A 1,153,433-nucleotide genomic window follows, 5' to 3' on the forward strand; every position below is an offset into this window, starting at 1 on the left:
TCGCAGGCTGTGGGTTTTACGAAATTTTGTAGAATTTTAAAAAGCTCCCTAGGGCAGTTACCCGCTTCTGCTAGTTGCTGCGTCAGACAATTTTTCCTAGCTTGCTTTATGTTTTTGTAATAAGTTGATTGAGCATCTAGGAAATTTTTTTGGTTCTCCTTGGTTTTCAGTTTCCTCCATGCTTTTTCAGCTCGCCTACACTTCTGCTTTTCTGCTCTAAGTTCTTGTGTGTACCAATTTTCTTGTTTGGAGGGAGGGTATTGTTTATGTAACTTTAATGGAGCCAAGATGTCAATGGCTTGCTTAAGTGAAGCATTGAGTTTGGCTAGTGCTGAGTCTGCTGTGTCCTCCCCCAATATGGCAGGTTGTTTCCAGATTTCCCGCAGTTTTTCAGCTGAGACTTTATGCCATTGGCCGAAAAAGGAGCGTTTTGGGGGAGTTCGAACAATGGAAAAGAACAGTAAGGACAAGATATCTGTCAGGAACTTCAAATGAGACCATGCACTGATAAACAAATCGTTGAGTTCACTATATATATATATATATATATATATATATCAAAGCAATCCCAACCCGTCAATGGATGACAGGCAACAGCAGGATGCAGACCTCAGTACGCCTCAGCAAACAGTCGTAAAGGAGCTCACAAAAGATCCAACTCGAGTGAGTAGCAGGAATAAACATTTATTTTATAAATGACGCGTTTCGCTCCACTAGGGAGCTTGTTCACATATATATATACACACACAATGCAGGCAATGCCGGTCTCCATCTAAGAGTCAGAAACACTTCCCTGCGAGGTAACTAAAGCTGCGATGCAACCATAGATCCTGACACGTTCATGAACTGAATTATGCTGTTGTTTTTTTTAAACTTTTTATTTTGTGGTGACACAGTTCCTTTTTCCATTTCACGCGGAGTTGTTTGACAAATCCATGGCAGGCGGTAAAAATTAATGTCATTTTTATGCATTCAAAAATGTCAAAACAAGAATCACCTCAAAGCCAATCTGCATTAAATGCAAGTGCAAATAATATTAATGAACACGCTTTCCTTGGTAAACAGAAGATTCTGTTCATAAGAATACTTTTGGAAAATGATAAAATGTCTAGCCACTTGGCAAAATCCATCCAAGGCAAATTGTTTGCATTCTTCATGGTTTTCAAGTGAAAAGAGTAAGCAGTGATTTTCGGAAATTGATGAAATAATTAAAGTACAAATAGTTATTTGTAAAGAAGGTCTGCAATCGTCTATGCAAAGTAGCATGAACTGCATTTATTTTCAGACTTTCTATTCTCTCTTTTGCTATTAATTACATTCTCCATCACGACCTGTTCTGCAAAATAGGTGAACTGTAATTAGTGCATTCCTAACTACAAAAAATTGTTTGCATAGTTAAAAATATAAATATAGATTTCCCAGGTAGGACTGCAATTGTACTCCTCAAAAGCAGCTTACCATTTTATTCAGTTTTTTGTTTTTCTGTTTTCAAATGAATTCCATGGCAAAATCCTATTAAAAATGAGTGAGCTCAGCTGTGATAGGCCCAATCATAAATACTGGAGATTGATGAAAAAATATTGAAATATTTACTATACACTTCCCAGGAAGAATTCCATCTGTCCTAGACAAAGGTAGCTTGATATTTATTTAGAGGTTTTTTATTTTTCTCTGCCTTTGCAGTAACCATGGATGGGAGATCTGATGTCTTGTACACTCCAGTCCGCATCCTGCCTTGGCAAGACCTCAGATCAGACATATATCCATCGAAGCTCAAGTTACCCTCCGACTCTTGACTTGTTCGCAGTATAACACCATCCACATCAAATATTTGGTTTGCGGGAAGTTGGGTGGCAGCAGGACTGGAGCTGGCATCAGGTTTTACACTTCCATGGTTCCTGGATTTACTACTGGTTTGGTGAGAGAAGCTGCCTGCAGTCCGCGAAGATTTACTCCTTTTCTGGTTGACACCTACATTTAAATCATATGAAAAAAGAGGTTTTTAAACAACTGGTTACAACAATTTGTCATAAGACTGCAGCATAGTCAGCATATACAAATACTTTTACATTTCTGATAATTCCATATATCATAGATAATACAGACTTCAAAAATAAGATGCTTCAAGACGTGTTGCAAAATACAGGGACCACTCTTACCTGAGCGTATGGAGTAAGTAGCATGTGTGGGAGATGCATGCAACATCACCAGGGCTGTAGGATTCATTGGATAGACATTTAACAACAGGCTGTTCGCTGTAAACTGTATTCTTATTCACTTGAATATTTTCCTAATCTAACCTTCCATTCATTCCATTACTTTTCGGACATCTAGTACCAAACATTGGAAATATATATTTTTTAGAACAATGATTGCTACAAATACAGCAGAACGCAACCTGTTACCCAAAATTGTAAGATGGTCTGGGTTTTTTAGGAGATGGCATTGCTTTTAACTTGCGCAACTGTGGCAGGGTGGAATATGATGGATAATTATCTGCCATGCAATCATTATTATCTCCAAAGCTTTTGGAAATTAAACATGAAACAATAAACAGAAATGATGTTTTGATTATCTTCCGAACCACACTGAAAATTCACAAAGGTATTTCTGAGTAGGTCTGACTAACTCTGAACTCACACCTGAATTTCCATAAGTAAATCACAAAGCTTTGTGTGAAGTGCCCAAGGTATACTCTGGCCAAATTTGGCATTGAAGTTTTGACAAAAGGGTTAATAAGATTTAGACTATTTAAGTGTCTGTGGGGAGATGAACTGTGTACAGATTTATTATAATGACTTCACAAGTTATTTTGTTTAGAGCATTTATGATGAATATGAATGAACTTGAATCCAATGCATTAAGGTGTTAATTAATTTCAACAATGAAGGTGTATTCTGTATTACCTTGCATTGATCAATCTAAATACGTTAATTGGCCTTTTAATATTAAAGCTTTTATAATGGCCAACTCAGACGTAAACAAATAAAGGTTACTATATTGCCAGAACATGTATATCAGTGACCAATTTTATACGACCTAATCTGTCATCCACAGTTCGACGACTTTAAAAGTTGTCAAATAATGGATTCAGGAATTCATGGGCAGTTTACATCTTGATTGAATTCCAGACAGGAAATAGAAAGGAGTAATTTTTTAGGTTTCGCCTCGTCGAAAGCTGCGCACCGCGCAGCTTTTCGGCGCAGGCAAAATCTAATGTCATCTCAGTATTGGGGACTTGAACCCGCCCCTTCTTCCATTGGCTAGCTCCATAAATGGAGGCTAGCCATTGGAAGACATGGCTGTCCATCACTCTTTCCCCGTCACAACGCGAATCGTGGGCGTTTCTGGGTCTTTTTTTAAGTCCCGCCTCTTTGTCGTCATGCCTTTCTGAGCGTTTTTTGTTGCCGGGACTTCATACGACCGGTAAGCATTTACTCTTTTCCCCGGCTTGTTTTTATATAGCGGTAACGTCCCTTGATGAGTCTTTGAAGCACTTCAGATAATAAATGTAAAGTGGGGCAGACGGGACGCTCTCTATTACCACCAAGTAAGGAGGCCGCAGTCCGAGTCCCGGAGGAGGCTTGGGGCAGCCGTGCTGGACGGCACTTTGTCACCACCGCGCAGCAGGCTCCGGGCTCTCTCGATGTCTCACTTAGACTGAAGGCGGAAGCTGAATCAGAGGCTTGGCTTTAAATTACTTACAAGAGATACGCTGTGTGTTCGGGAGGAAAATCCTACTTGTACCATGCTTTTATTTATGAGTGGTGTCCGCATGCTGCACAGAACGAAACTCGGGCAGACTGCGGAGTGTACACTTTACCTTGGAGCGCGCTGGGCCCGGAAGAGCGCCTGGCAGTAGGCGATAGTGAGCCACGAGACCTCAGAGCAGTGATACCGGGCAGTGAGCAACGTGTACGGAGGAGCTGCGTTCCATCACACCCGTGACATCAGAAGATCACTGACTCACACTCACCCACCGACGCGCAGTACCGGTGTCAGTGAAACAGCACTACTCTTAGCCTCTCTCGGCCTTGGACACGCGATAGGGAGTTACAGCGTTGCACCCGCGATGATTTATTCCAGTCTTTTTATCAGCATAGTGACGTGACTGCATCAAGTATGGTGTAAAATAAGTACCATTGAGGCGGGTAACAAACGTCTGCTGTTCAGTGCCAGGTAAAACCCGGGCTTTGTAGTCCGTATATATGAAACGCCATAGTTTGTCTCCATGCCCCCTACATCTATGCACAGGGTCGGAGGGGCTCAGGTTGTTGCTCTGTGTAATGCGGGGCTAGTAGTAACACCCTTCCAATGGTCTCTCTAGCCACCACACAGCCCTTTCATATTACATTTTGCCTCAATCTGTGATGCATAGACCGTCATCCTACCGTTGGTCTGTGTCCATGGGTTACGGATACCAGCACGATCTGACATCTTTACCTTTTCTCATAGCGTCTTCCACCGACCTTCAGGCCATTCTAAGTGCTATAAAGATGCTGTGCTGTTACCTACAAGTGGCATCGTTGGGCCTCTGAAGTTGTTGAGCAATTAACTCTCCGCTGGACCTGGTGTGTCTCTAGCCGGGCCCTGCTGGTCCTGTCCGGCTTAGAAGCCCGAGTGGACCCTGGCATACATACCTGAGGTGACTGCCAATAACCTCCAAGCACCGAGGATGGCAGAAAAAAGGTTCATATTTATGTCGCTGTTAATTCTCAAATGTATAACTGAAGAACGGTAAACAGTTTTTTTGTGGGGGTAGGGGCGGAAAATTATAGTAGGGTGTCTTCAACATGCTGCTTTGTGTGCTCAGCCCTGGTGCCAGTTTGTGTAGTTGTGGAGAGCTACATAACTTTATAAATAGGAGTCTAGACTAGACCTTTGACCTACTTAGTTTGTAAGCGCTATGTGGAGGCTGGGCGCTACAATCCACCAGCACGTCTGTACTTATATGCTGGGGCCAACCAGGCAGGCTGATTTCCTTTTTTTCACCGATTGTCCCTCCTTACACATCACCCTGGGATGTACAAACAGCAGATTATATGCAAGGGTACATTTGTTTAATATAATGTTGTTGTTGCAATTGTACGGTCACCTGTTTAGCTTGTGGTATATTTTCTTTTTTTTCATCTTTTTATTTTTCTGGAATATCAAGGCAGTAAAAAAAAAAAAGATTTAAAATATAACTATAGCACCAGCTTGCCAAGGTCAGATGTAATCACTGGAGTTCTAGTGGATCTGGCAAAGGTTCAATCTAGAAAGGAATATTTTCTATTTCTAACTTCATCGTGACTTGCACTTTAGATGCACTTCGTGTTTTCCATAAAATATTTGGTTAAGCCCAAGGGTTACTCTCTTGGCCTTGTGATTCTCACACCTGGAGTGGCCATATATATGTAAATACTGCCTGCACTTTTGAGAACTTGCATCTTTGAGGTAATTACGTTTTTTTGCATATGACTATGCAGTCCAGTGACTGGCTGTGCGCACAAAGATCTCTGTCTGGGCTCTGTGTGTGTGTGTGTGTGTGTGTGGTAAACAGACAAAATATCGACTAGAAAATATCGAATGGACATAATATCGAGTACAAAATATAGGCTGGACAGAATATCGAATGGAAAGAATATAGACACCAAAATATCGTTTTGAAGGTAAGTAATGTAATATCGACTTTTAAAATATAGATAGTCAAAATATCGAAGTACATAATATAGGTTAATTAATATATCGAACATTTAATAATATCGAATTTTTTATAGTGTATTTTATGTGTTAAAAGTGTTTATTTATGGTTTAATGTAATTTAATTAATGATTTTAATGTTATTTAAATTTTGCGTAATTTAATTCTATAGCGGGTTGTGGGTTTATAGGGGAATAGGGTGGGAAGTAATTTAATTATAATTAATTATATATGTAAATTTATTTATTGGTATTTGTTTATAATTAATTAATTATTATTTTGTAATTAATTACATTTTAATTGCCAATTAATTTTTTTAATTGATTAATTGATAATTATGTTAATTTAACTAATTTAATTTCTGTAGCGGGTTCTGGGTTTATAGGGGAGTAGGGTGGGAAGTAATTTAATTAGAATTAATTAAATATGTTAATTATTTTGGGGTATTTATTTGATTTTTATTGTTAAGTAAGTTTTTAATTTCTAATTAATTGTTACTTTTTAATTAGTATTAATAGATAACTAATTGTAATGATTAAATTAAATTAGTATTTGTACTTAATTAATTTTTATATTATATTAAATTGGTAATTACTTGTAAATAATTTTTATATATTAATTAAAATATATATATATTTTTATTTAATATATGAAGTATCTACTTTCCCTACTGTTGAACTCACTGGAGTGGGAATAGTATTTTTTACCCCTACGCTATCCAACGCTTTCCCTACTGTTTCACTCTCTGGAGTGGGAATAGTATTTTTTACCCCTACGCTATCCAATGCTTTCCCTACTGTATCACTCTCTGGAGTGGGAATAGTAATTTTTACCCCTACGCTATCCAACCCTTTCCCTACTGTTGCACTCTCTGGAGTGGGAATAGTGATTTTTACCCCTACGCTATCCAACGCTTTCCCTACTGTTGCACTCTCTGGAGTGGGAATAGTAAGTTTTAACCCTACGCTATCCAACGCTTTCCCTACTGTTGCACTCTCTGGAGTGGGAATAGTAATTTTACACTTCCGCTATCCTACGGTAATAATATTTGATATTTTTTAATTATATTATGTTACTATATATACATGTTTTAACAAATATGATTGTAAAATTTTTTTTATAACTTTCATTATTTAATTATTATAAGTTAATTTAAGTAATTTTAAGTATATTTTACTAAATAATTTTTAATATTAATTTAATTTAACATTGTTTTTAATAAAGTTGATATTTTTACAAACGATATTTTTGTAAACTATATTTTTTACTCGATATTTTTGTACTTACCTGTTTGTAGATACAAAGTCGATATTCTGTCTGTCGATATTTTTTCGCAGATATTTCTGGTACTCGATATTATGTCCCTCGATATTATGTCAGTGATCCTGTGTGTGTGTTGGGCTCTGTGTGTGTGTTGGGCTGTGTGTGTGTGTGTTGGGCTGTGTGTGTGTGTGTTGGGCTGTGTGTGTGTGTGTGTGTTGGGCTGTGTGTGTGTGTGTGTGTGTGTGTTGGACTCTGTGTGGCTGTGTGTATGTGTGTTGGGCGCTGTGTGGCTGTGTGTGTGGGGGGGCTCTGTGTGTGGGGCTCTGTGTGTGTGTGTGGGGCGCTCTGTGTGTGTGTGGGGCGCTCTGTGTGTGTGTGGGGCGCTCTGTGTGTGTGTGTGGGGCACTCTGTGTGTGTGTGTGGGGCGCTCTGTGTGTGTGGCTCTGTGGGCAGAGCTCTGTGTGGGTCTGTGTGTTTGTGTGTGGCATTTGCGAGAGATTAAGCTATTGGCATTGTAAATGACAATGCCATTTATTTATCTTTTTTCAAAACCAACACATAAATAAAAGAATTGTCATCTACAATGCCAATAGCTCTAACTTTTGCAAAGGCGAGACCGTTGCATTGTAAATGCTTGTTTACTAATGTGGTAGATGACATACCGAGGGTTTCTGATAAAGATGCCACAGGCGCTCTGATTCTTAAAAATGTTGCCTCCACTATTCAAAGTCATTAAGTGCTGCCTTTTGCAGGCTCCATTTAGTTGGAAGGTATTTGGAGATGCATTCTTTAACTAACTTCTTTTCATGAAGAAAGAAACAATGTTGGACTTGGCATCTTTCTCATCTGGGTCTATACTGTTACCTCCTCCTTTCACTATTTTTTTTTACTTTTTTGCATATTAAGACAACACTAAAACCATTATTACATTTCATTAGGATTCTAAGCTATTGAAAAGCAGCCATCCACCTTGTTTGTAGAATGAATGCCAACCAAATGCCTAAAGTTAAATGTTAGGATGAGAGAGATTATGAAGAGATGAACGTGAGTGATCTCTAGAAATTGGACAAGGGAAATTAGTACATAGCCGTTCACTGTCACCAAAAAACTAAGAATTCTTTTGGATAACCATCTTTATTTGATGACCTAGGTGAATACTCCACTAAGCGTGAATGTATTGCATCATAAAGACCTGGAGTTAGCGCTTTGTTCATGAATGAACTACACGTCGCCTGCTTCTCAAATGAGGATTTGCTTCTTCGTGCAGACAGGTATGATTCGTAAAGGGTAACTGTAGACATCTACACTTAGACCACACAGTGGTTTCAAAAGTTATTTCCCCTGCTAGGTCTACACAAAGTAACTTACGCATACTGTATACACAACAACGAATGATCATCTCCATTCAGGACCAAAGAGACACAGAAGATCTTAATGTGTCACATGAAACTTACTACCTAAATATGAATATCTATTTTTTTGTCTTTGCCCTAAGCCCCTGCCCCTCTGCTATCCAGTTTCCAATAGTGAGGCAGGATGTGATAAACTTAGCAGACCAAAGGGAGGACACGTGCTGACATTTTGCTAAGGGAGAGGGCTCCCTCCACTTACAGCTTCCATACATAACAATAACATTTACTGTAGTGATCATGTACCCTGCCATGTTTAACCCCTACACCTGGCATGGGCATGGCCACCGCTCCTGATGGCAGCCACTGCGATGACAAGAATGGGTCATTATTGAAAGTCACATTGAACGTTGTAAAGGTTTTGTGAATCCTCTGAGCCTCCTGCAATGGGGGGCATTTTTAGACAGTTCCGGGCCCCTGGAGATGACGTTCTCATAAGTATTCAACCTTTTTATTGCTTTTCCACGTTCACAATATTACTTTTGTGCCCAACCCTCATCCCAGGAGGACATAATCCTCAACAATTCTATTTTCTGAGCCTGCCAAATCAGTTCCCTGGCAGCCATTTTCGCCTCCATCCATTTTTCGTCCTCCATAGGGCCTAGATCTGACTCCCATTTTTCTGTAATATAATGCATTGGATGAGACATGTGGACAGTTTAAGCTCCATTAGGGGTACCCAGCTTTCTTCCTTAAGCATTCAATCTTGGACTCTAGTGGGTTGAAATCTGGACCATTAAGGAGTTTCTCCCTAGAGGCTACAAGTGCATGTCTAATTTGAAGGTACCGAAAGAACTTCAACTTATTCAAGTCAAATTCTTAGCACATTTGACCAAATGTTTGAATACGGGAGGTACCCCAGTCGTCTCCCATCCTGGAAATGCCAATAGTGTCCTATCTGGGCTAAATGAGCAACAACTGACCATGCCTGGGCGGGGTCTCTCTCATGGTCTTACCATACCAATACTCGTGCCAGCAGTGTACGGTAATCCTAGTAACTGGGGGTAGGCACCTGTAACTCTAGAACCCTATAACTGTGACAGGAGTTGAGGCAGCCCTCGCGTTTCAATCTCCAGCCATACAATGGGATCTGTCCTATCAAAAAACAACCAATTATTTATTGGAAGTTGTTGAGCAGCCTGGTAATAGTGTCTTACATCCACCGATTGCAGTCCATCATATGGCAACTGATTGCGCTAGCGCTGGGACGCCCCGTTGCTGGGGCAGCCATGCACTTTACAAATACTTTAAAGTACCATACCATATGCATTTATTAAACGCCACCCTCGGAGACTTTCCGCCCAAAGTAATTTATGAATAATGACTGCAATCAGAAGAAGGAGGGGGTGTGGATAATTTAGAAGACTATACAATATTGAGGCAGTGCAATCATTTTAAATAAAGCACCTATGCCCATCACTGAGATTGGCAGGACGCTCTAAGTTGCATACTGTGAATGTAGTCGCTAAAGAAGTGGAACAATATTAAGTTACCAACATACTGTGGGGTTGGCAGAGATAACAAGATACTTAAATTAAGAGGCAGCTTTCAGAGGGGGTCCAACGACCAGCCCCAGTACAGGCACCCTGTATTGGAAAGAAAAGAGACTTCTCCCAATTTACCCGAAGACATAAATCTTCTCCAAACATGTTAAGTATTTGCATTAGGTGGGGCAGGATCTGTCAGGGTGATGCACATATAGCAAAGCCTGATGCGATCTTTGCAATCCCTGCTGACATCATACCCAAGACCTGTTCATCAGTCCTCACCCATTCGGCACAGGTCTCCATGACAAGGGTAAATAAGAAGGGAAAGGGGGGGCAGCACTACCTGTTGCCCCCGTTGTATTAAAAACGTAGCTGACTAGCCCACATTCACCCTCACTATCGCTCATAGTGAGTGGTAAAGTCGTTTCATGAAACCTTTGAACAATGGACCAAAGTTCATTTTTCAGGGACTCCAAGGAGAAATGACCATTCCACATAATCAAAAGCTTTTAAGAAATCCAATGAGAAAAGTGCCCTAGGGTCGGCTGAGTGCTGAACACAATCCCAAGCCACCTGTACCCATCTAATACCTCGTTCCCCAATTGGGCATGAACCCATTCTGGTCCCCAAGTCTGAGTGTCCTAATTGCTACCACCAATCGATTTGCAAGTACTTATGCTAATATTTTTGATACATAGTTGAGTAGAAAAATAGATCTGTGTGAGGCACATTTTGACAGCAGTTTGCTTTCTTCATGAACTACGATAATCATGGCCCCCCTCACGTCACAGAAGGAGGATCCCAATCTTTAGGGATTCTTCGAACATTAAGTGCATGTGTGGAACTAACCTAGAGACTATCCGTTTAAAAAATTCTAGCGGCAATGTGGGCCTGGTGTTCTTCCTGTGGGCATGTCTCTAATAGCCATAAATATTTCTTCGTCCGTTATCAGGAGGTCTACTTTAACCCTCTCTGCCAACAACAATTTAGGGAGAGGGGTATCACCAATTATGGGTTTCTTCCTTGCAAACTGCGTGGAGTCTTCCTGAGCATACCGTTTTTTGTGGTAAGTATAAAAGGCATTCACAATTCCCTGTGAGCTAGTAATCTCACCGAGGTCCACGTCTTGTAAGTGTGGGACAAATCGAGTCTCTGCTTCTCTATTGGCAAGCCAATATATCAGTTTACCTGTGTTGTCACCAGCTTCAAAGATTCAATATAGTTTTACCAAAATGGCTGCCTGCATGCTATCTCACAACTTTGTTTTCAGAGATTCAAGAGCCACCTTAAGTTGCCTTAGAATGCCTTAAAATGTCCCCATCTGGCTTAGCAAAAGCCCTTCCTCCAACTCGGCTATCAAATGTTCCATGGGCAGACAGTTCGCTAGTCTATACTTCTTGCACATTGTTGTAAAGGGTTCGAATTGGAGGAGATTGATTGCATATTCAATTCCAGAAACTGGTCGATCCTTGCCCAAGTGATTCTTCAAACTTCTCGTCAGAGAGGTTCCATGAATTCAGCAACCAGTGCGATCAGTCTCCACCTTTACTTCGTCAAACTGCCAGTTCAGTAGGAGAATGACCTGAAAGGCATCAAGGGAGAATCCCTGAGCCACCTATGTAATCTGGTGTGGGTACGTGTGAGTAATAAGTGTAATGTGTGTCACTTGGGTCCATGGCACACCAGACATCACTTAATCCGAAATTTGAGACTATGTCCTGGTAGATGTGTTCCTATCTGAACTGGAGAGCCCATAGACTCAAGGTTAACACCCATAACTAAATTAAAGCCGCCGCCCTACTATCACCCGCTATGGTTGCTTTTTCCACAGCGTTGTAGATAGTCCCTTCAGCGTACCATCAATCAATGTGGGTGGAACAAATATAAGGGTGAAGGACCAAGGTCTACCCTCCAACGATCCAGAAATCTAAACCCAGTGACCCAGAGGCTCATGATAGATTTCCTTCATGTCTAAGGGGAAGGACCTATGGGGTAGGATAACCAATCCCGTAGATCCCTTCATCAACCCAGAGTGGAATACACTAGAGAAGCCATGTCCAGCTAAAAATTGACACTGAGAGCCCAGGAGGTTTGTCGCTTGAAGCATCAAGACTGCTGATGTCCATTTTTTAACCCTTTGCAGAATAGACCATCTTTTGAACTTGTTGTTGAGGCCACTTACATTACAGGATATTACCTTGTAATCCATTGGGGAGGTGTTGAGCAAAGTAGGTGGATGCATGTGTTTATTAAAAATATCTCCAGTGTCATTAGAATTGGCAGGAAGCTTGAAAAATTAACTCCTGCAACATACCAAACAACTCCCAACACACATCAAAAAGTGAAGTGTCTGTCGCCAATAAAAACAACACTGGTAGACTAACTTAGAGGCCTAGTTTACTCTTTCTTGTTGCATCTAAATAAAGAATAGTAGTGACAGGTTGTATTGCCTCAAACGTCAGGCAAAGGATACCATTTCTGATCTTCAAGAAGCATACCTGCAGGGCCTTAGCACCCTCTGTATCAGACCAAAGTCCCAGCCCTGGCCCATGAGAGGTCAGTCATGTCGTCATTAGTAGTGAGCTATGCCCCTCACTTACCCCGGACTAGGAAACGTAGGTTTGTCCTATGTTTTCATTTGAGATTTCCGCCTGGGCCAGGGACGACCAGATCAGAAGCTATCCCCCTTCATTGGCTGGTCTTTCAATGCCTTTCAGAGCACTGAAACGGGCTTTCTCTCTTCCACCCATTGCCAGGCAGACTCCAGCATCTCAAAGAAATGAGCCTTTCCCCCAAACAGTACTTTCAACCTTGCCGGGAACAACAACATATCGGATCTGCATTACTCTTAGGTGGGCATGTGCATGGATTACTTCATCATGGAATTTGTACTCAGTAGCGTCCGGCATGAATCTGGGGGTGCGTGGGGATTGAGAGGGCAAGGTGGGTGGGGGCTAGGGGATATTTTAGAAAAAGAAAAACAAATACCTTATGTCTCTGTCGTCTCTCCTTGCATCGGAAATAAAACAGGAAGCAGTCAGCCAGGCTCACCTGACCAATCACAACGCTGCATACAGCGTTGTGATTGGTCTGATGTAGTGGTGCGGCACTTTGCCAGGGACTGGGAGCCTGGGCATGTTCTCCATGCACACTATAAGGCAGCCTGAATGGAGAACAGAGTGAGTGCCCTTGACTGTTTGGCTGGCTGAGGGGGTGGGGGGTTAAACAGTCATTGCGCACGTAGGAGGGTGCTACCACTCCTCCCCTACTATGCAGGCTCCGCCAGGCAAAAGTGCAGCAGCAGGAGGACAAAATAAAACAATAACATTACGTTATCATTTAATTTTTTCCTTTCTTTTACTGCTTCAAGGCCGTTGGGCGACACTCCTCCACCTTAGTGAAGGAGCAGCCACTGTTTCTACTTCTAAATAAAGCTACATATGTGAAAGAAGGGATTGGATTAACCACATTATGGATGTTTCTTTTGACAGCGATACTGAATGGTTGGCATGCTTGGTCTTTGAGTCCTTATATACCAATATCCCACAAGTTCAACTGGTAAAAAAAAAAAACTTAAGGGGAGGCAACGCCCATAGTGCTAAAAGGGATTCTGCCCCATTCCCCTCGTGTGTCTCATGTCTCAGCCCGGGCAGCTGCAGCTCGAGTTGCTAAGGGGTCGGCTGGGCAGTGTCTGGAGTCTTATCTCTGGCACGCCCGAGTTTTCAACCGGTCTTTAAAGACCATTTGCATATTTACAAACCTTTATAAACTGGTTACTGAGGCTTATTTTTTTTTCTGGTTCTAGTACCCTCTGGGCCCCCACTCTGCCTATTCCTTACATTTATATTTTACATTTATTGTCAGAGTGTGAGAATGCATTTCATGAAAAGGAATGTAAAGTAGGGTTGCGAAAAGAAAAATGCCAGCCATGTGTTGTTTAAGAGCCTGCAAAGACCTCATCTTGACACTAAATAGGGTTTTAAACAAAAAAGTATGTATTCGTTTGTAATGTGACTTCTGTCTGTGTTCTCTTTAATTATCAGTCATGGATCATTCAGGCAGCCCTAGAACACAATTAAACATGCTTTGTATTTATATTTGCTGTTCGAAGTATGCCCAGATAAGTGCTGAAAATACGGCTTTAGGTTATTTTTGTACTGTACTGTCTGGGACATCAAAATAATGAGCTGGCAACCCTAATCATAAGACTGGAAGTTTGTTTGAAGATCAGCACACTATTTACTTCCTCCACCCTCGATCCCTGGTTAATGTCATAATAGTAATAGTTTAACTTGTATCTGAAACCCTATTCTGCTGTCAATAACATGCTGAGTTACCTCAAGTGTCCGAGAATGCACCTTGTATTCAGACAACTCACTCCTCATTCTCGCCCTTCACTTTCACGCTCACCCTACTGACGAGCATGGGTCTGCTGTGCATAAGAGACTTGCAAAAAACACAGTTGATGGACAGAATGTAGAACAATGTCATACATTCACCCCAGTACAAGGATCTGGGCCTAAATCAATCGTTTTTTTTGCACTCCACACCACCCTGGTAGTTCGGGCTGGACTGTTCCCATGAGGCACAGGGTCAAGGCTGATTTGCATATAGCCATTGTCTGACCTAGGGTGGTGTGGAGTGCAAAAAAACGATGGATTTAGACCCAGATATTTGTACTGAGGTGTCCATCAACTGTGTTTTTTGCAATTTTTACCCCGAGTGGGCTGGCCAGGCCAGAGCGACCACAGCGCCTCTGGCCTGGTTGCCCCCTAGCTCCTCAGCGCTCCTGCTCCAGGGACCCTTGCTGTGCCAGCTCCTCACCGACGCCGTGAGCAGCGCCCCAGCCGCCGCAGGGCCGCCCGCTGAAACCGATCCCGCTTTCCCGCCGCTTCCTGCCTAAGGACCCGCCCCCTCGCTAGTCCATTGGTGGACGCGACCCCGCCTCCCAGCTGACCCGCCCTCCCGGCTCCCCTCTTAAGGGGAACCCACACGCACCTGGACAGCAACCACAGCGCCTCTGGCCTGGTTGCCCCCTAGCTCCTCAGCGCTCCTGCTCCAGGGACCCTTGCTGTGCCAGCTCCTCACCGACGCCGTGAGCGGCGCCCCAGCCGCCGCAGGGCCGCCCGCTGAAACCGATCCCGCTTTCCCGCCGTTCCTGCCTAAGGACCCGCCCCCTCGCCAGTCCATTGGTGGACGCGACCCCGCCTCCCAGCTGACCCGCCCTCCCGGCTCCCCGCTTAAGGGGACCCCACACGCACCTGGACAGCGACCACAGCGCCTCTGTCCTGGTTGCCCCCTAGCACCTCAGCGCTCCTGCTCCAGGGACCTTTGCTGTGCCATCTCCTCACCGACGCCGTGAGCGGCGCCTCAGCCGCCCGCTGAAACTGATCCCGCTTTCCCGCCGCTTCCTGCCTAAGGACCCGCCCCCTCGCCAGTCCATTGGTGGGCGCGACCCCGCCTCCCAACTGACCCGCCCTCCCGGCTCCCCTCTTATGACGCCCCCTCAGCGACCGCGCAGCGGACGCGCGCAGCGGGAGCACCGACTGAGCGCCGAAGGTGCGCCAAAGGTAAGCCCGTCTGCGCCCGTCCGCGCCTGGACCGCGCCCGGCGCCAGGACCCCTGGCCCCCGCAGACCCCAGCCCATCCGACGGACGTACGACGCCGCAACCCTCAACGCACTCAACGCCGGCCGAGTCCCGGGCTGCTACAGAGCCACCCCGAGACGCACCCACGGACCCTTCTGCTGCAACTCCTGCAAGTTCTCCTGCATACGGAGCTGCACTACAACTACACCAACCAAGACGAGCAACAGCAGCAGCCACCTGAAATGCATCATGCGCAACACCCGCTCCATCCACAGGCACGCCATCGAGGTCTGGAACCTGCTCGACACCACAGCCCCAGACGTCGCCTTCTTCACGGAAACCTGGATGAACACCTCCTCAGCGCCTGACATCGCCATCGCCATCCCAGACGGCTACAAGATCATCCGAAGGGACCGCGTCAACCACACCGGAAGAGGCATCGCCATCGTCCACAGGAACACCATCCGCATCACGACCAACACCGATGACACCCTCGCTAACGCCGAGCACCTGCACTTCCAAGTCCACATCAACCCCAAGACCACCCTCAGAGGCACCCTCATCTACAGACCCCCTGGACAACGCACACAATTCAGCGAAGACATCACCGACTTCATCAGCCCACACGCCCTCTGCTCCGCTGACTACATCCTCCTAGGGGACCTCAACTTCCACCTGGAGAACAACAACGACCGCACCACCCTGCTGGACAACCTCGCCAACCTGGGACTCAAGCAACTGGTGACCACCCCCACCCACTACGCCGGACACACACTCGGCCCCGTCTTCTCATCCAGCAAGGACATCGTCTTCAGCCACGCCACCGGACTCCACTGGACGGACCACAGCTGCGTCCACTTCAGCTTCGCAAGGACCACGATCCACCCCACCAGCAACAGGCTGCACGCAGGAACTGGAACAAGATCACAGCCGACCAGCTCGCGTCCTCCCTGAGCATGAACCCTCCGACCAGCACAACGAACCCCAGCCAGGCGGCCACCAACCTCACGAAGTGGATCAGCGACTGCGCAGACGAGCTCGCCCCCCTGAGGACCCCGCCCAGCAAACCGGCAACAAGAAAGCCCCATGGTTCACCGACGAACTCAAGAGCTCCAAGAAGAACTGCCGAGCCCTCGAGAGAACCTGGCGCAGAGACCCAACACCGGACAACATGACTGCCCTCAAGCTCGCCACCCGAAAACACCACCAACTCATCCGCGCCACCAAGAAAACTGCATTCAAGGATCGACTGGACAACAACGCACACAACAGCAAAGAACTCTTCAACATCGTCAAAGAGCTCTCCAACCCCAACGCCGGAAACAACGACATCACCCCTTCGCAAGACCTCTGCAACTCCCTCGCCTCCTACTTCCACAACAAGATCGCGGACATACACAACAGCTTCAGCACTCAACCGATGAACACCACGACCGAACCACCGCCCCCCACCACCACCCTCCGCGCCTGGACTCCGATCAGCACCGAAGACACCGTCCGCACGATGAACTCCATCCACTCCGGATCTCCGACCGACCCCTGCCCTCACCACGTCTTCAACAAGGCCGACGCTATCATCGCACCCCACCTGCGGGATATCATCAACACCTCCTTCGACACGGCTACCTTCCCGGAGAGCTGGAAGCACGCCGAACTCAGCGGTCTACTCAAGAAGCCATCGGCTGACCCCACCGACCTCAAAAACTACCGCCCCATCTTGCTGCTCCCGTTTCCTGCTAAAGTCATCGAGAAGACCGTCAACAAGCAGCTGGCCGCCTTCCTCGAGACGAATGGATCCCTCGACCCCTCGCAGTCTGGCTTCCGGGCCAACCACAGCACCGAGACCGCCCTGATCGCAGTCACCGATGACATCCGAGCGCTGCTCGACAACGGAGAAACAGCGGCCCTCATCCTCCTCGACCTCTCCGCGGCCTTCGACACTGTCTGCCATCGTACCCTAGTACAACGCCTCAGCAACGTCGGAGTCCAGGAGAAGGCACTGGAGTGGATCATCTCCTTCCTCGCTGGAAGGACACAGAGAGTCCGACTCCCTCTGTTCAGATCTGAAGCCACCGAAGTCATCTGCGGCGTCCCTCAAGGCTCCTCGCTCAGTCCAACCCTCTTCAACATCTACATGAGCCCCCTCGCAGACATCGCATGCCAGCACAACCTCAACATCATCTCCTACGCTGACGACACCCAGTTGATCCTCTCCCTTACCAACGACCCCGCCACCGCCACCGCCAGAGCCAACCTTCACGAAGGGATGAAAGAGGTAGCCGAATGGATGAAGAACAGCCGCCTGAAACTGAACTCAGATAAGACGGAAGTCCTCATCCTGGGATCCTCACCCGCCGCTGTTCTGAGATCGTATTGTAAATAAAGTTTAGTGAGAGGATTTTAACACCACCGCAGTCCTCTCTCTACCTTTGCACCTTCGGTGTATAATACAACCTGAGACACACCCCCACGTTATCCGGGGGCAGAGCCAGCACAGGAAGCAGACAACTCTACACGTGCGGGTAAGAATGGCGTTTTCACGTTGTGAGTATGTCCACAAAAAAGAACAGTACGGAGCAATAAGGCTTTCCGCTGTTACTCTCTTGCAGATCAAAGTCACAACGGTGGCCACGACCCCTGTTGAGGCAATAACCATTCTCATGAAAAGGTATGTAGACCGAAGAAATGTTCAATCTTAAGGGTGTAATGGCCCCGCGAAACACGTAAAAGCTTAATTATCAACTTCTAGATTTAACAGAAAAGGTGCCCGATTATCGCTTTGAAAAACTAAGACGATATTGACCCTGGTGATAACACCGAATATTCAGTCTGGCTAGACGTATTAAATCGTTTGCACACATAGAAATGGTTTATTAACATCGACCTTTCTCACACCGCCAAATATTCAGTCTGTCTAGACGTATAAAATCGTGTGCACACATAGAAATGGTTTATTAACATCAACCTTTCTCTCACATGTTGTCTTTAAGTTTAACATGAATTTGTTAAAACACAGAACTGAGTAACCAAAATCACTGTCCACGAATATAAATAATAAAACAACCTACCCTTGACGTGTTTCACCTTTACTCAAAAAAACTATTTGTCATTGGGCAGTAAGTGTGCTGGATGTATTTTAACTGCAAAAAACACAGTTGATGGACAGAATGTAGAACAATGTCATACATTCACCCCAGTACAAGGATCTGGGCCTAAATCCATCGATTTTTTGCACTCCACACCACCCTGGGTTAGACACTGGCTATATGCAAATCAGCTCTGACCCTGTGCCCCATGGGAACAGTCCAGTCCGAACTACCAAGCCATGTCTTTCCCAGACCGGAATGAAGCATCCAAGGACCGGTTTCTGGCTATCACCCTTCATTCAGCTTGGATAGCTTGACTCCAGGGTGTGGAGAGCCTGGGACTCACGTCTGAGTTAACCCAGCACACTCGGGGTGAAAATTGCAAAAAACACAGTTGATGGACAGAATGTAGAACAATGTCATACATTCACCCCAGTACAAGGATCTGGCCCTAAATCCATCGTTTTTTTGCACTCCACACCACCCTGGGTTAGACACTGGCTATATGCAAATCAGCTCTGACCCTGTGCCCCATGGGAACAGTCCAGTCCGAACTACCAAGCCATGTCTTTCCCAGACCGGAATCAAGCATCCAAGGACCGGTTTCTGGCTATCAGCCTTCATTCAGCCTGGATAGCTTGACTCCAGTGGTGTGGAGAGCCTGGGACTCACGTCTGAGTATACCCAGCACACTCGGGGTGAAAATTGCAAAAAACACAGTTGATGGACAGAATGTAGAACAATGTCATACATTCACCCCAGTACAAGGATCTGGGCCTAAATCCATTGTTTTTTTGCACTCCACACCACCCTGGGTAGACACTGGCTATATGCAAACCAGCTCTGACCCTGTGCTCCATGGGAACAGTCCAGTCCGAACTACCAAGCCATGTCTTTCCCAGACCGGAATCAAGCATCCAAGGACTGGTTTCTGGCTATCAGCCTTCATTCAGCCTGGATAGACTGACTCAAGCTATCCAGGCTGATGAAGGCTGATAGCCAGAAACCGGTCCTTGGATGCTTGATTCCGGTCTGGGAAAGACATGCCTTGGTAGTTCGGACTGGACAGTTCCCATGAGGCACAGGGTCAGAGCTGATTTGCATATAGCCAGTGTCTAACCCAGGGTGGTGTGGAGTGCAAAAAAACGATGGATTTAGGCCCAGATCCTTGTACTGGGGTGAATGTATGACATTGTTCTACATTTTGTCCATCAACTGTGTTTTTTGCAATTTTCACCCCGAGTGTGCTGGGGATGCTCAGACGTGAGTCCCAGGCTCTCCACACCACTGGAGTCAAGCTATCCAGGCTGATAGCCAGAAACCGGTCCTTGGATGCTTGATTCCGGTCTGGGAAAGACATGGCTTGGTAGTTCGGACTGGACGGTTCCCATGAGGCACAGGGCCAGAGCTGATTTGCATATAGCCAGTGTCTAACCCAGGGTGGTGTGGAGTGCAAAAAACTATGGATTTAGGCCCAGATCCTTGTACTGGGGTGAATGTATGACATTGTTCTACATTCTGTCCATCAACTGTGTTTTTTGCAATTTTCACCCCAGATGTATTTTAACAGCATAAGACAGATGATTCTGTGTTGAAACCAATAGGTTATAATACATTGCCTATAGACATCCATATAAATAATTTTGTTCCGAAATGACTAGTTTGTCTTCAAACCGTTATTAGAAGACTATTGTTCTGTAGTGATCTCTACATATTTTTTTTTTTTTGGACATATTCTCAGTGTATTTGGGCAATAGGAGGTCCTTAGTAAGACCACTCTCCTGAATTACTAGCTTAAGATAAGCTTATAAACCCCATAATTTGGAAATTATGAATTGTGCTGATATGTATTTAAAAGCTATATCTATCTGTATTTTCCTGTTTTTCTTCTCTCCCTTCACCTACAGATTTGAGAGCATGACCAGAATTAACCCAGTGTTGAATATTACACTGTGAATTACTGCACAAGTGGTGTAAGTAATCTATGTTTGTTTTGTCCTGACGAAGGCTCCATAGACCCGGCTGGGCACTAGGGAGCTGAAACATGTCAACGCTATTCATGAAGCGGTATAGTAAGATCCAGTAACTTGTTCCCATATCTATACCCACCAATAATTTTAAGGAGAGACTTAACCTCTTTCTATTAAAGTCCTTCTTGGTTAAGTTTTGTTTTTTAAACAAAATCTCCTTTCATATTTTACTTTTTTTCTCTGGACACTGCTGCCAGAACTCGAGGTTTCCTCTGGGTGAAGCTGGCATACAGCACGATATTGGACATCCAATGACAATGCCGTAACGCTAATGTGGGGCGGAGTACAGAAATATACCGCATTCGAGCAACATAACATTTATGAGGGTGATCCATGCCAACCAAAGGTTAAGCAGTTACAAGTGTCCATTCTACCACTTGATTACCTAAGTATTGAAACGGGGAACTGAATGGACAACAATTCCTCCTCCCCCCAAGTTGATTACTCAGCATCCTTCTCGACACCTGCTCCGCCCGCAAACATGCCGTGTCAACTCTGGGACCTACTCAACTCAACATCCCCAGACGTTGCCTTCCTGGCGGAGACCTGGCTGAACCCCGCCTCCGCACGCGACATAGCCATATCCGTCCAGGAAGGCTACAAGATCACCCGCAGGGACCGCACCAACAGAGCAGGAATCGCCATTGTCCACAGGAACACTCTCAGAGTCTCGACCAACACCGAGGACACCCCCAGCACCGCCGAACACCTGCACTTCCAGATCCACACCGACCCCAACACCACCCTCAGAGGAGCCATCATCTACAGACCCCCCGGAACCTGACCACAGTTCAGCGACTCCATCGCCGACTTCGTCAGCACACATGCCCTCACCTCCACGGACTACATCCTCCTCGGGGACCAGAACTTCCACCTCGAGAACAACACCAACTCCACCACCCTGATCGACAACCTAGCCAACCTCGGACTCAGATAACTCATCACAAAACCCACCCACTCCGCTGGTCACACGCTTGACCCTATCTTCTCCGCAAGCTCCCACGTCTCCTTCAACCACACCATCGAACTCCACTGAACCAACCATCGCTGCATCCACTTCACCTTCAAGAAAACCACCACGCACCACCGCACCCAACAGATGCCCCGCCGCTGCTGGAGCAAAGTCACCGAAGACCAGCTAACCACCACCCTCGACCAGAGCCCACCCGCCGACCCCAACGCCATCAACTTCAGACAGTGGATCAATGACTGCGCCAACACCTTGGCCCCGATCTAGAAACCCGCCTACAGTCACACCAACAAGAAAGCCAGCTGGTTCACTGAAGACCTCCGGGCCTCCAAGTAAACCTACCGGAAACTGGAGAAGATCTGGCTCCGTGAACGAACACCGGATAGCCACAAAAAAGCCAACCGCAGACACCATCACCTCATCAGATTCGCCAAAAGGGCCTCTTTAAAAAATCGCCTAGATAACAACGCACACAACAGCAAAGAGCTCTTCAACATCGTGAAGGAACTCTCCAACCCCAGCTCCAACACCAACGACGTCCCACCCTCGCAAGACCTGTGCGACTTGCTGGCCACCTTCTGCCACCGCAAGATCGCACACATCCACAACAGCTTCAATGCCACGAACGCCCCGACAACCACTGAGACCTCTGCCCCCACGACTACCATCCGCACCAACCGCCTGCTCTCCTGGACCAACATCAACAATGAGACCATCAAGATCATGAACACCATCCACTCCGGATCTCCGTCAGACCCATGCCCACACCACATCTTCAACAAAGCCAGCACATCCATCGCACCACATCTCCAGAAAGTCATCAACACCTCCTTCGAGACAGCAACCTTCCCGGAGAGCTGGAAGCAAGCCGAGATCAACACCGTACTCAAGAAACCCAAGGCAGACCCCAAGAACTTCCGGATCATTCCTTTGCTCCCGTTCCCGGCAAAGGTCATCGAGAAGACCGCCAACGAACAACTGACCCGCTACCTCGAGGAGAACAACATCCTGGACCCTTCCCAGTCCGGGTTACGCAGCAACCACAGCACCGAGACTGCCCCCATTGCTGCCACCGATGACATCAAGTCCTGGCTGGACAACAGAGAAGCGGCGGCCCTCAACCCTCAACGCCTTCGACACGGTCTGCCAACAGTACACACACTATGAACTTTGGGAAGCCATGTTACCAATGAATGTTGTTTTTATATTGTAAATGTGTTATTTGAATTAATCTATTCAGAACTTTAAAAACTGTGAAAACAAGTAATAACATTTCAACACAGTATCAACAATTGTATTAGGCAACTATATTGATAAATGGAACTTTTTTTTTTTTTATTTGTTTTTATTGCAGAGTTAGAAACCATTGCATATAATAGATCAACCAGCACACTCATGGTATCCCCACGCATGGATAAAATAAACAGTAAATCGTACACAGCCATTTAGCCCGCATCCCGGAGGCCGGGCGGCGCATTAATCCATACTTCCAGCAAGAACATCATAGTGAGCATCCCATAGGGACAACTGGTCAATAACATCTGTATGTATCTGCGTTTTATCCCCCTAAACTCCTAACCCTCCCCCCACACCAGCCAGCATTCTCTAACATTCCAGGTAGGCAACTGATACGCGTAATCCAGGACCCAAACCAATCGAACGGTGGACGCCTATCATGTTGGTCTAATGTATCCCTATACCACCCTCGCTGCCTGTCTGGGTCCTCCTGTCGCGCTAGGGACTTGTCCGACCCCCGTTGTAACTGCTGTTGTGCTTCTTGACCTGGGCCTCGGTGCCTAACACTATCCCCAAATAACCCCCTCTCCTCCCCCCCCCCTGCAACCGCTGACGATGTGGGCCTTATTCCGAACACTGCAATGGGGGCTCGCTACAACTCGAATGATGCCGTTACACTCTCAAGCCTCATGGAGCCCGGATACACAAATAGCCTATTCTTCGTCCTCCACCATGGAATCACGTAATGCCTGGACTATCATCTCCCACGCCCTTGCCATATCTAAACTCTTTTCTTTATCAATCTTGACCGACTGTCTCATTCGGAGCACACTCTCACATTCAGACCATCTCAGCAGTTCATTCACCCATCTCCTCACTGACGGCCGCTCCTTGGACTTCCAGTGCCAAGTTATTTCTCTCTGCGCCAGTATGAGCCCCAGATCAATGAATTTACTCGTCACTTTAGTGTTCTTCGTGTGTGGGAACCAAAGCAACAGACACGCCGCCATGTCAAAATCCACCTCCCGATCAGTCACCGTATTCAGGAGTTCCCCAACTTCCAGCCAATATGTCTCCAGCTTTGGACAGCCCCACAACAAGTGGTCTATGTCAACCTCTAATGCCAGGCACCTTGGGCACCGCGCCTCCTGCACCCGGAAGTACCGTTTGATCTTCTCCGGGGTCAGGTAGGCCCTATGCAGGACATAAAAGTGTACCTGTTGAAAGCGTGCATTCCTTGTCCCTTTCCATGTTCGCTGCAGGATATGTCCCCACACCGTGTCTGGGATGGGCCTTCCTATACTAACCTCCCATTTCGATTTCAGGCCTAAGAGTGGATCCAACCCATCATGCAACATCCTATTATGGAGGCAGGTCACCGCTTTAAATGTACCTGCGGCCATCACGACATATATGGCAGGCCATGGTCGTTTCCGGCTCAAGGAGCCCTCCTTTCCAGTGTTTCTGCACTGCCGCCACCACAGCCGCATGCAAGAGGAAGCTCCCTTCCGGCAGCCCAAACTGTTCCTGCAGCGTCTGGAAGGGGACCAACGTTCCATCTACATACAGATCCCCCACCATCTGTAATCCCAGTTCCTCCCATTCCAACAGCGGAGACCAATCACCGCCATGCGGCAGCGCGGTCAACTTTCCCAATGGTATCTCCGGAGCATAAGGTCGGGACGTCTTTGCTCTCTTCAAACTCCTGTGCCAACACAACCGGAGCGTCTTTTCCTCCATGTTGAGGCCTCTCAACTCTAATTTCTACTGCATAATTATGTAAGTCAGGACGTGACGTTGTATACCATTCCCTCGCTCGTGTTCCGGCCCTCTAAACACTCTAGCCACGTGCTGCGTAAGGATCTGAAGCTGCGCAGCCAAATAGTACAATTCAAAATCGGGGACTGCCATCCCCCCTTCAAGTTTGGGTCTAGGCAAGGTGTTCAAAGCTACTCTGCGTCGTCCGTGCCCCCAGAGGAAGTCCATTATCATCATCCGTAGGTCCTTAAAGATCCTCTGAGGAATCCAAATGGGCAGCGTGCGGAAATAATAAAGTAACCTTGGGAGCGCCACCATTTTCAATAGAGCTACTCTGCCCAGTACTGACAAAGGGAGGGAGGCCCAAAAGGATATACAGCCTCTCAGTGCTCGTATACAACGCCCTGCATTACCCTCCAACAGATTCTCGACCTCATGGTAGATGCGGACTCCTAAGTAAGTGAAGCAAGATGGCTCCCAGGTCACACCTATACCACGAGGGGGGCATTGTGTGTCCGCCCTAAGCGGAAAGATACAAGTTTTCGTCCAATTCACCATAAGTCCCGACAACTGACCAAATTTTGATAACTTATCCATCGCTCCCTCCAGAGCCTGCTCCCCATCCGCCAGGTACAATAACAAGTCGTCCACATATAGAGATATATAATGCGCGTGCTCGCCTTGTTCAATCCCCCGGTACATAACTCCCGACCTGGCTCGCTCTGCCAGTGGTTCCATCGCTTGTGCAAACAGCAACGGAGATAGTGAACACCCCTGTCTCGTCCCTCTACAGACCGGTAATCCGAAGATACAAGAGTGCCCAGGCGCACCCTCGCTGTTGCCGAGGAATATAACACTTTCGTCCATCTACTAAACCCCTCGCCGATACCAAACTTCGTCAGTACTCCTTCCAAGTAGACCCACTCCAGGTTATCAAAGGCTTTTTCAATATCCACGGACAACACTGCCGGGTCACCTTTTGTGTCCGCAGCGCCATCCAATATCCCAATTAGGCGACGTATATTTAGCGTTGTGTTCCTTGTAGGGATGAACCCTGCTTGGTCCCTGTGCACCAACCTAGTCATGTGTGGAGCCAACCTGGTGGCCAGAATACGGCTCAATATCTTATAGTCTACTGTCAACATGGACAAAGGCCTATAGGACTTTACATCTGATGCCTCTCTACCGGGTTTCAGCAATGGTACTACCAGCGCCTCCCTCATCGATCTGGGCAGGTACCCCAGTCTTCTAGCCTCCTCGTACACCACCAGTAATCTGGGCGCCAGACAATCCACGTATTTCTGATAAAATTCGATCGGAAGGCCATCCACCCCAGGCGTTTTATTCCTCGCCATGTGTTTATTGGCCGCCCTGATCTCGGTGAGCGTGATAGGCCCTCCTAATTCCTTCGCATCATCATCCTCCAACACTGGAAGCTGCATCGATTCCAAGTAATCACTGATCTCAGAGGCCTCCACCCCCAGTTGGCATTCATATAACTTTGCATAATATGTCCAAAAACACTCCATCACCGCTGTCTGCGAGTAAACCATCTCCCCTGATTCAGTTTTTATGCTCAAGATTGGGCAGCCTCTGAGTTCCGGATTAGCGATCCTGGCAAGGAGCGTGCCCACTTTATCCCTCTCGGCATGCGCTTTAATGGCATATTGCCTATAGTCATAACTTCTCAGCCGTTCCGTTTCAGTCGCCACTACCTCTTTGGCTTCTAATAACCGGGCTTGTAAGTCCGGCCGGTCCGGTCTAGATCCCTCAACTTCTCTTCCGCTTTTGCAAGCGCATTCAAACTGGACGTTCGTGCATTCGAGAACCTACCCATACAGACTCCTCTCACCACCACTTTCATTGCGTCCCATTCAGTAGACCTAGTGTGAGCTGTACCCTCGTTTTCCTCAAAGTATTGGTCTATGCCTCGTTGGACCGCGTCACTAAACACCGAATCTTCCAAGGTGTCGGGCCGAAGCCGCCATGTTGGGACTGCGGATCTCGCACGTTGCCACTGTATGGATACCAACAAGGGATTGTGATCCGAGATGGTCCTGGTCAGGTATTCTGTATGGGTGACCAGAGCAGCCAGGGAACCACTGCACAGGACCGAATCGATCCTAACATGTAAAGCATGGAGGGCCGAGAAAAAGGAATAATCCCTACTATCCTGATGTTGCTCCCGCCATACATCCAGCAATCACCACCTCTCTTGCCAATCCTTCCTATGTGCAGCTAGTCTACGTACCGGGGAATCAGCCAGTGGTGGGTGCGACCTATCCAGTGCCACATCAGTGATCGAATTAAAGTCCCCTCCCAGAATAATAGGGCCTGCCAAGAAGGAGGCCAGTGAGCACGACAGGCCATCAAAGAAGTGAGCCTGATCAACATTTGGGGCATATACACAGCACAAAACCACATCCCGGCCATATAACCTCCCCTCAACCGCCACATATCTTCCCTCAGGATCCACCAGCTGGTTCACCACCTGGAACGGTATGCCCGCTCAAACCCATATCAGCACCCCTCTAGCGAATGCTGAATAAGTAGTGCCAAAAACCTGACCTCGCCACCTCTTCTGTAGCGCAGTGCATTCTTGTTTAGTTAAGTGAGTTTCCTGTAACATTGCAATCTGGACACCCCGCCTCACCAGATAAGCATGCACTTTGTGGCGTTTGATCATTGTTCGTAGTCCTCGGACATTCCATGTTAGGCATTTCAAATTAGGTAACGTCCCCATGGTAATCCTTACCGATCCAATTCAGGTACAACCAGTCACTGCCCACATCGCTGCAGTTGCTCCCCCCCAAAATAATCGTAGAAAAAACTCCCCAAACCCCACTCCCCAGGACAGAGCCTAATAACCCAGTTTCAGCCCTGTTCCAAACCTTGAACTCAACACACATCAGTCTAATCTGTGGTCGCCACCACAGAAGGCCTTAAGGGCCCCAAGGGGGTGAGTTATCGCCGACCCAGGGCAGGCGGAGCCCTCGCCCCGCGTCTTCCATCCCACACTGCTTATGCATCACCCTACCTGCCAGCCCTCCCAGCACTAGCTGAGTATTTCTCCGTAGGAAGCACAGTGCCACAAGTCCCAAACATGAGTCATCCATTAAAGATTCCATCGGATGTCTGTGGGGTGACCGCAGGGCCCTTCGAGCTCTCCGCCTCCGATAGTTCTTCTCCGGTCCTGCCTCCGTCCTCACCAGAGTCCGATTCAACCAGTTCCCTCTCCTGTTGCGACCTCGTGAGGCTTGCCATTGCAGCCAGCGCCGCTCTCTTATCCGCAGCCATTTGACCTCCCCGTTCCGCTCTCTTGAGCTTGTTGCGCAAACGGATTCGTTGAGATTTCCGGATCTGGAGCGGTTTAGGCCTCTCCCGCTGGCTTTTACCAGTTCGGTCTGTGCCGGCGCGATACAACTCTAGCCACGACCATGCTTCATCAGGAGTCTGGAAAAATTGAGTGTTCCCATCCAGGATTACTCTCAGCTTAGCCGGGAAGAGCAATGAGTATTGAATGCCCTCCTCCCTCAGCTCCTTTTTTACCGCCAGGAAGGACGCTCTGCTCTTTTGGACTTCTTGCGTATAGTCCGGGAATATCGTAACTCGGCTATTGTCCACCTCAAATGGGCCCAATGTTCGAGCCCTCTGGATTAGCAGGTCCCGATCTTTATAGTGTAGGAGCTTCACCACCATCGGCCTAGGAGGGCGGCCGAGCGCCGTTGGGCGAGCTGGCACCCTATGTGCCCGTTCCAGTGAGAAGAAGGATGAGAGGCCCTCCGGCGCCACCACCGTCCTGAACCAGTTCTCCATATAAGCCACTGCGTCATCCCCTTCTATTTTCTCCGGCAGGCCTACAACCCTTACGTTGTTCCGTCGATTACGACTTTCCGCATCCTCCGCTCGTTTCTCTAGTGTGTCCAGGCGGCTGAGGATGTCCGTTATTTTATGTTCCGCGGTCACCACCGCCGGTTTCAGGTCTTGAAGCAGTTGCTCATGGTCCTTAACTTTGTCCGATAGCTTGGTATGATCCGCCCTCAGGAGGCCCAGCCCTGTGGCGACCTGCGCAATGTCCTGTCGCAGAGCCTCCTTAGTCGAAGTTATTGCCTCCAGAATATTATCTAGTCGCTGATTCAGCCGCTGCTCCTGCTCCATCATCAACGGGGAAGCCCGGGCCTCACCTTCTCGGGACAGCGCAGTTGAGTCCTCCCGGCCCTGCTCCACAATGGCCGCCCCGCCTGCAGCCGCCATTTTAGGTGCTTCGGGCATCGTCATACGGCCGCCCCCGGCCTTCCTCCTGATCTCTTTATCCTCTTCTCGGGAGTTGTGCGCACCAACAACTATCGTAGGGCAGGCACCCCTCCAATAACCAGAATTACCGGGGCCGTCCGCTTCACAGTCGCCAGGGCCGGGATAGTGGGGAGAGGGGGGAGGTATAAGCGGGTACCGTGCAAGCTGTGCCCCAGTTCAACACTGGCCTCCGCACCCCCAAATCCACCTCCCAGGCCCGTTCAGGTGTGCCCTAGTTGCACCAGTCTCGCTGGAGGCGGTCCACACTGCAGTCCGAGTCTAGTCCGCCTCGCCCCTTGCGCAGAGGCCGCCGTCCTTTTACGCCGCCATTTTCCTCCCGCTCCGCACAGCACCTCCGGCTTCTTCTTTCGGGTTTCGGCGGTATATTCGGTCTCCCGAGAACTCTCAGCTGCTCTCCGTTGGTTCACCAACACTTCTCAGAAGGATTTCGCCGATCAGGGATCCCCCAGGGTGTAGTTGTCAGGAGAAATAGCGGGACCTTGCGCGGAGCTACAAGCTCATGCCGCCATCCCGATCGGCGTCCAAGCCACGCCCTTGATAAATAGAACTTGCCAGGCAAAAAATGCTGATTCTTTGCTTATAATAAAAAAGAAAATTTAACTCTTCATAAAAAACATATGGAATCAGTTGTTATCTATTGTACAGTATACATGCTATATTGATATTTTACTTGTTCAGGGTGCATAGTATTGGTTGTCTAAGTCCAATAGTACTACTTTCATTTTCCTAAATGCATTTGTTTCACACAAGATATGTTTTTTTATCAGCAAACAGAGCGACGCAATGACAGTAAACATGCATTACTGTTTTTTAAAAATCGATTCAAGCATTAAGAGATTACCTCCAAGTGAATGCAGAGAGGGGAAAAAAGACACCTTGCAGTGCGCGACTGTGATGGTGTGAGCCGAAGTATGCAGCATCTCACCCTGTAGCCTCCTGGGAGTGTTTATGAGCTTGCAGGAGGAGCAGCGCCTTTAATAAACCTGATGTTTGTTTTTTGGTTTCTAACCTGAAAGCGGGCGCCCTTCTACATAAATGTATTAAATGTATGAATATGGCTGCCCCTGCGTGCAAGGGAGTTTTTATGAGCTTGCAGGAGGAGCTGCGCTGTAAATAAACGTGATGTTTGTTATTTGTTTCCTAACCTGAAAGATGGCGCCCGTGTACATAAAATGTATAGGTATGGTGACCCCTGCGTGCTGTGGAAGTGTTTAAGAGCTTGCAGGAGGAGCGGATCCTTTAATAAACGTGAGGTTTGTTTTTGGTTTCCTTGAAAAGAGAAAGCACGCATGGCGCGCTGAATGTGAGCAAAGCACGTCATCGTGCTTGAAGTGGGAGAAACTCATAAGAGAAAATAGTGCTTACAAGTCTAAATAAGACGTACAGTGTAACAATCGAAGTAAAGGGGCCAGTAGCCATGGGAAGTTACAAATGACGATATGGCCGTACTAAGGAGGGACCAACAAGCCTATCAGACACCAGCATTTACAAAGGCCAAAGACACAAACCAATGAAAAATAGACGTCTGGCCAGGGGAGGTGGTGCGATGGGGTAGAGCAGGGGGTATGGAATTGCAGAGGGAGGAGCGTAGAGGCTTACGGAAAACCCCTATTTCTATGTAGTGGAATGCAATGCTTTCGGACTTTGAAACTGGTGTTACTGATAATGTGTTCCAGTCGATTGTGGAGGATGATATGGGAGAGATGTGCTCACAGTGATCTGAAAGTTTTTCCCCTCCCCCCTCCCGCCTCCGCAGTCGCCCCCCCCCTCTTTTCCCTCTGCACCCATTCCCGGCCCTCTCGTTGTTCCCCCCCTCTTCCGTCACCCTCCCCCCTCCCCCTCCCTTCCCCCACTCCCCAATGATAGTCCACAGGGACACACAGACAGGTGCAAGCAAAAGGGACTTTGTGACACTGGATAGGGGAGTACATGCAGATATGGCAGGAATGTAACTGACTGATACCTTTGCAAAGAGAGCAAACACGGTACAAAAGTGTGTGTAGACAACATTGGGTAAGTGCCGGGGTGTTTAGAGGGAGGGGGGAGTTACTGTAAAGCAGATGGAACGTTTGTTTAAAAGAAAAAAGTGAGAAAATTGTTATTGTGCATACCATTTATGTAACTGTATGGACCAATGCCAATTGTTAGGTGATTAACGCTTGCTATAGAATGTAATTGTCCATGTTCAACACTTGAAATAAACATTATTTTCATTAAAAAAAACAAAAAACAATGAAAAATATGGGCGGGCAGTGGACGGGGCTTCTCTTCCATACTCTACTACAACAGATCGCCAGAGCAGCGCTTGCGCTCTGGCTCAGACTCGACCTAAAAAATTGATCCAGCATACCATGATCAACAAGTACGGGCAAAATGGAAACATTTATTAAGTCCCCACCCCTAGACTAATTTGGCATAGCGAATGGCTTGTCTATATTTATTGCAGAAGGACTACACAATCATCAGCACCCAGACCAAGCTGGGAGCACCTCCAAGGCGGATAGTAGCTCCATTAGTGTATTACAGGGGCCCTGTGTGGCATTATGCTTGGCACAATAAACATGAGACCTGGACTCCCCTGGATACTATGGATCGCTATTCCCATATTTCACACTGTCTGTGCAAGATGCCTGTAAAGCCTTCCCCTCGATCAAAAAGAAACGTCAGTCTGTGATCATTCCATATCCCAGAGTTCTTCAAAGTCGGTCCTGAAGGGCTGGATCCAAGCCAGATTTTTAAGATAACTACATTTATCTAAATGTGGATATGCTAAAAATCTGGCATGGATCCGGCCCTCCAGGGCCGACTTTGGAGAACTCTTCCCTATGCCATAGAATTTCCCACATGATTAAAAAAAATAATAGACCACAAAGTGCACCTTTTCAAAGGCCACCAGAGATCTCTCACATTCCTCAAGAAGATTGAAAGGGAGCACTCTGTAGCTTCATTAGCGTATGCACGAAGACTCAGCAGAAGACCTGGACAACAACCATTGAAGTAAGAGTTTATTTCACATGCAGTGGTTATAGTAATTCCAGATGTTTTTCTACATATTTTCTAAATTACCGTTCATATGCAATTGAAGCACAAGTTACTTACCTTCGGTAACGAAATATTTGTAAGAAACAGTAGTTAGTGTTAGATTCCTTACCTTAGAATATCCCCAGGTGTCAGAATGGATCCGGAAAGTTTTCGTCAGCAGTACCCTTGCGCGTCGGTAGGCGTCTTCTGCGGCTCCGCGTCCGTCGTCTGCGTCGTGTTCGCCGGAAGTGCGTCGTCGGAATACTTAGACGTCGCCCTCGCGAGCTGACGTCAGTTCTGTACCTAGCTTCCGCACCAGGAACGCAGAGCCATGATAGAAACCGACACTGGTGCCATAAAACTAGGGCCCTGAAAGGGATGACCTTAACCCTAGATATCGGTTTGCAGAACAGGGAGGATGGGTGGGGCAGTAAGGAATCTAACACTAACTACGGTTTCTTACAGATATATCGTTATATATATACCCCAGCAATACTTACCCCGGTGGTGGGTCTGCAAACCAAGATCACACCAGAAAGTCCTGGAGATCGGAACGTCCGAAAAAGCCATCCCTCCGGACTTGGCTGTCCAGGCAGTAGTGCTTAGGAAACGTGTGCAGCGAGGCCCACGTAGCTGCCTGACAGATGTCCTGCAAGGGGACGCCTGGGAATATTCTAAGGTAAAGAATCTAACACTAACCTGTTTCTTTCAGATATCTAGACTGGAGCTCCATGTACCTTACGTGGGACTTATCTGGTGGCAAGCCAGGAGTCTGGTCATGGTCACTCAAAGCTAATGCAATAGCACTAAGGTTCACATACTATCTCATCCAGCTAATGAGGTATTTTTGTGCCTAAATAATCAAACAGCAACTGTGTGCATTCTGTTTTTTGGTTGTGTTAGATATCCAGAAAAGCTGGGGAATGCCATGATGGGATGGGCTACCGAAATAGCGTACAACTGGCCTCCACAGCATAACAGCCAGTGGAGTAGAGTAAGTCACTCGTAGCCCCATTCCCAATATGCTTCATTCTTTACTCAGTGTCCATGGTTATCCCACAAGTAATTGCGTGTGCTGGGAGAGTAAAACTTTGCTTCAAGTTGTTAAAGGCAATGTGGGAGGTGGGGGTGTTTATTAAGACATGTCACTGTTTTTGTTTTTAGCACAACCCACTGTTATAGTCTATACTCACTTAATATCATTATACTAGACCAGTCACTGTATAACAACTACACAGTAGCAATTACAACTCCGAAGAATACCCTGAAATCAAAAGGGCTAAATAATGCACAAAAAGTTAGGAAGATCTAAGCATATTTGGATCGACATAAGATCAACATAGACTATCTTTAGGAAACGCACTTAACATAACTTACACAAGTTCGCTCACTCAGCGCTTAAACCAGAGGGTGGCCATATGGATGCACTGGGGCGTATGGTTTTAGCATGCAAAGAAAGTGGTAGACCCAAGAAGTAGGTTCTTAATAGTATAGGGCACACTAGATTCATTCTCTGTCAATTTTATGTATGTCTATGGTCCAAACCGATAGGCCACAGTTTTACTCAGATGTATACTCCCTATGCCAGAAACTGGACCAACTTGCCCTTTTGTGGGGCACATTTTGAATGACACTACACAGATATACACACCACAAAGATTGTCTGCAAGGGACAAAAGGATCCTGCAAGTAATAGAAAACAAATGTTTAGTCGATGTATGGAGGAAAAGAGACCCCACCTACTGAGTTTTTGTCCTACCCATCAGTCCATGCGATGGCGTTCCAAACTGGTATGCACCTACTGCACACCTTAACAGACCATCTCCACTCATATTGGACCTAGAAATGCCTGCAATAAAATCCCAAATTAAATAAGGGTGATTCCCCCCAGAAGAACTTTCAGACAAAGTATTTCAAAGACAATACAGGGTCGGTCTCCAGTCATGGACTACTATAGGAGGCTTGTACGTCTTACAGTCAAGGGAATCTGCATAGCTAATCAGTCTGTAGCTCCAAAATCACACTGGGGCAGACTAGACAAGCTAGGATCCAATATTCAGGACACTGAATGACACTATGCACCAACTGGGGATAATATATAGCTCTCCAAATTACGTGCTGTGCTTGGTGAATTTAGAGACTGCTGAACTTAAGGTTAAATTGTTGATTAATGTGCTACAGCCCCGGGTTCCCGGTGAGGGACAGCTCCCTGGCAAGTCTACAGCACCTTGCCTGGGCTGCTGGTGAAGTATGGTCTTGAGAGAGCTGAGAACACAAAAGATAGATAACCTCCTCGTTCATCTTCCTGGATAAAGTCCTTACGCATGAGATGCTTCTCCTTTCTAGCAGAACTAATTCACTAGCTGAAGCCCAAAATGTTCCCCCAAGATGACCCCTTACCCAAGAGCCAGGAAGACCAGGACTCGGAGTAATAAGATTACGGTAAGTAACCAGGGCGTTACAACCTTTGTTGAAGGGACGACTCGGAGAAATTTTACTCCTCACAAGTCTCCTAAGTTGATTGCAATTCGTCCATGCCTTTATCATCTGGAAATCCTATGTCTTCCATAGATGGCTTTTGGACAGATATTGCAATTGATTCACAAAATACTTCTGTATATGTGAGCCAATCAATACATTCCCTATTTTATTTTTTAAGTTTTGGGTTTAAAGAGCGAGCAGGCATTAACAATCCTTTCAGTTATAGTGTTTTGAAAGACACATACTGCAAATCAGAGGCTTATTATTCACAGCAATATTTTATAGCAATTGAGACAGAAGTTAAATGGAGAATTTTCCACAATCCAGTTTTACAAAATTGTGTTGATAGGACCCACAGGAAACAATCTCAGGAGAAAACAAGCTTCCTCAGACCTGGTCGCAACCTACTGAAGAAAAGTATTTTTCAAGGAATGGTCGTCCAGCGTCGTGTTGTACCCTTGTGGGTGGTCCTCTGATGACTGAGCATCTTTGCGTTCCTCTCGGTCTACAAAAAGACTATTTGCCCGTCTGCTGGAGTCGCTTCCGAACCCACTAGCTGAAAGAAAGTCACTAACAAGGGATGTCCAGCAAGTTCCTAGATTTCTAACTGGCTGGCAGAGTGAGAAGGAGTAGTTACCTGTAACTCCAGTTCTGTAGTAGGGGTATCTCTGTTATAGTCATAATCCATGTGCGGGGACCCCGGAGCAATCAAAAATAGTCTCTTAAATTGTCTTCTTCTGCAGTCCTGCATAGACACTTAAGAGGAAATCAAAGACCAATAATGCAGCCTAAAGTACATTGGCCAGCACTTCATCATGAAGTGAAAAGAATAGCCAAATAAAATCAAATTTTATACATTTTGCCAAGTTTCACACATAGAGAAACTCCCCTTGACACAAATCCTTTGAAATGATAGCGAGGAAGGGTTGGACAAACAAGCCCCATACGCTGCCATTATGTGTCTGGAAAAGGGAAACTGTGCCTTTAAGGAACTTTCCAGAGACCCTCGGTATCCCAGAGTGCACAGCCAAGTCCTTTTACTTTCAGTTCTTTTCAAAGGTGTATAAAGTAAGGCCTGTAGCATACAGTACATTAACATTTTCTCCACCGGGAAGGAGGGCGGGCGCTTATGACTATAACAGAGATAACCCTACTACAGAACTGGAGTTACAGGTAAGAAACTACTACTTCTGTAGTAGGGGATCTCTGTGTATAGTCATAATCTAGTGAATAGAATGGCAAGCCCATCCCAACAAACCAATCCGGCGGTGGAGGAAAAAGACAACACCACTACTTGTGCAAACAGATTTCTCAACGAAGCCTGCCCAACCTGAGCATCGGGCTCTGGCATCAGAGTCCAGACAGTAGTGTTTAGCAAAGGTATGGACTGACTTCCACATGGCAGCCCTACAGATCTCTGCAATGGGAATATTACGTAGCAAAGCCGCTTTGCCCCTGGTGGAATGAGCCTAGGCTTACCCCCTAAGATTTTGTTAACCTTTTGGTAACATAACTGGATACAGGATTCCATCCATCTCGAGATGGACTGTTTTGAGATGGCAAGACCAGTCCTGACCAACCCGTAATGTTGGCAACACAATGCCTGAATTTCACCCCCTGCGGTCCGATGTAATGGCCACGAGGAAAGTAGCCTTCCATGATAAGTGCTGTAATGAAGCCTTATGAATAGGTTCAAAAGGTTCCTTCATCAACCTGGACAGCACCACATTCAGCTCCCACAAAGGCGAAGGACGCCGAACAGGAGAAACACTTTCTTCAATCCTTCCCCCCAATTTTTTAATCACAGGAATCTTGCAGAAGGATGTCTGTGAAGGGCATCTCCTATACGCAGTTAACGCTGCAAGGTGAACCTTAATAGAATGAAAATTAAGGCCAGATTGAGCCAAATGCAAAAGGTATGGAAGTATGACATCTTCCTTGCAGGTCGTCGGAACATAGTTCTTGGACGTACACCAGTTGCAGAACCTCTTCTATTTGAAGGTATAGGAAGCCCTAGTGGAAGGTCGCTTAGCCTCCTTGAGTACATCCATGCAATCATCAGGCAGATTCAGGTGTCCATATTGCACTATCTTAGGAGCCACGCTGCCAAACTCAATAATGAGAGGTTGGGGTGCACCATCTACCCCCGAACTTCCTGAGAAGGTCCGGCCGACACGGCAGCCGCAGGTGGGATAGGGGAGACCTGTGAAGCAGGTCCGTGAACCACCACTGTCGGGGCCACTCCGGAGCAATGAGGATCATCCGTGCTCTGGATTGAGACAGTTTGATGAGCACCGCCGGAATCAGGGGAATGGGAGGAAAGGCGTACAGAAAGCTGTTCGACCAGCTGATCCATAGCGCGTTCCCCAGAGTCTCCGGTTGGTAATACCTGGAGGCGAAGTCTCGACATTTTCTGTTTTCGGCGGTGGCGAACAGATCTACGTCTCGAGTGCCCCACCTGTCGAAGATGTTTCCTAGCACCTCATCGCGTAGGACCCACTTGTGGGTTTCTTGCACCAGCCTGCTAAGTGCGTCCGCCTGAGCATTCTGCACACCTGGCAGATGGGTAGCCGTTATCGTCAGTACTCTGGCTAGCAGCCAGTGCCAGATCGCCTGCGCTTCTTGAGACAGTGTGCGCGATCTCGAGCCCCGCTGCTTGTTGAGGTAATACATTGTGGTCATATTGTCTGACTGTACAAGCAAGGACGGATGAAAGGCCTTCAGTGCCAAGTGGACAGCTCTGAGGTCCAGGAAATTGATGCGATACGTGGATTCCGCCGGGGACCAAGCTGCCACCCCTGTGACAAAGTCAGGAGTAGGTTTGAAGCCAGAACCTCCTGGCAGGTGGCAGTGGATGAAAGTTAAGTACCGCCAACCAGTGAACAACCCGCTAGGAGGGAAATTTGTAAGAGTAGGAGAGCACCTCCTTGTACTCATGGAAGAGGCATCCCTGGCATGCCTGAACCGAGACCTTCCATAACGGTGACGTCGGGACCTAATGGAAGACAGCGGAGCCCATGCGACCAACGCCCCAACATGAGATCTCGTTCTAGGTTCATCAAGGTTCCACGGGGAGACCCAGACTGAGGGGCCAAAGACCCCTGAGGCGGTGGGTGGTAGAGGGGCCGGAGAGAATTCCGAGGCATCCCCGGTGGTATCACCAGTGGGGGCAGAGAAGGAGGCGACCTAGACGATGAGTAGGTATGCGAATACTCAAAACTAAGTAAAGGGACCAACGTCCCTCGCTTACGAGTGGTAAGTAGCCTCAGACTCCCCATCAGAAGGGTTCCACGACGCTGATCCACTGCTCGGCGGTGAGAGTCGAGGTTGCCGGGAACACAAAGTCCCCGACGACGATGATCGGCTCACCACGGAACGAGGCCTGGAACAGGACCCAGGCTTCAAGAGCTGGTAATGACCCCGCGGCGGTAGCCCATGACGTCGACATCACTACGACGCCACCATCACTAAGACATTGACTGTCTCTACAACATTATCCAAAAAGGGACGGTGCACAAAGCAGTACAGTTCAGTCAATTTCCAAAGGTATAGGCATTCAAACTTGGGTCGCGTGGAATAACACTAAGGCACAATGGCCATATACATGAGGGGTCAAGTGATGCTCTTCTCCTCTTGAGAACTTATAAGCACTAAAATAACCGGTTTTGGGACAACCTCTCTAAAACTCTGGATATAACTAGGATCTATTAACTCGACAATTTAATTTTATTTTGAGGACATCTGGGCCTACAAAGCGCAAAATACAGAATCGAAAGCTTTCCAGCACAAGTGATGTTAGAAGATTTAATCATTGATCCTAGTAAATTATTGTGATTTGACGAATGCGAATGAGGAGATCCACCGGTATTTAAGAATTTGTTGGTGTACATTCACCTTTTATCCGCCATACAAACTGAAAACAGTGACATAGATTGCCTACATATCGACTATCGTGGCCTACCATGACCAGTTATCCCCCGTAATCAAACCTCACGATACCATCAGGAACGAAACGCGTTGGCTGATGCTGAGGCTATTTTAACCAAGAAATTGAACAATAAAGTTTTTTGAAGACCATTGGAAATTGACTGAACTGTAATGCTTTGTGCACCGTCCCTTTTTGGATAATCATTTGGTATCTGTGTCTACAGTGGAGCCCAAGTGTGGCAAGCTCCGGACATGTGTTGCACTACTCATGGACTAAACGTATTTAAACTAAGAAATTGGAGTGCCTTACCAGGGTCAGCTGCACTGTGCTTTGTTGGATATTGTCTCTACGACATTGACCAACACCACGATGTCAAAACGTCACTACAGTGTCGAACACTCTTTTACTTCGACGTCTAGCAGCACTGTACTGAGACGCCGAGCATCACTGCTCTTCGAGGCCGAGCATCACCGCCCCTCGACGTCGAGAATCACAGCGCCTCGACGTCGAGCATTACTGCTCCTCGACGTCGAGCATTACTTCTCCTCGACGTCGCGCATCACTGCACTTCGACGTCGAGCAACACTGCTCTTAGACGTCGAGCACACTATGACGTTGAGCACACTTCACCTCAACTTGATCTTCACGTCGATCATCACCACGTCAAGGTCCTCCAGGTCTACTCCTAGACATCGACCTTTAACGTTGCGTTGACCGGATTCCTGGGTTGACGGAGAGTATACCTGCTCTCGACTTCGCCGTCCTCGACGCTGACCGGAACCGCGTCATTTTTCAGACGCGTTCCTACTGGGTCGAACCCCAGAGGTCACATCATGGGACTAGGTAGAGGACCTACCCTCTCCTTACTCAGAGGCTGAAGAAGATGCCTTCAAACTTCCCTGCTCTAAACCTGGTAGCCGAAGCCTCATGGAAAAGAATTCACAGAGAAGACAGGTGTCAAAGCCACAAGACACAGGCAAGCACAGAATACAAACTCTGTGAGCTTCAGCTTTGGTCTTTATTTCAATTGCAGTCAAAGCACTCGTCAGATAGAAATAGCATAAAAGACAAGAAGACTGCAGAATTTCTGCCAAAAAAACACAGCAGAATGTAGATAAAGGCCAAAGACGTCGAGTGAAGCTGCAAAAATCCAGAAATAATAACTAAAAGTGAATAAAAAAGCTCAAAAAATGAAGAGCTAATGCTCCAGGGTCCCGCTAGCAGGAGCCGGAAAAAAGAACTGAAAGTAAAAGGACTTGGCTGTGCATTCTGGGATACCGAGGGTCTCTGGAAAGTTCCTTAAAGGCACGGAATCCCTTTTCCAGACACATAATGGCAGCCTATGGGGCTTGTCTGTTCAACCCTTCCTCTCTATCATTTCAAAGGATTTGTGTGAAGGGGAGTTTCTCTATGTGTCAAACTTGGCAAAATGTATAAAATTTGATTTTATTTGGCTATCCTTTTCACTTCAGATGAAGTGCTGGCCAATGTAGCATTGTACTTTAGGCTGCATTATTGGCCTTTGATTTTCTCTTAAGTGTCTATGCAGGACTGCAGAAGAAGACAACTTAAGAGACTATTTTTGATTGCTCCGGGGTCCCGGCACATGGGCAGGACTATTCACTAGATTAGGACTATACACAGAGATCCCCTACTACAGAACAACGCTTACAAAGGCAGCGAAGGACCCACTTGCAAGATTACACGCAACCTTATGCGTGTAAAGGTTTTGCTTGTTTGGACGCACACAGACCCGTTTGGAGGTACACAACTCAAGTGACATGACACTATTGTGCACCTCGGAATTGAGGTTACCCCAAATAACCACACCTTTACATCACATACATGCAGAAAAAATACACTAGAAACTGCATTTAGGTAGACAAAGCGCCATAAAAAAGGCTGGAAGTGGAATGTTAACGATGAGCAGCAAGTGTGGCAGAGTAAAACGATTCTAAATTCTAGTGCAGTGCATTATCCTGTCAAGTCGTGGTTTGGTCTGGACTTTTCCACAAGCAACAGTTGGGCATAAATCGTGTTTGGGATCAGTATTACTGTGTTTCTTACTCTACCAGCTCACTAAAAATCTATGCATTTGCCGTACTGCAGGAAAACGTAGATACTGGTTGTTTTGAAACTGGAGTAACAATGTTTGAAAATAGTGAATCCTGGCTGCATTGGGATATGCTAGTGCCAGTTGAGTGTTTAGAATGGCTCCTAGGTATGGTTGTATTTGAGTGAGTTGAATATGGGATTTCTGTGCATTGATAGTAAATCCCAACAGATGTAGAATGTTTATGGCAGTTTGTGTGTGTTGCACACACATTTGGAATGAGTGTTGGCTTTTATGAGCCAATTGTCTAGGTATGGGAAGACATGTGCTTCCCACGTACGCGCAGCGGACGGGCGCAGCTAAGGCAAGCCCGTCTGCGCCCGTCCGCGACGGGCCGGGACCAGGGGCCACGGACTCTGTCCATTCTTTGGTTTACTCCTCAGCCCAACTCTCCGCATATCTTGCTGCCTCTCCTCCTTCCCCTTCTGTACTGCACCGTCTTGATTCCTTTGGTATTTATGTTCCCCGTTCTTCCAGTCCACTTTCCCCTGCCCACAGCCCCACCTCTCCTTCTTCTGATCCTCCACTCGCCACTCGCCCTTCACCTGCCTCTTTGGCAGCTTCTGCTTACCTACTTAATACCCGCTCTGCAGTTAAGCATCAGATGGAACTCTTCAATCTCCTGAACACAGATTCCCCAGACTATCTATTTCTCACAGAAACCTGGTTTTCTTCTGATTCCCTTCCGGATCTTCTGGCCATCGTCCCCGACACCTATTATGCCCTCCGAGCAGACCGCCCGGTTGGCAAGGCCGGAGGCGGTGTGGCGATGATTATCCGTTCTACTTTAAAATTTCAACTTCTCGCTTACCCCCCATACCTCACGTGGATTTCTTGGTGGCTCGATCCTTAAATCTTCCCGCACCTCTCACCGTTGTCCTTATGTACCGTCCCCCTCAACCTATGCCGTCATTTGTAGCTGCTTTACAGGACCTTCTGGCCACGCTGGCGGTCAATAACTCTTCTGTTATCCTGCTCGGCGATTTCAATTACTGGCCAGGGGACCTCAGGGAAAACCTGTCTTCCAAAGATTTTTGTGCTACCCTCCAGTGCTTGAATTTCTCCTCTCATATCCTGACCCCTACCCATGTCCAGGGCCATATCCTGGACCAAATCTGGTCATTACGCTGCAGCGTTTCTTCCCCTTCTATATTCCCCTGCATTTGGTCCGACCATTCTATCATTTCTTTTTCCATTCATTCGGCTTTGGCCGACAAGCTGCCTCCACCTAAAAATGTTCTTGCCCGCAGCTGGAACAAAACTGACCTCAATTCTCTTTCGTTATCCTTGGCCTCTTCAGCCCCTGTCCTTACTGACCTCCCCCTGGACTCGCAGGCAGATGCCAATAGTTCCTGGCTTTCGTCTTCCTGCGATAAGGTCGCCCCGTTTTAGAAGGTCAAATCCGTCCGCCCCTATGATGCGCACAAATGGTTCACTAGTGAGCTCAAAGATCTCAAACTTGACCTTAGGCGGTCGGAACGTTATTGGAGACGGAATTATTGCCCCATTCTCCGTGCTAAGTACAGACTGCTCCTTAACAACTACAAAAGAGCGATCCTCGCGGCCAAAACCAAATATTTCACCGAGCGAGTTGCTCTTTCGGCCAACAAAACTCGAGAAATCTTCTCCCTGGTTCACAACCTAGCTTCCTCTGAGCGCACCAGCACTAACCTCGTTCCATCTCAGACCCTCTGTTCTTCTCTCAATGATTATTTCATTGATAAGATCACTAACATAAAAGCCAATATCCCTACGGTGCTTCATCCTGGTCTTTCCTGCTCCCCTCCTCTGCTCTCTTCTTCTCTGGATCATTTCCACTCATCTCTATGGACCAATTTCTGAATCTACTTACTAAAGTTAAGTCTGGCTCTCCGGCGGACTGTGCTCCTGCACGAATCCTCAAAACTCTATTCACCAGCTGCCCGCCCCTCCTCTTGCCCTTCTCAACGCCTCTTTGGCTCTGGGTTCTGTTCCCTCATCTTTTAAATCTGCTATAGTTTTTCCTATTCTCAAAAAAACTGGCCTGGACCCTTCTCTCCCTTCCAATTTCAGGCCCATCTCTCTTCTTCCTTATCTGGGCAAGATCCTTGAAAGTCACGTTACATCTTGCCTGTCCACCTACATTGAGGAGAACCACCTCCTAGCCTCCCATCAGGCGGGATTTCGCCCAGGCCACTCCACAGAGACAGTGGTCATCGCGGTCCTAGACGAACTCAAGGTGAAAGCTGACAGCAATCTCCCCCAAGCTTTGGTCCTCCTCGATTTGTCCGCTGCGTTTGACACGGTAGATCACTCAATCCTCCTCGACCGTGTCAGCGCAGCGGGCATCCGGGGCGCTGCACTTTCCTGGCTAGCGTCCTTTCTTCAGGGCAGGTCCCAAGCGGTCCATCTCTCTAGTTTCTCCGCTCCCTCCCGCTTGGTCACCTGGGGTGTTCCCCAAGGTTCCTCCCTGTCCCCTCTCCTTTTCAATCTTTACATCTACCCCCTTATCATTTCCCTTCTCGAGCTGGGGGTCTCTGTGTACAATTACGCGGATGACCTCCAGCTCGTCTTTGATCTTTCCTCCCCTTCTGTTTCTCTCCCAAAGCTCTGCTCTACCCTAGTTTTTATATCTGATTGGATGAGCATCAATCATTTGAAGCTCAATCCGGACAAGACGGAGCTTGTCCTCACGGATGGTTCCTCTAACCCTTGGTCCACGGTTCACTGCCCCCCTTCCTTTGGTTCCCCCCCTTCACCGGTTTCCTCAGTCCGAACCTTGGGCATCAAGGTCAGTCACGACCTGTCTATGCATGCCCAAATTAGCTCCGTTGTATCCTCCTGCTTCGTGTCCCTCCGCCTCATCCGGAAGATCTCGCGGTATTTCTCTACGGACGCACTCAAAACCATAGTCATGGCTCTCATCACCTCCCGCCTTGACTATGGGAATGGCTTGTACGTGGGCATACCTGCTTATGAAACCCGCCATCTCCAGGCCATTCAAAATCAGGCAGCCCGCCTCATTCTTCGTCTCCCTAAATCTGCGCACATTACCCCTGCACTCAAGTCCCTCCATTAGATCCTTCTTCAAACTGGCCTGTTTGGCTTTTCGGGCTCACACTCACTCAGCCCCTCTCTTTATCGGATCTTTCATCACTCCTCACGTCCCCAACCACACTCTCCGTTCTTCCTCTCTTTCCCTCCTGCACATCCCCCGTTTCCCTAAATCCAGAACAGGGGGCACCCGATTTTCGGTTCTGGAACAGTCTTCCTCTTTCTATTCGTTCTATCCCCATCTTCTTTCACTTTCGAAAAGCTCTTAAAACTTTCTTGTTTTCCCAAGTATTTCCTGGTTACCCTCCCCGGTTCCCCTCTGTGAGTCTGGTCAAGTCCCTAGCGCCAGGAAGCCGCTTGGCCGCAGTGCGCTCTATTAAGTTCTTTTTCCATTTCCATTTCCATTGATTTGCTGTCTTCGTAGATGTGCTGCTACCACTGCAAGCTATTTGGTGAACACTCTGGGTGCAGTTGTTACTCTAAATGGAAGTACTTTGAATTGATAATGATTTTTTCCAATAACAAATCTGAGATATTTGCTATGTGCTGGCCGAATGGGTATATGAAAGTATGCGTCCTTTAAGTCTAGTGTTGACAAAGTCGCCTTGCTGTAAAAGCGGACGTACCTGTTGCAGTGTGACCTTATAGAAGTGTTCTGATAATATGTATAGATTTAATGGCCTGAGATCCAAGATTGGCCTTAATGAACCGTCCTTTTTGGGAATTAGGTAGTATAGGGAATATATGCCTCTGATCCTTGTTGTTGTATTGGGATAGGTTCTGTAGCTTCTTTTGTTAGAAGAGTTTGTACTTGTTTGAGCAGATGTTGGTGTTCTGAAGACAGTTTGTGAATAAGAGTTGGAATATTGGGAGGGTTTCTTGTGAGCTTCAGGCAATAACCATGTTGGATAATGTCCAACACCCATTTCTCTGATTGTAGTGATTGTCAAATGGGGAGAAAAGGGTGTAATCTTCCCCCGACAGGTGATGAATAATCAGGGGGAAGTGATTGGAAGCCCCCCAGTCCCAGACCAACTTACCTCGCCGCGTCCCGTTCTTTCCTACAGGGCCTCCCTTGGCCTCCCTTCTGGTTCCTCTACCCACCCGCTTGGCCAGCTAGAACGACTGCCTTAACAATGCATATGCGTGGTCAAGGCATATGCGTGGTTAAGGTATGTGTTGTTCAGCTGGTGGGGAAACGGCACGCTTGCTTAAAGCCATGTTTTAAAAGCAGTTTCCATGTTTATTCTTTATTGTCTAGTTTTGCTTCTTTAAGATTTTCCACTCACTTCTTAACTGGGCAAGTGAGGGTCACATGCGAATCCAGAGTAGCTTCAAGCTGCAAAACTACTGAAACAGGTAAGTAACTTGAACCTTTTGCGACTTGAATCTCATTTGGATTCATATTCTGTGCATAAACAACAAGTTACTTACCTTCGGTAATACATTATTTGGTAGAGATAATATCTAGCTCAGACTCTTTGCTCTTTGAACATTTGCGTGAGCAGCGCCCCTTGTGCGTGGCTTCATTAGGCTGAGTGACGCTGTCGGCTATAACGTACCGATCACCTATATAGGCGCCACCCAGGCGCGCAAACATCAGTACCTTTTACTTTTCCACAATAGACTTGATTGTGTGCCAAACTAGGGCCCTGAAAAAGGGAGTAGCCCGATCCCTAACAAATAATTCCTCAGAGCAGGGAGGCATGAGTGGGTCTGTAAGGAATCTGCAGCTAGATATTGTCTCTACAAGATAATACGTTACTGAAGGTAAGTAACTTGTTCATCTGAGAGACTTCTCGCTGCAGATTATTGAACAGATACGCAAGCCATACCATCCTGGCAGTGGGCTGTAGAAAAATTTCTCGTACTAAAATGTCCTGCAAGACCGAACCGGCAAAATGTGCGTTCCTGCTGACCTGGCTATCCAGGGAGTAGTGCTTGGCAAAGGTATGCAGAGATGCACACGTTACTGCCTGGCATACGTCTAGGACTGGGACACTCCAAGCCAACACAGTGGTCGCAGCCTTTCCTTCAGGGGGCTGCTTCTTAGCCAGGGCATAGCAGATTTTAATGCAAAGAATGACCCAGCGAGAAATTGTCCATTTCTGCACTGCCCGACCTTTCTTAGCTGGCATGTACCCCACAAAGTTGGTCATCCACCCAGAACTCTTTTGTACAGTCAAGGTAGAACGACAACACTCTTTTTGGGTCTAGACGGTGGAGACACTTCTCCTTAGATGGATGCGGGGGGAGCAAAAAAGGTGGGCGGTGTGACTGACTGACCCAGATGGCATGGGGTCACCACCTTAGGCAAAAATGTAGCACATGTACCAAGTACCACTTTGTCCACAAAAGACATGTAGGGAGGCATGGATGACAATGCCTTCAACTCACTCCGGGAAGATGTTATTGTCACCAGAAAGGCTGTCTAATGGCAAACAACTGAAGGAGACAACTATGCAAAGGCTCGAAAAGGAGCACACATCAGGAAAATGAGGACCAAATTATGGTCCCACTGTGGCATGACAAAAGTGTGTGGGTGGAAACATATGAACCACCCCTTTTAGGAACCTTTTGCAGTAGTGGATTTGAACAAGGGAGACTGGTCAGGCAGCCACAGGAAAGAAGAGAAGAACAGGAGAAAGAGAAGCAAAAAGAGAGTTAATAGACCTTTCTATACAATATTTTACAAACCTTTGCCAATGACAGGCTATACTGGGGCGTATAGTGGAGGGACGCCTAGCTGCCAAAATAATCTCACATACTTCAGGAGGAAGGTCAAAAGCTATCAACTGTTGCCGCTCAATCTCCATGCATGTAGACGGCGAGTTGACAGGTTTAAGTGGAGAACCCTCCTCTGCTGCTACGACAGTAGATCCTCCAGAAGGGGCAACCGGATCAGAAGTTCGATGCTCATTTTCAGAAGCTCTGGATACAAACTCTCCTTGGCCAGTCCAGAGCCATAAGAATGACTTGGGCCTGGCTGCTTGTGATATTCTTCAGAACAATGGGCAGAAGAAGTATGGGAAGAAAGGCGTACAGGAGGCCTAAGCTCCATTCGCTACAAAAGCGTTGCTGTCTTGGAAACTCCATCACGAAAAACTGCTGACATTGTGCGTGGGAACAGATCTAACCAAGGCTCTCTCCACTGCTGAAAGAGACCTTGCGCCACCGCCGACAGAAGACGTAATTCGTGATCCACTAGGCACTTCGTCTGCCTGGCATTCAGAGAATCTGCCACGTGTTGAACAACCAGGGTTATGCCCAGCTGTTCCAGCCATGTCCAGAGATGCAGGGCCTCTTAACATTGGGTCCATGACCCCACTCCGCCGTACTTGTTGCAGTATCACATGACAATGGTGTTGTCCATGAGCACCTGCACTAACTTCCCCTTGACAAAGGAAAGAAAGGCTTTCAATGCAAACTGAATCCTTGGAAGTCCCAACAAACTGATGTGGAGCCCCGACCCTGTGGGAGACCAGTGTCCCCTGATCATCTCCTCTCCAAGATGGTCGCCCCGTCCCAGGAGTGACGCATCTGTCACTACTGTGAGATATGGTTGGGGAAGGGAGAGGGGTCTGCCTGTGACCTACTTGCGGTTCATCAACCATCACTGCAGGACTTTCACAGTTTCCTCTGAGATCAGGACCACATTGGAGAGATGCCCTTGATGCTTTTCCCACTGAAACTTCAGGTCCCATTGCAGAGCCAGCATACACATTCTGGCATGCATTACCAATAGGATGCAGGAGGCCATGAGGCCCGCAGCCTCAGATTCAGTCTCACCAAAATCCATGATAGAGGCTGAGACAGTTATCATAACCTGAATATCCTCAACTTGCTTTTCGGGAGGATTTGCCTGAAACTGCAGTGTCCAGAACAGCTCAGATGAAAGGGAGGATCTGAGAAGGAGTCAGGTTTGACTTCTGTACGATTATAGCGAACCCCAGCAAACACAGGAGGTTCATCCTAGTCTTAAGGTGGGAGACAACAGTTTGTGGCAAGGACACCTTCAACAGCCAGTCGTCGAGGTAGGGGAAGATAAAACCCCGAACCTGTGCAGATGAGCTGCAACAATCACCATCACCATCGTGAAGACCTGAGGGAGCCTGGTAAGGCCAAAAGGCAGCATGGTAAACTGAAAGTACTTGTGGCCTACCTTGAACCGCAGGTAACGCCTGTGGCCCGGCAGTACGGGGATGTGAAAATATGCATCCTGCAAGTCCAACGCTACCAGCCAGTCTCCTTTGTGTAGGGCAAACAAAACCTGAGCCATTGTAAGCATCTTGAACTTCTCCCTTTTGAGGTAGAGATTGACAGTCCAAAGATCCAAAATGGGTCGTAACCCTTTGACCTTTTTTGGAATCAGAAAGTTGCTGGAATAACAACCACATCCTACTTCTTAAATCGGAATCCTCTCTATAGCTTCCTTGGCCAGGAGAGCTGTAACTCCCTCTTGGAGCAAAGTAAGACGATCCTCCGCCAGCCGCTCTTGTGTTGGCGGAATAGGAGGAAAAGAAAGGGGAGGCAGAAAACAGCCCTCCTGAATGATCTGTAAGACCCACTTGTCCGATATAATGGACTTCCAGTGGAGGAGATGATATTGGATTCTCTCTCCAGCTGGAGTAGCATGGTATTAGTGGCTGCACCTGATGAGGGCTGGGTGGCCCATGACTTCTGGCTGCGATTGCGAGGTCGGAACGAGCGGTGACCACGTAGGACAGTGGCTGAGTAAGGGTTGGCGCAGATGAAAAACACTTCTATTTCCACGAAAGTGGCAAAAGCTAGACTGGCCACAGGGTGTTACAGTGAGGCCCAAGGATCTGACCGTATCATGAGAATCCTTAAAGCGCTCCAAGGCAGAGTCTGCTTTCTCTCCAAAAAGACAAGAACCGTCAAAGGGCATATCCATCAAATTAGTCTAGACATGACCCAAGAAACCAGTTGTTCTTGGCCAGGTGTGGCACCTTAGGGCCACCGTCGAGTAAACCATTTTGCCCAGGAAGTGTGTTGTGTCAATGCCACACCTAATATTGAATTTTGCTGCATCTCTCCCCTCCCTAACCATCTGAGAGAGTACAGCCCGGCCTCCTTTGGGACCTGTGGCAGCACTTGTTCAACGTCTCCCAAAGAGAGTGGGAGTAACAGCCCATTAAGCATGCGGTATTTACTGACATCAGTACTAGGCTGGTGCAAGCAATTGCCCTGCTCACAGGAGCCCCATGCTAGGCTTGGACCATGTGCCTAGTAGGACATCCGTCAGTACCTCATGAAAGGGCAGTAGGGATTCAGAGGTGGAAGCCCAGGCTGAAGCACTTCGGTAAGCATATTAGCCATGGTCTGAACAATGGACAATTTCAGTCCAAGGACCTCAGCTGCTCTCCTTACCAACATGGCATGAGAAGCTCTCTGCTTTGTAGCCACCATTAGTGGAGAGAGGAAAGTATCTTGGGATGTATCCAGTCCACTGGCTTCCCCAAGTTCCTCATACCAGTCCATCTGATCCACAGACACATTCTGGTGTTCCAAAGGGCCCATAAACCCCTCCCATTCCTCTCACGTGCCTGAAAATGTTCAGGCAACAACATAGAACCTCTGAGTTCTACTGGCGCCAGATGCTCTGACTCCTTGTCATAAGGATGGCACTAGCTCCACCGGTGGGCTGAAGGTACCGAGTTCGGGTCCGATGCTGGGGAAGGTTGTGTTGGCACAATCGGCGTCATCCTGGAATCGGATCCCTGAGGTTCCACCGGCACCGTGACCAGAGCACACAGCATTGAATCCGATGGAGCCTCCTCTGAACCTGCGGGGCTAAAGGATAAGCAGAGGGGTCAGCCCGCTCAAATATGGGGCGCATGGCCTCGTAAATCCTTTTATTTGAGCAGGGGTCAATTCAGGAGGGGAGGTTGAAGTTAACCCTAGATCCGGCTCTGCAGAACTGTGCCTAGAGCACCGGTGCTCCTTACCTCGCTTGTCGACGGATGACAATTGAGGCAAAGATTAAGTCCGCTTGGACTTCTTCTTGTGCCTCTTCCCAGAGTGTCCCGAAGACCTCGAGTGGGAAGAAGAGGACTTCAGGCTGCAGATGCGGTCCTGCGACCTCCTCTTCTTTGATTGGGACCAAGATCTACGTGGAGTCTCTCTGGCTGGTGTCGACTGCTGGGCTGCAAGGACCTTCATAGCCCGCTCCACGCAAGGCCTTCGGAGCCATGGCCAGACTGTCCGAGCAAGACTTTGAGTCGTGATCGAGACACCTGAGGTAGAAGAGGTCAGGGTCGGGTACTGACATGATGCAGTGACATGCGCCACACAGTTTAAACCCTGTCTTTCTAGAAGACATCCTCATCACACAATAAAAAAAGAAGTCGACAAAAAGTTTTAAAAAAACTGCAAAAAGCGTCAGAGGGATAGCTCTTCCCGGATTGGCGCTAGACTGGCAGTGAAAGAAATTAAATGACCTCCGCATGCCTGAGTGGCGCCTATATAGTGACTGCGACATCATAACTGATGCCAACGCCGCCGATATCACACAGAGCCAGATGGAGCCACCCGACAGCACGCACAAGGGGTACTGCTCACACAAAAGTTTCCGGATTCAGCTGGAAGCCTGGGAAATTCATAAGTAAGGAATCTGGAGCTCGAAGTGTCTATCATATTTAAGTATCTGTATTGGTTAGTTGAGGAAGGCATGAGTGAAGTGTGGGTTTTTGCAAAAAGGTGATAAGGCCAAAAGGTTTCCCAGAGGCTCCTGGCAGAGCCCACCTGAGAGAAGTCACATCTCTTTTAAGCCAAACCAACTTTAAATTGCACTGGTTATCCCAACAAAATTGTTAAATACTTTTGCTGCCACTCTTTGTTTCATTCCTATTTAAAAACCCTATTTCTTGCTAGCGTCCTGGGACTGATATCAGGAAATAGAAGGAGTCAGTCCTCCCCCATCCCTCTGCCCTTTTTAGGTTGAAGCCTACCAAACAGCAAAACCTGAGGGCATTTGGAAAGCTTTTGTCGGAATGCATTCTGCCTGTTGCCTACCACTGGCTTTGTGAATTGTAACTCACATTTGCTGAGCATTCAAAGACACAAGTCAAAGGCAGGCTCAGTCTTCCAAAGAGGCTTGGTGTTCACTTTTCTTTCTCAGACTTTAAAGTGAGAAGATTTGTGACAATCTTGTTGAATACTGGGGGTAGGAAAGCGTTTTTTTCTAGCACACAACCTTTAAGTGAACTGTGCAAATATTTCAAAATATATCAGAATTATGAACGGCATAAATGAGGCACGTATTTTGGTAATTCTGAAGTGTTGGAAACAAATACTTTAATATGATCAAAGCAAATCAATACACTAGGTGATGCTTTTTTCACACATCGTTTGTGCGCTGTATAATTTTATTAGTAAAACTGTATGCAGTGCAAATATAATGGTAATTTCAATCGAAAAAGCATTGTCCGTAATGCTGTGTGATACCACACCATGCATACTCCACTCTACTCTGCATCACTCCATGCCACTGCACTCTACACCAATGCACCCTTTGCCACTCCAATCTACTCTGTACAACTCCACTCTACACCACGGCAGTCTACTCCAATGTACTTTTCTCTGCAACACTCCACTCTAAGCCTCTGCACTGTATGTCAATCCCATGTACACCACTTTAATCTACTCTATAACACTTCACGCTACACCACTTTACTTCACGCCATCACACTCTGAGTGTCTACACTCTACCCTGCACCACTTCACTCTATGCCACTTTGCTCTACTCTGACACAAAACTCAACGCCCCTGCACTCTACTCCACTCTGTGCCACTCAATTCTTTGCCACTGCACTCTACTCTGTACAATGTACTCTATGTTACTACGCCAATGCACTCTATGACACTTTAAAACACTGTGCTCTATGACACTGAACTCCACACCACTCTACTATGCACTACTGCACTCTACGCTACTAGACTCTGCATCACTGTACTCTGCACCACTCCACTCTAAGTTAATGCACTCTGCATCATTCCACCCCACTCTGCACAACTCTACGCCACTGCACTCTCTGCCATACTACTATGCACCACTCTAATCTATGCCCCAGCATTCTACACCGATGAATTCAATGATGCTGTACTCTAATTCATTCTACTCTGCAACACTTAACACCAATGCACTCTACACCAGTCCACTCTACTTTATTACCACTGCACTCTACTCTGTCACTCTAGACTACTGCACTCAACCACACTATACTTTGCAAAACTGCACTCTACAGCACTCGACTCTGCACTACTGCATTCTATGCTAAAGCACTCTATTCGGCACCACCAAAGTGCACTGTGCATCACTCCAATCTACAGCACTACATTCTACCCTCCACCACTCTACACTGCACCACTGAACTCTACCCACTGTATTTTATGCAACTATACTATGTACTACTATGTAACAGTCTAATGTACTGCACTACATTGAACGCCACTGCACTCTACACCACTAGACTCTGCCCCAGTCCACTCTACACCAAGTCCATTCTACTCTACTTAACTGTACATCACTCCACTCTATGCCACTACAATACACAACACTACTCCACTCTTCACCATTCCACTCTACGACACTACACACCCTTCTCTTCTACACCCCTAACTTTTAACCATGCTGAAAAACAACCATGCTGGTGTAAAACATGGCTAAAACATTGGCAAAGCCAATAGCTCTTGTAGGGGCAATGCAGCTTTCAGTTTGTCCATTGCATTGTTTAGATTGTAACCATCAGCATTTCTGCAGCTTCGATGTTGTATTATGACATTTTTGTTGTACCCTTTATACATCTGCCACAGCATGCTGCGGCACCTCCGCATCCATGCCTAGGAGCTCACCAAAAACCTCATATAACACCTTTTAGTGAAGCTTTCCGGACATTCACTAGAAGCCCCAAGTCTCTCATTTGTGTACCTCTGTATTGATTGTCAAGTTGCTCAATTTTACATTCCAAAAGGGAGACCACTTCAATCGCATTGGTTTTGAAATCACTTAGCTCCTCCCAAAGCATACTGTATTGTAAATGTTCTTTTTCCCACAGCAAAAAAAGAACAGTAGTTGAGAAACTACTGGTAGTGAGCACTGTTCCTACCGGAAACAAAAACTGTTTTCCAAACTGTAATTAAACTACTGACTCAAGATTTGATTGAGCTTTTTATGCATGTATGAGATTTTTTTTTTTTAATAATTGTATTTCACAGGCATACAATTCTTCTTGTTATTAACAATCAATCAGTGTCTTGTACTATAAAAATACACATAACCAACATATGTCAATGTATCAATCAATAGATAATGATACAAATACAAATGTGTTCTAACGAAATACATTCACTGTACCACACATGTGAACAAATTACTAGTCAAATGTTCATTATTGGATAACCATATTTTAAAAATTATTTGTAGTCTTCGGCATTGCCCAATGCATTTCGGGACCCTTAGGTACCCTTCTTCAGGGGAAAAATCCCGTAATGAAAAACATAAATCCCAAATCTATATCCACAAATACATGTTTAACAAGTATAAGAAATGCAATAGGGCTCGCATTAGGAAAGTTTGAGCTATTGGTCTTATAAATGAATTATTTTTTATTTATGTGTTATTTTTTAAACTAGCTAAATTAATAGCTTTGTCATTTACAAAGCCAATAGTTATAACTTTCGCAAACACCTATAGCATTTGTAATGCAACATCTTTTGTATTTACGTGACTTAGATGTATTGATATTACAAATAACAATGGCTTTTAATTTTTTTTAATAATTAATACTTAAATAATGTATTTAATTTGTAATGGCAATAGCATTGAATTGAATTGAATGAATTAAATTGAATGGCGATTTATATTGCGCAAGACAATAACCCGCAGGTATCAAGGCGCCTAACAAAATGATCAGAGTGGTCAAAGAAGGAGACAGGAAACCTTACATATATGCTTGCCGAAAGAGAAGAGTTTTTAGAGCAGATCGGAAGTGCTGTAAAGACGGGAGAGATCTCAGGTCCAGGGGAAGGTCATTCCACCACTTGGGAGCAAGAGTGGAAAAGGCTCTGCCACCCAATTTGGCTCTTCGTACACGGGGGGCTGTCAGGCGCAGTTTCCCGGAGGAACGCAAGTTCCTTCCGGGAATATAGTGGGAAATGATGGACCCAATCCCTGTGTCGCTATTTTTGGCGATAGCTCTGTAGGTCATGCATAGAACTTTGAACCGGATACGGTGTTCTACCGACAGCCAATGCAGCGTTTTCCTGGCTGCAGTGGCCGAAGAGCGTCTGGGGATATCCAGGACAAATCTAGCTATGGCGTTTTGGACTACCTGTAAGCGCTGCAGCTGGCCTTTATTGAGCCCAGCATACAGTGCATTACAGTAGTCCAAGCGCGAGCCGATGAGAGCAACAGCTATTTGTTTCCTTGCCTGCAAGGAGAGATATTTCCTGATCCTTCGTAGGGTGTGAATCAGACCCCAGCAGGTGGAGACAGTTCTGCTCACCTGACTGCCTAAGTCGAGGGCAGGGTCTATCAGCACCCCGAGGTTCTTGGCAGAAGTTGTAGGGGAAGGGCATGTTCCTAGAGAGTCAGGCCACCAGTTGGCTGACCAGATGTTTTCTTTCCCCCCGAACACCATCACCTCAGTCTTCTCCCCATTCAGTTTTAGAGAGTTCTGAATCATCCAATGACCAACCGCCTCCATACAGGATCTAAACTTGGAGGCGATTAGTTCATCTGAATGGGGAAGAGAGACGAGGATTTGAGTGTCGTCTGCGTAAGAGACTACCTCCATCCCGAAGGATCTTATTAGTTTGGCTAGTGGGGTAACATAGATATTAAAAAGGGTCGGGCTAAGTGCTGACCCTTGAGGGACTTAAACTTTTGTAAATAACTTGTCAAGATTATGTTCAGTGTTTTTTATTGTGACGATAATCCAAGAACAGAAGTGAAATATTAACATCTTTTTGTGATTTGTAATAAAGCATGAAAGCTTGAAAACAGCTTGAAACATTGAAAGAACATATTTGAACCACCAGTGATGCTGTGGTTGCGCTGAGTGATGCTGTGGTTGCGCTGAGTGATGCTGTGGTTGCGCTGAGTGATGCTGTGGTTGCGCTGAGTGATGCTGTGGTTGCGCTGAGTGATGCTGTGGTTTCGCTGAGTGATGCTGTGGTTTCGCTGAGTGGTGTGTGCATGGGTGGAGCTTAGGGGGTGCATTGGTGGAGCTGTGTGGTGGGTGCATTGGTGGAGCCTAGTTGGAGCATCGGTGGAGCTGTGTGGTGGGTGCATCGGTGGAGCTGTGTGGTGGATGCCTTGGCGGAGCTGTGTGGTGGGTGCATCTGTGGAGCTGTGTGGTGGGTGCATCGGTGGAGCTGTGTGGTGGGTGCATCTGTGGAGCTGTGTGGTGGGTGCATCTGTGGAGCTGTGTGGTAGGTGCCTCGGTGGAGCTGTGTGGTAGGTGCCTCGGTGGAGCTGTGTGGTGGGTGCATCTGTGGAGCTGTGTGGTAGGTGCCTCGGTGGAGCTGTGTGGTAGGTGCCTCGGTGGAGCTGTATGGTGGGTGCCTCGGTGGAGCTGTGTGGTGGGTGCATCGGTGGAGCTGTGTGGTGGGTGCATCGGTGGAGCTGTGTCGGTGGAGCTGTGTGGTGGGTGCATCGGTGGAGCTGGGTGGTGGGTGCCTCGGTGGAGCTATTTCGGTGGAGCTGAGTGGTGGGTGCATAGGTGGAGCTGTGTAGGTGGAGCTGTGTGGTGGGTGCATCGGTGGAGCTGTGTGGTGGGTGCATTGGTGGAGCTGTGTTGGTGGAGCTGTGTTGGTGGAGCTGTGTGGTGGCTGCATCGGTGGAGCTGTGTGGTGGTTGCATCGGTGGAGCTGTGTGGTGGGTCGTTCGGTGGAGCTGTGTGGTGGGTGCCTCGGTGGAGCTATGTGGTGGGTGCATCGGTGGAGCTGTGTAGGTGGGTGCATCGGTGGAGCTGTGTAGGTGGAGCTGTGTGGTGGGTGCATCGGTGGAGCTGTGTGGTGGGTGCATCGGTGGAGCTGTGTGGTGGGTGCATCAGTGGAGCTCTGTGGTGGGTGCATCGGTGAAGCGGTGTGGTGGATGCATCGGTGGAGCTTAGTGGGTGCATAGGTGGAGCTGTGTGGTGGGTGCATTGGTGAAGCTTAGTTGGAGCATCGGTGGAGCTGTGTGGTTGGTGCATCGGTGGAGCTGTGTGGTTGGTGCATCGGTGGAGCTGTGTGCTGGGTGCATCAGTGGAGCTGTGTGCTGGGTGCATCGGTGGAGCTGTGTGCTGGGTGCATCATTGGAGCTGTGTGCTGGGTGCATCATTGGAGCTGTGTGGTGGGTGCATCGGTGGAGCTGTGAAGGTGGAGCTGTAGGTGGAGCTTTACTAGGGGCTTACAAGTACCTAAATGTGCTAATTGGGTATAAGATAATTCAATTTTACCTGCTTAGAGGAGAGAGCACTTTAGCACTGGTTAGCAGTGGTAAAGTGCAGAGTGAAAAGGCCAACAAAAACGAATTCAGCAAAAAAGTAGAGGCTAAAGGCAAACATTTGGGGTTGACCCTGCAAAGAGAGCGAGGAGCAAAAAAGGGGGTGTCAGTTGTACATACATATGGTTAGGATTTTCCAGTAGACTATTATAATTAGGTGTTTGAAGGCAAAAAAAAGTTTTGGGGGGGGGGGGGGGGGGGTGCTGAATCTATGGGCTCAAAAAGTGTTCCAAATGTTGAGGGTGTTACAATTTTTCTTAAAGAGTGACATACAGAAAGATCTTCAATTTTTACATGAAAGATGTTGTGAGACTTCATATTTGGATAGCTTTTGTGTGAGGTATCTAGGTAAGGTTTTGTGGTTATTGCATACATTTCTTATGGTGCATATGGCATAAACAGGTAGCCATTTGAGGAAAACAAGAAAAGGGGTAATATACGTACTTGTTTGTGTTGGCTAGAATTCTTGTGCAGCATGTAGATCAACTCTCAGAAGGGTAGTTCACTTTAGGGGTGATCACCATGGAAGGCACATCCACACTCAAGATAATAAATTACCAGTACTGCTGATTTAGATTCTAGGCAGAGAGTATATGCATTCATTGTTTTTTTTTGGTTGCTTTTGATGTTGAACTCTTGCAGGTTAAACAATGGTTTGCATGCCAATGAATTACTTTTCTTGGACAATGTTCAAGAGGACGGCAAGACTAGAAATGTGGTGGTAGTTCTCAATCATAGAGAATCCAAGCTATATTTGTAGGGTGTGGTTTGACATATGTAGCCTTAAGGCAATGAGACGTCATTGTGAAGTGATGACCTCCAAGTGAATAACGTAAATAAGAGCAAAGATGGAGTTATCTGTAATGTCACTTAAAGCTCAAGGTGAAAAACAATCCAGTTATTCACGGCTTACCCCATAAAATTGAATTCCATGTATGAGCCCAAAAAATGATCTGCCCCTGCTTAAAACCGCTGCACAACGGAGGAAATGTGGGGGTGGATACATAACATGACCTCTACTTGTTGTCCCTCTTGTAAAAAAAGCTTGCCTTCTTCAACTTAACCCCACCTCCACCTTCGTCTGAGCATTGCCTCTCCCTCCCCTCCCAAAGCTGTGTTCTCTGCTTTCCATCAAAGTGTAGGACCAGCCTTATGAAAGCATCTTGGATGTATTTTGTTTCCCACTGTTGCTACATTATCGAAGTGAATAACCAGATTTAGAATCTGGTACGCACACTAGTGGCGCTCAGTGACAGCCATCCATAACAATAAAAAGGACTACAAAATTTAGTAAATCAATTCTATAGCTACTGCGAAGTAAAGGGGCTAGAAATTAATTCCTCAAAGACTAAGTATATGGGCATTAATCCCCCAAAAACTTTTAAAAAGAACCTAGTCCTAAAAAACACAAAATTAGAGTATGTGGAGTTCTTTGACTACCTGGGCATTAGGCTAGACAGCAAAATATCCTGGAAGAACCAATTAGAAAAAAGCAGGCTGATATATAAACATAGTTCTCTTCCTATTTTAAAAATTCACGGAGGGAGTGCTTCCAAAGCCATAACCCCGGCGATGGAAGTATTCAAAGCTAAAGTTCAATCTGCAGCCCTATACGGGGCAGAGATATGGGGACCATATTCAAAAAAGACTTGATATAGATGAAAATGTGTTCTTTAGGCGCTTGTTGAGATTACCCCTAAGAACGCCCCTAACTCCCGTCTATCCGGATATTAATATAAAACGTACAGATTTATTATGTTATTTAAGGCCATTGCTTTACTGGGTAAGATTATGGTCTACCCCGGAACTCGTTGACTATAGACTTGGATTACTGGAAATCAAGGGATTGGATACATTTAATTCAATTAAATGGCTGAGACACATATCAACTTGGTTCACCAAAATAGGATTATTACATTTTTGGAATAACCCACTGGCACGGACATCTAACTGCAAAGAACTGGCAAAAGCTGCTTTTTGGTCTTACGTTAATAGTGGACATTTACATGATTCTAGTATTGGTTCCTTAACCTTAACCCCTTAAGTGCTGCCTCGGTGCGTTGGCCGACGGCAGCACTACCTCCCCAGTGCTGCGCACGACTATTGGACGTCCATTCAGCACTAGTTCCAATGGACAGCGCAGCACTGGGGAGGGATGTTTACTAGCAGCTATGAGGTTAAAGTTTTTGCAATTTAAGGATATACCCATGTTTGAGCAGTTTATGGATGAGATTGAGCTACCACTGGCTAAAACTGTATATTTACAATATAGATATGGAGTTTTACAATTAAATGCAAACACCTGTAGGTGGGGACAAAGCACAGGAAATGAGTTGTATATTTGTAATGTGTGATCTCAAACATAAAGAAGATGAGGCCCATATCCTCTTCTTTTGCCCGGTGTACAAATACCCACGCATGAAATGGATCAAACCTCTTTGCAAAAACTTGGGCTTAAGATCATACAAAGAGGCAGAGAGGATACTTAAATCTACAACCTCTCAGCTGGTAGCTTTTGTAGGCAGTAGGTACCTCTTCAGTGTCTGCTTGATTAGAAAGAAATTTGGGGTCAAAACATAGGGTCTGATACCCCGCAGTCCTGTTTTTATAGGAAATCTTTTAAACTCATAAGTTTTTATAAAAAGTATGTTTTTTTAATTTACTGGCTGTTTAAATTATTTATACAATGAGATATGTTTTTAAATCCGGCTCTGTAATTGACTATTGATTGTATTTGGCATGTATTTCCACTTTCAGTGTATATATCCCTTGACGATACTTCACTTGATGTACTACAGACGAAGTTATTGTACTTTTAGTGATCATGTTTTTTTAATGTAATTGAATGTATCCTTAAAATGTTTTTATGGCTTCAAGACAAAAATGTCAAAATAAAGCTTTACAACCACAAAAAATAAAAATAATCATAAGATAAGCAGTAATATGTTATGTTATCTTGACTTGTAGAGCACAGCAGCTGCCCCAGCAAAGGGGCATCCTGGCGCTAATGCAGGAAAGACAAACACAATACAAGGCAAACAGGGGCTAGAACGCAGGGAAAAGGTAGGTCTTAATGGCCTTTCTAAATGCAGTATAATTTTCAAGGCCACGGATCTGCACCGGGAGTGAATTCCAGAGGGTGGTGGCTCTGTAGCGGAAAGAGCAGCCACCGGACTATGCAGGGCTGAGGAACCACCATCAAGTGCTGACCCTGTGAGCGAAGTGACCGTGTAGGGGCATAAGGCAACAGGAGATCAGCCAGAATGGGAGGTGAGGCCAGCTTCAAAACCTTAAAACCGATACATAGGGTTTTGAATTCAATGCGTCTGGCCACCGGTAACCAGTGCAGCCGGCGAATAGCATTGGACAGAGAGCAGAATTTGCGCAGACCTAGAAGCGTTCTAGCCACAGCGTTCTGTGCCCTTTGCAGCCTTGAGACCTCTGCCTTATTGGACCCAAGATAATAATAACAACAATTTCATGGTGGTAGTACTTTTATGTGCACACCTGTGTGATACTCCATTCATTTGTTTTATATTGTACTTGTATTTATATGGCACTTTCTGTACTCCTTGGGAGGAGTAAAGCACTTTATCAAACTATTGATTAGGTAGTCGTTCTGCGTGTATTACTGATATAGTTAGGGTTTGATGAGTTTCATCATTCATCTGTAACCAGATACTCTAAGATAGAGGTGCTCTACAAAACCATGTTAGTGCATAAATAAATTAAAGCATAAATAGCTAACATAAATATGTCAGTATTTGCAGGTATGTTGGTATTGATTTTCCCACATGATATTTTAAACCTGTAATCTGCAGCCTCACGAAATCCTAAAGCTGTGACATCATCTGAGGGTCAGCTGCTGAGATTTTTGAACAACCTTCACTTACACTTTCGAATCCTGGTTGGTCCATGCAGTTTTGCAGCCCTCCTTTTAGATAACACCGCTAACCAACATTGAGCTTGAAAAATAAAAAAAATCTCACCAGTTATGAAGCTGCAGAAGGCTGTGGCAAGCAGTCAACAAAATCACGAAATTGCAACAAGAATTATTATTACCTAGAAGAAACCACTCTGCAGCGCACATGGACTTCCTAAATAGTCCTCCAAACATCAACTAGAGGACAGGGTTGGATTGAGTTCAAAACATTTCCCAGACACTTCCAAAACAAAGGTGCCCACGATTTAAATGTTAATCATTTACTCGTATAAATGAATGAGCCCGCAATGACGGAAGAGCTTTTAAGGAAGTGCTGTGAGCTTCTTGGAACCAAGATAAGAAGAGATAGCAGTAACATCTTCCACCCCTGCTATCTAGTTAACTATAAACCATTTATATAAGTGGCAAGTTGGCCCCTTCTGCATTTTTCAGGCCTATAAAAGGATAGTGCTGCAGGCATCCATGCCTTTTTTCCCTTTCTGCACACATTGCCATCGCCGACAACAGCGAAAATGGGGAAGGGTTTCAACGTGAGTAAGCTGCTGGCTGGGGTGACCACCACCTTCACCCTGGCTGCCGTGGCCACCATCATAGCGCTGACGGTACTCTACGCGGAGGAGAAGTCCAAAAATGTCTCATCCGACCCCCCAGCGCCAAGCCCTACCACGGCGCCCTCGCCTGGAACAGGCCCCTCAACTACTTCCGAAGCAAGAACAACGCCTGCACGCCACACAACCACTGCCACAACCGGTTCGCAACAACCCCTCCCCTGGCAAAAGTACCGACTGCCCAAAACTCTGTCCCCACGACACTATGAGGTAGAGCTGCAGCCCTTCCTCGAGAAGAACGCGCAGGGTCTTTATATTTTTAAAGGCAAAAGCACTGTGCTGTTCTCGTGCGTAACTGAGACGAATCATATCCTCATACATAGCAAGAAACTGACCTACAAGAACGACAGCTCCGCATTTTCCCTGACGACAGCTGACGGTTCTGCCCCGCCAGCCATAAAGAGAACGTGGTTCGAACTTCCGACGGAGTACCTGGTGGTGAAACTAGACGGAAAACTAGCGGCTGGCAAACAGTATTTATTTCACACCGAGTTCACGGGAGAGCTGGCGGGTGACCTGGCCGGCTTCTACAGGAGCGAAAATATGGAGGGCAACGAGACCAGGTAGGAAGAGCAATAAATAGGCTTTGTTCTGGAAACCACCGTAGAGGAAGGAAGCGCGTGCGAAAGTGAGAGGGAAGGGGGAGGGAAAGCGAAGAAAAATAGAGTCCGGGGAGAAGGAGGCTGAGAAGTTGAAATAAGGTCAGATCGAGAGAGCAGTAAACTGTGGAACGGAGTGAAAGTAGGGAACGAATAAGCGAGTAGAGAAAGTCTACATCCGTATTTACTGGCATATGCAGTAACTAACTACCGTATTCATATACCCTGTTACTCTATATTTTATGTGGTCTGACTTGTAATGTAGGAATTCACCTAAAAAAAATGACTAGGAAGAGAGCATAAAAGGAGACACGGCGCGAAACTGAAAGTACGGTCGGCCGGCCGTGAATAATTAGGGGATGAGCGCATGCTGAAAAGCTGCCTTTGATGTGGTAATGCGAGGCAGGCAGGCGGCTGGCGCGAAACTGAAAGTACGGCCGGCCGGACGTGAATAATTAGGGGTGAGCACATGCTGAAAAGCTGCCTTTGATGTGGAAATGCCAGGCAGGCAGGCAGCTTGTGGCATTGTGCACGCGCTTTTTAGGGCTTGCGCTTGCGCAATGACCTATAAAGCGCACATCCACTGCAAGGAATCACCAGTGAAATCGCCAGTGTTTAAACTCTGTTTAAGCCACTTTAGAGCTTCGCCAGCTGTGCGCATGCGCATCAGCAGGCGAGCCCTAAAAATACATAGATGCACTACATTCATACACAAAACATTTGACACTCAAGGGGGGAGTGCTTTCAAAAAATGCATGATGATGAGCTGGGGAACTAGGAGTAAGGGAGACCATAAACAATCTAACTGTAACAATGCTAAATCAACAAATGAATTAATCGGTCCTTAATTGGTCTACATTTATCCAGAAACAGCTAAAATGAAAAGGCAAATGTCTAATGATTAAGGAACACCAACAGTCACGTGTGATGATGCTCCTAGGATAGTGATTGGCCATAGTTAAAGTCCAATAAAGTGCTACTAAGGGACTGTAATCTTTCTAACTGTGCACCATTGTTATTGAAGAAGACATAACCAAGAGAATGATGTATAGACAAGGTACTGCCCGCCTAACTAAATGAGCCGAGATGAGGTCAAGAAGATGATGCACAAATGATAGCTTTGTGTTGCCGAACGTGAGGCATTAAAAGTAATGGTCTTCAGTCTGTATAGTTTCTGTAAATACAATACATGCTACATTAGAGAGGTAGCCTAGTCGAAGTGATAGTAAAGCGATATAAACGACCCCCCGTACCGTCACTGTAATGTGATGCTCTGAATAGACAATTCTAAACTCCTGTGTGTCACTCGCTATGTGTTGCTGAAGTACGGGCGGACAATTATCTGTGTTAAAACAAGTAAAATGAATCACTGCTCTGTGGCTCTTTATAATGCAATGTGGTGAATTCATCTCGTTAGAAGCGTGCCGTACCTTATTACGAGCAGAGGCTCGTTTCACATAAGCGATGTACCCATATATATGCGATATGGTGGTGCAGACGAATATGCAGAGGTCACCTTGTTATGGAAAACATCCGAGATGAATCAAAGGAGTAGAGACTCGTGGCTGGTACTCTCTAGATACAGCTGAAGTGTGCTCGAACAAATTTCTGTGTTGAAACAAGTTTACAGAATAACTACTTAGTAACTCTCTTCATTTTTACGACAGTGAATGAGTCTCATAAAATGACTGCCATACCTTATATCGAACTGAGATTAGCTTCTCATAAGCGATGTACCCATATTGCCGCAATATTCTGGTGCAGACGACATACAATTTTCAAATTTCTGAAAAAACGACCGAAGAACATCTAATCAGACGCTGTGAGGATAAAAACTCAGGGTACATGGCATGAATGTCTAAACTCAGGGTGTATCGACGCCTACCTTAATTCACTATGACTGAGTGCATGTCTTTGCACTGAAGGCTCCCGTCAAACTGATGGCTGGGTACCCGCGGAGGGATACCATACAAATAAACACACACGCGTGAACCAAGGTGGAACTAGATAGCGCTAAGCCTGCTAGGAAATGTAGTTTATTGGTCGGCTACTCCTACTTTCAATTGAACTTGCACCTATCACTCGATGGAAATGCTCTCGGAACTGATGTTAATGTAGTTCCCACAACGGCACCAATATGGCAACGGCACAATTTCGAATATGTATGGTAGTACAAACATTGTGTTTAATGTTGGAGTATGTATCCTGATGTTCGTATATAGCGATACCTAGACCCGTAAAAAACCTTTTTCCATGCACTTTAGTTGTGCTTGTACTCATACACATGACAAACGTGTCATCTCATAATATTATAAAGAGGCAATACAACTATGTCCTTGCGGAGACAAACCACCACAAGATACATTTTAACTATGCCAGCTTGAAAACGCGGTTAGAGGGTGGACAAACCATGATAAGAAGTTTAAAAGGCAGTGCGAATCAATTTTCTGAGATTTTTTGGATGATTGCGTGTGGTGTACCGACTGGATCCTATTAGGCATATATTTCTCGTGCGATAAACAAAACGCTCCGGATTTAAGTTCTCCTGTTTAGAGTTATGATGGCTACACACGATGTATAAGGGAACCATGACTAGGATATATGCTCGTAAGACAATTGCGTAGAGTTGTTGATAATGATTATATGTGAAACAAGAACAGGAACTTCAAGTTACCGCTATACCTATGATATTAACATATAGTAACTATAGTAACAATTGTAGGTGTACATTGTTGCTATGAATATTATAGCACTAACATGATTTTCTATCTCGAATGTGATTATTTCATAATATCACATATCATCAATTGCTAAAGAGACAATTTTACATAACATAACATTATATACAAAACTCTAATCACATTCGTCATGCTAATTCCATAAGTACCTATATAAGAACGACATAATCCTCTTGAATCCACAAGCCGAAAAAACTGCATTCCTATGTGTGAAATATACCATCATGATGTTATCAAAGTGATTTACTGGTATCGATACAATATTAAAAATGTGTTAAGAGGTACCGATTCTGCATTTATGCGATGACCAAATCATATACATTAAAGAGCTAACTGAAAAAGAGAACAACGTTACTGTATGTAACCAATGTCAATCACTTTCCCACACGATCATATAACTGTTCTCATCGCAATATCAAGAATATACTAGGGAAACATCCTTGAACTTAAATATGGAATGCCTCTATAACTATACATTCAAGTCTTATCTAAAACAAGTGTTAAATCATAAACCAAATTGGTGTGCTGAAAAACAATAAGTCTAATGTGTGCACATAAGAAGTAATGTAGCTTGCTACAGTGATAAAACCGGTCTCTCATATGTGGGGCTAAGGAGGATGCTTATATGAGACCACAAAGTGTGGTGAGCTGTGTGTGTGTTTCTTCATAGAAAACAACTGTAGTCTATTCGGTCATTAAGACCTTTCCGTGTAACTGTGGATAAATATTCTATCCAGTAAATTTCGCGTTGAAGCAGTTTCGCAGAATTATCTTGCCCTTCTTTTTTCTGGACTACTTCAATGATTTGAGCCCTGAGTTGGGCAATGTTGTGGTTATATTCGTCCCAGTGATTCCCAATTGGTGTACTTTTGTTTTTGGATCGAATATTGCTTTTGTGTTCAGTAAGTCTAATCTTGAACTTGCGTTCAGTCTTACCTATGTAGAGTTTGCCACCCGGGCATTTCAGGCAATACACAATGTTAGAACTGTTACAATCTGCAGAGTGTTTGAGCGAAATCTTTTTACCAGAGGTGGGGTGTACTAAGGTATTCCCCGTAGTAATGTTGTTGCAATGAATGCAATTTTGACATTTAGTCGTTCTTTTGTAGATTGAGATGTTCTCATTCCTTCTGGGTGTGCGAACCAAGTCCATAAAATTTCTACCCCTGGTAAACGCAAATATGGGTTTCTCTGTGAAGATGTCTTTGAAATCTTTTTCATTCTGAAGTAGTTCCCACCTTTTGAGAATAATCTTTTTGATCTGGTCTGATGTAGTGGAGTATTTGGTCACAAACGTGAACGCTTTGCTAGGCGCTTTAGAGGCAGTTGACAATAGTGTTTGACGGTCCTTTATGGTGAGTCTGTCTATGCTTTGGTCAACAATTTCTTGTGGGTATCCTCTTTAAATAAATTTGTTGCGATGAGTATCTATTTGTTTTTCAAAGATTTTGTCATTAGCACATATCCTCTTGATCCGTAAAAAGTGTGAATACGGTAAGTTTGTGATGAGGCTTTTAGGATGGAAACTAGTGTACATGAGCGTGCTGTTCCGGTCTGTAGGCTTGGTGAAAATATCAGTAACCAGACAAGTATTAGTGGAATCTATTGATACGGCAACATCCAAGTAATTCACAGTACTTGAGCTGATAGTATAAGTAAACTGGATTCTTGGGTTATAAGTATTCAGTTGTTGTATAAAGTTCTCAAATTCTTGACGCTCTTTGGACCAAATCAAGAAGATGTCGTCAATATATCGACCATATAACACAAGACCCTGATTCCACATGTCATTCGTGAGAATGAATTCATGTTCATACTTGGACATAAATATATTCGCATAGGCTGGAGCCCCAGAAAATCCCATGCTCGTGCCAGTCATTTGTCAAAAAAATTGACCATCCCATTGAAAATAACAGTTGTGCAAACTGAAATATAGCAACTTCAAGATAAACAAACTTTTTTCTTCTGCAAGGTCCATTTGTAGTAATGCCCATTCAGTTGCCTCCAATCCTTGATGATGGTTTATTGAGGTGTATAGTGCTGTGACATCTATGGTACATAGTACCCAATCTTTGTGAAGATATTGTTGGATGGTTTCTAGTTTATTCAAAAAGTGGGTTGTATCCTTGATGGAAGTACACCATGACTGTACAAATTGTTGCAGAAAATAATCCAAGTATTTTCCAATCGGATCAAAAATAGAACTACACCCTGACACAATAGGGCGAAACGGGGGATCTGTAGGATTTTTGTGAATTTTTGGTGTCATGTACAGCGAGCGTCTTCTTGGGTTCTGTGTCGTCAGAATTTTTTGTTGAGATGTAATAATTCCTGACGTGGCAGCTTCCTGTAGGAGGGTCTCAAGTAACTTTTGAAGTTCAAGTGTAGGGTCATGTTCTAGCTGCAAATATGTATTGGTGTTGTGAACATGTTCATTTACCTTGAGATTATAGTATTCAGTGCCAATTATAACCAATGCCCCACCCTTGTCAGCTGGTTTGAAGGTAAGATTTTTGTTCTGTGTAATGGAACGCATGGTATTGTAGTCATGGATAGAGAAATTTTTCTTTTTGGATCTGTAAACAATTTTGGCCAGATCTCTTAACTGTTTCCTCAAAAAAATCCAAGATTTTGTGAGAGATAGGTGGTGAGTATTTGCTAGGTGGTTTAAATTTAGACTCTTCCATTGATATCTCCTCATCAAGTTTACTATCAATAATATTTGAGAAATAATGACGCAATCTCAATCTGCGCATGAATTTGTAGAAGATTACATTCGTTTCCAAGAGAGTGGTGTCATTGGTGGGAACAAAGGACATACCCTTGTTGAGTGTCATAGTTTGTTGTTTCGAAAGTTCAAGTGATGAAATGTTTATGATAAGGGTAGGTTCTTGCCGCTGCGAAGCAATCTTTCCGTGTCCTCTCCTTGTGCGCCGCTTGTGAGAGCTGATGTTGTTGCTAGTGACTGGGGCGGTGGTTGTCCTGTTGTTGGGACCTGTGACAAAAAAGACGCTGTGGTTACACTGATAGTACTCTGGGCAGTGGGGTGCACTGTAGTAGACGTGCTTGATGTTTTCGCTAAAGGTTGTCGTGAAGCAGATACATCTTGGTCAGTGGTGATACTCTCCTCACTAGATGTCATTGTCTTATGTGGAGTAAACCGTCTCTTGGCATAAATTTCTGCCCACGTGTATACCTCGTTTAATTTATAGTCTATCGTGTCACAGCGATATTTTCTTATCACGCCTTCTTGTAGTTCTTTGTTATATCGATCCAGTTTTTGATTCAAATCATCTAATGTGGTTTTCCAGGTTTCTGCTTCCACAACTTTTTCTAGATCGCTCTTGAGGTTAAAGATTTCTTCGTCAAGATCTTTAATGGTGCGTGACAATTCCTCGATAATAAGAAGAATTAAATTCAATGAACATTTATTCAGGATCGAAAACCACTTATCCATAAACTTAGGATTCATATGGAACCTGAACAACATGGGTCTCAACGCAATTCTTAGCCCTCTAGGTATTCTTTTTGCTCGGTGGTATTGCACCAAGGTTGATGCATGGAGACGTTGATTTAATTGTCTTCTTGTAAGATATGTAAGCTGCTTAAGATGTTGGATGGTGGATCCCCTTTGGTGTCTACAAGTTTTATTTCATTAATGAGTGCATATATATCTGTGGCTTCCTCATTTGTGTACGCTAACGTACTTGCTCTATTTTCTGTTATATGCATAATACTGTCAAATGAAGCCATAATGTATAGATATTTAGAAATAGTGTGTTCTGTAATATGCTAGTAGCGGTGCAACCTCTGGGAAGCCAAAAGTGAAGAACTGTAAAGAAGGTGCAAAGTTAGAAAGATTACAGCACTTTATTGGACTTTAACTATGACCAATCACTATCCTAGGAGCATCATCACACGTGACTGTTGGTGTCCCTTGATCATTAGACATTTGCCTTTTCATTTTAGCTGTTTCTGGATAAATGTAGGGCAATTAGGGACCTATTAATTCATTTGTTTATTTAGCATTGTTACAGTTAGATTGTTTATGGTCTCCCTTACTCCTAGTTCCCCAGCTCATCATCATGCATTTTTTGAAAGCACTCCCCCTTGAGTGTCAAATGTTTTGTGTATGAATGTAGTGCATCTATGTATTTTTAAACATGTATTTGTGGATATAGATTTGTGTTTTTCATTACAGGATTTTTCCCCTGAAGAAGGGTACCTAAGGGTCCCGAAATGCATTGGGCAATGCCGAAGACTACAAATAATTTTGAAAATATGGTTATCCAATAATGAACATTTGACTAGTAAGTTGTTCACATATGTGGTACAGTGAATGTATTTCGTCAGAACACATTTATATTTGTATCATTATCTATTGATTGATACATTGACATATGTTGGTTATGTGTATTTTTATAGTATAAGACACTGATTGATTGTTAATAACAAGAAGAATTGTATGCCTGTGAAATACAATTATTAAAAAAAAAATTCTCATACATGCATAAAAAGCTCAATCAAATCTTGAGTCAGTAGTTTAATTACAGTTTGGAAAACAGTTTTTGTTTCCGGTAGGAACAGTGCTCACTACCAGTAGTTTCTCAACTACTGTTCTTTTTTGTTCACACATTGTGTAGCCAACACATTTCTGTAGTGTAGCACCCTTGGAGTAAATTGTTTAAGTGTTATTCAATGTTCGAGTGCACCCCTGACCTCCAGTTCTTCACTTTTGGCTTCCCAGAGGTTGCACCGCTACTAACATATTACAGAACACACTATTTCTAAATATCTATACATTATGGCTTCATTTGACAGTATTACGCATATAACCAAAAATAGAGCAAGTACGTTAGCGTACACAAATGAGGAAGCCACAGATATATATGCACTCATTATTGAAATAAAACTTGTAGACACCAAAGGGGGATCCACCATCCAACGTCTTAAGTAGCTTGAATATCTTACAAGAAGACAATTAAATCAACGTCTCCATGCATCAACCTTGGTGCAATACCACCGAGCAAAAAGAATACCTAGAGGGCTAAGAATTGCGTTGAGACCCATGTTGTTCAGGTTCCATATGAATCCTAAGTTTATGGATAAGTGGTTTTCGATCCTGAATAAATGTTCGTTGGATTTAATTCTTCTTATTATCGAGGAATTGACACGCACCATTAAAGATCTTGACGAAGAAATCTTTAACCTCAAGAACGATCTAGAAAAAGTTGTGGAAGCAGAAACCTGGAAAACCACATTAGATGATTTGAATCAAAAACTGGATCGATATAACAAAGAACTACAAAAAGGCAAGATAAGAAAATATCGCCGTGACACGATAGACTATAAGTTAAACGAGGTATACACGTGGGCAGAAATTTATGCCAAGAGAGGGTTTACTCCACATAAGACAATGACATCTAGAGAGGAGAGTATCACCACTGCCCAAGATGTATCGGCTTCACGACAACCTTTAGCGAAAACATCAAGCACGTCTGCTACAGTGCACCCCACTGCCCAGAGTACTATCAGTGTAACCACGGTGTCTTTTTTGTCACAGGTCCCAAAAACAGGACAACCACCGCCCAAGTCACTAGCAACAACATCAGCTCTCACAAGCGGCGCACAAGGAGAGGACACGGGAAGATTGCTTCGCAGCGGCAAGAATCTACCCTTATCATAAACATTTCATCACTTGAACTTTCGAAACAACAAACTATGACACTCAACAAGGGTATATCCTTTGTTCCCACCAATGACACCACTCTCTTGGAAACGAATGTAGCCTTCTACAAATTCATGCGCAAATTGAGATTGCGTCATTATTTCTCAAATATTATGGATAGTAAATTTGATGAGGAGATATCAATGGAAGAGTCTACATTTAAACCACCTAGCAAATTCTCACCACCTAGCTCTCACAAAATCTTGGATTTTTTTGAGGAAACAGTTAAAAGATCTGGCCAAAATTGTTTACAAATCATCTAAAAAGAAAAATGTCTCTATCCATGACTACAATACCATGCGTTCCATTACACAGAACAAAAATCTTACCTTGAAACCAGCTGACAAGGGCGGGGCATTGGTTATAATGGACACTGAATACTATAATCGCAAGGCAAATGAACATGTTCACGACACCAATACATATTTGCAGCTAGAACATGACCCTAAACTTGAACAACAAAAGTTACTTGAGACCCTCCTACAGGAAGCTGCCACGTTAGGAATTATTACAACATCTCCCCAAAAAAATTCTGACGACACAAAACCCAAGAAGACCCTCGCTGTACATGACACCAAAAATTCACAAAAATCCTAAAGATCCCCCGTTTCGCCCTATTATGTCAGGGTGTAGTTCTATTTTTGATCCGATTGGAAAATACTTGGATTATTTTCTGCAACAATTTGTACAGTCATGGTGTACTTACATCAAGGATACAACCCACTTTTTGAATAAACTAGAAACCATCCAACAATATTTTCACAAAGATTGGGTACTATGTACCATAGATGTCACAGCACTATACACCTCAATAAACCATCATCAAGGATTGGAGGCAACTGAATGGGCATTACTACAAATGGACCTTGCAGAAGAAAAAAGTTTGTTTATCTTGAAGTTGCTACATTTCTGTTTGCACAACAGTTATTTTTAATGGGATGGTCAATTTTTTGGACAAATGACTGGCACGAGCAAGGGATTTTCTGGGGCTCCAACCTATGCGAATATATTCATGTCCAAGTATGAACATAAATTCATTCTCACGAATGATATGTGGAATCAGGGTCTTGTGTTATATGGTCGATATATTGACGACATCTTCTTGATTTGGTCCAAAGAGCGTCAAGAACTTGAGAACTTGATACAACAACTGAATACTTATAACCCAAGAATCCAGTTTACTTATACTATCAGCTCAAGTACTGTGAATGACTTGGATGTTGCCGTATCAATAGATTCCACTAATACTTGTCTGGTTACTGATATTTTCACCAAGCCTACAGACCGGAACAGCACGCTCATGTACACTAGTTTCCATCCTAAAAGCCTCATCACACACTTACCGTATTCACACTTTTTACAGATCAAGAGGATATGTGCTAATGACGAAATCTTTGAAAAACAAATAGATACTCATCGCAACAAATTTATACAAAGAGGATACCCACAAGAAATTGTTGACCAACGCATAGACAGACTCACCATAAAGGACCGTCAAACACTATTGTCAACTGCCTCTAAGGCGCCTAGCAAAGCGTTCACGTTTGTGACCAAATACTCCACTACATCAGACCAGATCAAAAAAATTATTCTCAAAAGGTGGGAACTACTTCAGAATGAAAAAGATTTTAAAGACCTCTTCACAGAGAAACCCATATTTGCGTTTACCAGGGGTAGAAATTTGATGGACTTGGTTCGCACACCCAGAAGGAATGAGAACATCTCAATCTACAAAGGAACAACTAAATGTCAAAATTGCATTCATTGCAACAACATTATTACGGGGAATACCTTAGTACACCCCACCTCTGGTAAAAAGATTTCGCTCAAACACTCTGCAGATTGTAACAGTTCTAACATTGTGTATAGCCTGAAATGCCTTTGTGGCAAACTTTACATAGGTAAGACTGAACGCAAGTTCAAGGTTAGACTTACTGAACACAAAAGCAATATTTGATCCAAAAACAAAAGTACACCGATTGCGAATCACTGGGACGAATATAAACACAACATTGCCCAACTCAGGGCTCAAATCATTGAAGTAGTCCAGAAAAAAGAAGGGCAAGATAATTCTGCGAAACTACTTCAACGCGAAATTTACTGGATAGAATATTTATCCACAGTTACACCGAAAGGTCTTAATGACTGAATAGACTACAGTTGTTTTCTATGAAGAAACACACACACAGTTCACCACACTTGGTGGTCTCATATAAGCATCCTCCTTAGCCCCACATATGAGAGACCTGTTTTATCACTGTAGCAAGCTACATTACTTCTTATTTGCACACATTAGACTTATTGTTTTTCAGCACACCAATTAGGTTTATGATTTAACACTTATTTTAGATAAGACTTGAATGTATAGTTATAGAGGCATTCCATATTTAAGTTCAAGGATGTTTCCCTAGTATATTCTTGATATTGCGATGAGTTATATGATCGTGTGGGAAAGTGATTGACATTGGTTACATACAGTAACGGTGTTCTCTTTTTCAGTTAGCTCTTTAATGTTTATGATTTGGTCATCGCATAAATGCAGAATCGGTACCTCTTAACACATTTTTAATATTGTATCGATACCAGTAAATCACTTTGATAACATCATGATGGTATATTTCACACATAGGAATGCAGTTTTTTCGGCTTGTGGATTCAAGAGGATTATGTCGTTCTTATATAGGTACTTATGGAATTAGCATGATGAATGTGATTAGAGTTTTGTATATAATGTTATGTTATGTAAAATTGTCTCTATTTAGCAATTGATGATATGTGATATTATGAAATAATCACATTCGAGATAGAAAATCATGTTAGTGCTATAATATTCATAGCAACAATGTACACCTACAATTGTTACTATAGTTACTATATGTTAATATCATAGGTATAGCGGTAACTTGTTAGTTCCTGTTTCACATATAATCATTATCAATAACTACACAATTGTCATACGAGCATATACTTAGTAACTTATCCTAGTCATGGTTCCCTTATACATCGTGTGTAGCCATCATAACTCTAAATCGGAGATCTTAAATCCGGAGCGTTTTGTTTATCGCACGAGAAATATATGCCTAATAGGATCCAGTAGTAACACCACACGCAATCATCCATAAAATCTCAGAAAATTGATTCGCACTGCCTTTTAAACTTCTTATCATGGTTTGTCCACCCGCTAACCGCGTTTTCCAGCTGGCATAGTTAAAATGTATCCTATGTTGGTTTGTCTCCGCAAGGACATAGTTGTATTGCCTCTTTATAATATTATGAGATGACACGTTTGTCATGTGTATGAGTACAAGCACAACTAAAGTGCATGGAAAAAGGTTTTTTACGTGTCTAGGTATCGCTATATACGAACATCAGGATACATACTCCAACATTAAACACGATGTTTGTACTACCATACATATTCGAAATTGTGCCGTTGCCATATTGGTGCCGTTGTGGGAACTACATTAACATCAGTTCCAAGAGCATTTCCATCGAGTGATAGATGCAAATTCAATTGAAAGTAGGAGTAGTCGACCAATAAACTACATTTCCTAGCAGGCTTAGCGCTATCTAGTTCCACCTTGGTTCGCGCGTGTGTGTTTATTTGTATGGTATCCCTCCGCGGGTACCCAGCCATCAGTTTGACGGGAGCCTTCAGTGCGAGGACATGCACTCAGTCATAGTGAATTAAGGTAGGCGTCGATACACCCTGAGTTTAGACATTCATGTCATGTACGCTGAGTTTTTATCCGCACAGCGTCTGATTACATGTTCTTCGGTCGTTTTTTCAGAAATTTGAAAATTGTATGTCGTCTGCACCAGAATATTGCGGCAATATGGGTACATCGCTTATGAGAAGCTAATCTCAGTTCGATATAAGGTATGGTAGTCATTTTATGAGACGCATTCACTGTCGTAAAAATGTAGAGAGTTACTAAGTAGTTATTCTGTAAACTTGTTTCAACACAGAAATTTATTCGAGCACACCTCAGCTGTATCTAGAGAGTACCAGCCACGAGTCTCTACTCCTTTGATTTATCTCGGATGTTTTCCATAACAAGTTGACCTCTGCATATTCGTCTGCACCAGCATATCGCATATATATGGGTACATCACTTATGTGGAACGAGCCTCTGCTCGTAATAAGGTACGGCACGCTTCTAATGAGATGACTTCACCACATTGCACTATAAAGAGCCACAGAGCAGTGATTCATTTTACTTGTTTTAACACAGATAATTGTCCGCCCGTACTTCAGCAACACGTAGGGAGTGACACGCAGGAGTTTAGAATTGAGTCTATTCAGAGCATCACATTACAGTGACGGTACGTGGGGTCAGTTAGATCGCTTTACTATCACTTCGACTAGGCTAACCCTCTAATGTAGCATGTATTGTATTTACAGAAACTATACAGACTGAAGACCATTATTTTTAATGCCTCACGTTCGGCAACACAAAGCTATCTTTTGTGCATCATCTTCTTGACCACATCTCGGCTCATTTAGGTAGGCGGGCAGTACCTTGTCTATACGTCATTCTCTTGGTTATATCTTCTTCAATAACAATGGTGCACAGTTAGAAAGATTACAGTCCCTTTGAAAATATGGTTATCCAATAATGAACATTTGACTAGTAATTGTTCACATATGTGGTACAGTGAATGTATTTAGTTAGAACACATTTGTATTTGTATCATTATCGATTGATTGATACATTGACATAGGTTGGTTATGTGTATATTTATAGTACAAGACACTGATTGATTGTTAATAACAAGAAGAATTGTATGCCTGTGAAATACAATTATTTAAAAAAAAATTCTCATACATGCATAAAAAGCTCAATCAAATCTTGAGTCAGTAGTTTAATTACAGTTTGGAAAACAGTTTTATTTCCAGTAGGAACAGTGCTCACTACCAGTAGTTTCTCAACTACTGTTCTTTTTTGTTCACACATTGTGTAGCCAACACATTTCTGTAGTGTAGCACCCTTGGAGTAAATTGTTTAAGTGTTATTCAATGTTCGAGTGCACCCCTGACCTTCTTTACACTTTTTCTCACAGCGCCATGTTCCCTCTCAACCTCTGTCACTCTGTATGTCAACCCTTCTAATTATCTCCTGTTTCCTTCATAACCTTCTCAATACTGGTAGTCTTTTTGGCTAGTTCTGTATGCATATTATTGATAGAATGTAGGAGTGTCGCCTCACCTGGGGAAAGGCCAGAAACATCACTACGCTCCACAGCTGTTCAACTTTTACCTTTGTTCGACAGAGCCATGTAGGTTAAAAAGTCTTCCTTGGGCCTTCTTCTGTCAGCCCTGATATTTAGGGAAGCTCCCTGTTTAATATTTCACTACAACATTCCATCCAGTTGGGACTGGTAAACAAGCCTCTCCAGAAGTACCAGTGCACCACCAGATATACACTGTCTGCAAGACTGATCTCTCATCCATTGAATCAGCAATAAGGGGTGCAGTTAGCTAGTCAGTACAGCATCTGCCGCCAAGTATCTCAACTTGCCATGTATTCTAGGCCACATAGTAAGGGTATTGCCATAACACAGATAGCTGCAGCGCTTGCGAAGATCTACTTTTATCCATCTTGTAAGCTTGTTTATTGTATGGGACTAGTGCTTCCCAGGACATTGGGATTCTCACCACTTGCACCTGTGAAACAAAGGGTTATCACTACCAAACCTCTAGCTTCCACATGTGCGTGCCAAGGCAAAGTGTTTTGCCTGCTCCCAGCTGTTTAGAATCCCTAGGAAAGACACTCAAGCTAAAGATCAGGCCTTTAGCAGATGAATTAAGACGGCACTGCAATATTGTTCACCCACCAACAATTTCCCCACCACACTTCTTGGCCTTGTCAGAGTCAAGGTCTGCCTCATTTGTCTTCACTGAGTGAGGGGAGGATTTCTCTATGCTCACTGAAAATCCCAATGCGTATATTGATTTAATCACCTGAACTACACTGTTTTGGTATTGCCTGAACGAGTTTGCCTTCACCAGACAGGTACACATGTATCACTTGTGGCCTCCTTGTGCTCCTGATCCCAGACCAATGTGGTTTTGCTGTGATCCCATCGGTCTGCAGTTGCTTGATGTGCTCCTTCTGAAAAAGACCAGCTTGCAGCACTCTAATTGCTTTCACTGTGTCATTTTCCTTCTTTATTACTGCAAGGATTCATCCATCACTGCCCAATATACTGTCCTCCCCATAGAGCATGTTGAGTATATTGCTTGAACGTAAGTTGTGTAATGAGAGATCCTAAGCCAAGCATGCCTCCTTATTGTGGTGCACGTGCATAGCTTGTCTGCAACAGAAAGGATTTTAGACACGTGTTTGTGGAAGAATTTCAGACACGTTTGTGGTTGTCTGCCAATCTTGGATGTCTATGTCATCTTCCCTAACTGTTCTTGTAAGTGGTAAATTAGCCTCTCACTATCATCCTGTAGTTGGTGGCCAAATCCACTGAGAGATACCTGGAGGCAAGGGTTGTGATGGGTAGGAGACAGGTTTCTCCTCCAGTGAGTCTGCCTCCATATCCTACTTTATCTTCCTCCTTATGTGAGCCCTCTTCTTCTGGGGTTCATCACCTTAATCATAGCAATGATCATGTTGCTCCTCTCGTCAGTCTGGAGTTACAGGGGGTGTATCTTGATCTATGGTCATCATATAATTGGGTCTCTTTTCTGGAGTCTTAAAAGATATTCTATAGGACTTCAAGGCATCAAACCTTTTTTGCAGCCATGCTGCCAATCCAGCCTCAAGATGACACGCTTCCTTCCCCTTCTTTTTAAAGAGTATGGCTTTTGTTTCCCTTCATTTTCCCTTTCTCCAATCCCCTATGAGAGTCGATACAGAGTGTGAAGGTTTGTCCCCACTGGTATCTTTAGTTTCCAACCCTGTCAATACTTAAATATCTACTGCGATTTGCTTATCTTTGAGTCTGCTTTTCTTGGCTAGGGCACAAAAAGATCTCACTGCACTGTGGGTGTATGCTTTTTTGGCATCAACAAAACTTTTCTTGCCATTTTTTCTAATGAATCCCTAGTCTCTAAATCCGCTGATGCCAAATCCCTATCATTAGATCTTTGCTGCTCTCACTGGGTCTGTTCTGTTTCCTCCCAAATTTCTGATTTGCTATCTGATAAACCCAAGTCTTACAGGGCTACATGTTGCGCTTGTGACATCACAGAACATGACCAATGATGTCTTCTCTCTACTGCCTGGTTCGTGGCAGAAAGGGCTTGCATGTCTGTAAAAACGTGGAGAAACAGCAAAACAGTGGAAGCAACCTCAGACTATAAAACAGCCATCACAGCACACCACCAACTCATCAAATCTACAAGGAAAGACTTCATCCAAGACATAAACCTCTCCAACTCCAAGGAACTCTTTGCCATCATTCAGGATTTCGCCAATCCGAACAGCGAAACAACCGACGTCCCTCCCTCCCAAGACCTCTGCAACAAACTCAGCGCCTTCTTTCACCTCAAGATCAAGACGCTCTACGACAACTTTGTCGACCAAGACTACTGAAGCGCCAGAACTCCCTCCCCTAATTATGCCATTCCACGGACCCTTCCCACTTGAGCCCCTCTCACCACAGAAGAGACCTTAAAGACAATGAAGAGCATCCACTACAGGGTGCCTTCTGACCCTTGCCCGCCGAACATCTTCCACAGGGCCACCACAGCAATCGCACCCAGGCTACGCCGCACTACCAACTGCTCCCTCGAGACGCCACATTACCGACAACTGGAAGTGCGCTGAAGTCAATCCACTCCTAAAGCCCTCCAGAGACCCAACAGACCTCAAGAACTTCAGACCTATCTCACTGCTTCCTTTTGCCGCCAAAGTCACCGAAAAGGCCCTCAACGCCCAGCTAGCACACTGCATAGAAACCGACAGCATCTTAGAAACCTCTCAATCCGGATTCCTCAGCAAACACAGCACTGAGACTGCCCTCCTCGCCGCCACCGACGACATCTGCGCCCTCCTCACCCAATGCCACACAGCAGCCCTCATCCTACTGGACCTATCGACAGCCTACGACACTGTCTCCCACCACACAATAGCCACCAGGCTCCACGACGCTGGCATTCAAGGAAAAGCCTTAGACTGGATATGATCTTTCACCAGAACAGAACACAGAGTAAGACTCCCACCCTTCCTCTCAGAACCGACAGAGATCAAATGTTGAGGACCCCAAGGACTTCCGCATGGTACAACACCTACTGGCTCTTTGCCCTCGGAACCCCCCACCCCAGCGGGCCACGCACACAACCTTGGCATCATTCTCAACTCTTCATTCGCCATGAAACGCCAGATCAACCCTGTACCCTCCGCACACTTCGGAATTTGTTCAAGTGAACCCCCCCCCCCATTCCAGGAAAATGGTCACCCACAAACTCATCACCAGCAGACTGGACTACAGCAACACTCTCTATGCCGAAATCAACAATAAAATCCTCTGCAATTTCGAAACCATCCAGAAAGCCGCAGCCAGACTCAACATCCCACATCACCCAACACCTCCGCTGGCTACAGGTCGAAAGAAAAATAACATTCAAGCTGCTCACACACACCTACAAAGCCCTCTGCAACACCGGACACCAATACCTCAACGACCGAATATCCTTCAGCCATCCCCAAGAGAAACCTCCGATCGCCCTAGCCAACGTCCCTCCTTTCCACAGGACCAGAGCAGGTGGAAGATCCTTCTCCTACCTCGCAGCCAGGATCTGGAACAAACTCCCACTTCACCTCCGACAAAGCCAGACACTGCATCAATTCAGAAAGGACCTCAGGACCTGGCTCTTCGAATGACCCTAATGGAGCTGCTCACACCCCCTAGTGCCTTGAGACCCTCATGGGTGAATAGTGCACTCTCCAAAACCCTGATTGATTGAAAGTCCTTGGAATTATGCTCCTTTGGAAGGTACAGATTGCAAACTAAATGGATGGCCTTCTGTGCCAATATTAGCTAACAATTTGGGCAGAATCTAAAAGGAAAAGAAAAGTATTTTTACCACTTCTGGTTGTTAAAAGTCAGAAGAGACCTAGGATTAGTCTGCAGCCCCAACTATGCATTTTGATATCTTCCTCCTCCCTATCATCCACCTCCTCCCTCTCCCTTGTCACAGCCTAAATAAATAACCAGTTTCATATAGTTCCCAGTACTCAATATGTACTTAGATAGTTTTACCTTTAAATTTCTTTTCTCACTAATTTTGTTGTTATCAGAAGTGTTTTGAGTTAGGCATCTTAACTCCGATGTGGTTTGTCGTGCTCTGTTGTTTCTTTACTTAGATATGCGATATACTCAGTTCCTGCCTCTCCCCCTTTTCCTTCTCTCTTTTTTAAAAAAAAACACACTTCTTTTACGCTAATAGGAATATCTTGATTGGTGGGGTAGAGTTTTATTTAAATGTTTTTTCTTCTCCTACTTTCTTAGGCCGGATCTTGGCCTTGGGTTAGTGCCCGCTTTCTACTTCAGAAGTACTGCCTGGAGTTTCTTGAATACTTATTGGTTTCAAAGCTTTTTAACATATCAGGTAAATTCATGTCATTTGGGGCTTCTTTTGCTTGAAGGAGATCCCTGGCTAGGTATACGCATCTTGACACAGTGGTCCTTTTTATGTCTATTTTGCAGACTGTCTGTACACCTGGAAGGACCCCCATTTGGATGCCTTTCCCTAAAAAGGTGTGTTTATCCTAACCGGCCGCAGGTTACTGTTGTGACTTTTAATTCTTTATGTTTTTAAGTTTGAAATATTTTTAGATGTTACATCACGAGAAGGGAGTATAAGATTTATAAATAAAGTTTCTTCCTCCTTTTTTTTTTAAATCAGACTATAATACCATTTCTTCTTATGAAACGTTGACTGTGATCGATTTTTACCAGACTCAGTGGATTTAAGTTAGATATGTACCTTTGATTCGTATTCTCTAGTGTTCCCCTAATATATTTCTTTAATTGCATTTTCATATTATATGTTTGCGCTTTTTCATTTAGACATATTACATCTTGACAGTTGGAGGAATTTCTTTGGTTTTATTTGAGCAACCCGGGAACGTGACTACAGTAAAAGTCTTTTCTATTCTTCAGATCTACTTACTGCCAACTCTGTTATATTTTTGTTTGATGAAATATTGGGCGGAGTATGTGAAATTTCCCTTATTTTTGCCCCCCCTTTATTAGGTATTATCACTGTCTACTGGGATCCCTTCGGTGTACATGATATAGCTGTACTTACAGCACATGAGAACCTAATAGTTCTCTCCTTCAAGAGGGTTATTACCCTGAGAAGGTGACTCTACATCTACTTCTGTCTCCATTCTTTGGATTTAGCTTTTAACTGGATGACTTGATATACGATTTTGGCCATGGTCTGATCCTTTAAAGTGATCTTTTTCCATTTTTAATAATACTCTCCAATGGCCTATTATTTCTTTTGCGTTTTCTTTTCACAAGATAGCTGGGATGATTGTGTAGCCCGAAGTGTATCATCATCTATTCTTTATAAACTCTTTGAATGAGAAACTTTCCAGGGATGTCCTAATGGTCCTATATCCAGGATTACGTTTAAAGAAGTGTTTACTTATCCTTTTTGATATTGAGAATTTTTCCTTTTATATTACTGTTTTGATTGTTATTGTGTTTGGTGCTTTTTCTCTCCCTTTATTAATGTATTAATTAATGTTTTTGTTATTATACCTCTGTCTATGTATATATATATATTTTTGTGATGTCTATATGTAAGAAATATTTATAATATTGTCTTATTTTTGTATTTTTTATTTGGTTGCCTTGTGATAGATGTTCTTTCGGTATGTGCCATATTTCTTTTTCATGTATAAGTCAAATTTCTTGCCCAATTCTCTTATTTGTGTATATTTATGTTGGTATTCAGTTTACTTTCAGCCCTGATGAATTTCTCTCTGAGAACGAAACACGTTGGCTGAATTGCGGTTTTTCTGTGAATCATTTATGAAATTTGACTAATAAAGAACTTTTTTGAATACTTCAGAGAAAATTACTGGATATTCTTTAAATTCCTGCACACACCATTCAAGCAAATAACCAGTTTTTTTTAGTTTTTCAGTGAGGATCTCTACAACTCAGAGTCTCTTCCATTCTTCCTCATATTTCTTACTTCAAGGAGGTCGGCCTGTAACATGGAGACAGTACCTCACTGGTCCACTCAAAACCTTTTGATTTTTTTAATAGATATGTTCCTCTCTTAAAAACACTAGCAATTCCTCCTATGTTGACTTACAAAGAAATAAAAAAATGAGGTCAAAGGCCTCTGGAGATGGGGTTTGGTTTTTAAGGAGTGTCTAGAGTGAAGATTTGGAATATGGAGTAATGATTATTATTGGATTATAAACAGAGTATTAATGACCTATTTGCCCCTTTTTTTCGTCACTGTTGACAATTAAAGGTGCTTTTGGGGTTTCTGGTCTACAACACTTCTACGATTCTTAGCACCAAGTACTTCCTATAAACTCCTACAGCTTTTCAGGGAACCAATATTTAAATTGAATTTATAGCAAGCCCTACATTTATTGTCTGGAGTCTTTGGCGGTACAGGATAGAGTGGAGTTTCTCTGACATGAGGCAGATTAGTGTTTGCTACCAGGGATCTTCTGGACATAGTTGACTCAGCGTTCTGCATTTGCCTCAATCCCAAGATAGCATATTTACAAAACAAACAACATTTTCTTAAGGATACAGCGGTTCACAGGGTATTGAGCACACATGTCTAGTGTCTGTATTAAGTCACAGAATGCCAAGACGAATTTTAATATCCTTACTCATTTACAGTTGGACGGCTACATTATTTCATATATTAATTGGGGTTTTCTACCTAACAATGGAGTATTACATTGACACTGGTCAGGTATAAGAAGGTCAATCACTCCTGCTTTCTCATTCTGATACTTATAGTTTTGTTATTGATGGTACAAAAGTAAAATTGCTAATCCCAGATTGGATGCAGTGGTAAAGGGGGTTCTCACTCCAGTGCAAATGGAAAATGGTGCTGTGACGTCACTACTAGCCCGTCAAAAATAATGATGAGTAGCTGCCTAGTTATTTAATTTCAGAAGTGTTCTGATGTCAGAATTATCTTGTAATATGATAGAAATGGTACCCTTTCCCACACCAGTCAAACACAGAAGATGAAAACAACAGAAATGAAACAAAACCTAATCTAGCATCTCACACTCTAGAAACACTGAATTTAGCATTATTAGCAATAGTGAATATGATAGACCAATCGCAGTACTAATTGTGATAAACTATCAATGCCACATTGTGATGTGCAAAGTTATAGACATTAATTGTGGCACTGCATTCAATATCATTGCTCTATATTTGTATTGTTTTCTTTGTTCAGTCTTTCAGTCGTTACAAAATGTTCTTCCCCACAACTCACCTACATACACACTAAGTGACTAAAATTAATTTCCGCTGAGTGAGCCCGGTCTACCTCTGTATAATCTGTGTGCTGATCCTCACAGTCATTGGGGAGTTGCAATCATGGCATTCACAAAACCTCTGAGGAGAATTAGTCATACCAGTCAGTATCGAAAACAGTTTTGAGCTGCACAGGATTTGCCTGGCCTATAGTAGACATCACTATTATCACAGTGCTGTCGCCATAAGACAAACAATCAACAAAGAGAAAAGCTGCAAAATGTGAGGCATTACAACCAGATAGCATGAGAATTGATATGTATTCCTGAGAAAGCATTATGTAGAATTATATTGGTGTTGGGTAAAAGGTCAGGCAACTATTGCCCTGTCAAACCTGAGCTAAAATTTCATTCATGTAGACTGCCTCCACTGATCTGTTCTGCTGCCGAGGAGAAACACTATAAATTATCTAGTTATTTAAGACACTTACATCGCATTACGATGTGATGTGTGTGCCCCTGAAAGTTCAAGCTGAGGCATCCGGATAAATAAACAAAATGATCACAGCTGTGAGGAGGGCAAGCACTTTTTTTGTGGAAGCACACAACCTCTGCCCAATAAAAACATGTACTCCTGGATCCTAACATGTGGGCAGAGACATAGGCCCTCTCCTGGTGATTCTCAATTTCACATTTTTGTTTGGCAGTAGCTGCGCTGTCAAGCCAGACCTTAAAAATGTAACCTTGCTCCTGAAGAAGCCCACACTGTGCCTGAAAGACCATCGAAACCAGACAAGTTTCCAGTACACCCTATAACTTGATAACATTAGAACAGATTGTAATATATAAATCCCAAACAGTTTGCAGAACAAGCTTATATATCATGAGATATAATCACGTTTTGCTTCATAGTATGCTGAAGCACAGATCTGGTCCCTTGTTTGGCAGAAGAAGGAGGATCTAGATCACTACAGCTCTTAGACCTGGGCAGCGCTCAATCCATCTGATCAGTGTTCGACACAATCAATCCTTTTCTGTTCTGTTGCCGAGACCGATCCAGATTCGCCTTCAAGCACACAGCACTTTGCTGGAAAAAATCCTTATTGTCAGGACACAAGAAGTTCAAATCTTTCAATTCACCTTATAAATCCACAGATTGACCTATAAGGTGCCCTAGCATTCTGTATTGTCCGTCACTGGTTTAATTGTTATGTCTGTTCACTACTAAAACTGATAAAATGCTGTAATTTATTTTCTTAATGCCACTGAGAATCTTTTGAGTCCAAACAATCACAGCGCAGGATCAAAAAATATATTCACATTTTAATCCACTTCCACAGACCATTAACACCTCACCCATTATCTGCAGTCATTAGTAGCAGACGTTCATATGTTGATTAGAATGGCCATCACTCAAAAACAAACGGATCTGACAGACAAAAGATGGCAGAACACAGCTGCAGTCAGAATTTATAGTACTGCCTTTTAGAGCAAATATAAAGCCTTCAAATTTCCAATGTCCGACAACAAAGCCAGATTTTTTCCCCCCCCAAACCTCACAAATAATTATTTTAGGATTCTTTTGATTATGCAAAGTGATTCTGAGTTCAGAACTTACGCTTCCCAATGACATCACATAATCTGTTGACGAAATGCCCATTTTTCAAAGGATTTTCAGGGGCTCAATTTACAAAATGAATCAGATTGACGAACATCTCAAAATTAGTAACTTCTAGATGGACAATTATAACTTATAATATGTTAAAATTGTTAGGTATGCTGAATGACAATATTAGCAATGGGTGTGTTTAATGTTCTTGTCTGAATTGCATTCAGTTCGGGCAAAGAAACATTTGAGGTCACACAAATAGATAGAAACGTTTTCAGCAAGGAAGGTGAAAGAAAGTGCAAAACCAGTCTTAAATATCTAAATCTAAAGTTTATTGCATCGGAAAGAAATGAGCACAATGCAAGTAAAATGTCTACAAAAAGACATCTACAAAGTAAAGAGTGGAAAAGGCAAATCTACAGTTCGATGATTAGAAAGGAATTTACAGCATGCATAAAGTAAAAAAAAGGTTTATCTATTTTGTGCACATTTTTTAATCAGCTCTTCGGGTATTCCACACCTTGCGTTTTTTAACTTGAAAGGACGAGGACATCATTTCGAATGTCATAACGTGATGTGTTGTGGTGGTAACGGACGTGTGGAACCTAAAGGATATTTACAATACTCTAAAGGAAATGCCAGAGGTATGGATTTTAAATAAGTAAACAGTTTATTAGTTAATTGCTAATCCAATGATAACAAAGGTTACGAGGCTGAAAGGCCACTAAAAACGTGTCACTCAGGCTTGGTGTGTGTCAGATGTTGCCCTACTCTGTGAAGGCTTGCCTCTCAGTTGCATAAGTGTGAAATACCTTTCGGAGACCTAAAAACACAGTACAGATTTTAGACCGTAATATATACAACATGCATGCATGCATAACTTATGCTCATTGAACTGCATATCTAAGATCAAAGATGAAAAACATTTGTAGAATACTATACAATGATTATATAATGCACACGAGATCACAGGAAGAAGAATTAGGAAAAGGTAATTACAACAGTAATTTTTAGCAGGTAATCAGAGGAATGTACTGACAAGTCATTACCAGCACATCTAATACAGTACAGACAAGAAATGGCTGAATTAACAGTAAAATGTTAGGCAAATGCACATATGATCAACAGGAAGAGCTTCAATCACAGAAATGTCGTCATTAATTAATGTTGCGATGTAAAATAAAAGTAAAAAGCCGCAGTAAAAAGATTTTTGTTAAATACATTCATAAGAGGATCTGGCACTTTTGGCTAAAGCTTGTATCTTCGCCTTTTATAACTGTACTTCAAATTTGTGACTAAACTACCAACAATATTAGTATGTCCAATCACTAATGAACTCAAAGAAAAGGGTGCCAGGAATGATCCACTATCAGTGCTGAAAAAAACTGCTGCAAAATGTGGCCTGCATAAAGAGCGTGAGAGGTAAAAGCTTGGAGCCTGACTAAATAACAAGTTCCATAATTTTTACATGTTATTGCCATGTATATGAGTGACAAAACTAGAAGGTCTAAAAAGTTCTTTAAACTATTTTGGAAGCAAATACATACTGTATATAAATAGTGTAAAAAAAGTACACAGTACATCAAATTCACAAGTCTATGTGCAAAATATAAGCATTAGTTCTCCACAGGTTTAAAGGGAGTATGTAGTTGCTAAGGGCAATTATGCTAGAAGTTATGGGGTATGGTAATTCTGTTTTCCTACGGTGTGACCTCAATAAAACCTTCAAGCTATTAAGCCCAGATTTCTGAAGCTCAGCTACCATTACTGAGCCTTAATAGTGTGCTAGTGGCAAATTATAGGAACCCCATCTCCCATATCAATTCAAACATTTTGTAAACACTTCCCATTTGCATAGCTACATCTGCTTGATACAATCGAAGGCTGTATCACTTGCATCCAATGATGCAACCAACTGATTTACTACACCTGCTGGAAACAGATGTACTTTACCATTTCAAATGCGCACTTTCTTTTGATATTCTTTCCACAGGAATAACCAGTATCAAAGAGTACCAAAACATGTTTGAGAGACTGTGGTTCACAGTGAACAATCATAACTCAACAAACACAACAGGTTTTTTCCATGTGAGAGTTTTAAAGTGAGTTGCACCAAATCCTAGGGTTATGGAAACTAGAAAAGATTCAATCTGGCAGTATCTATAAAATGATGGACACAGCAGAGTTTCCCACTTTTTGCCAATGATAGATCTCTTTTATGTGGGGTCCACCACACAAACTGCTCACAGAGCAAAAGGTTATTTACTTAAATGCAAATTCTTCCTTTAGTGTTTAGTAAGAATACAGTTTAACGCAAAGTCTAACATTTACAAAACATTTTACAAGGCAACTGGGTTGGTATACATTTTGCCTACAGTCATAAAAAATAAGTCTATATTTATAAGGCTACTGAAACCTATTTGAATGATACAAAAATAAACCATATCTCTCATACAAAATCAAATGTAAGGTGCAAATAAAGGACCACAATGAAAATAGGTGCAAAATGCTGCTATTGTACAAACTGAAAGGATTATCAAGAAAATAAAGGCACACAAAATATTAAAATCTAAAAATACCTGATGTAGATCTTTGACATCCTGAAATATTCTTATTATCTGCTAATGGGCTTGGGGGTGGATAGTTGGCTTCTATTAATTTACTGAGATTTGAAGGTGGTGTTGGCGGTGGTGGCAGTAAAGTGCTATTAGGGCTAGTAATATCTCCTTCAGCCACAAGGGTTAAGTCTGCTATATTGTCATCGTCTATGGTCTGTATATTTTCAGTTGAAAAATCTCTGGAATTCCTTTCCCACCTTGACGTAGTGGATTCCTGTATGTGTGGAATGGGTGACAAAGGTGCACTGAAAGGAGCACTGTGAGTTTTCTTGTTAGGGGGCAACAAAGCAGTCTTTTCTCTCTTCCCCGTGTGATCCGTTCTTGTCGTGGAATATTCGGTACAGTTCTGTGAGGATTCAAGCTTTCCACGCTGCTGTGTTAAATGTGGTGTTCTGTCTTTGGGATCACTTTTTATAATCCTCTGGTTACTGCTCTTGGAATCTGATGGCTTAGAAGAAGTTGGCTTACCAGGGACTAACCTCAGAAATTCTGGTAGAACAAGGTCTTCCTTTCGAAGTAACCCACGCTGATCCTCTGCTCTGTTACTCTGAGCTTTAGATATTAATTCAAAAAATTCTAGTAGGAAACAAAGTTTAATGATTAGTGTTAGCTTGTATTTTTCAAAATGATTTCCATAGGTTGTCATAAAATAAATGTAGGTTATAAAGAATTAAATAATGTCAATATAACCCTGGTTTCTAAAGAACTTGCGAGTTCTATCTTCTTACCACTACTCACATATATTTCAGTAACACCCTGGATGTTTAGGCTAGGTAGAAATGAAGAAAATGTTACTAACCTGCAACTAACAAAAAGTTGGTTATATAGCACTCATTAAAAAAAACGTAAGATCTACAGACCAATATGCCCCAATCAGTATCATGACTGGCCTTTTTTTACAAGACAAAACAAATGTCGTATTATGTGAATGGCATCTACTGAGCACACCAACAACTGGTGATATAGAACACTCAAACGAGAAATAATGCGGCTACTCAAGACATGGCAACTCCTGTTTAAAACGCTATATCTCAATCTTTTCAAATGTTCCAGTGGTGTAACTTGCCCTAACTAAGCACATCCGAATTCTTTGGCCCTTAAAATTACATTTCACTTTGAAGAAAACCAACTTATATGAAGTTATGGCAGCCACAAGTCATGAGAGTACAACTTTGAGCAGAGATGGACGCTATAGTTGGTACCAAAATATTTGTTGTTCCTTGGGCTGAATAACTCACTCAAATATGCAACTTACTACATTCTCTAATCGACTATTTGCCCCTTCATAAAACTTGCTGAGTACGGAGGCCACAGATGAGTTACAAGTGACTATAGAAGCTACTTCAGAACATTTTGGAAAAAGATCATGGTGGGTCAGAATCCAATTTTATCAATAGATTGTCATTCTCAGTAATACATTAAGTAGCATCTCTACTGGTAAAATCGGAGAACCACTCATCTCCAAACAGGCTTTAATATTTCCATATATTACAAAGGCTTCAAAACAGCTCACAATAGAAAACATAATAAAAGGGAGAGGAGTCTGGCCATGGTACATGGTACGAATCGCGTACAGCCAGTGTTTTTCCAGTTTTATTATCGTTGAACAAACGTCTCCTTCCCAAACACAAAAAATGAATACACAAATTAGTTAAAAACATGGCATCTTTCTTATTTTCTGGATAAGGACAGATGGATGTAGGAAATGACCAACTGCCTCAATTCACTTTCTAACATGGAGCTGTTCCATAGAAAATTCATTAGGTACGATCTTGTTGTATATAACATTAACTGACAGAGTTGCAGCTAGGTAGCCATGCCCAACTAGGGAGAGATTATGCAAGAAATCCCATCTATATGTGCGAAGAAAAAAAAATACTTTAATAGTACATTTTTCAGCTCACTCAGCCATATTTATGTAGCGACCCAAATGATGCACAACTGCCAAGTGGTAATATCACTACCCAACTGAAGAGAGCTACCCAACGAACATGGGGGACATGTCAGCTCGATCCTACCCACAAGGGAGTGGTCCTCTGTGGCCATCTTCCGCAATATAGATTGAGTCACCTAGAATCATCCAGCGTCATAGTAAAAATTTAGACCAGCAAAATAATCAATTACGGGGGCTGCAATTACTATTTGGGAGTTAGGAATTTGTATTGCTAACATTTAATATATTTTTATTGCATTTGTTCAAACCAAGGTAAGACATAAATATGACTTACCCTCTGCTTCATCCAAATTAATCTTTTGATGTGTTCTTCTGCCCATCTTTGCAATAGGGTCATCTCGCTTCGATATTCGAACATCCCTAGCAGCTTTAGCATTTTCTCCTTTAAGCCTAATCGAAGAAGATTTACCCAAAGTTCTTTCCTCCCCCTACAGCACAATAAAAAAAATAATGCAAAAATGTTCTAAAGCAGCTTTGCAAATTACAAATATTAGAGCGTTTTTAAATATGTAATTTGTTCTACTTATCGATAAACAGTGCTGACCAAGCAAAAACTGGCTACTGCGTTTCTAAATTAAAGTTTAAACACAAAACAAATTGGTATAAAAGGGCTAGTTGGTTTAAACAAAAAAAGTCTACAAAGAAAAGCAAATAAATATATCAAGAACTTTGTTAATTATACTTTCCTCTTCTAGAGGTTAATTCAACAAAGTGCATGCTCACATTCTGCAGAGCAAGTGACCAGATTAATGTTTTATAGGGAGTTATAAAAAGTAGAATCTGCAAATAAACAGTTTCCTTTGAAGCCTGATTCTATGTAAAAACGATGGCAGTGCAAAATTAAAATTGGCAGCGCTCAAACTCGATGCAAAATGGGAGCTTAAAATAACTAAACGTGATGAAAAGTATCTGACATAAAACAATGAAAACCACAATATCTACCTTGATTTGAAGGACGAAAATAAATTCTCTATCACAGTATCAGTAACGAACAAGTTACTTACCTTCGGTAACGCTTTTTCTGGTAGATACTATATCTGCCTGTGGATTCCTCACCTTGTGAATATCCCCCTTGCGCCAGCAACATTCGGAAATTCTTTTTCGTAGCCTCGCGCCGACGTGGATAGGACGTCACAGAGACACGGCTCCGCTCGCGACTCCGCTGACGTCACCGACGCCTACAATAGGCCCACGCCGGCGTGATGACATCAGTTCCGCCTTTTTTCCGTGCCATCGAGGCACACGGACGGACCAATGACAGTAGATATATACAAAACAATATGTACAGTATGCGATAGTCAAGGCAAAACACACAGTGTAAAGCAAATGCAGGAAGCAAATGAAACATTTCCTAGACATCAAACCAAATATACATTACAGTACAATAACTCTGGCATAGAAGAGTGGACAACGGGGAGGCGGGTGGGTCAGTGAGGAATCCACAGGCAGATATAGTATCTACCAGAAAAAGCGTTACCGAAGGTAAGTAACTTGTTCTTCTGATAGATACATCTGCCGTGTGGATTCCTCACCTTGTGAATAGAGTCCCACAGCAGTCCCCACTCCCGGAGGAGGGTGTCCACTCTTCTAAACCAGGAAATCCTGAAGGACAGAGCGCGCAAAGTGGCCGTCCCTCCTGACTTCCGTATCCAAGCAGTAATGCTTCGCGAAAGTATGGAGGGAAGACCAGGTTGCCGCCCTACAAATGTCCTCCACAGGAACACCTCTAGCTAAAGCAGAGGTAGATGACTTAGCTCTAGTGGAATGAGCCCTTATACCCTCTGGAGGCTCCTTACCGGCCAAAGAGTAGCAGATCTTTATGCACAGAACGATCCATCTTGATAAAGTCCTTTTATGGACCGCTCTTCCCTTCTTGCAGCCAGCAAAGCCAATGAAGAGTTGATCGTCCAAGCGACAGTCTCTAGTTCTGTCCAAATAAAAAGACACCGCCCTCTTGGGGTCCAGACGGTGCAACCTCTCCTCCTCCTTGGAAGGGTGTGGGGGAGGATAAAAGGTAGGGAGGGTAATGGATTGACCAAGGTGGAAAGGAGTCACCACCTTAGGAAGAAAAGCAGCCCTGGTCCTTAGAACCATCCGATCAGCATGTATGGTCAGGAACGGGGGCTTGGAACTAAGAGCTTGAAGCTCACTCACCCTCCTTGCCGAGGTAATTGCAACTAGGAAAACTGCCTTAAAGGTTAAAAGCCTCATAGGACATTTATGAAGAGGCTCAAAGGGAGAGCCCATCAAAAAAGTCAGAACAAGATTCAAGTCCCACTGAGGTACAATGAAAGGGGTAGGAGGAAACTTATTTACAAGACCCTTCAAAAATCTCAGGACAACAGGTGACTTAAAAAGAGAGGGCTGATCAGGCAAGCAAATGAAAGCTGACAGTGCCGAAAGATAGCCCCTAACTGTGGCAACTGCCAGCCCCTGTTGAGCCAAAGAGAGAGCAAACCGGAGCACATCTGATAAATGGGCTCTCAACGGGTCAATATCATTCTCACCACACCAAACAACAAACCTAGACCATCTATAAGAATAGACAGTCTTAGTGGAGTCACGTCTAGCAGACAAAATGACATCCACCACATCAGGTGTGAGAGAATAGGAAATCAGGTTGCCCCGTTCAATCTCCAGGCATGAAGGTGCAATGTCTGGAGGTGGGGGTGTAGAACCTGCCCCTCCATCTGAGAGAGGAGGTCTGCCCTGAGAGGGAGACGGAGCGGCGGGTGAGAGGAGAGGTGGAGTAGATCTGTATACCACACCCTTCTTGGCCAATCCGGGGCGACCAATATAACTTGGGCCCGGTCTTGGCGAATTTTCCTCAGAACCCGAGGAATCAAGGGTATGGGAGGAAACGCGTAAAGGAGTTGACTTCCCCAACACAACTGAAACGCGTCCCCCAAGGCTCCTTGCATCGGATACTGGAGACTGCAGAATGACGGGCAGTGAGCATTCTCGCGAGTGGCAAACAGGTCCACCCGAGGGGTCCCCCACGTCCGAAAAACGTGACGAACCACCTCTGGATGAAGCCTCCACTCGTGGTCGGCAGAGAACTGCCGGCTGAGACTGTCCGCACGTACGTTCAGAACTCCGGCCAGATGATTTGCCATCAGGCAAATCTGATGATCCTGAACCCAGGACCAGAGACGCAGAGCCTCTCTGCAGAGACACTGCGACCCCACTCCTCCCTGCTTGTTGATGTACCACATCGCGGTCGTGTTGTCCGTCAGGACTTGGATCGACTGACCGCGAAGGGAAGGGAGGAAGGCCTTGAGCGCCAAACGTATGGCCCGCAACTCTAGAAGGTTGATGTGAAGCAACCTTTCCTCTGGAGACCAAAGACCCTTGACCTCCAGATCCCCCAGGTGAGCACCCCACCCTAGAGTGGATGCATCCGTAATCACCGTGGCCACCGATGGAGGTAGATGGAAAGGCTTCCCTTGCGACAGGTTGCCTTCCACGCTCCACCAAGACAGATCCGCTGCAGTTTCTCTGGAGATCTTCACCGACTCCCCGAGATCTCCATTGTGCTGATACCACTGCCTGCGGAGACACCACTGGAGTGCCCTCATGTGCCAGCGTGCATGGTTGACCAGGAGAATGCAAGAAGCCATCAGACCGAGCAGGCGAAGGACCTTCAGGACTGGAACGACCGCTCCAGGGTAAAACAAAGGAATCATTTCCTGTATGTCGCGAATCCTTTGAGGAGGAGGGAATGCACGACAAACAGTAGTGTCCAGTACGGCACCTATGAACAGGTTGCGCTGGGAGGGCACCAGGTGAGACTTGGGTACATTTATCGAAAAACCCAACCTGAACAACAACTGAGTTGTCTCTTGCAGATGATGGAGCACCTTCTCTGACGACTCCGCTTTGATCAGCCAGTCGTCTAGATACGGAAACACAGGTATCCCCGATCTCCTGAGATGCGCTGCCACCACCGCCATCACCTTGGTGAAGACTCGAGGCGCAGTAGTAAGACCAAACGGAAGGACCGCAAACTGGTAGTGCTGTGACCCAACCGTGAAACGGAGATACTTCCTGTGCGACTTCAGGATTGGGATGTGGAAATACGCATCCTGCAAGTCGAGCGACACCATCCAGTCTCCTTCCATCAACGCTTGAAGAACCTGAACAAGGGTGAGCATCTTGAATTTCTCCTGCTTCAGATAGAGATTCAAGATCCTGAGGTCCAGGATAGGACGAAGCCTGCCATCCTTCTTGGGGATCAGGAAATACCGGGAGTAGCATCCCTGACCCCTTTCCTGCTCTGGGACCACCTCTATCGCACCCTTTCGTAACAGAGTTAGAACCTCCTCCTGCAGAAGAGACAGATGTTCCTGGGTGCAAAAACCTTGACAAGGAGGGTAAACAGGGGGGAATTCCCGAAAGGGAAGGGCATACCCATTTTCTACAAGATTGAGAACCCAAAGATCTGACGTAACCGATTCCCAATCCTGTAGAAAATGGGTAAGCCGACCCCCAACCGGACCCACATGATCCTGAATAGCGGATCTAGGGCTGCTTTTCTGCGGCAGGGGGGTTGGAAGAGGTGGAGGAAGAGGAGGGCTGACGTCCACGAGGACGCGCTCTTTGCTTTCCCCTGTACGATCTGTACATTGAATTTTGCTGCTGCTGCTGCTGTTGCTGCTGCTGCTGTTGGCCTTGCCGAAAATTCCGAAAGGAGCGACCAAAGCCCCTGAACTTCCTGCCGGAAGAAGCGCCCCTGATCTGGAGGCCCAAAGACTTCGCTGTTGCCCTGCAATCCTTGAACCGCTCAAGAGCAGCATCCGCCTTTTTCCCAAAGAGACCTGAGCCATCAAAGGGGAGATCAAGCAGAGTTGCCTGAACATCAGCCGAAAAGTCCGATGACTTCAACCAGGCAGATCTCCTTGTCGCAACAGCGGTGCCCATAATTCGAGCCACAGAGTCAGCAGTGTCCAGACCACTTTGAATTACCTGGCGGGCAGCCGCCTGAGTGTCATTGATCACCTCCTCAAAATCCTTTCGGCTTGCTTCAGGAATTTTAGGGGCCAGGATACGTAAGGAGTCCATCAGGGCATGAACATACCTCCCCATTAGGCATGTGGCATTAGTAGACTTTAAGGCCATACTGGCCGATGAAAAGGTCTTCTTTGCCACCTGGTCCTGTTTCTTAGCCTCCTTCTCACAAGGAACCTGCGGAAAGGCACTAAGACCCTTCTTCGAACAGGCAGCCTGAATGACCAGGCTCTCCGGCGAAGGATGTGAAGAGAGAAAAGCCGGGTCCTCAGGAGCGGCCCTGTACCTCCTTGCAACACTCTTAGAAACCGCAGGGGCAGACAAGGGTTTCTTCCAGACTTCCATAATAGGGTCAGTCAAGGCATCATTGAAAGGAAGTAAAGGCTCAACCACCGAATTAGGAGAATGTAAGACTTCTGTGAGGAGGTTTGACTTGAACTCCACTGTAGGCAGAGTCAATTGAAGAAGCTCAGCAGCTTTTCTCATTACTAGATGGTAAGGCTGAATATCCTTAGATGGAGCACCCGAGCCTGAGGGCAACTCCCACTCTGGAGAGAAATCAAGGGTCCCGGAATCCGCCAACTCCTCAAAACAGCTCTCCTCTAGCTCACCTTCTTCAACGTCAGACTGAGAGCCCATATAACTCTGCTCCTCCAGAAGGCGCTGTGCTTCTCTTCTGGATCTCTCCTTAACACGCCTCGCAACCGGATCCACCAGCGGCTTCGACGGATTCGGGGCCGGCGCCGGTATCGAATCCGACGGCACAGAAGAATGCCCTCGAGGATGACCAGGAGCAGGCGAAGTCGGAATCGACGTCGACGACTTCGGCGGAGCCGGGAAATGCCAATGCGGCGCCGGAGCCGGCATGTAGGGCATAAACGGAGCCGGAGGATAGGAGTGAGGAACTCCCAGGCTGAATGCCAATGGACCCGTGGGGCCCGAAGGCGCACCAGAGGGGTACCATGCCCTCGAGAAGACACCATACATTGCGTTAAGAAACGCAGAAGGGTCCTGGCCTGGAGCGGGAAAGGGCGGCTGAAAACCATCAGGCCGGTCCTGAAGAGGGATCGGATTCGGCTCTTCGACAGGCGCGGAATCCACATCCTCCCGGGCCTCTTCCTCATCACGGGCCGGGGACGGCGCCGGAGACGGACTCGGAACCGGGGCAGCTTTCGGAGCCGGAGATGGAGATCGCCCACGCGACTCAGATGGTGAGGCCTCACCTTCATGCTCGGAGACTTCGAGGGTAACCACCTTCGAACGTACCTTCTTCGGTGACCTCGACCTCGAGCCCGACTCCTTACCAGACCGGCGTCGGGACTCATGTCTCCTCTTCTTGTGCTTTTTCTTCGACTTCGAAACATGATCCGACGCCGACTTCGAAGACGACCTCTCTCGAGAAGCAGATCTCGACCTCGCCCTGGACCTCGACCTCGCCTTTCGAGAACGAGACCTCGACGACTTCTCCTTTCCAGCTTTCACCTTCGCAACCAGAAGTTTGGCTTCTCTCTCCCTCAGGGCCTTCGGATTCATCTTCCGACATGAAGAACAATCCTCCACATCATGGTCGGAACTTAAGCACCAGATGCAGTCTTCATGGGGGTCGGTAATGGACATCATTTTACCGCACTCCCTGCAGGGCTTGAATCCGGTCTTCTTAGATGACATTTTACGAAGAAACTGGATACAGAGAAGCAGAATTAACCAACAAAATGGCAACAAGGTACCAAAAGGCTACAGAGATTCCCGATAACCGTTAGCGTCGACGACGCGGAAAAAAGGGAACTGATGTCATCACGCCGGCGTGGGCCTATTGTAGGCGTCGGTGACGTCAGCGGAGTCGCGAGCGGAGCCGTGTCTCTGTGACGTCCTATCCACGTCGGCGCGAGGCTACGAAAAAGAATTTCCGAATGTTGCTGGCGCAAGGGGGATATTCACAAGGTGAGGAATCCACACGGCAGATGTATCTATCAGAATATTGGGTTAACTTTATGTCTCATGAATGATTTCATTATGATGCGGTGTCTGTAAATACATGTGCATATACTGTACAACGCATTTTTTCATCAGCACTGTGTGAGGAAATCTTAGATAAAATGGCTCACCAGTGCTAGTCACTAACTAATCTCAACCTTCATTACCGATGAGCAAGTTTACTCTGTTCAATGTATACCTTATTCTGAAATGTGTGCTTTTGTTCTTTTTAAAGATGCATTTGCTCCCTACAAGTGCGAATTAAACACTTCATGTATATAATTATATGTGTACGCACTTGTCTAATACTTGGTATCAATGCACGTAGCTGATTAAATTCAGTGAATATGAACTTATTAAAAGCAATGTATGGATATGACTAAATGATGCAATGTCTACAATCATTCTAAGCAGAAAATGCTGCAATGTGTGTCCTCTAACTTTAGATTCTTCATTCAGGGTTTACATGCCCAAACTACTCCCCCCCCCCCCCCCCCCCAGAGGCACACCTCCACACAGTGGGTTTCTGAAATTCACAACTATAGAAATCTAAAACCAAAGAGCTGATGCCAGTCTTATGTCTTGAACCGTCAAGAGATAGCACGGGAAACATGTTCCAGGTTACAGTTATTTTCAGAAAACAATAATTCTCCAGGAACGTATCCTCCCAGATACTCCTAATTCTTAGAATTATCTCCAGGCACTAGGACTGGCCTAAGCAATACCTACATTTTTAATTTTAAATGACCTCTCCTCTCTAAAAAGCATTTCTGTGATTCAACTGTCATTAAAATTTCCTGCGATGGAAAATAACATTTTAAATCTACAGCACAGGAAGAAAAAAGTTAACGGCATATTTAAATGGAGTTTCTAAAGACAGTGGAACAAATGACAGGTTCTGAGGCACCAATTTTCTTCAGTTCTTTTCGCCATATATTAGTTGTAGGAAGCTGGTTCTGTATATACTATACCAAAATGAGGTATATTGTGCAGAGTCCAGTGGAACCCCATAAGTAGGCAGAGGTAAAAGTAGATGCCACCTTACTCTTTATTTGTGGTAGTGTGTGTGAGCAGTAAGGCTTTATCAGAAGGTAGTGTTAAGCATTTGTTGTACACACTCAGGCAGCAAATGATGTCACAACTCGAAGACTAAACTCAGATCAATTTGTTAGATAAAAATAGTATTTCGTTATTTTATTTCTAGAACCAAGCCAAGCCTGGTGCAGGTAAGTGAAATAAATGCTTTTCATAATGTCATGCAGTGTTTTACAGTTGAATGCAGGTTCAAATGCAGTTGGTTGAATTCAATGTAAGTCAATATTTCGAAATTACTTCTCAGTTACTTTACAGATTACCATGTACGTAACTTTTTTGGGTTACTTTTCAGATTACTTTTGCTAATCAGTGTGATATGCTTAGATATCACACTGAAACATCTCCTAGACAAAAGGTAAGTAATTCACTTTTAGTACGTAGGCAATTTTTCAATGTTCCATACAAACCAACTCCACACTTTTCAAGGAAAAAACTGTCAATTTATTCCTATGGAGAAAAATTGAGTTAACGGTTTGCAGGTAAGTACAAGTTGGTGGGAGTTGGTATTCTGAGGTTAGAACCAGGGTTACCCCAGGGTCTTCTGGAGGTGACCACTGTTTGGAAAGGCAAGTTGGGATGCCTGGGGATGCTGGGATACCGTTGGTTGAGCCACCCAAGGCCTTTGGATGTCGGGTGCAGGGGTGTCTTTAGGCATCGGGTTTTCTTACCAGCTGCAATCGTGGGGGTTCTCCAGAAAGGGGCTGCAGGCTTCACTTGGCGATTCGAGGCAGGTCAGAGATTGCAAGATCTCAGGTCAGGTTCGCCTTCTCATGGTGTTGGGCCATCAGGCCGTAGGCGTCGGGTGCAGAGTGGTGAAGACTCAGGGTTTTGGCTGGGGCCAGAGTCTGTGAGTGAGCAAATCCGGTGCTCATGGGAGACAAAGTCTTGGGTTTTGGAAGGTAGGGCAGGTCTCTCGGGTTCTTGAGGCTGCTGGCTGCAGGACACACCGGGATTTCTCCAGAGCAGGTTCGAGGTGGTGGCTGGTCTGTAGGGCTCGGGCGAAGTCGGTGGGCGTCTTCATCTTCTTAGTTTCAGCATGGCTTCTTCGGTCCTTTTCATCTTGGTCGGTTTTTGTCTGAGGAGGCAAGGTTCAAGGATGCCCCCAAATACTAGATTTAGGGGCGTTACATGTAAGTATTGGACCAATGGGTCTCGTCCTTGGGGTGGGTACACTCCCTATTATGCCATCCTCCATTGGGAGGGGGACATATGCCTCTCTCTGGTTGGCTGAGTCCCGCCATCTGCAAGATGGCAGAGACTGAGAGTTGTGCTTAACCTCGCCTCCCCCACCTGAGGGGTGGAGTTGGCAAAGGTAGGCACACCTCACTTGGTTTTCCCACCGATTCCCTTGCCCAAAGTGGGGGTCAGAACCGTTGGGAGCCAGTTGCTGGAAGCAGCAAAAGGGAGGGGTAGCTCACAAAAGCGGCAAGCCTTTGCGGCCTCCCCTTCGTGGACCCTGCCAATCCTGGGGGAGGAGGCTTGGCACCTCGTCCCAGGATGTGCATTGTTTCAGACCCCCCAGAGCAGCAAGCTCTCGACCCAGGGGTCCAGAAACATGTCTGGTGGTGGCAGCTGGCAAGCAACCCTCAGTCAGGACACTAGTGTTGGGTCGTTTTTCAGGGTGCGTCTCTAAAATGCCCTTTGTGTTCATTTTTCATTAAATCCCACACTGGCATAAGTGTGGATTTAATGTGTTGAGAAGTTTGATACCAATCTTACCAGTTTTCAGTAAAGCCATTATGATACTGTTGAGCTCGTAATGACAAACTCCCAGTACCATATACTCTTAATGGCATTACTGCACTTACAATGTCTAAGAATTGGCTTAGACACTGTAGGGGTACAGGGCTCATGCACTCAACACTGGTATAGTGCACCCAGCTAGAGGGGGGGGCTGACCTATGCCAGGGCAGTAGGTTGTAGGCATGGCACACAAGGATGTGTGCCATGTCGACTCTTCACTTTGTTCTCCACCAAAACACGCAGCCTGCAAAGGCAGTGTTTGTGTAAAGGTACAGGGCATCTAATGGTGGCGCAATAAGTGCTGCAACTCTTAAGAGACCTTCCCTGGCCACAGTGCCCTTGGTAACTATGGTACCATTTAAAAGGGACAGACCTGTGGCCAAAGAGTGCCAATTGGGTTTTGTCTCAATGCAGTTTAGGGAAAGAACAGGACCTGTTTGGCAGGAACCCAGGGCACACTCAAAGTACATCAGCAGTTTGGGAAAAGTTGGGGCACTTTCTTACACTAGTATGAAGTCAACCTTGATTGAGGTGAGGATGACAAGGTTGGTAATAAATCGGGAGAATAACTCACTGAAGCATTTACGTGCTCGCTTCCTGCAAGGGAACCCCTTCCCGTTCATTATGTTAGAATAGATTTCATAGGAGTGCTATGAAAAAACAAATAGTAACGGCGTGAAAATTACAAGTGAAACTACATCTTTTCTCCTAAAAACCCCCCAGAAAGGATGGATTAAACTGCTGAGATATATAGCAATTCACGCGGTCTCTCACACACACACATTTTATATATGTACATACACACACACATACATCCTCCAACCATAATTGAGGCATAATCATTAAGGAGGAAAGACCCTCAGAAATAACAGAAGCACTGTTATGGCACTAAGAGGGGTCAAGTCAGAAACAAAGCAAGTCAGAAAAATCAAGAGAGGTGCCACAGCAGTGTACATCATGAAACGGTACTAATGCCCACCCAGAAAGATTTGATAAACATCTCAGGTATCAAACTGACATTACTCAGGCTTATCTAACAGGAGCAATGCAGCCTGCAATGACACTGGTCCACCGTGCTGCAAATACCGGAGGTCATGGAATAAGTATCTTGACACCTCTGTTGGTTCACGTAAGCCCTGCTCTTTCTAACCACTGGAAAAATGTAAAGAAAACGGTTCTTTGGGAAAAGCATACATTCAACTAAAATCTGACTGAATAAGAAGCTCTTAAGAAGAACTTGTGTCCATTCACTGCTCCCATTTTAGGAGCTACTTTTTTCTTTGAGTTTGATCACTTCACACGAGGGCTCGTGTTTTCACTCGCTCTGTCTTGTCTCTTAGTTGCATCTTTCCCCCTTTCACCCACCCCATCTCAGCCCCAGCCAGATCGCTCTCACATCCAAATGCTGCTTTATCTGTGTAAGAGTCACGTGCAGGAAAACATTAGAAGAAATAATGTACATTTTCTTCTCATTTGTTTTACAACACTGAATTTATTGAACGCATCGTGAGGTGTTATCGTCAAAAAAATGTATTCCCTTATCGTCCCCTCCCTCACTTCCCTTCATTACAACATTGAGGCATCCCTGCCTCACCAGACACCCATGCCACATGATTTAATAACAAATAAACCCTCCTTTTTTCCTTCAGTTTTTTTCTTTGTCTCTTCAGGACGCGCTTGCCATGCGTCGGCCGTAACCAGTGCTGCGGTCCTTTTCTTTTTTCATTTCAGCATGCCCTGTATTCGCTGGAGGAAAGGGAAGCATGCTTTTCATTCTCGGTTTCTGCATTTAGAGCTCATCAGGCACTGCGGGGTCTGCCCGATCAACGTGGTGGCCAGGATGCGCTGTGTAAGGGTAGACACAGTGCGCTACTAGCCAGCGTTTGTTGCATGCCAGGATTACAGTGTTTGCCAGTTCGCAGTGGCTGGGGTTGTGCATCCAGGTTGGCGACCTGACAGGAAGACTGCAGCAATTGGGGGACAGCAAGTCTCCTCTGCAAGCATATTTTTACCTATACAATAAGGACCTCGTGTGAGGTCATTTTTACTTACTTTTGCTGCTATTGTGTGCATTGGGGATTGGTTGTTTATTCAGCAGTCGTTGTTATTGGTATGACTGGCATGCAGTTAAATTATATTCCTTTGGATTGGTTTCCTATGGAGTTTTCTGCCTATCAGAAGGGGGCAGCCTCTTCCTTTGCCATTGTTGGTAATGTAATGTAATGTAACTAGGTACTTGTAAAGCATGCGGCTACTCCACAGAGTGTCCCGGGGCTTAAGGACAACGAGACAGGCAGTATGCACAAAAACAGGAAGGCCTAGAACTCATGTTGGAATAGCCAGGTTTTTAGTTTCCTCCTTAAGGCAAGAAGGTCCTGCACCTGTCTTAGCGAAAGTGGCAAGCTATTCCATAGCAGTGCTGCTACCACTTGAAAGGATCGGCCACCCATATATGAGCGGGAAAACTTTGGGATGTCATCAGGAGCTGTACTGAGGACCTCAAAGTCCGTTGTGGGACATAGTGCTGAATCATTTTCTGATGTAAAGGGTACAGTATTATGAAGGGCTTAAAGGGCCAAGACCAGAGATTTAAAATGGATCCTCTTCTGGACCGGTAGCCAGTGTTAGGATATCAAGTGAGGGGTCATTCGCTCCCTAGGGCCTACCATGAGAATAGCTGTGGCAGTCTCATTCTGGATCACCTGCAAGCGACTCAGTAGATAGTCGGGGAGGCCCAGATACAGGGCATTGACGTAGTCCAGCCTTGCTACAATCAGGGCCTGGACTACCGTCTTCCTGTGTGGGACTAGGAGAAGGGGAAGAACATTCCGTAACATTTTCAATAGCCCAAAGCAGGTGCTGGCCACAGTTTGAATCTGAGCCTTTATGGACAGGTCCGAGTCCAGATTGACCCCAAGGTTCTTTATGGTGCTAACTGAGGTTACAGGGGAGGGACATATCCTGTCGCCAACATTGGCACCATGCTTCACACGGAATAGAGCCGAAGAAAATAATCTGACTTTTCTGGATTATACTTCAATTAATTTAATCTAAGCCAGGAAAACACCAGGTGTTTATCTAACTGCCTCTGAAATCAGTACCCTTATCACAGGCGAACAACAATTTTGTGTCATCGACGTAAGATACTATTTTTGTGCAGTATTCCTCAGCTAGGAGCGCAAAGGGGGGCAAACACACGTTAAAAAGTGTCGGGCTGAAAACATAGCCCTGTGGAACCCCTACTTTCATTGGGGGGATGGGAGCCGAAAAGAGAGGGGACCATATAGTTTGCTGACGGCCACTTAAAAAGGAGGTGAACCATCTAAGCACCATGCCACCAATGCCACACTCCTGGAGTCTTCGCAAGGGGACACGGTCAGGGTACACGGTATCAAAGTCTGCGGAAAGGTCCAGCAATACCAGTACCACATTGCCTCCTTTGTCTAGTGTTGCTTTAATAGTTTAGTTTCCGAGACTTCTAATAAGGCTCTTTTGGTGCTGAAGTTTGCTATGAAGCCCGACTGACTGGGGTGAAGTAAGTGGTTGGCCTCAACATATTCCGTGGTGACTGTATTTAAATATTCCTCCAAAACCTTAGAAAAGAATGGCAGCAATGATATTGGTCTGTAGTTACCGGCTACCATTGGATCGGACGCTGGTTTTTTAAAAGCGGGAGAATTTTGGCGTGTTTCCAGCTCTCTGGCATTTGCCCCTCATGCAGAGATGTGTTCAGGACCAAGTTGTCGGCTGGGTTAATCACCTCAGCAATAGACTCCAGTACTTTAGCTGGACAAGGGTTGGAGGGTGACCCAGACTTAAGAGCTTTCATTATCTCGAGGGATTTATCCAAAGTGATAGATGGAAACTGCATGAGGGAAAAACCAATATTAGGGTGGGGAAGCAAGCATCCAAGCAAAGGTGTTTTTGTCTTCAGCAGAGGATAAGCCTATTCCAGCTCGACGGAGCTGGTCCAGGGGCTTGGATGAGCCTTCAGCTGTGATCTCTTCCACTGAAGTCTAGGCTATAATTGCGGCAGCTGTGGCCAGGACATGGGATAACAGTGCTAAACCCAGGCTAAAAGGCTCACATTGTAATGTGGGTGTTGTGGTTTCCCCTTCTGGAGATTCATTGCCGCAGGAACTGACCTTCCATCCACCTCTACAGGGAAGTTTGTGCATCATAGAGAAGAGGTGCCAGACATTCTGTAACACATCCGGAAGAATTTGGGTTTTTCTCCATTCCCATCTTCTGAGGCGGCGGAAGGCACATTTCTGCAATATGTCCAACCTCACATCTTTGCTATGCCGTTACATGGCAGAATTAAGGATATGATTACTGGAGAATGGAGGGACCTGGATAGCTCCTCAGTTCCCAGATTTCTACAGAAGCTGTATTCACTGGAGGAAGGCTAAGATTATCTTGCGCACAACATTAAGGTGCATGCATTCTGGCCACTTTTAGCTGGTCGACGGCAATAAATCCAGAAGATTGTTCTCCTTCAGATGCTATGAATAGGAAGGTAGAGAGGGCACTTAAGAAGACACTTTCGCTGACATTCTGACTCTGAAAGTTGGGGTTGATGCGGCTTATGCTGCTCAGTCTCTTATTTCAGACTTTGGGTTATTGGCCACAGCAATTCAGGAGGAGACCGATTGTTCTGAGTTGCTGGTGAACATGGAGCATAAGGCAAAGTTTCTGGCTGATGTATCTTCGGATAGCTTGATGACTTTGACCATGGCAACAGGTTCCATGGTGTTGGCTCGAAGGAATTTGTGGATGAAGCATTTGAAGGGAGACTATGCTGAGAAGTATACTCTGCTAAAGATCCAGTTTGAAGGAAAATTACTGTTTGGTGATCATTTGGACAGCATGATTGCCAAGATGTTCAAGGATCAGAAGCATACTCTGCCATACAAAGGGAAGAAGTCTTTCTTTAAACACTTTTGAGATCAGCCTTCTTCCTCTTGTTCCTCCAGGAAATCTTCACAGACATTTTCTGTTGGTTCGTAGGAAGTTCCAGTCCAAAACGTCTTCTGCTTCAGCAGGAGCCATAGCACAGCTCAGTTCCTCCAAGCAGAAGTCCTGACAACTACTGCACAATGTCGTCGATTCCTGTGGGCGGCAGGCTTTTGTTTTTTTTCAGGAAGCCTGGAGATGGGATGTGAAGGATCGATGTCCTTGAACATAGTCAGGAACAGCTATCTTATAGACTTTGTCAATCAGCCTCCTGGATGGAGCGCCATCCGTACCCCTGTCCCTAGGGATCTGTTAAATGATCTTTTGGAGTGGGTTCAAGCTCCTCTGGTAAAGAGGGCAATAGTTCTAGTGGCGGAGGAAGGAAATGGATGCTAGTCCTCTTATTTTCTCGTAAAGAAGGTGTCTGGGGTTTCAGGCCGATTCTCGATCTGTAGAGGGTGAATGGGTGGATCAGGATGGTTCATTTCAAAATGGTGACATTACAGTCCATAATTCCCTTAGCCAGCATCAACAACTTTATGACTTCCATAGGTCTGCACGAGGCTTACCTGCAAGTTCCCATGGCACTAAATCATCAGAGGTTTCTGTGGTTTGCGATAGGAAAAGACCACTTTCAGTTCGCAGTTTTGCCATTCGGTCTGAAGTCCACCCCAAATGTCTTTACAAAGCTCTTGTCCCCTTTGGTGGCTTTGGCTCACCATCAAGGGATCTTCATTCTTCCTTATCTGGACTATTGGCTGGTTCACACTCCCAGAAAACTGTTAGCTCTCAAACACACAGTGGTGGTTCTGGCCATTTTGCAGGGACATGCTTTTCTTGTCCTGCTTTGTTCTGGAACAAGACAGTCAGTTTACTGGGGCAAGATTTCGTACCGATTTGAGCGTGGTCACGCTGCCAAATGTGATGGTGGCAAAGATCTGAGCCCACATTCTGGGTCTTTTGGCCCAGCCCACCCAGGTGGCGGCACATTGGCTCCAGGCTCAGGGGGTTCTAGCAGCAACAGTATTTCTGGTTCCCTGGGTTTGCTTTCATTTACACAAGCTGATGGCTCACATCCTGGAGCATGTCCTGAAAGGTGTCCCTCTCTCCCTTCTTGCTCCAAGGATTGTTACAACAGATGCCAGTCTGTCGTGTTGTGGGGCCTGAATAGGGGTACGTCAGATCAGGGGCTCTTGGTCCCCGTCCCAGAGCAGGAGGTCTTTGAATTGGAGGTAATTAGAAGCTGTCCACTTGTCTCTGAAGGCTTTCTCTTGGTTTCTGAAGGGGCATGTTGTACTAGTCAGGACAGACAATGTTACGACTTTGGCTTATGAGAACAGGCAGGGGGGGACACGTCTCTTTCTCTGGCAAGGGTTGCAGGAAAACTTTCATTGGGCGGAGTCTTGTCTGTTGGCAGTGTCTGCAATCCACACTCAGGGGGTCTCCAATACACTGGCGGACAATCTCAGCAAGGCCATTCTGTCATCAGGGGATTTTTGTCTCTAACAGGAACTATTTGAGGAAATTACAGCTCAGTGGGGAGTCCCAGTGATAGATCTTTTTGCGGGTTCTCTCAATGCCAAGGTGCCAATGTTTTGGTCGAGGACCAGAGAGCGGCTGGCTTGGGCTGTGGACACTCTCTCCTGCAGGTGGCTGCAAGGTCTTCTTTCACTCCCTTTCCGCTGAGTCTTCGGTTCCTTCTTAGGGTGCAGAGGGTGAAAGTGTTGGTCATTGGCATTGCCCTGGCTTGGCCACACTTCTCTTGGTTTCCTCTTCTAGCGGAGATGAGGCAGTCGGAGGAGTGGTTGTTGCCTCAGACTCCCTCTCTCCGGTTGCTCCAATAAACAAAACAAAGAAACCGGTACCTCTCGAGTACAGCTCTCTATGCCAAAGGAGGTTTCATGACAATATAAAGGCGCAGTCCTATTTTTCTTCAGGTGCTGCAGTTGGAAACAGTTTTTTTTTTAGTTTTCCTGTGCAGGAATTTTAAAAGCGGAAACATTCTGAATTTTCGTCCATTTTGCTGAGTGCAGTTATTTTTTTCCTGAGAGAAACTAACCAGACATTAATTCTCTCAAAATAGGGAATGAGGTCTCTGAAGCAACAGAATTAGGTTCAATTAACCCACAAGGAAAGGGCACACAGACCCCCATTGTCATCCTGCGTAGCATTTATCATGTAGCTACCCAACTGAAGAAGACACAAAAAGGTGCTAATAACTCCACTGAGGTGATTCATCAAGTTCCTGAAGTCAAACAAAATATGAAATAGACTCCAGTAATCCTGGGAGATAAAAAGCAAATTAGCCAAATGCACAAAAGGGCCAGGGCCATGAGAGGAGGAAAACTCTTTACACAACCCATCTTACTTCTAGGGCATTTAATTGAGTTGGGAATCTAAAGCATGCCAAACAATGACATGATACTGTGCATTCTGTGGAAAGGCTTTCATTTCACCACACATTAGAACAAACTTTTGGAGCAGAAATTAAATTGCAACATAAATATTACCGTAAACATCTGATTTCTGGAATTGCCAGTTACCACTGTATTTGGTTTCGTTGAGGCACTTTTCTGTTTGTCTGCAGGAAAAAATACAATTATTTCACTGTATTATATGCATGCATTGGGGTTGGGGTGGAGGGTGATATTCTGAGCAGGCATTAGCACTTGTAAATAGTGTAGTTTCCACACTGAGCAGTTTACTGTTCACATACTACGGGCTTCAAACCAAGCAAAGCAAGTGTTAGGATAACCTGCATAAATCTAAGCATAACTCATGAAAAGAGACTTGTTACCCAGAATGCCTTTAAGAAGCAAGCCATGTCTACAACGACTGATGTCATATTTAGCAGACCTTTGCAACTCCTTACATGAATAAATCTATTCTAACCCCAAACCATAAAGTACTAAATAACAGCAGAAGCCTGGTGCACTATTCCGAAGAGATAAGTCTAACATCTCTGGACCCATAGCAACCCTACACCTCAATGCCAAAAAAGACCCTCTTTGCTACCACAAAAACATTAATAAAAATTATACTACATTGTTATGTTTACTATTCCTTTTTCAATGTGGCAGAGTACCAGAAAATGTTTCATGCTGTCAGGGGAGGAACACTTCTAAGGTTATAGTAAAGGCACTGCATCTTTTTTTACACCACACAAAACCATAAATAATGGAGGGAAAAAGTTACCAGTAACAGCAGTTCTCCAGTTTTGACATCTTCCATAGATTCACATGCTTGAATCATCCCGGTTGTCACGCTGAAAGTTCCACAGTAACACGTCCACAGCAGTATAATGGTAAATATATTAAAATAGGCTGCAAACATTGACACTTAAGCAAAGCTAACCTCATGGCTGTGCGTGGCGGGCAGTTAGGCACTATACACTGTACCCTCACATATTGCATCACTCATGACATGTTCAAGACTGCATGTATAACATCCCTAATGAGATCTGAAATGACAATTGATAACACTATGCAGGGCAGGGCGGGGCGAGAGTTATTTATTCAAGGGCACGAGTTATAGTTATTGGAGTTAACTATAAGTGATGAATTTCAGTGGTTTTGTTGGTTTAAAAAGTTATGTTTTAACTGATATTTTCAACTAACTATAACGCATCTTCAAACTTTGTTTTTTCCAGTGAATTTCTAAGTTTTTGTAATGCTAAGTAAGATATTGTTACAATTCCCAACTATAATGTCACTTTAACCTTTGTTTTTTACAATGAATATATATATTTATATTATAGTATCTAATGGGTAGGCTGGACAGTTCAGTACTATTGACTGTAAAGAAGATTCCGCAAGAGAGCAATTAGGATTATAGGTAACTGTTCGTTCACCTCTATTAACCAACTTCATTTTTTATTGCATTTAAAGAAAATCTGAGACCATAAGCACAGAACAAAGTTCCATCAATATAATTCAATACCACTTGACCAGTAATGTTACATATTTGTATCAATTATCTTTTTCGGAGTTGGGTAAATACTTCTCCTGTAAACAGGTGTTGCCCCTTAAGGGAGTGGTGCAATCAAGACTTTCTCTATACGATCCTCAAGGGTGTCTATGTCTATTGTCTTTAGTATGCATAGGATTGCCCAGTCTAGAATAGTGGTTCCTAACCTATGGTCCGAGGACCCCTGGGAGTCCACGAGGCCTACTAAGGGGCTCTATGACTGTTTAACAAAGTTAAATCATTTTGCAATTAATACATCAAAAAATGTTATACAATTAAAGAAGCAGAGTTGAACATTTGAAAAACATTTCTATATTTGATTATTAAAAAATGATTTCAATATTTGTCCATTTGTTTGGTTTATACTTGTTTTTATATTTTTTTTGTATTGCTTAGAGGTTCAAATAATAGAAGTTGTTAAGCTAGGGGTACCCGGCTTCCAATAAGGACTCATTGGGGTCCCTGGTTACCAGTAATGATTCAGAGGGGACCCACAGAAGTAAAAATTTAAGAACCACTGGTGTAGAGGAATGCTTTACTGTGGACACCCATTAGAGGTCAACTTATATGAATTTGAAAGCCCGTCTCACATTAAAGGTATCCTGTACACAGCCTGTTTATTATACTACTCATATGGAGTTGGCGTCTGTGAAATTCACTAGGTTTTCTTTCTCAGAGATTTTCCAATAAAAAGAGCATTGGGAAACAATGTTTAACTCTTGATCAGTCCAGCAGGATTATTATTATTTTTCTTCTCTACCAATTACAATGGTCCCAGTGGTTAGCTGGCTCTCTTGCCAGGAGGAAGCTTCGAACAGCCCATTTCTCCTGTTAGTGCTGCCTAACACTGAACCAACAAACCCTACAAGTGGGGAGAGCGTGTGGCGTAATGGCCAGAGCTGCTGACTTCGGAGCTGGGGAATCAGGTTCGAGTCTCGGCGTCTGCTCAACATCCTGTGATTCTGGGCGAATCACTTAATTTCCCTATGTCTACCATAAATGAATGTGTCCGTAGCTAGTGCTGAAGTGCCAGTGTTGATGATTAAGTGCTGGTGCTGAGCAACGGAAACAACCGGCTAAAATTAAGCAGTGGATGGTCCTAAACCGATATGAGGACTAAAGACCTTAATTTGGCCCAGTCGAGTGTAGTCTCCTCAGCAGAGGTTAACTTTGCCACCCATTATTTGAGCTTATTGTTCGAGCATGTGATGGTGCTTTTTGGTGACCATACAAAATGCTTTGAAGGTTTTCACTGTGAAAGGAAAATGCTACTTACCAGTATGCATCTGTTCTTGGCATGTAGAGCTGCAGATTCGTACACTTTTGTAATAGATCGCCACCTAGTGTCGGATGATTGCAGGTTGTTGTCTTCTTGGAAGAAGTCTTTGTAGTCACGAGATAGGGGACTACTCCCGTGAACAATACTGCGCATGGTCATCGACTCCATCCTCAGATTGTTTTTCGCCATGATGGGAAATGATGGAGTTAGTAGAAGTAAAGAGAAAGGATGTTCATGCGTGTGCATCTAAGTAAGATGAGTACTGGAACGGATACAAGTCTCGGTGAGGCGGGAGGGCGTGTACGAATCTGCAGCTCTACATGCCAAGACAGATGAATACTGGTAAGTAGAATATTCCGTTCGAGGCATATTAGCTGCAGATCGTACACTTTTGCAGCGATTGTGCAGCAGTGTCTCCCCTAACGGTGGTCGCTTGTATCCGTTGCAGCATTCTGAAACAGTGTTCTAAGGACAGCTTGGCCTACTGCAGCTTGCTGCTTGGCTTGCACATCAACACAATAGTGTTTAGTGAAGGTGTGTATTGTAGACCATGTTGCTGCCTTGCATATGTCCTCTAGTGGTATACTTCCTAAGAAAGCCATAGAGGTTCCTAGTTTGCGAGTGGAGTGCGCTCTAGGAGGAACCGTTAGTGTACGTTTAGCTTTTTGCTAGCATATTTGTATACACTTTACAATCCATCTGGCAATTCCTCCCTTAGAGATGGGGGAGAGAAAGATACAAATAGTTGTTTTGTCTTTTTGAAGGATTTAGTCCTGTCTGTGTAGTATAACAGAGCTCTTCTAACATCTAAGGTGTGTAAAGCCCTTTCCGGGTTTTGGAAAAACACAGGTAGCTCTACTGATTGGTTAAGGTGAAAAGGAGTAATAACTTGGCAGGAATTTAGGATTAGGCCTAAAAACCACTTTGTTAGGATGTATCTGAAAAAATGGGTTTTGTATTGTGAATGCTTGTATTTCACTAACTCTTCTGAGAGAGGTGATGGCAACAAGTAAAGCAGTTTCCCATGTTAGGAATTGCAATTCACACTTGTGTAAAGGCTCGAAAGGGGGTCCCATAAGTCTTGTAAGGACCACGTTTAGGTTCCATACTGGAGCAGGTGGTAACCTAGGTGGGATTAATAAATGCTTTGATTGCAGGTACTCTGAAGAGAGATCGATGTTGTCTATTCTGTAAATAGGCTGCAATTGCTGCCAGATGCAGGCGTATGGAAGAATAAGCTAAATTGGACCTTTGTAGGTGTAGAAGGTAGCAAATAATATTTTGGATGGAAGCATCTAGTGGGTCAATGCGATTATTGTTACAATATATTGCAATCTTTTCCACTTAGCGCCATACATGCTCTGGTAGTGGGTCTTCTAGCTTCTTTAATTATGTTAATACAGTCTGGTGGTAGGTTTAAGTAACCAAACTCTAAGACTTTAGGAGCCAGATCGCCAAATTCAGTTGTCTTGGTTCTGGGTGTCTTATTTCTCCATGGTTCTGTGTTCTGTGTTAACAGGGATGGCGTGAGCCATAATTTTTGATGTGGAACCAGTGAGAGATCCAGTAGTGTGGTGAACCACGGCTGACGTGCCCATGTGGGAGCTACTAGTATTAGTTTGAGAGACTATTGTCTGAGTTTGCGCACTACTAGTGGAATGAGTGAGAGCGGCGTAAAAGCGTACGCAAATCTGCCTGACCAGTTCATCCATATCGCATTCCCCTCCAACCGTGGGTGTGGAAACCTGACGGCGAAGGTTGGGCATTTTGCATTTTCGTGGGTGGCAAACCGATCTATCTGTGGATGCCCCCACATTTGGAAGAATGGTTGAAGAACTTGTGGATGTATCTGCCATTTGTGAATCTGTTATGACTGTCGACTCAACAGATCTGCTATCTGATTGTGAATTCCTGGAAGGTGTTCTACTGTCAGGTGTATGTTGTGAGGAATGGCCCATCTCCAAATGTTCTGTGCAAGCTGGGACAGTTGCAGAGAGTGTGTCCCCCGCTGTTTTTGTATGTAAGACATGGCTGTCATATTGTCCGTCCGGATTAAGACAGCTTTGTTTTGTACTTGTAATTGAAACGTTTTGAGTGCTAGGAAAATTACTAGCAGCTGTAGATGGTTGATATGGAACTGTTTTTGTTGGTTGTACCATTGGCCTTGTGTGGTATAGTGTAAGAGATGGGCTCCCCATCCTGTGAGGGATGCGTCTGTCGTAAGCACTATTTGTGGAACAGGTTCTAGGAACAGCCGCCCCCTTGTCAAGTTTTTGGTGTTCCACCATTGCAGAGAGCGATATGTACGGCTGTCTACCAACACCAGGTCTGTGAGCCGACCTTGAGCCGGATTCCACTGCTGTGCTAGACATTCTTGTAATGGGCGCATTTGCAGTCTTGCGTGTGGAACTATGAAGATGCAAGACGCCATCATGCCTATCAGTCTCATGAACACTCTGGCTTGGAGAGACTGCTGGTGTTGAAAAATGGAGACTAAGGTCTGAATGCTCTGTATCCTGGCTGGACTGGGATACGCTAGAGCTGTAGATGTGTCTATGGTAGCTCCTAGATACTGAGAAACGTGTGAAGGCTCTAGGTGCGACTTGGTGTAGTTTATTGTAAACCCTAAGTCGTGCAATGTCTGAATTGTTTGTTTTGTGTGTTGGACACACTGGTTGAACGATTTTGCTTTTATGAGGCAATCGTCGAGGTAAGGGAAGACATGTATCTGTTGTCTTCTGAGATGTGCTGCTACTACTGCTAAGCACTTTGTGAACATTCGTGGTGCTGTTGTGACCCCGAATGGAAGGACTTTGAACTGATAGTGCTGTCCTAGTATGACAAACCTTAGATACTTCCTGTGAGCAGAATGTATAGGAACATGAAAGTAGGCGTCCTTTAGGTCTAGTGTTGAAATAAAGTCTCCCTGTTGTAGCAGTGGGAGTACTTGTTGTAGAGTGATCATGTGAAAATGATCTGATTGTATGTAATGGTTGTGGGGCCTGAGGTCGAGATTTGGTCTTAGTGTCCCGTCCTTCTTGGGAATCAGGAAGTACAGGGAGTAAACTCCTGTTCCCCTTTCCTCTAAAGGAACTACTTGAATAGCATCCTATTGTAGAAGTGCTAGAACTTCCTGTTGAAGCAGAGTCATATGTTCTGTGGACATTGGACGCTGCCTGGGTGGTATGTTTGGGGGGGTTGCTGTGAGTTCTAGGTAGTAGCCATGTTGGATAATCTGTCTTACCCATCTGTCTGTTGTGATGGAATTCCAGACAGGTAGGAACTGTGATAATCTGCCCCCCACAGTAGTGGAATGCTGTAGAGGAAGCAGAGGGAAGTCACTATTTGGGAGTGGAAGAGGAGCGGTTGTTGTTATTACCTCTACCTCTTCCCTTGCTTTTATTGCCTCTCTATCCTCCTCTAAAGTAGCCTTTGTTAGAGGAGGTCTGTGTGTGCGTTTTAAAAGATGATGTTGTATCTGTGCCAGTTTGCTTAGAGCCTCGTCTATAAAAGGAGCGGCGAAAAGAACTTCTAGTCTGTGTGGATTGTAATGCACCCATAGACTTAGCTGTGTCTGTGTCTTTCTTCATCTTTTCTAGTGTGTTGTCTACTTCCGGCCCGAACAATTGGTTTTGATTGAAGGGCTTGTTCGAGATGGTAGTCTGTACCTCTGGTTTAAAACCTGAAATGCGTAACCACGCATGTCGTCCGAGTATAACACTAGTATTGACTGCTATGGATGCTGTGTCAGCTACATCTAGTGCGCATTTAATTGAGGCATTGGATATTAATTTGCCTTCTTGTATGAGCTCTGCTGCCTGATCTTTGTATTGATCTGGGAGGTGCTCCATTAGTTTTCCTTATTGGTCGTAGTGAGCCCTGTCATAACGTGAGAGTAGGGCTTGTGTATTTGCTATGCGCCATATGTTAGTTGCCTGCGCAGCAATCAGTTTCCCTGACGCATCAATAACTTTAGATTCTTTGTCAGGCGGGGGCGTGTCATCAGAAGTCTGGGAATTGGCTCTTTTCCGTGCATTAGACACTACTAAAGAGTTTAGTGGCAGATGTCCCTTAATATAGACTGGATCAGCTGGTGCTGGTCTATACTTCTTTTCTATTCTTGGATTTAATACCCTACATCGTACCGGGTCTTTAAATATGTCTGGAGCATGTTTAATACCTCCTTTGATCATGGGTAGTATTTGCGTAGACCTTTGTGACTGCTCAAATGTATCCAGTAAAAAATCCTCATCAATGGCATCAGAGTGCATTGAGACCCCCGTGGTAAAGGGCAGCTCTATTTAATAAATGATTAAACCCAATACTATCTTCTGGAGGGGAAGGTTTTGTTGGGTAGTATGGAGGATCAGGAATGTCGGGCACATTGTGTGGTGGGATCCCATATATATCGCCATCTTTAGGATATTGTGGATTGACATCTTCATCTAAAGGGTATGCATGTGGCTCTGGTAAATCATTTCCCCCACCTAGTTCATACTTTTCGTCAGTGTGGTGTGATGATGCAGGAGATTGAACAGGATAAACTGTAGGTTTAATGTAAGGAGGGATAGGAGAGGAAGAAGGTGAAGGAGAGGAAGGGTGCATTGGAGAAGTTGCACAATCCTTCTTTTTGGCAGGAACCACAGGTAGAATTGGCGTGTCTGCTGGTTTCTTCTTGTAAGCAATTGCTTCCAAATGTCCAGTTTTTGGATTGAAATGGACCTTTCTTTTTTAGGATCTGGTCTAAACAGTTCTTGCTCCTCTACAATCTTCTTCGGCGTCGATTTTTTCGGTGCCGATAGGGGTTGTTTTGTGTTTTTTGCTGTAGGAGGCGTTATCAAGTCCTGTGGAAAAATTTTCGGTGCCGAAGGTGGTTTCGGCTTGGTAGGCTTGTTAGAGGGTTTAGGTGTCTCTGTATCAGGCCTTGGAGTCTTTGGTACCGAGATTGGAGATTTTGGAGTGGAGACAGGTCTCGTTGGCCCTGCGGTGCCGGACTCCGGTACGGTCTTCGGCACCAATGCATCTTTTGGTTTGGATGCAGAAGGATCTTTGTCTTTGGGCACCGAAGGGCGTTTTGGCTTCGGTGTCGAAGAGTCCTTCGGTGTCGAAGGATGTTTCGGTGTCAATGGAGGAGGTGGAATTGGCACATGTGGTTTTGTCTGTGCCGAGGCACTGGAAGGCGTAGTCTTTTTCCTCGGAGCCGAGCCCGAAGGCGGGGCATCTGAGGGGATATTTCAGTCTTGACTGGGCCCCATGGGCGGAGTGCTGACCGTTGCCTTTGGCTTGGGTAGTGTATGTTGTGCAGGGGCAAAGGTACTCACGGGCTGCCGAGATGGAATTGAGTTGTCTGAGTCCTCTGCCCCCGATAAGATCTGGAGATCAGGCGAGTCTTCCTCGGCAACGAGTGGATCCTCGTCCTCGGAGACGTCCTCTTTGACGATCTGCTCCTCGAAGATGGCCTTCGGTGCTGGTGCTGATCTCCTTATCTCGTGTTGACGTGCCCTCCGATCCAGAATGGTCTTCTTCGATCGGAAGGATGCACAAGCTGTGCAGGTCGACTCAGTCGTGTTCCGGCGATAGACAGAGGTTGCAGACCTCGTGATGGTCGCTATGAGGGAATTTTGCTCGACATACTGGGCATCTCTTGAATGGAGTTCTGTCCATGAGGTGTAGGCCGTACGGCGCCGATAGGCCCAACGGCCCGCGTCGACGCACCAGAATGTAGCTGGTGATGTCGAAAAGTCTATTCGATGTCGAAATTGTTTGTATAAAGTTTCACGCTTCGAAGTTGCTGAAAAAGTATTTTCTACCCGGAGAGGAAAACTTTCATCCGCACCCAGTGGCAGAAAAAAACAATCTGAGGATGGAGTCGATGACCATGCGCAGTATTGTCCAAGGGAATAGTCACCTATCTCGTGACTACAAAGACTTCTTCCAAGAAGACAACAACCTGCAATCATCTGAGCCCAACACCAGGTGGGGATCTATTGCAAAAGTGTACGATCTGCAGCTCATATGCCTCGAACATAGGTTTTCTAATGTTAATATCTGGTCAGTTGCAGGTGTTTAAGTTAGATGTGTTGTTGACTATTTTCTAAGAACAGTATTACAAAGAGTGTAAAAAACTTTTTATTCAAGGTTGTGACAGATATTCACCTGAACCAGAGTACAGTAGTGGCTGTCATGGCACTTACAAAACACAAACCTAAAAGGAGCACCAGGGGGTATACAGTCAGGTCGTCCCCCACGCAACAGTCTACAAACACAAGTAGACCTGACTGGTTCTCACCTCTCCTTATCTGTCTCCCTTTTGCCCATAGCGCCAAGAAACCGTTTGGTGTAAGTGCGCTCTATAAGAATTTTTACATAACATAACATACATTATGGTTGGGGGGCTCGCACAAGAAGTTGGGCCCAGGGCCTGACTGCATGGCTGCTGTATGTGTTTTGTAAGTCTACAAACACAAGTAGACCTGACTGGTTCTGAACAACTTAATATATTCTAAAGACACCTGAGGAGTTTATAAGAAATTGTAACACTTACTCGCAAGCAAGGTACACTACCACTGGCCTGTGTGTCTAATTGTTCAATTTCAAGAAATAAACATTAATACACCACATACCATATGAAAGAAAGATTTGTGTACACACAGTTTGTGAAAAAATGTGAGAAAGGTCAGAAAGTACCTTACGGTAGTATCCAGAGGGGGGGCTTGCTGGTTGGTACTCACTAGCAGCTCACCCAATTTATCATCATCTGTAACTTTCATGACCCAAAAAAAAAGTGTGTGCCTCTTCATAGAATTCTCAGAGGTGAGAAAAGGGAAAAAAACAGTGAAAAACATGTGTAAATGCACTGTCAGTGCTTGTGTCACTAGAGTGCCCGCTGGTCCCCGTGAGAAAAGAAATGCAGTTCTCAGTATTTAATATGGGGTACAACTCACTTGCTAAACATAATTTTATTTGGTGCTGTGAGCGTCCTCAATTAAAAAACTGGTTTATTTTGGACCATTTTCAAAAGCGAGAAGTCGACATGTTTAGTTGCCAACCTATATAGGCAACTTCATCTGGGCTGCCAGGGTAACCAGTATTCACCTCACTTGTGACACACACCGGACCGAGTGGTTGCGGTCATCCCTCGTACCTGTAACCCACTCTTCGTGGAATTGCGCGCAAAATGGTCGCGTGTCCCAGTGATGACTGTGGACAAAATCTTTCTTTCACATGGTATGTGGTGTATTGACGTTATTTTCTCGAAACTGAACAATTAGACACACAGGCCAGTGGTAGTGTGCCTTGCCGTGAGGAAGTTTTAAAATTTCTTATACACTCCTCAGGTGTCTTCAGAATATATTTAGTTGTTCAGAACCAGTCAGGTCTACTTGTGTTTGTAGACTTACAAAACACATACAGAAGCCATGCGGTCAGGCACTGGGCCCAACTTCTTGTGCGAGCCCCCCAACCATAATGTATGTTATGTTATGTAAAAATTCTTATAGAGCGCACTTACACCAAACGGTTTCCTGGCGCTATGGGCAAAAGGGAGACAGATAAGGAGAGGTGAGAAGGGGAGGAGAAAAAGGGGCGGGGGCAGAAGGAAGACCTAATTATGTGCTTTACAGAACAAGTGGGTTTTCAGGAGAGACCTGAAGTGGGGGTAAGCAGTGGTGAGCCTCAACTCTAAAGGGAGTGTGTTCCAAAAAGAATATAATGTAATAATGTAATAAAATATAGGGTGTCATTTTAAGCAAGACAGACCTATAGGCTTCCTCGAAGGGTCAGAACACCAAAATATAAAAATCAGGCGGTTTGGCTTATCTAACGGTCAGCACATCAACATATTTAAAGCTGAAGTATTAACTTTGCCAATAAATCAACATTATTGATCAGTTACTCTAATCCTATGTATTTCCATGTATATACATGGTAATGCTTATTAATAATCACTCTCATTCAATAAAGCATTTTTCTTTGAAACAACCATAAACATGTGTGGAGTCTTTAACATTTTCGAAGTCACAAAATGCAGCCATAGAACCAACCACAAGGGGTTCCTGCACTCCAGCAGAAGAGCATGCAGCTCCAGCGCAGAGTGCTTAAAATAAAAATATGGTGGCTAAGGTCAAGCATCTAATGACACTGGAAACGTGTAGTTCAAAAAAAGAATATCCTGGGATTCTGCTATGCTCTCTGCAGCCACCCACAACAAACATGTTAGCGGTTCACCTGGCCACATTAGAGCACCAAAAAACAGCTATAAATATGAAAACCAGCACTTGAGGGGCCTTATGGGGTGCTCCTGGCTTGGAGCAGTCAATAATAAATGAGCGGCTGATGTTTTTTTTTTTTTTTAAACATTTGAGGACAGGGGTGATATCCTTAGAACTATTGGGGCTGCCAATCCTCTGCTTTCCTATATATAAATACATTTTAAACCTTAATTTCTCAAAAACTAAACACATTTACACCAAATCCCAAAAAACATGATTTCTGGGAAATGATCAAGCTTTCTGCCAAATTTGGTGTAAATCTGTTCGCTCATTTTGGCTGTAGCTATGTCTATTTATTTCTATCGGAAATATACCCTCCAGGCCAACCTAGAATGAATAAAATCCAAGGCTGTAATACTGGGCCTGGAGAAGTAAAAGGTTTTTGTCATTTCTCTGCTTATTGTGGATGGTATAAGTTTAAAGACTTTGCTGTAAAATGGCAAAAGGCTTTGTCACTCTCTAATCCTGTGCTTAAAATTAGTCACTTATACAGTCAATCGCAGTGCTACTAAATCCTACATCCAGACACTTATACATCCACTCAGTCTTCAATGTAGATATATATATATTACTTATTTAAATATCGAACCAAACCACATTCACTGGATGAGGTCATCAGTGATGTCATTTGAGATGTCATCAGTGATGTCACTGACCATGTCATGAATGATGTAATATGTGACATCATCAGCAGTGGATTGCGGGTGCGCGAAATATAGTTAGTACAACTAACTATATAGGAGCAATTTCAATGGTTTTTTAAATGCTAATTCCTAACTATATAAGGCCTTAAACCTATGGTTTTTTAAGTGAATGAATATATATATATATATATATATATATATATATATATATATATATATATATATATATATATATCTATCTATCTGGCTCTGTGGTTTCAGGATTTTGCACCGCTGTAGAATCGCCATTAATGATCCAGCGAAAAAGAGGAGCCACTGTTATATATATATATATATCAGTTCCTTAAAGCAAATATAGTGATTATGAAAAGATCTGCAGGAGGTACACTCATCCGGGGAGGAGAATGATATTGTGTGAATCTACAACACTATCTACTATGAAGAGAAGCTTACAGGTGGAGTGGCATTTTCCATTTGAAACATCTGAGGTTTAGATACGCATGCTTAGCATAGACTGTATATCAATACCCTCCAAGTCGCAGTGGCTAGCATGTGGACAATGCAGGTGTGTGGAATACTATCCTTAAAATAGCTTGGTCAAGTAGGGTTTGCTGATGGGTCAAGATGGCCATATGATCATGGTATGTCAAAGAATTTGGCGTTGATCAGGTGGCTGCTTTGCAAATACTGGCTAAAGGGATGTTGGCTAGGAAGGATATAGTAGTAGTCTTTTTGGAAGTAGAGTAGTGCCTAGGAGTGGCGTGGAGGACCCTCTTCATCTTGAGGTAGAAAGTCTGCCACGAAATGTGACTGGGAAGAAGACTGAAAGCTATATGGTCCGGTGAAGATGGAAGGGCAACACTACCCTAGAGAGGAACTATGGGTTGATTTTAAGAACAACACTATCCCTGTGGACCTGTTACTTACCTTCGGTAATGCTTTTTCTGGTGGATACAGTATTTGTCTGTGGATTCCTCACCTTCTGAATGACCTCTTGCGCAGCATTACACGGAAACTTTTTTCATAGCTCTCCCACGTCGATGAGGACGTCACAATGATACAGCTTCGCTCGCGACTCCATGTGACGTCACTGGAGCCATAAGACCTTGTCGACATGCTGACGTCAGTTCTACTCATTTTATCCACGCCTTCGAGGCGAAAGGGTGTACCAACATTATTTACGCTTATTACGGCGCTCCTGTGCTCATGATGAGCTCAGCTCGTCACAGGTGCATTGGCTCCGTGGAACTTTCAGCACAGCGGGGGAATTCCCCCCGCACCTGAGTGTTCCACGGGCCATGACGAGCTGAGCTCGTCATGAGCACTGGAACGCCGTGGTTCATGACGAGCTCAGCTCGTCATGAGCATGCAAGAGGCTAAACAACGAGGGTTGGTCTGTTAAGCAAAGAAAGTCCAACAAGGCAGACAAGTAGCCTTTAACAGTTGCCACAGCACAACTCAGCTGAGCCAAGGAAAGAGCGAAACTCTAATATCTGACAAATGGGCATGCAAATGATCAGTTGATCTATCTCCGCACCATTTAACAAACTTTGCCCACCTACCAGAATAGACAGATTTGGTGGAGTGTCTTCTGGACGATAATATAACATCCACCAAATCCGATTGGGGAAAAGAACTCAGGTTGCCCCATTCAATCTCCAGGCATGAATGTGCAGGCTCTGGAGGTGGGGGTGTAGAACCTGCCCCAGAGACTGCGAGAGGAGGTCTGTCCTGAGATGGAGACTGATCGGAGGGTGCAATGAGATGTGAATGAGGTCTGTGTACCACACCCTTCTTGGTCAATCGGGGGCGATCAATATGAGTTGGGCTCGGTCTCGACGAATCATTCTAAGAACCAGAGGAATCAAGAATATGGGAAGGAATGCGTAAAGAAGCTGTGAGCGGCAATCTAATTAATAAGCGCCCTCCAACGCTCCCCGCATCGGATACTGGAGACTGCTGAACGACGGGGAACGAGTTCTCGTGGGTGGCAAACAGGTCCACCTGAGGAAACCCCCACATCCTCAAAATGTGATGGACCACCTCTGGTTGAAGATGCCACTCATGATCGGCCAAGTATTGCAGACTGAGACTGTCCGCACACACGCACATTCTGCACGCCATCCAGATGATTTGCAATTACACAAATCTGATGGCCCTGAGCCCAGGATAAGAGTCCTAGAGCCTCTCGGCAGAGACAAAATGACCCTACTTCTCCCTGTTTGTTTACTTACCATATCAAGGTAGTGTTGTCAGTCAGGGCCTGAACTGACTGACAGCGGAGGGAGGGGGGAAGAATGGCTTAGCGCCAAACGCATCCCCCGCGATTCTAGAAGATTGATGTGAATCAATCTCACCTCTGAAGACCAAAGACCCTTGATTTCCAGAACCCCAAGATGAGCACCCCACCCCAGCAAGTTAATGTGCTGGCAAGCAGGGCCTGGGTGTTGGCAATGCGCCAATGATTCACTGCTTGGGGAGATGCGGCAACTGCCCTTTAATAAACACTGGATCTGAGGGAGCAGGCTTATATTTTATATTTATTCTGGGGGTGGAATGCGAGAACGAGCTTGATCTTTAGAGATATCATCAGCATGTCTCATCATACCTTTAAGCATAGGTAGAGTGTGGTGAGCTTTTCAAATAAAAAAATCTTCCTCTAGAGATTCCTTGTGTAATTGTACCCCATGATATTCCACAGGTCTAGCAAGTAATCTAAATATCCTACATTGTCGTCAGGAGGGGAAGGCTTTGCAGGGTAAAGATCTGAGTCGTTATCTGTAGGTGAAGCCATGTTATAATCCTTCCAGGGGTCTATTGGTAAAATATTGTCACCCCCATCTCCATCATCATAAGGTGGTGGAGAGTTAGTTGGTGTAATGTAGGGGAATGTGGTGAAGGAGGAGAGGAGTTAGTACTTACATTCTTCCTCTAAAAAAGGTATATGGTAAAGAGTGTCCTCTGACTCAGGTTTGTGTTTGTGAGGTGGTTTAGTCTGAACATGTTCTGTTTCTGGATTTATAAAAAGTTTTTTGTTTTGGTTCGATTTGGGTGTTGGGGGGTTGAAAATCGTATCCTGCAGCTTCCGAGGAACAGTTTTAGGTTTCGGCACAGAGGATTTCCGTGCTGGGTTGGAATCGCTTTTGGGCATGGAATGTTTTGTTGCCAAAGGAGGCTTCATTTTCAGTGTTAAAGATTTCGACTCTAAAGCGGTTTTCCAGCTGAACTGGAGTTTGGTTCAAGGGGTGTTTGGTACTCACGGTACGCTGACCTTGTGGCAAGCCTTCTTCCATCTCGGAGTCCAATTCTGGAATGGAGATAAGTTCTCCTTGTTCTTTCTCTGCCCCTTGTGCGCCTAATTTGTGCTCAGATTCTTCACCGAAGATATCTGGTGTGTATTTGATGTTTTGACTCTGCATCTCACGACGTCGAGCCAGACGATCACGGAGCGTTTTCTTGAATCGAAACGATCTGCACACGTCGCAGTCCTGTTGGTTGTGTTCTGTTGACAAGCACAAGTTCCACACTTTGTGAAAGTCGGTGTGTGGTTATTTGGCGTGGCACGGAGGACAGAATTTAAATGGAGTCTGTTCCATCGACTGCGGAGCGGGCCGACACGGCTAGGCCGGATGGCCTCCTCGAAGATCCTCGATTGAAATAGAGGTTTTCCTCAACGGATACGATTCATGGAGAAGTGGGATATGCGTTTGAAACAATACCAACGCAGGTAGAGTGGACTGCGCACAGAGGAGAACCCGAAGAAAAGGTTTCTAAGCGCAGCGCAGCAATACACGTCCAAAACCGATGGCAGAAAAAAAACAATCTAACAATGGAGTCAATGTCAATGTGCACAATCACCGAAAGGAGGAGTCACCTAACTCGTGACTGGAAAGGCATCTTCGAAGAAAAACAACTTGCAAACATCCGAACCCAACACTAGTTGGCAGGAGTATGCAAAGCAGGTGATCTACAGCTCACATGCCTCGGACATCCCTTTTTAGCCGACTGTTCCAGTTTTTCTGAAGCAATATCTCCCAGAGTGGACAGAAAGGAACCTGAAGATTGTTTCGGAGAACATAAAGCTTTAGCCACCAAGCTCTTGGGTGTAGGGTGCATTGATAAAAAGGCTGGATCTCCAGGCGCAACTTTGTATCGCCTTGCCACCGTTTTGGATACAGCTGTGGCAGACATAGACTTTAGCCATACTTCCCGTATGGGTTCCATCAAAGCTTCATTGAACGGAAGCAAAGGTTCCATCACCCTCAGTCAGAATGTTTGATATGACCTCTGCAGTGGGCAACTTCAAATCCAGAAGGTCAGCAGGCTTCCTTATAACAGAATGGTAGGATGAAACCTTCTAAGAAAAAATAGTTTTGGGAAAAGAGAGCTCCCACTCTGGGGAGGTAACCAGCCCACTAGCTTCCTAAAGCCCTTCAAAATCATGCATGGGAACCAGTAACTCCTCTTCCTTCCCTTCATCCTAGTGCTCCTGGAATTACTCCTCTTCCAGAAGCCTCTGTACACCCCTTCATGATTGTATATTTGGTATCGGCGGCACCAGACGCGGCGCTTGTGACTTCAGACCTGGCGTCGATGGAGGCCCTTCAGGAACAGCTGGAGGTGCCCGCCGGAGTCGAGCTGGCACCGGACCAGAGCCCGACTGTGCCAGAGAATAGTCCATCCTTCCCTCCTGGGACGGGATCAGCATCAAGAACCTCAACATCGGGAGAGGCCAAGTCGGAGTCATTGGCATGAAAAGCATTAAGGGTGCCTGGGCATAATGATGGGGTATGCCCATGTTGAAGGAAAGCGGTCCCACGGGGCTACCAGGCGCACCAGAAGGGTTAACAGCCATGGCAAAAAGCCATACCTTGCATTTAAAAAATGCAAAGGATCTGTACCTGGAGCCGGAAAAGGTGGGTACTGATCCGGAACCGCCTGGTCTGGAACCGCCCGAGGTTGTAAGGCTAGTTCTGGCCGCAGCGCCGGAGACACTGGAGCTGAGGGTGGAGTGGCCGGAGGAAAAGGACTCCCTTCCCTGGGCGCCGCAGAGTCCCTCGGAGCCAGAGAATGCACTAGAGTCACCTGCAGTGAATAGGAAAGGGAGATGTCATCCTTCCTGTGACGCCGTAGGGCTGGGGACCCCGACGTCAGCTGCATGTCTTTAGAAGAGCGACACTTGGAACAAGGACATATCTTCTTATGTTCCCTCGATGACTTTGAGGTGTGTGGAGTCGGCGATTACGACCTCGGCTTTGTCCTTATCTGACTCCTCTTCTGCTTCTTCCGCTTGGCCATGAACAGTTTCGCCTCTCTCTCTTTGAGGGCCTTTGGGTTCATACGGCGACAGGAAGAGCATCCCTTAACATCGTGGTCAGACGACAAGCACCAAAGGCAACCATAGTAGGGCTCCTTGATGGACATATGACCCCCACATTCTCTACAAGGTTTAAAACTAGACTCTTTCTGGGCAGCCACTGCAATGCTACAATTGCAGACAACTGTAGCAATGTTAAACCACAAAGAAATGGAGAGTCCTAGAAAGACCAGTACGCTTCGATGGCGTGGAAAAAAAGGAACTGACGTCAGCAAGCCGACGAGGTCTTCTTATGGCTCCGATGACATCATACTGAGTTGTGAGCTGGGCCATTGTGAGGTCCTAGTCGACGTGGGAGAGCTATGAAAAACGTTTCCGCAGAATGCTGCAAAAGGCGTCATTCAAAAGGTGAAGTATCTATAGACAGATGTAATCCATAAGAATGGTCAGTGTTTGCAGCGCGCAAGAGTAATGTTATCACTTCATTCAGGATAAAGAAACATCTACAGTAATAGGCCTTTCATGAGGTTACTCTAGAACTGTATTTTTCTTGTACCAACCAGAATTGTTTAAGCAGATTGTTTTTACATTGGAATAAATAAATCAATGATTTATTACCTTTACCCTTATTCCCATCTTTCTCTTCTAGGATAACCCTTTGTCCATCCAGGCAGGAAATTGGAACACCAAGATCTAATGGTACTTGTTCTCCATTCTACAAAAACAACCAAAGTTGATTAAATAGATCACTATTTTCACTATTCAAGATGTATTAATAAGTACTGTCAATCAAAAAGAAGTGTGGAAACATGTTGAATACATTAGTGAGAAGTTTAGATTCCGTAGAAATCTTAAGTCCTTGTAAATAACTGCGCCCATAGAACCTACTCATTATTTGTATTGTGATTGCTAGTATATTTCCAAGACCACTTACCCAGCTTATCCAAACCATAAATTTCATCAACATCCTTGCAGTTTGTTTCAATGTCAGTGAGCACTATCAATGCTCAATGTATGGCACAATTATTTTGTTTCTCTCATGAACTTCCTAACTCAATTTACCAACTTAACTCGAATCCTAAAAACTTTTGGACTAGTGTGCAAATGAACAACTAACTTCTGTTTGGTAACTTTTTTTAGTGGATACTCCAATTGGAAATTCTTCACCTTTAACATGTCCCTAGGTGCCAGATTGGATCCTGAAGTCTTTTAAGGAAAGCCCCTGCCTCCAGTAGGTAGCATCCAGTGGCTCTGGGTCAACTTCACTGTGCCCCAGGATTGACAACTGGAACTGCATATAGATGTCACACCAGAGTGCTGACATAAGATTCTTTCTGAACATTGACTGCACACTTGAATGCGGAATCTAAAAACAAAAACAAGAAGAAATCATTTGGTGGCACCGGTATATCAATCTCCAATGTGGGATCTTTTCAGAAGGAAAGGTGTTCATTCCATATAATGGGAAGGTGGGTGGGTAGTGAGGAATCTGCAGCTACATAAAGTATTCACCAGAAAGAGCATTACTGAAGGTAGGTATCTTGTTCTTATGATGGTTACTTCGAACGCCCACATTCCTCATGTTTACAATGGATATCAACAGCCGAAACGCCCCTCCAGTCAGAGCTGGTTTTCAGGAGACTGTAGTGCTTTGTGAACGTATGTACAATACCTACATTGCATCCTGGTAAATATTCAGGACAGGTACTTCGCATGCCTGTGCAGTGTTAGCGGCCTTGACCATGGAAGAAAGGGCCCTTAACAATTCTGCTTCTTTCCCACTTCATAGTAGATCTTCATGCAGAGGAGTATCAACTAGCACAAAGTCTTTTTCTGCACTATTGTTGCCTTTCCTTCTCCCAGAAAACCCCCACAAACAGCTGATCATCCACCTGATGGTCTTTGGTATGAATAATGAAACAACTGAGCACTCTTTGAGGTCCGTTTCTCTGGCTCTTTCGAGAGGTGAGGTGGGGGCAAAGAACATCGGAAAAGTGATTGACTCTCCAACATGAAAAGCAGTCACAACTTTCGGTAGAAAGATCGCTCTACTCCACAGCAACACCAGTTTGTCTGAATCTGAGGTGGTGCTGGAAGACTGGACAGACAAGTCTTGAAGCTTTCACACACAATGAGCTGGGGCTATCACAATGAGAAAGACACCTATGCAAGAATGCAAAAGAGATGCTCTTAAGAAAGGTATGGACCAAATCGAGGTCAACAGTGGCATCATGAAGAGTTTAGCGAGAAGAAAATGGATCAAAACTTTGAAAAACATATCACAACAGGTGATTTTAACAAGAATGGTTGGTCAGGTAAACACAAAAAGACTGAAGGGGCAGACATAGAACCTTTAAAAGTGTCCACCAAAAGTCCCTTCTGGGCCAAAGACAGAACAAAAAGTAACACTTCCAACAGTTTCGTTTGCAACTGGTCCATGTTATGAGAGCTACACCAAGCCACCAATGTGTCCCAGTGTCACCTTCACCTGTCCTAGCAGTAGTCCCCACCCTGTCTATCTGCAAATTTTCCCTCGTCATTTGAGATCTAGCTATTTTGTCTGATGCCCAATGGACCTACCTGGTTTAGCTATAGGGGAGACAGGTCGGGGATTCCCTCCTTGGACGTCACCTACCCAGTCGGTCTTCAGCCATACTTCCTTTCATCTATCCTATCGTCTCTTTCCGCATCCTCCCTCTATTTTTCTCTCTCCTTCTCTCCTCTCTCAATGTATTGAGACTGAACTATTCTGTTGAATGCCCAATGGAGCTACCTGGTTTAACTATAGGGGAGATGGGCCGTGGACTCCCTCCTTGGTCGTCACCTACCCAGTCGGTCTTTAGACAGACTTTCTTTCGTCTCTATGATTGTCTCTTCCCTTATCCTCACTTTCCCTCCTCCCCCACCCCCCACTACTTTTTCGCTCCTCTCTCTCCTCCCCTAATGTATTGCTGATTGTTTTGATATAATGTTTACTTTTTATTTTTATTTATTTTTTATTTTATTTAAAAAGTTTTATATAGCGCGAACAAGATCTTCGCAGATATCAGAGCGCTTTACATAGAAGGGTACATGAAAGAACATAGTCAAACAAGTAAATCAATAGATTACACAGTACAAATAGTAAAAATAGGTGACTGCAAAGCCAATCATGTGAGTAATAAGACAACTCATACAAATAAGTAAAGCGGTCAAGCATGTAGTACAGATCGGTGCAGGGTGTTAATAGGGTTCGAGATAGTAGTTCAAGTGTATTTAGCCATGAGGATAGCTTTTACTTCTTTTTTAAAGAGTGTAGTGGAAGAGATAAGCCTGGTTTCGGGAGGGAGTGAGTTCCAAATCCTAGGCGCCATTCCTGAGAAGGAGCGCTTGTATGTTTTTTCCTTCCGGAATCTTCGAGGTTTCAGCAGAAGATTGTTTGTGCCTCTCGTGTTTCTGATTCCCCCAGAGATTGTCAGTTTCTGAGCAAGGTAGCCGGGTGAGTTTAGGTGTACCGCCTTGTGTGTCATGCAGGCGATTTTCAGATGTATTCTGGCTTCAAAAGGCAGCCAATTCAGGGATTTCAAGTCAGGGGTGATGTGGGAGTGCTTTTTTGACCCAGTGATGAGTCTCGTTGCAGCATTTAGAGAAGCTTTTAGTGGTGCGGTTGTAGTTAGGGGGAGTCCGCAGAGGGCGGTGCTGCCGTATTCAATTTGTGGGATGACTAGTGCTTGTACTGCAGTTTGGAAGTCTTTGGCTGGGAGGTAGGGTTTAAGTTTCCTCAGAGTGTTGATCTGGAAGTTCGCTCCCTTTTTTGCCTTGCTGATATGTTGCTGCATGTTGAGATTGGTGTCGAGTGTTATGCCTAAAGATTTTGCTGAGTCCACGATGGTGGGTTGGACATTGAGTGCGGTTAGGAGTTTAAGCCAATGTTGAGTGGTGGATATCTTCGCTGGAGGTGATATCAGAAGGAATTCTGTTTTCAGGGCATTGAGTTTGAGGTGATTGTCGGCAAGCCAGGATTGGGTGCATCTGATCGTTGAGTTCAGGAGCAGGATGTCATTGGGTGATTGTAATTTGAGGTAAAGTTGGGTGTCATCGGCGTACATGTGGAAGTGTACATTGGATGCTTGTAGCAAGGTGGTGAGAGGTTCCATGACTAGGTTGAACAAAGTTGGGGATAGAGAGGATCCTTGGGGGACGCCTAGCGTTACAGGTATTGGCGAGGACATCAGGTTGTTGCTCTTGAATTTCTGCGACCTGTTGTGAAGAAAGGAAGTGAACCACTTGAGGACAGTTCCAGATAAGCCCATTCTTGTGTTTAGTAGTTCTAGTAGATTCTCATGTTTAACGGTGTCGAATGCTGAGGAGAGATCAAGAAGGATGAGGAGGCAGGTGTCGTTTTGGTCTAGCATTTGAAGTGCGTTGTCAATTATGTGAGTCATAGTAGTTTCTGTGCTGTGTCCTGCTCGGAAGCCTGACTGGTGAGGGTTGAGGAGATCGAATTGCTCAATGTGTTTAGTCAATTGTAGTTGTGGCATTTTTCCAGCAGTTTGGCGAGAGTGGGGATATTGGTGATGGGACGGTAATTGTTGAGATCAGAGGGGTCGGCTGTTGGTTTCTTAAGTAGAGGTGTGACCTGCCCAACTTTGAGGGAGTCAGGTATGCTTCCTTGTTGGAGAGAGCTGTTGATGATTTTAGTCCAGAGAGGGAGAAGCAAAGGGGTAAAGTCTTTTACTGCGAAGGCAGGGAGGGGGTCCGTGAGGTGATTGGATGGTTTCAGGGTGCTGAGTAATTTGCCAATTTCTTCTTCCGAGTATGTGCCAAAGGTTGACCATGTAGCATTGTTTTTTGTTTCAGTGGGTGCTGGGCATTGGGGTTTGGAGTAGAGGCTTGCGTCAATAAGGAGATCGCTTTTTATTTTGTCAGTTTTTTGGATAAAGAAAGCAGCGAAGTCTTCACAGGAGGGTGCCTCACGCCCAGTGTTGAGTGGTTGTGGTTGCTCCTTGGATTGTGACTTGATTAGCTCAAACAGTTTTCTCGGGCGGTTTTTTGCTTGGTCGAGTTGGAGGCTGAAGAATTCCGATTTTGAGCGTTTTATTTTCCTGAAGTAGGCGTTTCTCTTTTTCTTCAGATCTTTTAGGTGCATTGCGGAGGGAGCTGATCTCCACGTCCGTTCTGCCAATCGCATGTCTCTTCTATCCTCGTTGAGACTCCCGTCGTACCAAGGTTTGGAGATTTTAGTAGAGACTCTTTTTAGCTGCATAGGTGCAGCCTCATTAATTATAGCGGTCATAGCGTTGAGATAGTGGTCAGTCAGAGTTTGGACGTCCGTGGCGCCTGTAGGTGGGAGTAGGAGATTGCAACTGTCAGGGGGCAAAGAGCCTGGGTTGAGCTTTTTCGAGTCTCTTTTCCAGACTTTGGGCTTGGAGAGTTGCGCTGGGTTGACTTTGACTTTTTTATTGATAAAGAATGTGATAATATAATGATCTGACCAGTCACAGGGTTGGATGGATTCGAGTTGGATAGAGTCCTCTTTGGAGATGATCAGGTCGAGGGTAGGACCTTTCTCGTGGGTCGGGCTGTTGCATATTTGGGTGAGGTTAAGTGCATCGAGGAAATTTTTAAGACTATTTACCACCGCGTCGTTGCGGTCATTCCAGTGGAGGTTGAAGTCACCAAGGTATATTTGGGTGAGATGCCGACCGGAATTGGTTGAGATCATATCCATGATTTGTTGGGAAAAGGTGAGGTTGTCCCTGGGTGGGTGGTAGATGCTGTGAAGAGAGCATATCGGTTTGCCCTCACTAATAATGTCTAGGCAGATGTATTCCCAGGATGTTGGGGATGGTAGGGATGTGGAATTGACTTTCTGAACAGAGAGGTTGTTCCTGTAGATGCATGCGATTCCACCACCTATTTGGCCTGTTCTGTCGAGCCTGATAATGTGGTAGTTGGGAGGAACCAGAATGTCCATTATGGGTGTCGAAGATTCAGTTAGCCACGTTTCAGTCAGGATGATTAGGTCAAGGTCCCGTGATAAGAGGAGCTCAGCAATGGCTGCTGAATGTTTCGTGGCCGATCTGCAGTTGAGAAGAGTGCATTTGAGACGGGGTGTGTAGAGGGTGTTAGATGGTTCAAGCGAGAGAGGGACTTTTCTAAGGTTATTGGGGATGGAGGATCTGCTGTTTAGTGTCGGTGGTCTAAGGGGATTTGGGTGTATCGTGGGAATGTTGCGGTGTGGGGTGTTTGTGTGAGTTTGGGGGGCTGGGTCATAGGAGCGGAGAAGGGTGAGTGTGTCGAGGTCAGAAGAAGAGTTGTGGGTGCGGCGAGGGCGGTTGTTGCGATTAAGAGCTGGGATTGAGGTCAGATTGGGGGATAGCTGAGTGCGAGAGTTAGTCGGAGGGGTGGGGGACAAGTTTGGCGGGGAGGTGTAGATGTGTGAGGGGTTGTAGGGGCGATGCGTTGGACGAGGGCAGTTGCTGCGCCTATGAGCAGGGATTGACGCCTGGTGTGGGGCGTGATGAGGGTTGGAGTCCGCCCGCGGAGTAGGGGACAAGTTGGGAGCGGGGGTGGAGGTGGGTGGGCGGTGTATGGAGTGCGTGGAGAGTAGCTCTTTGATGGCGTGAATGTCTTCTTTGATCTGAGTGAGAGTGGCCGTGATGTATTCCATCGTAGGGTAGGTGGTGGGGGTGGGAGTGGCAGTCAGGGGTGAATGGCTGACCAGGGAATTCGTGTGCAGGTGGGAGGGAGGGCTGGTGTTCGAGCAGGTCTGCGTTTGATCTTTTCCTGATATATTGTTGAACCACATTGCTGCACTTCCTTTCGTCTCTCCTGCAGTCTCCTACCGCATCCTCCCTCTATTTATGTCTCTCCTTCCCTCCTCTCTCAATGTATTGAGACTGAACTATTTTGTCTGATGCCCGATGGAGCTACTTCGTTTAGCTATAGGGGAGATGGGCCGTGGATTCCCTCCTTGGTCGTCACCTACCCAGTTGGTCTTTAGACAGACTTTTTCGTCTCTCCTTATTGTCTCGTCCCTAGCTCCTATCCCCTCTCCCCCAAATCTCTCCCCTTGCCTGCTACTCTGCCTACCCCCTGTCCTTTGTGCCCTTTGACTAAGCACTCCTTCTCCCCTTGTTGGGGAAAGATCCAATATTTACACTCTGGAGTCTCAGCGAACCCGCTGAGCGAGTCCACTGCGCCAAGGGAGCAACTCACACTTGAGGTTTGGTATGGCAATCCTTGCCAAAGCACTCCCTCTCCCCTTTCTGGGGAAGGATCCAGTATGTAGGCCTCGGAGTCTCAGAGACCACTCTGAGAGAGTCCACTGCGCAAAGGGAGCCTCTCGCAACAGAGTTTGGGAAGTGATACCCCTTCCCCTGGGATCACAGCTTACTGGACTTTGGACGCTTGCCTTGACTCGTCTACCGGTTTGTGTCCCGTCACCCTTCCCCTCCTCTTCCCATGCTGGGTCTCTCACCCTACCCTCCTTTTTCCCACCTTCATTATCTGTCTACTTCCCCTGCTCAAACCCCCCCTCCCCTGAATCTCTCACCTTGCCTGCTTTTCCCCTTTCATATTTGTGCTTATTGTTTATCTCGACCTTACAAGTTACTATGTGGCCTTGCTGTACGAACTATGTAACCTTTGTAACGATGTAACCTGTGACTATCATCTGATGCTCATGTAAAGCGCTCTGATACCTCTGGGTCTAGCCAGCGCTATATAAAACTTTTGAAATAAATAAATAAAAATAAATACCAAACAAATTTAGTAGGAGGATGCCTGCCCACCAAGATCACATCCACTACTTTGGGAAGTAGATTGAAAGCAGTCAACTGCCACCACTCAATCTCCACGCATGAAAGTGTAGATTGAGTAGGCCAGGTGCAAAACTGTTTTGCTGCTGCAACATAAGATCCCCTGCCCTTCAAAGCGGCAGCCTGATTAGAGGAAAGAGGTTTAGAAGGTCCAGGTACCACTCACTCTGGGAACAATCTGGAGTCAGAAGGATGATTTGGCACTATCGTGCCTGATCTTCTTCAGAACTCGGCATACAGGGTCAGGAGCTCCACTCTAGGCAGAATGTGCCTCTGAGAGAGGGCCTTCTTGGTAAAGGCAATGAACTTAAGTTAACACTGCGCGTTATTGGAGGTGGTCAAGCGATCAAGCCAGGTCTCTCCCTATTGCTGGCATCCTGCGCCACCTCAGGGTTTACTGATCAGCTAGGGGTCTCTGGGTGAGTTTATACACCCTGGGAGATGCCCGAATGATCCAGCAAGTTCCAGAGGAGAAGATCATTCTTGCATGCGACCCCACTACACCCTGCATGTTGCAATACTACCTGGAGGTGGTGTTGTCTATGAGGACTAGGACTAGCTTCCCCTTGATGGACGGAAAGGAGGTTTTTAACATGCAAACCCAGTAAGTTCATGTGGAGGCAATCTCTGCCGCAGCCCAGAATCCTAGGTGAATGTCCTAGACTCATTGATCCAGGCCTCTGGAACAACGAAAGTGCACCAAATTCAAGACTGCTCTGATAAAAAGGAGCCTCTGCAAAGGATGCTGGTGTGACTTCAGCAGGTTGATAACAAAGGCCAGCAATGTAGGTAGGTTTGTCACCTGGAGGTGGTCTACAACTGACTGACGAGCCTGTCTTCAACTGCTCGTCACTGAGAATGAGGAAGAACGGTACCACTGACCTCCGAAGATGGGCAGCCGAGGGGCACTAGTGAAGCCGAAAGGGAGCAAGGCAAACGGAAAATGTTTGTGGCACACCTAAAAACTGCAGGTAGTGCTGTGGGCCTGCAGGACAGGGATATGGAAATAGACATCCTGCAGGTCAACATCCCCCATCCAGCCCCCTGGATCATAACAGACAGACACTAGTCATCATGAATTCGTCCTTTCGCTGAAAGAAGTTGAGGGATCAAAGCTCTAGAATTGGACGGAGACCTCCATCGTCTTATGCACAAGGAAATGGCATAAGTAACACCGGTTCTGATCTCTGACGCCAAGACTCTCTCTATGGCTCTTTTGTCTAAAAAGAGCCCGAATTTTCAGCAGCAAAATGGACAAATAGTCCTCCGAAAGCTACTCTGATGAGGATAGAAGATGCAGCTATACGGAAAGGAATGGCAGAGCAAAGCCTCATTGCAGGACCCATCTGTTGGATGTTATTGCTTGCCATGTATCGAGATAATAATTGATCCTGCCTACCACAGGGTGGTCATATGCCGTTAATTGCAAAGTAAAGTGTCTGCTGCTTGCAGGCTGATACTAGAGGAACGGGGGACTGGGTGGTCAGCTGTCCCTGTGGACCTGGTGTTGTCAGCTGGATCACCTACCCCATCCCTAAAAGGACTGGGGTGGTTGATGTTGGGGTCATGGGCCTTGACGTTGCCTGTATGCAAAATTCTTAGGCCTCAGAAGAACAATAGTTACTTACCTGTAATCTGTGGTTCTCCAGTATGGGTGTCTTTCATAGATTCACAAGCCTGAATCATTCCCCGTCGTCGGAGTGGGAGTCCCACGGTACATAAAAAAGCAATAATATGCCTATTGAAAAAACAAAACCTTGGTAATAACAAACCAGGAAGTAAAGTAGCCCTAAGCTACAGTGTAAAAAACTTACACACTCATGACTATCCTAGTCATTTTGTATAGACCAAACTGCAGCCAATCAGGCGACAGCACCCACCAGAATGCTCTCCCCAGAGGCTCAGGCTCTCAGATTTTCTCGCACAGGAGTGAAACCAACATAATTGCCTGAAGGAGCCTCTGAGGGGAGGTGGACGGGTGCATGTGAATCTATTAAAGACACCAATACTGGAGAACCACAGATTACAGGTAAGTAACTATTGTTCTTCTCCAGTATTGGGGTGTCTTTCATAGATTCACATGCCTGAATCAGAGTAGATAGCAGTACCAAAAAGATCATGCTCATTAGACGCACCTTGCATCACAGTATACATGCATCATAGCAAAAGAGAATAACATGTTATAAGCGTCTAAAAAGAGCATAGAGGAGGAGGTAGAACAGAGGCTCACCTTACTTGAAAAGATTGCGAAGAACTGCTCTTCCCACCGAAGCATCTGCATCACTTGCAGTGTCCAAACAGTAATGTTTGGTAAAGGTATGCCTGCTGGACCAAGTTGCAGCTCTGCAGATCTGATGAAGAGGCACACCAGCGAAGAGAGCGGTAGAAGAGGAGACCGCTCTTGTAGAAAGCGCCCTTTGTAAAGCCTATAGAGGTCTTCCTGCTTGTTAATGACAGAGTCCAATTGCTGAGGAGACCCACCGGGCAATAGTCTGTTTGGATACAGCGCATCCCTGGCGCAGTTTTCTATAGACCACAAACAGGTGTTCTGTTTTGCGAATAGTGGCCGTCCTTTGAAAGTAGAACTTGAAACATCTCCTGATGTCTAAAGAGTGTAAGGTTTTTTCAGCCGCCGATTGTGGATTTGGAAAAAAAAATTCTTGAGAATTACCGGTTCATTAAGATGAAAGTCAGATAGAACTTTGGGCATATACCTAGGATTAGTATGTAGCACCACAGAATCTAAAGTAAATTGCAAGAAAGGAGATTTTGAAGTGAATGCCTGAATGTCACTGACCCTTCTAGCTGATGTCAATGCTAAGAGCAAAGAGACCTTCCATGAAAGGAACTTGAGATCAATCTTATGAATGGGTTCAAAGGGGTGACGCATGAGTTGAGCGAGCACCACATTTAAGTGCCAAGATGGAGGTTGACGTCGAATTGGAGGAAACATATGGAATAGTCCTTTAAAAAATTGTTGATTTATCCTTGAAGAGAATTAGATCCGTCCTGCCGGAATCTGGAAATGGCGACCAGAAATACTTTTAGAGTTGAATGCGATAAACCTGATCTAGCCAGATGAAGGAAGAAAGGCAAGATCTGTTCCAGCCTAGCATGGATGGGATGCAGATCAGCAGACTGACACCAGGCACAAAATCGCTTCCATTTGAGCTTGTAGGTTTTAATCGTTGCTGGCACTCTAGCATTGGCCAGAACTTCTTGACAATCTGCAGGGATGTCTAAGCGGGCGAACTCATTGTGTTGAGGAGTTAAGCTGCTAATTTCAAGGAAGCTGGGTCCAGATGGCAAACTTGACCCCCTTGAGTGGTCAGGAGATTCGGTATTTGTGGCAGCTGGATTGGACTGCACTGAGAAAGGAGGAGAAGTTCAGTGAACCAATATTGTCGAGGCCACCTTGGAGCAATCAGGATTAGGCGACATGGTTGTCTTCTCATTTTCCGGATGACCTTGGGGACTAAAGGAATTGGTGGAAAGGCATATGCAAATGTCTGAAACCAGTTCATCGAAAGCACATCCCCGCATGAGTTCCTGTGGGAATCCAGCTTGCAAAACATGGGCATTTCCGGTTCTGATTCGTCGCAAACAAATCCAGGTCGGGGTGACACCACTCTCGGAATACTCGATCCAGGGTCGGCTGATGGATCTCCCATTCGTGATTGGATACAGCAGACCTGCTGAGGGAGTCCGCTAGCACTTTGGAGACACCTGTAACGTGGATCGCTGAAAGATTGATGTCGTGATCCAGAGCCCAATTCCAAATCTCTTGTGCTTGACGAGATAGCCGGGCCGACCTTGTACCTTCCTGTATGTTCAGGTAATGCATACTGGTTGTATTGTCTGTTCGAATTAGAACCGTGGAACCCTCGATGATTCTTTGAAAACACTTCAGAGCTAGAAAGATAGCTCGAAGTTCCAGGAGATTTATGTGCCACTTTTTCTGTTGTAAGTTCCATTTTCCGTTGATTGTCATTCCCTGGAGGTGTGCGCCCCATCCCTCCAGAGAAGCATCCGTGGTAATGATAAATCTGGGTACCTCTGTCAGGAATGCACATCCCCCTTGTAGGTTGCATCCTTGCATCCACCATTGAATGGAGTTTCTCATCTGAGTAGTTATGTTGATCATGTCTTCGAATGATCTTACCACCTGCACCCACTGAAGACTGAGCTCTTCCTGCAAGGGCCTCATTCCATCCTGAGACGACAGTTGGGGATGAGAGGGATACATGAAGAGATCATCCTTAGGAAAGATTTGAACTTGCGAACAGAAACGCACTCTTTTTTCAGCAGTATTGACGCCATTCTGTGGATCTTGATTTGCCTTTCTTTTGAAACAAAAACTCGGGTGAGTTGCGTGTCCAACGTTGTTCCCAAGAAAGACTTCCATTGAGATGGAGTTAGATGGGACTTTTCGAAACTGACTGAGAAACCCAGGCTCTGAAATAGTGACAGGCACCTTTGAATGTGAGCTTCTGCTGTGACTAGAGAACTGGCCTTGATAAGGCAGTCGTCCAAATATGGGTAAATTTGAATTCCTTCCAAACGAAGACGAGCTGCCACCGGAGCTAATATCTTTGTGAAAACTCTGGGAGCTGAACGCAGTCCAAATGGGAGGACTTTGAACTGAAAGTCCCTGCCAGCCACTCTGAACCTCAAAAACTTCCTGTGCCTGGGAAGGATAGGCACATGGAAGTAAACATCCTGAAGGTCGAGTGTTGCCATGTGATCCCCTTCTGAGAGAAACTGAAGGATTTCTTGAGGTGTTAACATCCGGAAGGATAATTTTTTGAGGTACTTGTTGAGGGCACGCAGGTCGAGGATGGGAGGCCATTTTCCCGTCTTCTTGCGTATAAGGAAAAATCTCGAATAAAATTCTTTCCCTCTTTGCAATTGAGGTACCTTTTTGATTGCTCCTTTCCGAATCATGGCAAATATTTGGGAGAACAGCTCATTGAGATGAGCTGGTGGTGAACCTTTTGGGGGAGAATTTGGAGGGGCTTTGACAAATTCCAGAATGTTGCCCCTGGATACAACGTCCAGGACCCATCTGTCTGTAGTAATCTTGGACCAATTTGATAAGTAGTGGGATATTCTTCCTCCAATTTGTAAATTTGGCTTGGGTAGAAGTGGTGGCAGGTTGTTCGTCTCACTTGCTCTTGTTGGTGTCTTTTCCTTGATAAGAGGATTTCCTTCTTGTCTGGGAATAATTGTTCTCTCTCTGACCGTACGTTTGCTGCCTGTACGGTTGGTATCTTTGGTTACATTGCGTGTTGCTATATGACCGCTGCTGAGAGTAACCTCCTCTATTGGAGAAATTGCCTCTTCCTTTTGCACCACGAAAGGACGACTTACGGAATTGCAGCGTTCCCAGCGATCGTGCTGTTTCCGTGTCCTTCTTTAAAGCTTGCAAAGTCTCATCCACGTGTTGGCCGAAAAGGAACTCTCCATCATAGGCTATGTCCATGATTTTAGTCTGGACTTCTAAGCGAAAGGACGTAGATTTGAGCCATCCTTGTCTTCTCAAAACAGCTGCACCCGCCAGCTGTCTGAAACCTGTAGCCGCCAAGTCCACCGCAGCATCAATTATTTCAGCCGATGGACATTCACCTTCGTGTAATATCTTCTTGGCTTCAGACTTATCAGGCTCCGAAAGCTTCTCAGTATAAGGCTCTATGTCTGACAACATCTGCCTATCGTACCTCCCAAGTATCGCTAGGGAGTTCGCAGCAGGGACAGTAGTTGCCGCTATAATAGAGACCTCCTTGCCAACTGAATCAAGACATCTCCCCTGTCAGTGACTTGCGAAGAAGGATTCCTGGCCCTCCTCTGAGCCGACTGGGTAACAACTGAGTCTGTTTTAGCTTGACCAATAAGGCATGCCGGTGAAGTGAGAGGTGCCTTATATTTCTTATCTACTCTAGGTAGAACTGCCGGGAGAGAGTTTGGCGTTGCCATTATCGGCAAACCCTCCTTCCAAATAAAGTCTATTATTGGGATAGTCTTCACCTGCCTTTGTGGCTGATCTTTAAAATCATACAGGAAACATTCATCCTGTTTTGACTCCATGGTGATAAGAAATCTTTTCGTTGCCCTGTCCATGATTTGATGAAAAGTCGCAATGTCTACCGGCGGAGAGTCCGCCGTAGGTGGACCAGCTGGAGAAGGAGTTTGTGCTTGATAATAGTCCTACTCCGACAGTACTGATTTGTCATCTACTTCACCTTCTCCTCTTTCCTCATCAGAAGTAACATCATCCTGGGTGTGGGGAGATGGTACCGGCGAAGGAGGTACTGTAGGTTGTGTCTCCAAGATTGGCAGCGGTGAGGATTGTCTTGGAGGTCTTAATGGTGCCGTAGATGCTTGTGACATGGGCGTTGACAAGCGTGAATCAGCGGACTCGGAAGGTGGGAATCGGCGGTAATAATCACTCAACATATATATTGAAGGTTATGTAGTAAATCCAATGGCATCTGCGCAGTAGGCACCGACATGGGAGCCCGACCAGAAGGCTCAAGGAACTGATCCACTTCTTCATGATCTTCATCCGGATATTTTATAAGCAGCGCAGATGGGCTTCTGGCTGCTCGAAAACTTTCATCTTTGTAGGATTCCTCCTCAACTGCTCTGGCAACTTTAACGGTGATAGAGCCGTTAAGGATTATCCACGTCTTTCTAGCAATGAAGCAGTCGTAGATGGTGAAGGTAAAGGGACTGTAGACGGCTTAGCTGACCACACTTGCAGTTCTGTACAAGTTGATAGTGGAGGCGTCGACGGTGCCACCATCGTCGGTGTCGTGGACGGACCAGTAATTGTCTGTGGACAGCAATCTTCGTTGGCAGGCAGTCGTCGTGGACGATGATTTCGACGACAAGGTAATCTTCGTCGACGGTGTGGCTGTCGACGATGTAATCTTCGTCGACGATGACGTCGTCGACGGGAGTGTCTTTTTCATCGACGATGACGTCGTCGACCGTATTGTAATCCTCGTCGACGAGGATGACGTCGACGGGAGGGTGATCTTCGTCGACGATGAGCCCGTCGAAGGTATGACTTTCGTCGACACATGTGTCGACGAGTAAGCGCTAGTCGACTGTACCTTCAAAATCTTCGTCGACGGAGGGGTGTCGACGATCGATGGCATTATCTTCGTTGACGAGATGGGACGAACCATTACCTGAACCAGCGTCAACGGTGAGGAAGCTGAAGACATCACCATTTCAGGTCTTGGTGAGGAGAATTTTACCGTCAATGTTGAAGACGCGTCGGCGTTAAGAAACGTCGACAGTGGAGCCGTCGTCGACGCTGAAGACGACGAGGTTTTTCTCTGAGGTAATATTTTATGAGAAGCTGTCTTGGAAGATTAAGATTTTCCAGTTTTCCTTGGGGGCGTACTAGGACCAGATCTGAAAGGCGGAGAAGCCTTTTTTGAAGTACAAGTAGAAGGCACGCCAGAATCCTGAGAGGATTGGGTTTCCTCAACACCTTTGCCCCAGGAGAAGCCTTCTCAACCTCAGCCTTCCTCTTTCTAGAGGACATAGTAGACCCAGAGGCTATACTTCCTACCTCAGAAATGGGGTTATCCTGGTCCTTGATCTTCTGGAGCCACAGGAGAAGACGACCCTCTCTGTCCCTGAGGGTCTTTTGAAGAAAGGTTCTGCAGATCTTACACTCCTTTACCTCATGACCTCATGATCAGGATATAAACAATAAATACATTTCTTGGGAGGATCCTCCTTAAACAACCTCAGCTTCCCACAAGAATCACAGGCCCTGAAGAGGTAGACATCTTTTAGAAGGTAAAAACCAACCAAAGTAATTAAGGAAAACTGAGCAAAGCTCAGGGAGACTCCCTTCACACGACGTGCGGTAGAAAATATGAGAGCCTGAGCCTCTGGGGAGAATATTCTGGTGGGTGCTGTCGCCTGATTGGCTGCTGTTTGGTCTATACAAACTGACTAGGATAGTCATGAGTGTCGAAGTTTTTTTACACTGTAGCTTAGGGCTACTTTACCTCCTGTTTTTTTATTACCAAGGTTTTGGTTTTTCTAGAGGCATATTATGGCTTTTTTATGTACCGTGGGACTCAGACTACGGGGGATGATTTAGCCATGTGAATCTATGAAAGACACCCCAATACTGGAGAAGGGGACACGTTGCTGGGGCTACTGCCTCAAGGCAGTGAGTGCAGGTGGTGGCTCTACTCTCTATAAAGTCAGCCTTTTTACTGAGGGATCGAGACTCATCCAATGGCATATCCATGAGCGACTCTTAATCACGCAAGTAGCCCATGGATCTCACCATTGCGTAGCACATGAGTACCATAATAGTTTCAACTGCTTTGCTTAGGCAGTCGGTAGTGTCCAGGCCTGATCTTATGAGCTATTTGGCTGGTTCCTGGCCTTCTTGAATGGTCTGCACCAAACTAGTCCAGATGTCCTCTGGGACAGCTGCAAAGATTCCTGAGATCATGTCCTGTAATGTAATGCATGACAGTGTTTACCCAGCAAACAGCTGCCATTGACTAATCTGAGGGCAGGAATAGTCAAAGGAATCATCCTTTTCCCAAATGCCTCCATTCTTTTCAATTCCCTGTAATGGGAGTAGTGGGAAAAGAATTAGGGTTAACCCTGTTAGTGGAGGTATGCGCTACCAGGCTCTCATGGTGGGATGCTGTGTTAGAAAACAGTGTTACCCCGCGAGCTGGTTTGTCACGACGTTCCACCTGTCTATTTACAGGTGAACAAGAGCAAAGTTTGGCCAGAGTGTTGCTCAGGGCTTCATTTAACGGCAGTAGTGGTTCAGAGGAGGCTTTTTTTTTTAGTTTGTAGCACCTCTGTAAGTTATGTCTGTATTTATTTTTAAAGGCAACTGTAGATTTAGGAGCTCTACTGTTCGCTTAAGTATCGTGGCAAATGAGGCGGACTCTACCATTGAAGGACCAGAGAGAGAGCCCAGCCGCATGCCAAGATAAGTGTCCACATGACTGGCCTCTTGCAGGTCCACATATAGCATTTTTTGTCATACTGTGGGAAGAACTCATCCTCACCATCACTAGCAATCCCAAAACATCTATCTTGTATCTTGTCAAAGTGCGATCCGAAGAAGTGTTAAGAGCCCAGGTGCCGCTGAAAGGGCCAGCGTTGGCGCGGCAAGAACCAGTGTGGATCATTGTGCTGGCCAAGAAGGCAGCTCCGAAACTGAACCCAAAGCAGGTTTGGGAGGCACAGACGGCAGACTCTCTGGAAGTATCACAATTGGAGGACTCTGAAGAGGCATGGGGCCTAACGTGCAACACAGGTAATCAAGCAGGATGCTGAAGATGAAGAACAAGGCCTCCTTAAACACCTCAATATGTTGTGGCATTGCCAATGGACCTGAAAATGTGGACGCATCGGAGTTGTCTGCAGAATCAGATCCTCGGTTAAGGACAGGGAGTGAGACCATGAAGCACCTTGACATCCTTGCAATTTCTTAGGTGGAGAGTGGTGAGGCCTGCTAGGATTTCTTGTGTTTTTCTCTTTGATTTTGACATATCCAAAGACTTAGACCTCAACAACCATTTGTCGCGAGACAAGCTTCAAGACCAGGCCTGTGTCTTATTCTTTGAGCATGAGAGGCTTTTACACAACTTCTGACTGAGCTCGGCAATGTAGAGTTTGGCTTCAAGTGTCCAGATCACCTTAAGGTGCATTAAGGCACACCATTTGCATGCTTGGGAGTTGTTTCCGGACACCAAATACAAGAAACACACATGGTGGAGACTATCAGACTTTTTTTGATTGCAGTCCATGCAAGGTTTAAACTCTAGGAGGGGACATGTTCCCTTGCATACTGGTAAGACATTTAGAAAAAAGAGCAGATCAAAACATGGGAAATAAAGTAGGGGCTAGCTCTGGATACGCATGCAAAGACACTGAAAAGAAGGGAACAGGTGTCAGTATGCTGTGGGGCACCTATATGCAGCTTCAGTCGCCACTTCCGGGAAGGAGCGAGTTGACACAGAGCGGCACACACCTGCTACTGGCATGCAGGGGCTATGAAAAAAAACACCTTCAAAACTTGTCTGGCACACCTGGGACATTCTAAAGGCGAGGAATCGGCAGTTTGAAGTATCCATCAGATTGTGGGTACAAAAAGATTAACATGGTGTTTAGTTGCTCACCAAGTCAAAAAATACAACCAGATTAGTCTAGTATGACTTCCCACTTGTAAAATGATTATATAGTAGGTCCTACCCCTTTTTAATCTATTGGACAATTCTTCCATTTAAGAACAATATCATTGATTTCTCCATCATAAATAACATACCCAGTATATCAATCATGTTGTGATCAAAAGAAAGGTCTGAACTAAATTCTGACCAAGCAGCCAAACTTATAATCCTCTACTCCTAGATACAGGTAAGAATTCAAATGGTAAGCTAGGCTTTTCGCCGTCCTCTTAGTCCACAGTCTTGCGATTTTCACATTCTATTTTCTGTGAACAATAATCAGAATGTAATGTATATTCCTCAAAACACATTAATCCAGACAGAAGCATATTCAAGAGCCATGTTACTAGGAAAGCTGCAAAAATGGGCACTACAGCTTCAAATACAATAGGAATCTGGATGGTTTGGATGCTACTGACCTCATTAAGAAATGAAATGTTGGATCATTGTTCGTCTAAGAGGCTTAAGAAGAAAGGAAATAGGACAATAGACCCTACCCTACCTGTTGTGTGGTTGCAGGAGGTGTTGATCTGCATATCCTTTGGCAAAAGGTTTGTCAAATCGTACTTTAAGTACTTTACTACGATAAAAATTATACTGCTAAAATGTAATCACAACAAAATGTGCATCGCCCTGCCCTCCATCAAAAGATACAACTATACACTACATTAGAGGCATGGAAACTTAAGTTGTGTAGAATTTCAGTCAGTAAAACACAAATTACTTTTATATTTTGTACTAAAATAATGCATGGTACATATTAACTTGTTAAACCTAATTGCAAATGTTTGCTTTAAAGGTGCCTAATAAAACTCTTCCAGTTCAAGTCCTCTCAGTCAAACAAAATTAACACATGCTAGTATTTTTATTATACTAACAAATAAAGTACGTACCAGTCTTACAACAAGTTCATTAAGATTGAGTCCATATTTTGCTACCACGGGCCGTAGAACTTCAGTCACTGGTTTAGTAGGTTTGGCTTTTAATCCAACGGAACGATTAATTGGAATTAGATCTAGGCTGCAAAATATTGATAAACTGTATCAGTTATTTTAACTCATGTTTCAGAATTAAATAATTGCGTTTTTGCTGCACTGTACAGAGTTTCTCAGTGTGCTCACTGTTCATTTTGTTAAACACTGATCGGTACAGGTACAAACGATTACTCGTTGTAGTCACGCCACAAAGATTTATGCTATCTTTTGCATTTTGGACCTTGGTAAAACCTACCTTTAGGAGTACCGATACTTTTTTTGTAGTAATCACCTCAGTATCCTAATAATAACTAATGAAGGACTAAACACCGACTGAATTTTAAAGACATTTTTGAGGTGGACATCCCACGACCAACAAAGAAGGTTTGTGTATAAAAATATCAAATAATCTTGCCCCTAAATTTTCATAAACTGTATATTCCAGTTGGTCTCCTTAACATTTCTACATTCATTAATGCACTTAACTCTTCTTCCTAGTGGCACAATACCATATGCTGCTAGCCAATCGAGTACTTAAATTTAGCTCATCACTACAGGTCCCAACATGCTACATACTATGATTGCTTCTTGACATCTCACAGTGACAATCAAAAATGGGATGATATTAACAGACGATCCCAGCAGATCGTTCAACCATTCATCTCTCCAACCTATGGCGTCTCAAGACCTTTACATGAACTTTAAAGTAAATATTTCAGAATGGACAAGTAACCAGCCAAATGTACCATGATCATTAAAAAAATCCATGAAGGGACTTGCAGACATGCTCAAAGCTATCACCTTACTGAAAACCATAAATTGTGTGCCTCTCTCTTCATCCATCACATCGCTAAGTGCTGCATTCCGTAACATGATAACTGCACCATGGTGCTCACTACTCAACATAGAAACACAACCCACACAGAGTCAAAACATAGAGAACACAGTTTCAACCACAAACCTTTTACTCATGTACAGTAATGCAGCAAAATTTTAACCTAATCTCCAATTCATTGTAGCCCATGAAAATGAGTCAGACCATGGAGAAAAAGCTACTCCAGCAGATTTTGGATCAACATGCACAGCCAAACCCACGCAAAGCTAGTTTCTGAACGAAAATCTGCAGGAATCCATTCCTGCTGCTCTTGTGGATGAAATTCAACACATGACAGATGTCAGCTTCATGAACCATATGGCTTCATCGGCAGTTTCAATACAACTGATCACCTCACCTTTCTGAGGTATCTACAGTTGTGAGTGTCAAGGACTAGTGTTGATTTCTTTCTTGTTGTCTTACTGTATACTAAAGGTGGCATTGCAATCCTTTATGTAAGAAAAAAAAAACCTTGAAAAGTATCGAATCCACTTAGAGGTCCTCATTATTACCTGAACTGTTCAATGCATACTTTCTGTGACTAATCAGTGTCATTCAGAATTCCGGCCTATGCTAGGCTGCAGATATTCAGGCAAGGGAATGCTGCGAACATGCTAGTATGAAGTCACTCCACATTTCAATTTGTGAGAGGATCTAAAATTCTTATACTCAATTGCAGAAAAATGCTCTGGACCCTTGCTTTCTTGCTATGTGTACTGGGCACTGAACCAGCTGTTCATTAGATCTTTCTCAACAAATAGCTGAGCTTTGCTGCTCAGATGCAAGTAATAACTACAGTGCGTCATGAAGATCCTTTCACTTTCACTACATATATGAAACAAACTGAAGACACTTTTTGCCTTGTTTATAAGACCATACACTGACTGAGTTCTGCATTTACAGCTAACTTTACAAGATAACTCACATAAGAATGCCTTGTATTCTTTTTTGTTCAACTACAAAATCGCCGGTCACACAATTGGTTACTTTTAAATATGTCCACTGAAGGGACGTACTAAAAGGATCATTGGGGATGATAGGCTACCTTCCACTGGTGGCAGTGCAGTTTCAAACTCTATATGTAAAAAGTGAACTTTCACCTGATTTTCAGCATTCGTTATTGTTTACCCCACAAGATGTTTTATTGTTTTCTTACAAATTACTGAAAAGCACACACTGTATTAACCACTGCATTGCTTCCGTCAAAGTTACACAATTAAGTAATGGTTCTGATTTACCACTATATGAAGGAAAATGTGTTTTTGTATACTTACATGACATATTAAAGTCTATTTTTCACGAACACTTTTCATTATATACACCTGGTTATAGGCTTTAAATGGCTGTTCATTAAATGTGCCACTATGTTCTGATGTTTTCTGTTGGGAAAACACAAAACTATTTTCTTCATATGGTATTATGGCTGGTAAATTGCCGTTGCATATCCCAGGCAAAGTGTTTTATTTATTCCTCTAGAGATAACGGTCACAGCGATTTTCTACATGGGGATGATGGGTGCTAAATGGTCATTACAAGTACATAGTGCTTGAGCCCTGCAAAGAAATAATAATTAGCTACTATACACATGGGAGGAGGGAGCTTTAAAGGACTACTGAATGCATTTGTCACTATGGTCTAAAATGTTTCCTTTATGGAAACTGGGTATAGCTATTTTTACATTGGGGGTTATGGGTGGTAAACAGTTCTTACACATCAAGGGCACATTGTTTTACTGATTCTTTTTTGGAATAATTGTCATAGCGATTTTAATTTAAATTGGAGAAGGGGATGGTGGGTGTTTAATGGCTGTAACATATACCTGGTGCTGTATTTTCAGGATTCCTGAAAGGAAAGAGTTATCTATTTTACAGGCTGCTAAATATATTTGCCACTATGTTTTAATGTTTTCTTTTGAGCGAATGTGAATAACTCATTTTTATGGGGGAATTGTGACTGGCAAATAAATTAATGTCATGTGTAAAGAGCACAGCTGCCTCCGAAGAAGCGCTCAAGCGCTGAATATGCCTGCAAAGGGGTACAGTGGCTTAGTATTCCTTGAAAATGTATGTTTTTAAACATGCCTTAAAAGCCTATTCCATATCTAGATCCCTCAGAGCTTTATGAAGCAGGTTCCAGCTTTTACTGGCAAAATAGGCGACAAACCATCCACCCAGACTCTCCTTAAGTATCTTGGGAATGCACACCAGTACCTGGCTGGAAGAGCGTAAACTCCTACTGAGATCATATTTCTTGAATCTCTTTGTAAATAGATTGGCCCAGATTCATTCAAAGCCCTATGAGTAATAGACAAGGCTTTAAACATTAACCTCTGTTCGATTGGCAGCCAGTCGAGAGACATCAGGTTTTGCCTGGTGCATTGTCTTCTGGGCAAGTTCAGAATTAGTTGTACAGCAGAGTTTTGAGCCAATTATAGTTTATTAAGGAGCCCAGCTGGTAATCCAAGGTGCAATGTGTTTGCATTATCCGTCACTGTGATCATTGCATGACCCACCATCTTTTGTGTGTGGTCAGATAGAAATAACAAGGTCTTCTTTAAGGTTTTTAAAAGAATAAAACAAGCAGCTGTGAAGGCTCTCACCTGTGGTTGAAATGATAGTTGGTTGTCAAATTGTACCCCCAGGTTCCTCATTTCACCTTTTGGAACTGGAGGAGGACCCATGCCACCCGGCCACAGCAATGTGGACGTACAAGAGCAAGTTGCTTCAAAAAACAAGATTTTGCATGTGTCTACATTCAACTTTAAATTGCTATGTTTTATCTGGTACACTTCGGCAGTCAGACAACTATGGGCATTTTTCACCACCGAGCCATCCATCTGCTGAAAGGATAGCATCAGCTGGGTGTCATCAGCATAGGAGACAAGATTGAAGCTCTAGTTCTCCAATAACTTGCCTAATAGTGCCAGGAAGATGTTGAATAATGTAGGGCTCAAAGATGAACCTTGTGCTACCCCGCAGCTCATTTTTTAAAAGTCTGACGTAAACGGGGGAAGATGTCCTGCTTGCTCCCTATCAGATAAAAAAGATTTGAGCTAATTATTGGCCATGTTAGTAATGCTGGCAGCCCTCAGTCGCTCCAACAGGATCTCATGATTGACTGTCGAACGCGGCCGAGAGGTCCAGCAAAGTGACCACTGTTTTTTTACCTGAATCCAGATTTGATCAATTCTGCCACCTCAAGAATGGCAGCCTCTGGACTGAAGCCTTTACAAAAGCAGTATTGGGTGTAATGCAGAGAAACATTGCTTTCAATAAATGGGAAAATCTGAATATTGACTAACTGTGCTATCATTTTACCCAAGACAGGAGGGAGAGACATTGGTCTATAGTTACTTAGACAGGAAGGTCCACATTTGCTTTTTTTTTTTTTTTTACAAAGGAAGGACCAGTGCCGCCTTCCAAATTTCAGGAAAGATGCCCACTTTCATGTATTGATCAAAGAGCATTTGAATTTGTTTTCTAAGCACAGATGTCACCCGTTTTAAGATCCAAGGAGGGCAAAGATTCCGAGGAGATCCAGATAAAGGTCTGTTACACATCCCATAACCAAAGGGGATGATGGACGGAGTGTCTAACATTGCAAGCACTCACCCCCAGTCAACTGATCTGGGTTTAATCCATCATGATTCTCTAGCTCACACCGCCACCCCCGTTTGGTGTCTTTCATAGATTCACATGCTTGAATCATTCCCCGTCGTCGGAGTGGGAGTCCCACGGTACATAAAAAATCCAAAATATGTACACAATAACCAAAAAACCTTGGTAATAAAAAATACATCCAATTCAGGCAAAAACCAGAACAAATGTTGCCGTTCTTTCTTCACCTAGCAAGATAGGGCCTATCCCATTCCACTTTGAAAGTGTTCTTGGTGGCGATTTCTAGGTATCAGCAGGACAAATCTAATTCTCTTTATGCAACTAGAGTCATTCAGAAATTCAAGGGATTATTTCGGAAGTTCCCCCCTATTCGGCGTCCACCTCCATCCTGGGATCTTAATGTGGTGCTCACACAACTTATGCGGCATCCCTTTGAGCCTATTCATAAAGTGGATTTAAAGTTTCTTTCTTGGAAAGTTCCTTTGCTCTTGGCTCTGACATCAGCAAGGAGAGTCCGTGACATTTTGGCGTTCACTATTAAACCACCTTTTCTTCAATTCACCTCAAAATCGATAGTGCTACGCACCAATTCAAGCTTCATGCCAAAAGTACCTGCTGACTTCCACCTTAATGAGCCGATAATTTTAAAGACATTCTTTCCAAATCCGCAGACAGCTGCGGAAAGAGCCTTGCATTCCCTTGACATTAGAAGATGTCTCAAGTTTTATTTACAACAATCCGTAAATCGGACCAACTGTTTGTGGCCTATGGTAAGCTACGTCAAGGATATTCTGTTTCCAAACCAACCATAGCTTGCTGGATTTCTGCTGCGATTTGTCTATGCCATCAACAGGCGGAAAGACCTTTGCAAGCAATGCCAAGAGGGCATTCTACGAGAGCAATTTCTTCATCTACCGCTCTTTTTGCCGGTATCCCTCTCCTTGATAATGTAAAACTGCCAGCAAGGGAATTTGTTCTGTTAGAATCTATCACAGATTATAGACATGTATTAACATCTAATGGTCTATTCCAACCTAATTGGTATCTGTTCGCTATAATTTCAGTCTAACAATTTAGACAAAAGTGAAAAAATGAATCAAAGAAAAAGCAACACAGGATATTTGTTATATGAAAAAAATGATTTTATATGTATTTTGATTAGAAAATTCAAATAGGGTACAAATCAATACTTAAAATTGATCAATAAATGCATTCAAATGAACAAGGGCCAAATCAATTTCTCCTTCAATCCATCTGAACTAAAGTCCAATCTAACATCAATTTTAACCAACGACTTCTGTATTGTGATAGAGAAAGTGTTGCTTTCAAAACTTAATAAAAAAATGGAAGACATGGACGTTCAAGTTGACGTTTCGGTCTTATATTCCTTAAGACCATCTTCAGGACAACATGTATTTGCATAAAGATGTGACCCACTGGTCAGTCTATTTCTCACTTAAGACTGGTGGATGGATATTCGTATTTTTGCCTCAGTCTTCTTGAATTGTTGAGAACTTGCTGAATTTCTCCGCATAGAGTCAAACGACTTTCCAATACCGCGGCGTAGTCTCGCGAGAAGCTAGGGTGTCTTGGGTAACCCACCGCCTTTTACGGTATCCCTCTCTCTATCAAATCTGCAGAGCGGCAACTTGGTCCAACAGACACACTTTTACCAAACACTAATGTTTGGAGACCTCAGGCGATGCAAATACGTCAGTGGAACAAGCTGTTCTCCGCAATCTTTTTAAATAAGGTGAGCCTCTGTTCTCCCTCTTCCACTATGCTCTTTTAAGACGCTTAGTGACATACTGTTTATATATATATATCTTGAACTTGTTCTGCATATGTTAGGAGCAAATGTATCTAGGTACAATTATGATTAGGGCTCCCGGTTTTATAGTATTTATTCTTTTGACATTTCCGTCTGTATTTATCCATATTTATTTTTTGGTCGTTTTATCTGTATTTATCCACATTTATTTTTGTCGCAAGCAAAAGAAGACGCTGCAGCCAGTATTTTTCCACACACTTGCACTCAGTTGTAATAGTTTTAAATATATGTATATATACATCAAATTATGTAAACACAATATTCATCTGAAAAGTTTTCCAAAATAATTTAAAGAGAACATAGGCCTAAACAGACCTTGTGTAACTTGCATGAGGAAACCTTTATTGCGGAGCTGTACTACCTAGGGACCTTTAATTCCTGATCTTCTCTTGTCACATTTGATGTGCAGTTACCTTAATCCTCTGAGGCAGTTTGCTTACCGGTCAAAACAGTTGTCCAGCAGACATAGCTGGTGGTCAGTGTTTTAACTGTGGTTACCTGAATCGAATCTTCTTGCTACAAACCCAAAGTGAATAAGCATCACTGAGTTCGATAATCCTAGCTGCAATTCCCCGTGCTACTAAACTGCATGCTTGTGATAATAACTGCTAAGAAGAAACATAATTAAAGGCAGGAAGGTGTCTCTCTGTGTGCACCCAACTTTATAATAAAAGGATCCTGCAAAAGGACATGCCCCTTTCAGTTGGAAAGGGACAATTAAGGATTTCAGTTGCTGTAAAAGTGGCAACTCCATGCTTAGTATATCTGAAAGCATATTTACAAGGCACAGATCTGCCAGATGGTCATGCACTCCGCTTCTGTCTCTTGTAATGCTGGCTCAGGCTGATGGCTTCGATTTTAGAAGACAGACATCGGAGGCAGAGGACATGCGTGGACAGCACAGGAATGCCTTGTTAATTTCACGGTTCCAAGAATTAGACTGTCAACCTTCTCTTGCTTTAGATCATGCAAAGAAATTACAATTCAAATTGGGGTGGGGGTTAACAGCAGCAGATTTACCTGGAGTCATTTTGTGAAACATTTCAGTGCAGTGACTGCACATGGCCAAGTTGCTGGAATCCAGAGTCAGAACTGAGCAGAAGAAGTCGCTGCTGTATCTATGTGGAGACCCATGAAAAACGGTAGGCATATAATGCACTCTAGGGAGGCTCAAGGAGACTGCATTGCCCGGAGAAGGGATTGCCCCAGTCTTGGGTGAATGGAGTCTCCGATCTTATCGGTCCTATGAAGGCGCGCATAGACCCCCCTCCCCCCCACCCTATGTCCCTGCTGTCGGCCCGGGCTGAGAAGCTTCACGGGAAACCACAGCCGCACCCGGGTACTTCGCAGGTTTTTAAAAGCCAATAACTTCACTTGTTAGCGAGGCTTTGTAGTTTTTTATCACCCCTTCGCCGGAAGAATTAGCCCTCCCCGCCCTCCAGAAATTTGTTATTGTGCCTCTTCCCAGAAGTGTGAGCATGCTGGATGGGGATGACCCCAGGCTCCCCCAGGGGTCCTGAGGAATGACCTGTGAAGGGAGAGTGCCAAATGCTACGCTAAGAGGGCGCGCCTTTCAGGTGCAGAGAGCAGCCTGCAATCTATTTATCAGAACAGGCAACCCTGAGCTAAAGCACTTTGTCAGTATTTTTCCGTTTATATTTATAAATACAGACGAAGGACAAAAAGTTTTCCGTCTGCATTTATAAGTAAAAATCAATTTTAACGGAAAACCGGGAGCCTTAATTATGATATTATTCATACTTCATTATAATACATGTGTATTTATATATATGGAGTAGTTTCTTTCCTGTAACTCCAGTTCTGTAGTAGGGGTATCTCTGTTATAGTCATAATATAGTGAATAGTCCCGCCCATGTGCGTGGACCCCAGAGCAATCAAATATAATCTCTTAAGGTGTCGAAAAATGCAGAACTGCACAGACACTTAAGAGAGAATTAAAGACAGATAATGCAGCCTATAAAACCAGGCCACACTGTCCAGTACTTCAACTAGAAATTCCACCAAAAATCCACAAACAGCAAAGCCTGTCCAGATTTCCCTTGCCTCAACAGCAAAAACCCCTCTGAAATGATAGAGAGGAAGACCTGGACAGACAAGCCCCATAGGCTGCCATTATGTGGCTCAGAACAGGATGCTGTGCCTTTAAGAGAACTTTCCAGAACTTCACAATATCCCAGAATGCACTTCAGGTCCCTTTTACTTTCAGTTCTTTTTGAAGACGTAACACGCCAGACCTGTATCATTCCTTACATGAATATCTCTCTCCACCGGGGAGGAGGGCGGGCGCTTATGACTATAACAGAGATACCCCTACTACAGAACTGGAGTTACAAGACAGAAACTACTCCTTCTGTAGTAGGGGATCGCTGTGTATAGTCATAATCTAGTGAATAGAATGGCAAGCCCATCCCCCACACCAAAGCGGCGGTGGAAAAACGAGAACTAACACCACTATTGTGCGAACAGATTTTGCAGCGAAGCCTGCCCAACCTGAGCGTCTGCCCTGGCATCAGTGTCCAGGCAGTAATGCTTAGCAAAGGTATGGACCGACTTCCAAGTGGCCGCCTTGCAGATTTCTGCAATTGGAACATTACGGAGCAAAGCAGTCGTGGCAGCTTTGCCCCTGGTGGAATGAGCCTTAGGTTTACCCCCTAAGGTCTTATTAGCCTTTTGGTAACACAGTTGTATGCAGGACACAATCCACCTAGAGATGGACTGTTTAGAGGTAGCAAGACCGGTCCTGACTGATCCATAGTTGATAAACAATTGGTCTGACCTACGAATATCCTTGGTCTTATCCAGATAACATTTCAACACCCTCCTAACATCCAGGGAATGCAGCGACCTTTCCCTGGAGAGGAAGGATTCTGAAAAAACGTAGGTAAAGTTATGGTCTGGTTAACATGAAAATCAGATATAACCTTTGGAAGAAATTTAGGGTGAGTACGCATAACAACCTTAGCAGCATGAAATACAGTATAAGGTTCCTGGCAACACAACACCTGAATTTCACTCACCCTGCGGGCCGATGTAATGGGCAAGAGGAACGCCGCCTTCCAGGACAGGTGCTGTACCAAAGCCTTATGAATAGGTTCAAAAGGCCCCTTCATCAATCTGGACAGCACCACATTCAATTCCCATCAAGGCGAAGGAAGCCGGACAGGAGGGAACACTTTCTTGAAGCCTTCCAAAAAATCTTTGATCACAGGGATCTGAAAGAAGGAAGTCTGTGAAGGGCATTTCCTGTAGGCAGTCAGCGCAGCAAGATGAACCTTAATGGAATGGATATTAAGGCCAGACTGTACAGATGCAGAAGATATGGAAGGATGACATCTTCCTTACAAGTCGTCGGGTCATAATTCTTGGACTTGCACCAGATGCAAAACCTCTTCCACTTGTAAGCATAGGAAGTCCGAATGGAAGGTCGCTTAGCCTCCTTCAGTATGTCCATACAATCTTCCGGTAGAATCAAATGGCCAAATTGCAATATGCACTATCCATGCCGCCAAACTCAAAGACAAGAGGTTGGGGTGCAACATCTGCCCCCGAACTTTCTGAGAAGGTCCGGCCTGCAACGCGACCGTATGTGAGGAAGGAGAGACTGGTGAAGCCAGTCCGTGAACCACCACTGCCTGGGCCATTCCGGGGCAATCCGGATCATCCGCGCCCTGGACTGGGACAGCTTGATGAGCGCCGCCGGAATCAGGGGAATGGGTGGAAAGCTGTTCGACCAGTTGATCCATAGCGCATTCCCCAGTGTCCCCTGCTGGTAGTACCTGGAGGCGAAGTCTCGGCATTTGCTGTTTTCGGCGGTGGCGAACAGATCTATGTCTGGAGTCCCCCACCTTGCGAAGACTTCTCCTAGTACTTCGTCGTTTATGACCCATTCGTGGTTTTCCTGAATCAGTCTGCTCAGTGCGTCCGCCTGAACATTCTGCACACCTTGCAGATGGGTAGACGTTATCGTCAGTCCTCTGGCCAGAAGCCATCGCCAGATCGCCTGCGCCTTCTGCGACAGAGCGCGTGATCGCGAGCCCCCCTGCTTGTTGAGGTAATACATCGTGGTCTGTGTAGGAAGGTACCTCCTGACTATGGTTGGGTCCAACTTTTTGCCCTGTGTTTTAGCTGGTTTTTGACATAGTCGACCTGGGATCCTGCCAATCAGAACCCCAGGCCTACTGCTCTCTCTGTAAAATGGATTCCATGTACCTTAGGTACATTTCCAATTGGTACTGGGCCACCTTATCAGACCCTGTAACTCAGGGCATAGGTGTACCCAGGGCCTACCAGGGGCTGAAGCATGTATTATGCCACCCCTGGCTGGCCTCCTAAATTTGACACAACTGGCTGCATGACAGCTGGGGCAAAGTCGTGTAATCACCCTTTGCTGTAGATATAGTATACCTATATCTAACCCTAAAATGGACACACAGATTCCTATCAGTCACTCCTATGGCAGGCCTTGACAATCCTGAAGGCAGAGTGCTTGGAATCGCGTGAGATGGTGCTCTGGCATGAGCTGAGCCTGTCTGCAGCTTGCGGAACCAAGTCCTAATAGCTGTTCCATGATAACGCATACCATATACTCTTAAGTGCATTATAATCCTCGCGGTTAAATGCTATCTTTAGTATTGCTTTATCAAAACATGTCGAGTAAGGTGTCATACGAATTGGAATACTAACCCCTCGCCAATTCTGGCGACGGGGTTAGCATTCCACCCTTCTAGAGGGACACGACATGTATGTAACTGTGAACCCCGGTTAAAGTTAAACGAAGCCTCAGCTCCACAAAATAGATGCTGCCACCACAGACACAAGTCTGACCCCCTGCAGCTGGGAGTCCTTCCAGCGAGGGGAGCCTGGACAAAGGGTTTCCTGTCGAGGGCGGTGCTAGCACCGTCCCAGACAGGGTTTTGTGTATCCTGGGTAGGCAGGGCTTTACAGGAAGGTGACTGCTGAGTGACACCCCGGTGCTCACTACGCATAGGCCAGTCAGAACCAGTTCCAGGGGCACACCAGCCCCTGGCCTGGGGAAAGTCCGGCATGGGTGAGGGGTGTAACCACCCCCCTCCTAGTCCCACCCATAGGCAGGACCTAGTCACCGGGTCAGCCCCCTTTTTTAATATAAAGATGGGAGCGGGCCCCCTGTTCAAATTAGATCATCTTTGGAATCAAGACACGACTTTCTGCGAAATACATCAAGATTTCCTTCTTCAAGATTCTCCCTTGTGGCTAAGGAGTAGTCACCCTGCATCAAGCGGGCACCATCCTAAGAACACTGCGGTCTGCTGCAAGTCCTTCCTCCGGAATCCGACTGCCCAGCTCGACGAGACCCGGCTTCCCTGGCACCTCTGACCTCTACTCACCTCTACAGCAAAGCTGAGAACCGTGAGTGCGACGAGACCTCGAGGGACCGACGATCGCCAAGACTGCACAACTTCTTTGCAACAAGCCCACCGTGTGCTCCACTGGTGAGTGCTTTGGGGTCCGAGAAGCCCCAACCCTGAGCAGCTCCAGCACCGAAGATCAGCCCTCCAGCATCTCCACGATCTGCGTGGGGCCCTTCTGCTTTTGCCTGCTCACCGCGCTGTGTGGCTACTAGCCGGCTGGCTTGTGGCCTTCTTCACGACGCCCGACGACATCACTGCTGCTGGTCTGGTTGCTCCAGACTGGCCCTTGCTTCCTTCTTCAAGGGAGGCACCCCGGACCCTCCTGGTCCACTCCAGACGCCATTTTGAGTCCACCGCGTGGGCTTGAATTTGCCAAGGCTTTGTTGCCCAATCCTGGGTCCAGCGACGCCGACAGCTTCATCCATCGTGGGACAGCTCGCTCCTCCATCCTGGTCGCCGACAACGCCTCCTGGTCCGTGAGATCTGCGAGCACAGCGTCACCCACTCACCTAGTCGAGGTGACTACCATCCGGTGCCCTCCTTGTGCCACCTGACTACTGGCTAGTAGTCTCGAACTTGGTCCCCTCTGCTTTCAGGTGTCATCTTCCTTCGATCCAGGCTTGGATCCATCAAACTTTCTTCACTGGTCGCCTGCCAGCAACTTCTTTCTTCCAGGTTCCTGGTCCGTCTACGAGGATTCCCGACGTCTTTTGAGACCTATGCAGCTGCAGCCCCTGGGCTAGGTAACTTCGGCATTTCGGTGCCCCAGCATAGCCTCACTATCCAAGGGTCAGAATCCACTTTCGTTTTCCTCCTACCAGGTCGGGTTCGCCCGAGAACACTAACTTTGTCTTTACTAGCTACCATAGACTTTGTCCCGCATCAGGCGTGAGAGTGCACACCCTGCACCCGAGTCCCCTGGGTCTCCTAGAAGTAATCTGAAGATTCTATAGTCAAGATCTAGCGATTCCAAAGCCTATTAGTACTGTACTTACCTGCTAGTAATTTCGCATTCCACTTTCAGAGTATATGGTTTCCCGTGCCCCTCGGGCATTTGTATATACTGTGCTAACTTAAGTATTTTCGTAAGAGTTTTGTTTTGTGCTTAGTACCCTGTCCTCATAAAGAGTAAAGGGCTGTTGTGATTTTAATAAATACACTGTTTATTTTCATAACACTTGTGTGGTGTCCTTTCACTGGGTATTCAAGGGGTATATGTGTGGTAAACAGCTGGCTTAACACGCCCTCTCGAGTCTTTAGCCTTAGACTGCTCGTATCCATGCTACTAGGATAGCTGGTCTATAAGGTTGACTTACAACCAATCATCAATAAGGGTTGCTGGACTGATACATAGTGTTCACTAGAATAGTGAGCACTGCACATCAGGCCACCTTCTCACAGTCTGGAAGGACGGATGAAAGGCCATCAGTGCCAAGTGAACAGCTCTGAGTTCCAGGAAGTTGATGTGATACGTGGACTCCGTAGGGGACCACGTTCCTTGAATCTGTAAGTCTCCGGAGTGCGCCCCACAGCCTTTGAGAGAAGCTTTCGTCACGATAATCTGAGTGGGAATGTCCTTGTGGAAGGGAACCCCTCTGAGGAGATTCTCCGCTGAACACCACCACTTTAGAGACTGAAGAGCATGCAGATACAGTCGTATCTTGTCATCCCAAGACCCTTTCCTCTGATCCCACTGATCCTCCAAGCACTCCTGCAACGGTCTCATGTGCAGTCGTGCGTGTGGCGTTAGGAAGATACAAGAGGCCATGGATCCTAGTAGAGAAGACACCATCCTCACTGTTGTAGATGTAGTGGTCATAAGAGCCTGAGCCTTCCGAAGGAGTGATAATTGACGCTCTTCCGAAGGAGACACGCTTGCTGACAGCGTATTGATGGTGGCTCCCAAGTACTGAATGCACTGGACCGGAGTCGGGACAGACTTGGACATGTTGATGTGCAACCCCAGCTTGTTCAAAGAACGCACGTCTTCTGGAAGTATGCCTGAGATTCCGAGAAGGAGGAGGCCTTGATCAACCAATCGTCCAGGTACGGGTAGACAAACACCTTGTTCTTCCTTAGGTGCGCTGCTACCACTGCCATGCACTTCGAGAATGTTCTGGGCGCAGAATTCAGTCCGAATAGTAGTACTGTGTACTGATAATGATTGGTGCCAACTTGGAATCGCAGGAACTTCCTGTGTTTGTGTGCAATGGGCACATGGAAGTATGCATCCTGTAGGTCTATTGCACATAGCCAGTCTCCCTGTTGCAACTGAGGATAAATCTGATGCTACGACAACATGCAAAACTTCTCTCTGCGAGTCCACTTGTTTGCCTGTCGCAAGTCCAGAATGGGCCTGAACTCGTTCTTGTCTTTCTTGCGAACCAGGAAGAACCAGGAGTACAGACCTCTTCCTCTTTGAGACAGAGGTACGTCTTCTATCACCCTTTTCCTTAACAGGATATCGGCCTCCGCCTGGAGCTCGCGCAGTTGAAACTGCGTGCTTACCGGAGGAATTGATGGAGGCGGGCTGGTGAACCAAAGACTGTATCCATTGCAAACAATATTCAGCACCCACTAGTCCTGAGTAATTTTTCTCCACTCTGCCAGAAAAATTTGAACGCTTCCCCCCACCGGAGCGGGTAACGGATGTAGGGGAAGTAACCACTCAGGGTCGAGACCCGGCCGGGCCCTTGTTCGCTGTAGAGGACTGCTGTCTCCCTCTACCCTTCTGGCACTTCTGGAAGGGTCTCCGGAACTGCTGCTGTTGTTGCTGCTGCTGCTGTCCCGAAGTCTGCCCTCTTCCTCTTACCTGGGCACCGAACTGTCTCTGGAACGGGCGGTAGGCCTTCTTTTCTTTGGGCTTCTCCAGGCCCACAGCCGTCAGGGTCTCTGCCTCCGCCTTCATGCGGGCCATCTCATCATCGGCATGCTTTCCGAACAGGGTTTCCCCCGAGAAGGGCAGATTGGCCACCCGCTGCTTGGCCTTCGGCTTGAGTGACGTGAGCCAGAGCCAAGCATGGCGCCGCTGGTTGATCCCATGACAATTCCCATGGGCAGCCAAAAGGGAGACATCCGCAGCCGCGCTGATGACCTGGTTTGAAACAAGCATTCCCTCTTTGAGTATCTCCTGGAAGTCCTCCCTCTTGTCTCTTGGCAGGAGTTCCATGAACTGTTGTAGGGATTCCCACAGGGAACGGTCATAACGCCCTAGCATCGGCTCTCCTTATCGGGCGGTACGGTTGAGGACGGGGAGGTAGAATGTAACTTCCTGGCCGCCGTCACTATAACAGAGTCAGGAACCGGGTCTATCCTCAGAAAAGCCGGTTCCGAATCCGGTGCCCTGTACTTCTTCAGAAGTCGGGAGGGAGCGGCCTTCGCCACCGCTGGCGTGAGGAACAGCTCCTCCGCAGGCTCTACCAAACCAGGCAGTAGAGGGCGAGACAAATGCTTCTTATGAAGCGTCTCAAATATCACGGACGTCGTGGGTGTTGGAGCCGTCACTGTCATTCCCAATTTTGCCGCTCCCCTCAGGAGAACATCCTGGAACGTGCTGATGTCGTCCACCGGAGACACCCTTGTCCCTGGGGATTCAGACAAGGTCGGTGAATAGGTCCTGGTCCTGGACCTGGAGGAGTCCGTGCGGGACCTCGATCCACGCCTCCTATGGCGACGTCTTGACCTGGTGGAGGATCTACGACGACTCCTCGATCTCCCCCTCTGTCCGGAGCATGATCATGACCTCCTTGGCATTGGTCGATCCGCCGGTTCCACCGGAGCGGGCGACTTTGGTTTGGCCAGGGCCCTCGGTTTAGGGGTCCCCTTGGGAGGAGTCGGAAGTCTGGGCAGTGAGACCGACCTCGGAGGGACTGGAGGCGGCTTGTCTGCTGGCAGCTGAGGTCTACGTATAGGTTGAGGAGGTGGTGGTAGAGGAGGAGGAGTAGGGGCCCTCGGAGGGAGCCCCCTCGGTAATGGAGGCGGGGGTGTAACTGGCCTCTGTGACTGGGTATACACCACGGAGTACACCGAACCCGGTGATCCGCCTTCCTTTCCAGCCTGGGACGTTGGCGAACCTCCCATGGTGCCAGACCTCCTTCCACGTCTCTTCGGCGTCGAAGAACGGCGAGCGTCGGTCCCTCGACGGCGAGCGTCTTCTCCTCGGCGTCGACCATCTCTCCCTCGACGGCGACCTCGTTTGCCTCGACGGAGACCTCCTTCGCCTCGACGGCGACCTCCTGCGCCTCGACGGCGACCTCCTGCGCCTCGACGGCGACCTCCTGCGCCTCGACGGCGACCTCCTCGACGGCGACCTCCTTCGCCTCGACGGCGACCTCCTTCGCCTCGACGGCGACCTCCTGCGCCTCGACGGCGACCTCCTGCGCCTCGACGGCGACCTCCTACGCCTCGACGGCGACCTCCTGCGCCTCGACGGCGACCTCCTGCGCCTCGACGGCGACCTCCTGCGCCTCGACGGCGACCTCCTGCGCCTCGACGAAGACCTCCTGCGCCTCGACGAAGACCTGGTGGAGGATCTACGTCGACTCCTCGATCTCCCCCTCCGTCCGGAGCGTGATCGTGACCTCCTTGGCTTTGGTCGATCCGCCGGTTCCACCAGAGCGGGCGACTTTGGTTTGGCCCTCGGCTTAGGGGTCCCCTTGGGAGGAGTCGGAAGTCTGGGCAGTGAGACCGACCTCGGAGGGACCGGAGGCGGCTTGTCTGCTGGCAGCTGAGGTCGAGGTATAGGTTGAGGAAGTGGTGGTAGAGGAGGAGGAGTAGGAGCCCTCGGAGGGAGCCCCCTCTGTAATGGAGGCGGGGGTGTAACCGGCCTCTGTGACGGGGTATACACCACGGAGTACACCGAACCTGGTGATCCGCCTTCCTTTCCAGCCTGGGACGTTGGCTAACCTCCCATGGTGCCAGTCCTCCTTCCACGTCTCTTCGGCGTCGAAGAACGGCGACCGGACGGCGAGCGTCAGTCCCTCGACGGGGAGTGTCTTCTCCTCGGCGTCGACTGTCTCTCCCTCGACGGCGGCCTCCTGCGCCTCGACGGCGACCTCCTGCGCCTCGACGGCGACCTCCTGCGCCTCGACGGCGACCTCCTGCGCCTCGACGGCGATCTTCTCTTCGACGACGAGGATCCCCTCGACGACGATCTTCTCCTTTTCGCAGACGGCGAACGGCGGTGTCGCCTCGACGGCGAGCGCCGACGCCGGGCCTTTTGACGTCGATGACCCCGACAAGGATGAAATCGTCACAGGAGACTTTGACGGCGGTCTTTTCAATTCCTTCGACGTCGCTTCGCCTCAGAAGACGGGGCAATCGACCCAGATGGAGAATGGGGACACTTGCTGGCCTTCCTGCCCCTGGGGAGCCCCCCAGAGGCCTCCGCACGGGCAGAGGAAGCCCCTTCAGACCCACCTTGCGCCTTCAGCCTTCTTTCCTCTAGGCCCTGAAGCCTGATCTTCTTTCTGTCCTTCAGGGTCCTGCCAGAGAAGCCCTGACAAATCACACTCCCCTCTGGAACATGGGAAGAGGGAAGGCAGAGGATACACACCTCATGGGGATCTGATTTGACCTTCTTCCTTGAGCACTCCGGACATTTGTCAAATAATGCAGGCATATTTGACAATCAAAAGGGTGCAATAAACAAGAAAAAGGCACCAAGTACTTTAGAAAAGCACTCAACTTGAAACAAAAGTGAAAAACCACCAATAAACCCTTGAAAAGGTAGAGCTCAATGCTCCAGGGTCCTGCTTGCAGGAGCCGGAAAAAAGAACTGAAAGTAAAAGGGACCTGAAGTGAATTCTGGGATACTGTGAAGTTCTGGAAAGTTCTCTTAAAGGCACAGTATCCTGTTCTGAGCCACATAATGGCAGCCTATGGGGCTTGTCTGTCCAGGTCTTCCTCTCTATCATTCCAGAGGGGTTTTTGCTGTTGAGGCAAGGGAAATCTGGACAGGCTTTGCTGTTTGTGGATTTTTGGTGGAATTTCTAGTTGAAGTACTGGACAGTGTGGTCTGGTTTTATAGGCTGCATTATCTGCCTTTAATTCTCTCTTAAGTGTCTATGCAGTTCTGCATTTTTTGACACCTTAAGAGATTATTTGTGATTGCTCCGGGGTTCACGCACATGGGCGGGACTATTCACTAGATTATGACTATACACAAAGATCCCCTACTACAGAAGTATATATATACATATAAGCCGAAACGTCTGTGACACTTTCTGCTGAATAAAAGTTTGAAACACCTCGAGGTCCGTGTCCGGTTTTGCCAGCTGAATAATCAGCGCGTGCTGGAGTTCGCGATATATATCTATATATCTATATATCTATATATCTATATATATATATATATATATAAATAAAAGTCCTCTAACTTCCAAACCCGCGGCGCGGTGAAAGAATGAGACAGACCCCACGGCTTCAGGCAAGATGTTGCTTTTATTTAGAACCTTCCTGGCGACGCGTTTCGAGTAGCTAGTACTCTTATTCACACACCATTCAATAAGTCAGCCTGTCATTTTTAAATGCTAGTTTTCCCTGACCCTTCCTATGGGCCACACCTCCTAAAGTGCATCACATGATTTGTTAAAACATAGGCATAGAAAAGGTACATATGTCATAACGGAATGAAAAACAGACTGCTATAAAATGTTCTTATTGATAAAAAAAAAGGTTACATTTTGCCTGAAACACTACTGTATAACTAATAATTTTCATTTATACAATTTTTCATAATTTTATAATGCTAAAATATCGCAATATAAAAACATTAGTTACTTCCATTGATGACTATTGCACGTGTCCAATGTCTGTAAACAATTATTATCATCACTGCATGAATGCAGAAGTGCCCCACGGTTGATAAAGTAACTAGTGCTATTATCCGTTTTTATGAATGCATACAAGCCTTGCGGCTATTAAGTGTCTGGTGCTTTATCCTTACAGCATGAATGCTGAATAACCAGTAACGGATATTGTTGGTACAGCATTGGATTTGTGGATATTAATTAAACCTACTAAAACAACACTCATGTGACATAAAATCTAAGTGAATTGAAACTAAACCATGAAACCCCCAGCTCATGTAATGAATATTTATTAAAAATTTAAAGTCCTTGAATTTATGTACATCATAAATATTAATACTATATACACTGTACGTACTCATACGCAGAAGAAAAAATTAAATAGCACTGTTACTTTAAAAGAGGGAACATTCTTATCTACATGTGCTCAATTGTGAATGAAGAAAAACTGAGGAAAACCTAGGAAATAACCCTACATAACAAAAAATATAGGATACTGATATAAAAATATACTACAACCTTTGTACAAATTATACAAGAAGAGAGGTAAAAAATATATGTTATACATTTTACTTAGACACCTTACTAAGTTGATTGTGATAAATTCATATTACACACTTAGGATGTAATTGTGTCTAGCCGGATGAGTTAATCATGGTAATTTGTCACGTTAACTTGGGAGTGGGGTACAGCTCGAACTCATAACCACGGATGTAAAAATAACCAAGAAGGGACTCAAATGAACAACACGCGGGGGAGGAAAAGAGTTTACAGAAAGTTGTGTAGATCTTCCGTAGCGTTGATCCCATAGGGCTGTTTGAATTCCAACGCTATAATATATTGAGTTTCCAACTTTCTCAACGCTTTGTCCCTGTCGCCTCCCCGTCTATGTGGTGGCACTGCATCTATGATGTAATAGCTAAGGCACGACAGATCCCTGTCATGCTCTGCGTTAAAATGCCGTGCCACGGGTAGGCTTGGTCATGGTTTACAATTGCTCGGAGATGATGCAAAATCCTGACTTGCACCTGCGACCTCGTACTCCCCACATAGCACAAGCCGCAAGTGCACGCCAGAACATATACAGCAAACTCCGTGCGGCAATTGTAATTGCCTCTAATCAAAATCTTGGCTCCGGAGAAAGGATTGACATAAGTCTTGTTTTGTCCGAATATGTTTTGATTTCTATATAGATATACTTGGTACAAAAGCATCTTACAAGCATTATGTTCTGTACTGCTACCTACTCTGATTCAGGCATGTGAATCTATGAAAGACACCCCAATACTGGAGAAGAACAATAGTTACTTACCTGTAATCTGTGGTTCTCCAGTATTGGTGTCTTTCATAGATTCACATGCAACCCGCCCACCTCCCCTCAGAGGCTGGTTTAGGCTATCTTTTTTTGGGTTCACTCCTGTGCTAGAAAATCTGAGAGCCTGAGCCTCTGTGGAGAACATTCTGGTGGGTGCTATCGCCTGATTGGCTGTAGTTTGGACCAATACATAATGACTATGATAGTCATAAGTGTGGAAGTTTTTTCTCTTGTAGCTTAGGGCTACTTTACTTCCTGGTTTTCATTACCAAGGTTTTTTGATTATTATGTACATAATATTGCTTTTTTATGTACCGTGGGACTCCCACACCGACGACGGGGAATGATTCAGGCATGTGAATCTATGAAAGACAGCCCAATATTGGAGAATGTGCTTTGCTTGGTCTCCGCCACCCTGTTCCCCATTACCAGCCCTTATAGCCAGTAAACAGTTTGGTAGTTAATTACTGTGATGAGTGGGGCATATGTTGCTTGCTTGCTCTCTTCCATAACAGAATGTGCTAGGTGGAGCAACAGATCTTCAGCTGAAGAATAAGCACTTCAAAACAAGCCTAAAGAATGGTGATAGCGCTGATTTACAAAATGACAATTAAAATAATACATTAACAAAGACTTCAAGTCTGCCTTTTCACTCAAAGGTGTTTTCATCGATTGACGAATTAGTGCATGCGAGTGTCTTTGGGGGAATGTGTTAATGTTTGTGAGAATCTATTAATGCGTCAGCATAGAGGTATATATGAGCACTCCATTTATAGATGGTTGAATGGACAGTTGAATGTTTGCAAGAGTAGATGACGTACAAGTGTGAGTGAGTGCACAAATTAATGAAAGGGTGGCTGAGTGCATGATTAAGTGAGTGAATATAAATGAGTGCTACTTGGGTAGATTAGTGGTTGAATAGAGGAATGCAAGGATCATGGAACAGTTGAATACACAGGGTGATAACTATGTGCATGAGCAGATCAATAGGTGAATAAGAAAATTGAGTGAGCAAGTAGATGAGAGAATGGATGCTTATATACAAGTTAGTGAGTGCATGGGGAGAGAAGCGTATTTAACTCACCTGGACTCATACAACCACTGGTATACTTACACCAGCAACCTCACTGCCACATGCACCAATAACCTTCCTCGCACCTGCAATGGAACTTGCAAAGTAATCTCATTTGCACCTCACTCATGCAACTGGAAATTGCACCAGTAACCTCATTGTCACCTCGCTCATAACTTCACTGTCACTAGTACAAGAACCTGTACTGGCACTTTCACTCGCACATGCACTCACACTTGGGCTGGCATCATTACTCTCTCTTGCAGCAGCACTGACATTTGCTCTGGCACTAGCATTTAACCCTGCACTCCTACTCGCACTCACAGCTTTTCTGACTCTTGCACCAATAACATCTGGTCACTACTATATGATTTGAATAAAATTAATTAGTTGCTTAATGCAGCATCAGTCTCTTGCAGCCGCACTCACTGCAGAGTAATGGAGGATGGTGATTCCTAATCCTCAAAGAGCAGACATCTCTCTAAGGAGACTCCTGGTAACGGATAGTCAACTTTTATACTGTTGGAGTATACACTGATGAGCAAAAAAGTCTTGTTCTGTTTGCCAAGTGATGCATAAAGGCGAATAAAAGAATTGGGGCGGATGGGTTTGTATGTGTGACACAGTTGCGAACAGAGCACGTGACAAACCAAGAGCACAGTGAATGTTTGATTCCACCGATTACCATTGCTTTGCAATTTAATTTCAGAATTCCAAGGTCTGAGTAAAACCAGCCCTAAAAAGTACCACACATCAGGTGTCCGAGTGTCTAAGCTAAGCTCAGCATTGCAGTCACTTTCTGTACAAAGTTGAGTTCAGCTTCAGTGAAGCTGGTTCAGGATCCGAGCGGAGGTGTCTTAATTTCTAGTGCTTTGCACCACTTTGATGATCCTCTTAGTTTCTTGTTGTTTAACTGGTTCTAATTTCTGTTAATTACATTTTTCTCTCATCTGCATTACTTGATTTTGCTTACAAGAAAGTGTCACTCATAACCGTTCAATGTCACTCATAATTACACTGAAATTATGAAAATGTCACACATAAGCAATCTAAAACCTTGGCAGCCATAAGATAATCTGATGGCCCTGAACATCGAGTAGAGTGCAGGCTCTCCCATTCAGTCAAAAGTCTCACTATCATCTGCTTTTCATTCCAACCTGTACCATTATCTTCCCAATCACATGGTGTGACTTTTTCCTCACTGCTCTTTCTCTCCTTTTCAATAACATTCATTAAAAATATATATATAATATGGACTTATTCTACAAATAAACCTTACAACTCCACAAAATATTAAAAATATAATACTGTTAAAAATTTAACTAAATGTTAATAATTTCACAAAAATAACACCATTTTAAACATCAATATTACTTTAAAAAACATAAAATTATATACTTAAAGTAGGTCTCGGATTTCCCAATCAGTTTATAATCACAACCATTTGACCATAATATTAGAGTCACAGCATATTTTGTAGATGATGTACAGGGTCTATACCCATTTTGGACAACATCAATAATCTCCTTGTGTAAAACAGCTAGTTACCGTTTCCTCACAAGAATCGTTAAAATACAGTGCACTGTGCATAAAACAGCGATTTAACACCCACCATATCTCATGGTCCTGCCCTGTGTTACAGATCTACTGGCATACATTCCTACAAGCACTGGGTACTGTCACCGGCCTACCTACTTGTCAGAAACGGTGCTCTTGGGACTCTTCCCTCTCCCTAAACTGGAGAGGCCTGAACTTAAACTCCTTGACCTAACCCTGGTTTTAGCAAAATGCCAATCATCGCCGCTTACATAATATGCAGGAGTTTTGGATTACAAGCGGAGTCGCCAATGACTCCCTGAGAAGCTCATTATATCATTGATATAACCTTGAACTCTGATAAACAGTTTAAAAAAAACACCCATCATATAGTATGTAGAAAATTGCTTTAAGCCAAGCAGAGTAAGTAAAACACTGTGGTAATGGTTCATGAAGCGTGTTAGTGAGAAATTAACCATTACAATTTGTCATGTAAACATACAAGTAACACATTTCTCAAGTGTTGTCCTTCGTATATTGATACAACAGAACAGCAACTCCATGGTCACGCTGCGTGGGATTGTAAGACATTTGTAATGAAAGAATAAAACATCCTGTTAGGTAAACAATAACGAGTGCTTAAAACCAAGTGAACTTTCACTTTGTACATATGAGCTGTAAACTGCCCTGCCACCAGTGTTCATCCCCAATGATCCTTTGACATATCATATTTCAAGCTAGATAATCACGTCCCATGTTCTCTAAATCGTAAATATTGTCCACTATTTGACCCAAAATCGATAGTGTTTGCAACATGTTGGTGTCGAGTGCATGACGAGTATAGCACAAAGCAGTGTGCGGAACTGTTCAACTATTCACAGCTTATCCAACAACAATGATTTCGATTCAGTACATTTTAAATATTTTTCTGCACGTTCACACTTTTAGCTAAATATGGTTATGTATTGTCCGACATGCAGCAGATAAACTTTGAGGATACAGATTTCTGTATGTGGTAAGTGTCTTCAAATCTTCGTGCACACACATTACTGTATCACTCCTAGACAGTACACTTAATCACAGCTTCTAAACGTTTCTGCTTTCCACTTTCTTACCGAAATAATGTACGCCTCTCTAAGCGTAAATCCCGTGAGTCTAGGATGCTACTGTCTTGACTTAAAACCAATGGCTTTCGTGTACATGGAAATAAAAAAAACAGGAGTAAGAATGGGTAGTTCACTGTTCATAATGCTAAATATTACTCAATCACATAATGCAAATATGTAAAACGATATCAAATGCGTTGCTAAAAAGAAAGTTATAAGAAACCCAGAGGCAGAAGATTGTAAGACGCTTAACTTACACTGTGAAGCATCACATTTAAGATTAAACACTAAGTGAAGCTACTGATACATTCTGCATAGCACTATTGTTCGGCTAATGAATTAATGAAAAGTTGGGAAATGAAGTAAAATATACAAATGTGCCATACCTTGCTCCCTCCGGCTAAAAACAAGTCAACGGCAGCGATGTTGATACCATGTTTCTCACAAAGTCCACATAATACATCTTTGATTGAGAATCCAGATTTAACGACTACTGTACAGGAAGACCCATCCGGAAGGCTGATGAAGCAGTGTTTTGAGGATTTTTCCTTTTCATTCATAGGGAGAGGTAATCTAGAGACATCAGTCTTTTTAGGAAATACAAACCAGCGTTTAATTAATTTCAAATACTATTAAATGCCATGATATAAATATTAAAAAAACATATTAGAAAGTCGCTAGGAAAATATCTGAAACTTGAAACAGCATGTTACTACAGGAGTGTGATGATAAATGCTCAAAAAAGCTCCAAAGAATTATTAAGGTGCACGCCCTAGACATGATACTGAGATTATTAACATCTTTCTAGCTACACTGATCCTGTTAAGATATATGTAGGAAAATGACAATGTATGCTCCCCTAGACTTTTTATGTGGACCTCTAGAATTTTTACTCTTAATTTGGATATCGCTTTGAGGGTGCATTCATGCCCCGAGTCACAAGTGCTCTTTTTAAATGCTGGGTATTTCCATTCCCACAGTGTGCTCCTGGTACTGGGAGCACGCCAATTTTCATGCCTAGGCACGCAGGTAGCACTAAGGTGGGGTACTGATATTAAGGACTTCAGGGGGACCAGGACACTAGTGAGCTGGTACCCGACTTAGACAGATAGAAGGTTGTGAAAGCAAGGGAATGCTGGCCCTAACAGTGCTCATTTACCATGCAAGAGGAAAGCTCACCACAACTTCCTTGGTCTACTGATCTTCCTTCTATGTGTTAGAAAGAAACCTGAAATAAGCTTTATTGATGATCTTGCAATCCGTGAACATTGATAAGTCTAAATTCAAGTCTTGACCGGTAAGGACCATGTTTGCCATCAGATTTGACGTAGCCATGTTATTGTCCATGCATTCGAAATGTGAACTCCTGCTTGCCTGAGACTGTGGCTAGGGTGCTCACAAGACCTTTTGCTGGAGAGTGCATGAATCTTTCATTACCTTACAGATTCATGTTGATCAGGATGGAGTGTCGAGGGGTCCTATTCCTCTTGCTGTGGGAGACCATATTCCTCACAGCGTTTTGGGTGAACTTTTTGCTAGTCATTCCTAGATGGTCAAAAATCTTTTTAAATGAGTTGTTCTTACCATGGGAAAGTGAAGAAGACATGGCACTAATTAAAGATTAACTGATAATTGATTCAGATGTTCCCTCGGCCATGTCTGACACTGCATTGAGGAAAAGGAGGCAGTACAGACGATATGAATAGGTCAAACTTTCTGCCCTTCTGAACCAACTGGAAACTAACAAGGAAAAAGATCTGCCCACAGAGCTGACAGATTACTGATAAGAACGGCTGGTACCAGGTCTAATGAGACAATGTTAAGATTAGCATGCAGAAGCAGCTGGGTCACTGAAGACAGTGGTTGTAGGCTTCGACGAGACTGACACATGTGAAAGCAAGAAGTGTAAGTTCTTAGAAAACCACCAGAATGCAGAGGCACTTGCTAACCACCCTACATAGCCTTTGACTATTGGTGTGTTAAGGAAGAACTCTGAAAAATATTACACAAGATATGAAGCTTGCGATTCCATTCTTAAATAGGACCAAACAAAAATCAGTCTGTAATTAGTCAGAAAATACAATTGCTGGAAGATCAAATGCACTGCTGGTGCACCAGCCTGCATATGCCTGTAGAATCTAACATAGATAAAGCCACCTGCACCCAAGTAACAGACCTCACATTGCCCTAGTATTATTCTGTAGTCTAAGATTCCTTGCTCTGCATTCTGTTAGAACTACTGTCCTCTATTTCAGATTGCCGCTGTGACGATGATTATCTATGTTTCTATTGTGTAGTTCTCTAATGTGTCATATCTTTTACTTAAGGCTGGAGCTGATACTTTAAATTCTTCACACACATAAGTAGTGAGTGTGTGTGTGTGTGTGTTAGTGTTATGTGGGAAGTTATGCATTCCTTCTCCCCCCTCCCCTCCCCCCCCATGTCAGCCAGAGACATTCCTCACACAATTCACTCCAGTAAATTACAGAATGTGGACAGTTAACTGGCCCAGAACAGGAATCTGCCTACTGTGTGCAGAAATAAGCGTTAACATTCCTGTACCACTGAAACAGCCAGCTGCAAGTAAAAAGGGCCACACATGCTTCCAGTTCAGGTTATAATTTAATACTGTTTAAATGAATCCAGTCCTCCTGCATGTATCAAACTGTTTACTCTGAAAGGTACTGTCTGCAGGCAGCACCTACAACGGCTCCTTTCCATTAAGGGCCAGGCATGTTCCTAAGCACTCTTCAAACTACATTCCAAGTCCCAGGCAGTCTAGTCTAGAAGGCACACGAATTTCTGCCTCAGGGTTGGCATGAAGCACTATGGCAAAGGAGAAGCAAAGGATAACAGGAATGTCTCACCCGACTCTTCAGGAAAACCCCTTCCACAGAAAGAAGGGAAAGTCTTTAGCACCCACTACTCATGAGCAAGTAATACAATATTTGAAAGATGCACCCAAGTTTGTGATACTGGATCCTGACAAAAATGGTGCAGGTGAACCTTATGCATTGATAGGACCCGTAACATTTATTTTGAGTTTTATATAGCGCATACAAGGGCAACCAGACATCAGAGCACTTTACAGAGAAGCAAATATAGCAATATGAGCAAGTAATACAATATTTGAAAGATGCACCCAAGTTTGTGATACTGGATCCTGACAAAAATGGTGCAGGTGAACCTTATGCATTGATAGGACCCGTAACATTTATTTTGAGTTTTATATAGCGCATACAAGGGAACCAGACATCAGAGCACTTTACAGAGAAGCAAATATAGAGGTTTCATGAATTTCAAAATATAACAATCTCTTCCGAAGGCTTTTAAAGTTAAATATATAATAGATAGTCAATGCCAAACACTACATAAATACAAATTCAATATCCATATCCTGATGCAGTTTCTTTAATCATTCTGTATAGAATTCTTACCATATTGCCTTAATTACTTACGAAGGAAAATAGGATAGGCAGTAGAGCATAAGAGTAATCTGAATACTAGCACGATGTCTAGGAGTGAATGGAGAGTGTTTGACACAGCAGGAGAAAGCATTGGTGTGCTGGGGTTTCTAACTATAGCTAGCATGTACTACAAAGATGCCTCAGAGTATGCAAAGAGGCGAGCAGTTGGAGAAGTACTGAAAGTGTAAATAGAAAACTTGTTTCTTTTGTAAGCTTAAACACACTACGTGCGTGTGGTTGAGGTTGATATTCGAGTTCTCTTTTTCTCTTGATTAGTCTCCGGAAAAAATATCCTAACTGTATTGCTACAGAATCATTTAGGAATATGGCTGTAAGAAACTGGCTCTATGTATACTACAACAAAGTGAGGTACAGTGTGTATAGAGTCCAAGGGTCTCCAGAGGTTTGGCAGAGGCTAAAGTTAGATAGAACCTTACTCTCTAAAGTGGTAGCTTGGTCGAGCAGTAAATATCAGAGGACAGTGTAAAGCACTTGTCAGCAGTCTCACACACTCATGAACTGAACTCTAGGCCAATTGTTTAACCTCATGCGCGGTAGCGGAATTCCGCTCCTGCGCTGAGATTTTTTAAATCGCATGTTACGTGACTAGCTGGGCTCGTCATCAGCGTGCGAGGAGGCTACGCCATGACGAGCCCAGCTCGTCATCAGCGTGGAAGGGGTTAGTATAAAAAAATATACTGTTTTATTCCTAGAACCAAGCAAGCCTGGTGCAGGTAAGCATAAAAATACTTTTCAGTAGTAAATTACTTGTATGAAAACAGTTCAAAATAGTAGTGTAACTTGCACTGGTTTTGGTTACCATTTTTAAGAAAGCAGTTTCCAACACATTGCAGGTATAGTACATTCAATTGGAAAGGCTTTTTAAAGTAAAATGCAGTTAATTACTTTTCAGATTACTTTTGCTAACACAGGACTGGATCCTGGATTCAATCCTGGAACATTTCCTGAAAACAGGTGCGTTTTGGTTAAAGGTACGATTTTTAAGGAATATTATTGTATTTCAAAAGTTGACACTTGGAAACTTTTTCACATAGAATCACCAATATTATCCTAAGGGAGGAAATTCACTTAGCAGATAAGTTAGGTTATCTTTACTTTTTCTTACTCAGTGCTGGATCCTGGATTAAGCACAGGGACATTTCCTGAAAACAGTTGAGAAAATGCGTTTTGGTTATTCGGCTGATTTTTAAGGAATATTTGCAGTATTGAAAAGTCGACACTTAAAAACTTTTTGGGAGAAAAAGTGTCAATGTTATCCTATGAGGAAGAATGAGTTATCGGTTTGAAGGTAAGTAATCAGTCTTTTGTGTTAGGGTTCTGGGGTTAGACTTAGGGGTCTCCCAGGGTCAGTGATGCACTGTTGTTGCACCCTCAGCGGCCCTCGGGCGGCCGGGTGCAGAGTGTTGAGGCCCAATGTTATCTAATGGGGGATAGGGGGACTCTGGTTGGTGGCGGCTGGTAAGCAGGCCACAGGGTTGAAGCTCCTAGGGTTAAGCTCAGGGCATGTTGGGGACCAAGTTAGCACCAAAGGGGCACCCTCAGAGGTGCAAGGGCAGCCGGTTGCAGGGTGCTGTTTTGAGGTCAGGGGCCCTGTTGATTTCAATGGGATTTCTCCGGGACAAAGAAACACTGAAGGCTCGGGACCAGGATCTTCCAGGAGTGACCACCACTTTGAGGGGTAAGTTGGGATGTAGAGGGACGGTTAGGCACCGCTGGGATGGGAACACAAGGCCGTGGGGCGTCCGATGCAGGGGTGCCTTTGGACGTCGGATTTTCTTACCCGCTCTGGTCGCGGTAGGGGGGCCCTCTGGATTGAGGCTGCAGGCGTCGTCTGGAGGCTTGAGGCAGGTCAGGGGTCGCCGGATCTCGGGTCAGGATCGTTGGGGGGACCTCCTTGTGGTGTTTTTTCACTAAAACACGAGCCAGGCTTGGCGGGTGTGTAGTGTGCTGGATTAGCGGTTTCTGGTTGGCACCAGAAGCTGCAGTTCAAACACGTCCGGTATTCACGGGAGAAACAGCTTGGGAAGTGAATTCAGGCAGGTCCTCCGGGGTTTGTGAGGTTGCTGGCCGCTGGACACGCCAGGATTTCACAGGAGCAGGTTCGAGGGGAGACAGGCCTGTAGGGCTGGGTCCAAGTCAGTGGGCGGCGTCCTCTTGTCAGCTCTGCACGGCTTCTTGTCTTTCTTTTCTTGTCGTTGCTGGATCTAAGTAAAGAAGGTTCAGGGTGCCCCTAAATACACCCCTTTCTGGGGTGGGTACACCCCCTATTTTGCCAATCTCCAGTGGGAGGGGGGCAGGAGCATGTCTCTGGTTGGCTGGGTCCCCCCATCCTCAAGATGGCGGGGACTCGAGGTTGTGCTTCACCTCACCTCCCCCACTCTAGGGGTGGAGTTGGCAGAGGTGGGCACACCTCTCTTCCTCACTTTGTTTTTCCCGCCGGGCCTCCAGGAGGGGTGGGGGGGGGGGGGGGTGTTTGGGGTAGAACCAGTGGGGACCAGTTGCTGAGTACAGCAAGTGGTCTGGAGAGGCTCACAAAGGCGGTATGCCTGTGAAGCTTCTCCTTCGCGAACCCTGCTCATCCTGGGGGAGAAAGCTTGGCACCTCGTCCCAGTTGGCACCTCGTCCCAGGATGTGCATTGTTTCAGGCCCCTGAGAGCGGCAAGCTCTCGACCCAGGGGTCCAGGAACATGTCTAGGGTTGGCAGCCTCAGCAGCCACTCAGTCAGGTCACTGGGAGTTGGTAGAGTTTCAGGAGGCATCTCTAAGATGCTCTCTGTCATGCATTTTACATTAAATCCCACACTGGCATCAGGGTGGGTTTAATGTGCTGAGAAGTTTGATACCAAACTTCTCAGTCTTCAGTGTAGCCATTATGGTGCTGTGGAGTTCGTAATTACAGCCTCCCAGTACCATATACTCTTAAAGCAGCACTGCACTTACAGTGCCCAGGAATGGACCTGGGTACTGTAGAGGTACAGGGCTCATGGACCTGTACCCTCACTACTGGCATAGGGCACCCAGCTAGAGGGGTGACTGATGTATGCCAGGGCAGTGTTTTGTGGGCATGGCACACAGGGATGTGTGCCATGTCGACTCTTTGTTTTGTTCTGCACCCAGACACGCAGCCTACCAAGGCAGTGTGTGTGTGTGTTAGGGCACAAGGCCTTTAAGGGTGGCACAATAAGTGCTGTAGGCCTTAGGGGCCTTCTCTGGTCACAGTGCCTTGGGTACCTAGGGTACCACTTACCAGGGTCTGACATGTGGCCTGAGATGCTAATTGGGTTTAGGCTTCAATGCAGTTTTAGGGAAGGAACACAAGCCCTCCAGTACCTGATTGGCAGGAGCCCAGGGCACACACAGTCAAAGCACATCATCAATTCAGCAAAAAGTGGGGGCATACCATGCAAGAAAGAGGGCACTTTCTCACAATGACTAGTTGGTTCATAAGCAGAAATGGATGTTATTGTCACAGGCACAGGGGCTTCAGTTATTTGGGTTGGTCCACACACGAAGAAACTTTCATAAAAACAAAACGGAGGATGCTAAATCGGTTTTTGCAGATGGTAGGATGGGAATGGATTTCTTCAACTGGCAAAGGGTGAACAAAACAAGAAATCTAGTTACCCTGGAAACGGAGCCTCAAATATTCTCTGCGAATGTTAATATTTAATACACCAGGGAAGCAATATTTCATCTTTAAAAAAGTGCATGACATGAAGGCAAGAAAAGTTGTTCTAAACTGCTCTCCTACCATAACTCACGAAGAAAAGGAGAGGCTGATGCTGCATTTTGCGATCAGTAACTGACTGGTCAATTTTTGCCACTGACTAACTGGTATGCTGATAGTGGTGAAGATGGGCTTTGCCAGAATTTCTACTGTATTATGCATTGGGTTATTGCAACTACCAAGGAACTTAAATCATTATCTTTTAATGCCTATGACCCCAGATTTCCTCTAAGGTAGTCCAGATTAGTAACAGTTGTTTTGCTCAAGTCAAGACATTTTGTAGCACAACGGGCCAGTTTCTTCTCACTGCTAACGTTTTTATTAGTTTGTCGTTTAATTCTACTTTTAGCACTAACTGTGCTACAAATCTCTAACATGTTAATAAAACAGGAATTTTGCGTTACGTTTTACACTGCTACTGCTTACACATACTGCTATAACAGGAATACAAGTGTCATGATTTCTGCCATTGTGTGATAGTAGGGAAAGACAAAAGTTGCACATTCAGTCCTCCATTTTAACAATCACGCTCTTACAATTCCTTATGTATGTATTAATGTGCAGGGAAAAGTAAAAACAATGCAAAACAAGCAAAGATTTTGATTGCCAACAATAATAATAGGACAGAATGAAAACGTAAAAGTGCTCAATTGTATGGAATTCCAAGAATGTATTCTAATCTTATAATACGAACTGCTTGTAGAGGAAAATAAATGGATTCTGTGTGTTTCCATGACTATCTAATAAATGGTCAAAGTTTAACACTAAGATTACTTTATCGAGGGGGGCACCTATATATTGTGCTGCCTTTGGCAGGGAAAGGTGGGGTTTTGGTGGCGTTTATCAGTCATGCTTTAAGAATGTTTACATCAAGGCCTCACACGCATTATTTACAGTTTTTTCACATACATATTAACAGTGAAGACCATGAACTAGCACGCAATTCCTTAACCAAAATCATCAAAAAAGAGGTGTGAGGGACTATAGGAACCAAACTAAGTATATGATGATACATTAATCCCGTGTTAATGAACACGCTGAAAAAAAATATTTGTAACAAGAGAATGCATCCCGTACTGTTTCAGTTTCAACTTCCAGAAGATGCAGCAGAATTGTTTAGAATTTGCTAGTTAGTACCAGCCATTATCAGAATTTGTATTGCATTGTATTGTATTGTATTTTGGATTTATATAGCGCTTATCACCCAGGGGTCTCTAAGCGCTTGCCTTGAGAACCCGTCCTGGCTTTTCCCTGTGAGATAGCCCCTACAGGGCATCCCCAAGGTGAAAGCCAGGCATCCCGCCGCGGGGGGCCGTTGTGGAGATTAAGCAAGCTTAATGCCCAGAGTTGCAGAGTGTGAACCCATGATTAGGTCAGGCACCGAAGCGAGAATTATCGAGTCCGTGGACATTTGAGCTCAAGACCCTGCCGCGTCGGGAATTGAACCCTGGTCCCGGGTCTGACCTCTGCTTCAGGGTCTGCCTGCTCTAACCAGTGAGCCACACTTCTCCACATTTGAAATATCTTAACCAAATCGAGCCAATTTGACAGTTTGATATGCTCAATAAGGTTTTTATTTTAGACGTTTGTTCCAGAGTACTTCAAATTATGCTTTAAAATGATCTGGGTAGGACTGGCTGCAGGGCCGGCTCTAGGCTCATGGTGGCCCTGTGCAGGGAGCGTAGGTGGGGGCCCCGGAAGAGGGGGTCCGGACGGGGCGGAGCCAAGTCTAAATATGGTTATGATTTCTATGCCTATATACAGTGGCGTCACTAGGGTTGGTTTTATAGAACAAGGGAAACCCAAAAGGAATAGCACTAGGGTCCTTGGGCAGTAATCTATTATACAGAACAGAGGACCCTAGTAGTTAAGGATCACACAAATGATGGACATATACTAAATAGTATATATGACTTCTGTCCAGCCGGACAGGTATTTTATTTTTCAATTTTTTGTTGAGATTGTAAGTATAGTATTTATACAAAAGTGCACAGCCTGTGACCCACGGAAGACAAGACAAAACAGGTGACTGAACAATTATGTAAAAGCACATAAAAGCGGTCTGTACTATTATTCAGTTTAACAGACTAGGATTAAATCATAGCAACCCATTGTTTTACACAGTACGTGAATTCAAACAAACATATGGTGCAGTAAAGTCGACGGCGTTTCGATGCAATTAAAGAATACAGGCATCATCATCAGGACAAAAACTGGTGTGTCATGTTTGTCTTGAGAGTTTTTTAACAATTTCATTACCCCTCATATATGCATAATTGCAATCTTGGGGATATTCGGACTTTCAATAATGGTATATATCTGTAGAGAACCAAAAGAACAGCGTCGCCGGTGAGATGAATAATGCGGGGAATTAGAGTGAATGCTCGGTGCTCGTTCTCGCGGCGGGTCAATAGTCCATATTGGGGGTTAGTGCAGTTCTACTTGATAGCAGGACGGCGGGGTTTCTGGCGATCCCCGCTGTGCTTTTACATAATTGTTCTGTCACCTGTTTTGTCTTGTCTTCCGTGGGTCACAGGCTGTGCCCACTTTTGTATAAATACTATACTTACAATCTCAACAAAAAATTGAAAAATAAAATACCTGTCCGGCTGGACAGAAGTCATATGTACTATTTAGTATATGCCCATCATTTGTGTGATCCTTAACTACTAGGGTCCTCTGTTCTGTATAATAGGTCACTAGGGTTGGTGTCACCCGGTGCGGGTAACTCATGGTGTCACCCCCTCACGACTTACCGCATGGACCAAGGATACCAGTAAAAACCCTGGGGCTTATTTTATTTACAAGCCCCTTGCGCCACTGGTGCGTGACTTTTTCCCATATTAAAAGTGACGCACTGGTCGCGCAAGGGGCTTGTAAATAAGCCCCCCGTTCCACTCACTAGTCATAGCTGCCACCAGCTAGCTGCCTGTCTCCCTTAGACTGGTGAGAGGGCACTGTACCAATACCCCAGCGGGCTTCAAAAAAAACAAGGAGCACGTCCAGTGAGATCCAAGATAGGAAGCCTTTCGTCCTTACAAAAAATCTGCTCTGCCTTCCCCCCCCCAAAAAAGACCTAATCCAGTTGGCTCTGAAATGTTACGTGTTTTGGCGAAGGAACTATGCCAGCAGCGGTGTTCTAACAAGGCGCCATTTTCTTGTTTTTAAGCAATCTATGGTTTGTGCACTCATATAAATCACACACATTGTTACACTTGCCATAAGCCCTAGCTTTCCACTCAAATCATTCTTTTAATTGTTGTTGGCCCTTGAAAAAAAGCCTTCCTGTTTGGAAAAAAAAAAGCAAAAATGATGGCACGCGCCCTGCTAGGAACAGTAGTGAAACATGAGGAGAAAATTACAAGTGAACAAATTACAAAAGCAAACGTTAAGTTACAATTGGCAAAAGTGACAATTGTGAACAAACAAAATACATGAGGTTGAACACGGTGCATTACAGGAGGAAAAAGTGACATGTGTGCAGGTTACACAAGTCCTTAAAAGATGACTGAAGGCAGCCAGGTTTTGAATTTTCCAATCCCTGAATGTAAGAGCTTCACATCCACTGTCTGAATGCTAGATGAATTATCTACACGAGTAGTTAAACTATTAACAGTGTATAAAAGCAATTACTACTAATGCGTCTTTATTAAGGAACACTTTTGGGAAAAATTTGAATAATGAAATACTGAGCAAAAAGCACTGTTTCTAAACTTGTACCTTGCAGTTACCATCCATGCAATTCCTTAAAGATGGTTCATAATTCATTAAGCAGGTATATTACAAGGTGGTAACCTGAGACCTATCTCACTAAAGAAGGTCTGCAACCTCGCCTACTCCTTCCGTGAGTCCCAGTGGCGGTGCGTCCATTGGGGGCGCCGGGGCATTGCCCCACTAACCTTGTCCCATCTTCCAGAAAATACAGTCAGCTAACATTCATCAATAATGAAAAATACATTAACTCGTGTCCGGAGTCACGGCTGCGGCTCACTGACGCGGCACGCCCGAGGCAATCGGACGCTAAGGGGGTAGGACTCGGGTGGGGCTGGTGTTTGACTGAGTGACAGCCTGCAGGTCAGGGTAGCATAGTGCAGCAGCAAATAGTGCACATGTTACGTTGTGGGCTGATCATTGTTACGATCAGCCCGAACATGCGCACTACTAGCCTTCCCTTAGGAGACCGAGGGTTGCTTCATGCAACAACCTCCGGTCTTCTATGGGCAGAGAGTATCCTGGCGCTGCTAATGCAGTGTCTGGATTGGCTGAGTCTCCAGACACCGCGCAGGGCTGGGTTATTCATGTCACTGTTCCAGAACTTAGAGGCGCCAACGTGGGACCCTGGACAAGTCAGGCAGGTTTGTATTTTATTTTTAAACTCCCCCAACCCGTGCAACCCCCCCCACCCCCCCACCTGTATTGCGAGCACAACTAAGTGGGTGCTGAAGATTGGACTGGGGTGCATGGGAGGGCAGTGTGCGGACCGGAGTACCGGGATATATACTGGAGGATAGAACTGAGTTTCATGGGGGGCGGGGCGTGTGTGGATGAGGATCTCAGTACTGACACTGCACGACGGGCGGGAGGTGCACGTACGGTATCTTGGTCTCAATCTCCGCACTGAAATATAACGCAGAATAGATCTGAGTGCCGTTTTTATGAATCTTCTCTTTCGTTCTTTGTGACTGCTGCTTGTAAACTGTATACCTCGATTTAAATAGATCTTGCTGTGAGAGGGATCGATATTTTATGAAAGTACATCTGAGAAGTGTTTGTCTCGGTGCTGATAGCTGCACTTGGAATAAAGTCTGCGTTTGGCGCTTTTGAGTCATGTTGTGCATGAGCTATGGGTTTCAGTGACGCTTGTAAAATGTACCAGAGGCGCTATGAGGTATGGAGAAGTCGAGGTACACCTGGATAGAGAGAGAAAGGGTGGGGGAGAGGGCATCGGCAGGAGGGATTCTCTACGTCGAGATGGTTCGGCTGGGGAAGGCAACCACGGGGGTGGAGGAGGCCGGAAGAGACTGGAACACTAGAACACAGTCTAGAATACAATGTCTACACAAGGGTGAAGTGCTGACTGTGTGTTTATTGTCACCCATGACTTGGATTTATTATTTGTTACCGAGACCTGGGCAGATGCCGGGTCAGGCCCTGATTTCTGCAACGCTACTCCGGCTGGATATAGTGTCGCTAGACATGACAGGCCTATAGGACGAGGTGGGGGCCTTGCAATTATTTACAAGGACAAATATCGCACCACACTCGATCCTATAAACTCGGCTAACTGTGAATCAGCGGTTTTTGCTATCAGTATTAATCCCAAGCGGGCACTAAAGGGTATAATACTTTATCGACCCCCTGGCCCCCGTAACTCTTTTCTCTCTACCCTCTCTGACCTGAGTGACAATGTCATCTGCTCTGATAAATTTACTATACTGGGAGATTTTAACTTCTATTTGGAAGATCAGGACAACCCAGACACTGCCCAACTTACGACTGATTTTGCCAATCTCGGACTGCACCAACTAGTCAAGGGTACTACACATCAAGCCGGACACTCCTTAGACGGGCTATTTACTAATGATTCTGACATTACTGTATCAGACATTATTCCAATTTCATGGTCAGATCATAGGGCTATTATTTTTCAATTAGATACACGACTCTCTGCCTTTCCGCACCCCAGACCTCGCATCAAGGTAGGTACCCGGGCCTGGAAAACTGCAGACCTCCCTCAGATGTTGCATTCCTTGGCCTCCTCCTGTCCTCAGGGAGGAAATAGCTTGTCACCATCAGCTTCAGAGTTCCAGGACTGGATCAGAAGTGCCGCTGATCTAGTGGCCCCAGAGAAATTTATGCAACCAAATAGAGTATCTCCTTCGGCCCCCTGGTATAATGAAGATCTCCGTCTACATCGCCAACATTGTAGGAATTTAGAAAGGCGCTGGAGGAAAGCTTACTGTGCCACAGCTAGACAAACTTATAAAGACGCTCTTATGATCTATAAAAAGGCGATCCTGGCCCGAAAAACAGTCTTTTACTCAGCACAAATTGAGACTGCTGCTAACTCTACCAGAGAACTTTTCGCCGTCGTCACCACCCTGTCCACCCCTTCCACTGGACCTGGAGTGGAGCCCTCACAGACTTTCTGCAATGAACTGGCCATCTTCTTTACTACTAAGGTTGCAGATATTTACGCTTCATTTGGAAATGACATCAGAACTGAACATAGAGGTGACAGCAGGAAAGAAATACTGTCACACCCTAATCCCAACTCCTTCTCCTGTTTTTCACCTGTTTCACACCAGGATGTGATCAAAATCATCTCCACCATTAAATCAGGCTCTCCCTTGGACCCCTGTCCCCCGTCCGTGATGCAGAAACTCACAGAAGTGATCTCACTCCCATTGATGGAAATCTGCAATAACATATTCCTAACAGGCCAATTTCCTAGTATATGGAAGAAGGCTGTCATCAAACCCCTCCTAAAAAAAACGTCCTTAGATCCTACTGCTGTCGCAAGTTATAGACCGATTGCGTGTCTGCCCTTTCCTGCCAAAGTATGCGAATATCTGATGAATCCGCAGCTCTCAGAGTTCGTCGAGACTCACCAACTTCTCGACGAAACGCAGTTTGGATTCAGGAGAGGGCATGGAACAGAGACTGCCTTGATAAAGGCCTCTGATGAGATCAGGACGATCATGGATCAGGGAGGGGCGGCTGTTCTTATCCTTTTGGACTTGTCAGCAGCCTTTGACACGGTCGACCATGTCACTCTTGTCGACCGTGTCACAACTCTGGGGATAAATGGTCGGGCGAAGGATCTTATTTCATCCTTCCTGACAAACCGTACCCAGACAGTAAGGCTTGGAGACTTTTATTCTCCCATCTCTGCACTCCCTTGTGGAGTCCCACAAGGCTCCTCGCTAAGTCCCATGCTCTTTAACATCTATGTAGCGGACTTAGCGAGGATAATAAAGGCCTATGGGATACAGTTAACATCGTATGCAGATGATACCCAGCTGGTGCTGGGTATCCATAAGGATGGCCTTACTGTAGCAGCCAACTTCCAGAAAGCCATGCTCGAGGTCAGTACTTGGATGGCCTTGAATTGCCTCAGGCTCAACTCGGACAAGACCGAGATCATGACCTTCGGAAAACTCTCCCCTGAATGGTCCCTCGGCTGGTGGCCAGATAAGCTCGGCCATCCACCTGTCCCAGTGGAAAAAGCCAGAAACTTGGGAGTGATTTTCGACAACAAGCTGGTCTTTGACCTCCATGTCAATAAGGTTGTGTCATCTTCATTCTACATCTTGAAAAAGATCAAGAAGCTGCTACCTTATCTCCCTCCGTCAGCTGGGAAGACTCTGGTCTCTACCTTAGTCTTCTCAAAAATAGATTATGGGAACGCTCTCTTCCTCCACACTCAGAAGCGTGTCATCATGAAGCTGCAATCTATTCAGAACGCGGCTGCTAGGATTCTCCTCAACATCCCTCGCCGCAAATCTACCACCTCTGGTATTCGTCAGCTTCACTGGCTGATAGTTGAGGCCCTCTGCATTGCTTATAAGGCCATACATGGCACAGGACCCAGATTCTTGATCGAAGCTTTTCAGCTCTATACCCCCAGAAGGCAACTAAGATCGGCCAATACCAGTCTTCTGCCGGTGCCACGTACAAGATCAGTCACCTGGGGCGATAGGCGCTTTCTTGTGGCCACTCCAAAACTTTGGAATCTCTTGCCAACTGCCATAAAAGCCGCTCCGAATCTGATTAGTTTCCGTAGGCTTCTGAAAACATGGTTGTTTAACCAGTGAGAAGACGGTAGGATGATGAACCTTTGTTGCTCCACAGCGCCGAGACACCTTCGGGTATTTGTCGCGCTATAAAAGTTGCGTAAATAAATAAATAAATAAATAAACATCATTGCATTGCCGTTTGTGTAGCACTTCCCTGCCCTCTGCTTGGCACAAAGCGCTGTCTTGGTTGTGAAATTATTACCTGTCTGCATGAATCATGTGTCTAGCGCTTCAGTGCCCTAACAAAGTCATACAGTGCTGTGATTGGCATCGGGCGCATGGGGAGTCCTGTGTGCATGCAGGCGTGTTCATGTGTGTGTGTGCAGGTGTGAAGGTATGTGAGAGCCTCTGTACAGGTGTGTGTGCGCATATTTGGAAGTGTGTGTGTGACTGCAGCTGTGAGTGTGTATTTACAGGTGTGTGCACAATTGTGTGTGTGTGTGCATGTGTGAATGAATGTGAAAAGCTGTGTGTGTTTACAGGTGTGTGTGTATTTACTAGCGTCCGTCTTCGTGAATGTATGTGAGATGCTGGGCGCGAACAGGTGTATTGTGCCAAGGTGCCAGGGCGGGGGGCCTTCCACTAAGTCCAGGATGCATTTGTGGCTCGAGTTCTCATCTCTAGATAAGGTGAGTGTTCCTGCTCCCGTGCCCCCCCCTGCCCTCGTGTGCCTGACCCCGGGTGCTCCTGTCCCTGTATGCCCCTGCATGCCCCTGACCCCTTGTTCACTCCCCGCCCTACCCATCCCTGTTCATGCCCCTGGGTACGCAGCCGGTGTCTGTTGCAGGGGTGAATTTAGCGGTGGTCTCTGTGCCTATTCGCCTCTGGGCCTCTCAGGTAGGGAGAAGAGGTGACGGTGCCACCAGTCAGTGAATGCCACTCGTTGGGGCCCCCTCCTCGGCTGGCAGTTCCTTGTCCTCTCAGGCTGACAGCTGGAGCAGAGGTATTGGCGGGGATTCCTCTGCTGTTTCCAGAACAGCTGCAGTTTATCCACGAAAGCAGAGAACACAGCCTGTGTCCCGAGCAGTGGAGTGTGAAAAGTAAAGCCAAGACGTACACAAATGTAGTTATATGTATTTAGAGGGGAGGCGCAGACATCTGAAGTTGAAGATCACCGACCTGCATTGGGGCCGCCAGTGATCCTTCCGATCAGATCCTCCTCGTGGCGGCCCCTGGGGTTTGGCGGCCCTGTGCAGGTGCACAGTTTGCACATGCCTTGGGCCGGCCCTGCTGGCTGCTACCATGTTCTGTTTCCTGTTGTAACCTCTGTGTAGGAAAGTGCCCCTTTTTGACATTGTCACCCCCACTTTTTGCCTGGTAAATTATGTGATTTCTTTTTTTTTTTTTTTTAACAGTTCCAACTACTTTATTTTCCAGCAGAACATGTTATGTGGGGGTTGCGCCAGGAACAGCTGCTGCTTGGGAGTTCTGCACAGACACTCTAAATTATGTGATTTCAACTGAAAGTGCACTGGGTTCATGTTAACCAGGTCCCCAGTGCCAGAGCACTTTCCCAAAACTGTATTATTGTTTCCCCAATTGGGAAAACCATATAGTTTCTTACATGCTGTGCATTATTCCTCCATCAAGTGGTTGGGTCCGGAATTTTATCTAGAACTTTTTTGTCCTTCTAATATGTTTATTTTTGTTGGTGGTCGTCGACGTCCCTCCATTTGGTGCTCCTTATGGTGTTGTCGTGCTTCTTCCAAAAGCTCCCACCTTTGTTCGCCGTCTTCAGATTCTTTTTCCCCCCCAACTTTCTCTCATTTGTTTGGCGGAGGAGGGTGGGTTCCCATGTGAATCCAGAAATTCTGAAGCTGCAAAACTACACCGACAGGTAAGAAACTATACGTTTTCAGAGTGCATCTTATCTGGATTCACATGCTGTGCATTTATTTAGTAGCAGTGTTTACTAAAGTGGTGGTTGGGTTGAAGATGAGCTCTGATTAGCGAAGATATGTTGAAAGACAGTTTGTCGTACTTGAGCTTCTCTGCTCATCTGAATGTCCACATAGTAGTGTTTTGTAAATGTTTGCACTGATGACGAGATTGCTGCCATACACATTTTTTGCAGCGGGGTATTAGCTAGGAAAGCTATAGTGGCCCCCTTACTTTTTGCGGAGTGTGCATCAGGACTCTTTTGTAGTGTCACACCCGCCTGTTTGTGGCATAATTGTGTTGCTTGTGCTATCCATCTTGCAGCTGAGTTCTTTGTGACAGATCTTACCAGGAAACTGTTTGTAAATGACAAAAAGAGTTGCTTTGTCTTTCTATCAGGATTAGCCCTCTCTATATATTGCATCTAGTGTATGCAATCTCCTTCTGAATGATGACGGCGCCCTCACTGGCGCTTCCGGTAATATTAAGCATAAAAAAACAGAAGTCAGGGAGCGGACCTGAGTGGAAACAGACTGAGAAGGAATTCAGCCTGTTGATTGGTTGTTCTCAACGTGTGACATGGGAGAGTAGGTACTGGTTTCTGATTGGCTACCTGAGAGGGATGCGCGGTGGAGTTAATTGAGTTTTGAAAGGCGCAAAGCTGATTGGTATTTGGGACGTTTAAAAGGACATAGCAGCGCACACAGATAATCGCAGCTGATTTATCAGGATCCGCTGACGAGGACGGCTGGATTTAGAGCCAGTGGATGGATGGAGATCTGAAGGTAAGAGCTTGACGAGGGGTACCTTTTGACCCTGTGCAGAGGGAGAGTTACTGAAAAAATGTGCTTAGAATCTGATGCCAATTTTGAACTTTGTACTTGTCCTGATAGATAACCATTGAGCGTTGGTGCTCAGGATTATAAGACATGGAATCTGGGAAGCGACATATTTCGATTTTGAACTATTGAGTTCGGCAAGTGTAAGTGATTAATTTGGATTATTTTGAACTTTCAATGGGTAATAGAAGATTTTATCACAGGAATTTATAAACGAAGTGATCAGGATTGTTTCCATAATAGTAAAATTATTATGGGCTTTGTTTTGGCAGAATAATACTCTGACTAATGCACTCAGGACTTTAAGTTTACTGAGTTTCGAAAGAGAAGAACTTCTGTCTTAAAGAGTGTCCTGTCTAAAGGACGGAAATTGGTTGTGGTAAGTGTCATCATCTATTTTTAATTACAGTATTTTAATCAATAGAGGAAGTAGGATGATTTTAACTCTGAAACAATTACACCGTGAAGAGCTTGTCCCAATTTCAATTGGTTGCTTGGGTGGGCTAATAGAACAAAGAATGGTAATTAAAATCTTTTGACAACTATGTTAAATTATGAGAGTGTGCCTTGGCCTAAATAAGCGAGGTAGATCACTTGGGCATTATGATAAATGATTAGGACGTTATAAAATTGCGAAAGAGACTATTTTTTTTATCACTGGCTTCATTCTAATTGTTTTAGGGTGACGAATTAGTAACTAGTATTGATGAATAGAACACAACACCAACATTCTAAAGTTATAATTGAATGAGGTAAGTTAATTTCGGATTGAAGAGTACATTGAAGAAATTGTGGAATAGATGAGAACACATTATGTTTAATAAGTGGGTGGATGCTATGTGCTTGTAGATTGTCATATAGGCAGGACCGAAAGGGGCAAGTTCAATCAATCAATCAAGCAAGCATTTGTATAGCGCACTACTCACCCGAGGGTCTCAAGGCGCTAGGGGAGGGGGGTCCGCTACTGCTCGAACAGCCAGGTCTTGAGCTGCTTCCTGAAGGCTATGTGGTCCTGGGTCAGGCGGAGGTGGGTCGGGAGGGAGTTCCAGGTCTTGGCAGCGAGGTAGGAGAAGGACCTTCCCCCTGTGGTGGCTCTACGAATGCGGGGAACGGCATCGAGGGCGTGGCCGGTCGATCGAAGCTGGTCTTTGGGAGCGTAGAAGTTGAGGCGGCTGTTGAGGTATCCTGGGCCTTGGTTGTGCAGGGCTTTGTGTGCGTGGGTGAGGAGACGGAAGGTGATTCTCTTGTTGACCGGGAGCCAGTGCAGGTCTCTCAGGTGTCCGGAGATGTGGTTGCGACGGGGGATGTCCAGGATGAGTCGTGCTGAGGCGTTCTGGATCCGCTGGAGTCTTTTCTGGAGTTTGGCAGTGGTTCCGGCGTAGAGGGAGTTGCCGTAGTCCAGTCGGCTGGTGACGAGGGCCTGGGTGACCGTCTTCCTGGTCTCGGTGGGGATCCACCGGAAGATCTTGCGTAGCATGCGTAGGATGTTGAAGCATGATGAGGAGACGGCGTTGACTTGTCTGGCCATGGAGAGGGAGGAGTCCAGGATTAAGCCCAGGTTGCGTGCGTGGTCTGTTGGTTTGGGTGCGCTGCCTAGGGCGGGGGGCCACATGAGTCGTCCCAGGCGGAGGGTGAGGATCCCAGGATGAGGACTTCCGTCTTGTCCGAGTTCAATTTCAGGCGGCTATTCTTCATCCAATCGGCTACCTCTTTCATCCCTTCGTGTAGGTTGGCTCTGGCGGTGGCGGGGTCGTTGGTGAGGGAGAGGATCAGCTGGGTGTCGTCGGCGTAGGAGATGATGTTGAGGTTGTGCTGGTGTGCGATGGCTGCGAGGGGACTCATGTAGACGTTGAAGAGGGTTGGGCTGAGCGAGGAGCCTTGAGGGACGCCGCAGATGACTTCGGTGGCTTCTGATCTGAACGGGGGGAGGCGGACTCTCTGTGTCCTTCCGGCGAGGAAGGAGATGATCCACTCCAGTGCCTTCTCCTGGATTCCGACGTTGCTGAGGCGCTGTACTAGGGTACGTGGCAGACAGTGTCGAAGGCCGCGGAGAGGTCTAGGAGGATGAGGGCCGCTGTTTCTCCGTTGTCGAGCAGGGCTCGGATGTCATCGGTTGCTGCGATCAGGGCTGTCTCGGTGCTGTGGTTGGCCCGGAAGCCAGACTGCGAGAGGTCGAGGGATCCGTTCGTCTCGAGTTGAATATGGGTTTTTAATGTTGCACATAAATGAAGATTGTTTTGCCTTTCTTGATTTATATTTTGTAAAAATGGATTGTGATTTTTTGTTTCTTACTTTGCAGCCCTGATGATGTCCTAAGGAGGACGAAAGACGTTGGCTGCGTATAACAAAAGTTGTATTTGTGGATAAAATTATTTGAATGGAATAACTGTTACATTGGTTGGATTCAAATTTCAAAGAACTTTTTTTTTGGAATTGGAACTCTTGACCTCCTGAAACTCTTTTGTATTGGAACTTTAACAATGAAAACATCGAAGAAGAAAGAAGCTCAAATGGACTACAATATTTGATTTATTAATTTTGAACTTTTCAATTTTTTCATTGTTGTTATGTCATTGGTCTTAACGGTGGACTATAGAAAGTGGAGCGCCGCACCTAAGAGAAAGATTTAAATCGGACTACCATTAAATATCTCATCAGTGCATACTGAGTTTCCCTCATCATTGTTGATTTGTATACACTTTATGGACTAGTGGTATCGAGGGAAAAGCGTAAGCAAATTTCACTGACCAGTTTATCGACAGTGCATTCCCGAGAGATTGGTGGCACAATTGTCTGGAGGCAATGAGTGGGCATTTTGCATTCTGGGGAGTTTCAATGAGATCTATTTCTGGAGTTCACTAATTCTGAAAGATCTTTTAGAGCACTCACTGTTTTAGTTCCCACTTGTGAAACCATGAAGCTTGTCTACTTAGTTTGTCTTTCCCTGGTAGGTGGATTGCTACCAAGTGTATCTTCCTTTGGGTGACCAAAATCCATATTTCCTGTGCTAGTTTGGACAGTGGCATTGATGGTGTCCTTTATTTGTAGAGTAAAAACATGGTGGTTGTCTTGTCTGTTTGAATCAAAATGGATTTCCCCCCCCAGAGCTCTCTTTGAAAGGCTTTTAAGGCTAAGAAAACTGTCTTTATTGCTAGGAAGTTGATGGGATGTACTGCATCCTGGTCCTTCCAGACCTCCCTAACCTTGAGGTTGCTTGTATGCGCCCATTATCCATCCTGTGAGGAGTCTGTTATGGTCACTCTGTGAGTCAGCTGTATACATTTTCTTCCTTGCAATAAGTGACTTGTTCCACCACGCCATTTCTTTCTGTACTTTCTGCATGACAACCACTAGATCTTCCCAACTCCCTGTTGACTGGGACCACTGATTCAGCAGCCATTCCTGGAGTGGTCTCATAAGCAGCCTTGTGTGCAGTATTCACGGGATACAAGATACCATCATAAAACATTAGCGTCTCCACCGTCCTCACTGTCAGAGCTTGCCCCTTCTGGTAGAGTTGTGTCTCCTTTGGGAGTGCCTTTACTCTCTTCTGGCTTGGGAATGCTTTCCCATTTATAGTATTTAGTCTTGCACCAAGGAAGATCTTTTCTTGTTCTGGTGAGGACTTTTCCAGAAAAACAGTGTTCACTTTTAAAAGTGAAAATAATATATATTTAAAAACATACTCCCCTAAACGATATTTTCTGATGCCTAAACATATATAAAGATACTTGCTATTTTTATAAATGGGTTTAGATTTCCTTCTCGAGTCGTGTTGTCATTTATTAATCATTGTGTGCATTCGCAAATGTATGTCACTGCTCTTTGTTAAGCCTAAGGCTGCTCGGCCACACTAACCCCTGACAGAGCACCTTGGAATTGCATAGCAAGCCCCTGTCCTCTCATAAGGAAACAACTGGACTCTTTACATGGTATACCAGATTTTTGATATATCACATATAGAGACAGCTTCCAACACTCAGCCTTCAGGAACACTTTCTATCTAGTGAAGTACATTGCACGTTGTGCACACTGGTCTTCTGCGCCAAGCCTGCTATGAAGGAAGAAGGTTACCAGAGACCTATTGGAAGTCATACAACCTCCAAACTACTGCAACTCAATAAAGGGCTATCCCTTATGACTTTACAAGTTAGCAAACATTAACCACAATCTTCAATTTTTGTGGATCAAATAGATTTCCACATTTAATGTACTGCATTTAGACGGGATAAATGCCAAACCTTTGCCTAAAGTTCTTGATGTCTGGCCTACTCTATATGCAAGCAGGTTTATTTGATCACAGACTGGATTACTGAATGCGTGAACAGGTTATCCCTAAAGTGGGCGTACTGATATCAACTTGACATGGCACATATATGAGTATTATAAGGACTTGTGACTATAGTGTTGTGATTGGATAATCACCTGTAAACCTACAGAGTTCACAGTCAACAAATTTTACGTGCATAAATTCAGCCTCAAATTGGCTTTTTTTCCATTAAAATAAGGGACTTAAAATTAAGCTTTCACAACTCCCCATAACAGTTTGGGCCACGTGAATAGACCTCCATTCCTAACACCTCAAGCTACACAACTCCCTCCACTTCCAATCGTCAATCTAACATGCCTAACCTATCACAACAGCTGAACGACACACACCTCTCCCATCCCCCCCAGCGCTGTAGTCAGTCACCCACCCGATGTAACCTCTCCACACCCCTCATTCACGGGCGAAGATTACGCCTCCTCACACATTCCCAGCGCTGTAGTCAGTCACCCACCCGATGTAACCTCCCCACATCCCTCATTCACTGGCGAAGATTACTCCCCCTCATACATCCTCCATACCCCCACCTTCCCTACCCCCACCTCACACCTACTATGAGTCTCGCAGAACCCTCCATCGCCCGGAACTTATCTGCCCCGCCCCGCGGCAGGTCCATCTCCCACCCTATCTCCCCTCCCACTCTCACTCCCCACTACCCCACTCTCCCAACTAGACTCACAGAACACACCACCTCCCTTACCTTAACCCCTCCTCCTCGTTCCCCCCCATTCTCAGCCCCCACTACCTTCCTTGCACCCCCACCGTCTCCAGCCTTCCACCATCCCTCAACTCACCTGTGCCGCCTCCCACCAGCATCCTCACCTATGCCTCCAACCTCCCCCCTTCCTCATCCACACCCCTCACCCACAATTTCTCTCACCCATCGAATGGCACCCCACTTACTATTACCGCAGAGCCCTGCACCAATGCTAGCATATCCCCCCTCCCCTCCCCTATCCAGTTCCCTCTCCAGCTCCCTACTCAATCACTCGCCCACGGCTCCCATCCCCAACACCATCCCCAATCCACCTCTGGACATGATTATATCCACCCTCCTACAAGTCAAAGAAGATCTCCACACCATCAAAGAACTTCTTTTCACACACTCCAGACAACCCCTACCTACCACCGCTTCCTCACCCAACAAGTCCCCCACCCTCCCCACATACCCTCTCAATCAATACTCCCCGCGTTGGCCCTATATCCCCGCTCGCAATCACACCTACCGCCCCCGTCGCGCCCTCAACTCCCTTTCGGACCACGACGTATGCACCCTCCATCGCTCATTTGGCCCTGGTCCCTTAAAACACACAACCACCACACACCTCCCCATTCCCACAATTCTCACAAATCCCCTTAGGCCCCCCCACTCTAAGCAACAGAAGTTCCGTCCCCAATAATCTCAGAAAAGTCCCCCTTTCTCTAGTTCAAGTTCAAGTTCAAGTATTTGTATAGCGCACTACTCACCCAGAGGGTCTCAAGGCGCTTGGGGGAGGGGGTGCGTTATTTGTCGAATAGCCAGGTTTTAAGTTCCTTTCTGAAGGATATGTGGTTCTGTGTAAGGCGGAGGTGAGTGGGGAGAGAATTCCAGGTCTTGGCCGCCAGGTAGGAGAAGGATCTTCCTCCCATGGTGGATCTATGGATGCGCGGGACTTCGGCGAGGGCTTGATTGGAGGATCTTAGTTGGCGGGTGGGTGTGTAGAAGGACAGTCGTGTGTTGAGGCATTCGGGTCCTAGTTTGTAGAGGGCCTTGTGTGCGTGGGTGAGGGGACGGAACGTGATTCTTTTGTTGACGGGAAGCCAGTGGAGGTTTTTCAGGTGACCGGTGATGTGATCTTGGCGACGGATGTCCAATATGAGTCTGGCTGATGCGTTTTGGATGCGTAGGAGTTTTTTCTGTAATTTGGCTGTGATTCCGGCGTAGAGGGTGTTTCCATAGTCCAGTCGGCTAGTGACCGGTGCGTGGGTGATAGTCTTTCTTGTCTCGAAGGGGATCCAACAGAAGATTTTTTTGAGCATACGAAGTACGTTGAAGCAAGAGGAAGAGACGGCATTGACTTGTCTGGTCATCGAGAGGGAGGAGTCTAGGATGAAACCTAGGTTACGTGCGTGGTCTGTGGGAATGGGTGCTGTGCCCAGGGCCGATGGCCACCATGAGTCGTCCCAGGCAGAGGGGGATGATCCTAGGATGAGGACTTCCGTTTTGTCGGAGTTAAGTTTTAGGCGGCTGTTTTTCATCCAATCGGCTACTTCTTTCATGCCTTCTTGAAGATTCGTTTTGGCGGTGTTAGGGTCTTTGGTGAGGGAAAGGATCAGCTGGGTGTCGTCAGCATAGGAGATGATGTTGAGGTTGTGTTGTCGCGCGCTGGATGCGAGTGGGCTCATGTAAACGTTGAAAAGGGTGGGACTGAGTGATGATCCTTGTGGTACTCCGCAGATGACTTCGGTGGCCTCTGATTTGAATGGGGGAAGTCGGACTCTCTGGGTTCTTCCGGCGAGGAACGAGATGATCCAGTCCAAGGCTTTTCCTTGTATGCCGCTGTTGCTGAGGCATTGTATGAGGGTGCTATGACAGACTGTCGAAGGCGGCAGAGAGGTCGAGTAGGATGAGGGCCACTGTTTCTCCGTTGTCTAGTAGTGTTTGGATGTCGTCTGTCGCTGCAATGAGGGCGGTTTCGGTGCTGTGTTTGGCTCGAAAGCCGGACTGTGAGGTGTCGAGGGAGTTGTTGGATTCAAGGAAGGCGGCGAGCTGGCTATTGACGGCTTTGTCAATGACTTTGGCCGGGAATGGGAGGAGGGAGATGGGGCGGTAGTTCTTAAGTTCAGAGGGGTCTGCTGTGGGTTTCTTCTTATTAGGGCGCTGAGTTCGGCGTGTTTCCAGCTCTCTGGGAAGGTGGCGGAGTTGAAGGAGCAGTTGATGACATCACGGAGATGGGGTGCGATGATGGAGTCTGCTTTGTTGAAGATGTGGTGGGAACAGGGGTCGGTTGGCGAACCTGAGTGGATGGAGTATATTAGGCGGATGGTGTCTTCAGTGGTGATTGGGTTCCAGGCGCTAAGGTTATTAGAGGGCGGTTTAGGTTCGGAGGTGGGTGGAGTGGATTGTTCTTTGGAAATGTCCTCAAAGCTATTATGTATGTCGGCGATTTTATTGTAGAAGGAGGATAGCGAATCGCAGAGGTCTTGGGAAGGAGTAATGTCGTTAGAGGCTGCGGTGGGGTTGGTAAATTGTTTGACGATGTTGAAAAGTTCCTTGCTGTTAAGGGCGTTGTTGTCGAGTTGATCCTTGAATGCTGATTTCTTGGTGGACCGGATCAGTTGGTGGTGTTTGCGGGTGGCTGTTTTGAAGGATGTCAGATTGCCAGTAGTTGGGTTTTTTCTCCATCTTTTCTCGAGAGTGCGGCATAGTTTCTTGGATATCTTAAGGTCATCGTTGAACCAAGGGGCCTTTTTGCTACCCTGTTTGGTTTGGTGGTTTTTTAGGGGTGCTAATTCTTCAGCACTGTGAGTGATCCATTGTTTGAGTTCGGTGGCAGCTTGGTTGGGGTCTGATGAGAGGGCGGGAGGGTTTTGGTTGAGCGATGTGAAGAGTTGGTCGGTGGTGATTTTGTTCCAGTTTGTTCGCGGAATAGGTTTTGGGGGGTTGTGGGTCGAGGTGGTGTTGTAGCTGAAGTGAACACAACTATGGTCCGTCCAATGGAGAGATGTGGTGCGATCGAAGGAGATGTGTTTGCTGGAGGTGAAGATTGGGTCTAGCGTATGTCCGGCTACATGGGTGGGGGTGTCAACAAGTTGTCTGAGTCAGAGACTTGCCAGGTTGTCCAGAAGGGTGGTGGTGTTGCTGTCGTTTTTCTTTTCCAGGTGGAAGTTGAGGTCTCCCAGTAAAATGTAGTTCTCGGAGGCGAGGGCATGTGGGCTAATGAAGTCAGTGAGGTCTTCGCTGAATTGTTTACGTGTTCCTGGTGGTCTGAAGATGAGGGTGCCTCTAAGTGTGGTCCTGGGGTCGGTGTGGATCTGGAAGTGGAGGTGTTCGGCAGGTGTAATGTTAATGTCGGAGCTGGTCGTGTTTTTATGGACGATGGCGATGCCTCCTCCAGTTTGGTTGGCGCGGTCTTTTCTGATGATCTTATAAGCGTCCGGGATGGCTATGGCGATGTCGGGCGCTGAGGATGCGTTCATCCAGGTTTCTGTAAGGAAGGCGATGTCTGGTGAAGCAGTGTCTAGTAGGTCCCAGAGTTCAGTGGCGTGCCTATGGACCGAGCGGGTGTTCAGCAGGATGCATTTCAGGTGGTTAGAGTCGGAGCTGTGTTTGGAGTTAGTGGATTTTGTGTGGGTCTTGATGCAGGCGAACTTGCAGGAGTGGCAGGCGAAGGGACCGTGGGTACGTCCTGGGGCAGCCACGAAGCATTGTGGTGTGCTTCCGGGGTTAAGGACTAGGAGGATGGCGGCGTCATACGTTAGGCGGGAGGAGTGCGGTTTGCGGGGGCCAGGGGGTCTGGCGCTGAGCGCGGTCCAGGCGCGGACGGGCGTAGACGGGCTTACCTTCGGCGAGCAAGGGGCGCAACCGCTGCGCGTGAACGCTGCGCGTAAATGCAACTGTCATATGTGGATAGTGGAAGAGGAGGGGCGAGGGGCGAGGGAGGAGCAGCAGGGAGGCGGGAGGCGGGGTGGAGAGTCGGGGAGGGAAGGCAGGACAACAACAACAACAATCTGAGCAAAATGGCAGTAAGCCAACAGCGATCCGGGTTGGGGGCACAGAGAGTGTGAAGAAACGCTGTAAAAATAAAGACACAATCAGGCACAATGCAGTATCAGGCACAGTACAATTAATACAGGCAGCACCAATAAAGGAGCGTTGCAGCGCGCTATGGGACACTAGTGCTATGCTAATTAGTTAAAGCGCACGAGGATGAATTATAAATAAATATATTATGCTTCTTAGCTGCGGTGGTCTAGAAGTAACGATACCCGTCTGGCATGTAGTTAGGGAGCAGCGTGAAGGGGAGCGACCGCTTCTGAGAGTTCAGGACGGTCACAGAGAGCTATCGGGAGAGTGGAGCCTGACGATCTGTGGGAGGGAGGAGCTGCAGGGAGGCGGGGTGGAGAGTCGGGGAGGGAAGGCAAGACAACAACAACAATCTGAGCAAAATGGCAGTAAGCCAACAGCGATCCAACACTCGACCACCTTTCTCACCCCCAGACTCAAATGCATCCTACTCAACTGCAGATCGGCCCCAAGACACTCCTCCGACATCGCGGATCTCATCATAACAATGGATCTCGACCTAGCCATTCTGACTGAAACGTGGCTAACTGAAACTTCTACACCTATAATGGACATACTAGTCCCCCCAACTACCACATCATTAGACTCGACAGGTCCGCAAGACGGGCGGGGGAATCGCATGCATTTTTAGGAGCAACCTCTCTGTTACTAAAGTCACCTCCCCCTCCCTCACTTCCTGTGAACTCTTCTGCCTCGATATCTCCAGCGAGGGCAAACCTGTATGTTCTTTACATGTCATCTACCACCCGCCCGGGGACAACCTCACCTTCACCAAACAACTCATGGACACGATCTCATCCAATGCCGGTCGGCAGATCACTCAAATTTACCTGGGTGACTTCAATCTCCACTGGAACGATCAGAAAGACGCAGTGGTGAATAGTCTCAAAACTTTCCTTAATGCGCTTGACCTCACCCAAATCTGCAACAGCCCGACACACGACAAAGGCTCGATCCTCAACCTTATCATCGCCAAAGAGGACTCTACCCAATTGGGGGCGATCCAACCCTGTGACTGGTCAGACCACCACATTATGACTTTCTTCATCAACGAAAAAGTTAAACCTAACACGGCTCAACCCACCAAATCCAAGATCTGGAAAAGGGACATGAAGAATCCTAACCCTAACTCCCTGCCTTCCCACACCTGCAGTCTCCTCCTTCCCCCTTCGGGTGCCTCTGATGTTCAATCACTGACCTACCTCTTCCTCGATTCTATGAACTCAATCAACGAAGCTGTCCCCCTGCAACTGAAGAGAGTCTCCACCAAGAATTCGAACCCTTGGTATGACGGCAGACTCAATGAAGACAGACGTGCTATGCGAATGGCAGAGCGCACCTGGAGATCTGACCCCTCAGCTCTGCACCTTAAAACGCTGAAGAACAAGAGAAATGCCTACTTTAGGAAAATCGAGCGTTCAAAATCTGACTTCTTCAGCCTCCAGCTGGACCAAGCAAAAAACCGACCAAGAAAACTGCTGTACAAGCCCTAGTCATCCCTCGCATAGATTACGGAATTGTGGCCCTTAGCGGACTCCCCCTTTCAACAACCGCACCCCTAAGAGCCTCCTTGAACGTTGCCGCGAGACTCATCACTGGTTCAAGAAAACATTCGCATATATACCCTGACTTAAAATCCCTGAACTGGCTGCCTTTTGAAGCCAGAATACAGCTGAAATTGCCGTTATGACACACTCGGCAGTACATCACAAGTCACCTAACTACCTCACTCAAAAGCTGACTATACCAGGAGGCTCGAGATCCAATATAAGTACAAAAAATCTACTCCTGAAACCTTGTAGATTCCGGAAGGAAAAAGCATACAAACGCTCCTTCTCAGGAATGGCTCCCAGGATCTGGAATGCACTCCCTCCTGAAACCAGGCTTATCTCCTCCACAGCATTTTTTAAGAAAGAGGTAAAAGCCATCCTGATGGCCAAGTTCACCTGAACTCTATTGTTGCTGGAACAGAGACTTTTGCACCGTTTCTGTATTATTGGTTACCTGATTGTCTATTGGTATTATATTTGTACATGACTGCTATCCTATTATGCTATTTCACTTACTACTGTCTACTATATTGTACCCAATAGTTTGTTTAACCACCCTCTTGTTGCCCCTACCCCTGGTTTCTGTAATTTTTAAGAAAGAGGTAAAAGCCATCCTTATGGCCTAAGTCCACCTGATCTCTACTGTTGCTGGATCAAAGACTTTGCACCGTTCTTATATTATTAGTTACCTGGTCGTTTACTGGTATTATATCTGTACATGATTGCTATCCTATTATGCTACTATATTGTACCCAATAGTTTATTTAATCACCCTCCTGTTGCCCCTACCCCTGTTTCAGTAAAGCGCTCTGATATCTGCAAAGATCTTGTTCGCGCTATATAAAACTTTGAATAAATAAATAAATAAGAAAGAAGGATTGATTCTACTCAATCAAACATACTGTAGAACTATAACATTTATTTTGAAGTTCACATTTAAGTCCATCTCTACACATTCCTGGAAACACCATAAGTATCAAATCAATCCTGCATTAAGTTTAGAGACAGAGTCATACACACACACACACACACACATACACACAGACATACACCTGCCTAAAATCTTACCATAGTTACTGCAAATTGTCACAGATTTTAAATGTGCGGCCATCCTGTATTTCAGTGTTGGACACTGTAATTCGCTTTGACTGTTCAAAATGAAGCTATGCTTACTTGAAGTTGGAACAACAGAGGGGGAACTGCAGATTTTGTGAAATCAGCTTTAATACCGCACCTACAGTGTATCTACTTCTCAAGACCATCTCACATTCTCCCGACAAGAAAAGGCAGGCATCTGCTCGTTAGCGCCTATTTTGATTTAATCATGTTTTTCCTCCACTAGCTGCACTGAGAAACTGAATACAAGTGAAGCGAAAATATATTGAAATTGGATGTATGTGCTTCACTCAAACAGCAAAGTGCTGCTCAGTAGACACTGCCAATCGCATGTAGAATAATTTTGAAGCTTATTATATTTTGCATTAAATGTGTGGTAATTGCATTGGGTTTTGCAGAGTGTTTATTTTCTTTCACAGTATGCATGGACTTCAGGGATCATATGATTAAATTTGGTAAAAAACAATACTAGTTCAGAGTACTATTAGCTAAAAAGCCAGGTTTGGCTGAAAGCGTTTCACCATAATGGGCAGCCTGGCGGTTTTACAGCAGTGGCTCTGCACAAGAGCACGGTGCAAACAAATGAATAGGTCTTTCTAGACCATAGGAAGGACACATTACCTTCTGTGAGTTGAACCAGAAAGGAGCTCTGAAAAAAACATTTATCTACAGCATTAAACAAAAAAAAAAAGCCTCGGATTAGGAACTGTTGTAGTCTAAAGATTTTTGAGCCATGGTGATGAGCAAAGTGAGCACACCTATGGCTTGCTGCAGGTGATTTTAGCACTGCCAATATTACATGAGCATGTTAAATCTATGAAATAGGCATCGGTTCCGTAAATATAATTGTTCCATAAATATTCGCCATAGGCTTCATATTCTGCCTTATTCTCACCTCTGGTTTGCTTCCTTGAGAGCCAAAATTAAGCAATTCAAGACTTGCAGTAGATGACAAGGAGTCCTGAGAATCACATCGCACAGAAGATATCCCATTACTGTGAATAACATCTGCATTGAAGGAAACAGATTGATATTTAGAAGTGACTGATACTTATCTGCAAAGGGAAAAAACAAGGAAATGAAAAACTAGCCAAGTAATACATATTTTGCATACCTCAAGATTCCCACCCATATTTCAAGGCTAAAGTTTCAAAGCCCACCCGGATACAAACTCTCACATCCTAAAATGGCACTACACAACACTATATTTCACAAAGTTTTATGCTTTGAACAAATCAGTTTTTCTGATATTTCCTGTAAGAGCCTTATTATGAATCAGATATTATGAAACTGATAACTAACGGGTGGACGTGTACAGTTTCATAATAATGAAAGTGCTTCTTCAAATGATTTCAAGGTCCAAACAGTTGCATGATAATCCTTACGCTGGTTAATCGAACCTCCACAATATAGAAACAAGCATTAGGAATGCATTAGGGCTCGGGTTTGTTTTAAGTTAGAGATAATGGCATTGTAAATGGCAATGTGTTTTAGGCACTCTGCACTACCACTCTGCACTACCACTCTGCACTACCACTCTGCACTAGCAATCTGCACTAGCAATCTGCACTCTGCACTACCACTCTGCACTAGCAATCTGCACTCTGCACTACCACTCTGCACTAGCAATCTGCACTCTGCACTACCACTCTGCACTCTGCACTACCACTCTGCACTAGCAATCTGCACTCTGCACTACCACTCTGCACTCTGCACTACCACTCTGCACTAGCAATCTGCACTACCACTCTCCACTCTGCACTAGCAATCTGCACTACCACTCTCCACTCTGCACTAGCAATCTGCACTACCACTCTCCACTCTGCACTACCACTCTCCACTCTGCACTACCACTCTGCACTACCACTCTGCACTACCACTCTCCACTCTGCACTACCACTCTGCACTACCACTCTGCACTACCACTCTGCACTACCACTCTCCACTCTGCACTACCACTCTCCACTCTGCACTAGCAATCTGCACTACCACTCTCCACTCTGCACTAGCAATCTGCACTACCACTCTCCACTCTGCACTACCACTCTCCACTCTGCACTACCACTCTCCACTCTGCACTACCACTCTCCACTCTGCACTACCACTCTCCACTCTGCACTACCACTCTCCACTCTGCACTACCACTCTCCACTCTGCACTACCACTCTCCACTCTGCACTACCACTCTCCACTCTGCACTACCACTCTGCACTACCACTCTGCACTACCACTCTGCACTCTGCACTACCACTCTGCACTACCACTCTGCACTCTGCACTACCACTCTGCACTACCACTCTGCACTCTGCACTACCACTCTGCACTACCACTCTGCACTACCACTCTGCACTCTGCACTACCACTCTGCACTACCACTCTGCACTACCACTCTGCACTACCACTCTGCACTACCACTCTGCACTACCACTCTGCACTCTGCACTACCACTCTGCACTCTGCACTACCACTCTGCACTACCACTCTGCACTCTGCACTACCACTCTGCACTCTGCACTACCACTCTGCACTCTGCACTACCACTCTGCACTACCAATCTGCACTCTGCACTACCAATCTGCACTCTGCACTACCAATCTGCACTACCAATCTGCACTCTGCACTACCAATCTGCACTCTGCACTACCAATCTGCACTCTGCACTACCAATCTGCACTCTGCACTACCAATCTGCACTCTGCACTACCAATCTGCACTCTGCACTACCAATCTGCACTACCACTCTGCACTCTGCACTACCACTCTGCACTACCACTCTGCACTCTGCACTACCACTCTGCACTACCACTCTGCACTACCACTCTGCACTACCACTCTGCACTACCACTCTGCACTACCACTCTGCACTACCACTCTGCACTACCACTCTGCACTACCACTCTGCACTACCACTCTGCACTACCACTCTGCACTACCACTCTGCACTACCACTCTGCACTACCAATCTGCACTACCAATCTGCACTACCAATCTGCACTCTGCACTACCAATCTGCAATACCACTCTGCACTACCACTCTGCCAACCACACCTGAATATAATTGAGGCCACTTCTGTTCACCAGCCCTGCCCCTGCTCAATCTGCATACACTAATGGGCAGGCCAAGCGTGAGACTGGGAATACCACCTCTGCCCTTCCAGAAAGGCCGCTCAGGCCTCCACTGGGCCTTTGACACCGCCCAATTCGGCCAACATCTTGCCCAAAAAAGCTGTCCACATCTGCAACTCGGATCCTGGCCCATTGCCCGAGTGCTCGCCTAACTATCCGACCCTGGGCGCCATATGCTATCTATCCCTAGTAGCTACAAATGCCCCCTGTATCAGTAACTCAGAGGGGGAAGGGCATAACTAAGTGCTACTCCTGACACTGTGACTCCGGCAGCTCCACGTGTCCATCTTGCTCCTGAACTGACTTGGAAGTGACGGGCTGCAGCAAATTAATTTCAGTTGTTGAGAGCTGACTGCGATAGACTCAACGTTGTAACTACAAACGCCAGAATAATACGATAGGAGATTTTCACCAATTTTTTTAGATATCTTATCTGCCCAATTCCTTTTCTATACATCTATGAAGTCAGGCGAATAAGGACTTCAAACAGGTTATTCTACTAAGAGACATACAATCATTTTGATTTATGCTGTGTCGCACATTACCACCATATTCAGAATTTTCGTGATTGAGGGTCTCCCAAGATATGATTTTTTATGTCCTGAGGATGGTCTCGGAAACGCAAGAATAGAGACCGAAACGTCGACGATTGCTTTTTCTACCGGATAATAAATTAGATTGTAAATAGGTAGAAAAGCTTTTGCAATTGTTGTATAGAGAATTTTTATAGATCAATTTATTTGTATGTTCTCTTACAACGTTGTTTATCTATCATGTACCCTTGTAACAAATATTAAATCCGAATACTCTTTCATATACACCCTTTCTCTTGCTCTCTTTTGTCTCAAAAAGATCACTGTTCAGTGACAAACAGAAATTAACTTAATAAGACATTTGTCACAGTTGTTGTGCATTAACGGCATCAAATATATCAGGTCGTACAATTGTAGAGATTTAAAATAATATTCGAAACATTAAGACAATTAAAACCCTTGAAGGTTCAATTACCATAACATGTCCACGTGTCACCCGGCACCCGAGCCCACGTCTAGCTGGACAGGGGCAAGTGAAGGGCTGTGGTGCGCACCATGCGGTGCATTATGGGACGGTGGGGGTGTTTGGAGGTTATGAAGATTAACACGCTGAGGGGGGCGGGGTAAAGGTGGGCTGCAGGCTTCAGTTCATTCAGGGAGATGGCTGGCTCAGCAGTGTTTTATCAATCCTATCGTGTGCACTGGATACCAGAACCGAGCTTTGAGGTTCACGAATACCACCATAAAATTCACCCATAAACCCCGCTTGGGAGCTGATACGTTGATGTTTTCAACTTCACGGTTAAAGTTCAGACAGTAACTCGGGAAATAAACACAGACGCACGGAGGGAAATTAAGCCACGCCTATGCTTTAACTCAAAAATACGCATGCATGCATGTAGCAGGTATCTCACACGTACACGTGAAAACGTTGTACGTGCATTCCTGGTAACATATGTGTGCGTGTGCAAACATACTTGAAAACGCACAGATAGTGCCCCAGACGTTGGTATTTGCAGATAGATTTAGCTCTAATCCTCTGCAGGGACATTTGGTATATGTGTTTATTCAGACAATGCAACTCTGCTGGCCCGCGTGCACCAATGCATCGATGCACGTACAGCTCCAGGGTATTATTGCATGTCCATTGGTGCATTAATGCTTGCTGCGGGCCTGAGCCCTATGTATGCATCGACCTATTCATAATGGAATGGTTAAGGCGCACTTGTGGAATAATTGCATCACAAATGTTCCTCACCAGGCTCAAAGTGCACGGAATCATGAACACACGTTCAGTTCATACATGCGGATTATACAGGGGCCGCACCAGGTTCATTCGAGTGCACAGATTCGTCCAAGTGCAACGCCAGAGCTCCTGTGTGTCGGGAATCAGGTGTAGCGCTGTGTTGTACGGATTCGTCCGAGTAGCTTGAAAGCTATGGCTATGCAAGCATTTGCACTAGTGCACATTCAGAGCCATGCGCGTAAGAATGAATTGTATACATGCGAGTCAAAAGCCGTCTGTGGTCTGAATCACAAGCTGTTCATGCGCGCACACAGAGCTGAAGGGAAAAAAAACACAGCAGTGCACACGCTCTGCACAATGGTGAACGCGCCCACAGCATCTGGATTCCATTACAGCACCTCCCTGACAGCTCCTAATTAAGATTAATGGACGGCCGTGCGCGAAACCGCAGAGAAAATGCCAAAAATGGCCGACGGAAATTACAGATAGCCTATCGCGTCAAGGCTACTACAAACACAGCACAGCAAAGACGAATCACTATGCAGATGGCATAAAAACTAAGGAATGTTTCTGGCCCGAGCCCTAAAGAAACTTTTTTTTTTCTTTAACAATAGGCGCTCGGAGCTCCGCCCCCGAGCCCTAAAAAGATACAGGAAAAAAAATCAAAACAACATGACAAGCTTTCTGTATCTTATGGTGGTTACCTTTTTTATTGAGATATCAATATTGGTATGGCTAATACAAATATAAATGATAGCGAAATGTGGTATGAATACCATTAAGATAAAAATGATCAGAAAATTAAATAAAACATATACATTAACCCCTTCGGTGCTCATGACGGAGCGGTTCCGTCATGTCACCCACCCATGGGGGAAACGCTGGCGCTCCCCCATGGGCAGCCCAACATCGTGCCACAAAGGGGGATGGCAGCGGAACATCTTCCGCTGCCACTACCTAGCCCCCCTCTGTGATCCTGTGGCGTCAGCACACACAGCACGCCGACGTCCTCAGGAAGCGCTGAATGCCTGGAAACCATTTGTTTCCAGGAGTCCGTTAGAGGAAGAGGTGAGTTTTTGTGATCCGGTGGGGCCAGATCTGTTCGCATTGAGGCATCTGGGAGAGGAAAGAGTGTTTCCTCTCCCCCGATGTCTCAATGCATGTCATTCCTGCTGCACGATCGCGAACAGCGTCGCGTTCGTGCAACAGGAATGCCCCCCACTACACACCAGGGATGTCTTTTTTTCAGGAAAGGAAGCAACCCCTTGGGCAAGGGTCGCTTTCTAAGGGGAATAATTAAAACTTTCTGCCCCTCCCTGGGGACAGATCGCCCATTTCTTTTGGTGTTTCTGGCCCCACACGGGGGGGGGCAGAAAAGCCCACTAGAGCTAGGGATTTTAAAAAAAATTAGAATGGAAGCGACTCCTTGGGCAAGGGTCGCTTCCAGGGGCCATATTTTTTTTAAAGTATATTCTGCCCCCCGTGGGGCCAGATCGGTCTGTTTATTTGGCCTTTCCACCCAGGAGGGGAGGGGGGGGGGGGGGGTGAAGAAAACCCCAGTAGACACCAGGGAGTGTTTTAAATTTTAAATGGAAGCGACCCCTTGGGCAAGGGTCGCTTCCAGGAGGCTGATGTTTTTCAGTGTGTGTATTCTGCCCAGCAGATCAGTCTTTTTTTCCCAGACTTTCTGTCCCCGGGTGAAGTGGGGCAGAAAACCCCATTAGACACCAGGGACTTCTTTAAAATTAAAATGGAAGCGACCCCTTGGGCAAGGGTCGCTTCCAGGGGGCAGATCTTTTTATGTGTGCATTCTGCCACCCTCCCCCCCCTCCCACCCAATCTCTCCCCCCCCCCCCGGGGCCTTTTTGCCCGGGGGAGGAGGGTGGGCAGAAAATTCACTAGGCACCAGGGATTTTGTTTTATGTGTAAAGGAAATGACACGGTTGTTTCCAATGGGGTAAAATTTGGTTAATGTTTTTTCTGCCCTTCCTGGCGACAGATCTGCCCTTTTTTGGTCTTTCTACCCTAGGAAGGAGGCAGAAAACCATATAAGGCACCAGGGCTTTATTTCTTTAGCAGGGGGGCACATTTCTGTCTGCCCCACCTGTGGGACAGATCGGCCTGGCAGACAACCTCACCCGATCCCTTGGGCAAGATCAGCCCCCATTTTTCTCAGCCTATTTAAAGGCCCATCTGGCAGATTGACCATTTGGGTAGTGACATTAGGTGTTATGTTCATTGTTTTATTTCTTGTGAATTGCAATTGTAATGCTTTATTTCTCCCTTTTTGATCAAGGCTTTTGCTTTTTAAACTGTTCCAGGTTGCGGTTTCGTTACTGGCGATTCTGCTGTTTGTGTAGTTGCATGTGTTTCATAAGAGACTTTTTTGTACAAGGTAAATGTTTTTCATTTCTCTGCACGAATGTGTTCTTTGCAAATGGTGTTATAGCAGTATGTTTGGCTTCTGTTTTTGAGTGTCAAAAACGTTTTGCATTTGTGCTTGATGTGTACTTTGTTGTCTTGTGAGTAATTGTTTTTTTTTTTGCTTGTGTGGTTTTTGCTGTCTTTCTGCAGAGTAGGTGCTGGTGAGTGTAGCTGTCTCTTGCAAGTGAATCGTATAGTTTTTTAGTACATAGATCTTTGTGATAAAGGCACACATTTTATTTACTTACTTATTTTGCACAGTGTTGGTTGTTGTAGACTTGTTTGTGCAGTCTCCTTTCTTAGTAAGGATAATGGCGAGCCGCAGGATTACTGCTCAGCAGTTTGTTGGTATGCTTTTTGAGTCTTCCTCTGATCATGGTTCATAGACTGACTCTGAATCTGAGGCAGAGGAGGGAGTTGAAGATTCAGGCAGTGAGTTTTCTCTCGACATGGAATCATCGGATGATGAAGCTACTCACAGTGCGGATGAAGCTACTCTTAGTGCGGATGAAGTGCCTGTTTTAGAGGAGGACATTGCGGTGCCGATAGTGCAGCAGGAGGCATCTGGGCTGCAGCCTGGGGCTGCAAGGCTTCCAGTTGGAATTGATGACCTCTGGGTTGCCCCAGGCATGGTGCAGCCGGCATTGCCTACCTTCACTGGTGTGCTAGGGTGCAGAGTGAAAACAGAACATTTTTTGCAGATACATTTTTTCCAGTTGTTTATGGACGATGTGTTTTTGGCAGAGATTGTTGAGCAAACTAATTTGTATGCTGAACTGTTTTTGAAGGACAACAGTGCCAGTCTTAGGTCCCACTCTAGAGCTACCCGGTGGACTCCCACAAATCTGGAAGAGATGAAGAAATTCTTGGGTTTAACTTTTTTGATGGGCTTGCTAAGGCAGCCATCAATGTCTTCATATTGGTCTACTAGTCCCTTGATGCCAATAGCCATAATTCCGGCAGTCATGATAGGTATTTGCTTCTGCTTCTGTATTTTGTCAATAATGGTTTAGCGTTGGCACAAGATCACCCCGATTGTGACCGTCTTTTTGAGATTCGGCCTGTCATTGATCCCTTTGTTGATTGATTTTCTGAGATCTATGTTCCAGGAAAAGAAATAGCAGTGGATGAGTCTTTGGTCTTTTTCAAGGGATGCTTGATTTTTAGGCAAGTACGTGTATCAAGAGGGAGAGAGAGGACCAGATAGCTAGTCCAGATCCCCGGTTTATATGTCAATTAATCAAAAAGAGACTAGCTAAGAATGGGGTTGACATGATAATTATATTTTAAGGATCATAGTGACTCAGTTTTTGTTTTGTCAAGGGGTGGTGGCATGTCACGAAGCAGAGCTCCCTGACCTAGATGAGCTCCCTGATTCGGACGGACGGGGTGTCCTTGCTAACGCTTCTTCCTTTCCACCCCGTCCGCAGGATCCTTTGGACGTTTCCTGGATTTCCACGGCTCTGCCTCAGGGACGTGTACCTCTGTATCCAGCCTCTGTGACGCTAGGGGCATGTCCGACAGCACTCGCCCAATCAGGTCAGACGACGTCACCCGATACTGACCAACCGGAGGAGTTGGGGGCGTTTAAGGAAGCCCCGTTCTGGACTGCCGGCGCGAAACCTTCTGAACGCCAGCTGAAGCACGAGGAGGACGCCACGGAGGAAGACGGAGCCGCTGTCGTGGAACCGCTGCTAGGACCCCTGAAGCCGAGTGACGACAAGCCAGGAGGCCAACGATACCACGAGCCGCCCCGCCACACTTCCAGGGGAGAAGTGTGGCTCCACAAGGTACGGGGCCGTTTTCAAGGGTTGTTCAAATCACGGGGTGGGACGGGGTAGTCTGAGGGTGGTCACTATCGTCGTATCTTGCCGGCCGCCTACACTCCCTGACTGATAGGTTATGTGGTAATACCCTGGTGAACCCTCACTACCCTACCCTCCTCTCATCTGTTGTATATGTCGAGCCCAGCCCCTAACGTGGCTGTTTTTCTTTTCCTTTTCTCCGAGTGATCTCCAGCCTGTGGTCAGCTCCCGCTTCCTCAAGACTGGAACCGAAGACCCGGAAACTCCCCCAAAGGAGAGGACCCTCGTGTATTGTTTGTTTCCCCAGGAGACTGTTCTTTAAAGTCTTTGAATTTATCTTGGTGGTGTCAAACCGAATAAAAATAGCTAAAGACATACTGAAACTCGTGACGATTCTCATTCTCCCGACCCCGTTCCCCACAAGTGGTGCCGTGACTCGGATCAACCAGTGAACCACGCCATCCGATACAGAATGGAGAATCTTTTGACCCAAATGGAAGCAGACCGGACTGCATTTTCCCAAGCCATCCAAACGCAGTCCGATAACATTCTAAAATTGGCAGAGGGACAAACACAATTGATGACTGTAATAGGACAGGGAAGGGCTACAGCTCCACCTCCGGGCACTGTCGTTCCATTACAGAAATTTAGCACAGGTGAAGACCCCCTTGCTTTCTTTTTGAACTTTGAAAGAGCGGCGAGAGCTAGTTCCTGGCCGGGTGATAGGTGGCCCTTCTATTTGGCGCCGTTGCTGACTGGTGAGGCCCAGGCAGCGTATCAAGACAGTAAACCGGGATGGAACAACTGCATATGCGGTTGTGAAACAATACATCCTCGATAGGTTGGGTGTCGACGAAGAAACCCATCGATTACGGTTTCGGCAAGAGAAGGGGTCACCCGGGGATTTGCCCAAAACCCTGTTTTTCAAACTAAAGGAGTCTGCCGACCTGTGGTTAAAACCACATGAAGGAAACATCGACGCCATTATGAATAAAGTATATCTTGAACAGTTCATCGAATCCCTTCCTTATAGTACCCAAAGGTGGCTTAAACAACATTCGGGGTTAACCTTGGAGCATGCTATCGAAATGGCTACCTGTTATGCCCGGGCTCAGGGTAAGCCGTACATGAAGGAGCCCGAAAAAAACACTAAAATCATTTCACCTGTCAAAAATGAGAAACGGTTCCAAAAACCCGTTCCCGAACCTCCGAAAGTCCGGTTCCAACGACCTGAACTTCCCAATTCAGGGCCTCAATGTTATGACTGTGGTGAATGGGGACATATTGCTCGATTTTGTCGGAAGAAAAAAGACAGAGAAGACGAACCTATGGACGTGAGCTATGCCCCAAGGTCTATCCTATATGCACAAGAAACCGGAACCACCTTCTATGTACGTGTCTCTTTGAACGGTACTAGTATACAAGCATTACTAGATTCCGGGTGCAAACATTCAGTAATAAGGGAAGAGCTGGTAGACCGCAACTCTCACATTCCAGGGAAACGGGTTAGTATCCGTTGTGTCCATGGGGACGTCAAGGAATATCCTGTAGCTAAAATCACACTTCATACCCCTTCAGGGAAGAATATGGAAGTTGTTGTGGGAGTTATGGCTGGTTTACCTGAACCCATAATCATAGGGACTGATAATCCTTCGTTTAGTACTTTGCTATTGGAGACCCTACAACACCTATCTCTTCCCCATGACACCTTGTTGGCCGCAGAACCATGGGCCCGGGATACTCATTTCAGGACTGCCCAATTGAATGATGCAAGTCTCGCCAACGCATGGCAGGTTGCACGAAGCGGACAGGATCCGACCACTAGGGCTTATCCCACTTTTCTCGAAAAAAATGGTTTACTGTATAGACTTGCCAAGGCTGACGCTGAACCCCAGTTGCTGGTCCCAAATGACTTCCGTGAGCAGATTTTGTTCTTTGGTCATGCCCATTTGCTAGCTGGCCATTCCGGGGTAGAAAAAACGAGTCAATCTATATTGCGACATTTTTTCTGGCCGGGTATTTATGCCCAGGTTCAGAAATACTGTTAGGAGTGTAGAATATGCCAGAAACGGAATCCCTACACTCCGCCTCCTGCCCCGTTGGTACCCATGCCTATTATAGGGGTCCCGTTTGACCGTATCGGAATGGACCTAATCGGGCCTTTACCTAAATCATCCCGAGGACATCAGTATGCCTTGGTTTTGGTTGATTACGCTACGCGGTATCCCGAGGCCTTTCCTCTCAAATCAGCCACTTCAGTAGCAATAGCCCAGAGGCTAGTTGAAGTCTTCTCACGCATGGGTTTCCCAAAAGAGATCGTTACCGATCAGGGCACCCCTTTTGTGTCCCGTTTGATGCAACAAGTATGCAAACAGCTAAATATCAAACACATCAAAACCTCTGTATATCACCCCCAAACAGATGGTTTGGTTGAGCGCTACAACGGCTCCCTTAAGTTGACCCTAAAAAAATTATTGTCGGGTGATGGAAAGAACTGGGATCAGTTATTACCCTTGGCCCTCTTTGTACTTCGTAGCCAGAAACAATCCAGTTTAGGGACCTCCCCATTTGAGTTGTTGTTTGGGAGACCCCCTAGAACGCTCCTCGAGATCACGAAGGATAGCTGGGAAACTGAGGGAGCACAAGAAGCTGAAGCCCTGTTGGATTATACCAGACAACTCCAGAGCAGGCTACATAAACTCAGAACCCTTACTACGAACATTTAGCGGTAGCACAAACTAAACAGAAAACCCTGTATGACCGTGGTACAAAGTGGAGGGTGTTGGACGTAGATGACTGGGTTCTAATTCTGTTACCCTCTTCTACGCATAAAATGAGGAAGGAGTGGCAGGGACCCTACAAAATCCTGAAGAAAATAGGACGTACCACGTATCTGGTCCAGTTAGGAAGGGGCAAAACCCAAATGTATCATATTAACATCCTAAAAAAATGGTTAGGTCCGCCCCCCCCAGTCAGTCAATGTAGTGTCTCCTGTACTCAATACAGAGCATACTGTCGATGCTGCCCCTGTGAATCCTGACTTATCATCGACCCAGCAACAAGAAGTTAGAAAACTACTCTTATCACATTCAGCAGTCTTCTCGGATCAACCGGGTCGTACTCACTTAGCGGAACACAGCATACCTACCCTCCCAAACACAGTGGTGAAACAGAAGCCCTACCGCATTCCCGAGGCAAGACGCTCGGCTTTCCAAGCCGAGGTAGACAACATGCTGAAGGCTGGGATCATAGTTCCTTCCCACAGCAACTGGTGCTCGCCGGTGGTGTTAGTACCGAAACCTGACGGTAGCATCCGCTTTTGCATCGATTTTAGGGCCGTTAACCGGGTGTCTAAACAGGATGCATACCCTCTACCTAGGGTCGATGAATTATTGGAACGCCTTGGGGAGGCTCGGTACATCACCACCATAGATCTCACCAAGGGATACTGGCAGATTCCCCTTGCTCCCAAAGACATGGAAAAGACAGCATTTTCAACACCATCTGGTCATTACCACTTTACGGTACTCCCCTTTGGTTTACATGGGGCGCCAGCTACATTTCAAAGAGTTATGGATACACTGCTGGCACCTCACCTACAATACGCGTCTGCCTACCTGGACGATATTGTGGTGTTTAGCAAAACCTGGGATGACCATTTGCTTCACCTCGAACACATACTGACCAGTCTAAGGGAGGCCAGTCTCCACATCAATGCGAAGAAGTCCCGGTTTGCTTTCCAGCAGGTAAAATACCTTGGGTATCTTTTGGGCGATGGACAAATTAAGCCCCAGATTGAGAAACTGGAAGCGATCAAAGCTCTGCCTTACCCGTCTTCAAAGAAAGAACTCAGGGCCTTCTTGGGATTGGTGGGTTATTACCGCCAGTTCATTGCTCAGTTTGCTAGCCTGGCCGCTCCTCTCACAGACCTCCTTGGGAAAAATATCAAGTCTGCTGCACTCCCCACACCCTCTCTAGCACAGTCTTCGGCTTTCCAAGCCTTGAAGGACGCTTTGACTTCCTCGTCTGTCCTCATTTCCCCTGATTTCCTTAAACCCTTCATCCTCCAGACAGACGCTTCTGGGGTTGGCATTGGTGCGGTCCTTTCCCAGGAAGATGAGACTGGGGCTGAAAGACCCGTGCTCTTTATCAGTCGCAAGCTGTTTCCTAGGGAGCAGGCGTATTCGACGATTGAGAAGGAGTGTTTGGCTGTCCGTTGGGGTGTCGAGAAACTGAGGTACTATCTTGAGGGGAGGCCATTTGTGTTGTACACGGACCATGCTCCCTTGACTTGGCTTCAGCGTAACAGGGGGAACAATGATCGCATTCTGCGTTGGTTTTTGGCCCTGCAGCCCTTCCAGATCGAGGTCCGTCATCGAAAGGGTTCCTTGCAGGGGAATGTTGACTTTCTGTCCCGCTATCCGATTTCCCCCGATCGGGTCAATCCTGGGGGTGGGATGTGTCACGAAGCAGAGCTCCCTGACCTAGATGAGCTCCCTGATTCGGATGGACGGGGTGTCCTTGCTAACGCTTCTTCCTTTCCACCCCGTCCGCAGGATCCTTTGGACGTTTCCTGGATTTCCACGGCTCTGCCTCAGGGACGTGTACCTCTGTATCCAGCCTCTGTGACGCTAGGGGCATGTCCGACAGCACTCGCCCAATCAGGTCAGACGACGTCACCCGATACTGACCAACCGGAGGAGTTGGGGGCGTTTAAGGAAGCCCCGTTCTGGACTGCCGGCGCGAAACCTTCTGAACGCCAGCTGAAGCACGAGGAGGACGCCACGGAGGAAGACTGAGCCGCTGTCGTGGAACCGCTGCTAGGACCCCTGAAGCCGAGTGACGACAAGCCAGGAGGCCAACGATACCACGAGCCGCCCCGCCACACTTCCAGGGGAGAAGTGTGGCTCCACAAGGTACGGGGCCGTTTTCAAGGGTTGTTCAAATCACGGGGTGGGACGGGGTAGTCTGAGGGTGGTCACTATCGTCGTATCTTGCCGGCCGCCTACACTCCCTGACTGATAGGTTATGTGGTAATACCCTGGTGAACCCTCACTACCCTACCCTCCTCTCATCTGTTGTATATGTCTAGCCCAGCCCCTAACGTGGCTGTTTTTCTTTTCCTTTTCTCCGAGTGATCTCCAGCCTGTGGTCAGCTCCCGCTTCCTCAAGACTGGAACCGAAGACCCGGAAACTTCCCCAAAGGAGAGGACCCTCGTGTATTGTTTGTTTCCCCAGGAGACTGTTCTTTAAAGTCTTTGAACTTATCTCGGTGTTGTCAAACCGAATAAAAATAGCTAAAGACATACTTAAACTCGTGACGATTCTCATTCTCCCGACCCCGTTCCCCACATGGCACCTGCTGGGTGTCCTTTAAAAGCCCTCACCCACCAACCTAGTTGGTGGCATGCTTCATCATCGGGCCCACCCAGTGACACCTAGCGTGTCCCGGGTGTGCTACGACGCCTGGTTACAGCGGAGCAGGTATGTCACTGTGTGTGCGGTGAAGGGTGATAAGTTTGTGAGTTTAAAACGGCTTGGCGGGGGTCCCAGTACCCAGAGGGTAAAGACACTTTATTACCTGGGCCTCCGTCAGCGGTTAAAAATAAGGCTGTGGGACGTTAGAGGCGAGTTACGACCTCCCACGTCCTTTAGAGTGTCAACATGTTTCAGCCAGCGCCGGCTTTGGACCTGTTGTGCCTCTTTCGCGGGTTCTGCGAAGGAGGCACAACAGGTCCAAAGCCGGCGCTGGCCAGAAATCCTGGCCAACCCCTTGCCACTTCAATAACCTTGAAGAGAAAACAACTTAAAACTAGCGTGATCTTGAGAAGGGAATCCCCCCTCTCACACTTAGATACACTTTAGGGCATGTAGACACATAGCCTGCACTACACACCCACTAGTTTTAATTACACACACCTTTTTATCAGTCCTGAAGAAAGCCAGCATATTAATAAGGCACTGGCTTAAACATGTTGACACTCTAAAGGACGTGGGAGGTCGTAACTCGCCTCTAACGTCCCACAGCCTTATTTTTAACCGCTGACGGAGGCCCAGGTAATAAAGTGTCTTTACCCTCTGGGTACTGGGACCCCCGCCAAGCCGTTTTAAACTCACAAACTTATCACCCTTCACCGCACACACAGTGACATACCTGCTCCGCTGTAACCAGGCGTCGTAGCACACCCGGGACACGCTAGGTGTCACTGGGTGGGCCCGATGATGAAGCATGCCACCAACTAGGTTGGTGGGTGAGGGCTTTTAAAGGACACCCAGCAGGTGCCACCACCCCTTGACAAAACAAAACTGAGCCACTATGATCCTTAAAATATAAATATCATGTCAACCCCATTCTTAGCTAGTCTCTTTTTGATTAATTGATTTTTAGGCAATACATTCTTAGTAGGAGGACACGTTATGGAATTAAGCTGTATATGCGGTGTGTCCGTCCACTTTTGGAGTGACTGAGAAAATTGTGTGGGAACTTGGTAGAGGATTTTTTTAACAAAGGCCATCATTTATATGTAGATAACTTCTACATTGTGCGGTTGTTCAGGGAATAGGCCAAAGTGGACACTGTTGCTTGTGGCACAATCTGCTCTAACCGTAAAGGTTTCCCAAAAGAACTTGTTTGTCAAAAGCTTGTGCGGGGACAGTGCAGTGCGCTGCATTGCGTTGCAAGGAACTTCTAGCTGTAAAGTTTTCAGATAGGAAAGATGTCTACATGCCGATTACCATCCATGATGAAAGCACTTCACCTGTGACTGTTTGGGGTCAGGTTGCTGAAGAGTGCAAACCTGTGTGCCTTTTGGACTACAATAGGCACTTGGGTGGTGTTGGTAGAGTAGGTCAGAGGTTGGAACCTTACACTGCTCTTCGCAAGGCTTACATTTGGTATAAGAAGCTGGCTATCCATCTTTTCCACTTAGCAACCTTTAATGTTTTTGTTGTATTTAACGATTCTTGTCCTGAGTCAAAGATGACTTTTGCTAAGTTTCAGGAGTCTGTAATAGGCAGCCTTGTTGTACTGGAACAGGCAAGTGTTCCTACAGAGTGGTGGAGGATGTGGCTAGATTGAAGGATCAGGCTTCAAGTTGTGGGATGTGCACCGCCTCGGTTTAGAGAGTGTTTTTGGCGTGCCCAAAGGTATCACTCCCCTCCTGGAGTGTGATTGAATGTATCTAAATGTGGCAGACCTATTACACCATAGGTCTCTCACCCTCGGCACTGCTGTATGGGGCTGAATGACATTCAGCAAGAATTCAAATGAAATCGTTCCTTTGTGCTGTTCATGTATTTATTTTATAATTCCACTTCATTAATTTCATCCGTATATGTTTTTTCAATCACATATCAAAATCCATTTTTATACATTCCAATGCATTTCGGTGCCCCTTGCACCTTCATCAGGGAATATCTCCCGAACGGAGTTAACGGCTCATCTCCTTCACTGAGTGTGAACGATTTCATTTGAATTCTTGCTGAATATCATTCAGCCCCATACAGCAGTGCCGAGGGTGAGAGACCTATGGTGTAATAGGTCTGCCACATTTAGATTGAAAGATCGCCACCTTCCTCCCACACCCTCCAAAGACTTTCCCAGTAGGAGTTGTAGAGTCTGTTGGTGAAGAGGTACGCAGAAGGAGACTCGTATGTACTGCCCTAAGTGTCCTTCTAACCCTGCGCTGTGTGTGCCTGCTTGTTTTAGAATGTACCACACGCAAAATAATTTTTTGGAGCATCAATGAGGGATAAAGTGAACTGCCTGGTCTCTATAGGTTTATATTTTTTGTTCAGTGTCAAGGTTGGCATTTGTGCAATATATTTAGTTTCAGATTTTGTGTTAGTAGATTTGTATCTATTTGCGTTTTCTTTTTTGTGTAAAAAAAATCCTAAATGTGATGGCGGTGTGTGTAGGCTGGCACTTGGCTGGCGGTGTGGGTGGATTGGTGCTTGGCTGGCGGTGTGGGTGGATTGGTGCTTGGCTGGCGATGTGCCTAGACTGGCGCTTGGCTGGCGGTGTGCCTAGACTGGCGCTTGGCTGGCGGTGTGCCTAGACTGGCGCTTGGCTGGCGGTGTGCATGGACTGGCGCTTGGCTGTCGGTGTCCATGGACTGGCGTTTGGCTGGCGGTGTGCATGGACTGGCGCTTGGCTGGTGGTGTGGGTGGACTGGCGCTTGGCTGGCGGTGTGTGAGTAGTGACTTGCTGCTGGTCACTACACACACTGCTAGCCAAATGCCACTCCCCGCAATCCGTGAGCTGGTGTGGTTGCTGTGTCAGTAATGTGGGCGTGTGGAAGTGATGGGCCCTAGAATGGCGCTGTCTGCTGGTGTGAGTGTTGTAATGTGCTGGGCCTGCCGCTGACAGTGTGAATGGTTTTGTATGTGTCACACATATGAAAGGTGTATGAATGGCCTGTAAAGCGGTTGGTGCCTTGTCGTGGATTAACAGCTCACGAGCTGTGAGTCACTGGTTCAGTTTTTTGTCCTTTCAATTATGGACAGTGTATTTAATTTTTGTGAAATCTCTCGTTAATAAAATGTTATATACTGAACCAGCACTTGTCCTCCTGCAGAATCCAACCAGTATGTGTGTGAGGACTAGATGGCTGTGCAGTAATCTTTGTCTTTTTTGTCTCTGCCAAGGTGTACATTTCATCCAAGAAAAACCTACCAACTGTAGATATTGTCGTAAACTAAACACCCATTGGAGTACATGGTGATGTCTCTCTTGTGGATCCCAACAAGTTGTCTCACCCACAATGTCCTTCAAACCTCAAAATGCGACTGTCACATTTTCCTTGCATTATTGTGGCCAAATTTTCACACTGCAGAAAGTAACAACAAATTTCCAATGCCCCAGCATTTCTCCAAGTATCCCAATAGAAATGGTACTTCACTTGTGCGGGTGGGCCAAATACATACCCGCGTTAGGGAAGGGCCCAAAACCTATTGAGGCAACATCAAAATTACCTATCACCAACAACCTGGCCTCTTTCTACTCTCCCATGCACCACCATGTCCAACACCACCACCACCACCACCACCATGTCCAACACCACACCGTCCACCACCACCAAGTCTACCACCACCAAGTCCACCACCACCATATCCACCACCACCATGTCAACCAGCACTACATCAGCCACCACCACTACCATCACTACGTCCACCACCACTACATCAGACACCACCACCACCACCACGTCCACCACCACCAAAATCAACACATCCACCACCACTACCACGTCCACCATGTCCACCACCACGTCCATCCTCACCACCATGTCCACCATCACCACCATGTCCACCATCACCACCACGTCCACCATAACCATGTCCACCATAACCATGTCCACCACCACCATGTCCTCCACCACCACCACTACGTCCACCAACACCACGTCCACCACCACCACGTCAACCACCACCACTCGTGACGGGTAAAGTGTCACTGGAGGGCAGGGGTAATAGGAATGTCAACCCCGGCTGTACATGGGACATTTAAGAATGCATTGGGTGCGGGAATAGGGGCTAGAAGTATTACACCAGACCCAAGATACATTTTGAAGAGGCACAATGTCACAGGGGCTCCTGTAAAAGCACTCGCAGCATCTCTCCCTTACAGTGGCATACCTGAACGAGCCACTCACTCAAAACAAGCATTGGCATAGCCAATAGGTCTCGCCTTTGGGACCTTATAAGTGTTTAACCATGATCACATTTGATGTTGTTGCAGTAAGGATATTGTGCTGGATAACTAAACACTTACAAGGTCCCAAAGGCAAAACCTATTGGCTACACCGTTTCCTGTTGCGGGCACAAGGCCTACCCACACAAGTGAGGTACCATTTTTCTCGGAAGACTTTGGGGATCGCGGGTGGGTGGAATGTTCTGGATCCACACAGATTCCAGAACTTTTCACCACAGAAATGTGAGGAAAATATGTTTTTTTGGACAAAGTTTTAGGTTTGCAAAGGATTCTGGGTAACACAACCTGGTGAGAGCCAGTCAAGTCACCCCACCCTGAATGTCTAGTTTTCAAAAATGTATAAGTTTGCTAGTTTTCCCTAGTTGCCGGCAGAGGTAGGGTTCAAAAACTACAGCTAGACATTTAGCAAAAAATAGTGTAATTTTTTACTGTGAAAATGTGGTGGGTCCACGTTGCGTTTTGCGCCGTTTCGTGTAGCGGGCACAAGGCCTACCCACATATGTGAGGTACCATTTTTCTCGGAAGACTTTGAGAAACACAGGGTGTGTGGAATTTTGTGGATCCACGCAGATTCCAGAACTTTTCACCACCGAAATAAGAGGAAAATTTGTTTTTTTCGACACATTCTTAGGTTTGCATGGGATTCTGGATAACAGAACCTGGTGAGAGCCACCAGTCAAATCATCCCACCCTGGATTCCCCTGGGTGTCTAATTTTCAGAAATGTATAGGTTTGCTAGGGTTCTCTAGGTGCCGGCAGAGCTATGGTTAAAAAACTACAGCTAGGCACTTTGCAAAATAAAGGGTACATTTTCACTGTGAAAAAGTGCTGTGGCCACGTTACGTTTTGCGCCGTTTCCTGTTGCAGGCACTAAGCCTACCTACACAAGGGAGGTACAATTTTGTCTCGGAAGACTTTGGGGAACACGGGGTGGGTGGAATTTTGTGGATCCATGCAGATTCCAAAACTTTACACCACAAAAATGTGTGGAAAAATGTGTTTTGTTTTTTACTAAGTTTTAGGTTTGCAAGGGATTCTGGGTAACAAAACCTGGTGAGAGCCAGACAAGTCACCCCATCCTGGATTCCCCTGGATGTCTAGTTTAAAAGAATGTATAGGTTAGCTAGGTTTCTCTAGGTGCCAGCAGAGCTAGGGTACAAAATTTACAGCTAGGCACTTTGCAAAAAAAAGGGTCATTTTTCACTGTGGAAATGTGGTGTGTCCATGTTGCATTTTGGGCCGTTTCCCGTCGCGGGCACTAAGCCTAACTACACAAGTGAGGTACAATTTTTCTCAGAAGACTTTGGGGAACGCAGGATGGGCGAAAGTTTGAGGATCCATGTGGATTCCAGAACTTTACACCACAGAAATTTTAGGAAAATGTGTTCTTTTGGACAATTTTTTAGGTTGGCAAGGGATTTAATTTGCATGCCTTGTGCTGCAGTAAGCCTTTTCACTTGGTCAAATGGCAGAGTGTGCTTCATTTTTATTTGCGACGCATGTAGTTTGCCGAGCGTCTTTGTGAAGGGTTCCCAGATTTGAATGTAATCCATATTTGTCGGATATGAACGTCTGAGATTCAATGCCGATTCTGACAGGGATTCAATGTTATTTGCTGTGAATTTAATTCTCTTGTAGTCTGTCGTATAGATGGTGCCAAAGACTGAAGCAAACTGGATATCAGAGGGAGCAGTTGCGGCTAAAATTATTTCTTGTGGGCGATGATCACTATCTTGTCCCCCATTCTGAAATTAATGATAGATGAAAAAAACGAGAGACTAGTAAAGGTATAGTCCAGTATCGAGGAAGTTGTTGCAATATAATAACTGGCTACAGGAGGAATGTCGCCTGCAAATCTTCCATTAAGAGCCCCAAGATTGGAGTGTTCCAGGTCCTCAAGAAGGCTTCTGTTTGTTTTATTGATTTTCCCGTGGGTAAAGACACCTTCTGTCGGTATATTACAATGTGAAGTTTGGAATCTTGCTTCGTATTCTTCTGATGATCCCAGTTAGTATTGCTTCAAGTCCCCCGATAAGATGATATTTGATGTATCATTGCTGCCTATACAAGTGATTATTTGGCTAAATAGCTTCGCCGAGTCTGTTGCTAGACATTTAGGGTGGATATATGCGTTGATAATCGTTACTTCTTTTTGTTCAACTGCCAGAGAGAGAGTAAGTTTGGTTGCCAAGGCAACCTCTGTTCCTGGTTCGATTATGGCTGCTGTAGGTATAGCAGTTGTTGATATATAAGTTGCCAGCCCACCAGAACAATGACCGTTTTTTCCGCCTTTTGTGGCTGGTATGGTGAAACAGTAGAACCAGTGTATTTGTAACAGTTCAGTCAGCCATGTTTCCTGCAACAAGATTACGTCGAACGGTTTAAAATATTGCAGAAACTCAGGTTCAGACGCTTTTGAGGCTAGGCCATTGATGTTCCATGAGCAAAGGCGGAACACGCTTCCTTTTCTTTGGTTGTTGCCACTGTCCGTTTGGCTATGATGTCATTGAATTGCTGGAAAGAGGTTTAGAGTTCTTGTAATTGGTTACACAAGCTGACGACCCCCTCCAGGTGCGGCTATTTCACCATAAGATGCACGGAGGGAACCCTGGAAGAGAGGCCTTAATTGAGGAGAGGGGCAGAGTGCCCCCCTAAGGATGGAGATTGTGGGCTTTGGGCAGTGACTGAGGCCAGGCCTTGGGCTGGAGTTTACAAGATGTGCTGGGTAGGCTGGATTTTGGTACGAGGGGACCTTGATTCCCCAGGCTTCAAAAGTGTGGTGCTCGTTTAAAACTCTTTGGGCGATAGTAGCGGTTTTCCACGACACCCTTGTTGCCTCACTCATTGCTTGATTTTCTGGTGCAAGAAACTCTATTGCAAGAAGATCAGTTGTATTTAGATCTGCTAGATTGGGAATAGCTCTTAGTAGTCTCAAGACGTTGCCCCCGTTTAGTATATCTTGGTGCCTTTTTAATGTATACTCTGGTTTAAACAACGTGAGACTCGAGCTGGTTGGAAGTCTTTGAGGCCTGCACTTGATTTGTAGATTCGCTAGCGTATAGTGGGCGCTCTTGCTGATTGGTGAATTGTGCATCCTCCCTTTGGGCCGGTAGCCGCACCTCTATGTGGGGCTGTAGTTGGTTGCACTGTTTCTTATCCGTGTTGTTTCAATCGGTGGTCTCAAGTCCTGCGGATTGAATGCGCCTTGGGGTAGCTGGTCTGGGGCCTTCCATGTTTGTTTTCCTTCTCTCGGTGAAACAAGGTTAGCCATGTCATGATTTAAGCTGTTATTTATCTGATCTTTGTTGACGTGTTGGTTGTTGATCGTTAGCCAAATTGCGTACGTTCTGGGAGCCTTATTTTCTTCTGTCGCTGGGTTGGTGCTAATTGAAGATTCTCTTTGTCCACCAGGCCAGGTTGGGTTGTTTGATGGCTTTTGTGACGGGCATATAGGAATTACAATTGGGTTGGTGAAAGCGTTTCCTCTGTGGGGAGCTGGCATTACCTGTGGAGAGTTCCTGATGTTTGTGACGAGTAGAGACCTTTCGGTGTTAGAAGGCTCTGGTTTTGCTGCTGTGTTTTGAAGGATACTCGTTTGAGCCGGATCTGTGTGTTGCTTACCCCCCTCTTTGGGGTCAGGCTCGATTTTGGAGCTCTGCTTGCCAAAGATTGAGTAGGTGACTGCTTGTTTGAAGGGAAGTGATTTTTGATCGCGTCCCTTCCGTTTCTACTGGCGGCGCTGTTTGGCGTTTGCTTTGATGATGGGTGAGTCAGTTAGGACTGATTTAGAACATCCCTTTGCAGCATGTGGAGTCCGCACTATATGCTGGATGCGAGAATCGCGGTCTATGAAATTCCGATTGATTGAGCTGGCCAATTCTCCTTTCTTGCTTTCAAGGGCTGGGTGTTCTGAAGCCAGCGCGCCAGCAGAAGAGCTGACAGCGTTAGTTAGTGGTGTGTTCTTCAGCTTGTTTAATACTGTTGTGAGCATTGTTGGTAGGGTCGTAAGTTTATCCACAATCTGACTACAGCCACATCGGAGGTGTGCCTCCGTCTGTGCTTTTCTAATTAGGCTGTTGAGATCCCCCAGTTTTTCATCTATGCCAGCTGTGAACACTGCCAGGGTGTTTAGTAGGTTGAGCTATATGTCCATTTTGTCAGACTGATATTGGAGCGCCTCCACCGACAATTGCATGGTGTTTAGGATTGAGGGCCAAACACTTCCGTCTTGTTCTTTGGCCCACCCATCTCCTTTCGATCCCCAGTGTTCCTTGGGGGCTGGCTGTCAGCTGAAAGATTGGAGGATTGCTTTGTACGCGGAATGCCTATTTGACGGTCTGGAGAGTACGTTGCCAACATGCCCTCCCATTCTTGGGTGCACAGATAGGATAATACCGCCCTTCCTTCATCCTGCTTGGACTCATTATTGATTGCTATAGGAGTCAGCGTGTTGATACTAGAATGGCCAAAATCCGAGATATTAGTAGTGTCGGCAATAACGGGTGGGGGGCAGACTGCTAATGCCTTTCCCGTGAGATGCCGATAGAGGTTGCGTTCTGCTCGTCACATCCTTTGGGGGGTTTGAGAGTACTGTTTGGGGGGATGTCAGCAGTTGTTTATTCTGATTTCTCTTTTCCGTGAACGTTGTTTGATTTGTTCTTGTTGGAGTAAACGCTTGCTGAGTAATCCTTGCTGCTTGGGGTGGGGGCGTTGCTGTTACTATTGCTGGGTAGTTTGAGATGTCTGGTGACGATAGTTGAATTTGCTGGGGCCCTGAGTGACCCTCTGAGGGCTTCATTAGGTGTTCGGTAGTCGCCAGAAGTCCGATTTTTTGGGCTAAATGATATTTAGCTGGCGGGGGCGAAGAAAAAGAGTCTGCCCCTGGTGCGCTTAAAGTTAAGTTCCTGTTAAGAACTAAGTTAGTGTGGTCCGCTGCTGGAAGAAAGCTTGGATCAGTGGCTTGATTGTGAATTAAGGCTGTAGTTGGCTGTGGCAAATGAAGAGCTTGGACTGGTTGGAGGGGGGACTCAAGCCCTTTGAGTGCTGCGTTCCTTGAATAGACCGCAGCGCCAACGTCTTTTAGAAAGTTGAATTTTGTGTAGATTTTGGGCTAGGTTGGAGAGACCTTAAAGCTGGAGGCGGTTCCCCTTCTTGTTAACGCGATGTCCGTTAGATCAACCTCTATTAAGTTGAAGGAAATTTCGTCGGAGGGTTGAGCCGTAGTTGAGCCAGACTTACACTTTTTTCTCTTGCTCCCTGATTGTCTGGGCTGGACGGCTCCGCGAACACGCCCTGATCTCATGTCTTGAATGGTTAATGGGCTTGGACTCTAGCTTCTTCTCTGCGGTCTCTCCTTTCACAGTCGTTTTGGGTTGATATGAGGGTCACCCCCTATTTTTGCTTGTGTGTTTATTTCTTTGTCTCCTCTAGTAGCTGGTGGCTTGATGCCTTGTTTTCCTCTCTTTGTGTTTTCCTTAGTGTGAAGTGAAATTGGGGGAGAGGTTCGGGGTACTTAGTTTGTTTGTATTTATAGGACAAATCAGCATTGGGCGCCCAATGCAAGTGAATGGGGAATCTGGGTTGCACAAAGAGGCTGCAGGCTCAGACCAGGAGGCTGGAAGAAGGAGACCAACAGCTGAGCAGGTAACAAGAGGTTTCTGTGGACGCCTGGATACTGTCGGCTGGTCTCCTCAAAGTCAGGGGGCTGAAAATGCAGGGGTGCATTTGGATGTCAGAACTTCTATCTGGAGCGGTTAGGTGGGACCCTGTGAGATGAGGCTACAGGCGTCTTAGTGGAGTCCAGGAGAGGCCAGCCACCAATGGTTTTGAGGTCAGAATCGCTGGGGAGACTCACTGGATAGGTGAGGCGCTCAAACTCAGGCCGTGGGCGTTGGGTGCAGAGTGGGCAGGAGTTGTGGTTCCAGTGATTCGGAGTCCTTGAAATTGGTTGCTTGTTGACAGGGCTGCTGTCTTGGGGACATCTGGTCTTTGTTAAAGTGCAGGCAGTCTTCCTTTGGTTTCTGGAAGTCGCTGGCCGCAGGACATGCGTTGTCTTCTTGCGAGCCAACACAACCTCAACATTATCTCCTACGCAGACGACACCCAGCTAATCCTATCCCTCACCAAAGACCCAAACACTGCCAAAACCAACCTACACAAAGGGATGAAAGAAGTAGCCGAGTGGATGAAGAACAGCCGTTTAAAACTAAACTCGGACAAAACGGAAGTCCTCATCTTGGGATCATCCCCCTCCGCCTGGGACGACTCATGGTGGCCACCGGCCCTGGGAACCGCACCAAGACCAACGGATCACGCACGCAACCTGGGCTTCATCCTGGACTCCTCCCTCTCTATGACCAGACAATTCAACGCCGTCTCATCATCTTGCTTTAACATCCCACGTATGCTCAATAAAATCTTCCGCTGGATCCCCATCGAAACAAGAAAGACGGTCAACCCATGCACTGTTCACCAGCCGACTTGACTACGGAAACACCCTTTACGCCGGAACCACAGCCAAACTACAGAAAAAACTACAACGCATCCAAAACGCCTCAGCCAGACTCATCCTAGACATCCCCCGCCAAGCTCACATTTCCGGTCACCTGAAAGACCTCCACTGGCTCCCCGTCGACAAGAGAATTACGTTCCGTCTCCTCACCCACGCACACAAAGCCCTCTACGACCTTGGACCCGAATACCTCAACACGTGCCTGTCCTTCTACACCCCCACCCACCAACTTCGATCGACCAATCATGCCCTCGCCACAATTCCACGCATCCAGAGATCCACCATGGGAGGAAGATCCTTCTCCTACTTAGCAGCCAAGACCTGGAATTCCCTCCCTCCCCACACACCTCCGCCTCACACAGAACCACCTCTCCTTCAGAAAACAACTTAAAACCTGGATATTTAATAAATAAAGCTCCCCCCCCCTCCCTCAAGCGCCTTAAGACCCTCTGGGTGAGGAGTGCGCTATACAAATTTAAACTTGAACTTGAACTAGAGTCTTTAAAGCTGGAGACAGGCTGGGAGGACTGGGGAAAAGTTAGTAGTCATCTTCAGGCTTTGCTGGACGTCATCTTCTTCGCCCTTCTTCTTAGGTAGCAGGAATCAGAGGATCAAGATTCAGGGGTGCCCCATAATACTAAATTTAGGGGGTTACAGGTAATGCCCGACAGTAGCCAATGGGCTACTTACCCATAGGGTGACTAAACCTTTTGTATGTCTCCTCCCTTTGAGGAGGGGGGCATTCCCTAACCTGATCGGCTAAAATCCTTCCATCCAACATGGAGGATTTTCTAAGGAGGGGGTCACCTTGGGGGTGGTCCTGGTAGAGAGGGGACCCACCTCTCCTGCTTAGTAATTTTCCAGCCGACCTTGCTTGCTAAAAATAGGGCTTGGACAGAAGGGCGGGCATCTCCACTAGCTGGAGATGCCCTGGCTAGCATAACAAAGGGCAGGAAGCCATTTAGGTTCACCACTCTGACTGCTGTTCATGCTTGTGGGTATTTGAGAAGCACCTCCAACCCAAGCAGGCTTTGTTCCTGACCCATGAGAGCACAACGACTCCCACCTCAGGGGGCCAGAAACATGTGAGTGTGGCAGGCTTGTGCACTAGGGAGTTGATCATTTTTCAGGGAGCATATCTAAGAAGCCCTCTAAGTGCATTTGGTAATAAATCCAGCACCGTCATCAGTGAGGATTTATTATGCTGAGAAGTTTGATAAAGCCATCATGGAGTTGTGGAGTTCGTAATGGCAAACTCCCAGCCCATGTACTCAATTAGCTTCACTCCACTTACAATGTCTAAGAATGGACTTGGACACTCTTGGGGCATATTGCTCATGCAACTATGCCCTCACCTGTGGTATAGTACACCCTGCCTGAGGGCTGTGAGGCATGCTTAGAGGGTGACTTAGCTATGTCACAGAAAGTGTTTTCTAGGCATGGCACACAGGCATGTGTGCCATGTCGACTCTTACATTTTGTCTGCACCAAAACACACAGTCTGCAATGGCAGTGTATATGTGTTAGGTGAGGGGTCACTGAGGGTGGCACAATAGGGGTTTCTGAGGGTGACACAATACATGCTGCAGCCCTTAGAGACCCTCTCTGGTGGCAAGGTCCTTGGTACCAGTGGTACCTTCTACAAGACACTAATATGCGAGTCAAAGGTGTGCTAATTGTGGAAACAAAGGTATAGTTTTGGGAAATAACACATGCACTGGGAATCTGATAAGCAGGGACCAAGTGCACATTCAAAGTGCATCAGACACTAGGCAAAAGGTGGGTGGGTAACCATGCAAAAAGGGGCACTTTCCTACACATGGGTACTAAAGAGGGTCCCTAAGGGCTGCAGCATGTATTGTGTCACCCTAAGGGACCGTCACCACACTCAAGCAGATTGCCACTGCAGGGTGCGTGAAATGGTGCAAGTCAACATGAAAACACGACCTGCCACACAACCCCTCTGCCATGCCTGCAGACACTGCATGTGATGATGTGTTTTATCTAGGAACCAGATTCAATATTGTGACCTTATGCCCCTATACGGCTATAATCAATACATATCCCTATAATGGCATAATATTCAGAGCCATATTTTCAACAAATCGCCTCTGCAGTCCATGACACAGCAGAAGCTACTTCCTTAGATTCCTAGAGAGCACACCGAGTTCTTTCGACACACCAAAAACCCAGCAACCTGGGAAAGCCCCGCTTGCTTTGTTTTGATTTGTAATAGAACTCCTGCGAGCACTGTAAGAACGACCAGTTCTTAGTGACATCTTTATTGACGTCTTATGTCCAAACCTTACGTCAAACTCTGCACCTTTCAGGTATAGATATACCAACGCTGCCTTAAGCAAATGCACGGTGGTGATTCTGGAGCAGAGCAGCTAATCTACTTTCCGAGAGCCCAGCAGAAGCGAGAAGCCCACGGACGCTGCCCCTCGTCTTTGACGCGCTGAGAAAGACGCTGTCTTTTCTCCCGCCGAGAAAATCCAGCTCCGGCGTTTCCAGCCTACCCTTGCGGGTGACTAGGATATCGGGTCCTGAGAGGGAGATACAAGACCTCCTACATTCTATTCCCAAGGTACAGTGCTGACTAAACCCTTAGAGAGAATTCTTAAACAGATCCTTGGCAACAAACCTACTTAACTTAAACTGCTACTTACTTACTCCTTCCCATGTATTAGGCTTAGGACAGGTACACCGGGGTAGACGTATTTTAGAAATCCAAGTTGCGCACGTTAGCTTACGTATATATGTATATATATTTTATCCATTTTAAAGTGTCTTATGGCTAAGAAACCATATCAATGCTTTTACAGTATTATTTCGGAATACTACTTTTACTGTACGCACTTTACGTTATAACAAGTCTTGCAATTGTGGCAATTCATTTCTCTTGAATGAGAAGGAAGACTGCTGGATAAATAATATCTTTTATTGAAAACGCCCATCTCTCTATTCTCTGCACCCTGGTGAAATTAAATCTGCACAACTGACTGAGTGAAATAGCGGTCTATTGTTTCACACGACTCTAGAGATTGACTCTTATTCTGAGGGAGCAAAGTTGTCATGTTTATGCGGTTGTCGGAAGCTCAATCCCTTCTTGTCTGAGCCAGGGAAGCTGATCACTCACTCCCTTTTCAGTCAAGAAAGTTTCCAGTGACCTCTGAGCTAGCTGGCGCAAACCTAAATTAAGTCTAACATAGTCAGTAGAGACCTAGAAGACCTCAGTCCTACGTCTAAACTGCTGTTTATGTTATTCCAATGCGCAGGGCCTATAGGGAAAATAGGAACTACACTACATGGCGCCCAACGTTTGGTAAGGCGATAAAACTAACGCAAGACGTTAGAGTAACTCAGTCGTGCTTTTTCACACAGACCCTTTCTCCCGTAAATACTCCAATAGACGTCTGGAGTGGGTGAAAGGTTAATATCCGCCGGAACTTAGTAGGAAGAGATTCCTATGTAGAGTTTTTGGTTTAGTCAACGTTGAAGGATACAGTGTTCCGAAATATTGTGCACCTAATCTTTGTCTCCTTGAAACCTGATCTGCAACAAAAAACCTTTCTGACAGTAAAATGCCAGACAGTGATGATGATAGGGATGCTGCTATATTAGCAGCCCAACTAATGGAGGATGACAAAAGTCTCCTACAGAATGACCAGAAGGCTATCCTCATTCCGGTCAACATAAGAAAAACTATAACTTTAAAACTTATAGAAAACGGACTGACATCACAAGGTGGTACAGTCATTTTTGTGATAGAGGCACACGAATATCCGCAGACAGAGGTATTCTATTCATGGATAAACTTTCCAGCGGCAAACGCTACAACACACGAATTCCACTATTACAGAATAGAGGAACCACCGGAAGAATATACTCCTTTCGAGGATATTGAAATACCACTAAATTACCAAGAGCACCTGCTCTGGTTTAAAGGCGCCCTAAAACATAATTATCACATCACCAGGCTCGGTCCACTAGGTAGACCAGGAGCAACGTGGCCGGTTCTATCCAGCTACACACCACATCCAGACATACAAACGCTCCTTCTCGGGAATGGCACCCAGGATCTGGAACGCACTCCCTCCTGAAACCAGACTTATCTCCTCCACGGCATTTTTTAAGAAAGAGGTAAAAGCCATCCTGATGGCTAAATTCACCTGAACGCTACATTTACTGGACCGAAGACCTTGCTCCGTTTTTTTGTATTACTGGTTATTCTGATTATCTTTTTGTATTATGTTTGTATCGGACTGCTATCCTACTTTGTATTATGTTTTTATCTGATTGCTATCCTTTTTGCATTATGTTTTTATCTGATTGCTATCATATTGGGCTATTCACTTACTACCGACTACTATATTGTACCCAATAGTTTGTTTAATCAACCTCTTGTTTCCCCTAGCCCTTCTTTTCTGTAAAGCGCTCTGATATCTGCAAAGATCTTGTTCGCGCTATATAAAACTTTGAAAATAAATTCAAAAAATTTCAAGAGAAGAAATTTTAGCACAGCTAAAATTACTAATTAAAATTCACAGACAGTTAGTCCAATATGTAATGCGGACTGCAACAGTCCAACCAGCTGTTAATATTCCACAGCTGACCCATCATCAGGGGAACACAAATAAAATTACACCACAGAACATACATTCATGTCTGGGGAAAACACCCGCAAAACGGGAACAAATTCCATTCTGGCTGGCACAGAAAATACCTCAAATAGAGGCAGTATTCCCGAATACTACCCCTATTGAGAAACACAGAATTCTGACTATCTGCCTTCCAATGGGGGTCGCACCACATGTGGAGGACTGTGACACTTGGGGCACAGTCTTTGCTTCCATTTACACAAAAACACATGGTGTTCCGTCCATGGCGGTAATACCAGATGTGCTAAAACAAATTCAGAATGAATACAGTCTAGAGCCTGCTTTAACTCTTGGTATGAAATTACTGAAAGACTTCAAGCAGGTCTCGGCTATATTACTAGCCAACATAAAAGGAGAAGCAGCATCTGTGGCGATCCGCCAAAAATTGAGAGAAACAGATAACAGATCAACCTATTGAGCTTGCCAGAATCATAGAGAAATGCTATGAAGAACTAGGTAGAGATAAGTTTGGGTGGGAAACCAGTAAAACCCCAACTACTTAAAAATCCTGAAAGATTATTTATTAAAAATAATCTAAACACTCCTAAAAAGAGCTGGGATGGAAATAAACAATCCACTCCCAAAGAAAAAGGTTTCCAGTCCAGAGGAAGGTCTCCTCGGCGGAGAGAAAGAACTCCGAATCGAGAACACCAGTCTCCCGAAAGGGAGCCCTCTGAAAAAAGATACAACCTTAGAAATAGGGATAATTTGAAAAAGCCTGATAGATAAAGATATTGATACACGTCCCTCTCGATCTTTTTCGCAGAAATCGGAAAGAAGAGGACGGTCAGAACACAGGGAAGAGCACGCCAAGTCCAAAGACAAGGAACCTGCTCAAAGTAAAAAATTACAATTTCCAAGAAAGGTAGCCAGTATTAAAGTAATCAAACATGCCGAGGATACTGAGAACACAGCTGAAAAACGGAGAGTGGGCACAGACGATGCTAGACAGCGCAGCAGAAATCAGCATAGCTCGCAAGATACTGATGAATCATCTGGAGACAGTGGACACGAATGAATACATTCAAGTGGAAACTGCTGATACCAGAGTTAGCGAACCTCATAAAATATACAAAATAACATTGCGTATAGAGGGAGATAAGACTAGGAAAATAAGGGGTCTGTTTTGGGATAACCTCTCAAAAGGCTATGACATCCTGTTAGCTGAGAAAGATTGGTCCCCAGAGTTTGTCAGAGAGTGCCCTTATGGTGAAGAAATGATTATGTAATTAGGTTGTAGTATCTCCGTGCACTCACTAACTTATTTCAATTCAATTGGTTCAGGCGCGTTACCTTGTCGCACTCTGCCTGGGAGTGCCTTAAGTCATGCATGCAAAATGTGATGAGAGAATCACTGCAAGGCGCGCATTTTCACATGAAACTGGTGGGTTTCTTCAAATGTTTATGCACAAAAATGCAAACCAAAACTTGCTTAAATGCTTAATTGCGAATTTATTTCATTCCAATATAGGGATAATTCATCGAATTCATTCTTGGAAAACATCCAACATAAATCAATCTTCACATTACTTGATGTTTGTCCAATGCATTTCGGGTTAGTAGGTATAATCCTTCGTCAGGGGCCTAAAAATGAAAACATACAAGACCTTAACTTTCAGGAAAAAGAACCATGGGGTCATAATGACCAAGCGTATAAATGACATTAATGCTAAGGTTGTACATGTAAACACTACAGCATTATCAAGCCTCAAAACTGCGAAATACATCAAAATTAAACACATCAAACGAAACTGACATCGTAATCCTTTCATTGTGCGTTAATCAAATGCCTCAGGGAGAACCAGTAATGTGTTCTAAACGTGAGTTTAAAGTAAAACAATATGAGTTTAAAGCAAAGTTTAAAGAATACAGTGTGGAGTAAGAGCCTAACCGTGGGACGGACTGAGTCGAAAGACGGGAAGCTTACCGCAATAGTAACGTGTAGTCGTCTCGAAGTTCCAAACGCGGAACCGGTCCGATAAGCGAAGGACCAATGGGAAGGTTAGTTATAGGTATGTCAGGGGGTCACGTGGTGCGGGTTCGGAAAAAAAGTAACGAAAAAGGAAACCAAAAAGTATTTAGAATAGCGATAAGGATGGGAAGCTACACAGAACAAAATAGAAAAATTAATAATGGCAGAATTGAAGAAAATTCACAAGCTTAGAACGCGCGAGGTAGCGTGGCGGTTGTGTGTGTTCTGATAGGAGCGCTGGGGTCACGTGCTATGCCGACAGAAGGTAAACAAAGGCTCATGCGAGAATACATCAAAGGGGTGAAACGTACCAAAGAAATATGCAAGTCAGGAGAAAGAATATAGAAAATGTGGTGCTGTGAATAATAATAGAAAGATGGGCTATGGCAAAAATAGAAATAAAATCCGTGATCTACGGCGTGCCAACATATGCAATCAACAAATAAACATAGAGAAAATACTATCTCAACACTGAGGTACATGAGTATTACATACAGAAGACAATTGTTTTCAAGCCAGTGTGTTGCTAATGCTGATTTCATATTTTTTGTCCGAATATTACTTTTGTGCTCTGATATTCTCGTCTTGATCTTTCTTTCTGTCTGGCCGACATATATTTTGCCACATGGGCATTTGATTGCGTAGATCACATTTTTTGTATCGCAAGTTCCTGTGTATTGTAAATCAATTTTGTGGCCTTTGGTTGGATGCATAAAGGTATTTCCAGGTATTATATTGTTGCAATGTATGCAATTGAGACATTTGAGCATACCTTTAGTTGAAGTTTTAGTGACTTTTTTAGCACTGAGTGTCTCTTTGAGGTTTTTCGATCTTTTAAAGGCAAAAGTCAACTGATCACTGTAGAGGTTGGTTAGGTCTGGTTCTGTTCTGATAAGGTTCCAATGCTGATTGATGATTCTCTTGATTTGAGCAGATGAGCAGATGCTGTCGAATATTTTAAAACACACACTGTCTTGTTTTCTTTTGATTGGGGTTTTGATGTTAACAGTTGATCTCTTGAGAGATTCGTTACTTTTTTAATAGATTCATCTAGAACATCTTTTGGATATCCACGTTTTTGGTATTGTTGTAGTTGATCTGTAAGGGTTTCTTCCAATCTATGAGGGTCCGAGACTTTTGCCTTTAAAAGATCGAAAAACCTCAAAGATACCTGGAAATACCTTTATGCATCCAACCAAAGGCCACAAAATTGATTTACAATACACAGGAACTTGCGATACAAAAAATGTGATCTACGCAATCAAATGCCCATGTGGCAAAATATATGTCGGCCAGACAGAAAGAAAGATCAAGACGAGAATATCAGAGCACAAAAGTAATATTCGGACAAAAAATATGAAATCAGCATTAGCAACACACTGGCTTGAAAACAATCATCAAATCACTCAACTCAAATTCACCATACTAGAGATACTCCCGCAACGCCAAGACATTGATCCTACGAAATAACGTCTACAAGCAGAATTTTACTGGATTAAGAAACTGAATTCCCTCCAACCAGCAGGGATCAATGATCGAATTGAATTTTCATGTTTCCTGTAACCTGTGACACTCCATACGGCTAGATGAGCGACCCCTTACTCCTCTATGGATGATCCAATGGACGATCTTGAATCGAACACTCCTATTTTTTTAACACACTTGTCGTCTTCTGTATGTAATACTCATGTACCTCAGTGTTGAGATAGTATTTTCTCTATGTTTATTTGTTGATTGCATATGTTGGCACGCCGTAGATCACGGATTTTATTTCTATTTTGCCATAGCCCATCTTTCTATTATTATTCACAGCACCACATTTTCTATATTCTTTCTCCTGACTTGCATATTTCTTTGGTACGTTTCACCCCTTTGATGTATTCTCGCATGAGCCTTTGTTTACCTTCTGTCGGCATAGCACGTGACCCCAGCGCTCCTATCAGAACACACACAACCGCCACGCTACCTCGCGCGTTCTAAGCCTGTGAATTTTCTTCAATTCTGCCATTATTAATTTTTCTATTTTGTTCTGTGTAGCTTCCCATCCTTATCGCTATTCTAAATACTTTTTGGTTTCCTTTTTCGTTACTTTTTTTCCGAACCCGCACCACGTGACCCCCTGACATACCTATAACTAACCTTCCCATTGGTCCTTCGCTTATCGGACCGGTTCCGCGTTTGGAACTTCGAGACGACTACACGTTACTATTGCGGTAAGCTTCCCGTCTTTCGACTCAGTCCGTCCCACGGTTAGGCTCTTACTCCACACTGTATTCTTTAAACTTTGCTTTAAACTCATATTGTTTTACTTTAAACTCACGTTTAGAACACATTACTGGTTCTCCCTGAGGCATTTGATTAACGCACAATGAAAGGATTACGATGTCAGTTTCGTTTGATGTGTTTAATTTTGATGTATTTCGCAGTTTTGAGGCTTGATAATGCTGTAGTGTTTACATGTACAACCTTAGCATTAATGTCATTTATACGCTTGGTCATTATGACCCCATGGTTCTTTTTCCTGAAAGTTAAGGTCTTGTATGTTTTCATTTTTAGGCCCCTGACGAAGGGTTAGAAAACAAGTTACTTACCTGTAACTTTAGTTCCCCAGTATTGGTAACTTTCATAGATTCCCATGCTTTGTATCATTCCCCGTCGTCGGAATGGGAGTCTCGGTAACAAAAATACCATAGCTGTAGGTACAAAAGACAATGGAAAAAGGCCTAGGCCTCATTACCTTTTGTAGCATATCACTCTCTTTGTGTAAAAGAGACCAAACTTTTGGCCTCAGCCAATCAGAAGTGCCTCACCACTTAGAACCTTCCTGAAGGAACCTCAGAGCCTCAGATTTTCGTAGCCGTTGTGTACTGAGACACCATCTGTGCTGTAGGCTGAGCTTTCCCCGGGGAGGCGGGTGGGCGCATGGGAATCTATGAAAGTTACCAATACTGGGGAACTAAAGTTACAGGTAAGTAACTTGTTTTCTTACCCCAGTATTGGAACTTTCATAGATTCCCATGCTTTGTATCAGAGTAGCAAGCAGTAGCAAGATAATCACATTTTGCATCATAAATAATAGCAGTAGACAACATAACATTAGATACAAAATGTGAAAAAATGGAAGGTGGGAAGACAGGAAAGCTCACCATTAGTGGAAGAGGTTCCTCAGGACAGCCTGTCCAACTGCTGCATCCTCCTGCTGCAGAGATTCCAAGCAGTAGTGCTTGGTAAAAGTGTGAACGCTGCTCCAGGTCGCAGCTCTGCAGATGTCCTTAATTTGCACCCCTGCGAAGAGTGCTGTGGAGGAAGCCACAGATCTTGTGGAATGCGCTCGTATCTTTCCAGTCAGAGGCTTACCAGCAGCCCTGTGACAATGTAATATAGCACTTGTGATCCACCTTGAAACACCCTGTTTGGAGAGTGGAAGGCCTTTACTTGGTCCCCCGAAGGCCACAAACAGTTGGGTAGATTTCCGAAAATCCTTAGTACGCTGTAAGTAAAACTTCAAGCATCGCTGTACATCCAGTGAATGCAAGGCTTTTTCCGCCGGTGTGGAAGGCTGAGGAAAAAACGTCTTCAGAATGACCGGTTCATTCAAATGGAAGTCCGAGGGGACCTTTGGCATGAACCTAGGGTTAGTCCTCATGATGACAGTGTTCCTTTTGAATTGAAGGAAAGGTTCCTGAATGGTCAAGGCCTGTAATTCCCCTACACGCCGAGCCGACGTGAGAGCGAGGAGAAGAGCCAATTTCCACGAAAGGTATTTGATGTCAGAACGATGGACTGGTTCAAATGGGCCCTTCATGAGTTGAGAAAGGACCAGATTTAAATGCCACGTTGGTGGAGGTGGTCTCACCGGTGGATAGACCCTGAACAGACCCTTAAGAAACTGTTTGATTATCCTTGAAGACCATAATGAAGGTCCAGATTCCGTCCTCCTGAATCGTGACAAAGCAGCCAAATGAACTTTAATCGATGAGTGGGCCAGACCAGACTTGGCCAAGGACAGTAGGTATGGGAGGACCTGATGAGGTTTGGAATTGAATGGATCAATGTGTTGCTGTCGACACCAACAACAGAATCTTTTCCACTTAAGGCGGTAAGTTTTGTTAGTAGAAGGGGCCCTTGCTTGGGACAAAACCTCCCTAACTTCCTTAGACAATGGCAGGTTCATAAATTCTCGCTGCTCAGGAGCCATGCAGTCAGGTGTAACGACTGAGGGTCTGGATGTAGAATCTGTCCTTCGGACATCGTGAGAAGATCCGGCAGAATTTGGAGAGGTACAGGAGGAGCGATCGACAGCAGATGGAGCTCCGTGAACCAGAACTGCCTCGGCCAAGCCGGGGCTACCAGGATCATCCTGCACGGTTCCATCTTGAATTTCTTGATTAGTCGTGGTATTAGAGGAATGGGAGGAAAAGCGTAGACAAATGTCTTCGACCAGGGTATCAAAAGGGCATTTCCCAGAGAATTTGGATGGGGAAGCCTGCTTGCGTAAGACCGGCATTTGCTGTTGGTCGGGGTGGCAAACAGGTCGATGTCCGGTTTTCCCCACCGGCTGAAGATTTGTTCCAAAATGTCTTGATTCAACTCCCATTCGTGGGTGACCGAGGATGACCTGCTCAGTTTGTCGGCGTTTTCGTTGAGGACGCCCGGCAAGTGTTCCGCCCTCAGAGACATGTTGTGTTGAATAGCCCAATCCCAAATCTGCTGGGCTTCTTGTGACAATGGGCGTGATCTGGTCCCTCCTTCCTTGTTCACATAGTGCATGGCCGTGGTGTTGTCCGTCCTGATAAGCACTTGTGAACCCTCCAGGAGAGGAAGAAACGATTGCAGAGCCAGACGTATCGCCCTGAGTTCTAACAGGTTGATGTGAAGGCCTTTCTCCTGGGGCGACCAATGCCCACTGACATGAAGTGCCTGCAGCACTGCTCCCCAGCCTTCCAACGACGCATCCGTCGTTATCACTTGTGGAGACGGGTCGCTTGCGAAGGATAGGCCTTGGGACAAGTTGTCTAGGTCTGTCCACCATAGGGCCGCATTCTTCATTTCCGGAGTGATCGCCACTGTGTCGTCGAAGGAACCGTGGACTTGCCGCCATTGATTGTCCAGTTGTTCCTGCAAGGGACGCATCCTTAGTCTGCAATGGGGAACCAGTGGAATGCACGACGATATTACTCCCAGCAGAGACTTGTAGCGGCGAACTGAAAGAGACTTTTTTGATTGCAAGTCTTGGGCCATCGTTTGTAACTTGTGCCTCCTTTCCAGAGTGGGAAAAGCTCGTGAAAGCTTTGAGTCCAAGATGGCTCCCAGAAACCGGGCTCTTCTGGACGGGATCTGGCAAGATTTCTCGTCGTTTAGAGTGAGACCCAGGTTTCGGAATAAATTGGTACACGCTTGAACCGCCTGTAGCGCTGCCTCTCTGGACGGAGCCTTCAGCAGCCAGTCGTCCAGATAGGGGAAGACTTGAAACTTGTGCCTCCGTAGGAAAGCCGCTACTGGAGCCAGCACTTTCGTGAATATCCTCGGGGCTGAACGGAGTCCAAAGGGTAAAACCCTGAATTGGTAATGGCTCTTGGCTACTGTGAATCGCAGAAACCTTCTGTGTGCTGGGTGAATCGGAACATGAAAATAGGCATCTTCGAGATCGAGTGTGGCCATGTAATCTCCTGGGTTGATTAGTTTCAAGATGTCCTGGAGGGACACCATCCTGAAGGATAGAGAGATGAGATAGGTGTTTAGCCCCCTGAGGTCTAAAATGGGACGCCACTTGTCGAGCGTTTTCCTCACCAGGAAGAACCTGGAATAAAATCCCTGGTTTCTCTGATTCGATGGAACTGGCTCTATCGCCCCTTTTCGGAGCATTTGTTGAACCTCGAGCCGAAGGAGACGCTGGTGTTTTGAAGGAGTGGCTGTCGGGGGCTTGGGTGGCGGAACTTGAGTGAACTCTAAGGTATGCCCTTTCCGAATGATGTTGAGCACCCAACGGTCCGATGTTATGAGGGACCAGTTGTGAAGGAATTTGTTGACCCTGCCTCCAACTGCTGATTTCCTGGAGGAGGGTCCAGTAGGAAGAGCCAGGAGGCCGCTATTGGCGCTTGGACGAGTCCCGTCCTCGCGCACCTTGCTTTCCTTTACTGTAAGGCCTGGAGTAGTTGGTAGACTGGCCTTGCCGCTGTTGGTAAGATTGGCGGTGCTGTTGGGAACCGGATCCTGTGTTGGAATACCGTTGGTGTTGGAAGGATCCTCTATACGTACCACCCCTGCCTCTGGCTCCCTTGAAGGGGGACTTCCTGTACTGAAGTGTTCCTAAAGACCTAGCGGTCTCTGTGTCTTTTTTAATATCTTGAAGGGTGTCGTCAATAAGTTTGCCGAATAGAGCCTCACCATCAAAGGGAAGATCCAACACTTTGTTCTGGACCTCTGGTCGGAACCAAGTAGCTTTAAGCCACCCTTGGCGACGGAGCACTGCCGCTCCAGCTAGTGAACGAAATGCCGTAGTAGCAATATCCATTGCACAATCGATTATTTCCATCGATGTCGCTTCCCCCTCTTTCAGAACTTTCTTTGCCTCCGACATTGATTCAGGAGGTAACTGGTCAAGGTACGGGGAGACATCGCACCAAAGTTGACGGTCGTACCTTCCCAGGATGGCTAAGGCATTAGCCGCTCTCACCAGCAAACTCGCCATCGCTGAGAATCTTTTCCCAACATTATCTAGCCTCCGTCCTTCCTTGTCCGGAGGAGTTGTCAGCGGTGCCGAAGGGTTGCGCGATTTCCTCTGCGCTGCCTGCGAGATTACAGAGTCCGGTTTTGGATGACCTTTCAAGGCCGCTGGGGCATCATCGGTTGCTCTATATTTCTTTTCCAGACGCGGTAGTACCGGCACCACCGTCGCCGGGTGTGTCATGGTCTTTAGGCCCTCTTTCCATACATGATCCACAATCGGAATAGATCTGGCATTTTTCTGGAAAGGTTCCTTAAAGTCATAAGAAGCAATCCGTGGTGACTTTAGGCATTGCCAACTTAAATCTTGCCGCCGCCCTCTCCATTAGCTGATGGAAACCTCCAATATCCGCCGGCGGGGAGTCCGCTGGCTCTGGATTCGGCGATGCGGGATTGTCAATAATGTACTCATCATATTCCGTGTCAGGAATAGAGACGTGATCCGAATGTTGATCCTCATCCGAAGAGTCATCAACATCATGCGATCTTGGTACCCCAAAGGAATCCTGAGGGACGGTTGTTTGAGGCTGCGGAGAGGCTGGAGCCGAGAGCGTAGGTGGCACCACTGACGCCTGAGTCGTGGAAGGCGTAGCAGGTGTTGACGTAGCTGGCAAAGGCCTACTGGCCTTAGACTTATAGTCCTGTAGCATTCTATGAAGATCCTGTAGGAAAGATGTTGGCACTGAAACCATTCCCTGGTCCGAGTGCCGTTGTTGATAGTGACCATGACTATGATCATGCTCCTCGTGGGTGTATTCGCCCTCTGAGTCGGTGTCCTGACATTTGACAAATAGTTGCGAAGGACTATTGGCATAACTGCATGCATCTTGGTCATCTTCCTCTGACTGACCCTCTTGCAAGAGCATTGTTGGAAGCAGAGGGGACACTGCCCTTGGAGAAGTCATCTCCGGTGTAATCCGCGTCACAGAAATGGTGATACGCTTTTCCGTGGCCAAGATCGTGGGTTCCGTCGTCGACGGTTGTACATACGCCGTCGAGATAGGCGTCGTGGACGTTGTCGTCGACGAGACTGTGGACACACCAGCCGTCGTCATGGTCATCGTAGTGGTCGTCGACGCTCTCGTCGACGAGACCATCGTCGACGACATCGTCGTCATTGTCGTCGACGGGACTCTCGTCGTCGACACTGTCGTCGTCGCCTTCGTTGGTACCATCGTCGACGGGTTCTTCGTCGACGGGTTCTTCGTCGACGGGGCCTTCGTCGACGGGGCCTTCGTCGACGGGGCCTTCGTCGTCGACTGGATCTTGGGCGTCGACGGGCCTCTCGTCGACGGCTCCTTCGTCGACGGCTCCTTCGTCGACGGCTCCTTCGTCGACACTTGTGTAGCCGGTGCCTTCGTCGACGGCGCCTTCTCCGCCGACGACGGTCTCGTCGCCGACGGGCCTCCAGTCGATGGCGCCTTAGATGACTTAGTCGACGGGTCTCCCGCTGTCGACGTCTTCGTCGTCGAGGACCTAGAAGTCCTCTCAGAAGACTGGCTTTGAGGCGTTTTGAAGGCTGTGGAAGTCTTCGCGCCAGCAGACTGCGTAGAAGGTCCATTCCTCTCCTTTACACTTCCGTGAGGAGATTTGCTGGGACCTTGGCTCTCAGACTCACTAGGGGTCTTTTTTGAGGCCTTAGAAGATCGACTGACAGAAGAAGAAGGGGAACCCCTACCCCTTTTCACTGACCTTCTAGTAGATGTCATCGATCCAGCATCTTCACTGTCGCTGGAGACAGAATCCTTCCTTGATTTAAGCTTTTGCAGCCATGTCAGGAGCCTACCCTCACGGTCCCGGAGGGTTTTGGCAGAAAAAGAGCGACAGATTGCACATTTATCCACTAGATGGTCAGGATAGAGGCAATAGATGCAGTCCTCATGCTTGTCCTCCACAAACAGCCTTTTCTTGCCACAGGAGGAACAAGGCTTGAAAAGCGCTTTTTTCTTCACAATCTCCGACATACTGGCAAACAGCAACAATCCTGAGAAGAATCCAAAAGATCCTGAAGAAAAAACTGAGAAAAAACCTGATGAAATCCTGTAGAAGTTGTAGAAGTTGAGCAGAGCTCAATGGAGACTCCCTAGCACAACGTGCGGTAGAAAATCTGAGGCTCTGAGGTTCCTTCAGGAAGGTTCTAAGTGGTGAGGCACTTCTGATTGGCTGAGGCCAAAAGTTTGGTCTCTTTTACACAAAGAGAGTGATATGCTACAAAAGGTAATGAGGCCTAGGCCTTTTTTCCATTGTCTTTTGTACCTACAGCTATGGTATTTTTGTTACCGAGACTCCCATTCCGACGACGGGGAATGATACAAAGCATGGGAATCTATGAAAGTTCCAATACTGGGGTAACGAGCCCTAGCCCAAGGCAAAAGAAGAACTGTTTTCACAGCAGAATCAGCCTTCGAGGCACTATTCAGCCCAGTAAATCTAAAAACAGTGGCACTAGATCCAAAATGGATACAGTGGGAAAATTCTCTTAATACAGAAAAGGTGACATACTATTATGTCCCGAACATGAAAAAACTGAATGATTTGAAATATGAAGAATATCCAATTGAAATTCTGCCTCTCCAACAGTACTCTTGTATAATCTATACAGACAGATTTGTACAGCACTACAATGTAGATGATAAATCTTACAATGCAGCCTGCGCGATTGTTAAAGGTCGCTGGCTCTGCGGTAAATTCAGACCAAAAATTACAAAAACTGAATCACTGAGAAACTGTTCGGGTCAGCGAGCTGAAATCAGATTTTTAAAGATGGTGCTTGAAAATGCAGAACGTGAATTCCCGACACTAATAGTGTGCGATTCGCATTTCTGCGTCAAATCTTACAATAAGGATTTGCAGAACTGGGTTCAAAATGATTACAAAGATGACACAGGTGCCACAATCAAGCATAAAATGCTTTGGAAACAGGTAGTTTTTTTACAGAAAGAACTACAAAAGACTCACGTGATGCACACTCTGAGTCATCAACGTTATGGCGTTCACGTTGCAGGGAATTCATTGGCTAATACAGCCACAGCGGAAGCAACTAAACCGGCTTCCGTAGCCACAAAAAAGCGTTCAGAAAAATACATAGACGGGGAAACCATGCTGGGGGTAAAAACGTCTTCAAAAGGCAACTGTGCAGCACTACCTGTGAACTATCCACTCAATTATACATATGTAATTGATGCAAACTCCGTTCCTTTTGCTCGAATCCCTGGAGTGGGGGGATAGGGTAATTCCAAACACGAACCGGAGAATCTTATTAATAGCAGACTTACACATGGGTGAAGGTCCAAGGCACAAACAGATGAAGGAATCTCTGACAGAATTACAATCAGAATACTGGTGGCCGGGGATGAGCCTGCAACACTATAAATTTGCGAAGAGCTGTCCAGACTGCAACAGAGACTGCAGTAACGAGCCAATCGGAGTAATGCCATGGCCATTTCTGTAGATAACAGAAGGCTATCTATATATGTAATCCAGCGTCCTATTAATTACTTTTAAGACTATATTCACTTAAAAATGTGGCCCCAGCGCTCGGCTGACGCCAGAACTGTTATAAAAGATTTGCAAGTCTTTATCGGCACATACGCAATTGCCATGCTTCATTCTGACCAGGGTCCTGCTTTTAGCTCTCGAGCTTATAAGGAGGCCATGACCAGCATGCGCATTGGGTTGCGGTTCTCTTGTCGCTTCCATCCTGAGGGAAACGGGGTTGTGGAAAGAAAAAACCGAGACATAAAGCAATCTATAACGGCAAAGGTATTAGGTTCGGGTGATGGGTGGGTCCAGCATTTAACAAGTGTCCAACGTAGTCTAAATAACTTGCCAAAAATTCTCTAAAAGGTTTCAGCCCGTACGAACTATTGTTCGGAACTAGAATGTATGTTCAGGACTTAGATAGTCATGCTTCAGTGGTAAAAGATAAGAAAAAATGCTTTGACATCAAAGATAGTTTGGCTGTTTTACAGGACTTAAATGAAACAAGAAAAGCCCTGAGCAACATAAAGTTAAAACAGCAGCCAACAGCCACTGAAGACACACCACCTGTCCCAGCAAGACCTGTCTGGATTCCAAAGATTGGGGATCTGGTCAGAGAGAAAATAGCGGTGAAGAAGGAAGAAAACAAGTTACTTACCTGTAACTTTAGTTCTCCAGTATTGGTATCTTTCATAGATTCACATGCCTGACTCATTCCCCGTCGTCGAGACGGGAGTCTCCGGTATATAAAAAAGCAGTGCTTAGTAGTATAGCAAACTGAAAAGAGGCCTAGGCCCATTTCCCTTTTGCAACCCATAGCCTTTGTTATGTAAAAAAGGCCCAAACTTTTCCCTGAACCAATCAGAGCTCCTCACCCTCTAGAACACTCCTGAGAGAGCCTTCTGCCCCTCAGATTTTTCGCGCACTTGTGCATATAACACACTTCTTGTGCTAAATCCGAGGTGAGCCTCTCAGGGGAGGAGGGTGGGTGCATGTGAATCTATGAAAGATACCAATACTGGAGAACTAAAGTTACAGGTAAGTAACTTGTTTTCTTACTCCAGTATTGGATCTTTCATAGATTCACATGCCTGAATCAGAATAGCGAGCAGTGAAAATACAAAGCACATTTTCCTGATACATTACATAATCATGCAATACCATTAGAAAATGAGGCATAATCTCATATACACAAATACATACTTATATAAAATGTGGCTTTGTAAACAAGAGATTATGGATGGAGGGATGTAAGAAAGGCTCACCGTTACTGGATGGTATTCCGCAGTACCGCCTCTCCCACCGCCGCATCCGATTCTGCGGCTGCCTCCAAGCAGTAGCGCCTGGTGAAGGTGTGCGTAGATGCCCAGGTTGCTGCTCTGCAGATATCCTGGATTGGCACTCCTCCAAACAGTGCAGTGGATGTGGCCACCGCGCTCGTGGAATGGGCACGGACTCGTGCATTTAAAGGCTTTCCAGCATCGTGATGACAGTAGACAATCTCACTGGAAATCCATCTGGCAATTCCCCTCTTTGACAGAGGGAAACCTTTCCTGGGTGCGCTGAAGGCGACGAATAACTGGGAAGACTTGCGGAACGCCTTAGTTTCTTTCAAGTTAAATTTCATACATCTCTAAATGTCCAGCGAGTGCAATACTCGTTCTGCCACTGTCGATGGATGAGGAAAGAAACGTTTCAACACCAATGGTTCGTTCAAAAGAAAATCAGTTGGCACCTTCGGAATGAACTTCGGGTTTGTCCTGAGAATCATTCTATCCTCCTGAAACTGTAAGAAAGACTCCTGAATCGTGAGCGCTTGTAGTTCACCTACTCTTCTCGCTGAAGTCAATGCACTGATAAGAGCAACTTTCCAGGACAAGAACTTCAGGTCTGCCCTGTGTATCGGTTCAAACGGTGGTTTCATCAATTGAGAAAGTATAACACTCAGATTCCATAATGGTGGTGGGGAGGCTTTACTGAAGGAAAGACTCTAAATATCCCCTTCATAAATTGTTTGATAGTCCTTGAGGACCATAAAGATGGGCCTGATGTTGACCTCCTGTAGCGGGATAACGCAGCCAAATGCCCCTTGATGGAGGCGTGTGCTAATCGTGACTTTGCTAACAGCAGAATGTAAGGTATAATTTGATGAGGTGCAGCAGTAAGATTATGAACATCATGTCTCTTACACCACTGAAAAAAACCTCTTCCATATCATCCTGTAGGTTTTGTTCGTACTCTCCGCTCTGGCCTTGGACAGGATCTCCCTACATTCGTGTGAGATGTTCAGATGGCTAAACTCATAGTGTTCAGGAGAAAGTCTGCTAATCGCAAGGATTTCGGGTCCGGATGGAGCACTTGCCCCTTGGACCTTGTTAGAAGCGATGGAATAAGGCGCAACAGAATTGGACGGTCCTCTGACAGCAGTAGTTCGTGAACCAGTGTTGTCCGGGCCACAACGGGGCTACTAGGATCAGCCTGCACGGCTCTTTCTTGATCTTCACCAGTACGCGGGTGGGAAGAGGAATTGGAGGAAAACCATAGGCCAAGATGCCGGACCATGCCATGGAAAACGCATTCCCTCAAGATCCCTTCTGGGGAAGCCAGCTTGCGAAGTACTGGCATTTTCTGTTTTCCCTTGTAGCGAAGAGGTCTACTATCGGTGTTCCCCATGTTCGAAAGACGCTGTCCAGGATCCCCTGGTCTAGCTCCCATTCGTGGCAGGACAATGTTAGCCTGCTGAGAGTATCCACCTTGACGTTTTGATCCCCCAGGAGGTGGTCTGCTGCCAATGATATTCCTTGCTGAAGAGCCCATTCCCATATCTCCTGGGCTTCCTGAGACCGGGAGAGAGATCTCGTTCCCCCTTGCTTGTTCACATAATGTATTGCCGTAGTGTTGTCTGTTCTTACCAACACCGGCGAACCTCTTATCCTTGGCAGAAAAGCCAGTAATGCCAAGCAGATCATTCTGAGCTCCAGCAGATTTATGTGTAACTGCAGCTCCTGTGCCTTCCAACGACCGCTGACTTGAAGGTCCTGAAGGAAAACTCCCCATCTTTCTAACGACGCATCCGTCAGTACCACTAGCGGAGCCGCTCTTGCCAGAAACGTCAGTCCTTGAGACACATTAGCTTTTTGTGTCCACCACTTTGCTGCCTGTATCATCACTGGTGCCACCCGTATTGCATCGTCGAAGGATCCCTCCGCCTGATGCCATTGAAGATCGATCTGTTTCTGCCATGGTCTCATCCTTAGCCTGTAGCAAGGTACCAGGGGAATACAAGAGGACATCGTGCCCAGCAAGGATTTGTACGTGCGGACTGAAAGACTTTCTTTTTACCAACTCTTGGAAGAGGGACACAATCCTCAGTTGTCTTTCCTCTGAGGGAAACGCTTTGTTGCATTCCGTGTCCAATATTGCCCCCAGAAATGTCGCTGGAGTCAGACACTATATAAAGATTAATGGTCCTCCGGCTACTGCCAATCGAAGATACAGTTTAAAGGAAGGATGAAGGGGATGTGAAAAATAAGCATCCTGTAAGTCTAGAGTGGTAATATGATCCCTTGGGTTTAAGAGTAGCCGAATGTCTAGGGACAGCATTTAGAAAAAATTGCTTCTTATGGTAAGTATTCAGAACTCTCAGGCCTAGAATAGGGCGCTATTGCAGGGCATTCTTCCGAACTGGGAAGAAACACAGGAGTAAAAAACCTTTTTGTTTTTGGAAGATCGGCACCGGTTCTATTGCTCTCTTTCGGAGCATTGTCTGAATCTCCAAACGCATCCGAGTTAGATGTTTTTAGTCTCTTGACTTGTCTGCAGTGTTGGAAGGAGGGAATTGAAGAAAACTGAAGAGTGTGTGAATTTTAGTATATTGAAGCCCATCTGTCTGCTATCTTCTGTCCACAATATAGATGGGAAGCAACTCTCCCACCCATGGAACTCGTGGAGAGGAAAAGCAACATGCAGCCAGATCCCGGAGGTTGTCATTGTCTTTAACCAATGTTTTTTTTTGTTTTTTGTTTTTGTTTTTGTTTTTTTTTTTTTCTTCCCTGACGAACTCCTAGTCCTCTAGGAGCAGACTTTGTATAGTTCCTTGTTTGTTGCAACTCCTATTGTTGACAATATGGTTGTGATGATGAGGAATAACAGGGGTTATCTTCCCTTGTTGATAACTCCCTTTGTAGGATGATTGGCCTCCTTTCCAGTCGCCTCGGAAAGGCACCTAACGGTATCATAGTGTACCCAGGGTATTTGTATTCCCTTTGATACCTTGAAATGCCTCATCCACTTGTTTCCCAATAAATCTTCTCCATCGAAAAGGAGATTCAGGATCCTAATTTTGGACTTCTGGTCTTAAGTCAGTCGACCTTAACCACGTCTGACTCGTTAGCACCGTCGCTCGCCTCATGTCTAATGTTCTCTAGGAAGAGATCCAGGTTAGGCGCCATATTGCACCATATATGCTTGTATTAACTGCCCAGAATAGCAAGGGCATTATCTGCTTTGCCTAAGAGAACAGACATGGATGAGAATCTCTGTCTTGCGTTGTCCAAGCATCTCCCCTCCCTGTTCGGAGGTGTTGATATAGGTGCAGAGGGATTCTTAGATTCCTGTTGCGCCACTTGCTAATACACGAAATGAGATTTTGGATGGTTTTGAATGGCTACATGAAATCGTATAAGAAGCAATCCGTTCGTATTTTCGACATAGGAAGCTAGAATCTCTTGCCGCTGTTTCCATTATATTATGGAATCTGCGGAGAATCCACCCGTCCTGGTGAGGGAGATGCTGGAGATGGATTCAAGCAATCATCCCATTTTTTGTTGGGATCTGTTATTTCTCTCTCTTCCTGGTCATCCTCATCTGTGGTGACCGGATTCTGGTGGTGTATTATTCGAGGAGTTGCCAGCCTACCTTCTTGTAGTGGCGCCCTGTTTCTAACTGGAGTTGTAGGGATGGGATTTCCTGAGCAGCTGGTGCCGGCGGAAACCTCTTTCCATAGTCTGCCAGCATAAACTGCAGATCTATCATCATGAAGCATGGCATTCCAACCATTCCATCCTGGCACTCATGGCGATAGTGCTGTTGCTGTGGTACTCCCCCTATCAATCCTCACAGTCCTTCACATACTTCACATGTAATTGTGAGGGACTAATAGCATATCCCAAAAGGTTCTTTTCCTATGAATCCTGCTCTTGAAGCAGTTGCTGATGATTTCTAATCTTGGAATTTTCCTCGCCGAGCCCGTTGAGGAGATTGTCATCGTCGACACCAGGTATAAAGAGCTATCCGTCGTCGACGACATAGTCACCGTTGCTGGTGACCTCGTCCTCGACATAGTCGTCGTCGCTGCTGTCTCGTAGACGACCACCGTCGTCGGCCATCGTAGACAGCCATCGTAGACGACCACCGTCGTCGACGACCCTCGTAGACGACCACCGTCGTCGACGGCCATTGTAGACAGCCATGGTAGACGACCACCGTCGTCGACGACCCTCGTAGACGACCACCGTCGTCGACGACCATCGTAGACAGCCATCGTAGACGACCACCGTCGACGACCATCGTAGACGACCACCGTCGTCGACGGCCATCGTAGACGACCACCGTCGTCGACGGCCATCGTAGACGACCACCGTCGTCGACGGCCATCGTAGACGACCACCGTCGTCGACGGCCATTGTAGACGACACCGTCGTCGACGGCCATTGTAGATGACACGGTCGTAGACGACCACTGTCGTCGACGACCCTCGTAGACGACCACCGTCGTCGACGGCCATCGAAGACAGCCATCGTAGACGACCACCGTCGTCGACGGCCATCGTAGACAGCCATCGTAGACGACCACCGTCGTCGACGACCCTCGTAGACTACCACCGTCGTAGACGACCACCGTCGTCGACGGCCATTGTAGACAGCCATCGTAGACGACCACCGTCGTCGACGACCCTCGTAGACGACCACCGTAGACAGCCATCGTAGACAGCCATCGTAGACGACCACCGTCGTCGACGACCATCGTAGACGACCACCGTCGTCGACGGCCATCATAGACGACCACCGTCGTCGACGGCCATTGTAGACGACACCGTCGTCGACGGCCATTGTAGACGACACCGTCGTCGACAGCCATCGTAGACGACCACCGTCGTCGACGACCCTCGTAGACGACCACCGTCGTCGACGACCATCGTAGACAGCCATCGTAGACGACCACCGTCGTCGACGGCCATCGTAGACAGCCATCGTAGACGATGCCGCCGTTGACGGAGAGGCTGCCTTAGTCTTTACCTCAGAGGTATAAAAGACTGCTTCATGAAGGGTTCTTTGACCAGAGGAAGTGATTTTGACGGCTCAGAAGTCGTCTTTTTAACATGATCTTACCCCAAAAGCATGTCCTTTCTTCTCCTTTTCCACAGAGTGAGGAGATTTTGAAGGACTGCGCCCATAAGACCCATGAGTGGTCTTTTTGAGGGCCTTCTCAGGACGTTCCCCTGAGGAATGAGTTTGAGGAGATTTGTATCTCTTATGAGATCTCCTACATGTTGAGGACGCCGCCTCATCACTGTCACTGGGGAAAACCTCCTTTCTGGCCTTAGCGTTTGACACCCTATTAAAAGGCGCCCTCCACGACCTCTCAGAACTTACTTGAGAAAATGCGATATATCTTGCGGTCTGTGGCCTGCGGGTATAGACAGTAAATTTAGTCAGTGTGAGGTTCATCAGTGTAGTGCAACCTCTTGGAACAAGTTGTACAGGCTCTAAATGATCCTTTCTTCTCCTTTCCAGACATTCCTTAAAGAATGTACGTGAAGATAATCCATAGTAGAATAGAATCCAGAAGAATTCCTAAGAACAAAGTTCTTTAAAGAAGTTAAAAAACACAGAGTTTGAGCAGAGCTCAGAGGAGACTCCCTAGCACAACGTGCGGTAGAAAAATCTGAGGGGCAGAAGGCTCTCTCAGGAGTGTTCTAGAGGGTGAGGAGCTCTGATTGGTTCAGGGAAAAGTTTGGGCCTTTTTTACATAACAAAGGCTATGGGTTGCAAAAGGGAAATGGGCCTAGGCCTCTTTTCAGTTTGCTATACTACTAAGCACTGCTTTTTTATATACCGGAGACTCCCGTCTCGACGACGGGGAATGATTCAGGCATGTGAATCTATGAAAGATCCAATACTGGAGTAATTTGGGCCTTCTTACAGAAAAGCAGTACCTGTCTTAGCAATCAACAGAACAAGATCAGTTGTACTACCGCCACTTGCTGGTAAAAAGGAGAACCGAGTTGTATCCATCGACCTGGTAAAACCACAATCATGTGGCCAATAATAAGTAGTAGGCCCAGTAGACTCCCAAGAAATAGCAGAATACCAAAATTTGCTACAATCCAAGAGGTTCAGACTGAAAGACTAATCACATTTGATAAAGCTACAGTGAATAGAAAAGGTCTATGCAACAACAATGACATGGAACTTGTGCCTCTTGAAACTCAAATTGAAACAGTTCGTCAACAAACACCAGTCTACAATGATGTAGCATCAGAATATGCTAATGAAAGGTAAATTGAAAAAACAATTCCACCAATTGACAGAACTGCATCTGGCTACTTCATCAATTTCAATAACTTTTCTGAAGATCAAAGCGAGCCTGAAGTAACGCCAGCAACAAAGACTTTTAAAGACAAAGCAACAGAACTCTTTCATCAACTCAAAGAAACCTATCTCATTTCTCCATGGTTAGAATTTTGGATTGTGCTAGGGGTATTTTTCCTCCTGCTTTGGCTCATCATGGTACTTTGTTTGGGAAAATTCAGTGGGGGAAAATACAGTACAATGGACACAGCAAGTCAGAACATCAACTTAGTTCTGAAGCCACACAAGTCATCTCACATCGAGAAAAGAGAACTATCATCGGTGAATGTCACAGCCATTCCAATACCCGGCGGGGTAGTTTGGGACAAAACAGATTACGAAATATATGGACCGGTCGAACTCTTGAAATATCCTCATCAGTTTAAGGTTTCATTAAGTGACTTTGTAAAACCAAGTACATTCTCTGATGATTGGGACTTTGAAAGCATAAATAATATGATGTCATATTTAGTTATGTCAGCAAAATTTACAGAACATGATATTTGCAAGGTTCATCAAATTATGAACAGTTGTATTGCTATACCCATTATGCAGACCACTATTTACATAAATCTGTTCAACCTAGAAATCTTTTTAAATATAATCAATGGGAACATTGTGCAACTCCACCTAAAAGCAGTTCAAAAACATTCTATGAGAAATTCCAATACTTCTCAGGGTTTAACACAAGTGATGCAGAAACATTTTATTATAAACTGTTAGATGAAACAGGGACAAAAACTATGCTGACAAATACTAAATTGATATATTCAGAAGCATTTTATGAACAAATGATTACATTTGGTTTTGATTTCTGGAGAAACAACATTGAAACAAAAACCATCTGGGGTACAAAAGATTGGCAGGTACAAGGCCTAGAAGCATTATTTCGAGCCTGCATGATCCCAGAACAAATAATATTCTTGAATGACACCATTCAACAAACTACCTGTTTTGGCCTAGCCAAAATCAAAGACTTAAACAAACCGTCTATTCCAAAGCCAATACCTGATAACACAACCACAGATATTGAGATAGACGTATCACAAATTCTACATCAAAATAGAACACATCCTGATTGGAAAAAGTGGTTAATCTGGCCAACAGACACAAATAAATGTCAAAATAGACTCCTGAACAAAATACAGGAGTTAAAAATGACCAGACCCTAGATACTCCTAGAGACAACATCCAGGGATTGTAACAACATACAGTGTAGGGAAACTATGCCTTGAATGGCTACAAACATTCACACTGGCACAAATTAAGCAACACTTGTCTTTACTTAAAGATGGTGCTGACTTGCGCGATTTCATAATGGGACCACGCAAACAGCGTCACAAACCATTCATAGCGGCCAGTATATACGCTGCTTACAACGAGGCATGGAAAGTGACTCAAAATGAGACAGCTGAGAAAATACGAGAAATTGATCGTATTAATTTGGAAAAATCACTTTCTGTTGTGGACAACGGGTTAATGACTCTGTCCTCCAGAATATATTCACTGGACAGTATTGTATCATCTGCTATAGATATAATAGATCAGGACTTGCTAATGTTACAACATGGTCAGTCCCAATTGCGTTCTATTGTGCAGCTAGGCTGGACGTTGCAAAACCTGCGTTCAGGCTATGTGCCTTGGCGTTTAATCAACACGTCATTGTTCTCTAGCTTTAACCTTACTGATAAACAAATCAGCTTGGCACACAAAGGAGCAGACTATACGATTCTGAGCATTGAAAAACTTGAGAGATTACCATTGAAAATGTCAGAAAGACCTGTCATTGAATGGATAATACACGGGATTATCACAATTCCGATAACAACTTTCCAATTTAAAAAAATGCCAAGAGTATATACCAGCAGGCCAGTATGAAAGGTTGGGTAAAGGGTACATTAAGTCAACATGGAAATTACCTTATACACACACATGTTATAGTGACAAAAACCAGACTGTATTTCTTAGTGGTAATAATTGTAAACATTCACTAAGCGGTATACTTCTGTGTCAGGATATTAATTTACATGGGGCCTGTGAGGGGACTTCAAATAACCTTTCATGCCACCAGCACGGCACACCTGCAACACAGATAGAGCCATTCTTTAGACAACTTTCTAACAGGAGTTACGTTCTAATAACGGACCACAGCTGTTGTGGCATGGTGCCAGGGAAAGCATATCTCTTAAGCGTCAGTTCCATGGTCACTTGCTGTATGCAAGCATTGTATCCTAACGGCCCTGGAGACTCAGAGGCGACGATTTGGCCTCAGTTGAATATCTCTTCTATACGAATTGATACGTTAAGCAGAATGAAGTCTGTGCTTTTACAGACAACAGTGCCCACCACGTCATCAAAAGAAACGTATGATCTTCAAGTTGCAAGGACAACAGCAGAGATACATACACGTTTATCAACTAATTGCCCCGTGCATTTCGCAGAAATGCTAAGCCAAATCCTAAATATGTCGGATGCCAGTGGTATCTCGAATGTATTTAAGACAATTTTTTCGGGACTGTTAACACCCTTCGAAGCAGTCCTGGGGTTCTTTCCCAATTTCGTCCATTCGGTTTTTGGTGGCCTACCACTACTTTTGGGACTCGTAGCAGGAATCTTATTTCTGACTCTTCTGCTCCGATATGGCAAGCCAAAACGCAGACATGACTCCGGCAAGGATGGAAGAAACGATCCTAGCAATACGCTACCGGGACCGCATAACTAAAGTCCTTGGATTAGCCCGGCTAAGAGATCTGAATATGACCTGGTTTCTTTCTTTCAGACCTATATGGCAGAACTGCATCTTACCTGTGCTTCGATGTATGCTATGCGGAGAAGAATGCGTGTTAGACACCTGTCTTACACTACAATCAGCAGTACCAATGGATATCAATACTTTGCTAAGTCCAGTAACGGCTCATGCATAGTGTTGTCCCCAGCGGTTACCAATCCTGATGACGGCATTCGTTGAGACTTCTGCACTACGATTAGGTGGTGGCAGTGAAGCAAGGAATGAGAGCAACATCACCCAGGTACGACCTTCTGTGAGCATTGCTGATCCCGACACCGATGATAGCAATCATTCTCACAACTGCCCGGTCACAGCACTATCATCCTTGGTTGAACTTTCACCTGAAGCTGTAGACTGTTTTTTTGCTCATCTATCTGAAGTCATGTTCTCTCCTGAACCAAAAGAATAACTTTAAAACAACCGGCACACAGCGTTCCCCAGAACTCTGAATTCTGCCTTCAGCTTTGAAAAACAAAAGCGACTGAAAACATTCGGAACTATATTTTTCCCTGAAACGAAATTATTTTTTCCAAAATTCCAAAATATTTACCTTTTTTTGGCACGTGTACTCTGCTTACAGTAGAACTATTCATAAAGAACAGAGCTTCTATTTTTAGATAATCTAGAGACAATATGTTACCACAGCCTCTAGCATACTCATAAGCAATTTCATTTATATGTGATGAAATAGTCTCGACCTTCTTTTCTGTAAATTAAGAGACTTTTTCATGTGTAATTTTCGCAACTCGTTCAACTGAATATATATGCACTTTTGAATGATTACACTGCTTAAAAACGTACAGTACCTTTAACTTTCCGTGTATTTCGCATACACCATTTCAAATGCAAAAATGTTTTTTGGGGTGGGTTGTAATACACATGCATCTTTTTGCTTAGTTTTTAGTGATTGATGGACATAAAACCGTGGAGTGGGTGATGTGTTTAATCTAGGAACCCGATTCAATATTGTGACCTTATGCCCCTATACGGCTATAATCAATACATATCCCTATAATGGCATAATATTCAGAGCCATATTTTCAGCAAATCGCCTCTGCAGTCCATGACACAGCAGAAGCTACTTCCTTAGATTCCTAGAGAGCACACCGAGCTCTTTCGACACACCAAACCCCCAGCAACCTGGGAAAGCCCCGCTTGCTTTGTTTTGATTTGTAATAGAACTCCTGTGAGCACTGTAAGAACGACAAGTTCTTAGTGACATCTTTATTGACGTCTTATGTCCAAACCGTATGTCAAACTCGGCACCTTTCAGGTATAAATATACCAACGCTGCCTTAAGCAAATGCGCGGTGGTGATTCTGGAGCAGAGCAGCTAATCTACTTTCCGAGAGCCCAGCAGAAGCGAGAAGCCCACGGACGCTGCCCCTCCTCTTTGATGCGCTGAGAAAGACGCTGTCTTTTCTCCTGCCGAGAAAATCCAGCTCCGGTGTTTCCAGCCTACCCTTGCGGGTGACTGGGATATCGGGTCCTGAGAGGGAGATACAAGACCTCCTACATTCTATTCCCAAGGTACAGTGCTGACTAAACCCTTAGAGAGAATTCTTAAACAGATCCTTGGCAACAAACCTACTTAACTAAAACTGCTACTTACTTACTCCTTCCCATGTATTAGGCTTAGGTCAGGTACACCGGGGTAGGCGTATTTTAGAAGCTCAAGTTGAGCACGTTAGCTTATGTATATATGTATATATATTTTATCCATTTTAAAGTGTCTTATGGCTAAGAAACCATATCAATGCTTTTACAGTATTATTTCGTAATACTACTTTTAATGTACGCACTTTACGTTATAACAAGTCTTGCAATTGTGGCAATTCATTTCTCTTGCATGAGAAGGAAGACTGCTCAATAAATAATATCTTTTATTGAAAACGCCCATCTCTCTATTCTATGCACCCTGGTGAAATTAAATCTGCACAACTGACTGAGTGAAATAGCTGTCTATTGATTCACACGACTCTAGAGATTGACTCCTATTCTGAGGGAGCAAAGTTGTCATGTTTATGTGGTTGTCGGAAGCTGAATCCCTTTCTGTCTGAGCCAGGGAAGCTGATCACTTCCTATTAAGTCAAGAAAGTTTCCAGTGACCTCTGAGCTAGCTGGCGCAAACCTAAATTAAGTCTAACATAGTCAGTAGAGACCTAGAAGACCTCAGTCCTACGTCTAAACTGCTGTTTATGTTATTCCAATGCGCAGGGCCTATAGGGAAAATAGGTACTACACTACAATAAATGTAAGTCTCTAAGTCTCCCTACAGCAGGCCTTACAGCCCAAAGGTAGGGTGCCTTGTATTACATGTGTGGACATATCTGCCTGAGCAGATGAGACACTGTGATGTCTAAGCAGATTCTTAAACACTGCAAGTTAACAGGGAAGCCATCTCAAGTATATCTACTGGGCACTGGTAATTAAGAGTTCCCCAGCTACATGACGGCTTCCTTGAAACCAAAGGTATGTGCTATCAAACACCTCATATTAATAAATCCACACTGATTCCAGTGATGGATGTAATAATACATGCACACCCTGTACTCTCTGAATGGATTAGTTACTTACCTGTAATCCTTGTTCTCATCCAGGGGTATACTCATCAAAGTCATAATCTATGAATAATCCCCGCCCATGTGCGGGATCCCGGAGCATATAAAAAATACATATATATATATATATATGAGAAGAATTAGTTACTTAACTGTAATCCTAGTTCTCATCTAGGGGTATACTCATCAAAGCCATAAGCTCCCGCCCACCTCCCCGGACGAGCAGAGTTACACAGTTATGAGATGTTTTATTGTGGATCTCCTCAGGTGTTATGCACCTCCAAAAAGAACTGACCCAACTGTCACCTGTATATATATATATATATATATATATATATATATATATATATATATATATATATATATATATATAGTATTTTTTATATGCTCCGGGATCCCGCACATGGGCGGGGATTATTCATAGATTATGACTTTGATGAGTATACCCCCATCCAGGGGATACTCATCAATAGTCATAATCTATGAATAGATTAGCAAGCTCATACCCAAAGTCTCGCGGACGAGCAAGAAGTATAAAAACTTCAGATAACAACTAAGACATATATTGCAAATACATCTTATGCAAATAAGTTCCTTAAAGAGGCCTGCCCTACTCTGGCATCGGCGTCCAGGCAATAATGGCGGGTAAAGGTATGGACAGACCGCCAAGTTGCCGCTTTACAAATTTCTGAAATAGGAACATTACGAAGGAGAGCTGCAGTGGAAGCTTTCCCTCTAGTAGAATGTGCATGTGGTTTACCCTGCAAGGTCTTGTTAGCTAGTTGATAAGCAAAAGCTATACAGGAGACAATCCAGCGAGAAATTGACCTTTTGGAAGCTGACAGGCCAGTATTAGTACTGCCATAGTTAACAAAAAGCCGGTCAGACTTTCTCAGAGGCAGGGTTTTTGACAAGTAGAACTTCAGGAACCTCCGGAGATCAAGGGAGTGTAATGACCTCTCCGGGGGAGTGGAAGGATTAGGAAAAAAGGTAGGTAAGGTAATAGACTGGTTGATATGAAAGTCTGAAACTACCTTAGGCAGGAAACTTGGGTGCGTTCTTAAAACCACCCTATTGGCATGAAAAACTGTGTAAGGTTCCTTGCAACACAAGGCCTGGATTTCACTGACCCTACGGGCAGAGGTAATCGCCACTAAAAAGGCAGCTTTCCAGGTCAAGTGCTGCAAAGAGGCCTTATGGATAGGCTCGAAAGGAGCACTCATCAGCTTAGTCAGTACAATATTAAGCTCCCAGGGAGGGGAGGGGGACCTCACCGGTGGGAAGACTTTTTTCAGACCTTCTAGGAAATCTTTAACTACAGGCATAAGGAAGAAAGATGTCTGATTAGGAGACTTCCTATATGCTGTGATGGCAGCTAAATGAACCCTGATGGAGGGGTATTTCAAGCTTGATCTCGCTAAATGCAATAGATATGGAAGAATCACCTGCTCTTGGCCATGTACCCGGTCAAGAGAGTGCTCACGACACCATAAGAAGAACCTCTTCCACTTGAAAGCGTAGGACTTCCTAGTGGAGGGTCGCTTCGATTCTTTAAGAATAGTCATGCAGTCTGCTGGGAGGTCTAAATGTCCATACTGGATGACCTCAGGAGCCATGCCGTCAAGCGAAGGGAAGGAAGGTTGGGGTGCAACACCTTCCCCTGGTCTTTGGTCAACAAGTATGGACGGCATGGTAGGCGCCGGTGAGGAACCTCCGACATCTGAAGAAGATCGGGGTACCACCACTGGCGTGGCCACTCTGGTGCTATCAGGATCATTCTGGTGTTGGTCCTGTAGAACTTCTGGATCACCGCCGGGATCAGAGGCAGGGGAGGAAAGGCGTAGAGTAACGTCTGAGACCAGCTGATCAAAAGGCCATTCCCCAGCGATCCCTGTTGGGGGAACCTGGATGCGAAGACGGGGCATTTTGTATTGGCCGCCTCTGCGAACAGGTCTACGTCCGCTACGCCCCAACACCGAAAAACCTCTTGAGCCACTTCCTCGTTGAGCACCCAATCGTGCGCTTCTACGAAGATTCTGCTGAGGCAGTCTGCTAGGACGTTTTGAATTCCTGGTAGATGAACGGCCACGATGGATAGGCCTCTTGCTAGGAGCCAATGCCAGATAGCTTGTGCTTCCAGAGACAAGACTCTTGACCTCGTGCCTCCCTGCTTGTTCAGATAGAACATAGTTGTCGTGTTGTCCGTCTGAACATGGAGGTGGTTGGTGCGCAGAGCAGAATAAAGAGACTTGAGAGCAAGATGAACTGCTCGAAGCTCCAGGAAGTTGATATGGTAGCCTTGCTCTACCTCGGACCAAAGGCCTTGAACTTGGAGTTGGTCCATGTGAGCACCCCAGCCTTGAAGGGAGGCATCCGTGACAATTGACTGAGATGGAGGACGACGATGGAATGGCACTCCTCGGAGAAGATTGGATCGTTTCAACCACCATCTGATCGAGTCCCTGGCTTCTTGAGGAAGCAAGACCCGGTCTTCCCACTGATCCGACCTCTGAGACCACTGATCTTCGAGGGCTTGTTGTAGAGGTCTCATGTGAAGGCGAGCATTGGGCACAATGTAAATGCATGACGCCATCGATCCCAGAAGAGAGGACACTTGTCTGGCTGTGGGGGCCTGATTGTCCAGAAGAAGGCAACCCTTCAGGAGCATAGATGACAACCTCTCTTCTGAAGGACACACGCTTGCCTGAAGTGAGTCCAGAGAAGCACCCAGGTAGTGGATCCGCTGGGAAGGGTTGAGAACTGATTTTTTCAGATTGACGTGAAGACCCAACGACTCCATCAGTTTGAGGCAGAACGACAGATTGTTCTGAAGCAGCGACGGGGTGGAGCTCTTCAACAACCAATCGTCTAGATATGGATAGACGAAGATCTTTCTTTTGCGGAGAAAAGCAGCCACCACGGCCATGCACTTTGAGAATGTCCGAGGTGCAGATTTCAGGCCAAACGGCAGCACTCGATATTGGTAGTGACGACGTCCGATCTGAAACCCTAGAAACTTCCGATGCTTGATTGACACTGGTATGTGGAAGTAGGCGTCCTGCAAGTTGATGGCACACATCCAGTCTCCCTGATGAAGATGTGGGAAGATCTGGTGCAGGGCGAGCATACGGAACTTTTCTTTTCGTATGAACTTGTTTAGCCTTCGAAGGTCTAGAATGGGCCTGTATTCTTTGACAGTTCCTCGTGTTTGAACCAGGAAATATCGGGAGTACACTCCTTGGTTTTTGTGAGTTAAGGGAACCTCCTCTATGGCCATTTTCTCTAAAAGGACGGAGACTTCGTCTTGTAGCAATTGAGTCTTGTAACGTGGAAGATGTTGCACTTGGGGGAACACCTGCGGAGGAGGAGATTTGAACCTCAGCAAGTAACCATGCTGCACAATATTCAGCACCCATCTGTCTTTTGTAATGGATTCCCACTCTGTCAGATGATGAGAAACACTCCCTCCCACCGGAGTGGTGAACAGACGTGGAGGAAGCAATGGCCCAGGGCTCAGGAGGTTGCTTTGAGGAGGGCTGCTGTCTGTTATTGCCCCCTCTTCCTCTGCCAGGACGACGCTGCTGGAACTGAGTCTTCTGCTGAGACTGGGATTGCCACTGAGGGGTTTGAACCCTCTGTTGGAAGGACTTCCTGTCTCCTTGACGAAAGCGTTTCTTGAACTCCTTGCGCTATTCTAATCCCACAGCTTTGACGGTGTCCATTTCTGCCTTCATTTTTGACATTTCGTCGTCCGTGTGCGGACCAAACAGAGATTTTCCATCGAAGGGCAAATTCAAAATCTTCTTCTGGCCGTCTGGTTTAAGCCCTGTCAGGCGGAGCCAGGCCGAACGACGTGAACAAATACCACTTGAATAGCCATGAGCTGCAAGGTCAGAGGCATCCACTGCGGCGATAATAACTTGATTGGCTACCAGGCCTCCCTCCTGTAAAGTCTCCAGAAAGTCTTGGCGATCTTCCTTGGGGAGCTTGTCTGTAAAGCGAGTCAGGGAGTCCCAAAGGGACCTGTCGTACCTTCCAAGCAAGGCAGAGGCACTAGCCACCTTCATAAAGGAAGAAGAGGTGTTGCATACCTTCCTACCTACCTTCCTTCCTTCCTACCTTCCTACCAAAAGAGTCCATAAGTTTACTATCTTTTCAGGTGGTACTGAGGAAGAAGTAGAGCCTGCATGGGACTTCATGGCAGCCGCCACAATGATGGAATCTGCAGGAGGATCCGATCTGAGGAACAAGGGATCCTCTGCAGGGGCCTTGGCTATCCGAGATGGAACAGATCCCACCACTGCTGGTGTGAGGAAAGTAGCGATAGCTGGTTCTAGGAGGCCGGGAACCAGAGGCAGTAGAGGCCTGGGCGCTGTACGATGACGGAGGGTATCAAAAATCACAGAAGTGGGAACCACTGGAGTGTGCAGTGTGATATTCAGCTTTTTTGCTCCCCTGACCAGTACATCGGAGAAAGTCGCGAGGTCATCAATTGGAGAGACTCGGGAAGGAGGCGTAGAGGAATAGGTCGGAGAATAGTCTCGGTAAGAGGACCTAGTCGAGGACGACCTTGTGGAAGATCTTGTACGCCGCCTCTTATGGGACCTGTCACGATTCCTGCTGTGACTGTCCCTGGACCTAGAACTATGTCTTGGAGACCTCGGTCTTGGCCGGATTGGAGATTTTGGTCTGACAGGAGTCCTTGGCCGCACTGGAGAACGTGATCTGACTCGAGATCTCGGCCTGGGTGAAATCCTGGGACTCCGAGGAGATCTAGCTGGTCTGGCTGGAGTCTTTGCATTAGAAGGGGAGTATGTACGGGAGTAATCCGAGCCCGGACTACTCTGTCCAGATACAGCCCCTTGAGGATGTTGAGAAATCAAGCTGCCCCCAGATCTGGGCGAAGATTCTGGGGAGACCTGCACGATGTTCAAGCCAGGAGAGGATGATTTTCCTCCTGAAGTCTTAGAACCAGGTGACTCCACCTCTGCCGTCACTTTATCCCTCGACGGCGAAATCCTCGATGTCGAAGAAGTCTGGGTGACTAGTGGCGTCGAGCGGTGTCTTGATGCTCTCGACGGTGATTGATCACGTCGTGAAAGGCTCGACTGAGAACCTCGACGTCGATCTGGAGACATCGACGTCTATCTCCCTCGACGTCGATCAGGTGGAGGTATTTCATGACGTCGACTCGACGACGATACTTGACGTCCTCTCGGCGATGATCTTCCTCGACGTCGCGTCGACGGCGACCTTTCCTGGCGTCGACCTCCTTGACGTCGAAGGATGGGATCTAACAGTCCCTCTCGACGGCGGCCCGCTAGCCAGCGGCGACCTAGATGCCGTCCTAGCTCTCGACGCCGATCCCTTCCGGGGTGGCGGAGAGTGTCTCGACGTCGACGGAAGCCTCGACGGAGACTTAGATGTAGTAGCAGCCATGGACTTCGAGCCCGAAGCATGGCACCTCGACGCCGACTTACTTGACTGCGGCGGAGATCTTCGACGTCGTGAAGATGATCTGGGCCTTTTCGACGGCGACCTCGACGTCAACGGAGTTCTTCGACCTTCATTCCTCTTTCTGGAGACAGGAGAGGTGGAATGATGCCGTTTTTGGCCGTGCTTGCTTGTAGGAGACGATCTAGGGGCTGTGGAAGCACCCACCTGGTGACTTTTGTCCATCTCCTGCATGGCATGAAGTCGAATCTTCTCCCTGTCACGAAGAGTCCGACTTTTAAATTTTTTACAGTGATGGCACTGATCAGAAATGTGTGAAGAAGGAAGGCACACAATACACACAGAATGTGGGTCAGTCAGAGCCATCTTTTTGTCACAAGAAGGACATTTCCGAAACAGAGCAGGCATTCTGACAGGAAATTCTTGTGGGTTACCACAGAAAAATAAATCAGAAGCCTTATTTACTCAAAAAATGTCGAAATATTTGAGAAAACTCTCTCAAAAAACCAATTTCAGTTGAAAACCGAAGAGCTCAAGCTCCAGGATCCTCACAGAAGGAGCCGGAAAAAAGAACTGACCCAACTGTCACCTGTGGTGCACCATGGGAGCAGGGGGTTGCCTTCAGGTCTTAAAGGCATGGTACCCCTACTCTAATGCCTTAAAGGCAAGGTGTCAGTTTTCTTTGTTTGCTTTATACTCTACTGCAGCCTACTGGCAAATGCCTGCAATTACAGGTTTTCCTATGGCAATAAAGCATTGTTGTATACAAATGTTTTCTGCTCTCCTTCTTCCTTAGGGTTTGGAAGAGTACTACTGTATGTATGCTAATTTATGTAATGTTGCGGCACTTTTGCCAGTTAGGAAATGTTTTTTAGGCTGCAAATATAGGTTTCACATATATATACATATATTTGTATATGTATTTTCTATATGCTACGGGATCCCGCACATGGGCAGGGATTATTCATAGATTATGACTATTGAGTATCCCCTGGATGAGAACCTACTAATCCTCTAGTGTGCTGGCTGACTTGTACAGTCCAGCCTGCCACCACAGATGTGCTTCTAACTCCCTAGGAGGTGAAAGCCTCACTCTTAGAGGTCAGGCACAATGCCTGCTCTGGCAGGAGGTGTTTACACCTCCTGTAGTAGAATGGCTAGTAAATCAGCATACTAAGGCCAAAGGCTTCAAAGCTTCTGCCGCCTTTGATATGCAACCTTGGCATCCCTGGGAGTTGCCATCCCCTGCCCAGAGGCCCATCTGGCACCAGGACAGGCACAACATTAGTTATACGAGGAGGCGTATAATACAGCCTGGTAAGACACACCCCTAAATTGAGCAGTCCGATGTGCCCCACTCTAGGAAAATTCTGCCATATTGGTGATAGCAGAATTAGGAACACTGGGACAGGGTTATGCCCACTTCCCACAAGAAGTATTCATATTAGGAGCGTAGTTAACCCAAGGGAAAGTAGCCCTTTGGCAACTTTAACATCCCTTAATTGAGAATTTAGGTGCCCCCCTGAAAACCAGAACTTTAGATTCACCTGACTAAAGAAAAAGAGGATACTTAGGAACCCATCAACATGAGAACTCAAGACTGCTGTAGACTTTTGGCGTTTAATTTGCCCGCTCCAGACTTGACAATTGCAAAGACCCGACACATCATGCAGCTGTGCAACCTCCAAAAGCTACGAAGGGTTGCCAGTACTTACTTCAAAAACCAGCCAGCATCTCCCTTGGAGTGGAAGAGTCACTCTCCTGCATCCTGCAGGGACCAACAATGACGTCTGGTTCATAGAAGCTGCTGAGCACTGGTTCCACAGACGCAGTAGCCACACAGAAGGAGATCAGAGTACTGAAAGAGGTCAGATTCATCTCCTTACCAAGTTTGGGGATGCCAAGAACCCTACAAGCCTCCCTGCACCAATACCCCGGGTACCTGACCACTTGTCATGACCAACGCTTGTTTAGAATAAAATCCTAAAAAAACAACCAGTCGACAAGGGACATCAGCTCCGCAGAGGCCAGCACCAAGAGTGGCTCAACTGTCTTGTTTTATTCCCCTGTGCAGGCCTAGACTGAGAACCGATACCACCTAAGAGACATGATTGCCAGCCGACCAAAACCCTCTGGCCACGAGCTTCCAGGCCTGGGTCCACGAACACCGAATGTTCCCCCTTGCTTACAGGAACCTCACAAACTATGCCCCCTGTTGGGTGTGTCTGGACATGTTCCCCCGTTGCAGAATATTTCTAGGTGGCCCCCATTTTTGTCAGAAGTGCAGCATGCCAGGCTACCAACCTGTCAAGCACCTCTGCACATGGACATACCAGGGCAGATAAAACCGAACTCCTGGTGAAACTTGGGACCTTGGCCCCCTAACACTCCATGACTTAAAAGGGAACACTAGAAATCCTACTGCAAATATCTATATGCCTTGAATGTTCTTCTCTCCATAGGAAAAGCATTAGTCGTAAAAGCGCACTGTTTGCTAACATTGCTGAAAACTCTAAAAGTACTAACTGGAAAAGTACTTACCCAATTACGAAATTCTTGATATTGAAATATATATATAAAAAGACAAGTTATTTTTCTAAATTGGTGTGGGTCTACTTCTTGATCGTGTACATCATTTATTGACTGCGTAGGCAACAAATGCCTAACACTCCAATCTGAAAAGCCTAATGCTGCTCGACCACACTACAACAAATAGAGCACTTTGGGATTGTTAAAGTGAGCCCCTGTCCACTTATAAGGGATACCTGGACTCTTTACACAGGATACCTCTTTTTGGAGTACTATATTAAGTGCCAGCTTCCTACAGCATGTCCAATGACGAAATAGGGGTGAGAACGTACAGAATGCTGATAAATTATGAGGAGAACGTTTTGCATTAGAGAGAGAGAGGCTAGGGTCTTGATTTGAGCGTGTGGTTGAGGAGGGAGATGTGGACATGAAAGGTTGGGTTGTTCTTGCTGGAAAGGGATGGTAGAAGATAGGTATAGTGTGGTGGTTTGAATCCAGGTGCAACTGGCTTTGTAAGAAAATGCTGGTTGATGCCACGCATTGTTGCTCCATTGGGTGTAACTTAAATAAACTAGAAATACCACCTTTTACACTTCATCTGTGTCTTGATGCCCATCCTTCCAACACAGTACAACATTCGCTATGTTTCCTAATCTGAGGGGGACAAAAAGAGATGGGGCGGGAATGACAGCAACAAAAATTTTCCTAGAAGGATCCAAATCCCAGTGGACCAGTCATTACAGAATTTGCTGACCATGCAAGGACAGGGATGTGCCACATATAACATATCGAAAGCTGCACACTACACAAGGAGCCTCTGTATTAACCAGCTCTAAAAGCAGTTTGAGGTGTTGCCAAGAGGTGGTAGAGATACTGATAAATACAGAATATACCAGGAAACCCATTGATATGCTTTATTTAACATTCAAGGTAGTAGAGTAGTACTCTGTGATAGTTGATAGAAAGAAAGAAGCAGATTATAGGCAAAAACATATGTATTCCTCATGAACATTGGACTGTATCTAATTCTCACTCACCATTCTGGAAATCCCCATTCTCCTTTTTTTTCGGTGATTTACCAACGCTTTTACTTCTTGACCAGGAAAAAAATGCTGCCTTTTTTTTCTTTTCTACATCATCGTCTCCTGATTCCTCATTTAAGGACCGCCCCGATTTAGTCTTCTTATTCAACTGGGAGTGGCAGTAGTTAAGAGAAAAAAAAAATTACAAAATTCTATAAAACAGTTCATAGTTGCACATCTTAAGTGGTACACAACAGTTTTAATTCAAATTATCAGCAAGGGTTAAATATGAAAAATATTAACCAAAATATCACAGAGTGCCAGTCACAGAGTGCAATGTTACAGAATGTAAACGCAGTCCATGAGTTGCCAATTACAAAATGATTTCTGGGGAATTCACAATATGGCCGAGGGGAGGAGGGGGTACAGCAGAGTGTGCAGAGGCCACATGGGCTCAGGCAGGTTGGAAGGGCCTGTAAGAGGAAAATTCACATAAGAGTCTCAGGAAAGCTGGGAGAACCCCCCTCTGAAGCAGTAGTCTGAGCCAGCTGTGAGGTGGAAGGGCAGCTGTGAAATAACTTGGCAGAGTTGTTTTTCTTTTGGAAGGCGGAGGTAAGTGAGCGTGCTTCCTTCGCACTTTGATATTTTTTAGGGTGATTTTCGGCCATTTTTTTGGTCGGTCGATTTTGTCTTAAATAGGAGAGCAAAATCCTAGGACAAGTATTTCAGGGCAAGTTATCAAAACTGTCACCAAAACAAAGTGAACAGTTTTTTGAATTGTGGAATGGTCTGTACTCCCTGTTCTCCATTACTCCATCGGCTCTATCTGTGTTACTGTGCATAGTGATATTGTGCATTTGTAGTGGCACTAGCAGGGCTTTAAGAAGTATGAAAAAACTGGCAGGTCTCTCAATGGGGCTTGGCTGATGCAATTAAGGGCGTGGCTTAAAAACACATAGGCTAGGAATCTGTGCCTAGAATAGTGTGCCGCTCGACTGGTAATTTGCTGTTTCTGTCACTGTATTACTTTCCTTCGAAATGATATACCTGTAAGAGACATAGATTAGTTATAGATTCCTTACCTTGTGAATTACCCCCAGACGTCAGACTGGATCCGGAGAATATTTTGCCAGCAGTACTTCAGCACGTCGAAAGGTTGTGTCGGCTCCGCATTCGTCGTCGGCGTTGTGGTGGCCGGATGACGTCGCAGTTGCTACTTAAGACGCCGCCCTCGCGTGCTGACATCAATTCTGTACACAGCTTTCCACGCCAGAAGCGCAGAGCCATGCAAGACACTGACCACTGGTGAGCAAAACTGGGCCCTGAAAGGAAATCCTCAACCCTAGAAGTCAGTTCGCAGAACGGGGAGGATGGATGGGGAGGTAAGGAATCTATACTATCTATGTCGCTTACAGATATATCCTTACCGAAGGTAAGTAACCTATTCATCTGAAAGAGACAATTAGCTATAGATTCCTTACCTTGTGAATAGATACCCCAGCAATACCAACCCGGGAGGTGGGTCTGCGAACCGAGTTCACACCAGAAAGTCCTGGAGAACAGAACGGCCAAAAAAAGCTGTCTCTCCGGACTTGGCTGTTCAGGCAGTAGTGTTTTGTTAACATGTGCAGAGATGCCCAGGTCGCTGCCTGACAGGTGTTGTTCAGGGGGGACTCCCCGTCCCAAAGCAGTGGTAGCTCTTGATGCTGGTGGAATGAGCACGTAGCCCCACAGGAGGCTCCTTCTTTGCCAAAAAATAGCAAGCTTTGATCAAACAAAACAACCCATCTAGAGATGGTCAGTTTGTGTACGGCCCGACCTTTATTAGCGTCCACGTAGCTAACAATGAGCTGGTCATCCACCCGGAATTGTTTTGTGCGATCCATGTAAAATGAAAGCGCACGTTTTGGATCCAGGCGGTGGAGCCTCTCTTCCTCCTTAGAAGAATGCGGAGGCGGAAAGAAGGTGGGCAAAGTGATGGTTTGAAAGAAGTAACCACTTTGGGAAGAAAGGCTGGACGAGTTCAAAGGACAACCCTTTCCGGATGAATAGCTAGAAAAGGAGGTTTTGAAGAAAGAGCAGGGAGCTCACTCACCCTGCGCGCAGAGGTGAAGGCAACAAGGAAAGCAGTCTTTTAGGTCAGAAGCCTAAGAGGACAGTTATGTAGCGGCTCAAAGGGAGCGTACATAAGATAAGTTAAAACTAAGTGCAAGTCTCACTGGGGCATTACAAAGAGAACAGGAGGAAAAAGATGATTAATGCCCGTAAAGAAGTGATATACAACAGGGGACTTGAAAAGAAAAGGCTGCTCAAGAAGCTTAAGGAAGGCTGAAATGGCTGAGCTGCTCTGCTGGGTCAAAGAAAGGAGGAACAAGAGAACCTCAGAAAGAGGGGCTGAAAGGGGATCCACAGCCTTTGCTGTGCACCATGCCACAAATGTGTTCCATCAGCGGGCATATACAGTCTTAGTGGAGGGACGCCTGGCTGCCAAGATAATATTACAGACTTCGGGAGGAAGATCAAAGGCTGTCAACTGTCACCGCTTAATCCCCACGCAAGGAGGTGGAAACGGGACAGGTTTGGGTGGAGGACCACCCCCTGCTGCTGCGACTGAAGATCCTCCCGGAGAGGCAGTCAGATCGGAGGATCGATGGCCATGTGCAACAGCTCGGGATACCAAACTCTTCGTGCCCAATCCAGAGCCACCAGGATGACTTTGGCTTGGTCGCACTTGATCTTCTTCAGCACTCTGGGCAGAAGTGGTAGAGGCGGAAAGGCACATAGAAGACCGCAACCCCATTTGCGACGAAAAGCATCACCTAGCGAGTGCTGCCTTGGAAATTCCAACACGCAGAATTACTGTCATTGGGCGTTCTCTTCGGTGGCGAATAGATCTAACCAAGGCTCTCTCCACTGCTGAAAGAGACCTTCCGCCACCTCCGAGTGAAGATGCCATTCGTGATCCATCATGCACCTGCAGCTGAGTTCGTCCGCCCTGGGGTTCCGAGAACCTGCCAGGTGATGAACCGCCAGGGATATGCCCTGATGTTCCAGCTATGTCCAGAGATGGAGACCCTCTTGACATAGGGTCCATGACCCAACCCCGCCCGGTTTGTTGCAGTACCAGAAATCAGTGGTATTGTCCATGAACACCTGCACTACTCTTACCCGGACAGAGGGAAGAAATGCTTTAAGTGCAAGACAAATCGCCCAAAGCTCCAGAAGATTGATGTGGAGCCCGGACGCCATACCCCGCTGGAGACCAGAGGCCTCTGAACTCCACTTTCCCCATGTGGCCGCCCCATCCCAGAATGATGCATCGCTCACCACTGTAAACTCTGATTGGGGAAGGGAGAGGGATCTGCTGTTGATCCAATCCCGGTTCGCTCGCTACCACTGCAATTGGCGTGCAGTGCCCTCCGAGATCTGGACGCAATCTGACAGGTTCCCCTGATGCTGTGCCCACTGGAACTTCAGGTCCCACTGCAAAGCCTACATAGGCCATCTGGCATAATCCACCAGCAGGATGCAGGAGGCCATCAGGTCCAGAAACCGCATGGTCGCCCTGACCGAAACCCAGGATAGAGGATGAAAGATCGGAATCGTAGCCCGAATATCCCGTACTCACTGCTCGGGAGGACAGACCCGAAACTGCGTCGTGTCCAGAACAGCTCTGCTGAAGTGGAGCTTCTGAGAGGGAGTCAGGTGTGACTTAGTCTGGAGGTGGGAGACGACAGCCTGGGGTGAGCCTGCCTTCATAAGCCAGTCGTTGAGATAGAGGGAAGACTGGAACCCCTGATCTCTGCAGATGAGCTGCGACCACCGCCATCACCTTTGTGAACACCCGAGGGGCACCCGTAAGGCCAAAGGGAAGCACGGTAAACTGAAAGTGCTTGTGGCCTACCGTGAGCCGCAAATAGCGCTGGTGGGCCGGCAGGACAGGGATGTGAAAATAGGCGTCCTGCAAGTCCATCGCTCCGATCCAGTCTCCAGGGTCGAGGGCAGAAAGGACCTGAGCTAGCGTCAACATTTTGAACTTCTCATTCCGGAGGAAGAGGTTGGCATTCCTGAGATCCAAGATAGGACACAGGCTTTTGCCTTTCTTGGGTACCAGAAAGTAGTGGGAATCGCAACCACAACCTGCTTCTGGGGCACAAACTCACTCAATGGCTCCCTTGGCCAACAGAGCCGTAACTTTCTGTTGAAGAGGAGCCGGATGATCTTCCGACATGCAATGGTACTGAGGTGGCATGGCTGGTGGGTTAGTCTCAAAGGGGAGGGAGTAGCCCCTTCGGACTATTTGCAAAACCCACCTGTCCGACGTGATGGTGCGCCAGTGGGGGAGGTGATGGCGGATCCTGCCGCCCACTGGCAATTGGTGGTCCTGAAAGGTTGGACTAGGAGGATTTGGAGGCTGCTGCAGAGGGGGCGGTGTTGGACTGACCTGCGGGCTGGCCCCCAGACGCACGACTCTGGGTCCCACGTCCCTGGCCATGCAGGGGCTCAACAGCTTGCGCCGGTCTGTTGCTACGGGTGGAACATGGCGGGGCACCCTTTCCGTAGCCACGAAAGGGGCGAAAAGCAGACTGCGCAGGGCGGGTGGTGGAGAGGTCCAGGGACTTAGCCGTAGCCCGAGAGTCCTTGAATCCTTCCAGAGTGTTGTATGCTTTATGGCCGAACAGGCGACGGCCATCAAAGAGCATGTCCATAAGGGTAGCTTGGACATCCCAGAAACAGAGAGTCGACCTCAGCCAAGCATAGTGTTGAAGGGCTACCTATGTTGAAATCGTCCTGCCCAGCGAGTCGGCGGTGTCCAGCCCACATCGTGTGGTAAACTTGGCTGCGTCTCTCCCCTCGGTGACTGCATGGGAGAGCACAGCCCGGGCCTCCTCCGGGCACTGGGGCAGCACCTGCGCTACCGTATCCCACACAGAGTGGGTATAACGGCCCAACAGACATGCAGTGTTTACCGACCGCAGTCCCAAGCTGGAGGAAGAAAACATGTTCTTCCCAAGGTGGTCCAGCTTTTTGGATTCCCTATCAGGTGGTGAATTAGGGAATGCGCCTTTGGGCGTTAAGGCTTGCATCACCAAAAGGATGTCAGTCAGGGCTTCATTACAGCTGCAGGGGAACTCGCTGCCGGTTGAAGCACCTCTGATAGGAGGTTAGTCCTGACTGCCACCGTAGGTAGCTTGAGGTTGAGAGCCTTGGGCGCCCCCTGCTACACCACTGTGTAAGACGCTCCCTCCTCCGTAGCCACAGTAGGAGGAGACAACATGCCAAAGTCTGGGGAGGTATCCAGACCACTGGCTTCCCCCAGCTCCTCTATCCAGTCCTCCTCACCCTCTGGTTGCCAATCTGGCCTAAAAAGAACACCGGGGTACTACAAGGGCACAAAAGTACCCTTTGACGCCAGATCTGTCCGGCTCTCTGTCCACGTCAGGGTGGAGGCCGGGGTCGACACCGGCTGGGGACACAACCGGCGTCGGCTGTGGATGTGGTGCCATCGGCGCCTGGGGAGGTGTTACAAGGTAGACCGGAGCCGATCAGGATCCAGGTCAAGATGCAAGGAGACCCTGTGGTGCCCACGAGCGAGATTGAGGCCACGCCCCCTTTGGAGGCCACGCCCACCGCCCTGACTTAAGTGCGACGCTGAACACAAGCGTCTGCACTTGACAACGCGCTACTCCTGAGGCGGAAAGCCGGGAGAGTGAATCTTTTAAAAATTGTGATTTCTGTGTGCTTTTTATTCTCACTCACCCCCAGTCACTTGGCTCCGTTCACGGGCCATTTCCACTCGACATTTGCAAGCGCTGGACGCTGTTCCTGCGCCACGAGCGAGATTGAGGCCACGCCCCCTTTGGAGGCCACGCCCACCGACTCATCCCCTTTAAAAATGTGCCTCCCCCGGAAGCGCAGCGGACGAGCGCAGCCGGTGCGCCTAAGGAAAGCCCGTCTGCGCCCGTCCGCGACCGACCGAGGCCAGAGGCCACTCATCCTGCCTCTCCTAAACAATACTCCCATCTACAACTCACCGCTCTTCAAGGCAAGTGGTCACTACCTGCTACCACCATAGCTCGCATTTCCAATCTTGGACTATTAACTCCACATAATCAAGCCCACACCAACACCTTGTCCACGCCTCTAACCAACTGCTCTTTAAACCTGCCTCCAGCTGCCCCCCCCCCCCCACAGCAATAACTGCCATGTATCTTAATACTAGATCGGCAGTCAAACATCAGCTCGATCTCTTCACTTTACTCGACTCTCATAAACCTGATCTGTTATTTCTCACCGAGACTTGGTTCTCGGACAGCTCTCTCCCCTCCTTGTTGACAATACTTCCCCAGGCCTACTATGCCATCCGAGCCGACCGCTCCTCCGGCAGGCCTGGCGGAGGGGTTGCCCTGATCGCCCGTAAAGAACTCACATTCCACCCTGTAGTCTCCCCCTCCATGGGAACTTCAGACTGTTTAGTGGTTCTCTCTCCTTCCATTACTCCCCCACTTACCTGCGTCCTTGTTTACCGACCCCCGTCCTCCCCCCAAACGTTCCTCCCCAGCTTCCAAGACCTAATGGCGACTCTGGTTGTTTACCATTCTTCCATCATAGTCCTGGGAGACTTTAACTTCTGGCCCTCTGACCCCGCGGAATGTGCAAATCCAAAGAGTTCTCAGACTCCCTTCAGTCGCTCAACTTCACATCAGTCGTCAACGCTCCCACGCATAGGCTGGGACACATCCTCGACCAAATCTGGCAACGTGATTGCCCGATCACCTCTCTCTCCATTTCTCCTTGTCTATGGTCAGATCACTCTCTGATCACCTTCTCTCTATCCCCCTTCTCACCACCTAAGCCCACTCTTGCGAGAAATGTCTGGGCGCGATCATGGAACCGCGTGGATGTCGAAGCTCTATCTACCTCCCTCTCCTCTTCCAGCCCCGATCTTACCGGGCTGCCTTCTTCTGGCCAGGTAGAAGCTATCAGCAATTGGCTGCGGGCTGGCTGCGATACCATTGCCCCTCTAAAACGCATCTCAGCCAAACGCCCCAAAGATGCTAACCGCTGGTTCTCGGACGATCTAAAGATCCAAAAACTCACTCTCCGCCAAGCGGAACGACAGTGGAGACGGAACTATTGCCCTGTTGCTAAAACCCGGTATATTGATCTTCTTGCACAATATAAGAAAGCCATACTGGATACCAAGAAAACCTATTTTTCATCCAAAATCCAACTCGCGGAGAACCGGCCAAGAGAAATTTTCTCCATCGTCCAAGACCTCGCTTACTCCGACAGAGCCTCACTCAAACCTTCCCCCTCACAACCACTATGCGACTCCCTCAATTACTTCTTCCTAGATAAAATCAGTAAAATCAAAGCTAAAATCCCCCTCCCATCCCCGGCCTTCACTGACCCCTGCCGTCCACCGGCTACAGCACATCTGGTTTCAATTGCTTCCCTCTCGACCGATTCATTCTCCTCCATCCTCCCGCTGGTCAAATCTGGCTCCTCGCTGGACCCCTGCCCTGCCTACATTTTGAAGCAGATCTACACCCACTGCCCCTCCTTACCCTTAGCTCTTCTTAACAGCTCGCTGGCCCAGGGCATTGTTACCCCAGCACTCAAATCGGCAGTGATCGTTCCGATCTTAAAAAAACCTGGGGCGGATCCCTCGGATCCAGCCAACTACCGCCCCATCTCCCTTTTGCCTTTCCTGGCAAAGGTATTGGAACGACACGTAGTAAAAACCTTGAGTGAGTTTGTGGAGAGACATGGTGTTTTGGCCCCGAGACAGGCTGGTTTCCGCCCAGCCCACTCAACTGAGTCTGTAATAATATCTGTACTGGACAACCTACGACAAGGAATGGACACTAATCAACCTCAGGCCCTGATCCTCTTGGATCTTTCCACCGCATTCGACACGGTGGACCATACCATCTTACTTTCACTTGTCGTGGCGGCGGGAATCGGAGGAACAGCCCTGCTATGGCTATCCTCCTTCTTGAGCGGTCGGACTCAGGCGGTTTGCCTGGGAGAGTTCTCAGCTGAATTTCAACCCATCCAGTGCGGGGTCCCTCAAGGTTCCTCTTTGTCCCCTCTTTTATTTAACCTTTACATCGCCCCCCTCATCTTTGCTTTACAGCAACTGGAGGTCTCTGTGTACAACTACGCAGACGATCTCCAGCTCATTTTTTCCCTTTCCTCTTCCCCCGAGTCATTGTCTAATGTTCAGTCTATCATGGCTTTCATCCAGGACTGGATGAATTTCAACCACCTGAAACTCAATCCCGATAAAACGGAGTTGGTGTTGACAGGTGGTTGCTCCCGTCCTTGGTCCTCTTCTTTTTGGCCCCCTTCTTTAGGCTCCCCACCCACTCCTGTATCTTCCGTCAAAACTCTTGGGTTCAAAATCAACAACCAACTCTCCCTACACTCTCAAGTCTCTGCTGTGGTGTCCTCAGCCTTCCTTTCCCTCAGGACAATACGCAGAGTCTCACGATTCTTTTCCCCTGACGCGCTCAAGCTAATACTCCTGGCCATGGTAACATCTCGCCTAGATTACGGCAATGCCCTCTATCATGGCATGCCCGACTATCTCATGAGGCGTCTTCAATTGGTTCAAAACCAGGCCGCACGGCTGGTTTTTAACTTACCAAAATGACACCATGTAACTCCCCTCCTCTTCTCCCTGCATTGGCTCCCTGTCCGGCAGCGTGCCTTATTCAAGCTTGGCTGCACCATCTTTAAAGCCCGGACAGGCTCTGCCCCTTCCTTCATTAATTCAGCCATTCAAAACTATATTCCTTCACGAGATCTCCGATCTTCTTCCCATCACCTCCTCGTGGTCCCCCGCTTCAAACGGAAGAAGTGGGGGGGCTCCAAGTTTGCGACCGCGGGCCCAGTTTTTTGGAATTCCCTCCCATCTTCTCTAAGAACTTGCACCCAGTACCCTCTGTTCGGCAGAGACCTCAAGACCTTCCTCTTCATCCAAGCCTTCCCATCTTGAACGGTCACATTCCCTACCCTTACTGCTCCCCGAGTAGCAGTTGCCAGTTAGCGCCAAGAAACCGCTAGGTGTACGAGCGCTCTACGAATCCCTTTAAACTCAAACTCAAACCCAGGGCCCACAGCCGTGTCCATGGGGCCTGAAGGTGTGCCGGCAGAGTCGGGCTGCCCAAAGATGGCATGCATCGCTTCGTAAAAGCTTTGAAGCTGGGCAGGTGTGGCTTCGGGTCCCGGGAAGGGAGGGAAACTCAGAGCCAACCCAGCGGATTCCGCACGCAGATCCGCAGGAGGGGCAACGCCCACATCCCTCGGCGCGTCAGCCGGGGAGAAGTCGAAGAGCGACGGTGCTTCTTCGACTTCTTCTTGTGCTTCGACTTACCTTAAGAGTGCAAAGACTTTGAAGAGAACTGGTGATGGTGGCTCCATGACCGGTCCCTCAACCTCCTGCGCGACCGGGACCTTGAACGGCGCGGAGAGGACTGCCGGGCCTCCAGAAGCTTTCGGGACAGCTCCCGCAAAGACTTCGGATTTATGGTCTGGCAGTCGGAACACGACTTGGAGTTGTGGTCGTGTTCCAGGCAAAACAGGCACACGCGGTGAGCATCCATCACCGACATCAACTGTCAGGAGGAGCAGCAAGCCTTGAAACGGGGCATCCCTATGCGCACCAGGAGTCGAGGTCTCAAAACGGTGTCAACAAAAGTTGCTCAAAAAAAGTCAGTCCAAAGTGACTGAAGGTACCGCTCTTTCCAGATCTGCGCTGGCTGGCGTGGAAAAAGAAAGAACGGACGTCAGCACGCGAGGGCGGCGTCTAAGTAGCTACTGCGACGCCATCCCTGCAACCACGACGACAAACGTGGAGCTGACAGAGGAAACCTTTCGACACGCAGGGGTACTGCTGACGAAAAATTCTCCAAATCCAGTCTAACACCTGGGGTAATTTACAAGGTAAGGAATCTATAACTAATTGTCTTTCAGATATATAATACAACTAGTAACATTGCACCTATAACAAGCCAGGACTATATAACCTTGAAAATGCTTCCATTCTGAAATGGTGAGACTGTGAAAGAGTTATAACAAGTCTCTTTGATGTTACATCAAAGGCAGTGACTGTGGTACTGCTGCAGAGTTAAGATTTATTTTTCACCCTGAGAGTAAGGGCATAAATGGAGAGATTGATAGGGACCGGTCTCAGCACGGCTTTTAAGAGCTGCCAGTGATGAGCACCGGCAGGACCCGGCCCACTTAAAGCCCTTGGCACTAGCATTAGCACTGGACCTAGATACGGGTCTGGGGTGAGCCAAGTTGAGCCTTGCTGTACTTTACATTTGTTCAGAGGCATGAAGGTAAAGAGTAATGTCAACAAGTCTAAAATAGTGTAAGTCGATCATTAGTTGGTCAGGGAGCAACCTTTGAAGCAACTTTTGGATGATGTTCATAAGCTCAAGAGTGCGAATGCTCGGCTCACTGTTTCTAGTGTCCGACGGACCTTGAGCCAATTGCGTGTTTGGATAACAACTAGTGATAAGAAGGGATTTAATTAAGACAATGTGCCATGAAGGCATCTAGCTACCCGATAAAGACCTACATGAAATCCATAATGAAAGAAGGGTCACTACCATCGACTAAGAGTAAAGGCGGAGAACGAGGATGCTGTAGACCTGAGTATATCCAAGAAACTCTAGCTTTCTAATCCACTGGTATTGCATGTTTGGCCCAGTCATTCTGGGGGAGAAGACTGGGACTCCATTATTGGTAATGGTCCAAATAAAAGAGAAGAGGTTAAGGGTGCAATTAAAGTGCATGCAGAAGTCCATAGCAATGTGATTACTGAATCATGTTCAGCTATATTCACCCAATGCATGACTTCGGGTCAGGTCGGTGTACAAGAAGGCTTAATGGTGATAACGTCAACTAGCCCCAGTCCTACCACAAGCCACACTCTTAGGGAAAAAAAGCATCATCATCATCCTGTTTACTGTGAAAATAAAAACAAGTCTGAAGGGAGGCTAAGGAATGCTGAACAGGGAGCAGTAGAGATTCTGGCTATTGATCCATATCTATTAAGTTAGCAAATAAGTAATAAGTGAATCTTGAACAATGCACAGTATGGGACTACAGAAACAATTCATGCTACATAACCCCCGTCACTCTTCAAAACAAACTTGCCTAAGCGTGGAGCCATCTGTTGGAGTTCAAACGGACACAGTTTATTTCGCTCTGAAAAGATGGCTATTAGTACAGAAATGTTCCTTGCATGGCTGTGATGAGTCTGTATAGGGTACCTTGACATTTATTTTGACACTTGTATCACGCAATACTAAGCATAAGACCTGGGCCTGCCAAAGACTATGCAAGGTCTCGCGTTTGCCCTGTAACCTGTAGGAATGCACCCAGCATGCCCTCAGAGGACTACTGTCCCTCTCCTGGGTATAGTACATAAAGCAGTAGTGTCAGCATGCCCTGTTTTTGAAACAGATAATAGGAGTCGACCTTTTTGTCTGTATTACTTACAGAGTGGCATACAGGATCGTCTTCTGTAAAGATATGCTGGTATGAGTATCCCCAGAACCTGGTGATAGCATCATGTGTGTATGTCAAGTGTGCACAGTGTGTACATAGCACAGGTGCAGTGGTTGTGTTGTGTTTTTATGAGTAGCCAATGGGTTCCATTTTGGATACCCAAGGCTTGAGGTTAAGGACGGTGGAAATATATTGCCTCAATTCCTGTAGATGGAGGGTGGAGATCCAGACACTGACATGAGAAGCATAGAGACAGGGCATCCTTTAGGGAACTTTTGTTAGCAAAGGGCTGCCAATCGTTCTTGAGCACTGTCATTTGCTTGTTGGGAGGGATATGAGAGGTGGTACTGTAGTGTCTGTTGTTCTAGTAGGTAGCTGATGACAGCCAGCTGCAGAAACTTCATACTTCACAGTGCCTCTGTTTTGAGTGATGCAGTCCCAGAGAGTCCCAATGCTGCTTCCTGTGAAAGCATCACTTTACACAAAAGCCATGTCTGGAAAGCAGCTTCCAGAACAGAACACTTGAAACGAGATCCCACCCTCCCCCTCAAACTGGTTCTGAAGTTTGAGACAGGGATTCCACATCTCCAGACTACAGGTTGTATATAAAAGTAGGACCCAAAGCACCAAGGGAAGTGAGTGCTTCACAAAGTACTCAAAATACTCTTGTCTAACCAAGGCTGGTGTGTACCTGGCAGCCAGTATATCACAGATGAGGGCGCCCTTTCTGCTGGAGGAGTTGAGGATCTGCCCGAAGTGCCTGAAAGCCTGCCTCCCTACTGTGAGAAGGAATGAGACTACTTGGTCTTTCAGCAAGAAAAACTACCCAGGTGTAGAGAAGTCCAGCATGTCCTAAGGGCTGAGGGACATCAAGAGAGCTGACTAAATGAGCGTGAGCTACAAGCAACCAATGCTGCAGAGGGGCCCTTTAGTCTCTCCCATCTAGTTTCCGGCAGGAAACACTTTATCAGGGCTGCATCTACCTTGGTTACTGCCTGGGACCAATCGGCCTGGTAAACACTGCATTGCTGGGGTCTGTCGAATCGGGGCAGTAATAGCCTATTGATCCAGTCGGGCGTTACATCTGCCATGCCCCGATCAGGATTGCAACTGCCTGCATCAGTCCCGTCTGCCACAATATCCAATCAGTTGTTCAACAGAGCTGCAACAGCTGGGCCTACACCTGCAACAGGGCTGCTGCAATATGGGAACAGGCTGTCACATGTATACAGATGCAGTCCATGCTTGGTCTACCAGGCAGCCCTAATTTCTTATTATTGGTCAACATATGTGTCTAACGAGTACAGCCACCATACACTTTCCAACTTCTGTAATATTATTGTCCCTCTATCCTTTGTGACCCTGTCTTTTTTTTAATCTTCTACACCTTTCTGTCCACCATACTACAAGCCCAAGGTTAGAAGGGAAAAAGGCTATAATAGGCAAATCTTTTTTCTGCCCTTGAGAGTCTGTCTTGATAAAGACTGGCAGTGTTGGCAAGTCTCAGGAACATGAGAGTCCGGAAGGCAAAGAATACAGACAGAGTGGGAGTCTGTTTTGGCCTTCTTTTTGCCACAGGAAGGACAATGATCAAATAGGGAAGGCATTTCGAGGGATAAAAAATGCCAAACCTCTGGAAAAAGGTAGAGAAATACTCCAACAGGCGTTAAATGTCGAAGTAGAAAGGTTTTCAGTTGAAAAAGAATACAATTTCTGACAGAAAAGTCAAAAATCTGTGGAGCTGGTTAATCAGTGTCCTGACTGAAGGAGCCGGCATGAACAACCGACCTAACTGTCATCCCTGAGCTAAAGGTCATGGCTGCCTCAAAGGCACGGTGCCAGTGTTTCTGTTTTCACTGTATTGGCTTTCAGCTTTCTATGCTAATTAAGTTACAATGCAGCCTATGGGCTAACAATGCCTGCTTCCTTTCTCTTTGCAGAGATACGTTTTCTGCGGTTCCTTAAAAGCAGTTCAAGTGTCCTTTGGTTTCCCTGTTTTATCTGGATATATGCAAAGATAATGTTTACAGCTTTGCTTATCCTGTTATGTTTCGAAGTCTGCATTGGTTGTTTTAAGACAACAAAAAAGTAAAATATATATATTTTAAAAAAAATTCCATATATAATTTTTAGATGTTTTCTGGGGTCCCCGCACATGGGCGGGAATATTCAAGTGATTATGACTTTGATAAGGATCCCCTGGAAGAGAACCTGATGACAGGAGCTGAAAAAGACAACAGAGATAATAACTACCACTGCTCGGCATGAGGAATATTGATGCTGCTGCATTCTTTAAAACGAGCACTATGCTTCCAGCCTTTAGAGTATGTAGCCTTCCCTTGCTACACTAACTCCCTTCTCTAAATAAGTGTTTGTGAACAAACTGATTGCTGTGCTTTTACTATTAACAACTTTAGACAAAGATTGGCAATATTTACACCAAAAAAAAGAATCATTGAACCATGTAGATGTAGTGACTGAATTTGCAGGCAAGAAATCTGACACAATGGGAGGATCCAAAAAACCCAATAGTTTGGAACTAAAGTTACTAAGTCAAACCTAACAACAGCACTTTGTATCAACATTCATCTTCTAAACATCAATAGTAATGAGATGCACCTTTTTTGGCGTGGAGATATTGGAACGATCTGAGCTAATACTGTGTTTAGACACAGGGCTGCTAGGAATCTGCTGTGGGTCAGGTAGGCAGCGTCCTTCCACTTCAGCCAGCATACACTCCTGGTAGAGATAGGATTTCAGAAAGCGTGTGTAGCTATCAAACTTCATCAGGTTGAAAATCTGAAATTTAAATAGAAAAAGAACGAATGTGTATATAGAATTTAAAAAAAACCTCAAACTCACAATCCAGCAGATCACTTACATATTCAAACTTATAGCACGGGGCACGTATTTTACTGTGGAATCAAGATTATGCACAAGGTTGTAAAATGAAAAAGTTATGTTCGCTTAAGGCACATGCAACTTGTATATATTACGAAATTGAAGGCACACAATTGATGGATGGAATGCAGAACAAATTAAAACATTCACCCTCAGCTCACCATGCCACCCCAGTTTAGATCTGGCCATATGCAAATCAGTCTTGACACTGTGCCTCATGTGAACAGTCCAACCCTAACTGCTAAGCCAGGTCCTCCCTAGACCTGAAACAAGCGTCCAAGGACCGGTTACGGGGTTTCACCCCTCTTCAACCAGGATCGCTTGAATCCAGTGGCACAGTGAGCCAGGGAACCACGTCTGGCCATACCCGGCACACTTAGGGCGAGGAAGCAAAAGACACACAATTGATGGACGTAATGCAGAACAAATCAAAACATTCACCCCCAGTCAAGAGATCTGGGTTAAATCCATCATTCTTTTGCTCACCATGCCACCCCAGTTTAGATCTGGCCATATGCAAATCAGTCTTGACCCTGTGCCTCATGTGGACAGTCCAACCCGAACTGCTAAGCCAGGTCCTCTCTGTACTGGGGTGAATGTATGACATTGTTCTGCATTCTGGTATGAAAAGAACTAGATTAGCAAACAGTAAAATACATACTGCCCTAATATAATCTACATATCATTTGCACTTGAAGTGATTAACTTTCAAAATAAGCCACATAATGGATAGCAAGGAATATTGATATAGTGTTTATTTTTATTTATAGAGTAGAAAAGTTGTTATTTAATTCATAGATTTTTTCTTCTTTTTCTTTTCTTATTTCATAAAAGATTTTCTCATAAAAAACTTTATCAACATACATAATTATTGCAACGACAGAGAAAAAAATTAATACAGGTCGATGTTTTCACAGATGCAGGCAATATGGTGTTCAACACCATATTGCCTGCATCTGTGAAAACATCGACCTAAATTGCGTTTTGTATATGTCTTTCTATGTATTAATTTTTTTCTCTGTCGTTGCAATAATTATGTATGTTGATAACGTTTTTTATGAAAAAATCTTTTATGAAATAAAAGAAAAAGAAGAAAAAATCTATGAATTAAATAACAACTTTTCTACTCTATAAATAAAAATAAACACTATATCAATATTCCTTGCTATCCATTATGTGGCTTATTTTGAAAGTTAATCACTTCAAGTGCAAATGATATGTAGATTATATTAGGGCAGTATGTATTTTACTGTTTGCTAATCTAGTTCTTTTCATACCTGTTCAATATTAGTCCCTACCATTAGCAAACTTAACTACTAGTAGGGGTCCCCTGTTTTCAAATCAATTGTTCTGCATTCTGTCCATCAATTGTTCTTTTTACATTAAGAAATTAACCAATAGAAACAAAATAAATTACCAGCAAACCAGCTCAAATAACATTGGCAGCTTAACTATAATTATAGGAAACATTACAGCAACTATTGCACTTGTGTAGCCCGTCATCGGTACACCAAACACTGTTATAACATTCTATCAGTGACATCAGAGCACATGCGAGTCTTTGTACCAATTCAGTGGAACATTCAGCCTTGTAAATTAGGATACAGAATGCAGTACACAACACTATCAAGACAAGGTCATCACAAGGCCCCCGATCGCTCACTCAATATAATCTCTGATGTAAGAATACACATACCAGCTACATTTTTCATATATAAATCTTGCTATATCAATTTAATTAGTAAAAGAATTGAAAAGCACTGTGGCTCAAAATACCAGAAAAGTATACTGTTGATAAGCAAGAGGCCAAAATAGTTTACATATACACAACCACTCTCTACGTTTTTATTTGCTCCCTTACCCACGGGAAAAGGTATTATTGGGCATTTATAGCCATTTTGCATTAAAAAACAGAAATTTTCGTTCTTAATGAGTAATCAATTTTGATTTGGTGGTGAGCTGGCTGTCAGAGCATTAACTTCTATATAACTATATCTCTGCAAGTGTGCCAAGATAATAAAATCTACTAAAACCTGGACAGGGTTTAATACGGTCATTATTCGGGTCCTTAATCAGATTTACCAACGCACTACAATGCAAAAAATTGCAAAGTACTGCTTCATACATTCAGGGGTAAAAAACACCACTAGCTGTTGCAGCTAACTAGAACTATAAAATGTGAGAGACTTAAAGTAATCACTGGGCATAAAAAACTGATTAGTAATTTTCCAGGAAAGAACAAGCTCCACTTTCAATTTTTAAAAGATACCATAGACTCCGCGTTGTGATTAAATGGATGCGGCTGTTGCTTTTGGCTGCTTAATGTCCAGGTCTCCAGATTAGAAGCTTAAACTATTTATTTCATATGGCTAAATCAGGTTAATTAGTGGCCCTTTCTCACTACTGAGAAATATTTGCTAAATAAACATTTTTAAAAGTCTTAATTTGTTACAGTATGAAAATGTTATATCTGTAATTGAGAATCTAAATTCAGGGCTTCTTCAAGCGGACACAAATATAATTTCCCTGTAATGGTTGCAGGTACCTTATTACATTATCTATTTCTGACGTTAGAGACAGTCATTCTGAATCTTTGCCAGAAGTCACACAGACACTCACTGTTTGAGGACCTACCAAAACATGCCTCTTTGGCACTAACTTACAAATACTATTTTCTAAGATTTACTTTAAAAGCAAGGAAAAATACATAAATTAATGAAATGTGACGATAAAGAAAGAAAATTGACGTTTTAGAAACACTCTTAACACACACTTTTTTTCAACTGAATGAAAAGGAAGGACATGGCAGTAAAGCACTATAGGCTGCTGCTACGTTAGAGTGAAAATGGACACAACCTTTAAATGCACCTATACCTCCAGTTTTCCATCATGCTTGTAGGTGGCAGTTAACTCAGTTCATTTTGATACTGCAATTATAACCTTAGTACATATTGAATGTTCTCTCTTTCATCCAGGAGAAAAGAGGGTTGCTTTTGATTTCAATAGAGACTTACCTAAAGGAAGGTTTACAGGTAAGAAACCATTCATTCTCCTTCAAGGCAAATACATTGGTAGTCATAGGCACTGAATAAAATTGCTAGCTCATCCCATAAAAACAATTGACATAAGCAAATAGATTTCTTAAAAATGCTTGCCCTATTTGGACACCTGCTCAATAATCTGAAGCAATACAATTGTGCCTTGTAAACGTGTTAACAGATCTACAGGTTGCAGCCTTGCAGATGTCTGAAATGGAATATTTTTCAGTAATGCAGAAGTAGCCACTTTACATCTTGTTGAATGGGCTTTAGGGCTACTGTTTGTTAGCTTTTTGATAGCACCAGAGGATGCAACAGACGATCCACCTCCATAGAGACAGATTCAATGTGAAGCCACTTAGTTGAGGAAGGTCAGGTCAAGTTGACCGGCACCACCGCTCCCTCCAAAGAATCCATCTGCCACCACAGGTATGCAATAAATGTTCAACTCAAAAGAAACAAGGGGCGAAAACATGTTATAATTTAAACATTCTGAAAATCTATTAAACCGATCTGAAAAGGTCAAGTGTTTTGTGTTGTCTATGGCTTCCTAAGGGCCTAATTAAAGTTTCCCAAAAAGTAACTCTACAACAGAAAAATATAAATACAAAATCAATGACCCACATTCTTATAAATGCAAATTAAGCAGGTCTGTTACATACAATAAAAAATCACCTCAGATACATTTCTACATAAAGAAGTATCCACAACAAAACATTGCCTAAGAATACTGGGGAAATAGTTAACCTAAATTACAAGAAGCCAAGTCAAGAGCTATTGCAAGCATAAAAAGACAAAAGCAACAGTAAAGGAGAAAACAATATTAACAAGGCACAATTGAGTATAATAATAGAACAGGTATCACATTATATAAAACGTATATGTACTAACACCCTTACGAAAAAAAATTATACTCTTATCTGGCAGTAGTCCATAATACAGGGAAAAAGTAAGTACTACGCTAATAAATGCCAAAGAACAACTCATTGTACAAATAATAAGTCACATCAAAATAAAGTGTAGCAGCATCCCATCCTTAAATTAATTGAGTTCCAATGTCACGTGGTCATAGGGACATTGTCGAAATCGCTAAGTTAGCATGAGCCCGGCAGCCGTGATGCAGCTTTTGCGCATGTTACTACATGACTTTACTTTTACAAGACTCTGTTTATGCCTTTCACATGAGAACCGTCTGCTTAGTTCGTTCTCTTCCTTTTCCTGGAGTTTAGTCTGAACACTGAGCAAGGTCGATAAATAATGCCCCTTGTCATTCTGTTCTGGTCAATCTCTAGCACCTAGACAAAGCTCGCTAATGCAGCTGCTGCTAGAAACTCGTACTTTGATATTACGGGGATGCATGTTTAGGGAAAACACACTTGGAGAGGGAGCTTTCCACAGAGAAGAGCAAAGCTGTATCTAGGATGTGGATATACCATCTAAGGTATGGGGCCTTGTGACAAAATCCAGAGATCTTCTATTATATAATACTTCTTCTTAAACAAGGGGACGGTGGTTAAACTTTATTGTTCTTTCTCCACCTTTATATGATATCTCCCTTTATGATACATGGCCTAGCGTCAATGCTAACTGTATTAGTTTTATGCATTTTTCTGCTGGTTGTGGCTCGTATACTGCATTTTAGAGCACAATAGTTAAAATAAACATTCAAAACTATTTCATGTTTCAGTCAGTTCTTATTGTGGACAGGTACGAAAGTGTGAGTGAAAAGGTCTGCGCCGGAGTCGTGCCAGAGTCATGCCCGTCTGCGCCCGTCCGAGCCCAGACGAGCCTAGGGCCAGACACTCTGCTGAATTTACCAGGTACCCCTCTCACCTACTCCCTAGAAACATTACTTCAGTTACTCTCCCTGCCTTCTTCATACTGCTCCCTGGTCAATACCGGTCCGCCACCTTTTTCTTACTGCGCCCTATGCCGCCCCCCTAATCTAGCACCTGGAAAACACACAATTCGCCTTGGACTGCTGAACTGCAGATCTCTACCTAGACACTCGCTTGAGGTCAATCTCCTCATCCGGGAACAGGAGCTAGACATCCTGTTTCTAACAGAAACATGGCTTACACAGGGTGCTGAAGCAGATATGGTTATCTCCCTCCCCCCTGGCTTTCTCATTCTCTCACAGGATCGGCCACTTGGTCGAGGAGGAGGCGTAGCCATTCTGTATAAGAACTCACTGACCTGCAGAACTCAGAAAGGCGAAGTTGAAGACTGTGAAAGCTGTAAGTTCTCTTTCCAAGTCTCACCCACCGTTACCCTGTCTGGCCTGTTAGTTTATCGCCCCCCAGGAAAGATGGGTATCAGCTCTCTAATGGAAATGGTAATGGTTGGTGCCGCCTCAGCGACAAATTTTGTCGCCCTGGGAGACTTCAATCTCCATTTTGACGACCAGGAAGAGCGGCTGGCGACTGCCCTCCTGTGTGACCTTAAAACTTATGGAATAGACCTTATAAGCCTAGATCCCACTCGCAATAAAGGCCACCTGCTTGATCCTATCTTGGCAAATATCTCCACCATGAAAGCAGTCCCCCCTATCCCTTTACCATGGACGGATCATTTTCTGATCCCTTTTACTTGGGAAACGAAACGTGAAAGCAGCCCTCCCTCTAAGGTTGGTGCACCGGACAGACCATGGGCCAGGCTATCAGTGGAAAATTTCACTTGCAGCCTAGAAGCCTCACGTCCACCCCTTTCACATGATCCTATCTCAGCAGACGCAGACCTCTGCAGGTGGATCTCCAACACCTTAGACGCTGTCCTTCCCATAAGATCGACAGGCATAAGGGAGAAAAGACTTCCCACCGCTCCATGGTATACATCTGAGCTAAGGGCTATGCGGAGGACATGCAAAAAATTTGAGCGCTCCTGGAGGAAGAACTAGGAGGAAGCCAGTAAAATGGAATATCGAACAGCAATGAGGAGGTACAAAACCGCCATCCGGCTGGCTAAAACTCTGTTTCTCGAGGAGAGAATTAACAATGCCTCTAACTCCTCTAGAGAAATCTTTCTGGTGGTCAAAGAACTCATGAAAGTTCCTACACCCTGTGCCCCCACGGAGAACCTGGAGACCAAATGTAATAATCTGGCGGAATATTTTAACACAAAAATAGAAAACATTCTTGCCTCACTTCCCCCGCCCAAGATTGGACCCGAGCGATGGGAGGAGGAAGGGTGCCCCCAGATAACTCTGGAATCGTTTGGACCAGTCAACAGGGATGAAGTCCTTAAAACCCTATGTTCAATTAAGAGTGGTTCCCCCCGGGACGTTGCCCCTATGAGAATTCTCAAACAGGTTGCCCCCTCCATTGTGGAGCCCATTACTGAAGTTATTAATGCCTCGTTAGGCACGGGCATTGTTCCACCTAACTGGAAGAGCGCAATAGTGAAAGCCCTTCAGAAAAAACCCTCTTTGGACCCTTCAGACATGGCCAACTATAGGCCCATTTCGCTCCTCCCAGGACTGAGCAAAATCGCAGAAAAACTGGTCAATGCTAGGCTTTCCAACTTTGTGGAGACCAATGGTGTGCTAAAATGCTCCCAAACAGGCTTCCGCCCGGGCCAAGGCACTGACACCGCCTTGCTGGCAGTCATGGAGGAGGCACGCTGCATTCTGGACTCGGGGGGGATCAGTGGCAGTGATCCTCCTGGACCTGAGTGCAGCGTTCGACACTGTGAATCACCAAGTGCTACTCCAGAGACTGTCGGACGCCAGAGTGAGAGGGACAGCGCTAAACTGGCTTAGGTCTTTCCTTAGTGAAAGATCTTTCCAGGTATGGGAAGGGGACGCACGGTCGGCATCCACCCACCTCCATTGTGGTGTGCCTCAGGGCTCCTCTCTGAGTCCTACACTATTCAATGTGTATATGGCCCCCTTGGAGGAGGTGGTGGCTCCATTTAACATCAAGATCGTGAGCTACGCCGACGACACCCAATTGGTGTTCGCCCTCTCCCAATCCTTGGAGAACTCCCAGACACTCCATGCCTGCCTCTCACAGGTCCACTCCTGGATGGGGGACTCGGCACTCAAATTGAACGGGTCCAAAACTGAGTTCACGGTGATGGTACCTAAAAATCCATCCTTTCCCAGCTTAGCCTGGCCCAGTTGTCTAGGGTGTCTTCCGGAACCTAAGGATGAGATCAAGAGCTTGGGCATCTGGATGGAACGAGATCTCTCCCTCAGAACCCAGGCATCCAAACTGGCGGGTGTCTGCTTTGGTCTCCTCAGATCAGTACGTAAGATACTGCCCCTCATCCCTTTCACATCGAGAAAGCTCCTGATTCAGGGTCTGATTATGTCCAGGCTGGATTTTAACAATGCGATTTACCTTGGGGCCCCGGAAAGCACTTTGAACAGACTCCAACAAGTTCAAAACGCGGCAGCACGAACACTCTATAACATCCCCATGTCCTGCTCCGCTAAACCAGCACTGAGGGCACTACATTGGTTGCCAATACGGGAGAGAGTGACATTTAAATCCCTATGCCTTGCACACAAAATCTTGCAAGGCAAAGGCCCTCCCATCCTTCAGAAGATGGTGACACCGTACAAAGCGAGCAGAACCTTACGCTCAGACGGTCAACACCTGTCTGTCATCCCCAGGGTAAAAAAGGCCCGCTCAGGAGGAAGGAGATTTTCAGTCAATGTTTCCACCCTCTGGAATGCTCTCCCCATAGGTTTGCGCGCAGAACCGTGTCTTTTGCGCTTCCGTAAACAACTTAAGACCCTCCTCTTCTGTTAATTCATCTTCGTTCACGCTATCTCTGATGTGGTTGGTGGCAAAAGCGCAGGGATGCTCCAAGGTAACCGAGCGCTATATAAAACCGATCTTGTAATCAAGATTTCTGAGAGATACAGGAGTGTTGTGTTCTCAGGGTGTCTTATCATTTGCTTCTTCACGAGTGTGCAGAAGAGCGAATGAGACACTACAGCTAGTCACTCGTGGGCACTAAGGTGGTGGGAAGGGTCCCTTATTCCTGCACATAGTTCTGTGTAGGTGCAGAATCCCTGCAAACCAAAGTGCTGAACACCTAAAAAACATCAAACAAAAGCGAAATATCAACTAGCAAAAAATCTAATGTACTTTTTATAAGATATTCAGTCTTGTAACTTATAAATGGGTGAAGAGCTCCAGTACCTTCTGACCAGTGTCCCCCAACTTTCTAATAATAACTCTCCTCATTGACCTCTCTAAGTAGGCGTAACAAAATTAACATAGTAAAAAAAAGTTCATCCTTTACGCAAAAGAATTTTTCAAGACAAAAGAAATTAAAATAATTGATCAAAGAAATGAACATCTGTTCTAAAAATATTTTATCCACAATACAGGTGTTGTCGAGTAAATCAGCTCAAAGCTACTATACTACCAGTCAAATAGCTGTTCGCGAAAGCTGGTCCCTGTTGACCATCAAGCCTATACAATGCCACTACTCTATAGGTCAGTATTTGACTCTCACTGCTGTGTATTTACACAAAAGTCATTAAGTCCACAGCATTAGAAACAATTCAAAAAGGCCAAACCCCCTCTCAAAAAAACACATAATTTCTCATATGTATTAATCCCATTCTTTAGTTTGTAGTTTATTGTAGGAAAGTAGGTTCTGCTTTCATGGATACCCCCAATTTTACTTGGTGTCAGTAGGTTTTTCGACTAGTGGACTGGGATTCTGCTAATCAGGACCCCAGTCACATTGCTTTCTCCCTAAATAGACTATGGTAAGTACTTCTGTACATCCACAATAGGCTACTGGTGTACCCTTGCAAGTCCCAGGGCATAGGTACATCAGGGGTCCCCCATGGAATGCAGAATGTATTGTGCAACCCATCAGTGACCACTCACACTGTGACTACAGGCCCAGGCCTGCCATTGCAGCCTGTGTAAATTGGCGCTAGCACCACTTACGACAGACATCTTTTTTCTTACATCTAAGGTCACTACACTTAAAACCTATAAATAACCCCTAAGGCAGGCTTTTCAGTCCTCAAGGCAGGGTGCTGGGTTATAACTGTGAGGGTGCCCCTGAATGAGAAGGGCACCCCTACAAACCATGGAGTCGATTCTCCAGGCTTTGTAAGTGCAGCCAGCCATTTTGATACATATAGTGGTCATCCGTCAGTATGCTATGGCTAACTTGGTAGTTGGCTGTGCAGAACCTGGGTATGTTTGGAATCAAACATGTTGGAATCATACCCAAACACCGTTAACAGTGATGGAGACATGATTCTATGTACTGGAACTCCTCCAGGAAGCCCCCTGTACTCCTAGTATAACCTTTCAGGGTCGACCCCAGACAAGATTCTGCCCTCCTGCTGCTGAGCTGAGCTCGAGCAGGCGAAGGTAGCTCAATAGGTTTCCTGTCACAGGGAGGTGTGACCACCTTCCAGACAGGACTTAGTGTAATCGGTCCGGGTGGCGGCCCTTGACAGCGCCACCAGACTGCTTGGAAGAGCACATTTGGTGCCCTCCTTGCATATGCCGGTTTGAGCCAGTTCAGGGAGCCCTTGGCTCCCGCACTGGTGCGAAACTGGACAAAGGACATCAGAGTATCCTCCCCTCTGTCTAGCCTCTCCTCTGGGAGGGACCTTTGAGTGGTCTAACCCCCTTCCTATAGTATTTAAGGGCTTACCTGCCCTCAGATTCGATGTGGGACAAGACTCAAGCCTGAAACCACGTCACTCTTTGGCCGCCTGGACACTTGGACTTCGTCTGGAACGGAGACTGCATCAAGGAAGACTCCTGCTGCTCTTGATCTCGCTATTCTGCAAGTCTACTTCGTTGTATGGGTTTCATCCAGGCTCTTCAACAGACTTGTGGGCATCAAGGACAAACAAAGTAATCTCCATCAGAGTGAAGGAGTCACTCTCCTGCATCTGTAGGCACTAAAAAATGAAGCTTTTTTGCTGCTCCTGACGTCCCACAGCATAAGAAAAGGTTCAGAAAAACACAGGTGGTGGTTCTTCAACTCCCCCAAGGCCTGTCCTGTCCTCTCTGCACTGTTAAGGCTAGTATCCCTAGACGAAACTGCTGGGAAAGAACCCCTGTGCCCGTCGACTTGCTGTTGCCAAGGCTTGTTAAAAATCTTCAAGCTACAAGAAGATCGAGTCTCCAGCATCTCCTCCTGTCAAGTACAGCGTCCTCATCGCAAACTATTCGCTGTGGGCCTTCCTTCTCAGTGAGCTGCACGAGGTCCTCTTGCGACTCGTGTTTTCGGCCTGTGGGTTCTCCTGAAGGTCTTCTTCGGTTCCAGTGGGCTCCCCTGCTTACTCGGGCCTGCTCTGACTCTCCTGCTTGTAGTGAGTACCTTGGAGCTTGCTGGTCTCAATGTTGCTCCTTCTTCGCTTTCCAAACCTGTTGCAGCTGCCAGGGCTTGCTGGTGCTCCTGCCGAACACTGATACCCCAGTTTCTCGACTTCCAACGTTGGACAGCTCGTGAATGGCTCCTAGTCTTCCTCAACATAGCCTGGTTGCCACTGCTGCAGCGACAAAGTCACAGTCAATTCTTATAAACCATCCAACATCTGTGGGCATTGCTCTACCATGCCTCCTGTCCCTAGTGCTTGCAGGTTCTCCACATAAGAATCCATCTTTGGATTCTATCGGACTCTTGCACAGTCTTCTCCAACTTCATTTTTCCTTATGTCCTCCATTGTGATCTACGGCGGTTTCCAAAGTCACTTCACACCTATGCACCCGGCTTCCCTGGTGTAGGTATACTGGTTCCTGGGGTATCCACGGGTGGGCTTACTCTCCAACCTTCTGTCTTCCATGGGGTTTCTTCAGTGTTCAATGGGAAAGGTCCTTCTCCAAAACTGCAACCCCATACTTTCCAGTTGACTTGTATTGGACATGTGGCTGTGTTTCCACTCTACACACAGGCTCCGTGGGGTTCCTGGGTACTTACTTTGGGTGGTTCCTTGTGTCCCCAGCTCCTCTGAGTCTCCTGGTCCAAGTCCCAACTTTGGTCGCAGTTCACATTACACTTTAGTATAAGGTTTGGTATCCCCTTGGCGACCAGTGTATTTTGTGCTTACTTAACTGTTTACAATTGAAGTATTATGGTGTATTTGTGTTTATATCTCTGGGTAGGAGATATTCCAATGTGTTAGTGAGTGTTGTGCAATAAATAGACATATTTGTATCTATACACAGTGTGGTTCTTTTTCATTTAACCTACACTACATGGTTAGACCTGGTAAAACAAGCTGCTTAACACACCTTCATGATAAGCTTGAAGGCTAATCTCCACTACTACCACTTTTGAGAGCTTTCTCAAAGCCGACTAAAATCACCATTAGGGGTTGCCTGGATCAGTGCAAGGTGCTTCACTTAAATAAGTGTGCAGCATATGCTAAGCCAGCCTCCTACATTTATCAATCCAGAAACAGTCCAGTTCATGAAACCTAGATACTGTCTCCCTCCATGGGTGTTGTTAGAGTTACTTTGTCTTCCCATTCACCTGACAACTAGTGCCACTGATCCTACAGCTACTATTACAGGGGTTTCATTTTCAGGTCAAATGTGGTATTAGGGTGATGCAGGACACCACTGAACCAAGAAGAAACTATATCTGTCTCGCTGTTGGATGGGTGGATTTCTTTAGATTGCAACATTTCTGAAGGCTAGATAACTGATTCTTACGAAGGAAAGACTTTTCCAACACAGGTCCCAGGCAATGAGGAGATGGCAGTGGAACGGCAATACATTTTTTGTGATTGACATGAGGACCCTACTGGGTAACAACTGCAATCTAGTAATGATGGCACACTTCCTGATATGTTGAAGCCTTCATCAGCCAATCGTCTTGGTGGGTGTAGGAAGCTGGCACTATCAAGGGTCAATTTCCGGTAGTTAAGATAAGCAGAGGGGGGCGGCTGGGTGCAGAGTGCCAACAGAGTGCTGGGTGCCCAATGCAGATCAATGGGGGAAATCAGCTTTGGAAAATGGCTGCAGGCTCGGGCCAAGAAGCTGAACGTAGAAAATCCACAGCTGCCCAGGTACGTTCTAATGCTAGGGGATGTAGGGACACAATTGGTCAAGCTCCCCAAGACTCAGGGGCTTCTGGTGCAGGGGTGTCATATGGCTTTGAGAACAGCTTATCGCACAGGTCGAGGTCAAGGGGATTCTTTAAATTGAGGCGGCAGACGTCAAGGTAGAGTCTTGCAGTGGTTAGATTCGCTAGGGAACCTTTGCAGCACTGGTGGGCCACTTGGAATACCAGAGGCTGGGGTCACATTACAAAGGCGACAAAGCCTTTGAAGCTTCCCTTTCAACCACTATGCTCATTCTGGGGGAGAAGATGTGACACCCTCACCAAAGATGGGCTCCTCTTCTGGCCTCAAAGAGCAGCAGCTCTCGACCCAGGGGTCCAGAAACTTGCCTAGAGCAAGTCAGAAACAACACCAGGGAATGTATGTCAGAGGTACCCTCTGAGGTACATGTTTTAATAAATCCACACTGGTGTCAATGTGGGTATATCAAGAAGAGTCGTTTGGTATCAAACTTTCCTGAGCTAAGTGAAGCCATCATGGTGCTGGGGAACACAAGTTGTTGAGTTTCCAGCCCGTGCACTCTCTACGGCTTCCCCAGCACTTAAAATATTAAAAATCGGCTCACATTGTAGGCGTGTATCTGCTAATGCAGCTATGCCCACACCGGAGATATAGTGCATCCTGCCTTAAGGCATGTAAGGCCTGCTAGAGGGGTGACTTACCTATAGCTTAGGCAGTGCTGCTTTGACATGGCGCACAGGCAGTGTGCCATGTCTACTTTTCCGTTTTTGTCTCCACCCAAGCATGAAGGTTGCAGTGGCAGTTTGCATGGTCTTGGTGAGGGGTCACTAGGGGACCCTCTTCAGTCTCCATGCCCTAGGTACCAGAGGTACTATTTACTAGGGACTTACAGGGGTATCTGAAGTTATGCCAATTATGGTACAGTTTTAGGGAAGGAGCTCTGGCACAAGGGACCTGGTTGGCCGGCACCCTGTGCACTTTCATTCAAAACCACATCATGTTTCAGGCAAAAAGTGATGGGCTAACCATGTCAAAAGATCACTTTCTTACACCCCCCCGCCCCCACCAAACAAAAGAGGATGAAACTGACCTTCGCCTGGAGAGTCCTCATGTTCCAAGTGGAAAATCATGGAAAGACCATCTGCTTTAGCATGGCCAGTCCCAGGTCTGCGTCCCACTGTAAAGTCCATTCCCTGTAGGGATAGGGACCACTTAAACAGTTTGGGGTTTTCACCTTTCCTTTGTTGTACCCGTCTGTGATGCCTGTGGGTTGTCTGAACTAAAAAGTGAGTGCCAAACCAGTATTGCCTCAACTTCTTCAGGGCCCAGACCACATCAAAGGCTTCTCTCTCTATGGGACTCTAACGCTGTTCTCTGGGGAGTAGTCTCCTGCTTATGAAAGGTTGGTCATATATTTCATCATTTGTTTGGGCTAGGACTGCTCCTAGCCCATGCTTAGTGGCATTTGTCTGCTTAATATACAACTTGGAGCACATTGCATCCTTGTGAATGTCAAAAGCCTTTTGACAGCTCACTGTCCAGTTCACTTTCTTGGGCATGTTCTTGGAGGCGAGTTCTGTGAAGGGGGCCGCCATGGACCCATAATACTTCACGAACCTCCTGTAATACCCAGTCAAGCCATGAAATGACCGGACTTGGGTCTGCGTTGTTGGAGCTTCCCTGCCCAGAATTGCCTTGGTCTTGGATTGTAGTGGTTGAACCTGGCCCCCCATCTACCAGGTGGCCCTATACACAACCTTTCCCTGCCCCATCTGGCACATGCTTGCCTTGATAGTGAGGCCTGCACTTTTCAGAGCCTCCCAAGGACCTTCCCAAGGTGGATCATGTGTTCATGGCAGGTGGAGCTATAGACAGCAATATCCTACGGATAAGCTGCAAATAAGGATTCCAATCCAGCAAGGACTTTATTCACCAACCTCTGGAAGATGCAGACTTTTATTTTGCTCCAGGGATCAGACCTATCTGCCAGTACCCAGATGTGAGACCAAAGGTACTCAGATAGTTGGCAGCCCCCAACCTGTCAATCAATTCCTCAACTTCTATGAATTGGATGTGGATCGTCCTTGTCACAGCACTGAGAAATCTATAGTCCACAAAAAACCTAATTTCTTAATTTCCACCCTTGGAGTAAGGTTTGGAGACTAATACAACTAAGCTGGCCCAGGGGCTCTCTGAGGATTCAATGACACCCAATCCCAGCATCTTCCTTACTTCAGCTTGGATGTTCTCTCTGACATGATCAGACTACCTGTAAAGTTTGTTTTTTACAGGTAGGCTGTCACCAGTGTCCACATCATGGATACATGAGCCAATCGGAACAGGGGTCAGAGAGAAGAGCTCAGAATACTGATTATCTACGTGCCTGCAATCAGCCTGCTGTAGGTCAGTTAGGGTGTCTGATAAGACCGCTCCATCAACAGACCAATCTTTCACTCTCATCCTTCTATTCCTATTCTGTAACTATGAGCATGGTCACATTAGCTCTACCACAGTAGGGTTCAGGTGGGTGACATGTATAACATTTCTGGGATATTTGCAACTACAAAGGTCCACCAAATAGTTGACCTCCCCTTTTTTTTCAAGGTCAAAAGGTATGGCCCACTCCACTTTTCCTGGCCGGCCCTAGAGGCCACAGGCTCCAATGCCCATACCGTATGCCCTGGTTGGAACTCAACCATGGCAGTCTTTGGATCACAGGACCACACTAGCCCCTGACTCTGCTGGGGAAGGGAACTAGAGTCAAACAGGGCGTTAGGAGCCTGCTAGCCTCCAACATAAACTGGTCTACACAAATGAGGCCGCTCCCACTGAAATGACCCAAATAGTGCTCAGGTGTTATGTGTATGTGAGTGTAGGCATCTCACAAAAAGTTTAGGACTGGCCTCACACACCACCTGGTGTCATGCTTCATCATCGGCCGCCCTCGCCCTCTAAAAAGTAATAAGTAGTGTGAATAATTGGTGGAATTGGCGGGAGGGGTGTACAATCATTGTTAATTGGAACCACCTGAAGGATTTCCGGTGTCTCTGCGAGCGCCAGTATTAGTTAGTCACAAAATAGCCTGACCTCCGCCCAAGTTGTCGCTCCGGTAGGTGCGGATATCCGCTGACACAAGGGGCGTTTGTATAGATCGCCTGGTGTACCCCTGATTGTGGGCGGGCCCCGCAGGTCATGAATAAGTCTGACCGGAAGTGGTTCCAATTAACAATGATTGCACGCCCCTCCCGCCAATTATTCACACTACTTATACTACTCACTGGATACGACTGGAGAGCTGGATACGACTAGCTGATGCAGCGGAAAGCGCACCTTGATGAAGTAAGGCAACTGTGTGAGAATGGCTGAAGGATGCATGTTTAGGAGTAAATCCCTTCAGTTTTTTGACAAACCTTGAACCCTCTTGTTACTTAAACATGGCTATCTGTGCTTGAATTTTTGAGGGTTTGACTACAGGGGAGTTCCCTTTATCCCCCATCCCATGAAGTACGCAGGGTGAAGACTGTGGGTAAGACAGGGGAGTTATCTCTCTCCCCCTTGTTTTTGTCTCTTCACGTATGACAATCACGTTATACACACCTAACCACATGCGCTTAAAATGTGTGGAGTGGTTCCTTCTTTTAAAATTAATGACCTAAATATCCTGATGGTTGTCTTGTGCGTTTTCCTTCTTTTTTCCTTCACGGGGTACAGAGGACCCCAGGTAGTGGAGAGTGACAAAGGTCATCCAACAGTTGATTTCCTAACCACATTGTTAGTAAGAGTGGAGCCCTTTATAAATATAAAGATAGCCATGTACCACTGCTGACACTAGGCAGAAACAGGTCGACCCAATTCTACACGGCGAGGGGTTAATAACCTTCCCCATACCGCCATTCACTTGTGTTTAGGTACCATACAGTTACCTAATCCATTAAAATTTAGTGAGGCAATTGTAATGGTTTTTAATTTCACTCACTCACTTTGGGCATCCACTTAGCTTAGAAATGCACCCCTGTCGTCAGGTGTATGCCCGCCCTCTATCAAACCAAGTTTTTAGAGGGCAAGGACGGCCGATGATGCATGACACCAGGTGGTGTGTGTGAGGCCAGTCCTGAACTTTTCGTGAGATGCCTACACTCACACTCACATAACACCCCTGAGCACTATTTAGGTCATTTCAGTGAGAGGGGCATCATTTGTGTTTAGCAGTCTTTGGATCATACCAGTGCTTCTGGAGCAACTGGCTGGCCAGAAGGTTTTGGCTTGCTTTTTCCATGTACTCAGCCATCCTGGAGCGAAGGCCAAGCACATAATCCACTATGTTTTATTTTGGCTTTCTGAGAGTTTTTTTCCATCGTTCCTACACAAGACTCAGTGGACCTCTAACAGGATGCCCAAACAGAAGTTTAAAGGGAGAGAACCCTACTCCCTTCTGTGGCACTTCCCTCTGGGCAAAAAGCAGGCATGGAAGTAAGACATTCCATCTCCTTCTGAGTTTTTAGGGAGTCCGCCAATGATGCCTTTCAATGTCTAGTTAAATCTTTCAACCAGGCTATTGGTTTGTGGGTGGTATGGGGTAGTGAACTTGTACTTCACTCCATACTCATCCCATATATATTTCAAGTATGTAGACATGAAGTTTGTACCTCTGTCTGATACTACCTCCTTAGGGAAACCAACCCTAGTAAAGATACCAAAGATGGCAAAGCAGGGGTAGTGATGGACTTAAGGGGAATAGCTTCATTATACCTGGTGACATAATCCACTATCAGCAGGATCAATCTGATCCCTGAGGCTGCTTGAGGGTCTAGGGGGCCAGACAATGCCGACCCCTACCATTTCAAAGGGTACTTCCAACCACTGGAAGTTAAATTTCGGAGGCCTTCAGGCGAAGTTACCACTGTCTTAGCAGGAGAGACCTTTACATTATGGGACATCCCTGACCAGTAGAAGTGATTAACTACTCTATTCTATGTTTTATACTGACCAAGGTGCCCATCTAAGAGGATCTCAAGGACGAAAGTGATCGAGGAACTCTCTAAACATCTGAGGTACTACCACTCTCCTGGTTGCACCAGATTTGGGTTCTCTGGTCTTGGGAGCCCATCTTCCCAATAAACCCTGTGGCTTTCACGAATACCTCCCTTTTCCTGTGCATAAGCTTGCTGCTTCAGGCTTTCAAGAGTGGGACAGGTTTCTTGTCCCTGGCATCGATCCTCACTAGAGATTCTGGCCTGGGCCCACGAGCTCTTCTGTGTAAGGACCAAGCTCCTCAGGCTCAGTTCTCTCTGGAGCTAACAGGTCCTCTTCCTGAGAAGCGGGGTTCTGACCAGAAATCTGTTTAGAAGCTGGTCACCCAGTCTTCTTGCCTTTTCTCTTGGAGGACTGGTACACTTTTTCAGGATCAAGAACCTTTTTTTCACTCTGGGCTCTGCTCTTGTTTTAACACAACTCCAGTCTGGGATCCCTAGCATTCTTTCATGTGTTTACAGTTCGACTTCAGCCCCAGGGGAAGTCTCCAGGTCATTTACAAGCAGACAGCCTACAGGGGTGGACGAGGTCATGGCCACTACCTTCTGACCAACTACTATCCCCCAGTCAAAAGATACCAAAGCCAGTGGATGTATCTTGGTGAGATTGTCAGCATTGGTGACTTGATAGGTCCTTCCAATCAGGTACTGCTCTTATTGAACTAGTTGCTCTGTCACCATGGTGGCACTAGCCTCAGTATACCTCAGGGCCTCTCCTCTTGCTCCATTCATCAAGGGAATCTGCCTGTATTTTCTCATATTAGTGAGCCAGGTAGCACAGCATAAGCCTACCCCTCCCTCGAAAACTAGAGTTGTCTCAGTGGGGTCACTCACATGGTCAGGCCGCACTTGGGATCCCATCTGGACATTAGCAACTGCATGTACTGCAGGATGGCTAAAGGCATTTTTTTTTTAACTTTTACAGCTAGCGTCGCCAGTTGGGTGTCCCAGTGACCTACAGTCATGACATTAAGTCTTCCCTGGTACATACCTTTGGTTGTGAAGAGTCTCTGGGTCCACACTCCTACGCAAATTTTTGGGGGCCTGAAGAAGACTCTGTTTTTAGGGTTGCCCTCTTTCCAATGGGGGGTTGGGCCTTTTTTGCCTCTTTCTTTTAGTCTCCCCACCAGTGGCAGTCTTGGTCAACCTCGTCTTGACACAGTGGTCTGCGGTGTTCCCCATATCTTGAGCAGGAAGTGGACCTCGATCGGCCAGGAATTGAGGTTGTTTCTCTTGGTGACAATAACTTAATAGATGCTTTTTTATTATCAAATTATAAAGGCCTTCAAAGTCATGTACATTATCATCTAATCAACCTCCTAGGGATTTTACTGAGTAATCTACAAAATCTACCCAGGTCTGGCTTGGGTTTTTCGAGCCTTCCTGAATCTGATCCTAAACTCCTCAGTAGTGAATCTAAAGCCCTCAATTAGAGGACCCTCAATTAGAGGACCCTTCAGTAGGTCATAGGATTCAGCTTCTTTCTCATTTTAAATTACATTTCTGACCACTCTTACCTGCCTACTCTCCCCGGCCCCGGTCCGTCGTGGTTATTGCTGTTTGTGCGGAGGGCCTTCGGGAGCAGATTCACACTTCCGGTGGGGTAGCACTTAGTTGTGGAGCACCCTAGACTATTTAGTCACCACCTCATGAGCCCGCGCAGCGGGCGCACCGGTGGCACGCTGAAGGCGCGCCAAAGGCAAGCCCGTCTGCGCCCGTCTGAGCCCAGCCGTGACCAGGGGCCAAGACACCAGGCCATTTTGACAACACTAAGACCATCCGCTATAGCTAGAATTCACAGACATTGTGGAATCTAAGGGCGGCCCCTGGTGATGTGTCATCACTCTATTTGCCCTGTTAACAAGGTTGTAAATTGTTCCCACTCTGACTTCAAACTTAAACCTCACATTAAGGCAGCCCAGGGGTCTTGGCCCCAAATAAAAATGTATGTTCTGAACTGCTGTTCCATTATTAAGCATTCCGATGAACTGTCCCTTCTTTTGGAAAATCTTAATCCCGATGCTCTTTTTCTGTCTGAAACATGGTTGCGGGATGAGGCTGATTACGCAGATTTTACAGCTAGGGTACTCACTACGCAGAGTAGATTGGAAAACTGGCAGAGGTGGGGGCCTAGGGATAATCTTTGTTTCTGCTGTCGTTCATCAACTGCTGAAATACCCGATCGCGAAAGTATGAGCTTCGAACTTGAAAATTCACCCATGGTCACATTTTCTGGCCTGTTACTTTACTGGCCACCAGGACCGATGGGCCAGTTTCTAGATAGTCTTCCGTCTCTTGTCGCTGAGTTAGCACTATCTCCAGCAAATTTCACAGTTCTCGGAGATTTGAACATACATCTTGACGACCCCTCTGATCACCAAGCAAGAGATCTTTTGTCCAACTTAGCAGCTCTTCAAATTGTGCAGAAGGGCTTTGCACCCACGCATATCAAGGGCCATCTCTTAGATGTTGTGCTCAGCAATGATCGATAACTCCATGTGCGTCTCCCAATCCCCCTCCCATGAACTGATCACTTTCTCGTTCCTTTGAAATGGGAAACTCTGGTTCTCCTCGTGTTGCAGAGTCTGGCTCACTGTTGGGAAGGAATTGGCCGAATCTTGCTGTTAGCCAGTGGTCTACCTCATTGATTGCTACCACTCCTTTATCTGGCTTAGACCCGGGTAAGGCTAACAGTAATTTTGATGCCTGGATACAGACCCTCTAGAATCTAATCCCTTTAAAAACTCATATAAAAAAATCAAATCAAAAGAGTTACCTTGGTACACATCCAAACTAAGGGAATTGAAACAAATGTGTAGGAAACTAGAAAGGAGCTGGAGGCAGGCTCTAGGAGCTGACAGTAGGAACGCTTACAGAGAAGCTATAAGGAATTATAAGGTGTAAATGAAAACCGCGCAATCTGCATTCTATGAGGGCAAGATTAGTGCGGCCGCCAATTTGCCGAGGGAGATCTTCTGAATTGCTAAATCTCTCATTATTGTCCCACAAAAACCCCCTGATCCTAAAGAGGCCCAAAATCGTTGTGAAAAGCAGGCTGAATATTTCCATCCAAAAATTCTGCTTATTTCCCATTCTTTTACTCCATCTCAGGGTAATTCCATTTCTCTTAGTGCTGTGAGTAGTTCTTTGAACACACAGTGCCCTTTAATGGAGTTCCCTCTGCTTGACGAGGTACTATTGAACACTCTAATGTCGAGAGTATCATCTGGTTCTCCGAATGATTCAGCCTCTCCGTGCCATCTTATGCTAGTTTCTGAGGTAATCCGGCCAGTGATCCTGAATGTTCTAAACGCCTCCATCACCTCAGGAAAGGCGCCGCTGGTGTGGCAATGTGCCCAAGTCAGAGCATTATTGAAGAAACCCACTCTGCATCATTCCATCATGGCCAATTATCGTCCAATCTCTCTCCTTCCATGGTTGGGAAAGCTGCTTGAGAAACATATCAATACCATCTTGGTTAACCACCTGGTGTCTAACAATCTACTCCATGATTCTCAAGCAGGCTTCCGCCCCAAGCTTGGGACGGAAGCAGCCCTCTGGTGACTCAGAATTGCGCGGCCCGTTTACTTTTGGAGCTGCCTCAGAAACAATCAGGGTTAGCTGCTTTAAAAAAGCTCCACTGGCTGCCAATTTAGGCCAGGATTCGAATTAAGGTGCTGTGCATAGCCCATAAAGCTATGTGGCACTCGGGTCCTGCTATAATTCGTTCTTTGGTTACTCCTTACCATCCTCCCAGAAATCTGCGCTCTAGCACAGCTTTTCTTGCAGTCTCACGTAAAGTTCAACGAGCTAGATGGGGAGGTCGCTCCTTTTCATGGAATGCTGCCTCCTTTTGGAATTCTCTGCCATCCATTATGCGCAGCGAATCTGATCTACAAATTTCGTAAACTTCTGAAAACTTTTCTCTTTCATTAATCTGCACAGCCTGGCTGTTGTCTCTGCTTGACCGGTCTAAGCGCTACGAGACCTTAGGGTAGAAGTGCGCTATATAAAACCGAATTCATTCACTCATTCATTGAGAGCCAGGAGTCTATCTCTGCACTTTCCTGAGAAAACTCCCCACAGGATAGCGCTCCACAGCTTCCTGTGGACCAGTCTACCAAACAGGCTCTTTCAAAAGCAATGAACCACTTAGTGATATCATCACCCTTAAAGTATTTTGGGACAATCCCTTTGGGGATTTTAAGTTCAAACGAACCTACTTGTTCCCTATTTATTATTTTGCTGCCACCAGAGATGGGTCCTAAGCCCATCTCAAATCTTTCTTTTTCTATGGCATGAAGTTTAGCTTCTAAGGCCAGTTTCTGCAGATCTGCATCTTCAGTATCTGCCTCTTCTTGAATACTGCTGGAGTCACTTCCTGGTGTGTTGCTTTCTGAGGGGTAGTGATAGACTCAGCATCCTCTTATACCTCTTGAGATTCATCATACTCTTTATTACCCAATGGGGTACGTTTTACTTGCCAGAGGCTTGTCATTCTCTGCCAGCAACTGCTGAAGATCAGCTTTTGTGGGTTTAGGACCCATGGAAAGTTTCAATGCCTTGCACAGCTTTTTTGAGTTGTGGAACTCTTGGATGTTCATAGGGGCCACATTGAGCTCCTTGGAGGTCCCTGGGTTCTAAGACATGGCGTTTAAAGTAGATGGGAACTTATTAAGAACTTAAAAAAAATGCTATGGATTGCTAAGGACCTAACTACTTTCCTGACATTTTCTAAACAGTGGGGGCTGGTTGGAGGGGGGCTTAACCAAGGCCCTAACACCAGTTTTACGTAAATTTAGGATTCCCTCTTGTGAAATCACTTATTAATCAAGTGGTATAGCAGATGACACATCCTGAACCCCACGAATGCACCACCAATGTAGAAAGCTGGCACTTTAAGTGACATACCACTAAGTGGTTATATCGATTAAAGAATCCAGTGATTATCCCAGAACTCTACATGGCTCAATGTAATACCAAAGTGCGCAATTTGTGATAGTGTGGCCGAGCAGCCTTAGGGCTAACACAGAGGTGTTTAAAACATTTATTATACACACAATGACCAATACATGGTACACATCTCAAAAAAAGAGATCCAAACCAATTTTATAAAAATAAGCTTATTTCAAGATTAATAAGTACGTTTTAAACTAAAAATACTTTTCACTTTTAAAAGTGGACACATATTGCAATTTTTCAGTTGAGCAAAGTTAACCTATGTGAGGAAAACAAGAATACAATTTCAAAGGTAAGTACACAACTTACAAATCCAGTCTTCGGGGTTTCAGGTCAACAGCAGGCAAGGTTCAAATTAGTATCAAGAGTGCACCACCAGCGGCTTAGGTGCGGCCGGGTACAGAAGTTAAATTCAGGGGTCGAGAGCCCACTGTTAACCATTGGAGACTGAGGGTGATCGAAGTTGCGCTGCTCACAGGTAAGTAAAGCAGGGTCAGGGGTCAATATCCAAGAATTAATGTAAGCATAGTGGGGCCACATGGCAGCACCAAACTTAAACCCCCAGCGGCACAGATGCGGCTGGGTGCAGAGTGCAAACACAGCGCTGGGCGCCCAATGCAGATCAATAGGGGCGATCAATTTAGGAAAAAGGATACAGGCTTGGGCCAGAAGGCTGGACAAAGAAAACCCACAGATGTCCAGGTAAGTTTTTATGTTAGGTGATGTAGGGACACCATTCATCAAGCTGCCCAAGGCAAGGTGTTTCGGGTGCAGGGGCATTGTTTGATGTCTTGAACAACTTACCGGGCATGTCGCGTTCAGGGGGAGTCTTCGGATTGAGGCTGCAGGCGTCAAGGTAGAGTCTAGCAGGGGTCAGCTCATGGTGGACTCTGGCTTAGAATCGGTAGGGAACCTTCGATGGACTGGTAGGCCTCTTGGACTGGGGCCGTGGGTGCCGGGTGCAGAGGTGGGGCGGTAGGCGATTTGTAGTTTCTCAGGGCAGAGCTTTTTGTTAATTTTTTTTTTTTGTTGCAACAAACTTTGCTGAGTTTTGCAGCAGAAGACCCCAAAGGGTCACATATAGACAAAGGATTCGGTAGGATGGATCCCTCAACCATACAAAACAGAGCCATATGCACAGAAACTCTAGTATAACCCCCCCTCACCACAACATAGCAGTTAGAATCTTATACAGCTGTATATCTCTATCTCAATGTATTGTATTGTCTTGTACATTGTGGCCATATTGTTGAATCTCATTGTCCGAGGAGAGGCTAGCCACACGTACCAATACCAGGAACATGCCCCTGTAGTTTTCCCATCGCTGCCAATTTTTCACATTTTTTAGGGCACCTCTTCTTGGACAGGTCGCTCTCCACGGGTGCTTCTTGGTCTGTATAGAAGGCAGGCAGTCCTCCCAGGGTTTTGGAGGTCACTGGGCCCGTAGGACGAGTCAACTTTTGTAGCGAGGGCGAAAGGCAGCAGACAGACTGGCAGGGCTTGCGCCAAGTCAGTCACTTGTCTTTCCTCTTTCTTGCTGGGGCGGCTCTTCAGCGTCTAAGCTTCATAGGTCATCAGGAACCTGATTTCAGCATCTGGGGTGCCACCCAAATACTATATTTAGGGAAGTGACAGGGTAGGGACCAATGGGTTCCTTACCTGGGGTGTTCTACACCCTTTATTATACCACCCTCCTGTGTATAAGAATAGACTTAATATTATAGAGGTATATTTCTGCTCATGCAGCTAAACTTACACCTGAAGTATAATGCACCCTGCATTAGGGCTTGCAAGGCCTGCTAGAAGGGTGACTTACATATACTTTAGGCAGTGCCGCTTTCATTAGGCACACAGGCAGTGTGCAATGTCAACTTTGTCATTTTTGTCTGTGCCAAGTCATGCAGTTTGCATCGTCTTGGCGAGGGGTCCTTAGAGGACCCTCTTCAGTCCCAATGCCCTAGGTAGCAGAGGTACCATTTACTAGGGACTTACAGGGGGATCTGAAGTTGTGCCAATCGTGGTACAGTTTTAGCGAAGGAGCTCTGGCACACAGGACTTTCAGTCAAAACCACATCATGTTCCAGGCAAAAAGTGGGGGGCTAACCATGCCAAAAGAGGCACTTTCTCACAGTAGGTGAAAATGTTCATCTTCCCGAAATGTGCTTCAAAGACCGTCATGCATTTTGAAAAGGTCCTAGGAGCAGAATTGTCAATGTTTTTAGCTATTAGTGTATGAAAATAGTCCTCTTAACCTCATAGCTGCTATTACACATTCCTCCCCAGTGCTGCGCTGTCCATTAGAACTAGTGCTGAATGGACGTTCAATGGTCGTGCGCAGCACTGGGGAGGTAGCGCTGCTGACGACCATTGGCCGTCAGCAGCACTTAAGGGGTTAAACCTGATGGAGTTGAGGGTAGATCTGATGCAAAGTCAACATCCTGGTTTTTTCTTAACAGATCCATTTGTTCACAGGTTTGAGATGTAGAAGGAGTCTGATTTCTTTCGTTGGTCCTTTTTCCTTCCCTAGCAAATAACAGGGATACATTCTCATTTATTTGTGGGTAGTAGGGACCTACTCCACAGCTTGTTTTGGCAAGTGTAAGGATAGTTCTTGGTAGAGTTGTTCCCTATGTAAAGGGGATGACTTCTTTGGAGAAATTGCTGATGGAGGATATTTGAAACGGAGACAGCAACCATTTTGCACAATATTCAGAAACCATTTGTCGCTGGTTATGGATTTCCACTCTTTCTGGTAAGACAATATGCTTCCCCCTACCAGAGTGTGTCACAGAAGAGGGAGGAAGGGGGCACTCACTGCATTCCACAGTTTAGTTGGTAGGGTAGATTACAGATGACCACCTTTACCTTTGGATTGGCATCACTTCTGATTTTGCCTCTGGTGGTGGTGTTTACCTTGAGGTCACTGAGGTGTTTGAATTCACTGACGGTAATATCGCCAGTCGTATGCTTTGTAGAAATGTTTTTTATATTCTATTCCCCAAACGGACTGCTTGCAGAGTGTTTATTTCAGTTTCCTTCCAAGACATCTTATCAGCATATGACCCAAATAATGTGTTTCCTAAAAGTAAGGTTAAAAATCCTGCGCTGTACTTCAAGTTTGAGGCTTGTGAGTCTTAGCCAGTAGGAACATCAGGCTAGGCAATGACAATATTCATGGGCTGCAAGATGTATCCAAAGCAGCACTGGTGACATGACTGATTTGTCTAGGATTTTTTTTTAAGCCCTCACACTGGTCCCTAAAAAGTTGACCATGAACTGCTGGAGTGAGTCTCAGTGACCTGTCATATCGTCGTAAGAGTTCAGTGGCGCTCATTGATTTCATAATGGTGGCAGATGTGCCAAAAACTTCCTTTCCACTGAATACAAGTTTTTGCGCTCCTTCTCTGCGGGTACTATAGAAGAAGCAGAAGTGGCATTAAGTTGGCGAGCAGCTGATAATACTGGAAAGGCAGGAGGATCCATGCTGAGGAACAATGGATACTAGTCTGGCAACCTGAATTTCTTTTGAAGATGAAAGGGCGCTGCCTTGACAGAGGCTGGAGTCAAAAATAGTTCCATGGTAGACTCAAGGAGATCTGGAACCAATGGTAATGAAGGACTTGAAACGCAACATTAGTGAATGGTCTCTAACACATCAGATGTTGATGTTGTTGGAAGAAGGACATTTAGTCTATTTGCCCATATCAGAAGATCTTCATGAGATATCGTGGCTGAAGGAGAGTCAATTAGTGTAGGAGAGTATCTTCCAGTAGATGTAGACGAAAAGTAGACCCCTGACCATTATGATGGGGATGTGAAATCCAGTTGGTATTGTGAATATGAACGTCTTGGTGATCTTGATCAAAATAAGCTACAGGGAGCTCCCAACTTTGACCTATACCTATGGCAAGGTCTAGAATGCCGGGATGGTGACTCGGAACGTCTTGGCGGGCCTCAAAAGAACAGATGCGTGTTGAGGGTCGTGTGGAACCCTTGAAGAAGCTGTAGACAGATGAAGCTCAGCAGGATTTGCTAGTGGTGGTGTCATCAGAGGTGGTGGAGGAGCTGCCGCTGTTGACAGAGAAGGCGAGTCCGGTATTAAGTGTAGATCATCTGATCTAGATTATGAACACACACTGGAATACTCCAGAGCCAGATTCAGAGGAATTTTTTTTGCCTTCATTCTTGAAGGCCACTCTACCATCTTCTTTACCGCAATGTAAGAGTGTCTTAACGTTGAATGATATCTCCACATGGATCGTTCCCTTCTAAACTCTGTCCTAGCCCATGACAGAGAGCATGTTTGTGCTGTGCATCTCCTCAATGTTGAGCAGGGGATGTAGTTTCTCACCTGGACTACTCCTTTTGGATCTCCCCCTGCTAGAGTCCTCGGAGTGTGACCAGAGCACTGCTAGTCAACCCTCAGATCTTTCCCTAGAAATGGATACCTGCTTCTTTTGCCTTTCTTCATGGCCATGTAGGTGAATCTGTCCATACCCTCTCAAGATGCACCTGGAGAAGCAGTTTTAGTGATGACTTTTTCTGGGGTTACAGGATTCTGGCATGCTTAGCCTACAGATCCCGTGCGGATCTGTTTTTTGCCACATTCTGGACATTTCACAAAAAGATGCCATTTTTCTGATAAAAGAAAAGTGTTTCAGTCAGGAAAAAATGAAAAATACACTTAGCCCAAATGGATGTTGAGTTAACCAATTTCAAAATGATTTGAAAGGTTTTTGTAAGGAAAAACCCCTTAAAAAGGAAAAGCTCAAAGATCCAATATCCTGTCAGCTGACGCCAGAAAAAGAACTGAGTTAACTGACACCTGCAGGGCATGATAGGACAACAGAGGACTTGGTGCCCATAAAGGTGCACAGTTCATTTCATTTTCACTCTGGCATAGCTGAAGCCTACAGAGCTACCTTGCCCTGTCCTTCCCTTTCATTCACTTTAAAAGGAAATAAAAATAATTTGTGAAGGATGTTTTTAAAATGTCACTTTCCCTTACTTTCTAGTGACATTTTAAGATTTTACGTATTTTCTAAGCTTTAAAGTAAATTATTGGAATAGACAGTAAAGCCGTTTAAAGCTGATACAGTTATTTCACATGTCCATCCTGGCCTTCCTAAAGTAAGGCGAAGGTGTAACATAAGATTGACTTTAGAAAAAGTGCTATCTGATTCCTGCATGTGGCTGGGATTATTCAGTGCTCATGGTTATCAATTGAGAGCCCCCCCCCCCCGCCCCCCCCACCCCCCCCCCCCCCCCAGAGGGCAAAATTAATTTCCAAAATATTTTACTTTTATTGTTGAGCATCATCACTATTATACACTATTGCAACAGGGTTACAAAGGATATAGACAAATTAATTAATGTGGACTAATCAATAGGAATATGCAAAATATTCTCCATATGCCGTGCAAATCGTATATAATAAATTAAAGCAACAATAGTTTGTGAGGGGCATGGGGAGACCAGAGAGCAACTTGCAGGTTTCCAGAACATGGAGGGGTCTGAGAAAATGCACACACAGTACTTGTGACCTAGTAGGGTGTCTAATTCTTCTCCAATTGCTCATTATCAAAATGTGATGATTTTTCTCTGCCATATCGAGAGAACATCTGCAGAGAACCAATGTAACAGATGTGTAGGTTTACAAACCCAGAAAAACAATGACTTCCACAAATACAACCAGAGAGTCAATCCAATTAAAATCTTGAATGATCTTTCCAGTGGCTTAATAAAGTCTTGAAATAACATGGAGCAACATAGATTGGCAATGAAGTAATTCAACTGCATGTACAATCACACTGCTTTAACAAATCTATTTGCAGCTCTTGTCACAATTTATCACACTATGTTCCTTTATGCTCTTAAACATAACTCGGTTTCGCTCTTATTGCACAAATCGATCCTATTCACTATCATGAGCTACCTCTTGCTCCTCCCCCAAACTATAACTGAGCAAGGTTCGCCCTGAATCTCACCCCTCTTCTCCCTCATCCTTTTTTTGTAATCCAGCTTCCAACTTGTATTGTCCTTTAGGGCCAGCAATGCTAGCATCATCATTCATTGTGATCTGTCTTTCATCACATCTCACATTTCATTACCCTTTGGTACCTACCCTATTCTTCTGCGTTCTTAGTTTTGTTTCCAAACAAATCCATGGGAAAGCCCACACTCCATTAGTAGTCTCTCATACTCCTTTTGGTCTCTGCCAGCACTCGTCACTGTCTCTCAAATTCTCACCACCTTGGTGAACCTCGTAATTTCTCCTTCAAGATGTTCATTCTTCCCAAGCCATTTATTTTCCCATAATCATATGACACTATTCCAGCTTTTCCTTTAACATGCCATTTGTAGAATGTGTCACAGGAGTACTCAAGTAATTCTACCAACTGTTGTATGTAAAGGGATGTACGTGCTTCACAAAATCAAGTAAATAAAACAGAGAAAAGGTTAATCTCACAAGCTCACATAATAGGTGTCAACAAAATGAGAAATAATGTAAAAAAATGATCACTTACAATGGTCATTCACATTCATCATACCATCACACATTAATCAAAGGCCAATAAGGCGAATTTAAACTAATATATTACAAACTTGGGAGGAAGCAGAGTTAACACAGATTCGGACATCACCATTGACTTTTCAGGGCAACCAACTGCTGTTCTGAGAAACAAACCCCGGACTGAAGCAACCTGAGTACCATAAAGTTCAAATGGATCACTGAAAGCAAATCCAACTAGCTCATACTGGGTGCATGTTGGCAAATTAAAGAAATGAATATAAGGGAAACCTAGAAAGACTAGTTACTAGAATAAGTATGGCACATGAACTCAATGGTCGAATCTTTAGAGGTGAGGAACAAGGTTAAGATACATTTGCATTCTTTTTGTTTATACTGATGCATCGATACATTCATAACCAGACTGTTTGGATTAATATGCTACTTAGCCTATGCTCTGCTTAAGGAAAACACCTACATTCTCCCAATTTTTAGAGGTTAATAATACATGCTGTAATACATTTCTAGTCAATATGAACAAGAAATATAGGTGTTCTCATAAGATATTCCACAACTTTGATGATACTTGAGAATGGTACAGGGAATACAAAAGTACAATTTTCATTAATTACCTGAAGTTGCTGTTCCTTGAACATGTCTGGGTGAGGCGCGTTCAGGATATCATCAGCCAGTTGTGCCTGACTATCAATGTTAACTGGTGTTGTTGCCTTGCTGCATAAATACTTGCTGAATATCTCACGAGCACGAAATGAAATCTACAAAACAAAAGTCACTTTTATATTCTAATACAATGTGCAAACCAGGCCTCAAAATATATGCATTTTGACTCCTATTTGATTTGTCTGAAACATTTCAGAAATAAGAACATTTCTTTTGGAACTTCTCTTACTAAAATCAGCAGTACTACACAATTTTCACAAAAATCCCAAATGGAAAATATCACTCTGAAAACACCAGATTGGTGAATCTCCTACTCAGATAAACACCAAGGGCCAGATGTAAGTAATCACAATTTACCTATTCTTAAATACCGAATTTTACTGATTCGGTATTTAAGAATAGGTAAATGGGATGTAGATACATTTTCGGTAAAAATTACAGAATCGGTAAGATTCGGTTTTTACCGAATCAGTATTTTAAGTAATCAGTGATTTAACAATTCCTTAAAATACCGAATCGGTAAATTACTGAATTTGCAATTTAGGCCACCTACATCCCAAATGCCCAATACCGGTTGGTAACGGCCGAAATTCGGTAATTTCGGCCGTTACCTACCGGTATTGGGCCACCTACATCTGGCCCTAAATGGAGAAAAACTATCTTCAGTGAAACCAGAAGGTTTCTGTAGCAAAATAAATGAGAACCAGGATTGAATACCATGTCCAATATACGTATAATAAAAATAAATAAATACCCCTCTTACAAATCTTAACCGAAGAAGAGTCACACAATATATGCAGTGTGGGGGACAGGACTCGGGGGTCAAAGCAAATAATAAAACAGTAAGGAAAGGGGGGGGCAAAAGCATGAAGAGGGGTGAGGACAAGGAGTCGAGCAAAGGTGGGCAGGGGGTAGGAGGGTGTGGAGGGGGTGCTCGGGGGGAGGACACAGAGAAGAGAGTTCCAAGACTGCAAGGATAAAGGAGAGGAAGGCCATCAGAGGAGGAGGAACGTGAAAGAGAAAAGTGTGATTCGGAAATTGTATTGCGGTTTATGGACCCATTTAAGAGTTTAAAAAGGGAATAAAGAAAATGTACGTCTGGTACCAACCACCTGAAAAACAACCTGAGAAGGAATTCTGAGAGCAAACTTACTGAACTATGATTGCGGGAGCTCAACAAGAAAAGTTACGAGCACCAAAGATACAGCAACAAGCTGCACATGGAACAGTCTTGGTCTCTCAACAGAAGATTTCACTAGTTAGAACAGGTCTTTAAATTAAGCTCAATACTTGGCAAACCAAATATTTCAGTGAGGCATCTGGAACTACAAATTAATTAATCTGGTATTCAGAATATAAATGTAGGAAAGAGACCCTTTTTTTGCATGGTTACCCCCTAACTTTTTACCACAGGGGATTTGAAGAGGGATGGCTGATCTGGCAACCGCAGAAAGGCTCAGATGGCAGAAAGACAGCCCTATAAGGTGCCCAATGCAGAAACCTGCTGGGTAAGAGAAAGAATAAACAGCAGGACCTGAGAAAAGGGAGCAGAAAGAGGGTCAACTTACTTTTCTGCACACTATGCCACTTACTTGGCCCAGGATCAGGCGTAACTCTTCTTGGTGGAGGGATACGTGCCTGCCAAGATAAAATTGTAGACTTAGGGTGGTAGGTCGAAAGCCGCCAACTGCTGCAGCTCAATTTCCACGTATGAAGGCAGAGTGTTGACGGGTTCAGATGAAGAACCCTCACCTGCTGCTGGGACAGAAGATCCTCCTGGAGGGGCAGCCAGATCGGAGGACTGATGGCCTTGCTCAACAGCTCGGGATACCAAGCTCTCCTAGCCCAGTCCGGAGCCCCAAGGATGATTTGGGCCCAGTCTTTCCTGATCTTCATGAGAACTCTGGGCAGGAGTGGTATAGGCGGAAAGGCATACAGGAGGCCTGTTCTCCACTCAAGTCGAAAAGGGCTTCAGAGCGAGAGAAATCTTAAACTCCAGCACACAGAACTACTGACATTACGCATTCTCAGCAGTGTCTAACAGATCTAACTAAGGCTCTCCTAACTAATGAAAGAGACCTTGCACTACCTCCAATGTTGACACCATTTGTGATCCACTAGGCATCTTCAGCTGAATTTGTCCACTCTGGCGCTCAGAGTCTGCCAAGTGTTGAACTACAGGGATATGCCCTGACATTCCAGCCATGTCCAGAAGCGCAGGGCCACTTGACAAAGGGTCCATCCCACCCGACCCTAATACTTCCAGAACCACATGGTGGTGGTGGTGTTATCCGTGAACACCTGCACTAACCTTCTTCTGATGGAGGATAGACAGACTTAATACCAGCAGGATCACCCTGAGCTACAGTAGGTTGATGTGGAGTAATGATTCCACTGGAGACCAGAGACCTATGATCTCAACCTCTCCCAGAAGGCCGCCCCATTCAAAAAGAAAAATAATCTGCCACCACTGTCAGATCTGGTGGGGAAAGGAAAAGGGTCTGCCGTTGACCCAACTGTGGTTTGTTAACCACCACTCTGGACCATGCCGGATAGATTCCCCTGTTGCAGTGCTCAGTGGTACTTCAGGTCTCACTGCAGAGCCCGCCAGCAGGTATGTGTTACAAGCAGGATGCAGGAGGTCACAAGGTCCAGCAGCCTCAGAGTCAGTCTCACCGAAACCCAGGATAGTATCATAGCCTTAATATCCTGGACTCGCCATTCGAGAGGATGAGCCCAAAACTGCACTGCATCCAGAACAACTTTGATGGAGAGGAGTGTCTGTGAGGGAGTCAGGTGTGACTTCGGCACACAGATAGTGTACCCCAGGGAGTGCAGTAGGTCCGCCTTAATCTGAAGGTGGGGTATGACGCCTGGGGTGAGTCCGCCTTTAACAGCCAGTTGTCAGTGATAGAGAAAGACTGGTACATCTAATCTCTGCAGATGAGCTGCAACCACTGCCATCATCTCGCTGAATACCTGAGGGGTGCCGGTAAGGCCAAAAAGGAGCAAGGCAAGCTGAAAGTGCTCGTGGCTCACAATGAAGCAAAGGTCTAGTCTGTGGGCAGGCAGGATGGGAATGTGAAAATATGTGTCCTGCAAGTCCAACAACATCATCCAATCTCTCGAGTCCAGGGCAGACAGGGCTAGAGCGAACGTGAGCTTTCTGAATTTTTGCTGAAGAAATTAGGAGGGCGCAGGTTAGGATAGGACGAAGGCCTCTGTCCTTTTTGGCCACCAGAAAGTAGCAGGAATAACAACCATGGCCTACTTCTGGCATCCGCATCCTCTCAATGGCTCCCTTGGCCAAGAAAGCAGCCACTTCCTGGAGGAGTAAGGATAGATGGTCCTATGTCAGCCTGTCATAAATGGGTGCCATGGGTGGAGGGGTAGTCACAAAGGGGAGGGAGTAGCCCCTTCGGACAATCTGGAAAACCCAACAGTCTGATGTTATCGACCTCCAGTGGCGTAGGTGATGGTGTATCCTGCCCACCACTGGTTGCCCATGATGGTTGGAGGGCGAACTAAAGAGGTTTGGAGGCGGAGGCTGCCGGAGGTCTGGGCTACGTTATCAATCTTGAAATGGATTTTATTGCCAAATGTACTTCATTTTTTTTTGGTAAATTCTTTTTATTTGATTTTTTTTGCGCACAAGTAATAGGCAACTTCATTAGCTGTTAAATTTCACATAAGAGTTTGTACATGCATTTAGTACGTTATAATTTCAGCTATAGGCATGGTTACCGTTTATCACTTTACTGCTAGACTTTATGTTTGGTTTAAATTATAATAAAAAATGTAACTTCATTTTATACATCATAGCAGTATTTGATGCCTATCATTGGTTCGAATAGATGCAGAACATTGCACCTCAAAGTTTCTAGCCACTTTAAGTCAGGTCTCAAGAAGGAATTCCTTAACTGGGTATAAAGTCTAGTATTTGTATTTGTCCCATATCCGTACTCTGCAGGATAGACGCAGCGAGGAGGTGGTCACGTGTGCTGCATGAGTAAAATTCTTCCTGGGAGGAAGGTAGTGTTATCTGTGGAGATATTGCATGTGGCATAGTATGCTTGAAAGTGTGGAGTAGTGTTGCCCACTGCATAGAGATGGGATGTTTCCGAGTACCTCGGACTTCTTCGAGTCTTAGCGCATCTTCCACTGATGCTCCCCATTTAATGACTACTCCTCTCCAAGCTGCCAGTGGTGGTCCCGCTGGGGTCCTCCAGTGCATAGCTATGCTTCATTTGGCTAGTAGGAGGGCTAGGGACGCAAATCGAGTCTCTACTGTGTAATGTTTCTGACGCTTGAATTTACCTAACACACTGGCTTCCCATGTAGTAATGTTTGCAAGTCCCGTCACCTCGCACAGTGTGGCATGTATCGTGCTCCAGTAGGACTGTAGTGTCGGAAAACTCCAGAACATGAAGGGAAAGGTCGCACCGGGTTCTTTCCATCGTGGGTATACGAATTGTGTGTTCGGGTAGGAACGCTGGAGGGTTTCTGATGTTAGATATGCCCGATGTAATAAAAAGTATTGTATGTTTTTAATCGGTAATTACGGTATACTTTTTAGGGGAATGCCAATGCTTGTTCCCATTCTCTGTCATGGAGTGACCAATGAAACTCAGTCTCCCACTTTTCCCAAAAATGAGTGAGTGTGACCACGCCAAGCTCTCGGATTGCCATATATAACCAGGTCAGTATGTGAGACTGGCCTGCCCTTTAGCTGCCCACCCACTGGATATGGGGTACCGCGTCCTTTGCCGCACGGAGGCAGGGAAGCTTGTGTGCCGTGGTGGCTGGCCAGATAAGGACACAGCTGGAAATACCTTTCGTGGCAAAAAAAGGAGCAAAAGGCTGACTGGGGTTGGCGGAGGGCCATGGAAAGGCCCAAAGACCTAGCTGTATCTCTGCTCTGCTCTCCCTGAAGCAATCCAGGCCTGAGTCCACCTTGTCTCCGAATAGACCGGAGCCATGAAGGTGCCATGTCCATCAGTGAGTCTTGAATATCCTCTGAAAAGCCAGTCGTTCTTAGTCAGGCGTGGCACCGTAAAGCAACCACTCCGCCTACTGAGTCAGTCGTATCCAGCCAACACCAGATCGTGAATTTGGCTGCATCTCTTCCGTCTGCCATAGCTTGGGAGAGTATGACCGGGCCTAATCTGGAACCATGGGCAGCACATGTGCAACCAAATCCCACAGTGCATGGGAATAACAGCCCAGAAGACACACTGTGTTCATGGACTGGCTCCTAGAAGAAAACATTTTCTAGGCTTAAGTGTCTGGCCTCTTGGATTCCCTACCTGGAGGAGTTGTAGGGAATGCACCAGGGTTTACACAGGAAGTGGCTTGGATCACCAAGCTCTCCGGGGTAGGGTGTTTCATGCGGAAATTGGTGTCCCCAGGGCATGGCAATAGCTGCAGGCAATTGTCCTGGACACAGGAGCCCCAATGTTGGGCTTGGACCAGGTCCCCAGCAGGATGTCCGTATGGGCTTCATTAAAAGGGAGAAGCGGTTCTGAGGGAGTCACTGCCAGCTGAAGCATCTCTGTCAAGACTTTAGTCTTGACTACACTGTAGAAATCTGAAGGCCCTATTCACTCCAGATAAGCTAGTTAAAGCCCTGGTTATACCTTCATGTCCCTATTTATTGGGGCAATATCCTCACTCGTTGACGGTAGGGCCTAACACCACACACTTTTTGTTGAATAGAATTATTTTGTGTCTTATTACCAATTTATTATGGTTACATTCCTGTTTGATCCAAAATAAAGTGATCCAGCTAAATCATGCAGAGAAAGGTTCCTTTTTTTTTTCTTTCTTATTACTCAATATGTCACACTTCTTTCAATGCTCCATCTAAAAAGAATTTTCTTAATCCAATATGTGTCAATAGTTCCACATACGTCATTTGATGGAGATATGTTTTTCTACATATAGTGACTCCAGATAAGTGAGTTGCAGTAAAGTCCCAGAGGAGCGGAGGGGCGATGGTGGCAGGCAATTGTCCTGTTTACAGGAGCCCCTGTGCAGAGTTTGTACCAGGTCCCAAGCATGACATCCGTAAGGGCTTCATTAAATGGGAGAAGCGGTTCTGAGGAGGACACTCCTGGCTGAATTAAGCACTTCTGTCAAGATGTAAGCTTTGACTGCCACTGAGGGCAAGCTAGGGTGCAGGACCCTCAACAACCCTTCTCACCACCAGAGCAAAAGAAGCTCCCTCCTCCGTAGCCACGGTAGGAGAAGAAAACAAGTTACTTACCTGTAACTTTGGTTCCCCAGTATTGGTAACTTTCATAGATTCCCATGCTTTTGTATCATTCCCCGTCGTCGGAATGGGAGTCTCGGTAATAAAAAATACCATAGTAGTAGGTGCAAAAGAGAAAGGAAAGGCCTAGGCCTCATTCCCTTTTGTAGCATATCAGCCTCTTTTTGTAAAAGAGACCAAATTTTTGGCATCAGCCAATCAGAAGAGCCTCACCCCTGGAACCTTCCTGAAGGAATCTCAGAGCCTCCGATTTTCGTAGCCGTTGTGTGCTAGGCACCCTACTTGCTGAAGGCTGAGCTTTCCCCGGGGAGGTGGGGGGGGCGCATGGGAATCTATGAAAGTTACCAATACTGGGGAACCAAAGTTACAGGTAAGTAACTTGTTTTCTTGCCCCAGTATTGGAACTTTCATAGATTCCCATGCTTTTGTATCAGAATAGCAAGCAGTAACCATCATAAACACATTTTGTAAATAAGTACCTTATAACAGTAAAAAACGAAACCACAAAATGTGTTACCACTGGAAGGTGGGATAGAAGGGGAAGCTCACCAATCACTTGAAGAGGTTCCTCAAGACAGCTTGGCCCACCGCCGCCTCATCCTGCTGCAATGACTCTAAGCAGTAATGCTTAGTGAAAGTGTGTACGCTGCTCCAGGTAGCAGCTCTGCAAATGTCCTTTATATGTACCCCCGCAAAGAGGGCTGTTGAGGATGCCACTGATCTCGTTGAGTGAGCACGAATCCTGCCCACCAGGGGTTTTCCTGCCATGTTGTGGCAATGCAGAATAGCACTCGAAATCCATCTTGAGATCCCCTGTTTGGACAGAGGGAGACCTTTGCTTGGACCACCAAAGGCAATGAACAATTGCGAAGTCTTTCTAAATTCCTTGGTACGGTCTATGTAGAATTTTAGACATCGTTGTAAATCCAGAGTGTGTAATGTCTTCTCCGCTGGAGTGACTGGGTTTGGAAAAAATATCTTTAGAATCACTGGCTCATTTAAGTGAAAGTCTGTAGGAACTTTAGGAATGAATCTTGGGTTCGTCCGCAAGATGACCGTGTTTCTTTTGAACTGCAATAACGGTTCTTGGATAGTAAGGGCCTGCAACTCCCCCACTCGCCTTGCCAAGGTGAGGGCTAAGAGTAGAACCAATTTCCATGACAAGTATTTAAGGGCTGAGCGGTGAATCGGCTCAAATGGTTCTTTCATCAGTTGAGCCAGGACCAAGTTTAAATGCCATGTCGGAGGAGGAGGTCTCACTGGTGGATAGACCCTGAACGGGCCTTTGAGGAATTGTTTGACAATTCTTGAAGACCATAATGAAGGACCAGAGTCAGATCTCCTGAATCTTGAAATTGCCGCCAAATGGACCTTGATCGTAGAATGGGTCAGATTAGACTTTGCTAGCGAGAGGAGATAAGGCAGGAGTTGATGAGGTTTTGAAGTAAAAGGATCAACCTTTTCCTTTTTACACCAAATACAGAACCTTTTCCATTTTAATCTGTATGTCTTGTTTGTTGAAGGTGCCCTTGCCTGAGAAAGGATGTCCTTGATCTCCTTGGAAAGAGGGACATTCATGAATTCTCGCTGGTCAGGAGCCATGCAGTCAGGTGTAACGATCTTGGGTCTGGATGCCAAACCTGTCCTCCGGACATTGTCAGGAGATCCGGAACTTCCTCCAGCAACATTGGAGGAACTAGCGACAGCAGATGCAGCTCGGTGTACCAAAATTGTCTCGGCCATGCTGGGGCTATAAGGATAATTTTGCATGGTTCCGTCTTCATTTTCCTGATGAGGCGTGGAATCAGGGGAATTGGTGGAAACGTGTAAAGAAACCTCCCCGTCCAGGCTATAGATAGGGCATTGCCCAATGAGCCCTGATGGTGGAACTTGCTGGCGTATGTCCGGCACTTCTTGTTGGTTGGCGTCGCAAAGAGGTCCACCTCCGGTGTGCCCCATGTCTGAAAGAGTAGATCCAGAACCTGCTGTTTTAGCTCCCACTCGTGACTGACTGAGGCCAACCTGCTCAGTCTGTCGGCGCCTTCGTTCAGCACTCCTGGTAAGTGCTCCGCCTTTAGTGAAATTCCTTGAAGGATTGCCCATTCCAGTATCTGTTGAGCTTCTCGCGACAAGAGGAGTGATCTCGTTCCTCCTTCCTTGTTCACATAATGCATAGCTGTGGTGTTGTCCGTCCTGACTAGCACTTGTGAACCCTGGAGTCGCGGAAGAAAGGCTTGAAGAGCTAGCCTGATCGCTCTCAGCTCCAACAGATTGATATGCAGTTTTTGCTCGCGAGGAGACCAATGGTCGCTGATCTGCAGATCCTGCATCACTGTTCCCCATTGTGAGAAGTTGGCCCGATATGCAACGTTCGCTATTCTAGCGACCGCTATGTATCGTTCCAACGACCCTTATGGTGTTTGGTTGTAAGTCAACCTATAGACCAGCTATCCTAGTAGCGTGGATACGAGCAGTCTAAGGCTAAAGACTCGAGAGGGCGTGTTAAGCCAGCTGTTTACCACACATGTACCCCTTGAACACCCAGTGAAAGGACACCACACAAGTGTTATGAAAATAAACAGGATATTTATTAAGAATCACAACAGCCCTGTACTCTTTATGAGGACAGGGTACTAAGCACAAACCAAATCTCTTTAGCAAATACTTCAAGTGCACAATTAACACAAGTGTCCGAGGACACGGAAAGGTTAAGGTCTCGGGCGGACCCGATAAGGCAAGTCGGAAGCGAGGGACTCGGGACCCTAGAGTAAGGAGGCTATGCAGGCACCGAAATGCCGAGTTACCTAGCCACGAGGGCTGCGGCTGCACAAGTCTTACAGGCGTCGGGGTCTTCGCTGACGAGCCAGGAGCCGGAAGAAAGGAGTTGCTGGCCGGCGACCAGTGCTGAATAGTTCGTAGAGATCCAAGCCTGGATCGGAGATTGATGAAACCTGAAAGCAGAGGGGACCAAGTTCGTACTACTAGCCAGTAGTCAGAGGGTACCAGGAAGGCACCGGTTGGCCGTCACCTCGACTAGGTGAGTGGGCGACGCTAGGCTCTGCAGTCTCACGGACCAGGAGGCGTTGTCGGCGACCACGGTGGAGGTGCGAGCTGTCCCACGAAGGATGATGCTGTCGGCGTCGCTGGGCCCAGGATGGGGCAACAAGCCTTGGCAGATCTCAGGGCCACGTGGTGGGCCTAAGATGGCGTCTTGATTGGACCAGGAGGGTCCGGGGTGCTTCTCGCAAAGATGGAAGCAAGGGCCAGTCTGGAGCAACCAGACCAGCAGTGATGATTCTCGGACGTCGTCACAGAAGGGCACAAGCCAGCGGCGAGTGACCAGACAACGGGCTGAGCAGCGAGCAGAAGGGCCCCACGCAGATCGTGGAGATGCTGGGAGACTGCACTTCGGTGCTAGAGCGGCTCAGGGTCGGGGCTTCTCGGACCCCAGAGCACTCACCAGAGAGTTACCTCGATGGTCGTGCTGGTTTTTAAGAGCGTGCAGGTTCTGATGATGGCCGGTCCCTCGAGGTCTCGTCGCACCCACAGATCACAGCTGAGCTGATGACGTGGGTAGAGGTCAGAGGTGCCAGGGAAGCCGGTTCTCGTCGAGCTGGGTCGTCGGATCCTTGAGGAAGGACTTGCAGCAAACCGCAGAGTTCTTAGTTGGTGCCTGCTGATGCAGGGTGACTACTCCTTAGTCACAAGGGAGAAATCTTGAGAAGAGTCTTGAAGTCCTTTCGTAGAAAGTATTCTTGATTCAAAGATGATCTAATTTGGAAGGGTCCCCGCTCCGGCCTTTATCCTAAAGAAAGGGGTGGGTACATGACTAGGTCCTGCCCTAAGGGTGGGACCAGGAAGGGGGGTAGTTACGCCCCTCTCCCCTGCCGGACTTTCCCCAGGCCAGGGCTGTCGCCCCTGGAACTGGTTCTAACCGGCAGATGCGTAGTGAGCACCGGGGTGCCACTCCGCAGTCACCTTCTCGCCAAAGCCCTACCTACCCAGAATACACAAACCCTGTCTGGGACGGTGCGAACAGCGCCCTCGACAGGAAACCCTTTGTCCAAGTGCTCCTCGCTGGAAGGACTCCCAGCAGCAGGAGGTCAGACTTGTGTCTGTGGTGGCAGCATCCATTTTGTGGAGCTGAGGCTTCAGTTAACTTTAACCGGGGTTCACAGTTACGTACATGTCGTGTCCCTCTAGAAGGGTGGGATGCTAACCTCATCGCCAGAGTTGGTGAGAGGGCAGCACCCCGATTCGTATGACACCTTACTCGACATGCCTTGATAACGCGACACCGGAGTTACCGATATGGTACGCGTTATCATGGAACAGCTATTGGGTCTTGATTCCGCAAGCTGCAACCGGGCTCGGCTCGGGCCTGAACCTAGCTCACACGAGCCCACGCACTCTGCCTTCAGGATTGTTAAGGCCTGCCATAGGAGTGACTGACAGGAACTCGGGTGTCCATTGTATGGTTAGATATAGAGCTACTATACCTAAAGCGAAGGGTGGTTACACGTCTTCGCCCCAGCTGTCGTGCAGCCAGTTGTGTCAAATTTAGGAGGCCAGCCAGGGGTGGCATAATACATGCTTCAGCCCCTGGCGGCCCTGGGTACACCTATGCCCTGCGTTACGGGGTCTGATAAGGTGGCCCAGTACCAATTGGTAAATGCACCTAGGGTACATATCGTAATTTAGAAAGAGAACAGCCAGGCTGTGGGTCTGATTAGCAGGCCCACAGCCAGAGAAAGTCGTAAACCAGTGAAACAAAAGCAAGAAATCTGGGTGATCATAGGATTGCAGACCCTACTCTCCTACACCCATCCCTCCAATGACGCATCCGTTGTTAGTATTTGAGGCGATGGTACGTTTGCGAAGGATGGACCTTGGCACAAATTGTCTTGATGTGACCACCAAATCACTGCCTCTTTCATCTCTCGAGTGACCACCACTTTGTCCTCGAACGATCCATGCACTTGTTTCCATTGGAGGTCCAGTTGTTCCTGTAGGGGACGCATCCGCAGTCTGCAGTGCGGAATTAGGGGAATACATGATGACATCACCCCCAGCAGCGACTTGTAGCTGCGTACAGAAAGACACCTTTTTCCTCGAAGGTTTCGTGCCAACCGCTGTAGTTTCTCTATCCTCTCTTGAGTTGGAAACGCCCTTGAGAGCTTTGAATCTAACACTGCTCCTAGGAACCGTGCTCTTCTTGAGGGCATCAGCGTGGATTTTTCTCTGTTCAAAGTGAGCCCCAGATTTTGGAACAGATTGGTGCAAGCCTGCACTGCGTCCTGTGCTAATTTTTTGGTTGGGGCCTTCAGTAACCAATCGTCCAGATAAGGGAAGACCTGGAAGTGGTTTCTTTGGAGAAATGCTGCCACCGGTGCCAGCACCTTTGTGAAAATCCTTGGGGCAGAGCGAAGGCCGAACGGCAGAACTCTGAACTGAAAATGGCTCTTGGCTACTGTGAAGCGTAGGAACCTTCTGTCTGCTGGGTGAATTGGGACATGGAAGTACGCATCCTCCAGATCGAGTGTGGCCATGAAATCCCCGGGCTGATCATTTTCAATATGTCCTGTAGGGATACCATCCGGAAGGATAGGGAGACGAGATAGGTATTTAGCTCCCTGAGGTCCAAGATGGGGCGCCATTTCTCCAGCGTCTTTCTCACCAGGAAGAACCTGGAATAGAACCCCTGGCCCTGTCGTTTGGAGGGGACCGGCTCTATCGCCCCTTTGCGGAGCATTTGTTGCACTTCGAGCCTTAGGAGACGCAGATGTTTCAATGGAATGGCTGCCGGGGGTCTGGGTGGAGGGATTTCCATAAATTTCAAAGTATGTCCTTGTTTTATGATGTTCATCACCCAACGGTCCGATGTTATTTTGGACCAATTTTGAAGGAATTTTGACACCCTGCCTTCAACTGATGATTTCCTGGAGGAGGGAATAGTAGGCAGAGCCAGGAGGCCGCTATTGGCGTTTGGACGTGTCCCGTCCACGGGAAGCCTGCTTGCCCTTGTTGTAAGGCCTCGAGTAACCTGAAGATTGGCCCTGTCTTTGCTGGTAAGCCTGGCGGTTTTGGTGGTATCCTGAGCTGTTAGAAGAATAGCGTTGCTGCTGGTGCTGGTATGAACCTCTATAACCACCTCCTCTGCCTCTTGAACCTCTAAAGGGAGACTTGCGATACTGTAAGGTTCCTAGCGACCTGGCTGTTTCAGTGTCTTTTTTGATCTCTTGAAGAGTATCATCTATCAATTTCCCGAATAGGGCGTCGCCATCGAAGGGCAGATCAAGGACCTTGTTTTGAATTTCCGGTCTAAACCAAGTTGCCTTCAGCCATCCTTGGCCTCTCAACACTCCCGCTCCTGCCAAAGCCTGAAAGGACGTTGTGGCAATGTCCATGGCACAGTCTATAATTTCCATAGAGACCGCCTCACCCTCTTGTAAAGTCTTTTTTGCTTCCGCCACTGACTCCGGCGGAAGCTGTTCGAGATATGGAGCTATATCGCACCATAATTGGCGATCATATCGTCCCAATATCGCCAACGCATTTGCGGCACGTATTAGCAGGCTCGCCATCAATGAAAAGCGCTTGCCCGTGTTATCAAGACGTCGTCCAGCTTTGTCAGGAGGGGCCGTTAAGGGAGCAGAGGGGTTCCTTGACTTCCTCTGTGCTGCCTGCGAGATGACCGAGTAAGGCTTTGGATGGCCCGTTAGCGCTGCAGGTCCATCATCTGGTGCTTTATACTTTTTATCCAGATGCAGTAGTACAGGGACCACCGTCGCTGGGTTTTTCATAGCTTTCAAACCTTCCTCCCACAAATGATCCACAATTGGAATCAATCTTGTTGTTTTGCGGTGTGTTTCTTTGAAGTCATATAAGAAACGGTCCGTGGTTTGAGCGGGCATTACTAGTTTAAATCTCCCAGCTGCACGTTCCATCAGATGGTGAAAACTGCCGATGTCAACAGGAGGTGAATCCACCACGTCTGGATGAGGCGAAGCCTGGTCTGGGATGATGTATTCATCATATTCATCCTCATCATGGGATTGGTGTCACTACAACGCAGGCTATTACAACGCCTGCTGTTACAACGCGGTTTTTACATAGCATACCACTACAACGCATAGTGCTTTTAAGCGCTGGATAGTGATTTATTTAATTTACTATTCCAACTCCAGTCCCCGTGGATAGTAGGGAAGGTGTTGGATAGTAAATTAAATATATTCCCTATCCTAGAGCGCCCCCCAGCGCAATGCGTTGTAATGGTTTGCGTTGTAATGGTTGCGTTGTAATGGTAGTGCGTTGTAATAAATGCGTTGTAAGTGATGTTCCCCTCATCATGATCTGAGCCTTGGTCACCATTGGCTGAATCATCGTCATTATCCCCATCCGGGTCATAAGCTGGCTCTGAAGGAGCCTGAGGCACCGGCCGCTGAGGTTGATGCGGCGTTTGTATCGGAAGTTCCGGAGGAATTACAGATGAGGGTTTCCTCACTGGTATGGAAGGAGCAGATTTACGTGGTGATGGTCTCTCTGCTTTTGACTTCTAGTCCTGCAGCATTTTGTGGAGGTCATGCAGGAATGTTGTAGGAACCGAAACCATGTCCTGTGGCTCATAGCTCTTAGAGTGGGCCATGTGGTGATATTCTCCTTCCCCCTGGTCATATGCCCCTTCTGAATCTGTGTCTTGACTTTTGATCAATAGCTGAGACGGGCTATTGGCATAGTCATAAGTGTCATGTCCTTCTTCCTCAGATTCTCCCTGGTCCAACAACAAAGTTGGCGGTAAAGAGGTCACTTTTCTCGGGGATGTCATCTCAGGAGTGATTCTAGTTAAAGAAACCGTCATTCGTCTCTCCGTAGCCAGTATCGTCGATGGTTCCGTCGACGCCGGAGATATCTTCGTCGACGATATTGGAATGACAGATGTCGTCGTCGACATCACCGTCGGCATCACCGTCGACCAGCCCGCCGACGTAGTAGAAATTGTCGTCGTCGTCGATGCACTCGTCGACGACACCACCGTCGTCGATACCGTCGGCGACGCCGTCGTCGTCACTGCCGTCGACGATGAGGGTTTTCTCGTCGACGATGTTGATGAAGCCGTAGACGTCTTCGTTGACGATGTCGTCGGCACACTCCCCGTCAACGCTGGCGTCGACGATACCTTCTTCAACGACGAAGCTTTCGTCGACGATCCTCCCGTCGACGGGGCCAATTGGAGTTTGGGCTTCATTTTCTTCGTCAACGGAGCCACCGTCGACGATGTCTTCGTCGTAGAGGACTTAGAACTCCTCTCTGAAGAATGTGAAAAGGGTTTTTTGAAGGCTGGGTCTGTCTTCTCACCCTTAGGAGGCGAAACAAGTTCTGCCTTATCTTCCCCACTGCGGTGGGCGGAACTTCCTGAACCCCGGCTATCAGACTCTCTGGGGGTCTTTTTTGAAGCCTTCGAGGGGCGCCCAACAGAGGAAGATGGGGAACCTCTACTCCTTTTCACTGACCTTTTTGAGGAAGCAAATGAAGACTATTCCTCATCACTGGAAACTCCATGTTTCCTCTCCTTCTGCCTCTGTAGCCATGTAAGCAGTCTTCCAGCACGATCTCTCAAGGTCTTAGTGGAGAGAGTGTGGCAAATTTTGCAGTCCTCTGCCTTGTGATCCGGATAAAGGCAGTAAATACAATCCTTGTGTTTGTCTTCCACAAACAGCCTTTTCTTCCCACAGGTGGAACAGGGCTTGAAAAGGGCTTTCTTTTTCTCAACTTCAGCCATCCTGATGAAAAGGAGAGATTTGCTGAAGCAAACTGAAGAAATCCTGAAGAAATCCTGAAGAAAACACTGTAGAAATCTACTTGAAGAGTTGAAAATAGAGCAGAGCTCAAAGGAGACTCCCTAGCACAACGTGCGTTAGAAAATCGGAGGCTCTGAGGTTCCTTCAGGAAGGTTCCAGGGGTGAGGCTCTTCTGATTGGCTGATGCCAAAAATGTGGTCTCTTTTACAAAAAGAGGCTGATATGCTACAAAAAAGAATGAGGCCTAGGCCGTTCCTTTCTCTTTTGCACCTACTACTATGGTATTTTTTATTACCGAGACTCCCATTCCGACGACGGGGAATGATACAAAAGCATGGGAATCTATGTAAGTTCAAATACTGGGGCAAAATGCTATGCCAGTATATGGAGGTGTCTAGGCCACTGGTAACCGTCAACTCCTTACAACAGTCCATGTTGGGGTCTACTGGATGGTATTCCTCAAGGTCCAGTGGCACTTCCCAATCTTCCCCAAATCTTAGCCTGTAAGAATAGGACTCAGGCTCCACTCTGGAGGGCAAGGCACCAGCCGGTGTTGGGAGAAACTGCTCTGGCTCCTTGTCGACGATGAGAATGTGGATGGTGCCAGGAGTGTCAACATCAGAACCGGCATCGGTTCAGATCCATCCATGGATCCTAGAGGTCAGACAGGTGCCGGGGGCGGACTTGCTGGCGGGGAACCAATAAGTGCCCCTCCCAAAACCTGCAGGGCCGAAAGGCATGTCTCAGTGGGGACAGGCCACAAAAATGAGAGGTGCATGGCCTCATAACATTTGCAAAGTTGGTCAGCGTTCGCTCCGGCTCCCAGACACTCAGGAAGACACAGAGCCGGCCGAGGTGCAGGCTCAACTGTGGAGCCAGGCCCTGAATGATGCTCATGATGAATGATGACTTTGACGAATGGGGTGATAACGAAGACCTCTTCGATTTCTTACTTTTCTTCTTTTTCTGTGACTGACCCAAAAGCCCGGACGACTTAGATAAAGATCGATGGCTCTGCAACCGATCCCAGTACCTTCATCTCGACCGGGATCAAGACTGTCACAGCGTCACATGTCAAGCGACAAGGAGGTTGAGGAACTGCTCCCTGAAGGCCTTGGTGTGCATGGCACGGCAGTCGATGCAGGTGTTCTCGCTGTGGTCGAGCTCCAGGCACCAGAGGCAAACAAGATGTGGTTCTGTCACCGGCATCTGTCAGTGGCAGGTGCTGCGGGGCTTGAAAAAAGCTTTCTTAGTGGAAATCACTGCCACACCAGGAGAAAAATCTAAAAAAGCATACAAATTTTTTTTGAAAAAAAGTCAGTCAAAGGATAATTGGGGGCATCTCTCTCCGAAAATTCAGACTAGTGAGGAAAGAAAAGAACTGACATCAACGTGCTGGGGTGGCTTCTATATAGACACCAAGCACGTCACTTCCAGAGTGGATAAGGCCACACATAGCCACCTACCGGTTTGCAGGGGTACAGCTAAAGGAAACGTTCTGAATTCAGCCCAACACCTGGGGATAATTCTAAGGTAAGGAACCTGCGGCTAGAAGTCTCCATGAGATGTAATTTGTGGTGCCATTTCTGACAGTGTATAGGAAATCATGAGAAGCGCATGGTGGTTTTAATTGGAACCTTAAAATCACTTCAACCAAAGTTTGTTAACCTGGTCTGAAGGATAAGAGGAGCACTAACTGCCAATAAAAGTTATCTGTTTGTGAATTTCGTAGATTTTGAAACAATAAACCTTGAGTATGGTTAATTAATGTGTCATCTACAAATGGAAATCATAAGGGATACACTGCAGAGATGCATGTCAAGCCATCACCTGGATATGTTTATGTTGAGCTAGTCCAATTAAGGTACTAAACTATTTCTATATTCCTCTCCTGATTCGCCATCCCTTCTCATGTATGCTTGAAACTGCCAGGTTTGCTCCCTTCTTCGCATGGGCATGCACAGTGCTCATGTCACTGCTAAGATTGCAGTTTGGCCAGTAATTAACATTTGGTCTCAGTAGAGTCTTTAAAAGGATCTTTGAAAGGCTGTAACCCTCTAAACAATGGGCTACAAAGAAACCCCCAAATAAAGCAGAGGCAACAAAACAGGGATTGTGAAGTGAATAAAGGTGAAGACAACATAACCTTTTAAACTGGAGATTATGCAAGAAACTTAACTTAAAAGCATAAGCTAAATCGAGCAGTGGCAAAACCTATAGTGTTAGCCTTGGACTTTTATTTTTTACTTCAAGTATTTGCCCCCAAAAGTTTTTTTTAAACATGCTGCAGAAACTATATGCTTGCAACAACAAAAAAAATAATCAACAAATTACTATTGCATATAATTCTAATAAATTAGTATGGGTGCGGCAGTTGCATTTGGGCAGGTAGTACTATTGTCTTTATTTCATGTCAAAGACACAAGGCTGACTAAAACAAAAAATCAAATAAAAAGTAGCAAGAATAGGGTGGGGGGGGGGGGCAATGACAAAGTAAAGCACTGGCCCTTTAGCCCTAGCCTGAAGTGCTCTTTTTATGCAAATTTACATACCTTTTTATTAATAATGCCGTCGCTCAAACTGCAAGAAAGCCATTGGCTGAAGTGGGCTGACCAATAGCCCCATAATGTATGGAGAAGCAAAATTTACATAACAGTTAAACAGATCAATGAATGAAGAGGACTGATCTAAAGATTCTTCTATGTACGTCTATATGTATGTAATTTTTGTTCAGCAATTTGTTTGATTACTAGCAAAACAACAAAAGCGGTCTCAGACCTTATAGAACAAGCATTGGTATAGCCAATAACGTTTCAAAGGCGAGCCCTATTGGCTATGCCAACGCTTGTTTCACTTGAGATACAACAGAGTCTTAATCGACAGTCTGAAGTTTGTGTTCTGCCTAAAGTGTCTATATGTTGTGCAGTTCTGAATGTCCTTACAAAAGTGAAATGTGAGGGACATAGATTGCATTTAGGTGGGCATGGTCCCTTCATAGCACCTTGTAGAGAGGGCCCCTAAGGTTTTGTTACGCCACTGTGACCAGAGACATACATTTAACTCATAACCTACATATTTCTTCTATCCCGACTAGGTAGGGCAGCACAGAAGTGTGACCTGATGTATACCAGCTTACGAAGATGGTAGGCCAGTCTCGCACATACAGAAAGGAAGCAATATAACATAACATAACGTGTATTTGTAAAGCGCACATTCACCCCCAAAGGGGCATCTTGGTGCTGAATAACAGATGTTTGCTGTGTGAGGTAATTTTTTGCAAACTAGAATTCTGTTTGTTCTTTGTAACCCAAATATAAGTTACTAGTATGGTTTATTCCATTTTCTTTACGAAGGCTGGAATAAATATGTATTCATCATATACTTAATGTGGAGCATAAACTTGCCACCTGCCAGGAGGGCCCGAATACCAATCGAACTCCAGCCTGCAACTACACCAGCTGCGGTATGAACTCCCATTGTTATTTACTTTCAGACAACCTTGTGATCACTCTTGTAATATACAACACTATAGTTCAACAGTACTGTAAGAGGGCTGCTATTCGACACTGCAGTTCAACGGCAGCATAAACAGGATTAGAAACAGAATTTATCATAGCAAACGGGCTGGTAACGAGACCTCCACTTTGAAGTATGTTTTTCTCTCAGCAGAGCCTGTAGCGGATTTTAAAGTAGCGCCGGTACTAGGAAAATGAAGCTGCATGAAAGGAAAAGATGGCATCTCTGTGACACCCCTCGCCCTTAAAAGGTCCCAGGTATCTGATTGCCTGGTCAGTGTGGCCGGCGCACCCCCTTTCAGAGCAGGGGAACTCATGGAAAGATGAAAGCGCTATACAAGTAAACAGGCAGTGTTTTCTTTTTCCCAGCGAGCAAAAAAATGACTTATGGGTACATATTCCTTTTTAATTTCACTGTTTTATTAGCGAGATGTATCAAATGATAAAGAAAGGAGCATCTGTTAGGAATAAAATGCGCCTTCCGACTGGAACAGAGTTTAATCTAGCGGTGATTAACGCGGCATCCGCGGAGCTGCCTTTGACTGCCGAGGACACCCACCCGCACAAAGTCAGTTCGGAGCAGCGCTCGACAATAGTGTTTCAGTCAGGGTAGGAGCAGGGGCAGAGGTGGGGAAGAGGACGCCCAAAGGAACAAAGGTCTAAGGGCAACAAGCCCAGGAGTTGTGTACAAGTGCACGCTTAAAGGAACATTTTAAAAAAAGCACGCAAGTGGTGCCCGCGCGGCTGCAAAAGTGAAAGGATCTGCAGCGTCCCGCAATTGTAAAGGTGCCCGCGAGCGATGTGCTTAATGAGCCATGACAAGAGAGAGGAAAGCCAGATGGCGTCTCTGCTCGTAATTGTGCGTGTATCCGCACGCTTTAGGCCACACAAAAAGTGTGTGGTCGGATTTTTAAAGCCCACTGACTAAAGGTCTCGCCAGAGCAGCTCAAGCACTGGCTCAGGTGAGACCTAAAAAAAGGAAGAGGGGCGGTTTGGGTGAGAAGTCGTGCAACATTCATCACTGAACCACTCTGACAGACAGGGAATGCTTACAACTAGGATACACCGCAGAGTGCATTTACACACTCCTTTCTTTCATTTAGTCTACAAGGGGATGCACTTCTGAATTAGCATAGTGGCAACCATTTACAAAATGTCTGCTTTGCTTTACTTTAACTTGTAGAGTCACAAGCTGCGACAATCAGATTTTTAAGATCCTCTGTCGGGACATATAAGATTTACATTCAGCAATCTCCCATCTCATTCACAAACGATGACATGTATGGTGAAGGTACCTCCAGTCCTGCCATCTCCAGAACAAACAGCTCCAGTGAGGATGTCGACAACATCACGTATTACTAAGTGATGCACCAAAATGAAGAATGATATTACTAGGACATGCTGGGACACAGTTGTGTAACGCAAAATGACAGGGCCCCCTGCAAACTGTGATGAGCGCCACCGAGCTCCCATATCTCACAGATTCATTGACCCTCTGCTGAAGGGTTGGGCCCCCACTCCGCCGCAGAGGCCTGCCTTACACCCAAGCTGGGACACTGGACTGCGATGAGGCTAATGACAAAGCTCTTTTGCAGGGGATAGGAAGTGGCAATGGAAAATAGAGTGATGTGTAGACTCAGCCCTTTGTCAGGGGTCGTTTTTAACAACTAAGGGCAGGCCCATATGAAAACGAGAGAGGATTCATGAGTACATATATTTTCACCTCAATACTCTGTTTCAGGAGGGGAGGAGCCACGCTGGCAAACAAGATGGCCGCGTACGCCCCCGGCTCCGCCGACCTCCGAATCCTGCCAGATGATCCTGTCATTTATCCTAATTTGCGCCCTACCGCCTCGTGTATGAACCGAACTACAACTTAATGGTGCAATCCCGAGATTTCTACCGGTTTGGAGGACGAAGTTACGTTGTGTGGCAGTTTGCGGCCTAGAACAGCTTGGAAGCCGGGGTCTCGAGTACTGGCCAAGCCGGATCTCGGTTGAACAACATCGGCTGTGATCGTGGGACAGGGTCCGGTCTACCGAAGTGGAAGTTTTTGGGACCGAAGTTGACGGCGATTGGCTGAGTCGGTAACATCGAAGGAGGGGTAACGATGCACATCTGAAGCGGTGGGCGGGGGTCCCTGGCCCGGTCTGGCCTCGCCGGTGCTCGCTGGGTTGAGATCGCCGCATACGGTAGCCGAGTCAGCATTCCAGGATCGACTAGACAACATTGCACACAACAGCAAGGAACTCTTCAGCATCGTCAAAAAGCTCTCCAACCCCAGCGCCGGAAACAACAACATCACTCCCTCACAAGACCTCTGCGACTCACTCGCCTCGTTCTTCCACAGCAAGATCGCAGACATACACAACAGCTTTGGCGAACAGACCACGCACTCAACCACAGAACCAACGCCTCCCACCACCACCCTCCGCGCCTGGACCCCAATCAGCACCAAAGACACCATCCGCACGATGAACACCATCCACTCCGAATCGCCAACTGACCCATGCCCCCACCACGTCTTCAACAAGGCCGACTCAGTCATCGCACCCCAACTCCGGGACATCATCAACTGATTCTTCAACACCGCCACCTTCATGGAAAGCTGGAAGCATGCCGAACTCAGCGCCCTCTTGAAGAAACCTTCGGCAGACCCCACCGACCTCAAGAACTACCACCCCATCTCGCTCCTCCCGTTCCCCGCCAAAGTCATCGAGAAGGCCGTCAACAGTCAGCTTGCCGCCTTCCTCGAGACAAACGGATCCCTCGACCAACTCACAGTCCGGCTTCCGAGCCAACCATAGCACCGAGACCGCCCTCATCGCAGCCACTGACGACATCCGAACCCTGCTCGACAACGGGGAAACAGCAGCCCTCATCCTCCTGGACCTCTCCGCAGCATTCGATACAGTCTGCCACCTCACCCTAGTACAACGCCTCAGCAACGTCGGTGTCCAAGAGAAAGCACTGGAGTGGATCATCTCGTTCCTCGCCGGAAGAGAGTCCGCCTCACCCCGTTCAGATCCGAGGCCACCGAAGTCATCTGCGGCGTACCACAAGGATCATCACTCAGCCCCACCATCTTCAACGTCTACAGGAGCCCCCTGGCAGCCATCGCACGCCAACACAACCTCCTATGTCGACGACACGCAGCTGATCCTCTCCCACACCAACGACCCTGCTACCGACAGAACCAACCTACACGAAGGGATGAAAGAAGTAGCCGAGTGGATGAAGAACAGCCGCCTGAAACTGAACTCAGACAAGACGGAAGTCCTCATCCTTGGATCATCACCCTCTGCCTGGGACGACTCCTGGTGGCCCCCGGCCCTGGGCAATGCACCCAAACCAACGGACCATGCACGCAACCTGGGCTTCATCCTGGACTCCTCCCTCTCGATGACCAGACCAGTCAACGCCATCTCATCATCGTGTTTCAACATCCTACGCATGCTCCGAAAGATCTTCCGATGGATCCCCACCGAAACCAGGAAGACGGTCACCCAAGCACTCGTCACCAGCCGACTGGACTACGGAAACTCCCTCTACACCGGAACCACAGCCAAACTGCAGAAAAGACTCGAAACGCATCCAGAACGCCTCTGCACGACTCATCCTGGACATCCCCCGACACATGAGACCTGCACTGGGTCCCCGTCAGCAAGAGAATCATGTTCCGTCTGCTCACCCACGCACACAAGGCCCTCCACAAGCTAGGCCCCAGGTACCTCAACAACCGCCTAACCTTCTACACTCCCACCCGCCAACTGCGATCGACCAACCACGCCCTCGCCGCGGTTCCACGCATTCGAAGAGCCACCATGGGAGGAAGATCCTTCTCCTTCCTGGCAGCCAAGACTTGGAACTCCCTCCCCATCCACCTCCGTCGTACCCAAGACCACCTCGCCTTCAGGGAGCAACTCAAGACCTGGCTGTTTGAGCAGTAGCGGACCCCCCCTCCCCCAAGCGCCTTGAGACCCTCTGGGTGAGTAGCGTGCTATACAAATTTCTTGATTGACATTGAACCGATCGATAAGTCCCCCTCTGCCGTTGTCCATTCCACATTTATCTGTTCCCCCCCGGGGAGACAGGGCTCTCTGGGGCCGTGAACATGACTGAGACCGACCGAGGAGTGGTGGAGCGGACTGAGAGTGACTCGTCACTATGAACTGTGCTGGCAGCCATTGGGTCACTTCATGATCGTGTCGAAGCCCGCATTCACAAAATGATGGAGCGTTTGTCTGAAATCGGGCGGAGTGGACCGGACCCTGCTCCACTACAGGCAATGAAACGACTCAGGACCCCCAATATGGCCACGTCATTGGAAGAAGCAGACCCCGAGCCTCAGACCAATGTTTTGGTTGATGTAAGCGTGCTCGATGCTGTGAATGGATTGTCTGGCCTACGATCGTTGCCGTTTAAGGAAGGATTGCTAGGTGCGCCCTTTCCGGAGTCTTTTGATGGGAACTGTTGTTGGCTGGAAACCGCGTCTCTCCCCCGTATATCGGCACCACTAAGATGGCGGACGAAACGAAGCTGGGAGTACATAATGGCGAGGAGAGTTTCTGGACTTGATGGTGTTCTCAGCGCTTTCATCTCTCTGCTACATCCTGATTTTAACTTTGATACATCTTTCTCAGGTTCCAGCGACAATTTGTACGGAAGGGGCTCGCACGTCTGATCGGACGGGTCAAGGATGAGACTGAGTGGCTGGGTTTAGCATTGAGTCTTGCTGGACAAGGGGTTTGCTATCATAATGTGTTTGGGAGGTTGGGCGGTGTTTAAAGTTTCCCCTGTGCGATACATATATGCGGCTTAATAGACTTTTTGACCTTAGTTTGGGGATTCTTGGTTCTGGCGGGGAGGAGGGGGGGACCGGGGGCATGTATGAATATGCCCTCCTCCACTTTCTCTTTCTTCTTTTAGAACTTAGTTGGGGCGACAGGCACACTGCTAGTTGGGGTTAGGCAATAGCCATATGCAGGGGTGCAGGGTGGGGGGGATGTTTTTTTTATTTTGTCTTTGGTTCTAGTTTTATGGTTTCTTTTTCTTCACTCTCTCTTCACTTTTCTTTAGAAGTATAGTTGGTGGAATATACGGACTCTGATCGTTCTCGAATATCTGGTGATCATGCTTCAATTATTATTCGGATTGTTCGGGGTAGATAAACTCCGAGGACTGGCCCTTAACGTGGATCGTACTTTGTACTATTACATATGCTGCTTCCCACACGTAAGCGTAGGCGTCAACTGTTTTTGCATTTGCTTGTAAATATCCTGTTTTCTGCCTGTTCACCTCGTTATTGTACCGCAATGTATGGCACCCGATATGTCTATTTCTTTTCTTGTTTTAAAATAATAAAAAGATTTACAAAAAAAAAACTGTTTCAATCATCATATAGTACTGAACAAAACAATGAATCCCAGGGTGCTGTAATCGCAACAGAATCTTCACACTGTAACTTGGTAGCCTTAACAAGCCTAACTTCGTGAGAAGGTAAAACATTTCTTTTCCGCTACATTAAGATATGTTCTGATATTACTGTGGAAGAGTACACAAAAGACGTACCAGTTATGACGCGTATGATATGGAAATCACAAATTACACGCAATTTCAAACTGAAATATTATCTGTGGAGGCATTTGAGATACCTGATTGCTAAGGGTTTATATAACAAGTGAAGTGGAAGGTAATGAGGCACAGAAGTAAAAATGCAATCACGTTACCTTCATTTTCTCACCGATTTTTTGGGCATTTTGTGATAATTAAGTTTCATCAAAAACTGAAATGTAAATGATCTCGCAGGAATATCAAGGAGTGGTGTACTTTTTTTATCTGCAAAACACCCTGTGCTGCAGCATTAGTATTCATTTAGCCTACCTGAATTTAAAAAAAATTAAAGCAACTGTGTTAAAATATACCTTACCTCTTTCTTGTCCTGAACAGGTATGCGGCTGAAATATTCACAGGCCTGCCAGAACAAAATATTTTCTTCACTAAATTCCTTTTTCAGGAACTCCTAAAAAAAAATAAAAAAAAAAAAAAAAAAGAAGGTCGAGTGAAAATGAACATATTTTCTCACTGCTTAGACGGGGATAACAAGCGTACATTTCACCAACTATTATAAATCAAGCCACTTTGTCACTAGCTATTTCCTAGGAAATCACATGTGTGTTCTTGATTGGCTGGCCAATTCCTACACCTCACTACAACCTTTACTGCTTTAGAAATCGTAATTATCCTTGAAGTTTTCTGGGGAATTCAGAAAAATACTTTGATTCTTATATCAGTGCCCACTGTGTGAATCTGCAGCAACTTTCAAGCATGAGCGTATCGGGAAGGGCAGCTGGCGGAGTGGTCAGCAAATTGCCCTCCAGCCCATGCTTTTCATGTTAAGGAGTCTGAAAGCGGATGGCATTTTAAAAGAGGGTTCCCATCACATGCTGGGTGCAATACAGCATATATAGAGCTTGCTTTGGAGAGAGACAAGATAGGCCAAGAGCAGCAAACATAACAGAGCTAACAAACGACCGATGCAAACATTGCACGGAGATTCAGATATATGGTCTAGCAGGCATGGGATTTATCTGCAGTTAGCACTTGTCGAGGACTAGATGAAAGGCAGATACAACGGGAGGTACATCTTAGTATCTAAGACCATTGAATACTAGTTCAGTTCAAAGTCTTTATTCGGTTTTCATTATTCGAGAAAAACCATAAAAGTACAGATTCAACATGGTTCCAGTTAAAATCATTTTAAAAAAAAGAATAATTCATTGAATATTAAAATGTTGTAGTTTATTTTCGTCATCACAGTATTTGACTCCAATCACATTAAATAAAAGAAGCCCGAATAAAGGGTGATGTGTTTATAGTCCACATTTCCCGTGCCATTTTAGTGAGGCTACTGTATTCTAAGAATTGCTCTTTGAACACTTCAAACTCCTATTGCACTTCCTCAAATGCGACTATTAGGAGCTCCATCATAACACATCTCCCACCTATTAATTTTGCAATTTTCACTTCCTTCCAGGGCTTCCTAAAAAGGGGTAAGCCGTACAGGTATACCGCTTGCACGACCTGTGCATGCAAATGTATGAGTGATACAGCCCATATCCTCTTAGCCATACTACGTGTGATAAATTCTGGGGTATATTTCATAATAAAACCATCCTATCGAATATTAAAGCATAGCTGGTATGTAATAAATCACAAAACCTGGATGACAAGTCAGTCACTCAAAGCAATTTCAGTATTTCTAGCCTCATTCTACTTCGAGCTCCAGCCCATACAAGCTTAGTTAATAGTTGACCAGGTTCCTGAAAGGGAAGAGGCACATCCTACATTGCAGTGTATATTGGCATCTGGGTAGAACTACTGGACTGTAATACCACCCTCACTAGCAACATCCGGCCCATTTAAAATAGAAGAAGCTGGATACAGAAAGCAAACTCACTATAATCTAGATTTGCTGCAGTGTGTGCTATCTGTATGCCCCTATATCAACTCTGAAGCCCGACTCTTCTGCCTACCAAACAATCCTTCCAGAGATAAGAGCATTGACTTGTCCAAATCAGTTGTGAAACCAGATGTCTTACCAACACACCTTTCTCCCTAAGCTTCGTTCTTCAAATAAATACAATTATTGTCCACATTCATAGAAAGTATGACTGTGGCATTATTAATTCAAACGCCCAGTCTGCTAAATATCTTCTCAGCCTACAAGATAAAAGTTTCATGATCGAGCCAAAAAGAAGAGTTGAAATAGCAGTGGCGTAGCAAAGGGGGTGGGGGAGGGCAACGGGTCTGCCCAGGGCATTGGCAGCAGGAACCGCCAGCACCCCCTTACATTTGGCCGAAGTGGGCAGCAAACACAGGGAACACCACGAGCGGCATAAGCCCTAGCTACGCCACTGGGAAAGAAGTTCTACAGGTGGGTAGCTCTCTATATCCCAGTTCTTTGAAAATGTTGAATGTCATTCTGTATCCTAACTTTTGTCATAGGTGAGGTATAGATCATGTTAACCCATCTTACAAACCACAAGGACCAGTAAAGTTAGGTCAAGGACTGGACCCCGTGAAGGACTGCTTTCTTCCATAAGCCAGGGTGCTACCATGAACTTGGGGAAAGGTATCAAGTGTCTTTTTAAGAGGGTCCCATTTAGGAGGAAAACGCAACAAAGGGCAAAAAAGAAAATAAGTTACTTACCTGTAACTACGGTTATCCAGTATTCATATCTTTCATAGATTCACATGCCTGAATCATTCCCCTTCGCCGAAATGGGAGTCCCACGGTAAAGTATTCAAGCAGTTCCTTAAATCCTTAATAAGCTATAATGGCTCTAGGCCATCTAATTAGTAGCCTATCCATGTCCTTTTTAAAAAAGGACCAAATGTTCCCTTCAGATTTTCCAAGTACAAGTGGGAAGTAAGGATCCCAAAATCCAATGAGAACTGACTCTACGGGGAGGAGGGTGGGTTGCATGTGAATCTATGAAAGATACCGATACTGAATTACTGTAGTTACAGGTACGTAACTTATTTTCTTATCCAGTATTGGGTATCTTTAATAGATTCACATGCCTGAATCAGAATAGCAAGCAGTACAATGAAACGATACTGTCGTTAGCGGACGGTGGGAGACATGAAACCTTAAACTCCCAATATTATGACATATACCAATAACAATTCTAATAATTGTTTAAAATCTAACATGATATGCATGAGATAAATCTTTCAGATACACTACCATTCATATATATAAAGCACCGTCAAAACAGATATAACTATATAGCGTACAAGATTGCGACAAAATAAGAGGATGAAATATCGGCGTGCTCCGCCGAGAGTGTACGCCAATTCTCTCGGGGCCACAGGGAGTCGGACGAAGCGACTTGTTGACTGGATATATATATATATATATATATACATATCTATCTATCTATCTATCTATCTATCTATCTATCTATATATATATATATATATATATATATATATATATATATATATATGCACTTTAAGTCTCAGCCATTCGTGGCTTGAACAGTCTAGTAAAGATTCAGAAAAATATTTTTGCACTATGCACTTTATTTTTAAAGGGTACAACACCATAGCGTCTGGCTATGCGACTCAATGAAAGTCATTTGAGCAAATCTATTATGAAGAAAGAAATTGATTTGTATTTTAATTTCTCATATATTTTGCACTTATACAGTAGCTTGAAGGTATGATTCCAATAGCTTGTGGTTTATATTTAGGAACTATGCACTTTATTTTTAAACAGACGTTTTGGATTAAGATCATTGGATAAGATGTTTCAACACTACCATTGAAATAGGCACTTGCACTTTATTTCTAATAAGCAACTTTTGTTTTAAATTATTGTTTTCTGGTAGACACATACGGCCAAAAATTTGCAGCATAAAAAACAGATCCATTAGGACATTAGGTTTGCTACGAGTGTTAGCTGGATTTCAAATATGTTGAAGCCTCATACATCATGAACCTGTAGTCTGTTTAGATCTATGAGAGTGTTGGGAGGGACCTATTTCAATATCCAACTGTATAAATTCACTTCGGGGTCTTGAGCATGTCATGTGATCAAGACCAGGGTAACCCGGTCGAAACGAGTGATGTTGCTGTAACAAGGATAATAAAGCACTGCACTTTGGAAATCTACAGAGTGGTCTGTACCTGATTTCTCGTCACGAGTATGCATCAGGAAAACAAACAAACAACCCCCCCCCCCCTCTCCAACCTACACGTTCTGGGTGACCTTAACATTTGGTTTGATAAAGCCAATATGACCCATCCAAAACTATAATCACCGGCCTAGCATCAGATTGTCCACAATCCGACACACACCGCTGGACATATCCTAGATGTCATTTTTGCTAATACTGAACTAGTTACCTTTCAAACTATAACTCAAGTCACATAGACCACCACATCCTTGCCTTCCAGCATAAAACAACACTAAGCGACTCACCTAAAACTACCTTACATCCATCCACCTATCGGTCGTGGAACAAACTCAATTTGGAACACTTGGAAACACAACTAACATCCAGTATAAATCTGGAAACCATAAATTATGTTCAAAATCTATGACAGTGGCTACAGGAAGCCTTTGACATCCTGATACCACTCAAAACCACACAACAGAACAAAAGAAAAAAAGCTCCTTGGAGAAACATAGAAATAAAAGACATAAAACAACAAATTAGAAAACTGCAACATACCTGGCTCAAAACAAACGCCAAACAAGACAAACTTCTCCTACAGAAAATTAACAGATTATACAAGTGTGCTATCAAAAATGCTAAGAAAAGGTACCCTTCAGACATATTCAAAATGCTAAATGTGCAAATAAAGAATTCTATAAAACACTCAATGAATTGCGCAAACCAAATTGCCTAGAAGGAACTCATCCTGTTACTCAAGATTTAACAGACAAACTGGTAAATCATTACACGGACAAAGCAGACACGTTGGAATCGTACTTAAAACATAAACAAAGCACCAGCACTAACCCTTGTACAAAACAACAATCCAAGAATGCTCTAATCAAGCCTCTCTGTTCCTTCCAACACATCTCACACGATGAATTTATGGACCTGGTCAAAGCAAGCAGGCCTGCCGGCAGCCCTTCTGACCCTTGTCTGCCACAAACTTTCAAGACAATTCTTTTAACAACCTCTGCTGCCATTCCAGTAAGAAGAATCATCAACGATTCCTTAACTACTTTAATATTTCCAGAAGAACTCAAAAAGTCATACATACGCCCTTTACTGAAGAAAACAAACTTGGACCCGCTGAACCCTGACAACTACAGACCCATTACAAATGGACCGTTCCTGGGCAAACTTCTAGAAAGAGCAGCGTTTGCCTAGATGTCACAATTCATTGAAGAGAATGACATACTTTCAGACTTCCAAACAGGATTCCATCCGGGAAGAGGCACTGAATCTGCCCTCCTTGCCATCTGGGATGACCTAAAGAATACAGTTGACCGCAACAGGGTTGCTGCACTACTCCTCTTGTACCTCTCAGCTGCCTTTGACACGGTGGACCATGACACTCTGAAACAAAGACTGTATGAAGCCGGCAGAGGGAACTGCACTAGACTGGATCGCGTCCTACCTTCGAAACAGAACTAATGTCATCCATACCCCACCTTTCTCGTACAAACCGTACTACAAAAAAGCAGGGATCCCTAAAGTTTCTATCATCTCACCCATGCTTTTAAACATCTACATGAAGTCATTACCAGTACTGATCAATACATTTCACCTCACGTACTATAACTATGCAGATGACACGCAAATACTCCTTCAACTGGAATGCCCCAAAGACATTGGAAAATCACCAATTTTCAGCTGTCTCAGAGCTGTGGATCAGTGGATAACCTGGAGCCATCTCAAATTGAATGCTTCAAAAACTGAAATACTCACGTGCGGCGAGTGGAAACATTACAACCCGCATGCCGCATGGCCTAATGAACTGGGATCACTGCCTAAAGTATCAAAGGACGTAAGAAACCTCGGGATGGCCATGGACTACAAGCTGTCGATGAATGCCCAAGTGGATAAACTAGCTAGATCAAGCTTTGCTGCTATAAAAACGCTGCAACAAATTTTCCCTCATTTGGGATTTCCACACAAGGTCCAAGCTACCATCTCCCTTGTTCTGTCCAAACTCGATTATGCCAATAGCCTCTACCACAGATCACCTTTAATGACCATGAAAAGACTACAACGGATACAGAACTCGGCTGCCAGACTACTCTTGCATATCAAACCGCAAGACCACATCTCCCCTGCCTTGAAAGCCCTGCATTGGTTACCGGTTGCCAGAAGATCCACGTTCAAGCTGCTTTGTATCACCCACAAAGCAATACATGGAATGGGACCACTCTTCATCAGGAATAAAATCACCAAACACTTTCAACAAAGGAACCGCCGCTCTAAAGGAGCATCTTGCCTCAAAATCCATACAAGAAAAAAACCATGGGTGGCACATCCTTCTCTGTTCAAGCAGCCAAACTATGGAACTCTTTACCCCCCCCAACATAACGTCCACCGACAACCACCTTATCGTCAGAAAACTACTCAAGATTTGGCTCTTCCCCACATAAGCACCATATGCAAACAGAAATTTACAGCATATTCCTCTGTATACAAGCATTTTTTTTCACTACAGATATGAACCTATCTTTGTGTATTACTTTGTATAAACATGTAAAATAATTATGTTTAGAGAAAAATAATAATAATAAATAAATAAAAATCTTTGGTCTACATGTACATACTTCCATTGTGCATCTATGTACCTTCCATGTACTTGTATCTGTGTGTCTGTTATTTTTCTCCTGAAAAAGCATATCCAATGCACTACCCTATTTCTAATCCTGTGCCTCTATCAATATCTTTAATCTACATATACTTACCTCCTTTATGTATCTATATACTTTCAATGTAATTATGGATCTATATATTTATCACTTTCTTCTAATTTAGCATTTCGCTCAATATATCTTCTAGCCCAACCTTCTGACTCATCTCAAACTTCTTCTACTACTCCTTCCAATGCACTAGCCTATCTCTCATCCTATACATCTATCAATATATCCTCTATCCACTCTCTCATTTATCCCAAACCCCATACCACTACGATTGCCAAAATAACCCTTTCTAGACTTTCTCCTACTCTACCCCTCCTTGCATCATCTGACACCTCTTTTATGCTGATTATTAAATGCCCATAAAATGTTTTTTTTTTAAATCTAACACCTCTTTTACTATACCGATCCCCTAAAACAAACCTTTCTAAACTCTTCCCTCTGAGACCCTCCCCCCACCAAAACTCATCCAAAAGTCTCCTACTACTGCTAAGACCTAAAAAATAAATAAATAAAAAATCCTTCACTCATTTATCTCTCCACTATCCTTTTCAATGGAAATTAACTGACTAACATGTTCACTTCTTAAATTCCATAATAAACTATACTAATATACTACCCAAATAACTGAATAACATATCCACTACTCAAATTAATTCATATTTTTTTTCTATACTAATTTTCAACAGTAATCCTTTATGGGTTCCGGAGTGGCGTGCTACCCGCCAGAAAAGCGCTTCAACACCCATCAGGGGTAACAAGTGCTATATGAATGCAAATCTTTCTTCCCCTTTTATCCCTCCGCTATCCTTCTCACTCCAAGTAACTGACTAATATCCACCACTGAAAGTACATCATATTTCACCATATTAATTTACCACTAATCCTTTAGGCTTCCTAAATAGCATGTGTCAACAAGCGCTATATAAATACAGACTTTTGTCCTCCTCTGTCCCTATGCGATCATTCCAATTCCAAGTAACTGACTAACCTATCCACCACTTAACATGTACTTGCATGTTTCACTAAACTTATTCAACACTAATCCTCTATAGGTCCCGGAGTAGCGTGCTACTCACCGAAAAATCACTTCAACACCTCGTCAGGGGTAGTAAGCGCTATATAAATGCAATTACAATACAATACTTCTGTATCAGAATTTGTATATACATTTCAGACATACGCAATACGGTTTTTGAAATAAAGAAAAAGCTCCTCTTCTGTCAAACAAGAGGCTGGCCTTAACTAAAGAGATGTTGCAGTACCGCTTGTCCAACTGTTGCATTCTCGCTGCGTAGATTGCAGACAGTAATGCTTTGTAAATGTGTGGGCATTCTTCCATGTCGTAGCACGGCATATTTTGTCTAATGTCACTCCAGCAAAGAAAGCTGTAGATGCAGAAATCGTTTTTGTGGAGTTTGCCTTAGCCCTTGCTGTCAGGGGCTTGTTAGCCTTATTGTGACAGAACTGAATCGCAGATGAGACCCATCTAACGATCATAGCCTTTGTTACAGCTGCTCCTTGTTTACTTGTCCGTAAACAATCAGGAGCCGATCTGTCTTTCTTATCTCTTTCGTTTTGTGTAGGTAGAACTTCAAACATCTTTTGACATCCAAAGTATGCAGTGCCCATTCTGCTCTGCTGGATGGATTTGGAAAGAAAGACTGAAGTATCACCGGTTTGTTGAGATGAATTTTTGTTGGTACCTTTGGTATAAATGTCAGGTTTGTCCGTAAAGTTACATAGTGTTCAGTGAAATGTAGAAAAGGTTCTTTGATTGTAAAGGCTTGTATTTCACTAACCCTCCTTGCAGAAGTGAGAGCTATTAAGAGGGATACCTTCCATATGAGAAACTTAAGCTCTGCTTTGTGAATTGGTTCAAATGGTTGTCTGATCAACTGCGCCAGTACTACATTGAGCTTCCATTTCATAGGAGGCGCATGCACAGGGGGAAATGTGCGGAAAAGTCCTCACATGAATTGTTTTACAATACTAGATGTACAGAGAGAAGGAGCTTGAGGAGATCTCCTATAACAGGAAATTGCAGCTAGGTGAACTTTTACTGACGAGAAAGTGATACCTGATCTAGCTAGTGAGAGAAGATATGGCAAGATTTGCTCGAGAGGGGCTTGTAGCAGGTTAATGTTATTTCTTTCGCACCAGAAACAGAATCTTCTCCATTTCAGACAATATGTTTTCTTAGTGCTTTCGGGATGGGACTTAGCAATGATTTCTCTACACTCTTGCGTTACGTTTACGTTCTAAAACTCCAGGACTTCAGGAGCCATGCGTCCAAATAAAGAGTGTGGATCCGGATGAAAAAAAAATGAACAGGCATCTGCTTTGGCACTCTTAAAGCCTTACGCAGATTCTTCCCCTTGCTCCTGAGGAAAGCCAAAGAGACAGTGTTGCGTGCCCTCATCCTTTCTCGGTTAGACTATGCGAACGCTCTGTTCATTGGTATTCCAGCTTACCTGATCAAGCGACTTCAGATTATCCAGAATGCTGTGGCTAGACTTCTTTTTAACATTTCGAGGAGGTCTAGCGTACAGCAATATCTGCGCACTCTACACTGGCTGCCAGTGGCCCAACGGATTCTGTTTAAATCTCTGGTCCTTTCTTTCAGAGCCACTCATGTTCAAGATCCTCATTACCTGAGAAAGCTTTTTTCCATGTATGTTCCTAATCGCTGCCTTAGGTCGGCCAACCAGTGTCGGATGGCCCTCCCACGATTCCATCGCGCTCGGCTAGGTGGACAATCCATTTCTGTAAAAACAACTAGAGCCTGGAACGCACTTTCCTTACAACTTCGCGCCACCCAGGATATACTTTCCTTCAAAAAAGCACTAAAAACACATCTTTTCACCACAGCACTCTAATTTCCATCTCCACCCCTTCTGCCTCTCTGCATGAGCTTGTGCCAGGACACTCTAGAGTATTTGAGCGCGGTATAAAACCTTTTATAACATAACATTACACATAACATGATTGACTTGGCCCTTGTTCCTCGATAACATCGTTGAAGACGGCTGTAGGCGAATGAGTTTCGACTCAAGACAACAGGAGCAGCTCCGGGAACCAGTACTGCCTGGGCCAACGTGGAGCTATCAGGATCAGATGACAACTTTCTGAATTAATCTTGCTCAGTACTCTGGGAATTAACGGGAAGGGGGAAACAGGTAGGTATATATCACAGACTAGACCCCGGTAGGGGGTACCTGCTGGCATAGTACTGGCATTTGGAGTTCTGCTTCGTTGCAAAGAGGTCTAAAGTTGGTTTTCCCCATTTTCGAAATACCTTGTCCAGCTGGGATTCTTCTAGCTCACTCTCCTGGCATCTGAACTGAGACCTGCTAAACGTGTCTGCGAGTGTATTGTGCATACCCCTGACATTCTCTGCTTTTAAGTGTTGCCATGGTGTGTAATCTATTCCCATGATTCTTGCACCTCTTGAGAAAGGATAATGGATTTTGTTCCTCCTTGCTGGTTGATATAGTATATGCTGGTGGTAATGTCTGTATGCATCAACACTGAAGAACACGCTATTCTCGGCAGGAAAGCTTGGAGAGATAGGAATATGGGTTTTACCTCTAAGCTGTTGATGGGCTGTGTTTGCTGCGCTGAAGACCATTTGCCTTGAATTTGCAAGTCCCGGAGATGACCTCCCCAGCACTTCATGGAGGTGTCCGTTATTAAAACGAAATCTGGGGCGCTCCGTAGGAAAGTCAGGCCTCGAATGAGATTGGATCCCTGAAACCACCACTGCAGAGTTTTCACCATCCGTGGAGTGATTCGAACTACATCTTCGAAGGATCCCGAAACCTGTTGCACTGTTTCTGTAGCTCCTCTTGAAGAGGCCTCATTTTCACTCTGGCTAGAGGTACCACATTTATCGCTGAGGAGCAGATCTGAGGAATGATTTGTACATTCTCACTTAAACTGACCTTTTTTCTGATATTGTCTTTGTAAGATTTTGCAGACGTATTTGCCTCTCCTGAGACAAGAACACTTTGCCCTGAATGATGTCTAAGGGTGCTCCCAGAAAAGATTTTACTTGAGCTGAAAGCAGAACCGATTTTTCCCTGTTTAGGGTAAGTTCCAACGCTTTGAACAGACAGAGGCAAGCTTTCGTTGTTCGATCGGCTTTCTGCACAGTTGCTGCTTTGAGCAGCCAATCGTCGAGGTATAGAAATACTTGAAACCTCTGCGATCGCAGGGTCGCCGCTACTGGGGCAAGGCACTTGGTGAAGATTTGTGGTGCTGATTGGAGTCCAAACTGGAGCATTTTTAATTGATAGTGGGTACCAGCCACTGTGAACCTTAAAAACTTTTGGTGCTTTGGGTGGATTGGGATATGGAAATATGCATCTTCCATGTCGAGGGAAGTCATGAAATCTCCTAAGTTCAAGCAACCCAGGATATCTGAGAGCGTTACCATCCTGAACGTCTGCTTCTTGAGAAACTTGTTGAGATTTCTTAGGTCCCAAGATCGGCCTCCATTCACCGGATTTCTTTTTTATTAGGAAATACAGAGAATAAGGAGTAGTTTCTGTCCTGTAACTCCAGTTCTGTAGTAGGGGTATCTCTGTTATAGTCAATCTAGTGAATAGTCCCGCCCATGTGCGTGGAGCCCGGCAAATCAAAAATAATCTCTTAAGTTGTCAAATCATGCAGAAACTGCAAAGACACTTAAGAGAGAATTTAAAGACAAATAATGCAGCCTATATCCACAGGCTACACTGTACAGTACTTCAACTAGAAATTCCACCAAACAACACCACACACAACACAGCCGGCCCAGTTTCTACCATAGAGAAACTTGCCTCTACCAGTAAAAGACTCTGGAATGATAGAGAGGAAGGCATGGACAGACAAGCCCCATAGGCTGCCAATATGTGGCTTAAATAGGATACTGTGCCATTAAGAGAACTTTCCAGAACTTTCTCCCAGTATCCCAGAATGCACAGCAGGTCCCTTTTACTTTCAGTTCTTTTTGAAGACGTAACACGCCAGACCTGTAGCATTCATTACATGAATAATTATCTCCACCAGGGAAGAGGGCGGGCGCTTATGGACTAACAGAGATACCCCTACTACAGAACTGGAGTTACAGGACAGAAACTACTCCTTCTGTAGTAGGGGATCTCTGTGTATAGTCATAATCTAGTGAATAGAATGGCAAGCCCATCCCCACACCAAAGCGGCGGTGGAGAAAAGAAATTAACACCACTATTGTGCAAACAAATTCTGCAGCGAAGCCTGTCCAACCTGAGCATCTGCTCTGGCATCAGTGTCCAGACAGTAATGCTTAGCAAAGGTATGAACCGACTTCCAAGTGGCCGCCTTGCAGATCTCTGCAATCGGAACATTACGGAGCAAAGCTGTCGTGGCAGCTTTTCCTCTGGTGGAATGAGCCTTAGGTTTACCCCCTAAGGTCTTATTAGCTTTTTGGTAACACAACTGTATGCAGGACACAATCCACCTAGAGATGGACTGCTTAGTGGTAGCAAGACCTGTCCTGACCGATCCATAATTGACAAATAATTGGTCTGACCTACGAATGTCTTTGGTTTTATCCAGATAAAATTTCAACACCCTCCTAACATCCAGGGAATGTAGAGACCTTTCCGCTGGAGATGAAGGATTCTGAAAAAACGTAGGCAACGTTATGGTCTGGTTGACATGAAAATCAGAAATAACCTTGGGAAGAAATTTAGGGTGAGTACGCATAACAACCTTAGCAGCATGAAATAGAGTATAAGGTTCTTGGCAACACAACGCCTGAATTTCACTCACCCTGTGGGCCGATGTAATGGCCACGAGGAACGCCGCCTTCCAGGACAGGTGCTGCAACGAAGCCTTATGAATAGGTTCAAAAGGCTCCTTCATCAATCTGGACAGCACCACATTCAATTCCCATGAAGGCGAAGGAAGCCTGACAGGAGGGAACATTTTCTTCAAGCCTTCCAAAAAATCTTTGATCACAGGGATCTGGAAGAAGGAAGTCTGTGAAGGGCATTTCCTGTAGGCAGTCAATGCAGCAAGATGAACCTTAATAGGACGAACATTAAGGCCAGACTGCGCCAAATGTAGAAGGTAAGGAAGGATGACGTCTTCCTTGCACGTCGTCAGGTCATAGTTCTTAGACTGGCACCAGATACAGAACCTCTTCCACTTGTAAGCATAGGAGGTCCGAGTGGAAGGTCTCTTAGACTCCTTCAGTATGTCCATGCAATCCTTGGGTAGATTTAGATGGCCATATTGCACTATCTCAGGAGCCATGACGCCAAACTCAAAGACGAGAGGTTGGGGTGCAACATCTGCCCCCGAACTTCGTGAGAAGGTCCGGCCTGCACGGCAGCCGAAAGTGAGGAAGGAGAGACCGGTGAAGCAAGTCCGTGAACCACCACTGTCTGGGCCATTCCGGGGCAATGAGTATCATCCGAGCCCTGGACCGGGCCAGCTTGAGGAGCGCCGCCGGAATCAGGGGAATGGGTGGAAAAGCGTACAGAAAGCTGTTCGACCAGTTGATCCATAACGCATTCCCCAGCGTCCCCTACTGGTAGTACCTGGAGGCGAAGTCTCTGCATTTGCTGTTTTCGGCGGTGGCGAACAGATCTACGTCTGGAGTCGCCCACCTTGCGAAGAATTCTCCTAGTACTTCGTCGTTTATGACCCATTCGTGGTTTTCCTGACTCAGTCTGCTCAGTGCATCCGCCTGAACATTCTGCACACCTGGCAGTTGGTTAGCCGTTATAGTCAGTCCTCTGGCCAGAAGCCAGTGCCAGATCGCCTGCGCCTCCTGTGACAGAGTGCGTGATCTCGAACCCCCCTGCTTGTTGAGGTAATACATCGTGGTCGTATTGTCCGTCTGTACAAGCAGAGAGTTGGTTTGCAAGGACGGATGAAAGGCCTTCAGTGCCAAGTGAACAGCTCTGAGTTCCAGAAAATTGATGTGATACGTGGCCTCCATCGGGGACCACGTTCCTTGAATCTGTAGGCTTCCGGAGTGCGCTCCCCAGCCGTGGAGAGACGCATACGTCACGATAGTCTGAGTGGGAATGTACTTGTGGAAGGAAACCCCTCTGAGGAGATTCTCCGTTGAACACCACCACTTAAGATACGACTGTCTCTGCATACTCTTCAGTCTCTAGTCGTCCCAAGATCCTCTCCTCTGATCCCACTGGTCTTCCAAGCACTCCTGCAGCGGTCTCATGTGCAGCAGTGCGTGTGGCGTCAGGAAGATACAAGAGGCCATCGATCCCAGTAGAGAAGACACCGTCCTCACTGTTGTAGATGGAGTGGTCATAAGAGCCTGAGCCTTCCGAAGGAGTGATAATCGTCGCTCTTCCGAAGGAGACACGCTTGCTGACAGCGTATTGATGGAGGCTCCCAAGTACTGAATGCACTGGACCGGAGTTGGGACAGACTTGGACATGTTGATGTGCAACCCAGCTTGTTCATGGAACACACGTCTTCTGGAAGTGTGCTCACGCTTCCGAGAAGGAGGAGGCCTTGATCAACCAATCGTCCAGGTACGGGTAAACAAACACCTTGTTCTTCCTCAGGTGTGCTGCTACCACCGCCATGCACTTCGAGAATGTTCTCGGCGCAGACTTTAGTCCGAATGGGAGTACTGTGTATTGATAATGATTGGCGCCGACTTGGAACCGCAGAAACTTCCTGTGTTTGTGTGCAATAGGCACATGGAAGTACGCATCCTGTAGGTCTATAACACATAGCCAGTCTCCCTGTTGCAACTGAGGATAAATCGGATGCAACGGCAGCATGCAAAACTTTTCCCTGCAAATCCATTTGTTTGCCGGTCGCAAGTCCAGAAAGGGCCTGAACTCGTTCTTGTCCTTCTTGCGAATCAGGATGAACCGGGAGTACAGACCTCTTTCTCTTTGAGACAGAGGTACGTCTTCTATCGCCCTTTTCCTTAACAGGATATCGGCCTACGCCTGAAGCTCGTGCAGTTGAAACTGCAAGCTGACCGGTGGAATTGCTGGAGGCGGGCTGGTGAACCGAAGACTGTATCCATTGCAAACAATATTCAGCATCCACTTGTCCTGAGTAATTTTTCTCCACTCTGCCAGAAAAAATTGAATGCTTCCCCTACCGGAGTGGGTAACAGATCCGGGGGAAGTAAGTGCTCAGGGCCTAGACCCGGCCGGGCCTTTGGTCGCTGATGCCGACTGTTGGCCTCCTCTGCCCTTGGGCGTTTCTGGAACGGCTTACGGAACTGTTGATGTTGCTGCGATTGTCCCAAAGCTTGGTCACGTCCTCTGCCCTGCCCACCGAATCGCCGTTGGAACGGGCGGTACGACTTCTTTGCTTCTTTGGGCTTCTCTAGACCCACAGCCGTGAGTGTTTCGGCCTCCGCCTTCATATGGGCCATTTCGTCATCCGCATGTTTCCCAAATAGGGTTTCGCCAGAGAATGGAAGGTTGGCTACCCTTTGCTGTGCGTCTGGTTTCAGTGACGTAAGGCGGAGCCAGGCATGACGTCGCTGGTTAATCCCATGGCAAAAGCCATGTGCCGCTAAAAGGGATGAATCTGTCGCAGCGCTGATAATTTGATTCGCTACTAGCATCCCCTCGTTTAGCACTTCCTGGAAGTCTTCCCGCTTATCGCAAGGTAAGTGTTCCGCAAACTGCTGGAGGGAGTCCCAGAGGGCGCGGTCATAGCGCCTCAACAAAGCCGTGGCACTCGCAGCCTTCATAGAGGTCACCCATGTTCCACATACTTTCCTTCCAGCTGAATCCATCCATCTAGACTCTTTGTCAGGGGGAACTGTGGATGACGGGGTGGTGGCATGTTGGCATGTTGTTTGCGGGCCGCCGTCACAATCACGGAATCCGGAGGAGGTTCCACCCTTAGAAAAGCCGGGTCCGAATCGGGAGCGCGGTACTTTTTCTGCAATCTCGATGGTGCCGCCTTAGTTACCGCAGGGGTGAGGAAAAGGTCCATGGCCGGTTCCTCCAGGCCCGGCACCAGAGGTAGTAGTGGACGAGACAGGTGTTTCTAGTGCAGTGTCTCGAAAATGACTGATGTCTTAGGAGTGGGCACCGTCAAGGATATGCCCAATTTGGCAGCGCCTCTCAAAAGGACATTATGGAACGCCACCAGGTCATCAACCGGCGACACCCTAGTGTCTGGCGATCCCGACAAAGTCGGAGAGTAGTCCCTGGTCCCTGAGGTGCGAGAGCGAGATCTGTGCCACCTATGGCGGTGTCTCGACCGCGTGGACGACCTGTGGCGCGATCGCTCCTTCCTCCTGGAGCGAGAGCGTGCTCCCGGCACGTGCACGCTCCGCAGGTTTCCTCGGGGGAGTCTTCCGCGGTTCCTCCTGGGGCCTTGGTCTAGGAGTCCCCTTAGGTGGTGTAGGAAGAGGAGGTAGTGACACCGACCTTGGCGGAGGAACAGGGGATATCACCGACCGAGGGGCGGACCCATGCGGTGGAAGCAGTGGTAGTGGTCGTCCTGGTGGAAGCGGAGGGTTGGTGGGAGGGTCCTCCATAGGTACAGGAGGAGGGGGCGACTTAGGTGGTGTATATACCACAGAGTACACCGAGCCCGGTGACTTCTTCGGGGAAGGGGACTGCGACCCAGCCCCTTCAGCAGGCGATCGCTTTCTCATGCACCCTCCACTAGATCCAGCCTGGCTTCTGGCGCCAGAACTCCTGCGCCGTTTAGGAAAGTTGGAGCGACTCCTAGACGCCGATCTCTTCCTTCTCGACGCTGAGCGTCGCCTTTCCGGCGTCGAACGTCGCCTCCGCGACTCTGGCGTCGAACGCCGCCTCCCGACGTCGACCTCTTCTTTGACGCCGAACGCCACCTCCGCGACGTCGACCTCTCCTTCCTCGACGCCGAACGCCGCCTCCGCAACGTCGACCGGTCCATTCTCGACGACGAGCGTCGACTCTTCCTTCTCGAGGTCCTCGACGTCGAGGATCCCCTCGACGCCGATCTTAGTCTCGACGGCGACCGGCGGTGTTGCCTCGACGGCGAGCGCCGACGCCTGTCGCTCCTTCGACGTCGATAGTCCGACGCTGACATAGACGACGACGATGATGAAGATGCAGTCGACGGTGGTCTCGACGGCGGCCTGTCCAGGCCCTTAGACGTCGAATCCCCGCGCCGTCTCGACCCGGAGACCCGGGGAGATGGGGAACACACCGTCGTCATCTCTCTCGACGTCGCCGTTTGCTGGTCTTCCTGCCTCTGGGGAGCCCCCCAGAGGCCTCAGTAGAGGAAGAGGGAGCTTTCCCGGTCTGCCCAGACCCACCTGCAGCCGTCTGTCCTCCAGGCCTTGCAGCCTAATCTTCAGCCTTTCCCTCAGAGTTCTTGCAGAAAGGTTCTTGCAGATGTCACACTCTTCAGGGACATGTGCTTCAGGAAGGCAGATGATGCAGACCTCGTGTGGATCAGTCTTGGCCTTCTTCCTCCCACAGATAGGGCATTTGTCGAAAAGGGCAGGCATTTTAGAGCCCTATAACACCTGACACATAGGAGAGAAGGGAAAGCACCAAGACAAAAACTGAAACACTTTTAAATCACAAAGTGCACAAAAAATCCAATAAACCCTTGAAAAAGGGGAGAGCTCAATGCCAGGGTCCTGTTAGCAGGAGCCGGAAAAAAGAACAGAAAGTAAAACGACCTGCTGTGCATTCTGGGATACTGGGAGAAAGTTCTGGAAAGTTCTCTTAAAGGCACAGTATCCTATTTAAGCCACATAATGGCAGCCTATGGGGCTTGTCTGTCCATGCCTTCCTCTCTATCATTCCAGAGTCTTTTACTGGTAGAGGCAAGTTTCTCTATGGTAGAAACTGGGCAGGCTGTGTTGTGTGTGGTGTTGTTTGGTGGAATTTCTAGTTGAAGTACTGTACAGTGTAGCCTGTGAATATAGGCTGCATTATTTGTCTTTAAATTCTCTCTTAAGTGTCTTTGCAGTTTCTGCATGATTTGACAACTTAGATTATTTTTGATTGCCGGGGTCCACGCACATGGGCGGGACTATTCTCTAGATTATGACTATACACAGAGATCCCCTACTACAGAAAAACCCTTCCCTTTCTGGGCGAATGCCACCGTCTCAATAGCATCCTTGAGGAGCATAGCCAAAACGTTCTTTCGTAGTATGTGAATACAAGGGGGAGGGGGGCTCTTGGGTTGGGTGGATGGTGTCCGCTGAAGAAATGTTTGAGGGTGACCCTTGGTAACTAGGTCCAAAACATAGCGATCTGATGTAATCTCGTACCACCTTTGCACGTAACCGGAAATCTTTGCACCCACGGGTAGGGAGGGAAGATGGACTGGTACCCTGACATGCTCATTGCTTTCTACTTTTTTTTTTTTTGAGTCACGGCTTTGCTGGGGTTCTCGCTTGCGGCCTCCCTGGTGAGAGAAACCAGCCGTTGAAGATTGCCGATACAATGGAGGGTTATAAGAGTGTCGATACTGGGATTGGTATGGTTGGTATCGCTGAGGTCTCTGGTATCCTCCTTTATAAGTGGCAAATCCTTGCCCTGTAGCACCTCTGAAAGTTACTATCCTGTACTGTAAAGCTCCCAAAGTCTTTGCGGTATCCGTATAATTTTTGATTGCCAATAGAGCCTCATCAATGTGTTTACCGAAGAGTGACTCACTGTCAAAAGGCATGTCAAGAATCTTTGCTTGTACTTCTGGCCTAAATCTTTGCTTGTACTTCTGGCCTAAAAGTTTTGCTTTTAGCCTTCCGTGGCGTCAAAGTACGGCCACTCCTGCCAACTGCCGAAAACCAGTGTTTGCTACATCAAGGGCACAGTCTATTGTCTCTGAGGCTGGACGTTCATCCTCCAGCAGAATTTTGCATGCACCCTGTCTATTTTCCTTCGGAATTAGGTCTATTAACCCTGCCATTTCAGACCACATTTGGAGGTCACAGCTGCCGATAATGGCTAGAACATTTGCTGCTCTGATTATCACAGCTGCCATTGAAGAGAACCTTTTTCAAAGAATATCCCTTCTACGCCCTTCCTTACCTGTGGGTGGTAATCAGGGTAGCCGGATTCTTGGCAGCCTTTGTGCAGCCTGGGAGATGGCTGTATCTGGCTTCGGATGTCCAATAAGGCATGATGGGGAGTCATCCGGAGCCCTATATTTCTTTTCAACACGAGGCAGCACCGGTGGTATGGATGCTGGCGTTTTCATGATTCTGATGCACTCCTGCCAAATATGGTCGATGATAGGAATTGAGCACACCACTTTTCTTGTGTCTGCTTTGAAATCTTAAAGGAAACATTCTGTCTGCTTTACTGTCATAGGTAGATGGAACCTGTTTGCATCAAGTAATGAAGCTCCCTATATCCTCCTCCGGAGGGTTTGAAGGAAGGTGCGGAGGAGGAGATGGTGGCGGAATAGCGTAATCGTCCCAGGGGTCGGGAGTAGATGTTGGATCTGGCAGTTCACCTTCCTCAACCTCTTCTTCTGAAGAGGAAGGGTTTTGTACTCCGGGTCAATTGTCCCAGAGCCTGGCAAAATCCCAGGAGTATCCGTAGATTCTTCCGCTTGAGGAACTTAGTTTACAAATTTATTTGGTTGAGAAGGGAACCTTTGCCTATAATCCGCCAACATGGCTTGCAGGTCCTCAATTAATGAAGGCGACAGGTGGGCCATATACATGGGGCGCGGTTCTTGAATGAAGTTAAACTGATAGCTATGCCGTTGAGCCATAAACAAATGTTGGTAATAGTGCGCCTCGCCTTGATAATCGTTCTCCTCATCATCTTCCTGGCACTTTACATGGAGCTCAGATGGACTGTGAGCTATCCCATAGAGGCGGTTATCATCGTCATCATCTTTCCTCAACGTGCCCTTCCACCAGATGCGAATGAAGCAAGGGTGACACCTTGCTATAATCCTGCATAGACAGGTGTAAAAATGTTTGTTACTCTGGTAACCTGAGTTATTATCGTCGACTGGCGTAGACAGCGCAGAAACCATAGGCAAGGGAACTACCTTCGTCGACGGTGTCGTCGTCAACGGAACCTTTCTCGATGGTGTCTTCGTCGACGGAATGGTAGTCGACGGAGGAAGACAGTCTTCAACGAGATGAAGACTCTTCTAGAGAGAATAGGAGACTGAATCGCCGTTGTCGTAACTGTAGCCATCGACTATGGCGTTGATGAGGTCACACAAATTGTCTTCGACGAGAGAGAGAGATTGACGTCGACAATGGCTTCTTTAGGGATTTTTTACTTACAGGATCAGAAGATGAAGCTCTAGGGCGATCGCTATCCTTCCTTACAGGTGTAGAGAACACAGACAACTCTGGTTCAGAAGAATGTTTGGCAGCCTTCTACTTACTTGAAACCCTTTCCTGGGAAGATTTAAAATGTTTCTTTCCCTCACCCGAGGATCTGTCCTGATATCTAATCCTCTTGTGGGATGTTAAAGCTCTGTCTTCTTCATCAGAAGAACAAGAATGTTTTGTGGTTTGGAGCCACAATAACAATTTTCCTTTTTTGTCCTTGAGGGTCTTCTTAGAGAAGGTGCAACAGATCTTACAGTCTTTCACTTCATGCCTAGGATGGAGGCAATAAATACATTCTTTGTGTGGATCATCCACATGTACTCTTTTCCTCCCACAAGCCTTACAAGGGCGGAAAAGGCCTTTTTTGTCTGACATAATGTCTAGAATGTTTGAGTAGAAGAATAAAACTGAGTAGCACTCAGGGAGACTCCCTTCCACGCGACGTGTAGTGAAAATCTGAAGAGAACTGGCTCCTGCTAGGAGTGTTCTAGAGGGTGCTGACAGCTGATTGGCTGTATGCCAACATTTGGTCCTGTTTTTAAAAAGGACACTGATAGGCTACTAATGAGATGGCCTAGAGCCATTTTAGTCTATTAGGGATTTAAGGCACTGCTTGTATATTTTACAGTGGGACTCCCATCTTAACAACGGGGAATGATTCAGACATGTGAATCTATGAAAGGTACCCCAATACTGGATAACATATTTGGGGATCTTGTAGCTCTTGGTTGAAGATGAAGATTAATGCAGAAATAGACAAACAAGGCACCAAACTCTCACTAAAAACACACAAGAATAAAGAGATTAAAGAGCCATACAAGGGCATTCAGAAGAGGATCCGAAGGCAATTCAGGATGCAACAAGCAAAAATTCTGGACTTAAATAGAAGCAAGTTGGCGAGACAAAAATTAAGCGCATGAATGTGGCCATATGAATCTATCACTTATTATGGACTCCTTTAAATACAATTCAAACAGGAAATGACGTCACAGAAGTGATGCAGGACCTTACCAAACAACTATTAATCATTTAGATGTATGTCTTTGCTGCATAACCATTAGCAGCTTTCCCAGGTTTAAGTATCATATTTTTAATGTTTGCTTTACTGTATGTGTTCAGATAAAAACTTTACTAATACATACCACTCTACATCATTTATTTCAATTTGATGCTACAAAAAGCACCACTTCCCTGGTCATCTCCAAAACATGAGCAATCACTGTACAAACATCCGCTCTAAACCTTTTATTCTGGAATGCATCCACTTGAATTCAAGTTTGGTCTTTCCCCCGCTAGAACATTGTAGAAAAGAGCCTTTTTAGACATGGTTACCCCACACTTTTTGAATGAAAGTGCACTGGGTTCCTTTTAACCAGGTCGCCAGTACCAGTATTCTTCGTCTAAATTGTACCATTGTTCCACAATTGGCACTACTTTAGGCTCCATCAAGGTATCTAGTAAATAGTATCCCTTGTATCTAGGGCACTGGGACTAAAGAGGGCCCCTTAGGGCTGTAGCATGAATTTTGCCACGCTAAGGGACCCCTCACCAAGCTCATCTGAATTACCATTGCAGCCTGTGTGTCATGGTGAGGAGAAAAATGAAGTCGACAAGGAACACATTTCTGTGTGCCATGCCTCCAAAACACTAAATGTGGTATAGGCAGGTCACCCCTACAGCAGACTTTACAGCCCCAAGGCAGGGTGCACTATGCTGACTGACTGGTCATGGCCGGCTTGCCACCACACACTAGTTGCTGACCCCTTGAGGTGAGAGCCTTCGCTCTCAAGGTCCGGAACAAAGCCTGCTCTGGGCGGAGGGGTTTATACCTCCTCCACGCAGGATCTGCATTCCAAGGCGGGAAGCTATAGAGGCTTCCCCCACCTTTGTTATGCGACCCCAGCCACTCTAGATAATGGAGATGCCCGCCGCATTGTCCAGGCCCCACTTTTGGCGGCAAGCCAGGCCGGAAAACTAGTAAGTTTGGAGGTGTGTCCAACACCAAGCCAGCACCACCCTTTAGGTGGACTAGCTGATGGGGACACCACCTTTTCATATTCCTTCATTTTGTTTTGGACGTAATTAGCATTCTAGGGTCAGGGTTATGCTGATATCTTAACGGAAGTGGTCATATAGGCACTCTAAAGGTAGGCAGCACATTGGCTACTACCTGTCACTTCCCTTAACGCCCCAAATTGATTTTCCGAGTTGATACCCAATAACTCAGATTCCATGGATCAAGAGAAGGATGAGGAACAATCACTGCCTTTGGCACCTGCAGTCGAACTGTGAACTTTTGTCATGAAATCTTGTGACTCGCAACCCTCTCGACAATCCCTACAGAATGACTCGTCCTGGAAGCTGGAAATCTAGCACAATCCTTGGGTAGCCTGCCAGCACTTCAAAAATTGCCTACAGTCTCCCTTGGAGCAGAGGAGCTACTCCCCAGCAGTCTGAGGGCACCAAAGAGCAAGTCCAGTTCACCGCCTTGAAGCTCCTTGGCCCAACCAACGTCTCAGACAATGGAGAAGAGATACCAGATCCTTCTCCCCACCAAGACACCAGGACCAACCAGTGCTGTGCAGCACCAATACCAGTGGTATCCGACGCCCTGCACCAAACACCAACAGGGGAGTCCAATCCAGATTCCCACTGCACCATGACAGAGCAGCTGTCAAGGGACGTCAGTATCACTGAGCCCCACTTAATGAGTGGCCTAGCTGTCCTGATTGTGCCCCTGCCAGCTGCTTATCCCTAACCAGGAGGATCACCTTTACGCACCCAGTCCAACTGACCTAGCCACTCTGCACCTGAGCCGCCCGTCCTTGGTACCGACGAACCAGCTGTACCCCCTTCCTCTAGGGACGCTTGCGACCAAGGCCCCCGTTTGGAAGCTCTCTCACTTGTCCCTAAGTCCCCCTTTGAAGCATGTTCCTAGGTGGTCTGCTAGTACTTTGGGCCTTAAACTGCTTTTTTTAAAAAAAAGATTTCTTTATTTAAAAGCAATCACAGACATGGTGATCTGCTATCATGCCGGTAAATGTAGCCAATCATAGTAGGTGATAGTTTGTGACCTACCTCTGGCGCATTAATGGCCAAGGTCTACTGGTGGCCACTAGGATTTAGATTATACTGAACTACATATTAGTACATAGGTCGGTTTACAAAATACCAATGCATTCGGTAGATGCTGGGCACTTAAAACGCTTTTTCAGACTTTTTGACTGGGATCAATCCACTTGGTGTATCTGACTAGGGCTCACACATTGCCTTTTTATTTAATTCTGACTGCTTTGTATCTCATTACTAGATATTGAGCACCGGTTTATTTTTTGTGAGCCATCTAGCCCTAACTTTGAGATGCACACTTGTCCACCGCAAATAATTACTTTTTTTAAACTAACAAACAAGTAGCAGCATAAAATAAAGCCTATCAGCATCCTGAACAGTTTTTTTAGATCCCGGATGCCATGAATATGCTGCTCCTCTCACATATGCCGAATAAGTTGCAGATAATAAGTGGCCTTTCCATTTCTTGGCAAGCGTGACATGTTCAGTAGCCACCTGATGAGTTTCCTGTAAGAAAGCTAACTGAACTCTGTATTTCCACTAGCACATTATATCTGTGCATTTAAGTAAAATTTTATTTAAATTGAGAAATTTAAAGTCATCAATTTATTACACACACCGATTGCAATATTTTATTGACACATTATTGAGATCTGTCTCCATTTTACCATCCGTGACTCCTACGCTGAAGCTAACCAACAATATGTTGCAGTCCTGAATAGACCTGTACCTCATCACATAAGCTGAACATCTACAGAACCCTTTGCATCTCCTGTATAGCAACCATTTCTACATCTATTGCAATGATGCGAGCCTTGTTTCTGCCAAAACCGGCCGGTCTGGAACACTTTCTAGACCACTAAAGAATATTTTGCCATTTGTCATCACTCATAATTTTGCAGGGTAAAAAAAAAAAAAAAACGAAGCATGTACTGTATGTTGTTTTCTCTGCTTTTTGACCGCTTTGAAATGATTACATGATTTCTACTCTTTCAGAGTGAAAAGAGGAGGCAGCATAATGGTACACCCCTCAGAGGTTACTGACCCTATCCATCAGGCATTTTGCAAAATTATAGCTCTAGCAGTGAAATTTATGAATCTGGCAATTATTACTCTGGACAGAGCCAATGCTTTACGCTAGGGTGTTAGTGTTCTAGGTACTCCTCCCATGAAGAAAAGGTGGATAATCCTCAAGGTTTTAATTGGTTTTCACAATTAATTGTGTACATTACCCTCTACCTCTTTCAGGAAACCAGTAATCTTATGTTATAGCACCAACAGTATCTTTTTACTTCTGCTCTGCCTTTCAGTAATATTTTGTAACACTGACATTTTCTATATATGGTAAACTGAACATTGGCTCCAGTGCTTTCATTGACACCTTCCTTTAACCAACACTTATCTGATTAATTTCAATACGCTAGTCACTGATTTTAGATTACTTTAAATGTCTACTTGGAAGGGCTCAGTATTTCCTTACTCTTCAGAAGCACTTTTTGGTCTACTTTTAACAGCTGCAGTGTAATGATTAGCGTTGTTGCTCTCAACCTCTTTACTGATCATCTATTTTAACAACAGAGACCACAGAATATTGTTTTCAATACATAGTAAGTGCACATAATGTAAGTATTCTCTTTTACAGATGCCTAAGGAGCCATAGATCAAAGTGGCATAAAATTAGAGAAACTAGTTTGTACCTCACTAACCGTTCCACACTATAGAATACTGCACACCACAATTGCTAATGAGAGACCTGTCAGTCAGTGCAGCTGCCTCATCAATGTCCTCCGGCTGGAAAGATAATATTTATACCAGAAAAAGTCTGCAGACTTCACTACAGCAGTCTCTAGCTGATGCTATACTTATCAGCGAACCACTTCTTACATATAATAATCCTATGTTATTTCTGTCACCAATGTGGTTGTTCAATGCTGATTGGGGAGCACTGCCTGTCTGAACGAGAAGTACACTCTCATTTCCACTGCACACTTCGGAGCTACAGCAGGACTGAGGCATGATGAGCCCAGTCTACACCTAGGACACACTCCTCCAGTAGGGACAACACAGCAGACATACTAGCAGATAGACATTGACTTATTGTGCTTGCTGCTCCAAGGTCTCATTCACTAGGCTCTTCTCTTGGTCTAGGTGTGTAACCAGCTCCACCAGCCAAACCCAGCTACCATCAATACACAAACAGATTCCCTGCTAGCTGCAGCCCATTCTGTCTTGGGTAGGTGTGAAAGTCCCAGTAGCGCACACTTAGATACCAGCTCCACGGTGGGCAAGGAAACTCAACTACTCAACAGGTGATGTGACTGAACAGTAATACGACAGACATTTTTCAGACTCATATCATGGTTTTATACACTCTTCAAGTTTAAAAATACTTCTTCAAGCGCTTTTCCATGTTCCAAGCCTCAGCATACATTTCAAAACAGAATGTTATTCCTTCTGCAATAGAAGAAGCCCGTCAAGTTAACCTCTCATCTGCAATGTTGCCAGTCCTTAGCCATGGCTTAGCAATTTTTTTCTATAAATAATATCAAAAGTATTCATACAATTGTCGATCAAGAAAATAAAACTCAAGACTTAAATGTCACATTTGCAGCGCAATCAATAACTAATCTAGGTGAACTGCTATGCCTAGCAAACCTCTTTCGTGGCATTCTATATATAACCTTAGAAATAGTCTCAAAGTCAGGATGACACTATGACGTCAACCCCAAACTAGGGGTGGGCGGAATTTGCGTAATGGCTTTATGCAAATCACCGCGAAACGGTAAAAAATCTCTGCGAACAAGTGGAATAGCTTGTTCACGATGCTTTTTGGCTGTTCGCAATCGCTGTTTGCGTGCTCGGGGGAAATATCTCGAGAACACGCATTTGAGAACGCAAACAAGCAAAAAATTTCGCGAAGTAGTGGAACGCAGAATTTGGGGCAATTTCGCATTCTACGCGGAACAAGAAATTACCCAAGTTCCGCGAACGGAACGAAATTCAACGCCCAGGCCTACCCCAAACTACACCCTAAGATTATGAAGAATGTTGGGGACCCTTTTGTGCCATCTCAATAATCAATCTTTCAAACAAAGCCTTCTGCCAAATCTATTTAAACAGTCAAATGTTAGCCCTTTGCTAAAGAAACCATTCCTTCACACAGATGTAATATTTAGCACATCTTAACTCTGCCTATGTGGTGTGCAGTGCCATGGTGACATATGTTAATGGACATGAGACACATTGTTATGTGAGGGGTTTCTGCCATGTCTGCACAAGCGCAGTGGAAAGTTCTGAATAGGTGTCTGGCCTTAAGTAAGGCATATTGGGCCTTGGAGAGTCGAGGTTTGCAGACCAAGCTTAAAGCATATCGCGTGACAGCAGCCTTCACATGTGCTACCTTGAATATACTACAAGTGCTGGAGATTAACAAAGTAAGAATGGGTGGCAGATCTTCCTGCATTAAAACTGAAATGTGAAACTGGCTGTTAACCACAATATGAAAATGGATAAAGAGAATTTAGTTCCTTTCTGAAAATTAAAAACATGGTTATTTTGCAATACGATCTCGATTCTTATGGTCTTCGCAGTGCCTTTTCCTTCCACAGACGTTAAAGCTGATTCACACACATACCTAGAAATACCTATGAAAAATAATACCAGAAGTGCGATGATAGAGTCGGACAACAAAAACATTTCTTAGCTGATTTTTATTATCTTTTGTATTTCGCAAAATAAACACCAACCGGTCACATTTCTTAAAATGCAGAGGAATGCGTGTATCCATTTTCAACATTACAGACATTGAAACACCTAATATTTAACCAGAAAGTAAAATCTAAAACGAAATTCATTAAGTGTCAAAGATAATTGGAACTCACAGAAAAATATTTCACACCAAACGGGTCTTGAAGAAGTCGTTCAAAACATACAGCCCAGCTTGCAACTCTTCGCTCTCCGAGCCTCCTGCAACTTTGCACGCTGGGAAGACTAGCATTACTACTAAGGCTATTATCACTGATGCATCCCTTTAAATCGGCACTATTCAGCTCTGTAGACAAAGCACATAGACAAATATTACACGTCGGCAAAGTGATAATAAAACAAGCACTCTTATCTGGAACGATGCAAAAAGTGTCACAGTTTACAGTTTAGCAAGACTGAAGTGCTGAGTAAGTCTTGCATATCGTGTCATTTCAGAACGCAAATGTTATTTCAAATATTATTAACTGTTATCTTAAAGAACAATGTTGGCTGCTTTACTTTTGAATTCATATTAATTTCCCTGCAAATTTAAATTGTAACGAAACACCTTAGTTTTGATATTATTTATTACGGATTTAGGATACCTACTCACAACATAGTTAGTCAGTCAGAAGGCTTGCATTGTGTTTTCTTCATGGTTAAGAACAGAGAAACGTTGGGACCATGTTTGACTCCAACTCTCACATCCGTAAGCTAAAACGTTGACTTCAATTATATCAACCTCAAAACCACAAGAGGTAACTTGTCTTTTCATTTAACCATTCTTCACCCAACATAAGCATAGGAGTTCCTAAAATAGACACATTTTCGTCTCAACTACATATTTTTTCCGTTTTGGTATCCACATTAATTCATCGAAGCAAAAACTTGTATTTTAGTGCACAGGGCTCCAAACAGGAGAGCTACTTAGAGATAGATGGAGAGCTACCAGAAGTAGCTCAAAAGCTGCTCGCTGGAACAGCCTGCGCATAAGGCTATAACAAATTAGAGGGTCGCATATTATGTTATTCATTAGGGCTACACCTTGACTCTCCACCCCCTGACAACCTTCTGAAAAAGCCATCGAGAACATGTGGAAAACAAAAGCTTCTTGGCAAATGAACCCCTTTTTCCCAGATAAATCCTGAAACACATTTCTCATGTCCTTATTTGGCTGACACAAGGATATATAATTACAATGCGCCTTGTATGTTGGAGTTATCTGGGAGTCCAGCATGGACATTTACAGCTAAAGGTAGCCAAAGATCAGAGTGGCTCTATATGACAACTTCTGGTTGGGACTATTACAGCATGAAAGGGCTAAGGGTCGAAAGTCTACCCCTCAAACAGGTAGCTTCATACAATTTCCACTGATGACAACACACCCTCCAACTACCAAGAAAGCGATGAACCTCACAGCGAAGGAGAAAGAACAGAACGTCTATCTTGAAATTGCAGCCAGGTGTACTTTTACGGATGCATGTACTAATCCTGATCTGGCTAGAGAGAGTAGGTAAGGTTGGATCTGCTCAATTGATGCTTCCAAGGGGTGCAGGTTAGATTGCTGACACCACAAGCAGAATCTTTTCCATTTCAACCTGTAGGTCTCGTCTGTCGATTCAGTTCTTGCCTTGGCCAAAATGCCTCTACAGTCTTGAGGAAGATATACATTTCGGGATTAGTTGAATTCAGGAGCTATGCAAGTAACTTGAGAGAGGCTGGTTCGGGGTGTAGGATCTGGCCATTGTTCCTTGTCAAGTTGGTTTGGATCTTGGGTAGGCCTCCGAGGACTGGATTGGATTGGACTCCGAGGGCAGCAGGGGGCTCCATAAACCCAAGCTGCCTGGGCCATTTAGGAGCTATTAGAATAAGGTGATAGGTGCTCCATCTTTATCTTGATGAGGATTCCGGTATGAGAGGGAAGGGGGAAAAGCGTATGCATAAATCCCGGATCATCTCATTGAAAGGGCATTAGCCCGTGACCCTGGGAGCGGGTGTGGACTGACGCAGAACTGGCATTTGGCATTCTTGTCTGTCACAGAGGGATCCAATGCTGGTTTGCCCCAGCGCGAGAAGAAGATCTTGACCAACATCAGCTTATTCAACTCCCATTCGTGACAACTGTCTTGTTTGGATGAGAGTGTCCACCAAGGTGTTGTTCACTCCTGACACTTGCTTGGCTTTTAGAGATATGTTGCGGGCTGTAAGCTAGTTCCAAAGGTCTTGAGCCTCCTAAGAGCGATAGAGATCTTGTTCTCCCCTACATGCTGATAGTATTGTCCCTATGAACCAGTACGGAGGATCCTGCTATTCGAGGCAGAAAGGCTTAAAGAGAGAGAAAAATCGCTTTGAACTCTAGATGATTGATGTGCATCACTTTTTGAAGTGCAGACCATTTCCCCTGGAATTGCAAGTCCTGCAAATGGCCCAGCAAAGAGGCATTGGGCGTGATGACTAAGTCCGGCATTGAATGGAGGAATGTGAGGCCTTGTGAGAGATTAGATGCTTAAGACCACCACTCTAGTGTCTCCCGCATCTTTGGGGTAATGTCGATTAGGTCCTCGAAGGAGCCTTACGAGGATCCATTGCATCTGGAGCTCCTCTTGCTGAGACCTCATTACGGGTCGTGCCAGCAGGACCAGGTTTTTTGCAGAGGAGATCATGCCGAGGAACGACTTGAACATCCACACTGAAACGGACCTTCTTTCAGAGATCTTTAGAGCCAGACGGGATAATCTTAGTTGTCTGTCTTGTGAAAACAGGCTTTGCTTCTGATGGTATCAAAGTTGGCACCCAAAAACATCCCTGTTTGACTTTGAATGGTCGAGGATTTTGGGTAATTGACTGAGGTCTAGTCTGTGAAACAGTGAAAGGCAGGCTGTGGTAGCCTTGGAGGCTTGTTGCACTGTTGAGGCTTTAGCAGCCAGCCGTCTAGGCAGGGAAATACCTGATGACCTTGCTTGCGAAGTGTGGCTGCTACCGGGGCCAGACATTTCGTGAAAATCCGAGGGGCAGACATGGGTCCAAAGAGAAGGACCTTAAATTGGTAACGGTTACAAGCTACAGTAAAACAGATACTTTGGATGTAAAGGAATCTGTAAGTATGCATCTTGTGAATCTCAGCAGTTGTCTTATGTTATCTCCTTCCATTGGGTTAGGGAGTTGGAGATATACGCGCCCACATAGGTGAAAGGAACTGATGTAGCTGGTACCTGGTCCAAGTCACGTTTTGAGGTCTGTATCTCGACCCTGGGGGGTTGCTTTCGGTGTGCGCTTTGCATGTTGTAGGTGACTGAGGGTGGTTGGTGGTAGGCCTGATGGTAGGCGGGCCTATATTGAGATTGAGGCTGGTAATGTTCAGGTCACGATAACCCCCTCTGAAGGTAGTCACACCTCTCCCTCTAGCTCCCGGAAAAGGCAGCTTCTTGAACTGGAGAGTGCCAAGAGATCTAACGGCATCAGTGTCCATTTTGATAGCCAGTGAGGCAGCATCAAAATATTTACCAAACAAAGTTTCGCTGTCGTAGGTCATGTTCAGGAACTTTGATTGGATTTCACCTCTAAAAGAGGTAGCCTTGAACCATTCTTGGCATCTTAAGACTGCTGCTCTGGTCAACTAATGGAAGCGCATGGAGACAATGTTGAGAGCACGGTCTATAATTTCTGAAGAAGTACGTTCTCTCTCCTGTAGGATCTTTTTTGCTTCTGCCTTCCTGTCTTCAGGGATCAAATCAAGCAGACTGCTGACGTCAGACCACATCTGGATGTCACAGCTCCCCAGGATCACAAGTGAGCTGGCTGCTCACACTGTGACAGCAGACATAAGGGAGAATCTTTTCCCTATATTGTCCAAGCGCCTACCAATGGAGGGTCTGGTGATGCAGAGATGGGTGCAGAAAGGATTTTTAAGCGCCTTTGCGCTGCTTTAGAGATGACAGAGTCAGGCTTGGGATGACTGGGAAGGCAAGCATTGAAATCATCAGTGGCCTTGTATTTTTTGTAGCGGTGAGGTGGTACTGGTGCTACGGTCGCCGGGTTCTACCTGATCTTTATCCCCTCATCCCAGATGTAGACTATAATGGGGATGGCTTTTACAGACTTTCTGGCTTGCTCTTTAAAATCATGAAGAAAGCAGTCAGACTGCTTGACAGAAGTTTGAAAATGGAATCTCACTGCAGCTCGGTCCATCAGATTATGAAAACCCCAGCTATCCTCTGGGGGAGAGTCTGACGGATGACTAGGTGGAGGAGACTGAGTAGGGACAAGCTAGTCATCCCATTAGTCACATGGATGTTGAGGGTCAGGGATCTCGCCTTCCTTCCCCTCATGCTCTCTGGATGTGTGGTCCTCCCTCGTAGATGCTACAATTTCGAGGCCATTGTCATCCTGGGCGTTATCAGCAGACTGATATTTCTTGACGTGGCAGGAGAAGCATGATGGAGTGGAATGAAGGGCTGCTCTTCTAGAGGTTCAGGAAATCTTCTCCTATTATCTTGCAGCATAGCCTGTAGGTCCTGAACTAGAGAAACCGGTATCTGAATTTCATCTAGTCTAGGATGAAGATGCAGGTGGTATTCAGTGCTCATAATGCCGCCTAGGAGGGGGCATAGTAAGATTGATAGTACTGCTCTTCATCATCATCTTCCTCGTGATATATATACCTGGAGCTCTGAAGGACTGTGTGCTGCCCCAAATGGCCCGTTGTGACTGGGTAGCAAAGGTGAGACCTTGTTTGGAGAGGTCACTTCAGGCCAATGTCATCGACGGCGTGAAGTTAAACTGAGGTGTCAACTGTAAGAATTCCCTCGTTTACGGTGCTGCAGTAAATGATGTCGTCAACAGAGCTATTGTAGACAGCGCTGCTGTCGACTGTGTGCCTGTCAACTGTGTCTTCGTCAACAATGTAGTCAAGGTGAATTCCACCATCGACTGTGACTTAGTGGAGGAGATCACCTTAGTAGATGGAATGGGAGCGTTAATAGCTGCTGTTATCTATGTCCTCAATGACGATGGCCTCATGGATGAGAGTGGTGACTGTTGCCGTCTGCGTCAATACCAGTGTCGACTGTGATGTCGTCAAAGCCGGCGTTCTGAGAGATTTTTATGTCCTCGACGGTTCTGAGGAAGGAAAACGTTTTTGCTCCCTAACTTCACAGATGGAATAGAGGGTTGGGAAGAGGCCACCCCTGTGGACATGAGATTAAGTTTCTCCTTTCTCAAGGGGTCCTTATGATGCATCTTCAATGCCTTTCTACTCTCCTTAGAAGCCCCATGGTCAGAGGATCTTGACATTTTGTGGGGTCTCGCATATGAATCACTGTGCTCCTCAAAAGAGCTAGATTTTTGAGATTTTGACTTCTGTAGCCACAGAAATAGCCTCCCCTCTCGATCTCTCAAGGTTTTAGTTGAGCATGGGCAACAAATCTTGCACTCCTTTACCTAATGTTGAGGGTAGGGGCAAAAGAGACAGTTTTCATGTGGATCATCTACATTTAACCTTTTCTTCCCACAGGGCTTGCAGGATCTGAAGAGACCTTTCTTAGAAGACTCAGACATAGTACATGTAGAAAAGTTGGAATATACTAGAAAAAACTGAGCAGAGCTCACGACATGCAGTAGAAAATATGGGGGGGCTCTGTTGGGAGTGTTCAAGACAGTGCTGTCATCTGATTGGTTATAGTTCAAGTTTGGTCTTTTTTTTTTTTTAAAAGGGCATAGATAGGCTATTAAATTGAGTTTGCATTGCCATTATGGCCTATAGTACTATTCCATACTGTTTTACAATTGTACGGTGGGATTCCCACATCAACGATGGGGAATGATACAAGCATGTGAATATATGAAAGATCCAATACAGGAGAAGCATCTGTTCGTGGCATGTATCAGGGTAGCATGGGCGAGCGGTCTAAGGCGCTAGATCTTTTTGTGGCATGTAATGCTGTAGATTCACATGCTCTGCATGCTTCCGCAATCTAGTATTGAGTTTGGCTGTATGCAAGTTGTTTTTCTTCAAAGAAGTCTTTCGAATCACAAGACAAAGCGACTCCTCCTCTTGGTGATTCGGATCATGGACATGGATTCCATAGTTAGATTGTTTTCCCACATGTGAGTGAGAATGAAGTGAGATTAAGTATCAGTAAAGAGATGCCCATGCAAATGAAATAGTGTAAAGGAACTGCAATGGTCACCGGTGTCCGGGGAGGAGGGTGGGCATATGTGAATCTTCAGCACTACATGCCAGGAACTGATGCCTACAAGGTAAGTAGCATATTCTGTTTGAGGCACGAGAGGCAGTAGATACACATGCTCTGCATAGACTGTAAAGCAGGAGTCCCTCTCTAAAAGTGGTGGCTAACCTGTGGGTGTTGTAGTTCTTGCAAAGAGATTACGTAGTACTGGCTGCCCTACATTGGCTTGTTGGTGGGCTTAAACATCCACACAATAATGTTTTGTGAAAGTGTATGGTGTAGACCATGTAGCTGGCTTACAAATGTCAGCTATTAGGACATTGCCCTGGAAAGCCATGGACGCCCCAATTTTACAAGTAGCGTGTGCCTTAGAGGGTGTAGGCAAAGTCATTTTAGTTCTTGTGCAACGAGCTGGGGACCTCATTTTTGGCCGACTTCAATGGGATCCCGCCCATCTCCTTCTCTGTCGGTGAAGAGCCTCGGGGTCACCCTTAGCTCCGACCTCTCACTGAAAAGTCAGGTGGGAACGGTGATCTCTTCCAGCTTCTTCCAGTTGCGAAAGATCAAGAAAATTGCTCATCTGCTCACACACTCTGCCCTTATCCAGGTGGTAATTGCCTTGGTCCTCTCCCGTTTAGACTTCTCGAATTCTATTTATTTAGCCTCCCCCTGGCTCTCTCTAAACGCCTGCAGATCGTACAAAATCAGGCTGCCAGATTAATATTTAAAAGCAATGGCAGGAATTCGGCGAAACCACTGTTAGCCACTCTTCATTGGCTTCCCATTGCCCACCGGGTTACCTTCAAGGTAGGCTGTCTGATCTTCAAAGCCCTTCATGGCAAAAGTCCTAGGTTCATCAATCATCTGATAAATAAATACGAACCGACCCGCAACCTCCGCTCTGCCCACTTGTCCCTCCTCACCTTGCCTCTTTTCAAAAAGAAACAACTTGGCGGATGCCGATTCGCCTATCTGGCCCCTAAGATCTGGAACTCTTTTCCCCTGTCACTCCAGAGCTGCACTAAGCTGGCGGAATTCAGGGGCGCACTGAAGACCTGGTTATTCAAGCAAGCGCACGGTTAGGGTATTGTTTACCATCTGTCTCACCTTTAGCGCCATGAAACCCCTGGGTGACCGTGCGCTTGATAAATTTCGAACATAACATGTCTGAATGCCTTTAATTAGACATCTAGAAATGCCTAAATTGGGGCCGCAAAAGTAACAAAGAGTTCTGTCAATTATAGTACAGAGCTCCTTTGACAGCTAGGGTACGAAAAGCTCTTTCCGCAACGAAATCTGGTTGAAGAAAGAAAACAGGTAATTCAACTGACTGAATGAGGTGGAAAATGAAACCACTTTTAGAACAAATTTTGGGTTTGTTCTAATGACTACCTTATCTCTGTGTAGCTGGAAGAAAGGTTCTTCCAAGTTTACTGCCTGGAGCACACTTACATGCGTAAGTGAGTTAATGCCCATCAAAAAAGAAACCTTCCGAGATAAAAATTGTAGAGGACAGTTATGCAATGGATCAAATGGTGTATCCATAAGTCTGGTAAGTACAATATTGAGATTCCATGTGGGTGCAGAAGGAACTCTGGGTAGAATTATTCTTTTAAGGCCTTCAATGAATGCCTCAATAACTGGTACCTTGAACAAAGATAAGTGTTGCCTGTTTTGTAGAGATTCAGAAAAGGGGGTGGTGATGGACAGAGTATCTGAATTAAGCAGAACACTCCTACCCAGTCAACAGATCAGGGCTTGATCCATCACCGTTTTTTAGCTCACTGCACCATCCCAGCTCAGAACCTGGCTACATGCAAATTAGTCTGTCCCTGGCCCGGTGCATCATGGGAACAGGGCAGACCAAACTACCAAGCCAATTTTTTTACTGGAAAGGAAACAAACTTCCGGGGATCGGTTTCTGGCATTACAGCCGTCTTCGGCCCGGCTTGCTTGAATCCTGATGGTGCAGTGAGCAAGGGACTCATGTCTGAGCATACCCTTCCACGCTTATGGTGGACAAAACGATTCAGAAAAGGGGGTGGTGATGGACAGAGTATCTGAATTAAGCAGAACACTCCTACCCAGTCAACAGATCAGGGCTTGATCCATCACGGTTTTTTATGAAACCACTTTTAGAACAAATTTTGAGTTCGTTCTAATGACTACCTTATCTCTGTGTAGCTGGAAGAAAGGTTCTTCCAAGTTTACTGCTCGGAGCACACTTACATGCATAAGTGAGTTAATGCCCATCAAAAAAGAAACCTTCCGAGATAAAAATTGTAGAGGACAGTTATGAAATGGATCAAATGGTGTATCCATAAGTCTGGTAAGTACAATATTGAGATTCCATGTGGGTGCAGAAGGAACTCTGGGTAGAATTATTCATTTAAGGCCTTCAATGAATGCCTCAATAACTGGTACCTTGAACAAAGATAAGTGTTGCCTGTTTTGTAGAGAGGCAACAACTGCAGCTAAATGTAGATGTATTGAAGTGTAAGCGAGGGCAGAGGTCTGCAAATGAAGAAGGTAGCAACCAATGTTTTGTACAGTTGCATCAAATGGATTAATTTGTTTACTCAAACAGTAGAAAACAAGTATTTTCCACTTTGCTGCGTAACATGCTGTAGTTGTAGGCCTACGGCTTCCTTTAAAAATGGTCATATATTCAGGTGGAAGATTGAGGTACCCAAATTCTATGAACTCAGCAGCCAAATGGCAAGGTTGAGTTCCTCTGGATTTGGGTGCCTGACCTCTCCATGGTTCTGAGTGAGAAGGTCCGGGTTGAGGGGAAGCTTCTTGTGGGGAACTACAGAGAGTTCAAGCAATGTAGTAGGCCAAGTGAAAGCTACTAGAACGAGGGTGAGAGCCATTTCCCTGAGCTTCTGAACCACAAACGGAAGAAGGAGAGGCGGAAAAGTGCAGGCAAATATTCCTTACCATTTCATCCATAAAGCATTGCCAGTGAGTGTGGGAACCTCGAGGCGAAGTCTGGGCATTTCGCGTTGTCCGTGGATGCAAACAGGTTGATCTGGGAAAACCTCCCCTTGTGAAAGTATGGGAGAAGGACTGGTGTGTGGAATTCCTAATTGTACAATTGTTGCCGCATCCTGCTGAGGAGGTCGGCAAAGAGGGTGTCGATTCCCGGGAGGTGTTCCCCTACCAGGTGAATGTTGTGACGTATTGCCCAATGACAAATCATCTGAAATAGTCATGATAATTGTAGAGAGTGTCCCTACCCTGTTTTTGTAAATAGTACATGGTTGTCATGGTGTCTGTTTGGCCCAAGACAACCTTGCCTACTAGATGGAATAGAAATACTTTAAATGCTAGATGAACAGCTTAAAGCTCGGGGTAGTTCATGTGTAGACCCTGGTGTTTGGTATCCCAGGGACCCTGAACCGTGTCGGTGAGAACCCCACCATGTAAGGGATGCACCATTTGTGAGAATGATCTGGGGAATAGCGTTGAGATATGGCCACCCCTTTGATAGGTTTTGTATGCTCCACCACTGCAGAGAGCGATTAGTGCGGCTGTCTACTAACACTAGATCTTGTCGCTGACCCTGTTATGTAGACCACTGGCGAGCTAGACATTCTTGAAGCGGGCACATATGTAGTCAAGCATGTGTTACTATTGCGATTCAAGATACCATCATGCCTTAGAATCATAGAACTGTTTGACTGTTATGTGTTGATTAGGTTGAAACTGCTGTAGTAGCGTTTGGCTATTTTGAATACTGGCCACATTTGGGTATGCCAAACTCAACTGCGTGTCGTGCATGGCCCCCAAATACGGCTGAATCTGTCACGGTTTAAGGTGTGATTTCTGTATGTTGATAGTAAGCCCAGTTGATGGATACGATGTAGAGTAATTTTTCTGTGCTGTTGACACATGAGAAGTGTACTGGCTTTGATAAGCCAGTCGTCCAGATATGCGAAGACATGAATGTTCTGTGCGTGCATATTTGCTGTTACCACTATTAGGCATTTGGTGAATATACAGCGTGAAGTAATAACTCAGAATGGCTGCACTTTGAACTGGTAATGGTTTCCAGCTATAACTAATGAAATGCATTGGCAATGAGCTGGATGGATGGGAATGTGGAAAACTTCCTTTAAGTCTAGTGCTGACAAAGTCGTCTTGTTGGAGCAGTGGGATGATGTCCTGAAAAGTGACCATATGAAGTGTTCTCGTAGTATGTAATGATATAAGGGCCGGATATCTAAGATGGGCCGTAGTGATCCGTTTTTTTGGGGAATTAGAAAGTATAGGGAGCACACTCCCGAACATTGATGTTGAAGAGGAACGGACTTGATCGCTTGTTTGAGCAACAGAGCCTTTATTTGTTGTTTGAGCAGGTTTTGATGTGCAATAGAGAGATTGTGTCTATGAGGTGGAATGTTTGGAGGAGTGGTTATGAGCTACAGACAATAAACATGTTGGATAATTCTAACATCCACTGATCTGATATTATAGATTTCCAATGGGTGAAGACATTTTGTAGTTGGCCCAGACAGGTGTTAAATGGTCAGGGGGAATGAGAAGAGAGTAACTGTTTTGAGGTGGAGGGTGCAGAACGTGTTAAGGCACCCCTTCCACGACCCTTGGAATAATTTCCTCTATATGTGCCTCTGTAGTACCACTTTGAGGGGGAGGTTTGTTGCTGTTCATACAAGGAGGTTGAGGCATCAGGTGGGGTAGCTTGGAGCTCTGTTTGTAAGAGGGATGTGTAAAGGAGCCACCAGAAGCAGAGGGTTGGAGCGTCCCGATTGATTTAGCTACTTCAATGTTCTTTTTCATTTTCTCCAATGCTTGGCCCACCTGGGGGCCAACGAGCTGCTCTTTATCAAATGGCACAGTGTTTGTTGCACCTCTTGCTGGTAGCCAGATATATGTAGCCATGCATGTCTAAACAGCAATACACTTGAATTGATGCCCCTGGCTGCTGCGTCTGCTGAGACTAGGACACACCAGATTGAATTGTTGGAAATTAATTTACCCTCATTTACAATATCCTGTCCCCTTTTTGATACTCCTCGGGGAGGTGTTGGAGGACCTCCTCCATCTCATCCCAATGTGCCCTGTCGTATCTTGCTAACAAGGATTTTGTGTTGGCAATCCACCCGTGATTGGAGGACTGTGCAGCAACCCGCTTCCTGAAGCGCCAATAAGTTTGGACTTTGTCAGGTGGAGAAGTATCTGCTGATGATTGTGAATTGGCCCTTTTACGAGCATTAGATGCAACTAATGAGTCTGGGGAAAGCGGACCCTTGATGAAAATAGGATCGGAGAGTGCTGCTTTATATGTTTTGTCAACTCTGGGTGTAATAACACGTGACCGCACTGGGTCCTTAAAAATTTTGCCAGAATGTCGCTGCATACCCTTGAGCATAGGAAGATATTGGTATGATCTAGGAGTGATAGACAATGCTTCAAAAAGAAAATAGTCCTCACTAGGGGTTTTGTGTAAGGGGACTTGGTGTTATGCTGTTGCCCAGTAATGAGGTCTTGAAAAGATAGATTCATCAGGGGTGATAGTCTAGCTGGGTAGAGATCTGGGTCATCTGGACATTGATCCCGGGGGATCAATGTCCTAAGTATCACAAGGATCTGGGGGCTCTGGATAAGAATCATCACCCCCGGATCATCAGTGGGAGACTGAGGAGATCCCTAATGTCGTAAAGGTGGTGGTGGAGGAGAAGAGAGTGGAGGAAGTGGCTGAGAAGTAAGAGAAGGATACAGAAGGCTGGTTGCAATGTCCTTCTTTTTAGTAGACACTGGTCTGTATATGTATTTTTTTCTGCTTAGGATCAAGCCGCTCCTGCATGATTTGAAAGTTTGGTTCCGAAGCCGAAAATTCAATTGTCACAGCAGATTCCTTTTTTGGAACAGAGGTTGTCGGTGCCAAAGCGCTGAGAGAAGGGTACTCCGAACCGAAGGCTTCGGTGGACTCAGCACGAGAGAGAGTTGTTTAAGCTTTGCTTTTGGTGTCGAGCCCGAAGGCGGGATGTTTGCAGCAGATGGTCAATGCCTACAATGGCCTGATGGAAGTGGTGGCACGGGAGCTGTATACTCAGTCTAAACCAATTGTATTTTGGAAGGTGGAAAGAGACAAAGGCACTCACTGTACGCTGGTCCAAAGAAATATCGTGTTTCTGGAGACCGATCTCACAATCAGAGCAGGAGCCACAACCAGAGTCATGGATGGAAAAGTTCTCTTCCTCAGCTGCATTGGCCTCCTGAAGCTCTTCCTGTTCCTACTTGATATCTTGTTGTCTGAAGAAGTTGGGTGTTTCTTCTGTATCTCTGCACTGCATCTCTCTACGACTAGCCCGACAGTCTCGCAATGTCTATTTCGATCGAAAAGCCTCACAAGTCCGCTTCCTGATGGTCTGGAGACAAACATAAGTTGCAAACCTGATGGAGGTCAGTTCTTGGGTACTTCGAATGGCAACTGGGACGGAAGCGAAATGGAGTTTGTTCTATTTGCAGAGCATTCTCGTTTGAAGCCAGTGATATAAAAAGTAAGCCTGAACAGACGAGGCCGAAGGCCGCGTTTGAAGCACATCGAATCGACGGATGAACGTTTTCTGATTTTTAGTATGCAAATTCAAAAAACATGACTGAAACAATACCGACACGGGTCGAATTAACACCTTGACTGCTACAGCAATTCCCCTCCTGTGCTGGAAGTTGTTAAATTCCATGGATCATGAGGAGCACACAAGCAGTGCACTGCATGACGAGCTGAGCTCGTCATGAGCATGGAAGGGGTTAAACAGCAAACTAAAATCAGCCCGAAATGGTCTCGAAAGGAAGCGCTACACAACACATCTGAACCAGATCGCAGAAAGGAAACAATCTAACAACGGAGTTGTTGCGCATTATTCACCAAGAGAAGGAGTCACTTTGTCTCTTGACTCAAAAGACTTCTTCAAAGAAAAAATATCTTTGACTTAACTGATATTGTTCTACAGTTCTTTGCATTCACACAAATATCCCTTCCCATGCTATTTACCTGCAGAGCTTCACATTATATCATACAACAGCCCTTTAAAGCCAGACCTATCGGCATTATTAATGCTGGTTTTTATATTCTTCTGGGAGAAGTGAAAGGAGTTCCTCCATCTTCTCCCATTGGGCCCCAACATATCTACGAAGGAGTGCCACGGAACTGGCTATGTCCAAGTTGCTGCCATGACTGCTACACTCTTGCCCACCACATAGATCTTTTTTGTCTCCTTGCCAAGCGGAAGAGAATCACCAGTGGTCTGGACAGAAGCGTTCTTCTTGCGAGCAGTGAGGAACACAAATGAATTAGGAGGAATGTGGCCCTTGGTACACGCAGGGTAGCTAGGGGAGGGTTTAAACTTTTTTTTCAAATCTTGGATTAACTACCCTCATCTTCAGAGACTCCTTAAAATGATCAGAAGCAGACTTTAGCATACACCTTAACATTGACAAAAATTGCATGGTGCGCTCTGATTTTCAGAGCATCTCCAGCATGAAGTCATGCTCCTCGTCAATGACATATCAACCTTATGAAAGGCTGTGGCTCTTTGAACAAGCTCATAATAGGCCATGGTGTCATCTGGAGATGAGGCCTTTATCAGGGAGTCAGGAACACCTTGAGGGTCTACATTATAATCATACCGCAGGTTCATCAATGAGTCCTGGACCTGAGGGCTAGTCACAGGAATCTGATGGACGATATGGACAGCATGCCTCCTCAAAGGAAGTGTGGGGCCCATATGGTCTCTCTGTTGGAAGCGGGTGAGATGGTGAAAGAGGTGGGATGGTGGAAGAGGTGGTATAGCGGTGGAGGCAGAAGTTTGGTTGGTGGCAGAGGAAGAGAACTAGTGGTTCTGCCCTTCCACTTCTCCGGAATTGGCTTGGGCAAGGGGGGCTTAGAAGAAGCTTCCCCCTCGGTGAGTCTCCTCTTACGAGCAAGGGATGCTGGAGGGGCCAGTGGAGTTGGCTTTGCCAAAATACCGCCTGTAACAGAGTAAATGAACAGGTGTTTTTGCCTAGCATCAAGTTCCCATTGCAGTCTTTTGATGATCGGATCATCAATGTCTACAGCGGCTTCCAAGTCGTCTTTGGCATAGATGAAAGTTTTGGTGATGACGGTGTCCTTTGCACAGGCAAATCCTCTGTTGCTGGCTTCAGGTGAGGCCAATGGTACCCGATGCCCTAGAAGAAGCCTGGGCTCGTTGGTTGATGTGAGTCTACGTCCTTGGGTGAAGGCTTGCTTGCCTATGAAACGTTTCCTGATGCTAACCAGAACCCGAAGGTGGTAGGGACCTTTGGGTTGGCTTTTGTTTGCATTCTTGCCTAAGGCTTAATATCTTACTCCCATGGGAGTGGTGCTATACCTTGGCGTGAGGCTTCTTTTGAACCCTGGCTTGGTGCTAAGGGCCTCATGGACCTATTGAATACTCATGAGCCCTTTGTTTTACCTTCTGTTCAAGGAAAGTGGAAGCAGCTCAGCTTTAAACATGGCACAGCATGTCTTCGCTTACAAACGTGTGTGGCGTCTTTACATAATGTGTTTTGCTCTGTGTAAACCAATTAACATATTTATTTGAAAAATAACACAAGGTGTGCATACAGCACACAGGACCACCAGCACATCTCCCGATAGAGATCTGTATCACAACACTAAGCATTTCTTCGCTCAGCAACGCTTTACCATATGTCTTCGCCATAATACGAACAAATGATATGGAAAACACAATTTAGCTCTATTTTTTACTGTGTGATTACCAGGTAAACACCAATATTGTTGCGTGTGAATACGGGATATTTGTTTTAGGTCTAAAAGGGAAGTCTATGTACCAATGTCTCTGAAACTGCTTGTGACCACAGTCCTATGGATGTTATTAGTGTGGCCCTATGCTATCAATGCCATTTTCTAGACCTACTTCTGTCATTGAAGCCAGTTACAGTTGAATAATTCTGGTACACTCCTGGGAAGAAATCAACGTGGTTTAGAAGTCTAAGGCCACAGCCTTCTCCAAGAGAATGCTCAAAGCCAAGAAAATACTTGTGCTGGGTTTCCAGAGCGTGAACCTAGCTATGAAGCAATGAAACTCTGTAGATGATCGAAAATCCAAAAATGTTTCCAACATGAAAACTTTTACTATTGGAAACTCAAAGGCACTGGTATCCAACAAAACACTACATTTGAAGGTGCCCTTGTGAAGGAATAGTCAAATTGGTTTGATGAGACATTTGTGATTCCCTTATGTGTAACTCATGGATGATGTCTGTATTGTTCCTTAATGTGCTATTTGTACATGGCATTGTATCGTATGGTCTTATGAGCATTGTTAAAATAAAAACCTTGATAAAAGTTTTTTTTAAAACACTACATATGAATAGGGAATTACACATGCTTCAAGCACAAGCAGTTATTTGAGAAAATAATAACAGGAATACGATTTATGTCAAATGAAAGCTAAACAGGTGCTTAATTACACACACACACATTAAAAACAGCAGAAGTATTATAAGCATAACAATTTTGCTTTACAATTGTGTAACAAATGGCACACTTCGGAAAGCTTTACAGAACGGGATTGGTAACTTATGTAAATGTATCTATCAATCATATATTGAAGAGACACACTATAAGAACAATTTTGAGTAACAGTTTCCCTAAAGGCAATGCAAACTTATTGAGAAAAAAAAGAAACAAGCATTTACAATCCAACGGTCTCGCCTTTGCAAAAGTTAGAGCTATTGGCATTGTAAATGACAACATTTTTATTTGTGTTGTTTTTGAAAACAGATAAATAAATGACATTGTCATTTACAATGCCAATAGCTTATTCTGTCGCAAATGCGAGACCTATTGCATTTGCACCCACACACATACACACAGAGAGCCACACACAGAGCCACACACACGCACAGAGCCACACACACACACACATACAGAGCCACACAACCAGAGCGATACACACACACAGAGCCCCACACACGCACAGCCACACACAGACACACAAGCCACACACACAAGAGCCCCACACACACAAGAGCCACACACACACACACACACACAGAGCCACACACACACACACACACACACAGCCACACACAGAGCCACACACACACACAGAGCCACACACACACACAGAGCCACACACACACACACAGAGCCACACACACACACACAGAGCCACACACACAGAGCCACACACACACACACAGAGCCACACACACAGAGCCACACACACACACAGAGCCACACACACACACAGAGCCACACACACACACAGAGCCACACACACACACACACAGAGCCACACACACACACACACACACACACAGCCACACACACACACACACACACACACACAGAGCCACACACACACATACAGAGCCATACACACACATACAGAGCCACACACACACACACAGAGCCACACACACACACAGAGCCACACAGAGCCACACACACACACAGAGCCACACACACACACACACACATAGAGCATCCTTTTTTCTTATTGCAGTAAATATTTCAAACATCCCTCAGGAATACCCTGCAATAAAACAAAACATGACCAAGCGACAGCTGAATATGCTTTTTTCAAGGGCCATCTCCTTCGGGACAAACACAGGGTCGAGCTATGGACAGTATCGAGTTATGTTGTTTATTTGTGTAACGCTCTGTGCTACTCAGAGGGTGCCTAATAGAGCTCAGGGAAAGGGGAGGGATGTAAAGAGAGTAGAGAGACACGATAGTGAGAAGGCGGTAAGTGGGTGGAGATCTGTCCCCAAAACGCTAGCATTTCACTAGACCCAGCAGTGTAAATCCCTCTTTCATTGTGAAGATGTTTTGAAACAGGACGGTTTTAATTTTTATTGTTAGGGGGTTTTTAAATAACGCGTACTAGACCCGAAGGTATCAGTCAGGGCGCTTTACACGAACACCAGTTGCGTTACAGAGGGACACATTATTTTTTTTGTGTTAGGCAAGGGCAGATTATCGATTTGCACAGAATCACAAGATGTTGCGCGTCCCTGCCAAGACTCGAACTCGGCTCCACAGCTGCAAGGTCGACCGCTGTAGCCGTTAGGCCACATTCTCGACCCTACATTATTTGTTCGAATTCCTGGTACTACTTCAATGCAGCTGTAAGCATCTGTCTTGCGCCGACACCACAAAGGGCCATAAAATGTTGCAAATTATAGCGAATTATATCAAAAAGGCCCCGTCACCGGAGAATAGGAGTGCGCAAAAGGCAAAATATAAGTTCGCCAGTGTCTCAGACCATTCTTGCAGCAGAGCTGATGGGCATTGTTTTTGTGTATTTATTTAAAAAAAAACAGGTTCAAGTCCTGGCCACCACTGTACAAGCCATGTGATCTAGGGCAAGTCACATGTACCTACAGATAACTCAATTATCACTTTGACAATTTGGACAAAAGATTTGACAGTTTTCTTTTTGGAACCACCTGTCTGTCTAGGCATTACTCATGCATTCGCCATTGGAAGCCACTAGCAGTGAGAAAATAAACTTGCCTGACAAACCTGACTTTGTTGTGAACAGAAGGATACACGTTGAGTAGAGACAGTTGAGTGATAGCGACGTGATGCTAGGTGTCAAATCATGAAGATAGGGTATTTTTGTTGAGGCTCTAACTGCTGTCGGGCCAGCTCGGTGGGTTTGATGCGTTGCTGCGTAGAACTGAACCAGAGGTCGGATATGCTACATATATATATGATTATGTGATTTGCATAGGAGGCGCAGCACTCAGCTGTGTAGAACATAGCTCCAGACTGTCCATTTCTACCCGGCCTTCACAGGGGCAGCAGTCTGCACCCTCACATCCCCACAACCGCCCAAACGTGCCATGAATGCATTGCCTCGACGCCATAGGCGCTACACTGCGCCCGGCTCAGCTGATCGCCACAAATCGCCCCTGTGTGCCATGCGCCCCAGTGTGCCATGAACCCATATCCTCGTCGCCACATCTAATGGGATGCAAAAAACAAAGAGAGGAGCGCTCCACACCACCATGTTTCTCCAAGGTCAAGCAGAAATGCCTCGGAGAAACGCCCCATCATTTTCGGATTCGGGGGCATGTTTTTCTTTCTCTCCTCTTCCCATTGGCTGGAATGTAAAATTCCAGCCAATGGGAAGAGAGAAAACCTAAAAAAACACGCCTCTCAATCCGAAAAAGACGGGGCTTAAATGGACAGACGCCCCTCTTCTCCAATGGCTGGCCTCCGTTTAGGAAGCCAGTCAATGGAGAAGAGGGGCAGGTTCAAGCCGCCACTCTGGAAAACATAAAATCTTGGCAGCGAAACTGCGCAAGCGCAGCCTACGCAGCTGAGACCTAAAAAGCACACCACCTCGCCCAAATGAGTTTCTGGTTTTATTCTACAAGACATTCTCAAATACTTCCAAGTGTTCCAACTAAAATCTTCACCATGGTCCAGAGAAGTAAAAAGAAACTATGAGAATCATTAATGAAATAAAAACCACTTTTTATGAAATGAATTGCAGGTGTCCGCTAAATTTAATAACGAATAGCTCTATAACAGATTAAAGTACAGTTCAGAGAAAATTTCAATGATGCTTGTGATCTCCATTACATGTTCATATTTTGTGGTCTATATACGGCTTTTTTCGTCTTCATCTCTTATTTCTCTCTGCCCTTCTTCCTTCCTCTTCCTATTATTAACAGTCTTTCCCCTTTCTATTTTCTTTACTCCATTTCCAGTTACCCTTTGACCACTTTGCAATTTTCACATTTACATTTCTTATCTGCTTTCCTTCCTCTTTCTTATAATCTTTGTTTTGTCTATCCACTCACCTGCCTCTCTTTTCAATTAAAAATGTAATAGATTGCTGTGTTATGTTGCTCGAACAAGCAATGCAGCTTACTAGAAAGTGAAGCTTTGAGAAATCTGGACAGCAAACAATGAACGAGGAGAGCAGCAGGCCAAGATGAAAAAGGAACAGCGAAGGACAATAAGAGTAGCTAAAAACCCGAGATAGAGTGACATAGGAACGTGTAAACGTCTGGGCAATATCTGCGGTTGATTTCACCTGTAGATCTACAGATATCTGTAACCGACTAACTATAGCAGTGGTTCTTAACATTTTGACTTCTGTGGACCCCCACTTAATCGTTACTGAACTCCATGGACCCCACTGAATAATTACTGGAATCAGGAGACCCCCACTGAGTTATTATTGGAAACTGGGGACCGCGGCCAAAGCAATTTCGATGACTTCCAAAGCAAAGCAATACACAATTACAGAAACAAGCATTCATTAACCCAAAATACACAAATTACTTAATTCGCAAACAAATATAAAAAATTTAAATTGAAATGATTGGTATTTTCTAAATTCAATTGCAGCCACCACTTGTCCATACTATATTAAGTTCAATGCACTTGCACTCTCTTACAAATACATCTGAGGATACCAACTTAATCTTTAGCCTCCAATTTCAAATTCTTTCACATTTACAAAATGTCATAACATTCTCGATTTCCCTTCTTCATTTCTTAATAATCCATTAATAATATTTTATTTTCTAAGCCGTGCAGACCTCCTGAGTAGGAGTCGCAGACTCCCAGGGGGCCTCAGCCCACAGGTGAAGAACCGCTGCTCTTCACTTCATACTTGCGCTTGTGGTGGCAGGACTGTTCCGGTTCTTGGAATGTGCCTACAAAATTACTTGCCCACTTCTATTTAGTTACCGATTCAGGTTAAATCGGTAACTGAAAAGACCGTGCATAAGTGTTTCTATTTTCAAAGCAGGTGGGACTTACACAGGGGTGGAAGCAATACAGGGGGGCTCGGCTGGGGGGGGCAGAAGGAACACGGGGGACGAGGTTTGGAAGCAACATGGAGCTGCGTTTTAGAAGGGGGAGCAACATAGCGGTAAAGGAGAGGGCAGAAGCAACATGCAAGCACAAGGGAAAGGTGAAAGCAACACAGGGACAGGAGAGTATCAACACGGAGGCACCGGTGGGGGAATCAAACGGATGCAAGACAGCGACGTAGCGATAAGGCAAAAGAGGAGAAGAAAAACAAGCATTGGAAATGCAATAGGTCTCGCATCATTAGAGTTAGTGCTTTTAGAATTGTTTATGGGTTTTTTTTGTAAATCTTTAGCATTTTTGTTTCCTGTAGCCAATGCTAAAGAATTACAAATAAAAAAAGCCATAACAAGAGAAATGTTGTTGGAAGTCTCATTAGTAGAAAGTGCACGGGCAGTGTTGCTTTCGAAGGGAGTATACTATATAATAACGTTACAAGACAATGTCCCAAGCCTTCACGCAGAAGCACGCAGATTTGATAGTGGCCAATTCAATTTCTCAAACACCTGCTCCTCTTTGCAACTGCTTAAGCATATTTTACCTCACTTATTGGCCACCTTTGATAAAAATCCGATTCCGCCGTCAAAGTAATGCTCCCGTCTTGTCATTAAAGTGCGTGTTCAATGAAATGCTAACATTTCGCGGGTCAATGTCAGACAGAGCCGGGACAGAGGCAAGCTAATCTGCCTCAAAGTCATGTTTTATACACACAATTACAAATGGAGTCTTCCTCCCGCTCGGCAGAAAAGCAATCTCAAATCCCCCATCTCTTAAGTATATTCCGAGCAACGGCGACCTGTTCTTTCAGCTTACTGAACCAAGAGATGAAATATGATTGCACCGGGCAGAGATATTGTAAAGGAAAGCCGCCGCACCTCTTGTTTGCATCGTATCAAAGCACCTTCTTAAGGATTAGCGCGCTGAGGCGCCGGGGTGCTTCACTTGTAAAATAAGCACCGTTCAATGCGAGGGAACATATTGCGTCTTGAGAGTAGGAGGAGGAGGGGGGAGGAGAGTAGGGGAGGCACGGCCTAGCGGCCGTGCAACCAAGAAGTGAAGAGACAAGACGGAGGAAAGGCAGAGAAGGGGAGGGGGGAGGAGAAATGCGACACGGCGGGCAGGGGAGGGGGCGGAGCGGGGAGAGGGTGTGAAAGCAGCAGGGGCCTGGAGTGCGGCTGAGGGAACTGAAGAAATGCGACACGGCAGGCAGGGGAGGGGGCGGAGCGGGGGTGTGGGAGGAGTGCGCCTGAGGGAAAATACATGCAAGGCGGCTGGGGGCATGTGCACGCGCTTTTAAGCTCAATGCGCATGCGCATTGAGCTTGAATTTCACGGGCACTGCAAGGAATCGCCACGATTCCTTGCAAGTTGGTTAAAGACTGTTTAAGCCCCCATAGTCTCGCAAGCGCGACATGCTTGAAAGACTACATTTCTCTAGTAACACTAATACAGCATTTAACTTAGAAAAAAGAGCTACACTGAACGTGTCCTACTTAAGAAAAAAAGTAGGACTAGGTACAAGAGATCCTTACTTAAATCTGAGGAGACCGTAGAATTTTCTCAGAGAGATATAAGAATTAATTTTGCCAAAGTTAAGATTAACCAGGCTGGATAGTATGAGTCGATTAACAGCGTATCAATCTTTTCTTGGATATTTTTTTTTTAAGTTCCTTATGCAGAGACTGAGAGGGAACAATGGTGGCAGTTTTGAGGGTCAGGTCATCACAAAATTGTTTCTCTTAACTTAATACATGATTACGCAAATCATATGCACTATTACTGTACTCATGTACTAAGATATTTTCCAAACCTTTATACTTATGCTGCTTTTCCTTTTGTTTTTTTAATACGTTTCACACCCGCTATTCACGGACACTCGTTCACGAGCACTGAGTGTTCACTCTCTATATTCAGTACACCTATTGTTGAAAAATGTTGATGCAGCTTTTCATTACTTTGTGCTTGGAGACATTTATATAAACACATTTGGTGTTCTAATTGTGTAAGTGCTTTTGTACTAATATCTGTTGAAACGTTGCTGCAGATATCATTGCACCACCCTGCACTAGTCTTTCTCCCTGCTTGTCACCACCATAAACCGATCCCTCAAACGATCGCTTCCCTCACATCTCCTGCTATTAGTGTATCCGAGCCACATAATTTTTGTCTAATTATGGGCTTTTTTCTACAGTGTACAGCTTAGTTTATTATTAGGAACATGCCTACTCATAAAACAAGGTCTGCGTTACAGAAAAAAGGACTGAGGCTTGGACAGATAACTACAAAGCATTGGCAAGCCATCGAGAGGAGTCTGTAGGGGCTGTGAAAGCAAGCTTAATGGGGATTTCTGGTGACAGTGGGGCTGACTTTAGCCTGCACACTAAGACCCATCTAACGCTGGGCTATCGCTAAGAAGGGCAAAACACACTAATTGCAATGTCGGAGTTAAATATTCTTTATTTCACACTCCGTTTTTAACAAAAGGCTGTTTTAAAAACAAAAAGTAATTAAAAACTGCGTAACAGGATTTTATGCTGTAAGATCTTTTTGAAGTGTTATGCGCTGGTTAAAATACTCTATTAAATTATACTAAAATGTCTTTCTACGGAGATTTATTAACATGGCTAATTAGGAGCACCTGTCAGACAACAGGCTTTTTCTCTGTGAACTGTCCCTTAAGAAGTGGGGGTGTGGCTTAACTGCGGCATAACATGCTCTGGTAGTGGGTCTTCTAGCTTCTTTAATTATGTTCATACAGTCTGGTGGTAGGTTTAAGTAACCAAACTCTAAGACTTCAGAAGCCAGATCGCCAAATTCAGTTGGCTTGGTTCTGGGTGTCTTATTTCTCCATGGTTCTGTGTTAGCATGGAGGGCGTGAGCTATAATTTTTCATGTGGAACCAGTGAGAGATCTAATAGTGTGGTGAACCACGGCTGACATGCCCATGTGGGAGCTACTAGTATTAGTTTGAGAGACTGTTGTCTGAGCTTGCGCACTACTAGTGGAATGAGTGGGAGAGGAGGAAAGGCGTACGCAAATCTGCCTGACCAGTTCATCCATATCGCATTCCCCTCCGACTTTGGGTGTGGAAACCTGGCGGCGAAGGTTGGGCATTTTGCATTTTCGTGGGTGGCAAATAGATCTATCTGTGGATGCCCCCACATTTGGAAGAATGGTTGAAGAACTTGTGGATGTATCTCCCATTCGTGAATCTGTTGTGACTGTCGACTCAACAGATCTGCTATCTGATTGTGAATTTCTGGAAGGTGTTCTACTGTCAGGTGTATGTTTTGAGGAATGGTCCATCTCCAAATGTTCTGTGCAAGCTGGGACAGTTGCAGAGAGTGTGTCCCCTCCTGTTTTTGTATGTAATACATGGCTGTCATATTGTCCATCCGGATTAGGACAGCTTTATTTCGTACTTGTACCTTAGATACTTCCTGTGAGCAGGATGTATAGGAACATGAAAGTAGGCGTCCTTTAGGTCTAGTGTTGAAATAAAGTCTCCCTGTTGTAGTAGTGGGAGTACTTGTTGTAGAGTGATCATGTGAAAATGATCTGATTGTATGTAATGGTTGAGAGGCCAGAGGTCGAGAATTGGTCTTAGTGTCCCGTCCTTCTTGGGAATTAGGAAGTACAGGGAGTAAACTCCTTTTCCCCGTTCCTCTAAAGGAACTACTTGAATATCATCCTTTTGTAGAAGTGCTAGAACTTCCTGTTGAAGCAGAGTCATATTTTCTGTGGACATTGGACGCTGCCTGGGTGGTATGTTTGGGGGGGGTTGCTGTGAGTTCTAGGCATAACCATGTTGGATAATCTGTCTTACCCACCTGACTGTTGTGATGGAATTCCAGACAGGTAGGAACTGTGATAATCTGCCCCCCACAGGAGTGGAATGCTGTAGGGGAAGCAGAGGGAAGTCACTGTTTGGGAGTGGAAAAGGAGCGGTTGTTATTACCTCTACCTCTTCCCTTGTTATTATTGCCTCTGCATCCTCCTCTAAAATAGCCTTTGTTAGAGGAGGTCTGTGAGTGCGTTTTAAAAGATGATGTTGTATCTGTGCCGGTTTGCTTAGAGCCTCCTCTATAAAAGGAGCGACGAAAAGAACTTCTAGTCTGTGTGGATTGTAATGCACCCATAGACTTAGCTGTGTCTGTGTCTTTTTTCATCTTTTCTAGTGTGTTGTCTACTTCTGGCCCGAACAAATGGTTTTGATTGAAGGGCTGGTTCAAGATGGTAGTCTGTACCTCTGGTTTAAAACCTGAAATGCGTAACCACTCATGTCGTCTGAGTATAACACTAGTATTGACTGCTCTGGATGCTGTGTCAGCTACATCTAGTGCACATTTAATTGAGGCATTGGATATTAATTTGCCTTCTTGTATGAGCTCTGTTGCCTGATCTTTGTATTGATCTAGGAGGTGCTCCATTAGTTTTCCTAATTGGTCGTAGTGAGCCCTGTCATAGCGTGAGAGTAGGGCTTGTGTATTTGGTATGTGCCATATGTTTGTTGGCTGCGCAGCAATCCGTTTCCCTGATGCATCAATAACTTTAGATTCTTTGTCAGGCGGGGGCATGTCACGAGAAGTCTGGGAATTGGCTCTTTTCCGTGCATTGGACACTACTAAAGAGTCTAGTGGCAGATGTCCCTTAATATAGACTGGATCAGCTGGTGCTGGTCTATACTTCTTTTCTATTCTTGGATTTAATACCCTACATCGTACCGGGTCTTTAAATATTTCTGGAGCATGTTTAATGACTCCTTTGATCATGGGTAGTATTTGCGCAGACCTTTGTGACTGCTCAAATGTATCCAGTAAAAAATCCTCATCAATGGCATCAGAGTGCATTGAAACCCCGTGGTAAAGGGCAGCTCTATTTAATAGATGATTAAACCCAATACTATCTTCTGGAGGGGAAGGTTTTGTTGGGTAGTACTGAGGATCAGGAATGTCTGGCACATTGAGTGGTGGGAAACAATATATATCGTCATCTTTAGGATATTCTGGATTGACATCTTCATCTAAAGGGTATGCATGTGGCTCTGGCACGTCATTTCCCCCCCCCCACCTCTCCCCCCACCTTAGACCTTAGATCATACTCTTCGTCAGTGTGGTGTGATGATGCAGGAGATTGAACAAGAGAAGCTGTAGGTTCAATGTAAGGAGGGATAGGAGAGGAAGAAGGTGAAGGAGAGGAAGGGTGCATTGGAGAAGTTGCACAATTCTTCTTTTTGTCAGGAACCACAGGTAGAAGTGGTGTGTCGGAACCACAGGTAGAAGTGGTGTGTCGGAACCACAGGTAGAAGTGGTGTGTCTGCTGGTCTTTTCTTGTAAGGAATTGCTTCCAAATGTCCAGTTTTTGGATTGATATGGACCTTTCTTTGTTTAGGATCTGGTCTAAACAGTTCTTGCCCCTCTACAATCTTCTTCGGCGTCAATTTTTTCTGTGCCGATAGGGGTTGTTTAGTGTTTTTTGCTGTAGGAGGTGTTATCGAGTCCTGTGGCAATTTTTTGGGCGCCGAAGGTGGTTTTGGCTTGGTAGGCTTGTTAGAGGGTTTAGGTGTCTCTGTATCAGGGATGTATGACATTACAACGCATGTTTTTACCACGCATGCTGTTACAACGCAGTTTTTACAACGCATGCTGTTACAACGCATAGCGCTTTGGGGTGCTGGACAGTGAATAGTTTAATTTACTATTCCAACTCCAGTCCCCTTGGATAGTAGGGAAGGTGTTGGATAGTAAATTAAAACTATTTCCCTATCCTAGAGCGCCCCCCAGTGCAATGCGTTGTAATGGTTTTCGTTGTAAAACCTGCATTGTAAAAGCACTGCGTTGTAAAAGTTTCGTTGTAAAGGATGTTTCCCCTGTATCAGGCGTTGGAGTTTTTGGTTCCGAGGTTGGAGATTTTGGAGTGGAGACAGGTCTCGTTGGCCCTGCGGCGCCGGACTCTGGCTTTCCATCTTTATTCTTGGAAACGGAAGGTTTCGGAGTCGAAGCTTTCGGATCCGGTACGGTCTTTGGCTTTGGCACCGATGCGTCTTTTGGTTTGGGTGCCGAAGGATCTTTGTCTTTGGGCACCGAAGGGCTTTTTGGCTTCGGTGTCGAAGAGTCCTTCGGTGTCGAAGGATGTTTTAGTGGCAATGGAGGAGGTGGAATTGGCACATGTGGTTTTGTCGGTGCCGAGGCACCGGAAGGCGTAGTCTTTTTCCTCGAAGCCGAGCCCAAAGGCTGAGGGTAAATTTCGGTCTCGACTGGGCCCCATGGGCTGAGTGCTGACCGTTGCCTTTGGCTTGAGTAGTGTATGTTGTGCAGGGGCAAGAGTACTCGCGGGCTGCCGAGATGGAATAGAGTCTTCTGAGTCCTCTGCCCCCGATATGATCTGGAGATCAGGCGAGTCTTCCTCGGCGACGAGTGGAGCCTCGTCCTCAGATATCTTCGAGTGGATCCTCGTCCTCGGAGACGTCCTCTCCGATGATCTCCTCCTCAAAGATGGCCTCCGGTGCTGGCGCTGATCTCCTCATCTCGTGTCGACGTGCCCTCCGATCCCGAATGGTCTTCTTCGATCGGAAGGACGCACAAGCTCTGCAGGTCGACTCGTCGTGTTGCAGCGATAGACAGAGGTTGCAGACCTCGTGATGGTCGCTATGAGGGAATTTTGCTCGACATACCGGGCATCTCTTGAATGGAGTTCTGTCCACGAGGCGTAGGCTGTATGGCTACCGATAGGCCCAACGGCCCGCGTCGACGCATCGGAATGTAGCTGGTGACAACGAAAAGTGTATTCGATGTCGAAAATGTTTGTATAAAGTTTCGCGCTTCGAAGTTGCTGAAAAAGTCTTTTCTAGCCGGAGCGGAAAAACTTTCATCCGAACCCAGTGGCGGAAAAAAACAATCTGAGGATGGAGTCGATGACCATGCGCAGTATTGTCTAAGGGAGGAGTCATCTATCTCGTGACTACAAAGACTTCTTCCAAGAAGACAACAACCTGCAATCATCCGAGCCCAACACCAGGTGGCGATCTATTACAAAAGTGTACGATCTGCAGCTCATATGCCTCGAACACGCTGTTTCCTGCCATCCCTGAGCTTTATACTCAAAGCACTAGACCAGTGGTTCTTAACCTTTTGACCAGTGGTTCTTAACCTTTTGACTTCTGTGGACCCTCACTTAATCATTACAGGAATCTGGGAGCCACCACGTTATCAGTATTGTTATCTTGGGACACCCCTGAAACCAGGGACCCTGGCCAAAGCATTTTCGACAAACAAAACAATACATAACAAATATGGAAACAGGCATTCATCAAACAAATACACAAATAAACATTTTATCTAATTTGCACAAAAAAATATATATGGAGCTTTTCTAAATTCAAGCTGAGGCTATCCATCGTTCATACTATATTCTGTTTGATGCGCTTGCACTGCTCCCACAAATCGATCTGAACATACTAATTAATTTTTTTGCCTCAAATTTCCAATTCTTTCACTTTACAGAACATTTTAAAATTTGCAAGAGTAGATTTTGCTTTATTTTGTATATACCTTTAATAGTTAATACTATTTAATTTTCTAAGCAGTCACAGACCCCTGATTAGGCTTCATGGACTCCCCCAGTGGTCCCCGAACCGCAGGTAAAAACCCACTGCACTAGACAGAAAGTGTCATAGGCGGCTGCTAGAGGTGCTGATGATCAAGAGGGATACAGAAAAAAATCAAACATAATTTGCAAAAAGGTAACTGCTTAATCAATTAATACCAATGAATGTAACTGGTGTCATTAGATTCTGTATCACGGAAGACAGGTTGGCTGGCACAGAGCTGCTAGCCTCCTCCACGATACCACATCTGCAAACTGGGTCTTTCTAAACGGAATTAATGTGACTGCCAAGCTGAAGAAAGGTGCACCCATCCAAAATCTACTAAAACGTCTATCACCACTTCCACTGAATGAGTTGGTTTTGAAGCACTTAGGGATCGCTGATGGAAGCATATTTCATTTCTCAGTAAACTGCACCAACGTAAAGAACTTGGACAGCACTAAAGTTATTGCTTAGTACAAACCCACACTAAAGACTGTGATTGTAACAAAATACATGATACATTCATACAGGAATTCAGACAGAAGAAAACCAAGACAAGAAAAAGTAAATCAATGAAGTATATTACCTCTTGAAGGAGTTCACCCTTCCATCATTCTGCTGCAAGAAGGCTCAATTCCTTATGATCTCCCAAGCATAGCTTAGAAATGTTGCTAGGTACTGATCGATTTCACCTGCTCAGAAGACACATTCTAACACAATCTCTTCTACTTTGGGGGCTGGAGGGGAGGTGGCTGGCTGGGTGGTGGTGGTGGTGGTGGTGGTGGGGGGGGGGTAATCAGGTTGAAGGTGGCTGTGCATCTCACGTATCAAGAGGATGTCTGTTTATCAAGGATTTCCTAAAAGCTCCAAACTGGCTCTTGCAATGACCTAGTGGCAAAACTTCCTGCTTATTGTTTCACAAAGAGAGAGTTACGGAACACCTGTACACATCTGGTTAGGGTTCTCAGCAACAATCACAGGTCTGTTGGCATCAGATAACGGCTCTGATGCTTCAACTTAAATGTGTCAAGGAGCTCAACCAGGACGTGTCCGATTTACACAAAACAAGACTGACAGGGTCTTGCGCCCGCTCCCAATAGGACACAAAAAAACACTATTGTAGTAATCACACTTAAATAGTTTATTGAAGATCTTGTTTATTCAGAGATAGCAAGATACATCCTATCAGTAACCTTCAGCTTACAACTGCTCTCATTTAGAATTTCTTGTGATGTCACCACCTACATCTTATAGTTCCATCTTAAAGAAGACATTACCACACATCTCCCCCCCAAAACCATAATATAATTGACAAAATAAATAACAGTTCATTGCAATAAACATAACATTTGATACATTTTTTTTTAACTATACATAGGATTGTATTAACAATACGTCAAAAAAGGAAAAAGAATAGGTACGTCATACATTACAACAACTACTAGTTTGAGAAATGAGGATTAATTTTACACAGACTACCCACACTCCAAACCTTTCCATTATCCAACTTTACAATAGATCCCATCACGTTGATCACTCTTTGAGGTTAAGAATATTTGCTTTCTCCTTTTCTAACCAATCTAACTTTTTTCACTACTACCCAATCACCACATTCTACTCACACAGGTCTTACACCCTTTCTTTTATCATAACTTTCCTTGTTACGCTCCTGAGAATTCTTGATTCTTTCTGCCATACACTCACGATCCACCCAAACATGATCCTTTTTTCTCAAACAAATGGCGGATTCTTTAGTAGCAGGTTCCCTTCCCTCCAAAGCAATGAAAGGGGAAATCCCAGTGACGGAATGGGAAGTCACACGATGAGCCCACATCATCTTACTCAGTTCCTCTCTCCAAGCCAAACCATTCGCTAAGGACAAAAGAATATTGTCCATGATTATTCTATTAACTCTTTCAACCAGACCATTGGCTGTGGTCTGAACAATGCTACTTTAATATGTTCAATTCCTAAATCCTCAAGAAATGTTTTCATCACACTAGATACCAACTGCACCCCATTATCCGTAACCAACGTTCTGGGGATTCCTTCTTCCAAAAACACTTCTTTACGAAACTCAATCACCTTCACAGACGTGATGTTTTCAACCGGCTTAACAGTAAACCACTTACTTTGATAATCTACAAGAACTATCAAATATCTATTCCTGACACCCAGCCTTTCTACTGGACTTAAGAAATCTAGCGCTAATTTCTCCCATGGACGATTTGGAACTTCTACACACCCCAATGGCGGTTCACGGACTACCTTGCGCTTGTCATAATTCTACAAGCATAGCAGTCCTTGATGACTTCTTCCACATCTTTGTCCATCTCAGGCCACCAGAAACTCTGCCTCAACCTCCTCTTGCTCATACTTCTACCAAGATGTCCCTCATGCACGAGTTTAATCAGCCTCGGCCTCAACACCTTAGGTGGAACTATCCGATTACACCTCAACACTTTTCCAGAATGAATGCTTAACTGATCCTTTTCTTTAACATACTGCTTCAATTCTTCATTCAGGTTAGAAACATCTTTCCATCCATTGATTATCGCACACCTCAAACCCTCATACATCTCATCCCCTTCCAAAGCTTCATTCCACTCTTCACACCTCAAAGCAGATTCCCCTCCAGTAAATTTGACAATACATCCACTTCAACAAGAAATGAGACCTTCTCCTCCTCATCAATTGGCATGCGAGACAAACAGTCTGCTACAACATTTTTCTTTCCCTTCACAAATTCAATCGTGAAACTCATGTCCATGACAGACAAAAGCCACCTAGAGATCCGAGGAGTTACATTACCCTCTAATCCCTTACCACCTTTGAAAATATACAAGATTGGTTTATGATCTGTTTGAAGCGTGAATGGCAATCCCCATAGATAAAACTTAAAATGATGCATCCCCCAACAAGCTAATGCCTCCTTTTCTATAGCTGAATAAGACCTTTCAGCACCTTGTAAACGGCGTGATGCATACCCTATTATCCTTTCTTCACCATCCACACTTTGCGTCAATATAGCACCTAAACCCACATTACTAGTGTCAGTAGTCAAGATAGTCTTCTTTCTGACATCAAAGTGACTTAAGACAGGTGCACGAATCAAAGAATCCTTGATTTTATTGAAAGCCAATTCGCAATCCTCCCTCCACACAAACTCAATTCCTTTCTTCAACAGTACCCTCATTGGTTCAACCAAGTCAGAGAAATTTGACACAAATTTAGAGCAATATTCCCCTAGGCCTAAAAATGACCTCAATGCATCTTTGTCCGCAGGCCTCTGAGCATCAACAATAGCCTTCACAATACTATTTTTCGGTTTGATCCCACTACTAGAAATCTTGTGACCCAAATAATTCACTTGCTCTTTCCTTAGTTGACACTTCTCTTTTTTAATAGTCATGCCATGTTCACTAATCCTCTTCAATACCTCATACAAAAGCTCATCATGCTTTTCAAAAGATACACCAACCACTAGAATGTCATCTTGAAAACACAATATTTTCTCCATGCCTTTAAAAATATTGTGCATAATCCTTTGAAAGACCGCAAAAGCGGAAGCTAATCCAAAGGGCATGCGACAATACCTAAAAGCACCCAATGGCGTAGCAAACTATGTTAAGGCTCTTGACTCCGGATGTAGATTTACTTGATGGTAAGCGGCAGACATATCCAGAGTCTTTAATTAGTTTTAAATTGTTAAGAATGTGGCCTCCGTTTTGGTTCGTGTAATGCTACACCAAGATGTGCTGATTCGAGAATGTGTGCTCCAATTGGATACGTTTAGAAAAAAAATGTCTGTTTTGTTAAATGTTGTGTAATTTATAATTTATTGCAAAGATGGGAGATCAAGGCATGGCAGCACCGCCCAGTTTCTTACCTGTCCCTAGAGAACCAGCCATACCTTTGAAAAGATGGAAAAACATATTTTTACTTATATTTTAGCAATAGGTGGGGACAAATATGGTCCTATTCGTAGACAAGCAATATTATTGCATCATCTAGGGATTGAAGGGAGAAGGATTTATGAAGATCTTCTTGAAATTTTGTTGGGGGTTGGGGACGGCCAGTCAATTAATGTAAATGACATGTCTCTTAAAATGTTGGAGAAACACTTTACTCCTAAAGTAAGTGTAGTTTTTGAAAGGCATAGGTTCTTTAGTCGTGTTCAATCTCAAGATGAAGATATTGTAAGCTATGTGTCTACCTTACGTGGTCTAGCTGTAACTTGCGAATTTCAGGGCTTGACGGAGTCATTAATTCGTGACCAAGTTGTTAGGTATATGAAAAGTAAAAAAATGAAGGAGAGACTTTTATCTTTAGATCCTAGTCTGGAGGAAGCTGTACAAATAGTCAGAAGCATGGAAAATACAGCTGTCTGGATGAAGGAGATTGATGTAGGAAAAGTAAATGTCAAATCATCTGAGAAAGATGTTGTCGCGATTGAAGTGCAAGAGGTGAAGGTAAAAAAAGAGACTAAACCAGCAGAGAGTGGTGCAAATAAACAATCTGAAAAGAGAACAATCATTTGTTATAGATGTGGTGGACCTGGGCATATTGCCACGAGTCTTGCTTGTGGAGCAAGGAATTCAACTTGCAGAATTTGTGGAAGAAGGGGTCATTTAGCCAAAATGTGTAAAACAAAAATGCAACCTGCACAACAATCTAATGTAAAAGTTGTTGAGAATCTTGGTGAAGTTCGGGAGGATGTTATTGTAGCTATTGATGAATTGACATCTTAAATGAAACTTGTAGTGAATCTGTCGTTGAATGTAAGAGTTTTGAACGTAACAATGATATTGTAGTAAAAAAATAAAGTACAGATAAACTTGAGAAGCCACATTGTGAGGTTATACTTGGAAAATCTGCAGTCAATGTACTAGTTGATTCAGGGAGCTTATTTACAATTATAGCTAAAACAATCTTTGAAGAACGATTGAATGGGCGTATAAGTGATTTATTACAATCTGACAAAGGCAGTTGGATATGGGGGAACGAGAATCAACATTAGAGGTATGGTGTGGAGTGATGTTATTTTTAAAGGTAATCCCATCCTCGTCGCCATTAAAAGTGTAGTATTCACACTTAAATAGTTTATTGAAGATCTTGTTTATTCAGAGATAGCAAGATACATCCTATCAGTAACCTCCAGCTTACAACTGCTCTCATTTAGAATTTCTTGTGATGTCACCACCTACATCATATAGTTCCATCTAAAAGAAGACATTACCACAACTATCTTTTGTAGGAGGGAAAAAGGGTGATGCAGATATCAGCTGGAAAAACGGACTCCTAGAACATGACATACTGTGAATGGCAACTGGTTGAACAAGGCGGCCCTGATGTTCACAGTGTAGAACCTTGCTTCAAGTACAATGCTTATATCTAGTGAGAGCTATGTCTGTCAGCTCAGCTTGGCCCACAAACCTGCGGACTCATTTAACCTGGTCCAATATCACCATGCCTGAGGTCCCTATTGGAATTACCCACAGCGCAACATCTTCTACCACTAAACAACATATGTACTGAATTCACCACTGATGTAGCGTCCTCCAGCGCATACATGAAAACAGTCCAAAGATGAGCTAAAGTACTTTCAAAACACAAAGATTAAACATTGCTTTCCTGTCTGATAAATCCCCAAGCAGGACCACAAAGCTCATACATTTTCAAATTCGCACCACACTCCGAGTCATAAATCTCTTGCGTTTCTCGTTCTAATCTAGAGCTACTCGCAGACTTTGATGTATAACTGCCATCGATGCCATCTTGTCACAAATAGAAACGAAAACATTGTTATCTGAGACACAAATTGTCGGACTACGCCAAAGCATGAGAAGAAACCACTATCGCCCACTTTCCCACAAACTGCCACTCTCACACAAGCATTTTATTCAGAGGATGCAACTACTTTAAGTTGAAACAAAGATAAAACCCCAGTACGTCCCATTATCGCAAGAAACTAAAAGTTAATGCGAACAAACATGTCTGATTACACCCTTTCTGAAATATGCATTGTGCCATAAACTTCCTGCTTAGAAATCGAGATATTCACAGGAAGGCTAATAAAATTAATATCTGCCAATTATACCTTTGTCCAGTAATTTTATACGTTTCAGTTATGCCGAAGTTGTTGCCACATTGTTCTTTTAGCGAAGTTTCCATTATGTTAAAGTGCAATACAGGCCCATGTTTAAATAGCGATGGCTCGCATCTAGGCGCACGCTTGAGCACAAAATAGACACTTGATAAGTGTGTGTCAAATCAAAAGAAGAGAAACTTTAAAAACAAATGAACTTCAGACACTTTATCTAGTTTCCTGTAATGTTTTAGGAATCCAATTATAGATGTATTCAGAGATCTTTCCTACCAACAAAACTTTGACAAAGGGCACACAGCTTAGTTCTTCCATCTACAGGTACGGAACGATCTCTGAAACTAGCAGGGAAGCAAACAATGTCAAATAAATACAAAGCGCAGAAGAACAGCGCTCCAAACCATTTACTAGCAACTGGTTTTAGGGCAGATTACGTATCGGTTTCCAATGCGATAGTAACAGCGCAGCTGTCCTTCTAAAGTAATAATCTTATCAGCATACAAAGGAAGGTACTATCATACACACGCTCTTGTACTGTCTTGAACGGTTTCACTTGAACCATATAAACAGCGATTCAGGATGTAAAGGATTAGACTTCCTGTAAAGTGGGAACCATATATATATATATATATATATATATATATATACAGGTCAGTGACATTATCTCAAACTAGAAGGATGTCTGACGTCGATAATTTACCTGGATAAAGCTGGTAAGACCCACTATGATGCCATCTGACCAAGTACTTCAAATCATTCACTGAAAACCAGCCATCTGACTCCATACCAAACTCAGGTCCACTACCCCAGCAGTCGCTGGACGAAGGACGTGGGCGCACTCTGCGACATCTTTAGTTTGCGGCACACTGCAGGCACGCAAGACGAATTCACGGCAATCTTCGTGCAAGGGTGCCCTAATGATCAATGTGCAAACACATTGCTTCACTTCCCTTCTGCATGGCTCAATCGTGGGAAACTGATAGTATCCTTCACAAAGCTTTTTAGCCTGCTGCATAAATAATTTAAAAATAGACCTTTAGCTTGCTGCTGGTACGGGAGCGTGAATTATTTAAAGCATAAGGGAACACGACAAGCTGTGGTCAATGCTGCATTGTAACCAAAGGAAGAAAACAAGCACAAGCTATCGGAAAATCCACCAATTCCACAGGATAAAAGAGGAGTGCGCAAGAAATTAACAGAATAATCAGAATATTCACATACTTTTCCTTTCTTGGTATAGCTGTCAACACACCTACAATCTACTGGTTTCATATAAGTGAAGCATATTTATTCTGTGATGTGTACAATGCGAAATAAGGAGCATTACTCTCTCCAGAATCACTATAAAGCACCTAAAAACACCCTACTTGTGGGCCTGACGTGTCCTCTTGGTGGCAGACGTGCTACAGAAATAAACAGCAGTACACAAGCATTGACACATCCAATAGCCCTCACTTTTAGCTGTTAATGTGGATTGACTTTGTCAATGCTTTATGCCAATGGTATCGAGCATTGCCAAATGGAGGAAATAATGCTTTTTACTGATGCTGTGAGGCATACGCAAAAAAAGGTGTGATGACTGGAAGATGACATGAAGCGGCCATATTTTAAAAAATGTCACCATTTCAAGTTGGCAATCACCTACCTTGCAGTAGTACATAAAAACAAATAAAAAGAACTGATTAAATGGGAAGAAAAGTGCACCTTAAACTAGTACTGGCAAAGCCAATAGGTATTGCCTTTGGGATCCATTGGCTGATGCTTTTTTTTTATTTTTAGTTCCCGATCTGAGATGAATTGGTAACTAAAAAGGAAATAGAAATTGAGTGAAACTGCTTGTTTTTTAAGTGGGTGGCGGGGAAGCAAAATGGGGAGTGAGGTTGAAGCAATGCGAGGGGGGGCAGAAGCATCAGATGGCTCAGGTGGGGAAAGCAACACAGGAGGTGGACGCTACACATGGGCAGAAGCAAGACAGAAGCTCTATGTGCGAGGAAGCAACACGGAGGGCAGAAGCTACAGAGAGGATGGAAGAAGAGCAAAGTTAAAATGGTGAAGAGAAGGGATCAAAGGGAACATGGATCGAGGCTAAGGGGGTGTCAGATCTGACCCTCTTGGAAGGTTTATCCCCAAACCTTTGGCCTTCTATTTTTCTGACATGTTTTTTTTTGGCTTTAGGACTCGGGCTCTTTACCACTGCTGATCAGTGCTAAAGTGCCTACGCTCTCTGTGTAAACGGGGTTACTGTTATATACAAATGATTTACACACTGCCTCTGTAGTTTAGCCTGACTGCTCTGTGCCAAGCTACCAGGTGAGCACAGGAAAACCTAGGTGTGTACTTTACTCATCCTAACTAGAAGGAAGGGTCCCTACTTGGACATGGTGCATACCTCTGCCAACTAGAGATCCCCATATTAAGGTCTCGCGCCTAGTGTTGCAGTGCGCAGCAGTGTCGTGCAGCACGAGACATTTAGTAGGTAAAAATGGAGTGTCAGAAGCTAACCTAGGAATGGCACACGCACAAGCGTGTGCTGTTTCTTTTGAGGCACGCTATTGGGCTTTGCGTGCGTGTTTTTTACCAAGAGAGCACACAATAGGCCGTAGGCAGGCGTATTGCTCCGCCCATGGCCAATTGGTGTCTATTACGCACATTGGCCGTCATGTGGTTTCAATTATCGTGCCCAGACACGGGTGCGATAATTGAAACCACATGACTCGCAGTGGCACGCGCACCACTCAATAGCTTGTTTTTTTTTTTATCCATTTCTCAGGGAAGCAACTAAATGAAAGAAGCTGTGTTTTGTTCGGGCCACTTTCACACCTCCCAGGATAGCGATGCTTATAAAACAAAGTCTACCTATTTTATGTGGTTGGGAGATGGTAAAAGTGTTCAGCTTCACGGCAGACAACATTCGTAGCACATACATTGTCACCCATGGAGGTTGCTTTGGTCAGCGCCTGGCTTCCTTCCAGAATCACCTGTAGCAGATACCCAGACTGTCTGATTCTCTAGAAGGCAGATATGCTCTTTAAGTAAAGTCAACAGCAAGGGCTTTTCAAAATCTGCAGGAAGACAACAGCAACCGCAACAGGCACCACATTTCAGTGTTTTCAAGACCTGCTCTAAGTAAATGGGAGTAACCTTGATGACAGCAATGGGACTAGTGCGGATGACAAATAAAATAGCGCTCATGATACCAATGGGACTAGTGCTCCTGAAAACAAAGAGAATAGCACTGATGATACCAATGGGACTAGTGCTGATGTGAACAATGAGAATAGCACTGATGATACCAATGGGACTAGTTCCAATGCGAACAATGAGAAAAGCGCTAATGATACAAATGGGACTAGTGCCCATGACAACAATGAGAATAGCGCTGATGATACCAATGGTACTAGTGCCCATGACAACATGGAGATTAGCGCTGATACCACCAATGGGACTAGTGCCGATGCCAACAATGAGAAAAGCGCTGATGATACCAATGGGACCAATGCTGATTCCAACAATGAGAATAGCGCTGATGATAACAATGGGACTAGTGCCCATGCCAACAAAGAGAATAGCGCTGATAACCATGGGACTAGTGCCCATGACAACAATGAGAATAGCGCTGATGACACCAATGGGACTAGTGCCCATGCCAACAATGACAATAGCACTGATGATACCAATGGGACTAGTGCCCATGCCAACAATGAGAATAGCGCTGATGATATCAATGGGACTAGCGCCGATGCCAACAATGAGATTAGCGCTGTTGATACCAATGGGACTAGCGCTGATGCCAACAATGAGAATAGCACTGATAGTAACAATGGGACGAGCGTCGATGCGAACAATGAGAATAGAACTGATGATACCAATGGTACTAGTGCCCATGACAACAATCAGAATAGCGCTGATGATACCAATGGGACTAGTGCTCCTGACAACAATGAGAATAGCACTGATGAAAACAATGGGACTTGTGCCCATGACAACAATGAGAATAGCACTGATGATAACCATGGACTAGTGCCGATGCCAACAATGAGAATAGCACTGATGATGACAATGGGACTAGTGCCGATGCCAACAATGAGAATAGCACTGATGATAACAATGGGACTAGTGCCGATGCCAACAATGAGAATAGCACTGATGATAACAATGGGACTAGTGCTCATGACAAACAATGAGAATAGCGCTGATAACAATGGGACTAGTGCCGATGCCAACAATGAGAAAGGCACTGATAATAACAATGGGACTAGCGTCGATGTGAACAATGAGAAAGGCACTGATAACAATGGGACTAGTGACTATGCCAACAATGAGAATAGCACTGATGATACCAATAGTACTAGTGCCCATGACAACAATCAGAATAGCGCTGATGATACCAATGGGACTAGTGCTCCTGCCAACAATGAGAATCGCACTTATAACAATGGGACTAGTGTCTATGCCAACAATGAGAATAGCACTGATGACAACAATAGGACTAGTGCCGATGCCAACAATGAGAATAGCACTGATGATACCAATGGAATTAGTGTCCATGACAACAATGAGAATAGCACTGATGATGACAATGGGACTAGCGTCGATGCCAGCAATGAGAATAGCACTGATAACCATGGGACTAGTGCTGATGCCAACAATGACAATAGCACTGATGACAACAATGGGACTAGTGCCCATGACAACAATGAGAACAGCACTGATGACGACAATGGGACTAGCATTGATGCCAGCAATGAGAATAGCACTGATAACCATGGGACTAGTGCTGATGCTAACAATGAGAATAGCACTGGTGATAACAATGTGATAACAATGGGACTAGTGCCGATGCCAACGAGAATAGCACTGATGATAACAATGGGACTAGTGCCGATGCCAGCAATGAGAATAGCACTGATAACCATGGGACTAGTGCGGATGCTAACAATGAGAATAGCACTGATGATAACAATGGGACTAGTGCTGATGCCAACAATGACAATAGCACTGATGACAACAATGGGACTAGTGCCCATGACAACAATGAGAACAGCACTGATGACGACAATGGGACTAGCGTCGATGCCAGCAATGAGAATAGCACTGATAACCATGGGACTAGTGCTGATGCTAACAATGAGAATAGCACTGGTGATAATGTGATAACAATGGGACTAGTGCCGATGCCAACGAGAATAGCACTGATGATAACAATGGGACTAGTGCCGATGCCAACAATGACAATAGCACTGATGACAACAATGGGACTAGTGCCCATGACAACAATGAGAACAGCACTGATGACGACAATGGGACTAGCGTCGATGCCAGCAATGAGAATAGCACTGATGATGACAATGGGACTAGCGTCGATGCCAGCAATGAGAATAGCACTGATAACCATGGGACTAGTGCTGATGCTAACAATGAGAATAACACTGATGATAACAATGTGATAACAATGGGACTAGTGCCGATGCCAACGAGAATAGCACTGATGATAACAATGGGACTAGTGCCGATGCCAGCAATGAGAATAGCACTGATAACCATGGGACTAGTGCGGATGCTAACAATGAGAATAGCACTGATGATAACAATGGGACTAGTGCTGATGCCAACAATGACAATAGCACTGATGACAACAATGGGACTAGTGCCCATGACAACAATGAGAACAGCACTGATGACGACAATGGGACTAGCGTCGATGCCAGCAATGAGAATAGCACTGATAACCATGGGACTAGTGCTGATGCTAACAATGAGAATAGCACTGATGATAATGTGATAACAATGGGACTAGTGCCGATGCCAACGAGAATAGCACTGATGATAACAATGGGACTAGTGCCGATGCCAGCAATGAGAATAGCACTGATAACCATGGGACTAGTGCTGATGCTAACAATGAGAATAGCACTGACGACAACAATGGGACTAGTGCCCATGACAACAATGAGAATAGCACTGATGAGGACAATGGGACTAGTGTCGATGCCAGCAATGAGAATAGCACTGATAACCATGGGACTAGTGCTGATGCTAACAATGAGAATAGCACTGATGATAATGTGATAACAATGGGACTAGTGCCGTTGCCAACGAGAATAGCACTGATGATAACAATGGGACTAATGCCGATGCCAATGAGAATAGCACTGATAACCATGGGACTAGTGCTGATGCTAACAATGAGAATAGCACTGATGATAACAATGGGACTAGTACTGATGCCAATGAGAATAGCACTGATAACCATGGGACTAGTGCTGATGCTAACAATGAGAATAGCACTGATGATAACAATGGGACTAGTACTGATGCCAACAATGAGAATAGCACTGATGATAACGATGGGACCATTCCCCATGACAACAATGAGAATAGCACTGATGATAACAATGGGACTAGTGCCCATGACAACAATGAGAATAGCACTGATGACAACAATAGGACTAGTGCCCATGACAACAATGAGAATAGCACTGATGATAACAATGGGACTAGTGCCGATGCCAATGAGAATAGCACTGATGATACCAATGGGACTAGTGCCGATGCCAACGAGAATAGCACTGATGATAACAATGGGACTAGTGCCCATGCCAACAATGAGAATAGCACTGATGATAACAATAGGACTAGTGATGATGACAACAATGGGAATAGCACTGATAATAACAATGGGACTAGTGCCCATGAGAATAGTGCGGATGATACTAATGGGACTAGTGTCCATGACACAATGAGAATAGCGCCGATGATACCAATGGGACTAGCGCCGATGCCAACAATGAGAATAGCACTGATGATAACAATGGAACTAGTACTGATGCCAACAATGGGAATAGCACTGATGATAACGATGGGACCATTCCCCATGAAAACAATGAGAATAGCACTGATGATAACAATGGGACTAGTGCCCATGACAACAATGAGAATAGCACGGATGATAACGATTGGACCATTCCCCGTGACAACAATGAGAATAGCACTGAAAATAACAATGGGACTAGTACTGATGCCAACAATGAGAATAGCACTGATAACAATGGGACTAGTGATGATGCCAATGAGAATAGCACTGATGATACCAATGGGACTAGTGCCCATGACAACAATCAGAATAGTGCTGATGATACCAATAGGACTAGTGCCCATGACAACAATGAGAATAGCACTGATGATAACAATGGGACTAGTGCCGATGCCAATGAGAATAGCACTGATGATTCCAATGGGACTAGTGCCGATGCCAACGAGAATAGCACTGATGATAACAATGGGACTAATGCCGATGCCAATGAGAATAGCACTGATAACCATGGGACTAGTGCTGATGCTAACAATGAGAATAGCACTGATGATAACAATGGGACTAGTACTGATGCCAACAATGAGAATAGCACTGATGATAACGATGGGATTAGTGTCCATGACAACAATGAGAATAGCACTGATGATGACAATGGGACTAGCGTCGATGCCAGCAATGAGAATAGCACTGATGATAACGATGGGACCATTCCCCATGACAACAATGAGAATAGCACTGATGATAACAATGGGACTAGTGCCCATGACAACAATGAGAATAGCACGGATGATAACGATGGGACCATTCCCCGTGACAACAATGAGAATAGCACTGAAAATAACAATGGGACTAGTACTGATGCCAACAATGAGAATAGCACTGATAACAATGGGACTAGTGATGATGCCAATGAGAATAGCACTGATGATACCAATGGGACTAGTGCCCATGACAACAATCAGAATAGTGCTGATGATACCAATAGGACTAGTGCCCATGACAACAATGAGAATAGCACTGATGATAACAATGGGACTAGTGCCGATGCCAATGAGAATAGCACTGATGATACCAATGGGACTAGTGCCGATGCCAACGAGAATAGCACTGATGATAACAATGGGACTAATGCCGATGCCAATGAGAATAGCACTGATAACCATGGGACTAGTGCTGATGCTAACAATGAGAATAGCACTGATAACAATGGGACTAGTACTGATGCCAACAATGAGAATAGCACTGATGATAACGATGGGACCATTCCCCATGACAACAATGAGAATAGCACTGATGATAACAATGGGACTAGTGCCCATGACAATGAGAATAGCACTGATGACAACAATAGGACTAGTGCCCATGACAACAATGAGAATAGCACCGATGATACCAATGGGACTAGTGCCCATGACAACAATCAGAATAGCGCTGATAACAATAGGACTAGTGCTCCTGACAATGAGAATAGCACTGATGAAAACAATGGGACTAGTGCCAATGCCAACCATGAGAATAGCAGTGATAATCATCGGACTAGTGCTGATGCCAACAATGAGAATAGCACTGATGATAACAATAAGACTAGTGCTGATGACAACAATGGGAATAGCACTGATGACAACAATGGGACTAGTGCCCATGGCAAACAATGAGAATAGCGCTGATAAAAATGGGACTAGTGCCCATGCCAACAATGAGAATAGCGCTGATTATACCAATGGAACTAGTGCCCATGACAACAATGAGAATAGTGCGGATGATACTAATGGGACTAGTGTCCATGACACAATGAGAATAGCGCCGATGATACCAATGGGACTAGCGCTGATGCCAACAATGAGAATAGCACGGATGATAACAATGGAACTAGTACTGATGCCAACAATGAGAATAGCACTGATGATAACGATGGGACCATTCCCCATGACAACAATGAGAATAGCACTGATGATAACAATGGGACTAGTGTCCATGACAACAATGAGAATAGCACGGATGATAACGATGGGACCATTCCCCGTGACAACAATGAGAATAGCACTGATGATAACAATGGGACTAGTACTGATGCCAACAATGAGAATAGCACTGATAACAATGGGACTAGTGATGATGCCAATGAGAATAGCACTGATGATACCAATGGGACTAGTGCCCATGACAACAATCAGAATAGCGCTGATAACAATAGGACTAGTGCTCCTGACAATGAGAATAGCACTGATGAAAACAATGGGACTAGTGCCCATGCCAACAATGAGAATAGCAGTGATAATCATCGGACTAGTGCTGATGCCAACAATGAGAATAGCACTGATGATAACAATGGGACTAGTGCCCATGCCAACAATGAGAATAGCACTGATGATAATAGGACTAGTGCTGATGACAACAATGGGAATAGCACTGATGATAACAATAGGACTAGTTCTGATGACAACAATGGGAATAGCACTGATGATAACAATGGGACTAGTGCCCATGCCAACAATGAGAATAGCACTGATGATACCAATGGGACTAGCGTTGATGTGAACAATGAGAATAGCACTGTTAACAATGGGACTAGTGACTATGCCAACAATGAGAATAGCACTGATGATACCAATGGTACTAGTGCCCATGACAACAATCAGAATAGCGCTGATGATACCAATGGGACTAGTGCTCCTGCCAACAATGAGAATCGCACTGATGACAACAATGGGACTAGAGCCCATGAAAACAATGACAATAGCACTGATGATAACAATGGGACTAGTGACGATTCCGGAGGTGACAAGTGTTTCCGAGCCATAGGGAGACGCCCATACACGGACCCAAAAAGACACCAAAAGGTATGTCTTGCAGTGTTTTTGTTAAAGTAACCTAAAGGTTCAATCCAAGTCTGGCTCTAATAGGATCCATTAATATTCTTTAGATTGCAGCTCTAAAGACTTAGAATCTGACATAGGACAACTACAGCTACATGAAAGGTAATATGGACCCGATATGCAGTATAATGTGAGCACTGCAAAAGATGAGGCTAGAGAATCTTATACTTAAACGTTTTTGGGTGTTTCTCTTTTTTCCTATACACATGCAGATAGAAGTGACAAAGCCCTGAGGAGAACCCATAACTATTGTGTGGTGTTCGAAACACGTCGGCAGAACGGAGATAAAATTTCAAAATATTTACAACTATTGACTCACAGAATTGATATTGTGTGTTATCTCCGGTTGATCGTGACTTTGTTCACTACTGTTCCTCTAATTGTAAATCACTGATGGTTAACGAGGCAAGGAGCTGAGATTTGCCTTTGGAACAGTCTAAAAGAGATTTGCATAAGCAATATTGTGTATAATGAAAGTATAATGTATAGTGAATGTGTATATGTATGTAATAATGTTTTTTGGTAAATGTTGTGTATAAGTTGATGTATATATTTGTTATATATGTTGTGTTGTTTCTGACATAGAAACCAATGATTTTTGCAGAAAAGAGTATTTAAAGATAAGGTAAAAATAAATATACCTAACATATCAAAGTTCATATTGATCTGTTGCTAATAATTCAGAGCAAACTAAACAAAGTGGGTTGGCATATATTTTTTCTATAGATGCCAACGAGAATAGCACTGATGATAACAATGGGACTAGTGCCGATGCCAGCAATGAAAATAGCACTGATAACCATGGGACTAGTGCTGATGCTAACAATGAGAATAGCACTGATGATAACAATGGGACTAGTGCTGATGCCAACAATGGCAATAGCACTGACGCCAACAATGGGACTAGTGCCCATGACAACAATGAGAATAGCACTGATGATGACAATGGTACTAGCGTCGATGCCAGCAATGAGAATAGCACTGATAACCATGGGACTAGTGCTGATGCTAACAATGAGAATAGCACTGATGATAACAATGTGATAACAATGGGACTAGTGCCGATGCCAACGAGAATAGCACTGATGATAACAATGGGACTAGTGCCGATGCCAACAATGACAATAGCACTGATGACAACAATGGGACTAGTGCCCATGACAACAATGAGAACAGCACTGATGATGACAATGGGACTAGCATTGATGCCAGCAATGAGAATAGCACTGATAACCATGGGACTAGTGCTGATGCTAACAATGAGAATAGCAGTGATGATAATGTGATAACAATGGGACTAGTGCCGATGCCAACAATGACAATAGCACTGATGACAACAATGGGACTAGTGCCCATGACAACAATGAGAATAGCACTGATGATGACAATGGGACTAGTGTCGATGCCAGCAATGAGAATAGCACTGATAACCATGGGACTAGTGCTGATGCTAACAATGAGAATAGCACTGATGACAACAATGGGACTAGTGCCCATGACAACAATGAGAATAGCACTGATGAGGACAATGGGACTAGCGTCGATGCCAGCAATGAGAATAGCACTGATAACCATGGGACTAGTGCTGATGCTAACAATGAGATTAGCACTGATGATAACAATGTGATAACAATGGGACTAGTGCCGTTGCCAACGAGAATAGCACTGATGATAACAATGGGACTAATGCCGATGCCAATGAGAATAGCACTGATAACCATGGGACTAGTGCTGATGCTAACAATGAGAATAGCACTGATGATAACAATGGGACTAGTACTGATGCCAATGAGAATAGCACTGATAACCATGGGACTAGTGCTGATGCTAACAATGAGAATAGCACTGATGATAACAATGGGACTAGTACTGATGCCAACAATGAGAATAGCACTGATGATAACGATGGGACCATTCCCCATGACAACAATGAGAATAGCACTGATGATAACAATGGGACTAGTGCCCATGACAACAATGAGAATAGCACGGATGATACCAATGGGACTAGTGCCGATGCCAACGAGAATAGCACTGATGATAACAATGGGACTAATGCCGATGCCAATGAGAATAGCACTGATGATAATGGGACTAATGCCGATGCCAATGAGAATAGCACTGATAACCATGGGACTAGTGCTGATGCTAACAATGAGAATAGCACTGATGATAACAATGCATGGGACTAGTACTGATGCCAACAATGAGAATAGCACCGATGATAACGATGGGACCATTCCCCATTACAACAATGAGAATAGCACTGATGATAACAATGGGACTAGTGCCCATGACAACAATGAGAATAGCACGGATGATAACGATGGGACCATTCCCCATGACAACAATGAGAATAGCACTGATGATAACAATGGGACTAGTACTGATGCCAACAATGAGAATAGCACTGATAACAATGGGACTAGTGATGATGCCAACAATGAGAATAGCACTGATGATACCAATGGTACTAGTGCCCATGACAACAATCAGAATAGCGCTGATGATACCAATGGGACTAGTGCTCCTGCCAACAATGAGAATCGCACTGATGACAACAATGGGACTAGTGCGCATGAAAACAATGACAATAGCACTGATGATAACAATGGGACTGGTGACGATGCCAACGAGAATAGCACTGATGATACCAATGGGACTAGTGCCGATGCCAGCAATGAGAATAGTACTGATAACCATGGGACTAGTGCCGATGCCAACAATGAGAATAGCATTGATAACAATGGGACTAGTACCGATGCCAACAATGACAATAGCACTGATAACCATGGGACTAGTGCTGATGCTAACAATGAGAATAGCACTGATGATAACAATGGGACTAGTGCCGATGCCAATGAGAATAGCACTGATAATACCAATGGGACTAGTGCTGATGCTAACAATGAGAATAGCACTGATGATAACAATGGGACTAGTGCCGATGCCAACAATGAGAATAGCACTGATAACAATGGAACTAGCGCTGATGCCAACAATGAGAATAGCACTGACGATAACAATGGGACTAGTACTGATGCCAACAATGAGAATAGCACTGATGATAACGATGGGACCATTCCCCATGACAACAATGAGAATAGCACTGATGATAACAATGGGACTAGTGCCCATGACAACAATGAGAATAGCACGGATGATAACGATGGGACCATTCCCCATGACAACAATGAGAATAGCACTGATGATAACGATGGGACCATTCCCCATGACAACAATGAGAATAGCACTGATGATAACAATGGGACTAGTGCCCATGACAACAATGAGAATAGCACTGATGATACCAATGGGACTAGTGCCCATGACAACAATCAGAATAGCGCTGATGATAACAATAGGACTAGTGCTCCTGACAACAATGAGAATAGCACTGATGATAACAATTGGACTAGTGCCGATGCCAATGAGAATAGCACTGATGATACCAATGGGACTAGCGTCGATGTGAATAATGAGAATAGCACTGATAACAATGGGACTAGTGACGATGCCAACAATGAGAGTAGCACTGATGATACCAATGGTACTAGTGCCCATGACAACAATCAGAATAGCGCTGATTATACCAATGGGACTAGTGCTCCTACCAACAATGAGAATCGCACTGATGACAACAATGGGACTAGTGCCCATGAAAACAATGACAATAGCACTGATGATAAGAATGGGACTAGTGACGATGCCAACGAGAATAGCACTGATGATACCAATGGGACTAGTGCCGATGCCAGCAATGAGAATAGCACTGATGATAACAATGGGACTAGTGCTGATGCCAACAATGAGTATAGCACTGATAACAATGGGACTAGTGACAATGACAACAATGAGCTTAGCACTGATGATAACAATGGGACTAGTGCAGATGCCAACAATGAGAATAGAACTGATAACCATGGGACTAGTGCCGATGCCAACAAGGAGAATAGCACTGATGATAACAATGGGACTAGTGCTGATGCCAACAATGAGTATAGCACTGATGATACAATGGGACTAGTGCTCCTGACAACAATGAGCTTAGCACTGATGATAACAATGGGACTAGTGCAGATGCCAACAATGAGAATACAACGGATGATAACAATGTGATAACAATGGGACTAGTGCCGATGCCAATGAGAATAGCACTGATGATACCAATGGGACTAGTGCCGATGCCAGCAATGAGAATAGCACTGAGAATAGCACTGATAACCATGGGACTAGTGCCAATGCCAACAATGAGAATAGCACTGATGATAATAATGGGACTAGTTTGTTTTTGTGAATAACGTTAAAAGAGCCAGTATGCGCTGTAAAAAGGGCTTTTCGGTAACAACAAGCATTTGCAATGCAATAGGTCTCGCATTTATGCGAGTTTAACCAATTGGCATTGTAAATGACAATGGCTTTTATTTATGTTTCAAAAACCAAAACATAAATAAAAGGCAATGTCATTTACAATAAAAGTAGCTCAAACTTTTGCAAATGCGAGACCTATTGCATTGCAAATCCTTGTTAACATTGGTAGTAAGCGGTGAACTTGTATTTGCACTTGACCCACAGTATTTGTACTTGTATTTGTACTTGACCCACAGTAATTGGTGTACATCACGTGTCGAGTGCAGACCATTACGCGACCACATACTATTTTTTCCCTTCTCTGGTATCCTCCTAGATGTATTGTTGATACTGGGACACTAGTTGTTGCACCTGGGAGGTTTTGACCATGGAGATCAACTTCTGGCACCTGCACATCTATATGATGGAGATAAAAGCATTTTGCAAGGAGAGGGGGTTGCCTGTGGAGAGAGGATCCACAAGGAGGGATATGGAGGCAGCTCTGTTTTGCTATCAGGAAACTCCTAGCATCCTTTATACACGCTGCTATGCCATGTTTGCACATATCCATTGTATGATTATTGTTACTGCAACTAGCCTTCCTCCAGGTTCCTTTTATAAATGTATCATATTATCGGTTTTAACGCGGCTTTTTAACACAGTTACATATATCTATTAGATGAAGTCAAAAGCTTTTTATGCATACTTTAACCCCTCCCGCACTCAAGGTAGAATACATAAACTCTGTTGATCATGGTCTTGTATCCAAGCATAGTACTGAGTGTTGCTGTGAGGGAGCGCATTTAAGAATAAATTAGAAAACTTTGTACAAATTAGATATGTACTATTTCTTAATACAGCACTAATGTACACAAATTTTATGATGACATTCTAATGTTGGTTCTTTTTATCTAAAACGTATTGTATTACCTTTTTTATGTGCTTTTATGGCCATACGGTCGAAATAAAGCTTTTTAGATTGATTGATTGCTATGAGGAAAAAAAAATTTCAGCAACACTACCAGAGGTTTCTGAGGAGGAGGACTTCTCCGAAAGTGTGGGAAAACAGAGAGAAAGGAATTGTCTCTGGCTTGCGAGCGGAGGCTGGGAGAGTTCGACAAGGAACTCGGGATGGCTCAGGCCAAGAGGGCCGTTGCCCAAGAAAAATAAATGTGTGTAGTTCATGAACTGAGCATGGTTGGGCTGGAGGGGACTACCATGAGGGTGGAATCCAGCTCAGATGGTGGCAGCAAAAGAGTTATGTTCAGTATTGAGGGAGAAGAACACACACTCAGACCCTGTGCCCAGCTTCAAGGAGGGGTTTGACATACACCAGAGGGTTCAGTTTTGTGAGGTAGCTCCAGTGGTGCAGAGGGTCCCTGAAGTGGACTGGGGAACTGGCGCATGGAATTATATTCCTAGCGGTGAGAGGGACACTGTAATGACTCTAGATGAGAGGAGCAGGGTGAGGGGTTCCCCCATGGTAGATGCCCTGTTATGCAGTATGGAGACCGCCCATAAGAGTGTGGGTTGAATGACAAACAGTCAGACACTGTCTCAACAATCTCATGAGGGTGATGTGGGGTACTTTTGCAAGGCACTGGATGGTGAGATGGAGAGTAGTTTGGTTACCATATCTGGGGGGCTGTATGGTTCAATTGTTGGAGAGCATATGTTTAGTCCCTGTTTCCCAGAGCTATGCTAACACCTGGTAGAGTGTAAGCTCTCTGACCCCCAGGAAGCATGAACTGGAGGCAGAACATTTGGTGGAATCTTTTGGGGGTGATCCTGAAGGAGGTGGCTCCGGTTTTCCATAACTGAGTGAGGTATGGTGGGTTTGTAGTGACCCAGATAGGTCCCAGTGTAGTGGGATAGGTGAGGGGCCCCATGTCTTGTCTCTTGAGTAGAGGGAGTGAGGGTGGGCTGAGTCCCAGGTTGGATCCAGGAGTCACCACTATGTTGGCCATGTGGGTACTGTCTGCCTGCTGCGATAAATCTATGAGCAAAGTAAGTTTAGGCGCATCACAGATGGGCTCAGCAGGTGAGTAGAAGAGCTCCCAATGGGTTAGCTTAGTGTGCCCTGACAGCATGGACAAAGGGATCCAACTGGGTCCAGGAAGGTGTAGAACTGACGTGTGCCCCTGCTGTTGCAGGCCAGGGTCCATGTTCTATCGCCCCAATCGGGAAAGTCCCTCAAGATATTAACTGGTTTCCCCAGGCTTTTGGCTGGTGGGGGGCGGTGTGGGGAGAGGGGGGGGGGGGGGAATTTGAGTTGGGCCTAGCCATTTTGGCAGGTTTATCTTCAAGCGTTTTGCCTTTTGCCTCCTATTTTTCTGACCTGTTTTTGTTGGCTTTAGAACTCTGGGCACTTCCCACTGTGCATATGCTCTCTATGTAATCTGTGTTTCTGTTGGTTATATACAAATGCTTTATCAATTGCCTCTGTAGTTTAGCCACACTGCTCTGTGCCAAGCTAGCAGAGGGTGAGAACAGGCACACTTAGGTGTGTACTTTACTCATCCGGACTAGAAGGAAAGGTCCCTACTTAAACAAGGTTCAATACCCCCGCCACTTAGAGACCCCCATTCCTAACGGAAGAAGAGAAGTACACAAGGAAGACAGCTGGAAAACACATTTACTCTTGTGGGGAACTTAAACAAAAAGAAAGCAAAGTAGTGCTTGGAATACAAGCAGTGGAAAGACAAGTAAGGCATCCATACTCCATGGGAGGGACAAACAAGAGGAAGGAAAGCATAAACAAGCTAACAAATAAGAAACAAGCAAGTGAGAGTGATGATAAAGCCACCCAAACGTAGGCAATGGGTGGGCTCCAAGCTCACTGTAAGTTAACAATATATGCTGTAGCCTGTGCGGTCAGTAGGCGAGACCTAAGACGATGCAGCAGGACAGTAGACTGCAGCTGCCATGCTCTCCTAAAAAGTAAATAAAAAAAAGTGGGAGGGTAGGAGAGCAGTGGGGGAAGGTTGGGGGAATAAATTGTATAGTGGGTGGGGTTTATAAGTAAAAGCCGGCGAGCGGTGGCTGCCGAGGTGGGTGAGTATTAGAAATGCAGTCAGATAGGAAAACAAGATGATGTATGTGGGGGTTTATAAAATTCAAGTCAGATGGAGAGGCAGGGGGAGGCAACAGGCAAGCTGGGGGAGCAGGAGCAATCTGTAAAGTGTGAGGGTTAAATGGGTTAGAGGGGCCAAGTAGCACATTAGGGAGAGGTCAAGAACATGCATACACTCAAAAGGAGTGCTGAAATGAACCGAAAAAGTAGTTTCCTGCATGAAGTCATTAAATCAAAACAATGGTAAAGAAACTATGCTCCATGGGAGGGTCAAACAAATGAAGAGGACTAAGTCAGAATATAAGAAGCAAGCAAATGAGTGACAACAAGGGAACTAATGGTAAGCAAAGAGCTGGCCTACAGTACAGTGTACGTTTAAGAATGGTAGAAAAAGAGAGTTCTGTAGGCAAGACCTAAAAAAAGAAAGATTTTTTGCTGGTTCGAAGCTTATTAAAGTAGGATAGCATTATCAAATTACCGTTTCAGTTTTGTGGACAAAGGATATCCATAAAAAGAATTTGTCAAACAGCATACCTCTTCCTACAACATATAATCAGTCAGTGTAGCATAAATTTGCTTTAGCAACTTAGCCTTGGCAGCTATGATGGAAGAAAAATGTTGGAGAGCTACTTCAGCAGCTCTCTATGAGAAAGTGAGTAGCCCGCGGCGTCAAGCCCAGCTGAGTAGGTCAATCAGAGGGCCTGGAGCAGAGAGGAGCTGCTCGTGTAATTGCAGGAGTTAGAGCCACTCAACTGCAGCCTCTATTTGGTGGAAGCAAACAAACTTAATTTTAGAGCACCAGAGTCACACAAATACAGCATAACTTACGGCTCAGGAGCATGCTACACAACCAAAGCCACATGGTGATTAGCCAAGTTGCAGACCTTTTTGAGGAGAAGAAAGGAAAGAGAGGGGTTGTGTGTGTGTGCGCTTCTGCACAGAAAGTCAGAAAACAATGTTATAAAGTAGGTGCAGTGTCCAGTGTGCGAGACTTTAGTAGCACGGTGGGTACCTGCGAGCTACAAATGGGAGTGACCCAGCAGCAGGGAGAAAACATGGTCCAGAAAAATAGCAGCAACATGTAAGTGCCTCACTTACTGCTGGACGAAGGGTTTCAGGTATGCTCATGTCACATGGGTGCACGTGAGAGTCTGTGGAAACATGCGTGTGTATGTGAGAATGTTTTTGTGCCATGGTCTGGGTTTGTATGTGTCAGACTGTGGCACGTGTTTTGGCTCTCCAAAGGCAATATTCTACCTCTTTAGCAGCTCTTCCCGTCATTTGGGACTATCAGTGGCATCTGATGCCCCACTAGCATACAAAGCAAATTTTTGCACAACAGTAGTTATTTATGGTCACTTGTTACTTTAAATGGCTTTTCTAGAAAAACAGTTTTCGCATCTGATGGCGTATTTTGTGCATTGTTGGTCTCATTGTGGCCACCTCTGGTATAATGGTGGCCCTCCCTGGCATAAGGGTGGCTGTTCATAGCATTACAATGGCAATTCTTGACATATTGTTGCCATACATAGCAGTAGGTTGTTACTCTTGGCATAATCATGGACATTTTTGGCATACTGATGGATTCTTTGGCTTAATCAAGGCAACCCCAGGCAAAATGGGAACCATATTTTCAGCATTCTTGGCCTGGCTGTGGTCAATACAATACCAATATAATGCATTTTGATGCTTTGGCATTATTTAAGGTTTACAGTAGAGGAGAACTTCGGGTCAGTGAGATGGGCAACAGCCTTGATGAGATTTACACAGCAAAGTTACCTGAGGGAGGAATTTGACTTTTAAGGCGTTGGATCACATAAATGAAGAGGGTACGTAAGGCATAAGGGGAAATAGCAAGATCAGGATGTTTAGAAGGTGGGAGAGGGGTGTCAAGAACCACAGAGAATGGGTCACCGGAAAGGAAGAGCACAGATTTCAGGTGGAAAAGTTCATGGATAATGACATTTAACCTATCAACAATATGCCCCAGTGTGACAGAGATTGGAGAGTACAGGAAATGTAGGAGAAATATTACCTATACATGTTTCAGTGCCAGATTGGGTAAATTGTAACAAAAATAAGATGATCGATGGAATGCTTGAATTAATCTCAGCCACTGCACTTGCTCGGCACACTTTCGAGTACATGGTTTTTCGACCACTATGCAACTTTATAGAAAGACCCACCTTATGCAACCAGAAGGAGTGCTAGCAACACCACACATCGTTTTCGCACCTATTTATGGCCCGTTATCAGGATGTAACTTGCCTCCTGTGGTGAACCCGATCTTGTGTTGAGTGCGTTCTGGTTAAGGCTAGACCTGGCCTGTCAACTTGAACTTGACTGTCTCTATTGAGCAGGGTGAAGACATATTTGCATATGGCTGTGTCCAAATTGACATGGCATGATGTGCATAAATAACAATGGACTTGGATGCGGTCTGAGTAATTACCAGCGACGGAGATTAAATGAAACATTGATCCCACCATTTTTATATGCTTTAGTGTGACACCCTAAGTGTGAGGGGTTAGCCCAGACGTGGGCCCTGTGCTCACTGTGCAACTTGAACCAAGCTATACCTGATTAGAAAGCCCCAATCAGGGCAAAACTGGCATTGGGTTGCTTGTGTTCCGGTTCAGGTAGAACCTGGCCTGGCAGTTCAGGCTGGATTGTTCCTACTGGAGCAAGGTCAAGACCAATTGGTAGATGGCTGGGTCCAACCTGAGGTGGCATGGTGTGCAAAATAACAATGCATTGGGATGCAGTACCAAGCAATTACCTGTGGCGGAGATTAATTCAAGCACTGCTCTCATCGCTTTTTTGTAAACTTCCAAATGGGTAAAGTTGGAATGGTCCACAAGAAACCTAAGGCAAGGTGGGGGCTAGCCAAAAAAAGCGATTTTCTGAGTGAGGGGTGGTGTTCCAAGGGCACTAGAAAAAAGGGGTGAAAAGATGGAGGAGGGAAGCAGTTCTAGAGAGACATCGTGGAGAAGTGTGGCTCAATGGTTAGAGCGGCAGACCCTGATGCAGAGGTCTAGCCCGGGACTAGGGTTCAATTCCCCGCCTCGGCGGGTCTTGGGCTAAAAATTCCACGGACCTGATAATTCTCGCCTTGGTGCCTATTCCAATCATGGAGTCCCACTCTGCAACTTTGGGCAATAGCTTGCTTAATCTCCACAACGCTAAGGATGCCTGGCCTCCACCTTGGGGGTGCCCAGGAGTGGACGCCTCACAGGGAAAGCCAGGATGGGTTCCACAGCGGTATTCGTACAAGCGCCTTGAGACCCTTGCGGGTGAGTAGTGCGCTATACAAGTATCAATTTTACATTTACATTGATGGATGGAAGTGTAGCAGTAACCAGCCGGGTGTTCCTGGTGGGTAGCAGGGCTAGGATAGCTGATGACGTAGTGAGAAAAGATTCAGATGGACACAAATGTGGTGTGGAGAAAGAGGGTCAGTAGGGTGTAATTCTAATAAGTAAGGATATCAAACAAGTGCTTGAGATTGGGGACTATATAGAGTTTAGAGAAAATATTGAGGTTAGTTTCTAAAGATTGAAACACAATTTCCCCATTGTTGTAGCTGCTGATGTGCACTTCGCATTTTTGTTTTATTAGCGCAAAACCACACTGATTTCTGCTGTGTTTTACTTTTAGTTATCACCCACAAACAATCGCAGGGTGAGAATTAAGGGCATGAGGGTCATTGAGGCTTTCTTGGAAAGCCCAGGAGGGAAAACAATGTTGAAGTTGTTACATTCAGAATTTTTATTCTTGACAGGAGATGGCTTGGTTCGTTTGAATCTGAGATTCAAAGCAGGCAGAGGTGAGTTTAGGAAGCATCTAGGGGATAGAAAACAGAATAGAGAAGAGAAATGGGAAAACAGTATGCTATGTGGCGTGAAGCACATTCGTTTTGGGAATCTATTATCGCGGCTTGTTTGAAACAAGCAGACATGTTAATACAAATAGGAGATCATTCATCTGAAAATAAACAACCCCATGCTTTATAATACAAATAAATTTCACTCATCTGAAATTCTTATGCTCAAATTCAAAATTTATTTTGTCTTACCCTCTAACAAAACATTCTACTCCCAACTTTCTGCATGTTCCCTAAACTATTCCACACTAAACTATTATCTGAATGCTTTTTCAATTTGTTTCTTAGAACATGGTTTCTAACAGCTAAGACACACACACAACTATTTATCCGCTCATCTTTGCTGGATATTCGGAGCATGTGGAGGTATTTTCCTCATGGTATGATTTCTAAAAATACTTTCAAAGCTAACCACAAATTGTTTGATAAAAAGCGATGGTGACCCACATAAATATACAACCATTTTCCCAGAATCTCTCTGCTGTTCTAGACACTGTGCCAACCTCAGACTGGCTTGCAGATGAGTTTAGAACCCTATGGACAATTCCACCCTATCCTCCTTTTTAGTTGCTCCATACAGTGTTGTTGTTTGGATTATTTCATTTTAAAAATCACAATTGCAAGAGGATGTTCTCTTTATGTATACCCATGAGACGAATATAACAAAAAAATGCTTTACAAGTTTAGAGAATACACTAAAGGAGCTGGGGTGCTGAACTGGAAAATTGATTCAAGTGATGCTAAAAGAACCTCACTTAAGGGAGAAATTAAGCTATTGGTCAAAGGCGCAGTTCTAGAACAATCACAGTGGACTAGCAGTAACAATGTCACTCTGTTCTCAGAAAGAACTAAGTGAGTAAAGGAATCCTTTACTATTCAAGGACCTGTATGAGCTCCTATTTACAAATTGAAAGGCAACGTACAGCAGCACTGAAACAGGACCAATATGATCAAGATCTGTGTAATTGAGGAGCCTGCAGTGGCTTGGGAGTATAAGAACCTAAAACCAAATATGCAGAAGATTCTCCACTTGCAGCTTGTGTTGGATTTCCCCCCTCTTCCATGCGACATAAGATCATTTTAGATCTCATTAGAGGTCTTGATTCCACAGAGAAAGGCCATACTAATAAAACCAGATCCAAGAGCATGATGCTGAAAGCAGCGGTGAGTAAGAAGATGAACAGCTACACAGCCAAAAAGCCCTCTTTCTAGACATGAATTTTGTGTTACAGCACAGTCAAAGGTTCCTCCTGGAGATAAATTCATGCTGCACCAAAACAAACTAAAAGCAACCCATGCAGCAAAGAAGTTCTCACACAAGCAGACAGTGCCCGAGCCACCTTAGAATATCTAAAATGGATTATAACCCAGGTACCATTGATCAGCACAGTTGAATGATCTATCAGTAGTAGATGTTAAGCATTACTACTTAGGTTGTCCAGCTACATAGAAAAAAGCTCCATTACCCATGTGTGACAGGAGAGCTTATTAGAGATGTGTTAGGATGCACAGCTTTCCTTCAGTTGATCTGGGCCTCCCTTATACACTTTTTTGCTTTACAAAACTAATTGTCGGATTTTATGAAATCTTTACAAGTATACAATTCTACAAGTAACCTTTCCCATCTCACATAGGACGGACTTTACAAACATAGAGGGTGGATTAAATCTGGAAAGTATTCATCAATGTGAAAATACAATGAAAACTAATTGGCCAAAATAAGGTAAATTGGTTAATTTAACTTAATTAACAAAGAAGCGACAAAATAAACTGCTTACCTCCATCGGAGACTGCAGCAGACTGTGAAAAAAAAGACAGACATTGGGTTAGACAAGACTGAAATAGACACTCGAAGATAAACCATTTGAGTCAGTATGAAAACAAAATGTTCAAACATCCTCCAGCAGCTTATCAAACAACAAGAAATCTGTAGCAGGAGTCAGGAGAGAAGCAGCTAGTACTTGCTAAATTAGTCAATAGTTAACTCTCTAGCAGGTGCCTACTTCCTGAGCAGCTCCTCCCAGTACATATTACAAGATGCAGACTACCTCCAACTCAGGGAACTGCTGAAACTTACAAATAACCAGAGAAAGGCTGCTGCTCCACAGAAAAGCATCCATGGGGACACTGGGCTATTGTAGCAGATCATGCACCTCACACCATGCTCACACCCCGGCTACGGATCGTAGTCCTGGAGTGTTTGTCTAGATGGGCTTAAAAACCTTCAGTAGAAGTCACTGAAAAACAAATGTAACTGTTTAAAGCACAGCTCGTCATGAGGCACAGTGGAGCTGTGCTCATGACGAGCTGGGCTCGTCACAACTCCGCCCACTCATTGATTCTCCCGTTTGCGTGGGCGAACCGCGACCGTTCTGACGAGCCCAGCTCGTCATGAGCACAGCTCCACTGTGCCTCATGAGCTCGCCTGTGGCACACATGGGAGCCCACCTAAACTGAGACTACAGGCCTGCCATTTCACCCTGTATGAGTTGGTGCTTGCACCTCTCGCAACAGATATAAGTTCCCTTATATCTGAGGTCACAGCACTTAAAACCTATAAGTCACCCATATGGCAGGCTCTTCTGTCCTGAGGGCAGGATGCTTGGTTATAAGTGTAAGGGTGCCCCTGCATGAGCACGGCGAGGCTTTGTAAGTGTGGTCAGCCATGTAAATACATATAGTGGACATCAGTCATTACGAGATGTCTAACTATACAGTGGCTGACGTAAGTCACATGTTCACCATGCCACTGGAGTCAAGCTTTCCTGGCTGACGATGGGCGAAACCCCGTAACCGGTCCTAGGATGCTTGTTTCCAGTTCAGAGAGGGCCTTGCAGTTCGGACTGAACTGTTCCCATTGGCACAGGGTCAAGACTGAATTGCATATGGCTGGGTTTAATCTGGAATGGAAAGGGGAGCAAAACAACAATGGATTTAGTCCCAGATCTCTGTACTGGGGTGAATGTATGACATTGTTCTGTATTCTGTCCATCAATTGTTCTTTTTGCATTTGCACCGAACCTGGTCATGTTTGGTATCAAACATTTTGGAATCATACTCCAACACACTAGAGTTGGAAGTATGATCCTATGTACTGGGGGCTCCCTTGGGTACCCCCTCTACTCCGTGTAACAGCCTTTCAGGGTCTGTCATTAAAGTAGTGCTGCTGCCGACCACAGACACGATTCTGACCTCCTGCTGCGGTGCCAAGCTTGAGCAGGGGATGGTAAAACAATAGGTTTCGTCTCACAGGGAGGCGTAACCACCTCAGAGACAGGACTAAGTGTATGGGCTGGGGTGGGGGCACTTTTCAGCCCCACCAGACTGCTTTGAAGGGCACATTGTGTGTCCTCCTTGCATACTTCAGTTTGGGCCAGTTCAGGGAGCCCTTGGTTCTCGCTCTGTCCCGAAACTGGAGAAAGGACTTGGGAGTATCCTCCCATTTGATCAGCCCCTTCTCTGGAAGAGACCCTTGAGTTGTTCCAACACTTTCCTTAGGATACTTAAGGGCTTACCTGTGAGTGAGTCCTTAGATTAGTCGTGGGACAAAACTCAAGCCTGAAACTACGTTGCTCTTCGACAGCTCGGACACATGGACTTAGCTGGACCTCGACTGGAACCGAGACTGCATCAAGGAAAACACCTGCTCCTCCTGGTCTCATTGTTCTTGCACTTCTGTCAGGTTCCTCAACAGATCTGTAGGCATCAACAAAATCTCTGATGGAGTGAAGGAGTCACATGCCCTGCAACTGCTGGCACCGCAGCAAAGCTGACCGGTCTGCTGCTCCTGTCGTCCTACGAACTTCCTGAGGCTCAGCAACACAAGTAGTGGTTCTGCAACTTGCTCGAGGCCTGACCTGTTCTCTCTGAAATTTTGAGGCCTGTATCCCTCGTCAGAACAGCTGGGAACCCCTGTGCACTGCATTGACTTGCCATTGCCAAGGCTTGTTGGCTCTACTCTCCAGATATCTTCGGGCTACAAGAAGCTCCAGCATCTCTTCCTTCCAAGGTCATCGTCCTCACCGAATCCTCTGCACTGTGGGCCTTCATCCTTGGTGAGCTGCTCGAGATCCTCTTGCGACTCCTGTGCCTTTGGCTTGTGGGTCCTCACAAGGGTCTTCTACTGCCTCAGTTGGCCCCCCGCCTTCTCGGGGCCTGCTCTGACTCTCCTGCTGTTGGTGAGTCCCTTGGACCTTGCTGGTCCCAACGTTACTCTATCTGTCTTCTCTATGCCAGATGCGGCTACCAAAGCTTGTTGGTACTCACGCCAGACACCAATCACCTAGTTACTGACATCCGATGTGGGACAGCTCGTGCACGCCTCTTGGTCTTCCTCAGCGTCGCCTTGTCCTCACAGCTGCAGTGACATGTCACCGGTGACTCTTCTGAACCTCCTGACATCAGTGGGCATTGTTTCTTCATGCCTCCTGTTCATTTCTGAGTGGCAGAGACTCTGTCCCCTCTGCTTGCAGATTCTTCACTTCCAGAATCCACCCTTGAATTCCACTGACTTCTTCACATTCTTCCCCAGAGGCCTTTTCTTCTAAGGTTCCCACTGCTGTCTACGGAGGTTTACGACGTCTTTTCACCTCTATGCACCTGGCTTCCCTGGTGTAGGTAACTTGGTTCCCGGTGCATCTGTAAGTGGGGTGGCTCTCCAACCTTCTGTCCTCCGAGGGAATTCTTCAGGGGCCTCTGGGAAGGGTCCTTCTTCTGCAAAACTGCAACCGCAACTTATCCATTGACTTCCATTGGTCACGCTGCTGTGTTCCCACTCTGCACAGCCTCCGTGGGGTTCCTGGGTACTTACCTTGAGTGGTTCCTTGTGCCCCCGGCTCCTATTAGTCTTCTGGTCCAAGTCCCTTTCTCCCTTACAGTTTGCATTCCACTTTAATATATGGTTTGGTCTTCGCCTGGAGACCACTGCATTTTGTGCTACTTACTTGACTGCATTTGAAGTATTTTTTGTGTATTATGTTGATATCTGGTTAGGAGCTATGCCATTGTGTTAGTGAGTGTTGTCGAATAAACAGAGGACTGTTTGGTTCTTTTTTATTTAACTCTCACTATTGATTAAACTGGTAAAACAAGCTGCTTAACACTCCTTCAAGAGAAGCCTGAAGGCTGTTCTCCACAGCTACCACTTTGAGAGCGTTCTATGGTTATCAAAAACCACTAAAATCACTATAAGGGTTGCCTGGATTAGTGCAAGGTGCACCACTTGAATAAGTGTGCATCATATATTAAGCCAGCCTCCTACACCCCCGGTGTGTGCATGCACCCAGGTTTCTGCACGGCATGGACATTTGAGTCCATGCCGTGCAATAACCCTGTGTGGCCTTACCATTGCTGTGCCTCTTTCAAAGGCGCCCCAGCCATTGAAAAATGTTTCGTAGCGGCACCGCCACCCCACTCGCCAGACCACTAAATTGGTCGTAATCTGGCTGGCGGCAGAGACCTCATGGTTGGCACAGCCGTGCCACCACTCCACCACAAGTTGTAATTAGGCCCTTAGTGCTTAATTACAGGTGTATCTATGCTTAGGATTACCATCGATACTATACTCTTGATAGAAAATATCCATACGCCTCATCAAAAAGCCATTATCCAGAACTGTGAACTCTGCACTTTAATGACCTTGACATCACCCATTCGTCTACAAGAAGGTGGTGAGGCCGGAGGGGGGATGGGGGGGGGGGGGGGGGGGGGAGGGGCTGGGCTTACCAGTCTCATTGGATCTTTTGACTGATCAGTTCAGCAGGAGTATACTCTTTCTTCTTCCTATCTCTGCCAGTCAATCTTAAGACTACCCTAGGCGGTATGCAGTTTTACACAAGAAAAGCTACAAATAAATAACATAGGGTCTCATGTAGGTAAATAGTATTTACCGATTCTTAAGTACCGAATTTTACCGATTCGGTATTTACGAATCGGTAAATGCTATGTAGCTAAAAAAATCGGTAAAACATACCGAATCGTTAAGATTCGGTATTTACCGAATCGGTATTTGCCATTCATTCCTATGGGCCTGGAGGCCCATAGGAATGAATGTCAATTACCGAATCAGTACATGCGGATTCTGTAAAATTGGGAAAAAGTCAAGGGTGGCAGGGTGTCACTTTGACACCCTGTTGCACCCCTGATTAGTGCTTGTGTGCACATGTGGCACACATACATGCCCTAAGGGCATGTATGTCTGTCACATGGCACAGGTGTAAATGCACATATTTGCATTTACATAGGAATTCGTTATTTACCACCAACTAATAGTTGGTGGTAAATAACGAATCCTTTACGCCCAGAAGCACTGTTTGAAGTGCTTCCTACATTTCATTTACCGATTCGGTAAATACCGAATCGGTAAATGATGATTCGGTAAATACGGAATCGGAAAATACAGATTTGTTATTTACCGAATCTGTAAATATGCCCCCTACATAGGAAAAGGCTTTTACTGGTCGGTAACGGCCGTTACCGACCGGTAAAAGCCTACCTACATCTGGCCCATAGATACTTACTAACTGTGAGGGTTTTGCAAATCTGGGTCAGAGTGAACATCTTTTTTTTTATTTTTATTTTTTTATCTTCAACTCTTTTTATTAAGGCCCCGAAGGTGGGGTTATCTTATCAGTGACAGAGACACAGCAATAAGCCTAAAACCCAACTTGGGCCGGCCGCGTCAAAAGGAATGCTCACAAAACTCAGCAGAGAGGCATAGCAAGGCATTTGACAAGCATACTGGAGTGCCTACAACCCAAAAAAGGGCCGGCCGCGCGGTTCTTCGCTATCTGTGTTAACTTTGAAGCTCAACAGCCACTGGCCGTGATCGCTCAGTCCCAAGGGCCAGGTGCAACCTAGGAACAAAAAAACTAGGAAATTCGTAGGACCAAACGGGCACAAACAGTAGTGCAATGCCGAAGGAGAGATCAGCAAGTAAGGACAGAGAAAAGAAGGAAAGCGGGAGGGGAGAGATCAAAGGGCGAGCAAGGGACAGAAATAGCAAGGGCCACGGGAGGAATGTTGGCTAGTGTCGTTGCCGGAGGGGTCCACCTTCCCCCGTCCACACACAGCAAGTTGCTCGGACACTTTATGTAGGGAGCAGGGCATCCTCAACCAGACGCAGGGTTCGCAGCCTAGGGGGTACATGACGCGCGTGCTCCACTTTGCACAGGTATTTTACCAGGGGGTGCCACACTTTGTTAAAGCGCGTATCGCGGGCCTGTAATCTAGCCGTGAGGAGCTCCATGGTCAGTACATGCCAGAGGCGCAGAAAGCATGTAGTCACTGGTGGTGCTTCCGTTCTTTTCCAATAAAGAGCAATAAGCGGTCTGGCTGCCCCCAGCATTTGACGCGCTATCGTCCAGTCACTTCGGGTAAGTGCCAGGAGCCCGGATGGTTTGACCCCGAGTAGAACAGTGCTAATGGCATCAGGCAGAGGGAACCCCAAAACCTTTCTGATATGGCTCAGAACCTCCTTCTGAAGGGGACTAGTGATGGGCAGGTCCACCAGATATGTAAAAAGTCCCCAGTCGCGGACCGACACCTCCAGCACACAGGCGAAGAAGCCGGAAACATCTTATGTAGACGCTCCGGGGTATAGTACCACATAGTCATCATTTTGTAAGCGTTTTCTTGTTGAGGAACGCTACGATAGATCTTGGGTATGTCACGCCACAGCCGCAACCATTGCATAGGCGTGATGTCAGCACCCAAAAGGGACTGCCATCGAGTCTGGTAGGCATGGGAAGGCGGCACCCGGGGATGCTGGAGAATATGATAGATCCTGGATGTTGGACCTGGGGTCTCCAAGTCACATAAGGTAGCTTGGCATTAAATAGGAAGACCTAACAACAAAGTACATGTGTTAAGTTTGCGTCTCACTCACTCAGTAACTCAATGCCCATCCATCCAAAAATGACACTAGACCTTACTTTTTATAAAAGTAGAAAAGCTTTATGATCTCTTTTGTTGTTAACTTCTTCTTTGTGTTCAAAAGCTAAATCAGTACCACAGTTACAATTAATTCAGTGCATTTACGCTTCTTGTTTCTGTAAACTTCCTCACTCCCTCCTTCTTCAGTTACTTCTGCATTTCTGGCTTTACATTAAAACAGTTTCAACCATTAATTCACAATACACCCTGGCTTAACACCTCGGGAATATCCAGGCCGAAGGAACCTAGAATGATACCCTGGTATCCACCGTGTGACACTTTTCTACAATCAGGTGAGTAACCCCAGGGTTCAGATGCCAGGTTCACTGCTGCAATCAGCTCATTTATAGCTAACCCAGGTGTTTGGATAGGGTAAAGTCACAGTTTTTCCTCCCCTTCCACCTTTGAAAGAGAACACACAATTAGACCACAATCCCCAACTCTTTCAGCCACAGGGGTTCAGTTCTCCTCTTCAGCACAGTTGCTTTCCCTTGTTTTACTTTTTCTTCTTCACACTTAATCCGGAAGACCTTTAGTCTCAGTCTTCCCCAAATCTGTCAGGGCTGGCCTCTCAGTTATCCAAGGTCATAGGGGGCAAGAAAGATCTCCCTTTCGGTATCACGGCTGTTTCCCAGCCATACAACAACCCCCCCTTAGCTCCACCTTACTTGGGGGCCAGTCGAGTAATGTGCCGCTTCAGCCAACCAGCCCTCAGTCACCAGGTCTCCTCTCCCGGCGGCTCCTCCCTCGTGGGCTGGGTCAAAGGTTCTCCCAAACCGCCACCGAGGAGAGGCCTGCCTGGAGCTAGAGGTGATACGATCACTCGCGCCGTCTCCTCAGCTTCCTCGACGATCGCGCCACTGAGCAGGCGCGGGGGAGCAGTGTCTCAACAAGGCGCCGCCTCCCTTCCTCTCCTCCGGCAGTCAGGCACACCGCTTCTGGGCCTGCGCGCTGAACAGCGCTACTTCGCTCTCCTCCAGCAGTCGTCCACACTACCCTCGGGCATGCGCACTGAACGGCGCCACCTCTGCAGACACTATCTTCTCCGCCAGTGACCCTCCGGGCAGCCCAAGTCGCCTGACTTATCCCTGCCTCCCTGTCTTGGAAACCAGTAAGGCGGTCTAGCGGGGCTTGCCACAGTCAGCGGCAGTGTCCGTGAAGGCAGGGGAAAAAGGGGGTCTCAAGGGGGCCAACAGTAATTACGAAGCCGCTTCCCTCAGATATCATAAACCAACGAGAGGGTTGGGTCAAGGGCTAGGGGGGGGAACGTCTTCACGAAGAGGTTGTCTACCTTACAGATGAACTAACTACTTCTTACGCGCCCACCTCCCCACGCCACTGCCTCACTCCTCAAGCTCTCTAGACTTCACAAAATGGCTACCCTGCCTCTGGCCTTTTATAGACTGACCACCAAGGGTCCAGCAGGGTCGAGAAGATTCTGGAAGGTCTCTATACTACCCTATGGGTCTTTCTCAAATTATGGCAGTTATGGCAGTTAACGGCCACCATTTTAGGTATCTCCTAGTTTTTAGTCAGGAAGACACCTAGGCCTCAGGAAAAAGGACCATGAGGGCAAAGAACACCTAACCCCTAGGACAACACCGCAAAAATTCAGTGGACATAAAAATTAAGGGTTTTGGAGGGGCAAAAAGGGGACAAAAAATAAACAAATAAATAAATAAATAGGAGGGACTACCCAAAGGGCAGACAGGTCTAACACTGGAGATCAAGCCTTTTGAGTCGGTGAAGTAACGGGCCAATTTCTCGAATGGGGTGAAAGCACGGGTAGCTGCCCGGTAGGTCCCATCTCCCATTACCCAGTGCCGTAATTGGATATACTGCATTTCGGCGTCAGGTGGCAATCGGAAGTCCTCTCTGCAATGTGAGAAGGATTTTAAGGTGCCCCCGTCAAAGAGGTCCGTAAGTACCCTGCAGTCACCTTGGGACCATCTACGAAAAGCTCTGGTGCTGAGGGCCGGCGGGAACCACGGGTTCCCTTCGATCGGAGTATGCGGCGAGGGAAAGGTGGTGAGGCCCCGGCGCACTGCCACCCGATCCCATATGTCCAGCACCGTTTTCGTTGGCACCTTCAAATAAGCACTCAGGGAGCGCCCCGCCCTATGGGTCCACACCAGATCCCATATGGTGTGACCAGTCACGGCTCTGTCCATGTGCAGCCACCCCTTCTCACTTTCAGTGGTACCCCACTCTACTATGTAGCGGAGATGGGCAGCCCAATAGTACTCCACTAGATTGGGGCACCCCAGTCTCCCCCTGTCTCGGGGCTCCAGGAGGAGTGCCTGCGAGAAGCGAGGCCTCTTACCTCCCCAGACAAAGTTGGTTAAGTCCCTTTGCAAGGCCCTAATATTGTGCAGCGGGATGGGGGTAGGCAGGCACTGGAACAGATATAGTATTTTGGGTAGGATGGACATCTTTATAGCGTTTATTCGTCCCAGCCAGGATGGTACCAGTGCCTTCCATTTCCGCAGGTCCTCCAGCACCGCTCGCCTATAGTCTCTCCAGTTAAAATGCGTCCAGCCTTCAAACGAGGGGGGTCAGCTGTAGGCCCAGGTACCGGATATGCTGACCCGTCCAGCGGTAAGGTGCTGCCTGTTCAAGGTGGGGGATTTCTGTCGGGGGGATGGTGAGATTGAGCGCCCAAGACTTGTCATGGTTGATTTTCAACCCCGATAAGCGTTTAAATAACTTAAGCACGGAGTGCAGTGCTGGAAGGGATTTGCGCGGTCTCGTGAGCGTCAGAATGAGGTCGTCAGCAAAGAGTGCTATTTTATGATCAAGACCACCTAGTGGGATACCATGGATGTCTGGAGCTCGACGAATCATATCAGCCAACGGCTCAATCGCCAAGGCAAATAGGAGAGGCGAGAGTGGGCACCTCTGCCTGGTTCCTCTGCCTATGACGAATGAGTCCGTGAGTTGCCCGTTTACTCTTATCCTGGCCCGCGGCGCAAGGTAGGGTGCCATGATCCTAGCGACCATCTTTGGACCGAGTCCTATCCTACAGAGGACCGCTCTAAGGAAGGACCAATCCACGTGGTCGAATGCCTTCTCGGCATCTAAAGAGAAGACAGGCCGGGATCTGCCAATGGTGGGCCTTGCCGACAAGATGTGCCACTTTTCGCACATTATCCGCCCCCTGCCTTCCTCGAATAAAGCCTACTTGGTCGGGGTCGACCAGGCCCGGCATGTGGGGGTCCAGGCGTTTCGCCAATATCTTTGTGTAGATTTTAAAATCAGTATTTAATAAGGCAATCGGGCGGTAGGACGAGCACATTGCCGGGTCCTTCCCAGTTTTCAGTATCAGGGCGATCTCGGCCATCCTCATGTCCAGGGAGGGGCCTCGGTCGTCAGCAAAGGAGTTAAACAGCCGGAGCAGGTGGGGGCCCAGCTGCGCCTGGAAAACGCGATAGAAAGATAGTGGAAGACCGTCAGGGCCAGGTGTCTTCCCTAAGCTCAACTCCCGCACTGCTGACGTTATCTCCTCCTGCGTGATCGCCTCTTCTAGGAGCAGGGCAAAGTGAGGATGAAGCGTCGCACCGCTGTAGTACCCGACCACTTCCTCCACGAGCTCCGGGGGGGGGGGCCTCTCCGCAGTGTAGAGGGACTCGTAGTAATCTCTGAAAGCTTCGCATTTAGCTCTAGCCGCCGCTACTCTAGTCCCGTCCGGTAACTGCACATTGGCTATGTGGGCCTTAGCGGCTCTGGCTCTCAACCGCCTCGCTAACATTCTCCCCACCTTATCGCCACCCTCGTGATACTTTTGCTTCAGTGCCACTAGGGCCGTTTCGGCCCTGTTGGTACGCAGCAGTCGGAGCTGACCTCTTAGGTTGGCCAGGCGCCTCCTTGATTTCTGAGTAGAGCCGCTCTGATCACGCACTTCAGTCTCCCTCAACTCCTCCGTCAATCTGTCCTCCAAGGCTCGCGCCTCTCGCGCCCTTGCTATCGAGAGGGACGTGATATGGCCCCGCACCATAGCCTTGAAGGCGTCCCATACCACCAGGAAGGGCGTCTCCGGTATGTCATTATGCTCGAAGTAGGAAATGATGGCCTCACGGATGCTCTCCACATCCGCCGCATCACGCAGGATACTCGGCGGGAGATGCCACTTCCTCTCTCTGGGGGGACCGGCCGTTGGGTCTTGCAGGGTCAACGCGACGTGAGCATGGTCGGAAATCGAGATTTTGGACATCTCCACCCCTAAAACTTTGTGGGAGAGATCAGGGGATATGAACAGAAAGTCGATGCGAGAGTAAGAGCGGTGGACATGTGAATAGTACGAATACTCCCTTTTATCCGGGGAGAAGTAGCGCCAGGAATCAAAGAGCCCCAGGTCCCTGAATCGCTTACGCAATTCCGAAGACATCGCCCCAGTTCCGCTAAAGGAGCCTTCACTCTTATCTAGCTGTGGGTCCCACACTAGGCTCAGGTCTCCTCCCACCACCAGCGAAGAACCGTTCTGCGGCACATGGTCCCTCAAAAGGTCCCTAAGGTAGCGGTCCTGCGCCTGATTGGGAGCATAGATGTTACATAGGGTGAGGCGTCTCCGTCCCACCTCCATTCCCACCTTGAGAAAGCGCCCATCACCACTCTTGAAAGGCCTGTCCGTACTCCGCCTGATGCCAGCCCTGCACAATATCGCCACCCCCGCTGTCTTTGTGTCCGCAGCCGCCCAGAATTGCAAAGGGTACTTAGGGTGTGCCATGCGCAGAGTATCAGCATGGAGAAGGTGGGTCTCCTGTAGGAAAATATTGTCCGGGTTCTGGCGGGCAAGATAGTGCCACACCTGCTTGCACTTCTTGGGTGAGTTAAGGCCCTTAACGTTGAGGGACAGGATCTTCAGGGGGCCATGCACACCTCCAGCCGTATCAGGAGCCATCAGGGGTCACTGTAATAACCATTGCCGCCAATCCACACACAACATTCACAACCCAATCACAAGCTCACTCTCCATCCCCCCCTCCAGCCACCAGCGTCTCCCCCCCAGGTCCCAGGCAGAGAAGGAAATAGACAGAAAAGAAAACAGAGGGGAATAGAAAAGGAAAGGAAAGAAGAGGACAAAAACCTGCCAGCCAGAAGGGCTGTACATTCGAACCCAACAGTCGCGGCCAACGGGGCCAGAGTCCTCTGTCCCCATTACAGGGCATCCTACACCCACAGGTTTGGACGCTCTCCGGGATGTCACTCCCCAGGGGGCAGGTCAAGGGGGTTCCTGGTGATCTTAAGGTACAGTTTAGCACGGGACTCCCACTGCCCCGGGCCTCGGCCACCGTGATCTGGGGGCGTAGTAGACATACTCCCGGCATTCCAACCCATAGGCCAGGAACAGGAGATGTGGAGTCAGCGTACCAGAAAGGGTGCAGTACGGCCAAGTCTGCTGTTAGGGCGTGGGAGATCCTCCTCCCGATTCGGCCTTATTCCCCTCCAGGGATCGAATGTGGGCTATAATGTCCTGTTTAGCCTGACTGTGAGTGGTCTCCACGGCAGAAGAAGCGCGCCGCCGTCTCTGTACCATGGTCCAGTCCGGTCCAGCCGGCGTTCTCTTTTGGGTAGGGGGTCGGGTTGGGCTCGCCAGGAACATGCGGAGAAGTTGCACCGCTTCAGTGTAGGACCTCAGAGCTCTGTGTTTACCCTCCCACTGGAAAATGAGCGCAAATGGATGCCCCCATTGGTAGGGAATGTTCATGCTCCGCAGCTTTTCCGTCACCGGGCGGAATGCTCGCCTTCTCTTCAACGTATTAGGCGCCAAATCTTGGAAGATTTGAATTTTGTGGCCCTTGTATTGGAGGTCAGGCTGATCTCGCGCACGTTTCCAGATCCCCTCTTTCTCCACGAAGAAGTGCACCCTAGTCAGGATATCTGGCAAGAGGCCCGGTTTCCCCACGGGGGACGCCACTCGATGTGCCCGGTCTAGTGTGGGGGGTGACACGTCCTCGTCCCCCCGGACCTCGTGAAGGAGCTGCGCCACATAGTCCATCACGTCCTCCCCCTCTTCTCCAAGTGGGACTCCCCGGATACGGAGGTTGTTTCGCCGACTCCTGTTTTCCAAGTCCTCCTGCTTGATCTGGAGGTCGATGTTCTGCTCTGCAAGGGCTAACAGGCGCTGCCATAGGTGTTCCTGGTCTTCCGTGCGCGTTTCCATGGTCTTCTCCAGGCCATCAACTCGGTCCCCAAGCTCCGTAACCTCCCTCCTAAGCTCAGTGACGCAGGAGTGTACCTCAGACCGCAGGGATCCTATCTCCGCCTTGAGTTCAGTCATGAAGGCGGTCATAAATGCCTGAGTGACCGGCGGGGACTCCGCAGCCGCCCGAGATGCCCCCCCCCCAGCTGCGGGCGCCCCGGCCTTGCCCCACATGGCCACCACAGTGTTGTCTTTAGGGGCCGCCGCCGGGTCGGCTCTAGCGCCTTTGTTAGAGCGCGTCGTCTCTTTTGGTCAGGCGGACGAGGGGGAAATCCACCTCCCGGCCCGGAAGGCGAGTCGGTCCACCAGCAGGTCGGGTTCAGTCACTCCACTGCGTTCACACAGCCTCGATCGATAAGCAATGGCAGAAGGAGAGGGGGCAGGCCCACCGGGAGAGTCGTACCAGTCAGGTTGCGGTACAGGGACCAGGCAAACCCTAGCCACTCCGGGACCCCGGAACGAGGCCACCGGTCCCCCGCAGCAGCAAAACAACAGTGGGCCTCCTCACCCCCCCCCCCCAAGCAATCCGGGCAGCTCACCTCCTCTATGCAGTCCAGCCCCGCTGTGTAGGGCCACCCAGAGGCCGTCCCCATTCACCACTCCTTGGCCAGCCGCAGGACGCTCCACCACGAGACAGCGATTCTCCTCCTAGCGCCTGGTATCGTAGCCTGCTCACTCTAAAACTGTGTTCATCTGCGCTGCATTGCTAGAATATGTGCTGCCTGATACATAATTGTGCTCATTTGCGCGGCATCGCTGTAATAGTGAAAAATAATTTTTATATGCTCATTGGTGTTAATTTAGGACCGCATCGCCTGCAATAGCATTTATTTGCAATAGCATTTATTTGTGCCGCTTGTGACGCTAGCACTGCCCAGATCTCTGCTTTGCTTCGGCTGTGCCCTGGTTTCGCTTTCTAGTTGCATCCATTTTGTTGTTGTGACCACTCCCGTCTCTCCTCCCCACTACCGCCTCCCAGCTGACCCTCCCTCCCACGGATAGAAGGCTCGCCCCGTCCTAACCAGCGCTGTGAGCATCTGGGCTTGCCCCGAGACGGTCGATCCACCACGAGACAGCGCTTCTCCTCCTAGCGCCTGGTATCGTAGCCTGCTCACTCTAAAACTGTTCATCTGCACTGCATTGCTAGAATATCTGCTGCCTGATACATAATTGTGCTCATTTGCGCTGCATCGCTGTAATAGTGAAAAATAATTTTTATATGCTCATTGGTGTTAATTTAGGACCGCATCGCCTGCAATAGCATTTATTTGCAATAGCATTTATTTGTGCCGCTTGTGACGCTAGCACTGCCCAGATCTCTGCTTTGCTTCGGCTGTGCCCCGGTTTCGCTTTCTAGTTGCATCCATTTTGTTGTTGTGACCACTCCCGTCTCTCCTCCCCGCTACCGCCTCCCAGCTGACCCTCCCCCGCCCCCTCCCCCTCCACTATCCATTTATGACAGTTGCATCTACGCGCTGCGTTCACGCGCAGCGGTCGCGCCCCATGCGCGCCAAAGGTGCGCCAAAGGTAAGCCCGTCAGCGCCTGGACTGCGCCCAGCGCCAGAACCCCTGGCCCCCGCAACCCGCAATCCTCCCGCATAACGTATGACGCCGCCACCCTCCTAGCCCTTAACCCCGGAGGCACACCACAATGCTTCGCAGCTGCCCCAGGACGTACCCACGGTCCCTTCGACTGCCACTCCTGCAAGTTTGCCTGCATCAAGACCCACACCAAATCCACTAACTCCAAACACAGCTCCGACTCTAACCACCTGAAATGCATCCTGCTGAACACCCGCTCGGTCCACAGACACGCCACTGAACTCTGGGACCTACTAGACACTACATCACCGGACGTCGAATTCCTTACAGAAACCTGGATGAACGCATCATCAACACCCGACATCGCCATAGCCATCCCGGACGCTTACAAGATCATCAGAAAAGACCGCACCAACCAAACAGGAGGAGGCATCGCCATCGTCCATAAGAACACCATCAGAATCACGACCAGCTTCGACGATAACCCTACACCCGCTGAACACCTCCACTTCCAGATCCACACCGACGCCAGGACCACACTTAGAGGAACCCTCATCTACAGACCACCAGGAACCCGTAAACAATTCAGCGAAGACATCACTGATTTTATCAGCCCACACGCCCTCGCCTCCGAGAACTACATTCTACTGGGAGACCTCAACTTCCACCTGGAAAAGAAAAACGACAGCAACACCACCACCCTTCTGGACAACCTGGCCAATCTCGGACTCAAACAACTTGTTGACACCCCCACCCATGTAGCCGGACATACGCTCGACCCAATCTTCACCTCCAGCAAACACATCTCCTTCGGTCGCACCACAACTCTCCATTGGACGGACCATAGTTGTGTTCACTTCAGCTACAAAACTACCTCGACCCACAACCCCCCCACAGCCTATTCCGCGAAGAAACTAGAACAAAATCACCACTGACCAACTCATCACAACGCTCAACCAAAACCCTCCCGCCCTCTCATCGGACCCAAACCAAGCTGCCACCAAACTCAAACAATGGATCACTCACAGTGCTGAAGAATTAGCACCCTTGAAAAACCACCAAACCAAACAGGGTAGCAAAAAGGCCCCCTGGTTCAACGATGACCTTAAGAAATCCAAGAAACTATGCCGTACTCTCAAGAAAACATGGAGAAAAAACCCAACCACTGACAACCTAACCTCCTTCAAGACAGCCACCCGCAAACACCACCAATTGATCCGATCCACCAAGAAATCAGCATTCAAGGATCGACTCGACAACAACGCCCATAACAGCAAGGAACTATTCAACATCGTCAAAGAATTTACCAACCCCACCGCAGCCTCAAACGACATTACTCCTTCCCAAGACCTCTGCGACTCGCTATCATCCTTCTTCTACAACAAAATCGCCGACATACATAATAGCTTTGAGAACATTTCCAAAGAACAGTCCACTCCACCCACCTCCGAACCTAAACCGCCCTCTAACAATCTTAGCGCCTGGAACCCAATCACCACTGAAGACACCATCCGCCTAATGAACTCCATCCATTCAGGTTCGCCAACCGACCCCTGGCCCCACCACATCTTCAACAATGCAGACTCCATCATCGCATTCCATCTCCGTGATGTCATTAACTGCTCCTTCAACTCCGCTACCTTCCCAGACAGCTGGAAACACGCCGAACTCAGCGCCCTCCTGAAGAAACCCACAGCTGACCCATCTGAACTTAAGAACTACCGCCCCATCTCCCTCCTCCCATTCCCTGCCAAAGTCATTGAGAAAGCCGTCAATAGCCAGCTTGCCGCCTTCCTCGAATCCAACAACTCCCTCGACACTTCACAGTCCGGCTTTCGAGCCAAACACAGCACCAAAACCGCCCTCATTGCAGCGACAGACGACATCCAAACACTACTAGACAACAGAGAAACAGTTGCCCTCATCCTACTCGACCTCTCCGCCGCCTTCGACACAGTCTGTCATAGCACTCTCATACAACGCCTCAGCAACATCGGCATACAAGGAAAAGCCTTGGACTGGATCATCTCGTTCCTCGCTGGGAGAACCCAGAGAGTCCGACTTCCCCCATTCAAATCAGAGGCCACCGAAGCCATCTGCGGAGTACAACAAGGATCATCACTCAGTCCCACCCTCTTCAACGTGTACATGAGCCCATTCGCATCCATTGCGCGACAACACAACCTCAACATCATCTTACGCTGACGACACCCAGCTGATCCTTTCCCTCACCAAAGACCCTAACACCGCCAAAACCAATCTTCACGAAGGCATGAAAGAAGTAGCCAAATGGATGAAAAACAGCCACCTAAAACTTAACTCAGACAAAACGGAAGTCCTGATCCTAGGATCATCCCCCTCTGCCTGGGACGACTCATGGTGGCCATCGGCCCTGGGCACAGCACCCATTCCCACAGACCACGCACGTAACCTAGGCTTCATCCTAGACTCCTCCCTCTCGACCAGACAAGTCAACGCCGTCTCTTCCTCCTGCTTCAACGTACTTCGTATGCTCAAAAAAATCTTCCGTTGGATCCCCTCCGAGACAAGAAAGACAGTCACCCACGCACTAGTCACTAGCTGACTGGACTATGGAAACACCCTCTACGCCGGAATCACAGTCACATTACAGAAAAAACTCCAACGCATCCAAAACGCATCAGCCGGACTCATATTGGACATCCCTCGCCAAGATCACATTACCGGTCACCTGAAAGACCTCCACTGGCTTCCCGTCAACAAGAGAATAACATTCCGTCTCCTCACCCACGCACACAAGGCCCTCTACAAACTAGGACCCGAATGCCTCAACACACGACTGTCCTTCTACACACCCACCCGCCAACTAAGATCCTCCAATCAAGCTCTCGCCGCAGTCCCGCGCATCCATAGATCCACCATGGGAGGAAGATCCTTCTCCTACTTGGCGGCCAAGACCTGGAATTCTCTTCCCACTCACCTCCGCCTTACACAGAACCACATATCCTTCAGAAAGGAACTTAAAACCTGGCTATTCGATAAATAATGCACCCCCTCCCCAAAGCACCTTGAGACCCTCTGGGTGAGTAGTGCGCTATACAAATTCCTGAACTTGAACTTGGTGTAGGGTCCGACCTCAGCGGGACGCAGGCGGAGGATCCCCAGCCCGCCACTCCCCGCGTGCAGCTCACTCACCGCGGGCCACCTCCACCCGATCGCCGTGTACTTCAGCCTCTCCTTGTTGGCAAAATGGCGGTCGCTGCTCAACGCTGGGCCTCACCACGCCGCCACCGCTGACCTTCCCGCAAGCTGTGTCCGCCGCCGGGTATCTCCCGCCAGGGCCAGGTCGGAGCCAGTGCAGCCAGCCACCAACCGGCAGTACAAAAGAGGGGCACAGGCAGACACCAGCACCAGTCCGCACCCAGGGCGATCCCCAGTCAGTATCTTCGCGGCCGTCACACCGTCCACCCGGCTCTCGGTGCAGGCCGCCTCCTCGGGAGCACAAAATGGCGGGCGCCGCCCAGGATGCGCCGTCCTCTCGTACCAGGGATCACCCCCAGGGCACCGCACACAGGAGGCAGCCGCCGGACACTCAGCCACGGCGAGTCCACCCCTCCTCGGCGCTTAGGGAAGCGGGTGGATGTCGCCCCGGTTCCGCTGCACTGCTCACCCGTGAACCAGCGAGCTACTGTCGCAGGGCTCTAAGATGGCGGGCTCCGCTCTCACTGTGTCGTCTGCCCGCGCTGGAAGTCACCCTCAGGACGCCGCAGCCACGCGGAAGCTAGCCTGCGGACACTCGATCACGGCGTGTCCACACCTCTAGGGCACATAGGGGAGAGGTTAAGTGCCCCGTGATCCGCTATAATAGCATATGTAGGCCGGCGGCAGCAGGAGCTCCACCAGAGCAGGTCTGCTCACATCGCCGCTCAAGCCACGCCCCCCAGTGAACATCTTTTTGAACAGCTTGGATAAGGCTGCTGAACGAGAGATATAACCAGCAGAGATACAGACATTTTATAAATCATTGAGAAGATTAGTTTTGCCAAGATCTCGAAATAGGATAAATGTAACCCAGGGGAAAGATACTGAGATGGAGTAAGTTTACATAAATCTTGGTATGAAGGATGAGGAAAGGAGACATTTATATAGCAGAAATTAGCTGTGCCTACTCCAGAGTGAGGAGTCGTTCTAAGACAAGAAGTCACAAAGTACAATCAATCAATGTCATTAGTAAAGTGTGCTGCTACCTCAACAACCCCATGGGGAAACAAGAGGACAAAGGCGGGTAAATAAATGCCTTAATAGGAGCCATTTCTGCCAGAATTTGAAGCTGGTCTCTTTCATTTTCCCATGGGGTTATAACAACCCCTCTATTAAGTTATTGGGCAAAGTCTGTGCCTATAACACATCCAGTCGTGAGCAAAAGAGGCTCATTGACAAAGAAGGGCGAGTAAATGTACTTACCCACACTACAGGAGTAGTGCCTAGACCTTTTTTGGCCCTCCGTTCCATCAGTCCTGACATAGGCAAGAAGACCCACAGGGACAACTTGAATGGCCAAAACATGTCGACCTGACCACTAGGTGTTGTGGAGCAATTACTTATCCACGGAACACAGTTTTCTTTCTTTTATTCGTATTCCTTTCCTGGTTTATTGTGTTCAATAAAGTTTCTGGTACAGGATAGGAAATTATTTCATTTGATAAACATCTGAGAAAATTGTATTTCTCTGATTACCAAAGGAATGGAGAAGAAATGCTCTAATAGAGAAACTATCACTGGATCCAGATAATCTGACAAACTAACAGCACCAGTAAGGCATGCCCACTTTTTGTCCAAAAATTATGTCATGGTCTGGAACCATTCAGAATTTTGTTATGGCTGCAGCACAGAAACAGTGACTTTAGTAGTGATTGAGCAGCCTCTTGACATACTGTACAAGTGTGACTTTGTTCAGGTATGGTAACCCCTGGACCGTGTTTTCTACAATTGGCCATGCAACTCATTTGCATCTTGAGAGTCCATATGGTTTTAAGGGGAGAAACCGGAGGGTTAAGATCTTTACCGCCTACCGCCTCCCCTTGTAAATATTTGTAAATACACCCCTCCCTCACCATCACTGCTCTCACCCTTGCTTCCTCTGTGCCTGTTGACCGGTGCACCAGAGTGATTCCTCACACCCCGCCCCCGTGTGTGCTGAGACGACCGGGACGATGTATTGACCTGGATTTATGTTTTTCTTTTGGTGTATACGGAGAACACTTCCTGCCTTGACCAGACGTGTAGGACAGGACGAAACCAGCCCGAAAGAAGAGGAGGACTCCTAGTGGCATTCTTGCATTATTTTGCTTGTTTGTTTTCCTTCACTTTTTGATTTACTCACAAGTACTGAGGGGTAAAACTGGCTACTCACAAAAGACGAGACTATTTAAAAATAAAACCGTCTCCCGTTGTTGTTCACCTTGGTTCTAGAACCTTTGGCGGAATGGATAAGATGGGAACCTACTATCAGGGGCCTTAACTGAACCAATGACTGGGAAGATCAGATATCCTTATATGCTGGTACGATGGGGGCATAGCGCTCCCAGATGTCCGTCTCTATTATTGGGCATCACAGTTGAAGGTTGTTAACCAATGGTTGCATCTCCCGCAGTCTGAACCGGCTTTGAAGGCAGACCGGGCTCAGCTGGGACAACCTGCTATGCTGGCTTCCCTGTACGATAAGTCGTTGTCCCTCGCAAAATTTGGCCCACTGAAGCACACACTCACCATATGGCATACTGCGCTGACCAGGTTGGGATGGCGGGGAGTATTGACACAGTTTACTCCACAATGGGAAACCAGGAAGCTGGGGAAACTTAGACACACCAAGGGCTTTGACCGTTGGGATGCTATAGGCATTTCAACAATTGGGGATCTTTGGCAGAAGGGGCGGGTGATACTCTTTGATACTCTGAGACAGCAATATGATTTGGCCCCATCGGAACACTTCCGGTATATGCAGATACGCCATGCTTTAATGACGGCGTTGCCACCAGAAACGGACGTCCCAGAAGCGTCCCCTATCGAAGACAGACTACTCACAGAATACATGCCGTCAAAGGCGACATCACTGACGTATCGTAAGTTAATAAATAATTTACCTGACCCAACGGGGCCCCTGCAGGAGAAGTGGTTGCATGATTGTGGGAACATTGAGGATTCGGAATGGCAAGAGGAGATTGCGTCCCCGAAAGAAGTAGGCATCCCCTCACGTCTCCGCCTGGTACAACTACGCATACTACATAGGTCATATTACACGAGACACACACTGCATAAGATGAGACGAATAACGCACCCCTACTGCCAGCGGGGTTGTGGTGAGGAAGGGACCTTCTATCACACTATATGGGACTGCCCGAAAATTGCACTCTACTGGACACAAGTGATGCGAACCATGTCTCAATCGGAGGGGGTCTCAGTACTACCAGATCCTAGACTTTTTCTATTGAATATATGGGTACCTAATGACCTCACACGTTCCGGACAGGGGTGGATGTCACTGGGTATGATGATGACAAAGAGGAACATAGTGCAGAGGTGGGGTGAGATGGAGTCGCCTACGATAGCGGCCTGGAAACATCATATGGATGCAGCAATGGTTACAGAGCGGGCAGTGTATCGCAATAGAGGTTGTCCCAAGAAATTGAGTAAAATCTGGGGGGCCTGGAATAAATACAGAGGGGACATTTGTGACCCACCCTCAGATGACGATCGTTCTAGCTCCGATTCCGATTAGTGTGTTGAAAATGCCGCACGTGCCTCTGGCCCCTGCCGAGACGGTTACATTCCGATATATCTGTATTTATGGCATAGTAATGTTATTGTTCAGTGAAACTATTAGATGAATAGAGCACATCATCAGTCCAACAGATAATGTTTCGCGTTGTTTTGAAAATGCAAATAAAAATAATTTTTTTATAACTAAAAAAAAACGCCTCTACCCCGACGCAGAGACCCCGCTACAATGGGGTACTATTATCCCCTCTCAAATGACCCATCATATTCATGGTCAATTCTCCCCAAGTCCCACTGGTTAAATCTCTATATACTATAGGAACAGTAGGAGTCTTCAGTATTTTATTGCTGTGTTTGAACACTTGACAATCCCCGAACCTCCTCTCTACCTCCAGATCCAGCCCAGGCCAGCAAAAATCTGCTCTAATTCTTCCTTTTGTCTTCACAATCGCCAAGTATCATGAGCAATTTTACCTCTAATACTACTGGGTGCCACAAGGTTATCTCCTGGGAACACCAAACTATCACAGGCCAACAATTCATCACCCACTACCATAAAGCAGCATATACTCCGTTTTACATTGCTTCTGTTCGGCCAAGCTTCATTGATGCACTGACACTTTTTATAAAACGTCATCCTGGTTGATCTCTTACTTACAAATTTTATCTGAAAATGTTCACTCAGTCACCACACCAACACTCTATTCCATCCAGATCATATGTTCATTATTACTCATATCAGAGTTGCTCTGCAACCCAGAACAGAAATAAACAATCTGCAACATGTGGTGTGTGTATGTGTATATATATATATATATATATATATATATATATATATATATATATAATGTATTCCTGCAACTCATAACACATTTCAGAATTCTTGCAGAGACCTTGCCCTAACCTTTTTTCAATTAAATTTCCTTCAGAGGTCTATGGTCCGTCCATAACACTTTGCCCCACAAAAAAAAAATCTGAACTTTTTTTAAATACATGGATTATCTGTATTACACCTCTGAGTGCTCTAGACACACAAGCTATGTGTGTTCCATTCTCTACTTGAATTACAACCACCCCAGACATCTGCTACTGGTATCAGTGGCTACTTTTATTTCTGTACCTACTACAAAAGCCTAGAGCTTGGGAGCTTCCATCGATTTTAATTTAATACGATCAAAATCATCCTGACAAGTTTTACTCTACTCATGCTCCACCACTTTTTTTGCATAATGATCATAGTTCTTTCGCTTTCCCAGATAAAACCAGCTATCAAATTCTATCATACCTAAAAATAAAAAGTTATTTATTGCATTGCGGACTTCGATCTCTGATGGTCTCTATGTTTCACTCCATCATTCATTATTATGCAACCAAAATAGATAATTTCTGCTATTCCAAAACTACACTTATCCACATTCAGGGTAAACCCAGATTCTTTGAACTTCTCCAACACACACTGAACTCTCTCAGTATGTTCACATCATCTTGGAAACAGTCCACGCTTACGATGCTGTCCGTCGTCATCCCATTTACTCTTTAAATTAAAGAGGCTGCCCATACAAGGCCAAACGCCATTCTCAAATTATTTGTAGGCAACCATTGAAGGGATGAATACTGTAAAAGCCCGTTGATTAGAAGGTAATCTAATTTGATGGTAGGCGGATGCTAGATCTAGCACTATAAACTATTTAGTTTCTCCTATATTAGACATAATAGCGAAGATATTAGATATATGGTACGTTTCTATTATCATCAACTTTAACCCCCTCACAGCGCACAACCATATAGCCCATGTGGCTTTCCTTCTTCCACAGTGGGACCTAACCATTCCATTGCTTCCACAAAAGCAATAATTCCTGCTTGTTCTAACTTATTAAGTTCTTCCTGTGCAGCTTCATGCACACTCAGCAGAAACCTCCTAACTTTGCATGAATATGGACTTGCCCAGTTTTAGTTTTATGTGATATATGTAATGTTTCACATATCATGATTCTCCCCTAGAGACATCACAGAACAATTTCTCAAAGTTTGGACAAGTTTATGCAATTTGATGTTATTTCACCTGTGGGTGAGCATTGTGATCAACATTAGTCTAGCTCCTTTTGATGGGGCCAACCTAAAATATCAACCTCTTTTACTGACACAAAGTTTTTCAGGTACTATTTTATTGTGATAGTGTATGGTACCAAACGACTATCCAAGCATTTTAACCTCTTAACCTTCATATACTCCTGGCCTTATGTTCATGTAATTTAACTTTGCTTTCTGGTGAAACAATATTTGATAACTCTCTTCAGAGACAATCTTAAATCTAGAACATGATTCAAATAACTTATTGAACTTCAGATCCTCAATGGCAAATTTACCTGCAAATGTGTCCGCAAGACTAGGACCGGAGGAAGATCCTTCTCCTACCTCGCCACCAAATCCTGGAACACGTCAGGCTATCCTCGTCTCGGATACAATGCAGGAAGGATCAAAAGACCTGGCTCTTCGAATGAACCACAGCACCTAGTCAGACATGCAACCCTCCCCTCCCCTCCCCCAACCGCCCCACCTTCCCCCAGCGCCTTGAGACCTTAACGGGTGAGTAGCCGCGCTTAACAAGTACGTATGGATTGATTGATTGAGCCATCAGGTAACAGGAGCATTCTTCCTTATTTGAAGAGCAACTTTTTCCACAATCTCCTTTATTCCACTTCCATTCTTTGCTGTGACTGGTGAACAACATGTTCCAAATTGTTCTTTTGTGAACAATAGACACAAAAAGCATGTGCAGATGGACAATCCACATGTTGACCACGTAGCCCATTTGATCAGATCTAGAAAAAAAGGCCTCTTAAATTCCAATGTGCTTAATACATGCTTTACAGTTTTTCATTCCTTACAACGCATTTCATTACACATGCAACCCTATTAGTTGTTGCCAAACCATCATCCTAGCACAATTTAATAATAAAAAGTAACTAACTTATCTTCAATAAAAAATAATTCCAAAACTCCATCTTCCATTAAAATAATTTTAAAAAATGTCAACAAGTTTCATTACATAGACTAAAAGTTGTAAAACATTCAAGTGCTCTTCATTAATATAGTTGATATGGTTTGGATATAGTGCTGGTGCAAGTCTTAACAGTCAATGTTCTTCTTGGGGGGCATAGCACAGAGACAACAGGGTGAAACTTGAACCTTAGTTTTCTGAGAACTAAGTTTTACTCTCCTGTCGCAAGAAATGGCGGTTACTTCTCTTTGGTATATCAGAGCTAAATAACTGTAAAGTGTAACTGATTTCTGTCAATAACTTTCTCTAAAAAATACGACTATCCAAAAATAGCATCCAGTTTGGATTTACCAAGGACTACTTTTTTATACCCCCTGCCGGTTGAACATGTTAGCTACCGAGATGACAAACCCGGTACACAAAATATTCAGGAACGTGTTGTCAGGGTTTAGACAGGCTATTAGAGCCTGATGGCATGAACGAACACCCAGTTTGTTCCATTCTCCTCTTAGGCTAATCCTACGGTTTTTAAGCAGTGCCGGGCAGATACATACTTTGTGCGTGAGTGCTCCTTCAGTGTGTCTGCAGACCCTGCATATTGTACTCTCACTAGGGCGGCACATCCTGGGCAGATGTTTGAGGAAAGGCCACTCCCCTAGCCTAAGTCCCATGAATCTTATTTTCTAGTGGACAGCATACGTGCTGGTGATGTGAGATGAAGCAGGGCCTGGCTGGTACTTGGCTATGATTGAGCAGGCGTACCGGCGTTTGGCTAATTGCGCCCGATCTGAGTGAAATGACAGAAGATGGCTACTCTTCCTTATACAAGTTTTAAAATTCTGTTGGCTTAAATTACTGTCTCATAAGTCTTTTGCTTCCAGAGCCTGCAGACAGTCTTCACGATGTTGACGATGTAGTCTTCCTGGGGAGCTTCGACTGATTTTGAGCCAGAGCAAAGCCTACAGGGTGCCAGGACGTGCATTGCGTATCTTGTTACAGATGTTTCGATACGCACCAGCCCCTGCCACCCGTTGGTCTGACCTGAGTGGGGGATGAAGATTTTGGCACTCGAAATACTTGCTTACAGATTTTTACAATCAGGTTATTCAATAAATTTGAGTCTTTTCAAAGCATGATTTCCCACCCATAGGATATGGAAGGGAGGATTTTGGCCCTCATAACTGTTGTCAGTAGAGACTACCTTTGGCCTGGAAGATGTTTCGATAGTTTTGAAAAAGACACCTGTATCGTCAGGGCTTTGGCCCCAATCTTTTGTCTCTGTTTCACAAAAGAGCATCTGGTATCAATGTGGACCTCCAAATATTTGTAGGACTGGTCAGTTGCAACGCTTGTTCCACCAAGACCAGCCTCGTACTTAATATTTTTTTCGCTCATAGGTTACTATTTTGGTTTTGGTTAAATTAACCTCCAAGTTGCTAGCAGTTGTATAGAAGCTTAGTTGAACGAGAAATCGTTGAAGGCTTACCCTTGTGAAGACACCGTCCGCATGATGAACTCCATCCACTCCGGATCGCCGACCGACCCCTGCCCTCACCACATCTTCAACAAAGCCGACGATGTCATCGCACCCCACCTACGGGACATCATCAACACCTCCTTCACCACCGCCACTTTCCCAGAGAGCTGGAAGCATGCCGAACTCAGCGCGCTACTCAAGAAACCAACAGCGGACCCCACCGAACTCAAGAATTACCGTCCCATCTCGCTGCTCCCCTTTCCGGCCAAAGTCATCGAGAAGACCGTCAACAAGCAGCTGGCCGCCTTCCTCGAGACGAATGGATCCCTAGACCCCTCGCAGTCGGGCTTCCGGGCCAACCACAGCACCGAGACCGCCCTCATCGCTGCCACCGATGACATTCGAGCCCTGATGGACAATGGAGAAACAGCGGCCCTCATCCTCCTTGACCTCTCCGCGGCCTTCGACACCGTCTGCCACCGCACCCTAGTGCAGCGCCTCAGCAACGTCGGAATCCAGGAGAAGGCACTAGAATGGATCGTCTCCTTCCTCGACGGTAGGACACAGAGAGTCCGCCTACCACCGTACAAATCAGAGTCCACCGAACTCATCTGCGGCGTACCCCAAGGTTCCTCGCTGAGCCCGACCCTCTTCAACGTCTACATGAGCCCCCTCGCTGCCATCGCACGCCAACACAACCTTAACATCATCTCCTACGCCGACGACACCCAGCTGATCCTCTCCCTGACCAACGACCCCGCCGCCGCCAGAGCCAACCTTCACGAAGGTATGAAAGAGGTAGCCGAGTGGATGTCGACCAGCCGCCTAAAGCTGAACTCGGACAAGACGGAAGTCCTCATCCTGGGATCCTCGCCCTCCGCCTGGGACGACTCCTGGTGGCCCCCCGCCCTGGGCACCGCACCCAAACCGACAGACCACGCACGCAACCTGGGCTTCATCCTGGACTCCTCCCTCTCCATGACCAGGCAAGTCAACGCCATCTCCTCGTCGTGCTTCAACATCCTGCGCATGCTACGGAAGATCTTCCGGTGGATCCCCACCGAGACCAGGAAGACGGTCACCCAGGCCCTCGTCACCAGCCGACTGGACTACGGCAACGCCCTCTACGCCGGAACCACCGCCAAGCTCCAGAAGAGACTCCAGCGGATCCAGAACGCCTCAGCCAGACTCATCCTCGACGTCCCACGACACAGCCACATCTCCAAACACCTGAGAGACCTGCACTGGCTCCCGGTCAACAAGAGAATCACCTTCCGTCTCCTCACCCACGCTCACAAAGCCCTTCACGACCAAGGCCCGAGCTACCTCAACAACCGCATCAACTTCTACGCTCCCAAACGACACCTCCGATCAGCCAAGCACGCCCTCGCCGCCGTCCCCCGCATCCGAAGAGCGACGACAGGAGGAAGGTCCTTCTCCTACCTGGCCGCCAAGACATGGAACTCCCTCCCGACCAACCTGCGCCTGACCCAAGACCACCTCGCCTTCAGGAAGAAGCTCAAGACCTGGCTGTTCGAGCAGTAGCAGCACCCCCCCCCCCCCCCCCCCCCCCCAGCGCCTTGAGACCCTCCGGGTAAGTAGTGCGCTCTACAAATGCCTATGATTGATTGATTGACTAAACAGCGCTAAGTCATCTACGTATAACCGGTTACCGGGGGGGGTGACTATTGATGGTTCCATTGACTGCGATAAGTCTGTGATAAATAAGTTAAAAAGCAAGGGGGCCAGCACGTAGCCCTCGTGCATGCTCTTCAGCTGTAAATTCAAAATAAAGCAACTTTAAAAGTAAAAAGAGGTAAATATCATTTACATAAATACATAATATTCAGGCCAATGTCGCCTATACGGTGGTCACAATATTTAAACTCCAAATCATTGTTTTAAAAAGTTAGTTTATCAGATGTAGCTAGAGTAATGGAAACCAGTGAGATGCATTATTTGCACAAGTCATAAAAAGCAAGCCGACGGAGGTCATCAGTAGTGTATTTAATTGTGCACTGCATACTGTTCATTCACTGAAAATATTTCAGGTGGATCGTGTGTCAAACAGCCTCTACATATGGTAGGCTGAGTTTACAGACCATGCATTATGGATATGCATTATATCTGAAGGGCAACATATAGTTTTAAAACGTGGGTGTGTGGGAGATGGGGGCATAATTGGATGAAAGGCACAAAACATATAGCTTTTCTGTGTTAGAGGAACAAACTTCGTTACCATTAAAGAGTTTAAAAACAGAAAGAAGTAGGATGGACTTTACAAACAGAAACATTTGGACACTACATGATTTTACTGTTCCTGTCTGTTCAGACCACCGGACACGCGGCAAATGGGCCAGGGCTCGTTTGTAGTTGGCATGATCAAAAACAAACAGGCACCACCACCACCACGCTCTCTTCACAGGCCAAACGACCTACAAATCTCAGCAGTTGTAATAACAAAACGACAGCTCCTGGCATCCCGGTGGAAGGCATGCTGTGGCAGCTAATGAAACTGCGAGGGGGTTAGAATGACGCCCTCGGAAACATGCCCCGTTCTCTGAGAGGAATCGGTGTGGAGAGCGGAGGCTTCCGCCAACAGATGGGTAGGAGAGACTCCAGGCTATCGGGCAGGGGCTGTGCTGGAGGCGACTTGCAACCAAAGAAGCCGCACTGTAAGTGGTGATGCATGGGTGGATGACACAAGAGGCAAGCTGCGTCTTGAGCCTCCTTCTGCTCGAGGCAGAACAGACAGTTGCACGGAAGACAAGCATAGGCACACCTAGCAAAACAGACGATGCCAGAGGAGGAGGGCGACCTCTAAAATAGGCACAACATACATTTTCATGCATACAAAATCTGAAACGTGCCTCAAAAACAGAGGCAACATGCTAAACCGCTTCTGGTAAAAGTGACCGCAGAATCCACATGCGCCTTACAGAAGCCAAGAATAATAAGCAGCTCGAAGTAATTACATCGGCTCAAAGCTCTCGGAAACAATGCCCCGTTTGGGCTAACAAAAGACCCAAACGCTTACCTTCTCATCATACCAAACAGCAGTCGCTTTTGTTAAGACTGTCCTCCCTGATCTCAGCATGTCCGCTCCCAGCAGAACAGCGGCTCAGTGTGACAGAGCTTCCTGAGGCAGGGCCGTACCATGCCTGTACATGTCAATAAAGTTTAAAGGCATTTGGTGAGGAGTTCATCTCACTCCCTAGAGTTTCCAATGGCAACAGGGCAGTGCGGAGACGTGATTCATCAAAGGCCTTGAAGCTCTCGAAGTGAGAACCCCAGGAGCAGAGAAGACGCGGTCTCACGTCCTGCTGTGACGTGTTTGATGAGCAGGCTGACTATTGGATGGTCCAAAAGTTCGGCGATGCGGCCTGCCCCACAGCACAGATCTGTGCCCGTGCCAAGGTGCCCCTGCTGATCAACGCCAGCAGGCATTTTATAAAAAATTATACTATTAAAAAGCCAGCGGAGAGTGATTCTGCGCTTCCAGTTAGACTGGCACATAAATGGCTTATAAATCCAATGCTCTATAAACACAGCACTGCTGCACTGGCCCCAACGTACCGCAACTAAAGCCAGCACAGCCCCTTTTGGCTCACCAAGATATGCATAAAAGACATATTTTATACTTCTTATTACTCGAAATGTTAGAGGATTAAACCCACGTTAAACTTAACTCTCCCTCAACATCTGGTTTGGTGTGGGGGTTCAACAACAAGAGCAGAGGCTCAAATGTGTGTTACTACTTCAACTAAAAGCAACAAACTAGAACAAAACTAATGTTTACCACTCAATAAACAGAAAAACTGTTGCTATGGGGGCAGTGCAGGTGGGTTCGGGGAGAAGTGGCAAAAGGACAGCCATCCTCTTTTCTACCAACCAGTTCCTCACAGAGATATTTTTTGTCTTTGGCGGCTGCTCACATGTTTCGAAAAAGGGTGCAGGGACCTTGCTGTTACGGGACGGCAGTCTGTTGTGATGTACCACACGTAGCCGTGGGGTATCTCTGTAGTTTCTTTATTAGGTCCTAGTTACAGGTTAGCATCCATGTAAAGCAGCCTCACCAGGAGCAACCTGCCTGCTGCTCAGCCCATCTTCAACTGTCACACCTCACCACACAGGCACAAAAACATTCCAATCATCTCCATCACACAAACATTCCACTCAGAAGACTCACACTGGCTGAGCAGCTACGAACCAGGTAACATAGTTGAAACATTAATACATAGGCAGGATATAACATATCCTCACCCTTTTAAACGGAAACTGAAATAAAAATACAAAGTGGGAAAAACTATACACAAAAAAGTACACAAGAAGAACATACTTTCGAACCGAGGGATGCAAGGTAAAATACAACATTTCGAGAGGGACTGAACAATTAAGAAAAGAGAGAGGATGAATAAATAGGTACACAAGAAATATCACACATCCTACCCCATTATAAAACATATTAAAATGTAGAAACCATGTTTTCAAAAATGTCACAAGAAACGAGGTAGCTGAAAAATCGTAACGTACCCCCAGAATTCAATCCCTAATACAAGGGGAACAAAAGAAAAATGTAGACAGAGGAGAACTGTACCTCATCCAAGGATTCCTCATGTAAGGAATTGAAACGTAAGCTTTGAAAATGGGACTAAAACCCATCTTGACACCCCTCATGTAAGGTTAAAAAATTTGCAGAAATGGGAATGTAACTGTAACCCATGAAGACATCCCTCAAGGGTTTTTAATGTAAGCCGTGTAAATGGGACTGACACCCATTAGGCCACCCCTCGTGTAAGGGTCAGATAAAAATCTAAATGGGACTATAACCTATGTTGATATCCCTCATGAAAGGGATTGTCATGTACAGCGTGTAAAAATAGGACTAAAACTCGTTCCCATCCCTCATAGAAGGGAATGTAACGTGTAATGCAAATACAGGCCAATTCCAACTATATGACATCCCTCCAGGAAAGGTGTGTCACTACAAACTTAGAGATAGGTGACCACCACCAAATAAAACATTAAGACCACCCTCATGTAAGGGTGTGTACTGTCCAACCAAAAAATAAAATGGGTGACCACCCACTAAGACAATTGGACCACTCATGTAGGCTTACCTATAAGAAGTAAGAAAGTGGGCAAACAATACACATGAGGCAATCCTATGTAGGAAATGTGACGTGCTATGTAGCCGTGTAGCGCCAGAAAATATATATAATGTAAGAGTAACAACCTCACAGTCAATATGAACATGTTGTAGTATACATGTTACCAAAACCCCCCGCCTAAAAAATATGAAGAGTAACCATCATGTGTAGCATGTGTAATACAAGGCTCTGTGGACACCACCAGGGGAAAAAACTTGCGTACCAAACACTACACGCAGACATGTAAAACATTTGTGAATGCGGAGATAGACAAATAACGCTCAGGACACACACAAAAAAAAAAAGACTTGGCAAGAAAACAAAAGAATGACTGAAAACAACAAAACGCTTCACCAGTGAGCGACCTCTCACCCGTGTCATACCACAATGGCCCATCTTTCCTATAATGTTTTTCTTTGGTCTTTTAATTCTTCTCCCACGTGTAGTGACCCCTAGAGGAATGTACTGGAGAAATGTCAACATTGCGTAGCAGGGAGCTTGAATGAAATCGCCTCAAATGTGTGTTTCTGAGCTGTCTAATTGCAAATCCACTGTCAGACGTTTGAAAAAGGTGGCCACTAGACACTGGTACATTACCAAATCGTTCCTTTTCTCCAGAACGAAGTGCGGAGCAGTAGTACACCAGGATCCTGCGACATGCCCGGTCGGCTTTAAACTTCCGTACTTCTTTACTCCCACAGCTTGCGGTTGGCCGAACTTGATCGGACACAGGCTAAAGACAATACGGGTCACTCCGCAGCTCTTGTGCTTCTGTGCTGCCTCCAACACCAAAATGTGGGCACGCAGTCACAACAGCGTTGGGTGGCTGAAGGTGGGAGCATGCTGAAACAAGTCCATTGGTGGCTCGCAGTGCTGCCTTGCAACTGAGACGACAAAGAAGTCCCTGCAGCACCTTCATGTGACCCCATGGAGCAGGTCAGTCTGTGCGCGCTCAGAGTGGCTCGTGACTCAGACGTCAAGCCGCAGCGGCTAAACCGCCCCCAGTCAAGTCATCTGCAATAATTAAGAAATAAATAACAATATTTGTCTCACCTCTGAAGGCCCCCTCTGGCCACCCGATAAGAAGACCAAGTAGTCAAAAGCATTGCGTGAGTCCCTTAAGTTGTCGCACACCGCATGTAGGCGGCATGTAAAAACACGCCCAAGAAACATTATGGGCACTGACAACCACCCAGTTGATGCGTTGCTCAAAGCAAACGCTGGTTGAGACTGTCAGTCGACTTAACACTGCGGGCAAAATATTGTGACGGTGACTGTTCCTTAGATCTGATAGATGGAAGTTCTTGGATTCGCACAAGTTGTCATTCTAGTATGGAATACAAATCCTGTTAGCCAATGAAGAATGCCCAAGCTGGGGCTGTCCGATGAGAAGGACACTGGTGGGGCTGCAAGGCTTTCTTAGTTGTGGTGTTCACCTGGTTGGTAACTTAAGTCCTTAGTAGATCACTCCTGCTTCTCCATGTTTCATAGCCTCGGCTTTCTCCAGTTACACTCCAGTTCAGTATGACCACTTGTGTACATGAGCCTGTCTCCAGATCATCGCCAAAATTATGATGTGATGTACTACACGTAACCGAGAAGTATCTTTGTAGTTTCTTTATTAGGTCCTAGTTACAGGTTAGGATCCATGTAAAGCAGCCCCAGCAGGAGCAGCCTGCTCGCTGCTCAGCACATCTTCAACTATCACACCTCACCACACAGGCACAAAAACATTCCAATCATCTCCATCACACCAACATTCCAATCAGAACACTCACTCTGGCTAAGCAGCTAGGAACCAGGTAACCTAGAAGAAACATTAATACATAGGCAGGATATAACACAGTGCCTCTTTCTCTAGTGGCGTGAGAAAGAGGGGATTGAGATGAAGCAGACTAATTGGCCTATATCGCCTCTACATTCATTGGTGTTCGTATCATAGCCTAGTGGTAACACCATGCATGAACAGTCACCATTTACAAATGGAGACACAGCAACTTTCTTTGAGAGGTAGGGCAAAGAACTCAATGTGGTAACAACCTTCTGAGTTAATGCCTTTTCCCCAAAGCGTCTGAGACATTACATGGATAGGGGAGAAAAGTGAGATGAATGTGTCTTGCAGGTGGAGTAAATATCCGGCCAGGGTCCCAGGAAGGAAAATACATAGATCAAGGTGGCTTCTCCTTACAAGCAGAAGCCATTGGCAGCCCCATTCCTAATTTTGATTAACATATGTGGGGTCCAGTTTCACTGGCCTCTCAGACTTCGGCCTCAGAACTAAACCCATCAAGAGGTGGAAAAATCTTTGTTAAGGAGTCTAAGCTCACGCAGATCTGTACTGTCTGAAATACAGTTTGGTACCCTTTAACATTGTTCAGATCAATTATATGAAAATACAGATGAGTGAAGGGAGGTAAGGTAAATAGGGAAATCCCAGCAACTCTGTCCTCACAGTGTAAGTCTACCTTGGATGCTATGGAAGTCAAACATTTAACCTTATCAGCCAAGTTTTAACTGAGATGAAAAAGGAGGGGGAAAGGTCCATACAAGGGGCATAGCCAAAGAGGTGCAATTATGAATCTCCTCAAGTCAAAAAGATTTTATTTGTTTCGGTACTCGACTGAGGACCACAAATATCTATAAAACAATTTACAGAGCAATACAATTCAAATTAATATAATATTAAAAAAGATTTAAAAAAATTTATAAAAATTGTAACATACAAATTCATTTGGAGGTTGTTTGCACACTAATGTCAGTTCCTTTACCGATGTAATTCTATTTTTTTGGTATATGGGATTGAGATATCTTGTCCGAGCTTTTACTACATTGAGGTTAGGGCATACAAATAGGAGATGTTCGATGTTCTGGTCGCCCCCTTGACATAAGGACCATATGGGGGATCCACCGGGTGACCATCTTTTTGTAAAGTTCATCAAAGGTAAAATTCCTATTCGCAACATGGTGGTTGCCCTCCTTGCACCATGTGTAAGAGCAAACCCTATGTATGGCTGAACGTGCTTATATTCCAATGATTCTGCAAACAGTTTATAAGTAGATAGTTTTTTACAGTGTGCATAATCAAGCTCAAAGCTCAGTTTTGGAGTGAAGCATTTTAGAAAGAGTTTAAGCTGCGAGGCTGACCAGGACAACAAAATGTCCGTACTGATTTTAGCAATTTGAAATGCAACCGTCATGTTCCCGAAGAATGTTTGTTTAGTTGCATCAAGTTCAAAAATCTGTTTTCAGCAGTGATCGTAAAGTACCTTCTTTTGCATGGAGGAGTTTGTAAGCCCACCTGATCACATTAGCGACAGCTGTCGCATAGGAGCTTGTGATGGAGAGTTCTAATCTTAGGGCTTGGACCAATGTAGATTCAGAAACCTTCATGATTTTTTTCAGGATTTTCCCCTCTTTTTGGTCCATATAAGCCCACTGTTTTATAGGGATATTCTCCGTAGCGTAGGATAAGACAGGGGGGATCTTTACTCTGTATCTTTTTAACATTGGCGAAAAATGCCTGTTCCCAGTAGCAGAGTAAAGTCTAGATAGAGCCCCAGCATGAAGATCAGATTTCCTTTTTAGATTGTTTATTTGTTTTGTATTATTTAAGTTCTTTGTGAAGATCCTACCGAGATAGGTATATTCATTTACCTCTTCAACTATACCTCCTCCAAGCCTCCAACAATATTTTGCACTCTTCTTCCTACCAGAGAAGCAAACAACTTTTGTTTTCGTCAAATTCGGAATTAGAAAATTGTCGTTTGAGTATTTATACAAGATATCCAAAAGTTTTTGTAATCCAAAGGGGGTGAGGTCAAACATCACGATGTCGTCAGCATAAAGCAGGCTATGTATACTTTGTGCAGCGATTTTTGGAGGCAGACTTGCACTTTGCTGAAGATGATATGGGAGGTCACTGATGTACAATGAAAATAATATCGGAGCTAACAGGCACCCTTGTTTAAGTCCATTGGCTGTCTGAATGATATTTGTCAAACCTTTTTCGCACCCCATTTGCACTTGACACCAGGTGTTCGTGTGGAGATTCACTACAATCTGCAGCAGTTGTTCCGGTATTCCTAATCTCCTTAGTTTGTTCCATAGTGTAGGTCTATTAACACGGTCAAAGGCAGTGGAATAATCTATAAATGCTGCGTAAACAGTCTGAGATTTACGTACTGTATATTTGTCTAGAATGGTCTGGAGGATTGAGATGTTATCAGTGACAGAGTGATTGGGTCTAAAACCTGCTTGAAACATAGGTACCAGACCCAACGAGAATGCCCAGTCTTTCAATCTATCAAGTACCTCTGCAACAAATATCTTTCCTGTTGCATCCATCAATGCTATTTGACGATAATTGGCTGCTATGTTTTTATTCCCCTTTTTATGAATAGGGATAACGATACTCCCTTGCCATGACTTTGGAATCAGCCCAGTTTTGAAGATATGATTAAAGAGGGGTGATAACATCGGACTCCAATCCTTGGGGTCTGCCTGCAGGACCTTAATTGGTATTTGGTCCGGCCCTGAGGCTCCAGTGCTTCTTGCATTCCGTATATGCATTTCAATAGAAAATGCTGAGGTGTTTGTTATCGAAAGATTGTTATTTTCTGAAGTGTTATTGATGTCCTTTTCATCAGAGTTGGTTGGGTTTGCTTTATATAGGTCAGTCAAATAAGTTCCCCAATCTTGAGGTGGGACCGGAATGGCTTGTAGTTTCTTTTTTGTTCCAGTTATTTTTGCAACTAGAGTCCAGTAAGATCGCTGATTATATTTTTTTGCGGCTAATTGAATGTCAATCCAGTTACGGTCTTGCAATGTTCTTTTATGACTAAGTTTTGCTCTTCTCAATTGATTTTTTAATCGATTGATTTCTGTTTGAGTTGATGGTGAAAAATTCAAGAATTGAGCCCGTATGAGTTTGTTGAGCTTTTTCACCGTTGATGAATTCCAACTTTTGTTTTTGTTCTTCTTAATATTAATTGACGAGACATGTTTAGACTCTTCTAGGAGAGCAGTTTTCAACTTATTGATCAAGTACTCAAAATTTGTTATTGGGTCTTCGGAATGCATCTCTGTTAGAAGTTGCATATTTTTAATCATAGCGGAAACTTTATCCAATGTTGGTAAATTCCAAAAGATCCGCTTCTGATGAGCATTTACCAGAATTGTTCGTTTGCAAAATTTGATCTGACCTGTATGAGAAGAATTAGCCATCCAGTGAGTGGATAGATGTAAAAGTGCATGATCACTTTCAACAGTAAATTTTGTTTGTAGATGCTCTACTGTCTTCAACAATTCTATTCCACAGATTATGTAGTCTATAATTGAGGTGGTTCCATTTCCTCGTCTGGTATATGATGCCGGTATGTCTCCTTCGACATTGCCGTTCAAAATTGTCCCATTTAAGTTTGGTAGTATAGATAATAGCATTTTACCTCTTTTATCTGATCTTATATTTTTGGGAAATTTTGGAATGGATATTTCCAGTGATTCCTCCTCATACATGTTTACCCACTTTCCAATTTCTGAATTCGAGATTTTACCATTAAAGTCTCCCATGACTATAAATGGTAAAAATTGGCTGTCTTCTATCGTCTGAGAAAATATATCCATTATCTCCACAAATAGGATATTTTGATTAGTTCCAGGAGGGGAATATACATTAAAGAGCAGTATTGCATGTTGAGTGGCAGTAATGTGTGTTTTTAGAGATATTTTAATGCACTGGAGGTTATCCGAGTTGGTTTTGATAATCTCTTGTGCCCATAAGTATTCCTCCCTTAATAGTATAGCCAGTCCGCCCTTTGCATGCCCCCGATTAGTTACTTTTGCTGGAGTGTCGTACACGTAGTAGCCTGTCTCAAAGAGGCACTTAAAATGTAAATTAAAATCCTGCGCGTCCCACAGCATGCCACCCGACTACTTTTTATGTGCCTTTCAGTGAGCTTCCTATGTCTGCACCCAGCCATATCAAACAATAACAGACATGCACCTAAAACAAGAGACATGTTTGCTTTACATTCTGAAAATACGAGCCTTTGAACTAAACATTACTGGGGACTGTGGAAGGAGTAGAGACCTTTAGGTCGCCATCACGGATATTCTCTCCTTCAAATCAATTTTCACTTCAGTCTTCCTCTCTATATCTTTATGAAATCCTCTTTCTGCATATTCACACTTCAGCCTTTTCCTTTTTTGCACCCTCTTTTTACTCTCTATCTTCTGCACAAACATCCTTGCATCTCCTTCATTTCACCATCACTCCACATGAAAACAATGAATCATCGCTCATGAGCCTCAAGTTCAGAGCTAGCAATCATGCACCATTATAAACATATAACATGAACACTCAGACATGTACAGGCGACCCTGCTCAATCTACGCACCATACATGCTTAATAGACTGCATTAAAAAACCTACAGAAAAACATCCTGCAAACAGCAAATAAGCTTAGGAATGTAAATTACGTAAAAAAAGGGTATTGTAAATAGGAGCTACCTCTCCAATATAGATTTTTAAAGTCATGTTGAAATATCGATGAGCAAAAATCTGGATTTTTCATCGCAAAGGCCCTATTCAGATTTTAATTACTGCCGGGTACAGATTTGGAGGAACCGGACCGCTTAAAGCCCTACTACAGGTATTCAATATCCACCGGTCAGCTCAATGATATCAGTTTGAGTCCGATTACCTTTCTGGATGCACAATTCGATGAACATAATAAGAAATACGCTCAAACTTGGCAAACTCTCTCCAGTAATGTAGCAGAAACCTTTCAGGAGGACATTTCAAAAGTGGGTTTTCAGGTTCGCAGCAAAAGCCACAGGAAATGGATTGAATAACCTTTGAAGGCATGACAGCACAAACTCCTAGATATTCTAGGTCCACTTAAACAAAATCATGAATTGAAAGTAAAGATGGCGGTTTTGAGTCAGTGTGTGACTCTTTCTATTGCAAAGTGTTGAATATAGAGAGCAGTTTTCACTCAGCAACATGAATATTGCCTTATGGGGGGCGTGGCTAAGGCGCCGATGTAGGTGGAAGCGGGACTCCGGAGCTCCTCCGTGCCCGCCTCGCACCACTGCATATCCTGAACCCCGGCTCGAACCCAGACCCCTCAAAAATACATAGGAGGGCAACGGGGGCACGCAGGGTGAGTTTGGAGGACTGGGGGCCCCTGGGTACACCCCCACTGGACTTCACAATTCGAGCGCGGCTCCCGGAGTGGAGAGCGCCCAAAATGGCGGCCGCCGTCCTGCCCTGATGTGCCTGGCGGCTGACTCCAGGAGGCGAGGCAGGACCCCCTGACGCGGTGACGACTGACCGCTGACCGGCGGAGAACCCCCGGAGACCGGACAAAGGTGAGGGGACCGGGCTGGCGCACTCGCGGGTGACGCCGGAGGACGGGAGTCGGCGGCCATGCCTGACCCTAAAATGGCGCCGGCAGAGACCGAGTGACCGCGTTGGCGGCCGGCGACAGAGCCCCTGGAGCTGCGTGGACCGCTGGACCAGCGCACAACACACGACCCGACCTCCTGGTGGTTGCGTTGGGGGGTGCGCGAGGACACTGGACGTCAGGGAGAGCGGGGGTTTGAGGGACTGACTGCCCTTCCCCCCCCCCCACCACGAGGCGCCTACCTGGGCTGGGTGGATATCTGCAGAGCTGTGGGGGCCGAGTGGAGGCCCGGACCTACGGGGGGCCTGTGCCACTGTGGATTGGCAGCACGCGCACAAGGGGGACGAAGAGGGGAACAGGAGACGAGGTGCTGACTCCCCACCCCTATGAGTCACTGAAGCTCCGGGTGGGAAGAGGTGCCTGCCTGACCGGGGGCGTCCGAGCACAGCGGACCAGGTACTCATCGGTGACTACCCTGCCTTAGCCTTCTAGGTGCCCGGACCAGGGGCACTGGTGCCACACGACGCCGGCGGAGACTGGCCCTTGAACTGGACCCCACGAGACGCAGGCCCAGTGGTCGGAAGGCGCGGCGGGCCTGAGGCAGACCAAGGACGGAGAGGGGGAACACCGGTGGCCACCGCAGGGGCGCTTGACGGTCACTGCCCGCCAGGATGGTGCGGGGCAACAGCAGGAAGAAAGGCTTCGAGGCCCTGAGACAGGACGACCCGGGGCACCTCGTCGAGGACGACCCGCCGGGGGAAGGGGCCGGGAGCTCGACCCGCCCACGGGATCCCTCTCTGGGGGACATAATGCAGGCGATTGTGGCGTCGCGGGAGGCACTTGAGAAGCGCATGGACACCATAGGGTCGGACCTAACCCTGTTGAAGGACGACCACAGGAAACTGAAGGAGCGGGTGACGACCTCAGAGGTGGCCCTGAAAAACTTGCCAGGGGACGTGGCGGAGCTCAAAACGTCACTGGCGGAAATGGCCCAGAAGGTGCGGGTCCTGGAGCTCCGAGCAGAGGACAGTGAAGGACGGTCCCGGCGCAATAACCTCCGCCTGGTGGGGGTCCCTGAGAACGCAGAGGGGCGGGATGCGGTCACCTACCTGGAGGGCTGGCTGCGATCCGAGGTGGCCCCGGAGGGACTCTCGCCGTTCTTTGCCATTGAGCGCGCACACAGGGTCCCTGCGCGTCCCCCCAAACCGGGGGTGCCTCCGCGCCCGATTGTGCTGCGGCTGCTGCACTTCAGAGACAGAGACCATATACTGCGGAGGGTGAGGGAAATCCCGGACCTGAGAATAGACAACAGCAGGGTCATGGTCTTTCCGGACTTCACCAGAGATGTGCAGAAGCAGCGTGCCTCCTTCCTGGCGGTCAAACGAAAATTGAGATCACTGCACCTGCCCTACGCTATGCTGTTCCCGGCGCGGCTGCGGGTGGTCGATGGGGAACGCACTCACTTTTTCCTGACGCCGCAGGAAGCTTGGAGTTGGACGGACGCGAGAGGGGAGCCGGGCACGGGCCCCACGCCGCAGACCCCCCCCAGGAGACACTCCGCGGATGCGACACCGACGCGACGATCTGGCTCCCCAACGGGCTGGCAGCAGGAGCGAGCCAAGGCGGTGCAAGCGGTGGCGGCCATCAGCCAGGGGGACGCCAGCCCCTCCAGCAGCGCATCTGAGCAGTCGAAGGACAGCACTCCCAGCCCTGGCTCCAGCAGTGGGCACGAACATTCTGAGACGGACCTGCCGGTGGTGACTCCCCAGACAGCGGAAGGTATCCTTGGCTGAGACGGCCACACAAGTAAGATAATGGGACATGCAGGTGGGGGGGGGGGGGGGGGGGCCGCTTCTGGACGCTCTGCAGTGGGATGCGGATGCCCCCCCGGGACTTCGCACTGGCACCGTGGGGGACGGGGAGAGTCGGGGGGTCTCTCCTGATTGTTGTTAGGGATAGTGGGGCAGGGGCGGGGGGCTTCGGACCTGTCTGGAGCCGGCATCGCTGCCACTCCAGCCCTACTATGTAGTGATACGCTCTTTGATTCTTGAGTTTGGATGGGGTTTCCACGTTGGTTGTCTGTCCGGGGGTGTGGGAGTTGGGGTAGTTTGATTATGCAGGTTGGGGGGGGGGACGGGGGGGGACCTAGGCATGCTGGGGGGGTTGCCGGGAGAGTGAGTGGAGTGGATGGAGCTTGGCAGACTTCGCCATGGAATCCGACTTAGGCTATAGATGTCTCACATGGAACGTAAGGGGGATGCACTCGATGCACAGGCGTCATAAGATCCACTCCTATCTGGTCAGGCGGGGCATACACATCGCCTTCCTTCAGGAAACCCATCTGCTGGACAAAGAAGGGAGGGCACTGCAGCGGCGCTGGAGGGGGCAGGTCTTTCACACCGGCTACTCCGCTTATGCTAGGGGGGTGGCCATCTGGGTGCGGGCGGGGATTCCCTACCAATGCACACAACAGGTGATTGACCCAGAGGGGAGATACATAATGGTGCGTGGCAAGCTGGACGGGAGGGACCTTAACCTGGGTTGCATATACGCCCCAAATGTGGACCAACCTGCATTCCTCGCACTACTGTCCAATAAACTAGCTCAGTTTCTGGTGGAACCCTTGCTCCTGGGCGGCGACTTTAACAGCGTGGCAGACGTTAACCTGGATAGATCCCACCCTCCCCTTCCGAATGCACCAGCTGGTAAACTTGCACTTGCGCGCTCGGCCTGGCAGCGCCGGTGGGGACTGGTTGACTCCTGGAGGGCTAACCACCCGTCGGACAGGGACTACTCCTTCTCCGCGCTCCACGAACGACATGTCCGCATTGACGCCTTCCTATGCTCGCAAGACGTGCACGCGGAGGTGTGCCACAGTGAGTATCTCACGCGCTCGATCTCGGACCACAACCCGCTCCTCGTGCGGCTGCGCTGGTCGCAGCTCCGCCCGAGGATCCCGGCTTGGAAGCTCCGCCCTGAGGCACTGGACGATCAGCTCTTCCGTGCCACGATTGCCTCGGGCATTGAGGCATATTTCCAGGAGAACGCGGGTACGGCGGGGTCAGCCGCGACGGAATGGGACGCCTTCAAATCGGTACTTCGGGGCCAGTGCATTGCAACGGCTTCGGGAGTGCGGAGAACGCTACTGGAAGACATCGAGAGGGAGGACGAGACCCTGCGGAGACTAGAGAGGGCGAGACCTGAGCGGCCGGACACTCACGAGGCCCTGCTAGGGGCGCGAGAGGCGGTGGCGGCGACAGTGGAGCGTCTCCGATGCTTTGATTACAAGGCCTACCTCACGCGAGCGCACTCGGAACGCGACAAATCGGGGGCTCTCCTGGCCTGGCTGGCCAACCCGTCCCGCCGAAGCTCGGTCATTCTTGAGCTCCGAGACCAGGCGGGGGCGGCGAGGTTTGATCAACAGGGAATTAACGCATTGTTTTATGACTACTACACAGAGCTCTACCGCAGCAGGGTCCTCCCGTCGGCGGAGGAGTTTAGGGCCTTTCTGGAGGGTCTTGACCTACCGGTGCTGGAGGAGGGGATCGCAAAGCGACTTGGGGACAAGATTGAGGAGAGGGAGGTACGGGTTGCCATCAAGAGCATGGCAAGAAATAAGACGCCGGGCACCGATGGATTCCCGACGGAATTCTATCTCACCTACACGGATCTCCTAGCGCCCCGGCTGACGTGGGTATACAACGAGTCGAGGCGGCTGGGCTGCCTCCCTGCGACCACGAGAGAGGCGCTGATAGTCCCCCTACTGAAGCCGGGTAAGCAGCCATGGGACAGGTCAGCGTATCGCCCACTGTCCATGCTCAACCTGGACTATAAGATTCTGAGCAAGATCTTGGCGACGCGTTTGCTCCCTCACATGCCCATGCTGGTACATGCGGACCAATCGGGCTTCATCCCGGCCCGCAATACAGCGCTTAACGTGCGGCGGCTCCTGCACATACTAGAGGCCGACACTTACGACGGGGATGAGGCAGTGGTGTTTGCTGTCGACATGGAGAAGGCCTTCGACAGCCTGGAATGGCCGTATCTCTTCCATGTTTTGCGAGCGCTGGGCCTTGGCGAAGGCTTCGTAGATTGGACGAGGCTGCTCTATACGAACGCGACGGCAAGGGTCAGGACGGGGAGGATCATCTCTGAGATGTGCGGAGTGGGCAGGGGCACCCGTCAGGGTTGCCCTCTTTCCCCCCTGCTGTTTGCCTTGGCCGTCGAGCCGCTTGCGGCTCGGGCCCGGCTGGGGCAGGCGTATCGGGGCCTGGACGTCTATGGTCAAGACCACCACATCGCACTATACGCAGATGATCTGCTGATGTTCCTGGCGGATTCGACGGACTCCCTGCGAGGAGCTAAGGCCCTCCTGCAATCGCTGGGTAGAATCTCGGGCCTCCGAGTGAACTGGGAGAAGTCCCACCTATTCCCGGCCCGCCCACGGAGGGCATGCCCGCAAACTACAGAGGGAGTGACCTGGTTAGAGAGGAGCCTGCGATACCTTGGCACCTCGATCTTCCATGACAGAGCCGATATCCTAGAGGGTAATATCGGTACGGCGATACGGCACACTAGGGAGAATTTCGACTTTTGGGGCACGCTCCCATTGTCACTCATGGGCAGGGTGGCGTTGCTCAAGATGGTAACCCTCCCGCGGCTGCTTTACTTCTTCGGGACCCTCCCGATATGGATCCCGGCGAGCTACTTTCGGCGGCTGCGATCGATGGTCATCGGCTTCCTGTGGGGGACGGGAAGGCGCAGGGTGGCCCATGCCACGCTTCTCCGCCCTAGGGCGGACGGAGGTCTAGCGGTGCCGGACTACGAGCTCTACTACTTAGCGGCGCAGCTGCAATGGCTGACACAATGGGTGGCTCGGGCCAGGAGGGGGGAGGATGGAGCAGGAGAACCGGCGGGTCCGGTCCAGGTGTTGTCCCGGATTGTCCTGGGACTTCCGATGGGGGATTTCCACCTCACCCAGGAGTTTGCGACGGCCCGGAAATGCTGGAACAGATATCGCCGGAGATGCGGTATTACGGTTCCTTACGCACCAGAGATCCCGCTTAGACTCTGCGGGGCGCTTCCGCACGGAGGCTCGTGGCGCGGGCTGGACGGCTGGGACCGGCAGGGGCTGTCATCCATAGGTGACCTGTACGAAAATGGAGTGATGTTGCCCTTCGACCTCCTGCAGGACCGCTTCGAACTGGCGGGTGGGGACTTCCTCCTTCATGCGGCCTTAACGGCGGCGATCCGCAAACACTGGGGGGCGGGCATTTCGGAGCCACCCTAGTCCCTGGGATGTCAGTACGTCGTGATGATGGCAGGGACGATCAAAGCGGTCACGTGCCTGACTCGGCGCATGATCTCGGAATCCACCGCTCCGCTGCTGACCCTGAAGACGAAATGGGAGGCCGACCTGTCGACTGAGATCCCCGAAGAGGCCTGGAATGGTATACTGGAGGGGGCCCGGAACGGCACGCGCAACGCAAGGTTCCAGCTGGTGCACTTTTATGTCCTACATAGGGCGTATCTGACCCCTGATAAATTACATAAGTACTTCCCGGCTCACCCAGCGTCCTGTCCGCGCTGCCCGGCGGATCCCGCAGACTTCCGACACATGTTCTGGTCCTGTCCCGAGCTGGGGCCCTTCTGGGAGGAGGTGGTGGAGGTTCTGAGGGAGGTGACGGAGAGGGACCTGCAACACACCATGGCACATTGCATACTACACTGGTTCCCGCATACATCAAAGAACAAAGTCACTAGCAAGTTCCTGGACTTGGGGCTTCTCCTGGCGAAGCGGGCCATTACGTCCCAGTGGAAGGCGTCCCGGGGCCCCGTAGTAGAGCGCTGGAAGGCTGAACTGCTTAAATGGGCTAGATGTGAGGGTGAGCTTCGCCTGCGAGCTGCGCTAAGGATAGACAATGACTTGGCACTGGAGAGAGCCAGGGCGTGGGAGGGGCTGGTCCTAGATCTCACGCTCCTGGACGTGGAGGAGGAGGAATCCCCAGTGCATAGCCCGGCTCCAGAGGGACGCCCGCCTGACGGGGGGGCGGCATAGACCCGCTCGGCTATTGCACTACCCTTGCGTTCCATCGAGATGATTTACGGATGATTGCAGACGAATCCTGGTACCATGCTTCGGGTCTGATCTTGTTGGCAAGGTTGAGAGTTCAATTAGGTGATACTCTGGCACGCCTGGGGGGGTGGGGGGGCTGGGTAGGGGGCAGGGAGAGTTGGGGGGGGAATTCTGGACGGGGAAGGAGGGGTAGGAAAAGTTGAGGGGGCTTAGGGGAAGGGGAGGGGGGTATGTTCACGGGAGTTGCACAGAAACTCTTGGCTTCAACTGGACTTGGGACAGGGGAGAGGGAGTGTTAGGTCCGAAAAGCAGCGCTGCCGTTTCCCATCCACTTGTTGGCTGTAGCCATGCACAGAATGCTCCAGCACAGTTTCCTATGTACCTACGACTTTGCCGCTCGACCTCCGGGGTGCGAGCTGAATGGCTGTGTGATACTGGGGAGTGGGAGCGGAGCTCACACTGAGCATCAGGGGGAATGGTATAAATTGTACTGTATACTTATCTGTCATTGCTGCAATAAAAAGATATTTACAAAAAAAAAAAAATGAATATTGCCTTATCCTCAAAGTGCCAGAAAGCATTATTGAAGAGAACCAACACAAAATAATATTGGAGAAACATGTATTAAGGACATTTCTGCTTGTATACAGAATTTCATAGTCTTGCAGAAGGCTAAAAAAATAAATATGACACACTTCTTTATCCCTGCGAATTTCCCAAAAGCCAGGAGAGGCCAAGCTGGCTCTTCTAGCCCAAGCTTTTTTACTCCAGAATCTTGGGTGTCAGACTCTTCCTTGCTCTGCGTCCGGAAGGAAAATTAATATCAGTTATGTGATAAATACTTGTTAATGTTTCTCTATAATTTATCCAAAAGAATCGTTGGGGACTTTAGTCAGAAGACTACTTGGGATGTCCACTCTCAGCTTAGATCCAGTGACCCAATGCCCACCCCCAAATATGTCTGAAGGAAATAAATTAATCTTTAAAGCTCCTTTGACAGTGAAAGGTCACAGCTTTCATCATCAATTTATTAGGTCCCTAGCTTTGATGCGCCAGTCTTCAAACCTATTTAATCAAGTGTCCGCATGCACTTAGAGAAACTTTGTTGTAATTAGAATAAACTGCTAAAAAGTGAAAAACCTTGGGTTCACAGTGCAAATATACGTTTAGTGAGTGTGGTTTAAAAAACGTAGAAGTAAGTACAGACATTTCACAGGGAATGCCTCAATGCTATCCAAGTCCGCATCCCAGTCAGGCATTTATTTATTCTGCAAAAAGTGTCTGTCATTAGATTAGCTGCTATCAACATTCAGCCTTGCTTTGGATCTCATTTACAACCACATCCAACAAAAGAAGCAATATTAGAGTACCCTTAGGGAGCTAAATCATATTCTTTAAAAAGTGATGTTCTTTCTGGCCAAACTCCAACAAGTCTCACATGCCCCAGAGTTCAACTTCATAAAACGATGATGCAAATATGTGCATCTTATAACATTCCAAGACAAAGACTTACACCCTTCCCTCCAAATTGTGAGCTCATCTTTAACATCCGGTTTACTAATCATAAGTAATAAAGACTTTATGTTGCTGGCCCTTCCAAACAAACATTTCCAGACTACAAATTCGTAGGTAATCAAAATCTGGCTTTCAACTAACCAGACACTCAATCGTTATTTACCAACAGGATCTTCTGTACAGGATGTTAATGGTCAGACATTTGATTTGAGTCTCCTTAGTTTCTAGACACTTGAATACATTATAGTGATTATAAATCCTATAGAGAAGTTGATAGTATTGGCACCTATAGCGGCCATTTATTTTATGGGTGTCGTCTCTAGCTTCCACCAATTTCAATTCCATGTTAATAATAAACAAATTATGCAAAGTAGATGTATAACACACTTGATATAAGATAATGCATCCAATTTGCTCACAATCTCACTTTGGTGAAAGTGCCCTCTACCACTGCAACTAGGATACTCAATGAGCCAGGGTATATACGTTGGGCCACGAGGCATATCCAAATGAGATTTCTCTCCACCTTATCAAATGCTCTTTTACGGTTGATAAGTAGCAACTACATTTCACTTTGCATTAAGCATATACATTTAGAGAGGGGTGTGGCCTAGCAAGAAGGAAGTTCAGAAGTAGAAACACGGAGCTCTGACGGCCCCAATATGAATCCTGAGAATGCTACCAAGCACTACAGCGTGCAGAATCAATAGCGCTCCATCCCTGGACACAGATGCTTGTGGTCTCGGCCTAGATATAGGGGGTGCCCCTGAGCAGGAGACCTCCTAAAGTAGCGGACAGCTGCGGTGCCTCCTTTGCTGGGAGGTGATGGCCATCTTGGTAGCCAGTACTCTGGCACAGCCTGCTAGGCAATGCCTAAAACAAGACGGAGCGGCACAGTTGCAGAGGAGCAACATCCCAGCCTGATACTCTTGCTATAAATGGCGGGAATCTGACGCCGACCCCACAAGGGAGCACGGAGCGTGACCGCACTTGACAGACTGTACAACTAGTACGGGTGCCCCTTGTGGTGGGCCTGGTGGTACAGCCTTGGATAGCGACTAAGCCGAGACAACACAACACCTTGGGACAGTCGTGTGGCGGCTTTCCGTGGTCCCAGGCGCCGCAGGATACATGCAGACATCGGGACACTCACTTCCGGCCGGAAGTGGTGTCCCGGTCTAGTCCTCCACCACAGACATTGGGATACCCGCTTCCGGCCGGAAGTGGTGTCCCGTTCCAGTCCTTCACCGCAATTAGCACTTCCGGGCCAGCACATTTAAAAGTGTGTGAAGCCGCCGGATCGGTGCTCCTAATCCTACCTGACAGACGCGCTGAAGCCCAGCAGACGCCAAGGGTTTCTTCAGGTCACGGTAACGCTGCCATTCCTCACGCGTTACGGGACTGCTTCCGTCTGTGCCTTTGATGTCAGCCGTGCAGGAGCGCAGCTGATTACACTCTCACGAAGCAGCTGCAAAGGCACGCTGCTACTTCACAGCCTTGGTTCATTTTGCTGGCAGTGGCGCAGGAGCGTTACTGCCTGTTTGTAGTTCGAAGTGCAGGTGCACTTTGCCTTCTGGTTCCTATGTTGTTATGCCCTAGGCGCAGGAGCGCTTAACATTTTTTCCTTTGGACAGACGTTTGCCTTGGTGGTGGCGCAGGAGCGCTACTGCTTGGCTCCTACACACAGAAAGCGTAGGAGCATTGTTCATTTGGGCCGCGCTATAGCGCTTACCCTGGAGTTCTTGTTCTTGCCTGCTTTTCAGCAGAGAAGCGTTTTTCTTTAAGTACTATTGGTTCCTTGGTGGTCCTGGCGCAGAAGTGCCTCATTCTTCGTTTCCCAAGCCAGGGACCTGAGGCTCCTGGACGACACTGCACTGGCCTCTTCTTTAAGACAACCCGAACAATACTTAGTGGTGAGTGTCAGAAACAGGGGCTCCTGTCTGCATGTGTCCTGTGGGGTGTTGTCCAGCACGCGCGTAGTACCTTGCCCTAATCTGTTTCTTGTTCCCTCAGCTGTGCCAAGACCCGTCCCAACGTCCCTACCACCAAAGCCAATTCCTTGGTTCCTTTTGGCCCCCATCCCTGGATCCATCTCATCCTTGTCGGGCGTTCTTTCCCGTGAGGGTTTGATGGGATCAGGGGCGGGGGTTTCTGTCGTCTCTGCGGGATTGCCTCACAAGCCCAGGTGAGTCTTGTGGGGTACTTGACAGGTACATCGGGAAAACACGTGTAACAGTGAGTGGGGGCTCAGGAGAAACAGGTGTGAACCCAGGGTGCATTGATGTCCCCCTACGGGAGGTGGATGCAGCGTCCTGGTCTCTCTCTGCCATTGCCAAGACTGGTTGTGATTGCAGCGTGCATCCGCTAGGGAAAGCTGAGTGAGACCACACGGGGTGGTCAACAGTGATGTAGGACGCTTGGACACACAAACCAGTAAGTGGAGCGCAAAGGAGGAGGAGGATGAATGGCTATTGCCCCCTTATTAGAGGGGAAGCCCAGAAGAAGCAGACAATAATTGATATGATCAGTACTGAAAATAAAAGCAAGTTTGTTAAACCGAAACCACAAGGGAAAGGATCACTGGAAGTAAAAGAAATTGTCATGGGAAAAGAGAAAAAGCCAGGTCGGGGAAAAAAGGACTGACTGGTCAAGAAAGGGTGGGTGGAGAATGGAAAAAATTAAGGAAGGCGCTGAGGGTAATAGGGGTTATGCAAGTATAGTAAATCTGTGGAAAAAGGAGAAGCATGAGAATAATTGAAAGATCCTATCTAGAGTAGTGAAGACTGACAATCTGCGAACTACTCAAGTGCAACAGGTTTCCAAATTGTGTGTTTTTGTAGAAGTTATAAGAAGGGGAAAGAAATGGTCCAACTGAAACCTGTTAAATAGAAGTAGTCTTTTACGGGTCTTCAGGAGCTGTAAAGCTCTTTATGCTATTTCATCAGATGACATTTATCGAGTAGGCTTCCTAAAAATAAGGAGGGGAACAAAAAAAGATTGTGTGCACATCAAAAGAGGTAAAGAAGTTGCTAGTGAAGGAAAAAACAGAACAGAATAAGAAAGGAATTAGAGTAGTTTCAATTAATGAGGTGAGGCGGAAAATCACAACATTCCTCCTATGCCACACAGCCTTATCTTCTGCCCAAATTAGAGAAGTGTGGCTGGGAGGGCAAAGAATAAAAAGAGGACAGATTAGGGAAAATGTTAAAGATAGATTGCAAATTAGAATCTTTAATGACTTCAGGTACCGAAGAGATTCGGAGAGCTAACTTAAAGCAGGGAAATTTCTGGGTGAAGAATTAGAGAAGGCGTGCCTAAGTGATTTAGATCAGGAGAAGGTCTTCCCCAGCACAACCTAACAATAATGAGCTTGAATGTGTATGGTATGAGATAGTTAAGAACTACAGGAAGTTTAGAAAGGACTCTAGAAGATATTTTTGTGATTTGTTTGAAAGAAATGTGGTTGGGCAGATATATGAAATTTGACTGGGTTTTTAAAAAAACTCTGTAGAAACAAGAAGTGTACAAGGGCATTCCTCACGTGGATTGCTAACACTAGCTTCTGTAAGAATAGCAAAGGATGAGAAATGTCTTCCTACAAAATGCCAATGGCTACATATTTAGAAGATTGATCTTTATCAAAATACGGCTAATACAGAATATTTGATAAGAGCAAATGTAAAATTCATAAGGAAGATAATAAGCATAATACAATCCAACTAAACTATTTTCTCGACGATATGTATGTGTGTATAGATACTCAAAGGGTCTGTTGTTTATAGTAGGGGGTTAATGCTATAATCATTCTGAATACTAAGTGGAATACTTGTAATGAACCTTTAACAGTCTATAGTATGCCAGAGGCATTTTTTCCCCTGGTAGATATTCAAAGATGGACAAAAAGTGTGTTAACATAATGCAGAAATTGAGTTTAATCTGTTTAAAGGGACGTTTCAAAAATAACATTCCAGCATGTCAAACTTTTGTTGTGAATCTCAAAAATATCCCATTGACTATAGGTTTGTGACAATCTGGCATTATCAGGAACTCTCTGATTTTAGTGTGCCAAAGGTAGAGGCAGTTATCACCTCCAAATTTTAAGCATTATGTCAAGTGATGTTTTGTGGGGGAAAGAAGGCATGGCAAACCCAAGAAGATTAAAAAGCAGACTGGTTGAAAACGAACTTGGTATGTAAGCAAAGATACAACTGAACCCATGGGGAGGGACAAAAGAGAAAATTGTCTGGAGTAATTTAGTGGTATGAACAGTAAATGGACGTGGTGATCAACTGTAGAAAGGTAGAGTTGGAGCCTATGACTGTTAGAAAGGGGGAAGTAATGACCGGGAGGGAAGGGCACAGCCAGAAGAGTTGGTTGGATCAGGAGTGCCAGAAATTAAAGAGCCAGTTCAGGAATTTACAAATACAACGGGATATGGCCAGGATATGGTTGTGAGGGACCGGGTAAAGGTGGTGTGACTTTTTTGAAACATCACGTTAAAATCAAAAAACGCCTTTACAATCAACATGTACAAGGTTCCAACATTGCATCAAACATAGGTCTAATCAATAAATTTCTTTATATCCTATGGTGTGCTGGGATGGCGTAGTCTACGTTCCGACCCCCGAAGTACGCTAGAAGGGTAATTGTTGCCTCATGCTGGGGTCTTCATCAGGACAGTGTGTATTGGTTCCAACCAAGAACCCCAGAGGTCGGATCGTAGGCGCCACGCCGAACGCGAGAAATGATCGAAAACAGCATGATTTATGCCTGAAGAAATGTATTCATTCCAGTAAGGAACAGTCTCCAAAATTCCACGGAGCCCGACTCGGCCCACCACTAGACGGCACAGATGTCCACCGTCCTTTGATGCTCTCAATACACACTGTCCATAAATAAATGCATAGAAAAGTTTCCACTTCTTTGATTTATTTGTACTAATGTGAGTTTACTCATGGTAAATGATTTTGTGGTGAGTGTCAGATCAATATGATACAGACCATATACAGCACATGAGTCACACATGAACCCGGACCACCGCAGTTTTGTATTAGAATTGTAGGAAGTCATGGGATTCGAACATGCTTTAAGGGCAACCCGGACCAACGCTTTTTTGTATTGACATTTGGACCCCGGTCCTGGAGTTCTAAGGGCCTACCCCTTTACTACTCCCCCCCCCCCTTCCTACAATTCTAAGCAGGGCACCATACGGCGACTTGATCGCAAGAATATATAGTTGGAAATTGCACACCATTTTCAAATCAGCTCCAAGTTTTACTCATAATGGTGAAGTGCACTTTTTCTGTGGAAATATTACTATTATAAATACAAAGATGGGGTGGTCCTACTGTTCATGCAATCATCGACGTGGTGATACTAGCGTTCGCTGCTGGTGGGTCAGACACAACCTAAAGAGAGAACTGCACGACAACATGCTTACATATATAAAAACAAAAAAACACTTATAAAGAATTACTTTCACCAGAGACTTTAGAAGCCGCTTTCCTTGTGTCTTGGATATCTTCACGTTTCAAGCTGTCCCTTAAATCAAAAGCAAAACTGCTGATTGAAATACCATATCCCTCTATGCAAAACGTGCTTTGCAAAATATAAAGCGGTTGCTGCACGCCGTTGTTACACTACCACCTGCTGTCAACACACAAAAATGCAATTCGAAATCCGATTTACTTTTGTTTTTCTGTTGAATTCCAGTCACAGAGCAAATTTTATTTTGCATACACAGATTGCTAATAGCCTGGTAGCAAAACATGGCCATCTGTACATCTCTTTAACAAATACATTCTCTTACACGCTGTACGAAACGTTTTTACAAGAAACATATTAGATGTTCAGGTTATATTTCATGGCTGTTCCAGCAAACGAGACCTTCCTTCAGTTGTTAACCCCATCTGCTCCAACCTGAAGACACGTAAAGTGAAAGATGCAGTTCCGCACTCAGGAGTGACCGGAATAGGGTTTTCGAAGGACTCCATGTCAATAGAAAGAAAATTTCCAGTACTGTGATTTAAATTAACAGAACGACGTGATATGGGAGCTGCAGTCTAGGTTCTCTTCAATCGAAGCAATTCCACAAATACATATAAAAAATGGTCTGGAAACCTGACACCCCAGCAGAAGGTAACAAGCACCCATGTCAACATCATACTCTCTGAGTGAATACCTCACACATCCCAGCTCTAAACAATAACTCCACCAGCCCGTCCAAAAGGATTCATCGGAACCTAAACACCAACAAATACCAAATGTCAACAGACCACTTTGATTCTGACCAACCAGCACCACAGAACCGCAAAGAGCACCAGGCACTATAAGCGCTATGGGGTTTTACAAATGGTAGAACGCCCAACTCGAGTGCACATAAATTAACAACAAAAAAGCAAGGGCAACGTACAGGACTTGTATCAGGGTACCCTCCAGACATGGGGAATATTGAATCACCTCAGAGAAAATTACCTTTCAAATGATAAGGCTTGAATTTCGTGAGCGCAGTTTGCAGAAAGACGTATTTGAAACTGCATGCACAATCTTAAAATCAAACAATATATAGAGTGGGTGGAGAGGTATCAGAAGACCTCAAATTGCTGATCTTTTTCTGATGGTTACAATCCTACAGTACTGCAAACATAGGTAGCACAGGCCATGGACGTCCAGAAAGATACACCACCGGTCATAATACCATAAACTACTTGCAAGGTGGGACAAAAACTTAAAAACATCTGAATGTTATCAATCTTCTGCAGCCAAGAGTCTCCCAATTGGGAGTGCGTAGTTTGTGTGTCAGGTATTTAAAACCCCTTAAATATAGCATTACAGATGGTACCAGTGAAGTACGGGGATGTTTTTCAACAAGGGGTTATGGGTGACGTCAAATAGACAGCGAGATGGAAGCTCGAGTTGTCCATGGCATGACTCAGAACCCAGAGGTGAAATCATCCATGTAATTCACTTCCTAACCATCTATAATGTTATGTTATGCATGGCTCCCCAAAATCATCTGTCCCTGCTTACACCTGCTACGCATAGCAGGGGCAGAGGAGTCATTGGACAGCCATGCATAACGAGTTTTGTTATCCACTGTTATTACGTCACAGCAGTGACTTAGAACATTTAGAAAGACAAACTATAGAGACTCTCTGAGAGCCAAACATAACAGATAAATGTTATCACAACATCAACGAATGGTTCCCATCAGAGCACAAAGAGACAGAACCTTGCCATGATAAAACACCCTGCTACCAAGGATTAGTAGTGTAAATGGTAGTAAGGAGAAAGAAAACAACCAACCCGCTTCCAGCCTATAAATCCTATAAGAATTGTTAGGTCAACGGTCATTTAAAAATAGCCCGCAGAAACCGATGCTTGTGCTCGTTGTTTTGGAGGGTAAGAAAGGTCTGAGAGAGGGTGCGAGCCGTCTGCCTAGTCTGCAGGGCGAAGAACAGTCTGAGGAGGGCAAGACCCTATCAATGAGAGGAAAGGTGTTTATCATGCGTTGGCCTCCATTGATAAGGTGAACACTTTCTCGGCTATCAGAACATGCTACTTTGGTACATTTCGCAAACAATCATGCGGTATCCTGGATATTAGCTTTAACGGGTTGCCTGCCCCGAAACTCTTGAAAAATACATTTCTTTCACTGAGTGTATTTTTCAAGCGCGGGTCTGGTCCCAACATATGCACAGTCCAATCGCCTGGTGGATGTGGTGGAAGGGCATAAAGTGCAACACAAATCTGCCAGAGTTCACTGAATAGAATCTAGTGTGATACGAAACACAGGCCTTAGCGACCACCCTTTATAATCAACATTCCACTTCTGCACAGCCTAGCCACACAGAGAGTGTGGACGTGTTTCCAACGCCACCTTAACACATGGAATGATGTTTTCCTGTAGATGAGAGGTGAAATTAGAGCTCCTTCTAATGTCATGGGTCATTGGAGTGTGAGATGGGCCTCCAGTTCAATACATTACAAAGAGGCCCATTTGTTGTGTATGTGACTGAGGGATTCTCACCCCAGGAAGCGATCTGTCGCACACCTTGAAAGCCCCTCGCTAATGAAGAGTTCCTGCCATCGCCCTGGTGGTGACAGACGGACAGTTAATTACCAGAGCACACATCGATGTGAATTGGGACCCCGGTGGCTTCATTGTGGTCTGATGGGGCAAAGCTGGCCATGTTATCTTTCCTTTGTTTCTCCAAAGGCTCCTTTCGGAGGTTTCCAAAACAATGGACAAGATAACAAGTCCCACCCACCCTTAAAAAAAACTTAAGCACTAGCAGAGCCGCCGTCTGTAAAATATTTTGCCCAACGTGTTGTGCATGCAAAAATGTAATGAATCTGCACAACATGCCCGGTGTACATGTTAAAACATCCACTAAAACTTAGGTGGTACGGAGATAACTTAACAGAAAGTACCATGGGCCTCACAGGGGTAAGAAAGAGCTACAGAAATATCGATTCAAACAAGAGAATAAGAACCGTTTTACCACAGGAGGGTGGAGGTGGCGGACCAACGACATTTGTAACCTTGAAAATGTGCATGCAACAATTCGTCAACTAATAAAAACAAAGACTGAAACCGCATAAATTGTTCCGATAAAACAAAGTTCGTTGTTTCAACTTGGAGCTTTCAAGCAACATAGCATAAAGGCAGCGCGAATAAACGTTTACCCTGCCGATAGTGCATACATGACAGCCGCCGGACAGAGCACGCTCGAACATTTCCACTGCTCCTGGGGAACATTCCTCGCTCGCACCTCAGGCGAGCATAGGAGCTCTGCCCCGCGCGCGCACATTCCAGCCACTAGTCTACATGTCAGCGCCGCAGCCCAGGCGCACATACAATCCATACTCACAGGGTCCAGGGGTGCAGCGAAGGACTGCTCCATGTGTAGAATGTCTGCGGGGAATGCCTCTTTCATGACGAGCCTCACGGATACCTGCCCGGCTGACGACTGCAGACCTGCCGCTGGCGCGCGAGCCCCGCGCGGGATCTCCTCCCTCTCAGTGCTCCCCGCCCAGACCCAATATTGGCTCCCCCCCTCAGGAGCGGGCGCCGTGGTCTCTGCACGCTTCGGAGTGCTCTCCCCACAGCCAAGTATCTGGGCGCTGCAAAGCTTCGAATCTCCACAAACCGCCGACCTGAACAGACCGCTCATTCAACGAGAGTCAATGCCAACGCGTGACTAGAACCATCACGTTTGCAAAACCGTTTTGGCACGCAGAAAGGAATAACACTTACGATCACACCCCAACCCCAAGGTTCTGCACATTCCCCCCTGCAGCCTCTTCCCCAAGAGGGATGGAGTGTAATACACCATTAGAGGTTTGTTCCGCTGTAAGTCACAGCGCATGTATTTCCCACTCGGCGCAGTTTGGCATTGTTACAGCAACTAAACAAGTCAAGTACGCCTCGACAAGGGTTGAAAGCGATATATACATTCAATTTAAAAGCAATTTTTGTAACGATTCGTGCATTTTTACTACCTGTTCAGTGGTGCAACACAGAATATCCTTTTTATTAAATGTTATCTCCGTGCACGAATTTTTAGGTTGCTGCATTAACTCCTGTTTCAGATTTACAGACTTACAAAACATTTGTCCGGCCTAAATGAATTGCACAGAAGCAAGATCCAACCTGACCTCCAAAAATAAAGACACGCCCCCCTGCTCTGGTCATTTTATGTTGGTGTCTGGAACCGACACCCAAGGTACCCTGGTCCCAAAGGCAGATGGAGCAGCACAAGCGCACGTTATAGTGCCGGTGCGTGCCGTTTAAGTAAGCAGTCCAGTGCGGACTTCTAGAGTTTTAAGAGGGTCTCGTCCTCAGGTTCATGGGGTTCTCCCAGTGGATACAATGTAACGTCTACGCGGAGTACAGAGTGAAGAGCACAATCCCGCACTGATGAAATTCGGCATTGTGTAAGAAACTGAACTTCTCAAATGTACTTCACCCCAAAGGAGGACAGTACAGGTTAGGTGCAAGTAAAGTGGACTATTTGGGACACCACAACGACCGAGAAGTAGTTAGGCAGCTCAATAAAAGCAGGTTGAGAAGCTTGCAGTCCTCACGAAGAGCAGTTTACTCGTTTATGGGTCATGGAGTTTACCACACGCAAGTTTATAGACAATTTTTCAGAGATCACGTGCAATACGCAGAAACTACTGAAGAAGGATGAAAGGTATATTTGGCGACAAAGATGTGAGAATGATTTTGTACAGTTAAAAAAATATATATATATATATGTAAAGCTCCAAGTCTAGTGCCAATCTCTAACAAAGAATGCACCATGCATATAGTACACCATGACCATAGACAAAAATGCCACAATCATTAAGGCCATCCACTTCATCGGACCTCATCAGACCCTGGACACCACTACGCCCTCAACTAAGAACTCACCACTATCACCAAAGCCCTTATGCGCACACTCAACACCTTCATCAACATTCTTTGAAGCCTGGAAACACACATCGGTCAATACCCTACTGAGGGAAACCTAAGCAGACCTGGTGAAGCTTGCAAACTACCAACCAATCTGCCTCCTACTCTGCCCAATCAAGGTTCTGGAGAAAGCCATCAATAGGTACCTCACCGAACACCTAGTCAACCACCTGCTCCTTGACACCATGCAATCAGGATTTAAACCCAACCACAGCCCAGAGACAGCTCTTACCTCAGCAACAGACACATCCAGATGATCCTAGACAGAGGAGAAATGGCAACCCTCATTCTACCGGATCTCTCAGAGGTGTGTGACACGGTCTCCCACTCCATCCTGATCATCCAACTCCACAGGGATGGCTTTCAGGGACCTACCCATCAATGGATCTGCACATTCTTAACCAAAAGAATAAGAATCAAACAGACTTACTCCCCCGAAGACCAGGAACTCATCTGCAGAGTATCTCAAGGCTCCTCACTCAGCCCAATCCTTTCCAACAACTATATAATCTCGCAAGCTGACAAAATCCACGCCCACATCAACCTTGTCTCCTACACTGCCGACCACAGCGTACAGGGTCCCTTCTCAGACAAATCCCCCAACATAAGGTACAAATTCACTGACTGCATGACGGAAGTGGCGACATGTATGAAATGCAACTGTCTCAAGCTGAACACGAAAAAACAGAAATTATGATTTTCGGAAAGGGTGCCTCACCATGGAACTCCATCTGATGGCCTACAGACCTTGGACTTAACCCTACTCAACATGCAAGAAACCTCGGGATCATCATCGACAACAAGCTGGACATGTCCGTCTGGGTCAATGCCACCACGGTGTCCTGTTTCCACCCTCCAGGGATGCTAAGAAAGATCTACAAGTGGCTACTGGATAATGCCAGAAAGACCATCACCAAGGTCCTCATAACCAGCAGGTTGGACTATGGAAAATCGCTCTATGCAGGGATCAACAGTCATCTCACAAGGGAATTACAGATCATTCAGAATGCAGCATACAGACTTTCCTCACACTCCCACACAGGTCTTACGTCGCACACCACCTGAGGGAGCTCCACTTGCTCCCAATACACAACTGCGCAAAGCTCAAACTTCTCCTCACACATATAAAGCATTACACAACACAGGTCAAGCCTACCATACCAACCACATTCATTTCCACCAACCTTTCAGGCACCTCTGCTCAGTTGAAGTCTGAAAAGCACACATCCAACACATTTACAAAAGCAGAGGTCAAGCCTTCTCTCACAGCGCTCCTAAAGCATGAAATGACCTCCCACTACACATTAGGGCTTCTTTCTCTGTTCTAGAATTCTGCAAGAAGTTAAAGGCCTAGCTCTTCGACTAAGGGCCCTATGTATGAAGGCCATTTTGCGATCGCAAATCAGCAATGTCCAATGTATGACACAAAACACCACTCGCAAAATAAGAAATCGCAAATTTTGCGATTCCCTATTTTGCGATTCCTTAAATGCAATGTAAGAAGCACAATAAAAGTGCTATTTGCCCGTAAGGAATCGCAAATTACCACCAACTTCAAGTTATTGGTAATTTGCGATTTCTTTGAAAAATTCACTTTTTTGCATTTTCTAAAGTGCCACGTGACTCACAAATCATGCCCTTAGGGCATGTATGTGTGCCACATGTGCACAAAAATTGCACATTTCAGGGGTGGAACAGGGTGTCCTTTTGACACTCTGGCACCCTTGCAATTGCATTCTCAATTTGCGATTCTCTAATTGCGAATCGCAAATTGAGAATGTCTCCCCATTTATTCATATGGGCCTCTAGGCCCATAGGAATGAATGGGGAGGTATTCCTTAATTACGAATCGCAATTTGCGATTCCCAATTAAGGAATATGTAGGATTCGCAAAATTCTTTGCAAATCCTATATACATAGCGTTTTGCAATTTCCAAATAGCAATTCACAAAAAATCGCTATTTGATGATCGCAAATGGACTTTTATATACATATGGCCCTAAATCCTTCCCCCACTCCCGGGGCTAGCCTCACTTACATGCACAGCAATAAGCACTGTATACAAATACATATAACATAACAAGTCTGAAGTCCTTCGATACCAAATATCAGATGGTTGCAGTCAATGACACTACTAACTATGGGTTAAATAAGAGATAGTAAAAGAGTCAGTGTTTTATACATCGAGGGCATTAAGGCAAGCTGAAACCAACTATTAAGTTGTAGAAAAAGAAGCGTTTGCTTGTTGGTGGGGCTTTATCTGTCATACAGGCGATAGGGACATTGTCGACATCGCTAAGTTAGCATGAGTTCTGCTGCCATGATGACTCTTTTGCGCACGTTACTACATGACTTTATTTTGCATGACTCTGTTTATGCTTTTCACATGAGAACCGTCTGCTTTGTGCTTGCTCTGTCTGTTCCTGGAGTTTAGTCTGAACATGGTGAACAAGGTCGATAAACAATGCCCCTTATTATTCTGTTCTGGTCAGTCCCTAGTACCTAGACAAAACATGCTAACACAGTTGCAGCTGCTGAAGACTCATGCTTTGATATTTTGGGAATGCATGTTAGGTTAACACACACTTGGAGAGGGATCTTTCCAGGGAGAAGAGCGATGCAGTTCCTATGATGTAGATACACCATATAGGCACTAAGGTATGGGGTCTGCTGACAAAGCCAAGAGATCTTCTATTATATAAATAATACTTATTCTTACCAAGGAGAGGGTGGATAGGCCTTATAGTCCTTTAGCCACTGTCTTTATAAGATGACATCTCCCTTTATGATATATGGACTTGCTACAATGCTAACTGTGTTGATTATATGCATTTTGCTGCTGGTACACTGCGTAGAGCACAAAAGTTAAAATAAACATTTTAAACTATACTGGTGTCTCGGCCAATTCTTATTGTGGACAAGTACAAGTGAGTGAGTAAAAGGGTGTGTCTTGTTACCACAATTCCTGAGGGAGTCGGGAGTGTTGTGTTCTGGGGTGTCTAATCATTTGGATCTTCGTGATTGTATAGGAGAGCGAGTAAGACACTATAGCTAGTCGGTCCTGGGATTGTGGGTACTGAGGCGGTAGGAAGGCTTAGCCCCTATACACCAAGGTTGCGTATTCCTGCTCATAGTTCTGTGTATGTGCAGAATCCCTGCACAATCAGAAAGTTCCCCCAAAAAGTTATTGTATTTAAAATATAATTATTGCGAATTTGGAAAATCCATCCAATTACGTGAACCAAAGAATGCAATTTGTTCCAAAAAGTCATCCCTATCATTCGTAGCAAAAAGGGATGACATCCAGTTAATCAGTTCTCAGCAACACACGTGCTCCTCATAATTCGATGTTTCCAAGAGCATATCCGGGCAACTAGTGTGATATTTGATTAAACTCCGTGGCAAGAGGCACTGTGCAGCTGCACAGGTATTCCAATCAGTAAACACTCCAAGTGCAGCCAAATGCATCAAACGGCCATCCCTAGAACAGGTCTGGTCATGGGCCAGAAATGGACCAATTAACAGATCATAATCCAGGTCAGCGCATGATGTATCAGAGAGGCAGATATCCAAGGCACAATAGAAAGGGCACCGTCGGGAGTAGAACACAGGTTGCACACAAGTGAAGTAGGCGAAGCTAAAAGCTAGTCCATAATGCACACCAAGCGTCGCCAATGGCAAGCATCCAAAAAGTTTTTGCATTAGGTCACGGTACAGTTGCAATTGGCCGGGTCTGTGCAGTACCACACAATGGGCGGCCATTGCGTAACAGGAGCAGAAGTACCAACACACCACCTGCCAGTTCCAACATTAAGGGAAGTCCATCTAAGGCTCTGGAAAAAATAGACTGGATAAAGGCTGGAATTACTCCAAAAATCACCTGAAAAGAGTTCACAAGGCCTGATCCCACAAGTTTAAAAAAATGAGCAGTATCAGACGCAATAAATATTTGGTGCATTAATCCCCCCTCAAAAAGTGGGAGACTGATATTCATCAGTGAGTTTCTCACTTGCGGTTCTCACCACTGGTAATTCGAAGGTCTCTCGCGCTGACGTGAGAGCCACTTCTTATTGAAACAATAGCACTTTAGAGAAGTGTGGCTCAATGGTTAGAGCGGCAGACCCTAATGCAGTAGTCTGGCCGGGACCAGGGTTCAATTCCTGCTTTGGCTGGTCTTGGGCTCAATTTCCTCGGACCCGATAATTCTCGCTTCGGTGCCTATTCTGATCATGAGCCCCACTCTGCACCTCTGGGCAATAGCTTGCTTAATCTCTACAACGGCCCCAACAACGCTGAGGATGCCTGACTTCACCTTGGGGGTGCCCAGGAGTGGGCTCCTCACAGGGAAAGGCCAGGAAGGTTTCCTCAGCGGTATTCGTACAAGCGCCGAGATGCCTCCGGGTAGTCGTGTGCTATATAAGTACGTAATTATTATTATTTATTACTTTGAGTCTGCTTAGTTTATTGAAATCTGTTTTCAAAGTCGGAATGGAAGGCCAAAGTGAACTATCTACAATTGTTACTGTTATGTGGCGTATTTGTATAGCGCGAACAGTAACCCGGAGGCATCCCGGCGCTTGTACTCCTACCACAAGGGAACCCCTCCTGGCTTTTCCTTGTGGGGTGTCCACTCCTGGGCATCCCATGGTGAAACCAGGCATCCCTTGAGCATCGGGGGCCTTTGTGGAGACTAAGCAAGCTATTGCCCAGAGTTGCAGCGTGGGACCCATGCTTAGAATCAGCACTGAGGCGAGAATATCCGGTCAGAGGAATTTAAGCTCGAAACCCGCCGAGGCGGGAATCGAACCCCTGGTCCCTGGCCAGCGTTCTGCATCAAGGTCTGCCGCTCTAAGCATTGAGCCACACTTCTCCACCTGAGTTCTTATATAGCGCATGAATCACCCGGGGGCATCTCGGCGCTTCGACCTAGCAGGGATAGTGAGGCAGGAAAGTGATTATGAAGCCATGGAGTCGGGAGCAGTTAAAACAGGAACGTTTTCAGGAGTTTTCTGAAAATCAGATAGGAGGTACATTTTCGAAGGGGTAAGGGGAGCTGATTCCAATATTTAGGAGCAACATAAGAAAAAGCTCTGCCACCAGTGCAGGCCAGACGAATACGTGGGGTTTTCAGTAGTGCTAGGGAATTAGATCTCAGATATCGACCCGAGGTCTGATGGAAAAGCAGCATTTGAAGGTATTTAGGACCCCTACCTTCCAAGGCTTTGAACGTCAGACAGCAGATTTTAAAGAACGAGCGTTTCTTTATTGGCAGCCAATGGAGTTTCTTCAATAGGGGGGAGTGATGGAGAACCAGGGTGGCAGTTTAAAGTCATATTGGCGGCCGTGTTCTGAATGACTTGAAGTCTAGCCAGTGAGGTCTCACCCACTTCCACCAATAAGGCGTTAGAGTAGTCAAGGTGGCTGATAACCAGTGCCTGTACCGCGGTTCTACGATGGCTATCTGGTAGAAAAGGTATAATTCTGCACAGAAGACGTAAGCTGTAGTAACAGGAGCTTACTGTGGCTGAGATGTGGTCCTTCATGGTGAGGGCTTGGTCTAATTTTAGGCCCAGGTTTTTTACTGAAGATGAAGGAACAGGGGACTTTCCTAAAAGGTCTGGCCACCATTTCTCATTCCAGAAGGACGCTGCTTTGCCCATGAGCATTAGCTCCGTTTTCTCAGGGCTCAGCTGAAAGCGATAGGGAGATGACCAGCATACCCTCTGAGAAACACACTTTCTCCTCTTCTGGTTTGGAACCGATTGGGAACATTAGATGCGTGTCGTCAGCGTATGAGATAATTTTGAACCCGAAAGGTTCGATGATAGAAGCCAGTGGGGCCATATAAATATTGAACAACGTGGGGCTTAAGCAAGAGCCCTGGGGTGCCCCCTTGTCCAACCGATATTTTTTGACCGATAGGGCCCTAACATGATGGTTTCCCAGCGGTCTGTCAGAAAGTCGTTGAGCCCTTTTAAGGCCTTTCCTCGTATCCCGCAGGCATATAATCTCTCCGCAAGCATACTGTGGGAGACAGTATCAAATGCTGTGGAGAGATCGAGGAGGATCAACACCACAGAACCACCTGCATCAAGAGACCGTCTCAGAGAATCTGTTACAGCAAGGATTGCTGTACCCCGGGCGAAACACAGATTGAGATGGATGAAGAATCCCATTTGTTTCCAGATAAAAACTAAGTTGTTTATTTACTGAGGTTTCTAGGAGTTTACTGAGAAGGCGAAGCAGTGATATAGGTATGTAGTTAGTGAGCACCTGGGGGTCTGCGGTTGCTTTCTTTAGGATCGGGCGAACAAAGGCTTCTTTCCAGATAGCAGGGATACTAACCGATTGAATTAAGCAGTTAAATATTTTTGTAATATCCTGTGCACAGCAAGGGGAAAGGAGGGCCATAATTTAAGGAGGGCAGAGGTCCCCTGGCGAACCTGATTTTGCGGATTTCAGGAGAGTCTCTATCTCATCCGGTGAGATGAGGTTGAACTGGTCCAGACAGCCAGCGGGAGATGTTGCCCTCTCACCCTCTTGACTAGAGATGGTAACTGTTGTATCTAGCCGCAAGGGAGGGAAGTTAGCATAGATTAATTCGATTTCATTATGAAAAAAATCTGCTATTGAATTGCAGAGTGTCTGAGACTCCGCTGATGTCTCCTTACATGCCTGAGGTGCCACAAAGTCTTTGACTATGTTGAATAGAGCTTTGGAGGAGTTGGTTGCAAGTTCAATTTGACTTAAAATATAAGAACGTCTCGCCGTCTTGATGTTTTGATGATAATTGGCAAGAGCAGATTATCCCATGCGGGGGTGGAAATAGGACATTGCTGCAACAAGTAACACGCTGCAAAACTGTTACTATATACCGATGCCGGCCCATAAGCCACAGCAGTTGTGATTAGTCAAAATAAGATGACTGCCATTCAACTCATTTTGTTGTACCCTATGTCCCCAGTTCAGTTCGGATTGCACTGCATTTGATCCGTTTATATGTCACCCGCTGGTGAGACTCATCAGGACTGATCCGCTCAGTCTAGGGATATTCACCCATGACTTTATGTGAATGCCATGAACTACTCACTTGTTTCTTTTTCTTTTGCGATTAAGCACTGCACATTATGCTGTTGGCCATCACTTTTCTATTTTCTTCCTTTCTGCTGTATGAGCACTGTTCTGATCGTATGTTTTAAAAATGTGCAAAAATGTTAATAAAACGATTTAAACAAAAAAAATATATAACTTCTATTCAAAAGCAACGTGAGTGCGGGAGGGACAGGTGTACCTTTTAAAAAACAAGCAAGATTAGGGGCAGAAACGTTACAAGCTCCGTGCAATTTAACTTGTTTGCAAGCAAGGGAATGTCCTACTGTGGAATCGCTCTCGTCCCCGGTTAGGAACACTTCCTTATCCTCCCGTTGACGTCTGTAGGTGGAAGGCAAAGACCAAAATTCATGAATAAAGGCACTTCCCAGGGGTTCAAAGCGGCCTATCGAGAAGTGTTTCATGCACGATTTGAACTGGATCAGCCAGAATGGCAGAGAAATAACGCCATGAATTAACCACACTGCTGAATCAGTTTCTGCTACAGAAAATGAAAAATGTTCTAATTGTTCTATGTGTAACAGTGTGTATGTTGCGTCTTTCATAGACATGAACCTTTGTTATCAGTTAATTTTAAACAGCAAAAGCAGAGCAGAAGTATTCAAATAATCCCATGGTACTTTTCCCATTTTGAGAGTTTGCAATGTCCATGCAAACTGCTTTAAAGATCACAATTGATTTTTGCCACGGTACAATATAGATACATCCCTTTGAATGATATCAATGACAGATGAAACCATATTATCCAAGGTATAAATAGGGGAAAACAATGTATTTATTCTATTGTCAAGGAAAGTCAATGGAAAATCCCTGGAAAAACTGCTTCACTATTTAGCTAAAGTTACTACCTTATATTTGTATCCCATTCATCCAACACACACTATTCAAAAGATACGTCCAGTTAAATGTTCCACACTAGAATGTAACGTTTACAATCTTTTATTTAAAAGATAGGATGAACAAATATCCTTCACAGGTCAGTTTAAAATTTCAGAAAAAGGTTCCTGAAAGCATATCTAATAAAACAACAATTAAAAAAAATATTGCACGTTTCACTTCATGACATTTGAACAAAATTGTCCACAAAATCTCATAAACTATAGGCACAGTCAAATAAATACATTATCTAAATCCTGATCATTGAATCAAAACACATTACATTTATCTACAAAAAAACCCTTCAAATGGTAGCTTTAGATGTTTGTGCTACACCATTGCCTGATCTAATCGCCTTCTAACTTTTAAATCTGGGAATCACAGTATCAAGAATTCATGAATATCTGATTTTCCCTAGGCTCCACTTGGATTCTATATTGAACCAAATGCGTCGACGCGTTTCGGTGTTGACCCCCTGGATGCGGGAACACCTTCTTCAGGACAAAGCGGTTGTTTATTGGGGTCACCGTCTTCCAAAATTAGGAATCCGTCTGTATGTATAGGAAGATAAATTTCAATGAATCTTTATCTTTAGCCTCTATCTCATCATTTTTACAAAACCTTCCCTCTATTGCCTATAAACACACCTACTTTACAGATATTGTGTGACATCTATATTGACCAATTCATTCAGCCTACTACACATGGTTTCGAAGAACTTATATATATGTAGTGGTTCTGATTAGCCCTTGGGACTTGCCCTTCTTTACATAGTGTACATGTGGAAGCTTTCCCATCCCTCCGTTACATTTTAGTGGTCACTTTGGGTGTAAACCATTCATTCAACACACCATTCTCACAGTTTAGCCATACTGACCTCTGGATAGGAGTGTCAAGAATGTTATTTTTGCATCATAGTATGATCCTTCTTTCATGCCTAACGGTTTTCTAGTTCGATGGGAACCTAGCTATAAGAGTAAAATACGTTTTTTTCTATGTTTACTGTGTCCTTTCCTTCCTTCTATTATATTGTAATTTCATACCTTTGGATTGTTTGAACAGGTCGGGCAGTATTTATCTTATGGCCTTTCTTGTTCTTCACTGATTCCATTCCATTATAGATGTCTGGTCCTGGAATCTGCTGGGGATGTTAATCATAAGGTACCACTATTCCCCATGCCTTTATCCGTCACAAATTACTCATCACACTGCCTTGGATCTTACCTTTTCAAGTTAAAACATCTGTTTCAACAAGGGATAGAAGTGAACTTGAACTCGCTCCACTCTGGTATGTCCCACTTTTTTTGAACTGGATATGTTCTGTGGATCAATAATATTCACAACATTATGGGTGGCCTTAGTATCATTAACCCTCTATTTTCAACCTGTTTATTCTCGACCTACACTATTTATTAAATTTCGTCGAGTTGAATTTCCTCCGGTTTTTAATTTGTACGTTCTACCCTGGGGTTGTGGAGTTGCGCCCCCTCCTCTTTTATTGCAATCAACAATGTGTATTATTCACGTTTCAACTTTTAAATGCCAACTCTATCAGTGCTAGTGTTACGTGGCACTGGTTCCGCCTCTTACATATTGCGTCTATTTACTCGGACCATGCTGTTTCTTACACCGGGTGGGCTATACCGCCTCCCTCCCGATGTATCCCGAGGTCTCCCTACTTTTTCTCATCTCCATGCTGCTAGTCCCCGTGTGGGCTGTCTTTATCTAGCCTACGCCCCGGCTTTCCTAACATCGATATTTCCTGCCCTCATTCCAGGACGCTTACCTCTTGTATCGTGGGTTCTCGCTTCTGCCTCGTTTTCTCGGTTTCGAATGCTATTCACGGAGGTCCTACTTTTATTTAGTTTTTAAATGGTCCTCATTGCTTTCAGCTGTTTACTCGTCCCTTGTGCATGCGTCTAGGGAGCTCTTGCCTGAGTCTTTTTGGTCGCCATCTTAGAACGGAGCGGTTGCTAAGTTTTTTTATCTCTATAGTTCTCTTTTTATATACTTTCTAGTATTCTTGTTATTCCCTTTTTACTATCTGGGTCATTGTTTCTAATTTGAATTCATATCTAGAAGTATGGCTACAACGTCCCCTGATTTTACATATCATAAGTCTCCCTCCGATCGGTATCTATCACTTTGGCCGCCATATTAGAATGGGGACATTCCCCCATTCGTGAAGTATGTATCTGTTACCCTAATCGTGGATGATATAAACAGCTTATACACATTCAGGACAACTTAATTCAAAAATGACCCATTTCATAACCTTCTCGTGTCCTTCACAATCTGCCACTCACTTCATAATATCAGTACCTTGTCTCCCTCTCCTTCCTTACGTTTATATCGGGACCAACCGTCTTCCTTACTGTACTATTTTGTTTGCGTTATAGCCCATTATAAGGTGCCTAGAATGTAGTGTCAGAGTGCAGCCCCCAAATCTTTAGAGTATCATCCATACTAATATAATAAAGAGAGCCCAAACCTTTGAGGCGGGTAATCACAGGAACCACAGCACAAATCACAACACCCAATACAGCGTTGGAAAGGGCAGTTGCAGCCGAAGGACATAGGCTATGCAGACGCCCACCATATACATTTAAAAGGTAAAAGAACCGTGCCAGCAAAGTAGTCCCTTGTGGGCGTGTCTGCGTTGTGCTGTGGGCGTGACAAACTCTGGGGGCGTGTGGTATGTTCTGCCCTTCATGCCATGTCTCATATTGTGTGCTAATCCCACCCTGCTCCCTTTAAATACCCCTGCACCCCATAATCATAACCCACCCTTACTCCTTAAAATACCCCAACACCCTTAAACACTAACCCATCTTAACCCTATAAATATACCCTGTACCCTAAAACCCAAACCTATCGCTAAACCCTAAAAATACCCCTGTACCCCAAAACCAAAACCTAGCCCTGAACCCTATAAATACCCCTGTACCTCAAAACCCAAACCTACCCCTGAACCATAAAAATACCCCTGTACCATAAACCCAGCCCTGAACACTAAAATTACCACTGTACCTCAAAACCCAAACCTACCCCTGAACCCTAAAATACCCTTGTACCCCAAAACCCAAACCTAGCCCTGAACCCTAAAAATACCCCTGTACCCCAAAACCCAAACCTACGTGTGAACCCTAAAATGCCCCTGTGCCCCAAAACCCAAACCTAGAACTGAACCTTAAAAATACCCCTGTCCCCCAAAACCCAAACCTAGCCCCGAACCCTTGAAATACCCCTGTACCCGAAAACCCAAACCCACCCCTGAATCCTAAAAATACCCCTGTCCCCCAAAACCCATACCTTTCCCTAAACCCTAAAACTACCCATGTACCCCATAACCCAAAACTATATCTGAACCCTTAAAATACCCAAACACCCCAAAACATACCTCAGTACCCCAAAACATATACCCCTATACCCATACTTACCTTATCCAAACATTAAAAAAATACATGCTTTTACAATTCATGCATTTACAACAAATTTCGTTGTAAATGTATGAGTGGTAAAAGCATATAAAATGTAATGCCATGCGTTCTAATGGCATTGCGGAGTCATGGTACTTTCGTAATGAAAGTATGCGGAGTGATGGAATGCAGAAAGAAAGTTGCGGAATAATAGGTGTTTACCCTCCCCCGGTAAGTACATTGGTGGCACGGCGGCCCACATCTCCAGCAACATACTCATATTTTTTTCACCACCCATTTGAAAAATGCACAGGTCTCCCTCATTGATGGCCAGCACCAACATACACTTTTAGACACCTCCTGCCACAAGTTCTAGAATTGCGAACTTTAGAGCTGGGGAGCTACGTTCGAATCTCGGCATCAGCTCAAAATCCTGTGATTCCAGGCAAATCGCTTTGTCTCCCCGTGCCTACCACAAATGAATGTGTTCTTCTGTAATGTAAATTGTGCTCATGCCATGTTGTCGAGTTCGCGCTATATAATATTGCCAGGAAAAATAAAGCAGGGAAACTAGAGTTCACACACTACTGAACGCGCACTCTTAAGTGCATCAGCAGTGAACTGTGAATCAAAGCGTTTCACAGACCTGTCACAGATAAGAAACTATCAAAACGAAATCCTACAAAAACAATATACTACTGGCCGGCAGCAATTCATACCCGGACAACGTCGGGACGGGCTGCTAGTTTTAATATACTATTCCGCCCGTTCTATTTTTCTCCGTTATAGTTACACACTCCCATACTTGGTGGCATTTTCTATACTATGCTCATTTCCCAAACAGCATATCTGTCTCTCTTAGCATACATCGTCACCTGCCTGTATCCCTAGAAAAGTGGTATTGTTATGGTTTTTTGATCTAATTCCAAACAATCGATCATAGACATTCTTTGTACTGATTTTCTCTACACTTACCTCTCTTGGCCAGCTAGATAAGCGTTTCCCAGTCCTCCCTCGAATTCAACCCACATTTAATGGTGTTAAATTTGATCATGTACCACTGTTCTTGTTGCTTCCGTCTCTTTTTGCTGTCTCCCATTCTGATCTGTTCCTTTACTTTTTCCAGGACCACCCACCGTATATCTTTCTCACTGTGTTATTTTTCTTTCCAATGATTTACTAACGGTGCATTTTCTTAATTTGTCTTGATGGCCGACTTGTGTTCCCCCTATTCTTAACCTCAACTCTCTGCCTGTTTCTCCAATGTACCCCATGCCGCAGGGGCACAGGATCAAGTACACAACATTTTTGCTTCTACAGTTATTGAGCGTGTTTATGCTGTGTCTAACCGAGTTGAGAACAACTTCTTTAGTTACTAAGCATAAATCACATGCGCTGCATGTGCCACACTTGTGGTTGCCAACTGCTCTTTCACCTGTAATGGTTCTTTGATTTTCCACTATGTCTTCTCTGTAGGTATGCACTAGACTAGAGCGTATGTTCTTGTTTTTTCTGTAGGCATACATTGGTCGTGGTAAGCTTATCTCTGCCCCTTCATTAAAAATATTCCAATTATGATTGATTATATTTTTTATTTGATTTGCAATGCCTGAGAACTGACTCACCATGACAATCTTTTCTCTATCCTTTTTTCCCCTTCTTTCTTTTCAAGCAGACTGTCCCGGTCATAATAACGGGCTCTTTTTAGAGAGTGGTTTATCAATTTTTTAGGATAGCTCTCTCTCTGAATTTGTTTAGTTGCTTCTGCATGTTTATAAAAGTCGTCAATGGACGTGCAGTTCCTTCTTAACCGTAGGAATTCGCCGAAAGGTATGCTATCCTTCTGGCTTTTGGGGTGGTAACTCCTATAATGTAGTACTGTATTACAATCTGTTTCCTTCTTAAAGAGTTCCATCCTTAGCTGATCTTCCTCGCTTTTAATACTAATATCAAGAAAGTTCACTTTCGTGCTGCTGTAAGACGCTGTGAATTTCAGATTCTCATCTCCTAGGTTAATCCAGGTCAAGAAATCTTTCAGACCTTCTTCTGTGCCTGACCAGATGACGACATCTATGAATCTCACCCAACTCCTGATGTTCTCATAAAATGGGCTATTTTCATAGTAGATATCTTTTTCTTCAAACATGCTTACGTAAATACAGGCCAGACTCGGCGCACAAGTTGCACCCATACTGGTGCCCTTGCGCTGCATATACAGGTCTTTTCTAAACAGGAAGATATTATTCAATAATACCATAAATATGCATTTTATGATAAATTCCTTACTCGCACCCCTGATCTCTGTGTTTTCCAGGAGAGTCCTTATTACTTCGATAGTGTCTCTTTGGGGTATGTTTGTATAAAGTGACTCTACGTCTAGAGTCACCATGATTTCCTTCTCTTCTTCCAACCTCATTCCCTCTATTTTCGCTATAATTTCTGATGTATCTTTTATGTAGGACTTTTGTTCTTGTACTAGTGGTTTGAGGTATCTATCCACATACTTGCTCAGGGGTTCTAATAGCGAATCAATGGATGCCACTATTGGTCTTAGCGGCGGATTCTCTAAGTTCCTATGAACTTTTGGCAGTCCATAGAACACTGGTGTTTTAGGGTTACTCGTATATAGGAATTTAAACTCCTCCTCACTTATCTCCCCATTTTCTCTAGCTGTCTGGAGAAGAGTTTCTACTTCCTTTCTCAAGGCCTTTACACTGGCTTGGGGTACCCTGGTATAATGTAACTCATTGGATAAGAGGGACAACACCCTTTGGTTGTAGTCCTCCGTATCAAGGACTACAACCCCTCCTCCCTTATCCGCCGGTTTTATAGTTATTTGGGTGTCTCTAGATAGGTCCTCTATAGCTTCTCTTTGTATTTTTGAGATATGTTCTTGATACAGGTTTTTGTTTAAAAGGTTCCCTACCTCTATCTTCACAATGGATTAAAAAATGTCAATGTTTTTATCCACCATCCCAATACTAGGCGTGAAAGTGGATTTTGCTCTCAAACCTGAATCTGTTGGGAGTTCCCTTTCCGGTCTATTCTCAAAAAAGCGCCTCAATCGAATTTTTCTAAAAAATGCCCTCAAATCTTTTTCTAGTTGGAATTTATTTATGCCTGCCGTGGGGACAAAATTAAATCCCATCCCTAGCACCTGTTGTTCTGCCTCCGTTAATATTCTACTAGACAGATTTATTATGGGCGTTATTTCTAACGCCAGTACACCTTGTTTCTGGTTCTTTTGTATTCTTGAGGTGCCTGGTTCTTCTGGTACTCTTGATCTTCTCTCACTACAGGTTTCCTTGTATAAGATCCCCTTCCCCTGTTTGAGAATCCCTTTGGGGTCTCTGTGGGCGCTGTCCTAAAAAATCTTCATGTTCCCTGTTGGGATGGGTATAGCCTCCTTCCTCCCTTAAAGGGGGTTCATCATCCACGCTACTCTCAGATGTACCTGAAAAATTCTTATGTTTGGGCCTTCTGGGTTGGAATCTCACTCTAGGTCCTCTTTCCCAGGTCTGTTCTGACTTTTCTTCGGAGTAATCTTTGTTAAGGAAGGGGTAAATTACCTCTTGGCTAAATGTTAATATCCTTCCTCAGTTTTTGAGTCTTTCTATTAGTTAAATATTCACAGTACCCATTCATGTCCTGCTTTATCTCATCTATCTTCTTTTTAGCATCTTCCAGGACATTGGTGTCAGTCAGGGCTTTCTCTAACTCATCTATTTCCCTTTTCTCTATCAATATGGTACTCTGTGCTGTTTCTATAATTAATAACATCCAATCTCTGCTACAGCGATTGGAAATGAACGTCCAGGTTTCTAGAAACTTGGGGTTATTTACAAAGAGACCTGGCTCATTCCGTATTTGAAGCCCTATTGGTATTGTTCCTGCTCTTACATACTGTGTCATGAACTCCGCATAGAGCTCAGTGCGGATTATCTTCTTTTTTAAATTCACAAGTTGATTCAATTTTTCTCCCCCATTTGGGATGACTCAAAGTGACCACTAAAATGTAACGGAGGGATGGGGAAGCTCCCCCATGTACACTATGTAAAGAAGGGCAAGTCACAAGGGCTAATCAGAACCACTACATATATATAAGTTCTTCGAAACCAATCTGTAAAGTGGGTGTGTTCATACGCAATAGATGGAAGGTTTTGTAAAAATGATGAGATAGAGGCTAAAGATAAAGATTCATTGAAATTTATCTTTCTATACATACAGACGGATTCCTAATTTTGGAAGACGGTGACCCCAATAAACAACCGCTTTGTCCTGAAGAAGGTGTTCCTGCATCCAGGGGGTCAACACCGAAACGCGTCGACGCATTTGGTTCAATATAGAATCCAAGTGGAGCCTAGGGAAAATGAGATATTCATGAATTCTTGATACTGTGATTCCCAGATTTAAAAGTTAGAAGGCGATTGGATCAGGCAATGGTGTAGCACAAACATCTAAAGCTACCATTTGAAGGGGGGTTTTGTAGATAAATGTAATGTGTTTTGATTCAATGATCAGGATTTTGCTTATGTATTTATTTGACTGTGCCTATAGTTTATGAGATTTTGTGGACAATTTTGTTCAAATGTCATGAAGTGAAACGTGCAATATTTTTTTAAATTGTTGTTTTATTAGATATGCTTTCAGGAACCTTTTTCTGAAATTTTAAACTGACCTGTGAAGGATATTTGTTCATCCTATCTTTTAAATAAAAGATTGTAAACGTTCCATTCTAGTGTGGAAACTTTAACTGGACGTATCTTTTGAATAATGTGTGTTGGATGGATGGGATACAAATAGAAGGTAGTAACTTTAGATAAATAGTGAAGCAGTTTTTCCAGGGATTTTCCATTGACTTTCCTCGTCTTTAGTACCTTGTTCCCTGGAACACGTGGGGTCTTCTCTCTTTCCTTAACTTTATTCTATTGTCGACAACTGCAAGAACGTTTTCCAAATTGGATTTGTCAATTTGGGGCAGACAGAACACTGCTTCCATTTGCGAAAATTTCAACAATCCATACTAATATAATAAAGAGTCTACCTTATTTAACATCGCAATAATATCTTGCAGGGTGACCTGCTGCGCGGCTTCCCCCGTCGCCCCTGTGGATGAAGGAACTTCCTTTTCTTGTGCTTCCCCCCGCGACTTGGTGTACGCAAATTTTGTCAAGCTTCACCCGATTGGCCCCCTTTGAGTTGCTTCCACTCATGGTAGCGGTGGAAGGGAGAAGCGCCCGTGGAACAGGACCCCAGCAAAAGGTGCCCACAGGATAATTTACTGCGTTCCTTCAAAGCAGTGAATGTAAATACGTCCCAATCCTGGGGAAAGGGAGATTGCAAATGCCTTAGGAAGGCAGACGAACCACAAAGATGCAATACCGCAGTGGGTCGGGGGGGGGGGGGCGTCCGGTCGTGAGGGCAAACCAATTAACGCAGGATAGGTCTCTGGGCCAGGCAGGAACGTTGCACAACCCTGCAGAATAAAGCAGTGCCCCAGGGGGGCCAAGTGGAAGTCCAGTGGTGATTTCACTCTACGCCAGCGGTTTGCGCTGCAGGATTGTGTGGGAGGCTGTAGCTGTTCTACCCATCCTTCCTTGGGCACCCCACCTAGGCTGGCGCCATGTTCAGGCTTATGTAAATTGATACTTGTATAGCGCACTACTCACCCGCATGGGTCTCAAGGCGCTTGAACGAATACCGCTGTGAAACCCATCCTGGCTTTCCCTGTGAGGCGTCTACTCATGGGCACCCCCAAGGTGGAGGCCAGGCATCCTTAGCGTTGTGGGGGCCGTTGTGGAGATTATGCAAGCTATTGCCCAGAGTTGTAGAGTGGGACTCCATGATTGGAATAGGCACCGAGGCGAGAATTATCAGGTCCGTGGAATTTTTTAGCCCAAGACCCGCCGAGGCGGGGAATTGAACCCTGGTCCCGGGCCAGACCTCTGCATCATGGTCTGCCGCTCTAACCATTGACCCACACTTCTCTTCTTATGGATGGAACGTACTGTCACAAAATAGCGACCAGGGGGACCACTGGGGCATCACACCGACCAAGTAGGGCAATTGCTCCAGTCGCGTTACCAAACTGACACGGGTGCTAATTCTTTTGTGTTGGGCCGCTCCACTGTAGTTCGCCCCCCTCCACCTATGCTAGGACAGAGAGGGGTGGGGGTGGTGGGGGTGAGAGCGCTCCGTCCTTCGGCCCGCTGCTTCCTCCTGGCAGGACCCTCAGCGCTTCCCCAGCCCCCTCACGCCAGCCGGGATTTAGCAGTCGTATGCGCATGGCCAACATTGCTCCCAGTATTGTAATGGCGGCAGGGCGACTTGCTCAATCCCTGCCCCGACCGCTGAGCCGATCTCACGTAACCCCCAGCAGGGAGACTTTGCCTGCCTCTGTGCCTGGCCACCAGTCCCGTTGTGCGCCACCCTCTCTCACCACCTCCACAAGGATTGTTGGGGGGGGAGCTCTCCGACCATCGGCCCTTCCGTCCTCCTCAGATTCGGCGTGCAGGCTACCGTTAGCGGGTAGTATCACAACGGTGGGTCCCGGCTACAGCACGTCACTAGGCCTCAGTTCTCAGATGTCCGCCACGGCTGCGCAGAAGTTCGTGGGTCCCTGCAATCAGAACCCGGAAGGCGCCGCACACTTTCCGCCGTGGCCCCGCAAGTTTTGGGGTTGATGAGGTCGCGTATAATTACTCGGATTGACGGCCATGCTTCTTGGCTGCCAGCCAAGCCCCACCTAAATTCAGTCTTACCTAAATCCTTTATCTCAACTCATCCCTTAACCCTGAATTCACCCATACCTCTCTTTAACACTACCCACTCATAGTCTCTAAAATCACCCTTACCTCCCTTTACCTCAGAGGTCTTCAATCTGTGGGGCGCAGTCCCCAGGGGGCTGTGGAGTTCTGGGAAGGGGGTAGCACATTTCGAGACCTCATTTGTGCCTGGAATCTAAAACATTTATTATTTTATTATTTTTATTTTAATTATTTATATAGCGCAACTGATACCTTGCAGGCTTCCTGGCGCTGAGGAAAAAATACTATACTGAAGAGGAGCACAGTGAGTTAGACTGGGAGGTCTAAGGGAAGAGCCAGGTCTTGATGCACTTCCTGAATGGGAGAAGTTGAGGGGTTTGGCGTATTTTAATGGGCAGGCTGTTCCATAACTTGGCAGCTGCGACCCTAAAAGATCTACCCCCGGTTCTGGCTTTATTGTATCTGGGCACCCTTACCAGATACGCCGAGGAAGACCGTAGATCTCTAGTAGGAGTGTACCACTGAAACAAGGTTTGCAGGGGCCTGGGCCCGAGTCCGTGTAGGGCCTTGAATACAATGCAGAGGGACTTAAAGGCCACCCGCTGCTTTAGGGGTAACCAGTGCAATTCGGCCAGTGCCGCAGTGGCCGAAGACCTTCTCGACCAGCCGAGAGCCAGTTTGGCCGCGGCTGATTGAATTTGTTGCAGCCGGTCCAACAACGTGACAGGGGACTCAAGGAGTAGGGCGTTGCAGTAGTCCAGGCGACTCAAAATCGTACACCTGACTACCAGCGCCCGGGCTTGTGCAGGGAGAAGTGACATAATTTTTCGCAGGGAGCGTAGCAAAGCCGTGCAGATCCCCACTGTTTTTGCCACCTGGGTTTCCATACTCAGCTTGTTATCGAGCATGACTCCCAGGTTGCGGACCGAGGAGACAGGTTTGGGTTTCTCCCTTGTCTCAGGAGGCCAGAGGTCATTCGGGAATTGGTGTGAAAGAGTGGTGCCAGCACAGAACAGAACCTCTGTTTTGGAGGCGTTAAATTGAAGGGAGTTCCTATGGAGCCAGCTAGCCGTTTCTCTGAGACACTCGTGGAAGGAGGTCAAAGAGATGGAGTCTTCTCCTTCCCAGGAGAGGATGAGCTGGGTGTCATCTGCGTAATTAATTATTTTTAACCCTAATGACTTGATTAATGTAATCAGTGGTTTAAGGTATACATTAAAAAGGATGGGACTGATGGAGGATCCCTGGGGAACTCCCTGTGGCACAGGTGAGAAAGCAGATTGGAATGGGGGGAGGGAGACAGCCTGTCTCCTGTCCTGCAGGTAGGAGTGAAACCAAAGCAAAGCTGTGCCTTCCACACCAGCTTCCCCAAGTCTTGACAGCAGCGTCCTATGGTTGACCGTATCGAATGCGGCAGACAGGTCCAGCAGTATCAGTACCACTGGCTGGCCCCTGTCTGCACGCATGCGAAGATCCTCCATGGCTGTTAAAATCGCCGTTTCGGTCCCGTGGGCAGGGCGGAAACCGAATTGGAGATCATCCAGAAGGTTGTTTTGCTCAAGATGGGTAGAAAGGCAGGAACTGACCCATCGTTCCACTACCTTCACAGGGAAAGGCAGTAGGGAGATGGGTCGATAGTTGGAGAGACAGTCTGGGTTCAGGGAGGGTTTCTTCAGGAGCGGAGTGACAAGCGCCTGTTTCCACGGGGTTGGAACGTAGCCACATTGCAGAGACTGGTTGCAAATTTGGCGCAAAATGCCAAAGAGTTCAATTCCAGAGCTTTTCCAAATTTTTGGAGGCAGTGGGTCGAGCGGGGAACCGGAGGTGATACTGAACGCCAGTTTTGCAAACTCGGGTTCAGAGATCATGGAGAATTCTCTCAGTCTAGCCGTCACGCTGGAAGATTGAGGCGGCAAATCTGGGGGGCTGGTGCTGGAGATGTTGACATCTCCCAGTGTGGGAGGGGTCTTCAGATTTTGAATAATGGTATTAATTTTATTAATAAAAAAGGTTGCCAAATTGTCACATAAGGCTTGGGTGGGCGGCTGCGTCGACGTAGCACAATCTGGGTGAGTAAGGTTTCTGAGTATCTGGAAAATGCTTTTTGAACTATTGGTGGCGTTGGTAATCGTAGAACAATAGTAATGAGCCTTTTCTTGGACAATGGCGGTTTTGTACGCCCGAAGATTGTCTTTCCAAAGAGTTTTATTGGAGTCGAGATAGCCTTGCCTCCACTTTCTCTCTGATTGTCTGCAGGCCAGCTTGAGGGCTCTCAGTGAGTCGTTGAACCAAGGGGCGGCTGCTCTTCTCCTTGGCTTGCTTTTTTTCAGAGGGACGATACGCTCTGAGGTGTTAACGATGTTGGTGCAGAAGGACGTGTAGTTGTCCTCCACCGACCGGGCAGAGGAGAAGCTGTCTTCCACCTCGAATACGGGGCCAGTCAGTCTCTGTTTATCTAAGACTTTCCAGTCTCTATACAGAGGGTCGGGTGTGATACTGAGTGACGGTTTGTTAGCTCTGCCGCTGGCTATATGAAATTTGATAAGTGCATGGTCAGTCCAGCACAAAGGCAGGATGTCGCTCAGGAAAACTAGCTGGGGGGAAGAAAAAATAAGGTTGAGCTGGTTTCCAGCCGAGTGTGTGGGTTTACTGACCAATTGCGAGAGTCCCACGCCTTCGCAGGAGAGTAAGAGATTGTTTAGAGCCGAGTCCAGGCTACCATTGGGCCAAAGATTGAAATCACCCAGAACAATCAACTTGTTGTGGGACGTGGCCATATTGGTAATAGTCGTAAGGAGCGACTGCTGTTGTGTGGAGTTAAAAGCTCCCGGCGGGCGGTAACAAATTACAGCCGTGAAAGTTATTCCGGAGAGACAGTTGATTGAGAGACCCAGTATTTCTGAACCGGCCACTGGGTCCATGACAAGTGTTTTTATGGACCAGGAGGCTCTGTAAATTATGCCAACTCCACCGCCCCGACCCTTGGGTCTTGGGAGATGTAAGATTTTATAATCTTGTGGGCATGCCCAGTCTAGATCTAGGTTACAGTCAGAGTGGGTCCAGGTCTCAGTCATGAACAATACGTCGAGGTGGTGATTCTCAATGAGCTGAGAGATTTCATTGGCGTGTTTGGGCAGTGACCTGACATTCAGCAGGCCGCCCATCAGTAGACCTTTGCAGGCGAAGTCTTGTAAGGGGAAGGCAGTGTCCATGAAGGAGAGTTGGCCTTCATGTGCAAAGTCTCTGAGGGAGAGTAGAGACTCACGTGATAGATACGGAGGGCTGGTGGAAGGTATATGGACAGGAGCATCGGGGAGTGCTGCAGTCGCTGCCGAGGCGCGGACGAGCGCAGACGAGCTTGCCTTATGCGCGCCTTCGGCGCGCATTCGTCGCGCCCGCTGCGCTCGTCCGCTGCGCTTCCGACAGAGACTCATGATTTATAGGTAGTGTCAGAGCGTAGGAGGGGGGGTGTGGCCAGGCGTGGTTGGCGTGTCTGGCGGCGACCAACAATGGCTGCAGGACGCGATGTGCTCTACGAGCGGAACAGCAAGTTATCTGCCGCTGAGCTGTGGCACAGGTGAGGCCAAGGTTTTAAACACAGTGCAAGGAATTAAAATCACGTAAATACACAGAGTAAAGTTTTAAAAACACGCAACTACCGGCTTCCGCCTCAGTAGTCTTTCCTGTTGTAAATGGGCGCTGGCGCTTTGGCGCGTTATTTATACCAATTGGGCGGGGGGGGCGTGGCCAGGCGTGGTGGGCGTGTCTGGCGGCGACCAACAATGGCTGCAGGACGCGATGTGCTCTACGAGCGGAACGGCAAGTTATCTGCCGCTGAGCTGTGGCACAGGTGAGGCCAAGGTTTTAAACACAGTGCAAGGAATTAAAATCACGTAAATACACAGAGAGTAAAGTTTTAAAAACACGCAACTACCGGCTTCCGCCTCAGTAGTCTTTCCTGTTGTAAATGGGCGCTGGCGCTTTGGCGCGTTATTTATACCAATTGGGCGGGGGGGCGTGGCCAGGCGTGGTGGGCGTGTCTGGCGGCGACCAACAATGGCTGCAGGACGCGATGTGCTCTACGAGCGGAACAGCAAGTTATCTGCCGCTGAGCTGTGGCACAGGTGAGGCCAAGGTTTTAAACACAGTGCAAGGAATTAAAATCACGTAAATACACAGAGAGTAAAGTTTTAAAAACACGCAACTACCGGCTTCCGCCTCAGTAGTCTTTCCTGTTGTAAATGGGCGCTGGCGCTTTGGCGCGTTATTTATACCAATTGGGCGGGGGGGGGGGCGTGGCCAGGCGTGGTGGGCGTGTCTGGCAGCGACCAACAATGGCTGCAGGACGCGATGTGCTCTACGAGCGGAACGGCAAGTTATCTGCCGCTGAGCTGTGGCACAGGTGAGGCCAAGGTTTTAAACACAGTGCAAGGAATTAAAATCACGTAAATACACAGAGAGTAAAGTTTTAAAAACACGCAACTACCGGCTTCCGCCTCAGTAGTCTTTCCTGTTGTAAATGGGCGCTGGCGCTTTGGCGCGTTATTTATACCAATTGGGCGGGGGGCGTGGCTAGGCGTGGTGGGCGTGTCTGGCGGCGACCAACAATGGCTGCAGGACGCGATGTGCTCTACGAGCGGAACGGCAAGTTATCTGCCGCTGAGCTGTGGCACAGGTGAGGCCAAGGTTTTAAACACAGTGCAAGGAATTAAAATCACGTAAATACACAGAGAGTAAAGTTTTAAAAACACGCAACTACCGGCTTCCGCCTCAGTAGTCTTTCCTGTTGTAAATGGGCGCTGGCGCTTTGGCGCGTTATTTATACCAATTGGGCGGGGGGGCGTGGCCAGGCGTGGTGGGCGTGTCTGGCGGCGACCAACAATGGCTGCAGGACGCGATGTGCTCTACGAGCGGAACGGCAAGTTATCTGCCGCTGAGCTGTGGCACAGGTGAGGCCAAGGTTTTAAACACAGTGCAAGGAATTAAAATCACGTAAATACACAGAGTAAAGTTTTAAAAACACGCAACTACCGGCTTCCGCCTCAGTAGTCTTTCCTGTTGTAAATGGGCGCTGGCGCTTTGGCGCGTTATTTATACCAATTGGGCGGGGGGCGTGGCCAGGCGTGGTGGGCGTGTCTGGCGGCGACCAACAATGGCTGCAGGACGCGATGTGCTCTACGAGCGGAACGGCAAGTTATCTGCCGCTGAGCTGTGGCACAGGTGAGGCCAAGGTTTTAAACACAGTGCAAGGAATTAAAATCACGTAAATACACAGAGAGTAAAGTTTTAAAAACACGCAACTACCGGCTTCCGCCTCAGTAGTCTTTCCTGTTCTCTTCTTTTTGAAAACCGGGACTCTTCATTCCGGATGTTCAAATGCTTCTGCTGAAGGTAACTGAGTCTCCTGTTCTGTGAAAGGAAGAGGCTGGGCAGACAGGTGAAATAATCCTTTGTGCCAGGGTGCCTGATTGCTTGAATGAAATGCAAATGTGCGTTTTGTGTTAATCTGCAAATGTAAATGTTGCTTGGGAGCGGTTCTGGCTTTAATTGCTTTGTGATGGCAAATATTTTTTGAAGTGGTAGTAAGAAGAGTAAACAACTGGGCTGTGAAGTGCATGTTTTTAATCACTTAGTACCTCTAATGAGGTGTTAAAGGGACAGTTATGCAAAAAAAGTCTACCTTATGTTTTAGTATTACTAAAATCTACATTTTAGAAGTTCCATTAGATCATAAAACTATTTGCACAGTTTGTAGCAGTCTACCTTGTATTGCAAGAATAAATTAATGACTTACACTTTCACAGTGCTTTCTGTCACAGGCTGTGACCTCGTAGCACTAAAAATCCACAAGTCACTATTCCCCACTGCACCACACAAATTTAATTCTGTGGCTCTCTGGTTACATACAGATCTCTGCAGTGAATGAACTAATAGAGGTTTCCTAATGTACTACAGTGCATTTTCCACTGAATAACTACTTTTAAAAATTAATTTTTCATTTAAGCTACCCATTATTTTATATGTAGCTACTTGATGGTGAAAGACCTAAAAACAAGCAAAATATTTTGGGGGTGATTTATGAGAGGCTTGAGCCGCCAGAGCATAATTTGTTTTAAGTTCTGGCGGCACAACATTGCAATCGTAACTAGAGGCGATGCAAAGTCACCCTGCGTGGCTGAGTGGCCTTCTATATATTGAGTAAGACAAAGCAGCGCACGTCGCTGCCTTGCCTTAGTCTGTTAAGGAGGAGTCCTGTGAGCATTGCAGTGAGTGTTCCCATGCAACACCAATGGATTTTGACACTGCCCCATTTTTACAAAACCATGTAAACCCTGGAGCAGCACCAAAACCTTACGCATCCTCACAGGAGGCGTAATGAGGTGAAATCTTTTCATGTCTCCTCGTATTTTTTCCTCTTTCCATGTGTGCTGCTTTCTGCAGCTCACAAAGGAAGAGGAAACCCCTCTAGGGGCACCTTACTGCATAAAAACAATCCTGCCTACATTGGCGCCAACAGGGAACTGTTTCATCGAAGAGAACGCCAGACCAACACTACCCTCCGTGGCACCCTCATCTAAAGGTCACCCGGACCCCGCCCTCCCTTCACCGACGCCATCGTAGACCACATCGGGCCCCAGACTCTTGCATCCACCAACTATATCCTACTCGGCAACCTCAACTTCCACCAGGAACCCCAGCGACCACTTGAGGTCAACATGCATTCAAGGACCCTGCTAGGTGGCTGGCGACCACAAGGACGTTCTGTTCCAGCCAATTCTAGGGATGTAGAGCCTCCTGGCAAAAGATCCAGGAACCCACTCTACCCTGCTTGTTACAAAACCATATGGTTGTGGTGTTGTTCATGAGGAACTGTACCAGCCTCTTCATGATGGACAGCATGAAAGCTTTCAAGGTTAAATGAAGCTCCAGAAAAACTGATAGGAGACTGTTTTCTGCAGGAGACCAGATGTCTCTGATTTCAAAGTCCTCTAGGTGAACCAACCAACCTGTCTCTATCACTACCATGAGGTCTGAGTGTTGAAGGCCAAGTGGTCTCCCGCAGATTAGGGCACAGAGGTAGCGCTTACATGTGGTTCCACTGTATGGAGAAACACAATTCCTCCTACAGGATCCGGATCCAGTCCGGCATCTGGGGAATATTAAAAAAGTGAGAAATCTGTGGTTAGAAGTATCCATCAGAAGTATGATGTACTTTATGGCAATAACACTTACAAGTTATTGCAAATTCACCAATGTAAAAAGACGTATATGTGGCACTGTGTGCCATTTAAGTCAGCAGTCTAGCAATTATTGATAGAGTTTTAAGAGCCTCTGTACTCAATGTTTTCTTGGAAGTTACTGGGCTGGTCCTTCTGTTAGATATAAGTAATGTATATCCTGAATAAATCCGTAATAACTTTGGGTTTAGGCAGCACAAATTTGCATTAATATGTATTTTATTATATATTACGGTAAAGAAAAATGCAGAACAGATGAGAATAGCTGCTTTTGCTAGGAAGATAAACATACATCTGGACCATGACTGACCTACTGTTAAACAATTGAGCCCAATATCAGTAAGAAAACCCTCTGATGCACCAAAGCTAAACATCAAAAAGAAAGAGGCAAAATTGTTGTGTCGTGTTTAGGAGCGATGTAAGAGATGGCTCAATCTCCAGATCTGGTTTTTCCTATGCATGGGACATGTGCAAGTAGGAGTCCAGATGAGCGGAGGTGTCTTGCGGGTTTGTGAAAGCAGATGTGATTGGCCAGTGTTATACAGTGCCTTGAAAGTGTGGGTCAGGAGTTTGAATTGTGCTTGTTTGGTGAAAGCCGAGGATGAGGACCTCTGTCTCGTCCGAGTTCAGCTTCAGACGGCTGGTCTTCATCCAGTCGGCGACGGCCTACATTCCTTCGTGGAGGTTGGCTTTGGCTGTGATGGGGTCCTTGGTGAGAGAGAGGATCAGCAGAGTGTCTTCGGCGTAGAAGATTATGTTGCAGTCGTGCTGTCGGGCTACGTGTGCGAGCGGGGCCATGTAAATGTTGAACAGCGTCTGGCTGAGGGAGAATCCCTGGGGTACGCCGCAGATGATCTTGGAGGCTTTAGAACGAAATGGGGGTAGAGGCGGACGATCTTGGTTCTGCCGGAGAGGAAGGAGGTGGTCCAATCCAGAGCATTGTCTCGGATTCCCTGCAGCGTGGAGGCGTGTGCGTAGGCAGACGGTGTCGAAGGCGGCAGAGAGGTCTAGGAGTATTAGTGCTGCGGTCTCACCATTGTCCAGCAGGGTCCTGATGTCGTCGGTGGCGGCGATGAGGGCAATCTCGGTGCTGTGGTTGCTGCGGAACCCTGACTGAAAAGGATCCAGGATTCGGTTTTCTTCGAGGTATCGGGTTAGAGATCTGTTGACGGTTTTCTCGATGGCCTTGGCCGGGAAGGGGAGCAGAGAGATGGGCCGGAAGTTCTTGAAGTCTCTTGGGTCTGCCTTAGGTTTTTTGAGTAGGGCGTTGATCTCGGCGTGTTTCTAGATCTCTGGGAAGGTCGCAGTCTCGAGGGAGAGATTGATGATGTTGCGCAGGTAGGGTGCGATGGTGCTGCTTGCTCTGTTGAAGATGTGGTGCGGGAATGGGTCAGACGGAGAGCCGGAGTATATTGAGCGCATGGTCTTGATGGTGTCATCGATGCTCACGCTGGCCCAGACTAGCAGGGGGTTGTGGTCGATGGTGTACGGAGGGTCTGTTGTGTTGCTGTCTGTTGGGGCTGTCTGGGTGTTGAAGCTGTTGTGGATGTCTGCTATCTTGCAGTGGAAGAAGGTGGCGAGGGAGTCGCACATGGCTAGCGATGGCAGGATGTCGTTAGTGTTGGAGCTGGGGGTTGGAGAGTTCCTTCACAGTGTTGAAGAGCTCCTTGCTATTCTGTGCGTTGTTGTCGAGGCGGTCTTTAAAGGAGGTCCTCTTGGCCGCCCTGATGAGGTGGTGGTGGTTGCGGATGGCGTCCTTGTGTGCTGCGTGGCTGTCCAGAGTTTGTTCACTGTGCCATTTCTTCTCTAGTTTCCGGCAGGCTTGCTTGGAGGCTAGGAGTTCTGGGGTGAACCAGCTGGCCCTCTTGCTGGCGTCTCTGTGGGGGGGATTTCTTCAGCAGGGTGAGGGTGTTGGCGCAGTCCTCGATTCAAGCGTCTGAGGCTGTGGGCAGCGTCATCGGTGTTGGAGGGTTCCGTGGGCAGGCTGAGAGCGAGGTTTGCGTGTAGTTGGTCTTCGGTGATTTTGCTCCAGCAGCTATGGGGGATAGCATAATTCCAATTGGAAGAATACAATTTCAGCCATCCTGATAATCCTATGCATCCTAAGTACTTAAAAGCCAGAAAGAGTATTGATTTGCCTCAATAAATAGGAGTCCATTCTAAAGCTCTGACAAACCTGCTGTTTTCAATCCATTGAGCAATACCTTGTAAAAACAAAGATTCCTTTCACTGGGTTAACAAGAGTTCCCACTGTAGTTCATTCTGGAGCTCAGATCTTGAACTACTATGCTGTCACATTGGTGCTCCTATTCCGACATTTTATGTCCTACATTGCCAAGATTACAAAACATACATGTACAACATACTTATTTATAGGGTCTTCCAGCCATCTCTTTATCCATTAGTCTGTAATTTTGTCATTCACATTTTTCTGCCACCCACTACAACATGCAGCATGGGGCAGTGGGTCCAACCACAGCAGCCACTGACTAATTTCACTGTGAATAACGACATTCTGCCCTTTCGCAAGGAGCCCACGCACACAAAAAGTAGTTCCCTTCAATGCAAGGAGTTACTATGACAATGTGTGCTTTTTAAACCAAAACAATAAAAAAAATGTTTTTAGCTAAAGAAATACCACAGCATTTCTTGGTGTGCTTAGCTAAGCAAAATGAAGATTCAGCCTAAATTCAGCTTTCCCAAAAATTAAGTCTTGGAAATACAAATACAGAACACATTTTTACAAAGACAAAGGGCTTCCAGGCAACAACAGACCTATTGGCGTTGCCAGTGCATGATTACAGAGGGATTGCCCTCTAAACCTAAATAACAGATATGCATCACTACATACCTGATACAGCAAAGGACCATTTCAGACAAGTGGATCCGTGCAAACAAAATGCCATTTGCCCTTCAACCATCATTCTGAGCATTCATTGCATACAGTAGTAGGTATCAGATGCAATGTTGGCATTTTAAGTGGACAAGGAACAAGTTACTAATGTTCAGTAGCACTCTTTCAGGTGGATACTCTAACCGTAGGAGTTCCTCACTTTAGAATGCTCCCCAGGCATCAGGCTGGATCCATAAATTCTTTAGCAATGCTCTCATGTGTCGGTAGGTGGTGCCGTGCAGCTCGGCATTGACTCCAAAGCAGTTCAGAAGTGCTGGAGCGAAGCTGAATACAAGAGCCACCCTTTACTGTGGCTGTCAGTTTCTAGCTGGGCTCTTTCCACGCCCTCAAACACGGAGCAAGAAGAATAAGTAGTACGAGTGAGCAGATTCCTAATTTGGGAGATCTTTAGGTGTTAAAAACCGGCCACTTCACAGTACTGGGAGGTGGGAGGGTAGTGCGGAATTGATAAAGAGTATTCACCAGACAGATTACAGAAGGTAACCAGTTCTTCTGATGGATAGCTTCCACTCCAGATTTCTCCCCTTAGAACAGATACCAAAGCAATTCCTCCCCAGGTGGAGGTTCTGTGGAGTGAAATAAGACCAAAAAGACTTGCAGAACCAAGTGGGGAAATGTCCTTCCCGCCAACCCGGCTATCAAGGCACTAAGTGCCTCGTGAAAGCATGCACTGATGCCCAGGTTGCAGCCTTGCAAATGTCGAGGACAGCCACTGAACATGCCAACACAGTGATCACAGCCTTAGACCTGTTGGAATGGACTCTCAGACCTTCCGTTGCTTGTTTCTTGGTCAGTGAATAGCAGATCTTAATGCAGAGAATTATCCACCACGACTGGGTCCTCTTCGGCACAGCCTTCACTTTCTTAGCCTTACCGAAAGCTACAAAAACCTAAACATCCACATGGTGTTCCTTTGTACAATCAATATAAAAGCTTAAAGGCCATTTTGGGGCCCATCCGATAAAGTCTCTTCTCCTTTTTTGAGCTCTAAGGGTGTGCACATGAGAAATGCCAAGACCAAATTAAGGACCACTACAACATCACAAATGGTTTACGTGGAAACACGTGTTAAGCTTTTTTTATTAACCTCATCACCACAGGTGAGTTAAACAAGGAAAGATGGTCTGTCAAACATGCAAAGGACAAAAGAGCTACAAGGCCTTGGTGGGCCAAAGACAAAACAAACAAAAGAACATCAGACAGCTTGGATTGTAAAAAATCTATCTTGCAGTTACCACACCAAGCCCCACACGTTCAATTCAATTCAGAAAATTTATATAGCGCGCTACATACCCAGAGGGTCTCAAGGCGCTTAGGGAGGGGAGGGGAATTATTTGTCGAATATCCAGGTTTTAAGTTGCTTTCTGAATGCTAGGTGGTTTTGAGTGAGGCGAAGGTGAATGGGAAGTGAGTTCCAGGTTTTAGCCGCCAGGTAGGAGAAGGATCTTCCTCCCATGGTGGTTTTGTTGATGCGAGGTACAGCAGCCAGGGCTTGGTTGGAGGAGCGTAGCTGGCAGGAGGGGGTGTAGAAGGAAAGTCGTGTGTTGAGGCATTCGGGTCCAAGTTCGTAAAGTGCTTTGTGTGCGTGGGTTAGGAGGCGGAATGTTATCCTCTTATTGACGGGGAGCCAGTGGAGGTTTTTCAGGTGACCAGAAATGTGGTCATTGCGCGGGATGTCTAGTACGAGTCTGGCTGAGGCGTTCTGGATGTGTTGGGAGTTTTTTCTGAAGTTTTGCGGTGGTACCGGCGTATAGGGTGTTTCCGTAGTCCAGTCGGCTTGTAACCAGTGCGTGGGTGACCGTTTTTCTCGTTTCGGTGGGGATCCAGCTAAATGTTTTTTTGAGCATGCGAAGAATGTTGAAGCAAGAAGATGAAACGGCATTGACTTGTCTGGTCATCGAGAGTGAGGAGTCCAGAATGACGCCCAGGTTCCGTGCGTGGTCCGTCGGGATGGGTGCTTTTCCGAGGGACTCTAACCACCAAGAGTCGTCCCAGGCAGAGGGGGAGGTGCCTAAGATAAGGACTTCTGTTTTGTCGGAATTCAGTTTCAGACGGCTGTGCTTCATCCACTCGGCTACTTCTTTCATTCCTTCATGCAGGTTGGTTTTGGCGGTGTTAGGGTCTTTGGTGAGTGAGAGGATCAGTTGGGTATCATCAGCGTAGGAGATGATGTTGAGGTTGTGTTGGCGTGCGATGGCCGCGAGGGGGCTCATGTATACGTTGAAGAGGGTGGGACTGAGTGAGGATCCTTGTGGCATGCCGCAAATTACTTCAGTGGCCTCTGACTTGAATGGTGGGAGGCGGACTCTCTGGGTTCTTCCGGCAAGGAACGAGGTAATCCATTCCAGTGCTTTTCCTTGGATTCCGATGTTTCTGAGGCGATGTAACAGGGTGTTATGACAGACTGTGTCGAAGGCTGCGGAGAGGTCGAGGAGGATGAGGGCGACTGTGTCTCCATTGTCCAGTAGAGTTCGAATGTCGTCTGTTGCTGAGATGAGTGTGGTCTCAGTGCTGTGTTTGGCTCGGAAGCCGGACTGTGATGAGTCGAGGGATTTGTTGGTTTCGAGGAAGGCGGCGAGCTGGTTGTTGACAGCTTTCTCGATGACTTTGGCTGGGAATGGAAGGAGCGAGATGGGGCGGTAGTTTTTGAGTTCGGTGGGGTCCGCTGTGGGTTTTTTCAGAAGGGCGCTGAGTTCGGCGTGTTTCCAGCTTTACAGGAAGGTGGCGGAGTTGAGGGAGCAGTTGATGACGTCTCGGAGGTGTGGTGCTATGATGGAATCTGCTTTGTTGAAGATGTGGTGAGGGCATGGGTCTGTGGGGGATCCTGAGTGGATGGAGTTCATCAGGCGGATGGTGTCCTCAGTGGAGATTGGGTTCCTGTCATTAAGGATGTTCAAGGGGGGTGAAGGTATGGCGGAAGGTTGGGTGGATTGGTCTCCGGGTTGGTAGTCAAAGCTGTTGTGGATGTCTGCGATTTTGTCGTGGAAGAACAAAGCTAGGGAGTCGCAAAGGGCTTGAGAGGGAGTGATGTCGTTGGAGTTGGCAGTGGGGTTGGTAAACTCTTTGACGATGTTGAATAATTCCTTGCTGTTGTGTGTGTTGTTAAGTCAAGTCGGTCTTTGAAGGCGGCTTTCTTGGCAGTCCGGATCAGTTGATGGTGTATGCGGGTGGCGTTTTTGAAGGCATCCCTGGTGCTGGTGTTTGGGTCTTTTTTCCAGGCCTTCTCAAGGGAGCGACAGAGTTTCTTGGATTTCTTAAGATCATCGTTGAACCAGGGGGGGTTTTTGTTGCCAAGTTTGATTTGACGTTTTTTCAGGGGTGCTAGGATGTCGGCGCTGTTGGTTAGCCATTGAGTGAGGTTAATGGCTGCTTGGTTGGCGTTCGAAGAGTGGGCAGGGGGGTTTTGAAGAAGCGATGAGGAGATCTTGTCGATGGTGATTTTGTTCCAGTTTCTTCGCAGAGTAGGTTGGGGGTGGTTGTGGGTTGTGGTCTTTTTGTAGACAAAGTGAACGCAGCTGTGGTCCGTCCAATGGAGAGCAGTGGTGTGACTGAAAGAGATATGTTTGCTGGAGGTGAAGATGGGGTCGAGTGTGTGCCCTGCAATGTGGGTGGGGGTATTAACAAGTCGTTTGAGTCTGAGGTTGGCGAGATTGTCCAGAAGGGTGGTGGTGTTGCAGTCGATGCTCTTTTCCAGGTGAAAATTGAGGTCTCCCAATAGAATGTAGTCCTCAGAGGGGAGGGAGTGTGGGGTGATAAAGTCAGTGATGTCTTCACAGAATTGTGCACGGGGTCCTGGTGGCCTGTAGAGGAGGGTGCTCTGAGTGTGGTCTTGGGGTCGGTGTGGATCTGGAAGTGAAGGTGTTTGGCGCTAGCAAGGTTGACGTCAGAGCTGGTTGAGATGCGGATGGAATTCTTGTGGACGATAGCGATGCCTCCTCCTGTTTGCTTGGTGCGGTCTTTTCGGATGATTTTGTAGCCTTCCGGGATGGCGATGGTGATGTCTGGGGCTGAGGAGGCGTTCATCCATGTTTCTGTTAGGAAGGCGACGTCTGGAGAGATAGTGTCTAGTAGATTCCAGAGGTCGATGGCGTGTCTGTGGACCGAGCGGGTATTGAGCAGGATGCAATTTAGGTGGTTGGTGTCAGATCTAAGCTTGGTGTTCGTGGATAGGGAGTTGGTTTTGGTGCTGTCAAACTTGCAGGAGTTGCATGTGAAGGGTCCATGGGTGTGTCCAGGTGCGGCTAGGGCGCAGTAGGGGAGTCGGCCGGTGTTAAGGGCTAAGAGGGTGGAGGCGGAGTATGTAATGCGGGTGGGGTGGATAGAACGGGGGCCAGGGGGTCTGGCGCTGGGCGCGGGCTCGGCGCGGACGGGCGTAGACGGGCTTACCTTTGGCGCACCTTCGGCGCAACCGCAGCGCGTTGGGTCATCGGTCTTAAGTGGAGAGTGGAGGGGGCAGAGCGTGGGAGGGGCAGCTGGGAGGTGGTAGCGGGGAGGGTAGGCGGGCCAAGGGAAGCGTAATCACAATATGGTGGTCGGGGATAGAAACCGAAACTGAGGCGAAGTCAACAATCAACGGCGAGTACACAGTTACAAACAAGAGCAGGCTGTTACAATGTCTCAGGGCAGTCGCGTTACGAGCCAATAATTAAGGTGCGGCGCTACGGTGAAATGCGCTATGACCAGCTGACAATGGAAGAATAAAAGAAGAAATGCAGCAGGCTACGATACCAAGCGCCGATAGCAGGGCAATGCGCTTCTGGTGTTGCAGTAGCGGAGAGCAGGGAAAGCGCTTCAGGGAAGGCACTCAGAGCGGAGTCAGGAGGCGTGTGGAGCGACCGCTTTGGCACAAGTCGAGACGGTCACAGCAGAATGTAGGAGGAGGTGAGCTATATGTTCGTGGGTGGGAGGGGCAGCTGGGAGGCGGTAGCGGGGAGGGTAGGCGGGCCAAGGGAAGCGTAATCACAATATGGTGGTCGGGGATAGAAACCGAAACTGAGGCGAAGTCAACAATCATCAATGGCGAGTACACAGTTACAAACAAGAGCAGGCTGTTACAATGTCTCAGGGCAGTCGCGCTACGAGCCAATAATTAAGGTGCGGCGCTACGGTGAAATGCGCTATGACCAGCTGACAATGGAAGAATAAAAGAAGAAATGCAGCAGGCTACGATACCAAGCGCCGATAGCAGGGCAATACGCTTCTGGTGGTAAGAATGACTTCCAGCAGCTGATCAAATCCAGTTAAATGCCCCTGCTCAATCACAACACATGGATCTGAAGATTGCACAGAATCAGCTAGAGGGCTGTACCTCATTGTTGAGACAGGAGGTCCTCCCTAAGTGCCAGCCTGATCGGAGGAAACATACACATGCCAAGAAGCTTCACATGGCACGCTCTCCTGACTCGGTCCAGAGTTTCTAGAATGACTAGGCAATGTCATTCCTGATCTTTTTCAGAACTTTGGGCAGGGGAGCCAGAGGCAGGAAGGCATGCAGGAGTCCAGAGTACCATTCCTGCCAGAACGCATCTTCTAGGAAGTGTTGTTCTTTCATGTGTCTTTTTAAGGCAGTTTTCCGAAACTCACCCTTCGTTTAGACTGATGTTCCTCACAGCAGTCACCTTTAGCTAGGAAAACACAATAGAGGCACAAAATGGTGCATTCTGCCCTAGCTATCAAAACCACACATGTTCAGTGATCAGGAAGAGAGGCAAAAGGCAGACTCTTTCTTAAGGACAATTCACACTTTGACAACAGGAACTGAAGTCCTACTTTTAAACCCTACTAGCCACCAAATGTCAGTATTCAGGGAAACTAATCCTCAGATGTACACAAAAAGGACTTTATTGAATTTCTAAGTTGAGCTTATCTCAGTGTCTAGTTCTCCTCGCTTCAGTCTCAGAAACATCAGCAAACTACTTCTACTGCCTGGGAAGGTAACCTAATCTACATCTTGTGCGTATGAGCAGGACAGGGGCTTCAAAAATTGAGCCAACAGGTCTCTGTCACTCTGGTTCCCTCAGGTATACATAGTGTAAGTAACACATAAACCACACAATACATTAAAGAACGCATGCACATATTAGAGCAGGGATCCTGGTTCATCTTCGTGCCTGGACACTCTCGCAGTAGCAGAGTGCTTTAGAAATATTTTCATTCATCTGTTGCAGCAGAGCTTAACACGAGTGGGACAGTAGTCCACTATTCCTATGACACAGATTAAAACGTCTGCTCACACTAGAATCCCTACAAAACATGATATGCTGCTAAAAAAACACTATAAGCTTGAGTTGCCCTGTTACAATGGTGCGTCCCTCCAGGTACAGGACTAGACTCATCAAGGGACAGGCTGAAGCCCTCGTATATATACTAGATTAATGTGAAGTTGAGCCAAATAGTCTGAAACTCAGGATACCAGATACATTTAGCACTCACGGCAGGGGAAAAAACTGTACACCATGCAGGGACATCCCTGTCCCAAACACCATATAACCCCATAACTGACCTTACCGCCAGGTGAGTCATACACAGGTTAAGTCAATGATGCAGACCTACAAAGCGGGAAGTGGAAAGAAGTCAGTTTACTTCCTGAAAGATGAATTGAATCATGCAATTCAAATGTCACAGCCCTACCGTTTCTTATTCTGTAAGCTGTAGTGGGGGGCGGTCATACCTGCCAAATCAGGAGAGCTCATTACACTAGTTGGGAGACAAGTCATTGGGTTAATATGACCAGGATTCTTAGAAGCGATGCTCAGGACGCAAACAAGCGCAGTGTCCTCACAAACATTAATAGTGCAACATTCTAGTCACCGAGTAGTCTGGCAGACGAAGACATTCATGAATGGGCACTTTGTTGCTCTTTGTGACACTCCAGTGGCCACCAACCTCTCTTTAGAAGCAGGGTCTGCCTGTGGCAGCAGTCACTTCACTTTCTAACTAAAAAATAGATCTGGTAGTTTAGGCAATTACAAGGACATGGAGAAGAATGGGTGAAATCTCGAAAGCAAGCGCTTGACAAAGTTTCATCAAACAATACACTGACCTTCTGAAAGACAAGCACTACAAATGGTTTGCACTACCTTCCTTTGTGCTGTACAATAGTGTGTGTCCTGCCGATGAGTTTTGGGATGGTCTGGTTTACACAGCAGACGTTGACACTGCAGAAGCACATAGCTTAATGTACCAAAATTATCAAGAGTTTGTCAAGTGTTTGCTCTTTCTTGGGAGAGTTGGCGAGAAATTAGAGATTTAACCACACTTAGTCCACTCACGTTTAATACGTATTAATGCCTGGCACCTCAAATGATCCGAGAGGTACTTTGTGAATTTCTAATATTAATTGCACCATATGAAACAATCATTTATCAAAACAGATCTAGATTAACTTCCCTATGTTTCCTCCTACAGTACTCACTGCCCTATGGCTACTGGATGTGTTTGATAGGATGCTTTCCCAACATATATGTGGTACTCCCGAAGAAATAGTATCCAAGCTGTTGGTGCCACAACAAAAGCTCTTGCACGCCCTGTTTTAGATGATCTAAAATTAATTATTTTATGACATTGGATATTTTATTTTAGCACCATATACCACCATGGCTGTGGGTCCCAACTACTGAACACTTGCATGCTGTGCGCATATGACAAGTGTGAAACCTGATTTTACAAACTTTTGTGTAGACAGAGGGACAGTTGTAGTTCTTTCGAATTAAGTACTCCAGCTTACATTGTAAAATTATCTATTCCCATGGAAAAATGATAGATCTTAATATCGGTTTGGAAAATGTTAAGAAACCGTTAGCATGACTGTGCGAAAATTCAAACACTTTTATTTTTTGGTTGCTTGGCATCCTAATCTCTGCAAACAAAAACAGAGAAACCATTTTTTACCCAGGATCGACGGTTTAGTCTGGTGTCTGATCCGTTTTCTCTAATCTGAAGGTCATGGGCTTCCTCCATATCTTTGTATCTTTAAGTAAATCACAGAGAAGTATTTTAGTCATGGCATGCTGAATATGCCATAAATCTTCAGACAGCATAATTTTCTTTTTAAATCTAGCATTAGTAAGGCATGTTTACATACGACTATTATTAAATGTGCCGCGCTGATCGTGTGGTTTTATGCCATAGCATTTCTTGATGTGTGCTTAACTAAACAATATGTAGTTTCTCCCTAAATTCTGAGTAGGCCCTTTTAAATTTATGTCAGGAACTGGACCTTCCCACTTGAAATAAATAAATTCAATAAAACCATGTCACAAAACCCAATGCCAACACATTTTATGCTGTTAATTCGCTACTTTTTTCAATAAAGCATATGCTGTTTCCGCTTTCGGATGCCTAAGTACCCAAGTTAACATTCTCAGAAAATTAGGTTAAATGGAACATCAAAAGGACGGAATACGAACTATGAGACTACGAACTGGCGAACAATATCACGAGCACGGACTACCGCTCCCCACCCCCCCCCCCCCCTTCTTCTTCCTCTCTCCTCTTTAGCCTACTTTCTTCTTTCTTCTTCCACTCATGTATAAACCTCGTCCATGTATGTAAATTTATATTTTTCTATATACAATAAAGAATTTCGGAAATTAAAAAAAAAAAAAAAAAAAACTGCAGAAAGACATTTACATTTCTGGATAATTTGTTTGCTTGTCGGTAAAGGGAAATCTGTGGGGTGCAAATATAAAATCTATAGAAAACCAAGCAATATGCAGATACGGTCACAGTTTAATACCAACAATAATCGAAGTATTACAGCCAACTACATTCACTTTACTTTCCAAAATCACCAATATTTAACAAGTGTACTGAAATATGTACTGCCTAACCGGTGCAAATTACTCTACAGTCCTTTTCGTACGTCTTGCCATCAAGCTGTTTGAACATCCGAGTATCTGCACCTTTCCACACCTTGTCACGAACGCCTTCTGTCAATCTATATCCAAAGATAACACAACACCGTTGTACACTCATTCGAAGAGGATAAAAGGATGTCCAGCAAGTGCTCCAATGAACGCGAAGGAGTGGCTTTTCTGCTAAGACTCACTCTCCTGATCTAGTGTTCAAACATACTTTTTCGAATTTACTGTTGATAGGACAAAGTTGAGGTTTGAAAAAGTACCAAAACTTTAAAACGTTTTCAAAACCGTCCAGGGGCACGTATTTTCCGCAGAAAAATCTGAGCCACAGAGTCGGACTCTCCTAACCCATGGAGTATCTATCGAGGAACCCAGACAGCATTTGTAGGCTCTGCAACATTTCCAAAGCGTGCAACACAGGGAGAAGGTCCTAGCATCATAGTCAATAGCAGTTGCTATTCGGAGTCTTGCAGTTCCACCAAACATATTTTAAGCATTCTTCTACAACTCTCACCATACATTTCTATCATATAGCGCTGACATTCCAAAAGCAGAACCCAAGACATTGGGCCATTGTTAACAATGACATCTAAATCGCCTAGCCAACCTCCTTTACAGCACAACCCCACACATCTAAAACTCTTGCTTGCTACCATGTACAAAAAGTCATGGTCATGCCATTTAAGGCAATCCTTTACATGAGACTTCCTGTTCTCGCATTTGCTGTCCCACATTTATACTGTTGATATATGTAATGTCAACTATTGCACTCTAATGTAGTATTTATATATATTTCCATACCCCAGAAAGAGTTGTGAAGCATTCAGAACTGCCTCAAGTTCCTGGGTGAGTTGTCAGAGCGTATGGTCAATAAGAGAGACAGTTTTAGATTGACATAAAAGCCAGGTTGTGGGATCCCATACTGAAAAGCCATAGGTTAAAAAGATTGGTGCACCCCAGCCATGGGGGCTAGGGTAGATTGCCTCTGATGTCCTCGGTTCTGTCCTTCTATAACTCAGCAAACTGGATCAAGTCAAACCAGTTCAGCACTTCACTCTCAGTGGTAACAATTGCAATCAGGCACAGGCTTCTTAGGGATGTAACGAGAAGGTGCATCAAGCTAAGAAATAAACAATCACAGAACAGCTCTATAACTGATCATCCAACCCAGGGCTAATCTTTTATATATAAAAAAACGAATTACTTTAATAAACTCAAAAACAAAAGGCCACTCACTAGAATATGCAGGTCCAAATATCCACGGGCACAGGTCCACTGTATCCAAAGCTCAGGGTCCCTTTCCCCTCACCTTCCCTAACTGGGTTTAAGACATAGTACAGCAGGTTTCAGGCACAAATGCAGTACTACCCTTCTCGTGCAGTTTGTGCACTCAGACTTAGCCAGAGTATGGAATAGTGAGTACTTTTCTCCCACCGTCAGAGCTTTTGGTCCTTCCTTTCATCATTTACGCACCGGCTGTGAGTCCGTTGACACCTTGGTCCTGTACGTGGGAGCAGCAACTGCGAAGGCACCTACCTAGATTCTAACAGACTCAGGGCACTGGCGATCTCCAGTCTTTCAGAGGCCCTCTTCCAAGAGCAGGGTGAGTCAGCCAGGGTCAGAGGTCACAAGATAGACAAAAGTTCCTTCTCAGACCAGTGATGCAGCTCCAACACCACTCATACAAACCGACGGTGGCTTTGTCCGCATAGGTCTGGTCCGTCATCATGGCGGTACAGCCTGCTTTTGCCACAATTCCGGTCTTTCATCAGCATGGTCAGCTATAGTACAAATGTTCAGTGTCAGCTAGAAGCTACTTTCAAGGTTACAGCAGCAATGCCCACTCAGGCACACTTCAGCAGTGCCATGTTGCAGCCACTTTAGGCAAGAGAGTTGGTGCTCCAATACAAGAGGATGCCAATCTTGCTGCTGTGTGTCTGTGCAGACAGACCCTCTGCTTTGTCAACAGGTGCTTCCTCTTGCACTGGTGGTCCACACCGCCCTGCATGGATGGCAGTCTCCTTCTCAGGTAGGTCAGCCTCAAGCATTTCAAGACAGGGAGACTGCTGTAACTTCAAGGTCAGACTCAAGATGATGTCCCCTCACCTCTGGGAAGCTTCCTGTTTGGCAGACAGCAACTATGATTATGGTTGCACAACAGTGCTCTAGGTGCTATGCAGAGCACCCCCCCTTAGCCAAAAATTACTTAAAACAACAAACTCTTACTTTTATACAGATAAAAGTAGACAGATGTGGATTCTCTGACTGCAATTTCAGAACCTGCTTGGGTTAGTTCTTATTTTTAGGTCGAGCAGACCTACTCTCAATGCGTGAGCATTGAGAGTGTCTGCTTCAGACCTAATGTGGTCCGTATTTAGGAATGTGGACACGACTCAGACGCGCGCTTTTGCAGTCTCAGTTTTGACCGCGGGAGCGAGCGTCTGAGCCGCGCTTGCGCAGAGTAACTCACAGCCCCTGCTCACACACAGACACAGCCAGCCCCCACCCCTCTGCATGCACGCACACACACAGGCGCGCACACACACACACACACACATACACACGCTGCCGCCCCCCACCCCCCAGCATACACACAGACACACAAGCACGGAGCCCCACTCATCGGGACTTCTACTCCACAGGACTCTTCCGGGGAGACAACGTGCCCAGTCAGGTCCCGCTCCGGGGCTGCTCACTCCGACGTCAACGGGCACAGGGACACCGGCACTCCGCTCCTTGCCTTCCCGGGTGGACGCCGGCTGCACGCAGGGCTCTCCTCTCTCTGCACCGGAGCCATGCGCCAGCCACTGCAGCCTGCCTCCTGGGAAGCTCCGGTCGCGTGTCCGGCCCCGCCCCCGTCCCAACAAAGGTTGCCTGGCTTCCTGTTGAAGCCGGGCTGCGGCGGTGAGTTTGCTTGTTGTTTCAAGCAGCGCAGTAGGTCAGTTCCAGGCGGGGTATTGAAGGTGGAGGTCCTGCCATATGTAATGGTAATAAATCCTTCTAAATCTGTAGAGGTGCGCTCATTTAGAAGGCTATGATGTTGACATCTGACCTCCTCCATAGCTGCATGAAAGAACAAGATAACATTGCGTACGTTACTTTAGACTTTACATGCGCTCCGTTTGTTGCGTCAATGGGAACCCCTGTGACTCAGTTTGTCTCTTCTGGTGTTTTCGTGAGAACAGATGTGATTCAGTTAGTTATGTTTGTGGGCACAGATGCCACTCAGTTTGTTGTGTCCATGGGCACATAGGTGGCTCAGTTTGTTGTGTCCGTGGGTCATTGAGTCCATTGGCACATATGTGGTCTCATTGAAGAGTTGGGTGCTGGCAGTGGCGAGGTCCGGCGCCGTCCCGCGACCGCGGCATTGTAGGAGGAGGGAGGGAGGGGGGTGTTGCCGCCATGAGACGGCAGGTAAGCGCGGGCCGCCCAAAGAGGTGGCATGATAAATCTAACTTTAGTGCCGCGCCAACCTTGCCCCACGCTACAACGCTATGATAAATGTACCCCCGGATATGACTTTACCTCGATCTGAGAGTGGGCGAGGAGAGCAGGACGTCCACGGCCACACAGGTCAGTGGGGGATTGTTTTGGGTGGCAAGTAGAGGAGGAAGTGTTTCAATTATGGGGTTGTAAATGTCCGACGTGCTCGGATTTCCAGTTGCAAGTCTGTGCCGTCCTACCCCCCTCCACCACCTCTGCTCTGGAATTCCAGGAATGTCGCAGGATCCTGGTAGTGTAAAGACTGACTGCTATTTTAGGGCTGCTGGAGGGGGCCGTCCCATCCGTAATTCCACCCGGGAAGCAAGCCCTGCCACACCTTTTCTGTACTAGAAGCTGTGCACTGCACAGCCCTGCGAGCACCGTGTACACAGTCAGGGTCTTTGGAAGTATGCGGCACGGGCGGATCAAATAATGCAGCAGGAGTTCTTAATGTATGCGGCAGGAACATGCGAATAACGCAATACCTTTTGAAGCAGTATTACTTCTCTTTTGTCGTTTCCTTTTTTACACGTTACCACTGTATGAGCAAAGGTTACGCCTCACATTGAACGCCTAAATTCAGCCATCAGAAACTGAAGGTGGCCTGCCACTGTGCTGCATCACGCGCAGTAGCAATTTTAGTCGCTTTTGATCTTTTTGAATCGGAAACATGTTTTGGTTAACATCTGCAAATTATGCTGATTATATTGGATTATGTGGTAAATGCGGCAAATCCATTATGATGCAGAAAATAAAGTGAACTGCATGATTCCACTGGCCCTGCATATAGTGTAATGTAAGCAGACGTGCTGTGCATGATCTTGCGTGTCTCAAGTGTGTTGAACTTAATTTACATATTATAGACTCTGTTTATTCGGCTCGCACCATTAACTTGATTTTCTCTATTCTTAAAAATAAAGTCAAGTACAACAACCAGGTTATGGATGGAATGCTTAAATTTAATCTCCGCCACTGCCAATAACTCGGGCCGAATCCCAGTCCATGTTTTTTTGCCCATTGCACCACTTTGTTTTGGACCCTGCCATATGTAAATTTGTCTTGACCGTGCTCCACTAGGAACTGATTAGCCCGAGCTGCCAGGCCAGGTCCTCCCTTAATTGGAACACGACCAACATAGGACACTGGTTCAAATATGGTCTCTCAATGTTTCAAGCTTTATTACAAATGTCACAAAAAGATGTTAATATTTCACTTCTGTTCTTGGATTTTCGTCAATAAAATACACTGAACATAATCTTCACAAAAGTTATTTACAAAAGTTTAAGCTATTGCCATTTATAAATTACAATCACTTTTATTTTAGTATTAATTATTAAAAAAAATTAAAAGCCATTGTTATTTGTAATATCAATACATCCAAGTCACGTAAATACAAAACATGTTGCATTACAAATGCTATAGGTGTCATATTTGCGAAAGTTATAACTATTGGCATTGTAAATGACAAAGCTATTAATTTAGCTATTTTCAAAAACAACACTGTGACCCGGTCCCTGTTTCACCCCCGCCTGGACTGTGCCCCCCTGAAACCTTACCGTTGTCAAGGACTTCCCACTCACGCACTTTTAGACCACCCCCTCGGGTCCGTAACAGTGTCAGAACGAACAGCATGACCCACAGTGCCCCGCCCCTCTCTCTGTTCCAGGAACCTATCACCGGGCCTCAGGCACCGGAAGTACGTCACCGTGAACTCGGAAGTCCCACCTCCGAGGCAGCGACAGCACCAGTGAAAAGCGAACGCCACTGTGAGGACGAGGTCGGAGCATTGTGGCAGGATACTCAGACTGGTGTTGGAGAGCGAGAGGAAGAGCAAGCCGAAGAAGACGAGTGGTCGGAGGACTGGTGGAGCCCTTGAGGAGGTGGCTGAAGAGCGGCCGTAGCTCAACTGGAGAGCTACGGCGGACCGCGTGAGTAGCGTAAACCTCCCCGTGAGCACGCTAGGTGTTCAGTGTATATATTGTATAGCTCTCTCACCTTTAGGCACTTGTCGCACGATAACTGCACTGTGATTATTGTAAAGCACTTCACCTTGCAAACGCCCCCCTTCCCGCCACCGTCACCCTAACACTCTTTTCTCTGACCTACTTCCCTGTCTTCCGTACGTTCCTCTTCCCCATAGAACCCTACCTCACTAGTCCTTCTTTTCTTCCCACGCACGTCCCGGTGTCGGTGTCAGCATACGATTGAGACCCAGTTCGGTCTAACGGTCCCTTCTCTCTCTCTTATTGCCCTCCGAGGTACCTCCCCAGCAACGGAGACGAAGAACATCCCGAGACCCGGCAACAGAAGATCGTCGACCAGGAAGAACCACCCCGTCTTACCGGACTACCTTTGTCATCCTGTCTATTGACTTTCGTACCAATAAAGCTCAACTATAGCCCACTATATCCGGCCTCCTTGCCTGATTTTCCGGCCCGCGACACCCCCACGATCACAAACACATTAATAAAAAAATAGTAATTTACAAGACCAATAGCACAAACTTTCCTAATGCGAGACCTATTGCATTGCAAATGCTTGTTTTATGTCCTTTCCAGGGTGCCTTCTAGACACAATCTTTATGTAGAGTTATGCTCTTCACGGCAAGGTCATCTCTAGCACCCACAACAGAGGCACAACAAGGTGTGACCTTCTGCACCCGACTTTCAACAGCAACTCTGACCATGATTGGGAAAAGAGACAAAAGTCTGGCCCCTCTAAACAACAGAGACTACAGTCCCACCTTTCGCCCCACTATCTATTAAATGGCAGTGCTTCAGGAAGTCTAATCATCAGCTCTTACAGCAAAAGATCCAAATCGAATTTCTAAAGAGAGCCCTGACTCCTCCCTCCAGCTTCGGGATTGTCAGCAATACACTTCCACCGTCTGGAAAAAAAACATCTTGTGTACATGAACATGCAAGAGGCTTACAAAAATGGAAACCACAAGACTACATTATTATGGTTCACAACTACACACAATATATGCACCAAACAGGCCATCCATACAAGTATGTATAAACATACACTGGGATGTTAGCGTTAGGAACTTGGTCAGTGCATAGCTAAGTGGACCAGTAGACATAGAAGTACTCTATGCACACACACAGTATTGCTGTACACGTAGGTGGTAGTACATAAAAATTCAAAGAAACAATATTTGCAGAGAAACAGTAACTATTCAAACAATTGGAAAAAGAAGAGGGTGACGTCAGATAGTCCTTTGGTTCTTTTTAATTTCTCAAAGCTTTACAACAGCCAGCCGACACGTGTTTCATCGCTTGCGCAAATCTTCAGGGCTGGAAACAACAAAATAATGCTTTTTGTAGACAAGACACAATCTTAGATGACGATTACATATTGATTGGTGCTCAAGTTCAAAAATGACGACAAGTTCAAGCATGAAATGGTGACCAATGGTTGAAAATCCTGACCTGCTAAATGAAAGACATCTTAAGCAAAGTGCACTTAATTTGGTGGTCCAACTAAGGGGATTGTGCTGGACTCTAGATTTTTCGTGAATTGACACATCACAGCGTGTGTGTGGATTGGCACACTGTGAAAGATCACCAAGATCTAGCATGCACGAACAACACCCGAGATAAATGTTAACGTGCGCCGTGAGCAGTGAATCTTTAATGAACAACGTGTCTATCCGATCGGGCATAATGCTAGGCAGACATTCAGGTGATCTTAGTGCTATTTACCACTTCAGTGGTGTGTATCTTCCAAAAAGTCATATTTCAACACATACCTCTAGGTAGCTGCGTATAAGCCAAAGGTCTGTAGAGAACCAAAATTATACATGGAAGAAAAAAGTAAAGCAAATAAAAGAAAAGGGAGAAGAACAAAAAGTGGGAAAAGAAAATTAAAGAGTGAGTTATATGTACAAGGCAAGTGGTTGGTCAGAACACTAGAAACCTGCTATGTAAAATCAAAGCAGGGCGTAAAATAATAAACTCAAGCTCACCGCTCTGCAGGTGATATTTCCGACCCGGTAGGGCCCAAGACCATCTTAAAATTCGAATACGGAAATGAGGGCATGGACTGAAAACACAATTGGAAGAAGAGAAATCAAGATCTGCAGAGATGCGTAAAATATGTATAGTCTATCTATTACATAGAACTTATACTCAGAAAAAGCCCATACTATATCTGTCCACCGGCCCCATCTTAATCATTCCAGGTTTAGGATTTTTAAAGAGGAGTAAAAAAGGTGAAAACTCTATATATAAGTCATAAGCTACACCGTGGGTAATCATGACTGAAAGTCATAGGGGTTTTTCAATGGTGTCAGTCAATCCGTGCATTAAGAGACATTATGAACAATTGTAAACACATTGGATGGGGAAGCCTGCTATGCAGTAGTATTTAAGCAGCCTAATCCAGAGTTGGATCTAGGACAACGTCTGGCTATAAGGGTTATATAAGCCACCACGTGTATGGCCAAGTGCTCAGCTATCGAAGTCAATTACCTTGAAGCTATGATAGCTTCTGCGTTACGCCCGGGAGCGTTTCAGTATGTCCCAAAGGAGCGGATAGCTCCAATTTTATTCGTGGTCTGAAAAACATCAAACATTAATGCTAAAAACCGTGTTGTGCTGTAGCCAAAGCGTCATACCATTAAAATCTCGTGTCACGGTAAAGGACCATATCACGTGCTATCCTTTAGTTGCGAAAAGCCACTCACCTCGCTATAAAATGTGGCGAGAGGAGCTCTGTGCCCTCCGTGATTCGTTATCTAGACAAATCAAAAGAAAAAAGCAGGGCTCAGATAATGCCCAAATGGTATCAATAACTTTGCGGTATACAGTAATTGCCAACTGCCTGTAAGTGCGCTTACTTGTATCGTTGTTAGTTTTCGCAGAGGTGCTGCTCCCGGGTCGCCGTGTTCCTGGTAATGGACACTTGACCCGGAAACAGCCGCCTCCTTAAACGTCAGTTCCTTGTCATGTGACCTTGAAAAACGGACTTGAGCGTGTATCCACGTGTATCCACGTTCATGGACGCCTCACCTGGAAGTGAGTATAACTGCACTCAACCGGGCGTTTTGAACACCCAGTTTGTGGGTCAAGTATTTTCTCAAAATTGTCGATTTCAAAAGAGAACACCCTAACAGCACACCACTGGCCCGTATAATTGACCCGTGTGCGGGAAAAATCGAAATGTCTGAAAAAACTGCCTCAATATATTTGCAAGAATAAAGTGCTTGGTATTTTGCTTATTAATCACGGAGAGAAAAAATAGTAAAAGGAAATATAGTAGTATTGTTGAAAAGTCCCCAACACTCAGTCAGGATGATTATTCGTGAAGTGATAGTGGGTGAATTAAGACATGCACGGATTCAGTCGATCTTAAAATTGTGCATGAAGATGTCTCTCCAACCACTCTTACATTGTATCATAATGGAGACATATGTGTTCAGAAATATTTACACTCTTATAATAACGTTATCAAATACGAGAAGAGGTGCTGTCATTCCCTGTGGGTGTATTTGCATTGAACACCCCATTCAAGAGTATACATGACAACGTTAATCACTTAAAATTATATCCTCATATAGTTGCATGGATAATCTTCCATAGTTAATGAAATGACTTGAAGTACAGTGGATAGAAGTGGAAAAGTAGTTTAAAACGCACGTTTACACGTGCAGTTTACACGTGCGTTTAGTCTCAACATACGACCTATCCATAACTAAGCATTCTTAGCACTACTTGGTATACATGGTCAGACACATAAAATGCCTCAGAATAGGCTTTCTGATATATCTTGGTCGAGTTCTGTTAGCGTCCCCTTGGGATGGAACGCGTAACAAGGTATATTTGTAGAATGATACAAACATGAGTAACTGTTTTCAGGCGTTGTGGACAGAGATATATAACAGTTAGTCTCCCAAAAAGAATTGAAACTCCGAGTCATAGTTCAATCCCTGACCCACCGCGTGCATCCTCATTATCCACATAGCTTCAGCACGTCTGAGTTTGAGTTCTCTGTTGCCCCCTCTAACTCCCATGTTAACTGTGTCAATGCCAAAAAAGCGAACTGCTCTGTTTCGGTTTGTTGACAACCTGCTACGTGCAGTGCCACGGGGTATTAAGGGTCATGTTTCAGTATTGCCCTCATGTGTTCCGAGATTCTGTCCTTAAGGGGTCGGATCGTGCTGCCGCCATATTGTTTGCCACAGTTACATTCAATGATGTATACCACGTATTTGGTCATACAGTTAATGTTTGTGTCAATTGTGAATGTATCCCCTTTCGGATAAGAGAATTGTTTGGTGCCATATTTGGCCCATCTACACATCACACAGAAACCACATTTGTAAAACCCTATGCTCAGTGTAGACAACCAATCAATGGGGCTCGTGCCATGTGGTACTGTCGGGCTAAGTCTATTTCTGAGTGTGTTGCCTTCGCATAAAAAAATTTGAGAGCAGATGGAGCCCCTGGTCCAAATGGCCTCCCCAACGCTCTATTTAGGCAAGAACGAAAGTTTTGGGCCAGCCAACTATCTCCTTTGTTTTGTCACAGCCTAAGCACCGGGAGAATTCCGGATTCCTGGAGGGGCAGTATTTTACACCCGATACACAAATCAGGAGCCCGCTCAGATCCAAATAATTATAGGCTAATAGCCTTAATAGATGTGGAGGCCAAGATCTATGCATCCAATCTTCTGGTAGATCTGGAATCCTGAGTCAGTAGCAGAGGGCTAATTCCTCTGACACAAACAGGCTTTAGGGCTGGAATGGGCACTCTCACAAACTTATACGCGCTAACCCTCCTGGCTAAAAAGGCAATCGATAATTCCTCCACGCTTTGAACTTGCTTTTTAGACTTGACAGCGGCTTTCAATAAAGTGCCTAGATCCAAACTTTGGGCCAAAATGAAAGCCTGGGGCGCACCGCCAAAGCTACTGGGAGCAATTATAGAGCTATACTCGCACACCTGGGTTCAAATAAAAAAAAGGAGACGGCCGATGTTTAACTAAGAAATTCATAACTTTGAACAGCCTAAAACAAGGCTGCGTGTTGGCCCCCAGCCTTTTCAACATCTACACCGCAGACCTAGAAAGTGATCTCCAGGGAGATCCACCAAAACTGGGACAAACACCCATAGTTAGTCTACAATATGCAGACGACATTGTGCTCATTTCAAAAACCCCAATCAGCCTACAACGTTTGATTTCCAAACTCGCGTCCTACATCACCAAAGCACAATTAACTATAAACCTTAAAAAATCTAATATCTTATGCTTCTTCAGCTTCCAAAAGAAAAAAACAAAATTTGTATGGAGGATAAATTCCTCTATATTGACACAGGTGGACAAATATAAATATTTGGGCATTCCACTTGACCACCAATTAAAGTACAACCACCACTTAGAACTGGGGAAATCAAAAGCCAAACAGCTTCAATTCGCCTTTAAAAATATACAAACAAAACTAAGTGGTAGTTCTACCGGCCATATGCTAAAGATCGTAGCTGCCAAATTCTTGCCATCGCTTACATATGGCTCGGAAATGATGGCAACCAGGGACTCCACATTGCTAAATCTAGCCCAATCCAGACTGTTTAAAAACCTCTTCTCGATCCCGAGACACATCTCATAAGCCCAAATATGCTTGGAATATGGACTAACTAATCAGACTCCGGCAAGACAAGGTGCTTTGGCCAAATACTACTGGCGCATGAGGGACGCTGAAGAGGACACCCTTGCCCATTTCTGCTGGCTAGAGGTAGAAAAACAGGCCGGGTCCTCTAATTCAACATACAAATCCCTCAGGCAAGTGCTTGTTTCATTAAAGCTGGAAGAAACCTGGCCTTCACCCATATCTTACAATGCCTTTAAACACTTCACCAACAAAGCCACCAAACAAGCATCGCTACTAATTGACAAAGCCGCAGTGGCCGGAAAAAGCCATGCCTGGATTGTGCTGCCAACTTACAAACATCTGAAACCCCAGCCATACTTGCAAGATTGTTTTAGGGACTATTATAAGAGGAAATTAAGCCTTCCGAGGCTGGGATGCCTCGAGTAAAGACCTCACCCCCAAATGGCAACAGTCCTGGTCAACGTCTGCCGGTCGTCTCTATGGCAATGCCACGGAGTCTTTATTGCATTTAATATGCATATGCCCTGCTCTGCAAAAACGAAGGAAAACGCTTTTGCTCCCAGGTGAGAACTTGCAGGGCAGCTGTGATAGAATGCCTCAGAGGGTCCCGGATAAAACTAGCCTGCAAAACTATAATATTCCTGGCTCATGCTGCAGAAGAGCTAGAAAACAAGGCAGTAATTAAAGATGCCCATGGCCAATCGGTCTCATCACGGCTGCCCCTGGACTCCCACTTCCCTTCCTAATGGTTATCCCTTTATTTTCACTTTTCTAGGCTGTGTTCTCCATTCTGAGTCAAAATGCGTATTTTCCACCAAATTCATTCTTTCCCCAAAGTATTTGCTCTTTCTCCTAGAACAATTATCAGTTGTTTCGTAGCTCCAATGAGATAGTCATACCTTCCCTCAGCTACATCCTTATAATTTTATACTGCGATTGTGTATTTGTGTAACTTTGTTAAGATTATGTTTTAAACTTATTATTTTTCAGGTGATCTTAATCTTGTTTTTATGTTGACCTTACGATGTACATGCTGTTTGTATGGTGGTAAGACTCTCAGACTCTTACGCAGTGTATGGTGAAGTGAGTTAAACTCTGTGACCAACCTGATAGTCCTATTGGCTGGTTTCTTGCATTCCCGCGTGTGTAATGTGTCTGGCCTGTTAGTTTTAGCAAGTCTTCGTACGGCTTTTCTGATGGTGGTCTCAGAATAACCTCTTTTGGAGAGCCTGTCCGTCATGCTGTTAATGCAGCAGGCAAATTCTGAGTCCTCACTGCAAATCCTTCTGGCGCTGAGGAACTCCCCAAATGGTATAGAGTTAATTTGATGAGGAGGATGTGAGCTGGAGGCATGTAATACCGAGTTGCAGGAGGTAGACTTCCTAAAGAGTTTGCTGTGAAGTGTTTCATTGATTACATAAAATTCCACATCAAGGAATTCTATTCGAGTTCTGCTGGACTCCATTGTGAATTTAATCTCCCACGTGTTCTTATTTAAGTGAGTGTTTGAAGAAGCTGGCTAAAAGTTCTTCTGACCCGGACCATAAAAGAATGCAATCATTGATGTATCGACCGCAAATGATAATGGAGTCGATAAAATCAGTGCCTTTTTGTCCCCAGATTAAGTCAGACTCTAGAGTGCCCATAAAGAGGTTGGCAAATGATCGAGAAAACTTCGACCCCATCGCTACCCCCCTCTTTTGTCGGTACCATTTATGGTCAAACACAAAAAAGTTTTTACTTAGTACTAATTCCATCATTTCTGATAGCATATCTGTGTGTTGTAAAAGTGATGCTGGTCGATTCTGTAAAAATCTATTCATGGCCTGTAAGCCCAAATCAATGTTAATGCTGGTATATAAGGATACCATGTCCATAGTTACCAAAATGGTACCGGGTTGCCACTGGATATCAGTTAGTGTGCTCAGAATGTGTCTGGTGTCCTGAATATAGGAAGGGAGATTTTGCACCAAAGGCCCGAGGAAGAGATCCACATATTCTGCAATTCTCTCCGTCGGACCCCCTATTCCTGATACTATGGGTCTACCAGGTGGAAATGGCAAGTTTTTGTGTACTTTAGGTAAAGTGTAAAGCCAAGGATAAGTAGGTCTGAATACCTTTAAGTATAGATATTCCTCATCATTTAAAATTCCCGATTGTTTCCAACTCAGAAGTCTACCATTGATCTCAACCGTAAGGGGGTCCATAGGGTTATAGCTAATCTGTTCATAGCATGTGGTATCTGCTAGCTGTTTTAGAATTTCACCTTCATAATAAATGCGGTTTATTACTATCACATTGCCGCTTTTATCGGCCTCCCTGATCGTGATAAGGTTATTCTTGCTGAGTGTTGTGAGAGCCAGGCGCTCTCCTTGTGTCAAGTTGTCATGGTATTTAAAGACATTTTGTGTATGTTTGCAATTAAGTCTATCAATGTCTTCCAATACACATTTATAAAAATCGTCAATTGAATTGCCCCCTGATAGTGTAGGTATCCATTTGGACTTACATCTCAAACCACTCGAGATGCCAAAGTCCGGATCTATGTTCAACTCTAATAAAAGTCTGTCCGTGTCATATGGGGAATCTTCTACATCAGTAATTGACAAGAGCAGATAAGTAGCGTGTACATCTTTTATTGACAAAAATTCATTTGTGTCAGTTAGAGCAGGAATAATTTTAGAACCAGCATTAGTTCTTACTTTATCTGCAAAGTGTTTCTTCAATTTTAGATTCCTGATGAACTTGAAAAGGTCAATTTTAAGTTTACATATGTCACCCAAGGCGTAGGGATTGAAGCTTAAACCTTTGCCTAGTAGTGAGATCATATCTTCAGTAAGGTCACAAGAGGAGAGGTTGATGACTTGCACCTCCGAGGAATCTGTGGATCCTAGTTCCTGGTTGTCCCTGATCTGAACTTGCTCTTGTAACCTCCGGTGCTCTGGTCTCCTACCCCTGCAGGTTTTGGATCTGGGGGATCTCTTTGTGCCGTGAACCTGTTGCGCCCCTTCTTATGCGTTGAACCTCTCGTAAAAAAGCAGTACCACTGGCTGTGGGTCCCTCTGCATTCTCAGGTTCACTCTCACTGATACCTGTGGTGCTAAGTGAGGTATTGCTAGAAGACACAGAGCTGGCTCCTGTGCCTGGGGGGTTACCTATGTTTCTGACTGCAGTGTTGGGAATCAAGGAATCATACTTCCTTGCATAGGTAAATATCCTGCCTTGCTGATAGTCTAGCTCATCCCTATTAAGCTGTCTAGCTTTTCTGTTCTCAATGTCAGACTGTTGCTTTAGAAGAATATCATCTGAGATGGTACAGTTCTTGACTGTGGCTTCTGGCAGGTTAAGGTCTTTTATCTCCTGCTCTACCACGGATATCTCCTCCTGAAGCTTGGTCACTTTGCGCTCGGCACTCTCTATTAAGACATCCATTAGCGTCATTGAGTTGTGTGTTAGTGAGTCTTCCCATTTCCCCATGAGATCTGTGTCTAGCTCATCATAAGTGGGGAAGATCTGGCCTCTTAAACCCCTCGGTATTCTTTTCAGTCTTAAGTACTGTTTTAATGTGGTTCCATCCCACCATTTAACATTCTCTTGTTTTTTTAATTTCTCTAACTTCATGAACTTGTCTCTTAGACCCTCTTTAGGTGGAGGGTTGGTGGTGGAGGGTTGGTGCTGGTGGTGCCTGTCTGGGTTGACATGCCTTTTGTCAAATTTTCAAAAAGTTCCTCTGCAGCTTTACCACGGTCCATAGTGGACCCCGCAGATGAAAAAGTATAGGTCAAAACCACTCTAGTGCGAGCGTTTGGAGAGTGCTGGGCGGCAGCCCTTGATTGACTTAAACAGTGAGAAAGACAGAACGGTTTTTAGATATCAATCTAGCACTGGGTGCACGGCCTGTTATAGAAGCACTAACAAAAAGTTTCCGTGGTGCAACTGGGTAAGTGGAAAACCATATAACCACTCAAAGGTAAGGCCAGAAAACTGGCAAAACCCAACAAAATCAACATAGAAGTACCCTATGCACACACACAGTATTGCTGTACACGTAGGTGGTAGTACATAAAAATTCAAAGAAACAATATTTGCAGAGAAACAGTAACTATTCAAACAATTGGAAAAAGAAGAGGGTGGCATGAGATAGTCCTTTGGTTCTTTTTAATTTCTCAAAGCTTTACAACAGCCAGCCGACACGTGTTTCATCGCTTGCACGAATCTTCAGGGCTGGAAACAAAATAATGCTTTTTGTAGACAAGACACAATCTTAGATGACGATTACATATTGATTTGTGCTCACGTTCAAAAATGACGACAAGTTCAAGCATGAAATTGTGGCCAATGGTTGAAAATCAAAGCATTATTTTGTTGTTTCCAGCCCTGAAGATTCGCGCAAGCGATGAAACACATGTCGGCTGGCTGTTGTAAAGCTTTGAGAAATTAAAAAGAACCAAAGGACTATCTCACGTCACCCTCTTCTTTTTTCATAATTGTTATTATTGTGAATTGTATTATCACAAATTAAAATTACAGTAAATGTGATTATATACATTGATGATTATAATAGTAATTCTGATTATATTAAGTACACCAAGTCAAATATACAAACGTTTTAATTAATTTATTTTTCCACAGCTGGTGGCGAATGACCATGCAGCATCATGAACAAGACTGAAACAAGCACATCCTGTCCCATTGTAGAATTAATTTATGGTCAAATGTTCAACATTGAGTTATGATGACATGCCCGCAGGGCTAATCATTATGGAAAACTTTGTTAGAGGCAGCTCAAGTAAGGAATAACATCCACTGTTAGAAATGTTAAAAGCAACACAGTTCACCAAGTATTTTATGAACAGGATGCGAGTCCAGCCCGTGGGCTGATAGAGGAGGGAACTTGGGCGGATGTGGAACCCTGGCAAATGCGTATGGCGAAGACATCTAACTTCGCAAAGGGGGTAGCAGTTATTTCCTGGAATGTCAAGGGAATGGGATCTCCACTTAAGAGAAACAATTTCCATAAATACCTTACAGGTAGGGGATCCCAAATCCCCCGGATTCAGGAAACACACCTAATGGGGCCCGAAACAGATAGGTTAAGATTAAGATGGAGAGGTGAACTTTACGCAACGTCCTACTCCGCGTACGCCAGGGGTACATTAATCTGGAAAAGAGCAGGAACACCATTCAAACTAATACACTTAATCATTGACAAAGAACGACAATATGTTTTGGTTCAGGAAAGACTGTAAGGTAAAGAAATTACCTTAGGCAGTATCTACGCCCCTAATCAAGAGCAGCTGAGCTACCTCCATATGCTGTCCACATCCTTGGCTGTTTTTTCACCGGATACTTTCTTGCTAGAAGGGAATTTTAATTGTGTACTAGATATCACTGTCCCCTTCAGGGGAGGGAAGAACCTTTCTAGATGAATGAGAAAAATGCCACCTGGATCATGGGAATGGCTTGCGAATTGGGGGTTGCTAGATGTGTGGAGAATGCACCATGAGGTGGATCGCACATATTCGTACTACTCAGCAGTGCACAATTTACACAGCAGAATAGAATGGTTTGTATGTTCCCACAGAATATCATAGACAGTAACACACACAGAATATCTGGGAAGAGCCATTTCTGACCATAGCCCAGTATTACTACGCTACACCACAATAGGAGAAAGACAGCTAGCCCCCACATGGCACCTGGATCCTACAGTACTGGAAGACACATATTACAGAAACTCCTCAGTGGAAAGTATTTCAAATTACTTCACTAATAATCAAGGGACTGCATCCACACAATCCGTGGAATGGGAGGCATTCAAAGTAGTGGTGAGAGGGCAAGGCATTAGCCAATCAATAGTAGCTTTAGTGGAATTAAGCAAAGAGGTACACATGATAGAACAGAAACTATGTGTGCTGGACAATGCAGTAGGAGGTAACAAGGTAACAACAGCAGAGGCCCCAGCAGCAAGAAAGCAGTACCATACCACACTAGAGAAGTTGCGGACTCACGACCGTAAGCATTACATCACGAAGGTGCATTAGGAAGAGGGAAAGGTGGGTAGAATGCTGGCATGGCTCATAAAAAACAAGTCTAGGAGCCCTCCTATTACTAGGATATGCACACACGGAGGACAGCCCATATACTCCCCCACGCTGAATAATCAAGAATTCTGCAATTACTATAAGACATTATATGGAGCCCCCCTCTCACCTTACTAAGGAAATACTAAATAATTACCGGATGCAAATACAGATAAAACAACTAGATGAGGAACATCATGAGACACTAGGGGCCCCTATTACCATACAGGAGATTCGCGCTGCGGTAAAAGTGTTAGGAACAGGCAAAAGGCCAGGCCCAGATGGAATACCAGCGGAATATTACAAAACCTACTTAGGGGTGCTAGCGCCACACCTCAAGAAGGTATATGCCTTGGAAAATAAGCTTGCTCCCTGAGTCGACTAGAGATGCAGTAGTAATACCCCCAGCCATAAGGCAAAGAGCAGGATGCGAAAGTAGCAGATTTTCGTCCTTTATCCATGCTAAACCTAGACTTTAAGATCTTGAGCAAGGTGTTGGCCCTTAGGCATCTCCCCCACATGCAGGGACTAGTACACGACAGCCAGAATGGGTTTATACCCACACGTACTACCTCACACAACCTCAGGAGACTATCACATCAAGTATCACCCAACAATGCAGGCTCGCTAAAGAGCAATGTTGATGTCGGTAGTCTTAGAGAAAGCCTTTGACACAGTAAGATTGGATTTTTTACTCTAGGTAATGAAACAAATGGGCTTAGGCGACAACTGGATTAAGTGGGTCAGGCTATTGTATAATTTCCGACTGAGTTAGAACTGGAACCACACTTTCGCCACAATATGATATACATAAGGGCTCTAGGCAGGGGTGTCCTCTTTCCCCTCTCCTGTTCGCCTTGGAGATTGAACCATTAGCTGCACAATTTAGAGAGAAGGGCAGGGGCTGGGGAATTGAAGTGGAAGGCCGAGAGCATATTATTTCACTATATGCAGACAATATACTCCTCTATTTTAGAGATGGACTAACGGGCATTCCCCAAGCTGTGACACAATTAAAACAAAACGCAGCAGTTTCTGGGCTCCAGATAAACAAATCCAAAACACATATTTCCACTATGTAAAGGACTGGAGAAACCCATAGGGCTCCCATCAGACCTGAATTGGTCCCCGGTGTCCTTTCAATACTTAGGAATACAAGTATTCCATGCAATAGAGGACTTAGGAGACACTAATTTGGGAGGAGCCTTGTGCTCCTTGAGGGGATGTGTACCCTTCTGAAGGTGGCTGAGATTGCCCATTATGGCCAGAATAGCGATCTCAAAAATGGTAGTGCTACAGAGACTTCTTTATTCTTTTGCCAATATGCCTATATGTATTCCGACATCTTGGTTCAAGCAAACAGACACACTGCTACTGGATTTAATATGGGATGGGGGCAATTGATGATGGGGGTCCTGGAGTTCCAAACTTTGAGTTGTATTTTCTGGCGTCCAAGCTCCAGTGGCTAACACAGTGGCTGGACGGGGTGAACCAAGAAGAACTACAGCAATTGGGGAAAAACGATGCAAATAGACCCATTCATGCGCGAGCTATTAAAGAACTCCATTGTGATCCCTAAGCTTGGCATATTACTTGACACGGCCCTGAAGTGCTGGCATAAGTGTGTGAAAAAAACCAAGGGGAGTAACATTATATGCCCCATCATTGCCCTTAACGGGTCTACCACATGGCTAACCCCTCACTTATTTCATCCAAAGACAATTGGAAGCTTGAACGGAAGAGGGTATACACACGGTGGGGGACTGCTACCTGCAAGGTACATTAATCCCTATGGAAGACCTGAGGGGCTCATCATTTGCCCCAGGTCAATTTCTTAGTTACAAGGCGCTGGCGCGCACATTTCATGACCCATGGTGTAGAAGAGTGATGAAACCCCGACGCATAATACGCTGCAATTACTGATGTCAATGGGGGCCACAAAGCAGTTGGTGACCTGGTTCTTTCGATCCATAGCAGACATGACCAAAAACCCACTCGTCACGCTAAGGAAAAAATGGGAAAAAGCCCTTGCCTGAGACTTGACAGACTGGCTACGCTGAAATAAAAGAATCTAGAAACACTAGACTAAAGTACACCCAATACAATTATGTACATATGACCTATATAACACCACATAGACTACAGGTCACATATGGAGGAGAGCCTCGACTTTGCCCTGGGTGCGGACACGTGGACGCAGGGTTTACACATATGATATGGGACTGCCCGCAATTGCAGGTATATTGGACAGGAGTACTAGAGACCCTACGCATGGCACTGGGACAAACTCCCCCTCGATCCCTAGAGGCCAGTGTATTGAGATTATACACAAGACCTAGAGCGAAAAAAGAAGGAACCAGGTTCATAGACTTGGCGCTGGGCCTGGCTAAGCGGAGAATTGCTATGGAATAGAAATCAGCGACAGGACCAGCTGTGATAACATGGAAAACGGAAGTGATGCAGTGGGCTAGAGCAAAAGAACGGACATTGATCAAGGAAGAAGCTATGGGGATTAGATTTCGCCCATTAGCAGACCTATGGGCTAAAATATTGACAACATGGGAACACCCAGAACAGAGTAGCGATGATAACCTGCATATGAGCGAAAGCACCATGAAGATGGGGAGGAAGGATCCTCTCTTACCAAAGTAGAGGAGGTACAAAATGGAGTAGATGCTTGTCAACCAGACATTAGACACCACCCTCCAAACATGGTACCCATACCCCCCTTAGAGAGAGTGCTTTAGACATAGCTTACACAACCAGCTGAATACAGGGAAATACTAGAAGCCTTTAATATTCCCCCTTGCCCTTTAGAAGCACGATGTTCGATTGCAGCTCCCCTCCTCCCTACTCTCTCACCATCCCCCTCTCTCTCCCTCCACACCCCTTTATAGTTAAGTGTAGTTAGAATAAATGAGGTACACATTTTATTGATAAGAGAAAGCTGCAAGCTATTGCCTTATTAGACGTATAGAACGTACATGTGGATAATGCACGGAATGACTTGGACACTCTGTGATTGCAATATGACACTCCCCTAAAAAGTAACCTATTAGGGCATACACAGACAGCAGGACATGAAACAATTACTCATTGAACTTAAGAGAAAGCCAAATGTGATCTAATTACATGCTGTGAAGAAAATAATGCTGTATAACATGTACATGATAAGATATCAAGGTTTTCTTTTGTGGAATGATGCATAAAACTACCAATAAAAAGATGTTTAAAAAAAGAGGTTTGATGATGCACAACCCCACACTTGTTAAGAAAGGCTTGCATGTCACGCAAAGTAATTGTGTGCCACTGTCAGTGATGATTGAGTAAAGAACAACGGTCCTTGACAAGGAGGAATAACCGTTTCAATAATTATAGGCCACAATATGCGCTATAATGAACACGAAGTCCAGCCGGACTTCAGAATTTATTCAATACACAACTGTATTGTATGTTTAGTACTGCGGATACAGGACTGTGTCCCACTGCTTTATTGTTGTTCTGTTTGATTTGACTTATTTAGTTATCGAATAAATTCTGAAGTCCGGCTGGACTTCGTATTCATTATAGCACATATTGTGGCCTATAATTACTGAAACTTATTCCTCCTTGTCAAGGACCGTTGTTCTTTACTCAATTGATACCCCAGGTCCTTGCTTAACTAGAGGGTTCCCTTGTTCTTTAGTAATTATACTGTCAGTGATGATAACAGAGGGGAAACCCTCTTCATGGAATAAACTGTTCAGAAAGGTAATAGTACTCTCTGTACTGATGTCCCTCACAAATTTCACACTTAACTATTTGGAAAAGACATCAACCTGCAACGATGGCAAACCTATCCAGAGAGGGTAATTCGTCCATGGGAACAAAGAAGTCCCAACAAATACTGTGCCAAGCCTTGCCGGGGTACCTGATGTGACCCATCTCAGCCTTTGACCCCACCTTAAGTCCCTTCTCAACCTCCCTGCACACAGAGCACTTTTCAACCCAGGTAGTCATCTGTTCGTCCATGCCTGGCCACCAAGAATTTGCCTTGAGGCGGCATTGGGTCAGCATTTGGCCCTAATGACACTCATGTGCGAGAGGCAGTAACTTTGTCCTTAATCCACGAGGTGGAACAAACCCGTCACCTCTCATCAAGACATTATCTTCGCACACAGACAAGTCCTCCAAAACCTTGATGAAAGGACGCACAGACACTAGCACACAACTTTCTCATCTGGAACCCAAATTAACTATATTCATTATCGCCTTGAGAACCTCGCCCGCCTGCATTTCTCTGCGCCACTCCTCAGCCTTAAAGGTTCCTTCTCCAACCACAACCACATCTTGCAAAGAAGCGACCGCACCATCCTCACTGGAGTGAGAAACCAGAGGTCCATCAACCATTTCCTAATTCAGAGACAACCTAGAGAGACAATCTGCCTGAAGGTTTCTCCAACACTGAATGTGTGTAATCTTTTACTGGTATTCTTAAAGTCTTGCCGCAAGTCTAGCCAACCTTGCGGAGCCTTTGCTTGCACCTCCAGGGTACAAGATTCTCATCAAAGGCTTGGGGTCATTCTTAAGTAAAAACATTGTACGCCAGAGATACGTGCAAATATATTCGACTCCAAGCTGGCGCCAGTGCCGCCCTTTCTATAACTGAATAGTTCTGCTCAGCCGACGCAAGTGTCCTAGACCCAACACAACTGTTTTCTTTCCCCTGGGATACTTCTGCAAAAGAATAGGCCCAAGACTTGTGGCACTGGCGGCAACCATTACTATGGACTTGAATTTGATATCAAATGGTGCCAGGACCTTGCAAATTCTTCTTGGGTTTTATCCCCAACGCTGATATTTCGTAACCCAAATACTCAATCTGTTCCACCTGGAATGAGCATTTTTCTTTGCATAGGGTACGCCCCACCTCTGCAATCCTGGGCAGTACGGACTCCAAAACTTGGTTGTGTCCGATGACAGTTTTGCCAAAAACAAGAATGTTATTTTGAAAGTAAACAGCTTTACCAATGCCTTTGAAATTTTCAGTGACCATGCGCTGAAGCTCACTAACAGCTGACGACAAACCTAAAGGCAAACGTGTGAACTGAAATGTACCTTCTGTGGTGATGCAATATTATTTGGTGGTAAGCACTTTTGAGATCTAGCTTAGAGAAAAAACTGGCATCTTTTAATGTGGAAACTAGCTTGCCTATATTGGGTAAAGGAAAAGTGTCTGCAACCAAGCACTTATTTAGCGTTCTCAAGTTCACACAAAATCTAAGTTTGCCATCTGCCTTTTAGGTGATTACTACCGGAGACACGCAACAAGAAGCTTCTAGAGCTCAATCACCCCACCATCCAACATCTCCTTTATGAGGGACTTCACCTCATCCCTCCCACTAGGGGTACCCTCCTCAGTTTGTGCTGGATTGGTATGGCATCCTCCCTCAACATGATTTTATAGATATACTCACAGAGCTGTCCCAACCCTTCCCGAAAAACAACACCAGCCTCTGTGAGAATGTCTCCCAGACCCTCTTCATCCACCACCATATGACTTGCGAAGGCGCCCTTGGGTTCACTATGATGTGATGGTCATATTGGTGGATCAAACCCAAAATGGGGGGCCCCGTCCTCTGCAAAATACACCTTGCCTCTAGTTCATCTGTTGGAAAATACAATGTCCGCTTCGAGATAACCCAACTAGTCTATGGACTCCCACTGATAACCAGCAGGTGAGATATCTTTGGGCAGTAATGATCTCCGCTCCCACTCACGCTGAAACATCTTCCTTGGGATAATTGTGTACCTGAATCCAGTGTCTACCATTAAAGAAAACATCTTTGCCATCTACCAGGAACAGGGTTCTAGGTCTATTCCTCCTCCTATCAATATCGGTAAGGCCTTCCTCATTATCGACACTAAGTATCCTGTCATTTTGTTCCCTCTTTCAATCTATACTGTCTTCAACGAGGGCTACTCTACCATGTGTTCTGGTTTTACACATCCTAGCGAAATGTCCTAAGCAACCAGACTTAAGGCATTCCATGTTTGTGGCAAAACAAAATTTAGAGTCAGATGCATGCCTACTACTACCACATCTGGAGCAGAACTTTGCAGCAATTTTTGTGTTGGTGCTTTTCTTGTCACTGAATTTGCTCTTACTTTTAAGTAGTGCTACACCACTAACGTTGTCATTCCCCTGTTCACTCACTTCACAAGCATAACTCTCAGAAATTTCGGCAATATCATGGCTGAGGTTGCATTTCTGTAGCTCCTTCATGCAACACTAGGACTGTTATATAACCTTGGCCAAATCAATGGCTACTTTTAAAAAGGGGTTTTGGCCGCCCACAACCTTTCCTGAACTTTTTTGTTACACTGAACAATTAATTGTTCTCTTATTATTTCATCAGCCATGGTGCCGAATTTGCACTTGATGGAAAGCGATCATAACCTAGCTCCGAACTCATCAATAGATTCTTTGCTTCTTTGGTGGTGGGTATACAATTTGAAGTGATTCATGGCTACGTTTTCTTCTTTTGCATATCTAGCTTCATGTCTACACACAGATTCCTCATATTCGTCTGGCACGGGTTCCCCATTTGCTTGTATGGCTTGTGGGAGGTATCTGAAAATACGCTGAACCTCCTTACCCAAGGTACTGTGTAATAATGCTTTTTTCCTCTTGGAACTAAACTCTTGTCCATCTAGGTAGTTTTAAAAAATGATGATCAATCTTCCTACGGTATGGGAGGAAGACCGGTTTGCGGTAGAAAATGAGGAGGTAGCACAACTCAGACATGTGGTGTAGACATAGCTGAAGGAAGTGCAAAAGGGAAAAAGCCAAAATCGGGGTCTAATTACCCTGCAGTGGAGTGAAGCTGAAGAGCGGTGTGCACATCACCGGGAGGAACGTGCGGTATAAGTGAGTGTGTCACCGCAGACACACTTGAGGATGACCTGAAGTGAAGGATGACACCCAGGCAACTGTAGAGGTGCGCGTTTCACCGAAAAGAGTGCAAGGAAACGCACAATATTAGTGGAAGAAATCCAACACACAACGGATTACCTGTGGTGTGAGTGTCACTGTTGGGGCACACGCTGATACTGATGAAACAGGTAGCCTGTGGCAGGACTCACTGACGTGAAGCTTTTGTCTAGTGTGATCGGTTAGTTAAAAAGAAGTTGTACCAATATGGCCGCCATGGGTGCTGCGTCATGGCGTCGTGCATGAAAGGCAGAAACGACTAGCTTTGTGATGTGCAGGTGCAAACTCCTACCACCAATATGGCCACTGAGCGTAGCGTTGCGTCGTGACGTGGGTGGAGGCAGACTGGCTGAGGAGGAGGATGTCACAGGTGGCAGAGGGGAAGCCCAAAATAGACGCTCTCACCCCTCCCTCCGGCAGGTTTGCAGTCTGACCTCGTCGAGAGAGGCAGGAACGATGGGACCAAATGCGAAATTGGGCGTGTTCCGTAGTGTCCACTGCTGGACTCCGCTGATCGGCACTTCTGCGAAGCAGGGCATGAAGCTGAAAATGCTCTCCTGGTCAGCCCTGGAGACATCACCGAAATCTGTTGTAAATAAAGCAAGCAGAACGCTTGAAGCAGGTAAGAAATGTCGTCTTTAATAGAGCCAAAAGCGTAACCGAGACTTCACAGCTGACCAAGGAGTAACTGACAAGCCAGGAACGTTCACTTAAGAAACAACACAAGAACGTTCATATAAGATTCTAGAGGGGCAGAGAAACGGGGGACACCAAGAAAGGGCTAATAGCCAACGGATGCTGCTGCTTAGACATGTTCCACTTGACACTTTACTTCTTTATCTTGCTAAGCTCCAGCTTTCTGCCTGGATGGAAACCAGAAGGTGGAGCTCCCATCTCAGCAACCAGCCCTGGAAAATGCTGAAATGTCTCTGTCTGAGACTTGTTGCTTTGAAACCGCCCAGTTGGCTTAATTTGCTCCTCTTGTGCTGCTTTCTAGCCACCAGTCGACAAATCATACCTTTCTCTATTCTCCAATAGTTAGATGGTGAGAAAGAATGCCTTCAGGGTGCTTCAAAAGCCAGACTGGAGCAGAGTAATGGAGAACTGACTCACACTCCATACCCTACTTGGCCACACTGCCCATCTTCCCACACAATCTGTTTTCAGCGTATGTAAACAGGATTTTCATCTGGAAAAACCATTTTCGACTTGTATTGCCTTCGGTTTCTCATGTAATCATTGCTCTCAATTTTCCCACGCTACATCAGCACAATGCTGAAGAAAACCTACAGTGATCCGCAAAGAAGGAAGATAGTGCAGGTCAAAGGAACTAAACACCAACAATAAAAAGTAATCATTTGACATTCACAATGTAGGATAAATATTAGGGGGGGGTCATGTATATCCTTGCATTAACAAAGATGAAGAAAAAAGAAAACAATACAGAACACTTTTAAAAGCAAATTTTGAAGTATTGACTTACTTCAAGATCATCCAGAGAGCAAGTTGAGATAATTCGTTTGGATCTTCCAAATGATCTTCTAGCAGAAGAGCGCTTTGGAGCTTGGGTGGATCCACTTGGGTGTCCAAATTTTGAGCTCTAAAGTAAAAACAGAATAGCAAGTAAAGAAATCGTTTTGACCCATTATAACTTTGACAGAGACTGTTAAACCCATCTTTAGAGAAGTTCATTAGAAATAACAATTATTCAGTTGATAGTGTGCCTTTCAGCTAAGTGAAAAGAAAGCCCATAACAGTGTAGCTCAAGTTCACAACTAATACCAGAAAACACCACTGGTAGCAATGGCAATGGTGAACAGATGTTTTAGCAGCATCTGAGAAGTCTAAAAAGAGTATATTCCTTTTGCATACCACATTCAACCTTAATAATATCACAACAGTGTGACAGATTTAGACAATTCATTATCGATCAGTACATGATGCACAATACTGGTTAATATTCACTTAACCCCCTTCTGGTTATTTTTTTGCAATATGTAATGAGTGCAAAACACTTGTTAACCATCATAAAGACAGCAACTAGGATCAGAAGTGTGAATATAGATATGCTAGTTTATTCTCAAAAAATAAATAAAGAATAAAGAAGAGTTGCAACCCCCAACATAAAAAAGAAGGCAGGTTAAAATGTACTTTCAACATAATGCTTTTGAACATTAACAAACTCACCCAGTGAGATTTGTAAATCGCTACAGACAATAAAAAATAACAAACTATTGGTAATTAAAAATTAATAGAGGGCTTGGCCAATCAGAGAATGTAGTGAGAGGCAGACTCCTCAAACTCCTCATCACCCAGCCCTCACAGCCTCGATAGCACCCCTGAATGCTCTGCAGTCCCAATCAACTTGACCACTACGCTTATCAAAACTAACTTTACATAAAGATTCCCAGCAGATTCTGGCAACCAAACTGACACTTCAGCCATCATGCCGGAAGAACACTGCTGCCATTTTCAAGGCCATACACCACATCGCTACGATAGCGCTCGGGCACATTCACCAGTAGCTGCCTAGGTTGGAGCTGCGACCCGGTCACTGGGAGGCATGGGAAGGGAGGAATAATGAGGCACCCCTGCTTGCGCCCCAAAAGGACTTTCGAAGCGCAGTAATGGACTCCTCCAGATTCAACAGAGAAAGCGGGGAAAGGCTTATTGGGCAGCCTGCATTTCAGGATTACCACAGAGACCACCGTTGAGCAGAAGAGTTCACTGAAAGACACACTGGAGACCCGAGGGCAGGTCTCGGGAATTCTCCCCGACACTGCCACGAGAAGGAATGGAAAAAAAGGTGGATCCCGGGACACTGGTGAGGATGGAGTGCCTCGAGGACTGATAAAATAAATCAGGGGAGGGAGGTCCCTCTCAATGCAGCCGAGCCCGCCAAATCCAATCGACTTGAATATATCAATTTACCATAAATTAGCTGGGGAATTAAGGAGTGCCTGAGGGGAACCCCACTTTAACTGAAGAATTACACCCTACTCCCTGACTTGCTTCAACTCCTAGACCTGGTGGCAAACTAAAATAAGGCCTGACGGTCTATAACAGTTACAGCTACAGCTGACAGGATTTACATACCCGGAAATACACAGGGTCAAAAGGGTTGGAGCGCCACCAGAGGTGGGGCTGCCGGCAAGGGGGGGGGGGGGGGGGGGGGGGGGGGGTTAGTGGGTGGAGGGAGGTTCGCTAGGGTGTTGGGGGAAATGACCCACCTACATAGATGCCAATTCTGGACACATTCTGAATTTCTGTAGAAAGTTGAACTACAACACATGCACCTAAGGTGCAGCAAAGGCAAGACTATGGGGCTATGATTCAGTGAAAGACTACAACTTTCCCCTAATTGGGAACCTGCAATCACCAGATGCCACCTGTGAGACACCCACTCCACATACAGAGCAAAACTAGGCAACAAGAAGGTGCTAGGCACAGTATAAGTTAAACCCCTCTGAGCCGACATCCTTCCAGCACCAAAAACGTGCGCCACCCACATAAGGGGTGAAGAAGTAGCAAAGGACAAATCACACTTGACTTTTGGGTGCAAAACATGAACTTGTTCCTCAATTTGCTGCTTGAGCTCTGCACAGTGGTCAGGGGCAAGCCCCAACCGTGAAAGCTCGGTGGCGATGATGTGGGGATGGTCTGCAGCAGCTACCTGAGCAAAGGTGGGGAAAGGAGCCTTTCCCCACCCCTCAACAATGAGACAGGCATCATACTAGAAACAAAACAGAAAGATTTGGAAACCAGAAGCCAACACAATAACATACGCATTAGAGGTATACCCAAAGGTGTGGAATACGATAATATAACCTTTACCAGAGACCTCGTAGATGGTGCCCCAGATATTCTTACCAGTTTTCATTTTTCATGACAAGGAAGCCCTTATTCGGATTGCTAGGAAATCTGAAGTCATCTTCAGAGATTCTAGGATTCAACTGTTCCAAAGTCTTGTCACTCATTACCCATAAAATCACGTAAAAATCACAAAGACTTCCGACCCATCACAGATTACCATTGTGACCACAACATCAAATACCAATAGGGTCTCTCCTTTAGACTCATGTTCCAGTGGAAAGGAAAAAAACGATAAATACATTCCCTTTCTTATCCCAAGATGCTCCTTGGACAACGCAGGCATTTACAAAAGATGTTGTGTATTCGGTTTGAGGATCAAGACCACAAAGCAGTTGCTCACACAGACAACTCATGGAATCCCTCAACAAACTAGGGAAACTGCTCAAGGACTCCGAACTAGTCTCAGGGCTCAGAATCCTCAAGTAGAAATCCCATGTGCTAAATCTCACAATCCCTAACCAACACATACCACAATTACATGCCCAAGTCCCTTTACAATGAGCTTTCCACTCTATTAGATTGGCCTTCCGGACTACTTACTTAGCCACCTCTAGGTTGTCCAAAATGCGGCGGCTAAGGCTGTACTTTTGGTCGGACCCAGGGCCACATGACCCCTCACCTAAAGTCCCTGCACTGGCTTTCAGTGAAAAAGGGGTACTTTTTAAAGCCCTGGTGCTGACTTTCAAGGCGCTCCACAACATTGGGGCCCCTTACATCAGGAATAAAATTAAGCCCTATAAACCATCCAGAACCCTGTGGTCGTCGACCCAGCAATTGACAATCGTGCCAAAGTTACTTTGTTCACATAAGGGGTGACGCTCCTTTCAGGTGGCAGCAGCGAAGCTATGGAACAATCTGCCACTCTCCCTTCAACAGGAACAGGATCTCCTTAGTTTTAGGCGAACCTTAAAAAACTGGCTCTTCCAACAGTAGAAGAGACGTTTTGCTGTTAGGTCTCTCAATACTCTATCCAGGGGTCAAGACAGTGTCAGGACACTACCTGGAGTAGCCGCGCGCTCTACAAATACCCCAAAACATAACATACTCCGAGCTCAACTTAACTAGCCATCTAAATGGGTGGACAAAAGCTAATTGACCCGAATATTATTAGAATATTACACATGACCTTAGGAAGTTTCTTTTGCTTTACATCTCTTGGCTGGGTCATATAAACGAGACCAAGATTAACTTTCTCCCTAGAATACTTTCTTCCACAATATCTTCCAACCCCCACTCCCACAGCCGACAAGAATACCTTACAGGGTAGGTTGTAAACATTTAGGGAAGGAAGAAACCCTGACTCTCTCATTCAAACTCCTGATGCTGCCCAGGGAGCAAGGTGGTCTGGGTATGCCCCATCTCATTAAACTACTATCAGGGCCATATCTGTGCTACCTTTCGGTGTGGTCTGTGCAGGTCAGCGAAAATCCCTAGTCATGAGCATGCTTCCTTGGGACTTGCCTACCACAACATCACAGACTTAGAACCAGGTACATTGCTACCCCCACCAAACCTATAGTGGACATCTGAGATCAGATGACCATGGCATACATTTAATTCTCTGAATAGGCAGAGGGTGACTGCAGGAGACTAAACTGCCTTTTTCATGTTGAGACTATAAAGTCATTCAAACAATGAAAACATTTGTTGCACATATCAGAAAAGGGTACGTTTATGGTTGGTAAGTTGTATTCGTCACGTTGACCTATGTAAGAAACTGAAATATATCGCAGTTCATGTATATGAGATTCCAATTATTGAGGCACACCCTCAGGATTAATACTGCACTGTGCTACTGCATTTTCAAAATATGTCTAACAGAAAGATTTGAATAAAAAATGAAAATCACATAAGGAGTATTACTTGCTACCTGTAGCCCCAAAAAAAAAAAAAAAAAAAATCAAAGAGCAGCACCTTAATCAGCCCATCTACAGATTGGGATGGCCAAGAGATGTTTGTTCACAATGCACCATTTCTTGTCTGAATACTATCATAATGAACAGTTTATCTCAGCAAATAAATGCATTTCTAGGCAGAGGTAGGAAGTTAGAATCCTATAGCACTATATGCGAGCCTCCACAACACCCCAGCTAAATACCTGATAGAAAGAAAGAACAAAGAGATACACAGGTTTTCCATGGCATCTCTCAGATCTCATTTGGAAGCCTTTCTTAACTGAATGCTCAAGTCTGTGACAAATCTTTCCATGATTGAAATAGAGAAGGAAATTATTGCAGAGACTAAGTAAATTAAACTCATAGTAGCCGTAAATAGTAATCCTCAAAATGTCCTCACAGTGCTGAATTTACCTGTGGATAGAGATTGAAAGGTCATCACTGTTATAACAGATTGGTTTCACCGCTGCTTGGCATGAAAGTAGAGGACCCACTCAATACAGGCCAATGCTCGAGGACAAATGTAAGAAAGGTCAAAAAAAGAATAGAAATACCATGAGGGGCCTCTCTTAATATTTAATGTAATCAACAAGGAAGACTAACAGAGCGTAAGGATGGTGGCACACTTCCGACTGTGCTGAGAAGTATGAGGACTATGAGCCACCCATCTGACCAAAGAAATAATTAAAAGAGGAAACAACCGCAAAAATATAACACTTGCAGATGTACAAATCATAGTGGCTATTAACATTGTTTACACTGTGCGACTTCCCTCCTACCCCACGCTCCCATACACTCCCTCTCCCCCCTTTCTTTTCCCTCTCTCCCCACTGCAATGAGTACTCTGTTCTGTACTGTACATATGTAAAATGGTTTTGCTCTCAATAAAGAATTACAACACATAAAAAGAAGAAACTAATTAAGAATTAAATTACTCAAAGCTTCATAGAACTTGTGGTATAGGCTGGGATTTACATTTGGAAACTAAAAAAATTAATAGAAAAGGCTAGGGTACTGATGAGTTCCTACGAAAGCCTCAGAAGTCAGGTCTTGTCACTTTTGTGTGGTCAAATGAGAAAGGTTGAGAAACACTGATGGTTGTTACTATTGTAACTATAGATAACAGCTTAGTAATTGGGGCTAACCAAACATTTTTGGAGTCCCTTCGGAAACGTGAGCAGCTATGTTTATAAAATGGTGCATCTACATTAGAACATCAAGAAGCCATTGTCTGCTTGCATAGAAAGTTGCTATTTTCGACCTCCTTCACTCCCCAATTGCTTTTATAAATTGTCCCATCAGGGGGTAAAAGTAGATACTGCAAGAAATTGGAGAAGAGTATTGGCAAAGTCAATAGATAAGGCCCATGCAAGCAAGTGCAATGTTATATTTAAATGCAAGCGTGTCTTAGCGTGTGGTGAAGTGTGGCTCAATGGTTAGAGCGGCAGACCCTGATGCAGAGGTCTAGCCCGGGACCACGGTTCAATTCCCCGCCTGAGCGGGTCTTGGGCTCAAAATTCCACGGACCTGATAATTATCGCCTCGGTGCCTATTCCAATAATGGAGTCCCACTCTGCAACTCTGGGCAATAGCTTGCTCAATCTCCACAACGGCTCCCACAACGCTAAGGATGACTGGCCTCCACCTTGGGGGTGCCCAGGAGTGGACGCCTCACAGGGAAAGCCAGGATGGGTTCCACAGCGGTATTCGTACAAGCACCTTGATACCCTTGTGGGTGAGTAGTGCGCTATACAAGTATCTTAAAAAAAAAAAAAAACACAGGGTCAATTCTGACAGGAGGCTTGCTGAAGGATGGAGGCTGCAGAGTTCCACGCCTCTGCGTAGTCTCTCGTGACTCGTGACCCACGACCCCGCCTCCGTAATGGCGTTCGAGTTTGAGACGCTAGCAGGTTGCTGCAGATTGCTGCCTGGAAGCTGGGAGCCGCGAGCGAGGAATGCGGGTGAACAAGAGAACCGCAGCAGGAAATCAGTGAGGACAGCGACGAAGAGGTGCTGCCTAAAGCTCTGCCCCGCTGATTTGGTCGGTCCTTGTTAAAAATCAACTCTCGCTACGATACGCTACCTGGCTGCCCTCCCGAGGTGAGCTCGTTTCGAACAGCGGTATCTCTGCTGGATTAGCTGGGTTGGATGCAAGGCTCTTGGAGTGGGGCTAGCTGGGCAAAAGGGGAAAAAGAAACTTAATTGGTTTCAAATGTTGCTGGGAGGTTGAATATAACGCCAAATAGAATCAACAGTGAAAATTGGCTAGACGCCAGGAGACAGGCGATTTATGCAGAGTCTGGTGCAGCAGAAAAGTAACTGTTGTCTCAGCATTTGGACCCTGCAAAGATTTGCGGGGAGTTTTTTAGTGAAAACTTTTGGTGGTCACTCAAAACCTGTAACGGATTGCTGCAGTTAAAGCTTCAAAAGCATTTTGCAAAAAAAAAAAAAATAACAAATTAAAAAAAAAAAAAAAAAAGGGGGGTGCGCTTCTAAAAATGGGCAAACCACTGAAGGAGGGTGATGATGCGGTCAAACTTAGTAAAGTGGAAGCGGCTGCCCGACAGAAGGCTAAAACTTGTCTCGCTTTGGCTATAAAGGCGGCACGTAAGGCTGCTAGGGACAAAAATAAAGATGGCAACAGGGAGGAAAGCCCTGCAGTTGAAGATACAACACCCGAATCTTCAGATGATGACCCCCCCCCTCTACCCCCCTATTGCACGAAGAACAGCAAAAGGCAGCAATAGAGGGGGGCAACATGGACGATATCAATACTGTAGATTCATTTCCTCAATCAGAGGTGGAAGTTCATCCTCAAACTCCTAATCCTTCCCCAATATTGGTCTTGCCAGCGACTCAGGCAGAAGAAGAGAGGAGAAAGAGTGGTACTGGCGGGAAGGAAGTGAAAGACTTTCCACTTTTCGCAAAAACAACAACTCCAAAATCGATCCCTCCTCATTCTTCACAGCTTCCTTTGGTCTCTATCACTTTGGATACACCAGCCCATAGTGCCTTATCTAAAGGCCCCAACATGATAGTAACTGTACCTCAAACTCAGCTTCCAACAGCAAATGAGGAAGCAAGTGATGGGGAAATCATGCAAGTTGCAACTCCCGGGAACGAAGGAGCAACAGGACTCGACTCAAGTCTACTGGGCTCTGAAATGGGATCTGAAGCGAAATACCAGCTAGACATTCGTGAGATGCTCAATCTAATTTTCGACGAGATCCACGAAATTAAAAATAATCAGCGAGCGGAGCTAGCTGCCATTCACGCCAGAATAGATAAGTTGGAGGAATTAACATTGGCACTTCCTAATAGGGTTCAGGAAGCTGAGTCGAAGATATCAGTCTTGGAAGATCAAATGAATCTGGTATCAGGAGAGACTAAAGAGGCTACAAAGAAGAGGATCTCTATGGAAAATAAACTCGAGGAGTTGGAGAACCACTCTCGTAGATCAAACCTGAGAATTGTGGGGGTCCCGGAAGGAACAGAAGGATCCGACACAGTACAATGGGTTAACTCCTTCATCCAGAAAGTAGTCCTACCAGACTTTGAGGGAGACTTGACGATAACAAGGGCCCACAGAGTACCAGCTCAGCGTTTTGCGAATTCTCCATTTCCAAGAACTATCTTATTGAATTTTGTGGATTTCAGGATTAAGGAGCGGATTCTCTCGAAAGCCTATCACCAACGTCAGTTCACTATCTCTGAAACTACAAAATGTAGGATATTTTCGGACATGACAGCGGCTGCGGCCAAAAGAAGGAAAGAATTTGTAAAATTGCTGCAGCTATTTAAAGCCAATGGTGCCCAGGCCTCGATTGCGCAGCAATCGAAGCTGAAGGTTCTTGTAAAAGGAAAATTCTTTCTGTTTACTGATTTAGAGGAGGCTCAGACTCTTCTCAATGAGATATCCACAAGAGCTTAGGCTTAAAGGCTTAAAGGAGACTAAATGTGAGGAATCTGAGTTTTTAGTCTGAAAGGGATGTGTAAGGTATGATCTTTTTCCTCCCTTCGCTAGCAAAAAGGAATAATTAAAAGGCGAGTGCTCCTGGGTTAATGGGTCACACCAGGGTGTAACAAGAAGACACCCGAAGAAGCAAATAGAGGGAGGGATGTGGGCTGCGTGGACGGGGCGGGGATTCCCACGTTCCAGGGGGGTTCAGGGCGGGGGGGGGGGTAAATGCAGCAGAAAAATACAAGTACAGTAGGTTTGCTATTCTTAAAATTGGTTGGTACAGAATATGTTTAGATTTTATAGTTTTATAGATGAGATTTGATCCATGCAATATCCTGTCCATTAATGTGAATGGGCTGTTCAACAAACAGAAGTACGGTGCCCTTTTGAAATGGGCAATAGCCCTTAAGCCTCAGGTGGTCTTCCTTCAGGAGACACACCTGAAAACAAATTCTCCAAAGTTGTTTCTGCCAAGATATTTCTCCCACAGGTTTTTTTCCTCAGCCGGGGTTCCCAAGAGAGGGGTGTCGCTATTTATTTCTCAAGGAATTAACCCTGGGAAATCGTGCGGATGCAAAGAGACTCTAAAGGTAGATGGCTTTGGGTTGTAGTAAAATTGTTGGGAAAGGTATTCAACTTTGTAAATTACTATGGCCCAATTTTTGATGACACCTCGGCCCTGACTGAAATTAGTGAAATCTTGAGGGGTACTTCCTCTAGATCACTTCAAATTTCCAGCTCATTGATAGGTTGTAATCCCTTTTCAGATCATGGGAGGGTTGAAATCGAACTGATACTGGAGGGTATAGAAGGGGTGCGTTCTAGGTGGCAGATGGATCGCACCCTTTTACAGAATATGATATGGGTAGAGGGCTTCAAAGATTGGATAAAAGATTTTTTTTTAGTAAATAAGGATTCAGCAGAGCCTTTTGCGGTATGGGGTGCATTTAAAGCAGCAGCCCGGGGGCAGATTATAGCATTTTCCAGTAATAAGGCAAATATTCAAAAGGGAAAATATCTGCCCTTCAGTGTGCTGCTGAGAAGGAGTATGCATTAAAACTGAATCAAATGCCTAATAAATGGGAACAAGCCAAAGTATTGCTCAGGGACTATTTTACTCTGGAAGAGATAAACAGCTCAACGGCCTTACAGCAAAAGCTGTTTGAAGATAGTCAACTGATGGGGAAGCTTCTGGCTAATTCGATTAGAAAAAAACAAGAGTCTTCCATCATTTTGAAAATTCAAGACCCTCTAGGTGGAACAGATACTCGGAGCGAGGGGATCGCGAAAATATTCCTTGAACATTACGAGAGAATTTACTCTACAGATATTCAAGTGGAAGAAATATTGATCAAGGAATATTTTGATAATTTGGATATTCCCAAAATCTCCGATTCTAGGCGCAATCAAATAGGCTGCGAAATAAGTTCCCTGGAAATTCAAAATAGTATAAAAGAAACAGCGGGAGCAAAAGCTTCAGGTATGGATGGGTTCCCGATTACATTTTATAAGGTTTTCTTGAAGGAATTAAAAGATCCCTTGAAAAAGAAAGATAAGAATCCGGAGGATGTGAATTCCTTTAGACCAATTAGTCTATTGAACTCAGACTATAAGGTTTTTATGAAAATCTGGGCTCAAAGATTTGTGTTTTCAGCCCAGGAGGTAATACACCAAGACCAGACGGGTTTTATAGCCGGTCGATATATGGCAGCTAACACAGAATATTTGATACAGGCGTTAGACTATTTTAATATTAATTCAATCTCTGCATGCATCTTAATGATTGATGCAGAAAAAGCATTTGATTTAGTCAACTGGTCAGTGTTATTTCTTCCTTGGGTTATTTTGGGTTCCCTGCCCCTATTATTAGTATAATACAGAATATCTATGAAGGGGCGTCAGCCCAGGTGATAATCAATGCTAGGCAAGCGGGGAAGATAAAAATAAATCGCGGCACTAGGCAGGGTTGCCCCTTATCTCCCCTGCTTTTTACCTTTTTTATCGAACCTCTGGTAATAAAAATAAGGAATAATGATGCAATATTTCCCCCAATTGCTGGAATGTCAAAGTTAAAACTGTTTGCGGACGATATTATCCTGTATTTGGCTCCCGATAAAGAAAATATTTTATATCTCATGAAAGATCTCAAGGAATATGAAAAGATCGGGGGCTATAAGATCAATGAGAAAAAAACGGAAGTTCTTATTTTAAATTCAAATTTAGTTTTTCTTCCGTTAGATCTTCAGTCTCAAGTAGAAAAACGGGATCCAATAAGATACCTAGGGATTTATGTGACCAGAGAGTATCAAGAACTTTTTCGACTGAATTATATAAAAACGAAGAACAAAATCAAGAGCCTGTTTGAACAATGGGACCTATTGCCCTTGTCTTTGATTGGCAGAGTGGCATTGATAAAGATGAATGTACTGCCTTTGCTTTTATTCTTGTTTAGTAATATTCCAATTAAAGTCAATATGGCCTTTTTTAATGAACTCGAATCTATGATGAGAAGATTTATTTGGAATAAAAAGGCCTCAAGATTCAAGCTCTCGGTGGTACAACTCTCTGTAAACAAAGGTGGGCTCGCTCTTCCCCATTTTAAGACATATTATGAAGCAGCTTTTTTCGATATAGTGGCAGGATTATTAAGGATTAGACAGACAAGAGACAATTTTTTTTGGATAGAATGCTTGAGGAATCAGGCTCTCAAATTCTTTTCTTTTTAAAAACTGCAAAGCTTCCTAAGAAAACAAGATATGACACTGATAGGGTACTCATCAAGATTACGGCTTTTATTTTAAAAAATACGGTTCAGATGGATCTATTTATTTGAAATTGTTAGAATGTGCTAAAATGGGTCTTAAGATATCTTTGAATCACCTGATAGAATGGGAATCTGCCGGATTTTGTGAAATAAGGCACCTACTTATTCAAAATACGGTAATTAGCTGGCAAACAGTAACAGATAGAGCGCATCCCAGACGGCTCATGTTTTTTGAATACCTACAACTGATTTATTTTATAAGAAAAGAAATAAGAGGTTTAGACACAACACCCAATGTTTTGTTAACAGCTCTATATGGGGAGAAACATAAGGGTATTCGATTCTGGTATAAAAAGCTACTCCCTTCTGGATCATTTCCTATAATTGTTAGTCATTTAGAAAAAATAAGCCTCACGTTACAGTGCGTTTTTTCAGATAAAGACTGGGAAGTTATATGTCATTTAGGAAACAAAGCACTCCGAGCAGCTAATTATAAGTGAATGTCCTTTTTTTCCTCGCTGGCTGTTGTACTATACCCCGGAGGCCTTGCAGAGAATATTCCCTGAATGTGAGAATAAATGTTTTAGATGCAAAACTAGGGGTCAGGGTGGTTGGTATCATATCTTCTTCTCTTGTCCAAAGTTAGAATCCTTCTGGAAGGGGATTTTCGCAGACTTGGAGATGGCAACTGGGAAAATTCTATTACCAGAGGCGGAGGTGGCCCTTTTTGGTATCTGCAAAGAAAGGAATAGATTCAATAAATCAGAAGAAGTGTTTATTTTTATCTCTACTGTCGTAGCACGGTCTCTGATTCTACAAAATTGGAAATCTACGGTGATCCCATGTCAATTAAAATGGGTTAATAAAATGAGAAGAACATGTAATTTTGAGAGAGCTTATGCAGGTAGAGTGGGTGCGATTGCAAGATTTGAAAGGAATTGGAAATATTTTGAGAAGCTTGAATCGATAAAAGGAAGTTGATTGTTTTATATAAGTCTATGTTATTGCATTTGCACTTTAAGAACTGCAAGTATATATTTGCTGTGTTATATCAGCTGTTTGTGCACATCATCGTATATATTAGCCAATTTTGCACGATACTGCATTTGCACTTAAGAAATGTAATAATATTTTTACTGCTATATATCGGCGGTTTCTGCACTTTATTGCACTAGTCACTTTATATATGCCAATTTTGCACGTTACTGCAAAATCGGCGGCTCTCGTACCTTTTAGCACTAGCACTTTATGAACCGTATAGTAATCTTGATGTTTTTTACCAGCTGTTTTTATATTAGCCAATTTAGCACGTCTTTGCACTAGTACTTTAAGAATGGCAATAATATCTTTGGATATTGTTGTTGCACTATACCGGTAGGTTTGTATGAATTATAGTAGAAATTTTGTAGTATAATATCAGCTGTTTCTTTTGTACTCTATTGCAGTTTTTGTACTTTTTCGGTGGTATTGTATAGTCTAGTGTTGTCTCTTGTATATTGTTTGGAAATTTTTGTCTAATTATGAAGAATTTAATGTACCAATGTTTTCCTACGGCTTGTTCAATAAATAAAAATTTATAAAAATTTAAAAAACAAGTATCTTAAAAATAAATAAAAGAGAAAAAAATCATGATGCAGCCTTAATGTGGCGGTCATATGATTTCAATAAAAATGTTGTTAGAAAAATAAAAACTTCCATTAATTATTGCACAGTATCTTAACAGAATAGTACTGGAGCTGCTCTCTAGCAGCAGAGGTACTTGAAAAGGGGATTCTAACACTACTTAGTTTCATCACAAAAAAATATGATTCTATGTAAGGACTGAAAGCAAGGATTATGCATAAAAAGTTCGACTTTTTCTCAAGCAGCATCCTAAAGTCAAAGCACAAAACTACATTTGCCAAGAACAATGGAAACAAGCATTTGCAATGCAATAGGTCTCGCATTTACGTGAGTTTGAGCTATTGTCATTGTAAATGACAATGCCTTATATTTATGTTTTGGTTTTTAAAACCGATAAATAAAAGGCATTGCCATTTACAATGCAAAAACTTAAACTATTGCAAATGTGAGGGCTATTGCATTGCAAATGCTTCTTTGTAAAAGCGCCCCATAACATGATTTCACTTTAGTGGCGGCCACACCCCTTCTTTAGATGACCAGAATCTAAAGAAAGCTGTGCGATTCCCATTAAAGAGAAAGTGTGGTATGAGGTACTTCCTAAGAATCTGAGCGTTATGTAAAAGCAAGGAATACATTGAACATTACTACACAGAGAAATTTGCAGAGTGCGTGTGTATGTGCCATGTTCAGCTATTGTAAATGACACAGAAGGTGATAAACGAGCTTAGAAATGTCACCAAGTAAAGAATGCCTAAAGGAACCAGAGGTTACCTTGTTAGCACCCCTAATGCTGCACTTTAACTGATTCAGTGAAAGTGAACCTTTTAACAGTGTGCCAAACACTGAGTAAAGAAAATATGCCAAGTGCAACTGCTCACTAAGCGTGTACAACAATGAAGCAGTGTAAACTTTAGGAACGCATAATCTTGAACACACACGCCACCCTTCTTCCACAAAAGTAGAGCGGCGACCCAACGTGGCTTGGTTGCTTTAATTTCATACAGCTAGTAAATAAAGTTGCACACAGTTCACTCCCTATTATCCAGCACTCACAAGAGGGTCACTTCTGCTCACCCTAGTGAACTGGCCCTTGAACCGTGCCTTCTGAATAAGCCTGGTTTACAAAGTGGCCCTTGGCTGTGGTAATTTACTCCAGTTTGTAAAAGAAGTACTTCACACAGTCCACCCCTTGCAAAAAGGTTCTCTTGTGCACACAGTAGTGAACCTGCCCTGGAAGCATGCTCATGGTCGCTCAATAAGTATGATTACATACCCGTCTCTTGGCTTCTGTAATTTGCTGTTTGTAGAAGTAGGACTGTGTGCTGTATACTCATTATCCTCCACTCAGAAGAGGGATAGCTTGTGCTTGTACATACACTAGTGAGCTGGTCTGGAGTCAAACCCTCTGAATAAGCTTGGTTTAAAGGGACTGTTGGAATTTACTCTAGTTAGTAGGAAAAGGTCCGCAAATAGTCCACCCCTCAGTATACGGCACTCACAAGAAGGTTCTCTTGTGTGCGCACACTAGTGAATCGACTCTGGAGCCATACCCATGTCCTTGGAATCAATCTTGTTCACAAGACGCCACTTGGCTGTTTTAATGTAATCCAGTTTGCAGAAAGATGACTCTGCACAGTCTACCCCCAGCATCTGGCACTCACGAAAGGGTTTTCTTGTGCAGACACTAGTGAGCTGGCACCAGAGACGTATCTGCGTAATCACAATAAGCATGTTCCTTGGTGACTGTAATTTACTCTAGTTTGCAGAAATAGGACTATGCACAGTCCATCCCTCAGTATCCGCAATCACAAGAGGGTTTTCTTATGCACACACAAGAAAGTTAACTCAATAAAGAACACCCTTCGGAAGCTGTGATTTACACCAGTTTGCAGAAATTGTACTATGGACAGTCCATCCCTCAGTATCCAGTATCCAGCACCCACAACCATGTTGGTTCTCTGTGCACACACTAGAAAGCTGGCTCTGGAGCCATGCCCCTGCCTTTGGAGTAAACTATGCTCACAAGACACCCCTTGGCTGCTGTAATTAACTCAAGTTTACAGAGCTTCGCCCGGCAGCACTCCCTAGAGATTCATCACCTCTCGGCACAAGTGGGCGGGAGCTGAAACAGACTGTAAATCCCCTTTCTTTCCTTGTTGCCATGGTTGGTTTCTAAGCAATACATGTGATGGACAGGCCTGTTTTCCTACATTATTCCAAACATCTTAACTGCGTGCTACAGTCACTGGGAGATACCAGTTTCAGTGCATTTACCGCTTACGGTGCCTGCCAATCATAGCATTAGTTGCACCCACCATATGCGCCTGCGCAACAAAATTCTGTATTTTCATGTTGAAAATTCTGACTCTTCGCCGTAACCTGCTTGTAAAAAAAGAAGCACGTTCAAAGTGTAAAGGTATTGCATGTACCAAATAGGTGTGTCTTATTTCCGTGGGTTCCTTAATTAAGTTGTGATTAGAATGAGACGCGATGTTCGTCGTGAATAATTGTGTACGGCCAACATGACCGCTTCCCTGCTCGTCCACGAGAAGGAGAGTTCAAGTTGTAACATCTGCACCGGACTGTTTTAAACCCGAGGGCGCTCGAGCCTTTCCGTGGTATTTGTAGCTCATGTTTTGGCAGGTCTCGGATTGTTTTTAAATTCGCAGACCGTGACTAAGCATTTTTATGAGTTTGCGAGACTTTTGTTTTTGGGTCAGTCTGTGTTCAACTTACAGTGCACTGTTTTTTTGGGGTTTATAACAATGGGAGCGGCTTATTCCTTTTATGGCGGCAGAAGGTCGGTGTATAAATGAACAAGGGAAAGCGAAAGAGTGCCATGCGCGCGTTGTAGGCACGGCGTCCACTTAAAATACCTCTGTCAGAAGCATTTAATCTTCACACAGATCATTTTTAAAAATAAAACGTATTTCCCGTTTACAGACAGCTACTAAAAGATATTAAAAACTCGCCGCCGCAGCCCGGCTTAAACAGGAAGCCAGGCAACCTGTGTTGGGACGGGGGCGGGGCCGCAAAAAGACAAGAAGCAGACGGGAGCCTACCCCGCGCTCCTGTGCTGAAGCGCTCCTGTGCCCGTCAGCCGGAAGATTTGCGTGTCAGCTGGCGGGGCTCCCGTGCTAGTGGAGAGCCCCGCCTGCTACTGAGAATGACCCGCTGCCTGCCGAGGGAGAGAGGGACACACGAAAAGAACTCGGTGAGTGGGGTGTGAGGGGGGGGGGGGATGTGCGCGTGTGTGTGTGTGTGTGTGTGTGTGTTTGTGCACGTGTGTGCCTGTGTGTGCGCGTCTGTGTGTGCGCGTGTGTCTGTGTGTATGTATGCATGCATGCGTGTGTGTGTGTGTGTGTGTGTAAAAAGAGCCCTACAGGTGGGGGGATGGAAAGTGAAAGTAACCAGTGCGCGTGTGTTTGAGTCTGTGTGGTGTGGAGGCTGGCTGTGTGCGCACGGGAACATGGGCACGGCGCCGTGCGCGCCCACGAGGAGGAATCTAAGACAGCGAGGCGCGTGGGCGATCGCTGTCTCACATTCCCCCTAACACGCCAACAAAAGGTCCATCGCTACGCTCGACCTAAAAAGAAACAACTGCTCCAACTAATCATCTCACTGTGGAAAAGTGTGGCTCACCGGTTAGAGGAGGCAGACCCAGAAGCAGAGATCGGCCTGGGACCAGGGTTCAATTCCCGACGCGGCAGGGTTTGGAGCCCAAATGTCCACGGACCTGATAATTCTCGCTTTGGTGCCTACTTGAATCAGGGGTTCACGCTCTGCAACTCTGGGCAATAGCTTGCTCAATCTCCACTACGGCCCCCGCGGCGGGATGCCTGGCTTTCACCTTGGGGGTGCCCAGCTGGGCTATCCTACAGGGAAAAACCAGGACGGGTTCCCAAAGCAAGCGCTGAGATACCCTTTGTGGTGATACGTGCGCTATATAAGAAACTACATTACTTGTATCCCTTGAAGACCTTCCAGCTTCCTGTGCCCCCTCTTTCTTCCTACTCCAGCAGCAAATAAATACTTTCCAATGTTTTTTTCTGGTCACGGAAAACAGTACAATTTCTATTGGAAAAGTTGCTCTAACATTATTCACCATCCCCACGTAGCAGTCCGTGAAACCAACCATTGCAAAGCCCTGAACAGATCTTTGTATTCAGACACACAAGTGCTGATCGGCTCCGCTCTCCCCCGCATGTTGATGTCGAAACGGAGCACAGAAGGGAGACACATAGATCTGCGCCTGACATGAAGGGTGAATTTGTCCTCAATGCTTTCAACGATCAGCACACCAGGCAGTGCCTTTAGAGAAGATATTGCAATTGGCGGCTAGCCACCCTGAACCCTGGCGACCCTTTCTCTTTACACAGTGAAGTAGACCATTTGCTGAACTATGACTCGACAGAAGATTTCCCTAGTGATACAGAGGGCGACATGGATAATACCAGGCCACAGTGCCTTATGTCACACTCTAGTGAGGTAGCCTGCTGAGGACAAGTCAAGAAATAATTCATGCTAACTAAAATATGCTGCTACTGGGGTATATCTCCACTTGTGCTGCATGGAGCTCGTTCCAGCAGAAAATGTGGCAGGCTGCCTCCATTAACCCGTTGCCTGCTGATGACGGAACCGCTCCGTCACCAGCTGCGGTGGCGCTGTGCTGATGACGGAGCGGTTCCGTCATGGCCCGCCCGACGCTCCTGCGCAGCGCGAATACCGCGCCTGCACTGAGCGTTCTATTGAGCGGGCGGGGCCATGACGGAACCGCTCCGTCATAAGCACAGCGCAACCAACGCTGGTGACGGAGCGGTTCTGTCACCAGCATGCGCCCGCCGCTCTCCCGCTCCGCCCCCTTAGCACTGCGGCGGAATAGCCGCCGCAGTGAAGGGGTTAATTAGACAAGTGGGTCGTCAACCAGCTAAGAGCAGAAAAGCCACGATTCACTCTTGAGGGGAAAATATCTCCAAGATAGATGCCAAAATGTCTAAAAATGTTGCCAAATATATGAAAGACCGCTAGAAGGGCATTGATCGTTACTGATGGTCCTGTCAGGACACATTAATGGATATGGCAGAACCCCTACCAAAATATTGGGCATGGCGAAGGAGGCCAAAACATATGGTTCCCTTTTTCTCCCGCCATCCTGTCCGGGTTGCCCTAGACAGCCATAATCTTTTGGTAGATGCTAATTTGTACAATCTCCATGGAGTGCTGTAGATCTTTCCTCATTAAGGAGGACCCAAAGCTTGAAAATGTGGCCTCCTCTGAGGCTGGGACAGTTGCCTTCGGAGGTCTCTTCACTGAACCATTCATCAAAGAATTAGGATAGTTCAAATCAACATCTGTTCTTGGGTAAAACGCAACATTTTCCCTGGGGCCAGACAAGGAAGGGGGCACTCAGCTGGCTGCTGCTATAATAACACTCTCCAATGAGGACAATATGCTAAGGGAGGACACTGGTAAGACCAGACCGATTTGGAAGTTTTCTCCCATCTAGAGAAGCTGGAAGAGAAACAGAGGCACTTCCAACATGAGAACTTACTTCAGAAAATCCTTCCCCTTTTACCTATGCAAAGGTCAGAGGAAGACTTGCAAAGCTCGCCCACAACTGGCTGAAACCAACCGTAGATATGTGGGTACTTCAGACTATTTGCTGTTTTCAAATAGAGTTTTAAGGCTTCCCAGACAGGTCTCCTATCCATGACCTTTGTGTTTTTCAGAAGAGGAAATTCATCTGATAGATCAAGAGGTAGCGGAGCTGGAAGTGAAAGAAGCCGTTTCAAAACCTCATCTACACCTTGAGGTTTTATAAGCAATCTTCTCCTAGTGGAAAAGACAGACAAAGGCCCTCTCCCAGTAATAAACATGTCTAAAGTGTGGCTGGTATACTGTTGCGGGGATTCTGCTCATACACAGAACTGTGCACAGAGACCCAGGACCTCAGTGAATTGTGGTGTACCAAAAAACTCACCTCAGTACCTAGGACCCCTAACCGACTAGCATCAGTGTCTCATTAGCTCTCCGTCCTATAGACAACCCAGAATATGCGACTTAGGTTACTCTCCGGAATGGTGAGAATCAAGAACACTCTTTCGTTTGTTATTGTCATACCTGACCACAACGTGAGTAATTCTAATTTTAATTCAATAAGCTTTATTCGGTTTGTAAAAAAACAACCATAAAAGCACATACAGAAATAAAAACATCAACATACAAACAAGGGGAAATTCATTACAGTACAATTGATAGTGAGAATCCGGACAAATATAAGTACAGTTAGATCATCATGCTTTTCCTTGCATCATTGATTTAAGAATAAAGGTTGCAGTAAAAAAACATATCTGGTTCTTGCATTGTGAAAATCAACCTCATCGCAGCATCTGTAGTAAAAGTGCGATATTTTTATTCATATATAAATCACAAATCAGGAGAAAGTGCAAGGCGCTTTGTTTGGTATGGCCGTCGCATGGGCAAGGGGAAACTGGGTACTGTTTCACTCGTGGAAATGCTACTAAATGATGGGCCAGCCAGATTCTCAATCTGGTAAGTACATATCTATGTGAAGTTCTGGTTACCTGGCTCAAATAAGTTTGGAGACCCTCCAGGACTGAGTAACGGTTATAAAATTGGCAAATTGTTAAATGCTCAGAGTTGTTAGGGTGCCTCCTTTTCCTATGAAGCAAGTACAGATTCCTCATTTCCGTTTTCGGCACTTCAGCTACGGCATTAGGGTCATTCAAAATATTTAAATTAAAAACTTCGTTAAAACTATGTATAATATATTTGAGCCAGGGGATCTTAAACCAATAGTCCAGGCGGAGACAGTCTTTAATTATTATTCTGTTAAAAGCGGTCTCGTCCTTACACCACATTGATCTCCAAAGCAGTAGAGGCCTAAATGCTATTAAATCTGACAGGTGGCTGATACCAACTTCCCTGTGGATTAATTCTTTTGACGCCGAGGACGGTAAACAGAGCAATTTTTTGAGGAACATATTTTCCACAGTTTGTAAATTACTATTAGAACAATGACCCCAAACCGCCGCTCCATATAGTGCAATTGAGGTACTTCTTGATAAAGAAATATGTGTCATCTCTCTTATTCGACGATCACCCAGCTTCGCTGCAAATCTAAAAACACCATGGACAGTTTTGACCAACTTTGCCCTGACATTCAGCATCTCTTGTGACCATGTACCGTCCCCAGCAAAGGTTATCCCTAAGTAACCAAATTTTTCCACCGTCTGGATTTTCTGTCCTTCTATAAAGAAGGGATTCATCTTTTTCCAGCTCGGGCCACAAACCATGGCATATGTTTTACTCTTGTTAATCTGCAACTTCCTCCCCGCTATAAAGTTAGCAAACTCATCTATCAGCCGCTGAAGGCCGATTGGGGTCCTGGATAAAAGCACGGCGTCATCTGCATAGAGCAGCACCAGCACATCTATGCCATCCGCCTGTGGTACATCCAATTTAACTAATTTAAGAACTGCGTCGACCTCATTAATAAAAAGTGTAAAAAGCAAAGGGGCAAGGACACAGCCCTGTCGAATGCCACATCTAACATTAAATTTGGGGGTACATTATCCCCTATGTCCATACCGTACAAATGTTAACAATTTTTCATAGAGCCTAGCCAGAAAGAAGATTATAGACTCTGGGGCCCTAAGTCTTAAGAGGGTTGGCCATAGGATAGAATGGTCCACCAAATCAAAAGTGCTGCTAAGGTCAGCAAAGCATAGGTAAAGGGACCCTTGCTTAGCAAAAGTTTATTTTCCGATAAATAAATCTAAATTAATACACTGTTCGAGGATTCCTCGCCCTTTCCTAAAACCGTATTGTGACTCGGCTAAAATCCCATTATCCTCTACCCATTCTTCTAATCTAACCAGCAAGAAACTACTCATCATTTTGATGGAGGAATCCAATAATGAAATTGGACGATAATTTTTTACGTCCGATTTAACCCCCTTTTTAAAAATTGGGATGATAATAGATTCACCCCACGAAGGGGGTACTCCTTCCGTTACAGCAGCATTAAAAACAATATTCAATAACGGTCCCCATAAAGCAGGTAGTGCTTTATAAACATCAATTGGGACCCCATCCGGGCCCGGGTCCTTCCCTCCCTTGCTGCTTTTAATGCCTTGTTCTACCTCTTCTAAGGTTATATTTAGTGGTACGATAGGCCAGATACTGGAGTTGTTAAGATTATTACTAGTAATATTACCGGTTTTAAAAATACTAGAAAAGTGGGCAACCCATGCCTCGCTATTTACATTAGACGACAGTTCAGGCACCCCTTCATCCTTTAAAAAGGGAGAATTAAGTGTAGCCCAAAATAATTGGCAATCGGAGGTGTCCGCGGCCTGGGTACGTTTATTCCAGGCCTCCTGTTGCAACTCTCTCTTCCTCAATTTAAGTATGACTTTATAGTCTAATCTTAATTTCCTTACAAGCATCGGATCCCTATGCCTACAGGCCAATGCTTGCTTTAACTGGGTAAGTGAGTGCGTGCAGGCATGGATAAACCAACCCTTGTGCAGGGAAAATTCCTTATTGGAGGCCATGGTTAGAATTGAATCGATGGTGTTATTTATTTTTACAAAAACTCATTAAAATCAATGCAGGCTCGCTGTTGGCATCCAAGTTCTCGTTAATCTCTACATAGCTATCAGTAACAATGTGTTTCAACACTTTGTCCAGGTTCACCCCTTTCCATTTGATTCTTATACCTTTGGGTCTACACGGTGCGATATTACCCACAATTACTGGTATGTGTGCAGACATAATTTCCCAAATACCTACTCTCATTATAATACAGTTGTGATCATTAAGTAGGGATTCCTCTATCCTAGGGGTGGTACATATGGGGATAATATTGGCCGATACCATAACATGATCAATAGTTGTGTTAGCATTTCTGCCTGTAAAGGTAGGGAGCAATTTCTCCGATCCATCTCTAGCACACTGCATAATATCCAGATCATAATTTGCCATAAGGGTATTAAGAGTTTCACCATATAAATTGTGGGGGAAATGAGAACCATCGTCTCCTGAATCATTTCTAACCCCACAGACACTTGTACTAGACAGAGGGCAAACAGGTGTATTAAAATCGCCTACCCAAATTATGTCAAACATAACGTCCTCAACTGCACCTAACTTGTCGATAGCACTCTCCAGTTCTAAGACTACTTTGGACCGTGACCCATCAAAAAGGTTGTTATAAAAGTTAATTAATAGAACATCCCGAACAAGTTTTTGGTGTAGCCAAAGTACCTGTGAATGACAACCAATATTGATGTACCTTTTTACCTCTATAGGCAAGTTGGTTGACATAAGAATTAAAAGCCTCCCCTTAGCTCTTCCAGCCACAGAGCAAAGAGCCAGTAAATCATATGAAACAAACCCACCAAAGCTAACCAAATCTATGCACCAAGTCTCCTGGAGACAGATATTATCATGGGAATTGAGAAAATCCGTCCATCCGAACATTTCCCGCAGGGGTGTGGAATTTATTGAAATATGTACTTGTCCATGGGACAAGTACCTTCATAAATCTACTTGTCCTGTAACAAAATCCACTTGTCCCTTTGGTGCCATGTAGTGCACCGTCAAATAATGGCTGCAATCTCTTTGTAGAAGAGCTCTGATAATAGCCTCTCTGGTTATGTCAGGCTAATACTATAGAAGGATTTGAATTGGAGGTTTTCATCAGCTCTTCTCTAATCTTTTCCCATACTGAGAAAGGTCGGAAATTTACCCCTGACAACGGCAGAAGTAAAGTTTCTTCCAGGGCTGGGAAAAATGTGGTTGGGGAAAAAGTGAATTTGTAAACACTCAGATTTCCGCTGGGGCATATTCATATTTGCTCATGCTAAGATGCAATTCACAAATATTTTCTAGGACTACGGTTTTCTGGCCTACTTAAGGAAATTCATGTGAATTCATGAAAAACGTAAATCTCCTTTAATACAAGGACATATATAATGGGTGCACTTTCGTGACTTTAACATTTGAGCCCCTAATGAAATTTGAGTTAACCAAGATCTTTTGTTTTGATTGAAATGCTATCTCTTCCTATTTGTGAGCTGACTTCATTGTGTGTGACAGCATTCTGCTCTTTTACAAAGTAGTTTTGTTCAGTGCCGGGAATTTCTATGGCAATGTGGCCTTTATGAGACCAAATACTAGCTGTCTAGTAAGAACTCGCTGGCAAACAGCACCACGCCTACCTGATAATCCCAAGGTAGAGAAAGGAGCACAATGTAGGCCAAGTGAGTAACCAGAACATTTAAATACCCCCACATTGATTCAAAGTTCTTATGACACCAAGCAAGCGAAAAAAAGTAATTGGAATCCTCTCCACAATAGCTCTCTTGCCTCTTCCATCTAAGCATCTATCCATTCATCCTTTCACCCACTGATATCTAGCATTTCACCTTTACATTGGCACCCATTCATTCTTTAATCCATTACCTTTCACTAATCTGTTCATCAATCTGTTCATCTGTCTCTCGATCCACTCATCCATATCCAAACCTACCCATTCATCTCCAAACCTATCCATTTCAACCATCCATCCATCCTTTCGCTCATCCATACACCCTCCCTTTCACTTCATCTATATACCCTTCCATTCACTTCATATATCCACCCTCCCTTTCACTCATCCTTCCACCCACCCTTCGACCCATCCATCAATCTATCCATTTATCCTTTACATTCATCCATCCTTTCGCTCTCTAATCCTTACACCCTGTAACCCATCCACTCATTCACCCTTTCCTTCATTATAACATCCTTTGTCCATCCACCATCCCGGTCACTCATTCATCCATCCATCCATCTAGCCAGCCACACTTCTACTGACTCATCCTTTCACCCACACATCCATTCATCCTTTCAAATTAATTACAAGTCTTTGTCTGTCGAGCTGCAGACAGAAGAGGCCCATCAAGAGCTCCACCACCTCTACTGTAGCTGCTAAAGCCTATCCTGCCATCTCCAAACCTATCGATCCAACTGATCCATCCCGCCTTCCTTTCACTCATCCATCCTTTTGCTCATCCATCCATCCTTTCACCCCACACATCCTCCTTTTCACTCCTATTCATCCATCCTTTCACTCATCCCTCCATCCATTCACCCCATCCATCCTCCTTTTCACTCATCTATCCACCTACCCTTTCACTTCATCCATTTATGCTTTCGCTCATCCATCCACCCATCCATCTTCCGTTTCGCTCATATATCCATCCACCCTTTCACTAATCCCTCCATCCACCTTTACACTCAACTCTCCACCCACCAAGCCATCCGTCAACCCTTCCACCCAGCCATCCATCCATCCATCCCTCACCCAGTCAGCTATCTATTCATCTACTCTCTCAACCATTAATCCACCCTTTCAGTAAGTCGTCCATCCTTTCACTCATCAATCCACTTTCAACCTATCCATTCACTCACGCATCCCTTCATTCACCCTTGCTCTTTTCCTCCCATTCTCACACATCCATCCTTACATCAATCCACTCATCCATCTTTCCATTCACCCTTTCACTCCACTCATTCATCCATCTATCCATCCAGCCTTTCAATCATTCATCCATGCATCTATCGATTTACCCTTTCACTCATTAATGTATGCATCTATCATCCACTCTTGCACGTATTCATCCATGCATCTATACATCTACCCTTTCACGTATTCATACATGCACCTATCCATCCACCCTGTCACTCATTCATCCATTTATGGATTTAAAAATCCACCCTTACGCTCCACTCATTCATCCATCCATCCAGCCTTTCACTCATTCATCCATGCATCTATCCATTCACCCATTCACTCATTAATGTATGCATCTATCATCCACTCTTGCACGTATTCATCCATGCATCTGTATATCCACCCTTTCACTCATTCATCCATGCATCTATCCATTCACCCAGTAATGTATGCATCTATCATCCACTTTTGCACGTATTCATCCATGCATTTATACATCCACCCTTTCAGTTATTCATACATGCATCTATCCATTCACCCATTAATTTATGCATCTATCATCCACTCTTGCACGTATTCATCCATGCATCTGTATATCCACCCTTTCGCTCACTCACCCACCCACCCTTTCAAGTCCATTATGGGCCTTTGTCTGCGGACCAGCAGACTGAAGAGGCCCATCAAAAAGTTCACAGCTGCTGTAGTTTCTACAGCAGTGTGTTCACAATGCCCCTGGTGCAGGCACAAAGTGACATGAGAGGCCTAGTGCAAGGACAGAATTAGGAGTGACCTTAGGCCTGCATGAAAGCCCATGGGGAAACTAATGAGCTTTAATGTAAGCCCTCGATGTGTAAGATATGAGAGGCCAAGGGGAGCGGGTAAGAGAGGGCAGCTAAGGGGGGTGGGGTGGGGTGAGCAGGTTCAGGCACCGGGTGTAACATAAGGTGTACAGGAAAGGCAAAGTGCAAAGGAGGGGGTGCATGAGAAGGGAAAGCAAAGTGAGTTAAAGATGAGGCCCAGGAGTGGAGCAGAGAACACAAGGCAGGGGTCAAACAGTTCAAGTCAGAGCAAGGGGCCAAGAGGCAGATAAGGCAGCCTCTTACATGGGGCCTGGAAGCTACACGAGCACGAGCTAAACTTCGAGCTCTGCTTTATTATTTTGTTGTTCTGTTCTGGGGAAATTAAAGTGCAGGCCCCAGCTTTTGCATTCACCCTTTCACTGCCAGAGCATCTTATTAACTGGCTGTGACCTACAGGGTTGGGTTAAACAGCTGTGTATCGGATTACCATAAAACTGTCTACTTGTCCTTTGGACAAAATACAAATTAAAACCTCTTGCCCTCCTAAGAAATCTAGATGTCTCGGGCGTCGGGAGATAGGAATTCCCCACCCCTGTAATTTCCATCTTTTTAGTCAGCCCTGCTATATTCCAAGTGGCTATTGAAAGCCCTCTAGCTTGGCATGCAGTTTCTATTTCTGTGGTTGGGCCAATAAAATCTTCAGAGATCAAACTTTGCTCTAGGCCCAACCCCCTTCCATCAGAATGATACTTGGCTCCCCGTGAGCTAGCATGATCCACAATTCCCTCACCCGCTATATTATCGTCTCCAGGTTTGTCAATGCCCCTGCTGTCCAACCTTCCTACTGTATGGCAATCTAAATCCAGTCAATCATTCTCCTCCAAGGTGCTGAGGGATTGAAAACGGTTGTGTACAGATAAATTAAAATGCAGCTGAGCTGGTATAGTCCTACTGGTTCTTTGGAGTTCCAGGGTTGCCCCTCTAGGAGGCACCTGCTTTAAATGGTTATAAAAAAAACAAGTGGAAGTAAAGAAATACCCTGGTCATTGACTGGCAAGGCCATTACTCTATCCAGAGAGATTCTTGCATAATGCGGATTCTTAAAATGGATAATGACACAGTCACCCTTTATGAACTTCTTTAAGGGCCTATCCAGTAGACTCTTCTTGTAGTGAGGATCTGGTCCACATAATTCACCGGAAAGCCACAATTATAATTAAGCCAATATATTGATTTATTTTTGAGTGATGCATTGGTTTCAATTTGTGTCGAGCTAAGGGGAGGGACATTCATCAAGACTGCCACATACGGTGAATAGTCAGGGGGTAGATTGATGGTACTACAACGCTTTCCCTCCACTAGTTCTTTCTCGGTCCGCTTAATGGTCTCCAGAGTAAATCCCTTACTACCAGTGGCTGGATTACCTGCATCACGAGTATGATTGCTCCCTGCCGGATACTTAATATTGGCAGGAGGGGTAAGGTTGTCTCCCATAGGCTTATCATTAGTAATAGAGTTAATGATAGGCCCCATAGGCCTAATGGAATCAGAGACTGCTTCCATTACCGTAACTCACCTTAACTCACTACCAGATTGGGGACAGTCAGCCTGTCTCTTAGCGGTTACTTTGAGTAACTCATCCTGAGTATTCAATTCTCCTCTAAGCTTAGAGACTTCCTCATTAATTATGTCAATTTTATCATATAAAGGTTTAGGATATACTTCAATCTTAACTGCCAATACATTAATAATCTGGTTGACCAGGGTATCATTTAACGACCCATTACTGGGTGGTTGCTCCCCTATACTTACAGCGGTAGTAGATTTCGTAACTTTTCTTATCGCCCCCTGTCTAGGCTGTGGCTTCCTACAACCTCTTTTCTTTCTCTGGGTTAGCACCTCGATAATTACTGGCGAGCTGGGAACTTTGCCAGGCTCTGGAATCTTCAATACAGGGTCTATATCTACACAGTCCACAGTGTGAGTAGTATCTATGTTAATACTAGCACTAGGCTCCACATGGGGGTCAATCAGACTTACTGGGACCGGTAAGCTGCTAGCACCTAGTGAGAGTCGGCAATCAACCCTATCAATTTCGACATTGATGGCGCTAACCGCCTTCACAAGGTACAATTCAATGGTAGGACCCACAGATTCAACAATATTCTTAGTTCCTTTACGTTTCGACATGTCAAAAGTGTCGTATTTGGCAGTGACCCACTTCTATCATTTGCAACTCAATTAATTAAAATGGTGAGCAACTCGTCAAATCCAATCCTAAAAACAAACTTAATCTCTCACTAATTATAAATTAAACAATGCAGGGAGGAAACATTTAAACATATTAAAATAAAAAATGGTCATGAGAGACTAATTCTCATAGACGTCAAATCGTTGAATCTAAAGCTTATTGAGTGATAAAACCATGTGAATTACAAGTGTTAAAAGAATTTAGAACCACAGATGGTCCAGCTCTGTTAGGTCCGTGAGTAATATCCTTGTTTGCCTATTGGGGGGGTAAGCTGTTTAAACTGTAATCAGGGCCAACTACTCACAGTATCTACAGCTATCCTTTGAAGGTATTTAGATGCAGGAACCTAGAGAAATGGCTCAGACGGGCCCGCCCTTGGTCTGAGCTTCGTCCGGGCGCGGTCCGCGCGCGCGTCCCTCGGTGCGGTCGTGTGCAGGGCGATTTGTAGCGCCCCTGGCACACTCTGATCCAGGAGGTCTGGGACCCGTAGTCCGCCCAGCAGCAGAAGCAGCAGCAGCAGCAGCAGCAGGTAACCGGCAAATCATGGACCCACGGGCGTAGTGTTCAGGGCGATTTGTAGCGCCCCTGGCGCTCTGATGACGTTGCGGCCGTTCCGGGACTTCTGGGACCCATAGTCCGCCCAGCAGCAGCAGCAGGTAACCGGCAAATCAGGGACCCACGTGCGGTAGTGTGCAGGGCGATTTGTAGCGCCCCTGGCGCTCTCTGATGACGTTGCGGCCGTGCGCGACCGTTCCGGGAGGTCTGGGACCCGTAGTCCGCCCAGCAGCAGCAGGTAAGCGGCAAATCCGGGACCCACGGGCGGTAGTGTGCAGGGCGATGTGTAGCGCCCCTGGCGCTCTATGACGACGTTGCGGCCGTGCGTGGCCGTTCCGGGAGGTCTGGGACCCGTAGTCCGCCCAGCAGCAGCAGGTAACCGGCAAATCAGGGACAAAACGTGAGTCATTAGAGAGACGGAAAAGTTTAAAATGTTTATTTTAACGACGTGCTCTAAGATGCAGTATTTTTGAGAACATAAGTAGGCATATGATTAAAAATAATACGATCAGCATTGTTACTATTCCACAAAACACAAAGGGAGAAATCATATTATAATGATAGTGGAAACAGGTCCTATACTGACTTGTGTACCACCCTCCCTTGCTAGGATTTAGGTTTTATATTAATAATAAAAGGTCTCTTAGGCTTGAATGGGGAAACCCATACCTCCAAGATCAGCAGAAGTGAATCACATCAGGATCAGCATGGCTCTCTCCGTCTCTCTGGGAAAGGATTTTCTCCAAGTGCCCTAATCATGCATGCAGTGCAATATTAAAGGCGCTAGAAATTCAGTTAGCTGCAGCTGCGTTCATGTTGTGTCTAGAGCGTGGGCCGATCAGCCCAGATAACAGCTTAAATTGTTATGGTAACCTTGGCGGCTTCTGCACGCACTGTACAGACTAAGGTCGCAATGCAAGTCTTGGGATGCTAAAAACAGCTGTTCTCATGTGAAGAAATTCAAGCAGTCTAACTTACAACAACAGTTACATGCAGTGTCATGTGTAAAAGCGGCAACAAGGCAAAATGGTGTTTAAACTTCTAATAAGCCTATGCTAATATAGCAATGTGTGCAATCAGAGCCTTGCCTTCACTACAATACCACCGCTTCAAGATGGAGGGTATTCAACTGCTCAGGGATATCTTACGCACAGCGGATTGGTGGGGAAGGATGCATATTTGAGGATTCCCATATTGAAACCACACAACATGATACCCGATTACCTGCGCTTTAGGAAACTACTTAAGACTACTCTGTTTTAACACCTTTTTTCAGCTTGCCAGCAGCTTTGCCCTAAGCACAGAGATACTCCTCAGGGGGTGATTCAGGTGCTCTACAAAACCAATAAATAAATAAATTCATCTGAAGGCATCAAGGGGCATTTGTATAAAAATCCCCATTTGCAATTCTCAAATAGCGATTTTTTGAGAATCGCTATTTGGGAATTGCAAAAAGGGATGTATATAAATAAAAAAATAAAAAAATAGGAAAATCGCAATTTTTTTGCGATTTCTTAGTTTTCCCTAATTGCGATTAATCCTTAATTGCGATTTCGCAATTTGCTACTTTCCCATAAAATTTTATGGGCCAGGAGGCCCATAGGAATGAATGTGAAGTCATTCGCCATTTGAGAATCGCAAATTGAGAATAATTTCAAGGGTGCAAGGGTATCATAAGGACACCCTTATGCACCCCATAAATGAAAATGTGTGCGCATACGTTGCACATACATGCCCTAAGGGCGCCCTAAGGGCATGTATGTGCGCCATATGGCACCTTCACAAATGCAAAAAAGTGCTATTGTGAAAGAAATCGCAAATTGCCACCAACTTGAAGTTGGTGGTATTTTGCGATTTCTTAAGGAGAAATGGCAAAAATGTAATGCTTGATGCATAGCATTTAAGGAATCCCAATTTGCGATTCCTTAAATGCTTACGCAAAATTAAGGAATCGCAAATTTTGCGATGCGATTTCCCTACTACATACCGTTTTGCGAATTTTTAGTCACAAACGCTGCTTTTTTGCAAATCGCGTTTGCGACTAAAAATTGCGTTGATACATCTGCCCCCAAGTATTCAAATTCAAAACTCTTCCATTCGGTCTTTCATTACCACCATGGTGCTTCACAGAGGTCCTGAAAAAGGTGACTGAATCTTTTAGGGTGCCAGGCTTTGCCTTATCGTATACTTAACCAATATTCTCATTGAGCTTCAGTTCCGGAGATACTTGCCAGTCAGCTGAAGGCAGTCTCACTTCTGAAGGGACGGGGTTTCCTAAAAGGCAGAAATCCCTGATAATCCCCTCTCAGGATTCAACCTTCCTTGAATTTGTGAGACTCAGCCAACACACCTCTATCTTATAAACTAATATAAGAGTTGAAGAGGAATTTGGGTCCAGCACGTCTTCCCTAAGTAAACTTATATCAAACATATGGTGCAGTTCCATAGTGAACATTCCAATCTAAACACTTTAGAAGCCTATTCCTAGAGACGTCATCAGAGCCATCTTCTAGAAGCACAAGCCTTCACCCATCAAAAGGTGGAATGCTTCAAGATTGGGCTGTGCTCCCCATTGTTCTGTCGATGCAATGCCCAATGGGACCCTCAGAGGAGCTATTTGCATCCCAGTGTTTTCTCCTGAAACAGCCAGCCTTGCTACAGTGAAAATAGTTGAGGGCCCTTTTCAGTTTCACGGTAAGTTACTTGTGTAACATTTAACTTTTACATCTCCAACTTTTAAATGCCATGCAACCTGCCTTATAGGTAGTAAGGCCTACTTTGGGGTGACGTATAAATATTTAAAAGGAAGGTTTAGCCCAGTAAAAATAATTGTTTGGACAGGTCAAATTTGTAGTTCAAAACTGCAACAACCAGGCTACAAACTAATGGCCTGCAGTCATGTTTGCTCGGTCACTGCAGTGGATTGCACAGGCCCAAGTACACTTTGTACCATATACTAGGGACTATTAGGCAACTTAAACAAGCATTTGCAATGCAATAGGTCTCGCATTAGGAAAGTTTGAGCTATTGGTCTTGTAAATAACATTTTTATTTATGTGTTGGTTTTGAAAATAGCTAAATTAATAGCTTTGTCATTTACAATGCCAATAGTTATAACTTTCGCAAATGTGACACCTATAGCATTTGTAATGCAACATGTTTTGTATTTACGTGACTTAGATGTATAGATATTACAAGTAACGATGGCTTTTAATTTTTTTAAATAATTAATACTTAAATAAAAGTGATTGTAATTTATAATGGCAATAGCTTCAACTTTTGTAAATACCTTTTGTGAAGATAATGTTTAATGTATTTTATTGTGATGAAAATCCAAGAACAGAAGTGAAATATTAACGTATTTTGGTGACATTTGTAATAAAGCTTGAAACATTGAGAGAACATATTTGACCCAGTTGTTGTTGAATTGTTGCTCAGATTGATACTGTGATGGCGCGGAGTGATGTTGTGGTGGCGACCAGTGATGCTGTGGCGTTCAGTGATGCTGTGGTAATGCATAGTGATGTTGTGGTGGCGTTCAGTGATGCTGTGGTAATGCATAGTGATGTTGTGGTGGCGACCAGTGATGTTGTGGTGGCGACCAGTGATGCTGTGGTAGTGCATAGTGATGCTGTGGTAGTGCATAGTGATGCTGTGGTAGTGCATAGTGATGCTGTGAGGCCGTGAGTGATGCTGTGGTAGTGCATAGTGATGCTGTGGAGGCCGTGAGGGAGTGATGCTGTGGAGGCCGTGAGGGAGTGATGCTGTGGAGGCCGTGAGGGAGTGATGCTGTGGAGGCCGTGAGGGAGTGATGCTGTGGAGGCCGTGAGGGAGTGATGCTGTGGAGGCCGTGAGGGAGTGATGCTGTGGAGGCCGTGAGGGAGTGATGCTGTGGAGGCCGTGAGTGATGCTGTGGAGGCCGTGAGCAATGCTGTGGAGGCCGTGAGCAATGCTGTGGAGGCCGTGAGCGATGCTGCGGTGGTGCTGAGTGATAATGTGGTGGTGCAGAGTGATGCTGTGGTGGTGCGGAGTGATGCTGTGGTGGTGCGGAGTGGTGCTGTGGTAGAGCGGAGTGGTGCTGTGGTGGCGCTTAGTGATAATGTGGTGGTGCTGAGTGATAATGTGATGGTGCTGAGTGGTGCTGTGGTGGCGCTTAGTGATAATGTGGTGGCGCTGAGTGATAATGTGGTGGCGCTGAGTGATAATGTGGTGGCGCTGAGTGATAATGTGGTGGTGCTGAGTGAAAATGTGGTAGTGGTGCTGAGTGATAATGTGGTAGTGGTGCTGAGTGATAATGTGGTAGTGGTGCTGAGTGATAATGTGGTAGTGGTGCTGAGTGATAATGTGGTAGCGGTGCAGAGTGATGATGCTGTGGCGGTGCAGAGTGATGCTGTGGCGGTGCAGAGTGATGCTGTGGCGGTGCAGAGTGATGCTGTGGCGGTGCAGAGTGATGCTGTGGCGGTGCAGAGTGATGCTGTGGCGGTGCAGAGTGATGCTGTGGCGGTGCAGAGTGATGCTGTGGCGGTGCAGAGTGATGCTGTGGCGGTGCAGAGTGATGCTGTGGCGGTGCAGAGTGATGCTGTGGCGGTGCAGAGTGATGCTGTGGCGGTGCAGAGTGGTGCTGTGGTAGAGCGGAGTGGTGCTGTGGTAGAGCGGAGTGGTGCTGTGGTGGTGCTGAGTGATAATGTGATGGTGCTGAGTGGTGCTGTGGTGGCGCTTAGTGATGCTGTGGCGGTGCAGAGCGGTGCTGTGGCGGTGCAGAGCGGTGCTGTGGTGGTGCAGAGCGGTGCTGTGGTGGTGCAGAGCGGTGCTGTGGTGGTGCAGAGCGGTGCTGTGGTGGTGCAGAGCGGTGCTGTGGTGGTGCAGAGCGGTGCTGTGGTGGTGCAGAGCGGTGCTGTGGTGGTGCAGAGCGGTGCTGTGGTGGTGCAGAGCAGTGCTGTGGTGGTGCAGAGCGGTGCTGTGGTAGTGCAGAGCGGTGCTGTGGTGGTGCAGAGCGGTGCTGTGGTGGTGCAGAGCGGTGCTGTGGTGGTGCAGAGCGGTGCTGTGGTGGTGCAGAGCGGTGCTGTGGTGGTGCAGAGCGGTGCTGTGGTGGTGCTGTGGTGGTGCTGTGGTGGTGCTGAGTGGTGCTGAGTGGTGCGGTGGTGGTGCTGAGTGGTGCTGTGGTGGTGTGGTGGTGCTGAGCGGTGCTATGGTGGTGCTCGATGCTGAGATGGTGCAGAGTGGTGCTGCTGAGTGATAACGTGGTGGTGTGGAGTGATAATGTGGTGGTGCTGAGTGATAATGTGGTGGTGTTGAGTGATAATGTGGTGGTGTTGAGTGATAATGTGGTGGTGCTGAGTGATAATGTGGTGGTGTTGAGTGATAATGTGGTGGTGTTGAGTGATAATGTGGTGGTGCTGAGTGATGCTGTGGTGGTGCTGAGTGTTGCTGTGGTGGTGCTGAGTGGTGGTGTGATAATGTGGTGGTGCTGAGTGATAATGTGGTGGTGTTGAGTGATAATGTGGTGGTGTTGAGTGATAATGTGGTGGTGCTGAGTGGTGGTGCTGAGTGCTGCTGTGGTGGTGCTGAGTGGCGCTGTGGTGGTGCTGAGTGGCGCTGTGGTGGTGCTGAGTGGTGGTGTTGAGTGATAATGTGGTGGTGTTGAGTGATAATGTGGTGGTGTTGAGTGATAATGTGGTGGTGTTGAGTGATAATGTGGTGGTGCTGAGTGATAATGTGGTGGTGTTGAGTGATAATGTGGTGGTGTTGAGTGATAATGTGGTGGTGTTGAGTGATAATGTGGTGGTTCTGAGTGATAATGTGGTGGTGCTGAGTGGTGGTGCTGAGTGCTGCTGTGGTGGTGCTGAGTGGCGCTGTGGTGGTGCTGAGTGGTGGTGTTGAGTGATAATGTGGTGGTGCTGAGTGATAATGTGGTGGTGCTGAGTGATAATGTGGTGGTGCTGAGTGGTGCTGTGGTGGTGCTGAGTGGTGCTGTGGTGGTGCTGAGTGGTGCTGTGGTGGTGCTGAGTGATAATGTGGTGGTGCAGAGCGGTGCTGTAGTGGTGCAGAGCGGTGCTGTGGTGGTGCAGAGCAGTGCTGTGGTGGTGCAGAGCGGTGCTGTAGTGGTGCAGAGCGGTGCTGTGGTGGTGCAGAGCGGTGCTGTGGTGGTGCAGAGCGGTGCTGTGGTGGTGCAGAGCGGTGCTGTGGTGGTGCAGAGCGGTGCTGTGGTGGTGCAGAGCGGTGCTGTGGTGGTGCAGAGCGGTGCTGTGGTGGTGCTGAGTGACGCTGTGGTGGTGCTGAGTGACGCTGTGGTGGTGCTGAGTGACGCTGTGGTGGTGCGGAGTGACGCTGTGGTGGTGCTGAGTGACGCTGTGGTGGTGCGGAGTGACGCTGTGGTGGTGCGGAGTGACGCTGTGGTGGTGCGGAGTGACGCTGTGGTGGTGCGGAGTGACGCTGTGGTGGTGCGGAGTGACGCTGTGGTGGTGCGGAGTGACGCTGTGGTGGTGCGGAGTGACGCTGTGGTGGTGCGGAGTGACGCTGTGGTGGTGCGGAGTGACGCTGTGGTGGTGCGGAGTGACGCTGTGGTGGTGCTGAGTGACGCTGTGGTGGTGCTGAGTGACGCTGTGGTGGTGCTGAGTGGTGCTATGGTGGTGCAGAGTGATGCTGAGATGGTGCAGAGTGGTGCTGCTGAGTGAATATGTGGTGGTGTTGAGTGATAATGTGGTGGTGTTGAGTGATAATGTGGTGGTGTTGAGTGATAATGTGGTGGTGTTGAGTGATAATGTGGTGGTGTTGAGTGATAATGTGGTGGTGTTGAGTGATAATGTGGTGCTGAGTGATAATATGGTGGTGCCGAGTGGTGGTGCTGAGTGCTGCTGTGGTGGTGCTGAGTGGCGCTTTGGTGGTGCTGCTGAGTGGTGGTGTTGAGTGATAATGTGGTGGTGTTGAGTGATAATGTGGTGGTGTTGAGTGATAATGTGGTGGTGCTGAGTGATAATGTGGTGGTGCCGAGTGGTGGTGCTGAGTGCTGCTGTGGTGGTGCTGAGTGGCGCTGTGGTGGTGCTGTGGTGGTGCTGAGTGGTGGTGTTGAGTGATAATGTGGTGGTGTTGAGTGATAATGTGGTGGTGTTGAGTGATAATGTGGTGGTGTTGAGTGATAATGTGGTGGTGTTGAGTGATAATGTGGTGGTGTTGAGTGATAATGTGGTGGTGCGGAGTGATAATGTGGTGGTGCTGAGTGATAATGTGGTGGTGCTGAGTGATAATGTGGTGGTGCTGAGTGATAATGTGGTGGTGCTGAGTGATAATGTGGTGGTGCTGAGTGATAATGTGGTGGTGCTGAGTGATAATGTGGTGGGTGGTGCTGAGTGATAATGTGGTGGTGCTGAGTGGTGGTGCTGAGTGCTGCTGTGGTGGTGCTTAGTGGCGCTGTGGTGGTGATGTGGTGGTGCTGAGTGGTGGTGTTGAGTGATAATGTGGTGGTGTTGAGTGATAATGTGGTGGTGCTGAGTGATAATGTGGTGGTGCTGAGTGCTGCTGTGGTGGTGCTGAGTGGCGCTGTGGTGGTGATGTGGTGGTGCTGTGGTGGTGCTGAGTGGTGGTATTGAGTGATAATGTGGTGGTGTTGAGTGATAATGTGGTGGTGTTGAGTGATAATGTGGTGGTGTTGAGTGATAATGTGGTGGTGTTGAGTGATAATGTGGTGGTGTTGAGTGATAATGTGGTGGTGTTGAGTGATAATGTGGTGGTGCTGAGTGATAATGTGGTGGTGCTGAGTGATAATGTGGTGGTGCTGAGTGATAATGTGGTGGTGCTGAGTGGTGGTGCTGAGTGCTGCTGTGGTGGTGCTGAGTGGCGCTGTGGTGGTGCTGAGTGGCGCTGTGGTGGTGCTGAGTGGTGGTGTTGAGTGATAATGTGGTGGTGTTGAGTGATAATGTGGTGGTGTTGAGTGATAATGTGGTGGTGTTGAGTGATAATGTGGTGGTGCTGAGTGATAATGTGGTGGTGCTGAGTGATAATGTGGTGGTGCTGAGTGATAATGTGGTGGTGCTGAGTGCTGCTGTGGTGGTGCTGAGTGGCGCTGTGGTGGTGCTGTGGTGGTGCTGAGTGGTGGTGTTGAGTGATAATGTGGTGGTGCTGAATGGTGCTGTGGTGGTGCTGAGTGGTGCTCGATGCTGAGATGGTGCAGAGTGGTACTGCTGAGTGATAACGTGGTGGTGTGGAGTGATAACGTGGTGGTGTGGAGTGAAAATGTGGTGGTGCTGAGTGAAAATGTGGTGGTGCTGAGTGATAATGTGGTGGTGCTGAGTGATAATGTGGTGGTGCTGAGTGATGCTGTGGTGGTGCTGAGTGATGATGTGGTGGTGCTGAGTGATGATGTGGTGGTGCTGAGTGATGATGTGGTGGTGCTGAGTGATGATGTGGTGGTGCTGAGTGGTGCTGTGGTAGTGTTGTGATAATGTGGTGGTGCTGAGTGGTGCTGTGATAATGTGGTGGTGCTGAGTGATAATGTGGTGGAGCCGAGTGGCACTGTGGTGGTGCTGAGTGATGCTGTGGTGGTGTTGAGTGGCGCTGTGGTGGTGCTGAGTGATGATGTGGTGGTGCAGAGTGATGATGTGGTGGTGCAGAGTCATGATGTGGTGGTGCAGAGTCATGATGTGGTGGTGCAGAGTCATGATGTGGTGGTGCAGAGTCATGATGTGGTGGTGCAGAGTCATGATGTGGTGGTGCAGAGTCATGATGTGGTGGTGCAGAGTCATGATGTGGTGGTGCAGAGTCATGATGTGGTGGTGCAGAGTCATGATGTGGTGGTGCAGAGTCATGATGTGGTGGTGCAGAGTCATGATGTGGTGGTGCAGAGTCATGATGTGGTGGTGCAGAGTCATGCTGTGGTGGTGCAGAGTCATGATGTGGTGGTGCAGAGTCATGATGTGGTGGTGCAGAGTCATGATGTGGTGGTGCAGAGTGGTGCTGTGGTGGTGCAGAGTGGTGCTGTGGTGGTGCAGAGTGGTGCTGTGGTGGTGCAGAGTGGTGCTGTGGTGGTGCAGAGTGGTGCTGTGGTGGTGCAGAGTGGTGCTGTGGTGGTGCAGAGTGGTGCTGTGGTGGTGCAGAGTGGTGCTGTGGTGGTGCAGAGTGGTGCTGTGGTGGTGCAGAGTGGTGCTGTGGTGGTGCAGAGTGGTGCTGTGGTGGTGCAGAGTGGTGCTGTGGTGGTGCAGAGTGGTGCTGTGGTGGTGCAGAGTGGTGCTGTGGTGGTGGTACAGAGTGGTGCTGTGGTGGTGGTACAGAGTGGTGCAGAGTGATGCATGCTGTGGTGGTGCTGAGTGATGCTGTGGTGGTGCTGAGTGGTGCTGTGGTGGTGCTGAGTGGTGCTGTGGTGGTGCTGAGTGGTGCTGTGGTGGTGTTGTGATAATGTGGTGGTGCTGAGTGATAATGTGGTGGAGCTGAGTGGTGCTGTGGTGGTGCTGAGTGATGCTGTGGTGCTGGTACAGAGTGGTGCAGAGTGATGCTGTGGTGGTGCTGAGTGATGCTGTGGTGGTGCTGAGTGATGCTGTGGTGGTGCTGAGTGGTGCTGTGGTGGTGCTGAGTGGTGCTGTGATAATGTGGTGGTGCTGAGTGATAATGTGGTGGAGCTGAGTGGCGCTGTGGTGGTGCTGAGTGATGCTGTGGTGGTGTTGAGTGGCGCTGTGGTGGTGCTGAGTGATGATGTGGTGGTGCTGAGTGATGATGTGGTGGTGCTGAGTGATGATGTGGTGGTGCTGAGTGATGATGTGGTGGTGCTGAGTGATGATGTGGTGGTGCTTAGTGATGAAGTGGTGGTGCTTACTGATGATGTGGTGGTGCTGTGGTAGTGCTGAGTGGTGCTGTGGAGGTGCTGAGTGGTGCTGTGGAGGTGCCGAGTGGTGCTGTGGAGTGATAATATGGTGGTGCTGAGTGATGTGATGGTGCTGAGTGGTGCTGTGATGGTGCGGGGTGCTGCTGTGGTGGTGCCGAGTGCTGCTGTGGTAGTGCTGCTGTGGTGGTGCTGAGTGCTGCTGTGGTGGTGCTGAGTGCTGCTGTGGTGGTGCTGTGATAATGTGGTGGTGCTGACTGGTGCTGGCGTGGTGCTGAGAGATGCTGTGGTGGTGCTGAGTGATGCTGTGGTGGTGCTGAGTGATGCTGTGGTGGTGCTGAGTGATGCTGTGGTGGTGCTGAGTGATGATGTGGTGGTGCTGAGTGATGATGTGGTGGTGCTGAGTGATGATGTGGTGGTGCTGAGTGATGATGTGGTGGTGCTGAGTGATGATGTGGTGGTGCTGAGTGGTGCTGTGGTGGTGCTGAGTGATAATGTGGTGGTGCTGAGTGATAATGTGGTGGTGCCGAGTGATAATGTGGTGGTGCCGAGTGTTACTGTGGTGGTGCCGAGTGTTACTGTGGTGGTGCCGAGTGATGCGGTGGTGGTGCTGAGTGATGCGGTGGTGCTGAGTGATGCTGTGGTGGTGCTGAGCGGTGCTGTGGTGGTGCTGAGCGGTTCTGTGGTGGTGCAGAGTGGTGCTGTGGTGGTGCAGAGTGGTGCTGTGGTGGTGCAGAGTGGTGCTGTGGTGGTGCAGAGTGGTGCTGTGGTGGTGCAGAGTGGTGCTGTGGTGGTGCAGAGTGGTGCTGTGGTGGTGCAGAGTGGTGCTGAGTGGTGCTGCTGTGGTGGTGCTGAGTGACGCTGTGGTGGTGCTGAGTGACGCTGTGGTGGTGCTGAGTGACGCTGTGGTGGTGCTGAGTGGTGCTGCTGAGTGATGTTGTGGTGGTGCCGAGTGGTGGTGGTCTTGTGATGTGCCAAGTGATGCTGTGGTGGTGCTGAGTGACGCTGTGGTGGTGCTGAGTGACGCTGTGGTGGTGCTGAGTGGTGCTGCTGAGTGATGTTAGGTGGTGCTGAGTGATGCTGTGGTGGTGCTGAGTGGTGCTGTGGTGGTGCTGTGATGGTGCAGAGTGATGCTGCGGTGGTGCTGTGGTGGTGCTGAGTGATGCTGTGGTGGTGCTGAGTGAAGCTGTGAACATGTGTATGTGTATGTGTGGGTGTGTGTTTTTATTTTGTGTTTGGCGTGATGCTGTGGTGGTGCGGAGTGGTGACATTGATTTAGTGTGTTAATGTGAACAATAATTGAGTGTATTGTTCTTTGTGGAGTTATGCTTAGTGTGTGATGTTGTGTGTTGTTGATGTGGTGGTGTGTGTGTGTGATTTTTTTGCAAGTGCGTGTTATTTTTTTGCTGTGAACATGTGTATGTTTTTTTTTTATTTTTTTATTTTGTGTTTGGCCTGTGTGATAGTATGGCTTCGAGTCCTTTTTCCTTGTGCGGATGTCTTTTCCTTAATAAAAATGCCAGTCGCAATGTAGTGCCTATACGCTACCTACGTTTTTGAGGTCAGCGTTCTAGTTTTTTTTTTGTATTTTCCCTTTGTTTTCCGAATGACGTAATTTCCAGCAAATCGCATTGCTACGTTTTGTGACCTAGCATTACGATTGACGTGCGTAATCGGGGAAATTCTCAGATCTTCGAATACAGTCACGTGTCAAAGGCATTTTGTGCTTCCTGTGTTATTGCTGCGTCGTTTGACAGGTAAGTTTGAATTTTAATATTATAATACAAATTTTGGGTATGTAGTATTGATTGAGGTTATACTTTTTTGAACGTTGATTAATGTTTTGTACTGTTTTATGACGTTTGCGTATTCAGACTGTATTTGGTTTTGCGTATGTACTTAGTGTATAGTTATGTAACGTTTAAAAATGTTGATGTGTCTTATCCAGGGAATTCAATGAGGTTACCTGCCCCAAGTATCTTAGACTTCTGCGTCTCACTGAAGCCACACATAATCCCCGCTGAACCTCCAGAAATTGGTATTGGGCCTTTTAAGCCCGTTGACGATCCATGTGACACCACACGGCACACTGGTCGGGGTGGGGGAGGGAGAGGGGGGGGGGGGAGTTATTGGGCTCCCGTTTCTCTTCTTACTCCGTTCACTTGCATCGCAAGTCATATGCATTGATGATGTCATTATAGCCCTCTGGCATGTTTGTATTGAATGGCTATTCCACCTTAGGGAAGACATGTTGGTCTGTCCCGCCTGCTATGCATGCCATGCACCTGTACATTGTGCTATGATGTCTACTTTTCAACCTGCTGCAATACCCAATAAAATACATTTGAAACTAAAAATGTTGATGTGCTATGTATAAATGTTTATTTTAATGAATTTATTGCAAATGTCTTCATTTTATGGGACGTAGTTCCGACATATTCCAACTGAATTTGACTTTCCGTATGTTGTTCGTGTATAGCTATTGAACGTTTGCAAATTTTGATCTATGTATTAATGTTGTTTGTAATGAATATATGGCAATGATGGAATTTTTTGTGATGTACTTCCGACATATTCCGACTGAATTTGACTTTTTTTTTGCACATCGTGTCTAGCTATTGAACGTTTCAAAAAATTTTATGTGCTATGTATAAATCTTGTTTTTAGTAAATATGTTGCGATGTAGTTATTTTATGTACTGTACTTCAGACATTTTTTGGGTAATATTGTTTTTGTTGACAATGTGTGATTGTGATTGTACTGTTGTATTGTAATCACAGTGTCTTTCTTTTGCAGTATTATTCTTTTGTGTTATGAATGATTTTGATTAATATTTAAGGCTGAGATGAATTTAGACACTATTGGTATGCAACAACCTTCAACGTTCAAACTAGTGTTACTTTGTGTTTGCAGTAAATATATTTTTGTAGTTGCAGTTTATTTTGGTTTAGCCTGTGATCGTTTGTGAAGTATTTTGGCATTGTGAATAGGCACCTGTTTTTAGTTTTAATAATTAAGGTTAAGATGCATTTTCACAGTATAGGTATGCAAGATCTTTAATTTGGTTTTTGTTTTGCGTTTTGTTTTAGGTAAATAATTTTTTTGTAGTTGTAGTTTGTTTGGATTTAAGTTGATAGTTTGACAACTTGCTTGGCCTTGAGATTAGGTACTTGTTGTTATTTTTGTGGGCAATTGTGGTTGTTGTAGATACGTATACTTTGTGTTTTGATCCCCATGATGAAAGTTTTATAATTTTTGCAATGCTAATTTGCCTCGATCTTTTTTGATTACTTTAACAGGATATGTCTAGATGCCTTTTTTTTTAATTTTCTTGGTGGGTTTGTGTCATTAGACTAAGTTGAGTGTGTGTGTGAGAGTGTGTGTGTGAGAGTGTGTAAGTGGGTTTGATTTTTTTTAAGTGTTAATATGATCATTATTTGAGTGTATTGTTGTTTGTGTTGTTATGCTCAGTGTGTGATGTGTGTTGATGATGATGTGCTGCTGAGTGAGTGTGTCCTAAGTGTGTGTTGTTCTGTTGCATTGAACTTGTTGGTGCCTGATGTTTGTGGATGCCTGATGCTTGTGGACGCCTGATGCTTGTGGACGCCTGATGCTTGTGGACGCCTGATGCTTGTGGACGCCTGATGCTTGTGGACGCCTGATGCTTGTGGACGCCTGATGCTTGTGGACGCCTGATGCTTGTGGATCTTTGTTGCTTGTGGATGCCTGACGCTTCTGGATGCCTGACGCTTCTGGATGCCTGACGCTTCTGGATGCCTGATGCTTCTGGATGCCTGACGCTTCTGGATGCCTGACGCTTCTGGATGCCTGACGCTTCTGGATGCCTGACGCTTCTGGATGCCTGACGCTTCTGGATGCCTGACGCTTCTGGATGCCTGACGCTTCTGGATGTCTGACGCTTCTAGATGTCTGACGCTTCTAGATGTCTGATGCTTCTGGATGTCTGATGCATGATGCTTCTGGATGTCTGATGCATGATGCTTCTGGATGTCTGATGCATGATGCTTCTGGATGTCTGATGCATGATGCTTCTGGATGTCTGATGCATGATGCTTCTGGATGTCTGATGTTTGTGAATGTCTGATGTTTGCAGTGACGGCTAGTGGTGTGTGTGCCTGGTCTAAAAACATGCACTGGGTGTTGTTGGTGTGTGTGCCTGGTGGAAGCATGCACTGACGGCTGGTGGTGTGTGTGCCTTGTCGAAGCATGTACTGACAGCTGGTGTTGTGTGTGCCTGGTGGGTAAGTGTGCACTAACAGCATGTGCTCTGTGTGCCTGGTGTAAATGTGTGCACTGATGGCTGGTGTTGTGTGTGCCTGGTGCAAAAGCATGCACTACCGGCTGGTGATGTTTGCTGGTGGAAGTATTCCCTTTACGGCATGGTTGTGTGTGTGCCTGGTGTAAAGGAGATCATTTATTTTTATTTTTTTAAATCTTAAAGAAACGGATTTTCATTAAGGCAGACCAACTAATAACATTTGACGTGCATGTTATCGTTTGTGAAGGGGCATTTATCGTTTGTGAAGGGGCATTTGTGTTTCATCCCTTCTTTCAGCAGTTGGTTCCCTTGTTTTCCCTTTTTTTTTAAGCAAGAGATTTACTTCCTGCTGCTCGAATTTGCATTTCACAGATGCTGCCCGACAACAGATTAGAAACTTTACGACGGCGCTTAAAGCACTCCAGTATCCTGTTGTAGTTTTGTTCCCAAAGTTTAAAAAAAAACACATGTGATGTTTCAATCATTTGCAGATTTATTGTGTTAGTGTTTGGTATTAATGTTAGGGCTTCTAAATAACTTTAAACATTTTGAAAATGCAGGGCTTTTTCCCAAAAAAAACAAAGATTAGGAATAGCTTTAAAATAAAAAGCAGTATATTTTTTGGTGTGTTTTGGATGCTTGTGGATGCTTGATGCTTGTAGATGCTTGATGCTTTTGGATGCCTGACGCTTCTGTATGCCTGACGCTTGTGTATGTCTGACGGTTGTGTATGTCTGACGGTTGTGTATGTCTGACGGTTGTGTATGTCTGACGGTTGTGTATGTCTGATGCTTCTGGATGTCTGATGCTTCTGGATGTCTGATGCTTCTGGATGTCTGGTGGTGTGTGTATGTGTGTGTGCGCATAGTGGAAGCATATACTGACGGCTGGTGTGTGTGACTGGTGGGTAAGTGAATGGCGCGCGCTGGGAAGAAAGTCTGTGGGCTGAGTGTTGGCGTTTGTAATGCTTGTGGAGAGCGAGGAGCACGCTGGAGAGGGAAGGGGTGGGATTGAATGGGCAGCTGAATGGGGGAGAGGCTGTTTTCTGCGTGTTCAAGTTTATGAATTAATCACACTTATAATCATTAATTACTTAGTCTGAGCCTTCATTCAATTGCTCCTGATATGTAATCCAAAAATTCTTTATAAAATTGCAAAACCCAACGCAATCAATTGGAGAATTAATTCATCACCGGCACACTTCACGTAGACCTCACGACTCAGGATGAGTCACCTGACCCCATTTTTAAAAAAGAAGTTCTTAAAAACGAAGTGACTGATAGACCTAGTGTGCCAACGTGTAAAATAAATGGAAACTAACCTTTAAGCAGTAGGTTGTGAACTTTGAATGTGGACCAGCTAATACTGTTTGAAATTATACTTTTTTATAAATTGTACCAGTATTGTGTTTTTAAACATTGTCACCAATTCCTTTCTTTTCTTCCTTTCAATCACACGCGTCAATCCTTGAGCACTACCTTTATGCACGTTCTTATGAGCACCCTCAATTTTCGTACTTAAAGATTGAATTTAAAATTGTATTTGAACCTTTGAATTATAAAAGGAATACACATGCTTGGTAGAATTAAAATGAACTGATTCTCCAATTGATTGCGTTGGGTTTTGCAATTTTATAAAGAATTTTTGGATTACATATAAGGAGCAATTGAATGAAGGCTCAGACTAAAGTAATTATTGATTATAAGTGTGATTAATTCATAAACTTGATTTTGGTCTAGGACCATTGTTTTTGATAACGCATAGTACCCAGGTCCAGGACCAATTTGGGTCACCCCATTTTTGATAAGGGTTTTCTGCGTGTTGGCACGATGGAGAGGCAGGGGAGAAAGTGTGTGGGCTGAGTGTTTGTAAACAAAATGGAGAGCGAGGCACACGCTGGAGAGGGAGTGGGTAGGATGACTGGGCAGCTGAATGGGAGAGAGGCTGTTGTCTGCGTGTTGGCGCGCTGGAGAGGCAGAGGATAAAGTCTGTGGGCTGAGTGTTTGTAAAAAAAATGGAGAGCGAGGCGCGCGCTGAAGAGTAAGGGGGTGGGATGACAAGCCAGCTGAATGGGACAGAGGCTGTTGTCTGCGTGTTGGCGCGATGGAGAGCGAGGCGCGCGCTGGAGAGGGAGGGGGTGGGATGACTAGCCAGCTGAATGCAGCGGGCACAAAGTGAAGAGCCAATGAAAACTGAGGCTGTGGGCTGAATGGCACACGCTGGGAAGAAAGTCTGTCTGCGTGTGGGCGTGCTGAAGAGGGAGGGGGTGTGATGAGCGAGAGGCGCGCGCTGGACAGGGAGAGGGTGCGAGGACTGAGCAGCTGAATGTAGCGTGCACAAAGTGAAGAGCCAATAAAAGCTCTTGAAAAAAAATGCCTGTGGTGAGAATGCGCGTGATTGTGTTCACATGAACTGTACGAAATCCGCAATAGTTTCAGACCTTGGTTTGCCCACTATACTCTCGTCTATTATCCCTTGCGGGATTAATAGGCGAGACCTAAAAATTGCAATTAGGAGTATCCCAATTGTACCATGTGTGAAGGGGGATTATACACACTTCATCACTGGTCAGCAGAAAGTGCATAGAGTTCTACAGCCAGTAAAAATATAGAGTCAAAGAAAAGGCAAACAATCCGGGGTGAACACACAGAAATTGCAAATTTCCTTCAGTGTGGAACATCACAGCATTTTTATTCCTCAGTGAACTAACCAGGATTCAAATCAGTGACACTCCATTTACACACACAGACACCCAAAGTGACTGCATTAATCACCTGAGCTTTTTTAAGAGATCATTGCATTTCCCAATTTCCCACAAATTAGTTTAACTTGCATTTATTTATCTTACATTTAAAGTGAACGTATTATATTTTATATGTAGTTACCAGCTGGTGAATGGTCAACAACATAGTTAGAGTATTTTGTTATTTTTAGCTAAGTCTCAGATCCTGCTCCAACTCTCAAACGACCCCCTTGCACGACTGTACTCACATTCCCATAACTATTTTGTGCACTTTGACCACTGAGTTAAAGGGGCAGAATCAGTTAGCGCATTCCAAAGGAACATTCTCAAAAAAAGCATGGGAACCAACAGTACTGTGAGAAAGGAGAGACTGCCTGCCTACTACCTGAGGTAAGACAGCTGGTCAGCATTTGTAGCCATTTTAAATGTTCGAACCTCGTATCACTGACGTTGGCAAATGCAGCACAAGTCAGGCCTCTCTGAAAGGCACCACCGGCAAAGAGAGCGAGTGGACCAGAGGAAAGAAACTGTCACCCATCGGTCAACCACAAAGAGAGCATGAAGTCTGCCCAGGAAAGGTCAGAATGCAGGCACAACATCAAAACCAAGCAAGACCTTGCTGAACATTGCAATATTTCCATTAAGGTAATAGAGAGAGTGCCCTAGGATGGCAGTCAAATGACCTGGTACAAATACAAGTCTCACAGACCCCCTAAAGAATGATCCTTACTACCAAGAGAACAGACATTATGGATATAGGACCTTGCAGACAGACCACATTGCTGAGAACGCAACATAGGCTAATGACCCCTGTATCACAATAACGGATTAGGAGGAAAAGCAATTCTTCTTAAAAAGACATTACTAGTACACAAATCCCACACCAAGATGGATTCAAATGGTTAGGTCATTGCCACACAAACAAGAAAGGGTTACTGCACAAGTTTCTACTTGTGTAACGATATATCTGTAAGAGACATTAGTTAGTGATAGATTCCTTACCTTAGAATATCCCCAGGCGTCAGACTGGATCCGGAAAGTTTTGCGTAGCAGTACCATTGCGCGTCAGTAGGCGTCGTCTGCGGCTCCGCGTCCGTCGTCGGCGCCGTGATGACATCTGAGTACTTAGACGCCGCCTCCGCGTGCTGACGTCAGTTCTAAGCCACAGCTTTTCCGCGCCAGAAGCGCAGAGCCGTGACAAAAACCAACACTGGTGCCAAGAAACTAGGGCACTGAAAGGGGATGACCTTAACCCTAGATATCAGTTCGCAGAACGGGGAGGATGGGTGGGTCGGTAAGGAATCTATCACTAACTAATGTCTCTTACAGATATATCGTTACACAAGTAGTAACTTGTGCATCTGAAAGAGACACGTTAGTGATAGATTCCTTACCTTAGAATAGATACCCCAGCAATACCATCCCCGTGGTGGTGGGTCTGCGAACCAATAATCACACCAGAAAGTCCTGGAGGACGGAACGGCCAAAGTAGCCGTCCCTCCGGACTGGACTGTCCAGGCAATAGTGTCTTGCAAACGTGTGCAGCGAGGCCCACGTAGCCGCCTGGCAAATGTCCTGCAAGGACACACCTCGGCCCAAGGCAGTTGTAGTGGCTGTGGCTCGGGTGGAATGAGCCCTCAGCCCAACAGGGGGTTCCTTCTTAGCCAAGGAGTAACACGCCTGGATGCACAAGATAATCCACCGGGAGATAGTCCGCTTGTGCACAGCTTTCCCTATCTTAGCGCCCACGTACCCAACAAAGAGTTGATCATCCACCCGGAACTGTTGTGTGCGATTCAGGTAAAATGAGAGTGCGCGTTTTGGGTCCAGACGGTGGAGCCTCTCCTCCTCTCTCGAGGGGTGCGGAGGCGGAAAGAAGTTGGGCAATGTGATGGATTGCCTAGTGTGGAAGGCCGTGACTACCTTGGGCAAGAAGGAGGGCCTTGTCCGTAACACAACTTTGTCCGGATGGACTGAAAGGAAAGGAGGCTTACAAGATAGAGCCTGGAGCTCACTCACTCTCCTGGCAGAGGTGATGGCTACCAGGAAGGCAGTCTTCAAAGAAAGAAGGCGAAGCGGACAGTTATGAAGTGGCTCAAAGGGAGCGCACATCAGAAAAGTAAGAACCAGGTTCAAGTCCCACTGAGGCATCACAAAGGGAACAGGAGGGAACGTGTGAGTGATTCCCTTCAGGAATCGGTTAACGATTGGGGACTTGAACAAAGAAGGTTGGTCGGGCAGCCTCAGAAAGGCTGAAAGAGCCGAAAGATAGCCCTTGATAGTGCCCAGAGCAGAGCCCTGCTGGGCAAGAGAGAGAAGAAAGAGGAGAACGTCGGAAAGAGGAGCATTGAGGGGATCCATAGCCTTTGCTGTGCACCATTCCACAAATCTGTTCCACCTGCAGGCGTATACCGACTTTGTGGAGGGACGCCTGGCTGCCAGAATGATGTTGCAAACTTCAGGAGGCAAGTCAAATGGCCTCAACTGTCGCCGCTCAATCTCCAAGCATGGAGGTGGAGACTGGACAGGTTCGGGTGGAGGACCGTCCCCTGCTGCTGCGACAGAAGGTCCTCCTGAAGAGGCAGACGAACCGGGGGATCGACTGACATACTGAGTAGCTCGGGATACCAGTACCTTCGTGCCCAGTCCGGAGCCACAAGGATGACTTGTGCCCGGTCGCGCTTGATCTTCTTCAGCACTCTGGGCAGAAGTGGTATAGGCAGAAAGGCGTACGACAGACCGCAACTCCACTCGCGACGAAAAGCGTCTCCGAGCGAGTGCCGCCTTGGAAATTCCAACGCGCAGAACTGATGACATTGCGCGTTCTCTTCGGTGGCGAATAGATCTAACCAAGGCTCTCCCCATCGCAGAAAGAGGCCTTGCGCCACGTCCGAGTTCAGACGCCATTCGTGATCCATCGAGCACCGACGGCTGAGTTCGTCCGCCCTGGCGTTCAGAGAACCTGCCAGGTGTTGAACCACCAGAGTCACGTCCTGATGTTCCAGCCATTGCCAGAGGCGCAGAGCCTCCTGGCAAAGGGTCCACGACCCCACTCCGCCCTGTTTGTTGCAGTACCACATGGCGGTGGTGTTGTCCGTGAACACCTGCACTGCACTCCCTCGGACAGACGGGAGGAATGCTTTCAGTGCCAGACGAATCGCCCGCAGCTCCAACAGATTGATATGGAGCCGAGACTCCGCCGGAGACCAGAGTCCTCTGATCTCCGCCTCTCCCAAGTGGCCTCCCCAGCCCTGGAGGGACGGCTTGAGGGTTCGTCTCGAAGGGGAGGGAGTAGCCCCTCCGGACGATCTGCAGCACCCACCTGTCCGAAGTGACTGTGCGCCAGTGAGAGTGGTGATGGCGAACCCTGCCTCCCACTGGCGTCACATGGGCCGTAAAGCACGGACTAGGAGGGTTTAGAGGTGGATGCCGCGGGGGCAGGTGTGGACTGACTCCGCTTGTTCCCCCGACCGCCTCCACGGCGGTTTCCACGGCCGCCGCCGCGCTGGACGACAGTTTGCGGCGAGTGGCTAGCGGCACGTGTGGGGACGCCCCTTCCTTGGCCACTAAAGGAGCGAAAGGCACCCATTTGCTGGCGCGGGCCGAGAGGCCCAAGGACTTGGCCGTAGCCCTGGAGTCCTTAAAGCGCTCAAGCGCGTGGTCTGCCTTGTCACCAAAGAGGCGACGGCCATCGAACGGCATATCCGTGAGGGTGTTTTGGACGTCTGCCGAAAAATTGGCGGATCTCAGCCAGGCGTGGCGTCGCACCGCCACCGTCGTAGCCATCGCTCTGCCCAGCGAGTCAGTTGTATCCAGTCCACACCTGATTGAATACTTGGCTGCGTCCCGGCCCTCCACAAGGGCTTGGCCGAGTTTGGCCCGTACCTCCAACGGGCACTCTGGCACCACTTCCGCCACCGTCTCCCACAGAGAGTGGGTGTAACGGCCCAAGAGGCATGCGGTGTTGGAAGACCGCAGTCCCAAGCTAAGGGACGAGAAGATCTTCTTACCATTGTTCTCGTACCTCTTGGACTCCCTGTCCGGCAGGGCCGTCGGGAAGGCGGTCTGGGAGTTAGAGGCCTAGATAACCAGGCTCTCGGGGGTGGGGTGGGAGGACAGGAAACATGGGTCGCCCGGAGCTGGGCGGTGGCGTCTGGCCACGTTCCTATCTACAGGCGAACCTGTAGCGGGCCTGGACCAAGTGCCCAAAAGAACGTCCGTCAAGGCCTCATTAAAACGGCAGCAGAGGCTCCATGGAGCATGACTGCGGCTTAAGGACCTCAGTGAGGAGGTTAGTCCTCACGGCCGCGACGGGGAGCTCAAGGACCAAGGCCTTGGCAGCCCTCATCAACACCACACCATAGGTAGCTCCCTCCTCCGAAGCCACGGTAGGAGGAGAGACAAATCCAGTGTCTGGAGAGGTGTCCAGGCCACTGGCCTCCCCAAGGTCTCCTGCCCAGTCCATGTTAGACTGGCACTCCCTGGCCAGAGGGTCCTCAGACCCCTCCCAATCCTCCTCATCCCTCATCTCCTGAGATTCAGGGTCGTAATTGAATGAGGTCGGTTCGTAGAAACTAAAATCTCAAAACGGCGTCGAGATCGGCGCCGATAGGCGTCGTCCCGACGTCGGAACCGAATGAAAGGAGGCATCGGGGACGGCGCCGCCCGAGGACGGCGCCGGAGGGGACACCACACGGACCGACGCCGGGGGGGTCGTAAGGTCCACCAGTGACGATCCATCGCCCGAGGAGGGTTCAGCGGCACCCTGCGGCGCCGGGCCCAAAAGCACCGACGGCGCCGAGGCCGCTGCACCCTGCGGCGCCGGGCCCGAGGGCACCGGCGGTGTCGGGATCGCGGAGCCCGTGACTCCCGAGGAGCCGCGTGGGCGGTGTCACCCGAACCCCCGGCCGCATCGCGCAAGCTTTGGGGGGAGTCAGAAGAGCGATGATGTCTCTTCGACTTCTTAGGCTTCTTACCTGACGACTTGGACCCGGAGGAGTGGCGCTGGGATCTCGGCGCGGGGCCGATATCTCGGCGCGGGGCCGGGATCACGGCGCGGGGCCGGGATCTCGGCGCGGGGCCGGGATCTCGGCGCGGGGCCGGGATCTCGGCGCGGGGCCGGGATCTCGGCGCGGGACCGGGATCTCGGCGCGGGGCCGACTGCCGGAGTTCGAGTCGCACGCGGGACCGCTCCCGCCTGGCCTTCCTCAAAAGGGCCCAACAATCGGGGCAGTCATGGTCGGAGCCCAAACACGTCAGGCACAGGCGGTGAGGATCCGTGACCGACATGGTACGGTCGCACTCGTCGCAATGCTTGAATCCGGGCATCCCTACAGGCACCGTCAGAGTCGTATAGACTTCGGAATGAATCAAAAGATCTCAAAAAGTTAGTCTAAAAATGACTAGGGAACTGCTCTTTCCAGATCTGCGCTGGCTGGCACGGAAAAAAGAAGAACTGACGTCAGCACGCGGAGGCGGCGTCTAAGTACTCCGACGATGTCATCACGGCGCCCACGACGCCGACGACGGACGCGGAGCAGCAGACGACGCCTACCAACGCGCAAGGGTACTGCTACGCAAAACTTTCCGGATCCAGTCTGACACCTGGTGATATTCTAAGGTAAGGAATCTATCACTAAGGTGTCTCTTTCAGATATAGTAAATATAGGTGGATCCATACTATTAACAATGGACATCCTGAGAAGGAAGGGTGTGGATTATGGAGATCCCAGGGGTGGATGTGAGGAGGAGGAGGAGATAGAGGTAGATTTCAATGCCATTATAGACATGACACAAGAAAAACCAATAACACGTGTGGAGTGGCTTGGTGTGGGGTTCATGACTAATGAGGATTCAGGCAGCAATGGCTTTCCCAGACATCTAGAGTTAAAATGTTAACTTATTTTTGGTGGTGCACACCTTAATTACACAAACAGGCCATTTCATTAGTCAAACCTCAGAGTACATAGTATACCCACCTAGCTAGACCTCCGACAACTCCCTAATCCAAAAGATAAATAAAGTGAAGGGGGGGAAGATATATAATGACATCACAATATAATCCATTTCCTGGACAAAAAACAATTTAAACGTCTTGATACTTCAAATGGAGTTTCTATTAAGTAGCCTCAAAAGTAACGGTTTAAGGACTTTTAATTAACCTTGTGGAGAATGCAATAGTCCATTTGAAATAAAAATTAATTTGAATTTTAAATTATGTGGGTGAGACTAAGGGTGCTTGAAGAGCAATTATTAGACTAATGGAGGCCATATCTCGATAAATCATAGGAGAAAACTAAACATAGAGGCAGCTAAGATTCAGCTTCTACCTATGAATGTAGAGGAAAAATAGAAAAGAGACAGGCTGATGTAGACAAGAAATAGGCATACAAGACATGGGAAAAGTGAAAGGGTCAAGGACAGTGATAAGAGAAGAGGGCAGAGGGGCAGAGGGTCATAGAGAATATTCATTCGATACTGTAAGGTTTTAAACCTTGTTGGTGGGTAAGGAAGCAGGCTTGAAAACTTTGAGAGTTGTTCTCCTATATGCATACACAGCAGTGGAATGAGAGGTATCGGAGGGAGAAACAACAAAACAAAAATTGGAATTGGTTATGTGCCAAAGGCAAGCTGGTAAGTCACTCATGCCACGATGCCTGAGGTTTAAATTACCGACAACAAATGGGGAAATAATTGCTTTCAAAGATGCTGAAGTGTTTTAGCAAGAAAAGAAGTCAGGTAGGCAAACTCATGATCCATCTGTGTATGGTTATCATCACCATCATACCAAGTGGAGAAAAGTCAAAAACAAGAGTTCTTTCTTAACATGCCAAGCATAATATTGCCTAAAGTACTTGTGAACAGATTTGAGAGCATAGGGGCATCCTTAGTTCTGCCATCAATGGGGATTCATGCCACACTTACTGACTGAATTATAAATAGCTACACACTGTCCTGGGACTTGCAGGATTGTTCCACTCCTCCCCCCCGCCCCCTCCCAAACATGCGGGCTAGTTGAGGAAATTGATTTTCACTCCTAGGAGTGGGACATGCTGTCCAGAGCGCTAGGAACAATTAAACAGGAGCTCAAGGCTTAAGTCAAGGTAAGCATCTGAGGTTATCACACTGATGAGTGGGGGCTAAATATGCTTATCATAGGTTACGATTTGTATTCACTTTGATACTCAACCCCGTTCCTGTTTCTGGTTTCAGTTAAAAAAAGATTATAAATAAGAATACCACCATAGAAGGTATCATGTGCTTTTTAGTAGAAACCACAAAACACCAGATTCTGCTGCATGTTTACTGCTTTGGCACCCTCAGGTGTTAAACAAGTATAAGTTCAGCCCTTACACCTCTAAGCATTTTTCTGTGAATGGTGCTACTGCTAAGATCAACTAGGGCCATGGTAAAACACTTACTATGCCATTATTGTCATCCACGATGTCCATGGACTCCGAGAACTAATTCCACTCCTGTTTTGGGAGCATGGGTCACTTCATATTGCTTCCTCTCTGCACGTTGCTATGGTGGTGTGCATGTTTGGTGCTGAACTTTGAGCAGTTTCCCAGTACAGGGCAAACTGTGCATCCAAGATGCCGTCCTTTTTCATTAGGAGTAGGGTCGAGTTTTGCTTTCTAAAAGCTCAAGTACTAGACTTGTGGCAGCAATGATTAATGTGCATATGGATGCCTCCAGAATCGATGTCCTCCCATAAAGCACTGCACCCAGCACTCCTGTTCTTCGGAGTACGCTGTAATGCTCTGTAAGAGTGCCTATAGTAACCACATTTCTTCATACCAAGGGGTTAGGGGCTACTTCATGAACATCGTCAATGCTCATGAGCAATGCAAAGGAGTTAATGTGATGCGTTCTGGTGAAACTACACTTTTGTTAGTGCATGTTTTAACTCAAGAAAATACAAGAATTAGTGCAGTAGTTATGGACTGTACAGCTCAGAAACACGAAGAGGCAACCACTGCTATTTGATTCCTAGTATGTGCCTATGATCATGAAATTTCAGCAAAAGAAGTGCACTGACCCTTTCAGAGAAAGCACACTAATGTAGACACAGCCCAGGAACACCAAGTCCAACTTTCATTCTTACTCCCTCAATTTTGGAACATATGGTGCAGAAACAAGGCTTGACACTTGGCAACATCACCTGTACAAAACTCTAATCCTGTTGTGAAGTGCTCATGAAAATGACCTAGGACACCCTTGGAGGTCATGACTTTCAGTAGAAGAGCCCTGAGCACCAAAATATAAATATATTACACATGGAGCAGTCCTGACTCCAGGTGAATGAGAGGGCTCCCGGGGGAAACTCCCCCACCTCCCTCAAGTGGCTAGACACCATGTTGTGGCATCCATTGCAGAACTCAAGGTTTTGGTCTTCAATTAAATGCATTGAAGTGAATGCCAGGTTTTGAGAGTCACAGAAAGGAGCATATATAAAGGGTGATAAACAGATTTTAGTCACAATATAAATAGCTTATCAGTGGTGTTATATCATGTTATTAATTCTGGTAAGTTTCAACTGTATCTTAACCCACAAAAAGTGCTGATCCTTTGCTGGGTTTGAGAAAAAGGTCTTATTCATTCATGACTTTTTATGATAGTGTCAGCAGTCACCAAGGTGCGCTTTTTCGCAGCTGGAAGAAATGCCCGGGAACGGGGGTTCAATTGTAAGAGGGGAGAAGGGGGAAATGATTATGAATCTGTAATGGAATTGAAAGCAGCATGTTGTATCCATTCGATGAGACATGCCTTACCCAAGAAGGATGCCAAAGGTAAAGACCTGGACAATTTTTGTTCAATCAAAGGCCTGATTTCAGCCCGCAATTCCTGCGAAAATAAAAACTGCACCATGCCCACATATAAGATTTGTAGATTGCAATTTGTAATTGACCACATCTTGATCAAGATAACGGACTGGACCAGGTTTGAGAATATGAAGGTGCAATGGAAACTGGAAAGTGATCACAATCCCCTCTGTATGGACTTGAAAAATAAAGTTTCTTTAGAACCCAGAGAAATTCAAGAGTTAAACACCACTTGGGATTTTGTGGGGCAAATTAGAATTAGAACGGATACTGAAGGGACCAATGGATACAGCCCTAATAGCACTATATGATCCAATATTGAAATGAATACCCTCAATGGTCTCGAGGAAATCGGAGTTTAAAAATCCCAGATACTAAAGATATATGCAAAGAGGGGTGGTTTGATAAAGACTACAAAACAAAGAAACAGATCTGCAATTTAGCAAATTCTCTAGAAAGGTAATAAGGGCTGCAAGACAAAGCTACAAATCTGTAATAAATCAAACAAAAACTGAATTATCAATCAGAAAGTGTAACACACAAACCTTTTGGAGGAAGATTGGAGTACGACTTGGAGTAAGGAAAACCTTCCTGGAATCAAACATTACAGAAGCAGTCTGGGTAGCACACTTTAATACGATATTTAATCCCACAGTGGTCCCAACAGAGTATATACAGCTCCTGACCACCGGCAAGTGCTAATCACTTAGAGGCTTTCTCAAAAGAAAGTGAAGGTAGTAATACAGGAACATCCCAAGGGAAAAGCACAATTGGGCTCAAATTTTGCAAAGGGTTTTTCAAGAGGCTAGAATGCCAAACAACTGCCCAGATTCCTAACTAAATGGTGTCATTGTGGCAATACATAAGAAGGGACAAAAATAGATCCAAAATCCTACAAATCAATAAATTTGATTGACACAGACTGCAGAATATTTTCCAAATTGATTCTAAAGGCACTCGATGAGTGGGTCACTAATGGAAAACATCCTCATTCAGATACTTGGGAGGCTACAGAGAAGGACTTTCGACAATAGACCTGATATTCTCTTTTCTGCATATAATCCATAAATTTAGCATAGCAATAAAAATGCCCTTGTACATTACATTTCTATATTTCTCATTAGCTTTTGCTTTAGTTTCAACAAATCGTCTCTGGAAAAAACTGAGCACTATGGGCATTGATCCTGGACTCCTATTAATTCAACTGTTGTCAACAGGAACATCTCAGGTGAAACCTGACCAAACAGGGCACATCAGCCGAACATTATATACCACCAGAGGGTTCAAGCAATGCAGCCTTTTGGCCCCACTCCTGTTTCACCTCTATACAAACAATTTGTTTAATAAAATTTTAAACGCCTACGATGACATCCCGATAATAAATGGCTTTGCATTTTCATCGCAAACATTGCATAAATAGACAAAAAAAACATATTTTGAGTCAAGATTAACAAGAAATTATACACATCCAACGAGACTTCTGTCTCTAAATTAAAAATCATAATTGAATCCTATACCAATCAACATTTGTATCCCGAATAGTTGCAAAGTGTGGCTATACTGCCAAAAATCAAAGCTTTTCACATACAGAAACATATGCAGCCATAACTACGTTATCTGGGGATTCAGGTAGCGGACACTTCGGTACTTCAATATGGGCAGAGTCCTTAAGTGCCTGGAGAAGTTAATAAGATTTTGGGTGCGCCTACACCAGTCTGTAATGGGCAGAGTTGCGCTGAGCAAAATGTTCTCTTGCCCTGCTGTATATATGCTCTTATGTACAATGTTCCAAACACAACGTTCGCCAAGCTAAACAGTCTTCTAGTGTCCCTTGTGTGAGCTGGTAAACGAAGCAGAGTCAAATTGGATATCCTAAAATTAGATGCGGAGATGGATGGACTGGGATTGCCAAACTTACATTTATACTATTTTGTGAGCCTTTTGCAAAACATGATGCAATGAAGCATGGATGGCCCAATTGTGGAGGGGAAACTTCTGGGAGAATGAGGGGTGAAGAGGGGGCTGATGCAGATCTTCCCCAGTTCCTCATGCAGGGGGCGGGTGTTACGGGTGACTGCCCCTTCACTGTCCGACAGGGGGTGGTGGCCTGGGATCACGCAGTGGTCCGGGTGTTGCGTAGGGCATCCTATGCTAGACTATTGCCACTCCATTGGCTGAAACTCATTTGTAGTATCCAGTCCGTGAGGGATATGCCACAATGGTTTGAAGGCGGTTGCAATACCACAGGCAATCTCTACCTTAATAGCACATTCCTTACAACAGTCGAGGCTCAAGATACATTTGGCATTCATCAGGGGCAGTTTTTGCAAAACGCCAAGGTGTACCATTTCGGGAGATATGTATAGACTTCCCTGCTGAGCATGCGGAATATCAGACATTGCAGGTAATATTGGACCCTCAGTCGACTCAGTGCTTAATTTTGCACATCTACAAGGCCCTTAAGGGGGATCATCACACTGACATAGTGGGGTCCATTGTAGATGGGCTGCGGATCTTTCCGAGCTGCTATCCGACACTGCATGGCAACATGCGTTTACCGAGATTAGGGAGGAAACAAGTAACACAAGATTTAGGCTCACACAGTTTTATTACTTGCCCAAAGCATATATGACCCCACAATGTTTGCACAGAATCAATAGAGCTCTATCAAATGATGCCCTAGGTGCGGATCTGCCCCGGCATCCTTTCTCCACATGATGTGGGTCTATAACAAATTACAAGGGTATTGGAGGGGAGATTTTCCAAATTCTATAGGACGTCACGCAGGTACCTGTAGAGAACTCCCTCAATCATTGTTTACGAGGAGTACTCCTAACACCTGGGTGATGACCCAAGATGAACCATCGGTTCGCGTCTCTAGCATTAGTGCTGGCTAAGCGGCAGATAGCCATCCATTGGATGCAACTCACTGCAGCAACGATGGGGAAATGAATAAAAAATACAGGAATGGAGCGTGGCAGAGGAGAGGCAGCTGTGTGTGGTGCGCTTAGATGAGCATGCTGAACGGGATTTAGAAATAAGGGAACATATGTTAGACATTCGGACACATCTCAGGCAGGGGGGGGCCTAAAAAGCAGGTTTGGAAGATAGACATGGCAGAGTGCTTCTATCCGCATTTGACGTGGCGGGGACATTATGTGGGGATTCCTCCGTTTGCTGCCTTCTGCTCCTGTCCTTCCTCCGGCTGCTCTGCCTACTGCACGTTCATATTGTGGGTCCTCCCCGCCCCTCCGACAGGGGTGAGTTGGGGCACAGATATCTGCCCCTAATGGGGTGCTGTACTGGCCATTTGCTACTGCTGCTATTTATCTAGGTCTGATTTTCTTGTTTTCTGTTTTTGTTCTAATGTAGCACGATACTAATATTTATGCAATTGGACAAACATTACTTTTGTCACTATGCTGTAAAAACGGGACCAGATACAGTTCCGTTTTTACCCATATATAATCTGGAAAGCCTTTTTATAACCAATTACAAATACAAAAAAAAACTCCTCAATAAAAAGAATATCATTTTTACAGCTTTCATCCAATAGTAGGGACCTTTCAAAATTCCTTATAATGCCTTCAACGTTGATTGACCTAGTTTCAACTTGAAGAGAAACAATTGAATGATCTGAGAAAGTATTACCCCATGATCTGTGGATCTAGCCTATTAAACAAAGTAGAGATAAAAAAATTTAAATAAATAAATCTGTGATGCAGTCTTGAAACGTTTAGAAAAATGTGTATGGTCTTGAATCGAGATTCGCAGTGTGCCAAGGGTCGATCATTCCTTAACTTTGCTTCAATCGATCCATCTAAAATGCTCATTTGTGTTTTAAAGGTCTCTTATCTATGAGAAGAGTCCAGCAGAGGATTCTGGAGTAGATTAAAATCCCCCTCGCCCCCATAATATTCAGCCCCCTTACAGCCATCAAGGCTAAATATATTTAAGAGGCTGAACCTCATTCTCTACTGGGCCGTAGTAGTTAATGAAGTTAATACGTTGCGGAATCTAAACGTGCTACAAACCAAAGCCATCATCCTTGACTCTCTTGAAAGTCTATATTACACAATTCAAGCATCCAGAAAAAAAGATAGCTACCCACTCCACGCCAGCCCAGCAGATGGAAAAATGGCATGAGAGAACCAGGGGGCAATAGGTAACCTCAGATTGCCAAAAAAAACACTAGGAAGCATGTCTTCAACCAAGTTACCCTAGCCATATACTTTTGTCTATCACTGATACCATTTATATTGCAAGAAATCACCTTAAAGGACAGCCCCATTCTAATTCACCAAAGACAAAAATTCAGTACCGTTTGAGAAAATATTCCATGCTGCACAATAGTACCATCATTTTTTGTCTACAAACCATCCCAGTGCAACCAGTTCCGAACCTTCTCATGACCCCCGAATCATCTACCTACAATACCCAACCCCGACACCACCCCAAAACCAAGGACCTCAAAGGCCCACCCCGCCAGAAGGAAGCTCCCCCATTCACTTGTAACCCTTGCACCTACCCTGTGCCGAGCCTTCACTTCATTTAACTCACACCCGCTCTCAAAAGAAAAAACTTAAGCAACCAAGTAGAACCACAAAAATAAATGTATTATAACCTTATCAAGCTCACCCAACAGCTCCTTAGATCTCCCCTATTTTGAATCAGTTTTAATAAATCTTTTGCCTCAGTACCGGAGGAGAATATGCAAAAGCAACCTTTAATAGTGCTTTTAATTGAGACTGCTGATACAAGGCAACTTGTGTCCCCACTGCTTTAAACAAGCCTATCATATCCTTCAGTTCTCTTTTACGACAAATTACTACAGCAGATATATCGGAAAAAATCCAAAGCTTGACAACATCCTACAATACAAACATCTTCAGTTGAATTGCTTTTGATAAAATCTCTTCCTTGATCCGAAAGTCAGAGAAATTGACTAATATGGTTCGTGGTTGCTTTAGATTCGGAGGGGCATAGAAAGGGACCTGATGCACTCGCATATTAGACAGGTTCGTGGGAGAGTCGGTTAGTATTTGCTTTTTAATCAGTCTCAACTAGAGCATTTAAGCCTCCCACTTTGGCCTCCTTACCCTCTGGAATGTCAACTAATCTTAAATTCGTCAATTTTGAACAATTCTCTAATTCACCCAACTTCTCTAAGAGAGGAAAGTTCTACTAACAGAATGAAGATCATGCAGCGGCATGACAAGGTGTGCTTTTCCTGAGTAATCCATTTACCAAGACTGTGTAATGAACCGAGCGGCCCATTTCGCATTGTTGGCTTTGTCTAGAAATACTCTTTTAGGTATAGGAAACCACTTTCTTCACACATTACAAAGGTGTACTTCTCCTGAATAATATGTTTACCCCACCAGACTGCCCGACTTACCGAGCAGCCTTGTATACATTTTAGACTCTGCCTTGAAGTATTCTTGCATGTATCACTTAAGGGATGCCTTATTGAAGGTTTCAAGATTGCAAGGTTTCTAGGGAACTTTACACAGACGACTTTTATTCTGAAGAGACCCAAAAACTTACTATAGGTCGAAACTGCAACATCCCCTCCCTAAGTTTCCCTCAAAACATGATAGGATTCGCCAGGAGATACCATACATGAACACACAGGATCGCCACTTATGTTTGTTTGATATAAAATCCTATGCAATCTTGATATCTGTTAAGTGTCTTGTTCATTTGTTGTATATATACTTGTCCACTGTCTGAGCACTGCGTCATCTGCACTAATTTGGATATATAATGAGATGCTGGAGCAAAGTCACCACGGACCAGCTTACCACATCGCTGGGCCAGAACCCACCCGCCGACACCAACACACCTGACGCCAACACCGCAGCACTCAACCTCACACCCTGGATCACCAACTGCGCCGACGACCTCGCTCCACTAAAAAACGCCCACAGCAAGACCACCACCAGAAAACCCTCATGGTTCACAGACACCCTCAAAGTCGCAAAGAAATCCTGCCACACCCTCGAAAAGACCTGGCCAGGACAGCCTTCAAAACCGCCACCCGCGAATACCACCAGCAGATCCGGAACACCAAGAGGACATCGCTCAAGGAACGACTAGACAACAACAACCACAACAGCAAGGAACTCTTCCGCATCATCAAAGAATTTTCAAACCCTGACGCCAGCAGCAACGACATCACCCCTTCGCAAGACCTCTGTAACTTCCTCGCCACATTCTTCCACCGCAAGATCACGGACATACACGACAGCTTTGGACCCCAACCGACACCCCCGGATAACAGCCCAACGACCCCCACCACCACCATCAACTCCTGGACCCTCATCAGCAGTGAAGAAACCATCCACATGAACACCATCCACTCCGGCTCCCCCGCAGACCCGTGCCCCCATCACATCTTCAACAAGGCCGACACCATCATCGCACCCCACCTAAGGAACGTCATCAACAGCTCCTTCACGTCAGCCACCTTCCCGGAGAGCTGGAAGCACGCCGAGATCAACGCACTCCTGAAAAAACCCACCGCAGACCCCAGGGACCTCAAGAACTTCCGGCCCATCTCGCTCCTCCCCTTCCTGGCCAAAGTCATCGAGAAGACCGTCAACAAACAGCTGACCGCCTTCCTTGAGGACAACAACTTGCTCGACCCCTCCCAGTCCGGATTTCGAGCAAATCACAGCACCGAGACCGCCCTCATCGTAGCCACTGACTACATCAGAACCTTGATGGACAACGAAGAAACAGCCACCCTCATCCTCCTGGACCTCTCCGCAGCCTTTGACACCGTATGCCACCACACCCTAGCACACGGCCTCAACAACACGGGCATCCAGGGGAAGGCTCTGGAATGGATCACCTCGTTCCTCACCGGCAGAACCCAGAGAGTCCGCCTCCCCCCCCTTCCGATCCTCTGCAACCGAAATCATCTGCGGCGTACCCCAAGGATCCTCTCTCAGCCCAACACTCTTCAACATCTACATGAGCCCCCTCTCCACCATCGCACGAAAACACAACATCAACATCATCTCCTACGCCTACGACACCCAGCTGATACTCTCCCTCACCAAGGACCCAGCCACCGCCAAATCAAACTTCCAGGAAGGAATGAAAGAGTTAGCTGACTGGATGAAGCACAGCCGCCTCAAACTCAACTCGGATAAGACAGAGGTCCTCATCCTCGGACAAACCCCCTCAGCATGGGACGACTCCTGGTGGCCTTCGACACTGGGCACCGCACCGACACCCACAGACCACGCACTCAACCTGGGCTTTATCCTGGACTCCTCGCTCACAATGACCTAACAAGTCAACGCCGTCTCTTCCTCATGCTTCAACACCCTGCGCATGCTCCGGAAGATCTTCGATGGATCCCCACCGAAACCAGAAGAACAGTCACCCAGGCCCTCGTCACCAGCCGACTGGACTACGGGAACGCCCTCTACGCTGGGACAACCACCAAACTCTAAAACCGTCTCCAACACATACAAAACGCCTCCGTACGACTCATCCTCAACATCCCCCAACACAGCCACATCTCAACCCACCTGAGAAATCTCCACTGGCTCCCCGTCAGCAAAAGAATCACGTTCAGACTGCTCACCCACGCACACAAAGCACTCCACAACCTGGGCCCGGAATACCTCAACAGCTGACTCACGTTCTACACCCCCGCCCACCAGCTCCACTCAGCCAACCTCGCCCTCACCACCATCCCACGGATCCGCAGAGCCACCACCGGAGGAAGATCGTTCTCCTACCTGGCAGAAAAGACCTGGAACTCCCTTCCCCACCCACCTACGTCTGACCCAGGACCACCTCAGCTTCAGGAAGCACCTCAAGACCTGGCTCTTCGAGCAGTAGCAGCTCCCCGCACCCCCAGCGCCTTGAGACCCTAACGGGTGAGTAGCACGCTCTACAAATATCTGATTGATTGATTGAAATGTACATTGTTCTTATACTAAAGATGTGAATACAATCATAGAAGTTATTGTATCCTGTACCTTTTTTCAATATTGGTTATGATACAAGTTACTAATTGAGTTTTCACACTTTCAAGGCAAACGTAGAAGTGTCAGTGAATGAGTCCTGCAGAACATTTGTTTGGCTTATTACTTTCGGGAACTTATGCAGTATTCCCCAGCATGTTTGCCTTAGTTTCAAAGGTAGAAATGCTAACTTAGTTTGAGGAATGTAGGCCTCAGAGGCATACTTGGACACCCTCAACTTGCATCCACAAACTGGAAGGAGTTGGATTTAGCACAATCAGACGATCTGCTGCACCGGATATGTACATGTAAAGAACTGTTAGAAGAATAAAAACAACTGCTTAAACGCCACTTCAACGAGCGAGGGGTGCGCACTAGGAGACAAGCAGTGCTGACCTGTTTTACACCTAATAACCCACAGCTGAATTGCTGTCTAGTGAAGTTCCTGAGGTTAGTGGAAAGGTAAAATGCTAGCACAGTAGTTATAAACCAGTTTTAGATAGATCCCAATAACTGCAATTGTATCATGGGGTTTGAAGAGGGCAGTTTCCACTTATTTACATCAGTCCTGGTATCAAAGTCTTAAGGACTTTTTGCATGTAGAAGCACTTTTTTGTAAGCCTGGCATAAGGAGTCACGGGAAGTAGTGGACTGGAACTAAGTACCCTCGACTCCTAACAACATGTGCTGAATCAAAAACAGCTTGGTCAGGAGAACTTTTTTTGCCACATCATTGGTTCTTAACAAAATATATAAACTATGAAATATTTTTTAATATTACATGTAAAATTGTTTAAACTTGTTGTTATTTTGTATTGCAACAGTTTTTATTAACCATGCAAATAAAAATAAACTTGAAACTTGGATTCTCCTATCAGTTCCATCACCTTCCTGAGACGTGCCCAGGCCCCTTTCAAGTGACCTCTCTGTGAATCAAAGAGCATGGCTCACTTTCCCCTCCCACCCAGCTGTCAGGAATGCAGCTATCCACAACTCTGCCTGGGGGATTCTTCTACCTCCTCTTTGCTCCTCCAGTCAGCCAAAGATCTTCCATGAACTGTACAATTCACAGATACAGGAGAGCGCATATGCGCGCACCCACACAGACACTCAGCCCCCCACTCCCACCCTCCTCCTTCATGCTAACTTGATGTAGGCCAAGGGTGAGTTAAGTTAACAAGCAGCGGAACCTTACATTACAGGCCTCACTCAAGTGACACAGGTTAAAAAGGCCTGTTCAGTCCAACTGATCACTACACAGTATACTGCCACCACCACGCTTGTGCTACTCAACTCCTGGCAAAGGTAGTAGCCTTTTGCCACTATCAGGGTAGCGCTTTGGGCACCTCTCCTAGTCAATCAAGTCTGCAATCCATGAGACAGACCTGTGTTATGATGCACACGTATGATCCGTGCTCTCCCATGACAACAAAAAATCAGCACCAGGGTTCACAAAATCGTTGCAGCTGGGGCACTAAGGGAAGGGGTGCACGTCCATCACCATGAGAGGGACTTTTCAGTCCCAACAATCATGAATTTTAATGAGGCAGTACCTTGGGTTTCAAAAGGAGCTTTTTGTAGTGCATTAAGTATTAAAGACAGATCCCAGGATGGAACTGCAAACTACCAGACCCCTAACAAAAAAGTATTAATAACCTGGACACCGGACAGCCAAAAGGAGCTAAGGAGGAATCTCTTATGGCTCAAACTGCAGCCCATTGGACACGTATACTAGATACAATCAGCCCAAAAGAAACCATCCCTTAAATAAAAAAAGTTAAGTACTTTAACACTTTCACAAAGGAGAGGCTGAAAATTCATTGAAAGACACCAATCATTCCTGGAAAGACACCAATCACTTAAGTGATTCCAGTGTCTTTCATACACTTAAAGAGTACTTGCTCTTCCGGAATTTTGTCTAGACCGAGCAATCTGAGCGACCTCTGTAGAACAGCCCAACGATTCCAGTCTTACCCTCTAAACTAAAAAACAAACCATGGGCAGCTTCCAAAGGGATGACTGAGGATGATTCAGGAACCTGAGAGGGAAATTAACCAATGGAAATATCCAAGGAGACTGCCAAGCCAGCTGCCAGAGAACCAGAAACCACAGCTTCGGATTGAGTGTACATGCCACCAGCAATACCTCTGCCTTGTTGTCGCTGATCTTTCGGAGTACTTTGCTGATAAGAGCAAATGGAGGGAATGCATATAGCAGGCCTCCTGGCCATTTCAAGCACATCACTTTTACTCTCCACACTCTTGGGTCCAGCCGGAAAGAACAAAACACTGGTAGTAGATTTTTTCTCAGGGCCACAAAAAGGTTGTCTGTACAGGGCTTACCCAAGTTCTCTTGATTGGCCAGAAAGTGGAAGGGAAAGACAAAGTTACTGATGAAGATAAAATGAAGATAAAATTCGACTCAATCTCTTGGCACGCATATTCTCCTTCTCCGGAAGCTATATCACTGTGAGAGAGGAGATTACAATTCACCTAAGAGCCTATCTGTTAGATGACATATAATAGAGACTCTTGTGCTGCCCAAATGATACACGTATTCAGAAATGACCATTTTGGTCTGAAAAAATTCGTACATTCCTATTGTAAATCTATCAGGAAAAAAACAACAATGCTTTGAAAACCACCAAACTCAAAGTCCTTTATTTGATCTTACTCATAAGATCATAAAAGTGTTTACAGTCACAGTTTATAAAAGACATAGTAAAAACGATCATAAACCCAGGTATAAAAATAATGCAAACATTCAATATATCATAAAATCTAATTCATCAATATGAATACAATAAAAACATAAGCCATCCTGCTATAGCTTAAGGGCTCAGCTGCTTTCTTTTTTCAGACATGCCCAAAGAAATGAGGCTAGAGAAAAACAGACATAAGAGATCTGCAAGGATTTGAGGAAGAACAGAGCTACATGGCAAAATTTAAACTGTGACTCTTACAAATTGGTACAATAAAGATGTGTCGTTCTTGACAAAAACAACAAAAAAAAAAAAACTTGGGGATCATTTTGTGGAGACTTGTTGTCACAAGGCCATACTGTGAGATCGGAATGTTTATATTGCTTCCCTGGAAATCCTATCATCAACAGGATCATATCGAAGTAAAATGTATTTGTGGTGTGAGTGTGACATCCGCCAGATACAGAAAACTTGCCTCCATCAACACTGGTGTTAGTTCATACAGCCGTCTGAGTGTGGGAGTTTTTTACTTTCCCCAGATATAGTGCCCTCAAAATTAATATCTCAACCAGTTTTTGCTTAGACATGGACTTACAAGTAGAATTGTCTTTAAAAAGGTGGCTTAAACCAATGACAGAGAATTCCGACTCCACATACTGTGGCCACTAAACCCTACTGTTATCAAGTTTTGCGTGAAGGGAACTGTCCCCATGCGCCAGATAGAGTGCCACAGTAGGAGTGGTGCCATTTTGATTGTGTCGATGATGTATGGTAAAGCCAATCCATATGTAAAATATAGTTTGAGTAGGACTGTGGAACTGAAGTAAAAGACTTGAAAGAAATTGTTCTCTATGGACTGCAGAGTATCACAGCAAGCCATCCCCCATATCGCTGCACCATATACCGCTGCCGCCTTAGTTTTAGCATGGTAACTTTTTTTCATTGGGATCAGAGGTTTAACTACCAGCATTTTAGAGAATGTTTTCACTGCCATAAGATTTCTCTGCATGCCCAATCCTCTAGTAATTTAGACCATGATTGGTTACTATAACAAGCATTTGCAAGGCAATAGGTCTAGCATTAGGAAAGTTTGAGCTATTAGTCTTGTAAATTCTTTTATTTATGTGTTGGTTTTGAAAATAGCTAAATTAATAGCTTTGTTATTTACAATGCCAATAGTTATAACTTTCGCAACTGTGACACCTATAACCTGGGGTTGCGCTGAGTGATGCAGTGGTGGCGCTGAGTGATGCTGTAGTGGTGCTGAGTGGTGCTGTGGTGGTGCTGAGTGGTGCTGTGGTGGTGCTGAGTGGTGCTGAGTGGTGCTGAGTGGTGCTGAGTGATGCTGTGGTGGTGCTGAGTGATGCTGTGGTGGTGCTGAGTGATGCTGTGGTGGTGATGAGTGATGCTGTGGTGGTGATGAGTGATGCTGTGGTGGTGATGAGTGATGCTGTGGTGGTGATGAGTGATGCTGTGGTGGTGATGAGTGGTGCTGTGGTGGTGCTGAGTGGTGCTGTGGTGGTGCTGAGTGATAATGTGGTGCTGGGGTAGCGCTGAGTGATGCTGAGGTGGCACAGAGTGGTGGTGCTGAGTGGTGCTGTGGTGGCACAGAGTGGTGGTGCTGAGTGGTGCTGTGGTGGTGCTGAGTGGTGCTGTGGTGGTGCTGAGTGGTGCTGTGGTGGTGCTGAGTGGTGCTGTGGTGGTGCTGAGTGGTGCTGTGGTGGTGCTGTGGTGGTGCTGTGGTGGTGCTGTGGTGGTGCTGTGGTGGTGCTGAGTGGTGCTGAGTGGTGCTGAGTGGTGCTGTGGTGGTGCTGTGGTGGTGCTGAGTGGTGCTGTGGTGGTGCTGAGTGGTGGTGCTGAGTGGTGGTGCTTAGTAATGCTGTGGTGGTGCTGAGTGGTGGTGCTGAGTGGTGGTGCTGAGTAATGCTGTGGTGGTGCTGAGTAATGCTGTGGTGGTGCTGAGTAATGCTGTGGTGGTGCTGAGTAATGCTGTGGTGGTGCTGAGTAATGCTGTGGTGGTGCTGAGTAATGCTGTGGTGGTGCTGAGTGGTGCTGTGGTGGTGCTGAGTGATAATGTGGTGGTGCTGAGTGATAATGTGGTGGTGCTGAGTGATAATGTGGTGGTGGGGTGGCGCTGAGTGGTGCTGTGGTGGTGCTGAGTGGTGCTGTGGTGGTGCTGAGTGGTGCTGTGGTGGTGCTGAGTGGTGCTGTGGTGGTGCTGAGTGATGCTGGGGTGGCGCAGAGTGGTGCTGGGGTGGCGCAGAGTGGTGCTGGGGTGGCGCAGAGTGATGCTGGGGTGGCGCAGAGTGGTGCTGGGGTGGCGCAGAGTGATGCTGGGGTGGCGCAGAGTGATGCTGGGGTGGCGCAGAGTGATGCTGGGGTGGCGCAGAGTGATGCTGGGGTGGCGCAGAGTGATGCTGGGGTGGCGCAGAGTGATGCTGGGGTGGCGCAGAGTGATGCTGGGGTGGCGCAGAGTGATGCTGGGGTGGCGCAGAGTGATGCTGGGGTGGCGCAGAGTGATGCTGGGGTGGCGCAGAGTGATGCTGGGGTGGCGCAGAGTGATGCTGGGGTGGCGCAGAGTGATGCTGGGGTGGCGCAGAGTGATGCTGGGGTGGCGCAGAGTGATGCTGGGGTGGCGCAGAGTGATGCTGGGGTGGCGCTGAGTGATGCTGGGGTGGCGCTGAGTGATGCTGGGGTGGCGCTGAGTGATGCTGGGGTGGCGCTGAGTGATGCTGGGGTGGCGCAGAGTGGTGCTGGGGTGGCGCAGAGTGGTGCTGGGGTGGCGCAGAGTGGTGCTGGGGTGGCGCAGAGTGATGCTGGGGTGGCGCAGAGTGGTGCTGGGGTGGCGCAGAGTGATGCTGGGGTGGCGCAGAGTGATGCTGGGGTGGCGCAGAGTGATGCTGGGGTGGCGCAGAGTGATGCTGGGGTGGCGCAGAGTGATGCTGGGGTGGCGCAGAGTGATGCTGGGGTGGCGCAGAGTGATGCTGGGGTGGCGCAGAGTGATGCTGGGGTGGCGCAGAGTGATGCTGGGGTGGCGCAGAGTGATGCTGGGGTGGCGCAGAGTGATGCTGGGGTGGCGCAGAGTGATGCTGTGGTGGCGCTGAGTGGTGCTGTGGTGGCGCTGAGTGGTGCTGTGGTGGTGCTGAGTGGTGCTGTGGTGGCGCAGAGTGATGCTGGGGTGGCGCAGAGTGGTGCTGGGGTGGCGCAGAGTGATGCTGGGGTGGCGCAGAGTGATGCTGTGGTGGTGCTGAGTGATAACGTGGTGGTGCTGAGTGATGCTGTGGTGGTGCTGAGTGATAACGTGGTGGTGCTGAGTGATAACGTGGTGGTGCTGAGTGATAACGTGGTGGTGCTGAGTGATAACGTGGTGGTGCTGAGTGATAACGTGGTGGTGCTGAGTGATAACGTGGTGGTGCTGAGTGATAACGTGGTGGTGCTGAGTGATAACGTGGTGGTGCTGAGTGATAACGTGGTGGTGCTGAGTGATAACGTGGTGGTGCTGAGTGATAACGTGGTGGTGCTGAGTGATAACGTGGTGGTGCTGAGTGATAACGTGGTGGTGCTGAGTGATAACGTGGTGGTGCTGAGTGATAACGTGGTGGTGCTGAGTGATAACGTGGTGGTGCTGAGTGATAACGTGGTGGTGCTGAGTGATAACGTGGTGGTGCTGAGTGATAACGTGGTGGTGCTGAGTGATAACGTGGTGGTGCTGAGTGATAACGTGGTGGTGCTGAGTGATAACGTGGTGGTGCTGAGTGGTGCTGTGGTGGTGCTGAGTGGTGCTGTGGTGGTGCTGAGTGGTGCTGGGGTGGTGCTGAGTGGTGCTGGGGTGGTGCTGAGTGGTGCTGGGGTGGCGCTGAGTGATGCTGGGGTGGCGCTGAGTGATGCTGGGGTGGCGCTGAGTGATGCTGGGGTGGCGCTGAGTGATGCTGGGGTGGCGCTGAGTGATGCTGGGGTGGCGCTGAGTGATGCTGGGGTGGCGCTGAGTGATGCTGGGGTGGCGCTGAGTGATGCTGGGGTGGCGCTGAGTGATGCTGGGGTGGCGCTGAGTGATGCTGGGGTGGCGCTGAGTGATGCTGGGGTGGCGCTGAGTGATGCTGGGGTGGCGCTGAGTGATGCTGGGGTGGCGCTGAGTGATGCTGGGGTGGCGCTGAGTGATGCTGGGGTGGCGCTGAGTGATGCTGGGGTGGCGCTGAGTGATGCTGGGGTGGCGCTGAGTGGTGGTGAAGAGTGATGCTGGGGTGGTGCTGAGTGATGCTGGGGTGGTGCTGAGTGGTGGTGTGGTGGTGCTGTGGTGGTGCTGAGTAATGCTGTGGTGGTGCTGAGTAATGCTGTGGTGGTGCTGAGTGATGCTGTGGTGGTGCTGAGTGGTGCTGTGGTGGTGCTGAGTGATAATGTGGTGGTGGGGTAGCGCTGAGTGGTGCTGTGGTGGTGCTGAGTGATAATGTGGTGGTGGGGTAGCGCTGAGTGGTGCTGTGGTGGTGCTGTGTGATGCTGGGGTGGCGCTGAGTGATGCTGGGGTGGCGCTGAGTGATGCTGGGGTGGCGCTGAGTGATGCTGGGGTGGCGCTGAGTGATGCTGGGGTGGCGCTGAGTGATGCTGGGGTGGCGCTGAGTGATGCTGGGGTGGCGCTGAGTGATGCTGGGGTGGCGCTGAGTGATGCTGGGGTGGCGCTGAGTGATGCTGGGGTGGCGCTGAGTGATGCTGGGGTGGGGTGGCGCTGAGTGATGCTGGGGTGGCGCTGAGTGATGCTGGGGTGGCGCTGAGTGATGCTGGGGTGGCGCTGAGTGATGCTGGGGTGGCGCTGAGTGATGCTGGGGTGGCGCTGAGTGATGCTGGGGTGGCGCTGAGTGATGCTGGGGTGGCGCTGAGTGATGCTGGGGTGGCGCTGAGTGATGCTGGGGTGGCGCTGAGTGATGCTGGGGTGGGGTGGCGCTGAGTGATGCTGGGGTGGCGCTGAGTGATGCTGGGGTGGCGCTGAGTGATGCTGGGGTGGCGCTGAGTGATGCTGGGGTGGCGCTGAGTGATGCTGGGGTGGCGCTGAGTGATGCTGGGGTGGCGCTGAGTGATGCTGGGGTGGCGCTGAGTGGTGCTGGGGTGGCGCTGAGTGGTGGCGCTGAGTGGTGCTGAGTGATAATGTGGTGGTGCTGAGTGATAACGTGGTGGTGCTGAGTGATAACGTGGTGGTGCTGAGTGATAACGTGGTGGTGCTGAGTGATAACGTGGTGGTGCTGAGTGATAACGTGGTGGTGCTGAGTGATAACGTGGTGGTGCTGAGTGATAACGTGGTGGTGCTGAGTGATAACGTGGTGGTGGGGTAGCGCTGAGTGGTGCAGTGGTGGTGAAGAGTGATGCTGAGTGGTGCTGTGGTGGTGCTGAGTGATGCTGGGGTGGTGCTGAGTGGTGGCGCTGAGTGGTGCTGTGGTGGCGCTGAGTGGTGGTGGTGCTGACTGATGCTGTGGTGGCGCTGAGTGATGCTGGGGTGGCGCTGAGTGATGCTGGGGTGGCGCTGAGTGATGCTGGGGTGGCGCTGAGTGATGCTGGGGTGGCGCAGAGTGATGCAGTGGTGGCGCAGAGTGATGCAGTGGTGGCGCAGAGTGATGCTGGGGTGGCGCAGAGTGGTGCAGTGGTGGCGAAGAGTGATGCTGGGGTGGTGCTGAGTGGTGGTGCTGAGTGATGCTGGGGTGGTGCTGAGTGGTGGCGCTGAGTGGTGCTGTGGTGGCGCTGAGTGGTGCTGAGTGGTGGTGTGGTGGCGCTGAGCAATAATGTGGTGGTGCTGAGCGATAATGTGGTGGTGCTGAGTAATGCTGTGGTGGTGCTGAGTAATGCTGTGGTGGTGCTGAGTGGTGCTGTGGTGGTGCTGAGTGGTGCTGTGGTGGTGCTGAGTGGTGCTGTGGTGGTGCTGGGGTGGTGCTGGGGTGGCGCCGAGTGATGCTGGGGTGGCGCCGAGTGATGCTGGGGTGGTGGCGCAGAGTGGTGCAGTGGTGGCGAAGAGTGATGCTGGGGTGGTGCTGAGTGGTGGCGCTGAGTGGTGCTGTGGTGGCGCTGAGTGGTGCTGAGTGGTGGTGTGGTGGCGCTGAGCAATAATGTGGTGGTGCTGAGCGATAATGTGGTGGTGCTGAGTAATGCTGTGGTGGTGCTGAGTAATGCTGTGGTGGTGCTGAGTGGTGCTGTGGTGGTGCTGAGTGGTGCTGTGGTGGTGCTGAGTGGTGCTGTGGTGGTGCTGAGTGGTGCTGTGGTGGTGCTGAGTGGTGCTGTGGTGGTGCTGAGTGGTGCTGTGGTGGTGCTGAGTGGTGCTGGGGTGGCGCAGAGTGATGCTGGGGTGGCGCAGAGTGATGCTGGGGTGGCGCAGAGTGATGCTGGGGTGGCGCAGAGTGATGCTGGGGTGGCGCAGAGTGATGCTGGGGTGGCGCAGAGTGATGCTGGGGTGGCGCAGAGTGATGCTGGGGTGGCGCAGAGTGATGCTGGGGTGGCGCAGAGTGATGCTGGGGTGGCGCAGAGTGATGCTGGGGTGGCGCAGAGTGATGCTGGGGTGGCGCAGAGTGATGCTGGGGTGGCGCAGAGTGATGCTGGGGTGGCGCAGAGTGATGCTGGGGTGGCGCAGAGTGATGCTGGGGTGGCGCAGAGTGATGCTGGGGTGGCGCAGAGTGATGCTGGGGTGGCGCAGAGTGATGCTGGGGTGGCGCAGAGTGATGCTGGGGTGGCGCAGAGTGATGCTGGGGTGGCGCAGAGTGATGCTGGGGTGGCGCAGAGTGATGCTGGGGTGGCGCAGAGTGATGCTGGGGTGGCGCAGAGTGATGCTGGGGTGGCGCAGAGTGATGCTGGGGTGGCGCAGAGTGGTGCTGGGGTGGCGCAGAGTGGTGCTGTGGTGGCGCTGAGTGGTGCTGTGGTGGTGCTGAGTAATGCTGTGGTGGTGCTGAGTAATGCTGTGGTGGTGCTGAGTAATGCTGTGGTGGTGCTGAGTGGTGCTGTGGTGGTGCTGAGTGGTGCTGTGGTGGTGCTGAGTGGTGCTGTGGTGGTGCTGAGTAATGCTGTGGTGGTGCTGGGGTGGTGCTGGGGTGGCGCCGAGTGATGCTGGGGTGGCGCCGAGGGATGCTGGGGTGGCGCCGAGGGATGCTGGGGTGGCGCCGAGGGATGCTGGGGTGGCGCCGAGGGATGCTGGGGTGGCGCCGAGGGATGCTGGGGTGGCGCCGAGTGATGCTGGGGTGGCGCCGAGTGATGCTGGGGTGGCGCCGAGTGATGCTGGGGTGGCGCCGAGTGATGCTGGGGTGGCGCCGAGTGATGCTGGGGTGGCGCCGAGTGATGCTGGGGTGGCGCCGAGTGATGCTGGGGTGGCGCCGAGTGATGCTGGGGTGGCGCCGAGTGATGCTGGGGTGGCGCCGAGTGATGCTGGGGTGGCGCCGAGTGATGCTGGGGTGGCGCCGAGTGATGCTGGGGTGGCGCCGAGTGATGCTGGGGTGGCGCCGAGTGATGCTGGGGTGGCGCCGAGTGATGCTGGGGTGGCGCCGAGTGATGCTGGGGTGGCGCCGAGTGATGCTGGGGTGGCGCTGAGTGGTGGTGTGGTGGTGGTGCTGAGTGGTGCTGCTGAGTGGTGCTGTGGTGGTGCTGAGTAATGCTGTGGTGGTGCTGAGTGGTGCTGTGGTGGTGCTGAGTGGTGCTGTGGTGGTGCTGAGTGGTGCTGTGGTGGTGCTGAGTGGTGCTGTGGTGGTGCTGAGTGGTGCTGTGGTGGTGCTGAGTAATGCTGTGGTGGTGCTGGGGTGGTGCTGGGGTGGCGCCGAGTGATGCTGGGGTGGCGCCGAGGGATGCTGGGGTGGCGCCGAGGGATGCTGGGGTGGCGCCGAGGGATGCTGGGGTGGCGCCGAGTGATGCTGGGGTGGCGCCGAGTGATGCTGGGGTGGCGCCGAGTGATGCTGGGGTGGCGCCGAGTGATGCTGGGGTGGCGCCGAGTGATGCTGGGGTGGCGCCGAGTGATGCTGGGGTGGCGCCGAGTGATGCTGGGGTGGCGCCGAGTGATGCTGGGGTGGCGCCGAGTGATGCTGGGGTGGCGCCGAGTGATGCTGGGGTGGCGCCGAGTGATGCTGGGGTGGCGCCGAGTGGTGGTGTGGTGGTGGTGCTGAGTGGTGCTGTGGTGGTGCTGAGTGATGCTGGGGTGGCGCCGAGTGATGCTGGGGTGGCGCCGAGTGATGCTGGGGTGGCGCCGAGTGATGCTGGGGTGGCGCCGAGTGATGCTGGGGTGGCGCTGAGTGGTGGTGTGGTGGTGGCGCTGAGTGGTGCTGTGGTGGCGCTGAGTGATGCTGGGGTGGCGCTGAGTGATGCTGGGGTGGCGCTGAGTGATGCTGGGGTGGCGCTGAGTGATGCTGGGGTGGCGCTGAGTGATGCTGGGGTGGCGCTGAGTGATGCTGGGGTGGCGCTGAGTGATGCTGGGGTGGCGCTGAGTGATGCTGGGGTGGCGCTGAGTGATGCTGGGGTGGCGCGGAGTGATGCTGGGGTGGCGCGGAGTGATGCTGGGGTGGCACAGAGTGGTGGTGAAGAGTGATGCTGGGGTGGTGCTGAGTGGTGCTGTGGTGGCGCCGAGTGATGCTGGGGTGGCGCCGAGTGGTGCTGTGGTGGCGCCGAGTGATGCTGGGGTGGCGCCGAGTGATGCTGGGGTGGCGCCGAGTGATGCTGGGGTGGCGCCGAGTGATGCTGGGGTGGCGCAGAGTGATGCTGGGGTGGCGCAGAGTGATGCTGGGGTGGCACAGAGTGGTGGTGAAGAGTGATGCTGGGGTGGTGCTGAGTGGTGCTGTGGTGGCGCCGAGTGATGCTGGGGTGGCGCCGAGTGATGCTGGGGTGGCGCCGAGTGATGCTGGGGTGGCGCCGAGTGATGCTGGGGTGGCGCAGAGTGATGCTGGGGTGGCGCCGAGTGATGCTGGGGTGGCGCCGAGTGATGCTGGGGTGGCGCCGAGTGATGCTGGGGTGGCGCCGAGTGATGCTGGGGTGGCGCCGAGTGATGCTGGGGTGGCGCCGAGTGATGCTGGGGTGGCGCCGAGTGATGCTGGGGTGGCGCCGAGTGATGCTGGGGTGGCGCTGAGTGGTGGCGCTGAGTGGTGGTGTGGTGGTGGTGCTGAGTGGTGCTGTGGTGGTGCTGAGTGATGCTGGGGTGGCGCTGAGTGCTGCTGGGGTGGCGCTGAGTGATGCTGGGGTGGCGCGGAGTGATGCTGGGGTGGCGCGGAGTGATGCTGGGGTGGCGCGGAGTGATGCTGGGGTGGCGCGGAGTGATGCTGGGGTGGCGCGGAGTGATGCTGGGGTGGCGCGGAGAGATGCTGGGGTGGCGCGGAGTGATGCTGGGGTGGCGCGGAGTGATGCTGGGGTGGCGCGGAGTGATGCTGGGGTGGCGCGGAGTGATGCTGGGGTGGCGCTGAGTGATGCTGGGGTGGCGCGGAGTGATGCTGGGGTGGCGCGGAGTGATGCTGGGGTGGCGCGGAGTGATGCTGGGGTGGCGCGGAGTGATGCTGGGGTGGCGCGGAGTGATGCTGGGGTGGCGCGGAGTGATGCTGGGGTGGCGCGGAGTGATGCTGGGGTGGCACAGAGTGGTGGTGAAGAGTGATGCTGGGGTGGTGCTGAGTGGTGCTGTGGTGGTGCTGTGTGATGCTGGGGTGGCGCTGAGTGGTGCTGTGGTGGTGCTGGGGTGGTGCTGAGTGATGCTGGGGTGGCACAGAGTGGTGGTGAAGAGTGGTGCTGTGGTGGTGCTGTGTGATGCTGGGGTGGCGCTGAGTGGTGCTGTGTGATGCTGGGGTGGCGCCGAGTGATGCTGGGGTGGCGCTGAGTGATGCTGGGGTGGCGCTGAGTGATGCTGGGGTGGCGCTGAGTGATGCTGGGGTGGCGCTGAGTGATGCTGGGGTGGCGCTGAGTGATGCTGGGGTGGCGCTGAGTGATGCTGGGGTGGTGCTGAGTGATGCTGGGGTGGTGCTGAGTGATGCTGGGGTGGTGCTGAGTGGTGGCGCTGAGTGGTGGTGTGGTGGTGGTGCTGAGTGATGCTGTGGTGGTGCTGAGTGATAACGTGGTGGTGCTGAGTGATAACGTGGTGGTGCTGAGTGATAACGTGGTGGTGCTGAGTGATAACGTGGTGGTGCTGCTGAGTGATAATGTGGTAGTGCTGCTGAGTGATAATGTGGTGGTGCTGCTGAGTGATAATGTGGTGGTGCTGCTGAGTGATAATGTGGTGGTGCTGCTGAGTGATAATGTGGTGGTGCTGCTGAGTGATAATGTGGTGGTGCTGCTGAGTGATAATGTGGTGGTGCTGAGTGGTGCTGAGTGGTGGTGGTGCTGAGTGATGCTGTGGTGGTGCTGAGCGATAACGTGGTGGTGCTAAGCGATAACGTGGTGGTGCTGAGTGATAACGTGGTGGTGCTGAGTGATAACGTGGTGGTGCTGAGTGATAACGTGGTGGTGCTGAGTGATAACGTGGTGGTGCTGAGTGATAATGTGGTGGTGCTGAGCGATAATGTGGTGGTGCTGAGTGATAATGTGGTGTGCTGAGCGATAACGTGGTGGTGCTGAGTGATAATGTGGTGTGCTGAGCGATAATGTGGTGGTGCTGAGTGATAATGTGGTGGTGCTGAAAAAATGCGTCCAGCACCCGAGCTTAATGTCGTGTCTGCCGTCTTTAGTTATTTCAAAAATATTTGCTATTAAAATGGGATCATAGGCGGTGCAGTTCCAATGTTTATAAACATAAAACAATATCCTGTGTTGGACAACTGTAGGGTTTGCAGCGTCGTGCAAGAGGACAGAAATAATTACCCAAAGTCAAAGTATAACAGATGAACAGTTGGCAAAGGTCCATCAGCGCTCGCATAACTGTAGAATGACTCGAAGCTCCCAGGGCTGCCAAGGAATGAGTTGTTAGGACCAGCAAGTGAGAAAGGGTTTCGCAGGCTTTACTACACGGGGAGGCTGCACAACACCAGCATGAAATGAACAGGAAAACATTTTCCAGAACAGCAAAAAAAAAGTGTTGGACACATTATTTTAGCTCGGTGGAAAAACTGAACTTACATATGATACTGTATGCAGTGGAAGATAATAGGAGCGAGCGTTTGTGCCACACAACATTTTAACTATATAGTCAAAAATAAGTCTAAAAGTGTATAACAATTCCAAATCGGAAACAACCTGGTCAAACTCGCTTCCTACATATGTACAGGTCGGTCCATATTTAGCTTACATGGAGTACAGCCAACAGACACCAACCACGTGTGGCAGAAAATGAAGGCAAGTATGTGGTAGCATAACATGCTCTTGGCATTGCTGTGGGGAGGGGGAGGGGAAAGGGAAATGCAAGACACTGCCTCCAAGGCAGGATGTGGCATAACGGCTAGTGCGGTCGCTTTTGAAGCTGGGGAACAGAGTTTGAGTCTCGGCGGGAGGGTCAAGATCCTGTGAATCTGGGCAAATCACTTAATCTCTCCATGCATAAAAGAAAAAGAATCTGTGTGTGTGCACTGCAACTGGTTCACTACGATTCCATCAAGCCGAGTTTGCGTTATATTAAAGTGAAGAAAAAACACAGGAGACTGAGTTCAAACACATGCACTTGTATGGAGTGTGGGGGCAAAAGGACGGCCGTATGTGCTAGCATAACATGCTCTTGGCATTGCTGTGGGGAGGGGAAGGGGAAATGCGAGACACGGCCGCCAAGACAGGATGTGGCATAACGGCTAGAGCAGTCGCTTTTGACGCTGGGGAACAGAGTTCGAGTCTCGGCGTGAGGGTCAAGATCCTGTGAATCTGGACAAATTACTTAATCTCTCCATGCATAAAAATGAATCTGTCTGTGTGCACTGCAACTGGCTCATCATGTAAAGCGCTCCGGCCGAGTTTTCGTTATATTAAAGTGAAGAAAAAACACAGGAGACTGAGTTCAAACACATGCAATTGTAGAGGGAGCAGAGCGGGAGGGGGGTGGGGAGCAGAGCCTTTGAAGAGCGAAGAAGCAGATTGCCTTCAAGGCAAGTGTGAAACAGTGGGCGGGGAAGCACAGGAGCAAATGGTAAGGTCGGGTCTGATGAGGCTTTGATGTGGGGAAATGCGCGTGCTTGTGGTCACGTGATTCACGTGAACTGTTAGAAATCCGCCTGGTTAGGTAATTTTCTGGTTTCACAGCAATAGGTTTCTCTGCGAGACCTAAAAAAGGACTCCTAAATAGGGGAACAAGTCCACCACCTCAATCTTACCGGAGTCCATAAAAAAAAAAAAAAGGAGGTCTGTCATGTTCCCCCACCTCCCCTCAATGATAATAAAAGATTTGCTCTGGTTGACCTAAGATTAAATTAAAGTTGCAGAGGAGATTACTATTCACCTAAGTGCCTATCTGTTAGATGACATAGAATAGAGACTCTTCTGCTGCCCAAATGATACACGTATTAAGAAATGACCGGTTTGGTCTGAAGAAATTTGTAAATTCCTATAGTAAATCTATCAGGAAAACACCAACAATGCTTTGAAAACCACCAATAATTTCTTCCTGTTTGAGGAACTCTTTTGTTCCTCTATTGATCACTGATCTCTATTGATCACTGACCCTGCATTTTAGGTCTCTATTGATCACTGACCCTGCATTTTAGGTATCAACATGCTGACCCCCAACCCAACATTCCTTGTTCAGACGGGAAGGGACTACCCACCGCTTGAGCTTGTTCGCTATCTCTGAAGATACCTCAATCTACCTCTCGTAATCTAATGGCATAGCATCCCAGCGGGATGGAAATTGATTTACCAAAGGATATAAATGGAGATGTAGAAAGTAGAGCAGCTGCCATGTCCCTCTGGGATCTCAACCAAGCACTGGCTGGGGAGATAACCCTGAAAATGTATGAGTCGGCTTATTAAGTTTCTTCTGTGGTCTGAATGAATAATGGTCACATCATTTGATGACTCTGAGATGGAACAAGCTGAGACTTCTCTTTCAGGACAACACTGTGAAGCTTCAGAACTCTGAACACTTGCTGAAGACTTCCTTCTCCTTGGAGAAAGAAGCAGCACAAATTTGCCAGTTGTCCAGATGTGGAAACACAAATCTACCCACAAGAATGGCTAGTGCCTTTGTGAACACTCTAGGAAAAGATACTAGTCTGTATTGGAGAGCTTTGAATTACGAAGGACTCCTGGTACTGAGAAGCATATTTACCTCTCAGAGTTTTTATGAAATGGGACATGGAAATATGCTTCTTGCAGATCGAGGGATGCTAGGTAAATTCTTAGAGCTATCAGAAGTAGTGTAGTTGGATGAGTTACTTTTTAAACTTCTGGTACATCACATTTGCTCTTTTTAGGTCAAGTACCAGTCTGTAATCCCCTGAAGACTTCTGGGCTAAGAACGTGATGGAATAGCAGCCTAGCTTGAGCTCCTTCTTTGAAACCGGACCAATTGCACAGTTTGACACTAGTTCCCAAATTCCTCAGAAGCCTTTCCCTTCAAAGAGAACCCCTGGGATTGAGCTTTGATGTGAAAACCTTGTGGGAGACTGGAACACTACTTGGCATTTCTCTTCGACTATTTGAAGCACCTAAATGACTTTGATGGAAGATTTCCATGCTGAAAAGAAAAAATCCTACAAAAGTCTTCCTCCTACTTTCTTGGCATAATAAGGATATTTGAGATGTAGGGGCGGGCATAACAATGAAAGACAACTGCTGTGGTGTCTTTCACAAGGGACTTTCCCAGCCACAATACCTGCCTTGAGAGGGCCAACCAGATAATCAAGCAGTGGAGCCCCGAGGAGGGAACGATCGTAATATGAAAAACCTCAGGCTCAGAAGGCAGGATGCAGAGGACCAGATACTTTTTGATCTTCTACAGACTTTACATGGTTTATCTAGTGTGGAACCCAAATAATTCTGTTCCACTGAATGGTAAAGGACTTGAAAGAGACTTTCGAGAGTGGTCAGTTTTTCACATTCTCATCCACAGAGGGTCCATCGCTGCATTAAATGAACCAGAAAAAGCAGCACACAAAGAGTCAAAAGAGATTACAGAATTATGATCTATTGTTCCATGAGAAAACATAAAGGGTACAATCATTCCTTTGGCGCACCTCTTCTGCCAAAGACTGGAAATCCTTTAACAGAGATTAAGTGGTATAAGTTATGTAGGTTCAAACACTTATAAAAAGGTAGGACCCGCCATTAATATATCTTATATAGCTTCCAACTTTGTTCTGAGTATGATTAACTGGGGAGGCATCTTCTCAAATAATAGTTTTCTACGACCATAGTAGTTATCAAATTGTCGACATTTACAGATGATGGAAATTTGTCCTGAAAACACTCTAGCGGATACCTTTTTACGAGGAATATAGGAAAGCCAGACTTCTCAATACCATCCTCTAGCCAGGACCCTCTTCACTGCTTTGTGGACTGGCAGACTCGGGTTCTTTCCTTCTATACTGCAGGGAAAAAAATCAGCCCCATCCTGCACAGGGAAATCTAAATTCTCTCTCAATTGTTGTATTCTGTTATATTTGACTCTTGTAAGAATATACCCCTCTGCTCGCCCACTGCTCTTAGGTATCCACATGTTGAAGTGAAGAAAGTTCGATTAAATTCTTTTTAGCAGGGGCAATACCTTCTCTGGCCAAAGAAGCAAACTCTAAAGCCCTATTAATAATATCCTGTAATGTCTGAGCTGAAACATAGTCAGGAAGTTGTTGTGCACTTTGTTGTTGGTCTTCACTAGCAAAGGCCCTCCTTTTGGACAATCGCTTTTCAGGCTGCTCGAGTTAACCACTATTACACCAAATACAGTATACTGCAGATGGGACAGAAGTCGCTTCCAGCGTTACTTTTGTTTCTAGGCAAATAAAAAAAAAAGAGGTGAGGCGTGACATTTCGGTACAACCCAGATCAAAGTCACTAGCTGCCATATTGAAATCAAGCGGGCTTGATATCAACATCAAATCGACTCAGACGCTAAAGCTTGAGTGAGATCCTGAGCTACTGCATATATATATAGTTTATAAGCTTTCAAACATCAATTGATACAGCTGTATTACTTCTAGTTCTCAAAGCCTATAGCACACGGTCATAATCATTTGTTAATCTGGTTAGTAATTTCAACATTGTTAATTAGATAAAATCATTGATGTCACCAATGCGGTCATTTAACACATCTTGAGTGATGTAATATGTGAGGTCATAAGTACTGCATGATGGGGGCGCAAGTTATAGTTAGTTAACTAAAATATAACTGCTACATTTCAGTGTTGTATTTTTTTATGTAGCTTTGTCTCATTCTAACACCTACTAGGTCACTTTAACCATTCGGTTTTTCAGCAAATATATATTTATACATATTACACAATAGCCGTCACCAGTATGTAGTTATAGTTCGAGAGTTACCATAGGAAGAGCCTTTTTTTTAAATTTTGCACGTCACTTAGAAGCAGTTTGACAATTCCTCACGAAACATTCCCCCAAAAAGTTCTCTGGAGGTTTCAAGGTGATCCGTCAAGCAGGGGCCCGACAAAAATGGAGTCAACAAAAACTTTTATTCTCATCTAATTTCCCAGAGGAATTTTGGGAAGCGATACAAGAAATCACAGAACAATTTTGGTATAAAGCTAGATCTTTACTGAGAAAGCATTCTTTTTGTGGTTTGGTGTAAATCTGTTCAGCTGACAGTGCTATCCAGACGGTTGGTACCATGGTACTTCAGCAGTTCCACAACTTACAAAAGATAAACCACTCTGACTGGCTTAGAGGGCTATTTTACCCCCAATCCCCTGTGGTTCTGCTGGACCAGTATAGATCCCACGGACGGAGCAATCCGATTGGGTGGCTGCAACAACAGAAATGTGGCCGCCCATTGTTAGGGGTCATGGACCTTTTCCTAGGCCCTGCAGCCAACCACTGCCACACAAGGCCAGGGTCGGTAATTTGCTGGGGATTGAGTTCAATGCCTTGCCACAGGTCAGGCAATTGGACAAGAAGTATCATGCGCAGTGCCAACAGCCATGCGTGGTTGACCACCTATGGGATGGCTTGGAAGCAGGGCCTGGCCAATTCCCTACTGTACACAGTCAAAAGCCATGCTCAGTGGTGGGGGAGTTGGGTACATACAATTAAAAAACAGTGAAATTCACTGGGAACAAAAACAAAGGTTAAAGTGATGTTTGGGTAGTGTAATAAGATCTTACTTTGCATTTAAAAAAGAAAACTGTAGAAGTTCACTGAAAAAAAACAAAGGGTAAAGTAACATTTTAGCTAAGTCTTGTGATAATATAAAAACTATGGTTTTAAAACAAAAAAACCCTGATTTAACAGTTATAGTTTATTGAGATAACTATAACTTGCACAGCCAACATGAACTGCTTAAGACCTCACATAGTACATCCGTCATGAAGTGTTATATACCACCACTGGTGACATCTCAAATGACATCTCACAATCACTGTAACATCGCCCTATAGACGTTTGTGGCCTGCGGAGGAATGGTCAAAAATAAGGTTTAGGAGGCTTGTCTGGTTGTGAATTATTTTTTTGACAACATATTTTATTGAAATTTATTAGTGAAACAATATGCCCTGAGTGGCCCGGATATATAGACAATATCAAGTGTAGATTAAATCTAAGCAATACCAATAGTCTAAAACTTCAAAACCCCTGGCACAGACCTCCATCCCGAAAGCCCCGAAATAGTGGTCCACAGCATTAAGGTAGAAAGGGCTGCACGCTATTATTGTATCTATGACTGTGTGACCATATCTCCTGGTCTAAGAGGGCTGTGCGGGCACAAGTCAATACCTCTGTACTCCGCCCAACGTTTCCATATTTTACTGTGTTTCTGGGGGCAGCCACGTGCCTGAAATACTGCTAGTTCTAATCCCATACATTTGTCTCTAGCTCACTTTTATCCACCCAGCGAGGGTGGGGAAACCACCCTCCAATGCTGGTTGCGAATGTTGGTTTTAATAGCAACACCAAATAGATTTTAAAAACCAATTACGAGGGGGAGGGGCGGGGAGGGGGGGGTCGAATACAAAAAATTCCTGGAGTATAATTTTCTGTGGCTATAGAAGGGTGTGGGTGAAATAGGGTCTCTTGTAATGTCTTCTGAGCTAATATACTTACCTGGGCCACCTTCTTTTTCTGAGGGGGATTGGTAGCACCGTCACGCCGGATCTGGGAAAGAAGGACACAAACTTCTTCTGAAATGAAAATTATCTCTGACTAATTTATGTTAAGTCGTTTCCCCCTCCGTTCCCGATATTTCCTGTCCCTGTAGTTTGTGTACGAATAACGGAACAATCCCTTCAATGGTGTGCACCCGTGTTCTTCACCCATTATCTAGTTACTATAACCAGTTTTCATAAGTCGATTTAGAAGTCGTTATAAGAGCATGCATTCATTATTTCACATTTCCCACAGTGGTTGGTTCCCTTCACCATCATCTGTGTATATATGCCATGTTCATCAAGCATGTGCCCGTTCTTACCCCCATCCGGATTAGACTTCAAAGATTAGGATATAGAAGAGGGAGAAACAGAAGAGGGAAAATAACATAAGTCAAAATATCTCCCCAACACCTGGCTCCCATTAACTCACCCAGGAAGCCACAACCATCCTGAGGTGGGGGGCGAATCAGCAACAGTTGGTGGCGGACACCACTTCTCTGTCCAGGTGTTTTCCTCCTCCTCTATCCCCGCATTTTCTCCCCCTCTTGCGTGGTCAGCATCTAGGTCCTCGTCCTCCTCCTGGAAGCTCTTCACCCCGGTCTCTTCAGTGTCCTGCCTCTTCATGTCTTTGGTGGGATGTGTCCCCTCTCCTTTTTTCATCCGCCTTCTCTCGTGGTCACTCCCTCCGCATCTTCTTGCTTACTTTGTCTCCATGTTACTGTCCTTGTAGACTTTTCTCTCCTTCTCTCCGCCCTCTTCCTGGGAGAGCGAGTCCTTCTTTCCACCTTTCTTTCCATCTCCGTCCTCTCCTCTTTCTCGCTAACAATTGTCCCTTCTCTTTCTAGGTTCTTCTATAAGTCGGGACATGGCACCGTGGAACGAATCTTCCTTTTCCCATGTAAGTGATCTAGGAATTTTCAAGCCCCTTCACATGGTGTTGAAGCAATTCAACACACTATAGGTGTGGCCAATTTTCTAATCATCTTAACGGGATTATCCACTTCAGAACTTCACAGGACTCACAATTTTGAGTCAAGAGTTTCACAGGTACACATTTGACACTGGAAAGACACTTTATTCCCGACCCACTGGTCTACAGTCCGAAGTTCAGTAAGCTAAACTGCCTACATTCCAGAGATGGGTACAGTAGCATACAACCTTAAAGGCATACTTCCAACACAAAGGAGAAATAAACCACCTGTAACTGGGACAACCCTACATTATTCAACAATCAGGAATTTGTCCATAGCGATGTACCACAACTATTTAAAATGGGCATATGCCCAGTTATCTACTGGTAGACATTCTATTGTGAACCCAAGGTTTGATCTTTCTCACAGATATTTTGCAACAGTCTTTGGCTTTAAGCCTCAAGCTACTTCCAAACATACATTTGCAGCTCACATTAAGTATGCTTTATCTTGTTTAACAGGGAGTAATAGTTGCGCCCACATAACTTTCAGCATGACAATCATGCTTGCCTCCAGGGCATCCTCTATTTCCATGCTATGGACCCACACATGTACACTCAGTAACTATGCTGTAAAGGACTATGGTGTTATCAGTGATGTCATCAATGACGCCATTTAAAGCGTCCTGAGTGATATAGTATGTGAGGTAATAAACAGTGCATGGAACGGGTGCAAAGTATATAGTTCGCTCAATAAAGTATATCTAATGAATGTAATTTTGTTTATTTTAAAGCAATAGTTTTTATATTGTTACAAAGCCCAACTATAATGTCACTTTACCCAGTAGTTTAGATAATTCGACACTAGAAGATTTCCCCGTCTTACTAAGGGAAGTCCCCTCTACTCCAGGGATAGCATTTGCAAAAAACACAGAACCAGCCCCCCTAGAGATTTCTCATACCCCTGTTAACCTGGTAACCCAAACCCAACCTATACAATTGGCTAATAAGAGCAAGCCTAAATCAAATGTCGTGGCGGAGATACACAGGCCCCCACCCAGTAAACGGGCTCGGAAAACAGCGGGGGGCGGGGGAAATCCAAAATATCACATCTGGATTTTGGCAAGAAACATACTAACACTACCCTACCGGGGAAGATTACGGAGATAGTGCCACCACCTAAGCTCTCAAACTCCAGCATAATTGCCACCACCAAAGAGCCAGAGGCTATCACGCCGAATCCAAACCACCCACTCTCTGCTAAGGGGAGCATCGAATTTCTACTCCGCTCCCTTCTGCAGCCCATCACCGACAGTTTAAAAAAAGTCGAGATTAGGCTCACCTTACTAGAAACTTCTAACCACTCTGAATATTCTAGTAAGTAAGCAGACAAAGCTAGTGGAAACCCATTCCTCGGTTGGGGAACCTTCTAAAGTAGAAACCGTAACCAACGTCAACAAAGCCCCCCCCAGAAGCATGCCATCTGCCGCCCCTCTGCAACCCCTTATGGCTGTCCAACTCCAACCACGGCACAACAATCAAAGTAACAGACCTATTCATCCGGTGGATCTAGCCCCACATAGTTCACAAATAGAGTCCACTGGAACACACCAAGATCAGGTTAATGCCCCCCCACTTACGCCCGTCTGCCCAACTCCCAGACCACGGAGGCCAGACCTCCCACCTGAGGCTAATAGACTAATGGTGGTCTTAGCTGGTGCCCCCCATCTAAGATCAGGAGAAAACGAGGATTACCAATCCCTTAAGAAAAAGGTAATCAAATGGCTTAACTGGAACCGACCCCTGCCACCCCACTTTAATAACCAGATCATCATGGTGAGAAGGGTTCCATGGCTAGGGAAGACCAGGAAAACCATAGTGGGGGACTGTATCATGGTAACCTTTAAAGATCCGGGTACGGTTCGACATATTTGTGGAGGAATGAACCGATCCCTTGATTCCACCATACAGACCCTCCCAGTATCCTTTTTCTTTCCCCCAATTCCCAGGCACCAGGCCCCAACACATGATGACTGGACAAGGGTGGAATATAGACGCAATCACAAAGGCTTTGTACAACGCCCGTACTCACAACCGCCGGACACACCCTTTTGCGATTTTAATCGCTTTAACTGTCTGAACGGGTTGGACGGGGTCGACTGACTTACCGTCTGTAAGACTGCGCCAGGGGTCTCGGGTCTCTGTGGCCCCCTGGATCCCCCCACTGTGTCCCCCGGTGTAATTTCTGGCCCATTGAATGATTCATCTGCCCTAGACCACGGTCGAATTGAATCCTCCCACCTAGCCACTGATGGAGTAGTTGCTGTCGAGGGGATAACTATGGCTCCCTTCCTTGTGGGCGAGGGGGAGTTGGGATCCCTGGAGTCACATGTATCTTTTGCTGCCCCAACTACAGGCCCTGCAATACAAGTAGATCATGGACTTACCCCCTCCACCCCTCACGCTTTGACATCTCCCACCTCCGAACATCTGAGGATAATCTCCTGGAACATCGCGGGATTACCAAATAAATTGGAAGAGCCGGCCTGGGGAAAGTACATAGAAACTGGTGACATATGTATGTTCCAGGAAACCTGGGCCAGAGAGGACTATGGGCATCAAGGCTACTCATCCTTTTTCATCCCAGCAAGGTGGGAAGGCAAAGGCCGACCATCAGGGGGCCTTGCAACATGGATTGCTGTTCACCTGGGCTGTGTGGCAACACGGCTACCATGCAGCTCTGATGACATCCTTGCGGTCTTATTAACATGGCCAAACAAAGTTAACCTCCTGCTGGTCAATATCTATTCCAGGCCAATGGGAAAGGCAAAAGAATCACCGACTTTTAATGAACTCTCGAACTTTTTATCTGAACTGTCGACTGATTCATATTATGTGGTGGGTGGAGACTTTAACTCTCACTTTGAGCCACTCCCCGGCCTTCAGGAAGGGTTCCTATCAGAAGAAGAAGACAGGTGGGCAGTACCAGGGGTTGATGTGCCATCTCCGAAAGTTTGGACCCCACTAGCGTTGCAAATTACTGCCCTCACGTTAAGGTACGGACTCAGAGCGTGTAATGGGCGAACCAACTCCGACACACCAGGCAAAATCACTTACAATCGCCAGGGAAGAGAGTCACACTTGGACTATGTTCTGGTTCAACTAGCGAGGTGGTCAACAATACAGGATTTTAGGGTAATTGACAGGATGGATAGTGACCACAATGCTCTCGAGTTAGACCTTGTCCATCCAGCACCCCAGGGCCTAGCGACCCATGAGGAAGGGAACTATCCCACACTCCTTATAGATAACAGTAGGAGAAGAATTAGGTGGGAGCATATGGTCACAAGTAAGGACAAACTCCCACTGCTTTATGCAGAGATTACCCCCATCCTGGAAACTGTTGGGAACCTTGAAAGTGTGGCAAACAAAATAGACATAAGGAGTAAACTGTTTGATGCCCATAAAGAACTCATAAAAGTGGCGGCACCCCACTTTACACGTAATGTACGAAAGCCAAGAGAGAGGTCCCAAGGCAAAACACAATGGTATAATATAGCCTGCAGACGGGCTAAAACAGAACTCCTTGGAGTAATTAAGGAGGGCAAAGGAGGGGAACGCCTTAAGCAATGTAGACAAGCCTATAAGAAGCTTCTTGCACAGGCCAAAATAGAAGGGAGGAAAATCAGTGGGAAGAGCTCACAAAGGCCCTAGCAGTACAAGATCAACGCCTGTTCTGGAGAATGGTGAATGGGGGATCAGGGAGTCTACATTCGGCAGTGGAGCCTAATATAGCTCCTGGAGTGTGGCAGGCCCACTTCCAGTCGCTATATAGCGCTGAGTCCGGAGAACTTCCTGTGCCAATTGAACCAGTGAGACAGGGCTTGCAGGCGGACCAAATAACACTGAGCGAGGTTACTGCTGCTATTTCAGGCCTGGCTTCGGGGAAGGCGCCTGGGCTGGATGGGCTACCGGGAGACCTGTATAAGCAGGAGACCACCGTCTGGGCGCCCTACCTCGCAGCTCTTTTTAATGGTGTCCTCGGTGGGATGGAAATCCCCAGTACTTGGCTGGGGGCTGAGGTGGTCCCGATTTTCAAAAAAGGATCCCCCCTGCTCCCAGCCAACTACAGACCGATTAGCCTGATAGATGTAGCACAGAAGCTGTTCGGCAGGGTTCTCCTGAATAGGCTTCAGGAATGGATTGAGGAGGTGGGCGCCCTCAGTCCATATCAGGCAGGCTTTAGGAAAGGGGTATCGACTGTGGACCAGGCCTTTAGACTGAATTTGATCTACTGGAGGACAGTGAGGTTCGAGGGCGGTAGTTTGTACACGATTTTCGTGGACCTAAGAGCCGCCTTCGACCTCGTGCCCAGGGGAAAACTCTGGGTTATTTTGGCAGGGATGGGCGTTCCACCAGATATTTTATTGACCCTGCAGAGGCTGCACCATAATAATTATGCCCAGGTGAGGTGTGGGAGGTCGGGGGAGCTGACTGATAGATTCCCCGTGGGCAGAGGGGTAAGACAGGGTTGTGTGCTGGCGCCGACCCTGTTTTGCCTCTTCGTCAACGGGGTAATCGCTCATCTAAACGCCACCGACTATACAGATGCCCCCAAATTGAATGGCAACAGTGTGCCCGCAATAATGTTTGCGGACGACACACTGTTGGTATCTAAAACACCCATGGGCATCCAAAGGATACTTGATGCCTTTGTGGCCTTCTGTCAGGATAGAGGGCTGGAAATCAATGCCACAAAAACCAAATATATGGTATTGAACCCAAGCCCCAAACAGCGCCCGAATCCCCTACTGGGTGCAGCGCGACTGGAAAGAGTAGCCACGTTTGAATATCTCGGCGTGACACTCAACGAAAACATGACCTGGGAAACCCATCAAACCAGGGCTAACCTTAAACTAGTACAAATTACCGGGGGTATTTCCCGGATGATGACCGGCTCGACTTATCGCCCATTGGGGGCCCTAATTCAGATATATAAGGCACAGGCAAGGGGGGCGATCTTGTACGGGGCTGAATTGTGGGGCCACATTCCATGTCGGACCTGGTCTTGCACAGAAAATAGGTTTTTAAGACAAATTACCGCACTTCCCCCTAGCACTCCGCTTCTCCCTTTGAGGCTTGATTTAGGGCTACGGCCACTTGCCGACGAGATAAGTCTAAGACCCATTGCCTTTTGGCGCAGGCTATGGAGCGGCGACGATCTCGCCGATTATAGGGCGGAACTGGTCGATCTACTAAAACATCCTAAGGCGCTCAGTATTCCCTGGGTCCAAAATATCCAGTCAGTTTGCATAGATTTGGGGCTCCCTGAATTGTGGACCGAACCAGCAAATACAGCACCAAGAATCTCTAAGAGAGCTTTGGCGAATCTGTACCACGAACACAAAAGGGTAAGGGCTTTAGCTATTCAGACAGAGGGGTCTCTCTCCTCCATATTCCTGCAAACTAAGGATCTCTATACATTTGAGAAAGCGCTTGATCCCGTATATCCCATATTTTCTAGAAAGTTATTTCTCCAGTGGAGATACGGCACATTGCCTTTACGGTCCTTTTCCAGCACCTGGTCACAAGTCCCTTCTACCAAGTTCTGTCCTCTTTGCGTTGACAAAGAGGAAAATGATTTGCATGTGATCTTTTTCTGCCCAGCATACAAGGCAGCCAGAAAGTACTGGCTGCTGCCCTTGATTAAGAATTTGGGTGGCAGGGAATATGCACCGATGTACAGGATTTTAAAATGCGATGTTTCCGGCCCAATTGTTTTTGCACTTTCCAAATTCTTTACGAATGTTTGGCATACGCGTAGTCGTCTTTTAAAAAATACTGGGTAGACTGTAGAATCGTTCACTTTTTAATAATTACTTGTATTGTCTGGTTTTGATCTTAAAATCATGCACTGATGTTTATTGACTGTGATAGAATTTATGTGATTTTATTGTACGTGTATCTTTTATGACCAAATGGTCGAAATAAAGATTGAAAATAAATTAAAAAAAATAATGTCACTTTAACCTTTGGTTTTTTAGTGAGATGCATACATACACAGACATATATGTATGTATATGTGTAATCTAAGTGGAAATTCTTCTTTCGGCAAATCTTTGCATTATTAACCTTTTATCTGCAGCAATCAATTCTTAATAAGATGCGAGCATATCACCATTCATACACATCCTTGAGACATGGTGGGACTGGTATGCTGAAGAGAGTGATTTACATAATGGAAAATTGGACTGGCAGAGGTAATAGAAATAATGAAAAGTTCCTTGAAATAGTAAATTAAATCAAATTGGTATGAAGAATTGCGCTACAAGAAGGAAGGAAGAGAGAAAGAAATAATTGACAATGGTGTGAATGGGAGAATACAGGAAATAAAAAGATGTTTTTATAAGCACTGGAAATACAATACCTGTGATTTTGTAAGAAGAAAAAAAAGAGTAGAGTGATACCTATTGATATTTACAATTTGCTTAAATATTGGAAAACAGTGAAAGAAGGCAGACTTAAAGCCCCTTGAAGTGTATTATACATTTTATTAAAATCAAAAGGTAGTAATGCTACAACTGAAAAGGTCAATGTATCAGAATAGAGAAATAAACTACAATGGATGCCAGTGGAAAAATAAATACAACACTGAATATCCAGATCAGTTTGGAAAGCACTAACAAAAAAAGAAACAAAATACACAACAGATTTTTTTCTTACCATCAAGAAGACAGTTTTTTACACTCTAATCAAGGCCTGAAACTAACCACCATTAAATGGTGACTAACTAAATATGGATGTGCCAGAACCCTTGGACGAGCACAGGCTCACAACTCAATGTATGTTCAGCAAGCTCAATAATGATTCTATCCAGCCAAATACTTGCTTTTATAACAAGCATTGGAAATGCAATAGGTCTCGCACCATTAGAGTTAGTGCTTTTAGAATTGTTTATGGGTTTTTTTTGTAAATGTTTAGCATTTTTGTTTCCTGTAGCCAATGCTAAAGTATTACAAATAAAAAAAGCCATAAACATTTCTAAAAGCTCTAACTGAAATGGTCTGAGAACTATTGCACTGTGTGAGGGCGAGGTGTTGAGGGCGAGGTGTTGAGGGCGAGGTGTTGAGGGCGAGGTGTTGAGGGCGAGGTGTTGAGGGCGAGGTGTTGAGGGCGAGGTGTTGAGGGCGAGGTGTTGAGGGCGAGGTGTTGAGGGCGAGGTGTGGAGGGCGAGGTGTGGAGGGCGAGGTGTTGAGGGCGAGGTGTTGAGGGCGAGGTGTTGAGGGCGAGGTGTTGAGGGCGAGGTGTTGAGGGCGAGGTGTTGAGGGCGAGGTGTTGAGGGCGAGGTGTTGAGGGCGAGGTGTTGAGGGCGAGGTGTTGAGGGCGAGGTGTTGAGGGCGAGGTGTTGAGGGCGAGGTGTTGAGGGCGAGGTGTTGAGGGCGAGGTGTTGAGGGCGAGGTGTTGAGGGCGAGGTGTTGAGGGCGAGGTGTTGAGGGCGAGGTGTTGAGGGCGAGGTGTTGAGGGCGAGGTGTTGAGGGCGAGGTGTTGAGGGCGAGGTGTTGAGGGCGAGGTGTTGAGGGCGAGGTGTTGAGGGCGAGGTGTTGAGGGCGAGGTGTTGAGGGCGAGGTGTTGAGGGCGAGGTGTTGAGGGCGAGGTGTTGAGGGCGAGGTGTTGAGGGCGAGGTGTTGAGGGCGAGGTGTTGAGGGCGAGGTGTTGAGGGCGAGGTGTTGAGGGCGAGGTGTTGAGGGCGAGGTGTTGAGGGCGAGGTGTTGAGGGCGAGGTGTTGAGGGCGAGGTGTTGAGGGCGAGGTGTTGAGGGCGAGGTGTTGAGGGCGAGGTGTTGAGGGCGAGGTGTTGAGGGCGAGGTGTTGAGGGCGAGGTGTTGAGGGCGAGGTGTTGAGGGCGAGGTGTTGAGGGCGAGGTGTTGAGGGCGAGGTGTTGAGGGCGAGGTGTTGAGGGCGAGGTGTTGAGGGCGAGGTGTTGAGGGCGAGGTGTTGAGGGCGAGGTGTTGAGGGCGAGGTGTTGAGGGCGAGGTGTTGAGGGCGAGGTGTTGAGGGCGAGGTGTTGAGGGCGAGGTGTTGAGGGCGAGGTGTTGAGGGCGAGGTGTTGAGGGCGAGGTGTTGAGGGCGAGGTGTTGAGGGCGAGGTGTTGAGGGCGAGGTGTTGAGGGCGAGGTGTTGAGGGCGAGGTGTTGAGGGCGAGGTGTTGAGGGCGAGGTGTTGAGGGCGAGGTGTTGAGGGCGAGGTGTTGAGGGCGAGGTGTTGAGGGCGAGGTGTTGAGGGCGAGGTGTTGAGGGCGAGGTGTTGAGGGCGAGGTGTTGAGGGCGAGGTGTTGAGGGCGAGGTGTTGAGGGCGAGGTGTTGAGGGCGAGGTGTTGAGGGCGAGGTGTTGAGGGCGAGGTGTTGAGGGCGAGGTGTTGAGGGCGAGGTGTTGAGGGCGAGGTGTTGAGGGCGAGGTGTTGAGGGCGAGGTGTTGAGGGCGAGGTGTTGAGGGCGAGGTGTTGAGGGCGAGGTGTTGAGGGCGAGGTGTTGAGGGCGAGGTGTTGAGGGCGAGGTGTTGAGGGCGAGGTGTTGAGGGCGAGGTGTTGAGGGCGAGGTGTTGAGGGCGAGGTGTTGAGGGCGAGGTGTTGAGGGCGAGGTGTTGAGGGCGAGGTGTTGAGGGCGAGGTGTTGAGGGCGAGGTGTTGAGGGCGAGGTGTTGAGGGCGAGGTGTTGAGGGCGAGGTGTTGAGGGCGAGGTGTTGAGGGTGAGGGAGGGTGAGTGAGGTGTTGAGGGTGAGTGAGGGTGAGGGTGAGTGAGGGTGAGGGGTTTTGGGTGAGTGAGGGTGAGGGGGAGTAGTTGAGGCTGAGTGAGGGTGAGTGAGAGTGAGGGTGAGTGAGGGGTTGAGGGTGAGGGGTTGAGGGTGAGTGAGTGAGGGTGAGGGTTTGAGGGTGAGTGAGGGTGAGGGGTTGAGGGTGAGTGAGGATGAGTGAGAGTGAGGGTGAGTGAGGGGTTGAGGGTGAGGGGTTGAAGAATCATTTCAGACAAGATGGCTGGCTACTTAGTTATACCAGGATGAACATTTTTTAATTGCTGTTTGTTCAGGAGCCCAAGTGTCCATAAGGCAAGGTAAGTCAGCAAGTTTCACGCAATACCACTATTTTTTGTGAAGGTAAATATATAAAAAAATATAGGGACAAAATTCCTGTCATGCTGGTGCAAAGTTGCTATTGTTGGACAATTTTTTTAAAAGCTTGCCCAAGTTACACCCGATTTGCAGCAATAAACAGATGCGTGCATTAGAAAGTATTATCATCAATTAAATGCAAGTAAACAAATAATGTTTTTGTTGATTTGAACGTGCAAAGCAATCTTGCGCATACCAAGCATTCGCCAAATTTGCAAGGTGCAGAACAGAGCATGAGGCTCACTCCAAGAGGGCACCATGGCAATGTGAATTTACCTTCAGATAATGCGTCATTGAAAACCACCCCCCTTGGCGCTGTAGCCAATAACATGCGGGCTAAACCTGAGTACAGCAAGAACATTAAGGCCGTAGCAGCAGATGGATGCAGAGAAGCATTTCAATGGATCGCCCAAGCTCACACAAGCCGCTGGCGTTGTTTTACTTGCGTCCATTTACTGGCCTTTAGCAGCTTTTAAAACTGTGTCACGAGATTAACACAAAAATACTTTGTTTTTTTTCCTGGTCTCTCACTATCCGTTCAGCAAATGTATCACATTTTAGTTTTCAGAGAGGGCTGGCTGATAGTAGGAGATATGTTTTCATGTTTTCGAGTTTAGATCTACAAATCAGGCTCTAGCAGAAATCAATTTAGTTTAAACAGATGATACTGTGAGTAAAAGTTACATTTAAACCATTCACTGTATCATTGTCTGTGTTTTCGTGCGTGAAATTAATTAAATTGTTCGGTCCGTCGGTCAATTTAAAATTGCAGTCTATTTTTGAAGCATTTCTCAGCTTGGAGTTTTTAAAATATGGTCACCCTAGTTCAGGCTCCTACCCTACGCTAGTTTAAAGCACTCCGACTAACCCTCAATAGCCCTCCTTATACAGGCCCCTTCCGTTGCAATCTTTGAAAAGCCCCCATCTCCCTGCTGTGGGAGCCGGAGGATAAAGACTGGAAAGGCCGCTCCTCCCAGAGCTCTGAGATTGCTGACATGGCCGGGCTGCACGCTCTGTTCCTGCTGTTGGTGAGTGTTTATTTCACCAGTGTTAAAAGGCTGCCTCAATTCCGGTGTACTCTCTTCCCTGGTTAGAGGTTGGTGTCTTGTTTCAAGAGAGGAGTTTTCGGACGTGGAATAAAAACATTTTTTTCCTGCACTAGTTGGAAGCGCTAAAGCAGATCCCTCCAGCAGGAAAAGAGGCGTGCCACAGGCTGCTAAAGGCCAGTAAATGGAGGGAGAGCGGGCTTTAGCACGGCGTCAGTGTTGGCATTGATGGGGGGTAGGGGGGAAGTGGGGATTTAAAAAAAAAATGCGACACGGCGGGCAGGGGAGGGGGCGGAGCGGGTAAAATAAACAAACGAGACGGAGGGAAGAGAGGGGAGGGGGGATGAGAAATGCGACACGGCGGGAAGGGGAGGGGGCGGAGCGGGTAAAACAAGACGGACGTGCACGCGCTTTTAAGCTCAATGCGCATGCGCATTGAGCTTAAAAGTCACGGGCACTGCAAGGAATCGCCACGATTCCTTGCAGTGGATAAAGAGTGGATAAGCCCCCATAGTCTCGCTTGCTCGATGCGCATGCGCATCGACAGGCGAGACCTAAAAAGTAGTATTTATTAGGGGTGGCCGGAACTCGTGGAGTTTCACTCCATGGAATTTCACTCCGTGGAATTCTGTGGAGTTGCACAAAACCTCTGTGACATTCCGTGGCATTCCACAAGAGGGCGGAATTTGGCACAATGTGCTGCTCATGCTGCTTTTAAGCGCTGGAAGATTGTTCCACGCAGTAAAATCAGTGCGAACTGCACCACTCCGCGCACCAAAGGGCACGGCTCCTTTCTGCCGTTCGAGTAGATTTTATAATGGAGCGGCAGCTTTCGTAATGTGAACAGTCACGACTACCTGCATTGAGCAATCGCGCCAAGAGCCGTTGTAGCATCTGAAAATCGTGCTAGGGGCCATAAATTCTCAATCCGCTCGCTAAATTAACGTTAGTGAGCCGCGCAAAGCAAAAAAAACTCTGCTACGTGGCGGAATTTTACCTGAACTCCGTGTTCCATGGGTAAAACTCTGAACTCCAACGAAGGAGTGGAATTCTATAGCAGGATGCAGAGGCGAGGATTAGGCTTTTCTTCCTTCGCTTTTATTACAATAATCAAGCTCTAGAAGCCATTTCATAAGGCTGTGAATACAAAACTCAATTTCTCATAAACCATAGGGAAGAAAAACAATAAGTCCACCAATCAGGATCCAGCCCGCCGTATATTGTCCTGTAAAGCCTCTCTAGCCTCCTCTTTCTTCGCTGCTCCAGCAGCACGTAATTTAGGGTTTCTGTTGTTTCTTGTTTTAGTTATTAGACACCGCGCGAGCTTTTGGGTTCACACACGCTCGCCTATTAGTATTTATTTGTTTTGTGTATTTGTTTAACCCCCGGGAGCTCCCAACGCTCCTACGCGGCTCATTGTTGGTTGCCTTGTGTGTTTACTTAAGCCGCAGGAGCTCCTAACGCTCCAACATGGCTCATTCTGGCTCGCGGTTCGGTCTTCCGACCTGCAGGGGGCCCGCGCCTCTCAGGACGTGCGCTCTGCGCGCCTCAACCCCCCCTCATACCAAACCCCCCAACCCTCCGCAGCTGGAGCACGTCAGGCGCATCAGAGCCCTCTGATTTATTTATTTATTTATGCGTTTTTATAAAGCGCTGACTTTACCCGAAGGTGTCCGAGCGCTTCACAATAGGAACAGAACTGATACATGAGAACATTACAAGTGAACAAATTACAAAAGCAAACGTTACATGAGGCAAAAGTGACAATCGTGAGCAAACAAAATACAAGAGGTAGCAAACGGTGCATTACAGGAGGAAAAAGTGACATATGTGCAGGTTACAAAAGAGTACAAAGTACAAGTAGAGGTATAATACTGCAATAAATGGAGGACACTAAAACACAAGAACAAACATTACGTAGCCAATGGTGGCACTTGTGCAAGTATCGAAAGCAAACAAAATGTAAGAGGTAGCAAACAGTGTGTTACAAGAGAAAAGTGACGTGTGCATGTTACAAAAGAGTACCAAACACAGGTAAAAGGGTAATATTGCAATAAATGGCAGACTCTCAAACCACAAGAACACACTGCGAAGGCACTTCCATAGTCATGGAGAATAGAAATTTTCTATATTAAAAGGTCTTCCTTCAGATAATAGAGAGGGTATGGATTAAATTTGGAAGGGTCTTTGAAGGAGGAGAACTTTGAGGTCAGTTTTGAAGGCCTGGGAGGAGGAGGTGGTCCGGAGCGGAGGCGGTAGTGAGTTCCAGATTCTCACTGCGTTGCCTGAAAAGGATTGGGCCATCGATCTTTCCTTCTTGAAAGTGGGAAGTTCAAGCAGTAGATTTTCCGCATTTCGTGATGGTCTAGAGCCTCCAGAGAGTTTCAGTTTATTCGCCAGGTAGTGAGGAGAGGAGGAGTACAAGGCTTTGTGGGTGATCCAGGCAGTCTTGTACATAGATCTTGCCTCGATGGGAAGCCAGCGGAGGGTGGATAACATGGGTGTGATGTGGTCGCTTCTTTTGGCCCCATAAATGAAACAAGTTGCTGAATGGAGAACAGACTTAAGGGGGGACAGGTGGGATTTGGGGAGGCCAGTAAGAAAATTGCAGTAGTCCACTCTGGAGAGGACCAGCGATTGGACCAGGGTTTTAAGATCATGCTCCGGGAAGAAGCGACGAATCCCCCAAAGAAGGCGCAGTTGGTATCGAGCAGACTTTGCAATTGAATTAATGTGGGAGAGTAGATTGAGTTTTGTGTTGAGTATGACACCAAGGGATTTTGCGCTGTCGACAATGATGGGTTTATTGTTCAGTAGATTAATCTGGTCCATCCATGATTGAACCAGGGGAAGAGAAAGTGAGGAGGAGAGGAGGAGGAATTCAGTTGGAGGGATTCAGAATCAGTTGATGTGTTGACATCCAGTTTTGAATGGAGTCCAGAGTAGAGCTTAGGACGGAGAGATCGTGAGTGGAGGCAACCTTGAGGTAGATTTGAGTGTCGTCTGTGTAGAGATGACAGTGGAGCCCAGATTTATTTAGGAGATTTCCCAGTGGTTCCAAATAGAGATTGAATAATGTGAGTGCAAGTATAGAGCCTTGAGGAACACCTAGACCCACCGCCGAAGGAGATGAAAGACTTTCCACTATTTTGATCATTTGGGATCTATCAGAGGAAGGAAGCAAACAATTTAAGCACCGTGCGCTCCATGCCCATTCTCTGTTGAAGAGTGTTGAGGAGGGTGTTGTGATTGGCAGTGTCAAAGGCTGTAGAAAGGTCAAGGAGAATTAGAAGACAAGACACCCCCCGAATCGAGTATCCGCAGCGTGTCATCAATCACTTGCAGCAGGGCTGTTTCAGTGCTAAAGTTTTGGATGAAGCCGGACTGAAAATTGTCAATAAGATCATTGTCCTTGATATGACGAGAGAGTTGTTTCGCAACACATCTTTCTGTGATCTTCGCAAGAAAGGGTAGGTTAGTGATGGGGCGGAAGTTGTTGAGGTCATTCGCATCAGCAGTGGGTTTTTTAAGCAGAGGGGTGACCTGCCCAGTTTTGAAGGGAACAGAAAGGAAGCCTTGACAGAGGGAGAGGTTGACCAGAGTGGTCCAATAGGGAAGGGAATGGGTATAGAAGTCAATGGCAATGGCACTAGGGATGGGGTCAAGAGAATGGTTGGAGGGCTTTGTTTCGAGGATGCACTTGAGGAGGACATCTTCAGAGATGGGGTCGAAGTTCTGCCAAATGGCTAGTGATTTGCGATCCTCTGGAGGGGTAGGATACGCGACCTGATTCACAAGTGATTTCACTTTTTCGTCAAAGAATACAGCGAAATCCGCTGCTTTCTTTGTAGAATCCTCCAACTTGGAGTTTGGGGGAGAGCAGTTAGTATTCTTGATGAGATCAAATAGTTTTTTGGGTCTATTTTAGGCTGAGTCAAGGAGGGTTCTGAAGTGTGATGCTTTCCCAAGGAAGATGTGCTTGTGGAACTTGGATCTTGCTGAACGAAGCGTGGCCAAATTATCGGTGTAGGGCGCTTGCCTCCATTGTTTCTCCAGGAGTCATAGGTGCTTCCTTTCTTCATAGAGGGATTTGTTGAACCAAGGTGCTGAGGGAATGGGCCTTTTCTTTTTGCTTTGGAGAGGAGCGACGTTACTGATTTCGACTGCAAGGACTGAGAGGCATTGGGAGGTGAGATCGTCAACATCTAGGTTCGGGTCTAGCCTTGGAAGTGACAGCAAAGCTGATTCACAGAGGGAAAAGGTGTCAATATTTTTAGTGTCACGGAACCAGGAAGTAGCCCTCTTAGGTTGGCCAAGAGTTATAGTGTGTGCTAGGTGAAGAGAGAATGGGATGAGGAGGTGGTCAGACCAGTCTACGTGACTAGGGGTAGCGATAGAAAGCATGCCTGCTTTAGAAATAACAAAGTCCAGGATTGAGCCCTTGGAGTGTGTTGATTCTGTGCAGTGTTGGATAAGATAGTTTGTAGAGAGGAAGGTAGCCAGCAAGTTCGCTGAAGAGTCTTGCAGAGAGCCCCAGTGGAGATTGAAGTCACCCACGAAGGTCTGATTGTCACTTTGCGAGTATTGGTCGCTGATGAAGTCAGTGAGTTCCTCCATAAACGAAGGACCACTGCCAGGTGGGCGGTATATGGCATGGGATCTGAGGGGTGAGCGGTGGTGTAGTTGAAACTCAAGAGATAAACATTCAAAAGTGCGGAAGGCGCTGATGGGAGAAGCCTTAATTTGAAGGGAGTTTCTAAAGATGACTGCAACACCTCCCCCAACTTTGATAGGTCTGTCATTCCTAAAAATAGAATAGCCTGTGGGTAATAGGAGATCAAACATAGAGGGAGAGGTATCGTTGAACCATGGCTCTGTTAAGAAGAACATGTCAATATTGTGAAGGGTGATGGTATCAGAGATTTCGAGTTTGTGTTTTATTGCAGATCTGCAGTTGTGGAGCAGACAGCGCAGCTCTGTCGAGACTGTTTTGGTGACGGGGCACTTGGGCTAAGAAGGGTGATAGGGATATTGTACTTATACGGAGGTGCACAGGAGGGTTTAGGTGGATGCTTGGTTCTGACAGAAGAGATGGTCGGAATAGTGTAGATAGTTGGGTTACTCGGAGATGCAAGTTGAAGAAGGGTGGCTTTCAAGGGCTTGTGTGAGTAAACAATGTTTGCAGACGATAGGTTATGCTTGGCTATGATGGGGTGAGGGGGCGAGGTGCATCTCGTGGGAAGGTGAGAGTTTTCCAAAAGAGTTAAAGTGAATGGGAAAGTGGAAATCTTGGAGCTTAAAAGTTAAATGGAAGCTACAAGCTGGGAGATGGAGGTGATAAGAGAGTCTAGCTTAGTTTCAAGAGAGAGTAGGGCAGAGCACGGAAGGTTGGGTGTCTCGATGGCAACAGGAGGGGTGAAATTGGTGGTGGAAGGCAGGGAGAGGTGGGGGGACAGGAGGAGAGTTGGGGTATAGGGTTCATAGGTGGGGAAAGGTGGAGGTTGAGAGCGGGGGTTGGTGTATCAGAGGTGAAGGGAGAGTTGTCTTTGTTGGTGTTGCACGAAGGAAAGGAATTAAGGACATATTTAGGGGGAGATGGGTGCGGATCAAGGCGGTGGGGTAGAAGTAGAGGGAGAGGGGAGGACTGTGAGGTGTCATAGGAGTGTAGGAGGTTTGGGAGGAAACGAGGGGAGGTGGTTGGAGAGGTCCTGTCGGCTGGGAGAGGTGGCTGTAAGGGAACGGGCATCTGGCAGAGTGAGGGGGGCTGGGAGAAGGGGAAGTTGAAGAAAGGAAATGGTTCTGCTGGGCCCGATGGAGGGAGATGGACAGGGTTACCAAGGGGGGAGAAGGAGTAGCACAGCATTGCTGGCGGAGGGGGGGGGGGGGGGGGGGGGAGAGAGATGCAATGGGATTGTGGAGAAGTCGGGGTAGTAAGCGAGGGGAGGAGGGGTAGAGAAGAGGGGGAGAGGGAGGAATGAGGGGAGCATAAGGAAAGTTAGCTAGGGTAGGAGGTTGGAGGAGAGGTGGACTAAAAAAAGGGAGTAGCAGGTAGGAGTAGGGCGGAGGAGATAAGATTGGAGTACCGGGACGGTGCAGATTGGACGAGGAGCGTATTAGCTAGTTGTAAGGCTGACGTGATGAAGGGGGGGGCATACACTGAAGTGGGAGGAAAGGGAGAGGGGGGCACAAGGGAGGGGGAGGGAAGAGGGCCGACCTGTGACTCCCGAGGGTGCAGCCTATTGGAGTGTATGGGGGTCAAGGAGGAGAAAGGGAGTAATGGGTGGAGCTAGATGGAGAGTCAGGGGAAAACCCAGTCGCAGAGGAAGGGAGTAGGGAGGGGAAGAGGTGGTCAAAGAGAGAGAGACAGGTGTCTTTGCCTTGGATCATGACAGTACCGTTGTTATAGATTGAGATGGTGAGGGAGCCGTTGAAATACGCAGAGGGGGAAATCTTTAGTTGTTTCCCATGAGGGATAGAGGAGGAGGAGGAGGAGGTGACGTTAAGGGAATTATATAAGCTGGTGGACCAAGAGGGGGTGTAGTGAGTGAAGAAAATGAAATTGGTTTTGCCTCCCTAAATGACCATTGTAAAATTGATCAACAAAAAGGGAATCAGGGAAACGTTCAATAGTGTTATGCTTCAATCGTTTTACTGAAGCTTTAGTTTGGCCAGGAGGATAAATTATTTTGTAGCAGTTAATTCCAGCCTTAACTCGAGTGGTGGCCATGTTGGGAAAGTTAGGAGAAGAAGTGCGGGGGGGGATGAGAAGGGTGTTACTAGGAAACGCGTGGTGAAGAGAAGTATAAGGACAAAAAGGGGGCACATATTCCAGACGTCGGGTGAGGAAATCTGAACTAATGTGCCGTCCGGGAAGAGAGGTGGGCATTTGTTGGGCCCTTCAACTAGGTATACATGAAGCCAACTGGCACTAGATAATATTTAAAAGGGAAATGTTTACATATGATATGATAGGACCAACTGGACCACTGTCAAAACCATCACAAAGCACAATTAGTCAAAGTAAAACAGATCATAAACGAACACCCAGTGACCACTGGTGATCACTGTACTTAGCATCAGCCTGTAAAAGAAGCACATTCGGCACCAACCGCATTGTACGCCCATAATCTCAACAGACTACTATTGGACCCTAATCTCCTGAGAATCACTAACATTAGGGGCAAGGAGCATAGGGTGGAACAAAATCTGACTAGCAAAATCAAAATATGCACGACAGCCTCGTCATCATAAGGCCATCATCTGGGTGCGGGATTGACTTGGGGGAAGCCCTTGATTAGTTTAGCAGTGTCTGTATTTGGATGTTTTTGCGAGTCAGGTGCCTTAATTAGCAGGGCTCCGCTTACGTGAAGAGTTTTGAAGTAATCTTTCAGAGTCCTGAGTGTGAGCCAGCACTTGAAGGGAGAACACCCTACGGGGCAAGACCTGAGCACTTTCTCTGGGACACCCCAGGCGCTATTAACACCTCAATTCATTAGGGGGCAGTCCCACAGTGTGCTGTTTAATATTACTAACGTTTACTTACCTGTAAATTCCCTCTTTGTTAGTGGGTTTAATTTGTTCCCTGGTGGTTATGGAGTCCATGGACTACGATGAGTATGGGGATTTTTTGGAGGAGAAAGAAGTTACTTACCTCCCCATTGATGACCAGCTCTGTGAGGTAATGGACGCTTCCATCCTCAAGGCTGTGTCACAGGTGGTAGCCCCCCTGGAGAAGAGATTGGCGGCACTCCAGGCTACCGTCCCACGCATCCACCGAATGACCACCTGCAGCAGATTCTTCTCCCACCTCGCCGCAAAGACCTCCACGCCCATCTGCGGAGGTTCCAGTACTTGCTGACCCACAAACCCAACCACCAAGTGCCACCAACCCCTCAAACTGAGGGAAGATGTTAATGGGCCCCCGGGAAGGTATTAGCTCCGCAGGCTATCCCACCCTAGAGCATGGACAAGCGCAAATGTGCGGACGACCCAGGGTCGATCTTGGCGTTTTTGTGCTTAGCAAAAAGGCTTTCTTGGATGCCCAACCCATCCTGAACCCCCAGACACCGGGCCCTTCAGAGTCAGTGTCTCTGTCTCTACCGCAGTTGGTCCTTGGGGTGGGGGATTAGTCTCCCAATAAATTCTGACGGGGATGGGTATGGGGATGGTTCTAGACTGGGGCACTCGGCAACCGCACCTCGGGTGGGGGTCAAATCCTTCCGCAGGCTCGGACCTAACGTGCAAGGGGATTTGTTAGATCCAGATGACCTTCTGCATTCCAGATCCACGGACTGGTGCCCTGCGCCCAAGGTCGCAGCCTAAATGGCCAGCGGTCTCAGAAAGACCCTAGACAAGGAGGTTAAAGGTGGTCTAAAGGCCAAATGCCCCAGGCCTTCTTTGGAGGGTAAAGTGTCCATCACTCCGGAGATTGACCCCAAGATGGCGACTTTCCCAGCCAACTTTGTCCACGACCACAGAAAGGGTATTGACCGAACCTAGCGTTCATGTCAGGATAAAGTCCTGGATGTCGCTAGGTCTCTGGCCAAGATCATGGACATAGCGGAAGACGCAAAGGCCTCAGGTTCCCTGATTTCCCCCTTAAGTTTTGTCTACTTGGGCCCAAAAAGCCATCATCTTCCTGGGGATCGCCAACTACGCGATCTCTACTGAGAGGCGCAGATTGGTACTCCTTAAGCTTGATCTGAAGTTGGGGGAGCTGTCCACTACGGAGGGGGGGGGAACGATTGCATAGGGAAACCTCTTTGGGGATCCTTTTATAAAGGAGCTTGGGAAGTTCGTCAATACGTTCAACTCCCTAGACAAAGCGCAGTCCTCTATTAAGCGGATCTTTACCCTCTGTGTTTTTGCCACAGCCGGTCGAGGTAGGGGGCGCTCGTCTGGCCGTCCATTCCAAACAGCCTCCAAAGGTGGTGACTCCAGACGTGGTCAGTGGCAGGACCCCGGGAAGTTTGGAACTTCTACTAGACCAAATCTTACCCTAGTCTTCGCTGAGGTGGAGGCGGCCACAGAGGCAACTTTAACAAATTCCCAAGGTGATCAATCAAACATTTGTAGAGCGCGCTACATTCCCGGGAGGGTCTCAAGGCGCTACGGGTGGGGTTAGGCAGCTACTGTCGAACAGCCATGTCTTGAGGTGTCTCCTGAAGGTCAGCAGGTCCTGGGACCTCCGCAGATGAGCGGGGAGGTCTTTGCGGCGAGGTGGGAGAAGGATCTGCTGCAGGTGGTCATTCGACGGATGCGTGGGACGGTAGCGAGGGCGAGGTCGGAGGAGCGCAGATGGCGGTTGAGGGTGTAGAAGGACAGTCGTTCGTTGAGATATGCTGGTCCGGCGTTGTGGAGTGCTTTGTGAGCGTGGGTTAGCAGTTTGAAAGTGATCCTTTAGTTGACCGGGAGCCAATACAGGTCTTGTAGGTGGGTGGTGATGTTGCTGTGGCGGGGGAGTCCGAGGATGAGGTAAGAGTTCAGGAATCGAATGGGATTTTTGTTTTGGGGGTGTTTGGCCAGTTTTCAGGCGAATTGGGTAAAGCTATCTTCAGACGCACGGGTGATCGAGGCGGTGGGGGGGGGGGGGGGGTTCCATATCGAATTCTACAGCTCTCTGTCTCAGACCCACCCTCCTGCTCCCTTATTTCTCCCCCCCTCACCCCCCCCGAACAAAAGGTTTTGGTGAGTCAGGAGGTGGACAGCCTTTTGAGGAAAGGGGCGATGAGACCAAGTATCCAACCCAAGGGCACAGGCGGTTCCTTCAGTTCGTTTGGGAGTCTCAGATTTTTGAGTTTTCCACCCTCCTATTCGGTCTTTCGTCAGCCCCCTGGTGCTTCACCAAGCTGATACGGCCAGTGGTAGAACATTTGCGGCCTCGAAGTATACGTCTCATCCTTTACCTTGACGATATACTGCTCATTCATCAATGCCTGGTTCAACTGGTTTCGCACTTGTAAACGACAATAGACCTTTTGGAGTCTTTGGGGTTCGTAGTAAATGAAGAGAAATCAGTTCTCACCCCATCACAGACAATCAAATTCCTGGGTTTCTTGGTAACGTCAGTCGAGGCGTCCTTCAGCCCACCCCCGCACAAATTGGCAAAGATACGCCACGAGTTACGGAGAACCATCTCCAAATCACATGTATCGCTCCGTCACCTGGCACCGATAGTGGATCTTCTTTCGTCTTCCATACAGGTGATCTTTCCCGGACCCATTCATTACAGGGACTCCAGCGTTTGAAGATCTAACATCTCAAGAAGGGACTCTATTATTCACAAATAGTTCATTTGTCTCCCAAAGTGATCAAGGAAATGAACTGGTGGCTTGCCCACATGGAAGCATGGAACAACCAGACAATTTTCGGCTCTAAACCCAACTTGGTGATAGAGTCAGACGCCAGCAGCTCCAGATGGGGCGTGCGATGTGGAGAGTTCTCCACCGGCGGAAAATGGTCCTCCATCAAATGATCTCTGCACTTAAATTGTCTGGAGTTGATGGCAGGGTCGTTCGCTATCTGTTGCTGGACCAAGGAGAAGGTGAAATGCTAGGTCCTCCTCAAGATGGACAACGTGGCTGCAGTCCGCTAAGTCAATCATCTCAGAGGGACACGGTCAAAGAAAATTGTCGGATCTAGCTAAGACACTGTGGGGATACGGTTTAGCCAACCAGATATCCTTGTCAGCGGAGCACCTTCCAGGGAGCTCCAACCAGGTGGCGGATTGGCACCCGCGCCACTGGAGAGAATCCAGTCTTTGTAAACTGGACCCTCAAATCTTCCAGCTGATCCAGGACAGGTGGAGCTTTTTCTCCATAGGCCTCTTTGCATCCCGGCTGGATTACCAACTCAACAGGTATTGCAGTTGGAGGCCGGATCCTCATGCGACAGCCATGGATGCCTTCCTCCAGGATTGCAGAGGCTTCCTCCTTACTCGCGAAGGCCTGGGCAGACAATACAGATAAGCGATATGGCTCTTGGTGTCTCCAACTCCAGATTGATCCCTTGGAGGAGGGGGGGGGGTCTTGGCTGACGTTTTCCAGGTGGTGAATTTTCTGGCGGACCTGGCATCCCAGGGTTTCGCGTATCAGTCTATTAACACCTACAGATCAGCAATCTCGGCGGGTCATCTCCCGGTGGATAGAAACCAAGTGGGGGAACACCCGTTAGTCAGGAAACTGATGCAGGTATCAGGCTCAGAGTTTCCCCTGAGCCCAGATACACGTCTCTTAAGGACGTTAACAAGGTTCTTCTCCTGTTGCAATCTTGGCCCTCTAGTTAGTATCTTTCCAGGAAACAGTTGTCAGAGAAATTGGACATGTTGCTCGGTTTGTTATCTTGTCAACGTGTTTCGGATGTCAGATGAAGACGTGGCTTTTTCCCAAATAAAGACTCCCCTGCGATGTGTCTCCGCTCTGGTAGGTCGATGCCTTTCTTCTGCAAAGCGCCTTGAGACCTCTTTTGGTGATAAGTGCGCTATATAAAAGCATTTGACGTCCCTGGACATAACAGGTGAGTCTTCACCCCGGAAGGGGTAACCTTTCACATAGAACGAAATGTGGTTCTAGATTGGTTTCCTACCCATCTACGAGGCAGTCCACTAAACTGTGCGTGGTTCACACTTTATTAAGGGATATGAATGTATGAATGACGAACTCCACCCCCAAGACCTCGCCTTCTGCAAATAACTGATTTGGTAAATTCTTTCCAGGAAGTCATGACATGTTAAATGACTTTGTAGATATATTAGAATACAATTTTAATACTGGAGAAACAAAGTTGCTGAGGGTGGGGCAGCTTATGGCCTGGGTACACGGGTGGGCCAAGGGAAAGGAATACGAAGTGGGTGAGAGGGTGGGGAAATTGCTAACCTTTACATACCATACGAAGTGAAGATAAAATATCTGTATCTTGTGTAAGGTGAACTATAAACACACCAATGAATTCTCTTCTTCAGAAGAAGGAGTTTAATATGATATCAAGAGCATACTACAAAATACTTGAGGGTATGACATCACACCACCTCCACAGAACCTAGGAGGCAGTGCAATTCTGCTTCACATGAAAGTGGCTACAGGGTGATGCCATACAAGACTGAATCAGGATGTACTAAAACAATTGTTAAAATCTGCCATTCTCAGCAAGACACACAGACAGAACAAAGAATGTCTGAACCGCAAACCTTGTGCCCCCTAATGACAGACGCATAGGGAATCACTACATAATAGTCACCAGACTAGCTTTTAAAAAGGAGCTTAGCATAACAGACACTCTTTCCCCTCCATCCAATTTGTCCCTATGGACTTTGTACTACGAATTGATAAATAAGCCAAAGCTGCAGACGAATAGCAGAACTTGAGATATATCTACCAGTTAACAGCAGGGCAGTACTATGGTTAGAGGATTTGAACAAGAAATGTGGCATACCCCATAAGGACTACTTGCAAAGACTGCTTCTAAAATGAAATAAACGTGAGCTTACAAGGAGCTCAGTTTCAATACTAAAAGATCAAATGCTAAGAGAGCACTTTGGGAAACATCTGGTATCCAGGTAGTTAAAAAAAAAACAGTTTTATATAGCGTGAACTAGACCAGAGACATCTTGTATCAGAGCGCTTTACATGAGCACCAGTTTTGTTACATGAGGACACGTTCATTTTTGTAAGGCATGGGGAGATTAAGTGATTTGCCCAGAATCACAGGATGTTGAGCGTCATTGACGAGGCTCGAACCCAGTTCCCCAGCTTCGAGGTCGACTGCTCTAGCCGTAAGGCTACATCCTCTCCCTGATAGGATGTAGCTACAATGTCACTACTATGTAGTGACAGTGCAAGCCAATGTCTTAAAGAACATTACACTAATGAGGTGGAAAAACAAATGAGCAAAGCGGCCCTCCTAAGAAGGAATGGGATCATCTCACACATTCTCTCCATCTGTGAAACTTCAAGTTTACTATCATAGAGAGAATTCCAATAGAACACAGGAGCAGGATTCTTTACGGCCCCTTCAGAACGAACTTTCTATCTTCCTAAGTGGATCCCAATCAACAGCAGACCATAACAACAAAATGAAAATACCTAATCTGCATATTGATGGCTGTAGCTTTGAAATGGATAACTGTAAAAGGGCTGTCCATAAAAACCTTCTCTATCGAGCAATAGAGGAAGAATATTAAAGATATCAAAGAACAGGACTCCCTGAACTCTACATGTGTCAAAAGACATAACACACCAAGACTAACATGACTATTGTCCTACCCACTGGACACCCATCACTAGATTATTCTACCAGACCATATATAAGATCCAGTCTTAAAGAGACATACTGAGGACAAAGCAGGGTCCCCAATTTAAAGTATAAAGGTACATAACAATAGGACTTTAAGGGTGAAAAGATAACTTCTGGCACATCATTTCCACAGACACACAACCAAGTTTAGAGACCTCAAAGTAATGGCCACACATGAACACAATGTAACATTTCATATGCGGTCTGTACTGTTTAAAGGGTTGGCAGTTTATTCCCCAAACGCTTCCCCTTCTATCTTTCCACACTGTCCCTACCTCACCTCTCATTTTACCCCCTCTATGTTTTTCTATCCTTCTTACTTCATGTGAACCATACTCCGTTTACCCATAGGATGAAATCTCTCCCTAGTGCACAATGTATTTTCTATCTGTTCCAACAGCTACGCCACACCATACCTTGACACTGCAAGAGGCAGAAACTCACTTTACATGAAATGCCTCAATGAGCATCCGCACAAAATTCTTGACCTAGCTTTCACTGAAAGGTTTCCAAAATCTGATTCAACAAACAGATGTTGAGTAGTCACAATGTCTCCATCCTCCCTCTATACATAAGTATTACCAGAGCATGCAAATCGACCCTGATCAAAAGCTACAAAAACACAAACGTTCTTTCACATATATCAACGAAGAGGTCCTTGCTCATGCCACAATCAGTGTTACAAAAATCCTCCCTTTCTGGCACCACACTAATCAGGAGTTCAAGAATTAAGACGAAAACCTCACTTCTGCTAATCAATAACATTGTGTAGCTCTAATTTAAAAAAATACTCACGATATCCCAGGCAACCCTTGGTTCCTAGAAGGCTACTTTCAGAGACGATAGGAACTTCAAAAACAGAAAAGCAAGTGGAGAAGAGATACAACTTCTCATTCTTTCACCTTAAAGGCTGCCAGAGAAAAATACAAAACCAATATCCTCACCATCAAAGCTATTTTCTTACACGAAAAACACCCATCTCTCTAAACAAACCTCGAGACCTTTTACATGTTGTCATGCTAAATACAAAACATCAATCATATCCGTACCTTAACCAAACCAATGTCAAACGTGAAGAACTCTTCATGAACAAAATCATCTTAGTAATAGCATCTCCAAACTAAAAGCATCTCACCATTACTCCCTCCTCAAATTCAATCGGTTGGTCTGAATGAGTCCCAATCTCCAAACATGATCTACTTGCCAAGATTGCCAGAAACCTAAAAACAGTCATGCTACCATGTTGACTTCCTTCAAAACACAAATCACAAAAAAAGAACCTCCAATTCTTCAGTAACACTTGAAGACATCTAAATAGCATATCCTTGAATGAAGGCATCCTCCATGAATGCCTGATATTTTGAAGAACTCAACTAGACTCACTATCTACCTATAGAACCATCTTACCTAGAAAAAGCCATTGAAAAATGCGTTGAGACAATTATCTTCTCAGATCACCAAAAGCGATCTCTTTGCCCTCTAAAAATTTGAATTCCGCAAAGATTACAGATTGAAACTGCAGTCTTAAAAATACTTGACAACATCTACATAATACCAGACAAGGGAATTACATCTCTGCTGCTTATCCTCCTCAAACTTTCCCACAGCCTTTGACACTACTGAAGACCAAAAGGTTATCAAGATGCTTCCAAAAAACGTCCTAAAAGTGTTCAGTTCCTAGCTCACCAATCACAACCAGATAGTGAGACTTGGTGCTGTCTCATCCAACATATTTTACATCACCTATGGTGTTCCCCAGTGTTCCAGCCTCTCTCCCATACTTTTTAAACCTGTACCTAGACCCGAGGAGAGACATAATAGAGGAAACAGGTGTCAAGAGTCACCAATTAGCTGACAACACCCAGAGTCACATAAAAACTAAGTCCCTTTGTGATGTCTGCACTCTTAAATGCTGTTTAGAAAAGCTGCAAGACTGGATGGCCACCTACTTCCACTAACATAATCCAGACTAAAGTGAATTCATCCTTGCACACAACCACCACCACCTCAATCAATCAAACAATCAGGGAATTGTAAGCACGCTACTCACCCATGAGGGTCTCAAGGCGCTGTGGGGTGGGCCCGCAGATCTGTTTAGCAAAAGAGCCAGGTCTTGACGGTCTTCCGAAATGTGTTCAGGGAGGGGCGCATCTGATGTCTGCCGGTAGCTCGTTCCGGGTCTTGACTGCAATGTGAGAGAAGGATCTTACACCTGCTCAGGCTCTATGGATGAGCGGGTTTCGGCCAGTGTGAGGTTGGCATATCGGAGGTTTCTTTTGGGTACGTGGAAGTTGATTCTGTTGTTGAGGTATTTGGGTCCGTTGTGTAGACATTTGTAGGTCTGGGTGAGGATTTTGAAAGTGACTCTTTTCTCCACGGGGAGCCAGTGGAGCCTTGATAGGCGTTGGCTGATGTGTTCCTGCCGGGGGATTCAGAGGACAAGTCTGGCGGAGGTGTTCTGTATTGCCTGGAGTTTGCGGAGTAGGGACTTGTTGATGCCGGCGTAGAGTGCGTTTCCATACTCCAGTCTGCTGTTGATGAGAGTGTGGGTGACTGTCTTCCTTGACTCAGGGGGGACCCACTTGAAGGTCTAGCGGTGGGTGTTGAAGCAGCTGGAGGTGACGGCGTTGACCTGTCGGTTCATGGTGAGTGATGAGTACGGTGCAGAGGTGCTTGGCGTGATCTGAATGGGAAGGTGGGCTTCCGAGGGCGGTCGGCCACCAGGTCCCATGCAGAAGGGGTGGTACCGGGGACGAGGACTTCAGTCTTCTCAGCATTGGGCTTCAGGCAGCTGTTGGTCATCCAGACTGCGACGTCTTGCATTCCTTTCTTGAAGTTGAGTTTGGCAGTGGTGGGGTCTTTGGTGAGGGAGAGGATGAGCTGGGTGTTATCCGCGTAGGATACGATGTTGAGGCCGTGTTGTCAGAAGATGGCCGCAAGGGGGCCATGTAGATGTTGAATAGGGTGGGGCTCAGGGATGAACCCTGTGGGACTCCGCAGGTGATTTTCGTGGGGTCGGAGAGGAAGGATGGGAGTCTGATCCTTTGGCTTCTTCCGGTGAGGAATGATCGGATCCAGTCTAGGGCTGTTCCTTGTATGCCTGCGTCATGTAGTCTGGCGACCAGTGTGCGGTGGGAGACGGTGTCGAAGACTGCTGTTAGTTCAAGTAGGATGAGAGCTGCGGAGTGGCCTTGGTACAGGAGGGTGCGGATGTCGTCTTTGGCGGCGAGTAGGGCAGTCTCTGTGCTGTGGTTGCTTCGGAATCCGGATTGGGACGGGTCGAGAACAGAGTTCACCTCAACTTCAAAGCACTCAAGAAACTTGAATCCTCTGGCTTCAGTCTAAACCCCAAATGATTTTACTTCAGATGAGAGAAGTGGACTGAACACTCTTTCTATGGTGTTCCACATCAACCTCAGACAAATCTGCCATATTAACTCTACTCTCCCTTAAAAAAAAAAAAACTCAACCATTTCCTCTCTCTGACTCACTTCCATCAGAGTTCATAAATACTGTCTCGCACCCTTTAAGGGAGTCTTCCAGTCTGCTGAACGTTTAATCTTCAGAAATAGAAATTCTCCAGCCAACAAATTCGACCACATCATACTATTACTAAAACGCCTACACTGGATCACGACTGATGCACAAACAAAATCCAATTTAGTCTGCATTACTTTTAAATCAATTCACTCTTTTCCAGGTTATGCTCCCTCGCCTCCTATATTACTTCGTGAATTTACCAGTGAATCTCCCTCAGTCTATTTTTGATACACTGAACACCATTTTGATCAATCTTATTTGGGGGACGGGCCGGAGACGGATCAGCCTTCGGAAACTCCAACTGGGAACGAAGGCAGGCGGACTGGGGGCCCCTGATTTTCGGGGATATTACTATGCTACCCAGCTCCAATGGCTATCCTATTGGACTGCGGGTAGGAATCTGCACGAGATCGGCTTCACGTCGAAAGACTTGGTCGTGGAGAACTCCATTCCTTTTTGTTGTCTAGGGGCAGGATTCCCCCAGATTGCCCTCCCCTGCTAAAAAATGCTTTAACCTGTTGGAGGAAAGCCCTTTCATACAGGTCAGTGGTCCCGCCCTATGCGGCAAACATCCCCTTACTGGGCATCCCCACACCGCAGGGCAGACTCACACGAAACAGACTCCAAGAATGGACAGACAGTGGGGTGGAAGATGTGGTTTCCTTTTTTGGAGATGACGTCCTACTGGACCATGACACTTTTGCAGATCACCGGGGCTCCACCACGACTATACCTGCTACACGCCACGGTGGCACACTATATTAGGACCACCTGAGCGCCACAACGAACCAAACCCACACAAGATGAACTAGTACACCAGTTATATTACATGGGACCGGGAGATCATCTGGTCCGTTGGTTATATACAGGGATAAGGACACATGCAGCGCTCCCGCTTATGACCCTTAGAACACGCTGGGCTGAAGACACAAACACAGAAATTACAGATAGAGCGTGGCAGACCATGTTGGAACACTCCAAAAGGGTATCACGCAATGTCAGATTTAAATGTATTCAAACAATGGTACTCCATAGAGCATATGTCACCCCCAAGAGAATACATCTTATGTTCCCGGACTCCTCCCACTGCTGCCCTAGCTGCGGGGGGGGAACGAAGCAGACTTTATCCATATGATATGGTTCTGCCCACGATTACCTGGATACTGGAGAGAGGTCTGCCGAACCTCAACGCTCGGACACAATTGCCGATCCCTACCGAGGCATTATCCTGTCTAATGGGACTACGGCACCGATCCGGAAAGCAAAAAGTCAAGTTAAAATTCATAGACCTGGCACTCGTTTTGGCCATTAGGGCCATAACGATGAAATGGAAGTCTCCTAGACCCCCCCACAGTGTCTCTGTGGCAGGCGGATTTGATGCAGTGGGGTCCGGTGGAAGGGGCCGCCCTCCGGAGTAAACACCCTATAGCACTAGAGTGGGAAACTATATTGATTGCACTCAAGGCAATCGACCTCAGTCCAACACGAACGGCTAGGTCCCAGTAAGGTACATTCGCCCCCAGACACCTTGAAGTTTACGACCCTTTATGCTGATACTGATGATTTCAGTCCTATGTACCCTATAGTTTATGTGAAGCCCGAGTTACCCACGGGCAGTGTAAGGCCGGGAATGGGCTGACCAGGAATAAGTGGGGGGTGGGTTTGAATAGGTTGGGGTGGGTTAGGTTTATAGTAGTTCAGTTTATTGAAAACTAATGCACGTTATTATTCCGATAGTTGGATTGTACTGAGAATGCTCCTTAATTGCTCAGCTGGGGTATGTCTACGATATACAGATTATATTGATAAGGGGCATACTGAATTGTACATGCAACAATGATATGATTTTATGTACCCGATAGACCAGAGACTGGGGGAAAAATGAAAATGACTGTTTAATGTTTTCATTACCCTGTGTTTTACCATGCCAAATTGCAGTCAACAATAAAGTGTGTTAAAAAAAAAAATCACTCTTTTCCAAACTACCTACGATCTGGCATAAAAATATCTGGAGACATGAAATATCTTAGAAGTAGAGACATCCTCAGTCTTTAATCTAAAAGATCTGAAAACCAAGTGATCCAAATCCCAGTGTGAACTGGTCCTGCACACTCCGACAACAGCTGCAGAAATCTGCTTTAGACGATTTCCATTCTACATGTTAGTAAGATTTTGAGCAAGTATGTGCTTGTCGGGAGACTGCATAGAGAAAGAGAGAGAACTAGATGACCCTCAATGGAATAAGCCCTAATCTAGAAAAAAACCTCCTTCTACACAGGGCATTCTCAAGGAGTACAACTGGTCAACAAGAGTCCACGTAGGCACTAGGTTTGTGGAATTGTGAAACCACATGGCTATAGAGTTCAGTTTCAGGCCTCGAAAAATCAGCAAAACATTACCAGACCAGCAGGTCTAGTGACTTGAATAATATACTCAACCAAACTGCAATTTACTTGACCCATAAACTTGTCTCAAATTGTGTGATCCTAGCCAATTATTTTATTTCACTGAGTCGCCTTTTTCTTCATTATCACACATGAGAACAACTTCAAATATGTGAGTTCAGCAGGTGTACTGTACAAGCAAACTCTTTTTGAATTAATAAACTGAACTTTTGTTCCATGTATAATAAAAATCTAGCCCAAATATAGGGGACACTTGACACCTGAATTGTCGCTTCATTCACTAATAATATTATAATCAGGCCGGGGCAGGAATATTTCTCAGTTCACATTTAAAAACTCTCTTTTAATACATATATTACTAACGCATGATGTGGTTGTGCACTGCCATCCACAGACAGACACAAACTTACCGAATGACATGCAGTTTTACTGATAAAACGATATAGCGTACAAACAATATGTCGAGATCGGGTTGCTGGAAATATTTATCATTTGCACATCATCAAGGTTTCCTATTTGTTTTGATCCTATTAAAATATTTATGTCCATCACACTGCTCTGTCCCCCAGCTGTTTAGATTTATTTAGCCTTATTTAGCGTTCAACTGTTGTATTCTGCGCTTTGTGCTTGTGTTTAAACTTGTTCCTGCTGTCCGCTTCCCGCCGCCGCCGTTCTCGCGGCCACGCCCCCTCTTTCCGTGTCCTCCCCGCTCCCGCCTCCCAGCTGCTCCTCTCTCCCACTTAGCCATAAATGGCGACCGCACGGACGCGCCGATTGTGCGCCAAAAGTAAGCCCGTCTGCGCCCGTCCGCGCCTGGACTGCGCCCAGCGCCAGGACCCCTGGACCCGGCAGATGCCTGCCCACACGACGGACCTACGACGCCGCCACCCTTATCGCACTCAAACCCGACCGAACAAGAGCCTGCCACCGAGCCACCCCGAGGCGCACCCAAGGACCCTTCACCTGCCAAGCCTGCAAGTTCACCTGCCTCCGGACCTGCACCACAGCCACCAAGCCGAGCACCAACAACAGCCACCTCAAGTGCATCCTGCTCAACACCCACTCCATCCACAGACACGCCATCGAACTCTGGAACCTGCTCGACACCACCTCACCAGACGTCGCCTTCCTCACAGAAACCTGGATGTACGCCTCCTCCGCACCCGACATCGCCATCGCCATCGCCATCCCAGACGGATACAAGATCACCCGGAGAGACCGCGTCAACCAGACTGGAGGAAGCATCGCCATCGTACACAAGAACACCATCCGCATCACGACCGACTCGAACGACACCTTCGCCGCCGCCGAGCACCTCCACTTCCAGATACACACCGACCCAAAGACGACCCTCAAAGGCACCCTCGTCTACAGACCCCCGGGACCACGTACACAATTCTGCGAAGACATCACGGACTTCATCAGCCCGCACGCCCTCCGCTCCGCTGACTACATCCTCCTAGAGGACCTCAACTTCCACCTGGAGAACAACAAGGGCCGCAACACCTCCGCCCTGCTGGACAACCTCGCAAACCTCGGACTCAAGCAACTGGTGAACACCCCCACCCACTACGCCGGCCACACGCTTGATCCAGTTTTCTCTCCAGCAAGCACATCACCTTCAGCCACTCCACTGGACCGACCACACCCGCGTCCACTCCACCACCACCCACAACAGGTTCCCCACAGGAGCTGGAGCAAGATCACCGCCGAGCAGCTCACCACCTCCCTCAGCCAGAACCCACCCGCCAGCACAACGGGCATCACCGAAGCAACACGCAACTTCACGAAGTGGCTGACCGACTGCGCTGACGACCTCGCGCCACTAAAGAAACCTACCAGCAGACCCAGAAGCAAGAAAGCCTCCTGGTTCACCGACGAACTCAAGGACTCCAAGAAAAACTGCTGCACCCGCGAGAAAGCCTGGCTCCTCGAACAGACCACAGACAACATGACCGCCCTCAAAGACGCCACCCGCAAGCACCACCAGTTCATCCGCACTACCAAGAAGAAATCACTGAAGGAACGACTGGACAACAACGCCCACGACAGCAAGGAACTCTTCAGCATCGTCAAGGAGTTCTCCAACCCCAGCACCAGCATCAACGACATCACTCCTTCACAAGACCTCTGCGACTCTCGCCTCGTTCTTCCACCGCAAGATCGCCGACATCCACAACAGCTTCAGCACGCCATCAACGCACCCTACCGTCGAACCAAAGCCCTCCACCGCCACCCTCCGCACGTGGACCACAGTGACCACCGAAGACACAGCCCGCACGATGAACACCATCCACTCCAGATCTCCGACCGACCCCTGCCCCCACCACGTCTACAACAAGGCCAACTCCATCATCGCACCCCAACTCCGGGACGTCATCAACACCTCCTTCAACACCGCCACCTTCCCGGAGAGCTGGAAACATGCCGAGCTCAACGCCCTACTGAAGAAACCAGCAGCTGACCCCACCGACCTCAAGAACTTCCGCCCCATCTCGCTCCTACCTTTTCCTGCCAAAGTCATCGAGAAGACCGTCAACAGACAGTTTGCAGCCTTCCTCGAGACGAGCGGATCCCTCGACCCCTCACAGTCTGGCTTCCGAGCCAACCACAGCACTGAGACCGCCCTCATCGCAGCCACCGACGACATCAGAACCCTGCTCTACAACGGGGAAACATCGGCCCTCATCCTCCTGGACCTCTCTGCAGCGTTCGACACCGTCTGCCACCGCACCCTAGTTCAACGCCTCAGCAACATCGGTATTCAAGAGAAGGCACTGGAGTGGATCATCTCGTTCCTCACCGGAAGAATACAGAGAGTCCGCCTCCCCCCGTTTTGATCTAAGGCCACCGAAGTCATCTGCGGCGTTCCGCAAGGATCATCACTCAGCCCCACCCTCTTCAACATCTACATGAGACCTCTTGCAGCCATCGCACGCCAGCACAACCTCAACATCATCTCCTACGCCGACGACACCCAACTGATCCTCTCCCTCACCAGAGACCCCGCCACCGCCAGAACAAGCCGACACGAAGGGATGAAAGACGTCGCCGAGTGGATGAAGAATAGCCTGAAACTGAACTCAGACAAGACGGAAGTCCTCGTCCTGGGACCATCGCCCTCCGCCTGGGACGACTCCTGGTGGCCCCCCGCCCTGGGCGCCACTCCCAAGCCAACAGACCACGCACGCAACCTGGGCTTCATCCTGGACTCCTCCCTCTCGATGACCAGACAAGTCAACGCCCTACGCATGCTCCGCAAAATCTTACCTTGGATCCCGACAGAAACCAGGAAGACGGTCACCCAGGCACTCGTCACCAGCCGACTGGACTACGGAAACACCCTCTACGCCGGAAGCACAGCCAAGCTACAGAAAAGACTCCAACGCATCCAGAACGCCTCCGCCCGACTCATCCTGGACATCCCCCGACGCAGCCACATCTCCAGCCACCTGAAGGACCTGCACTGGCTCCCCGTCAGCAAGAGAATCACGTTCAGGCTCCTCACCCACGCACACAAATCTCTGCACGACCTGGGCCCCAAGTACCTCAACGACCGCCTGACCTTCTACACGCCCACCCGCCAGCTACGCTCGACAAGCCCCGCCCTCGCCGCCGTACCACGCATCCGAAGAGCCACCGCTGGTGGCAGATCCTTCTCCTACCTGGCGGCCAAGACATGGAACTCCCTCCCCATCCATCTTCGGCTGACCCAGGACCATCTCACCTTCAGGAGACAACTCAAGACCTGGCTGTTCGAGCAGTAGCGGCCCCCCACTCCCCCCCCCCCCCCCCCCCCAAGCGCCTTGAGACCCTGCCGGGTGTGTAGTGCGCTATAGAAGTGTTATGATTGATGATTGATTGATTGACTTCAGAATTACCCAAAAAGTACTTTCCTAACTATTGAAATATATTTTGATATATTTGTGCAGTTCATTTAAAGGCTATTTATATGTTGTGTGTCAAGCCCGTTTGTCAGGCGGTTCACTTTACAAAATCCTCCAACTTTGTGGTCAAAAAAAGAAGAAAAGTAAACACCAATCCCCAGAATAAAGTAATTAGCAATTTGTAAGACATAAGCTGGCTCTTGACCGGTCTTTGAACACGTAACAAATGCGGTCAAGATAAAAACAAAATTTAAAGACATCTTTATTGGTCATTCACTTTCTGAAGGAACAAAAACACCTGTTCTTTGCTATTGTAGGAATGTGAAATTTATTTTACATAGGTTGTGCTATTATTGGTTATAAGTAGCAGATAATAAAGGAATTTTGTGTTTGCTTGTAAATGGGAAGCAGAAGTAAATAAGTCATCTAGCAAACACTTGCCATATTTTGAGATGGAAAGAGAAGAATCTCCGCCTCAGCGTAACAAGGGGTAGAATGACCTGGAGAGTTGGGGCAGGGTGGAGCCTATCCTGGTCGTCTCCAGAAAAGTATTCCCAGAGCATTAGGTGAAGCAAACTAATAAGCAACAATATTTAAAAAATGGCATTACATTGTTCAGATAACCTGTTTTACAGTAGTTATTATGGTGAAAATAAGAAATTCACTTACTGACAATAACATGATTCCATATAAATGATTTGCAGGAAAAGTGTGAAAAGCATGTTTGAACGAGTAAGTAAATGTTCAAACAGTTTTAAAAAGCTCATTTTTGTTGAAAGTCATTAGTATAAAGTTGAAGTTTAATGTTTAACTTTCCTTCGCCCTTATCGTTACCTCATACTTAATCCTATCCCTCACCATGATGGTAGTTTTAGCACTAATCCTAATTGAAATGCTTGTTTTGTCAACCCTAATCCTCATCTTAACCCTCGATCTAACCCTCTAACTTGCCCTACCCTAAGTCTAGCACCAACCACAACCTTTCCCCTAACCATGTCATATCCCTTACTTGAACCTTTTTACCTTTACCCACCATAACTCTAACCATGTGTACTTACCCGTTATCGAACTCCTCTCCCTTCTCACTAGGTTTTCACACAAACCGACTTTTCAAATCATTTGATTAGGAGTACATGGAAATCGAACAAAATCATCCTAACTAGTCTAATTACTGCTTACCAGCAGGCAAGGAGGGCTGACCAATGTTAAACATTGCCAAAGGTGAGTTGTTAATCATTACTCCTATATTGGTAATGCTTTGACGAGTGGGTTACGGGATTCAATGCAGCATATACTTTTTGCAACCTCTAAAACTTTTAATGAGACTTGAAACATTCAACAATTTTATACTTTCTTCTAAAAAACTAAACATAATTGAAAAACATTTAGAAGAGGACATGTGATTAGAGAAATCAGCAACAACATAATTCGCAAGGGATAGTTAAAATTAGAGGTTTGAATGTTTAGATCTGTAGCACTACATTTCCACATTGTGCATCATTTCTACTTTGACAGTTCTTTAGAAGGGTGAAAGGCATACAGGATTGTTTTCATACCTTTATATCTCCTTTGGTCTTCATACTGTTTTTTTGTGCACCTCTGCCATTATCAACACCAAACACTTTGTTTGACCAGTCTTCATTTGTGGCAGCTGTTGCCGGCTGTCCAAAATTGCCTTCAACTCTGTAACGATCAGCCGGAATCTTATTCATTGGAGGTGGAAGAGTACCACAGTTTACACTTGACCATCCATCGGTGGAATCTGCATAGGATTCCTGGTCGCTGATATTCCCATGCTGCCAGTCCTTCAAGACATGAACTGGTAACCATCTCTGGTTAGAGGTTGGCCCTGAAGTTACATTATTTGTCGTTCTGGAGTGTGGCACTGGCCCACGGGTTGGAACCAATGGAACTTCAATTCTCGCAGCAGGACCCAAATAATTCTTTATGCTTTGTGGTTTATCAGAGTGAACTCCTTCTAAAGGAAACGGATCATCTTGGTCAAGAGAATAACCATTCCAATGAATTGCAGTCAAGTTTTGTTCTCTCAAAGCATTGTCCCACATACCACTGGGGGAATGTTTATTTGGATTACCTCCCAAGTCAACAACCAGAACTCGATTGCTTTTTTCTTCTTGGTTAAAGTTCCCAATTCCACTATCACTGTTACTACTTGTGCTGTTATTCTGCTGAGCATCCGCATCGCCATCGAGAAAGGCTCTTGCTCGCATCCCTTCAATCATCTCGCCCATGTCGCGATACAAAACAGAGATAAACTGAAGGACAGGCAAAGAAGACGGTGGGAACTCTAAACAACCATTAGTATCTGGATCCGCTGTACATTCAAACCCAAAACGTCTGGCAATGCCTTGATGGATTTTATGATTAAATAATTCTGGGTCTACCATAAAAACATGACAAGAAGTCCTCAAAGCACATTCATCCTCTTGTGCTAGGCATGCATCATCACTCGTTTGCATGGTCACCAGTCCAAAGAACCTTCGATCATCAGGACATACAGCACTAAATGCAAGCTTTTCAGAGGGGTATACTGCCACTACACCAGCTTTGTCTGTGCAGAGCTGTACACAGTCAAGCATAATCTTCATCAGTACCAAGGAGTGTATTTTCTGTTCTGCTCGAAGGCGCCGCATGCAGCCACGGATGGCTTGCAAACTATCATATTCAAGATTAGAGCTAGTGGACGGAAGTTCTATTGAACCGAGATACCCTACAATCATGCCCACATTTAGAATGCTGGCATCCAATTCAAAATCGACTGGGTTTTCTAACCCATTGATAAAAACAGGGTTGTCATTCAAAACCCTGGATATTTCTTCTTTGGATATTAAGTCTGGGTTCTGCTTTGCGCCTTCTAGTTTAATGTCAAAGTTAGGAGCCGATAAAGGTCGAGGTTTGGGATAAGAAGTTTCTGAAACATCAGCAGTCAAGCTAGGGTTTTCAAAGATCATATTGAAAATTCCACCAGACTGCATCTCTTCAACAACCCTTTCTGCACGGTTTATACCCAAGGTTTTAGAGTCCAGTTTTGGCTTCAAGCAGCCTTTTCCTTCATAAAAACCAACTTCATCATCACTGGAGCATGTATCAATGTGATTAGTTCCTTCAGCTATCACCATGTGAAGGACACCGGAGCACTGTCCTATTAGTTTAACTACATCTTCATAAGAGGCTTTATTAACACTAATTTCATTCACAGCGACAATCTGATCCCCTGCTTTAAGCCCAACATAGTCTGCTGGGCTTCCTTTCATAACACAATTGAGCACACAAGGAGATTGTCCAGAAACGGTAAATCCATATCCTGCCCTTCCTCTTGCCACTGCGACACTTCGAATACGGAGGGCAGTAGGCATGCTGACTCGACGTTTTGCCGTTTCCGCTGGCCAATACATTTTCTTTAGTCAGGTAGAGTAACAAAAATATATAAAATAAGTTTCATACTTCAATTAAATCTTGCATACCATTGAGTCACCACTGGATAAGATGACCTAAGAAAAAAAACAAATAAGATGTTACAGTATGTCCTTTATTAGAGTAGAGTTACTGCTTTTAGACATTAGAGAAAACTGCAATGAAAAAATAAAAAATGCTTATTCGTTTCCTAGGATTAAACACTTTTTATTTAATAAGCCAATGTCAAGAGTTTATAAATACATATATCCAGTGCACCAGGTACAGGAGAGATAGTGTGAAAGAGTAACAGTAGATGGATGCTTTTTGGATCTGATGCATATAGTTCAGCATTAGGAAAGCACTTGGGGTATCAGCAAGACCTGGCAGAGGTGATGGCAACCAGGAAAGCCGTCTTTAAAGTCAGGAGACGGAGAGGGCAAGAATGAAGGGGCTCAAAGGGAGCACACATCAGAAAGGTCAGAACCAGGTTCAAATCCCACTGAGGCATCACAAACGGAACAGGTGGAAACATGTGAGTGATGCCCTTCAAGAATCGAGTTACAATCGGGGATTTGAACAAAGAAGGCTGATCAGGAAGCCTTAAAAAGGCTGAAAGGGCAGAAAGGTAGCCCTTGATAGTGCCCAGAGCAGAGCCCTGCTGGGCAAGAGAAAGAAGTAACAGAAGAACCTCTGAAAGAGGGGCAGAAAGAGGATCCACAGCCTTTGCTGTGCACCATGCCACAAATCTGTTCCACCGACAGGCGTATACCGACTTAGTGGAGGGACGCCTGGCTGCCAGAACAACATCACAGACTTCAGGAGGCAAGTCAAATGGCCTCAACTGCCGCCGCTCAATCTCCAAGCATGGAGGTGGAGACTGGACAGGTTCGGGTGGAGGACCGTCCCCTGCTGCTGCGACAGAAGGTCCTCCTGAAGGGGCAGGCGGATCGGGGGACCGACTGACATGCTGAGTAGCTCGGGATACCAGTACCTTCGAGCCCAGTCCGGAGCCACAAGGATAACTTGGGGCCCGGTCGCGCCTGATCTTCTTCAGCACTCTGGGCAGAAGTGGTATAGGCGGAAAGGCGTATAACAGACCGCAACTCCACTCGCGCCGAAAGGCGTCGCCGTGCGAGTGCCGTCTTGGAAACTCCAACGCGCAGAACTGATGACATTGCGCGTTCTCTTCTGTGGCGAATAGATCTATCCAAGGCTCTCCCCATTGCAGAAAGATGCCTTGCGCCACGTCCGAGTTCAGACGCCATTCGTGATCCATCGAGCACTGACGGCTGAGTTCGTCCGCCCTGGCGTTCAGAGAACCTGCCAGGTGTTGAACCGCCAGAGTCACGCCCTGACGTTCCAGCCATTGCCAGAGGCGCAGAGCCTCCTGGCAAAGGGTCCACGACCCCACTCCGCCCTGTTTGTTGCAGTACCACATGGCGGTGGTGTTGTCGGTGAACACCTGCACTACACTCCCGTTGACAAAGGGGAGGAATGCCTTCAGTGCCAGAGGAATCGCCCGCAGCTCCAACAGGTTGATATGGAGCCGGGACTCCGCCGGAGACCAGATGCCTCTGATCTCTGCCTCTCCCAAGTGGCCACCCCAGCCCTGGAGGGACGCGTCCGTCACGACAACGTGCTCCGGTTGGGGAAGGGAGAGGGATCTGCCTCTGACCCAATCGCGGTCCGTAAGCCACCACTGCAGTTGTCTCGCAGTGCCCTCCGAGATCAAGACATGATCGGACAAGTTGCCCTGATGCTGGGCCCACTGAAACTTCAGGTCCCACTGCAGAGCCCGCATCCGCCACCGGGCGTGATGCACCAGAAGGATGCAGGAAGCCATCAGTCCCAGCAGCCGCAGCGTCAACCTGACCGAAACCCGGGATAGCGGCTGAAAGATGGGAATCAAAGCCTGTATATCCCGGACCCGCCGTTCCGGAGGATAAACCCGAAACTGCGCCGAGTCCAGAACCGCTCCGATGAAAAGGAGCTTTTGAGAGGGACACAGGTGTGATTTCGGCACATTGATGGAGAACCCCAGGTCGTGCAAGAGGTCTGCCGTCATCTGAAGGTGGTGGACGACTGTCTGGGGCGAGCCCGCCTTCAACAACCAGTCGTCTAGGTAGGGGAAGACTGAAACCCCCAACCTGCGCAGATGGGCTGCGACCACCGCCATCACCTTTGTGAACACCCGTGGGGCACTGGTAAGGCCGAAGGGAAGCACGATAAACTGAAAGTGCTCCTGGCCTACCGTGAACCGCAGGTAACGCCGGTGGGCCGGCAGGACGGGGATGTGAAAATAGGCATCCTGCAAGTCCAACGCTACCATCCAGTCTTGTGGGTCTAGAGCAGCCAAGACCTGAGCTAACGTCAACATCTTGAACTTCTCCTTCCGGAGGAAGCCGTTGACGTTCCTTAGATCCAAGATAGGACGTAGGCCCCCCTTGTCCTTCTTGGGTACCAGAAAGTAGTGGGAATAGCAACCACGCCCTACTTCTGGCCCAGGAACGCGCTCGATGGCCCCCTTGGCCAAGAGGGCCGTAACTTCCTCCTGCAGAAGTGTCAAGTGGTCCCCCGACACACGGTGGTTCTGCGGTGGCATGGCTGGAGGAGTGGTCTCGAAGGGGAGAGAGTAGCCCCTCCGGACGATTTGCAGCACCCACCTGTCCGAAGTGATCGTGCGCCAGTGAGCGTGGTGATGGCGAACCCTGCCACCCACTGGCGTCACATGGGGCCGAAAGCACGGACTACGAGGATTTTGAGGCAGATGCTGCGGGGGGAGGTGTGGTCTGACCCCGCCGTTGTCCCCGACCGCCACCACGGCGGTTTCCACGGCCGCCACCGCGTTGAAAGGATTGTTGCGGCGCGTGGCTGGCAGCACGTGTGGGGGCGCCCCTTCCTTGGCCACGAAAGGGACGAAACGAACCCGGTTGCTGACGCTGGGTCGAGAGACCCAAGGACTTGGCCGTGACCCTGGAGTCCTTGAAGCGTTCCAGCGCGTGGTCCGCCTTGTCACCGAACAGGTGACAGCCATCGAACGGCATGTCCATCAATGTATTCTGGACATCTGCCGAAAAGTTGGCGGATCTCAGCCAGGCGTGGCGACGAATCGCCACCGTCGTTGACATAGCTCTGCCCAGCGAGTCGGTCATATCAAGACCACACCGTATCGAATATTTCGCTGCATCTCGGCCCTCAGCCACAGCCTGACCGAGTTTTGCCCGCACCTCCATGGGGCATTCTGGCAGCAGTTCCGCGACCGTATCCCACACAGAGTGGGTGTTGCGGCCCAAGCGGCAAGCGGTGTTGCAAGACCGCAGGCCCAAACTAATGGACGAGAAGACCTTCTTGCCAAACTGGTCATACCTCTTGGATTCCCGGTCGGGCGGGGCCGACGGGAATGCGGACTGGGAGGTCGAGGCCTGGATCACCAGACTCTCAGGAGTGGGGTGGGTAGACAGGAACTTGGGGTAGTCCGGACAAGGACGGTGGCGCCTGGCCACGTTCCGATCAACAGGCGCACCTGAAGCGGGCCTGGACCACGTGCCCAACAGATCGTCTGACAAGGCTTCATTAAATGGCAGCAGTGGCTCCTGTGGGCATGACTGCGGTTTGAAGACCTCAGTGAGGATGTTAGGCCTCACGGCCGCGACGGGGAGCTCAAGGTGTAAGGCCTTGGCAGCCCTCATCAGCACCACTGAATATGCAGCTCCCTCCACCGATGCCACGGAAGGAGGAGAGATCAAACCAGGGTTAGGAGAGTCGTCCAGACCACTGGCATCCCCCAAGTCACCTGTCCAGTCCGGGTCATACTGGCACTCGCGTGACAGAGGGTCCTCTCCGCGTCCGGGAAGGTAAGGGGACGGCGCCGCCCGGAGCCGGCGTCGGAGCCCCGTTGCCGGCCGGAGCCGGCACCGGAGAACCGGCGCCGCGCGGGGACGGCGTCGGGGGTAACCCCGATGGTAACGGCGCCGGAGAGGCCGGAAGACCAGCCGGCGCCGATCCCGAAGGCCCTTGCGGCGCCGGGGTCGGAGCCGTCGGCGGCGCCGGGGCCGGAGCACCCGACGGCGCCGAGGCAGGGACACCCGAACCGCTAGGGCCCCCAGACGGTGGCACTGGGCCCGAAGGCGCCGTAGGCCCCGTCGGAGAACCGAGCGCCCTCATGGCCATGAGGAACGCCTCGATCTCCTCAGGCGTCGCGCCGTGCCGTGCCCAGGGACCGGAGGGTATGAGGCAGGCCGCGCCGGCGACTCTCGCGGAGCCGCGGGGTTGGGGTCACCCGAGCCCCCGGCCGCATCGCGGGGGAGTCGGGGGTACGATGACGACGCCCCGACTTCTTGTGCTTCTTACCTGATGAGCCCGACGAGTGGTGTCGACTTCCGGAACGCTCGGCGCGGCTCCGCGACCGCTACCTCGAGCGCTCTCTCGACCTCCGGCCGGACCGGGACCGCTCCCGGTCCCGACGTGGGGCCGACACCCGGAGCTCCAGTAGCTTGCGGGACCGCTCCCGCCTAGCCTTGTTGGTGAGGGCCCGGCAGTCGACGCAGGAGTCCACGTCGTGGTCGGGGCCCAGACACCGGAGACAGAGGCGGTGATGGTCCGTGACCGACATCGTGCGCTCACAGTCATCACAGTGCTTGAACCCAGGCATCCTATCAGGCACAAGAGTGAAATAAGAATTCGAAAAACTTGGTCAAAGACCGGAGTACTGCTCTTCAGATCTGCGTCCACTGGCGCGGAAAAAAGAAGAACTGACGTCAGCGCGCGGAGGCGGCGTCTATATACTCCAGCGACGTCATCACGGCGCACGACGCCGACGACGAACGCGGAGCCGCAGGGGACGCCTGCAGACGACGCCTACCGACGCGCAGGGGTACTGCTACGCAAAAGTTTCCGGATCCAGACTGACGCCTGGGGATATTCTAAGGTAAGGAATCTAACACTAACGTGTTTCTTTCAGATTTTGTTTTTAGTCGAAGGAAATAAAAAACTAATCTATATCACTTAAATCCTAGCAGGAAATCTAGGAAACTATCTTTAGCGTGGTATACAGAAATGCTAGATTCCTTGTAACTGCCATAGCCTCAGTGCAGTTAATGCTCGATCTAGCAGAGGCTGCAGGTTTATAACTAAGAGCTCTGTTGAAAGGCTGTATAGTTCATAATAAAGACAAAAATGCATTTACAGTGAGCTTCTGCAATTAATATGCTCCCAGTAAATGCTAGGCATGGTTGAATCTATAAATAGCAGTTGTGCTGACGGCTAGAGTGCAAGAATATAAAGCAAATACGGTGGTCCAGTTGAAATTGCCCAATATTATGCACAATCAAGGAAAAGGGCACCCTGACTCCATCACAGTAGATCAGTAGTGATACCCATATTTAAAACAAGCATTTGGAATGCAATAGGTCTCGCATTAAAGTTTGAGCTAATTACGTTGCATTAATTAGAACGCCAATAGCTCAAACTTTTAGTAATGCGAGACTTATTGCATTGCAAATACTTGTTCATCATCTCTACACATTGGAAGACAGGAAACAGGGGGACCTGTCTGGTGTGCTTATTTCTACCTCAGGAGGTTTGCTGTGTTCATCTGAGCACCTGTTTCCTGCGCCCAGCCCTTGTTTACACTATAAATAACAGGGGAAACCCATTAAACCAAAAAGGTACCTGGGTAAAGAATACTAAATTAATATGAACTTGGTACCTTGGTTCTTGGTATATATTCTCAATGAAAATAAGGAATAAAGCAAAAGTATTCCTTATTAGTATTTGTATTACTATGGCCAAACTATGTTTGTTTTTACTTTTTTCAATCTCCTGTTTCGTCGTGAACCACAAACACGCCTTAGAATATTACTAGATTATTTTTTATTTTATCAAATAGCAAGATTTTTAATTATTTCTTTTTTTCAATTCAAACACATTTGTATATACAAATAATTTTTCCATATATACAAAAGAAGCCCTTCATTTCCAAACTAGGATGTCACAATGAAACAATAAACCGGACATTCCTATCGAGATCAAACAGATTAATGTGAGGAAAACAAATAGGTAGAAATTATTTAAACCAAATATTTTTTCAGTCCCTCAACAAATTATTTCAATTAATCAAAAGTGTTTTCTATATATCTGTTGTCTCTTTACAGTCGACGCGTTTCAGCCAATCAATTCTGGCCTCTTCAGGACTAGGGCTATTCAAAATCCATCGGGTTATAAAGTCATCTGGGGTTGAAAAACGTTTTCAGGATGTGTCAGGCGCTCTCTTTTTCACTGGGCTCGCATTATATCCAATGAATGGGAATAGTTAGTTTACTGTCGGTGCTTGGGTGAAAGTATCACCATTTTAGCAGCATATAGCTGTCACACAGGACGCCTCTTAGATTAAACCGCTCGCGTTCGCGTTTGTTTACCGGAGGTCGGCCACGTTTGATGCTCTTTTCCCGGGGTGATTTCTGTGTGTCTATTGCTTTCGAAGTTGATCTCCGCGGTACTGCTACGCAAAAGTTTCCGGATCCAGACTGACGCCTGGGGATATTCTAAGGTAAGGAATCTAACACTAACGTGTTTCTTTCAGATTTTGTTTTTAGTCGAAGGAAATAAAAAACTAATCTATATCACTTAAATCCTAGCAGGAAATCTAGGAAACTATCTTTAGCGTGGTATACAGAAATGCTAGATTCCTTGTAACTGCCATAGCCTCAGTGCAGTTAATGCTCGATCTAGCAGAGGCTGCAGGTTTATAACTAAGAGCTCTGTTGAAAGGCTGTATAGTTCATAATAAAGACAAAAATGCATTTACAGTGAGCTTCTGCAATTAATATGCTCCCAGTAAACGCTAGGCATGGTTGAATCTATAAATAGCAGTTGTGCTGACGGCTAGAGTGCAAGAATATAAAGCAAATACGGTGGTCCAGTTGAAATTGCCCAATATTATGCACAATCAAGGAAAAGGGCACCCTGACTCCATCACAGTAGATCAGTAGTGATACCCATATTTAAAACAAGCATTTGGAATGCAATAGGTCTCGCATTAAAGTTTGAGCTAATTACGTTGCATTAATTAGAACGCCAATAGCTCAAACTTTTAGTAATGCGAGACTTATTGCATTGCAAATACTTGTTCATCATCTCTACACATTGGAAGACAGGAAACAGGGGGACCTGTCTGGTGTGCTTATTTCTACCTCAGGAGGTTTGCTGTGTTCATCTGAGCACCTGTTTCCTGCGCCCAGCCCTTGTTTACAAGGATGCGGAAGTCACTCAGCAGGGCCGCATGGTGGGGCCCTAGTGCTGGCCACAGTCACACACAGATGCGACACAAATATACTCTGTCTCTCTCTCTCTCTCTACATGCAAATCAGATGTCACCAAGCTGTTATTCAAAAGGGAGCAGCGCAGACAGACCGGCTGCTCCGGCCGACTCTGCTGACCCAGGGCCCAGAGAAATAACAAGCATTTACAATGCAACGGTTTCGCCTTTGGAAACGTTTGAGCTATTGGCATTGTGAATGACAAACTTTTTATTTATGTGTTGGTTTTGAAAACAGATAAATAAATGGCATTGCCATTTACAATGCCAATAGCTTAATCTCTCGCAAATGCGAGACCTATTGCATTTGCAATGCAATAGGTCGCGTATTTACGCGAGTTTGAGCTATTGACATTGCAAATAACAATGCATTTTATTTATGTTTCAAAAACCAAAACATAAATAAAAGTTCTCACACTGCTGTCTATCTCACCCGTATTTAATAGGGAAATGGTAGGAAAGCCAGAACCCGAAAACAAAAGCAAATACAAACTAAACATTTAATTTTTTTTTTAATGTAATATTTAATAACTCATTTGAACCATTAAAACGCGTAATTGAGTTCACGTGTTATTCAATCGTATATAGCGCACCGAAGTAAGTAAAAGACAGCAAATAAAGTACTTACAAGGTAAATAGCTGCAGTTTTCAATTTGGGGTGGATTTTATACCTTTTTATTCCAGGCACAGATCTACAAAATCCTCCGAAACTCGCTTTGGGTTGCTCAGTCCGTTCCCTTAAAACTGAGTTCTTGCAGGAAAGCCCAATACCACAACAGGCACAGGGGCCTTGTCGAATGAACCGCGCTGCACAGGCGCAGTGTACAGAGCCCACGAGGCTGCACCCCTCGTTCTGGCAGACGTTGGGTGCGGTGTGTTCGAGACCCCGCGTTGTACAGAGGTTTTTCTTATTTTTTACTTTATTTTATAAAGCGCGTTGTTTCCCAATGCAGGTTTCCTAGCGCCAGTGGCGGAACTGTTGAATGCTCAATTCGACTAGGTGGGGTTGGGGAGGGTCTCTGACTCACAGCAGCCTGCACCCTTTTACAGCAGAGGTCAGATTGGGTTTGGTGCATGGCTGGCTCTGGGCCTGGGGGCTGCTTGCCTAGACCACAATGCGGCGCCATAAAAACACCACCCTTTTCCTGGGCAAAAAGGCCAGCCTTCGCGGGGGTCAGTGAGCGAAGGAGCTGCTTTCCGAGCGTATTCAGTCGCCAAGGCCCCGGAGAGGCGGGCTCCAAGCTGGGCCCCCGCTTTCTTGACAGGATTTTCGCCAACAGCTGGAAGTGGCCACGGAGGCTTCTTAAGGAGACCCCTTCTTTCTCTGACAGCCGATCAAGGGAAAATAGGGCACGCTTTACGAACGTGTGTCCACCCTGCCCTTAATTGCTGTCCCTTTAAACAAAGACAGCATCTGCACAACCTCAGCCCGCTCTGCGCCCCTGCTTAAGAAAAGGCACAGCAACCTGCTACGGGGGTGTGCTGCGCCAGACTCCCCGAGTGGAAGGTGCCCCCTTTGTTCTCCCTGCCCCCCACCATTTCCTTCCCAACTTTAAGGCTTTTCCCTAAACCGAAGCAGCGCGCGCATTTAAAAAACAGCTGCCGTGTTACTTGGAGCCCCACACAGCTGGTTTTGTGTACTTGGCGGGACTCATAGCTTTGTGTTGGAAAGTTATTCTCTCTATACCGCGAGGACACGCTCACAGAAAATGAACGCGCAAACCCACACTTTAAAGGACAGCTTTGTGTTTCTGTTTGCACCCCCTGCTGCTTGGAAGGAACAGCGCAACGCCAGGATTGATATGGAAAGGACCGTGAAAATATGAATGGGTACAATTGTGAGTAAATGTGACCACTCTCTCTTGTTCCATCTGCAAATATAAATAAAGTTACAAAGCATGCGTGCCCAGTTAGTCCTGATAATTAATGTAGAAATGACTACTTGAATCAAGTCTGTAGCGAGTTTAAACTAAAAAAAATGCATTGCATTCTCTTATACATTAAACAAATAGACATTACACGTGCTGCGTGTGTAGACATCAGCCTGGGACGTCACACACCTGCAGCATAAACATTTTTCCACGTCACAGCAGAGACAACAGAAATTCTAATATAATCGCAACACCATATCTACAGCAGATGCATAAAATGGATACTTGATATAGTACTGACTTGTTAGTAACGTGGGGGCTCCTGCAGAAAGCTCCCCTCGCTTATCTTACAACCAGTCTCATTGGCGGGGCTAGTTTGAGTCCTGACACACTCGGGGGCAAGTGTTCGATGCAGTGATTGGCTAGGTATTGACACGTTTGCATTGTGCTGTCAAGAATGCTGAGGCAAGCTGAGGTTGTACTCCATGTGTTTTGATTGCAGGGGTTGCGAAGGAGATATTTGGGGGAGGTATTATCACGGGTTAGTCAATAAAGTCAAGCCATAATAGTAGATGTTGCACAGCAGAGAAAGGGCACAATGGGCCCTGTATGTTGTTATTTCACCCCACTCACCAACGCCGATGTGTACGTCACGCATTGTGGCCAAAAGGAGGACTCCGGGCCTGCAAAGATAAACAGTAGGCTCTCAGAGTGTTTTCGTTCCTTTCCCTGTGACACCCAGACACACGCGCTCGGAACAAAAAACAAATCCGGTAAAATTTGCCATGTGACAAGATTAAAATGCCAGATGTCTGACTCGGGCTTCCTAATCGCGTGAGCCTGGTTTATTTGTCCTAGGAAAGACTCGGAGTCTAAATTCTAGAAATAGGAACCGAAAGCGGCTCAAATTAAAACAAAAGATACTGTATTTTTATCTTCGCCTGAAAAACTAATCCGCGACGCTGGCTCTTGTGCGCGTTATTTTTATTATGTAGACAAAGATAGCTGAGAACCTTCCGTTTAAATACCAGCGTCTCTGCAGAAGGGCCGCCAGCAGACAGGCCTTTATAATTAAACAAGAAATACGAATCTCTGCTGCGCACATAACTAACAAGCACCTACGAGGACACGGACAGCGGGAGGGGGGGGGGGAAGGAACGGACAGCGGTAGGGGGGGTGGGAAAGGAACGGACAGCAGGAGGGGGCAAGGAAGGCACTCACCTGGACTTCCTCGGCCACGGAATGACGAACACAAACATGGACGCACAAAAAAAATAAACCCCGCCCACGGCCGCGATGACGACATCGCAGAGGCGGAGAGGGAAAAAATCTCGGGAACGCCCACGAATCTGGTCCGGCCTTGACGGACAGATCCGGCTTCCAATGGCTAGCCTCCATTTATGGAGCTAGCCAATGGAAGCAGAGGCGGGACTAAGCCCTACACTGTAGGAACAAAAGATTTCTCCTGGGCGGAGCTAGGAGCTCCATCCCCAGGCGAAACCTAAAAACAAACCCCCAATAAATCACCAGCTGCAAGCCATTGAGCGGTGATCATTGTAATTAATTGAGCAGTTTCCCAAGAATGCGCCATATTGTTTCAGCCCTGCAGGCTGGCACCTTTTCTGAGAGGTAGAATGCAATTTGTATTGAAATTGTTCAGCATAGAGGCCTGTGGAAAATAACTTTTACCGGGAGGGGGGCAGTGGGAGTAATGGGATACGTAGGGGTAAAGACTTTAGGGCAGAGTTCTTCAATCTGTGGGGCGCGCCCCCCTAGGGGGGCGCGACACCGTCTCAGGGGGGGGGGGGGACGAATTCATCCCTGAAATCTCACCTTTGTCCTCTACTGTCACACATCGGCGCAATTCTACTTTACCAGAAGGCAGTCTCGCACCTAGAGTCAAATTTCGGGAGGAGGGGCTGATTCTTGAAGCAAACAGAAGAGGCGAGCTGCAGGGGCCCTAAAAAGGGGTGAAAACACCAAAGCCTCATTAACATGAAAAAAGGTCTTAAAGACCTGTGAAGTGCTCGGCGGCTGTGTGCGCGCGGGAGCTGTGTCTCCAGGGCTGACACACACTGGGTGGGGGTGGGGGGGGGGGGGGGGTTGAGGGGCTGAAGCCCTTGGAGTACAATGGGCGTTGGGCGCCTGAATATATATATATATATAGCGCTCCTGTTACCTCGCACACAAGCATAACCAAAGAGTTACACAATATTTACTTTTTAATTCACCCCGACAATCGGTACTCCAAGATGTGTCTTGAACAGAGGACTTCCTCGGCCACGGAATGACAAACACAAACATGGACGCACAAAAAAAATAAACCCCGCCCACGGCCGCGATGACGACATCGCAGAGGCGGAGAGGGAAAACATCTCGGGAACGCCCACGAATCTGGTCCGGCCTTGACGGACAGATCCGGCTTCCAATGGCTAGCCTCCATTTATGGAACTAGCCAATGGAAGCAGAGGCGGGACTAAGCCCCACACTGTAGGAACAAAAGATTTCTCCTGGGCGGAGCTAGGAGCTCCATCCCCAGGCGAAACCTAAAAACAAACCCCCAATAAATCACCAGCTGCAAGCCATTGAGCGGTGATCATTGTAATTAATTGAGCAGTTTCCCAAGAATGCGCCATATTGTTTCAGCCCTGCAGGCTGGCACCTTTTCTGAGAGGTAGAATGCAATTTGTATTGAAATTGTTCAGCATAGAGGCCTGTGGAAAATAACTTTTACCGGGAGGGGGGCAGTGGGAGTAATGGGATACGTAGGGATAAAGACTTTAGGGCAGAGTTCTTCAATCTGTGGGGCGCGCCCCCCTAGGGGCTGAAGCCCTTGGAGTACAATGGGCGTTGGGCGCCTGAATATATATATATATATATATATATATATATATATATAGCGCTCCTGTTACCTCGCACACAAGCATAACCAAAGAGTTACACAATATTTACTTTTTAATTCACCCCGACAATCGGTACTCCAAGATGTGTCTTGAACAGAGGCTTCATATTTAACGTTTCAAAAAACAGTGGAATGTCAGACTGTTTCCTTATATTTTCAGGATATGCCGGGATGCATCCGTCAAGCCCCAAGATGCATTGCAGCTGATCAGAGAACGTCACTGCAGAAATGGCTTTACTAAAACAATTTAGATGTGGCATTCAGACAATGAGGCTTTTGTGCGGCTGCAATTAAACAAAGAAATTACATGTAATAGATACTGCGTCACGCTGGTGAGTATTCAGCTTAACTCTTCTAGGAGATGGTTCTTGCTGGAGAAATAACCACCAAGCAGGTGACTTACAACAAGATGTTAAAGAAAATTTAACGTTGAGGCTGGAGAGTCCACTGGGTCGTGATGGAAGAGCATTTACAAATGAATGTCTTAATAACATTGCTTTTTTACTGAAATCCTGAATCTGTGATGCACGGTTAGAAATTTACTAAATACATACATTTTTTCGTGAACCTAAATTCAACTTAGGCAAACAAAAAAAGATAGTGAATCGGTCATCAGATCTCATATCACCAGGGAGGGGGCCTGTGGCAGTCACAGGTAAAACACCAGCCTGAAGCCTGAGCACCTGCAACCCCTGCGCCGGCCCTGTAGGTTACATGCGTCATTCGTCCCGTCTAGCTCTAGGTAAGAGAGCTTTTTTAACATTGCTGGGCATTTGGTGCTGCGCAGTTTCTGGGGCGGGTGGAGGCTTGTTCGGTGGTAAAGACGAAAGGTTGGAGGGGGAGGGAGGGAAATGCACCCTGCTTTCAGACAACTTGCTCCTTATTCTCGCCCTTCACTTTCATGCTCAACCTGCACTCACAGAGATCACAATGCCCTCACACTGACCCCCATGCACTCACACCATTCACCCTGCACTCAGTGATCACTGCTCTCACAATGCACTTGCGCGGTTTTCCCTGTACCTCAACCTGCAGCCACACAAGCACACTACCCACCCTGCATTCATGTGACACTTCACTCACCTGGCCCCCTCACTGCTCAATCTGCAATCTCACTTAAACAAGCTCATCACGAACCATGCATTCATTACTCCCACTCTGCACTAACATGCACACCCAAATTCATATGGTCACCTCACTCACCATGCAGTCACTCCACTTACCCTACTCTCACACTGTCGCATATATCACTGTGCACTCACACGAGCACTCCTGCCACCCTCACAGCACAGAGGATTAATGTGCCTGCTACAGAGAAGGTGCACTATGCAGATCAAAGAACTGAGGGACATATGTTCAAGGAAGTTTTGGAGTGAGGCGTTAGCAGTCATGGGTTAAGGCCTCTCTCTGCCACTTCAGAAACGGAAAGCTGCACCATATTTACAACAATATGGTGCAGCCTTGCGTTTCCCCTGCGCTGGTGCTACACTTAGTAGTGTAACGCCAGCGCAGACACCATTGCACCATAGTGCAAGGGTGTCTGCATGCAGGGGAAGATTGTTTGTGTACAGGAGGGGGACCTTCCTGTACATAAACAATCTGTAAATGCCATTTGTCACAATTCCATGTGTGCTGCTTAATGCAGCACACACGGAAAACATAAAATGGATAATTTTTTTAAAGATTACAAATACAAGGCATTTTGCTTTTTCCTTGTGTGCTGCACAAGGCAGCACACATGGATGAAGCAAAAATGAGGAGAAATAATGCATTTCTCCTAGTTTCGCCAGCTTAAGACCAGGTTGTCCCAGTTCTTAATTTTAACACTGCCTCACTTTTACTCTGCCCTTGTAAATAGCGCGCAGCAACAAAATCAGTGCCTGTCGCAGTGGAACGCCCACCGCAACACCCACTGCCCACCCTTTCACGCTAAGCATGGCATGAAAGGGGGCCTTATTTACAAGGCAGCGTTAAGCCAAGTTTGTGGCTTAACTCTGCCTTGTAAATGCAGCAATGCCCCTATCGCCACCACAACATTGTAAAAAGTGACAGTGTGGTTTCTATAGGGGCTTGTACATATGCCCCTGAGTATGATGAAACTATGAGGAGCGCTATAAAAAAAATATAAAAAAAATTATATGCTTGCCAGAAAAGTGCTATAGAGAGGTGAGGTGCATTGTTGGTGAGTGGTAGTGCGGGAGAAGGAGGAACTCTCATTGTTTTGAACATTATTTGCTGGATATGGCCCGGGATATGCGGGTGGCGATCGATTATGTAGTGTACCAGATTCCTGGGGGGGAGGGGGGGTTTGGGGGGCGACATCTAAAAAAATTCAGCTGGGGGGGCTCAACCATCAAAAGTTTGAAGACCTCTGCTTTAGGGGAGGGTGGAAGGTAGAGAGGGGGCGTCAAAGGCACAAAAAAGTAAGCAACACTAGTGAAAATGTATAACTTATATTACAAGGGAAAACTATTACACGGTTGTTGCAATGGGATATATTCTATATTGTACACTACCTCAAATGCTCTGGGTGTGATTATTTTGTACGACTACATAAGAACATGCAGAGCATCAGAAGGCATGGATATTGGTGAGAATGTAATGTCGTGTAAAACATGTTGAATATACACAATAGCGTTTATGCTACATGACTCTGGAAAGAGAATGTAAGCGCATGTATGCGTGCACGTTTGCGTGTGCTTTCGGTCACCTCTGTCCGTGGTTGCAGGCTCAAATACAGAGCTGCCAATGCTGGTTGCTTCCTGTGGGGCAGAGCCATACAGTCTTGGTTTTGTTGCCAATAAGGCTTGCATTCTGGGACATTTTGTGTCACTTGTTTGAATGGTAAAACTTTTGTATGTTTACAAAAAAAAAGGCTGGTTGAGAGAAGTAAGAGCCCCTGTGATCTACAAATGCACGTCTTGAAACCTATCATAAGAAAGAATGGATGTTAAAAATGAAAAAGCGCATAATCTGATACAGATTCTGAACTAATGCAGTATTCTTGGGGTTTTGAGTTTGCTTTTGCTGCTGATGACAGTTCGGTGTTGCATAAATCGCCAGTTCTTTGTGCCCCAGTTAATTCAATTCTAATTGCATTCTTTATTGGAGGATTGCTTGAATCAGGGATGTTTTAGGGTAATACAAAGAGGGAGGCAAGGGGAGCAGAAACGGGCCAGTGAACAAAACATCAGCGATTCTTTTATTTGTTTGCTTCCGTGTGAAGTGGATCCAAAAAAATAAGAAGCTCACGAGTAGTGCACGCACGCCACAGCGAGATATGTAGTTTCACTTATCGTGCCCGGGCACGATAATTGAAACCATGTGACGGCCTATCGGTGTCTATTACGCGCACCAAGCGCGTAATAGATACCAATAGGCCATGGGCGGAGCAATGCACCCGCATTTGGCTAATAGCGTGCAGTCTTTCATTAAAAGACGCACGCTACAGCCAATGGGGTAGCTGAAAAGGAAAGGCACACGCACGAGCTTGAAATCCCTGTTTTTCACCTACTAGAGGTCTCGCGACCTGCGCGTGCACTGCTGCGCAGTGCAACGCAGGTCGCGAGACCTAAAAAGAGGGAACTGTGTAAGTCCCAAGCATATGAAATATAAGGAAAAGTTTAGTTCCTATTGGTAAAAAAAGGGGGGAAAACACAGAGATTGATGAACACAGTCAAGCTTATCATCAAAAAACTGTTCTTTATAGATGTAACGTGTTTTTCCTTTGAGTATCTCGACGCGTTTCGGTGAGCCACACAAATATCATCACCTTCTTCAGGAAAACATATTACCATCCCGTTAAAATCTGTAATGTTGAATAAATATGCCCATTTAAAAACTGTATTTATACATTCTGCCAGACGTACATATTTAATTTATTCTCATCAAGGCCAAAATCTCATCGCTACATATCCCTATTTACAACAGATATATCACACAGACATTGGACCACTAAACAGTATATACTGTTATGTTGCCCAAGATCGTACTATTACAAACCACAATTTAATCAAACAGATATATATACACAATTCATTGTCACAGTATGCAAGATACATACAATACATCTATTGCTTCATCATTATTTACATTTCATAAAGCCAATGTATTCCTACAGAATAATGCATTTAAATAAGACATGAGAGAGCTGTTATATCATCGTGTCTCAGGTAGATAAGGGTTTAAACTTGAAAAACATATGAAACCTTTTTTTTACCAATAGGAACTAAACTTTTCCTTATATTGCTGTCCCGTTATAACTTGTTTTTATAATTTAAATTGTGTTTTGACTTATGAAAAGTATTTACTTGATTTGGACCATATTGGTCAGTTTTAATTTCTGCCTTTTATAATAAATTTTGTGACATATATTATTTGTATTTTATCTCTTTACATGGCCATTTTGTAATTGCTGCATTTATACCTAGTGATGTGTGGAGTGTAAGTTGTATGGGTATTTTTACTCAAATCCATATGCCCAAGGGGACTTCTATTTGTTGACATTTGCCTTTTGGTACCCACTCCCTTCGGTGTTTTTGGGTCCCTCTCTTTTATTAGAGGTAAGTCCCAAGCATAGGCAGATGTCTCTTTTGGATGCAGAAGCAAAGGTTTTTGCAAAGCTACTGGGAAAACTGGACCAGTAGAATCCCAAAATACAGTGGGAACAGGCAGGCTGTATGCCCAATTTAAGTACGCTACATCAACGTTCCACTCCATGTGTTGGGATGGAAAAGACCCCTGCATTGTGATGGATATACACTCCTGCCCAGAGTGCCCAAGCTGAATGGAGCTCTGTATCCCTTGTACTGATTTTCAGCCATGCGCAAACAGGGATTAGGTGTTTGTGCCATAACCTATGCCTGTCTTGTTAGACTGGAAGGGGGACACAACCCGTTACCCTCAGAGTAGTAGAATCCTACTACCCTTACCTGGAGTTAAGTGAAGCTACTGGAGGTGAGGACTGCATCTCCCAAACAGGAGATGTGTATTTCTAAAATTCCAGAGAGCTGGGTGAAAGCACACACTGGAGGAAGGAATGCAGAACATTTTCTATGCACATCAAAAGTCTTTTTGGTTCAGGTAGTTACTGGTCAGTGAGGCTTGGGCTCATTTTCCGGGAGATGGAGAGACTGACCAGGCTGGCAATGTGGACCAGAGAATCTTGACTTGAGAGGAAGGTTTAGCCCTTTGAACCAGGAGGTATATTTCAGTGGAGACTGACAGACAGGTGTGACCATCAGTTACTTCCTTGGCCTGTGTTGCCAGGTTCCTGGGATGATTGGACGTCCTGGTTACGAAGTCGTACGATTGATGCATCAATCGACATAAAACAAAGTGGATGGTGGCCTGATCAGCTGGTATGAGAAGACAGGGCTGAATCAGGTGTCCAAAAAGAGGTGTCCACAATCGGTGCAGTGACCGAGTGTTAATACCCTGATCAATCTGCCAAAAGCATTGGGGCAGTGAAACATGTCGGTATCAGGTATTGGTATGCATTTTTAAGCTACCAGCCGTTTTAATTCACCAGCACACACTAATACGAATAATAAAGATATATAGTAAGTGTATCTGATGATTTTATGTCACTCGTTTATGTTGGTCACACCAGTTGGCTATTGTTATAAGCTTTCTGTCTAGCACCTCTTTACACACAGTTTTGCTTTTGTGTTGTACATTTTCTGTGTTTTGTACACTCATTTCTTTTTGGATTGGAATGGCAACCAATGATGAGAAAGGGGCATAGAATTGGTAAAAACATCTGCCAAGTTCCCCGAGGGTTGTTCGCCCGTGAGGTGCCTTCCTCTCCACCACACATTTTTTCATTTCTTCATCTGTTTGAATGTGGATTGATGTACTGTTTGATTGAGGGCAGGCATCATTGGACACCTTGAGTTGATTACCACCCTGTAATTTTAAGTTTTTTAGATACAAACATTGCTTTGTGTATGGACAGCAAGACATTAGAGAAAACACACCTCACTGTGAAGAGAAAGGGGGTTGTTTCTGGCACATTGTAGTAATAGGTCCAGAACAAGTGTACACTCATGTTGATTAAATAGACTACATTATCTGTCCTTGGTACAGGGATCTTTTTGTGAATTGACTGATTAGAGTGGAGGGCGATCCCTTTTGTATCTTTTTGTTCCCTCTTAGCTCCTTTTGTGTTACGGTCTGTGTTGTGGGTCAACCAGATGGAGCCACTCCTACTGTGGCAGACTGTCCCAGTGAGAAAGGGCAGGGTAGAAGAGAGCGTTTCAAAACGAGCTTCCACCCATAATCCAAATTTCAAAGGCTAATACACTAAATCAAGTATGAGTACGGATTAGAGGCGCTAGGGGGCGCACAGCGGAATGGCTGGGTGAGACCACAGCTCCGCCGGACGGCTGAAATCGCGGCGCCCTGAGGCCGTCCTAATGCCCACAATCGCCACATAAAACGGACCACTGGGTGTACGAAGACGGCGTGCATGCAACGCGCTGAGGACTGAGGCCAGACACAGGCGGTTTCAGAGGAGGGTCGGTAATATCTGCTCCGGGACTCGGGAGCGGCCAAGATGGCGGCTGTCGCTCTCCCCTGCTCGCCCGCAGTGATAGGGGTGTTCTGACCGCCACGGCTGCTCCGGAGGTGGAGGACGAGGCTCCCAGGTATGTCCGCACAGCAGCATATGTGCAGTGGCCCTGATGTGCTGAGCTGTGCGGGTGGCGGAGGGACGGAGTAGCTGGGACCCGCTTCAGGCTACCGAAAGCAACATGGCGGCGCTCGAGGGGAAGGCTACGGAGGCGGCCTGACGCCGGGGAAACGCGCTCCTGCCACAATCACTCTCCGTCCGTGATTTGCGCGCCCTCGGGATGGTGTTGACTGCTGGCACTACGGAGGGAGTCATTTAACGCTGCAAACGACCCGCGGGCATACAGAGACCTGATGTGAAGGCGAGGGCCCCGCCAAACACGCGAACGTCCGGAGTGCAGCGCTAATTGCCCGCGTAGGAGAGACTGCAGACACCGAACTCGGAGCACTGGCCTCGCCTCTCACGCCTCGCGCGAACACAGGGCTTCTGGAGCGGACCGGTGTCGCCGACTCATGTTTGGAATCACCCTGGTGTAGGGAGCCCCCAAAATCCAGTAGGAGAACAATAAAGGGAATCAAAACGGCGACAGGCAACAGGAGAACGCGTTCTACACCACGGTTCAGGGCTCTGACCACACCGCCTCCAACTACCATGGTGAGGCCGGAGAAACAACAGCAAAAGATAACCTTAGATGCTAAAAAGACGCCGAAAACTGCGGATACAGGGTCTCCTGCAATGAGCGAAACACCAAGCGAACCGGCTGCCGGCAGCAACATGGAGAAGATCCTCTTGGCCATTCAGTCCAACCTACAGGACATCAATGGTAAACTGGACAACCTGACGTATAGAATGGATGGAATGGCAGCCAAGCTGGAGAAACGCGGGGAGAGGCTGGACACCGCGGAAACAAGAATCTCGGAGGTAGAGGACGAGTCACACACTACCACTGCCAAATGCACGGCCATGGAGAAGGTGTTGGAGGTGATAAAGGCAAAGGAGGAGGAATTGGAATCGCGCCCGAGGCGCAATAACGTACGCATCGCGGGGCTGCCGGAATCCACCAACACCGGAAAAATGGAGCAATATATTGAAAAACTATGCAAGGACGTGTTTGGAGACGACCCTCACACATTTTTGTCGTTGAGCGTGCACACAGGTCCCTTGCACCCCGCCCGCCACCAGGAGCGTCGCCAAGGCAGATTGTGGCCAGGGTGTTGAACTATCGAGACAGGGACACCATCTTGAGATTGGCGAGGGAGAAGGGGCCCATTACTCATCAGGGTAATAAACTGGAATTCTATCCGGACCACACTGTAGTAGTTCAACAAGCGTGGAGAGAGTACACGGCGGTGAAAGCCAAACTTCGAGATCTCCAGATTCCTTATTCTATGCTCTACCCAGCCAGGCTACGGGTGCAATGGGAGGGAAAACCGGTGATAATGGCAAACCCGAAGGCGGCGCAGTAATTTGTGAAACAGGTCATCGCACAGAAAAAAGCTGAGGCACGCAATGGTCAGCAGACGGACTCGGATTGAGCTGGAGGGGACGACGTTTGAACAGAACTTTATGTGAGTGTCACGGCTGGCCGCCACGTGGTCTCTTTAGGTCCCCGCCGACAGCGCTGGCCAAGCCCGGCTGGTGTCGGAGCCAAGGACATACTGTGGGATTGGCACTAACTGTGGTTCAAAAGTCTCTTGGATCGTTGGGCATTGACTAAGAATTGACTACTGCGGGGGTTGGAACAAGACGGGTGTAGGAATCACGAGCGGCGCCTTAAAGGGAAGCTGAATTGCCTGAGCGTTGATGTGTGTGCTAGGCGCCGAATGGCGGTCACTATGCCTGGCGCATGGAACTGTTTGCTCTTCCTGGGTAATGTGGTAATGCTTCCAGCGTCTACTCTAACAATGTTTGCATAAGCATGCTCCTTTGCCAGGGACGGGCTTCATTATAGCGAACATATTTGACGTCTTACTAAGCGGATTGGCGGGCTTTGAAATGTACATTTATGTGGGACGGTGGGAGGCGTTGAACGCAGTCAGATGCGGGTATGCCATGGAACGGTGTACACTCTCCACACACAGTACCCACTTTGGAGCTTAGCTGCCTATGCATAATATTGCTATTTGGTTCGAAGTAGCAGCTGGAAGTCTGGGTCAATCCACTGTCAGCCTGTTGATAAGAGACTCGAGATGGTTAATAATTGAATCCGCATGTTACAATCCCACGAATTCCGCAGACATGAGCCCGGTGCGGATTTATAAACTCACCAATGAGATCGTGGGATCTGACAGTAAGAGACAGCGTAGCATCACCTAGTGGTCACTTGAATTATTGCAGCTGCAGAGGCTGAGATGGGTCAGGGGTATTGAGTAATGACGCGACTACTTTCACTAACATCAAGAATGCCGTCCACATCCATTTGGTTGGGTGGGGAGTTGTGCCCCCGGCGGACCTCCGATAGGGAGTCCCCCACAAAAGTTCTGCAGGGATGGTTATGATGTTCAGCCCCGACTTGGTATCGAGGGCATTTGAGGAGTGTAGGAAGGTGGCTACCTGACTATGGTTACCCCAGATTTTTTGCCTTGTGTTTAGCTGGTTTTCGACTTAGTTGGCCTGGTTCCCTGCTAATCAGGGCCCCAGGCTATCTGCTCTCTCTGTAAAATGGATTCCATGTACCCTAGGTGCATAACTAGATTGGCTTGGGTCACCTTATCAGCCCCTGTACAGAGCACTATAGGTGCCCAGGGCATAGGTGCATCCAAGGCCTACCAGGGGCTGCAGCATATCTTTTGCCACCCCTGGCTGGCTATCTAAAATTGACACAACTGGCTGATCACTCAGCTGGGGAAAGTGGGTGTAATCACCCCTTGCTTAGATATAGTATACCTATATCTAAACCTATATCTGGACACATATATAACCTGTGAGCCACTCCTATGGAAGGCCTCATCAATCCTGGAGGCAGAGTGCGTGGTTTTATGTGAGATGGAGCTCTGGCATGAGCTGAGCCTGTCTGCAGCTGTCGGGAACAACTCCCTAAGCTAATCTGGGATAATGCCATACCATATACTCTTAAGCGCCTTATAATCCTCGCGGTTATATAGCAACTTTGGTTTGGCTTTATCAAAACATGTCGTGCAAGGTGTCATACGAATTGGAATACTACCCCCTCGCCAGTTCTGGCGACGGGGGTAGCATTCCACCCTTCTAGAGGGAGAAGACATGTTGCTTTACTGAAACGCGGTTGATTTAAAATGAGCCTCAGATCCACAAAATGGATGCCCCTGCCACAGACACGGGTCTGGCCTCCTGCTGCTGACCGAAACTCAGCATATGGTGGCCTGGACAAAGGGTTTCCTGTCGCAGGGCGGTGTCAAACCACCCCAGACAGGAGATAGTGGATTGTAGTAGGGAGGTTTCAAAGAAACCAGACACTGCCTGGGGAGCACAAGGCTGCCCCTTGCATAATCCGGACAAACCGGTTCTGGGGCCTTCCAGCCCCCGTCCCAGCGCGGCCTGGATCAAAGGAAAGGGGTGTAACCACCCCCTTCCTGGGTCCCACCCATAGGAGGGGACCTAGCAGGATGTCCAGCCCACCAGATTCGAATAAGAGTGGGAGCAGTGCCAATGCAACTCAGATCATCCTGAAGAAACATAAGAAACGAATTCTGGACCCTTCGACTTTCTGCACGACGTTAGAAGACTGAAGAATCTCCCTTGTGGTCAAGGAGTGACCACCCTGTGCAAACAGGTACCAACCAGCCCTCGACCCTTGCTTTGTTGCAGTTCCCGCCGGAACTCGAGCGACAGAGATCGACGAGATCAAGCTTGCCTGCCTTCTCCCTGCCCGATCCACAGTCCCTGCAGAGCTGAGACCAGTGGAGGCGTCCGGAAGCGTGGGGCACGCCATCTTGAAAAGGCCACGAGACGCTGACCGTGCAGCCCACGAGTGACCCTCGAAGCTGTGCACCGGGGTTTGAGAAGCCCCAGCCCCGAGCTCCACTTGCACCAAAGCTCACCCCTCCACACTCGACGAGTGCTGCGTGGGGCCCTTCTGCTTGTGTTGGCTCGACGCGTTGGCCCGGTCACTTGCCAGCTGGCTTGTGGCCCCTGTGCCGACGAAACTTGAAATACGACTTGCTTTTCTGGTTGCTCCAGATCTGCACCAGCTCCTGTGAAAAGGAGCCCCCACTCTGACCCTCCTGGTTCGAGTGATAAGCAATCTCCCGGTTCCGCGTGGATTGCTTTTGCCAAGTGCTGTTTGCTGCAATCTTGAAGCCGACGGTGCTGACGGCGAGAGCCTACGTGGGACAGATCGTGACCTGCTCTTGGACGTCGCAGATGCCCCAGAGCCCACGTGACAGCGGAGAGAAGCCTATCGACAACCACCTGATTGCGCCCGACATTGCCTGGTTCCGTCCTGGTTCCATCCTGGTCACTGCTGAGTGACCCAGACTCTGTCCCCTCTGCTTTCAGGTACTTTTCTACTTCGATCCACCCTTGGATCGCACCGGACACTTCTGCTTCACAGCGCCTGCAGCTGCAACAGCTCCAAGCACCAAGAACCTGCGTGACAGAACCCGACGCCACTTCGACCCTGTGCACCCACGGCCTGTGGGTGAGGTAACTTTGCAACGCCGGTGTTCTTACACTGGTACACACCTCTAGGGTCTGTGTCTAAAGTTTTGTTCCTCTAGGTTCAGCAGAAGTATCTTTTAATTCACTTTATCCAACTTTTACGCACCATTGACATTGCATTGGTGCGAGCTGCACTTTCCGTGCTGCACCCGTCTCCTGTGGGCTACTCCCGACTTCAGCATTGCTAGTCCTGACTGCTCCCAGCGAATCTCTAGGCCCTAGGCCTAACCATTGTTCGATAAGTGTTCCTTATACCATTTTTTTAGTATATGGTTTGAGTGGCCACCCGCCCTCATCCATAATTGTGCAACTTTATATGTTTTACTGTGCTTTTGGTTTAACGCTTGTGCCCCTTTCCTCATAAAGAGTACTGGGGAGTAATTTAGAAATAAATACATATATTTTTACAATATATACTTGTGTGGTGTCCTTTCATTTGATTACAGGATTGTATGTGGTAAAACAGCTCGCTTAACACGACCTCTTAAGTTAAGCCTTTAAGGCTGCTTAGTCCATGCTACCACTAGGATAGCTTGTCTAACAAGGTTGACTTACAACCAGACATCTTTCATGTTTGGGTTGCTGGAGTGGGAGGGGGAGGGAGGGAAATGTTGTTTATTGCTGTTCTGAGGCCTTTACAGTCAGGTTTTGTCTGTCATATACATGTTGAAGATCTGGTACACATTTCTATACACATCACTACCCTTGGACACTTCTCGGTGATCCCCTGGTGTTATTATGATGCGCAACAATTGCATACACCGCCGCCTCACCGATGACTCGGAGGCCGGCACAACCGCCTAACACGCACATAAACCTACTAACGTGGAATGTGCGAGGACTAACGCAGCCCAAGAAAATTAGGCGCGTATTCGCATACCTGAACAGACACCACATAGAAATCGCGTTTTTACAGGAAACACACATAGCTCCTAACACGCATCACTCCATAGGCCTTAAATGGGCCGAGTCTGTCCATGTCGCAACGTATTCGTCCTACTCTAGAGGGGTAATGTTATTGTTGAGGAAAGGACTAAATTTCGAAGTTTTCCGGGTACTACAGGATCCGGGGGGGCAGATACGTTCTCGGATCGGGTACACTTCAGGGTAAGGCACTGACTTTGCTTAATGTATATGGCCCTAATGTGGACTCTCCAGACTTCTTTCAAGAACTGTGGGGTCACTTACAACAATTCACACACACTAAGATTATATGCGGGGGGACTGGAACGTGACCCTTACTGATGGGATAGACCGCTCCGTTCAATCCACCGAACCACACAAACAAGCCAGTACAAAACTCCAACACATACTAGCGGACGTGGGACTGACGGATATATGGAGGCATAAATTTCCCACGAACTCAGGGGCCACACACATTTCTGCATGCCATAACAGTTGGTCCCGTATAGACTATTGGTTAGGCATGGAGGATATTGTCCACTGGTCTAGTGACATCCAGGTCCTTCCTAGAACGCTAGCGGACCATAACCCAATTTTGCTGACGTTGGCTATCCCAGGTCACACCCCACCTCCTTTTCAATGGAGATTTAACTCACGGGCTTTAACTGACATACTATACGCTAACACTATCCATGAAGCGATCAAAGACTATTTCCTCTTGAACCAACCGGCGGTTGATGACCCATGCCTACTGTGGGAAGCCTTTAAGGCAACGGTTCGGGGGGTCTGCATGAGCACTACTATTGGCATACTTCGAGACATCAGACAACAGATTAAAAAATGTGGCACACAAAGGAGGGATTTAGAAAGGGAATACGAAACCACTCAGGACGCCGCGGTTCTGGGACGACTACGCACATTACATCAGAATCTAGTAGACAACAAAATAAAATATATGGATAAAAAACACACGGCTAGAAAGTTTGGGGAGGGAGGCAGACCGGGCGGGCTACTGGCGGCAAAAATCTGTGAGGGAAAGAAACACACCACAGTTCTTGGTATTAAAACTGAGAACAATGTCCTGTTAACACAAACATCTGATATTTTACAAAGTTTTGTAACTTCCTTTAGCACACTATATGCATCACAGCCAATAGCCTCAACGGAGGACATCAACGAGTACCTTAGGGATGTGGCCATTGCATGGCTGTCTGACCACCAGAGGGAATACCTGGCGGCACCCATCACGGTGGAGGAAGTAACGGAAGTGATAAAACCACTACCGAATGGCAAGGCACCGGGCCCAGACGGGTACACGAACAAATTTTATAAACACTACGTGGATATTCTTGCTCCAAGGCTGACGGAAATTCTTGCTCCCAGGCTGACAGAAATGTACGGGGCTGCGTTCGACAAGAGCGAGCTTCCCCCAACACTCCGTGAAGCGGTAATTATAGCCCTACTGAAACCTTCCAAAGACCCGACCCAATGTGATTCATATAGGCCACTATCATTGATAAATGTTGATTCCAAGATTCTAGCAAAGATCTTGGCTATGAGACTAACACCATTGATGACCAACCTGGTGCTGCCTGACCAGGCAGGTTTTGTCGCGACCCGATCCACGTCCCATAATACCCGAACGATGTTTGCCCTAGCTCATTATCTCCAACCCAAGACGAAGGCGATTGTGGTATTACTAGACGCTGCAAAGGCATTAGATTCCATCGAATGGAGATACTTAATCACAGTACTACATCGTATGGGCTTCCCGAAAAGGTTTGTCCAATGGGTGTCCCTAATATATACTAAACCCAGAGCCAAGGTCCGAATAAACGGGCACTTGTCCGGCGATTTTGCGGTGGAGCGCGGAACCAGGCAGGGCTGCCCGCTCTCCCCCCTGATATTCGCCCTGGCATTGGAACCACTGGCCTGTATTATAAGACAGAACTATAAAACATCTGCCCTGCAGTTCCCCGCCCGACCGCTGCACATTTCATTGTACGCGGATGACATGGTGCTTTACGTTCGGGATCCACATGTACACCTACACCAGCTATTGAGAGAGTACATCAAATTTGTCGGCCACTCGGGATTAACGATAAACTGGTCAAAATCCTCCATCATTCCCCTCACAGACACTACGACTCCCTTTGATATTGACTACCCCCTGGAGTGGCAGATCGAACCGGTGCGTTATCTGGGGATACAATTCCATAGAGACCTGGACATAGTGTTGCGCGCAAACTAACGAGTAACTATATCCAAGCTGGAGGACAAAGTAAGGCGCTGGATACAGCTACCGCTGTCTCCGGCAGACCGCATCGCAATAGTTAAAATGAATATATTGCCCAAACTGCTGTATCTGTTCACTAATATCCCCATTACTCCACCCGGGGAGATATTCCGTAGACTTAAGTCGCTGACACTGCAACGCATTTGGGCAGGGAAGCAAGCACGGATCGACCTCCAGACATTGACGCTCCTATATACCAAGGGGGGATTTGGAGTGCCAGATTTTAAACTGTACTACTTGTGCGCGCAGGCGCAATATGCAGCTTACTGGTTCCACATGGTGCCATATGTGACTCACACAGCGATTGAGGAGGGTGATGCGGCCCCGGTCCCTCTCACCGCCATCCTGTCGTACAAACACCCGCCGTTACACGCCCGCGACATGAACACGTTGGATACTACCATCAAGGCATGGCACGAACTTGGGAGGTTGGCGCACAAAATACCGCTCTATGCACGTAACATGCCACTACATGATCACTCAGCAATATCTGTCACATGTGAGAGGGTGGGAATGTCATTACTACAACGGGTGGGCATTGAGCAGATGGGAGACTTATTTAAGGAGGGTAGATTCGTAGAGGTGGAAGAACTACAGTACATACACAAAAAGACACAGATGTTCTCTTTCACTCATTACAGACTAAAGAGAGCCATGATGGAATTGTACCCAACCTTCCCGGAGGAACCGGCTTCGCTAGATGCACTACAACTTATCATTACAACACAAGATCTGTCCCACCTAACATCGAGGTTATATTCCGCTGCACAGGCTGACATCCCACAATCCACGGACAAGGCCAAGACTAGGTGGGACTTGGTTTTAGACTGCCCATTGACAGAGAGGGAGTGGGAACAGGCTTGTGCGCTTACACAGATTCTGACCCCTAACGGAAATCTCAAAATCATACACTACAAGTATCTGCACCAGGCATACTACACCCCGGCGCGAATGGGTAGGCTCGGCATGAGGGATGACACCAGATGCAAAAGATGTGGTGCTGAGGGTGCTGGTTTTATCCATTTGGCCTGGTATTGTTCTAAAATACAGGAGTACTGGACAGATGTGGCTATTAAGCTAACAACAATGGTGGGGACTGAGGTGGAGTGCCCGATCCGTTGCTGCTTATTGGGCATTGTGCCGCAGCTTAAATCATCCAAGCGCAAATTTTGTGCGATCGCCTTGCTGTTGGCCAAGCGGCAAGTATCGCAATGCTGGCACTCTACACAGGTACCCACTACAAAAAAATGGTTCCAAGATATGTCCAACTGTAGGGACAAACTACTGACATACGAAGAAAGTCTGCCACCACGCTCTAGGCCAAAAGACTTTTGGTCATACTTAACTGAATATTTGGTCACGATGGAGAATGACACGGAGTGACAAGGGAAACTGTTGATGATCAGCGCGAAAGGTACTGAAGCAGATAGGGGTTGAACAGGGAGGTGTTCAGGGAAGATGAAACGAAGCGGTCACACTGTACTTCTTGATATGGACGATTGAAATGTGAGGGTCTCATTGTTGGGGTTTATTGTTAGTGTTTAATGTGTATGTTCTAATACACCAACAAAATTACCAAAAAACAAGGCCTCATTTATGTGCTTTACGCCGCCGGACGGATGTTGTCGGCTGTATGGCTGTGTATAACACAAGTTGAAAACGCACTTTAATTCTATTGCAGCCGGCCCCAGGGTTGTAGGCTCCTGGCTGTGTAACTATCTGTTGCTATGAATAAAGGTCTTACAAAAAAAAAGTATGAGTACGGATTGGGACTACAAAGGTGCGAGCCAAAGTCCCCTACTTTCTTCAATGCAATGCAATGTTCATCAAGAGAAAGAAGGTTGGTTGCCAAGACTTTGAGATGCTGCAATTAGGACTGGGGACCAAGGTCTGCCAGTTTCCCGGGTAGGTGAGGATCCACTATCCAGGAACCCAAAAACACTTACACTGTGCCTGGAGCCCCAACCTCCTGCCTGCCTGACAAGATGAGTGTTTCTTGTGAGGAGGATTATAGAGCATGTAAGGAGCGAGGATGCGGAAATCCTGGTGAGTAGAACCCGGTGAGAAAATTGTGAGGCGTCCCATCCTGTCATAACCTGTGTTGCTGCACAGCCATATGCGTTTGGGCACAGGTCGTGAAACCCCATCAGAACTACTGTGACGTTGTGGGGCCATCGCCAGGTGCAGCACACCACGTTGGGGCATGGCCTGTTTCCAGGACCACGTAAGCAGGGGGGATGGGGGAAGAGATGGGCACACTGGGACTGTCGTTCATGGTCACTAAACTTGTTGGGGCCACTGCAACGGAGAGTGTCAGGCTGTCACCAATGACAGTGCCCTCCGTATGGCAGAGGGGAGCCAGAAGCGTTGCTGAGGCCATCATCCAGTGCATCCAACCTACCTTATTGGTGCCATTACCTGTGCACAGAGGGGACCACTAAGACGGTTGGGGCAGTCGCCAGTTTTAGACAAGTCCCTGTAGCTAGAGAAGGGAATGGAGATCAAGGTCAGATGCCAACCTACAGCACAGCCTCTGCTCCATCAACTTATTGGCAGGAACCACATAGAAGAAGCCGCTGCCTTTGTAAGCCGTTGCAGCCTCACCATGCCGCTCACTGACCATGTGAGGTCAAGATAAGAGCTGCTCGTCGGTGGAGCCCAGGAAGATGCATCCTGGCTCCTGAACTCTTCTAAAGGCCACTGCTGGATAAGACTGTAACATGGCCCAGACTTGCATGAGCTTGGAAGATTAGCACTGGAAGAGCTAATCCTTACAAGGACAACGCCAGACTTTGATGTGCAACGGTAGTGCAGGCAGCACCTGTGGGGTCTCCTCCAAAGATGGGCCACACATGTCGGTTAGCGGAGAGTAGGACCCAATGGGGGGAACACATCAGAGATCAGCACTAAGGTATCAGCCCTCAGAAACATTCTGTGTGACTTATTTTGTGTACTGTGTTTGTGGGTAGAATACTGCTTTTCTAGCCAAATGAAAGTGGTGGACCGGACAATGATATTTTTGGACCTAGCCCTCTCTGCAGGCCTCCCCACCCCCCAGATTTTTGCCTTCCTTTGCTGAACCCATTTTTGTTGGCTGTTAGAACTATGTGCACTTTTTCCCTACTAACTAGTTGGTGGTAAAGTGATTGTGTCGCTCCCTAAAACATGGTAACATTGGCCTACACCTAATTGGTACAGATCTTCAAATTTAGCAATTTGGCTAAAAATACAAATCATTAATAAATACAGTAGCTATACATATCACATTAATTATTTAAAATCATTTAATGAAACACTTACAAAATGCTATCCTAATTAATTATGGAAAATGCATTTGCTTGCTTATGAGGCCTATTAATCCTCCAATTAGTTTAATTGTGCCAATAGTTGCCATATAACAATAAAAGATGTATAATTAAGTGCAAACTGCAACAACTTCAAGATCTCAGCAAACCTTCAAAAGACATACACTTACAACTTTAACATTGCACAAATGGCATTGCGGTCTAATGTTACATTCACACACTAAATGTTCCGATTTATTTACCATAGGTGATTTTATTCTTGCCGCCTGTAGGAATTGCACACCACATGAATAGGCAAGACTGTCACGGACTGTTAGCTCCTCGGATAATATATATTACAAACATATTTTTTTATGGAGAAGGCATGCTTATGTGCACAATAGCAAAAGGTACATGGATTTACCATTATTGCCAAAAATATTTTTATATGGTCACCACATTCCTATGGCCCACTATTGAAGTCAATTAAAATATTTTTGGGCAAAAGTTCAACGAACCTGTATAGGCTCTTCAAGTCTATACTATTTGCTACATAATCCAGCTGAATATTAAACTAATGGGTATACGGTCTATAAATATGAGGGAACTGAGCTAAAGATTAGCTTGTCCTCTATCCTAAAACAGAATGCTAATGCACTCTTTACTGGCCATATGCTATAGTTCCTTAACAAGGGTAAAAGCCACTTGTCTGGCTCCTGTAAACCTCGTACAAAATAGCAATAGACATATGATACGATCTTTCCCACCAAACGTTCAATCTCAGTGTGTCTGGGGCAACCAAAATTGGGTCTTTCCAAAGATGCCCTACATAGAGATCAATTAGAAGTTGTTTGACATACATCAGTCAGTTGCTCCCATCCATGCTACAGCATCTTGCCATTTCTAATTTTGCTATAAAGCTGCACTTAGGTTTATAAGAAGCTTAATCCAATGGAACACTGGTTTTAATGCAGCCAAATCCAAGATAGTGGTTATCCCTTTTGCCAGGCATAGAGCCAGTAATTTGGCTGCAGGACCCAAACTTAGCAGGGCCCTTAAAAAGATGTTTTCTGTTACCTGCGACACATTAAATTTTCCATACCACCATAATTCGGCACCATAAAATGCAGCAGCCACCGCTTTCGGTTTATACATTTTGGAGGATTGTGCTTATGGAATACAAATCTGCCTTTTGTTTGAACCAAAGTACTGCCTGCGAGGTTTGCAATAAAGTAGTATTTCTCTTTGTATTGTAATATGTTCCTCCAGATAAGCTGTCTGGCAAAAGGAATGCCCAAAAAAATCAAAATATTCTATGCTCTCTATTTGCTGACCAAGCACCATAGGTTTCCTCTTTAGGGTGGAGGGCACCTTCATTATCTCTAAGTATCTACCAACGCGAGTCCTGGCTTCACCTACTGTGCTGCTGTCCAAAGATGGCTAGTGAGCGACGTCGCTTGGTAATCCAAATTTGCAGGACTCGCGGCATTAGACACGGCAGAGAAGTCTCAGACCAGTGTTTCTCAGCCAATACAGAACAAACCGTGGCCAGACAAGGGAAATTTACTGACATAATTCAGATTGCTCTCACAAATACCACTAAACCCATCAGCAGCAAATAGTTGGCCACCAAGCCAGAGCTACAACGATTAAATGGCTTGCACAGCAAAGAAATTGTCTGGCGCCCTCAATAAATTTTGAGCTCTGCGTCGGACTTTACAAAGCACAACTTCCTGTTGTACAAGGAAACACAAAATCGACCAAGATCAGAAGATCAAATGTGCATGTCAGACAAGTCCACCCACGCATTCAATACCGAATCGAGTAAAATACCAGCCAACGCTGTTCTAATCATTTTTACTCACAATTAATGCTGGGATAATTAACAAAGGTTTTTTTTTTTAACAACAAATTTTATTGATTTGCAATGGTACAAGGGCAGGCAGTGCCTGGGAGCATACATTTGATACATACCACTTAACAACCATCTGATTATATGTACAAATTAAACTGGCCTGTGGAGCATCAAGCGCGAGAACAGAAAATTTGACATAGGTTACCACATCATTCCCCAAACTACACATGATTAGCTGTAAACACATACATGACTGAGCTCATCGTCCCAGGCGACCCACTAGATGGGGGTGTGCACAGGTCATAGACATGCAGGTTCGGTACACGGCAGGGGAGGAAAGTCTATGCCCCAGTATATTGCCCATTTGGACCAGATTTTCTTGTGTTTCTGTGGGCAACTTTGGGCCTTTAAGACCGTGATCTATGCCCCCATGCACCAGTCCAGACCCTTTTTCCACATCCCAAATGATGGCGAGGAGGACCCCTTCCACTCCCGACATATGCCGCGTTTAGCGAATGAGAGACCCAGGAACAATAGATGTTGCCTATAGCTTTTCCCTCCAATCCCCTCTGTGCTGTGGAGAAAGAACATCTTTGGATCCAAGGGAAGATCCCAGGACAGAACCAGCCCCAGGCACGATGAAATCCCACTCCAGCACGGTTGCAGTGTATTACAGCTCCAAACCATATGGAGGAACATTCCCTCTGCCTCACCACATCCGAGACAGGTAGAGGACTGGATGACCCCCACTCTCCAGAGGTGGGACCGGGTAAAGCACACTCGGTGGAGGAATTTAAATTGGATGAGACGATAACGTGCGGAGACAGTGGAACCACGGGGGCTAGCCAGAGCCTCCGACCAATCATCGCCTGTCAAGTCAGTCATGTCTATCTCCCACGCTTCCCTAGTTTTGAGCAGTGGTGTTCTGGTGCGAGTGGTCAGCGTCTGATAGATCGGACGAATCTTGTGGGAACCGAGATCTCCCATTAGTAGACGGCCCTCTAGATGGTGAAATTCTGAAGACTGTCCATTGACCGTATCAAGGGGTTTAAGGCATGGTGCAGCTGGATGTACTTGTAAAACTGACCTGTGCAGCTGAAATTCCTTTTGTAATTGCTGGAACAATTTGAGAATCGTACCTTGCATAATATCCCCCCAGGTAGAGATTCCCAGGAAGAGCGGCCACTGGGCGAAAATAAGTGGCATGCCATAGCGGGGTCGTCTGTGTCAGGCGCCCTCCCCAGTCCATACCTCGAACCTTGCGTTGCCACAGCCAGACCACAATTCTACTGACGGAAGGCATAGAGTCCAGGCTCAATTTGCTATATAGAAGTTTCAATAGGGGGGTATCCTCCATGACCGCATGTTCAAATGCTTAAGCCGGATCTGCACGCAAATTGTACCACCACTTGTTGAAGACCAAAAGGTGCGAGGCAGCATATTATGCTTAAATATCGGCAGCCGCAATCCCCCAACAATACGTCAACTGAGTGCATATTTGTGATGCTACCCGAATGCCCCCCCCCCCCCCAAAAAGAAACTTATTGAGGATGATGTTGATTTGGGCAAACGAGGATAGAGGGATATTATTTAGGAAATTCTGCAGCCGATACAACATCCTAAGCAGGGAGACCGCCCAGATAGTGACAGAGGCAAGTGAGACCAGATTGTGGTCTCCTCGCGAATCTTCGCCATCAAAAGATTAATATTGTATGTCCATGAAAGTTTTGGACAGGGCGAAATGAAGACACCCAGATACTTAAAGCCATCCTGTGCATGAGATAGCTGAGTAGCCCAGGTCCCACGCCCCTGGTACCCGCATACTGGAAACAAGATGGATTTCGAGGGATTGGCACTTAGGCCTGAGGTCTCACCGAACATCCAAAGGATCTGGAGGACCCGGGGTCCAGAGAACTACAGATCCGTCATGAAGAACAGCACGTCGTCTGTGTATAACGCAATTCTATCAGGACTGGTCCCTGGCCACTCAAATCCCCGAATCAATGGGTCCCGACGTACCCAGGAGGCCAATGGCTCTAACATAAAGGTTTTTTAAACCTTCATATAACACTGTATCCTGGGCGTACTCCCAACACCCAAGAAGGAGACTAAGATAAGATATAGGTTTGTGTTGCTGGGACTGGTCCAAGCAAAAAGACTGATAGCGATCCACTGGATTCGCCCTGCTCCCTCACCCCCCATCTCCCCCTCCACGTAAGATAGATGGAGGGGTGATCTGCGCGAGTGGGGTGTGGATGAGGAGTGCTGTCTTAGAGCAGTATGAACAGGCGTGAATGCAGAAAATGATCTATTAGAATGGGGACAAATGCTGACTGAAGTGTTTGTAGCGACAACTTCAAGTGAGAATGAAACTGCACACAGTTCACCACCCACTCGACTCACATCGCCATCTAATGCAGAACCGATATAAGTGCCTTCTCACACAGCAAACACACAATTTTCAAATCAGTCTCATGTAAATTGCCAGATTGCCCTTATCAGGAACCAGTGATAACTCCCAGCCGCTGCCCGGGGGCGAGAAGGGAGGGGAGGGGGGGAGGTAGAGATGGGGGGATATTTATTTCGATTATTGATCTTGTTTTATTGTTTTTTATGGATACAATCATTATTCAATTTAAAAAGCATCGTTTCATACAGTAATTGGCTCACGTGCCAGGAGGGTGAAGAAAAAGTGAAGTCATGTAATTAACTTATTGGAAAAAAAAATAACTGCTGAGATGTAAAAGCATGTTCATGACGCATGTTATTGATATCTTTTGACGCAGTGTTTAATAAAATCAAGTTTAAAAATAAAAACAAAAAGGTTTTACCCTGCACTGCAAATGGACATTAATCCACTGGGTCAAAGGGCCCGCTCAAATGACTCCGAGCACATAACACAATGGCTGAAATAGAAGATTTTGTGCCGTTGCAATCCTTGGTGTATGTGGGGTGTAGCTGGGACTGGTATGAGTGGCATATGCTAGAGGATGTGTTCTGGGATTGAGTGAGTGGATTGATGGATGGGGAAGACAATAATCTTGTATGTAACAATGTAACATGGTGCATTGCAAAATGTTTTTATGGTAAATACACAAATATGGCTTTGAGCTTTGTAAAATATTTTTGGATACAAAAAGGAAAAAAAAGTATAGGCTTGATGGTTTTGAGAATTGTAAATAATATTGTGCATATGTGATGAAAATTATTGAAATATACATTCATGAAAATTAAAAAGTTAATAAAAATGATGTATATGTATCAGTCATGAATTGTTAGAATTTGTTTATGGTCAAATCACAATGTACTTTGAGCTACAACATAAGAATATAGGTCATGTGGGATATTGTGAATGGCGTATGGTTTCAGTTTCCCCCTGATCCCAGACCTAAAGTTAACTTAGTAGGTGGCACCCGATTCTCAAGTGGTGAAGGCTTCAACTACAGATCTGATTTTCTGTATGATTAGGACTTGTGCGTTTGGGCGAGCGGAAGTGTCAGGAAGGTTTATGAAACATGATGTGATTGTTGAGGTATGCTTGCCTTGAAAGTAAGGGTGAGGAGAATGAATTGTGCTCGTTTGTGAATGGGGAGCCGATAGAGCTCCTTCAGGTGTGGTGTGATGCGAATGAGTGCAGCGTGGATCAGAGATTGCCAGCTCCGATAGAAGAACACTCTAAGAAGTCTAATCCAAAGGGTGGAATGGGCCACATCACCTTATTGTCCATCATAGTACTGTCTTCCGACTGGGGTGCATCTGTGAGCAAACTAAGGTTAGGAATCTCACAGATGAGAAGGGTTCTCCCTTGGTCAGTCTGGTGCAGAGGTCTCAAACTTTTTGATGCAGAGACCCCCTTGTCAACATATTTTTAGGCAGAAGGACACCCTTCTGAAAACATTTCTAGAACCTGGTACTACTCATAATTGACAAACATAAACGTCCCCAATTCCCACAGCATATAATTTTACAGTGGGGAAATAATATTAAAGTGTTTAGCAAACGAGAGGTCAGTAAGTGTGGGGGCGTGGTCAAAGGGGTAGCTAAAAACAAAGGGCAACATTTATGAGGAATTGGTGTTGGCCAGCGCCGCAAGTCTTCTTACGGCGCTGCCCTATGCCAATGTGAAATAGGGCAGGATAGGACTGTATTTATGAAATACAGTGCATTCCTGTCCTTTCTTTGCGTTGGTGCACAAATTGGTGCCTAGCACCAACATAGGCAGGATTGTTTTTGTGCAGGGAGGGCCATCTTCCTTCACAAAAAAAGTTCCGGGAGGTATTATTCTCTTTCTATGTGAGATGCAGAATGTAGCACACATAAAAAGAGGAAAAAACAAGGAGAAATGAAAACCTGGGACAGGCCCAAATATTTACGTAAATATGGGTCAGCATCAATATTCATGGGTGTGGTTTGTGAACCTCCACACAACGCCCATGGAACACCTCCTTGACGCAGAGTAAGGCAACACAATGTCTTGTGCTGCTTTATCTTACTCCATATCTAGGAGACATGCAAAGCCATGCAGGGTGACTTTGCAACACGTCATAGGTATGGCTGAAACAATTGTGCCGCCGAAGTGTCAAAAAAAGTGATGCTCTGGCAGCACAAACCTCTCATAAATAAGCCCCAAAATATTCTCTACATTTTTTAGGTCTTTCCCCATCAGGTACCTACATATAAAATAATGGGCAGCGCAAATGAAAAATAAATTACAATGCTGTTACTCAGTGGGAAATACACTGTAGTGCATTATAAAACCCCTGTTATTTAATGCACTGCAGAGGTCTGTGTGTAACCAGACAGCCACAGATTTAAATCTTGGTTGGTGCAGTGAAGAATAGTGACTTGTGTATTTTTTTGTGCTATGAGGTCACAGCCTGTGACAGAATACACTGAATATGCAAGTCATTATTTTATACTTGCATTACACACAGTGCAAGATAGGCTGATACGAAATGTGCAAATAGTTTTATGGTCAAATGGAGCGTCCAAAATGCAGATTTTAATAATACCAGAGCGTATGTAATGCATTTTTATTTTACATAACTGTCCCTTGAACACCTCCTTAAGGGTACTAAGGACTGTGTAAATACAGTTATGATTAAAAGCAGTACCTCATAGCCCAGTTATTAACTCTTTGCACTACCACTCAAAAAACCTACATTTTTGTCATCACGAATGAGCTTTGAGTAATTTTATCAATTAAAGCCAGAACCGCTCCCAAGCGTACTTTACACTTTCAGATTAACTAATAGCCTTACTTGAACCCATTTTTGTTGGCTTTTAAAACTCTGTGCAGTTTTTTGTGCTAACCAATGGCAAAGTGCTGATTTTCTCTTTCTAAAACATGGCAAAAGTGCCCCACACCTCACTGGTACATTTAATATACCTTAAAGGCCCTATTACATGGTACTAAATTTACCCAAATGCCTCCAAATTACAGCACTCACTGTGCCACCCTCTAAAGTAGCCCTGTAAAACATGGCTCAAGCCTGCCACTGAAGCCTGTAGAGCAGTTTTAAAGTGCCATTTCGACCTGGTAAAATAAACCTTGCACCAGGACCAAACCTTCCTTTTAGTACTGGAAAGTCACCACTAAAGTAAGCCTCATAGTCTCATGAGGCAGGGTGCATAAAACAACAAGCATTTGCAATGCAATAGGTCTCGCATTAGGAAAGTGTGAGCTATTGGTATTGTAAATAACACATTTTTTAAATATGTGTTGGCTTTGAAAATATATAAATTAATAGCACTGTTATTCACAAAGCCAACACCTTACATTTTACTAATGCGAGTCCTATTGGCTATGGCAATGCGTACTGGTAGCAAGCAAGGACAGAGCTGTTGTGGTGCTGAGTGATGATGTGGTTCGGCTGAGTGATGTGGTGGTGTATCAGAGTAATGTGGTGGTGTGGTGCCCCCACAGTGATGTGGTGGTGCCCCCACAGTGATGTGGTGGTGCTCCCACAGTGATGTGGTGGTGCTCCCACAGTGATGTGGTGGTGCTCCTACAGTGATGTGGTGGTGTGGTGTCCCCGAGTGATGTGGTGATGTCCCAGAGTGATGTGGTGGTGCCCCACAGTGATGTGGTGGTGTCTCCGAGGGATGTGGTGGTGTCTCCGAGGGATGTGGTGGTGTCTCCGAGGGATGTGGTGGTGTCTCCGAGGGATGTGGTGGTGTCTCCGAGGGATGTGGTGGTGTCTCCGAGGGATGTGGTGGTGCCCCCGAGGGATGTGGTGGTGCCCCCGAGGGATGTGGTGGTGCCCCCGAGGGATGTGGTGGTGCCCCCGAGGGATGTGGTGGTGTCCCAGAGTGATGTGGTGGTGTCCCAGAGTGATGTGGTGGTGTCCCAGATTCATGTGTTGGTGTCCCAGATTCATGTGGTGGTGTCCCCGAGTCATGTGGTGGTGTCCCTGAGTCATGTGGTGGTGCCCCTGAGTCATGTGGTGATGCCCTTGAGTGGTGCCCCTGAGTGATGTGGTGGTGCCCCCGAGTGATGTGGTGGTGCCCCCGAGTGATGTGGTGGTGCCCCCGAGTGATGTGGTGGTGCCCCCGAGTGATGTGGTGCAGCAGCACAGAGACTGAAGCTACGAACACGCAGGGTTGAGTGCAACAAAGTGCGTTCAGTTTATCAAAGCACAGAATGATGGAGCCGGGAAAAAGCAAGGGGAAACAGGAAAACACAGGGAGAGTGTATAATGATAGAGGCAGCGAGGGCTGGGGCTTGGACAGCAATCAAGTATGGGGTCGAGAAGGCACTGAATGGGAGAACACGGAAAACACCCAGGGCCAAGGAAGGAAGAAGCGAGCAGGCGAAGACCAGAGGGCAAGGAGTAGCAAGCAAAACAAGCTCTCGGCATTGCTGTGGCAGGGGGCGGGGGAGCGGGAGCGCATTCCTTTGAAGTCTGATGCGGGGGTGGGGGCGGGGTGCGGCAGCCTTAGAAGTCTGATTGGGGGGGAGCGGTAGCCTTTGAAGTCTGATGCGAGGCATAGACAAATGGTGGTGTGTGACGTGGCTGGCGCTGTGCACATGCATAGATCACATGAACTGTGTCTAATCCGCCGTGTTGATAGACTGTTCTTTTCCCCTTACTATAATCTCGCCGGAGCAATGCTCAGGCGAGAGCTAAAAACAAATAAAGTAAGACATGTTAGTTTAAGTCTTACATGTCCAGGCAATGAAAAACTGCGAAAATTGTTTTCCAGTACTGTAAAGCTATCGCTCCCATGGACTAACACTAGGCAGGGGCAGATCCTCTGCTAAGGTGGAGGAGCGTTGCCCCACTGCCTTGAAGCAGTAAAAAAAAAAAAAAAAGGGGGGGAAAATACAATGATAACGTAATGTTATTATCATTTTATTGTGTTATCCTCCTGCGACAGCTTTGCGTGACGGGCAGGGCTGCAGAGCAGGGGAGGAGTGGTAGAACCCTCCTAAGTGCGCAATGACAGTTTAGCCAGCGCTCTCAGGTCGCCCAAAACATTCATGTGCGTTCTCCCTGTTCTCCATGCAGGCTTCATTACAGCCTGCATGGAGAACATGCCAGTGCGTCCAGTCCCTGGCTGAGCACACACCATGGCGCTCAGACCAATCACAACGCTGCGTGCAGCGGTGGTCAGGAGAGTCTGGCTGTGTTTCCTGGAGTCCGAGACAGAAGAAAGCAGGATTGGAGACTCAGGACCTGGCGTCAAGGTCAGTGTATTTTTTTCATTTTACATTGTACCCATGCCCCCCTTCACGCTACTGTTCTATAAATGACAATTTATAAATTGTTCAAGTTTTTCTTCCCAAACCAACTGTGCCTTTCAGTCTGTCTGGGGTCACGCGACTGTGAATGGCTCTCTTATGTTGTGTTTTGCCTATTGCTTCCAGAGATGAAAATAAGAGGTCTTGGTGTGAGGGGAGAGGGTATTCCTGACTGAATAGCTGAGGAAGAGGTGTGCCCTGCCCAGAGTACACTTCAAAGGGCCCTGCATGCAGCACACAGAAAGGAACCAGACACCAATTCTGCCCTTACCTTCGTCACCCTAGACAGTTTGGAACCAAGATCGGGAAAGGGGGAAACAATTTACCCAGTTTTGGGGGTAGGGCAGGGAATTCCTCATAGAAAGGCTGACACAAAGTATAAAAGTGGCACCTTCAGGGCCTCTCATCAGAACACTCCTAGACCTGTGGAAGATTCAGAAGGGCTGCCCTTCTGTCTGAAGGAGGAAGATTGGACCTTCTTGCGTTGAACATCACCTTTCCAAAAGTAACTCCAAGGGTCAGTTGGCTGATCACCTGTTTGAGCTAAAGGTACACAACAAGCTTCCAGAGGCCTCCATGCAACTGTCCAGCTGACCAGCAACAACTGGACCTGCCTGAGCCCTGCTGCTGGCCTCTGTTAGACTAAGTCCTGAGCCCCAAGAGGTGCCCCCCCCCCCCACCAGGTCCTGGACCCTTGGCTAGCATCAGAGGGTACTAATCCTGAGGAAAAGGTGAAGATGTTATGTTACGTTATGTCCACTTGTAGCGCGCACGGATACTCAGGAATGTCCCGGCGCGATGCCTGAGAGGGTACAAGAGGAAATTATCAAACAAAAAGGTGAGTCTTAAGTTTCTTTTTGAAAATGACAGGGTTCTGGATGAACCTCAGGGAGAGTTGGAGGGTATTCCAGGCGGCACTGGCCTTCACCGTGAGGGAACTGCTGCCCATCCTCTGACGCCTAAAGCGAGGCACCCGGGCAAGGCATTGGGTCGCAGATCGCAGGGCACAAGCCGGGAAGTAAAAAGAAAACCGCTTCCGAAGATAAAGGGGCCCAAGACCATGGAGGGCACGGTGGGCCAGCACTAGAGATTTAAACCTGACCCTATCAGCAACAGGAAGCCAGTGAAGAGAGCGTAATTGAGAGGACACGCTATTCCTTGCCGAGATACCCAATAGCAATCTCACGGCAGTGTTCTGGATTACCTGAAGTTTTTAAGCACATAACCAGGGGATCCAGCAAAGAGAGCGTTGGCGTAATCCAGGCGGGAAAGGATCAGAGCGCAGGTGACAGTTTCTCTAGCCGCTTGAGGAAGAAGTGGGGAAAAAGGACCGCAGAGACTTAAGGAGACTGAAGCAGCAGCCAGCCAGTTTCTTAATAAGGGCGAAGAAAGAGAGACTCTCATCAAACCATACTCCCAGGTTTTTAACAGGCTGTCCCGACACCGGGGGGAGCTGGGAGTCAGGGGGCCACAGCTGCTCACGAAAGTCAACGGGAAACCTGCCAAACAGTAGGATTTCAGATTTTTGTTCGTTACACTTCAGCTGGGCTTCGGCCAGCCATTTAAAGATGGAGACCAGACACTGTTGAGCTGCTGAAACAGAACTGGAGGCCTTATCCCAGCAGCTGCGTGTCGTCGGCATAGGCCATCACCTTAGCCCCAAGCTCCTCTGCCAGATATAAAAGAGGCGTAACATAAATGTTAAAGAGTAGCGGGCTAAGGGAGGAACCCTGAGGTACTCCAGTAGTGACCGGCTGGGGAGAGGAGGAAAACGGGGGAGCCAAATCTGCTCAGCCCGCTCTTCCAGACAGGACCTAAGCCAGCCCCAGACCGCTCCCCAAACCCCAATCTCAGCCAGTCGGGCCAGAAGAAGAGCATGAGGGACCGTGTTGAACGCAAAATCAATGCTGCCCTCCCGCCCGCGTCCAAACCCTCCCGAATGGCCTCAACCACCTCCACTAAAACAGCCTCAGTGCGGTGGGAGGCACGAAACCCCGATTGAGCTGGGTGCAGGAGTCCCTCTGTCTCCACAAACTCCGAGTTGGTTGTTAACAACCTTCTCACAGACCTTCGCAATGGCAGGGAGAAGGGAGATGGGACGGTAATTCCCTGGGGTAAGGGAATCCAAAGAGGCTTTCTTAAGAAGAGGTAGTATCTTCACCTGCTTCCACCTCAGAGGGACCACAGCAGTTTGGAGGGACAAGTTGACAATACCATTCACCTCCGTATTAACGCTCTCTGCCACCGCTGCCAGGAGCCTCGCCGGGCAAGGGTCAGAAGGAGAGCCAGACTTAAGCCCCCTGAGGATTTTAAGATATTCTAGAGGAGCAGCTGCTCTGAAAGCTGTAAAGGAGCGGGCAAGGGCGTCTGGCTGAGCAAACAAAGGTCCCATGCAACAACCGTTGCCCGGAGCGAAGGAGGACTGAATGGGCCTGAATTTTCTCTCTAAAGCAGCGGGAGATACAGACGTTTTGGGTTCCTTGCGACTGTAAGCGGACCTCTTTGAGCCGAGAATCGACCACCTATGACGGCTGCCAATGTGAAGCTGCAACAGGACCTGCTTTTCGCACTGACAACTGTCTGCGATCCCAACTGCACGAAGCTTCGGTAAGATTACTCTTTGCGAGAACAGCTACAGCCCATGTCGACCGTCAACACGGATCTCCAGCAATTAAATGCTCTCTGTGCGCTACAGCAGTGACCTGTCTGACACCCGACCTGCTCCTCGTGCCAACACAAACTACACGATTTGTGCAGACTTGCAATGGTAACTCTTCAGCTGTACGAACCTGGTTGCACTACACCATGGTCAGCCTGAACTTGTGACTTTGCCCCACTCCAGCGCAACTAGATACCCACGAGTGGCGATTACTTCTTCGTGGTGATATGTTAACCTTAACTTTTAAAAACATATATTTTCAGTTCTACCGATTGGATTTTATCGTTTTAGTGTCCATTTATTTATTAGATTTTACTCTAGTCTTGACTTTTATTACTATTGGAGTACTGTATAAATACTTTACACGATGCCTCCAAGTTAAGCCTTACTTCTTTTGTTCCAAGCTACCAGAGGGTTAAGCACAGGTTAATTTAGTGACTTTCGTGGTTCACCCCGACAAGGATTGTGCTTAGTTGAGTGGGGCCTTCACCCCTCTCAATTAATAATCCAATTTCTTACAGACATATTATTGGGGGTCACTGTTGGTATTTTGAATTATGAGCCGATGTATGCCCTGCACCTACCCCCCCTGAAGATCCTTGGACTGCTCGACCCGCACTACCACTGACAGTCAAGTGCTGAGGGACTAGTACTCACTGGGCCCATAGTAAGTCCGGTCTCAGGATAACAAAATTAAAAGGCCACAACGCTAACAGTAGAGCCCAGTATCCTATGCATGCCCATGGCCCTCTGAAAATAGCTCTGACACCATGGTTTTCAGCATAGGAGTAAATGGACAACGAAAAGTTATTTTTTAACTATTCTTTGGATTTGCTGTCAATTGGTTTTATGACCAGCACTTCAACACAATAGCTATTATTTAGGCGATGCTGGCCATACTTAATAAATACCTAAAAAGATACATATTAAAACTGCCAACTTTTTGTTTGGCTTCTCTTAAGATCTGCTAACTAAACAGTCCAATTCTGGAGAAAAAACTCCTATCTGGCTACTAAGCATGGTTAATTATTTTTTTTAACTTCTTTTATTGATTTTGTATATAACATTTAGCATCAGCTCACCCACGACGTAAACAGAGTCTCATTTAAAATGACCACATAACATTAACTGCGTCCCATTTATATATGAATCATCTATCAGGAGACACAGTCTGGAAATGATCCAGCCATTGTGTCCATATCTTTGTTTCACTGAGCAGTCATGACTTTTATACACTGACTTTTCGGCGAATGTGTGGTCCATACCTCTCAGCCTTTCAGCGACCACTGGTGCATTAACAGCCCACCAATATTGTGTGGAATGCCTTTTGCCAACTCGAAATCCTGTTGGGCTGTAAGATTTCACGACTGAGGTGTTAATGGAGGAGCTGTGCTGTTCCGTGCCCCACTGCCACTGCTGTGAGCCTCGCAGCAGAAAATTGTCCGCCCGCACGATCCGCTGAAAAGTTACCCGCTGAGACAGCATTTGTCTTCAACGGTGGACGGTCTGTGCGGTGCGGTGCGGTCTTCTAATTGAGGCCGCAGGCAGCGGCGTTGAGGCAGCTAGTCGGTCCCTGAAGCTGCTTGAGGAACTGCGGGACTGCAGTGTATGGCGTGCGCGTGCGGCGGTCAGGAAAATTTAAAGGAAAAGAGACGTTTAACTTAAAAAAAAAAGTGCAAGCTGGCAGTGCAGCGCAGCCGCAGAGAACTACAGAGCAGAGTGTCCGGTGACCGGCGAAGGCGTACAGCGAGGCATAAACTGAGCGGTGAGTTGGAGGGGGTGTCGGGCTCGGGCGGGCTCACAGCATAGGAGTAATTGAGGAGATACTGCTGAGCTTGCCCTCCCACACTCTCTCCTTGAGGCTTGGCTCAGTCCCATTCTGCCCTTTTACAAGCACCAAGCTCTGCTTCAAGCCACCAAGCTGCTATGGCCTGCTCCTAGCCATCAAGCCACCAGGCTACCAAGCTGCTAAGCTGCCACCAAGATCCTGCCAGGAGCTTGAATCCGGCCTACCACCGGCATAACTTCGCCAAGTTCCCGTAAAAAAAACTAAAACCCAAAACCAAATCCACAGCGGTAATCTGTTCTCAGATAATAGACCTGTTGGAAGTCTGCTGGAGACAGAGACAGAGGGTGCCTGTAGCGATTACTGGAGACAATCGCGGGCGGCTGCCTTCCAGCACCTCTACGCCTTGCTGGGGGCAGCCTGTAATACAACCTTCAGTATTTTCACTGGTGTCTTATTGCCCTTACTGCCCTTAGTCTGATAGCCAGCACTAAATATTCTGTGTAACTTTCTAAAATGGTACCTACTTACAATTTGAAGGACAAGGAGGCAAGGTGCTTGTGCCCGTTATCACACGATTAAAAAAAAAAATTATTTAAGAAACCTGGCGTCCTGGTTCAACACGTTGACATTAGGATAGACCTCGTAACTTCTTTTTACCAATATCAGTTCTTCGGATCACTTAGCGAGTCCGAGGTCCTAGAGGTACAACTTTCAGAAGACAAAGAACAAAGACGCGAACCAACCAAAATATTGTTGCGGAGACTCCACCAGACAATCTACTTTTGTCAAGCATGCAGCTGGACGAAAACATCGAAAACAGTCCGACAATACTTTACTTGCAAGCCGTCTAGAACAGTTGAGTTAGACTGGGCAATACCATCTCCCGAAAGTATCCAAGTCCCCTCAGGCAGAATCGGATTGTGCCGACAGTAACAAGGTAGAAGTGTTGCAACTCCATCTGACTGAGGTGCCCGCTCACTCCCTCCCTACACACAAGCACTGCAGCCTGTGAACTCAACTTAGCCTAACGACCGTTGTTGTTGATCTTTAGACAGACGTCATTTGGCCGTAATTTTAGCCCTTCCGGGTAGCCTAACCACCAATCCCAAGGTTGAATATATTGAGGGAGCCGTCTGGAAGTGGGAGGTTCTGCCAATGTGTAAGGCGACCCAGAACTGTAAAATGAGAAGCCCCTCACCCAATCCTAGTGCGTAACACATCATTCTGAAGCGCTGATTGGCTTTGGAGACCGCGCGTACCTTCGTCCGAGGTGTCCTCGTCCGTTGGCTGGTGACACAGTGTCACCCAGTTCGAAGCGGGCTACGTTTGTTTGGCGGTCCTTCAGTAGTGTCGGACGAGTGGCGGTTTTTATAAATATCGTAGCATTTTCAACTTTCTAACTTTTAAAAAAGTACATATTAAATGAATCAATCATTTAAACTGGCCAGCTCGCGCGGTGACGTCAGGTCACGTGACACCGAAGAACGGCATTCACTGTCAGAAAATATGATTGCAAACTTACTGTGCGGCTCAGCGGCTGTCTGTGGTCCGACAGCATTGCGCATGTTGGGTTTGGCCGGCTGCCTTTACCCGGACCGGAATCCAGCATGCGCAAAGTGGCTTTGAAGCAGAAACTGCATCGGTGAGTGGAGGCTTAATAGCTGTCCCCGGTAGGCAAAAGCCTGCTCACCCCAATCCCGACGCTGCCCTCTACTCTGAGAGTAGAGAGCAGCGCCAGGATTGAGAGCAGTGTCTGCATTTGCTGCTGCCGTGGCTCATGTAGAGCGCAGTTGATTTGCCACGCACTGTAGTTTCTGGGCTCTTTCATGCCAGTACGTTTCAAGGTGGCTTGTAGGGTTTTAGTTCTGGTAGTTTAAGTTTTATTTATATTACTGGCATGCAAGCAGGGGCCACTGGATCCTCTGCTATTGAATAAAGCGCCACAGATGCCATGGCACTACCATCAAAGCACGGACCCCGTATGCACAATAGTAGCAACAACCACACGGACCACAGGAATCAAAACTCTGCCATCAAAGCAGGGGCGAAAGGTTCAGCCCAGCTACCGGAGCGCGTCACCACGAAGAATAGAACGGCCATCCAGGTAAAGTAAACCCCACAAGCTACAAAGTCATCTTGTTGAAATTAACTGATTATGTTTTGTTGACCTAAAATATCTCGGCCACTGTTTTCATCCTCGCTCTATCTCATATTTGTACTAAACAGGCATGGCTATTTTAAAATCGGAGACTCTCTCAAGAGGCTGCTTAGCTGTGCAGCGTGATATTTAATAGAAATATGACTGCCATATATATTTATTAAAAAGCAAAGCCTAGAACAGAGAAAATTCCTGATCACAAAATGACATTTATTTTTTAGTGGTTGCAATTGCTAATTGCTAGCTTCTCGAGGGGATATAATTAATCACCTGCTAGATTTACAGTCTCGAGCTGCCAAGCCATGCCTTCCCCAGACCGGAAACAAGCTTCCGAGGACCAGTTTCTAGCATTACAGCCGTCTTCAGCCCGGCTTGCTTGAATCCCATGAGCCACTGGATTCAAGCAAGCCGGGCTGAAGACGGCTGTAATGCCAGAAACCGGTCCTCGGAAGCTTGTTTCCGGTCCAGGGAAGGCATGGCTTGGCAGTTCGGGCTGGACTGTTGTTGACCATGAGGCACAGGGTCAGACTGATTTGCATATAGCCATGTCTGAACTGGGGTGGCAGAGTGGGCTAAAGAACGGTGATGGATCAAACCCAGATCTTTTGACTGGGTGTGAGTGTTTGATTGGTTCAGAGGCTCTGTCCATCACCACCCCCTTTTGTACTGCTTTGGCAAGCCAGCATGGCAGACATGGGCTAGGAGCACTCCGTTCAGCCCATCTAGATATCCTGCATAATCCTGCCTCTTCACTTGTTTCTTGAGAATTAAATGCCGCCTGGAGGGTGTCGGTATAATGGTGGCTCCGTGAGTGCACAGTTTTTTGTTCCTCCGGGAGCCGAGTAACGAGTGGGCGCACGGACGTCACCTTGGGGCCTGCAATCAATCGGCGGCAGCATCGGACCGCGTGGAGGGTGTGAGTGGTGGAGGCACAGTGGTTGTTGGAGTGCAGCAGGAAGGCCCAGCACGTTGGGGGTCTTTCTGATCTTTAGTCCTTGGCGGTGGTGCTGAGCATCTTCCTTTGCCATGCGTACCTGGTGCTAGTCAAGCGGATGCCCGGACCATGGTGAGGGCCCCTGCTGGGCACCGGGGGTGCTCCTGCTTCGGTTGCGCTGTCGGGCCGTGTGGGGGTGCCTCCGGGCGGTGCACAAGGTTGAATTTGGGGGGTGTCTGACCGTCTGGGTTGCAGGTGGTGGCTGCCTGGCGTCCCCGCCCCACCTGGGCCCCTGCCTGTTTAGGCTTCCATCCGTCGGCGGTCTGGTCGGGCCGCAGAGACTTAGCACGGCACGGTGCGGGGTAGAGATAGGGTTGCCTGGGAGCCACTGATTGGGCCGCCACCTGATAACGACTGTTCATAGAGGTAGGCTGCAGGGCCGCTGAGGGGGCCGACTGGGAGGACCCGGATTGCCAGGACCTGAGCGCTCATGGTGATCTTGATAACGGGGCGCCCGCATAGACCATTTACAGGTGGAGGGGGGGGGCGAGTAAAAGGCGCCATCGCACACGTGGGGGATCTGCTTTGCTGAGTCATTGATGGTCATCGGCCCCCGGTCAGTGGTCTGATCGGGCCGTTAGGGTCCGGTGAGGGAGAGCTTGGCTCACAAGTCCCCCAGACGCACACTTTTTCGCCGCGCCCTGCTTGGATCTCTGGCCACCGGAGACGCTGGGGACAACCCGAAGGCCATCAGGACGCGTGGCAAAGGTGGGAGTGGGTCATCTAAGCAGGGGCCCATAGACAAATTCACGGGCCCCGTAGCCGCAGTGGAGTCCTCCCGGGGACAGCAAGGACCTGTACCGGACAACACAGCACTTATGGCCGCTATTACGCAGTCTAGAGACATGCTGGATGCCAAGATAGGGGCGGTCGGCACCGACGTGATGCTGCTACGGCAGGATCTGCGGAACGCTGTGTCTCACATCACAGAGGCTGAGACCCGAATATCGGGAGTGGAGGATGACATCACCATACTGTAGAAAAAAGTGTCAGCAATGAAGACAAGTCAGAGGGGCCTTGCAGTGCGGGTGGAAGATGCAGAGGTGAGGGCACGACGTAACAACCTCGCTTTGTGGGCTTTCCGGAAAGGCTGCGAAGGGGGAAACTTGGAACTGTTCCTTACCCAATGGCTGGAGAGTTGGCTTGCCTGGATTCCGTGTCTCGGTGCTTTGTTATTGAGCGGGCCCATCGAGCGCTCATGAAGAAACCCCCACCGGGGGCCCGCCCGCGACCTGTCATAGCAAAATCTTTGAACTATAATGACCGGGATGTTATCCAGAGGCAGGCACGGCTTAAGGACCCACTGCAATACGGAAACTCCTGCATCCTCGTCTTCCCGGATTACACGAAGCTCGTCCAGCAGCAGAGTCAATAATTTCTGGCAGCTAAGGCCAGACTGCAAGAACTTAAACTGCCCTATGCCCTGCTGTATCCTGCTCGCCTGCGGGTGGTCTATCGCTCCCGCACACATTTTTTCGACTCGCCAGAGGAAGTATTTAAATGGACGGATGAGACGGTGAGGGTGCAGGCTCAAACGCCACCCGGATTAGACTCTCATTCCTCATCGTCGGGGGTGGGGGCTCAGAGGGGACCCTCACTGAATTCGCAGAACATAAGTAGATTGCGGTCCAGGCGCCGCTCCGGATCCCGCAAGGCACCATCCAGGTCTGGTTCGGTCCCGAGCTAGCAGGTTCCTGTGCCTTGACCGACATGCCGTTTGTGGGGTGGTATTGCAGCTGTTTGAACTGTTCAATGTGGAGAGACTAGCAGATGTGCCAAGTTCACTTGGTGGGCCGGCACTGAAGGGGAGAGTATAAGCGTTGGATGGGTTGTAAGTTGGGGATCCATTGGATGGGGCGCGTCGGGCCCTCCTGTTGGGGGTGCGGCCCAATCTCACTGCAACAGATGCTTCCTTGTTTTTGTTGAAGTATAGGGTGGGGGGATGGTTGGGGGGGTTGGTTGTTTGCACTACGCCACGCTACAGGGGGTCTACGTACTCCTATTGGGCTCGTCCCTATGCCAGTGCAAAGATAGACATAACATCATATGGCAGGCCGCCACAGTAGTGAGAGTAAGAGACTGGGTTTGCTTCGTATTCCTAGCTGGAATGTGCGGGGCTCCCTCGACAAGATTAAACGTGGGGCCATCCTTCAACAGGTCAAGCGAGTTGGGACAGATAACCTTATGCTACAGGAAACACACCTTTTGGGGGATAAGGCTCTCTGTCTTCAGAGGTATTGATATCAACAGGTATTTCACTCCGGCTTTGTGAAGGGGTCGCGAGGAGTAGCTATTCTTATTCATCAAAGGGTTCCATATGTACAGGACAGGCGATGCATCGACACTCCTGGGAGATTTGTATTTCTTCACGGAAGGGTTGGGGAGGACTCCCTGGTACTAGGTAGCGTGTATGCCCCTCCCCCGTTACAATGGATCTTGGTGGAACATATTATGACTGTTTGGGCAGACATGCCAGATGGGGTGGCAGTGGTAGGGGGAGATTGGAATGATGTGATGGACATGGCGGCAGGGAGAGGGGGGCAGGGTGAGTGGTGGGATTCCGAAACTCCATTCTCTGGCGACAAGTTTGGATTGGATTGATACATGGCGACATTTACACAGGCATGATCGTGAATACATGTTTTTATCGTCAGGGCATGATTCCTATTCCAGGATCCATTATATTTTTACCCAACGAGTGCACGTGAGTAGGGTGGAGGCGGCGGAGATTCTCCCAAGGGGCCTATCTGATCACTCCCCGAGAGCTATTACAGTCCGGTTGGGGCGGCGGAGGCAGCCGTTCCGGTGGCGTTTGTCCGTGTGGCACTTGCAAGATGCTGACTACAGGGAGTGTATGGGTACTGTCATTGACGAATATCTGGGGGTGAATGTTGGCTTGGTCGCAGGGGCTGATGTAGTGTGGGAGCCAATATAGCCGGTTTTGCAGGAAAGGGATATAGCTTGGTGTGCGGCGGCACGTAGAAAACATGGCGAGGCGCTACTCCAGGCGGAGACGCACATTTGAGCTCTTGAGAGGCAGGGTCGGACGGCCGGACGCAGGCAAGCTAGGCGACAATTGTTACTAGCACAGCAGAATTACGCGGCGCTCCTTCTAGATGAGGCTCGGCAAGCTTGGCTGGCTACGCGAAGCAGTGTATACCAGTGGGGGGATAAGTCGGGTAAGATGCTCCATATGCTTTGTCAAGGGATATATCATACACAGACGCTCCTGGGTGTCTTGGACGAGGCTGGTTAGCCACTTAGAGAGCCGAGGGCCTTGGCCAACAGTTTTGCAGCATATTTTGCAGACTTGTACGCCCCCAAGGGATGCCTATCCCCAGACATGATTGATCGATTCTTGGCTGACCTTCCGCCCAGGGCTCTGACGGACGCTGTGAGAGAGGAATTGGAGCTCCCGCTGACCGACGAGCCGGGAACTGCCCTCGGGGAGCTCAACTCCGGGAAGGTGCCGGGCCCCAATGGGTTTCCGAGCGAATTCTTCAAATGCTACTTCTTACAGCTGTCTCCTCACTACCGTGCGGTGGTGGAGGAGGCGCAAGAAAGCAGTTCTCTCCCCCCGGACTGGCAGCATGCGGAAGTGATGGTGTTCCATAAACCCGGCAGGCCGCCGGATCAGCACCCATCATATAGGCCTATTTCTCTGCTGAATGTAGAGGCCAAGGTACAGGCGAAGGCCTTGGCGAATCGTCTGTTACCTCATATAGCTACGCTGGTCCATCCGGACAAGGCGGGCTTCATGCCTCAACGGGCGACTAGGCATAATATTCGGCAGGCCCATGTTGCAGTGGCAGCCGTCCAGCGACTGGGCGCACCGGCAGCGTTGCTACTGGCGGACATGGATAGGGCATTTAATTCCCTCAGTTGGATATATTTGTTTGCATTGCTGCATTGGGCCTCAGTTCCTTTCTTATTTGACCCTCCTATATACAAATCTTACAGCTTCGGTGCAGATAGCGGGCGCAATCTCCTCCAAGTTTGCTTTTAGGTCGGGGAACGAGGGGTGCCATCTATCTCCGTATCTATTTGCTCTTGCGATGGAGCCATTGGCGGCGTGGGTGCGCATGGACGCGCAAGTTCACGGTTTTGAATGGGACCAGGGGCTGTCGGATAGAATCGCCCAATACGCAGACGCCGTCCTCTTTTTTCTCACAGAGGTGAATAGGACAGGTCCTCGGCTCCTGCGCATCATGCAGATATTTGAGTAAACATCGAGACTCTATATGAGCCCCGGCAAATCTACGCTGTGGGTACTTGGGGGCCGATGCGACCTGAGTGGCTGGGCCTCAACGATCCAATTGGCAACGGGGGCCTGAAATACTTGCGCGTATTTATAACTCCTATATCGGCAGTCGCCTGGGAGCGCAATTTGTTGCCGGTCTCTGAGCGTGTTCGCAATGACATTACGATCTGGGCCTCCATGCCACTGACCATCTATGGCAGGTCGGCTATTTTTAAAATGGTGGCCCGCCCTCGCCTCCTATACCAGTTGCAAAATCATAAACAAAAAAATGCTCAGCACATACCAATATATTTCAAATATCAAAGAATAGTGTTGTACAGTTTTTAAGAATGCAATCTAATATCAAACACAAACATAAAGATGTATTCCCAAAGCCCAATGAATTTGCTGAAGACTTCGTTTTGGCTATGATCATGTATCATGTTTTTAACAATTGAATGAAAATATCACCTATCAAAATAAAGAAATAAGAAAAGTTTTTTGACAAAACGAAGTCTTCAGCAAATTCATATCAGGTGAGCTAGGGAGGTCAGGTTCCCAGTTCGCGCACTACCACTGTTCTATTTACATTACCTAGAACATTAGCAAAACCAGTGCAGGTCTAGGGTGCCTTGACCTTTTTATCCAGTTGCAAAATAACCCGTATCCGATCTCCCCCGTTGGTTTTGGCAGGTAAACGCGATTCTCGGGCAGTTCCTATGGGAAGTGGACCAGGTGCGCATGACCCTGCGGATGTGTTTTCTCTCTACTTATAGTGGAGGGCTTACATCGTCCGATATCCTACCCTATTATAAGGCATCTCATCTACTCGTATTGAACGAATGGTGGTACGGGGATAGGGGAGATCCAACATATGCGGTGGAGAGGCGACTCATGGGGACCATTCATTACATGCGGTATTGTACTCTGCACCCCTGCGACGGCCATTGCCCCGGCAACTCAGCTGGTGTTCCGGATTTGGAGGCATTCGCTGCGTAGAATGGGGTGGTGGAATAAGCTGACGCAGGAGACCCCCATTTGGGATAATGGGCGTCTGCCGCAATTGGCTTCCCTGCAGGGATTCAGAGGATGGGATCTAGTGGGGATCTCGGTCTTGGGGGATGTCATGAGGGGCTCGACACTGAAATCGTTCCGGGACATGCAGACGGAGTTTCTCATGCCACAGTCCCAATTCTTTAAATATCTCCAATTTCTGCACGCTCTGTCGCCTAGCCTGGTGGGGTTGGAATCTGTGCCTGAGTTCAGCCCCTTGGTGGCAAAGGTCTTTATGGGAGACCTATAAGACCGTAAGATATATCAAACACTGGTTATTCATTGTTCCTCCAAGCTGCAGAGACTCCGGGAGGACTGGGAGGGGGATCTGGGACCCTTGGAGGATGAGGACTGGGTGTAGACCCTAGCTGCCCCGCATGGGGCTGCCATTTCGGTGCGCTTATGCCTGGTTCAGTTTAAATATCTGCATAGGGTCTACTATACGTGAATGCGGCTGGATTGGTGGCCTCCTCGCGGTGTGTCAGGTGCCGAGAGGGAGAGGGTACGCTGCTGCACACGGTTTGGCAGGGTCTGCCCCTGGAGCGATTTTGGAGGGGAGTCTTTACTTGTCTGTCAGAAGTTTTGGGCTGGGATCTCCCCCACTCACCGAAATTGGCCTTGTTACATGTCTTAAGGGGCAATATCTACAAACGTCATCTGTTCTTGTTGGGGCTCACATTGGCAAAGAGGAATATAGCGAGAGCTTGGAAGTCTCTGAGGCCCCCTATAGTGACAGCATGGAAGAATGCGCTAGACTTTTGCATGGGACTTGAGAAACCGATTTTCCTAGCCAGAGGATGACCCCTCCAACATTTTAAAATATGGTGAAGGTGGGCGGACTACTGGGGCTTATTATTGGATCCGGTTTCTGTGGAATGCAATTAAGGATTATAAACACGGGGTTGCTTGGATGGGGCTTGGAGAGCGCAATGGGGGATTGGGTTCCGGATGTGCCTCTTGACTCAACATTTATGCAGATCCAGTCGAGGCGGATGGGTAGTGCACTTGGGGGGAGAGGGGAGGCGTGTTTAGTTTTATTCTGTATTTCCCTTAAGTTCTTCTTGGGCACAGTGGTAGGAAAATGCCAAAGTCAATGCTGTATGTTATGATTGTGCAGAAGTCACTGGGTTGCAGGGCTCTGCGTGTATGTTCATTTTGACCAATAAAATCTGTTTTAAAAAAAGAAAATATTTCTTTATACACTTTTATGTTGTCATCAACTTTATTTCTGGGCTACCCTTCACCCAACCACGAAATAAGTTCCAGAAGGACCATATCTTGTTCCACTGCACCTTTCCATTCTTCCTCCGTAATACATTCCCCTCATCCCTCATAGTGCATGCCACAACATAAAAATCATCACCCTTGTCTTCTTCTCCATCCTCATTCATAGGTAAGAGCGACAACCATTCAGTAAAAACATTATTTACTCCTGGAATATACTCCAACTGAAACTGAATTTCTTGTAGTCTGTAATGCCACTTAGCAATCCTGGGCGTAGCTTTACAAGCCCCTTTTGTAGAAAACAGATTAACCAAAGGCTTATGGTCCATATGTAATGTGAATTCAACACCCTACAAATACTTCCTAAATAATTCACACCCCACCAGAACGCTAGAGTTTACTGTTCAATGACAGAATACGTAGCTTCTGCCCCTCTCAGTGCACATGATGCAAATGCCACTACCGCATCCTTGCTATTTCTTGTTTGCATTAAAACATCAAGAGTCCATATTGACTAGCATGTCACCACTATACTGTGATCACGTGTGTCAAATTGTTTAGGAGAATAGCATTAGCCACCTCATTCTTTATCAGACCAAACGCCATTTCAACCTCTTTCGTCCACTCAAATGTGACATTTATGTTTAACGATACTCGCATGCTATCAGTCTTGTCTGCAGACTTGGGTATGAACCAAGCATAAAATGTTAAAATCCCTCCCGAAATCCCAGCCTCCCTTCCGTAGATGCGCATATTACCGTACCATCTCCCTCTTCAACACCGAAATTAAGCTGTATGCCACCATTCTGGCTCAACAATTGAAACCGTACTTAACCTTACTGGTACACCCGAACCAATGTGGGGTCATGCCTCAACGTGTACCCGCCACTGCCTCCGGAGGCTGCAGCTGGCTCTAGTCCACCGGCACCTGCTTACCCCATACTTAGCACTCCTGTCCATAGATTTTGAAAAAGCGTTTGACTCAGTGGACTGGACATACCTACAGGATGTGCTGGCCGAGATGGGGTTCGGGCCCCACTTCCGTTCCTTGGTTCATGTCCTGTACGCTTACCCGAGAGCACGAGTGCTGGTCAACGGGGTACTGTCAGAGGCCTTCCCCATTGCCAGGGGCACTAGGCAGGGGTGTCCCCTTTCTCCTTTGCTATTCGCCCTGGCGATAGAGCCCTTGGCTTCCCTGGTGTGGGCTGAGGATCGCCTCAGCAGATAGAAGTGGCCCAGTACTGAAATGGATAGGATCGCATTATACGTGGACGACGTCCTGGTCTTCCTGGCCGAACCAGCCTCCTCCGGGCCACTCTGCCTCCAGATCTTGCACTCTTTCGAGCAGGCCTCAGGGCTGCGGCTAAACCCCGGGAAATCAGTCCTGGTCCCCCTGCATCTTTTTAGGGAGTGCTTAGATTGGCAGTCCGCCATACCACTACGGCGACAATCCTTTACATACTTGGGGATATGTATTACCCTTCTTCCCGAGGTGGGCTGGTCCCTCAACGTGGCCCCGTTGGTTAAGAAGGCCAAGGAAGACCTCCATAAATGGAAAGCGCTGCTTTTCACTCCCCTGGGGAGGGTGGCCCTGTTTAAAATGATGATCCTCCCCAGATTCCTTTACGTCCTACAGAATACCCCTTTCTGTTTTTCCAGGACTTGGTTCCGGGAACTGGACAGTCTAATTACCAAGTTTCTCTGGAGCGGAGGAAGGGCCCGCGTGGCTTTGTCTGCTTGTCGGATTCCCTCTAATGACAGGGGTATGGGGATGACGCACTTGTATCTGTATTTCTTGGCGGTCTGTTTCTTGGTAGTCCTCGACTGGTGTGGGCTGGTCTGACCCAGCCTACAGGCTTGAACTAAGCAAACTAGGTCTAACTATTGGCAGATTCTACTACTCTGTCTAATCTCCGGCCCATCTCGCTTCTCCCTGTGTTATGCAAGTTAACGGAAACATTTGTGAATAGACAGCTCACAAATTTCCTGGAGGAAAATAATGCCTGGCACCCGAATGAATCGGGTTTTAGAGCTCAGCACTCCACTGAATCGGTTTACAACAGATACCATACGCACTGCTATGGATCAGGGAAAGAAGGCTGTTTTGATATTATTAGACCTGTGTGCAGCCTTCGATACGGTCTCACATGCCATCCTCATAGACCGCTTAGTAACATCTGACATAGCAGGAGACGTATTGGAGTGGATCAAAAACTTTCTGAGTGACAGGCGGCAAGTGGTCACCCTCGGAGACTTTTGTTCAGAAGAAAAAGTCCTCACGTCAGGAGTCCCTCAGGGATCTAGCTTGAGTCTGATGCTCTTTAATGTTTACAAAGCCCCCCTGATTAGGTTGATATCGTCCTTTAAGATTCATTCAATCTCTTATGCGGACGATACGCAGCTTATTCTAGTCCTGGATTAAGACACTAAGGACTGGGAAGAAAACTTTAGGAGCTGCCCATCAGCCACCTTTGAGTGGATGAGTAGGAATCATTTGAAATGTAACACGGGAAAAACAGAAATGTTGCCGTTGAGCCCACAAAATTACTTTGTGCCCAAACAATGGTCGCCTGAAGATGCGGAGGTGCCTCCAAACATGATTAATGAAGCACGAAACCTAGGCATTACGTTTGACGCCTCCCTGTCTTTTAAACAACAGGCTTTGGCAGTAGCAGGTACCTGTTTTAATGTTATAAAGGGCTTAAGGACATTTTTTGATTTGCTCCCACTATCAGCCAGGAAAATGGTAGCGGTCGCCCTTATAGCATCAAGACTCGACTATTGCAACAGTCTGTATGCTGGAACAAACAAGGTAGTCATACATAATTTGCAAATGGTACAGCATGCAGCCGCCAGGCTTGTGCTGAAGTGGTCTAGGAAATCTTCGGCTTCAGCTGCATTGGACACTTTTCACTGGCTACCAATTCACAAACGGGTATTGTTCAAAGTCCTAGGGATCACCTTTAGGGTTTTTCATTTACGAGGACCAAAGTACCTACAAAAGAGGTTCTTGCGTTACCATCCATCACGCAACCTTAGATCCTCTAATGCGAATTTGTTGGCCATCCCCACCTTCAGACTCCTCTCGAAGGGAGGGAAATCCCTGGCAGTTCTAGGATCCAAGTCATGGAATAAACTCCCTCCACATCTCTGTGCTATGGTCTTGGAATCAGAGTTCAGGAAATCACTGAAGACCTGGATATTTAGCCTTCCTGATACATGCTGTAGAGCTTTAATATGAGTACCCAGGCCTACTAATGATAGCAGCCTGGCCAGACCTTTCATCTTTTAGAGGGGTGGACTGTAGCCATGGGGTGCGTTAAGAAATACCGTACAGTGTGGGGGAAGTGGCTGGGGAAGGTGGAGGATCCCGATTAACCTGGTCCCTTATCCCGTCTGTGTATGTTTTATGGGGGTCGTGATTGTGGGTTACTGTCACAAGGGCAGCCGGGAAGAGAAAGACTCATGGGGTGACTGGTGGGAAGCCCGGGAACATTCAACCCCTTTGTTTTCTCCTCGCTAGGAAGAAACGTGGCCAGCATCAGATACGGAGTTTTCTGTTTGCGAGGACGGTCCCTTTAACTGGGACAATGCCGCCCCCCTCCTGTGACGTCATGAGTTGCCGCCCAATAAGGAGCCACAGGATACCGAACACGGTGTGAGTCGACATCGGAGGAAGTCTGGAGAGTGCGGAAGTAACAGGGCGTTAGAGTAGCGCTATCGAAGAGAACCCGACAGGACCGGAGCAGATATCCAGCCCGGAGGGAAAAGACCCGCAACGAGACTGGGAGCTAAAGCCAGGAGGCCAACGGGAATGCGCATCGCCGAGCCACACCCACGGAGGAACATGGCTGACCCAGGTACGGGTCAAATTCTCAGGCTGGGTCGGGAGGCGGGAGAAACCGGAGGGTTGAGATCTTTACCGCCTACGTAAATATTTGTACTTAAACCCCTCCCTCACCATCACTCCTCTCACACTTGCGTCCTCGTTGCCTCTCACCGGTGCACCAGAGTGATTCCTCACCCCCTCCCCCGTGTGTGCTAAGACTACCGGGAGGAGGTACTGACCGGGATTTGTTTGTGTTTTTCTTTTGGGTAATACGGAGAACAATCCTTGCCTGACTCAGACGACTAGGACAGGACGACCCCAGCCGGAAAGAAGAGGAGGACTCTTCGTGGCATTCTTGTTTTCTTTCTCGTTTTGTGTTCCTTCATTTAACTTTTTAAGCTCCCTCACAAGTACTGAGGGGTAAAATTGGCTACCCACAAAAGACGAGACTATTTAAAAACAAAACCGTCTCTACCCAGACGCAGTGTACTTCGTATTCTTTCAGATCCCGCTACACTGGGGGAGAATGCGGGCATAGGCACCCCCATCTGTGATACCAAGATGAACGCGCTAATTCAACATATAATTAAGGGGCAGGAAAAGCTCGAATGGGCAGTCGAGCGTCAGGTGGCCTCCGCCAAAGCAGACAGGGACGTTTTTAAGGACACAATGGCGGCGCAATTGGAAGGCCTTCAGAAGACAGTAACAGAAACCCCTGCCAGACCCTTACGTGAAGTCCGAGGCCCCAGTCACCCCACACCGGCTGGTGTCTCCCTGCTGAAATATGTAAATGGGGAGGATCCAGATGACTTCCTCACCAACTTTGAAAGGGTAGCCAGGGCATGCAGTTGGCCTCTGGAAAAGTGGCCATTTTTTTTGCTCCTCTCTTGACGGGGGAGGCACAGGCGGCTTACGCCAATGAGGATACGCCATATAGCGAAATAAAACTGGTTATCTTAGACCACCTAGGACTGGACTCCGAGGCTTACTGGGTGCACTTCCGGAAGGAGAGGGGAGCACCTGGCGAAAACCCCAAAACATTGTTCTTGCGACTCAAGATGGCAGCCGATAAATGGCTAACCCCGGGTACCAGCTCCAAAGAGGACATCATGGAAAAGATATATCTGGAGCAGTACCTAGACGCGCTACCGTATAATACCCAGAAGTGGCTACGACAGCACAGTCACTTAACCGGCCAACAGGCCATAGAAATGGTGACCACCTTTTCGCGTGCCCAGCCAAAAGTGGGTGGATGGGAGACAGAGAAACTGCGACCCCAAATCAATCGGGGGGATAATAAACCCAAGCCCATGGACATACCAAAGCCCAGACAACCAAAATATGAGCTACCTAATATAAAGGGCCCACAATGCTTCGAGTGTGGGGAGTGGGGCCATATTGCCCGTGCCTGTCCTAGGAAAAGAACAATGGAGGAACCAATGGAGGTAGGGTACATCCCCAAATCCATTTTGTTCACTGCTGACATGGGGTCAGCGTGCCATGGAAGTGTGCAGGTGAACGGTAAGACAATACGAGCCCCCTGGACTCCGCTTGCAAACAATCAGTAGTACAGAGCATGTGGGTCAATCGCGAGCAGCTAGTGCCTGATACCCATGTACACATTAGATGTGCGCATGGGGATGTGAAACCCTATCCCACAGCAGTCATTCCCCTTATTCACACCGCTGGTATGAAGAGTTATATAAAAGTAGGAGTCCTAGATAGCCTCTCAGAAGATCTTATTATCGGGACAGACAACCCTGACTTTCTTGACCTGTTCTGTGTGATATTGAAAGGTACGAAAGAGAGGGTACATCAACAGGACAGCAACCGCCCCCCTGAGTCCCCCGCCCTGATCACCTCAGAGCCATGGCTTCTCGATCGTAGTTTTAAATTCGCCCAAGCCAACGATGCCTCCCTGTATAATGTGTGGGAACAGGCCCATAGCTCTCAGGACAGCTCCAACCCCACCTACCCCAGATTCATAATTAAGGAGTCATTATTATACCGGCAGGCCGCCCCTTCTGAACCCCAGCAGCTACTAGTACCCATGTCATTCAGTCATGTTTTTCTTACATTCACACCTCACCGCTGGACACACAGGGGCAGAGAAGACCACTGAGAATGTGTTGAGGCATTTTTATTGGCCGGGGGTCTACAAAGGCATGAAGATACACTGTCAGACCTGCACGATCTGCCAAAAGAAGAACACCCACAGGCCCCCAGCCGCCCCCCTACAACCATTACCGGTAATAGGAGTCCCATTTGAATGGGTCGGTATGTACCTGATAGGTCCTTTACCACGTACAAAGACGGGGAATGCATATGCACTCGTGATCTTGGACTATGCCACTCGTTTTCCCGAAGCCTATCCATTAAGTGCTCCTATACTCGCAACATAGCGGATAGGTTCCTGGAGCTGTTTCCCCGAGTAGGCATCCCTAAAGAGGTCCTAACAGACCAAGGCACCCCCTTCGTGTCTCGGTTAATGACAGAAGTCTACCAAATCCTGAATCTGCGGCACATCAGGACGTCTGTATACCACCCTCAGACGGACAGACTGGTGGAGCGATACAGTGGGACATTGAAGACCACGCTCAAGAAAATGCTAATGGTGAATGGCAAAGAATGGGATCAGCTACTACCATTAGCCCTCTACGTAATAAGAAGCCAGGTACAAAGCAGCCTGGGCTGCTCTGCTTTTGAAATGTTATACAGCCGACAACCCCGTAGTCTCCTAGGAAGCATGGGAGAAGGAGGAGACACTAGAAACCAGAGGGATGCTTGAATATACACAAGGGCTGAAGGCTAAGATTGGGAAATTGCGTGACTTAGCATATACGAACCTAGCAAAGAAACAAGAGAAACAAACTCACTATTACAACAGAGGAAAAAAATGGAGAAATCTTAAGGTGAATGATTGGGCCCTGGTACTGCTTCCCACGTTTACGCACAAATTCCAGACTGAGTGGAAAGGGCCCTATAGAGTGGTCTCCACCATAGGAAACACCACATACAAGTTACAGATGACACCAAAACGCACCCAAGTGTTCCACATCAATATGCTAAAAAAAATGGATCGGCCCCCCTCCAAAAGCTGCTAGTCTCACCGTCCCATCTCCAACAAGAGTCCCCAAAACCTTAGACGACCTGGCTGTCAACCCCGACCTCACCCCCACAGAGAAAGGGGAACTGAGAAACACTTTGAGAACATATTCCTCAATAGTTTCCGACCTGCCGGGAACGACACACCTAGCTGAACACAGGATCGAGACCATACCCGGTAAAGTGAGTAAACAGAGGCCTTATAGAATTCCCGCAGCCTTGGAGGATAGCAGTACAGCAAGAAGTACAGAACATGCTAAAACTGGGAGTTATAAGACCGTCCAGAAGTAAATGTTCGTCGCCCATTGTGATGGTGCCGAAGCCGGACAGGAGCACCCGTTTTTGTATGGATTTTAGAGCCCTGAACGACATCTCATCCTTCAATGCCTATCCAATTCCCCGGATAGATGAACTGATCGAGAAGCTAGGTGAAGCCAGTTACATCACTACGTTAGATTTAACCAAAGGATACTGGCAGGTGCCCTTGAGGGAAGAAGATCGGAAGAAGATGGCGTTTTCAACACCTGATGGGCTCTTTGAGTTTACAGTATTACCGCTCGGGTTGCACGGAGCCCCCGCAACGTTCCAGAGACTAATGAATACCATCTTGAGAGACCACCACGCATTTTCATCAGCGTATCTAGATGATATTGTAGTCTTTAGTCCAGACTGGAAAACGCATATGCACCATCTTCACACAATCCTGCAAGCCTTACAAGCGTCTGGTTTGCACATTAATTCCAGGGATTCACGAGTGGCCTTCCAAAAAGTAAAGTATTTAGGTTATGTACTCGGTCACAGGCTCATATCTCCTCCCTAGGCCTGATCGGCTACTATCAAAGGTTTATACCCAGATTTTCAGAGGTAGCCTTCCCGTTGACCAACACCCTCCAGAGAGAGGTAAAAGCTCAAGTCTTCTTACATCCCACAAAACAAATGTTAGAAGCTTTCCAGGCTTTGAAACAGATTATCACCACTAGTCCTGTGTTGTCCTCTCCTGATTTCACTCCCCCTTCATCTTACACACTGATGCTTCCAACCACGGGATAGGGGGCCGTACTTTCACAACTTTCCTTAGAGGGCATAAAGCACCCTATTGTCTACATAAGTAGGAAATTGTTCCCCAGAGATGCGGTATCCCACTATCGAACGGGAATGTCTTGCAATTAGGTGGGCCATAGACGCATTGAGGTATTATCTTGAGGGACATCCCTTCACCTTGTGCACGGGCAACACCCCCCTCCAGTGGATGAGCCGCAACATCGCTCAAAATCCACGGGTACTCCGTTGGTTCCTCTCTCTACAACCGTTCTCCTTCACAGTTAAACATCGGAAAGGGAAGGAGAATGCTAGTGCAGATTATCTATCCCGAACCTTTCCTCTCTCCGATCGGGAGAATCAAAGGGATGAGGAGTGTCACGAGGGCAGCCGTGAAGAGAAAGACCCATGTCGTGACTGGTGGGAAGCCCGGGAACATTCAACCCCTTTGTTTTCTCCTCGCCAGGAAGAAACTTGGCCAGCCTCAGATACGGAGCTTTCTGCTTGCGAGGACGGTCCCTTTAACTGGGACGATGCCGCCCCCTCCTGTGACGTCATGAGTTGCCACCCAAAAAGGAGCCACAGGATACCAAACGCGGTGTGTATCGACACCAGAGTAAGTCTGGAGAGTGCGGAAGGAACAGGACGTTGGAGTAGCGCTATCGAAGGGAACCCGAGAGGACCGGAGCAGATATCCAGCCCGGAGGGTGAAGACCCGCGACAAGACTGGGAGCTGAAGCCAGGAGGCCAACGGGAATACGCATCGCCGAGCCAAGCCCCCGGAGGAACGTGGCTGACCCAGGTACGGGCCAAATTCTCAGGCCGGGTCGGGAGGCGGGAGAAACCGGAGGGTTGAGATCTTTACTGCCTACCACCTCCCTTTGTAAATATTTGTACTTAAACCCCTCCCTCACCATCACTCCTCTCACACTTGCGTCCTCTTTGCCTCTCACCGGTGCACCAGAGTGATTTCTCCCCCCCTCCCCCGTGTGTGCTAAGACTACCTCTTTCACTGTCTTGTTGATCCTCATCATCATCCTCCCCTAACACTGGGCTTAGCGGTAAATGTTTCAGAACTTTCCTACCCTCAGTGCCCAAAGAGTGACATAACAAAGGAAACTTCTTTCTTTGAGTGAACACTTCACCTTTAAAGGCTTCTATACATGCGTCAAAGCCTTCTCGCCACTATTCCAGTTCTACTGGGTAAACCAGGTGACGCTAAAAATGTCATAGTAGGCATAACTGATTCCTGCATGTTATTTGACTATGTGAGAATATACTAATGCTTGCCCACTAGGATGTGCGTGTTACCGATATAATAAAGGACACTATAGGTAGCGGACTACTGCGATGATTCACTTAATAAGGTGTGTGAATCACTTAAATAACATTTGATAACCTTGCAGGCAATATGCATATGCACACTAGGTTTACCCATAAGTGTTCAGGACAAGTTCTATTACTTTCTGCAGGAAGAAAAAAGCACAAAATGGTAATACCTACTGTGCCGGTGTGTGAATAACCAAAGTTGTTGTAGTGTGAATCCAAGCATGCTGGTGTGAAAATCACCGTTAACATTAGTGCTGAATAACATGCAGAGCATAGCGTGCAACATAGTGATTCCCACTGCACATGTGTGCGAATCTCCGTCACAACAGAAGAATAACCAAATAAAGTACCTCACTGCAAGGTTGACAGCTCCAATGTGAAGCTAGACCTCTCTGAACGCCATACCTGACATGAGACTGATCGCGTTTACTTCCAGGAGATGAGATACCCTATAAACACTGTATGGCATAGCCCTCGGCAACAATTGTGAGGAATGGCATGCCTCACTCCAGGAAAAGAGAGCGCCCACTCCAGGCAACAGCAAGAAACTCTTCCTCTCGACTTGGCTTGCTGCGGAAGAAGACACGCCTCACTCCAGGACAAGATACGCCCACTTCAGGCAGGAACGAAGAAACTCTTCCTGTTGACTCAACTTGCTGTTGAAGAAGCCTTGTGATAGGCGGAGCATACCTCAATCGCAAAATCAGGGTCACGGAGCAGGAATGGGTACAGGCAAATCAACTTGCGCCCTAAAGCAACGCCATCTGAGAGATCCGCAGCCCCACTGGTCGAAAATGACGCCGGTATACGTGTGAGGAAACCAGTCATTGCCAATGAAAGGCTAGTAACGTCCATGGGATTTACAGTAGGACCAGCAGTTCACACGGTGGGTGTTCTGAAAGGAAGTGCAGGTTTCATTAAAGACAAGAGCCGCTCATGATTCCAGGTAATTTTATCCTTAGTGGATCTAACCAGCAGGGCAGCCAGGAAAAATGGACTCATTACATTTAAAATGCAACATTCCACCCCAGCATTCCCTGTTCATTTCACCCACAACATTACACCCTCAGAGGTCCACCGCGTTCCTAAGTAAGTTGGTCAGTGAGCAAAGGTTGTATGTACCAGGCCTTGACACCGCACCAGTTGGTGTGTAATCACGAGCGGCCCTGACCAGACAGACAGTCCCTGTTGGCTGCTACCCTTTTTCCTGGGGCTCAGGCCATCTAGTAACGTCCATGCGGACCAGCAGGATACAGGTTGGCAGTTTCACCTGTGCAGTGCTCGGAATGTAAACCATTTCCCAGAAACACAATAAATTGTGGGTGAAGGTGGGAACATGGAAAGGGATTGGACTCCTGAGGAGCAGAGTCAGCCAGTGTTATTGTGTGTATATATATATATATATATATATATATATATATATCCAGCTCAAGTCCCTGCAAGTGTAACATTGAGGAAGGCGGAGCGCTGAAACGCGTCTGTTGCGAACTTAAAATAAACTAACTGAAAACGACCCCCGGAGTGCGTGGTTTCTTTCCTTTGCGAAAACCTGGTGGAAACCGTGAGCTGAATATATATATATATATATATATATATATATATATATATATATATATATATATATATATATATATGCAAAAAAGAAGGAGAGAACTCTGGTTAGTTCTCACGTTTAGGTGGAAAGCAGCTCCTGTTAGAGCACTCTCAACACCAGCGACACTCTAGATCTGCTCACCTCAAATGTCTGTTTTTCTATCAAAGTCTTTAAGCATAGGATTAGCACAGTGCCAGCCACGCCGAGATAGAAAAGGACAAAGTCTTTTGCCATTTCTACAGCAAAATCTTTAAGCATAGGACTAGCACAGTGCTGTTCTTGCCGAGCTGTAAAATGACAAAAGCCATTTATCACTCCAGGCACAGTATTACAGCTTTGAATTGGTAAAATATCAACTCAAGCCAACCTGAAATGAGTAAAAGCAACCCCTAACACAGTGTTGGCGCTCCGGCCGCATTCTAAGATATCGCTGCGGAGATCGAGGCTTTGACCCGACTCAAAGGTGTAGGCTCGTTCTGGACACTCAGCGCCCCTACGTGCGAATTGCTGAGGCAAGCCTGGACTTGGCGGCAGATGCGGCCTGCCCCTCCCCCCACCCGAGGATCTGCCATCTTTTACTGACGCTTGCCAGACGGTGTGGCTGGGGGCCCCCTACGAAGTGGAATTGTTGGGGTGCCCGGAGATCCTACCTGCCGCAGGGCCGCTGCAGCCACCACGGCCCTGCTGGCGTCTGGGCCCCGGATCCTGAGACTGGCTGTGTGTGACGTGCTGAGCTCCGCCGGGACTGGCCTTCGAATGGTGACACATCAGGAGGTGCAGGCGCTGGGCCACAGCCCCCAGAGGTGGGCGCTTGGCGGCGGTGATAGCCTGCACAGTCATCAGCTGTCCTCCCACCCATACCTGCCTGTGGTGCTTCCCCCCCTCCCCCTACCTCATAGTTGCATTTGTGTAGCCAGATGGGCCCGGACCGGAGCCTCCCACATAATCCCGCACCTGAATCTCCTGTCACGGCAGTCTGAGGTTCCGTGAGAATCGTAATGGTGTTTTGGACTTGTTCAAATATGAACGAGTTTGGTATTTACGAACCGCAAATGACGAGTTTAGTGGGTGTACGTGTTTTCGCTACACTACTTGGAAGGGTTCGTCTTATTTACGGGTTTCTTCATCTGAACCCTCGGGTTCCATTTTAGATACAGCATCCATTTTGTTTCTTGCCCTCACGTAGTCGGCGAACGGACAGTGTTCGCTTCATGACCCTGGGATTCCCAAGCTCTTGCGGAAGACGCATGTTCCTTCGAGTGTGTCTTTATGACTAGGGGAATGATACGGCAAAGGCAGATGACTCCGCTCGAGGCTCATCTTGCTGTGCCGGTCTATTGTTTCAGCCTTGTATGCGCTAGGCTTGAATCCTTTGATCCTGTGATTACGCTTCCGATATTGCCCCCTTCACTCTTTTCAATCTGTTGTCTGTTTTTGTCTCTCTTGCACCTGTTTCTGTCTCTTCTCTTAGCTTGTTTTTTTTTTTAACACATTTTTATTAAGATCCAATCTCAGTACCAGTTACAAACATACAAGCAGTACATACAGATTCCCCTTAGAAAAAAGTTCAGAATTACTTCCAATACATGCTGTTACATTGCAATCATACACAGAAATCAGGAAAACAGTAGAGCGGCTGAAAGTGATTAACAGTTCCAGTCCTGTAGCGGTGAAACACCGTGCAATCACTTCTCAAAGTCCTCAAGAACCATGGAAATGGTGCTCGGCAATGTGTCATCGAAGCACAATGATGATGCATATGTGCATGAAGTTCCCAATGCAAGCATATAGTTTTTATATATTGCCCATAGCAGCATAGCAACGGTGGTGGCAGGCCCCGTTCGCTGTTCAAGTAGGATCATCACCTCTGCAGAGAAAACAGTATTCTGAGCAAATGTTCTATAGCACCTTAGTACCTAACTCCCAACAGAGCGCATAGCGCTAACTCACAATTTCCGAGTTACAACACTTTAGGCATCATCCCCACTCCCGCCCTCTTGTCGTGCCGCTACTTCCAGCAGATAAACCTGTAACGGACCCCAAATGTCCCTGGGCCTATTGCGTAATGGCAATAACTCTGCATACACGTTAGATTGATCTTGACAATATATAACATCAGTTAGCCAATCTTTAAACTTTGGAGCTCTCCCCCTGCCCCAACGACAAGCTATCCTTCGCTTAGCCAAGAGCAACGCCACATCCAGGAATCGTCTCGTAGCTTTGGGGGTGTTAAGTGTGAAACCCAGCAGAACTACGAGCGGTGTGAACTCAAGCTCTCCTGTTATCATTATCTGCAGTGCCTCATGAACTTGCTCCCAGAACGCATGCACCCCCGGGCACTCCCATGCTAAGTGAAAGAAACCTGCACCTTCGGCCCGACACCTATTGCATCTGTCCGTATCTGACAATTTGAAGCGGAATTTTAGGGCAGGTGTGTAATATAACCTCTGAAGTTATTTGAAATGGATTATTTTCAGTCGACAGCTCGACGATATGTGGGCCGTAATGCCGCAGCAATATTGCCATTGATTCTCAGAGATTTCCACCTCAAAGTCCGCCCCCCATTGTTCGCGCGCCCTGCTCTCCGGGCATGCCCGCTGCGTTCTGATAGCCTTGTACAATTTAGAGACCAAGTGTCTGCCATCCGAAACAAGCATCACATGCAACGGCAAGACTACATCTGGTTCGTCCGGGAAGCATGGCAGCACCTCCCGTAACCCCTGCCTCAATCTTATATAATAGAAAACCTCTAATGGTGTAGGCTGGACATGTTGGAATAACTGTTCCTGTGTACGGAGTTTCCCATTAAGAAACAGATCCCCCCCATGTAGTGATTTTCAATTTGTCGCACATGTGGTGAAACCCTTTCTCCTGCAATAGTGACAAGTTGGGGTGGTATGTAAGTGGCATATATGGTGAATATAGCAACGCGATGTCCACAAATTTTGCCATCCTCTTCCAGGCGTCCATCGTGCATGTCACTGTCGTGGGTGGAATATCTAGGCTCTGGACAGTACCATGTATCAGACCAGTGAGAGGAAGTGGCTGCGCTATCCAGTCTTCCGCCGCTATCTGAGGCATATAAGGAAGTGGCTTGACCCAGTAATATGCAAAATGCGCCTGCGCACTTAAATAATACGTCTCGAAGTCTGGTACGTCAAACCCCCCCCTAGCATATGGGAGAGTAATAACAGCCCATTTAAGTCGCGGCTGTTTTCCCCCCCAGAACAGTCTAATCAAGAGTGACCTAAGCTGTTTAAAGAAAAAAGAGCCTGGGTGGTACGGAATATTTTGAAACAGATACAAAAAACGTGGCAGCACTACCATTTTAATGAGAGATGCCCTGCCAGCCATAGATAAAGGCAAAGCCAGCCATTTCGTGACCGTGTCTTCCAATTTAGTGATAGCTGTCCCATAATTCAATCTCAGAGTCTCCTCCCTGTCACGTGTCATCACAATACCTAGATACCGACAATCTCCCTCACACCAGTCCAGCGGATAGTCTAATGGGAACCGTGTCACTGCTGGGGTCAGTGGAAAAAATTGTGATTTCTTCCAGTTAATTTCTACCCCTGACAAATGCCCGAATACTATGAATTCACGTAAGATAGGGTTGAGATGTACCTGTGGGTCCTTAATATAGAGAGTGATGTCATCTGCATATAAGGACAGGCCTATCTGTCGTTGGAGACAATTAAATGCGGCTGCCTTATACAATTGTCTCACCCTGCATGCAAGTGGCTCTATTGCAATGGCAAATAATAAAGGCGATAGTGGACACCCTTGGCGAGTGCCCCTTGTGATGGCAATCTGAGAGGACAGTTCCCCATTGATCGTAACCCTCGCCACTGGCCTGGTGTAGAGTAGCTCCACCCATGCCACAAATAATTTAGGGAATCCCATTCTATGCAAGATTGTGAATAGGTACCTCCATTCCACCGAGTCAAACGCTTTTGTAGCGTCCAGGAAAACAGCCGTGACAGGGAGATCCGGAGCAATAGTAGCAATCAGGGAGAACAGTGTACGCAGGTTATGGGTTGTATCCCGTCCGGGGACGAAACCTGCCTGATCAGGCAGCACCAGGTCCGTCATGATCAAGGACAGGCGATTCGCCAACACCTTAGCTAGTATTTTGGCATCACAATTTATCAGGGATAGAGGACGGTATGAATCACATTGTCCTGGATCCTTCCCAGGTTTCAGAAGCGAGGTTATCACTACCTCCCTCATGGAACCGGGCAACACACCCACCTCCAGTGATTCCTCAAAAACCTCCTTTAGCACCGGTGCCATTATATTAATGTAGCATTTGTAGAATTCCGCGGGAATACCGTCTAACCCACTCGCTTTACCATTATTCAAAGACATAATTGCATCCCTGATCTCATCTAGTTCTAGGGGGGCGGCAAAGAATCTTCTCTGGCCGTCGCTTAACCAGCATAACGCAATATCGTCTAGAAATCCGGTATAGTCGATTTCGTGGGTCTGTCGTGTCGCATATAACCCTGCATAATACGCCTTAAACACCTCCTGTATTTTCCCCGTCGATTGACATTTTGCTCCCGTGGGACTATGTGTTTCAAGTATGTATGTGCTAAATCGTGGGTTCCTCGTGACTGCCGCTAGTACCCTTCCGGGTCTACCTCCCTCGCAATACCTCCTGGCTACCCAATGTTTACCCTTGAAATTAGCTTCCCGGGAAGCCTCTTCCTCATATTCCGTGAGCTTCTCTCTAACTACCTGATGTGCTGTTGTATTTGGTGTGAAGACCATCTCCCCCTCTAAGTCCGTCAATTCCAGCTCCAGTTTACGGAGGGCTCCCTGAATATCTCTTAACACCCCACAACTTTTAGATATGCAGAAACCCCTAATTGTTACTTTAAATGCCTCCCAGACTGTCTCAGCGCTCTGGACTGAACCCTTATTTCTGGGGAAAAAATCTTCTATTTCTGCACCTAGTTCCACACGGAACACCGGATCTAGCAGAATGGTGGGTAAAAGACGCCATGGGGGTCTAGTCTTACCATAGCCTGGGATCTGTACTTCTACCCGCACCGGACAATGATCCGAATAGGTTCTAGCCAAGTGTTTCACCTTACCCAGATCAACACTTAATCCTCGAGTCAAAAAAATGTAATCCAGCCTAGCCCACGTGTTGGAGTGTGCTGTGAAGTGTGTTCCTTCCTGTAGTGTTGGGTGCACGAATCGCCAGCTATCAATTAATCCTTCATCCTCTATTATAGCCTTAAGAGTGTCACGTGCCTGTCTGTTATACTGCGCACTGCCATCTGAGCGATCCAGTCCGGGGACCATGGCCACATTGAAGTCTCCCCCCCATATCACATGTGTTGAACCTATTTCCACCACTTTGCCCCAAAGACCTGTAAAGAAATTGGGAGTGTCCACATTCGGTGCGTAACAATTGACTATCGTTACCGTGTCCGTGCCCAATCTACCCCACAGCAAAACATATCTACCTTCAGTATCTACATCACTCCCCAATTTTTGAAAGTGTACTGACTTTTTGATTAACACAACAGCTCCCCTGGCATACGCTGAATATGATGAGAACTTTCGCACTCCCGCCCATCTCGCAGCAAACCCATGAGGCGTGCCCGGCTTTATGTGTGTTTCTTGTAACAAGGCGATGTGGACACCATGTCTATCTAAATATGCTAAAACACTACAACATTTCCTTGCATCATTTAGTCCCCGCACATTCCACATGAGGATTGTGACATGCCCTCGGTCACCATTAGCCATCACCATTCAGTAGTATCCTGTAACATTGCATTGAGAGATCATCTCTTCTACAGCCTGCATTCCCGGCTGCTCCAACCAAAACATTTTGAACATATATCAGATTTCCTGTTTCCCCGAACTGCCCATGCTGCAACCTTATCTTGTAGTGTACTTTGTCATCATGCCCCCCCCTCTGACACACCCCAACTTTGTCAGGCCAACACATCATAACCCCCTCTCCAACTTTTCGCACTCCCTGGAATCCTCCCCCCCCGCCCCTGTAATGTATACTGTGATTCAATCCAAACATCCCCGGCCATTGCAGCCGTGCTCACCAGTGATGCCGGCAGGAACGGCAGTTCTTGCCCTACCTTCCCCATCAACCATTCTCCTACACTGTCCGCCACTCTACCCCCCCCCACCCACTGCAGCATCCCCAACTTGCCAGCATCCCAGTCCCACCCCCCCTCCCGTTCGTCTTAGTAGCAGTGCGCTACCCTTCAAACCCCCCTCAGCCCACTGACTAATCCCCAACTTGTCAGTATCCGGTCCCGCCCCTCCCCCCTCATATTCAGTCCCAAATAGTGATATAACCAAATCAGTTCACTGCGTGTCTTTTTCCTCAAAAACAAAACACCAAAAGTGGGGGATCACCCGTTGGGGGACCTGTCAAGAGGGTCGCACTTCTACCACCCCTCCCGTAGTCCTGATACGGCCTCTACCGGGAGAGGAGGTGATACCTGGAATACCTTACCACCAGTGTCATCGGACCTCCTCGCCAATAAGTCAGCCACATCTCCTGGTCCTCAGTAACGATGTAGCCATAAGCCATTACAAGTACCAGATCACATTTCAGCTCAATGTGAATTCTCACAGTTGTTGTTACAATCTTCAGTCGTCTTCATTTTCTTGCGCCTGATCTCGCCCCTCCGGTCCTTGGTCTCTCATCCCACGATGATCAAGTTTCAGCGTTTTCAGATAATCTTCCACCTGTTGCGGATTATTGAAGAATCTTTGTTTCCCTTGGTGTGTAACTCGTAGTTTTGCTGGATAGAGTAATGCATAATCAATTTGTGCGGCTCTGAGTTTTTTCTTCACCGCTATGAACTTTCGCCTCTCCTCTTGAACCATCGGGGTAAAGTCTGGAAATATAGAAAACTTGACGCCTTCATACGTCAGTGTCTGCTTAGTGCGTGCCGCGCGGAGTGCCACATCCCGATCTCTGTAATTTAACAGTCTCGCAATTATCGGGCGGGGAGGAGCCCCAGGTTTGGGAATAGGCCCAAGTGATCGGTGCGCCCTCTCTACGATAAACTGAGTGGAGAAAGCCTCTGGACCCACCGCAGATGTCAACATTTTTTCCACGTAGTCTTCCATTCTACCAGTGTTGGTAGATTCCGGCACAGCCGTGATGCGTATGTTATTTCTTCGACTACGAGCTTCCAAATCTTCATTTTTGGCTGCTATGACCCTCAGCAAGTTCTCCATTCTCGCTAACTGAGTTGTGTGACCTGCTGTCACATCGTCATTGTCTGATATTCTCCGTTCCGTTTCCACTATTCGCTCCTCATGCTGATCCATTTTGTGCACAATTGCATCCATTCGCGTTGACATTCTGTCCACCTTGTCCACCACCGTGGCAAACCCTTGTCTAATTTCCTGCAATAGCCTTTGGTTCGACAGCTCCGTTGAGGAAGACTCTCCCGCATGTTGCTCCTGTGAATGGGGTGGTGACTTATTCGCATTAGTATTGGATGCTTTCTTTGCATTGTCGAACGTGATTTTTGATTGTCGTGCCTCAGGTCTACCCATGATTGATCCTCGCAGTTATGGGCAACTCACTGGTCAGCACCGTCTCAATCTATCTTTATCCCCTGTCCACACAGCCAGCCGTCAGCAACCTTTGGTCTGCACTGTCCTTGTGTTAGTGGCGGGCGTCATCAGCAGAGCCGCTACTGCACTTTCGACAACTCAATGTGCAATCCATTACTCAGCAAAAATATGTCAGTACACTGCAGCACTGCCTTCTGTTTCTCTACGCTTTGTACTGTAATCTCCTCATTGATCTGCAATCCGCACGTTCTATACTTTTTCACAGGAACCACTATATTACACAGAAATAGTGCCACCAGACAATCCTTGTATAAAGGCCAAATGTAGCGCAATTGAAATTCGTGCACCAGTCCTGTGGTAGGCCCTCCACAAGCGCTAGTCCGCACGCCGACAATGATGCTCAGCAATCTCTCTGCTTTACTCCCCCTCAGCACAATGTCGTAGGTAAGGGGTTCAGGCGATGGCCGCTACGCTGCCCGCGCACCTCGCATAATATATATATCAGTGTTAGCGCTTAGCTCCGTATCGGTCTTTTTCTTTTTTGCAATTACTGTGTGCCCCAAATCCAGCCCACCGACCGGCTCCTGCCACGTCGCTTTCAGTTATGCGGCCTGTCTGCCGCCTCCAACCCTCGGCGTTGCGTAATGGCGGTCCCCGCCTTTCTAATGCGCAAGACCCCGTACAGCCCTGCAGTTGGCAGCAGGGGGGCACAGCCTGCAATAACGTGCAGTTCGTACTGTCTTTTTTGTTTTTTGTTCTCTAAGGTAGTGCATGTGAAACAGTTCTTATTGGTGTCACAATCACAAAGAGTAATGCTTAATGGAGGTCAGCCAGCCGTTCGATTGCTCATATTCCTCAGACAGCACAATATGGGCGATGCACTTGCAAGCATTCACTTAGCACACCATAAGAGCGTGTAAATACAAACTCTGCACTCAGTGTTGTTTTGCAGACTAAACGTGTACTTGCGCTTTAATATACAGTGAAGTTCATCAGTCAAACCTCCGTCTGGCATCTGCAGCGCCGCTGGCAGTCGTGTGGCCTGCCTGCCACGTGTAGACCTCGGCGTTGCGTAGGTGCGGTCCCCGCCTCCCTCTAGTCCGTGAGCTCCAGTGCCGCTATCGGTACCACCATCAGCCGGTCATAACTTCTCTGCCTTTCATCCGATCGGTCCCAAACTTTCACCGAGTGTATAACTCGTCTCCACCTTCAGGCGTCTGAAATTGTATGCGGTTCCGATGTTGGTGTGAGAGGATAATTCTAGGATAGATGACCAGGTTACAGGAGCCTCACCAAAAGGCGGCCATTCTGCAGTGCGCCCTCTAGCGCCCCTCTTCTCTTAGCTTGTTTACGACTAGAGTGGAATGTGCTTAATGGTGAGATAACGTGCTTTTACAGTTGGGAACCAGCGATGTTACTGTAATTATGTTCCGGGCTCTTGAAAACATGAATGCGACCCTTTTGAAGTTTATTGTGGGAACTGAGTTGTAACCTTTTGTTCACTATGTTGTGCAATGACGGAAAGGTGTATAAAATGGAGCGATCCACGTTTGCAATTTGAAGCAGACTCTCAGAACCTACACGCGGTTGTACTTCTTGCGGTCTCTGTATCCCTGCAGTAAATAAATGCTGATCTTTGACGCCGAAGGAAGTGTCCCGTGTCTCTGTGATCTGTACACCGGAACAGGTAACCCACGAAGGTTTCAGGTGTTGTCCCCTGGCACCGCTGGGCCTTAGAATAGCCCAGTCCTTCAAGTCTGAGTCTCACCTGGACCCGAGGGGGGGAGGGAGGGCCTAGACTAAGGTGTATGCAACCTTGTTGCCACCTGATCGGGCGAAGGGACCTCTGCCTGCCCAGAATCCCCTAGGTACTGCGCCCGGCGGGTGGTGGCCTGGAGGGGACTCTACTAGACTAGCATTTTCTACAGCGTGGTGCCCTCTGTGGGACGCCCTCACGCTGAGGCATATGACCCCGCATGGCTCGTAGTCTTTTCATATGTTGGGATCGTCAGCTGTGCCCTCACTGAGGAGGTGGTTGCTTCTTCGTGGGCCGGTACCTATTGCTAGAGGAGTGAGTGTGCAGTGATAGCTTTGGCGGCTCGTACCCCTCTTCTGCAGCATCTGGCCTGGAGCGAGCCATATCCAGATCCTACACTGTGGCAGTACTTCCCGTGGTACGCGTACAGCCCTGCGTTACCAGTCCATATCCCTTGAGCGACTAAAACAAATTTGGACTTCCTCCACAATGGGCAAAGATAAGCTCAATACACCTGGCCCAAGCCTGGCACCCTGGACCAGTACACTAGGCCCACTGGGGGCCCCACGGGTGGCGAGCAGACAAGTTGACAATGCAGCCCTCCTCGCAGTGATAAACAGTGCTAGAGATATGCTGAATGCCAAGATCGGAGCAGTAGGGTCGAACGTCTCATTCCTACATCAAGATCTCCGTAAGGCTGTTGATCGCATAACAGGGGTGGAAACGAGGGTCTTGACAGTGGAAGATACGGTTTCCACCCTCCAGAAAAAGGTAAACAAACTCACTGTGGTGTTGCAGGAGCTTGCCTCCAGGGTGGAGGATGCGGAGGGCCGAGTGAGACGCAACAACTTACTCTTTGTGGGACTGCCGGATGGCTGGCTTCATCAATCAGTGGCTCACGGACCTCATGCCAAAAGATCTCTGGTCCTCGTCCTTCGTGGTGGAATGTGCCCACAAGGCCTTGACTCAAAAACCTCCTGCAGCAAATCCCAGGCCGGTGATCGCCAAAATCCTGAACTACGCCGACCAAGATATAATCTTGCGCTGTACCATGACACATAAGGACAGTGTCTAACACGAGTCTCGGTCCATCATGGTGTTTCCGGATTATACGCACTTGGTCCAGCAGCAACGCCAGTCTTTCACTGCTGCGAAGGGCAGGCTGTGAGACGTCAACATACATTACATGCTGCTATATCCAGCCAGGATGCGAGTGATCTACAACTCCAAGTCGTTCTTCTTCGACATTCCAGAGGCCGTCTTTTTACTTGGACAGACGAGCGCCTTCTGCTCTGGTCAGATTCACCGCCATTAGTGGATTCAGACTCTTGACGCAGCTCATGAAGTCATCGGCAAAAGAGAACCAAATCCAAGAAACTGCAGGGTTCCGGATTGGACATGATGTCTGCGAGCCCGGAGCGGCACCCCTGAACTTTTTGGAGCATTGCAGGTAGCCAACAGCAAGTTGACATTGATTGTTGTTTATTAAGATTCTCTGTATGAATCTTCCTCTGGGGGTGTGGCTGCTAAGCTATGGGACTACCGAGCCACAGACTTATTGTACCCCTCTTGTTCTCCTGTTTCTTGGGTGCGTAGGGTCCTTTTGGTGTGAGGGCGTGGGGTTCCCCTGTTGAGAGCCTGGTGTGCCTCCCACCACGACAGATACTCCTAGTTTCTGGCAGTGTCCGGGTGGTGGTGGGGTTTTAGGTGAATGTAGATTTAGGATGTTGGTGTTTTTATGGTATATACAGACAGACCATTCAGGTTTTGATCTCTTTGCTGCTATTGTATTCAAGTCAAGAGAAAATGGTGCTAGGTGATGTATCCCCTCCCGGGGACCTTACTGTGGTCTCATGGAACGTCAGGGGCCTCCTAAACAAAGTGAAACTATGTGCTGTTTTGCGTCAGGCAAAGAGGTATGGGGCAGATATTCTACTCTTGCAGGAAAACCAACTCCTGGGTACCAAATCCCCAATTTCTAGCTCACATTGGCTTTTATCATGTGTATCATGCAGGGGTTCCAGGGGGTTGGCCATCTTAATACATTGCAGGGTCCAGTTTCAGCACGTAGTACACAAGACAGATTCCTCTTTGTCACAGGCATGCTGTACAAGGAACGGGTTACCATAGGCAGCATTTACGCCCCTCCCCTGCTAGGGACAGCCTTCATTGATAAGATTTCTGGAGTCTGGGGATATGTCTCTGGGTTTCACCCTTCTAGGGGGCGACTGGAACAATACAGTTGGACCGGCAACGCAGTACTGACAGCCCACCACTACTGGGCCCTACTAAATTGAACACATTGGTTTCCACCCTGGGTTGGGCTAACGTCTGGCGAGAATACCATCCAGCAGAACATAGCTACACATATTTATCCCCAGTCCATGGGTCACAGTACTATTTTGGACTATTTCTTTGCCCCTCGCATATTCCTTCACAGAATCTCACAAGTCCCCGGTCCCCCTACAATTCCACACATGCTAGAGCAAACCCCCCTTCCTTTGGCGCATGTCTCCCTGGCATCTCCGGTGCTCAGATTATCAGCATATTGTTCGCACAGTGATCACCGTGTACCTAGACGATAATGGCCCCTCCGCCCATCCTAATGTACCCTATGGGAAGCCCACAAGCCTACTGTTCGTCGTACCGAAATCTGCTCTTGCACCAAAGAAAAGCGCTCACGGCGGGAGCAGCTGGAGGCATTAGAGTTCCGCCAGACAGCCCTGGTTTCACAGCTTAACCTAGACCCTAGCCCAGGGGTCTTCAAACTGTGGGGCGCGACCCCCAGGGGGGCCGTGGAGTGAAGTGAAGGGGGTCGCACATACACAGTCAGACTTCTGCCCTGGCATACAGGGCTTCAGCTTCCCTCCTCCCCCTTCCTGTGTCTCAGCATGGGCTGCTGCAGTGCAGCTCGCGATGATGGGGGCTCCCTGGGCAGTGTCTGGAGTCTTATCTCTGGCAGGCCCGAGTTTTTCACAGGTCTTTGAAGACCATTTGCATATTTACATGCCTTTGTTAACTAGTTACCCAGGCTTAGTTTTTGTTATGGTTCCAGTACTCCCTGGGCCCCCACTCTGCCTCTTCCTTACATTTGTATTTTTACACTTACTGCTGTAGGGTGAGAACGCATTTAATGAAAAGAAATATAAAGTTGGGTTGCCTAAAGAAACATGCCTGCTGTGTGTTGTTTAAAGAGCCTGCAGAGACCTGCTCTTGACACTAAATAGAGTTATACATAAAAAAGTATATATTAATTAGTTATGTGACTTTTCTGTCTTTGTTCTCTTTAATTTTCAGTCATGGATCATTGAGGCAGCCCTAGAACACAATTAAAAGTGACACAATTAAAAGTGCTTTCTATTTATATTTGCTTCACCTTCACGCTCACCCTGCACTCACAGCGATCACAATGCACTCACACTGATCAACATGCACTCATAGCGATCACAATGCACTCACACTGATCGCTATGCACTCACAGCGATCGCCATGCACTCACAGCGATCCCAATGCACTCACAGCGATCCCAATGCACTCACAGTGATCACAATGCACTCACACTGATCACAATGCACTCACACTGATCACAATGCACTCACACTGATCACCATGCACTCACAACATTATCCCGCTCACCCTGCATTCAGTGATCACAATGCACTCACACTGATCACAATGCACTCACATCATTTACCCGCTCACCCTCACTCACACTGATCACCATGCACTCACACCATTCACCCGCTCACCCTGCACTCACAGTGATCACAATGCACTCACACTGATCACAATGCACTCACACTGATCCCCATGCACTCACAACATTCACCCGCTCACCCTGCACTCACAGTGATCACAATGCACTCACACTGATCACCTTGCACTCATAGCGATCACAATGCACTCACACTGATCGCCATGCACTCACAGCGATCGCCATGCCCTCACAGCGATCACAATGCACTCACACCATTCACCCGCTCACCCTGCACTCAGTGTTCACAATGCACTCACAGTGATCACAATGCACTCACACTGATCACCATCTACTCACAACATTCACCCGCTCACCCTGCACTCACAGTGATCACTCTGCACTAACAATGCGCTTGCATTGTTCACCCTGTACCTCACCATGCAGTCACACAAGCCCACTACTCACCCTGCACTCATGTGACACTTCACTCACCTGTCCCCCCCTCACTGCTCAATCTGTAGCTCCCTCAAACAAGGCCATCACTAACCATGCATTAATTCGTCCCACTCTGCACTTACAGCCGAACGTGTCGAGTGGGAGGCCCTTCACAAAGGTTGACTAGACATCTTTCTGCTATTAATTGCTGTATTTTGGTTATAAACTGGTACTGATGTGGTGAAATCTTTCCTCAGTGTTACTGTGTTTAAAACATTTCAAAATAATAAAGCAATGCTATCCCAAACTACGTGGCATCACAGAACATTATTTACATTTTCTACACACACAATTTAGTCAAGCCTGTAGCATAATTTGGTCCTCACCTGCCTCATAATTCCTGTAGCCCTGCCTACAGGTTTAGAATTTTTTGTCAGGAGGGGGTCCTTACGCCTGAAAATGTTGTCAGGGGGGTCTCGGCATCCAAAAGTTTGAAGACCTCTGCCCTAGCCCTATTATACGGCACAACCTGATACAGGTGCAACAAGAATGCAGCAATATTTCATGGGTGAAGCCAAGGAGATTTGGGAGGAGTAACAACATCTGGGGCGACAAGTCAAGCAGAATGTTGCACCGGCTCTGCCAGGCAGATGACTCCCCGGCGATTGTCCCCACAATTCGCACTGTAGATGGGTCCTTATATACGTCACTGGAGGGCGTTGCCAGGGAATTTGCGCACATTTTACAACTCTATTACCTTAAGTGTGGCAGGGTATGCTCAGACGTGAGTCCCTTGCTCACTTTGCCACTGGATTCAAGCAAGCCGTGCTGAAGACGGCTGGAATGCCAGAAACCGGTCCTCGGAAGCTTATTTTCGGTCCAGGGAAGACATGGCTTGGCAGTTCGGGCTGGACTGTTCCCATGAGGCACAGGGTCAGACTGATTTGCATATAGCCATGTCTGAACTGCGGTGGCAGAGTGGGCTAAAGAACGGTTGTAGTAATCCACTCAAACGTTGAATTAAGGTAACTTTTATTCAGTACAAGTCAAGTACAGCAACCATCAGCAAACCCACCAAATACTGGTTTAAATTGGAACATTCACATTGATGCAATTCCACTGCATCATGACTGCATCATCTAATTCTAACCATTACCACATATCTTCCCCCCTATGGAATCTAAAAGAAAGAAAATAAGAAAACATTAGAAAATATAACACATTTTCTTTTTCTTTGCTAAGTACAATATATATATAAAAGAATTATTTTACAAATAAATCACATTCACAATTTGCATTGCATAAAAAAAACATACTTACAAATGAGCTACTTTACACAAACTACCAAAACTCCATTTCTTCCCATCGTCTAGTTCAACCACAGAGCCTTTGACAGAAACAACTTTATGTGGCTGAGAAAACTTACTTTCCCCCTTTCTTACAAAACCAAACTTCCTCACAACAACCCAATCACCTTCTTTGAAAATTAAATCCTTAACACGTCTCCTACTATCAAATTCCATCTTATTGCGCCACTGACAATCAATAACTCTCGATCTCATCCTTTCTCTATCAACCCAAACTTGATTTTTCTCCTTCAACCACATTGTAGACTCCTTAGTACCTGGTTCTCTTCCCTTCAAAGCCACAAAAGGAGAAACTCCAGTAACTGAATGTGATGTAATTCTGTGACCCCACATCATTCTTTGCAACTCATCTTTCCAAGATAAACCATTAGCCAAAGAAAGCTGAATAGAATCCATTATCATTCTATTAACCCTTTCTACAAGTCCATTTGCCTGCGGACGGAACAAAGCCACTCTCTCACGACTAATACCCAAACTTAAAAGAAAACTAGTCATATCTGAAGAAACTAACTGAACACCATTGTCAGTTATAAGAGTTTTGGGTACCCCTTCTTCCAGGAAAACCTCTTTCAAAAATGCAATCACATTTGAAGTGCAAATTTGCCCCACTGATCACGCACAAGATCTTCCACATTCTTGTCCATTTCTGGCCACCAATAAAATTCTCTCAGTCTACGCTTAGTCAGACTCCTACCTAGGTGCCCCTCATGTACAATTCTCAACAATTTTGACCTCAACAAAATTGGTGGAAATATCCTATTTCTTCTTAAAATGTTGTCACCTTGCAAACTAAGTTCATCCTTAACAGATATAAATTGCTTATGTACAATCTCTTCACTAGATCCATCCCAAGAATTCATATCAATTCTTTTACTTTCTTGTATTCAACATCCAACTCCAAAGCTTCTCTCCACTCTTCCTGACTAACAGTGAATTCACGGTCAATATTCACCACAGAGTCTTCTAAAATTTCCACATAAGCATCATCCTCTACTGGCATCCTAGAGAGACAATCTGCAATAACATTTCTACTCCCTCGCACATATTCAACCACAAAATTGTAATCTAAGACCGATAGTAACCACCTCGATATACGGGGAGTCACACTTCCATCCAAACCTCGTCCTCCTTTAAAAACATGAACTAAAGGTTTATGATCAGTCTTTACCACAAATGGCAACCCCCACAAATAATACCTAAAGTGTGTTATCCCCCAACAACACGCCAGTGCTTCCTTCTCTATGGTAGAATACGATCTCTCTGCTCCCTGCAATCTACGTGAAGCAAACCCAATGATGGTCTCATTACCATCTGACACCTGTATCAGCACCGCCCCTAATCCAACATTGCTTGCATCTGTGACTAAAATGGACTTTTTCTTAAAGTCAAAATGTCCTAATGATGGAGCCTTTGAAATACTTTCCTTTACCTTAACAAACGCGTCCTGACATTCAACACTCCATTCAAATATCACTCCCTTTTTTAAAAGAATTCTCATAGGTTCCACTAAGTCAGCAAATTTAGGCACAAATTTAGCACAATATTCTGCAAGACCTAAAAATGATTTTAACTGTTCCTTATTAATGGGAGATGGAGCATCCCTCACAGCTTTCACAATACTACCCTTTGGTCTTATACCATCTGCTGATATCTGATGACCCAAATAATTAACCTGACTTAACCTTAACTGACACTTCTCTTTTTTTATTGTTAAACCATGCTCCAAAACTCTGGGTGTGAGTGTTTGATTGATTCAGATGCTCCGTCCATCACCACCCCCTTTTGTACCATCCCAAACAACGTGGCATCACAGAACATTATTTACATTTTCTACACACACAATTTAGTCAAGCCTGTAGCATAATTTGGTCCTCACCTGCCTCATAATTCCAGTAGCCCTGCCTACAGGTTTAGAAATTTTTGTCAGGAGGGGGTCCTTACGCCTGAAAATGTTGACAGGTGGGTCTCGGCATCGAAAAGTTTGAAGACCTCTGCCCTAGCCCTATTATACGGCACAACCTGATACAGGTGCAACAAGAATGCTGCAATATTTCATGGGTGAAGCCAAAGAGATTTGGGAGGAGTAACAACATCTGGGGCGACAAGTCAAGCAGAATGTTCCACCGGCTCTGCCAGGCAGATGACTCCCAGGCGATTGTCCCCACAATTCGCACTGTAGATGGGTCCTTATATTCGTCACTAGAGGGCGTTGCCAGGAAATTTGCGCACATTTTACAACTCTATGCACGACATGAACAGATCTCGGCTGAACTAATAGCAAATTCCTTATGAACATTCTGCAGCGGAAGCTCCCTGATCCAGCTATTGGAGGCCCCAATTACAGTCGACATACTGACAGGTGCCCTCAATGCGATACACTGCGGGCACGCCCCCGGTCCTAATGGATTCCCTATGGAATTCCTACGGCCGAACGTACACCTCTTAGGCCTCCATCTGTTGGCGGCAATCTAGGAGGGCACGGAATGAACCATTTTGCCCCAGGATTGGCGACATGCGGAAATATTGTTATTTCTCAAGTCCGACTACCCTCCAGGCGATCCCTCCTCTTACTGCCCCATCTCACTGTTGGGGAAAGTCCTTGCCGATCGCCTACAAGCCTGTGTCATAGATCTGATACATCCCGACCAGTCGGGTTTCATGCCTCAAAGAGCTACCCGCCACAATATCTGAAGGGTACATAATGCTATGGCAGTGGTCCCAGCAATCGGCCTGCCGGCCGCCCTGCTCTTGGCTGATATTGACAAAGCTTTCGACTGAGCTGGGTATACCTCTTCCAATTGGTCGAAGCAATCAATTTTGGGCCGCGCTTCATTGCGTATGTGCGCCTGCTCTACACCGACCTAACGGCGTCAGTGCGCATCTCTATCCAAAGAGGCCCTCGACAGTGCTACCCACTGTCCCTGCTATTGTTTACCCTTGCGGTTGAGCCCTTAGCTGTGTGGGTTAGAAGCGACCCGGTAATCCGTGATTTTAGCTGGTCTCAGTCGAGATCGGACCATATCGCATTATACACGGACAATGTCCTCCTTTTATAACGCCTGGTACTCTGGGCCCCATATACTGAAAATCCTCAGGTTGTTTGGGGAAACTACAGTCTTACAACCGAATCCTGCCAAATCCTTGCTGTTTCCGGTGTGCCTTCAACAGGGTCGAAATACGTAGGCTTCACAACTCTCCCGGGCAACTGATGGTTTTAAGTACCTCTGCATTTTCGTGTCCCTGTGTCCCAAAGTCTCCTGGGCACATAATATAACCCCATTGCTAACCATTTTCAATGGCAAAACGGCAATATGGTCTTCTCTTGCCCTGTCCTTATATAGGCGCTCAGCCATCTTTTAAGATGGTGTCACTACCCCGGGTCTAGTATCGCCTCCAAAAACTTTTCTTACCCTATTCCACGCTCCTGGTTCGCACAAGTCGCTCCATACAAAACAAATTTCTATGAAACAGTGGAGCAGTTAGGGTCACTCTCCGCACATGTGCGCATTCCACATACTGTGGGGAGATCGCAGCAGCAGACATCTACTCATATTGTGTAGCGTCTCATATACTCGTGAATGAATGGTGGTATAACTCCCCCACAGACCCGGCAAACGCGATCGAGCACGCAGCGATGAAACAGGCTCCCCTCCTTCACCTTCTATATAGTGCCACATGCCTGGATTTTATGCCACCTGCCAGCAAAGTCGTGATACAGCTGTGGCGGGCTAAAGTCCGACAGATGGGCTGGAATGGGAAGTTCACCCAGAAAACCCCACTATGGCAGGGTACATATCTCTGCCCGGTGGCTGCCTAGTGGGGATTTCGGGGGTGGGACCTTGGGAGGATCTCGACCCTCAGCGATGTGATATGGGGCACCACACTGAAATCCTTCCAGCAATTACAGGCTGAATTTGACCTACATAAAACACAATTCTACAAATTCCTTCAACTTCGACATGCACTCGCTCCCCTGATTCGCATGCTAGAGGCCCTTTCAGAGTTCCACCCCCTGGAGCACAGCCTATTAATGAGCGACCTAGGCCTCTACAAGATCAGGCCCTGACGACCCACACACCGACGACACTTGACAAGACATGAATTGCTTGGCAGGCCGACATTCCAGACTTGACAGAGTAGACTGGCGGATGGGCGTTATCCAGTTCCCTACATGTTTGCGGTGTGACCAGGAAGAGGGTACATTCTTGCACACAGTATGGAGTTGCACGGCGTTGCAACCTTTTTGGCGCAGAATTCGATCCTGCCTAAATGAGGTGTTATCGTGGGTGCTCCTGCTTGACCTGCGACTCTTCCTCTTACAAAGCACTGACGACATTGGGGGGAATAGGTATAAGCAACATTTACTGTTCATGGCTCTCACTATTGCCAAGAGGGACATTGCACAACTATGGAAAGCGACATCTCCCCAGACCCTAGGCAAATGGAAGACCAAACTAGATAGATGTATGGGGCCAAAATAGCTGTATTTCTAGCTCGGGGTTGCCCTGCAAAACATCGGAAAATCTGGACTCAATGGGCGTCATATCGAAGAATCGAGCTTCCCCCCCCTGCCGTCAGAAGACCCCTGAGTTAGTGCGCCATACCCTCAACTAAACCTTGACTGGACTTTTCCTGCACCATATGCATGTGAAAACCTATGCCAATGTGCCGTGTTTTCTTTTCTTGAGATCGAGAACTGTCTGCATTTTGTTTCTGTTGTATCACCTGCATGTTCGGCAGGTGTTGGTCAATGGTAGCAATACAGTTATTTACATGAGTTTATTCCTTTTTCTCCTACAGGTCATTGTAAGGCTATCGCCCATCCTCTCAACAAATAACCCAATAACATTTGTTGTTAATAAAAAAAAATTAAAAAGAAAATACATCAGAAAGTGCTTTTTGTGGGCCAAGATCACGGAGCATGTCCTAAAAATGTTTTTTAACAGGTCACATGGCATCTCTTGTGGGTATATATATATTGTTTTAATTGTGACAACACAGTTGAATGTACAGTTGGCTAAGTTAATTGGTCACAAAGATGCTGAATTTTAAAGTATCTCATAGGGTTATGGCACCTGCAGCAGCAATCTTTGTGTGCTACCAATTTTTTAGAGGACAGTAATAAGGCTTAGATAACTAATGGTCAGAGGCAACCAGAGCTGAACTTCAGGTGAGGGGGGGTACACAAAGCAGGAGGAAATCGCTAACACGCCAAGGAATAAGGCAGAGCTAACAATCCTAGGAATTGGAAATGGTTACCCATTGCATATCTGATAAGGAGGGAGAATGCATCCATTCATCCATTGCTGAGTCATTCTTACATTCACCTATTTGCCCCTTTGTAATAAAACAGACACAAACTCAGCAAGCAAAGGAAGAATATAAAAAAGAATGTCAGTAAGGTGAGCAGCCCTGTCGGACTACCTGGGGAGCTGCCAAACACCAAAATACTTGTCTATTACAGCAATCTGGAGATTCTGTGTTACACAAAAACTGTGTACAGGCTTTAACGCAGAAGAATCTACCCTTACAGGTCTATTGGCTTTAGCATTTAAGTTGCATCTATTGTCATTTTTCATAATAAACAGATTGAACCTATGGCACTGGGCATTACGTTTTCTTAATGAACCAATCAGGCCTATAACCTTTATCATTGGGTCATCACCAAAACCAACTCTGACCCACCATAACAACCATAAATAACCTATCCCACTAGGCAGCCATCAGGCAGTGTCAGCAAAATCCACCCTAAAGGCATATTTGCTTTGATAAAAGTATTTCACGTTAGGCATGTCAGGTCTCATTCCTTTAGAATTTGTTTAACATGCTTTTTACAATAAGTAAATCAGGCATACTGTCTTTGTTGTACCTTAATAAACAGATCAACTCACACCAGATAATTTCTCAATGAAACATAAGGGATCTTCACCCACCGGCAGTGTGGGGATTCCCCTCCGTAGGAAGTAGCGCTGTGGACGGGGTGTTGCTTCGGATCGCCAACTCTGCCCAGCCTATGTATCCCGGGGCGGGACCTTCTGCTCCAGGTGGGAAGCTCTCACTGGCACTGAGGAGGGTTGTCGTAGGGAGCAGGGCTCAACATGGCTGAGCAGCGTGTGCGGACCTCCACATTCCAAGTCGGGAGGGTGGCGTCACCATCAGGAGGCTTGAAAGATCCAGGGACCCCCTCTTTGCTGGCTAGATTCTCTAGGAGTGCATAGGGTGCCCCTCTTTGTTTCATCAGGGATGCAGCTCTCCCCCCAAGCCCCAGTGGACTGTCGTTGCTTGGTGTCGCAGCACTTTCCTGCTCTAAGGCTGGAGAGTCTCTCCTGTCTTAGGGAATGTCGGTATCGCCATCGCTGGATGCGTTATGTGCTGTATTGTGGTCCCCCTAGGAGTGCCAGCTGGTCGTCGGGTCTGGGAAGGGCAGCGAGAGCTAAGAGCCTGCAGTCTCGGCCCCCTCACGAGGTGCAAAGCAGGTGCCTGGCTGCAGCCATCTTAAGGTCAGTCAACCTGTGGTTTAGCTTTATTCGGTGGGGGCTTCTTAAATGTAAATGTAAATGTCATGGTACTTATAGAGCGCACTGTCACCAGACGGTCCCCTTGCGGTGTCGCCTATTCGGCTTCCTGGCGCTGATACTCATACCGCTGTGGAACCCCTCCTGGCTTTCCCTGTGAAGTGTCCACTCCTGGGCACCCCTAGGGTGAAGCCAGGCATCCTTAGCGCTGTTGGGGTCGGTGTGGAGGCTAAGCAAGCTATTGCCCAGAGTTGCAGCGTGGGGCCCGTGATTAGAATAGGTACCGAGGCGAGAATTAACAGGTCCGAGGAAATTGAGCCCGAGACCCCACCGAGGCGGGAATCGAACCCTAGTCCCTGGCCAGAACTCTGCATCAGGGTCTGCCGCTCTAACCATTGATGGTACAAAAGGGGGTGGAAATGGTGGTAATCTGAACCAATCAAACACTCACACCCAGTCAAAAGATCTGGGTTTAATCCATCACCGTTCTTTAGCCCACTCTGCCACCCCAGTTCAGACATGGCTATATGCAAATCAGTCTGACCCTGTGCCTCATGGGAACAGTCCAGCCCGAACTGCCAAGCCATGCCTTCCCTGGACCGGAAACAAGCTTCTGAGGACCGGTTTCTGGCATTCCAGCCGTCTTCAGCCCGGCTTGCTTGAAACCAGTGGCAAAGTGAGCAAGGCACTCACGTCTGAGCATACCCTGCCACACTTTTGGCGGCTAAAAGCGTTACAAAAGGGGGTGGTAATGGACGGAGCATCTGAACCAATCAAACACTCACACCCAGTCAAAAGATCTGGGTTTAATCCATCACCGTTCTTTAGCCCACTCTGCCACCCCAGTTCAGACATGGCTATATGCAAATCAGTCTGACCCTGTGCCTCATGGGAACAGTCCAGCCCGAACTGCCAAGCCATGCCTTCCCTGGACCAGAAACAAGCTTCCGAGGACCGGTTTCTGGCATTCCAGCCGTCTTCAACCCGGCTTGCTTGAATCCAGTGGCAAAGTGAGCAAGGCACTCACGTCTGAGCATACCCTGCCACACTTATGGTGGCCAAAAGCGGTACAAAAGGGGGTGGCAATGGACAGAGCATCTGAATAAATCAAACACTCACACCCAGTCAAAAGATCCGGGTTTAATCCATCACCGTTCTTTAGCCCTCTCTGCCACCCCAGTTCAGACATGGCTATATGCAAATCAGTCTGACCCTGTGCCTCATGGGAACAGTCCAGCCCGAACTGCCAAGCCAAGCCATGCCTTGTACCGCTTTTGGCAAGCAAGACCGAAACGTCGACCTAATCACCATCTCTACAGCACAACTGCTTGAAGGACACATTTGTACATCAGTGAACTTGGTCTTCTTCTCTTATCTATGGATTTGTTCATATTCTATGAATTGATTTGTTGATTTTTATGTACATCCATTCATAACTGTGATTATTGGATTTGTTTCTTTTTCATCCCCATGATTTGTATTCTTTGATTAAGTCAATACTAAATAATTTTTCAGATGAAATTAGTTTGCTGTGTGCTTACTTTATCTTTTTGTATTCTTTAGTTTACTTTCATTGAATATTTTGGAACAACTTAATAATGATTTAGTTATCCTTTGGATACAATTGGGTTCAATTGCTTTAACAACCCCAGAGTGATATGTGTAAAATCATAGGTACTACGTCCATGTAGGAAAGCCACCACTGGAGCTCCTCCTTGGTCTCCTCAGACAGAGTTACTCACTGAGCAGGAGGGCCCGGAAGTGTAGCGTACCTGGAAAGATGGCCTGGATCGAGGCTGACAACAACCCGACCACACTGGCAATGCTTTGCAGAGAAGTCAGAGACTTCCGAAGAATTTGCCGTATCTCGTGGCGAATCTTCGCCATCTTCCTGGAAGGGAGCCTTAAGGTTGCTTCCACAGAGTTTATCACGAATACTAGGAAGGTGATCGAGGGAGTGGAAAGGAGGCAAGACTTTGTCTGGTTGATTACAAAACACAGTGACTGAAGAAGAAGTACTGCCGACTGGAGTTGTTGCGACAACGTATGCGGACACTGGTGCATGAACAGCATGTCGTCCAGATATGCAATCATCTTGACGCCTTGGGACCTCAAACTCTCCACCACCGGGTGCATGACCTTGGTGAAGCACCAGGGTGCTAATGACAGGCCAAAGGGAAGAGAGGTGAACTCGAAAGTTTGGCCTTGCCACTAGAACTGCAGGAAACAATGGTGAGGAGGAAAAATGGGGACTGTCAGGTAGGCGTCCTTGAGATCTAAGCTGACCATTCAGTCGTTGGGACGCAACAGATCTCGCAGAAGGTGAATGCTCTCCATCTTGAAGTGGCGATAAACCAGCCACTCGTTGAAGTCTCTGAGGTTTATCACTGGGCGCTGACCCCCGTCCTGTTTCTGAATCAGGAAAAGATTGCTTAAGAAAGATCCTGAGTGGGGGGAAACGTAGCAAATTGCCCGTTTGTCCAGGAGTTCCTGGACCTCCTGCTGTATCAGTACTGACTACCTGCCTGAGAAATAGATTGGTGTCGGCAGAGACCTGGACAGGGGAGGCAAAAAACTCTTATGTGGAAACCCTGCACAGTTTAGAGAACCCATGCGGAGGTTGTAAGGGCCCGCCAACTGTCTATAAAGCGGGCCAGTCTGCCCCCAAGCAATGACATTAGATGATAAAAGAACTCACCGTGAGCGGGGGGAGCACCTCCACTGCATGCTCCGTTGCGCTAGCCTCTGCAGCGTGAACGACCCCTGGTGGGATAGAACCCACTGAAGCGCGAGGAGTCCTGATATTTTCTCCTCTGCGACTGCGATCCTCTACCGGAGGCTGTCTGTGAGAAGTGGCCAGTCGAGCGCCCCCTGCCACGACTGGCCCGCGCATTGACAATACGCTTAACCGGGGATTGTGCTTTGTTCAAGGAGTTGAACGTGGAGACAAATTTGCTCAGCTCCTTCAAAAATGTGTCCCCGAACAGGCTGCCCTGAGCCACCTGACCTGCCTCTGAGGTGGCCAGTTCGCCGAGTTTGGGGTCCAGTTTGATGAGAAGCGACCTGCACCTCTCCATAGAGATGGCGCAGTTCGCATTCCCTAGGAACATAATCACCCTTTGGGCCCAACTAGATATGACCTACATTATCAGGACCGCATCAGTGGTGGTGGCCCCTGTGGAGAAGAGATTAATTGACCTGGCACAGAGGTGCCTTCAACCCTGTGGCGGTCGGCGGACCGCTGCGCACTCCCGCCGGCAAGGTAAACAAATGATCGCGGCCGTGTAGGAGCAACAGAGTGTTCCTGCGGCCGCGTACAAGGAGCAGAGGCTCTGATGAGAGAAGTGTGGCTCAATGGTTAGAGGAGGCATACCCGGAAGCTGAGGTCAGACCCGGGACCAGGGTTCAATCCCGACGCGGCAGGGTCTGAGCCCAAGTGCCCACGGACTCGATAATTCTCACTTCGGTGCCTACTCGAATCATGGGTTCACACTCTGCAACTCTGGGCAATAGCTTGCTTAATCTCCACTAAGGCCCCCCGCGGCGGGATGCCTGGCTTTCACCTTGGGGATGCCCAGTACGGGTTATCTCACAGGGAAAAGCCAGGACGGGTTCCCAATGCAGGCGCCGGGACACCCCGTTGGGGTAGCTGTGCACTATATAAGATACACAAAAAAAAAAAACCAAAAAAAACTGACGTAGGCTGCCAGCACCGAAGAAAGAGGAGGTCCAGCAGTGATCGTTGACTGTTATTGTTCCAAGAAGCGCCTGATTGGCTGATGGATTTGTTATGAACTTGATGGTTTTGTATCTAGGGTTCATGGGAAATGAAGTCCTTTTGGTGATTTACTATTTGTTTAAAAGGCTGCTGGTTAAAATTAAAGAAGAAAGAAAAGCCTAATCCTCTCCTCCGTGTCCTTAATAGAATTGAAACTTTCTGTTACGAAGCTAGGAAGTTTTTCATTCTCTGATTACTTTAAGTTGCTGAAAGAACATCTGTCAATTTTGTGAACTTCAGGGAGAAAATGATGATGCCCGTAAGCCTCATGCTAGACAAGAGATTTTAGGCCCCCATCGATGAGCCCTTTTGATGCTGAGTGGACCATGATCCCCCAGGTGAACAATTTCGGGTATAGCCGTTTGTAAAAATGAGATCATGTTGGAACCTTCAAATCCCTTTGCTATACTATACAGACGAAGACTATTTCTCCAGTTTCTGTTTTCCAAATATTCTGTTTTTTTCTTTTAAGTAAGTTGTTCAGTTTCCTTGCCTATAAGGGAAACATCTGGTATGGAATCTTAAACATCACTCACTCTCTTTTCAATGAATGAATGAATACCCTCTTCTATAGCGCATGGCTACTCTTGAGCATTCCAGCGCTGTAAGACCAAGGGACAAAGAAGACACTATTGAAACAAGTGTGTCTTTAAACGCTTCCTGAAAGCGAGGTGGTTAGACTCGTGCCTGATGTCATCTGGGAGTGCGTTCCATTCTTTAGCTGCGTGCACAGAGAGCCGGCGGCCACCCATCCGGGCCAGCTTTATCCTGGGGACTACCATCAAGTTCCGCAGGTTGGATCTCAGAGATCTCACTGATTGATGGCGACGAAAGAGGTGATCCAGAATCGGCGGGCCAGCACCATGGATGGACTTATGCGCCAAGCACAGGGTTTTGAAAATAATCCTTCCCTTGATGGGTAGCCAGTGGAGGAATTGAAGTGCGGCTTTCGCTGAGCATCTTTTGGGGACTTTCATAAGCAGCCGAGCAGCACAATTCTGCACAGATTGCAGAATTTTTATGGTGCCGACTGGAGCCCCCATATAGACGGCATTTGCATAATCCAGCCGCGACATAATCAGCGACTGGACCAGCAATCGTCTGGCTTCGAATGGCAAGAGGTCTAGCACTTTTTTTAAGACTCTCAGCAGCCCATAGCAGGTTGCGGCTACCTTTTTAGCCTGATAGTGAAAACCAAGGGAGGAATCTAGCCAGATCCCCAGGCTTTTTATATGGGTCTTAGGTGCTGGGGGGGGGGGTCCTAGGCAGTGAGGCCACCAAGGGTCCAAGTTAATTGGGGCTTTGTAGCCCAGAAGCATAATGTCCGTTTTGGCCCCATTTAGCTTCAAAAAGGAGGAGGTCATCCATTCCAGAACCTTGGTGAGACACGGGGTCAGATTGTTGATACCCTGATTTAAGGCATCGTTCCTCACCAAGGATACAACCAGCTGCATGTCATCGGCGTAGGTAACAAGTTGGATTCCCCAGGGGAGAACCACCTCAGCCAAAGGTCTCATGGAGATATTAAACAGAGTGGGGCTGAGGGATGATCCCTGGGGAACGCCGTGATTCAGTTGCAGCTGGCTGGATGACACCTCTCCCTCAAAGACGGAGAAGCTTCTTTCTGATAGAAAAGAATGAAACCATTTGATGGCCACTCCGGAGACCCCTGTAAGATGCAGCCGATGCAGCAAGAGAGAGTGGTTTACTGTATCGAAGGCTGCGCTGAGGTCCAACAGGACCACCGCAGCACAGCCTCCTGCATCCACGATACCCCTAACTGCCTCCACTACCGCCACCAGAGCTGTCTCTGTTCCTTGTTTTGCTCTGAACCCTGTCTGGGTGGAGTGTAATCCATCCGTGGATTCAATAAAGGAAGAGAGAACCTGGTTGACATGTTTTTCAGCTATTTTGCTGATGGTCGGTAGAAGAGAAATGGGCCTGTAGTTGGCCAGGTCTTCAGGATCCAAGCTAGGTTTCTTTAGCAGGGCTCTGACCTTAGCCTTCTTCCAATTGGGGGGCACAACACCGGAGGCCAGAGACGCATTGATGACCTGCATTATCACAGGCATACTGTCCCTGATACCTGTTTAAGAACTGCCGGGGGCGCAGCATCTAACGGGGAGCCAGATTTAAGATTGCCAAGGAGACTATCCACTCCAGCCAGATCCAGTGGCGGGAAGACTTTGAGACCTGCAGATGGGTTAGGGTCTATTTCCAGGTCCCCCCTTTTTCCGCTCTCCCAATTATCTGGGGAATCTGTCACTGGTGCAAAGCCGGAATAGATATTGGACACCTTGGATGCGAAAAAGATAGCTAACTCCTCACAGTGTTTCTGTGGGTTCGAAACAGGACTAATAGTCCTGGGTGTAGTTGCCAGGGATTGAAAGATTTTAAAAATTTCCCTGGGGGCGTTAGCTGCTTCCGCAATTTTGCTCTGATAATAGGCGGCCTGTGTGGTTTTTAATAGGTTTTTGTAGGATCTCAGGGATGATCTGTATTCATTTTTCGCGGCAACTGCGTAGTTCTTTCTCCACTTCCTTTCCGCACGTTTACACAGTTGTTTGTGTTCCCTAAGTTCCCTGGTGTATCAATGGCTGATATTCTCTTATTGCGAGAAGACCATTTTTCCTCAATGCTGAATTGGTTTCAACAAAAAAAGGTTTCAGAGCTCTAAGGTGGAAGGTGATTTGGAGGGGGAGTCCACATCCTTTTGGGGGCTTTTAACAGAGGTAAAGCCTCAGGCTTTTTTGAAGCTGTCCCTGAAACTCGAGAAGTAGAGCAGCTAAGGACAGAGAAAAGGAAAAAGAAATAGTGCCAGCTCTCTCCCGTTACGATCTCTCTGTACAGTCACAGGAGGGAACAGCATGTGCCAAACCCCTAAAATATTAACAGGTAAATAGTGAAGCCAAAAAGATTCAAGGTAAGGGCTCTCAACCTGGATTTGATAACCGTTGTCAATAGAAGAGACAGGATCAGTCTTAGGAGGGAGTGGTATCCAGTAACATATAGGACCATAAATGACTTCTCAATCCGGAAATAAAACGGCTGTAAGGATAACCCTTGCAGGGGAAACAGCATTTTATTTCAGCTTTTTCTCTTATTTTGCTCCTATATTCTGCTTTGGTTTGTATTGTAATGTCTATCTCTCATATGACCTCATTGGTGTAGTCTGTTATTTGGGATGGGTTTCTTATTTGCTTCTTATCTTTTACTTGTTTGTTTTTTCTTGTTATTTAAATATTCAATAAACAGATTTGAAAATAAAAAAACTACTGGCAGGTAAGCACAAATATTACTCAAACTGTTGCCAAGTAGGTAAAGGAGTAAAAAAAATCACACCCTAGAGTGAAGATAGAGCCTTAAAGAGAGGGCATGTCAGGCCATGCACTGAGGTAAAACCACAGCATTGCAGGAGCTTTATTGAAAATAGGCAGAGCAGTATTTTATTCAGTTATAACTTAAAATAATGACAACTAGAGGAGTGAAGCAGGGATGTGTGCTGGCCCCTCTCCTTTTTAACTTATTTGTGGCAGATCTGTCAGCGGTCCTAGACGACACTAATAGTCACTCTCCGAAGGTGGGTGGCATGAATCTAAGCAATCTTTTATATGCCGATGACCTGGCTCTCTTTAGTTTAACCAGGGTAGGGTTACAAAGACTCCTCGATAAACTGTTTGATTATACGATCAGCAACCAACTCGAGGTTAACCTAAAGAAAACGCAAGTAGTTACATTTGGCAAGAAACGACACACAGGGGGCGGCTGGTCATTCAATAATGTTAGTTTAGAAATTGGCCAGTCCTATAAATACCTAGGCGTCCACCTGGACTCAAAATGTAGCTACAAAAAACAGCGTAGAGAGATCGGAGTTAAAGCAGTGACCCTAATGGTGTCACTAGGCAAACTTGCGAAAGATCTTTCCGGTCCAACCTTAGCTCCCCTTTTGGAGGTAATGAGAGCAAAGGTTGGCCCCACTTTATCCTACGGTGTTGAGATTTTCAGTGGTAAAATGAACACAACCCTGAACCAACAGACCACTAAAGTTTACAAAGGGGTGCTCCGGTTGCCAAAGACCGCCTCTGCAGCGCAGATCAGATTGGAGATGGGGCTAATAAACTACGAGGCCTCAGCCACTGGGGCATACCTTAACCTGTGTCACAAGTTAAGACAAGCTGAGCCAGGTACTTTAGAATCCCTAGTCTGGCAAGAAATCAGCCAGATAAATCCGGGGGTTTGTACGGACGTCTTTTTACAGACGCCATTAACCAAATGTCAGCAAGCGATTTGTGGGCCCTAAACCCAGGCCAGATAGCATTTAAAAAAGCTATTAAAAAAATGCGTGAGAATGATTTCTTGTCCCACCGACAAAGCACTTTTTCTGAAACGTAGCTATGCCTGGGTCACGATAAATTCCTACAGACACCCGGTCCCAGCCTGCTATCTGGCCAGCACATATCCATTATACCTGAAACGCGGCTTTATTGCCATCAGACTGGGTTACTGGCGTTTCTTGCAGGACTTACCATCATGGCGACGTACATCGGAAGATCTCTCTTGTAGAGGGTGTGGGGAAACAGCGGAAACCATGTTGCATGTAAGTTGCCTTTGCCTAGCCCTTAACACAGAACGCAGGTCCGGATTAAAATTAGAATGGAATAGGCTGGGGGTTCCGTCCTGCAGGCAAGCCATCATGGCAGCTCTGAACCCGGAAAACACAGTGCTAAACATAAAATTTATAAAATTTATCCAGCAAGCATATCACATCTTCAACTTAAGGAGACCATGCTAAAGTGCTCAATTTTTCTTTTCTCACCGAAAACAGTATTAACTGGCATTATTCTCAGCAACGTTAGACATAATTTGGTTATATCCAATGCAATCTGGCGCCTTGTTTCAATTTTTGTGATTTTAATATACACTATGAGATAAAATCCCTGTTTTTATAATGTTTGTTAATGGATCGTGCCTTTATATCTACACTCGTGTTGTTATTCCTAGAAGTTTTTATTCTAATATTCGGTCAGGCTGTGAATCTGTAAATTCTTTTAAAGATATGTTTTATATCTAAATAAAGATTATTATTATCAATTATCAGTTATAAATAAGCAAAAAAAAGTGTTGGCCTTGAGCGTATAAAGAATCCTAAGAAGAAAAATAAGCAAGCTTCAAGATTTGTTTTCCCATGCATCAAATGACCTTATCCAAAGTATGCTGCATATATAAATGTTCTTGTACCTTTCAGAATTGGTTCAGTGTGCTCCTTGTAATAAAAACCTCCTCCAGTATCAGGAAAAGAGCTTTGCATTCATTTCAGAAATGGTTTCAAGTGCTATGCTTACTTAGCAGATGCATTTAGTTGAGGGGCGGAGCAGTATTAATTTAAGTAATTATTTTCCCTGTCCTGCTATACAGCAAATTTAATCTGTTTTAATGAACCTAATCAATCAATCAAAAAGTCTTTATTCGGTTTTCATTATTCGAAAAAAAACATAAAAGTACAGATTTAACATGGTTCCAGTTAAAATCATTTTTAAAAAACAAGAATACATTGTATGGTTAAAAAAATGCAATAAGCATTAATTAATTAAGATTAGGACGATGATTTACACAGAATTTTAAAAAGCAGGCAATGGATTTAGCATATGGTTCATTTTCTAACATCAGAAGTGCTAGGAATGCTGGTCGACAGGTGCGAATTCCCAATTGTCTCAATAACGGAACAAGCGTGGAGCCTCGTAAAATTTATATAACAGGGAGACGTGGATTGAAGATTGTGGCGAGTTGTTATCACATGGACATGGTGGCAAATTCTTAGTCCAGTCGTTCTGCTTGGGAAACAAGACCAGCCTATGAAATATGGTTAGTCTCAGTCGAGTAAGCAAACATTTCTCAAATTGGGTTAAATTGTACTTCAGAATCAAACGTTTTTTATTCAGCAGAGATATATCATTGAACACAGCTGGGCTGCCTACATCCACCGGCCGGCAGAGTGTGGTTAGACAACAATGAAACACAGCCATAAGGTCTACATCCCGGAGGGCGACCCGGCTTGGATAAACTGTCGGCCAGATGGTGCAACCACGTCGTACATCGATGCTGCTTTTTGTGAGGAAAGAAAAATAAACACCAACAAGGGAACAGAATCCTACCCACCCCCACCCACACCAACCCACCACGGACCCCCCGCCCCCACCCTCCCTCCCACTCCGCATCAGCCTTGCTCGTGCCTCCGACTCCACCACCGCCCCCTGTCTTATCTCCACCCTCCGAAGGCCATTCCCAGCCCCTCAAGAGCTCGCCTTTGCCGATTCCAAGGGTATGAGCTGCAAGATCTGCAGAAACTTGGGGCATGTAACCTCCCGCAGGTCCCGTGACAACAAATGTATACAAGCATTTACAATGCAATGGTTTCGCCTTTGGAAAAGTTTGAGCTATTGGCATTGCTCATGACATTTCTTTTTTTTTTTTACTTATAAATAAATGGCATTGTTATTTACATTGCCAACCTCAATGAAGGTTGAAGTCTCACAATGCCTGTCTCACAAGGCACACAGATACACAGCAGTCACCCACTTCACAAGGCATAACATACACTCAACTTCCGGCATCACAAGATACAAAATGTACTGCAGTACCTTATGCAAAATGTACAAAGTGGGAGGGGGGGCGGGCAAGGCACGGACAGCGGCAGGGGGCGGGCAGGCACACGGACAGCGGGAGGGGGGCGGGCAGGCACACGGACAGCGGGAGGGGGGCGGGCGGGCACAGGGACAGCGGGAGGGGGGCGGGCAGGCACACGGACAGCAGGAGTGGGGCGGGCAGGCACACAGCAATCTGTCTACCATATAGAGATTTCATATCAAAGTGGTGTAAGGAGGAGAAAAGTATTGATTGAGACACTGAAGAGCATCTCCCCTTCCACAAATATTAGTATCGTTTGTTTCAAAGTCTCATATTTTCAGAACGAAAACATGTTCGATTATAATTATCACTAGCAATGTAATTGTAATTCATCTAACACTGCTTACAAGGACTGGTGAAGCCAAAAAGTCCTGCATGTTTTAGGCCTATGTTTGTTGTTTTAAGTCTCATCTTTAATTGCGAAGGCCACACCTCTTTGAAAGGATTCCTAGTTATGCTTCCCTGGCCACACCGCTTTTTAATTAGCCTCTAACGTTTTCATTCCCCGCCAAGGCCTGAATAAAAAAATATTGTTATGGAACCTCTGCAGGTTTGTGCCATATGTACTAAGTCTGTGCGGTTATCACAGATTGCCACCGCGTACCTAACCATCTCATCGCTATAATGCGGCAAACCCAGTGGTATCGACTTCATGAACATGCATTAAGGTGTACATGCCGTTTCGTGGCACACCCTTTTATGTGGTGACATAAGTTGTGTCCAGGTGCAACCGCATGACTAGTGAGATCTCCCTAAAATGTAACTTAGGCTGGACACTTTAGAGCTAGATAAAGGCTTTTCGCATTTGTGAGCTTGTCTTCATTGACCTACATAACCACTGTGCAAAACCCCCATATGTTGTGCTTTTTATAAAGTATGAACCCCAAAATTGAATTTAAGCACTGGGAATACTCCACGACCCTTTTCTAAACGATTTACTTGCGGCATACAGGCTTTCATGGCACGGGAGGGGGGCGGGCAGGCACAGGGGCAGCGGGAGGGGGGTGGGCAGGCACACGGACAGCGGGAGGGGGGCGGGCAGGCACATGGACAGCGGGAGGGGGGCGGAAACGGCAAGGAGGGCGGGCAGGTACAGGGACAGCAGGAGGGGGGAGGAAACGGCAAGGAAGGCACTCACCTGGACTTCCTCCGTCGGCGGTCGGCCGCAGAATGGCAGAAACAAACACCTAAAAAAAAAAACGAAACTCCGCCCACCGCCGCGATGACGATCGGAGAGGGAAGAAATCGCGGGAACGCCCACGAATCTGGTCCGGCCTTGACGGACAGATCCGGCTTCCAATGGCTAGCCTCCATTTATGGAGCTAGCCAATGGGAGCCGGGGGACGTTCCTATATCCCATATTGTAATCATTAGGATTTCGCCTGCGCGAACTGCTTGCGCAGTAACGCCAGGCGAAACCTAAAGAGAAGCCAATACCACGACGAAGGGAGACAGGTGGGAGAGGAAAGACAGCAGTGGGTAGTGAGATTAGCAGAGGGTAAATAGAGCATTAGAGAGGCGAAGGTAAAAGGAACAGAGGCCAGGAGTACCAAAGAGGGAACAGAAATTAGATGAAGGTGGGCAGGGGCAGCAGGACTGTGGCAGTGCTGAAATAGGCGTAGTGGAGACAAGGAACAAGAGGGGCCAGAAAGAAGCAGAGAATTGGGGATAGAAGAACGGGCGCTGCGAAAGAGGGATACAGCTGTCCCACCCACCTCACGAGTGACACTGGCCTTCTGCTGAGCGTCTTTGTGTATGTGCTAATGTCTGCTGTAACGGCTGGACAGAGGCTCCACAGTGGAAGGTGCAGAATACCCCCACCTCTCTTTGTAGCGCTGGTGGCGGTGAAGGCTGGCGAGGTACTCTATGTGTACCCAGGCAGCATGGAAGGTCGGAGTGAAAGATGGATGTCCCCGTTCCCACTGTACCCCTTGTGCTGTGATCGCCCCTCAGGCAAAAGGACGTCTCACTTCTCTACTTAAAGCCAGACAGTACTGATGCAGACACATGGGACGCCTCTCCAGTGGCATGCATGCACTGACTCATCTTACGTTGACATGGACATGCCATGGCCTGGGTACTTCGTGCCCTCTATGGCCCTGTTAGGCCCGTCGGCCAGTACTTCCGTGGACTCGCTCGTCCAGGCCTGTCCCGCCTCTGACAGCTCATCCCAGCCCGAGCTCCCTTCTCGCCCCAGGGCAGGAATGTGGCTGGCAGTAATGCCGGGGATTTGCATGCAGCAGTCCCAGTGATCCGGGCAGAGAAGCCTGTCAGTCACCCCCGAGCCGGTCGCATCAGAGGCAGCCACGGAGGCCATAGCGGCAAGACTAATTGTGCGGCGAGATTAGAAGCCTCTTCGTGTTCACACAGGACAGGCGAGGAAGGCGGATCGCCGTCGGCAGGGAAGGCGAGCGCGGAGGCGCCACTGGGGACATCTGAGGGCTGGAAGTCACCTGCCTAAAGAAAAAAAAGAACGCCAAGTATGGCTGGGGTGTTACAGGCCACCTCGGTGCGGGATTAGGCTAAAATCACAGCAACGAGAAAGAGGCACATTGAGGGCACTGAGAAGAATGCGAAACGGGAGGGGGGCGGGCAGGCACACGGACAGCGGGAGGGGAGAGGAAACGGCAAGGAGGGCGGGCAGGCACAGGGACAGCGGGAGGGGGGCGGGCAGGCACACGGACAGCGGGAGGGGGGCGGGCAGGCACACGGACAGCGAGAGGGGGAGGAAACGGCAAGGAGGGCGGGCAGGCACAGGTACAGCGGGAGGAGGGCGGGCAGGCACACGGACAGCGGGAGGGGGGCGAGCAGGCACACGGACAGCGGGAGGGGGGAGGAAACGGCAAGGAAGGCACTCACCTGGACTTCCTCCGTCGGCGGTCGGCCGCAGAATGGCGAAAACAAAAACATTAAAAAAAACGAAACTCCGCCCACCGCCGCGATGACGATCGGAGAGGGAAGAAATCGCAGGAACGCCCACGAATCTGGTCCGGCCTTGACGGACAGATCCGGCTTCCAATGGCTAGCCTCCATTTATGAAGCTAGCCAATGGGAGCCGGGGGACGTTCCTATATCCCATATTGTAATCATTAGGATTTCGCCTGCGCGAACTGCTTGCGCAGTAACGCCAGGCGAAACTAAAAAGGTTCCCAAAGCTCCGCATACGTCTCCCCCTTGCCATCCACACAAAGGGAAAGTCTCTCCATACCCAACAGCAGCCAAAGCCGCATAATCCAATCTCTTGGGTCGGGGGCGGCGGGGGAGCGCCACTGCGCAAGGATAACTAAGCGCGCAGCCAAGAGAGCTAGGGCTATCTGTCTACCTCGCGGGAGCGCAGGGGGAACGCCTTAGGGTGAGGGAGACCTAGTAGCACATGCTCCGGGGCCCTGGGAAATGTAATACCAAAGGCGTTGTCTATGTCATCCAGTACCTCCCGCCAGTAGCGCACTAATTTGGGGCAATGCCAAAGCAAATGTGTCAAGGTACCCGTCGCTCCGCAGCCCCTCCAACAAAGACTCGAGCATTTGGGATCCCACCCGTGAATCCTAGCCGGCGTGTGATACCATTAGGACACCATTTCGTAGGCCGCTTCGGCCCCAGCCACATTAGTTGCAGTGTGGTGTGCGCGATAGTGCACCCTGTCCCACTCTTTGCGTGTCAGTGGACGGCCTAACTCGGCCTAACTCTGTTTCCCATCGGACCTGCGCCTTGGTGCGCTGTGTGTGTGGACGCTTCATGATGAGGGCATAGAGTTCGGAAATAAGCCTGCAGTCATCCTTCTTAAAGACTACCCAGCGCTCTAAGGATGTCATGGGGCGCGACATATCTGCTATGTTGGCGGGCAGCGTGACCCAGTGGGTGACTTGTGAGTAAGGGAAGGCATCCGACTCGTGCAGGTCAAAGTATTCTCGGCAAAGGGTGGAGAACGGGATCAGCCCGTCTGGCTGAAAAAGGTGGCCCACTCTCTTACAACCTAGCTCCCTCCAGCGCAGAAACACCGGTGAGGCGCAGCCTGGGGGGAACTCCGGGTTATCTATTATGGGCGTCAGAGGTGACGGGAAAGTGGTCCAACCACGTCTGCAGGCCAGCCAATCCCACGCAGCCAGCGTTGGGGAGGTAACCGGAGACGAGTACAGGCCCCAGGCCCTATGTTTACGTGGGAGCCAGAGTTCGCGCCAGATGTTACGGCCCGCCACCGTCTGGTCCATAAAAAGCCAGTGTTTCCTAGACATCGGCCTGTTCCACTCGAGGATGAAGCGCAGTCACGAAGCCTGATAATATGTTTCTACACAAGGGAAGCCCAGATCACCCTCGTCCCGGGGTGCTGTTAACCGGGCCAACGTAATTCGGGGGCGCTTATGATTCCACAAAAATGTGGTGAGCGGGAGGATCGTCATCTTTATCGCAGCCAAGCGGCCAAACCAGGCCAGCTGCAACCGGGACCAGTCCGAAACAGACTTGGCCGTCTGGTCAAGGAGGAGCTTGTAATTGAGGGAGACAGTCTGCGGGATCGTGGCTGCTAAATGGATCCCTAGGTAGGGGTTGTCAGTGTGGACCCACTGGAAGTCAAAGTCCTTTTGAAGATCTCGAACCTCCTCTGCCGGCAAAGAAAGATAAAGGATTTGGGATTTGGAGTAGTTGACCTTGAAACCGGCCACCGCACCAAACTCCCGCAGCTCATAAGAGAGGTATCTCAAAGAGGAGTGAGGTTGGGTGAGTGAGTGAAAGGATCACATCGTCGGCATAGAGGCTCACTTTGTGGTCATCAGCACCAAAGCGGATCCCATGGATGGCCGCATTGTCCCGCAGGCGCTGAGCAAACGGCTCCATATAGAGCGCGAAGAGCAGGGGCGACAGGGGGCAACCCTGTCGCGTCCCGCGTGTGATGGGAAAATGTGCCATTCACCCGCACCGCAGCCTTAGGGGAGGCATAAAGGCAGCGGACCCAGTTGACATAGGTGTCTCCCAGCCAAACGTTTTCAGGACTGCTAACAAGTCAACCCGGTCGAATGCCTTCTCAGCATCTATGGAGAGGAGGCAGGCCTGAGTACGGGACCGGTGCACCGAGTCCATCAGATGCAGGAGCCTTTTGGTGTTTTCACCCCCCTGTCGCGTCGGGACGAACCCCACCTGATCAGGGTCAATGATTCCATCCATGAACGGGCAAAGGCGCGCGGCTAGGATACCGGAGAACAATTTCATTGTTAATATTAAGGAGCGATATGGGGCGGTACGAGTCACATTCCTTCGCATCTTTACCAGCCTTGGGGATGACCCCCGTTGTGTTGTGCTGCTACCTTGCCGGGCGCCAGGACGCTCCTTTGCTGGAGCATCTGTGCGCCTAATAAAAACGCATAACATAACATAACATGACCGTGACCACCGCCTCGGCCATGGTGGGCGTCACATTCCCCGTCTCCCTGAAGGAGTTGAAGAGGCGGGTTAAGAAGGGCGCCAGCCCCCCACAGAACTTCTTATAAAACGCGGCCGAGAAACCATCCGGCCCTGGCGACTTGGCCGTCTTCAGGCGGGAGATAGCAGAAATGACCTCCTCAATGCGTATCTCAGCGTCGAGAGACGCGCCGAGCTTTGGGAGAGGGGCGTGACGCCGCAAGTTGCTAGATAGGCCCGCACCCGCTCGGGGTCATGGGGGTCACACGTGTACAGCGTGCAATAGAATTGTTGGAAGATTTCCGCAATGCGGCCATCAGCCAACTGTTCTACTGCATGTGCGTCCCTAATAGCCGGAACGGCCGCCTGCTGCATACGGGCCCGCAAGCGGTGTGCTAGCATTCTGCCCCCTTTATCGCCGCTAAGATAAAATTTGTGTCGCAGGCGTAAGAGCGCGTATTCAGCGCGGTCAAGGTCTAAATGCTTCAGCATGCGCCTTTTCGTCTCCAGTTCTCTCCAGACCCGCTGCGCTCCGGTTCGTTTGTGGATCGCCTCTAACCCCTGCACATCGCGCTCAAGCTCCTCCCGCTTTTCTTTGCGTAGTTTAGCTAGCGATGCCGAGACCGCAATGCAGTCACCCCGCACCACTAATTTAAGCGCTTCCCATACCGAGCTGAGTGGCATGCCGTCCACGTCGTTAGCGGCAAAGTAATGTGTGATCGTATCCTGCAGGCGCTCCACCACTGAGGCGGAATTAAGGAGCAACTTGCGCAAGTGCCAACCTCCGGAAGCCCGCACGCCGCAACCCCCTGACACCTTTACTGAAATAAGAGCGTGATCAGATAAAGAACGCGGAGCTATCTCCGCCGCAGAGAGCTGGGGCATCAGGGAGGTAGAAGCGAGGAAGTGGTCTAAGCGCGCATAGGTCTTATGAGCCGCGGAGTAATAGGTGTAATCGCGCTCTAGCGGGTGCAAGGTACGCCCCCCCTCCTGCAGCCACAGCAGACCCCCCATGGAAATGGCCCCAGTCGGGTGGGAGCGCGCTTCGGACCTGTCGAGGGACGAGTCCATCACCATATTTAGATCGCCCCCACCAGCAACCAGAGGTCCGGGGAAGCTAGGGCATCCGCAAGCGCCGAGGTCAGAAAGGGCTCCTGCTGTACGTTGGGAGCATAGAGGGAGCCTACAGTAAGGCGGGTGTCACCCCATTGAATCCTAACCGCTAGAATCAGGCCCTTGACTTCTACCATCTGAGTTAGAATCTTACAGCGCGCTTTCGGGCTGATCAGTATCGCTACGCCCTGCTTCTTCGCATTGCATGAGGACCACATCTGAATCGGGAAACGCCTGTCCCTCATCCTCTTGGTGTCCTTGGCAAGGAGATGCGTTTCCTGCAATAGACATATATCACTCTCCGCACCCTCCAACAGTGACAAAATCGCCGCACGCTTGACTGGGCTGTTAAGGCCCCGAACATTCAGACTAACAATTTTCAGCTCCCTCCCCATCGTAAAGGTGAGACACAGATAGCTTTTCGAAGGCTGAGCCCATCACCACCAAACAACAGTTCGTACAGTATCAAAATAGCGGCATTCAACGGCTGATGCGGAGCAACCCCCCCTTCCAAACCCCTCTTGACCCAACTCCCCCCCACCCCCCCGGGAGAAACAACCCCAAAAACAGAACCCCCAACAGTCTGACAGTGCCCTCCCATGTATTAGACAAAAGGAGGGAACGAAAGTCCAAAGGGCTGAGAGCATGGACTTAACCCCACCAGCCACCCAGATCCTGATACAGGACAGTATACTCGGGGAACGTGGCAGTACATTACCCATCAAAGTCCATCGGTCGGGTCCCTCTGCCGCCGGCAGTCATCCTGCAGAGGCCAAGCATTCAGAAGCAAAGTTCAGGACCCTTCCACAGTCTCCGTCACCTTTGCCACAGAAGCGACCGCCGCATCCCTCTCCTGCAGGCTAATGGACAAATCCGGGCCTGGAGGTTTCGCTGGTTTACCCGCAGTCTGCCACTCTGTGGAGCAGCGGCATCGCCTTGACGGGGAGGAGGAGGGACCAGCTTGGAGATCAGCACCATCTAATCCCAACAGTTCACGAGCCACAGCCAAGGATCGAACATGGATCAACTTGCCCTTCCATCGGAAGACCAGCCTGAAAGGATGCCCCCAGGAATAGGGGATTTCCTGCTCCCGCAAAAAGGTGGTGACAGGCCTAAAGTCTCTTCGCTTAGCCAGAGTAGAGGCCGCCAAATCCTGGTACAGAACCGGCCGGTGGTCACGAAACATGAGGGGAGTGTGCTCACGCGCTTTCTTCAGGATCCTTCCTTTGAGCTGAAAGTCGTGGACGCACACCAGGATATCAGGGGGAGGTGTATTAGCTCCATGTGGAAGGCCTACTCTGTGAACCCTGTCCAAATGAATCTCCCGGATGTCTTCATTTTGCAAAATGTGGCGAAAGAGGCCGTCAACATATTCCCGCAAGTCTTTCCCCTCACCCTTCCACGGGACTGCTCGGATACGGATGTTATTGCGCCAAGATCTGTTCTCTAAGTCCTCTGTGTGCGCCTGCAGGTTAAGATTCTGCTCCGTGAGGCGCAGGACATCTTGCTGAGCCGATGTATGTCCCCGGCCGTCTCCAGGTCGTGGTCCTCCAGGGTCGCCACTCTGTCACCAATGGCGTCGACGTCTCTCCTCACCTCTCTCAAAACCGAAGCTAGCTGTGTCCGCAGCTCCTGAATGTCCTCTTTTATAGCCGCGAAGAGCTCTCGCATGAAAGCTTTGGTGGCCGGGGTCTCATTGTCATCCGGGGCAGAGGGCTTAACAGCTACAGGTTAGGGTCGCAGCGGCGAGCCCTTCGAAGCCCCATCCTTCAGGGCCTTTTCCTTCTTCGTCCTGTTCGACGCCATGTTGCCTCACCCCCTCTGGCGCACCAAAACCCCGGTCGGCTAGCTGTCGCTTCTTCATCACCGGTGCACCGGAGCCGCCGGCGACACCCGGCACCCGTGGGCTGCTGCGTGCGAGGTCCCTCGTTGCTCACAGCCCCATGGCCAAGTAGCAGGCCCTCTGTGGGTCTTCCGTCGCCTGATCCGTCTCGCGGCCGCAGGCCCACGCCAGCTGTGATTCCGCCTCCAGGCCAGCGCCAACCGGGGCAGTCCCCAACAGGCCGGTCCAGAGGCCCTGGGCTGCCAGGGGGCCCACCGCTCAAGGGGCCGCCAGGTGCACGGCACTCAATGTCCAATATGGCTGCGCAAGCGCTGTACCGGGACGTAGTCCACCGGGGCCTTCCCGCCGCCCTTGTCTGCGCCGATCGATCTCCAGTCACAGTCCCCCGGGGCAGGCCCCTCAGCGTAGGAAATGCCTCTTGTCAGGGTCCGGCAGCAATCCGTGGCGCAGTGGGGTGGTATGCAGGCAATGCGGGCTGTCAGGGGATCGCCGCCTCACCTCACTCGGCAGTCTGCTAAGGAGCCCCTGGGGTCCGCTCGCTGTGGTCCCGTGCGGCACCAGGCCGCACCGCCCGTCTCCTCCACCAGCGGACGGCGCGGCCGCAGAGGCGGTGTCCGGTATGCCGATTACCGCCCGGTGCTCCTCGGCGATGCTTTGTTCCGCTGCGGGACCCCTTCACAGGCCTTCAGCGTTTCTGGCCTACGGCACCGGGGCCTCCCGCAGCGGCGCGCCAGAGGCGGGCTGCAGCGACTTCGCCGTGCAACTCCCCGGACTCGGGCCTAGCTCCGGCCGCGACCAGCAATGTCGCCACGCTACTCCGGCGCACCCGCGCTTTTTGCCAGGACCACCCAGGCAGCGTCCGACGACCAGGCATCGGCTGTGGGTCCCGGGACAGGGACTCTGCAGGGCAGAAAACAACGCAATAATCAAAGCGGCGACGGACGGACCGAGCAAGACGTCCTACTCCGCCGCCATCTTGGCCACGCCCTTATGTCGTGTTCTAATCTAGGACCCCGATCAATACTGTGACCTTATGCCCCTATACGGCTATAATGCATTTGTACCCCTATAATGGCATAAACGTTCAAGTGTGATATTTCAGAAACTCGTCTCTGGCCTCACATGAGACAGAGCCACATTTCAGAATCGCTTCCTCTGCAGCTCATTAGAGCAAATGACACAGCAGAAGCCACTATCTAAGATTCCTAGATTACACTCCGAGTTCTTCAACAAGATAAAACTCAGCAACCTGGGAAAGCCCCGCTTGCTATGTTTTGATTAGTAATAGAACTCTAATGAGCACTGAGAGACGATCACTTCCTAGTGACATCTTTATTGACGTCTTATGTCCAAAAACTTACGTCAAACAAGGCACCTTTCAGGTATAAATATTACCAACGTTGCCTTAAGCAAACGCTGCCTCGCTGCCTCGCTGATGTTGATGCTATCGCTGCCTCAACGACATCGGCGAACGATGGTGTGGTGAACACAGGAGCAGAACAGCTGTCCTTTGCAGAGCCCAGCAAATGCAAGCTGCCCACGGACACTGCCCCTCCTCCTCCTCGACGCGCTGAGAGAGACGCTATCTTTTCTCCTGCCGAGAAAATCCAGCTCCGGCGTTTCCAGCCTACTCTTGCGAGTGACTGGGATATCGAGTCCTGGAAGGAGATACAAGACCTCCAACATTCTATTCCAGAGGTATGGTGTTGACTAAACCCTTAGAGAGAATTCTTGAAGCAAACCTTGGCAAAACCAACTTAACTTAAACTGCTACTTACTCCCTTCCACGTATTAGGCTTAGGTCAGGTACACTGGGGTAGGATTAGTTAGAAGCACCAGTTGAGTACGTTAGCCTAATGTATATATGAATGTATATATGTTTTATTCATTTTAAACCATTGTATGGCTAAGAAACCATATCAATGCTTTTACAGTATTATTTCGCAATCCTCATTTTACTGTACGCACTTTTTATAATAACTAGTCTTGCAATTGTGGCAATTCATTTCTCTTGCATGAGAAGAAAGACTGTTCAATAAATAATATCTTTTATTGAAAACGCCCGTCTCTCTATTCTCTGCATATTGGTGAAAGTAATCTGCACAAAACTGACTGAGTAAAATAACTGTCTATTGTTTCACACGACTCTAGAGATTGACTCTTATTCTAAGGAGCAAAGTTGTCATGTTTATGCGGTTGTTGGAAAACTGAATCCCTTCTTGTCTGTACCAGGGAAGCTGATCACTTCCTATTCAGTCAAGAAAGTTTCCAGTGACCTCTGAGCTAGTTGGTAACACACCCAATTAAGTTTAGCATAGTCAGTAGAGGCCTGGAAGATCCGCACTTCTACGTCCATACTACTGTTTATGTTATTCCAATGCGCAGGGCCTATTGGGAAAATAGGAACTACACTACATGGCGCCCAACGTTTGGTAAGGCGATAAACTAACGCAAGACGTTAGAGTAACTCGGTCGTGCATTTTTCACACAGACCCCTTTCTCCCGTAAATACTCCAATAGACGTCTGGAGTGGGTGAAAGGCTAAAATCCGCCCGAACTTAGTAGGAAGAGATTCCTATGTAAAGCTCTGGTTTATTCAACGTTAAAGGATACAGTGTTCCAAAATATTGTGCACCTAATCTTTGTCTCCTTGGAGACCTGCTCTGCAAAACCTGCATTCATACAATGTCAAATAATGGCACTGAAAATGGAATTGATGCCGCAGTAAATGCGACTCAGCAGGGTCCCGATGGTACAGGGACTACTGAACCGGGTGCGATAATCATTCCGGTACATTTAAGAAAATCTATAACGTCAAAACTTATAGAAAATGGACTGATCACACAAGGTGGCACAGTCTTCTTCGTGATAGAGGCACACGAATATCGGCAGACAGAGGTATTCTATTCATGGATAAAATTTCCAGCGGCAAACGCCGTAACAAACGAGTTCCACTACTACATAGTAGGGGATCCACCGGATGAGTAAACTCCTTTCGAGGAGATTGAAATCCCATTAAAATACCAAGAGCATTTGCTCTGGTTTAAAGGCGCCCTAAAACATAATGATCATATTACCAGGCTCGGTCCACTAGGTAGACCAGGAGCAACGTGGCCGGTTCTAGCCAGCTACACACCACATCCGGACATTGCAAAAATGTCTAGAGAAGAACTTTTAGTACAGCTAAAAACATTAATTAAAATACATAGACAATTAGTCCAATATGTAATGCGGACTGCAACAGTCCAAACAGCTGTTAATGTACCGCAGCTGACCCCTCATCAGGGGAAAACAAATAAAATTACATCACAGAACATACAATCATGTCTTGGTAAAACACCCATAAAACGGGAACAAATTCCTTTCTGGTTAGCGCAGAAAATTACTCAAATAGAGGCAGTATTCCCGAATACTACCCCTATTGAGAAACACAGAATTCTGACCATCTGCCTTCCAATGGGGGTCGCACCACACGTGGAGGACTGTGACACTTGGGGTACAGTCTTTGCTTCCATTTACACGAAAACACATGGTGTTCCGTCTATGGCGGTAATACCAGATGTGCTAAAACAGATTCATAATGAATACGGTCCAGAACCTGCTTTAACTCTTGGTATGAAATTACTGAAAGACTTCAAGCAGGTCTCGGCTATATTACTAGCCAATATAAAAGGAGAAGCAGCATCTGTGGCGATCCGCCAGAAGTTGAAGGAAACAGATATAACAGATCAACCAATTGAGCTTGCCAGAATCATAGAAAAATGCTATGAAGAATTAGGTAGAGACAGCTTGGGTGGGAAACCAGTAAAACCCCAACTGCTCGAAAATCCTGAAAAATTATTTATTAAAAATAATTCAAACACTCCTAAAAAGAGCTGGGATGAAAATAAACAATCCACTCCCAAGGAAAAAGTTTTCCAGTCCAGAGGAAGGTCTCCTCGACGGAGGGAAAGAACTCCGACTAGAGAACACCAGTCTCCCCAGAGGGAGCCCTCTGAGAAAAGATATAACCTTAGAAATAGGGATAATTTAAAGAAGCCTGATAGATATTAAAGTATTGATACACGTCCCTCTCGATCTTTTTCGCAGAAATAGGAAAGAAGAGGACGGTCAGACCCAGGAGAGCACACCAAGTCCAAAGACAAGGAACCTGCTCAAAGTAAAAAGTTACAATTTCTGAGAAAGAAGGTAGCTAGTGTTAGAGTAATCGAACATGCCGAGAATACTGAGGACACAGTTGAAAAACGGGGAGTGGGCTCAGACAATGCTAGACAGTGCAGCAGAAATCAGCATAGCTCGCAAGATCCTGATGAGTCATCTGGAGACAGTGGACACGAATGAATACATTCAGGTAGAAACTGCCGACACCAGAGTTAGCGAGCCCCATAAGATATACGAAATAACATTGCGTATAGAGGGTGATAAGACTAGGAAAATAAGGGGTCTATTTTGGGATAACCTCTCAGAAGGCTATGACATTCTGTTAGCTGAAAAAGATTGGCCCCCAGAGTTTGTCAGGGAGTGCCCTCTTGGCAAAGAAATGATTATGCCTGCCTTCTCGAATCATATTCCGATTCACAAAAAATATACTTATGCAAGGAAATGGGCAGTGGCCCAAGCACCTGCATTATATAAAAATCATGTAGGATGGGATGAGGACTCTCCTCCTCACAAAATCCAGTTAAAAAGTCAACCGACTGCACAAAGGCAGTATCCCATTAAGCAAGAAGCTAAAAAACAGGTCAGGGAGATTTTAGATCAACTTGAATATCAGGGGGTGATTGAAACATGCACCTCTCAAATGAACAATCCTTTGTTTCCTGTCTCCAAACCAGACAATTCATATCGTCTAGTTTTGGACTACAGACACCTTAACTCATGTTGCAAAACATTTGCAGTACAAAATTCGCATAGTGCTGCACTAATGAATAACATAGTTAGGAAAAAATATAAAACGACATTAGACATATCTAATGGTTTCTTTTGTCAAAATATTGCACCAGAAAGCAGATACTTGACCGCTTTCTCAGTAATGGGGTCTCAGAAAATTTCTGTAGGCTCCCACAGGGATTCAAGAACAGCCCAGGACTATTCTCAGCCAGAGTAACAGAGTTACTACAAATATATGATGATGAGGGATTATCTTATGTCGATGACATCTATCTCACAGACGACGACTTGGATACTCACTTGAAAAGAGTGAACACCATAATACTTGGGTTCGCAGCAGAGGGTTACAAATTCAACTTTAAAAAGTCTCGAATTGCCCATCTGACAGTATTATTTTTAGGATACGAATTATCAAGTGAAGGAAAAAGCCTAGCGGACAACTTCTTAGAGAAGTGCGCTGTACTCCAAGCACCGAAAACGCTGAAGGACTTACAATCGATTCTAGGCTTCCTGAATTTCGGAAGAACTTACATTCAAAATTATGCGGAGAGGGTTAAACCTCTCTACGAACTAATTAAACCTGATTTTAAACCAATCAACTGGACTCAAAAACACACAGAAATTTTGAGATCACTGCAAACAGACATGTTAGCAAAAACAAAATTAGATACACGTGACAACACACGCAATCTTGTAATCCGAGTCATCCCAGGAAGATGCGGATTCACGTACCTGACCTCTAATGAGGGAGAAAAGGTACCGATTTCAATCAAATCTCACTTGTACACAAAAGCAGAAAAAACATTCAGTCTCACAGAAAATACTGTGAAAGCAGTACAAATTGCAATAGCGAATGAACGAGAACTAGCACATGGCAAAAGGATCAATATCCTCACAGCGGAATCCGCCTTCGAGGCGCTATTCAGCCCAGTAAACCTGCCTACAGTGTCACTGGATCCGAAATGGATACAGTGTGTAAATTCTCTTGGAGCGGAAGATGTGAAATACTATTTTGCTCCGCAATTCGAAAAACTGAATGATTTAAAATATGAAGAAGAATATTCTCTGCCAATCGAACTTCTGCCTCTCCCACAGTACGCCTGTATAATCTATACAGACAGATTTGTACAGCACTACAACGTAGAAAACAAATCCTACGATGCAGCCTGTGCGATTGTTAAAGGTCGCTGGCTGTGCGGTAAATTCAGACCGAAAATAACAAAAACTGAATCAGTAAGAAACTGTTCGGCTCAGAGAGCTGAAATCAGATCTTTAAAGATGGCGCTCGAAAATGCAGAACGTGAATTCCCCTAATCGTGTGCGATTCGCATTTTTGCGTCAACTCTTACAATAATAAGTTGCAAAGTTGGATTGAAAATGATTACAAAGATGACACAGGTGCCACAATCAAGCATAAAATGCTTTGGAAACAAGTAGCTCTTTTACATAAAGAACTACAAAAGACTCACGTGATACACACTCTGAGTCATCAACGTGATGGCGTTCACGTTGCAGGGAATTCATTGGCTAATACAGCCACAGCGGAAGCAACTAAACCGGCTTCCGTAGCCACAAAAAAGCGTTCAGAAAAATACATAGACGGGTAAACCATGCTGGCAGTAAAAAAGTCCGTAAAAGGCGACTGTGCAGCACTACCCGTGAACTAACCACTCAATTATGCATACGTAATTGATGCAAACTCCGTTCCTTTTGCTCGAATCCCTGGAGTGGGGGATAGAGTGATTCCAAACACGAACAGGAAGCACATATGGGTTGGGTTTGAGACACCAAACAATCAGGGACTCTCTGAGAGAATTGCAATCAGAGTACTGGTGGCCGGAAATGAGCGCAGGTATTCATGATTTTGCTAAAAATTGTGAAGACTGCAACAGAGATCGCAGTGGAGAACCGGCCAGCGTAGTGTCAGGAACCCTAATAGAAAGCATAAAGCGATCTATACGCATAATCAAACGAGAGAGATGCGTCCCTCTATATGTTATTTAAGACTAAAAATCATTTAAAAGATGTGGCCCCAGCGCTCGGCTGACGCCAGAACGGTTATAAAAGATCTGCGAGTCTTTATCGGCACATACGCAATTGCCATGTTCCATTCTGACCAGGGTCCTGCTTTTAGCTCTCGAGCTTATAAGGAGGCCATGGCCAGCATGGGAGTTGGGTTGCGGTATTCTTGTCCGTCACACCCCGAAGGGAACAGTGTGGTAGAAAGAAAAAACCGGGACATAAAGCAATCTATAACAGCGAAGGTATTAGGTTCGGGTGCTGGGTGGGTCAAACATTTAATAAGTGTACAGTTAAGTCTTAACAACTTGCCAAGAAATTCTCTAAAAGGTTTCAGCCCATACGAACTATTGTTCGGAACTAGAATGCGAATTCAGGACTTAGATAGTCAGGTATCAGTGGTAAAAGATAAGAAAACAGACTTTGACATCAAAGATCGTTTGGCTGTTTTACAGGACTTGAATGAAACAAGAAAATCCTTAAGCAACATAAAGTTAAAGCAACAGCCAGCTACCACTGACGAGGCACCACCAGCCTCAGCAAGGCCTGTCTGGATTCCAAAGATTGGGGATCTAGTCAGAGAAAAAATAGCGGTGAAGAAGGAATTTGGGCCTTCTTACAGAAAAGCAGTACCTGTCTTGGCAATCAAAGGAACAAGATCAGTAGTACTACCGCCCCTTGCTGGTAAAAAGGAGAACAGAGTTGTATCAATCGACCTGGTAAAACCACAAGCATGTGGCCTATAATCAACAGTAGGCCTAGTGGACTCCCGAGAAACAACAGAATACCCAAATTTGCAACAATCCAAGAGGTTCAGACTGAAAGACTAATCACATTCGATAAACCTGCAGTGCTCAGAGAGGGACTATGCAATAATGCCATGGAACTCGTGCCTCTTGAAACACAGATTGAAACAGTTCGTCATGAAACACCAGTCTACGATGATGTGGCATCAGAACGTGCTACTGAAAGACAAATTGAGAAAACAATTCCAACAATTGACAGAACTGCCTCTGGCTACTTCATCAATTTCGATAACTTTTCTGAAAATCAAAGCAACCCCGAAGTGATGCCAGAAACAAAGTCTTAAAAAAAAAAAGCAACAGAACTCTTTCATCAAATCAAAGAAGTATATCTGGATGCACAATTGATTGAGCATTGGATAATTTCAGGGGTATTCATACTCCTACTATGCCTAATTTTAGTTTTAATTTTAGGAAGGTTTATTACAATACAATGGACACATCAAGTCAGAACATCAACTTAGTCCTCAAACCACACAGATCATCCCACGTGAAGAAAAGAGAACTATCAACAGTAAATGTCACAGCCATTCCAATACCCGGTGGGGTAGTATGGGACAAAACTGACTATGAAGTATATGGTCCGATCGAGATCCTGAAGTATCCTCACCAGTTCAAGGTTTCATTAAGTGACTTTGTAAAACCAAGTACATTTTCTGATGATTGGGATTTTGAAAGTATTAATAATATGATGTCTGATTTAGTAATGTCAGCTAGATTTACAGATCATGATTATTTACAAGGTTCGTCTAGTTATGAACAGATGTTCTGCTACACACATTATGGTGATCATTACTTGCATAAATCTGCACAACCTAGAAATGTTTTTAAGTATAACCAATGGGAACATTGTGCTACACCACCGAAAAGCAGTTCTAAAACATTCTATGAGAAATTCAAGTACTTCTCAGGGTTTAACACCAGTGATGCTGAAACGTTTTATTATAAACTGTTAGATAAAACAGGATTGAAAACAATGCTGACAAATACTAAATTGATATATTCAGAAGCATTTTATGAAAAAATGATAACATTTGGTTTTGATTATTGGAGAAATAACATTGAAACAAAAACCATCTGGGGTACAAAAGATTGACAGGTACAAGGCCTAGAAGCATTATTTCGAGCCTGCATGATCCCAGAGCAAATAATGTTCTTAAATGAAACAATTCATCAAACAACTTGTCTTGGCCTAGCTAAGATTAAAGACCTTAACAAACCGTCTATTCCAAAGCCAATACCTGATAATGCAACAACAGATATTGAAATAGACGTATCTAAAATTTTACATCTAAACAGAACACATCCTGATTGGAAAAAGTGGTTAATCTGGCCTACTGACACAAACAACTGTCAAGATAGATTCCTGAATAAAACACAGGGGTTAACAATGACCAGACAAGACCCTAGATACTCCCAGAGACAACATCCAGGGATAGTAACAACATACAGTGTAGGGAAGCTGTGCCTTGAATGGCTAGAATCATCCACACTGGCTAAAATTAAGCAACACTTATCTTTACTTAAAGATGGTGCTGATTTGCGCAATTTCATTCTGGGACCACGCAAATAGCGTCAAAAGCGTTTCATAGCGACCAGTATATATGCGGCTTACAACGAGGCTTGGAAAATAACACAAATTGAAACAGCAGAAAAAATACGAGAAATTGATCGTATTAATCTGGAAAAATCACTTTCTGTAGTGGACAATGGGTTAATGACTCTGTCCTCCAGAATATATTCGCTGGACAATATTGTATCATCTGCCATAGATATAATAGACAAAGACTTGCTAATGTTACAGCATGGCCAGTCACAATTGCGTTCTATTGTACAGTTAGGCTGGACGCTGCAAAATCTTCGTTCAGGCTATGTGCCATGGCGTTTAATCAACACAACGTCATTGTTTTCCATCTTTAACCTTACTGATAAACAAATCAGCTTGGCACAGAAAGGAGCAGACTGTACAATCCTGAGCATCGAAAAACTTGAGAGATTACCATTGACAATGTCAGAAAGTCCTGTCATTGAATGGATAATACACGGGATTATCACAATTCCGATAACAACTTTCCGATTTAAAAATTGCCTTGAATACATACCTACTGGCCAGTATGAACGATTGGGTAAAGGATACATTAAATCAGCATGGAAATTACCATACACACACACATGCTACAGTGACAGCAACAAAAATGTATTTCTTAGTGGCGAAAACTGCAAACATTCACTAAGCGGTATACTTTTGTGCCAGGGTATTAACTTACACGGAGCCTGTGAAGGAAATTCTAACAACCTTTCATGCCACCAACATGTCACACCTGCAACGCAGATAGAGCCTTTCTTTAAGCAACTCCCGAACGGGAGTTACATTCTAATAACGGATCACAGCTGTTGTGGCCTTTTGCCAGGGAAAGCCTATCTCGTAAGCGTAACTTCCATGGTCAAATGCTGTATGCAAGCATTGTTTCCAAACGGCCCCGGAGACACAGAGACTCCCTTATGGCCTCGTTTGAATTTCTCTTCTATACGAATTGATACTTTAAGCAGAATGAAGTCTGTGCTTTTGCAGACAACAGTGCCCATCACGTCATCAAAAGAGACGTATGAACTCCAAGTTGCAAGGACAGCATCAGAGATTCATGACCTTTTATCAACAAATTGCCCCGTGCATTTCACAGAAATGCTTAGCCAAATTCTTAACATGTCAAGTGCCATAGGCATCCCAGGCGTATTTAAGACCATTTTTACGGAACTGTTAACACCATTCAAAGCAATTCTAGGAATCATTCCTAATTTTGTCCATTCGGTCTTTGGCGGCATACCCCTACGTTTGGGACTTGTAGCAGGCATTTTATTTTTGACCCTCCTGCTCCGATATGGCAAGCCAAGACACAGACATGACTCCGGCAGGAATGGAAGAAACAATCCTAGCAATACGCTACCGAGACAGAATAACTAGAGTCCTTGGATTGGCCAGGCTGAGAGATCTAAACATGACCTGGTTCCTTTCATTCAGACCTATATGGCAGACCTGCATCTTACCTGTGCTTCGATGTATGCTATGCGGAGATGAGTGCGTGTTGGACATCTGTCTTGCACTTCCATCAGCAGTACCAATGGATATCGATACTTTGCTAAGTCCTGTAACGGCTCACGCATTGTGTTGTCCCCAGTGGCTACCAATCCTAATGATGGCATTCGTTGAGACTCCTGTGCTACGACTAGGTGGTAACAGTGGAGCGAGAAATAAAAGCAACATCACCCAGGTACGACCTTCTGTGAGCATTGCTGATCCAGACTCTGATGACAGCAATCATTCTCACACCTGCCAAGTTACAGCGTTATCGAACTTGGTCGAACTGTCACCTGATTTTGTAGACCAATTTTTTGAGAGCCTGTCTGATATGATGTTCTCCCCTGAACAGAAACAATAACTTTTGAAAAGCATTCCGACACACAGCGTTCCCATGAACTCTGGATTCGGCCTTCAGTTTTGATCAACAAAAACTGCTGAAAAGCGTTGGAACTCTATTCCCCCGTTCACCAAGAATTTTTTTTTTAATTGAACACTTTTTGAAAATATTTACCTTTTTCTGGCACGAAATTCTTTGCTTAAAGTAGACCTATTCATAAAGAACAGAAGCTTCTATTTTTAGGTAAATCTAGAGACATAATAACTTTACATCAGCCTCTAGCACATTTTACAGCAATTGCATTTCTATGTGATGAAATTATCTCGACCTTCTTTTCTGAATTAAGAGATATTTCATGTGTAAATTTTTTCGCAAAATCGTTCATTGATTACATATGCTATAATTTTGAATGATTTCTATGCTTAAAGACGTACAGTAACAATATTACCATGTATTTCAAATACGTCATTTCAAATGCAAATATGTATTTTGGGGTGGGTAATGTTACACATGCATCTTATTGCTATAGTTTTTAGTAATTTGATGGACATACTTTCGTGGAGTGGGTGTCGTGTTCTAATCTAGGACCCCGATCAATACTGTGACCTTTTGCCCCTATACGGCTATAATGCATTTGTACCCCTATAATGGCATAAACGTTCAAGTGTGATATTTCAGAAACTCGTCTCTGGCCTCACATGAGACAGAGCCACATTTCAGAATCGCTTCCTCTGCAGCTCATTAGAGCAAATGATACAGACAAGCCACTATCTAAGATTCCTAGATTACACTCCGAGTTCTTCAACAAGATAAAACTCAGCAACTTGGGAAAGCCCCGCTTGCTATGTTTTGATTAGTAATAGAACTCTAATGAGCACTGAGAGACGATCACTTCTTAGTGACATCTTTATTGACGTCTTATGTCCAAAAACTTATGTCAAACAAGGCACCTTTCAGGTATAAATATTACCAACGTTGCCTTAAGCAAACGCTGCCTCACTGCCTCGCTGATGTTGATGCTATCGCTGCCTCAACGACATCGGTGAACGATGGTGTGGTGAACACAGGAGCAGAACAGCTGTCCCTTGCAGAGCCCAGCAAATGCAAGCTGCCCACGGACGCTGCCCCTCCTCCTCCTCGACGCGCTGAGAGAGACCCTGTCTTTTCTCCTGCCGAGAAAATCCAGCTCCGGCGTTTCCAGCCTACTCTTGCGAGTGACTGGGATATCGAGTCCTGGAAGGAGATACAAGACCTCCAACATTCTATTCCAGAGGTATGATGTTGACTAAACCCGTAGAGAGAATTCTTGAAGCAAACCTTGGCAAAACCAACTTAACTTAAACTGCTACTTACTCCCTTCCACGTATTAGGCTTAGGTCAGGTACACTGGGGTAGGATTAGTTAGAAGCACCAGTTGAGTACGTTAGCCTAATGTATATATGAATGTATATATGTTTTATTCATTTTAAACCATTGTATGGCTAAGAAACCATATCAATGCTTTTACAGTATTATTTCGCAATCCTCATTTTACTGTACGCACTTTTTATAATAACTAGTCTTGCAATTGTGGCAATTCATTTCTCTTGCATGAGAAGAAAGACTGTTCAATAAATAATACCTTTTATTGAAAACGCCCGTCTCTCTATTCTCTGCATATTGGTGAAAGTAATCTGCACAAAACTGACTGAGTAAAATAACTGTCTATTGTTTCACACGACTCTAGAGATTGACTCTTATTCTAAGGAGCAAAGTTGTCATGTTTATGCGGTTGTTGGAAAACTGAATCCCTTCTTGTCTGTACCAGGGAAGCTGATCACTTCCTATTCAGTCAAGAAAGTTTCCAGTGACCTCTGAGCTAGTTGGTAACAAACCCAATTAAGTTTAGCATAGTCAGTAGAGGCCTGGAAGATCCGCACTTCTACGTCCATACTACTGTTTATGTTATTCCAATGCGCAGGGCCTATTGGGAAAATAGGAACTACACTACACTTAAATTGTACTTCAGATATGGCTGAATCGAGAAGGTGGTTTGGATGATCAGTATATGTTGGACTGAACGCTTTCCTATCTCTCCAACCAATCGAAGGGTGCCCAGATGAAAAAGAGAGATCCTTTTTAGCTCTTTTCTAGGTATTTCAGAGATAGTCGCTGGGTGAGTAAAATATCTCTGCAGGCCTAAATCATTAAAAAAGGACTTTACGTAAGCTAACCATCTAATCTTTTGGCTGTTATCAAGTAGCATACATTCCTCGATGAGGGAACGGGTTAACTCACACTGTTCCGTGGTCCAGATGCGCCGCCATTGCATTATGGGCTGGATCTTTATAATATCTGCTATGTGGTCCAGTCCCAATTCTAGATGACAGCAATATGTCGTTGTGCTTTGGGGAACTGATAGAAGGTATCTAATAAAGAAGTTCTCTACCTTCTGTAATGCTTCAGTATTTATGTATCCGCATAGCCCTGAACTATAACTGGCAACACTGATGCATTTTGACTGATATATCTTCAACATCTCTTCGGGCGATCTCTTGCCTAGCTTTTGAGCAAAAGCCACCAGCGCTTTCGTAGTCCTCAAAAAAGATAACTTCCTTACCTGAATTGCCTTTACCCAGTTTATCTTATTGTCTATTAGGATCCCTAAATAAGGGTAAGAGGTTGTGGTCTCTAAGCTTGAGTTGTTAACAAATATAGCTTTGCTTTTTGTTTTATTTGTTCCCGGACCAATATGCATTGTGAATGTCTTTTTTATGTTAATTTTAAGATTCAGGGAATGCATGAATTTACAGTATGTGTTTAGCGAACGTTGTAGCTGTACTGGAGTTCTGGCCAGAATAACGGCGTCGTCGGCATATAAAAGTGCCGGTATAGGACGACGCCGTATTGATGGTAAGTCTTGACTCTCTTTGACCATCTCGTGCTCTAACCCATTAGTATACAGTGTGAATAGAAAGGGGGCCAGAACACACCCCTGTCTGACCTCCCTCTCTATACTAAATGGTTTGTCAGCTCTCCCTCTACCCCATATCTTACCCTAGAAGAAGCATCTGAGTAAAGTTCTCTTAGGAAATTCACCAACTGGGGATCTACCCCCATGTCTAAAATTATCGCCCACAGCTTTGAATGACTAACACAGTCGAAAGCTGCAGTTAGGTCTACATAGACCATGTGCAGGGTTCCTCCCTTCGCTGAGACACACTTCCCTATTAGTAGGGGTAAGTTCAAAGCCTGGTCGACTGTGCCCAGGCCTTTTCGGAACCCATATTGTAAATCCGATAGTCTCTTATTGTCAGAGGCCCAGATCTGGAGACGGTCTAAAAGGATTCGTCCAACGGTTTTACCGAGGGAATCCAAAAGTAATATGGGCGGATAGCAGGCCGGGCTTTGACGGTCACCCTTTTTAAAAATTGGAACCAGAATGGACGTGGATCATGTCTCAACAAGTCCTGTGCTGATTGCTGCCTCCAATACCCTTGTTAAAATAGGAGACCACAGGTCTAAGTTATATTTAAAAAGGTCTGCCGGGACCCCATCCGGACCTGGTGCTTTGCCGGGTTTTGATTTTTTAAGGGCACTGATGACTTCTTTATGTGCAATTTTTAACTGCAATGGGTAGTTGACTTGCTTTGAGCACTCTGCTGTGCCTAATAGGCTGTCATCATCCTTTCTAAAGATGTTTGAAAAGTGTTCGACCCACTCGGCGGCGCCTATCGCCACTTCCAACTTCGGGGAATCATGTCCATCACAAAGAAAGGGAGATTTAACTATCCTCCAAAAGGTGATATTATCTTTCAAGAAGCAACTCTCATGTAGTTGCTTCCATAGGTTGTCCTTAATCTGTGCTTTGTGATTTTTTAGGGCTAACTTGTATCTTTTCCTTAATTCCACTATTTCGTTTCTACACCTTGTTTCCCCTGTTAGAGCTACCTTTAATTTTGTATAGGCTTTTGTACAATCAGTGTTCCTCCCTTGCGGGCCCTTTTGGTTTCTTTTTACGTAGCAGGTCATCTCTTATGATTTTAGAGATGTCTCATAGTTGGACAATACCAACTCAGGGGTAGTAGATGGGTCTAAACAGGCAAGGACCATGGGCAGAGCTTTCCTTAATACATTGGTCGTTAATATATTTTTGTCAATCTTACCCCATTTCAGTGAGAAACCATTTAGTTTATCGAAGTGGAGAAATTGCTGGTCTAGAACACTCCAATAAGCTTCCTCTGCCATAGCAGAGAAACAGCTCATTGAGAACAAATTTGGGAAGTGGTCGCTAACTGCGTTCATTTTCGTTTCAAACTTGCCTATTCTTGGAATGATGGTTTTTGAGGTGAGTATAAAGTCAATTATGCTATTGGCACCCCTTATCATTAAAAGTTCTAGAAAAGGGTACCGGTGGGTTGACTATTTAGTTTGTAAAACCCAAATTTGTAGCTACCATTATTTCGTTCATGTGGTCTCCGCCAATCGTGTGTGAAAAGTATGTCGGGTTGTTCCCATCCTCATCCTCAATACCACATTTTTTGGTGCCGCTATCTTTGCACAAAGTCAAATTAAAGTCACCGCCCCATATTAATGTTACCGATTCTTTAATATGTTTCTGGGGTAGGTCCTGAATTAAAAAGAAAATCTCATTTAAAACATCAGTTAATTCAGATGTGTTCAAGTTATTATAAAAATTTATAATAACAGAGATGGTGGGAGTTTTGTGGACTATCATTAAAGCCTGATAATTGGTATCTAGCTTTAGAACTTCAATTTTGTCAACGGGGAGGGTATTAGATATAAATGTTATCAATCCCCCCTTGGCTCTTCCAAATACTGATGGGATGGCTTTTGAAAAGTAGGTTTTGTAACCCAGCAAATGGACTGGGGTACCTAACCATGTTTCCTGTAGAGCAATAATGTTATGTGATGTTGCTTCTGTACTCCAGTTAGTATTCGTAAGTTTATTCTGAAGTCCAGCTACGTTCCAGAAGATGATGTCTAATGTTGAATTCCTTTTATCAGCTTCAAATAGTAATTTGGAATTCGTTGGGGAGGGTAGTATCTTAGGTGTACTGATTATATTTATCTGTTCAGTCTCTCCCTCCCCTGGTGTGCCTACACTGTCTCCAACAATCCTGGGACTTCTTGGGTCTGGCATACTTGGTAATGGGCCCTTGGAAGTATTTAGAGAGTCCACTGTGTTTAATACACATGGAGGCGTGGGGTGTACGTTGGTGAGTCAGTCTACCCCATCCAAACTGGTAAGGGCAGCAAATCTATTTGAGGTCTGGATGTTGAAGATTGAGCCCCCCAGGGTGTTGTGATGTGGGTTGAGTGACCTAGGATAAAAGTAACTCAGGTCATGTATCATGATCTCCTCCCCTCCACTCTCATGGTACCAGTCGTTAAGATACGAGATGACCCTGTGGTCAATGAAATTGATAATTATCACATCGCCCTGCGTGTCTTTGGGCCTCTGGCCTACACATCCAAGCCTTCTCACGTTTAAAATTTCCCCATTAATGTTAGGAGGTAAGGGTCTGTTGTTCCCTAACCAATATATTACTTTGTTTTTAAGGTCCGAGTACCCTTCAGTTTTCCCTGTTTACAGTTCTGGGACTCTTGTCAGTATCGCAACATAGGGGGCTGCTTCTGGGGGCAGGTCAATCCGTACATTGGACCCATTTGAATTCCTGATATTTAACTTCTCCCTATCACTTTTTCCATATATATCCAGTGGATTGCTTTGATGTTCAACGGATCCTTTCGCCATGGGTGTTTTAGATGTTTTTAGATCACTGATTATCTCCATAGGGGCCAGTGTTTTTTCCGGTAATGGGTGTATCGGTTTTAATGTTTTGTTCCCTTTGCTTGCATTATGCGTCCCAGATTTTACTGTTAGTTTTAGTTTTCTATTGTCTTCTTCTAGACCCTTTAGTAAAATTGTGTTTGTAGTGATGGCTTCCTCTATTGACCCCAAATGAGTTGCTAGCCTTTTGACCCTTTCTACAAGAGGCAATAGTAGGGATTTTACTAGGACCTCAATATTCCCCATTAGGTCTTGGTTTAGGTGTTGGTTTAGGGGTTCCTGTACTGTGAATAGTCGGGGGTGCACGGAAGTGGTAGGTATTTTAGCCTGCCTCCCCTTATGGCTGTTACCCCCCCTCTTTCTCTTTAATGTGGGCCTTTTAGATGGTAATGGGGTTTGAGGGTTATTCTTTGGGTTAGACATTAGAGGATGAAGTATCAGGGATTCTTCGGGATTATTTCTAGCACAAGGTCTGTACTAGAATCCCTGTTGCTATGGGATCTACTGGGCTCAGATATTGTTGTGGCATCAAGGAGTAGAGAGGGGACGCCAATATCGTTATTTGTGGATTTTTCCTTCCCGTTGGTCGAATTAGGAGTGGTGGCTTGTTGAAGTAGCCCTAGCGAGGATCTCCTATTCTGGAGTTCTGTGGAGAGACGGCGCTCAGCGTTGGCAATCTCTTGTTCCAGCGCTGAGGCCGCCTTTGTAATGTACTGATCAATGGTGCCCCTCAAGGACCCTCCCGCTAGGGATTTCCTTCCCTTAACGCCCTTGGCACCCCTTGGGGACATATTCGAAAACACTCCGGTACTAGCTTGCGTTGTGAACTCTGGGACAATGACAGTACAAGGAACCAGGAACAATATGGCAGTGAATCAATAAATGTTAGTACCGAAGTTCAATGTACCTTCTTTTGCGGATACTCCAGTGTTCCGGGCCAAAGGTGAAAGAGACCAGGCCCGGCCTGGCCTCCTCTGGCCTCTGAGGGCCACAGAGGGCCCGCCCTCTGCCCGGGCTTCGCCCGCGCGCGTCCCGCGACGCGGAGGAAGGACCGGTGTTTTGTGCGCCTCCGGGCGCGGGAAAGGACGTAGGTGGGCGGGGCTGTCCCTGTCGGGAATTATGGGCGCTGTAGTCCCCCCGCTCTAGAAAAGGGGGTGGTGATGAACAGAGTGTCTGAGTTAAACAGACCACTCTTACCCAGTCCAAAGATCAGGGCTTGATCCATCACCGTTATTTATCTCACTGCCCCATCCCAGCTCAGAACCTGGCTACATGCAAATCAGTCTGTCCCTGGCCCAGTGCATCATGGGAACAGGGCAGACTAAACTACCAAGCCAATTCTTCACCAGAAAGGAGACAAGCTACCGGGGACCGGTTTCTGGCATTTCAGCCTTCTTCGGCCCGGCTTGCTTGAATCCTGATGGAGCAGTGAGAAAGGGACTCATGTCTGAGTATACCCTGCCACACATATAGTGACCACAAACGATTTAGAAAAGGGGGTGGTGATGAACAGAGTGTCTGAGTTAAACAGACCACTCTTACCCAGTCCAAAGATCTTTTGACTGGGTGAGAGCTTTCTGCTTAATTCAGAGACTCTGTCCCTCACCACCCCTTTTTGTAAATAATTTTGTCCACCCTAAGCGTGGAAGGGTATTCTCAGATGTGAGACCCTTGCTCATTGCACCATCAGGATTCAAGCAAACCGGCCGAAGACGGCTGTAATGCCAGAAACCGGTCCCCGGGAGCTTGTTTCCTTCCCAGTGTAAGAATTGGCTTCTGTAGTTTGGTTTGTCCTGTTCCCATCATGCACTGGGACAGGAACAGACTAATTTGCATACAGCCAGGTTCTGAAACTGGGATGGTGCAGTGAGCTAAAAAACGGTGTTGGATCTAGCCCTGATCTTTTGACTGGGTGAGAGCTTTCTGCTTAATTCAGAGACTCTGTCCCTCACCACCCCTTTTTGTAAATATTTTTGTCCACCCTAAGCGTGGAAGGGTATTCTCAGATGTGAGACCCTTGCTCATTGCACCATCAGGATTCAAGCAAACCGGGCCGAAGACGGCTGTAATGCCAGAAACCGGTCCCCGGGAGCTTGTTTCCTTCCCAGTGTGAGAATTGGCTTCTGTAGTTTGGTTTGTCCTGTTCCCATCATGCACTGGGACAGGAACAGACTAATTTGCATACAGCCAGGTTCTGAAACTGGGATGGTGCAGTGAGCTAAAAAACGGTGTTGGATCTAGCCCTGATCTTTTGACTGGGTGAGAGCTTTCTGCTTAATTCAGAGACTCTGTCCCTCACCACCCCTTTTTGTAAATATTTTTGTCCACCCTAAGCGTGGAAGGGTATTCTCAGATGTGAGACCCTTGCTCATTGCACCATCAGGATTCAAGCAAACCGGGCCGAAGACGGCTGTAATGCCAGAAACCGGTCCCCGGGAGCTTGTTTCCTTCCCAGTGTAAGAATTGGCTTCTGTAGTTTGGTTTGTCCTGTTCCCATCATGCACTGGGACAGGAACAGACTAATTTGCATACAGCCAGGTTCTGAAACTGGGATGGTGCAGTGAGCTAAAAAACGGTGTTGGATCTAGCCCTGATCTTTTGACTGGGTGAGAGCTTTCTGCTTAATTCAGAGACTCTGTCCCTCACCACCCCTTTTTGTAAATATTTTTGTCCACCCTAAGCGTGGAAGGGTATTCTCAGATGTGAGACCCTTGCTCATTGCACCATCAGGATTCAAGCAAACCGGGCCGAAGACGGCTGTAATGCCAGAAACCGGTCCCCGGGAGCTTGTTTCCTTCCCAGTGTAAGAATTGGCTTCTGTAGTTTGGTTTGTCCTGTTCCCATCATGCACTGGGACAGGAACAGACTAATTTGCATACAGCCAGGTTCTGAAACTGGGATGGTGCAGTGAGCTAAAAAACGGTGTTGGATCTAGCCCTGATCTTTTGACTGGGTGAGAGCTTTCTGCTTAATTCAGAGACTCTGTCCCTCACCACCCCTTTTTGTAAATATTGTAGTCCCCCCGCTCGGCGGCCGCAAAAGATGTAATGAGCGGCGGCAGGGGGGACCAGGTGCAAGAATGGACAGCCTCAGATAACGGCGCTCTCAGCAGCGCGGGCCCCCAATGTGCAAACAATCCTGTGTGGGCAGCAAAAATGTTCCGGAAAGGGTTCAGACAAGTGGTGTTGCGTTACGTTGCGGTCTAATGAACCCATTTACATCAATAGGAAAGGGTTCAGGCAAGTGGCGTTGCGTTACGTTGCGGTCTCCCACTCCTACGAGGGAGGACTGGTGTTTTGTGCACCTCCGGGCGCGGGAAAGGACGTAGGTGGACGAGGCTGTCCCTGCCGGGAATTATGGGCGCTGTAGTCCCCCCGCTCGGCGGCCGCAAAAGATGTCATGAGCGGCGGCGGGGGGGACCAGGTGCAGGAATGGACAGCCTCAGATAACGGCGCTCTCAGCAGCACGGGCCCCCAATGTGCATACAATCCTGTGTGGGCAGCAAAAATGTCCAGGAAAGGGTTCAGGCAAGTGGCGTTGCGTTACGTTGCAGTCTAATGAACCCATTTACATCAATAGAGATAAAGTGAGAGCGTGAAAAGCGCACATATCACCTCAGCACTTATTCCAAAACATGGCAGGGTTTGAGGCACTCATAAAAAGAAACACATAGATTCTCCATAAAAGTAGTTCACATTTCTGTAGAATAAATAAACTTGTGCCGCCTTTGGTAAATCTGCCACTACATGTTTATTTTAATTCTTAAGTCATAAATCTTCTCTGCAGGTCTTGAAATGCAGACTGGAGTAAAGTTTGTACCTTATTAAAATAAACACATCCTGTCTCTTCTTACATGTCACCTAAAAGGCTCGAAAAGAATCATTTTGTTTAAGGAAACTGCTGCTACAAGTTGCCTAGTTATCTCGTTCCATTATGTGCAGTCACAAATCATTCTAATGCCACTTTATTCAGAAGGTCCTCTCCCTCACAGCTGGAGCCTCACAGAGCTGCATCCGCCTTATTGGGCTCCCAATCCATAGTCTTCAGTATGCTGTATTTTGATCCTAAAAAGTCGCTGAAGACATAGGTAGCAAATAGAAAGGCAAATGATCTGGGGCTCTCCTGGTCAATAAAGACGACTAAGGGGGTCATTACGATTGCGGTTTTTCCGCATCCTCGGGGCCGGCGGAAGCCACCGCCGGCCCCGAGGATGCGGAAAACCGCAGCGGACTGACCAAAGACCCACCGCCGCATTAGGATGGCTGGTGGGTCCTGGTTTTCGTCCGCACCTTTTCCGCCACGGTCGGATTACAACCGCGGCGGAAAAGCTCTAATATGGTGACGGTGTCTTCCAGACACCGTCCACCATATTAGGATGGCCAGTGAGTTATGCTTTTCCGCAGCAGGTTTTCCACCGTGGAAAAGCATACGGAACTTCACTGCGGGGCCCGTTGCGGGCCCCCTAGGTGAAGGGGGGTTGGGGGGTGCACATGGGGGGTACCTATGGTACCCCCTGCATTTGCATGCAGAAAGCGGCAGGCACCGCGCGGTGCCTGCCTCTTTCTGCATGCAAATGCAATGCGTGCATTTTTAACATTGCCGCGGGTGCAGCTTGAAGCTGCACCCGCCGCAATGTTAAAAATAGAGGATGTGACCGCCAGGGTGGCGGTCACATCCTAATTGCACAGGAGGGAACTCCGCATGCCATGCGGAGGTTCCCTCCTGCTCTGGGGTCGCGGACGGACGCAAGTCCGTCCGCGATCCTAATCGACCCCTAAGTCTGCACATAATTATTTGACATGAAATACACCTTGAAACAATTGATGGCAAAATAGACATACTGAAGTAATGTCAATCCAGCCAGTATGGTAAAGACATAAGTACTTTAATGACCGTTAGTCTCCACAGCTCAAGGTAAACTGACAAATGCCCAGAGAAGGTGAACATTCAATACTCAGTATTGTGTTACCATAGAGATACACAATGACATGGTGAAGGAAGTACTAACAGGAGAAGATAGATTACTACAACATCTCCCTTCTTTATATATTCTAAAGAGAAAAATAACATAAAATTACCCAAACAAAACAAACAGAATAAGGAAAAAGAAATGATACCAGAAATATGAATCAGTAAAATGCATGTATAAATAAAACATACAGTCAGATAATATTGCAACAAATATTGCATAAACATTGTATGTATATACACAGATGGAAAACAAAATAACATAGACAAAACTATGACTTTAGCAATCAAAGATCCATACGAGGTGAAATCTATTTCAGAATTATCATGATTAAGACCTAATTGAGAAACAACCTTTTCAGGAAGTTTATAAATTCTAGAGAGATTCCACCAGTTTCTCCCATTGACTCTTACAGCACAACGAGCTAGAGCATCAACTCTTACTGGAGAACCAAACTTTGATAGACCTCTAGCAACATTATGAGGTGACTTGATTTTGACCCAATCACCTATTTTAATTCTAGACATAAATTCTTTAAAATTATTAGGATTAGATTGATTTGACACCCCATTCTTCATAGGAGAAGTCACTTCCTTGCCAGACAACTTAGCTAATTTAGACTTAGGATTAGATTGATTTGACACCCCATTCTTCATAGGAGAAGTCACTTCCTTGCCAGACAACTTAGCTAATTTAGACAACCTCTCTGAGGAATCTCTCTTCTGAATGAAAGAATTCCATTTCTTCATCCATGCCGGACAAAGATGGAATGATGCTTCTCTACCTCTTAGTAATCTAAATGGACTTGATCCAGTGACAGAATTAGGTGTGGTACGATGTGCCCACAGCATACTTTGAACTGCCTCCTTGATATCAATTTTAGAAGATACAGCCCATTGAACACATTCCGCCAAAATGCGGTTGGTCCTCTCAATAAAACCATTTGCCTGTGGATGACAAAGAGCAACTCGTTTGTGAGTGATCCTAGATTGACATAAAAAATCAGACATTTCTCTCGAAGTAAACTGTACTCCATTGCCAGAGACAATTTCTTTTGGAAAACCCTCTCTGGCAAATAAACATTGAAAAAACTTTATAACTTCCATTGAATAAGGATCAGACATGAAATGAACCTCCCACCACTTACTAAAATAGTCAGCCACTACTACAGCAAACTTGTACTTAGACGGCAAAATATTAAATGGACCTACAAAATCCACCGCTAACTTTAACCAAGGACCATCGGATAGCATTACTTCTTGTGTAGGAGGCGAGACAATTTTTATGACTTTGTCACTTGAATTACATGTCAAACAATCTTCAACCACCGAATTAATCTGACGATCCATAGAGGGCCATGGATAATAACTGCGAATTCTTTTCTTAGTATTAGTTTGCCCTAAATGTCCCTCATGTCCAAAATCAATGATAAGACTTCTCAATGACTCAGGTGGAATACGTTTTTCCCCTCTCATAATCATCCCACCCTCCTCTGCTGTGAGTTCATCTGCAATCTTTGCAAAAGGATGAAAATGATGTTTTTCTTTAGGCACTCTTGAAACAATGTAATCTTTAAGATTTTTTAGAACTAAGTCAGACTCCATAGCTAAAAAGCATTCTTGTTCATTAAAACATCCCACTGAAAAAGCGTCTATAGCAGCAATTAAACACTCTTCATCCAAATTATGATCCAAATCATGAGATGGAATAGGAAATCTAGATAAAAAATCAGCCCTCGTGTTTTTCCCTCCTGGTATATGCGCAACTTGAAAACTGTATTGTAAAAACTTTAAACTAAGTCTGGCAATTCTTGGAGTATGATCTTTCACAACTTTTCCTTTTGTTTACCAATTGTTTATGATTTGTTAGCAGATTAAAATTTCTACCCCATAAAAAACATTTGAACCTTTCAATGGCCCAGCAACATGCCAGTAGTTCACGCTCAATTACTGAGTAATTTTTTTCACTTGGTCTTAAAGCCCGTGATGTAAACCCAACAGTAAACTCTTTCCCTTGTTTAATTTGAGAGATCATGCCCCCAAGACCATATAAACTAGCGTCAACTGACAGCGTACATTTTACATTTGGGTCAAATGGTGTGAGAATTTGAGAAGACCCCAGCTCTTTTTTCAAAGAAACAAATTCATTTTGACAAACTTCATCCCATTTGAAAACAGATCTTTTCTTAAGTAGTTCTCTCATGTGTACCGTTTTCATTGAAAAATTAGGAATACATTTTGAATAAAATTCACACATACCTAAGAATGAAGATATCATTTCTTTTGACAATGGACTGGGAGCCTCAACAATGGCCTGAATAAGACCCTCCCTGGGTACAATCCCTTTACCTGAAATCTGATGTCCCAAATATTCAATGGATTGAACACCAAAAATACATTTCAGTTTGTTTGCTACAATATCATTAGATTCTAGTCTTTTTAAAACACAAGATACATTTTTATCATATGATTCCTTAGAATCTCCTGCCACTAAAATGTCATCTTGATACACCACCGTGTCATTAACACCCTTCAATACCTCTTCCATAATGCGTTGAAATACGGACGCCGCAGAGGCTAAACCAAACGGCATCCTCTTAAATTGAAATGTACCTATGGGTGACACAAATGCCGTTACATGTTTACATTCAGTGTCTAACTGGACTTGATAATAAGCCGATGCCAAATCAATTTGTTGAAAAATACTTGGCACCAGCAAACTTAGATAATATATCATCAATACGGGGTAAAGGATGCGAATCCACCCAAATTTCACTTTTACACTCTGCGTAAATCAATGCAGACCCTAAGACTGCCATTTTTTTCCGTCTCACGACCAACGGAAACAACCAAAGAGAAGATTCAATTGGTTCGATTACCCCAGATTCACACATCTTCTTCAGTTCATTCCACAAATCATCTCTGACACTAAAGGGCACATTACGCAATTTGTGCTTAATAGGAGTTGCCCCATCCTTCACCTTAATAAAATGTTTAAATCCAGAAATACAACCTAAATTATTTCCAAAAACTTTAGGAAATTTACACAACCATGATGTATGAACCCTCAACCTTGTGTTCTTCCACCACAGAAACTTGTTCTTTTGTACCTGGTCTTAATGTCATGCCAAATAATCTCTGATGGTACCATCCTAGAATATTGAGCCCTTTTTTAGCCACATAAACTTTACCCTAAATATGTTTATTTTTAAAAACCAACGATGTTTCAAAAAATCCTGACAATTCAATTTTCCTTCCTTCATAGGAAACTGGGCTTCTATCAGGCGGACTAAGTACTTTATCACACCATGTTTTCTCAAACAATTCATCTTTAATCATCGTCATTCGTGTCCCTGAATCAACCAATAGATTGAGGGGTTTATCATCCACCAATATCTCGACCACTGGATCAACACATTCTTCACAGTCATCTTTGACAACAACCACTAAATCAGATAAAGAGCCAACTACATCAGATTCACCCTCACACAGCTTTTCCTCTTCATCATATACCACACTCACCCTTCCTTTATAGTTGCACACCTTAGCAAAATGACCCTGTATACCACATTTAGGACACAATGCAGCTCTGGCTGGACAAACTTTAGAATTTGGAAAATGAGCGGCAAAACCACACTTACCGCAAACATTTTTTGTACCAAAAATCTTCTTTTCAAATTTGTTAGGCACATTTTTTACACCTTTAAGTTCATTACTAGTCTTAAACGGTGAACCTTGAGCTTTACCACTTTTCTCCACAACCTCTTTAACAGCTCCAACTATATTCTTATCTATTTTTAACTCTTTCTTTGACTTTTGAGACAATTCAATGCTCTTAACAATAGAAATGGTCTCTTCTGATGTAGGATTTTTAAGGGTGAGTAATTTCTCTTGAACTTTACCATCATTAGTATGAGCCACTATTTGATCACGAATGAGTTGTGAAGTAAAATATTCAAATTCACATTCTGATGCCAAAATACGAGTGCTGCAACATAAGCAACAATACTTTCATCCTTTTCTTGTTCTCTAGTAAAGAACTTATGTCTAGCTACTACTAAACTGCTTTCAACATCAAATTGTTTTTGTAACATTCTAATAGCTTGTTGGTACTCATCTATCTCCTCCTCACCCTCACCTAATTCGAAAAGAGGCAGATGTTCTAACACTGCTTGTCCCTCAAAACCTAAATTATGTTCCAAAATAAAGCGCTTTCTCTGAGCACTAAACCTCCTACCTCCCATTGCCCCTAAGTATTTTTCAAAAGCCCTAAACCAGACTTTCCACCTGACTGTTGGTCTCCTGGAAGCTGCAAAAATGGGGGAGGAGGTTGTACGTTCTGCATTTTGATGTATTACTAATATACCTAAAAGCTGTATAATAAATTAAAATTGAAATTAAGCAGATTAAATGAAACACATTAGCAATGTACCATAAAAGTGTATGAAACACCCAAAATTATGCTCCTTACAACTCCTCACAACATTTGTGTCACCTGTAAAAGAAAAAATTTAGATTACTGTGAATTACAACAACACCTGAGCCCATTTAAACCCTTCACAATAATTACTAACACTTTACAATTGACATTGTCTTTTTTAAATCTTGTAGAAAATATGAAGGCAAAGTCAACAATATTCTCCAACTTCCTTGCGTAGTCTTTACTGTTACCTTGAGCTGCTTACGCAGTTCATTGCCATTAATGCAGCCAACCTAAACCAAAACACAAATCAAGTACGGAGCGGCATGCAAACAGTTAACACCGGAAAACGATGTTGAAAATAATTACTCGCCGTCCGCTGCACTCTGACAGAACTCGTATTAACATGAAAACTTCCAAATGGCAGTAACGTAGAAACCCTGCTTCAAAATACTCGAGCACGTAATCACGCATCAACGTGATGGCTGTACAGCTTCAATGAAGGTCGTAATAGGACGCATACACAATACAGCTTCAAAATGTCGGAAACGCTGTAATGACTGATTAAGTCACTATTCACTCTCTTGACACAGAGCAGGAAACATCAGCTGACAACGGAGATGAGACGTTACTAGCAACCATAGCGTGAGAATTCTTTTGAAATACGTGCTCTCACTCGCATATTACCGCATACAACACAGTACTCACGTAAGCCCAGTGTTATTTTAATCGTAGCTCCTCGGATATTTTTAAGTTACGCCGTATTTCCTTCTTTGTCTAAGAAGAAGAAAATTAAATCTCTGTATCTTGACTATTTTGCTAAATGTTGCTCGTGTAGCTGCTAGTATAATATGCTGACATCCCAGATCCCATCAGCATTAATTGATTTTGTTTTACTCCAACAAAAGTCTTTTTTCCTGTAAATACTCCACAATTCCAGAAAAATACGTTCTCTGTCCAAAAATAACAGTGACCCACACGTGGGTATGTAGACTAACGACCAGTCCTCGTCGCCAATTTGAAGTAATGTCAATCCAGCCAGTATGGTAAAGGCATAAGTACTTTAATGACCGTTAGTCTCCACAGCTCAAGGTAAACTGGCAAATGCCCAGAGAAGGTGAACATTCTATACTCAGTATTCTGTTACCATAGAGATACACAATTACATGGTGAAGGAAGTACTAACAGGGGAAGATAGATTACTACACATACCTACTGTCTGACTAGATCACATGAAGAACAACTAGATAAGTGTGTTTTATGGCGTCATGAAGTCAAACGCTGGATATTGAATATGAAATATGATGCCTCACCCCCATCCAAGAAAATGAAGAAAGCGACAGATGCTGTCCACAGCAGAAGTGAGGACCTAGGGGCGAGGTCTAGGCAAAACAATCTGAATTGTAGGTGTATCAGGTTTGTCCCACAAATATGGACAGGCTGGAAACTTTTGTAAATGATATGCTGACAGAACTATTTGGAGGGATAACTTCTCTCTTCTACTGGTTGTGGAGACAGCTAACATATGCTGCGCTCCTGACTAGCCTCCACTCCCGCCAGATAATTGTCATACTACTAAACTACATAGACCTCAACATGATTTCTACTGGCCAGAGAAAAGAGCTGGACTGTTCCTATTGGAGCCAGGTAAGAACTGATTTGCATATGGCTTAGTCCCAACTGAGGTGGCATGGTGTGCAAAAGAACGATGCGTTGGAATGCTACCCCAGCGATTGCCAGTGGTAAGACTTATTGCAAGCATGCCTTCCATCACCTTTTGTGGGTCAGAGAAAACGGTAGCTAGGTGTACAAGTGCCAAGAAGGTCTTCTATCAAGATTTTGTGATGACAACATAGCATGCAAGGAAAGCATTCTCATAAGTCATGAAGAAAAACAGGTCCAGGTGATCCCATATCCCATATGCCATGCTTTAACCTGCTCAAATGCAAATAACAATTGAAGGCGAACCACATTTGTTTACTAACCCAGTGTATGTAGCTACATTCATAAAAGCCTTCCACCAATGTAGCAAAAGCAACCAGGACACTCGAGAGAAGCATGGGAAGGCACTAGACCCCGAGACAATGACGAAGGTGACAGATACTGATCAGTACAGCATTATGGTTGTAAGGTGGTGGGCACCATACCACACTCTATTGTATAACACACTAGTTAAATGTTCTTGTTTTGGGAGGTTTGAATTAATTGGCACTCGGGCCGATGTGGGTGGTGGAGTGGTAGCAGGAACTTTATCCTAAAAGATTACATATCAAGAACAGAATGAACAGACCGTGATTAGTACACTTGATTATATGGGAAAATGTGCTTGGCAAGTTTATTACATGCAAGATACACATGCCTAGATGGAAGAACATGGAAAAATGGTAAGAAGTAATGCTTTTCCACCTGATGAGCTGGAATGTAAATGGCTTAGTAAGCCAAAAAAAATCAAGGCCTGTCCTAGCCTTCTTAGAAAGGCATAAGATAGCAATATCACTGTGACCGGAAGCACAGCTGCACCCCAAAGTGATTTTTTCTTGATTGTCCTTAAGAGCCCTAACTTTAGATAACTGACTCAGTTTTAAGGCTTCCTCGTGACAATTTAAGAACATCTACCACAGTTCGGAAGAAACATTATGTTACTGTACTCTCTGTTTTTCAAATTAGTTATTAACTCAATATCAAAAATAAGTTTTTCTGGAAAATGCTTATTCCTGTCTTCCAAAGTGCACTCATGTTTTTGCCCAACGGTTATACATAAAGTGGACAGGTAGACAGCACCACGGTAAAGAGAATAGGTGGTCTGACAGATACTCTGATAGCTCATGCATTGAGGGAGGGTAAATAGTAAACATTCATACATGGTTAACCATCATGTATACTGCCCCTTGATAATCAGGATATCTCAAGCCACAGCTGAGTGGGATTAACAGAAGGTCGAGCGCAGCTGAACTAGTGTCCCAATATAAGCATTAATCATCCAGTAGGGTCTAAACTGGTGACCTTGACATCCATTTCATCATCTCCTACCCAGATGCACTTATCCCAGTGCCTATGGTAACGAAAAAGGACCTTCATGTTTAACTAGCATATACAAAACAGACTCTTCTATTTAATGTTAAAATTGTGAAATTTGGCTATCCTTGTCCTCATCCCACCTATGGCACTCCTTGTGAGGTAGAGTGGAGGACCGGTCCTGCCCAAGCTACTGCAATTCCTAGTCAATGCACTAAAAATGTGGAGGAAAGCTTCAAATTCAGGGTACGGTTGAGCTTGAAAAAACTAGTGTAAAGCACGGAAAAATTGAAGAAATTCAATTCATCTTTATTTGATCACATCAATGATCATATATATATTATATTTTGAGTTTTGTAAAGCGCATAGCTGCCCCAGTGACGGGGCGTCCCAGTGCTACCGAAGAGCCAGGTCTTTAAAGCCTTTCGAAAAGCCAGGTGGTTCAGAAGTCCTCTAATAGGTATCGGAAGAGAGTTCCAGAGGCGTGCCGCCTGAACTTTGAAGGAGCGACTGCCTGTTCTGGCTCTGTGAAAACGGGTAGTAAAGACCGAGCCAGAGTTAGCCGAACGCAAAGGCGGATTCTGTACATATTGGAAAAGTTTCATGATTACCATACATCAAAGTAAAAACACACCGTACACAGGTTCATGTTCCTTATACAGACACAGAGGACCTCTGCCTAATAGCCCTTTGAATGTAGGTTGAAGTTAAATGCGATATCTGCAAATTTGGCACTGACTGTAGGTTAGATAAAAGCTGCCTCAGTGAGGCGACCATTAGCCTGATTTAAAATAGGTACAAGCGGAAACTTCATCAAAGGAGCATAAAATGTACAAAAATAACATAAAGTGCAATATGCTTTGCTTCTAGCAGCCATCACAGGGACATGCAGATACATTTTTAAAATTGGAACCCTGAGTGGGAAAGGCCACCAAGAAATGAACCGTGCCAAGCCTGAGTCTGACCAGAAGAAAGATATGGCTTTGATTTCACACCCACATTATATATGGAGCAAGACCAGGATTGGATTGGAGCTCTAGGGTTGCCTGACACTTTGCCTATTGACCTCCCTCTGCAGTTTGTGTTCCCCACTGTAGGTGAGAAATTTAGTCTCAGTGTGGTAGCAAAATTTGATGTAACTGGGGAACCTAAAGAATTCATCTAACTCCAGGCCCAGGGACCTTTGGTGGCTGTACTTCAGCCAGGGGATGTCCAAACAGTGTTCAGTTGCAAAATCTGTAAGGATTGCCCTGATAAAGGCAGTGTGCTCCTGTGTCCATAAACAGAGCTAGAATAGCTGGGGTTGCATTTTAATGATCTCTACTATGTGATCCATTTCCAGCTCTAGGTGGCAAGTAAAATAACTTTTTGCTCATAGGAACAGGCAAAAGCCTTTTCAGGAAGCCGTTCTCCACAACATCAAGACCACGTGGATCACCAATGCCCCAGGCCCATGTCCCATAAAATGCAACCACACAAAACTTTCCCTATAAATTGCTATAAGTTCTTTGACTGGATTCTGCGCCACTCTGCTGGAAAGACTGCCTCCACCGTTCTAGAGAAGGTGGCAGCTCTACTGGTCTTCAGAGGTCACTTGAAAGATGGTTATTAAAGAGAAACCCTAGATAAGCAAATGAGGGAACAGTACAAACTCTGTCGCTGTTAACTATGAACTTCCTTTTCGTCACATAGACCATGATGTGAGTTTTTGTTTGATTTACCTTTAGATCAAGGCTCGTCATGAATTTACAAAAACAGTCCGATAAACGCTGCAAGGCATTTGCGGTCCTAGCAATTAAAGCAGTGTTGTCTGTATAAATTAGAGCAGGGACACTGCAATGACCTACCCATGGGCAATCTGCCCCACAGATCCACCAACTGCTTCTTTAAGCCGTTAACATATAAAGAAAACAGGAGCTCCGGCAAGGCTAAAGGATGCCGTAATTTCGCCCCTAGGCCATATATCTCACTCTAGCCGTGACTTGGTTATGTAGCTGCCTCAGGAAATCAACTATGCACAGTTCCACTCCTGTGTCTAACAAGATGTCCCACAATTTCACTCTGTTGACAGTCAAATGCGGAGCTTAAGTACATAAATGGAAGGTAAATTCTGCCTTTCTGAGCCAGAGCATACTTGCTGAATAAAAGATACAGACTTAAGGCCGGCTCCAATGTTCCCAAGCCAATCCTAAAGCCAAAGTGCAGGTCAGATAGCACATCACGTTCCTCGGCCCATGTCTGCAGTCTTTCCAGCAGAATTCTCCCCATGACTTTAGTGGTGTAATTAATCAAAGATATTGGACGGTGCTGCGTGAGTTGCTCTTGGAGTCCTTTTTAGGTCTCGCCTGTCGATGCGCATGCACATCGAGCTTGCGAGACTATGGGGGCTTAAACACTCTTTAACCAACTTGCAAGGAATCGTGGCGATTCCTTGCAGTGCCCGTGAAATTTAAGCTCAATGCGCATGCGCATTGAGCTTAAAAGCGCGTGCACATGCCCCCAGCCGCCTGCCTTGCCCACTCTCTCTCACAGCCTCCCCCAGCTCCGCCCCCTCACTTCTTGGTTGCACGGCCGCTAGGCCGTGCCTCCCCTACTCTCCTCCCCCCTCCTCCTCCTACTCTCCTCCCCCCTCCTCCTCCTCCTACTCTCCTCCCCTGCCTGCCGTGTCGCACCTCTCCCCGCTCCGCCCCCTCCCCTGCCCGCCGTGTCGCAGAACACAGAAGCTTGCCTGTTAATTCACTTGTTGAACTTGCATCTATTCCAACAACAACGAAACTTGGATATTGGCATCAGTATACTAGAAGGCATTAAGGCAGCAGATAAGTCTTGAAAGCGGCTGTAAGCTCCGCCCCCTCACTTCTTGGTTGCACGGCCGCTAGGCCGTGCCTCTCCTACTCTCCTCCCCCCTCCTCCTCCTACTCTCCTCCCCCCTCCTCCTCCTACTCTCCTCCCCTGCCTGCCGTGTCGCACCTCTCCCCGCTCCGCCCCCTCCCCTGCCCGCCGTGTCGCAGAACACAGAAGCTTGCCTGTTAATTCACTTGTTGAACTTGCATCTATTCCAACAACAACGAAACTTGGATATTGGCATCAGTATACTAGAAGGCATTAAGGCAGCAGATAAGTCTTGAAAGCGGCTGTAGCCAAGCCATTATTACATTTCAGTTTAAGTGCTCTCTTCCTGTTACGCAAACTAACTGACCCCTCGTCTCCTCTTCCCGTGCCCCTTGTGCATGTCTGCCTCGCCGCCCCGCTCCAGGCGCTCATGTCTCCCTCGACTCCTCCTTTCTACCCACCTCCCTCTTTCCTTCTGTTTCCCGGCATCTTTTCTCGCACGCATCTCTCTAACCCCCCCCGCCCCCATCTTCCGTTTTTAATTTGCGTAACAGAGAGCACATAAACCGAATTTTAATAGTAATTTGGCTACAGCCACTTCAAAGCGGCTGTAGCCAAGTCATTATTACATTTCAGTTTATGTGCGCTCTCCCTGTTACGCAAACTAACAACTAACAAAAGAATTATAGAGTATGAAGCTGCTGCCTGATCACAACACCGGCACTTCCTTTGTTACAAATTAAGCACTAGTACGGCGGCTGTCAATGCGTGTTTGCAGCTATACACAAATAAAATTAGTAGCGTAGCTCCACTTTAGGTCATATTCACTTTTGGTGTGTATAAGAATATGTCCACAATCACAGGCTATTAAGCACAATCAGACATTAAAACCTCGTTTCCAAACTCGTTCATTGGCAGTTTTCACCTTTAAACAACATCGCCTCCCCCATTTGAACACCTTATGTGCTCTGTGTACGTCTCCTTCGCCCTCCCCCCACTCACCCTCTCTTCCCACCCTCACCCTATCTCTAATTTTACATTTAACTTCTCTCTGACCCCTCGTCTCCTCTTCCCGTGCCCCTCATGCATGTCTGCCTCGCCGCCCCGCTCCAGGCGCTCATGTCTCCCTCGACTCCTCCTTTCTACCCTCCTCCCTCTTTCCTTCTGTTTCCCGCCATCTTTTCTCGCACGCATCTCTCTACCCCACCCCCATCTTCCGTTTTTAATTTGCGTAACAGAGAGCACATAAACCGAATTTTAATAGTAATTTGGCTACAGCCACTTCAAAGCGGCTGTAGCCAAGTCATTATTAAATATCAGTTTATGTGCGCTCTCCCTGTTACGCAAACTAACAACTAACAAAAGAATTATAGAGTATGAAGCTGCTGCCTGATCACAACACCGGCACTTCCTTTGTTACAAATTAAGCACTAGTACGGCGGCTGTCAATGCGTGTTTGCAGCTATACACAAATAAAATTAGTAGCGTAGCTCCACTTTAGGTCATATTTATTTTTGGTGTGTATAAGAATACGTACACAATCACAGGCTATTAAGCACAATCAGACATTAAAATCTAGTTTTCAAACTCGTTCATTGGCAGTTTTCCCCTTTAAACAACATCACCTCCCCCATTTGAACACCTTATGTGCTCTGTGTTAGGAAGGCTAAAAAGAAAACACGCTGTGTAAAGCTGATGCCTGCTGAGAGCCCAGGCAAGAAGCCGGGGTGCTTTTCAAGAATCCATCTAATAATGTTACGTATGTCACCCTTTCTTTTCAACAGAATTTGTTTGAACCTGTTTCCCACAGCTCCCACCAGGGCGCATAGTCTCTTTCTTTCTTTCTCTCTGTCTCTCCTACTCTCTTTCTCTCTCTCCCCCTCTCTCTCTCACTCTTCCCCTTTCTATCTCTCTCTTTCTCTACCTCCCTCTCTCTCTCTTTATCTCTCCTCACACTTTCTGTCTCTCCCCCTCTCTGGCTCTCTCTACTCCCCTCTCTCGCTCTCCCTCCCCACTCTCTTTCTCAGTCTTTCCCTTTCTCTCCCTCCCTCTCTCTCTTTATCTCTCCTCACTCTCTTTCTGTCTCTCTCCTATCTCTTTCTCTCTCTCCCACTCACTCTTCCCCCTCCTTCTATTTCCCTCCCTCCCTTTATACCTCTCCTCTCACTCCCCCCTTTCTCTCTCTCTCTCTCTCTCTTTCTCGCTCTCTCCTTTCTCATCTGTTGATCGTCCACCCCCACACACAGACCCCACACACAGAACCCCCACACCCCCCCACACACACACAACCCCACACACACACAACCCCCCCCCACACACACAACCCCACACACACAACCCCCCCACACACACAACCCCCCCCCACACACAACCCCCTCCACATACATCCCCCCACACACACAACCCCCCCCACACAACCATCTATCGATCTATCTATCACCCTCACTCTATCTATCTATCGCCCTCACTCTATCGCCCTCCCTTCAACAACTGGTTCAAATATGTTCTCTCAATGTTTCAAGCTTTATTACAAATGTCACAAAAAGATGTTCTGTTCTTTAACGGCCTACACCCAGTGACTGCAACACTTTTAATGTTGGGCCAAGCTACATAATTTCCCAAGTTTACTGACAACGTGGCCTCTGTTTACAGTAGATGCTTGGCCACAGTTACTTCCAACACTTTGCACTGGCACTTCTTGTCCTACAGCTAAATTCAAACTGTTCTGAACTAGAGTCTCATAATTTTCAAAATTTTGCAGTAAAACGATCAAAGAGGTACTAACTTAATTTCGACATCATTATCGAAGTGCAGTTTATCTTGTCTTCATCAGTACTTCGTACATCTCTCTAGAGATGTGGCCTAACGACCAGAGCTGCCATCTAAGTCACGTAAATACAAAACATGTTGCATTACAAAGGCTATAGGTGTCACATTCGCGAAAGTTATAACTATTGGCATTGTAAATGACAAAGCTATCAATTTAGCTATTTTAAAAACCAACACATAAATAAAATATTTGTCATTTACAAGACCAACAGCTCCAACTTTTCTAATGCGAGACCTATTGCATTTCCAATGCTTGTTAAATATGGGAACAATGGTGGCATGGGCCCAAGTTTTTGGTGGGCCTGTGTCTAGAAACACATGAAAAACGTTTGTCAAGAGAGGGCCCCACAAATTAGTACTAGCCTTGAACAGGTCTACGGGGATCCCATCAGGACCTGGCGCCTTCCCACCTGGGCAGCTATTTAGAGCCACCAAGACTTCATTAAGCCTAATCATTGGACCAGCCACAGGTGCCAACCCAGGCAGATTCCATGAGAGGGACCTGGTTTGACTGCCTGCTGCCACCCTAAGTGTGGTTTGGGCCCCGTCATCTGGGTTCGCATACAATCCTGCAAAACGAGCAACCCAGTTGTCAGGGGGATTCACATCAATCCCTGTGGCATTGGTGCTACAGGAATAGTTGCGATTTACTGTCACCCAAAAAGCCTTAGTATCCTGTGACTCGCTAGCCTGGAGCAGGAAAGAGAAAGCGTTCTCACTAATAGTAGCTTCCTTACTCTCAGAACATTCTTGTAGCAGGCCCTGTGTTTCTGCTCTTTCTGTTGATCTCCTGGCTCTCTACCCAATGAGTTTACTTGCCGGAGTTGGAGTAAATCACACATTTTTCCCCAAATACTGAAGTTTCTGGAATGGGTCTCAAGTCAAAGAGTTTCAATGCTACAACAAGCAAGTAGATAGCTCATGAGAATGAGGGCAGGCCACCTTCAACAATATCAACATATCATCATCATTTCTGCAGAAGCGTCAACATTTTTTAAATACTCATCAAGGGTGCAAGGGATGCTTCACATCTTGGAGCGGAGATGGGGGCCTATAATCAAGCATTATACATTGAAATGACACAATTATTTCAATGACGTTAATGATCGGATATGGCCAGGACTTCTACCTTTGCACGTAGAAATAATTTGGGAAGAAGAAAAATGCAGGCTATGCCAACATGGAGGCTGTATCTGGCTGTCTTCTAGGGATGGTCGAAACCAGAAAGGGAAACACTGAGAGAGTGCTGGTTGTTGTGTGGGAAATTCTCTGAGTGTGACAAAGAGACCAAGTTACGTCATCTGATTGGATCAGATGTTAGTTTGTCCCAGGAGTTGATTGCCACATTCTTAATGAAGTGACATTCTGGAACCTCTAAAATGTTACACTTTCAGACACAAACTTTGTACGCTGCAAGGGCTCCTGGGGGTCATCTTGGCTTGGAACGAGACTTTGATGACCTGATTTGCAAAGAAAAACGTACTGCTATTGGTATGGGGCAGTGTAACTAGCTGAATATTTTGCATCTTGGACATACAGATGTAGCTGTTTCTTCCCCTTCTTCTGAACTCCAGAATTGTTTAGTCTTTGGCAAATTTAAGTCCCTGAAAAGAACGTTCAACTGGTTTATTCTGCAGTTCTTTCAGTAGCCACTTTTCTCCTGAGATTAGTTGAAGAGGCCTCCCCACAATTATTGCCAGACTTCCAATCTTCCCAAAAGTTCATTGGGATCCTGTGAACTGGCCATCAGCCTGCTCTGCTTCAGAATCTTGTCCAATGTCTTATGCATCTGGCTGTCCAAAATCAAGTGCCCTCCTGTGGTAGGCTGCTGTGCCCAGCAAGGTTGATCTAAATAGTGTTGAAGCCCAGGTAAATAATCCATGTCTGCCAGTTCTTGAAATCAGGGAAATTTAAGGAGGGGCAGTGTACCAAACCACGCAGCAAAAAGTCTTCTTGCAGCCGGTGGTGGTTCTCCCTTCTGTTTTTGAACAGCAGGCCAATGATGGATGTTTAACAAAGCTAGCTTGAAAGTCTTAGGTAATTCTAATTCAACCCACACATTTTTCCAGCTTACCACAAGAGCATGATGTAGGTCCCTTTGTGGGAGTCTGCTGTGTGACACAAAAATATCCTGTAAGTAAAAATACAACTCTGAGTGCATGAATAGGGCTAAGACGCTACCTTCTACCCACTTTAAAAAAACTCAGCCTAGTGCAAACTAAAGGCATTTGAGCACCTTTTACTGGCATGTTCCCTCAAAACAGTGGCAGCAGAAACTTTGCCATTCTTGAAAAGAACAAGATCATAGCAGTGCTACTCATTGCATATTTTCAAGGTAGAAATCCAGTAATAGACTATAAGGTAAATTAACAGGGTATGAGTTGGAGAGGCTGCACATCATCACTGACAACTTGATGGTTAAGCTAGATGACAGACCCATCATCCACATATGTGACATTGAAGTTTTCAATTCAGTTACAACTTGTCAATATAATGCTCTGGAATGAGACAGAGACTACATAAATGGCATCACCCTGAAATACAAGTGGTCATCAGGAGTTTAAATATTGAATATTGGCATCTTCAGGGAGAGAAATCTCTCTGTAGCCTGTACGCTGAATCCAATGTACTCATAAACGTATAGCATTTGCAAAAGGTAAGGGGTGGTCCTTTGTCTTGGTATCCCAGCTGAAGCCTATTTAATTGGCACAGAACCTGAGTTCTGCTCTACCTACTTTAGGTGGGGGGGGGTCTCCTAGGTCATACATCTTCGATATTTTCTCCTCTACACAAGACCTAACCCACTCTAACATTCTGTACAGATACTTTTTATCAGGCAAGCTTATACAAATATATAGTATCGTAGACACTATTTTTTTTTTAAAGTTTAGAATGCTTTTTTTTTAGATGAAATACGAAGTAGAACATCAGTATACATTGTACAAGCAGAGGTAAAAAAGTAACATTACTGGAAAAAGGAATAACAAATTGGGACTATAATAGGAAATATGCAATTAAAACTATTTTTAGTGCCAGCCTGAGGACCAGACAAACACTGAGGACAAGCCCACAATCACAGTGGATGCAATGGGAGAACTAAGGTACACTGTTTTAAGGCAGTATATAGGACTGAGGCTTGCTCAGCAGTATTTGTGGAGGTCATTCTGCCGCTTGGTTTACTTTCCAAGGTGAAAATGAAGATAAACTGGTGGAGTCCAGCTATGCCAGTGGGATTTTATACAAATTTGATAAAGAATTAATTGAGAGAATTGCTTTATGGTTGGTAATACAATTTTCACATAAATAAAACTGACATGAAATGTATCAATCAAAGGTTCAGATTGGAGTGCTTTTTCACAAGAGAATAGTTTTAAAAAACCTCTTTTGGTCGAAGTATTTAGTTCTATCTCATCTTCAATGTCTATGTATGTTACAGGAGTTAGAAGAATCAGGCGCATGTTGGGTCAGTGTAGACTGTGGTTTTATTAAATACTACAGCATAGATTTTGGCAAGTCGTTTTACCTGTCTATTCACAGGGTCACCTCTGATAGTCTACTAGTGACCTTTTGTCTCTTCAGGAGCAGTTCAGTCATCAGGGTCTTACTAAGGACCCCTCATTTCTCAAAGAATATATCAAATATACGTATTAAGGTCCTGCTTTCTCCCTCAAAAAAGCAATTGGAGAGGACAATTACTGTAGCAGAGCAGCTTCCCTTTCCGTTGTGGTATGAAACACGAGTAGTTGTAATGAAAAGAAAATCTGTTAGATCCGCTTCCTGGTCTAACACATTTTCCTTCCACATTTATGGACCTCAAGTCCATAAATGCAGAGCGGAAAATTAATAGCCATTTTTGCATGCAGTTTCGGGAAACAGTACTTAAGTAGAACCAGTGAAGTGATGCACGACCAGCACCGACAACACCCTGACCAGCGCCGAACACCTGCATTTCCAGATCCACACCAACCCGAACACCACCCTCAGAGGCACCCTGATCTACCGACCCCCGGGACCACGCACACAATTCAGCGAGGACATCGCCGACTTCGTCAGCCCACATGCCCTCCCCTCCGCTGACTACATCCTCCTGGGGGACCTCAACTTCCATCTGGAGAACAACAACGACCGCAACACCAGCACCCTGCTCGACAACCTCGCCAATCTTGGACTCAAGCAGCTGGTGTCCACCCCCACCCACCTCGCCGGACACACACTCGACGCAGTCTTCTCCTCCAGCACAGACATCGACTTCAGCCACGCCACAGAGCTTCAATGGACGGACCACAGCTGCGTCCACTTCACCTTCAAGAGAACGACGACCCACCACCACCAGCAACAGGCCGCCCGCAGAAGCTGGAACAAGATCACAGCAGACCAGCTCGCCACCTCCCTGAGCCAGCACCCTCCTGCCAGCTCAGCGAACCCCAGCCAGGCCGCCGACAACCTCACGAAGTGGATCAACATCTGCGCGGACGAGCTCGCCCCGCTGAGGACCCCGCCCAGCAGACCCGGCAGCAAGAAAGCCCCGTGGTTCACCGACGAACTCAAGAGCTCCAAGAAGAACTGCCGAGCCCTCGAGAAAGTCTGGAGAAGGGAACCTACACCGGACAACAGGACCACCCTCAAGCTGGCCACTCGGAAGCACCACCAGCTGATCCGCGCCGCCAAGAAAACTGCTTTCAAGGACCGGCTGGACAACAACGCACACAACAGCAAGGAACTCTTCAACATCGTGAAAGAGCTATCCAACCCCAGCGCAGGAAACAACGACATCACCCCATCGCAAGACCTCTGCGACTCCCTCGCTTCTTACTTCCACAACAAGATCGCGGACATACACAACAGCTTCAACAACCAACCAACGCACACCATGACCGAACAACCACCCCCCACCACCACCCTCCACGCCTGGACCCCGATCAGCACCGAAGACACCATCCGCACGATGAACTCCATCCACTCCGGATCACCGACCGACCCCTGCCCTCACCACATCTTCAACAAGGCCGACGCTGTCATCGCACCCCACCTGCGAGACATCATCAACACATCCTTCGACACCGCCACCTTCCCTGAGAGCTGGAAGCACGCCGAACTCAGCGCTCTACTCAAGAAACCAACAGCGGACCCCACCGAACTCAAGAACTACCGCCCCATCTCGCTCCTCCCGTTTCCAGCCAAAGTCATCGAGAAGACCGTCAACAAGCAGATGGCCGCCTTCCTCGAGACGAATGGATCCCTCGACCCCTCACAGTCCGGCTTCCGAGCCAACCACAGCACCGAGACCGCCCTCATCGCCGCCACCGATGACATCCGAGCCCTGATGGACAACGGAGAAACAGCGGCCCTCATCCTCCTAGACCTCTCCGCGGCATTCGACACTGTCTGCCACCGCACCCTAGTACAGCGCCTCAGCAACGTCGGAATCCAGGACAAGGCGCTGGAATGGATCATCTCCTTCCTCGACGGAAGAACACAGAGAGTCCGCCTACCACCGTACAAGTCAGAGGCCTCCGAAGTCATCTGCGGCGTCCCTCAAGGATCCTCTCTGAGCCCCACCCTCTTCATCGTCTACATGAGCCCCCTCGCGGCCATCGCACGCCAACACAACCTCAGCATAATCTCCTACGCCGACGACACCCAGCTGATCCTCTCCCTGACCAACGACCCCGCCACCGCCAGAGCCAACCTGCACGAAGGGATGAAAGAGGTAGCCGAGTGGATGACGACCAGCCGCCTGAAACTGAACTCGGACAAGACGGAGGTCCTCATCCTGGGCTCTTCACCCTCCGCCTGGGACGACTCCTGGTGGCCTCCCGCCCTGGGCACCACACCCAAACCGACAGACCATGCACGCAACCTGGGCTTCACCCTGGACTCCTCCCTCTCCATGACCAGGCAAGTCAACAACGTCTCCTCGGCGTGCTTCAACATCCTACGCATGCTACGAAGATCTTCTGGTGGATCCCCACCGAGACCAGGAAGACCGTCACCCAGGCCCTCGTCACTAGCCGACTGGACTACGGCAACGCCCTCTACGCCGGTACCACCGCCAAGCTCCAGAAGAGACTCCAGCGGATCCAGAACGCCTCAGCCAGACTCATCCTCGACATCCCACGAACCAGCCACATCTCCGGACATCTGAGAGACCTTTACAGGCTCCCCGTCAACAAAAGAATCACCTTCCGCCTCCTCACCCACGCACACAAAGCCCTACACGACCAAGGCCCGAGCTACCTCAACAGCCGGATCAACTTCTACGCTCCCAAACGCCACCTCCGATCAGCCAACCACGCCCTCGCCGCCGTCCCCCGCATCCGAAGAGCGACTACAGGAGGAAGGTCCTTCTCCTACCTGGCCGCCAAGACCTGGAACTCCCTCCCGACCGACCTGCGCCTGACCCAAGACCACCTCTCCTTCAGGAAGAAGCTGAAGACCTGGCTGTTCGAGCAGTAGCGGCACCCCCCCTCCCCCAAGCGCCTTGAGACCCTACGGGTATGTAGCGCGCTCTATAAGTGTCATTGATTGATTGATTGAATATGTTGGTGAATGGGGAACTCACGGTGTTGTGAGGTGGGTTTGTGGTGGGATGACATCTGTGTAGTGGGGTTAGAAGTGTGCTGCCGTGCAACGCTATAGGAGGTGTTTTGCATGCTCTATGGTATAGTAGAGGGATGGTACTTACATCATGTAATTGGTAGTATGATTGTATGTAGCGGTCGTTGAGTGGTTGTCTTATGGGGGTAGAGTGGTGCTATGCAGTGGTAGTGTGATACTATGATGGAGTGGTAGAGCAGTACATTCAGGTGCTAATGTATGGAGAGTAGAGGATAGTACAGTATTGTGTGGCAGCCTCAGGGTGTTGGGTGGAAGTGTGCTGCTCAGAAATATGTTTGTAGGGCACGGGGATTGTAGTGTAAGGGTGCTGAGTTACTGTGAGGTGGAGGGCTGGGTCAGGGTAGTAGTACTATATTTTTGAAGGGGGTCATATTTATTTATTTATAAAGCACACCTATTGCCAGGGACATCTTGACAGTAGGACAGCAGCAGACAGAAGCGCGAAAGAAACAGGGAAAGAAATGATCCATAAAATAGCTTAGCAGAAAAGGTGGATTATCAAATGTTTATGGAAACGTGTGTGCCAGGTAGTCTTTTCAATTTCAAGAGGCACCTTGTTTCACAGAGTAGGGGCCAGGGAGCTGAAAGAACTGCCAACTATTCAGGTCTGACTAAATGGGGCACCCGATGAAGTGCCAGAGAATGGCCAATGTGATTTGACCGGGTTGTGATAAGAAATCAGGAAGGACACCATATGGGCCCAGAGTTATAAAAGGCTCTATGGGTAGTACACAAAGCTTTGGGATGGCAGAATGGTAATATGAGGTGTCAGCATGATAGCCTTGGGTGGCAGTGCATTGGTAGTAAGGTAATACCACAGTGAGATTAGTAATCCTGACCTTTGCAGTAATAATATAGTGGACTGAATGCCACACAGTGTAAGGATTCAGTATACTTTGGACTTGTAAACTAGTTCATGTCTCTGCATCAAGCATTGTAATGGAAGTACTCAAAGCAGACTGATATACCTAACAGTAAGTAGCATGTATTGAGAGAGACGTACTCCTCCGAAACCCACTGTTAACCCCTTCGACGCTCATGACGAGCTCTGATCGTCATGAGGTACGCCTGTCGTACGCTCATGACGAGCTGAGCTCGTCATGTAACCCGGGTTTTTGAAAATCTCAGCGCACAGTGGGAAAACCGCTAGCGCGCATGAGGTTAAAAAGCTAGTAGCTGTAGCAAACAGCTAATGCTGCCTGTAGCTCGACCTAAAAACACAGCTGGAAATTCAGTGAACAAACATCACCAGAGGAAAAAATACTATTAAAGCCCTTATGGGAGATAAGCAAACGCGCTAAATACTGACAGCTCTCTCAAGCCCCTTACAGGTTACCAGTACTAACGGAAGCATTCCTACACCCCTCCCATCTTAGTAGTCTTGCATTACTGACAGCCCACCTATCAGAGTAGCAGCTGCACTCTACCAGCAGCATTCTCACGCACCTTACATGTTGGAAGTCATGCACAACTAAAATCACTCTCACATCCCTCATTGTAGCACTGCAGCCCCTCACCAGCGACAGCATTCTCACACCTCTCACATATGTTATGTTATAAAGAATTTGTATCGCGCACTAATACTCTGGAGTGTCCTGGCGCGAAAGTGAACTGGGGTAAGGGTGGGAGCCGGTCAGACGGTCTGACTAAACAGATGTGTTTTTTATTGTTTTTTAAAGAGTTGAAAATCTTGAATAAGCTGAAGGTCCGCGGGGAGCGAATTCCAGTCCACTGCTGCTTTAACAGAAAGTGACTGGCCTCCCAAGCGAGCTCTGCGGAAACGCGGAGTTGCCATTCGACGGAAAGAAGCAGACTGCATAGGTCGATTCGGCACATAGAAAGTAAAGCGCTTCCTAAGATAAATGGGCCCCAGGCCATGAAGGGCCCTGTGAGCTAGGGTAATGGCTTTGAACTGTACTCGCTGAGGCACCGGCAGCCAATACAGATCCCCCAGATATTGCCGATCACTGGATCTCCTCGAGGCGTTAAAAAGGAGTCTGGCCACGGCCTTCTGTATAATTTGTAGTTTTTGTAGCAAAAAGCCAGGCATGCCGATGAACAGAGCATTGGCATAGTCTAGCCGAGAGAGAATCAGAGCACGGGCAGCCGTCTCTTTGGCCACTCGCCAAAGCAGACCCCCGTCAGTTTTTTTACATGGTCAGTAAACCGTAGATCCTCGCTAAACCACACCCCCAAGTTTTTTGCTGGTCCTCCCTCAGAGCAAGGGCAGGGGAAGTTTGGCAGCCATAAACATTCTCTGAAGTCCAAAGGGAACTGGCCGTACAGGAGAACCTCCAATTTATCCTCATTGCACTTCAGAGAGGCCTGGGCCAGCCAGCAGAACACCGATGCTAGGCACATCTGGACGATGCACCTCCAGGTAAATAGCAGCTGGATGTCGTCAGCATACGCTATAACATTTGCTCCAAGCTCCTCTGCCAGATAAACCAAAGGGGTTAAATAAATATTAAATAGCAGAGGGCTCAGAGTGGATTCCTGAGGAACCCCCGTAGCGAGGTTCCTAACAGAGGATGAACAGGAAGCCATGCAAACCTGCTGCAAGCGGGAATCCAGAAAAGATTTAACCCACTCCCAAACCGGGCGCGAGATGCCAATCACAGATAGCCGGACCAGGAGCAACTGGTGGGGCATCGTATCGAAGGCGCCAGAGAGGTCAAGTAAAATCAGGGCCGCCCTGCCGCCCCCGTCTAGACACTCCTTGATTGCCTCTGACATCTCCACCAGAGCGGTCTCCGTGATGTAAGCAGATCTAAACCCCGACTGAGCTGGATGCAAAGCACCTGATGATATACAAGCAGTCATACACTAGTGGAAGCACACAAACATTCAACAAAGCCATTGACTCATGAGTTTGCGTGTGGATAGGTGAATACAACAATCTGTCAGTGGGTGGATAAACAGATGCATGAGCCCCTATAGAAATTCTGTCTCAAACTACACCATTCACTACCTAATACTCACCATTATATATAAAACTCTCACAAGGCCCATAGAAACCGAGACAGAAATTGAACAACTGAATCATGTGGCCTAATTAATCAAACTATCTAATATTTTCATATACACAATATTTACAACTGCAGTAAATCACCTTTAACCATGGTTTAAATAACAGAACATTTAATTAAGCCACTTTGGCCAATGAATCAACTGATGGTAACGACTAAATAAATCAAGACCAGCTTGACATTTTAAGTCTTTTTATTTTTAAAGTTAGAGCATATCAATAAAAGTCTTTTATTATCTTTATTTATTTCAAAGCAAAAGCATCTTTGTTAGAATTATTTTCTTTTATTCAGCTTTAGAATTAAGCATTGGCACATTAGTCTGGCATTTCAAAATTGGTCATAATGCATAAAACAAACAAACATTATAAGAATCCTAATTCCCTAAGTTTAGCTCTCTGACCTGAAAGGAAAAGACATTCAAGTTAGGTCATCTTACGTGTGCCAAGAAATCGGACAGCACTTCGCCCTCAGGAACAAGACAGCACAGTTCCGCTCAAAGGGCCAAGTTTTTATACCTTTCTAACTCACTAATCTAAACTAAATGTATTTCTTCAGAGACTTCCAGCAACGCTATTGGATGACAACTGTCGGACCACATTAGGTCATATATTTTTGACCAAGTCCGGGGCACATCTTAAGCCCCATTGTTCATAACTTCACCGTCATCCAGCTTCCTCAGAAGTGCTACAAATAATAACAGTTCATTGCCGCTTCCTCAGCTTGGCAGAAATCTCAAATCCTGTCCATGTCCTTGGAAAGGACATTAGAGCTCGACTCCGCTTGTCATTGCACAGTAACATTTTTCTTTCGATGAACACATCAACGTGGCAGAACTTTTCCATTTAAGTTTTCTCTGTGCTCAGCTCTTTCACGACAGGTTTTCTATCACCCTCCTAAAGTACTAGGCCTTAAGCCTTTTTCACGGGCTAGTATTCAAACAAACACAAAACAATAATTAATTCAGGTAATGAAAGTCATTCTGTTACCCACCCACCATTGCTAATGTTAACCCATTAGTCTATGTTGCCTAGCAGAAAGCAGAAAGAAAAGCGGCGTTTTAAAATCTACCATTCTTGATAAAGTCCAGCGGGATTCTCCATGTGTCTGAAAAAGATAAAAAGAGACAACATAGACGAAAGCACATATAAAATAAGCACATGCCATTAATTAATCAGCCGCATTAATGTTGACAAAGACAATAGGACAAACAAAACAAAGTTAGTTAATTATTTTTAAACAAACTTGCAGATGCAACATAAGGCACATAATGTTAACCCCGTATATTGGTGTATGCGATTTTACTCTAGGTTGGTTTAGTAATACAAAACATGCAAAAACATATTAATACGATTAATCAAATTATGGAAGATTAACTTCGCGAGCCAGAATAAAATTATTTCTGAAACTCGCTCCATCAACTCCCTCATCTGGTGATTTTAAAATCACCAAACAACACCCAAAATTTAGCAAATTTTGAACCAAATTAAGTTAAGTCACATTATAAATTCTTTCAGTATTAGTTTCCCTAAACTCCTGTCTCAGCGAATTCTCTGGTATTTTCAAATTAAGCCCTTCGCATCTCCTCTAACTCAATCTCCCTTTCCTGTTCCTTTCTAAGTTTATAAATCCTCCTCTTTTCCCTCACATGCTTCTTCCTCTTGTGAATCATGCAACTAATTTTTAACATAAGAAACACCATCATGATGACGATTACTGGACAGAGTACTTTGCCAATGATTGAACTGCCAATCTCTGAAAACCAATCTTTAATTGCCTCAATCCTTTTGCCTAATCGTTCAGTGAAATTTTCATCTTCCAGGGGTTCTATCTCTGAGTGAAATTCTGTGATATTCTTAATAAGTGTCTCAATATTCTGACTCTTGTCAGGGATGTATGTACAACAATGCTGGACATGTAAAACCCCACAGACATTCTGCTTGCAAAAGAGGGAGGAGTCTAATGCAAGACGATTCTGCATAACCATGCTCCTAGTAGCAACAAGTTCTGTGTTGACTAATTGGAATCCACTTGCAGTGTCTGTTGACAATCTATCTACAATTGTGGAAACTTTTCTTATTTTGATAGCATTCAGGGTTATTCCTACCATAGGAATGATTGTGCCAAAAATATCTCCCATGATCTCTGTAAAACTTTCCCTCTTGTACCTGTTCAGGTGTTCACCAAATTCAAAGGTACCTTTTGCGTTTCTGTCAACATGAAAAATCTTTGGAAAAACTAATCCAAGATAGCACGTCCCATACCAATGGTCTGGGAGGCTAAAGTATGCCTTATTTCTACATACAAAGTAAATTCCAGGAAAAATAGGATCTTTCCCACCTTTAAATCCCCATCCCCCTGTGATAAGGTATGTATCCTCACATTGACTAGCACCCACAAAAAGATTATCATACAGTGTATTATCTCTTCTAATGCAAAATTTTCCACTAACTGGCTCATCTATATGTATAGCAGCTTCTCATCTTCTAACTGCCAAAATTTGGATTTAGCATGTTTCAGATTTTCATTTCTTTTATAAATTGCTCTTCTCTCCTCAACCATGTTAAGGAAAGTCTTTTCTTCTGCTCTCATCTTGCAAGTTAAGTTGTTTCTGTAAGCATATTCGTAATTTAGCTCGTTAGTCACCAAAAAGAATTCCCTCATCTGCTTTGCAGGTCTAACTTTGTTTAAGCTATTTACAACTTTCAGGTTAGTGAAAACCTCATCATAATCTGAGTAAAAGTACTCCAGTCGTCCTGTTTGATAGAACAAGCTAGCAATCACACTGCACGTGATGCCATAGGTGAGGGGTAACATATTATAAGTAACCCCCTCTGATACAGAAGCAGGAAGCTTCACACAGACATAACAATCCTTTACATTCATGACTCTAACATACTCAGATAACAGTCTAGAGAAGGAATTGCTAGAAAAATCTCCAACAGATCTATCTTGATGGATCTCTGGATTGTGCTCAATAACTCTGTTAGTCTTGCCAGCATGTTTTCCCTGTTTAGTCTCTACTCTACTTGTCATATTTGCCTTATATTTCTCCTTGTCAATACTAAAAGGGTAAATGACAGCTAAGATTAACCAGACCAGGATTAAAAGCACCACACAGATTGCAGACATTTTACAGCATCTCCTTAGAATGGAGCACCTTGAAGTATCAGAACTAGGCATTTTAAAATGAGGAATCAAAAATCTAAATTTTTTTTTTTAATTTGTGAATAATGTAAGTAATGTAAGTAATTAAACTAATATCTCCCCCTTTTTAATATTTTTTTTTTTAAAGGTAACCCTCTAACAGCTTTTCTTTGACCTTGCGTCACATAAATGTGTCTTTTCAGCTAACACAATTTCTTCAGCCTTTTGCCAAAAATAAAACCCTAATCTAAAAGAAAACAACTTTAATCATTGTCACTGGCTTCTTCCAAATCTAAATCTTCTTGACTGCTACTTCCAACATCCACTATAGGCGGAATAATGATGTACGTCCACTCCGGGGACTTATATTTTTGGTTAGGTCTAATCACTCTTTTTGCTTTACCACTAATTACTTCAATTTTCTTTCCTTTCTCGTTTTTATTTTCAGAACCACCTTTCTGGCTTGAAATTTCGTTAACCTGTTCTTTAGAATTTTTCACTAATTTGAATTTCAGGTTTTCATTTGGCCAAATATCTCCTTTTCTCAAGATTTTCTTCTTTGGCACAGATTTGTTACATTCAGCTTTCCAAGCTCTTTTTCTGAATTTTCTTTTTTCAGACTCCTCATCACTCTCATCAGAGTCAGTTTCTGAGACTTCAAATCTTTGTTTAGGAATAACTTCTTTACTCGGCAGCTTCACTCCGTTAGGAACATCGTTTTTTTTTGCTGGTACTTGGTAATTCTTCCTAGTCTTCAGGAATTACTTTCAACTTCCCAGTTTCAGATTTCTTGTTCCTGCTTTCAGAGCTTCCAGCCTGCTTTTCAATACTCTCCTGGATTTGATTTTCTTCCTGCTCAGATTTTTCTGCTTCAGAGTCTTTTTCTGCTTCAGAATCTTCCTTCTCTGCTTGAGACTCTTTTTCTAGCAAATTTTCATCATTTACTGGATCTAGAGTTACAATTTCCAGATCTTTTTCATTCAATGCCTGATTCACATCAGAATCTTTCAGATAATGTCGATTTTCGTGATGATTATCAGAATCTGGATCTTCAGGATCTCCTTCTGAGTCTGAATCATTTGTTGTGTCACTCTCTTCATCAAGATCACCAGGAGTTGGTACACGAATGGTGTGACTCGCATGCACCCACTTTTTCAGGCCTCTACACTTCACAGCATTTGTTGTAACTAGTATCACTTGTCTTGCATTCTGCCATCTGGGTTCTAAACAGTTTCTCCTTCGATGAACCTTTGTTCTGACCCAATCTCCTGGTAACAGATCATGAGCTTGCTCTTTCTCTTTTCTAATCATATCTGTTCCCACCTGATGGAATACAGAATTCACTACATCAGAAAGGTTCCGACAGTACTCAATAATTCCACTATCATTAATACTCAAAAGCTTGCCAAGTGGAACAAATGCTTGCCTCATAACTCTACGCATCAAGATATCATGAGGACTAAGACCTGTCTTTTTGTCAGGAGTACTTCTTAAAGACATCAGAACAAGTGGAAGAGCATCTGTCCACTTTACTCCTGTAGCAAGACACATTTTAGAAATTCTGTTTTTGATAGTACCATTTATCTGTTCTACAACACCTGATGCTTCTGGTCTGTATGCACAATGTAATTTTTGTTCAATGCCTAACGCTTCACAAATCAATTGTAATAATCTGTTTTCAAAATGCGTTCCGCAATCACTTTCAATAGTCACCGGAAAACCATATCTAGGTATGATCTCCCTCAAAAGTAATTTTGCCACAGTGACTGAGTCATTGTGACGAGTTGGGAATGCTTCCACCCATCTTGAAAACAGACAAACAATCACAAGCACATATCTGAGCCTATTTTGTGGTGGCATGTCAATGAAATCCATCTGTAACCTGGTAAAAGGACCACCCTCCCGTCCTATGGTTCCCAAGCTTACAACAGTCTTCCTGTTAGGATTCATTTGTTGGCAGATCAAACATCTCTGGCAAAGTGATTCTGCAATAATCCTGAATTTTGGACTAAACCATGTTTCTCTGAATGATCTGATCACTGAGTCTCTTCCCAAATGCCCTGGACCATGGTACATCTGTGCCATGTCAGCAAGCATACAATTTGGCATTACTGGTCTGTCATCTTTGTAAACCCAAACTCCATCTTCCTCTCGCTGTCTGCACTCTGCTTTTAGCCATGTATTTTTCTCTTCATCGTCTGCCTTATCTTGTAGCTCTTTTACACCCTGCCATGTTTCAACTACAGATATTAGCATGAGAGAGTTTAGAATGTGACTTTGGTCTTTTTCCCGATTGATTGAATAATTGTTTTTAGCACAGTACTTTGCAATCTCATCTGCATAAGCATTGCCTTTTGTGATGTAATCGTTTCCCTTTTTATGAGCTGCACATTTCACAACAGCAATCTTTTCTGGTAACTGAATGCCATCAATCAATCTTTTGATCAATTTTGCATTCCTGATTGGTGTTCCCGCAGAAGTTAAATAACCTCTTTGAGACCAGAGCTGACCATAGTCATGGACTACACCATATCCATACTGACTATCAGTCACTATGGTAATCTTTTTCCCTTCCGCTCTTTCACAAGCTCGAATTAAACCACTCAATTCTGCAACTTGAGCTGAACGAATTCCATCAAGAGGGGAACCCTCAACCACATCTGAGACTGTACATACTGAGTATGCTGCTCTCAGAATTCCCTCTTCTGTTCTTAGACAGGAACCATCAACAAAGTAAACCAAATCAGACTCTGGCAAGGGAACATCTTTTATGTCCTGCCTAGGCTTGGTGCAATAATCTACAACATCCAAGCACTCATGATCAATGTCAATTTCATTTCTGACTTGATTAGGATTCACACATCTTGAAATAGAAACATTATCTGATCCCAGAATTGTTTTCTCATATTTGGTTAGTCTGTTACTAGTCAAATGCTGGGTTTTACTTCTGGTAAGAAGAATTTCAACAGAATGTGGTACATACACTTTAACAGGAAATCCCATAATTATTCCTTCACTCTGCTCAAGGCTTACACTTGTTGCAGCCACTGCTTTTAAACAACCTGGCAAAGCTTTTGCAACAGGGTCCAAAACAGCTGAGAAATAAGCAATTGGCTTTCTCAGTTTTCCATGTCTTTGAATCAGAACTGATAATGCACAACCTTCCCTTTCACTGCAATACAGCTCAAATTCCTTTTCATAATCTGGCATTCCTAAAGCTGAAGCTTCGCACAAACTTCTTTTTAACTGCTCAAAAGCCTCCAACTCAGTTTTTGTCAGTTTAATCGGGTCTTTTATGTCAGCCTTTGTTAGTCTCTGTATTGGTTTCGCAATTACCGAAAATCCACTAATCCATTGACGACAGTAACCAACCATTCCCAAAAACATTCTGACCTGTCTTTGTGTAGTTGGGGGTTGTATTGCTCAAATCATTTTAATTCTTTCAATTGTCACTTGTCTGATTCCTTTTGCAATTCTATGACCAAGATATTTAACTTCTTGTTTGCAAAACTGTAATTTTGCAGGTGACACTTTATGTCCTTCATCTGCCAATCGATTCAAAAGAATAATGGTGTCAGTTACACAATTTTCTCGTGTTTTTGCAGCCACTAGAAGGTCATCAATATACTGGACCAATGTCGAATTTCCAGGCAAAACTAAATCTTCCAAGGATTTCTTTAATAACTGATTAAAGATAGATGGACTCTCAGTATACCCCTGTGGGATATGACACCATGCTAGGATGCGGTCCTGGAATCTGAACGCAAAAATTTGTTGGCTTTCTGGATGCAGTGGAACTGTAAAGAAGGCATTACATAGGTCGATGACCGTATACCATTCTGCATCATGCGGAATCTGATAAAGAATTACCGCAGGGTTTGGAACAACAGGGCAACATGGAACAACAATCTGGTTAATTTTTCTCAGGTCCTGAACAATTCTGTAAGTTCCGTTTGGCTTTTTGATACCCATAATCGGTGAATTACATGGGCTACTCTCAATCTCTTTTAGAACACCTTGACTTATGAATTTTGCAATCACGGGAATGACTCCTTCAATTGTTTCAGCTTTCATTTCATACTGAGGAACGTTTGGGAAATCTACTCCTTGTTTTACAGTAATTTTTACTGGATCCACATGTTTCATGAGACCCATATCATTTCCAGTTAAGTCCCAAATTTCTGGATTGACTGGCTTTTTAAGCTCTTCAGGCAAATTGTTTTTGTCAAAAGCAGGAAATAATTTACTTTCTTCTTCAACCATCAACATTGTTAATTTGTAAAGACCATCTACTTCTGAAGTTTGCAGCTCAATACCATCCGGTGAGCAATAGATTCTACAGTTCATCTTACAGAGTATATCACGTCCTAACAAATTTACAGGACTACTGTCACAAACTAGAAATCTGTGTTTATCTTTGAAATTCACAATTTCAACTTTTACTGGTTCTATTAGACTTGTTTTAATTTGCTGATTAGCTACACCTACAACTTGTATGGACTCTCCAGAGAGAGGAAGATTTTCAATTTCTGCTGATCTAACAGTAGAACGGGTAGCACCTGTGTCCACAAGAAAAGTGACATCAACATCATTCACTTTACCATTAACAAATGGACCAGCCTGATCTACCTCAAGAGTGGGTCCAAGCACACACTCTTCTTCCTCTCTCAGGCACCGTCATGAGTAATCTTCAGAGGAATCACTTGCTTCATTATCTTTTAACCAAAATTGTTGAGAAACATTTGACACATTCATTTTTGGCAATCTGTTTACCTGATCTCCTCCGCAGAAACCTGTTTCTGGTGTGTATCTCTGAGCATTCACACAGTTTGGAAAGGGTGCCTGTGGAATCTGGCTCTGCTGATTCACTACCTGTCGCTGTAGCTGTCGCTGCTGACTTAATTCGTTTAACTGCTGCTGTAGCTGCTGTTGCTGATTTATTTCACTCTGCATCTGTGGATTCAATGATGAATTTTTAAAATTTCTGGGCGGATTTTTACACTCTCGCTTCCAGTGTCCAATTTCGCCGCAATTAAAACATGGGAGCTTCTGTTTTAGCTCTTCAATATTCACATTAAATTTTGGTTTATTTTTAAAATTGTTTCGAATTTTGCCTTGATCCTGAGGACCATTTTTATTTTCTAAGGCTATCTGTTGTTGCTCAGCTACCTTCACTTGTGCCCACATTGCCTTTTCTTTAAGCTTCTTTTGTTTTGCATCAATTTCATCACTGCAATTATTTGCCTTTCTCAAGATGTCATCCACTGAAAGAGATTGCCAGGCCATGATTCCATTTTTAGTCATCTCACTTATTTCAGGTCTTAGGCCATAAACAAATCTGTAAATGAAGTGGCTCATGTCCTTTTCACTTAATTTTTCATAGCCACTGTATTGTTTAAAAACAGCAGTAATCTTTCATAAAATGAATGTACTGACTCTTTTGGCTCTTGGTTTGTTCTGTCAATTGTAACCCAATCCACTTCTTTTGGGGGGGATCTTTTGTTTCAGCCAGTAAATTACTTTATTGTAAACTTCCATGACATCTTTTGATGAGGCACCTGTAATTGTGTCTCGAGCAGGCTCTTCTTTAGGCCAACTCACAGAAATTTTACATTCTGTCCAAAGATCTGATGGGACAACTATGTCAAAGAATCCATCCAGATCAACCCACAGATTTTTTGACACCTTAATGAATCTGTCTACCTGACGATACCACTCCACGGGCTTTTCTCTTAGCCGAGGAAAATCGTTTGTAAATAACAGGATGTCCTGCCTTGACCAAGGAACATGCACATATCCACCACCAGCTATTTCCCTCATTGGAAATTCAGAAACTGTTTCTCCTCTGTCTCTTTTGTCCTGTTCTTTATTCTTTGACCATTTCATTCTCCATTTGCCTAATTCACCTAATCATTTGAGGAAAGCTATCAATTCTCTAATATGGGTTATTCTTCCTGAAGTATTTAGACTATCAATATCTTTCTCCGAAAAATCCACTCTGTAATGTTTCTGCAAATGTTTCTGTTTGCTTAAATCAATTTCTAATTCAGTAGCCATTTCTTCCAGTTGTTCATACCTGTTTTTCGTTTTCCATTGATTGCTTTTGCAAATAAAAAGAAGTTCATCATCCTGATAAAATCTTAAATTGTCAGTACCAATTGTGCCAATTATCAATTCCTCTAAATCTGCTTTTAATTTTGCAACATCAAGCTTTTTAAATTCAGGGGCTTCTGAAGACAGTGCATTTTGTGTTAAATCTACTTTATTCAAACTTCTTTCTAAAGAAGCAGAATCAGATTCTGCAACAGATGGTGTCTAACAACTTGTCAAGCTTTGATTAAAAGTTAAATTTGGCTTCATAGATTTTTCCCTATCTATGTCTAATAGCTCCAAATAAAATTTTTCAGCCACTTTTTGAATTTCTGCATTTAATGGAACTGTCAAAGCTGAGTGTCTATTTTCTCTCTGATCAAAAACTGGTACAAAAGGACCAATTGTTACTGGTACTGTCACTGCTTCCATGCCTTTAGTTAATTGTTGAATTAAATCTTCCTTTGCTTTATTATAATTTGAAATTTCTGGCATATCAGCAAGTCTTTCTGGGTTTCTCTGGAAATCATTTCTCTGTTCTGGAATTCTGTTTTCTCTAGGTGTACTAGAATTATTTATCGATCCTACCCTTTCAGGTAATTTTAAAAATCTGGGTGAACCTTCATCAGCATCTCTAGGAGGTGCACTCGGAGAAGTTCCTGTAGAAACTCTCGGGGTAGATTGTGAATCTGCTTGATAAGGTGGCGGTTTGCGTTTAGAAGTATATATGTCTTCTAGAACTGCATCATCTAATTCTTCATCAAGTTTACCTTTCTTTTGAATATTTTTTTGACTTGGGTCTTCAGTAATCATTGTTCTTACTGGATACAGACCATCATACATGTCTGCTTTTCTCCAGCGTCTCACCTTATCTTCATGTGTTTCTCTATTTACAATAAATTTTGTGTTTCTAGGTGGAGAACATTTACTTTCTCGTTCAAGTTCCATCATCTCAACCTCCCATTCAACTAAAGCTTCAAATTGTGTAGGCCTAGGCTTTGGCATAAGACCCATCATTTTTTCTCTCAGGTTTTTCAAAACTTTCATATTAAATGACCCATCTTCCGGCCATGCTAACACGCCGTCATCTTTTGTATAATGCGTCCAATTTTCAAACCAAATTACAGTATGGTAACCATATTCGCCTTCCATATATGCTGCGGGTGTTTTATACTTAAGTCATTTTCCACCACGCGTTTCAATTTTCTTGTCGGGATTAAATACATTTTTTATTTTCTGAAACCATGTAAGCTTCTTTTCCTCTCTATCGTACCAATAACTCATGTTTTTAAGCAAAATTGCTTATTTCAAAAAGATCGTAATGTTTTCTTGATGTTCCGCTACTCTAGCCAATCCGTGCGCGAAAGACACCAACAAGACAATCAGGTTAAGCTACGTCACCACCTTGCTAAACCAATAGAAATACTGTATTCAGAATGGACCAATCAGCTATCAGCTCGTCACTGTCGCGTGAGCCAACCAGTGCGCTTGCTGTGACGTATGCTAACCAATCACAGCGCAAACCGAATGACGTACACTGCCGCTGCAGCTTCGCTGTGTGTGCTACTCCGTAAACTCACCCTTCCTTCACAAAAACTTTTCACAGCGCCATTTTAAACAATATTTTTCAATGAACTTCAGTTAGTAACTACAGGAAAACAAACCATTTGTCTGTTTCGCTAAGAAAGGATAGTTTTAACAGTCATTCAGAAAATCTTTCGCATGGAAATAGACGACGCTATTTTCCTCAAAAATTCATTTACGCATTCAAACGGGAAAACCTAAATATACAAACATGAAATCTTGGCAGGACTCTAACCAACCATAGAAATCCGGAATCGCTAGTAAGAATAGACGACGCTTCCTTACCCTTCACTCAAGCTCAGATAGATCTATTACTTTTTTCACAGAAAGTTTTAAAATGGGCTCACCAGGTCCCTATACTTAATGTTACGATTTCATAGACAATCCTCACTATACATTTAACCAGACACACCTAAGGTCCCTAAACTTGTGTTTAACGTCCACAACACTTGTTATATGTTCTATACCACAATTTTGAAACAGAACAAATGTACTGTGTAACTTCACCTGTCACACTACTCTTTCGCTGGCTAAACCAGGAATTTTTCACACTGCAGGAAAAATCCTTTCGACTACATACAACAAGGGAACAAACTTAACAACATGTTTTAGACATGAGTCCTATGTAATTAGCATGTAACATGTCAGTTACCATAGCAACCGAACTCTGCTACCAAGGAAATTGATCCAGCGCCCCTATAGAAATTCTGTCTCAAACTACACCACTCACTACCTAATACTCACCATTATATATAAAACTCTCACAAGGCCCATAGAAACCGAGACAGAAATTGAGCAACTGAATCATGTGGCCTAATTAATCAAACTATCTAATATTTTCATATACACAATATTTACAACTGCAGTAAATCACCTTTAACCATGGTTTAAAGAACAGAACATTTAATAAAGCCACTTTGGCCAATGAATCAACTGATGGTAACGACTAACTAAATCAAGACCAGCTTGACATTTTAAGTCTTTTTATTCTTAAAGTTAGAGCATATCAATAAACATCTTTTATTATCTTTATTTATTTCAAAGCAAAAAGCATCTTTATTAGAATTATTTTCTTTTATTCAGCTTTAGAATTAAGCATTGGCACATTAGTCTGGCATTTCAAAATTGGTCATAATGCATAAAACAAACAAACATTATAAGAATCCTAATTCCCTAAGTTTAGCTCTGTGACCTGAAAGGAAAAGACATTCAAGTTAGGTCATCTTACGTGTGCCAAGAAATCGGACAGCACTTCGCCCTCAGGAACAAGACAGCACAGTTCCGCTCAAAGGGCCAAGTTTTTATACCTTTCTAACTCACTAATCTTAACTAAATGTATTTCTTCAGAGACTTCCAGCAACGCTATTGGATGACAACTGTCGGACCACATTAGGTCATATACTTTTGACCAAGTCCGGGGCACATCTTAAGCCCCATTGTTCATAACTTCACCATCATCCAGCTTCCTCAGAAGTGCTACAAATAATAACAGTTCATTGCCGCTTCCTCAGCTTGGCAGAAATCTCAAATCCTGTCCATGTCCTTGGAAAGGACATTAGAGCTCGACTCCGCTTGTCATTGCACAGTAACATTTTTCTTTCGATGAACACATCAACGTGGCAGAACTTTTCCATTTAATTTTTCTCTGTGCTCAGCTCTTTCACGACAGGTTTTCGATCACCCTCCTAAAGCACTAGGCCTAAGCCTTTTTCACGAGCTAGTATTCAAACAAACACAAACCAATAATTAATTCAGGTAATGAAAGTCATTCTGTTACCCACCCACCATTGCTAATGTTAACCCATTAGTCTATGTTGCCTAGCAGAAAGCAGAAAGAAAAGCGGCGTTTTAAAATCTACCATTCTTGATAAAGTCCAGCGGGATTCTCCATGTGTCTGAAAAAGATAAAAAGAGACAACATAGACGAAAGCACATATAAAATAAGCACATGCCGTTAATTAATCAGCCGCATTAATGTTGACAAAGACAATAGGACAAACAAAACAAAGTTAGTTAATTATTTTTAAACAAACTTTCAGATGCAACATAAGGCACATAATGTTAACCCCGTGTATTGGTGTATGCGATTTTACTCTAGGTTGGTTTAGTAATACAAAACATGCAAAAACATATTAATACGATTAATCAAATTATGGAAAATTAACTTTGCGAGCCAGAATAAAATTATTTCTGAAACTCGCTCCATCACTTCCAATCAGATCACCACTGATGGAGCCCACGATGAAGCAGTTTTTTGTTACCCGAATGCTTATGTCCTCGTAGATATATTCTGACTTTGAGTGCATGGCCCTTGAAAAGCCAGATGGGGACAGTGCAGTCTCAAACACATATTGATCCTGCTCTGAATGCCAACCATCCTACAAGGGAGACGAATACCCGGGAAGCCTTAAAATACAAACTCACAGAGGCGGCTCTCTACTTAGCTGTTCGCCGATGGCAGTTTTCATCTTCCGACAAAGCAAAAGAAGAAAGGATTTCTGCATTGATTGCCATCACCCCCCTATGCCGCTTATTGTCTGCCACATTTGGCACATTGTGGGCGGTCTTCAACCACCAGCCTAGGAGTCCTCTGCCTCTAGAAATGATTCAGTCCAGATTCCAGGCTTGCAGTCTGATTGACAACTGCTGGTTGATTTTATTGAAGGGCCATAATAAAGTGGCTGATACATCCATTAGAAGATGCAAAAGAAGATAGACACCTATGCAAATTGGCAACTCCTACAACTGTAGTCCAATAGATGGTTATTTGTAATGTGGGCAACTAGTGCCAGAGAATAAATGCTATTTTAAAAGCTTCCTTAATGATAACTAGAAAGAGCTGTGAGGTTACACCCAATGAAGATGCACTGTCATGTGTTAGAACATTCATTTATTTATTAGCCTAAGGCTACTAGTGACAATCAATGTTGTAATGGTCGCCACATAAATAAGGTAAGTATTATAAAGACCCAGCATTGTCGAAAGGACAAATATCCCCACGTGCTCAGGTACCAAGGCTCTCAGAGCTTCGCCGAGGCTCTGCTCTGGCAGTCTGTGCACCATTATGCATGAAGATTATCAGTGTTACTTGCATTGTTGGAACTAGAGAATGAGGTCTGAAAGACAAGTATTCTAAACTTGCCATCTGTGCTAACATTTATGCAAACAAGAACACCCATAAATAGAAGCCGAATACAACCATTAGTGAATGTGCTCCAGATGCTGCTATATAAGCTTTATTTTGTCTTCAGCAGCATTTTCTACTTTAGCCCTGATTTTAATAAAAACAAGCTTAGCAGGTGGCTGCTGTGCAAAGATATTTACTTCTTTATAATTCCAAGTAATGGGAAATGGCCTTCACAGCTTGATTGTGTCTTGTTTTCTTTGCAAATACTGTAAATGGAAGTACAGCATGCGGCTGTTCTGCGTGCTATGAAGGGAGAGGATTATCTTTTGTGCGCTGAAATAGCTGCAGCTACGGCATCAAAGAGGCATTGTTGGATCCAGTGTATTCAAAGGACTGAGAGGAGGCACATGTTTCAATAATTTAGTAAAAGAACTCAACCGGCTGGAGAGCAAACATGCTACAGTTCATAGGGCTCACCCAAGAGACCCTCGATTCCACAGTGCTTCTTGAAACACCTTCTTTAGATGTTGGCTGCAGACAGCTTTAGCTGTCTGTTGACAGACATATTGTTTTCAATGTATAGCACACTTTTAGAGTGGACGTTAAATCAGTCCCTTGCTCACGTTGGGATGGATTTGGTGTCTATCTAAGTTGCTGAACCTTGATTCAATGGCTTTTCTTCCTATTGCCGTTTGTCCCACACAGGAGAATTTTGGCCTCACAGTGTTCTGACTCTATGAGTTGCCCAGGTGTGGACACTTCACACGGAAAACCAGGAAGGGTTCCCTTGCGGTATTCGTACAAGCGCCAGGAGACCCACTGCGGGTAGCTGTGCGCTATACAAGTACAAAGACATTTACATTTACATTTACACTTCCTCTGCATAAGTGAAAGGACTTTTTAAGGTCGAGCCTACCAGACAGTGCAAAATGTCTGTTGGAAAAGGCCGTTTGTGGGCTTACCAAGAACTTACATGGGCACAACCACCCACTGCTTACCATTGGCTGGCTTTATCATCACTCTCATTTGCTTGCTTCTTATTCAGTGGCTTTCCTTGTCTGAGCTTGTCCATCTAATGGTTGTCCCTCCCCTGCTGAATAGTCGCTTTACCCGTTCTTCTGTCTTCCACTTCTGCCTTTTATGTAACTACTTTTTTTTCTTCTTAATCGCTCCATGAGACTGCATGTGTTGTCCAGTCCTTTTCCTTGTGTGCTTTCCCCCTACCAAATACCCACTCACCTGTGATTGATTGGAGTCTCATTTTAGTTATACCTCCTGAACAGTTTTGTTTTTCGTACAAAAAAATGACACCTTCACCATTTTCTAGGCGTGCACACGACATCACGTATGTGCGGGCCTACAAAATGATGAGGCTACTACTACCTCTTCATTGCGCCATTTTTGTTTGTTTCTTGAATTTTTTTGGCCTTATTGCATGACATCTTGCCGATGCTGTACATCATTGCTTAAAGGTGATGGTAAAGAAAATAGGGGCCGCAATTGCGAAATATTGGTATTTTCAATGCTTGTTTTCAGCACTCCTTAGGAGTGCATGTGTTTCCTTGCTCCCTGAACCTTCTTTTTCTGCTGCCAGCCCCAGCCATGTGCTTCTAGTTTTTCTTTAAAGTCTGTTTGCTTGATTACAACATTTTACTTTGTTTTCCTGCAGAGGGAAGATAGACCCTAAAAGTTAAGTGAACTCAAACGCTGATAGCATGACCAATTACTTGAACAACTGTAGTTTTGGACTCAACGAGAATGTGTCCCACCCCCCGCTGGGAGCTCCCCAATCAGAGCTCGGTTTTACACAAGCCTTATCAGCCTCAGCCTGCCTTAGCACTGATTGGTAAACACTTCCCATTGAAGCCTGCAGATGCAGAGTGAGTTAACTCTTGCTGGGAGAACACACAGGCCCCTTATGATTATTCAAGTTGGTGTGGTCAATGCAGTCTGAAATCTTTCATTGCAGACCATCAGTGGGATATAAATGAGTTGGCTTGCTCCCTTGCTGCCAGCAATGCCATCCACAACATGGCGTCTTGCACTCTGCATAGCAGTTATTTAGAACATGCTCAAGTCACTATAGCACTTGTCGTACATGTATTGGTCACACAAATAATGTTCTTCTCCATTTGATGTTCAATGACTGACGTTTAACAAAATACTCCTTAGGAGAGAACATGAAAACCCCAGTAAGTGAAACACATGGCGTAGGGGGCACCGGGGCTTCATGTTACTGACAAGGACATGATCCACTCATGGGCTTTTGTATTTTTAGAACTTTATTATCTGAGTGAGCTGGTTGACAGTAGCTAAGACTACAATTCTTGGAATCTATTAGATTATTGAATGAAAGTCTAGGACTAGAACATGCTGCTCACAGGTAACATCGACGTAATGGCTGATGCTGATTTTGTGGATTTTTGAAAACGTCATGCAAGGTGAGCACTTGAGTAAACAAAAAAGAGGCTGTAGGTAAAGTTTCTTTTATGGTGCTTATTGCTGTGTGTGGTCTCACTGTGTCGCTATATTTGAAAACCAAGGTAAAACTGACGTTAATGACCAATTAATATATGTTTCCGCTAGGAAAGTCCAAACATCAAACCTCTGCTCAAAAAGAAAAATCTTGACCCATCTGACCCAGGAAATTACAGTCTCAAATCAAATGGACTATTCTTTTTTTTTTTTTTACTTTATTGTGCAATGCAAATATGGTTACAAGTACGGGCCTACAACCCCAGGGGCCGGCCGCTAGAGCATAGAAAGCAGTCGTGGAACATCACAAAACAGCGGTCGATACCCTAGAGGTTCGGCAAAGTACAGGATACAATTCTCAGCAACTCAGAATGGGATCAGGATATAGTTATTTTTCGTTTTTTAGAAAAGAACAAAAAATAAAAACAGACAAACAAATCTCAAGGGGGAAAGCATTATGGACAAAGTCGTGCTCCAACGGGGGGACCCTCAACACAGGATAGGTAACCAAATACACAATGGACATGGCCAGGGGGAGGAGTCAGTCGGGAAGTCAGAGAATCAGGAAAAAGAATAGATTATTTATAACAGGAATGTCGGATCAGGGGGATAGAGAAATGTCCGGATGTTCCTCAAACGTGGGTGTACAGATGTTCCCTCGATAAGCGTTCCATTGACCCCAGATTCTATTCCACGCCCTAGGTTTGCCCCTAGCCAAATACACAGTCTTCTCTCTAAACATACACCAGTCCATATTCTCCTTCCATACTGACACGGCGGGGGGCCGTTGGGAACCCCACAGCTGTGCAATATCCCTCTTCGCGACCATGTTCCCAAGGGCCGCCCACCGGGTCTGAGCAACGTTGTAATCATTCGGCTCCCACACATTCAACAAACATCTCCGAGCCTCAGGCAGCAGAGCGACCCCGGTGACACACTCCATTACAGCATGCACACGAGTCCAATACGCAGCCACCCCCCGGCATTCCCAAATGATATGAAGGAAGGTAGCACTCAAACCACATCCGCGCTTGCATAACCCATCCGAGGAGAAGCCCATGGCAACCAAACGAGGACCAGTAACATACACCCGATGAAGAATTTTAAGTTGGACGAGACGGAGACGGGCCGGAATGGCGACCTCTTTTGGGGAAGACAGTGCTGATTGCCAGTCTTCGTCATCCAGCTTCAACCCGTCTCCAGTCCAGGCCTCCCTGAGACGCACAAGGAGATCTGCCCGAATGTTGATTAACTTCTTGTATATTAATGAAATCATACTATCGGGCAGGTGACCATCGAGTATACGGTCCTCAAGTGGGGAGGACTCAGGAACATTAGTGCCGGCAGCGAAGACCGACGTCAAGGCATGGCGGACCTGTGCATACCTGAAAAGCTCTCTATCACTCAACTCATACTCATTCTGAAGTACCTCAAAGGTCTTAACCGCGCCTTTCACCCAAAGGTCACCCACTCTGCTTATACCGATCATATCCCACTTCTCAAAACCTTTCGTTGTCCAGAGGCATCCCAGTCTTCCCGACGCATACAAAGGGGTCGCTCGTGTCAATCGATCGTTCCATCCCATGGCCGCATTTGCATCCTTCCACACACGCACAGCAATCTTGGTAGGTCCCGTTAGATCCCTCCCCGCTGCCCGAGAGTAGAGCGCCCTGTTGTAATTACCGCCCGGCAACTGATGCTTGTCCATCTTGAAAGCCGGATTTGGGCTGGGTGCATACAGTGCGTGATTGATTGCGGACAACTGGGAGGCCCAATAGTACCGCCTGATATCCGGGAGCGCCATGCCCCCGTCATACCAGGGGAGAATTAGCTTTGCAAGAGCAATTCGTGCGCGGCCGTCCCAAACGAGCCGCCTCTGTAAGCCTTCCACCTCCCGAAAGTAGCTTGCCGGAACGACGTCGAACGAATTCTGGAGTGCGTATAAAAACCGAGGCAGAGACATCATTTTAAAGAGTGCGGCGCGGCCGAGCGGCGAAAACGGCAATCTACGCCACTGAACCACGTCTAGTTTCAATCTTCGGAGAGGAGGGAGGAGATTGTGCTCAAATATGGCAGCTGGATCTAGCGATATAAAAATCCCCAAATATTTGAAGCCGGATTGAGAGATCTGAATGGGAAATCTACTTGGTAATGGGGGAAGACCGCCCGAGATGACATATACACAAGATTTAGACCAATTTATGATCAAGCCGGAATTCTTGCCGAACGAGGTGAGAACGTCAAACAAGACGCTGAGAGATTTACGAGGGGAGGTGAGGTACAAAAGAATATCGTCGGCATACAACGAGACTCGGTCCTCAAAATCGGGGGCCCACTGGATGCCCTTTATCGACGGCTCCCATCGGAGCCAAGCTGCAAGAGGTTCTAAAGCAAGAGCAGGGGGGACAGCAGGCACCCCTGTCTAGTACCCCTCCCGAGGGCGAAGGGCTTGGACACTCGACCGTTGACCACCACCTGCGCCAGCGGTTCCTATATAAGAGTTTCACCCACCCGACAAATTCCGAACCAAAACCAAATTTCGTGAGGGCGGCCCAGAGATAAGGCATTCTATTGTATCGAAGGCCATCGTGGCGTCCAAGAAAGCCAAGATGGCTGGCTACGAAAGAGACCCCGCCCTCGCGAGAACACCATGTAGGCGCCGCAAGTTGAGAGCAATGTTCCGATGTGGAATAAAACCGGACTGATCCGGATGGATCAGGTCACAAATCACTGTAAGCAGACGATTGGCGAGAACCTTGGCAAGAACCTTAGGCTCAGCGTTCAACAGGGAGATGGGCCTGTACGATGCGCAGCGATCCCGAGGCTTGCCCTCCTTGGGAATTACCACGATCGTTGCCAAACGCTGGAATGAAGGGAGGGTGCCAAGGTCACGTGACTCCATAAACATATCACGAAGATATGGTGCGACTTTATCAGGGTGCAGTTTGTACAGCTCAATAGGCAAGCCGTTCGGGCCCATAGCCTTGCCCGAACGGAGAGAACGAATCGCGGTCGCAATCTCGTCTACGGACAACGGAGCCTCCATGCACTCACGATCTTCCTCGGAAAGGCAAGGCAACGCTATGTCACGTAGCAATGAATGGGAGTCGTCCTCATCTCTATCGGACACCGGGGAGTACACGGCACAAAAATAATCCGCAAAACACTCCACAATCTCACTCGGGTCAGTCACACTCACTCCATCTAAAGTCTGGATCACAGGGACCACACGATTCGCTCTTTCCTTCTTGTCAAGCCACGCAATCAATTTACCCGCCTTATCCCCAACATCGTACAGTCTACCCTGCTGCTCCCTGTACATCGTATTAGCAGCATCAGTAACAAGGGATTTGTGGTCTAGCTGCTTCAGACCAAGGGCGTGGAGTCTGTCATGGGTAACGCCGGATTCTAGGTCCGCCTCCAATTCCAATATTTCGGCCTCAAGACTCACCACCTCCTGATTCCTAACTTTCTTAGTTTCAGCAATTAAGGATAGGGCCTGTCCACGAATAACAGTCTTAAAAGCTTCCCACGGGGACACAGAGGAGGACACAGACCCCTCGTTCTCCAGGAAATAGTGGTCTAGGGACTTTATCAAACTGTTACGGGTCTTGGGATTACGCAAGTGCCAAGGGTTGATAGGGGCGACCCGCCCCGCAGCGTTCACCCCAGTGTCCATGCAGAGCCACAATGGAGAATGATCCGAAATGCCCCGGGCCAGGTGTCTGATCTCCCCAACAGAGGAAGACTGGGCAGTGGGCATAAGGATGTAATCAAGTCTGGAGAGACTCCCATGAGCCCCAGAGTGAAAGGTGTACTGACTCTGTGTCGGATGCATCAACCTCCAGCAGTCTACCAGACCAAAGGTGTCCAAGAACCCACTAAGCCATGACTGGGAATTAGGAAGATCCCTGGGGGGGGTGACGATCCATAGTGCCAGAAAGCACCAAATTAAAATCCCCACCCATGAGGAGAATGCAATCAGGGAGCTCCAGCATCACTCGGCCAATATCTGAGAAGGTAGAGGACTGGAGACCCGGGGGAACGTATACAGTGAGCAGTGTAAGAGTCCTACCCTCCCACCTACCAGTTAGGGCGGCGTAACGCCCTCTGTCGTTGAGGATTACGTCACCAATCTCCAGAGGGAGAGAAGACCGAACCAGAATACCCACCCCTCTAGAACCAGTGGTGAACCCGGAGTGTGCGACCAGACGATAACCCCACCTATTCATAGCCTGACACATATTTCCCACCAAGTGCGTCTCCTGCAAAAGTACCACATCAGGAGACAAGCGACGCAAACACTGCAGTACCATACCCCGTTTTATGCGATCACCCAATCCATTGACATTCCAAGATATTAACCTCAACCCACTACCCCCATCCCAACAAGTGATGCATGAGTCGCCCCACAAAGAGCAGGACACCGGAAGTATAGAAGAAACCAATACGTCGCCTTGAGAAAGAAAAACACACTCACAAATACCCCATACCGCCCCCCAACCAACACCCGTTACAACTCCCCCCTCCCTGCACCCCTGCAGTAGACAAAAAAGCCACCCCAACATGCAGTGTGCCTGTCGCCCTAACATCCCACTCTACAAAAAGACCCTGTAGGAGGAGAGAGGCCCGTCCCTCCCGCCACCCAGAAGGGAACATCAGTGAAACAGCATACAAATTAAATAGGACCCAGTTGAGCAATGTCTGTTATTCGGAGATCAGGGGCCGAAACATCACTTCTGTACAGGCTCACCGCCCTCGGCACCACCAGGGTGCTCAGTCCGGTCGTTCTGGCCAGGCAGGGAATCCAGCTAGTCATTCACGTTCTCCGGCCGGTCAAAAAAGAATATCCGTTCCTCATACTCCACACGAAGCCTAGCAGGGAAAAGCATCGCGTACTTCAATCCCAAGTTCCGAAGACGTCGCTCAACTCCCTGAAAGACCATCTTTTGTCTCTGGACGAGCTGAGTAAAGTCCGGGTAAAAGTTAACTGTGGAATTCTCAAATTTCACCGGGCCGCTCACCCTCGATGCCTGCAGGATAGCATCACGATCCCTGAAATGCAAAAGTTTGGCTATGATAGGCCTCGGAGATGCGCCCGGCTTAGGCTTTCCACCCGGAACGCGATGGGCGCGCTCAACTGCGAAGAACTTGCTCAGTCCAGAAGGGGCAAGGTGGTTCAGGACAAGATCTTCAACCAGGAGATCAATCGAGTGGATCTTGTGATTTTCCGGAACACCTATGACGCGGATGTTATTGCGTCGTGCCCTATTCTCAAAATCCCCCAGCTGATGGGACATTAGATCATTAGCCGATTTCAAATTGCCAATTTCGGTCTGAAGTTCCGACACATCGGCCGTGAGGCTAGAAGTCTTCAGATCCAACGACTTCACCTTCTCGTTGGTCTTGGACAGGTCGGCTCTGATCAGGGTGACATCGATGGCGACGTGTCAATTTTACGAGCGAGAGCCTCATACTGCTGGCCGATGGTCTCCTTCATGTTGGAAATGGCGCCCATGATGTCCTGCAGGGACAGGTCAGTAGGGGCGGTTGAGTCCTCCCGGGTACGGCTGGCGACTCCAGGGGATCCTTTGGATTGAGTGTATCGGTCCATAACGTTGGATTGGACCGGTCCTCCACGAAGGGGTGTCTTAGTCTTCCGTTTCTCGGCCTCGCCCCTGGCAGACATGCTGGAAGATGCGCCCCGGAGGGGCCCGCAAGACCTAGTGAAAATGGCCGCCTGCGGGCAAGGCACCAACAGTCAACAAAAACTGGCTCGTGCGGCCAAGACAGAGACACGACATGACCCAATCTGCGTAGATGGTAAAGTCCCACTCACACTGAATAAAGGCTGGACAGATCCCCGACCAAGCGGAACCTTCTCGCAATCAGACCATGCCAGGACCCAGAAACAAAACCGAAAGTTGGAGTAGGGCTACTGGGGAAGACCCCTCTGCCGCTGTTATTCAACTCCGCCCCGGCTTCACAAGTCACCAAGTCCCCGGCTCGCCGCAGGGTGGGCCTCAAAAGTGCGAATCGATGTAATCTCGGTTCCTCGAGTCCGAATTAAAATCTGAAAAGAGTTATGAAGTCAGCAAAGGTTCCTCTTCAATAATCCATCCAAGAATTCAGGATGTTGTCAGGATAAGTTGCGAAGAGTGGCGAGGGTCCGGGGAGCTCTGTGCTCACGCGGCCATCACAGATGCTCGCATAGCTCCTCCCTCCCAAATGGACTATTCTAGGGAAATTTTTTTGTGGAAGCAGCGTTTACTCAACTCTCTAAAGTTACAGAAAATGATGGCTTACATTCAGGCCAACAGTCCTGCTTCAAAACAGGCGGAAGCACTGAGTCAGCCATCATATCCATCTGGGATAATGAGAAAACTCACAGTGGACAAGAACTGAGTAGCTGCCTTGTTGCTTCTGCCTATCAGCTGCATGCGACACTGTCTGTTACTAGGCGCCCCATCAAAGATCTCGGAATCCGTGAAAATTCTCTAAAATGAGTTGCTTCTTATCTCACAGACAGACAAAGTGTAGTCTACCAACCACCTTTCACAGCACTGCGGCAATCCTCAGGAGTCCATTAGGAACATATTACTCAACATCTATCTAACTCCCTTACCAAATCTGATTAAATCATATTAAATCGCCTGTTAGAACTATGCAGATGACACCCAAATCATCATAAACAAGCATTGGCATAGCCAATAGGTCTCGCTTTTGGGACCTTATAAGTATTTTGTTATGCAGCACAATATCCTTGGTGCAATAACATCAACTGTTGCATGGCTAAAAACGTATAAGGTCCCAAATACGAGACCTATTGGCTATGCCAATGCTTGTTTTTAGAGGCCTGGCATGCAGTTTTAAATGCAGGCTGGCAAGAAAGGTGCCAACCCGAGGGGCAAGGTCTAGAGAGAAATAAGATAGGAAGAGAGGTGAGTTATAAAGAGATAGCACAAATAGAAAGGTGAAGCACAGAATAACAGGTCAAGTAAAAGTAGCGAGGCAGGTAGAGCCGGTGGAATGAAAAATAGAAAGATATGAGAAGTAGAGAGAAAAGAGCTGCAGATGAGGTACAGAGATGAGGCTAATAGAGAGGGAGTGCGAGGGAGAAGTAGAGAATGGTGAAAAAGGAATAGAGAGAGTCAGAGGTAAGACTGATGTATTAAACGAGCGAGACATTGGAAGCAGAGAGAGTGAACGGAAACAGTGAAGGAGATAGAAAGAGGTAGGGAGAGCATTGTAGAGAGAAAGAAATAAATTAATGGGAAAGGCAAGGGAAAGAGGACATCAATAAAAAGAGAGACATAGAAGGCCAGTAGGTGATGTAAATTGAGGGTCTAGATAGTGTATGAGAGGTGGGGAAGAGAGAGATGAGGCAGTAAGTTGTGCAGCAGAGAGAGAAATGAAAGAGAGAATGTTTATTTATTTATTTATTTAAAACACTTGTAAAGCGCAGCTATCACCTGGCAGGCATCCTGGCGCTGGGAGGCTTACTCCTGAGTTGGAAGCTGTGGGAGTTGATTTAAGGAAGTGGAAGTGGAAGGGGGATCTAGGGGAAAAGCCAAGTCTTTATTAGTTTCCGAAAAGGCAAGAGCTGTGAGGTATGACGAATGTCAGCGGGCAGACTGTTCCAGAGCTTTGCAGCCGCCACTCGGAACGATCTTCCCCCGATCCTGGCTCTCTTGAATCTGGGTACTATTACAAGTCGGGCAGTCGCGGATCGTAAAGCTCTGGTTGGTGTATACCAGGTAAACATCCGTTGTAGAGGTCTAGGTCCTAACCCGTGTAATGCCTTGAAGACCAGGCAGAGAGACTTAAAGGCAATACGTTGCTTCAAGGGAAGCCAGTGTAGCTCGGCTAAGGCAGCCGTGGTTGAGGATCTCCTGGTCCATTCAAGGGCCAGTTTGGCTGCTGCAGACTGGACACGTTGGAGTCTGTCCAGCAGTACCAAGGGGGAGTCGAGCAGGAGGGCATTGCAATAGTCAAGGCGACTAAGAATAGTGCACCTGACTATCTGTGCTCTTGCGGGTGGTGGAAGTAGTGGCAGGATTTTACGTAGTGAGCGCATAAGGGCCGAGCAGGTGGCGACTGTTCTTGAAACCTGTGTTTCCATGCTCAGTTTGTTATTCAGCATGACGCCCAAGTTGCGCACACTGGCCACCGGTTGCGGATTATCTGAATTTTCCGGGGGCCAGAACTCAGCAGGTAGAAGGCGAGGTATGCGGCTTGCTGGACAGAACAGAACCTCGGTTTTAGAGGAATTGAATTGGAGGGAGTTATGGTGTAACCAGCCAGCAGTATCTCTCAGGCAGTTGTGGAAGGCTTCTAAGGTAATAGAGTCTTCACCCTCCCAGGAAAAAATAAGCTGGGTATCGTCCGCGTAGTTTACTGTAGTCATCTTATGGGATTTGATAAGAGTGACCAGTGGTAATAAGTAAACATTAAAAAGGATTGGACTGATAGAAGAACCCTGGGGTACACCGTGGGGGACTGGGGAGAAAGCAGATTGAAAAGGGGGAAGGGATACAGCCTGTTTCCTATCTCTAAGAAAGGAGTGGAACCAGAGCAGGGCTGTGCCCTCAACCCCAGCCTCTCTCAACCTCTCCAGCAGGATCACGTGGTTGACAGTATCGAATGCGGCAGACAGGTCCAAAAGGATCAATGCCACCGCTTGACCCCTGTCTGCCCGCATTCGAAGTTCTTCCATGGCCGTAAGTACAGCTGTTTCGGTGCCATGGACTGGACGAAATCCGAATTGGAAGTCGTCCAGAACGTGACCCTGCTCGAGGTGGGTTGACAGGCAGGTGCTGACCCATCGCTCCACCACTTTCGCCGGAAAGGGCAGGAGTGAGATGGGTCGGAAGTTGGAAAGGCATTCTGGATTCAGGGATGTTTTTTTCAGAAGCGGGGTGATTAGAGCTAGCTTCCAAGGGTTGGGAACCAATCCACTGAGGAGAGATTGGTTGCAAATCCTCCGAAGGGTATGGAATAGCTCATGCCCGCATGCTTTCCAGATTTTTGGGGGCAGTGGGTCAAGAGGGGACCCAGAGGTGATGCCCAGTGCCAATCTTTCAAATTCTGCTTCGGGAATCTGGGGGAAAGCCAGAAGACTTTCCCTGGGCGAACCTACTAAACTGGGAGGACGGTTAGTGGGGCAGGTTGCCGGGGAGGTAGGCGGGTATTGGGATGATGAGATTGTCAGGTTATTGATGATTGTCATGATTTTGTCCAGAAAAAACTGTGCAAGATTGTCACAGAGGGTCTGGGATGGGGGGATAGTTTTTTTAGCACAATCAGGGTGTATAAGATTCTCTAAGATCTGGAATATGCTTTTAGAGCTGTTAGCTGCATTAACTATTGTGGAGCAATAGTAGGCCGATTTGCTCACCCTAATAGCCGCTTTATATTCAGTAAGTTTATTTTTCCAGAGGGTTTTATTGATGTCACAGTAGCCGTGTCTCCACTTCCTCTCGGCCTGCTTACACGCTGACTTGAGGGTTTTCAGGGAGTCAGTAAACCAGGGAGCAGACCCTCTCCCTTTACGATTACCTTGTTTTAAAGGGACAATGGAATCTGTGATGGATATTATCCTGCTACTAAAGGTTCTGTAGTTGTTTTCCACAGAGCTTGTGGGAGAAAAACTATCCTCCATATGGTGAGGTAGGAAGAGGCATGTGATATGTAGAGAAAGGTAAGGTATAGATGGCAACAATGATAGAAAGGGTAAGATAAAGAGAAGTGAAATTACGAGGGAGGTGAAGTAAATGGAAGAGAAATGAAGGGGTATGCGATGCAAACAGAGCAGCAAGATTCAGAAAGAAGAGAAAGTAGAGCGGGAGCGAGAGGCACTTGAGGAGAAGAGAGGGGCGGAGAGTTGACCGAGAGCTAGAGATCTAGAGGTAGGATCGGAGAGAGGTGGCAAGTTGAGGTCATGAGAGGTAAGTGCTGTGGGACACTGAGGTTTATTGAAAGAGTGGTGTGACGTACAGAGAGAGAAAACAAGGACTGGAGAAAGTGCCCACACTGAACTAGAGGTTGGTGATCACCCTAAATATATTTATTAAAATTAAGCATTAAGAGAGTGCACTTTTACGGATTTCAGAGTGTGCACCATCTTGCATTGAAGATGACAAAAGAAGCCATTTTGGCCCAATAAACACGTCCAGCATGCAACATTTAGAATAATGGAGCAGATTAAGAAATGTGCTTAGGAAGAGGATGAAAAGTGCACTACTAATAGGGTGGCTACCGGACTGTATGTCACAACAGACACTATCTCCAGTCCTGAACTATTCACCTACAAACAACTGAATTTTAGGTGTGTTAGTGTAATTAGGTCAGTTGAAGATTAACAAGACTACAATACCCATGATACATTAGGCTATCACACAAAAGTCCGGGAGTGGAAATAGTGTCTCTGGAAGGAGGTGGTCACCGTACATTACACGCACTTTTACCAGCTGCTCTTAGCAAGTGGGCATTAGAGTGTGCGGCTAAATCAGGGTGCAGTCTGGGCTCTGGGTACTTGAGAGAGTTTCAGGAGTGAGGACAGGCTTTCCTGTGGCTGATACGACTGGTTACATGCTCCATTTACTATTTAGTGGATGATCCACTGCCCGATTACCTTCACTCAATTATCGCATCCCGCCACCGATTTAGAGCAAACAGCTGGATAGCAAACAGATGTGCTCAATAATTAAGGTATAGTATGCACAACTTGTCAATTAAAACCAGCACCATACTGTACCTTTTTAACAATTTACAATGCATTGTCAAACAGAAAATGTAGAAGGATCTAAACTACAGCCAATAAACGCAGCTGCAAAAGTATTAAGTGCTTATGTTTAATTTCTAAACTACTTCCTGATACAAAACGAATCTGGGAGAAGAGAGAATGTTAAGTATCCCCTAAAATAGGTGCCTGGAGAATTATCAAAATGCAAACACTTATATTGCAAAACACATGCCCACTAAGAGGATCGAACTCACAGCCTTCAGATTATTTGACCGAAGCTCTGCCTTTTAGGCTAAGAAGGTTCAATGAAGAATTGAAACACACGTTTTTCAACCGGAGTGCCATGTATTCAAGTTTCCATCTTCAGTGAGAATACAGCACACAAAAACTTCACTTGATGTGCTGCAACAGTTGTGTCAATACAAGCATTTGCAATGCAATAGGTCTCGCATTTATTAGAGTTTGAGCTATTGGCATTGTAAATCACAAAGCCATTTATTTTGTGTTGACCTAAAAAGGAGATAACAAACAAGCAGTATGATCACAAATGTTAGCATTGCCCATTGCTTGCACCTTCATAGCTTGGTTATATTTCAAAGATTCAAGACACACGCTTCTTCGCACTTGTTCACTTAGGACGTGGCAAGGATGTAAGAGGCCATAAACCCAACAGTTCTAGTTCTAACTTTGCAGCACTGGGTATCCTCTCTGATCAGAAGTAGAAATCATTTTTCTAATGTATTCCACCTGCTTTGCAACATCGCTCTCTTAAAACACTGTTGAAATATTTGCCAAAGATACCAACCTGAATGCTTATTTTCTCCTAAACATGATGAGTTATCAGAGATTGAACATGGATATCATCTTTCCTAGCTTTTTGGGTGGTCGGGTGAAATATTATGTTGAGCAAAGCCTCCTTTAGAGCTATTATGACCAAAATGCACATTCTGAGTCCTGTTAGTGCAATATTAGTTGAAATGAATAAAACATTTACTTTGTAGCTTTGTGGGGCATGTGGTTGCTACAAGTTTATTGTAAACAGCTTCAAAAATTAGCGTCACCTTTTTGATGCGATCTGCAGGACAGACCGGTCCAAGGCCTGTCAAACCTGTTCGAAGAATAGCACCTTGGCCCTCCCTTTTACCCTTGCTGATGTCTCATGATGTAATGGGGGGTCTCTAAGCAGGTTACCTTGGTTTGCGAAGCCTGAGTGGCCCGAACTTAAAAGGATAGTTTCTATTCTTTCTGACTTTATCACATTAGAGTGATCTTGGAAAAGGATGACCTCTCGCAACCTTGTGTTTCTGTTGTGCAGTCATAGGTGTAGACTTGTATTGTTGTCCTGCCTAAGATGATGTAGGTATCACTGATGGGACTCTTCAGTTTATGGACAACCATTGGTAAAAAGGTAGATTTAAAGGTTTATATTGCACATCTGATAAAAAGCTTGACCGACCAAACAGATAATGCGTCCTTTTGGCCAATGAAGTTCTCAAGCGCCTCAAAATGGAATGAACAGAATCAAATCCTGACTGGATAATATGTTTAGACAACTCCATCTGTCACCATCAGCTTCAAAGCTTCATCTTTCTCCTTCCTGTATTATACAGCTTACAATGTTCTCAACCAATAGCCAGAGCAAACACTTGGACCTGGCTAAAGTCATTGCATCCATTAACTGACCTCAAAATCAAAGATCTAGGAAAAACAACCAATGTTTGGTATTGTCTGTTTATTCGACTTCTTGTCAGGTGGCCCTTCTAGGCTGACAGCTGTAGAAGTGTATTTTCTTAACTACTTCGTTGCTGATGACTGAACCGCTCCGTCATCAGCTGCGGTTGGGCTGTGCTGATGACGGAGCGGTTCCGTCATGGCCCGGCCGCCGTGCCTGCGCGGCGCTGATTTCGCGCCTGCGCGGCGCGTTCTGTTAGGCGGGCGGGGCCATGACAGAACCGCTCCGTCACGAGCACAGCCCAACCGCGGCTGGTGATGGAGCGGTTCTGTCACCAGCATGCGGCCGCCGCGCGGCCCCCCGCCCTTTTAGCACTGCGGCGGAATAGCCGCTGCAGCGATGTGGTTAAGCCACGTGACTATCAAAGCACAAAATATTGAAAGGGAGGTCCATATAGGGAAGTATAGATATACTATGCCTAACTCCACATCTTCGCACCTTGAAGGTATAGGTACATATATGTGCAGTTAGGTATAGAACATCTAGACTTGCATGTCGATATTATTTATCCATATGTTTTACTCGATTTTTAGTGCCATCGGTATTTTGAGTGATATTTTGTGTGCACCCCAGCTGAATTACGCACAGCCGAAAATGTCACGCGCCGGCGTCTTACTCCAGCCGAAGAGCCGCGTCGTAACTGGGTCCGGTAGGATTTTAACTCGGTTTCCCTTTTGAGCGACCCTTTCAGCGAACGTTTGCACTGCATTTATCACCTGTCATTGGTTCCAAGTACACTCTTTCGTAGGGAACACGCTGTGTATTTATGTAATGCCGAGCATAGTTTGATTACTTTTGAATACATGAGGCTGTTATCAATTTCCAAATTGTAGTCCGTATTATTTGATGATATCGAATAGTTTAAGGGGACCGTGAGATATCAAAATGTGCAGATCTAAGGTCCGGATTAGAAAAAAAAGTCTGTTTGGTCTGACTGATTTTTTTAGACCTCCCTGCTTTGGATTTTATGAACAAAATATACGTAGGAAAGCACCGACAAATACATATTTTGTTGAAGGTTAAACTATGACAGGTTCTCACAAAGGACTAAAGCAGAGTGCCCCAGGCCTCACGACTAGTCTCTGTCACTGGTTGTGTGCTGAGACCTGACACTTGTGCTGAAAAGTTTCCCCAGAAGTTTGCTTAGGTGTGCAAACCTGATGAGTCAAAAGAGGCTCGGAAGGCGAGAGTCTGCTGCCCAAGATTATATATACAGCGGCGGCCAGGGAAGGAACAGAAACACCAGACGGATAATCAAAAAAAGTATTTTTTATAAAATCGGGGTGCTCACTGCCAGAGAACATTGGCTGCGCGGCTAAGGAGGCCGCGTTCCGCATTTTACGAATAATCCTATTCAAAGCTGCGGAATACTGGCCTTGTAAACATTCACGAAGTTCTTTTTGGTGAACAGTATGTTATTTTCTAGACTAAAACATGTTAGGGTCACCACATAAAGAAAGGTTAATTGTGACAGCAGGACAAAAACTCACCTTGCAGACAGGTACCCTTGAATTCAACAATACAGCATGCCTCGGATAACGAAGCCGAAAAAAGCTGAAAGCTCTGGGGTTGAACAGCACAGTGTGTGGGGTGCATGCGTGCTCACCTTGTGTACGCCCCTACAGAAGAAAGCCCCTTTCAAAGATCGACGAACTCCCTTGACTGTCCCCAGGGAAAAGACGAGGGCCATTGCGGACGAACGCAGTAACAATGAAGAAAACCGCACGCACAAAAAAAAAAAGGGGCGGAACTAGCTACTGAGTCCCTCCCCTCCAGGACTCCGTGACCGGCCTTTTGGTTGCCATAGCAATGGTTCTGGAAATCGGCTTGCGACACCAGAAGTCAGGTCACGGAGTACTGAAAAGGAGGGAGTATAGCGGACAAATCATTCACACAGGGGCATTGTCCAATGGCAGGCCTCCATTTCGCGAGGCCGGCCAATGGCAGAAGGGGCGTGGTTTCATGCCCCTTCTTGTTTACAAGAACTCTCGCCTGCAGCAGCGCATGAGATGCAACGCAGGCTTTGACCTAAAAATTGTTAGCACCAAAGACCTCTACAATTCACAACTTGATGACTGCCTCTATTCCATAAATACAGGGATAATGAGTAACAATCTAAAGCTCAATACAAAGACAGAGATTATAATCTGCAGAAAATGGCAAATGTACCAAATAATCACCATAAGTCCTAAGGAATTTGAAGTCACTCCATCAACACCGAAAGAAGTAAAAAAAACTAGGAGTAACTATGGATTCAGATCTATTCTCGATACCGCGTGTTAGCAAAGTCATACAGGCTTCTACACAATGAAAACACTACGTCGCATTTTTCCATACCTTCCTACCAACATAAACTTAAAGCCATCCTTACATTTGTAATCTCCAACCTTGATATCACCAACAGCCTATGGTTTCCTTGGCCCCCCAAATTCATCATACGCAAAATACAATTCATCCAAAATGCTGCAACAAGGCCTCTTCTGTACCTTCAGTCAAGAGAATGAATGATTCCAGTTTTGCAATCACTCCACTGGCTACCTATAGTGCGAAGGGCAATGTTCAAGGCACTCCACATTGTCCACAGAGCCCCCCAAGGAAAAGGACCGCTAAATTTACAAGTTAAATTCAAATAATACAAAACAAACAGAACACTGGGTATGATGATCACTTATCATCATACCCCCTTATAAGAAATCCGTATGAGACACTGCTTTCTCAGTACTAGCCACAACACTCTGGAATATACTAACAGCCAACATTAGAAGTACCAAGGTGCATGTATACTTCAAAAGCTAGTGAAAGACTTGGCTATTTCCTAGATAACTGCCCACCCACAACCCTGTAACAGGGCCCAGAAAACAGTCACACCCTCAAATATAATCCTCATTTTGAAAACAACTCAACTATTCAACTGCTTTTAAAATGCATTTAAGCTAAGAAGGTTGATCTACGGTTCACTGTGGCATTTTATAGCTCTGAACCTGTATATGTAAAAGTTATGGCCCGCAAAAATACTAAGACCATAATACACAGTAGTCAGCAGCAAATTGTAACCTATACCTATTAAATTCATATCTGCTATGAGGGTTGTCAATCACCAGCACTGTACAAAGAAAAACAAACATCAAATGAACAGGCAAGGAATAACTGAAGAGATCTGTCATAAGCTGCTAGACAATTTGGAAGACTGTAATATTGTCCAAAATGGCAGGTTCAAAATATCTATGCAATCAGACCATTTCTTCACAACTCACAAGAAAACTCAGATACGGGATGATAATAAAAATGCCCATCGCAACAGATCTCTCCACTACTCCCTTCAACCATAGTAGCTCAGGATCACAACTATACAGAAAATCTCAGATTGTACAACACAGTAAAGTAACCAGCTAAGTGGACTATATCATATGAAATAACATAAAGGGGCCTGCAGAGCAGTGTAAAGCTGCCAGCATACTGAAAACCATAAAACTGAGCGTCTGTCCCTTACACTTCATCATCCAACACACTGCTATTCGCTGCGTCCCATAACAGAACCACACCTCGGTGATCATCAAGCACACCATGGAAATGCTTTCCACAAAGGATCATTACAAAACCAGCATCCTTCCATCCAGACACCCTACACAGTGTAGTGTGCTACCCATGTAGGCAAGCGATTCAGCACCCCACATAGGGGTAGTAAGCGCTATATACATGTTGTAATACAATACAAAAAGCCAAAAAAGTAACAGAAATGTCTAGCTGTGCGAATTGTGAAACAGTAATATAGATGCCAGATCTGGTGGCTCAGTGGACTAATGCATCCACTGCAGGGGCCTGTGTTTGACTTCATGGTCACTGGTTCAAATTCCGGCGGGTCCACTCAGCCTATCATCCATCTGAGGTCGATAAAATGAGTACCATTCAGTTGGGTAACAATAAACAACTGTTATTCAGCGCCAAGAGACCTACAGGTGAATGTGCTCTTTACAAATATATATGTTATGTTAGAACTACTATATATGGATCATAAAAATGTTTTAAGTTATTTGTTGTGGCTTATGATATGTTGCTAAATAGTTGAAATGAGTACAATAACATTCTATCCACACCAATACTTTCTAGCTTCCACTCACAAATTAATAACTATATTAGTGCCAACGCTCTAAAAGTGATGGATACAAATCCACAGATGAGGGTTCAGATGAAAGAGTAGATTCCTCCATAAGTAGCATAACAGTTCATGCCTAAGGGGCACTGTAAATGGCTGGGTCACTACTGCTCAATGAAAATAAGTTTTCACTTACCAGCTTTTAAAGAGGGCTGCGTCACTGTGACGCCTACTACATCGTGGAAGAAGAGAGAACTCGGCCAGAGCAGCCAGTGGCATCCCGCGGGCGGTGTCTGGAACGGATGCTGTATTTGTATCCGAACATTCCATCCCAGGTCCCCTCTCGCAGTGGACGCTTACGAGCATGTCAAATAAACAAACCTTTCCTTCACGACAGGGAAGGCAAGAGGGGAACCTGCATCCGGCGCTCTGGTGGCCCATAAATCACTGAGAACCCTGGAAGTCCCATAGAATGAAGTACTTGGCAGAGAGCTTATGTAGTGTCTTCCTGGCACACACGACACAGACACTATATTATTAGGCAGGAGCTTTATTCATTATGTCTTGTTCCTTCCTCGTCCCTACTCTAACTGCCCCTGTTCCTGTCCCCTGCTCCTCCCTTTCCTACTCCTCCCACGACTCCACCCCCGAACACTAGACTGCTATATCCAATATTACATCTCCCCCTTTCTTAGCAAAATAAACTTAGCGTCCAACACGTTTATAGTTCCTCACTCCGTCACACAGGTCTGCAGGCAGTCGTTTGAGCCATAGAGATGCATCTCCATTTCCAGGCTTATATTCAGTCCGCTCCTCAGGCGTCGGCGATGTATAGTCTGTTGAAGACACTTCTTTATGTGGCTTTTCTGTCGCCTTGACAAGAGCGCCTTTGACTGCAGGAGTGCATCTTTGAAATTGCGAGATATCTCGTGTGATCTTCTTGTTCTCAGATTCGTTGCGGTTTCCAATAAGCTTCTGAGTTATCCACTCATCTTCAGATTCTGAGGCGATCGTGATTGCCCCTTGTGAGGCGACTGTGGAGAGCTCAGCTTGATAGCGACAGTCTGTCTTCCTTTGTGGCGCTTGTTCGATTGACGCTCGATCTCCTTCATGAGTGGATGTTGTTCTGGTTCTCTTCCAAACACCTGCATGTAATTTTGTTTCTTTTTGTCTTGTCCGGTCGGGGACAGCACTGTCCTCCTGTTCAAAGTCATGTATACTAGATGTTAAGGCACTATCCGAAGTGGGCGTCCTGGTTTGGTTCTGGGACTCATTTGCTGTCTCTGTTTGCCTCACCCGCTCTGACTCGCGTTGGAGACTGGTGAACTCCTTGACCATCCGGACATGTACATGTTTCTCTCTCATCCGATGACTATCTACCTCTGTCAGCACATTTGGTCTTCCTTGCAGTGTGACAGGATAGTCCCTTCCTACCCGGTAGATAATGTCCCATCTATTTGTTTTCCTTCTGTAAGCTCTTTGAGTCAGCCTCGCTGACCCCATCAGGGGTGACGGTATATTATTCATGTCTTGATGTAACTGTGACTGACATGACATGTTGTCTTGTGGAGTGATCGAGTGTTCTGAGACATTGGTATGGGATATATTGCTCTGGACGGGAGGAATGTCCTTTGGTTCTCTTGTACGTTCGGGTGATTGATTCAATGGATGTTTTCGGGACCATGACTTTGTTGACTCGAGTGATCGTACAGACATGCTTTCCGAATCGGAGGAGTATTTCGCCGATTTCCTTTGAGAACGTTCCTTTGGGAGTGTCTTGACTGGTAGGTTTATTGAGCTGGTAGTCTGTGATGACATGCTCCTGGAGTCGGAGCCGTCTGCGGGACATTTCTTTGGGTACATCTCTTTAAATGTCTTCTGTGTTATTGCTGTGGAGAGGTTGTTTGCTAACCACGCATTTACTTCTTTAGTTTGGTCCTGGAGCTTTTGGTCTCTGCCCCTCTCACGTGACATTAATTGTCTCTTCTCCGGTGTAATGGCCGGATTTTCCGCTTAGATGGGATCAGCCCCTAGGGGCCCCTATAACCCAGCCAGAACGTACTCACCTCCTTCCTTAGAACGTTTTCACAATGGATATAGATATATATATATATATATGTATATACAAGTCGTACCTAAGGATGGGGAAATAGCAATAAACATGCATAGGTTTTCTACCATATCTTATTCACATCAGTTAGTCTCGCGGCCGCTCCGACCCATACTGATCTACCCCAGGGCAGATATGACACACAATCCGGTGCGTCTACACATGGGCCTGCAGAACCCAATGCTCCCTTTTCCAAACGGTTTACAATCCGGCAAACCTACACGCTGGTAATCCCCCCCAGCGCTCTCACTTACACAAGCCACAATCCTGTGGGTATACGCGCTGGTAATCCACCCCAACGCTCTCACTAACGCCGTATATCAACGACGACCACATTCCTATGAGCACCTATCGGAACAGTTTCTCCTTTGTCTACTTGGGATAAAACTATGATAATAGAATTTGGTACGGTTTCCAAATAGTATAATGTGCCTCTTATCCTTGGCATCAAAGGTCCACTTCGCTCCCTATTTATGTGATCACCACTTACCTGATTGGGGTTACTCATCCATTCACATAAACAACAACCACCTAGAAGCCACGTTTACCAAGATTGAACAAGAATACTCGGCACACATCCGTTCACTAAGAACTAGGGTATTTATTGTCAATAAACATATAACACAATACTATGCAACATGAATTATGCAAAGAAAAGGTAAAGATTAGAATGCGCGCTTATTATGGAAAGGGCGGATGTCACCTTATTAATGTGAAGTCGGGACTCGGCAGTCATCTAGGTTCCCTTCTCGTCTCTGTGCCTTGGCTCGTCTCGCAGTCACACCCCAGCCGTCACAGGTACACGTCTGCACCGCTAGGCTCAACCTCGTCTGCTTCCCTCCAGGCCACTGGAACCTTGCTGGTTATTAGCTACCGTATCTCTCTCTCTCTCTATTTCAGTGCGCTCCGCGCTAATTCTCCTTCAGTCTTTCTCAGAGAGTCTCGGTCTTAAATCTTTCTCGGACTTCAAAGATGGCGACTGTCCGCCATGAAATAATTAATAGCAGAGATGCTAACGGCTAGATGCCTCCTACGAACTGACTGTCGACTAACTAACACCTTCACTAATATCAAAAACCTGTTCCTTCATGGAAAGCTACGGCCAGTAACCTGCCGCCCACCAAATTCTTGTACCTCCCCGTACCAAGGACACGTTCCCAGCCGGCCGGCCTGAAGTTGTGTCTTCGGAGTGGAGAAAAATACATTCCTTCGATAAGGGCCAGCCTGAGCCGGTTCTCTCCAAGCGAACAACAGCTTGAAACTAAAACATTACACTTGACCTAGAAGGCCTCTCGAGCTACCAGGCAGAGGGCAAGATGGAGTCTGTCTCGTTTAAGGCCTACAGGGCCCGCAATATGCATAACTCCATGGAAAATATCCTAACACGTTAGCAAATGGGCAAATCATGATTAATACTTATGTATCTATCCCCTGGCTTGAATTCATAAGCCCTGCTCTAAAGAAAGGGACACGAAAATACTCTACTATATCAAAGGCAGGGATCCTATCTATAGTCCTAATCCCTATGCTATAAGGGTGATAGGCTGGAGTCACTCTCCATCATTCTCCCTCTTAAAGGAGCCAGAAAAGGTCAGCCATTACATTACACCCCTTGACTCCAGTCTATTAACCACAAACTATATAGAACTCACATCAGTAGAAGAATAATATGAAACAAAATTAACTGACCTATGTCTCTTGCTAAGTCTACAAAACTGGAGCAGGGAAGGAATGCACTGAATAAAGCAACAAACAGCTATCAAAACACAAATGGCAACGATAACCCCCCTAAAATCTGTCGTAGAGAATGCAAGTCAGGTAACCAATTAAAGAGCCAGTCAAATAAACCCTGATCAATGTGTTGTCTAATTTCTGCAGTCAAGTCGTGGAGTTTGTCAATATGGGCTTGGATTGTTTTAGAATGGTCGGACAAATTAAAACAGCACAGGCCCTCAAAATCAGAACATTCATGTCCATGTTTTAACAAAAGGTAATCAATTGCTGCGCGATTCTGTAAAATAGCTCTACGTTCACCCTGGGCATCTAATAACAGGTCAGATAAAACAGTAGAAGTTTGATTGATGGATTTAACCATCCAACAGGCCATCTTGCCAATTGTTTTTGCATTATAAACGGCCAATGCAGGGACTCCAATAATAGAAAAAGCTAAACCAAGGTATTCCGACTTGGAGAAAAGGTGAACGGAGGAATCACAGTCCTCATGTAGTGACATTGAATCTCGTATCATACGGGAATGTGAACTAGGATGCGAAGAAAACATCAATAAACTCAATCTAGTGATAGCACATGGACCACCGGAAATATTTGCGGGAATATATGGCCAAGACGAATTCCCGCAGGAAAAGAGCCAGCCAGAAGGTAACAACATGGAACGATAGTAACTAGGAGCAACCAATAAACGTTTACATGTCATATTGTTCTTAACAGAAAAACACGAACTCGGAAGTCTCTTTAAGCACAGCAATCGTTGATGAGCTGAAAAAGAAGTTGCAGCCTGTATCTTCAACCTAAGACATTCGGTGATAGCCTTGGGATCACATGTCATCATAAAACATAAGTCACCTGGTGTGATATTGAAAGTAGTAATTCGGGAAAGAATAGGGGTATCGAGGTCAGGAAGAACAGTACATAAGGGACAAAATTCATGGGCCGCGAAATCGCCCAGAATAACATTTGGTCGGGCATTCGAAATATTAAAAACATGCCGTAAAGTCACAGTAGATGCTGGGACGGCAACCAGGCAGGTCGCCAAAATGTCAGTCACAGACCTCATGGGGGTAAGACAGAAATGTGGAGAGTTCGTCACTCTCTTAGCCAAAGTAATCCAGAAATTGGAAGAAGTAGTCCATGTCGAACGCGGAACTCGGGATTTCCAATCAACCGAAGTCGGTGGATCCACTCCCCTCCCGGCAAATCAGGCCAAAAGGAGTCCAACGGCGACACATCCTGCAGCAGCAGTCCAGAGAATGATCTGAAAAAATACAAACACAGGCCTTAATCATTCTCGCAGGTAACATTTATCAGCTGGGACAGCTTCCCAGCTATCTTTCCCTGGCTTCATCACCAAAACGGTGTTGTCACGACCGGTCGCAATAATATCAGCCTGTTCAGGGGGATTCTTAGGCGATTGCACCCATATTTTAGCTCCAGGAAGATCAGACGATCCGAAGCCTTTTTGTCCTCGCACAGTAAGTAACGTTGGGGCAGAGCCTTTCTTGATCTCACCACTGAAAACAGGCATAATGAGTAACTGAGCAACACGGTCAGACTTTTTGATCAATAAGTCAGTCTCACTGCTATTAAGCAAGAGAACCTTAATCTCTCCCTGATAGTCACTGTCAATTACTCCTCCGAGCACTTGAATACCTTTCAGGGCAAGGCCTGATCTGGGGGCAATTAATCCAAAATTACCGGTAGGTATACAGACACCAATACCAGTCTCAACAATGATTCGATCTCTACCTTGTAAATTTGCATCATTTAAAGCATGCAGGTCTAGGCCTGCAGAACCTGGGGTCGCTCTACACGGAGCCAAAGCACCGGGGGTAATTTCCCAATACATGACAGTGTTGGACAGGGAATTAGGCTTTACATCAACACTTGGAGGAAACAAACGCATCAAAGGGGATTCAGCATGTAACAAAGGGCGATTATTTAAAATTAATAAAGCCTGAAACAAAAAATCCCTCCAATTCTTGTAATGGTCATCCGTTAATTTACGTAATTGTTCTTTTAGCAAACCATTCATTCTCTCAATCAGTCCCGAAGCCTGTGGATAATATGGAATGTGAAACACCCATTCGATGTTATTTTCCACACAGAATTCCTGTACCAATCTTCCACGAAAATGGGATGCGTTATCAGATTGAATTTGGAATGGGACACCATAATACAAAATAAGCAGCTCCAGGGTCTTAGTAGTATTCACTTGGGTAGCGTTCTTGCAAGGGAAAGCGACCAGAAGGCCACTATAAGTGTCAACAACTGTGCAGACATATTGACAATTTTTGCACATAGGGAGTGGGCCAATATAATCAATCTGCCAAATTTGAGCGGGCAATTTTCCTCGATGTAACTGGCCCCGAACAATTTGAGGCACCTGCTTCTTTCTAGAATGCTGGCAAATGGGACAATGCAGAATGACATCTTTAATCAAAGAAAAAGGAATATAAATTCCTCGATCGGCAGCCCACCTGCTAGTGGCTTTCTCTCCAAAATGTCCCGCTTTCTGGTGGGCCCATTTCGCCAATCCCGCCAAATCAGAATCTTGCATGTCCACCACTGCCTCAGCAATTTTAGATTTCTCATCTGCAATGTTATGAAAGAATTTATCAAGGGAGTTGATCGGAGTATGAGCATCCACGTGAAAGATTGTCACAGTACTCTGTGGGAGCAATTCCCAAATTTCTTGCCATAATTCTTTACCCCACAGTTCTTTTGAATGCAATTCCCAATTATGAGAATGCCATGTTGGTAACCATACCGCCAGTCCATTAGCAGTGGACCAGGAATCAGTGAAAATATGACATGTGCCAGGCAATTCTTGTTTCAAAACTTGGTAAACTGCATAGAGTTCAGCATATTGACTACTCTTACCATCACCAGTTGTACTCAACAATTTCTGCGTGATTGGGTTATAGGAGACAGCTTTCCAATGTCTTTTCTCACCGATGAATTTCGCTGAACCATCCGTAAACCACACATGTTTTCTATCCTCCGCGGACAGATCATCAAATGATTTACCCCACTGAACGGGAGATTCCTGCACTACGGGTACGGAACAATCACTTCCAGTCTCATTGGAGGGCGCCTGCGCCACACGCTCATGTAAGACTGCCACACCTTTCGGACCCACACGTGCCCTGTCCTGAATGTACCATTTCCATTTAATCACACTCGCCTCTTGAGCATGTCCAATTCGATGAGATTTCGGCGAACTCAAAACCCACTGCATAATGGGAATTTCAGGTCTCAAAACCACAGCATGGCCTAGGGTCAATTGCTCGGTATCCACCAGAGCCCAGTAACAAGCAAGTAATTGTTTTTCAAAAGGTGAGTAACGTTCACCAGCCTCAGGTAACTTTTTAGTCCAAAAACCTAATGGCACTTTTTGTCTGCCCTGCTTTTGCCACAGACTCCAATTGGCATACAGACCTTCCACGGACACATTCAAGTCCACATCACCTTCACCCACCGGCCACAAATCCAAAGCATATTGAATAGCTTCTTTCGCCAAATTAAAGGCATTCTGTTGAGATTCACCCCATTCAAACGCATTCTTCTTACGAGTGACTCGATATAACGGAGCCAAAATCTGACTCAAATGGGGAATATGCTGACGCCAAAAGCCAAACAAACCAATGAAACATTGAGCCTCTTTCCTATTCTTTGGGACTGCAAAATCTAGGATTTTTCGCTTCACCTGTGGGATCACTTCTCTATGACCTTCATGCCAATTAATTCCTAAAAATTTTACATTTTGGGATGGACCTTGTAGTTTATCAGGATTAATTTCCCAACCTTTTGCTCGCAAACAATCAAGGATCTGATCCAAATGGGACTGTACCTGATCTTGCGTCTCACCTTGAATCAAAATGTCATCAATATAATGACACACCTGTACCTGTGAATTAGCGGGAACCTCAGACAAATGCTCCGCCACCAGCCGGTGACAGATCGTGGGACTGTGTACATAACCTTGAGGAAGACTCCGGAACGTCATTTGACGTCCATTCCATGTAAAACTGAATTGTTCCTGGCACTCGGGGGCAATCGGAATTGAAAAGAAGGCATTAGCAATATCAATAGAAGCATACCATGTACCTGGATGCTTTTGAATTCTCTGAACCAAAGTGACAATGTCCGGTACTGCAACAGCCAATTTAGGTGTATATTTATTCAATTCTCGATAATCAACAGTCATGCGCCAAGAATTATCACTTTTGCGCACGGGCCAAACGGGGTTATTCCAAGCAGACGTGACCGGAGTTATGACTCCCGCGTCAACCAAATCCTGAATAGTAGCATTAATTTCTTCATGACCACCTGGGATACGATATTGCTTCTGTGAAACAACTTTCGTGGCTAAAGGAATTTTAATAGGGGGCATTCGCAAACGGCCAACCCGTACGGGTCTGGTCGAAATGTACTGTCTAGTTCCAAATTGATAACAACCATCATCCAGGTGCAAAGTCATTCCTTTTAAAATATCAATTCCAATTATATATTCCAAAAGTGGGACAACCAATACAGAATATTCTCTACGAGGAATCCTACCAATTTTAATTTCAAGTGTAGTTTGTACTGCGGGGGTTTCTTTTCCACCTAAACCAGTAATTGTGAAAAACTGTCCTTTAAATTTCCTTGATTTTCCATGAATTAAAGTGGCCTCCGCTCCTGTATCAACTAGCGCTCGGGCCCTTTGGATATTACGATGTTTCCAAAAAATCTCAATATCTACATAGGGTCTGTTGTCTCTGTGAGCCCACTTGTGTACTGGAGCTTGACCTATTTCCTAGTCATTTTTCCTGCGTTCTGTCAGCCAAGACAAATCAGGGTAAATGCTCTCTGTTTTCTTTGGTATCAGAATGTCTTGTTCATATCCGTCTCCATTACGAAACGGATTCTTGTCATTTTCAAAATATTGTGAATTACGGTCAGAAAGCCTGTTACGATCCTCCCGTCTTTTCACTTCAGGGGAATAACTCCTCTCCTCTCTATGTCGGTTGGAACCACGATCATCTCTCCCTTTTTCATGTTCACCCTCTCTCCCTCTCTCGCAATTACGATGAGGGGATACATCACGTTCATAACGCCGATCATCACGGCGATCAGAATCCACACGTCGTCTCTCATCACCACTGTCATCCGAACCACGGTCATACTCATTCTTTCGCACACGACGGGCACCCTCCTTCCGATCCAAACCACGCTTACGAAACATGTCCCATAAGCGATTGTTAGGCTCACCGTCAATGTCCTCCCTTTTGACACCATCAGCAATAAGAGCAAGAAACATGTCACGTCTAGAGAACTTATAGTCCCCAGCAGTACGACCCTCAGGTCGAGATTGTCTTTCAGGTTTAAACCATTCACCCAGCTCACCAAGCTGACGAACAGATTCAAGCACAGCAGACAAAGGATTGCCAGTTTGATTAATCAATAAAGTCATCATGACCTGCTTGTAAGCAACAGGCGAAGAACGGATAATGCGATTACGCACAGAAGATGTTAAAAGACCATCTAGCAATCTGTCAGAAGTACTGAGAAAGATAGCAGTTTTCATGACTTCCTCCTTCAATCGTTGCGACGCATCGCGCAAAGTGTACCATGGCTTGTCATTAACAGGCCAATCAGATTCAGTAGGATATTTGTGGTTACAGCCGTCAGAAGCAAGCTGGAGCAAAGTAATTTGACCAGCACCATTATAGTTCCGAAAATGATCTTGAATAGTGGAATCAGAACTCAAAGAGCAAAAGCGCAAACAATCAACAGCATCAAGCATAATACCAGCAGCGCCGAGTTCATAAAGGCGCACCATCCAAGTAAGCAGGGCCTCACCAGGCCGTTGTCGAAATCGTTGTAAAATATCACTAACCTCCTGTTGAGTAAAGTCTTCAATACAATCCAAAGCAATACCACCTGGATTACCAGGGGCTTGTTGTAATTTGCGACGAAACACGGGGTGAGCAGAAACCTCAGGAAGAACTTCCGAGGAAGCCCGCATCTTAGATTTAACAGAACAATCGGGGCAAGATACGTCATCCGAATGGGAAGAGCGAGCACGGTCGCTGTGAGCAACCGTATCAGTATAAGAAGTAGATTTACAATCACGTCCGGAGCGAGAAGATTCACGCTTATCACCCTCCTCAGCCGAGGAGTCTGAAGCATTTGAATCCCAGATATTACCATCCCACTCATCAGGGTTCCAATCCATGCCGGCTTTTGCTACGACCAGACGCACTTTCCGTGTAGATACACGACCACGACGATGTTTATACTTATATCGTGCAATGCGGACCGCAGCTCTTTCGGCTATGGTCTGATATGTTTCAAGTTTGTCGGCAAGCAATTTATTTTGACAACGCAAAAGAGTATGCGCATTTTGCAACTCAACACACTGTCCTTCCATGTCCTTAAACTGCCTTTGTAGCTGAACAAACTTCTCATGAAGAATTCTATATGCATTAAGAACAATCCACCCTCTGCGTCCTAAAATAGGAAGCTCATCACCCTTCACTACTGGCGCTTTCTGTAAGCATGATACCACATCGGCAGGCTCTGCCTGCTCCAAACAAGAAGACCAATTTTCACTCAAACCAGTAGAATCAGCCCACTCACGGGCCAAAGCCTCGTAAGGCGTAGACTCCCAGCCGGGAATCTGAATAGGTAACTTAAAAACAGACGGTGATTTTTTCGCAAACATATTGACACACAAAAATTATATACACAATTATACACAAAATATTATACGTACGAGCCGAGCGCAAACCAACAAGATCAAAACAATACAGCGCACACAGGCTTCGTAAACAGTTCGTGATGCCAGATGTAATGGCCGGATTTTCCGCTTAGATGGGATCAGCCCCTAGGGGCCCCTATAACCCAGCCAGAACATACTCACCTCCTTCCTTAGAACGTTTTCACAATGGATATAGATATATATATATATGTATATACAAGTCGTACCTAAGGATGGGGAAATAGCAATAAACATGCATAGGTTTTCTACCATATCTTATTCACATCAGTTAGTCTCGCGGCCGCTCCGACCCAGACTGATCTACCCCAGGGCAGATATGACACACAATCCGGTGCGTCTACACATGGGCCTGCAGAACCCAATGCTCCCTTTTCCAAACGGTTTACAATCCGGCAAACCTACACGCTGGTAATCCCCCCCAGCGCTCTCACTTACACAAGCCACAATCCTGTGGGTATACGCGCTGGTAATCCACCCCAACGCTCTCACTAACGCCGTATATCAACGACGACCACATTCCTATGAGCACCTATCGGAACAGTTTCTCCTTTGTCTACTTGGGATAAAACTATGATAATAGAATTTGGTACGGTTTCCAAATAGTATAATGTGCCTCTTATCCTTGGCATCAAAGGTCCACTTCGCTCCCTATTTATGTGATCACCACTTACCTGATTGGGGTTACTCATCCATTCACATAAACAACAACCACCTAGAAGCCACGTTTACCAAGATTGAACAAGAATACTCGGCACACATCCGTTCACTAAGAACTAGGGTATTTATTGTCAATAAACATATAACACAATACTATGCAACATGAATTATGCAAAGAAAAGGTAAAGATTAGAATGCGCGCTTATTATGGAAAGGGCGGATGTCACCTTATTAATGTGAAGTCGGGACTCGGCAGTCATCTAGGTTCCCTTCTCGTCTCTGTGCCTTGGCTCGTCTCGCAGTCACACCCCAGCCGTCACAGGTACACGTCTGCACCGCTAGGCTCAACCTCGTCTGCTTCCCTCCAGGCCACTGGAACCTTGCTGGTTATTAGCTACCGTATCTCTCTCTCTCTCTATTTCAGTGCGCTCCGCGCTAATTCTCCTTCAGTCTTTCTCAGAGAGTCTCGGTCTTAAATCTTTCTCGGACTTCAAAGATGGCGACTGTCCGCCATGAAATAATTAATAGCAGAGATGCTAACGGCTAGATGCCTCCTACGAACTGACTGTTGACTAACTAACACCTTCACTAATATCAAAAACCTGTTCCTTCATGGAAAGCTACGGCCAGTAACCTGCCGCCCACCGAATTCTTGTACCTCCCCGTACCAAGGACACGTTCCCAGCCGGCCGGCCTGAAGTTGTGTCTTCGGAGTGGAGAAAAATACATTCCTTCGATAAGGGCCAGCCTGAGCCGGTTCTCTCCAAGCGAACAACAGCTTGCAACTAAAACATTACACTTGACCTAGAAGGCCTCTCGAGCTACCAGGCAGAGGGCAAGATGGAGTCTGTCTCGTTTAAGGCCTACAGGGCCCGCAATATGCATAACTCCATGGAAAATATCCTAACACGTTAGCAAATGGGCAAATCATGATTAATACTTATGTATCTATCCCCTGGCTTGAATTCATAAGCCCTACTCTAAAGAAAGGGACACAAAAATACTCTACTATATCAAAGGCAGGGATCCTATCTATAGTCCTAATCCCTATGCTATAAGGGTGATAGGCTGGAGTCACTCTCCATCATTCTCCCTCTTAAAGGAGCCAGAAAAGGTCAGCCATTACATCCGGTTTCCCATTGTCATGGCTGTCGTGAGTGCACGTGCCTATCTCTTTTCGGCGTCTGAGTGGCTTACCACGCCTCATGTGGTTTGTTTCATCTTCTCGTTTGTTAGGTGCACTGACATCTGTGCCATGGGAGTGATGTGTCCTACGGCTTGATCTTTCCTCTGACTCGTCCACAAAATTTGATGAACAGTGAGTTGCTCAGGGGTGTTCGGGTATCGGTTTCCAGGGTTGACATGATTGGCCCCGCTTTCTGTAACTTGTCTTTCCTTCGCACTGGTTGAGCAGGCTGTCACCTGTTCCACTTGGGTGGTCTGTCCCACTTGATACTGCTTCAGAGTAGTTTGTAACATATGTTGACTGACTTCTTGAGGTTATGTCAGATAGACTGTCATAATCCTGGATCGTTCCGGTCTTTTGTTTGCCATCCTCCTTTGTCTGATGTACAGTTGAATCAGAGTGTTTCCTGTCACTTTGTCTCTCACGATGTCTGTCTTTGACTTGCCTTTGCCCTCCCACTTTCTAGTGTTCTTGGTTTCTTGGGCTTTATGCTCAGACATGAGAGATGTTTCCTTTCTCTTGTCTTCCTTTCTTGCATTAAGGCGCAGTTCTCTTGATAATTCTCTCGCTTTGGCCTGCTCTCCGGCTTTGGCCCTCCTGATGATTTCCTTTAGCGAGAACTGCCTTTGAAGGATCTTGCGCTTTGTGTCTGGTTTTGAACATCCCTCAATTATTCGGAGTCGAATTGCTTCCTCATTTGTGAATGTACTGAATTGGCAGTATTGTACCAACTTACGTAACCTTGTTATGAAGTTTAGTAATGATTCCCCTGGTTCCTGTCGGGTTGCGTTGAAGTTGATACGTTCATGATCCATGTCCTCCTTTGTGTTGAAATGAGCGCGTAGCGTCTTTTTGAGTTTTCTATATGTTTCTGTGTCTTTTGCTGGGAATGTTCTGATTAGGCGTCGGCCTTCATGACCCACCAGCTGGAGTAGCAATAGTAGATGTTTGCCATCTCTTCGCTCTCCGGTTGTTTCAAGAAAATCATCCAGTGATTCCAACCACCGGATCCATTAGGGACCCAAGCTCTGACTATCAGTCGGCGTCACTGGGGGTGGTATTTCAATGCAGGGATTGGATCGGTGTGTTGCCTTTCCCACCGCCATGAGGGAGGAAAGTTCTGGTATGCTCCTGTCACAGGACTGTTTACTTTGCTTCCCGTCTCGTTGACTGACCCTCTTCGGCCAGGATCCTATGTCTGGTCGTTTCCTTTGAATTGGGGAAGCTTCGCTCCTGGGTGACAACTGTATTTTTGCTCGCCCTTGGCACAACTGTCTCGGTAGGCTTCAGTGAGTTAAGCTTGGATTTCCTGAGTTCGCACAGTCCACCACTCAAGCTAAAGTTTGCAGTGGCTACCACTCAGCTGCACCATGTGTGACTCGTGGCTCAACGAATTCCCGCTTTCTTTAGTGTTGCATGCTAGATGAAGGTGACTTGGGGCTCTGCCGCGATGATGCGTGGCAACGTTGACTTCTTGTTCTTGCGTTTCTTTCCGGAATAATGCTGGTTGTCCACTCACTCCGTTGATGAGAGAGGGCTTCTTTGATATTCATTTATTCATGCTTCTGGATCATTTATTTTCTTAGCTTCTTTTACCTTTAATTATTTATCTTTACGTGGTGCTGAAAGTTTACTTTGGTACTTGCCTTTGCTCGTGCTTGTTACGTTCGGGATCTGCAATTGCTTGGTGCATTCAGGACTTGCACTTGCTTGTGCTCGCTGACTTCGGGACTTGTATTCGTCCGGGCTTGTTTGCATTTGGAGTTTGCATTTGTCTGTGCTTGTTTGTGCTTGCAGCTTGCATTTGCTTATGCTGGTTTACATCAAGACTTGCATTTGCTCGGGCTTGTTTATACTTGAAGCTTGTATTTGCTTGTGCTCGTTTCCGGTGTATCTCTTGCACTCGCCAGTGCTTGTTGTGTCTAGTGTCACTTTTGTTCCCTTCACTTCACGTTGTTTGTACTTGTGCTTGTTTGTATTCAGCGTAGTCTTCGCTTGTTTCTGGTATTTGCTTAGGCTTGTTGCGCTGTAATTCATGCACTTGCCAGTGCTTGTTGTGTTTCTCGCTGTCTTTGCTAGCGCTTGATGCCAAAAAGTCTGTCTGCCTGACTCTAAAACGGCCGCTCACTGTCTTTAGATAGGGAATGTCTATGGCCGCCTGACTTCAAGATGGCCGCCTCTCTGAGATCTCGTTTTCCGCGAGATTTGACTCTTTCTCTATTCTGCAGTAATTCGGCACCTATTCACAACACTCACCAGGTGCAGGGGCCCCTTCCCGGGCACAGAGGCCGCCACCATTCCCACAACTGCGGCGAATGGCACGGGGGTGACTGGGGTGAGCTCCCGACGTCACGTCCTCCCGTCCAATGGCTCACGCTTCGGGGTGAGTTCCTGATTCTTCTGCGCGCGACCGCTCTTGCTAAGCGCTTGCTCAGCACTCCACTCAGCTTTCCTAACCACGGAGCTGTCATAGGAAGTCGCTGTCAGTGAGGCTGTCATAAGGAGTCGCCTGACTCCAAAATGGCCGACGTTCTCACAATCTCATGCTTCACGAGATTTGACTCTGTTCACTGTTATTGGCAGTCTGGTACTCACCCAGTCACTCGCACCCCACGCGGGGCCTTTGGATCTTCCTTCAGGGCTCCCTTATCTTCCAGCACTCAGCAGCGAGAACTCCACGGCACAGGTAGGACCGGGGTGGTCTCCCGCCGTCCTCCGCTTCTCTTGCCGCGCTCGATCTCACGCATCGGGGGTGAGCACTCGGTTCCAGCGCTCGGCGGCGCTTTCTCAGTTGTGCTCCACGTGGTTCCCAACCACGGAGCTATAGGACACACACGGCGGAGCAGTCCGCACTGATTCTGGTGGCGTTCTCTGCTCTGGGCACATTTGTCGCGACGGCGACCTTCCCCACGCGTGCCTCACGGGACGGTTACTCAGCTCATTGGGATCCGCACAGCGTGGGATCCCACCCTCGTCGCTAGCTGTAGTGTCTTCCTGGCACACACGACACAGACACTATATTATTAGGCAGGAACTTTATTCATTACGTCTTGTTCCTTCCTCGTCCCTACTCTAACTGCCCCTGTTCCTGTCCCCTGCTCCTCCTTTTCCTACTCCTCCCACGACTCCACCCCCCCCGAACACTAGACTGCTATACCCAATATTACAGCTTAGTGTGGGCAAAATGTGTTGACGCTGCAGTACCAATGCTTAATTTCAGCTTGCTGCAGTACCAATGCTTAATTAAGCTTGTGATTGCCAGTGGGGCCCACCCGCACTCATGTTTGGGAACCAGCGCTTATTAGATTAGTCTTACCGGACATTTCCCGAATGCAGGAGGGGGACAAGCAAACAAAGGGGAAAGAAAGAGAAAGTCGGAAAACCGTCACAAAAGGAGAACGCAGGACCCTGCAAGATTGAGGTAAAGGGGCTGGGAGTGTCTGGTAGCTAATTAAAGAGGCAAGAGTGGGTTGGTGGATTCCTAGCAGCCTTGGTATTTGGCACGCCAACATGTAATAGGACCAGCCACGGGATTCTGAACAGATCTTTGGGCATAACACTCATTGTTTGACAAATTAAGCACTGAAAGCAGTACACAGTGCCAGTACAACTGGACGTGCAGGGGCGTAGCTTCAGGGGGGTGTTTGGGGTGTTCACCTCCCTAATAAATGTATTTTCAGACGATTAGTTGGGTACAGGTGCTTTCAGTCGAGTATGGTGATTACACCAGGGATGTTTGCATACATACTCTGACAAAAGCCCACACACACTCTCATCTCTGTTTTAAAAGGCCTAAAAATGTTCTATTTTACAAAAGATTGTGTTTCTCTCATTTAGTATTCTTATTAAAACATTCTCTGTCATTCCACTGGCTCTTAAGCCCCACTCATGCACCCTGCTTGTCATATCATATATTTTAACATTATATGCCAGCGTGATGGTCGGTTAATGTGATGCTGACCCCCTCCCCCCAATTTACTGACCAAGCTACGCCCCTGTGGACGCATCAACAGCAGTCAACCCTCCTGAGAGGGCACCCAAGAAGTGAGGAAGTAGGAGGAGAAGCAGTGACTACAGGGCATCTGCATAGCTTGAGGCACTGACAAGAGTGCTCACGCTGATGCAGATAACGTCCCCACTCCTAAACCTCAGAGGTAAGAGAAGCATGGGTGATGTGCACACAGCAATAGTGCATCAATAATCCAATTAGTGCTGCCCATTAAGTCCATAGACAGTTTCCTAGGACAAAGGGAAATGTCATAAAGACCAAACAGGCAAGGCACCAATATAAGATGCTGCTAATGCATGTTCCGGTGATACACACACCTACTCTATTATAGGAAAGGGTATACTATAGAGGATTACCATTTATAGATAAGCAAATAAAAAAAATGATGTGTTCCATTATTAACATATATCAGGTCCTTTCTACTGTTGGAGAAATATTATACTTATAAATTCACAGTGGATTGGCTTGTTCGTCCCTTACTCCCTACTGGAAGGCCATACTCGCTTGCCTAAGCGAAGCTTCAAGTTCCGTGATTCCCCTGGAGATTTGACAATTGTTGTTCGGTCTACTGTCAATCCCAATAAACAAGAAACTAAGTAGAAGGTTTGTTTTTCTAGGATTGGTACAAGCAAAGAGGCGCATTGCTATCGCGTGGCTGCGGCCTACGCCCCCCTTGTTGAGGCATGGTTGAGGCATAGCGGCCAAGGAGGATATGCTTGGATGGAAAGATTTCGTGAATTTATTTGACATTCTTTGCCTTCAGGAAACCTGGTGTAAAAACTTTTGGGGCATTGATGGCTTTGTATCCTATGAACTTCCTGCCTTGGCCTCAACCCATGGTAGAGCTAAAGGAGGGTTGTTGGTGTTGATTTCAGTCAAATTACCTATCTCGGTGAAAAAGTACGTGAAAGTGGGGGCTCATTCACAAATCCTATGGCTAGCACAAGAAGCGGGTAGAAATATACTTCTGATTAATTTCTACAATAATATATTTGATGGCACTAGACATGTTGCAATTAATGAATTAGATAAGGCATTGTATAATTGTGTTAAAAATTTTAACGGTGTTTTTGAATTTATTTTTGTAGGGGATTTTAATGTTTCTGTATGTCCATTATCATCTCAGAAGTTATGCGGTGTGTATAATCGTTTGGGGGAGGCTGATGTTCATTTTCCCCATCACTCCTACGGAGAGAACCTGAATAACTTTCTGATACACTATGATATGGAAATTATGGAAAATGTCAAAAATGATGCCGATGAAAATATACCGACTTTTAAAGGAAGAGGCGCTAACACTATTATTGATTTTATATGCATGTCTTCAACCCTTATTCCGCTATGCTCAATGCCCAAGGTGATTGATGTTATGTTAAGTGATCATAACTGTCTAACTACTGAATTATTAATATGGAACAATGTATACACACGTGATCAGGGTAGTATCGTTAATATTGAACCCCATAGGCGGAATGGATATAGGTTGAGGTGGAAGGGAGAAAAAGCGGACATAACATCTGAGTCCATCATTTCTAGTTGTGTGATGGAAATCACGGCAATTTTAGAACAGGATGTAACCTCGGCTGACAGTATTGACCACTTTAATAGAATGAATTCTACCATCAATAAGAAGTTCACCAAAGAGCTTGGGCACAAGAACAGATATAAAAGGGGATGGTTTGATCATGCTTGCTCTACTGCCCGGAGGGATCTTAAAGAGGCTTTAGCAGTTAGACCAAGAGATAAGAGTCTGGTGATTCAACTGAGGCAGGATTATAATTTGATCCTTAACCGTAGAAAAGCTGAATTACAGCAGGAGGCGTGGGACAACCTCAGTAATGCAGCAGAATTAAAGAACTGTACTTTGTTCTGGTCTACGGTAAATAGTCCATTCCTAAAAGATGAAAAGGGTCCAGAACTCACATCTAACGTGAGTATGGAATCTTGGATCCAACATTTCTCCATTATTTTTGACTCGAGTAATAGAATTGTATCTAATGGAGAAGGCTGGCCCATCATAGCCCTAGAGATCACCATAGATGAGGTTATGGTTAGCATAAGAGCCAGTAAGGGAGGGAAGGCCCAGGGACCCGATGGTGTACCCATAGACGTGTATAAGACTGCACCGGAGATTTGGGGTCCATTGTTGACCAAAATCTTCAATGCAGCTATTTGCTGTAAAATACCGTCTACTTGGGAGGAATCAATAATTGTTCCCATTTATAAGAAAGGTGACCGGGGCGATGCCAAAAATTATCGACCAATATCCTTACTGGACTCATCTGTCAAAATTATGAGCCGGGTCCTTTTAGTAAGACTAGAGGAATGGGCAGAAACCAATGAGATCTTAACTAACTGCCAGTTTGGATTTAGAAAAGGACGTGGTACCATTGAGCAGTGTCTGAATCTAGAGCTCTTGGTAGGGAAATATACCCAGGCCAAAAAAGGGTCGCTTTATTTATGTTTTGCTGACCTAAGCAGTGCTTTTGATATGGTAGACCACGCCATATTATGGGCCAAACTATTAGAAATGGGGGCTCCTGAAGGTATAATATATTTCCTCGCCCGCCTGTACGAAAAGCTTAGTACCAGTGTTCGATATGGACCTAACGGGGAGTGCACGACCAAGTTCAGGATCGGGAGGGGAATTAGACAGGGGTGTGTTTTAGCACCCCTGCTTTTTACTCTCTTTATAAATGAGGTAGATTCTGTCCTGCAGACAGTCACGGCGGATGCCCCTAGAGTTAACAATCTTAACATACCCGTGTTACTCTATGCGGATGACGCCGTGTTACTGTCCAGGACTCCCCTGGGTCTTCAACGTCTGATGGACCGCTTTGTGCAGTTCATCAAAAACAGGAAACTGGTGATCAATAAATCAAAAACATATGTGATGGAGTGTGGGCCTGGAAGAGCTAAAATGAAAGGTAAAACCCATTATTTCATCGATGGTGTACCGGTCGAAAAAGTTGAAAATTTCTGCTACTTGGAAATTACTTTTTCTAATAATGGTAGCTGGGATACTGAACACAAAGTTGTTAAAACAAAAATTATTAGGAGTGCTAATGGGGTCTTTATATTTGCCAAGAAGCTGGGGAGTAGACGTATTAAAGACATGTTAAAAATGTATCAATCTAGATGTCTCTCTGCAGCCCTTTATGGGGCTGGTGTATGGGGTGTGTCACCAGCAGGGAGCCTTCAGGTGGAGGAGAATAATTTCCTGAAAAGGCTCCTGTGTTTACCCAAGTCTACCTCCAACACCTTGGTTCATAAGGAAACAGGGATACAAACCCTAAGTGATATGATCATGTTAAGACCCTTATTATTGTGGCGCTCTATTTGGCTCAGCGATGGCACCTCATTGAACAGAGCTATTATTGAGGATTGCCTTTCTTTAGACCAGCATTTAAAGATCCCTTGGATTAAATACATCATTGAATGCTCCCAAAAGATTTTTGGGCTTAATGTGATTAATGATCCATATAGTGCCTCGGATATCTCTAAATTAAATATGAAAATAACTTTTTTGAACTATTGTAATGAAAGGCATCTTTTGAAGGATTCTAAACTATCCACATGTATACTGTACAATAGCATGAATGATTTTATTGGATTTCATCCGTATTTGTCACAGGTAACCAGAGTCTCGCACCAGTTTGTACTAACCAGAATGAGGATGGGAATAGTACATCACCTTGTTGCGTGCCCTAATATTAAAATGCGCCCTAATGGACCCTGTGTATGTGATAACAAAACGGAACAGAGTACTAAGCACTTTTTATTATCATGCGAATTGTATAGTGAACTACGGAAATTCTTCCTAAAGCCGGTATTGAAAAGATTTGGAGAGAACAATTGCGGACTCTATGAAACTGCTTTTTAATTTGCACCATCCGGACATTTGCTTTTTTACTGCTACATTTTTGCTTAAAGCAATTAGCGCCAGGAAAAGTATGTGTTTTTAATTATTTTAAATATTTATTCCATCCCCCTCTGGATAATATATGTATTATGTGTTTTCTTTTAATGAAATGTTTAATGAAATGTTATATTTGTAACTGTATGTGCTTTTATGGACATGTTTTTAATGCTCCGAATAAATCTTTATGAATTGAATTGACAATTGTTGTTCGGTCTACTGTCAATCCCAATAAACAAGAAACTAAGTAGAAGGTTTGTTTTTCTAGGATTGGTACAAGCAAAGAGGCGCATTGCTATCGCGTGGCTGCGGCCTACGCCCCCCTTGTTGAGGCATGGTTGAGAGACAAAAGCAGTGCGAATGAGACATCGGAAGGATGAAAAACTTGAGGACGATCTTAAGGCATGGTCCTATATTTTATCTGACTTGCGAGAATCACAGAGCAAAAGGGTGCCTGGTACTGCTGGTTAGGGGGAGACCTTGATGCCCCCCGAACGGTGATCGTTTGATGGCAGATGAGAGGCAACAAATGAGGACACATTGGGATACCTAAGACACATCTATACATGTCATTCTTTTTGTTCACACGATGACCTGATGGTAGTAAGGTGGGTGGGGGGAGATAATTTGTTAAATGTTGGAATGGAGCTTCCTAGATAATTATGGAGGGGTTCTTTACTTTTTGTGCATTGTAATTGCAATTAATCCTGTTTAATAACCTTACTGTTCCTAGATGAGAACTGGGGTATTTATTTGCCTGGTTAAAATGATACTGCCTGCCCTCTTTGTCTCCTTCTTGGATATCATGAGAATTACTGATGTTGCCACGTGCTGTTAATTTGTATTTCTGTGGAGATGGTGGGAGGGGACGATGGATAAACAGTGAACTCATATGGAAAAGTGCTGTCTATGTGATTCTCAAAATGCCAATAAAGTTATTTAAAAGAAAAGTTTATATTTATCAATACTTCACCACGGGAGGCAAGTCTAGAATAAGAGTAAAAGACAGACATAAAACAATTATACTTGGATTTTGGAAAGGAAATGAACAGGGTAGGGAAGTACATATTTCTGGTGAGAGAGAAACCTCTTCATGTGTCTTCTGACTCCTATTTGACAGCATTGAGAACCTTGGCTGCAAAGGCTAACTATCAGATGTTTCATAACCAAAAACTGTGGTATCATTTAGAGCACAGGATGAGCACTGGTAAACTGCATGGGAAATTAAAATTGTTTTTCTGATATGGCCATTGCTACTACACATCAATTCAAGGAATTAAACCTGGGCGTGAAATAGTTAATTCTGGGGCTAAGGAAGGCACTGCTGTGTACGTTGTGAACCAACAGAAGGACCACGGAGTAAGTGTTAGGTGGGTTGGATGGGTTTATGAACAACCCGGTGGAGTGATACCAGGTCAGGGGCCCAGGTATAAGGAGTAATGTTTGATTAATTGTGCCATTGCAAGGTGTATGGCTGCTAATCATACATTCTCAGCTACTGGACTAATATATTAACATGCAAATAAAAGGCAATTTTGTGAATGGGTTCAAAAGCAAGTACTAAACATAATGGAGATATAGGAAGTACAGGTAGAAATGGACAAGTACAGGAAATTATACAAAAAGATGTGCCAGAAGAGTTTATCTTACAACAACGCGAAGTAGACAAATCCCACAGAGATGCCTCATTTTGTATGATAAAGATAAGGAGGCAAGACTTTTCCATAATGGCAGATGTTGGGACCAGGTACACACTATTTGAGGATGACATGTTACCAAAATACAGGGGCATAAAGGTGCATGCCTCAGATGTTAAACTGAGAGGCTATGGTAATGACTAATTTATGAGGTATGTTATTTTTAATCCCCTTTTGGAAATTAAGAGGGTGGCAATTCAGTCCAAGGTTGATGAGGGCAAGTATGGGCCATATAGAGCAATAATAATACTTTATTGTTTGGTTAAAAACTATGTCAATTTAAAAACTCGTTCAATTAATTTATAAAAAGGACCGCTGAGTAAAAAACCCTCAATGGCATTGTAGACAGATAGTGGTTAATTTAGGAAACACAGTCGATTAGTTTAAAGATAAAACTGCTGATGAAAAAGAAATACAGTAGATTGCTTTAAACCTTCAAATACATTGTGGGCAGATAATGTTCAGCTGGGAGGCCAGGAACGTACCGGCTAATATTAGCAGTCTTGGGTTCTGTTGTTAAGTCTGCAGGCTGAATGCCGCCCTGCTGGGGTAAGGGGGATTTGGTGGCACTACGTCTCCCAACAGTTTTGATGCCTTGTTGACCAGTTTCGTAAGCCCAATGTTCATCTTAATGTTGTCTGGGTTTAGGGCAGCTATTATAGCCTGGCGGCATGATCGAACTCCTAGTCTGGTCCATTCATCCCGCAATAGTAACCCTCTGTCTGTAAGCATAGTGGGGCATGCACAAACTATGTGCTCCATTGCTTCAGAGTGATAGCCACACATCCTGCATTCATTGCTATTCCCTGAGCTGTGCCATTCAGGTAGGTTCTTTAAAAATGGCCAGTCATCTGTGACACAGAAACTAAATTGGAAAATAGGACTCTGTATAGACCCAAGAGTTATAAATGAGTGGCTCTTGGTGAATCGCAACTCCCTGGAAATATTGATAATCAATGGTGCTACAGTTTTCACCATGTTGGACCCCAAGTCTGCCTACCTTATAGCGGGTGGCACTCCATGAAGATTCTAGGCCTCTAGGATTTGTTATATAATGCCAGAAGAGGCATATAGGTACACAATAATCCCAATTGGGCGAATGCCAGGTTCTGCTGTTTTTAAAAGAATTATACATAGATTTTTAACGATGAATCAAAGATTGTTCACATTAAAGATAACATCATAAAGGGAAAACCAAAAAAAACAATGATACTCAATACAAGGTGCTGAGTATATTGGAAGAAACTGGATTATGGCAGATGTTGGGGCCAGGTACACACTATTTGAGGATGACATGTTACCAAAATACAGGGGCATAAAGGTGCATGCCTCAGACATTAAACTGAGAGGCTATCGTAATTAACTAATTTATGAGGTATGTTATTTTTAATCCCCTTTTGGAAATTAAGAGGGTGGCAATTCAGTCCAAGGTTTATGAGGGCAAGTATGGGTCATGTAGAGCAATAATAATACTTTATTGTTTGGTTAAAAACCAAGACAATTAAAAAACTTGTTCAATTCATTTATAAAAAGGACCGATGAGTAAAAACCCTCAATAGCATTGTAGACAGATAGTGGTCAAGTTAGGAAACAGTCAATTAGTTTAAAGATAAAACCGCTGATGAAAAAGAAATACAGAACTTGTAGATTGCTTGAAACCTTCAAATACATTCTGGGTAGATAATGTTCAGCTGGGAGGCTAGGAACGTACCGGCTAATATTAGCAGTCATGGGTTCTGTTGTTAAGCCGACAGGCTGAATGCCGCCCTGCTGGAGTAAGGGGGATTTGGCGGCACTAGTGTCTCCCAACAGTTTTGACCCCTTGTTGACCAGTTTGGTAAGCCCAATGTTCATCTTGATGTTGTCTGGGTTTAGGGCAGCTATTATAGCCTCGCGGCATGATCGAACTCCTAGTCTGGTCCATTCATCCCGCAATAGTAACCATCTGTCTGTAAGCATAGCAGGGCATGCACACACTATGTGTTCCATTGCTTGCGAGTGATAGCCACACATCCTGCATTCAATGCTATTCTCTGAGCTGCGCGATTCCAGTAGGTTCTTTAAAAATGGCCAGTCACCCATCCTCAGCGCTAAAACTTTTGTTTCCAGTAAAGTGCAAATATGCTTGATAAGTAGGGCAACTCAACCCCTGGTTTAAAATTGGAAATTACTGCCTAGGCATGCTTCCTTTTTGACAGAGTTGCCCTGTCTGAAAGAAAAGACCACAATCTGACACTCTTCTTGATGACAACCTTTAGCACCGGCTGGGAGGGGTTTGTTCCCCAGAGTTTCAGTCTGGACTGAAGGCGGTGGCTAGCTGGTTGACAGGAAACTGTCTCCAGCTCAACGCCACAAAAACAGAGGTGATGGTTGTTGGTAGGGGAGTGGAGCTGTGGGGTGATCAATGGTGGCCTTCTGAGCTGGGACCCACTCCAACCCCGGTGTCGGAGGTGAAAAATCTGGGGGTCTGGCTGGATGCGGGCCTCTCCTTTGTAGGGCACACCAAAAAAACAGCTGCCTGCTGCTTTGGTCTGTTAAGAGGTTTGAGACCGGTTCTTAAATTCTTTGATGCCCCAACCAGGCAGTTGGTGATCCAGGCAACTATCATCTCTCGCCTGGATTACGCTAGCTCTCTCCTAGCTGGGGCCAACCAGGCTGAGTTAACTCGCCTGCAGCGGGTCCAGAATGCTGCGGCTAGAGCTATTGTTGGCCTGCCCAGATTCTGTTTGGTGGCAAATGTCCTTCGCTCCCTACACTGGCTTCCAGTGAGAAAGCGTATTCTCTTTAAGGTCCTTTGTCTTACCTTCAAGATCTTGAGAGGTATAGGCCCTGAAATCTTGTCCAGCTGTCTCTCCTTCTATGTCCCCACCCGTACCCTTCGTTCCCAGGGCCTGGCCCTCGCTGTAGTCCCCAGATTCAGACTCAGCTGTATGGGGGGTTGTTCTTTCAGCGTAAAAGCCGCATCAGCTTGGAACTCCCTCCCTGTTGAAATTCGTTTGCTGGAGGACCTCCTGACCTTCCGGAGGGCTATAAAAACGTTCCTGTTTTAGCTGCCTCTTTTTACACCTTCATTTCCCTGTTGTGTTATGTTTCTCCTTGTCTCTGCGCCGGGACGCTCCTTGGCTGGAGTATCTGTGCGCATAATAAATCAATATAACATAACATAACATAACAGTTCTTTGACTCCCAGTAATTGTAGGCTGTGATCCAGGTGTAGCCGATACTTCAGGCTGGTCTGGTATTTCGATATTTCTTGCCAAAGTCTGGCCTCCAGAGAGCCCTCCCTGGCATGGCCCAGTCTGTTACAGAGCTTTATGAACGCGCCAGCCTCTACGCCGTGATGATCCAGTAGGCCCAGTTCGAGTCAAACTTGGGCTGGCAAAGCTGATTTTGGCAGACGAACTGCACATTTAAAAATGTTGATTGTTAGTTTGTTTAGTAGAGTATTTGTTGTGCCCTTCGTGATCTCTTGTCCCCGTACGACCGAGAGTTTAGTATCTTCTCCTTCATCGCTTTCAGCATGGGGGTTAGGCTTGGGCCAAGTAGCTGTTTTGACAGTTTCTCTGCCGCGGCCTCTTATGACAAGGCTTTGGTCCTTAATGGGTTTTTTTGCTTGACAAATGAACATCTGCGGTCGAGAAAGATTCCCAAATATTTGTAGTAAGATGTTGATTCGAGTTTTGAGTTATTAAAGTACCACCCTCCGCATGGCCTCTTTTGCTTACCGAAAGATATTGTTTTATTTCTTTGCAGATTCAGTTCTACGGAATGTCTTATAGTGTAGGGTACCAGTTCATCGAGAAGCCTCTGTAGGCCCACTTTTGTGTGACTTAGCAACACCAAGTCGTCAGCGTACAGCAGATTGCTGATGCAGGTTCCATCTAGATGAGGGGGTGGCAGTTGACACTATCGAATGATGGGGGTAGGTCTAATATAAGCAAGTTAAAAAGGAGTGGAGCCAGCGCACAGCCTTGCTTAACTCTGGATTTAGTTCAGATTTTCCTGGACAAGTGGGAGCCTTCACCCAGCTTGATTCTGATCCATGTTTCCGAATGGAGTTGGACAATAGCGTGTAAGAGGGTCGGAGGTATGCCCGAGGACTCTAATTTTTGCCACAGTAGGCCCCGGGGTACACGGTCAAAGGCCGCTTTATTTGTCATGTTTGTTTAAATGTTCACAGCACAGAGTGCTTATGATGATGCTGGATCCAAAACACACAGATCAACTGCTTGTTATAGCAATTTAGTTTCAGAGGTTCAAAATGAGAAACCAGTTGAAAGGTGGGGAACCTTTTTTCCAAGGTTTTCTTGGTATAGCTATGTGTTTTTAAGAGATTTTTTTTTCTACCATGGCTATTTGAGCCATTACAATAACAAGTGCCATGTTATGTCACATCTATAGATATCAAGAAGCCCTTATTTTCGACTGACCTATTACATCTACGCCACTTATCAGGTCTGGGTCCATATCGATTGTTGTAAGTATATTCTAGTAACTTTACTTTATCCCCAAATAGCTTATGTATTGTATGCCTTAATATTCCAAATTTTAATTTGTAGCCGTTTAGCCACATTGTACTCACTGATCATGTCATGTGATGTTCCTACAGTCTATGAACATGTTTTTCTCCTGCATTAAGGAAGTGTTTTTTTTCGTAGTCCTGCTATAATCAAAGAATGTCATTTTTCCACTTATGTACAATGAGTTCGGAGATTGTCAAAACTGTTACACTCAATGAATGTTCATTCTTGACATACATTCTATGTATCTATAGATTATGAAAATGTGTAATTAGGAGGGTAATACTTAGTAAGGTACAGAATTCAAAACTTGATGAAATATATTTGTATTTGGAAGACATACTTACTAAACAATGTTCTTACTTTGCTGCTCAAATGAAGATTTAAAGCTAAATAACTATATATTCTGTATATTTGTCTAAGTCCGCTGTATATATATTATGTCTGTCTTGTATTTTTATTGATATATGTTTTTTTACAATTTATAGAGCAATAGACGTCACCTGAGGAAGGCTCAAGAGCCGAAACGCGCGTAGTGTTACTTACCACTTTGCCTTCAACAATTTGTACAGTTTCATGTTTATTGATTACGCACTTTTTCTAGTATGATTTTAATTGAATGTTGTCATATCGAAAGAATAATCATAAGAAAAGAAAACAAAACAGAAGAGAAAAAAAGAAAAAAATATAAATATTTGTACCTTTAAAGAAATAATGAATACATATATTATATACTAATAAAATTAAATCTGAAATATTTAATGTTTTGATGTTTTTGAATACAGTTTATATAATCACAAAATTGCTTGTTAATTTTGTCACTTGGCTATAGACCTTTACTAAACTCACTTCTTTCCCTATGTATAGCAAGTGTAATAGTAGCATATAGGAGTACCCTTTTTCCAAAACATTTTTAAGAGATTTGTTCACAAAATAATCATCAACAAAGGTACTACTGCCAATGTACACAAAGTAAGACATGTGCCTGTTTCTGTAAGGAACATCTAGATAGGTTTTGTAAATATGATATTATAGAAGAAATAGAATCCTCTGAGGAGATTTCATCTGTAACACAGAAACTAAATAGGAAAATAAGACTCTGAATAGACCGAAGAGTTATAAATGAGTGGCTCTTGGTGAATCGCAAACACCTGGAAAAATTGATAATCAAAGGTGCTACAGTTTTCACTTTGTTGGACCCCACGTCTGCCTACCGTATAGCAGGTGGCACTCCATGAAGATTCTAGGCCTCTAAGATCTATTATGTAATGCCAGAAGAGGCATATAGCTACACAATAATCCCAATTTGCCTAATGCCAGCTTCTGCTGTTTTTACAAGAATTATACATAGATTTTTAAAGACGAATCAAAAATGGTTCACATTAAAGATAACATCATAAAGGGAAAACCCCAAAAAAACAATGATACTCAATACAAGGTTCTGAGTGTATTGGAAGAAACTGGATTAACTATCACTAAAGAAAAAGGCAAATTATAGATATCTTTTGTAGACTACCTAGGCTATTAAATTAGTGGGGATAATTTGGCCACCAAGAAAAGTTTGGTGAATTCCATAGAGGAAGAACCTGAACCTAAAAATACATATAAGCTTGGTTCCTTTCTTGGGTAGCGGAGTATTATGAAAACTACAGTCCATCATTTGATGAGAAAACAATTAATACGAGGGCATTGATGTAAAAATTTGAAGTTTTTGCGGGATGTGGAGTGCATTATCATATTTTGTATGGTAAAGAAAGCTAATGCTCATGCTCCCTATTTCAGCCTTTTTGATACTGTATGAACATCCGTTACCATGACTGATGCTAGTAATGGGGCATTGGAGCAGGTTTGCTTCAAGAGTGTCATGGGAAAATGGTGAACCTAGCATATGATTCCAGACCACTTAGAGGTGCGAACGATGAATATTCTTCAATTGAAAGGAGACGTGAGCATGTTAGTGGGGTTTAGTTGGTTTCAGGAGCTATGTGTACGGGTCCGAATTCATTTTTAGGATTGATTGTTGCCAGTTAGATTTGTTTACAATGAGGTATTGGAGGATAATTATTCTGAGAGTAGCATGCTGACAGCAAGAATTTCATTTCTGGGTGGAATACGTACGTGATGCAAGACATTTTCGAGCATATTGTCTCGCTTATTTACCAGTGAATGGGGAGGTGAAGTTTGAGTATGTGGTGGAATCTATATGTGATTTCCAAAGGACTTATCTTCAAAGAAGAATGGTTAGCGGCAGTGAACTTGGATGTGGTTTGTCTGCACATCATGTAGTTCATTGAGTATGGGCTGCCCAACAATAAGAGGCAAGGGTAAGATATTTTACAGTGTTTTAATGTTGCCATGTTGCTGCTATTTCATGATTGAGTATAAATGGGGGGTTAATGGATACTTCCCAGCGGTTTATATGATTGAAATCTGGTTATTGTTCATGAGTGTATCGAGGTATGAGGAGCAAGAAGAGAATGGTCCAGAGTGAATTGTTTTGGTCCTGTGTGGTAAGTTATGTGGAAGGAAACGTGAGATTATGCTTTGTTTGTGTACGGAGCGATAAGCTGCAAAGGAATGTGAACCAACCCTGGAAAGTCATGTCCAAGCCTGAGAAGGTCTGAGAAAGAGTGATATTAGATATTGCAGGATCAATTTGTTTATTTGAGAGTCCCAAGAACTTTTTGGTGCTTATCGAATCATTGTTCACAGAAGCCTGAAGCTAAAGTGGTGCAGAAGACGGTATCGAAAGTGGTAATCATATTTCTATGTAAGGACTTTTGAGCATGAAGGTTTTCCTAAAGGTATTGTTACTCATACCATGGTCCAACTGACTACTAGAGAGATAAAGCTGTTCCTCTTCAGTCATGGCGTTGAACACATTTGTACCTCTGTTCACCATCCGCAAAATAATGGCATAGTGGAGGGATGGAATAGAGTGTTGAAGGACGAGATACAATTGGGTCCTAGCAATGGCAATGGTTGGAGGGAAGTGATCAAGGAGTTGGTGTAGGATTACTACACCACGGCTTGAGACAATGCTGACAAGTTTGTTTGAAAATCGTGAGTGGACATATTATGATGTCCAACCTCAAACGCCCACGAATGCAAGATCTATTGAAGGATATGGGAATTAGAAGGACCCAGTTAGTCATTCTGTGAAGGACTTGAGTGATGCTAAAAGAAAAGTGTAGCAATGTCATTAAACAGTGACATTCAATGTGGGCAATTGGGTAAGAGTCAAAATTGATATGAAAGTTAGATATGGCCTGTCAAAGTTCTCAGTACTACTACAAGTAGAACTAGAGTGTGTGCTTGCTGACAGAGACATTGACATGGCAATGCAGCTAGTCTGAACCTCCTACCAAACGTGGATAGACCAATACTCTCATCCAATGTGGCCAGGAGCTAAGAGGTGCCTATGAGAAAGAGTGAGAGTTGTAGCAGTCAGAAAAAATATTATCCACCCTGGTAGCAATATTATCACATGTAGATTATTTCCTGTTCTGTTACAGTGAGTTTGTATTGACCAAGCTGTCAGTTTAGTTAGTGTTGCTGCAGTTTCTGTGTAGGACCTTCTCTAATTATAAGTTATGTAGATTGTCTTTGACTTGTTTCAATGTTGGAGAGGGAGCGAGGAATGGCATACTGTGTGAAATGTCTGGGATGGAATGTTACGTTTTTATCTAGACATTCCATGTCAGCCAGTTGTTCGTACCCTCTCTCAGAGGACGCTTACTTGAGTATTAAAAAAGACTTTCGTCCACACTGTGTCCACCTTCCTTCACTGCTGATAGTCCTATTGTCAGCTGCAGCCAGCATGATGCACAGAAGCAGAGTTGGAGATCTACATTGCATCCATATGGAGTGCCTGACCATCTTCTCAAGTGAGAAAGAGTCTAGAAAGCACACCCAAATACACAGCAAGCACACCAAGCCTACAGTAGTCACCCCTGAAGCGAATATTCGCTTCTGCAAAGAGTTCAGCAAATAGATTGGAAGGCTTTTCTGGACAAAGCATTGCTGCATACTTTTGTAGAATTTAACAAGGTATATTTAAGGAAGAGCTCAGTTGTATGCAGTGGTGTAGTCCGGGTTGTGTTAATATGCTGAATGTTTTTCCTCAGTGCTAACTTACAGATCGCCTTGACTTTAAGAGAATAAGGAGGGGGTTTTGGGTTATTGCTGTAATGAGTTAGATGTCTAGCCGTAGATCTCTGCCATTTGCTCAAAGTGTCCTTTGGCTTTGGTAAGAGACCAGCACTAGCTATTGGTGGTTGAGCTGAATATGTTTAAGTGATTTGAAAGGAGAAATTCATTTTGGAACACTTCTTGGACTTATGAATTTGAGCAAGCTTATTGTCATTCATTCCTGTGTGTACGTTTATACATTTGTTCAATTAGTTTCATTTCTACATCTAACAAAAGTCTTTTTTTTTAAACTCAAAGTTATTATAAAATGTCCTCCTGAGAAACAGGGTCTACAATGCATCCTAAAAAAAATAATCATTTGTGTTTTTCACACAACTCAATTACTTAAAATTGCAATCAGTTATTTGCTACCATTTCTTCTCTGTGGCCTGCTTAACAGTTTTCTTTAAGTGTAGCGTTGGCTTTGCCCATGCTTGCTTTTCTTGAGTTTCGTATTCAGCACTCCATGGGCTTCCTTGCTGTGTCTCCCTACTTTTTCCTCTCCCTCCCTCTCAACTCCTTTCGTCTCGCCCTCAGGCTCTCTTTTAAGTCCCCGCTCCTCATTCTTCTCCCTCAGTTATGTTATTTTACGGGGCTGCACAGTTTTCACTTCATTTTATATTTTAATTTACCACTTTCAGCATGTCTGTCCACCAGGTTAGAATAGTAAAATAAAAATGGCCGCCACGCATCAGTACGCACATGTGCATATGGATCACAACGCAAATGTCACGACATCTTGTTCAGTAGAAACCTACAGCAAGAAAACCTTGTGCATGAGTCTTGCCGCGTGCGTTCTCATACAATTGGCAAAAAGCATTTGCAAAGCCAGTAGCTCACCCTTTTAGAACCAAGACATATTGGCTTTTCCTAATGCTAGTCATTCCACTGGTTGTACAGTTTGTGAAAGTAACTTTTTAGCAGTAGTTCCCTTTTTCTATCACCTCATTGTTGTGGGAAGGACGAGATGACACACCAGCAAGGTTAAGATAGAAGAATTTATTATACTTGTAATAAGGGCCCACGCAGAGCCAGCAGATAAGATAACGCTATCAGCCAGGGATTACAGCGTCTGGCGATAGAACCTGGTGACGTCACATAAATCATCTCCGAGCGTTCGGAGATGACGTTATGTGACGTGTCAACAACAGATATAGAAAACACACTATACATGGTGAATGCGACTCTATTCACAACACTCATTATTCAAAAAATCATTCTATGGGTTTACTATGGGAATGCAAAACAGTGATAGGAAACCCATCAGATATTTGTAGCCTAATTGTTTATAGATCACAAGGTAAAATTAAAGAGTGCCTATGGATTTGGTAGTCATTATTATCATGTTCTGCTGTCTTATTATTGTCCTAGAAGGCTATACTACATTCCAGTAAGAGCTTGACATGAATCCCACCAGATATATATAAGTTGGTGTTTCCAGTGCCATACTAGTGACCAAAAGAGGGGCATTATTAGTTTAACCAGTCCTGTTTTTTCTGTAAAGTGCTGTGGAGTAAGATGAGCTACACCAGAGTTTATTTTTGGATGTGGCCTATGATCTATGCTAAAATATGTATAGAGATCTCATTGTACCCCTATCCAAAAGCTGTTTTTTTTAAATTTCTGCTAGGGATTTTTCAAGCATTGGGCTGTCCATAGGCTAGAAGTTGAGAAAGTTAGTTTCAGGTTGAAAAGTGTCTTAGCGCTGTCTGCATACTATGTGAGATAATATAATCTTTTTTTCTTTTAATTCAATTTTTATTGCAGAATCAGAAATGTATAGTCATACATGCAATCTTGCCCCGCTTATCACCTTCTCCCTATAGTTACTACAACATCACACAGCCATTCAGCCCACATCCCGGAGGCAGGGCGGCGAGAGCTAAGGATCCGGGATTAAGCCAGGTGATAAGACAGTAATGTGAATATTAACTCGACATCAGTCCATGCGGGCCTGTGTAATGGATCTGCTTTTTTTTAACCTACCCCCTCCCCCTAAACCCCCAACCATAAACTCGCCCCCCCCCCCCCGGTCAGCATTGTGGAATAATGATCAGGGCCAGCGCCATCACTCTACCCAAGGAAAATGAGCAAATAAACCCATCCATCTACCGCATTCTTCCGTCCACTCATCCAATAAACAACATCATGCCTCCCTCGGGGCCTCCTCACCCCCCCCGCCCACCACCAACTCCCCAAACTGTCACTGGTGTGGGCCAACCGCGGGATTACAACTGTCACTCAGGAGCTGAGGGAACAACACTCACGCAATCGTGCGCCACCTGGGAACCCACTATCGGCCTCACTCTGCTTGGTCCCCCTCCTGTGACAGGTACTCAGTCAGCGCCTGCACTAAACTCTCCCACGCCCGTGCCACCTCCAATCCTCTCTCATCAGCAGTGCGCGTTGCCTGTCTAAGCCGGATCATACTTTCACTTCTGGCCCACTTGCTCACTTCCATCGCCCAGCGCCTACTGGATGGGCCCTCTGTCGACTTCCAGCGCCAGGTGAGCTCTCTCTGAGCCAAAATAAAACCCAGATCAATAAATTTGCTGGTAACCTTCGTTTTCTTCGTGTGAGGAAACCAGAGCAGCAGGCAGGCAGCCTTGTCGAAGGTCACCTGTCTCTCCGTCACTTCATTCAAGAGCTCTCCCACTTCCGTCCAATACAATCCTAGCTTCGGGCAATCCCAAAACATGTGGTCCAACTCCGCCCCTGGGAGGAAGCACCTCGGGCATGCTGCCCCCTCGACATGGAAATGCCTCTGTATCTTGCCCGGGGTTAAGTAGGCCCTGTGAACCACAAAAAAGTGCACTTGTTGAAAGCGGGCATTCCTGCATCCCTTCCCAGCCCTCCGTAAGAGCTGACCCCATGTCACATCAGGTATGGGTTTCCCCACACTCTCCTCCCACTTCAGTTTCAACCCAGTAAGGGGTGTCAGTCCCTCGTGGAGCATTCGTGAATGCAAACACGTAACCGCCTTTAACGACCCCACGGACATCACGACATATTGGCACGCCATCGTGGTCGTTGGCTCTATCTGCCCTCCTCCCCAGTGCTTTTTTATTGCTGCTGTGACTGCCATATACAAGAGGAAGTTCCCAGCCGGGAGTCCAAACTGGTCCTGCACCGCCTGGAAGGGCAGCAATTCTCCGTCGGCATACAAATCGCCCACCACGTGGAGCCCCATCTCCTCCCACTCCATAAGGGGGGACCAGTCTCCTCCATGCGGCAGCGCCGTTAACATGCCCAGAGGAATTTCCGGGGCATACGGGTGTACCACTCCCGCTCGCTTCCGACTCCTATTCCAGCATAGCCGCAAGGTTTTTTCCTCGAGCGTCAGATCCCGTACATCCAGCTGTTGATGCATAATGATGTAAGACAATACATGTTTAGGGATCCCCCCTCTCGGTGCAAGTCAGGTCCCCGAAAATCCCTAGCCACGTGTTGCGTAAGGATCTGTAACTGCGCCGCCAAATAATATAACTCAAAGTCCGGCACCGCCATTCCCCCCTCGAGTTTCGGCCGTCGCAGCGTGTCCAACGCCACCCGTCTCCTTCCATTCCCCCAGAGGAACCCAATGGTGAGGGTCTGCAGTTCCTTAAAAAATCTAGGTGGGATCCATAGTGGTAAGGTTCTAAAATAATACGGGAGGCGCGGCAAGGCCACCATTTTGAGCAGCGCCACTCTCCCAACCACCGATAGCGGGAGCGTGGCCCAAAATGCCGCCGAACCCCTCAGGGCTCTCACAAACCTACCTATGTTCCCTTCCAGCAAATCTTCAGCGCTAATGTAGATCCTCACTCCCAGGTAAGTAAAACAGGAATCCTCCCAGACCACATCAGCCGGCAACTGCGGCTGAGGCGTCCCCGCCCTCAGTGGGAAGAGACAAGTCTTACGCCAGTTTACTTGGAGACCCAACAGGGCTCCAAACGCGCTGAGCGCATCCATTGCCCCCCTCAGCGCCTCAGCCGTGTCCTCTAGGAACATCAGTAGATCATCCGCGTGGAGCGAGATGTAATGCTGCTCGCTTCGGCAGATGATCCCTCCGTATACCGTCCCTGACCTAGCACGTGCTGCCAGGGGTTCTATCGCCAAAGCGAACAATAGAGGGTGAGATAATATAATCATCATGGCTATAGTGTCCACTTTTTTGTGTGGATGTCCTGCACATCTAACCTGGGCTTCTATTGGAATCCTATAAGGCATATTAGCAAGCCCATTATCGCTGTTTTTGCGGCAGTTTCCTGCTGCTAAAATGGCGATAATTTTACCGAGGTTCTTGCTAATATGCCCCTTACTCTTTTATCGTCTGTAAAGTAAATGCATGACAGAGTTCCAGAATGCAAAGTAAAAGACAGGCACAAGTGTGTCTCTCACACCACCTAGCTCCCCACCCCTTTTCATAAACGTCGTCTTCTGATTGTTGCTGCATTGCTGAGTCACTGAGTGGGAATTTAAGTAGGCGGTGACTTCAAATGAAGGCTCAGAATGGGTGTTAGATGTCAGCACCTTCCAAAAAATGCAGAAGCAAGAATGGCTTGGTCATTCACTGCCTCGGCTCTCCCGACCTGCCCATAGTGTCCATTCTCGGGAATGCAGCAGGAAGTGGTGCAGACTTGGCCAGGTGCTTGCCATGCAAATCTTTTCCTCTCCTAATAAAGTCAGGGCTTCAAGAAGATGTGACAGGGCTCCCTGTTCATGCTGGTGAGGGAGCAGGGAGCCCTCAATCATGACAGCAGTGCAGTGACGTCACTACACAGTTGGAATCATTTATCAGGGGCATCATTTTCATATTTGAGGTGCAATCTGCAATTAAAACGTGCTATAAAAAATACAGGGGCAGATTTAGAGTTTGGCAGAGAACGGAGATGGACTATCCTCTGCCAAACTGAAGGTGTCTCTGCCTGATATACAGTCAGGCAGACCTTATGAATGTCAGTGACAAAACCCACTCCAGCTCCATCACTGACATACTCCTACAGAGATTAAAACATGATCCCGCCCTCTGAGAACAGACTTTTCCTTTGTTTCGGGCAGGGAAACAGATGAAAAGATTGCTCCCTCCTGCATTCTTAGCTGCTCTCTGCAGGCTGGAGCAATGCTGGCTCCCGCTGGATGCAGGGAGCAGGCCACCGGGGCCCCGAGGCTCCCCCGCAACTCCCAACCATGGTATGGTGGCTGTCCTGGGTGGGCACCAGGGCACCCACCCTTTAATGGCCGTACCCCAGGGGATGGGGTCCCGAGGTTGAAACCGGCCCAGTGAAGGGGCAGCCTGCCCCCTGTGAATATGGTGGTAGACCCTGGGAGATGAGGTCCCCAAGACCAAAATCAGCACTGGGTGCGGGGGCCATGTGACCCTCCCCCCACAAAATGCCCCGGGGAAAGGGATACCCAGGGCCAGAAGGGCCCAGGCACATACCCTCCTCCCCCAAAATAATGCGCAGGCCCTGGGAGAGGGGGTCCCCATGGCCAAGATTGGCCCAGGGAGTGGGTCCACGTGCACCTTCCCCTTAATTTGGGATCCCCAGGGCCCATCAAGAGGCAGGGAGGAGGGTTGTGCGCCCCCCCCCCCCTTTATTTTTAAAAACGTCCCTTTGGGATGGGGTTCCCAGCGTCTAACAAGGTTTGGGGCGGGAGGCCACATGGCTCCTCCCCTTTAAAATATATGAATGGCCCTGTGGGATGGGGTCCCGAGGGCCAAAAGAGGTCTTTTAACAAAAACAACGGCCCTTGGAATTCCCAGGGCCAGGCTTTGTGGCCAGTCCCCATCTGCGCAGGTTGCTGAATGCAGGAGATTGGCCACAAGCCAGGCCCTCTGGCCAGCTCTCTGCCATGCACGATTGAACACCCCGCGGCGCATGGCCTCTGCCCATGCACGGCATGGGTTTGGCTGCAGGTTCAGGTCGCATGCCTGGCCCTGCAGCCAACCCCCTCCCGTGCATGGCCAGAGGCCAAGTGTGGCAAGGAGTTGGATTAATGTTTATCTCTAATACACAATACTCCTTTCTCTAGCTATGAAATCACAAAAACGCCCCGGCAAAAGAAAAGAACAACTGTGCGGCGCAAGTAAATATACATTTCATGTTAAGAAATTAAGTTCTAGTCAAGCTAATTTAGTTAAGCATTTTCAATGTGCACTTTGTATACATGATTATTTGTGCACACATAATGTCAGAATAAATGCAAAGTGTGAATAAATTAATTCAAGATTTCATATGCAATGTACTTTCAATAAATGCAGTGTATATTGAAATGAAAGTGTAAATGTGAACGAGAACCACAAATGTTCATGTCAAGCTAAACATTAGAACACACAGATATAAACCTCTAGTTTCTACAGTGAATACACTTCAATAATACGTTTTTAGCGCTTCACTTTAAAATAATAAAGTTAAGGCACGCAAAGTATATAGTGTCAGAGGTGGATGTATGGGGTAGTGAAGGGCCCTCCTCAGATCTCACAGCGAGTCAGTGGCAGACTGGGAAGAGAGACAAGTAGGGTGGTGCATGAAAGGTCCTTAGACTTTGGACTACAATGTTCAAGGATTTGGAGTGACTCTCCTGCTTTTCTTCTCCATCCTCCCTGAATTCCTTGACTGTCTACTTCTACCTCCTGGGTGGTTTAAGGACCTTGCCTTTTCACATTGGTCCTGAAGACAGTTTCTGTCAATAGCAAGATCCCACAGATGACGGCCATATGCCACCAGCAAAATACAATTTGTATGTTTTCCGTGGACAAAAACCTTGAGCGCACACACTCTCTCTCACTGGCATTCACCCCTAGGCAGACAAACTCACACATGCACATGGAATTCAGCACACAAACACACAGGCTCTTTGTAAACTAACATCAAGTATGAGGCTGCGTGTCTAAAGATGTGTAAGACAGCACCCTACATCGTGTATATATACCAAGGGCCTCATTTACAAGGGGCCTGCACCACTGGAACGCCACTTTTAGTGATGGTCCAGCAGTGCACACTGCAGGGCCATATCTACAAGGCCACGTAACGCCACCCTGCTTGGCTTTTCATGGACCTGTAGATATGGACCTAGGCAAAGTAGCACAAGTCGCGGCGTTGCCTCACCATGCAATAAAATAAATAACATTATTTATCTTTGTGTTTCCACCTTCTACGTGCACTGCATTTTGCAGCACACATAGAAAGAGGAAATTGCCTCCATTGATTGTTTTTGTGCAGGAAAGTGTGCCTTTCTGCACAAAACCAATCACCCCTAAAATGCAGTTTGCGTTGGCGCCTGGCAGCCATTTATGCGCCAGTGCAGGGGAAGGGAAAGGAATGTGCTGTATCTGATGGATAGGACACAATCCTGCCCTTTTCTTTTAACAGAGGGAAGCGCAGCAGGAAGGCTTGGGGCGCTGCACTACATCAAAAGAATGAGGCCTGAAGTCAATGGCTATGTTTTAAATTTTACAAAGATGACTATTCAGTCTTTTTAAAATGCTTGTTTCACGCATAAATTCAAAGTAAACCCTGCTCACATTTTGTGAGGGTTCACTCTTTCACTCACATCTTGGATTAAAAAAAGCATGAATGAATGAAAGCTTTTATAAAGCTTGAAACAGCTGCTCCGAGCAGGAGCATGCCAGCGCCAATTGGCAATATGAATCTTTTTTTCTTTTGTGCAGGCTCACAACACAATAAAGAAACACCATGGTTAGCAGCATAATAAACTTCTCTAACAGAAATAATAAGTTAAGGAACATAACTCTGTTCTCTCACACTTACAGGACAGGTACAACACAGGTAGCTAATACACTAAAGAGTGAGTGAGAGGCGATAATGGGCTGTTGTACAATTTCTATTAGCATACAAGAAGTACAAAACATCGGAAAGAAACAGCCAAATCTCTTATGAAATTAACATACATTCATGTCCCCATTATCCCCTTCGCAGCAGCGGTAATTCCCCCGCTGTGCTGGGGGGCGGGAGGGCGCGCACAATGCCCCCATGCTCATAACGAGCTCAGCTCAGCTCGTCATGAGGCACAGTGCTCGTCTGCTCATGACGAGCTGAGCTCGTCATGACCACACCCGTTCCCATGGAAGGCTCAGCAGAGGAGGGGAATTATCCCCGCGTGTGAGCGTGCTCGTCATGACCACACCCGTTCCCATTGAAAGCTCAGCACAGCAGGGGAATTATCCCCGCGTGTGAGCGTTCCACGGCTCATGACGAGCTCAGCTCGTCATGAGCACTGGAGCCCTGTTATCGGGGCCCGGAACAGGAAAGGTACGGGGGTACTCCCTGGCATGTGCTTGCTTACATCACCCTACAGCAGAAGCTTCTCATCGGAGATCTCTCCCTGGAGGAGCAGACATTTCGGCTATGCTGGAATAGAGCGCGGCGGAGAGCAGGGGTACGACGTATGTACGCACCGGAGATACTGTTGGGTATGGTGACAGCACTCCCCCCACGGCGACGACTGGTCGCGACTGCAGGGGTGGGAAGATGCGGGGCTACAAATGCTAGGTGATCTATATGAGGACGGAGTGTTACTCCCGTACCAGGCCCTGCAGGAACGCTTCGATCTGCCTAGAGGAGACTATCTGATGCATGCTGCAGTGACTAGAGCCATGCAGGCGCATTGGAGGGAGGGGCTGCAGGAACCCGTTACATCCATGGCCTGCCAGTACACGATGATGGCAGATGGCACCTATAAAGCAGTGACCTGCCTTTACTCTCGAATGATACGAGAAACGTTGAAACCTCTAATAACACTGAAGGCCAGGTGGGAATTGGATCTCCAGATGGAGATTCCTGATACTACTCGGGCGCAACTATTAAAGCGAGCGAGGAAGAGCACGAGAAATGCACGATTTCAATTGATACACTTCTATGTCCTACATAGTGCCTACCTCACACCGGGGAAACTTGGGAAGTACTTTGGGGTAGAAAATGCAGCTTGCCCCAGATGTAATACACCAGAGGCGGATTTTGGACACATGTTATGGGATTGCCCAATTTACGGGACTACTGGCAGGAGATTGGAGAGGCATTGAACAACGCTATGGATAGGGAGATACACTACACTAAGGCGGTAGGAGTGCTACATTGGTTTCCGCTCACACCCAAGAATAAGATAACTAGTAAGTTTATAGATATGGGACTAATACTAGCTAAAAGAGAAATTACTAGAAATTGGAAATCCAAAAAAGGACCCACATACAAGCGGTGGTATAATAAATGCCTTAAATGGGCGGCGAGCGAAAGCACTCTGAGATATCAACTAGCCCGACGCAATGCCGACGAGAGGGCGCTGGAAAGGGCGACAGCTTGGGAGGCACTAGTGCAAGCGCTCCGAGATGGTACCGGAGAGGAGGAAGGGGAGCACACTGACCCAGAAACTGAAGATCCCACTGGCACACCAGGTGCACACCCTTAGTCAACAGTACATTCCTCCTGGCAGCGACCAAACACGTATACTAATTGCGAACCCAGGCGCAGGCATTGGGAGAAGGGTGGAGGGGAGGGGGGGGTTGGGGGACGGGGGCAGAAGAGAAGTTTAGGGAGGGAGAGGGGTGAAAAAACATAAAAGCAGACTACAGACAGGCTAGCACGAGAATTTAAAGAGCACAGGGGCTGCTGAAAGGGGCGCACAATTGATTACCGCCGCCCGACCCCCGGGTTGTGGGCTCATAGGCTGTCTAGACGAATCGCCCGAGCCAAAAACTAGTACTGTTACTGGTATTGTGAAGTGCTCATAAATGTATGATATCTGTAAGATTCGGTTCTGAAAATAAAAACTATGTTAAAAACAAAAAAATGAGCACTGGAGCCACGTGCCGCATGACGAGCTGACCTTGTCATGAGCATGGATGGAGTTAAAGGATAATGAACACTCATCTACCTAGTGTGGTGTTCTTCATCAATGGATTCCTTATCTTGCACTGGGGAAGCATTCACAAGTACTACTGTTCACTGTTTGTAAAGTCTCCAAGCTATAGGTTCCCTAATTTGGGAGTGGTTATGTCACGTATGTCGGCACTTATGTTCTCACTTTGTCACAATGTTAGACTTAAATTAAATTTGTATATGGGTAAGCAAAAATGTTGGTTACTGGTGTCTCCCTACTACAAGATTAAAAACAGGAGGGCAGAGCAGTGGACCCTACTTTTTTATTCCATCAATATGTTTTACTGCTTCAATGTTGCCCCTATGGGACCAGGCGTCTTCCCCAAGAATATAGGTATCTCACATCAGGTATTGTGAAATAGTTCACAATACTGCTTCATATGTAATGTTCAACATCCTCACCAGCCTCAGGAAGAGGATTGGGAGGGCCATGGGGCAAATTTCTTAGGCCTCACTCTCTATAAAATCTGGAACATTCCACCGCAAGGGAAACCACAATTATGTAAACAAACTAAGGCCGGACAATTGGTTCTAGAGGAACTGGAACATCTTCATTTAGGAGCAATAAATGGAAGATCAGCTGGAGACAACACTCCTGTAACCACACATAGCTCAATAAGTACGAATATAATACTGGACTACACCTTTATCTCCCTAGATTTGTTTTATCAAATTACATATTTCTAACTGGGTGACAAAGGTGATAGTGACCACCGGCCTCAAGAAATTAAGCTCAGAACAATCATCCCTATGTTTGAATGATGCTCGGCTCCTCAAGGATCAGAATGCACCATCAACCTTAACCCTTTCGGTGCTGGCCCGATTTCCCCGCTGTGCTGGGGGGAGGGGAGGCGCGCACAGCCCCCGGTGCTCATGACGAGACGGTTCTTGTGTGCTCAAGATGAGCTGAGCTCGTCACAGCGACACCCGTTTCCGTGGAACGCTCAGCACAGCAGGGGAATTATCCCCACGTGCGAGCGTTCCAACGGTTATGGCGAGCTCAGCTCGTCATGAGCACATGAGAACTGTGGCTCATGACGAGCTCAGCTCGTCATGAGCGTGGGAAGGGTTAAAAGAATCAAGTTCATGCTAGCCGCAGATAGCAGGATGTTGGAAATCGCAAAACAGCACTTTGAATAGAGGGGTGGACAAGGTGAAGTTGGGAAATAGGAGAACTTCACTACAACTATGGCAGTATATGCAACTAGGATCAAACCATAAAACCAGCAGAGATTTAGCAGCGTGAAGCCCATGTTACAAACTGCCAAATAAGAAATCAACCTCACCAGAAATGCCATCTATCCCTTACTGAGACAACTTCACTGCAAGCCAAATGATAGAACACAACTACAACTACTACAAAAGCAAAAGGCACTTTTGAAAAAACAAAAAAGGGGTGTGTAAATAGAGATGTGGAGAACGACCTCTGGGCAAAATTTCATGCCGACATTACAGAAATAAAAGCGCCAGCTTCTGGAGCACCATAAATCAATTCATCCGCCCTGCCCACAATGGAATCTCTTCGAACATTTCAGAGGAAGCATGGGTAAATTACCATAGGTACCATTTCCAAAAAGATACTGAGCTCACGGTGTTGGGTCAAGAACCTCAGAAAGTATCAGAAGACCGAAAAAACACCAATGCCTGGTCTGCAAGTCACCATACAGTACTTGGGAAAGACTTATTAACAGAGGACCCGCCAATGTGCCAAATTAGTATCATCAAACGGCAAATAGGTAAGGGAAGGAGAGAAGGGGCTCCTGGCCCAAATGGAATACCACCGGTACTTTATAAATAAGAGTCAACTTTTTTGGGCAGAAGTGCTGGAACCGCTCTTCGGAGAAATAAGAAATGTCAAACATTCTGCCGTGCTCCTGGAGAGTATCAATTATCTTAACAATTTACAAGTCAGGTGAAAAATCAATACCACAAAACTATTGGCTAGTGGCCCTAATGGGCAAAGAAGAAACATTACTAGAGGAGCTTCAGGCATGGGCTAAAGAGAAATCCGCAATTCCATTAAATCAGACTGGATTTGCAAAATCAGTTTGGACAGTCACAAATATATCAACTATGGCAAGGCTTATGGATAAGGCTGAACCTGCAAGGATGCCCCTATACTTATGTTTTATAGATTATAAGACAGCCTTCGACCATGCTAATCGCAACAACCTATGGTCCAAATTGCATAGTTAGGGGCTGCCGCAACTCCTATTAAACTTGCTGATAAATATGCACACTGATAAATGGGTTCAGATAAAGTTGGGGGATGGGTCACTCCTGTCGAGAGGTATACCAACCGAAAAAGGGCTTAAACAAGGATGTGTTTTAGCACCCACACTTATTAACTTATTTATAGCTGACCTCATTCTGCTGCTAAATACTTGTAACTCCCACGCCCCAAAATTAGGAGACATATTATTGCCATGTCTCCTATATGCAGACGGCATAGTCCTCATCAGCCAAATGCAAGTAGGTTTACACACCTTTTAAATGCTACACAGGAATTTTAATAAGCAAATGGTTTAACGATAAATCTGGACAAAACAAGAACCATAACGGTCAGCAAGAAAAGGAAAACATCAGCAGCTTAGTTTTGGAGAGGGATCCGAATTGAGGACGCGTTGGAATACAAATATCTTGGTGTGAAGCTAGACAGAAAAATAGCATCAGGCATAAAGGCCTTGCCCTGGCAACTTCTCTACAAACATTAAACACCAAATTAAACGGACCATCAATTCTGCCCTTGGTACAGGTGGTTCGTGCTAAGCTACTGCCAACAATTACCTACGGCAGTGAGGCGCAGAAAGGAAGAGATGCTACAATACTTGAGTCTACAGTAACAGCTTCGTACATGGTAATTTTCCAGCTGCCCAAATATACTTTGCCTGCGCAAATCAGGCTTGAGTTTGGTATACAGAAACAATCTCTTGCAAGACGATCCCCTCAGGGAACTCTAAATGAACAGATATGGAAGGAGCTACAACAACATACTGCTTTACCTGCTGTGAATCATCTTAAAAGCAGCTTACATAATATGGGTCTGAATTGGTTTTGGGAAACACCTACAACTACCACCATGTTAAAAAAAACTGGTTTGGAAGACGGTCAAATATCTTTCATGGGTGGAGGACAAGGGATCTGCCTCGGTAAGGGCTCATTGAATACCTGTACGGAGCCAGTCGCCTAAAATTACTTTAACCTGAGCTATGCTAAAACTATTAAAATCAGTTTCTTGAAGTATAGACTTGGTCTGATACCCTGCATACAGCATCTTCCACACTGGCAAAAGGTAAAAGCGGGTTCTACATGCCGCTTATGCGGCTCAGTGCCAGAAGATCTGCTGCATCTATTATGTTCTTGTAAAGAACTTTTACAAGAACTGAAATAACTGTTAAAATGCCAGTTTAATCAGCGAGAGGTACTCACCAGGAGACAAGCAGTGCTGGCATGTTTTGCATCTAACGACCCACAATTGAACTGCTGCTTAGTAAAGTTCCTGAGGCAATGTGAAAAGAAAATGCCAGTAACATAGTTACTAAACAATCTAGTCGTATGGAACAAAAGATCATGAGGAGGCTTGAAGAGGTCCTTTTTATATACTTTCTTTTCCTGGCACTCAAGCACTTTTTCAAAGTTTGCAGCACTTCTAACTGAACATGGATATTACTAGGGAAAGGAAGTAGGGACTGGAATTAAGTATTTTTTCCTCCTAATGAACTACAACTGAGCTGTCGTCTAGTAAAGTTCCTGAGGTTATGCCAAAAGGAAATGCCATTACAATAGGTGATAATGATTTCAGTTGTTTATAAACAGTTGCAACCCTAAACATGAAGTCTTGAAGAGAATGCTCCCTGTTTGGCACTAATGCACTTTACTCAAGCTGAAAGCACTTCTTTGCACTTTATAGAACTCTGGTACAGTCAGTAAAGAAAAGTACGGACTGGAATGAAGTACCTTAACCTATAAATGTGATGTGCAAAGTCAAAAATAATGTGGCTAGGAAACTTCAAGTTCAAGTTTAATTTACGTTTATTTGGACCATTGGTCCTCAAACATTACATATAGTAAAATACATCTAAAATTACATAATCTTAAATACACTAAACACATCTTAAAATACAATACAATTAATACACCCTCTATTAATTAATTAATCTGGGTGTGTTAAAAAACTCATTTAAAACCGTTAAGAAGAAGTGCCTTCACTCTTTGAATGAACTTCCCAATAGCAACAGCAATATCTAAGTGGCTCATTTCCATCAGCAAAGTTACAGCCTGGGCCCTAGACTTAATCTCATATTTACTATAAATCGGTCTTAAAAAAATTATTCGAATATCACAGAAATCCTGGCAATCTATTATAATATGTAACAAATCACATGAAGAGCCCAAAGCGCAAATACATCTTCCCATTTTATCGATCATTAAGCTTTTTACCACATTATTTACATAGCACGGGTTTACCCCAATTCTTGTCCTCAAAACCTCTCTTCTCAACCAACAGTCGGGTAATCTGTCAACATATAGAAAGCATTGTTCATTTTTCCATGCCACAGTCATAAAATGTACTGAGGTTTTATTCGCAAGGTACTTTTGATCCTGTGCCTGCGATATTTCGTTCCCCAATGCCCTTAGAACCTTCTTATCACAATTAATCATGTAAGTAATGGGACACAGTTTAACCTTCATCGTGCTACACATCTTCGTCATGATAGCTCTAGTCTCTTTTGCCCATTCTAATTCACTATTCCGAAATTCGTTTTTACACCATTGTGATATTTTGGTGTTCTCACCTACTCCTAGGTGTTGCCAAAAACGAAGAAGGGCCATACTGGCTAAGATGCCCTAAGCAGTCAGTCCTAGTTCAAGTCTTATGGCCTGTACCATTGCCGACGAAGGGAGTGAGAATAGATTTTTATCTTCCTCTGCATCCCAACCCTTTTTGCCACTCAAACATAAAAGTTCCGCACCATACAGAAACTGTGGAGGTACCATGGCAGAGTAGGCTTTTAACACTGGTTCATCTGACATTGCACCATAGGTTTTGTTAAACAATTTCAATCCACTAATCGATGCTGATGTTCTTAATTTTAATGCATCCAGATGGGTATGCCATTTCAAATTTCTTTCAATCCACATTCCTAAATACCTGTATTCTGTGACGGTTTCTACTTTCTCTGACCCCAAGAATCATGCAAACCCGACTTTCCTCCGACCAAAGCTCAGGGCTTTAGTCTTATCCATGTTCACCACCAGTTGTTTTTTTTAGCAAGATCATGAAATATATTTAGTTTCCTTTGTAGGCCGATTTCGGTCTGATCCATGATCACGAGATCGTCCGCATAGAGCAAACATGCAATATGCTTACCATCTTGTTTTGGGCTTGCCCCATTGGCGTTCTCTAAGGCCAATGGCAAGTCTGCCAAGAACAAGGAGAACAGCAGGGGAGCCAATACACATCCCTGCGGCAACCCATTTCCAATCTCAATCTTCCTGGTTAAACTTCCATCTACATCTAAAATTATCTGGGCCCAATTCTTTATGTGGAGCATTTGGATCAGACGTAACAAATCTTTTGGGATACCATAACTGATTAGGGCCTCTCACAATAGCTCCCGGTCCATCAGATCGAAAGCTGCGCGGAAGTCTACAAAACAACAAAATAAATTCCCCCGTTGTTCGATTGATTACCGCACTATGGCCCAGAGAGCAAAACAATGGTCAATTGTGGAATGGCCTGCTTTAAATCCCCACTGTTCTGGGGGTATAATCTGATTTTCTTCCGCCCACTCTGTAAGTAGGCCCAAAATGACTTTTGCAAAAACTTTCTCCCCTATATCTAGGGGATTTTTTAACCTATAGTTCTTTGGTAGATTTCTATCCTCCTTCTTGTGGATTGGTCTCATAATTGCACCCCTCCAACTTTCTGGTACAATTCCAGTCATCAAAATCCCTTGGTACATCTTTGCAAAAAGCCCACCATTCTGGTCTAGTCTTTATTATTACTGCTGGAAGATTGTCTGGGCCGGCGGTACGAGTGAGGTTCAGATTTACTATAATTTTCTTTATATGACTGGGGGTAAAACATTCTTTTAGGTCGTCCCTCACCAGTGACCACCCTGTCCCTCCAGCCTTTTCTTGTACCGGCCAGTTCCCATATATCTCTTCCAGGTAACCCACCCAATCATCCTCAGGTACCATACAATCTAAGGATCCTACTTTCCAACCCGCGCTTTCTTGGACCAATCTCCAAAAACCTTTTACATCTCTGGTTTCAATTAGCTCCAACATATTTGCCCAGCATTTATCTTTATAGGTTCTTTTTTTATTCCTAATTAATGTTTTAGATTTTACCCTAAGTGATTGAAGGGACTCAGACAGTTCCCCTTTGAACCTAGCACTTAACCTTCTTTCTTTTTGCCTGATCTGAGCCTTTGCTGCCCGGCATTCATCGTCAAACCAGGCATGCATATTTTTATTAACTCTCTGGCTTCCGGGCCCTGATTTGATTGATTTAAATGTTATCCTTAGGGTGTCCACTAACTTACTAATGGTGGCTTCAAACTAGATACTTCCATTCCTAGAGTGGATTTCTTCTACTGGGATTGCCAGCTGAGTTTGTTTTAATTTCTCAATGGGTTCCTCTGTTATCCTGGTTGTCAACCGTTTAGGGTAATCCACATGAACCTGAAGAGCCCTTTCTCTCTTTTTACTATTGGGTAAGTATAATCCAGTTCTCAAGGGGTAATGATCGCTACCTTCCATTTTCACCACCTCAGATATTTTGATTAGCCCAAAATGCCAAGCATGGGTAAACACATAATCTATTGGGCAGAGTTGCTGGCCCTTCATAAAGGTGCGACTTGCTGGCCAATCCCCCTGCATTCTCCCATTTAGGCATACCATGCCTAATGAACCCATTGTTTGAGTACATTTCGTATCTTGTGGTGAGGACTCACCTCTAGGGAAATTGGCCACTTCAATATTATAAGATGTTAATAATTCCTTATACCAACTATCCACCCTTCGGGGGTCTAATCTATGATTAAAATCTCCTAATACCAATAATATATCCTTCTGATAATTTTCACTTACGGACGCAATATCATCTTTCAACTTTGCCAGGTTCTCCTCATATTCATGGTCCTTTCCCTTCAGTATGTATACATTTATAATGCATATCCCTTCATAACAGGGATCTAACTTCTGCAACAGAACCCTACAACCTAGAGCCCAAGCACAGTTTAACTTCACATTTTCAACCTTCCTTGCTATCTGTGTGGAGATCACCGTTAATTGCCCCCCCGATGGCCTCCCCATGGGGGTTTTCCTTGCTGCTTTAGCATTTTGAACAAATCCTGCTATAACTAGGTTTGCTAGGGTATCGTCACACAGCCAAGTCTCCTGTAAGCACACAATATCGTTTCTTTCAATGAATTTGTCAACATTATCTTGAGTCGATATTTTCTTATATCCGTTTATGTTCCACGACAGGATTGATAGGCTGTGTGATGACCCATGCTCCTAGTCTATTTCACGCAGGAACCGTTCCTCATCGTACTTCCTTAAATCTGTGTTTGCTAGAGCATTATACCAGTTTCCAGCGAGTACATCTCTTTCATGTCTTGCAATTTCATTATCGGTTATAGTTATTGCCATACCATCTTTATTATTCCGACTTGAATTAATTAACCTCACTTGCCATATCCCTAAACCTGCATGGTTCGTAAGGAAGTGCTGTCCCTGGATTTCCCCCCTTTTTACCAGTCTAACCCCCTCCTTTTGCAGCTCATGTTTTGCTTTTTCCAACGCGGCTTTTACCAAGGCAGAATACAAGAGAACCTTAGTTACTTCACCCCCTTTACTACTCTTAACAAAGCCTACTTCTCTCAGGTCCTCTGTGCCAATGCTGCAGAGGCTTTCACATTTTGACAAGGAGTAAAGGAGCTGTTAATGATTTAATGGGTTTAATTTCCTAGCTTTTTTCCCGCCTCTCCCCTGTTCGGCAGGTTCCAGGAAAACCCATAGGTCGGGGTTACAATCTTGCCTTGCCCCATTGGTGCCCCCCAATAAACTAGCTTCTCTTGTCCTTGAAGAGCAGTTTCCTTTATCTTTTTCCAGAAGGGCCTTATTACACCTAGGGCTTCTAGCTCCCAACTGGATGGTTATCCTCTTTTCTATGTCTGTCTCCTCCTTTACATTCAATGTTGCCTCCAAGTTACTTTTGCTAGTCTTTTTCTTTTCTTGCGGAATCCAGTATTCTTTTTGTTCAACTCGGAGCTTTACCTTGAACTCCTTTGCTCTTTGCATCGCCTGTCTCTCTTGATCTTCTTTTCTATTCCTTTCTACTTTCCCTCTTCTATCCTTCCTTTCTAGTTGTTTTAAATGCTGTCTATTTCTAGGGGTACCACCCTCTCCCCTAGCCCTCAGGAGGCCCCTCGTATTATATCTTCTATCGTCCCATTTTCTCACGATCATGGGCTGACGAGAAATATAAACACTCGGTTCCTCTTTCTGTGGGTTCGGAGCCCCAAGTACAACTTCCTCTTCCTCTACGCAACCTACTCCATCCTGTTCTTCACCTATCGCATCCTGTTCTTCACCTACCGGTCTAACTAATGCTGGCATTAATCCTTTAATTTGTGTCAACTCACCCAACATAGCTTTAAACTGCTCCCCTTGTGTTTTTAAAATTTCATTATTCACTACTGATACCTCCAATAAACCTTGCAGTGTTTTTTGGAGGATCCAGATAACCTCAAGCATGGAAGTGCTCGAGGCTCCTGTGACCTCCAGCCCATGCAGTGGAGATTGCAAAAGTTCACTCCCTATATCAAAAGAGCACTTGCGCCAACATTCGCCTTAGTTTAGGCGATTGTTCCATTGTTGCCTTTAATACTCCGATCCTTGCTGCTTAGAGTTCTATCTTCGCCTTCGCTCTCCGTTTCGTGCTCAAGCGATTGCTGAAACAGCATTGGTGAGAAGGTTAGCCGGGGGTTCAAGGGGACTCCAGAGATATTAAAACTGGTCTCAATTGAAGAGGCTAGCTCCACCGCGCCTATGGACTCCGAGATTGGATGTATCACGGCACTTGTCTCCTTTTCCGTCATATCCTTCCCCTTAAAATGTCTTCCCAAGAAATCTTTTATTGAGTTGGACACTAACGAGCCACCATTTGTTATTATTTTTGATTTTGCTGACTGCGGTGTTAGAGTCAAGGATTGGGTATTTCTTGATACTAATTTCCTCTTTCCGGTTGGCTTGCTTGTCGCCCCCTTTAACTTAGAGACACTGCTCACTTCACCTACTGCTTGAATGTTTATTTCATTTTTTCCCCCAATTTTTGGGGCCTTGCGGGCTCTTGCTTTGGCTGGTGCCATCTTTTTACTCCTTTCTTCATTACTTGCCCTCCGTTCACCAATCCTGTATGTAGCCTATTTAAATCTTCCTCCCTGCTCGAGCCTCCACAGGGATTTGTCGGGCCCTCTTTACCAACTCAGTAGCTTATGGCTGCCACAGTCCCTTTTAGGTCACTTTTGGATTTGATGACCTTAATTATTTAAAAAGCAAGACCCTCCCTCACTCAGGATATCTTACACATCCACAGCTACTCCTCACTTACCTCTGTTCCCCGGTTACCACTGCGCGCTCCACTCTCCCAGCCCCTGGCTGCTCACCTGTTGATAAGATACTGTCACAAGCTTAGAGCTTAGAGGCTAATTGTACCGACAGCACTCTTTAAGGACTGCATTTTGAATTTAAATATTCTCCTCTCGGAGCCGCCGGTAATCTCCTGCTTTGACCTGCTCTCACCAGGCTCCGACGCTGCACCTGCTCCTGCTTTCACCTCGCCTGCTCATCGGGGCCTCGTCAGGGCCTCCCACAGACCTCCCGCAGGGCACCTCGGGCGTTCAGTGGCCCAGAGGGTGGCTCGACGTGATCCTTGGGTTAATGCTCGACGCACTTCTATTACAGGACCGGAGGCTTCAGATTATGCTTCTCAAACTTTACTGCATCAACACAGCAGCCAATGAAAATGCAACATTTTCACAATAAACAATAAATTACTACATTTCCCATGAACACCATGGTTATAGGCACGCCCCCACAGTCCATAAGAACCCCTTGCGTGCATTTCCCATCCTCTTTCTTTGCTGCTCAAGCCAGAGTTAAGTGCACCTCCCCTTGGGTTCCCTCACTCTGCTTGTTTGGGGTTTTCCCTGTGGGGTTAATATGCTGTTTGCTGTGCCGATTGAAGGCAGATTGTAATTTTGTGTGGATCGCTCCGCGTGTTTAGTGGATTATTATTGTTTAATTGTTTAAATTGCTGCGCTTTGGTATTAGGCTTTTACGAGCGCTGTAGCACTTTGCTCTGACCTGTTGTGAACCACCTTTCTTGAGCTGTTAATCGGGGGTTGCTCCCGCTAGACCACACGCTTCTGGAGCGCCGATTGAAGCGGTCTCTGACCGGCAGGGGGCCGCCGTGCACTTCACAGAGCCCGGTACCGGCAGACTAGAGGCGCGCAGAGGCTTCCCTGATCCGCCCTGACGCTCTGGCCGGGTGGCTCTCGGCCGACGCGCGCGCCCCAGACGTTTACCAATTGGGCTGCTTTCTAGTAGAATTGTTAGCGTTTGGGCGGCGCGCCTCGCTCCGACTCCCCGGCTTACTGGAACGCGATTTTCGCGCGTTCTACACACCGGCAGGACCCCCTGTGAGATCGCCAGCGTTGTAGACCAGATGGTTGTAAAATAATTGACCCAGAGTGCGCACACGCTCCAGGGACATATAGGGCCAGGGTCTCTGACCCCTTTGATTACAGCATTGCTGAGGGGGTTTGGGAAACGTTGCCTCCATTTGTTCTATCTGTGTGCTTGGGCTGACCCCCCCCCCCCCCAATACCCCCATTCCAACCAGGGTTTTTCTGCTTTGTCTGCAGTGTGTGTGCCTTCACCATGGAAGGTTGGGTGAAGTATCCAGATGAGGAATTCAATGATGGGGAGGAAATTGTGGATGGACAGCAGGAGGCTGTCCTTGAAGATAATATTGTGGAAGCATTGGATGCCTCGGTCCAGGCTTCAGTGGCTAAAGCTATGGAGACGAAAGTCCCGCAGACAGTGCAACAGGCACTTGCAGTGGCTCTGCGTCCTATTCGCAAACAACTGGAGGGTTTTGCCAAACGTCATGGTTATGAAGGGAAGAAGAAGCAGAAACAGGCAGCCACTTCTTCCGCGTCAGGCTCGGCAGACAACACTCAATGGCCACACGCTCACTCATTGGCCGCTCTGCCACCGAAGGGATCATATGACCACTATGTGGGTGAAAAGGCCAAAACTAAACGCCCCATCCCTGTTGATACTGACACTACCTCCACTAATACGGACACGGGTACCGATACTGATACCTCGGAGGATCATCCTCCTCCCCCTAAGAAGGCCAGAGTAGACCCTAAAACGGCGGAGGACAAAATCAAGACCTTCAGCTTTGATCCTTCTGAGATAGTCCATCCTCGGTCTTCGGACTGGATCCCGCCTCCGGCGGTCTCCGAGTACCTGCACGAGAACCTCCGGAAGGGTTTCGGCAGGGAGGTTCGCAATCGCTTGCGATCAGAGTGCCCGCGTCCTGAGATTCCGGACGGCGTTGCTGACACTCCGGAATTTGACGCAAGCATGCTTACTTTCTTGAGGAAGTTCTCTAAGGACCCCAAGAGAGGACTGGACAGAGCTTGGCGGGGCTGCCAAGACAAGATGTTAGACGTCGTGGGGCCCTTGGCGAAAATATTGGAAATGGCCCTGAAGGCCAAAGAAGGTCAGGAGGCGGTGGACCCGGATATCTTGGCGGGCTGGGCTCAGCGTGCCATATGCCTAGTGGGCAACGCCAACTGCGCTATCTCGTCGGAGAGGCGCAAATCCCTGCTACTTCGCATGGACAGCAACCTAACAGAGCTTGCGGAGGCGGAACCGGGACCTCTGGCCGGAGGTTTTCTATTCGGTGATAGGTTTGTTAAAGATGTCACCAAGTACGTTGGTACTTTTACCGCCCTCGACAAGGCTCAGAGCGGAATAAAAAGAGCCCTTACACAAGGGGTTTTCACCAGGGCCGGACGAGGCGGGGGTCGCTCGTCAGGCCGAGGATACCAGCAAGGCTCCCAACGTGGAGATTTTGGCCGTGGTCGTGGGGAGTGGGACTCCACCCGCGGTGGCACCTTCTACCCGTCTAAGAGGAGATTCAATCGAGGACGTTTCCAGTCGGGAAACAATAGAGCGTCCTTCAAATCGCATCAAAATTCCGGTGAGTGTCACAGATGTTTCCCTTCTTCCATTGGTGGGGCGCACGCAGCATTGCATGGCGCAGTGGCGAGCTTTGACGCAGGATGCGTGGGTGCTAGAGACCATTCAGGGGTTTCACCTGGAGTTCTATTCCCGTCCAGCGCAGGCGTTCCCCCCTCCACCTCTCCATTTTTCCCTACAAGATCGCAGTTTCATAGGCGAAGAGGTGGAAGAATTACTGAGGAAAGGGGCGATCTCTCGATGCATGGGAGGTCCTCGAGCTTTCCTCAGCAACGTCTTCCTTGTCCAGAAAAAAGGGGGCGGCAACAGGTTGGTGCTCAACCTCAGGGACTTCAACCAATACTTGACATACAACCATTTCAAAATGGAGGGTATTCATCTCCTAGCGGACCTTCTACAGGAAGGAGATTTGTTTGTACGCCTAGACCTCAAGGATGCTTATCTGTTTATACCAATTTTTCCTCCTCATCGCAGGTTTCTACAATTCATGTGGGACAACCACTGCTACGAATACTTGGCTCTTCCCTTCGGTCTGTCCTCTGCTCCATGGTGCTTCACAAAGGTAATGAAGCCTGTGGTGGCATTCCTCAGGGAAAGAGGAGTACGACTGATCATCTATCTAGACGATATCCTGCTCATGGCGCAGGATCAAGTCGGCCTTCTGCGACATCTGACCATGACTACGTCCTTGCTCCAAAGCTTGGGATTTGTAATCAATTAAAAAAAATCGGTGATGGTTCCGACGCAGGCGATAGACTTCTTGGGGTTCATGATCAACTCCCGGACCGCACAATTGTGTCTCCCTCAGGCGAAGCTGCGGGACTTGAAATCGGAGATAAGGAAGTTGTTAGACAGGCAAGTGGTGACTCTCAGGACGCTGGCCAGAGTTGTGGGTATACTGGCATCGTCCATTCAGGCCATTTTTCCGGGGCCGTTGCATTACAGGGCTCTCCAGCGCCTCAAAATCCAGCACCTTCAAAGAGGCCTCTCGTACACCGACTCGGTTCCTCTTTCGGAGGAGGTACGAACAGAGCTGCAGTGATGGCTCAGCCACGTGGATGCCTGGAACGGCAGGGCGATCTTCGGATCCCAGCCAGAGGTAGTGATCGAGTCCGACGCCAGCAGGTGGGGCTGGGGCGCGCGCTGTGGAGAAGTTTCTACAGGCGGCAGATGGTCAGCACAGGAACTAGATATGCACATAAATTGTTTGGAGCTGCTGACGGGATCGTTTGCGATTCGCACGTTATCCCCGAGGCAGACATCTTGTTGCATCCTCCTCCGTTTGGACAACGTGTCAGCGGTGAGGTATATCAACAAGTTGGGCGGCACGAGGTCGTCGATGCTGGTTCAGATAGCCAAGGATTTTTGGCACTACTGTCTCCAGAATCAAATCTCGGTTGTGGCAGAGTATATTCCGGGTCAGGCCAATCAGGTAGCGGATTGGAATTCCAGACACTTGAGGGACTACAGCGATTGGAAGCTGCTCCCTCGTGTCTTTCAGTGGCTTCAGGAGACGTGGGGATCGTTTCAGACGGACCTGTTTGCCTCCAGGCTGACGTTTCAGATTCGCTGGTTCTTCAGCTGGAGACCGGACCCGTTAGCGACGGCGACGGATGCCTTTCTTCAGGATTGGTCCCAGGGGATTCAGTTTGCCTTTCCCCCCTTCCTATTGATTCCCAGGGTGATGACACAAGTGATCAGGCAGAAGGCGGAAATTGTCATGGTGACTCCGTGGTGGACGTCACAAGCTTGGTTCCCCAAGCTTCTGCAGTGGAGCTGCGACAGTCCGCGGATGCTTCCGGACTCGAGTTGGTTATTGCAGGGCCCTCAGCAGGAGCAACACCCATTGCTGGTAGAGGGCAGGCTATCGCTGATGGCATGGAGGCTTTCAGGGAACAGTGGCAGTTGCCGGGAATTTCAAGCAAAACTGCCGAGTTCATCGGACAGGCATGGGCGCCTTCCACCCGAAAGCGTTATTCCTCAGCCTGGAAGAGCTGGGTGGATTGGTGCGTGGGACGACACCTGGATCCCGTGGGGGCAGAGTTGTCCCAAGTTTTGAATTTTCTGACAGAAAAGGCCGGGGACGGCCTAGCGTACCGGTCAGTGAATAATTTCCGTTCGGCAATTTCAGCGGGGCATACTAGGATAGACGGGAAACCGGTAGGTATGCATCCGATGGTATGCAAACTGTTAAAGGGCATCAGGGTTGCCAACCCACCCAAACCCAAGTATACCGGGTTGTGGGATGTATCTTTGGTTCTAGACTTGTTCAACAGCTGGCCGGTCAATGCTCTTCTGTCTAGGAAGAAGTTGTCGGCGAAACTGGCTATGTTGCTGTGCTTATCATCTTGCAGACGGTCTTCTGATGTGAGAGCGCTCGACTTTACAGGTAGAGTGTTTTCCCCGGAAGGGGTTTCTTTTCATATTACAGGTCGCACTAAAACTTTATCGAGACACATTTCATACAATGCTTTTCCTGCAAATGAAAAATTATGTGTGGTTCAGTGCTTGAAAGCTTACGAGGAATGTACCAAGGCCTTGCGGCCGCAGGGTTGTAATCAGTTGTTAATGGCTATTCAGAAACCCTTTAGGCCTGTGATAGCAGCCACAATAGCTAGATGGCTTCGATATGTGATGAAAGAAGCTGGTGTGGATACACAGATCTTTGGTGCTCACTCTGTGAGAGGCGCTATGGCGTCAAAAACATATGGTTTGGGTTCAAGTATCCAGGATATCATGCGTTGTGCAGACTGGTCGTCTGAATGGACATTTAAAACCTTTTATTATAAGCCGGTGGGAGATATCACTTCAGTTGTATTTACTCAGCGTTAAACTAAGCATAATCTGAAGCCTCCGGTCCTGTAATAGAATAAAAAATTTGCTAGCATTCGCGACAAGAATTTTCAATTCTATTAAGGACACGGAGGCGAGGATTATCCCACCCGGCTTCATGTACTGTATGTCATACGCTTGCCCACCCAATTATTCAGTGGTTACGGTGGTGTTATTTCCTTTATTTCAGGAGCTGAGAAAAAGTCGGACTGAAAGACGATGGACGTCAAGATGTTAATCTGAAGTTCTTCTTCCATGTTGGAGGATTTGTTATGGTTCAAGTTATGGACTTATCGCCTCAAAGAAAGAGGATGTGAAATGCACGCAAGGGGTTCTTATGGACTGTGGGGGCGTGCCTATAACCATGGTGTTCATGGGAAATGTAGTAATTTATTGTTTATTGTGAAAATGTTGCATTTTCATTGGCTGCTGTGTTGATGCAGTAAAGTTTGAGAAGCATAATCCTCGCCTCCGTGTCCTTAATAGAATTGAAAATTCTTGTCGCGAATGCTAGCAAATTTTTCATCCTCGGGTGCGCGCGTGCGTGTGCGCTTGTGCTTCCAGGTCCAACTTCGGCGTCTGACGTCCGACGTCGACGTCTCCAATGGTTCTCAGGTAACGATGGGGGATGTGCGCGTAACCAGCAGACGGCAATCCGGGAACTTGGCTCCTCACTTGTTTGATTACAGCACACATGTTAGAAAGAATTATTAATACAAGATATATGAAGTATGGAGTTTTATATGTATATTTGATTTTAAATAAAGTTATTTTTGTATTGCAACGGTTTTAATTAACTATGCAAATAAATAAACGTAAACTTAAACTTAGGCCTCACTCCTTTAAGAGGCCTAACAATGTGCTACTGGTGAGGCTGTGAGAAATTGCAGCATGTTTCACCGCATGAATCACTGTAATCGTAGTCTGTGCTATGAAACAGGCAATGCCCACACTGCCAAGCGTCACTCACATGGGAGAGCCTAGGCCTTGAGGCCTTGAGACCCTGAACCACATGTCCTACACCAAAGTATCCCCTGCCTTACTACCTGTACCACTAGGGGAGTGGTAGGGGAGCAGTGACACCTGGGGAGTGGTAGGGAAGCAGTGACACCTGGGTCCCAAAATTCCGAGCAGTCAGAAATTTCTATTTTTTACCTTAACCTGGCTGCATCCCCATTATGTGGGTTATGTCCCCGAGGCACTGGCTCGTAAGTTAAAAATTCACAGAGGAAAAACTCTACCTATTTCAATTTAAAGTATGCTGTATGTCAAATATAATATTGACCACTCTGGCTAGACCATTGGTATAAAAATTAATGGCATTCAAAATAGTGTATTCAATACTTAATTTATTATTTTTTATCTTTTCAATACAAAATTATTAGCGAATTCATGAATAAATAACCTAACTACAAAAAAAATTGTTGAAAAAATCAGATCCCATTGCACAACTTTAAATCAAAAAACACACAGTCACCTTCAAAACATACTCACGCGAAACCACAAATACATACATCACATATATACAGAGGGGCTTAATATGCACCAAGCCCCCTCACAATGTGTATATAAATGCTCAAAAACAGATTTTTCCTACTAAGCAGTGCAATTACTCATGAATTTAATTGTAACAATTAATGTGATATCATTTTAACGGAACCTTCAGAAAGAATGTGATCAACCAGAAATGTTTTCACATCAAAAGAAGTCTTTTCAGCATAATTCAGCAATTTTCAAAACAAATAAATCAGGTGAAACACCCTTTCATTTGGGTATCACCTTCTTCAGGGCGCATATGGTGTATATAGAACACCTGAGGCAATGGGACCTGTTGAGAGCAAAGTATAAATTATAACATTTCTTCCTTATACATGCATAGTTATTTACAGGTAAATTAATTAAAGAGATTGTGATCCTCTATGCATTTGACCAAAGCTCTTTAATGCATTTAATTAACTAGATTAATTTACCTGACTGGCTCGTGAATTCCCAATGGGTCTCAACAGTTATTAGAATTTTCTGAAAGAATTTTATATAATAAATCAAAGTACCCCGTTTTTGTCAGAAGTTCATTGTATTGTTATGTCACAACACCATATCTTCTTTGTCAAACGTTTGAACTGCATTTCCCAGAATGCCTTGTTATCGATTTACATTTGTTTGTCCCAATGCATTTCGGCCGTGATGGCCTGCATCCGCGGACGATTTGTAAACGAACGCTAGCGGTTTTCTCCTTGAAGGTTGGCGTGATGATTTTGACCTTAGTCTTAAAAAACATCATACAACTGTATTAAAATTAATCAAGGAGAATTTGTGAGAAGAGAACTCGCCCATGCGGACTGAGCAAATTATGCGGTTGCCATTCATTTCAGGGCTAAGGCACTTTGATGCAGCTAATACTGATGGTAGATCAGCAATGAACAAGGAAAAAAGCAGGGGGCAGGACACATCCTTGGTGTAACCCGTTCCTAATGGGGATTTTCCAAGCCAATCCTCCTTCTATATCGATGATCACCTGAGCCCAGTTATGTGAATGCAGACCCATTATCATGTTAAGAAGGCTCCTTGGGATTCGAGCCCAGTTGTGTGAATGCAGACCCATTATCATGTTAAGAAGGCTCCTTGGAATTTTCAACTTCAGCATCATTTCCCATAGACACTTATTAGCTAATGAATCAAAAGCTGCACAGAAGTCTACAAATCAGCAAAATAGGCTGCCCCGTTGCTCCATTGACTTCCGGGCAAACGACCACAGGCTAAAACAATGGTCTATCGTAAAGTGACCTTCTTTAAACCCCCCTTTTTCTTGTGGTACAATATGTGTAGTTCTGCCCATTCCTTAAGTCTGCCTAAAATGATCTTTGTGAACAATTTTTCACCTACATCCAGGAGGTTAATCAATCATTTTTGGGGGGTTTTGTATCTCCTCTCTTATGTGTTGGTCTTATGATTGCACCCTTCCAATGTTTGGGGACCCGGCATGTTGATAGAATTACCCAAAATGATAGTTAGAAATGCTGCCCACCAATCTGCCTTAGTTTGAATTATGACAGCTGGTAGATTCTCTGGGCCTGCCTCTAGTCAATTTCAGAGCCACTATAGTGTCTTTTATATTTTGCAAAGAGAATTGGGTTTTAATATCCTCTCCGGCTCCACACATTTCCTTGATGTATTCGACCCATGCTTCTTCATCTACAACACATTTGATAGCTCCCTTCTCCTTCCCCGACCCCTGTTGCACCAGCAGCCAGAACTTTTTTGTATTTTTTGTTTCAATAATTCTGAGCAGCCCCATCTGTGTTGCATCCTGTTTCGAACGCCAGCGCGCTGGAGGCTGAGGAGAGCAGCTCTTAGCTCATTCTGGACCTCCTAACCTGCTGCAAGTGTTGCAGACTGCCACTTTATTTATAGCTGAGGTGTGAGCTTGTTACATAATAAAGTGTATTTTGTATTGTTTCACTTTTTTTTCCTTAGATTATATCACTTACTGAGTGGCCTGTATTAGAATTAGTGAACCACACTCAGGCTGCCGTGACAGTTAACTAATGACTCAAGAGACAAGGGTCACACTGGTTGGTCAAGATTGAAAGTCAGGATTAAAGCTAGGATTCCTGATCAGAAATTGTGCAGTTCTGATCCCGGATGGGTATCACATTCTTCCGTCTTCTGCCCAAATGACAATTCTATAACTGAATGAATGCATCAATACAATTTTGTGACATGCACAGATACTTAGCAAAGAAATGTCCGGGCGCTGGAAGAGAGGGTAGCATATCCCATGAGGCAAGTCGGTTTTCTTGTGCCTCCTATACACGTTTTTTGTTGTTGTTGTTAAAGAAGCATCACTATGGTCCATTATATCAATTATTATAAAGGTTTCGGTACTATGCACACCCTGAACTGAATTATCTCTCGGTACTCTCAAATTTGATTATCACAGAAAAGGAGGAAGAGGGAAGAAAAGTAATTGCCAGGTTCACAAAGTTTAGACAAGCTGGGAAGCTGTGATTTAAATCAGCCTGTTACTCAGTGGACTAAGCTTACAGCGCCAGAGTCCCAGCTTTAAATTCCTGTGTTGCCACCAAGGATAGTTATCTTCAAGTTGCTGAACTGTAAGGGCAGGATTGCCATCCTACAGTCAATTTGCCACGAGTCCCAAGAGATTACACATGAGGAGGTCCTATTGTTTCCAGATTACACCAAACTAGTACAACAATAGCTGAAGAACAGTACAGTCAACGGTACGAGGAATGAGGTGAAGTACATGCTCCTTTTTCCAGCAAAGCTAAAGGTTATCAAGGACAACCATGCACACATTGTTGCTACCCCAGAACAAGCATGTGATTGGGCGGAGAGTCCCTGAGTGTGCAACAGAGGGAAACCTTTCCATCACAGATCTCCCAGACAGAAGAAAGACGTGGACAGCATAACGCCATCGAAATCTCAGGTCCCTGATTGCAAACTGCCAAGCAGAACTGAGGTACTCAAGTATGGTATTCTGGCGCTGGGCGCTGCTGGAGATTCAGCGGAGAAAGCAGACTCATTTATACGTTGAGCACAGCCAGATACAATGTCTATATTTTCAGAATCAATATATTGCATGGGTCTTTGATGTCTTAGCAATTCTTATTCACCCCGCTCACCCAACATAAGAAAGCCATTTTTACTGGAAGATCCACACTACAGCCAAACTCTCTGCAGAATGCTTCCTTAACTCCATCTCCGAAGGCCATTACCCTGGCGCAAGACCTAAGTGTATCTAAGATTGTTGCTTCCTGGCGACACCCCTGAAACTATCTGTCGAAAGGATTCTACCTTTAGCCTGAAGCATTGTTCTGATGAATAACACGAAATGAATTTAATATAAATTAGCTTAAACCTTTATTGCTAACTCCCTGAGGAATAACCAGGGGGCAAATTACCAACAAATAGCGATATTTATCGCTAAATAGGCTTAGCGACGATTTTTTATCGCTGCATATCGCTTCTCCTGTCCTTCACGGAGGTCTTCAGTTAGTCCCATTTTATTTACTGTGTACCTGAAACCCCTGCTGTCCATCATTAAATCCTTTGGTATCAGCGTCATAAATTACGCGGATGATACCCAATTTTTCCATGGAGGGCCAGCAGGAGACCTCTCTAGAGGCCTTCCAGGAGTGTATGCGGAAAACTGCGGGCTGGCTCAGGGCTAATTCGCTACAACTGAATGGAGGGAAAACGGAGGTGATGTATTGCTCAGCCGCAAAAATTTTAAAGCACCCCATGACAGACTTTAGGCTCTCTCCAGAAGAAGACTCTCTGAATATGACGAATACAGTACGAAACCTGGGAGTGCAAATGGACGCCAATCTTCAAATGGTGTCACAGGCCAACAAAACCATCCAAGCTGGCTTTAAGCTAATCTGCATGCTGAGAAAGCTCCCCCCATTACTACCAGCCGATTCTCGAGCCTTGGTAGTGAAGAGTCTAGTGCTAAGCAGGCTGGATTACTGCAATGCCCTGTACCTGGGGGCCCCTCAGTACATCTTTCAAGGGCTCCAAAGGGTGCAGTCAGCAGCAGCTAAGGTGGCTTTGAATAGACCATGGAGCTCCTCAACATCATTGGCATTGAGAGACCTCCATTGGCTACCAATAAAAGAACGGGTCAGCTTTAAATCACTGTGCATCGTCTTTAAGGCGGCTCATGGACAGGGACCTTTACCATTACAGGACAAATTCAATTGGTATGAACCCCCTAGACAGTTACAGTCTGCTAACACTGGCCTAATCCTGGTCCCCAGATTTAAACGGTCCAGAATGGGTGGCAGGGCTTTTAGCGTGGCAGCTGGACAATTATGGAACGGGCTGCCACAGTATCTTAGGGTAGCCAACTGCTTGTCAGAATTTAGAAAGGGTTTGAAGACCCTATTGTTCCCTAGGGGCTAGATCTCTGCTGCAATCTGCTTCAATCTGGAACTGCAGGTATAACCGTCACTTCCTGTTTGAGCGCCAAGATGCCCGTAGGGTGATAGTAGCGCTATATAATAATACAATACAATACAATACAATCCTCAATACCAGTGTAAAGAACCCGATTCCTCTTAGTGAAGCAGAATGCAGCACTTTGAAGTACAGAGAAACCGTCGCACCAGGATAATTTTTGTTTCAAAACATTTTAATGGATATTCATAAGGAAGAGTAGAAAGCGCAAATACATCAGGATAATCAGTGCAATACCGTGCAGACATTTCAATGCATCACAAAGAGAAAAATGATAGCAAGAGCTCATGGGTCCCTTACTGTCCCCATCAGTGTTAATGTGGCAAGCCTAAGCTGTCCGATGTCCCGCCTTGCATATTCCTGTCTTATGTTACCAGTGGTATACAACTGCAACAGCTGCACTCGCGTCTATGACTGGCACCGTAGAGCCTCAATTGTCTAGTAGTGGTGGCATGATGCTACAGGGCAAAAACACCATCTAGCAAATGTAGCATTCTTTTTCTAATAGACATGTCTAGAATGAGATACGATGCAGTAATGTATCCATACGCTGAAAATTATGATTAAAAGATATATGAAGAACAAGAAAGAGAAAAAAAAAGAAAAAAAGGGGAAACAAGGATATGACTAGGATGCATAGACAAAGAGAGGGATGGGGGAAGATGGGACAGGGAGTGGCGGCGGGGGGATGAGGAGTGCCATGATATATCTTCCGAGTCTGTTCACACCATTGGGGACCACTACTCTAGCAATAGCCAACATTATCTCTGAGAGCACGTGGGAAGGGGGGTCAAGGATGACAGCATTGACCAGCGTGCCAAGAAGGGAGGTGTCTAAGTTTTGAGGCATACCTTGGGGCATTGCGGTGCGTGACTAGCCCGTGAGGTACCAAAAACCGTCCGGGTCAGTGGGGAGAAGTGTGTCGTCAAAGAGCTGTAGGGCTCAAAGTCTTAGCGGTTGCAATCTAGAATTTTCCAGGCGTCCCAGGCGATCCACCAGCAGCTTCCACAGCTTCGTTAATTTGGTTTCCCGCAGATGTAGGTGCACCGTGAGTAGCTCCATTGCCACCGTGTGCCACAAGCGAGTGAACCATACGTTAATGGAAGGTTTCTTCCAATATAATGCAACAGTCTGCATCGCAGCTCCCAGCATGTGGAGACTGAGGTGCCGATCTCGGCGGGTCATTGCTCGCAGGTTCACTGGCTTAAAACCCAGAATGAGAATTAGCGGACTCTCAGGTAACCGGTATCCTAACACCCGCTTAATATGGAAGAGGAAGAGGTGTGGCTCCGCGGCCAGGGCGACTGACTCCGGAATCTGGGGATCACGGTTCGATCCCCGGCGGCAGATTAGCCCAGCCCCATGTGACTCTGGGCAATAGCTTGCTTAATCTTTCCGACTGCCCTCAGCGCCTAGACACCCTTACGGGTGATTGTTTGCGCTTTACAAATGTGGATTATTATTATGGCTAAGGACTTCTTTCCAGTACGTAGTAAGGAGAGGGCATGTCCACCAAATGTGAAAGAATTTCCCGACCGCTTGTGTACAGCGCCAACACAGGGAAGATGCATTGGGAAACATCTTTTGAAGTCGAGATGGAGTATAGTACCACTGAGTCATCATCTTGTAAGCGGATTCCTGTTGGGGGATGCTATGGAAAGTTTTTGGAATGTCACGCCAAAGCGTGCCCACTGGGAGGGAGTGATGTCAGCATCCGATACGGATTGCCACTGCCATTGGTATGAATGGAGGTCCAATCAGTGCGAGTGTTGGAGGATCTGGTATAAACGAGATATTAACCCCTTGGAGGAGCTATAGGTGCGCGCTAGTCGTTCAAACGGCGTAAAAGGTTGCGTAGCCGCCTGCGATAGAGAAGACCCCTGTAACCAATACCGAAGTTGAATATATTGGAGCCTATCCTTCTCAGGTAGCCAACATTCTTGTTTACACTGGGTAAACGTTTTAGGGTCTTCCCCGATGAATAAGTCGCAGATCGTTCTGCAGTCCCTATCGATCCAGTTTGCAAAGTAGGGCGGGCGATATGCAGGAGGGAACTGCGGGTTGCGAGCAATTGGAGTATATGGAGACGGAAAGGTAGTGAGGCCTCTACGGAGCGCCACTCTATCCCAAACTTCGAGCACCGTTTTAGTAGGAAGCGCCATGTGACCGGGGCGCTAGGTGGCGCAAGTCCAAGATGACCGCACACCTGTGAGGCTCTGGAAGCCTGGCACACACATCCGACATTTATCCTACCTTCTACTCTAGCTAGATGGAATTTGGTGCCTTCTAATTAATCGCTGCTACCTCCGCTTCTCGCTCCTCTCCTTTTGTTGTCCCAGTTAGGGGAGGCTTCCTGCTGTGGGGACTGTCCTGGCTGCTCCTGCTGGATGGCTGCCAGGTTGGCCGTGACTACCTGAGCCCGCGGCTGCACACGGGCATTAGGCCCCTGCTGGGACCTGATTAGTGGCTATATATTCTTGCTGATTGCTGGCCTCCGATATTCTGGACTCCTGACCGGTGGAACAACATTTTGCTACTTTGGGAAACAGCCGCAGGTGAACTTGCAGGTTTCACACCTTTTATGGGGTCCAGTGCCTGCGGAGATCCCTTGTTCTGTGCCCAGACTGAGGTGAGCCTGAGTCGTCTTCTGTGTGCCCTCGCGGCCCTGTGACCTTGCCGCGCGCCACCGGACCCTCACTCATTATCCCTTGCTGGGATTGGGGGCGGCACTCTGCGGCGTGGGATCCGGCCGCGGGAGCGGCTGTGGGACTGTGGTGTGGTCCCGCATCTGCGGCGTGCAATAAGCCCTGTCATTCTCCTAGGACCTTCACGGCAGTACGGCGCGGCCACGCACCTTTGGGCCCGTGCCTCTTATCTTCTTGGGGTCGGAGAACAACGTCTTTAGCTGCGGGGGCCGGCCTCGAGTTATAGTGCTGTCCTGCGGTGCGGCCCCGTGATTGTAACACTGTTGGGGCCCCGCCATTATCCTCACGCCCTTACAGCCCCATCCACTGCCTTGCTTGCAGGCATTGCTGAGATATTAGGACATTGCCCCAATATAATCGGGGGTGGAGTCCCTTCCCCCCCACCCTGGATCACAGCCTGCTATCAGCTTTCCTAGTGGTGTGAGGCTTATACCACCTAGCGCCCACTTGCAATTTTATTGTTCTATGACCTCTCCTCTAATAATAGAGGACAAGCCATCTCCATTTACATGTGAAGTGACCCTGCTGCCCTTCGGCGTTAATGCGGGGACTGTGAGGCCTGACATCTTCAGTCTGCTGACCTACATGCGTTTTGTTGCCCCATGCTGCACCTATCATTCCTATGATCCACTTGGCACCACAGATGAGCTCAGCTTGACCTGCTTGTGTGCGACAAGAGCCGGTTACAGACCTCTTTGCACTCTTATGCTGACCTGCTTCGGGACTTTGGCCCTCTCTTGCTGAGTGCATCGTCACACTGCCAACATTCAGAACTTGCCTCCCCCTGTACACCTCTGCGCAACTTTCCCTCCAGCTGTACCTTCCACCAAGATGACATCTGTTTTTTCGAGATACAAGGGGGCCTACCTGTCTCTTGCTGCGTGGTGCGATGGGGAAGCTTGACGGTCGTCAACCACGCCTAACATTTGATACCCAAAAAAAAGCGGCGACGAGATCGAATTCTGCTGACCCTGCTCTTGCTAATATGGACCAATCGCAATCCTCGTCACAGGTCTCTGATGACAACGTTAAGTCCATACTCCTTGCTGTATAACACAGTTTAACTGACCTATCTGGCAAAATGGACACGATGAATACCTGATTGGACCTTCTTGTGCAAAAAGTAGAGAAACAAGACAGACAGTTAAAGGAGGCGGAAAGGCGCATATCCAACAATGAGGACGTTACTTCTCAGCTGCAGGCACAAGTGGCTCAAATGGACAAGTTGATGAGGGTAATTGCGGCTAAAAATGAGGATATCGAAGCCAGAAGCTGCCGCAATAATGTACGCATTTTAGGCATTCCGGAGAGTACAAACACCGGACGAATGGAGGACTATGTCGAACGTCTCCTTAAAGGCTCCTTTGGCACAGACTTGTTCTCATTACACTTGGTGGTGGAGCGCGCTCATCGCTCTCTGGGCCCAAGACCCCCTCCTGATGAAACCCCATGGCCCATAATTGCGCGCCTGCTAAACTACTGTGATCGTGATATTGCACTCCAATAAGCCCGGGAGTTAAAGCCACTACAATTTGAGGGGAATGCCTTCTCGATTTACCCAGATTTCACGCCTGCGGTCCAAGAGGCGCGCCGGAAATTTCTTCCTGTTAAACAGAAACTCCGCAAAGCCCAACTGAAATATGTTCTACTCTACCCTGCGAAGCTTCGTATCATGCACAAGGGCAAATACGTCTTCTGCACTAATCTGCAGCAAGTTGAGGACTTCCTGAAAACCATTACACTGCGCTCTCCACGTCCTGACTGTGACTACACCCATCTCCATCGCCCAAAGACTAGTCTGGACCCCAATGGTGCTGCGTTTCACTTGCTAATCACGGAGGGCTGTCTCCACACTGTGAACTTAGGTTAACCATGCGAAAGCACCCTCTGTGGACTTATCTTCGTCATGGGACAATTGTCATTTTCGTTCGCAACATTGGCCCTGGCGCATGTTTTGTACTGCACTCAGCGACAGCTAAGTGCCAGATAGGCTATGCTTTTTTAAAAATTCTCCTCTATAGTCTTGTGTTTTGCAACTGCTCCTGATATGTGTAGTTTATTCATGAGTAGAATTTGATACGGTGCCAAGCGCCCTTCGCCTATAGGCCACTTCCTCCCTTTCATGGGTTGTAACCAGAGGCTGCATCGCAGTTTCTTGGGAATTGGCTTTGGGAAGGGGTGACTGTAATCTGGTGCCCCCTACATGGGAATTCCCCCTATTGAGAACTTTCTTTTCGTATTGCATTTGCTTGAGTATGTCTTGTTACCTGAGCTTAGTCCCGTTAGCATGGACTGGCCTATTTTCTTAGTTTGGGATTTGGGTGGGACACAGGATCCCGGCACGATTGGGGTGCCGTTGTGGGAGGGGGTGGGTGTGGGACTGGTATTTCCTATTGGAGACATTGAAATGTTGTTCTTTTTACTAAAATGCTCTGGTGATGACGAATACTGGCTATACACCTCTCATATACACTGGTCTTTCACTACTCATAACTACCGCCACTACATGTTGGGGCACTTTGTTACATCGCGTCAGCGGATCTCTTTTACAGCTTTGCCTTCCCTACTCTTATGTCTCAGTTAGACCCCCCCTACATTAACCTCCTCACGTGGAATGTCAGGGGCCTTCGAGATCCCCGCAAACGTCGCCAGATTCTAGCATACTTAGACAGACGCTGCATACAAGTCGCCATGCTCCAGGAGACCCACCTGGATCCTAAGCGGCCCTCATGCTTTGGCTCCCGCTGAGCTTGCATGAGAGCCTTTTCATCCTACTCCTCATATTCACGAGGCACCCCTATTTTAATAAGGAAAACACACCATTCAGATTGGGTGGCACGAACAGTGATCTCTCGGGTCGCAGTTGTCTGGTCTGGGGAACTCTAGCTACCCAGTCTGTAACTCTTGTCTGCAGCTATGGTCCTAACTTGGACGATCCTGATTACTTTACGACACTATGGGGACATATACTCAAGATAGGATCTACACATGTTATATGGGGCGGGGATCTCAACACAGTCCTTTGTCCCTCTATGGACCGTTTTAATCCTCTTCCACAACACTACACCAAAAAGTGGGACGCTCTTTCAGGGCTCATTACGGAGCATGGTCTTGTTGATGCTTGGCGTCATGTGCACCCTCTACCAAAGAGGGTACTTTTTATACAGCTGGTCATGCAACATGGTCTAGATTAGATTATTGGTTATGTTCTCAGGGTTGCTCCATGGATACAAATGGCCACCCACATGGCGCGTACATATTCTGATCACGCCCAGGTGCATCTTGCACTAGCACTTCCGGATTCTGTGACTTTTCCCCGCTGCTCGAGGCTTGTACCGGAGGCAATCTTGGACACCGTGTTCCAAACTGAACTGGGGGAAGAGAGAAAAGATTTTTTTCTTAGGAACAAGGACTCTGTTGACAGTGTCGGTTTGCTATGGGAAGCCTTCAAAGTCACAATAAGGGGTGTTTGTATGTCTAAAACTTTTGGTATGCTCCGGGACATTAGGAGGGACTTGAATCGTCTCGAGCGTGAAATCAAAATGCTGGAATCAGACATGTGGGGGACTAACTCTGGAGACAAACGTGCTGCACTTTGAGAGCTGCTCACGGAATACACAGACACTGCGACTCGTGAGGTGAGATTCAGAGGAAAATATTACACTGCCCGCCGTTACGGCATGGGTGAGAGACCTGGCCGTGTACTCGTGCACGCTATTGAGATGCCCCGCTTCTCAAACTACATACTGGATGTCGTGGATGATAGCGTTGTGCGTTATAGAGATAGTGTAGACATCCTAAAGATATTCACCGCATACTACTCAGAGCTCTACAGCTCGCAGAATACTACCCCCCCTGATTTCTCTCCTCTTTTTTGTGACATAACCCTTGGATGTAGAATGGAACATGCTGATTTCCTACACCTTGCTTGGGACTGCCCTGAGGTCCACATTTTTTGGGGCGATGTCCTTGAGGCCCTTGATTTTAGGTCTTGATACAGCTGGATAGGAGTCCCATTAAGCAGGATCTCAGGCTTGTCCCGAGCTGCCTTGAGAATCGCTTCCTTCTTGGTGAAGAAATGGACCCAAGTCAGAATGTCAGAGACGAGGCCAGGTCTCCACGCAGGTCCAGACACTCTATGTGCACAGTCCAAAGCAGGCGATGTGGCATCGTCATCCCCCCTGATGTCACGAAGCAGGTCCGCCACAAATGTCATTATATCCGCACCTTCTGCACCAACCGGAACCCCGCTTATGCGTATGTTGTTACGGTGCCCCCTATTTTCCCAATCTTCCTGTTTAATTTGTAGCTCGATGTGCTGTTCCTCTAAGGTGGCCAGCCGCTGCCATAAGTGCTGAGGCGGAAACCGAACCCGGATTGTCCCCTGCAGTTGTGCTGGCAACCTCCTTGGGGGTTGCTGAAGGGTCCTTCCCAAACCGTGACAGAGTCATAGTCACGTAGGAGTGATGTCGTGACACCGTGGACCTCACGGGAGGCACCACACTGTTAGGGACTGCCGCCGTAGGAGTATAGCTGCCCGCCATAGGTCCAGGTGCCAGACAGCGTGCAAGACAAGCAAGGATCAAGCCCAATAGGGCATCAGCAAGGGGCGTCATTCCCAAAGACCCTGGGGCAGGGATGTGCTCCGGGGGACAGGAGGCTGTAGACGGTGCAGGAGTCTGGGCGGCCGCGTGACAAGATCACTGTCTAAAAGGCCGCTTGGGAGAAGCAACCCCACTCAGCAGAAGTAAAACTTTAGGCAGATTGCAGGGCCGCCAGGTTACAGATCAGTGCCTTAAATTAACAAGGGGCCAGCATTTGTTGTGTAGCTGTGTAGGAGCTAGGGCAGCAGCAGCGACAGAGGGATATGCCCCAAGTAACCACAGGGAGTAGGAGGGGCAATTGTTCCAGTGGCTGGCCCACCAACCCCAGGCCCCTCAAAGAATAGGCAGCTGAGCACTAAGGAAAACAGAGCGTTAGCTGTGGTGTTACGGACCCTCCGCTGTGCACCAGCGCAAGTCAGGAGATCTATCAGGAGGGCTGGTGGGGACGTCCAGCCCCAAAAGGACCGTATGAGGTTGCTGGGGGCCGAGGTATCGATGGCCGGACTCCCCAGCAGCAGGGGCCAACTCGCGCAGAGGGGCAGGGGCGCTGGGGCACAGCTCCAAACCCAGGGTAACAGCGGGAGTGCAGGAAAGTCAGGCCGCCCAGAACACAGTATTGCACCCTCCTTGGCAGCGACGGCACCCACCACCTCCTCACCTGCGCAGGACCCGTTCTCCGGGGCCCCGCCGCCTCCAGCCAGTCACCGATGTCCAGGCGAGATCGCAGCCGCACTCCAGCCGTAAAATGGCGGGTTCCCTCTTCTCTCCACAGCTCCCAGCAGGGGTGATGGACGCCCCCCGCAGCGTCTCTCACAAGGCAACCAGAGTAGAGAGGGTCTGGGCCCCTACAGCATCCGCTCTCCGTCCGGTGTTACAAAGGCCCCCAGGGGTCGCAGTATGTCTCTAGGTGCCTCCAAGGAACACAGCGTTGGGGGTGAAGTGCAGGAAGGGTAGACTCCAAAATGGCCATTGCAGTGGGACCAGACACCACCTAGACGCACTTGTCAAGATCTTGCTGGAATCAGGCATATCCACGCACATCATTGGAAGCGGCTTCAATGATGTGATGGACCTGCACTCACAGCGGCTAGTGCCCTGCATTAAAGTGACACTGAGGGGTCTTGATAGGATGGCAAGGACACCCTGATGGGCAGGATAAATGCCCTTTGGGAGAGACGGATCAAAAAGACATAATTGTTGCTGCCCTGGCCCCACTTTGCCCCAACCAACATACTACAGATGTTTCTACAAGAAACCCACCTGGCACCTACTTTGCCAAGGCTTGAGATGACTGACGATACTTTTCGTCATATTCCACCTATTTCTGGGAAGTGGCTATACTGATCAAGCGCTCCTTAAACGGCCTGCATATACATACAATAGCAGATGAAGATTGCTGTTATATGATAGTGCAAGGTTTGATAGAAAGAATGTTACCCAAATCAATTCTTATGCTCCTAATATTCACTGTCCAATGTTCTTCCCCCACATTGTTTCACAATGCCAAGCTTTAGATACACACACAATCTGGGAGGGATCATAATCTTTTCCTGAATACAGAGCTGGATTATACTAGGGGCGCTCGATGACATAGTGGAGTGTCGGACTCCCTGATCGATGCAATGAAGTATAATGAGCTGGTGGAAACTTGGAGGGAGGGCCACCCGCTCTACGGGGCTTACACTTTCCGCTTCATGGTCCATGACTAATGCTTGCAGCTGGATTTCTGGATGGGCTCTAGAGATGTGGAGGGTTGGACTAAGACTGTTACACACCTCACCATGAGGCTGTTGGACCAATCGCCTGTAATTTTATTGTTAGCTGTCCCCAGAGCATAGCAACCAAAGCATATCTGGCAATTACAGCCCACAAATTTGATTGAACAGGTCTTTAGAGAGGAGATTAGGAAGGTCACCCAAACCTACTTTGATGCGAACAGTGGCTCGTTCACTGTGGAAAGTGACTTGATAATGTATGTTTAAGGGCAGTGGTGTCCTGAAATCTATATATGCCCAACTATCATGTCTTGAGATGGAACTCCACAAGCTAGAGAGGGATAATATGCCAACCCGGGCGATTATACTCACCTTGAGCCCATACAAGACAAGTTCAAGGAATTCAAACATTCGGCTGAGCAGGAAGTTCACTATCATAATAAGTACTACATGGCAAGACAATAAGGTGATCGCCCAGGACATACACTTGCCTCCATTATTAAATCTAAATGGCAAGCCAATTATGTTCCACACCAATCTGGTTTTATCCCAGTGTGGTCCGCTGCAGATAATTCACACACCCAATTCACAGTCACACATCAAATTAACATGAGGATGTGGTGGCGACTTTTTAAACGAGGAAACAGCATTTGACTCTATAGATTGGCCTTGTTTATGTATAGTTTTAAAGCACACAGTGGTTGCAGGAGCTTTTCTATGCTGGATCACGTTAATTTGCACAGCTCCCACAACTGGGATAAAAGTAAATCTCTGAGTCAGTGAAAATCGGCAGAATAACCCGCCAGGGATGCCTGGTGTCTCCACTACTGCTTGCTCTGATGATGGAACCCCTAGTATGTATACTTCAGAACCATTATCATAAGCAGGGGATACGTTTGAGGAGGGGAAACCTGCGTGTCTCACTATATGCAGATGACATATTACTACTGATCAAAAATCCCACTCAGAATCTGGACATCATAATAAGAGAAATGATTGTGTTTGGTAGATAGTTGGGATGGAAAATAAACTGGTCCAAATTCATTGTGGTTCCAATGACACCTAGTATTTCCTAGCCCAGTAAAGGATAACCGGGGATAATGTACAATTGAGACATTGCTAACATCATTGCAGAGAATTACGGAAACTGCATGTCATACATTGCTGATGATTGGGTGAAAAGATGGTTGACTTGCTGAAGCTGCTCTACTTATATCAAAATATCCCCATTCCACGTAATAAAGCGTACTTTACCAAACTTCAGTGTCTCATGAATAAAATAGCGTAGGTGGGAAAGCAGCCCAGAATTACCTGGCTACTCTGCAATTATCATATGCAAAAATGGGGTAGAACTAGCACAGTTGAATGCAAAAAATATTAAAGAAATGGGAGACCTATTCCCTCATAATAAGATTCTCTCATTTAGGAAGTACTTGGGGCGTCCATTAATACCTCTATGGAAACAGTCATTTATTGCAATTTGAAAAATGTACTACGAGACATGTTCCATTCCTTTATCAAGTAACCTTCGAGGTGGGAGTCGTTGACTCTCCCACTATCCAGCCCATAATCTGAGAGACTGATCACTAGATTGTATAATACAGTACTGAATGAGAGGTGTGGAAAGAAGATTCAGATTAGAACGCTCTTGGCCAAGACCTTGGCATCAAAGTCAGAGTTAAACAGTGGCTACACTGCTGCAAGCAAACCAGAGAAGACTCTTCCAAAGGTAACAAGCATTGGCATAGCCAATAGGTCTCGCCTTTGGGACCTTATAAGTGTTTAGTAATCCAGCACAATATCTTTGGTGCAACAACATCAAGTGTTGCATGGCTAAACACTTATAAGGTCTCAAAGGCGAGACCTATTTGCTATGCCAATGCTTGTTGTGTTTGATGTAATGCTTTAAGTGGCCATGGGTACGTATGCCTAGACATGAATATCAACTGGAAAGGCGCAAACCAGAAATCTCATTCCTTACAAGTTCGTCCATAGTAGTCCAATTGATCATACATGAATACTACTTCAAGAATGAGTTTTACTGGTGCTTTTCAAATTTGCCTAATTTTTGCTCTGCTTAGTATAAGCGGATGACAACGGATTGTCGAAAGCATCAAATTACAATCAGCAATACCAATGGTTGTGCAAATCATTCATTAGCGGTTTGAGGAAATATAAATTTTTGGCCAAGTTATGTTCCCTATCGTGTACCCCACCGTCTCCATGTACGAGTTTAAAGTGCATGTAACTTCCCTCCTGTGCCAGCTATGAAGACGCAAATACATTTGCGTCCAACGTTAACATGTCCTCTTTCCGACCCACCCTGAATGGGTTGAATAGTCCGTTCCTAAGTATGCCATGCCAACGTCTTTTTGTGGTGTACTTTACACGTTTTTCAGCTCTGGCAAAGTAGGCCCTGAATTTCTGCCATCGAGCTTTTTCTGCCTTCTGACTCTGAAAACCTCAGCCCAGGCTGCCCAGGCTGCCCCCGTACCTGTGAACTCTGCCTTACTTCCAGCGCGGCCCACCGCGCTCAGCTCAGCCTGCTGCCTGCCAAGAATGAATTCAACCTTCGAGTTATCTGTTTCCCTCTCCGAAGATGCATTCCTGCCTACTAGTTTAAGTAAACATTCCCCCAGCTGTAGAGCAAAAGGGCCTGGCCTTACTGTCTCTGTGCAAGTAATTCATAGCCTCTGTTACCACGCTACCATGGAAGGCCCATGCCCCCACGCTCCTCATGCAGACACTTAGGCGCTTATACACACACTCACAGTCAGTATAGAATAGCTTCTGCCCCAGAGACCTTTCCGCCCAGATAGCTCAGTTCCTAAACATCAGATATCAGATATGATAGAAGCACAAGTTGATCTGACATGCCAGACTCCTGTCTCTTTCCGCTAGTTGAAATGTCAAGTCCCCTGCACCCTTCAGCTTCACGTCAGTTACACGTCATGCAGCTGCGCGCGCATCCAGGCCTCAGATTTCTGCTGACATTGCAAGATTCTGCTTATTGTTGCCACCCACTTATGGCACCTACCTGTGACGTTTCTAGCACACACTTCTATGTTCACGCCTAGTTCACGCCTCCTAATTACGTATCATGACCACGTGTGTGTTTTATCTTGTTTCTCTCAGCAGTTACGCCTTCTGCATTGACTTCTATTATGTATATTAAGTATAAAAGTAATATAATGTCAATAAAGTATGCTCTATCCCTTCCTGGACCCTTTGTGGTTGCAGGAACCTGATATCCAGTTCCGGAACGATTCCTTTTTAAGGAATAAAACCCCTAAGAACTCTAACACCACGGACTCTGTTTCTTTCTTTCCGATTGAGTTTTTATTGATTAAGTACTTACCTGCATAGAAATTAAGACGGTAAATTAAATATTTACGACATTTTGGCGCCCGAACAGGGACCCCTCCCCCACCTCACGCGCCGGTTGGTGCGTTGCAAACTCTGTCCCCTGCCATCAGTTAGACGGAACCTACGCGTACCGGCAGGATTTCCTGTATCTCCCTCTGGCCCACGGAGGTGACGAAGACTGCAATTAGCACCCAGACGAGGCGGTGAGGAGCGCGGAGGATCCCGACCAGAGCCTAGCCGAAAGAAGCAAGGTCCGAGGTGTCAAGAGGCCCACCAGTTTTCCGAAGTATCCACGTGTCGAGTCGAGTCGAGTCCGGTCCAGTCCAGTCGAGTTTTCCGAGGCCTTCTGTTTTCCGTGCTTCCCGGTGAGTACCATTGCTGGGACGTATCTAGACGGGTTTGGGTACACAAGTCCGGTCTGCATTGTTTTAGACAGTGTATCTGTACTGTTTAGCAGTATATCCGATGATTCAAGTTCTTGCACTGTTCTCAGCAGTGTATCTGTGCTGTTTAGCAGTACATCCGGTATAGGGGGTAGTAATAAGTGTTCTTAAATGTCTTTCTTCATGTGATCAATGTCGTTGTATGAGTGACTGTTTTTTAATGTGCATTATTGTGTTCTTGTGTAACTAGCTGTATTCAGTAATAAGTAGCAAGGATTGAGCATTCAGTATTAAGTAAACAAGATGCCGTTTTTCAACAAGTTAAAGCAAATAGGAACTAGGAAAGGGATGCTAGAGGAAGAAATTCCTATCCCCCCTAGGGACACGCCTGGAAATTTCATGTACCAGAAACATGGCATAGATGCCATATTGTATCTAGAATTATGGGCCGATTATACTAAGCATCTAGACGAAAGACACAGATGGCCCGTTACCGGAACATGGGATGCCGAGTGCATCATGAAGGTAGAAGAAGCATTATGGAAAAAGAAAGCCAGACAATCTCAGAAAGACGCCATAGAATTTTGGCGTAAGGAATCACATAAGCGTACAGAAAAAGCACTCCGTAGAGAAGACAGACTTAAAGAATCAGATAAAGCTCAAGAAAACGAATTAGTTACTGAAGGGATCCGAGTAAAATCAGAGCAAATAGACCGCGCACGAAACAATCTTGTAAATGGTATGTATCTTGTGGCCGAAGGTTCGCCTGAAGCCACTTCAGAAATACCGAAAAATCTGCCGCCACCATTAGTTCCAACTAAAGTAACTCACAGGACCACTAGAGACATATTCCTGAATTCCTATCTAGAGGATGTAGCTCCCGCTTACACCAATCTGCCTGTCCGCGCCCTGCCTAACGACGGGGATGGGGGTGGCAACCCGCCCCAAGATCATATTCCGCCAGTACCACAACAAGGTTCCCCCGCCCGACAGATTCCCCCTGTCCCACCACCTCCACCACTTCCCACACCTAAAAATAATATACCGAAACAGCTTCTACCTGATCCTACCAAAAGACAAATTCAAGTGCCGATACAGACTCCACAAAGAGATAACGCTCAAGCTTCAGCCTCAGGAGGCGCGTCCGGGGGTCCCCAGACCCCGCCGCCAACACGTAGATTACACCTTAAGGATATAAAGAATCCTTTTATACTCCAATCACCCCGTCTCGACTTACTCAAAGAACCGCTTCAAGTTTGCAGATACGACCCCGTACCCGGTAAAGATAATAGGATGTTTTTAGCATCACTACGCTTACGACAAGCTACCGATTACCTACTGTACTTCCCAGGAATGAAAGAGTACCTAGATAGAATATACAATTTTGTCCGGACTGGGGAAGACCCTGACAGTATTAAGGAAGCCATGGCATATCAGAAAGTCGACACCCAAGGGTCTCTACTACGTTTTTTCATAAATTGCTTAATAAGTTAACGAGACAGGCCTGAGACAGATCAGGATGAATTAGATGGACTCAACAAGTGGGGTCAAAATATATCTGAAGGAAAACATGATAAACGGGGTTGCATAGCCAGTATGTACAAGAAAATAAGAAAAGAAGTAATAGAGATTCACAAAAAAGAAAAAGAAAAGGAGAATGCCTCCTCCGGGGAGGAGGAAGAACCTGAAGAACCAGAAAAGACTACAGATACGATAGCGTATGTAGGTAAGGGAGCTTACCTTAGGAAAGGCATCCGTCCAGAAAGCAAGAGAGTTTTTCTCTCTGGCTTAACCAATCCGAATTCCACTGAACATCAGTTCCAGGAGACCGATAAAAGGCTTCGAGACCGAATGGGGTACCATGTACTCAATTCTATGGATGAACAAGAACTAGCTCGGTCAGCAGTATTATGGGCTAATAACCCGGATATATATAATGATGACACAGTAGCGCAGACATTCTTGAACCTTTCCCCAGACGAACAGAAATTAGCAGGTGTTTACATGATTCAGCACCTCCTCATGTTATATAGAAAGCAACATTCTGATCCAGGTCCCTTACACGATACATTAGAAGAACTACTCATGGATAGATGGAGAGGTTTAAGCACCAAATTAATTCAAATAATTCTAGAACAACGCCACAGATATAACACTTTCATAAGCTCCGAATATGTTCCCGCTCCACCCACAGAAAGAAAAATGTATCATATGGAACGTCTGCATGGCATTGAAAGTCAGAACCCCTTACGAGAAGTGCATCCAGTTATGGGTGAGGATCATAACTTGAAATGTGTGTATGTACACACGCCTCTGACTAAGTTAGAACTGTTAGAAATGAAGAAACTAGTACCGTGTCATGATAAAGACCCTGCAGGTTTTCACAGAGAACTTAAAGACATGTTACTGATGGGGGATTACACATATGAAGATATCATGAAAATGTTAAAGGTACTGCTGCCCACGGGCATTTACGAGAAACTCAAGGAAAAAGAATGGGAGGTGGGAGAGAAAAAGATTGTATGGGCAGAAATAGAAGACGAAGAGAACAAACGTGTCCCAGGGGTAGGCCTTGGGGAGAAAACTAAAGCATTACCAGGTTTGATAGTACAGGTTCTGCCAAGATTATTGACAACTAGAAAGGAAGATTGGGACGCCATCTCGTCCTGTAAACAGAAACACGATGAAGATACTAGTGACTTCTATTCAAGATTCGAGAAATGTTTCATTATTAATAGTGGCCTTAAACCAAGTAGCGAATCATATCCGCATCTTTTTGTATCAAAATTAGTCGAGAATTCCCTGCCATTAGTTAAGAACCGCGTGTATAAAGTTGAAAGTACTTGGCAGGCAAATACGCCATCCCAGATGTTACAGATGTTACAATACCATCAGAACAGAATTAGAGAAGAACAAGATCAGGAACAGAAACGCATGAAAGACACGAAAATGAAGATGTTAGTGGCCCAATCGGTTCCAGCCGACGGCCAGAGAAAGGGTGCGACCCAGACAGGCCATTCCGCAGCTCCCGTTAAAGGGACATGCAACTATTGCAAGCAGCCAGGTCACTACGTACACGAATGCCCAGTTCTGAAACATAACATAGCGACAGGTAAAACTAAAGAAAGACCGCATCCGCCTAGACAAGACCATAACCAGCATCAGTCTTCACAGAATATACAGCCCATGCAGAATACACAGCCTATGCATGCTTCATCACACACAGCACAGACTGTAGCGGTATCACCGCCACAGCCCATTGCCGCAACTCAGCAAGTTTCACAACAGATGTACCAGTATGCCCAGTCCGCTTACCCCGATTATCCACGATATACATGAAACAGCCTAGAGAGGGAGGGTGGCTTGCCTCTTATTGAGATTCCTGTAGATCAAGAGGGTCCTTATGTACATAGTCAAGTATTGGGAAAAGACAGAAAGTTCTTAATTGACACAGGGGCAAGTGGTACCACAATCAGTCACGATGAAGTTCCAGGGGCACCCCTCTCAGGCTCACAGAATGTTTCCCTTGGTTTTTCAGGACAGCCTATTGTAAATGAGGTATCGAAACCAGTTCCCTTGGCTGTGGGTCCATTATCACGTGTTACAGACCTATTACTCACGAAATCATGTCCAGAAAATCTGTTAGGAATAAAAACATTGAAGGCTCTAGGAGCCGTGATCTGCTGTTCCCCGGAGGGAGTTAGACTCTTTCTGCGGGATTTCAAGGGTCATTATGTGTTACGTGAGTTTGATGTCAGATTGAAAAATGTACCAGATCACTTGTGGGCAAAAGGCCCAACTGATGTAGGTTGTATGCACATTACACCATACCGTGTTACACTCAAACAAGGTGTAGTTTTACCCAGAATCAGACAATACAAGCTACCACCCGATGCTGTAGTGGCTTTACTGGAAATCATTGAAGAGCTCATTGCCCAAGGAGTGGTCGTAGAAACCGACTCCAATATCTGTAATTCACCCATCATTCCGATCCTTAAACGTACTGATCCCAATGCACCGCCAGTATATCGGCTGGTGATTGATTTAAGAGAACTGAATAAATGCATTATTCCACAGTACCCTGTGGTTCCCGACATCTCATCCTTATTGACGGCTATTGATTCAGAAGCAGCGTTCTTTACTGTAATTGACCTCAAGAATGCCTTCTTCAGTGTACCTATTGATCCAGAGAGCCAATATCTCTTCGGATTCAGTTTAAATGGACGAAGTTTCAAATTTTCACGCGCACCTCAAGGATTCACAGAAAGCCCCAGCATCTATAGCCAAGCACTGAAAAGACAACTTGATTGTATCACAATGCCAGTTAACACCGCTTTACTGCAATACGTCGATGATCTGCTGATCACCGCACGAAGTGAGCCCGAATGTGAACAAGCATCACTGACAGTTTTACATTTTTTGGCCGACAAGGGACACAAGGTGTCTCCTTCGAAGCTGCAATTCTGTGTTCAGCAAGTTGTGTACTTGGGTCACTTGCTGTCCAAAGTGGGGAGACAGCTCACTCCCGATCGCATTCAGTTAATTGTAAATATGCCACAACCACAGACACAAAAGGAAGTGCGGGCCTTTATAGGCCTCACCTCGTACTGCAGACAATGGATTCCCCAGTATGCATTTCTAGCCAAACCACTCATTCAGTTAACAACACAGGAGGCAGCGACTTCGACTGTCCTCCCTTGGACTCAGGAACATACACAGGCTTTTGAAGAATTAAAGAAAGCTTTATGCCAAGCACCAGTTCTAGCGACACCATGTTACAGCAAACCTTTTACACTTTTTGTTACAGAACGTGAGGGTACAGCATTGTCTGTCCTCACTCAAGATCAAGCAGGTTCACATAAGCCTTGCGCTTATTTTTCAAGTACATTGGATTCAGTAGCTCAGGCACTCCCTGCGTGCTTGAAGTCAGTAGCAGCAACAGCATTAGCAATCAGACAGAGTGATTCAATTGTTTTAGGTCATCCATTAACAGTTCAAGTTCCACATTCTGTAGAGGTTCTCTTAAACAGAACCCAGACTCAACACTTGACTATAGCACGACTGACAGGTTATGAATTGACACTATTCCAGCCACACATAGAAATCAGACGCTGTAGCATTCTGAACCCCGCAACATTGTTACCTACAATTATGACAGATCCAACCCCGCATGATTGCATAGAAATCATTAATACAGTAACAAAACCTCGACGAGACCTAACAGATGTTCCACTGACAAATCCAGACCTGACACTTTATGTGGACGGTTCATGCATGAGAACAAGTACAGGAGAATTAGTGGCCGCGTATGCAGTGACCACTGAAACTGAAGTTAAAGAAACACATCGTATTGACACACTGTCTGCTCAAGCGGCGGAGCTCATCGCTCTGACCCGAGCTTGTATTCTAGCCAAGAACAGAAATGTTAACATATACACTGATTCCCGCTATGCGTTCGGAGTCGTACACGACTCGGAATGTTATGGCAAGAAAGAGGTTTCTTGACCTCTCATGGTGCCAAGATCCAACACGGTCCCCTCATTCAAGCACTATTAGAAGCAATACATTTGCCCTCGGGCATATCAGTCATGAAGTGTAAAGCACATACTAAGGTTACAGATTCTGTTTCCCAGGGTAATGACCTGGCAGACCAGACAGCAAAACATACAGCATTGACTCACACCCAGACTACTGATGTGACAAAGACAATAGTACCAACTCAGTGTATGTCAGTCAGGGATCCCACCCTAGACGTAATCGATATTCAGACACATGCCACTCCTGATGAAATAAAGAAATGGACTGAACTAGGAGGGATCCAGACAGATCAAGGATGGGTCACAAAGGGAAAATCTACATGGTTCCTCCCCGACTCAATGGTCCAAATCATGATAAACACAGCACATAGTCCTGCACATCTAGGAGAAAAAGCTATGTTAGACAGTTTACAGAATCTCTGGTACAACAAACACTTACGAGCAGCAGCAAAACAGAAAGTGCGTACTTGCATGATCTGTTGTCAGTTCAATCCAGGTAAAAGCGTTCCTGTAGAGCAAGGTGGATTTCATCCTCCCGATCACCCTTTTGAAGTCCTCCAGATGGATTATATCCAGATGGACCGTTGTCGAGGATTCAAATATGTCCTCGTAGTTGTTTGTGCACTTTCTCGTTGGACCGAAGCATACCCAGTCTCAGATTACACTGCCCCGACCACTGCCAAGCAGCTGGTTCGAGAATTCTTCCCACGATACGGCTTGCCTCGTGTCGTGTATTCAGATAATGGACAGCCGTTCTCATCCGAACTCATGAAGCATGTCTCCCTTCTGCTAGGATATCAGTGGAGATTCCATTGTGTCCAACATCCCGAAGCAGCAGGCCTTGTAGAGAGGCACAACCAGACACTTAAGACCCGCCTTGCCAAAATATGCCAAGAGAAAGGGGTCGACTGGATAGTCGCCCTGCCAGTTGCACTGTTCTATATGAGAATGGTTGCCCATTCGAGATCAGGACTATCCCCGTACGAAGTGGTCTTTGGCAGACCACCGAATATGTGGGGGACGCCCATTCCTAAGAAAATTACTGATGTTGATTGTAACATGTTGACAGATTACCTTGCCTCCTTGATGTCTGCACTCCAATCATGTCGTTCACAGGTTGCCGCAGCCTTTCCTGACAACACTGATGTAAAGCCGCATGATGTCCGTCCTGGCGATCTGGTCTTAATTAGGAACTTCAACAGGAAAAGTCCGCTGGAGCCCCGCTGGAAAGCGCCGAAGACCGTCCTTCTTACTACGAGGACCGCAGTGAAGGTGGAGGGCAGAAAGGGGTGGGTCCACACGAGTCATATTAAACAATGCAACGAACTGAAACCAGACCCTGACTCGTCCACCCCCACCAAAGACTGTATTAAACCTAGTGACTTTAAAGTACCTGAACGAGAGAAAACTCCCCAAGAGGAGTATAGACAGAAACTTCGATCTAGCAAGTCAGACAGTTTAATTGTTTAAGTCCTCCCCTAGGTGAATCGGTTAAATAGTTTCTGACATGTATCCCCTAGATCGAGATAGAGAGAGAGAGAGACAATTCAAGAAACGTACCTATTGCAAATCACTGCGTAGTCACTGTATAGTGACATTATTAATTATGTTTTTTCTAAGTCTTCTGATTATTGTTGCAAGTATACTGCTTCCTATCTATTACCCTATTTTCAAGCATGAACAATCTGCTTACAATGTTTCTGCTGAACATTCTTTTAGTACATTACCCCCTCACGAATTATCTTACAGACTTGCGCTGCGCAACAAAACATTCATTAGCATGTTACATCACTCCCATCAGACGAGTAATGCTACCAACTGTTGGATATGTGGTCGACTCCCTCCCCACCAGAAATACAAGGGAGTTCTGCCCCTCTTTCCGTATCCGTTCACTCACAATGGCTCCTGTGGTGCATGGAGTAGATTGATTAATTCTTTAGATTCTGATATTGCTGTTACCCGCGAAGGGGGCTGGGTTTGGGGAAACCTGAATTCAGTTCTGTTCGACGTCTGTTACCCTGATAAAAGTGGACGATCCGTTAGAATAGGAACTGATCTAGAAAACGAAGTATATGGATTAGGAAATTACACAGTTAACCTCATGATCCTTACTATTGAGTCCGAAGCTGCACCCATTCTTCCCGCTATGTCAGTATTACCAGTCACTGGTCATCTTTGTGTTAGAAAGAAAGGTTCAGTACACTTAGGTCATAGTAAATGTACCACTGTGGTCGAATTCACTGATGAGGGTAGGTCCTCATTTCAAGCTACACGTCATTCCTACTTTGTTTGTGGCCATACCACATACATACGTTTACCTCCCGATTGGGATGGTACCTGTTACATTGCTTTCCTTCTGCCCCCTGTTTTCCTAGCTCCTCCTGATTATCATAGAAATACAAATCTAGTAAAAGATAGATTCCGAAGAGATCTCCCGATTGTCGATTATACTGAAACGGCATGGGAGCAATACACAGATTTTAATAAAGGATTCTTTTTCTTCACAGGTCCCGTCCAAAACAGTAAATTAATACGTAGACTAACTAGAACCCTTGAAGCAGTAGTACATGAAACTGCCTCCGCCCTAGGTAACTTAACAGAGGAGCAGTCTGCTATGCGGATTGTTGTCCTTCAAAATCGTCTCGTTATTGACGTCATCTTGGCAGATAGAGGTGGAGCTTGTAAGGTCATCGGGTCAAGTTGCTGTGTTTTCATTCCAGAAAACGCGCCATCTGTATACAAAGCTATTACACGTCTTCACAAAATTGCAAGTTTAATACATCAGAATCCAGGCACCTGGACTTGGTCCGGTTGGTTCTGGACAACGTTGTCCGCTTGGGGATGGAAGATCCTATCCTTCCTAGGCATTGGCCTTGTCATAGTATTCAGTTGCTGCCTGTGCCTACAGTGTGGGCCGGCGATATGTGGACTGTGCGCCACATCGTGCATTGAACATTCCAGTTTTCTCTCAAACCGACAACGGAAGAGAGACGAGCAAATTATGTTACAAGAACAGACTGATCAATTCATGATGATCGAGATATCATGAAGGGTCCGTAGGGAACAAGGAGGGAATGAGGAAATATAAATTTTTGGCCAAGTTATGTTCCCTATCGTGTACCCCACCGTCTCCATGTACGAGTTTAAAGTGCATGTAACTTCCCTCCTGTGCCAGCTATGAAGACGCAAATACATTTGCGTCCAACGTTAACATGTCCTCTTTCCGACCCACCCTGAATGGGTTGAATAGTCCGTTCCTAAGTATGCCATGCCAACGTCTTTTTGTGGTGTACTTTACACGTTTTTCAGCTCTGGCAAAGTAGGCCCTGAATTTCTGCCATCGAGCTTTTTCTGCCTTCTGACTCTGAAAACCTCAGCCCAGGCTGCCCAGGCTGCCCCCGTACCTGTGAACTCTGCCTTACTTCCAGCGCGGCCCACCGCGCTCAGCTCAGCCTGCTGCCTGCCAAGAATGAATTCAACCTTCGAGTTATCTGTTTCCCTCTCCGAAGATGCATTCCTGCCTACTAGTTTAAGTAAACATTCCCCCAGCTGTAGAGCAAAAGGGCCTGGCCTTACTGTCTCTGTGCAAGTAATTCATAGCCTCTGTTACCACGCTACCATGGAAGGCCCATGCCCCCACGCTCCTCATGCAGACACTTAGGCGCTTATACACACACTCACAGTCAGTATAGAATAGCTTCTGCCCCAGAGACCTTTCCGCCCAGATAGCTCAGTTCCTAAACATCAGATATCAGATATGATAGAAGCACAAGTTGATCTGACATGCCAGACTCCTGTCTCTTTCCGCTAGTTGAAATGTCAAGTCCCCTGCACCCTTCAGCTTCACGTCAGTTACACGTCATGCAGCTGCGCGCGCATCCAGGCCTCAGATTTCTGCTGACATTGCAAGATTCTGCTTATTGTTGCCACCCACTTATGGCACCTACCTGTGACGTTTCTAGCACACACTTCTATGTTCACGCCTAGTTCACGCCTCCTAATTACGTATCATGACCACGTGTGTGTTTTATCTTGTTTCTCTCAGCAGTTACGCCTTCTGCATTGACTTCTATTATGTATATTAAGTATAAAAGTAATATAATGTCAATAAAGTATGCTCTATCCCTTCCTGGACCCTTTGTGGTTGCAGGAACCTGATATCCAGTTCCGGAACGATTCCTTTTTAAGGAATAAAACCCCTAAGAACTCTAACACCACGGACTCTGTTTCTTTCTTTCCGATTGAGTTTTTATTGATTAAGTACTTACCTGCATAGAAATTAAGACGGTAAATTAAATATTTACGACAGGTTTAATATAGGTTTCCTGGAAAGCCTCCTCACAGACGCAGTGGAAGCATGACATCATTGAACTACCATTGCAGCCCTGAGCTTTTCTTTAATTGGAAAGTTCCAGCAAGCCAAATTATTCAATACGATTGAGCTCACTGAATCAATTTCTTAAGTATGTTCTTAAAGTGATTCTTACAGGACTTTCCTTGTGTGTTTCACACAAGCCATACATGAATACATCCTTCGGTCAGTGAGTGAACCATCAGGTAGCTAAAATCTAATGCGCTCTGGAGAGAATACAGATCAGCATCTGGAAGGGCAGTCGATGACAGATGCATGCCCAACAGTCTCTGATGAGCAGCCCCATGGACTTTCTACCGGGCACAATTCCTGCCTTATAGACACTAGCCAAGAAAAGGAACTGAGATGCTGAAAGCACAACTCAGAGCAGTGAGTGGGCATGGTCACCACCAGATGGGTGTGAAGTAGGCGTCCAGTGCAGTCGCTCAGAGCAGTCATTTTCCCTCAGCCAAATGGTCGTCTGTGCTGGATATGCTGCTCCTCATGTTTGGGTCTGGCTTAACAACGCTGCGGTCTACATGACCTATTGCTACATATTCTTTAAAATACACAGTGCGTTTTGGCGTTTCTCTCACCTCCTGCTATTGGATGTTTGATGTAGCATTCCGCCCACTTGAAAGAGCTTCTATTGGAATGCATGAGAAACTATTTAAAGTGTGAAAAGTAGGGGGCGTGGTCAAGATGGCGGCGAGGTAGGACGCTCGTTTCCAAGCTCCTGCCTGTCGCCCGCCCGAGGCAGCACAGCACAGCTCCCTGGGGGCCCGTTTGGCGTGGGATTGGCACTGTGAACCCTCGAGGTGCCAGTCGATCCGTCTGGGCTTGCACCGCGACTCCTGGTGGTGACGGGGTTGGGAGAACAGAGAGGCAAACCATGCTGTCCGCGTGTGAGCGTCCTCGACAACGGGGTGTCCGGAAAACGAGACATCGAGGCCAGCTTCTCCCCCTCTGGGCCTGCTTGGGCCGCATTGGTCCCCAGCCTCGCGTGCGCGCCAGCCGGCTGAGAGTACAGGTGAGGCAGCAGCAGCCTGCGTGAGCCTCGAGGACACTGGAGCGGCTCGCGGGTCGGCGCTGGCTGGCGCCTGCGGCTGATTGTGCACGCCGTGGACCACGCAGCGTTCAAGGGTGCCTGCCTGCCTCGTGGACATCCCTGCCCCGTGGACATTGGGGTGCTGACCGTGCGGCTTTTGGCATATCACTGGAGGCCGCCGGAAGGGCCGTGTGCAGCTGAGACCGACGTGGCCGGTGAAAGATCATCGAGCGCCCGGCGGAGTTGGCCTGCGTCTCGGGGCCCACCAGTGGAAAGATCTGCCTGGGGCATTGGCGCCTGCCATACCCGTCCGGACGGAGAAACTTCGCGCCCCCCCCCCCACTGGGCATGGGTTAAGTGCCCTGGGGTGCGGGACGCGCAGATCCCTGGCTTGGAGTGGGTGGGGAGGAAGCCCTACACCTTAGCACACCACACGTTGGGACGACTGGTGAGGCCGGGGCAGGTGGGGCTAGAAGACGCGCTGACCTGTCTGGCCGGCAAGGGCGGCGGCGCTCCATGCAGGGACTACCCGGTCACTCTACAGGCCTGACAAAGGTTCTTCCCTGAGCCCCCTCCCGAGCATGGGTCGAGTGCTGCTTGCGGGCGTGCCTTGGTTCCAGCGGGATGGGTCGCGCAGATCCCCGGCTCGGGGTGGTGACAGCCGCGATGCAGGAGAGCCCGAGTGCCTGGGGGTTGACCCGGAGACAACACTACCCCCCCACGTCGGACCAACAACGGGCTGTGCCTGCCCACTGATCCTTCATCACAGCAGCTGGTTTTGGGGCCTCTCTCCGCAGAACGACTTGGTCTGGCGGGCCTTCCTCCCTGGATGGCATCGGCGCACTTGCATGATCCCCGCTGCCTTTGGATTTCCCATGGGTCTTCTGAGCCTTGTCTCCGTGATACCCAGAACGGTGAGTCTTGTGACGGGTATTTGTGGTGACCCAGACGGCCGATTTGACTAGGCGGAGAGACATTGCGCCCCCTTTGATCGCATTGAGGGATCCAAGGGTCCCGCACAGACAGTGAGTGGTGTCACCTCTGGGCCTGCAGCGCCTGCACGCCGGCTGACTCTACGGCCTCGTGCCCATCCCTTGGGTGACAGTGTGACACAAACCCTGAGGCCTGCCTATAGCACGCTACAACATACTCCAGGTGCACTGTAGGAGCTCTCCGAATTTGTGCCGCGCTCTCCACTGTTCAGGGCTTCCTACTGACAGACCTGTGCCCACCTAAGTGATAGTCTCCGCCCCGTTGTGTGATCGTGGAATGCAAAAGAGTATGTCCAAAGCCAGAAGCGTTAAGGTGAAGCCTCTGAAAGACATCTTTGGCCGTGCTCAATCCAATCCGGACATGGTAACTACAGCGCCAGAAGACGAGTCATCTAAACAGCCTGGAGCATCTGGGGATGAGCCCATCACAAATGCCTTTCTGGAGTCACTCTTCCATACGCTGCGAGATGATATTCAGTCGGTGAAGGCCGTGTTTGCCACGGAACTTAAAGAGGTGCGGCGGGATGTTGATAACATCGGAGAACGAGTAGCCACGTTGAAGGAGAAAAGTAATGCCACGGTAACAGACTAAACAATGCTACAGCAAGAAGTCATTAGGATACAAGACCAAAACATGGACATGCAGCTGCATCTGGAGGACATCGAGAACCGATCTCGCAGGCATAATATTCGCATCCATGGGGTGACACCAAAGACCTGTTTGCCTTCACCACCAGCCTCTTCCGGCACATCTTGGGTGACTCCCATACGGCGGAGGTTGTTCTAGACAGGGCACACAGGGTGGGTCCACCCGGTGGACCTCATGCACCACCTGCAGACATCTTAGTATGTGTACAGGACTTCAAGACTAAGGAAGCCAGCCTATTCGAGGCGGAATCTTTACACCCAATTTCATTCCAGGGCCACTCGCTGGTACTGTATGAAGACTTAGCCTTAGTCACACTGCAGAGACGCAGGCAGTTCCGCCCTGTGACCGACCACCTGAGGCAACAAGAGATCTCATATTCCTGGGGGCACCCATTCCCCCTCATTTTCCGATTTAACAATAAACTGCACCAGCTCCGCTCACTGTTGGAAGCCTGCCGCCTGCTGGGCCTAACGCCTCCGAATGAAGATGGCAAAATCGATGATACGAACGAGAGACTTGATATTTCTCCGTCGGGCTGGCAGCGACAAACCACGAGACAGCGCCCCTGGAAACCACCTGCCTCGGAAATTGCGCGGAGCCAACTAGATACCCTGGCTACAGCTACTGAGGCCCTCGCTGGAGAGAACTCGGATGACTAATGAGGGCCCCGAAAATATTCTCAAATAAGATCCCTTCTGACGTTGCTGGGTTTGGGCGGGTGGTGGGTGGCAGGGCATTTCTCCTCGCTGACTGACTATGGTCCTCACATGGTTGATTATCCTGACGTCCTGGGACGGCGGACTTTGTTTGAAAACTGTTATTGCTCATTGGGTGTTTGGGTTAGGGAGGGTTGGGAACACTTTGGTGTGGGTTTCGGGGTCTCCCCCCTTTTTTCTCCCTGGGGTTTTTCCTTTCCCCTCTCGTTTATGTTCTTTGCTGGGTGGGTCCCCCTGTCCACAATTCTCCATGCTAGCTAGTGCACATCATGCTCTAGACCGTCACTGTGGCCTTCCCACAGCACTATCCTTGCGCCACACCGGCTGGGCGCCCGGCCAAATTCCCTTCTTTCTTCCATACTAGATGGCACACAGTCCCCTTAAGGTATTGATCCTCAATGTCCGAGGACTGAACAACCCTATTAAGCGGCAAGCAGTCTTGAATCTCCTGGAGCACTCGGGGGCTGATATCTGCCTCCTTCAGGAGACTTACCTACTTCCAAGAGAGCACCCTAGGATGACATCCTGAGCCTTCACCATACAACTATTCTCCTCACTCTCCACCAAGTCAGCTGGGGTAGCAATCTTGGTTTCCCGCTCCTTCCTAGGTAAAGTGATCCAGAGAGAGGCGGAAATCAAGGGCCGTCTACTCACCTACCAATTCTTAGTTGCTGTCGTGTCCCTTATAATAGGGTCGGTGTATGCGCCCAATGAAGGCCAGGACAGATTTTTACACAATGCACTGATTGATGCCACGGCCAATTCGGAGAGGCGCCTACTTCTGGGGGCCGACTTAAATCTGGTCTTCGATAATCTTATGACCGTTCGTGTCAGTGTACTAGTCAAGTGGGGGCCCTCTCGCAGGCTGGCCTTGCACACATCCAAGATCTGGGCCTTGTTGATTTATGGCGACACTTCCATCCCCATAGCCAGTCCTACACCTACTATTCAGGGGCCCACAAGACATACGCTAGGCTAGACTATTTCTTGTGCTCAACTCCGTTAATGGCCTTAGCGATGGGGGCTGAAGTTCTTACAGCATCACTTTCAGACCATTCCCCGGTAACGGCTTCATTCTCCTTCCCACATACTCAGCCACCGCAGAGACATTGGCTCCTCTGTGACTCACTTTTGCATCAGGCCTCTGTCACTGACCAAATTCGGACCGCTATCTCGAACTATCTGACCCTCAACTCCACCGCAGACACTTCCCTGGGGACACAGTGGACTGCCCTTAAGGCCGTCCTCAGAGGAGAATTCAAAGCCATCTACGCGGCCATAAATAAAGAACGCTCCCAGAAGTGTGCCGAGCTTACACAACGAGTGGCAGAGCTGGAGCAGATGCATCAACGCCCTGGTGCAGCAAGGGCCTGGCGGCAGCTCTGTGCGGAGCAGAAACAACTCACGGCGCTGGACCAAGATAAAGCTGAATATGCGGCCCTCTGCCTACACCACTCCTATTACACCGGGAGAGATAGATGCGGCCGTCCTTTAGCGCACAAACTACAGGAAATGAGGCAGAAAGAAGGGGTTCAAAATATACGCACACCTGGAGGCATCCTCGTCTCTGACGATGCTACTATAGTAGAAATCTTCCCGGACTTCTACGCTAGGTTATACTCGGGGGACTCTGGATGAGACTCATAGCCGGGACTACCTAGACTAGGCATGGCTTCCCCCTCTAGACCCGGCTCAGGCTGCACACTTGGATCGGGCGATTGGGAAATCGCCCGGCCCGGATGGCTACTCGGCAGCCTTCTACAAGGCCTTTTGCACCCAGGTGGCTCCAGTGCTGCATGACCTTTTTAAAACCTTTGCTCAATCCGGGGCCATCCCGGCGGAAATGCTGCAGGCCTTGATCATAGTCATCCCGAAGCCTGGGAAGGACGTCACTGCCTGCAGTGCGTACAGGCCGATCTCTCTTCTTAACATTGACATCAAATTATATACGAGTATTCTCGCGTCACAATTAGCCCCTTATATGCCTTAACTAGTGGACCCAGATCAGGCAGGTTTTATCACACAGCCTCAAACGAGCGACAACACAAACTGGGTGCTCCACCTCATAGAAGCAGCATTGCACGTTCAAACGGACTGCATGCTAATGGCCATCGACGCGGAAAAAGCCTTCGACAGGATCCACTGGCCCTACTTAGAACAAGTGCTGCAGCGGTTCGGCTTTGGAAAGGTCCTTTGTACACGTATTCTTAACTGTTATCGCTTACCGCGAGCCACGGTGCGGGTCAATGGCCAGACGTCCTCCCACTTCCCCATAGACAGAGGCACCTGACAGGGGTGCCCTCTCGCCCCCATTCTCTTTGTGCTTTACATGGAGCCCCTCAGGCATAGAGTTCGACACCACCCCCTCATTAAAGGGATAATATTCGGGGGCGATGTCCACAAAATCAGCCTATATGCTGACGACATCTTTATCTCCATCACTGACCCTGCTCAGACCCTTCGGGCCCTTTTCATTGAGCTACATAACTTCGTGCAGGCCTCAGGGTTTAAGATTAATGCAGACAAATCTGTTGCCCTCAACATCTCGTTACCAGAGACCACACTGATCCACTTGCGGGAGGAGCACCCTGTTCAATGGGCAGATGCCATGGTCCCCTACCTGGCAGTGCAACTAGGCCCCACCATCCCAGCTACCGTCACGGCTAACTATGATAAACTTTGCGCGCAAATTCACCGGGAATTTCGCAGATGGAAGCACCACCCCTTGCTGTCAAGATGACAATCCTCCCCCAGGTTCTATATCTGTTTCAAACTCTCCTTCTGCGCCCCCCAGAAGGCTGCATCCAACAAACCCAGTCTGAGCTGGCACACTTCATATGGCGAGTCCGTCGGCCTCGGTTCAAGAACACTATTGCGGTCCTCCCCCGGAACAGGGAGGAGTCGGTATACCACACCTACAGCTCTACTTTTATGCTGCGCAGCTCTGCTATCTGGTAGAGTGGCACTGCCTGGAATCTGAGAAACACTGGTTGTTTCAGGACCAGGCGGTTGCAGGTATGCCCTTACAGAGTATCCCCTTTCTCCGGAGAAAACACCGGCCTCTCAACCTCTACGCCTCCCATGTCACGAGTACACTTTTGGAAGCTTGGGACCACATAGCTATCTCTTATGGGTTATCATCGTTTCCCTCTCCCTTGACTCCATTGTTCAATAACCCCGACTTCACTCCAGAAATGGATCCCAAAGCATTCGCGAACTGGCGCCTCTCCCCCTGTCGATCCCTGGGACATCTATTTGACTTACAGGGCATCATCCCATTTCCACAAATTAAAACAGACTATGGCATCCCAGAGACGGACAGAATGCATTACCTGCAAATTAGGCACTGGGCTCTCCAACCCCAAATTAAACCAGAAGCTCAGAGATTTTTGACCCCTTATGAGAAGTGGCTGGTCACGCGAACTGCGGACAAAAAACGAATCTCAGATACATACAAACATCTTCTTGCGGCCAACACTCACACCTACAACGCAGGGAGGGCAAGGTGGGAATGAGACCTAGGTAGAACCCTCTCACACAAAGAATGGAGTGGCATATATTATAGGGCACGGCACTCAGCCTATCACGCAGGACTCACGGAGACACTGACCAAAATTGCCACTTACTGGCATCACACACCAGAGCGCCTACACCGTTTTGACCCCAGTATTAGTGATAGATGTTGGAGGGGGTGTGGTGAACTAGGCACCTTAGAGCACCTGCTGTGGAGCTGTGATAGACTCCAACCTTATTGGACCACAATATTAGACGACATTGATTTTCATCTTGATAAACAACTCCCACGCTTCCCAGCTTACGTCCTCTTAGGGTTGCCCAACCCGCAGACATACCCCCTTAAATCCAGAAGAGGCCGTCTTATTGCCATTGCTCTGGGGGCAGCTGCCCAGAACATACTCGCCCATTGGTGCTCTCCCAAGCTCCCCCACACGCGGGCTGGTTACAAAGGCTATGGTTGGTGCTGGGGATGGAGAAATTATCCCTTACATTGGCGGGTAGGGGGGAAGAATTCCCAGAGCTGCGGCGACCCTTCCTGACACTGCTCACAGCAGAGTTTAGGGAACTGACTTGCCCCCATTATCTGCGGCTCCTCAGGCTAGCGGACACGCAAATCCCTGAATCACGCGCATCCCAGAAAAAGCGATAACTTCTATAATGCTAGCACCTTTTTTCCTCTTCTCTTTTGGTGTGAGTCCTAGGATTTGTAGACAGAGGGGGGGGAGGGGGGTGGGATTGTGGAGGGTTTGATGTTTTGATTCCTTCCTTTGTTTTTCCCTAAGTTGTCTATTGTTGACCCACCTCACAGCAATTACTTGGTACAACTGACAGCGCCGACAACTGATGCCTGTATCGCTTTGTCTTGATGGAGCTGGGGGTCCTGTTCCCTCTTGTTATGTTTGAAATACAATAAAAAGATTTAAACCATAAAGTGTGAAAAGTATAATGAATCGTTATACTGTTTATCACATTTAATTTTTTATCTCATGCAGGCATTCGTTATAGAAAACAAACCTATTTCTGCTACTTCATTGGGAAAGCCAATAAAGCTTAGTTTAATGTGCCAAGGAAGCAAAATGTGTGCATGCAACACACCCAAACAGCATTTGTGAATGCCTGCCTTTGCATGCCATGGGCTTTTCCAACGCCTGTTTGAGTTCTATCCTTACACTTAAGGCCACAGATATGACTTAAACATTTTTATAAATAGCTCCTAAATATGAAAACATCAAGTGAGTCAGGTGTAAGTGGAATGCAGATGTGGTTGTCCAAGTGCCGTTTTTCCCCCACAATCTGTGCGCCCATATCCACCGGGAGGAATGAGGTGGTGAAAAGTTCTGACTCATTTCCCATGTATAATGCACTACAAGCTATGAATAGTTCCATTTTTGTTAAAGAAATGTGCGAGGCAAATTGTGGTTCACTGATACAGTATGGGTGCCTGTACTACCTTTTTGAAAGGTGCACTCTTTGCATGTTGACCCAGTTTGTAGACATCACAATTGCTTAAGAACTGCATCACGCACAAGCCGAGTTTATCTACACTTTGATAAAACCATTGCTTTTTAGGGCATTTCCAACAACGTCAGTTATAACATCTTGGTAAAACAAAAAAAAATCTGCATCTAGGGAGTAATTTCGCAGCCATTTAAAAGGTCACCGGCCTGGACAATCTCCAAGAAGCAGTCAATTTGCATTAAGTCATAGTTGCAGTATGCAGAGCAACAGTGCCTACACCTGGCGAAACTCGGGGTTCCCTGCCACAAAACCAGTGAGCGGTCTGCAGTACCACTAACAATGACAGTTTTCTGAAGCTAGCAGCCCCACCCAAGGCCTCATATTTAACCAATGCAGCGCCCTCTAGGGGGAGAAGCCTCAACATATGAGACTGGGTCAATAATAGACTTATATAAACTCTTAAGAAATGCAAATACAAAGTCCCGTTTTGAAATCCAGACCTGTGTTCTAGACAGTTCTCTGTAGCAATCGAGCAGAGACAGGGTAGGAGCAGATTGGTGTACATAAGATAACATGCCTGTCCAGCTTTGAAATTTCTATTGACAGGTTAAATATAATTGGGAAAGCAGGGCATGGATGCAAAAACAATCATGGCATGTAATGTTAAGCAAAAATTACATTCATGCTATTCAACAGCGCAAATGTGCATACACCCTGGGCACTGCTAGCGGACAGCGCAAATGGTCAAATGGTTATGCTAACACCGACGTCTAAACCGCTGTATTGCCATCAGTGGCCTGCGCGCTCACACACAGAGTAGCTTCACATGACTCACAGTGAAAATAGATGAATTAGTCTGCTTACTTCACAAGGCTGCCCAACACCTAACGCCAAACCCTGATCCAAATCGCACACGGTAGTGCATGGTCGCCATAGTTTCTATCTTTAATTCCATGATGATTTTAAACAGCAACTCACACCTGGTATAGTCTCTAAAACAGCAACTTTTGACCTTGGACCACAAACACCTACTGTGAGCTCATCTTGCTCCCGGAGACCGGTGGCAGAGTGCCAACAGCACCAACGTAAGCTCGTCCATTTTAACACAAAAGTGTCGGCAAAAGTGAAAGCGTTTCTACTTACTTACTTACTTAATCTTTATTTCGATCACAAGATCATAAAAGATTTACATTCAATCTTATACAAAATTTAAAAAGCGTATTAAACAACATTAGTGATCAAGATAAAAACTGGAGTTTAAAAACGTAGCACAATTTTGGGACTGTCTCAGGACTTCAGGTTTTCTAACACATCATTTTTACCCGGCGACATCGAGCATACCACATGGAGGTTAAAAATTTAGATAGAGCGAATACTAAAGTGGGGGATAGGTCTGTCTTTAGGACTCTATATGCGGGTAGGAAAGTTCTGAATCCCAAGTTCCTGAGCAAGGGTACTAGCCAATATTTCCTACTCCTTTCGTACCCCCTGCAAAAGAAGACAACATGAACGTCATTCTCCTTTGAATGTCCACAAGCCGGGCAACTTTCTGAAGATGGACGAGAAGACCAGGATGCTGTGAACAATGCTAGGGGCAGGGTTCCATATCTCCATTGGAGAAATAATTTCCTGGTTAGTTGTGGAGAAATGGCATCTAGGACACTCTCGAGATGGTAGGAATCTTTAGTTTGAATGAACTTGTTGGACAGCGACCCCTCCCGTGCACCGTCCATGGCTCTAAGGAGCATATGATCGTAATAAGCTCTCGTCAGTGCCTTTTTTGGGGTCCTTGAGCACATAGTTAGTGGGTCTGTCCATAGTTCATTGAGTCCAATTGCCTCCAGCGTTCTCCTGATGTAAATCAGCCATGGCATTGTTTTGGCATTGGGTAGCTCTAGAAATTCCTGCAGCTCAGCTCTGTAATTTGAGAGGTCTGGACTACTCCATAGACGCCGCCAGAATGTCAGGGGCTTTAGGCCCAGCTCCTCCGTTACGGGACGAATGTCCAAGTCCAGTCTGAGCGGGAGTAATGGTGTACTCTGTGGGAGAGCAACAATCTGTCTCAAGAATTAGTTTTCAGTTGTTAATAATTTGGACGATGGGATGTGCCCCCACAGCTCACCCCCATACGTGACACCACCCCGGGCTTGAACGTTATAGATGTGAATTATGGGGCTAAGTGGACGGAAGGGGGATTTATTCACCAATCTCATAGTGCCTCCCGCCAACTGTGCCAGTTTGATGTTCACTTTCGACTGGTGGGATGACCACATTAGGTGTTCATTAAGAGTGATCCCCAGGTATTCGATTGTGTACACCCGTTCCAGTTGGACTTCTCCCAACCTTGGTGGGGAGCGATTATGCGGCTTCGGGTTAAGGATCATATATTTAGTCTTTTGAGGGTTGATTTCAAGTCCTCGATCTAAACAGAACTGTAGGAAAGCGTTTCACTTGCGAGAGTGAGCAGCTCCAGGAGTGATATGGTGCAGCGCGCTCCCGCTAGTGAATCGCCACACGTGCACACGTTGCCATTGATGCCAATGGAACGCGTGCACGTTTTTTGGCTGAAAAGCCGAAGCGATTCCAAAAGGTCTTTTTGCCAATGCAGCGCATGCGCGCTGCGTAGGCGAGACCTAAAAATGGGCTGAAACAGGTGTAAGTTTATGGGGTTCTCTCAGATCCATTTCCCATACAGAGAGGCACGCAGCAAGGATGACCTCTACCCCACCTCCTCTTTGCACTGGTGATAGAGCATTCGGCCTGACTCCTCGGGTGCGATGCCCAACTGCGAGTTTGTCGCTGGAGGGAGGATGGGAGGGATGTCAAGACAGGATTGCACTCTATGTTGACGATGTGCTTCTCTACCTAGCCCATCCAGAAGAATCCAGACCACATGCACTCCGTACCCCTGAACTATACAGAAATCCCTCTGGGCTTTGGACTAACTGGCCAGGTCCAGTTTAGTCCCTCTTAGCAACAGTGCGGGGTCGGTGCATTAGCTTCCAAAACCTGGGAGTTCATGTTTAACTAGAACCAAACTGGACATGGATCCAGTTTGGTTCTAGTTATGTGACCTCACATACGATGAGCAGTTTTCTGCTCTGTGCTTTATCGTATGGGATCAAATTGGGATCACTTACTTGGGTGATATCTGGCGCTGAGGAACGATTAAATCCTTTCAGGAGCTGCAGTCCCTGTTCTCTCGACTAACCACACAATTTCACAAGTATCTGCAGCTCAGACACGTGCTTGTGGCCCAACAACATAACTTGCTCGATCTACCCAAGTTTAGGCCCCTAAAGACCAAGCTGCTGATGGGTGCTCTGGGGAAAGGTGGAGTGTCTCAAATCTATAAATCATTAGTCCTAAACTCCCCAGATAAATACCTGGCCTTCAAACACAAATGGGAAGGGTGGGAGGCACACTGGAGCACCGCTCAAATGGCTCCAGAACCCTGGCCATTTCATTGCCATTACGTCTCATCCAACTACATTACCTACATGCCACGTATTATACACCATCCTGGCTCTGGCTCGCCCGTAGCATTAACTCACCAGATTGCTTCCGGTTCTCAGCGCAGACTGCAGACTTCTTTCACATCACATGGTCTGGTCTTGTCCCATCGTGATGAGGTACTGGAGGTCCATTGAAGCGATGCTGTCAGAAGTGTTGAGATTTTACCCTTAGAATAGCCCTGCTATGTATCCTAGAGGATATGGAAGGCCCACACGGGGATGTTGGGTCTCGCCACCCTATTGGCAAAGCATGACATCGCCCGACACTGGAAGGGAACGCCTCCCCCCAGCCTTTCAGAGTGCAAAGCTGCCATGTACTGGTGCACCAAGATGGAGGAAGCGATTTATCAAGCCAAAGGCTGCCAGCGTAAACACATGAAAATATAGGAGACAATGGTGGGAATATTCCGGTTTGGGGAGTGACTCAGGAGATGGGTGAGATTTCTATTATTTCAGTAGATTTGACATGTATTATACCCCTTGTGGGTACCATTGTATAGTGACTGCTGTTATGTCCTTGTACTGGAAAATCAATAAACGTTGGTTATAAAAACACAAAATATGGGCTTATACATTGTAAATGTTTGCATAAAGTGTACTACTCTCCAGTCCTAATGGGTAAATATGGTATGATGATTGAGATGTAAAAGATGCCCAGGAGCTTGGAGCTGCCCAAATATTGTGAGCTTCTGGTCACAGGTGATAGAGGTGATCATCTGATTATATGGAGTGGCTTACAGATATCATATTTTGTGATGAAATGAATGAACTGTATGCTACTATGCTGCCAAGTGCGTCACGGCCAAGGGACTTTTGGGGGCCACTGTGAACCTACATGGCCAGCATTAATGAACCGGATCCTCAGCAGACATGAGTAATGGATGAGACAAAACCAACTCATTCTTCCATAAGGGGCTTAATAGGTAGGACTACTGCAGCCTTCATTGCCTCACACCTTTAGTACTATGATCTGAGGTATGATATATAATTTCCCATGTGTGTCAAATTAAATATTATGTTATGTTTGTGATACCACATGGTTACAATATATACTATACATGAAATGATCGTCCTTTCTTTGACTGTAATATTATGCACTATAAAAGCTTTAATTAAAAAAAAAATAAAGCTGCTTGGACCATGATGCCACATGGGAGGGGTACTGTGATCTGTGCCATTGGTGACCTGTGGGTTGCCTGCCTAATATCTGTCTCTGGCCAGGAAAGGACTTGGTGACTGCTGTTGGGGGTCAGAGGACCTGGCGTTGTCTGTATGCCAACCCTCTTGAGTAGCCTCAGAAGCGCCAACACTGGTGGGGGGGGGGGGCTGTCTGGCAGAAGTTGAACGGTCTAAAGAACACTATGTGGCCCAGCTCTCCATAGAATGTTCTAAGGCGGAGTCAACTTTTTAACCAAATAGGCAGAATCCATCAAATGGCATATCCATAAGGAGGGCCAAGAAATCTCTTGAAAAAACCTGTGAACCGCCTCCACGCATTGTGACAACTCGCTCCAAGCAATCAAAGTGTCCAGGCCAGCATGAAAGATGTTTTTGGCTGCATCCTGACTGTCCTGAATGGTCTGAGCCAGGGAGGGCCTAAATTATTCCGAGACCACGGGCAAGATCTCGCTAACAGGGTTGGATTGGCCTATATATATAAGGCAGTGCCAGACGGGCTGGTCTGAGAGGTTCGTGTGTGGGCTTTTTTTTTTTGCTTGGCTATTAGTGGGCCTGGTTTAAAGTCTGCTGGGTCGATTTTTACTGTACATTTTCCTAACAGTAATACAAACATTACCAGTAGTAAATTCAAATCCATGCACTCTTCCATACCTAGATACTCACACAACATCTCTTTACAAGTTCAAAAACTGCCATATTTGTATACATGCGGTGTAGGAAGGTGGATACCTGACTATGGTTGCCCCCAACCTTTTGCCTGGTGTTTTGCTGGTTTTCCGACTTAGTTGGCCTGGGACCCTGCCAATCAGGACCCCAGGCCTACTGCTCTCTCTGTAAAATGGATTCCATGTACCTTAGGTACATATCCAATTGGTACTGGGCCACCTTATCAGACCCTGTAACTCAGGGCATAGGTGTACCCAGGGCCTACCAGGGGCTGCAGCATGTATTATGCCACCCCTGGATGGCCATCTAAATCTGACACAACTGGCTGCAAGACAGGTGGGGCAAGGTGGTGTGATCACCCTTTGCTTTAGATATAGTATACCTATATCTAACCCTAAAATGGACACACAGATTCCCATCAGTCACTCCTATGGCAGGCCTTGACAATCCTGAAGGCAGAGTGCTTGGAATCGTGTGAGATGATGCTCTGGCAAGAGCTGAGCCCGTTTGCAGCTTGCGGAACCAAGTCCTAATAGCTGTTCCATGATAACGCATACCATATACTCTTAAGTGCATTATAATCCTTGCGGTTATATGCTATCTCTGGTATTGCTTTATCAAAACATGTCGAGTAAGGTGTCATACGAATTGGAATACTAACCCCTCGCCAATTCTGGCGACGGGGTTAGCATTCCACCCTTCTAGAGGGACACGACATGTATGTAACTGTGAACCCCGGTTAAAGTTAACTCAAGCCTCAGCATCACAAAGTGGATGCTGCCACCACAGACACAAGTCTGACCCCCTGCAGCTGGGAGTCCTTCCAGCGAGGGGAGCTTGGACAAAGGGTTTCCTGTCAGGGGCGGTGCTAGCACCATCCCAGACAGGGTTTTGTGTAGGCAGGGTTTTACAGGAAGGTGACTGCAAGTGGCACCCCGGTGCTCACTACGCATCTACCGGCTAGAACCAGTTCCAGGGGCACACCAGCCCCTGAGCTGGGGAAAGTCCGGCATGGGAGAGGGGTGTAACCACCCCATTTCCTGGTCCCACCCCTAGGGCAGGACCTAGTCGCGTACCCACTCCTTTCTTTAGGATAAAGGCAGGAGCGGGGACCCTTCCAAATTAGATCATCTTTGAATCAAGAAACTACTTTCCACGAAAGGAACTCTCGACTCTTCTCAAGATTTCTCCCTTGTGGCTAAGGAGTAGTCACCCTGCATCCGCAGGCACCATCTAAGAACTCTGCGGTTTGCTGCACGTCCTTCCTCCGGAATCCGACTGACCAGCTCGACGAGACCCGGCTTCCCTGGCACCTCTGACCTCTACCTACCTCTACAGCTAAGCTGAGAACCGTAGGTGCGACGAGACCTCGAGGGACCGGCCATCATCAGAACTGCACGACTTCTATCCAGCACGACCGCCGAGGGATCCTCTGGTGAGTGCTTTGGGGTCCGAGAAGCCACGACCCTGAGCAGCTCCAGCACCGAAGTCCAGCCCCCCAGCATCCACGAGATCTGCGTGGGGCCCTTCTGCTTTTTGGCAGCTCACCGCGTTGTCTGGCTACTAGCCCGCTGGCTTGTGGCCTTCCCGACGACGACCGACGACATCACCACTGCTAGTCTGGTTGCTCCAGACTGGCCCTTGCTCCCTTCCAAAAGAAGAGCACCCCGGACCCTCCTGGTCCACTCCAGACGCCATTTTAGGTCCACCGCGTGGGCTTGAATTTGCCAACACTTGTTGCCCCAATCCTGGGTTCAGCGACGTCGACAGCATCAACCATCGTGGGACAGCTCGCACCTCCATCCTGGTCGCCGACAACGCCTCCTGGTCCGTGAGACTGCAGAGCCCAGCGTCGCCCACTCACCTGGTCGAGGTGACTCCATCCGGTGCCATCCTGGTGCCCATCTGATCACTGGCTAGTGATTCAGGACTTGGTCCCCTCTGCTTACAGGTGTCTTCCATCTTCGATCCAGGCTTGGATCCATCGAACAATCTTCACTGGTCGCCTGCCAGCAACTCCTTCTTTCAGGCTCCTGGTTCGTCAACGAAGGTTTCCGACGTCTTTTCAGACCTATGCAGCCGCAGCCCCTGGGCTAGGTAACTTCGGCATTTCGGTGCCCCAGCATAGCCTCACTATCCAAGGGTCCAGAACCACTTTCGTTTTCAGCCTACCTTATCGGGTTTGCCCGAGAACACTAACTTTGCTTTTACTAGCCTCCATAGACTTTGTCCCGCATCCCGCGTGAGAGTGCACACTCTGCACCCGAGTCCCCTAGGCCTCCTACTAGGAATCTGAAGGTTCAGTAACGTAGTCCTAGCGATTCCAAAGCCTATTAGTACAGTACTTACCTGCTAGTAATTTCGCATTCCACTTCCATAGTATATGGTTTTTCGTGCCCCTCGGGCATTTGTGTAAATTGTGCAACTTGAAGTATTTTCGTAAGAGTTTTGTTGTGTGCTTAGTACCCTGTCCTCATAAAGAGTACAGGGCTGTTGTGATCTAAATAAATACACTGTTTATTTTCATAACACTTGTGTGGTGTCCTTTCACTTGGTGTTCAAGGGGTATATGTGATGGTATAACAGCTGGCTTAACACGCCCTCTAGAGTTTAGCCCGAAGACTGCTCTTGTCCATGCTACTAGGATAGCTGGTCTATCGGTTGACTTACAACCAATCACCATAAGGGTTGTTTGGACTGATACATAGTGATCACTAGAATAGTGAACACTGAATATCAGGCCAACTTCTCACATGCGGCACATCTAATTCGCTAATAGGGGCCTCTTTTATTTTGATGCCCAGGCCTATTTTCTGTCCAGTGCGCGCAGTTCATGTCCCGGAGGGAGTGTGTGGATCAGCCTAGAGAACAAACCACTTCACCAACATCAAGTGTAGACTGAATGAAGAGAACATTCGTTTTCCAAATGTAAATGTCCATGACTCTCTGTCTGGGGGGAGGTGTCCAGATGGGGTCTTGGTGAATGAATTAGGATTCACCTTGTTGTTGGATACTTGGACCACCAAACTTTCAGGGGCAGGGTGCTGTGTAAGAAAATTAGGGTCACCAGGGACAGCTCTGAGGCATCTTGCCACCTGCCTATTCACAGGTGGGTAAAGGTACCAAGGTCTCATCAGAGTATCAGTTAGGGCTTCATTTAAAAGGCATAAGGAGTCAGAGAAAGTTAGTATCTGAGCCAGGCTGTATGGGAACCAGGTGCAATGGAGTGAAGTCAGAGCAGAAGCTCAGTCCGGCAGAGCCAGAATCGGGTCGGGCAACGGCACTGGCAACAGGCCTCCTTCAGAACAGGCTACATCGGGACTAGTGTCATTGAAAGCGGGTCAGGTGCAGGTCTTGGAGCCAGAATGGAAGTCAGCACAGAGTGGGTACACAACCCAAGATGGGTTCTAGGGCTTAAAAGGCACAGAGGATGAATCTGGCAGCAGTAACCTGACTGGAGACCCCGGCAGATTCTTGGGATGCAAAGGCAGGCCAGGAGGAGACAGAGTGACAAATATGTGAAGCAGGGCCTCCTTAAAGGCCTCAACCTGCTGTGGCATCGTTGATAAACCTGAGATTTCTGGGAACATCAGGACCAACTGCAGAATTTGCTCCTCAATCAGGAATCAGGAGTGAGTTTGATTGCCATCTTGATGCTCCCACAACTTCTTTATAGACAGTGAGCGGCAGGGTGGAGTTTAGTCTAGCTTTGACATTTTATGTTTCCTCTTAGATTTGGACTTCAACTTAATAGATGACTTAAATCATGAAGAAGATCTGGAATAGGCCTATGCCCTCGACTTGGAGCAGGAATTACACAAGGTCTGTGACTTTATTCTATGTTTGGCGACGACATACAACTTAATTTCATAGTCCTGGTTGCATTTGAGTGCATGAGGGCACACTCTTGCATGACTTCGAGTTGTGTACGGAACCCAAACACCAAAAGGCACACATCATGCAGTCCATGACTGACATCTGCGTCTGACAGTCACGGCATGGGTTGAATCCTCTACTCTTAGTTTGGGACAATTTTCCCTTGCACACTAGATTTCAACAAAAAACAACAAAGAGCGAGTGAAGGAACTGACATCATCGAGCAGAGGTGGGGCTTATAATGGCGCCACTATGTATGTATGTATGTATGTATGTATGTATTGCGATTTATATAGCGCACGTATCACCCGAAGGCATCAAGGCGCTTGCTTAGGGAACCCGTCCTGGTATTCCCCTGTGAGATACCCCGACAGGGTATCCGCAAGATGAAAGCCAGGCATCCCGCCGCGAGGGGCCGTTGTGGAGATTAAGCAAGCTATTGCCCAGAGTCGCAGAGTGTGAACCCGTGAATCGAGTAGGCACCGGAGCGAGAATTGTCGAATCCATGGACATTTTGGGACTCAAGACCCCGCCGAGCCAGGAATTGAACTCTGGTCCCGGGCTGACCTCTGCTTCCAGGTCTGCCTCCTCTAACCAGTGAGCCACACTTCACTCCCGGGGTGGAACACAGCAAATGTGGGACCGCACGGTGCCGCCTAGTGGTACAGAGGAAGATTGCACGGAGAACATTTCTGGATCTAGTTTGACACCTGGGAGGATATTCCAAAGTTGATTAATATGTGGTTGGTAGTATCCATCCAAAATTAGTTTTAAGGCATCACACAGAAAAAGGGGTGAGGCGCATCCAACAATCCCTTGTTTGGTGGAACACACAACAAATGCATGGTCGTTGGTAGCTGGCAAACACAATGCGAAGACATGGGGGACTGGGTTGACAAGCATTGGATGATAATTTCAGGTACGAGAAGTAGAAGTTAAAGAGACTAACAATTAATATTAGGTGGAAATGCTCTTTAGTAAATCCCAAATTGTAGATAGTCAGACGCTAACACGTCATCTGCAGAGTTGCATTTCAGGCATTTGTCAGATATGTTGCTTCCTATGATTGCATATCTTTCAGAGCATGAGTGTGTTGAGAAAGGCAATATCTGGAAAGCAGGGCTGCCCTTGTTGAGGGAGGAAAGGCGAACAACTGCTACTAAAGATATCTAGACCCAGAGCTGCGACAGGGACAGTATCAGTCATCATCAAGGACGCGACCATGCATAACGCGAAGCGATCTCACGGAGGCATGTCAGGTTCAGGTTCAGGTTCAGGTTCCTGGAAAGATAGCATTAAAAATAATGTCATTCGTGCTGAACAGTAAGGAGAGTTCTTGTTAAGATGCAAATAGCCAGGATTTAAGCTTGTTCCTGAACTAGAGGACTTTATCTGGTTTCTACATCCCATGGGTATGTTGCTGAACAGTGCAGTGGCAAGATATGAGAAAGAGGGACTGCCTGGGCTACTATGGTCACCATAGGAACCTTCCATATATGGATGTTACTCGCAGGGCCTGAGATCAGCCTTGCACAGGTGACACTTGCACTTACAAGCAGTTCTCTTCATGCAGACAATACAGGTCTGTACATGCAGTCAATGCAGTTCTCACCATGCAGACAGCGCAGGTCTGGACATGCAGCCAGTGCAGTTCTCTTCATGCAGACAATACAGGTCTGCACATGCAGTCAATGCAGTTCTCTTCATGCAGACAGTGCAGATCTGTACATGCAGCCAGTGCAGTTCTCATCATGCAGACAGTGCAGTTCTCACCATGCAGACAGTGCAGTTCTCACCATGCACACAGCGCAGGTCTGTACATGCAGCAAATGCAGTTCTCTTCATGCCGACAAGGCAGGTCTGTACATGCAGCCAATGCAGTTCACTTTATGCAGATAATACAGGTCTGTGCATGCAGCCAGTGCAGTTCTCTTCATGCAGAAAATACAGGTCTGTACATGCAGCCAGTGCAGTTCTCTTCATGCAGAAAATACAGGTCTGTACATGCAGCCAGTGCAGTTCTCATCATGCAGACAGTGCAGTTTTCATCATGCAGACAGTGCAGTTCTCTTCATGCAGACTAGGCAGGTCTGTACATACAGCCAGTGCAGTTCCCTTCATGGAGACAGTGCAGGTCTGCACATACAGCCAATGCAGTTCTCTTCATGCAGACAATTCAGGTCTACACATACAGCCTATGCAGTTCTCTTCATGGAGACAATACAGGTCTGTACATGCAGCCAATGCAGTTCCCTTCATGGATACAGTGCAGGTCTGCACATACAGCCAATGCAGTTCTCTTCATGCAGACAATGCAGATCTGTACATGCAGCCAGAGCAGTTCTCTTCATGCAGACAATACAGGTCTGCACATGCAGCCAATGCAGTTCCCTTCATGGATACAGTGCAGGTCTGCACATACAGCCAATGCAGTTCTCTTCATGCAGACGATGCAGGTCTGTACGTGCAGCCAGAGCAGTTCTCTTCATGCAGACAATACAGGTCTGCACATGCAGCCAATGCAGTTCCCTTCATGGATACAGTGCAGGTCTGCACATACAGCCAATGCAGTTCTCTTCATGCAGACAATGCAGGTCTGTACATGCAGCCAGAGCAGTTCTCTTCATGCAGACAATACAGGTCTGTGCATGCAGCCAGTGCAGTTCTCTTCATGGAGACAATAAAGGTCTGTGCATGCAGCCAGTGCAGTTCTCTTCATGCAGACAATACAGGTCTGCACATGCAGCCAATGCAGTTCTCTTCATGGAGACAATACAGGTCTGTACATGCAGCCAATGCAGTGCTCTTCATGCAGACAATACAGGTCTGTGCATGCAGCCAGTGCAGTTCTCTTCATGGAGACAATACAGGTCTGTGCATGCAGCCAGTGCAGTCCTCTTCATGCAGACAATACAGGTCTGCACATGCAGCCAATGCAGTTCCCTTCACGGAGACAGTGCAGGTCTGCACATACAGCCAATGCAGTTCTCTTCATGCAGACAATGCAGGTCTGCACATACAGCCAATGCAGTTCTCTTCATGCAGACAATGCAGGTCTGCACATACAGCCAATGCAGTGCTCCTCATGCAGACAATACAGGTCTGTGCATGCAGCCAGTGCAGTTCTCTTCGTGGAGACAATGCAGGTCTGCAAATACAGCCAATGCAGTTCTCTTCATGCAGACAATGCAGGTCTGCACATACAGCCAATGCAGTTCTCTTCATGGAGACAATACAGGTCTGTGCATGCAGCCAGTGCAGTTCTCTTCATGGAGACAATACAGGTCTGCACATGCAGCCAATGCAGTTCTCTTCATGCAGACAATACAGGTCTGCACATGCAGCCAATGCAGTGCTCTTCTTGCAGACAATACAGGTCTGCACATGCAGCCAGTGCAGTTCTCTTCATGCAGACAATACAGGTCTGCACATGCAGCCAATGCAGTTCTCTTCATGCAGACAATACAGGTCTGCACATGCAGCCAATGCAGTTCTCGTCATGCAGACAATACAGGTCTGTGCATGCACCAAGTGCAGTTCTCTTCATGCAGACAGTGCAGATCTGTACATGCAGCCAGTGCAGTTCTCATCATGCAGACAGTGCAGTTCTCACCATGCAGACAGTGCAGTTCTCACCATGCACACAGCGCAGGTCTGTACATGCAGCAAATGCAGTTCTCTTCATGCCGACAAGGCAGGTCTGTACATGCAGCCAATGCAGTTCACTTCATGCAGACAATACAGGTCTGCACATGCAGCCAGTGCAGTTCTCTTCATGCAAACAATACAGGTCTGCACATGCAGCCAATGCAGTGCTCTTCATGCAGACAATACAGGTCTGCACATGCAGCCAGTGCAGTTCACTTCATGCAGACAATACAGGTCTGTGCATGCAGCATATGCAGTTCTCATCATGTAGACAATACAGGTCTGCACATGCAGCCACTGCAGTTCTGTTCATGCAGACAATGCAAGTCTGTACATGCAGACTGTGCAGTACTCTTCATGCAGAAATGCAGGTCTGTGCATGCAGCCAGTGCAGTTCTCTTCATGGAGACAATACAAGTCTGTACATGCAGACAGTGCAGTACTCTTCATTCAGAAATGCAGGTCTGTGCATGCAGCCAGTGCAGTTCTCTTCATGCAGACAATACAGGTCTGCACATGCAGCCAATGCAGTTCTCTTCATGGAGACAATGCAGGTCTGCACATACAGCCAATGCAGTTCTCTTCATGCAGACAATACAGGTCTGTACATGCAGCCAGTGCAGTGCTATTCATGCAGACAATACAGGTCTGTGCATGCAGCCAGTGCAGTTCTCTTCATGGAGACAATAAAGGTCTGTGCATGCAGCCAGTGCAGTGCTATTCATGCAGACAATACAGGTCTGCACATGCAGCCAATGCAGTTCCCTTCATGGAGACAGTGCAGCTCTGCACATACAGCCAATGCAGTTCTCTTCATGCAGACAATGCAGGTCTGCACATACCACCAATGCAGTTCTCTTCATGGAGACAATACAGGTCTGTGCATGCAGCCAGTGCAGTTCTCTTCATGGAGACAGTGCAGGTCTGCACATACAGCCAATGCAGTTCTCTTCATGCAGACAATGCAGGTCTGCACATACAGCCAATGCAGTTCTCTTCATGGAGACAATACAGGTCTGCACATGCAGCCAATGCAGTGCTCTTCATGCAGACAATACAGGTCTGTGCATGTAGCCAGTGCAGTTCTCTTCGTGGAGACAATGCAGGTCTGCACATACAGCCAATGCAGTTCTCTTCATGCAAACAATGCAGGTCTGCACATACAGCCAATGCAGTGCTCTTCATGCAGACAATACAGGTCTGTGCATGCAGCCAGTGCAGTTCTGTTCATGCAGACAATACAGGTCTGCACATGCAGCCACTGCAGTTCTGTTCATGCAGACAATACAGGTCTGCACATGCAGCCAGTGCAATGCTCTTCATGCAGACAATACAGGCCTGTGCATGCAGCCAGTGCAGTTCTCTTCATGCAGACAAGGCAGGACTGTACATGCAGCCAGTGCAGTTCTCTTCATGTAGATAATACAGGTCTGCACATGCAGCCAGTGCAGTTCTCTTCATGGAGACAATACAGGTCTGTGTATGCAGCCAGTGCAGTTCTCTTCATGGGGACAATACAGGTCTGCACATGCAGCCAATGCAGTTCTCTTCATGCAGACAATACAGGTCTGCACATGCAGCCAATGCAGTGCTCTTCATGCAGACAATACAGGTCTGCACATGCAGCCAGTGCAGTCCTCTTCATGCAGACAATACAGGTCTGCACATGCAGCCAATGCAGTTCTCTTCATGCAGACAATACAGGTCTGCACATGCAGCCAGTGCAGTGCTCTTCATGCAGACAATACAGGTCTGTGCATGCAGCCAATGCAGTTCTCGTCATGCAGACAATACAGGTCTGTGCATGCAGCCAGTGCAGGTCTCTTCATGCAGACAGTACAGATCTCTACATGCAGCCAGTACAGTTCTCATCATGCAGACAGTGCAGTTCTCACCATGCAGACAGTGCAGTTCTCACCATGCAGACAGTGCAGTTCTCACCATGCACACAGCGCAGGTCTGTACATGCAGCAAATGTAGTTCTCTTCATGCCGACAAGGCAGGTCTGTACATGCAGCCAATGCAGTTCACTTCATGCAGACAATACAGGTCTGCACATGCAGCCAGTGCAGTTCTCTTCATGCAGACAATACAGGTCTGCACATACAGCCAGTGCAGTTCTCTTCATGCAGACAATACCGGTCTGCACATGCAGCCAATGCAGGTCTCTTCATGCAGACAGTACAGATCTGTACATGCAGCCAGTACAGTTCTCATCATGCAGACAGTGCAGTTCTCACCATGCAGACAGTGCAGTTCTCACCATGCAGACAGTGCAGTTCTCACCATGCACACAGCGCAGGTCTGTACATGCAGCAAATGTAGTTCTCTTCATGCCGACAAGGCAGGTCTGTACATGCAGCCAATGCAGTTCACTTCATGCAGACAATACAGGTCTGCACATGCAGCCAGTGCAGTTCTCTTCATGCAGACAATACAGGTCTGCACATACAGCCAGTGCAGTTCTCTTCATGCAGACAATACCGGTCTGCACATGCAGCCAATGCAGTGCTCTTCATGCAGACAATACAGGTCTGCACATGCAGCCAGTGCAGTTCACTTCATGCAGACAATACAGGTCTGTGCATGCAGCCAGTGCAGGTCTCTTCATGCAGACAGTACAGATCTCTACATGCAGCCAGTACAGTTCTCATCATGCAGACAGTGCAGTTCTCACCATGCAGACAGTGCAGTTCTCACCATGCAGACAGTGCAGTTCTCACCATGCACACAGCGCAGGTCTGTACATGCAGCAAATGTAGTTCTCTTCATGCCGACAAGGCAGGTCTGTACATGCAGCCAATGCAGTTCACTTCATGCAGACAATACAGGTCTGCACATGCAGCCAGTGCAGTTCTCTTCATGCAGACAATACAGGTCTGCACATACAGCCAGTGCAGTTCTCTTCATGCAGACAATACCGGTCTGCACATGCAGCCAATGCAGGTCTCTTCATGCAGACAGTACAGATCTGTACATGCAGCCAGTACAGTTCTCATCATGCAGACAGTGCAGTTCTCACCATGCAGACAGTGCAGTTCTCACCATGCACACAGCGCAGGTCTGTACATGCAGCAAATGTAGTTCTCTTCATGCCGACAAGGCAGGTCTGTACATGCAGCCAATGCAGTTCACTTCATGCAGACAATACAGGTCTGCACATGCAGCCAGTGCAGTTCTCTTCATGCAGACAATACAGGTCTGCACATACAGCCAGTGCAGTTCTCTTCATGCAGACAATACCGGTCTGCACATGCAGCCAATGCAGTGCTCTTCATGCAGACAATACAGGTCTGCACATGCAGCCAGTGCAGTTCACTTCATGCAGACAATACAGGTCTGTGTATGCAGCCAGTGCAGTTCTCTTCATGGAGACAATGCAGGTCTGCACATGCAGCCACTGCAGTTCTGTTCATGCAAACAATGCAAGTCTGTACATGCAGACAGTGCAGTACTCTTCATGCAGAAATGCAGGTCTGTGCATGCAGCCAGTGCAGTTCTCTTCATGGAGACAATGCAAGTCTGTACATGCAGACAGTGCAGTACTCTTCATTCAGAAATGCAGGTCTGTGCATGCAGCCAGTGCAGTTCTCTTCATGCAGACAATGCAGGTCAGTACATGCAGTCAGTGCAGTTCTGTACACGCAGCCAGTCCAGTTCTTTTTATACAGACAATGCAGTTCTCATAAAAAATAGTGATTGTGTTGCACTATACCACAGTTTTAATCAATGTATTTGATGTCTCTGTTAACTTTCTATAACGTTGGCACATTTATTCACTTCTAAAACATGATTTAGTTTGAGACAATACATACTGGCTGATCTAATAACGGTACAACGAGTAGCACTAGGAGCTCAGACAGTTTGTACTACATTCACGGGATGAATAAACAGGAGTCTAGTGTGCTAACATTGAGTTCCATAGGAGAGTTTGGGTTGACATTCTTTTTTTATTTCACCGCCTGAGTGTAATGTAAACAATGACGTTTTTTTTTTAATATATGCGACCACCCTATTTGTATAATCATAATTAATGTTATGGAGTTTAAGTCATGGTAAAAAATACTTTTTATACAAAGTAGGCTTTTTTAAATATTCTGAATGCACTATATTGAGATGGTGTTTTATGTTGCAAAGACTACAACTTTAACATAGCTGCTGCTATTTTTACATTTTGCATTGCATTTAAAATGTTCTCTAATAAAAAGTTGTTTGGACAGTTCTATTATTTGTCTGTTAACCTATACAAATATATGACGCAGCACAGACTCATGAACCTTACAAAATGAGAACTCAACTGACTGGACACTTCACATTTATTTAATTATTTAGTTTACACACTCCATTTTTCACAGATCCTTCTTTCACTCATTGGAAGCTGCAGCCCTGCTCTCCAACAAAAAACATCCAACCTTTGGAAAAATACAGACATTAGACAACGGTCAGAACACATAGTAGCATGTAGTCATATGTTATATACCACTGACTGTAGGTTAAACCCTGAAGCATACATAATCTTCTAAATAATCCAGGACTTGTCAACATTATGTTTTGTCCAGCCGAAAGCCCTACACTCGTTGTTAATGGAGAACTATTCATGACTAAGAAAAGGACATAAACTGTAATTTATTTGCAAAACGACAGGATATAATGCTTCAAATGCCGCATTGGTGTAGAAAAGCAATAATTTAGAGAAAAAATAAATATTCTCTTGTACAAAATGGGTATGCAAAAGAACTGTTAAACATAACCAAACGTAAGAACTTCGAGGTTACAACAGGATCAGCGGCCCTATTTATTTGCGACAACTATGATATGGGCCAAATGTACAAATCACTCTGCGCTAATTCACACTACGGTTAGCAAAATTACAGGGTTTGCGACTGCAAAATGTTTTTTTTTTGCCATGTACTAAACCCATTGTGCGATTCAGAAAAACCTTTCCAAAGTGCAAACTGGGTTTACCGACTCATTCCAAATTGCTATAAAGAGGTTAGTTTGGATGCTGAGGGGGGCATCCACCCTAACCACAAAACCCAATGAGATGTATCAATGGCTTGTGACCATAACTGCGAAACCATTGAAAATTCAATAACTCCTCAAAGGTGGTGGTAATCTATATGTAAAGGGAAAGCTGTCCTTGTTGGACAGAGTCTCTTATGGGAATTGTGTCAGGTGGTCCAGGAGGGAGCTGGCAGTTGTCCAGAGAACCAAGGCCTGCTCTAGAAATTCAATTGATAATCAAATCAAATCTTTTTGGTTATCTAATACACCAATTCATCTTACGTTTGATACCACTATCTGGTGATTTGAATCAGAAATCCCAAACTAATACTTTACATTGGTCATTTCATCTTTCCATAAGAATCATATGCCCTTTTCCCTCCACATTAAGTTATGCCCTCTCATGGGCTAATCCTCTTGCTTCATACAAATAATTAAGTGCTTGTGTCGTGTGATTGTGCATTAGTGTTTAAATTGGTGTATTAGATAACCGAAAGGATTTGATTTGAATTGCTAGAAATATGTGAATAAACCCACTAGAGGATATTGCTATAAGGTGATTTAATTTGAATTTGGAAATGCCAGGATAGTTTAGCATATACACAATTCCTCCAAAGAAAGCAAAATAAATTGATTATGTTATGCTGAAAATAATTCTTCAATATGTATGTTGAATGTTGTAAAATATGAAAAATATAGATCATACAAAGCTTATATTCATTCACTAGTTTCACTTTTAAGAACAGAAAACATATGTGCACCAACAAACTACCATTTCCCAGGATTCCATAGAGATGTAAACAGGAAACGAGTAAATGAAATGAATGACATTTTAAAATGTGCATGATATGTTGATCGTAGATCTGTGAACAAGGTCTCCGCGAGACCGAAACGCGTTGGGACATCGTTAGCAGTTGGTTCCCGAAAGAAATTAAGATATTGCATTAAAGGAATCGAAAACTGCCCATGAGTGCCACCTATGTCATTATTCTCAGTAAAGTATGTATGATATGAGGAAATGGAACTACTCCGAGTCTTCCTTAGCTGAAATGCAGAAAAGAAAAAACAAACTGAACATTTTCATCTCTGAGGCCCACTGGAGGGCTTTTAAATTAAATGAACATTTTGCTACAGCACAGAAACCTACTAAAGGTAAAGGAATGTTGAAAGTGGACTACCGATACCAGCAGGCAACACTTAGTTGAACTCACCTGTGAGGCCCATTGAGGGCTAATTAAATGGACATGCAGAGGGGGAGAGCCTTTCAACCATTTCAGTGCAGTATCATGGAGCCTGTGACCAAGGAGCTGAGCTCTGTAACGCGTAAGGCAATGAAATGCAGCTGAATGAAAATGCCAGTTTCCTTTTATTAAAAGAATCATTGGAATTCATCTGCTTTTCGAGTACGTCTTCAACTGGGGATGTTTTGGATTGCTTTCAAAATAAAAATGTTTTCTGTTTAAGAATGTAAACACGTGGATGGTGGTCTGTTTTTCTTACAGGCCACCATCCCATTATTTGTAGCCAATCATTAGGGGGGTGCAAACAGCGACCTGCCTAATTAATATGCATTAGGCAGGTCAGTGCAACCCTCTGTGACTCAAGAGTTTGCTATGTGATGTATTAATACATGGGTTGTATCACCAAATTACAGAGTGCAAAAAGTTGATGAGCAAAGTGATCTTTACATAAGGCCGCGGATTTTTAAAAGAACAACAACAATAGTAACATACAAACTATTAAAAAACGCCTGTAGCTACACCAGATTCAGTCTAAACCGCTCATCTTGTATTTTATTTTATTTACTGTATATTCCACTTTCTAAGCCACTTTGCGTCTTCAGTTGCATAGTTCAATACTTTCTTCCATTTTTATATCATTTTTACTCTCTCCTTTCCTTTTCCATCTTATTCACCTATACACCTTTCACTCCTTCTTCTCCCCTCTTATTTTCTATCCTTCCCTGGCACCTTGGCATAGCTCTGCAGAAAATGTGACAATGCAGCAATAAAATAGACTCAATTGAATTAAGCCATACATTGATGTTGCAAAGGAATTCTGCAGTAGGAAAGTTAGAATAATTTCCTTTTAGAGTCCTGATGTCCCTCCAACATCAAATTTTATAATATTATCCAAGATCAGGGAGACCTTTCACCATGACCATAAGCCACCATGTCTGAATACTAGACAATACTTGATCTATGCAAAAAATACAAACAAATGATCAAGATTACCGTAGGTAATATCTCACGCTTTTCGCCAACATTAGATTAATTATTGTAGACCTATCTAACAAAGCTCAGGATATGCTTCCCTTTTCTCACGTCTTCCCCTTAACACATATCAAAATGGAATTAGCTTTTTCTCAAACATCTAAGAGGCATAAAACTGTACAAGTTGTCATTAACCTGTTTATTTGTTCATTGTAAATGTGTGGTTGATGCTATTGTCTTCAAGATGTAATTTAATTGCAAAATAATTAATAAAGAATTACAACATTAAAAAAAACGTTTGTAGCTCTCACTTCCTCTGTCATCACCAACAGCGGTAAACCACACATACATGTTCAGACCAACTACAGATTGGTTGGACTGCTACCATGAGCGATTGCTAGTTGTTAGACAAGTTGCAAGCATTCCTCCCATCACATTTTTTGTGTCTGATGTTGTGCCCTAACTGGCAAGACTATGACCAGACGTGAGTCCCATGCTCATTGTACACATGGAACCAAGCTACACCTGACTGATAGCCCCAATCAGAGTGAAACTGGTGTTGGGTTGTTTGTGTTTCGGTTGAAGGACGACATTTCGGGCTGGGCTGTTGCTATTAGAGCAGGGTCAAGATTGATCCACAAATGGCTGGGTCCAAACTGAGGTGGCATAGTGGGCTAAATAACAAAGGGTTGGAATGCTACCCCAAGCGATTGCCAGTGGTAGACAAATTGCAAGCCTTCTTCCCATCACCCCTTGTATGTTGGATTAAACTACAGGTTAGGAAAATTAAATGCATTGTCCGCTTCCATTTCATTCTTGCTCAGATACTATCGAATACTATGTTTATAAAAGAGTAGCAGCTCTCCTCTTTTAAAAATGTTTACTCTGACCTGCTTTTTGTGTCAGGGAATAAGATCTCTTCTACATTTTGAATTTGGCAGAAGGAAAAAAATAGATGTATCCTCGAATCACATACAAACTCCCAGGCCATGCGAGTCCCATATTCCTGTATGGGAAAACATTATTAGTCACAATGTCTTAATATGCTTAAACTGTCAAAAATGCCTAGTTGAGAATTTAACTGAAATGGAGGATGCTGAAATGACTCATATTTTCATAAGTTACAAACACAAAAGAGGTCTGCACTCGGTATTAAACATCTGAATGACATTGTGACATCATTCAGGGAGTAATCATCTTAAATTGTACCATAGAATAGAAGGATTTAGTCAAACTCTACGCCTTCCACTGTACACCTCAAAAAACCCAGAAGAAAGTTGGATGGCACACTGCAATTACCAGACCAGTGAGTGGCATTTGTTTGTAGCAATCCCATTTTGTCAACCCTATGCCAAGGACAGTATAATCAATTTTAGACATATCCATCTTAGCTACACCTAAGGGACTGTTACTTCCACCAATCTGTGGGTTCAACTCTACTTTAAATGCTTTTCTGGTGGACTTTAAAGGAAACTCTCAGCTGTTCTGTTCCCATTCTGTAAACAGAGCTATACCAAGGTCCTTACCATAGACAAGACCAGCGTGTCTCCAGGAGAGGCAATTTGCAGTATTTCGATGCAAGGCAGGTTCATCGCAGTAAATGTCCAAATCATAAACCTGCTGTGCCAGGATGCCAGGAGTGACTTCTGAGAGAGAAGCAGGGAGCATAACTCTGGTCCCAGCACCATGCCAAGCATCCCTGCAGGTCCAAGATGTCCTCAGCCAGATAGGGTCAAATACTGCTGCCGGAGGTGACTGGGGCAAAGATTGAGGGTTCAAGGACAACCCAGGAACAAGAGGTTCAGGGCATTGTCTTCTAATCGCTGGAGGTTGGACAAGCGCTGATCTTGTTCCCCCACCCCATGAATCCTAAGGCAGGTGGACTCCTAAGGCAGGCTGAAGCTATGACTTTGTCTCAATGTCATGCAGACATCAGGGGAGCAACAATTTGATAAAATGATTAAGCATGGAATGATCTGTACATCTCATGTACACTAAGGAGTAATGCAACTTTGTTCAGTAAGGTCAACCTCTGCCTTTCCCTGGCCAGGTACTTCCTCTGCTCAATCAATTTGTGAAACGCATGGATGATTAAATTATTGTAATAGCATCCTAGGATATACTTTATTTTAAGGCTACAATACTCCATTTATAGTGGTGTGTTTATTTTTTATTCTGCTTACTATATTACTGGTTTCTTTTACCAGGAGACAGGGCATGCCAATTGTTAGAATTTCTGTCAATATATATATTATTTTACTATTGTGAACAGTTTTGCAGTAAATTTTGCACCTTATCCCTTCCTGCCCGATAGGTGCTTACAGTTGACCAAATTGTGAGCTGAGCCATGATTACATTATTTTCTCTGTCTTCATTAGCTGCACCCAGATGCAGCAGCATGCACCAGTATACCCCTCAAAACCTTTATTCTCCCACCCGGTCACCAATCAATGAATTCCTTGCACACAGACATCACCTTCAAGCCAAATTCATACTGCAGGTGTCAGAATACACCACTATTTAAGGGCACTGTGACCAGCTGGCATGCTATTTCACTATGCATTGCCCTTTTACCTCCATCATATGGACCGACCAGGCAAGTGACGAAATACGCCTGGCAGTGCAGCTCAGTGAGTTGAACTCTTGCTGCTGAAAAATCTGGTCATCTGAAGGTCACTAATTCAAATCCCTTTAGGGTAAACTCAGCCCTCTGGGGTTGATAAATGTAGTACCATAAAGATGCTCATAATAAGAGCTGTTCTGTACATCGCTTAGATAAAGCAGAATTGTGGCATGGGGCACTATGGAAAAACAAAGTTATTATTACCATATTGATCCTCCTACATGGGAAGAGTTATATAAATTGTAAAGAAGTGTTATAACTCAGTTCCATTCTGCCTACTCACAAAATTGACCTGTTTCTGCTATTTCCTACCGAGTGCTGTGACTGGGGAAGATGACCCAAAGTGTCCTTGCAGCCCTCTCATCTTATCAGCGACATATGGACTTCTACAAACCATATACACAGACACATACAAAATATGTGCTTGGCAGTCATGAAATGTAATAACCATTCTTTGGCAAACATTTACAGGTGACATTCAATCTTCAAAAAAAGGTCAGGAGTGGGACCTCTTAGGTGGATCCCATCGTGAAATGTAGAAACAACACATCCTTGGAGGGCACTGGACAGCCTGCACATCCATGAAGTGCTAGGTAAAGTGCCACCAGTCCCCGTCTCCCAGTGTCAAGCGCCTCTCACACTCTGTAGACAGACAACCACAGCAAGTGTGCAAATCATTGGAGAACTGCACCATTCTTAACTTTCTATGGGTAGGTCAGCATGGGTTGAATGACAAGTCCTGCTTTGAGATCCTGTCTCATTCCCACTGGAATATGCATCAAATGATCACTTCCAGAAGTTTACTCGCTGTAAACAACTTCTCCATACACACAATAAATGTGCCTGTCGGTCGCTATCTTTTACACAGTGGCTTCTGCGACAGGGTCTAAGCGCTAGACTTGGAGATCATTTTCTCTAGGAGGTTCATCATCCGTTCCTGTAGCTGCAGACTTTGGACTTGAATGATGTTCTGCTGGTCCAGGACTCGCCGCACCTCTCTGCAGGTCTCTTCCATAGCTCGGCTTAATTTCTTTTGCTCCTCCAACATGGCTTCCATTACTTTTAGTTTTTTCTTTTGATAATTTCCAGTTTGAATTTTTCTCTTCTTGACTGGTCTTTCTTCAGGCCTAAAACAAGAACATCAAAGTCAACAGGGTACAAACTGGAGTCAACACTTTTTAAAAGAAATGCATGTCGTCAAAAATAAAATGTTAACTCTTCTTAACATGCAAAGGCAAAAAACATACATATAAGTCAGTCCTTCTAGCTCAGATGCCACTGGGCTATCCCTGTGAGGCAGGGACTGCATCCAACTCTTGCTTACTATGAGGCAACATATGAGTTGAATAGCTAGGGGAAGAACAACTTTACATTCGAGTACATTTATGCAAGTCATTTTACCTAGTAATTTGGCACAAATCACAATTTCTACTGAATTCAAAATCATCTGCAATAATTGTGCTCCGTTTATAAAAATCAACATTCTAGCGTGTAAAGGGTCGAGTGTGCAATTCATCACACCCTTCACATAAGAATGTGGCTTGCAGCAGTGACTCCAAACCATCACCCCAGAATTTACAAATGGGATTTTCTTTTCAGATGTTTAAGCATCTTACTCCTACCTTCACTCTAGGAATTTTGCAAAATCTCATCAATATCAAAATTGTTCTTGACGCTGGATTTGAAAATTAGTGTGAGTCATAAAGGAGTAGGCCCTTAGAACTCGTGGACCTGGGTCAGTAAATCAGTACAAAGAAGGAGTGGTCCGAGTTGCAAATCAATTAGTTTACAGGTTATTCTGTATTACTCCATACAGACAAACACCACATATTCATTTCACTGAAAATAACTGAACAATTTAAAAGATGAAATATGCAATATTCGAATTCAAATTGCATTTATTATTGCAATAATTTCTTCTGAAATGTGTTCAACATGGAATGTCTCATATATCAACAACGTTAGTTCAATGTAATTGTGAAATCATTACATTTAAAGTGCTCTCAGTGAGAAAGGGGAGGGAAGTGCAAAAGTTGTGAAGGACTGGGTAAAGGTGGTGTGACATTAAGAACATCACTTTAAAATCAAATACGCCTTTACAATCAAGGTAGTATAAATGTTCCCAAATCACATCACACATGGGTAAGGTATATTCATTTCTTTAAGTCCTATGGTGTGTTAGGTTGGCGTAGTCTACGTTTCGACCCCCATGTACGCTTAAGGGTTATTCATGCCTCATGTTGGGGTCTTCGTCAGGACAGTGGATAGAGAGCCTAAAAGACAGTGCAAAGGCTAGAATTAGGTTTCTGTGTGGTGAACTGTCTGAATATAAGAGAGAGAGTGCAGGAAGTACCTACATCGAATTGACGGTCAACTTCTGTGCCGTCGTCTGTTGGACCTGGGCGTGCTCCTTGAGATTCTACAATACACAAATTGGAGAGAAAAGGTCTCAAAGGACTGTCGTTGGCTGTGGAGCCAAAAACATCGGGTTGAAATAAACCGTGGAAGACTTACTTGGACAGTGCTCCTCATGGAAGAATTGACAGCAACTTGTCACGTATGATTGTAGTGGACATTCTTTAGGTTCAATGCACAACGAGCACCGTTCTGAGGAATTAACACAATAGGCCAGTCGGTCAAAAAAACGCTTAAAAACCGCAATGGCGGAGGAGGAGCCTAGCGACGAACGAAGATGGCCGCATAAGCTCTCGGCTCCGTCGACCTCCGCCTGCTGCTTGAAGATCCTGACATCTATCCTGCTTTCGCGCCTCACCCCGTGCGGGGTAATCTTTGCTGACACTGGCGGTGTGGTCCCGAGAACTTTCCCACCCGGATCGGCGGAATTGTGCCGTGTGGAAGATCTTGGCCCAGAGTTGCCTGTAAGCCGGGACCTCGATTACTGACCCATCCTGACCCATGACTGATTACTTCCTGGGAAGCAGCGGCTGTTGGGTGCTCCAGACGTGGTCCGGTTGATTGACCTGGAGTGTTTCTCATCCCTATATTGGTGAGGTGCCTGCGGTCCTGTGTACACTGCGGAGGTGTGCGTATCCCGAGAGTGGCTGAGAGGTCGGGGGTCTCCTTCCCGGCGGCTGGCCCCCTCGCCGGGCTGGTGCCCCCGCCCGAGAAGCCCCGTCACTGTTCGGAAGTGAGCCTCCAACCCCCGCCTGCCCGACTTGCGCTTCGGTCCCCGGGGGAATCGGGTGCTCCGAAGTGCACTCAAATGTCTGGAACTGACCGTGTGGAGGCGGTGCGGGGTAATGAAGAGCCGTCTTTGAGGACCGTGATGGCCGCCATTAAGGAGCTGCGATCCTTCATGGCCTCTACCCATCAGAAGACGATCGAGGATGTCACCGACACAGCTCGATCGTGCGAGGACCCTGACCTGCCTGGAGCCCTTGAGCTGCCTATTATGTCTACGCCATTCCCGGCACTTACTAAACGAGACTCCCTTCATGTCGAAACCTCGCAATTATCGCCTGGAACACTGTGTGCTACCTACTGGACCTGTTGTCTCAGAGAGACGCCCGCCATTATCGGCGCATCCGTCCACTGATGTGTTTGTAGTCTTCTCCTATCCTGAGCCTACGGCTAATACGACCCGGCGGATGCTGCGAACGTCATTCGATTGTATTGACTTTGCCCTGAGTCTGAGATCGATATGGTCGTATTTTGGCTGGAAAACGGCGAGTGTCATGGCGGCGGCGGATCATGACGGACTGAGGTGCTTGATCGGTCTCTTTATGCAGGTCCACAGACTGGCGGGGACTTTTATTTTTCCCGGATACGTTCTGCTGCAGTTGGCTGAACTTATTGTGAACATTCAGAGGGGTCAAGGGTGAGACTGCTGTAGATCTCGACTTTGGGGGTGTGTGAAGTTCAGGGGATCCGCCATTTTGTTGCTTACGGGTGGTGGGGCGGTATCGGTCGCCTTCCCTGGGCTTTATTTCAATACCTTGCTTACATAATTGCTATACTTAGAACTGGGATTGTGCGCCGCAGGGGAGGGTAAGGGACAGAGGGCGAATGTGATTTTCTCCTCCTCCGTCTTTTTTCCTTCTTTTATCTTTTCCTTACTATCTTTTACATATTTCCCTTTTCTCGCTATATTTCGGTTTTTTTTTATGCTGGGCGACAGGCACGCTGCTAGGGGGGTAGGCCGTAGCCATTTGCAGGGGTGCAGGGTGGGGGATGGGGTATTATTGTTTTTCCGTTTTTTGTTTCTATGGCCCTTTTTCTTCATTAGTTTAACCGGACTCTCTGTTTCTTTCCCTTCTTTCTGGGTTTTGGGATCGGGGCAGTGTATTACCTGATTCGAATTCTCGACGTTTGACCGTGGGTTTCGCCCATGAATATTTTTCATTGAGCCTCTCCGTGTACGGGCGATGGCCGGGTGGGCTTAGTGTTTGATTGCACACGTATACTGATTGGCCCCCCTTAGTGATGCCGATAACTATATGATTTCGATTCTGAGACTGATCCCACCCTCTTTTCTTGTTTTCTGCTCTTTTTCTTATTATATTGAAATTCATTTCTTTTAAAGGTAACCATCCTGTTGTAAAATTTAAAATTAACCTCACTTATCCTGTGCAAAATTGTATGGGCCGCAATAGTTCTGGTCTCTAATCCTGCTGCCGTGCCTCCGGGATGTTCGGCTGAATGGCTGTGTACACCTTGTCTACAAATAAAGGTTTTCAAAAATTAAAAAAACAAAAAAAAACGCAATGGCAAAACTTGAAGCATACTGTGACTAAACCGGTTAAGCCAGACTTGCACATAAGCTATGATAATTGCTAAAGATCGGGTATACTGATTCAATGGTAAGATAATTGCTAAAGATCGGGTATACCGATACAATGGTTAGTGTATTGAGAGCCTAAATGGGATACTTAAATCGCGTTTGATTTCATACCTTGTCTGCGTGAAGCAGCAGCCGTCAGCACACGTCGCTCCCTCGGTGCATCTGGGGATGCTCGCGGTGCCGCCGCTGGATGCTAAGTGCAAAAGGGCTCGGCTACTCCGGGCCAATCACCGGCACGTAGCATAGAACGCCCTGTCAGCATGAGACGCGTGAGTTGGGGAGCGTCAAGAAAGATGCCTTTCTATGCTAAGGGGTCTACGTACTTCAAGAGGGTTCGGTCAAAAGTTAAATATGTAACATAATTGGTCTACAGCCGAGTCCTGGTCGGCCGCCGAGTGGTTCAAACACGTACTCCACATTGTCATGACGTGATATAATTATTATGCGGATGGGTAGGGTCCTTGTGAGTTTGCCCCTAAGAGGCAGGGGGTCTCGCTCGAAGTCAAGGTCTGTTTACTAATCGTTCATGAATGACAACCTATGGGGCGATGGAGTTCTCTCGAGTTAGCCTGAACCATTAGATGGCAATCATGGTATGTCTAAACGGAGAAACAAACTGATTTGGAAGGGGCTTCACAGTAAGCTAGAGTGCTGATACAAACATAGAGCAATATTATGCATATATAGCAACAAGTCATGCAATTTGAAAGATGTGATTAATGCACAATGATAACATAAGTCATGGTAAATACGTTTAGTTACAACATGAAGCCTGCACAATGAAATTGCTGACAAACATCATGTCTGTGGATAGGGCAGTATGAGGAGGAAAAACCCCTTAGTTCTGGATGTACTGGAACCCCTGCGCTATGTAAACGCATATCTACGGGATATAATGCTTACTCTGGATCTAAACCTGCCATTTGGGCAAAATTGGCATCTAGTTCATTTAGCCCTCTGTTGATAGTCTGGAATTTGTGCATCCATTTACACTCCCTAATGTTAAGAATAGAGTTCAGATTGCCTCCTCGCGGTCCCAATGTAATCTTTTCAAGTACAACCCATCTCATGGATTCTGGGGTGTGGTTCTTGTCCCTGAAATGATCAACAAGTGGTGCCCCTGCTGTTGAGCAACGGATCATGCTGCAGTGTTGGAATATTCGGTTTTTCACTTTTTGTTTGGTTTGCCCAATGTACATCAGATCGCATGGGCATAGAATGGCGTAAATCACTCCACTGGTGTTGCAATTAGTAAAGGACTTGAGGTCTACAGTAAGGTTGTTATGGATCACTTGCTTCTTTTCCCAACATGTTGGACATGCTTTGCACGTTGTGCATCTGAAATGGCCTACCACCTCTGGGAGATTCCAGAGTCCTTGGATAGTCGGTGCCTGCGGTGTGTCCAGCAATGATCAGACAACATGGTCCCTTATACTTTTTGCCTTTCTAAAAGCATGCATCGGCGGCTCGGGCTGTCTAAAATATCTGCAACCAAACCCCAATGTTTATTGACAATTCTCCTTCTTTCATTGCTTTTGGTGCACTATGTCGTTACACAGATCATTCGATCATGAGATGTTGGGCGTCCCTTCGGCATCAATAGTGTTGATCTGTCTTGGAACCATGCTCTTTTTCTGGATCTTTTTACAAGCCGCCTGGGATAGCCCCTGTCTATCAAACGATTGATGAGGTCCTCGGATTATTTGAAATAGTCCTCTTTCAGAGACCAATTTCTCCGGATGCGGAGAAATTGGCCGAAGGGCAGATTATCTCGTAGTCCTCTTGTGTGATGGCTCGTGTACCTTAAAAGAGAGTTTCTTTCCGATGGTTTTCTATAAAGGGTGTTGTCGAGATTCCCTTCCATCTCTTTTATGCTGATATCCAGAAAGTCAATAGACTCCCTATTCAAGTGCATTGTGAACTTGATGTCATCCGACTGACGTTCAGCCATTCCATGAAGCCATTTAGATCACATTCCTCGCCTGTCCATATCATGAGGACGTCGTCCATATACCGATACCAGGTGGAGATCATGTTTCGGTGTGGGTTGTCTTGTGATAGAATGCAATGTTGTTCATATTCAGACATGAATAGGATCGCCAGATCCGGGGCGAAGGCAGCGCCCATGGCAACTCATTTGCTTTGAATATAGAACTTATTCTGAAAAACAAAGACATTTTTGGTCATTGCGATTTCAAGTAGATCAATGATGAATTCAGTTGGGACCCCCGCTGGTTGTTCCCTCTTTTGTAGGACACGTTTCATGCACTCCAAGGCAGGTCTCTGTGGGATACTGGTGTATAGGGAGACGATGTCCATTCTCACCAGAAATTGACTGTTTTTATTTAAAGGGGTCTGATCAACTAAGTTAATAACTTGCATGGTGTCCCTGAGATATGTAGGTGTTACTTCAGCTAATGGTTTTAAGAATACATCTACATACTTGCAGAGAGGTTCTAGAAGGGAGCTGCAACCAGATATAATGGGCAGTCCTGGCGGTTTGACTGGGTTTTTATGTACCTTGGGTAGTACATATATGGTTGGTACCCTGGGTTGTTCCACGTTCAGGTAGTCAAATTCCTTCTTGGTCAAAAATCCTATCTCTAGTGCTTTCTTGGTAATTGCTAGGATCTCCGTCCTTATCTCCTTCATAGGGTTTGATGCTACCGGTCTGTCGCTTACCACATCCGTTAATTGACAGTAGATTTCGGTCTTGTAATCCTCCACATCCAGCATAACTATAGATCCCCCTCCCTCTGTCAGCCGGTTTAATCACCACTGATTTGTTATTCTTGAGCGTATCCAACGCTGTACGTTCTCCAGCGCTGATATTGTGCTTCACATAAGATCTTCTGTCACATGTTTTTAGGACGTCCCTCAGTACCACGCTCTCATATGTCAATATTTTATGAGAGACTGATGCCATGGTAGGCATGAATGTTGAAGGGGGTCGTAAATTTGTGAAGGCCGTCATGGCAGTTGATGGTCGGTTGGTGAAAAAGTTTTTTAGTCTTATCTTTCTGAAGAACCTGGTGAGTTCCGCTTGGATATTGAATCTGTTAGGCTGGGATGTGGGTACAAAAGATAACCCTTTACAAAGTACACTAGTTTCCTCAGACGTTAGTGTGTGGCTTGATAGATTGATTATTGGGCTAGATCTGGGCGTTGTCCTGGGGGTCCCCCCAGCTACCATCTGTAAGTCTTCCTCCTGGTGCTCCTCTCCCCGTGATCTTCTGGTTGGAATCGGACCTGTTTGGTATTCTGGCCCTGTTGCCTCCCTCCGTCCCAGTTCTGCTGGTTCTGCCCCCGGTTGGGGCGATTGTTCCATGAACCTCCTCTGCCTCTGCCTCTCGCTCTCGGTGGTCTCCACTGAGTGTCTCCTAAAAAAGGTGATTATGGCCCGCTCATGTGTTGTTGGGGTGGTAAACAGACTTTGACTTCGAGCGAGACCCCCTCTCTCTTAGGGGCAAACTCACAAGGACCCTACCCATCCACATAATAATTATATCACATCATGACAATGTGGTGTACGTGTTTGAATTACTCAGCGGCCGACCAGGACTCGGCTGTAGACCAATTATGTTACATATTTAACTTTTGACCGAACCCCCTTGAAGTACGTAGACCCCTTAGCATAGAAAGGCATCTTTCTTGACGCTCCCCAACTCACGCTTCTCACGCTGACAGGGCGTTCTATGCTACGTACCGGTGATTGGCCCGGAGTAGCCGAGCCCTTTTGCACTTAGCATCCAGCGGCGGCACCGCGAGCATCCCCAGATGCATCGAGGGAGCGACGTGTGCTGACGGCTGCTGCTTCACGCAGACAAGGTATGAAATCAAACGCGATTTAAGTATCCCATTTAGGCTCTCAATACACTAACCATTGTATCAGTATACCTGATCTTTAGCAATTATCTTACCATTGAATCGGTATACCCGATCTTTAGCAATTATCATAGCTAATGTGCAAGTCCGGCTTAACCGGTTTAGTCACAGTATGCTTCAAATTTTGCCATTGCGGTTTTTAAGCGTTTTTTTTGACCGACTGGCCTATTGTTTTAATTCCTCAGAACGGTGCTCGTTGTGCATTGAACCTAAAGAATGTCCACTACAATCATACGTGACAAGTTGCTGTCAATTCTTCCATGAGGAGCACTATCCAAGTAAGTCTTCCCTGGTTTATTTCAACCCGATCTTTTTGGCTCCACAGCCAACAACAGTCCTTTGAGACCTTTTCTCTCCAATTTGTGTATTGTAGAATCTCAAGGAGCACGCCCAGGCCCAACAAACGACGGCACAGAAGTTGACCGTCAATTCGATGTAGGTACTTCCTGCACTCTCTCTCTTATATTTAGACAGTTCACTGTCTTATAGGCTCTCTATCCACTGTCCTGATGAAGACCCCAACATGAGGCATGAATAACCCTTAAGCGTACATGGGAGTCGAAACGTAGACTACGCCAACCTAACACACCATAGGACTTAAAGAAATGAATATACCTTACCTATGTGTGATGTGATTTGGGAACATTTATACTACCTTGATTGTAAAGGCGTATTTGATTTTAACGTGATGTTCTTAATGTCACACCACCTTTACCCAGTCCCTCACAACTTTTGCACTTTCCTCCCCTTTCTCACTGAGAGCACTTTAAATGTAATGATTTCACAATTACATTGAACTAACATTGTTGATATATGAGAAATTCCATGTTGAACAAATTTCAGAAGTAAATGATTGCAATAATAAATGCAATTTGAATTCGAATATTGCATATTTCATTTTTTAAATTGTTCAGTTATTTTCAGTGAAATGAATATGTGGTGTTTGTCTGTATGGAGTAATACAGAATAACCTGTAAACTAATTGATTTGCAACTCGGACCATGCCTTCTTTGTACGGATTTGAAAATTAGTCCTAAAATTTATACGGCGTAGAATTCAGAGGATTAAGTAACTTTCCACGGTACATCTTTGGGCGGAACTAATAAAACAACTACAAACACATATTAAGAATGATAACAGGCCTCCCTGAGCTAGAATTCTCTTCTGAGTTACTCCTCCTTCCTATTCGTCTCTGGCACGCTCTAGTTTAGTGTGTGGCTCTGACCTACACCAAGATGCCTGAGCCCCAGAATGGGGCTCTGTAACCCTCCCTCTCCCTGTGTCAACAATAGGGGGGGGGCTCCAATTTGGATTGGTCGTTGCGAGATGGAATCTACAGCCCCTCTCCCCCCCAACCAATGTGTGCTCTTAGATTGCCCTGACTAGAGAATGGCGACTGTAATGTTGCTGTTTTGCCTCCAATGATTGGTTGAGGTGAGTGGGTATTGGGGGTGGGAGGTGGTAGCTGTTCATGTTTGCTCTGTAATGTTTTCCATAATATGATGCTCAACTATGTTTATTCTGTACTGATTACTCCTGCTCTTGCATATTGATATGTTAACCCCATTATGGATTGGTTCCAATAAAAAAAAACAAAAAAAAAAAACTTACTATGATGCCATAGGTCAGTCAGCCTGCTCAAGAGTTTGTAAAACAATTGATTAATTATGGGTTTGAATGAATAATGAATACTTTAATCTTTTTTTTATCAACTTTCATTTTAGACTTATTGATGAATCTTCGAACAGTATAATTATATAGTTCTTACAAAAGGCAACACAATTCTTAAATGTTCAATGGAAATGTTGGGATTCCACCCAATAAAGTTGCCATAAAGGTACTTTGGTCGTGGAAGGATAGCAGTATGAAATTCTTCTTCGGGATAGTCTAGGCTTTGAGAGCCTCATAAAGTACAATAAAATTCCAATAGTGAAAACGGATGTTTATGTAGAAAAGAGGCGTAAGGACAGGAATGCCACATCTATTGTATACGGGCAAGTGCCCAGTTGCATGTGGATCTGTTATCATGACTTATTTTGGTCCTCGCGTCACAATATGTGCACAGGCGCCGAGGCTTGTCCCTGACAATGAGAAAAAAAGCGCCATACTCTGAAAGGAAGGACAAAAGACAACCTCATGCTCTCACAGGTCCACAGTGAAAGACACAGAAGCACTTGAATGGTAAATACCCTATGGTGACAGAATAGGAGTTAGAAGGGTTGATGTTGGAAAGGTTAAAAATAACTTCTTGATAGGGAAACACTATGACTTTATTCTGCCTATCAAGCGATATGATTAAAAAGGGAAGATTTACAGACCAAATCTGGTTGTAATGAACCAGTCATCTGTATGGCTTACATGTTTCAAGCCACTCTTCTCAGTGGCTATGTTCAGGACCAAGGAACTAAGCTCCCTGATTCCAGTCCTAAGTTAAAGAGGCAGGGCGTGGACACTACATACAGTCTGCAGGCTCAAATAAGCATAGACACCTACTTGGTATGGTAATTTGTAGGTACCTGTTGCAAATAATGAGAGAGGTTAACCACTTCAAACAACACAAGTCCCCATACTGAGATCTTGCTTGGATAAAAATATTCATAAAGGAACTTGGTGCTGGTGCCAAATAGAACACCACCTCGACATGCTGATGGCAGGTGTCAAATAATGCAGATTCACATTAAAGTGTGCCTCGTGAACACATCTACTAAGCACACGTGATGATACCTAGTAGTGATGTACACAGTGACCACCCACATATAAAACTCAACACACTGAATTTTATGGACAAAAGAATGTAAAAAAGTATTTTACATACATACATTGGTCACAAAGTTGTGGAGGCAGTGTACCATGTTATGAACTGCAGTGTGACCAGACCTGTTATTTGTGTCATTGAGTTTGGGTACTGACGAATCTTATTTAACCTAGCACTAACATTAAAAGAGTATGATTAATCAATCAGATCATTTGTAAAGCGCACTACTCACCGTGATGGTTTCAAGGCACTGGGTGAGTGGGGTGGGGGAGTGATGCTGCTACTGCTCGAATAACCAGGTCTTGAGGAGTCTTCTGAAGGTTAGCAGGTCCTGGGTCTGCCGTAGGGGGATGGGAAGGGTGTTCAAGGTCTTGGCGGCGAGGTGGGAGAACGATCTGCCGCCGAAGGTCGCTTTTCAGATGCGGGGGACTGTGGCAAGCGCGAGGCCGGCGGAGTGGAGCTGGCGGTTGGGGGTGTAAAAACTGAGCCATCTGTTTAGGTATGCTGGTCCGGTGTTGTGGAGTGCCTTGTGTGTGTGGGTGAGGAGCTTGAAGGTGATCCTCTAGTTGACGGGGGAGCCAGTGCAGGTCTCTCAGGTGGGGTGTAATGTGACTGCGGTGAGGGAGGTCGAGGATCAGGCGTGCGGAGGCGTTTTGAATGCGTTGAAGTCGTTTCAGGAGTTTGGCCGAGGCTCCTGCGTAGAGGGCGTTTCCGTAGTCCAACCTGCTGCTGACGAGGGCCTGGGTGACCGTTCTTCTTGTTTGGGTGGGGATCCACCTGTAGATGTTGCGGAGCATGCAGAGAGTGTTCAAGCAGGAGGATGAGATGGCGTTGACCTGTTTTATCATCGAGAGTGTAGAGTCAAGGATGAACCCCAGGTTGCGTGCGTGGTCGGTGGGTGTTGGTACTGTTCCCAGTGCGGTCGGCCACCAGGAGTCGTCCCAGGCCAAGGGGGTGGGGCCAAGGATGAGGACTTCCATCTTGTCCGAGTTAACCTTCAGTTGACTGTTCTTCTTCCACTCGGTGACAGCTTTCATTCCTTCGTGGAGGTTGGTTTTGGTGGTGAGGGGTCCTTGGTGAGGGAGAGGATCAGCGGGGTGTCGTCGGCGTAGGAGATGATTTTGAGGTCGTGTAGTCGGGCAACGTGGGCGAGCAGTGCCATGTAGATGTTGAACAATGAGGGCTGGGGGATGAGCCCTGGGGTAGGCCGCAGATTATCTCGGTGGTTTCGGAGCGGAAAGGGGGGAGGCGGACGCTCTGGGTTCTGCAGGCGAGGAAGGAGGTGGTCCAGTCCAGAGCCTTGTTTCGGATCCCAGCATTGTGGAGGCGTGTGCGTAGGGTGCGGTGGCAGACAGTGTCGAAGGCCGTTTCTCCGTTGTCCAGCAGGGCCCTGATGTCATTGGTGGTGGCGAGGAGGGCAATTTCGGTGCTGTGGTTGCTGCGGAACCCGGACTGGGATGGGTCCAGGATGCTGTTCTCCTCGAGGTAGCGTGTCAGTTGTCTGTTGATGGTCTTCTCGATGACCTTCGCCGGAAACGGGAGCAGGGAGATGGCCCGGAAGTTCTTGAGGGGTCAGCCTTAGGTTTTTTTGAGTAAGGCATTGATCTTGGCGTGCTTCCAGCTCTCCGGGAAGTTTGCTGTCTCAAAAGGAGATGTTGATGGCTTACCAGAGATGGGGTGCGATGGTGGAGCTGGCTTTGTTGAAGATGTGGTGTGGGCAAGGGTCTGACGGAGATCCGGAGTGGATGGTGTTCATGATTTGGATGGTGTCGTCGTCGTTTATGTTGGTCCAGAAGAGCAGGGGATCGGTGCGGGTGGTGGCAGTGGGAACAGAGGTTTCAGTTGTTGTCGGGGGAGTCGTGACGTTGCAGCTGTCGTGGAAGTCTGCGATCTTGTGGTGGAAGAAGGAGGCAAGGGAGTCGCACAGGTCTTGCGAAGGTGGGATGTCGTTGGTGTTGGAACTGGGGTTGGAGAGTTCCTTCACGATGTTGTTGTGTGCATTGTTGTCTTTGAAGGAGGCCCTTTTGGCGGATCTGATGCGATGATGGGGTCTGCAGGTGGCCTTCTTGTGGGCTGCGTAGCTGTTCGGTGTCTGTTCACGGTGCCATTTCTTCTCTAGCTTTCGGCAGGTTTGCTTGGAGGCCTGGAGGTCCTCAGTGAACCAGCAGGCTTTTTTGCTGGTGTGTCTGTTGGAGGGCTTCTTGATCGGGGTGAGGGTGTTGGCGCAGTCGTCGATCCATTCTCTGAGGTTGCGTGCAACGATGTCGGGGTCGGTGGGGTCGGTGGGTGGGCTCTCGGTGAGGGTAGTGGTTAGCTGGTCTTTGGTGACTTTGCTCCAGCAGCAGCCGGGGATCTGTTGGGTGCGGTGGTGCGTGGTGGGTTTCTGGAAGGTGAAGTGGATGCAGCGATGGTCGGTCCAGTGGAGTTCGATGGTGTGGTTGAAGGAGATGTGGGAGCTTGTGGGAGCTTGCGGAGAAGATGGTGGCCGGCAGAGAGGGTGGGTGTTGTGACGAGTTGCCTGAGTCCGAGGTTCGCGAGGTTGTCGATCAGGGTGGTGGATTTGGTGTTGTTGTTGTTCTCGAGGTGAAAGTTCAGGTCCCGAGAAGGATGTAGTCTGTGAAGGCGAGGGCGTGTCTACTGACGAAGTCGGCGATGGAGTCGCTGAACTATGGTCGGGGTCTGGGGGTCTGTAGACGAGGGTTCCACTGAGGGTGGTGTTGGGGTAGGTCTGGATCTGGAAGTGTAGGAGTTTGGCGGTGCTGAGGGTGTCGTTGGTGTTGGATGAGACTCAGAGAGTGTTCCTGTGGATAATGGCGATTCTGCCTCCTACTCCGTTGGTGCCGTCCCTGCGGGTGATCTTGTAGCCGTCCGGGATGGCTATGTCCATGTCGGGTGCCGAGGAGGGGTTCAGCCAGGTCTCAGTCGAACACGGAGACCCGGGAGAAGAGGAAAGAAACAAGACGCTCACAGACACCAAGTCCGGAACAGGCTACGGAGTAATCCCTATTAATCGAGACATATCGAAATTTCAGATACAAAGTGACTGACATCTATACCTTCCCCCGGGCGACCCACAACAAGCGCATTACGCTTGCAAGCCATTGCACCTTACTTCTCAATAGAGATTGGATGGTCTTGGGCCCTTCCGGGTCGGAAGTATCACCGGAAGAGCGACCATATAGTCCAAACACAACCAATGGAGCCCTGAAGATTCGCGAGATGCGATGAAACACGTGTCGGCTGGTTGTTCACATGCTGTGTTGGAATAAAACAAGGAGACCAAGACTTCTTTATTGACACTTATTGAATTATTCATAATAAGTTGCATATTATTGTTGTTTCTCTGCATTATCGAACTTTTACATCTGGACATTGTATCCAAAAAAATATTTTTTTACCTGTCAAGTGTGTGCATAGGGTATGTTTTCTCGTGTCTACTGACGAAGTCGGCGATGGAGTCGCTGAACTATGGTCGGGGTCTGGGGGTCTGTAGACGAGGGTTCCACTGAGGGTGGTGTTGGGGTCGGTGTGGATCTGGAAGTGTAGGAGTTTGGCGGTGCTGAGGGTGTCGTTGGTGTTGGATGAGACTCAGAGAGTGTTCCTGTGGATAATGGCGATTCTGCCTCCTACTCCGTTGGTGCCGTCCCTGCGGGTGATCTTGTAGCCGTCCAGGATGGCTATGTCCATGTCGGGTGCCGAGGAGGGGTTCAGCCAGGTCTCAGTCAGGAAGGCGACTTCTGGGGAGGTTGAGTCGAGTAGGTCCCAGAGTTCAACGGCGTGTTTGCGGGCGGAGCGGTTGTTGAGGAGAATGCATCTGAGGTGGTTGCGTTCATTCCTGGTGGGTGGGTTTGCGTATCGGATGCTGGTGAAGCTGCAGTTCCGGCAGGAGAAGGTGTGTGTGTGGGTGTATACAGTGACCCTGCAATACAGGTGTGCTTGTCGGACTCTTTGTGCGGGTATTGGCAAGTCTAAGTACTTAAGCTAGTGGGATCTATTTGAATGCTTCTGATATAGCATGGCACGAGATGGAGGATTTAAAAAAAAAACTCTTATGGAGTATATTATATGCAGAAATGACATCCTTTACTCAATTATATACCATGTACATTTCTACTATCTGGTACATGTTATGTTTTCACGGATGTGAATTACATATCATGCACATTTCTACAATCTGGTACAATGGTATGTTTTCAATGATGTGGTAACAGCACTATTGATTAACAAATTAGTTTAATTGTGTAATTATTTCTATATCTGTCTTCATATTTCAGAAATTCAGGTATCCAATTATCTATAAAAATCCTAAACTAATAAAAAAATAAATCCACTCTAAATGGGCTACATTTTTAAAGGTACATTTATAAAGGAGTACATTTTTATGTTAAATATTAACCCCTTCCCCGCGGGGCATATTCCCTTGACCCGGTCACTCTACTACCGCACGGCCCCCGTGTGCCCGGATTCTGCTGCCGCTGCCTGCTTGGCCCTCTTGCTGCCGCCTCTCCTTAGGGCCCCTGCTCTCCAGGCTTGCCCTCGCTCCCCAGGCTTGCCCAGGCTTGCCCTCGCTCTCCAGGCTTGCCCTCGCTCTCCCCCGCTCTGCTTTCCCGCTCTTTCTAACCCCCCCTCTGCTCCCCGCCGCTGCTCTCCTGCGGCCCGCCCCCTTCTCCTGTCTCCCGCACCCCATTCGCCGCCCCGCTCCAGCCTCCCAGCTGCTCCTCCCTCCCACTTCACCATAAATGACGGGGACCGCGCGTACACGCAGCGGCCATGCGCAGCGTGCGCACCAATTGCGCGCCGAAGGCGCGCCAAAGGCAAGCCCGTCTATGCCCGTCCGCGTCTGGACCGCGCCTAGCGCCAGAACCCCTGGACCCCTCCAGAGCCAGCCAACCCGACTGAGCTTAGACGCCGCCACCCTCCACGCACTCAACACCGGCCGACATCCAGCCTGCTACCAAGCCACCCCGAAACGCACCCACGGAGCCTTCACCTGCCACGCCTGCTACTTCACCTGCACTCGGTCCTGGACCGCGCCAGCCAAAACAGCCGCCAACAACAACCACCTCAAGTGCATCCTGCTTAACACCCGCTCCATCCACAGGCACGCAGTCGAACTCCTGGACAAAACGGCACCAGACTTCACCTTCTTCACGGAAACCTGGATGAGCGCCTCCTCAGCCCCGACATCGCCATTGCCATCCCGGACGGCTACAAGATCATCAGGAGGGACCGCGTCAACCAGACCGGAGAAGGCATCGCCATCGCCCACAAAAACACTATCCGCATCACGACCAACAGCGACGACACCCTTGCCACCGCAGAGCACCTGAACTTCCAGATTCACACCGACCCCAAGACCACCCTCAGAGGAACCCTCATCTACAGACCCCCGGGACCACGCTCACACTTCAGCGAGGTCATCGCAGACTTCATCAGCTCACTCGCCCTCGCCTCCCCCGACTACATCCTCTTAGGAGACCTCAATTTCCACCTGGAGAACGACCAGGACAACAACACCACCGCCCTACTAGACAACCTCGCCAACCTCGGATTCAAGCAACTGGTCAACACCCCCACCCATTACGCCGGCCACACGTTCGACCCGGTCTTCTCCAGCAACCACATCTCCTTCAGCCACACCACCGAGCTCCACTGGACCGACCACAGCTGCGTACACTTCAACTTCAGGAAAACAACCAACCACCACCGCCCTCAACAAACCCCCCGAAGATGCTGGAGCAAGATCACCACCGACCAACTCACCACCTCCTTGCGCCTAAACCCTCCCACCAACACCACGGACCCCAACGAAGGAGCCCGCAACCTCACACAGTGGATCTCCAACTGCGCCAACACCCTTGCTCCACTCAAAAACCCTCCCAGCAACCTAAACAGCAAGAAAGCCGCCTTCTCAAGACCTCTGCAACTCTCTGCCACATTTTTTCACCGTAAGATCGTCGATATACACGACCGCTTCGGCGCTCAGAACACGTACCCCACCACCGAACCTACACCCCCCACCACCACCATGTGCGCCTGGACTCAGGTCAGCACGGAAGATACCACCCACACGATGAACACCATCCACTCGGGCTCCCCAGCCGATCCCTGCCCACACCAGATCTTCAACAAAGCTGACTCCATCATCGCACCCAAACTTCGGGACATCATCAACAACTCCTTCATATCCGCCACCTTCCCAGAGAGCTGGAAGCACGCAGAGATCAGCGCCCTCCTGAAGAAACCCACCGCAGACCCCTCAGACCTCAAGAACTTCCGCCCCATCTCGCTGCTACCCTTCCCTGCAAAAGTCATCGAGAAAACCGTCAACAAACAGCTGACAGCCTTCCTGGAGACGAACAGCTCCCTCGACCCATCGCAGTCCGGATTCCGAGCGAACCACAGCACCGAGGCCGCCCTCATCGCGGCCACCGACGACATCCGGACCCTGCTGGACAACGGAGAAACCGCCGCCCTCATCCTGCTCGATCTTTCGGCTGCGTTCAACACGGTCTGCCACCGCACCCTGACAACCCGCCTCCGCCACGCCGGGATCCAAGGAAAGGCCCTGAAATGGATCACCTCCTTCCTCTCCGACAGAACCCAAAGAGTCCGTCTCCCGCCCATCCTCGCAGAAGCCACCAAGATCATCTGCGGCGTACCTCAAGGCTCCTCGCTCAGCCCCACCCTCTTCAACGTCTACATGAGCCCCCTCACAGCCATCGCACGCAAGGACAACCTCAACATCATCTCCTACGCCGACGATACCCAACTGATCCTCTCCCTCACCAACGACCCCACCTCCGCCAGAGCCAGCTTCCAGGACGGAATGAAAGACATCGCAGACTGGATGAAGCTCAGCCGCCTGAAACAGAACTCAGACAATACGGAAGTCCTCATCCTCGGCCCATCCATCTCCGCCTGGGACGACTCCTGGGGGCCCCTGCTCTGGGCCCCCCACCCAAGCCCACGGACCACGCACGCAACCTGGGCTTCATCCTTGACTCCTCCCTCACGATGGCCAAGCAAGTTAACGCCGTTACCTCCTCCTGCTTCAACACTCTCCGCATGCTCCGTAAGATCTTCCGCTGGATCCCCCAGGAAAACGCTCATCCAGGCCCTCGTCACCAGCCGTCTGGACTACGGGATCCGCCCTCTACGCTGGGACCACCGCCAAACTACAGAAAAGACTCCAGCGCATCCAGAACACCTCAGCACGACTCGTCTTGGACATTCCCCGACACAGCCACATTTCCACCCACCTGAGGGACCTGCACTGGCTCCCCGTCAGCAAAAGGATCACGTTCAGACTCCTCACCCACGCACACAAGGCTCTCCACGACTTGGGCCCCGAATACCTCAACAACCGCCTCACGTTCTACACACCAACCCGCCGGGTCCGCTCTGCCAGCCTCACCCTCGCCACCGTCCCACGGATCCGCAGAACCACCACCGGAGGAAGATCCTTCACCTACCTGGCGGCCAAGACCTGGAACACCCTCCCCACCCACCTACGACTCACCCAGGACCATCTCTCCTTCAGTAAGCAACTCAAGACCTGGCTTTTTGAGCAGTAGCAGCCCCCCCAGCGCCTTGAGACCCTAGCGGGTGAGTAGCGCGCTTTACAAATACTCTTGATTGATTGATTGATTGATTCCCCAGCTGTGCTGGGGCAGGGGGGGCGCGCACAGTGCCCCCATGCTCATGACGAGGTCAGCTCGTCATGAGGCCCAGTGCTCGTGTGCCCATGACGAGCTGAGCTCGTCATGACCACACCTGTTTGTGTGGAACGCTTGCACAGCAGGGGAATTAGCCCAGCATGCGAGCGTTCCAACGGTCATGACGAGCTCAGCTCGTCATGAGCACACGAGCACGGAGCTCATGACGAGCTGACCTCGTCATAAGCATGCATGGTGTTAATGCAAATTATTTTTATATATTTTAAATGTAGAACAAAATCGCAAAAATGCTACAGGACTATTAACTTAATTTTGAAGTAAATATTAAATTAAATTAAATATTTTACATTAAAATTATTTGTTTAAAGATGTAGTCAAACATATTCTCATCCAAAGTAAAATGTGTATATTTAATATGTATCAAAAATTACTAAAAGTTATGTATAGAATTAATTTAAGTTAATGTCATTTTTTTTTAACTTAGAAATAAATGTCATTAAACTTGTTGCATAGTATAATAATATTCACTCTCTACTTACATATCATTTTTTTAAACATTAAATTACATTTCTGTATATTTTTAAAACACCAAATAAATTTATTAATTTTAACATTATTCCCTATGTGGTGATATGTTAAGCACCTGCCATCATTATTTTCTATGGGAAGATGTTGCAGAACCATTGGTTGGCCTTGGGTGGTGCAGGACTTACTCCAGGTCTGAGCTGGAGTACATTTACAACTGGTTTGGGACCTTTTATAGGTGTCATAACTATAGATGTGCTGTTTATGAATGGCAATGGGCGTACTCTTCTGTGGGTGGGTTTGTCCCTCCCTAAGCCCTTCCTTAACTCCTTGTCTCACTCTAAGCCTATTTCATTTTGCAGTAAGCATTTCCTATTTGCCAGCAACTCCTTCCTGTCTGTCCCCCCAAGAATATTCATAATTCAATCAATCAATAAACTTTATTTCAGTCAACAGACCATAAAAGTGCAATGTGCTTATATACAGATTAATAAAGTTTACAATATACAAAATCCTTCGATTTCATTAAAAAAGTTATATCTAATCGATACATAAGACTTAATACTAAAATACAACCATCTAAAAACTATAACTATTAAAATGTATCATTTGATTAGTGTAGTAAAACATCAATCCGCACAGTGGATCTGACTTTCTGGTTTATAAAACCACTCAGTGTCCACTACACAGAAAGGTGTCACCATTAGCAGTGACTAAAAAGGTTCAAACTTGATCTGACGGCTGGAACAACAGAATTGATTTTTGGGCTTTCCTTCTGATTCCCCACATATGGCCCAGGTACTTTGCACAAGCATATAGGGATCTTGCGTCTGATCTTAAAATACGTAAAGCTACACCATGATCTCTGGTTCCCAGCCGTTTGCAAATGGGAATGAGCCATTTTCTCTAGGGCCTAAGTATGCTTGGCAACCAAAAACCCCAAAAAAACAAAAAACGTGGCCTAGGGATTTAGTTGAGTGGAGTGGAGAAGTGTGGCTCACTGGTTAGAGCAGGCAGACCCTGAAGCAGAGGTCAGACCCGGGACCAGGGTTCAATTCCTGACGCGGCAGGGTCTTGAGCTCAAATGTCCACGGACTCGATAATTCTCGCTTCGGTGCCTGACCTAATAATGGGTTCACACTCTGCAACTCTGGGCATTAAGCTTGCTTAATCTCCACAACGGCCCCTCACGGCGGGATGCCTGGCTTTCACCTTGGGGATGCCCTGTAGGGGCTATCTCACAGGGAAAAGCCAGGACGGGTTCCCAAGGCAAGCGCTTAGAGACCCCTGGGTTATAAGCGCTATATAAAATCCAACATACAATACAATACAATTAGTTGGGGCAGGACAGCAAGGACAGCCTTTGTTCCGAGTTGCATTTCATGGTCATGAATTCGTTAACAAATTCAGGGGGAGTGAACCACGTCTAAATTGGATGTAAAGCTTTATTTCATCATTCAAAGATTCTGGCACTACTGAATGTCTATCCATAAGAAATGGATTTTCAGACATGTATCTACTCAGATATGGGGATTATGGGATTGGTGTCACTACAACGCATGCTTTTACATCGCATGCCTTTACAACGCGGTTTTTACCACGCAGTCCATTACAACGCATAATGCTTTTAGGCGCTGGATAGTGAATTATTTAATTTACTATTCCAACTCCAGTCCCCGTGGATAGCAGGGAAGGTGTTGGATAGTAAATTAAATATATTCCCTATCCTAGAGCGCCCCCCAGCGCAATGCGTTGTAATGGTATGCGTTGTAATGGTTGCGATGTAATGGTAGTGCGTTGTAAAAAATGCGTTGTAAGTGATGTTCCCCGGGGATTATGCAATGCTTAGTGACAAAACTGCATATATTCTCTAAAAGATTCGCTATGATATTAGTAAACTTGTTACAAATGTTTAGAAGGCCTGAGGAGAACCATTTTCTCTTAATGGCTTAAGGTTTGTGGTGGTCTCCCAATATTGTTACTTGGAACTTAGCTTTTCAAAAATATTGAGGTGCTTTGCTTATTGTGAAGCTATAAATGCTAAACTGAGAGTGGCCATGGGAGATCTTATTTTGATAACCGCATGGAGACATTTTGTAATTCCATCACAAATGACCTAAATACAAAACATAGTTTACAGGGCACTCTCTGGATTCAGATTTGGCACATCAGTGCAAATGAAGAATTGATATGCCAGTGAGTTACTTCTGAATCATATGCTAGTGGCTCTTTGTTCCACCTCAATAGAAGAGTTGATTCAGCTTTAAGAGGAATTATGCCAATATGTTCAAATTCTGTGATAAAATCTAAATTGGTCATCAATTACAAGTTAATGTCTTGGGGACCTTTCTCACAATAAGCCAACATTCTTATGCAAGTTGTCATTAAATCCATCAGCAAAACACCAACATATGTCTCTGAAAATGTATGTGTACTCTTAATGGACGCTTGAGGCCTCCCCTCTGCAGGTTTGACAGGTCATCATCCGACTCACTCTCTTGTGTTATCACTGTTTTTCAATGTAAAAAGTGGACACTGCATTTTTCAATCAGTACAGTGTTATCCTTTGGGAGGGAAACACAATCAACAATATGCAGGTAAGTAAACCATTGACGATATTGAGCTTTCGGATGAAGAATCAGTACCAGCCAAGGTTCAAGTAAGTGACCTCAATATACCACCAGCAGCACCGGGGCGGCCAGATGCAGAGGTCAAACTCAGGGTCTGGTGCCAATGTTATCCAATGGAGAACTGGGGCAATTAAAGTGGTACTACTTGCAGGTCAGTAGCACGGTTTTAAAACCCAATCTCCGGGGGTTAGGGTAAGCACAGGTGGGGCCTGACTTACACCTCCAATCGCACAGAGGCGGAGGGTGCAGAGTGGCAACACAGCATTGGGAGCCCAAGGCAAACCAATGGAGAATTTCCAACCTGGAAAAAGGCTGCAGGCTCAGGCCAGGAAGCTCAACAAAAGAAACCTACAACTGCACAGGACAGTTGGGATGAGCTGGAGCGTCAGAACACCATCAGTCGATCTCCCCAAGACCCGGGGGCTTCGGGTGAAGGGGTGTCCCTTGGCTTCAGATGTCAGTTTACCGGTGCAGGTCGCAATGGGGAGGTCGTTGTGCAGAGGCTGCAGGCGTCGATATGGAGTCAGGCAAGAATCAACCCATGAAAGACTCTTGACAGGATTGCTGGGGAATCTTTTCTGGACCGGCTGGCTTTTGGACACAGGCAGAGCACTTAATCTTTAAAGTTGGTTTTCTTCTGGACAGGTCCACTGTCCACAAGAGATCAGGAATCTTTTATAGATGCCAGGCAGGATTCTGGAAGCTGCTGGGCTGCGGGACAAGTCGTTCTTTTGTAGCAGGGTCTTTGAGGACTGCAGACAGGCCAGTAGGGTTGAGGCCAAGTCAGTTGGTGTCTTCAGTCTTCATGTTACATGGCTCTTCTTTGTCCTCTTCCTCATAGGTCGTCGGTAATCTGAGAGTTGAGGTTCAAGGGTGCCCCTAAATACTCAATTTAGGGGCATTACAGGGGCTAGAAGGCAGTAGCCAATGGGCTACTTAACTTTAGGGTGACTATACCCATTGTATGTCCACTTCCTCTGGGGAAAGGACATACCCCTAACCCTATTGTCTAAAATTCTACAAAATAATCTGGAGGATTTTCAAAAGAGGGGGTCAGTTCAGCTCAGGGCACCCTTGGGGTGGTCCTGACTGAGGGGGCACATCTCTCTTTCTAACTAATTTTCCTACCGACCTTGCTGCCAAAAGTGGGGCTTGGTCAGGGGGGAGGGCTTCTCAACTAGCTGGAGAGGTCCTGGACAGCATACCTAAGGGCAGGAAGCCTTTGAGGCTCATCGCTGTTCTATACTGTTCCTGCTTAGGGGTAGGTGTGAACTACGTCCACCCAACGTAGGCTCTGTTTCTGACCCACGAGAGCAAAAGACTCCCACCTCAGGGGCCTGAAATATGTCTAGAGATGGCAGGCTGGTGCAGATCAGTCAGGCACACTAGTTGTTTGGTAGGTTTGTAGGGGGCACCTCTGAGGTGCCCTCTGATTGCATTTATTAATTAATCCAACACTGGCACAGTGTGGGCTCATTAATCTGAGATATTTGGTACCAAACATGTTGGAATTCGGTGAAGCCATCATGGAGCTGTGAAACGCTTAGTGACAAGTTCCCAGCCTATGTACTCAGTAGGGTTTCACCATGCACGTATAATGTCTAAGAATGGGCTTTGACACTATAGGGACATATCTGCTCATTCAGTTATTCCCTCTTTTTATTTTGTTTATATTTGTTTATTATTATTATTTCTTAAAGGTTTTTCTTTTAACAAAACATAACATAATAGCCTGTATACATATTATGCATTCCCCATCACCAAAGATCATTGCATATTACAGTGTATGCATCAACATTATACTCTCTCATTGCCGTCGCTAGTTTGCAATTCTAATGCATGTTCAGGCGATGATCTTGCCCATGAGCACACAAAGAGCTTATGAGAAAGAGGGGAGGAGACGATATAGAGGAAGACAAAAAGAAAATCTCTGCCGTCATTTTCAGTATACAATTGTACTGGGTGACAATACTCTTCGTCCATCACGTCCACACAAATTAAGGGTCATATCTGCCCAGGCATTGGATCGGCCAACTTATCTACATAATAAGAAGCAGTTATACGCGCCCTTGTCTGTGCATCTGATGTGCAGTTTTCAGGTGTCTGGGGATGCAGTTACTCCCTCATATGAGGTATGGTGCACCCTGCCTTAGGACTGTAAGGCCTGCTGTAGGGGTGACTTACCTAAGCCTGATTGCAGTGCTGGTAGTCCTGGTACACAGGGATGTGTGCCAGGGCGACTCTCCACTTTTATCTGCGCCAAAACATGCAGGCTGCAGCGGAAGTGTGCATGTGTTTGGTGAGGGGTCTTTTAGGGTGGCATAATAAATGCTGCAGCCCTTAGAGACCCTCTCTGGTCACAATGCTCTTGGTACCATTGGTACCTTTTACAACTTACTTATATGTGGGCCAGAGGTGTGCCAATTGTGGAAACAAAGATACAGTTTTGGGAAAGAACACTGAGAACCTGGTTAGGAGGAATCCAGTGCACATTCAGTCAAAAATGTGTCAGTCAGGCAAAAACTGAGGGGGGACCATGCCAAAAGAAGTACGTCCCTATATCTCCGGGCAAAAAAAGAACACCCAGAAGCTCTTCTGCTACTGTAGTCATAATTAAGACAGGACTGCCCCCCATAATTGCCCACAACTGCTACTCCGATCCTGCCGACCTACCTTCTCCGTGCAATTCTACATCTGGGGGCAATATACTGAGCATGATCCCTTTCCGCCTTAGTCACCTAATATACACTAATCTGGGCGTGGTTTTTTAAACCTTAACTTACACTATCGTGATTTTCTTTTTATGGCTGGGCTGGTATTCTATAGGACTAAAAGGTGAATTAATTTGTGAACTTAACATCTCTGCATAGCTCAGCACTGGAAGCCATTATCTGCAGCAGCGCTTGCTGATCGTGGTGCAGCAAAAATAGCAGGTCTGAAATGCACCACATGAGCATGACCTCCCCGCGACAAGTTAAAGGTGTTGTTCCTTTGACCCTTAATAAAATTATAATAAAAAGATGGGACCAATTTGTACATTTTACAACAAGCAACAGGTTTTAAAGGAAGTTCTAAAGGCGCATTTATTAATTATTCCAACTCCTTCACACTGTACCAAACAAGCCTTAAGTATACACATGGGTGCATCTTTTTCAGCTTAATTTCTATAAATATAGTTTAAATCTCTTGTTTTTAAAGGTAGTTAAAATCATCTGTGTATGAAATTCGAAATGGCTTAAAAAATTACAAAATTTATATTGCGTCATTCTTCATTTTCTTACATATATTATGACTGACGATCTAATTTGGATGGGTGGGGTGGTAAAATGAAGGGTTATAGAGATGTCAATCTCAAACCATACCTGCAGAGCATTCCCTGAAATTAGATAAATATCACTTTTTCAATTCTAAAGGTACCACTCAGATTACAGACATGATAAAGGTTCAGATAGTAGACTAGGTCACAAAAATCTTAAAGGGTACTCAGACCTACGTTATGGTGATAATATCATTAAAAGGCAGCAGAGAGCAGCAAACGGGAAACAGTTAGACACGAGAGGAGGAGAGAGGTGGCGATTGCAGCTCCAGTTCCAGCGGAGCCGGCTCTGGCGGCAGAACTAAGCGGGACAAGCACCACCCAGCACCGAGCACCGAGCAGTGAGCGGGAGTACAGTGGGGGGAATTGTGAGCCATAGCACCATAGCGCCATAGAGCTGCGGGTGCCGCAAGTGCTACGAGTCTATGCCTTGAGACTATTGCCTGATTTCCCGCTATAGAGCTGAGAAAAGCTCAGAAAGTCAAATACTCATCAAGCAGCCTAGCCTAACGAAATAACTGCTAAATCACCACTATACAGCAAATCTCAAATCTCCTAACAAGGCATTCTGACACTTATGGGTTGAAATTCCATTACTGGTGCTGGTTGGGTGGAGCCGGAGGCGGCCGCGCTTTTCAACTGAAGCGGGGTCTGTGTTTCGGAGTGGTGAGCTTGAACCTGACGATCCTGCCCCCCTGCCTCCTGTTTCTGCATTTTCCTTTTTCATCTTGGTGGCTCCTTGTGGCAGTTCTTGGCAGGCTTTGTTTGTGGCCCCCCTCCTCTGGCGTGGAAGGAGTGGGTTTGAGTCAGAGGCGGTGACAGCGCCCCACGCCACAAACCCTGAGTCCTGAATTCCAGACATCGATTCTACAAGGTCCGGTTCATCCATTGTGGTTGCTAATTGCCGGTACCGGGTTACAACGCGAGGAGACGCGAGGGGAGACATGGCTGAGCTGCCCTGTGAGCCGAAAGTCGTGGGACGAGAGACCTGTGGGGGCCTGCGGAGGTCTGACCCGCCCCGGAGAGGAGACGCGAGGACGCGGCTGAGCGGTTGGTTTGTGAGCTCCCTACAGCGGCTGTAGTGCGGGGCTTAGAAGAACATAGCGGGTTCTTTCTACATTCTTTCTACATTCTTCCCCCAAATCTACGCCTATTACACAAACACACATTGTGAAAATACAACCAAACCAGCAGCAAAAGTAGCAACATCAACACCAACAACATCAAATAACCGAATTAAGAAAGGTAGCTACTAGAAAATGCGTTCTGGTTAAGAAAGAACTGTGGGCTCCCCTAAGAAAAGAACTCGAATTCCAAAGCATCCACCTCGCAAAAAAAGGCTTGTGTTAAAGCGCAAATAAAGGGGCCTACTCAGTCGTTAATTTCACCAATAGCAAGGATGTTTGAAAGATCAACAAAAATCCCCCAGAAATTTGACTTCATGAAAGACCCAACAACTGCACTTATGACTATGCAATCCAAATAAGATCTAAAATTATTACAGTCCCCACTCAAACCAACGAACGGAATGAAAGGGGGTTTGGACCTAAACGTTGAAGTGGGAGTTGACATAGTTGCCAAGATTGATGAAAACTCAGAGGGAACAGACCTACGACTAGAACATCCATTGCAAAAAATACTTCCACAAGAGACGATAAGTAAAATAGTGGAAAGTGCAGGAAGCCTAGAGGACTCTAATCACTCTAACATTACACAGGTAGCTTTTAACAAATCCGCCCGACACCGTTAGAGGCCAATGTGGTCATAAAAAAGAATCAAGCTTATATACCTAATGAATAGCTACTGATACCTAAACCAGGGTGCCGAAATGCCCATGAAGGAAAAAAGTTTGTCCAAGTATTAGGAAACCAACATACAGGCGTAAACGGACGACTCATGGTGCAAAATTACGACTCCCAAGAATCAACTGAGCAGGAATAGACTATCCATCTACAGACCGCAGCAAATACAAATACTGAAATAGGAGCCACGATGCCAGCATTGTCTGTAATTGGTTTTGCAACCAAAAAACAACTGTCAGCAGCAAATGGATCGGCAATCATAAAGGAAAGCGTTCCTATCAAATGGAGTGCCCCATCGTCAAATTACGCATCGGCAATTACACACAAAAATATTCCTGATATCAAAAGAAACGATGAAGTTAACAACAGCACCTCAAGAATCAATGATCTAAATCGCGAATACAACTCAAAACAAACAGAAAAAATTGACGCTGGAACAATATGGGATATACCCTATCAAACATCAGTATTAACTCTGGAAGCTTTAGCTGCACAGTCAAATAGACATTTTGGGTCTTATGGCCAATGCAGTTGCAGGAATTGAGAATAAACTAGCCAACCGAAATAACTTAATAATAAAAGTACAAAAGGAAAAATCGCCAACTTGTATAAAATGCACATGTGCTCCAATAATAAACAAACTAGTACTTATACCGGAAGTTGTAAGCACAATATTGGAGGATGCCAAAGAAGCTATTTATAAAAATGCACTCACATTTATGATAGGATACCAAACCCCTAGACAACTTCAGTTTCCCAAACAAAATCATAAAGAATACAAAAGCTCGGATATAGTAATCATAAAAGCCTAGTTGCCTCCTCTTGAATCACGACTAACAATTCCAGGAAACATAAGAGAGAACTCACAATTCTGTTTAAAATAGTAGCACAAATATTACTTCCTTATTGGATAGCCTATCAGCCTAATCTAACAAAAAAAAACCGATACTTGATTTTTGGTCCTATTGTCCATAGATAAGAGGACACAAAGCAAAATAGTGTTTGCTCATCTGCCCTTAGACACAGTGTCAAAGCCTCTGACACAGACCAAGTACCATATAGCCTGAATAACAGAAGTAATCATCAATTAATTTTCTGGGTGAGCTGGGGGCAAAATAGCAAAAAAAATTGCTTAACAGTATCTTTCTCACCAAATACACAGTCACAGTTATCGTTCCCTTTTCTGCCTCTTCGACGCCTAACTAAATATTCACTTATTGGGATGATCCCCAAACTATGACTTTTATACAAGGGGGATTCTCTTCTTCTCAATCCCAAGATCAATTTTACTTACAAGATACCTTGCTTGTAGGCAAACATCTCATACTTAATATAAAACATTCCTCTAGTTCAAGGAACCAATTCAGCTTTTTTTCATTTTAGTCGAGTCCGGTATGACTTGAGTGGAGTCCTCCCACTGGAGGGAAGTTAGGAGATTTGAATATAGCTTAGCCAGTTTTTGCCTCCGCTCCCTATGTACGTAGCCATTTCTGAAACTGTTTTCTGATATATATTGCTGAATAGGAGATCCTGTGTAAACGTGCCCAATACAGTACAAGTTTCAGTGCAGAATGGTCTACTATAGGGGTAATGCCTAGCTCCAAGGATAGCGACACTAATGGGGTCCCAGGGCCTAGCAACAACAGAAACCTTAAGAAGTTGTTCTCTACCACTTAGAGCCTCTTTAAATTAACATATCCCCAATGCTCTGCACCGTATAGACCCATAACCACAACTTTCCATTGGTAGAGTTGCAGGATTATACTCATAGATTGGCTACACACCTTTTGTTTGAAGTCAAGAACAGACCATAAAGATTATAAATTACAGGTGGAAGCCTTATCTGTCTGGGCTTTCCACATTAGCTGATCTTTATAAATTATGCCTAGATTATCAAAATAAGACACAGATTCCATGGTTAGTCCTTCGGCTACCTTTTCTTAAAACTCTGGAATACGCTCCTCATTTACTTAAGGTCAGACCAAAATTTACTCAGCTTTAGGAAATTGTTGAAAACTCAGCTTTCACCCAAGCAGAGTAAATCCTTCATGGCCTCTCACTTGTTTGCTGCTAGCACCGGGAAGCCTGTACATGGGTAGCTGTGCTCTCTACAAATATTCTATAATAATAACTCTAGAGGTCACTGTGGTCCCTAGGCTTCCTCCTGAGAAGTGGTGATGGTTTACCCACCATGAACTTGGTTTTCCTAGTGTTTAAAGTTAGATCTTTTCTGAGCAGTACCCTGTGAAGCACTCCAGTGAACTATGCACAAATGTTTTGGTAGTAGCTAATAACAGAAATTTCTTCATGAAGAACATTCAGAACTTCATGTCCTGGTATATTTGGTACATTAAGGTCATCTTTTAGCATATGCTCAGCCCCTTCATTTCGAAGTAAGTTGAAAAGACATGGGGCCAGCACACAGCCTTGCCTGACCTGTTAGTCGACCGAGAAGGAAATTCTAGACAGGACTAGTGATCCATAACAGACCCTGGCCATATTACTAGTGCGTAGTTCGATTATTGTTTTCGAGAAAAGACGCTCTCAAGGGCCATCTCATGTAGTGATAGCAATAACTTTTCCCGATTGACGAGGTAAATAACCCTCTTGAGGTCTACACAGGATTACAGACATCATAAAGATTCGGATAGTAACTTAGTTCACAACAATTTTACATGGAACTCAGACATCTTTTAATGTTATTGCTCCCACCACAACTAAACTCGGTAATAAGGTACACCGATATCTAAATTGGTTCACCAAAGCCTTTTGGGTGCTCAAGTGCTGGTTATATATAATTGAATGCCATTGGTGCCAAATTTACAACCTTTTGACAAAACTGAAATGGAAAAGAGATAACTACATCTATAAAAATTCTATTGGGAAGGCGAAGCAGGCTCTTTGTTCCAACAAAATCTTGAGCACACCTAATACCACTGCTGCTGTTTTCTTAGTTATGAGAGAAGTATGTGGTCCTTCTAAGCTGAAAGGTCCCAATATATCAACAGTTAAATGTAATAGTGTCGTCAATTTCTTCCATAACAAGAATGTTTCCACCCAGATTTCCCTGAAAGATCATCGGGCTCCCATTGTCGAGTCTTCTTGCAGTCCTAACTAGACTTTTGGATACATTTGAATCCTGTGAGTCCAAAGGAGTTGAGCAATCTTTTAACAACTAGCAATTCAGGATCACGGATTGATCCTTTATCCTTTTAATCAGCATGAAAGTTTCCTTCTTTTAGACCCAGGTTGGGCTAGATTGATTGTTAATGTTTCTTTTTTTGTGAAGCTACGTCCCTGTTTCTCTAAAACTGGCTATGGTGACTTCTTTGTTGAAGAAGCCTTCAATTCACCCAGACAATCTGTCTAATTTCGGGCCTATTTCCCTAGGCAAAGGTTTTGGAGAAAGCAGTCTTTGTCAGCTTAGTTTATTTGTGGAATTTAAAAATGCGTGACACCCAGCTCAGATGGCTATTCTTACTGGTCATAGTACTGATTTGATGGTAGTTTCAGCTTTAGATGACCTTCGCCGCTGTGCTAATGTTAACATCCTTGACATTACATTGGAGTTTGGCAAGTGAGTAATAAAATACTGATGGAAAGACTTTCAGACTTTGGGATCAAAGACATTGCTTTGTCCTGGTTTGCTGACCACCTGTCAAATAGATCCTTCCAAGTATTGCTTCTACCTTACTTGTCCATTTGGTAAACCGAAGGATTCAATTTTATTGTCACTGCTTTTTAACTTGACCCCTTTAGCCCATCTTATTTAATCCTAAGCTTATTTCGTGGCTAAGAGTCTCTGTGTTTGCCTATTTAAGGATGATCAATGGATGACCTTTAATCACTTAAAATTAAATGGGAACAAAACAGAGATCCTGTATTTTCTAAAATCTTCTCAATTCTGAAACCAACCTTTTTGCCCTCTTCTTTGGGTCCAAGACAGATTCCAGTCCCAATTGTGAGAAGCCTGGGCATTCAGTCTGATTCAACTTCAACACTGACATCTCAGGTCAATGTAGTTAAATCCTGTTTTTTCCCAATTGTTTATTCTAAAACATTTTCTTCACTTTTCTCTTTTTCTCACAAGATTCAACTAATCAATGCATTTGGTTCACAGGACTATCTTCAATCCTAGCTCATCATCATTTTTCAGTTGTAGGTTTCAGTGATACCAGCACTATCTACTTTTGAGATCCAAAGACAAACTTCTTCTTGCAGTATCGAAAGGCCAGAGAGGAGAAGTAAAAGTTCAAGGGACTAAAATATCCTTTTATAGGAAGTTCTTAAAATATCCTTTTATAGGTATTTAACATCCCCTGTGCAAGAGGTAAGAAGAGCTTTTGGAGAGCTCAAGAAACAGTTACAAACCAGTGGGGCGCAATAAATGATGCTGTAATCTGCCCGAGTGTGCTGAGACAGCAAGGCACACATTTTCACAACCTTTGAGCAGGCTCTCAAGTTCTTCAAAAACATATCAGAAAAAGAAGAAAACATGCATTAAGAAAGGCAAGACATGGCAAGCGGAATCTTCCCACCAAGACTTGGCAGAGCTCAGTGATAATGATTGAGTCGATCGCATAGAGATACTGACCTAATGGTGCCTAATTAACATTCTTACAATGTATTAATTACTCATTTTAAGGTTCTGCTAGGTATAAAAAGTCCCAGCATCCAAATGGTACTTAGAACGCTTTCAGTGATGCCCGGCACATACATAAACAATTATTTTTATGATGTGAGGGGTGGAGGTTGGGAGCATCTACACCACACTACATGGCGTGTAAGCTAATATATGGAAAGGTATCTGCTGTTTTTTTTTAACTTATAATTGTTGTAGGACTTTCTAGTGTGTTGCCTGATCAGCGTGGGTGAGAGAGAACTGGTTGTGGTCACTTAGCTAATATTATACTGTAGTGTAGTTCCTATCTTCCCTATAGGCCCTGCGCATTGGAATAACATAAACAGTAGTATCGACGTAGAAGTGCGGATATTCCAGGTCTCTACTGACTATGCTAAACTTAATTGAGGTTGTTACCAACTAGCTCAGAGGTCACTGGAAACTTTCTTGACTGAATAGGAAGTGATCAGCTTCCTTGGCACAGCCAAGAAGGGATTCAGTTTTCCAACAACCGCAAACATGACAACTTTGCTCCTCAGATAAGAGTCAATCTCTAGAGTCGTGTGAAACAATAGACAGTTATTTTACTCAGTCAGTTGTGCAGATTACTTTCACTAAGATGCAGAGAACAGAGAGACTGGCGTTTTCAATAAAAGGTATTATTTATTGAACAGTCTTTCTTCTCATACAAGAGAAATGAATTGCCACAATTGCAATACTGGTTATTATATAAAGTGCGTACAGTAAAATGAGTATTGCAAAATAATACTGTAAAAGCATTGATATGGTTTCTTAGCCATACAATGGTTAAAAGGAATAAAATATATACAGTCATATATACATTAGGCTAACGTACTCAACTGGTGATTCTAACTACGCCTACCCCAGTGTGCCTGACCTAAGCCTAACACGTGGAAGGGAGTAAGTAAGTAGGTTAAGTTAAGTTGGTTTTGCCAAGGTTTGCTTCAAGAATTCTCTCTAAGGGTTTAGTCAACACCATACCTCTGGAATAGAATGTTGGAGGTCTGGTATCTCCTCTCAGGACTCGATATCCCAGTCACTCGCAAGAGTAGGCTGGAAACGCCGGAGCTGGATTTTCTCGGCAGGAGAAAAGACAGCGTCTCTCTCAGCGCGTCGAAGAGGAGGAGGGGCAGCGTCCGTGGGCTGGTTGCATCTGCTGGGCTCTGCAGGGGACAGCTGTTCGGCTCCTCTGTTCAGCACACCATCGTTCGCTAGTTATCAGTAGCGACTGCAGCGATAGCATCAGCGTTTGCTTAAGGCAATGATGGTATTATTTATACCAGAAAGGTGCCTTGTTTGACGTACGTTTTTGGACATAAGACGTCAATAAAGATGTCACTAGGAAGTGATCGTCCTTTCAATGCTCATTAGAGTTCTATTACTAATCAAAACATAGCAAGCGGGGCTTTCCCAGGTTGCTGAGTTTTATCTTGTCGAAGAACTCGGAGGGTAATCTAGGAATCTTAGATAGTGGCTTCTGCTGTGTCATTTGCTCTAATGAGCTGCAGAGGAAGCGATTCTGAAATGTGGCTCTGATCGTGTGAGGCCAGAGACGAGTTTCTGAAATATCACTCTTGAACGTTTATGCCATTATAGGGGTATGAATGGATTATAGCCGAATAGGGGCATAAGGTCATAATATTGATCGGGGTCCTAGATTAGAACACGACACCCACTCCACGTTTCTATGTCCATCAAATTACTAAAACTAAAAGCAATAAGATGTATGTGTAACATTGCCCACCCCAAAATACATATTTGCATTTGAAATGGTGTATTTGTAATACATGGAAATATAGGTACCGTACGTCTTTAAGCATAGAAATCATTAAAAAATTATAGCATATGTAATCAGTGAACGATTTTGCGAAAAAATTACACATGAAATATCTCTTTATACAGAAAAGAAGGGCGAGATAATTTCATCACATATAAATGCATTTGCTGTAACATGTGCTAGAGGCTGGTGTAAAGTTATATAGTCTCTAGATGTACTAAAAATAGAAGTTCTGTTCTTTATGAATAGGTCTACTTTAAGCAAAGAATTTGTGCCATAAAAAAGGGTAAATATTTTCAAAAAATAGTTTAATTAAAAAAAAACCTTGGTGAACGGGGGAATAGAGTTCCAACGCTTTTTAGCAGTTTTTGTTGATCAAAACTGAAGGCCGAATTCAAAGTTCATGGAACGCTGTGTGTCGGAATGCTTTTCAAAAATTATTGTTTCTGTTCAGGGGAGAACATCATATCAGACAAGCTCTCAAAAAATTGGTCTACAAAATCAGGTGACAGTTCGACCAAGTTCGATAATGCAGTTACTTGGCAGGTGTGAGAATGATTGCTATCTTCGATGTCAGGATCAGCAATGCTCACAGAAGGTCGTACCTGGGTGATGTTGCTTTTGTTTCTCGCTCCACTGTCACCACCTAGTCGTAGCACAGGAGTCTCAACGAATGCCGTCATCAGGATTGGTAGCCGCTGGGGACAACACAATGCGTGAGCCATTACAGGACTTAGCAAAGTATCGATATCCATTGGTACTGCTGATGGAAGTGCAAGACAGGTGTCTAACACGCACTCTTCTCCACATAGCATACATTGAAGCACAGGTAAGATGCAGGTCTGCCATATAGGTCTGAATGAAAGAAACCAGGTCATGTTCAGATCTCTCAGCCTGGCCAATCCAAGGACTCTAGTTATTCGGTCCCGGTAGCGTAATGCTAGGATCGTTTCTTCCATCCCTGCCGGAGTCATGTCTGCGATTTGGCTTGCCATATCGGAGCAGGAGGGTCAAAAATAAAATTCCTGCTACAAGTCCCAAAATTAGGGGGATGCCGTCAAAAACGGAAGGGACAAAATTTGGAATTAAGCCCAAGACTGCTTTGAATGGTGTTAACAGTCCCGTAAAAATGGTCTTAAATATGCCTGGGATACCTACGGCACTAGACATGTTAAGAATTTGGCTAAGCATTTCTGTGAAATGCACGGGGCAATTTGTTGATAAAAGGTCATGAATCTCTGATGTTGTCCTTGCAACTTGGAGATCATACGTCTCTTTTGATGACGTGATGGGCACTGTTGTCTGCAAAAGCACAGACTTCATTCTGCTTAAAGTATCAATTCGTATAGAAGAGACATTCAAACGAGGCCATATGGGAGTCTCTGAGTCTCCAGGGCCGTTTGGAAACAATGCTTGCATACAGCATTTGACCATGGATGTTACGCTTACGAGATAGGCTTTTCCTGGCAAAAGGCCACAACAGCTGTGATCCGTTATTAGAATATAACTCCCATTCGAGAGCGGCTTAAAGAAAGGCTCTATCTGCGTTGCAGGTGTGACATGTTGGTGGCATGAAAGGTTGTTCGAATTTCCTTCACAAGCTCCATGTAAATTAATACCCTGGCACAAAAGTATACCGCTTAGTGAATGTTTGCAATTTTCACCACTAAGAAATAAATTTTTGTTGCTGTCACTGATGCAAGTGTGTGTATATGGTAGTTTCCATACTGATTTAAGGTATCCTTTACCCAAACGTTCATACTGGCCAGTCGGTATGTATTCAAGGCAATTTTTAAATCGGAATTGTGATAATCCCGTGTATTATCCATTCAATGACAGGACTTTCTGACATTGTCAATGGTAATCTCTCAAGTTTGTCGATGCTCAGGATTGTATAGTCTGCTCCTTTCTGTGCCAAGCTGATTTGTTTATCAGTAAGGTTAAAGATGGAAAACAATGACGTTGTGTTGATTAAACGCCAAGGCACATAGCCTGAACGAAGATTTTGCAGCGCCCAGCCTAACTGTACAAAAGAACGTAATTGTGACTGGCCATGCTGTAGCATTAGCAAGTCTTTGTCTATTATATCTATGGCAGATGATACAATGCTGTCCAGTGAATATATTCTGGAGGACAGAGTCATTAACCCATTGTCCACTACAGAAAGTGATTTTTCCAAATTAATACGATCAATTTCTCGTATTTTCTCTGCTGTTTCAATTTGCATAATTTTCCATGCCTCGTTGTAAGCTGCATATATACTAGTCGCTATGAAACGTTTTTGACGCTGTTTGCGTGGTCCCATAATGAAATCGCGCAAGTCAGCACCATCTTTAAGTAAAGATAAGTGTTGCTTAATTTCTGCCAGTGTGGATGATCCTAGCCATTCAAGGCAGAGTTTCCCTACACTGTATGTTGTTACTATCCCTGGATGTTGTCTCTGGGAGTATCTAGGGTCTGGTCTTGTCATTTTTAACCCCTGTGTTTTATTCAGGAATCTATCTTGACAGTTATTCGTGTCAGTAGGCCAGATTAACCACTTTTTCTAATCAGGATGTGTTCTGCTTAAATGTAAAATTTGTGATACGTCTATTTCAATATCTGTGGTTGTATTATCAGGTATTGGCTTTGGAATAGACGGTTTGTTAAGGTCTTTGATCTTAGCTAGGCCAAGACAGGATGTTTGGTGAATTGTGTCATTTAAAAACATCATTTGTTCTGGGATCATGCAGGCTCGAAATAATGCTTCTGGGCCTTGTACCTGCCACTCTTTTGTACCCCAGATGGTTTTTGTTTCAATGTAATTTTTCCAAAAATTAAAACCAAATGTCATCATTTTTTCATAAAATGCTTCTGAATATATCAATTTAGTATTCGTCAGCATGTTTTTCGTCCCTGTTTTATCTAACAGTTTATAATAAAACGTTTCTGCATCACTGGTGTTAAACCCTGAGAAGTATCTGAATTTCTCATAGAATGTTTTGGAGCTACTTTTTGGTGGAGTAGCACAATGTTCCTATTGGTTATACTTTAAAACATTTCTAGGTTGTGCAGATTTATGCAAGTAATAGTCACCGTAATGTGTGTAACAAAACATTTCCTCGTAATTAGAAGAACCTTGTAAATAATCATATTCTGTGAATCAAGCTGACATTACTAAATCTGACATCATATTATTTATACTTTCAAAATCCCAATCATCAGAAAATGTACTTGGTTTTACAAAGTCACTTAAGGAAACCTTGAACTAGTGAGGATATTTCAAGATTTCAACCGGGCCATACACTTCATAGTCAGTTTTGTCCCATACTACCCCGCCGGGTATTGGAATGGCTGTGACATTCACTGATGAAAGTTCTCTTTTCTCGACGTGAGATGATCTGTGTGGTTTCAGGACTAAGTTGATGTTCTGACTTGCTGTGTCCATTGAACTGTATTTTCCCTCAATGAATTTTCCCAAACAAAGTACCATGATGAGCCAAAGCAGGAGGAAAAATATGCCTAGCCCAAACCAGAACTCTAACCATGGAGAAACAAGATAAATTTCCTTTAGTTGATAAAAGAGCTCTGTTGTTTTTTCTTTAAAAGTCTTTGTTTCTGGCGTTACTTCAGGATTGCTTTGATCTTCAGAAAAGTTGTCGAAATTAATGAAGTAGCCAGAGGCAGTTCTGTCAATTGTTGGAATCGTTTTCTCAATTTGTCTTTCGGTAGGACATTCTGATGCTACATCATTGTAGACCGGTGTTTCTTGACGAACTGTTTCAATCTGTGTTTCAAGGGGCACGAGTTCCATGGCATTATTGCATAGTCCTTCTTTGTGCACTGCAGGTTTATCAAATGTGATTAGTCTTTCAGTTTGAACCTCTTGAATTGTTGCAAATTTGGGTATTCTGTTGTTTCTTGGGAGTCCACTTGGCCTACTGTTGATTATAGGCCACATGATTGTGGTTTTACCAGGTCGATTGATACAACTCTGCTCTCTTTTTACCAGCAAGAGGCAGTAGTACTACTGATCTTGTTCCGTTGATTGCTAAGACAGGTACTGCTTTTCTGTAAGAAGGCCCAAATTCCTTCTTCACCGCTATTTTCTCTCTGACTAGATCCCCAATCTTTGGAATCCAGACAGGCCTTGCTGGGGCTGATGGTGCCTCTTCAGTGGTAGTTGGCTGTTGCTTTAACTTTATGTGCCTTAAGGATTTTCTTGTTTCATTCAAGTCCTGTAAAACAGCCAAACGATCTTTGATGTCAAAGTCTTTATTTTTATCTTCCACCACTGATACTTGACTATCGAGGTCATGAACGTGCATTCTAGTTCCGAACAATAGTTCGTATGGGCTGAAACCTTTTAGGGAATTTCTTGGCAAATTGTTAAGACTTAACTGGACACTTATTAAATGTTTGACCCACCCATCACCCAAACCTAATACCTTCCCAGTTATAGATTGCTTTATGTCCCGATTTTTTCTCTCTACCACACTGTTCCCTTCGGGGTGTGACGGACAAGAATACCGCAATCCAACTCCCATGCTGGCCATGGCCTCCTTATAAGCTCGAGAGCTGAAAGCAGGACCCTGGTCAGAATGGAACATGGCAATTGCGTATGTGCCGATAAAGACTCGCAGATCTTTTATAACAGTTCTGGCGTCAGCCGAGCGCTGGGGCCACATTTTTTAAGTGGATTTTGTCTTAATGATGTACAATGGGACGCGTTTCTCTTTTTTGATTGCGCGGATAGATCGCCTTATGCTTTCTATTAGGGTTCCTGACACTACACTGGCCGGTTCTCCACTGCGATCTCTGTTGCAGTCTTTACAATTTTTAGCAAAATATTGAATATCTACGCTCATTCCCGGCCACCAGTACTCTGATTGTAATTCTTTCAGAGAGTCCCTGATTCTTTGGTGTCTCAGACCCAACCCCATGTGTGCTTCCAGTAAAAGGAAGCCTCTCCTGCTCCTGTTTGGAATCACTCTATCCCCCACTCCAGGGATTCAAGCAAAAGGAACGGAGTTTGCATCAATTACGTATGCATAATTGAGTGGATAGTTCACGGGTAGCGCTGCACAGTCGTTTTTTAAGGACGTTTTCACTGCCAGCATGGTTTCCCCGTCTATGTATTTTCCTGAATGCTTTTTTGTGGCTACGGAAGTCGGTTTAGTTGCTTCCGCTGTGGCTGTTTTAGCCAATGAATTCCCTGCAACGTGAACGCCATCACGTTGAAGACTCTGTGCGTGTATCACGTGAGTCTTTTGTAGTTCTTTCTGTAAAAGAACTACTTGCTTCCAAAGCATTTTATGCTTGATTGTGTCACCTGTGTCATCTTTGAAATCATTTTGAACCCAGCTCTGCAACTCATTATTGTAAGAGTTGACGCAAAAATGCGAATCGCACACGATAAGTGTCGGGAATTCGCGTTCCGCATTTTCAAGCGCCATCTTTAAAGATCTGATTTCAGCTCGCTGAGCCGAACATTTTCTCAGTGATTCAGTTTTTGTTATTTTCGGTCTGAATTTACCGCACAGCCAGCGACCTTTAACAATCGCGCAGGCTGCATCATAAGATTTGTTTTCTACATTGTAGTGCTGGACAAATCTGTCTGTATAGATTATACAGGAGTACTGTTGGAGAGGCAGAGTTTCGATTGGCAGAGAATATTCTTTTTCATATGATAAATCATTCAGTTCTTTCATGTTCGGACCATAGTAGTATTTCACTTTTTCAGTTTCAAGGGTGTTTCCCCACTGTATCCATTTCGGATCCAGTGATACTGTAGGCAGGTTTACTGGGCTGAATAGTGCTTCGAAGGCTGATTCTGCTGTAATGACCGTTATACTTTTACCTTGGGCAAAAGCTCTTTCTTTTGCCACTGCCGTTCGAACTGCATTTACAGAATTCTCTGTAAGACTGAATGTTTTTTCTGCTTGTGTGTAGAAGTGAGATTTGTAAGCTATTGGTACCGTTTCTCCCTCATTAGAGGTTAGGTACGTGAATCCGGATCTCCCTGGGATGACTCGGATTACAAGGTTGCGTGTATTGTCACGTGTTTCTAATTTTGTTTTAGCTAACATGTCTGTTTGCAGTGATCTCAAATTTTCTGTGTGTTTTTGAGTCCAGTTGATTGGTTTGAAATCAGGTTTACTTAATTCGTAGAGAGGTTTAACCCTCTCCGCATAATTTAGAATGTAAGTTCTTCCGAAATTAAGGAAACCTAGAATCGATTGTAAATTCTTCAGCGTTTTTGGTGCTTGGAGTACAGCGCACTTCTCTAAGAAGTTGTCCGCCAGGCTCTTGCCTTCACTTGATAATTTGTATCCTAAAAATAATACTGTCAGATGGGCAATTCGAGACTTTTTAAAGTTGAATTTGTAACCCTCTGCCGCGAACCCAAGTATAATTGTGTTCACTCTTTTCAAGTGAGTATCCAAGTCGTCATCTGTTAGATAGATGTCATCGACATAAGATAATGCTTCATCATCATATATTTGTAGTAACTCTATTACTCTAGCTGAGAATAGTCCTGGGCTGTTCTTGAATCCCTGTGGGAGCCTACAGAAATTTTTCTGTGACCCCATTACTGAGAAAGCGGTCAAGTATCTGCTTTCTGGTGCAATGTTTTGACAAAAGAAACCATTAGATATATCTAATGTTGTTTTATATTTTTTGCGAATTATATTATTCATTAGTGCAGCACTATGCGAATTTTGTATTGCAAATGTTTTGCAACATGAGTTAAGGTGTCTGTAGTCCAAAACTAGACGATATGAATTGTCTGGTTTGGAGACAGGAAACAAAGGATTGTTCATTTGAGAGGTGCATGTTTCAATCACCCCCTGGTATTCAAGTTGATCTAAAATCTCCCTGACCTGTTTTTTAGCTTCTTGCTTAATTTGATGCTGCCTTGTGCAGTCGGTTGACTTTTTAACTGGATTTTGTGAGGAGGAGAGTCCTCATCCCATCCTACATGATTTTTATATAATGCTGGTGCCTGGGCTACTGCCCATTTCCTTGCATATGTATACTTAGTGTGAATCGGAATGTGATTCGAGAAGGCAGGCATAATAATTTCTTCGCCATGAGGGCACTCCCTGACAAACTCTGGGGGCCAATCTTTTTCAGCTAATAGAATGTCATAGCCTTTTGAGAGGTTATCCCAAAATAGACCCCTTATTTTTCTAGTCTTATCTCCCTCTATACGCAGTGTTATTTCGTATATCTTATGAGGTTTGCTAACCCTGGTATCGGCAGTTTCCACCTGAATGTATTCATTCGTGTCCACTGTCTCCAGATGACTCATCAGGATCTTGCGAGCTATGCTGATTTCTGCTGCACTGTCTAACATTGTCTGTGCCAATCCCCGTTTTTCAACTGTGTCCTCAGTATTCTCGGCATGTTCGATTACTCTAATACTGGCTACCTTCTTTCTTGGAAATTGTGATTTTTTACTTTGAGCAGGTTCCTTGTCTTTGGACTTGGTGTGCTCTCCTGGGTCTGACCGTCCTCTTCTTTCCGATTTCTGCGAAAAAGATCGAGAGGGACGTGTATCAATACTTTGATATCTATCAGGCTTCTTCAAATTATCCCTATTTCAAAGGTTATATCTTTTCTCAGAGGGCTCCCTCTGGGGAGACTGGTGTTCTCGAGTCGGAGTTCTTTCCCTCCGTCGAGGAGACCTTCCTCTGGACTGGAAAACTTTTTCCTTGGGAGTGGATTGTTTATTTCCATCCCAGCTCTTTTTAGGAGTGTTTGAATTATTTTTAATAAATCATTTTTCAGGATTTTCAAGTAGTTGGGGTTTTACTGGTTTCCCACCCAAGCTGCCTCTACCTAATTCTTCATAGCATTTCTCTATGATTCTGGCAAGCTCAATTGGTTGATCTGTTATATCTGTTTCCTTCAACTTCTGGCGGATCGCCACAGATGCTGCTTCTCCTTTTATATTGGCTAGTAATATAGCTGAGACCTGCTTGAAGTCTTTCAGTAATTTCATACCAAGAGTTAAAGCGGGTTCTGGACCGTATTCATTCTGAATCTGTTTTAGAACATCTGGTATTACCGCCATGGACAGAACACCATGTGTTTTTGTGTAAATGGAAGCAAAGCCTGTACCCCAAGTGTCACAGTCCTCCACGTGTGGTGCGACCCCCATTGGAAGGCAGATGGTCAAGATTCTATGTTTCTCAATAGGGGTAGTATTCGGAAATACTGCCTCTATTTGAGTAATTTTCTGCGCTAACCAGAAAGGAATGTGTTCCCGTTTTATGGGTGTTTTACCAAGACATGATTGTATGTTCTGTGGTGTAATTTTATTTGTGTTCCCCTGATGAGGGGTCAGCAGTGGAACATTAACAGCTGTTTGGACTGTTGCATTCCCATTACATATTGGACTAATTATCTATGTATTTTAATAAGTGTTTTTAGCTGTACTAACAGCTCCTCTTTCGACATTTTTGCAATGTCCGGATGTGGTGTGTAGCTGGCTAGAACCACGTTGCTCCTGGTCTACCTAGTGGACCGAGCCTGGTAATAAGTGTTTTTAGCTGTACTAACAGCTCCTCTTTCGACATTTTTGCAATGTCCGGATGTGGTGTGTAGCTGGCTAGAACCGGCCACGTTGCTCCTGGTCTACCTAGTGGACCGAGCCTGGTAATATGATCATTGTGTTTTAGGGCGCCTTTAAACCAAAGTAAATGTTCTTGGTATTTTAATGGGATTTCAATCTCCTCCGAAGGAGCGTACTCATCCGGTGGATCCTCTATTTTGTAATAGTGGAACTCTTGTGTTGCAGCGTTTGCCGCTGGAAATTTTATCCATGAATAGAATACCTCTGTCTGCCGATATTCGTGAGCCTCTATCACAAAGACGACTGTGCCACCTTGTGTGGTCAGTCCATTTTCTATAAGTTTTGACGTTATAGTTTTTCTTATGTTGACCGGGATGATTATTGCACCCGGTTCAGTAATTTCGTCGGGACCCTGCTGAGTCGCATTTACTGTGGCTCCAGCGGTTCCGTTCTCTCCTGGCATTGTATAAAATGCAAGGTTTTGCAGAGCAGGTCTCCAAGGAGACAAAGATTAGGTGCACAATATTTTGGAACACTGTATCCTTCAACGTTGAATAAACCAGAAACTCTACATAGGAATCTCTTCCTACTAAGTTCGGGCGGATTTTAACCTTTCACCCACTCCAGACGTCTATTGGAGTATTTACGGGAGAAAGGGGTCTGTGTGAAATATGCACGACTGAGTTACTCTAACGTCTTGCGTTAGTTTATCGCCTTACCAAACGTTGGGCGCCATGTAGTGTAGTTCCTATTTTCCCTATAGGCCCTGCGCATTGGAATAACATAAACAGTAGTATCGACGTAGAAGTGCGGATCTTCCAGGTCTCTACTGACTATGCTAAACTTAATTGGGGTTGTTACCAACTAGCTCAGAGGTCACTGGAAACTTTCTTGACTGAATAGGAAGTGATCAGCTTCCTTGGCACAGCCAAGAAGGGATTCAGTTTTCCAACAACCGCAAACATGACAACTTTGCTCCTCAGATAAGAGTCAGTCTCTAGAGTCGTGTGAAACAATAGACAGTTATTTTACTCAGTCAGTTGTGCAGATTACTTTCACTAAGATGCAGAGAACAGAGAGACGGGCGTTTTCAATAAAAGGTATTATTTATTGAACAGTCTTTCTTCTCATACAAGAGAAATGAATTGCCACATTTGCAATACTGGTTATTATATAAAGTGCGTACAGTAAAATGAGTATTGTGAAATAATACTGTAAAAGCATTGATATGGTTTCTTAGCCATACAATGGTTAAAAGGAATAAAATATATACAGTCATATATACATTAGGCTAACGTACTCAACTGGTGTTTCTAACTACGCCTACCCCAGTGTGCCTGACCTAAGCCTAACACGTGGAAGGGAGTAAGTAAGTAGGTTAAGTTAAGTTGGTTTTGCCAAGGTTTGCTTCAAGAATTCTCTCTAAGGGTTTAGTCAACACCATACCTCTGGAATAGAATGTTGGAGGTCTGGTATCTCCTCTCAGGACTCGATATCCCAGTCACTCGCAAGAGTAGGCTGGAAACGCCGGAGCTGGATTTTCTCGGCAGGAGAAAAGACAGCGTCTCTCTCAGCGCGTCGAAGAGGAGGAGGGGCAGCGTCCGTGGGCTGGTTGCATCTGCTGGGCTCTGCAGGGGACAGCTGTTCGGCTCCTGTGTTCAGCACACCATCGTTCGCTAGTTATCAGTAGCGACTGCAGCGATAGCATCAGCGTTTGCTTAAGGCAATGATGGTATTATTTATACCTGAAAGGTGCCTTGTTTGACGTAAGTTTTTGGACATAAGACGTCAATAAAGATGTCACTAGGAAGTGATCGTCCTTTCAATGCTCATTAGAGTTCTATTACTAATCAAAACATAGCAAGCGGGGCTTTCCCAGGTTGCTGAGTTTTATCTTGTTGAAGAACTCGGAGTGTAATCTAGGAATCTTAGATAGTGGCTTCTGCTGTGTCATTTGCTCTAATGAGCTGCAGAGGAAGCGATTCTGAAATGTGGCTCTGATCGTGTGAGGCCAGAGACGAGTTTCTGAAATATCACTCTTGAACGTTTATGCCATTATAGGGGTATGAATGGATTATAGCCGAATAGGGGCATAAGGTCATAATATTGATCAGGGTCCTAGATTAGAACACGACAATACAACATGAGCAAAGTCTCTACGGTCAGCTCAGGATGGTTAAAAAGAGCCATAATAATCCGTTATTATGATGCCTTATGGCTTAAAGTTATGTGCTCAGAAAACAATAGCAAATTCTGCCAACCTAAATACCAAATGACTCATCTGGTATGAGCTTGGAAGCAAGCTCAGCTCAAGTACTTTAAAGAAGGGGGTATCAGTGCCCGGCCTGGAGCGATATTTTCTTGCTGCTCCCGCCCACTTTGCAATGCACCAGTACTATTCACCACACCTTATGCCACATAAAATACACATAACTGGCCCAAAAGACTATGGCCTGCTACAAACTGTGCTCTCAACATGATTGCCGTATCCCTGAGATAGCATTAACACTTCTTCTTATACCAACAGGCAATGGTATACCTTGGGGTTATACTCAAATGTACTTGCCTGAATTTCCACTTCTGAATACTCCCGCTAACCCAATTTCTACTGAAGGCAAAGTAGCGAACTTCTAGAGACTGTGGTGATTGACCTGTTGTAGCAGGGGGACCCGACTCGTAGAAAATCACTCCCCAACAACAGAATGGTGGGTCGCTGACCCTGCAAATCTCCCCTCTTTCCAACCACCCCAGAGTGAGTGGAACACGGACACGGAACAGCTTTGGAAAAATCAAATCGACGCGGAAGAGGACGGGTTCTTTAATTGGGCATACTCAGAGTTCGAAGCGTCGCCCTTGGATGACGCAGGTCCAACCGGATTGGACAAAAAGGAGGAAGCACAAGACTCAGCGTGTGACAACACAGAGGAGGAAGTTTGTGTGGAGTTCGGGGAACGAGTGCGGAAAAGAGCTGAACGAGAAACCGACTGCGGAGCCCGACGAACGGGAGAAGCTGAACCGCCTGGAAGCCAACATCTCCATAATTCGCCCAGCCACACTCCGGGGGGGGGGGGTGTGGCTCACTCAGATACGGCAGCGTGTGTCGAGCTGGGTGGGGAGGCGGGGAGACTCCGCTAAGCGATACTGCTTGTTGTTGTATATAGATACAGCGCCAGTGGATCACTTGTTGTATATACGTCGCAGCACTTCCTCTGAATCCTTTTTTCCTCTCCCCTCCCTTATCCTATACCACACCGTCGTGCACCGTTGTTCTTTTTGTAAATACACTTTGTGTATACACCCAAACAGCGGTGATCCCTCACTCCCCGGGTTCCCCTTGGGCTGTGTATACAGAGGACTGTTGCCTGACGGCACCCCTATCCTTTCTCTCCTGCATGTCCTACGGGCGAGAAGCTCAGCCAAAGCAGACCAGAGTGCGACATACGAAGGAAGCGGCCATCAGGAGAAGACCCCCGAACACAGCTGCAACAACGGACCCCGCTAGCTTTTCACAGGAAAGACTGTCTGCAAAGAAAAAGAAGTCCTTTATAAAAATAAAACCATATTTGCCTCGATCCAGTCTCCGGTCCCTTTCTCCTACCCCACCACAACTGGTGTCAGAAGTGGTATACGTCCCAAGAGCAGTGATGTACACCGCAGAGATGGGGCCTTGATTTTATGTACGTGTCACTATTAATTGCAAAACTATAAGGGCTCTACTAGACTCAGGGTGCAGGCAGTCGGAAATACAAAAAACACTGGTCCTTCCAGAACAGGTTCTCCCAGATCAGTTAGTACACATCAGATGTGTCCACGGGGATGTAAAGCCCTACTCCTTAGCACTAGTAATCCTACATCCCTCGGGTAGGTCACCCTGTAAGGTGAAGGTAGGAGTCGTAGAATCCTTCCCAGAGGAACTGATCATAGGAGTGGATAATCCTGATTTCTTAACCATGTTTAGAACAGAGATAAGGGAGGTCAAGAAAGTAAAGGAGAGTCTAGCACCACCCCTAACTGCTTCTAAACCCTGGGTTTTAGACCGAAACTTTGGATTTGCACAAGCTAATGATGTCTTCCTATTTAATGCCTGGGAAATGGCTCATTTTGCCCAGACCAATCCTAATGTACCCTTCCCAAGGTTTTTCATAGTAAACGATTTGTTGTATACATAGGGAAAAGCCAGTGAACCGCGCCACTTACTGGTACCTAAACCCTTTAGGGAGTAAATCCTCTTCTATGCTCACACCCATTTAACGTCCGGACATTCGGGAGGGGAAAAAACCCTAATAAATATATTAAAAAACCTTTACTGGCCAGGCATTTATAAGGAGGCCTCTGAGTATTGCAAAACGTGTGAGGTGTGTTCAAAACAAAATCTATGTAAACCCCTAGCAGTACCCTTGCAGCCCCTTCCTATCATAGGGACTCCCTTTGAGAGAGTGGGTATGGACATCATTGGGCCCCTTCCACGAACAGCCCAGGGCAACACGTACGCACTGGTAATAGTTGACTATACCACGCGTTTTCCTGAGGCATTAGCCCTGCGAGCCCCTACCACAAAGAATGTAGCCGAGAAGTTCTTAGAACTGTTTGCGAGGGTGGGGTTCCCCAAAGAAATACTAACCGACCAGGGAACCTTGTTCGTGTCTCGTCTCATGAGAGAAGTGTGCAAAATGCTAAATATAAAACAAATACGAACCTCAGCATACCATCCCCAGACCGATGGTCTGGTGGAAAGGTATAATTGCTCCCTAAAGACCACCTTGCGTAAAATGTTGTCATTAGAAAATAAAGATTGGGATTTACTTTTGCCTTTGGCCCTTTATATACTCAGAGCGCAGACCCAAAGCAGTACAGGGTATTCTGCTTTCGAGCTGTTGTACAGACGACAGCCACGAACATTGTTAGAAATAACAAAAGAAGCGTGGGAAAAAGAAGAGAAGAATGAACTAAGATCAATATTGGAATACACTCAACAATTAACAAGCATTTACAATGCAATGGTCTCTGCATTATTAAAGGTAGAGCTATTGGCATTGCTCATGACATTTTTTTTTTTTATCATAAATAAATAGCATTGTCATTTACATTGCCAATAGCTTAATCGTTAAATAAATGGTATTGTCATTTACAATGCCAGTAGCTTCATCACTCGCAAATGCATGACCTATTGCATTTACACCCACACGGACCCACATACACACACACACACAGAGCCACGCCCACACACACACACACACACACACACACACACACACACACACATACAGAGCCACGCCCACACACACACAGACAGAGCCACGCCCGCACACACACAGACAGTGCCACGCCCACACAGACAGAGCTACGCCCACACAGACAGAGCCACCCCCACACACACAGACAGAGCCACGCCCACAAACAGAGCCACGCCCACACACACACAGAGTCACACCCACACACAGACAGAGCCACGCCCACACACACAGACAGAGCCACGCCCACACACAGACAGAGCCACGCCCACACACACAGACAGAGCCGCGCCCACACACACAGACAGAGCCACGCCCACACACACAGACAGAGCCACGCCCACACACACAGACAGAGCCACGCCCACAAACACAGAGCCACGCCCACACACACAGACAGAGCCACACACACAAACAGACAGAGCCACACACACACACAGAGCCACAGACAGAGCCATGCGCACACACAGACAGAGCCACGCGCACATACACACACAGACAGAGCCAGGCGCACACACACACACACAGACAGAGCCTCGCGCACACACACACAAACAGAGCCACGGGCACACACACACAGACAGAGCCACGCGCACGCACACACACACAGAGCCACGCGCACACACACACACAGAGTCACGCACACACACACAGACAGAGCCACGCACACACAGACAGAGCCACGCACACACAGACAGAGCCACGCACACACACAGACAGAGCCACACACACACACACAGAGCCACGCACACACACACAGAGCCACGCACACACACACACACACAGACAGAGCCACGCCCGCACACACACAGACAGTGCCACGCCCACACAGACAGAGCTACGCCCACACAGACAGAGCCACCCCCACACACACAGACAGAGCCACGCCCACACACAGAGCCACGCCCACACACACAGAGTCACACCCACACACAGACAGAGCCACGCCCACACACACAGACAGAGCCACGCCCACACACAGACAGAGCCACGCCCACACACACAGACAGAGCCGCGCCCACACACACAGACAGAGCCACGCCCACACACACAGACAGAGCCACGCCCACACACACAGACAGAGCCACACCCACAAACACAGAGCCACGCCCACACACACAGACAGAGCCACACACACACACAGAGCCACAGACAGAGCCATGCGCACACACAGACAGAGCCACACGCACATACACACACAGACAGAGCCAGGTGCACACACACACACACACACAGACAGAGCCTCGCGCACACACACACACACACACAGAGCCAGGCGCACACACACACACAGACAGAGCCTCACGCACACACACACACAGACAGAGCCACGGGCACACACACACAGACAGAGCCACGCGCACACACACACAGAGCCACGCACACACACACAGAGCCACGCGCACACACACACACAGAGTCACGCACACACACACAGACAGAGCCACGCACACACAGACAGAGCCACGCGCACACACAGACAGAGCCACACACACACACACAGAGCCACGCACACACCCACAGAGCCACGCACACACACACAGACAGAGCCACGCACACACACACAAAGACAGAGCCACACACACACAGGTGCTCCAGGTTGATCCCATATCCATCGAGTAGCCCTCGCCTCACGACATTCTCTTTCCACAGAGCACAGGTTCTGTCCAGGAGGTAGAGAGTACTTGGGTCCACAAGGTACAGAGTACGTAGAGAGTACCTGAGTCCAGGAGGTACAGAGTACCTGGGTCGAGGAGGTACAGAGTACCTGGGTCCAGGAGGTTCAGAGTACCTGGGTCCAGGAGGTACAGAGTACCTGGGGCCAGGAGGTACAGAGTACCTGGGGCCAGGAGGTACAGAGTACCTGGGGCCAGGAGGTACAGAGTACCTGGGGCCAGGAGGTACAGAGTACCTGGGGCCAGAAGGTACAGAGTACCTGGGGCAATGAGGTACAGTCTTTCACACAGACAAATACACCGAAGCAGGGTCGATTCTGAACTGTTAATTCGAGCTCTAGTATTATTCAAGAAAGCATAGTATCTCAGTTGTGAGAAGGTACGCCCATCCAATTATATGGTCAAGAAAATAGGTTTTAAAGAGAAGTAGGAGAACTGTTGAAGGTCCACAGCTGTACACCATGTCAGGAGGCTGACTTGCACAGAGGGGTTCATCCGGTTGATGCACCATTTAGATTTGAGGTGGTCCACGGGCAGATGTTGACTGCATGATCCCACCTTCAACCAGAAGCAGCTGCACAGAGCCAGTTCTCCCTTCCATGCGTCCACAGTGATCCATGCTCAACCTCTGGCCATCTGCACTGCTGATTTTCTTTTTTCAAAAGTCTCTTGCAGTGGCGTAACGCAACATCATGGGGCCCCTTGCAGATTGTGAAGAGGGTCCCTGGAGGTTCCTATATCTCAGACACTCATAGGCCTTGGGCTGAATGGGGCCACCGTGAATGGTTCTGAGGGCCCAATGGCTAATTGGGTCTCCCAGAGTTAAGCTCCTGGTAGTTTGGTTGATTTGTGAATGTGCTGTCTTTTTTCAAATTTGTAGTTTGAGTTCTGTAGATAGCCTACACCCTCAAATCCACCAAAGTGACATGTCAGCTTGTGGGATCCACAAAGCCTGTGACAAAGGGGGTTAAATTATATGGCAGCAGTGTCTACCCATATCATCCAAAGGCTGGGATCTTAGCCCCTGCCTCCTTGTATGTCGACAATTTTCCCAGGATGCATCTTGCACTTGGCTTACAACAAAAGGTTTCAGTTGCACGCAGATAATCAGAAGCTCAGTATTCGAGGATGTTCAAACATTTGCACTAGTTCCACACAAAAAGTCAAATCAAATTTCAATTTTATTGACAAAAGGTGGCACACCCAACATGGCAGCCCAGCAGTCAAGCTATCATGAGTAACCACATTGGATATTTAGGTTTTTTGGCTTTCCTTACAGAAACCACTTAACAGAACCAAAAAAAACGGGATCGATAGTTAACAAAACAGCATGCACTTCAAAGCGGACGAAAATTCATACACCAAACTGCGCTGGGAATAAGTTTTGTTCACGTTTAATGAATCAGCACCAAAGTTAAGGGTTTTAAAAGTGGCAATCCCAAGGAGCGCACAATGCCCCTAACGCGAGCGGCTACACCTTCATTAGAAGGTGTGGCCCCTGGATACTGCCTGCAGTAAAGGTACACTCAAAGAACCCTGGGTGAAAAGGTAGGATTTTACGAAATCACAGTTCACTCTGCCCTGGCTGAAAACCTTTGTTTTTATGCTTGGATATAAAAACAGCACAGCAGATACGTGTCAACAGAGAGCAAGTCCTCAGTTTTGCAGGGGCTCCCTGACCTCCCTGCACCCCCTGTCTCCAGTGCCCTCGAGCTTCACACATACACTACAGACGGAAGCAGAGAGCGCGATCAGTAAACTCACCACCGACTACACACGCACCTCCCCCGCTGCGGACATTCACTGCACCGGTGGAGCCCGGCGCGCCTGGGTCTGTGCCCCTACCTACACTCGGGGCCTGCACGGTACTAGGTGCCTTGCAGCGCGCCGCTGACTCTCGTGGCCGCACCTGCTGCACTAGGTGTCGCCCGCAGTGAAGGCAGGCAGCTCCCCCGATGTGTCTTCGCCTGACCTGGTGCTCCACCCTTCCAGCCGCCCCTCCCCGGGTGCATCTCTGGGTAACACGGACCAGGAGGGTAGGTCCCGTCCCCGTGCCCTGGCCCCCCACGCAGGGGTCCGCAGTCACCACCGCAGGTAGAAGGCACCGCACCCACCCTTCAACACAGAAATCTGACCCTACTCTTCGCGGTGATCACAGCCCCCGATGACCGGGGCAGGAGAGCGGGTACCACAGCTCGTGATAGACCGAGGGGCGGCGAGCCATGGCAGAATAAGAACTTTCGAAAGGGTTGTGCACGATACACCGTACTGCGCTTTTGCAGCTCCCGGACATTATAACAAACAAAAAGATCCTTAAAACAAGGAGCAGCAATGAACAAGCATTGGCAATGCTAATAGCTCCAGTTTTAAGGTATGTTGAATGGTACTGTGAGTCTGTGAAGTATTACAGGTTAAATGTCAGGTATTTAGGAGCATACATAGACAAGCACTCACTGGAAGACTCGGCGGCGGCCGGGCAACAATGGCGGCCGCAAACATCCGACAATTTCGGATTCGGGGGCGTGTTTTTGGCGTTCTGAGTGACAGATGACGTCACAGGTGGAAAGAACGCCAAAAACACGCCCCCGAATCCGAAAGAGACGGGGCTTTATTGGAGTGACTCCCATCTCCTCCAATGGCTGGCCTCCGTTTAGGAAGCCAGCCAATGGAGGAGAATGGAGGAGAGAGGTGGGTTCCAAGCCCCCTAACTCCAAAACATAAATTCTTCGGGACTGAGCCCCTCACTGCTTCGCAGGGAGAGCTACGGTCCCTCAACCTAAAAAGTAAGTTGGGAAAATTGAGAGACTTGGCGTATTTCAATCTCGAGAAAAGTCATCAGAGACAAAAACTATATTATAACCGTGGGAAGAAATGGAGGAGTATTGCAATAGGTGATTGGACTTTGGTCCTTTTGCCTTCCTCCACAAAAAAGTTCCAGAGTGAATGGATGGGACCATACCAGGTTATAGAAACATTGGGTAACACCACCTACCGGTTGCAAATCTCTCCGTCAAGAACCCAATGTTTTTACATAAACCTTCTAAAAAAATGGTTGGGTCCAGTCCCAAAACCTTCCCAGTTTGGATTGCCCGTCTCAAATGAGACCTCTACGTTAGGACAATTATCAGTGAATGAGGAATAACCCTCAGCGATGAAAGAAGAGCTCCAGATGGCCCTCCAGCCATTCGCCCCCATGTTCTCAGACACGCCAGGCCATACCAATCTCATCGAGCGTAGAATTGAGATGGAGGAAGGTAAACAGGTCAAGTTAAGGCCCTACCGAATACCTACAGCCAGAAGGCAAGATGTTAGAAGAGAGGTACAAGACATGTTAAAGCTGGGTGTGATACGCCCATCTAGAAGTAGTTGGTCGTCACCAATTGTCATGATAACAAAACCCGATGGCACTACAAGGTTCTGCATGGACTTTCGCTCCCTGAATAATATATCTTCCTGTGATGCATACCCAATACCCAGGGTGGATGAATTGATCGAAAAAATCAGAGAAGTGTAAGACGGTATTTTCCACCGACGAGGAACTCTACGAGTTTACTGTCTTGCCGTTCGGGCTCCATGGCGCGCCGGCAACCTTCCAGAGGTTGATGAATGAAATACTCCAGCCTTATATGAAGTTTTGTTCAGTATATCTCGATGATATCGTCATTTTCAGCACCTCATGGCCCGAACATATAAAACATATCCAAGACATTTTAGCAGCTCTGAAAACAGCAGGCCTGCATATAAATACCAAGAAGTCCAGGGCAGCCTTCTCCAAAGTGAAATACCTTGGATTCATGTTGGGAGATGGAGTCATTGCACCCCAAGAAAAAAAGGTCAAGGCAATAGTAAATACAAACAGTCATTCTCTTGTACCCAAACGGCCACTATATTTATAAATTACCTGCATACACCTCTACATTTCAAGTTCCTGCATACATTATACTACATGCAGATTATAGTCCTATTAACCAATCTCCAAGCTGCAAGATAATTGTGCAAAGTCCCAGCCTGGATGGTAATACATTGGTTTCAAGACGTGACGTGATGTAACTTAAATAAATACTGAGATAAATAACGGACTGCAGCTGCAGTGGCAAATCCAATGGGTGTATAGAGCCACTTAGCACTTATCTACAGAATGATGAAGATCCACCACGGTGAAAAAGGCTCCTCTTACAAGCAACTATTACTCAGAATATGTCCAGGACATAACCTGGGTTGGAAGACCCCTCCTGCAGCTTTGTTGCTACACAGATGCGACATAATATGATAAACTGATTAATGTACCCACGGTCTCTACATTGTTACAGATAGATATAAACTTTTCTCTAATGTAAACTGTCAAGTGATATCTATATTTGCATCAGTAAATCATGCCCATTCTAAACCTAAAAAAACCTTCGGCTTGCCTTGCAGCCCAGAGTTGCCACCAAAGAAGTGCAGCTGAAAAGGACAAGGATCACCCTTTGTTAAAGAAGTAAAAGTCAGACTGAAGTGTCTGGCTAGTCTGCCAGTGAAATTAAACAAGTTATCAATGAGTAACACTCAGAGAGGAACTTGCCTATGAAAGGAATGCTTCAGATTACAGAAAAAGCTGGCGCCCTGGCAGACACGCAGAGCTAAGGCAGATCTAAGGCTCAACCACAGACAAATGGAAACACACAATTGTCCTACCCTTGCTCAAAAAACCCTTCAAAGATCACCAACTACAGACCGATCTCCTGCCACCATTCCTGGCTATGGTCTTAGAGAAGATAATCAACAGACACCTCAACAACCACCAACTCTTCAACACCATTCAGTCTGGTTTCAGACCCAACCACAGCATGGAAACTGGCCTTATCGCTGCCTCAGATGACATCTGCATGACTCTGCATGTGATCTCCGACTCCACCCCATCCTCATCCAACACCCACATGACATTAGAATCCAAGGACATGCACTATGATGGATCTTCTACTTTTTGATTGGAAGAACCCAGTCAGTCAGCTTGGCTCCATACACCTCAGATGCCCACAATCTCATCTGCAGAGTTCTGCAAGGATCCTCCCTTACACTCTCCCATGCCTACATGATCCCTCTAGCCAGCATCATCCACTCTCATGACATCAAAACTCAGTCCTATGACAACGATACGCAACTCATTCTCTCCCTCACGGGTAAGATTCCCAGTACCTGGATCCAATCCAATGCCTGCATGATGGAAATCTCCCACTGGATGAAGACAAACTGTCTGACACAGAACACCGACAAGACAGAAATTGTGATCTTTGGGAAGAGGACTTTACCATGGAACTGCACCTGATGGCCAACAGAATTAGGATCAACATCCACCTCCACCACTCATGCCAAGAACCTTGGGATCGTCATTGGAAGCAAACTCGACATGATGCTCATGTCAACGCCGCCTCCGCGTCATGGTTCCATATCCTGAAGATGCTGAGGAAGATTTTCAAATGACTCCCAGTCAGCACATGGAAAACCATCATGCATTCCCTTATCACTAGCAGGTTGGACTATGGGAACACCGTAGATAATGGGATAGTGAGTAAATGGAGTGCATTATATGGTGTGGCTGTGTGACCTCACCGGGTAATATACTTACCAACCCCTTAATGACTAGTAGGTTCAGTTTGCTGAACCCTCTAGCTCAACACTGGTTGACTGTGGCTCTGAGCAGCAAGGCTTACATGAAGGAAGAAGCGGAAAGCATTTAAACAGCACCAAAACAACTGAAGGAATAAACGAGACTCTACAAAAATGAAGACCAATTTGTTCAAATAGACTGTATTTTATGTATTTTTAGACACCACGAGGAAAAAGATCCACTGAAGGGTTCCGGAGTTATAGGTTTTACAAGGTATAGTAAATATACACTTTCCACTCAACTGCGAACATGCATCGGCAAATTCTACGAATTTGACAGAAACTTTTTAAAGAAAACTTTGGGCAAGTGTCAATGTGGTTACTTAAAGTTACTTTAGGCGCCAGTCATGGGGACCAGCAAGGTCCACCAAAACAGTTACCTTAAAGGTAGAAGCAGTCATCAGGAATAGGTTCCTATGGAAGTGGTCCTGAGGCAAGGGGTGCAGGATGCTAAAGATTTTCACGGATGATGTAGATGCGATGCGGCAGACAGGGTCTTCCTGTAGCTACTCCTCAGTCCATGGAAGAGCGTGAGGGGGTCCTGGCCATGGGTTCGACATCCCTCAAAGTCCTAGTGGTCATAGCACAAGTCCAGTTGCCACTAGGCTTCCAGTCACCAGATATCACGGTCACAGCCAAATCCATTCTTGAACGATAACTCGCCTTGAAGGCGACCAAGCTCTGATACCACAACTTTCCCAAGTCCAGCAGATTTAGGTGTAACTTTGAGCCTCAGGTCCTAGTCTCTTGTGCTGCACAGCGAAGAGAGGTGGTGGCTTGAAGATTTGAGTTACCAACTCACCCCAGCAGGCTTCTTCAGCTGTTGTGGTCCTATGGTGCAAACAGGAGGTCAGCCAACTGACCCTTGGAGCCTCTTGCTTTGGCTGGACTCTCAAGACGACTTCTCCATGAGCAGGACACAGCAGGCATAGTCCCTCTCCTTTGCTGGACACCAGGTTCAGATGGTGCAGTCTATGCCTGTGCAGCCTCTCTTTGCCAATTCCACAGTGCAGCAGGGCAGTCCTTCTTCCAGTCCAGATGAGATCTGAGTTCAGGGTGCCAGGGGTTCTCTTTTTATGCTCAGAAAATGCCCTCAGGGTAGGATACGGTCGATAGCCAATGGAATACCAGGTTCCCTCCCTCCGCATGACCACTTCCTGTCAAGTATGGCATTTGGCTATCCAACAATGCACCATTCTGCTTACTTCCAATATAACAGAACCCCTCTCTTGGTGCCCAGAGTTCCCTAGTTCAACCCAGAAGTGTGGCTACACACCCATTAAAAAACAGTTTTGCAACTGGTTGCCCCTTCCCTGTCCCTAATGCCAGCCTATCTACCTAGTCAATGGAGAAACCCGCTCCCAAGTGTTACCCAATTGCCTTCAAAGAGGACTTCTCCTTTAAGGTTTGCTTTTTGGGCTAACACACATCGGGCTTCCTGCGGGAGGAAGGTATTAACTCTCTCCACTCCAGGCTTCTATTGACTTCTGACCTGGGAGTCGTTAGCACATCTCTCCAGGAAGGCAGAAAGCTGTCTCGAGGACAGGCTCACTGCGCAACTGTTAAAGGCACAGGAGATTTAAAGGAAAAGTGGAAATTTTGTAAAACTTGCACACTACCACATGTTACATTCATTTCGACTTGAAAGCTAAGTTGAGGTTAATGTAACAAGTCGTTTGACACTTTGAAGTATCAACTGGGGTCGCACAGTTCAGGAGTTAACACAGCTGAGGGGTCAGCGTGTATCTCTGTACTTGCCAATATCTCTCCACAGTAGGAACAACAGTTTAAAGTTTTTACTTGCAGAACATGTCAAATACATGTTCTGCCCATGAAATATGCTGCAACCTGCGGTAGAGCTTAGTAGGACTCCCATAGGGGTGATTTACACGTATTACAAAGGGAGGTTTGGCTTTGAATTGCTTTAAATGGCAAAGCCGGGCTAGCAGTTCTGAACTGCTCTTCCAGTCTGCGACGCTAGACTGGGAGATAGGCGTTACCTTGGTCACACTCAGAGTGCCACATCCAGTGCTTCAAACCCTGGGGTGACCCTCTAACATACATACCCTGGGTACCATATACTAGAAGCTTGCCAGTAAGTTAGCCAATGCCAATCCGGTGTAAGCCAAGTTGACATACACATTTTAGTGTCAGGGCACTCCCAAAGACATCTACTTAGAAGGCCTCAGTGCGCTCTCAGAGTTGGAAAACCAGGCTCATCAGTCCAAAACTTTGGGAGGGACCATACAAAAAGAGACACAAAAACTCACTAGACGGCTGCAGACCAATCAGAACTCGACAGCCAGAATCACGATCAAGGTCTCATGCCGCACTCGCATCACACCACAATTGAAACTCCTGACCCACATTTTCAAGGCACCACATAACACTGGCCCAAAATAACTCAACAGTTGCATCTACTTTCACAAACCTTCCAGATACCTCCGCACGTCTGGACTCCTACTTGCACACATTCTACACATACGGAAAACCAGATCTGGTGGTCGAGCCTTTTCCTATATCGCTCCCATAACATGGAACAAACTGCCACTACACATAAGAGCTTCTTCGTCACTTCTTAAATTCCTAAAGAAGCTGAAGACCTGGCTTTTCGAACAGTCCCACTAGGTCCTAGGTTTGGCTAGACTTGCTCACCACCAGGGTACCCTCCCGAGCGATAGTGTGCTCTACAAATCTTCAGAACATAACATAAAGCAAGTGGTGAAGACCAGAGCTGGACTGGAAACCAAAGTCAGCCCTGGCAAAAATGTTCAAGGCAGCCCTCTTCTGCAGGTATTTATAATCAGCATCGGGCCATAAGGGCCCGGTTGGATCATAGCAGCCCGTCCTGATCTCAAAGCAACCACCGAGCCTGCAGTCCACCAGGGAAATAGCAAAATGGCCTCTGGTGAAACAGAGCTACAATTAGGAGACAGATAGGTAAGAGACAAGGCAATGCTTACCTTTGGAGGAGACCAAAGATGCATGAAGGAGATGACTGACCTTGATAGTTCTAGGTCTGATCAATTGGCATCTGTGCAGGGCCTATGACAGGAAAAGTGTGAGAAGCACATGAAGAAAGGAAGGAGAAGGTACGATCTGGAAATCGAGTAACCCGAAGAGCCATTAGGGACTTGTTACGTTACACTGTGTAACTGGTGAGGGTTGGGTAGGTATTAGTATTAGAGGGAGGGTATTATAGTTCTATACAGAGCTTTTAATAAGTGCAGATTTTCGATTTCTACCTCCAATCCTGCTACTCACCACCACATTGCACAGTGTACACTTGTGTCCTTGCAAGGATTTAGCATAACAGTGCATATTTCTGCAAAACAGATTAATATAATAAATAGAATATAAACAGGGCGTTGCCCTATTTTTGAAGTAGTCATAAGAAAATGTAAACAAAAAGATGCCATAAAATGGCAGATGCACAGAGAAAAATATTGTCTTAAGCAATATCCATATCATATTTTAATCCAAAAGTAGAAACCAGCATACTTTTCAAATACTTACCTGGTATAATGTGTCCACCAGAATACGTTTTAGTAAATGCAAGCCAGAGGAAGAAATCCATACCTTAGTTTATACGAGTGTAAGCTGGACGAACTTTCTGAGTGCTCATCTTCAAAGCACTCTTCCTTCCCTTCGTATGTGAATTGGTTGTATGGTAAGTACAGGGGAGTCGACTTGGTTGATGGGGACAGAGAAGCCTCAGTCTGAGATGTGGAAGGGCCAGCTTGCTGAGCATCATGCATCTTTATATCACTGTTTTCAGGTACCTTTGACAGAATCCGATCAATAGTTTTATAGAAAGGCCAGTCAGGTGGGATTGCTTCGCCATCTGTCATGCATTTCAATTTCCTGCATTAAAGACACACACAATAAAATGGATTACAAAATATACAAAGTAATTGAACCTGGGCAGTGCTCCAATATTTTGCAATGTCCCTTTTAGCAAGTAACATGCCTGCGAGTCTACGCTTTACCCAACGTCTTCCTTCATCTGATATAATGCCAAGCAGGGTAGTTTTGGACTAAGAACCAGGGAATGCCCTGTGACCAGTTAAAGTGCAGCATATATCCTCTAACAATATGTGTGGGAAACTGCTTTTGTTGCAGTACCCCCCTCCCCCCCCCCCCACACACACACTTTTTGCCTTGTTGCCTGGGATGTGGTGCAACTTTGAATGAGAGTGTACTGGGTTCTTGCTAACCAGGATTGTTCCACAATTGGTACCCCTTTAGGATCCTGGTAAGTCCCTAGTAAGTGGGACCCCTGGTTAGGCCTTAGAAATAAAGGGGGACCCTAATGGCTGCAGCACAAATTGTGCCATTTTAAGAGACCTCTCACAAAGCTCATGCAGATACAACTTCAGCCTGCTTGCCTGGGTGCAGAGAAAACCGAAGAGTCGACATGGCACACATCCCTGTGTACCTCAGTGTGCAATCCAGTCAAATTTATCTTACATGTGTAATCATGTAAGATAAATTCGACTGCTGAGCACACTGAGTCCAAGTCACTAGTGGGACTTGGCCTCTATAAGTTATATTGTTAACATATGTTTTGCAGCACATGAGTCAGTGTTGCATGCATTTAGATAGTAGTTTAATAAGGAGTGCTTTTTGTTCTAAAATAGGAGTGCACAACCTACACATTAAAGTTACACATCCCCAGCACTACATCCCCTACACATTAGAGTTACACATCCCCAGCATTACAGCGGCATAGGTAAGTCACCTCTACGGCAGGCCTAACAGCCCTTAGGCAGGGTGAACTATACCCATGTGTGGGCATATCTGCGGGAGTGGTGATATCGAACTTCACCCTTAGATAATACCAGTGCACAGGGAAGCCATAACGAGTATATGGGATGGACACTCCTCATTAGGAGTTCTCCAGTTACATGATGGCTTCACTGTACCCCATGGTGTTTGGTACCAAACACCTCATCTTACTAAACTCAAACGGATGCTAGTGCTGGATTAATTAATAAATTCACCCAGAGGGCACCTTAGAGGTGCCCGCTGAAAACCTACCGACTTCTTGTGTGTTGACTGACTGGTCTTGACCAGCCTGCTACCACAGACCGGTTTCTGATCTCCTGAGGGGAGAGACTTTACTCTCAGAGGTCAGGACCAAAGCCTGCTCTTGGTGAGGTGTGCACACCTCCTCCAGAGCAGGAAGCTTCAAAGGCCCTGCCGCCTTTATTATGCAACACCACGTCTCTCCAGATAGTGGAGGTGCCCACCCCTCTCTCCTGACACCACATTTTTGGTAGTAAGACTGGCAGGAAAATTTGTAAGATTTGGAGGTGTACACACATTCAGCCAGCACCATCCTTAGGGCCGGGCAGGGATGTGGACCCCACTTTTCAGATTCCTCCATGTTGTTTTGGACGTAATTAGCATTCTAGGGTCAGGGTTATGCCCACCTCCCATAGGAAGTGGTCATATAGAGGGCGTAGACTCCCTAAAGGTAGGTAGCTCATTGGCTATTACCGGTCACTCCCCGTAAACACCCCTAAATTGAATATTTAGGTGGCACCCCTGAACTCAAGAACTTAGATTTGACAGATCAATAAAAAAAAGGACAAAGAAGAGTCACTGCCTGGCGAGAAATGCAGCAGAACTTTGGTCTTTGGCGCAAAACCCTGCTCTCCCAAGCCCTCTATTGACAGTCGCAACAGAGTAAACGAAAGGAGATGATGGACGGAGCGCTGAAACTTTTCAGACACTCATCCACAGTCACAGATCTGGTTGAATCAATCATCGTTCTTTAGCTTACTTCGCCACCCCAGTTCAGACACTGCTATATGCAAATCAGCCTTGACCCTGTGCCTCATGGAAACAGTCCAGCCCGAACTGCCAAGCCATGTCTTCCCTGGACCGGAAGCAAGCATCTTGGGACCGGTTTTTGGCTAACAGCCCTCATCAGCGAGGCTAGCTTGAATCCAGTGGCAAAGTGAGCAAGGGAACAACGTCTAGGCATACCTTGCCAACTTAGGGCGAACAAAGCAAACACAAGGAAATGATGGACAGAGCGCTGAAACTTTTCAGACAATCACCCCCAGTCACAGATCTGGGTTGAATCCATAATCGTTCTTTAGCTCATTTCACACCCCAGTTCAGACACAGCTATATGCAAATCAGTCTTGACCTTGTGCCTCATGGGAACTGTCCAGCCCAGACTGCCTAGCCATGTCATCCCTGGATTGGAAACAGGCATCCTCGGACCTGTTTTGGGCTAACAGCCCTCATCAGCCAGGCTAGCTTGAATCCAGTGGCAAAGTGAGCAAGCGACCAACGTCTGGGCATGCCCTGCAAACTTAGGGTGAACAAAGCAAACACAAGGAGATGATGGACAGAGCGCTGAAACTTTGCAGTCACTCACCCCCAGTTACAGATCTGGGTTGAATCCATCATCGTTCTTTAGCTCACTTCCCCACCCCAGTTTAGACTATATGTAAATCAGTCTTGACCCTGTGCCTCATGGGAACGGTCCAGCCCAAACTGCCAAGCCATGTCTACCCTGGACCGGAAACAAGCATCCTGAGACCAGTTTTGGGCTAACAGCCCTCATCAGCCAGGCTAGCTCGAATCCAGTGGCAAAGTGAGCGAGGGACAGCTGACTCGTCCTGCGAGCTGGAGAACTACCAAAGCCGTGGATAGCCTGGCAGCACTTCAAAAACCTCTATTTCAAAAGGAGCCAAGAGGGAGAAAGAAAGACAGGGTTGCCCTCCACTCATAAATCATCAATACACCAAAGCCCTGTCTCTTGGGCGACAAATGTATCTATTTCTTGCCGCAGATAGAATGTATCCCATCAATTTCTTCTGCTACAACACCCCACTCGTTACTATTTTTTCAGGAGTGTTCTCTGTATAACGCCCCTTATTTAAAATTCAAAATTCGAACAACCTTTTTCAATTTCCAATTGACAGTAAAAAAGAACTCTACCGATGTCTGAAAAACAAAGTCAACAGTACATCAACAAGTGGAAAAATGTGTGAAGGACAAAATGACCCCTCACGGGCGCACCTCCTTCGGGTAACTGGCGGGTACTTACCAGATTGGGCCCTTTTTCTCATCACAGGCAGTCATTTTGTTGTCCCAGAAGAGAAGAAAAGTGTCCAAACAAATAGAAAATGTGTAAAGTGCAGTAGAGCGATTAGCAATCTCACTCCACTACCTGCTGGCAGTAGGTATTGGTATGCGAGGATAGCTACCATCCTTTTTAATTCGACAGATCACATCCAGGAATTAAGAAGTTGTGAGAGAGGTGTTCCTGTTGATTTTAATCACTTTTTGTCACTAGTGGAGTGAGATTGCTTATCGCTCTACTGCACTTTACACATTTTCTATTTGTTTGGACACTTTTCTTCTCTTCTGGGACAACAAAATGACTGCCTGTGATGAGAAAAAGGGCCCAATCTGGTGAGTTGAAGGTGCGGTCCACTGTCAACTCTGCCTTGTGATCCTTCACAGCATGTTAAAGTTTGTAAGTATCAGAACAATTGTGAGTTATGGAGGTTGAAGCCAGCTTGCAGCTGGTCAAACGACCTTAAAGAGCTCCTCTCCCAGACATCTTCCAATTAGGAAATTTCTATCATATCCCAGGCTTTGAATCCCAAGAATGTTGCTGCAGATGGCAACAAAGTACCGTGCCATAAGGGCATCAAATTGGTAATACATTTGTGCCAGCCCGCCTGTTCCAACAATCTAGGGGGATGCTCGTGACCTGCAGAAGGGAGTGAGGGACCCATCCACAACACATTATTGACAGAAGTTGAGGGATATTGAGTGTATCCATCTCAAGGCAAATGGACGGGCCTAACCTATCAGCAGTCATTCATTTATAGGTATTAACTGAACTGCCCAATCATGTCTAATATCTGCAATACCTAATTGTAAGAAACTGTGTTATTGATTGGGGGTAAGGGGGTAAAACCCTTCTCAAACAACAACCACAATTCTTTTCAGGGCGAAGTCACAGTGTAATTTTCCAAGTTGGCCAGCTTAAATTCCATCACTGCAGGTATGGTCACAGGCAGTCAGTTAGCAAAGGGAGCAGATTTGGAAAAACAAAAGTAGCCAATCAAGGGGAAAGTTGAAAACACTCAAATTGGTCTTAGATCATTTATGTGGGGTGGCAATGTAAAACAAAATTACTAGATGGCACAGCAAAAACACAAGTCCAAATCTTCGCCGCTAAACACCAGTGTAAGAAATTGGGTTACTGGTTGAGGGGGATAAAACCCTTCTCAAGCAGCAACCACAATTCTTCTCAGGGTGAAGTTAGAAGCAAACCCTAAAATAACTAGTGCTCAGCCCTTTGGTAGCTTGGTACAGAGCAGTGAGGCGTAACTCAGAGGCAATGTGTAAAGTATTTGTGCAACACTTCAAACAGTATCATAGTGAAAACACACAACAAAAGTATCCCAAAGCTGTTTAGAAAAATAGACTAACTTTTAATAACTCAAACAAGTCAAAAATGACAAAAAAAATTAGTATAACTGGAGATTTTCAATTTAAGAGATTTTAGTAAAAATAGTGGCAAAAAGCACATAGCGCCAACTGTGGATATCTGGTAACACTGGACTGGGAAAAAGTTACAAGTTCAGGCCGGCCACGATGGAGCGTTTGTCCGGTTACATAGATCCAGTTAGGCCTGCTGAACAAAGTACAATAAATCATGGTTTGTGGAGCACTGGGAGGATCTGCACCGAAGATGCGCTACCCAGCTGAAGCAATGCCTCGGTTCCGAGATGTGGCGAGGTTCCGATGCGAGGTCCTGCATCGTCATTGAGGATCCCGTCAACGAGGGCTTGCGATGCAAATTCTGGAATTGAGGATGCATAGCACACTCGGGGAAATGCACTGGCTTTGAGGAGCTGCGGGGCTATGATGCAGAGTCCGGTGACATCGTCAAGGCTGTCGTTGATGAGGAATGTGAGGGTCAGCACTGAGGATGTGTTGTGCAGCAGCGGTTACAAAGAGGCGATGACTGTGATGCAATGTGGGTCTTTGTGGAGGTTCCGATACATGCAGCAGAGTTGAGGTATTGGTTCTGCTCTGGGTTTTGCCAAGCAGCAGAGGAGATGCGGCTGTTGAGCTGGATCTACAGAGAATGGTAAAGTAACTTAAGCCCACTTCCAAGGGTCCAGGACTGGGATGGTACCACTTGGCAGAGTAGATTCACAGATGGCAGAGTCTGGGTGCTGGGGTTGAGGTTGTTGGGGCCTTCTGTCCATGAAGCTCAAGTCTGAGGGTCAGCCAACAAACCCTTAGAGTCACTCTGGTGGTCCAGGGTTCAACAGATCCAGGTCCAGTCTTCCTCAACCAGTCAAGCGGGCAGCAGGTCAGCACAGTAGGGCAGCAGTCCTTCAGAGCAGCAGTCCAGCACTGTGGCAGTACTTTCAGCAGAACAGCAGTCTTTCTTTTACTGGCAGAGTATTCGCAGGTCCAGAAGTATATTGAAGAGGTGTTTCTGAAGTCCAATATTTATATCCAGTTGTGCCTTTGAAGTTAGGAGGAGCTTTTAAAGGCTTCCCTTTGAAGTCCCCAGGCATCCTGCCTTCCCTGTCCTGGCTCTAGACGGACCACACTTATGTGGAGGTAGGACACAGCCTCTTCAAGTGTAAGTAGGTCTGTGCCCAGCTACGCTCTCCGATCCTGCTAGTGATGGCCCATCCAGGCACACCTAAGCTCTCTAAGGTGTGTGACTGTCTAGGAGAATCACACCTTTACAACATAATTAGTTGTAAAGGCATGCATGGTAAAGGAATATGCATTGTAAAATCACGCATGGTAAAGGGTATGAGTGGTAACAGTAGATGTGTTGTAACCACTGCGTTGTAAAGGCTATGTGTGGTAACAGCCACATTGTAATGGCTGTATCCCAGGAAATAGACTTAAAGGGAGAGCTTGTGATCCATGAGGGCGTGAGTCATCACTTCCACCAAGTGAAAGCTAATGAAATCCCTGTCACTGTCCAGAGGGATGCCGGGGCTAGCCACACCATGATAGTGGAAAGGCTAGTTCCCCCAGAGCTGTACACCAGCCAGGTGTGTAGGGTAACTCTGGACCATGGACAGGACTTTTTCCACCCCATTGCCCTGGCATCCATGGAGAGGGGCGAGGTGGGGAAGTGACCCAGAGGAGGTTCATAGTTAGTCCCCAAATGCCTATTGACTGCACTCTGAGGAATGATTTACCCATGGTGTCAGGAGAACTGAGTGGGCCGTCCCCCAAGGTGCCCTGACAGTGTTGTTTTCTGGGGGATACCACTCCCAAGCAGAGGGTACAGAAGCCTAGATGGTGGGGCAGGGTGAGAGAGGACTCATCCCTGTCTCATGTTCAGCCTCAGGGTAGAGACCCTGGGCAGAGTGGCCAGTTTCAGGATACCAGCGATGAACTGCTGGGAGGTAGAGTGGAAGAAAGGTGCCTAACACCCAGGGCTGTTGCTCCCATCTCTGAGAAACCTGAGGTCAGAGTATCTTCAGGAGCCCATAGGAAACTCCTTGACAGCCCCAAGGCTTGAAGAGAGGTATACCCAATGTACCCCTTGGAGCCTTCACCTGGCAGTGGATGTCCTGGGCCTGGCTCTTGACACTGACAGATGTCAGTGGCCTCTGTTGGTTGCAGTCCTTATTGGCAGAATTTTCCTTGGGTTGGTGACAGAAGTCTGATCCAAGGGGTGAACTGAGCCACATTACTTTGTTGGTCCTGGTGGTACTGAGTGCCATCTGTGAGCAAGTTAAGGTTAGGTTCTGCACAGATGGGACCCAGTGGTGAGGATAACGGTTCCCCATGGAACATTTAAGAGGCTAAGGAGTGTTTAGACAGAGGGATCCAACTGAATTCAGAAGGGCATAGACCTGACAAGTGCTGCTGCACCAGAGGCTCATTGTTCATGTTTGATCGCCTGAGCAGGGAAGTCTGTCAAGGTTTTGATGAGTCTACCCTGGCTTTATGCTGGAAGTGGGTCATGTTGGACCTGGCCCCCCTTTCTGCAGAGTCATTCCGAAACATGTTGCCTTCACTCCTCCCATTTTTCTGAATTTGTTTTTGTTGGCCTTAGGACTCTGCACTTTACTACTGCTGACCAGTGCTAAAGTGCATGTGCTCACTCCTTAAACCATGGTAACATTGGCTTAACCCCCAACTGGCATATTTAATTTACTTGTAAGTCCCTAGTAAAGTTTTACTACTTGTATCCAGGTCCGATAAATTAAATGCTACTAGTAGGCCTGCAGCACTGATTGTGCCACCTTCTTAAGTAGCCCCTTAAAACATGTCTCAGGCCTGCCACTGTAAACTTTGTATGCAGTTTTTACACTGCCATTTCGACCTGGCAAAATTATCCTTTCACCAGACCCAGACCTTACTTTTTAATAAATATTAATAAATAAATATCAAAGTTAAAGTATCCAGACAGTCGAAGAGCGACGTGTTTCAGTCTTGAGTCTTGTCCCACGATGAATCTGAGGACCCACCCACAGGTAAGTCCTTAAGTACCCTAAGGGAAGGGTTGGAACAACTTACGGGTCACTCCCAGAGGAGAGGCTGGACAGAGGAGAGGAGATGTACTTTGTCCAGTTTCTCACCAACAGGCTCAAACTAGATTGTGCAAGCAGGGCACCAAATGTGCCCTTCAAAGCAGTCTGGTCCCCCACCTCAGCCCAATACACTAAGTCCTGTCTGGGAGGTGGTCACACCTCCCTGCGACAGGAAAACAATTGTTCTACTTTCCCCAGGAGGGCAAAATCGTGTCTTTGATCAGCAGCAGCACTAGCTTGCTGTCAGGCTCTGAAAGGCTGTAATCTGAACTACAGGGGGGGTACACCAAGGGAGCCTGCTAGTACATGGGATCATACTTCCAACACTGGAATCGGTGTTTGAGTTTGATTCCAACATGTTTGTTACCAAACATACCAAACATGAGTGGTCCCTGCACTTAAAACCTACAAGTCGGGCGTGGCCAAGATGGCGACTCGCTTGGACGTGTCCTTCTGTCTCTCTGCTCCTGCCCAGCTCTGCCTCGCCTCCTGGCGGCAGAGAGGGTGCCATCGGAGATCGTTTACCCCAGCAAAAACGCTTCCCAAGAGCTGGGGAAGCCAGAGAGTGCTTTCTCGATCGCTTGAGGGCTCCACTTTGCGGCGCCAGAGCAGGTGCGTGGTAAGAGGCGACCACGCAGAGGTGTTTGCAACGGAGGCGGCCCGCTGAGGCTGGACAGAGGACGGCAAGGTTTTGACGGGCGGGGCATGGGCGTCCCGAGATCCGAGGCCACCTGTGTGAGCTGAGCTGGAGCGGCGTCTCAGTGGAGAAGTGCCACAACGACACCAAAGGTGGGGGAAGGCGAGGCCGGCGGGCATAGTAGATGAAGCCTGGCTGGTAAATATTCCACAGCTGTGCTGTGGGGAGGCGCGGGCCCTTTCCTGCTGGGGAGGGGCGGGGAGTCCTGAGCACCCTCAACACTGGCCTGGACGAGAACCAGGAGCCATCCCTGCAGCCTCACCTGGAAGCAATCACAAGGGGCTGGCGGGGGCAGCAGCACGGCCAGGAATGGACCTCAACTAGAGCAGCCTCTGGCTGCGAAGCAGCATAGAGCACAGGCGAAGAGGCACACCAACAGCACGGCGGCCTGTGGCGGCTGAGAGTGCCCCAGGTGACTCGCTGGGGGATCAACGGAGCAACTGAGTCCTAGGTGGGCGCTGAGGAGGCCGGGAGGCTCTTAGTGCCTTCATCATACAATCTGGAGGAGTAGGCAGTGCAAGGCCAAGGAGGTGAGGGACGGCGGCAGCCGGGGCCGAAACAGGGCACAGAGAGACGGCAGCAGCATGAAGGTTTGAAGCTTAATGGTGGCGGCCCCCTCCCCCCAGTTTGTTCCCTTCAATTCAATTACAAATGAAAGCCCCTCTACAGGCACGAACCACTCAGGAGCAACGTGTGGGGCTGGTATCCCTGACATAATTGGGGGCGGGGGGGCGGCTGCAACACTGCCTCCGACTAAGTGCAAAGAATGTGCAAAGAGTGTGAGGGGCCTGTGATGCGGTTCCATCCCAAACCCCGCCCGGACCTCCTGTTCTCGGACACTCACCCTTCGCGGTAACCGGCAGTGAGGCGTCCCTGGATACCACCCTGACAACCAGAACCCCTCCCCTCTCTGTCTTTCAGGAACCAATCCGGAGCAGCCGTTTCCAGGAACCACAACCCCATGACCCCGGAAGTCCCTCCCCAGAGTCACCGCCGGAACAAGGAAAAAGCGGAAGTAGAGACAGAGACGTCGTCGGAGCAGCGATCTCGTGGCAGGAGACTCGGACCGGAGCTGACGCAGAACAGGCGAACAAAGGAGAAGACGTGTGGAGCGAGGACTGGTGGAGTCCGGAGGAGGTGGCTGAAGAGCGGCCGCAACTCATCGTAGAGTTGCGGCGGAGTGTGTGAGTACTAGCGAATCCACCTCTGTAGCACACTAGGTGCTTTGTATATACCAGCTTCTCTTTAGTATCACTTGGCCTGGCCAGCACTGTAAAATCCTTGTATAGCACGTCACCACTTGTACAGCACTTAGTTGATAGGGTACCCCATCACGAACCCTCACAGGACACTCTCTATCCCTCTCTCCCTTCCGTCCTGATTCCGTCCCACCTTCCCCCCCTCACGGTTGTTTTCTTCGAGTCCCTTCACTGTATTCCCGGTGTTGGTTACGGATTGTACCATAACAGGTCCAGCTGGACTAACCGCTCCTTTTTGTTGTCTCCTTTACCTCCGAGGACCACCCCAGCACTCGACCTCCCCGGAGGACCTCTACCCACCGAAGAACTGAAGAAGACCGAGACGTCCTCTCCCGGAACTTCACTTCTGTACTGCAAATTCCCAGCATTGTACTGACTCCGTATTTACATAATAAAAGAAACGCCATTGCCCACTACATCCGACCTCCTTGCCTGATTTTCCAGCCCGCCATCACCCCACGGTCACAGGGCCATGGAGGAGTGTGGCGGTAATAGGGGGGAGGCAGACGCAATCCCGGATTACACTGCACGGCCTAGGGGACCAACCTATCCCCATCCTGAGGGCTCCCCTTCGACCACCGGTGAATCCAACATGGAGACAAGGGGGAACAATAGCAGCTGAAGGAAGCAGCGCCACTACAGGACCGAGACAGCTCCCGGTGTAGACCATCACCATGCTGTCGCTCTGCCTGGGCCGGGGACGGCTAGAAAGATGAGCCCCACAACACAGGGATCAGCCTCTTGGCGATTGCCTCCAGCAAAGGGAGGAAGGATAGACCGGTGAAAGATATGCTCACCAAGCCGCCCGGTTCGGAGGCCGAGAGCCCCCCTTCTCAACAGATCACAGCAGCGCCAGAGGAGGTGGACGGGGTGCATCCAACAAGATGTCATTAGAATTCATGAGCAAAACCTCGACCTCCGGGCACACACAAACGACCAGGAAAATAGGTCCCGGCGCAATAACATTCGCATCCGAAGCATAGCGACATGGACGGAGCATTCAAACATTGAGGTCCAGATAGCTGATCTATTTCGCTCACTCCTAGGCGAAGCGCAGGACTTCCATATAAGCTCGACTGCACAGACAGAGTTGGGCCACGGAGGGCCGTCTTGGCCCCGCCGGCAGATATATTGACTTGTGTACATGACTTTCAGCTGAAGGAGCGCATACTCAGGGCCGCCTCTTTCCAATTCAAAGGGCAGAAACCTATACTATATCAGGACTTGGCAGCCTCTACACTGTTGAAACGCAAAGCATTCCGGCCAGTCACTGCACTTCTGCGGACAGCTGGTATCTCATATTCATGGGGCCACCCCTTTCGATTGATCTTTCCTCTGAACGGGGACATCCAGCAAATGCACTCTGTGGCTGAGGCCTGCAAGTTACTAAATATCGGAGCACCCGTGGCGACGGAACCACCACGAGAAAAGTCAAGCAGGAATCAGCGGAGTGGTCATAGGTGGACCACCATCAAGTCTCCAACTCACACACTACACCCTGATCCAGACACTATGGCCAAAGAGAGGCAAGCAGTCCTGGCGACTCCGGCCCGGGGACACCCTGGATCGCTGACACCATGAGCTATGAGAGCAGTAGTGGCTATACTGCTGGTCCCATTCTCTTGCTATTTGATCCGCTTTCATGAACACATGAGGCTGGGCTCGGGTGGGAGGGGGTTAGACACTGGCCTCTGGTTTCACTTTATTGACATCCAGGAGCGTGATACTCCAGACATCCGTCAGTCCTACGATGATACTTCTTGGGTTTCTAGTTTACAATGTTGGGGTTTTTCTTTTTCACAGTTGTTTCCTCCTGGGGTCCTTCATGCCTGGCCCCTACATCGACAGCCGCCTCCTGCCCGTTCTCACACTTGAGCACGTGGGGTACTTGAACGGAAGGGCTACCTGGTATACTCTGGGCCATCAAGTAGCTCCTGGTCATGGTCCAGTCCCCTATGGTAGCAAACACTAAAATCCTCACATTAAGTGTAAAGGGGTTGAATAACCCAATTAAAAGACGTGCTATTTTATCCTACCTCAAGGAATCAGGGGCACACATACGTCTGCTGCAGGAAACGTATCTCCTCTCTAAAGACACGGATAGGCTCCGTTCAAAGGCTTTCCCGCCCCAACACTTCTCCTCACATACGAACAAGACGGCTGGAGTAGCCATCCTTATTTCTCGCACCTTTAGAGGAAAGGTAGACGCGAGATTAGAGGGCGGCTCCTGGCCCTCCTAGTGACCATCAATCCTTGTACCCTCACCCTTGGCTTCGTATATGCGCCTAATGAGGGGCAGGAGGTTTTACTTTGCAAAGCAGTGATGGAACTGATGGCCTCTCTTGACCGGCTGATGCTTATAGGGAGATATCAATATGGTATTCGATAACCATTTAGATCGCTCGGCCAACAGCAGGGCCAATCCGGGGCCCTAACACGAAGCAGGAGGGAGTGGCTGCATGACCTGGGGCTGGCAGTCGTCTGGCGCTCCATACACCCACAGGCTACAGATTATACATTCTACTCACACATGCATAAAACTTATGCTAGGCTTGATTATTTTATTGGGTCCCGGTTGCTGCTCTCTTAGGCGCTCGCTTTGGACATCGAGCCCCGGTCACTTTCAGATCATGCTGCACTGACACTCACATTAGTAATTCCCCTCACACACTTTTACACCGCAAGGCAGTGGTACAACGCTTAACTAAGACACTGCAGGAATACCTGGCCTTTAACGACACCCCTGACACCTCAATCGTTACCATGTGGGAAACGCTCAAGTTAGTTCTTAGAGGGGAACTTATCGCCACCTCCTCGGCGGATAACAAACTCCACAAAGATACGAGAGAAGCCTTCACTAAGCAAATGTTAGAACTGAGACGTATCCATAAGAGGACAGGGGCACCCAGGGTGTGGCGGAAACCAGAGGCAGTGCGCTCGCAACTTGCTGGCTTAGACCTAGTCAGGGCAGAGCACGCCGCCCTGAGATTGAGACATTCCTTTTACAAGGGAGGGGATAGATATGAGCGCCTTTTGGCCCACAAACTGCGCACGCAATACAGGCAGCCCCTTTCCCATGGTCCACGATGTGACGTGTACTGAATGCGTGAAAGACTCAGAAATAGTCAGTGCGTTTCACGATTTCTACGCCAATCTTTATGCAGTGCAACACCTACCAAAACAGGCCTCCCTAAGCTACTTGCAAGAGATACCTCATTCCAAACTGCCTCCAGAAAAGGCTTCTAGCCCGAAAACCCAATCTGCATCGAGGAAGTGATCTCGGCCATAGCCCAACTTAAGTATCTTAAATCTCCTGCCCCCGATGGGTTTTTGGCTATCTTTCATAAAAACGTTTTCCACTACTCTAGCACCTATCCTTACTCGACTCTCTAACGTAATAGGCAATACTGCTGACACCCCCCTACAATGCTCCTGGCATCGCTCGTCGTTCTTCCCAAACCAGGCAAAGATGGCAGCCATTGCGCTTCTTATAGACCGATATCCCTCTTGAACACCAACCTAAAACTGTTTTACAGGGATTCTAGCAGCCAGACTTGGGCCAATGATGCCTGGCCTGGTGGATCCAGACCAGTCAGGTTTTGTGGCCACTAGGCAATGCAGAGACAATACGCAGAGACTATTCCACCTCATTGACTAGGCTGGGTGCCAGGAGGAGCGGGTGGTGCTGTCGGTCAACACTAAAAAAGCGGTTTACCGGGTACACTGGCCATAACTGGAAGCGACACTCACACAATTTGGCATAGGGGCTTGCTTTTGCAAGTGCATATTTAGCAGTTACAGCCACCCTGACGTAAATAATTAATTTACTCTCTTAATTTCTATGCAGGTAAGTACTTAATCAATAATAACTCAGATCGGAAGAAAAAAGACAGAGTCTGTGGTGTTAGAGTTCTTAGGGGTTTTATTCCTTAAACAGGAATGGTCAAGACCAGGATATCATGTTCTGACCACCACAGGGGTGTCAGAAGGGATAGAGCGCTCCATTTTATTAACAGTACATAGCTTATATACTTAATTCATGCCATAAGCAACAGTGCAGGAGGCGTAACAGCTGAGAGAAGACAAGATAACAGTATACACGTGGTACAAGTGCGTAATCAAGAGGCGTGAACTAGAGGTGTGTGCTAGAAACGTCACGGATAGGTGTCACAAAAGGGGTGGCACTAACAGAAATGTTGCAATGTCAGCAGAAATCGGAAGCTTGGATGCGCGCGCAGCTGCATGACGTGTGATTGACGTGAAGCTGGAGGGTGCAGGGGACTTGACATTTACACTGACGGAAAGAGACAGAAGTCTGGCATGTCAGATCAACTTGTGCTTCTATCATATCTGATATCTGATGTTTAGGAACTAAGCTATCTGGGCGGAAAGGTCTCTAGGGCAGAAGCTATTCTATACTTGCTGTGAGTGCGTGTATAAGCGCCTGAGTGTCTGTATGAGAAGCGTGGGGGCATGGGCCTTCCATGGGAGCATGGCAACAAGGGCTATGAATTACTTGAATTACTTGCACAGAGACAGGCCGGCCCTTTGGCTCTGCAGCTGAGGGGAATGTTTACTGAAACTGGCAGGCAGGAATGTATTTTCGGGGAGCGGAACAGATAACTCGAAGGTTATAGTCGATCTTGGCAGGCAGCAGGCTGAGCTGAGCGCGAGGGGCCGCGCTGAAAGTAAGTCAGAGTTCACGGGTACAGAGGCAGCCTGGGCAGAGGCCCTTCGAGTCAGAAGCCAGAAAAGAGGCTCGGTGGCAGAGATTCAGGGCCTACTCAGCCAGAGCTGAAAAACGTAGAAGTACACTACAAAAAGACGTTGGCATAGCATACTTAGGAACGGACCATTCAACCCATTCATGGTGGGTCTGAAAGAGGACATGTTAACGGTGGACGCAAATGTATTTGCGTCTTCATAGCTGGTACAGGAGGGAAGTTACATGCACTTTAACTCGTACATGGAGACGGTGGGGTACGCGCTAGGGAACATAACTTGACCATAAAATTTATATTTCCTCATTCCCTCCTTGTTCCCTACGGACCCTTCATGATATATCAATTCTCATGAATCGATCAGTCTGTTCTTGTAACATTATTTGTTCATCTTTCTTTCTTTGACTGTTTGAGAGGAAACTGGAATGTTCAATGCATGATGTGGCACACAGTCCACATATCGCCGGCCCACACTGTAGGCACAGGCAGCAGCTGAATACTATGACAAGGCCGAAACCTAGGAAGGATAGGATCTTCCATCCCCAGGCAGTTAACGTTGTCCAGAACCAACCGGACCAAGTCCAGGTGCCTGGATTCTGATGTATCTGATTTGCAATTTTATGCAGACGGGTAATAGCTTGATAAACAGATGGTGCATTTTGTGGGATGAAAACGCAGCAACTTGACCCGATGACCTTACAGGCTCCACCTCTATCTGCCAAGATGACGTCAATAACAAGACGATTTTGAAGGACAACAACCCGCATAGCAGATTGCTCCTCTGTTAAGTTACCTAAGGCGGAGGCAGTTTCATGTACTACAGCTTCAAGTGTTCTAGTTAATCTACGTATTAATTTACTGTTTTGGACAGGTCCTAGAAAGAAAAAGAATCCCTTATTAAAATCAGTGTACTGTTCCCATGCCGTTTCTGTGTAGTCGACAAGTGGAATATCTCTTCTGGGTCTATTCTTTACTAGATTCGTATTTCTATGGTAATCAGGGGGAGCGAGAAAAACAGGTGGCAGAAGGAATGCAATATAACAGGTACCATCCCAATCTGGAGGCAAACGTATGTATGCGGTATGACCACAAACGAAATAGGAATGATTGATAGCTTTAAAGGACGATTTACCATGGTCACTGAATTCGACCACAGTAGTGCATTTACTATGACCTAAGTGTACTGAACCTTTCTTTCGGACACATAATTCACCAGTGACTGGTAATACTAGCATATGGGGCAGAACTGGTGCAGCTTCGGATTCAACAGTAAGGATCATGAGGCTAATTGTGTAGTTACCTAATCCATATACTTCATTTTCTAGATCAGTTCCTATTCGAGTAGGGAGTCCCTCCTTATCAGGGTAACAGACGTTGAGCAGAACTAAGTTCAAGTTTCCCCAAACCCAGCCCCCATCGAAAACAGCAATATCAGGATCTAAGGAATTAATTATTTTAAACCATGCCCCACAGGAGCCATTGTGAGTGAACGGGTACGGAAAGAGGGGCAGAGCTCCCTTGTAATTCTGGTAGGGAGGGAGTCGGCCACATATCCAGCAGTCTGTAGCATTGTTCGTCTGATGGGAGTGGTGCAGCATACTAATGAATGTATTGTTGCGCAGCGCAAGTCTGTAAGAGAGTTCGTGTGCAGGTAATTCACTAAAAGTGTGTTCAGCAGAGACATTGTAAACAGATTGTTCACGCTTGAAAATAGGCCAGTAGATAGGTAGCAGAAGGCTAGCAACAATAACTAAAATACTTAGAATAAACATGATTAATAGTGTCACTATACAGTGACTACGGAGTGATTTACAATATGCACCTTTTTTAACTTGTCTCTCTCTCTCTCTATCTCGATCTAGGGGATACATGTCAGAAACTATTTAACCGATTCACCTAGGGGAGGACTTAAACAATTAAACTGTCTGACTTGCTAGATCGGAGTTTCATACGGTACTCTTCTTGGGGAGTTTTTTCTCGTTCGGATACTGTAAAGTCTTTTTCCTCAACACAGTCTTTGGTGGGGGTGGACGAGTCTCGATCAGGTTTCAGTCCACAAACTTTTTTCACATGACTCGTGTGGACCCACCCCTTTCTCCCCTCAATCTTCACGGCGGTCCTCGTGGTGAGAAGGACGGTCTTCGGGGCTTTCCAGCGGGGCTCCAACGGACTTTTCCGGTCGAAATTCCGGACGAGTACCAGGTCCCCAGGACGGACCTCGTGCGGCTTTACATCAGTGTTGTCAGGGAAGGCTGCGGCAACCTGTGAACGACATGATTGGAGTGCAGACATCAAGGAGGCAAGGTAATCTGTCAACATATTACAATCAACATCAGTGATTTTCTTCGGAATGGGCGTCCCCCACATATTCGGTGGTCTGCCAAAAACCACTTCGTACGGGGATAGCCCTGATCTCGAGTGGGCGACCATCCTCATGTAGAATAGTGCCACGGGCAGGGCGACTATCCAGTCGACCCCTTTCTCCTGACATATCTTTGCAAGGCGGATTTTTAGTGTCTGGTTATGCCTTTCTACAAGGCCTGCTGCTTCAGGATGTCGGACACAATGGAATTTCCACTGGTAACCTAACAGTAAAGAAACCTGCTTCATTAACTCGGAGGAGAAGGGTTGTCCATTATCTGAATACACGACACGGGGCAAACCGTATCGTGGGAAGAATTCACGAACCAACTGCCTGGCAGTGGTCGGAGCAGTGTAGTCTGGAACTGGGTATGCTTCGGTCCAACGGGACAGAGCACAAACAATTACAAGGACATACTTGAATCCTCGACAACTGTTCATCTGGATATAATCCATCTGGAGGACTTCAAAAGGGTGATCGGGAGGATGAAATCCACCTTGCTCTACAGGGACGCTTTTACCTGGATTGAACTGACAACAGATCATGCAAGTACGCACTTTCTGTTTTGCTGCTGCTCGTAAGTGTTTATTGCTCCAGAGATTTTGTAAACTGTCTAACATTGCTTTCTCTCCTAGATGTGCCGGGCTATGTGCTGTATTAATCATGACTTGAACCATAGAGTCAGGGAGAAACCATGTAGATTTTCCCTTCGTCATCCAACCTTGATCTGTCTGGATCCCTCCTAGTTCAATCCATTTCTTTATTTCATCTGGGGTAGCATGTGTCTGGATGTCAATTACATCTAGAGCGGGATCTCTAACTGCCATACATTTTGTCGGTACTATTGTCTTTGTCACATCAGTAATCTGGGTGTGAGTCAGTGCTGTATGTTTTGCTGTCTGGTCTGCCAGGTCGTTACCCTGGGAAACAGAATCTGTAACTTTAGTATGTGCTTTACACTTCATGACTGATATGCCCGAGGGCAAATGTATTGCTTCTAACAGTGCTTGAATGAGGGGACCATGTTGTATCTTGGCCCCATGAGAGGTCAGGAAACCTCGTTCTTGCCAGAGGACTCCGAAGTCGTGTACAACTCCGAATGCATAACGTGAATCTGTGTATATGTTAACATTTCTGTTCTTGGCTAGAATACAAGCTCGGGTCAGAGCGATAAGCTCTGCTGCTTGAGCAGACAGTGTGTCAATACGATGTGTTTCTTTAACTTCGGTTTCAGTGGTCACTGCATATGCGGCCACTAATTCTCCTGTATTTGTTCTCATGCATGAACCGTCCACATAAAGTGTCAGGTCTGGATTTGTCAGTGGGACATCTGTTAAGTCTCGTCGTGGCTTTGTTACTGCATTAATGATTTCTATACAATCATGCGGGGCTGAATCTGTCATAATTGTAGGTAACAGGGTTGCGGGGTTCAGGATGCTGCAGCGTCTGATTTCTATATGTGGCTGGAATAACGTTAATTCATAACCTGTCAGTCGTGCTATAGTTAAGTGCTGAGTCTGGGTTCTGTTTAACAAAACCTCTACAGAGTGTGGAACTTGTACTGTTAACTGATGTCCTAAAACAATTGAATCACTTTGTCTTATTGCTAACGCTGTTGCTGCTACTGACTTTAAGCACGCAGGGAGTGCCTGGGCTACTGAATCCAATGTACTTGAGAAATAAGCGCAAGGCTTATGTGAACCTGCTTGATCTTGGGTGAGGACAGACAACGCTGTACCATCACGTTCTGTAACAAAAAGTGTAAACGGTTTGCTGTAACATGGTGTCGCTAAAACTGGTGCTTGGCATAATGCTTTCTTTAATTCTTCAAAAGCTTGTGTGTGTTCCTGAGTCCAAGGGAGGGCAGTCGAAGTCGCTGCCTCCTGTGTCGTTAACTGGATGAGTGGTTTAGCTAGAAATGCATATTGAGGAATCCATTGTCTGCAGTATGAGGTGAGGCCTATGAAGGCCCGCACTTCCTTCTGTGTCTGGGGTTGTGGCATATTTACAATTAACTGAATGCGATCGGGAGTGAGCTGTCTCCCCACTTTGGACAGCAAGTGACCCAAGTACACAACTTGCTGAACACAGAATTGTAGCTTCGAAGGAGACACCTTGTGTCCCTTGTCGGCCAGAAAGTGTAAAACTGTCAGTGACGCTCGTTCACATTCGGGCTCACTTCGTGCGGTGATCAGTAGATCATCGACGTATTGCAGTAAAGCGGTGTTAACTGGCATTTGAATACAATCTAGTTGTCTTTTCAGTGCTTGACTGTAGATGCTGGGGCTTTCTGTGAATCCTTGAGGTGCGCGCGAAAATTTGAAGCTGCGTCCATTTAAACTGAATCCGAAGAGATATTGGCTCTCTGGATCAATAGGCACGCTGAAGAAGGCGTTCTTGAGGTCAATTACAGTAAAGAACGTTGCTTCTGAATCAATGGCAGTCAATAGGGATGAGATATCGGGGACCACAGGATACTGTGGTATAATGCATTTATTCAGTTCTCTTAAATCAATCACCAGCCGATATACTGGCGGTGCATTGGGATCAGTACGTTTAAGAATCGGAATGATGGGTGAATTACAGACATTGGAGTCGGTCTCGACGACCACTCCTTGGGCAATGAGCTCGTCAATGATTTTCAGTAAAGCCACTACAGCATCGGGTGGTAACTTGTATTGTCTGATTCGGGGTAACACAACTCCTGCTTTGAGTGTAACGCGGTATGGTGTAATGTGCATACAACCTACATCAGTTGGGCCTTTTGCCCACAAGTAATCTGGTACATTTTTCAATCTGACATCGAATTCTCGCAAAACATAATGACCCTTGAAATCCCGTAGAAAGAGTCTAACTCCCTCCGGGGAACAGCAGATTATAGCTCCTAGAGCCTTTAATGTTTTAATTCCTAACAGATTTTCTGGACATGATTTCGTAAGTAACAAGTCTGTAACACGTGATAATGGACCCACAGCCAGGGGAACTGGTTGCGATACTTCATTTACAATAGGCTGTCCTGAAAAACCAAGGGAAACATTCTGTGAGCCTGAGAGGGGTGCCCCTGGGACTTCATCATGGCTGATCGTAGTGCGACTTGCCCCTGTGTCAATTAAAAACTTTCTGTCTTTTCCCAATACTTGACTGTGTACATAAGGACCTTCTTGATCTACAGGAATCTCAATAAGAGGCAAGCCACCTTCCCTCTCTAGGCTGTTTCATGTATATCGGGGATAATCTGGATATGCGGACTGGGCATACTGATACATCTGCTGTGAAACTTGCTGAGACGCGGCAATGGGCTGTGGCTGTGGTACCGCTACTGTCTGTGCTGGAGTCGAAGAAGCATGCATAGGCTGTGTATTCTGTGTATTCTGTGAAGACTGATGCTGGTTATGGTCTTGTCTAGGCGGATGCGGTCTTTCTTTAGTTTTACCTGTCGCTATGTTATGTTTCAGAACCGGGCATTCATGTACGTAGTGACCTGGCTGCTTGCAGTAATTACATGTCCCTTTAACGGGAGCTGCGGTGTGACCTGTCTGGGTCGTACCCTTTCTGTGACCGTCGGCTGGGACCGTCTGTGCTACTAACATTTTCATTTTTGTGTCTTTCATACGTTTCTGTTCCTGATCTTGTTCTTCTCTAATTCTGTTCTGATGATATTGTAACATTTGTAACATCTGAGATGGCGTATTTGCTTGCCATGTACTCTCGACCTTGTATACACGGTTTTTAACTAACGGTAGGGAATTCTCGACTAACTTTGATACAAAAAGATGTGGGTACGATTCACTACTTGGTTTGAGGCCACTATTAATAATAAAACATTTCTCGAATCTTGAATAGAAGTCACTAGTATCTTCATCATGTTTCTGTTTACAGGACGAGATGGCGTCCCAATCTTCCTTTCTAGTTGTCAATAATCTGGGCAGGACCTGTACTATCAAACCTGGTAATGCTTTAGTTTTGTCCCCAAGGCCTACCCCTGGGACCCGTTTTCTTTCTTCGTCCTCTATTTCTGCCCATGCAATCTTTGTGTCCCCCACCTCCCATTCCTTTTCTTTTAATTTCTCGAAGATACCCGTGGGCAATAGTACCTTTAACATTTTCATGATATCATCATACGTGTAATCCCCCATTAGTAACATGTCTTTAAGCTCTCTGTGAAAACCTGCAGGGTCTTTATCATGACACGGGACTAGTTTCTTCATTTCTAACAGTTCTAGCTTGGTCAATGGCGTGTGTACATACACGCGTTTCAAGACACGATCCTCACCCATAACAGGGTGTACTTCTCGTAAGGGGTTCTGACTTTCAACGCCACTCAGGCGTTGCATGTGATACATTTTCCTTTCTGGGGGCGGGGCGGGAACATATTCAGAGCTGATGAAAGTGTCATATCTACGGCGTTGTTCTAGAATTATTTGTATTAACTTGGTACTTAAGCCTCTCCATCTGTCCATGAGTAGTGCTTCTAGTGTTTCGTGTAAGGGGCCTGGGTCAGAATAATGTTTTCTGTATTTGATGAGAAGGTGCTGAATCATGTATACACCTGCTAATTTCTGTTCGTCGGGGGAGAGGTTCAGAAATGTCTGCGCCACCGTGTCATCATTATATATGTCTGCATTTTCGGCCCATGATACAGCTGATCGGGCTAGTTCTTGTTCATCCATAGAATTGAGTACGTGGTACCCAACTCGATCTCGAAGCCTTTTATCAGTTTCCTGGAACTGATGCTCAGCAGAATTCGGATTTGTCAAGGCAGAGAAGAAAACTCTCTTGCTTTCTGGACGGATGCCCTTCCTAAGGTAATTTCCCTTACCTACATATGCTATGGTATCTGCAGTCTTTTCTGGTTCTTCAGATTCGTCTTCCTCCTCGGAGGGAGCTTGGTCTTTCTCTTTTTCGTGTATCTCTATTACTGTTTTTCTTATTTTTCTGTACATACTGGCTATGCAATTCTGCTTGTCATGTTTTCCATCGGCTATATTTTGACCCCACTTGTTCAGTGCATCTAATTCACTCTGATCTGTTCCAGGCCTATCTCGTTCTCTTATTAGACAATTTATGAAAAATCGTAGTATCTGTGCTTGTATGTCAACTTTCTGGTTTTCCATGGCATTCTTGATACTGTCAGGGTCTTTCCCTGTCTGAACAAACTCGTATATTCTGTCTAGACGGTCCTTCATTCCTACATAGCTTAGCAAGATATCAGTAGCAGATCTTAACCGTAGTGATGCCAATATCATTAGATCGTCTTTACCGGGTACTGGATCGTATCTACAAACTGAAATGTTTTCCTTGAATGCGTCCAAGCGGGATAAGTGAGGAGACCTGAACGTGAGGGGACTCTGTATATCCCTGATATTTAATCTGTGTGTCAATGGCGGGGTCCGAGGACCCGCGGTCGCACCCCCTGAAGCGGAGGCTTGGGTATCATCTCTGTGTGTAGTCTGTATTTGAATTTGTCTTTTAGTAGGATCTGGTAAACGTGGTTTCGGTAGGTCAATTTTAGGTGCAGGAAGTGGCGGGGCTGGCGGAACAGGGGAAGTCTGTCGCGGTACCGGCGGAACATGACCTGGGGGCGGAGTGCCACCCCTGTCCCTGTCAGTAGGCAGGGCACGAACAGGCAGATTGGTGTAAGCTGGAGCTACATCTTCTAGGTAGGAATTCAGGAATATATCTTTAGTGGCCCTATGAGTTACTTTAGTTGGAACCAGTGGTGGCGGCAGATTTTTCGGTATTTCTGAAATGGCGTCAGGTGTACCCTCGGCCATAAGATACATGCCGTTTACTTGGCTATTTCGGATGCGATCTATTTGTTCTGTTTTTACTCGTATTCCTTCAGTAACTAATTCGTTTTCTTGAGCTTTATCTGATTCTTTAAGTCTGTCTTCTCTACGGAGTGCTCTTTCAGCACGTTTATGTGATTCCTTACGCCAAAATTCTATGGCGTCTTTCTGAGATTGTCTGGCTTTCTTTTTCCGTAATGCCTCTTCTACCTTCATGATGCACTCGGCATCCCATGTTCCATTAACTGGCCATCTGTGTCTCTCGTCTAGGTGCTTTGTATAATCGGTCCATAATTCTAGATACAATATGGCATCTATGCCATGCTTGTTATACATAAAGTTACCTGGAGTGTCCCTAGGGGGGATAGGAATTTCTTCCTCTAACATTCCTTTCCTAGTTCCTATCTGCTTTAACTTGTTGAAAAACGGCATTTTGCCTACTCGATACTGAATGCGCGATCCTTGATACTTAATTCTGAATATAACTAGTTATACAAGAAAACACAATAATGCACATAAAACGGTCACATTCATACCACAACATTAATCACATGAAAAGACATTGGAGACATAGATGACTACCCCCTATACCGGATGTACTGCTAAACAGTACAGATACACTGGTGTAACAGTGCAGAAATTCAGAAATTCGGAATACTAGATATACTGCTAAACAGTACAGATACACTGCCTAAAAACAGTGCAGACCGGACTTGTGTACCCAAACCCGTCTAGATACGTCCCAGCAATGGTACTCACCGGGAAGCACGGAAAACAGAAGGCCTCGGAAAACTCGACTGGACTCGACTCGAAACTTCGGAAAACTTCGGGAAACTTCGGAAAACTTCGGAAACCTGGTGGGCCTCTTGACACCTCGGACCTTGTTTCTTTCGGCTAGGCTCTGGTCGGGATCCTCCGCACTCCTCACCGCCTCGTCTGGGCACTGATCGCAGTCTTCGTCACCTCCGTGGGTCAGAGGGAGATGCAGGAAATCCTGCCGGTACGCGTATGGTCCATCTAACTGATGGCAGGGGACAGAGCTTGCAATGCGCCAACCGGCGCGTGAGGTGGGGGAGGGGTGCCTATTCGGGCGCCAAATGACGTAAATAATTAATTTACTCTCTTAATTTCTATGCAGGTAAGTACTTAATCAATAATAACTCAGATCGGAAGAAAAAAGACAGAGTCCGTGGTGTTAGAGTTCTTAGGGGTTTTATTCCTTAAACAGGAATGGTCAAGACCAGGATATCATGTTCTGACCACCACAGGGGTGTCAGAAGGGATAGAGCGCTCCATTTTATTAACAGTACATAGCTTATATACTTAATTCATGCCATAAGCAACAGTGCAGGAGGCGTAACAGCTGAGAGAAGACAAGATAACAGTATACACGTGGTACAAGTGCGTAATCAAGAGGCGTGAACTAGAGGTGTGTGCTAGAAACGTCACGGATAGGTGTCACAAAAGGGGTGGCACTAACAGAAATGTTGCAATGTCAGCAGAAATCGGAAGCTTGGATGCGCGCGCAGCTGCATGACGTGTGATTGACGTGAAGCTGGAGGGTGCAGGGGACTTGACATTTACACTGACGGAAAGAGACAGAAGTCTGGCATGTCAGATCAACTTGTGCTTCTATCATATCTGATATCTGATGTTTAGGAACTAAGCTATCTGGGCGGAAAGGTCTCTAGGGCAGAAGCTATTCTATACTTGCTGTGAGTGCGTGTATAAGCGCCTGAGTGTCTGTATGAGAAGCGTGGGGGCATGGGCCTTCCATGGGAGCATGGCAACAAGGGCTATGAATTACTTGAATTACTTGCACAGAGACAGGCCGGCCCTTTGGCTCTGCAGCTGAGGGGAATGTTTACTGAAACTGGCAGGCAGGAATGTATTTTCGGGGAGCGGAACAGATAACTCGAAGGTTATAGTCGATCTTGGCAGGCAGCAGGCTGAGCTGAGCGCGAGGGGCCGCGCTGAAAGTAAGTCAGAGTTCACGGGTACAGAGGCAGCCTGGGCAGAGGCCCTTCGAGTCAGAAGCCAGAAAAGAGGCTCGGTGGCAGAGATTCAGGGCCTACTCAGCCAGAGCTGAAAAACGTAGAAGTACACTACAAAAAGACGCTGGCATAGCATACTTAGGAACGGACCATTCAACCCATTCATGGTGGGTCTGAAAGAGGACATGTTAACGGTGGACGCAAATGTATTTGCGTCTTCATAGCTGGTACAGGAGGGAAGTTACATGCACTTTAACTCGTACATGGAGACGGTGGGGTACGCGCTAGGGAACATAACTTGACCATAAAATTTATATTTCCTCAACCCTACTGCCACGGTGCGGGTGAATGGGCATATGTCGGACCCTTTCCCGATCGCTAGATAGGAGTCTCTGCTCTCCCCGCTGCTATTTGCTCTCTACATGGAGCCATGGCTCAGAGAAGGGGGCGGGAGAACCCACAGATAACCGGGATTCAGTTCGGGGGTGAGCGCCACACCATAAGCGTATATGTGGATGATGATATTGCTACACTTGAGGACCTTTGGACCTCCATCCTGGCTTTCTTTGCTGAACTCGAGAGGTTCGCAGAAGCCTCGGGCTTTCGGATTAACACCTCCAAATAGCAGGCCCTTGGGATCTCCCTCCAGCCCCCACCATGGAGGCCCTTAGACAACTATGCCCAATTCAGTGGGAAACGGAATTGATCCTATACCTTGGCATTAGATTAGCACCATCCACCCCAGCCGCTATCTCCCTGAACTATGCCCACCTCCTCTCCCAAACGCGGTGGGACCTGCGCAGCTAGAGGCCATTTGGCCTCTCGTGGCTGGGTCGGGTTGCAGCGCCTAAAATTAGCATAATCCCAAAAATATTGTACCTCTTCCAGACGCTCCCTACTGAACCTCCCCCCGGAGTCCTGAAAAAGCTCCAACTGGAATTCCTTTCATTTGTCTGGGCAGACAAGAAACCTAGGATGAACAGTGAACTAAGCTACAGGCCCCCGGGGGAGGCTGAATTGGGAATCCCTAATATAAGCCGCTACTACCAGGCTACCCAGCTATGAGTCTGCTAGAATGGTCCTGCAGCGAATCCAAAAAGCATTGGCTTTTTATGGAGAAAGCCATTGTTGGCAAGTTATTGTGGAGGGTTCCATTTCTTCATAAGTCTCAATGCCCTGCAGGACTCTACAAATTGCTGGTCACACGTGCAACATTAAAGGCCTGGGATGCAGCTGCTGTACGATGCGGCCTCACTTCTTTCCCATCGCCCCTCACACCTATAGTCAATAACCCTGAGTTTACGCTGGGCCTTGACCTAGTGGCCGTCAAACATTGGGACAAGGAGGGGTATAGATCAATAGGCCACCTTTTCGACGAAGAGGGCCCTTTGACCTTTGAATAACTCTGCTCTGATCTTGGCTGCCGGAGACTGAGCGTTATAATTTTCAGCAAATACCCCATTGGGTCATGCACCACTCGATCCGCCCAGGGGCTCAGAGACCCTTTACTCCATACGAAAAGTGCTTGCACACTAAGCTAACAAGCAGACGCCTCATCACAGAGCTATATCATCTCCTGCACCCTCCGAACCAAGCGGTTAAATCCACAGAACAGAGGCGCTTGGAGACAGAGCTGGGGCGCACACTAACGCAGAAGGAATGGAGCAACACGTTTCTAGCATAGAAACAATGACCAAAATTGCTACTTACTGGTATCTCACACCCCCTAGACTGCATAGATGCAATCCCACTAGCACATCCGATTGCTGGAGGAATTGTGGGTCATTAGTTATGCTAACGCACTTGTTATGGATTGCCCCATACTCACTCCATACTGGGAACAGATCCTAGACGAGGTAGATAAACATTTCAATACTCAAATACTGCGCTTCCAGGCATATATTGTCTTGGGTCTACCCAATGCACTCACATTCCCTATCAGATCATGAAAAGGCAGGCAAATGGGGTTAGCTCTAGGCGCAGTTCTGCAAAATATATTATCTCACTGGGGCACGGATCAAATCCCCACCTTTCAGGGTTGGGTACATAGCCTATGGCAAGTCCTGGGTATGGAGCTTATTTTTGTATCGCTCCAGGGGGACTGTACTTCCTTCGTAGACTTGTGGCACCTATTCCGTGCCCTGCTGACCTCAGAAATGTGGGTGCTTACCTGCCCCAAGTACTTGCGCCTCTTGCATCTCACAACACCCCCACAAGATGCAGCCTAATTCACACTGTCAGACAACACATCCCGGGGGCTCTGACTTTATTCTATTGACCTTGTACAATGCAGGGATGTATGACGTGACAACGCATACTGTTACCACACATACCTTTACAACGCGGTATTTACAACGAATACCGTTACAATGCATAGCGCTTAGAGGTGCTGGATAGTGGTAAGTATAATTTTAGATTCCAACTCCAGTCCCCGTGGACACTAGGGAAGGTGTTGGATATAAAATTATACTTATTCCCTATCCTAGAGCGCCCCCCAGCGCAATGCGTTGTAATGGTATGCGTGGTAATGCCTACGTTCTAATGGTAGTGCGTTGTAAAATTCAGTTGTAAACGTTGTATACCACAATGCAGGTTCAGGGGGGCCAGTAGGAGGGTTGGGGGGGGGGACGGAAGGGAGGGGCAGGGGGAGGAGGGGATTTGGGTTTTTTCCCTCTGTTATTTTTTGTTCTCAATATGTGCCATGTTGAATATGTAAGTTCTATTTGGCTTATGTCAGATTGAACTGTTTATTACATACTCTAAACTTACCAATAAAAAGATTTAAACCAAAAACCTATAAGTCACCCCTAAGGTAGGACTTTCAATTCTGAAGCCACAGTGCTCAGTTCTAAGTGTGAGGGTGCCCCTGCATGAGCAGGACACCCCTACACCCTTCGGATTCCATTCTCCCAGTTTGTAAGAGCATCAGCCATTACGAGACAGAGTGGCCTTGCATCATTGCGCAATAGCTAACTCTAAACTGGCTGTAACAAACCCTGTTGTGTTTGGTATCAAACATGTTGGAATCATACACCAACGGTGTTAGAGGCATGATTCCATGCACTGTAAAGCTTTTCCAGGAGGCCCTCAGTGCTTCCAGTATCAGTCTTCTAGACCCAGACAGCAAGCTAGTGCTGCTGCCGACAAGAGACACAATTCTGCCATCCTGCTTTTGAGCCAAGCTCAAGCAGGTGAAGGCAGGACAATATGTTTCCTGTCACAGGGAGGTGTGTCAACCTCCCAGACAGGACTTATTGTATTGGGACAGGGTGGGACGCTTGCCAACGGCACTAGACTGCTTTGAATGGCACATTTGGTGCCCTCCATGCATACTCCAGTTAGAACCAGTTCCGAGAGCCGCTGGCTCCCGCTCTGGCGTGAAACTGGACAAAGGACATGGGAGTATCCTCCCCACTGTCCAGCCCCTCCTGTGGGAGTGACCCCTGAATCATTGTCTTTAGGATACTTAAGGGCTTACCAGTGGATGGTTCCTTAGATTGGTCTTGGGGCAAGATTCAGATCCGAAACCACTTCATCTTCAACCATCTGGGTACTTTGGACTTCACTTTGGTAACCGAGACTGCAACTGGGAAGCCTCCTGCTAATCCTGGTTTCGTCGTCCTGCCAGTCTTCTGCGTCGTCTGTCCACACAGCTGCAACTTCAAGGGCACAGTCAAACTCTCCTGCATCTCCAACATCGGTGGGCATTTGTCCTTTGTGCCTCCTGGTCACTCTTGAGTGGCGTAGACTCTGCCCCCTCTGCTTGCAGGTACCTCTCATCTTGAATCCACCTTAGGGTTCCATCGGATTCTTTCACCTTCTTAGCCAGCGGCATCTTCACTGAAGTTCTCCATTGTAATCTGTGGTGGATTCCGACATCACTTCACACCTATGAACCCAGCATCCCTGGTGTAGGTATCCTGGTTCCTGCAGAATCCATGGGATGGGTGACTATCCAAATTTCCATCTTCCATAGGGTTTCTTTAGGGTAATCTGGGAAGGGTCCTTCTTCTTAACAAGCACTGGCGTTGCCAATAGGTCTCGCAGTAGGAAAGTTGGAGCTATTACAATTGCAAATAACAATGCCTTTTATTTTTGTTTTCATTTTAAAAACATAAAGGGCTTTGTCATTTACAAAACCAATAGCTCCAACTTTCCTATTGCGAGACCTATTGGCAACGCCAGTGCTTGTTAATCATTGCAGCCTTGAAAAAGTTGAGTTTAGATGAAACAGGTACCGGCTGCAGATGTTGTACAAATTCAGAATCAAGATCTGTGTGAAAATTTTGGACAATTTGGAAATAAACTAATGGAGCTTATGAGCCAATTTTGTAACAACTCTTCATGTAACCACATAGACTACACTTTGTGTACGCTTCAGTATCATTTGTTTTGTGTTGTTGGATTGTGAACTTTCTAGTTCATGATCAGCTTACACCCTATTGGTAGCAGGCTGCAGGATACCGGGAGCTTGTTTCCTTCCCAGTGTAAGAATTGGCTTTTGTAGTTTGGTTTGCCCTGTTCCCATCATGCACTGGGACAGGAACAGACTAATTTGCATACAGCCAGGTTCTGAAACTGGGATGGTGCAGTGAGCTAAAAAACGGTGTTGGATCTAGCCCTGATCTCTTGACTGGGTGAGAGCTTTCTGCTTAATTCAGAGACTCTGTCCCTCACCACCCCTTGTTGTAAATATTTTTGTCCACCCTAAGCGTGGAAGGGTATTCTCAGATGTGAGACCCTTGCTCATTGCACCATCAGGATTCAAGCAAACCGGGCCGAAGACGGCTGTAATGCCAGAAACCGGTCCCCGGGAGCTTGTTTCCTTCCCAGTGTAAGAATTGGCTTTTGTAGTTTGGTTTGCCCTGTTCCCATCATGCACTGGGACAGGAACAGACTAATTTGCATACAGCCAGGTTCTGAAACTGGGATGGTGCAGTGAGCTAAAAAACGGTGTTGGATCTAGCCCTGATCTCTTGACTGGGTGAGAGCTTTCTGCTTAATTCAGAGACTCTGTCCCTCACCACCCCTTGTTGTAAATATTTTTGTCCACCCTAAGCGTGGAAGGGTATTCTCAGATGTGAGACCCTTGCTCATTGCACCATCAGGATTCAAGCAAACCGGGCCGAAGACGGCTGTAATGCCAGAAACCGGTCCCCGGGAGCTTGTTTCCTTCCCAGTGTAAGAATTGGCTTTTGTAGTTTGGTTTGCCCTGTTCCCATCATGCACTGGGACAGGAACAGACTAATTTGCATACAGCCAGGTTCTGAAACTGGGATGGTGCAGTGAGCTAAAAAACGGTGTTGGATCTAGCCCTGATCTCTTGACTGGGTGAGAGCTTTCTGCTTAATTCAGAGACTCTGTCCCTCACCACCCCTTGTTGTAAATATTTTTGTCCACCCTAAGCGTGGAAGGGTATTCTCAGATGTGAGACCCTTGCTCATTGCACCATCAGGATTCAAGCAAACCGGGCCGAAGACGGCTGTAATGCCAGAAACCGGTCCCCGGGAGCTTGTTTCCTTCCCAGTGTAAGAATTGGCTTTTGTAGTTTGGTTTGCCCTGTTCCCATCATGCACTGGGACAGGAACAGACTAATTTGCATACAGCCAGGTTCTGAAACTGGGATGGTGCAGTGAGCTAAAAAACGGTGTTGGATCTAGCCCTGATCTCTTGACTGGGTGAGAGCTTTCTGCTTAATTCAGAGACTCTGTCCCTCACCACCCCTTGTTGTAAATATTTTTGTCCACCCTAAGCGTGGAAGGGTATTCTCAGATGTGAGACCCTTGCTCATTGCACCATCAGGATTCAAGCAAACCGGGCCGAAGACGGCTGTAATGCCAGAAACCGGTCCCCGGGAGCTTGTTTCCTTCCCAGTGTAAGAATTGGCTTTTGTAGTTTGGTGTGCCCTGTTCCCATCATGCACTGGGACAGGAACAGACTAATTTGCATACAGCCAGGTTCTGAAACTGGGATGGTGCAGTGAGCTAAAAAACGGTGTTGGATCTAGCCCTGATCTCTTGACTGGGTGAGAGCTTTCTGCTTAATTCAGAGACTCTGTCCCTCACCACCCCTTGTTGTAAATATTTTTGTCCACCCTAAGCGTGGAAGGGTATTCTCAGATGTGAGACCCTTGCTCATTGCACCATCAGGATTCAAGCAAACCGGGCCGAAGACGGCTGTAATGCCAGAAACCGGTCCCCGGGAGCTTGTTTCCTTCCCAGTGTAAGAATTGGCTTTTGTAGTTTGGTTTGCCCTGTTCCCATCATGCACTGGGACAGGAACAGACTAATTTGCATACAGCCAGGTTCTGAAACTGGGATGGTGCAGTGAGCTAAAAAACGGTGTTGGATCTAGCCCTGATCTCTTGACTGGGTGAGAGCTTTCTGCTTAATTCAGAGACTCTGTCCCTCACCACCCCTTGTTGTAAATATTTTTGTCCACCCTAAGCGTGGAAGGGTATTCTCAGATGTGAGACCCTTGCTCATTGCACCATCAGGATTCAAGCAAACCGGGCCGAAGACGGCTGTAATGCCAGAAACCGGTCCCCGGGAGCTTGTTTCCTTCCCAGTGTAAGAATTGGCTTTTGTAGTTTGGTTTGCCCTGTTCCCATCATGCACTGGGACAGGAACAGACTAATTTGCATACAGCCAGGTTCTGAAACTGGGATGGTGCAGTGAGCTAAAAAACGGTGTTGGATCTAGCCCTGATCTCTTGACTGGGTGAGAGCTTTCTGCTTAATTCAGAGACTCTGTCCCTCACCACCCCTTGTTGTAAATATTGCAGGATACCATGTGTGCACAGTTACTTTGTTACTGACTGTTTGTTGGAATTTGTTACTTGACCCCAACGTTGGCTTGTTTGGGATGTGCGATTGTTTAACCATGGGTGCCTACGTTTTTGCATCTGGTTTCTGATATAGGAGGTTTTGAACATCTAGGGAACTTCAGTTGCTATTATTTATTTGATTCAGTTGGGATTTTTTAAACAAGTGCCATTTCCCCTGTTCTATTACACATTATGATAAATAACTCGGGGCAGTTCTTCATGAACAAAGATGTACTTTACTTCCAGGAGGCAGCGCAGACACCCAACCGGCAGGGCCAGGCAACCTGACAACTGCCAATTGTCGTTAGATGGAACATAGAGCACGAGAGCATGGAACGCAAGCGATGTCCCATACCACGAGCCCGGAGGCGAGCTACCACTAAGAGACATAAAACATAACACACATATATAGTCAGATATCCAGAAATGCCTAGGGCACATGATGATCTGTGAGAAACTTTTTATAAGTGATCAAAGCAATTCCAAACGGGATAGCTTGCATGCATAGTGTAAAAACGTAATCAAAATCATTCTAGACAAACCATTTTTCCCTCCAATTACAAGGTCATTTAACAAAAAGAATTATAATACATTTTTGTCGTATTTGAAACTCAGTTTTCAAACATAGATTTCGCATCAAATTGTGATTGTTAGATATGAATATTGGCTAGGCTTGGCAACAAATTTTGGATTAGAGCTTCAGAGTAGCAGTATGACTATAAAACAGCACAGAGCACTTTGGAATCACTCAGGGAAAGTACTGCAACCCTTGTAAAGTTCTGGTTCACCAAAGCGACAGGTGTCTCCTTGTAACCCAGAATGTGTAGCTCTCTAAAAGCTCACGCTGTGCCACTGCACTCTCCTGAACAAATGAGCAGTCAAAGGGGAGAACAGATTGTCCTTCCTCTCGTCAATGCGGAAGGTCAGCAAAGAGTACGGCAGGTCAGAGGAACAAAAAGGTACAAACAAATGCGCTTCGTGGACAAATGAACACACTTGTTTGCGGTCGGCTGCGCCGGGCGAATGCTAAACAATTGTGGTAGGGAGACAAAAAAAAAATATGGTGTCCTTGTGACACCCCCTACAATAAGTTAGTTAAGCCTTGTGAGCGCCGCTGTCTGGCGCCCTCCCTCTCTAGCACTTCGCTACACATTAATGAAAACAAAGAGGGACTCCTGCATTGTAACCATGCGCCGGGGTTAAGCACGTGACCCCGAAGTATGGCGCGCTTCTGCTGCGCGGAAAGCGTCCTCCTAATATAAACAAGAATTACTGCTGTTGGAGAAAGGGGAGACAATTAAAAACAACCTAGGACGCTTGTTGTACAGCTGTTACCGTTGCGGCTCCAAATGACCTCGGAAGACGGTGCTTGCTTGTTTTTTTTGGCCGAGGCATTTCGCTAAGCCGAGCTGACATTTTACTTATTGCGTTCGATACTCCGTTTCAAGCAGGGAGCATGCTTTCTCATTTTTAGAGTGTGGGGTTAATGGAAAGTGGGAGCGGTGGTTTTGGGGCAGGGGTTGGAGAAGTGGTGGGGTGTGCGAGGAGAGCGAAAGTGGGGTAGCTAGGAATGGTAGGAGAGGGGGTCGGGTGGCGAGATGTATCGAGCGCCAAGAAGCAGTGGTTAGGAGAGGTGGTAGAAGAAGAGCAAAGCAGAAGCCATGTGACGGAGCTGGGTTGTGTTGTTGGGACAGGCAAGCCATGTGACGGAGCTGGGTTGTGTTGTTGGGACAGGCTCGGCAGTGCGGCAAGGCTGTGATTGCGTGGAGAGAGAGGGGAGGTGCTGGTGTGGGAGGGGGGAGGTGCTGGTGGGGGAGGTGCTGGTGTGGGAGGAGTGCTGCTAGGGAAAGGCTGTGATTGCGTGGAGAGAGAGGGGAGGTGCTGGTGTGGGAGGGGGGAGGTGCTGGTGTGGGATAGGGCAAGGCTGTGTTTGCGGGGAGAGAGAGGGGAGGTGCTGGTGTGGGAGGGGGGAGTTGCTGGTGTGGGAGGAGTGCTGCTAGGGGAGGAGAAGCCTGATGCCGGATGGGGGCGGGAGAGCCTGGGAATGCGAGAGGCTGGGCTTGCGAGAGGCTGGGCTTGCATGCGATGCGCGTGCATGTACACGTGAACTGCATGAAAACCGCGGGGCTGACAGCCCTTAGTTTGACGATGTTTTCGCCACTTGAATTCTCGCTCCGCTCGATGCGCTTGCGCACATCGATAGGTCGCGAGACCTAAAAACTGCAACACGACTTCCGTATTGACTTGTATTGAGCACGCGGTTGTGTTCCCAATCGGCACACGGCCTCAATGAGATTCCTGGGTATTTACCTTGGCTCGTCAACGTCTTCTGGGTCCAGTCTCGACTTAGGTTGTTGTTCGCATTCCACTATTTTAATATATGGGTTGGTCTCCACCTGGAGACCACTGTGTATTTGTGCTACAGACGTGTTCTATTATCAAAGTATTGTGTGTATTGTGGTTATATTTCCGGGTAGGAGACATTGCATGTGTTAGTGAGTGTTTATAATAAATACATATTTTTATAACTTCACTGTGTGATTTTTTTTCACTTAACCTACACTATAACATTAAGTACTGGTAAAAAAAAAGCTGCTTTACACTCCTTCAGGACTAAGCCTGAAAGCTACCCTCTACAGCTACCAACTTTATGAGGTTGTATAAGACCACTAAAATCACCATAAGAGTTGTCTGGAATAGTGCAGGGTGCTACACTTCCATAAGTGAGCACCACATACTAAGCCAGCTTCTTACAGGGGCTTTTTGAACTCCTCTGATAATTTAGTCAGTGGAAGGTCTTGCAATATGGGCCTTTGCTGTTCAACCTCATCTAGATCCCTTTCGGCATACAAGGACGTGTAGTACCTGGCAAACATGCTAGCAATGCCCAATGAATCTGCTACAACAACGGACCTTTGATCAACGATTTGCCACTGATTCATCCACTCTTGATCCAGGAAAGCGAGCCCTTGTAGGTTCTGTCTGACAAACTGCTCTCCTTGTATCAGCTTCCTATGATTCACAAAAGGGATTAGTGAACATTTGTCATATGTTGCTGCTGAGGGTATAAATTAGTAGCAGCAATACATTCTGGATCAGGTAGCTTATTTGGAAAGTCTAATAGAAAGGGGGAGAGGGCAACTAAGAACATTTTTGTTTATTGTTCTTTCTTGTTGCAGCTCCTTGGGTGTCACTGCTGTTCCTTTTCTTTATCCCTGGGGTGAGCTCTTGCTGTCTGTCCTGATACATATTGGTGAGCAGTGATCCTCTAAGGCAGCAGGGAGATGCCTTTTTAGAGCCACTCTCTTTTCTAAAACTGCCAGACCTAGGCAATATCCATAGTACACCAAATAGGGAATCACAGAATAGATAAATAGTGTTGGGAAAAATACTGCAACTTTAACGAGGGAACCCAAATACAGCCTCACAAGACTCATAAAGCTGTCAAAGCGGAGCCTTATGGATATAGATCATGAAAATATCTAAAATGAAATATACAAATACATTTTTTAAAATGTATTACCCTGCATTCAAATTGATCATAGTCAGTGAAGAATATCAAAACTTAACCATTGAATAGAAGGAACACAATGTCTAAGTCAAATAGCATAATCCAGCAGAAGGCACAGCAAACAGAAAAACTAATAAAAAGGGGCATAAACAAATATGAGCCCCAGTAACACACCACCTATAAAACAAATCGTAATAAAACAAAATAAACAAGTTCTTCCCAATACAGTTAATCTTCAAAATTGATGATGCACGCATCTCCTTTTCTCCTTCAAGTCTAACAAATATTGGCAAAGCCAATAGGTCTCACCAATGCAACGAATGAATGAATGAAATTAGTTTTATATAGCGTAGAACTTTGCCCAGAGGCATCAAGGCGCATAGGATGGAAAAGCTGGGAGCAGTGCACAGATTAGAAGGGGGAAAACTACTGGTAAGCTTTGGTAAAAAGCCAGGTCTTTAAGGCTTTGCGAAATTGATCAGGTGGTGCAAGGCCCTTGAGCTTATCAGGGAGGAGGTTCCAGAGCTTCGGGGCAAGAGCAGAGAAAGCCTTCCCTCCCCATCTGGTCTTCTTCATCCGGGGAGTGAACAGAAGGTTCTTGTTGGCAGAGCGCAAGACCCTGCGAGGGGTATAGAAGGATACCAGGGACCTGATGTCCTCTGCGCCGGGTTCATGAAGGGCACCGTGGGTTAGACATAAAACCTTAAAATCTATCCTGGACAGCATCGGAAGCCAGTGGAGATGTTTTCTTATGGCCGAGCCAGAGGACCGTCTAGGGGCGTTGACAACAAACCTGGCTGCAGCGTTCTGCACAACCTGCAGGCGTTGAACCAGACTCTTATTTATGCCCAGATAAAGTGCATTGCAATAATCTAGGCGTGAAGAGATAAGGGCCACCGCAAGTTGTTTTCTGGAATCCAAGGAAAGATAGTTGGAGAGTTTGCGGAGGATCCTTAGAACCCCGCAGCAGGTAGAAATGGTTCTATTCACTTGTCTATCGAGGGAAAGTGTGGTGTCAAGAATAACTCCTAGATTACGAGCTGCAAGGGTGGGTGTGGGGCATGCTCCAAGGGCCGATGGCCACCAGTCAGCCGACCAGATCTCATGTTTGCCTCCGAAGACCAAGACCTCCGTCTTTCCCCCATTAAGTTTTAGGAAATTTTTGGTCATCCATCCTGCTACTGCTTCCATACAGTTCGTGAAGTTGGATGCCTCGGTCTCCATAGATTGATTGAGGGAGACCATAATCTGGGTGTCGTCGGCATATGATAATACTTACAAACCAAATGATCTTACAAGCCTGGCAAGGGGGCCACATAAATGTTGAAAAGGGTGGGGCTCAAGGATGAGCCCTGCGGGACCCCACATTGCACAGGCTTGGAAGGAGAGAGGAAATCACCCAGTTTAACCTTCTGCATGCGTTGGTTGAGGAACGAGGCCAAGAGGCTCAAGGCAGACCCATCCATTCCCATCTCACTGAGGCGAGCAATCAGAATAGCGGGGGACAGGGTGTTGAATGCAGCTGTAAGGTCGAGCAGGATCAGAAGGGTGGTCTGACCACTGTCGACCTTAGTGTGGATGTTGTTTACCACCACTGTGAGAGCTGACTCTGTCCTGTGTGCCTTCCGGAAGCCATGCTGAGAAGAATCTAGCAGGCAGGAATTATCCAGGAAGGCGCTGAGATGAGAGTTAAGGTGGGCCTCTAATAGCTTGGCAGGAGGAGATAGCAGGGATATTGGGCGGAGGTTTTTTAGGATGGTGGGGTCTAGGGAGGGTTTTTGAGGAGTGGCTTGACTATGGCCATTTTCCAAGATGCTGGGAAAGCACCCTTGGAGATAGCTTGGTTCATGATGTAAAGGAGTGGGGGCAGCAGAACCTCTTTGCACTCCTTCAGGATTTTTAGGGGACAGGGATCAAGGGGGGAACCAGACTTAAGTTTATCAAGGAGTTGGTGGAGGAGCTCCAAAGTTAGAGGGGGAAAATTTGTCATGCTGCCACGAGGTAGAGACATCGAGTCTTGCGGGGGGAGAGTTGTCGGAAGGTGGGCGATATTGGTTTTAAGGTTGCAATCTTCTAGAGCTGTGTATATATCCTTGATTTTTGTGTGGAAAAAAGTGGAAATCTGGTTACACAACTCTTGGGAGGGCACAATAGGGTCAGGGAGGAGAGCCATGGATAGATTATCCACGATTTTAAATAGCTCTCTGGGTGATCTGAGGGTAGTTGTAAGGTTAGTGAAGTATGACATTTTTTCCGCTAGAACTGCGACCTTATATCTTTTGAGCATGTCCTTATGTTTAGTTCTTTCGTGTGGATCGAGATGGGACCTCCAAAGCCTTTCTTGCTTCCTACAGTCCTGTCTGAGCGCGTCGGTGTACCAGGGGGCCGAGGGGCGCTTTCTGGCAGAGTAGTAAGATTTAGCCGGGGCCAGAGTATCAATGGCCTTTGCTATGGAGTTGGAGAGCTCAAGGGAAGCCATCCCAGCCACTCAAGATGTCTGCTGTGGGAGCACTCTGCCCAGGTCTCGGTGATCAGCCCGAAAATCGGCTGGAACCGACCAGGGTGCGGGGAAGAGGAGCGAAAACGGCAGAGGGGAGCACAGGGAGAAAAGTGAGTGAAGGGGGGAGTGAAAATAAAATTATTTAAAATTCGGCGATTACAAGACGTGCATCGCGCTAGTAGTCAGCACAACACACAGTAAATATTTGTACACTTTGCTAGTGATCAACGCAGTTACACAGATTAAAACAGTAGTCTACCTCCCGGCTTCCGCCTCAGGAGGGGTCCACCCTTATGAATGCAAAGCAGCAGCAACTCCCGACTGTCTCTGGTTTACTCCTTAAGTAAGGAGGACTAGAACGCTAAAGGTCCTGGTGCCTCCCACTCAAGATGTCCGCTGTGGGAGCACTCTGCCCAGGTCTCGGTGCTCAGCCCGAAAATCGTCTGGAACCGACCAGGGTGCGGGGAAGAGGAGCGAAAACAGCAGAGGGGAGCACAGGGAGAAAAGTGAGTGAAGGGGGAGTGAAAATAAAATTATTTAAAATTCGGCGATAAAAGGGCCTAGGGCTTCGTTATTGAGGCCCTTGTAGTTCCTTTTGGAGACCTGATGACTAGTGGACTTATCGGAAGGGGCCGAAGGACAGAGGGTGAGCTCAAGAGGGACTGCCATGTGGTCAGTCCAAGATAGGGGAAGGGGAGGGTCTGTGAGTAGCCTGGAGTCGTTAGTAAAAACTCCATCCAGGGTATGCCCTGCGGAATGAGTGGAGCCCATTACTTGCTGCACGAAGCCATAGGATGCTAGAGAGTCAAGCAGAAGCGTGGAGTCAGCTGAATTAGGATTTTCTAGGTGAAATTTGAAATCACCAAGAATGGTGAGGTTGGTTTTGTCAATATAGGGCTCCATTAATTCCAGGAGGTCGGAGGTAAAGGTAGCTCTAGGACCGGGTGGTCTATAAAGAAGGATGCCGGCAAAGGAGGCCGAGGAAGAGAATTTTAACATAAAATGCAGAGCTTGAAGAGAGTCCAGCGGGGAGGAGAGGGGCTCAATCCAGCAGATAGTAGAGCATTTATGTAGGATGGCAATCCCTCCTCCTTTCCGCCTTTCTCTGTCCAGTCTCACGAGGGTGTAGCCATCGGGGACGGCATTTACTAGTTCGGGCCCCGAGGAGTCAGTGGCCCAGGTTTCGGTTATAAAAACCCAAGAGGGTCTTCTTTCCGAGACAAAATCATTAAAAGTGATGTTGTTTTTAACCAATGATCGGGCATTATTAAGGAAGCCAAATTCCTTGTGAAGGGGCAGGTATGTTTTAGGAGTATTTTTAGCAGGGCGAGCAGGCGAGATGTAATTGCTCGGCCCTTCAGTGGAACAACAATTGAGAGCGTTACATAGACTATGAGGCGTAGACCCGTGATGACAGGGCTTCCAGGGGGGTCTTAGAGCTAGGAGAGTATCCTGAGAGTAGAAGTAAATATCTGAGTCAGGAGTAGTTTTTCCAGTATCCTTACCGGCCCTCGGCGCCTCCTTGGCGCTGACGGGCGCTGAGACATAACCGTCTCCTTAAGTAAGGATGACTACAACGCTAAAGGTCCTGGTGCCTCCCACTCAAGATGTCCGCTGTGGGAGCACTCTGCCCAGGTCTCGGTGATCAGCCCGAAAATCGTCTGGAACCGACCAGGGTGCGGCGAAGAGGAGCGAAAACGGCAGAGGGGAGCACAGGGAGAAAAGTGAGTGAAGGGGGGAGTGAAAATAAAATTATTTAAAATTCGGCGATTACAAGACACGCGTCGCGCTAGTAGTCAGCACATCACAAAGTAAATATTTGTACACTTTGCTAGTGATCCGCGCAGTTACACAAGATTAAAACAGTAGTCTACCTCCCGGCTTCCGCCTCAGGAGAGGTCCACCCATATGAATGCAAAGCAGCAGCAACTCGCGACTGTCTCTGGTTTACTCCTTAAGTAAGGAGGACTAGAACGCTAAAGGTCCTGGTGCCTCCCACTCAAGTTATCCGCTGTGGGAGCACTCTGCCCAGGTCTCGGTGCTCAGCCTGAAAATCGGCTGGAACCGACCAGGGTGCTGGGAAGAGGAGCGAAAACGGCAGAGGGGAGCACAGGGAGAAAAGTGAGTGAAGGGGGGAGTGAAAATAAAATTATTTAAAATTCGGCGATTACAAGACGCGCGTCACGCTAGTAGTCAGCACAACACATAGTAAATATTTGTACACTTTGCTAGTGATCAGCGCAGTTACACAAGATTAAAACAGTAGTCTACCTCCCGGCTTCCGCCTCAGGAGGGGTCCACCCGTATGAATGCAAAGCAGCAGCAACAAGACCTATTGTCTTTGACAATGTATTTTATTTATAACGTACACCAGTGTGGCTGCTGTGCAGCATGGCTAAAAGTTAGTGGCATAGGGAAGAGTGGCATGGAGTGTCATAAAGTGGAGTGGCGATGAGGGGCATACATTGTTGTGTTTCGGAGTGGCATAGAGTGGAGTCACCATGGCCGGACTGGCCATACTGGGCATTTTACCGGAAGGCTGGGCAGCTGGTTTTGTTACTGGGGGCCATTTTCATAGCAGTGCAGCAGATTAGAAAGCACCTGCTGCAGAGGTCCTTCCATATCCAGTAGTTTTCAGTCAACAATACAAATTTCAAGATAACTCTGGTGATTAATGAACCTGCAGGAAAGAGTTCTGAGTTTTGTCAAGTGGACGTTTTGACTCATCTAAGGTAGCGCAGACGGTTAATATGCCTGCTGTAAAGAACGTGTACCGTGCATATCAAAGAGCAGTATTTTATGTGCATAGTTTATTTGGGTTACTGCTTATGTCCGCAGATCCTTTTGTTACTGTGCCGTTCATAAGTTACAGGGAAAAGCAACAGGAGTATAACCCATAGACCGATTTGAGATCTGGGTGTACATGTATTTTAACAACAATATCTCAACCGGATTCAGTTAGAGGGACAAATAAAATTATATGTAAAAAACATTATGAGAACACAGGAAAAAAGGGAGAGAGACTGTAAATTTCAGCTTTTAGAAGGTGCATCATACATTTGAGAAGATTTCATAAAAAACTTCTAAGAAGGGCGGGGCAGCTAAGTTGCCGGGGTCCGTGCAGACACGGACCCCGGCAACCAAGCTGCCCCGTAATCGCGAGCCCGGCCCTCATTCACTGACGGCTCCCCGCCCTTCTTAGAGGCTTCTGAAATCGCTGACAAAGGGATATTTCACACCCGACCCAGCCACCATGATTCAGACCCGGAAAGCCCTTCCTCCCCGTCGGCCAACTCGGGGCTCCGAGTCTGTGCCCTGCCTCCGTCCCAGTGACCCCGGCTCTGGACATTGCTGAGCCGCACGCACCACTAAGTGGACATTTCAGGCCACCTTGCTACCTACCGGACCTTCCACCGCTAGACGGTTCCTTTTTACCCTCCTGGCCTGCTCGGGGCTCCGAGCCAGAGCCATCATTCAAGATAACTGACCCCGGCCGTGGACTACTCACAGCCGCACTTATTCCGCACTTATTACACAATGGACCTCCTGGCCACCTTCTGTGATTCACAACACGTCCCCCTCGGACTATCGGTCTTTACCGTCTGCCTCTGGAACCACACACAACCCAAATTGGCAACCAGGTCCTGACGAAGATCCTGATTCAATAGGATCAAAACGCCGTCGACCCTTTTACAGCGCGACTCTTGGTGCACCATCAACCTTGGTCTCTAAGCTTACAATCATCACTCATTGACCAAGGAAGAACCATTGCTTTGTATAAATTGTGCCCCTGCACTTAAACATTTTTGTGATGACAGGTAGTGACTGTGATATTAGTATCTTATAATTGACAAATATTGTTTTAAACAAATCCAAACATGTAGTTAATCTCCGAGAATAAGTTCATAATCCTGGGTATGGGTAATATCAGTAGAAACACAGTTCGTTCTTAGTGTGGACACTTCTGTTTATTGTTCCAATTCATTAGCAAACACGTGTTTCATCGCAGGGAACAAGCTGCGAATCTTCAGGGCTGGATAAAAATATAAGGATACATTTTTTGGAAACATGTTCTTTCTATAACACATTTAGGTAGTGACTTGAGGATGTCAACCCAATGTGATCAAAGCATGCCATTTATATGTGACTTTGTACATTGTTACACACTACCATAGTAATATCTATGGGTAAGAGATATGTCTAATGGTCATAGAGACAGAGAAACAGAGGTCGGATCCATGGGTGAAGTGGTGATGTGAAAAATTCATTCGTTCAATAAACGCGTAACCCCAAGTGACTTGCAGTCGGTGCTTTTAAATAACAAAGGAAATAAAGGCGGACATGTCATCGCAAATTATGAATCAAGCAGTCTCGAACATTTGTAAATCTATTAATTGCATAGATCTATAGTACAGAGACCTTATAACCCTTACGTGTGCGTAATCTATTGGGTACGTGTCCTACCTGAATTGGGAAAACTTTGGAGACTAGAAAAAATCCGTACAGATCTCTAGTCGTCTGTCAATTAAAACTAGGTAATTTTTGAGGAATACAGCCGGTACACGGCTCTGTTCCGTGTCTGCAAGGGATAGGGAGAAAAATAGAAAAAGAGCAAGGGAGATGATATGTGACGTGTATCCTGGATAAACAATTAGGAGGTGAAATGAAATAAAACGGAAAAACCTCTCACCCTCGTAGGAAATAATTACGGTCGATGATTAGTCAAAAGGAAACGCCCAGTCCGGGCGTTGCGCGGAAACTTGGATCGAACGTCCAAAACATTAAAGGGGTATCTGGGAGATATAATATGCATACGACCCAGTAAGTACAAGGTCTAGTTTTTGGTTTGTTTGGAACATGAAAAGGCAGTATCAAGAAAAAGGCATTGAGTGGCATGCCATCAGGAGTGCCTACCTTATTGTTCCCCGTAAGAAGAGTATACCGGGAGGAGAAAAACGTTGTACGTGGGCGGGTGCGCCGTCTTGTCAACGTGGGCAAATGTCCTATTGAGAACAAAAGTAAATTAGAATATCGGCATTTTCAGTCGAAAACGCTTCTAAAACCAATATTTGATTGGTATCTCGTGTGTTTAGTTTTTGGTAAAACACAAAAGCTTAAATATGACTTCAGATAGATTGCTTACTTTGTCGTTGTTGATCTCCCTCTTTTAAGGTTCCCGGTTGCCGTGTTCCAGGTACGGACATGTGACCGGAAGTTTAACTAACTTAAATACTGCTGTCTCGTAGGAGAAAGCAAACAACTAGACCGGCAAGTGTGCTATTCATTATCAAAAGTTGGCGTGGAGAAGAAGAAATACTCTCTTCTCTATCGGATGGATTGATTCGGCATTTATTTGGTTCACGATAATTTTGGGAGAAGTTGCTATTTGTATCTATATACAGGTATATTTACCAATATTGAGCCGTAAATGGAATAACAAAAAAAATTTAAAAAAAAAAAAAAAAATGATGTGTCAAAATTCTTTTTGGGAAAAGCGTCTAATGGTTAAGAAGAAGTTAACCAAGTATTATTCACTATCCGAGCGGGTCCACAATGGTGCCATCTTGTCTGATAGTCCATTGTTGGAGGATAAGTGAAGTTTGTTGAACTGGCATATTAGATACGTGTATGTATCCAGTAATGCTAGTTGTGATGAAGAAAAGGAGTGAAAAATGGGAGCATGGTAGCGTCTATAAGCGGATTTCAAAATGCAGAAATTGTTCTAATTGGTATAGGGCGTAATGTATTAACAATAACAGTGTTTTTGTTCTTAGGAATTATCTGTATTATCTATAGAAATTAGTTATATACTTACATATCTAAGATGTCATCTCCTAAGTAACATTGTTTTCGCTTGTGTTTGTAACCAGGCAATGCTTATATATATCGAAATCACTTACTCGGTGTTCACGATAGGGAGATTTTTTCGTAGGGGCTTACAGTGGATCGATTCATTTCTCACCGACCATTAGACTAATTAACCAACTGAGAAACCAAAATTGGTTGGATTTATGGTACCCTTAGCACTTACGCCCTATACGAATTAGAACAATTTCTGCATTTTGAATAATACTTGGTTAACTTATTCTTAACCATTAGTCATATTTAAGCTTTTGTGTTTTACCAGAAACTAAAAACACACGAGATACCAATCAAATATTGGTTTTAGAAGCGTTTTCGACTGAAAATGCCAATATTCTAATTTACTTTTGTTCTAAATAGGACATTTGCCCACGTTGACAAGACGGCGCACCCGCCCACGTACAACGTTTTCTCCTCCCGGTATACTCGTCTTACGGGGAACAATAAGGTAGGCACTCCTGATGGCATGCCACTCAATGCCTTTTTCTTGATACTGCCTTTTCATGTTCCAAACAAACCAAAAACTAGACCTTGTACTTACTGGGTCGTATGCATATTATATCTCCCAGATACCCCTTTAACGTTTTGGACGTTCGATCCAAGTTTCCGCGCAACGCCCGGACTGGGCGTTTCCTTTTGACTGATCATCGATCGTAATTATTTCCTACGAGGGTGAGAGGTTTTTCCGTTTTATTTCATTTCACCTCCTAATTGTTTACCCAGGATACACGTCACATATCATCTCCCTTGCTCTTTTTCTATTTTTCTCCCTATCCCTTGCAGACACGGAACAGAGCCGTGTACCGGCCGTATTCCTCAAAAATTACCTAGTTTTAATTGACAGACGACTAGAGATCTGTACGGATATTTTCTAGTCTCCAAAGTTTTCCCAATTCAGGTAGGACACGTACCCAATAGATTACGCACACGTAAGGGTTATAAGGTCTCTGTACTATAGATCTATGCAATTAATAGATTTACAAATGTTCGAGACTGCTTGATTCATAATTTGCGATGACATGTCCGCCTTTATTTCCTTTGTTATTTAAAAGCACCGACTGCAAGTCACTTGGGGTTACGCGTTTATTGAACGAATGAATTTTTCACATCACCACTTCACCCATGGATCCGGCCTCTGTTTCTCTGTCTCTATGACCATTAGACATATCTCTTACCCATAGATATTACTATGGTAGTGTGTAACAATGTACAAAGTCACATATAAATGGCATGCTTTGATCACATTGGGTTGACATCATCAAGTCTCTACCTAAATGTGTTATGGAAAGAACATGTTTCCAAAAAATGTATCCGTATGTTTTTATCCAGCCCTGAAGATTCGCAGCTTGTTCCCTGCGATGAAACACGTGTTGGCTAATGAATTGGAACAATAAACAGAAGTGTCCACACTAAGAACGAACTGTGTTTCTACTGATATTACCCATACCCAGGATTATGAACTTATTCTCGGAGATTAACTACATGTTTGGACTTGTTTAAAACAATATTTGTCAAATATAAGATACTAATATCACAGTCACTACCTGTCATCACAAAAATGTTTAAGTGCAGGGGCACAGCTGTTTTTCTATAGTTTAAGTTGATCAGCCTTCTGGTCCACTTTTTGAGCGGTTTAGAGGTACTACCGCTCGCCTCATTGCCTTAACTTATCACATATTCAGAACGGTACTCTGCGGTTACTCAGGAAGTGCGCCCACTTAATTCTGGAAGCCAAAAGACCTCTCAGCTGTTTCTATTTTGTATAAATTGTGTTCGTTTCACATTGTCACCTTGCGTCCTTCGCTGTATTCACTCGCCTGTCACTCGCGACGTCACTCTTTGCTTCACTATCACTGGTGCACAAAGCCTCCTTGGGTTGCCACCGCATTTCGTGCCTACCGTGCTGTATGCAACTGTTTTGTATGAAATCTTCTCAAATATATGATGCTATATGCACCTTCTAAAAACTGAAATTTACAGTTTCTCTCCCTTTTTTTCTGTGTTCTCATAATGTTTTGTACATATAATTTTATTTGTCCCTCTAACTGAATCCGGTTGAGATATTGTTCATAAGTTACAATCATAATCTAAAACTGTGAGCTATGAAATGTCATCAAAGAGCTGCATGCAAACTACATAGTACAGGTTAGAAAGTTATGCTTTACCGAGTCTTTCACTATCCTAATGTTGCTAAAAAGGGTTTGGTTGGGTTGAAATAAATGCTTATTAGTAAAGCCAACCCTAAACTGTGTGTTAAATTCTGAACCTTGAGTTTGTGCTTCTCCAGACGAAGCACTCTTAAAGAATGCCTATAAGTTTCAATGACATGAATTTTACACCTTGTAGTCCCATTTGTCTTATGTAACATTTTCTATACACTGATTTACACACGGATGATTCATTGTCTCTGTATTTGTGTGTGATGTAAAGTGCTACACTGGTATGAGAGGCGTTATAAAACAAATGAAATACATGACAGAGGGGCTATGAACAGTTGCAGGGCAATGTTGGAAGGTGATAGCAAGGGAATCATTGAAGGGCCCCAACAAAGATTGTCCTGTTCTGGTGCACTGTAAGGTTAGCATTTACAATGCTTTAAAAACGAATACAATTAAATATATCATGAAATATGTGCTGTAGATTGCACCTTTTCTGCCCATATTTTCTTGGGGGAGAACCACCCCAAACCCTCCTTGTAGTGGTCAGGCTCGCTCACTTTATTTACTATGCACTGTACCGGGGATGGTCTGTCAAAATTTGCCAGGACAGCTATGGGCTCCCAGTCCGGCTGTGAGATTTGCGTACAGTGGAGTGGTGTGGAGTAGAGTGAACGAGTGTAGAGTGCATTGGTGAAGAGTGTTGCAGAGTATGATGATGTACCATGCAGTGGCATACAGTGCAGCTTCATAGAATTCAGCAACATACAATGCAGTGGCGTAGATTAGAGTGTAGCATAGCAGACTGCAGTGGCGTAGAGTGCAGTGGCGTAGAGTGCAGTGATGTAGAGTGCAGTGGTGCAGAGTCGAGTAGAGTGACGTAGACTGCACTGGTGCAGAGTAGAGTGCAGTGGCATAGAGTGGTGCATAGTAGTAGTACAGTGCCATAGAGTGGAGTCCTGCAGGGTACAGTTTCATAGAGTGTAGTGATGCAGAGTAGAGTTGCATAGAGTAGAGTGGCGTAGAGTGCATTGGCACAGAATGCAGAGTAATGTAGAGTGTGAATAGAATTGCTGCAGAGACTCAGCATTAACGAGACATAGAAGATTGCTTTGTTGCAGTCTTTGGTGTGTATACTTTTATCATGACTTCATTGTTACGTACCGTATTTACAAGCCCCTTGCCCCGCCTGCGCGTCACGCTGCAACCTGCTGAGTGATATGTACAAGCACACGTAAAGCTACTCTGGGTGACTTTACCTGTGCTTGTAAATATTGCCGCTTTTCACCCAACACTTTGCGTGTTAGGGGCGTGAGATGGGTGTTGCTGTGGGTGTTCCCACGCAACACCCATGTCCACTGATGCATTTTCAGATTTACGAGCAATGGTGAATCTGGAAATGTGTCAGAATGCCACACCATTGTTCTGCATTCTGTCCATCAACTGTTGTTTTTGCATTTGTCACCTCAAGCGGGACAGGTATGCTCAGAAGTGAGTCCCGTGCTCTCCACGCCACTGGAATCAAGCTATCCTGGCTGATGACGGCTGATAGCCAGAAACCGGTCCTAGCATGCTTGATTCCGGTCCAGGGAAGACATGGCTTGGCAGTTCGGGCTGGACTGTTCCCATGAGGCACAGGGTCAAGGCTGATTTGCTTATGGCCATGTCTGAACTGGGGTGGCTTGGTGAGCAAGAGAACAATGGATTTAGGCCCAGATATCTGTACTGGGGTGCATTATTCTGCATTCTGTCCATCAACTATTGTTTTTTCATTTGTCACCCCGAGTGGGAGGGGTATGCTCAGACGTGAGTCCAGTGCTCTCCACGCCACTGGAGTCAAGCTATCCTGGCTGATGACGGCTGATAGCCAGAAACCGGTCCTAGGATGCTTGATTCCGGTCCAGGGAAGACATGGCTTGGCAGTTCGGGCTGGACTGTTCCCATGAGGCACAGGGTCAAGGCTGATTTGCATATGGCCATGTCTGAACTGGGGTGGCTTGGTGAGCAAGAGAACAATGGATTTAGGCCCAGATATCTGTACTGGGGTGCATTATTCTGCATTCTGTCCATCAACTATTGTTTTTTCATTTGTCACCCCGAGTGGGAGGGGTATGCTCAGACGTGAGTCCAGTGCTCTCCACGCCACTGGAGTCAAGCTATCCAGGCTGAATGACGGCTGATAGCCAGAAACCGGTCCTAGGATGCTTGATTCCGGTCCAGGGAAGACATGGCTTGGCAGTTCGGGCTGGACTGTTCCCATGAGGCACAGGGTCAAGGCTGATTTGCATATGGCCATGTCTGAACTGGGGTAGCTTGGTGAGCAAGAGAACAATGGATTTAGGCCCAGATATCTGTACTGGGGTGCATTATTCTGCATTCTGTCCATCAACTATTGTTTTTTCATTTGTCACCCCGAGTGGGAGGGGTATGCTCAGACGTGAGTCCAGTGCTCTCCACGCCACTGGAGTCAAGCTATCCTGGCTGATGGCGGCTGATAGCCAGAAACCGGTCCTAGGATGCTTGATTCCGGTCCAGGGAAGACATGGCTTGGCAGTTCGGGCTGGACTGTTCCCATGAGGCACAGGGTCAAGGCTGATTTGCATATGGCCATGTCTGAACTGGGGTGGCTTGGTGAGCAAAAAAACGATGGATTTAGGCCCAGATCTCTGTATTGGGGTGAATGTATGACATTGTTCTGCATTCTGTCCATCAACTGTTGTTTTTGCATTCGTCACCCCAAATGGGATGGGTATGCTCAGATGTGAGTCCCATGCTCTCCACGCCACTGGAGTCAAGCTATCCTGGCTGATGACGGCTGATAGCCAGAAACCGGTCCTAGGATGCTTGATTCCGGTCCAGGGAAGACATGGCTTGGCAGTTTGGGCTGGACTGTTCCCATGAGGCACAGGGTGAAGGCTGATTTGCATATGGCCATGTCTGAACTGGGGTGGCTTGGTGAGTAAAAAACGATGGATTTAGGCCCAGATCTCGGTACTGGGGTGAATGTATGACATTGTTCTGCATTCTGTCCATCAACTGTTGTTTTTGCATTCGTCACCCCGAGTGGGATGGGTATGCTCAGATGTGAGTCCCGTGCTCTCCACGCCACTGGAGTCAAGCTATCCTGGCTGATGACGGCTGATAGCCAGAAACCGGTCCTAGGATGCTTAATTCCGGTCCAGGGAAGACATGGCTTGGCAGTTCGGGCTGGACTGTTCCCATGAGGCACAGGGTCAAGGCTGACTTGCATATGGCCATGTCTGAACTAGGGTGGCTTGGTGAGCAAAAAAACGATGGATGTAGGCCCAGATCTCTGTACTGGAGTGAATGTATGACATTGTTTTGCATTCTGTCCATCAACTATTGTTTTTGCATACGCCATTCTAGGGGTGGCATAGCAAGGTGCAACTAGGAGAAATATTTTAATTCCTCCTCGTTTTTTCCTCTTTCGATGCATGCTGCATTCTACACCACGCATTGGAAGAGGAAATTACCTCAATTGATAGTTTTTGTGCAGGAAGGTGATACTTCCTGTACAAAAGCAATCTCCCTACAACGCAGTCATTCTTGCACCATGGTGCAAGGGTGCCTGCTCCGGCACATGGCAGCGCAGGGGGAAGCACAGAGATGTGACATATTAGCTGGGCAACAGGATTAGCTCTGCAACCAGATACGGAGGGTTTCATTTAAGACCTAAGGAAACAAAAAATCCTACAATTTCTAGGGATATTTCTAAATATCGACTAAAATCATCTGGCAGAATTTCATCCACACTCTTATCCCTATGGTAGAGCCACCGGTGGGTTCTATTCCGCAGTTAGAATTTATTCTGGTAATTAATTTTCAGTTCCATCCAAACTCTAAATAAGGCCCTTACTCTTCAAAACTGTCGGGCAGCCATCACAACGACAGATGTGCCTGGGATTATGTAACGATAATTTTCAGCCACAAATGACAACCTTACATTTATGGGTACAGGTGCTAATTTCTGCACCAAGAGTCGCTACTCCCCACAGATCTGCAGCAAAGTACTGAGTAACTACAGAACAAGATGTGTCCAAATTGATTTTTTCAAGCAGTGCCCTACCTAAATTTGTTACGTCCCTGCTCTTGATGCTACGACCACATTACTCTAATTCTGAATTTTGATACCTCCCAACTGAGGCCACAGTGTTGACTGTTGAATCTTCAAGACTGAAAACCAGACTTAGAAGTCCAACCGCTTCACTTCATGAGCTACTTGCTGCAAAACTCACTACATTAGGCACACACTGACATATCAAGGAGGGCCTTTTACACATGAAACTGAAATTCAGTGAATAACAAGCACGTACGCAAGCATTCTCTGATTACATAGACCCCATTCAGGCTGGAGACTCCAGATTTTTAAAGCCAAAAATTGCTTTATTTTGGCTGTTTCCCGCCTGAAATGCCCTTTCTTCAATAGAAGTCAATGGGGGGAAATACATTTTCCTGATTATTATTTATTTTAATCTCCCACTTTCCTCTTGTAAAATGTTGGCATGTATCTATGTGACTACAATCTGTGGTTACCTTCCAAGAAAGCTGCAACAATCCCCCAGCTTCAGAACCTTTCAGGTTGTATCTTACCCAAAAAACACTGATCAACTCTACTGTCAACTTTCCATCCCATGTGCCCTTCTCTCGTGTACAGGCAGGACGGCATATTGCACATATTTACCTCGGCAAATTAAATGTGTACATATAGCAGGCATAGTGAATGCATGTCATTTGAAAGTCAATTATGTATTCCTCCTCGAACCCTTAAACCCCGACAGCCCTTTATTTAGTTATTGCAGCAATTCCCTACCACCAGGAAGCACCACAGCATTTTCTAAATATAAAGAACACCTTTACTGTAACAGGAGCAACTGCAAAACAAATTGTTGTACTCAGGGCTTTAAGTGGGATGAAAAACCTGGGAGGTTTCTCAAAAAGGCATGGCCATTGTAATTAAGGGGGTGACTTAAAAACACATAAGCTAAAAATCTGTGCTTGGCATAGTGTGCTGCCCAACTGATAATTTGCTGCTTCTGTTAGTGCACCCAGTTATATATTACAAGATTACACCTACAACAAACTAGGACTACTGGCTCTGTAAATGGTTGTTAGTTGCATAAGATAAATAAGCAACAACTATGGCTTTGTTGTATATAATATTCAAAATGCTTCGGTTCTGAAATTATGAGACAGTGAAAGAACTACAGCGAGTGTCTTTGAAGTCACATCAAAGGCAGTGAAGGAAGGCACTACTGCAGACTTAAGATTTGTTTTTCCATCCTGTGGGTGAGGGCAAAAATTGAGAGCCCGATAGGGATATGTCTCAATATCTGCTTTTTAGAATTGCAGGTGCTGAGCTCCGGCAGGACCCGGCCCACTTAAAGCCCTGGCTGTACATAGACCAATATAGTGTACGGTGTACAGATAAGACTAGAAGCAGCATTACATGTCGGGATGTGAGAGTGGATAGAAAGCCGAGGCACACTACGCAAACCATAACTCACACTACTAAACTCTAGCTTGGCTTCCTATTTATAGTGGCACTTCCAAGTGGATGTTTTGTGCATGGTGGGCGTCGTGAGTGGGGGTACGCATTCTGAGTGTTACTTCTCATGACTGGCAAACTTCAGTGGTTTTCCTTGTTTATGCAAGAACCACAGCTTTTTATGGCTGTGCCCTTGCAGTGAATATTTGTTATTTATATTAAACTTATTTTCCAGCTCCAAGAGCAACAGAGTTTGGAGGAAATGGCTGGAGCCCAACACTTTGTCGTCAGTCAACACTCATTGCGTCCAGCTGCCGTGCTGCTGGGATTGAGTGCATGGCAGCATTCAACACTTAGCCAATCACGGCTGCACAGTGGGGACTGGGGAGAGGGGGGGCACTCGACCACTGGGAGGTCTGCCTCTGGATTTTTTGGGTAAGTGGTGCAGTGAAGGTTTTGGGCTCTTTTTAGATTACATTTGTGTCTCAAAAAATATACACCTGCCATTTTCGGGGCCAGCCACCATTTTGTCGTGGTAGCACGGTGGCTGGTACCTAGGCAGGATCATTTTTGTCCCCTCCCGTCCCAAATTTAAGTCTATTGGAGTGGGGTTTACCATAATATTGTCATCATTTGGGGGTATGGGTTTGTTTTATTGGTCCAGGTGTACAGGGAAAGCTATGTGTTCAGGTTGTCGCTTGATTCAGGTGCGCAGTAGTTGCCATGATTTACAGAAGTTTATTGTTTGTCAGTGGCAGTTCAGGCTGAAAGGGAACGGGTAGGAAGTCCAGGCCTAGACGACATTGGAAGTTCAAGGTTAGGTAGGATGTTGAATGGGGTTCAAAGGGTAATTGAGGTAGAAAAAGGGAAAGGATTTTAAAGGTCCCACTTACAGCTGATCAGCTCTGATGCAAGTATGTTATTGAGATTTTAAGTTGTTATGGAAGTTAGGGTTAATTTAGGTGTGGGGTTAGTTTATGATGGGTGATTAAAAATGTATAGTCAAGTTATAGCTTTGTAAGGCAAAGGGCCAGGTTATGTAGTGAAGTGCACCTTTTTCAATAAAAGGGCCTTTTTGACACAATACTGGTGTCAGTGGTCTGTTCTACCCTCCTCTTCCCCAAGGTCTTTTGCCCTGAGCAGCAAGGGATGGGCGTGGGACGTACCCTGTATCATGGACTTAAATTCAACGCTCTTTCTGCAGCCTTGTGTTTTCCACACCTCTAGACCCATACCATTTTTGCCTTGGGTCTGACACTAGTAATAGTGTCTCCCCTTGTCTATGGTTTTTTTTCCACTGCACAAAGTTGCAAGCCATAACCAATTTGCAAATCGTTCATAAAATTGGTGTTGCCTACATTATCTAAAAAGGCAGCTTGCAGGATCACAATCACTTTTGATTTTCGAATCACGCACCAGTTTCAGCATTTTTTACCATGTGAGACTTAAGTTTTCTATGACTCTGGGTACCCCTCAGCATTTCCCCTGACTCCTCCAAGGATACCCCTCCCCTTGGCTACAGAGAGTTTTTTTTCACAGGACAAATATTGCAAATCAGAATCAAGTCGCGATTTTCAAAATGATGGGAAAATAGATTTAGAGAGGTCCTCTAGCCAGTCACATTTGTCAAAAAATTCAAAATGTGATTGAAAGGAGCTGCGAATGATGAGTCACGATTTTAAACAGCCTCAATATACAGAAGTGTTAACCCTTTGAAGTCCAACCATCATCTTTTTAAATGGTTGAAATTGATTAGCACCAAGCCAAGAAAAGCGCACTTTCTGAATCTAGATCTACTTTCATGCCAAGTTCCGCGGTTTTGGCTGTAGTCGTGAGCAAAAGTTTCTATGGGAACTAAAAACGCGTCTTTTTTCGGCCCTCTAATGTTTTCTCTTCACAAGGATCTACATGAAAATTAGTGTGACGAATATAAGCTTACCATGCAAGTGGAGCCAATTTTGGGACAGATACATCAATGGGCTCAAAATGTATATGGAAATCATAAAATGCCATTTCAATTTCAATTTCGGCTTAACTATAACTACAAAGTGGCAACCGTGATCAAGGGGAGTAGTTGTACTAAACACGTTGGGTTGCATTCTGCTGAATAAACCTGCTTGAAAGCATTTTGGGGCGTGGTGTGTTGTTTTGGAGACGGAGAAGATGACACGGTTGTTCGATATAAATGTACATATGTATATATACTGACATGGGGGCCGCTCCGGGGGGGGGGTGGCAGCGGTAATACGTAAGAATTTAAAAATCATAGCCACCGCTTCCATGACTCTCCCTGAAGTGGATAACTTGGTTCTTAGCCTCGGGACTGAGGTGGGCGCAGTCACTTTTATAATACTTTACCGCCCCCCTCACCCTATGCTCTCCTTTCCCTCATCCTTCACTGAACAGCTTGTCAATCTCACCACCTCTTCCCCCCGCATCGCCATTTTTAGCGATTTTAATTACTGGTTCCAACATAAGGATGCTGGGCCTCACGCCACTGAGCTATTCGAAGCCCTCTTGAGCTTAAATTTCACTCAACTTGTCAAATCTCCCACCCACGGCGGTCATATTCTCGACCACATCTGGGTCCATGTGGTTAAATCCTCTTGCCCGCTGATCACACCTTGTGTGTGGTCTGACCATTCCCTGATTGAGACTACAATCTCTGTCGTTGGTCATATTAGGATCCCCCCGCGGGAGGGCGGTGCCGCCCGCAAGTGGAGGGCCGCTGACTCGTCTAAATTGCTCTCTCACCTGTCACAGACCCGTCCCTTCCTCTCTAACGATATCTGCACTACTGAGCTAGACGGTAACATCTCTCACTGGCTCACGTCAGCTAGCGATATCTTTGCCCCTTTAACCAAGTTCCCCCGCTCTCGACATAGCAACTCCCATAAATGGTTTGACTCCCAACTTAAAACCCAACATCTGGAACTTCGCCAATTGGAGCGCAAGTGGAGGAGAGACTACTGTCCGTCAAGCAGAGACATTTATGTGGCCGCTCGCAACAAATACAAAAAAGCCATCATCGTGGCCAAAAAAGCATATGCCTCCGAAAGAATCCTATCAGCCCCCTGTAAATCGAAGGAGATTTTTAAAGTCCTCGACGAATTCACTTCTGACTCCAGGACTCTCCCGACCCAGGCTCCTACGCAGGAATCATGCAATGCGCTCAGCACGTTTTTCTTACAGAAAATTGTTATGATTAAGAACTCTATCCCGGTCACCCTCCCTGGCGCTGATTCTGTCTGTCTCCCTCATAATGCTCTCTCCCTCACACACTTCCCCTCTCTAGATCCTGCATCCCTGGCCACACTGGCCGTTCGTGTCAAGTCTGGCTCACCGGACGACTGCTGTCCACCATCCATACTACGGGACATCTGCCTTACTTTACCTGACTGCATCCTCCCTCTGCTGAATTCTTCTCTCTCTTCTGGCACGGTGCCCAGCTCTTTTAAGGAGGCTGTCCTGGTGCCTCTACTGAAGAAGCCCGAAGCTGACCCTGCAGTCCTGGCGATCTATCGACCTATCTCCCTCCTGCCCTATCTCTCTAAAATCCTGGAAGCTCACGTCACCGCCTGTCTCTCACAGTTCATCGAGAGCTCCAACTTTCTCGAGGCCAACCAGGCCGGTTTTAGACCCGGCCACTCCACGGAGGCAGTGATCTTGGCCGTGTTGGACGCTCTGAGAGACGGCGCTGACAAGGGTACCCCCCAGGCCCTGGTACTTTTAGATCTGTTGGCCGCCTTCGACACGGTGGACCATAACATCCTTCTCCACCGTGTCGAGCAGGCCGGCATCCAGGGCCTGGCGCTGGCATGGGTCGAATCCTTTCTGACCGGGAGGTCTCAGACACTCAGCTTAGGCACCTTTAGGGCACCTAGGGAGTGCTCACTCTGCGGGGTCCCCCAGGGCTCCTCCTTATCCCCTCTTCTCTTTAATCTGTACCTCCGACCTCTTCTCTTTTCTCTGAGGCAGTGGGACGTCACCGTCTTCAACTACGCTGACGACCTGCAACTCATATTTCCTCTCAATTCTTCTTCTGCTATCTCTAATTTCCAGGCGGTTATGTCCCACATCCTCCAGTGGATGAGCCAGAACCAACTTAAATTGAACCCCGGGAAGACGGAGCTCCTTCTCCCGGGCAAGAGCTCTACCCACTGGGGTCCGCACTTCTGGCTGGCAGAGCTTGGCCCCCCCCACCCCTGTTGCCTCGGTGAAAAGCCTCGGGTCACTATTGACTCCGAGCTATCCCTCAAGCCCCCAATAGGAATGGTGGTCTCTTCCTGCATGTATCAGCTGCGCAGGATCAGGAAGGTGGCCTATCTCCTGGCTCCCGAAGCCCTGATCCAAGTCATCATGGCTCTTGTCCTCTCCCGCTTGGATTTCTCAAACTCTATCTATCACGGTCTGCCTAAATCCTTTCTCCTCAGACTACAAATTGTTCAGAACCAAGCGGCGAGACTGGCCTTCGGGATCCCGAAATGGCAATCCGCCAAACCTCTCCTCACCAAATTGCATTGGCTTCCTGTCATTTCGAGGGTGGCCTTCAAGATCGGCTGCCTTACCTTCAAATCTTTAACCGGTCCCTGCCCTGCCTTCCTGAAATCCCTTATCAGTCCCTACTGCCCTTCACGTAACCTCAGATCTTCCCACCTCCACCTCCTGGCTGTCCCCTCTATCAAACTTTGTAGATCCGGAGGTCGGAGATTCGCACATTTGGCCCCTAAACTCTGGAACTCTTTCCCTCCCCTGCTCAAATCCTCCAATTCCCTCAGTCAATTTCGTAAATCCCTAAAAACATGGCTTTTCCCACAATCCAGCTAATTCCCTTTGCCCCCTTAGCATCAGATCAGCGCCAGGAAACCCACGGTGACAGTGCGCTTTATAAGCCTACCTTAACATAACATAACATAACATATATGTTCAAAATACCATCTGTTTACCATCTAAACAAGAAATAACTAGCCTCACTATGTGCAATGAAATTCAGGGGGTTTAAGAATTTGTAATTCTTGATAGACATATAACTCCGAAATGCTTTGCCTAGCATGAGCCTTGCTCATGGCTATGCAATAAAATTTCCCATGCCATTTATTTTTCTCTTCACACTATAACCCAGTATCCTTACGCTGTCATGCACATATGTTCTTTTGACAACCTGACCTTTAAAAATTAAAGGAGTTTATATTAACACAGCATTTTGTTAAACTATGTAACATAGGTAAGATCCTGCAACAAACACACACTGAGAAGGAGATTGGTTATCCAAGGCAGAATGGGTGCAGAGTCCTGGTTGTACCTCAGGCCCTTCAGTAAACCCTTCCTACACACAGCCAAAAAGGAAAGCCATGATGATACAGAGGACGCAAAATTGGAATTAGAGATATGACAAAACTTCATTATATAGGGGTTAATCTTGAGGAGGTAAGATTTCATCTGGTCCTTGACCGTAGTAAGGCAGTCCCTCACACAAAGAATGGTCATGTGGGGGAAACATCCACAACTAGAGATGGGAATTATCAGTATACTGGTCGATTGAGATGTCCAGTGGTTTGACTCGGATGTTGAAGAGCAAGAGCACCAGAATGGATCCCTGAGGCACTCCAAAAGTAATGGGGATGACTAAGGATCTGAAGAAGTCCATCTTTACACACAGGGAATACCAACAAGATAGAATGAGAATCAATCCATGATGGAACTGTTGCCCCCACACCCATTCTCCTAAACCATGGTTGTTACCACTACCTCGTGTCAGGAGACATGGCTTACTGTTTATAGCACATAAATCAAAACTCACTCATGCCAAGTAAATTTCAGTGTAGGAAATGTAGTGGGTGTTCCAAGAATGTCAGTGTTGCCTTGTGTAAGGCTTTGCGTTCGTGGAGAACGCACCACATGACAGCGCGCACCATCAGCGAACTACATTTCCCAGTAGTCCCTTAACTCTCACACTATTTGGATCACGTGAATTGATAATTTCGGTTTGGAAGAAGAGTTGTTTCCATGATAGTTTAATGGAAAACTATTTTAACAATATGGACAATTATTCTGAAATTCAAATTGCATTTGAATAATATTGAGCATTTGACTTTAAATATTGTTAAATACTTTCGAATTTTTTGGGCAGTTAAACTTTGGGTCGTTTTATTGGTTGTTACTGTCTCCATGAACAGACTATGAAACAACTATCGGCAGACGGCAAAATTGTTGGGTGTAGGCCTAGCTACATGCACCTCAGTGGGGGGATTTCTCTTTGACCTCTAACGAAGCATCATCCCTTCAGATCTTTTCCTATCTACTAAAAAACTGAAAAACATTTTCATTATATCATTAAAAAATGATTCTGATGAAGGCCAATGAGTAAGGCACAATAAGAAACTTTTGGGTTTAATCTTGCTATCTAAACAAGTAAAGTGGCAAATATTTAAACAGGAGACACTGAAACTTTAATTATGAACACTTTTTCAAATTAAGTAAGGAGTGTATAATTCTCTTTGTGGACAATATGGAAATTAAGTAATAAGCGTGTCTGTGAATATCTGCAAAATGTGTTGTGCTTTCAAGTTTAAGGAACAGGAGGATTGTTAGCGAATGATGTGCAGTATTTATACCAAACCTTCATAAGTTTTACTAAGATTTCTACGTACCAAAAAAGAAGAAATAAGTGAGGACAATTAAACAAGGGAAAAGTAAGTGAGAACAGTTAATGCATATTTCTAAAAAAAACGAATTTTATAATAATGAATAAATCAGCGTCATCTGTCATAAATGGACTGACTCAATTCTACCCGAGTGTATAAAGTGTATAGGAAGGTGTTTAAATACATGAAGAGTCTGGGTTCCCCCAGCATGATGTGGAATCTCAAAAGGCATAGCGTGCGTCATAGGTTTAAGAGTGATCAGAAGTCTGCTGTTTTAAATGTTCTACACGTTTCTGTGTGCTGCCTTCCAAACCCTGTCCTCTGCAGCCATTGCAAGTCTGGTCTATATGTCTGGTGCTGGAATGACATCATTGTCAAAGCAGCAGGACTTTGGGGCTTTTTTATCTTGATCAAACCAGTTCCAGAATATAATCCTGTGATGTGAGAAATGAGATACCTAAACAGAAAGCTGAGGCCGAACCTATGGTTACCAGAACACACCAACACAAAAGAGACAGATTGTCTGCCTATTCGCGGCATCTTGTGTCTTGTTCTGCTCAATAAGCAAGGCCCCATGATTGGTTGGAGACTGACAGCTTCCAATTCACATGGAAGTGTGTTGTGTCCTATGTAGAAAGTCACCAGGAGCCAGGATGTATATTTAGGTCTTCTTTATTAAGTCTTCAGTTCAGGATACATCTGTCTTGACTCCAACCAGCCTAGTGTGGTACCATCCCCACCAGGAGCAGCCTCCTAGCTGCTCAGCCCATCTCTAACTGCCACATTCATCCCACTCAGACACCCAGGCATTCCACGCATCACAGGCACACCAACATTCTAAGACCAACTCACACTCTGGCTGAGCAGCTACAGGCAGCAGGGCTAGAGTACATGTTATACAAAAGCAAAAAGGAAACAAGAGAACTAAGCCCAAGTAGAATAATATAACGAATCTCAAAGATGCAGCAAATGGACAAAGCATCAGAGAAGATCGAACCACAAAAATAAGAAAAATCAATAATAGTACCATTCTCTAGGATGCAGCAATGAGGACAAAACATCACAGGGGAAATAACCAATGGGTGAAGAAAGGATGGATAAGATACATACATCTGAATAGCAATATCCCCCATACCCCCTAAAAAGAGAATTTTCAACATATTGAAGCGTAATAAACAGCGTAACATTACAAGAAATACAGTTCATAGCATTCTGTATAATACACTGTAACGTAATGTAATGTAAGCACACATTTATATAGCGCTACTATCGTTCCAAGGAGCATCTTGGCGCTCAACACCCAACCCCGCTGGAAAAGGTTGGTGGACAGAAGGCAATTTCACTACACTTTACACTAGTGCTCTACAAGCCACATCAGAGAGTGAGAAGATCCATGTCTTCAAAGACTTCCTGAATTCACTCTCCTTGACTATACGCCGAAGCTGAGCTGGCAATTTATTCCAAGCTCTTGAGCCTAGTACAAAAAGAGATTTCCCCCCGTTGGTGGCCAATCTGAATCTGGGAGTTACCAAAAGATTCTGATTGACAGACCTCAAGCAGCGTGCTGGCAGGTAGTGTTTAAAGCCATTCAACAGATATCTCGGACCTTGTGACTGAAAGGCTCTAAAGGTGATAACAAGGACCTTAAATAGGACACGCTTGTGGATGGGAAGACAGTGTAGGATCTTAAGCGCCGCCGAGGCAGATGACCTTCTCGGCCAGCGAAGTACCAGGCGAGCAGCAGCATGCTGGACCATCTGCAGCCTGTAGAACACTGCTTTGTTGGTACCTGCATAAAGGCTGTTGCAGTAGTCCAGTCTAGATGTTATCAATGCTACTGCTACCGTCTTCCTGGCTGCCAGAGGAAGAAGGTCAAAAAACTTCCTCAATGATTTGATAATCTGGAAACATGAGCTAGCCACGCCTACCGCTTGCTGCTTGAATGAAAGTTGGTCATCAAATTTAATACCCAGGTTTCGCGCAGAGGAGATAGTATTAGGGGGGGGGGCTTCTGCATCCTCAGGCCACCATTTTTTAGGGGAGAACAGATTTTGGGATCCAAAGGGCAATATTTCTGTCTTCCCTGAGTTACATTTGAGGTGATTGTTATTCATCCACTCAAATGTAGCCGTGAGGCAGTTCATCAGGTTTTCCTCAGCCCCAGGCAGCTCCCTATCCAACACCAGGATCAGCTGCGTATCGTCAGCGTACGATATGACTTCAATCTGGTAGGATGCAATCAGCTCAATCATGGGAACCATGTAAAGATTAAAAAGTACAGGGCTCAAACTAGCGCCCTGTGGGACCCCTGAGCTGATGACCTTTTCTTCAGATTTGTACTCACCCAGTACTATTACCTGACGTCTCTGGGAGAGGAAATTTGTAACCATGCCAGCACCATTCCTCCTATGCCTGTGTTAACCAAACGGTCAATCAAGATGGAGTGTGAGACCGTATCGAAGGCTGCCGATAGATCGAGTAAAATCAAGACGGCCTTCTTCCCTTGGTCCAATGCCATTCGTAGAGTCTCTGCTGTAAACAAAAGAGCAGATTCAGTTGAATGTTTGGATCGGAACCCAGATTGATTGGAGTGCAGGATGTTATTCTCCTCCAAAAAACTCGTAAGTTGATAATGAACGAATTTCTCCGTTAGTTTAAACACCGCAGGGAGTAGGGAAATGGGACGCAGGTTGGACAGAGTAGTTGGATCTGGCAGGGCTTTTTTCTGTAGTGGCATAACCGCTGCACACTTCGAATCACCTGGAATTACTGCTGTGGCCAATGAGGAGTTGATAATTCTATTGATAATTGGGTTTATCTCCTCAACCAGGGTCCGCAGGACCATGGGCGGGCAGAGATCAAATGGATCAAATGGAGATCCAGATTTTATTGCTAAAATGGCCTGATGTGAATCCTCCAGGGAGATGTGCGTAAATGAGTTAAAGCGAGAGGTGTTAGTTGTCACGGCGCCTATCCTCATTGTTTCCGTATTTGTTGAAGTAGATGGCATAGATGGGAAATCCTTAACAATGTCAGAGATTTTCTTTTCAAAATAATTGGCTATGGCATTGCAAAGCGGGAGGGAAGGTGGAATTTCCTGAGAGAGTGCTGTGGGGTTGGTGAAACTCTTGACTATCTTAAAGATCTCCTTCTGTCCCTTGTCAGAAGAAGAGATAACCTCTAAATAGTATGTTTTTTTTGCCAGCTTAATTGCGGCATGGTAATTCCTACGTGCAGATTTATATAAATCACGGGCAGCCATCTCATAATTCATTCGCCACCTAAGCTCCAATGATCTCACTGCGCCCAACTCGGTTTTTAAAGCTGATGAAAACCATGGGGCACTCTTTCTATTTTTAGGACAGCATACATTTCTTTGCTTCTTCCTTGTGTCCAAGGACAACCCAAATGTTGCCAGCCACTCACACTATTGATGATTATCTGTTAGTGTGTGACCTGTTAAAACGGGTTTACTGACTCTTAACTTCTCCAAAAGATCAGGCCGTGAGAAGGCGGTTATCCAATCCGGCTTACGACTGACAGAATTTGTTTTCGCGCATTTCACCGGAGCCTTCTGTTTAACCAAGAGATGAAATGGAATGAGTTTATGGTCTGACCAGGTTAAGATGTGTGGAGGTTTAACCAACAGGCCATCGGAATTAGAACAGATACAATCCAAAACATGGCCTGCTGTGTGAGTGGGTTCCAGCGTTAGCAAAGTAAGCCCAAGTATATTAATAATATCCATAAAACCACTAGTGTCTGGTTCCTTAGGGGAATCTAGATGGAGATTGAGATCTCCCATCACCGTGCAATGAGCGAACCTAAGTGTAAGCTCGCTCAGCGCATCTCCAATACTTTCCAAAAATTCAGCAGATGGGCCAAGATGGCTGAAGGAGTGAGTGTGTGGCAATAAGTGACCCGCCAAAACGTAAAGGACTATGACCCAAAAAGTTAAAAGAACCCACTACACAAATGTCCAAGAGCATAACATAGAATATTGCTAAAGTAAACAAAAACAAATGGGTCGTTACCCATATAACCAACTGTAAAGGTATGTACTATTGTACTGCGCACAACTGTAACAGGGATAAAAAACAAAAACCACAAACAACCCCGCGTAGGAGTTTACCTAGGTACATACGTATGGGAACTAACCCATGTCACAAACCCCTTGTAGAGGTTACATACCCCCAAGTAGGAAGTAACTAACAGTCTAAATAAATGGGGAAATTAGAACCATAACCATTCCTCGCGTAAGGGAACTATGTTATGTTATGTTATGTTATGTTACTTAGTTTTTTGAGCGCACAGCTGCCCCAGCGAAGGGGCGTCCCGGCGCTATAATTGAAGAGGCAACATAACTAACAGAATAAAAAGGTAAGGAAATATTATTAAGGCAAGGGGAAGAGATACGTTTTAACAGCCTTCCTAAAAAGTAAAAGATCTTCCAAAGCTCGAATGTGCACAGGAAGCGCATTCCAAAGCTTGGCAGCCAACACAGTGAAAGAGCGACCACCTAGCCTACTTTTTTTAAAGCGCGGAACAGATGCTAAATTTTGATTAGCAGAGTGAAGGCTACGAGATGGCATGTACAGGGTCAGAAGATGCTGGAGGATGGTGGGGGTGTCGGTTTTAAGAATTTTGAATGCGAAACACAGCGTCTTAAACTCTATACGCCTGATTACTGGCAGCCAATGTAATTTGCAAATTGTGCTGCGGGCTGAACAGAACCGTGGCAGGCCTACCAGAGCCCTGGCAGCCGCGTTCTGCACCCGTTGGAGTCGCAAGACCTCCGCCTGATTGGCACCTAAAAACAGTGAACTTGCATAGTCAAGCCTTGATGCAATGCTGGCTTGAATCACCAACTGGCGAGTGGGGGCATCAAAAAATTTGAGGATAGGCCTCAATCCACGCAGGATGCCGAAGCAAGTAGATGCCACCTTCTTAGTGTGACATGAGAAGGTGAGTTTGGAATCCAGCCACACGCCAAGGTTTTTAAGTTCGGAAACCGGTTTAGGCGGGGGACCCAACTCGTTAGGCCACCAGTTCGCGCCCCACAGATCTAGATGTTTCCCTAACACCATCACCTCAGTTTTGAGGGCGTTGAGCTGTAAACAGTTGGTGGTAAGCCAGCCAGCAACAGCCCTCAAACCATCCGCAAAGTTGGATGCCAACTGGTCAGAGTCCCCATTGAGAACCACTGCTAGCTGGGTATCATCGGCGTAAGATACCATAGTGAGACCCCAACTCTTCGCAACCGCCGCCAAAGGTTGGACGTATAAGTTGAAAAGAGTGGGGCTCAACGCCGAGCCTTGCGGAACTCCTTGAGTAATGGCGTGAGGTTTTGATCTGAACGGTGGCACTACTACCTGAAATGATCGTTCCGAGAGAAACGATTGGAACCAATCCAACGCCTTGCCAGATATGCCCGCCTCACCAAGCCTGCGGATAAGAATGGTATGGGATACAGTGTCAAAGGCGGCACTTAGGTCTAATAAGACCAGTGCCGCCGTATGACCTGCATCTAGTACAGAGCGGAGGTGTTCAACCATATATAGGAGTGCCGTCTCTGTACTATGGCCAGATCTAAAACCATTCTGTGTGGGATCCAGAAAGTGAGCAGAGTTCAGATGTTTCGTTAAGATGTTATTCACATGGGCCTCTGTGATCTTTGTCACCCATGGAAGAAGGGAGATGGGTCGATAACTCTCCGGCTTCACTGGATCCAATCCCGGCTTCTTTATGATGGGCATAACACAGGCCGCCTTCCAACTAGGTGGCACTGACCCGGTGGTGAGGGATTGATCCACCAATTTTCGAATCGGCGGAAGGCAAATAGACGCAGAGTCCAGAAACTGGGCCGGTCTCAAAGGGTCATCTGGCGAACCAGACTTAACCTTGGCTACTAGTAGATTAAACTCCAGTTCCGATGGTATGGGAAGAATAGTCAGGCACTGTGATGTACGCAATGTAAAAGTCGTACTGTCAGGATCAGTTTTGGGAAAAGAACGGTAGATGGTATTTACCTTCTCCACAAAAAAACTGGCTAACAAATCACAGTGCGCAAGGGAGCAAATCTCCGTGTTAGGAAGTCTGTTCGCAGTGAGCTCCTTCAAGACCTTAAAGACCAGCTTGGACGGATTGGAACTAGCCTGAAACTCTCCAGCATAGTAGTCGGCCCGAGCCCGACAGACAGCTCTATGATAAGTCTTAACCCTCGCCAGGTAGTGTACCTTTAGATCTCTGTCATAGTTTTTCCTCCACGCTCTTTCGGCTTGACGGCAGGTAGCTTTAATCCGTCTAAGTGCCTCTGTGTACCAGGGGTTAGGTTGAGAAGAGCGATTTCTGCTCCATTTAGCTGGAATAAGTGCATCAAGCGCTTGGACAATCCAGTCGCAGAAGATGTTATAACCAGTTGCGACGTCCTCCTTAAGAACCAGAGGAGAGGTGGCCAAAAAACGGTGGAAGTCCTCCAGTTTGAGCTTTTTCCAGGGGCGCCTGAAAGATGTTTTATCAGGCTTCCCGGTATGACGTGTTGTCGTAGTAACACGGAGCTCAATGAGATGGTGATCACTCCATCCCATAGGTCTAGGAGGAGAGACCTCGACCAATTGAAGGTTAGTGAAAACCGGGTCAAGGGTATGACCACCCTCATGGGTCGGAAGACGGACCAGTTGAGATAACTGCACTGCTTCGAGATCGTCCAGCAGACTACTAACCGCTGGCATATCAGTGGCATCAAAGTGTATATTGAGGTCGCCGATGATGGTTATATTGGAGGAGGACAAAGACAGAGAGCTGACCAGCTCAGGAAGAGCTTTCCTAAAGGCACAGTCGCTCCCTGGGGGCCGATATATCAAAAGACCTGATAAGGTTTGTGTGTGTCCGACGCTGATGGAAAAATGGGCGCACTCAGCTCCGATCAGGTCCATGGGCTTCCAGGTACAAGTGTGGCAGTTTTTAAAAGCTACGGCTATACCACCTCCTCTTCCCTTACGATTTAGGGTGTGGATTGCATAGCCCGGAGGAAGGGCCAAGTTGATAATGGCCACGTCCTCATCACCTAGCCAGGTCTCCGTCATGAAGAAGGCATCAGGGCCTTCTAACGAGATCAGTTCGTATATGTCTCGATGGTGCTTCGGCAGAGACCTGACATTATGGTGCCAAAGTTTGAAGGTACTAGGAGGAGGCGGAGCCTTCTTCCGATGTAATGGTACCTGGCTGGGGGCTAACAGCGGTGCTGATAGTTCCCACCGACCACATGGGCAAGGGTGGGGACCACACAAGGGATGCAGATCTGAATGTGGGCAGGGAGGCAGACTATGTCCAATCCGGAGGAGGTCCTGACTAGAGTACAGAATTCTCATAGTGACAAAACACAGGGTCCTGCCGTAGTCCGCGCGTCCTAAGCGCGGACGGGCGCAGACGGGCAGGACTCTGGCTTGACTCAGGCGTGAGTCAGGCGTTACCGCTGCGCGTCACCGCTGCGCGACGAGGGTGAGCTTTAAATATCGGCTCACCCAAAAGGAATGAAGGAAAACCCAACCTCAATAAATCATACACATGTGGCATCACAACACACAAAACTGTTAGGTAGCTAAACAGTAAAACAATTCCATTAACTGTAGACCTATGTGCCCCACCCCAAAAAGCAATGAGTCACTAAAATAATGCATACATAAACAAGCACTAATGCTGTGCACCCCATTAGAGACATAAAAAATAATCATAAACCTCGTAAACTACACACCACCCAAGATAGATCAAATACTGTAGAAATATACACTGAAACATATTATGTGAGAATGCACGACAACATTACAAAGAGAGAGATAGGCAGAGACCAACATCGCATTCAACATGTTTCTTCCAGCGTGTCCTTGAGTTAAATAGAAAGAGGACCACAGTACTCGTAGTGTGCAGATGAATTACAGAGATAAATTGGCACTCGTGTAGAGGTAAGTTATTACAGCTCTCTTCAAGAAGCTGGACATATCAGTGAACATACTAAAAGAAGACTGTCTCCGACATATTTGAAATGGAGGAATCCACTAGAACAGTGTCACACAAAAAAAATTCAAACACAAAACAGCTACATGGTCCTCATACACCACGAGGGCTCAAAGAAGAGTAAAAAAAAATAGATTAAGATGTACCTTTACATTTCTGCCAAAGAATTACCAAGAAGCTTGAGGCTTATCATGCCGTTTTTGACCATGCTAAAGGCTGACTGAAAACACCCAGCTAATACGCACATCTCTGTGTGCGTAACGATGTAGATAAACAGCGATTGGCAAAATGCGGTGAAAACTGCCAACCACAAGATGGCAGTATGTTGCAGACGTCCCGCCGGATGGCTCCAGGCATGTCAGTGCTTACGCGGAATTGAGGCAAAGAGCTGAACACTTGAAAATCGTCGCCAGCGTCACGAAGATCCACGGAGACATAAAGAGTGCAGGTATGAGTGCGCTTGAGCTGAACACAGCGCGCGCCTTCTTTTTCGAATTACAAGAAGGCAGTTGAACTGCCAAATGTTGAGGGGACTGTGAGAGAAAATAAATGGTAAAAATAACTCACTGGTATGCCAATCATGTAAGCAGAATGTCCGGAAGAAGCAAATTCACTACACGACCTACAATATAGACTGGCTCCATTGAAAGTTTCACTCCTCAATAATAAATAAAATGTAGACTGCAGACTCTGTGAAAGACTCAAAACGAGTGGATCACAGCTCCCATGCAGACATGAACCATGCCATATTTCTTGCAGCGCCCAAAAGCAGAAGTTGTTCTTTAGTTCACAAACAACACCTTGCCAAAGTAGCACATAGATAAAATTGCAGTCATCTTTTCGCCAGGCTTGGCTTACCCTGTGCTTGGAAAACACACGGACTGGTCTTTGCTCTTACTCTGGTGCTGCCAGGAACCATGACACCCTCACTTAAATGCCCTTACATAGAGGCTGACCCCCATTTTCACAAACCGCATTAACACGTAGTGCCAACCTTGTGCTATTAAGATCTCTGTGCCAATGTAGACAGCATCAAACGTGTAGAATCCAAAGGGGTGCCAAAGACATAGAGCTGACACTTCGCCTCAGGAGCTGACATCTAGAGACCTCTTTAAACCTTCTTGTGCTGCAATTTGATTCTGTGCAGCAACTGTACGTTGTTAGTTCTGACATCCCAAATTGTGCCTTTTCATTTTATTCATTTATTATTCTTTTAAAGACACTCTTCACACAGTTGTGTGATGTGGCTGGAACACCAACACCTGGTTGAAGAGAGTCTACCCATCCAACTCACAAACACTATTGTACGTTACCATGTGGCTGGAACACCAGGTGTGGCTGTAGTTGAACTACTCCTCCAACTCACTTTTGCTTTTATATTGAAAATGTTGTGGCTGGAACACCAAAACCGGTTGTAGTTGAACTACCCCTCCAACTCACCGTTGCTGTAGTATTCCCAGGCTGTAGTGTCAGTTGGTGGTGACACTGCTCGCTGGGGCTGTCCATTGGAAGGACACTGGTGGGGCTGACGCTAGCTTGCCTGGAAATACCTTCTTTATAGTTGTAGTTGCTTGTAGGATCTCTTGGTTTCTCTTGTAGTTCCTTAGTTTCTTTGCTGTACCAAGAGTCTCTAGGGTTCAAGTCTGCCCGTGCCCAAAAATATGTTGTGTCCTATGTAGAAAGACACCAGGAGCCAGGATGTATATTTAGCTCTTCTTTATTAAGTCTTCAGTTCAGGATACATCTGTCTTGACTCCAACCAGCCTAGTGTGGTACCATCCCCACCAGGAGCAGCCTCCTAGCTGCTCAGCCCATCTCTAACTGCCACCTTCATCCCACTCAGACACCCAGGCATTCCGCGCATCACAGGCACACCAACATTCTAAGACCAACTCACACTCAGGCTGAGCAGCTAGAGGCAGCAGGGCTAGAGTACATGTTATACAAGTAAGTAGGGTATAACAAAGTGGACGCTATAAGATGCCTGAAGTCCCCAAGCAAACCAAAGAGACCTTTCACATGAGCTGCTGACAGCATCTCAATTCATCTGATGATACCACGAGTATTTCCAACCACGCCAGCTACTTCATCCTTTTGTTAACCTGTGCAGCTCATCGCCAAAACACCTCATAACTGGTAGCCATTTTCTGCCATATGAGCCTAATCACAGGGTGTGCACACAGGAGCTAAAGTAAAACTATTGTGCGGTGCAAGCCTCCCTCTCAAACCAGAGACTGCGCTTGGGCTTCCACCCACCATAGCCTTAGAGAAAGGAGCATCATTTATGCAAGCAACTGAACTAAACATAATAAAGAAATAGTTCATTTTTTTAAGACAATAGTGCTTAAACAACATAATTGTTCCATGCTGCAAATGCATTAATGAAATTCAATTGTATATATATCATGACCAGCCTTCTAGAGTAAGCCTTGACTGTTTGATCTTGCTACCCCCTGAAAGTCAAATACAAAATGCAATAGGTCTCGCCTTTGATTAAGTTAAAGCCATTTGCTATGCTATTGGTATTGTATAGCAAAGCAAATGGCTTTAACTTAATCAAAGGCGAGACCTATTGCATTTTTTATGTTGGTTTTTAATGAAAGTGCTGAGAGAGTTGAATTTGCAGCTACTAAAAGAGCCGTAAAATGAGATCTAGATAGGACTGACGTACTTGTGGATGCTGTGACTGACAGCAGTGGAATGCATGAAGCAACAATGATTCACCTCCTGTTGACAAACTGCAAGGTCCGCGGATACATGTAGCAGCACCAACTTCATTCCACTCTCCCTGACTGGGACACGCCCACTTTGAGGCCACGCCCCCCCTCTTCAAACTTATAAAAGAAGCACTGACTGCTAGCGCTTTAGATAACTTTTGAACCCTCCTGAGGCACAGCCGGGAGTAGCAAGGAACCTGAGCATAACTTTGTTTTAAAACTGTAAAATTTCACTTTGCTTTTAAAATCACTCACCTTCCCTGTCACATCACTGCAGTGTGCAGGCACCCTTTACTGCTGAAAAACGAGCACTGGTAAGGGCAAAATTGACGTTTTCCCGCCAACTTCATTCCCCTCTCCCTGACTGGGACACGCCCACTTTGAGGCCACGCCCCCCCTCTTCAAAGTTATAAAAGAAGCACTGACTGCTAGCGCTTTAGATAACTTTTGAACCCTCCTGAGGCACAGCTGGGAGTAGCAAGGAACATGAGCATAACTTTGTTTTAAAACTGTAAAATTTCACTTTGCTTTTAAAATCACTCACCTTCCCTGTCACATCACTGCAGTGTGCAGGCACCCTTTCCTGCTGGAAAACGAGCACTGGTAAGGGCAAAATCGCAGTTTTCCCGCCAACTTCATTCCACTCTCCCTGACTGGGACACGCCCACTTTGAGGCCACGCCCCCCCTCTTCAAAGTTATAAAAGAAGCACTGACTGCTAGCGCTTTAGATAACTTTTGAACCCTCCTGAGGCACAGCTGGGAGTAGCAAGAAACATGAGCATAACTTTGTTTTAAAACTGTAAAATTTCACTTTGCTTTTAAAATCACTCACCTTCCCTGTCACATCACTGCAGTGTGCAGGCACCCTTTCCTGCTGGAAAACGAGCACTGGTAAGGGCAAAATCGCAGTTTTCCCGCCAACTTCATTCCACTCTCCCTGACTGGGACACGCCCACTTTGAGGCCACGCCCCCCCTCTTCAAAGTTATAAAAGAAGCACTGACTGCTAGCGCTTTAGATAACTTTTGAACCCTCCTGAGGCACAGCCGGGAGTAGCAAGGAACCTGAGCATAACTTTGTTTTAAAACTGTAAAATTTCACTTTGCTTTTAAAATCACTCCCCTTCCCTGTCACATCACTGCAGTGTGCAGGCACCCTTTCCTGCTGAAAAACGAGCACTGGTAAGGGCAAAATTGACGTTTTCCCGCCAACTTCATTCCCCTCTCCCTGACTGGGACACGCCCACTTTGAGGCCACGCCCCCCCCTCTTCAAAGTTATAAAAGAAGCACTGAATGCTAGCGCTTTAGATAACTTTTGAACCCTCCTGAGGCACAGCCGGGAGTATCAAGGAACCTGAGCATAACTTTGTTTTAAAACTGTAAAATTTCACTTTGCTTTTAAAATCACTCACCTTCCCTGTCACATCACTGCAGTGTGCAGGCACCCTTTCCTGCTGGAAAACGAGCACTGGTAAGGGCAAAATCGCTGTTTTCCCGCCAACTTCATTCCACTCTTCCTGACTGGGACACGCCCACTTTTAGGCCACGCCCCCCCTCTTCAAAGTTATAAAAGAAGCACTGACTGCTAGCGCTTTAGATAACTTTTGAACCCTCCTGAGGCACAGCCGGGAGTAGCAAGGAACCTGAGCATAACTTTGTTTTAAAACTGTAAAATTTCACTTTGCTTTTAAAATCACTCACCTTCCATGTCACATCACTGCAGTGTGCAGGCACCCTTTCCTGCTGAAAAACGAGCACTGGTAAGGACAAAATTGACGTTTTTCCGCCAACTTCATTCCCCTCTCCCTGACTGGGACACGCCCACTCGAGGCCACGCCTCTTGCATTGCTCCCTCCCTACAAATATGTGCATGTTCCGGAAGCGCAGCGGACGAGCGCAGCGGGCGCGCCGTTTGCGCGCCGAAGGCAAGCCCGTTTGCGCCCGTCCGCGCCAGAACTAGCCTAGGTCCAGGCACCCTGGACCTTTCCACTCAAGGAAGGCTGTCATACTCCAGGGACTCTCTGTTACAACTGAACCAGCCCCTACAGGCCTCCTGCACCAATTCCTTTAAAGGTGAGAGCCGATGTACCCAATGTCTACATTGCCCATTTAAACTTTCCCCAACATTGAAGAACCAACTACCTCCGACAATCATTAATATGGCTCTATTAGATTGTAGATCTTTACCCAAACATTCCCAGGAAATACATATGCTACTAAAAGAGGAGAAACTTGAAATCCTGTTTCTCACAGAAACGTGGCTCTGCCCAGACTCGGAATATGACATCGTTCAGGCGCTCCCTCAGGGCTATCTCCTGCAACATCTAGACCGAGCGAAGGGAAAGGGAGGAGGGATTGCTATTATCTATAAGGACCAATTTACATGTCGATTTCACGACAGTCCCCTATCGAATTGTGAAAATGTACATTTTAACATCCAACTATCTCCATGCAACTCCCTCTCTGGAGTCCTCATTTACTGCCCACCAGGGCCTCTGGGCCAATTCTGTAGTTCCCTGTTGGAATTTTCAACTATATTGTCTAGCACCTCGTCTAACATGATAGTCCTAGGGGACCTTAATATACATTTCGACAACAGCAATGACAATACTGCATTAGAATTACTTGCAGACCTAGCGACTCTTCAGCTCCACCTTCAGAGCGATCAACCCACGCATATGCTCGGACATTTACTCGACCCCATCATAAGCAACATTGATGACTTTAAAACTAATGTCCCGATCCCTCTGCCATGGTCGGATCATTTACTCATCCCTTTCAGGTGGGAAGTACCTAACATCTCTCTTCCCAATAAACCCCCTGACAAACCTAAGCGTCCCTGGGCCTAACTAGACACTGATAAGTGGAAGCAGGCCCTGGAACTCTGCAAACCAACCCAGGAAACAGACCCTATCACAGCAGATATGGAGTGCTCCTCTTGGATTGAAAACTCCCTTAACACGTTTCTCCCAAAAAAAAGTCTGCCCCATGGTTCACCCAGGAGACTCGCCAGCTAAAGAAACTTTGCAAGAAAGCCGAAAGAGAGTGGCGGAAAGACTTCGACCCTAACCGCAAGAAGGACTACAGATTGTCTATTCTTACGTATAAAAAAGCCCTGAAAAATGCCCAGACCGCTTTTTTTCAAGAGAAAATCAGCTCGGCATCATGTTCATCGAGGGAGACTTTCTTAATCGTCAAACGACTTCTCAAAACACCAGAATCCACAGGCTCGATTGACCCCTCAAACAACCACTGTGACGAACTGGCTACGTTTTTTGATCAAAAGATCCAAAACATTTTACAGCTACTCCCACCCCTTTCCCCGATAGACCACTCATCGCTACCTGTACTGCAGGGCAACTACCTTAACACGGGACTTAACTCATTCACCCCTATAAGTCCTGACACCCTGTCTTCCATTTTCCACTCACTCAAAAGTGGCTCACCATCTGACCCCGCTCCAGTTAAAATCTTAAAGCTGGTTGCACCTACCATTCTCGAACCATTGGTAAATGTGATCAATGCCTCGCTGACCAACGGCCTGGTTCCCCCTAGCTGGAAGAAGGCGAAGGTTAGGGCCTTACTTAAAAAACCTAACTTAGACCCCCTCAACCTCTCCAACTTTAGACCGATCTCCCTCCTTCCGTGCACTAGCAAGATTACAGAAAAATTCATCAACTCCCAGCTGTCTAATTATCTCGAAACAAATGAATTACTTAAATCCTCACAGACAGGTTTTCACCCGGGCCAGGGCACTGAAACCGCGATGGTGACGGTGGTCGAGGAAGCCAGGAAGATCATGGACACAGGAGGATCAGTGGCAGTGATCCTCCTGGACCTGAGCGCGGCCTTCGACACGGTCAACCACCAGATCCTAGTCCAGCGACTTAGCGATCTTGGGATCACAGGCACTGCCCTGTCTTGGCTGAAATCGTTTCTTCAGGACCGCTCATTCCAGGTTATAGAGGGCAATTATACATCTAAAGAGACGTTGTGGAGTGCCTCAGGGCTCTTCTTTGAGCCCCACGCTCTTCAACGTATATATGTCCCCCCTGGAAAAGATAGTCACCCCACATGGGATAAAACTCCTGACGTACGCAGATGACACGCAGCTGGTGGTCTCTCTCACCCAGCAGGAAAATCCCACCATAGACCTCTACTCCTGCCTGAGAGACATAGTCAGCTAGATGGACAGATCTCACTTGAAGCTTAACAGCGACAAGACGGAGATCATGGTGATGGGGAATCAGGCCCATTTCCACCCAGACTCTCTTTGGCCCCCCTGCATGGGTAAACCTCCAACTCCCAAGCCCGAGATTAAAAGCCTCGGTCTATGGCTAGATAAAAACCTCACCATGCAAACCCAAGCAAGGAAAACGGCTGGATTTTGTTTCGGTCTCTTGCGCTCAATCCGAAAAATCCTACCACTGATCCCTCTCCAATCAAGGAAACTTTTGATCCAAGGCCTTATTTTGTCAAGGTTGGATTACGGCAACGCACTGTACCTGGGCGTACCACAGAAAGTTACAACTAAATTACAGGTAGTACAAAACGCCGCCGCCAGGATCTTGACCAATACTAAGACCCGCTGCTCGGCCAAACCAGCTATCCGAGAGCTGCACTGGCTACCCGTCATAGAAAGAGTGCAGTTCAAGGCGCTCTGCCTTACGCACAAAATTCTTAACGGAAAAGCCCCCCCTATACTTAAAGATCTGGTCACTCCTTATACCACCTCCAGACCCCTCCGATCTTCTAATGCCCACCTCACTCGAGTACCCAAGATCAATAGAGCACGATCAGGAGGTCGTTGTTTTTCGTACAACGCGTCCAAATTGTGGAATTCCCTTCCCTCTGACCTTCGTGCACAACCCAACCTGCTGGCATTTCGAAAATCTCTGAAGACATGGCTGTTCCCGTGAGCTTTCCCCCCTCTTCATTCCATCTGTAATGGTTCAGCGCTGGAACGCTCACGGGCAGCTATGCGCTTTAGAAATCCGGTAACATTAACATTAACAACATTAACGCACTGAGACACACGGGCAGCCAAGCGCATGGGACACTGATGTGCAAACAGTCACCATCGGCAACATGTGCAGCGCATATGCACTGTGAAACCTCTCTGCCGGCAGCCACACAATTAATTAATTCACTCACATTGGCTCGAATACATGCACAGGGACACTTGCACAGGCAGATCCGGGTCTTCGAGACTTCTCCAGCCAGTCCGACTCTTCACCCCGCAATAGGATCCGATCAACCGAAGACGTACCGGGCTTATACTCATTGCTGGCCCAGGCGGGCCCACCCGAGATGGACTCGGACCTTTCCCTCACTCCTACTCTCTAACTACCTACAGGGCCAGGTTTGCAGCATGTCCACTGTTGGGGAGGGACACCTCACGGGCGGGGTCCTTTGACATTGGTAGACTTCTGTGTTCATTTACACTTTCTTACTGCTGATTCACTACTGATCCGTTCTTCTGGAGGGGTCCTCCATGCAACTAACCCAAGCGTTCTAGTTTGTTTTTTTAAATGGGGGGTCGACAGATGCTTCTGTTCTCGAAATGTAGGGAAGGGGGGAAAGGGAGTGGGGGTTCCTTTTAGATTGTTGTTGTTCTTGTTTTGCGGTTTCAGCTTCCACGGATTGACATCTGCATCTTCTCCACAGGTCACACCCGCCCTTAGCGCATGCAGCCAATCATATACCTATGGGCACCCATGTGTGTTCACGCGGCCTTACAAGATGGTAGGTCTTAGGCCCAAGAAGCGCCCGCCATGACCGAGGAGACCACGTTCGGGACGTCACTTCATGTCCTGTCATGGAACGTCAATGGTCTTCTGAACCGGCTCAAGCGCACAGCAGTCCTGCGCTACGTGCAGCGACTTCACATAGACATCCTCCTGCTCCAAGAAACACACCTCATGGGTAATTGCTGTCCTTTTCTTGCTCGCTATGGGTATGACAGAGTATGGCACTAGGGCTTCTCCAGAGGCTCCCGTGGGGTGGCCATCCTTATGACACAAGCTCTGCCCTTTGTCCTTTCCCAGGTGACCCACGACCCCCAAGGACTTTTGTAGCAATTTCTGTCTCTTTGGCTGGCTTCCCCCTCAATCTCGTGTCCATGTACTCTCTTCCCTCGATGCTTGCTCCCACACTTGCACAAACCGCGGCCCTACTAACCACTTTCTCTCTAGGCACTATTGTTGTTGGTGGAGACTTCAATGCAGTCTTCTTCCCGGCCATAGACACTACGGGCCCTCCCTCGGCTTCCCGCATGGTGCAAGCAAAACAGCTAAAGACCTGGTCCGCATCTTTAGGCCTCCTCGATGTATTGTGCACTTGGCAGCGGCGCACCAGCCACTTCACTCACACTTCCACAGCCCACCACATACAGGCATGCATAGACGCAATCTTTGCCCCCGCTACTGATTGCTCGGTGATTGTTGACACTCGCATCCTACCTAGAAGAATTTCAGACCACTCTCCAGTGCGCCTGTGTACAGGTACCCCCCCCCACCCCCCTCAGCCCAGTAAACGTGGAGGATGAACCCATGGTTCGTCTAAGACAAGAACTTTAAGAAGGCAGTTGGGAAGGAGCTTGAGCAATACTTTCTCACCAACGCAGGTTCTGTGTCCTCCCCGGGTACCCTGTGGGAGGCAGGGAAGGGGACCATAAGAGGTTTCACAAAGGGGAAGCTAAAGAAGCAGAGATTACTTCAAGAGAGGAGCAGGCACTTCGCTTGGAACAACCACTTTCCCAGTCTGAAGACGCCGCCCAAAGCTGCAAACTCGCTGACCTACGGGCCAAGATCAGGCAGCTATCCTTGGACGCGGCCAAATTCCTGTGGAGGTCATTGGTGGCGAGGGTATACAGGTGGGGAGACAAAAATTGTACGATTTTGCACAGGTTGGCCACTAACCCCAGGCCAAATCGTATGATTCCAGAGGTGGTAGACGACCGGGGCTTGTTACACAGTGCCAGATTGGCGATGGCCCGCAGATTCGCTGCTTACTATCGACGTTTATACGCAGCGCAAACTCCTGACCTACCGCTTCATATCCTCCTTGCAATAGGTAACGTACGTCTTCCTCGGTTGGAGATAGTTGCCTAGAAAGACCTGGACCGCCCCATATCCAGGAAAGAAATCGAGGAGTCAATTTCCCTCACGTCATCGGGCAAGACTCCATGACCAGACGGTCTCCCCCAAGAATACTATGCGTTGTACCGTGACACTCTTTTGCCCCACCTGGATGGTCTCTTCCGAGTAGCCCTTGAAAAAGGCTCCTTCCCTTCAGAGACGGACAGTGCCACTATTGTGGTCATCCCCAGAATCCCAGACTCCCTCCCGTTCTTGTTCAGACTACCATCCCATATACCTCCTCAATACGGAGATCAAGTTATTCGCCACCATCTTGTCCCTGCGCCTGAAGCCTTATCTGTCCTTATTGGTGCACCCGGACCAATGTGGCTTTATGCCCATACATACGACCCACCATTGTCTTCGGAGGGTTCAACTGGCTTTGGTCCACCGACACTTACTTACCCCTTATTTAGCTCTTCTTCTTATAGATTTCGAAAAAGCTTTCAACTCGGTGGACTGGGCTTATTTGCACGAGGTGCTAGCTGAGATGGGGTTCGTTACCCGATTCTTGGCCCTGTTCCGGGTCCTCAACGCGCAGCCGCACGCGCATGTCCGGGTTAACGGCATACTATCCAAGGCCTTTCCCATTGCGAGAGGTACGCTAAATTGGACAGTTTCTGGGGGGGCCATTGAGGAAGACCTCACAGAAGTCCTTTGATGGAAGGGCCCCCATGACCCACGACACTCACTATTACGGATCACTGATGGTTTAGAAGGGTCCAGAAATTACAAGATATTTTTCAACAAGGCCATGATTGTAGCCAAGCGCGACATAGCGGTGCCATGGAAATGCCCGATCCACTGACCCTGGGGAGGTGGCGCAAGGGAGTGGACTGGTGTGCGACCCAAGAAAGGACCTTGTATGTGGCACGTGGATACCCTAAGAAATATTGTAGGGTGTGGGGTAAATTGTTGGTCCCTGTGGGGGGCTTTGAATGATTAGCTAAACCACTCAATTGACTTGTACCTCTGGGGATGTGATTGTGGGATGCTTTATTTTTATAGATGTAATAGAATTGTTGTCTTCCGTGTTCTTGCTTACCTGCTTATATGTTCTGAAATCAATACATTTGATTATAAACACCTTCAGAAGACCTAAACATGCATCTTGAAGACGACACATGCAAACTAAGTCAAAGTCTTAAAAAAGATCTGGGTGCCATAAATCTCAATTAATTGAACTCCGACCCCACACCCCACACACAAAGCGGGTCAAATGATGGACCCTATTTTTTCCAGTGTCTTTGGTCTCGCTCCCTACCTCGCTATGCCATTATTTGTGGACAGACCATTTTGCAGTGCCTTTCTTCATACCCCACTACTCCTCTTTTTGCCGCTCAACTACCTGTCCTAAAGTTATGGCTACAAACTGGGCTAAACTCTACATTCCTTCCCACAATATCTGTTTCTCTAATACTGCTCCCCATTTGGCACATCAGGTTTACCGTGATCAGCCCACAGCTGATAACTGGCTCTAAAGCTCCCGTGACACAATTCTACCAGCCAAATTCTGTGTCCAGGCAGCACCCGCCCCGTGGTTTAATGTGTCCCTACTGGAAGAAAAGAATCTCTGTAAGCGACTCGAAAGGGAGTGGAGGAAGCTATACGATCCAAACTCTAAATCAAAATATAAAATAACCTTGAACAATTACCATATGAACTGTAGAAATGTCCATGCCTCATTGTTCTCCCAAAAAAATTCAAATGCCCAAAACTGCCTAAAAAGACTCTTCAAAGTGGTTCCAGACCTGTTAAACCCCAGTAACACAGTATCCTCCCTCGCGCTATCACAAGCCAAATGCGAAGAGCTGGCGGTTTATTTTGTCGACAAAGTTACAAATATTTAACTTGCTCTAGCCACAGCAAGCACTGCCAAGCCCCAGCCCGGGAGCACAAGCTCACTTCCTACTCCCACCCCATCTTCCTTAAAGAAAAACATTCACGCGGCCATGAGGCAAATGCTGACTCAATTACACTCGCTGCCCCCCTTATAGAGTTATTGGGATTTCTGAACCTGTAGAGTCAGTTAAATTAGGTTCCCTGCTCAATCCTTTCCCCCCAGCCAAACTGAGCACTTTGAGTCCTCACCTCATGACTTCCCTGGTTGAACTGTAGAACTTTTCTCTACATGAGGGGCTCATTCCCAAAACCTGGAAGCATGCCATTGTGATCCCCCTGTAAACAAAAACACCTGGATCCATCCAATTGGTTCAATTTTAGGCCCATCTCTTTGCTGCCCATTCTCTCCAAGATACTGAAGAAGCATGTAATCACCCAGCTCACTTCATTTGTTGAAGCTCAGAAGTCCTTTGATCATTCCCACTCTGGATTCAGAGAGGAGTATAGCACTAAATCCGAACTTAGTGGAAAGCTGTGGCCTCACCCTCTTTTCATACCATGATGACACTCCGATCATTTTCTCTGTCATCCGAGGAGGATGCCTCCTCAGAAGACCTCAACTCCTGCCTATGCCCTATCTCCATTTGGATGCATTCCGAATCTCCAAAGTTGATTGGTGACAAAACCGAGGTTACACTATTAGGTAGGAATCCCCAACTCTGGCCTTCCATGCTTGGGACTCTTCCCGGACCCCCTAACAAAGTGAAGAACCACAAGTTTTGGTTAGACTTCACTCCGCCCATAAAGCCTCAACCAACCAAGGTAGCCTCCTCATGCTTTACCATTATGAAATGGATTCAAAAGATCGTGTGGATATTTCCTTCCCTGCTCAAAGAACCATCATCCAGGCCATGATTTTGTCCAGGGTAGTTTAAGGTAACATTTTATATTTGGGAGCAGATAAGACCAGGATCAGCCTTTAAGGGGTTCAGAACTCTGCTGCCAGGCTCCTGTTCCAGCTCTCCAAATATTCTGCCGTGTTTGGCCTCCTTCATGATGCCCATTGATTTACAGTGCACAAGGTGTGAGAAAGTGCTCTCTTTCTTGCATGGTATGCCCCCATTTTTTGCTGAATTGCTGAAGTGCTTTGACTGAGTGTGCCCGGGGCTCCTGCCAACCAGGTACCCAGGGCCTGTGTTTCTTCCCTAAAACTGCATTGAAACCTAAACCAAATTGGTATCTATGGCCACATGTCAGCCCCTGGTAAATGGTACCCTAGGTATCCAGGGCACTGTGACCAGAGAAAACCCCTAAGGGCTGCAGCACTTATTGTGCCACCCTTAGAGGCCCTGTGTCCTGACACACACACTGCCTTGGCAGGCTGCGTGTCTTGATGCAGAACAAAACAAATAGTAGACATGGCACACATCCCTAAGTGCTATGCCCACAAAACACTGCCCACGCATACATCTGTCCCCCTTCTAGTTGGGTGCCGTATGCCAGTGGTGAGGGTACATGTGCATGAGCCCTGTACCCATACAGTACCCTGGTCCATTCCTGGGCACTGTAAGCGCAGTGCTGCCATTAAGAGTATATGGTGCTGGGAGGTTGTCATAACGAACTGCACCGCACCATAATGGCTATACTGAAGACTGAGAAGTTGGGTATCAAACTTCTCAGCACATTAAACCCACACTGATGCCAGTGTGGAATTTAATGAAAAATGCACGACAGAGGGCATCTTAGAGATGCCCCCTAAAACTTGACCAACTCCCAGTGACCTGACTGAGTGGCTGCTGAGGCTGCCACCCCCAGATATGTTTCCGGACCCCTGGGTACATCCTGGGACGAGGTGCCAACCCTCCTCCCCTAGGAGGGCAGGGTTCACGAAGGAGAAGCTTGAAAGGCTTTGTGAGCCTCTCCAGACCACTTGCTGTACTCAGCAATTGGTCCCCACTGGTTCTACCCCCCACTTTGGGCGGGACTGTAGTTGCTTGTGAATATTTTATTACCCTTTGTGTTGTTAATGGTAAAATAAAATACTTCTTTTTCATAAAAGTTAGTATTAGTCTGGACAATCATTTATTGCTGCTACTGTGTGTATTTTGAGTTGTGAGCCTGTGTCCACCCATCCTGTATCTATCTATCTACCACCAAGGGAGCTTTGGGCTACTAGGACCACGCTATTATGAAGATTCACGTGCTGAAGGGATACTCGGCCCAGTTGCTCGGATCCATAATAGGTCCGGAACCAGGACATCAGGAGTAAATGGCCTCAACTTCCATGGTTGGGCTCAGTAGCTCCTGCTTGTTTGTGGCCCTCTGAACAGGATGTGACACAGAGAAGTTTTAATGGTATGGTCAAAGTGAGCAATTGCACAGGGCCCCCACCATCTAGGGGGAAACCGGTAAAGGGAATTATCTACCCAATTGACCTCTATCTATCCTATTCCTATATCTAAACCCATCTCCATCTCTGCCTACTTCTACCTCGCTACTGTGGGTCATTTTAATAATTTTTGGGGTCCAGGAAATGACATAATTCAACTGTTTTGGTGTTGCCATGTTAAAGTTGAACATATCATTGAATATTGTTTGGCATAGTAATGGCTTGAATTGGTAGGATATGGGTAAGAAAACTTTATTTTTTTCCATACAGGGGTCCAGAAATATGTCTTGGTCTGGGTCCCCGAAATAACACTGTTCTGACACACAGCATTTGAAGGGCGGTGTACTGTGCCTCTTAGATGCCTTTGTGGGCACACACACATGATTTAATTTAAATGAGTGTATGTGTAGTTTATTTAAGGTCAATGTTTGCACCCTGAGGGGCAGATTTACAAGCCCCTTACGCCACTTTTCCTGTGTTAAAAGTGACGCAAAAGTGGCGCAAGGGCCTTGTAAATCTGCCTCTGAGGTTCTGGATTGTGCTGTCAGGGCCCGGCTAAGTTACAAGTATGGTGGGCTGAAATATTGAATATTGCTCGCTTGGAATTACAAAACGCCACGGGCCCGGCTAAGTTACAAATATGGTGGGCTGAAATATTGAATATTGCTCGCTTGGAATTACAAAACGCCCTGTTTGGAATGCCCTAATATTCCCTATATCATCTTTTAATTTGAATAAATACAGATTTCTACAGGTTTAGCCTAAGAATCACATTTAAGACATCCCATTTAAAGCACCCAGAATCGATGAGAAGTCTAATTGCCTGAAAACTGCGATTTGTTCCATTTCCCTCCCCATGATTCCATCCTTTCTGCGTGTATACCCAGTGCACATTGGTTCCCAGCCATGATAACAGCTACAGCAGTCGAGCTCCCTTATAGTGCCCCCTTCTGATGTGATCAGTCGGTGACAGCAGGCACCCGCACCCCTTCACCCTCCCAACGCCCCCCCCCCCCCCCCTCCCCCCCGCGAAGATTTGGATTCCACGCGGAGCACCTCGTCAGGCGGGGCCAAAGCCCGGGAAATCTTAAACTGGAGGCCGCCGCCATTTCGAGACTGAACTTTCACTTTTAAGTCTATTGAAGAACGCCTCGGCTGCTCTGCAAAAGGCGCTGAACTGTGTGAATCAGCCCCTCCCCCACACACACACACGCGCTCATTCCAAGGTGCGAGGGTATCAACTAAAATGCACCCTGCAGCAGCCTGCATCAGCACTTCAGGAACCCAACGCAGCAAAAACACCCTCTGCTGCAAATGATGCAGTTATGTGACACCAATGCTGCCTGCCTGTGTCATAAACAAAACAAGCCCACTCTCTTTCATATTTTTGTTCTCAGTATCACACGGACGCAGAACCAGCACTTGCAAAAAATATATATATATATGTATGTGAATATCGTCTTACCTGTACTGAAACGTCATGTTAGTAATTTTAATTTTAATTTCCTCTCCCAGGCGGTGCTCCCCTGTCATTTCAAATAGTTTGTTGGCCATTTTCTCGTAAACTTTGGCATTCCTCTTGGTCTGCTTCAGCTCGTCAAAATATTCCTCCCAGACGAGCATCAGGCCGCGCATTTCGGCATCAGTCCAGTTCCTAGCCCTCCTGTGCTTTTCATTCTGAGAAGAAAGCATGTAACTGATGTCGGCCGCGGCCATCGCTGCTGGTCTGAGAGGGGTTTTAAAAGAGGGCTCTTAATATACACTGGAAGAATTCTGCTTGAGATTTTTGCAGGAGGAGGCAGGCCTGTGTGCCTGGAGCAACTGAGCAGCAACAGCACATATGAAACCTTTTTGCAACAGCTTGAGAGCATAAAATGGGGCCTACATCTGACAGGCAGGAATTTAGTTAAAAGCTTTTAAACAGAGAAACGTCATTTCGATGTCAGGTTCCCATAGCAACAGAGCAACTGCATAAGCTACAACAACAAAAACCTTTTAACTGAAAGCCAAGGAATCAGGACAAAGTTGACAGGCCATCAATATTAAAGCTTTTAAACACTTAAAGAAAGGTTTCATAGAAAAAAGGTCTCTACAGCCTGGCAAGGATCCACTTTTAAGTTCCATTTCTTTTCAGCCCTGCTCTTGCCTTTCAGGCAGACAACTTGTTGTGGGCGGATGGGGGTGGGTTGGGAGGTAGCTTTTAAGTTGCCCTCCCCCGCAGCTGCCTTGTCTGTTTAAAGAGACAAGAAGCGATGCATGCAAGCAGTAGCAGTCTTTTAAATATAGAAACTAAACCCGGATGTAAACCTACAAAAAGAATTAATATAGATTATGTCAGCACACATTAGATTAATGTATCAGATGACATACAGAACATGCTGTATCGCAACACTTATATATTCTCATTTTTTTATTTTTTATAAATGACTTTATTTGTACTTAATCAAGTTATAAACACCATGAAAAAAATAAAACAACAGAGCTCACACAGTCACATCCGGACATCCCTTGCAGTAATTTATCAAGTAATACAAATCATTGCGGTGTACATACACCAATCGGAGTCAACCACACATCCAACTATGCCATATATGCTGATTCCATGGCAAAGTATTCTCACCAAGCTCCTCAGATCTTTTGGTGTTTACGAGGGCAGCTTCTCATTGGGTTCATAGGCACTTACAACTTCTCCATGCCTCTTAGACATTGTTGCAGTAGTGGGTCTACAATGCTTAGCCACGAATCATTGAGCTGGAAGTACGACCAGGTTAGGAGGATTTTTAGCGACTCTGGCAAGACCCAAGTCATTAAGTAGGCCCACTGAAGTCGCTTTAGGGAGGGTCTGACTCAATTAAAAAGAAAACTACTTTAGGCAAGGTCCCAGAGGCCTCCTCCCAGTATATCTGGATAAGTGGCCATCCCACTCTACATGCAACAGCCTTTCCTCATAGGCAGGTAGGCAAAGTCCATCAGCATATATGCCAGTGGCGGTAACCAGGGGAGGTGAGAGTGGGTGCCTATGACTTCTCACCCAGGGTATTTCTGATGAGTGGTGCAGTCCAGGGGATGGAAGTCAGGGATATTTGGATTGGGGGGAGAGGGAGATAAAGGGGGGTTCCTATGACAACGAACCCAGGGTATTTCGGGTTAGCGGAGCAGTCTAGTACATGGTAGTCAGGGATATTTGGATTTGGGGGAGAGATAAAGGGGGGGTGCCTATGACATCTCATCCGGGGTATTTCGGGTGAATGGTGCAGCCCATAGCTGGTAGGTCAGGGATATTCAGATTTTAGTGAAGGGCTGGGTTTTAATGGCAGTTAGGGAAAGGGTGAGGGTGAGGGGTAGGGCAGCCTTATTCATTAGTGCAGTGTGGTCCAGTGAGTGTGTGTTAGCCTACACTTCTGCTGTTCCACTGGTTTTGCTACACGGCACATTTTGACAGTAATGTGTATTTAAGTGAGCAAAAGATGGAGGACAACATGGAAGTTCAGGAGTCCCCGCACATACTGTGCAATGCAGGATGTGACAATTTAGTAAATCATGGAGAGGCCTTGGTAGGCCCAGGAGAGTTGCAGGTGGCGGAGTGGAGGCTGCAGTTCTGGCCTGTTTCCCACCCTGCAGCAGATCAAGAGGAAAGGATAGCTGAGGACCTTGGGGTGGGGGCTGAAGCAAAGGGGCAACGTTTTTTCCCTGCGCCTAGGTAGGGGACTATTGAGGTCAGCTTACCTATGGCTCAGCAAATGAAGGTGCGGCATCTATGGCAGCACATTGTGAGGCAATACAATTTTTATTGACACAATAAGAAGCAGACACAGTACAGTATCAGTCCAAAATGCACTTATACACAATATGTAAGGAGGCAGAGTTTTGCACTGGCGGGACCGTCCGTGCAATTCCTACCAGACTAAGGTGTTGTTGTCCACTTCAGTGCGTCTTGTTGTACTAACTGACGTAACAGGAACACAAAACCCAGAAAGTTAAAACCCATTCCCCCACCCCCCCATGAAACTCTTTGGGGAAAAAGTAATAAAGATAGCGTCCAAGGAGGAGGGATATGGAGGAGCAAATGTATGAGTACGCCGATAGCGTGGTGAAAACCATGTCAGTGTGTCGTGAGGGGGCTGAGGTGCATGCGGGGCAATGGTCGGGGGGTGGGTGTTAGGTACCTCTTAGGTACCTCCCCCTCCGTCTGGGATGACTCCTGGTGGCCAGAGGCCCTTGGAAAAGCACCCATCCCGACGGACCACGCACGGAACCTGGGCGTCATCCTAGACTCCTCACTCTCGATGAACAGACAAGTCAACGCCGTTTCATCATCTTGCTTCAACATTCTTCGCATGCTCAAAAAAACATTTTGCTGAATCCCCACCGAAACTAGAAAAACGGTCACCCACGCACTGGTCACGAGCCGCCTGGACTACGGTAACACCCTATACGCCGGTACCACCGCAAAACTTCAGAAAAAACTCCAACGCATCCAGAACGCAGCAGCCAGACTCATACTAGACATCCTGCGTAAAGACCAGATCTCTAGTCACCTGAAAAACCTCCACTGGCTCCCCGTCAATAAGAGGATAACATTCCGCCTCCTAACCCACGCACACAAAGCACTTTACGAACTTGGACCCGAATGCCTCAACACACGACTTTCCTTCTACACCCCCTCCCGCCAGCTACGCTCCTCCAACCAAGCCCTGGCTGCTGTACCTCGCATCAACAAAACCACCATGGGAGGACGATCCTTCTCCTACCTGGCAGCCAAAACCTGGAACTCACTTCCCATTCACCTTCGCCTCACTCAGAACCACCTAGCATTCAGAAAGCAACTTAAAACTTGGATATTCGACAAGTAATTCCCCACCCTCCCTCAAGCGCCTTGAGACCCTCTGGGTATGTAGCGCGCTATATAAATTATTTGACTTGACTTGACTTGACTTGTGGGCCTCAGGGGTCTGGGAGTCGTTTTGAGCTGCGGGTGCCTTGTTCCTGAGGATCAGATCCCAATGGTCCGTTATGGGGAATTTTCAAGACTTCTGTAATACCCTCCGCGCAGTGCAGTGCTTTCTGTTCTCTCTGTGGTCATTTGGGTACTTCAGCATGCCAGTGTAGGATAGAGGGGGGGATGTGATAAGTTGGCCTGATATATGATGCTCACTAGTTCTAGTGATCACCTTGTATCAGTCCAAACAACCCTTATGGTGATTGGTTGTAAGTCAACCTTATAGACCAGCTATCCTAGTAGCGTGGACAAAAGCAGTCTTTAGGCTAAACTCTTTATGGCATGTGAAGCCAGCTGTTTTACCACATATAACCTTTGAATACCAAATGAAAAGGACACCACACAGGTAGTTATGAAAATAAACAGATATTTATTAACTAACATACACCTCTGAACTCTTTATGAGGTCAGAGGGCTAAGCACATGACAATACTCAAAAGGAAATACGAGTTTGCACAATATTTACAAGTGCGCCCTAGGGGCACCGCAAACCATATACTCAAAACAATGAAATGCGAGGAAGGAAAGTACTGTAAGGAGATCCAGAGGCTGGAGGATCACTGGGACTACGCTACAAACTAGGTAAGTAAGGAGCAGGAGGCCCACGGGACTCAGGTGCAGAGAGGAAACTCTCACGCGGGATGCGTACCAACGTCTATGGATCGTACAGTTTAGAAAGTTACGGATTCCGGACGAACCCGGCTGGATGGAGGGAAAACAACAGTGGACCTGAACACTAGGATAGTGTACACAGGCTTCAGCACCTAGAAGCTTTAGTTACCTAACCCACAGGCTGCGGGTGCATAGGGCTGAAGTTGCGTCGGGTTTGCTGCGTTGACCCCGGTGATGCCTGAAACAAGGAGTTGCTGGCAGGCAGCCAGATGGAGGAGTCCGGTGGTTCCAAGGATGGAACTTAGAAGAAGGAGTCCTGAAAGGCAAGGGGACAGAGTCTCGGTCACTAGCCAGTGACGGTGCTGGAACCAGGAGGGAACCAGATGCTGTCGCCGCAGTCGGGTGAAGGAAGGGTCGCTTCTTTCTGTAGCTGCGCGGACCAGGAGCTGCTCTTCACAACCAGGCTGGAGGCACGAGCTGTCCCACGTAGTCTGCTGCTGTTGGCGGTTTCGGATCGTCGATCGGGACAACAGGCCTTGGCTAATGCAAGCCACGTGGTGGAACAAAGATGGCGTCTGGTGCGGACCAGGAGGGTCCAGGGTGCTTCTCTTTTACAAAGAAGCAAGGGCCAGTCTGGGGGACCAGACCAGCAGTGTTGGTTTCTTCGGATCATCGTCTCAGAGGTCACGAGCCAGCTGGCAAGTGACCAGACAACAGGACAAGCAGCAACCAGGCAAAAGGGCCCCACGCAGATCTCGTGGATGCTGGGGGGCTGGTCTTTGATGCAGGAGCTGCGTCGGTGTGGGGCTTCTCAGTCCCCAATGCACTCACTCGAGGATCCCTCGGCGGTCGTGCTGGAAGCGCTGTGCAGGTTTTCACAAGATGGCCGTCTCCACGTTGCTCGTCGCACCCACGGGTCCCAGCTGTGCTGTGGATGTGGGTAGAGGTCAGAGAGGTCTGGAGGTCCGGGTCTTGAGGAGCTGAGTTGTCGGATTCCTGGATGGAAGGACTTGCAGCAAACCGCACAGGAGCTTGATGGTGCCTGTGAAGCAGGATGGTCACTCCCTGACCATAGGGGAGATTCTTCAGTCTTCTGGATTCAGGAGGTCGAAGGTCAAGAGTTCTTCGTGGAAGTTGTCAAGATTAATTTGATTTGGAATGGGTTCAGCTCCTACCTTTATTCAGCTAAAGGGGGCTGCACTACGACTAGGTCCCTCCTCTGGGTGGGACCAGGAAGGGGGGTGGTTACACCCCCTTTCCTTTGTCCGGTCCTGTGCCAGCTCTGGGGCTGGAGTGCCCCAGGAACTGGTTTGGACCGGCATATGCACAGGGACACCTGGTGTGCCCCAGGCATGTCTCATTCCTTTCAGCCCTGTCCTACCTAATACACAAAATCCTGTCTGGGGTGGTGCTAGCACCTCCCAAGGCAGGAATCCCTTTGTCCTAGCCTCCCTCGCTGGAAGGACTCCCAGCAGCAGGAGGTCAGACTTGTGTCTGTGGTGGCAGCATCCATTTTGTGATGCTGAGGCTCGAGTTAACTTTAACCGGGGTTCACAGTTACATCCATGTCGTGTCCCTCTAGAAGGGTGGAATGCTAACCCCGTCCCCAGAATTGGCGAGGGGGTAGTATTCCAATTCGTATGACACCTTACTCAACATGTTTTGATAATGCAATACTAACGTTAGCAAATAACCGCGAGGATTATAATGCACTTAAGAGTATATGGTAGGCGTTATCATGGAACAGCTATTAGGACTTGGTTCCGCAAGCTGCAAACGGGCTCAGCTCATGCCAGAGCACCATCTCACATAATTCCAAGCACTCTGCCTTCAGGATTGTTAAGGCCTGCCATAGGAGTGACTGATAGGAATATATGTGTCCATTTTAGGGTTAGATATAGAGATACTATATCTAAAGCAAAGGGTGATTACACCACCTTGCCCCAGCTGTTGTGCAGCCAGTTGTGTCAGATTTGGATGGCCAGCCAGGGGTGGCATAATACATGCTTCAGCCCCTGGTAGGCCCTGGGTGCACCTATGCCCTGGGTACCTAAGGTACACCGTACAGGGGCTGATAAGGTGACTCAGTATCCAATTAGATATTACTCAGTTTCACAAGCGGAGGTTCCAGGCTTCATCCACGCTGTAGCCTATCAGCCCAGCAGCGCACCGGTCTCCCAGCCCACCTCTCGCCGCACCCGCGGAGTACACCGTACAGGGGCTGATAAGGTGACTCAGTATCCAATTAGATATTACTCAGTTTCACAAGCGGAGGTTCCAGGCTTCATCCACGCTGTAGCCTATCAGCCCAGCAGCGCACCGGTCTCCCAGCCCACCTCTCGCCGCACCCGCGGAGTACACCGTACAGGGGCTGATAAGGTGACTCAGTATCCAATTAGATATTACTCAGTTTCACAAGCGGAGGTTCCAGGCTTCATCCACGCTGTAGCCTATCAGCCCAGCAGCGCACCGGTCTCCCAGCCCACCTCTCGCCGCACCCGCTCCGCTGGTGGGCGTTGGTAGAGGCAGCACCTTGGAGGATCAACTTAGGACACAGGCGGCAAGGCGGTAAGGGGCGCGAGGAACCAGCGGGGCTGCGAGCGTGCGGGGACTTCATTTCCCAGAAGTCCCTGCAAGACCGACGGAGAGCTTCCGGTCCGCTCTCCCTGCTGGCCCGCCCCCCGCCCATCACAGGCTGTTAAAAGTGTTCCTCCCCTACCATTCTGCGGGACACTTACTCAGTTTCACAAGCGGAGGTTCCAGGCTTCATCCACGCTGTAGCCTATCAGCCCAGCAGCGCACCGGTCTCCCAGCCCACCTCTCGCCGCACCCGCTCCGCGGGTGCCGCTTCGCTGGTGAGCGTTGGTAGAGGCAGCACCTTGGAGGATCAACTTAGGACACAGGCGGCAAGGCGGTAAGGGGCGCGAGGAACCAGCGGGGCTGCGAGCGTGCGGGGACTTCATTTCCCAGAAGTCCCTGCAAGACCGACGGAGAGCTTCCGGTCCGCTCTCCCTGCTGGCCCGCCCCCCGCCCATCACAGGCTGTTAAAAGTGTTCCTCCCCTACCATTCTGCGGGACACTTACTCAGTTTCACAAGCGGAGGTTCCAGGCTTCATCCACGCTGTAGCCTATCAGCCCAGCAGCGCACCGGTCTCCCAGCCCACCTCTCGCCGCACCCGCTCCGCGGGTGCCGCTTCGCTGGTGGGCGTTGGTAGAGGCAGCACCTTGGAGGATCAACTTAGGACACAGGCGGCAAGGCGGTAAGGGGCGCGAGGAACCAGCGGGGCTGCGAGTGTGCGGGGACTTCATTTCCCAGAAGTCCCTGCAAGACCGACGGAGAGCTTCCGGTCCGCTCTCCCTGCTGGCCCGCCCCCCGCCCATCACAGGCTGTTAAAAGTGTTCCTCCCCTACCATTCTGCGGGACACTTACTCAGTTTCACAAGCGGAGGTTCCAGGCTTCATCCACGCTGTAGCCTATCAGCCCAGCAGCGCACCGGTCTCCCAGCCCACCTCTCGCCGCACCCGCTCCGCGGGTGCCGCTTCGCTTGTGGGCGTTGGTAGAGGCAGCACCTTGGAGGATCAACTTAGGACACAGGCGGCAAGGCGGTAAGGGGCGCGAGGAACCAGCGGGGCTGCGAGCGTGCGGGGACTTCATTTCCCAGAAGTCCCTGCAAGACCGACGGAGAGCTTCCGGTCCGCTCTCCCTGCTGGCCCGCCCCCCGCCCATCACAGGCTGTTAAAAGTGTTCCTCCCCTACCATTCTGCGGGACACTTACTCAGTTTCACAAGCGGAGGTTCCAGGCTTCATCCACGCTGTAGCCTATCAGCCCAGCAGCGCACCGGTCTCCCAGCCCACCTCTCGCCGCACCCGCTCCGCGGGTGCCGCTTCGCTGGTGGGCGTTGGTAGAGGCAGCACCTTGGAGGATCAACTTAGGACACAGGCGGCAAGGCGGTAAGGGGCGCGAGGAACCAGCGGGGCTGCGAGCGTGCGGGGACTTCATTTCCCAGAAGTCCCTGCAAGACCGACGGAGAGCTTCCGGTCCGCTCTCCCTGCTGGCCCGCCCCCCGCCCATCACAGGCTGTTAAAAGTGTTCCTCCCCTACCATTCTGCGGGACACTTACTCAGTTTCACAAGCGGAGGTTCCAGGCTTCATCCACGCTGTAGCCTATCAGCCCAGCAGCGCACCGGTCTCCCAGCCCACCTCTCGCCGCACCCGCTCCGCGGGTGCCGCTTCGCTGGTGGGCGTTGGTAGAGGCAGCACCTTGGAGGATCAACTTAGGACACAGGCGGCAAGGCGGTAAGGGGCGCGAGGAACCAGCGGGGCTGCGAGTGTGCGGGGACTTCATTTCCCAGAAGTCCCTGCAAGACCGACGGAGAGCTTCCGGTCCGCTCTCCCTGCTGGCCCGCCCCCCGCCCATCACAGGCTGTTAAAAGTGTTCCTCCCCTACCATTCTGCGGGACACTTACTCAGTTTCACAAGCGGAGGTTCCAGGCTTCATCCACGCTGTAGCCTATCAGCCCAGCAGCGCACCGGTCTCCCAGCCCACCTCTCGCCGCACCCGCTCCGCGGGTGCCGCTTCGCTGGTGGGCGTTGGTAGAGGCAGCACCTTGGAGGATCAACTTAGGACACAGGCGGCAAGGCGGTAAGGGGCGCGAGGAACCAGCGGGGCTGCGAGCGTGCGGGGACTTCATTTCCCAGAAGTCCCTGCAAGACCGACGGAGAGCTTCCGGTCCGCTCTCCCTGCTGGCCCGCCCCCCGCCCATCACAGGCTGTTAAAAGTGTTCCTCCCCTACCATTCTGCGGGACACTTACTCAGTTTCACAAGCGGAGGTTCCAGGCTTCATCCACGCTGTAGCCTATCAGCCCAGCAGCGCACCGGTCTCCCAGCCCACCTCTCGCCGCACCCGCTCCGCGGGTGCCGCTTCGCTGGTGGGCGTTGGTAGAGGCAGCACCTTGGAGGATCAACTTAGGACACAGGCGGCAAGGCGGTAAGGGGCGCGAGGAACCAGCGGGGCTGCGAGCGTGCGGGGACTTCATTTCCCAGAAGTCCCTGCAAGACCGACGGAGAGCTTCCGGTCCGCTCTCCCTGCTGGCCCGCCCCCCGCCCTTTCGGCCTCCTACATAATAACATCTCACTCCCGCAGCGCGGGACGCAGCCCGGGCGAAGACTGGGCAAAGACAGGGCCGTTTGAGGCCGTTCGAGGACGGCAGAGGACGGCCCCGGCCCAGTCCCCTAGGATTTTGTTCTCTCAGTCACATGTAAGGAAGGCAGCCCAGTGACACTCATCTTACTTTTTTACACAGAGTGGCCAGCCACAGGATTCACCGTTAAACTCCTGAGAGGCCCACTTTGAAGCTCCTGACTCAAATCACATATGACCACAATGCGTCCCAAAACTAGAAGCAGCACAAAAAAAGCTACGGCCGTGGCACAAGTGACCGGCCCCATAGATCTCTTCATATCCCGGGTCAACGAAACCATCGATAAGAGCATAATCCTGTTGGAAAAAAGAGTCTCTCTGGACCTTATGCACGCAAAACGCTCTTCTTTGGGCTCTCTTGCAACTGCAAGCTCCCCTGCTCACCAGGCCGTCAACAACTGTTCTTTACCCTTGCCCCTAACTAATGTCCCCACACTGACCGTCCCGAATGCTGTAGACCTATCTGTGACCCAATCAGACTCCGATCTGTCATACGTTGACCTCGAGGCAACCCCAGACTTAGAAGCATGTCAGTCACTAACTGACAAACCAGAGCAGAGCGTAGATAGTCATCCCACTCTACCTGACACAGAAATGACTTTAGAACCGATAGAAGCAACGAAAGACACCTCCACTTCCACCAAGGCCATGCACAATTTTAAGGAAAAACCCAAAGCAAAAGTCAAGAATCATAACTTGATTTCACCCACCCCTAACTCCGCGGCAGGTATACCCTGCTGGGTGGAAAACATGGTAATAGACCTTAAATCAGACCTCGAAGCCACAATAGCTGCACAAATTAAACCTTTAATATCGAAGCTAGATAGACTTACGTCATTAATTAATTCAAAATGTGGTAGTAGGATAAGCGGGAATGGGCCCGCGCAAACGCATGGGGTAAAAGAAACACTTCCCAAAAAAACACCCTACACCAAACATGCAACAGGCACATCGATCAAGCCTAATACTCCACCACCTAGTAAGGCATCAGCTATACAGCTTCTAACCCAAAAAGGGAGTAAATCAGATGCTCCCCCAGTCACCCCTATTGCGGTAGGCTCTGCCTCCGCAACTCAGGCAGCCCCGAAAGCTTCTGCAGATCCAACCAAAACAAAAAACCGACAAGATAAAGACACCAATGGGAACATTACTATTCCAGCAGCGTCTCCTCTTCTAGAGAAACCTCTAGAATCTAAGACGAAGCAGTCTCGCCCCAAAATAATCAACTTCCCGCCGGAAGCTTCCCCCTTCGTGGTGGTCTTAACAGCTGTACCACCACTGAAGGAGGGTATAAGAGAATCTTTCGCAGAGTTAAGGAATAAATGTGCCCAGTGGCTCCAACTGCATAAACCCTTACCTGCTTACATCAGGGGTGAGATCTTTTCTGCACGTAGAGGAGACTGGGTGGGCAGGAATACGAAGACCATAGCGGGTGACGTTATTACCATCAAATTTAGGGAGATAGGGGCAGCAAACTATATCTGCAACACACCCAACAGTGGACCTGCCACCCAAATAAACCCTCTTCCCTTGTGCTATTTCCTACCAACACCCTCACGACAAAATTTTCCTTCCTCCACTTTTCCGGTAACTAGAGGGTTCATACACCCCTCAGAATACATTACGTACCAATGCCAGCAGCCTCCACACACTCCGCGATTCCCACAAATACCACAACATACTACCTTCCAGTGGCAACCACCCCCTCAACTTCCCCAACCTTTACATCATTTTTCCCAGCAGTGGCAGCAACCACCTCAACCCACACAACACATCACCCACCAATGGCAGCAACCGTGGCAAGGACGGCCCCCCCCTTTCAACCCATTAGGTCCCAATCACCGAGGCAGAGAAAGGGACGAATGGAGAGCACAAGAACAGTGGAGAAATTACAGTGATCCCCCACGTTGGGATGGCTGGAATGGTCTTCCCCTAGCAAACAAGTATAGCGCCCTAGAGTGCGTTGACTGACCATCACAGCTAAAAGAACAGTCTCTAAATAGCACCGACTCACTGGGATCCTCGGATTCTCCTCTAACCCCTCCAGACCGAGAGATTCCTGCTGAATCACAAACAGTCAAAACCTCTAGGGACAATCCAACAACCCTAAGCCTGATCTCCTGGAATATTGCAGGGTTAAGGACAAAAGTGGAGGATGGGACAATTAAGTACCACGCGCACAGTCATCAAATAATCTGCTTACAGGAGACGTGGTCACAACAAGAACATCATTTACAGGGCTACAAGACATACTTCTCCCCCGCGACGTCAGGACAGAAGGGTAGACCAAAGGGAAGACTATGCATCTATTTAGCCAATACAATTCAAAACATCAAAACAAAGGTCATCGAAATGGACCCTAATTTTCAGATCCTCGGTCTCTCCCTACCGAAAAAAGAGTCAATAGTCATTACTAACTTCTACAATAACCTGGACGAACCAGAGTTTCAGAGAGTCCTAACTCACCTCCACGAAAAACTAACCACTCTTAGAACGAAACAAGGAGAAAGAGGCCCGGTATCTATAATATGGGTAGGCGACTTCAACCTCCACGCCTGTACCCAACCAAAACAAAAATGTCCTGGTATGGTGACAGAGGAAGGTCTTTCTCTTATCCACTTCTCGCATAACAACATGGGCAGATTAATGAACGATCTCCTATCAGATCTGGACCTCCAAGTAGTAAACACCTTGGACCATGGAGCCAACTCGCTAGCACCGACCTACATAGGAAGAGGTTACAGTACCACGGTTGACTTCATAATAATATCAGCAACCTTAGAACCAAGAGCAAAAAACTTCGAAGTCAAACCGAATTCCCAAAGCGATCACGCAATACTAAAACTGGAAGTAACAACAAACCATCAACAATGCCCTCCTATGACAATAGCCAACACACTGACCCAGGAAAACATAAGCATGGACAAACTAAATGGGTACTCAATAAAGTGGGGGAAGATAAACCCAGAGGAACTCACTAAAAAGCTGATAAAGTCAGTCTACCCCCAAATTAAAATTTGTCTGGACATATCAACAGAAGACGAGGAGCTCCTTAACAACTTCGCCCAAATTATGGATAAATTAAAGGTTCTACTTACAGCAAAACATAAAACCGGACTACTACGACCAAAAGGCTGGTTCAATCAAGAGTGTACCAAGGCTCATTCAAAGCTGAAACTAGCCCTAAACAAAGACGGAAGGGATCCTCGTACCATAGCCATCCTAAGAAGCGAATACCACAAAACCAGAAAAAAGAGAAAAGAGGAACTTAAGCAAGCACTTTGGAACGAACTCCATACCAGTGCACAAGACAAAAACCCCCAAGCCTTCTGGAGAATTATAAGAACTCCCTTCTTGGTTGATGACACGCGCCCAAAAATCGAAGTCGCAATAGACGCTGCAGAATGGGTATCTCATTTCACAAAAATTTTCCAAAAATCATCCTCTGATAAAGAAACGGAAGAGGAAAAAGAAATATCTCCACCATACCCTATAGACATAAACTTCGAAATCTCTGAGATCCTTCTGGCACTGAACTCAACCAAAAAAGGAAAAGCTCCAGGCCCAGACGGAGTCCCGGCTGACTTTTTTAAACACAAAACAGAACTTTGGGCACCGATTATAACAAGGGTGTGCACTGCAACGGCAAAAAAAGGAATCTTGGAGTCATGGACAAGGTCCATTATGGTGCCGATATTCAAGAAAGGCAACCGCCAGGACTCTGCTTGCTACCGCCCAATTTCTTTGCTGGATTCACTGGGGAAGATGGCTGGCAGAGTGATCCTAGAAAGACTTCAGGATTGGGTGGAGGAGAGAGGTATACTATCTGACCTACAATTCGGTTTTAGAGAAGGCCTAGGAACCGTGGAACAAGCCCTGAACCTTTCGGTCATTTTTGGAAAATACGTGCAAGCCAAAAAAGAAAAACTGTACATGATCTACGTGGACTTGTCCGCGGCTTTTGACTGCGTCTCCCATACCAAACTATGGTCCCTTTTAGCCCAAATGGGGGTAGATGCGCCACTCTTGAACTTTTTAAGGGAACTTTATTCTAACCCTTCCGCAAGAGTTTGTTTTGGCACAAAGGGGGAACTGACAGCGTCATTTAGAGTGGAGCGTGGGGTCAGACAAGGATGTGTCCTGGCACCCTTCCTTTTCTCCCTCTACACTAACAACCTGGAGGTAGAGCTTTTGAAGGGTGCCCGGGATCTCCCGCAGGCTAAACATCGCCCGATCCCCGCTCTGCTCTACGCGGACGACGCTGTCCTCCTGGCACGAACCCCTTGTGAACTCCAAAAATCTCTCAATAGATACTCTCAGTTCATGAGAACCCTAGACCTTCACATAAACGTGAAAAAGACTCTCGTGATGAAGGCTGGGGTCGGGAGAAAACATCAAAAAACCATTTTCCTTGATACCCAAAAAATAGACTCCACAACTGAATATTGTTACCTAGGAGTCACAATAGATAACAAACTCTCCTGGAAAAAGGCAGTGGAAGCCAGGAAACACTGCTTTAAAAGAGCATTAGCTGCATTGGTGACATTCACACAAAAACTGGGAAAACGTCCGCCCATGGAGCTGCTGACTATATATAAAGCCAAATGCCAATCGACAGCCCTATATGGCGCAGGATTATGGGGTCATATGGATGTTACTTCCCTGCAAATTGCAGAAAATAACTTTTTTAGATTTCTCCTATCAGCCCCAAAACGAGCTTCGACCTACGCCTGTCACACAGAATTGGGCGTTCCACACATCGAAGATCTTGCGAAAATACAACCGCTACTCCTATGGCGCCGCATCTGGGCTTCAGAAAAAAATGACCTTACAAAAACGATACTGGCAGATGCAATGTCCCTGGACTATGCTCTAAAAATTAAATGGCTAGCCTATATCCGGAACTTCTTCATCGACCTTGGAATAGAACAATACTACTCGAATCCAGAAAAAATTGGAGAACTCACAAAAAACAACTTAAAAACACGAGCCTTGGGCCATCTCGAAAATCTGAGATTACAATCAGAAGCAGGGAAACAGTCCGTCCAACATGCAATAACGGTCCAATCCACCTTTTTAATTCAGCCCTACTTAACTCTCAATATTGGTACCTTTGATCGCTACCTCCTGATAAGATTCAGACTAAACATATTCCACAAGCTGGTAGCTTTTCCAACACCAAACGTCTGGGACTCAAATCCACCTCTTTGTCCCTGTGACGGAAAATCAACACAAACTACCCTCCATACCGTCTTGTTCTGTAAATTTTACCAGGAACACCGCAAAGTCTGGCTACTGACTCTCCTAAAAACTTGGGGTCTTAGACAATGTCGACCAGCCATGCTGAGCCTGCAGCTTTTGGACACTGAAGCCACATGCTACCACGTTCTTAACTTTTTGAAATGTATATACAGACACAGAAAAAATCTCTAAAATAACTGTATTGCACAAATCATTCAATCTCTTTTTAACTTTCACGTTACTTGTAAATAGATTGTAATGCAGATTTTTACTATGTACTGCTTTTATGGATCTCTAAAATCCGAATAAAGTTTATTATTATTATATGTACCTAAGGTACATGGAATCCATTTTACAGAGAGAGCAGTGGGCCTGGGGTCCTGAATAGCAGGGTCCCAGGTCAACTAAGTCGGAAAACCAGCAAAACACCAGGCAAAAAGTTGGGGGCAACCATAGTCAGATATCCACCTTCCTACAGGGGACAAGTGGATATCCACTGCATCGCTATGGCCCTTTTGGCCAAGAGGAGTGCCAGGTCCTTAAAACGAGTCGTGGCCTTCCCTGTCTTGGGGCAGGGGTATAGTCCCAACAGGCAGTGTTGAGCAGTAGTCAGTCACACTCTGCCTGTAGCTCTGGCTACCTCTGCCAGTACCGCACCCCAAACATTTCGCAAGAGTACACAGGATCAGAACATCTGGATCCCGTCTGTGTCTCCATTTTACATCTAGAGGCATTCATCTGGGGTCGCAGGATAGATGCTATTAAGCCATTGGGGGGTTAAGTAAGCCCCGTGGAGGAGAAAGAAGTTTATGTATTTAAACCGGGGATTATTGGGCAGCTTGCTAGGACATTCCTGCACCTTGAGCCAGTCTGAATCATTTAACACCCTCCCCATAGAGACCTCCCATCTGCAAGGCAGACGTGTGTGCACTGACAGTCTGTCCAGAGTGAAGGGTCTGTAGATTCATGTCACAAGGTATCACCCATGCCCCAACAGATGTAATGTGTGGACGAGTGGATGTTGAGAAGGCTCCGTACTGTGCACACCCTGTGTAGTATCGCTCCCAGAGTTTGCAGAAGGATAGCATTTCTCCCTCCGCAAATAGATCACTCAGTGTCGTAATACCCGTGTCTTCCCACCTCCCCAGGCATCGCACCGCCATTCCTGATGTCACTAGGGAGCATGCCAGTGGTGGTTCCTGACTTGGGGGTCATGTGGGTCAGTTTGGTGAGGCCAAGGATGAGTAGGCAGCGGCGCTCTGAATCGTATGGAGTCTCTTCAGGCGCTGGGTGGTGATTCCTGCATAGAGCATGTTGCTGTAGTCCAGCTGGCTGGTGACTAGAGCTTGAGTGACAGTTTTCCTGGTGCTCACGGGGAGCCATCTGAAGATCTTTCGGATCATGTGGAGGGTGTGGAAGCAGGCAGAGGAGACTGAGTTGATCTGGTGTTTCATGGTGAGTTTACTGCCCAGGATGATGCTGAGGTTGTGGGCATGGTCTGTTGGAGTGGGTGCTGGTACGAGTTCGGAAGGCCACCAGGTGTCATTCCACGGAGAGGAATTGTTCCCAAAAATCAGCACTTCCATCTTGCACATGATGAGCTTCAGGCAGTCTTCATCTATTTGGCTACACTTGTCATGCAGTTGTGGAAGTGTGTCCAGGCGCAGGAGGGGTCTCCTGAGAGTGGGAAGATGAGCTGGATGCTGTCAAGTAGGATATGATGTTGAGGCTATGGATTCTGGTGATGTTGGCCAGGGGCATCATGTAAGTGTTGAAAAGTGTGTAGGGCCTCAAGATGGAAGCCCCCAGGAAGCCCCTCCGCAAACTCTCTAGGGCTGTGTGGAGGAGCAGGGGGGCCCTCATACCATATCCTGGGAGGAGGACTGGCTCAAGGAGCCTCCCTGAACACCCACTCTCAGGACTCTAGTCTTATCTGTGTGTGTGTGGTGGCTCGCCAGCTAAAAGACCACCCATTGGAGCTGGGCGGAAAGCTAGTAGTGCGTAAAGTCTGAGGCTCCCATGCCTTCCCCGATGGGGGTGTTTGCAGCATGTGCAGGGCTACTCTAACGACCCGGTGCCACAGATTAAATATATCAGCATAGAATTGCCTCAGATTGGGACCCAGGATAGGTACCAGGAGGTTGGCAAAGTAATAAAGTAGTCTAGCGAGGATCACTATTTAAGATAGGGTTATACAGCGTAAGGATCTCAGTGCTCAGCCAAGGTTCCACTCCAGTAGGCCGTCTGATACATGATATACTAGGATCCCCAGGTATTAAAAGGTGGGTGGGAATCACATGAGGCATCCTACTGTAATCAGGACCGGTCTCTCTGGGAGCTGCTCCATGCATGGAAATACCAGGGATTTAGCATAGTTAAGTTTGAGACCCGATAGCTCCCCAAAGGTAGTCAGAATGGATGATGAACCGGTCAGGTCACCATATGCGTGTCAGAGGTAAAGGATCATATCGGCGCCATTGAGGGAGATGACGCAAGAGTGGTCGCCTAAGGGGATGTCCCTTTCCTTGCCTCTAGTGCGCATCTGCACCAATAGCAGTGCCACTGTGTGCCAAGCATTCGTGGAACAAACCCAAACCGTCAGAGGGCCCAGAACATGTACTTCCAAGGCAGTTTGTCGAAGGCCTGTTCGATGTTGAGGGACAGGCAACCCGCTCGGGCCATATAGATGGGGCACTTTCCATTGCAGCACAGATGCATCGGACGTTCAGCGAAGTGTTGCGCCAGGGGAAGAAACCATTTTGTTCCTGATGGACTATGTCAGGGAGGAGGAGAAGGATGCGGGTCGGCAGTATTTTGCTGAAGATTTTATTGCCAGATAAGAGAAGTGATATCGGCCTGTAGGAGGAGGGGTTGCGCCCCCGTTTTTTTATGGGCATGACCTGTGCCTCTTGTTGGGTAAGAGGAAGATCACCTATCTCCCCCACCACCTGGAACAGGTGCAGGGCCAAGGAGGGTGCGTTTTTGGCAAAGAAGTCACGGGACAGCAAGCACAACCAACGAGGGGGGGCAGGGGAGCAAGCACAAGCAACGAGGGGCAGGACAGCAAGCACAAGCAACGAGGGGGCAGGACAGCAAGCACAAGCAACGAGGGGGCAGGACAGCAAGCACAAGCAACGAGGGGGCAGGACAGCAAGCACAAGCAACGAGGGGGCAGGACAGCAAGCGCACGCAACAAGGGGGCAGGGGAGCAAGCACAAGCAACAAGGGGGCAGAACAGCAAGCACAAGCAACGAGGGGGCAGGACAGCAAGCACAAGCAACGAGGGGGCAGGGGAGCAAGCACAAGCAACGAGGGGGAAGGGGAGCAAGCACAACGAACGAGGGGGCGAGGGGGCGCTAGGTGGCGCCAAACCAAGATGGCCGCACTGGAGTGAGGCTCTCGCCAGACCGGACACTCTTCCCTATCCTACAGCATCCTGATCATAACTATCGCCCCAAAACCCGTACCATCGGACGCATCAAGCTGTCCTGCGCACAGCGGTACCAGATCCTCCTGGTCAGATCTCCCGACTGCTTGGCAAATCACCGGAGACTCCGGAGCGGACAGGGTGAGAGAGGCGGGAGCTACTGCACGACAAGGTCGCCCACCAGGAAAGTCCGGTGCCCCAGGGCCTGCACGGCACTCCTGGTTGGCGCCAAACCCTGGCACGATGCGATCCTCGCACCCAGCCGGGGGGGCCGGAGCCGCGAGAACCTCACCGCAGATCGGAAAAAGGAGCGCAGCCTGCATCCTACCAGTCTCTACGCTGCAGGTAACACCAGTCCCCGACTACAATCTGGGAGATAACCGACACTGGGGGCCCGAATACCCGCACGGCAGGCAAGGAAATTTCACTGGGCCAGATTGCGGGCTGAACATTGTAATTCCCGCGGACTCGCCCCTGTGCTGAATGTCCGGCAGCCTCCCTCACCCGCCCGACTGCAGCACACCTCTGTAACACCCTCGCCTGACGGAGCGGCGCATCACGCGACTCCGCGGCTTTACGGCCTGTAATAACCTAGCCGAGGCCAGAGTGCCCCCCCCTCCATCTGCCCGCGAGCTGACACCCTCCACGCTTGCAATTGCTTTGCCACGGCTGCTCCCCCTGGGACTAGGTTACCGTGAAAGACATCGCCCTGAGGCATTACTTCACCCGGCGCTGTGGAGACTACTCCCCATTTGAACACTGGAATATTCCCACCACTGGCCCCAGAAACAGCTATCTCCTACATTGCCTGCGGCCCCCAAACCCTGCCGCCTGGGCGAGTACACTGCCGTGGCCTCCGTGGTCGGGACCGGAAGACAGGCCCCTGACTCACCTAACAAGCAGGACAGGCGGGCTCTAACACACGGCCTCCCGGGGAGCACAACGGAGCCCGCGCCATATGACTGAGAACCTTGCGTGGATAGGGCTGGCCAGCTGCCACGATCCACTTCAGCCAAGCATCCCAGCTCTGAAGACAGCAAATATCCGGCCTATGAGACACTATAGTACTCGATCATTCCTGTTGGGATTGTGGCCCCCGCTGTCCCCCCTCCATCAGCTGCACAACGTCCCCCTCGTTTTAGCGGCATCTGCTCAAAGGCCTAGAGGGCCACCCTACCCCTCCTTTCGCCACCCCGACTCGGACGGCCGGAACTGAGGGGGAACGTATTCCCTAGCCACCACAAGTGACTCGGGGCCCCCCTGGTGACTGCTGCAGACCAGCTACTAAGATCAATCCTCTGCTGCGTTGAGATAGCGACACGACGGTCAAGACCTCCCTTGATCTCACGGGGCTCAAGACAACTAGGGACCTTAACCGAACGCCGGCCTGGCGTCCCCTACCTCTGCGATACTCCGAGCCCCTCGGCGCGACATGGGTCGCAATGATGCCAGACAATCCAAAATACCCTTCGAGTCAAAGAAAACCCCCAAACCCCCCGGCCCCCCAAGAGGAGGATTGGAAATCCCTCCTGCTGGGCATGAAGCGAAGCCTGTCAACAATAGATGCCAAAATCGACGCCATCAATACACGCATGGATAGCGTGGTGGCAAAGCTGGAACATCATGACACCCGCATCAAAGAGACCGAGGACAGAATCTCTGTGCTGGAAGACGGGGCCACCACCACCACCAAGCAAGTCACACAAATGGACAGGCTGCTTAAAATAATTGCGGACAAAAACGAGGATTTGGAAGCGAGGTCCCGCCGCAATAACATCCGCGTCCTAGGCCTTGCAGAATCCACCAACACAGGGAAAATGGAGGTTTTCATGGAAAAGCTTGTTGTGGAGCTATTTGGGAAGGAATCCTTCTCCCCACACCTCATCGTGGAAAGAGCCCACAGATCTCTCGCTGCACAACCTCCTCCTGGGGCTCAACCGCGACCAATCATAGCTCGCTTTCTAAACTACAGAGACAGAGATGCGGTGCTGCGTCGTGCAAGAGAAATTGGAACCGTGACTTATGGAAACGCGACGCTATCCTTTTTTCCTGATTTTACCCCCTCAGTCCAGGACGCTAGACGCAAATTCATAGGGGTGAAAAAGAAACTCTAAGCTCAAGAGATCCCCTATGCCATGCTCTATCCAGCGAAGTTGAAAATAACAATCATGGCACACAGCACATTTTTCATAACCCGCAACAGGTGGAGGACTTTCTCAGACAACACAGGAGGGGGCGGACCGGAGATGAGAGAGAGGGAAGACGCTCCGGATCGCAATCTCCGATGTCCCAACAAGACTAATACACGGTGCTAACACCCTAGTCACAAAGATGTTGGACACTGCTCCTACATGGTCTGGAAATGAAAATTCCGGTGAGGTACCAATCCTGATTTAATCTCTCATCGATCTGATACATAACTGAGTGCCTGGTCTCCCACCTCCGTCCCACACAGACCGACTGGGGTTTGACCTGGCTGGCAGTGGGTGCAATTAAGGAGGTGGAGGGCAGGTCTGGCGCCCCTAGATTCCGTCCCTAATGGGCGGTCCCCTTTACACCTCTTCCCCTTTCAGGGCAAGAGCAACTGTAATGATTACCTTATTTTTGGTTCTAATTGGGTACAGGGAGGGGGCATGGGGGACAATTGCCCGGCCAGTTGGGGCTGCCGGAGTGGGTGGGCTGATACCGTGTTTCCAATCTGCAACCCTTTGTATGTCAGCTACAATCGAACTGTTCAGTCAATCTTGGGTTGAGGGACATACGATATTCCGGCCAGTTGGGGTTGCCGGTATGGGGGGATACATAGTTTGGTTTCATTATGTTGGTTCAGTTGCAACAGAAATGCCTAGGACAGGGGGAGATTCTGGGAAAGTGCGGGAAAATGTACAAGTTGGTAAATTTACTGATGCCAGTCTGACTCTGATTGCTACATATACATGCCACAATTATCTTTCAATGTGGGGATGGGTGACGTAACAGATGCGCTATCAGCACTCCAATTTCAGCTGGTGTCGTGGAATGTGCGAGGGTTAAATAACCCTAGAAAGAAGCGACAGATACTAGGGTACCTGGACCGACACGGGGTATCTATAGCTCTGCTACAAGAAACACACTTGGTGCCAAACAAGTCCCCTATGTTTGCGTCTAGATGGGCATCGTGCAGAGTCTTCTCATCTTACTCAAACTATGCTAGGGGCGTAACAATCCTGATAAAGAAAGGTGTGGGATTTACCCCAGCAGGCACCGACATGGATTCAGAGGGTCGATACTGCATTGTCTGGGGGAAACTACACTCTCATACGGTACTCTTGGCCCCAACACAGATGATCCGGATACACTTCTTACCATGTGGGGCAAAATTCAAACTTTGGGCATAGCCCATGTAATACTGGGGGAGACTTCAATACTGCCATAAAACCTACACTGGACAGATCACACCCGCAGCCGCTGCATTATACGCACACCCAACGCACCTTATTGGGCATCATGGAAGACCATCACCTTACGGATGCATGGAGGCATTCGCACCCCTCCCTGAGGCAAAGCACACATTTCTCAGCAGTCCACTCCACTTGGGCACGCATTGACTACATTTTTCTATCGGCAGGCCTCACACCATGAATGGTCAAAACTCAACACCTAGCTCGCACATTCTCAGACCATTCGCCGGTCCTCCTCTCCTTCCGCATCCCCCTCGACGTCTCTCCTTACTTAAATTGGTTCCTTAACCCTGCACACCTCACAGACTCTGCCTTTAGGGCAGACCTGGAGCAAGACATACAAGATTTCTTTGACCATAAGATGGACTCTGTCCCCAGCCTCACTACTGTATGGGAGGCCTTTAAGGTGACCGTGAGGGGGTGGTGCATTTCCAAAGGGGGAGGAGTCCTCAAATCCCTACGTAGTGAACTACACAAGTTGGAAACTGAAATAAGCACTCTTGAGCGGGATATCTCTAGTGGGACACGAGGAAATGAAGAGGGAGCACAGCTAAGAGAAAAAATCAACGAGTACACAGAGGCCGCGGATAGGGAATGTAAATTTCTAGGGAAACCCTTTACAGCGCGCACATATGGAGAGGGAGACAGGCCGGGTAAAGCGCTGGCTTCAGCTGTTAGGCCCCCGAGACACCGAAATTATGTCACCACAGTGCTTGATAACCAAAATGAGCCACAGAGAGACCTCCCCGGACAGCTCCGTGCACTCACCGACCATTACACGACACTGTACACCTCCCACAGACAATCACCACTTGACTTGAGTACATACCTTGACGACACTGCGATTGCGTGGTTGGGACCGACACAACAGAAGTTCTTATATCTCGAGCTAGAGCTGGATGAAATAAAAGATGCAATTATGTCCATGAAATCCGGCAAAACTCCGGGGTCGGACGGCCTACCGATAGACTTCTATAACACATACATTCACTTGCTGGCTCCCATACTGAAGCAGGTATACTACTCAGCTCTTGAGGAAGGCATTATGCCTACTAGTATGCGTGAAGCTCTGATAACGTCACTGCTTAAGCCAGGCAAACCACCAGACCACTGTGATTCCTACAGACCTCTTTCGTTATTAAATACTGACGTTAAAATACTGGCGAAGCTTCTGGCGACACGCCTGAATCTCTTGATGGAGAGACTGGTCCTCCCAGACCAGGCGGGATTTGTCCCAAACCACGCAACCTCACACAACCTCCGTACCCTACAAGCTGTAATGCAGGATATAGACCCTAGATGTGCAGCAGCTGCGGTTTTCCTAGATGCCACTAAGGGGTTCGACTCCCTGGAATGGGACTACCTACTGTCATTACTGGAACGGATGGGAACCCCCTTTAGCTTTTTAGATTGGATCCGACTATTATATAATAAACCACACGCCTCGGTCCTACTAAACGGATCCCGTTCAGCCCCCTTCGAAATACATAGAGGAACACGTCAGGGATGCCCACTATCCCCAGTACTTTTTGCAATAGCTATTGAGCCCCTATTGAGCCCCTTGCTGCCAAACTCCGGCAACATCATAATCATCGATCGCTAATCTATCCGGAACGGCAGCTGCTCATCTCATTATATGCATTATATGCAGACGACATGACTCTATATATCCACAAACCGCAAGAAAATCTGAACCCCCTGCTGCGCGAAATAACCAAATTTGGGGCCATAGCGGGGATACAGATAAACTGGTCCAAATCTGCTCTGTTCCCACTCACAGACAACACCCCTCAGTTTCCTCTCGACTACCCACTGTTATGGGAAAATAACGAGATAAAGTACTTAGGGATCAACATAACTAGGAACCGTGAAGCCCTGATCAGGGCAAACTACGGTACTGTCCTGGACAAATTGACGGACAGCGTTACTAAATGGATTCACCTTCCGCTGTCAATGGCTGGGTGCATATCCCTGATTAAGATGGTAATCCTCCCTAAGCTGCTATACCTATTCACTAATATTCCATATAGTCCAGGTTCGCACTTCTTCCGCGCCCTTGACTCCCAGCTGTCGAGACTCATATGGGGGGGAAAGCAGGCCAGGATTAACCTAGGAACGCTCACGCTGCCCTATCACCAGGGGGGTTTTGAAGTGCCAAACTTTCGACTGTATTATGACTGCGCTCAGGGCCATTTTGCTGTATACTGGCTCCATCCGCCCCCCTTCATGGCGCACCTAGCCCTGGAGGATGGGTACATGAGGCCTGAGAAGCCGTCGGGTTATCTCTACTCGGAAACCCGCATTACTGACCGAGACCCATCCACAGTGGATTGCACAGTGCGCGCCTGGCGTAGGATTGCAGAGCGTATGAATGTGGCATTCTTATATTCCCAGCGCATGACCCTATCCCATGACCCTAGATTGAGTATCACACGTGAGGAAATCGGAGGAAAATTGCTCACCAAACTAGCCCTGCATACATGGGGAGATTTGAACACACAGGGACAATTTCGCTCTGCGGCCCAATTTTTTGGGGAACACTCACCCTCTGTCATGGACACGTTCCTTTACACGCGACTACGACAAAATATTAAAAGCGTTACCCCCAGCTTTCCGGACGAACCGGAAATCATGGGGCCCCTACACGCTCTACTTCATAGTGATACTCCGAAACATGTTGTCTCCATGCTATATAAACATGCGTATGTGACCTCCACGCCCCCAGACCTCAGAGCACGACGCGACTGGGACGCGGACCTAGACTCCCCTCTCACAGACGACCAATGGGAGGAAAGCTGCTCACACACAAATTCAGTGACTGGTAATGCCCGCCTAAGACTTGTCCACTTTAAGTTTTTGCATCGCCTCTATTATACCCCCGCCAAACTGTGCCGCTTCGGACTGCGCGACAATAACCGCTGTCTCAGATTCAAGCAGGAAGGGGCGGACTTCATTCACCTGGCATAGTCGTGCCAGGCCGTGGCCCACTACTGGGGGCAGGTTTTCGAGGCCATGTCAACAATGATAGATGTGGAAATCGACCCCTGTCCCAAAATTGCCCTACTAGGGCACTCCACCCCCGCGATTAAGAGTCACCGGAAATTGTTCGCGCTCAGTTTTCTACTGGCGAAACGCCACGTGGCCTGTAGATGGGGACGCTGGCGTGCACCCAAATTCAAAATATGGCTAACTACTATGTCGACTTGGCAAGAACAACTACACAATTATGCCGACTTATTACCCCATAAATCTCGCCCCAAAGACCTCTGGGGCCCACTCTCCGCCTATCTACTTCGGGCCCAAACTGACGATGAGACCTTGCCGGAAAATGGGGAGGACACGGGTCAAGACGCACAATCCACGTGCCCATAGACGCAATTATCCACTAATGACTGACTCCATCGGACTCCCCTCCCCCACCCCCCTAGACGCACTACAGAACAGGGGATTTTGATGCCACAAAAGATCCCGTTCGTGGTCCCAGTAACAATAATACAGATATACACTGGCACATTCCAATAGCACACAGCCCTACCGGCCACTGGGTCACACAAACCTCACTTTTTGCTAACCGAGCTAAACATGGCATTTAAACAGCTAGCGTTCTCTCCAGAGTACAGACACGATCACAGAACGCACATATACCCCCCCTCACTATACTCATATCGGTCACCAAGCTGCAGAGTACGCCCACCTCTAGTACGACTAGATCCCAGATGTGGGAATCAGTACACCCTTGCTCTGCCCTAATAGATCCGCTGCCCGCACACTAAAAAGGGTGGACACACTGCGGACCGAGACGGACCACCTTGAGTTCCAGAATTCCCATGAAAGGTTTTAATGTTCAACAAAAAGACGAAAATGAGACCTCAATTGTTCACTGTTTGTCATCAACTGGTTTCTCACCTGAGAAATACAACATCCTTATACAGCTTCAGGCACTTCACATCACGGCCGGCCCAGATGGGTTGTAGGCGACATGCTGTGTTCATTCAATACACCATCTTTCATGGATACTGGTTACGATGACACTACGTATTACTGCTGCCGGCCTGCTTTATCAGGTTGTAGGCGACACAGCTGTGTACTAAGCATGTTACTCCAATAAAGGTCTTCAAAAAAAAAAAAAAAAAAAAAAGAACGAGGGGGCAAAATAATCGTATGTTCAAATCCTTGTAGTCCTTCAATACTTTTATTTAAACATTAGGAAGTGTCCTCAAAATGGCCCAGCTATAGCAAAACCACCATCCACAACCATAACTTGTTCCTTGCTGACAGGGTCCAGAACAATATGCAAATTCTTTCGATCCCCCACCCAAGTAGAAACGGGCCTTTGCAGTAACGTTCAACTTTTTATAAGCACATCTGTTTTAAGCACAAATGTAAACCATCTATATTCTAACATATCAATCCTCTATCCGCTATGCCCCTCTGGATGGATATCAGTTGCAAATGACGCATTTCTAACTTCGTCTACAAATTTGTTCTTCCAAACAACCTTGTTGACAATTAAATACCGTGGTCAAAATGAGCAAATACCTGTAAGCTAATCCATCCAATATAAATTCAGTGCTCAGGCTTGTTTTTTTACCGCACTGGAACTCGCATTCCTTTATGTTAAAGACCAAATTGCCTTTCACTTTCCTGACATGAGATTCTTCTTCATGTCACTACCAAGCACAACCAACGAGGGGGGAGTAGGACAGCAAGCACAAGCAACGAGGGGGCAGGAGAGCAAGCACAAGCAACGAGGGTGCAGAACAGCAAGCACAACGTACGAGGGGGCAGGACAGCAAGCACAAGCAACGAGGGGCAGGATAGCAAGCACAACGAATGAGGGGGCAGGACAGCAAGCACAAGCAATGAGGGGGCAGGACAGCAAGCACAAGCAATGAGGGGGGACAGCAAGCACAACCAACGAGGGGTGGGGCAGGACAGCAAGCACAAGCACGAGGGGGGCAGAACAGCAAGCACAACCAACGAGGGGGGGGCAGGACAGCAAGCACAAGCAACGAGGGGGGCAGGACAGAAAGCACAACCAACGAGGGGGGCAGGACAGCAAGCACAAGCAACGCGGGGTGGCAGGACAGCAAGCACAACCAATGAGGGAAGTCAGGACAGCAAGCACAAGCGACGAGGGGGCAGGGGAGCAAGTACAAGCAACAAAGGGGCAGGACAGCAAGCACAAGCAACGAGGGGGCAGGACAGCAAGCACAACCAACGAGGGGGCAGGACAGCAAGCACAACCAACAAGGGGGGACAGCAAGCACAACCAACGAGGGGTGGGGCAGGACAGCAAGCACAAGCAACGAGGGGGGCAGGACAGCAAGCACAACCAACGAGGGGGGGCGGGACAGCAAGCACAAGCAACGAGGGGGGGCAGGAGAGCAAGCACAACCAACGAGTGGGCAGGGGAGCAAGCACAAGCAACAAGGGGGCAGGACAGCAAGCACAAGCAATGAGGGGGCAGGGGAGCAAGCACAAGCAATGAGGGGGCAGGACAGCAAGCACAACGAATGAGCAGGACATCAAGCACAACGAATGAGGGGGCAGGACAGAAAGCACAAGCAACGAGGGGGCAGGACAGAAAGCACAAGCAACGAGGGGGCAGGACAGCAAGCACAAGCAACGAGGGAGGGGCATAACAGCAAGCACAAGCAACGAGGGGGCAGGGGAGCAAGCACGAGCAACGAGGGGGCATGACAGCAAGCACAAGCAACAAGGGGGGGCAGGAGACCAAGCACAAGCAACGAGGGGGCAGGACAGCAAGCACAAGCAACGAGGGGGCAAGACAGCAAGCACAAGCAACGAGGGGGCAGGAGAGCAAGCACAAGCAATGAGGGGGCGCAGGAGAGCAAGCACAAGCAACGAGGGGGGGCAGGAGAGCAAGCACAAGCAACAAGGGGGGCAGGAGAGCAAGCACAAGCAACGAGGGGGGCAGGAGAGCAAGCATGAGCAACGAGGGGGCAGGACAGCAAGCACAAGCAACGAGGGGGGCAGGACAGCAAGCACGAGCAACGAGGGGGCAGGACAGCAAGCACAAGCAATGAGGGGCAGGGGAGCAAGCACAAGCAACGAGTGGGCAGGGGAGCAAGCAGAAGCAACGAGGGGACAGGGGAGCAAGCACAAGCAACGAGGGGGGCAGGACAGCTAGCACGAATAACTATGGGGGGCAGGACAGTAAGCACAAGCAACAAGGAGGGGCAGGAGAGCAAGCACAAGCAACGAGGGGGCAGGACAGCAAGCACAAGCAACGAGGGGGCAGGAGAGGAAGCACAAGCAACGAGGGGGCAGGAGAGCAAGCACAAGCAACAAGGGGGGCAGGAAAGCAAGCACAAGCAAGGAGGGAGGCAGGGGAGCAAGCACAAGCAACGAGGGGGCAGGGGAGCAAGCACAAGCAACGAGGGGGGACAGGACAGCAAGCACGAGCAACGAGGGGGCGCAGGACAGCAAGCACAAGCAACGAGGGGGCAGGACAACAAGCACAAGCAATGAGGGGGCAGGAGAGCAAGCAGAAGCAATGAGGGGGGCAGGAGAGCAAGCACAAGCAACGAGGGGGGCAGGAGAGCAAGCACAAGCAACAAGGGGGCAGGAGAGCAAGCACGAGCAACGGGGGGCAGGAGAGCAAGCACGAGCAACGAGGGGGCAGGACAGCAAGCACGAGCAACGAGGGGGGCAGGACAGCAAGCACAAGCAACAAGGGGGGGCAGGAGAGCAAGCACAAGCAATGAGGGGGGCAGGAGAGCAAGCACGAGCAACGAGGAGGCAGGACAGCAAGCACGAGCAACGAGGAGGCAGGACAGCAAGCACAAGCAACGAGGGGGGCAGGACAGCAAGCACAAGCAACAATGGGGCAGGACAGCAAGCTCAAGCAACGAGGAGGGGCAGGACAGCAAGCACGAGCAACGAGGAGGGGCAGGACAGCAAGCACGCGCAACGAGGGGCGGCAGGATAGCAAGCACGAGGAACGATAGCAAGCAGGATAGCAAGCACGAGCCGATTAAACGCTGCCGCGGACAAAACCTTTTTTCGCCGCCATAGCCTGAAGCAAGGCCACGCCCACCACTCCGAGGCCACGCCCCCTCAGGCAAGCATTTAAGGCGCGCAACACACCCAGCTGAAGCTCTTAGATTGAACAAACAGCTCCTGAGGCGGAAGCCGGGAGATAGCTTAGCGGTTTTAATAATTAATCGTTCTTTTATTGTGTGGCATTACTTGCTGAAGCACTCTCCCCTGGGCACTCCCCCTCCCTGGAAAGCTCGCTCCGGATCCCACCGCGCAGCCGATTAAACGCTGCCGCGGACAAAACCTTTTTTCGCCGCCATAGCATGAAGCGAGGCCACGCCCACCACTCCGAGGCCACACCCCCTCAGGCAAGCATTTAAGGCGCTCGATACACCCAGCTGACGCTCTTAGATTGAACAAACAGCTCCTGAGGCGGAAGCCGGGAGATAGCTTAGCGGTTTTAATAATTAATCGTTCTTTTATTGTGTGGCATTACTTGCTGAAGCACTCTCCCCTGGGCACTCCCCCTCCCTGGAAAGCTCACTCCGGATCCCACCGCTCAGCCAATTAAACGCTGCAGCGGAAAAAACCTTTTTTCGCCGCCATAGCCTGAAGCGAGGCCACGCCCACCACTCCGAGGCCACGCCCCCTCAGGCAAGCATTTAAGGCGCGCGACACACCCAGCTGACGCTCTTAGATTGAACAAACAGCTCCTGAGGCGGAAGCCGGGAGATAGCTTAGCGGTTTTAATAATTAATCGTTCTTTTATTGTGTGGCATTACTTGCTGAAGCACTCTCCCCTGGGCACTCTCCGTCCCTGGAAAGCTCGCTCCGGATCCCACCGCGCAGCCAATTAAAGCTGCCGCGGACAAAACCTTTTTTCGCCGCCATAGCCTGAAGCGAGGCCACGCCCACCAATCCGAGGCCACGCCCCCCTCTTCGCCATTAAAGGATGTGCCTCAGTCAGACGCGCAGCAGACGAGCGCAGCGGGCGCAACGTTTGCGCGCCGAAGGCGCGCCTAAGGCAAGCCCGTCTGCGCCCATCCGCGGCAGGCCGGTGCACGGGGCACGTCCCCCTGCCGGTTTAATTCAATACACCTCTTCAGATCTGGTTCGACTACATCCACACAGGCCTACCCCCCCCCCTTACTCCGTTGGACTCTGAGCCACTGGGATTTCTTTGTACCAGAGACACATTCCCCGAGATAGTAACAAGCTCACTCCCAGCTCTCCTTCAACTACCAACCTTCTATCCAATAATCAGTCTCCACCCCTCAAGCTGACAGTGATCTATCTCAACACACGATCGCTGGTAAAACACCAGCTGGAAATCTTTGCCCTGTTAGACTCTGAGCAACCGGATATACTGCTGTTAACGGAGACTTGGCTGAACGAGGATTCTGCTCCCGATATACTCGCTGCAATCCCTACTGGTTACTACATCCTCCAGGTAAACAGAGCCTCCGGGAGGCCGGGAGGTGGGGTAGCAGCAATTATCAAAAACCCTATCCGGTTTTCTGCCTTGACCTTAGTCGACAACCCCTCGGTCGACTATCTCGCGCTGAGACTGGAATCCACCACCACTCCACTTATTTGTGTGTTAGTTTACCGCCCCCCCCCCCAACCTATGCCGAATTTTCCTCTGCTGTTTGGCGATATGTTATCCCAACTTATCATCAACAATTCAAAAATCTTGGTTTTAGGCGATTTTAATTATTTGCCTTCCGACGCAAAGGAGAATGCCTGCTCCATATCATTTACCGATCTCCTGTCCAGCATGAACTGTCTAACACACATAAAGGCAGCTACCCACATTAAGGGCCACATTCTGGATCAGTTTTGGACATCCAACCTGGACATCTCTACCCCTCTCATTTCACCCTGCCTCTGGTCAGACCATTTTATAATTTCCTTCTACATTACGGCTATCCCCAGCCTTGGCAGACCCAAGGAAGGTAACCTCTTGGCCCGGAATTGGAACAAGGCTAATCTCAATGACTTTGCCATCCTACTCAAAACCTCCATCCCTTCCAGTCTGGGGTCTATTGATACCCAAGCCTCTGCCCTCACACACTGGCTGGAGTCAGCCAGTGACATCGTGGCTCCACTCAGACAGATAAAACTTAGACGTACGCATGACGCCCAAAAATGGTTTACGGATGACCTCAAAGCCTTGAAGTTGGGCCTTAGGCAGGCTGAGCGCCAGTGGCGACGTGGCTATGCCCCCGACATGAAACTACGCTTCACTACCTTGCTCAAAGATTATAAATTGGCGGTCCTGCGAACCAAAACCACCTATTTCTCAAATAAGATTGCCAGCTCTGCCACCAAAACCAAGGACATCTTTTCTATTGTCGAGGAGTTGTCAAACCCAGACAGGATCACCCCTAAACCCCTTCCCTCCCGGGCACTCTGTGACTCCCTAAATCTTTTTTTTTGTGGAGAAGATAGCCAACATTAAGAACAGTATTTTATCTTCAGTCCCACCTCACCCCCTTGGGTCCGATTGCACCCTGCCTTTCCTCAACCCTAGGCAGTTGAACCAGATCCCTTTAATTTTGGAGACAGAGTTCCCCGCCCTCCTTAAGAAGGTTGCCTCTGGATCCCCTACTGACTGTTGCCCCCCCTTAGTCCTCCACGAGGCCTTGACAGTCTGCCCCTCTACCCCTCTGGCACTGTTGAACAACTCTCTTTCCTCTGGCACTGTTCCCGGGTCATTCAAATGTGCCGAGGTCACGCCCATTCTTAAAAAACCCACAGCAGATCCCACAATTATGAGTAACTTCCGCCCCATCTCCCTCCTTCCCTACCTTAGAAAAGTCCTTGAGTCCCATGTGACTAATACTTTGAGTACCTTTATCGAGGACTCTCATTTCCTCGATTCCCAACAGGCTGGCTTTAGACCCAATCACTCCACGGAATCCGTTATACTTTCAGTCATGGAGGAACTGCGGAGAGGAGCGGACTCTAACACCAGCCAGGTCTTGGTGCTCCTGGATCTGTCGGCCGCCTTTGACACGGTCGACCATGATATTTTGGTCGGCCGTGTCGAGGAGGCTGGCATCCAGGGCTCTGACCTGGCCTGGGTCCGCTCCTTCCTGAGCAACCGCCATTAGGCGGTTCGGTTCTCTCAGTTTTCCGCGGACGAGGTTGAGCTAACTTGCGGCGTCCCGCAGGGCTCCTCCTTATCTCCCCTTCTTTTTAATTTATACCTTACCCCCCTTATCCGCTCTTTACGAGGCAGCACTGTCACCGCGTTTAATTACGCGGATGACATTCAGCTGGTCTTCGATATTAACTCTACGGACCAGTCTATCGACAATTTTCAAACTACTCTTTGTCACGTCAGTGACTGGATGGGGGCGATTCATTTGAAACTCAACCCCGACAAGACAGAACTTCTGCTTGTCGGGGGTACAATTAACCCCTGGAAATCCACCTTTTGGCCCACAAGGTTGGGCACCCCCCCCTAATCCTGTCAGCTCAGTGAAGAGCCTTGGGATCATCATTAGTAATGACCTTACGATGAAATCCCAGATTAGCACGGTGGTGTCCTCCAGCTTTTTCCAGTTGAGAAAAATCCGTAAGATTGCCCGCTTCCTGACCACCAAAGCCCTCACCCTGGCCATATTGGCGCTGGTCATCTCCAGGATAGACTATGCCAACTCTCTCAATGTTGGCATACCGGCATACCAACTAAAGAGGCTACAACTGGTCCAGAACCAGGCAGCACGGCTCATTCATCACCAACCCAAACACCAACACGTACGCCCCTTTCAAAATCTCTTCACTGGCTCCCTGTCGCGGAGCGGTGTAAATTCAAACTGGGCTGCGTTATTTTTAAGTGCCTTGTTGGTACAGGCCCCTTGTTCATCTCTTCACTTTTGCACCCACATGTTCCTTCCCGCAACCTCCGTTCCGCCCACCTGGCCCTACTCCAGATTCCGACCTTCAAACGTAAAAAACAGGGAGGACTAAGGTTCTCATTCCTTGCCCCTTCCTTTTGGAACGCCCTTCCCCTAAGCTTAAGACTGGCCTCCCCCCTAACCCACTTCAGGTCTCTCCTAAAAACCCACCTGTTCCACATAGCTTATAACTAATCTTCTCAGCCCCATGGACTGTCTGTTTTCTTTCTTTCTTTGCTTTCAGCACCAAGAAACCGTTAGGTGTTAGCCGTGCTTTATAAATTCTTTTTACATTATATTACATTACAACGAGAGTGGACAGGACAGAAAGCACAAGAAACAAGGGGGGCAGGACACCAAGCATGAGCAACGAGGGGGGGCAGGACAGCAAGCATGAGCAACAAGGAGGCAGGACAGCAAGCACTCACTGGAGGACTCTGCAGCTTCTCGACTTCTTCCGGCGGCGGTCAGGCAGAAATGGCGTCAGAAAAGCGCCGACATTTTCGCCATCGGGGCGTGGTTTTTGCTGTTGAGTGACGGATGACCTCACGGAGAGAAAAACTGCAAAAAACATGCCCCGAATCCGAAAAAGACGGGGCTTGAACAGAGTGACGCCTCCGTTTAGGAAGCCAGCCAATGGAGAAGAGGGGCGGGTTCAAGCCCCACTCTAGAAAACATTAAATCTCGGAGCGAGACTACGCAAGCGCAGCCTACAGTCCGAGACCTAAAAAAGAAGTGGGGGGACTAACCTAGATAATCTGTATGCAAGTGTCATCGCAGCGCGTGGCATTGCAGCATGTGACCAAACGGCGCATGACAATCATATCACAGGAACTGGCATCACAAGAAGTGATATCAGATCTTAAGCCCTCACGTATATGTTTAGCAGGTCTATCATTAGTACACTTGAGCACATTTCGAGTATATTTGCAAACCCTCCTGATTTAGGCACAAGATTCACACTTTTGTACGCTACACATAAAACAATGTTACCTTTAGTCGGCATGAGGTTTTCTTTAGCCATAGTGCCTGAAAAGAAATAGTGATATTTAAATTATTATAACGCCTCCTCAAGGGTAGTAAGCGTATATAAATGCTATTTATTTTGTGCAAAAACTGGGAAAGATCAACACATCTGATGGTCTAACAGTGCATGTATACATGTATATCTACTAAACAGAGCCTGAACAAAGTGAACAGATGCCTTTCTTAAGTATGTGTGAAGTGTTAACAAGGTGCAAGCCTTTGTTTCCCCTCTGCTGCATTTGCATCAGGTGTGAGGCTCCTGACTGCTGCTAGCCAGGAAACTCTGACAAAAGGAGGCCTGATGACCCCTGAGACTCGGCCTTTGTTATGGGCCAGCAGGAGTAAAAAATAAGAGAGCCCCGTCCCTGCCTGTACGGTGTTGTGATCGAAAGCAGACAACACTAGTGATCACCTTGTATCAGTCCAAACAACACTTATGGTGATTGGTTGTAAGTCAACCTTATAGACCAGCTATCCTAGTGGTAGCATGGACAAAGCAGTCTTAGGCTAAACTCTTTTGGCATGTGAAGCCAGCTGTTTTACCACATATAACCCCTTGAATACCAAGTGAAAGGACACCACACAGGTTGTTATGAAAATAAACAAGTATTTATTCATTAACATACACCTCTGAACTCTTTATGAGGTCAGAGGGCTAAGCACATAACAAACTCTTAGGAAAAATACATTTAAGTTGCACGATTTACAATGGTGCCCGACAAACCATATACTAAGTAAGTGGAATGTGAAAGTCAATAATAGGAATGGAGCTATCAAGAGGCTGTAGGATCGCTGGGACCACGCTATACTAACTTGAGGTAAGTAATAGGAGGCCCACGGAGCGCGTGTGCAGAGTGTGAACTCACACGCGAGATGCGTACAAACGTCTATGGACAGTACAGCTTTAAGAAAAAGGTGAGTACGGACGTCCCTGACTAGATAGGACTAAAACGACTGTGGAACTGGACACTAGGAGAGTCAAGCTACCCTTGAGCACCGAAATGATCGTGTTACCTCACCCACAGGCTGCGGGTGCATAGGTGCCAAGTCGTGTCGGGTTCCGGCGTTGAAGTCTATGGAGCCTGGAGGAAAAGATGCTGCAGGCGGTCAGGAGGAAGATGTCCGGTGTGATCCAAGGGTGGATCAGTGAAGAGAAGAACCTGAAAGCAGAGGGGACAATGTTCAAAGTCACTAGCCAGTGACTGGAGTGGAACCAGGAGTGGAACCAGATGTTGTCGTCGCGATCAGGTGAAGGTGGACGCTTGTCTCTGCAGCCACGTGGACCAGGTGGTGTCTTTGATGACCAGGATGGAGGCACGAGCTGTCCCACGCAGGCTCTTCCTTTCGGCAGTGTCGGCTTCGGATTCGGAGTCAACAGGCCTTGGCAAAGGCAAACCACGCGGTGAGTGGAAACGGCATCTGGAGTGAACCAGGAGGGTCCGGGGTGCTCCTCTTTTGGAAGGGAGCAAGGGCCAGTCTGGAGCAACCAGACCAGCAGTGAAGATTTAGTGTTTCGTTGTCTAGGAGGTCACCAGCCAGCCGGCAAATGATCAGACAACGCGTCGAGCAGCAAACAGGCAGAAGGGCCCCACGCAGATCTCATGGATGCTGGAGGGCTGGTCTTCGGTGCAGGAGCTGCTCGGTCGGGGCTTCTCAGTCCCCAAAGCACTTGGACGAGGATGCCTTTGAAGTCGTGCTGGAGCGAAGTGCTGCTTCTTTCAAGATGGCCGGTCCCACATGTCTCGTCGCACCCACGGATCTCACCTGTGTTGCAGATGTAGGTAGAGGTCGGAGAGGTCTGGGAATCCGGGTCTCGTTGGGCTCTGAAGTCTGGATCCGGGAAGGAAGACGACAAAGTGAAGCCGCTGGACGCTGATGGTGCCTGCTTGTGCAGGGTGGACACTCCTTGCCCACAAGGGAGATTTCTTCAGTCTTCTGTGGAGCAGAACGTCGAAGTCCAGAGTTTCTTCTTGTAAAGTTGTTCAGGATAATCTAATTTGGAATGGGACCAGCTCCTACCTTTATCCGGCTAAAGGGGGCTGTACTACGACTAGGTCCCTCCTCTGGGTGGGACCAGGAAGGGGGGTGGTTACACCCCCTATCCTTTGTCCGGTCTTGCGCCAGCTCTGGGGCTGGAGTGCCCCAGGAACTGGTTTAGACCGGAGTATGCACAGGGACACATTGTGTGCCCCAGGCATGTCTCATTCCTTTCAGCCCTGTCCTACCTAATACACAAAATCCTGTCTGGGGTGGTGCTAGCAACTCCCAAGGCAGGAAACCCTTTGTCCAAGCCTCCCTCGCTGGAAGGACTCCCAGCAGAAGGAGGTCAGACTTGTGTCTGTGGTGGCAGCATCCATTTTGTGATGCTGAGTCTCGAGTTAACTTTAACCGGGGTTCACAGTTACATACATGTCGTGTCCCTCTAGAAGGGTGGAATGCTACCCCCGTCGCCAGAATTGGCGAGGGGGTAGCATTCCAATTCGTATGACACCTTACTCGACATGTTTTGATAATGTTATACCAAAGTTGGCAATAACCGCGAGGATTATAATGCACTTAAGAGTATATGGTATAGTGTTATCACGGAAATAGCTACAGGACTTGGTTCTGAAAGCTGCAGACAGGCTCAGCTCATGCTAGAGCACCATCTCAAATAATTCCAAGCACTCTGCCTTCAGGATTGATAAGGCCTGCCATAGGAGTGACTGATAGGAGGATATGTGTCCATTTTAGGGTTAGATATAGGGATACTATATCTAAAGCAAAGGGTGATTACACCACCTTGCCCCAGCTGATTGATCAGCCAGTTTTGTTAGATTTGGATGGCCAGCCAGGGGTGGCATAATACATGCTGCAGCCCCTGGTAGGCCCTGGGTGCACCTATGCCCTGGGTACCTAAGGTACACTGTAAACGGACTGATAAGGTGACTCAGTATCCAATCGGGTATGCACCTAAGGTACATGGTTGTCAATTTTAGAGAGAGCACAGCTAGGCTGTGGGTCTGATTAGCAGGCCCACAGCCAGGGAAGTCCTAAACCAGTGAAGCAAAAATCAAAAATCGGGGGTGACCATAGGATTGCAGACCCTACTCTCCTAATAATGTAATGTAATGTAATGTTGGCTTCTTATATAGCGCACTAATCACCCCAAAGGGTCTCAAGGCGCTTGCTTTGGGAACCCGTCCTGGTTTTTCCATGTGAGATAGCCCCTACTGGGCACCCCCAAGGTGAAAGCCAGGCATCCCGCTGCGGGGGCCGTAGTGGAGATTGAGCAAGCTATTGCCCAGAGTTGCAGAGTGTGAGTCCCTGATTTGAGTAGGCACCGAAGCGAGAATTATCGAGTCCGTGGACATTTTGAGCTCAAGTTGGGAATTGAACCCTGGTCCCGGTCTGACCTCTGCTTCAGGGTCTGCCTCCTCTAACCAGTGAGCCACACTTCTCCTACACAGGCGCTGCTGAATGTGTCCCAGTGTTTGGAAATTACATCGGGACGAATTCAGCATCTTTTTTAGGGGGGGCCCAACTTCTTGGGAGGGTGGATGGCATCCACCCTGTAGTAGAAGTGGGGAGATGCTGTCCACCCGCGTGGACCCCGACTCGTGCCGTGCCCCTAGGGATCTGGGGCAGCTGGATATCATCCAGCACATGGGAGTCCGTCACTATAGCCATAGTGCGTCTCGAGCTGTATAGGGTGTAGTAAAACACACAAAAGGCCACACTGACACCCTCCTGTAATGTTCCTGCGGGGTCGTAAACTCTATGAATTGAGGTCCCCAAGGGGTGGGGTGCCACCAAGTGGGTTTGTAGACTGCCAAGGCTATCTTGCTCAGCGTGGGTACGGGCAGCATAGGCTGTCCAGTCCAGGCAGAGGGGACGTTCTAAAGGTGGCATGCGCTTTCCTTATTTATTTGTTGCATGAGGGGTCTGCCTCTGCTGTTCATTCACGGACGATCAGAAGGCTCTTTAGTTCCTTTAACTAACTGTCAAGTGTGCACAGAGTGCCCCCACTGTCCTGTTGCACACCCTTAGCAAAACGGCTTTGAAACCCTCCCACTTCATGCCTAACAAAAATGAATGTGTCCATCTGTAACTAAACTAGTGCTCTGATACCTGAAATCCTCGGGTCTAGTTTGCTCTATATAAACTAAAAAAAAAACAACAAAAAAGTTCACGAGAAGGGAGGAGGCTGTGCCCTCATTGTGACCTTTGACCCTAACAGGTAGGTCGCTCCCCCTCCACACAGCACCGCCCATGTCTCCCTGCCCCAGCTGCCGCTGCTGAGGAAGTTCGAGGCCCTCCACCACCCGCAGGCTACCACCTGCGCCTCATCCCTGGTGGCCAGTGGTAGGCCATAGGTAGGTTTGTTCATCCTCCGCTTCATTTCTTTTATTGTATTGCCTGTATTTTCATTGTTGTGTCTGTGACTGCTTTTGTCTGTCTTCCCCCGCTGCCTGTATGTGGTCTGTGCCACTTTTTCTTCCCTCTGTTCCCCTCGCTGTCCCCATGCTCTCTCTGCCCGGTCTTTCCTTCTGTACCCCTCGCTGCCCCAGTGCCTCTCTGCCTGTTCTGCCTTCTGTTCTTAGCGGCCCCTGTGTTTCTGTGTTCTGTATTTTGTCTCTGTGCCATTCGTTTTTCCCTTGTTTTTGTGCCCCTTTTGCCTTCTGTTCCACTCGTTTTTTTGTGCCCTTCTGCCCTCTGTGCCACTCGTTTTCCCCTTGTTTTTGTGCCCCTTTTGCCTTCTGTTTCACTCGTTTTTATGCCCTTCTGTGCCACTCGTTTTTCCCTTGGTTTTGTGCCCCTTTTGCCTTATGTTGCACTCGTTTTTTGGGCTCTTCTGCCCTCTGTTCCACTCGGTTTTTGTGCCCTTCTGCCCTCTGTGCCACTCGGTTTTCCCTTGTTTTTGTGCTCCTTTTGCCTTCTGTTCTACTCGTTTTTTGTGCCCTTCTGCTCTCTGTTCCACTAATTTTTTTGTGCCCTTCTGACCTCTGTGCCACTCGTTTTCCCCTCGTTTCTGTGCCCCTTTTGCCTTCTGTTCCACTCGTTTTGTGTGCCCTTTTGCTTTCTATGCCACTCATTTTTCCCTCGATTGTGTGTCCCTTTTTCTTTCTGTTACCTTCGTTGTCCATCACCACCAATTCGATGCTGCGTCCCCTGCGGCCACGCCCCCCCCTGACAGCCCACTGCTCATTCGCTGCCCCCGTCTCCCAGCTGCTCCTCCCTCCCACCTCCTCATTTATGCCAACCCAGCGCCAGAACCCCTGGGCCACGCACCCGCCACGACGAACGACGCCAGCACTCTGCAAGCTCTCAACTCCGGTTGGAGCCACACCTGCTTCAAGGCCGCCCCGAAACGCACATACAGCCCCTGCACCTGTCGGAACTGCAGCTACACCAGCCTCAGAGCCGATGAACCACCCGCCAAGAAAGACCCCAACCACCTTGGATGCATACTACTGAACACCCGCTTCGCACGCAAGCATGCCGTCAAGCTCTGGGACCTGCTCAAAACAACATCCCCGGACGTCGCCTTCCTGACAGAGACCTGGTTTAACGACTCCTCTGCACCCGACATCGCCATAGCCATCCCAGATGGCTACAAGATCACCCGCAGAGACCGCACCAATGGAGTCAGAGGAGGAATCGCCATCATCCACAAGAACAGCATCTGGGTCTCGACAAGCACCGACGACACGCTCAGCACCGCCAAACACATGCATTTCCAGATCCACACAGACCCTAACTCTACCCTCAGAGGCACCCTCGTCTACCGACCCCCCTGACTCCGCCCCCTTAATCAGCACGCACGCCCTGACCTCCACCGACTACGTCTTCCTCAGAGAGCTGAACTTTCACCTTGAGAACAATAACAACTCCACAACCCTGATCGATAACCTTGCCAACCTCGGACTGAAGCAACTCGTCACAACACCCACCCACTCCGCCGGCCACACGCTCGACCCCGTCTTCTCCTCAAGCCCGCACATCTCCGTCAGCCATACAACCGAACTCCTCTGGACTGACCACCGCTGCATCCACTTCGCCTTCCAGAAGCCCACCACCCACCACCGCACCCAACAGATCCCCCGCCGCTGCTGGAGAAAAATCACCGAAGACCAACTACAAGCAAACCTCGCTCTCAGCCCACCCACCGAACCCTCCAACACCGACGACGCTGCCCACAGCCTTAGACGCTGGATCGAGGACTGCGCCAACACCCTCATCCCGTTGAAGAAACCCTCTCACAGAGACACCAGCAAGAGGGCCAGCTGGTTCACCCCAGAACTCCTAGCCTCCAAGCAAGCCTGCCGGAAACTAGAGAAGAAATGGCACAGTGAACAAACTCCGGACAGCCATGCAGCACACAAGGACGCCATTCCCAACCACCACCATCTCATCAGGGCCGCCAAGAGGACCTCCTTCCAAGACCGCCTTGACAACAACACACACAATAGCAAGGAGCTCTTCAACATCGTGAAGGAACTCTCCAACCCCAGCTCCAACACCAACGACATCCCACCATCGCAAGCTCTGTGCGACTCCCTTGCCACCTTCTTCCACCACAGGATAGCAGACACCCAGACTGCCCCAACAGACAGCAACACAACAGACCCTGCGCACACCATCGACCACGACCCCCTGCTAGCCTGGGCCAGCGTGAGCATCGATGACACCATCAAGACCATGCGCACAATCCACTCCGGCTCTGCGTCAGACCCATTCCCGCACCACGTCTTCAACAGAGCAAGCAGCTCCATCGCACCACACCTGCGCAACGTCATCAATCTCTCCCTGGAGAACTCAATATTCCCAGAGATCTGGAAACACGCCGAGATCAACGCCCTACTCAAAAAACCTAAGGCAGACCCAAGAGACCCCAAGAACTTCTGGCCCATCTCTCTGCTCCCCTTCCCGGCCAAGGTAATTGAGAAAATAATCAACAGACAGCTAACCCGATACCTCGAAGAAAACAGAATCCTGGACCTTTCCCAGTCAGGGTTCCACAGCAACCACAGCACCGAGACTGTCCTCATCGCAGCCAACGATGACATCAGGACCCTGCTGGACAACAGCGAGACCGCAGCACTCACCCTCCTAGACCTCTCTGCCGCCTTCGACGCAGTCTGCCACCGCACACTACGCGCACGCCTCCACACCACAGGGATCCGAGACAAGGCTCTGGATTGGACCACCTCCTTCCTCTCCGGCAGAACCCAGAGCGTCCGCCTCCCCCATTCTGTTCCAAAGCCTTCGAGATCATCTGCAGTGTACCCCAGGGATCCTCTCTCAGCCCGACGCTGTTCAACATTTACATGGCCCCGCTCACACACGTAGCCCGACAGCACAACCTCAACATAATCTCCTACGCCGACGACACTCAGCTGATCCTCTCCCTCACCAAGGACCCCATCACTGCAAAAGCCAACCTCCACGAAGGAATGAAGGCTGTCGCCGACTGGATGAAGACCAGCCATCTGAAGCTGAACTCGGACAAGACAAAGGTCCTCATCTTCAGCTTCAACCCTTCAGCCTGGGACGACTCCTGGTGGCCGACGGCACTGGGGGCAGCCCCGACACCCACCAACAACGCTCGCAACCTGGGAATCATCCTCGACTCAATGCTCTCAATGACTAAGCAAGTCAACGCCATCTCCTCCTCCTGCTTCAACACCCTCCACATGCTCCGCAAGATCTACGGATGGTCCTGACAGATATAAGAAAGACAGTCACCCAGGCCCTCGTCAGTAGCAGACTCAACTACGAAAACACCCTCTACGCTGGAGCCCCGACCAAGCTCATCAAACGACTACAATGCATCCAAAACGCCTCGACGTACCACGCCACAGCTACATCACCCCCCACCTGAGAAACCTGCACTGGCTCCCCGTCAACAAGAGGATATCCTTCAAGCTCCTCACCCATGCACACAAGGCACTCCACAAGCCCAGCCTACCTCAACAGACGGCTCTCTTTCTACATCCCCAACTGCCAGCTATGCTACGCCGACCTCTCAGTCGCCACCGTCCCGCGCATCCGAAAAACAACCACTGTTGGGAGATCCTTCAGGATGATACTCAAGACCTGGCTGTTCGATCAGTAGCGCCCCCGCGCCAAGAGACCCTCGCGGGTATGTAGTGCGCTTTACAAATGATTGATTGAATGATTGTGCGTGAAATAGGAGGTGATTGAGTCGTGGATGGTGGGTTTGAAGGCCTGGTCTTCCAGCCAATGGGGTTAGGTCAAGAGATAGTCAGGTCTGACATTTCCCCAAAAGAAGCTATAAAAGATTTGCGTGGCCAATGGGGACTAACCCAGTGAAGGGTCACCACAAGTGCGGTAATTGCGTCGCTTGTGATTCTAAGATTGAGGGCACTGAGTTCGTGCATAGAGAAGTAAAATGGAAGCACACAATGTTCACTAATTGTAAAACCAAGAACGTCGTGTATGCGATAGTATGCCCTTGTGCAAAATTGTACATAGGCAAGACAAATCAACAGGTTAATCAGACGATAACACAGCACAGGTCCAGGATTAAAAAAAGGTGTTAACTGCTCCAATGGTAGAGCACTTTATAAAAGCAGAACATTCAGAAAGGGACTTTAAATGGACTGTGCTGACTGCATTATGTATATGCAGGAAGGTGGCAGATGTGGAGTCTCTCCCTTTGAAAAAAGAAGCATATTAGATTATGTGATTCAATAGCGTCCAACTAAGATTGAATGAGATGTCAGAGATTTCTAGGATTTAACCCCTTATAATACCATCCAATGCTATGCAATCATAATCTGTCCAGTGCTTAGAATTAGAATGAGTTAAGCTTCCATTGATAATGTGAGGTGTCCACCCACACATTTTTCCCTTGTTACATTAAGTATACGTGCCGGCGGGAATGAGGACAATGATTAGAATAATTAGCACCAATTTCATTGGTTGATGGCGTTTTGCGTTTCGTGAGAAACAAATCCGCAGGATTCAGTAAGTTAGAAGAAGTGTAGGGTGCCCGAGTGGTTTGGGTGCCGATCAGATATTGGCAGGATAGGTAAATTTTGACCATCCCCCTGCTTATGCTTGCCGCGATTATCCTAAAACATGAACAATGGTTTAATATATAGCAAGCTAATTCTGATTAGGAACTATGATATGGGAAATGGAATACGCTTTTAATTTTGCCAGGCTGCTGTTATTTAACAATAAGACTACAACTCCCAGCAGCATTAGCGCTAACTAATATAGTTCCGCGTCTACGCAGCTCGATGAGATTTCCAGTACTGAATGGAATCGGTAGAACGAGGAGAGACGCGAGCTTAGGAGTCTTGGAAAATGTGAGCGGTGCGTTGCTTGTTTTGATACACGCTGGTAACGATAGATATGCAGCTTTTTCTAAGACACGCATTCCGATTTATGCTTTTCAGGAGAGAAAACAATTACGGAATAGTGGGCAAGTAAAGGCATTAGGCGAAACGGAGTAGTTATCGCCTAGAGGTACGTGAGAATATCTTTTCACCCACATCGAATGCCCGTTATATACAGGCGATTTTTTTATGGGTTATTAATTTTTTTCTAACAGAGCATTACCAAACGAGCAAATAAGAAAAGACATAGTGTATCAGGATCTCAGGTATGTTTGTTTCTCACGAATAGCAAAGCCACACCATATAAATCAGTCATGTCCAGTTCTTTCAAAATAGAACTTTATTGCCCACAGATATCTTACGAAGATTACATTAATTAATCCTGTCTTGCATGATAAAAAGGATAAGAATAGGAGATTTCACCACATTGACAGGCATGTACTCATAAGCCATTAAAGGGCAAAAGAATTAGTGGTAAGGCTAAGGTGCAATAAGTGATAGTTTGTTCATTTATGATGTAGATGAGTCCAATGTGTGGAAAATAAGATACCCTGATGAGAGCCCATAGAGAACTCGTGAGGCTTGAAACGCGTCGGCAATTGCTATTAATTTAGCTGCATGGGACAAAGAATCATAAAAAGGAATATAATTGTTTCTTTGAATTATAAAAATTTGAATGCTATAAAACGCTTAATGACATTCAAATTGAGCCAATACTTGATTATTTGCTACACATTGGTTTGTTTTGATGTAGTCTTGGTTGTAGAAAGTCTTGTAAAAATAGTATATGTTGTGATCAAATGTTGGTCTTGTATATTGTTGAAAGTAAAAGTGTAAATTGTGATATATGTAAATATATGTAATATATGTATGATATTTATGTGTTCTGTGTGAAGGTTAAAGTCCTTCCCCAAAAAAACGAGAGTTCGTGAAAAATAGGATAAATAAATAACCCAATCACCAAAAGGATATAGTGTGGTTGCTTTAAAAGTATTGTATAAGTGACAAGGATACCAAGTTTTTTTCTTTTTTAACAATATAAGAAGGCCCTACTTGGTTCCGGTCTATTGGGCTATCCCCACCTGTGTGTAATCTGAATTTTGCAAAGAGCATTCTGAAGGCCTAAATAGGGTCAAATCAGTTAACAAATTGGGTGGCTATCCGTTTAAACGAGCATTGGTAATGCATAGGTTTCATCTATGAAACGAATATAAAGCTGCTTTCATCAATCGTCCGGGAGAAGGAAAGCGCTCCCTGACAGATACCACAGGAATGGAGAGGATGTGGCGCAGCGACCAGAGCTGCTGACTTGAGAGCTGGGGATCCCAGTTCGAGTCTCAACGGCACTGTACAAAATCCTGTGATTTTATGCAAATCACCTAATCTCTCTGGGTGGTAAATTGTAATATAAATATGCTGCAAGAGTAAAAGGCAAAAGTTTATGGAAAAATAGTTCCCTCAAATCAGATGTTAACAGTATTTCGGTGGTGGGAAACTGATAAGAGAAGCAGATGAGGAAAAAGCATTGGTAAATACAAGAAAGTATGCTACAGCCAATATTTATTTATTGATGTCATTTGTAGAGCGCATGAATCAACCTGGTTGGGGTATCTCCGCGCTAAGGCCGCATTCAAGACAGCGAAGTAGGTGGCTCAGAACAGTGAGGTTTTTAGTTTTTTCCTAAAGGTCATGACGTTAGTGCATTGACGAGTGTCCAAAGGTAGTTGGTTCCAGATTTGAGGGGCTAGATAGGAAAAAGCTTTGCCTCCTGGTCTGGGTTGTTTTATTCGAGGTACGAAAAGGAGATCCTTGCCTCCTGATCGGAGAGTTTGCGAAGGAGTATATCTGACCAGTTGTCCGCCAGATATCTCAGTTCCATTTTATTTAAAGGCGTATGGGCAACCACTGTAATTTGCGGAGTAGGGGGAGTGAGGGTGTTCTGGGGGAGCACTAGTTACTAGGCGGGCAGCCATATTCTCGACCACCTGTAGGCTGCTCAGGGAGTTTTCCTTTGCAGAGATCCGCAGAGCATTGCTGTAGTCCAGGCGGCTTAGAACCAAAGCATGTACCAGGGTTTTACATGTGGAAGAGGGGAGGAGGTGATAGACTTTATGAAGTAGGCTAAGTGCATGGAAGTATGCCCGCCTGATAGCCGCAACATGCTCATCCAGGTACAGTTTGTTATCTATTAGGACCCCAAGATTCTTAACCACTGGTGTTGGGGGTGGTGCTGGTCCCAGTTCCTTAGGCCACCAGTTAGGTGACCAACTGGTTACTGCATCTTTGAATAGAATAATTTCAGTTTTTTCTGCATTCAACTGAAGGAAGTTGCTGCTCATCCACTTTGTTATGGTTTTCATCCCCTCGGCGAAGATGCTCTTGATGTTAAGGTGTTTTTGTCGAGGAAAGGAGAAGTTGAGTGTCGTCCGCGTAGGATATGGGTGTGAATCCAATGATCCTTAGAAGTGACGAGAGTGGGGCAACATATATGTTAAATATTGTGGGGCTAAGGCAAGAGCCCTGTGGCATGCCCTTGGATACCATGGTGGTCTAAGATTTGAAGGACCAAGGTTTACTGTTTGGGTTCTCTCCTTCAGGAAATCAGTCAGCCAGTTTAATGTATTGTCCTGAATGCCTATGGCTTGTAGTCTCTCAAGCAGGATCTGGTGAGAGATGGTATTGAATGCTGCGGACAGGTCAAGCAGTAGGAGTATTACTGCTTGGCCAGCGTCCGCGTGCATTCGAATGTCATCCGTAATATTTACCAGGGCTGATTCCGTACGGTGTCTCTGGCAATAGCCTGACTGTGAGTGGTCAAGGCAGTCAGAGGATTCAATGAAAGTAGACAGGTGTGTATTATTATGTTTTTCAAGTATTTTGCTATGTAGAGGGAGTTGTGAGATGGGTCAGTAATTGGAAATCATGTCAGGAGGTAGTTTGGTGTTTTTCCTAATAGGCATGATCTGGCAGCTTTCCATTCCTTAGGAAGCTTGCCTTCCTGATTGAACTGTTTATAATGGAGAAGAGTTGGTCCGTCAGCTGAGTTGTGAGTCCTCTGGAAATTTTAGCTGGGATGAGATCATTAGGGGATTCAGATTTGATTGATTTCAGTTAGGATTCAGTGTCTTGAATGGTGAGCAAAGGAAATTACTTATGTGTTAAAGTGCTAGGTGAGATGGGGGGGTTCGACGCTGAGATTGGGGCGTGTGCTGGTTGTGGTGATTTTGTTGTAAATGTTATCAATTTTTTGAGAGAAGTAGTCTGCAATACTATCACAGAAAGACTGAGTTAGCCCATCTTCCGGGTTGCAGGCTTTGGGACTGATAAGAGTGTTGAGTACCTGAAAAAGGGCTTTAGGGGTGTTATCAGCCTGTTCGAGTTGGTTGGCTGTATATTTCTTCTGGGCGAGTTTTAAGTTTTTGTGGTAAGAGGCTTGGGCAATTTTATACTTTTCTTTGTCGAGGGGAACAAGGGTTCAGCGCTATTGTCACTCTAACTTCTTACACTGACTCTTTTCTGTCCGAAGGTTCGTTGAGTACCATGGGGGCTGGGGGCGCTTGGGGGTCGTAAGGGATCTTTTCAGGGGGATCAGCACGTCTATGGTGGATTTTAAAGCATGCTGAAAGTCAGTTAGGCGCTTTTCAACCGTGTCTGAGGTTGAAATGTGAGGGGGGTTGAAAGTATCATTAAAGAGTGTAGGAGTTAGTTTGTGCCTCTGTCTATAGAATTGTGGGGTTCGTTTTTCCTGGGATTTATGCTCACTGGGCCCCACTAAGCAAAATTCAATTTTGGAGTGGTTTGACAAAGACAGAGGGCTTGTAGATTTGTATATCGTGTGAGGAGAATTGGTTAAAACTAAGTCCAGGGTGTGACCTGCAATATGCGTGGCTGCATCATTGGTTTTAGTGAGTCCGAGTGTAGTTAGCTCTGTCAGGAGGGTGGAGGCCTCGGGGTCACCGGTGTTCTCGCTGTGGACATGTAGGTCTCCCAGTAGTAGGAATTGATTAGATGAGATCACCTTAAGGGGAGATCAGGTCCATGAGTAGGGTGATGGAGTCGAGGAGGGGACCTTGGGCGGTATACGAGAGCTCCTTTCCAACTCAGCTGCGAGTGGAGGTCAATTCTGAACACTAAGATTTCAGTTTTATCAATTGAGTTGATCTAATGCTGTCGTTTTTATCGGGTCTTTGCATATTACAGCTACCCCTCCCCCCACCTTGCGCGGTCTATCTAGTTTATATTAAAAAAAACTAGATATAAAATAATAATGGAGGAAAGGTAAGTGGCATGCACAGGAACCAATGAGAAGCAAGGAAAGAGAGGAGACGGGATGTAAGTCCCTTTGAAGTTTATATTAAAAACAATTGATTTCTCAAGCACAAGACAAGCGCTATGCAGGCGAAACCTAAAAAAGGGATGTGCCAAGCACCGAACTAGTGACAAGTATAGATGAGAAACTTTTAAATGACAGAGCAGTTTCACCAGCGAGCAAGGGGGTAGGCAACTTTTTAGTATTGTAAAACCTTCATCGGGGGAAGCAGTGCTGGTGGGGATGGATAATGCTCGGGATAAGATCTAGAGATAAAGATCTAGGATGAGTTTGATGAAGAAGAGATTTAATTAGACTATGAGGATGAAGAGGAGGTTTTGGAAGAGGATGATATTCTACACTAGATGCAGAAGAAATGTTGTGTGAGGAGTTACAAGCTGCACAAGAAAAGTTGGGGGCATCTACAAAGGGGGGAGATTTACCTCTAAACTGGCCAAGAGCCCTGATGTTTTGCAGGGCAAGGAAAACAGAGAAGTCAAGTTGGAGAAATGGTTGGATGACAGCATAAATGACAGTAGTATGTGCCAAACACCAGCAAAGAAAGGTTAAAATGGTGAGGTGGGTTGGAAGCTAAAAAGCAGCGGGAGTTGAAGGGATGGGAAGGAAAGGTTTTCAAATGCGGTTGGAGTTGAAAGATGCAAGGAGGCGGTACATGGGTTTGCAGGACTGAATGATCTAATGAGGAGGAATGGGAATTGGCTAAAAGATTAAAGAGCCCATTAACATTGAGACTTGGAGTTCAGCCTCTCTTATCTATGCAAGTGTCTATTAGAAGTTTCCAGGGCAGACGGTGGCCATATTTAAAAACGTTGAAATAATTAGGAAGGCCCAAATAAATGTTGGTAGCTTGACATGGCTATGGTATCATGAGGAGTTCAAAGCTCGATTGGGGTAATATCCAGAAAAGACATGGGGAGAAATAGACAGCAAGCTATGGTTGCCATAGATGGCCCCTAACTAGGTTGGCACCAGCAAAGGACACTTCTAACAGTCTACCAGTGCCCTATGGATGGAAGCTGTGGGAGGGGTGAGGGCTTGATGGAGGCACCCATTGGGGTTTTAACGGGGATTCAGTAGTAGGAACCCCAGTAAATACAAACAATATTCGAAATCTGGGGGAAGTATTCAATTACACAATGTTTGGGACAGATTTCAGACTTGGGGCAGAGGGTAAGAGCAGAAACAATCTGGAAGTAAGGACAACTACATTGGTTGAGGTTCAAAGTGTTTCATTGCCACTGCTCCTCCAGTGACAAAGATGCTGCTTTGTTGTTGGAGTGTTTGATTAAGGAGAAGTTCAGATTAGGGTACCAAGGTCCCAGGGGATGGTAATTTGGGGACAATCTATAATCATCCAAAGATTGATCACAGGGTGAACGGGAAAACTGTTTAAGAGGTAACGCAAGATAGAATAGTAGGCCCCTTTCAGTACTGGCCATTGGAAGATTTGATACTTTCCCCTGTTGGCGTTATTCCAAAGAAATAGGTCAGCATGTTTAGGATGACTCACCATTTATGGTTTACAGAAGGGCAGCCAGTGAATGATTTCATTGCTAGCAAGGATGCAATAGCTCAGTCTGCATCAGTGGATGTGCCCACGGCATTGGGTGAAGCCTTGAGGAGTTAAGGAAGAATTTGTAATGTGCAACATTAAGTCAGCATTTAGGCTCTTACAACTTCACCTGGGGGACTTTGGTTTGCTGGTGATTTATTTTCAAGGGCAGATCTTTGTTGCCAAAGTGTCCCTGTGGGTTGTGCTATTTCTTGCAAATTGTTTGAAACATTTAGTACATTTTTGCAGTGGTGTTTTGTGGCTAGTTCTGGTTATGAATGGATTACACATTATTTGGATGATCTCGAATTTGTGGGCATTGTCGAGGCAGGTGCAAGCATAAGGCACTGCACCTTTTCAGAGTTTGTATGGTGAGTTGGGTGCCTCATTAGCGTCAGAGAAGACCGAACCGACCACTGTATTAATATTTCTACATTTCAAGTTGGACCCAGTATCCATGAAGTCAAATTGCCACAGGCAAACATGCAACAATTGGTTACTTTGTTGGAAGAAGCAGTTATGGTGCACAAACTGGAGCTGTGCAAGGTGCAGAGATTACTGGGCCATCTTAATTTTGTATGGATGGTTAACACCAGATGCACAGCAACCACACCACAGGGCGAGAATTTCTTCCTGGGTAAGACACTTTAACTATGTGACAATGTGGTCCTTGCAGCCTAGGATAACTTTTCAGGCACTGCACATGCCAAGTATGGTTAATGATAGCTGATTCTCTGTCTCATTCACAGAGGCAAAGAGTCTGTGTACCTGCAACGGGAGAAGATGCTTAGAAGACAGTGGTGCTGCAGGAGGTCTGTTTAATAGGGGAGTGTGGATCTTGCATTTGGTTATGAATTCATTGGAGCTCCCTATTAGGATGGCATACACTGCATACAGACAAGCATGGAGAGACTATGTGGATATGGGAACTGAGAGGAAAGGTTGTCCAGAGAGTAGAGCAAAGTTGTAGTATGGTTAATTATGTCACGATTGACAGAGGTATGACGGCAGTAACTTTAGCAGGGAAAATGTCAGGAATTGCCTTTTTATGGGAAGTATTTTTGGTGTTCTGAACCCTCTGCTGGTGAATTTAGGAGAAGGATATTCAAAATAGATGCTACTACAGAAGCCAGTAGGATAGGGGTATCGATTGAGAGTATAAAGAGGTTAGGAAGATGGTCATCTAGTGGTTGCATGAGGTGTATTAGACCGGTTGATGAATAAAAGTTGCAAGGTTAATTTTACTGTTTTTGTTTTCTTTCAGGAAGTGTGGCGGGCTATGGCTATTGTTGGTGACAATTTGCGTTACTGTCCATTCACTGGCTCAGTGGGTGGCGAAGCAGGCAGGAAAACGACTCTATGAAAAATGCATCGGATTCCGAACAGATGATTTTTGGTTGAATGGTGGGGTAAGAGTGGAATGAAAAGAGGTTAGTGGACTTTACATCCTGCAGAGCATGCTGAAATCTCCTGTTAATTCACTTAGGTGAAAATGATTTAGTAAATCTTTCAAATCTGATGCTTTTGAAAGTAATGAAGTTTGATCTTGACATCATTTGTGGTCAGGTACATATGTAGCATGGACGTATCTAATGCAATGGCATGTGTCGCAGGTCTGGAAGGACTGTGGAGTAGCAGGGTGGATGCTTGCAACTGGAAAAAGACGGGAGTGCAGCCAGGGACATCAAAGAGCAGGTAGGAGAGATCTTTAAGGAGAAGAATAGTGCATGAAAGGCAACGGATGTATTATGCTTTGAATGTATGGTGGCTTGGTGAGGCCTAATTGGAATGGACAAGGTGCTGGTTTAATAAGAAGAGTTTGCATATGAGGAGGTGGTTTAAGGGAGGTAGTGAGTAAGAAAATCTTATGTATTATTGTCTGACCTACTTTTTCCACCAGCTAGCTGCACTAAAAAACAGGCCAATGATCATCTTTAAGGCTAGAAGAACACCCCCTAGGTTGTGATTGCAGGCACAGGTCACTCGACCTTCCACTTCTTTTACTAATCCTTGCCAAACCTGCTTTTTCCCACCAATAAGATGCTCTCAAAACACGACCATTGATTGTTCTACCTGCCACTCCACAAAGCTCCAATCTTTGTCTGGTCTGTTTTTCTTGTTAACCTGATGCACTCCATTCTTCAGTGGACCTAAAAGGGCATCCCACCACCAGTACCATAGCAGAGGGTGATCAAGCAAAAGACACACAGATGATGGAAGGAATGCAGAGCAAATCAAACTGTTCACCCCCAGTCAATAGATATGGCTTAAATCCATTGTTCATTTACTCACCATGCCACCCCTGTTTAAGCCCAGCCAAATGCAAATCAGTCTTAACCCGGTTCCTCATGGGAACAGTCTAGCCCGAACTGCCACGCAGGGTCCTCCCTGGACCGGAAGCTAGCATCCTGGAACCAGTTTCAGGGCATCAATCCTCATCCACCAAGCTAGTTTGAACCCAGTGGCACAGTGAGCCGGGGACCCACGTCTGGACATACCCGGCGTACTTAGAGCAAGAAAGTAAAAGACACAGATGATGGACGTAATGCAGAGCAAATCATTCACCACCCCAGTCAAAAGATCTGGGTTAAATCCATAATTCTTTTTCTCACCACACCACCCCAGTTTAGACCCAGCCATATGCAATCAGTCTTGATCCTGTACCTCGTGGGAACAGTCCAGTGTAAACTGCCAAGCCAGGTCCTTCCTGGACTGGCAACAAGCATCCTGGGACCAGTTTGGGCGAGTACCCCTTATCAGCCAGGCTAGCTTGAATCCAGTGTCACAGTGAGCCTGGGACCCATGGCGCACTTAGGGCAAGAAAGCAAAAGACATTTAGTTGGAGCCCAAGACCTGCCCATCAGAGAGACTTACATGTCCCTTACACATACGATTCCACTCCCCATTCTGATACTTCTACCCAGACTATTCACTCACGCACACCACACCTGCACATTAAACAACAAGAAGCCCAATCTGATCCCTCTAAACTGCTCACCCACCATTCAACTCATTAAGCCACAGTCAACAGTCTTCCACACACCTGGCATTGCAGACATTATATTTCAACACAAACTGGAACGCCTACTCATCCCTGAGCCCTGGATCCTTCACATATCATTGTTGTTATTCACAAATCCTCAGGGCTCTGTACCCTACATGATGCAACAACACTAATATCAGTTGAGGGCTTCATCATCTGCCTCTTCCCACTCTCATCATCACCCATCTTCAATCTAATCTACAGACTCAATGGACCAAACAAGGACTCCACAAAGGAAATATCAGACCTCTTCCCCATGCCTCACACCTACGACACATGCCTAAAAGACGTCAACCTCCTCTTTGCTGCAGCCAATGAAAGCTTATTATATAGCCTTTGTTTTGGACTTACCATCTCATCATTCCCTTTACCTCCCCCCCTACCACAATAACCCAACAAAGCTAACATCAAAGCCAACTTTTTTTTTTTAAACTTTATTTTTGATTTTGCAACATAGAAAAAAACAATCCCCCCCCGCCCCCAAAATTGGCATCAATCATCAAGCATGTGTATACAGTACGATAACCTCATTATGGCACTATGTGGTACAGTGAGTACAGTTCAGGCTGTGTTCATGAGCGACGTAAAGATCACATCAATAACGTGGAATACTGTTGAGGAACAGGCAGTGCATCTATATTAGAGTGGTTCCAACCTCCCCACCCCCCTCAACCTCCCTCTCAGACCCCGATTCCCCCGAAGAGAAAAGTTCAGCACTCGTGCCATCTGAATCGCTGTGAGACAACTCCGTGGCACACATGACTCGCCATGCAAGGAGATCATCCTGCAACCTCTCATCCCTGCGGGTACTCTGCATATGCGTCTCCTCAGAACATCAAAGCCAACTTAGATGACAAAAACAAACCTATAGCTTCATTAAAGTTTTCGCCATGATATCCAGAATGAACTCATCTAGCTCTTCAGGCAGCAAGTGGTGACAACTCATCCTTTAATACATTCCACTACACCCTCAAAAACGCTTCTCTAAAAATGTTGTTCTCCATACTCAAACAATCAGCACCCTAGTGCTCCTAGGAGTTCATCAAGAACACATTTACCATGTGCAGACATGAAGAAATTGGAGATAGATCAAAGACCTTGATGATCTCACCCAACTCAAAATACTACACTAAGCAGTTTCGCTCATCACCTCAGCAAAACCTCATTCTTCAACAGTAACATAAAAAAGCCACAAATAGAATCAAGCAATCTCCAATACCGGTAAACACTGAATCAGTCAAATACCAGACCCCCCCTATCGATCACCCAGTTGATAAGTGCAGTGCCATCAATTTCTTCTTCATCAAGAGAGTAAATAAGATAAGAACCAATAGCTGCAATACCAGAGACTTACACCCATTTCCAATCCCCTCTTGAATCACCTCCAAGATGAAATCTTTCAACCCCTACTTACCTCACCTAAAGCGTCAATTATCTTCCAAGCTATCTTCCGCAAAGACATCATCATACTATTTACCATCATTAAATCCCTTCACAATTATGGCATTCACAGCTCTCATGATGTTGAGGAGGGCTCAGTGCAAAAAGAATAGACAACAGAGAGCAGCCCTGTATTGTTCATCTGCATAATCTCATCTTGTCTGTGCAGGACACATTCACCCTAAGCGCCTCCTGGATTTATAGTTAGCCATAACCCAGAGTCACATTGTGTCCTCCATTCCAAATTTGATCCGCACTGCTGCTAGGAAATCTCAGCTCACCCTCTCAGATGCTTATCCCTCAGCTATGATCTCTAGGAGAGCAAGATTCCTTCCTCCTGGTTTTTCTGCTCAAGTGTGCTACTTTCCTTATGTTTTCCGGACCCAATTAGTTCCTAACACGGCCTACCTCTTCGACAATTCCGCCACTGTTGGGATTAGCTTATCTTCTATTTTCATGAGTACTTTGGTGAAAGTTCTTACGCTTGCATTCAACAGACCTGTAGGTGTATAGGACTTGCACTCCTCTGGTGGGGCCACTTTATTTTAGAAATACTTTCTTACTTTCTTATAGACACATTCCCAATGATTAAACACTTCTCAAACTGGTGTCAAGATTCATATATTTAGATCAGTAATAACAGATTCTCTTCTACCTGCCTGTCACACAACAATTCTACTGAGAAGATTCACTTTGAGAGCTTGAGGGTGTGGATACACGTTATACACTCTCGATATCCATACAGGAACCTGTGATCAGATTGGTTGCGGTGGAAGATATCACGCAGAAGAGTATTCCCTATTATTGCTCTTAATTTATGACTTTTTACACCAATTCGAGATGTATTTAATCATTGTGAATATGTCTATACGGAAATTCTTGTATGAAGACTTTATCTCAGAGTTGGTGTAGATCATAAAATATTCATTGCCAACATCATTTGAGCCCTGGTATACCTATAAAAAGAACTAAATGCTTTGGATGCACGGTCTATGATTTTACTACAATAAAGTGTTTTTATCCACAGAAGGAATGAAGATTTGAGCTTGGTCTCTTATCCTCGAGTGTAACATGTTCTGTAATAATGAATACAGAAAATATTAAATTCATTGAAGTTGGGCGTGGTCCCCCCATTTTGTTTATAGCAGGTGTCCTGCTATGACCTCTATGAATCTGCCCCTGAGTCACAGTTGGTTTCTTGGGGTACAAATTCTAGAATCATTTTTGTATCTTTTTGTAACATTTTAGCAAAACCATGGCTCCCCAGAGAAGCATCTGGCTGGCTTCTGACCGGCTGTGTGGATCGGCCTCTGTTCCTGCCGATTCCAGGATCGTGGGGTTGGGGCTCTGCTCCCTGCTTCCACGCAGTCGGCAGCGCCTACTGAGCCCCTGTTCTCCCCCCCTTGATTCGGCGGCTGCTGTCCCGACCATGGAACTCCTCGCTGCCTCTGGGAAGCTTTTACTTAAGCCGTAGATTTGCCGAATCCGCAATGAGTGGACGAAGCCCTGATTCCCCAGAGAAGCGGCTGACTGGCATCAGTCGCGCATTGAAGTGTTTTAGAGCCCTCGCAACCTGTTGAGTGAACACTTCGTGTCCAACATACCGACCATCTTGTGAATTGCCAACTTGGCCCCTATCCAAAATGGCAGCTATGGATGTATCCCCAATCCTTGATCTATGTACAAAATGGTCCCTACTCAAAATGGCCGGTATTAATGAATCCATGACCCTTAAATTACTTTCAATCAGGGAAGAAGGCCCCGCTCTTCCTCTACTTGCACATCACCTTCTAACCAGTAATTCGATCTTCTCAGCTCCTTCCTATGCTTGCACTGCACGGTTCAGAGACTTGCCTCTACGCTCTTGAAATGACAGCTCAAGAAGCCCTCAGATATCTCGAAGGCCTTCTTTCAATCAGCGCTCAGCTCTTCCTTTTACTGATGAGATGCTCAGCTTGGATTGTTAGGGAACTCTCTTGATGCCTCACTGAATCACTAGGTCCATACCTACTGCTCTCTCCTCTAACTCAGACGCCTTCACCTCCTCTTTCTGTTGAAGTTGAAGTTGAAGGGTTTTGTAGAGCGCTCTACTACCAAACGGTTTCTTGGCGCTGCAGAAGGGAACTGAACTGAGGAAGGAGGGGGGTGTGGAATTAAGAGGAAGAGGCAGAGGAGAAAAGATGGGTTTTCAGAGCTGACCGAAAGTCCAGATAGGAGGGAATGGACCTAATTACCAGAGAGAGTGCATTCCAAAAGAGGGGGGTAAGTGTCGAGAACCTGGAACCACCCGATTTCTTCTTGCGGAAGCGAGGGACGTGAAGAAGGAACTGGGAGGAGGAGCGAAGATTTCTAGCTGGAACATAAGCATTCTAATGAATGCTGGAGCAGTGCCGGCCAGAGACATAAAGATCAGACAGCCCATTTTGAAGAGCGAGCGTTCCCTAATGGGGAGCCAGTGGAGAGTTTTAAGCAGAGGGGAGGTGTGACTCGATTTAGGGAGTCTGTAGATAATGCGAGCAGCTTGGTTCTGCATAAGCTGCGAGCGACGGCGCTCGTAAGCAGGCATGCCCACATAAAGGGCATTGCCGTAATCTAGGCAGGATAAAATCATTGCCCCCTGCCTCAGGATACAACCCGAGGTATCGACGGAGAGGGCGATGCCTCTTCCTCAAACCTGAGTCAGAGCCAGGTGAGGAGAGGCTTGTTACCTCACACAGGAAATATATGAATTATCATTTTTCCTGTATAAAGGTATCGTGATTGGTCACATGTATTAACACTGTGATTTTTGCTGTTTTGTTACCACTGTTTTTTTCAAAATTGCACTTTATGCAGTAGCTATACTAACGAGGTCCTGAAGAAAGCCGGGGTTCTGTAACTCGCCACGGCTGAAACTAGTAGACCATTTTGGTTGATTAATTCAAAAGCGACACTGTGTATATATATTTTTAATAAGTTCACCAGTGGTCATCAATAAAGGTATCTGGGACCACTGATGCATCTTTTTTAATTCACACACACTTTTCACTTCTGCACTGCATTTTTCTATCCTTGTCTTCAACACGCCTAGTCCACCAGAGTTTGGCTCGGTGCCAGAAGAGCTGAGGTGACAGGGTTTACTTTGGTTTTCCATATGATGACACTGGCCACCAAGGGCAGTTGATGGGAATCCTTACTTTTCTGCCCTCCTCAGGGTTTCTTCTGACATGAAGTCGCATTTGCGTCATCATTCTTTCACTATCATTGATAGTTAGACAGTAAAATGATCTAGTGTGAGTCCTGTTCCTATCATTTGTTCTGTGTAGATTTTCTTATTAGACCCCCAGTTTCCTTTTGTTGTTTATTTTTAGGATTGGGGATTGAAACTGGATGGGTCTCTAAATATTTTCCCTAGGACCCCCTCTCTCTACCTCCCCGGGAGTTGAGTTATGTGTAATTAAGGATAAAATCATTGCCAGGGCTTCAACCAAGAAGTAACGCAAGACTTTGCGGATGGTTCTAAGGGACAGGAAGCAAGAGGAGACTGTTGAGCTTATTTGGGGGCGCAAAGAGAGGTCTTGGCTTACTTTAATGCCCAGAGTTTTAACGGAGGCAGAGGGAGACAGGGGAGGACCAAAGATGGGGGGCCAAAAAGCAGAGGACCAGGGATTAGAGGGACCGCCGATGAGAACCAGCTCCGTCTTGTCGGGATTCAATTTTAATTGATTGAGGTTCATCCAGTTGTAGACGAAAGTGAGAGTGGAGTGGACCCTAGAAATTGAATCAGGGGAAGAGGAGAGGTTGAAGATGAGCTGGAGGTCATCAGCGTAATTGAACACCGTGACCTCCATGTCCTGTAAAGCAACAATGAGGGGGTGTATGTAAAGGTTAAACAAAAGGGGGGAAAGGGAGGAGCCTTGGGGTACCCCACAAGAGACAGAACGGATGGGTGCAAGAAAGCCCTCCAATCGAACCGCCTGTGTGCGGTCAGCTAAAAAGGAAGTAAGCCAAGTCAGGGCCGACCCCCGTAGGCCGGCGCCCCTGACACGGTCGAGAAGGATGGAGTGGTCGACCGTGTCAAAGGCGGCGGATAGATCAAGAAGAACTAAGGCCTGGGGGTAGTTGGTGTCGGCGCTGCGCCGGAGCTCATCAACCACGAGAGGACAACAGATTCCGTAGAGTGAGCAGGCCGGAAACCGGCCTGGTGGTCCGCCAGGAGGTGATGGGTGTAGGAGAGTAGGGTCTGCAATCCTATGGTCACCCCCGAATTCTGCTTTTTGCTTCACTGGTTTACGACTTTCCCTGGCTGTAGGCCTGCTAATCAGACCCACAGCCTAACTGTGCTCTCTCTAAATTGACAACCATGTACCTTAGGTGCATATCTAATTGGATACTGAGTCACCTTATCAGTCCCTGTACAGTGTACCTTAGGTACCCAGGGCATAGGTGCACTCAGGGCCTACCAGGGGCTGCAGCATGTATTATGCCACCCCTGGCTGGCCATCCAAATCTGACACAACTGGCTGATCAATCAGCTGGGGCAAGGTGGTGTAATCACCCTTTGCTTTAGATAGAGTATCCCTATATCTAACCCTAAAATGGACACATATCCTCCTATCAGTCACTCCTATGGCAGGCCTTATCAATCCTGAAGGCAGAGTGCTTGGAATTATCTGAGATGGTGCTCTAGCATGAGCTGAGCCTGTCTGCAGCTTTCGGAACCAAGTCCTTTAACTATTTCCATGATAACGCTATAGCATATACTCTTAAGTGCATTACAATCCTCGCGGTTATTGCCAACTTTGGTATAACATTATCAAAACATGTCGAGTAAGGTGTCATACGAATTGGAATACTACCCCCTCGCCAATTCTGGCGACTGGGGTAGCATTCCACCCTTCTAGAGGGACACGACATGTATTTAACTCGGTTAAAGTTAACTTGAGCCTCAGCATCACAAAATGGATGCTGCCACCACAGACACAAGTCTGACCTCCTGCTGCTGGGAGTACTTCCAGCGAGGGAGGCTTGGACAAAGGGTTTCCTGCCTTGGGAGGTGCTAGCACCACCCCAGACAGGATTTTGTGTATTAGGTAGGACAGGGCTGAAAGGAATGAGACATGCCTGGGGCACACAAGGTGTCCCTGTGCATACTCCGGTCTAAACCAGTTCCTGGGGCACTCCAGCCCCAGAGCTGGCGCAAGACCGGACAAAGGATAGGGGGTGTAACCACCCCCCTTCCTGGTCTCACCCAGAGGAGGGACCTAGTCGTAGTACAGCCCCCTTTAGCCGGATAAAGGTAGGAGCTGGTCCCATTCCAAATTAGATTATCCTGAACAACTTTACAAGAAGAAACTCTGGACTTCGACGTTCTGCTCCACAGAAGACTGAAGAAATCTCCCTTGTGGGCAAGGAGTGTCCACCCTGCACAAGCAGGCACCATCAGCGTCCAGCGGCTTCCCTTTATTTTATTTTATTTATTTTATTTTTGACATTTCTAAAGCGCGACAAATACCCGCAGACGTCTCGGCGCTGAAAATGCACTTACTTGTAAAGCGGAGACCTAGAGAGAGTAGTGGGAAGTTATTGGTCAAACAGCCAGGTCTTTAAAAGTTTACGGAAATGAAGAAGGGAAGGACTCAACCTGATATTTTGGGGGAGAGTATTCCACAATTTAGGTGCTGCTACTAAAAAGCAGCGATCGCCCCAAGACACTGTTTTGGAGCGTGGAATGACTAGCTGGTTGAGGGTGGCAGAACGAAGCAATCTACTAGGTTTGTAGAATTGGAGTTTGTCTTTCAGAAAATGTGGTCCTTGATTATTGAGTGCCTTGTAAACTATACATAAGGACTTGAAATGTATTCTTATGACTCTGGACTGTGCATTGAGAAATAAACCGTTACAGTAGTCCAGAGTTGACAGAGCTAAGGAGCTGACCAATGTTTTGATGGCTGTCTCCGGGAGAAAAGGGCGAATCCTTCTGATCATTTTCAGTTTGTGATGGGCTTTAGTTACTGTTTTATATGCATAGTCCATAAAATTAAGTCCTTCGTCGAAAATGACTCCTAGATTCCTGACCTTGGCTGTCGGTCTCGGGGGAGTGCCAAAGGCTTCTGGCCACCAACAGGATGGCCAGTCTGGGAGAAGGGGTCCAAAAATGACTACCTCAGTTTTTTCTGAGTTCAATTTTAAACAGTTGGTAGCCATCCATTCTCCTATGTCAAGCATTCCATTTTTAAATTTCTTTGCCACTAGATCTCCATCGCCTTTGATGGCTAATACCAACTGCGTGTCGTCAGCATAGGAGGTTAGGCTCATCCCGTGTGCTTTGATGACATTAGCAAGGTCCGACACATAGATGTTAAATAGTGTCGGACTAAGGGATGAGCCTTGGGGAACTCCACATGGTGACGAAAGTTGCGCCGATTGGAAAGGTCCTAAAGTGACCGCTTGCGTTCTTCTAGCCAGAAAAGACGCAAGCAGGTCTCTGGCGGAATGACAGATGCCGAGCTTTCCGACACGGTCGACCAAGATGGTATGGTCGACCGTGTCGAAAGCTGAGGATAGATCCAGCATTACCAGGATCGCTGTCCCACCTTGATCCCTGATTGCCCTGACATCATCAGCAGCCTTAATCAAGGCTGTTTCGGTCCCGTGGTACTTCCGAAAAACGAATTGAGTATCGTCCAGGAGGTGATGTTTTTCAATGTATTCCGATAACTGGAAGTTCATAGCCTTTTCAATTACTTTAGCTACGAACAGGAGACTCGCAATGGGCCTATAGTTTTTCAGTTCATTTTTATCAAGGGAAGGTTTTTTAATAGGGGTTTTAGTAAGGTGTTTTTTAACGAGTCCGGATATATCCCTGAGAGCAGAATGGAATTGCAGACTTGTGTGATTACTGGGATAATGGACTCCATTACAGGCGGGAGGACTGAAAAAGGGCAGGGGTCCAATGCAGATCCTGTTTTGATTGTTGACACGATTGTTCTTATGTGGTCACTTGTGATTGCTTGAAAGCTGGGAAAAATGTTTTCCGGAGGTGCCGTGGGGGAGGTGGCTCTCATCGAAGGTGATTTGGCAGTGAAGGCTTGATAAATATCATCAACCTTGGTGAAGAAAAAGGTGGCTAAAGAATCACACAATGCTTGTGAAGGAGGAGGAGTGAGATCAGGAGTGTTGCCTGACAATGTTTTGGTAATTTGGTACAATTGTCTGCTTGAATTTTTAGATTTATAAATTTGGTCTGAATAAAAAGCTTTTTTCGCCTTTATAATCATAGCTTTATAAAGCGCCAATGAATCTTTATAGCAAATTTTGCTGGCTGTGTCGTAAGTTTTCCTCCAAAGCCTTTCCTTGTTCCTATTAGTTTGTTTATGTAGCCTTAACTCCTCGGTATACCATGGGGCGGTGGGATTAGCTCTGTTTCTGGATAGTAATTTGGTGGGAACTAATTGATTCGTTGCCTGGCCCAACCAAGTCTGAAATTGTTGTAGTGCCGTATTGGGGTCGGTGGACACAATTGGGCGAGTATGGTCCAAGTTTGTTCTGAGGTCATCCTGATTTATGTTTTTCCAGTCTTTGAAGGATTTTTGAGATGTTGGAGCTTGTTTTTTATTAGGAAGGGTATTAATGGTGATCTTGGCGAGTATGGCGTAGTGGTCTGTCCACGGCATGGGCAGGATATCTGTTATTTGTAGACCTTCGACGTTGGAGAATATGGCATCCAAAGTATGGCCCGCCGAGTGGGTGGGAGAGGTGACTAGTTGTTTTAACCCCAGTATTTCCATATCGGAGATTAAAGTGGACGTGTCAGTTTGATTGCCTTGTTCCAAATGAAAATTCAGGTCGCCTAGGACCGTGAACGAACTTTCGGTGGCAACTGATTCCATTATGGTATTAATATTAGCGAGGAAACCTGTCTTCGTTCCAGGGGGGCGGTATATCAATATTCCTTTAAAATTGAAAAGGGCTGATAACTTGATGCCAAACTGCATGGATTCACAGAAGGTGGATGGAATTGGGGTCGTTCTAACAGAAAACCGTTCTCTAGCTATAATAGCCAGTCCACCTCCTTTTTTCCTGACTCTGTCCTGGCGGTAAGCTTTGTATCCATTAGGTACAGCAATTGCCAGATCTGGCTCGGATGAATCATCCGTCCACGTTTCTGTGACAAAAAGAATGTCTAGTTTAAAATCGGTTATCAAATCTGCTATCTCCTGCCTGTGCTTACAGAGTGAGCGGGCATTAATCAGGGCAACTATAATGACGTCCTCTTTTGAGATCCTTACTTGATTAGTAAGGATCGACTTTGTCGTCTTCCTTCCAGGATCCAGACTTCAGAGCCCGACAAGACCCGGATTCCCAGACCTCTCCGACCTCTACCTACATCTGCAGCCCAGCTGAGATCCATGGGTGCGACGAGACACGTGGGACCGGCCATCTTGAAAGAAGCAGCACTTCGCTCCAGCACGACTTCTGAGGTAACCTCGTCCAAGTGCGTTGGGGACTGAGAAGACCCGACACCGAGCAGCTCCTGCACCAAAGACCAGCCCTCCAGCATCCACGAGATCTGCGTGGGGCCCTTCTGCCTGTTTGCTGCTCGACGCGTTGTCTGGTCACTTGCCGGCTGGCTAGTGACCTCCTAGACGACGAACTCCGAAATCTTCACTGCTGGTCTGGTTGCTCCAGACTGGCCCTTGCTACCTTCCAAAAGAGGAGCACCCCGGACCCTCCTGGTCCACTCCAGACGCCGTTTCCACTCACCGCGTGGGTTGCCTTTGCCAAGGCCTGTTGACTCCGAATCTGAAGCCGACACCGCCGACAGCGAGAGCCTGCGTGGGACAGCTCGTGCCTCCATCCTGGTCGTCGAAGACACCACCTGGTCCACGTGGCTGCAGAGACAAGCGTCCACTCTCACCTGATCGCGACGACGACATCTGGTTCCACTCCTGGTTCCACTCCAGTCACTGGCTAGTGACATGGAACATTGTCCCCTCTGCTTTCAGATTCTTCTCTTCACTGATCCACCCTTGGATCACACCGGACATCTTCCTCCTGATCGCCTGCAGCATCTTTTCCTCCAGGCTCAATAGACTTCAACGTCGGAACCCGACACGACTTGGCACCTATGCACCCGCAGCCTGTGGGTGAGGTAACATGAGCATTTCGGTGCTCAAGGGTAGCTTGACTCTCCTAGTGTCCAGTTCCACAGTCGTTTTAGTTCTACCTAGTCAGGATTGTCTGTACTCACCTTTTTCTTGAACTGTACTGTCCATAGACACTTTTACGCATCTCGCGTGTGAGTTCACACTCTGAACACGTGTTCTGTGGGCCTCCTATTACCTACCTAGAGTTAGTATAGCGTGGTCCCAGCGATCCTACAGCCTCTGGACAGCTCCATTCCTTTTATCGTCTTTCACATTCCACTTACTTAGTATATGGTTTGTCGTGCCCCTAGGGCACCATTGTAATTTGTGCAACTTAAACGTATTTTTCCTATGAGATTGTCATGTGCTTAGCCCTCTGATCTCATAAAGAGTTCAGAGGTGTATGTTAGTTAATAAATACTTGTTTATTTTCATAACAACCTGTGTGGTGTCCTTTCACTTGGTATTCAAGGGGTTATATGTAGTAAAACAGCTGGCTTCACATGCCAAAAGAGTTTAGCCTAAGACTGCTTTGTCCATGCTACCACTAGGATAGCTGGTCTATAAGGTTGACTTACAACCAATCACCATAAGGGTTGTTTGGACCGATACAAGGTGATCACTAGAACAAGTGAGCATCATATATCAGGCCAACTTCTCACATTGGTGTGCAGCGGTTGGGATTTGAGCTTGCTGTTGTTTTTACCAAATATAATCTTGAGATATCATTTGAAAGATCACATAAGGTACCATGGGTACATATAACAAGCTTAGAAATACTCTGAGTTCTACTGAACCAGCTGTTGTAGTAGAAAGGGAGTAGCACACCCTGACTACAACTCTTAGCAAGGGATCAGTAGGAAAACCCATAGTGTAGGTAAGTGCACCACTTACACCTCACTAGAAAAGCATGTCTACCACAGGAGAGAACACAGTGGCTCCCCATGGTGATATTGACCCTCCACTGGTCATATCCAGATATGCAGCCCTTAGCTTCCAGGAGATGAGACAATTGTGTACCTCCAGGAAGCTAAAACAGGATTCAAACCCTACCCTTCCTTTCCTGATAGGTCTCTTAGAGATATTTGATGCCAGAAGGGGATCTAATCCAGGCCCATCTGACCCTACAGAGGGAAGCATACACCCAGTAGAGGAGGACTCTAATCTCCCTGAAACTGATGAAGTGGAGGAAGATGGAGACTCATCTGATGGAGAGGTAAACCATGGTCAGAGAGGAGTCAGCAGACTTACCAGGGCCAACTTAGGCATACATGAGAATGGAACTGGGGGAGCCCCAGGCCCATCCTCAGGCAGGCTTAACCTTGGGAATAGATGAGTTAGGTCTCTCTCCGGAGGCTCTAACAGATCTATTCACACCCATGTCTCTCAGGCATCTTCTCAGAGAGGGATGACATCCCCTCAGAGAAGGGAGCATGAAGCTAAGATGGGGGAAGGTAATCTGAGGATTGAGAGGGAAGAACTTGCCCTTGCCAAATAAACACTTGCCTTTGCCAGAGAGCAGAAATTGAGTGGGGCAGACCCCACTGGTGGCAGCATTATCCCTAGAGATAAAGACAGGAGTTTTGATACTAGACACCTGAGTAAAATAGTGCCCCCCTTTAAGCAAGGGGATGACATCCACAAATGGATGACTGCTCTGGAGAGAGCCTGCACTGTCCAGTGCATCCCCCAGAGTCAGTGGGCAGCTATATTGTGGTGAATAAGCAAAATGACCAGAAGTCTTCAACAGGGCCCCAACAATCTAAGGAGGGTGGGTCCCAGAATTCCCAAAAGAAGAAGAATGATGGTCAGAGGAAACCATGGTGCCAATACTGTAAAAGTAAACCTCACTGGTTTAGTGAGTGCACCAAGAAAGGCCCAGCTCCTACCACTACTGCCCCTAAGGCACCTGCACCCCCTAGTACAGTTAGTAGTGGTAGTGCTCCTCCCAAGGCTATAGTGGGGTTAACCTTGGTATCTGAGGCAGGCTCTGACTTAGTCAGGGTACCTACTCAGGCTGTTCTTGTTTGTACTGGGGACATGGATATGACCCCCACAATAAGTCCCAGTACTCTGGGCAAGTACATGCAAACGCCTTTAATCAATGGAAAAATGGCTCAGGCCTACAGGGACACCTGTGCCAGTGTCACTATGGTGACACCAGCATTTGTGGATCCTGGACAGGTAATACTAGGTTCAGACTACGTAGTGACCAATGCTAGCAATGTCACTACCAACCATAGTATGGCACTTGTTAATTTCTCCTGTGGAGGGGTAACTGGCCTCAAAAGGGTTGTAGTTAGTTCAGACCTCCCAGTGGACTGTCTTTTGGGCAATGATTTGGAATCCTCCTTATGGTCAGATGTGGAGTATAGGACTCATGTGGAAAGTTAAGTTTGTCAGCACATGTCCTTGCTGTGACTAGGTCACAGGCCAAGAAATGCCCAGCTGAACTAGTGCTGGATCCTGGAACAATGGACCAGACACTTCCCAAGAGAAAGAGCAGTAGGGTTAAGGCAGTGCCCCCCCCCCCTGCCTCAAGGTGAGGATCAGCCCTCTCCGGAGTCTGACCCAAAGACCCCAGAAGGAACTGTCCTAGAAGAGCTTGAGCCTCAACAGGTTGAGTTTCTTGGGACAGGGGGACCTTCCAGGGCAGACTTGAGGCAGGCACAGTTAGACTGTTCCTCTCTTGAACCCCTCAGACAGCAGGTTGCTGCTGAGGCTGCAGGGAATGCCACAGGTACCCACAAGGTATACTGGGATGATGGACTCCTTTACTCTGAGGCAAGAGACCCCAAGCCTGGTGCTACCAGGATGCTGGTCATCCCCTTGTCTCTGAGAGCTTTCCTTCTTACCTTGGCCCATGAAATTCCCCTTGCAGGTCACTTAGGCCAGAACAAGACTTGGGACAGGCTTGTCCCTCACTTTCACTGGCCCCATATGTCTGAAGACACAAAAGAGTTGTGTCGCTCATGTGTCACCTGCCAAGCCAGTGGCAAAGCAGGTGGCACCACAAAGGCCCCCCTTATACCACTACCTGTGGTGGGGGTACCCTTTGAAAGAGTGGGGATTGACATTGTTGGACCAATGGACCCCCCAACAGCATCTGGGCACAGATTTATACTGGTGGTAGTGGATCATGCCACCAGGTACCCAGAAGCTATTCCCCTTAGGACCACTACAGCTCCTGTTGTGGCCAGGGCCCTACTTGGAGTTTTCTCCAGAGTGGGGTTTCCTAAGGAGGTTGTCTCTGACAGATGTGCAAACTTCATGTCAGGATACTTGACTGCAATGGGGAAGGAGTGTGGTGTCAATTACAAATTCACCACCCCCTATCACCCACAGTGCAATGGGCATGTGGAGAGATTCAACAAGACCCTCAAAGGGATGATAAAAGGGTTACCAGAAAAGCTTAGGCGAAGATGGGACATCCTTTTACCCTGCCTTCTGTTTGCTTACAGAGAGGTCCCACAGAAGGGGTTGGCTACAGCCCTTTTGAGCTTCTATTTGGGCATCCTGTAAGAGGACCCCTGTGTCTTGTGAAGGAAGGATGGGAGTTACCTCTCAAAAAGCCTAAGCAAGACATAGTGGACTATATACTTGGTCTCCACTCCAGGATGGCAGAGTACATGGAGAAGGCAACTAAAAACCTTGAGTCCAGCCAAGAACTGCAAAAAGCTTGGCATGACCAAAAGGCTGTCCTTACTGTTTACCAGCCTGGACAGAAGGTGTGGGTGTTGGAGCCAGTGGCCCCAGCAGCTCTCAAAGACAAATGGTCTGGACCCCATACTATCATTGAACAGAAGGGAGAGGTCACCTACTTGGTAGACCTTGGAACTCCCAGGAGCCCTCACAGAGTACTTCATGTGAACAGGCTCAAGGCATTTGTCAACAGGGAAGACTTGGGCTTGCTCATGGCTACAGATGAGGGACAGGCGGAAGAGAGTGACCCTCTCCCAGACCTGCTCACTCAGAACCCTGATGATGGGTCATTAGATGGTGTAGTCTTTTCTGACAGCCTCTCTGAACATCAACAAAAGGATTGCAAACAAGTTCTTCAGTCCTTTAGACAAATGTTCTCTCTGACACCCAGTCAGACAAACTGGGGCACCCATGAGGTGGATACTGGTGACAGTCTGCCTATAAAGAGTAAAATCTACAGGCAACCTGACCACGTCAGGGACTGCATAAAACAAGAAGTACAAAAGATGTTGGAATTGGGAGTCATTGAACCCTCAGAGAGCCCTTGGGCTAGTCCTGTAGTTCTAGTGCCTAAACCTCACACCCAGGATGGTAAGAGAGAGATGAGGTTTTGTGTAGACTACAGGGGTCTGAATGCTGTCACTAAGACAGATGCCCATCCAATACCAAGAGCAGATGTACTCATAGATAAATTGGCTTCTGCCAAATTCTTGAGTACATTTGACCTAACAGCTGGTTATTGGCAAATCAGGTTAGCTGAGGATGCCAAGGCCAAAACAGCATTTTCTACCCCAGGAGGTCATTACCAATTTGTGGTGATGCCTTTTGGTTTGAAAAATGCACCTGCCACTTTTTAAAGGTTGGTGAACCAAGTTCTCACTGGGCTGGATGACTTATGTGCAGCATATCTAGATGATATTGCTGTCTTTAGCTCTACCTGGGAGGATCACCTGATCCACCTGAGGAACGTTTTGGAGGCCCTGCAAAAGGCAGGCCTCACTATCAAGGCTACTAAGTGCCAGATAGGGCAGAGTCAAGTTGTATATCTGGGCCACCTTGTAGGTGGAGGCCAGGTTCAACCTTTGGAGAGCAAGATACAGGCCATAAAGGACTGGGCTCCTCCAACCACCCAGACGCAGGTCAGAGCATTCTTGGGCCTGTCTGGTTACTATAGGAAATTTGTCAGAAATGATGGAACCATTGTGACTCCACTTAATGACCTGACAAGTAAGAAAATGCCAAAGAAAGTTCAGTGGACAGTTAGCTGTCAAAAGGCATTTGATGACCTAAAGCAGGCCATGTGCACTGCACCTATTCTCAAGAGTCCAGACTACTCCAAACCTTTCATTGTCCAAACAGATGCTTCTGAGTTGGGTGTGGGAGCTGTTCTATCTCAACTGAATATTGATGGTCATGACCAGCCCATTGCTTTTATAAGTAGAAGGCTGACCCCTAGAGAGAAACGTTGGTCAGCTATTGAGAGGGAGGCCTTTGTTGTGGTTTGGGCCCTGAAGAAGTTGAGGCCATACTTGTTTGGAACTCACTTCAAGATTCAGACCGACCATAAGCCCCTCTTAAGGCTAAATCAAATGAAGGGTGAAAACCCCAAACTTTTTAGGTGGTCCATTTCCCTACAGGGGATGGACTTTACAGTGGAGCACAGACCAGGGACTGACCATGGCAATGCAGATGGTCTCTCCAGGTACTTCCACTTAGAACAAGAAGACTCACCTGGTCAAGGTTAGTTTAATGTCCCTAAGTTAGGGGGGGGGGGTTATGTAGGAGAGTAGGGTCTGCAATCCTATGGTCACCCTGATTTTTGCTTTTTGCTTCACCAGTTTACACCTTTCCCTGGCTGTGGGCCTGCTAATCAGACCCACAGCCTAGCTGTGCTCTCTCTAAATTGACAACCATGTACCTTAGGTGCATATCTAATTGGATACTGAGTCACCTTATCAGTCCCTGTACAGTGTACCTTAGGTACCCAGGGCATAGGTGCACTCAGGGCCTACCATGGGGCTGCAGCATGTATTATGCCACCCCTGGCTGGCCATTCAAATCTGACACAACTGGCTGATCAATCAGCTGGGGCAAGGTGGTGTAATCACCCTTTGCTTTAGATATAGTATCCCTATATCTAACCCTAAAATGGACACATATCCTCCTATCAGTCACTCCTATGGCAGGCCTTATCAATCCTGAAGGCAGAGTGCTTGGAATTATGTGAGATGGTGCTCTAGCATGAGCTGAGCCTGTCTGCAGCTTTCGGAACCAAGTCCTTTAGCTGTTTCCATGATAACGCTATACCATATACTCTTAAGTGCATTATAATCCTCGCGGTTATTGCCAACTTTGGTATAACATTATCAAAACATGTCGAGTAAGGTGTCGTACGAATTGGAATACTACCCCCTTGCCAATTCTGGCGACAGGGGTAGCATTCCACCCTTCTAGAGTGACACGACATGTATGTAACTGTGAACCCCGGTTAAAGTTAACTCGAGCC

General features: G+C 46.5%; 2 protein-coding genes and 1 long non-coding RNA gene across 8 annotated transcripts; all 3 read right to left on the reverse strand.

Moving 5' to 3' along the window:
• Positions 1–668: 668 nt before the first annotated feature.
• On the reverse strand, positions 669–692,265 carry RGS12 (regulator of G protein signaling 12). Of its 6 annotated transcripts, none has more exons than XM_086964151.1 (18): positions 691,980–692,265; positions 645,549–647,504; positions 528,497–528,613; positions 409,937–409,958; positions 353,564–353,733; positions 326,843–326,935; positions 302,281–302,424; positions 272,807–272,986; positions 258,671–258,824; positions 195,370–195,482; positions 165,352–165,552; positions 164,975–165,048; positions 141,314–141,440; positions 123,008–123,104; positions 105,424–105,494; positions 88,413–88,566; positions 86,146–86,760; positions 669–1,971 (listed from the first exon to the last, which is right to left on the reverse strand). In XM_086964151.1, exons 2-18 carry the CDS (start codon positions 647,406–647,408, stop codon positions 1,625–1,627), a joined length of 4,539 nt encoding a protein of 1,512 aa, XP_086820277.1. In that variant the 5' UTR covers positions 647,409–647,504; positions 691,980–692,265; the 3' UTR covers positions 669–1,624. The 6 variants fall into 6 exon arrangements, with proteins under 6 accessions (XP_086820277.1, XP_086820276.1, XP_086820278.1 ...); XM_086964150.1 differs by having other exon boundaries at positions 692,073–692,262; XM_086964152.1 differs by having other exon boundaries at positions 692,114–692,243.
• Positions 509,537–511,237, reverse strand: LOC147725482 (uncharacterized). Its single transcript, XR_015309781.1, has 4 exons — positions 511,186–511,237; positions 511,033–511,083; positions 510,818–510,903; positions 509,537–509,641 (listed from the first exon to the last, which is right to left on the reverse strand). It is a non-coding gene; the product is annotated as an uncharacterized LOC147725482 (long non-coding RNA).
• Positions 692,266–942,211: 249,946 nt separating the features above from the next.
• MSANTD1 (Myb/SANT DNA binding domain containing 1) lies at positions 942,212–1,085,321 on the reverse strand. Its single transcript, XM_086964156.1, has 3 exons — positions 1,084,990–1,085,321; positions 1,003,617–1,003,901; positions 942,212–946,239 (listed from the first exon to the last, which is right to left on the reverse strand). The coding sequence occupies exons 1-3, from the start codon at positions 1,085,238–1,085,240 to the stop codon at positions 945,999–946,001; spliced, it is 777 nt and encodes a 258-aa protein (XP_086820282.1). The 5' UTR covers positions 1,085,241–1,085,321; the 3' UTR covers positions 942,212–945,998.
• Positions 1,085,322–1,153,433: the final 68,112 nt, after the last annotated feature.

This window comes from Lissotriton vulgaris, chromosome 3_2 (genome assembly GCF_964263255.1).
Source record: "Lissotriton vulgaris chromosome 3_2, aLisVul1.2, whole genome shotgun sequence".
Taxonomy (NCBI): domain Eukaryota; kingdom Metazoa; phylum Chordata; class Amphibia; order Caudata; family Salamandridae; genus Lissotriton; species Lissotriton vulgaris.

Bases quoted from the DNA above. Each gene is read 5' to 3' on its own strand.
- RGS12 (XM_086964151.1), bottom strand. From the start codon at position 647,408: ATGTATTGGCCAGCGGAAACGGCAAAACGTCGAGTCAGCATGCCTACT. The intron at 165,049-165,351 runs GTATGGCACATT...TGTACACGAAAG, and splicing joins TTTTAGCCGGAGGGAGCAAG to CCATTGGTTTTAAGTCAAGA. The intron at 1,972-86,145 runs GTATTTTTAGAT...ATTTAAATGTAG, and splicing joins ATGTCAAAGATCTACATCAG to GTGTCAACCAGAAAAGGAGT.
- MSANTD1 (XM_086964156.1), bottom strand. From the start codon at position 1,085,240: ATGGCCGCGGCCGACATCAGTTACATGCTTTCTTCTCAGAATGAAAAG. The intron at 1,003,902-1,084,989 runs GTAAGACGATAT...TCTTTAATGCAG, and splicing joins AACATGACGTTTCAGTACAG to GAAATTGAAATGCATGACAG. The intron at 946,240-1,003,616 runs GTATGGATTTCT...TTCTTGTTTTAG, and splicing joins TTACACTCGTATAAACTAAG to GCCTGAAGAAAGACCAGTCA.